This window comes from Meriones unguiculatus, chromosome 1 (genome assembly GCF_030254825.1).
Source record: "Meriones unguiculatus strain TT.TT164.6M chromosome 1, Bangor_MerUng_6.1, whole genome shotgun sequence".
Taxonomy (NCBI): Eukaryota; Metazoa; Chordata; class Mammalia; order Rodentia; family Muridae; genus Meriones; species Meriones unguiculatus.
Window position 1 is genome coordinate 155595220 of NC_083349.1, and position 1153433 is coordinate 156748652.

General features: G+C 41.5%; 5 protein-coding genes, 1 non-coding gene and 1 pseudogene across 14 annotated transcripts; 4 read left to right on the forward strand and 3 right to left on the reverse strand.

Annotated features, from left to right (window-relative positions):
* Nucleotides 1–4302: 4302 nt before the first annotated feature.
* Deup1 (deuterosome assembly protein 1) lies at nt 4303–62426 on the reverse strand. Its single transcript, XM_060369707.1, has 14 exons — nt 62280–62426; nt 61127–61199; nt 50427–50598; nt 49010–49105; nt 46821–46952; nt 40326–40439; nt 39147–39389; nt 32409–32554; nt 29799–29904; nt 25225–25419; nt 23464–23550; nt 15862–16058; nt 6120–6234; nt 4303–5130 (listed from the first exon to the last, which is right to left on the reverse strand). Exons 2-14 carry the CDS (start codon nt 61153–61155, stop codon nt 4954–4956), a joined length of 1809 nt encoding a protein of 602 aa, XP_060225690.1. The 5' UTR covers nt 61156–61199; nt 62280–62426; the 3' UTR covers nt 4303–4953.
* A 55275-nt stretch (nt 62427–117701) lies between these two features.
* Nucleotides 117702–150216, forward strand: Slc36a4 (solute carrier family 36 member 4). Of its 3 annotated transcripts, none has more exons than XM_021635178.2 (11): nt 117702–117873; nt 130021–130144; nt 131088–131178; nt 132298–132386; nt 133883–133978; nt 134915–134999; nt 136591–136818; nt 138527–138625; nt 141059–141228; nt 144834–145003; nt 145988–150216. In XM_021635178.2, exons 1-11 carry the CDS (start codon nt 117828–117830, stop codon nt 146296–146298), a joined length of 1509 nt encoding a protein of 502 aa, XP_021490853.1. In that variant the 5' UTR covers nt 117702–117827; the 3' UTR covers nt 146299–150216. The 3 variants fall into 3 exon arrangements, with proteins under 3 accessions (XP_021490853.1, XP_021490854.1, XP_021490856.1); XM_021635179.2 differs by having other exon boundaries at nt 144834–144990; nt 145988–146162; XM_021635181.2 differs by lacking the exons at nt 117702–117873; nt 130021–130144 and having other exon boundaries at nt 131101–131178; nt 132298–132357.
* A 15191-nt stretch (nt 150217–165407) lies between these two features.
* Nucleotides 165408–191846, forward strand: LOC110547557 (non-histone chromosomal protein HMG-17-like). Its single transcript, XM_060376929.1, is given in 3 exon segments — nt 165408–165647; nt 191411–191682; nt 191684–191846. Coding segments are annotated over 2 exon segments (267 nt in total). The 5' UTR covers nt 165408–165647; nt 191411–191518; the 3' UTR covers nt 191787–191846.
* Nucleotides 191847–224770: 32924 nt separating this feature from the next.
* On the reverse strand, nt 224771–234395 carry Mtnr1b (melatonin receptor 1B). The gene is made up of 2 exons (XM_021635137.1): nt 234170–234395; nt 224771–225642 (listed from the first exon to the last, which is right to left on the reverse strand). The coding sequence occupies exons 1-2, from the start codon at nt 234393–234395 to the stop codon at nt 224771–224773; spliced, it is 1098 nt and encodes a 365-aa protein (XP_021490812.1).
* A 5706-nt stretch (nt 234396–240101) lies between these two features.
* Nucleotides 240102–240208, forward strand: LOC132652074 (U6 spliceosomal RNA). Its single transcript, XR_009589566.1, has one exon. It is a non-coding gene; the product is annotated as a U6 spliceosomal RNA (small nuclear RNA).
* A 35455-nt stretch (nt 240209–275663) lies between these two features.
* Nucleotides 275664–869701, reverse strand: Fat3 (FAT atypical cadherin 3). Of its 7 annotated transcripts, XM_060369735.1 has the most exons (30): nt 869598–869701; nt 829616–829736; nt 739459–742764; nt 612187–612501; nt 440902–440963; nt 390600–390914; nt 389291–389501; nt 388761–388829; nt 380618–380757; nt 367166–367441; nt 364571–364781; nt 357739–361812; nt 354055–354251; nt 352925–353078; nt 350258–350491; nt 331839–332228; nt 329557–329771; nt 328362–328499; nt 327400–327543; nt 324134–324331; nt 320845–321643; nt 308966–309100; nt 306949–307106; nt 299199–299667; nt 289148–289301; nt 286429–287081; nt 284298–284411; nt 282326–282385; nt 281564–281599; nt 275664–280986 (listed from the first exon to the last, which is right to left on the reverse strand). In XM_060369735.1, exons 3-30 carry the CDS (start codon nt 742745–742747, stop codon nt 280364–280366), a joined length of 13833 nt encoding a protein of 4610 aa, XP_060225718.1. In that variant the 5' UTR covers nt 742748–742764; nt 829616–829736; nt 869598–869701; the 3' UTR covers nt 275664–280363. The 7 variants fall into 7 exon arrangements, with proteins under 7 accessions (XP_060225718.1, XP_060225743.1, XP_060225732.1 ...); XM_060369760.1 differs by lacking the exon at nt 388761–388829; XM_060369749.1 differs by lacking the exon at nt 829616–829736 and having other exon boundaries at nt 869598–869678.
* Nucleotides 869702–1102996: 233295 nt separating this feature from the next.
* On the forward strand, nt 1102997–1120565 carry LOC110566789 (alpha-enolase-like; annotated as a pseudogene).
* The last annotated feature ends 32868 nt before the right edge of the window (nt 1120566–1153433 follow it).

Genomic DNA, 1153433 nt, shown 5'->3' on the forward strand with positions numbered 1-1153433 from the left:
ACTCTGCTTCTTGACTGAATGTGACCAGCTGCCTCAAGCTCCCCATCACGATGGGGAACTAAACTAAAACAAAACTTTTCTCCAGTAAGTTCCTTCTGTTGGGACATTTTATCACAGCAACAGGAAAAGTAGCTAATGCAGAACACCCCCTGCCCCTCCCCCACAATCCTGACTACTTCCCTTTGCAGGTGGTCATGAGCTACAGTGATATACCTTGTGATTTCTATCGTGGTGTGAAGCAGTGCTCGTCAAAATGCTGCTTTTCACTTTCACTGCGCAAGTCAACATACAATACCATTTCTCTTTATTGTAAGGAGACTTTTGCTGCAGGATAATGTAAATGTGGTCATGTTTAAGATAGCTGAAACTAAGCTTCCATGGTTAGAAAGTTAAGTGTACCCCCTGCATCTTCAACTCAGCATATTTCAAGTTTACAGTGAGCCAGGATATACCCCTGCTATGAGTTGAGGGACATCTGTATATTGTCTTGAAACTAGATATATTCACTCCTTTGTTACTACAGAGTTTTCAATTTTTAAAACTCTTCCGGTTTCTTTATCTTTCTACCTAACCTTTAGAATGATCGTGCTCATATCTACCAAAAATTCATGCTGGGATTTTGTGTTAAAATGTGTTATCAATTTTGGGGAAATTGAGACCTTTGCTATGTTGCCTTCCAGTTTATAGCATGGCTCCTGACACTCCAGCTCTTAAGAAAAATCCTTGATTTCTGTGATCAGCTTTCAACAGTTTTACTGTATCCAACTCTTACACATATGTGTTAGGATTCTAGTAGGCATCTCACTGGCAGGATCACAAGAGGAGTATTTTTGATGTTAATATAGACGTTCATTACTGCTATGTACAGAAGCAATCAAGTTTTGTGTGGTCATCTTGTATCCCGAAGGCTAACCCCAATGATTTATTAGTACTAAGAGTACTTTGTAACTTCCTATTAGGGAACTGTGTAATCTCAAATAGGAAAGGTTTTATTTATTTATTTTTTCTTTCTGTCACACTCCTCTATTACCTTCATGACTTTTTAAAAAATAACCCACTTGGTTTGATTAGGATTGCTTGCCCTTGCATGAATGTGGGTTATTTACTGTAATGAGCAGCTGGTCAGTGGCTACACTCCTCCCTTCAGCAGCTATTACCTGACAAGAGAGTCTAACCTCTCCCCACCAGGCTGTCATATTGATGGGCACAATCTGGTGCAGGTCTTGCTTCTAGAGATGGCTACAGCCACTGCGAGCTGATGAATGCAATCGACACATAACAGGAAGCAGCCAGTGTTTCACAGAACTCTTCTGTGATGTTACCTGAGCCTTCAGAGAGCAGGGAGTTGGACCAGTGGTCTCCTGTTGCCTGGTTGTCAATAGTGTGTCATGTAGGGTCCACTGCTCAGTAAGACCACTGAAGACTTTTCTCTCCTAGCAGTCTATACAGCACTTTGTAGCATGGTGAAAGCTGGCCAGCAGGGAGAAAGTTTCCAGGTCAGTTCTAGACTGATTGATTCTGATCTTACAACCAAGTGTGTGATATCTTCAGGTCTTACTACCTAGTTCTGGTGTGCCCAAGAATAATGGCCATACCCTCTGGGGCATCCCTGACTAGCAAATCATAGCAACTTCCATACCTGCCAATGAGATTTTCACTTAATAACAAATGGCTTCTGGGAGCAGCAGCACCTACCCATGTAGAATACTTCCATTCAGACTATTTTCTTTTTAAACATATTTTTAATTGCCTTACAAAGTGTGAGTTTCTATAAGGCCTTTCTTTCATACTGATGGTTTCATTTCAAGTTGGTTTTGGTTTTCTGATAACCATTTGTGTTCGTAGCTGTACTGTCCTCATATTGGTAATTTATACCCTTCTTCCTTTTTCGGGAAGGGGGGGTGTCAGTCTTGCTATAGACTAGTCAATTTTCAGAGACAGCTCTGATTTTTTCCTACTCTGTCTGCATTTCATTGGTATCTATGCTTCATTGTTTCCTCCTTGTTTTGCAGGTTGCTTTTTTTTTGTTTCCTTCTGGATATTATGCTCCTAGATTCTGGAGAGATTTGAGTCTTTTCCTGTTTGCTAATGTACTCATTGGGTGACTGACTTTCCTTCTTAGCACTGCTTAAGCCCACTCATGAAGGAGACCTTACTACTGAGCCAAGGTGAATGTCCTGACTCTCAAGAGTGGATAGATAACCTATCAAAGCCTGAACTTTCTCCAGGTAGATAGCCTACCAAAGCTCGGCTGTCTGTGGTAGCTGACTGAATTAGTCTTCTTGTCATTTTCTAGGGAGAGGAGGATTTTTCTGAGCTCTTTAGTTTGATACTTTGACAGCCTTTCTAGCCCTAGATCAGGGATGTGAGAGGGTGTTGTTAGGGCTCCAGCTGCCCTACCAGCGTACTGAAGACTGGTGGCTCAAACAGCTGGACTCTCATGGGTCTGAAGGCTGAACGCCTGAAATCAAGGTGTTAACTGGTTCCTGCTGCATGCTATGAGGAAGACTGTGGGTTTGAGTCTCCTTCCTGGCTGCCAGTGGCTTGCTGCCAATGTTTGGTATATCTGGGCTGACAGAAGCACAGCTGTTATGCACCTTCACCTAACAGTCCTTCAGTGCACATCTGTGTCTCTAGAGCTGTGAACAGTGAACTTCTGCTGTATACAAGTTATCTGGCCTGAGGTAGTTTGCTACAGTAGCCTAGAGTAAGACAGCAGGCCATCATACAAATTAACTGGATAAGTGAGAAGCTTAATTATTTTTGAAGAATTTGTCTGTGTGCGTGTGTGTATGCAGGCTTGCACGTGCCACAGCTTGCCTGTACAAGTCAAAGGACACCATCATGGAGTCTGCCTTCTCCGCCCACATTTCCATGGTTCTGGGAATTGGATTCTGGTTGTCAGATTTGTGCAGCAAATGCTCCAACTGCAGAGCTGTCCTGCCAGCCCCATTAATTATCTTACTCAGTTTTCCATTTTGTTAAGAAAAACAACAAACAAAACAAAACCCCCATGCAAGCCATGGTTTAAAGAAAGCTGATACTAAGTGCAGTGCTGCAGTGGTGATAAAGCCAGTCTGCTCATGACTTGATAAACCCATGTATGGAGGCAACTGGCCCTTAGGACACTCTTCCACTCTCCTCACAGCTAAGGCCCAAGACTGCTGGATTCTAGATCTTGGTTTCGGTGCTCAAGTTTCATCTATGAGGCTGCCCTGAGGAGACAAAATGGTCCAGGACTTAGGAGATGGTGAAGAGATACTTTAAATTTCTAATAATTTCTATTTGTTTGGGGATGTACACGATGTAGGCAAGATCAGATGGGTCCAATGTGGTTTCGCTGTAGGCCCCATTTCTATGCAGTTTCTCCTCATCTTCTAAGGATAGCACGCACAAGCCTTTTTTCTATATTTGCTTGGGGTTTTGGTCCCTTTTATTTTTGTTGTGCAGTGCAGGGTCAACTTCAAGGCTTCAAGCGTGTTAGAGCAATGCTTTATTTTCATTGTGCCCAGTTAGAAACTAGTCCCTAACATGAAGGTACCAGCAATCCCATGGTTTTCCTCACAAGGGGCTTTTATTTGTGGGCACAGTAAGGGCATGGAACTCTTCCGACATTTTCAATGTATCTTTGTTCCCCATCTGCCTGCTTACAGGAAGTGATACTGTAATGAGAGCCAGGAGACACAAATCCAGACATTTGCCTCTGTATATCCTGCTTACTTCAGGATAGTTTTCTTTTTCATTTGTTTTTCAGGTGTATGTGTGTGAATGTGTGTTTACCTGTGTGTGTGCATGCAGAGGCCAGAGGGTGGGATCAGGGGTCCTGCTCACTTACTCTCCTCCTTATTTCCTTAAGACAGGGTCTCTTGAACCTGAAGCTAGGATAGCAGCCAGCAAGCCCCAGCGGTCTTCCTGTCTCTGCCCCACATAGCATGAGGCTTATATTTGTGTATGGCCATGCCCAGTCTTTTTACCTGTGTGTCTGGATATGAACTCAGGTCCTCATGATTAAGCATAAAGTTCTGTTTCTTACTTGCCAAGTCCTACAATACTAGTTTCGCTGATTTCGAAAGCTTTAAATGGTGCTGAGATATGTGGTGTGTGTGTGTGTGTGAGAGAGAGAGAGAGAGAATGTCTATGTGTATATTCCATTTTTAAGGAACAGGATATCAGATTATCATTCTTGTGTATTTGTTATATGAATTTCATTTGTCATTTTCTTGCTATTCCTTCTGTAGAAAGTGGACACCTGTAAAGCAGTTGAATTTTGCATTCCTTTATTGTTTTACAAACAGTGGTGATTACAAAGGAGACGGAGGCAACGAGCAGCTCTGTGCCTCAGTGGCAGCATGGCTGTCTGGCACAGTGACTTTTACCATGCACACTGCACATTTGAAGTTCTTGGTGTTAATTAAGGCAGAGGCATTGCAAAAGTGAAGGTAAAAACACCAAAAACATGTCCTTTGGCTTCTAAAACGAGTCTTAGAATGCTTACATAGTCCAGTGGACCTATCTAAACATCTTTCACTTTTAGAAGTCCTTGAGATTTTGTGCCCGTCACTGAGTGACTGCACTTAGTTTCCTTACGTTTGGAGTTGAGTGCGCTCTTTTCTCGCTGCCTGCTACACAGGAAATGGGACCTTAGCATACATGATTAAAGTCAGAAATAATTCATTTTAAATCCCAAACCATTCCCTAGACAGGAAAGAAACCCTTTGGGGCTAGCCATATTTATTCTATCCTAACAGAACAATTAGAATGTGAAATGCAGAAACAGAAGCAGCTTTATGGAACAAAATCCTATTTTCTAGCTGCCTTACAGAAGTGATTTGCTCACTCGTGGAGACTAAACCAGATTTCTCGGTTTCATGAGTTCGATTTGCAAGTGTTTCACTAGAGTTTTTTTCTTTTTTCTTTCTCATGGAGAGGAAACAAACATAAAAGGTGCAAAGCTCATATGCGTCTGCCATGCTTGAGTCTGGTGTATTTGTTCAGTGTGAACTCCGTGTGCCTCTGCAGCTCGTCGATGTGTGTGTTGAGCCGCTTCTCCAGCTCCTTGGCCCGCCTCTCCTCTTCCATCAGGAAGTGCTGTGTCGATAGGGAAGCCGGGAAGGACATATCTGGGGGAGACTGAAGAGAGGGGAGAAAAGTGAGGTGAGACAATCGTAGGCATGCAGCTCCCGGACAAGCAGCTTTGCAGCTTGGACGAAACACCTGGGCAGAGCTCTCCTCCCCTTGTAACAGAGCTCCTGCTAATGAAACCCTGAGGAAGTTGAGTCAGCTCAGCACCAGGCTGTTAAAGAGCTCTAGAAAGGGAGACTGCAGTGACCCGCTGCAAATCCAGGATGGAGGCAAGTACCAGGGATCTCAAGCACAACACGCTTGGCTGACTTGCAAGGCTAGTAATCCAGAACATAGACAAGTCCCATTTGATGTCCTTGGCAACCCCAGTGGATCCAATGGCAGAGTGGCTCGCTTAGTGAGAGCTACTTAGCTAAGCTAGCTTGGGTCAACTCTCAGGCCAGCTGAGCCCAGGAGCTATGCCACCGCCCACTAACGCAAGGCAGAGCTCACTGGGTTCCTCACTCTGCGAGTGCTCTGTATTCCTGGGCTAGCCCTTCCTGCCTCAGGGCATTAACACTTTGATCCTCTCTGGGATGACTCAGCACATGGGCATGTACAGTTTATACATGTTACTGTATGTTAAAACCTGTTTGGGTATGGTGGTTCATGCCTGTAGTTCTAGCACTTGAGAACCTGATCCACAAGGACTGCTGCAAGCATAAAGCCAGCCTGCACCACATGGTGAATTCCAGGTCAGCCTGGGCCAGAGTGAAAGCCTGTCTCTAAAAAACTAAAAACTAAAAAAGGCATCGCTAGCAATTCCTGCCAGGGTATTAGGGTCTCTTTCTGTTCAAGACAGGTGTAGTCAAATGATCCGTAGCGCATCCTGCAGTCTTACTTCAGAAATGGTGCCACATCCCTTTATTCCCAGCACACTGGAGGCAAAGGCAAGTGGATCTCTGAGATCAGCCTGGTCTACATAGTGATACCCTACCTCAAAATAACAATGACATCCAAAAGAAAAAAAAAGTAACATTTATTTTCTAGTATCTCACCAGAGGGAAGATTTCATCGTCACTAGCCAAGGGACTTGTCATTTCTTTGCTCTGAAGTGGCAAAGGTGGAAAGGGTGGTGTTGGGCTTCTGCTCAGCTCACAGTCTTGGCTAAGTCTAAAAGAGAAGAAATGGATGTCAGTGTCCTTCCTAAGTAGCTTAGGTTTTTTTTGTTTGTTTGTTTTTTTCTATTGCTATGATAAAACACCATGACCAAGGCAACTTATAAAAAGAAAGTGTTTAATTGGGCTTATCATTGCAAAGGGTTAGAGTCCAAGATGGCAGCATAAAGAACAGCTAAGAACTCACATCTTGATCTACAACCACAAACCAAAGAGCTAACTGGGAATGAATGGCATGAGAAACCTCAAAATCCTCCCCCACTGATACGCCTCCTCCAGCAAGGCCACACCTCCTAATTCTTTCCAAAGAGTTCCACCAACTGGGGACCAAGCATTCCAACATCCAAGGCCGCGGGAGGCAGTGTCATTCAAAGTACCAAAGGCCACGCTTTTTTGTAGCTAAAGGTTTTGATTTCCCTGATGTTCAACTATGGAGAGCCAATCAAATGATTGAGTTTGTTTGGGTATTTCTCTGAAAATAAATTGTTTTTTTTTTTTTAATAATCTCAAATTCACTTTAAAAACTTGGAATGCTCCAACCAAGGATCATTCATGGAGATAACCTAGAACCCCTGCACAGACGTAGCCCGTGGCAGTTCAGTGTCAAGTGGGTTCCATAGTAATGGGAACAGGAACTGTCTCTGACATGAACTGATTGGCCTGCTCTTTGATCACCTTCCCCTGAGGGGGGAGCAGCCTTACCAGGCCACAGAAGATGACAATGCAGCCACTCCTGATGTGATCTGATAGACTAGGATCAGAAGGAAGGAGAGGAGAACCTCCCCTATCAGTGGAGGTGATATTGGGGAGGGGCATGGGTGGAGAAGGAGAAGGGAGAGTGGGATTAGGGAAGGGAGGAGGGGGGAGCTACACGGGGATACAAAGTGAATAAATTGTATTTAATAAAAATTAAAATAAAAAAAACTTGGAATGAAGAATGATGAGGCAGAAAACACAATGGTTGCTTGTAGCCTCAGCTTTTATAATTCTATGTTGTGCTTTTGGGTTTCTAGGCCATTTTAAATAACTGAAGCATATTCTGACAGAATCTCAAAACACAGGAACTGCCTCTGTCCAGGGCAGTTCTAAGGAGCTATCTTAAGGTTCTCTCCTGTACTTCACAGGCTTTCATAACAAGTCATACTTTTTGGGTGTGGAACCACACCTCTGTAGTTCTTCCCCATTCTAAACACCCCAGTAAGGACTAGGTGTCATCTTGATGCCCATTTGATCTTCAAAAAAGCTGAAGAAGGTGGATTTTTACCACAGACGAAGAAACTAAACATAAAGTTAAATTATTTCCCCAGTCACTTTCTTTTTTTTCTTTCTGGTACTGGGGAGTTGAGCCCAGGTTTTTTTCAAAGAATGCTAGGCAAGTGCCCTGCTGCTGAGTCACACCCTAGCTCTGTTTGTGTTTTTCACTTGAGACAGGGTTCCTCCAGCCTCTCCTTGAACTTCAAGTTTGATTGCTTTAGTGCCTCTGCCTTACCCTGACACCCCAGTCCCACCAAGTATGTTATTATTTGCCACTGAGTCACAGGCTCATTTCAATAATTTATCTTATTTTTATGTTATTTTTAATTTTTTTTTTGAGATAGGGCTTCTCTGTGTAGCCCTGGCTTTCCTGGACTCATTAGAGTTCTGTCTGCCTCTGCCTTCTGAGTGCTGGGATTGAAGGCATACATACGCCACCATGCCTAGCTCAATCATTTATTTTAATTGTTTGTTGTATGATTATTTTTTTTTTTTTACTTTTGAGATTACAATATAACCGCATAATTTTTTTTCTTCTCTCTTCTCCCTCCCATATATTCCTCCTTACTCTCTTTCAAACTCATGGCCTTTTTTTAATAATTAATTGTTAGATGAATGTATATGCTTATGTATCTTAAATGTAAACTGTTCAGTCTGTCTAATGTTACTTTAGATTCCAAAGGAGGGAAGCAAGTGACAGTCTTACACAGCCATTGACACTATGAAGCATATCAACAAGCAAACTGGCACTATAAACCTAAGGATACAGCAGTGGCACATATAACCTTGGCAATAATGTTAATCAGCTCTCTGATTAGACTTTAGATCCACTCAAAAAGAGGAAAATCATGCCTGGTGCTGAAAACCTAGTCGACTACCCAGGGATAGTGAGGTCATGGATCCTGGAAGAGAACCTACAATTTTACTAAACCAGCATAGTCTTTGGCTACATTTGAGATATTTGTCCTTAGACCCACAGATAAGCATAGTCCTTACCCCTCAGGAATGAAACTTAAGACAGAAGCATTAGAGAAGATTTTAACCAGCAGAAATGTAGAGTTGTGGAACCTAGACCCAGCAGGTATGTCTACAAGATAGCTCCTGTACTTATGGCTCAGGGGACACTGCAGAAGACAGAGCAGAAAGGCTGGGTGAGCCGGAGGATCACATTTGCTGTGAGACTATATCCCAGGAATGTCAGAAATTGCACCCATAAAGTCTCACCAACGTCACCGTGCAAATGTGAACTGAACGATGAAAACATCAATGGACATGCCAAAGCAGATGGGAAAAAGCCCATGGTGCCTAGTCCTACAGAAAGAACTACAGGTAACTAAGGATGCTGAGAGGGAGAAATAATCTTCCCCAGGGAAGGGTACACCAATTGTTTATCCACTACCAAATGGGCAGCCCTGAAAACAATTGTTGATTTTCAAAATAAGAATAAATTGCTAGGAACTGGTAACTTGGAACTCAAGTCCACGTTTTCCTGAGGTTGAAACCTACAATAAGCATGAAAAGCACACTATGTAATTGTTTGTGCTAAAATATTGAGTGAAAAAAAAATATAAATTTAAAAAAAAAAAACCAATTAGTAAATAAGTGAATAATGGTACAAAATGACATACCTTAAAATTGGACCAAAGATTATCCCACCTATCCTGTTTGGCTAAATAAATGTCTTTCATAAAACTGGAGCTTAAATTTAATCAAATCATCAAAGACCATGAAAACATAAAAATCTGTTTAACTGAAAGCTATTTATCCTTGCTAGTACACCCAGATTTCCCACAGGTGTTAACCATTTTCAAAGCCGTGTTTTGATACACGATACAGCCCCACACTGGAGGAGACACCAACCTAGCCACAAAACCTTTGACCCAAAATTTGTCTTGCTTACAAGAAGTGAAGGGATTAAGATGGAGCAGAGATTGAAGGAATGGCAAATCAATGACTGGCCCAACTTGAGACCCACCCCAAGGGAGAGAGGCAACTTCCACAAAACTCTGCTCTGCCTGCAGAAAGAAGCCTAGCATAGCTGTCCTCTGAGATGCTTCACCTAGTAGCAGCAGCAGCAGCAGATCAAAACAAGTGCAGCCAAACAATAGGGAGTTTTGTGGAAGAATGGGAGGAAGAAGAGAGGGAGCTGGAGGGCTCAAGGACACCACAAGAAGACTTACAAAGGAAACTAATTTGGGCTCACGGGGGCACACAGAGAACCACCAGCCAAAGAGCTTGCATGGACTGGACTTAGGCCTTTACCCATATGTGGCGAATGTGCAGGTTGGTCATTATGTGGCGAATGTGCAGGTTGGTCATTATGTGGGTCCTCTAACAATGGGAGTAAAGGCTGTTTCTGACTCTGTTGTCTGCCTGTGGATCCCCTAGCTGGACTGGCTTGTCAGGCCTCAGAAGGAAAGGATACACTTAGTCCTGCTGCAACTTGAGGTGCCAGGGTGGGTTGGTACCCTGTGGGTGATTCCCCTTCTCTGAGAAGGAGATGAGGGGTTGGGGAAGGGGAGCATGAGGATGGGATTGGGAGGAGAGAAGGGAGGGGATCAGGTTGTAAAGTAATTAGATAAATAAAAATAAAGTAAAATAAACCCTACACTGTACTTTTCTGTTCTCATGCAATGCCCAGGCCACAGAGACTTGTTTCTTCACAGACTTCAAGTCTGCGCATACAAATGGCACGGAATACTGTGATAGGCCTCTGTGGATCAGCTCAGGGAAACAAACACAACATGCTTCCTGGTTTTACTTATCTTGAAATAAATCTTTTCCCCCATTATCCCACACCATAATTACCATGGAAACAGAGCAGCAAATTAAATGGAAATAACATGGTTTATGATGCGAACAATAGATGAAACGTCTTACAGTTCAAACTGAATGGTAACAATCGTATAATGCACTCTCATATAATTTCTGGCCTGGGCATAGTGTCAACACTTCACGGTGGAAAAAAGACAATTAGAGGTGATCTGAGAAACATATATATATACATACATACATATGTGTGTGTATGTGTAAAATCTCAGTTGCAGAAATTTAATACAAAGTATTATTTGTTCGAAATTATCTAAATAATTATCCCAATTATCTAGCTTGCTATGGATGCACAGAGATGCTTTTATGGTGATAATTACTGAGATTTATACAGGGACTTTTTTTATATAATAAGATCAATAAAATATTGAGATTGAAGGAAAAGACTACATTATGAAGTAAAGTGCTTTGCCTTAAATCATCTTTAGAGCAAAAAGCCCTCTAGAATATAGCTAGTCAAATACTTCATAAAACCACCTTGCACAAAATGTTGCATGTATCAATTTAAAGTGGGCTTAAGAATTATTGCAGAAGGCTTTTAATATCTACTCACAAGCTGAACTGTTCAATTAGCTTTCCCACAGGCTCTGCTTCAGGGAGGTTCATCTGCTTGGATGGGAGGCAGAACTCCTCATGGAGCTTGAGGTCCTGTCTGCAGTTTGCAAGGCCTCTCACGTGTGGCCTCTACCTCGTCTCCTGTGCTACGGGATGATGTCCTAGCCAGGGACAAGGACCTACCACCTTCGCTGACTGCCTTCCAGCCTCTCCTCCTCACAGGCTCCAGAAGCTCCCCTTCTGTGACCTGCACTGTCTCCTGGCCTGGACCTTTGGTCTGCTGTGTTCTGCTCCTTATTAGTTAATACCACAGTATACAATTTTCATAACTTATTTTGGCTTTTAGATTCATCCCTTGGCGAGGGACCTGGCAAATGTTAATGACAAAACTGCTAATTTTGTGGCTTTTTCCTATTAGACAATTTATTAGCCAGACATGAAGCCATCTTAATGATTTAATGTTTCTGATTACTAATCTCTTCTTGGCTCATGATACAAGAATTTAAACCATGAATTCACTTTTAAAAAGGTTTGTTTTCATATGTAAGTGTTGTGTGGGTTTATGCGAACCACTTGTATGCAGGTGCTGATGGAGGTCAGCAGGAGTCAAATCCCCTAGAAGTGGAGTTACAGGAGGTTGTGGGCCACATGATATGGGTGCTGGGAACAGAGCCCAGGTCCTCTGGAAGAACAGTCAGTGCTCTTAACCACTGAACCATCTCTCCAGCCCATGTCTCCACATTTCAGTGTGTATTCTCATATAAAGGCAAACTCCATTTATTAAAGTATTGGTATGTCATTAAAATTAGTTATACATTAACAGTTCTGGGTCCCAGCACTCTAACAATCAGCTTGTAAATAACCCTGAAACTTCAAAACACTATCTTTTAAGCACACTACTTAGAGCATCTTAACCAAATTCCATTATGTCTCATAAAATTTCTAAAGTGATGAATAGATTATTATTCTAGAAACCAAATGCTTTGGGTCACCTGAAAATGCTTCAGATTTCAAGTGAGTGAATATTAAGACATCATTCCAAATAGGGGTCAAAGACAACAGAAGTTAAGAATAGCATTGTTTAGATCACAGACTGCTTAAAACTTCTTCAGTTCCCAAGAAGAATTCCTTACTCTGTGACCTTGATGTTTTGTGGAAAAATTTTATTTCTCCTTCTCCAAATAGTTTAATCCATTGGTATGCAAAGATAACTTGAGTATTTTCTGTTTAACTTATGCCTGACAAACATGATACACTCTACATGCACAGACCCACACATATACACACACATAAGCATATATATATATATATATACACATACACATATGTATACATACATGCACACAGATGTATAAACACACAAAAACACAGATGCATATTTACCATATACATACCACACATTCATATACACACACGCAAACACATTTATACACCATGCACATACACCTCACACATTTGTACACACATATGCATACACACGTGCATAAACACACACACACACACACACACACACACACACACACACTTTTGTGTATATAGCTTGTTACTTGGCTCCCTGAGCTGGGTTGGGAGGGACCAACCTCCTCTTCCACTGCTGGCACTGGCAGGAACTACCTGCTTTCTGCTTCTCCACTGCTGAGCTCAGAGAGTCCCCATGGCTCTACTCCTCTTCCCCACGGTGGGTTCTACATGGCAATAATTTATTCAGGACATTTGAAAGGCTGTTTCTTTTCAAAACCAGGTCACTGAAGAACACCGAAATCAGGCGAGGCATTAAAACAAATTTAATGAAACTTTCAGCAAATGCAACTGGCAGGGCACAGCTTTGCAGCAGGCGCAGTTGTCCAGGCTGCTTATTAAGATAATCTCCCGCTGAGCCTTTTCCCTCATCTCGCCTCTGTCTCCCACTGTCTTGTTTTTGTTGGGCACTTTTAATACACGCTGTAATGCCTGACAAAGGAAGATTAAGGGCCAAAACAATTTTTTTTTTTTTTTTTTTTTTTTTAAATAACAAACTGCATAGTAATGGCATGGCACCTCACGCGAGGCCTCCACTGTTGCTCCAGTGAGTGAGGCAAGGAGGTGGGAGCCCAGGCCCTCAACGACTGGCTGACATCAGCTGCAGCCAGACAAGCCTTCCCCGTAACTTTAGGGCTGTGCTTTGCTCTAGGGAGCAGTAGTGGAGTGCTCTGTGAGGCATTTCCACCATGGCACCCCACCACAGTATCTGCTGGTGTCTCTGGAAAGGTGTCCTGGGAGCATGGCAGCCACACAGCTCTGAGGTGGGACAGTGTCCCAGAGGAAAAGCAACCTGCGACACAGGAGGCCAGGAGCCACACAGCTCTGAGGAGAAGCCTCCTCAGGAGAGGCGTTGCAGCTCGGAGAGAGGATATCCCCGGCTGGGCTGGAGCGCTACAGTGTAACAGCTCTGCCTGGCTCTCTTCTGCCGGGTTATCCCCAGCTGAGCTTGAGGCGCTCGGGAGCCTTAGTCCTGCTCCATCTAGTCACCATGCTTCTTTGCCTCCTCGCTTCTTGACTAGTCACACCGCACAGCAGATCTCATAAAAGAGATTTATTGGGACAGATGAATCCAGGGGTGGCTGCCTCTGCTCCTGAGAGAAGGCAGCAGGGAGCTGAGCAGTAAGGAAGGGCTTATACAGGATTTCTTAGGGGGCAGAGCTTTCCTGGGCAGAGATTTCCAGGGTGAGGATTGGTGGGATTTCAAATCCTGATCTTGAGGGAGCTTAGGGATTGGTGGGTTTTACTGTTCAGGTATTGGTGGGATCTTTTTCAGACTTTTCACCTAAAATTAGCATAATCGGTGGGGGAGTGTCCTATTGAGGTTCTGAAGAAGACCTTTGTGACAGTTACAGAGGGTAGAAATGCTATTATGACAGTTAAGGGAGGTTTAAGGGAGGGGTCTGGCCACTTTTCTGCCTTGAGGGTTTACAAAGTTTACAAAATATACAAAATTTACTGTCCAGTGAGTGAACAGCCAGCACGGAACAGTAGGCAGGGTTTATTTAAGATTTCTTAGGGGGCAGAACTTTCCAGGGTGGAGATTTCCATGCTGGAGATTGGTAGGATTTCAAGTCCTGATCTTGGGGGAGTGAAGGGATTGGTGGGTTATCCTGTTCAGTGACTGGTGGTATTTTTCTTGTAGGGTGGGGTCTGGGCACCTTCTCACCTGGGGCTGGGAATGACCATTAAAGCCATTAGGGAAGTCTTGGGGAGGGGAGGGTCTGGCTGCTGAAGCTCCTCAGGTGGGGGCCTGGCTGTTTTCCTGCTGTGAGTGTTTACAGAGTTTACAAAGTATACACAGTTTTACAAAGTTAACAAAAGGAGTCCAGGTTCAGTCAGCATGAATGGCTAACAGTATCCCCACCATGGCACCTCCACCCAAGTATCCTCATGGCATCTTCGCTATGGTGCCCCCAACTGTGACACCCTTACCAAAGTACGGACACCTCAGCACCCTGCCCTTCATTTCCTTTCTCCACTACCTAGAGCAGGATTAATTCTGCACTTTGGAGAGACTCAGGGTTAGTTTCAAGTAGCATTAGAATTGTTAGAAATCATCTTTGGAATTGGAGAGATGGTTCCAATTCTTAGAAACACTTGCTGCTCTTGTAGAAGAGGAGGGTTTGGTTCCCAGAACCCAGACATGCTTCACAACCATCTGGAACTCCAGTTTCAGGGGATTCAACACTGTCTCCTGGCCTCTGTGGACACCAGGCTTGCACATGGGGCACATACAGACATGCAGACAAGACACAGATACATAAAAATAAACAAATCTAAAATTAAAAAAGAACCCACCCTCCTAATCCCTAGAAGTTCACTGAGATGGTGAAGGGGAGCACTGCTCTAGAGCCTTGAGAATGTTGAGCAGAGCCCCTCCCCTTTTGGTCTGATCCATAGATTTTGCTTAGCTACCAAGATGAGCCTGACATCTGCTTCTCCAAACCTCAGGTTCGGCCTGGTCACCAAAATAATGCATTTTAGCCACCATGAGTTATTAAAGTACTAATATTATAAATACAATTTATTAGTAATAATATTAGTGAGAGCGATCAACATTTATGCAACTACACATGCTTCATAGATTCCCTCATACAATCCTCATACCCTACGGACAAGAAAGCATGGAAACACTGGTTGGTGTTCATGCTAAGCATCTAAAAATTCTGAGGACAGGTTGAGTTGTAGTGTGGTCTGGACCTTCTTAATCACTGTGAAAGGCTCACGTCAGAGAGATTTGGTGAAGGCAACACAGCACAGCCCTTCTCAGAAACCCACCATGTAAACTAATGTCTTCATGGATCTGAGAAGTTCTTTGGAAAAAGAGTTGCTTTGCTAAGTGCATTGTAAGTTTGGGAAAACAGCAATGGGCCTCCAGAGACCCTTCTGACTCTAGAAATATTTTGTTAAGAGTTAATTAGCAGGTTTCATTGCTAACACAGCAACTCAGGATGTGAACTAAGACATTTTAGAGATCAAAGGAATAGAGAGAATGGACAGTGTCTACTCATCTGTGTACTCTACTCTCTTACTGTCCATAGGGCCTTTGCTTACGGGAGCCAGCTGTTGGTCACCAAGGCAAGTGACAACACCAAGTTTCTGTGTCATGGGAGGACAGACAGAAGTGAGAACTCATGCTTTCTGTTTTGCTTTAACACCATATCTAACAGAGTAAGTTCCAGTTTCCTCCATTCTCATGCTAAAGAGTAAGATTACTTGTTTATGTGTGCAGCTCGTCCTCTTGAACAGCAAACGAAAATCCCCCGGGGACTCTCCGCCCAGATCACTGCTATATCTGGCCGTCTATTGCCAGTGTGTCCTTCTTATCAAATAGCATGCCCAGACTCCTGAGCTACCACTACCAGATAAAATACAAACACCGGAAGAAGTCATCATTTTCCTTACACACTTCCCCCAAGGGCTTTCGAACTGTCTGTTCCCCGTGGCTGTCTTTATGGCATACCTGTCTCCGATGGTCTCCATTTTCAGCAGGCTCTGGCAGGCATATGCTCCTGCTTCATGATAGCTCATCTCATTGGGCCACACTGCCTTCCCATTGACATGGAGTTTTGCAAGATCGCTTCGGAGCCTTTCGTTTTCATATTCAAGTTTGTTAATTGATGAGTACCTCGAATGATCCTTGTTATCGAAGTCCATACTCTAGGGAGTAAAACAAACCCCCACTGAATGGACCTTATACGGGAAGTGCATTTTCCACATGTCTGGACTCAGGTTGGCAAGGCTCTTTCCTTTGAGCTGGGTGATGTGCTTTTGGTGAACTCTTTGTTCCCCCTGAACATTTTAGATGTAAATTAAATTATTAATATTAATAATATTATAAATTAGTTAAAATATTTTAAAAGACTTTTAATGGCTGCATGAAGAGGTGTTAAGTTTATTTAATCACTCCTGTTCTTGAAAATAGTCTGTTTCAAAATCATCAATAGGGCTGTGACTTCCTCACACACAGACCTTCACTGGCATTTCTTTAGAAGGCGAGGATAAACTGAGTGAAGGTATTTGAGGACCTCAATGGGAAGTGTTATCCCTCAATCCCCGTCACTCTCCTACATTCAAGGCTAGAGAGGTGGCAGAGAGGTTATGACCACTTGTCTTTCGAAGGACCAGAGTTCAGTTCCCAGCACCCACACTGGGCATCTCACAAACATGTAGCCCCAACTCCAGGGGATCTGACACCCTTTTCTGGCCTCCAAAAGCATGTGAACACACACACACAGACTCATACATACACATACACACACACACACACACACACACACACACACACACAGACTCATACATACACATACACACACGTATAAGTAAAAATTAATCCTTAAAACAATCTCACAAATTCCCACCAATAATAGACTAAATGTCTTATTTTGTTACACTCACAATTTAATATTACTCTTTTGTTAGATTTGCTAATGGTAAATAAACAGTAACCGTCATCACTGAAGTTGACTATGTTTTCATGTTCTTTTTGGCAGTTTTCACTCTGTGTTCTCAGTTGCTTTTTGCATTCTTTGGCCATTTTCCTACTTAGGAGTTTCTGCTTACTAATAGCAAAATACATTTTAACACTAGAGACAGAAATCCAGTGTTTCTCCAGTTGGTTGAAAGTATGTATTTTGTGTGATTTTTAAAAGACATTTTTAAAGTTTGAATTGTGGTGTGTGACATGTTTTTATCTAGAAAGGGACTTGTTGTAATTTAGTCAAATGTTAGCTTTCCTTTGCTCCTTCCTCTTTGCCTCACAATTTTCTTTTTTTTTTACGTTATTAAATATTTATTTTCACTTCAATTTGTTTTATGATTTCATTATTTCACATTTAATTCTTTAGCTATTTTGAGTTAATTTTTCTATAAAACAGAAGACAATAAAAATAATAAATTATTCCAATTATTTAAATTGCATATTGATTAAAACAGTCATACCCCATTGCTGGGTGATGTAACAAATTACATGCTGAACTTAATGTGCACTGAGATTGAATCTGGACCATTTTGCCGAATTGATCTTGCCGTTGAGGCAGAGCTAAGACTGCACATTTGGGGTAGTGTTGTTTCATAATAGAGTCTTGCTACCTGGCTTATTCATGCCCCTCCCCCAGAATAAAAAATAAAATATATTTGAATTACAAAATGAATGGTTTAAATAAGAGGCCTGGAGATTCCTTTGGCTGTTTTAATTAAACACTGTAGGAAGTTTCCAGTGCAGGTGTATGTGTGGACACACATGCGTGGTTTTCTTCTCCTAAAGATTTGGAAAATAAACTCTGTTGTCATCTTTCATCTTGGGAGTTGAATATCCCAAGCTGTATTGTGGCTGACAGGCCAGCAAGTCTTTGGGATCAGAAGGGCAAAACCTTAGCATAAAATGCTTGACTCACAAAAAGCAACACATTGCTTTTAAAGTTCCAAACATTTGGGATTCGAGACCTAGAAAACTAAACAGTTGGAGCATAGACAATTCTTTGTTAAGTCCCTAAATTTCCAAGCTTTGAGAAGCATTCACATAGAATGATATTCAAAGTCATTCCAAACTTTCTCACATTTAAAAATAGCTGTATATGGACAATCACTTATACTGTCATATTAATGTCAATAGAGACAACAAGTTATGCAATATGTACATATAAGCTATTAAAATGTTTACTTGTTTTGTGTCAAAGGCCATGTCTACTTATTGTCTTCTGAATACTATGACAATAGTCTTCAATAGTCTTAGGAAATGCAGAGGAAGGTCTGGTTTCTGGGTGATGACTCTCAGGAGGGCCTCTAAATATCTTACTGAGACCTGGAGAAACTCAGCCACATGTGACTGGCCCAGCCAATATTTTTCTACTGCTAGAGGGAGCCACCCACAAGGCAGTGCCCTGCAAGGGAACTTCTCATCGCTGCAAGGGCATCTTGGATCAGCTTTCTTCTCTTTGACAGGAGGAAGCAAGGAGCCTCAGAATTAGGCAATGAGAAGCATTGTCAAATTTGTATTTTTTTAGATAGGACTAATCTCAAAATCAGTAACTTCCTAGTCTTGAAAGGAAATACTGGCGCTGGATAGTTCAGTGAGAGGTTAAGAGCACTTATTACTTGCAGAGGACCCGGGCTTGGTTCCCAGCATGCATATGGCAACTCCTAACTATCCTTAATTCTTAACTCCAGTTCCAGGAAATTAGATACCTTTTGGCCCCTGCAAGCAATGCATGCATGTGATACATAGGCATACATGCTGACCCCAAACAAACAATCAAACAAACAAAAAACAAAAAGAAAAAAACAACAACAACTACTATTTAATATTGCCCAAATATCACAGATTCTAGGAGGCTGAAATAATGATGTTATAGACTTTGTTTCTGTCTGCCTAAGGTGAGGTTTCAGTTCTAATAATTTAATTTTATAATTATCTATTATTGTTGAAATAATTATCTGGTTATGGGATTTTTTTGCACTTATAGAATTTTAGTACACACAGTAGTAGAGTTTTCTTCATTTCATAAACTTTGAAAAATATAACAAAGTAAAATAAACCAGGAATAAGAAACTGATAAACTCTACTAATGAATGAAATAGGGGGCTGGAGAGAGAGCTCAGCAGTTAAGGCCACTGGCTGGTCTTCCAGAGGACTCAGGTCAACTCCCAGCACCGGTGGAGCGGCTCACAGCCATCTCTAACTCCAGCACCAGGGGACTGACGTTCTTTTCCGGCCTCCACAGGCACTGCACACACGTGGTACACAGACATAGGTAGGTGCAAAACAAGCAGACACACAAAATGGTAAAGGTCAAAACTTTAAAAAGTAAGTGAAGTGATAGAACCCTCGAAGCTAGTGTTTTATATGTTAGCAAAACAAACGTTGAGCCAAAGTTAAGCAAATGGAAGAGAATGTGTTCAGCTGTCCAAGACCAAGAGTAAGAAAGGAAACTAAAACCAGAACTGGGCATGACAGTTCATATCTGTGACCCTGAAACACAGAAGGCTGATGGTGGAGTTCAAGGCCAGCCTTGGATAAAGCGTGAGACCCTGTCTCAGACAAGAAAACCTAACAACAGACCTTGGAACATGGGAGATGAATAAAGCTGTAGGCTCTAACTAACTTCATAAGGAAAAAATATTAAGTGGGCATATTTCCTAAAAAGGTACAGATTATCCAAAGAATCTCAGAACAAAACAGAGAGATCTGAATAAACCAAGAAGAAAAGGTAAAGGATGGTCTAAGTTAAGTTTGTTCCAACTTTCAGTGAACTCAGGCCAGCATTATTTAGTGGCTTCGGGACATCCCACAGCCAGGAACCTCCAGTGTGTGCTTAAAAACAGCATAACCTTAAAACAAGAACAAAGAACCATTGTCAAACCTCACTTAAATAAAGTGTCATCACACCAAACCTAAATGCCCTAAAACAGAGTATGACTATTATGGGTTGAATTGTGGCTCCCTACAAAAGCCTGTTGAAGTCCTAACCCCTGGTCCCTCGTAGTATGACCTTATATTAAAACAGGAGCTTCATAGAAGACCTGAATTGAATGCCCCAGAAAAGGGGAAAATCTGACTCGTGAGAATCATGGGACAGGGCCACAGACACTGAGACAGAGCATTGGTGCAAGGTACTTTCCCGCTCACGAACACCAAAGACTGCCTCAGACCAGTGGAGACAGAGAGAGGACTCCTCTGCACAGAGGTCAGAGGGAGCACGGCCCTAAGGACATCTGTTTGGGACTTCTGGCCCCTCTTGCAGTGCTCTGTGAATTAATGCATCCTGCTATTCTAAGCAAACACATTATGGTATCAAGCTAATTTAGGGCCAGGAAGATTTGTCCCAGGAACCCAAATTTGGATCAAAACCAGGAAATACGCCAACCACGGTCTCTAACACATCAACATGAAAGGTGAACACACAGTGCCGTGTCTGTTGAAATGGACGCAGGATCATGAACGAAAAGTTCATATCCCACAAAACTCCAGAAGTGTGACATTATAGTCGGGAATTAGAAAACTTGCCAGCAAGTACTGTCATGCTTGAGACTGTCTTGGAGGTCTTAGTAAAGACAGTGTGATAATGACAAGAGCGGGTGTGAGTGGCGGGAAAGGAGAGGCAGACAACCAAACTACACCAGCATAGTTCCCTGTAGAAGGAATAAAATAAAGTGAACCTTCTTCAAGATGAGCAATTAGCTGCTTGACGTGGTAACAGCAAAAATTCCATTCATAACAGTGATGAGAACTGTAAATAACTTGGGAAATACTTTTAAAGAAAGGAAACATGAACTATTCGAAGAAATTTGTATTGTTGGAAAATGTGTTATAAAGAAATGGGGAATCATGCTATATCTTATTATAATAAAGGCATTAAGTCTTCAAGGTTAATACAAAAATGAATTCAATTTCAGATAGAACCCACAGGAAATCACAGGGAGACACCTGGTACTTTGAGCTTAGTCTACATGAAAATTTTAACTGAGCAGTTACAGACTGCATTTCAAAGTACAATTTAAATGGATCGAACAATTGGATGGAAAACATAAAACCTCTGGAAAAAACACAAAGGTGTGTATGTGAATTTGGAAACCCTGTTGTCAAAAAAGGAAGCTCCAAAGACATCCATCAAGAGAGGGTAACTTTGGACAAGTCAGGGTTTACAATTTTGTCTGTGGCAAAATACAAAATTACAGAAAACAGACTGAAAATGCTCCTACAAATTGACAAGGAAAAGAAAAACTAACATCAGGGAAGTTATGCATAAAGTATATCTCGTTCATATTGTTACAAACTGAGAGTTAATGAAGGAGACAATTCCCATCTGTAGTCGGAGAACTGAAAATCGAAGTGCTGTTGAAGAAGATAGCATAGGAATAGTGCTGGCAATGAAACAGTGATAAAAGAGAAAAAGAAACAGGCTACGATGGGTATTAACATTAAAACACACATATCCTGTGAGCCAATGGTTCCTCTTCCAGGAAGCTGCTCCAAGATATACGTGTTGGGATTTTTTAGAATGAGATATTTATTCAGCGAAACTATGAAAACAGAGTTGAATACACTAGGGGGCTAAAATAAGTATGAAAAAAAAACAGTCTAACAAGTTTTGGTATATCCACACCACGGACTATTATAAAACCATCACAAAGGGCAAACTATACTTGAGCCAGTTGGTGTGGAGAGGAGCTTAAAGGCAAACAAAAAAGACACTGAAGTGTGACGGCACAAGCATGTGAGCCTAGCTAAGAAAATTATATGCATCTGTACACGCAGCCTGTGAGTATGCCACGTGCGCTAAGCACCTTGTATGTGAAGGAGCCTGAAGCCACCAGAAGATGGCAGCAGATCCCCTGAACTGGACTCTACAGGTAGCGCTGGGCGTGGAGAACTGAATCAGGTCCTTTCCAAGAGCAACAAATGGTCTTAAATGCTGAGCCATCCCTCTGTCCCTGTGTCCCTGTTTATTTTTTGAATCGTGTGTATATATATATATATGATATATATGACATATATATCATATATGTATATGATTAGATCATATATATGATATGCTTAGATGTGTATAGATCTATAGATATATAGATCATATATATATATATATATATATATATATATATGATTAGATGTGTAAACTTTCCTAAGGACTTGCTGACTTGTACTGCTGTCCACACACACAGCTGCAGGTCAGCTTTGGGCAACGCTTGAGTTACACACCTATTTTGGTGGGAGACTATCTCCCCACCTTATCTGTGCAAAAGGTCAGGAAAGAGCAACAGGAGCCACCGCTTGCTTGCCAGCACAGCGCCCCTGCAGCCTGTGTAGGGCTTGGGAAGCAGCTGTGGGTAATCAGTGGCTGCTTTTCTGTATTTGTGCTGTTTAGTTCTTAAAAAAAAAAAAAAAATCAAGTAATATAAATGAACAAAGCCCAAAGCCTACAGGAGCAGAGTGAAGCCCCTCGGCAGGAATATGGTGACCTGGCATACATACAGACAAACTCCTGGATTGAACTGACTGATGTATGTATGTATGTATGTACGTATATAATGAAAACACATATCTCCATGGAGCTGGGATCCGCTTTAACTTTTGTGTGCCCCATGTTAGGGAATAAAAAGGCAGAGATGACGGGCAGGTTTTTAATGTAGCAGATCGGGACACCGGCAAGCTTCCCTTTTTTATCCATCTGTGCTCCAATCACAGGGTCCACAGCCATGCTCAAGGAAGAAGGGAGAATGCTTCCAGACGCCTCTAATGTCTTGATGCTGGAATACGGACTCATGTGAGAACAGGTGCAGAGAAATACAACATTGGCTTCAGAAGGGGCCTGGCCGAGGCAACCCACTTGCTCACATATTATGCCTAAAGGAACTGGTCAGCATAAACAGCCACGATGCCCACATTTTCCTATCTTACCCTTTCTGTTCCTTGAACTGTTAAAAAGAAAAAGGGTAGGATTTTTTTTTTTTGTGAGTGAATAAAAGAAAATATAACAAATAATGCTATTATTTCAATATTTTGACCAACAAAATTTCTTCTACAAAAAAACCAACCATCGACTGCTACATCAGACAATGGAAATGAAAGGCTTGGAGCCATTTAAGTTCATGAGAACAGATAGCGCCAGGGGCTAATTCATATATTCAGTCAGCGAACACTGAACGTTTGCTCTATGCGATATGTCCTGAGCTGTTGGTCATGCCTGCTTCCTTTTTGTCATCAAGTTGAAAGGGACAAGCCACAAGACAGAGCCAAATATGAACCAAGAAAGGACAGGACAAATCTTTCTGATTTGGGTTTGCTGGGAGGACTTCACTGAGCATAAGATTGGCACTGAAGTCAGGCTGCCTAGGATATTGGGTTTCAAGTGACTACAGGATTAAAAGCCGGGAAACTGATGCTTTGCATGTCTGGGAAGCGATCAGAACTGAACCCAAACCAAATGTCCCGGCCTGGGCAAGCCACTGTAGGTAGGCAGTGTGCAGCTCTGGGCAGCTGGGCATGCTCAGTGACCATACTGACGGTCAGCCCTGGCCAGCCAAGCCACCTCCAGTGCAGTTTGGGGGAAGGAATTCAGCATATTACCAAGTACCATGCAGGGTCTAAATCGCCCATCATTCCTTTCAGATGTGTGTTTTCTGCTCTGATAGCTTTGTATCTCTTATCTGAGACCTGAAAGATTAGCAGATAAAAAGGCAGGTGTAAAACTCACAATGGAAACTCATCATCTTGTTAATTGACTCTGTCCTGTGAGTGCAAATAAGTTTTCTATGGCAGTGAGGAAAACACCCGTCCTCCCACTGGGGTCTCTCCCATCCTCCCACTGGGGTCCCTAATTCCCTCTCCTGCTTGAGCAGTGCTAAATTTAAATAACTTAAAAATAATGCTTTACTTTTCACCTACCAGGTCCGAAATTCCATTTCTCATGTATAGGAATTATAATCAATTAAAAAAACCCTTTTTGAAGACACTCTTGCCCATTACACTTCTTCAACACCCAATTAACTTTTTTTTTCCTTTTTTTAAAGATTTATTTATTACTTATGCAATGTGTGTTAGCATGTACACCTGCACGCCAGAAGAGGGAACCAGATTTCATGTTTAGATGGTTGTGAGCCACCATGTGGTTGCTGGGAATTGAACTCAGGACCTTTGGGAAAAGCAATCAGTGCTCTTATCCTCTGAGCCATTTTTCCAGCACCCCCAATTAACTTTTACAGTGAGCAGTATATGGCTTTCTGGGCCTAGTGTGTTCCTTGTGGTGTTTTGGCCGTGTTTCCTTGTGTGGCTCTGAGTTCCTGTTGTAGCTCTTTCTTCTTCCTCTTTCTTCTACCTAATGTCGGAATGACAGATGCGTGCCTCTGCACCTGGCCTGCTCTTTTTTTTTTTTTTTTCATATCTGAGGCTTATTTCTATAGAAAACTCTTGTTTTAAAAAGATTTACTTTTGTAAATTATAAAATCTAGGAAACACGGTGCTGTGAAAACGAGAGCCGTTCATGGGCCCCTGCCTCTGCGAACACCTCCACAGCACCCTGCCATGCTGTCCCCTGTGCTGGTTTCCTCTGTGTGACACAAACTGGCCAGTCTAAGGCCTGTGACTGGGTGAAGGACCATTTTTTTTCCTGTTTGTGTAAATACACACAATTTAACTGCTCTTACGGAAATTGTCTGGACTCATGTTTTGTACTCCCAAACCACCTAGATTTAGAGTCAAAGGGTCATAAAGCCAGTGCTGTCAAAAGCAGGTTACTAATTATTAGTAAGAGAGAAAGGAAATTTAAAGAACAGATAAGGAGGGAAGGCAGGCGTGAGTTTCCCTGGCAGTGCTCACAGCGTTTTAACGCAGAAACTCCCAATCTCTGCTTGTCTCTGAGGACCCTGGCATGTGTTGGGTGGATATTTAGTAAATAAGTAGTGATTTTTATCTTGCGGCCTCCATGTTTAAAACACTAACAGCGATCTATTAAATTGGGGTAGGGGGTCAAGAAGGCTGGGATTTCTTTCTAAAAAGAAAGTGTTAGTGGATACACCCTATGGCAAAAAAAAAAAAAAAACAAAAACAAAAAACGAGGAAGGAAGCAGGGCACAGGTGAAGTGGGAAGTCAGCGGCAGGAGCGTGTCAGCACAGACTGACCACTCACGCGTGTGCTGTCTGGTAGGTCCTAGAGTTTCTTTGATGACCCTTTGTCCGTGGCACAGGGTTTTATGGGGCACCACGGAAGCATCTCTGAGGGCAAGTCTCAAACACGAACCTGGTGCCCAAGGCTTTGGACAGTTGATGGGGTGGGGGCTGGGATGAGCATGACAGGGGCCAGTCCTGGAGTGTGTGCTCCTGCGTGCCTACCTGTGGCTTTGCTAACATTTTCTCTTTGATTTCTAATTCTATCTTTAGCTGTCTTTCCAGAAGGGCAGCTTTCTTCATGACAGTTGCTATAGTGATCTCCTTCTGACGAAGTTCCTGGGTGAGGTCGGAGATCTCGCCTCTCATCCGCTCGTGTTCAGAGCACCCGTTTTCCTCCTGATACGACTGGCTTCTCGTCTGCAGGGAGAGTGGTGCAGAGACGTGAACAGCCCCTCACGACAGAGCAGCTGCGGCTTCTGCTGGACTTTTAGTCCTCCTGCCCTAAGAATGCCTTTGGCCCGAGACCCCCACTTCTGGTGATTGCTGACTGACAAGCAAGTGGCACCCTAAGCCAGTTTCCTCCCTACCCCAAAAGCCCTCTCCGCCCTCTTGTCCTGTGCAAAGCGCTACTGATGACTCAGCTTTCTGACAGACTCGGCAGAAATTGTTAAAAAGTACTTTATTTTGTTTTTGAGGCAGGGTCTACCTGCACAGCCCAGACGGGCCTTAGCTTTGGAGCCTCATGCCCTGGCCTCTGCAGTTCTGGGATTATGGGTGTACACCACCAAGCCTGGCCATGGGACCTCCTTATGGAGAAAAAAGTGAGCTAAGGAGGGTAAGAAACTTGCTCAAATCATACAAAGAGTAAGTGCCAGATGCAAGACCAGAGTTCACGGTTCTTGGCTTTAATTAAGTTTTTAAAAAACTGAGACAATCGCAAATCCTGCTGAGGCAGCTGTGGCTCCGCGCTGTCTCGGAAGCACGCTGTAACACCCTAAGCTTCTGTGTTGGTAGGAATGTCTTCCTGGCCTCTTGCAATCTCTTGTCTTCCCATAACAGGGCCCATTGGACCTGGACTCCTTACCACCCTCAACTTTTGAAATCCAGCTGGGCATCAGCCCAGTTCACCCCATCAGATCCTCTGCTTTCTATTCCTGTCACTCCCACCTTGGCCACACTCCCGAGCATCATTTTAAAGACCCCACTCGCTGCTTCTCACTCTTGAGAGTCAGAGATAAATTACAGTGACCGTTCTCTCAGAATATACCCATATGCAGCAGGGAGAGAAAAATAAACATATTTATAAGGTAGGGTAGTAATTGGTATTTGAGGGACCTCCTGGAGGGTGCCTAAAACAGCTGGGTTTGGGGGGTGGGGCTTGTATCAGGATGTTCTTCCCAGGGGCGAGGTTATCAGACAAAATACTGAAGGGTAGGTGGAAGCCAGAAAATCAGGAGAAGTCAAGCTCCCAAGCGAAGAGTGTAGCCAAGGGTAGGGACCAGAATGCCATGTGCACTGAAGGAGCTTGGAGCGTTCTGATCAACTGTGCTCCAGGAAGTAAGACCAGAGGGGGAAGTCAAGAAAATCCACAACGAGGCTTATATGAATGTCCGCAGAAACTTAAAACGTGAGAAGTGACTATCTTATATTCTTCCTTAAAAATTTAGTGTACATCTCTGAAAGAATAAGGGTCTTTCCATCTTTCTTCCCAGAATACCATTTTTCAGTTCTTTCATATCACCAAATATTTTCAGGCAGATTCAAATGTGAAATTGTCCCAAATCTTCCATGCTTTTCAGGTTTGTGAAACTGAATTAGGGTCTCACTATGCTAACCAGTCCGCTTTTTCCAGCCCACTCTTTGTATATGCTTGGTCTTCTCATGCAGTCCCATAATCTCCTGTTCTAGTTACAGTCCTCATGAAAGGCTGTCACGTTCTCGGACCTGTGCCCCATCCATTGTGGGTTGCACACTGGGACAGCCAGGATTCAGGAATGATGACCTAATGCAGAGGGTACCTGTGCCCGGAGGCCAGTCTGCTGCATCCCAGGCAGGCTGCCCTCATTCCTCATCTGGCCCTTCCCTAATTGCTAACATTAGAAATGTGACTTAGAAATCACACAGTCTTAACTTTGCCATCCAGCAAACAGGAAACGGGGGTCTGTTATCCAGCTAGCTCCCCAAAGTAAGAGTCTCAGAGACGGGACCTAACCCTGGAATACGTTATAGGTCTCTTTAAATTGCATTTGTGTGTGCCTGCACGTGGATGTCACGCACACGTGTGGAGGGTCAGAGGACGCACAGGTATTGGGTCCCTCCTCCCACTATGAGTTTTGGGGATGGAACTCAGGCCATCAGGCTTAGCTCTGCAAGCCCCTCTATCTACTCAGGCCATCTTGCTCAGTCCGTGTGGATCTCTTTGATTGCCCTCCTCTGTTTTTTTCTCTTTATAGCTTATTTGGTGAACCAGCCATATTGTGCTGCAGTTTGAGAGTCTAGATTTTACTGTTTATGTCCCCATGGTATACTTTAACATGGTCCTTTTAATAACTAAACTCAAAAAATTAAGAAAAGGAATGTGCTATTCAGAAAGAAGATTAAGTTTTTTTTTTTTTTATTAGCTTACAGTGGTTAGATAATAAAACAACATGCTATTCCACGGAGCATGTTTCTAAATGAGACTGATTTATCTGTGCTTCCAATGACAGGACATTTTTTTTTTCTTAAATGTGAATTTTATCACAAAATAAGTGACTAAAAACAGCTCTGTACCCACAAAAGAAAAACCACTCAAGATTCATAGTGCATGGCCCTTGATAGTGTTATCACAAGGGGATGGAAATGCTCTTTGCAGATGTTCTGGAAGCGGCAGCTAGTTATCCCGGCCGTCAGTACTGACCTGCACAGGGCTTCTGCCTGGGCCTCTAAGGAACCTGGGGATCTGGGGACCCTCCTCCACCCGAGACTCCCACTCAGAGGATTCTTGAGTTCACTCTGTGCTTCTGGCTCTGTCAGAGCCTCTGAGGTCCAGAACGCTGTAACCACACATGGCTCTAGTTACTCCTTTCACCACGACACAGTCTCTTGAACTGTCAGTGAAGAGCATCTTTTGAAAGTTATGTATTTCTATGTGTAGCCTTGGTTGTCCTGGAACTCAGAGATCCACCTGCCTCTGCCCCGCAAGTGTTGGAATTAAAGGCATGTGCTACCACCACAGAGCTGAAAATGATATTTTTTCAAATCAGCAAAATCGGTTTTATGGGATTATGTGATATCAGTGTTTAAAACTGATATAACAGGAAGGAAATACAATTGCTCTATAACACATTTTCTGTGCTGGACTTGCGTTAGTTCTTGGACTGCTAGCTCTGCCAGGATCTATCTTTTAAGGGGATGAAGAGTAGAGACAGGGTCTTGATATGTAGCCTAGACTGGCCTCAGGCTTGTGGAAATCCTCCTGCCTCAACCTCCACAAATGTTAGGATTTTTGGTATGAATTACCACACCAAGTCGAAATCTTTCATCCCAAGGTATTTCCACAAAACTGATAGAATAGTTCCTTGGAGGGACTATTGGTTGTAGGAGAATGAAGAACTTGGGCTCCATAAGAACCCATGCCCAGACCCTCCTCATCTAGGGTGTTAGCTCCTGGTAGAGGGCTTGGTCCTTGCTGGGCCCTCAGTTAGGAATGTGGGTGTGGCTCAAATCACCAGGACCCCACAGCTGTTGGGCCTTCCTCTGAGCCAGGTCTTGTTCTAAGTATGTAACTTGCATTATTAGCTCCTGAATTTTAACAGAAGCAAGTATGTAGTCTTTGGGGTGAAAGAGCCTACATTCAAAACTACCGTTTACCAATTATTATCTGTGTAATGTGGGGGAATTTACAATTTACTCAACTTCTCTGAGTTTTAGTTTCCTCAAAGGCAAAAAGAGGATGCCATAGAACCCGTTTTATAAGGTGACTATGAGGGCTGACCGAAACAGGCTTTGTTAAATCCTTGAGTTGGTTTATTCCTGGCATATGGTAAGAGGCCCAAGAGTATCAGCATTTCAATCCTGTCACAACCTCAGGGTGTTGGAAGTTGTGTAGCTATTTCCTGGAGCTGAATCATTTTCTTCAGAAATGAGATGAAAAATGCCGCCCAGAAACAGAAAGCAGAGCTCATAAGGCCCAGGAAACTAAGACGTGCCGAAAGGTGAAACCCACAAAGTCCATGCCCTGTTGTGAGCAGTAACGATTGCTGGGACCAGGAGGTTGCAGTGGAGCTGCTGCTAAGCGCTCCAGGGGTGCAGCTGCTCCGATGCCATACCCTTCCTGCATGGGCGTCTCAGGGATAAAGCTGCCTTTGAGTCATGCATGATTCTGAAGTAGGCACATCCCTCCCCACCCTCCTTCTGTAGGTGATGAACTCGTTGGTTTACCAAATGAGTCTCTAGTCGTGCCCTATCTGGAGTGAAAGACATGTGTTCACAACTCCCTAGAACAAGTAATCCAAGCAGTACTAACCCCATCCTGGAGGAGGACCCTTTGCAAGGAATGCAGACAGGTCTCCCATGGGCTGAGCACTTGTCTGGGTTCAGTCAGGAGGGCATGCCTCCACATTGCATCAGCAGTCTCGCCCAGGCAGAATAACTGAAGATTTCCATACAGACAGAATATTAGAATCATCTGCTTGGTAGATTAAAACTTTTGGAGAAAATACAGCGGGAAAGAAGGGAGCAAGAAGGAAGACTTTAAAGCCAGTTGTATACAGAGAACTTAGAGCTGGGAGAATGGATCTCAACATATTCCATACCTTGTTTAATTCTTTTTCATGATTTGGTTGATCTGAGACCACTGGAAACTCTTTCCTTTTCCTTTCTTGTTCTTTTGCAGCAGAAGGGGAATATGATGATTCGAGTCTATAAATTTAAAAATAAAGCAGGCAACACTTAAGCTTAACTTGGTGAATTGGTAATTCTATTGTTAGTCTGCATCACTGGAAGCTGTAGAGATAGATTGCTAGCTACCAAAATTGCAAATTCTAATAATTCCAGTCCTGGGAACTCACTCCTAGTTCTGTCTAGGAGTGAGTGTGATTTTAATGGGAGAAAAGGAAGCAGTCAATGGGCATTTCAGTCATCCATTAAGGTGGACATAATTCTGAAATTGTGTATGTAGATAAGATTTTTAAAAATTATTCACCTATATATTTTGTGCATATAGTACTTTATCTGCATGTGTGCCTGCACACCAGAAAAGGGTGTCAGATCCCATTATAGATGGTTGTGAGCCACCATGTGGGTGCGGGAATTGAACTCAGGATCTCTGGAAAAGCAGCCAGTGCTCTTAACCACTAAACCAATCATCCCTCCATCTCCTGTGGGTAAGGTTTTTGAAGAAGAAAAGGCTGCTTCCTATAGCAAAATAGTATGAGAACCTAACTGAGCCATCCCTCTAGAACAAGCAGTGACTCTTTATGAAGCTACAGGTCACGAGTGCAGAGGCATAGGAACCACACTAGTGAAAAGTTTAGCATCAAACTTATAGGCGGCCCAAGGTAGAAGCCATCAGAATAAAGAATAAATCGCACTTCTCTGCAAATCTATAATCGAACACCGCCTCTACACTGTTGCTTCCATCACTATCCTAAAGAATGTGTGCTACAGTGTGAACTTGGTTTCCAGGTTTTCTTTTATTTGTTGGCTTGAAATTGCCCAAGATTTTTTTAGGGTCGGTCAGGAGCAGAGAGTGAGGGTCTAAGGCCTTTTGAATAGGCCACTCCTCACAGTGTAAGATAATGTCATTGGCTCTGAGTTCCAAGAGAGTATGGACCTTGTTCATTTTACTCAGCACTGTTCCCAGTGCCTGGAACACAGTAGGTACTTAGTGAAATGATGTGAGGAGGAGATATCATCCAACCAGGCTCTCTAAGAGATAAGTAGCAGCTGGCTAGCTCTGATAATGGAGCTCTCTGAAGCCCATGACCCGCCAATCAAAGCTTGTGTTAGTAAGTGTGGTGGGAGGAAAGGGCAGGAACTACGGAACAAAACTATGTCCTCCCTGGGGTTCTGTGATGCCTGAATTTCTCTAACTGTACAGCCGGAAAGCATCTCTGCTTTGTCATTTTATTCTTTGAGAATTTCAGATAATATTTTTGATCATATTCTTTCCCCTCCCAGAAGTCCTCCCAGATTCCTCCTGAGTCCCTACCCACCAACTTCAAGTTGTCTGTCTCTTAAAACAGACAGTCACGGAGTTTGTTTTGTGTTGGCTGGCTGCTTCTGGACATGCGGCCTGCTGTGGAGTGCGGTGGCTGTATGCAGTGTCACTCCATTGGAGAAACCTCTTTCCCTCTTGCAGCAGCTAGCAAGTGTGAACAGCTTCCTGGCTGGCGGTGTGCCTTTGTGTCGCTTACCTTCCTCTCTATAGGGATATTATCTGGCTCGAGCCTGTGCAAGTGTTGAGCATGCTGTCATGGTATCTGTAAATTCATATGTACAAATGCCTTGTGGTTTCTCAAAAACACTATTTCCTTGATGTCATTCACTACCCCTGGCTCTTAGCCATCCTCCCCCCTTTCCAAATAGGTCCCTGAGCCTTAATGGAAGGGGTGTGGTATAGGCATCCCATTTAGACCCGAGCATTCCCAAGTCTCTTAGTCTCTGAACTTTGACCTGTTGTGGGTGTCTGTGTTAATACTATCTGCTGCAAGAGAAAGCTTTTCTGATGATGGCTGGATGATGCATTGATGTGTGGGTATAGAAATACGCCACTGGGAGTCATTTTATGCTGTGTTTATTTAGCAGAACTAACAGACGTAGGTTGGGACGAAACCCTGAGATGAGTTCCTCCTTCTGCTCTGCAGCTCCTCATCTGTTGGTCCTCGGAAAGCCACATGGTTGTCCAGTCGGCTTTGACCGATGAGGCTGGCAGAGGTGAGCTTTCTTCAACTCAGATGCATGCCTGGCTTCAGGAAAAGCTGAGCCCCTACCCAGATGGTCAGAGATCATCTGGAAACTGTGGAAATAGACCACGGACATGCATTTGCTAGTGTTGGGTAACTAGTGTATTTTCACTGGCTGGGACTCCAGATAAACTTGGATAGAGCAGGAGATTGTGAAGTCATTCATTCCTTATCCTTCTAATTAGAAACACAAACCCAGTAAAGATGGTTTGGGAAATTACAGCCTTTTCTTGCAACAAGTTACACAATTTCAAAAGATAGAAATAACAATCTCCTGCATTTGAATAGATAGAACTCTGTAGTTTCTAAGCACTTTTACCTGTATAATACAATTTGATTGAGAGAAAATAAGAGAATGTGTGCTAAACTTTATTCTAGTTGACCTGTGAAGCCCTTGAATACATATATACTTTCTGCTTTGAGAAATTTCTCTCCAGTTGTCCAATGTGAGAACCGTACCTTTTCCTGTTGTCTTGAGAAGCGTGGCATTCTCCCATTTTCAACAGTTCCCTATGCAAGTGCAGTCTTTCCATTTCTATAATCCTCAGGAGATCGTCACGTGATTGTAACTCATTCTTCACCTCTGACAGTCCTGCTTCCATGGCCTGCGTTAATAAATTTTTGATGTTTGCATTAGAATTATGGTGCACGATACATTAAAACAAAACAAAACAAAACACAACAAACCTTAATATCTAGCTCTCAAAACAACACAGGGTATTTGGTTGCCCAGCAGATCCCACTGCTGAAATGTATGCTCTAATTGCAAGATCCAGGAAAATCAAGCCAGTAGCTTCATCCCTGCTGGATAGCTTTCACAGTGCCAGAATGTGCTACACAGGCTGTTTGGGGAGGAAAAAATTCATCAATGGTATTACCCAGTGGAAGACCCTGCCTGCTACCCGCATGCCAAGGCGACTTGTGCCTGCTAGTGTGATAGTGGCATGAATGCTGTGGAGATAACCAGTCACATTCTGACTGCATTTGAGGCTTGCTCCACAGGAAGGAATTCATACCTGGGATTGTAAACCTAGTCAAAAGTTCATGGATGATGGGAGATCACAAGTTCTAGGCAAGAAGCTACTCCTGTTACTCTGATAAACAGACATGTTGGTAAACTGCCTTCTAAATCTTTGCTTGGTCAGGGAGGCTTCTTTTTGCAGCGTGCAGTGATTAATTCAGAAACTTGTTACTGGTGGAAGTGCGGAAAATAAGTCACTGTGGATGCTTAGCCTTAAATGGGATGTATTCTCTCCCACCCCCTCCAGGCTCAGGAAATACTGTGGCAGGGAAGACTTAAGAGTCAGAGGATGAGCAAGAGTGTCCCTGTCTCTTTTACACACACACACACACACACACACACACACACACACACACACACACAAGCACACACTTCCTCTTTCACACACATACACTCATACCCCCCTCACATACTCTTCTCACTCTCATAAACACATATGCTTACACATATTCCCTCTCCTCTCACCCACACACACTCATACACACACTCACACTGCCTTTCTCTCACAAACACAAATTCACACACTGGCTCACACACACTTCCTCCTTCTAACTCTCTCTCATACACACATACTCACACTCTCACACACACTCCCTTCCTCATACACACATGCATATACATACACTCCCCCTCACACACACACATACACTCTTTCTCTCACACACAAACACTCAAACACACTCCCTCTTCCTCACATACTTTTTTTCCCTGTCTCATTCATACACAAACACACATTTGTTCACACACACTCCCTCCTCCTTTTATCTCTCTCTCACACATAGGCTCATGCACATTACCTCCCCCCTCTTACATACACGTAGTTTCACACAGTCACACACACACTCCCTCTCTCTCATACACACACACTCACACACATACAAACACATACTCTCTGCCACACACACACTCACACACATGAAAGTAGAAAGACTTGTTAGAGAAAAGGAGGGATACAGTTGGAGGGAGGGGAACCTGAGAGGTGAAAATGAACAAAATTCACTATATATATGTAAGAAGCTGTCAAATAATTTAAAAATTAAAAAAACATCTATAAATCAATATAATTTTAAGTAAAATGTGTTTATGCTTTTGCTTCCTTTGTCTTACAGAATTCCACTCTACCTTTCACTCATTGGACACATCTTCACTGAACTCCTACTATGTGCCCTAGGGCACAGATACTCATTGACCTCAGAGTGCTCACTACTCTGGATAAAGACAAAGAACGAATGACCGATGACCAAACCACAGCCGTGTGGTCACCCCGTGTGTGAACCTGATGCAGTAAAGTTTGAGTAAAGTACAAAGCATGTGCCCTAGTCAGTGCTGGTACTTCTGATTAATAAACTGGTAAGCAAGTGACAGATAACCTCATTACCAAAGCCATGTTGGCTTTTCCAGCAAAGCTGGCAAGAGATGAGTTAGGAGGCCTCATTCCCCTCCTGCCCTACGGCAGCCAAGCTATGCTGAAGTAACTAGAACCATCAGCGAATCCATAGGAGTCTTGAGCAGTTCAGAAGTGAAGGGGACAGGAGAGAAAGGGTATTCTGGGCAGGGTTCCTCAGAATGTGGGTGGGAGGAGCCCAAAGCACAGTGAGAGAATCTGAAATGAGACCAGATTTCTCTCTCAGCAGGAGGAAAAGAGGTGTGTTTCTGCTTTTGGACAGGGGAGCTTCAGAGCCTGGCTGTTTGTCGTTGGAGGCGGAGGGGTCAGGAGTGGGGTTATAGATAGGCATGCTGGCATCCCTTGGCAGTGCTGTGTACATACTTCAGGCTCATGACAGTGGCGGGTTGGATGATATTGGCAGTTCCCTGGGAATCAAAGGGTACTACACTGTATGTGGGTCCTGTCGCTGGTTTCTTTCCCTCAGTCAGTTTCCAGGCTTTATCCATGCCACACTGCATCCCTTCCTGCTTATGGCTGAATTATATCCTAGGATATGGACGTGGCACATTCTGTTCTGTTCTTCAGCTGATAGGCACTGTGGGTTGGTTCTCCTTTTGGTAATCGTGAGCATTGATTCCTCTAAAATGAGGGGAGTTCTCAGGAGTTTTTCTTAAAACAAAACCCTTCAATTATACTTCTTTCCCAAGGGCCTTTTGGTCTGGGTTTGGGAGGGGACCGATTACAATGCTTAGCCATACACATTCCTTGTGACTCAGAAATAAGTATAAAAACAGACTCAAAATGATGTCTTATGAGATCAGTTTAGATGCTCTCTGTTTTGAACAGTGGGGATTTTTCAGATAGAGTTAAAATCTCAAAATCCATAGAGACACGAAACAATAAATTATGCAGTTAGAAAAGCCATTTTCCTTCATGTAAATGTCTTCTGTTCTGTTCTACAGGTGAAGGAGGGCAGCCAGGGCCTTCAAACAAAGCAGCAGGCAGAAAGTGGGCAAGTCTTTTCTGGGGGAGAGAAGTGGGGAGGCCCCTAACTCCAGGCCCCCCAACCCCCAGGACCTGTAGTGTCTGACAGGAGTGCTCTGTTCTCTGTCACTAGAAAACATCTCTCCTGTGGTGACAAGCATCCAGGAGAAACACACTGTTAATGATCCAGAGACACAGGTGTGAGAACTTTAGGACAAAAGCATTTGATTGCACAAATTGGTAACAATGGTTTGACTGATAAGTAGGCAAAGCAGGTTGTAGTTGAAAGCATTATGTAAACTGGCTGCAAAAGTATAAAAACAATTGGAGGATTTGTTGGTATTGATAAATCTGGAATTATCTTCTTGGCTTTGGAATCAATAATCCTGAGTTGACATGAGAATTACTGGACTTTTAAAGCCAGGATGTAGTTTTGAAATTGGCATAATTTTGCATGAAAGTCAAATCAATTATTTGCAATGTGTCAAATATCTGGGAAAAATAATTTTGTTATTGGGACATTTTCAAGCATACCTGGAACAATTTAAGCTCTGGAAACTCCCTTTAATTGGGATAGTTTATGAAATCTGAATGTACATCAGGCATTTAGCACTGGAATGCAGACATGTTGTACGTATAACATATACTCAGATTTTTGATGGCTTACTATGAAAATAAGATATATCATTAATAATTTTTACATCTTGATTACATTTTAAATGAATGTTTTGGCACATTCAATATATATACATATAATACATATACTACTTGTAATAAATGCACTTATTTCTCTATCTTTATCTGGCATGCACAAAGCCCTAGGTTCTATTCTTAGCACTGCAAAAACTGAAGGTGGTGGCACATACCCCAAATCCCAGTCCAGGAAGTGGAGGATGAGAAGTTCAAGGTCACCTTAGACTCTATAGGGAGTTTGAGGGCAGCCTGGGCTACGGAGACCCTATCCCAAAAGTGAAAACAATGAAACAAAATAAAAGCCAATAACAAAGGTACCAGAAAATTAAACTAGATCCATGGTTGGGTTATACTTGCACAGCGTTGTGCTAGTTCTTAGCGATATATTAACAAGCAAATGAGACTTTAACTTTCCCAGCATAGATGTTGGAAAGATGCAGAGCCATTGATTTTTGTCATTAATCTCTGGTGGAGAATGCCACACACTTAAAAGCACGGGGGCGTGTGGCATAGTAAATAAACATGTGCCGGGGGTATGTGCGCTGACACGTTGCAGGGCTGCAGAAAGACAAATGATGATGTGCCTTGGGAAGATGCAGACACAGCTGCCGTCAAAGTGTGTGGCAACATATTAAATGGCAGCAATTTAAAGAGGAAGAGTTGTCTTTTCACATTTATATTCGAGCTGTGGAACGTTCTGTCAGGTGGCTAAATAGAGAGGGCTTTTTTTTTTTTTTTGCAAATGCATATTCCGGTTCCAATATTATTTACCTTTAGTTTTCTTTATTTAGTAAAATGCAAATTTTTTGAAAAACAAATCTAAGGCCCATCTGTTTAGTTTGGAATTTTCTAATGCTCTGAGAGGATCAGTGATTTTAAACCTTCAAGTTAACTGAAAAACGATGGATTCTCAGCATTTACTGAAAAACACAAGGACAGGTCATGGGTGATACCTAGAAACGAAATGGGGAGGAATGAAAAAGCACGGTTCTTGGTGCTTTTTCCAAAGAGAAATCTTGAATTACTTTGAAAATATTTTTATTAGGACAACAGATATTTTTTTCTTGAACATATTCCACAGTGATTTTGTTTGCTTTTTAGTACATGTGATTTGTGTGTATGTGCATGCCCGTGAGAGAGAGTGCACATGTATGTATGTATGTGGAGGCCATAGGCGAACCTTGGCTTCTGCTCTTGCTCTCCACCTTGCTTTATTTTTATGAGTCAGAGAAACAGGGTCTTTTGCTGAACCTGAGGCTCACTGTTCAGCAAGACAGTCCGGCTGGCAAAGCTCTGTGGATCTTCAGGTCTGTCCCTGCTGCCTCAGCAAGCACTGCAGGGAACAGTCTTGCAGGGACCAGGGCCAAAAAGGGCCCAGGAGCAGACAAACCACAAAGCTCTTCAGTCAATGCAGCATAAACTGAAGCCCAGGGCAGGGTATTTTGGAAGGACCTGAAAAAACAAGCCGTGCATTCATTGAGTGTGATCTTGGTTCAGGCTCCAGCAGGGCAGACAGCAGGGGAATGTCCACTTGGCTTGTCTTCACACAGAAGGTGGGACCAATGTCCCATCCCAGAGGAGGAGAGGATCCTACTGCAACCAGCACAGTTGTGCAAATAGCTCTCACAGGCAGGTGGGTAACTAGCAAGCCAAATACTAGGAGACCCTGGGCAACCTCCAGAAAGAGAAGGGCTGATGTTAGGCCATGATGGGACCAGGGAAGAAGCCACCACACCTATCCTATGTCTACAGGATGCTTGGCTTCTTCAGTGTCTAGTGTTTTCAGTTTAATCTGGTCTGTTTGCTTACACCTGTTTTCAGTTAACATTAGAATAATGTCTTTCTCCAGAAGAAGCTGTAGTTCAAAATGGGGGAGATACAGGTCTCTCAGAAACACCACTGGAAGAGAGAATGTGGGGGCCTTGTGGCCTGTCCCCTCTCAAACTCAGGGCAAGAGCAGATGTTCCCAGACAGCCCCATAGGTGACACTGTGGTGTGGGGAAGGAGAAGCTGGCCCAGGACTAAGATATGATCCTGAGGGTTGAAGAGCAGAAAACATAGGTGTCTGCCCAGGGAGTGTGCTTTAGGATGGGGAGATGAGAGGACTTGAGAAATGGGTGAAATGAACGAAGAAAACAATAGACAGCACTTTCCTTTGGAGGTGGGAAAGGAGGACTAGAAGCAGAGAAAGGCTGGTAAGGATGTCTCAAGAGTCTGAATGCACAAAGGAAGGTTATGGGCTCAGCATCGACTGGTTTTGAAGGATGCTGTTCCCAAACCTCTCTGTTAATTTCAAACAGTAGAAAGGAAAACAACAACAACAGAAAGCTGGCTTAAGGAAGACAAAGCTGTCAGTCTGTCAATCTGATGATGTCACTGTGACCTTCAGTTCTAGAAGACTACTCAGCAGAGGCTTAGGGGATGGTGATCAGATATTGATGATTGCCCAAAGGCCTGTGTGCTACAAGCTTAGTCTCCACAGAGTTTCTATGGGCCAAGGGGTTGGACCTTCGGGAAGTAGGGTCCAGTGGACACTCCAGCCTGTCCTCCTTCACCTGTGTGCTTGTGGGACATGAGGTTTTAGTGTACCCTACTCTCCTATCATGATGTTTCACACCGCCGAAGGCCTGAGGTAACCAGGCCCCCTCCCGAACCGTGAGCCTAAAGGGACCTTTAATCTTCAAGGATTACCTCAAGTGTTTTTGTTTGTTTGTTTGTTTTTTTACAGTGGTGGGAAGAGGACAAACATGTGGAGTTACCAGCGATAAATCACAAAGAGTAGCTCCAAATAAACCTGCAAATAAGACAGCAGGGAAGTGGGTGATGGCTGGACACTGGGGTGTGGACTTTAAGCACAAAGGTTTGCGGCTGCTGTTCCAATGCACTGGTGATATTACACATCATCATCATGCCATTACAAGACTCCCGAGGCCAATGTGCCCACCCAATGACTGAGTGTATTCAGGTGAGAATCACGTGTGGAGAGGAGGTCTGACCTGCATTGATAGTGCAACAGAAAGCTGTCCTACAGTTGTCCGCACCCCTGTTAAGCTGGCCTCTGTACAGCTCGTCGACAATGGTTGGAAATGAAGCTGAAAACACAGCCCCTCACCTGGCACTGCCTCTGGTACATCTTCAGTTCTTGCAGGAGCTTCTGGTTTTCGTCCTGTAACTTGTTCCTGCTCAGTGCTATTTCACTCACGGCCGACTTTAACTTTTCAATAATGAATTCATCTCTTTGGCTGGGTTCACAGCCAGGATCTGATTCACACGCCAGGCGAGGGATCTCTGGGCTGCTGTCCTCTGGGCACTGCTTCTTCCCATTTAGCTGAGTTTGGTAATTCTGTGCCTGTTTCTGAGAAATATGATAACCAGGTAAACTGAGTGAGGATTGCCATATTTAAGCTTCTAAAGAGGGGAAGAAGCAAAAGAATTAGTGAGGATATCTTTTAGGATGAAGCTTGGCTTTTACAGTGCAGTGTTATGCTTCTTTATAATCTCAATTTCAGATGATATGAGGAAAAAAATGTATCTGCATGACCTTGGAGCAAAGCTATAGAGCATGGGTCTAGAGGAGGAGAGGTCTTATTAATCATTAAAGGAAGTCTACAAACTATAAAAAGAGAAACATGAATTCAATTACATAATAGTTGAAAAATGCCTCTCTGGAAAAGAAATAACAACCTGAAACAGAAGGAGGAAAAACAATTGCCAACACATAGTTGGTTTTAGTAATTCTTAATATGTAAACCTCTACATATCTACAGGAAAAGCAAGTGGCTCAGAGCAGAAGGCACAGGCCGTGGGGGAATGATGTCCAGCGGAGAATGTGAAAAGTGCTACCAAGCACACGAGGACACGCTCAGCCTTACAGGTGGGCAGAGACGTGGAAAACCATGTGGATGGATACTCTGTTTCGGTCTCGTCTTGCTTTTTTTTTTTTTTTTATTTTAATTTTTTTTGAGACAGAATCCTGTTACGTAGTGCAGGCTGGCCTCAAAGTCATGACCGTCCTGTCTGTGACCCTCAAGCGCAGAGATTGTGGGCATTTGCCCACACTGTCCAAAAGTGTACATTGTGCAAAGACATAGCAGCACCCGACTTTCAGACACAGAGGCTAAAGTCATGGCCACAAAGGGTTCACACACGCTGCGCTTTCACCAGACCCACGTCTGTTGCTGTCCCTCTCCGGCCACATTTCCATGAGGAAGTAGATCCCATACTGAATAGCCAGGATAGTAGTAATTAACCTCTAATTATGTTTTCTAATTAGACAACAATAAGACTTTACCTGAAATTGGCTACATTTTTCAGATAGCAATTTTTGTTGCGCATCCAAAGACACCAGGTGTGTCTGGTAGAGCATCTCTTGTTTGTCCCACTCGCTCGATTTCGTTCTAAATTCCTTTTACAATGGGAAGATAAACAAATAAAGAATTATCATTCACTAAGAGTGCAATGAGCAGGGCTTCCTTTTGTGTTGGGCATTATGAGAGAAAAAAGCCTTTACCTATTAGGAAAACAAACAAGAAAATGACGGAATTACACATGGACTGATTACTATCTGCTCAGCTTCCTAGTCTGAACCACTTGGGATCAGGGAGTTTCATTTCAGATTTTAGATTATTTGCATATTTATGAGATGCCTTGCTGATGCCATCCGGGTCTAAACACACGATCATCTGTTTCACACACCCCGAGCATACTCGGATAAAAAGTGACCTTATGTGTCACTGTTCAGACAGCCTCAAATTCTGGAGCATTTAGGCATTTCAGATTTTCAGAATAGGTGTGCCTGGTCTGTGTACTCCATTTTTTGGGGAGAAATTTTAACATACATAATAATCTCACACATTATTGAAAGCATAGATCGCTCATATGGCAAAGGGTGAGCCCTAACAAGGGGGAATCAAACAGCCTTTGGCACCAGCTGGCACTTCCTGTCCATTTCGAGGATACTTTTCCTTCGATTCTCCATACTCCGCTGCTGGGCATGTTCTCTCTTTACTTAAGAGGCCCAGGAGCTGGAGAGATAGCTCTGTGATTGAGAGCATGTTTGCTCTTGCAGAGGACAAGGGTTTAGTTTCCAGTGCCTATGCCAGCTCCCGGGGATCTGCCACCTTTGGCCTAGCAGGCACCAGCAACGTTCATGTACACATACCCTCCCCATACTTTAAAATAATTCTTTTAGAAAGGTGTTTATTTATCAAGCTCCGTGAACACAGTGTTTATGCCTCTTCTAAGGGCAGATGTTGATGCCTAATGCTCACGGACATGAAGCTGAAAGCTGGGCCTCTGGAAGGTGATTGAGTTATGATCCTCGGACCAGTGTGAGCTGGATTAGGATCCCTGTAATAAAATATTAAGAAATACAAGGATCAGCCTGGGAATGTCTGTGGATGCCTTTAATCCCAGCACTCAGGAGGAAGAGGCAGGTAGAGCTCTGAGTTCAAGGTCAGCCTGGCCTACAGAGAGAGTTCCAGGACAGCCAGGGATATACAGCGAAACCTAGTTTTGAAATATAAAAAAAAGAAAAAAAGAAAAAAAAAAGGAAAGAAGAAAGAAAAGAAAGAAGAAGGAAAGAAAGGAAAGGAAGGGAGAATGAAAGAAAAGACGACAGACAGACAGGTGTCTGGGAGACAGCTCATCTGGTAAAGCATTCACTGTGCAAGTACACGGACCTGAGTTCAATCACCACTCAGAGGATAAAATTCCTGGATGGTACATCGGTGTCCCTTTGCTGGGGAGGCAGAGGCAGGAGGATCCCTGGACTAGCCATTCTAGCCAAATAGTGTCACAGCAAGAGACCTTATCTCAAAAAACAAGAACAAAAGCAAAAACAAACAAACAAACAAACAAACAAAACCAAAAAAGCAGAAAGATTGAGGAAGACACCTGATAGTGACTTCTGGGTCCCACACGTGCACATATTCTCAGGAACACATACATCCACTCCCAACAAAAGATAAGAATTTCATCCCATTTCCCCCTCTTCCTGCTGTACAACCAGCAGACGCTGTCCACGAACCAAGAGGCCCTCATCAGGACCTCACCCTGTCCAAACTTCCCAGCTTCTGCGACCTGCTAGAGTAGCCTGAGCTAAGATTCTGGCTTTATTGGCCTCTGGTTTTCAAAGCCACTATGTATAGGGTGAAACTAAAATCGGCTCACTTGGGGAACAGAAAACCCATCTGGGGCTTCACTGAAATGTGTCAGTTGGGGAAGAAAACATGGGACTAGCTGAATACAGCATGCTCAGCTGCTCAAGCGTGAGGTCCAATAATGCCATGTAGGGCACGGTGGTCCTGTCCATTCACTCCGTGAGCAAAGGACACGGCTTCAGAGGTGCCAGAGAAGATGTTCCTGCATCACACTTTCCTCTGGGCTGGCCTCTGCCTTTCTGTCCAGGCTTTAGGAAACTGCCATAGAGGACTGCTTGCTCCATGCTCTGCTTACGGCACCTGGTGGAACAGTTTCATGGCTAACCCCTGCCCCACTTTTAAAGGAATATATAGCAAAGGAGCAGTGTGGCGTTTAAACAAGCCATTATAGTATACAAGTACAGTAAAACTGTCATATAAAAGCCACAAGGATGTTTTTTTTTCCTACAATGTTAAGTTGGAACATGGCATGCTTGCCTGGAGTGCTTTGAAAATGTCTGCGGGCACTGGCTGGGCCGTGCTGGAAAGAAACTGTGTTGGTTCTGAGAATGCAAACTGTATCTGGCTTAGGATGAGAGAAACTGCACTTTTCATATTTCTTGCACAGAAATGATTGTGAAGAATCTTTGGGGAAATTAAAGTGTTTTTTTTTTTTTTTTTTTAATATACAAGTCCTAATCAGCGAAGGAGATCTGTGAGGAAGACTTTATAGTATCACATGGTGGAAATATGGCTAGGGAAATGTGGGCACACAACTCCCCATCCACATATATAAAAATACCTTATGGCAGGCTCTATTTATGAGGGTGATGGAGAGAGTCCATTTAGTGTTGTGGACTGATTTTTATACTCAAGGATGTAAAATTTAGGTAGCAAATGAGTCTTCAGTAACAGTGATACACTTACAAAATTAGCTTCCAAATAGATGATGGGTAACATTTAAAAATCAATGCAAGTTAGATTTCAAGAATTTGATTTCAATATTTATGACGATATCATGAAGAAACCCATTATTTTGTATGCTAACTTTGGGAATTAATTAAAACTTTTTTAATTTAAAAAGAGCTCTTTAGGGGAAAAATAGCAAAAATTGGAATAAGGGTTGACTTAAACAGCAAATATGTTTTAAATTTTTCAGAAAGGGGCTTGGTGTTGAGCCATAGCTCTTGAACTCAAGATGCTCTGCTTTTAGCCTCCAAAGTGCTGAGATTAGAAGTATTCCCCAGCATGCTTTAGAGGGAGATGGTAGCATTAACCTCAGCTCAGAAGGCCTAGAGCAGTGTAGATGAGGTCCATGTTGGCTAGACAGTGTCACAGACATATCAGTGGGTGCTGAGAACAGTCCAGATTCCTCGGGCAATCAGAGGTATTGCTTCCAAGGTTAGGCAGCCAGAATGGTGTATTCAGAAGTGTGGGACTTCCTGGATGTTGGCACGGAGGATGTGGACTTCAGCCCTCTGGGGTCACCCAGCCCTCCAGGGGGAATTCTTAGGACTACAAAGCCGTCTCTGAGGGGCTGAGCGTGGGTCATGGTCCTGAAAAGGAGTGTTCCTGGTGATAACTGGAGTATTAGTTTTGTTTGTTTTCTTTTGTTGTTTTTAAGAGCCCTCTTCTAAACACTGAGAAACTGTGTTTAGTGATATGTCAGCGACTATACACATCACAAAATAATCTTAACTTTTTATTAGAAAACTTTTTATACTTACATAAAAGTATAGAGTAACCAAAACCACACAATAATTACCCAGTTTAACTGTCACTAAGAGTCTGTTTCATTTCTCATCCTAATTTGTTGAAGTATTTTAAGGAACCTTTTCGAACTCTTGCATTTTTACCCCTAAATGTGTCAGCATGTATCTACATATAAATGTATATATTTGCACCCAGGTCCTCATGCTTGTGAGACAAGCACATTACGAATGGAACTGTCCCCCCAGTCTCATCAGCCTAATTTCCTGAAGGGATGATGGGACTTCTGTGATGCTAACACTGCCTAAAGGTCACAAGGTGAATAAACGAGTAGGCGAGGGGATGCTCTGTGCTACAAGCCATGATGTTCTCCTACTGCACACACGGTGTCCCTAGTCCTAGTACTATAGCATTCAACATGCCTGGCCCAAAGGAGAACATGCTACATGCTCCAAAACAAGAGCAGCCCATTTCTTACGTGTTTCCGGATGGTTTTAAGAAATCAGCTATGTGAGATGTTTTACAATCATCCAAGTTATACTGTATTTACCTAAAACACTTTTGCATACCTCCATGAGGATGTGTATGTTAGAAGCATGTACATGTATGTGACTCCCTCCCAGAAGCGAGCCAACCAATTGCACAGGGGGTGTTCTTACCTTACATGGCAAGGAGGGGTGTGTTCTACAGGGCCTGTGCTTGAGCACTTCCTGTGAGGCCAGTCACCCCCTTTGAAAGGCTGGGAGTGTCAGGATTTCCGTGAGTACTATTCAGTGTGGCTTTTGAAGATAATACCTAAGCTTTCTACCAAACTAGCTAGTTCCATGGCTGCGGTCTCAAACTGTGATCCTCTCTGTTTAAACAGGTATTTTGGAGTAGAAGAAGTAAGAAAAAGGAGAAGATACAGTAAGGTGATAAGAAGACAAGGAGATAAGACGAAAGGTCAAGGGCAGACCCAGCTGGAGAATGACAAGGATGAGAAAGGCCAATGATCCCTAAACTGTCTCTGACCTTGGTCACTGGGAGGTATAGGATCATCCTGAGCTTAGAAGTAAGAGCAACGGGACTCTTGTCTGGGGATGGGTTGCTGGGCTTAGGACTGGAGAAGAATGAAAGAAATGGAATTAGACAACACGAAGGTTAAGAAAAAAGCAGTCTCCTCTGCCCTAAGCAGCACTGGCACCCAGCAAGCCAGCTGTCAGGGGCTCGTGGAGACTACATACTTTCAATGTTCTCCACAAGGTTTCTCAAGAGTGCAGGAGGACAGCAGATTTGTGTTTTCTAAAGCTATAAAGCTAAAAGGATGAGGAGGAAAATCTGGGTAACATACTGAACCTTTGCAGAGATGGATTTTAGAAGTTCTCCGTGACATGGGACTATTTAAAAGGCACTATGTCTTTAAAGAAAACCAAACAAACTGGGCCTACAGGCCCAGCTCTTGAAAACAGTTAGAGGCTCATTGGAATTTAGTGCCTAACAGTTAAATGGACATTAAAAGATTTATTAGATATTCAGTTTAACTGACCCCAGGGGTGCCCTTCATTTCCACTCAACAGCTAAAAAGTCTTTGTACATTTTTTAGCTCTCCCTATATGCATTATATATAGGATATATTATAAATCATAGTTATTTTTGAATTTACTAAGAGCCTGAAGCAGAAGGTGGACTGAGGGGCCATGCTGAGTGCCATGTGCCTGGAAACCAGGCCGACATCTGCAGCAGACCACCTCAGAACAGAACCAAGTCCACATCTGCAGACCACCTCAGAACGCAACCAAGTCCACATCTGCAGACCACCTCAGAGCACGAACCAAGTCCACATCTGCAGACCACCTCAGAACAGAACCAAGTCCACATCTGCAGACCACCTCAGAACAGAACCAAGTCCACATCTGCAGACCACCTCAGAGCATGAACCAAGTCCACAGCTGCAGACCACCTCAGAACAGAACCAAGTCCACATCTGCAGACCACCTCAGAACAGAACCAAGTCCACAGCTGCAGACCACCTCAGAGCACGAACCGAGTCCACATCTGCAGACCACCTCAGAACAGAACCAAGTCCACAGCTGCAGACCACCTCAGAACGCAACCAACTCCACAGCTGCAGACCACCTCAGAGCACGAACCGAGTCCACATCTGCAGACCACCTCAGAGCACGAACCAAGTCCACATCTGCAGACCACCTCAGAGCATGAACCAAGTCCACATCTGCAACAAACCACCTCAGAGCATGAACCAAGTCCACAGCTGCAGACCACCTCAGAGCATGAACCAAGTCCACATCTGCAGACCACCTCAGAGCATGAACCAAGTCCACAGCTGCAGACCACCTCAGAGCACGAACCGAGTCCACAGCTGCAGACCACCTCAGAGCACGAACCGAGTCCACAGCTGCAGACCACCTCAGAACAGAACCGAGTCCACAGCTGCAGACCACCTCAGAACAGAACCAAGTCCACAGCTGCAGACCACCTCAGAGCACAAGCCAAGTCCACAGCTGCAGACCACCTCAGAACAGAACCAAGTCCACATCTGCAGACCACCTCAGAGCATGAACCAAGTCCACATCTGCAGACCACCTCAGAGCATGAACCAAGTCCACAGCTGCAGACCACCTCAGAGCATGAACCAAGTCCACATCTGCAGACCACCTCAGAGCATGAACCAAGTCCACATCTGCAACAGACCACCTCAGAGCACAAGCCAAGTCCACAGCTGCAGACCACCTCAGAACAGAACCGAGTCCACATATGCAGACCACCTCAGAACACAAGCCAAGTCCACATCTGCAACAGACCACCTCAGAGCACGAACCAAGTCCACATCTGCAGACCACCTCAGAGCACAAGCCAAGTCCACAGCTGCAGCAGACCACTGTAGAGCACAAACCAAGTCCACATTCAGAGCACAAGAAACCGGTGTGCGCGCTCACCTCTAGCTTCTGGTTCAAACTGCTCAGCTCAAAGGGTATGTCTTCTTTGGTGGGGGCTTCCTTTCGGTGAATATGGTTTTGTTTCATTTGGTGTAATCTCAGCTTTTCAAAGTTATTGGTTAGCTTAGAAAACTGCAAATGACAGGAGATAGGAACAGTTACTTGCAGCTGGCCTTCACGATATTTCTTTGTCACACAGCTCTTAGAAAGAGCAGTAAAACTCAAGTGTTCCAGTTAGCGAGGATGGATCCTGTTATTACAGCTCAGCTACTGAGGCTGGATATGACTCTTCTGTGACTCACTTGATGTTTTGTTCAGTTTTGTTTCAGTTGTAAACAGGCGGCAAAGCTAACAGTTCTTAGAAGCTACAAAATTTCCTCTCTTTTACTTAATGCTGTCTTCTGCTGACAGTTCTTACAATAATGCAATTGATGTAATAGCCGGCTCATCCTTTCATGTATGTCTACAGATCATATGATAGCACCTGAGGAGATTTCTGAGTATCTGTTTATTGTTTCTACTGATTCTTTTTGTGTTGAAGCTGCTGCTGACAGACTCAAGGTCCATCTCACCTGCCTCTCCTAGCATATTCTTTAGCAGTCTCTGGGTACCTGTTGAAGGGCTAATCTCTAATGTTAAATTGTCTTGGCAGCACACCTCTTTACTTTTTTAAATTTAACATGCTGTAGTTTTGGCTTTCTATTTACTTTCAACTTCCCTGTATAATAATATCTGAAGAAAATTCCTTGAACAGCTCATTGAGCTGGGTCCAGTTTTCGTGTATCTGGCACTCTTTAATTTGTGTGGTTAGACTGTTTCTGTTTAATATAATTATGGATATGCTCAATTTAAGCTTGGCTTCTTGTGTTTTGTTTTCTGATTTCCTCTAGTTTGCAGTTTGGTTTTCCTTTCTTGTCTTCCTGTGGGTCATGGGGATAATTTTAAGGCTCTCCTATGAGTTATAGATAGGGTTCTAGATGTGTGTCTTTGCATCTCTTTCAGCCATTCCTCCAAGAATCAGATTATATGCACACAACTTTCTGTGCTTTGCTCACTGTCTGTCTGTCTGCACCATTATACAGTCTGGGTTGTGTGATGATGCTAAAACAAATTCTAGTGAGCTGCCCTGTGTTGGCTCTCAAGCTCCCTAAGCAACTTGGCTCTTCTTTCTGCTTTCTATAAAGTTCATGTGCTGTGTTCAGTGTCCAGGGCTTTCAACTGTGCTTAGGAGGGCAGAGAAACACAGCTATCCACCTCTCCAGAACTATCAGACATATCCACACTTGACTGTCATTCAGATTTGAGTTGCTATCTTTGTAGGAGGGGAAAAAAAAAGATTGTGATAGGTTTTAGATGCTTCTGGTCTCAAATCTGTATGCATTTTCATAATATAAGCTGTCCTCTAGTGGTACTTGACTTAATTGCAGGAAAATGCAGACAAACATTTTCAAATGTTTCCTATTCTATTCTCAACAGTTGACTCCCCTTTTTAGAAAAGGTAGGTAAGGAGGAGCATTGAATATTCCAGGCTATGTTATCTAGGTTATTAGACATGAAATTTTGCTATCCAAGAAAAGTTGGTAGTAAAAGTTCACAATCAAATCTCCTACTGACTCTATGGTAGGTTAAAGGCCCCGGCAGCTGCTTGGCCTGCCATGCTGAGGTGATTCCTGCCCTATGAGACATCTGTGGTAGGAGCCCTTGAGTCAAGCCTAGTGGGAGGGCTGCAGTGATGGGTGACAGATTGACCTTTGCAGTGGCATTGGCATTTATGAACACCCCATCAGTAGCAAGATCAACTTGGTTCTTTCAGCTACTAACTTCATAGTAGCAAACATCAGTACTTTAGTTTGCTGAGGAAGAAAACCTACTCTTATTAGGAAATAACCACAGAAGTGAAATTTAGGTTTTGTTGGTTCTCATAACTAATAATTACAAGAAATTGCCTCTGGGGAAACAAAGTTATTTGTCTAGTACCCTGTCATAGTGAAGGCAGAGCAGATGGTATCCAAGCTGACAGTCTATTAAGAGAGACAAATCAGGACACATAAGATAATGAAAGCCAGAGATAAACATGCCATTAAGACTCAAGAATATTTGCTTGTATGTAAAACAATTTTTAAAAAAAATTAACAAAATTTTATAGGTCAAAATATGTATCAAACGTTCCACTTAACAGACTCTCTTACTTGAGCTTTTAGGGTCTGTAGCTGTCCTTCATAGTTCTGAGTCATTACTAAGTTACATTTTTCTAGACTGTCCAACTTCTGTCGAAGTAACCCCACCTGCATTAAAAACAAACTTTAAATTAGCTTTTCTGAATTTTACCTTAAAAAAATCAGAAAATGAGCAAAGGAGAGGTGCGAGCCAAGTAAAACTTCTGCACTAAGCCGTAAGTGAATGTTTGTCTGGTAGTTCTTAGAATAGCACTAATAACTGAAGTCACAGAAACCAAAGGTCGCTAGCCCTGTCCACTGGCTATGCAATAGGACAGTATGGATGTGTGTTTAACAAGAGATCCTTGGCACTGTTGCATTTTAAATTAAGATTTAGAATGTACTCTGTGTTATCTGTTTAGGAGGCTGTGCCTTTGTTACTCATGTAAAAGTTCTGCTAATGTAATTCAGGGATTTTCTTTAGGTTAGGTTCCATTCCTTACCACTTTAGTGGCATTATGGATACTTGCTGCATTTTATAAGAACTAACATATTAACAAGAAAATAAAAATGTTTAAGAGCACTTTTAAGAATTTAGACTATTCTCTTTAAATATAAACAAGGCACCTACTTACATATGTATTTGTGCCATTACAGGTCCTTGCATATGCCAGGACCAGGAAAGGTTTTCCCTTTCCTGCAAAGGGAAACCAGAACCGAGAGCCACATCCATGTGCCACACACTCACACCCTTAGCTTTGCTGAAACCAGGTTCTATCCAGAAGTCAACAGAGCTGGAAAGTGGCTGATGATATGTGATTCTTGACTGGAAAGTTTTCTCCTTTTAGGCCTCTCGGTGTAGTGCCTAGACATTTAGGTCTGTGTGTGCTTTTCTTCAAGCCCAAAGGCACGTGTAACCCCACATTCTCCTGTGGGCACCAGCTCAGCAGTGAGCAGCCATGGAATAGAAGGAAACCTTCCTAAGTGGGTACCCCACATGCACATGTGCCCCACACGTACTCACACACGTATACACACACATTCACACACACGCAAGCAAGCACACACACATGTACACTTTCATCATTGTACTCTCCTTTGGCAATTTACTTTGGATACGCTTTTTCACAAATTATTTTCTAGCAGATGAGAAGAAGCAAACACTCCTGAACTGTGTTGAACAAAGACAGCTTTGGCCTCTGTGTCAGCTACTAGCCAAAGCATTTTTACCTTTGTTTCCAAATGATGTTATTACACATATATGTTAAATGCCTGTTTACATTTACTGGCAGCATTGATGTGGGGAGTCTGTCTCCATCACTAAACACCTGACTTAGTTTAGTCTCTGCACCTATCGGATAGCATACATTTAACACTGCATTTGCTGACAGAATTGTAAGTTACAAATGAGTTTGGTGGTGAACACTTTACTGACATGTGTGCTCAGTACCTCCTGGCCTTTCTGGTCCAAGCAAGTCTGGGCGTTGGCCAACTCTTGATCCCGAAGGTCTAATCGTGTCTCTAAAGCCCGCATCTTCCTTTCCCAGTCCAGCTTCTTGTTGCTCACCATGATGTCGATTTGTTCCATCAGTTCCTGAAGTTCAGCTTCACAAGGAGAAGCTCTGGTAAACGCAGAAGAGTGAGACCATTTCAGAAGAGTAAGATCAGGCAGGAAAGATTCCTGCATTACTCCGTGCAGCTGCGCCACTTCCTCAAATGGCTCAATTGTTTAAGTAGGAAGAAACCTCAAAGCTACTGGCTAATCACTTAAATAAAAAAGATAATTACAAAGCTGACAGTACTTGTCTTAGTTAGGCTTTCTATTGCTGGGATGAAACACCATGACCACAAAGCAAGTTGGGGAGGAAAGGGTTTATTTCTTTACACTTCTACATTGCTGTTCATCATTGAAGGAAGTTGGGGCAGAAACTTAAGCAGGGTAGGAATCTGGAGCCAGTGCAGAGGCTACGAAGGGGCGCTCCCCAGGGCTTGCTCAGCCTGCTTTATTATAGAAGCCAGGACTACGGCCCAGGGTTGGAACCACCAATAATGGGCAGGGACCTCCCCCATCAATCACTAATTAAGAAAACGCTTTACAGATAGATCTTGTGGAGGCATTTTCTCAATTGACAGTCCTTCCTTTTGGATGATGAAAGACCAAAGAATTAAAAAAATAAGTTTTTTTTTTTTTTAGGGGTGTGTGTGTGTGTGTGATATTGCTTTAAAGTTTAAAGCACAAGCCTGAACGAAGGTTAGCCAGGTGGAGACATGTCCAGCCACCTGCAGAGAGGAACTAGCCTTACTGTATTCTTTTCCTGCCCAGTAGAAATACAGTTGCTAGGAAACTGACTCAGATGGCCAGGGCAGAACTGTTTGTAGACTTGGTGCCTAAAGTAAACCAATCATTTCAAAAGTCAATTTCCCTTACCCAATCATGTAACCCCAAGGCATGTAACTCCCTGCTTGCAGTTTTTCCCTTTAAAAACCTTGTTCCCCTAGACCATCCCACCACATTCCTCTCTTGCTTCCACAGGAAGTTTTGCAACCCAGACACAAGCTTGTATTAAATAAACCCTAATGTGTTTTGCAGCAGAGTCAATTCCTGGTGGTCTTTGGGGGGTCTCATGAACTGGGCATAACAATGACTCTACGTTCTGTCTAGTTGACTAGCCAGCACAGTGCATACATACCCTTAAAAAAAGACATCTTGTCACCTACCTATAATCCCAGAACTCAGGAAGTAGAGTCAAAAGATTACTAAGGTGGCCAGCCAGGACTATATAGTGAGTTCCAGGCACTTATCTCAAAGAAATCAAAACTGAATTTGAAACCAAGCCAAATCTAACAAGCAAACACCATCCTTTTAGAATATGCTAATCCTAGGGGATATGGTAATTCTGAAAAATGCTAAATGCTTAGGAATCCAACAAGTGAAAACAGACACACACAGATGTCTGTCATAATTCACGGTTTGACAGGCACACTGGAACATCAGTCAGATCCAAGGTTTCATGGCTCATCTGTAGAAGGATCAGACACAGGTCTCAGCTTCCCACCTGTGGAGTCCTGTGTACTAGGCAGTAAAACCAAAACCTTTCAACAAGAACTGGCTTAAAATCTATGGTACCAACCACAATAACCCCCAAGTCCTGTGTTTCCAGAATTTCCCAGACCATCTGAGCAATGCTGTCTCTCTAGTTTATGCAGAAGACTTGATATCAGAGAGCGGCTAAGTACAAAGTGTCATTCTGAAACTGCTTATGGCAGTGCTGGACTAAGGCCCAAAGGCTTTTTAAATTTTTATTTGAAACTTAAACTCAAAAAAGATAGTATGCCAATTCTTCCATAGAGAGCATGACTAACTTTTAATTGGAATCATGATGCTGAGAAGAATAAAATCATGGCCTTGAATTTTCACATTATTTTTTTCATAACTACTAGCATTGCTCTTTAGTGTCAATAAGATTTATTTTCTTTCTGTTAGTGTAGGCGTTGAGAAAAAACAAAAAACAAAAAAACAGCCAAGTCTTTCTCATGACTATCTTATCATAACCCCCAGTGCAATGCTCTAGCACAGAGGGAGTGCTTCAGCACGTGGTGAATGCTGCAGTGTGTGGTGAGTGCTCCGGCGTGTGGTAAGGGCTTCAGCTTGTGGTGAGTGTTCCAGTATGTGGTGAGTCTTCAAATATGTGGTGAGTGCTCTAGCATATGATAAGTGTTCCAGTTTGTTGTGAGTGCTCCAGCCTGTGGTTGAGTGTTCCACAATGTGGTGAGTTAGCTGTAGTGTGAGGGTAGTACTCTGTCATGTGGTGAGTGCTCCCTTACATAGGGAGTGCTCCCGGACATGGTAAGTTGTAAGTGCTCAGTAGATCTCCGTAGTGATAAAGGAGCTCTTTTACTGCCACTTTGGCATGTGGAAATGCAACATGCTACTGGAATTAAAATGCTGGCCCACAGTACAGTGTGGAATTATGAAATATACTCCATTGGTATTGTTAAATTAATAAAAGAATGGTTTATTTTCTGGCCGTGATGATGCTATGATAAGTCAGAACACAAGACTTCCAGGTGGAAGGGATCACACAGATCATCTAACGCCCCTCTTGGTCTAGCATGTGCACGGATCAGATTCAATAAGCCTTCGAGAAGAATACCAAGTGATTCCTGCAGTTTGTGATCTATTTTGCAAAATCACTTACCCAGCATAGGCCCCAGGTCTTCCCTGAATAGGCAACTGCCCCTCTCTGAGATGATACTGTGTTAGCAGGAAGAGATTTAGTTTTCACAGTGACTTCTTTCCCCCTTCCTAGACCTACTGTGATGCTGAGGTCATTTGGGACTTTCAACACAGTGTGACCACACAGTACTGAGTCACCACTGTGTGGGGTGCAGTTCTGAGCTGTACTCTGTCTTCTCAATGTTCAGCGTCAGAACCTGGGTGTTCAGGTGAATGGTGGCCAGACCTCGTGTCAGAAGACCCTCACCCGCATTGTCCTCACCTGCCAGTTCAGAGAACCAAACCAACTCTACAGGTGTATACACAGATGGTGGGACATGGCCACTGCGCTTTCTTGATTTTTGTTCCCCTTTCCAGCTCAGAAACCAGAGAAGGATAAATATGTTCCCCCCCCCAAAAAAAAAACAATACCTTAGGATGCTTACATCTAGTTATCCGGTCTCTAACCTCTCTATGACAAGAGTCCACAACCACAGCAGACCCAAAGTCTTTCTTCTCCTGCCAGGATTGTCCACAGTCTACCCTGCCTGTCTGCAAACGCATGTGTGAGGTTCAGTCTTCATTTTCACCTTGACTAGATGTTAGACTCACCCAGAAACACAGCTTTGGGTAGATCTGTGTGTGTGTCATGAGAGAAGTTTAAACTCAGGGTAGCTTAAACCCAGGGCAGCGACCAGATGAGTGAAAGGGGAGCTGAGCAAGAAAGCCCAGTGGGCACTGTCATTCATCTCTCTGCTTCCAGCTAAAGGTGCAAGACACCCAGCCACACTGTCTTCCCATCATGATGAAATGAATCCCTTCAAACCACAAGACCAAATAAACTTTCTTCCTTTGGTGGCTTCAATGAGAATGGCTTCCATAGGCTGCGATTGGACTCTGGCTGGAGGTGTGTCATAAGGGTGGGCTCTGAGGAGTCAAAAGCTTCCTCTCATCCCTAGCTAGCTCTTCCTACTTGCAGATCAAGATGTAATCTCCCAGCTGTTCCTGCCACCATGTGCTCGAAACCTCTGAAACCATAAACCTAACTAAATGCTTTATTTTATACCTTGCCTTGGTCCTGGTGTTTTATCACAGCAATAGAAAAATAACTAAGGTGCTTCCTTAGGCTGTTCTAGACAGACATTTTGGTATGGAAAATAGAAATTTTAATTAATTATGCAGACAGTTGCTACTGAGGAGTGAGGCCATTGCTGTTACTACCCGATCTTATGGTTGATAAGCCTTTGGATCTGCTTCACAGAATGGAATTGCAGGCTAGAGGAGCCCTGGAATGCTGTAAGCAGAGTTTAATGGGGCATCCTAAAGGGCCATTCTAGAGAGGGGTGGAAGGCCACAATGCCAGGAGAAACAACAGTGGAGGACATGCTCTAGAGCAGCAGGGGGTCGCATATCAGGTATCCTGCATATGAGATATTTACATTACAATTCAAAACAGTGGCAAATTACAGTTGTAAACTGGCAACAAAAGAATTTTATGGTTGGGGGGTCACCAGGACATGAGGAACTGTGTTAAAGGGTTGCAGCATTAGGAAGGCCGAGAACCACTGCTCTAGAGGTTTCTATTCACAACATGACTATATTCTGTAAAGAATTGGACTCTATTCAGTCCATGTCCTGAGATCTTGAGTGAGGCTGTATTTAAAGGCAAGGGACTAGCTTGTTTGCAAGAGGAGGAGAAAGGCACAAAAATGTGCATTTTGGTGAGAAAAAATGAGATTTTAAAACTGCAATTCTAGTAAACTTTCAAAGTAGACTTTAAAAGTGGTGGTTTAGTCTCCTTCTTGGTAGCTTGGCACAAGTATTCTGTATAGCCTCATTTCTTCCTTTAGTCACACCTCAGCTACATTATATTAAGGACTTTGCTTTACTTCCTCTCATGGATCCTTTCAACATCCTCCTAAGTAGATTTTAATATGTCTCAAGAGTTGACTGAGGAGCCAAAAGAGAAAAAGCAGTCATCAGATTTAGACTTAGAGTCATCAGATTTGGGGACTGTGTGGGCTGTGTCTGCTTAAGGCACGCAAACTGTCTTTACTTTTGGGTTTATCTTCGGAAACAATTCATTGTAGGAGGAGGCTCTGGAATCAAGCTAGACCCTTCTGCATTAATGTGAGTGGTCAAAAGGGAGAGGGAGCAAAGGCCTTTGTGGTGATGGAATAGTCTGGGATTAAACGTCAGGATATGACATCTGAAGAAGAAGAAGAGAGGAGAAAAGAGAAAGCTGATGATATCAATGGTGGGAGGAGCAGCAGAGGTCAATTGTGGGGAGGGTGCAGCATGAGATAGACCCATGTTTACACCGAAGGCATGGGCCCAAGCCAGTTCTTCAGCTGCGTTATCTGGGTTTTGACATTACATCTCATGAGTTTCTTGTGTATTCTGGATATTAGCCTCTTGTCAGATAAGCAATTTGCAAATACGTTTGTGTGTGTTCTGTTGTTGTCATCTGTGGTCTACCGGCTGCCTGTATTCTGTCAGTTGTCATCTGTGCTCTCTTGATTGCTTCATTTGTGAAGAAGAAAATTCTTAGTTTAATGGAATTTTGTCTGTTAATTTTTTGGTTTTGTTTTCTGTGTTCACGGTTCTATATATATATAAAAAATCACTGCCAAGGTCAAGGTCCCCAAATTTTTCTCCTATGTTTTTTTCTAGCGGTTTTCAAGTTTTGGGTCTTACATTTCAGACTATAATCCATTTTGAGTTGCTGTTTGTATTTGGTGAGATGTAGATTCTTTCTCTTGTGTGATATCCAGCTTCCCCAGCAGTATATTGAAAGGATTATTCTTTCCCCATATTTCTAGCAACTTGTAAAAATTCAATTGGCTGTAAACTCATGGGGTCGTTTCTGGGCTTTGCTCCACATCATTGGTCTGCATGTCTGTCTTTATGCCGATGTCATGCATGGCTGAATCTTACTGTGTTCTGAGATATAATGACTCGAGTTGTTCTTTCTGCTCAAGACTGCTTTGTCTATCTGGGCTCTCACCACAGTGAGAAAAGCTATTCTCAAAAGGAAAAGAGCAAGTGATAAGATGTGTGGCAAGAGGAAACTTTGTGCAATGTTGGTGGGAACATCAATTAATGTAGCCATTGTGGAAGTTTCTAGAAACAGAACATAATTTCTATATGATCAAGCAATCTCACAGCAGTTAATATACCTGAGGTGAACGAAATGTTAAAAAGGTGCCCACAACCCAAATTGATTGCTATTTACAAGAGCTAGGACATAGACTCAAACCAGCAGATGGCCAAGACACAAGTGGAATACTATTTAGCCATAAAAATCTATGCAGTCCTGACATCTGTGACAGCATGATGGAGCTGAAGGGCACTTATGAAATGAAGTGAGTTCTCACAGACATAAACAGGCACACGCCATCTACTCATGTAGATTTAAAGCAGCTACTCTCATAGACATTGATAGCATGAGCATTACCAGACTGGATGGAAGGAGAAGGAATGAGAGAGAGACATGAAACTGTTGACAGGACTGTGGCCCAGCACAGTGAATACAATCAATGGTAAATACATCCATATTTCATACAGCTCAAAGTGTTGAGGAAAGACTAGTCAATGCACTTGTCAGTAAGACGTGATGGAAGTGACAAGTAATGCTCATCACCCTGCTGTGCTCACTCTACCTTGTCTGTATGGGACTCAGTCCCTCACACTGTACCTCCTGAGTATATATAAAAATGTCATTTGTGAACACTTAAATAAGAAATAAAAATGGACTGCATAGAAGACACATGGAAGTATCTGGAAATGTCTAGGATGATGCAAACAGCAGGTGGATTCTCCCCTCAAAGAGCTTAGAAACATGGGCCTTTGTGTTGGTATCTATGTCTCACTTTGTTGCTCAGGCTGGCCCCAAACTCAATATGTAGCTCAGGATGGCCTCAAAATGACAGCAGCCCTTTGACCTTAGCCTCCTGAATCCTGGACTGACAGGCTTGAGCTACTATGTCTGTTTTCAGGTGCTGGTTCTTTAAAAGAGAGCCAGACAGCATCAGGCCAGCAGCTGTGTGGGCATTCTGGCATTTCCTAAACAAGGCAACTTTGAAAGTGCAGAAAGCACATAAATAATTACAATGGGGCTGTACTGGGGGGTACAGATATGTCACTGATCTTGAAGCTTGGGAGAGAGGTAAGGTAGTTCATCGTTATAAATAAGGAGGCCATCATGTGAGGAAGGGGACAGGGAGAGCGTGTTTCTTTAGGAGATATGCATCACCTGCAGGAGAGTTTTCAAGGGTGGTGAGCAATCTCAGGCCTTACCTTTGTGTAAATCTCTTAAACTCATTCTGAAATAATTTACATACTCGCTTGCCTGAGCTGACAAGCTACTACATGTGACCAGAGCTTTCACAGGTGGCTCTCATCAGCTACTGCAGCTCGTGAGACACAGATGTAGGCAAAGGGGCTGTGGAGGTGACCCAGAAGCTGCCAAACAGATCCCTGTGAGCTCACAGTGCTCAGCGTGGCTCCCTTGGGACAATACAAGTGCTGTCCTTTGCAGTCCTATGGATCACAGCTTCACAGCTCCCTTACTCAAAACCAATTACTGAATCATGGACATGCCTTTTCCCAGGCACTTTCCCTGCCTTCCAGTTATTTACCATTGCCCTTGGTGTTTGCTGAATAAGCAGTAGTCATTGCCTATTTCTGAGGCTCATATTCTATCCGGTCTTCTCTTCACTTGCAAGAAGCTTTAATCAAAGTGAAAGTGTTATAAACCACCTTGTTCCAAAGAAGGAGTGCAGGAATGCATGAGTGAGGACCTGTCCTAAGCCTCTGACCGGATGGTGAAACATTCCATAATATCTCAGCATCTCCATTGACATGAAAACCTAAAATATCAACTTTTTTTTGTGAAAGGAAGATGATATGTTAAAATGCATTACATCCTCTGTGATGATTTCACATTTTGTCAACCACTGAATAGACAGGGAAGAGAGTGGACAGGGAGATGAGCAGACAGACAGGGAGGTGAGCAGACAGACAGGGAGGTGGGCACACAGATAGGGAGATGAGCAGGCAAGGAGTGTATGAAGGAAGGTGCTGGCCTCTTCTTCAAGGGGAAACTTCATAGCTGAAAAGAAAAATGCTCACAGACTTTCCTGTCCTCACAGTGACCCATGTAAGCTTTGAGGAAACTGATAATGTTTATTCTCCTATACAGAACATGTGCCATGGAAGCCAGGCTCCAGGCATTCCCCTGTCCCCAAGCAGACACAGGGGGAGCTGATGAGATGGCAGTGACGTGAGGAGAGCCATTCTGCCTTTCCTCTCTGACACCAGTGCTAGATGTTTCTCTAGGCCTCAACAGGACAAGCCAGGTAAGCAATGACATGGCCTATTTTCTAGACTTTCAAAGAAATAAAACTTTTACGAGGTACTCTGCTTTCTGAACGTTGGAATTTTCCATGAACCTTTCTTGCTGGCTTGTGCTGACCCCTAGAAGTTTCTGCAGCTCCAAGCCCTTAACTCCAGACATCCATGTCCAGTTCTGTTCACAAATGGAAACTCCACAGGACATTGCGGGACTCTTAAAACATGAACAAGCAGACTACCTGACTCGAGTTGCTCAAACCCTCTCTCATTCCATTTTGCTGTGCATCTTTATGTTGTACAACTGTTTCCTGTGACCAGGAGTAAAAATCTGTCTGATCAGTAGGTACTACTGGTACCATCTCCAGTTCGTATCCTAAATTCTGACCTCTCATTAGATCCAGCGATAAAGCCCGACCAAGGGACCATCGTTCCCTGCCTGCAATTACCAGGTGCTTTGGTCAGTGTGTGACTGGAGTGCGTCTCCTGAAGGTTGAGAAGTGTGGTTCCTTGTATGCTAAAGCAGAGAGGTGGGACCCTTAAGGTCTAGCCTTGTGGGAGACAATTTGGCATAGGTGTCACTATCCTTGGAAGAGACTTAGTTCTTCAAGGAGTCTGCTTAGGTCTTGTGGAGCTGAGTCTTGAAGAGAAGCCTAGCCCCTGGGTTTCCCTAGCTTCCTTATCTTCTGCATACCTCCTTCTGATGCTGTCAGCAGAGATAGCCAAGTAAGGCTGTCTGCTCTTCGGCTTTCAGCCTCCAAAAGTGAGCTAAATATCCCTCTGTTCCTCATAAACTATCCAGCTTTGGGCATACTGTTATAGCAACAATAACCTCCCCAATATCCATCCTTTCATTCTTACATATTAACAGAGTTTTCATGGTATTCGGAATGATGGTTCCTTAGCTTTGATCCCATTGACACTGTGAGTTCAGGCCTCAGTGTCATCACTGTTCAAAGGTCTCGCCTAACTGTGCCATTGTAAGGGCAGGTGTATTAACACCAGAGCCTGGCTTGAAATGAAGTCTGGCCATTCCTGGGTCACTGAGCAAGTCCACCATTTATGTCTCATAGTCTGCCTTGATTCTTGTTTCCTTTGCAGCACCAGGGTTTAAACCCAGAGCTTTACAACTGCAGGGCAAGTGCTCTACCACTGAGCCACAGTCCCAGGCCCAACCTAATGAACTGAGCATAAAGGGGTCAGCCACTCCGTGTCCTGCTGTGCGGTGATGGTGACTCTCTATGCTCATGGCTAACTGTGGATTAGAGCTCACTAGCACTGTCAGAGAGAATCCACAGATTACTAGTCTGGAGAAAAGATCCAGATTAGAAAGCAGAGGATGGTTTCTACCGAATGTTTACGGCTTCACACAGGCATGTAAGTGAGGAGCAGGTGAGCTGAGCAATGCTAGAACCAGCACCAACTACATATGGAATTTCTGGACTGTAGCAGGACATATGCTGCCTCACCAGAGGCCACATTTCTAAGCCTTTATTACAACTAACTGAGATTGAGTTCTGGCCAGTGTTAGTGAACATAAGCGAGGCCTGACATCTCTAGGTCAGACTCTTACAAGGAAAGTCTTTCCTGCCCTTCCTTCCCCCTTCATTAAGAGTACTACTGTGATGGGAGATAGTCATGGTAACTGGAGCTGAGGCAACCACTTTGGGTCTAGGGATGAAACCACTCGTTCTGACACAGAGGTGGGCTTTTATGTTACTTAAGGCTTTGTATCTGGTGTGTTTGTGTTTCAGAAGCTTTGGCTATACTGCACTATATTATGTTTTCTTGTTGAGAATAGAGCTGTAGCCGGGATGTAGGGCTCAGAAGCAGCCATCATTGTTCACACTCCCCCCCTTCCTTTATCTGATGTCAGAGTCACAGTCTGAGCAGAATTACCAAAAGTGCGACATCTAGAGTTGTGGCTAGTGTCAAAAGCAGTCACAGTCAAGACTGGGCTCTGAAGTACCTCTGCTCTCCCCAGTCTGAGTCCATCCAGTGGCCTGATGGCCAATGAACTCTTCATGTGCTGATGCTAGCGAAGAGGAGGGACAAATGATGGTGAAACGGAATGTGGTCCGTTTTCTACCCCAGAGAATGTTTTTCTAAATTGCATCCCTTATCTAAAACACCCAGTTCTTGTGCTGTGGAAATAGATGTATTGTGGGCTACGTTTAAATGTTGAGAAAATATGGCCACTCTTAAGAACATGAGCAGAGAAATACTCAGTAGAGCAAAAAAGAGCCAGCTGGCCAGGAAGTGTTGTGCTGAGGATGTGTAAGGGCTGAGGAAGACAGCTGAGTCTTGGGCCTGTGATGCCAACAGCAGCACTGAAAGTTGGGAAATGTTAAAAATAAAAAAAAAAAAAATAAAAAAAGAAAAAGAAAGTTGGGAAGTACCGTCTTCCAGGTTAGAGACAGAGTCTCAGCATCAGAAAGACTCACTTGAGTGGATACTTCATAAATTACTTGAAATTTCCCTCCGTCCATTGAGCCCAAGCAGTCAGCATATCCTTCTTGTAACATTCATTTCAAACTCCTGCTTCGTTGAGTGTAAAAATCAGCTAATTAAACACAACTTACCTTGCTACAGTATGGGCTGGGTTCTCCATGCCAACAATGGTCTACATTTGGCTTGCACTTCTTGATATTTAATCTGTGAGGAGGAAAATTATTTAGATTTATAAAATGTTTGCACATATTAATACAAGATATGATATATATATATATATTTTATTTTGGCAAGCCATTTAGTATGGGTTTTCTTGCTTCTACAAGCACAGAAAGGGGGCGTCATTGCCTTGAGGTTCCCACACAAATAGGAATGCTATCTCTCAGCGTTTGTTTGAGCCACGTGGTACTGGCTGAAACCAGCGTCCACTCATCGATGACTCAGCAGCAGCTAGGTGTCCGTTGCCTTGTGGAGGGCTCAGTTTGTATTTCCTGCTTCGAGGGTGCTGTCTAGAAGCCCTCAAAGTTTCCATCTTAGTGGAGTCCCAACGCCTTGCCTTTGAGTGTATTCTTTCATTGGCTTTTCTTGACCTTTTAATGGCGTGAATACAGCATGAGATTTAGGACAAAAAGTCTAAGAATAGGAGCTGGAGAGCTGGTCCAGCAGTTGGAGCGCATAGTGCCTAGCATGCACAGAGGACCCCAGCGCTGGTCAGGTGCCTCAAAAACACCCACAACTCTAGCTCCAGGGCATTCAGATGCCCACTTCTGCCCCCTCCCCCCAAGGGAGGTTCTTCCGTCAGTGGACTAACCTGTAAGAATAAATGAACAAAGGGTTAAAGTGAATTTAACGCGCCTAAGAAATGTATGAACCAGTTAAGTACCCTAGAAAGAGGAGAAGGGGAGGAAGAGGAAGAAGAATGAGGAGGAAAAAGAGGAAGAGGGGATAAGTGGAGAAAGAAGAAGAGAGAGTGGAAGAGGGGGAGGCGAAGAGGACTGGGAGAAGAAGGAAGAAGGAGAAGGAAGGGAGGAAGGAAGGAGAGAGGAGGAATCTCCAGTCACATCATTTTCACACCACAGGAATTGCAGCAGTGGAGCAGACACGGGAGATGATAACTAGATCGGAAAGTTCAGACAAATAATAGAGGGAAACTGAGGCACAGGCCCTGGGTCTCCTGGAAGCTTGGCTCTTGAGTTTGCCCAGCAAGTGTGGTCCCTGCCATCCCCGCGCTAGCTGCTGCCAAAGGCAGGGACAGGTCCAGGGTTCACGGAGTCTGCTGGTTACCTGCCTTTCTCTCTGGAGACGTCTGCTGGCATGGGCCGCCGGTCCCGCCGGCTGCCTACCCCATCGCTGAGGGCCTCTGGTTCCCACTGGGTTGCCATGGAGACGCGGCCGGACTCCATAGGTCTGCTTCCCTCCAGCGGGAACTCCCCAGCCCTGGCGCGGTTAGTCCCTAGACACACGCCTCCCGAGGTCCGCCCATCCTGGCTAGCTGAGGCCCGCTGCTCTCAGAGGCGCCAGAGAAGCGCGGGAGGACACCGCCCAACCAGAGAGCCCGCGAGCCACCAGGAACTCAGCGGAGACCGGGATTCCTAAGCCTGGACCTCGGCCCTCTTCCCAGGCACGGGGAAGGAAGAACTCTAGGCAAAGACCTTTTCAATTCACCTTAGTGACTTCCAGCTGGGAATCCGTGCGGCTCACTCCGTGGTCACTGTATTCGCACCATTTGAACCTCTCCCTTCCACTCAGCTCTTGGAAAACTGCCAGTTGGATGGATCAGACTGTACTGGGGAGTAAGGAAGTAGCTTCTAATGGTGGGAACCAACCCGAGTCCTCGGGAGCTGATTCCAAATTCTTTCCTTTTCAGCCACATTCCAATAGTAATTGATGACAGAGTCTCAGTCCAACCCTGCGGATTTCACCAAGGAAATGACATATATATCACATACATACATACATACATACACACATACATGTGACATAGAACACACACGTTATAAAAATCGCACATACATTGATACATGTACCTACATAGGTGTGATAGCACTTATTTTTGGTTTTGCTTTTTGAGACGGGTTTTTCTGTGTAGCCTTGGCTGTCCTGAACTCTCTTCTGTAGATCAGGCTGGCCTTAAACTCACAGTGATCTGCCTGCCTCTGCCTCCCTCAGTGCTGAGATTAGAGGCGCGGGCTACCACGCATGCCTGTAAGTAAACTTTCTAAGCACGTGAATTGCGGAATGTTGCGGAATTGATTTTAGGAGCGTAATTGTTTCTCAACACGTCCAGTTGATTGATTGCTAGTTCTTAAAATCTCTCATTTGCATTCTTCGTTCGTCATTCGTGCCACTTTGCTACTTTAACATGGCTGTCAACGTTAATCCGACCCACAGTCCTCCATCCAGGCCTGCCTGGTACTCAGATGAGCACTGTGGAGTGATTCAGCATGCTAGCTCTGATTAGTGCTGCACAGTTCTGACAGGGGCTAGGTGAAGCGTGGTTATTTTATCTTTTCCTGAAACTTCATTATTCTGAGACTATTAGCCATAGCCTCTGTTCTTGCCCAAGCTGAAATATACAATGTATTTTTCCTGACAAGAAATGCCATCATCATTATCACATTATTTATTTACTTTTGTTTTTTTTTTTTGAGACAGGACTTCTTTGTGTCGTCCTGGTCATCTTGGAACTCGCTCTGTAGACCAGGCTGGCCTTAAACTCTGAACTCCGCCTGCCTCTGCCTCCTGAGTGCTGAGATTAAAGGTGTGTGCCGTCATGTCCTGCTATTTCCTTGTTCTGATTGTTGGTATTCGGGGTAGGTGTTGGTGGTGTGACTCCTGGATGGTTCACCGTAGATGCCAGAGGACAAAGTGTGGGACTCGGTGCTCGCCTACCTTTTGGTTCCTGGGTATCAAGCTCATACACTCAGGCTTGGCAACAGGTGTCTTCACCAGCTGAGCCATCAGATGAAAGGGAAGTAGAAAGAAAACGTAATGGCAATTCAAGATGTCTAAGATTGTGCCTACTTCTGGCTCTTCACTGATGCTCAAGCCTCAGGGATGCCAGGGAGACCCAGGCACGGGTGATGTTAAGAGGTTCTTTCAGAACATCAGCAAACCCAGATCGAGAATAAAGCATTCATTGGAGGATACTTCTAGTTCAAGACCAAGAAAAATGTGACTTCCAAGTCAGCACTTCTCAAAATCTCCCTAGCAATTAGGGTTAGGTTTCGAATGCTCAGGAATCTGTATGTGGAGGAGTCTAGGTCTTGGAGAGGTGATGGTTGATTTCCTATTTTCAGAAGGATGGATGTGGGAGGGGCTTTTAAAGCCAGAGAGGACATCTGCTATAATGGGCTTCAGGAAGTCGTATATATGTAGATTAGAGATGCCCCTCATTCAGTTCCACACCAGGGACAAAGACTTTCTTTTCAGAGCAGTTGGTAAGGCCCAAATGAAATGATAACTCAACTTCACTTAGTATGAAGCACCCGAAAAGGCTTGAATTTGCCTTGAAATGTACTGGTTACTAGATTGTGGTTTTTTTGTTTGTTTTTGGGTGACATTGTTTAAAAAGATATACAATTAGGAAGGCTCCAAGTTTAAAGAACAGTGTGTTTGTGTGTGTGTGTGTGTGGGGGCATGTGGTTCTAATGGGAGCTGCTGAGAGGGAGAACGAGAGCTTAGTCCTGGAAAAGTATCACGTGATAAAATGAGTCCCACTCCATACTGGTAATTGATGCCTTGCCGTGGGAGGGAGAGTCAATCAGTTTCCTTCAGGGATGCAGGACACGAGAAGTAGAGAGTCCTATATCTGTGTATATACAGACAGCAGTTAAGTGAAGTCTGTGAGTTCTAAAACACAGAGCATTTGAGATGTGAAAGTGGTGATGGGGCTAGGGAAAGAAATGGAAGGTATCAAAGATCAGTTTGGAATAGCACAAGGTGGATAAGGACACTGTAACATTCAGCCTTCCAGTCATGTCCCACAAGCTATCTGCCCTCCTCATTTGGGGTACTGTGCTGTCACTGGGCCATGTTCCCACCCTGGACAGTTTCTAAAAGTGGGGCCAATTTGTGAGGCTCACCCTGGATCAAGCTCAAAGGGGAACAGGGCTGCACTCCTGAACTTTACATCCTCTTGCTTCAGCTTAATAGCACCATGACCACAGTGCTGCCTGTGGTGTCTCTAAGTGTCTCTTAGTTTTCGGTTTGGATGAATTTGCCTGTCTTGACAATTTTGAAGCATGATAGCTGTGTAGTTTGCAGAATTCCCCTTTGCAGAGTTTGTTTTCCTGATTCCAGTGGAGGAAAGGTCGTAGAAGTCATCTGTCCCATGAATCGCCCTGTACAAACGTATATGTCACCACCACCTGGGTGGTCTGATCAAGGTAGTTTTTGTCATGCCTCTCCATTGTAATGTCACCCTCCCTCTTTGCATACCATCCTCTCAGATCACACGCACATGTCTACCTGATGCATGATACAGCATCTGTATAAGTACTTGAAATGATTTTTCATAGAAGCCGTATCTCTGTTCCATTTTTTTATGTGTCTCTGTTCCACTTTATCAATTTAGAATTGTGACCATTCCGTACTTTGACTTGTAATCTGGAGGTATCATGATTCTGCACTTTCACGTGGGTCCTGTGCCATTCTGACATGCCTTCACCATTATGCAAGTTTTGTTTTTGTTTTGGGCTTCGTTGCTCATTTTGGTGAATTTTAGTTCCCCCTCCAGTGTAAGCCATTCCAGGCTCATCTTGTCTATCATGTATCATCCCCAGTTTTGCAGCCAGCTGTTTCCCTGGGGACACGGTATCTTTGGTTAAGAATGTAATTAGAAACTGATATCTAGGCACTGAGTGCTAGCTGGATCTCATTGTTTCTGGACCCTCTTAGCTGACAGAGAATGGAAATATGTGTTTGGTATTGGCCTTTTCAGCAACTTTGTATACAGATTTCAATCTGCAGTCACCTGTGATTCTTTATGAGAGGTCTATTCATTTGTGTCTGCGAGAGAGTATGCGTATGTGTATATACGGGTGCACACAGTGCCTAAGTGTAGGCCAGAAGGAGAAAGCAGGCATCTTCCTCTGGTACTCTATTCCCCTAAGAAGAATCTCTCCCTGAGCATGGAGCTCATGTTTTCTTGGATAGGCTGGAAGCCATCAACCCTCAGCTATCTCTCTGTCAGTGCTGATGTCAGATGCACAGGGATGCGTGGCTTGTTCTTTTGGATGCTAGGGTCTGAACTTGTGTCCTGATGATTGTATGTCAAGTGCTCCTGTCTATTGAATCTTTATTAAGCTAAACAGTGGTATACAGATATTCCCAATCCTGTTATATACTGTCTTATTCAGTGATCTATTGCTGTAAAGAGACACCACAACCGTAGCACCTCTTATAAGGAACGCATCTAACTATGGCTTGCTTACAGAGTTTTAGTCCATTGTCAGCATTGTGTGATACATGGTGACATGCAGGGAGACATGGTGCCAGAGAAGGTTCTACATCTGGATACAAGGGCAACAGGATGACACACACACACACACACACACACACACACACACACACACAGAGAGAGAGAGAGAGAGAGAGAGAGAGACAGACAGACAGACAGACAGACAGAGACAGAGACAGAGAGAGACAGAGACGGGGCCTGGGCTTGAGCATTTGTAACCACAAAGCCCACCCTCAGGAAAATTCCTAGTCAAACCACCACGTACTCTGACTTCCTTTTGTTGTTTCGTTAATTCTTAATTCTACCAGTGTGTGTGTGTGTGTGTAACAAACCCTGACTATTGCTGTCTAATTAATTGTGCAACTGTAGTAGTATACATAACAACATAAATATAATACAATATAACAACGACAATAATAATGGAATTATTAACTTGCATCTGGGAAAACAACCTTATCAGTCAGAGCTCAGAGTTAATCTGGCCTTCAGCTTTTGTATTTGTTAGCTTTGGCAACCTGATGAAACCTAGAACCGCCTGAGAGTCTCAGTGAGGGCATGTCCACATTGTGCCTGTGTGCATGTCTGTGGAGGATTATCCTAAGAAAGGAGATTGGTGTGGGCATGGTGAAGTGGAAGTTTCTGGTTTGTTTGAAGATTCAGTTCTGTCATGTGATGTTTTGCTGTGAGCTCTCGTGCCAGGGGCAATGACTTTGGCCAGCTGAGAACATCTGTGGGTGGGCTTTGAGGAGAGGAGATATAGAGATATACCATGAACAGTGAGGCTTCACTTTTTGGATGACATCACTGCACTGATCTTCATGCTTCAACACTTGACTTTGCAGACAGAAACGTTCCAGAGAACTTCTTGGAGCAATCCAACTAAAAAAGTCTTGCAATTTTCCCTGATTTGTACAGATTCCTGTTGTTGCTTGGCGTTGGCCTTTGGACTGGACTGCTGGTACCCTGATGACTGAGTTTGGTAATCCCCTAAACACCCATCAACCCTAATCAGCAGGAAGGAGATAGAAGAGGTCTACAGCCCTCTTCCCTACTCATCTTCTACCTAAGGTCTGGGGTTGGAAGGGAGGTAAAGGTGATTAAGAACCCTGAATAAAGTAGGTTTGGTGAAAAAATCTAAGCCTACAGCATGACCTGCTGTGGGTTGCACCATTCCCTGGCAGGGTCTCCTGAACCATGTAAAAGCAGTGAAGCTGAGCTGCATGCAAATGAGCACACCTGCTTCCATTCTCCCTCTGCTCTTGGCTATGGATGTGATGTGATATCTCAAGCTGCCACCTTGACTTCCCTGTAGTGAGGAACTGTAACCTGGAATTGAGAGTTAAATTAGACACTTTCTCCCCTATGTCGCTTCTTGCCAGGGTATTTTCTCACAGCAACAGGAATGAAAGTAGGATAGTCTTTCAGAATCTTGTGATGAGACAAAGGTGCATAGATCAGCTCCCTTTCTCCCTATCTCCTTCAGCAGGGTGTTTCACACATGGCTTATATGATTGTATTGCTTTGCTCTGTGCATTCTATTCTGTTCTCCCAGCTTCCTAAATGCTTTAAAACTTGTACAGGCTAAGCTCCTTGTGCCTCATCGATTGCTGAGACAGTCTTTGGGGACCTTGATTCTGTGGAGAAACTTCTGCTGGAATCAGCATAGAGCAGAAGCTCCAGGCATAAGCTACTTCCAGGATTTGCCCCGTTGTTGGCATTTTTACATTTACCTAGGGTTTGTATTCTTTTCTTTTATTCCAATGCACAATATAGTGATATTTTGAGTTTTTTTCTTTTAATGTGAAGACTCATTGAGGAGTATCTACTTAGGTTTGCTACCAGAAAAAGAAGTTCTTCCTAAACTAAGTTACCTCCCCCTTGCCAAATTGTGTTTACATGTAAATATCATTTAAATTTTCTTAGGTTTTTGATTTTGGGGAGGCAAATATAATTATAGATTAAATGAGAAATGAGTGGAGACCATTTGTCACAAATGATGCTAAGGAATGACTAAAGAACACAGCATAGTTGTTTATATACTAAGAGCATGCCTTTCAGATGTATTTAGAAGGCTTGGTGTAGGGGCACACATCTGTAACCCCAGCGCTTGGATGGTGGGGGCAGGAGAGCAGAAATTTAAGGGTATTCATTTTCAGCAACATAGCAAGTTCAAGGCTAGCCTGAGCTACATTTTTCTGAGGTGTTCCATCTCAAAAATATAATCAGCAACCAATATGTGACTGCATAATGTATGGTTTTGCAACAGCAAGCATAGTTATTATTTTCACATTACTGTTTAATTTTGCTGAGACATCTTCCTTGAGTTGGGAATCTCTCTGTGTATCTCTGAGTCCCACGTTTTTTGCTACCCTACACCAGTGGTTAAGTGGAGGAACTGAGACAGAGAACTGAAAATAAGCCCGGGTGAATAAGCATGCTGTACCAGGAAGCACTGCAGAGTCTGCTCCAGAGAGACACCAGGGTTCTGTCCATCCTAGTGTCACCTTCAATTCTCATGTGGTTGAAGAGAAATGAGGCTTGTCATCCACATCACTTAGGCTTGGTATAGTGTCTTTCTGTTCCTTGTTTTGCTTCTGGTTCACTCAGATGGCCACCGCTGCTGCATATAGGTTGTTTGGAAAATAAGAAAACACTATTCTAGGTCACACCTGAGTTCAGTATTGAGGAACCACAGATTGGCCACAGACAGCAGGAAGACATAAAATAGCGATTTCTCTTTTGCCCCTTTTCTGGACTGAATTTATAAAAACTCATGGACAGATCTCAGAAAAAAAAAGAAGTAGGGAAATACTTGTACATGAAATCTAACTTATGGTGCCCTCAAACACTGTGTCAGCTGCTCCCTGTATCTGAGCTCCACCATGCTATGGCTCTGTTCAAAAATAATTTTGGACAGCATGAGGAGTTTTCATCTCTAAAAATATCATTTTACATCATTCTGATGGAACACGTAAGGTGTCACCTCTAGTTTGTGGTGACCTCAACTTCCTGAAGCCCAAATTGTCTCTGAAAGTTTTCAAATTGCCTTTTGAAAAAGCCATTCATCTTATCTATATGGTGTTGTGTTAAGATTCATTATTCAGTTTTATTTTTGACTCGACTGAGAGAATTTTCACAGCTTGACATAAATCCTCCGATAGTAAAGACTGATCATGGGAAGATTTTTCTGAATTTTATTTTATTTTTCTTCCTTTATGGTAAAATGCTTCAATTGCACTTTCTCATTTTGAGCTATGGGTCAAGCTATAGTTTGGATATTTTGTAAAGGACTAAATTTCTTTTTTTCTCAGTGTGTCTGCAGGGAGAGGTTGTGGGGCCTCCCAGAGGTCAGTAGGTCACAGGACACCATCCTTGGAAGGATTTCTGTTTGTCTCATGGGACTGGAACAGGTTTTGAAGTTTGACTTTCTCTACCATGCCAGCGGCTACTCTCCCACATATTCCTGCCATGTGGTACCATCTGCCATAGTGTGGTACAGCATAAGTCCCCAAAAACCAGGTGGCTGCCCAGGCCTGGACACTCTTAGTCTTTCAAACCATCAGTCAAAAGGAAACCCTTTTCTTTATAAAGTATTCTGTTGGAGGTTGGTCTGGGGCTTTGTATTATAATGTTAATTTATTTTGGTCCCTGAAGTCTGCTTGCTGCTTTTATTTTTATTTCTTATTTTTGTTGTTGTTGTTTTCCCCAGCAGACACTCATGTGCCCCAAAATGACATTTGTAATCTTGCCTAAGTAATTATTCCTGATTGGCTAAATAAAAGGCCTACACTTGGGAAGGGCAGAAGGAAGGGGCCGAGCTAAGGTTCTTAGGCTTGAGGATGAAAAGCTGATGGAAGAGAGACAGGTACAGGAGGTGGAAGAAGGAGAGAGCCACGTGGGTTAGTGTGGAGAGGACCACATGGCTGGATTGTCATGGATGAAGGAAAGCCGCCCAGATGAGAGGAATAAGCAAGTATTTATTGAATTATGGATGGGAAGTAGCCCAGATAGAAGTCATTAAAGCAGATGGCATAGGATAGAGGTTGGGAGATAATGAGGTAGCTTGCTGGGTAATATCTGCTCAGCCCCAGGGTAAAATAAGGTCATTCTAAAATACAACAAATATCTTTGTCTTTATTGATTTGATAGCAGGTTAGATAATACTGCCATAATAATTATAGGCTATTTAATACTAAACATTATTAGCCCATTTATATTTTCTACAAAAGTATTCAGCCTCCAGAATTTTGTAGTAACCGAAAATAAACTGAGACACCCCACTCCACTGACTCACCAATGGCTGTATTGAGTTTCTAAACCACAGAAGAAATGAAAATATAATTTCTTCCTACTCAGTCTTTTTTCTTTCTTTCTAGAAGTTACTGAAAACATAAGAAATAGGAATAAGAGGCTACCATCTTTAAAAAGAAAAAAAAAGTATTTGAGGAACTTAGGTTGTGGAATTTATTAATGGAAAGCCCCTATTTTTCTCTTTAGCATGAGAAAACAATGAAGTAAGCAGTTTGTGTCTAAGAAAGTCAGTTGAGTATTATGGAGAGAACATGAACTTTGAATTTATACAGAGGAGAGTCTGGATCCAAACTTTACCGTTAGCAATTGTCTGACTGAGTTAACTCACTGGATTTTATCAAAGGCTACTTTTTATCACTTACATGATTGGAGCAATATTTACGTGGCTGTAACAAAGATTACATTAGGTCAATTATGTACACAGTGCATTGTCTCTAAGTTCCCAATAGTTAGTATTAACATCATCAATGATGTCCTGGTTGTTATTTGTCTTATGACTATTTTAGTCCATGGCTACTTTTAGAAGCAGATTAAATTAAACACTTTTTTTTTTTTTTTTTGCTGTCCTTTTTCTTTGAAGATAAAGATCTTAGAAAATACTTAAGTTGCAATTGAATAGTGAAAAGTGGAAAGGAAAAGATAATTAAATTAAGAAAATGTTTTCCCCAATTAATTTCAATGGCACAGGGTTCAGGGGAAACTCTGCATTCCTGAACATCATTTATTCAACCACTCATCCACATTAAACTGAACATTTGTGTAACATGAACTATGTGGGATAAGAGTGCTCCTTTCCTTAGTCTCCATATCCCAGACCACAACTCTGGTAGATGCCTCCTGCTCTGATGGAAGTCATGTCAGTACCCACAACCACAGAGGCCACACCAGCAACCAGAAACCCAGTATCCCAGAGGCAACACTGGCACCCAAAATCCCAGAGTCACACAGGACACTGAAACCTAGCAGAGACACCTTACTGGACATGAAGACTCACCAGTAACCAGAACCACAGGACACTCAGGACAGAAGACCAGAAAGAAATAGAAACCAAGGGGAAATACTTAAACAACCCTGTACTCCACCAAATTGGAAAATCTAAAAGAGATGGACACCATTTGTTTTTGATACATATAACCTACCAAAGTTAAATTAAGATCATCTATACAACTTAAATAAACCTATAATCCCTAAAGAAACAGAAGTAGTCATTAAAAGGTTCACAACCAAAAAAAAAAAAAAAAAGACTAAGACAAAATGTTTTTAATGCAGAATTCTACCAGATATTCAAAGAAGAGCTAATACCAATGCTCCTCAAATTATTCTACAAAATAGAAACAGAAGAAACATTTCCAAATTTATTTTATGAGGCCCCAGTTATTGTTGTTACCAAACCACACAAATATTCAACAAATAAAGAAAATTATAGATCAGTTTCCATCATGGAAACTGATGGAATATTCAATAAATATTCAATAAAATGCTCACAAACTGAATCCAAGAACACATTAAAAAGATCATCTACCTTGATTAAATAGGCTTCATCCCAAGATGATGGTTCAACATACAAAACAAACCAAAACCAAAACCAAAACCAAATAAAAAAAAACCCTCAAAAATAAACATATAAAAATCTGTCAATGTAATTTACCATATAACAAACTGAAGAAAAAAAATCATCTCATTAGAATCAGAAAAGGCTTTTGACAAAACACAATGCATCTTCATGATAAAAATATCGGAGATATCAGAGAAACAAGGGACATACATAAACATACTAAAGGCAAGCCTATAGCCAACATCTGATTAAGTGGAGAGAAACTCAAAGCAATTCCACTAAAATCAGGAACAAGACAAGGCTGTCCACTCTCTCCATATCTATTCAATACAGTACTTGAAGTTCTAGCTAGAGCAATAAGGCAACAAAAGGAGATCAAGGAGAGTATCATTATTTGCAGATGCTGTTAGTATACAGAAGTGACCCCAAAAATTCTACCAGAGAACTTCTATAGCTGATAAACACTTTCAGCAAAGTGGCTAGACACAAGATTATCATCCCATAAATACACACAAAAAAAATGTTTTTTGGTTTCCTTCACCAGGAATTAAAGAATAAGAACCAAAGTAGTGGGATGCTTTCTCTCATGAGGTGGAGGAAAATGGAAAAGAATATAAGACTTAAAGTCAGCACGACCAGGTGTAGTAGCTCATCCATGGATGCCAGCTTTTGGGAAAGATGAGACAGTTGTGTTTTAGGCCGGCCTTAGACACCCAACAAGACCCAACCTTAGAATAAAACAGGGGCTGGAGAGATGGCTCATGATGAAGAGCACTTGACAGGCCGACAGTTCAGTCCCCAGCGCCCATGCTGGGTGGCTCATGACCACCATAACTCCTCCTCCAGAGAATCTACTGTCCGCTTCTAGCATTCACAAGCACTTGCACACTAAATAATGTTTTAGATTATTAAATTTATTTTTATTTTATGCATATGAATGGTTGTATGCATGCCTGGTTTTTGAAGAGGGTAGAATGGGACAAATCCCTGGTTTGGAGTGGTCAAAGATGGTTGTGAACCACCATTTGTGTTCTGGAAACTGAACCCAGGTCCTTTGCAAGAGCAGCAAGTGTTCTTAACCACCGAGTTAACCCTCTAACATCCACACTTGCTATAAATTAAAAATGTAGAAGACTCACAATTCTAGTTTTAAGACTGGATTCTCCAGGAATGTGTCATGAGCACATGATGACATCCATATATGGCAATTTGTTACCATATTGTTCACAGATGCAATAGAGAGGAGAAAACAACAGAGTAGCATGTGTTTGTAATACTTAGGGCTCTCTGGATGGCAAATTATCTTAAAGGTTAGCAGTCCAAACAGCAGACATTTGCTATCCCAGAGCTTAAAGAATGTTATAACATACATGTATGTATGCATTAGTGTATGTATGTGCATGTGTGAGGGCATATTTGAATCATGGCATGCCTGTGGAGGTCAGAGGACAACTTTCAGGAGTTTCATTTCTTCCATTATGTGGCTCTTAGGGGTTGGATTTAGGACATTGGGCATGACAGCAAGCACTTTAGCCACCGAACTATCTCAACAGCACTATCCTATAGCTTTCATGTTAGCCAGGTAGTCCTGGCTTAGAATGCTAAGATGCCATCTGGATCAGGGACCAGAGACAGGCATGAGAAGAAACCTAGGGACTTGGTGGACAATACGAAAATCAAGGCTCAGAGAAGTGGACAGATGGCATCATCAGTAAGGGCAGAAGAAATGGCCAGGGCACTTTTATCAGTTCTGACTCTGTCTACACAGGCAACAATGGCAGGAGCAGAAAATGATTGTTTCTGTCTTGTCTAAAATAATGTTAACATGGGAAGCTTGAGGCTGGTGGGGGTCTCTGTTTCAGAGCACAAGTCTCTTAGCTCACCAGGTGGACTCCGATTGACATTTGGAGGACATGGGTTTGAGGGACTAGCCTGGTTCCATCTTATGACTAGAAGCTGTCTTATTACAAGGTCAAAATGAGTTCATTATGTTTTCTGTAAAACTCAAATTTGACCAGGTCTTGACCCATTTTCTGGAATTTGACATGTTCCAAACCCTATCCCCTAACCTCTACCTGATAAGATGTTCTGCTAAATAATTTTGAAATGTTCAGCCAAGCTCCTATGTAACCAAAATTCTTCTAAACCCCACCCCCCCCTGCATCCTTCAACCCACCTAGCTTTGCAGTTTGAGGGCTATATAAACCCTACCTTCTCCTATGTTTGATACTATATTCTCAAACCTCAATTTAGGGAGATAGCCCTGCCTGACAGAAAATAAAGCTTGCACAATTTGATCAAAGAGTGTGGGTGATGGGCTTTACTCTCATTCAGTGGGATTAATAGCTGCCGCAGCCTGTGCTGGTGTTTCAGGCAGTGGGCAGTGAAAGGAGACAAAGAAAGACACCATGTCTTCCACAATCTGTTTATCTTTTTCTGTCTAAAAGAGGTCATTGGGCCACATCCCGCTGTAAAGACCAGAAAATGGATCATTTGTGTGGGCAACAATGTATTTATCTGAGATTCAGTGCTGTATTACTTCAGAGAGGATAAAATACATAATGGAATAAATCTCAGGTTTCCCTGAGGCAGTCCTGGAGGGGGAAGCAGCATGGATGCGATGGGGTTGAAGGCAAGGCTGCTATTGCCTGAAGAAAGGGCTGGAGATGTGGTCCAGTTGGCACAGTGCTTGCCTAACTTTCGTGGAGCCCTGGGCTCCAGGGCAGTGCATGCCTGTAATCTTAGCACTGGGAGGGGGAGGCAGGAGGGTTAAAAGTTCAAGGCCGTCATTGGCAACATAGAGAGTTTGGGCTCCTTGAGTCCCAAGAGAGAGGGAATCGGGAAGTCGGGCACAATCACATTTACTACATGCTAACACTGCACAGTGGGTAGAAATGGTTGGGTCACAGATCAGTAATAAACACAAAGCAGACTGTTGGTCCCCAGATGCAGGCGCATCATTTTTTCTCTGTAATAACTGAAATATACTCAGTCCTGTCAATGTTTTCAGCACAGGCTCCTGCGCAGTGCTCCCTACAAAGGCTTCTATCATCAGGGGCCCTCTAGGTCCAAGCATCTTCTGCACATTTGTGGATATTTTTTAAAGAGTAAAGACATAATTTTGGCCATTAAATTCCTGTTTTGAACATCTGTCAAGTAGAGACTGCTGTTTGGATTCTCAACAGAAGAGATGATTAAAATAAACAATATTCTCGAGGACTTAGCTTCAGCAGAAAATGAACTTATGAAATCCATAACATGGTTAGATTTTCATCTGATCCAGGAGCCACTGACAGTCCGTGTGGGGTTTTCTAGGCACTATTTCAAAACGATGTGAGTGGCAGGGACAGTTAATCACCTGCTGACTCACCGTGGGAGGGAGACATGATGCCAGGTGCGGTGTGGCAGATGCTGTCCCCGAATTACTGAGATCATGTCACAATTCATTCACACTATGGCAGTCTGGTGTTCGAAGTCTGCTCCAGAGGAGATAAACATATGTTGCGTGCCTGCTGGGTAAGCATGTTTCTCGAGGTAATATATTATACCTAGCAGGTGGATGGAATAATTGATTTATTTCTGATCTGCTAGGAACATTTGGGAGCATCTCTGGACACCCATGTCAAAATCTTCAAGTTCTAGATAATAGGCAAAGATGAAGCTCAGAAGCTTGCTCGACCAGGACAATCAATTCCTTGTTTGATACTAATGTGTTGTAAAGTGTGTACTAATGAATTACAAATGGTGTTACGGCATCTTTGCACATTGCCATAGTAATTCAAGATTCAGGATTTTAAAATGCATTTTCAACATCAGACATGGGTACAAATATTAAGGAAGCATTAGTCTTTAGCAAGCTGTTTTTTTTTTTCCCCTCGTGTTAAAAGATAAGAGTTTAATATAACAGAACCCATAGTTTGACTTTGCTGTAGTGTGGCTGTTGAGAGCAACATCTGTCCCTGAATAGTCACATAACCCTCTGAGACATTCCTGGAAATGTCGGGGATAGAGGTGGAAGTTGGGAAAGAAAGGGGATGCTGTGGATACCGAGAGGGAAGCAAAAAGGAAGAGTGTCTGTCCTCTAACACACTGGCAGCATCTGATAGTGCAAAGAGGAACAACCCCACGAGAGCCACATAGAAGGAGCCTTCGAGACTCTCTTCACCCCAGCAACTGCAGAGTTTGTGCCAGTTTGGAACCTCTGATGCAAACATTTTGTTCAAATACTTTGTCCCCCACCCACATGGTATTGAGAATCAAGTTTTCACAGTGAAATGAGTATTGTTCCATAACCTTGAATGTGCCATGAACTGGCCTCCTGGACGTTCATCAGAGACCTTGCTGAAGTAAATTGGGGTTTAAGTTTGTCCTCAGAGCAGAGATTGGCCATACAGCTGTCAATTCCCTTGCGAAAACAAAACAGTACAAAACAGAAAAACAACAACAAAAGCAGCAGCAGCAGCTAAATGGGCCCTTGCTCAGTCAGATCTGTAGGAAACAATTTTCTACCCTGAATATGTCCAGATCAGAAACAACAAACAAATCAACCTCCCCAAACCACCAGAGTAACTCATTTCTTCTTTTTTCAACTTTCATATGTGGGGTGCATTATGACCACCACCTCATTCCCTGGCTGGTTCAGATAGCAGACTCCATACAGCTTCCAATTGCCATGGCAATTGTGTGGACCAGGGCCTGGTGCAAAGCAGGGGTTTAGCTGTGTTAGGTGAACAGGAACTTGGGTGTGCAGGATCAGGCAATGAAAAGAAGCTCTTTGAGTTAATTTGGGAAGCACTCCAAGGGGTAGTAAGTCATAATTAAAGTGTGATGCTGTCAGCTATGACCCCGGGGCATCCGAGGGACTGGACTGTTTCTGACCTGCTAAGGTTTTACTCTGTAAAAATAATCTCTATGTATGCTTCTGAACACATAGACAACAGCTAATTGAGGGATAAATCAAACGTGGACTAGGGAAAGCAAGTCCAAGTCCTTGTAGTAAGGCAAGGGCTGTCTAAGTGTGGTGCTACTACAAACTGTGGCACTCTGGGAACTGTGGTTGTAGGACTGAGTGATATGCGGCTGGAGTGTCCATCACCCCTGTGATGGCTTTTCTTGGTTGTCAACTTGACTACATCTAGAATTAACTAAAAACCCAAGTGCACACCTGTGATATTTTTAGTTCATTGGATCATTTGAGGGAGGGAGGACCTACTACCTTAATCCATATCACTAGATGTAGGAAGAGCCACCTGAAATCCAGACTGGGATCATTTGAGGTGGGAAATCACCCCAAACCTGGGCCACACCTTCCTGTGGCAGCCTAAAGGACAAGGCAGGAGGAAGCTTTGCTTTTTGTCTGTCTGGTCTCTCTCTCTCTCTCTCTCTCTCTCTCTCTCTCTCTCTCTCTCTCTTCATTGGCATTGGAGACCACTTCTTCAGGACTCCAACATATAACTGAAGACCAGCTGAGACATCCAGTCTCTTGGACTGAATAACAGATGGATTCTTGGGCTTAGCTATTGTTGGGCTACTTGAATCACAACCTATAAGCCACTCTAATAAACACACACACACACACACACACACACACACACACACACACACATCAGTTCTTTTCTTCTAGAGAACCCTGACTAATACATCACTCTATGACAAGATGATGAATTTTTCCAATGGCTTTCATCGCTTCCATTTTGCATGCCTCAGTAATTCAGCTTTAGCACTGCAGAGAGTATGGAATCCCTTTGGGACAGAATTACAGCATTTCGCCTGATACAGGTGCTGGGATCTGAACTATGGTCCTCATAACTGAGCAGCAATAGTGCTTTTAAACATCGAGCCATCTCTCCAACCCAAATCATAAACTTTGAATTTATTGCTTTGTGTAGATCTTACTCTTTGGCTCTGTTCTAAGTCCACTTAGTTTAGATTTAGGAGTATCTTGCTGAACCCATTAGTGAAAAATCCCATTAGTATCTGATTGCCTCCTCAAGCTTGTGCCCAACATCTTTTTATTTCTGTCTGTAGTCTCCCAGAATCCTCTTGAGTTGGTCTAGCCAGAATCCCTCCAGCCTTGACGTGTCGCTGCACCACCACTCCCTTCTTGGCCATTCTTCTCAACTTGTCCTCCTTGTATTTGGAGCCCAGCACACTTTCTCCAGTACCTCAAAGCTCCCTGTGGCCGTTGTCCCTCTTGCTGTAAGTCTTTCTCACCAGCGTTCACAAGTGTCAGGAATGCTGTCTCTTTCATAGTCACTAAGATGAGGCAAGGGTTCTGTTCCTTCCTGCTTGGCCCTCATGGCTCAGAAACATTGAGAAACTCCTGGGAGTGACTAGCCTTGGAAGCAGAGGCAGTGTTTCCTTGCCTTTCCCTCCTGTGCCTGGTCAAGAGTGAGCGCCTAATAAGTATGCATGGAATGAGCTCCTTACCTTGAGATGTGCTCTGAAGGATAAGTACAAAGGAAGAAACACAGGTAGAGTTGGGTGGCAAGACAAGAAACCAGGCTCTGAGAAGAGAAGATGGCAGGCCAGGCTCAGACAGGTGGAGGTAGAATGGCAGGCGATTGGGAGAATACAGAAATCTTGTCGATAGAGTCACAGGGAACATGCAGGAGCAGAGCTAGGAAAAGAGTTTGTAATGTGTGTTTCGGTCACATGACAAGGCCCTGGAACACCAGGATCTCCAGTGCCATTGATTTTGGTTGACAGTGGAGGGTCCCTGAAGGCTCTTGAATGAGGCAGACTTGCAACAGGAGCTGTGCATCTTGGTGATTTATGTGTGGAAATGGCTTGAAGCCTGCACCGAAGGAAGACAGGAGATTTTAGAGGAAGCCACTTTAGCAGCTCTTCGGTAATCCAGCAAAATGATGGAAGGCTGAATGAAGTGTGGAGGGGGAAGGTGAAGAGGCCCTCAGAGGTCATGAATCATCGTCTCTCCAGCTGGGATACAGATAACGCGTGCCCTGCCTCATTCCTGTCACTTTTTCACTGATGCTGTAGGCAGCTGGAAGCAGCATGGCATTGCACGCAATATGGTCGTGTTTCTTTAAAATGCTAAAAATATCCGAGCCTTTCAGAAATATTCAGATTGCATAGATAATTCACAAAAAAAAAGGATGGAATTTAAATAAAACAGTTAACCAAAGAGCCTTGTTGGCTGGAAACTGCAGTTTCCTATAAAGACATGCAATTAAAACCGAAGTTCAGAAGGTCACATTCTGACTTGCTATCTTCCTAGACAATACATTTGAAGGTTTGAAAAAGCACTCAGTAGCCTAATATAGGTTAAAAACTCGGGAAAGGAAGTCATCAATCATGGTGGACCTTGGCAGTGTGGGAATTGAGTGTCTCAAAATAACTCAGGGACTGCTAACCGCAGCCTTACCTGAGCCACAGAAGAAAAGGGCTTTGGGGATGCTGTTTAAAGCAACAAACTGCCCATTATTTCACAGAGGAGCTTCCCTTTCTGGAATTCCCTGTCTCTTCCCTCTTTTCCAACCTATGAGGAAGCCATTTGATTCTCGGAAATGAACTTCTTCCTCAGCTCCCAGGGAAGAACCAAGCAACCTTATCTTGGAGTCATTATGTGTTTTTCTTTGCGCTGTGAGCTGGTGCAGGGATACCCAGAAGGTCACTGCTCGCTCCGGCTCAAACTGGCTAAAGGAATAGGGACTTTTAATTTCCTTTAACAACAACAAGTTTCAAGGTAAACAGCTTCCAGAAACACTCTGTTAGGGCTTCAGGCCCTAGCTCTGCCAACACACAGCTTGGCATTAGCCTCAGATTATCTTTCCTCATGTCTACAAAAACAACTTCCTGCAGCTCCCAGGACAAAATACTACGAGAGAGAGAGAGAGAGAGAGAGAGAGAGAGAGAGAGAGAGAGAGAGAGAGAGAGAACGAGAGAAAGGGAGGGCGGAACAGCTTGGTTTTCAATGTAACATGGCCACTTGAGGACATAGCTTCACCTGAGTTAATAAATGACCATGAAGGTATTTTTGTTATTATCTTATGCATTGATTCTTGAACTTATCATCAGTAAGAGGAACAAACATACTAAGACTGGATCCCATGAGTCAGGATCCTGGACATGATGGAGATATTTGAAGAGCTGTGTTCTTTTAGGAAAGCAGAATTTAGATGAGAGAGGGAGGGAGGGAGGGAGAGAGAGAATGCTTGTGTGAAAAAAGTTGGAATCCTCATATTAACTGAGATGACAGGATGAGCTACAAGCTGGAGGGCAGTTTACGTGGTGGAGATGGCATGAATCAACCATACCAGGGATATTACATGGCAGGATGAGTGGAGATGGCGAGGGGACCTGGTGTGAATGACTTTTAAGGATGGCTGCAGGCATGTGGTGAGTTTTGAGCCATGCCCCCTTGATTGAGCAGTCCCAGTCTGGCATGGGAGTTCCAGTTTGTGGATATGCCTATTCAAGCGGCTACTAAGAGATCAGCGACTTCCTGGCCTCGGTTTCACTCTGCAAAGCCAGCTTCTCACTGATGTCCCACTGTGACCCTCCCGTGACCTCCTGGTCCCTGTACATATTTCTGAAGTCCTAGCCTAGCCTTGAGCAATGAAGCTTCTCTCCACAGGCTTCATCAGGACCTGCCAACCTCTCACTCATCCTCTGTGTTCCAGATAAGCACTTCCTGGAGTAGCTTTCCTCAACTCTCCCAGAAACTTAGAGTTTCTCTTTTCCTGCTGATTCCAGCCTAGCATCATTTTACTTAGAACTGCATGAGGCTTGGCCTTTCTTTCCCACTCGTTCACTGATTCATTCCTTCAACAAATTCTGAGAGCCACTGAAGGTACTTGTGGGGTTCCAGTGATGTACAAGGCAGGTGTGGTCATCGTTCTGTTTCCTTGTCCTGTTTCCATGGTAACATCTTGAGTCAAGGAGACAGGTGTGAAGAAGGAAGAAAATATATAATCCAGGTTACAGTAATTATTATGAGGGTAACTTTACTGATGCACAGAGAGAGCAAGTCAGGGGTGTAGCTTCGGCTATGTGCTCACAAGAGGCGCCTTGAGATGGCAACTTTTATAGCAGGAAATATGATTGTCGCTTAGACAAGTAGGCAACAGGCAGAAAACACAACACAGACAGAGGAAACCACTGCTTAAAAACCCTGACTCCAGAAAAAGATCAAAGCATGCAAGAAATGGAAAAGATAAAAACATGTGTTTAGGTACAGTGGCCAAGGGCTGGTAGAAAGATTCAGCTAAATTCAAGAATAGAGGTAAGTCTGATGGGACCTTCTAGGGTGGGATTAACAACCTAAACTTTAGAGCTAAGGATAGTGGGAACTTTTTGACGGGTTTATATCAGAGCAGCAATACCACATCTCTTGTTTTTCAATTCTTTTCTAGTTTTTAAACAACTTTGAAATATAATTACATAATGTGATGGCTGTTCTTAGTTGTCAGCTTGCTTACATCTGGAATGAACAAAAACCCAAGTGGCTGGGCACACCTGTAAGGGATTCTTGTTAATGAAATCATTTGATGTGGGAAGGTCTACCTTTAATCTGGGCCACATCTTCCTTTGGCAGCCTATGTAAAAGGACTTGGAAGAAGGCAACTATTGCTCTTTGTCTGCTTGCTCTTGCTCTCACTGGCAAATTCATTCCTTCACTGTCATTAGGGTCTACTTCTTTTGGATTCTACTGGATGCTGAAGACCAGCTGAGATATCCAGCCTTATGGACTGAACAACTATTAACAACTACTAGATTCTTGAACTTTCCATTGTTAAACAGCCATTGTTGGATCAGCTGGCTCATAGCCTGTAGGCTCCCTTATCCCCACAACCCCAGTTTTGTTTCTCTAGGGAAACCTAATATATATATATATTATTATATATATATAATCTCCCCCTTTCTCCTTTTCTTCCTCCAATTCTTCCCACATATCCTCATGGAGGTATTGGTGTGGCTGACCCCTGAAGGTGGGAATCCATTTAGAGATTGACCTGGCCTGTGGCTTTATTACTCCATTCTGTTTTTCTCTTCACCACTGTTACAACTTTAAAGATCCCCATGATTACAGTGGGTAGCATAGAAAACTCAAGTTGATCTCATGTCAGGATCCTGGTGTTCGCAAGTCCTTTTCTCCACAAAAGGTAACATTTCCAAGACAATATGTAAGGGTATTTCTATCACCGGCGGACATTTATTCAGGGTCCATTGGCACTAATCGATTTAACGAGATCAATAGCCATTGAATGGCAGAGAAAGAATGCAAACTAAGGACTTTTGCTCTTAAACATAAATAAACACCCTAAACTGTATTGTCCCTTGACACATTCTTGATGTAAGTTGGCTGTTCAAATTAGCTTACGTCTGACAATTTAAGTGAGAAGTTCAATTTATTGAATCCATGGTGTTGCCACAGTAAAAGTGCCACAGTGAGGACCCTGGGATGAGGACCTCACTGGCAGAGCACACCTGAAATGATGAAGTGGGATAGAGAACTATTGGAAAAATCTCAACAATCAAGGGCCAGGACTCGGCGCAGTGCACCAGACTGTGGAATTTTTACCTTCGCTAGTGATGAGCCTTGTCAGATGGATGACTCAGTGATGGTCACCAGAGGTCTACAGAGAGTGGTCCTTGCCACTCTAACTGCAGCCAGGACCAACAGCACCAGGAACATCTTGGCAGCATACAGAACCTCGGGTACCACCTCAGACCACCTAAGCCACGCCTTTTATATTCATAAGACATCACATGGTTTGCAGATTCAGTTTTAAGAGAGATTAACTTTTACCCTGTCTGCTGCCTCAATGTGAGAGAGAGGGGCTGTTTATCCCTGTCAAGCTATGTTGTTCTTAGGGCTAGAAACAGGCCATTCTAAAAGCAATGAAAATGTTATTGGCTGTGAGGCTCAAAGGAAGAGCCTGGGATAAATTGATCTCAAGGTTATCTGCCACAGAATCGGGTTGGATAGTCACTTCATTAAGAGAAACAATTCCAAGCCAGAGAGGACTGTAGTCAAGGACAGCCTTTGAACATAACTTTCACTTAATTTAAGAAATCTGGAGAGCATCCAAGAATGACCTGAGGACTGTCGTCATACAACGCTAAAAGCCACCACCAGGTCAGCATAAAATGAGATGAAATGTAAATGCCACCTGAGCAGAACGTAAGAAGGGTGTATGCCACCCAAAGGCCATAGTATTAACAGAGGGGAGACGTGAAATATGAGAAGTCATTAGAAAACTCTCATCAATTATTTTTAGAAGAATCAGTGACCGGAGCCAAGGTAGAAAAAGTTGTACGTGAATTATATGCTCTGATTCAGCAAAGCCAGACTCGGATGCATTGATTCATCCCATCAGGCAAGCGTTTCTTAAAACCTCCTGTGTGTAGGTACAGTGAATAGGAAGATAAACAAGACTAGTGACTTCGCAATAGGAATTTGCAGAGAAAGCACATCTGTCTTATTAGAGGTGTGATATGGGATAGTAATCACAGGGCAATGACACCCATCTTCTGGCAGGGCTGGCAAGAAGCAGCCATGTGGTCAGTGGTCATTGAACATCTAGAGAAAAGCAAAAGCAGGGAGAAGAAATACAGAAAGCAACAAGGAAAAGACAGTTAAAACTGTGCTGTATGCCCTTTGGGACTATTCCTCATGCATATGAATTCACTCTGCATTTAATACAGATTTACAAATTGAACTATTTAGAATTGCCCATTTTGTAGATGAAAATGATTTTAACAGCTGGGTGCGGTGGCATACACTTTTAATCCCAGAGTTTGAGGTCAGCCCGGTCTACATTTTGAGTTTTCAGGCCAGTCAGCATTACATAGGGAGATTTTGTCTCAAAAAATTACAATTTCAAATGGTTTAACCTAATATCCCCAAAATGTCCTAAAATAACATGTAATACTAGAAATATATTAAGTGGTTTACATTTCTTAAAAGATAATGAAACTGTTTAGAAACAGTTGATACACACGTGCTTCTGGCACCCAAAGTCCACTAGTCATTGGCTTCCTACCTTTTACTGAGGCTGTGAGTTTCTTGGTAGCTGACATAAAGCCAAAAACTTTTTGGGCCTCAAAATCCTCTTAATAATTAAAGGAAGCAATACATTTACTTGGAGTGATGCACTTTTCCTCCCAGTAAAACAAAGGTGTTTGTCATTTTGAGGGATGCTTCTTAAATGCTCTCCATTAGGTCCAAAACTGGAGCATTGAGCCTTCACTCAGAAATGACCCAATTTCGTTCTGGGAGAGGGTTCCAAGAAGCTAAAGGTTTGGGAAACCAACAAGTCTCTCAGTCTCATTCTCAGGCACTGCTTCAAGTAGGCTTTTCGTGGGTGTCTGTTCATAGTTGAAGCATCTCCTAAATTCTCCTGAAGCACTTCTGGTCTCTTCGATTACTCGGAGAGTTTCTGGGCAATGGATACTGTAAGGGTTGGCTTTGTGTTGCCTGCTGCAGTTCACTGAGCAGTCTGTCCTTGACAGGCTGTTGTTTGAATGTCAAATGTCCCCACCAGGCTCATGTGTTTGAACTCCAACTTAACTTGGGCTCCAGCCACTGGTGCCATTTTGGAGTGTTGTGGAAGCTTCAGGAGGTGGAGCCTAGATAGCGGAAGTCCAGCACTCAAGCGGAGTCTTGAGGTTTGATGGCCCAGTCCACGTTCTGTCTGCTCCCTGCTTCAGACTGCATAACAGTGTGACCAGCTGCCATCTGCTCTGGCCTCCAACCCTTCAGGGATGCATGTCCCGACAACTGTAAGCCATAGCAAACCCCTCCTCCTCCTCCTCGAGGATGCTTCTGGTCAGGGGTTTGGTACAACGGTAAGGAAAGTGAACTATACATTGCCCTCAAGTAAACATATTGTGCTTTATTTGCTTAGTGAGCAAGGACCAAAACATGCTCACATGACATCTCTGATGCTATGTGGTGCCATCTGACCTACATGGAGCTGGAAGTTGAATATTTTTCAGGCTTATATAGTGGGAACTAGCATATCTGTGACCTTGTCTTAGCCCTCCTTCCTAGTTTCTAAGCCAAGTCTTTTCTGGATTTACTTTTGTACTTCTGGCTCTCCTGTCTTCTTGAGGTAGGCATGTCACAGTGGAGACACTCTGCAGGGGAGACCATCTAACAGAGTCAGTAGTCCACAGTGGAGTGGAAGGTGAAAAGGAACAGAGTGAAGCAGGTTATGGGTGAAGGGCATATGGGCTCTCAAGTTGCACAGAAGGAAAAATGCAGCTTCGAGGTCTCACACTCACTGGTCTGTGACACTGAGCCAGTTACTAAGATTTCATGACTGTGAGTGCCACCACACCTAGCTTAAAAGTGGCACTTGTTGGACCAGCTAGAACTTATCTGCTATTGTTTTATTGTCACTGCTCATAGATCAGTCTTGATGCCCAAGCTACCACAGGGCTTGAGAACATCAGCAGCAAAATATGTTTTAGTTTCTTTCTGTTTTCCTACATTCCTTGGGAGATGAGATTTTCCAATGGAACTTCTTCCCCCTTCTCTCATACAATACAACCCAGCCACAGTTTCTCTTCCCTGCCTGCCTCCCAGTCCCCGCAGTTTCTCTCTTCCTAGATCCACTCCTCTTCTGTTTTCTTTCATCAAATGGAACTTTTGACCAATCTTATTGAAAATAATTAAATATTTGTTTTGTCATAAATGGAAATACCTGTGATTAAAAAAAAAGTTTTAGTTTGACCAAAAGAGAAATTTGATTGAGCGTTGTTGGAAGGGCTGTGTTCTTAGACATCTAGGTCTTCTGTCCTGCAGATTTCACAGAGCTTAGCAGATCTCTCCTGAGAAAACAGGAAAATATCAGGCCTCATCAATGTTTTGTGCTTTCTGTGTTAAAAAAAAACACATCAAATTATATGATGTATATGCATGACAGTGTCATAATGAAACCCATTATTTTGTGCGATGAATTATTATGTTAATAACTAATAGAAATTATTTGACAGCCACAAAATTTAAATGGCATGAAACAATGCAATACAATTCTTCCATTTTTAAATAAGTAAAAGGTTTATAAAAATATTAATGAAGGACTCATAAAGAAATGATTGTAGCAGTCAGCTGGCGGGATTTCTAACATTTCAAGTGTGGTCTGCTCATGGAAGGAAAAATGTGAAGAACGGAGGTAAATAATTACCGTAAGATGCACTCTATATGTTGACAACGTCTTTGAATGTTTCCAGGATGTCTCTACAGCCACATGTGTTTTGTTATCTGTCCCTCATGTCCAGATGTGCAGGCTGACCTTCCTTTTCCAGCTACATTTTCAGCCAAGTGCAATGACTGTGATTAGCACTTGAGGCCACTTTAGACGCTTTTCTTGCCCACCCCTGTTTTATACCTTAGCTCTCTTTCCAAGCTTTTCACCCGTACCCTGCCAACATCTGCCTTTAATGGCACAAGGATGGAATTGAGGTTCAGTATTTTAATAATCAGTGAAGTGACCTAAATCCTCCAAACTCCTCAAAGCAAATATCTAATCTGCTGTTTCATATCCTCCTCAAAGGCAGGAGGTGAAGTGGAGGCTTCAGCTTTAGCTCCTGTTGGAAGCCTTAACCTGATCAGTCTTCTCTGTGAAAAGCCCTGCAGTCCTTTTTCTTCTTGTCTTTGTCTTTGTCCACCCCATCATCAGACAGGCTCTAAACCCTGCCAATTCTCTCTTTAGAGTATTGATCTTATTTATGTGTTTGTTTGTTTGTTTGTTTAAATATGAGTACTATAGCTGCTTGTACACCTGCATGCCAAAAGAGGGCATCAGATCTTAGTATAGATGGTTGTGAGCTACCATATGATTTCCGGGAATTGAACTCAAGACTTCCGGAAGAGCAGAAAGTACTCTTAACCACTGAGCCATCTCTCCAGCCTAGAGTGTTGATTTTTATATCCTGTAGACCAATATAGAAAAAAAAAATAGCCTTATGTCCAAGAGGGTAAGTAACTTTCTAAAGTCTTGCAGCTTATAGGATGACATTTGAGTATAGTGCTTCTAACTCTGAAGTTAATGAAGATCTTAGTAAAGGGATGCCATAGGTGCAGAAGAATTCAAATAGGATTAGGTCACACAGTTATAGAGTGGGGACTGTGGAGAAGCTGCATGATCTATTATCTTAGAGCCTGAGACCCAGAAAAGCCAATGTTGTTTTTGCCTGTTCCTGGGGGCATAGGAACAAAGGGAGTCAATATTCTGAACCAAGTCCTGGCTGAAGTGTTGGTGCACTGGTGACAGGAGTCTTGGCCCCATCCAGTCAGAAGGGCTGAGAATCATGAGCACTGATGTCCTAGGGCAGGAGAAAATGAGCATTCCAGCTCAAGCAGTCAGTGAAACCTATCTCTTCTCTGTCCATTCATATCCTGTGCCCTTTGACTAGCTCTGGTCAGTGGCTCTGCTTCATTCACTCCACTGGCTCAAGCACTGATCTGTTAGCAAACACTGCTGGAAGCAGGCACACCCAGAAACAATAGCCAATGGACACCTCAGCATCTCCTGGTTCAGTCAGGCTGTCAGATGAAATTACCTTTCACAATGATTTCAAAACACTATGCTCTATGCTGCACTGCAAGGTGGATGAAGACTGGGAAATTTGCTGTGAGACAGACAAACCACAAACATAAAAACACATAAGGAATGAATTTGAGGTTCAAGAATCCTGATGTTTATCTCTGCACTCTCCAGAGGGCTTCACAGACCACAGACTAAGACATTTATTAAAAACTGATTGTTGGTTTCAGCTTTGTGTCTGTGTGCTCCCGTTGCTGTGGTCCACATAGCTTTCATTTCTTCTCTCCCCTTTCCATCCATCCTGCTGCCAGCTTAATCTCCCTACACTGCACTCATCACGCCTCAGTTGAAAACACTCACGACAATATTGTGGATGTGCCTTTCACATGTTTTAATCATTTACTCACAACTTAAATTTTTTAGTTGCTGTTTTATTTACTATTCCATAGAATCCATGGGAGGCAAGCTTTTCTTGCTTATTGTTATATAACCATCGCCAGGCACAAAATAGCTTTCTGTGGCTTACCTGGAGCTGGGACACTCTTCTGTATGCACAGGGAAAAATAGAAAGTGTAAGGATGTCCACCTGTGTGCTATTTGTCTATAAAGAATGCTGGGGAAACAGATGCGGTTACAGCAAATATCTCTGAAAGGTAGAATAAAGGAGTCCTTTATTTTGTGTGTGTGTGTGTGTGTGTGTGTGTGTGTGTTTAATCTTCAATGTTTTTGTTTGAACCACATAAGGTCTGCTGTTGCCCCTCTCCCCCACCTTCTTCCATTCCCTTCAGTTTGTCACGTAAAAGGGATTGCAAAGTTTGAATCCATTTTCACTAGATGTTTCACCATCTCTCATTAGAAATATCTAGTTAGTTTATTCATACATCCATTAAAATGGTGTTTACTGAGTGTTTGTACCTTGCCAGGCTCCATGATGCCAGGAGAACAGATAGGAACAATGGATCATTGGGGGCCGACACAGAGTGGTCATCCGATGCACTGGGAACACACAGGCCGTGCAACCACAGAAGCAGCTATGACTGACTTTACCCAGGGAGGTTAGGGAAAGCTCTGGAAGAGAAAAACTCCACGGGGAGTGGGCCCCCAAGAGGGATTTGTCCCGACAGGAAATGGAAAGAGGCATTTTCAGGCAGAGTTGGGGGCCCATGAATAATTTCATGAAGCTTCTTCCACAAGCAGCATGGAGCAAAATGCTGTGTGCTTGGATTTCAGGAGTCCACAGCAGAAGTGAGTCCACCTGCAGAGGCCGCATACTGGGCCTCTCCTAGCAGGACTCCATGGATGCTCCAAGATCCCCGACCCCTCCTCCTGCAGTCCAGCTGCCTGAATATTTGGCTGTTTTTAAATGTTCTCATCTGCTTGTCTCTTTTTGTGCATTCCTGTGGTGTTCACAGTGTGCAGTAAGTGCTTAAGATGAGCCACTGAGGGATAGACAGGTGACCTTTAGCCCCCAAGCTTTTCAAATAACCACACAGAAACATGGCTAATCCTGAAGGTGGCTGGCTCAAGAGTTTTCATATATTTCTGAGATAAGGATCATGTGCAGTAACCCTGAACTGCTTTTTGAATCTTCTCCCGGAGTAAAAGGGCAGGCCCAGAACTGTGATAGAACCAGTCCTTCCATAAATAAGGCCCGCTGCGGCCGCACCTGACCTTTCAACATTGACTGAAAAGCTTGTTATGTTTACCAAACTCCCGAGATCATGGAAGTCTGAAGTAATCTCTCATGCCTCATTAATCTGCAATGTTTGAAGTAGTCGCTAATGTGTAATAAATCTCTGCTCTCTGAAGGTTTGAGCTGAACAGATGTGTTGTTTCAGATGAATAATGACAGGCGTCAGTCTGCCAGTCACCCGGCCCTCGATGGAAGGCCCAAAGATGGAAGGAGATTGCTACTTGTGACCCACACTGTGTCCTAAGTGCTTAGGTGAAAAGTCAAAAAATGTACAGAAAGATATGAACATTCGAAACTATGCAGAAGAATGCAAACTGAAGGATTGTTTTAGTGTTTTTCAGTTTTGTTTATATTTACAAAGAGGACAGCACTGTGTTTCATTGTATCTCGTGTAATTTTAGTCTGTTTTCTTTCTACTTTGATATTTGTTATTTCCTTTCTTCTACTACTTTGGGGTTGATTTACATTTGGAGTGCCTTGGAGTGCAACTATATATTTTTTTTAACTTTATTTTTTATTTACTTTACATCCTTGTTGTAGCCCCACCCCTCCTCGCCTTCCAGTTTTACCCTTCCGTCCTTCTGTCTCTCCCCTCGCCTATTCCTCACAAAAGAGTTCCCTTTCCCATCCAGCCCATCTCATCAAGTTACATCAGAACTGAGCCTGTCCTCTTCTACTGTGACCTGGCAAGGCAGTCCTGCCAAGAGGAAGTGATCGAAAAGCTGGCAAGTGAGTCCCTGGCCGATGTAGTCTCCACTTCCCTTACCAGAGGACCCGAATGAAGCCTAAGCTGCCCATCTGATACATCGTTGTAGGGGAACCTAGGTCCAGTTCATGCATTGTCCTTGATGGATGCTTTCATCTCAGCAAGCCCCTCTGGGCCCTGTTTAGTTGGCTCTACTGAAGTTCTTACAGAGTTCCTGTACCTCTGGGTCCTTTTCTCTTTCCTCCAACTTTTCCATAAAATACCCTACTCATCTCCCTGTGTTTGGCTGTGAGTCTCGGCATCTGTTTTGAGGTGCTGTTGGGTAGAGACTCTCAGAGGATATCTCTGACAGGCTCCTGTCTGTGAGCTTAGCAGAATATAGTTCATAGTGTCAGGGGTTGGCACTCTCCCACAGAGTGGGTCTTTGGTTGGGCCAGGCATTGGTTGGGTATTCCATCAATCTCTGCTCTATCTGTTCTGTCTTTTTTCTTTGGCAAATGGATGAAATTAGAAAATATCATTCTGAGTGAGGTAACCCAGACCCAGAAAGACACATGATATGTACTCACTTATGAGGGGTTTTAGCCATATAATACAGGAGAAGCACACTACGAGGCTCAGACCCAAAGGGAATAAATAACAAGGAGGACCCAAGTGAGGATGCAGAAATCTCACTTGGAAGGGGAGACAGAATAAAAAGAGGTAGTGGCTAAAGAGAGAGAACAAGGTAGGAGAGGGGGCGCAGAGAGCCAAGAGGATGGAGATTAGACCTGGGGAGAGAAAGGGATAGGGACAGAGGGTCTTCAGAGAAAAGAAAAAAGAAGGGTATCTCTGCGACAAGCTGGAGACCTAAGTCGGGGTAGGCTCCTAGAAGGATATGAGGGCCACTCAAGCAGAGACTCCTAGTAGCAGAGGCCACAGAGACTGAAGAGGACTAGTGTAGTAAAGGGAAGTGAACACCAACCCACCCATTAAAACTTCAACCCCATTTTACCCTGCAACTATATTTTTTAACTTGAGATCTCTGACTTTATTGCTTGATCACTGTGAGGTTCCTTCCGACTTTGTTTTATGTGCCATTTTGTAGGGAGGAGATTCATAGATTTAAAAAAATGTGTTTTTTTGTTATTAAAACAATTTCTAATCCCCCAAATATTAAACTCTATCCTTTGCTTTGCTTGGTCTGTCAAAGACCAACTATGAAAATAGATGTTAAATTACTGAATATAATTTGAAGTCATATTAAAATATATTCTCAAATAAATAAAGGTTAAATTTATTTTATTAATACACAGAATTCCAGAGAAGCAGTTGTATTTATATTTACTAGTTATCCATTCCACCACCAGCATACATGAGCTTTGCTTATTTAATTTCAGGCATTGGAGTGGAATGCACAAAGAAGCTGGTTTCTTAAAGGACAGTGGGAAATGGAACCAAGTCACTTTGTTGAAAGTGGTTAAATCTGGAATAAATTGTTCACATATGTTGCACTTTCTTCATTTTGTGTCAGGAGTTTTGTGTCAGCTGCTTAATAATTTCTTCTGAGGATTTCTCCATCTCTTTCCTGGTCAGCCCTCCTCTGTTGATGCTCTGAGGAGTTACTCTCAATTTTGGAAGCTACTCACATTCTCATGGCAAGCCAATTCAAAGAGACACACTTCTTCAAGGGAGACAGAGAGGTAAAATAGATCAATTTTGGGATGGGAATGATAAACAGTTAGAGACCAACTGCTTAAGTCAGAGAGCACCTGCTGTCAGACCTGTCGTGTGTTTTCAAAGAAAGCTCACCAAGAACAGAAAGCCAATCTTAAAGAAAACTGAAGCACTCTTAGAGGAAATGATAGAATTACAGCATGCTTGACAAAAGTTCCTCCTGCCCAGTCCTCAGGGACATTAAGGATTCCTAGTGTCCCCTTATCCACTAGGTATAGTACTGTCCCCATGTACATCTGGCCCACAGTACTGTCAGGACCGTGAACATATCTTAAGCTATCCATGTGGTTATAAAACTTAATTTCTGATATTTTTCTAATGGAGGAAGGTGACCCCGGAAGCTAAAACACACGTGGCCCATCAAAGTCACCCTGGAAACAATGGTATTTATGGCAGTGGCTGACCAGGGTCTGTTTCTGTTGCTTTTTCCCATTGTCATGACCAAACACCAGAGAAGAAGCAACTTAAGAGAGGTCATGGTTAGTTTGGCTCACAGTCGGGAGGGCACTCTCCACCATGTCAGGGAACCCACGGCTGTGGGAGCATGAAGCCACTGGCTCATATAAAGGGGACATCAGAAAGTAGGGAAAGATGAATGCTGGCTGCTTGTCCATCCCCTTAACCCTTTTTATTTGGTCTGGGCCACCAGCCCACGGGATGGCACCATCCACTTCAGCATGTGCCTTCCTAGCACAGTTAATGGTTTATAGAAACATTTTTGCAAGGTACCTGTCCTCAAAGCTAATACGCAGGCCAGCTGGCTTTGAACTCACAATCCTCCTACCTTAGCCAGCAGTACGGTCTACTATGCTCAGCTAAGTTTTCACGTGAATCTCTTTTACTCAGAACAGAAAGCAGCCATAAGAAGTGGCCCCAGCAGCAAGAGGCGGCCTTGCTGCGATTACGTTCCTGTAATTTCTCCCGCCCTAGGTTGTCATCCTGCCATGTATTCAACATGTGGGAAGCAGAAGGGCCCTCTCCGGGAACAGACATTTGCCGAGGCTGCCTCCCGCAGAGGAGCTCTCGGTTAAGAGTCAGAAGGCATAATCAGCGAAACGCCCGCCTGGAGACTAAGCTATTCTCTGAAGATGAACAGACACCCTGCTGAATCCTTTTAGCTGGATGGTGACCTGTCTGAGTAAGTGCCCATGTCACACACACTTCCTGACTTCCCTGTTCATAAGTATGGATTATGGTGTCCTCAGTCGTCGTGACATCAATAGCAAGTTGAAGTTTATTTAATTATCACGCTGTCACGCGTTTTTCAACATTGGTAGAATTTTGATACGCAAGCTCACTGTGGTTTCACTGTAAAGACAATTGATAGGAGCATAACAATGTGGACTGCTAAGACATCTGTCATCTAGCTCAAATAAGACGGACCCTGAAGTGTAAACATTTTTATCTCTCACCCTTTCAGGATGTATGGGTCAGTCCTATTTAAACTAAAACAAGGGAACACTGCCTTTGCTTTCTTCTTTTCCTTCCTCCCTCCCTCCCTCCCTCCCTCCCTCCCTCCCTCCCTCCCTCCCTCCCTCCCTCCCTTCCTCCCTCTCTCCCTTCCTTCCTTCCTCCCTTCCTTCCTCTCTCTCTCTTTCCCTCTCTCTTTTATATGAATATGTGTTGCATATGTGATATGTGCATGCAGGTGTACCAGCTTGCCTGCACGAACACAGAGGCTGGAGTAGAGGGTCAGGTGTCTTGCTTTATCACTCTGACTTACTGACTTGAGGCAGGGCCTCTTACTGAACCAGAAAGTCACCATTTTGGCTAGCTGGTTAATGAGCTCTGGGATGCGCCTGTTTGCCTCCAGTGCCAGGGTTATAGGCACACACTGCCATGCCTGGATTTTCCTTGTGGGCCAGGGATTTAAACTCATGCCTCGAACTTGCAGAGAGCAAGTGCTCTTACCCAATGAGCCATCCTCTCTCCACCCTCTAAGTCATTCTTGATCAAATAAAGCTTATGAAAAACAAAGAAAAAAAAAGACTAACCAACATCACCAGCTTTTCTTTTTCAGTTATCATTCTAGTCAAAAAAGAGTAGACCTTCTCTGGTGGAGGCTGTAAAAACTAGGGCTGATTTATGAAGAACAGAATCTGTTCAGAAATGTTAAAAGCAGGACATTTATTGAAGGGCAGTTTAAGGCTTATGTCATCAGTAGGAGCCAGAGAATTGTCTTCTTGGCTGAAATTCCAAGAACAACTACTGGAACCAAACCCACCGAGCTAGGCAGTGTCTGCATCTGCAGTGGCTGAGATGCTACGGCGCAGGGTACGGATGCTCTAGCTGTCTGCTCCTGAGCTCACGACTTCTATGCCGAAGCTGTTGTTCCATCAGCAAGCTGAAGTGTCTCCCCTACTTTCTTGCTATGTGGTCTAGCTCCAAAGCAGTCTATCATCTAACTGTTTGTTTTAGCTGGAAGGAAGCCTGGGACTGCAGTTTATACTCTTCTGCCTTCTGCATGGTAATGGGAGATCAAATGGGCTGGCTTAGACAGCTGGCCTGGGTAGACAGACATGGACTATACCGAAAGTTCTCTAATACCAGAGGTATCTTTGGGGGCCATTCCCCTATTACGATTGGGAGTGTATTAGTTAGAATCCTTGGTTAACAACGCATAGGAACTGATCTGTAGATTGCTCACAGATCCGTGCACACGGCCTTGCCTAGGGTCATCACTGTAAATGGCATGTCTCACCACACATGCAGATGCTCTTGCAAACTGTGTTTTAGCTTTAGCTGTAGTAAACATGAAATCAGAGCCAGGTAGTGGGCGTGTGCTTCTTTAATCCCAGCACTTGGGAGGCAGATTTTTGAGGCCAGCCTGGTCTACAGAGAGAGAGTTCCGGGACAGCCAGTGCTACACAAAGAAACCCTGTCTTGAAAAACAAGAAACAAAACACAAAGATGAAAACATATGGTGTGTGATCTGTTGATGTGCTAGGTAGTTTTCTGCTGTGATAAAAAGAACCATGACCAAAGGAAGACAGAGTTTACTTGGGGTTACATTTTCCTATGGAGAGTCCATAATGATAGGAGTGGGGGGTGGGATGGGGTCTGTGTGTGTATGTGTGTGTGGCGGGGGTGGTGGTGGTGGTGGTGGCAGTAGGCAACTAGAGTTGAAAGCTGGGGAGGTCACATCTTCAAACAGAAAGCAGAGTACCAACTCGAAGCTTGGTAAGGCTATCACTCTCAAAGCCCACCCCAGTGAGTGCTTCAGTCTAGTAATGCTGCCCCCTTAAAGGCAACACCACTGACTGGGTGGTTGGACCAAGCATTCAAATACATGAGCCTATGGGGGGTATTTCTCATTCAAACCATTTCATAGAGCGCTCAAGTTACCCTCAATCTTCTGCTTTTCACAGCAGCTTGCTCCTTTAGGATGTTCCAATCTGTGGCTGAGATGGTGAGGTCCCACAACGCGGGTATCCGGACACCTTTCTCTTAACAGGTGGTGAGATGCTTTAGGTTTTGGTGCTGTGACCTATGCTGCTATGAGCATAGCCGTACGTGCTCTGGAGCGATGTTGGGGTACATCTTAGGCATTCTGTGGGCTGTAATAGAACACTTGAGGACGGGTGATTTACCAAGAGTAGCCCTATGGCAGTGTTGGAATCTGGAATTTTCAAGGTCAAGGGGCTTCTTCTGGTGGGAGTCTTCTTGATGAAATAGCGTGGGAGAAGGCAGCATGTAGCAAGAGCCAACTCTTGGGAGTGAGCACAAAAGCCACTAAAAATATTTTTTTGGGGGCAGGTAAGGAATATGTGCTTTTCTTTCCTACCTGCTTTAAACGTTCATGACCCTCCACAACTGGACTGTGGCAGTTTCTCCCTTCACTAACCTTGCCTCAGACTCAGAGACACTGTCACAGAGACCTCAGCTGGACATCCCATTGAGCAGTCATCAGCCACAAGGGAGAACTAGAGACAAAAGTGCAGCGATGAAGGATCTTGAGTGAATAAGAAAACAATAGATGGCTGCAGTGTGGTCTGAGTTGATTGTGCAGGTGCAGAAGAAGAAGAGCTTTGCTCCCCAGCATCCTAGTCGCAGTGTCAAACCAGAAGCTGCTCTATGGTGCTTGTATTGTCTTACTCAACAATATGCTCAGGTTGAGCTTAAGAAATATTCCCAATTAATGACGTTTACAAAGCTGAGCCCCAAACCTCTGATTCATCAGTGGTCAAGATCAAGCAGAGGGTCAAAGTCAGATTTCTTTTAACAGAATTGCCTGGAGTGTACAATGGTCTAAATAAAGATAACATGAAATAAACATTAAAGTGTAAAGAATTGTTCTCTCTGGCTTTTGTATCTCAGGAGAGTGCCCAGGGAGCCCCTTGGCCAGGGCCTCTGCAGAGGATGGTATAAGTCTCTGAAAATTCACAGGAATACTATGAGGCTGTCTCCAGTCTGCAGGTCTAGTCCAGACTAGCTGGGAGCTGGGTCTAGGAAATTCTGGATTTTGTTTTTTCATGGGGAGAGGAGCACAAAGGATAACAACTAGAAAGGGTGAGACACAGCCTGAAGAACGGGAGCCTCCAGGTCACACGGCAGCCTGCCCTTTGACTAATTCATCTATCAACCAAACAATGAGTCTGAAGAAGCTCAATAGTCCAAACACAGCAACAGCAAGCAGGTGAAACAGGGAGGCAAGTGAGAGCATTCACAGACTCACGGGTGCTGAGGCTGCGGACATAGTGCTGACGAGAGGGCTGGCATTCCTGAATTTGTACCCGGAAGAAGAATGCTGGTGCTTGCAGTAGCCAGACTTCCTAACACCCTGTCCATGCCACTTTGGACAAATCCTTGGCCAGTGGTCAGGCTGGCTGCAGAGTTCTAGGGTCTGGGGGCTGAGGTGGCAGAGATTTCAGGCCAATGCTTTCTAGCCGCACCCATTCAATCACATGCCCTTTTAACCTTCCATTTCTATGCTTTCCACCATGGTTGAAACCCAGACCAGAGTGGGTTAGTGTCCTTCAAGCATGACTGTTTTCTGAAACACATGCTGCCTCCACACACACTGTCTGCAAAAGATCTTTTTCTTCAGGAGGACAGCTTCCATAATCCTGAGTTGAGTGGGGTGGTGGTGAATCTTGGAATCACAACCTGAGCACCTTCTCCCTGATTAGTGGTCCTGTCCCCTGGGAGTCAACTATCAAGACATCCCATTCACTACTCCTCCCCGATTCCCTGTCTATGAGTTGAAAGTCAGCCTTTTACACTCCAGGTATTGACCCAATAGAAATCACTTCACAGACATGAACAGCAATGTCCCCAGTAGCAGTATTTATGATGACCTCAAATTGGAAACACAGGCATGTGAGCCCGCAGGATGGGTCAGTGTGTTTTACACAGAAACGGGCAGGCTCCAGCTACTGTAACCCACATGGAAGACCCTCCCAGGCTGTCTTATTGTCTTACTGTTGTGAGGAAAAATACCATGACCAAATGCAACTTGGGGAGAAAAAAGTTTATTTCATGTTATAACTCTCAGGTCGCAGTTGGTCACTTAGGGAAGTCAAAGGCAGGAACTGAAGCAGAAGCCATAGAAGAATGCTGTTCATTGGCCTACTTCTCCTGCTCCTTGCTCAGCCTGCTTTCTTATACAACTGGCACTTCCTATGTGTGACACCACCCTAGTGGGCTGGGCCCTCCCACATCAATCACTAATCAAGAAACGCCCCACAGTTTTTTCACAGGCCAATCTGGTGGGGTCAAAAGGAGACAGACATGAAAAAAAAAAAAAAGTCCACACTTTGTGACCCCATTTCAAAATGGGAAAATTCAAAACGAAATAAAAGTCGCGTAGATTTTTGGAACTTCTGGGAGAGTTTCTCTCCTGGGTAGGCCCATCACCTCTTCGATGGCAACAGTCATTAGGGACTAGGTTAGAGAAACAGGGAACCACCAAACCCAGGCAGGTTCTTGGAGAAGTAGTAGGTAAAAGAGATGACTTAATATGAAAGGAAGCAAGGGATGATGGGCACAGAACAAATGCCTCTTCTGTTGCCAGCCGTTTCATTATTAAAGCGAACGGGTTCCTCTGTGCGCTCGGCGTCTGAGTGGCGCCTCCGCGCTCCCGTCCATGCTTACCCCATTCACACCGCCTGTTTCCCCAGCTAATGCAGGCCAGGTGGTTCATGAGATCAACATTTCTATTCTGTATCACGCTGAGATTTTATTCCGCTGCTTTTATCTCACCGCTGTTCCCCTCTGTTTTATCTCAGGCTTTCACAGAACCCCTTTCCTTGAACAGTATCAACCAAACAGGCTGTGAGCGGGCAGAACCTTGACAAGGAGGTGGAGGCACGTTTCTCCCCAAGGCATCCAAAGAGACAGAGAGAAGACAGAGAAAGGGGGAGTAGCTAGCAAGTGGGGCTCCGTGTGTGATTCTTTGTGAGCACACGGCGTGTGTGTGTCGTGTGTACGTGTGCACGAGTGCATGCCTGTGTGTGTGTGCACTCCTGTGCCAGAGGTTTCACGTGGGACCCACTGAACCATCTCCCCAACCCGTGGCTGGGGCTCTGAAAAATGAATTTACAGTCTTGGGGTATTCTGTGGCAAGAATGGGTGAGAGAGGTCTGGGAGCTAAAAAGTACCAAATACCAGGCATCATCACAGTACTACACGGGTCCTTTTTGTGGTCATTTATCAACATAAGAAATACTGAGAATGTATATAGAGTAGGTGCCAAATAAATGGTAGCCAAATGTAAGGCTGAAAGAGGCAGAAGCAGATATTGGCTCTTACCGTATGGAGTCTTGATAAGTCATGGAATTTGTCTACTGCCTTCACAACTAGCTTCAGGTCAAACACTTTAAAACCTCAGAATTGAATTTGAGTCTGGGATGAAAAAGAAAGATGTGGTAACTGCCGCATGGGTGCCTCTTAAGGACAGCAGTGCTTTCTAGACTAATGGAGAGCCACGGGATGATTTTTTTAGCTAAAAAGCTATCATGGGAGAATTGGAAGCGCCCCCAGAAGTCATTTGTCATGTCATCTCTCTGGCTGAGAAACACAGAAATCACCAGTTGGTGATAACAATCCTCTATGTTCGTATAGTCCTTCAGTCCCCAAGGAGATCTCAAAGACAAGATCTACATTAAGCCTCACAGGATGTAAGCATGGACACAAGCTGTTTGACTTTGAGTCCCACCTTGAGAAGCACATAGTCTGCATTTTAGTTGTGTTAACATCATGAAGTGCCCTGACACTCCTCCAAATGGTAGAGACCCTGCCATGACACACACACACTGGGTCTCTGTGGCAAAGTCTATACACTGGTCTTTGAGGTGGATCTTACTGCATCCCTGATCTCTGAGGTACACCCCGGTCTCTTAAGTAAAGCCCACTGCACCCCTGGTCTCTGAGGTGACTCTCACTGCACTCCTGTTTTCTGAGGTAAAACCTACTGTTCCTTTGGTCCCTGAGGTAAAGTCCACTGCATCCTCTCATCTTTGAGGTAAATTTCAAACTGTAACCCTAGTCTCTGAGGTACAGTCCACGGCATCTTCTCTTCTCTGAGGTAAAGTTCACTGTAACCCTGTCCTCTGAGGTAAAGTCCACTGTGCCTTTGGTCTCTGAGGTAAAGCCCACTGCAACCTCTCGTCTCTGAGGTAAAGTTCACTGTAATCCTTGTTTCTGAGGTAAAGTCCACTGCACCGCTGGCTTCTGAGATAAAGGCCACTTCACACCTGGTCTCTGAGGTGGCACTCACTGCACACCTGGTTTCTGAGTTAAAGTCCATTGCACTCATGATCTTGCTCCCAAACTACATACCTGGTTTGTATGCCACTGTGTAGACTATACGCCATGTTAAGTATGTATGTATCTGAATATATTAAACATAGAATTTAGAATGAAAACTCCAAGGATAGTTATTTTTAAGCTCTGTTATAATGTTAAGAGACCACAACCTATTGGTTGTTGTCGATTAAAATGTTATGTGCTGTGTGACCATTTTCTCAGATTCAAAATAAGTTCCAAGTTTCTAAATAACAGATTCTTGTCAACTTACAGTTTAGTTACTTGAAGTTAAGAGCACCAAGATATCTTGGAAAGCTTGCTCTCAAAAGATACACATCTATTTCCCAGGAAGAGTTTGTAGGTTAGGTGGGGCTTTCCTGCCTGAAGCTGCTTATCAACCAGTGCTCATTTGGAAATGTTTCCCTCTCCCTTCCCCTTCAGGAAGAGCCACAGAGTCGATCAGGTGGTGAGCGGAAGGGTTAAACTTGGAGTGGCCAACCTTGAGGTGGCTTCCCAGGGACTAGGGAGGGCAGGGTGCCTGTGTGTTCTGGGCCTCCCTTGAGGCACTTCTTGTGAGCAGTGCAAGAAACAGGCAGGTATGAGATGAGAGGTGCTGCTGGGAGCCAGAGGGCAACTGGTGACAGGTGCAGGGCAGTCCAATGGCCCAACTGGCAGTCAAAGTCAGAGCTCAGCTCCCCTGCACAGCAGTCAGTGGGAAGGGCTGCAGGCTTTCGCTTCTCACTTTCCCAGGGGCCCTTGCCGTAGGATTTTGGTATGGCCCCTGGGAGTGAAAGGGGATGTGAAGCTCATGGTAGACATATAACTAATCACAGTTTATAAAAGTGCAGACTTGTGTGTGTGTGTGCGCGCGCGCGCGCGCGCCTGTACTGCAGGCATCACGGACCCCTCCATTCTCCTTCATTCAGCAGCGTTTGAGTCTCCCCCACTATAAGCCAGGCTTTAATGATGGATGCTGGGGATGTGATAGTGGACTGGACAGAAGCGCCTCCAGTTCGAGTGTCTTGTTCCATCTAGCAGGAAAGAAGAAAAGCTAATCAAGGAATAACAACACAACAGAGAAATGCAGGGACGGGAGGCGTCACAGAATACGGGTGCACAGCCTGCCTGAGGGACCAGATCCAGCATTTAGGATGAGCTCCATGTTTAAGGTGAGATTTGAGGGACTTTGGCCCGCCTCATGTGGCCCTCCGTACCCACCGCTGCTGCGGCCCACGTTAATTACAGGCACACGCCATCTCTTTGACTCAGCATGTAGACCCCAGGTCCTGGGGCAGAATGTAGATTATTAAAACCAAAGGTCACTCTCTGCATCCCTCCGTACCTGAGCTTCTATGTACAGTAGGTTTTAAAGTGACACAAACATGGATGGTAAGTGACTGAAAGGGTGAGAATGGAGCCCTGCGGGGACACCAGAGTTCACCCACGCCAGGTCCAGCCTGGGCACTGCGATCTGCTTCAGCAGTGCCTGCTAATTAAGGCTACACTGCCACCGTGAGGGCAGTCTGGCTAGCGTCGGGATTAGGATCCTCGAGGCCTGTGCCTGCTTGGCATCCCAGATTCCTGCTGGAGAGAGCAAGGACTGCGTGGAAAGGCAAGGCTTCCCCACCCAGGGGCCCCTTTCTCAGGCTGTCCAGCGCCATTCACGGCAAGGGCAGCGAGCCTCCCGGCAAATGTGCACGCTACAGACTAGAAAGTGAGACACACAAAGGAATCATGTCCGTTTCTAGCCCTGGCAAGGCTTACTTCTCTTGGACTCCTGCTGGCCTATCCCCCACAGACCAAAGGCAGGCTCAGCTGACTTTGAGTTGAGGCTTGTACTCTGACCTCCTTGTCCTTTTCTTTTCAGGGGCTTTGTGTCCTGGTATGTCCTAGGACATGACCCCTGGGAGAAAACGAGGATCTCTTTCACAGAACGCCTTTCTCATGGGTCTCTTGGTCGGTCCTGACCACTTCTGGTCGGTCCTGACCACTTCCGTGGCCCCGGTCCCCAGTGAGCCTGCCACTAGAGAATTCAGACTGTAATCCGGCCAGTAATGCTGGTTTCCGGATACTTGACCCCCACCTTGGTTTACTTCTTTGAATGAACCTCCTCTTTGCTCATCTACAAAATAAATATTAATACACCAGAACTATGGGACAGGACTGCTAAAATCACGGTCTGTTCTGTGGTGAATGCCACTGGCGGACTTCTGAGCTCTGTGCAACGCGCTATCCCTAAATCCCATGTCTGCAGAGATGCAGATGCCCAGAGTAAAAGCCTAAGGAAGCATACTCACACAGCGTTGAGGGATGGTGTGTGTGTGTGTGTGTGTGTGTTAGAATCAATCAGGCACCACGGTGACCACCTGCAGGACACTCACGACATTGGGCCTATTAAGGTTCCTCCATGGAGGGGGGTGGAAGGCTCGTAGGTGTCACAGGGCTCAGAGGGACATTAATGACAGCCTCCCTGGTCCCCTTTCCTCAGAGAAGTCACAGAGGCTTTAAAGCCCTGGGGTGGGACTTTTTGGTAATGTGGCTGCCTGTAAGCTGACCAGGGACCTGGTTTTGGTCTACTGGCTTCCAATCTAGGGCAAACAGACATTTTAAAAAGGCAGAGCTATTACCTTCGGCGACCACTCGTGTTGGCTGATTGTCAACTTGACAGGTTCTAGAATCTCCGAAGAAGAAGAGCCAAGCCTCAAGGCACACCTGGGAGGGGTTATCTGAATTAGGTTAGCTCTGGGCAGGTTTCTGAGAGATCGTACCATCACGGTTAGGCTGATGTGGGATGACTGGGCTGCTGTGAGCAGCTCCACTCCACAAGCTGTGCTCCCAGGCTGAAGAAAAAGGAGAAAATGAGCTGATTGCCAGCATCCATCTCCCGACTATGGAGCCTGTGTGACCTCAAGCTCCTGCCCCACCACGGTGGACTGTACCCTTGAACTGTGAGACAAAGTAAACCCCTCCTCGTGTTTTTCAGGGTATTTTAACACAGCAATAAAAAAGGTAACAGATCATGCTCTCTCCCGAGGTCTATCTCGATGAGCCCACCACAGCTGAGCCAGGAGCCAGGCGGAGATCTCAGGGCGTGGAGTGCTCCCGACTCCTCTAGACTCCACGTGGCACTGTTCTCCGTGAGAACGTATTTTCCCTTCTTTAAAATGTACGGCGCTGCACAGGCCTTCCCTGAAAGCAAGGTAAGAAATTATGGTTGACAGCAATATGGAAATGTGATTAGCTGGCTGGGCTGATTCATGTATTTGTTGAGTAGGCCCTTGTCCTTGTTGTCCTGTCGCTAATTACCGTGGCAAGTGTCTATCTAAAAGTTACCCATCAAAGGCTCACAGCATCAGACCTGTTTCAGTGACTGGATTCCTGGGGGTTCGTGAGGAGTGTCCTCTGATACTGTTGGTTTGTAAACGGGCGGCTCACGTGGGATTTGCTGCATTTGTATTTAAAGGGCACCTCCACACAGGCAGAGCCTCTCACTAGCGGCTTGATACACCTGGTTATGGAATCACTCTTTGGTTAGTAATAATACATCTTCCCACAAGGTGGCAGCAAAGCCCACATCATCGTTAATCATGGCTCTAAGGCACTGCGACAGAGAGAGACGATTGCGAAGATGGTGGAGCCTGCCACACTGCAGGGAGTAACATACGGAGACTATGACAGGTGCCTTGAGATGCCATAGTTGTTCTCCCGTAGGTGACTAAACTATAGATTAAAAAAAAAATAAATTTTAATGTTTGACATTCCACCACTAGGATTTATCAATGCACCTACATCCATGGAAGAAATAGTGGGAGACTGATATTCACAAAACATTTGCTGTGGTGCCCGCAGTGTGCAAGGCTCTTGCCACTACATCTTTGAGGATCCACAGGACCCAAGCCCTCCATGAATGAAGAGCTAAGCCTGCTCTAGAATCATAAGGGAGCACCCGAGTCATGCACACAGCCTTCTAGTCCTGCTTGAGGGAGTAGGGTTTGCTTGAGTGTGATCGTAACTAAGTCCAGAGCCCTGCACCAGGATATTAGGGGTGGTTTTCAGTGATAACTGGTATTTCTCAGGATGTGTATCTTCACATTCACAGTGTTGTTCCCTTAGCCTCATGAGACCCTTACCCTTGTGAGACCCAGGGGCTGGCCTGGTGAGGTAGCCCTTGTCAGTGGATTTTGAGCTGCTTTTTTGATAAACAAGAAATCATGATTTTTTCAACTCCAAGTTATGTCAACATAGTTCCAATATTTATTTAGGTTTCTGAAACTCTTAGTCTGTCTTAGTCTATTTGATGTTCCAGTAGGATCCTGGGACATTTATTTGACTCACTATTGTGCTGACAAAAGCTTCCTGAGTATGTTACAGTGCAACAAGAGGCTGAAAGGGCTGTGAACACATGGGGGGAAGCAGAGGCAGCTGTGTGGGGTAATGAGCCTCTCAAGGGAGCTGACCCAGTCCCCTGAGAGGCAGCAGGAACCCATCCACTCATGGGGTGCTGTCTGTGACCTTTGGCCAAGCTCCTTCATCCCTCCCTGCCTCCCTGCCTCCCTGCCTCCCTCCTTCCCTCCCTCTCTTTCTTCCTTCCACTTCTTCCCTCCTTCCCCTCTCTCTCCTTCTTTCCTTTCCTTCTTCCTTTGTTCTTTTTAAACTTTTGCTTGGTAGCCCTAGACCCTTGCTAGGCAGACTGACCTTGAACTTGCTGTTCTCAGCTTCTCTTGCTGGAACTACACAAGCATGCCCATGCTCACCTTTTAGAAGCTCTGCCATGTTAGTATCACCGCAACAGAGAGGAAGCTTCCAGCACAGAAATCGTTTGGACACAAGACATTTTCAAACCACAGCAGAGTCTAAAGTTCTAGGATGTTGGTAGGTAGTACTTAATGGCAGGCTTGTCTTCTTCTTGGGTTTAGTAAAATGCTATTATTATTACTGTAAGTGTGTGTATGTTTAAATGCAGTAGGACTGGGGGAGGAACTCTTGGGAGAGCCTGAGTTATTGCATGTGACCATCATGCTAACGCCGCCTTCTTTCTGGTGCTGAGGTTGAGTCCTGGCACTGAACGTGCTAGGAGACTTCCTCACCACTGAGCTACACGATAGCAGCTCCTGCCATCTTGATTGTCTCAGGTTGCCCAGAACTGGGGAGTTATAGGGATGAGGGACTCTCAGAATTAAAACTGGGGAAGTCCTGGGCAGAGCAGGACAAGAGGGTCAGCTAGAGAGCGGTGAAACACTTGGTTTCTTTCTTCCCTCTTCCCATCTGGCCAGGCAGGCTGCTCCACATGACAAGAGCATTTAAGGCTCACGCAGGGTACACTGACTTGGTAGCAGTGTGAGAAGCATCTTTGGTTGTTAACTGATGTCCCTGGTATAGGTGATGGGGAAAGACATTATAGAAACTGTATTTGTTCTTTGATTCAAGAGGGCAGTGTAGAAAGACAGGCTTTTTTGCAATGACACTGGGAGTACACCTACTCTTTGTGATGGGAATGATGTAGGAAGATCCCTCTTAGTTGTGGGTAGGGCTAGTCCCCAGGCAGAGGATCCTGGAGTGCTTAACATCAGAATCTACACCAAAGCTACACTCTAGTCTCCAAAATGACTTCCCAAATGTAAGCTGAACCAAGAGGACACCAATGGGCATGCCAATCGGGATGAGGAAAAGCCCAAGAGACCTACACAAAGAGCTACAGACAGCCAAGGAAAGCTGGCAGCAGATATGTGGTCCCCCCAAGAGAAGAGCACAAAAATTTGTTGTCCAGTGCCAAATGGTCAGCCCTGAAAACATATGTACAAGTAACATCACACACACACACACACACACACACACACAAATAGTTAATGAAAAAAAGAGGCCATGAATTTGAAAGAGAGTCAGAGGAGTATGATGGAGAATTTGGAGGTAAAAAAGGGAAGGGAGAGATGTGATCATATTATAATCTCAAAACAAACAAACAAACAAACAAACAACCCAACAAAAATAAAATGATAAGAGCTCTTTTAAATATATATATATAAATAAATATATATATTTAAATAAATATATAAATATATATATAAATAAATATATAAATATATAAATAAATATTAAATATATATATATATTTAAAGAGAAACTCTTCAATAAAATTTAAAAATCAAAAATAAAAAGCTGAGCTCTGGCATATATCCTGCTGCTTCTCGATTCTGCTTCTGCTGCCTAAACCTCCTGCTATGACAGCCTTCACCTTTGAACTGTGAGCTGAAATAAGCCCTTTCTCTCTTGACTTGCTTTTGCCAGGGTATTTTCATCCCAGCCACAGGAAAAGAAACCACAGCCAACAGTAATATCACTCACGCAGCCCCTAGGGGAGCAGTGGGACCTGAACAGATAGAGCCGTACAGGAAACTCATTTTATTCACCCACATAGAGGTAATGTACCCGAGGGCCTGCACATTAATCAAGCCTGTAAGGGTGATGTAGTAACCAGCATATATTTCATTTATAGCTTTTCATTTTAATTCTTAAATTACATCTATGTGTGCTTGTCCCTCTCTCTCTCTCTCTCTCTCTCTCTCTCTCTCTGTGTGTGTGTGTGTGTGTGTGTGTAGGGGTCATTCATTCTTCAGAAGAAACTACCCTGTTTCTTCTAGACACAGAGGCCAATTGTATAAACACATAATCTTTAAGGAAGGAGAAGCCCAGCCCAAATGAGGAAGCAGCTATTTCTAAACACAGAGTTCAAGGCTAAGATGAAAGTAGATCCTCGCTGCAGTCAGCTGGGCAAGTCACTCATCAGGCAGAACACACTGGCTGGGCCACTGGGCCACTGGCAGCTCTCTGGGATGGAGCTGCCCTGGGCATTGTTAATGTCACCTCTGTGGCCATTTCTATTTTCTCCCCACATCTGCCTAACCCTTAAGCATACATGGTTTTCTCAACCAAGGGCATCCATTCATTTTTGTTACAAACAAGGCTTGAGAGCTCACAGATGAGGTTTTTTTTTTCATCTCTGAAGAGTTTTTGTTAGGCTGGGGGTGTGGCTCCATTGTTAGAACGCCTGTTGCACATGCAGGAAGCCCTCAGTCCCACCATATTTTTCATTAGTTTATTTCTTCACTTTACATCCCTACAGAAGCCCTCTCCCTCCTCTCTTCCCAGTTGCATCCTCACAACCCCTTTACCCCATTCTCCCTTCCATATTCATCTGAGAAAGGGAGCCCCTTCCCCCTTGGGACATCAAGGTCAGAGCAGGACTAAGCGTATCCTTTCTCACTGAGGCCAGACAAGGCAGCTTAGCTAGGGGAAAGGGATCCAAAGGCAGGTAACACAGACAGAGATAGGCCCTGCTCCAACTGGTAGGGGACCCACATGAGGACCAACTGCACATTGGCTACATATGTGTAGGGACCATAGGCACAGTCCATGCATGATCTTTGGTTGGTGGTTCAGTTTCTGTGAGTCCCCATGGCTCCAGGTTAGTTGATTCTGTAGGACTTCTTGTGGTGTCCTTGACCCCTCCGGCTCCCTCAATCCTTCCCCTCCTCTTCCACAAGACTCCCTGAGCTCTGCCTAATATTTGGCTGTGTGTCTGCATCTGTTTCAATCAGCTGCTGGATGAAGCCCCTGAGAAGACAATTTTGCTAGGCTTCTGTCTGTAAGCATAGCAGAGTCTCATTAATAGTGTGAGTGATTTTTCTCTCCCATGGGATGGGTCTCAGGTAGGGTCAGGCATTGGTTGGCCATTCTTTCATTCTTTGCTTCATCTTTATCCCTGACCATCTTGCAGGCAGGGTAAATTTTGGCTCAAAGTGTTGTGGCTGTGTTGGTGTCCCCCTCCCTCCACTGGAAGTCCCACCTAGCTATCTGAGGTGTTGACTTCAAGCTCCATATTCCCTGCTCCGGAGTCTCAGCTAGGGTCAGCCTCATAGACTCCTGGGAGCCTCTCTCATTCCAGGTCTCCAGCTTGTCCCCTGCACCCCCAATATCCCCACAGATGATCCTCCTCATTCCCCTTCCTATTCCCTCTCTCACCAAGTTTCTTCCCTCCATCCATCCCTGATGTCTATTTTATTTGCCCTTCTGAGTGAGTTGCAGGCCTCCTCTCTTGGGCCCTCCTTGCTACTTAGCTTCTGTGGTTCTGTGGATTGTAGCATGGTTACCCTGTACTTTATGGCTAATATCCACTTATAAGTGAGAACATGCCATGAGTGTCTTTCCAGGTCTGGGTTATATCACTCAGGATGATACTTTCTAGTTTCCTTCCATTTGCCTCCAAATTGTGTGATGTCCTTGTTTTTAATAGCTGAGTAGAATTCCCTTGTGTAAATGTACCACCATTTCCTCATCCATTCTTCTGTTGAGGGATATCTGGGTTGTTTCCAGTTTCGGATAATTACGAACAAAGCTGATATAAACAAATCTGAGCAAGTGTCCTTATGGTAGGATGAAACCTCCTTTGAGTATATGCTAACAAGGCAGTTTCTGAGAAGCTGTTATATTGATTTTCAAAGTGGTTGTACAAGTTTGCACTCCCACCAGCAATGGAGGAGGGTTTCACACTCTTGCCTGCATGTGCTATCACTTGATTTTTTTGATCTTAGCCATTCTGAGGGGTGTAAGATGGAATCTCAGAGTTGTTTTGATTTTCATTTCCCTGATGACTAAGGATGTTGAGCATTTCTTTAAGTGTTTCTCTGCCATTCTACATTCTCTGTTGCGAATTCTCTGTTTAGCTTTGTATTCCATTTTTAATTGGGCTATTTGGTTTGTTGGTATCTAATTTCTTGAGTTCTTTACTTATTTTGGATATTAGCACTCTGTTGGATGTAGGGTTGGTCGATGAGATCTTTTCCCAATCTGTAGACTGCCATTTTGTCCTGTTGATGATGTCCTTTGCCTTTTAAAAGCGTTTCAGTTTCATGGGATCCCATTTATTGATTGTTGATCTTAGAGCCTGTGCGGTTAGTGTTCTGTTCAGGAAGTTGTCTCCTGTACCAATGTGTTGGAGGCTCTTCCCCACTTTATCTTCTAGTAGATTTAGTGTGTCTGTTTTTTTGTTGAGGTCTTTGATCTACTTGGACTTGAATTTGTGCAGGGTGATAAATATGGATCTATTTGCATTTTTCTACATGTAGACATCCAGTTAGACCAGCATGCTGAAGATACTATCTTTTCTTTTCTGTTGTATGGTTTTGGCTTCATTGTAAAAAATCAAGTGTCCATAGGGGTGTTTGTTTATTTTTGGGTCCTTGATTCCATTCCACTGATCAGCCTGTTTGTCTTTATGCCAATACCATGTAGTTTTTATTACTATTGCTCTATAGTACAGCTTGAAATTAGGGATGGTGATACCTCCAGAAGTTCTTTCATAATACAGGACTGTTTAAGTTATCCTAGGTTTTTGGTTTTATCATATGGAAATGAAAATTGTTCTTTCAAGGTCTGTAAAGAATGTGTTGGGATTTTGATGGGAATTGCATTAGATCTATAGGTTGCTTTGGTAAGGTAGCCATTTTTACTGTTAACCCTAATGATCTACAAGCCTAGTGATATCTTTTCATCTTCTGATATCTTCTTCAATTTCTTTCTTCAGTGACTTAAAGTTCTTGCCATACAGGTCTTTTGCTTGCTTGATTAGAGTTACATCAAGGTACTATGTATTATTTGTGGTTATTGTGAAGGGTGTTGTTTCCCTAATTTCTTTCTCAGCCCATTTGTTGTTTATATATAAATGCGCTGCTGATTTTTTGAATTAATTTTGTATCCAACCATTTTGCTGAAGGTGTTTATCAGTTGTAAGAGTTCTCTGGTAGAATTTTAGGGGTCACTTATGTACACTATCATCTGGGAGTAGTGATAACTTGACTTCTTTTTTTTTTTTCTTCCAAATTGTATCCTCTTGATATCATTTAATTGTCTTACTGATCTGGCTAGGACTTCAAGTACTATATTGAAGAGATGTGGAGAAAGTGGGTAGCCTTGTCTTGTTCCTGGTTTTAATGAAATTGCTTTAAGTATCTCTTCACTTAATTTGCTGTTGGCTGTTGGCTTGCTGTGTGTTGCCTTTATTTTGTTTAGGTATGTGCCTTGAATCTCTGATTTTTCCAAAGCTTTTAACATGAAGGGGTGTTGGATTTTGTCAAAGACTTTTTCAGCATTTACTAAGATCATGTGGGTTTCTTTTTCTTTAAGTTTGTTTATATGGTGGATTACATTGATGGATTTTCATATATTGAACTATCCCTGCATCTGTGGGATGAAGCCTACTTGATCATGGTGGATGATATCTTTGATATGTTCTTGGATTTAGTTTGTGAGTATTTTTGCATCAATGTTCATAAGAGAAATTGGTCTGAAATAATCTTTGTTGAGTCTTTGTATGGTGTAGGTATTAGGTTGACTGTGGCCTCATAGAATGAGTTGTTCCATTTGTTTCTATTTTACAGAATAGTTTGAGGAGTATTGGTATTAGCTCTTCTTTGAAAGTCTGGTAGAATTCTGTGCTGAAACCATCTGACCCTGGGCTTTTTCTTTTTTGGGGGGGATGGGGAAAGGGAGACTTTCAATTTCCTTAGGGGTTATAGGACTACTTAGATTGTTTACCTGGTCTTGATTTAGCTTTGGCAAGGAATCTATCAAGAAAATTGTCCATTTCATTTAGATTTTTCCAATTTTGGGGAGTGCAGGCTTTTGAAGTAATACCTTTGGATTTCCTCAGTGTCTATTATAATGTTTCCCTTTTCATTTCTGATTTTGTCAATTTGCATACTGTCTCTCTGCCTTTTAATTAGTTTGGCTAAGAGTTTGTTTATCTTGTTGATTTTCTAAATGAACCAGCTCTTGGTTTTGTTGGTTCTCTTGTTCTCTTTGTTTCTGATTCATTTATTTTAGCTCTGAGTTTTATTATTTCCTGCTACTCCTCTTTGGTATATTTGCTTCTTTTTGTTCTAGAGTTTTCAGTTATCTTTTTAAGTTGGTAGTATGAGATCTTTCCAATTTCTTTATGAAGGCACTTAGTGCCTTTGCTCTCATCACTGCTTTCATTGTGTCCCATAAGTTTGGGTATGTTGTGCCTTCGTTTTCATTGAATTCTAGAAAGCCTTTAATTGCTTTCTTTATTTCCTCCCTATGGTCATTGCATAGAGAGTTGTTCAGATTTCATGAGTTTGTAGGCTTTCTGTTGTTTCTGTTTTCGTTGAGTTCCAGCTTTAGTCCATGGTGGTCTGATAAGATACAAGGAGTTATTTCAATTTTCTTGTATCTGTTGAGGCTTGCTTCATGACCAGTTTATGGTCAGTTTTGGAGAAGGTTCCATGAGGTGTTGAGAAGAAGGTGTTTGTGTGTGTGTGTGTGTATGTGTGTGTGTGTGTGTGTGTGTGTGTGTGTGTGTGTGTAGTGTTTGGGTGAAATGTTCTGTGCATATCTGTTAGCGTCCATTAGATTCATAACATCTGTTAGTTTAATTGTTTCTTTGTTTAGTTTCTCTCTCAATGACCTGTTTATTGATGAGAGTAGGATGTTGAAGTCTACTACTATTAATGTGTGGGGTTCAATGTGTGATTTAAGCTTTAGTAATGTTTCTTTTATGAAAGTGGGTGCCCTTGCATTTGGGGCATAGGTGTTCAGAATTGAGACGTCATTTTGGTAGTATTTTACTTTGATGAGTATGAAGTATTCTTCCTCAACTCTTTTGATTAATTTTTGTTGAAAGCCTATTTATCAGATATTAGAACGGCTACTCCAGCTTGCTTCTCAGGTCCATTTGCTTGGAAAACCTTTTTCCAGCCCTTTGCTCTGAGATAATGTCTGTCTTTGTGGCTGAGGTGTTTCTTGTGTGCAGAATGATAGATCCTGTTTTCACATCCATTCTCTTAGCTTGTGTCTTTTTATTGGAGAATTGAGTCCATTGATGTTGAGAGATGTTAATGACCGATGATTGTTAATCCCTGTTATTTTTATGGTGGTGGTGGTGTGTATGCTTCTTTTGATTTTGCTGGTGTGGAGTTATTTATTTCCTGTGTTTTCTTGGGTATAGTTAATCTCAATGAGTTGGAGTTTTCCTTCTAATATCTTCTATAGGACTGGATTTGTGGATATTGTTAAATTTGGTTTTGTCATGGAATATCTTGTTTTCTACATCATGGTGATTAAAAATTTGGTAAGTGTGGTAGTCTGGGATCTCTTAGAGTGTGCAAGACATCCACCCAGGCTCTTCTGACTTTTAGAGTCTCTATTGAGAAGTTGGGTGGGATTCTGATAGGTCTGCTTTATATGTTACTTGGTCTTTTCCCCTGGGAGCTTTTAATATTCTTTCTTTGTTCCATACAGTTAGCGTTTTGAATACTATGTGGTGGAAGGAATTTTTTTTCGTGTCCAATCTATTTGTTGTTCTGTAAGCTACTTGTATGTTTATAGGCATTTCTTTCTTAGGTTGGGGAAATTTGTTTCAAGACAAGGTTTCTGCCTCCTCAAGTGCTGGGATGTAGCAGCTGTCTGTTTTCTAATGAGAGCGAGAAAGGGTGTGGATCTGAATGGAAGGGGAAGTTGGAGGAACTGGGAGTAGTAATAGAGAGGAGAATCTGTGGTCAAGATATATTATGTGAAAAAAATCTATTTTCAATAAAAGAAAAAGAAAAAAAAAAAAGAAAAAAATGTGGTTATGTATCAAGATGACTCTCCATTAGATGCGACAAAGGAGTTATATAGCCTTTGCTGAGCGTACCCTGCCCCATGGTCCTGCTGTATCACAGAACAGCTGTGGAGCATGTGGCTCTCCTCACCTGCCCTGTACTCTGTACCTGCTGTTTGCTGAACATAACATATGTCTGATGTTTGCTGGGCTCAGTCTTCCAGCTGTTTCTGTGCAGTATAAAGAGGAAGCAGCTCACTGGGTGGCAATACCAGGCACTTAAATTTTCTCAGATATTCAGGACTAAAGGAGCTGTGCAAGGTTGGAGTGTCAAATGGGCTCTTGAATCATACAGTGCGCTCCTGAAAGTCAAAATGTCTGGACAGCTTCCTGCTATTTTCTGGCTAGTGGCTGTTTAGATGGTCTTAGGAGGATTCATTCCAAAGAATTTGGCACCTTCCTTCAGTTTAGGTTCTTAAGCTTTTGTCTGTGGTCACTCTCTATGTTCCTGTGAGCAATGCCAGATCTGCTTTGGTGGCAAAAGGGACTTAGTGGTACTGTGAGCTATGCTTACATGTTAGATGGTAGTTTTCCTTATGAGGATATAACTTCTACAAACTGGGACACTTGGAACAAGAGATAAAATGCAGACTTCCTGGGCAAACTAGAATGGAACCTTGCTTCAACTGAATTAAGGGGGTGGGGGCCAAAAAAGAGCAAGACACATGGAGAAATCACAGAGACACACTGAATATTCTGGTTTTTTGTTTATTTGTTTTTTGTTTTTTTTTTTTCTCAAATGGCTGAAGAAAGCTGGGAGATTGAGTTGGTGACTCCCTGCTCAGTAGTCTCATGTAGAAGAGGGCATCTCAGTTAGGAAGTCACTCCTAGGGTCTTCTGAGAACAGGTAGTTCTCCTGTAAATATTGGATGCAGGAGATAATGAACTACAATGACTACAAACAAGATTGGCAGGAAAGCAGTCAATAAACAGCCAGGCTGTAGGGGAAACAGGGTACAACCTACCCTGTCCCCACCCTTATTTTAAATGTTACCTTTTCTCTTCTCTTCTCTTCTCTTCTCTTCTCTTCTCTTCTCTTCTCTTCTCTTCTCTTCTCTTCTCTTCTTTTCTTTTTCCCGCCCCCCCTTGTTTCAACAGGGTTTCTTTGTGTAGCCTTGGCTGTCCTGGACTTGCTTTGTAGACCAGGCTGGCCTCGACATCACAGAGATCTGTCTGTCTCTGTTTCTGCCTCCCTGAGTGCTGGGATTACAGTCATGCACCACCATGCCCAGCTTACCACCTCTTTTTAAAAAGCCCCTCTCCAAGTCCCAGAAACTTCTGGTGGTGTGAGCTGCATGGACCAGGACATGACTGTCTGAGTGGATCTTCTTCCTGAAGCTTTCTAACGTCCGTGCTGCCAGAGGCTGGATGTCCCTGCTCATTTTCTCTAGACTGGACCACTAGGGACATGTGTATCCCAGGTCAACTTCACTCAGTGGAAGTTCTCAGTGGAGCTGATATTTCCAACAGGGTTACAAAGTTGTGAGCATTCACCTCAGATCGGCCTGAGAGAGCTTCAGATGCAGGAATTCCAGGCGTCCTTGCTATTACATGGCTCTCCAGTGACCTACTTACCAGAAGTCTTTCGCATACTCCCTTTGAACTGTGATGAAAGCAGGCTACATACAAGCTGACAGGCGCAGCCTGTGAAATTAAATCCCAAGCCAGAGCTTGATGTTAAAATCCCGAAACAGAGAGTTAAATTTACACAGGAGGATCTGAGTGTCTAGAGGAATCCCAGGCTTCCGTGCTCAGCAGGACAGCAGTTTGATTTGAAGACAGAGCAAGCGAAATAATGTCCTCCTCGTTTAACTTAGATATAATGCTTACAGTGGAATGGGAAAACTTTGAGAGCATGTTCTCTCTCACCTGAGTCTTTGAATCCACACATTTATTAAAAACCTGAGCTGTCTGGGTCATTCGTGTGCTTTCCAGCTCTTACCACGGGTCATTTTGTGATTTTCTTAAGCTGAATAGTGTGTTAATATGTTAGCAGTGGCACTCTCAGCAAAGTTAGTCTCCTGACTGCATAGTGACCCTCCTAACCGTCCACTGGCCGCATGAGGACAAGGTCACATAGTGTATAGTGAGGGGCAGTGTGGACGGCACCCACCTGGCAGCTCAGGAGCTGTGAGGTGGAATGGTGAACATCTTTCTAGAGGCGTGGCTGCATGCGGTTTCCAGGCGTGAGACCTGGGCTGAGCTGCTTAGTCTAAAGCATTTTCCCTCTGCTCGCTTCTGTAAACTTTCCTGTGGTGCTTGGAAGTGGGTCCCAGGCTTGTGTATAGCAGGCAAATGCTGTACCCCACCTCTTCCCCACTCTCTCTGGCTTGCTATACTCCTCAGGCTGTCTTTCAATTCATGATCCTCCTCCAAGCGCTCAAGTGCTGTGATAGCTCCTCTGTGTCACCACACCCACTGCTTGAACTTTCCTAGTGTCCTAAGATGCAGAAGAATACAGAATGAGATACTCTGGGTTCTGCAGAAGTGCTTGCTTTCCTTTCTTCTTTCCTTCCTTCCTTTCTTTTTTCCTTCTTTTGTTTTCCTCCTTTCTTCCTTCCTTGAGGCAGGGTCTCACTATGTAACTTCGGCTGTACTAGAATTTGATATGCACACCATGCTGCCTCTGAACTCAGAGATCCAGCCCTGCCTCCCAAGGGCTGGGATTAAAGGTGTGGCCAGCATGTCTTGCCCTGTGCTCAGGTTGCTCACGAAGCATTATAATCCATAATGACATGATGGGAACCAGAAGGGCCATGGAAGACGCAGAGCAGGCTTCCAGTCACATCACTAGTGCACCCTGATACCTTGGGCTAATGAGATAAGGCACCTTCAGTTCCTTGTGGACTCAGGCAGTGACAACTCTACACCTTCAAGAACAAGAGTGATAGCTGTTCATATGTGTATGTGTGTATTCCCTTATAGGTGGTTTCAGTTCCCAAGGCTGAGCTTACTCCCTGTCAACTGTGGTCTGAAATAGAAAATGGAAGGAAGATCTTAGAAAGAAAGAAGTCACAAATGAAGATTACAGGCGACACTGAATGCTGTCTGACACTGGCCCTCCTCTGCCCCGCTTGTGAATCACTTCTTCTTGAAGAGTGCCCACGCTGTACACACCACCTGCCCAACACTCACTGCCTTAGTTTACCTTACCTACTACCATTTTTACCACAGAGTTTGCATCCTAGTGACTGTAGGAAGAAGCCCAGAGTCCCGGCGCTGATCTCACATGTCCTTTGTCTTTTCAGTAGAAGCCTGTCTTATGTTTGCTTGCATAGACTTCACTACTTATTTCACCCAGAGTTGCAGGCCTTCTGTATGTCTTGGGACTTGGAGACTACTGCCTCTCCCGATTCATGAGATCTGGAGCAGGAGTAACATAAGGAAATACATTTTCAGGCATCGACCAATGAAAGCATGGTTATCTTGATTTGTTATTATTAGTTTATCCCTGCGTTGAAGTCTGTCTTAACTAGGCCTCGAAGACCAGTCAGCTTGTTTTCCCTGTGCTCACTGTGATTAAGAGACAATGGTTTTGATGTTTTTAACACTTAGCGATAAACCTAGGCTTATCACTTCTGATGCAGCTCTTTGCTGCCCTCCAGCCCAGGCACCCAGCCAACTTTAGTTAGGGGCCAGAGTCCACAGTAGTTCAGCATTTCTGCTACATTTGTGCTATTTGTGAGGAACAGGAATTTCCCTGTGATGGGTATGTGATTTCAGGGTAAAACTGGGTTTGAGGAAAAGCTTTACTGTGCTTAGTTATATGGTAAAAACCTTGAGGTTTTTCAAGAGGAGGAAAGATGTGGGTTTGAGAGGAACTGTCTAGCTGGATTTTGCTACTTTGTGGGTTCTTCTTTCTTCCACTCTTCTCCATTCTTTTCTTCTTCCCTTTCAACCCCCTAACACTAGAAAAGAGAAAAACAAAAAAGGACAGAGAAGAAAGAAAATAGATCCCCAAATAAAGTCAGGGGTCAGAAAGGGGTCGATGTTATCATCCTGCTGATTAGTGGTATCAAGTTCCTTGGGGCAAGTTTAATTTTTGCTGTCAGGATATCTAATTTCATCTTGTTCTTCTTTTCATACAACTACTTAAGAAACCACGGACAACAGCAACCAACAACCAGCCACCAACAACCAACCAACAACCCACCATGCCTCTTGGTGTCCTGACATTTCTAGACCCTCTAAAAAGTTCCCAGAATTCCCCAAGTCATACAATGGCAGAAAGTATCTGCAGCTGGCAAAACCAGACCTCTGCTAGAGCACAAGGCAAATTATAGTCAGCTGCTGTGGAGCAAGCCCATATCTGCATATTGGGGATTAAGATAAAGACATATTTCCAGAATATTTCTATGTTTTTTAAAGCAATCAAAATTCTCCCTACAGAATTGGTTCTTTCCTGATCTGGGACGTCTGAATGGCTAACATACTATGATTTTATCAGTGGCCTGAACCCAGACTACCTAGTTCCCACTGAAATTAAATAACTATGATGTGAAAAACATAATTTCTAAGTTATTTGTTTACTTACTTAATATATATTAAACTCATGCAGCTCAGGTTGGCCTGGAAATCCATAGGAAGGCAAAAATATGCTCAAAGTCCTAACCTTCCATGCTCAGCCTGCCAGCTGCTGGGATTACAGGCATGTGTCACCATGGTAGTCTTTTAAATTTTAATTTTATGTAAGACAAGGTCTGTGTATACAGCCCTGGGCGTCCTGGAACTCTATGTAGCAAAGCCTGGCCTTGAACTCACAGAAACCTTCCTGCCTCTTCCTCACAGTGTTGCGATACCCACGTAAGCCACCACACAGTTTAATTTAGAATTAAATATTTGTCTTTCTAATCAGCAGTGTGCTTTTTTTCCTGTGGCTCCAGCATACATTTACCAGCCAGCTTTGCATGCAGGCAGAGTTCCTGCTGCAGAGGCGGATCCCTCCCCTGCCTTCACTGGCTTACTGTCAGTAGTTCTGAAGTGACTTTCCCTCTGCGTGGACAGTGGGCATAGTGGGTTACTGACTGCATTGCGCTCTCTCTCTGGTACTCCAAGAACTACAGAGCACTGCAGTGCAGTGCTTGACGATGTGGACGCCTCCCTTCTAGCCTTAACCCTAGCGCCAGCTGTCTTTAAGATGACGGCGCCCCCGACTCCGTCCAGCTGCATTTGCGAGCGTACTGGGGTGCAGGACGACTGCCAGCTGGCCGTCGAAACTGCAGGCTGCCAGCTTTCTGCTCAGTCCGAGGCCCTGTCTTCCCGCACGCGAAGCCCCGGGGTTCAGACAATCGGTCCTCAGCCTCCGGGAGCCACGCCTGTCACCGCGCGAGGCGGAGACCCGCGTGGGCTACGGTCAAGGCCGGCCCGGCCCCGCCCCTCGGGGCGGCTCTGCGCATGCTCGGCGGTGCGGGCGGAGGAGCGGGCGGCGGCGACCTGGAGACCCCCGAGGGATGGAAGCGCCGGCGCCGGCGGAGGCGGCGGGATGCGAGGAGCTCGGTGGGTGTCTGCGGGGCCCGACCGGGACCCGGGGCGTGGGCGTCTCCAGCGTTCGCAGTCAGGGAGCGCAGGCCTTCGCGTCCGCGGCGGCGGCATCCGGGCTCCCGGTGTGTCGCGCGCCTGGCGGGGCCGTCCCGGCGCGCGCACGGAGAGCTGGGTGACGGGGTGATGAGGTCCGCAGAGACCCCAGGCAGACGCTGGTGGGCCCTGGGGTCCGGGCCGGCGGGAGCCCCTCCAGGGCCAGCACCGCACAGTGGTCCCCAGGCCTGGCGGGGCCTTGCACTGTAGGTGTGGGCGGCTGTCTGCCTGCGAGTCTTCCGCCTCTTGTCTGTCTTTCTGTCCATCTGTCTGTCCACGGGCTTGTGCATGTAGCACTGGGCGCCAGCGCGGGCAGTCGCCCTGTTTGTCCACGTCAAAGGGAGGCGGGAGCTGCTGCCACCCTGTTTTTTTCCAGGATGCTTTAAGGAAGTTGCCATTGTTTTGTTTTCTAAGGTTTCAACTCTGGGTGTCTCCAGGGTAAGCCTCTTTTGACTCCTCGCTGCCTAACTGTTCTAACTGGACGTTGCTGCCTGGGGAACAGGACACACCTGGGTGCTAACGTGCCCGCGCTCTGCTTTCACGGTTTTGGAAGGTTTGCTTCTGTTCGCTGCTGTCAGAAAGAAAATAGAAGCCAGCGTCAGAATAAAATGATGTCCTCCCAGTGGTCACTGCGTTTACGAATATTTCTAATTCCATGCAGGGTGTTAGTCTTGAAGAAAGACGTTAAATTAATACATACTATAATTCATAGGCTGGCACTCCCGTAAGCGTGTGCCAGCACTTTGTGGTTGTTCTGTTTAAAGTTACAGCAGTGGTAGAAGCTGCAGGTGTCACTTTCATTGAGAGCAGCCTGTCAAGCAGGGTGCTGCATGCTATGCTAGCCAGTGACCGCTCGATCCTCACAGGAATTCAGGGAGTCAAGTTCTTTTGTCTTGCCATTAAGCTCATGAAAGGCAGGGCCCCGTTACTACAGACTTAAGTTTAGCTGACTTTTCGGTTCATTGATAACCCGTTTCGTGAGGTGGGAGGAGATTGGCAGGGGCAGGTTGGTATGTCATCATTAAGACATAAAGCTGGTGTGGTAATAGTACATCTCTGCAATCCCAGTGTTCATGGGACTGAGGCAGCTGGGCTGCCAGCCTGTGCCACACGGTGAGTGCCAGGCCAGTCTGGTCCACAGAGCGAGATCCTGACCCCACCTCTTCCCTCCAGAAAGTGTATCTTTTCATTCAGCAACTTAATGTCTGGGATCTTTCTCAAAGAAGTAAATCATCTAATAAAACTTTGTAGGAGGCTGAGAAGATGTTTCAGTGGGTTAGAGCACTTCCCATGCAAGCCTGATGACCTGAATTCAGACCTCAGCACCTGTGTAAGGCAGTGGATGGAGTGTGGGGGTCTGTCCTTCCTGTGCACTGAGATGGGAGACAGAGGCAGGAGATTCACCTGTATGCTCAAATGCATAGCACAGCAGCAGAGACAAGAGAGTTCCTGCCTCAAGCAAGGTGGGAGGTGAGAAGAGACCTCAGTTATCCTCTGACTGACAGGAAGACAGACAGACAGACACACACACACTATGGCACATGTGCCCTTGTAGTCACTCATCATACACACAAATATCTACCAGATGACTGTCATTGCAATGTTTGTAAGGGTCAAGGTAATTATTGTCCAATTGTCCAAAGAAAGGCCATGGGCTAAGGTGTGATTTCACCATACAGTCATCTACTATTTAGCTGTTAAACCCGATATGGAAAAATGTTCGCCCTGTATTATATCTGTTAACTGGAAAAGCTCATTGGTTCCCTCCTCCACAGCCCTCTGCTTTGTGGATCTTTGAGGTGAGGTCTCACTGTGTAGCTCAGGGCACAGGATACACCATGAAAAAAAAGTCCTCCCCCCAAGAAAACCTCAACCAATCAAACAAACAAGTAGAAAAAAAAATCCATCAGGATGCTGCTCCCTTGGCCAGTGTATTCAGTAAGCAGACACAGACGGTGAACAGCAGAGATGCCAACCAAGTAATTATGCAGCATGTCCAGTGAAGGGCGCAGTGGGAAAGAGAGCATCATGAGGGAATTGGAAGTGAGGATGAGCTGAGTATTTACAGTGACACGACTGACTTAGGTTTATTTATTTATCTCAGGTTTGTTTTTGAGACAGCGTCTTAGTATGTAGCCCTGGCTGCCTTGGAACTCAGAGGTCTGTCTGTCTCTGCCTCTGGAGTGCAAGTGCCAGGATTAAAGGGTGGGCCCTGTGTGAGTTAGGTTATAAAAGGATTATGGGGGAGGTGGAAGGGAATGTGGGTGAGCTGTTAGAGTGTTTGTGTGGTATGCCTTAAGCTCTGGGATTGATCCCTAGCACTTCGTAAGTGCTACAGGTGGTACAGCACTCGGGAGGGTTAGAAGTTCAGGGGCATCCTCTGCTATATAACAAGTTTGAAGCCAGCCTAGTCTACATGAGACCTTAAAAAAATCAATAAGTATAAAATAAAGCGTGCTTATGGTGGTTCCCATGGGAAGAATGGACTAAAGGGCACAAGCAGGAACTGGAGGACTTTCCGCAAGTTCAGGAAAGGGGCCATCATGCTCTTTAGACTGGCATGGTGGCAGTGATGGAAACAGAGAGCAGTGATTAGACTGTGGGTAATGTTGATGAGAATGGTTTCCCAAGAGACTGGGTGGAGGTAGGCAGGATGGCTGCAGGGAACCATATGTCTGAGGGAGGAAGGCTTCCTGGATTGAGGGCTTACGGTAAATTTATAATTTGTCCAGTCCCGCACGCCTCCCTCTTTATAAAGGGGCTTTGTTTTCTCTCACTTGAGTATGTGTTGGACTTAAGTACTCCTGATGATTAGCTTTTGGCTGGTGTGATGATTTAGACCATATGAGGCTCTGTGCCTTCCTCTTTGCTCCCTCATTTAGGATTGCTAACTGGAAGGGAAGCTAGCTGCCATGGTGGGAGGACACTCAGGCAGGCAGCCCACAGGCAACATCCGTGGGGCCTTTGTCAGAGGCCTCCTCACAGAAACCATAGAGTTTTTTTTTTTCTTTTTAAAAAATAAAGTAAAAGATAATTGGTACCAATAGATGTGATCCCTGAAAGCCCTGACTTAAGAGGTGATTTGTCAGATGAGTGAAGTCATGTGAGTCTGGAGAGAAAGATGAGGAGTTTGGTTTAGGGCTTGTTCATGTAGAGAGTTACTAGAAGGTGAAGTCTAGGGAGCAGAGTCTGGAAATTGTCAGCATATAGGTAGGCCTGAAGCTGTGGAGGGGGCAGGGAAGGGAAGAGGAGGCGAGGGGGGGGGAGAAAACAAGAGAATGGATACAAAATTATTCCAAATTATTACTGTGGTAGTTTCAGGATGAGGAGCTAATTATCTTTTAGAGAGTGCTGTTGCATTGTTAGCCACAGGCTTTTTTATTTTCTACGGTGGCGGAGAGTTACATAATGTAGAGGGCGTTTTTGCATTGGGCATCTGTGGAGAGACAGCTGGAGACAGAGGATGAGCTTCTTAGCTCAAAGGCTGGGCCTTATTTCACAAGCCATGGGGTTTCCAGACCGTTTCTTACATACTCTTCGCCCAACCACAGGAATGAAGTCTTATTTCATGATCAAGGTAGTGGTTCACAGGGTTGGGTGGCAGCATTGTGCTGTTTTTCATTAAAGACACGATTTGACCTTATCTTCTCATTGCCAAGATAGAAGCAGTTTCTTCCTTTGCGGGAACAAGAAGAGGAATATGGCATTCACTTAATGTTTTAAATACTTTCATTGAGAAGGACACAGGTGGTTCTGTGGTTCATCTCCTCCCTGCTGGCTTGTTCCCACGTTGGTGGGTTTTCTTCTCTTCATTTCCACTTTGTAAATGGTGGAGTGTGGTATGAGTTTGCTGTCCCTCTCCTGACTTGTCTTTGACTGCCCTTGTTGGCCAGAGACTTCGTAACCACAATGTGAAGTCAGGTTTGTGTCTTATAGGGCGGGCATGCCTTAGTGAGCATAGTAACTTGCTTATTTCTGTGTACCTAGCAGGTTTTAAGAAGTTATGATTCAGCAAACATCTTTATTAGTAGCTTGCCAGAAGTAGAATTACTGGGTGACAGTAATGAGCACTGTGAGGCTTTAGGATGTATTGCTAAGTTTGTCAGTCTTTAGCTACAACTGGAGCTTAAGCTGATTTTAGGGCAGGCAATTGAGGCTGAAACAAGAGTTGGGGGCTATAGGAGAACATTTGGGTTCTGCCTAATTTGAGTCTCAGTGTGTGCTTATACATTTTCTTTTTTTTTTCCTTTTAAAAAAAATATATGTCTATTTTATCATTTTATTTATTTATTTATTTTTACAATTTATTCACTTTTAATCTCGATTTTAGTCCCCTCTCTCAGTCCCAATCTCCCCCCCTCTTCTTCCCCACTCTCCACCCCTTGTCCCCTGGAAGGGGAAGTCCTCCTCCCCTACTATCTGATGCTGGCCTAACATATCTCATCAGGCATGCCTGGATCCTCTTCCTCTGTGGACTGGCAAGGTCACCCCACCAGGGGGAAGTATGATACATTTTCTATCTAGGGTGTAGAATATTGAATCAAATGAGTGTTCTTGTTCTTTTATAAGTTATCCACTTATAAATGGAAATAACTGTGCCCTAGTAGTTTGAAATCCACTGCTTATTAGTATTTTATCAGGCATTATTAATTTTATTTGTTTTACCACAGCTTTTGTTAGAACTGTCTAATTTACTGCTTGGCTAAAACTCACCAAATAACAGACTGTGTAAACTACAAAGGCTCATATAACTTTGAATTACTTGATACAGAGTATTCAGATGTCATTTCGTGTGTTCTTAACTCTGTTAAATCTTTCACCACGTTGTGTTTTTAGGTATCATCATCACCCATGATTATTATTACAAGATAATTTACTAATTTATTTATTTTGTGTGTGCGTGTGTGAGTGTGTATGTGCACACACACACACACACACACACACACACACACACGTGTACAGGCCAGGGTACAACTTGTGGGAGTCAGTTATCTCCTTCTACTATGTAGGTCTCAGGGATCAAATTCAGGTCTTCAAACTTGGTAGCAAGCACCCTTACCTATTGAGCTATCCCCCTGGGTCTCCTGAGGGTGATTTTTGTTTTGTTTGGTTTTGTTTTTGCTGTTTTTTAAAATTATTTTTATTGATTACAGTTTATTCACTTTGTATTCCCCCTGAATCTCCCTCCGTCCTCCCCTCCCAATCCCACCCTTCCTGTCCCCACCCATGTTCCTCTCCCAGCCCACTGAAAAAGAAGGTCCTCCTCACCTTCCTTCTGACCCTAGTCTACCAGGTCTCATCAGGAGTGGCTGCGTTGTCTTCTTCTGTGGCCTGGTAAGGCTTCTTCCCCCTCAGGGAGAGGTGATGAAAGATGAAAGAGCAGGCAATCAATTTATGTCAGAGACAGTCCCTGGCCCATTCCTATGGAGGCAACTTGGATACTGAACTGCCATAGGCTACCTCTGTGTAGGGGTTCCAGGCCATCTCTACGAGTGGTCCTTGGCTCGAGTTTCAGTTTCAGAAAAGACCCCTGTGCCCAGAATTTTAGGCTCTGTTGTTGTCCTTGTGGAACTCCTGTCCTCTCCAGGTCTTACTATCTCCACTTCTTTCATAAGATTCCCTGCACTCTGCCCAAAGTTTGGCTGTGAGCCTCACCATCTGCCTCGATACCCTGCAAGGTAGAGCCTTTCAGAGGCCCTCTGTGGTAGGCTCCTGTCCTGTTCGCTGTTTTCTCCCTCCTCCGATGTCCAACCTCTTTGCCTTTCTGAATGGTGATTGAGCATCTTAGCCAGAGTCCTGAGGATGATTTTTGCAGTAGTTTCTGTTTCTGTTTCCTTTTAGCTGTTATAACGTCTCATCTTTGCAAATGCATCTTATTGGAGACTTTATAGCTCCAAAATGCTCATTGTCAATTATTTTATTAAGTTAGTTCTAATTTCTTGTCCAAGATTTGTACTTTAAAATTTTAGAAAGTGTGATTTGCTTGTAGCATTGTTACCTAGCAGGGGTTGGGACTGCCACCCATTGGTGGCTTGTGTGCTGTGGGTGGCTCCATGCTTCATGCCTTCTGTCTCACTTCATCCTCTAGGCCTCTGAGAGGTAGAAATTGTGAGTTTTGTTGTATATGTGATATAACAGGCCTTGGGTAAGAGGTCACCCAGCGACTTTACGCTTCTGCTTACAACTGTCTAACAGACACTTGCAAGGTTGATCTCCAAGTAGTTGCAGTGCGTGTGTCTGGATTTCAAGTAGTCAGTATGGAAAACAGGATGTAACACACCCTACTTCTTATGTTGCTTATCTGCTCAGGTGACAGTATGTTAGACTCATCAGATTCAACACAACACACTATTAAATGTGCTCTCACCAGCAGGCAGAGGTTCAGGCTTGGCGTGTGCCCTGTGGTCTCCTGCGCAATGCCAGCGTTAGTGCTAGAGAGTAAATGTTTTTGTTTTTGTTTTTTAAATCACAGCATTTTCTAGGTGGTCAAACACAAGACACTACTGCTGTATTACATACTATGTCTTGAAATTCAGAGCAAATTACCACTTCACATTGTGTAGTGAGTGACTTGTGGAGTTTCTGAGAGTTATGAGTAACTATGTTTTTTTTAGAGCAGACTCATCCTTAGAAATTGTGGTTGAAGTGGGCGTTAATGAACATTTTAAGTTGTAGCTTCTTAGATACAGCTTTCCTGGTGTTAGCATTTGAATATCTTGTAGTTCTTTAGATTTGGGTTACTCAGTGTCCTTCAGGCTAATATAGTCAGCTCTAGAACTTGACCCTATTTTAAATATTTTTAGCTTAGTTAAAGCTATATAATATCTCCAACTATATAATGTTACTTTTTTAACATTACATAGTCTGAAACAGCAGGAATTGACAGGGACTGCTCAGCTGCTTTTAAACACCATTTAAGCACAGGAGCAGAAATTAGCTATCAGTGAACCATGACGCTGAGTTCTGCTTCTGTGGCAGAATCAAAATACTACATAAATGCATACTCCTGATTTTCTAACCTGTTAAGTACTTTTCTCCCAGTTTCCACTTTTACAAATTAATTTCTTTAAATCTCCTTATGAGAAGGTTAGAGGAGTGTTAACTTAGTAAGATGTTCAAGAAAATGAATAAAAGCAAAGAAATAGCAGAGAAAAGAAATTTTTTTTTAGTAAGTCATGGCTATTGTTTCCTGGATTGTTACAACATCAAGAATGGCTTTAGAACCAGGGAAAAGTGGAACTTAGGTGCTCAACAATTGCTAAACAACCGAAGTTAGGAGGGAGTAAAAGCCCAGCTGCCCTGTAAGTAGGAGTCAAGTGAACATTGTTTTGCTGACTTGAAAGTCAAGCTAAAATTATAAAACTACTATTTACAGCCATTTTAATACTTGTAGGTTATTTTCTCAGCTTTTATCTAAAAAAGATACCAAAAATAAACTCCCCACCTATACCAATAAAAGCAGAGTTGATCCGTTTTCAAAGTCTTGAGAGAGCTTACCTTTTCCTTGAATTTTCATGGCTGCTGTGATCTCTCTGGCAGTGGGCTTCAAATAATAGATGGTAGAGGTATTGAAATGTTGGTAGTGATAGCTATCTTTTTGGAGCACACACCGAACTCACTACAGCATAGACCAAGGCAGAAAGAAATTAAAAAGTGGGTGTAACTGGTAGTCTGGACAAGCTAAGCTGATCAAAGTGAATGAGATCAAGAGCCCACAGGGCAGCAGGGTGCACTGAGGCAGAAAGCCGAAGCTGATGAAAATAACGGGATGGCTGATGTGGGCTCACTAGCTTCTCCAGGAGATGTCTGTCAGTCCTGCCCAGTACCTTAGGAGGTGATCTTACTTGGAGACAGGGCCTGCTGTAGAAGGCAGCAGAGAGGGCACAGGCTTAGTTATGGGGGGATGTTACATGAACATGAAATAACCACATATAAGATGGGACAGAGGATGCCTCAGCCCCTGGAGGAACCCTTTCTCCCAGCACTCTTATTTCAGGCTTCTGGCCCTTTGGATGCCTGTTGTCTGAAGTCCCATTTTGTTACAGTGACCCTCGCAAAACTCCAGTGATGGTTTTGGAGGGGAAACAATGGCATTGTGTTGTGTGGAGCGTAACAGTGAAGGAAGCAGAATCTGCTCCAAGAGGAGATACACGTAACTGATCCCAATGTGTTTTGCTGGCAATTATGGGATGGTATCACAGTAGACCTGCCGTGGGGAAACACCTGCCACCTTGTGAGTTTGCACTGTGTTCGGGTCTAGCACTGTGTATTCTATGGTCCTAGAGGGCAAGAAACAAGGCAGCCCTACATAATAACCCATGGATAATGCGCCGAGGATAACAGTCAGAGGAACCACCGCAAGACTCAAGGCAGTGAAGAGTGAATTGTAAGACACATGAATTTAGATGGGTGGCTGAAATTTGTGTTTTCCATAGCTTAGATGATTTTACCTCCTCTGTTAGTTACACCAGTTCACAGGAGTGATGTAATCATAGATTTTTACAGTATCTCCCAGTGCTGTAAAACCTTATCAAATCATTAAAAACCTTATCAAATCATTAAAAACTCATAGGCTGAGCGCCAGCTAGCACTAGACTGGACTGCCTGAATCGTAATGCCTAAACTGTCAGTCCCAAGCCTGTGAATTCAGTAAGGAGCAAAAGTAAATGATTCACGAAACAGTGTGAGGAAACCAAGGATACTGTCAGCACCAAGGCATTGAGAAGTGGAGAAAGAAACTGTGTTTATCATGCTGCTGTAAACGTGGAGGGTGGACAGAGCCACAGCACAGAGAGTGGACAGAGCCACAGCACAGAGAGTGGACAGAGCTACAGCACAGAGAGTGGACAGAGCCACAGCATGGAGAGTGGACAGAGCCACAGCATGGAGGGTGGACAGGAGCACAGCATGGAGGGTGGACAGAGCCACAGCATGGAGGGTGGACAGGAGCACAGCATGGAGGGTGGACAGGAGCACAGCATGGAGAGTGGACAGGAGCACAGCATGGAGAGTGGACAGGAGCACAGCATGCCATGGACAGGGGTGGCATTAGGATCTGTGAAGATGAAGGAGTAGCATGTAAGGAAGAAACACAGGGAAAATCTCTTTCAGTGTGATCATCTTGAAGTGTTAAGAGAGAGAGAGGTCTGATCTTCAAGTTATCAGTTCAAGGCCTGAGGCCAGGAAAGGAATTTTATTGGTAGTAGGTCTGAGGGGCATCCTTGGCAAAGATTGCTTATAGAGGAGAGCTAGACAGAGCAGAGCAGAGGTGCCTCATGCCCTGATGGTGAAGGGAAAGAAAGGAGGAGACGGGGATGAAAGAGGGGGACATGGGAGCAGAAGAGAGGCTCAAAGGGGGAATGAGGATAGTGAGAGAAAAGTGGGGGGCATGAGGGGAGGATGATCAACAGAAACAAAGTATGGAAATATGAGACCCAGTATTTGTATACTAAGTTTTGAAGGAAGGATGAATCCCGGAAAATAATGTAGCAGTGAATCCTTCTGAAGAATCTGCTGGGACTATGTTCTCACCATAGCAGGGTCACAAGGCCTGACTCTCCAGCCCAGGCATACCTAGTCAGAACCTTTGGGGCGGACTGTGTCCATTTGTTAGCAAGCCCTACAAGGCTTCTCTGAGAGATTCTAGTCGTCATAAACTTCTGGGTGACTGAGGAAACTGTCAGACAGCTGCAGTGAATGCTGATGTTGACCATAGATCTAAATCTAAGGGGAAAATGGAGACATGATGGGAAGAACATATACATGAAATAATGCAAGTGAAAACAGAACACAGGACAGCCACAGGAGAAAGAATGGTTATGTTGTGGACTACTGACCCCCTTGCTGTGACCAAATGCGTGACAGGGAGGCGTATCTTTGCTTGTGATTCAAGGGGCTGCCGTAGTCCACCATGGCAGAGAGAACATGCTGGCAGAGTGATGGCTGCAGGGGATGCTGTCCTGGCGGGAGCATGCCTGCTCACATCTCAGTGAATCGGGAAGTAGAGACAGGACAGGAAGCAGGCTGGGCTGTGAACCTCATGGCCTGCCAGCTTAGAGACTCACTGATAACTAATTTCCACTAGTTATAACTTCCACTTATAACTAGGTCCACCGTCTCCTAAATAGCAGTGCCTACTGGGGACCAAGTGTTCAAACCCATGAGCCAGTGGACAATTCACACTTGAACTACAGCAGGCAGATAGTAGGTCGAAATTGTATTGCAGTGAAAGCTGTCAAGGCAGGTGCTAAAAAGATGGTTCAGCTGGTAAGAATGTATACTGCTCTCGCAGAGGACCTGAGTTTCCTTCTTAGTACCTACATCAGGCAGCTCACAACCGCCTGTAGTTCTGGTTCCAAGGGATCCAGTGCCTCCTTCTGGATTCCATAGGTACCTGCACTCACACTTGCACAGACTCACGTACAAATGCACATACACACATGATTTTAAAATCTTAAACTGTCAAGATAGAAACATCTTGATAGATAGGACATGAGGAGAGCTAAGGACACCCCTTAAAGATGCACTGACACAGGTGACCAGCAGAACAACCCAGGTAAGTGGAGTCTGTGGCCATGCCCTTGCCCTCCTGTCCTGAAGGAGCACAGAGGAGCTAATTGGTGCAGCTGGGGAAATGAGCATTCTATCGTGGAATCTCAAGAGGTCATTCTAGTTCTTAGGAAAGGTGCTGCCGTAGAGTGGGTGATCTGAGACCGTGCGCAAGCTCTGCAGTAACTCACGGAAGCGAGTCTGCGTTTGGGAGGGTAAAAGTATGGCAGCAAATCATCAAAACTAGAAAAGTCTACAAAGAATGCAAATGGCATCAGTACTATTTTTTTTGAATCAAATTTAAACCCCAAATTACTGTAAAATGAAGAGTTTGAAGGGCAAGGCTGATCATTTCTAACTATAGTTATTCCATCCCTTGGTGAGGCAGCTTACCATGAGTGGTAGATGAAGGTGAAAGTGTTTAAAATCTCTGTCCTTCAGTCTTAGTGAACTCACATTTAGTGATTTTTTTGTTTTTGCAATAAAAGGACAGTTGAAAAAAGTCACATGAAAACATTGTTTGAAAGACAAGAACATTTTGATATTAAAATTTTAACATTTGAACGGCTGTAATTTTAAGCATTTAAAAACAGGATTATTGTTCACCTGTTACAGTGTGATTTGAAACTGACCAGATATGGAAAATACATTTGACTATTTCTTCACATTTTTTTTGTCTTGTAAACATCATGTGGATGAAATAAGAATTGTTTTCTATATTACTTTAGCTTTTTCCTCTGCACTGTATAATTCAAATAGAACATCCAGGAAGTAAGTCTGGTTGTTTCTTTGTGACAATATCGAGATCTGGAAGGGCTAAGGTGAACTAAAGTGCTCAGCTACAGTGAATACAGATGGCATTTCATGTGTGTGTGTCTGTCTGTCTGTCTGTGCAGAGTGCATGCATGCTTCCCTGTGTGAGTGTACACGTGTGTGTGCAGAGTAGATTCATGTTTGCATGTGTGGATGTGCACATGCATGTGTGTGTATGTGTGTACAAAGTGTATGCATGCTTTCATGGGTTGCTGCAAACATGCACGTGTGTGTGCAGAGTATATGCATGCTGGCATGTACGTGGGTATATGTATACCTGCATGTGTGTAGTGTGCAGAGTGTGCATGCACACATGCACCTGTATATGAGTGTATGCTTGTGTAGTGTGCAGAGTGCATGCATGATTGCATGTGTGTGGGCACACATGTATGTGTATGTGTGTGTATCTGTAGGTCCGAAGCTTACATTATATTCCTAGGTTGTTCTCTCTGTATTGAGACAGGATCTTTTGCTGAATTCAGAGTCTATGGTACTTTGCTAGTCTGGTTAGTCACTCAGCGGGTTGTCTATCTCTGTCTCCCAAGGGCTGCCGTGGCTTCCTGGCATCTTTGTGAGTGCCAGGGATCAGAACTCCAGAACTGAGAGCTATCTCTCTAGACTGACACTTGCCAATGTTTAAAAACTGAGGAGCCATAGCCTTACCTGGGTTTTGTAAGCAGTGGTGCAGGACTGTTTTCTGTTTTGTAGATATGGACGTGATGAGGCCCTTAATAAACGAGCAGAACTTGGACGGGTCATCAGACGAGGAACAGGAGCAGATGCTCCTGCCTGCACAGAAGCACTACCAGCTGGATGGGCAGCACGGGATTTCGTGAGTGCCAGGGCTCTCGGGTGCTCAGAAGTGTGAGCACAGTCGGTGCTTCCCACGACGCTGCAGACGGCACGGGGTGGTTAGGAAGAGGGAAGAGTCAGACTCCCAGGCGTTAGCCCTCTGCGAGAGAAGGGCATTACTGAACAGCGTGGGGATTTCTTTAGCAGGGTGGACACCAGATCGTGTCCCGCAGGGGCAGATGTCAGTGAGAAGACACAAGCGTTACATGTGTCAGAAGAATGGGAAGGAGCTGTGGGCGTGGGAATGGCTCGTGCAGAATGAGACAAGCTCTTGGAAGAACGAATTATGAAAGCCTGGTGTCTTATGAGCATTGAATTCTCGCATTAATAGTAATTTAGTGATCTGATCAAGAGTATAAACTAAAAGAACAAAACAACAACAAAAAACCCTCTAGGCAGTTATTTTTGTTTTATGAGTTTGAGTTTTGTATTCCTCTTAACTTCCGTTTGTTTCTTCTCAGTCAAGGAGATCTCCTCTAGTGAACTTCCACGGTCAAGTCCGTAGGGAGCTCATGATAATATAAATTGCTATTTTACCTAAAGGTAGCTTAAAAACCTGGATACATATTTTTCTTCTGTGACTTCCTCTTAGGGAGACCATCATAGATCAAAGGTTTAGAACTGTGATTATCTAGACTGTTTTACCAGCCAGATCGTCAGTGTTTTTGACACCATGGCAGCAAACTGGCCTATGAGAAAATTGTAGTTTAATTTACTGTTCTGTGTGTACAACACTTTCACTAAACAGTTCATTTCTACAACAATTCTCTGTGCTTGCCTTTTGTTGAGTGACAATAGGACTGGAGCCTAGGGTGACTTATTACCTGCTGGTGGGATGGGAACAGTTCTTTGGTATGGGAACAGTTCTTTGGTATGTGAGTCCCTAGGCTGAATTCTTAAACCTGACAATTTTCACTTTCCAGATTCCTGCAAACTTTGATGCATCTTCTCAAGGGCAACATCGGAACTGGCCTCTTAGGGCTCCCCTTGGCAATAAAGAATGCAGGCATTGTGGTAAGGCTGTCTGTGCCCTCCCTTCCACATACAGTTATTTGTCTGCAAAAATGACTTCAAAGCACCATCTAGCCTCATCCAGTATAACCTGGTCAGAGGACATGTAGGTGGCCATTGGCTATTGTTCTGATACAATTATGTCAACTGTAATCATGGTACTGGCCCAGAGGGAGAATTACTGTTTTCATTTCTATGTGATTACTTATTTTTAATATTTAACAACAGAAGCAAGCTCTCAAACCTAACACAGGTCTTGATTTCTGAAGAGGTGGGTGTGTCTTTTTTGGGGGTTGTCAGGGACTTAAGCAGTATACCCATAGCAACAAATGTATTAAGGGAATGGATTATTTTTATGGTATAGCTTCATTAGTATTTTAGTGTCAGAATAAATATGTGTGCAGTATTCATACCTAAGAAAAATACTTGCAGTGAGTAACAATGTCTTTTAAACACAATTAAAAAATGGTTAGAGGCAGTTACTATAATTACTGCATTTGAGAACCTTGTTGAAGCAGATTCATGGATGGAGTAAATTAGATACGCTTGGTTTTGGTTGGGGTGGTTTCCACAGAGGTTGTAGCTGTCCCCTCTTTTTGCAGGTCTAGCAGCCCTCTATGTAAAGTAACCGGATTTTTGATTGTTTAGCTGAGCTTTGCCTTGGTTGTGCTACCCTGCGGTAATCCAGGCATTGCTGAGTTTGGCGAGTACACACTTGAAAGTTTTCATACACTATTTGAAAGAAGTATGTCCCAATTGCTGCTCCTGACACCCGCTGCTGCGGGTTCTCAAAGAGTGATCTGTAGAAGGGTAATGATCTTTTTGTCTAGGCTGTATGAGTGAGTACTATGCCAGTGAGACACTGATGCCATAGACTTGTCTTGCTGTGCTGGATGTGACATTGTGTGCCACGTTCTTTGCTGAGTGTCTGTACTCTGACACAGGCCGTCAAGTCAGCCAGGAAGCATTGTCTAAGACTAATTTTCTTCATGTCTGTGATGATTTAATCATTAGACCAACAATTTTTCATTGTAAATGAATTGTCCATTGAATCATTGCTTCTAAGCTCACTCAGTTTTTAAAAAATACATATTTAAGCCTTCCATGTTTTCTTCTTTGCAGCTTGGACCAATCAGCCTTGTGTTTATAGGAATTATTTCCGTCCACTGTATGCACATATTGGTACGTTGCAGTCACTTTCTATGTCAGAGGTAAATGTGGACTCATTAAGTCTATTTGATTAATTGTAAAGTTTCATGTTTACTTAGAGCATCGTTGTGTCATGTATGTACTGTGCTTTGCATCTAGAGGTTATATTTCCTTCCACCGCATACATACAGCTAAAACACTGACCATGGCACAGGCTGGCATTTTCTATAGTTAAATGTGGTCAGGGTTTATTTCTGGTTATCCCTTGGTGTTCTCAGAGGATTGGTTCCATAATTCTTATTGCTATTTACCAGTGCTCCAATCCCTCACACAGAATGATGAAGCCTCTGCAGACCCTCCCAGATGCTAGTCATCTTTAATAGACTATTCATGCGGTGCACACAAATATTTTACACTAGCTGCCAAATAATGACAAGAAAAATAAAGTTGTATATGTAGTCAGCACAGACATATGTTTTTATGAATTTTCCATATGCACTTGGTTAACGCACCCATGAGGATCTTGGGGGTATGGAGGGGTGACTGAAGTTTCTTTTCAAATGTTTATTATTATTGGTATATGTATATGATGTATGTATGTTGGCACACGTATGGCACAGTACACCTGTGAAAGCAAGAGGGCAACCTTGTGGAGTCAGTACTTTCCTCCACTTTAGGGGACCCCTAGGGGGCTGAACTCAGGTTGTCAGGCTTTTGTGGTAAGTATTTTAGCTGCTGAGTCCTTTCACTGGCCCATGACGACAGACATTCAAAAGGTGCTCTCTTGGGAAGATGGGGGTGGGTTATTTTATTTAGGAGAAGGAGAGTGGGGAAGTGCTGAGGAAACCTAGGAGCTGCACACTTGAAGTGATAACCTCAGGTCTTCAGTTCTTTAGTGAGTTCGTTTGGGGCAGAGAACTTTTAGTGATGGTTACTGACAGACTGTTGGAAAGATAATATGTTCTTTTTTATGTAACATGAAAATGCTTCTTCTGAACAATAAATCAGCCTTTAAAATGCTTTGGATTATAGTGGACCAGTGGTTTGGTCCCAACTCTTTTCATTAAATGTTCTTGAAACTGTTTCATTTATGTTGTTTAAATAATGATGTATACTCTAGGGAAGAAAGTGGAATAGAGAATGGAGACATGGCCCTGACTTCATGGAGCTGTTCTGAAGATTAAATGAGACATTAAAGATTATACAGAACTGTAGTAGAGAGCCTGGCACACTGTTACACAGTGCTGTCACAGGATGGAATGATCTTCAAATGAGCACCATAGTTGGTGTTTTTAGATGTTTGAAATATTTAAATCAGTGAAGCATCCAATACAAAGTTGTTTGAAATCTGCAGATAAGAAAACTTCAGCAGCTAGTAAAATTTTTTATGCCCACCACAGGACAGTGATATTTTGAAATTTCTTTAGTCATGCTCATGAGTACACAGATGTTTGCACTTTGAAAACAGATCTAATGTACAACCTTGAGTTCACAAATCTCTATTTATTTGGTGCTATTTTCATGGAATGGCCTTATAGACCAATTTAATACTTTCCAGGTTTAAGAAGTCAACGCTGGGATACAGTGACACTGTGAGTTTTGCGATGGAGGCCAGCCCATGGAGTTGCCTTCAGCGGCAGGCAGCGTGGGGGCGGTGAGCACTGGCCTTCCTTCTGATGACTGTGTGTTGAAGTCATGTTAAGTTTTAACTGTTTTCATCAAACAAGACAGACCCCAAAGTCTGGCAAAGCTGTGGGAACATACTCAGGGGTCTTTACAGTTGGGCAGACTCTGGCTCTGATCTCTCCCAGTTTGCTGTCTTACATTGTTGATGACAATTGATAGGAGTCGTCAGTCAGTCAGTCTGATTGTGTGCCCTGACCTTGCTCCAAGCCCAGTATTCAGGATGCTGTACCTGTGGTCTGCCATGTTCTAATGACATCATGTAGATATCTGGCAGTAGTTGTTCCCTCCTTCTGCATAACTAGTTTATGTTCTAGAACTTTCTAGTGCATGTCATTAAAAAAATAAAAACAAAATTTACCAAAGATGTTTCCTTAGAGGTTTGATTCACACCTCCAGTCCTCTTACATTCTACTTTCTTATTGATTCGGGATGTAGCAGGTACTTCCCATGTGTGCAAATGACAGGAGGCTACCATGAGGAAGATCTTGATAAGTAGCAGGGATGGATGTGGTCTAAATCATGAATTTTTCTTCAGCACTGAGACTTGAATGAAGGTCCCTGGGTATACTAGGTGAAAGGCTCCACTAAGAGCCACCCCAAGTCTGAACACATTTCTGTAAAATCACTGGGCAAGCAGCTGTTCAGACACAGCAGATTTGCAGAAGGAGGTGACGTTAAAAACTCTGCCTTGTCCCTGAGAGAAGCATGCTTTTACTGTCTGTGGTAGTCTAGTGCCTTACTGATTGTGATCTTCAGATGAAACAAGTGTTTGAGTGTTCACTATCTCAGTAAGTAAATAGAAAACATGCTATTATAAGATGCTTTAAAATAGTTAATGAGAGAAATGAGCTCTGCTGCCTGTTTAGAGCTCCTGGTGACACTTCTTTTGGGATTGTGTTTTCAGGACTGTGGTCGACTTTTTTCTGGTGATAACACAACTGGGATTCTGCAGCGTCTATATTGTCTTCTTAGCTGAAAATGTGAAACAAGTGAGTATGTTCCTGAGACTGTTTTCTTTGGATGTGTTGTTTATTGCATGCCAGAAGCCATGGTCGAGGATAGTGACATTTCACCCACAGTCATTTTTCAGGCTCTTCTTTAATGTTCTCTTTTACCAGTTGCATTTCTGATGTGGTTGGTATCACTGCACCAACCTTATGTCGACCCCACTTGTTCCTTTGGGCCAACTGTGGTATGGTTTACTGTTTCTAGATTATTTCAAATTCAGATCTCAAAAGTATGTGCATAGAACTTGGGGCGACATTCTCTGTTGCTGATGTTCTTTAGAGGAGATATAAGATGGTCTGCGGCAGCTGAAAGCATGAGGTAAAAAGATGAGTGTTTATTCCCAAGGTTCAGTAACTGTTGCTGTTGTTTAAAAAGGTTCAGAAAACACCTGCCATCTTGCAGTCATGTGGCACATGCTGGGAAGAGAGCCTGCCTGGGCCCATGCAAGATGGCAGTAATGGAGCTTGTTATCCATACCCGCCATGCTTACTGCTTTTTGAGATGACCTCACCTAGTTCAGGCTCATTTTGAACTTTCTCTGTGGCTCAGGCTGGCCTTGGACCTCCTGATCCTCCTGCACTACCTCCCAAGTGCTGGGACCTCAGGTGTGTACCACCGTGACTGGTCATTTCTGGGTCTTTCCTAGTTCTCCCAAGAGAGTTGCTAGCATGCCCTGTTTGAATGTAGGAATAATGCCTGTGGATTTGTTTATAAACTGTAACACAGCATTAACCCTTACGGTTACCCTGGAAGTAACTGCTGCACAGTCTTGTGTACATGCCTGACATCCCCTGAGCTTCCAGGGTGCTTTCCTGAAATGAGCCCTCAGTCATAGCTGCTACACTATTATGTTGTTTGTCCGTTGAGTATGGCCTTGAACTCAGGATGTTGGTGCCTTAGTTTCTAAAGCGTTGGGTTCCTATGTATGTACTGTCACACCTGGTTGTTCATGTCTGGTAATAGCTTTATCATGGGGTAGATTTTTAGGTTTGATGTGTATGTGTGTGAGAGAGAAAGAGAACATCTAAAGGCTTTGAGTGACTTTCTTTCATGAAACATTGTCTGTTCCAGAATTTAATGGAAAATTTAAGTCATGAGAAGATGAGGTAGAAAAAGTAGCTCCCTGGGTGATTGGAAAGAGTAATTGTCTGTTATAGCTAGAATGATGAAAGTCTTTTAGAAGCATAAAGGGAACCACAGAAAAAGACAAGGAGCCGGACTTTAGAAAACAGCCTGAGGCAGCAGTGAACACCCACACGGGCAAGGGCAGGCAGCAGTCACAGAAGTGTGGACTGGACGTTGTCACTCTTGGGAGAAGTTTTCCTTCCATTTGGTGGCAGTGCACATTACTGTACACACTGGTTAAAACCCACTCCTCAGCACCACCATAGGCAAGACCTGTGGGATGATTTCTCTGGTCACCAGCGTCACAGTTAGAAACTGTGCCATGACCTCACGGGGCACCACTGTCATGGTTTGATTGTAGAGGGTGTGAATTTTATTGTCTCTCTCATGACTGTAAGCTGATGGATAATTTCCTTCTTCCTTCCTCCCCTGGTGACTGTACTACAGGTTCACGAAGGATTCCTGGAGAGCACAGCGTTTGTTTCAAATAGCTCGGATCTGTCTCAGGCATGTGAGCGAAGAAGTGTGGACCTTAGGGTCTATATGCTCTGCTTCCTCCCGCTTATAATTCTCTTGGTCTTCATTCGTGAGCTGAAGAATCTGTTTGTACTTTCATTCCTTGCCAACATTTCCATGGCTGCCAGTCTTGTGATAATTTACCAGTATGTTGTTAGGGTAAGTGTGCTTTTGGGTAACCATGCTGTGCTCCCATGTGGGTGAAACTCCCTTTGGAGGTGACAGTTGTCCCATGGAGAGACCTGTTCCACATATGTGGCACACAGGCAGCAAAGGTTGATTTCCCAGTGTTAACGCCTGAAGGAGACGCTAAGATGTGACAGGCATAGGTTTCAAATTGGTCTGGTGTGAGTGTGGATGGGGATGTTTGTGGGTTTGTTCAGTGTTTCCAAACATCCCACCTTCCCTGTTAGAGTGCCCGTGAGATCAGGATTGTGCTCTTACTACACAGCCTCCAGTGACTCAGCTCGTTGAGGTCCTGCACTGGTGCGTTTGAGCTTTGAGACAGCCACAAGGGTGAGTGTGTATGTAATTCTCCACCTGCCCTCCACGGCCACAGCACCAGTTTGTGACTGCTTTGTTTGAAGCAGTAATGGGAACGGAGGTCACTCTTTGAAGTCTCAGCAGTCTTAGGCCAGTTACATTGGGCAGAGGCCAGTGGCCCACATGAAAGTTGAGGATCCCTGTTTTATTCCTCATGGTCTAATCCACCTTTTATATTACTTGTAAGAAAATAAAATTTCCATTAAGAGTTCACACAAACTCATATCCTGGGTCTGCTTCACTTTTCCTTCCCCTGGCTTCTCAGACCAGTAGGAACGAAGGTTGCCTGAGCCTTTGTGAGGCTCACAACTCCTTAGCTGGTCATGTGGGTGGAGCAGAGAAGGGGGATCCCCCAGGAGAGGGAAGAGCACAAGGAGGGTCACGACACACTGCTCACTCGTGTGACAATTGAGCAGTAGCAGATGATCCAGACATTTTGGTACCCTGCTCGCTCAGATTCCTGCTTCTCCTGTTATGAAATTCTGCATATGCCCTAACTGTTCCAGGCTCCACCTTCCCCAAGTTAGCCACGTGCCTCCACACTCCAGTCTGTATATCTTTTTTCCTTGGCTTTGAATTCTACTCCGTAGTTAAGGCAGAGAAGAAGATGGTGGCGAGGAAGGACTAGATTTTGGTGTCTGGAGTAAGGCCATTGTGGTCAGTGGCTTTGAGCCAAACATGCTGCAGTGACTTTGTCTTGATCAGGACATGGGGAAGCATTATAAGAGTTGGTGCCAAGCAACTAAGGACATTGGGGCCACACAGTGAGAAACAGGTTGTGTGTGTTCAGTGGGGCCACTCTGTGAGGAACGGGTTGTGTGTGTTCAGTGGGGCCACACTGTGAGGAGCGGGTTGTGTGTGTTCAGTGAGGCCACGCTGTGAGGAGCGGGTTGTGTATGTTGTGTCAAGCAAACACCGAAACCAGAGGAGACCTGTGCCAGGGCGGCTGGGAGGGAAATCAGGAGGCTCAGAGTCTTAGGAAGATGAAGGCATGGGGATACATGGAGCCAACAGCCGTGCCTGGCGTCTGGGGGTCTTTCTCATACAGTAGGACATGTACCCCGTGTGCTGCCTGGAACAGTGGACAGATGTTCTCAGGAGGAATGTGTGGGTGTGAGGGAAACAGTTTCTTCTGCAACTGTACCCTAACAGCTTAGCCTCCCTGAACATAGGATATAGAAAGCGCTTACTAAATTTTGTAACCTTGCTTGCTTTGTGAAGCTTGGCAGAATGTGATTTTGATTTTTCTCTTTAATTTTAAATAATTCGCATTAGGTAAAGCTATAACCTCGTTTCTTTGGTTTTTTTCCCCTCTTTCCTGCAGAACATGCCAGATCCCCACAACCTTCCAATCGTGGCTGGGTGGAAGAAATACCCACTGTTCTTTGGTACCGCTGTGTTTGCATTTGAAGGCATAGGAGTGGTAAGAATTACCCATTACTTTTTTTTTTTTTTAACTTTTAAGTTAACACAAAATTTTATATAGTCAAACTATATAAAAATACCTCAGCCAAAATGGCTGAGTTATATAGCAATTGGGCAGGGATGGGAAGAGGAACTCAGCCCTGGGGAATGGGCGTATAAGGTAAGGGGGTTGGAGTGAGGAGGGCTGGGTGGAGCCAGAGACTTGTGCTGGATCTGAGACTTAACAGTGAGTGGGGAAGACTTGAACTATTGTTTGGTTTCTTTACCGAACAGTAACTTAACCTTAGAAATGTTTCTTAGGCATTTAGTCCTTTCCTCGGTAGGCTAAGTGATGATATTAGACTAGATTTTTAGCATTATTGGGAATAATTTTAAACCTGTAAGAGCCTTATGATAGCATACTGAAAAGTCTTGTTAGCATCACATAACCTCAGAACTATAGCTCACGGACAGTTTTGTTTTGTCTATGTTGCACATATTCAAACATGCCCAAATAGAACATTTTTTTTTTTTTAATTTTAAAGTTTCTATTATGCATGTGGGTGTTTTGCCTGCAAGCATGGTGGTTTACCAGGTGCATGTCTAGTTTCTATGGAGGGCAAAAGAGGGTGTTGAGGGCAAAACTGGAGTTACAGGTGATTTTGAGCCCATTCTCCAAGAACTTAGTTCTTTTCTTGGAGCATGGCATTTAGAATTAAGATCTCCATGCTGAGCGTGCGATGGGTAGAGTATTGCTTCTAAGCCCTCAGGAGCAGAGCAAGTAAAAGCTCACATGTATATGAGTACACACATACATGTCCATAACTGCTCGATAGTGTGTGTGCACACACACACTTCTGTTTGTGTGTGAGAGAGAGAAAAGTAGGAAAGGGACTACAAAAAAGGACAAATGCCATGCTCCAAGAAAGGAATTAAGTTCTGTGGAGAAAACCGTCAGATGAAGACTGAAACCTTGAATTCAAGATGAGTCTCTATATAGGCCAGAGAGAAAGGGTGTACTCAGAGGGTCAGTGATGAGGCAGTTGGCACAGTACACACACCTGATGGCATCACAGTGGCAAAGGCTGGAGCAGGATGAGCGAAGAGCGCATGGCAGAATGCTGGGTTGTGACTCAGTATCCCCAGCAAATCTCCGGAAGTCCACAGTGGTGTAAAGGATTGAACTAATGATTTTGAGGTAGACTCTTGCAGAGCCTCCTCCTCCCAGCAGGTATAGATAATTCACACTTAGTTCTTGGAGAATGGGCTAGAGTCAGAGACCCGGAGTATGGTGAGGGGTTGGGGAGAAGGTGGCTTTACAGCAGTGGCCAGACTGAACTGCACAAGTCACCAGTCATGATGGAACATGTAGCAAGAACAGCAGCTCAGGGGCCCGGAGCACCTGTCTAGTCACAAGGAAGGCGTTAGGGCCAACCCAGATGAGAGAAGTGTCATGCAAAGGATTTCTACAAGTCAAGACTGAGAAACCAGACAGATTACAGGACAACGAGGGAACAGGGTGATAAGTTCAGTGTGGGTGTCTTGGACAGGCTCCTGGTACAGAAGAAGGTCATTCCCGAAAAACTAGAGAAATCGAAATCTAATTTGGGGTTCAGTCACTAGTGCTTGGCCAGTGCTGACTCAGTTGTGACAACTGGTAACATGGAATGTTAATTGTGGGAAAGCTGTTCTAAGGGCATGTGGGAGGCATCTGTGTTTCCTTTGCATTTAAAAAAAAACAAATCTAAAATTATTCTAACCAGAAAAGGCATATAAAAATAACCAGCAGATCGCCTGCCGAGAACTGATCTTCAAATCTTTTTAGGAGTTAGAAAAAAGTAATATAAAAATCAACAGAGCACAGGGGCTGAGGAGGTGGATCAGTTGGTAATGTGCTTGCAGCACAAGGGTGATCCCGTCGCCCACATAACAAAGTGGGTACAGGTGTGTCTGTAACCCCAGTGCTAGGCAGTGGAGCCAGGTAGATCCCTAGAACTCACAGGAATGTAGTCCAGCCCCGTCAGGAAGCTCCAGGTTCCCTGAGATCCTGGCTCAGAAAACAAGGTGGAACCAAGGCGTGCACCTTCAGTCGCAGAATGTAGAGGGGAGGCAGAGGCAGGCAGGCTCTGAGTTTCAGGCTGTGCTGCATTGTATGGTTCCAGGCTACATTGTGAGACTCTCTCTAAAAAAGCCCCAGGGCCCGGGTGGAAAGCGATACAGGAATACACTGGAATCAACCACACACCACGTAAACGGGAGAATATACACACACAAGCGTACATACATAGATATGTCTCCATATCACATAGGAAAATAGCACTTATATGTGGCATGAAGAAAGGACTTTTTTTTTTTTTTCCACAGACTACAAAAGGCTAACTTGTGAGAGACCCTGGTTATTCTGAAAATCCTGTATCCTGTTCCTTTAAAAATAGTTCTGTTCTCCTCTTAGGTGCTTCCGCTGGAAAACCAAATGAGAGAGTCCAAACGCTTCCCTCAGGCGCTGAACATCGGCATGGCGATCGTCACAGTGCTGTACATCAGCCTGGCCACGTTAGGCTACATGTGTTTCCGTGATGAAATCAAAGGCAGCATAACACTGAATCTTCCCCAGGACGTGTGGTAGGTGGAGCCCACTTATCGGCCCTCGCTTAGTCAGATATAATTGACTAAGATTCAATGGGGAAGATATGTCTTTAGATTTATGATTTAAGCTCTTAAACCTTTTACTATGATTTCATTATCTGTGGAGACTAAACACGCAGTTGACAGGCTCTTAAAATTTTAAACATGAGACATGGGGAGAAACAGTCACAGTCTTTATTTACAGAAAGCCTTACTGGAAAAGGGACTGAAGAGCAAGCATGCAGACAGATACACACTCCTGTCCCCAGCTAAGACGTGGGGGACCGGGCAGGACTACATGAAGTTAGAATAGAGCAAGTGAGACTTGCGATTCAAAGACTGCTCAAGCATAGTTTAGCCTCAAGAAAGCCTAGCAAGTCACCTGATTTTTTAGCTAGAAAAAAAAAAAGCCTCCAGAAATCATCCTGAGACACAGTAGACATTTTGAAAAGCAGAACAGGTCAGGGTAGAGAGAAAGAGCCTCTCCACAGGGCGGGCTGTGAGCAGCCTGCCTTCTGGCTCACTGTCTGCATTTGTGGACCTGTTAAGGTAATAAGTGTGGACCTGTTAACGTAATAAGGGTTAATAGTCCCCTGGCTGAGAGATTCGGTGGTGCTGTCCTTTCAGAGGTTGAAGTGTTCTGGGATTCTGTGCTCCGTCCTGAGCTCCTGGGTGCAGCTCAGCGCTCAGCTCTGTGGGTACTTAGTACCGAAATGAGAACAAAGGTTGAAAAGCTGAGAAAAACCGCTACATATCATTGAAAGTACAGATGCCAACTGTCGAAATAAATGGGTTTTCGAAACAGAAAACAAGTAAAAACGAAATGGATGCTTGTATACAGCGTGTTTGAACAGTTTTCCTGTATTACTCTTCCAGGGTTGAAAAGCCAGTTTGTGTAGTGCTCACCTCTCTAGCATATGAGGAAAAAATTGGAATGGTGCTCCATATAACACTAATGAATAGTACTGCATATAGAATGGCATTAACACTAATCACATCATAGCCTGTGTAACTCCAGCTTTATGTCAGTGGGATGTAATTATATTTATATGCAAAATAGTGTTTTCATTTAAAGTATATTATCACTCATACTTTGAAAACACACAATAAAATATAATTAGAAGAAAGCAGTGTTCCTCTTTTAAATGAATAATGAACTAATGAGAATGTTTATTTAATTCTCTATAATTGCCTATCAGAATATGTGAAAAAAAAATAGTCATTTGCTAATTTTGCATGTTTTCGGTTACAAGCATTTATAGTTAACTTTTAAGGCCCAGGCTAAATACATTATTGGGTAATTTTTAAATTAAGATTTACTGTTTCCAAATTTGAGGACTTTCCTTGTTCCTAATTAAGTTATTTGCCTTATTTTCAAATCTACTTTTACCCAGCCCTATTTCTTTTACTTAGTCTTAAGATGACTGTGCTGTGGAAAAAGCCTATTGAATCATTTCTCAGGCACAGACTAGAGAGCTGTTTATACTTCTTACCGCTACAAGTCTGGAGATGTCAGAAATAAGCATAAGCCCTAATTAATCGCATTGCTGAAAGTAGAGTCCTTTATATCCTTTTAGGATAATTGGATCATTGCCAGGAGAAGCGCTCTCCCGTGTGTATCCCTCTCTTGGCGAGGCTGTGGCCTGGATGTTTCCACAGGGAAAGAGCACAGGAGGAGGGGCTCACAGCCCCACCCCACAGCATAGCTCCTCTCAGCACTGCCTCTGAGACACAGCATACCCCAGCTATAGCCTCTTTCCAGTGTGTTCCTTAAGACATGCAAGTGGACATTTCTGTTGATTATTTTAAATACAAAAACAAAAAAAAAAAAAACACCACAAAGTGTAGAAATACAGCTTACTAATTTTATCATTCATAGCTCAGAGGAGTTAGGTTCATTGTTTATCCAGCCTTTAAGTCTGTACATTCTCACTATTTCACTGACAGTGCCACTTTCTCTAGACAAAGGTATATACTCAGAGGTGCACTCTGAGAGAGATGGCTCCACGCTTGCTCATTCAGAGCACTTGCTGGTCTTCCAGGGGGCAAGGTTCTGTTTCCAGCACCCACATGATGGCTTACAGTGATTTGAAGTTCCAGTCCCAGGGAATCTCTTCTGGCCTGCAAAGGCACCTGATGTTCATATGGTGGATACACATACATGTAGGCAAAACACAAATAATAAATAAATAAATTTTAAAAACATAGAAAACAAAGGGCATGCTGAGTTTTAGCAGGGGGCCATCACCAAGGTAGAAATCAAAAGACTATCATACACTTTATACATGATCTTAAATATTACTGTTTACGGGGAGCCCTCCAGAGATGACCACACGAACACAGTTTGCAGCCAATTTAAGTATTTATTCTAGCTGGCTGGGACTACACTCATGTATTTGGGACCCAATTTTAGCCCTGAGCATGTGGAGCAAGGGGCTTTTAAAGGCAAAAACCACATCCTCCTGGTACCTCGCTTAGCAATTGCATGGGAAGCAGTTTAATGGAAGCTAAGATAAGCAATTAGCTGGAAGGGAGGTTTGCAAAAGCAAGCAGTTTAACAGAAGCTAAGAGAAGTTAGCTGGGGCATCTTGACCTCAGCTTCTAGAATATATATGTGTAATTTTCCATGGGATTATCCATCAAGGAGATCAAATTATAATTAAACCTAAAACAACATTGCCCACAATAAAAGATGGAGGAATAGCTGCCTTGCCTTGCCCTGTCATGGTACCCTGGATCCTGTTAATATGTGTAACCCTCTGTGTATCACATAAAATGAGTAATTAGAGAATTCTAAAGATGTGTATAATACTGAACATTGATGCACAGTTTTGAAGTCCTAACCTCAAAGGGATAAGTTTCTGTCACAAAACAACAAATCTGTCTCCTTACTGCTGTGATTTTTAACACGTGGAGGAAATGTAGCTTAGAGAACTCTGCTGGTTGAAATGATTCAGTTGCCCTCCTTGTAACCTTTGCCTAACAAAAATGTCAAGCAAGGAGAACTCAGATTTAGAGCCTAATACATTTTTTTCCTTCTACTTGTAGATCAGGGACGCTGTGACTCAGTATTTTAAAGAAGTAACAAGGATATTCAGGTTTTTACAGAGTAGACAAAAATACTGCCTTGGAAAGCTTTGAAAATCTCTTCTTGGTGCTGAGTGTGAGCACAGAGTACTATCTTGGCCCTAAAGGCAGTCTTCTGAGCCCCCAATTCTGTGCTCAACCTACCAGGCTAGTCACAGCCAGGAGTCTGTATGAGGACTAGACACGAAAGTTAGTGAAGGTTAGTTCCTTCTTTTCTTCCTTGAGACAGGTTCTTACTCTGTAGCCACATCCTGGTCTGGAAATTACTACATGTGTAGCCTAGACTGATGGGGAACTTACAGCAGCCCCCTGCCTTGGCTTCGTGAGTGCAGGCATTGTAGCTGTACACCACCACATCTGGCTTGGTTGGCTCCCCCCCACACAAGCGTGTCCGACTAGGAGGGTTCTAAACTGGCTTATGTTCTATTGTCCTTGTTTGCCCTCTAAAAATTAAAAGGAGGAAAGTCAGATTCACAGTAAGAAAAACTGAATGTTGAATTTCTTTATTCCAACAGGTTATATCAGTTAGTGAAAATTCTGTATTCCTTTGGCATTTTTGTGACCTATTCAATTCAGTTCTATGTCCCAGCTGAGATCATTATCCCTGGAGTTACTGCCAGATTTCATGCCAAATGGAGGCGCATCTGTGATTTTGGGATACGGTCCTTCTTGGTTAGTATCACTTGTAAGTATCAGGACATGTCTGTCATAGTAGCTGACTTGCATGTGCTAAAATCAGAGTTGCCTAAATTATGCATTTGCAGACAGTGAATTTTTAGAAACAGGGCTATGTTTGTTTGCAGATCAGGGGAGCTTCGAACTTGCTGTCTTCCTGCCTCAACTTCCCAAATTCTGAGATGACAGGTTTGCACCATTACTCCTGGCCTAGTGTTAAAACTGTTAGCAAGAGTTGCCCAAGAGTGAGCTGGGCACTGCTCAGTGCACCACATCAGGACATCAGCTTTGCTCGCCTGGTTAAAGTAGCCTCAGCATCTTTCTACTGCAAAGACAGACTTATGCTAGGGAGGTAATTTGCGACTATATATATATCCAGATCTCATTCAGCCTTAAAAGTTTTGGTACTAGAAACAATCCCAAGGCCACCCACTGTAATCTGAGTTAATCCCCAAATCTTGGGTTTTTGAGACAGAGCCTTGCCATGTAGCTCAGGCTGACCTCAATCCTAAAGTCTTCCTGACTCAGGAACCCAATGTCTGGGTTTGAAGCTGGGTTGCCACACAGCATATCTTGCTTTGTCCACTGCTTTTCATCCTTCATTGCCTCCTCCTGCTCAGTGACTGTCTGTTGCGTTGTCCTGAAGCATGCTTGATTAGAATCCCCACTGTAAGAATGGATGCTGTCCTTGCTCCTCTTCATTCATGCCAAACCACCCTGTTTTCTGCGTCACAGACTCCACTGTGTGGCTGGCAGAGGAATTCAGTGCTTTGAAATAGATGCTCTGATCTCAGAGCAAAAAATTAAGAGTTGTTTAGATGAGAAATGGTTTGATAAGTATAAGTCCAGGAAATATTTCTCAGAATAAATTACGCCAGTTTCCCTATGAGCAGTGACTTCTGCTAATTACTTTCACTGTGTCAAAATATCTACATTTAGTCCCTACATGTATAGCTCACATGTCAACAGGAACCATATGTTTCTTTTCTCATAGGTGCTGGGGCGGTTCTCATTCCTCGCCTAGACATTGTAATCTCCTTCGTAGGGGCTGTGAGCAGCAGCACGCTGGCTCTGATCCTGCCCCCCCTTGTGGAAATCCTTACATTTTCTAAGGAACAACATTACAACATATGGATGATCCTGAAAAACATTTCCATAGCATTCACTGGCGTCGCTGGCTTCTTGTTGGGCACGTATGTCACCGTTGAAGAAATTATTTATCCAACCACAGGGGTTGCACCTGTTACCCCCCAGACCTCCTCTCTGAATGTGAACTCCTCGTGCTTAGCGTCCGGTTTGAAATAGCAGGAGAAGATGTGTGAGCCCTCTGTTGCCACTCCAATTCTAACAGCAATTACGAGCCAGTACAGCGTAGCGCCACACACCCAAACACAGTGCCAAACTCTTGTTTTTGTTGGCAGAGTATTGTGATTTGACCATGAACTGGACATCTTTTGCAGCTGTGATAAACTATGGTAGAGTCTTGCTTTTATCTCATGACAATGAAAAATTTAAAATTAGCTTTAAAAATCAAAAGAAGCTTAATATTAAAAACTTAAACAATAAGCATGTTTTTATAAGAAACACTTTGAGTAAGAATTGTCTTTCTTACCACTATTGAGAAGATAAAGGACTTAAACATTATAGAAATCAAATAGGGGCATACTTCACAAAAATCTCTCTGGAGTGTCCCATAGCATTAAGGAAAGCTAGCCTCTTGTGTACGGAAATGCATTGATAGTGTTTTTATACCATGGGAAATGCTTCTGACAGGCCCTGGAAGGATGCAAGATTCCCATTGGCCATCATGTAAGCATTGGCAAGTTCCCAGAGCCACAGTCAAGTCATTGTTTGGCTATGCGGACAGTAGAGCTGCATGGTCACTGGGAAGCACTGAGCAGGGTTCTGACCTCCTGTGTCAGTCGTAGGTGAAGAGGCCGTTAAGTTTCCGGAGCACTGCTCCCCTAGTTACTGTCCTAGGGTTCCTATTGCTGTGATAACAACACAGGACCAAAGGTGACTTAGGGAGGAAAGGGTTTCAGTTTACAGTTCCACATCACAGGCTATCTTCAAAGGACGTCAGGGCAGGAACTGAAACCAGGCAGGAACCTGCAGGCAGTGACTGATGCTGAGGCCACGGAGGAGTGCTGCTTACCGACTTTCTCCTCATGGCTTGCTCAGCCTGTTTCTTAGAGCACCCAGGGCCACCAGCCCAGAGGTAGCATGCTCACGATGGGCATAGCCCTCCCCCTTCAGTCATCATCTGTGGGAAAATGTCCCCACAGACGTGCCTGCAGGTTAGTCTTGCAGAGGCATTTTCTCCATTGAGAGTCTCTTCCAAAAGGACTCTAGATTATGTTAAGCAGACACATAACTAGCCAGAACAGTTACATTGTAGGAAATGGAGTCCCAGAAATGTGAGGTGACTTGGTCAAGAGCACTTAGCCTTGAGTCAAGAGAACCTGATATTTGACCCAAGGCACAGATTTTTGTTTCTTTTTCTTTTCTTTCTTTCTTTTTTTTAATTAATTACAGTTTATTCATTTTGTATCCCACCTGTAGCTCCTTCCCTCCTCTCTCCCCTCCCAAATCTACCCTCCCTCCCTCTGCTCCACCCACACAGATTTTTTAAAAATTATTTTTCGTGTCACAGTCAAGAAGAATGAAAAACCACATTCAGCTTAATTTTAGTGTAGAGTTTATTTAATTATATTTCCATCCTTTGAGAGAGTGTGTCTGATCTTTGAATAGTATATGTGACATGATAAAAATCCAGAAAAATCCAAAAATCCTGCCTGCTTCATAGACCTCAAAGGAAAGAAACGAACATTCCCTTAAGCAGCAGGAGACTGGCTGGCTTTGGGCTGTGCTGGTCATTGGAGGTGAGGTTCCCTTAAGCAGCAGGGACTGGCTAACTGCAAGATAGTTTAGATACCTGACAAATTACAGAATTCTGGATCTTTCTAGACCCGTAGCTTTTCTTCAGCCTTCCATTGATCTAAATGGGCAGAGTGAAGGAACCCTAGAATGCATGCTTAGAAAAATGTGAAAACAAACAAACAATTGTCTAGTAAATACTGCAGACATCTTCCAGAGAAGTGCCTCCTTCACTCCATCTCCAAACATGCTAGCCAAAGCAACCAAGCTCCTTTGATGGTGAAGGTGAAAATTAGGGAGAGTGAAGGAGTGAGTGCGCAGTCATCTCCTGGGCCTCTCAGCCTGTTGGTTCTGTAAGATGTTAGTCTGTAAGATGTCATCGAGTTGTCTGTGGAATTCTCTATTTTTCTATGTGAATGTTAACGTACTCAGATTCAGCTCCTCCTTCCGCCATTACTCTGTCTTCAAGTGTGAGCCTGTAAATACATCAGAAGCTTTATTTTGGTATGCATTCAGAACCAAAACTTTAAAAACATTTATGTTAGATAGTTCTAATAATTGCTTATGGTATTTTATGTTCAATTGTTACTTCAAGTCTTCAGTCTTAGGCAGAGAAAGCGGATGAGGTTATGAGGAAAGTAATTTCATTGGAATTTGACTGTGAAAAAGAAATGTGTTGCACATCTCCAAATTATCAACACAAGAGAAGTCACAATTCTGAAAGGGAGACAGGCCGATGGAAGAGAAAGTTTTTAATGGTTTTAATTTGTAATGTGAAACACTGTTTAGGCACAAAGTGTAAAAGACATGTACTCTTGTTTAAGGGTGCCTGAAGACATATTTATCATTTGATCATTTTTCTTTGATACTTAGTTTTATAGAATTATGTTTTATAAAGAGTTTTTGAGAAGGTATTTTGGTTCTAGCAGCCATTACTTTTGTTTGGGGCCTGGAGGAAGAGGAAGCAGACACACATGTTGAACTCATGTTGGCTCTTTTGATCCATCACGTGGTGGCTGAAATGACTCCAGCAGTTACTTCCTGCCACTGTGGGAACGTTGCCTGAAAGCTACTCGGTTGTGTGGGTCCCATTTCCACTATGAAGCTGTTGTTCGCCTCCCATGGGCTAGACTCTCAGCCCTTCACCATTTGTCTCTGTTCCCTGACACTCCAAGGAGTGTTGGTGCCTGAGTCCACTCGTCCAAACACTGTTCCCACGTGGCTTTTTAACACAGGCCCTTTCCCACGTGACCTGGGTTTCCCACATTTGAAGAAGTAGGAGCTGGGAAGTTTTCTGGTTAGATGGTACCACTTAAAGAAGACAGACCCACTTCTTTCCTGCTCTGTTCTCTCTGACTTGTCACCAAAGCTAGTTCTTAGTCTTGTTAGATGATGTATATAATGTGTTTATAAGCTGTCTGTGGCAAGGCACGTGTGCATTTCCTAGCAGGGTTCGGTCTTCCTTGGTGTCTACATGGTCCTAGAAAATGTCAACTCAAGTGCACACCCGCGCCATTTCTAGGGGAAGTCTTACACAGCTGGCCTGTTTCACTCTAGTCCCCCACAGAGGCCAGCACAGTTGTCATTTACAGCGTACACTAGGCCCCCTCTCCAGCTCTCTTTTCTTCAGCCAAGATGGAAAAGATGCAGGACAGAGCTAATGGAGATAATAAATACAGTTGTTTTTATAACACCAGTGGCTCAGCAGATGCTAACTGTTGAGCAATAAAATAATTTGTTAAAATATAAATAAAGCATCAATAGTTTATAAAATGTTGGAAAAGGGGTTATTTCGATCGGTTTTGCCCAAGCTCAGTTATCTTCCCTTAATTAAGAAACTGTGAGAAATTTGCCTATCGAGGATAACAGGATGCCTCCTGTCATTAAATGGCCTCATGTTACTTGGCCACAAGTGGATCTGGATCTCGTTGGTTTTGACCTAGCATATAAAAATAAATATGCTTAGGATATGACTAGGCCTAGAATTTATTGTCTAATGAATAAAGTGACAAATCACCTATTCAGATTTCTGTTAAAATTGGCGGTTTCTACATTTATGCATGGATGTTACCCAACAGGGACTCACATCTGAATCCATTTCAGCTGCTCTACCACAGATAGGACCAGGATGATGCTCACATAGGAAAATATATATTCATGACATGGACAATTCAGGCTACAGATATTTGTTTTTCAAAATGATTTTAGAAGCTTTAGTGAAAGTTCTATTAGACTTGTGTCATTTCTCGTAATTTATTTTTCTTTGTAAAAGAGTTTGAAAAATGTCTGAAAGTGCTGTAACATCTGAATTGTCAATAAAGTATAATTATTTTGCTTGCTAATAAATGCCTTTTTAAGTTTTCCATTCATATGATTAAATAATATGGAAATATCCTAGCTGAAAAAAGCATCTTCTTTTATTAAAGTTTTAAATCTTATTTTATTTATTATTATATGGCTGCATGTGCCGCAGTACATATGGAGGACAACTTTGTGGAGCTGGTTCTCTCCTTCCATCTTTACATGGGGAGATTTTGGGGATCAAACTCAGGTCCTCAGGCTTGTGTGGCAAGCTTCTTTAACCACCGAAACATTTTGCTGACCCCTCACAATTTTTTGTTATTTAAATTTTATTTCATTCCTATTACTGTGTGTATGTGTGAGAGAGATGTGTGAATATTTTCATAATGAATAGTGCAAGCAGTCTTTATGATATTAAATGCCTCAAAGATTTAAGAGTAGATTAAAAATGAGAGGACACTCAGAACCATGTACCCAGTGACATGGATGGCTCAATTTACCACTTCCTTAATTTCCAAAAAATCTAAAATATGTTAAATGCTGACACTACTAAGGACTGATAAATGTTTGAGATGATGGGCATATCAGCTCCCTGACTTAAACACTACGCGTTGATATATGTTTTAAAACCTTACATTGAGCCAGATGTATTGGTGTGAGCCTTTAATCCCAGCACTCAGGGAGGCAGAGGCAGGTGAATCTCTGTGAATTCGAGGCCAGCCTGGTCTACAAAGTAAGTTCAGGACAGCCAAGGCTACACAGAGAAACCCTGTCTCAAAAACAAAACAAACAAATGAAAATAAATAAAACTTCACATTGTACTCCTTAAATATTTTTTGTTTTATTTTTTTAAATTATATGCATAATTTTTATGTGCTCTTTGAAAAAGCTTTGAAACTGTTAGGTATCAGTTGTATTACTTTATTTATAAAAGTGAGACAGTGGTTTCAGGAAGCATTATCCCATCCCCTCTCAAAGAAATCAAGGATGTTTATATCTTGACTCCCAGGAATTCTGATCCTGTGAACCTGGGACAAGGAAATATCAGAGTATGTGAGAAACTCTCTACCAAGAGAAAAAGTGAAAAGAACCCAACAGTAAAATAACAGTAAAACACTGCTGGCCAGGTGTTACATAAGAGGGAGCCGAGACAGGAGATCTGAAATTCCAGACCAGGCTGGACCATTACAGAAGACCCATCTCAAAAACAAAACCAATCAACAAAAATCCATTCTAAGTAGAACATATGTTGGATTCACAAAAGAAGAAACGTGAGGGCATTCCTCCCTCTCTCTCCACTGTAATATGTCGGGCGATGTCCCCCTAATGAGAAGCCATGTTCACTCATGCCACCATCTGTGACTAACCTCAAGAAAGGCTCATCCTGGTGTGTGACACAAAGAATTGAACCTGGGCCCCTGCTCCAGGTGGGAAGCAGCATGAAGATCTTTCATCAGTGCCACTAACACACCCAGAATGTGGCTTCTAAAGTCATCACTGGAGGGAAAAAATAAGCGTGGACTGCAAGAAAGAGGCACTGTTTCTACCTTCGTGTTAATACCTGAAAATAGTCACATGGTCTTCAGCTACCAGTACAAAGAGGGGCTGAGAAAGCACATGTCAGGAAGAGGAGGTAGGGTGGAAAACATCTTGATTTTCATATGAGACTCTAGTGAGAGTATTACTTGATATCAACAGGCAATTGCGCTATTAAGTATGATTTAAAAACATGAAATGTAAAACTAAAGCACAATACTCCTAAGAAAGTTTGAATTTCAGGAATCCTGTTTTGGGATATTCTGTGGACCCCTGAGAAAATGCATTGGCGCTGCTGACCAGAGGGCTGTTTTGGCAAGCTGCTGTTTGTCCTTTACATCCTCCTTTAGTGGAAGTGATGAAGTTAGCAAGAATGGGCCCACTCATTTTCATCTCAGTCATGAGCACTGGAGAAGCAGAGCAGATAAGGCCACCCACTCAGAGTACCCCCACCCACACATCCTTGTCCCATGCAGTGGAAGAGATAAGAGACTGGGCATGGACCGAAATCTGTGGAAGGCTGATCTTATTAGCACTGCCAACTGAGTATCCACATGGGACCCTGATGGTGGGAGACTCATTTCTGTTACAGTAAGTGGCAAGGGATCTGGGTTACTCAGCTTTTTAAAAAGCTAAATTCCTACTTCTAGTTTTCTGTTGTTATGATAAAACCCCCTGATCAAAAGCAACTTGGAGAGCAAAGGTTTTATTTGGCTAACATTCAAGTCACAGTTTATCACTGAGGGAAGTCTGGGCAAGAACTCCAGCAGGCACAGAGGCAGAAACTATGGATGAAGCCTGCTGTTTTAATTACTTCTCTATTGCTGCGAAGAGACACCATGACCAAGGCAACTTACAGAGGGAGGCATTTAACTGAGCGCTTGCTTATGGTTTCAGAGGGTTAGCCCGTCACCATCGTGGTGGGGAGCATGGCAGTGTGTAGGCACACATGGCACTGGAGCAGCAGCTGGGAGCTCACATCAGATCCACCAGCTTCAGGCAGAGGGTTGGGGAGAAGGGAGAGAGAGAAGGGAGCAGAGGGAAGAAGAAAGGGGGGGGACAGAAGGAAGAGGAAAGGAGAAGAAAGCAGAGAAGTAAGGAATGGTGTGAACTTTTTAGAACTCAAAGCCCTTCCCCCAGTGACATGCCTCCTCCAAAATAGCCATGCCTCCTAATCCTTCCAAAACAGTTCCACTAACTAGAGACCAGGCATTCAAATATGAACCCATAGGGGCCATTTTCTTTGAAATCATCACAGCTACTTACTAAATTGTTCTCTGAGTTACCCTCTGTTAGGTTTTTTTTTTTTTTTTTACCATCTTATGCCTATTTGCTTAGCCATTCAAGAATTCTACCACTGACTACTTATGCTACCATGCCACACCTGTTGAGTAGCTACAGAGCTCTGGGCCCTCCCACAGCAATCATCAGTCAAGACAATTCCTTTCAGACATGGCCACAGGCCAGTCTGATCAAGGCAATTCTTCATTTGAGGTACCCCCTTCTCTGGTGTCTCTAGGTTGTGTCAAATTGACAGTAAAAACTGACCAGGGCAAGTTGCCATACAAAGCAGTGGGCCCCATGGTGGCACTTTTTATTCATCCTTGGCCTTATGCTGTGCTCTCACACATCCTTTCTCCACTTTCCCCTTCTGTATCTCCATGCCCTTCTCCCCACATTACCCACTTTCTTTTTTTTTTTTTTTTTCAATGCAGTTTATTCAGGAACCTTGAACAATCCTCGGACCCTGGGGAAAGCCAGCCCACAGCTTAAATAGCCTCTGGGTAGCCAACCCAGGCGTGCCACGTGGGCAATGCAGATAGGTCCACATATATGGAAGCAAGCCAGATCCTCAGCCTTAGCCAAATGTGGAATTGTTCGTGACAGAGAGCACTCACCATTGGGAAGGTGGAAGGCGGAAACCAGCTCCATCTTTAAGGCATAGCATTCCGCAGCTCTCTACAGTTCCCCCTTTTTATTTTAGACGCATCAGGCAAGAGTAGAGGTCTGATCTCTGATATTAGAAATAAATTGGGACTTTGTACCGATGTTCATTTAGGTGTCATCCACCCAAAGAGCATCAGACCCGTCGGATACCTTTTTCTCAGAGGCGGGACCTGGGGCATCAACCCACATGCAATCAGACATGCTCTTCTCTGGGTCGAAAGCGGCTGACCCTGAGTGCAGTGCTTAGCCTCGCATCCTGAGCGTATCATTTTAGCTTTTTATGGTATCCAACCATGCTTGGGGAGAATGTCCTGCTTCAATGGCTGTAAAGGCCTGAATGATCATGGCTGCATCACACTGTTGTGAGACTCTAATCTTGCATATATACCACAGGCAAACCAAGGAGACCAACACCAGAAGGCCTGCTAACGCTCCCATGCCCGCCCATTCCTTCAGATGATACATGGCTGCAGCAATCCATGTTGATAATCCTGTGGCTAGTCCTGCGTCCACTCTGGTAGAATTTACTGTGACAATGGCCACTCTCAGCTGCTCCATCATAGTATCGAATTCTCCAGTCCAATTACCTAAAATATAGCTCAACAATTGTTTAGACAGATTTGCAGCACAGGAAAAATTCTCCCACAGAGGGCCTCTGAAAGCCTCTGCCCTTCAGACTATCAAAGCAGATGCTGAGCCGGATGGGCAACTGTTGGGCAGGTGAACGGAATTTTAGATAAGAACTGGGAAATAGTAAGAGCTGGAGAGGACAGGGTCTCCACAAGGAGAGCAACAGAACAAGAAAATTTGAACACAGGGAACTTCCCAGAGACTCATACTCCAACCAAGGACTATTCATGGAGATAACCCAGAACCCCTGCACAGATGTAGCCCAGGGCAGATCAGAGTCCAATTGGGTTACATAGTAATGTGAAGAGGGACTGCCTCTGACATGATCTGATTGGCCTGCTCTTTGATCACCTCCCTCTGGGGGGGAGCAGCCTTACCAGGCCATAGTAGAGGACAATACAGCCATTTTTGATGTGAACTGACAGACTAAGATCAGAAAGGAGAGGAGAACCTCCCCTATTAGTGGACTTGGGGAGTGGCATGCAAGCAGAGGGAGGAGGGAGGGTGGGATTGGGAGGGGAGGTGGGAGGGGCTTATGGGGGGATGCAGAATGAATAAAGTGTAATTGATGAAAAATTTAAAAAAAAGGGGGAAAAATAATTTAAGAACCTTAAATGACTTTCAAAAGTGGAGGAAAACATGGAGTTACCCACTTTCTTGTATTCAGGTTTTAGAATTCAAAAAGCAATAAAGAAACCTCGACTACAGAGAATATGGAGTAATATTCCACTGTGTTTTGACTCTGAAATTTGTGTTTAGTTTTTCCTTTTCAACCCCCAGTTCTCAGAGTTGTGCAAGCACCATTCAAGGAGCGCAGCGACTGAGATGAATGTAAATTTCCCTTCTAGGCATTAAAGGTGTCAATAAACATTTGATGAATGAAGGAACAGATGCAGAGACTAAACGCTGCAGGGCTCAAGGCTCTACCATTTTTCATTTAAAAAGATAAAATCAGTAATTAAACCTGCTGTTTTGAGTCTTCCCATTTTTTTTCCCCCTGAGACTTAGTAGCATGGTGGAAGTGACTGCTTGCTGTAAGTTTTGTCTTTTTCAGTAGCAACTGCTGAGCATTCCAGAGTAACAGGTGTGAGCAGAGGGCAGTACCAGCAGTAAGGAGCTGAGGCCTCATGCTCACCCAGCCTGGCGTTCCCTCACATGCGTTGTTCCTCACCGCTCTGAGAATGACGCTGTCTGGCCCCCGTGTTTTGTGGCTTGCATGTTACTTATCCTGCTACCTCTTCTTTCTATTAGGCTGTAATAAACTGAATGAAACAATCTATGAGTTAGCCCATTTAATCCCGATGAACACTTGGCCAGCTGTAGCTGAGAGTCAGCACATGAGTACCAGTGTTGCCTGGTTAGCTGGGTTTGAGGACCCTGCTGAGAAGTGAGGGGAAAAAAAAATAGAAGAATTATGTATGGGGGATCTGGGGAAATGAAACCATGATCATAATATAGTGTATGAAAAATATCTATTTTCAATTAAAAACCCAATTATTTAAAGTTTGTGAAAACGCTTAAAAAAAATCTCCCTCTGTGTATATACTTAAACTCAGAAAAAAAAATTTAAGCAAGGAAATAAAACGCCCATCGTCACTTTTAACTTTGGCCACATGGAGAGATGAGGATGGAAATGATCTCTTGGGCCATCTTTTTGGGCACATCTAGGACATGTGACATTCTAGTAAAGCAAACAGGTCAAGGGACAAAACAGGTCCATGTTAGTGCAGGGCTCTTTTTAGCGGTCATCCCACCTGTTTAAATCTTACATCCACACAAAGGAGGCACTATTATTATAACTGTTTCTAAGAAAGAAAAACAGGAGTTAATAAGGTTTAACAGCATGCCCAAGGGGCTAGGAGAGAACCCTTGGCCTGGCCCACATTAAACTTCATTCCTTTAGCCAATACATTACTTACTACATTCATTGCTTCTCTGTGCAGGAGGATGACACTGAACAGTTAAAGGTCGAGTTAATTATCATTCCATGGCGTCAGTCAACTTTAACGATAATAGCCCTTGGCATTTTTCAAAAGTCACAGGATGTGCTAGGGACTTCTTAGAGGTGATTACGTGATGCTTCCAGTATGTTCTAGCCCCCTTTAAAATGCCAGGAGACGAAAGAGGGGGACAAGTTCAAACTGGAGTGGGGAGCTGTAAGAAGAATCTCCTCTGATTGTAATAACAATGGAAATTTATGACTAAGAAATGGAATATGTTAAAGTAGCCCAAAGGTTTAAAGGAGTCAGCCTGGTACAGGAGAAACTGGGTAGCTTAACTTAGAAGATCTTCAATGCTTTTCATTACTAAGGAAATCCCAAACTCAAATTCAGCCCCTTGATAACATTTATCTAGTATCTTGATTAGAATCAGGAAATATCAAACAGCACCCCTTCTCTCTGGATGTGAGAATTACTTAGAAAAGTTAGATTTTGATAATATTTTGCTGCTATTTAAGAATTCAAAGGAAATTAAGTGAGCCATATAAGGATATAAGGTGATATTTCAATATTAATTTAATATGGTTACAACTTCAGATATGTACATGTGTATATGTATATGTATGGGCCATACACATATGTATTTTGTGTGTGTGTGTGTGTGTGTGTGTATGTGTGCTGGTTCCTTTTTTTTTTTATCTTGACACAAGCTGGAATCACGTGGGAAGAAGAATCACTTTCATTTGTGTGATTCTCTCTTTCTCACTCTCTTAAAATCCCTCTCATTTGAAGAGCTGCCTCCATCAGATTGGCCCGTGTGCCTGTCTGTGAGGCATTTTCTTGATTGGTGATTGGTGTGAAAAGCCCTAGATCACTGTGAGTGGTACCATCCCTGGATGGGTGGTCATGGGGTATATAAGAAAGGAAAATGAGCCGGCAAAGCTGACCTACGTTGAAAAATCTAAAACTAACTCTTTACAAACAACCTCTTCTAAAAAATTAGAACATAACTCACACTGTGATGCCAGACACTAATTTCCCGATCCAAAAGCCAGATAAAAATATCACAAAGAGAGAAGATTGTGAAACAATATTCCCTTTAAGTATAGACACAAATATCTGAAAGACGAACCCAGAACAGATCAAAAGGAATATGCAACGTGTTTTAGTCAATGTTCTAGTACTGTGAAGAGACGCCACAGCAACTGTTTTGAAGGAAAGTGTTGAATTGGGCTTGCTTACAGTTTGAGAGATTTAGTCCATTATCAGCTGGCAGAAAGCATGGTGACACACAGGAGACATGGTGCTAACGAAGGAGCTGAGGGTTCTATGTCCAGATCTGCAGGCAGCAGGAAGAGAGAGCCACTGGGGCTGGCTTGGGATATTGGAACCTGGAAGCCCACCCCCTGTAACACACTTCCTTCAACAAGGCCACACCTCCTAATCTTTTCAAATCCTGCCACTCCCTAAGCATTTAAATATATGAACCTATAGGAGCTAATCTTATTCAAAGCACCACAACGACTAAGGGGGATTTGTCCAGGATTCCAAGATCCTTTAAACATTCATATGTCAATTAATATAGGGTGTTTTATCAATAGAAGAAGCTACCAAACCACAATTAGCTCAATAAAGAAAAAGCACTTGTTGGAATTAAATATATTACTGCAGATCAGCCTGGGTTACATGACAAACTTTGTTATAAACAACACAAAGCAAACTCCCTCTCCAGAGGACTCAATAATGGAATGAGGCAGAATAAGTGAATTCGAAGACTGAATGAGAAACCTGACTGAATTTGACCCATGGAAAGTCCTCAGGGATCTGTAGAGATTTGTGTCAGAGAAATTAATATTTATATATGACAAGGCAGTCGGAAAGATAGTAGACTTAGAGAGGAGTTTTTTGAGAATAATAGCTCAACCTTTTGAGCAAGACACCCCCTTTTAAAAATATCAAAGAAATTCATACATTTCCCCACCATAGTCACTATATTTTTTAAGATTGCTTTTTCCAAATAAATTGTTTCTGCAGGAAAAAAATATAAGTTGTAAAAACAAAACAAAAAACAAACAAACAAACAAAAAAACCCACAATTAATTTACTATTTCTTGTATTGTACAATTTCCTGAGGACTTGGTTGGTAGACATCTGCAACACTGGTCAGGCTTCCAAACAGCCCTGTGGCTCCATGCAATGGATGGATCCTAGGACAGACTGTCTGAGGTCTGAGGATGGCCACTGTTCTATGCATCTGCCTGTTTATTCAACAATACTTCTGCTTTCTCTCACTGGCCCACATACAGGCAAATGGTGTTTGACAGGCAGATTTCTGCAGAGAACGCTCCTGTTTGATGTTACCTTTGCTGTAAAATCATTAAGTAGTCCGTAGCTGGGTTTATTTGTGATAGATACTTTAAGGCGTACTTGTCATCCCCATGTACATTTTCAACCCTTCTACCTCCTGATGTGGCCGTCTCCATCACTGTTGTGACACTGAGAGTAGATTAGATGTGCACAGCCAATGTGTGAGCCCTTGCCAAGTCAATCAGAGATTTGGGTAAAAGGCACTGGGCCAGGGCTGCATTTCAAGAAAGCTTGCTGTTGCTAACTCCTAAGTATTTTGTGTTTATTTTATTGTGCTGACCAAAATAGCAGAAGGCCACATTCTATATTCCACATTCTGATATTGCTAATAACTAAATCAATATTAATTAACTGAAATATGTGACCACAGAAGCTGATCTTTTAAATTGATACAATTTATGACTTCCAGATAGAGATAAACAAGTGCTAAAGGCTTTACTGAGTAAGTATATGGATATTATACAGTAAGGAAATGTTGACATGAACTTGGAATACTATTCTACCTATAGGGCAATAGCTAATTTTAATTTAAATTTCTCTAGACAAACATTTTTGTACTCCTGTCAGTTTATTAGAAGTTAGCTTATACCTTATGGAATTGTAAAATAACATAGGAAAGCTGCCATTATGTGGTACTAAATAACCTTTCCTTGAAAGGTTACCCAGTGATCTCTTATTGCCTGTTCCAAAGTCATCTTTTTTATAGTGATTAAAGCTATATAAAATTTGCCTTAGGACAGTTATAGAAGGTAGAACAAGAAACATACTTGTTGAAATTATCAGAAATAAATTACATTTTTAATTACTTCTGAAAAATACATAAACAGTCTAGGAAAACACAAATTTTCACCACCAGAATAAGAATACTATAAATATGGCTATGTTGTGGTGATTCAAGGGGAAATGTAACACTATTAATTAAACACAAAGTATAGATACAGAGTGAACATGTCTTCTTATTGTTATGCCAGGATCACGAGACCCTCACAGACCACCAGGAGACCATTCAATGCAAAAGCAAGAGAACTTTATTACTAGAGCAATCAAACTTGGGACCCAACTCTCACTGACGCAGCAGTAGAGAAGTGGGACCCTGAGCTCTGGTGAGCAGGGTTTTTAAAGGGAAAAACAGCAAGCAGGGGGTTTCCATGACAGCAAGCAGGGGGAAGGGTTTCATGTGTTGGCATTACAGGATTGGGTAAAAGTCAGAGGGGCAGTGTGACCTTCTAACTGAAGTCTAACTTACAATGACCATTCTTCTAAACTACATTTGGAACACTGGGGAGAATTTTCCCAACCCTTTCTCATTGATTGTTGCCAGGGAGATTGTCTTTGTTTTCTACCAATTATTTATTCTGTGATATTTCCTGGAGGCTGTTGCTAGGAGAGTTAACTTTGTTTTCTGCCAAGTGCATATTCTGTGATATTTCCTGGTACCTGAGTTCAGCTCCCAGTCAAGATGGCTTCTCATTTCAAAATGGAGTCACCCAACCTAACTTAAACTCTTCATTATATGTAAAGATTGTTCATGGTCAGATCAAAATAAAAATACACATTTTTGAGATGGAAACTCATGCTAATAAGTTACTTTTCACCTTAGTAACAACATGCTCATTTGTGTTAGAAATTAGAGCTATCGAAATCTGAAGACAGGAAGTTCCTGCTTAATGTAAATAGCCTAAAGGTGACATTTGGAGGTGTCTTAGAAATAACTCTCTTAAGTGTTGAGATCTGGCTGAAATGTCTTCTCTGGAACTCAGGTACTCTTGCCTGCAGTGCAGTGACCGTGTATTTTAACTGTGAGCAGTGCTGTGTTCTCCAGGTACTTAGAACCACAGTTGGATTCTCTGAGCCTGGCTGCTGTTACCCACTCTTCCTTACACTTGTGCTGCTATTACACCTCATTAAAATCAAAGCCTTCCTCTGATGTCACTCCTGTGTGCACCAACAGCAGTAGCTAAGAGGGAAGTACAGATTGTTAGTTCAGCTCTTAAGAAGTGGCAAGGAGGTGCTGGCAAGTGCTATGGGGCATCAAAATGCAGTCAGCTGAGCATTTCTTGTTGCCCTGTTCCCAGATTCACAAGCCGAGTGACATTCTTTGTACCATTCAAGTGGAATTTTGACTTGTCTGTAATTGAACCAAAGCAGCATCTTAAACCTTGCCAGCAGAATGAATCCCTTGCCCAAATCTCTGTGACTATCTCCTCTTAAACCCTCTCTACCATGGAAAACTTGTTTTGAGGGTGAGAATCTATGTGCCTGACTCCAGCCCATGGCTCACTAGAATATTATAGGCACTCAACACATTTGTTGATTGAGCAGTTAAAGAATAAATAACACATTAAAACAAGATTAGCGGGTTTTCCAGGTAATCAAATATCAAACTTCTCAGAAAGAATGATGGACTCTTGGATGAAGCCTAATGCCCTTCCTAATGCCCAGGTGAGACCAGCAGGGAGTAGGGATTGGGATGAAAGGTCTGGAGCCAGGGTAGAGATGTTATTTCCAAGGTGGGGGCAGGAGAAAAAAGATACCTTCAGAAGAGCCAAGAAGTACTAGATCTGAGGCCCAGTTCCCCTCCTGAGCTCTGCCTCTTTCCTGTGTGCCAGGGACTGATGAGAACATTTCCCCTTTTGGAAACCAAGGCACAGGGGTAATGAGGGAAAGCACCACCATCTATCACCAACCTGCATCCAGTCTTGGAGGGCCAGCTCAAGGACCAAGACTCTTGAAGCACAGCTCACGTGAGGAACAATGGAGCCTTGGTTAGAAGGGTCTACCAACAGGGGAAAGGAATCCTTCATTCTGCGTAGGACTTGTTTCTCAGGATTGGCTTTGCTTTTAATATCACTGACATAAGAGACATGACATAGAAATGCCCTCAGCCTTTGCTTTCCCTTGCTTTTCTTCGTCATCACCCTCAGCTTTCCCTTTCCCTTCCTTACCTCCCTCCCAATAGTGCACATTTCCACACCTCTTTGTCCCGTCTGTGGGGAGGAACAATTCTGAGTCTGAAATCAAGGCTACATCATATTGGAGGGTGGAAACATGGCTGCGCATGAAGACAGTGGGATATTATTAAGTGCAAGAGGACTGAGCCATAACAAGATAGGGAACAACTTTAGTGTGTCTTAGAGAGTAAGCTAATCTGAAAGGGTAGACCCTAGGTGATTGTAGCCATGAGCTTTCTGGAAAAGACAAAGCTACCAGTGATTCCCAGGGAATGAGATGGGAAGTGGTCACTAGGAACACAGCACGGAGGACTTTTAGAACAACAATGATGGGTACATGACATTATCAGTCTGTTGAAATTCATTGAAGGTATGATATCAAGAGGGAATCCCAATGCCACAGACATGGGGTGATTGTGATACATCAACACAGGTTCCCAGCCACAACAAACACATCACTCTGGTGGGTGCCTCTGGTACTAGGGGAGGTTGGGAATGTGCTGGGGTGAGGGCAGGAGATGTGTGAAATCCCTGTGCTTTCCACTTGACTCTTGTGTGAATCTGTAAGTTTTTTTATGAAGCAAATTGCATTTTAACATGCTTTGAGTCACCACTGAAATAATGTTAGTAAAGCAAGGCCAGCTTAGGTTTTGGTACCATATTGGAGATCACTTGTCTTGGTGAGGTTGGGATGACATAGCAAATACTAGGGCTTCAGTGATAGGAATGGGTTTCTTGCAGCTCTGGAGTCTGGTGGGCAACAAGAGCAGGTTGCTGCTGATTGAGCCACTGGTTTGGACTCTCCTCTGTACTGCAGAAGAGTCTCTGATTTCATCCCTTTGTCTAACCAAACTTATTACAAGGACTCCACCCTCAAGACCCAGCCCCCTTCCAGAGTTCCTGCCCTCATAGCTCATTAGCTATGCACAGGCCTAGGCATATGAATTTCATGAGGATACCAGCCTCCAGTTCAAAGCACCACTCCACTGTCAGCAGGAAGGACAAGAAAAGAGTATTTGTGCAGTTTGAAACATGCCGTTTGCCATAGAGAGCTTGTTTATGTTCAGTAAATCCATAACGTATTTAGAATCAGAGATAAGAGTAGTGGTTTGAGGGATGTGTTGGACAGACGCTGGAAGCTGTGTGTTTAAACAGATACTGATTTGCTTAGTAGTTTAAGGTTCATGTAAAATAAGTTTCTGCATACTTTCAAAAGAAATGATCAAGTTATTTGCAACTTTATCCTCTGGGGCAAAGCAACCCGGAATAATGGAGTCAGTCACACTGATAAAGGCAGTGCACCCTGTGCAGACAGTGAATCCTGTGGGTATAGATGTGCTCCATTCTTAAAGATTAACGGTAGCAGCTCTCCCTTGCTGAGTGGCCTCTGTCCTGTCTACTGGGAGTTAGAGTCTCCTGGTGAAAGGGAACTTCAGCTGAGGAGCTGTCCCCATCAGATCAGCCTGTGGGCGTGGGGGTGTTTTTTTGGTTAACAATGACATGCCCAGCCTACTCTGGGCAGTGCCACCCCTGAGCAAGTGGTCCTGCATTGTATATGAATACAGGGAACAGGACAGGAGCCTACCACAGAGAGCCTCTGAAAGATTCTACCCACAGGGTATCGAAGCAGATGCTGAGACTCATAGTCAAACTTTGGGCAGAGTGCAGGGAATCTTATGAAAGAAGGGGGAGTTAGTAAGACCTGGAGGGGACTGGAGCTCCACAAGGAAAGCAACAGAACCAAAAAATCTGGGCACCAGGGTCTTTTCTGAGACTGACACTCCAACTAAGGATCATGCATGGAGATAATCTAGAACCTCTGCATAGTTGTAGCCCATGGCAGCTCAATCTCCAAATGGGCTCCCTAGTAAGGGGAACAGGGGCTGTCTCTGACATGAACTCAGTGGCCAGTTCTTTGTCACCTCCTCCTGAGGGAGGGTGCAGCCTTACTAAGCCACCCACAGAGAAAGACAATGCAGTCAGTCCTGATGAGAACTGATAGGCTAGGGTCAGATGGAAGGGCAGGAGGACCTCCCTAGTCCTCCCTAGTCCTCCCCAGGAGGACTTGGGAAGGGGCATGGGAGGAGAATAGGGAGGGAGGACAGGATTGGGAGGGGATGAGTAAGGGGACTACAGCTGGGATACAAAGTGAATAAATTGTAATAAACAAAAATAAATAAATAAATGAAAAAGAAATCTGAGCATGTCATAGGGGATAATCCAGTAAGCAGCAAGCACTCTTCTGTGGTTCCTGCCTGGACATCCCTCACTGAAAGAGTGTGACTGGGACATAGAATCCAAGTAAACTCCCCCACCCCAAGCTGCTTTTGGTCAGTGTTTTATCACACCAGCTGAGACAAGAGCTAAGAGAGTGCTTCAAAAGTGAAACAGGCCATTTCCTTCTTCCTGTTTTCTTTTTCAATTCTAATTTACATAGGCTTCAGGGCTGAAAGACTTGGATTCTTGCTGTTCAAACTATGGATGAGGGACGAGAATCACCGTTAACGTTCTGGAGCTTGTTGGAGATGGCACCTTTGATACCATCTCAGACCTTCAAAATTAGAGTCTTCATTAGAACACGATTTTCAGCCGAGGAATTACATGTTAAAGTTGATTAACATGTTTAACCAATTGACAGAATAGCATTAAACATAAAACAAACAAACAAATGAACAAACAAAAACAGTGATGAAAACCCAGATGGGGGTGGGGGTGTAGCTCAGTTGGAAGAATATCTTCCTGGCATACTTGAAGCCCTGGCTCTCATCCCCATCATGCATAAACCAGGGAATGGCAGGGAGTGACTCAGGAGGTGGAGGCAGGAGGATCAGAAATTCAAGGTCATCTTCAGTTACACAGTAAGTTCAAAACCAGCCTATGATGGATGAGATTTCCTTTTAGAGGAATTTTTTCTTATGTATGTATGTGTGTATGTATGTATGTATGTATATATGTATATATGTATCTCTGTGTGTTTTTGTGTGTATTTATACCTGTGTGTAGGTACCCTCGAGGCCAGAAGTGGGCATAGGATTCCCTGAAGCTGGAGGTGGCTGTGACTAATCTACCTAGATATGAGTGCTGGGAACTGAACTCAAGTTCTTTAGAACAGTAAGTGCTCCTAATCATAAGCTATCCCTTCAGTCCGATATATGAGATCTTGTACAAAAGTATTAGTGACAACAATGATAATAATAATTATCTTAATTATAGAAACACAAAGAACCTCTTGTTCTTAGGTATCCATTCTTTTGGACTAATAATTGCTACTGTTTCATAACCATAAGATTTAATGTTCATAATCATACAGGAAATAGGGTTTTATGGATAAGACAGTGAGGAAACATGCTTTAGCTCAGGTTCACTAGTGATAGTATTGGCAGAGCCAGGACTTCAGCTCTGGTCTGTTTGTCATCAAGGCCGAGTTTCAGCCACTATGCCACACTGACCTCTGACACACCCCGGGAGCTTTCTACCCCATACTCAGACTCCTCCAAACAGCTTTCCACATTTCAGCTATACAACTCACCATGTCCTCAGTCCATGTGAGCACACGACTCCCATTATCGTGAGCTCCATGTTTTCACTAACTGCTAGGTGTCCAGCCTGGTGAAGGAAGGCAGCCACAAGCTCCTGCATAGGAACTCTGGTGGTTTCATGAGAAACTTCACCCTTGGGCTCCTGTGTTGGTGTACTTGATCCGCTGCCACTGCTGCTGGTGCTGTCTGCTCTTTTGGCAGGGTGAGGAACTGCTGGGAGGTGAAGCTTTGCTGGAGGAAGTATGTCACTGGGGTGGGCAGGCTTAGAGCTCACAGCACTTCTGTGCGTGGTTGAGTACTCCAGCCCTCAGCTGTGTCTCCTGGGCTTCTGTGGACTCCCCGTCTGGAACTGTAATTCCAAATGAATGCCTTCCTAGATGTTGCTTCCGTCGTGGCAACAAAACCGAACTACTACAGGGTCTTTTAGTGTCATGCTGTTGCCAGGGAAAAGCCTCAGTGGAGTTGTTAGGAAGACTTCCTGAGGAAGACCTTCTGAGCAGGTTAACTTTAGGCCGCGGGGCTGTGGCTTCCCCAGCTATGGGCTCTGGGGGTCCTGACCACTTCAGGTAAGACTTTAGACAATTTTCTCGGCTTCTCTCTGTGTGTGTGTTTACCTCTACAATATAGGGAATATATGTGAATGTGGCCTTCCCTGACATGAGATTCTACCTGTCCTTAGCAGAACCTCCCAGATGAAAAGATGAAGATAAACATGGGATAGAGACATCGTATGCAAAATGCTGATAATGCCTACCTTACAAGGTTGCTATTATGGTAAAGGGATTACAGAAATGAAGTCATTTGCAGTGGATGAGCAATGAATCATAGGGAAGAAAAATAGCAATCATGTCATGGTTCACGTGAAAGGGGAAAAGGAGGTTTGGGACAGGGAAAGCAACTTTACAATCTCAAACTGTGTATGTAGACACTTTGTTTTCAAGGAATCTCACAGAGACCTACAGTGGCATTTAGGTTTAAATTGGAGCCTGGCATCATCCATCCACCAGCATGAGGGCCTGTGCTGAGTCTTCCTACTTGCTAAGTAGGAAGGGGGTGCCTAAGCTGAGAATATTTCTTTCTCCTCCTCTTTCTCCTCTTCCTTCTCCTCATCCTTCCCCTCCTCTTTCCCTTAAACATCTCAGCTTCTCCTCTAATTCCCCTCCCCTCCCTTTTCACCCTCCCTAGTCGTCATTGGACTGAATTGGTTCAGAGAGTGAGGGCCTGGCTGAGCCTTCTCTGGCCTGTGGGTGGCTCTTACTGTTCCAGCCACATCAACAAAGCCTGGAGAAGCCGGGGCGTCCTTACACAGCCCTGTTCAGGGTGAGAATGTTCTTCCAAGGAGGCAAAGTAGCTCTTGTCCTGACCATGACTTACTGCTGGGATCATTCGCATCTTCACTTATATCTTCTGAGTTTAAGTTTTGTTTTGTGTATGAGTGTGTGTGTGTAGGTCACAAGCTGACATGAAATGTCTTCATCAATTACTTTTTGTTGAGACTTTGCCTTTTACTTATTCCGGAGCTCACAAGTAGCGGTAACACTGAGTGGCTAGCGAGTCTTACTCACTTCGGTTTTTCTCCGGACTTCTGCTTCTATCTCCTGTCTGCAAATAGATTTCTTTAACTTCCCCATAAACCCAACATGTACGGGCTTGGTAAGACTGAATAGCTCCAATTCTCAAGACCCTCCCTACATGCTTCTGCTCTGTCTTCAGCAGGAGGAGAGGAAGGGCACTGGGCAAGAACATGGCTACTTAGTTCACCCTTCAACATAGGATCTGGGGGTCATGCAGGAAGGCAGCATGTAATGTTTGAGGCATTCTTAACCCTAAAGCTAATAGTGTGTGTGTGTGTGTGTGTGTGTGTGTACATGTATGCCTGTACATATGAAGGACAGACCACAATCTTGGGTTTTGTTCTCTGAGCATATCTTTTTTTTTTTTTTTGAGATATACTCTATGACTAACCTGGAACTTACCAGGCAAGCTGGACCAGCTGGCCAGCAAACCCACGGGATCCAGCAACTGCTGGCCCCTCAGCAACTGCTGGCCCCTCAGACAAACCTGTGTCACTATGCTTGAAATTGTCTTCTTCTTTTTTTTTTTTTTTCAGGTGGGTTCCAGGAATTGAATCAGGTCTTTGTAGTCCTAAAGCAAGCACTGTCCCAATTGATCCATGCCCCCAGCAGGTCAGAGGCTAATTTTTTGTTGTGGGAAATCCAGTGTAGCTGTTGATGTGTTTGAGACGACTGGCTGAGTTCTGTAAGGTCACTGAGGATTCTGCTCCAGGGCCAAGGACTCAACAGTGATGAAGTGGAGTATTTTTTTCTTTTTCTTTCTTTGGTCTTTGAGCTAAGGGCTCAAGGATCAGTTTTGCTGCAGATTGCGCAATTTTCTGAACACTAGTATCTCAAAGGGAATAATTATCTTATTAAATCAAAACAGTTACACAAGATAATTAGTTACATTCCACTTTGCTCCAAAGTAAAATATTAAATGAAGTTAAAATTATGCTAGTCTGAGTCTTCCACAGACTTGAGTTTCCTTGAGCCATATGGAGTGATTCTATGGAGTGATGGAAGAAAGGCCTCCAAGAGACCTTGGGCACTCAGTGACTGGCAGCATCCTTGGGACCCTCACATGCCCTCTGCTTTGCTTCCTTGGATGACCCAGTATTTTCTTCTGAGGGCTTCTGCTCAGTGCCCAGACAAATACTAAGTAACTACAGACAGTTTAGCATAGTTTCTTTGGAATGAAGGCAGCCGTATTTTTTAATGTATGAGTAAGAACGACAAAGATAATGCAAGAACAGTAAGCGAATGGTTTTGTGAAGGATTTGTTTGTTTGTTTGTTTGTTTGTTTTTCAAGACAGGCTTTCTCCGTGTAGCCTTGGCTGTCCTAGGCTCGCTTTGTAGACCAGGCTGGCCTTGAACTCATGGAGATCCATCTGCCTCTGCCTCCTCAAGTGGGGGGTTTTATTTTTATATTTTAAATTTAACTTGATGAAAATCAGAGCTTTCCGTTTTATGGTCTCATGAAACAAGGCTTGAATTGGGACACAATGGGAAGAGAGGCTCTCTAAATATACACCCCAGGCTTAGCTGGGAACCAGGCAGCAGAGACAACAGCCCTCATTAGGTGGAAGGCTAGGCATTCTGTGTGTTGGTGAGGAGACAGGCCTGTCCTAGAGGAAGGCAGCACACCAGAAGCTTCAGGTCTAGCCTATATTTCCTGTAGCTTTGGGATCAGATGCCTGAGATACTATATTGTGTGGGCCGTCCTTTGGGCTAGTTTTGTTTTCTCCTCTTGGTTGAATTCCTACAAAGTCTGCTATTTTTAAGTAACACACCTGATGGGTCTATTTCTTCTCCAGGACATCTGTCTGTACAAGTTTGTGTTTGTGAGTGTGTGGGGGACCAGAGGTGGACACTGAGTGTCTTTGGCACTTGCTCTCCACTCTCCTTTTTATGTGAGACAAGGTTTCTTGACTTGGAGCTCAGCAATTTAAGCAAGCTTGGCTGGCAGCAAGCCAGGGAATAAGGATGACAACAGAAGTTAATGAAATAGGTAAGGAGATCCCTAAGTCACCTTTGGTCAGGACAGCCCAGAGAGAAGGACAAGTAAAAGAAGTGTCTTATAGTTAGCTGGGACCATAAATGCTAGCTACAAGTCCTTTCATCAGATCATTCACAATCCCTAAGTTCAGCTAGTTCGAGGGCACAAGCCAGGCTTCTGCAATTATAGTCACTATATGATTTTAGAGAAGTGTCATCCTTGCACATGGAGACCCAGATTCTCAGGAGTGGTTTCTTTCCATTCATTCCCCCTCAGCCAGCCCCTACGACCACTAGTCCACTAGCTCTATATAAATTTGCTCATTTAAAAAAAATTTATACAAGTGGAATCTTATACTATCTGGCCTATTGCATCTGTCTTTCTTTGATCTAGTATTATATTTTCATTCATGTTATAGCTCATGTCAGTATTTCAGGCCCTTTCATGGATGAACACTTTTCCATTACACAGAATTTTTTAATCAGTTGGTTGGAATTTTCTTGATGATGGTTTATCTACATAAATAATTTGACTATAATTATTATTTGTTTGTTTTCACTTTATTTTTACTTATGTGTATGTGTGTGTTTCTACCTGCTTGTCTATATGTGTGCTGCTTACATGCAGGTACTTGAGGAGGCCAAGGGGGTGTAATGTCTCTTGAAACTTGAGATACAAGTGGTTGTGAACTACCTGATATAGGTCAGAAGTGGGTGCTAGAAACCGTGATGCAACAGCAGCAGGTGCTCTTAACTGAGCCATCTCTCCAGCCTCAGTTTCCTCTTTTTAAGGGAAAATCTCCTGTTGTGCTGTGCTGGCCTTAACTTTATGATCTTCTTGCTCCAGCTTCCAGAGTTCTAGCACCGTAAGTGCAGCTCACTCACACTCTGGTGGAAGGTCTTACGTATGTATGTATGTCTTTATTCCTTTGTTGTCAGAGTTCTGCGTATATTTTGGACAAGTCTCTTATTAGACTTATGACTTGCAAATGTTTTTATTATCTTACACACCTTTTCGTTTTTTAATTTTCTGTGTATCTGTCTGTGTGTGTGGTGTATGTGTTTGTGTGTATGAGTTTGGACGTGTGGGAGCACAGGTGCACAAGCACACATATGAACGCATGTGTGGGGGGCCCAAGGTTGATGCTAGGTGCCTTTCTCCATGCTTTCCACTTTATATATTGGGTCAGGGCTGCTCACTGAACCTGGAACTTGTTATTCTGGCTAATGTGGTTGGCCAGTTTGCCCCAGGCATTCTCTGTCTCTGTCTTCCAAGCACCGGGATTATAGGTTGATTGCTACAACCACCCAGCTTTTACATGGCATCTGGGGATCTGAACTCTGGTCCTCACGCTTGAGTAACAAGCACTTCAACACTGAGATACTTCCCCAGTCTTTTTAAAAACTTTCTTGATGTCACTAATTACAGTATAAGATCTTTAAATTTTGATAGAGTCTTGAGTATTATTGTTTTGGCTGTTGTATTTAGGTTTATGATCCATTTTCAATTTTTTATCTAAAATTCCGTATTTAAAAGAACTGTACAAGATAAAATTTAGAATATTACCTTAACAGATATGGCTCAGACTCTAACTGAGTTCCCCAAGATCAGACTAATACTGATGCTAGGATTGGTACACAAACATAACACCAAATCCACATATACATTTATCATGCTGCAGGCCCACTGAACATTGCTGGCCATAAAACCTCAGTTATTTTCAGGGTATACCCACAGTCTGTGACTTGGTAAGATGGAGATGTTAGGATTTTTTTTTTCAGTTAAATAAATATGCTTACTTTACTCATGAAAGCAAAAAAGTTCAAGTTCCAAAAAAAAAAAGAATAAAAATTCAAACATGAACATACATTATTTGAATAATATTTCACTATAATCAGATATAAAAATTATAGAAAACATGTGGGTGTTTTTACAAGAAAATAATAAGGATTGAATTTATATGACTCAGAGATTTCCTATACATGCTATTAACATAAGACTTTGTATTCTTCTAATTCTGTCTGGGCTTTTTTTTTTTTCTAAACTTTTATTAGTTACATTTTATTCACTTTGTATCCCCCCATAAACTCCTCCCTCCTCCCCTCCTAATTTCACCTTTCCTCCCCCTTCTTCACAATGCCCCTCCCCAAGTCCACTGGTAGGGAGGTCCCCTCTCCTTCCTTCTGATCTTAGTCTATCAAATCTCATCAGGAGTGGCTGCATTGTCATCTTCTGTGGCCTGGTGATCAAAGAGCAGGCCAATCAGTTTTTGTCAGAGGCAGTTCCTCTTCCCATTACTATGGGACCCACTTGGACACTGAACTGCCATGGGCTACATCTGTGCAGGGGTTCTAGGCTATCTCCATGCCTGGTACTTGGTTGGAGTATGAGTCTCTGGAAAGACCACTGTGTTCAAATTTTCTGGTTCTGTTGCTCTCCTTGTGGGGTTCCCGTCCTTTACACATCTTATCATTTCCCACTTCTTTCATAAGATTCCATGCACTCTGCCCAACAGTTGGCCATAAGTCTCAGCATCTGCTTTGATAGTCTGCAGGGCAGTGTCTTTCAGAGGCCCTCTGTGGTAGACACAGACTAACAGAATGGATGCGTAAACAAGACCCAGCAATCTGTTGCTTACAAGAAACACACCTAAGTCACAAAGATAGATGTTAGGATTTTATCCAAAGAAGTATTCACTTAGGAATTATTATTTCATTAATGTTTATATTAGAAAAAAAAAGAAAATAATTTGACAGATATTTTATGAGGTTGGAGTTGTTAAAAAGATATGTACTTAAGGTGAAAACACATATCAGAAGACCAAATATCCTCTTAAGACATGGTCTTCCCCATGTTTGGATATAATCTAGAACCCCTGTTCGATGTAGCCCATGTAACCCACTTCAGTATCCAAGTGGGTTTCCCTAGTAAAGGGAACAGGAACTATTTATGACATGAACTCAAGGACTGGCTCCTTTAACTCTCCCCGCCCCTGAGGGAGGAACAGCCTTGCTAAGCCACAGAGGAGGACATTGCAGCCAGTCCTAAAGATACCTGATAAGCTAGGGTCAGATGAAAGGGGAGGTGGACCTCTCCTAGCAGTGGACTTGGAAAGAGACAGGGAGGAGATGAGGGAGGGAGGGTGGGATTGGGAGGGAATCAGGGAGGGGGCTACAACTGGCATACAAAGTAAGTAACCTGTGATTAATATTAAAAAAATTTAAAAAGACATGGTCTTCCTTCATTAAATGGTGCTACTCAAACTATTAAAGCACACCTTTCCCAGGATGAGCCAGTCTCATCCACCTCAAAGGACTGGCTTATTCCAGTTGCTTCAGGACCTCAAGAAGCTCATCTGTCCTGCAGGTTGAAGCAGCTCAAATGGAGGAGAAATGAAAAGTCACCAGCTGAGGGAGACAGAAAAACAAGAGGAGGAGAAAAAGAAGGGCCACGTTGCTTAGACAGTGACTCATCTCAGCACTCCGAGTTCTAAATGACAGTGGGAGGTGATGGCTTCTGGGAGTTTTCTGCTGCACAGTTTCAAAGCCCATCCCTTTGGCTGATGTAACTGTCCTTTTGCTCTAGATTTGGTGACTTAACAAGTATTGGTCTGGAGACTGAGAAGTCCTTGTGGTTTGCACAATTTTCTTGTCTATATTCCTGCATAGCAGAGAGAAGGGGAGGAGGGGAACAGGAGAGGAAGATAGGGGGTGTCTGTTCTTATGTGGGTTCTAATCCCACTAATCAGGCTTCCATGCCATCCATAAGCCAAGGAGTACCCAGGGTTTTGGAAGGGAGAGGTGAAGTAGGAATGGGTTTTCTAGTCTGTAGATAACTCATCTCAGCCTGTGCCCTCTACGAAATGAACAAACAAAAAGGAAATTGTCAAGTCTGGAAATTACTAGATAAGCAGAGTCAAAGGAAAGTAAGACTGGCTTGTCCACAGGGAGATATCTTTCAAGGAGTCCTTCCAGTGCTGAATACTCTTGTCAAGGCCTGGTCTCCTTCATAAGTCACTCTCGTCTTATAAAAACACCAACGCTCTCAACTCAGTTCCTGTGGATAAGGGAATCGAGGCTAGGAGGAAACACAGTGTCTGAGGTCAGACTGGATAAGTGGCAACTCTGACTATAATAGCTCACACAGAGCCTTTCCTGGGTCCAGGCATTCCTGGGAGGGCCTGCCATGTGCGCACATGGTTTCAAGGCTGCCCACATAGTCTTGGATAAGCAAGTAGGGGACTCATCCCTAGAAAAAGGTTAGTTCTTCCTCCCTCAGCAGTTGTTAGTTGCCTGTAGTTCTTTGTTTTGGTTTGGGCCGCTTGTGAGATTTCCCTCTTCCATGTTGGCTAGCAGGACTATTGATTGGTTTACCCCCTTGGCAGCTTGCACGGCTCCCTTTGACCCTCTGGAAGCTAGACCTTAGGAAGGAGGGTTAATGGTAAGAGCCAGTTCCAGTCTTCCAAATCCTGTGTCGTAAGCGTGTGGTATCATCAGCAATAGGGATTGACCATCAGCCTCTGGGAGGCAACCCAGGACAACAGCAACAGCCCATGCTGCTATGAGAGTCTTTTGGACTATCCTCACCAGCAACTTGAAAAGTGGCTCCTCATGTCTAATGGAGGTTTTGTTAGTCTATGGTTCTTGTAGGGCACATTGTCAGCCGTGTGTGTGTGTGTGTGTGTGTGTGTGTATTTATACACTACATATAAAATAGTATGAGTCCTTAAGGCTTTTCTAACAACCTCAGTGTTGTTTGTTTCTTCTCTCTCCATGTCTTTCTCTATTGATCTCCTCCCTGCTCCATAATTAAAGCCCCACCCCTGCTTCTCCCACTCCCCCTTTCCATCCCTTACATTCTGATATTCCCTCTCTGTCGGAGTCTCGGCCCACTGTAGGCAATCCCACCTCTGAGCAGGTAGGAAAGCAGACTAAGGAAGCAGCAGAGAGCAGGCCACCAAACTGTGCTCCTCCATGGCCTCCGCTTCATTCCTTTGCCTCCAGGTTCCTGCTTTGAGTCCTGCCCTGACCTCCCTCATGATGGACTGACTGTAAGTTGTAAGATGAGGCAAATGCTTTCCTCCGGAAGGGGCTTTTGATGGTAGCAATGGGAAGCAAACTAAGAAAATACGCAATCGTAATGTATGCCTCAGTTTCTTAATTTGTGAACCCTTGTCTATATGGTCATTTTGAGCCTTAAACAGATGGATATATTTAACTCACTAAGACAGGCCTCCCTTAAAATAAATGTTATCCATCCGCAGTATTATTGATTGCTATTATCCCATTTTTATAGATTTTCAAGATCTAAACTTTAATTCTAAAGCCCTTTGGTTTTCTCAAAAAGTGCCTTTTCTTACTTTTCTGTTGGTAGATGTCTTCAAGGCTCTTAACTATTTTGAATGCTTAGTTTTAAAAAATTACCTGTATTTATTTGTTTGGTGTGTGTTTGTGCACACCAAGTGCGCCATGGCTCATGTGGAAATCAGACAACACCTTGTTGCTCCTCTAGCATACACATCTCGGGAACTGAACTCAGCTCATCAGGCTTGGCAGCACTAACCTTTGCCCATGGAGTCATCTCCCTGATCCCAGAGCTAAACTTTATAGTCTTATTTTTCAAATAATGAAAGAGCGAACAATAAAAATACAAAAAAAAAAAAAAGATACAGAAAAGGATCAAGGGACATTTGAAAAAAACATTTGACAGTTTGCTCAACAAAAGGAGCAAGGCAATGGATGGACTCATTCCTGAGTCAGGAAAATAAGCGCGATTTTTTTTTTCTTTTGATGTTGGTAGACATTTATTTTCTAGAAAAATCACAAAAGCCTTGGAGCTCAGCTCCGTGGGGAGCCATCCAGCCATCTTATTTTCATTACTTCTGGAGAAGTTTATGATGCTGTTTCCTGAATTGTAAACATGAGTGAACAGATGGCACGGGAGAGAGGCTATACACACTCATTTCTACGACTGCAAATTGGCCCCTCAAAGAGGCTGCTTTTGTCTGAGCTGGCTCTGCGACCTTACCCAAACTGTGGAAATAAAAAGATGCTATTTGTATTCCATCCATGACTTGAAAGGATTTTAATGTAGCCCATATTAAAAGGCATTCCTTTAGGTAATGAAATTAGAGTAGGAAAAAAAAAAACAGATAGGAAGGAAACTCTCACCAGTTCCTGGGAATAGCCTGTCTAATGTAATTAGCATATCATCTTGTTCTAAAGTTCCGGGAAGCCCGGGAAGAAAGGCAGTCCCATTATCAGAAAGAACGACATATTGCGTGCCTTTTCAGAGGGTAGAGTGGAGGAAGCATTGGGCTCCTGGTGTGTGATGCTGTCTGCAGCATTTTCCAGCCGTTTTCCAGAGGAGGCTCTACCCCTGCACGTGGGGCTAGAGCACAGCAGTCAATCAAAGACAGAAATAAAGGGAAAGGAGCATCAGATCTGCATGAGCCGTTTAGTAGGCATGTTTCCTATTTCATTTTGACTGAAGGGAACTGATCAATAGTTCTGCTATGATCAGAACCAGCCTGTGTTCTTGTGACAGGAACGGCTGCATCTATAGGAATAGAAGGTAGCTAAATAGTTTCCCCGCCCACCTCTTCCCGTAAAAGAGGTTTGTTGCTATTACGTATTTATTTGCCTTGAGCAAAGATGAAGCTGGCATTTACAGAATGGTTACCTCTAGCTTTGGCTCTATGATCCTTACTATGTTGAAATCTTGAACAAAATTATTAGAAAAGAAAAAAGGAAGAAAAACAAATAAGGCCAAAAGGAAAGAAGAGTGGCTTTGGATATGTAATTCAGTGTTTGCCACGCAACCTTTGTCTTTTTCTTTAATATTTAGGAAACATAAAGGAAGACATAATGCTATCTATGGACTTTTATGCAGGCAAGTTCTCACTGTGTTGCCCTGCCTGGTCTGGAACTTGCTGTAGAGACTGTGTTGGCTTTGGCCTCACGGAGATCTGCTTGCCACTGCTCTGAGTGCTGGGGTTAAAAGGTGTGTACTACTGAATTCAGCTAGGAGGCTTCTTTTTATGTGAGTGATTTCTAAATCACTTTCGTATTTTTAAATTTATGTATTTTTATTCACTTTGCATCCTAGTTGTTGTCCCATCCCGCCTCACCTCCCAGTTCCACCCTCCCTTCTCAACCCTGTTCCTCAGAAAAGGGGAGCCCCCTTTCTTGTCCACCCCAGCTCATCAAGATGCATCAGGACTGAGTGTGTCCTCTTTCCCTGTGGCCTGGTAAGGCAATCTCACCAGGGGAAAGTGATTCAAAAAGCTTGCAGAAAAGTTCCCTTCAGACGCATTCCCCACATCAAACTTTACTTGAGTAGCTGCAGAGAAATATGAGGGTGGAGGTCAGACCTGGGGAGAGCCGGGTGAAAGGACTAAAGGCCTGTAGAGAAAAGAGAAACTGAGGGTGGGGCCATCTCTTTGACAAGCTGGAGACCCAAGTAAGGGTAGGCTTCTGGGAGGATATGAGGGGGACTTAAGCAGAGACTCCTAGTAGCAGAGGCCATAGAGATGGAGGAGGACAGCCTCTAACTAGACTAGTCTCGCAGTAGAAAAAGGGGAATACCAACCCACCTACAAAAACTTCAACTCAAATTTTACCCTGCCTACAAGATGTGCATGGATACAGATAGAGCAGAGATTTAGGGAATGCCCAACCAATGCCTGACCCAGCCAAAGACCCACCCTATGGGAGAGTGCCAACCCCTGACACTATGAATGATATTCTGCTAAGTGTGCACACAGAAGCCTATAACTTTTGTAATTTTAAAATTGTACTTTATTTGTTAGAGTAGTTTTAAGTTTGTAGAATATAGAGTAGTAGAAACAGTTTTTAATTAGCCCTCTCACTCTTGTGAATATAAACATGTTTTTGTTTTTGTCCCAGGTGTGGGATGTGGGATGATTCAGATGGACCATAGCAGCAGACTATTTGCCTCATGTGGGCTCTGAGAGGAGCTCTTTGCCAGCTGCAGATAGTTTAAATCTAAGGACTCTGGAGAGAGAGAGAATAAATGCCAGAGCCCAGAGAGTGTAGAGCTTAGAGAAAGAACAAGGCTGCTCCTGCTTCCCCCTTGCTGTTCCTGCTTGCTGTTGTGAGACAAGAAGATGGAGATCTCCTGAAACAAGCATTGGACTGGCTCCAAGGAACCCGATGACCCTGACCAGCAGGAAGCAGCTAAGAGAACTATGCCTCCTCTCTCACTAACCCTTTTTCTCTCCTACCTGGTGTTGGAAGAGATTGGAGTGGAGTAGGGGGAAAAAGATATAAAAAAATGTAAATAAAAGTTTTTTAAAGTATGCCAACATTACCCCATTTCCCACAATGTCTTGTAGCTCAGCACATTCAATAAATGTTGATACCTTATTAATTCAAGGACATAATTTACTGACTTTTAGTTTTTCTGAATATGTTTGCCATTCCAGAACCCTCTGTGAGACACACTGGATTCCCTCACTGGGTTTCTCTGGGCTGTAATGATCCCTCAAATTTTCTGATGAGCAGTATAAAGTCTTACATGGGAATTGAACTGAACAGGAATTGGTTGGGTGCATTAGGAGAAAAGTCAGTGGAGAACAGATTCTGGGCTGATGAAATCTCCTTTCCCCACCAAGGCACAGGCTGTGCACAGTAGAGGTCTCTGTTTTTCTCTCAGTTTGACTCAGGTTCCTAATTCTTGAGAGGGAGAAGACCCAGGAAAGGGTCACTTTTATCAAATCATGAAAGGGGACATGCTCTCCACATGGCCTATCATGGTGGCTACTGAGCTAGGTCCTTGAGTAGAGTAGGATTCGGTTTCTTCACAATGACAGGGCTTCTTCCAACAATTCCCAGCACCAGCACTCTCTAGAAGGCACACACAGTCCACATATTGAACTTGGGAACTTCGGTATCTACATACATCATTTGGAATTTTTTTCATTTTTAAAATTCATCTAGAGTTTTATATAGGTATATAATAAAACATGATCCTATAGGTTCCTAGCTTGCTCTCCACTTCTCCCATATACACCAGTACTTCTTTTTTTTTTTTTAATTTTATTTTTCTTTTTAGTTACATTTTGTTAACTCTGTGTCCCCGATGTATCCCGTTCCCTAATTCCCTCCCCAACCCCACACTCCCTCCCTGGTCTCCTCCCTGCCCCTTTCCAAGTCCACTGATAGGGGAGGACCTCCTCCCCTTTCATTTGACCCTGTTTTATCAGGTATCTTCAGGGCTGGCTGTAGAGTCCTCCTCTGTGACCTAACAGGACTGCTCCTCCCCTGGAGGGGGTGGGGGGAGTCAAGGAGCCTGACCTTGAGATCCTGTTAGAAATAGTCCTTGTTTCCCTTACTTTGGAAAACTATTTGGTTACTGAGCTACCACAGGCCACATCCGAGCAGAAGTTCTAGGTTATATCCATACATGGTCCTTGGTTGAACACCAATACTTCTTAATTTCATGACTTCCTTTGCTGATAACCCAATAGTCCCACTAGTGCTTCCTATGTGCATAGGTGTAGGGCCACCCACAGGGGCACAGGGACCCTCTCAGTGGCCGTACCCTCAGAGAAGAATGTATTTTCCTTCCCCAGCAGCTTTCAACTGCCAATAGCTCCTCAGTAAATGGTGTGTGCTCATATTTTCTGCTCTATCTCTGCTGGGGTTTCGGCTGGACTGATATTGATCTTATGTAGGCAGTCACAGGTAGCGTGAGTTTATGAGTGCAATAGGCATGCTCAGAAGAGAGCATCTCACCACATTCCTCCCCACTCTCCAGCTCTTCCCATCTTTCTTCCCCATCTTCAATGTCCTCGAGCTTCGGCAGAGGGGAGGGGGTTTGCTGACAGAGACATCCCATTTCGGGCTGAACATTCAAGTCTTCTTTCTGCATCGGAGCAGCTTTGTGTTTCTATGCTTACTGCAACCTGTTCCTAAAAGCAGCATCTCTGACCCAAGATAAGAACAGCCAGTGCTGGACCCTGACTGCCATAGTACTTACTCGGTAGGCAAGAAGAGGGGCAATAGTGGCATGACTGTAATGGAATAAATGACTGCCTTCTGATAGGACTTAAAGCCTGTTACACAGAAGGGTGTTTGATGTCCAGTACTGTTACCCTGATCAAAAGCCCATGGCTGGGGTGGTCCTAGGCACTAAAGTAGAACCAGCTACTGTTATTTTGCTAAGTGTTGTTAAGTTGCCTTCTAAGTACTGTTGTTTATACCCATCATTTGCAATTCTTTGGCAAAAGAGATTTATCTTTTGATTCTTGTTTCTTCACTCATTTATTTATGTAAGTAAAAACTCATGGGCATTTATTTATTTTTCAGGGTGGATTGTAGTCTAATTCCATTTTATTTGCTCCTTAACTTCTCTTAGCGTTGGTCATTGGGGATTTTTTTTGGTTGTTTACTATGTCCAGTTGGAATGTTCCTGTCAATTTAGGATTTTTGTTGGGTACCTTTTTTACTCCTTGGTGCTGAAAGGTGTCCCAGGAGCCTCTGGATATTTTCCACCAAGGTCCAAAGTCAGCCATGCCCCCAGGGAGAATGGCAGGATTAGAGCTGTACTAATTAATTTTTATTGCCAACGTGACGAAATCTAGTGTTACCTGACAAACAGTCTTAATTGAGGAATTGGGCAGCTCAGATAGGCCTATGGCCAAGTCTTGTCTATTGATGTGGGAGGGCCCAGCCCACTGTGGGCAGCACCATCCCTAGGCAGGTGGGTCTAGGCTGTCTAAGAATAATAGGTGAGCAGGCCAGTGGGCAAGCCAGTAAGCAGTGTTCCTTCACTGTTTCTGCTTCAAGTCCCTTCTTCCCTTTCCTTTTTTTGGCTTCTCTGGATGACAGGGTGTGACCAGTAAGCTGAGTAAATAAACTCTTTTTTTCCCAAGTTGCTTTGCTCGTGGTATTTATCACAATAACAAAAAAAAAAATAAACTAGAACCAACACAGATTATGAAACTCACCCAAGCTTCCAGTCTTCACTGGAGATAGACTCACCTTAAGAAAAAGAGTTTGTTTCTACTCATGATTTTTTATTTGCTTATTTTTAAAGTACAATGGATATTTCTGAAGAAATACCAAGTAAGCAGCATGGGCTCCAGACATCGCTATTATAAACTTCCAGGCACAGTTATGAGAATCATGAGATTATAAACATTCAAACTTGCTGGATGGCATACTATGGAGGAGAAGAAACACCATGAAAGTATCAAAAAAGATTTCAGAGAGCCCTTGGCAAATTCACCTGGATGTGCCCTTTCTCAGTGAAGGAAGGTCCCTGTAGGAGTCTGAGTTGTTGAAGCAGGAAGAGGCCCCTGTGGTAATGACAGGGGTCCTGGCAGAGATTCTGTAACTCAAGCTGGAGGGACTGGGGTCTCCATAGGAAGCTGTCTTTGTAAGATTTCAGGTCTCCTGTACATAGTTGTTAGTCCTGGACAGCTAACAGAAACCCCCAGAGGCATTCTAGAAATAATTCAGTGAATTAAGGACACTTTAGACAGAAGGTTAGACATTTGAATCAGCCTGGGGCTTGTTACAGAAGTCATAAGTGAAAGCCCTCAGACATTTTGGAAGCAGAATAGTACCTGGAAAAGATATTAGAACTACATGCCGGGCTGTAAGTATAAAGCATGTTTTTCCTGTGATTAAAAGTCATTGCTGCTCATATCCTGTGGCTAGGAGGGAAAATTATTTGCTAATCAGAATGAACCACTGGGGTTTGCCAGCCAGGACTCTGTTCTTCACCGACTTCTTTTCTTCAAGCACTTCCCCAGGGCAATGACCTAAGGAACTCCTATTCTCTCACTTCAATTTCATTTCCTTCCAACAGTTTATTGCCTTATTAAATGTCTTCCTTTTCAAAAGTTTACTAGACATGTTCTGTCACTCTTTCTAGCACACGAAGCTTTCCATCTTCTGCATATTCAGAGTCCTCACTTGAAAGGTAGAATCACAGATAAAGGTAACTCATCACTATTATCATTACAGCTTTTCTATTTTATTTTCTTCCAGGAATATATCTCATAGACATAAGATCAGATATGTTAACATTTTTTATGAGTCTCACAATTCCTAAGAGCTTATGCAAAGCTCTGCAAGTATATTGTTTAATTTATACATAATAAATGTTACCAGTTCTGCTTTTTACCTCTAGGGATGGTCAGTGATGGGTCTTCGTGAATAACAGCATCTATTACTGTTATGGTTCCACCAGGAGATGAGAACCAAGTCATGTGTTTTCATAAGAATAATAACAACAACAGTTACCTAATTAGGTATAAAGACGTGTTGATTAGTTAATTAAACAGTCAAGAGAAAACAATTACAAACCACAGAACTTTCATCTGCTGCCCTCAAAGGTTCAGGGAACACTGCAGAAATGGAGGTAGTAAGATTGCAGGAGTGAGAGCTGGAGTGGACTTCTGTGACATGGTGTCTTCTGGAGGTCACACACTGTTGTACTTATGGACTCTCAGCAGCTGTGGTTACCTGTTTATGACCTGAACATTGTCAAGCCAGCAAGCCTTCTAGCGATGAGCTGCCCCACTCCCCAGCTGAGGAGCTACTGGTAGTTGCTGCTGATGGAGTCTCAGTGTTTTCAGGGTTATGGCCCTGAGCAGGTTGATGATGCCCCAGTGGATGGCTTCCCACTCACATGCATTTGGAAAGCACTAATTTTGTACTCTGTGATTTATTAAAAAAAAAAAAAAGAAGAAGAAGAAGAAGAGGATATGAAATTGCAGGAGGCCAGAGGGCTCTGGAATAAGTTGGAGGGGGAATGTCAGTGTGGGTATGATCAAAATGCACTATATGTATGTATGAAATTCTCTGATAACAATGACAACAATAATGAAAGAATCATAGAAACACCTGAAGAGTTTAAGTTAGCCTGAATATAATTCCATTTTGAAATAAAGATCTTGACAGGGAACTGAATTCAGGTACCAGGAAATATCACAGAATGTACACCTGGCAGAAAACAAAGTTAACTCTCCTAGCAACAGCCTCCAGGAAATATAACAGAATAATGCTTCATAGAAAATAGACACAAACTCCCTGGCAATAATCAAAGGGAATCAGTTGAGAATCGGGTGGGAAAATTCTCCCCAATGTTTCAGATATGGTTTAGAAAAATAGCCATTGTCATTATATGCCTTAGCCATTGTGATTGTGTGCCTCAGAAAAGGTCACCCCGCCCTGCTAAACTTCACCCAATTGTGTAACGCCAAGGTTTGTGCCCCCCTGCTTGCTGCCAGGGAAACACCCTGCTCACAGACTTTCCCTTTAAAAATCCTGGTCACTCAGAGTTCAGGGTCCCACTTCTCTACTGCTGTGTCAGTGAGACTTGGGTCCCGAGTTCGATCGCTCTCATAATAAAGCTCTCTTGCTATTGCATCGAGTTGCCTCCTGGTGGTCTCTGAGGATCCAGTGAACCTGGCATTACACACCAAGTTCAGAAAGCATCTCTCATGCTGGTCTGGCAAAACAAAAGAAAGAAGGTAAAATGTCCAACAGTGAGCAACTTCATTGGGAGTCCTACCTAGGTTGAGGTGACAGGATGGAGCTAGACTCTCCTGGCTTACCTATGCATAAATGACTCAGGATGTGAGACCCAGTGTTGTGAGGAAGGGACACAGCCCCAGAATAAGGTTGATGGAGTCTCTGGGGATCACAATAATGATGCCCCTATGAACATGAGGTATCTGTTGTTTCTGGCAGGGAAGAGAAGCCTAGGGGTGATGTTGGTGGGAATCTGAGCAACGTGGTCAGATTGGGCAGCTCTCTGACCTTGAGCTACTTACAAACTCTCTTATAGAATCAGTTTTCCAGGCATACATGAGGCTGCTGCTCCTTATTTGACATTTCTGGTTGAGAACAGAGAGTGACAGTTTTCCGAATTGCTTGGCAAAGGGACACAGGCCCCTCTCACAGTGTTGCTGATGAATGCACGGAGATTTTAATCACTGGTTGCTCAGGTCACAGTGATTTTATTCCCAAAGGACATTTGGCACAGCCTGGAGTATTAATGGTCACCACGTTTCGAGAGCAGCAATACAAAACAATCCTGCCAGATGCTGCTGAATCCTTGGATGCTACTGAATATCATACAGTGCCCAGAGCAGCAAATGGTTGTATGACTCCAAGTATTAGCAGTGCTTGCATTATATAGCCCTGACTTGAGCCGGCCATGGCTCATCTCTATAATCCAAGAACTCAGAGGCCAAGGCAGGAAGAGGAAAAGTGGTGGAGAGAACAGAATAACCTTTTCTCCCTCATTAGCTCTGCCTAGGGTGAGAGGCTTAAACCAACCACTAGGGACACCTGAGTTAATTTTTCCAATTTCTGTGACAAAATGCTGAAAAGAAAAACATCAGTGACGAGGGTTTATTTTTGCTCACGGTTTCAGTCATTCATCCTGGGGTGGATTTGGCGATGGCAACAGATGGCTTACTGGTTCTCACAGGAGAAAACCAAGAGCTCAGGTCAGCACTGGAGACAGATATAACTAGACCTAAGACACCATATGACTGGTCAGTTCTGCTAGAGAAAAAAGTTCCACTAAACTGGGAACCATTGACATTTCTATCCCTAAGTTTCCTACTTGCATGATGTCAACTGGTTTTGAATCAGTCTTGCAACAGGCAGGAGTCTCTACTTAGATCACATTTTTTTCCATTTTCTTAGAAATTATAACAAGACATCCATATCACCATCTTCAAATTGTCCTGTGGGCTTTTGTGAGTACATATGTAAACATTTGCTCTGAATGGCTAATGGTATAATTTTCTCTCTTAGATTTTTAACTCCAAGAAAAAGAGCATTTGGAATATAGTCTTTTTTTTTTTTTTTTTTGGTCATTTTCTTCCAAGTCATGTTAATGTTACCAAATCAGCCCAAGAAAACAGAACAGAACAACAAAACAATGAGCAAGTTTTCCCGGTGCCCAATAGTTTATGGAGATCTTTCTGGAGAAGGGCCTCACATCCTCCGTGGAGCTAGTCTTTTTCTGTAACTGTGTGCCTTGCTGAGTTCTCTGTTCTCTCCCTTTACATGTAAGCTGCTGTTTCCCTGGCTACCTGTCCTCACAGCAAGATGAAAGACGTGTCAGAGACCAGGTATCACTTACATTGGTGGCTTTTAACAAGAGAGGCAGAGAGTTTTTCTTCTGCGACTTTACCCCTGCATTCATAATTACGAGGCTAAAATGAAAGTGGCAAGACCCCTTTGTATCCGGCAGACGCATGCTCTCTCCCAGTTACACAAGAGACACAAAGAGCTCTATTGCGTGGGTAACAAAGAGTCTCCTATCATTAGCAATAAACCACCTTATTACTCTGTTTTAATTAGCCCTCTAATTACTTTCAGCTGCTACTAATGAGCTTCAACTGTGGTAAGAAACATCCTTAAGTAACTGCATAGAAAACTACTTTTTAGCTCAATGGAGAGGGTATAATAACAGGTTCATAGGGACTTGTGGTCAGTGGAAGAGGTATGCTAGGATGTTCATGGGGACTTTTCCCTGTGGAGAGTTAATTATACTGCACCTCATCAAATAATCACCCTTATTCTACATGTTGATTAAACTTGTTCGTGAGTTTTCACTACTCAGGGTTGAGAGGTCCTCAGACTACAGCTCAGTTTAATTTCATGTAGCTCACATAAACCTGGGGAGGTAAATTTTATCCGCTATCACATTTCAAAATGTTTTTAAAAATTATTTTTATTTCATTATTGTATGTGTATGAGTGTTTGGCCTGCATGTGGGTCTGTCTACCACATGTGTGCAGTGCTTGAGGAGGCCAGAAGAAGGCATCGGATCCCTTGGAACTGGAATTATAGATGTTCGTGAGCCACGCTGTGGGTGCTGAGGAATTCTGAGAGAACCCAAGTGCTCTTGACTGCTGTGTGTGTTTGTGGGGGGAGGGGGGCAGCGGCGAGGAGATCAGAGCACACCTTGGTGGAATCAGTTCTCTCCTTCCAGCACAGGCATCCTGTGGACTGAACTGAGGCACCAGGCCTGCCAGCGTGCACCTTTACTCCCCAAATGATCCCGTGGGCCCTTGAGGCACATCATTTTCTTGGTGTATGAGGTCCTTAGCTCACACATTCTGATCATTCCGACGATTCTCTGCTGATTTGGTGGAGTATGAAGCACTGTGGGAACCTTCCTTCCTTCCATGTCCTTCGTTGGCTCCTTGCTGAGAGCGTTCTGTGTTTGGTCAGTTCGTCATGTCACAGAGCAGCGGAAACATGTCAGTAGTGTCTGTTCTTACAAGATAAAGCCTAGGTCTCTCAGCATGACTTTCCAAGCCCTCTTGCAGAGTCCATTTCTTATCTCTGGTGCCCCCCCCACCCCCCGCAACATTCACAAACAGTGTCAAGGCGTGGACTTTTGATCTTTGCATGACAGCTGCTTAACTTCCCTCTGTCCTGTACGTATATGAAGCCACTGTGATTATGGCTGAAGATTATCCTCCTGATTCCAAATATATGCGTCTGCACCATCGCTCAAAGACCCCCTTTGTATGATCTCTGTAGGGTGCTGGTAACTATTTCATGACTGGATCTCCAGCAAAAAGGCAAGTTGATTTATAGTGCTGAACAAATACTTGCAGTGTGGCTGTGTTTGTGGAGAGGATGTAGAAGGCAGAGTGGGACAGAAATGAGTCACTGTTCAAAGGTGTCTCCACCAGACACAATGACCTCATAGTGCAGATAATGGTGTAATAGAATATGAAGGTGTTTCCACCATCAGGTACCATAAACAGCCTTAGCGTGGATAATGACATGATGAAATAGTTTAGAGATGAGTGATGAGCACCTGTTACTTTTATTTTAATAGAGCTTATTTAATTTAATTTAATTTTATTTAATTTAATTTGGCTTAAACAAAGGCTTTGTTTGATAACTGGCTGAATGTTTGACAATGTGCATTTGTGTATGATTACCAGCCACCCAGGGCCCCCAGAACAACATCCTCCTCTGAACGGACAATGTGTCTATATAACTTCGGTTTTGGTTTTGGTTGTTTTACATTTTCCCCAAACATCTTGAACTTACTTGTAGCTAAAGCTGATCTAGAATGCCTGGCCTCCTGATCTCTACTTTGAAGAGTTGGGATTATATATATCATGCCACCTTGGCTAAACATGCCTGTGTTTTTTCTGTGTACTATTCCATCCTCAGCTGTGGCTTTCAATGATGGGTGAATGTAAATATGGCCACAAGTATATTCTCAGCCCTGATTCTATCTGACAGAATTTTCTGTCTATCCTGACAAGATATCTTCTGAATACAGGTATTCTTGTTAGAAGTTCAGCCAAATGGCACCAAAAGGAAACAAAAACATACTTTTAGATAAAATTGTTTCTGTGAATAAGCTGAAAAAGCAAGACAGTCATAACATGACTAGGTGGAGAGCAAGAGGTTTTTATGGAGAGTGATGGCAAGAGCCCGCCTGGGGAGCTGTGGAAGGGATACTTGGTTCTTAGATATATCATTTTTCAGACATCCATTAATGTAGGGGGGAGGTAAATTTAAACTTCTGTATAGACTCTAGAACCAAGGAGAGAGTCAGGACTCAGAATATAGTCATGGATCGTTCTACACGCACATATTTAAAGTCACAGGGGAGGATGAAATATTATACAGACAGAACAAAGGTAGACTCAGCATAGGGACGTAACACCTATAATCCAAACACTTCAAGGTAAAGAAAGGAAAGCCAGGCACTCAGGGCCAACCTTGGCTACCAGTGAGTTCGAGTTCAGCCTCAGTTAACATTAAACCCAGTTTTTAAAATGAGGAAAGAGCCCTAAGATATACCCTTTAAAAATATCGTGAAGAATATTAATATTCTATACTACTTTACATTCTCATGTGCCTGTCTTTCCCCAGTCAATCCTCTCCCTTTCAACCTCAATGACAGAAGCCTCATGGGACACACAGTAGCAGCTTACCATTGCAGGTTTTTACTGGACTCCAAAAGCAGAGAGAAGACTGCTGAGACCTCTTTGTATAAAGTAGTACCAGAGTGGAAACCTTGGCCCCTGCGGCACACAGGACAGTGCAGTTGCCTCCTGGGCAGCATGCTGGTGTGATAGCAGATCATGAATAGCTAGGTCCACTCTGAAGGCATTCCCACCCCCATACTGGAGCCCTCTGCCTCCAGCTACCCTCCAGGGAGGCAGAGAGAATGCTGACAGAGCCGTGTGTGAAGAGAGAGCAGCCCCCAGCTTCAGCACAGGTCCGGGGCAGGGCCAGGATGGCTGGCGCTCTAGTCTCTACTAGTCAGGGTTCTGGAGAGGCTGGATCCACTGGGAATCCTAGGAAATGTCAAGTTGAGGGTATTTTAAGGAGGATAAAACAAAGGCTTCCCCGGAGAATAAATATCTCTTAAATCTGAGAAGGAAAAGAGTGGCTAACAAAATCAGGAGGCAGCAAGCTTGTGGCCTGCATTATTCAGGACAGCATTCCCTTCAAGTGACCTCATCAGCTCACTTCTCAGGCTGGCAATTTGTCTTGTTAATTGTAGACTCATGTGTCTAGAGCAAGAACACGTCCTGCATTTATAAGCACACCCAACTTCTTCCCACAGACTGACATACAAGTTTAAGCTTACAAGGAAATGAATGTAATTTGCTCAGCTTTCCCTCCAAGGACAGGCAAAGATGGCATGTTCTGCTATTCCTGTGACCTGTCATCCCTCCAGATTCTTCACAGTCACTGCTCTGAGCTGTGGATGATGCTGCCTTTTCTTTCTTTTCTTTGAGCAGAAGAGAATTCCTGCACAGCCGAAGAACCTGTCAGAGCTTGCTTGCTCTTCAAATCAGTTCTTCACATTTCAGCCCTCCATCTTTCCAGTCTATTTCCTCTTCCCTTTAGCTTTCCATTAAGGCAACAGGGTGTCTGAGGCAATCAGCTTGTAATGAGCAAAGATTTATTTTGACTCACAGTTTTGAACACCCTGACCTAAGATCAAAAGCCCCCCATTATTTCCGTCTTTGCAGAGGTAGCGTATTGTGGCAGAGCTGAGCTTCTCACATCATGAGTCAGAAAGCAAAGGAGAGCAAAGAAACCAGGATCCTAGCAACCCCGTTAAGGACATGACCCCATTAGAAATAGTCCCTGTTCCCCTCACTTTGGGAAACCAATTGGTTACTGAGCTACCACAGGCTACATCTGAGTGGAGGTTCTAGGTTATATCCATACATGGTCCTTGGTTGAATGTCAGTCTCAGAAAAGACCCTGTGCCCAGATATATTTGGTCCTTGTGGAGCTCCTATCCTTTCCCCATCAGACTAACTCCCCTTCTTTCTTATGATTCCCTGTACTCTGCCAAAGGTTTGGTCATGAGTCTTTTCTTTGAAAACACTGCTAGTTAGAGTCTTTCAGATGCGCTCAGTAGACTCCTGTCATACGTTCAATGCATATCCCATCTGTCTTTCTAAATGAGGATTGATCATCTTACCCATGGTCTCCCCACCCCCGAAGGGAGGAGCAGTCCTGTTAGGCCACAGAGGAGGGCTTTGCAGCCAGTCCTGATAAAACAGGATCAGATGAATGGGGAGGAGGTCCCCCCATCAGTGGACTTGGAAAGAGGCATGGTGGAGATGAGGGAGGGAGGGAGGGACTGGGAGGGAATGAGGGATCGGGACATGGCTGGGATACAGAGTTAATAAAATGTAACTGATAAAAAAAAAGAAAAAAGAAAAAAGAAAAAAGGACATGACCCCATGACCCTCTCACTAAGTCCAGCCTGCTGTAGCTTCTGTCAGCTTCAAGGGGTGTCAAAACACACTAGGCCCTGAGCTTTTAGGATGTGACCATCTTCAAGTCATCATATGGCTTCAGGGGAAGAAGCTCCTGGATGCTTTGTTTTGAAATTTTCTCACTGTGAACTGTTTTGACCCCTTTAAGAAAGATCTTGTTTTGAATCAATGGGTCAGTCTCAACCCATCAAGCACTGCTGCAGACATGTCTCCCAGTTCATTCTGCTCCAGGGCCAATAGAGGGAAAGACTATAAGAGTGAGAGGGTGCTGGACAAGGAAGAAGAGAGTGAGTGAGACCCTGGAGGGCTTCGAGGAGGAGAGAGAAAGCCCATGAGGTTGGGCCGTAAGAAGGGATTACTGAGTTTGTAGGACAGTGCCCTTGGGATTCCCGACAGACAAAAAAATTCAAGAGAAAATACAGGTGTGGATGAGAGGGGACAGCTGAAGTAGAACTGAGCTAGAAGTTAGCAACAGAGGAAACCATAGCCTGAACTGGGGATCCATGGGGCTGCACACCTTGATCAAGGAGCCACCTATGAGGACCAGAAGCGAGAGCTGAGGCCTTGTCAGGGGTCTTTAGCCATCTAGTTGTTTACGGCCTTAAAACAGCCAGCGATTTTCAGGTGGCCCATCCTACTGCCCTGGTCATCAACTTCCTATTAGAATATAAGTAAGCAACCAAAGATTATTTGCTCCAGTCTAGAGGCTTGAAGTCTAAGGTCAAGGCAGCAACAGACATTTTGATTGAATGCGTGTGAGTGTCTGGGTGTGTACATGTGTGTAAGTGGGAGGGCAGAAGTTGGTGCTGGGTATCTTCCTCAGTTTCTCTCCTCCTTGTTTTTGAGCCTGGGTCTCTCACTGAATCTGAGGTTCCTTGATTGGCTACACTAGGCAGCCAGTGACATCTGTGCATCTTCTGTCTCTGCCTCCCCAGCGCTTGGGTTAAAGGTGCACACCACCATGTCTGGATTTTTGCAGAAATTACTGAGACTTTTCTCTTGTTCCTGTATAGGCCTCTTCATGAGATTGCCCTCTTATTGTTCTCAGATGTTATCAAGACTACAATGTATTTTCAAAACTGCTTCATCCCTCTGTGCCTCCTGTAGGCACAGAGAGTTCACATCCTGCCTGGCACCTGAAGCCCTTATTCTTTTCTGTTTTAGTTCTTGGGATAGATGTAGTTGTACTTTTTGTGGTTTTAATTTAAATCTTCTGGGAATTCATACAGTTTCACTTTTCATATATTTAGTGAGCCTCTGGAAATCATCTTATAAAAACCACCCAGTTTCCTTTTTTAAAACATTGAGGTGTCTTTTTCTTAGTGATTTATAAGACTCCTTCATGTTTTGGGACATGACTCTTTCGTTGGATACAATGATTGACAATATTTTTTCTAGTAAATATATGCTTTTGTTTTCTTAATTAAAAAATATCATGAAGGAGCAGCATTCTTAAATTTTAGATACCCTCATAGTAAGCCTTCTCTTGTATGATTGGTGCTTTTGGATGTATTATTTTAGAAACCTGACTATCATGAAGCCATGGACATACTTTTTTGTATTTTATTTTTATTAATCACAGGTTATTCACTTTGTATCCCCCCTGAAGCTCCCTCCCTCCTCCCCTCCCAATCCCACTCTCCCTTCCCCTTTTCCACCTATTCCCCTCCCCAAGTCCACTGATAGGGGAGGTCCTCCTTCTCTTCCATCTGATCCTAGTCTATCAGGTCTCATCCACGAGTGGCTGCATTGTCTTCCTCTGTGGCCTGGTTAGGCTGCTCTCCCTCAGGGGGAGGTGATCAAAGAGCAGGCCAATCAGTTCATGTCAGAAACAGTCCCTATTCCCATTACTATGGAACCCACTTGGATACTGAACTTCCATGGGCTACATCTGTGCAGGGGTTCTAGTTTATCTCCATCAATGGTCCTTAGTTGGAATATCAGTCTCAGAAAAGACTCCTGTGCCCAGATTTTTTGGTTCTGTTGCTCTACTTGTAGAGCTCCTGATGGACATACTTTTTATCATTTTAACTTTGACAACTAAGGCTTTGATTCATACGAGTTAACTTTTCATATAGTATAAAGAATCTATAAAGGCTACTTAAAAAAGAAGAACATGTAGTTACTCCAGCAAAATCTTTCCCCAAATTACAGTAGTGGTCGCTGCATAAGTATAGATAATTTGTGGGTGTTCTGTCCATTACACTGGCCCTGTTTTCTATTCTTAATAAACTTCTAATATCAGAGTATCAAAAATTTGCACATCAAGTTCAACCTTTCTCTATCTTTTAATTTATTCAAAATATGTCTGTCAATCTTAGAACGTGCATTTCCACAGATATTTTAAAATAACCTTTTTAATTACCATGGAAACATTTTATTGATGCTACATTGAATGTATGGATCAATTAATAAATAAATGACATCTTGACAATATTGAATTTTCTAATCTATGATCATATTATAACCCTCTAGTCATTTAAGAATAAAGATTTTCTCAGTGTTATATTGCACATCTTTGCTGGGCTTATCATCAGTTATTTGGAAAATATTACAAGTGACATATACTTTATTTTTGATTAGTTATCGAACATAAAAGAACAATTTGTGTATACAGTCCTTGTCTTTGATGGTCATGCTGAAATCAACGTTTAATTTAAATAATCTGTGAAAATGAGAGCTTTGCGTCTTCCTCCCTGATGTCTTATGTTTATATCTGTGTCTGGTCACACTGGCTAGTACCACCAAGTCCAGGGTAAATAGGTAACCTCCCTCCACCCCTGCAACCCTCATTATGAATGTGTGTTTGGAATGAAAACGTTGTACAGATTTCTAAAAGGTCCTCTTAGTAGGGTTAATATTAGATAACTTTGTCAAATGAATCATTTACTCTTGAGAAGGCAGTCAGTGTCTGGTAGTACAGTTTTAAAAATGAAAATTGAAAATCGTTTCTTTTTTGGGAAGTACAACTTGGGATTAAATTGTCTCTTTAAATAGCTTGACAAGGAAGAAGCAGCGAGAGTGAGCCCCCTCACCCCCCGCCGTGCGCTGCTGTATCCCTGCGTGCAGAGCCAAACTCCAGTGCCTAAATCCCTCACCGCTGCCATGGCCAAAAGAAAGGCTGGAGGGGATGCTAGAGATAAAACCAAGGTGAAGGAAGAGCCACAAAGAAGATCTGGAAGGTTGTCTGCTAAACCTGCTCCTCCAAAGCCAGAGCCCAAGCCTAAAAAGGCCTCTGCAAAGAAGGGCGAGAAGGTACCCCAGGGAAGAGGGGAAAGCTGATGCCAGTTAGGATGCAAATAAATATGCAGTAAATGGAGATGCCAGAACAGACCAGGCACAGAAAGCTGAAGGTGCTGGAGATGCCAAGTGACGTGTATGTATTTTTGTGTGTTTCTGGTGCCTGTACAGTTTGAAATACTAAAATGCTATCCAAGTTTTATAAAAATGCAGAATTTTGTTTTATTTATTTATTTTTTTTAAGCTATGATGTTAGCACACAGAACACTTCATTATTTGCGGGAAAGAACATGTGTCACTAACAAAATGTCTCCCAAGGTGGATTGATGATGGAAAACATTTTTCCCTGATAATTTTAAAGAGTCTCTTGGCTCCCAGAAGGGATGTCACGGTGTTGACATATGTGGTCACCATGGCACAAAATGTCTTGTGGTATGGGAAAACTAAATTCATTTTTTATCCTTCCCCACTGTACTGTCAACATCGACTTAACTCCCTTAAAACCAGAGCCCTTTTGGAACCTGACCTCCAAAATTGGCTTTCCAGTCTATTGGGCAACTTGGACTTTACAGTGACATTATTTAGTGTCCTTAGAAGAGTAGTGGTTCCTTTTATTAAAAAAAAAAAAATGTGGATCTTCCGACTGATAATTCTGCCATTTTCATTTCATTTACTGAAAGTCAGGGTCGGCTTGTGAAAAGTTGATAAACAACATCCTTAATGTACAGTGCCAACCCTCACTCTAAGCTACTTCCCCATTTCCAAAGCATTGAATGAAGATTTCATTGGGTTTTATAGTGGCTTTCTGATTTTAGTAGTCTATACAAGAAGAGAGTTTGGAAGTTCTTGTATACCGTTAGTGATTGTCTGCCCATGTCCTGCCTGAAATAGCATGATTGTTTTTGGAAAGTATCTTTAATGAAGCTGGATATGTTAGGCTTGGGGAAAAAAATCCTGACAACATAAAGTACATTTTCTGGATAATCTTGGAATATAGGTCTAATAATTTGATGTTAACAAAAATATATATTATTATGTTTTCAAACACTAGACAGAGGCATTTAAGGTAACAGTCTCAATTTATAATATTTAAAAAATATACGAAGTTCATTATACTCAGAAGCAAGGAAAACAGATTCAGTTCTTAGATGCTGACTTCAAATGACTCCAAGGCTTCCAGGACCCTGTGTGCAGGAGTCTCATGTAAACAGCTGACCGCAGTCCTTCTCCAGAACTCCGGCACACGGTGCAGCCAGTGTACAACGGCATTTAACCCGTGTTAATTCTGGTGTGTGCCTTTGCTTTCTGAGCATCCCAGGAAGGTTTAAGACAGGAATTTGAGGCAGAGGTGAGAAGCAGGGTTTGGGATTAACATGCTCTAGGAGAACTTTGGTGTTGCTGCGGCAAGGATGAGGAAAAAGCTTTGAACTTATTTAGAACGTCTAGGTCTCTGGATAGAAATGTCGGCAGCTTTAGAGCTGACTGTGGGTGTGACGGGAGACACAAAACTCGTCAACACTGAAACTGATCCGGGGTGAACAAGTGGAGGTGACGGATCATGCTAGACCATAAGCTTCGCATGAGTATGAGCCTGTGTGCCATCCACAAAACTGAGCAGGATGGGGAGGAGGTAGTGATGTGGCAAGGTTTAGACTGCTGCAGAATGTGAGAAAGAACTTTATAAAAGGTAGTAAAATTCAAGCAATGCTCTAGCAAAGAAGAAAAGTGGTCCAGAAATCAAACACAATGTTTCTAGGCCTCAGCAGCATTGAGAAACACATAAATGTGTGTGTGTGTGTGTGTGTGTGTGAGAGAGAGAGAGAGAGAGACAGAGACAGAGACAGAGACAGAGAGACAGAGACAAGGACAGACAGAGCGAGAAAGAGAGCCTTATAGCTCAAAGAGCAAGAGCAAATCAAGTGGATTGGATCATCTTTCTCCACATCATCAGACTTAACACTAAAAGGCATATTTCCCTTTTGTGGGGAGAAAGATCTACATTTACTTTTGCAGGTCATATGTTACATGAAACACTCCAAATAGATTTCTATGCTCTTGTTCTGTTCATCTGACTTTGCCTTTTTAAATTTTTTATTATTTATGTATTTATTTGAGACAGGGTTTCTCTGTGTAGCTTTGGCTGTCCTGAACTCACTTTGAAGACCAGGCTGGCTTTGAACTCACAGAGATCCGCTTGCCTTCGGCTCCCCGAGTGCTGGGATCAAAGGAGTGCACCACCAGGCCCGGCTGACTTTGTGATTTTTATTTTTAGACTGAGGCAGAGACACTGCAGGGCTGAGAGAAACCTTCTTCCCCCTCACTGTCACATTGAGTTGTGTGGTTTCTGTGCTCAGCTGGATGCTGGACCTTTCTTAGATGGCCCACTGTTCATCAGACCTCCTCGTGTCTCACAGTGACCAGCCTGTCTAAGGGCATGACTGAGTCCTTTCATTACAAAGTTCTTTTGCACCTTTACACTCATGAGAACTCTGTATGCTAACACGCTGGCCTACACAACTGGCACCCGCCATTGCCAACAGGCTCCAGAACCAGTTATTATAATGGAGTTAGGAAACAATGGCTTATTAATTCCATTTCCCAGTCACATTCATCACCCAGCCTTAGTTCCTGATGGCTTTGGACTGTTTGTGCTTGATATTTTGGAATTAATAAATAATTCTCTTCCTTCTCTTCCTTTATCTGACTATGTCACTCAAGCTCACAATCCTCCTGCCTCAGATTCTAAGAAGCTAGAATTTCAGGCACACCCCCCACCTCCTGCCCAACTGGCTCTATTTTTTTCTTGTATTGAAATTACTGCCCAAAACAAATTTTTGTCCTATAGAGGTCATTTCTTTGGAGCAATTATTTTTTTCTTGATCTCTTTAATTACTTTTGTAAGAATATTAGCCTTTATAATCTATTTTAAGGTAAACAGACCAGTAACATTTCAGAATGGGACCATTGCATTCTCTGTTACACTTCTCTAAATATGTGATTTGTTTCTTCTATCATCATTGGCAAGAATGCTCTTTTTTTTTTTTTTCTGCCAGAAGGTAAAAATGTACTCTACTTTCTGTCTAAATAATGGAATGGTTATTTGGCATGTAATAACTCATCTTGCGCTGGGGCAATGACAGTCTGCCTCTGTCCATCTCCTGCTCTCTGCAGACATGTGTCATAAGCTCCCATAATAAACAATATTATAATCTGTCTGTCATAAACTGAATCATGCTATTTATTGCCTTTAAGTTTCTCCATGCACATTTTTACCCTTCCTTCAAAGTCATTTCACACACTAATAAACAGAGAAATTTATTTCACTCTGTTTTAAAAGAAGACCCGTGGAATGCATAAAATTCCTCTCTCTTTCTCCTCTCTCTAACAAAACAAGCTAAGCAATGACAGCTGAGATCATGCATTGCATAGGTCCTCCTTTACACCCACAAACCCACCAGAAGCTGTCTGGAAGCTATCTGGGCTGGGCCTGCTCGTGGATACCATGTCAGGATACCTGCCACAGCCCTCCTCTGACCTCACAGCCACTTGCTTCTGCAGCTGCAGCTACCTCAGTGCAGTAGTAGTTTATCAACTGAGATGATCAATTCAACTCTTCTAGGCTGAAAGCTGGGTGGACCGGACACACCGATGCACAGAAAGACTGCCCCCGCACCTCCTCTGGCTGCTCATGTCGGGCACAGTTGCACACAATTCATTTGCACTGTTTGAAACAGAGTGGGATGAAATTCTTCAGATACTGCTCTCCAGAAAAGACAGCATCCTAGAAGCTATGTTTAAAAAGTAAATAAGAAACAGGTAAAGTGATGTGGAAGGATTAGCTTTCCATTGATCAAATATATCTAAAATATTGTCTTAAAGTAATAAAAATTAAAACTTTAGTAATGGGATATTTCATGGTTTGTGTGAACTTGTATGTCTGTCTGTCTATCTGTCTGCCTCATAAGATCTCTTGTGCTCTGGCTGCCTTTTGAATTCACTATACAGTTGAGGATGCCTTGACTTTTGGCTCCTCTTGCTTCTACCTCCTGAATTAAATGTTTTCCTGTATAAGATCTGCCACCATCATGGTGTTTCTTCATAGCAATAAAACCCTAACTAAGACATCATCTTTGTTTAAAATCTTTGCATATCTGGATCAACACACTGCTTATGCCTTTACTTCTTGTTCTAGTTTCATTTTGTTGCTTTCATAAACCATCCCGACCAAAAGCAGCTTAGGGGAGAAAAGCCAATAAATTTTTGGTTTATACTTCTAGGCCACAGTCCATCATTAAGGGACATTAGAATAGAAATTCAAGTAGTTGCTGAAGCAGATGGCAGGGAGGAAAGCTGATTGCTGGTTTGATCATGGATTCATGCTTAACTAAATTTCTTATACACCTTAAGACCACCTGACTAGCTGATGGGCTGCCTACAGTGGGATGGACCTTGTATATCAGTTAATAATCAGAACATTCTCCCACTAGCCAATCTGATTTAAGTTATCCCTTAATCCAAATTTTCCTTTCAGATGATCCCTGGCTGCATCGAGTTGACAGTTAAAGTTAACCAGAACACTTGCTATGAGGGCATTCCTGAGATCTCCAGATTATCTATAGCTTTGCTTTGTTTTGTGGGCATGCACATGAGCAATTCCAGTGGGCTCAGCTTAAATATCCACACCAGACTCTGCAGAGGTTCACAGGCTCATGGCTACCAGCTTCTGGTAGAGCTCTTCCCCTTTAGCTTCCCTGATGGAAGATTCTTGAGACACGCAGAGCCAACCAATTGGGTGGGAATCATTTTTTTTCCCATGGAATTTGCCAAGGAAGCAAAATGATAGTCTCTGGAACATTTAACATGCATAGAGGTCTCTGTAGAGTTATCAGAAGGAAACATTCATGGGTGAATATATGCATTTGCCCTGTGTAACTAAGAATTATGTATTTTGTGTAGATCACGTGTTTGCCTTGCCTCACTGGTCAGAGCATGTCTAGAATGAGCTTAGTGAGGGTGGTGTCATACACTGTCATGCTCTGATCTTTGCTGTTCTAGCCCAGTGTGCTCAGAGTTGCCAATCTGATTCACTGAAGTATTGAAGAATTGCCTCCATGATCAAAGGCCTGGGAGATTGCCGCTGGCCAAGGAAAGGCTGTTGGCACTAGGCAAATTTCTAAGAAATGGCTGATAACATCTTAATTTCCTAATGGTTTTGAAATACATACACACACACACACACACACACACACACACACAGAGAGAGAGAGAGAGAGAGAGAGAGAGAGAGAGAGAGAGAGAGAGAGAGAGATGAGGGGAGGTTTTTCCCAGCATCTCCGAGCACAAAGGAGCTCAGTTTACCATCCCAATAATCACACAGGGGGAGTTCCTCCTCAGTCTTTTCTTTACCCTCACTGTATCTGTCACACAGGAGGCTACTGCACAACAGGGATCAAGGGCTCATTTTTCCCTTTTTCAAAACCATCAGACTTTGGGGCCCTTTAACTTGTCAAAATGGCCTCTGGCTCCTCACAGCAGTCAACGTGAGGCTATTATCTCAAGTATCATCTTGTCTGAAGAAATAAGCTCCCAGCATGGGTTCCAGGGAACAATATCCTCCTAAGAATCCCACGGAGGCAGGTGCAGGCCCTTTGTTGAGCTGACAGCCCCAGGGTCAGGTGTGCTCTGCCTTGCTTGCCACAGCAGCACAGGCTCGGAAGCCTGCTGCAGTTTGTGTGGGACCCATGGAATCCTCCCAGTAAATGCCGGCCACATCATCTCTGAAGCCTCATGTGCTCCAAAAGTAGAAACTGACCACTCAAAAGCTCCTTACCAGACCCCAGAGTTCAACTTTCCTCCTCGGCAGCCATGTTCTTAATATACCAGGAGCTCAGAGCAACCCTCATATGGAAACTCCCCAGTGTATTCTGTTTGCTCTCTTGCTATCTCTCCCACTAGGAAGCTAGAGTACCCTTCTTCTCATGGTAGCTTGATGAATATACCACCGGAATGCCTTTAGATTGCAGAACTTCCAACCTCAGAAACTTGACTAGTACTTAGAAACACTCCACCTATTTCTACAGCATCTGCAGCCCACAACACAGCTTTATAAACCTAGAGGGGTTGGATGATGACCTTAGCCTTGGGTATCCTAGAGATAAATATTAACTTTATTACCAATCCAGGGGTACAGAGCTTAAAATACCTTGCTTAATGTGAATATACTTTGGTTTCTTCAAGATCAAAATTATGTTTCTGGATGTTTACTCAGTTTCCATGGTGTGCCTCATCTTCCTGAAAGTTATGACTTGCGCTGTCATCCTTGGGCACTCTCTGCCCAGCTTTTCAGCTGTTAGAGTAAGCAGATAGCATTTACTTGGTGCTCTCCAAGAGGAGACCTGGGTTCCAGAGGCAAGCAACATTTCCCTCCTGCATGGTGGCTCCTGGGAGAGTGGAACAGACAACAGCTTGGCTCATTGTAGCAGTGGTAGGCTAGTAGCAGCCCTGTAACCTTCCTCCGGGAGCAGGTGGGACATCCTGGAAGACAGTGGTTTCCACAGTTATTTCTGCTTTCTGTCACTGTGAGCACCACTGATTGGAGGCCTCACACCTCCTATGTCGAGAATGGAATGATTTGTACGTGCAGAAGTGGTGTGTGTCCAAGAAAGAAGATCCTCTTCCTGGGAGCCAACCCCATCCACTTCCTCTCTGGATCGATTCTTTGTCCACAGAGCTCTTTATCAGTGGGTCACCTATGAGTCTAGCCAAGCTCTACAACAAGGAGGATTATGGCGGTCTGTGTGTGTGTGTGTGTGTGTATGTGTATGAAAGTATTGACTCTTTGACAATGGGGTCTAGATGGAAGCTGCTGGACCTATATCTGCTCACTGGTTTCTGCATTCTCATATTCTAGGGCTGGTTCTATAAAAGAAAGCATCTAGTTTGGATTTCCCAGATGAACTGGTATTCAGTTCTAAGTCCGTTTAACATGGTTCTTGGTTCCTTTAAAAACAACAACAACAACAAAACTTATTGACTCCAGGAGAGGTGGCATACACCTTTAATCCAGCACTGGGGAGACAGAGGCAGGCTGATCTCAAGGATCTGAAGCAATCCCTGGTCTACATGGTGAGTTCCAGGCCAGCCAGAGCTACACATCCAGATCCTGTCCCAGAAAGAAAACCAAACCAAACCAAAAAATTTCACACTGAATGCTTCCCGCAGGCAACCCTGCTTCCTTACAGCTCCTGCAGGACTCTCGGAGATCAGTTTCTGACTTGGGTGGGAAGGACTGCGTGAGCTATCTCCTCGCTCCACCTCAAGAAGTCTGAGTAGCTCCTGTTCTGAAGAATGAAGCATGGGTCAGAGACACTGTCTCTATTCTGGGGACCCTGATTTGTATGGTGCAAAGAAACTCACTAGAGGCTGTACCTCAGTCTAATCCTCAGGCCTATAGGACATACCCTTCCTAAGCCTCTCCCCCCGCTCCCTAACATGTGTAGAGAACTTCTGCCGTGCTCTGTGTAGCTTGTGTTTCTAACTACTGTTCCAATATCACGAGCCTCTGAAACATTTACATGAAGATGGATGGTCATTTTGCTATGTCAATACTACCCAGGCTTTGAATTCTTAGAGCTATGGCATGGAGTTTGTGCATGTTTGTGCTCCTAATAATGGTCAAAACCATGAAAACTTAGGGGTAGGAAGTTAAGAGTTTGCAAGCATTTAGAAATATAGCATGCTGTGTTTACGGTATGATAATTTCTTTTTAAAATATTTAGTACAGATGCCCCAAAATCCACATGGAGGTTAACCCTGGCAGTTTAATGGAGGTAAGTTCTCATTTGGAAGCAACTATTTGGAACTCCATACAGTGCATGTGGATAGCAAGCCCTTGACTATTACCGGATTCTACACCAGATGTAAGGACATGAGAGAAACAGCTTTTCATTAAAAAATTAGTGGTTTGATAAATGTGTGGTTGTAAAGAAAACTTTTATGGAGGGAAACACAACATTCAGGCCCCATAGCCCAGCGTATCATCTTCACAGTGATGCAAAAACCTAGACGCCTTTCTAGTTCCCTTTTCCCCACTTCATAGAAGGACACCCGCCTTTGTCTTACTATGAAGCTTCCGAGTACTGGACCCGCTGCCTGGGACTGAAGTTTCCAGGCATGTTTTGAGGTGCCTGGAACAGAGGGAAGAACTTCTCTGCTTAGGGAAACAGGATCAGGGCTGTTCTGTGCCTCCGATTGTCTGCGCAGCGGTGGGACTTGGTCACTCTTCCTTTTGCAGAAATCTCTAAGGAGAACAATATTGGAGGCAGAAAGTCCTGTAGCCATCACAACACTTAATCATCACTGGCTAACAGTATTTTCAAAAGAGTTTAACACTTGGATGGCAACACAGGGCAAGGTTCATTTGCGATGCGTACTTTGTGAGTTGCCTTTGATCTGGTAAGCACAGAGCCCTCCAACGTGAATTTCTAGTGCGGCGATGGAGGAAAGGAAATGAATTTAAGACAGAAGACTGTGTGTGGCAGTGATCTTATCATTACTGAATTCTCCCACAAATGTGTGCACAAAACAAAAACAGCTCCAACGGTTTTATTCCCTGGAGTCAATAACAGTGACAATGTCATTCATTCCAACAGCAGATTCCCCAGGGAGAAGAGCATTTTCAGGAGTCTGCCCACATCCTTAGGGTGGCTAGGTGCGAGCTGGTTGCCTCCCTTGCACTACGAAGGGCAGTAGTTTTAATTAGCGTCCACTGGCCAGGAAACAGGGTCGGAGGGCACCCTTCACCTATTTGCTTCGGGGCTCGGTGACAAAGCAAGTCAGTCTACATTTCCAGAGCACCTGAGTGTCTTTTCAGAGCAGGTTATGGGGCAAAGCTCTTCTGAGGAGACGCCTCTTTTGCAATTAGAGATCTGGGACATCGTAACAGAGTGTTGAACATCAGCTTTGTACTAGAGAGAAAAGACATGATCACCTGTTTTCTGGGTTACTCTGCTCACTAGTGGTTTTAATTACCTTTTTGAATAATGAAAGCTCCAGATCAGTTCTGTCTATCCAGGGACTCTTTCAAGCTTGTCATCTGTTCACTGGACCAAGTGTGTTTCATTTCCACACCCTAGACATCCTCCTATCACCCTCCGCCCAGAGCTTTGTGTGTTCACATTATTGAAATTTGGATGGTTACTCCAATAAGATTTCATTTCACATTCGTCATGAATCTGTCTGCTTGCCACTCAAAAGCCCAGGCAGAGAGATGCCATTTTCACATGTAATTTTCAGGGTCATTATACACAGGACATCCAAGCAGTGACCAAAGCAGAGGGAACAGATTTGGCCTGAAGCTTCCTTACCAACTACTAAAAAATGTCATCTCCATGAAGTCAGCTGGCTGGCCTGTCTGAATCACTTCACATTTCCTTTTTGAAGACCTTTAGTTCAAATACACTCAACCTTCACAGAGAAGAAAGAATCTTTATTTGAATCTCCTAAAGGAACTATTTACTTTAAGCAGACACCAGAGAAAGAATTCCTCAGATTCTGATGTTTTCTCATTAGTAAAGAAAGTCATTCAGTATATATAAAGTAGTGGAGTCATTAGTAGTCTGTCTGAAGGCTAAGAGTTATAGGTTCATTAACTGCAGACTTAGTGAGTACATTTTTGGGCTAGCAAAATCAATCTATTTTAACAAATATGTTTAACAGCATAAGCGAACAAATAAAGTTTCCTAAAATAAAATGTCAAGCAAGTTTTGTAGTTATAAGAAATGTGTGGTTAAGGTTTACAGTCTTGTGAAAGTAAATGAAACATTCATAGTTCAATAGCCAAGAACCTTGAAGAATCCCCAAGTTGATTTCCAACAGCCTGTACTCTCAGTGGCAAGAGGAGCATGTAGCCAGAGAAGCATCCAAAGTTCCCCGTATGTCAGCAGGCATTATGGACTCTGTTGCCTGCTTTTCGATCACTTCCCTCTGGTGGGGCTACCTTGCCAGGCTACCGAGGAAGAGGACACACTCAGTCCTTATGTGACTTGATGTGCTGGGGTGGGTTGGTGGGATAGTTCCCCTTTTCTGAGGGGTAGGGAAGGGGGAATAGGGAGAAAAGGGTGGGACAAGGAGGAAAGGAGGGAGGGGGCTATGACTGGTATGTAAACTGAATAAATCAATTAAAAAATAAACAAAAGGGAATCAGACATGGAAAAAGAATCATGTTGAACAACTTCCCTTCACAAAATTCAAATACTGAAAATTCCATGATTAAAATATCCCAAGCGATATTCAAAAGGTGAAAAAAAGAGAAGATACAAACAATATTTGAAATTGAAAGAAATATTTATAAAGGTGTTTCAGAGAATCAGTCACACACTGTAAGAAGATATAAAACTATATAAATAGATAAAGCAACAAAGAAGTGAAATTCATCAAAAGTAATAAAAAACCTTGAACAGAGTGAAAACCATTAAACAGACTTAATCAAGTATAACGAAATATTTCCCCACACAAAACTAATTCCAAAAGCTAATTCTACTTAATATTTAAACCAAAAAGAAGGAGGGGAAGAAGAAGAAGAAGAAGGAAAAGAAGAAGGAAGAAGAAAATGAGAATGAAGAATGTGGCTGGGGAGATGGCTCAGCCTGTAAAGTGCTTGCTGTGTAAATATGAGGTCCTAAGTCCAGTTCCCAGGATCCTGTAAAACATTGGACACGGAGACTTGTACCTGAACCCCAGCACTGGGGAGGCAGAGAGAGGAGGCCCTAGCCAGGCAGCCTGGCTGAATAAGCAAGTCTTAGGCCAAATAAAGTAAGTGGTGTTCTGGGGAATGACACTTGAAATTGACCTTTAGTCCCCTCCCTCCCCATGAACAATGTATCTTCACACCAGCACACACATGCATGTACGAATACATCCATACATGAAAGAGGAATGAGAAGAAAAATTTAAAAGTTGGATACTGGGAAGTAAGATCATCATCACTGAAGATAATGAACACACCTAGAAATCTAAGTGCAGCTGATAAAAAATTTAGATAGGTTGTTAAATTAAAAATACATGAGTCATAGTTCTCCATATTAGATAGAAATTACGTTTTAAGCAGCGTTCTCTTTGGAGAAGGATGAGCGTAATCAGTGGCAAATGCAGAACTCTGTCTCTCGGCATGCTGAGTAGCTCTCCCATGGAAGCAGGTGCTATAGAAACAGAGCTGAAAAGCAGGAAGGCGGGTGCTCTGAAGAGTAAATGGTAAAGCCATGCTTGACTCCACTGATGAGCACTCCACTCCGGAACTTAATGGCTGCCCCCAGCTCTGGAGGGCACAAACCTGGCTGCCCACAGCAGAGAGGTCCTGCCACCAGCAAAATGTCTCCAGGCGGTGACACATTCCTCATGACTCTCCCAGGTCACACCCTTATGTGAGTGAGTCTGGTGTTGGAAGCCGTATAACCCCTGTGTGTCACAGCCACAGAGCACACTGAAGGACAATCGCTTTGGGGACCAAGAACTTCCTTTGTGTGCAGTGTCTTCGCTAAAGTTTACAAACCATGTCCGGTACCTTCTGAGGAAGAATAAAGATTACTGGGAAAATTAAGGCAAATCTTAATTAAGAGGCATGCTATGATTAAATTTAAAGAGTTGATATTGTTAAGATATAAATTTTCTCCAACTTATTTAGCGATTACTATAATTCCAAAAGAATATCAACAAGTTTTGTATGTGGGGGGACATATGTGTACATGTTCCTGTGTGTGTGGGTATAGGTACAAAACTTCAGGTGCATGTAGAGGTCACAGGTCCAACATGTTGTATTGTTCTCAATTGCTTCCAACCTTATATTTTTCAGACAGGGTCTCTCCCTGAACCTGGAGCCCATATATCTATCCAAACTAGCTGTTCAGGGAGCCCTGTCCCTGCCTCCCAATGACATGCAACTGTTCTTCCTGCGCTTACACAGTCAAGGTAGAAGGATTCTTATAGTTTGATGCTTACTTATAATTGTGTCATTAGCATAACTTCTTGAGAAGTAATTATTGTCTAAGTTGCATAACTGTTTTCTTTCAAGTTCTTATTTTGAAGGCATTTATATATAGAAAACTGTAAGAACGGAATAAAAACCTAAATAACACCAAGACTCATTTCACGCAATCTGATCTCTCTTGTGTCTGTATTCCAAAGCGTCCTGTAATAAAAACTCCATAACGTTCTTCTCCTCACTACTCAAACCTGCATCTCCTAGGAACAAACTCATCAGTCTGCTTCCCTCATTATCACACTCAACAGTGACACAATAACTTTATTGAGGTCTCTTATCTCTAACATCCAGCTCATGGTCCCCATTTCTGAATTCTAATGTGGTTTCTTTTATTACCTTTTATTGTTATGTTCTTTTTAATGCTATGGCTCCTTTAATTTAGAATAATTCTTTCACTTTTTGTTTCCTTACATGTTTTCATTATTGTTTCTTCAAACTTTAGTGGCCAGAATCTGCCATAAATATTCACTTGCTGGTTTCCCTTGCACTTTGGAGGGCCTCTTGTGAGGAAAAGCAACACGTCAGCCAGAGATGCTGTGTCTGAAGGCTTGCTTGATGGTAAGGCATCACTTCCAAGTTCCCTGACTCCAAAGTCTGGCAAGATGGTTCCGACTTTGGCAGACACGATCCCCTCAGTGAAATTAATCTGTGCTTATTTCTCATAGCCTGGTGACCAGCTTCTTCCACAGAAACAAATCTATGATGACATGAGTCAGAAGCCAATGTGCTTTTTACAGCTTAGCCTCGGAAGCAGCCCACAGTCCATTCCAGAACATCCTGGCACTGCATGCAGTAGCCCTAGTCGGTGTTGTGGAACTATGTATATGGCACAAACACCAAGAGGCTAGGATACAGAAACGTCATCTAAGGTGTCTACCACAAAGGACACTGACATTTTGTCAGACAATGAGGCTCATTATCTCAAGGGATACACCATGTCCCGGAGTTATGGGATTGCTTCCTCTTGAGGAGGATGGTGAGTGCTTCCCATGGTGTTTCATTGGGAGATGCATAATGCCTGCTTATCTATGACTGGTTGTGATGCTTTGTGGAAGAGGCATGGTACTCACTCCTTGATCATTATGTGTCCCCAACCCCAAACTCCCCCCCACCACGTTAGTTGTTTTTTTTTTTTTTTTCCAAGCTAGACTCATCTGCAGATGGGAAGAGAGGCTCTCACTTGAGAAACTGACTTTATCAGATTGGCCTATAGGCAGGTCTATGGGACATATTGTTGATTAATGATTGGTGTGGAAGGGCTCTGTCCACTGTGGGTGGTGGTCATGAGTTATATAAAAACACAGGTTGAGAAAGCCATGAGGAGCAAGCCATGATGAAGAAGCCAGTAAGCAATGTTCCTTCATGGCCTCTGCTTCAGTTCCTGCCCTGCTCTCATTTTTGCTTTGACTTTCCTCAGTGACTGGTTTTGATCAGGATGTGTAAGTTGAATAAACCCTTTCTTCATGTTCTTTATTACAGCAATAGAGAGTAAACAAAGACAGCCTGATATTTTAATGTTGTCAGGTATCCCAGGCTGTTTTCAAATTCTTGATACAGCTGAAGATGAGCTTGGAGTTGAACTCTGTCTGGACGAAAGTGCTGGGGTTATAGGCACGTATTACCAAGACCTGTTTTATACTCTTATGGACATTGAACTCAGGCTTTAATGCATGCCAGACAAGGATTCTATCAACCAAGTCACATTCCCAGTCCCCACTATCACCTTCTTGACTCTCTTTCTGGGCAAGTATCAGATCAGAAGGCTGGTGCCTTAGTTTGATCCCATCAAAAGGTCAGAGACTCGGAGAACTGGAGACATTCTTTTCAATTTGTAGAAATATAGTAACCCAAAATATTACCTTTCACCCCAGATACATGTACATGGGATCCCTTGCACTCTTGCTCCTTTAGGGACTTCAATCTTACTGTCTTCATCCCTGTCATCACCAGGGCTATGGCTCCATACAGTCCTAATGTACCAGGGCCTCAGACCTTAGCACAATTGACTCCATGATGGAAGTACACAATTGACTCCATGACAGAAGTACCATTCTGGCTGTAAAACTCAGCATGCAGACAGCACCACCTGCCAAAACTAAAACAAAAGCCAAATCCATCAGTGTTGATATAGTTCTAGGAAACTATCTAAATGTACTAACCTTACTTTTTGGATTCTTTTGTTCTGCTTCTGGTTAACTGTTTTTGTTAACTGAAGTGTGTCAACCCAGAACATGGGATTTGTGCTTAAAAGCTCACCCTGAGAAAGGCTCAGGGCTACACTGGGATCCTCAGCACCCAGTTTAGTTGCTGGATGGCTAATAAAGACTTTCTATTGGCTTAAACCCATGCCCAAGCAGTATTCTCTGGCAGATACCCCACAACACTGATGTGCAGTCCTTGCATGTCTTAGGAAGCACATCTCCACTACAGCCATACCACCCAGAGCTCAAGCTCTCTGTGTTCTTAGAAGCTGCTGGGGTCTGGCCTGCATTCTGAACCATGTCTTCTTTTCAACATGATGATTATCAATTGTGCCCCAGACATTTTGCATTTTCTCATTTGTTCCATCACTCTAGGAAGAGCATGAGGCTCAGAACTATGGTATTTTCCTGATGAGGAAGTGCCGTGAGTAGAACCCCTGAGAGCATGAGAGTGTACTGAGTGTGCTCAGAATCACCCTCTCAGATTTGATTTCATCTTCAGGTGGCATCTCTGTGCTACGCTGATTCATGAGCCCTCCATCTGAGCTTCATGGAACTGTGGCAATCTGCTCCCTGGCAAGCAGGATAATTAGAATGACTGGTTTTACATGCACTTGTAAAACATAGCAGGGGAAGCAGCGGACACTATGGAGTGCAGTGCCCCTCTTCCAGCCCTCCTCAGTGGGGTTTCCGAGTGCCAGGTGAGCCAGGATGGTGGAGAAGGAGACAGCTTTTCTTCCTCTGACCCATGCATCTAGAGCCAGTAGTTGGGCAGCCCAGACATAGGGGAAGTAGAAAAGAAGGATGGGAGGAACAAAGATCTAACAAGGAGTCCTTAGAATCAGGCCAGACATTGTCCCTAAGCTACCTCACTGGAGAGGTACATGTGGTCTAAAGGACATTGCTCGCTCCAGACCGAAGGCAGCCAGCATGGCACAGGGGTTGGGGAGGATTCTTTTAAGAAACTTTAGTTCCTGTACTTTCACTGTACACAGTGATAGATTTGATATTTTCTAGACTGGCTTACTTCACTTAATAACCTATTCATTTCCCCACAGCTGTCAAAATTCCATTTCTTGGGGCTGAATGAAAGTCCACTGTGTGTATGATCCACATTTTTAAACCATCCACCTGATCATGAACATCTAGGTTGGACATCCCTAACTTGGCTGTTGTAAATAGTGATGTGTGTGTGTGTGTGTGTGTGATGAACAGGTGTCTCCTGTACTGTGGTAGGAGAGTAAACTGGTGTGACAACTATGGAAACCACTATGGATTTCATCAAAAAGGTAAAATTAGACCTACAATATGGCCCAGACATCCAACATGTACCCAAACAAACCCTCCCAATACCCAAACAAGCAATACCAAAAGCAAGCACTCTGATAATATTAAATAGGAGCAATCACTTGTGATGTGGTTACACAGAAAAGAACTGTGGTAAAATTGCCTCCACTCCCATACCTGCACCCAGTTTCCTTCCCTGAAAATGTAGAGCATATTTAAGGATTGTTTGTGTCTTTTTAGAGACATTTTATGAGACCTTGCTGTACTAGTCTAGGCTATGCAGAGAAACTAAATCATGAAGACAATATGGGAGGTAGATATAAATGAAGATTTTCATTGTAAGAGTGGGAATGACATTTAATTTCATTTTTTAATACTTCAACTTTTCTTTTTACATTTACTAAGACTCTCTCTCTCTCATGTGTGTGTGCAAGTGTGCATGCCCATGTATGGTACAGCACATGTGTGGAATTAAGAAGCCAATTTGTGGGAGTTGGTTTTCTCCTTCTGCCTTGTCAGTCCAGAGGTTAAAACGCAGGTTCTCAGTTTTGGATCAAATGCCTTTATCTGTTGAGCCATCTCACTGCCTGAGTTCATGACATTTTAAATGTTAAAGAGTTCCACAAAATGCCAAATGCACGAAGAAAAATAAGGAAAGCCTGGTATAACTCAGGCTGGGCCAGAAGGTCTATGCAGCTGTAGATCCCCTGTAACTCTTGGTCCACAGCTGAGAGAAACAGGCCAATTTCCTAGGAACCTGAAGTTCTGATTTCCCGGGGGGGTTATAGAAAAAGAGAGAGTCTCTCCATCCCATCTTGTCCTTTTGCCCAATGCAAGTACTCATGGGTTGAGTGGTGCCCGCCCACACTGGTGATGGTGGGTCTTTATTCAAGCCAAGAATTTGCCTGCCAGTCTCTCACAGAAACGCTCGAACAAACACATCCAGATATATGCTTTAGCAGCGGCACAAGTGTCCAACTCTACAAAACAGTACATACATGTGACAAAATGCACACATTTCTTCCATTTTGTTCACATTATTTGTAAAAAATGATAGTTCGGCACTTGCTGCTTTGCAACTTGGAAATCATGGCTAACCTGAATGTGAAGAGCCATTGAGTCACAGAGTGGAACTGCACTGGAGTTCATGCGCCCAGTCCTGTGATGCTCTCTTACTGTTAATCTTTGGCCGTCAGAATATTAAACTAGCCTTGTCGTGATTCACCTAGTGCAGCTTGCACAAGGGTGAGTGTGCAGTAGAGCAACTCTCTCAGGCCTGAACTGACAGCCTAAATGCATTTGTTAGCATGATGGCTGTGCCAAGTTCTCCTCGGTAAGGGCTCAAGCCAACTTCTGATCCAGCCAGAAGCTCCTCAGAGGGCTTGCTTCCCGCACTGCTGTCCATACAGTAGCATGTGCAGTTTTAACTTGTTGGCTGTCTGCTAGAGCCTTTCCTTCTATGGTTGTATTCGTCTTGCCAGTCACTCTGATTGGTTGTTGGCCTCTCCAACAGATTTCCTAAGAAATCTGTTGATGGCCACGCAGGGACGTACAGGTTCCCACATATGTGAAATGGCCACACAGCATTTTGTCCTTTCTACATTTTCACACCTCCCACTCTGCTTAAGTGTGTATCTCCTTGAGCTTTAACTGTCTAAAGTGGGGACCCTGGCTTGATGGTGCCCTCAGTCCTAGCACCATGCCTAGCAGATGTGTGCTCATAAGTCAAATAAAATAAGGAGAGAAAAAAAGAAAGGGAAGGGGAAAGGAATAAAGAAAGTTTAGATGGGTTTAAGGTGGAGATAAAATTATCAAGCGTGTTTTCTGCAGCATTGCTATGAGTGTTGAACGCTCCCCACAGGCTTGTGGGTTTGAATAATTGATCCCCAGTTGTTGGTGCTGTTTTGTGAGGTTGTGGAACCGTCAGGAGGTAGAGGGTGGGTGTCACTGGGGGAGAATTTATAGCTTTGACTCATTTCCTATTCTTTCTCTCTCCCTCCCACCCTCTGCCTCTGCCATGTGTGTAGATGATAGCATAAAGCCTGCTTCCTCTTCTGCTACACTGCTTTTCTTGACCGTTGCCAGGCCTGTCCCACCATGATGGACTCCATTCATCTGGAACTGTGAGCTAAAACAAACCTGCCTTTCAGGATATTTTGTCATGGCAGCAGGAAGGGAACTGAAGTAAGTTTGAAACTAACTTCTCTCTCACCCTATCTTTGCTTTAACCCTGACATCTTTGGGTGGTGCTCCACCTCTGAACCTCTCTGGTTCAGGACCTTTCTCTGCCTTACTGTCACATCCCCGTCTTTGCAGAAGACAGGAATGGCCTGTGGTGGTGATCACTAGACCTCACCCTGTACTTCAGGGTGCAATCAAGACTAACTTCTGAATGTGAGTGAACACAGTCTAGTACTGGCTGAACCCTCTTTCATGTCATGTGTGTCAAACTCTACAGAGTGAGAAGGCACTAATATTTCTGCCACTGAAAATTTACCCAGGTCATTTGAATAATCAAAATGAAAGAGTATGTTATAGAAAAAAAAACCCAGATATTGGCTTTTTGAAAAAAAAAAAAAGATTTGTTTTTAGTTTTAATTACACGTATGTGAGTTTGTATGTGTCTCCCTTTGGGTATGTGCACATGAGTGCAGGTACTTCCAGAGGCTGGAAGAGGGCATCGGAACCCCTGGAGCTGAAGTTAAAGGTGGCTGTGATCCACTTGATGTGAATGTTGAGAAGTGAATTCTGGTCCTTGAAGGATAAACAAGCTCCCAACTTCTGAGCCACCTCTCCAGCTGCCAGATTTTTATTTTGGGGGGAAGCACTTGACTGGTTTGAACAATGAATTTGAATTTCAGGTGCCTGGAACATCTGACTATTTGAAAAGGAAATGCATGTAATTTAGTCACCGCTCTGCCCATGTTTCTTGAATGTACCCTGTGTCTTCCTCCTGGCCCACCACTGAGTTGGGGTAAATGAAGAGAAATGATGATGTATTGTATCTACTTCTACTTCCCATGATTCCATTGTTCCTTATCTCAAGCAATTTATATGAATACTGACACTAATTAATTCCTGCTTCATCTATCATGTAGCTGAACGTTTAATCTAGTCCTGTGAATTAGATAAAAGTTTAATATTCTGAATTCTTGAGTCCTTACCTTGAGTGATAAAGGAGGTCATAAATCTAAGCCAGCACTTGTGTTCTTCATTTTGCCTGGTATTCCATCATCTCCAAGCAGGTATGAGCTTCAGGAGAATTCAGAGATCTATGGAGATTGATGAACTCATCATTAGTGTGGAGGTGCACACAACCATGGTCAGTGTCTTCATTCTTAACAACCCTCAAAATATTCAGAATAAGGAGTTTGCTCTCTGAGATGTATATCAGAAATTCTGGAAGCAAATCACTTTGTGTCAATGCTATTTCTTATATTTTTAAAAACGTGCATATTCTATTTTTTTTTTAAATCTTCGCATGTGACAGAGCATGTTGTGAGGTGCTCACCTCTTTCCTGAGGTCTGAAGCACCTTTTCCATTGCACTGACTGGCACTGGTACCCACCTGTTTTTCTTCTGGACCCAGTCAAACTGAGAGCTGAGAATGTGGGACCTTCAAAGGCAGACTTTGCTTTACTCCGCAAATGTGGGAACCTCTGCTGCAAACTCATAGGTGTCTTCCCACTCCTCTGAAGTTGGAGTTGGCCTTGTTCTTGTTGGGCTGACACTGTGGCCCTCTGCTCTTCCTGACTCTAGGGAATGAGTGACTTGCCTGTGTCCACAGAGAGCAGTCGTCTGTCTCCAGACACCTTGGCAAAGACAGTTAGGCAGGACATTGGAAGCTAACTTGGGTGGAGAAATGACTGTGAAAGCTATGTCTTCTGTTTTTCCAGATAATAGTGTGGGATATGGTTGTTCTGGCGACAGGGTGAAGGAGTCAGGAAGGCAGAACAGATGAGTTGTGGGGGAAAGACCAATGTAACATAGCAAAGTTGGCAGTGAACTTGTATATTTGGCCTGACCCAAGTTCCAAGACATTAACTATTTTCTGTGATATAAGACCTGAACATTTGATGCTTCTCTCAAGTTTCTGTCATCTTCAAATATAGTATCATTTCTATCTCCATCACACTGGCAATCTATTTGTCCTTGTCTGTTTACATCTCAGCTTTAATTAAGAATGAGATTCCTGTGCAAAGTCAGTAAGGAGTGCAGATGGAGCCTACACTTGTGTCTTCTTTTTCCCTTGATAGCTTATCCAAATGTGAGTAACAGCTGTGTGGAATCCTACCACACAGCACAGACTTCCCACTACACAGACGGTGGTGCACATCTTTATTCTTTTCTCTCTTTCTTTTTCCTCTTCTGGGCTGAATGTAATCCTCCTCTGAGTGTGTTTATACAGTAAAACTTATCTCCAACTAGAATTACCTTTGCAACCCAACATTTGGAAATGTTGACTGGGTGTCTAGCTAAATATCTATCAGATAATGATATAAATTTAAGTGCATAATCAGGTGTCAACTTTATCATGAGAAATATTTGAAAAGTTGTTGCATGACCTTCAAAATCACTGAGCTCCCAAGACATGTATAGGGGCAGGAGATTTTGTGAGCCTGGAAACTTCCTTTCCCTTGTAGTTAAAAGAGGTTAGAGAGAGCTAACCCAGGGAACATGACTTTCTTTTTTTATTTTTTTTATTTTTATTTTATTTATTTATTTTTTATTTTTTTTATCAGTTACATTTTATTAACTCTGTATCCCAGCCGTGTCCCGATCCCTCATTCCCTCCCAGTCCCTCCCTCCCTCCCTCATCTCCACCATGCCCCTTTCCAAGTCCACTGATGGGGGGACCTCCTCCCCATTCATCTGATCCTGTTTTATCAGGTATCTTCAGGACTGGCTGCAAAGCCCTCCTCTGTGGCCTAACAGGACTGCTCCTCCCTTCGGGGGTGGGGAGACCAAAGAGCCAGTCATTGAGTTCCTGTTAGAAATAGTCCCTGTTCCCCTCACTTTGGGAAACCAATTGGTTACTGAGCTACCACAGGCTACATCTGAGTGGAGGTTCTAGGTTATATCCATACATGGTCCTTGGTTGAATGTCAGTCTCAGAAAAGACCCTGTGCCCAGATATATTTGGTCCTTGTGGAGCTCCTATCCTTTCCCCATCAGACTAACTCCCCTTCTTTCTTATGATTCCCTGTACTCTGCCAAAGGTTTGGTCATGAGTCTTTGCTTTGAAAACACTGCTAGTTAGAGTCTTTCAGATGCGCTCAGTAGACTCCTGTCATACGTTCAATGCACATCCCATCTGTCTTTCTAAACGAGGATTGATCATCTTACCCCATGTCCGCTCAATTGAATACTACTCAGCAATCAAAAAGGAGGAAATCATGAAATTTGCAGGCAAATGGTGGGATCCAGAAAAGATCATTCTGAGTGAAATATCCCAGAAGGAGAAAGACAAACATGGGATATACTCACTTATATAGACCTATAAGATATGATAAACATAATGAAATCTATACACCTAAAAAAGATAATCAATTGAGCGGAACATGACTTTCATCAGTGAGCTGCTTTCCACCTGGGGATTATAGAAGAATGAAAATAAAAGGACTAGAAAAAAAAGGTGTGCTTGTTGGTATTGATTGTCAGTTGACAGAATATGGACTCACCCAGAGGTGAGGGCATTTTGGTAGTGCTGTTAGCTGAGAGCATTCCTCTCTAGTGGTCAAGACATAAAGAGATCTGAGGAAAAGCGTGTCCCTTGGCTGCCTTTGCTTCTTCTTGGGTGAGGTGCTCTGTGACATCATCTTCTGATGTTGTCAGATGCCAGCTCCTCCGGCCACCCAATGTGAACTCTACCTTCCAGTAACTGTCTAGGAACCTTCCAGGCTTCTCTTGCAAGCTCTAGCATCATACAGAAGCTAACACAGTTGCATATAGTTCTGCCAATAGGTCATCTCAAAGTTTTTTTTTTCTCCTTGTTGGCTTTTCTCTGTATCTCAGCAGTAGACAAATGGCTTAAATAAAAGAAATTTATTTCCCATAGTTCTGCAGGCTAGAAGGTCTAGGACCAAGGTCCTTGATTAGCAGACTCTGTGTCTGGTAGACACCTTCCTCCTGGTCTCCAGATGGCCAGCTGCTTTGCTTACTGAGAAGAGACTGAAAGAACTGTAGCTCCCCTGACCTCTTGTAAGGTCACTCATCCCATATATGAGGGTTCCTCCCTCACGACTCAATTATCTCCCTGCAGGTACCATTACATAGCAGTTAGGCCTTACATACATGAATTTTGGGGAGATACATAGGTTCAGACCATTGCACCTTCCATCAATGGCTATCCCCAAACGTCGGAAGACCATGCCCAATTTTACCAGGTCAGGCTTAGCTGCACCTGTTGTCCTTGCATGATTAACAGTATCCCCCTTTCATTCCTTGAGGTATTCATTTCTACCTAATTATCTGTTTCAGGGAGGCTGAAGGTTTTGTAATTCTGTAGATCTAACTGTGGTCAGAAGGCATTGCGCCTATGCAGAGGGCACTTGCACTGTTATCCTTCTCCTCCTGACTCCAGTGAAGCTGTGTTCACATTTTTTTATCATAATAAAGATAATAATGGGTTTAAAGTACACCCAGTGGTTACCTCCATGGACTATGAGTTCCCCCAGCCCAGGAACAGGCCATAATTTCTTTTTACTAGATGAAGAAGAAAATGATAGGATCTGCATCTCTTACCCAGGAAAGTGAATAGCCAAGGGAGCAGAAGGGGCTGAGAATTTTCATGCCCGCATCCAGATTAATTTTCCCCTGCAGCAATGCCTTCTCAACACACTGGTCAGCAGCAGTGTGCAGCTCAGTCCATGGGCCATTAGCCGCACAGAGCCTAATTCGATAATTGCAATTTGCTCAAACATTATGAGGGCTCTGTTTTTCTTTAGAACTTTCATGTGCAATTAGAACAGTGCTGTGCCTCTGTGGCTGTTGAAGGGCAGTTACCTTCTGTTCAGGGGGTGTCCAGGAAGGTGGTGCTCCCTCCCAGATACACTGACTAGGCAATGCAGCAAGGTAGGCCTAATGCACAGGAAACAGAATGCTTGCTTGGAGACCGTGTAAACCGATCCCGGTATCAGAGTGCTTTTCAAACAAATGGAGACAGACACATTATTATGAGATATTTGTACTTGGGGCTTGATATACAGGTCTCTTCCCTGAAGTCACATGACACATCCTAATGGACGCATGTCTTAGGCATTCTGTCTTCACACCAGCTGTGCAGTGCTGGTCAGTGTGATTTCTCTACTTGATGACTGGTGAAAGTGAAACCCAGAGGGTGTCTTTCCTGTCTTCTCCCCATGACATGGAGGTGCTACTTTGGATGAACTTAGGAAAATCTATTAATTTGAACTCCTGTTCTCCACCACCTCAATGAAGTTGTCACCCAGTTAACTAATTCACTGAAATAATAAAGATGATGATGGATTCAAAGCACCTGTGCAGAGCCTGGCTCTCAGTAAGCATCAATCATTGATGCTGATTCACAGTCATAGGGGTCCTCCTTGACCCAAGCTCACAGCATGGTCATCATTACTGTCAGCTCAACCATAGCTGTGGCTGGAGACCAATACAGTCAGGTGGCTAGCTGGAGAGCCGTGACTCTCTCTCTCTCTCTCTCTCTCTCTCTCTCTCTCTCTCTCTCTCTCTCTGTGTGTGTGTGTGTGTGTGTGTGTGTGTTTGTGTGCTTTAGAGAGATGGAGAATCGGTCCTCAGGGCAAGGTCCATGTGTCATTGTGTCTTCATTGCCTTTTTTCTGTCAGACACCTGTCAGTCTTCTTACAGTGCCAAGTGTGGGTAAGCAGTCACAGAGCTGTGGAGTACCGTCTCTGATTTGGTACAAAGCACGTCTGAGTCTCAGACCTGCAGCTGGGGTGGAAAAGTCTCTCTCAGGGCTGGTCTGCTTGTTGGCACAGCATGCGGGCTCCATTGCTGGAGATTAGCTACCAGGCACAATTTGGCCTAAGAGCTTTACAACCATCTAGCCAATTTCCAGCTTACAACTTAATGATCATGAAAGACACTGAGCACGTGACCATGCACATACTTTTAAGAGCCCCTGAAAGCCTGCCATTTTCCACAGGAAAGAGTGAACAGTATGACTAGTTTTGTGTGTGTGTGTGTGTGTATGTGTGTGTGTGTGTGCATAAGCCTAATGTTGTGGGAAATTATCTTCATCAGTCTTCTGCTGTATTCACTGGGGCAGGATTTCACAATGAAATGCAGAGCTCCCTGCAGATATGACTAGTCTTAGTAGTCAGCTTGCTCTGAGGATTCTGGAATAACCGGTGGGCTGCCATGCCTACCTGGAATGTACCAGGGTTTCTGAAGATCCAAACTTTGGTCTTCATGCTTGCCTAGCAAGTGCCTTAATACCAAGCTATGTCCCCAGCCTTCTTTCATATTCTTTAAACTATATCTTTCATATCATATTTACCTCTTAAGTTTTCATAGCTAGCCTATATCTCTTATGTAATCATTCTTTATGTTTTAAAATCTTTTTGTGTTATAAACTGGAAAAACAGAGAAAGTAATTAATTTTAATAAAATATTTAATTTGATAATTTAATGCAGCATCCCTCAGAAAGCCACAAATGCGTTTTTGAATACTGTATATTTAGCCACTTGAATTTATTTGCTTAAGTCTTCTGAGTGAATCTTTTAGATGTACTGTTCTGTGTGCATGTTAAGTGACGTTAAGTGACAAATGTCTAGTAAAGCTTACACTAAACTTACACTTCCAAATGGCCGCTTTTCTTCCAAATAGCACTCTTGGGAAGCTGTGTAACACTTCATCCATCTAATGCTGTAGAGATATGTCTGTGTCAGAAGCCATTCCATAAAACACATGGAAAAATAGCCTCTCCTTCCAGCCTCAGTTTTCAGCTTTGGTGGCATGCCACAGAGGGTTCTTTGATATAGAAGGATGCCAGGGATGGCCACTCCATAAGCTAATGAAGCCACAGAAATTCCAGGTGCTCACCATTTTCTTCCAGTCTCTATGGTGATGCTAACTATGGCAAAGGCTAGGAAGAATCTCTTTCTTTCACAGGCATGCCCAACTTAACTTTGAATAGTTTTTAGCTGTATCCAAAATTTAGGTCTATCATAAATATAATACCTTTGCTAGATGTCTGTAGTTGTAATCTTCTGGGAAGCTGAGGCAAGAGGATTATAAGTTTGAATGTAGTCCGGGAAACTTTCTGTTGAGACTTTGTTTCTACATACATACATACATACATACATATATACATACATACATACTACTAATATCGCTACTACTAAGAACAATATGCCCTGACTACATCTCTGTTGTAGATTGTTCACCATGCATGCATGAGGCCCAGGGTTCTGTCCACAGTGCTGATCAAAAACAAACAAACAAACAAACAAACAAACAAAAAGCAAGCAAACATGTCCTAATAAAATTTGGCGGTACGCCAAATTTCTAAAACCAATTTTTAAGTTTTTCTGAACTGGTACAGTCCTACTACAAAATGCCTGAGTGTCTCAGGAAGCCGTTTAGAAAAGTAGGAAGAACGGGAGATTCAGCCATTCTTCTTAATGATTATCAGGCTTTTAAAGTGTTTGGTAACTGAGAAAGCTGCCGCGGACTTGCTAGCAAAGTGTGGTCACATGTTGTCGTGCAGCTAGCGCTAGTAAGATGGTTCCTCTGTGACTGACCCTGATTAAAACTCTAGAGTGGGGGCTCAGGCGAGCTTCCCTGGCTCGCAGCACACCACAGGACAGTCTCTGTTTATCACTGGAGAAATGTGGTCCTGTGTGATTCCCAGAGGCTCATGCCTGTTTCCGCCAGATGTGCGCTGTGCTGGCTAGCATTATGTCAACTTGACACAAGAGACAGTCATTTGGCAGGAAGGAAACTGGATTAAGAAAATGTCCCACTAGATTAGCTGGGAGCAAACCTGGGAGGCGTCCATTTTCTCGATTGATTGTGATATGCGAGGGGTCTACTCACTGAGGGTGATGGCATTCCTGGGCTGGTGGTCCTGGATAGCAGGAAAAGCAGGCTGAGTAAGCCATTAGGAATCATCACTAATACATGGCTTGTTCTTTAGTTCCTACCTCCAGATTACTGCCTTGAGTACCTTGGATGATGAACTGTGATATGGAAGTGTAAGTGCAAATTTTCCTCCCCAAGTTGCTTTTGGTCATTGTATTTTTTCATCATAGAAACCCTAGTAAGATGTGCCCTGTGAAGCTCTGTGCTTTGTGTTCACTTGTACCCTTTTCTCTGCAGCATGTGATTTCCTTGCATCTTTGAAATGGAACGTTTACACATCTGTTCATTTTTCATTTGAAAGTCTCTGTCTTCAAAGATAGTTTTTAATGCTCTGTGAAAATTCTCATCACATGCTTCTCACCTTCCCCACTATCTCTGTAAACACACTTCTTTCATATCTACTTTAAAACATTTTCTAAAAGCAACGCCCTGTGCTCTCCTGTGGATGTTTCCTTTATCCATGAATTGTGCCATCTACCTTTGCATATCTTGTAGTTTTAAAAATTGTATACTAGGATCTTGTGGAAAGAAATCAAACTGAAATAAAAAAAAAATGCATTCTCAGCAAAGTGTATGCCCATTCTGTGAGGATTTTATTGTGGGAGTCTGAGCAAATTTAATCTGTCGATATGAGTCTGGGCTTCACCAAAGCCTTAATTGGAGTTTGCAGAATGAGTTTCAAACATTTTGGAGGTGGGAACAAAACGTTATCCTGATGATCAGAAAATAACAAGACTTTGGAGATAGTTCTGTGCATCAGAGCTCAGACACTGACTCTCTCCAGCAGGAGAAATCTCCATCTTACTCCTGGGCTTCCAGGCTTGAATGGATTCTGTTTTTACACCAGCCACACTTCAGAATTCTGCTACTCTCTCTTTTTCCTACAGCTCTGCCCCCTTCTTAGGAGCTACAGAGCTGTCCATGAAGGAGCTGTGGGAGGGTTTGTCCCAGGGTTGGTTATCCTTCCCTTAGCTTCGGCCCACCATGCTCTGCCACTAGTGACTCAGTCAGGAGTCCTCCAGGCATCCCCAGGCTCTCTCAGTCTTTGGTGTGTTACACTCGCACACTTGGAACATCTGGCAAGTAAGCAGTTGGTTGCTCAGGTTTTCTGCACCCTAATCGGCCATACAGTCTACTGCCTGTAATAGTGAGGATTTTGTAATTTTTGTCTCTTTAAAAAACACACACACAGAGTTCGGGGCCAGCCTGGTCTAAGAAGCAAGTCCAGCACAGTCAAACCCTGTGCTACACAGGGAAACCCTGTCTCAACCTCCCCACCCCCCCAAAAAAAAAAAAACCCCAAACCAACAAAAATATAATGGAAATATATATTTTGTTGTTGTTTTAATCCCAGGTATGCAGATATGGGGTTGCTCCACAGCAGCTGACTATGATTTGCCTAGTGCTCTAGCAGAGGTGTGATTTTGCCAGCTGCAGATAGTTTCTGCATTCATGTGGCATTTGGAATTCTGGGGACTTTTCAGAGAATATACAAATGCTAGAGCTCCAATAGGCACTGTGAGCAAGGAAACGAGAAGAATAAATTAGATATCCTGACATCAAAGATCAAAATTGCCCCAAGGAATTCAACACCCCTAATCCACAGGAAGTAGTCTAATGATACTGTCACTCCTTTCCCCTTCTATCCTTTTTTCTCTCCTATCTAGTGTTTGGGTGTTGAACAGGTAGAAGAAAAGGAGTGGAGAAGGCTAGAAGAAAGAAGACCCCATAAATTAGCAAACACCAGCTACAGGCTGCCAAAGAGCTATTTCCATCATAGGTTATTGGTGCCCTTGCTGAGGATGAATGGTTATGCCTGGCTTCTCTGTGCTGTTCAGCTGATGTATGCATCAGCCTTAACAGCCGTGTGGTACTAGTCTCATACGGTTTACATCAGAAAGAGTGAGGATTCACTCTTGTTCTTTTTCAAGATTCCTTTGGCCATAAAATATGCTTTTTGGTTCCCTATGAATATCATGATTATTTCTTCTATTTTTATAAAAGTGCCACTGACATTTTGATGGAGAATTGTGTTGACTGTATATGCTGTTTTGGGTATTTCACTTTTGCTTTTTACTTTGTGCAGTAGTTTGAGGAGTATTGGTGTTAGCTTTTCCTTAAAGGTTTCAAAGAGTTTAGCAGTGAATCCATGTGGTCGCAGTTTTTCTATTCCTTTGGTTTTGTGGTTGATACTGTCATATTTCTCTACTGTGTTTATAGTATTTCTTCAGGTATGTTCTGTATGATGGTTGTGAACTTCCTTAGTTTGTGCTTGTCTTGGTATGTCTTTATTTGAACAGATAAATTTGCTGGGTATAACAATCTTTGTTGGTAGTTATTTACTTTAGAATTTTGAAATGCACAGTTGTGCATTTTATGTATTTTAGGATTGCAAGGCTGCTGGTGAGAGATCTGTTGTTATTCTGGTTTGCTTGCCTTTATGAGTTGCTATTTCCTCATTATAGATTTTATAATTATTTCCTTGCTTTGTATTTTTGGCATTCTGACTACAATATCTTGAGGTCTTTTATTTTGCTCATGTTTATATTTGTTTCAAAATGTCTCTTCTTCTTGGATGTTTATTATTTCTTTAGATTTGGAGATTTTTCTGCAATAATTTCATTGAATAGATTCTCTATGCCTTTAGTTTCTAATTCACTGTCTTTTGTTCATGGATTCTTAGGTTTAGTCTTTTTTCTTTTTCTTTTTGAGATTATAATTACAACCTTTTTTCTTTCCCTTTCCTTTCTTCAAACCCTTCCATATACTACTGCCTGATCTTCAAATTCATGGCCTGTATTTTATTACTTGTTATTGCATACATATATGTATATGTACATATTTATATATTCCTAAGCATAACATGCTCAGTCTAGGTACTGATACTTGTATGTATGTTTGCAGGGTACTGTTTCAGGATACTGGACAACTAGTTGGTGTGCTCCTCCCTGGAGAGGGCCACCTCTCACACTCCCAGATTATGCTAGTTTCCCATCATTCTTTGCGTAGGGCTGAGGCCTCATGGGCTTTTCCTTGTTGGCTTAATCTCTTGATCACATCCCAGAACTCTAGGATGTTGTCACACTCACTTAGTTTCTTTTTTATTTAAGTTTTGTTTCCTGGGGATGGAGAGTTGGCTCAGTGTTTAAGAGCTCTGTTTGTTCATTCACAGGTCCTGAGTTCAATTTCCAGCAACCGCATGGTAGTTCACAACCATCTGTAATATGATCGGAAGCCCTCTTCTGGCATGCGGTGTATGTGCAGGTAGAACACTTGCCTACAATAAATAAACCTTTGAAAAAGTTTGTTTCCCCACCCTTTAGGGTGCTGTTTTATGCCATATGCAAATGTCAACTCAAAATGGACTGGATTTAAATATGAAATCTGAAGCTATGAAACTTCTAAAGGAAAATGTGTGTGTGTGTGTATGTGTGTGTGTGTGTGTGTGTGTATTGGGGAGTGATGAGGAAGCGTCATTGTTCTGAACAATCATTTCTCTGATATGATATATAAAGCACAAACAACAAAAACAAAATAGATAAGAAGGATGATATCAAATTGAAAATCCTTTCCAGAGCAAAGGAAACAGAGTGAACAGGTAACCCATGGAATTAGAAAAAAGCTCTGTAAACCACTCCTTTTTTAAAGGGTATGTATGACAGCAAAGAAACTCCTGGGAGCCTGTAAATCAATGGGAACAACATCACTGATGGGCAAGAGGACTAAGGTCTGGTGTTCTGTCACACCGTGAGGTGACAATAAGCAATAATAATTGTTGCATATGTTTCAAAACAGAATAAAAGGTTCAGAATGGTCTTAACACAAAGAAATGAGACTTTGAGGTGATGGTTATGTTTGCTAGTTACCCTGATCACTAAAGAATGCATGTACATATGTGTAAATTCTTTGCTTCTCAAAAGTAGTATGCCGTACAATTTCAGATGAAACTCTTACAAGTCAATTGCAAAACCAAACCAAACCCAAACATCCCAAAGTTTAAGAGAGAGAGAGAATACTTTCATTTGACTTGTTTGTGTCACAAACGAACAAACAAAAAACAGAAGTTAGCTTCTCGCTGCGGCAGAACCTGAGGAGTCCTCGATCCAGGCACTGCAGTTTGGCATCTTGTGAGAATCCAATTCTTATTCATAGATGACTCGCTTCACTTGAGCTCATGAGGCAGAAGAGGCAACTAGCTCTCAGAGGTCTCCAACTATAGCAATGATAATCTTAGTCATTGGGTCTTCGCCTTGTGCACTATTTGCATCTCCCCCCCCGGTCTCCTCTGGATCCAGTCACACTGAGAACTTGAGAGATATATGAATCTTTGAGATATATGAGTCTGTGTTGGAGGCATAAATGTTCATTCTATAGCTGAACTTGAATACATGTACAAAAAGGTAAGAGGGTTCCAAAAAGGTGCTCAGAATCACTAAGCATTAGGTAAATTCAAATAGAAATTGTGGTCACGTCCCATCTTTTAGGTAGTGGTCATTATGGAAAAGCTAAAAGTGACTCACCTAGCAAGTGTTAGAAGGAGATGTGGAAACTGGAGAAACGACACTTTTGCTGCACTTGAATCATGCAGCCACTTAGACATGCATCATGACAGTTCCCCTAAACACTGAGAATGGAGACAGTACTCCAAATTCATCTAAGTGCCCAGTGGTATCAGAATATTTGGATACAGCAGACATTTTCACATCTCAGCTGTTTTGAGCAATACCACCGCAGCCATGGGTGTGTGTGTAAGTCAGTGAGATCTTGACTCCAGCTCTTCCTGTTGAATACTCAGAACTGCAACTTCTGGGTCACAGTGGCAGCTCACTGAGTGTAGAGTCAGTTATTCCTCCTTACAGAGGAAGAAAATCTCACCGTAAGGAACAACACGAAAGAACCTGGAGGACACTATCCCACGTGAAATAGCCCAGTCACAGAAGGGCATGTTAGTGCATGGGCCAGTGAAGAGGATTCCAAAGAAATTGCTTCCCAGAGCTGGAAGTAGGGTCATGGGGAGAAGGCAGCTCACGCTTTGTAGGCGAAAGGCTTCAGGTTTGCACATGGAGGTTTCCTAGTGCTCTGTTTTACAGCACTGAGTCCATACTTGACCATAGCACATGCACACTTTAAAACTTGCTCCTCTGAGCCAGGTGTCCTAGCACTCATGCTTGTAGTTCCAGCACTCAGGATGTAGAGGAGGCAGGAGGATCAGAAGTTCAAGGTCAGCCTCAGCTACATACCAAATTCAAGGCCAGCTTGGACCTTTGAGGTCCTGTTTTAAAGCACTCCCCACCTTGAACAATTTAAGCAGTTCAAATTTTAGTTCATCCTTTTTTTTTTTTTCCTTTTCGTGCATATGGCTGGCTATAATTTGTTAAGGAAAAATTGTTGGTCTGTATGTCCTTAACATGTCTCTGACAAGGTGTGTGTGTGTGTGTGTGTGTGTGTGTGTGTGTGTGTGTGTGTCCTGATCCATGGTGGCCAAAGTTGATGGATGATCCCATTCAGAAGTCTGCACCTGAATTTGAGGTCCCTTGGAGGCTGATGGTTTCTGAGAGAGCTCAGAGCAGGCATCCCAGGGAAGGTCACAGAAGGAAGATGGCTGGAAAGCACCTTTCAGAGACTGTAGGATCTGTCAAGCAGAAAGTGAGTCATCTCTGCACCATTTGGATAAGACTGCCTGTTTACACTCAGGGCCAGTGGCATGAGACCATTCCATGGAGTGTGCATTTCACCTGATGCTCTGGATTTCCCCACTTTTCTTTGTTCTCTGGGGCACTGGCTCATCCCTGAAAACCTAAGGACACAAGAAAGGTGCTGGTTATTAGACTTCCCTGGCAGGACCCAGAGGACTAGTGACTGAGAAGAATGAAGGGAGATTTTCTGAGTATGCACATACATTTAGCACTAAGAGACAGGGATGATGGGAGGGGCAGGGCCACCCTGTTGACAAGCAAGCAATGTCTCCCTTTTCTCCAAAGCTGAGTTCACAGGAAATCTCCATGTTTGGTATCTGGAGGGAGGAGGCAGAGCTACATCAGCCTAGGGAGGTCCGCCTCAACCTCCACCTAGAACCTAGAAAAGCAGCGGCAGCGCACAGAGCCTGAGGAGTCTTGTATTTCTGAGGGCTCTGTCAGACTGAGGTGTGAACTGTGGAGTTGCCTAAGTGGGAATATCCACCCTCAGGCACTAAAGGTGCCACCATCTCCCTAATGATTCTCCTCCTGGACCTCTAATGTTAGTCTCAGGTTTCCACAATGGAAACCTTGGCAGGTCCAGGGAATTCACATTTTAAAGGAATGTCCAGGTAACTAGGTCACTACCCAGCCTGGATTTCTCCCACTGCAGGGAAGTGAATCTGTGACTAGTGCTGAGCTGGCAGTCCCTGGGTCTGCCTCCGGGGAAGCCCCAAGCAGAGATAACACCTCTCTCCCTGCAGACTGCATGCATGTAAGGTACTTAACCTAACTCAGTGCACCTCTGCCGCTTGTTCCCAGGTCTGCAGGGGCAGAGTGAGGTGCTGACAGGCCTCACTCACACCTACCTCTGAACTTAGCAGCCCTTTGGCCTCCTCCAAGCAGTTAAGTCCTTCGAGTTTCAATTTCTTACCACACAATCACATGGTAGTGTCCATTCCAAGAATTTTGAGAGGATTAGGAAGGATAATGCATCTCAAGCAGGCACCTCCGGGACTGGCACAAAGAACACACCCTCAAACTTTTGGTGATACTGGTTTGTCAACAGACTGGCCTCTCAGAGCGCAGGCTTCGTGGTCCTCCTGCTGGGCCACACTCGCTAAGCACACTCAGTTACTGTCTGAAGAAAACAGTGAGAGGTGCACGTGTGTTACTGTGTGTTGTGTATGTGGGTGGCGTATGTTTTATGTGTATGTGCCTGGTGTCTATGAGTGTGGTGTGTATCTGGCTAATATGTATGGGGCATGTGTACATGTGGTGTCATGCTTGTTTTATACATGTGTGTGTCCGTTATTTGGTTGTGTTTGGTGTGTATATGTACACAGCATGTGCGTGTGTTTGGTTTGTGTCTCATATGTATGTGTGTACTCTATGTTTGGTGCCTACATGTGTTGTGTATATGTATTCAGTGTGTGGGGCGGTACATTCGTAATGTGTAGGAAAAATTGAGGGATAGGAGCCTCTGCACCTGCCTTTTTCTTGGGACCCTGAAAGCCACTCACCTTCAATTTTGCAGATTTTGCTCTTTCAGCCTAGATAATCAAAAGAGCTCTCTTCCCGCTGGCCCGACACGGAAGGGGTAATATGAGCAGCAGGCCAAGGTGGCAGGGAAAATGACGTCTCATGGGAAGGGCTTGGCTTCTGCCCCACCCTTTTGGAACCCAGCGCTCCATCTGCCGCCAGGAGAGTCTGCAGGCTTGCGCTCACGGCTTCCTGAGTTTGCCAGTTGTGGGATATAGTGTGACAGGGTGTTGCGCAGCACTGATGGCGACTCCGCTCACCTCATTTCACAGGTCTGCATGTTGGTGCAGCCTAGAGAGCACCCTCCTGGACAGGCGTGGAAGCCCTGGCAGCAGGCGGCGTGGAGCCCTGCACCTCCTCAGCCAGGCAGCTTTTGGAAGCATCGTGGAAGCAGCGCCCAGTGTTCCAGAGGGGTGAGAGAATCCTCTTGTACTCCTTTCGGAAGTTCTGGTTCAGGAGCCCATAGACAATGGCATTGAGGCAGCTGTTGAAGTAAGCTAGGAAGTAGCTGGTGACGAAGAGCCCTTCTGGGACCCGGAGAGCCACGGCCTCTGGATTGATGGCCACTGCAAGGCCGATGCAGTTGAGGGGGGCCCAGCATACGGCAAAAACCACAAACACTGCAAACATGGTTAGGAAACTGCGCAAGTCACCGGGTCTCAGACGTGGCTTGCTCTCAGCCTTGGCCTTCCTTCGTGCCCGAAGCACCAGTACCCAGATCCGCAGGTAGCAGAAGGACACCACAGCAATTGGAAGGAGGAAGTGGATGGCTACCAGAGCCGCAGTGTACTGGGTGCTGGCTGTCTGGATGAAGGTGCAGGAATAGATGCGTGGGTCATACTCTAGAGACGCCAGAAAGAAATTGGGCAGCAAGGCCACCAGCGTGAGGAGCCAGACGAGGCTGATGTAGAGCGAGGCGTGTCGGTGACTGCAGAGCCGGTGGTAGCTTGCACTGTGACAGATGCACCAGTAGCGGTTGATCGCGATGGCTGTGATGTTAAAGACAGAGCCAACGACACTCACACCCATCACGAAGGCGCTGGCCTTGCAATGGGCCTCCCCGAGGGCCCAACCGTCATGGACAATGGCCACAAGGATCAGTGGGTAAGGGTACAAGGCTACCACCAGGTCAGCCAAGGCCAGACTCACCACAAACAAATTACCTGAAGCAGGAAACACATATCAGCAGTCAGTAGGGGCCCCGTATTCCAGATCATTACTTTTGGTAGTGAAGGAGATAGCTCAGTGGGTAAAATGCTTGCTACTCAAGCAGGAGGTTATGAAATTGATTCCCATAATCCACATTTTAAAAAAGAAAAAATAAAAAACAGCTAGGCATAGTGATAATTCTTACATCCAGGGAAAGTCATGCAGGTCTCTGGAGCGCACTGACTGGCCAATGTAGCCCAATTAGTGATCTCCAAGTTACTAAGAGATTCTGTCTGAAAACAAGGTAGATGGTACCTGAGAATACAGGAATGATACCTAGGGTTTACCTCTGGCTCCTATACCCACATTTACTTAAATACACACACACACACACACACACACACAAGCTACATAGATATGTACACAACATTTCATGTTTCTCTGAACCACTTTCATTAGCACTGGAAGTAGAAACCAGTAGAGCCAAAACTGAGGGCCCAAATTGCATCTTACGTGTCCACTCAAACTCTCACGGGCACCCTTTGATAACCTGCAAGGCACTGATAACCATTCTACCTTGTAGCAGGTGTGAAAATGAGAGCAATGCCCAGTGCAGTGGGGAGTTCTAAATAACTGCTTCCAGGACGGGCACAGAGGCAAGGTGTCCTGATTGATTTTTGTCAACTTGACACAAACCTAGACTGATCGTAGACTGAATAAAAGAGAAGGCAGCACTCGCTGCTCTCTGCTTCCTGGCTTCGGTTTTGGTGTGATTATCTGTCCTGGCCCTGGCACTGTGCTCTCTTCACCATCAAGAGCTGCACTCTCAAAGAGTCAGTGAGCCTAACCTTTTGTCCCACAGGTTGCCTGTGTCAGGTGTTTTGTCACAGTAACTGGAAAAGCTGCTGATGTACCAGCTCAAACCAAGTTCCCAGGAAGCAGGACCACTTTCCAAATTTTTTGGCTTCAGTTTAGGGTCACAACTATGTTTTGTTCTAGGATTTTTAAGGCTCCTTTTGAAGTCTGGAGGAGGTGCTAGAGGTTAGAGCAGCCTGAGATGTACTCAGCTCAGCTCATTTCTGCTCACAGGCACTTGGGTAATAATTGAGCTTTTTCTGTGACTTCTTCATCACCTGCCCTCTGCCCCTTTCAACTAGAGACCACCCCATGCTCCTTAGTGTTGTTTTTGTAAAGAAGGTTTCCTCTCACCAACGTAACAAGGCTGGTTGCTGCAGGTCCTGACAGTTTCTGGATGGACAGCAAGGAGTGGCTTGGCATGTACAAACATGAGCGGATAAAGTTGAGAATGGCTGGAAGCCGGTGCCAGCTCTGCCAGCTGTTTCCCTGGGAAAGCTAAGGCAAGCAATGTCGCGTTAATGTGGCTTGTCCCCTAATAATGCCCTGGAGGCTGCAAACAGCTTGTAAATAGCGAGCAGAACACATTAGCTCCACGTGGAAAGTGATTCAATTACTCTCCCCTATTAAGCCGGCTGTTCCTGAAAGGCTGAGATCCACCAGTCCCTGCTGGAGAGCCATCTTCCCACTGGTCCTACTGTCTTCTAGCTTTCTTGGCATGAGTCCCAATTAGGTGACTACAGATCTTATGTTGCCGCCCATCTGTGAGATACCTAGATGCTGGGGTCTCTCTGGATGAGATTCAGGGGGAGACTCCTGCTGCAGCAATCTCTTCCCCAGCCAGGTGAGAAATCAGTCAGCCTGCTCGTACCTCCGTTCCTCACCTTGTGCAATGGCTTGCAGTGAACATTCATATACAAGTCTTGGAGTGACTCCTCCTGCCCGCCTCTGTCTTCTCTAAAGTCTGACCCCTCTACTAGTCACAAACAAAGCATATCCCCTACCACATATCTTCTTATCCTGTCTCCTTTCTGGGAATCCTGCATCAGAAGAGGTGGTCAATGCTGCATGTGTAGTCATCATCAGACATAACTCTGAAAGGCAAAGCCACCCGTGTGCCTAGTCACTCCTCTTTGTTTGCCTTCTGAATTCTGAAGACTTTCCTTGTGTTGAAAAGGAGCTTGGGCATTGAGCTTTGAGTCAGTATTCACTTGAGCCAGGAATTTTTATTCAGCAGCTACTGCCATGAATAAAATCTCTTCACGGCAGTTCTGACTGGTGTGAGCAAGCCAAGGGTGTCTGTTCCCTCAGAAGAGAAAGCCAGTGAATGAAAGCAAGGCATAGGGATGAAGTCCACAGCTGACCTATGCTTGCTGACAAAGTCTTCCTCCATCTTTTAGCTAAATCTACAGTACATTTATGCTTTCTCATGCACAGGAAAAGGCATGGCTTGATGCTCATAGAAAGAACTGTCAGGGTGTACCAACACAGATTACATTGGCCAGGATAATCCAGGCCAGAGCAAGGATGTGGGAAGAGCAGAAGTTTCTAAGTCAGACAATGAAAACGGATGGTGCTGGTCAGCCAGAACAATTCCCCAAAACCCTTCAACAAGATTGCTTCCATCTAAGAGTGGTAGCGCATCTCAAACAGGATCTTACGGGGAAAGGTCGTAAGCAATAGTGCAGTCGGCATGAATCATGTGAAGTTTGGGGTGTAAACAATTTTGAAAAGGTTGAACAAATACTTTATTAAAAAGTTGATTTCTTTTCAAGTACTGAAGCAATTAATTCATTTAAGATAATCGCCTAATAAGATTCTCAAGTTCCTGGAGGGCAGAAATTGTTTTCTTTCAAAGTCCTATTATTTATGAAAAATACTCAGGGTGTCACGATGACTCATAAAAAGGCTAAGGTTTTATTATTTTTTGCGCTAGTTAAATAAATTAATAGTGTACTGGAAAATACCAAAGATGGTATTTCCAAGACCTTCAAGGAAGAAGATGTATTTAAGAGCATGAGAAGCATGCATTGGAAGAGTAACTGATACAGTGTCAGTAAGCAATCTCCAGCAATGCTTGGAAGAGATCATCCAGGAACCAGGATGAGCACCATCTTATTACGTTAATAAACGCCACAGAAACAGCAGAACAACAATGTGCTGCCAGGCTCAATGGTGTGCGTTCCGCGCTTCTTGTAAGAATCCTGTAAGTTTAACTTGACAATTGTCTGTCTCCTAGATAAAGAAATGGGTACCAGGTTATATGAATCTGCAATAGAGAATGCTGGAAAAAGAACCAAAAGACAAGAAAGCTAGGGGAGAAGGGGAAGTGGGCACGGCCATAGAGCACTGATGTTTATCACCAGTGAAGGGAAGAAACAGGCGGAACTTGGCAGTGAGGTCAGCCAAATATCAGCAAGGAGACATCTGCTCTTTGCAGGAGAATAAAATGATGGTCTGTTGCCTGTTCTCTCAGTCTGCTTTGTCTTCAAGGGACAAGAGATGGAGTAATACTTGGACAAGAATATCCCTTGGATGAGGAAATATAGAATTTTACAAATTTTGTTCTCTATTTTTCTCTTTTTCTTTTGTTGGTGTATTTTTTTGTATATACCTATTGGTTTCATTGTAGATTTTCACTGAAGTGTATCATGTACTTTGGACCCTCCTCTTTCTCCCCGTCCCATTCCACTCACCTTCTCCTTTCTCAAATGAAGATTTCTATCTGACACAAGAAAAATACTTAGTCACTGCTTTAGTTGCCTTTCTGTTGCTGTGATAAAGAAAAAATCCTGACCAAAGCAATTTTAAGACAGGTCTGTTACATACAACTCACACTTCTGAGGCATAACCTGTTATGGTAGGGAAGGCACTGTGGCAGAAGCTTGAAGCCACGGGTCACATTCCATTCCCAGTCAGGATGAAAGTGAGGTAAATGCTGGGTTCAGCTCACTTTCTCCTTCTTATTTGGTTGGGGACTACAGTCCATGAAATGATGCCACCCACAGTTGGGGTGCATTCTCTCATCTCAGTCTAGTTCAGAAATTCCCTCACAGGTCTGCCCAGGTTTGTCTCCATGATTCTGTCTAGTTGGCAGTGTTAACCATCACAGTCAGATCAATTATCATTTGAGAGGATTGTTCCTGTGTTATTAGTTGCATTGAAAGCACTGAGCGTTTGGCCCACGGGTCAGCACAGGATCCCTGTGGGGTAAGGGATGAGATGCAGAGCGATGCGCCAGGTGGGGATGCGTTCTGACACATGTGAAGCTAGGTGATTTCATCCTCCTGGAGCCTCACAGCATGCCCTTACATAAATGCAGATGGTGTAGCCGCTCTACACTTTGCCTGCAGTAGTCCTGATGACTCAGGACAGTAAAGAAGGTCAGAGATTCCCTAATGGTTGCCAACTCACCAAGCACAGAGGCTACGTTCGCGCCTGAACTTTCCCTCTTTAGCAACATACATTTTACACTGTGAGATGCAGACTCCACACTCAGTGTCTGCCATGTTCTGCAGGATACAGTGTCTATGTGCAGAAGCCAATGCTTTGGAAATGAAGGCGGTTGGACAGGAGAGTCTCCATGCCCCCAGGAAGTTGAGACCTCCATGGGAAGAACAAGTGAGGACTAAGAGTTCCTCCCTTTGCAGCTCAACACATAATTACACACTTAAAAGTGTTCATTGTTGCACACAGGAAAGATAATAAGTTGCTCACAGCTGAAATGTGAAGACTGAGATCTCAAAAGAGGGAGGGAGGGAGGGAGGGACGTCATGGTGGCCAGGTTTGCTCTTCAGCTGATATCAAACACCCACACCCTGCATGTGAGTTCAGCAACAGAGACAGCTGACATCAAGTGGCCTCTTGGTGAGAAGTGGTTTGCGGCAGGTTAGGTCCTGATTGGAGTGTGTTTCCTCTTTCTCTGTCTTCCTGGGGTGGGGGTGGGGGCAGGGGACCACAGGCCTGCTAATTATGTCCTTTCAGGTCTTCAAAGCGCCTTTCTCCAGGACCAGCCAAGTGCCTTTCTCCAGGACCAGCCACCTTGTTCAGGTATCATGTTCTGCGCTTCCTTACAAGGAAGGGGCGGAGCCTGGCAACCCTCTGCACAGCACTGCCAGGAAAAGAGAGCCACCTGTACCTCCTAGGAAAGTCCTGGATCTGGATAAGGTGTGGAGAGAGCCCTACAGACCACTAGGTGCTGAGAGAAGCTGTGGTGTGGTGAGAACAGGCCTTGCAATTATCAGCCACCGAGGCCCTCCTGCTTTACAAAGGACTAAATACTTTAGAAAGGGCAGTGTCCACTCACTAGCAATACTTTCTAAACGGCCTGTTTACCACAGCTGAGCACCAAAATCTATTGTCAGATCATGGCTCCCGACTTGTAACCAGGAGCTCAGGGTGAATTGCTGACAAGGCTACAGGTGATGAATATTGCTGTGCATTCCTGAACGCTGTTTGAAAGGAGATGATAGTGGGATGCCCAGAGGGGAGTGTCATTCTCTAGGCTCTAATGCCGGGGACCGTATAGCGGTGGTGGTAGCAAGAAACCCACGTTTATAGTCAGCGTGTATGTGTGTGTGTGTGTGTGTGTGTGTGTGTGTGTGTGTGTGTGTAGACCAAAGCTTGGCATTAGTGTCCTCGAGTGCGAGTGCTTTCCACTTTACAAATGGGGGCAAGGCATCTTGCTGAACTTGGAGTTCATTGTTTTCAGCTAGTCTGGCTGACTAGCTTGCTTCAAGGATCCTGTCTGCTCCCAGAGTGTTGGCACTTCAGGGAGGCCACCATGCCCACCCAGTGTTTATGTGGGTGCTGGAGATCTGACCCCTACTATTCTCACCTTTGCACATCACACACATTCCTCAGGGAGCCATGTACCCCAGCCCTTGAGGTGGTCCAGGACAGACCGAGGAGGTACTGAGAGGGAAAGGTGAGCACAGTTTTAGAGACGGTGGTGCCACTTAGGCTGCTGAGGGAGTGCAGCCACCCAGCAGCCAGAGCAGGCATGCTTCCATGGACAGGGCGAGATAGTCTTTGAGCTTTTATTGTCCCCAGGATTGCAGCCACCCAGCAGCCAGAGCAGGCATGCTTCCATGGACAGGGCAAGATAGTCTTTGAACTTTTATTGCCCCCGGGAAGCATAATGTGAGGTGACAAGCTACAGTGGACAAGGCTCTGGCTTACAGAAAAGAGAGACATGTACCTGACTGTCCTCTCAGTTCCCCAAGACTCATCTGCTTTGCTCCAGGAAACTCAGCGCACAACAGCAGGAGGCTGCCCCACAGTGGAACTGATCTCCTGACCTCAGTAAGGAGTCCTCTAGTCTCCTGGGAAGCATGCTAGAATCTCAGGTGGGCTATGCATCTTGGTTACTGAAAATAAATGTTCTGTATATACATAGCCCGAATTTCATGAAGCTGATGATGGTTGATATTGACTGTCAACTGGCAAGATCTAAAACACCCAGGAGACAAGCCTCTGGGTGTGTCGGTGGGACATAGATGGTTTTAGGCTGAGCTAACTGATGTGGGAAGGCCCACTTTAAATGTGAGCAGCACCAAGCTATGGATTGATTCCTAGACTAAATAAAAAAAAAAAAAAAAATTGAGCTGAGACCCAGCACCCACCTCTTCCTGCTTTCTGACAATGTGACCATTTGTGTCATGTTCCTGCCGCTATGCCCCCCTCGACACAATGGACTGCACCCTCAAATCCTGAACCAAAACAAACCTTTCCTTCCTTATGTTGCTTTTCCCAGGAATTTTTTCACAGCAGTGGAACCATAACTAATACAGTATTGACAGATTGAGGGAACAGATGAGCACAAAAATTCTGAGATAAATTACTCTTGACATAAATAGAAGCTCAGTTTTGAAATGACTAATAAAGAGAGAATAGGTGCTAACTTTTCAAAGCAATGAAGGTTATCATAATGTTTTGAAAGACCCCTTTACCATGGTCGTTTAGTTTAAGACAACACGACATTAAAAAAAAATAGCTCTCACCAAGAACGCCAACAGTCATACAAACAAGGCTGCGTATATAACACATAGTGAGTACTTGTCTAGCATGGATGCCATTCCTTGGTCCATTCCTAGCACCTCAAAAAAAAAAAAAAAAAAAAAAAAAAGAACAAAAGAAAGAAAACACTGGCTAAATTGCATGACTGTCGAAACTGCCAGTGCGGCAGAAATAAACAGTCCTGATGGCGTGTTAACTTGTTTCTCTAGGCCTGGGCTCCAGCATGAGCAGTGGGGTCTAGGAAGAAAAGGATGAAGCACCAGCAAGGCCACATGCTCCCCTTTCCTGGCTGCACACTCGGGTCAGGAAGGTTTCCTGAGGACTGTGGGGAGCACAGAGTGGGGCAATCTCAGGTGGCATGAAAAAGGGGCAGGAGCCTCATCTTCCTCAGACAAGAAGTGGTCACTTCCTCATCTGCAACTCTGGCCACCTAGCATGTCCAGGAGGGAAGTATGAGGCCATGGGGGGCTGGGCCTCATACTCTTTACAGGGACAAAGCCTGGGGCAGCTGAACTCTGTTCAGGAAATGTTTGAGGATGGTATGTCATGGCAGTGTGGGACACATACATACATACATATATATACACACACACACACACACACACACACATATATATATATGTATACACACATGTGTGGGTGTGTATCACACTTTTCTTACAGTAACTTACTCTTTGCTATTATGGGCTTTTTTTCCAAAGCTGCAATGATGTCTTGAAAAGGTATTCCGAGAAATGCAAGCCTTGGTGACTGGTGCCTGTGTGAGGTTAATGGTGTTAATCCTTAATGATGTTAGGTTCCCCACAGGATGACTGAAAACTCACTTCACTTCCAGCTTCCTTTATAGATAAATAGCTTCAGGACCCTCTTTCCCCATGATATTTATAATTATTTAGTAAGAATGGCTTTTGCAAATAGCCTGGCATCTTAGAAAGGCGCTTTAAAGCCTCTCCACTACTTATTTCCACACCATTTCCCATTTTAGTTGGCCCTAACATGCAAGAAAAGAATTACTACAAACTTAGCCAGGGTGTCACTGAGGTCCCCCTCAGGCTTGCCTGGTCAGTACATGTCAGGACCCTGTCAGGAGGTGAGTTTTCACACCCCGTGCTCTGGTTTTGTTGCCCTGCGGGGAAAAGTTGAAATGAGAATAGATTGGAATGGAAAAGTATTTTCAGGACTGCCACGGGATTTAGCCAAATAATCGCTTAAGTTCTCCCAGTGAGTCCCACAGTTTCCCTGTCTTCATTCAGAGAAGCTGGTAGTGACACTTCCTTGACTGCTGTGTCTAAATTGGCATCTTAATTGGAGCGTCCAGTGACTAGATGAATTTTTGACACAAAGCTTCACAGAATGTTAACTCGAATCTATCCATCGCTCACATCCATACCTGGTCCAGGCACTCTCCCACCAAGGACTTTTAGCTTACCTACCATTCACGGCTAGAGGCACGGTCCAGAAGAACTTCGCACTCGGAAACCAGAACTTCCCCTAACTTCTTCAAAGAACCAAAGTTTGGAACCAGGATGGAATGAATGGATAGAGACGCTGGCCATTGAGGATAGAAAAAGGGACTCGTGGATGCAGCGCGTGTGGGGTGTGTGTGTTAAGGATCTAAGGTTCGGGGTTCGAACCAGTGGCAGGGCACACAAGGAAGCTGGCACTCACCTGCGTTCCGCAGCTTGCGGTTCCTGAGCACAGAGAGGATGACAAGGAGGTTCCCCACGACGTCCACGGCTGTGGTGACAACGACTACCGTAGAGAGCGCGGGAGCCACCCAGGGTGCTCGGGGAGTCCCCGAGAGCCCCGCTCCCGCTGCCGCCTCGTACCAACCCGGGCGCACTGCCAGCCCGCCGGCCTCGCAGCAGTTGGCGACAGAGCTGTTCACAGGCATCTTGACACCGCCGCCTGGGGTAGCTGCACCAGGTGCGCGCTGCTGCGCGGCGGCTCGGTGCGCTCCCGCCGCCCCCTCCCTGCCCGGGGAGCGCTAGGAAGAGGCTGTGGGGAGGGACCTAGAGGAGACAATTAATTGAACGTGGGCAGAGGGGTGGAGAGAAATGAAGGATCCAGACAAGGACAGGAGCTCAGCTGTTGCAGAGGGGGAATGCTTCCCTCAGCAGCATGCTCAGGAACAGCGCTACAGTACCTCAGAGCTGCCGCCAGAGATGCCAGTATCTGGCCCACCCTAGGTGGTCAGCCAGTGTCTGGCCCATCTTGGGTGGCCTAGTTGGTAAATCCTGTGTCCCTAATAAAAACAGGAATCACTGGATCCTTTGTAGAGAAGCTGTGTCCATTTGGGTGCACCCTGCTTTGCGGACTGGAGGAGGTGTTGCTTCATAACAGCTGTCTGCTGGTCAGAAGGGCGGGATTTGAGGCTCTCTGCTGGGTGGTGAGGCTCTGAGGAGCTTATGACTCCTTGGGAGTGGGGCTCAACCCCAGAGCTAAGTAGCCAACAGTGTGCGTGCGTGCGTGTGTGTACGTGTGACAGGGGAGGGATCCCTTAGCCACCTGTAGTGTATTGTGAATGGTCTTGAGGTCAGTGCTGGAAAATAATTTTTTTTTAGACATACATGTGTGTAGACATTGACTTAAGAATGTCACTTGTATGGGTACCTGGTCCATGCCGGAGGTTATTATAATGTGGATTTGGGGAGGCCAAGAAGATCAGAGAAGCATGAGCACGGGATGGAGTGGCTCGGACCTCGCTGGTGCCATTGTTCTTGGCCCCGCTAGAACCACTAACCTGAGTAAACCCGAGTCTGGCAAGAGTGTAAATGGAATCTCACACTGCCTCAAGGACAAGCAAATGGTGTTTTAAGAGAGGTGCCCGTACAGTCCTTACACTGTTAAACCTATGCCCACCATCAAAGGATGGGCATTTGAGATGAAGCAGAAATTCAGAGTGAAAATGGGTAGGAAAACAAAAGACCGGCTCCTCCAAACCACTTACCCCTCACTCACCACAGCAGCTTTGTGAGTTTCAGCCGGAACCCAAGCGGAGCAGACCTGTATCAGCATAAGAGTGGGCGAATCACCTTCACACAAAGGGGGAAAGAGTGCTTTTAAACACACCAGCAAGGACAAATCCCAAAATACCATGTGAAGCCAGAAGTGCGACCCATTATCTACCCAATACACCCCCCCACACACACACATGCATATGTGTTCTAAATGGAATAACAGAAGGCAGAATTATCCAAATACCGTGTATCCAAAAAGGACAAAGTGTTTGGCTCAATTTATGAAGCCTAAAGTTCATCTGTGGTGCTAGAACTCAGAACTAGCTTCAGGTTTAGCCAAGTAATTAAATAACTTGGCAGCTCTGGGGCTCCCGTTCTTGTAATGATAGGCACATGTTCTACAGCCAAGCTCTACATCCTCAGCTGGAATGCTGCTTTCCTACATTTGACTTTATGTAAGCCTTGCTCTTCCCAGAAATCAACACAAGAAAGGACAGAGTGGTGGGAGGGGCTGATACAGCAGGAGGAGTGGTCTGACAATAGGGACACGCCCTGGTGAGGGCTTACGCCCTTCCTTCCAGGGAGGGAAGCTATTGTGAGGAGATGGGGCTTCTCCTCTGGGCAGAGAGAAGGGGAAAGCCAGGTGCAAATTCAGAAGGGCTTCTAAACTTCATCAACAGTGTGGGCTCCTCTCAGATCCTGTGTTTTTTTTTTTTTTGTTTTTTTTTTGGGTGGGGGGGTTTGAGGCTGCCTCATAAACCAGGCTTGGGGAATTTGAAGTTTGGGATTTGAAGACAGGAGAAGGTCTGAAGTGGCATTTCAGAGAGTGAGAACTCTCCCTAGAAGGCCCAGCAGACATTTCAGGAGCACGAGTGTCCCTGTGCTTGACTTCAAACTGAACCAGCCACTTGGGAGTGTCAGTCTGCAAGCCAGAGCTACTCAGGACAGGGGGAGGGGTGGCAAGGACTGCTCTAGCTGGAGATGTAAAATCACGTTTCCTAACATCATGCCAAGTCCAAAGACTTGTGCAGACTAGTTTTACTTTTAGAAGTGTGATCATGAGAAAGCAAGTGCTTAGAGAAGAGCTGTCCCCTCACTTTCTGTCTTGATGGAGTTGAACTCAGGGCCTTGTACCTACCTGTAACCATGGCTACCTCACTGAGCTATGCCCCACGCTGAAAAGCAGATTTCTGAGGTGTGTAGGCTCTTGTTGGGAAAGCTCTGAGGATGCTTATGGTGTTGGTCCCTGGGAAAAGGCAGACAAAAATGGCCTCAGAGATAGGAAAGTCTGGAATCAGGATGTTGTTTAGTGGGGCAGTTCTAGCAGGCCTGAGGCTCAGGGCAGTGTAGCACTGGGTAAAGAGGAAGAAAAGGAAGAGGAAAGAGGAGGAGAGGGAGGGAGAGAAGAGAGAAGAGAAGAATGAGAAAAGTAAGATCAGGAAAGAAGGGGAAGGAATAGGGGATGGGGCAGAGGGGGAGAAAGGAAAGTGAAGAGGAGGAGGCAGGAACAAGAGATACAGCTGGAACCAGACAGAGTGAAGTCCACTTTCACGGGAAGAGGCAATGGCTAATATCCCTCTCTTCCACAGGCAGGCATACCTTGAGATTCCTCTGGCTTTTAGCAGCACAAGACAAGTGGAATGTGAGGTATGCTGCCTCAGTTCAAACACACTCTAATAATGACGTTTGGCTAATGGACTGTGAAGTGCAGGACTCGGCCCTGTGCTGTCCTGCAGTGTAATCTTCTGCCTTGCCTGCCTGCACAGCAGTGCATGTTAAAACCTTTGGGATTGGGGCACTTGAAGCCAGTGCTATATTCTGACACCACTGCCTTTTCTGGGTCTTGAAGGCACAGGGCAACTGTAAGGTCAATTTAAAAGTGAAAATTAAATACACTTCTACGCTCCAGCAGTTTTTATTCATATCATTTAAAAAAAATTTGTTCCCCATTTTTATTTATGTGTTTGTGTGTGAAACTGAGGGGGTTTGTACCACATGTGTACAGGTTCAGGGAGGTCAAAGGGTGTTGAAACTCCTGGAAATGGAGTTACAGGTATCTGTGAGCTACCTGGTGTGGGTGCTGGGAAATGAACCCAGGTCCTCTGGAGGATCAGTAAGTACTCCTAAGAATCAAACCACTCCCCACCCTCACCCTCAGTTTTCTCTTTTCTATTTACCTGAGTGTTTTGGTAACTTCTGTCTTCACAAAGATAAGTGTCGTTGCATGCTCCTATAATCCTGTCACTTCTGAAGCTGGGGCATGAAATAGGTGAGTTTAAGGCTAGCCTGGGCTACAGGGTAAGACTTTGCCTCAAAACAAAAAACCCCAAACCACAATTCCCCACCCCTTCACAAAGATGGCATCTTAGTTACTGTTCTATTGCTGAGCTGAAATTGTGACTGTCTTAGTTAGTGCTGAAACACCATGACCAAATGCAAGTTGAGAGGAAAGTGGGTTTTTTTGCTTATATTTCCACACTGTAGTCTATCACTGAAGGAAGAAGTCAGGACAGGAACTGAAACAGGGCAGGAACCTGGAGGCAGGAGCTGATACAGAGGCCATGGAGGGGTGCTGCTTACTGGCTTGCTTAGCCTGCTTTCTTATAGAACTCAGGACAACCAGCCCAGGGATGATCCCACCCACAATGGACTGGGCCTTGCCCATCAATCAGAAAATGCTCTATAGGTAGATCTTACGGAGGCGTTTTCTCAATTCCCTTCCTTCAGATGATTCCAGCCTGTGTCAAGCCTGTAGCCAGCACAACGATTGAATTATAAAAGAAACATTTAATAGCTTCAGGGGGATTAGACCATAATCATTGAGGCAGAGAGAGAAAGCAACAGGTAAGCATGGTGCTAGAGAGCTCACATCTGATCTGCGAGTTTTAAGGGACCAGGGCAGGGAAGACTGAACCTGACGTGGGCTTTTGAAACAGGAAGTCCACTCTCCCGTCACATACCTCCTCCAAGGCTTCCTAAACCTTCCCCAACAGTTCCTAACTGTGAACTAAGGAGATCAGTGATTGCTAGGAATTGGTGAAAGGATGAGTAGGCAGTGCACAGAGGATCTTTAGGTCACACCGAGGCTCTTCTGCATGTCATGGAGGGGATAATAGCAATTATCCATTCCACGACAGTGGACTCTGTCCAAACCCATAGCACATGTACCAAAGGCAAACCCCGAAGTAAACTATAGAGTTAAGGTGACAAGGATGTATCAGCTCGGTGTCAAATGTTGTAAGAATCTGAAGGGGAAGTTGTGTGTTTATGGGGACAAGGGGTCTGTGAAAATTACTCATGATTTTTGTTTGTTTGTTTAATTTCACTGTGATTCTAAAATAAAGCTCTTTCTAAAAGAAGGATTTTGGCTGGGAGAGTGATTTTTTTTTTTTCCCAAGCTCGTGCACCCTCAACCCAATAAAATTGAGCCAAACATCAATGAAACTAGCTAAAGTAGATCCAGAGAGGCAGTCCTGACAGGAAGTGGAGCTCTGGCACCCAAGTAATGTCAGGGCCTGGGCTAGAGAAATGGGCAGAAAACTAGGCCAGAGAGTCCTCCAGAATGCAGCTGAGGTTATAGACTCATCCCAAGCACTGGGAATCATTAGATATCCACAGCCTGTTCTAAAGTCAAGACTCTTGTCAGCGTCTTCTCTGCTGTGGTTTGGGCCTGTGTGGAGTATGCACCCCCTAGTCTGCTGTTAGAAGGTGTGCTCTGAGCAGCTTGCTTCCTAGAGTGGAGATGGTCATGGGTGGCAGAACCATGAAGAACTGTGGGGCCTCGGGACAGCTGCTGAGGCTGGTGACAACACAGAAGCCCTTACAAGAGACTAAGGTAGGTCTCCTGAGACTAAAGTCCACTCTTGTTTCCTGAGACACCGAGCGATCTAACCCTTCCATGTTTTCGCCTGCCACTACGATGCCATGTGCCACAAGGCCTTCACCAGAGCCAAGCTGATGCGGAAGCCATGTCTGTGAACCTCTAGAAATGTGACCCAAAGAAACATCCTACTTCTCTAGTACTCAGCTTTGTAGATTCCATTAGAGTGACAGAAAACGGACTGTTTGCTTTTCAACTGTCAGAAGCGGCTTCTCATTAACAGATGGGGGCACTTCCCTGGCGAAGCTGACTGCTGAGCAAGTCTCCTTGATCTTAAAAAAAAATTTTTTTTTTGGTTTTATTTTAAATTATGTATATATGTGAATGTTTGTGTGTGTGTGTGCGTATGTGCATGTGTAAATGCATGCGCCTGTAGAGTTCAGAAGAGGAAGTGGGATCCTGGGGAGCGGAAGCTACAGCACTTGTGAGGCAGGTGCTGGGAACCAAGCTTGGGTCTCCTGGATGAGCAGTAAGTGCTCCTAACTGCCGAGCCATCTCATTACTGGTGTTTGCTATTCCACAATTTCTAGCTCGGTTGCCTCAACAAATAAGTTTGAAGGATCTCTTTTTTTATTTACATAAAGATGTGCTACACATGTTATAAAAATTTATATGTAAATTATTTTACATAATTAATTTGCAAATTATGTATATAACTTTAAATCACTTAATCTTTTTGTCCTATTAAAAATAAAGGCAGTTTAGAGTTTACTAGAAGAACATTACTTAAAAAGAAACTTTAATTCAAAAATTGTAAATAGTGCTCGCTTCTGCAGCCTATATACTAAAATTGGAACGATACAGAGAAGATTAGCATGACCTCTGCACAAGGATGACACATAAATTCCTGAAGTGTTCCATATTTTTCAAATAGGATGGACATTGGATGTAGGAGCAAACAAGTAGCAGGAAAGGAGCCTACCACAGAGGGCCTCTGAAAGACTCTACCTAGCAGTTGTATCAAAGCAGATATTAAGACTCATAATTCAATCTTTGGCAGAGTGCAGGGAATCATATGAAAGAAGGAAGAGTTAATATGACCTGGAGAGAACAGGAGCTCCACAAGAAACAAATATATCTGGGTACAGGGGACTTTATGAGTCTGTTTCTCCAACCAAGGACCATGTATGGATGTAACCTAGAACATCTGCTCAGATGTAGCCCTTGGTAGCTCAGTATCCAAGTGCGTACCCTAGTAAGGGTAACAGGGACTGTTTCTACCTGATCTCAATGGTGGGCTCTTTGACACCCCCTTCCCCCCTGAGGAAGGAGCAGCCCTGCTAGGCCACAGAGGAGGACTTTGCAGCCAGTCCTGAAGATACCTGATAAACCAGGATCAGATGAAAGGAGAGGAGGTTCTCCCCTATCAGTGGACTTGGAAAGGGGCAGGGAGGAGATTAGGGAGGGAGGGTGAGATTGGAAGGGAAAGAGGGAGCAGGATACAGCAGGGATACAAAATTAACAAACTAACTAATATTAAAAAATAAAAATTAAATTAAAAAAATTATAAATGGGAAACTTGAAGAAAAAGGGCTACATGAGGACTGTGATAATTCTGACTCCAACAGGGGAAAACTTAATGCAATGCTGCTGTCTACCTCAGTTAAACCTCTCTGGAAGCACCCTCACAGCGCATCCAGAGATGTGTTTCTATGGTGATTCTAAACCCCAGCAAGCTGACAATGCAGATGAATTCTTAAGGGAAGTGTCTGCACTCCCCTCTATAGGTCCAATTTTAGCCTCTCTCCAGGGCCTCTGCAGCGATGTCACCAACAGACCAGGCCTTTCCCCTGTTAGTGTGAAGTACCATGGTTCAATAACTTTGCACTGGGCTTCCCAGAACCAAGAAACCATTCTAGATTCTCCCTGTGGCTTCTCCAGCACAGATATTTTCCTGTTTTAGTCCAGCAACTTTTCCAGGCCACAAAGCCAGGATGAATGCTTCATCACAGAGATTTGAGCTAGTCTGATATGTGGAGTAGCCCCCTGTCAAAAACATCTCATGGGAATGACTAGTGGGATTGCCCCAAGTACCACTAGATGAGCTTTGAGTATCCCTGAAGAAGAACATGGACTAGCCATAGAAAACCAGCGAGGTTGCAGTGTTAGCTACAACCTGAGCATTCCAGCAGGAGCTGGGTCTGTCTACGGTCTGGTTCGCGTTTTAACTTAGCTTTTGCGTTGTCCATTCTATTTTGGGAAGTTGTAGGTTTTAGAATGTAGGACTTGGTCGCAGGGTTTTGGGTACTGGGTGCATGACCCTTGAGGTTGTGTTTTTACCCTGGTCTCTCTGAAGGGGTAAGTTCCCGCAAGCACGTGTCTTCGAGCAGCAGTCTGTCCTGGCCTCTCTCTCTCTTGCTCACTTTTCCCCTTTGTCACATACTCTCATCCCCAGGATGCCAGCCCAAGTTCAGAGGGCACATGGTAGTCTTGTGCTTGCTAGAGAGCCAAGGATGACCTGAAGTCCTGATCTTCCTGCCGTCAACTTCCAGGATTGTAGGCATGCCCCACCGTGTCTGGTTCCTGAGGTTCTGGGAATCAAATCCTGGGCTTTGTGCATGCTAGGCAACTGAGCTCTGTTTCTCTCCAAACAGTGTATTTGAATGTTGGATTCCCTCTTTTTCTTTCAGGACATTTTAATTGAAATTGATGTCACTCTCCCAACTTTCTTCCTTCCAACCCCTCTCACACATTCTCCAGTTGATAGCCTCTTTCTCTTTGATTTTATTGTGATACACACACACACACACACACACACACACACACACATACACACACGTACATGCTTGTATATGTATGCATAAATATATATAAATACAACCTGCTGAGTTCATTTTGTTGGTTGTGTGTATGTGTTTTCAGGGCTGACCACCTTGTGAGGGACAACTAGTAAGGTAGCTTTTCTCTGGGAAAGGCTAATTCTACCCCCAGCAGTCATTAGTGGTCTATAGCTTTTTGTCTAGGGGCAGTATTCTCCAAACTTCTGAATGGTGGATGTTCTTTATTTTCATGTGGTAACTTATATTTAATTGTATATAAATGCTTTATTCTGATTAAATGGAAGAATCATCAAATTTATGAAAAAAACCCCACCTTTTTTTTGTCTGTGTCAATTTATTTTTTTTTAATTTTATTTTTTTCTTATCAGTTACATTTTATTAACTCTGTATCCCAGCCGTGTCCTGCTCCCTCATTCCCTCCCAATCCTACCCTCCCTCCCTCATCTCCATCGTGCCCCTTTCCAAGTCCACTGATGGGGGGGACCTCCTCCCTATTCATCTGATCCTGTTTTATCAGGTATCTTCAGGACTGGCTGCAAAGCCCTCCTCTGTGGCCTAACAGGACTGTTCCTCCCTTGGGGGGTGGGGAGGTCAAAGAACCAGTCAGTCATTGAGTTCCTGTTAGAAATAGTCCTTGTTCCCCTCACTATGGGAAACCAATTGGTTACTGAGCTACCACAGGCTACATCTGAGCGGAGGTTCTAGGTTATATCCATACATGGTCCTTGAAAACCCCACCTTTTAAAAATAGTTTTTTCCATTTGATTAGGTAAATCATGTAGGTATAAATATGAAAACATGAGTTACATTCCCAAGATAAATTTTTAAAAATTGGCCTCACTCTGAGCCTAGTGCACCTTGACCTTGACGACCTGACATCCCCTAGGGAGGTCAGGGAGGTCGTGTAACCTATCCATGCTATGCCAGCCTCACACCTGCTGTGATCTGAGAGAACAACCACTTTTCACCCTTATCTGTCTCCTCTGTGATTCGCACATTCCCTGTCCACACACTGTTCCATCTTCTAGCTCACTACCCAACGGTCAAAATGGCCTTATTTAATTCAGCTAGGCACCTCTCATTTGTCAAGAAGAAAGCAGCTTGCGTTTTGAAGATTTGCACATTACTGTGGGCACCTGTTCCCCCTAGTGGTAGAGAAGGAAAATACAACTGAACTCGGACATGCTCCTATGTTGGTCTTGCTGGGTTTTGTTCTAACGCTTTGGCTCTCTTCTCCTTTTTTGTTTCAGATAGAAATGTAACTAATTTTACTTTTAAAAGTATTCTTGGAGTCTCAAAGGAGACTGTGGAGTTGGACGTTTGAGCAATGTTAAAACAGTGAAGACTGAGAAGCTGGAGACTAATTGAACACATTTACATAGCGAGGGATCCTGGAGATCAGCATAGGGGTGTTAGCCTTTGGGTCTGGAATGTTCCTCAAGGCCCCGTGTTAGAGATTGGTGGTCTTTATGGTGGCACTGGTTGGAGATGGTATAATACCTCTCTCTCTCTGCCTCTCTGTGCCTCCCTTCCTCTCTTTCTCCCCCTTCTCTCTTTCTCCCTTTCTCTCTCTCACTTTTCTCCGTCTCCTCCCTCTTTCTCCATCCTTCTTCTCCCCCTTCTTCTCCTCCTCTCAGACAAAGACTCTCCTACTGAGTTAAAGCTCCAGTCTCTTTTCACTTTTACTCCTTGGCCATGCTCCCTGCCATTCCGTATACCAGAGACTTAAATAGCAACGAATCTGCTCAGTCAAGGGCTAGAACCTCCAAAGCTATAAACTCAAATAAACCTTTTATCTTAATTCTGTCAAATATTTCTAACACTAACAAGAAGCTGAGTAACACAATTATCATTTGACTGGTTTGGGAACATTTAGGATACATTACATATTTTTATATGTTTATATATATTTATCTACTTTGAAGAGCCAATTGTGTCACCCTCAGTATCATATGGCATTACTTCTACCAGCCACCTGTCCTCGATATTGTTACCTGTAAAAGCAGCATCAAACTGGCCCAGAGACACTGAGGACCAAAATGCCAGTGTGGTACAAGCCACCAGGATATTCTGTGAAAGCTTTTAGTTTGATGAGGCAGGAAGAGAGCGGGCTTTGCAATCCAGCCATCTGGATTATGCCCGTATCTGCCACACAGTGGCTCTCTGCTCTCAGGAGAATGGCATATCTTCTGTGGAAGAGTCTTACAATGACATCACAGATTACCATGGTGACCAGCTGTGCTGACAAAGCATAACATGGATACTTAGTGCACAGCCTATTGGCAGACAGAAGCAAGTCTCATGAATGCCTGGCTGCAGCTTTAATAAATATATTTCAAACAACAAACAAACAAAAACAATTGAAAAGAAAAGAAATGGGCACCCCTCCCCCAGAAAAGAAAACAATCTAACTTTGGAAGCAGGTCAGCTTGACTCTCACCAGCTAAGGCCAGGCACTTCACATCTTTAGCCCCCAGTTTATTTTTCAAATAAGGATCAAAATAATAAACCTCTTAGAAAGTGTTGAAGATAAAATGGGTGACAAAAAGACAGAATCATGACTGACTTGCACAGTAGTGAGATTTGGGTCAGCATCCCTGCACAGCTGCGTGTGTTTATTTTTTCAGTTAGGGACACAGAGGTTTAAAGAGGGGTTCCTTCCATCACCACAGGTTCCCTCTATAAGCGGAAGATCTAGGCTTCGAGCCTGGATTACTTCAGACCAGATGCAGTACCCTTTGCAGTGTTCTCCATATGAGCATGAGCACAGCACACCTTGTAGTGACTGGTTTTACTCGAGAGCTCCTGGTCCCTCCAGACAGTCCATGGAGCTCAATGCCCATCACACTCGCAAGTTCAAATATGGGCACTATTTTATCGAGTAGTTAGATTACTATGCTATCTGCAGTTTATGGATGAGTATGTATAGAATTTCATACAAAGACTCTCCAGCTAATGACCTGAAGCTCATGAGATGACACATTGTTGCTTCCTGGAGAGATTCAACAATAGATGAATGTCTCAGCCCCATGTCTCTTACATGGTTTCTTTCGAATTTAAGTGAATTTCCCAGTTGCCTGGAGATGCTGAAGAGAGGCAGTGCTATTGTTCTGATAACTTACACTGAAAAACAAAAACAAAAACAAAACAAAAACCCTAAAACAGACTGTAGGCCACATCCGTAAGGACTGCCAGATCCACAGAACTTAGAGCCATGATCCATGCTCCCCCATTTCTTTTGATCTTTTCCATTTGGTAACCAGACACTTGCTCATTGTCTCTCATCACCAAATATACTTTCTGTTTTCGTTTATGACTTCACTTTTGCCACCACAAATATGGCTTTAACATATGAAGCTTTTTTTTTTTTTTTTTTACAGCTCTCTGATGTTAATTATCAAAGAGTTAGTGAGGACTCACAGATCAAGGGTTCAACCTCACAAGCCCACTCTTCCACTGGGACACAAATTGTCAGTCTCATGCTGTACTTCTGGCCACACCCCTGTAGGTTCTTTCACATGCTAAGCAACCTAGGCTTCCAACCCCTTTCTTTTGGATTTTTATGGTGACTTTACTATTATGTAAGTATAGATTGGTTCCCCTGGCAGCCAGCCACCCCACCTAGAAGCTATTGGGGCTAAAAACCCAAGTTATCTCCTGGCATACAGAGCACACACATTACTTTGGAGATCTCAAGGATTTTGACAAAGGACAGGGAAGAGAAATAGATGTTATCAGTTATATCAAAATTAGCTGATTGACTGATTAACAGGGCCACTGCTTACCCTCTAACTATCCTGTGCCAAATATTTTGAGTCCTTTTTTTTTTTTTTCCTCTGCAAAGCTTTGTACTTTCTTTCTTTTACTCTCTCCTGGCTCCTTCTAGGTGTACAGGATCCTGCAGGAATCTTCTCATAGACCAGAGCCCACTTCCACCAAGTGTACATGCCTCTTACCTGAGTTGATTCTGACACAATGGTCATGGGTCGTTGGAGTGAGCACCCCAGGTCTGAGGCATGTTTGTTGAGTGGTTGGTAAAGCTGGGATGTGGTTTGGATAAACAAGCTGTGACATCCTTATTCCTGTGTGCAAGGGTGGAGGCTGTAGGACTGAACCTACCCAGGATAGGAGGAGGACTCAGGCAGGGATGGGGGCCGCCCCAGCAATTACACTACCGCATCTGGGTGTGCAACTCTGAGAGTTCCAAGGATTCTAGATTCCAACCTGGCCTTCCAGGATTATCTTTAATGAGCATTTGTTTAAGTAGAATAGAACACTTACAGTGGGGCTTTGTTACTGCAACTTACATTTAAAATGTTTTTATTTGTTTCTTTGTTTATTCATTCATTCACTTTATATCCTGCTAGAAGCCCCTTCCATCCTCTCCTCCTGGTCCCCCTCCCTCCCTGTTCCCCGATACCTCCTCCCCTATTCCTCAGAAAAAAAGGAGCACCCTCCTCAGCTCATCAAGTCTCATCAAGATTGGGCTCATTCATCCTCTTCCCCTGAGGCCTGGAGAGGTAGCCACACCAGGGGGTAGCAATGAAAAAGCAAGCAGCAGAGTCCATGTCAGAGACATCCCTGGCTCTCCACACATGAACCCTGAGTTTCCCATTGGCTATGTCTGTGTAGGGGCCAACATCTAGTCCATGCATGGTTCTTGGTTGGTGCTTCAGTCTACATAAGCTCCTCTGGGCCCTGGTTAGTTGGTTCTGTTGGTTTTCTTGTAGAGCTCCTGTCACCTCCAAGTCCTTCTATCCTTCCCCCCACTTTCCCACAACAACTCTTACATTTTTTAAATGTATAGAATTTCATTTGTAGTCCAGAAGCTGATAATGACAACTTACTGAAAAACAAAAACAAAAACATCAATTCCCACATCTCAGTATTCGCCACATGGAGTGACTGGATGGGAAAAAATGGCTGCCGTTTTCTGCAAATCAATCTTCAGAACAATAAAGGCTTGTACTGCAAGGGAGGCTCCAGCTGCTGAGTGAATAACCTGTCTGTGCCTGCAGAAGCTGTGATGTTTTCCTCTCAGGGCCGCTCTGCCTTGGAAACTACCTTCTATAATTCAATAGCAAGTGCCTATAAATAATAGCCACAGCTCCTTTTACTGAGCATATGCTTGGGCTTTAAATACCTGGTATGGGCACTATTTTATCCAGTAGTTAGATTACTATGCTATCTGCAGTTTATGGATGAGGAAACCGAGGCTCAGGAAAGTCAAGGCCTTGTCCCAGGCTGCAAAGCTAGACACAAGTCTCTGCCCTCTGCATTTTATAATGGGTACATTTTAGAATACGTGCTTCCCCTCGGAGGCTTTGAATGTCAAGGTCTGTGGATGAGGGTCTCACTCTAACACCAACCTGCCTTAGTGGATGAGAAGTAACAAGGCTCGGAATTTGGAGTTGGGAGCAGGAAGGCTGATGTCCCCACAGGAAAGCACTCTGCCCAGCTTTTCCATTCTGCTTCCTCTTGTCCCCTGGAGGGAGGCAGAGCAGACAAGGCACCTTCAGCTCAGGACAGTTGCATTGCTGGAGTTTCGTCAACTGAACATGGCACTGAGGCCCTGAAGAATAAAATACATTTCAGCTTCTACCTTTTAGAAGCCCCATGAGCATGAACATTTTCTGTGAGTATTCTACTTCCTCCAAGCAGCTTTCCACGGTTAGGTTAGGAAGCATCTCAGAGTAAAGCAAGAACATCGCTGCTCTCACCAAAAGACCACTTGAAGCTTCTGGAAGAAGTCCTGGAGATGATAGAAGTCAGGGTTTCTTAAACTGTTCTCAGCACCCCTCATCACATGAGAAAATTTTATGCAGGCTTGGCCTGGACATTGAGGTATTTAAAATAGTAATACAAGTCAAACATGTGCGGAGAATAATCACAAAGAAATTGGTTTAAATTCTTTGTTGTACATATAACTTCACCATTTATTAAAGAAAAAAGAAAGTTTGCATACAAAATGGACATGACTACTCTTTCATGTAGAACTAAATCTTGGTCAAATAATTGGTACTGCAGCTTGTAGAGCATCCATAGCAGTTTTCAAAGCTGATCAGTATTTTTATTTTATAATCATCAATCTTAAGAACACCATTTTTGCAAAATTATGTAATGCAAGTGTCAGAAGAATGCTTAGGATCATTGCAGAAACTCTGGAAATTCTTTCCTGATCCCAAGCCAAAGTTTATTTAATGTTTCTTTTCAGTATCGAGTTAGCAATGTTTGAAGTCAAACAAAACATTAAAATCAAAATGTGCTAATTTGATGCATGCTGAGAAATGACCATAGGAAAATATCAAAACTTCATTTGCCCAGCACAATACAGTCTGAAGATTTACTAATTTGATACATGCTGAGGCTATTATTAAAGTATTGAAAGTCTGTTTCCTGTGATTAAACCACTGTGTTTCTGTAAGAGCAGACAACTTTGTGTGATAGTAAAAACATATCAGTTCCTAACATGCAGTAGTCTGAAATCTGAGCCATAGCTGTTAAGCCACTATTTGATGATGTTGTGTAGGACAATGGCAGCCATAGTGTTTAGCATATATGTCTGTTCAGTACCAGGGCTACAACATGGGCAAGCACTTTGAAAAACATCCCAGATTTCTTATACCTTTGGTTTTGAATTAAGTTTTGGTCAGAAAGCTTTTACTGTTGCTATTTTTTTTCTTTTTTTGCATGTCACCTGCATGTTTAGTTAATGGGCTCTATACCGGGTTGCTTAAGTAGCTGGTGTATGGGCTGGAGAGAGGGCTCAGTAGATAAAGTGCTTGCCCTACACCTGGGAGAACTGGAATTTATGTCCCTAAAACCCATGTCAACACTGTAGGTGTGGTGTCAGAAGACGAAGACAAGATCTAACTATCTGGTTGGACTAGTACTTTGTTGAGCTTTGGGTTCAGTTGAGAGACCCTGCCTCAAAGCTTAAGGTCTCAGCCTCCCACACACCAAAAAATGAAAAGAAACTGGCTTCTAAGTCAAATTGAGATTTGAGACTGTGAGTAAAGATAAGACAGAGCAAGAGAAGACTGACTGGACATAAACTCATGGATCTGGAGTCTGCAGCTGCCTGTTTCAATATCCAGTTTTCCCTTGGGTGTGTGGAGGGTGTGGGGCCATTACTAGGGTCAGTTCAATGTCAATCTCTCAGGACTTTCAGAAGCCACTGAAGGGATATAGCACAGTTTCAAGCAATGCCACATTAATACATTTGTGATAAATATTTCTAAGTAAACCTATTTTCATTTTAGATTTTTATCTTTAATTTTTCTCACAATAGTAAAAATATAGGGAACACTTCTAGAGGCTCCTGGCAATTGGTTTGGTGGTTTATGTTTCAATTTTGCAGGTTTATTTTTATTTTTTTAAAGTTCTTTTGCTTAGGGTCTCAAATTATTGAATACAGTTGAGAACATTCAGTGTTTTATGTTAGTCCTATGGAAAAATCCACTTATGCTACAAAGACTTGGGAATAATAGTATTCATTTGTCTTATATCAGAAAGGTAGCACTGACATCCCCATATCTGATCAGTTTCCACCATGACAGCGCTCCCACCTTGGGCTAACAGGAAGCATAAAAAGGAAAAGTGTGTAAAAACTGAATAACTGCCAAGCTTAGAAAAGGTCATCATGTACTCTTTATGACTGTTATTTTATGAGTAAACAAATCTCAGGGGTGACCAGTGACCATCTTTGTGGCTCTGTGAAATCAGATTACTGCTTTCTCCATCCATCATTGGAATAGAATAGAAGTATGACACTTTTATCTCCCATCTGGGCCTGGGATGGCTGTGCATTTTGTGGGACCCACAGATCCGCTCAGGCATAGCACATGTTGAGCCAATGTTCAGAGATAGCAAAGTGGTTTGTGTTTTAGTGGTATGAAAAATTGATAGTAATAACTCCCATAACAACACTGTTTTTCTGTGTATCCACAATCAATAATAGCTGAAGGTGTCATATGCATATCCTAGTTAAATTCAGACTTGTAAGCATAGGTGACAGTGGTTTCCAGATATCTGGGCATGCAAACCAACTGAGCTCAATATTGCCCAAAAATAGGCAAGAATGGGGTTTATTTCTTTTCAAAAAAACAGGAGTACATGGGGACTTCCTTTCTGTTCCATTTTTCTGTTCTTCAAACTAGCATATTGCAGATGATTTCTTCGTCTGTTAGTTTCACAGGGGTTAATAGCATGTCTCTAAAAATAGGTTCTCCAGTTAAATACATGTGTGAAGTCTAAGATGAGCTTTGCCTATTAGCCAGGTTCCTGGAGAATCTCAAGTGTGGGCTGCTATGTTCACACTGCTGATGAGGCTCTGGCTTTGCCAGGCAAATGAAGACACAGCTCTCCTGGGATTGCATTTTTATCGGATTCTCTGACACTTAACATGTACAGATTACATCTCCACTGGGGTTACTTCCTCAGAACATTAAGCTCAGCAATTACAAGTAAATTTTCCCATAATTTCTTTCTCTTTTTTTTTTCCCCTCTCACAGTTTCATCTTCCGGCATTTAGAAAAAGACTTCTCTAAGCTAGCAATTGCCTCAACTCACCACCACATAGGAATCCCTTGATCTTTTCCATTTTTTCCAAGTCTTGAATTCCTCTGCTCTTCCCCAGATGCCTCGAGACCTTTCACAGCCAGCCCCATCCTCTTGCAACCCTCTGAAGAAGGCTGCTGACATGTGTGAGCTTTGTGGAAATGTCACCTCTCTCTTTCACTCAGTTGTCAGGCGTTGAGTACCTGTTTTGAGCTGGGCATTGTGGCAGTATCTCAGGGAAAGGGTTAGGGAATGAATGGATTTACTCAGGCCTTAGGGCTGGGAGGATCTATTAAATAATGCATGTCTGGGCATGTTGATCTTTTAGGGAGAAAAGTGCTCCATAAATCAGAACACTATTAAAATATTTACATGTTGGCCTAATAAAAATGGTAAAGGCAGTTTTCACCATAATAGGGATTCTGATAATTTACATTTACATAGTACATTATTGGCAAAACAATGGTGTCCCTTTGAGTAGCTTCATTTAAAGTGGCTTCGCTTTAATTATCTCTCGGAGAACAGCTATAAAACGACTGTAAAACAATTTGGAAATACGTGTGTTATCCATAAATGGTAAATAACAGTTAAATTGTAAATGCAATTCAATGGAATCTGACATTTAACAGGCTAATATTTAAGTTGTGTTTTGATACGCAGTCAACTCTTTGCCCCTTAATCTTTTTATCACAGTTTTTCTTTTGTCCTATTATCTCCTATGTATTAATGAACTAATTCCTGAAGTACTGAGATGTTCATGTAAATGCGTGTGAGGGTATACAAATTAGTGTGCAAGTTCAGATCTATGCGGTGCTGTGTTACTTGATAAGCTGGCTCATCATAGACATCTGACCATTTCACTGCACCCTCAGTAATAGAACTGCTTTTTGCAAGTCACTGAGTGTTGCCTTGGAAACTGTGAGTGAGCCAGCCAAGAGTACCGAGGGGAGGAGCCACCTGGGGATCTAGCCACATCACATCACTTTTCTCTTCCCAGCCTCTCTGATTACTTGGAGTGTGGTTGTTCTGTGCATGCCTCATGGAAGTTACTGGCTTTGCTTTCCAACAGTTGTCTGACTCTTGATGGTCTGGCAGAATTGATTAACCATCTCTTCTGTAGGGTGAAGAATTCAGAGCATCAGTGGTGTATCTACAGTCTTGTAGAGACAGATGAGAGACATACTCTGAACCTGGATTCTAGACTCAGGGGAGGCAGAAATTCTAATGAAAATGGACTACAGTTCAAGTCTGATTTATTGCTTCATATGGCTCACAACTGAAAAAATTAGAACTGAAAATATGCATCTCCCATTGCTCCTTGAATAAATGTGCTAATGAACAAATGACTTGGAAATTCTTGGCAGATGCCCCCTGCTGACCTCTCAGACTTTCAAAAAGCAAATGCAGGAGCATTCAGCTCCCACTAAGCCCTTAGCACCCTTCCCTTCACATCCTCATTTTCATGCTGTGTCATTCTCTTTCTCTGCTAAGCCAGAGGAAGGGGTCCCCTCTGCTGCCCAGGCTCTCCCTAGGACACTTCTCTGAGTAAACTCTGGGGACTGGGCACCTTTACCCTCTTAGCCCTCTCAGACCTCCTCCTGCTCTGCTCTGCTTCTGTAATGAAGGACAGCGATCCAAAAATGAACGCTACAATGTTTATTCTGCCAAGCCGTGAGCTCGGGAGATCTTTCCATCTTCTGATATCTTCTTTTATTTCTTTCTTCAGAGACTGGAACTTTTTTTCATACAAGTCTTTGACTTGCTTGGTTAGAGTTACACCAAGGTACTTTATATCATTTGTGACTATTGTGGAGGGTGTTGTTTCCCTAATTTCTTTCTCAGCCCTTTTGGGTATACAGGAGGGCTACTGATGTTTTTGAGTTAATTTTGTATCCAACCATTTTGCTGAAGGTATTTATCAGCTGTAGGAGTTCCCTGGTAGAATTTTTGGGGTCACTATCAAATCATCTGCAAATAGTGATACTTTGACTTCTTTCTTCCCAAACTGAATCCCCTTGATTTCCTTTAATTGTTTTATTGCTCTAGCAAGGACTTCAAGAAACTATGTTGAAGAGATACAGAAAGATGTGCAGCCTTGCCTTGTCCCTGATTTCAGTGGAATTCATTTAAGTTTCTCTCCATTTAGTTTGATGTTGGCTATAGGCTTGCTGTATATTGCCTTTACTATGTTTAGGTAAGTGCTTTGTATCCCTGATCTCTCTAGAACTTAAAACATAAAGAAATTTTGGATTTTTATCAAATGCTTTTTTTTTAGCATGCAAGGAGAACAAAATTGCCATTTTATCAAAAGCAATCTACAGATTCAATGCAATTCCCATCAAATTACCAATGCAATTCTTTATAGACCTTGAAAGAAAAAATTTTAACTTCATATGGAATAACAAGGAAATCAGAATTGCTAAAACAATCCTTTTCAATAAAAGTTCTTCTGGAGGTATCTCCATCCCTGATCTCAAGCTGTACTATAGATCAACAGTAATAAAAACTGCATGGTACTGGCATAGAAACAGAATGGTGGATCAATGGAATCAATTAGAAGACCCAGAAATAAACCCACACACTTATGGACACCTGATCTTTGACAAAGATGCCAAAACCATATAATGGAAAAAAGATAGCATCTTCAACAAATGGTGCTGGTCTAAATGGGTTACCTACATGTAGAAAAATGCAGATAGATCCATATTTATCACCTTGCACAAAACTAAAGTCCAAGTGGATCTAAAACCTCAACACCAAACTAGACACACTAAACCTGTTATAAGAAAAAGTGAGGAAGAGCCTAGAACTCATTGGCAGAGGAGTCAACTTCCTGAACAGAACACCAACAGCACAGGTTCTAAGATCAACAACCAAAAAATGGGACCAATAAATACTTCTATAAAGCCAAAGTCACTGTCATCAGAACAAAATGACAGCCAACAGATTGGATCTTCACCAACCCTATATCTGACAGATGGTTAATATCCAGTTTACATAAGGAGCTCAAGAAGTTAAACAGCAACAAATCAAATAATCCAATTAAAAATGGGGTACAGAGCTAAACAGAGAATTCTCAATAGAGGAATTTCGAATGGCAGAAAAACATTTAAAGAAATATTCAACATCCTTAGTCATCAGGGAGATGCAAATCAAAATGACCCTGAGATTTCACCATATACCCATCAGAAAGGCTAAGATCAAAAACTCAAGTGACAACACATGCTGGAGAGGTTGTGGAGAAAGGGGAACCCCCCCTCCACTGCTGGAGGGGAAGTAAACTTGTACAACCTCTATGGAAATCAAACTGGCACTTTCTCAGATAATTAGGAATAGTGCTACCTCAGTATCCAGCTATAGCACTCCCAGGCATATATCAAAAATATGCTCAAGTATACAACAAGGACATTTGCTCAACCATGTTTGTAGCAGTTTTATTTCTAATAGTCAGAATCTGGAAACAACCCAAATGTCCCTCAATTGAGGAATGGATATAGAAATTGTGGTACATTTACACAATGGAATTCTACTCAGCAATTAAAAACAAGTAAATCATGAAATTTGCATGAGAATGGTGGGAACTAGAAAAGATCATCCTGAGTGAGGTATCCCAGAAGCAGAAAGACACACATGGTATATGCTCATAAGTGGATATTAGACATATAATGTAGGATAATCATACTAAAATATGTACATCTAAAGAAGCTAAGCAAGAAGGAGGACCCTGGGTAAGATGCTCAATCTGCATTCAGAAAGGCAAATGAAATAGACCTTGGAAGATGGAGAAAACAGGGAATGGGACAGGAGCATACTACAGAAGCCCTCTGAAATACTACCCAGCAGGATATTAAAGCAGATGCTGAGACTCTTAGCCAAACTTTGGGCAGAGTGTAGGGAATTTTATGAAAGGAGATGGTGGGGGTAGATAGAAAGATCTGGAGGGGACAGGAGTTCCACAAGGAGAGCAATAGAACCAAAAAATCTGGCCCAGGGGTCTTTTCTGAGACTGATACTCCAACCAAGGACCATGCATGGAGATGTAGCCCATGGCATCTCAGTGTCCAAGTGGGTTCCCTAGTAAGGGGAACATGGACTGTCTCTGACATGAACTCAGTGGCTGGCTCTTTGATCACCTCCCCCTGGCAGGGGCAGCCTTACCAGGCCATAGAGGAAGACAATGCAGACAGTTTTGATGAGACTTGAAAGGCTAGGGTCAGATGGAAGGGGAGGAGGACCTCCCCATTCAGTGGACTGAGGAAGGGGCATGGGATGAGATGAGGGAGGGGAGGTGGGGTTGGGAGGAGATGAGGGAGAGGGCTACAGCTGGAATACTAAGTGAATAAACTATGATTAATAAAAAATAAATAAATTAAAAAAATTCATCAGGTCAAAAAAATGAATGCTACAGTTCTGGAAGAAAGATGTTGCCTTTGGCGACTGGGGTGGGGATGGGGGTGGGGTGGGAAGGGCTCATGTAAACATTGCTGGGGGCTTCCCTTGTGGGACAAGCTTCACCAGAGGGCACTGTGGTCTTTGAGTGCTTGGCCTATCTCCCTGGTTGGCCTGGGTTTTTCTGCAAGTGAGGATCCTTCTTGCATTGTCCTTGGTTTAGCAATGCTTACAGGTTCAACTCACTTTGCTTGTGACTTTTCTGTCTTGATCTCCACATCTAAGATGAAGATGTAGCAGTAGAAGGAGCCCTTGGAGACTTCTAAGAAAGCAGTTTTGGAAAACAGGGCAAGGATGCCATCTAAAAAAGAGATACATCATGATTGAGATTCAGATTTCCCTGTCAACGTTTCCCTCCTCTGTTCTGTGTGTACGGCATGGGGAGAGGCCTGTGAGCAGCACTAGTGCAGAGATTCCATAACTTGTTGAATGAATGATGCTCCCTGGTAGCTCAGAGGAGAAGCATTCCATTTTAACAGGTCTTGGGCACTACTTCCCCAATGCTAAGGGTCACAGGAGCTGCCGATCTCTGGAAAATAAGGACAGAAGCCATTCTTCTCTGTCTCCATTCTTTAAGTAGAATAACTGATTTGGAGCCATTACAATATTAGGACCATACCTCCTCATGACAGCTGAAGGTGCGGGACCTGATGCTTGTCTTTCTTCCTAAAGTTGAGTCCAGGATGGCAGAGGTCATAGTCTTCTAAGCGCACCGAGATCTCTGTCAGGTGCTCGGTGTGAACCAGACCTTTTCACAGGACATGATTTTCTGATTCTGCAGGCCTCAAAGTTTTGTCTCTCTTTGCATGTTATCAGGCATTGGTGAGCTATCTTCTTATGCTTATTCATATGCTAAGAAAAGGAGGGCTTGACCTTCTTTGACTCAAAAAATTTGTTTTGTAAGTCAGAATAGGGTAAATCTAGTTGTTCCACTTCTGCTCACTGTAACCCGCGAGGGGCTTTGGTTACTATTCATCTAGCTGCTGAATCAGTTCATAGGTGCATTTAGTTCCTATGCCAGCATTGCCTACCTTAGCTGTTCCCTTCCTTGTTTGCCAAAAAGTCATCTCACTGTGTTTACACGGTTACATAACAAACATATCCCAACATGGAACCTTGTCTGTTCCAGAGGATCCCCACAGCATGTTGCTTGTCCTTCTAGATGGTTTCAGTTCAAATCCTATTTCTCTCAGTGTCAATTCATTTTCCATCCATCTCGTTGCAGACTCTCATGACTTTACTTATGCTTATGAATTATAAAAACCTTTCAAAAATAAAATGGATAAAGAATTGCCAGGTTCTTCCAAATTTATGAATAATGGAGGTATCTCCCCATCATCAGCAGGTGACCACACACAGGAAAAGTTATCCAATCAGGAAACCTATCCCTTCAGTGACTTCAGCATCACAACTCTGATTATATCTTCAGCTCTGCCTCAGCCTGTACCAACACACACTAAATAAACAACTCACAGGGAGCGCTTGACCTCCAGCTAGTGGTGCTGTCTGGGTGGTAGGGCTTGCTTCCGGGTTTAGAGGCTTAACCACTTCCTGCTTGCTTTTTCTGCTTCCTGTGTAGAGCTAAAACTGAATCAGCTCCCTTCCTGCCTTCCTTGTTTTGTTGGCATGCAATGCATTCCCAAACATTACGGCCTCTTCTTCTCATACTTTAAGACAAAATAAACTTTTTTTTTTTTTTTTTTTGTTAAATCTTAAGTTGCATTTGGTCATGGTATTTTATCACGGCAACAGAAAAGTAATTATTACAGCAACTTGAGGAAGGCACATTTCTTTTGTTCACAGTGGGAGGGTAGAGTCTACCATGGTCAGGAGTGTGTGGTGGCAGGAACAGGGGGGCAATGGTCCATATTACACCCACAGTAAGGAAGTAAAGAGAGATAAGTGTTGATGTTGAGTTTGCATTCTTTTTGTGACTGTTTTTGATCCAGTCCAGAACGCTAGTCATGGAATGGTGCCCCCACAGTCAGGGAAGATCCTACCCAAGCTCATCTAGTCTAGAAACCCTTGCACATCAGGCTCAGAGGTGTCTCCTTAGGTGATTCTGAATCTTGTCAGGCTGACAAGCACCACATTCCTTGCATCAACCACCATGGTCCCTTAAGTTGCTTCTGTCACGTATGTTTTACAGTGATGAGCAAGCAGATGGCATTCTCATCATTTTAAGAATCGGGAAATTGAGACTGTGAGATATCAGAGCCTCACGAGTAAGTGGTAGAGGAAGGGCACAGACCCAGGCCACCTGACTCCACGGCACAATCATGTTATGTGATTAATCTGCCTTTGCAATATTTGAAAGGGAATGAAATTCTGAGAGACCTATGATGTCTTGATCAAACTGAGGTATTTCTGGGTTACAAAAGGGGTACGGCATTCCTAAGACTAAAGGAGCTGTTTCAAGTGTTTCACAGCACAGTAGGGTGGCTCCGTTGACCACAAATCATTGTTTAGTTTATAAATTTCAACCTTGATAATATAAGTCATAAATGTTTATGCGGATAGAAACATATTATTACTCTGATTTGATTTTATATATTGTATATGTATGAATTACCATAAAACTCAAAGATATGCATAATTATTATATATACATTTTAAAGTAATAGCTGGGGAGTTTCCAATCAAGAGGAGGGATTCAACTCATTTATAACATGTTAGAAGATTACAAAGCCAGGAAATTCCATTTGTGGGTCCTCTCGGAGACCTGGTAAACTGTACAGCCTGACTCTGTGGTAAGGGAGAAGTTCTTGGTGAAGGATGCCGCAACTCCTGGAGGCACTCTTAGTATCTTCTGTGGTCTCCTTTTTATTATGTCCTTATCTTCCTCAGGGTTTTTACTGGTGCGATAGAATACTGTGAACAAAAGCAACTAGGGGAAGAATTTTTTTTTTTTTTTTCAGCTTAAACTTCTCAGAACACATTCCATAGCCGGGGGAAGCCAGGTCAGGTGCTCAAGGCAGGAACCAGGAGGAAGGAGCTGTTGCAGAGGCCATGGAGGCAGTGCTATTTACTGGCTTGATCCTCAGGGCTTACTCTGCCTGCTATACCACCCAGGACTGCCTGCCCAGTGTTGGTGCCACCTACAGCGAGCTAGGCCCTCCCACAGTAATAATCAACCAATAAAGTGCACCACAGGCTTGCCCACAGGCTATTCTGGTAGGCTAATCTCAATTGAGGTTTCCTCTTTCTAAAGTACTCCAGCTTGAGTCAAGCTGACATAAAACCAGACAGCACAGACCCTCCTTTTAAGCATGTCCAGCATCTACCAGCTGTTCTAGTCAGCTGATCTGGTGTCTAAGCACTCTCAGCTTGCAGCCCCAGGTGCCTTTGAGCTGTTTACCAAACAATGAAAAGTAAACCTACCTACCCCATCCCAAGGGCAATAAAGAATAGTCAAGATATTTAAGCATAAAAAATATGCAATTAGACTTTCAGTTTAGAGAATAATTAAACCTGAGAAGAACACTTGTACTCTTTGCCTCTCCCCACTTCCTCAGCCATCACCTTCTACATAGTCATTACTCAGAGGGCAAAGTATTCCAGGGCTGCTGGCGGGGCCCCTTCCTCACTTCCTTTTCTACTCAGAGCACAGAACTGTACCATGTTGGCTGGGAACCTCTCCTCTAGACTCTAGGACACTCACTGATGTAGCTCCTTCTCTCTGAAGCTGCCCTCACCTCTTCCCTTCAGTTTGGATGCTTCCAAATGAGCTTTTCTGTAGTCCCCATGTATTCATTAGTTATGCTGAACATTCTTATGTGGTCATCTACCTTCTTCATCCACACTAAAGGCCTGACATAGAGAAGTGGAGATGCTGGACAGGAGCATAATATGAAGACATTGTAAGTCTGAATCCTCCCAGGTCTGTCATGTCCTCTGTGTTCCCCTAAGCCTATTGCCCTCAGTCAAAAAGAAATGTCACACTAATGTTCTCAACTTCAACCATGTGGATGGCAGTGAGTCCACCATCACTGGGCATCTCCTTTGCTGTGGAGCAGCTGAGAAGAGAATCATCAAGAAATCTCAGGAGGAAGGCTCATGATGTGACTGAGAGTCCAAGATGTGGGGCACAGCCTCCTAGCGGGTCATCTAGTTGCAGAGTGCAGAAAGCAGGGCATGTTCCTTGGGTCAGGAATGCTGTTGGGGTCTGATGTAGCACACCTCTCTGGTCCCCAAGGCACTCCTACTCATACAGTCAAGGTTCATCAAGGTGGAAAGGATCACTACAGGAATCTCCTTGCAGGAGTGTGAGGTTAGTATATTCTATGCCATGGAGACTTCATCATGAACATCAACAGGAGCATGTCCCAGGCACTGCAATCCACGTCCCCAGGGAACTTCATACTACATAGGTAGCCCAGGGTCTATTTATAAGACTTGAGGATGGAAATGTACATTGTAGCCTTGGAAGTATCTCCCTCACTCCTATCACTCATGCACCCTGAGAGAATTGCCATCACTTGAATGAATCCTTGGCCTTCGTTTTCTGATAGCTTGGGGTCAAGGAGGCAATAGCTGAGGGACCTTCTATGACCTACGTGAGAATGTCACAGGTTAGAAGAACTGTGAATCACAGCTATGAGGTCTGTGAGCTGCTTTTGAGTTTCTGAGGACTGTACTTATGGTTACCACACTTACATGGGATTTTTAGATCAGCAACATGTGTGATGATACCTCTCTTGACTCTGCGTAGGCTCACCAGGCATTGTTCACGTTGGGTCAGAGAAGAGAAGACTTTTCAGGCAGGTCTCTTCAAGATCATGCAGGCCATGTGCACACAGTGCTGTTGCCCATCCCTATGTCTCCAGTCAGGCCTGGAATACTTCATTCTGGTGGTCAGCAGGACCCACCTAATAAAACGCTTATGCCGCCAACACACCCCTGAGATCACCACTAACAGTGAGATCTTTCTACAAGCCTGTTGCCATGGCTTCCATGCATATCTTTGTCTGGCATTGCAGTTACATGCTTGAGGTCAGCATGAAGGTGTCACGTTGCTATAGGGCACAGATGGCCTGGGATTGGGGTACCAGGAGCCTCAGATTCACTTTCACTCTACCTTTGGGCAGATGCTCTTGTTCAAGGATGGAGAAGGTGAGTAACAGCATGGGGTGACTGGTAGGAGCTTTGAACTCTGTCCTTTAACATTCTTGTTGGGCCAACAAGCCTCTGGGGCCATCCCTACAAGCGAGGATGAGATTGTGTATACGGTGTGTAAGGTGACTAATGGATGGCTAGAGTTGAGGCTACAGTGCTTTTACAACTCTGGTTTGTCAGGGTTCAACTTCTGACACTTCTTTGAGCTTAGATAAAGTACAACAGTGTGGGACTCCCTCCCCCAACCCAGGGATCCTTAGCCACAGGGACAAAAGAAGCAGAAGTGATGAACAAGTGATTCAGATGTCCTCCAAACGGAATAACTTTCTAAGATCAGCTTCAGTGAGACTGCTCAAATTTATTTGGGTGAACAAAGGCTATACAGTTCTTGGGTGGAGGGTTCCCAAGGTAGGTGCACTCCAACTATTAGTTGGAGCTAAAAATGCCAAGGATGCTTTATTTGCATTTGGAAGCACCGTCCTATCATATAAACACAGTACCTAATTATTCTATGGGCAGCAGAGAAAAAGTGTTAGTAGGGAACTGTGTCAAAGGTCATACACCAGATATGGTTAGAGATTTCTATGCCTAAAGATACACTCCAGACAAGGTCAGAGAGTAGGAGGACCTGCTGGGGAGAGGGAAGTCCTCCACTTAATGCCAAGCTCAGAGAGGCTTTCCATACCTGATGGACTGTAACCTCAAACAGCAGGGTCCTCTGACACAAAAGTTCCTTGAATTCTGTTCTTGTAAGATAAGCGTCCTCAATACTTTCTAGGGTGTACTATGTGTGCACATAGGCCCTGCTATCATAGAAGAGAAAATCTACTGCACAGTGTGATCAGATTTCTCTCGCAAAGACCAAATAACTAAAATACTGAAATTCTGACTGAAAGTGAGTCAACCTCCAGGCAGTCTCTTGAGCCTTCTCTGAGTCAAGTTGGGAAGGCCATCACCTCTATTCCTGAGATTCTGAGGTTTACCTATTGGGCTAGGTATGTCATTCCTCAGTTTCCACCTATTAATAACATCACTTGTTACCCCTGTCATGGTGTCTTCCTCTCGAGTCAACCCCCCTGGGAAACACTTACCCAGCCCAGACCTAGAAATCATAGCAGGAGAGGATCAGACCTGTCATCAGACAGATGTCAAGAGCTTCACTTGTCTCCAGTGCTGTCAGAGTCCAGCTGCTGCAGGAGTGAGCCCATGCCTATGGGACCAAGACTAAGCTGTGGAGCACCTCAAGCTGTCAGTGTCATCAAATGACACCCATCGTGGACAGGGATCCAGGCACATAAGGGGGTGGTAAGACTCAGGTGCAGATCCCTCACATATTATGATTCACCTCCTTATCGAGGCCCAAACAAGATACAAGATAATGAACCACTGTATCCAGAATTCTTTGTTTAGATTTGTATTAATAGTAATTATAGCTTTTGTAAAAATGAATGGGAACTAAACATTTAACTCAGAATCACCCAGAGTTCTAGTATCACTTAATAAGCATGTGTGCAATGAGTGGGTGTCACTATTTATCTATGTGTGTGTGTGTGTGTGTGTGTGTGTGTGTGTATACTGAAGTAAGTGAATGGATGCCAGTTCACTCTTAATTCTCAAAAATGTCAGGGCTCAGGTGCTTGCTGTTAAGAATGGCTTCAGAAATTAAAGTTGCAAAGAAAACTTAAAATGTCAGTTGTCCTATTTTGGTTCCCGTTGCTGTGATTAAACACTGACAATAAACAACTTGGGGAAGAAGGGGTTTATTTGTTTTGCAGGTTACCGTCCACCTGGGAGGGAAGCCAAAGCAGGGACCTGGAAGCAGAACCTGAAGCAGAGGCCACAGAGAAGCACTGCTTACTGGACTCCATCTTATGACTTGTTCAACCTGCTTTCTTTTACAGACTAGAACCACCTGCCCAGGGGTGGCACTGTCCACAGTAAATGGGGACCTTACACATCAATCAATGATCAAGAAAATGCCCCGCGCATGTGCCCACAGACAGCGGAAGGACCCTCTTTCTTGGTGACTGTAATTTGTATTGAGTTGACAGAAACTAACTGGCACATCAGCTAACCCTCAAGTACCTTGTTCTCTCCTAGATGAGTTTTTCAGTGGACACGCAAAAGCATCTTTTGGAAGAAACATAATAAAATGTTTTCCGGTGAGTGGGCAATCCAATCCCATGAGCACTTGGGTGCAGCACTATAACAAAGTAGCTAGATTTAGAAGTTTTGTACTAAATGGTGACTACTGCATGCAGATAGAGTAAGAACTAAATCCTTTTACTAGAGAAGAGGGCTTTGTAGTTTTCCTCTGATGGGTCACTAAGGGTCGGATGATCCAAAGCCTTACATGTAAATACAATGTAAACAGGTTTGAGCCATCTTAGTTGAAGTTATTAGATACTTCGTGTGTGTGTGTGTGTGTGTGTGTGTGTGTGTGTGTGTATCAAATACTAGAAGCCTTCACTTGCTGCCTCCTCAGGCTAACTTCTACCACTTAAATTTCTATGAGAAGTTGCAAAGTGGTCATATCTTCCTCAGATTCACACGGTCACCTTGCTCATGGGATCCAAGTGAATCTGACAGAATGGAGTGCCCCAACCATGGATGGTAAGTGTGACGACCTGGAATGAGTGAAGGCTTTACCACCCAGTTCTCACAGTCTAGCAGGGAGACAGACAAGTAACAGAAGATACATGACTTGTTGGAAGAAACACAATGCTAGGGATGACTTTATGACACCCTGGAAGAATGTGTGTGGTAACAATGAAGACGGAAGAACAATAGGAAACTGATTCTAGAGGTAGGGAAATTAACCTCTGTAAAAGTCTCTGCAAAGGTTTGGGATGGTGAGCACGAAGGACAAGATAGTTGGCCTGCACCTTGAGTAAGTGAATAGTAGAGAGCTTATTTAAGGGCCTTGATGTTACTCTGAGGCTCTGGCCTTGATATGGAGGCCAAGAAGGGTCATTCAGGATGGAGGTGCCTGATTTTTCTCTAAATGAGGAATGTGCATTCTAAGCTTTTTTTAGAACTGGATTTGGTACTCATCTAAGACACAGCCCATGCCTACTTGACCTGATGGACATACCTAGCTGAGATATGGCCCAGTCATGATGATATCCATGTCAGCGTCATAGAAATAAATGATCGAGACTACAACAGACTGAGATGGTCCTTTCTCTAGCCATAACCTTCTGAGAAGATATTATTGATATTTGTTGGAACACAGTTCTTATCATATTAAAAAGCAAGTCCTAGATACAGGGAAGAGAAACATCAGCTTCTATTGCTCATTCAAACAAACATTGGTGTCTCAGCTTCTTTGGGATGTGTACCAGCTCGTGTTGTCAGAGCTGTTTGTGTTTGATGATAACACAATCCAAATGAGAAAAGTCACCCTGTGAAAAACCTGTTTTTCTTCTGTTCTTCAAAGCAGCCCTGTTGCCACACAGAACCATATGCCAATCACATGCAGATATCAGCAGACTAAGATTCCTAAGGAAAATCCTGCCCCTCAACACCATGTTCATCGTATTTTCCTAAAGACCAACTGACGGTTGGAAGTATCTCCATGGGTAAACATTTCTCTACTTTCTTTCCCATTTCCCACAACTACTAAGTCCTCATTGTTTTCTGTATTGTCTCTGCCACATTAGTTTTGTGAGACAATGGTGCATAACTCAAACACAGAGCCAGTCTAAATGAGAAACTGGCAGAGGGCTCTTGGGACAACTGCATTATTCATGAAAAGACATCAGAACAATTGGAGGATAACATTAGCTTTTACATCACAGCGACAATTACAAGACAATTATCCCAAATAGTATAATTGTCTCAGTTACGGGTTGTGGGGCAGAGCCCACACTGCGTCTGTGCCACTGTCTTATAATGCCGCCATAAAAACTAGTCTGCATATTGTAAGAGGAAAGTGCAGACAGGAAAGTACTTGATTTCTCTTCCCTCTTGTGATGCCTCACAGCACATAGCAGGCTGCCTGACAACCAGTAGGAAATGCAGCCCGAAGCCATGCGTATATCATTTAAACCAGTGCTTGTTTTTTTAGAATGTGTCCCCGTTGGCCATTTGCTCCTGTCCCTGTATAAATCAGAGTCCCAGCACCAAACCTGAGTCTTACTTCTTGATGCGGTCCCTCAACCAGGGACGTCAATATAGGACAGGGCAAAGGTATGTGGTTTTGGAGACAGCTAGACAATTGGCTACTTCCTGACAATGAAATTTGGTACCTAGCAGTATAAAAGCAGCTACCTGGTATGCAGTGTGTCTCATGGATGTGCAAGACAGCTGCCATACCTTACCCACCCCAGCATCAATGAATCCTTCTTTTAACACATTCTTTTTTTTTTTTCAATGCAGTTTATTCAGGAACCTTGGACAATCATCTGGGGAAAGCCAGCCCACAGCTTAAATAGCCTCTGGGTAGCCAGCCCCAGCATGCCACGTGGGCAATGCAGATAGGTCCACATACATGGAAGCAAGCCAGATCCTCAGCCTTAGCCAAATGTGGAGTTGTTTGTGACAGAGAGCACTCACCATTGGGAAGGCAAGATTAGAGTCTCACAACAGCGTAATGCAGCCATGACCATTCAGGCCTTTACAGCCATTGAAGCAGGACAGTCTCCCCAAGCATGATTGGCTACCATAAAAAGCTAAAATGTTACGCTCAGGATGCGAGGCTAAGCACTGCACTCAGGGTCAGCCGCTTTGGACCCAGAGAAGAACATGTCTGATTGCATGCGGGTTGATGCCCCAGGTCCCGCCTCTGAGAAAAAGGTATAACACATTCTTTTTTTTTTTTTTTTTTTTCATGTTTGTAGCAGCTTTATTTGTTTTTTTTCTTTTTTTTTTTTTTTTTCAATGCAGTTTATTCAGGAACATTGAACAATCCTCGGACCCCGGGGAAAGCCAGCCCACAGCTTAAATAGCCTCTGGGTAGCCAACCCAGGCGTGCCACGGGGGCAATGCAGATAGGTCCACATACATGGAAGCAAGCCAGATCCTTGGCCTTAGCCAAATGTGGAGTTGTTCCTGACAGAGAGCACTCACCATCGGGAAGGTGGGAGGCGGAAACCAGCTCCATCTTTAAGGCATAGCATTCTGCAGCTCTCTACAGTTCCCCCTTTTTGTTTTAGACGCATCAGGCAAGAGTAGAGGTCTGATCTCTGATATTAGAAATAAATTGGGACTTTGTACAGATGTTCATTTAGGTGTCATCCACCCAAAGAGCATCAGACCCGTCCGATACCTTTTTCTCAGAGGCGGGACCTGGGGCATCAACCCACATGCAATCAGACATGCTCTTCTCTGGGTCGAAAGCGGCTGACCCTGAGTGCAGTGCTTAGCCTCGCATACTGAGCGGAATTAATGCTCAACTAAAAGGAAGCTTGATGGTGTTCAATCAGAGGATTGACCTCTTGCAGGAGCAAATTGATACCCTATGGCAAATCGCTCAACCTGGCTGTCAATGAAAGTATGCTGGACTTTGTGTCACTAGCATACAACATGAGAATTTTTCCTGCGCTGCAAATCTGTCTAAACAATTGTTGAGCTATATTTTAGGTAATTGGACTGGAGAATTCGATACTACGATGGAGCAGCTGAGAGTGGCCATTGTCACAGTAAATTCTACCGGAGTGGACGCAGGACTAGCCACAGGATTATCAACATGGATTGCTGCAGCCATGAATCATCTGAAGGAATGGGCGGGCATGGGAGTGTTAGCAGGCCTTCTGGTGTTGGTCTCCTTGGTTTGCCTGTGGTATATATGCAAGATTAGAGTCTCACAACAGTGTGATGCAGCCATGATCATTCAGGCCTTTACAGCCATTGAAGCAAGACATTCTCCCCAAGCATGGTTGGATACCATAAAAAGCTAAAACACATTCTTTTTTTAAACAAAATTTTACCCACCACTTTCTTTGATGTAGGCTCTTCTCTAAGAGCTTCTGTTCTATTAATGACAGATCCGAGTTTTGACTCCTGGGGTTTGCCTAGTGACAGTGGTTATAGACTGTGCATGAAGGTGCAGCGCTGTCTCTGGCACCAACAGGACAAGATTCAAACGGGCATTAAATACTCTTCTCTTTCCTGATTTTGCGCCTTTCATGTTGTCCCTAATTCTCCCATCTTTCCTCCTCTTCTGCCATGGGCTGTAGACTAGAAACTGGTATTCTAGGGCTCCACAGAATAGAGTTTGTTTTGGGGGGCTCTAGGTAGTGTCTACTTCAGGCATCTCCCTTGTGTGTCACGGTTGTCAGTGACTCTTGCTGTTCTGTGGCTTGTAGAAGTAGCAGCACTCGGTCTCATGGCCACATGGCTTTCTCTTTGTCTCTTTCCTTCTTCTTTATAGGGGAAATAGTTATTTTTGATTAATAACTTCCATAATCCAGTATGCTTTCATTTTAAACTCATACACATTTGCCAAGAGCCTACTGCCAAGTATGGTTGTTCCCAGGCACTGGGCAAGGAGGCATGGATGTACCATGTTAGGGACATAGTAGACCTCATGACAGAAACAACCCCAAATCTCTGAAACCCTGTGTGAGGTGCTCAGTTTTGATAGTGCAATTAAAGTAGAAGCTTTATAGGTATAAAAATCAAAATCAGCAGGTACTAGGTGATAATTGGACAAGCTTTCCCCCAGACCTTCACACTTTCTTCCTACAACCCGCCCTGTAACCCCGGTTTCTCCTGTTCCCATTCTCACTGCCCTCAGTCCACCTGCAAAATCTGTTCAATTTCTCCTTCCCAGAAAGATCCATGTGTGCCCTTTAGAGCCCTCCTTGTTACGTAGCGTAGCCTTTCTGGGTTAGTGGATTATAGTATGGCTATTCTTTATAGCTAATGTCCAATTATAAGTGAGTACATATCATGTTTGTGTTTCTGGCTCTGGATTACATCACTTAGAATAATTTTTCCCAGTTACCTCATTTAGAATGATTTTTCTAGTTCTATACATTTGCCTGAAAATTTTATGTCATTTTTGAAGAGCTGAATAATAATACTCCATTGTGTAAATGCACCGTAATTGTTGATCTTAGTGCCTGAGCTGTTGGTGTTCTGTTCAGGAAGTTGTCTTCTGTACCAACGAGTTCAGACTATTCCCCACTTTTTCTTTTATTAGATTTAGTGTATCTGGTTTTATGTTGAGGTCTTTGATCCTCTTGGACCTTTGTTTTGTGCAGGGTTATAAATATGTATCTATTTGCATTCTTCTACATGAAGACATCCAGTCAGGACAGTACCATTTGTTGAAGATGCTTTTTTTTTTCTAGTGTGTCTTTCTGGCTTCTTTAGAAAAAAAAATCATACATCAATAGGCGTGTAGACTAATGTCTGGGTCTTTGATTCAATTCCAAAGTGTCTTTTAAGGCCAGTATCATGTGGTTTTTATTAATAAAGCTCTGTAGCTTAAAATCAGTGATGGTGGTACCTCCTGAAGTTCTTTTATTGTACACAATTGTTTTTAGATATTGTTTTTTTTGTTATTGTTTTTCTATATGAAGTTGAGTATTGTACTTTCAAAGTCTGTAAAGAATTGTGTTGGAATTTTTATTGGGATTGTATTGCATTTCTAGATTGCTTTTGTTAGGATGTTAATCTTTTACTATGTTAATCCTACTGATCCATGAGTGTGGAAGATCTTTCCATCTTCTGATATTTTCTCCAATTTCTTTCTTCTTGTTTTTCAGGTACACATAAACACACATGCATATGTATATATACAGATTATAACTAGAATAGTTGTTATGTCAAGAAAGATACAAAATTCAATTGAAATGTGTACATTTGTCTCTCAAGAGAAATCCATCCATCCATCCATCCATCCATCCATCCATCCATCCATCCATTCTTGGTTAGAGTTACCTGGAGATATTTTATATTATTTGTGGTTATTGTGAAGGGTGTTGTCTCCCTGATTTCTTTCTCAGTCCTTTTGTCATTTTTATATGTGAGGTGTGGGCAGTGTTGAACACAATCATTGGATAGTTGATGAATTCATAAATGTCATGAGAAGCTTTGGAAACATTGACAGAAGCAATACCTGGAGTTATGTGGAAAGTAAAAAACTCTAAGTTGTAGCCTATGTGAATTCTGGGTTTCCATACATACATATACATGCATACATATAATATACACATACATATACATGCACACAAATATACACACAAATACTCACATAAACATATTCATACATATACATATGACACATGTGTGCAAACACATTCACACACATATATATACACATACATACACATATACAACACATACACACATACAATCGCACATAGAAACACATACACACATACAATCGCACACAGAAACACATACACACATACATACATATACACACATATATACATACACCCATACATACATAAAATATATACATAAATGTACACACATGCATTTGATTACAAATAGAATGGTTGTAGCTTCATGTCAAAAAAGACACAAAATTCAATTGAATGTGTACATTTTTCTCTCAGGTATTTTTTGCATTTCCCATAATCATTTCTCTTTTCAATTTCTCTTTTTTATTCAATCAGTTGATTCTGATTTTCACTGGAAAATCAAAATCAAAGGAAATAACTTAATTTTCTGATGCCATTATGTAAACATTGCTCTCCACATTATCCAAATTTGAGATCTATGCCATGTGACCAGAAAATTAAATTTTCTCATTGTTAAAAATGATCAGAATAATTGAGTGGTATGCCTCCAGGTTACAGCTCCTCTAATTACCATGTATCTTGAATTCTTAATTAATTATATTCTGAGGCTCGCGGAAGCAAGTTCCCTTATTCACTGAGCCTTCTGAAGCCTTTTTTTTTTCCTTCTGTGCTGGATAAATTATCTCTTCTCACTATCTTTCAGGGTTGTCCCTGAAGTTGCTGTCCTTTTGGTCATTTTAATCTCATTCCTCTCAAGTCAATTTCCTACCGTTTAGAACAAGTATCAGACTGTTAGCTCTCTCCATCCCAGATTGTCTCACCTGTCACCATGTTCCTTTGTGACCTAGTTAAATGCTGTTTCTTTCTGGGTCACAGAAATGATGCAGTCCTAAAGCCTGTCTCAAGGAGCAGCTTCTGAAATGGATGGGAATCTTGACTTCATTAGAAAGGGAGTGGGTGTGAGATGAGAGTCTGTGTGGCTGGGCAGCACAATACAGCAGTACTGTTGCTCACCTTTTTTTTTTTTTTTTTCCTTTGACAACATTTCTCAATTGGCCTGAAGATCACCTGGCTAGGCTGGCTGGCCAGCATGCCCATTGCTCTGCAGGTCTCTGTCTCATCACGGCTGGCATTTTACATATACTGTGTCACTCAGTAGATTCTGGGGATTGAACTCAAATTGTTTTGTTTGCACAGCAAGCACTTGATCAACTGAACTATCTCCACAGCCTGGAAATTTATGTTTTAAGGACTATTTTGGGTTTCCTATGTTGCAGAAGGTTGTAAAGTCACAATCATTCCAACATGAGCTTCTGTAGTGAACACAAGTAGGAATTGCTCCTGTGAAATCATTTCCTGAGACCTTCCTGTCCAAGCATCTGGCCTGAGAGCTAGATGTTTGATGCCTGTGAGCATGCATTCTCTACAGTTCTGCCAGTCTTCCATCAGGTCCTCCTCAATGTACCTTTTCTGGACAGACAGAGCAGGACAATACAGTTCACAGTATCTACAACTGTGGAAGATAAAAAGCAGTTTTTGGGGGATGGCAGAGAAGAGCCAGGGTCTTTTAGGAATCCTAAAGAACACAAAACCAGTTTTTCACAGTTAACAATGAGTGCATTGCACAAATTGTTATATACAGAATGTGTAATATGCTGGGAGCCAAGGCCAGCTAGTGGAAAGTTACAGACAGCTGCAGCAAGGTCGTAGGTGAGAGATTTACGTTTCCGGAGCCTATGAGACATCTGTGTGCCAGGCTAGACATTTTGAGATATCTTAGCTGACATTCTTTTAGTATCTTTTAGTAAACATTCTTGCGGTGTTCTGCATCATCATTAATCACCCTGTTATGTTTTATAAACTATATTGCTGACACATTTTCCCTTCCTGCCTTCTCCCTATAAAGTTGTGTGAAAGTTCTAGAGCGAGATCAGACTATAGACTTGCTCTCATTCTTTGTGTCTCTTGTCGCCACCCCATTCTTTTTGCCCCTCCTTAGGAATGCTTTGAACTCCTGCTGGATGGGACAGTAATACTGATGGGATTATAATCCATCCCATTTATAATTATTAATAAATTCTTAGAGTTAAAAACAGACATATCTTTTGACTTAAAATTTGTCCTTCCAGCAACCTGTCTTCAGAGATAGCTACATGTGAGCTTGTTTTCACAAAGATGTCCACAGAAGCATCAATGTCAAACATTAGCCCATCACTAAGAGCTTACTTTTATAAACCACGGACTGATCTTAGTACAGTAAACAGTACAGCTGTTACAAAGAGACACACAAGAGACAGGTGAATCCAAAACCCCATCTATCTATCCAGGAGGTGTTCAGGGTGTTAGGTGACACAGTGAGTTTCAGGCCTATTTTTATACACAAAACAAATCTTGTTATGAACCCTCCTTCCATCTCTCCATGTGACTTGATAGGCTATAATTGCTTATTTGAGATGTGATTACCAAGTATCATAAGGCTTTAAAATGTATAAATGGGATTTTTTTTTTGTTTGTAGTTTTGGAGAGTGGAAGTCTGAGACCAGGGTTACCAGCATGGTTGGGTGCTGGTGAAGAGTTTACGTTAGCCAGAATATAACTCCATTTTGAAATAAAGATTTTGACTGGGAACTGAATTCAGGTACCAGGAAATATCACAGAATGTACACCTGGCAGAAAACAAAGTTAACTCTCCTAGCAACAGCCTACAGCCTCCAGGAAATATAACAGAATAATGCTTCATAGAAAATAGAGACAAACTCCCTGGCAATAATCAATGGGAATCAGTTGAGAATCGGGTGGGAAAATTCTCCCCAATGTTTCAGATATGGTTTAGAAAAATAGCCATTGTCATTATATGCTTTAGCCATTGTGATTATGTGCCTCAGAAAAGGTCACCCCTTCCTGCTAAACTTCACCCAATTCTGTAACGCCAAGGCTTGTGTCCCCCTGCTTGCTGCCATGGAAACCCCCAGCTCACAGGCTTTCCCTTTAAAATTCCTGCTCACTCAGAGCTCGGGGTCCCACTTCTCTACTGCTGTGTCAGTGAGACTTGGGTCCCAAGTTCGATCACTCCCATAATAAAGCTCTCTTGCAATTGCATCGAGTCATCTCCTGGTGGTCTCTGAGGGTCCCGTGAACCTGGCATAACACTGGGTAGGGACCTCTTCATTTTGCACTATTTTATTGTTATTATTATTATTATTATTGAAGGTGATGGTGAAAGTGTTCTCATGGTCCCTACTTTTATTATAAGAGTACTAATTCTATTTGTGAGATCCCACTCTCATAACTTGTTTGCCTCTTCAAAATCCCCACTTCCCCAAACCATTAGGGTTAGGGTTTCAATATATGCATTCTGGGAAGACATGATATTTAACCTATAGTACATGTATGTGAAATCTTCTTCATCTGAATTTCTCAACAGGATTTCTGAACAGGATCAGTGGGATCCTGTTCAATCAAAGAACACCCCTTCAGAGTCTAGGAAGGAGTCTACAGAGCCCGAGAAAGAGAAGTTGGGTGCTGATTGAATCCTATGGAATGCAATGGAGATCATAAAGCTCATGAAGAGAAGCACAAAAAGGTGCCAACAAGAGAATGATCTTTGTATGAAGCTTAAAGAAGTCTCCTACACGCTTAAGGAAGCAACCCAGCTTCTGCCAGAGGTGAAAATGGTGTAGGAAGCACAGCTGCAAGGCCAAGTGGACCCCCATGCACAGCTTGGTAGGCTTCTGTGTTCATGAGGAAGTAGTCTTTTGTTATGTGGATTATCTTTGTAAAGGTCTTGTATGCTCCTGAGAAAAATGAATGTCAGTTGCTACCCACACTGAAAATAAGCCTGAAGGAATACTTACAGAACATTGGCATTGGATTACGTACATATATCTACTATCTATCATGTAAGTATAATTTATAAAATGTTGGTAGTCATTGGTGAAAACATACATATGATATTTTTTTTCTGTATTCATCTTCTCAGTTTGTAATGAACTTGTACTGCTCAGGAAATAACAAAAGGAAAGAAGTAATACAAGTTGGGTGTCCCTGATACAAAGCCCCAAATGGTATAAAATCTGAAATGCTTGAGCACTGACATCACACCACCAGAGGAATATTCCACACTGAACCTCTCATGACAGGCTTCAGGTCTGCAAAATATATCCTCTGTGATATGAAATAGAAATGAATTACATGTTTAAACTTAGGTGCTATCCTCAACGTAGATCATTATGTACATGTAAGAAGTTAAAAAAATGAATAAAATTTAAAATGCTTTTGGATTTATAAATAAGGAATAATCAACCTGTAGTGTAATAAATAATTGAAAAAAACCCCAAAGAAATAAATAGAAGAAACACTTTTTATGTAAGAGAAGAGTCTTAAACTTCTGTTTATTCAGTTGTAAGTATAGGATACTGCCTGTAAGACTGAGAGGGAGGTAATGAGGAAGGACTGGAAGGCAAAAGAACATGTGGGGCAGGAAAGAGGAGAAGGGGTTGGAGGTGCTGCACAATGGGAATCAGGGGTGTGGCTGGGGATGAGGGGATGGAGGGCCACTAAAACTCACTTTGTTCAAAAAAATCATAATGATATGTGACACCTTATATGTTAATTCGAAGACTTAGCTTTTTAGCTATTTTTAACCTTGTTAAGCTGATTTATTTGTGTGTGTGTGTGTGTGTGTGTGTGTGTGTGTGTAGACCAGCATTATCACACCGCCTTCTCAGAAAGTCTTTTTTACTAGAATTTTGGCAAATTTGCCAAATGCAAACAGGATTGAGTTTTTCAATCAAAAACTTTTAAGAAAGCCATCTATGTACAGGTACAGTGATATACAAAGACATTTTGTGAAGGAAAGTCACTACTTGGCTTTCAGGAAGCTTCTGGAATGGAGGGAGCTCTTGGGGATCCAGCTGGTTCAAACCGATTTGTGAGAACCAACAACTAGACTCTTAGAAACCATTTCTTATCACTTTATAGTTTGAGATTCCACCTGTAATAGCTGTTAGGCCAGTGATGAGTGACAGGAATTGAACCTTTAAGCTGTGTGTTGCCTGGAGAGGCAGCAGGCTGAGAAAATAGCAGATTTGCACACAAAGAACTGCCTTACATCTCAGTCCCCACTAACTGATTCTGAGATTCAGGAGAAGAAACAAAAGGAGTGAGTTGTTCTGGAGCTTAGTTTCAGCCTCTGGTCAAGTGTGTAAGGGTTTTTCTGGTGCAAAAATTTACATCTTGGAAGCTGGGAACCAAGGATGCCACAAAGTCATGCCATTCAACAAACCTCACAGGAGATTTATTGGTAAGAAGAACAGAATGGTGGCTGCCTCTGACCTGAAGCAGAGACAGCAGAACACTGGTGGGGGGTGGGGGGCGTCTTTTAGAGGGCTTTTGCATCATGCATAGTGTACTGGTGGAAAAGTACAGTGTGGCTAGTTTTCCTGTGTGTGCGTATGTGAGGGGGGAGTTGGCCATTAATGCCAAGCCACTGAGGTGGCAGTTCTAGGAGCTCCAAGTCAAGCCAGGGGTAGTCCTGGCTTGGTCCCTGTCCCTACAAGGTGGTTAACCATATTTATGAGACTATCATCTGTACCTCTCTCATTATCATCCCTTGTATTTACCCTTCCCTCTATTGATGCCTGATTCAGGCACCTCCAAGTCAAATTACCATCTGCTGAGATTAACCATGTTCTCCTACAGGAAATGGTTAACTCAGAACAAACTAGTGACATCATGTATATATGCTAAGCTGGCAATAACACACACATGTAGACTCCTTCCTGTAGTATGGAAAACAACATTTTATAATAAAGAATATGGGAATGCCTCTATCCATTCCTTTTGTCATTTATCAAAATCAGCCATGATATAAGTATTTAGTTATCCAAAGAATTGGTGCATGTTATGAGTTGGTGTCCATGTTCTATCCGGCTATTTATCCTTACCTGTATATCACAGGGGCTGAGGCAAATCACCAAGGGTTGCTCTGCTGAATGTGAGACCTCAGAGGGCTTCAGTATGAAAGAGGGTGGTGCTTAGCTGTAGTACTTCCAGTTGTGATTGAAGGCTCTGGCATCCTGGCCAAAACCCAGCAGCTGGAGTTCTATGGTGGACAAAGGAACAGCCCAATTTGACAACAGCTCCAGGCTGGTCCTGCTGGCCCTGACCCACCTCAGCAAGGCTAGGCACAGAATACTCCTCTCTTCAGAGCCTTCAGGCTCTCAGGACATCTGGTTGTGAAGTCACTTCCTCAGATTAGCATTTGAGTCCTTCTCTCTCGTCTCATACTTTATACAGAAACATTTCTGGAGATTTGGAAGAAGACTCCAGTATCAGTTACAACTCAAGCTTCTGAAAAGAAGTTCTTTTCTTTTCTTTCTTTCTTTTTTTTTTTTTTTTAAGATAAGCAGACATACACAGAGAAAGACAGAGGGAGAGAGCAAGAGAAAGAGGGAGGGAGAGTAGAGAGGAAGGGAGAGTAGAGAGGGATGGAGGAAGGGACAGAAAGAGAGGAGAGAGGAAGGAAAGGAGGGAGGGAGAGAAGGAGAGAGAAAGGAAGGAAGGGAGGGAGAGAAAGAGAAAGGAAGGGGAAATATATATATATATATATATATATATAGAGAGAGAGAGAGAGAGAGAGAGAGACAGAGATTGAGAGAGAGAGAGAGAGAGAGAGAGAGAGAGAGAGAGAGAGAGAGAGAGAGCGAGCACAGCTATGTCTTGAGAGCTGGGATTGAGTTCAGTGATTTCAGTTGAGATGGAAGCCCACGACCTTCGCTGTCTAGGCTCCAGCACTCTCCATTTCATGCAAAAGCCCACAGACCATGTACCCAGCAAGACATTTTGGAAGATTTTACTGTATGGACATCAGAACATGATTAGAAATCTCTGAGATAAAACACGAAAAATCCCAGACCACCTAATCCTGACCAGTCGCCCCCTTTAAGGGATAAGTAGTGCTGCATGGTTCTTCCGCTAAGCATACCTGCTGCCAAGTTCCCCGTCAGATGAATGCGAGGAGACACTTAAAAAGAGCCAACACAGTTGAAATTCATAGTATGCTTTTTTTCCTTTTACTTGAAAACTTGTTTTAATGATCAAATTTGGCAGTTACAAACCTGTATACTCTTGGGTAGGTTTTTTTTTCTCCCTTGTTTTAGTTTTTGGCTAAATTTTTTGTGTCTTTTTATTTCATTGGTTTTTCTTCCATCTCTCTTCTTCCCTTTTTCTTTTTCTTTCTTTCTTTTTTTTTTTAAAGAAAAAGAACACAAGACTGAGTACTGCCAACAGCAATATATGTAGAAACAATCCATTCATATAAGGGACAAGATTCAATGATGTATTCACTTTCCTCTTTGCATACGTTTGACAGTGATGTGTGTGTGAGTTGAGGTGGGTGTGCATGGACGTGAAGAAAGGATCATTCTGACTGGGAAACGGTGTGAAGGCCGAGTGCTTAATAACTGGGCGAAACACAGTCATCTTAAAAAAAGTCAATAGAAACACTTTTCTTTTTTGAAAACAGAGTTAAATGAGAACAATGGAATCAAAGGAAGGACACAGTACATTTCAAAATGAATAAAAAAACATCTTTTTTCAAATCTAAAGTCCTCTTTTTGTGTGTGTGTGGGTGTAGCCCAAAAGTTCGCAGAACAACAATGTGGATGACTAAGAATTCTATTCGACCCTCCAAATTAAAGCATCCGGATAGGCATCAAATACTGTATCTACAAACGCCTGGAAAATTGAAACCACCTATATACAAGTTTATAAACATTTTAAACACCAAAAACATACATCTTTTACAAACCAGCCTGTTTATAACAGACAAATGTACAACATGGTCTCTGGAACAGTGCTTTGCAAGAACCCTCCCCATCCAGACACATCCGTCACTCCCGAAAGGCAGTAGTATGGGCTCATAAAATTGTGAAATAGGAGCAATTCAGGTATTTGTTTGCTGAAGGGTGCTACGGGACATACTAATGGGTCCAACATACTCCAAATAACTACACAATTCTCTAGTGCATCCTGAACACTGGAAGAGACTAATTATGGCCTTTGTGTATTGTTACATACTTGTAATTATTGCTTTTCATTATTACTTAAGGAAAGGAATACCTTATCCTTTTCCTGTCTTAGTCAGCTGGCTAACTATTCACTGATGTCAAACCCACGCATGGCGACTTTAAACCCCCTGTGACACACACCTGGAAGCTCAAAGAGGTGGGTCTGAATCAGCCATGTGCAGCTGAAGGTTGCAAGACACAAACTAACAAGAACACACACCACCTCCTCACAGACCACACAGAAAGATGGCACTGAAGAAATGCCCCTTGGAAGCCTCAGGTCCCACAAAGCACAGAACAACCGAATCTAACCACATGACCAGTGTCTGCAGCAGTGAGAAGGCCAGACAACTGTCAGACAAGCCACACAGTGCAAACACTAGATCACCCTGAATTATTTCAGCTAAAGGTGCTTTCTGGGTCTTTAATGATTTATTCTGATCATCTTTCTTTATTTGTTTGTTTGTGTTTGGCCCTCCCAGCCTTAGCAAAGTGGCACAGCAGTGTGGCTAGGCAGTCAGCATGAAAAGGCCAATAGGAAATATATTACCTTTTCTTCTGGGATAGTTATTTTTTATGGCAGCTCCAGGAAAATCTGCCCAGGCCTTCCTGTGACACCAGCAGCTTGAACCTTATGATTATGGCCTTGACCTACGTATATTGCTATGACTTTCCCATTGCATTTTGTGAGTGGGCAGGAGAGGGGTATACAGAAAGCAGGCATAGGATGAGGCTCAGCAGCAATATACTCTCAGACAAAGGGAATTAAGTGATGCACACTGTCTACCCTTTACAGCCCTATAGTTCCTGCTTAGAGTATGATGAAAAGCGACAGCTTCTCTTAGCCTAACCAGAACGTGTGCGACACATCTCCTGACACGTACAAAGACACTCGCTAATTGGCTAATTTTCCATTGTGGTGGACAGGACAGGAATAGACAGTAGGCGGAGCTCATGAGAAGAAAACGACAACATCAAGACCATGAGACACATCGGGTTGGTGTGCTGCGGACTGCCACTTCCGTTACCAGGGACGACTAGAGTCTCAATACAGTTCTGTGCTCACTCCAGCCCTATTCCGGAAACATTCATTTGGCAAAAGCAGCATTTTGATGAATGTCCAAATCTCTCGGTCCATCAAAGCCCCAGAGAAATGGTTTCTATTTGTTTTGTTTTCTTGCATATTTCAGTGAAGGAATAGTGGGAAGTCAGAGGGTCAGGGGAAGGAAGCAACTATCAGCTGGGGACAGCTTAGGGTGTGCAACTTTCCAGATAAGGAATGGTGCCTATGTGGATGGGTGATAGTTTTTGTCAATGAGTTAACTTCTGTGTGAGCATGGCCAAGTCTCCTCTCCTCTCTGGGCATGCTGCCTCTCCTATAAAAATGGGGCCCAGACTAGACAATCTTAAGGACCTGGTTCTTTGGCACTGTGGCCACTTTACCTAGCTGCATGTAGAGCTCACTGCACTCCATTTTCTAATCTGTAAGACAATCCAATTTTTAAACAGAGAATTGATTTTATAAGTTCACAGAGAATGAATCTGATAGACCCAATGCTCATCTGGAATGTCTGCAGAGCTCATTTGTTGAAATTTAGCAGGAAGGTGTCGTAAAAAAAAAAGTATTTTATGTAGGTCAGAGGAGAGGTCAGGCAAGGATTTCTTCAGTGACTCCACAACTGGCTGCAGATAGCTCTATTTATGCCTTCATTATAGGATCGGCCATGCGTTCTCTCTGGAAGAGATGCTGGCTAAGCACTGGTGACTCATTGGCATGAATCTCATCTCATTTTTCCTGGGGGCAAGAAATGAATTGTTGGTTTTACTTTGATGGTTTTATGCTGTTGTGTTATTAAAAGCACAGCAGTGATTCAACTCTGGACCATTAGTTTGTCATTTTCTTTGTGATTCTTGCAAATGTGCTTCTTATGTAAGAAAAATACTAAAGACTTTATTCTTGAAAGCAGCCTTAGTGAAATTCATTTATTTCAAAACCACAGTGTGGATAATGCCTCCATGGTGAGTCTAAGAGAATGGAAGAGAAAAGTTGAGAAACCTGACAAGTCTATCTACTAACTCAGGAAGTTTGGGAATGAAAGGATTTTTCTTTTCTAATGACAGATGTGCAGAAACACTGACTCCTACAAAGGAGTAGGAGGATTAAAAACAATTGAGGATATGACGGGCAGATGCCATACAGCTCCTTTACACACCAACATTGGTGTCACCAGGAACCATCCATACAGAGATTTGCTCACGAGGCAGATGTGCAAATATGCATTCGTTTCCCATAGTCGCTACAACTCAATTGGCCACAGCTGATCAAAGTGAGAGAGGAAAGTCAACTCCATTGCTAACTTCAACTTTCAAAGGTTGGATCTTTGCATTTTTAGTGGGATGAGTATTCTGTCATGGGAAAGTGATGGCCAAAGCCTATATGTTAGATGGGGGGAAAACTCCAGGGTGTAATCAGATGTTATACAGTCTCAAATAGGAGTTCTGGAAAATTATAAAATACTGTCTTTAAAAAAAATCACAGTCCTTGCTTTAAGTTAATACAAATGGCAGTACTAAAACAACGTTAACTGAATCGCAGTAACATATGGCATTTGGTGGTCCTGTAACACTAATGATCAGAGAGACTGGAAGGCGAGCTTGCTCACCTCACGATTCCCAACACTGAATCCAGAACCCTTTGGGGAAGCTTTCCTCAAGAGCAGCTGTAGTGAGTGCACACTCAGAGCAATACCTAGGTCCTTCTCTCTCACACACACATGCATGCACGCTTGCACGAACGCATGCGCACACCCATACACGCTCACACCCACAATTTAATTTATACATAGTTACTACCTACTTTCTTCTTTAAGAACCTAAGAGTATTTATAATGGTATCATTACCAGTTTGAAATAACACACACAACTTTCACCTGTGGTGTGGAGAACTGTGATTTCCTAGGCTGAAACCTTTGACAGTATCACATCCTCTCTCCTCTGAATTTGTGAGTTATGCTTAGGCTCTCAAATATGTCTCATTCTAGCGAGCAATATACCAATAAGGGCCAGTTTCTGCAACAAAGTTAGAACCAGAATATGGCCAGGAATCTTTGACAGAAAACAAGATCACCACAGTCTTTCTATTGTTTGAACATTAACCTCCCTACCACCCCACCCACCGGAGCCTAGACAGCCTCTTATTGCTCTTTCTTGGTAACTTTCTCAGAGATCACAAAACCCAACTATATTATACTAGATGCTTAACACAAACAAGAAAAAAAAACAAAACAAAACTGAGCACACTAAGCATGTTACTCAAACCTAATTTTATAGATGAAAATTAGGCAGCTTGTTTAAAAAATAGAGTTGGTTTTAGAGGCTTCTGTCCACCTTCTGGTTCGACATTCACTTCTCTTTTCTTTTCTCTAAAACACTAACTTTTCTGACAAACATCACTACTATTTTCACTTCCTTAGCTCAAAATCACATGCAATGATGCCCCTCTGATGGTTAATACTGTAAGGATCTTTGCTTTCCTACTATGAGGGGCACAGTAATGCACAAAGCCATCCACGATCTCCCATTGAACTCAGTAAACGTGTTTCTTCTCCTTTGCATCCCAAGCCACAGACACAGACACCCACAGCAAGGATTGTCAGCTCCTCCCTCCCCCTGAAACAATTCTGAGCCTCTCCTTGTCACTCTGGGAGTCAAGCTTGCTTGTGACAGTAAGATTTGTAAAGGTGTTCCTCATAGAAAATCCACATTTCCACGGACCTCTCTCCATCCAGACACGAGTGCAGCTCATTTCCTTCCATGCTGTAAGAGTCAGGGCACAGCACCTACGGGTGTCCTCTACACCTGGGTCTGGTGCTGCGTCTCCACAAAGGGAATGTGAAGGTTGGTGAGGTTGAGCTCGCCAGCGCTCTCGTAGTCACTCATGGCTACCTCAGAATCATCAAAGCCACAGCGAACTGACATGTCTGAGGATGAGGTGCCTCTGGAGTTGTGCAAGGACAGAGACACAGGGTCTGCGGGGCCCGTGACCTCGGCGCCCTGGTTCATGCTTACTGCAAAAGTACTAAAATCGCAGCTGGAGGGTGGGCCTCCCAAATCCGTTTCATTGGGGAGTGGGTGAGGGGGGAGATACTGGCTGGGGTGAAACCGGGGCCTTCTCCTGCAGTCTGGGCTCATGGTGCCAGCGAGTGAGGTGGGCTGGGAGGGAGGCAGGGCCTCGTACTGCTCGGGGAAGTCCTCAGGCAGTGGTGGTGGCAGCTGATCCTGACTCAGGAACTCTTCTTCGTGAGGTGGGGGATATTCACTGTCGATGTCGTAGCCCCCCAGGTAGTAGTCACTCTCCAGCTCCCGCGTGCTGCCCTGGTGTGCTGACCCTCCATCTTGGCTCTCATAGTTGGGCATTTCTTCAATATCAGACAGCCGTGCCCCAGGCATCCAGTCAGAGGTGTCCCAGTGATAGGCTGAGAAAGAAAACCCAGATGATTAACCTCCTCCAGAGCAGAGAAGGGGCAAGGATCGATGAGTGCAGGCATGAGCCTGCCATGCATTACTAAAGTCCAGAAGACCCTAAAAGCTGAGGTCATATGCAAGCTCTCTACCAAGGGGTCAGTAGGGACAGCCATGCTCTGGCCTGGAGAGAACACAGAGAAAAGATGCCTGGCTGGTACAGACTTGTACTCACCAGTCCCAGACATTCGGCCACCAAAGGCATGCAGATGGAACACAGACTTAGGATCTTCAATATCCACACCTATCCCCCGTTCCCATCCACATGCTGTGCACAAGGCCAGGCTGTGAGCATGCGGGCAGAGAGATGCACTGCTATACTGTGAACCACAAAAGGCAGGTAGCTTTGGAGGTAAAGTGGGTGAATTCCACACGCAGGGCATGAGGCTGGGAGCTGAGCACGCAAGACGCCCGGAACATGCACAACTCAGGTTGGGAGACTCAGAGGGCATGGAGGGAGGGCGTGGTAAGAATGAGTGGAGCAGGGCAAACACAGAAATGAGCTGTTATCACGGGTGCTGGCAGAGTCACCTCTGTTGTAGTTTTGTCCTTGGTCCATGACAGACACTGTTTAAACACAAAGTGAAAAGTAAATCTGGCCATCCAGGCCACATGAAGGGAGACAAAGCAGATATTTCAGAAGCTTTCAAACCACTTCCAGGGAACCAAGGGCTAACACTGAGTTTAAGCTTTTTTTTAAAAAAAAAAAAAAAATCTCTCCCCACTGCTATTTAGGAAATTAAAACATCAATCCCATAGGTATTTTACTATAATTTTATTAAAGCACTAACAAAATTACCTGATATAAATTAATCCTCATAACATTGCCATTTCTGATGATTTTATAAGTATTCACAGCTCACAGCAGGTATTCAACAAATACCAGAATGAATGTAATATTAACTGATCAACCTGGATTGCAAATGAATATTTTTTTACTTTGAAGAGATGTGAAAAGAGAACTTAGATATTTTTTAAAAAAATTATGAACTAGATTTTTTTTTCCAAAAATTTCAGTTTATTGCAATCCATAGAGATACATTTGGAACCTTTTTGATTTTTTTTTTCTTTTTCTGATGCTGGAAAGCTAGAGTCTTAGGCTAGCTAAGGAAGTCATCTGTCACTGAGCTAAATCCCCAACCCTGTTATTATCTTATTTAAAACCACCATTACGTTGCACTTTTAGCCCTAGATAAAGCACCACAGAAGCAAACTCTCCAGAAGGTCACAGACATGCTATGGAAGGAGGAAAACAAACAAAAATCAAAAACAAAAAAAATTAACTGTAAATACCTTCGTTCTCTATAGAGTCAACTACATTGTTGACAAGTTGAATGACAGTCACTATGGATGCTTTTGGCAGGAGAAGAAGACAGGAAGGAGGGGGAGGACAGTTCTTGGTTAGTTACATATTTCAAACACATGTTAACGACTAATATCAAGAACAATGAAGACATTATACAGAACCCCCTCCCCAGCCTTCCCATAGTCTGTCCCTCAGGGCAGGTGTCAAGAGGATGCTTCTATATGAGGTCTGGGAGTTGGTGGGACAGAAGGAAAACAGCAGAGAGATGGGAGGCAGTGTTCCCAAAAAGCATGATGGTCAAGGATCTCTTGAGTCATTTTTTTCACAACCTACCACGGGTCACCATGAAGATGGTGGCTTATGGAGCTCATGGTAGGCAAGTGCTCTACCACTGAGCTAAATCCCCAACCCTGTTAGTCTTTGAAACTGTAAGTTCTCAATATTTAACATAAAATGCAAAGTTGCTATAGCTTTTCTTCTCTCTGGAGCTGAAGGAAGAGTGCATCAAGGCAAACACACCTGGGTCAGAGCCTTGTGTGTCTGGTTTAAAATAGGCAGAAGGAATGCAGCATATAGATATGCTAGTGTGTGTGTGAGTGTGTGTGTGTGTGTGTGTGTGTGTATGTATGTATTTATATGTGTTTGTGTGTGTTCCTGTGTGTATGTTTGTGTGTGGTATATTCATGTTTGTATGTTCATCGGCCTGTGCAATCACATGTGGAGACCAGAGCAGAAGCCCTGAATGTTTTCCTCTTTCACTTCTCATCCTTATTACCTTGAGACAGGGTCTATCTGTGAACAGGAAGCTTGGCATGTTGGCCTGGCTGGCTGGCCTGTCTCTTACTCAGAATGCTCAGGTTAGAAACATGCCATACACATGAGATTTTACATAGGTGCTAGGGATTCTAACTCAGGTTCTCGAGTACAGGACACTCTTACTCTTATTTACTGAGCCACTTTGCTAGCCCCTGCACTGAAATTTCTTCAAAGGTGGCTAGTATTGGGTGAACATGTGGGAAAGAACATGTTTGAGAAAGGAAACTATTGTAATCCTACAACTTCTCCGGTCACCTTTCCTGTGTGTGCTCAGAGGCCAGGATGTGCTATTTTCATTCTGCTTTTCTATGTACAAAACAGGCAGTCCAAGACTTAGCACACAGTGGATTAGCAAGGGTCTATGTGTTGAAAGATTACATCAATTAGCAAGTGTTAATTTTTTTTTTTCTTGTCAGGTGCTGGTAAATGGGAAAGATGACCTGAAGTATGGCTAGGGTCGGGCTGCTTGCTCCTGGATGATCATTGGGTATGATTCCTGCTTTAGCACCACATGGCAAACATTTGCTAGTCTGGCTTTTCTCTTCCTTCCCTGCTCATCTTCCACAGCTGTTCTCCTAGTTGGAAACATCAGCCCCCTTTTCCATCTGCACAGGTTCACGGGAGCTGGAGGTGCCAGATTTGGAGTTATCAGAGCAAGCTGTGAGCCACAGGACTTGCATACAGCATTCTGGGCAGACAGGCATTTTTCTAAGGAGCCGTGTCATAGTTTTTAATCAGTTTTCCAAACTCCCAACAAATGATGAGAAGGGAAATTCAATGGAACAAAGACATCACTGCCCTGACTCCAAACTAATGTCTAACAATGCCGTCCTAAATGTAGAGCTGGGACGCAGGAGGCCACAGGCCGAACAGAATGGGAACATATTTTGTTTGCTGTGAACTACCACTGGGAAGGAGGCAATTCCGTCACCCTCTATGTCAACTCATGCCTAGAGGGAGTTGTCACCCATTCCCCCCAATGCTGATCCTGCTCTGACCAGTGGCGTATTAGGTCTTCCAGCATGGACTCTCAACAATGGGACAAAAACAGTTAAAAGCCAACAAGCAGGACAAGAAACAATATCAGCCATGTCCCCTTCACCTCATCTGCTGTCCCTGGCACTGGGCAGGACGCGTGCTTACCGTTGTCGTCACCTGAATCCGACTGGAAGGAGCTGAGGGATTGGACTTCAGAGTTGCTGCCTTTGTTACTGTTTGTGAAGCAGGTCACCTCTCCTGTATCTTCAGCCCCTTTGTCTTCAGAACAGCAAGAGAAAGCAGAAACAGCACTGAGCCCCATGCAGATTTTCAGTCTTGCTCTCTCTCTTCCTACCCCCTTTTCTTAGAGGCTTTTTGATTTGCTTCGAGAAAATAAGTTGGTCCCACAATGGAAAATTGATTGTGCCATAGGGCAAAGGTCTGTCAATCAAGTGATTTACATTATGGATTTGAAACCCTTAACCCATGGTAAATGAGCTTCCGAATAGCTGTCAGCTGAAGTAACTGTTCCTGTCTCAAAGTGAGGAGTGTGAAGGGAGTGAAATGAGGATGGAGTAGCTGAGTTGCTCTTCATTCAGACTTAATTTATGTCATTTACATGAACTGATGTGGTGTCAACACCAGGTTAAATGAGATTACTTTAAAACAGGGACATAAATATTTTATAGGCAAGAAAGCCGTTATATTTCTTTCAGCTTCCACCTCTGGGGATCAGTGGAATTTTCAGCTTTGCCTTCTAGAGGGCAGTGGTGTTTCATGTTGGGGCTGCCAGTGTTCTCTGCCCTGTGTCTGGTTAGAGGACAGACAGATGGGAGTTTTTCTTTATTCCCTTGGTGTTCTCCCTGCTATAAAAAAAATAGCCAGACCCTACACACACACACACACACACACACACACACACACACACACGCATGCACGCACACACTCATACACACACTTACATACAATTTCTAATTTGATGTAGGAAGCAATAAAAAGCATCATTTCTTGAAGTGGTCAAGTCCAAAATGAATTAGTTGCCCAGAGATTGTCTCACCAGCTCTAACTCTGTCCAGCTTAAAATCCAATGATACTTCAGGGGAAAATTTGAGTTTTGGCCTGAGGCAGTTTCTGGAAATAAAGCTGTCATATAACAAGGTAGGGATGGAAAATATTCTCCAAGAAATGCTTCAGACCACCCTGAAATGTGTAATGTGAGTGTCCAAAGAGACATAGACCTGTGATTAAAGGAACAGTTCCTTTGTTTTGAAGCCACAGAGATTATTGTTACCGCATAAGGAATAACATGAGGAAGACACATGAGGACTCTCTACCTGCTTTCAGATAATGAAGTCAGAGCCTCGGATAAACAACAGATACAAGTGCAGAGACATGCCAGGGAGGGGGTCACCTCCCACCAGGAGCGCCACAATGTGTTTTAGCAAAGGCCTAGGTGTTTGTAGCTGAGCCTCGAATGCTGAGGAACACGACAGTGGTCAGCTGGCCCTGGAGGCTGCAATGACACGCTCAAGCCCTTTTCTTAGAACTCCTTTCATTTCCTAAGTGAAAAAGGAATCCTTTGGCTGGGCATCATCGCACACCACACACCTTTAATCCCAGGACTTGGGCGGCAGAGGCAGGTGGATATCTGTGAGTTCCAGGCCCTAATCTACATACATATATATGTATTATGTATATATATATATATAATATATAATATAATATATAATCTATATATATAATGATAAGTCAGGGACGACAGAGTTTGCCTTAGTCTCATTCTGATGCCAGAGCATTGAGCAGTTACCTTCTCACCTAGATGCAGAGCCTGTTTTGCTGGAGCCCTTCTAGACTGTATTCGGTCCTTTGTAGAATCTGTCAGCGCTGTCTTTAAAACTTAGCCAGCTCATGTCACTCACCTGCTTAAATCCCTGCATCATTGTGGATCCTAAATCCTACCTTTTGCCGGATGCTCAGCAACCACAGCCACCCTCAACTCCGCTATTTAGCACACCAAGCTACATCCCATTCCAGCCACACTCAACTCTGCTATCCAGCACACTAGGCTCTTTCCCACTCTAGGGGTTATTCCCCCAGAGCTTTCTCTGGGGGTAACACAGGAAGGCCGAAAGGAGAGGGAACACAGCCGCCTGGTTCCAAGCACGCCCCCCTGCCTGTGTTCTATCCTCTTGCTTCCTGAGACTGCCTTTCCTTCCTCCCTCCTTCTCAGAGGTTAGCATTGAGACCCAGGGGCTTCCCAGGGACAGCCACCCGTCCATTCCCGCATCTCACTCACTCTCAGAGCCGGCATCCCAGCCGTTCTTCCGGATGGAGTCGCAGTCTGAGCGGCAGGGCGACACCGCTGGGAGGTTGGGGGCCACGCTGCACACCACCACCCCGCGCCGTGCTGTCAGGATGCGCGGGGACTCCGGGTGGAACGTACTCATCTCCTGGGGCTCGCCACCCAGCACGTCCAGGCCTTTATCCAGATTGCTCCTAGAGTCACTCTGGAAGCAGGGGGTGTAGGCCATGGGGCGCACCGGCACCTGCGGGGGCCCCACCTCCTGGTACACGTTGCGCCCGTCGCCCGCCCGCAGGCTGCGGAACGGGATGCCGTTGCTCTTGTGCAGCAGAGCGGCGGTGGCTGGGTCTTGCACTAAGGTGATGTTGTTGCGAGAGTAGTTCTTTCGAAAGACCTTCTTGCGAAAGACGATGAACAGCACAACCAGCGTGAAGATGACAAAGAGGACCACAGCGATGCCTATCAGCTCCTCCTTGCCCACGTAGGAGTGGCCAGCCTGGATATTAGGCACGACCACGGGGCGCAAGCCACAGTACTGGCCCACATAGCCTGGGGTGCAGTTGCAGAAGAAGGAGCCAAACAGGTTGACGCAGGAGCCCCCGTTCTCACACTCTTCTCGCTCACACTCGTCCACGTCGTCCTCGCACCTTCAGCGACAAAGCACACAGAAGACCTTCCAACATCAGGACCGCTGTACCAGAACCCAGGCAAAAAGAGAGGAGACCCCTACAAAGTACAGCGCCGTGTGGCTTTGTGTGTGTGCGTGTTCACATGCATGTGTGTGATCATGCACGCATGTGCATGTACACAGGTGCACACACATAAGGGTGAGTTCAGGCACTTCCGTGTCCACTGGGCCCTTTCCTATTACCTTGCAAACGGTGTGCCCTCTCAGGTCTTCGTGAGATTTGGAGAGGGAAGAGCTGGTGGGAGAGGAGTGTGACGAGGAGAACATTTGGTGTGGAAATGATACCCTCTTCAAATCCCCTATGTCGGGTGAACCTCAGAATTTAAAACTGTGCAAGTTTAGGAACAGCATAAAGTATGCATTTCTCACATCTTGTAAAACACTTCTGCACCCCTTCCCTAAGGGTGCGAGATGAGGAGCTCATAATCAACTCCACCAGCATTTCCACAAGGAAACACAAATGTTTTCACTGAGCGAGAGAAAGGGACTAGAGAGAGCACTGGCATACTTCTAGACAGCTCTTACCACTGCAGTAGCATCACCACAAAGTAGGCTGTTAAAATTACTTTACGTGTGTGTGTGCGTGCGTGCGTGTGTGTGTGTGTGTGTGTGTGTGTGTGTGTGTGTGTACCATGTGTGTGCAGATGCCTACACAGACTAGAAGAGGGCATTGGGTCCTTGAGCTAGAATTACAGGTGGTTGTGAGCCACCCAGCATGGGTGCTGGTAACTGAATTCAGCTCCTCTGGAAGGATAGACAGCAAGCACTCTGAGCCCCTGCTCTGCCTCTCTGGCCACAGTAAGGCAAGCTTTTAGGTCTGATTCCTTCTCCCTTGGATACTTGAAGCACACAGAACTTCTCTCTCCTCCATGCTTCTCTACTTAGGTAATTGTCTGACATATTCATCAAAGAAGTCTGATTCACCTATAGTTTTGGCAATCCACTTTTTAAAATGTAGTCCAAACATCCCCAATTTGAACAGATTGGGGCCAGGTCAACCAGAAATTAGTTAGAATCACCGAGTATTTAAAAATAAATGCAGCTTTATTACTTTAAATTACATCCAGCGATTCAGCATCAGCTAAGTATTTCTTGGTGGAGTCCTCAGAGACTTGCTCTAATGAACATGCCAGGCTGATCCGTAATTAGACTATCACTTGCTGAGAGTACACGTATGTATTTCTGAAACGATCAAGAATGCCTGGAAGTGGCCTTTTATTCAGAATTTAAAGCATTCCTTTTCCGTTTGGCTAACACTTTAATTTCACTCATTTCCTGAAGGAAAAGTGCTTTCAAAGGAAAGGTAAGGATTAATTTCTCAGAATAGCCATTAAGCACTGACTAGTAGGATCCAGTTGGCGGGTTCTAGAAAGTGGGTTTTATGTGTGTCTCAGAATTATACTGGAAAATTTGGGTGGGTCTAAGCTTATTTTAAAAGTTAAGTGTCTCTAGCATTGTAGAATGCATGGAGATTGAATAAGCTTAAAAGGATAAAGTAAAACATAAAATTCAGATATAATCTTAGGGTTCCTACTAACATTGTAAGTACTTTAAAAATGTAGTTACTAGTGTATATACGTATGAGTGTACATATGTGCATGTGTGGGGGCCTGTGTGTGTGATGTATTTTCTTGTCAGTGTGGTTGTGTGCACATGCCTGTGGAGACCAGAGGCTGATATCAGATGTCTCTCTCCATCACTTTACATCTCTACTTTTTTTGTGAGAGATCCTATCTCTCACTGCACCTGAAGCACACTACTGTTTTGGAGAGGCTGGTTAATGAGTCCCAGGAGATCCCAGCCTTAGGATTACAAGTTCATGCAACCATGCCCAGGTTTTTAACGTGGGTGTTAGGGATTTGAGCTCATCTTCGCACTGCATCAATTTACCTACCAGCACAGCCTCTGTGAACACTGTATGGGAAAGACAGCAGTGTATCCATTTATTTCAATGCACTACATGCTAGGTTGTTTCCTTACGGTAAGATGCAGTGTACAGAGAGGTCCTTGAACAATTGCACTTACGTGACACCTGTGAGGCCAGCTTTACAGCTGCAGACGAAGGTGTTTCCTATGGGGTCACAGGATCCTCCGTTCCGGCAAGGGTTGGGGAAGCAGGCTGTGATCTCCGATTCACAGTTCCTCCCCGTGAACTGTGAGAGACAGGAACACTGATAGCCTGGGGAAACAGAGGGCCTCATGAGCTGGGGTTGCCTCTTCAGTGATGTGCATCCTTGGGCTCAGCCGTGACAGGCCCTCCCTATGCCTCATCTTAAGCAAGGCCCGATCCAAAGTTGATCAGCACACTGGCTGTGTGGAACTCACTTGCCATAAAAATCCCAGGGTATAGTTTGTATTCCATGTTAGTCAAAAGAAAAAAAAATCACCCAGTTGTCCACATTTTAAAGGATGCTAGTGATACTGTCAAAGAGCAGAGAGCAGGATGGTTAAGAGGGTGGTGGCACATTCTCTATCATTCTTCTGCAAATGGTGACAGCTCCAGATGGGAGAAGCCACTGCTGCCATGCTCCCTCCTGCCCTGAGCTCTAAGCGAGGCCAAGTCAGCTCAACTGAAACTCAAGCCCCAACCGTTCATATCCCCTATGCAGAGACTCATCTTTGCATCTCTTTCATGTTCTATTCATGAAGCTGTCAGGCAAAAATAGGAACTGATGTCTGCACTGCAGATGACATTAACTATCAGACGAACGAAGACTCTCAGAGTATTACATGTGTCTCGGTGTGGAAAGGATACATTACCCTGGCTAGTCCCTTTTCTTCCTAAAGAAATTGTTGTTGTCCTTAGAGTTAGACACGTGCTTAGTAAATGAGAGATATTCTATGAGCTTTGCCTTGTAAATCACAGTATTTATACTCCCACAGTGTAAAACCTGTATTTTTTTTTTTTTTTTTTTTTTGCATTTTCTTCTGTGGAATGCTGATTATTTTGTGATCACACATGGACAGTCTTCCATGGTTCTTCCTCCCAGTATATTGTAATATTTTAATGTTAATTGAACAACAGTGTTTTATTATTGTAATTAGCTGTGATATGCTCTTTGTTAGCTAAGTCACCTAGTAACTTGTGACTTTTATTTTCGTACGTATCTTTGTCTTAACAAAAAAGGTCAAAGATGAACTTGTGTTTTGGGTTGCTCTTTTTCTGAATACTTCTTTAAATTCACCTCCAGGCTTTCCGCCAGGTTCTCCCTCCAGGGAGCTGCACACAGTGGCTCATTTTCACTTGCTCAGGAGGTCTCGCTGATGCCTCTCGGGGCTCCACCTTGAACAGGTGACCACCTATGCAGCTCTCTTGCATACCTATGTTAAAGATCAGTGTCTGGATTCATCTGGTTTATTCTCTCTTTCATTTGGAGATTCTATAATTGCTTCCCATGGGAAGGGATTATAGGAGGCAAATTTTATGAAAATTTATAGTTAAATCCTAAAACTTCATTGAAAGTTAAGATTACATTAGGAAATTGAAGAAATCTTCTGCATGCTGTTTTTGTGAAATCCAAAGTCTCCAAAGCTTGCAAGAGACCAAGAGACCAGGAAGGTCATATTTTTAGAAATTCATGATAATTAGCTATGCTGTCTTTTAGCATGAGCTTATTCCAGCCAGTGTTGGATTCTCAGTGGGCCCTTGTAATCTGGAAACACTCATCCTTTAATTTTGGTAAATTGTAAATTTTCTTGCACCATTTTGTTGGTGATTTCCTTTGTTTTCTCTTCTGTTTTCCTGAAACTTTTCTTATTTGCATCTGGGATTTAGAACTTCCTGGAACTCTTTATCTTGTCTATGCTCTTAAATTCTCAGTTCTTGCTTGATTTCTGTCGACAGTTTCTGACTTTGAATTGTTTTTGAAGTTGACTGACACTGTCATCTTTCAATAACTTTTTTTTTTGTCTTTGAAATGTTTCCCTCATTTTTTTTTCTTTTGGCTAATGTGTAACACTATTTGGCTAATGTGTAACACTATGGCCATAGCCTCTTCTCTTATTTCCCGAGTATATTAATAATTCATGGTATTTTTCTACCTGTGTAATTTCTCCTGATTTTTTGGTTTCTATGATAGGCTACTTTGTGTTTCAGGCCAGCTAGGCTACTATGTCCTGCCATTTAAACACTGATCTCAGTCTTTAGGTATTTGTACATGTACCAACATCTACACTCGGTCATTACTCTCCATAATGTGTGTGGGCCCAATAAAAGTTTTTGCTTCAAAATCAATACCAAGAAAAATTTTGCCCATTTCTTGCTAACTGCCTTGCTCTATGGATAATCATTTCAACACTTCAAAACCAGCTCTTATGTGGATTTCCAGCCACTAGCCTGCCCTATAAAAATTTGACTTGCTAGTCCAAAATCACATTTAGATAATCCTATAAGATTAAATCTCTCTTTCTTTCCTTTTCTCTGTGTGTATGTGAATATGCATTCATGTGTGTTTATGTGTGTGTGTGACAGGGACAACAGACAGACAGACAGACACACAAAGGAGAGGGAAAGGAAGAGGGAGAGGGAGAGAGAGAATATGACAGATTTTTTTCCTGTTGATTCTGCTTCCCTGGAGAACTCTAACAGATTATGTTCCAAATTACACAACTCCCTTCATGATCTTCTGCAGGACCTCTGCTACTACTTGATGTAGCATCAGCCTGACATACTTCCTGTCTTCTAAAGACTGAATAGCTATATGACAGGTGGAGGTGTGCTGGTGCCTGCTCATAGCGATTGGGAGTTTGGCAGTCCAGTTATTGAACCACTGGTTGAACAGCTAGACACTGGATGACCACAGAAATCTGCAAACACTATAAACCAGGGCCTTCACTTCAATAGGGATGGTTACCAGCATATATCTAAAAAAAAAAAAAAAAAAAACCCATGGTAAGCACCAGGGATACAAGCTCAGATGGTTATAGCCAAGGAAACCTAGCTCTAGAGAAGCCAGAACTTGCTCATGCTGACTAAACTGGATGGACTTGAACTCAGGCCTGGTTGGTATTCTTCTAACCTGTTTCTAACAGCACATGTTACTACAGCTACAACTCACTGAGCACGTGTCTGTCATCAGAAAGAGAGGCAGGGCATCTAAGATCTGCATTGTGACCTCAGACTCATAAGTCAAAGGAGAAGAGGTCTCTGGACACAAGTCTGCTCTTAAGTGTTTTATTTTGATGGAGTTACTTTTTTTTTTGGTTGTTGTTGTTTTTGGTAAACAACGAGGGGGAAAATATTAGGTTAAAATACTCAAATGAGATTTTTAGTAAATATATCTATTATTCATCCTCTATGAAAGCCTTGTTTATTAGAATTAACCTATCACCACCACCTGATGTTGTAATCTCATTATTCTGCCACAGAACCTACTATTAATAATTTTTACACATTATTACACATCAACAAGTCTACTACAATAAACTCAAGTGATCTAGTGTTTTAGTGTTTTAAAAATCACTTCCAGTCACTCAACAGAGGCTCACAATGATCGAAGGAAGGGCAGGGGAATAGTTCACAAACATTTCCCTACAGGGCACTGGAGAATTCATGAGGCTGTTCTAGGAGATAGGACTAGTGAGCAATTGAGTCTGAACCTGGATTCCTGTGTCCCAGAACTTTCTACAATACTGTATGGATTCTAGAAATTATCATTGAATGAGACTAATGACTTGTCAAGAATAAGAGGGAGTAGCTTGTGTTAATTTCATATAGTTCTCCAGGGGGCAGAAGTAAGACAGACAAGAATAGACATTCCTCCTAGGAGCCAAATAATCATTAGATGAACAAAGTCATATATGTTTCTGTTCTTCCCAAGAATTCCCTTATGTTGCTATAACACAAACACATATACACACACAGATGCATGCACAACACTCTAGCACACATATAAACACACACATACACATACTTACACATATGTAAACACACCAATACATAGGCATACCTACATATGCACATACCAACACATACATATATACACACCTATACATGCACAACTACATCTACACACACCAATATATTTACACAAACATATCTATGCATGTAGACACATATACCTATGTGCACGCGCGCGCACACACACACACACACACACACGCACACATACACACACAAATTCCTAGAGATATCCAGAAATCTTTAAGTGATCACAAATATTATCTAACACTGTCACAAGTATAAAAAAAATTACCTGTATAATTTCTCAAAGTCTGAATAAGAATTGAATTTTTTTTTTTTTTTTTTTTTGGGAGGTCGGATAGAAGTAACAGAATCACTAACCAGGGTAATAGCTTATCATATGACTAGGAAAAATTCTAAGTTCTTTTTGTGATTTGTGTTTCATTTACTTCTCATAACAACTGCATGCATTATATTCTCTAAATAGCAGTTATTATCATGGCTGCTTTACAAACGAGAAGACAGGAGCTTAGGTAAGATGGTTCTCTTTTGGTTACCAAAGCTGGTGAGCAGATTGGCGGTGTAGCACTTCTCAGCTTGTAAAAAGGAAATGGCCCTACTAGCACTGAAATATGTGGACAAAAAAAGCCACAGCTTCTTTCCCTGCAAATCTTGGCGACATGGGAAGTATATTTTTAAGCCTCGCCTCCAAATCTGTGTTCCTGTTTACACTCCTAGTTATAGTCCAGGCAGATGTTTTTTAAAACCTGCACCCAGGCAAATTTAAAGTGCTTCTCCTTCCCTTACTCACTGAAGAACATCGCAAAACCTATTAAATGCAAAAATAAAATTGGAACAAGTAAGTATAGAGCAAATCTGGGTGGTGTAGGCAAATAATCAAGACAATTCCTGTCTTATTCCTTTGCTTATTTTTATTATTTTTTTGACCCAGTACACCCAGGCAGTGACCTCAACCTTCTGCTCTACTCATCAGGGTAAGGGGAGCATCGTTCTTTAGGTCCACAGTCTTGATAAGGAAACAATGCCCACTGCACAGAGGTGAAAATACTGACAGACACATATAAAGCACCCGAGACCTAGAGTATCATCTGATGCCATGCTGGCTGAATTATAGAGTGATAATGACTTGAGAAGGTACTTGGATGTAGTGAGGACCTGGGTCCAAGACTGAGTTCTGGCTGCTGCCTGTTGATCGCATGTGGCCATGACCAGGATGCTCACTGTCCGAGAAGCTCTTTGCTTTTTCTGATCAATTATATTCAGAAATGCTCCTATCAGAGAGAACAACACGGCTTCCAGATTTCAAAAGTCAATGTAGTACTCAGGTACTTGGTGCCTTAGTGTTTTATTGTAATTATTGCAGACTCCAAAGTCAGTTTTCATCTCTGTGTAGCTTACAAACCCAGTAACTGCAGGCAAAGGAACAAGCTCTGTCAGTCATTTGTTTCACAACACATGAGGACTTGAGTTCTATCTGACCCCCAGAACCACTGCAGAGAAAAATCTCCTAGGACCTCCCAGTGGCAGTGGTTCTCAAACTTGGATATGCACAGAATCTACCTTGTTAAAACAGAGATGCCCAAACTCCCATAGATTCTGACACTTCAGGTTTGGGTCTCCTTCCCATTGCCCTTGAACTTTTCTTGGCAAAATGTTGGGTAGTTTGCAAGTATAATCTGATTATCTAGCAGAGGGTTCTTCTGATGTGAACAACAAAGAAGAGAGACAAGCAAATAGATTTGCCTTTAAAATAAACAATCAAGAGACTCTTCAGTAGCAAAACCTAATTTTAACAAGTTCCTTGAGTGATCTGATGCATCTCAGGGTTGGAGAACCACTATCTGTAGTAAAGAGGAAAATAGAGGCTAGAAGATTCTCCAGATTCCAGGGCTATGAAGGGCCAGAGGGTGATATTAGAACATTGTTTAGGGAGCTTGTGGAGGGAGGTACAGACTGAGCAGTAGGCTTAGGTGGGAGCTGTGATACATCTTTCTAGCATCCTCAGTGATGTGTATCCTGTCCGAGACACATTTGGGTATAGAAAGGAGTTTCACACTCTCCAAGGTATGTAATGGCAGATTTCTTATTTAACTTTTCTGGTTTGTTTAATCTGTAAAACAGGAGAGAAGAGTAGAAGGGAAGAATATTCCCGAATATTGAAATATCAAATGTCTTAGTATATAAGCAGTTTCAGCGTGAGCAATATTTTAGTGCTGTGCACACTCAAACTAGTATCTCTGGCTACTGAAAAATTCACCATTGTTTCATGCAAAACTGTGTGAGTGATTGTTTCTGGCCTGGTGACAGCATGGCTTGGGGCATTGCTCCACCAAATTACAGTTTAGTTTCTACTGTGTTTTCCCTTAATTGTCTTGAGTTGAGCATCATGAGGCATGGAGAATTGAGTATGTCTTATTCAGAATGTGGTGCCCTCTGGTCTATGCCCCACCCAATGGGTCTAAAAATGTAAGGGTCAGAATGGGTCCCAGTCATTTCTTCTCCATGGTGATTACTGTTTCCCGGTCATGTTTGTGATTTATATATATATATCATTTTAAGGTATTACCAAGGGGGAGCCTTCTTTTTGTGGTTGATTTATAGGGTCACATTACAATTTAGTCCTCTATGCTTTGATTCCGCTGGGGGTTCCTGAGGATTGCTTCTTGGTTAGGAAGAATTATAAGGCTGGTCAGAGCTGCTGACTGTGCCCAATTCCAGGGTAGTAGAAGCAACTCTTTGGTCCTTGTGCCAAGGCTTTGGTTTGGGTTTAGGGTAGTTGGGGAGGAATCCTGAAAGAAAATGTCTCTTTCTGGGGGGGTGGGTTGACTGTTTTAAAGATTATTGATGTTCTAGAACAATGTGGCATAGTTTGAGAATGGAGTCTGTTACCAGAAGATCCAACAACCAGTCTTCCAGTATTGTTCTGTGGTCAAACAGATAACGATAGTAAATCATGTCTTGGTATTTTACAGTGATCCACAGATTGTGTGTGTGGGGGGGCGCAGAGAGAGAGAACAGGCTGATGTTCAAAGAAACTCTCCCATCAGATTGTCCTGTGCATGGGCTTACCTTTAAGGACCTCAGTCTGCTTCCTTAACTCAAATGTCCTCTTGGAATACTGCATGCATCTTGCCTTTTGATCTGGGAGTGTAAGACTGTGTCCCTGTGATTTGATCTCTCTGGCAACCAGAAGGAATGCATGAGGGCGTGACTATACTTAATTTCACTGTTCTTTTAAAAGAAGGTGTTTCTTGTAAGTAACTTTATGATTAATTTAATGGTTCCATAAGTAGGAAGTAGAAGCCTGACTTTTGGCTCATTCCTTTCTTGTACCTCACCCTCCCAATTTGGTAAAAGGGATTTTCCAGGCAGAAAAAAAAAAAAACCAAAGATATGACAAAAAAAAAAAATGCCCATGACAGGTGTTGGAGAGATGGCCCAGTGTTTAAGAGCATTGGCTGCTCTCCCAGAGGACCCAAGTTCTATTCCCACTATCCACATGGCAGCTAACAATTGCCTATAACTCTAGTTCCAGGGGATCTAATCCCCTGTTCTGACCTCTTTGGCTACCAGACATGCAGTTGAGGCACAGACATACATGTAGCCAAAACATCCATACACAAAAATCAAAGCACACAAGAAATAAAGTATTTTTTAAATGCCCATGATATTAATAGAAAATGGAGATTAGAAAATAGTCTGTTCTTTGAGGCCAAGGCCTCATGTTTACAGCAAGGAAGCCTCTAGGTGCCCCCTCACACACCAGAGAAGGAATCCAGCATCTCTGGCTCCACGGTATGCCACAGGAGACCTCTGACATTTCTGTTAGGATGGGCTTGCTGCACCTGGCACCATGCTTCAAGAACCATAGTCTCTAGACCAGGTTTGGGTGGCTTGGGAAGATGGCTGCTCGTGTGGGGCCTCCTCACCTTGGCAGAGAAGTGGGCTTAAGGGATGGAGGTGAGAAAGGATGCACTGATCACTTCAGGAAATTATACACTCTTAGGTGCAAAGAAGAGGCTAGGCTGAAAGAGACCACATTACTTTGGAAAGAAGAGAACCTGCTGAGGAGCCCAGAATTAAGAAGAAAGTATATCGTAGAAGAAAGTAGAGCATAGAGGTACACAGAGAGGTGGTGTGCACTGTTTACAGGCGACTCTGATCATTAGTGAGCGTAAGGTATGGGAAAAAACATAGGTGGCTATGGAGTTCAGCTGATAGAGTGCAGGGGGCCCTGGTTTTGATTCCCCGTGCACATACACTGAGCCTGGTGATGTGTGTCTGGGATCCTATTGCTCAGAAGGCAGGGCAGGGAGATCAGAAATCTAAGACTATCCTCAGACATTCCTAAGGCTATCCTAAGACCATCCTTACACATTATGTTTGAGGCTATTTTACGGTATTTGAGACTCTGCCTCAACAAAACAAGACAAAACAACAACCAAAAAACCAAAAAACAGAAACAAAACAAGAAAAAAGAAACAAACACCAGAAAAAAAAAAACCCTAGCATTTCTCAGAGGAGCCCTAGAGTCATTTACTTATATAACATACCTACTCTGGGTACTTAGCTAACGCATTTCACAGCTGAGCCAGATTCCACAGCCTTTCCCCTTTGTTCAGTGACTATTATTATTTTAAAGATAACCCTCTCTGGAAGAACATAGCTTTGCCAGGAAAAACAATGTCCTGGCATGGTTAAAGTATATTACAATTTGTGGCTGTATACCCAGCATTTGACATGGCATGGTGTTCAGTTTCAACCCAATTTAATTATATGCTCTTTCATATGCTGTCAGTGGCTCACACTGGTAGAGCATTTTTGCCTCATGAAAAACTGGTCCTGATTTGTCATGAGGGGCTGGTTTACAGAACAGCTAGCCGAGAGTCTGCCCATCATTCGGGAATTATGGAGCCATAACCACCCTTTATTTACATATAGTGCTGAGACAGTAAAAACAGCAAATAGATTTCTTAAATTGAGACAGTAGAAACTTCCCCCCAGGGCACTGGGCCCTCACTGTGACAGTGACATATGTGAGTCTGAACAACGTTGGTGCCTGTGTTCCTGTACCAGATCATTCCACGGACAGTTCCTAACGTCCTAATCTTAAAATGGACTCTAAATTCAGAGCCGAGCTGCAGGAAATGCTAATGCTGAGCAGAATCTCAAGTGATCGTGAAGTTTTAAATCCACTAATCAGATGGCTGCTGAGTAGCTTTGCAAAGGAGCTGGGGGTGCAGGCCAGTGCTGCCAAGAGGTGGAAAGGCCCAGCCAGAAGGAAACCTGTCTAGCGGACCTCCAGGTAGACCCTGCCCCTGGATGGATCAGCAGAGTATTAGAGCTCAGATTCCTGGGCCTTAAACAACTATAGAAATATGTTGTGGCCCTGTCCCTCCCCCTTTCCCCTTCATCTCCTTCCTTCCCCTCCCATGTCTTTCCTGCTTTCCTCTCCTACCCTTGAGGATACCTGGGGAAGAAATGACTAGAGAGGAAGGAGCACTATGGCACCCTTGACTGGGCTCCTTCCTGACATTCTCAGTATGTTTGTTTCATGTCTTTTCAGTGTGTGTGTTTGTGTGTACACACGTGAGTGCGCACATGCGTGTCTGTGTACTCCTAGAGATAAATTCAGATTTTCAAACCTGCAAGGTAAGCACCAATGGGCTGAGGTATCCCCAGCTCCCTCTCCAAAGACCCTTTTTTGAACTCTTTTCCCAGGGAGCAGGTTCGCTCCCCATCACCTTTCATTACTGGTAAAGTTATACCCAAGCCTGGTTAGGAGCTCCAGTCAGTGACATCAGGCAGCCTTTTGCTGTGACAACAGGTGCTCCTCACGTCACACCTTATAGGCATCTGAAGTCTGGAAAAGTATGGGGTGGGCGGAGAAGAGGCGCCCGCATCTACAGTCTGGCATTCAGTTACTGGCTAGCCTGGGTACCCTGCAAGTATCAAGCTTCTGCAGAAAAGGATTCAGAAGGTCTGAGCATGCGCATGAGGGGATGGGGTTGTGTTGGGTATCCTATCCAGGAGGGGCCTGAAGAAGGTGGAAGGGGCTAGCTGTAAGGGTGGGCCTACCTCATGTGTATGCATCCCTCCGTTCCCCTTCCTCCCCTTCCCCTCCTCCAGGGGCCTGAACAAACGTGCACTCACCGCCAGAGGGCAGGCCGCTGCAGCTGCCCCCATGCAGACAGGGGCTGCGTTGGCATGCGTCCGGGTAGAGCACGCAGCCCAGCTTCAGTTCCGTCAGACCCACGACCTCAGCGAAGCTGCTGCGCTTGTTTTGGAGGGGCAATTCGTTGTGATTGAGCACCACGGAGTCCAGACATCCCTGGAAGCCACCGAGGACCTGCGTGACTCGCGTGTCCGTCAGGCTGCGGATGTTATCCGCCTGCACCAGAGCACCAAAGAAGATGGCACTGTCAGTGCTGAGGGTCTGGAAGTACAGGGGTGCCCTGCGTCGCTCCACATAGCTGTCATCCAGGGCCAGGCTGGTGAAATTGCGATTGAGTTCCAGGAAGACTGAGTGCCAGCTCCCATCGTTGACAGCGCGGCTGGAGATGCCCAGGATCCCAGGGCCGCTGCCACAGTCCAGCTGGAACCACAGCTTGCCTTCCACAATCTGTGCAAGAAGAAATTCAGAGCCCTCATGAGTCTAGATCCGAAACGGTGTGATCCCAACAGGGCAGGTGTTCCATTCGGCCTGTGGCTACACCTGTGTGAACTCAGGCCTCCCACTGTCTGCCAGGAAAACAGCCTGACTCTTCTCAGATCTTCCTGGGGCCAGTCATAGAAACAGCCGGGGGCCAGGAATCTCAAAAGGTGTTTAAGAAAGTTTCTCTCTGTGGATCCCCCACCCTCCTTTTACAAGATACCGAAGTCCTGCCACAGGACTGAGTCACACGTAATCACCAATATTCACTGGACATCCATCACGTGGTAGGCAATATGCTATGCTAATGTGTTCTACCTTTCTGGGGCTCCCTAGTCCAGTGTGTGTGAGGGTGGCAGTCATAGGTTAACTCTTCACTCACACACACACATACTTACACACACACACCCGGAGAGGTTTGCAAGAGTGTGATGGAGGGGAGAGAAGAGGCGAGATAGAAGCCAGGCTTCTTGGTACCCAGCTTTGTGTGTATTTTGGATGGTAAACTCACACTGGTGTCATCCTTAAGCTTGCCTTTTCCTCCACTGTTCGCCTTATAGACAGGAGGTACTCCCGGAGTGTCTAGACTTGGCTACTGCATACAGCAGGGGTGTCCAGCCTTCTGTCTTCCTTGTGCCACACCGTGCGAAGAACAGTTTTCTTGGGCCACGTATTAAATCCACGGGTGTCCAACTCATAGCTTACCACATGGTTTGTAAAAGAATACAAACTTTTTTTTTTCTTCTGAGTGGCATTGGAACATGATTTTGTTGTCTATGGAAGTATGAAGTTCATACTTCATACTGTTCAATTGAGTTACAAAGTAAAATTTACAGAAAATCCAGCAACCATTTAAATAAGCTCATAATTTTATGGACTTGCATTCATAACTATATTAGGGCGCATTGGCTGGGAGTTGGGCAGACCTGGCTTAGAATTTACGAGTGCTGAACAACAGGCCCTTCTGGTAAGCTGTTTGTACCTTGAGGCTGTTCCAAATTCCTGGTCAGGGTGTGCTACAGGGGAGACCCTCCGGCTTTAGAAAGGGCGTCTACCACATCCTCTGGAGGCTACCACCAGGAGGCACTGCCCATGGGTGAGAAAGCCGCACCACTGAAGGTGAAGCTGGCAGAGCGCATGGGTGACAGAGAGCATGGGCAGCCTTTTATGTCCATGTAGACCCTAGCTTCCCTGCTGTTGAGGAGATGGCCTTTGACCCATGGTGCTCTACTTTGAAATGCATATGGCATTAGGATTGAGGGCTTGAGGGCTTGAGGGTTTGAGGGATTGAGGGATTGAGGGCTAAGTCTCCATGTAACTAAGCTTATCTTTGGGATTCACAACTGGGTACTGTAAGACAAAAACCTCTAGATCTAGAAAATGATTTTGTGGAGTCCAGTGTCCCAGTTATGAAGTGGGGGTGGGGTTGGTCTGTCCTGAGATATGCTGACACCTGCACAGCACACACAGGCACTTGTCAAGAGAAGAAAAGTAGAAAGACTGGATGGAAATGATCAACATGGAAAGGATGGAAAGAGGCCAATTTGGACACTGTTTCCATGTCCCCAGCAGTTAAAGAGGTAAAACATTAAATGAATTTATAAAAATGAGCCACACTGGTCCTTGCATGGTGTGCTTTACTTGTGAAGAAGTAGTGGCTTCTAGAGAACTCATCCATGCAAAGATCCTGTTTCAGAATGTTCCCAAATCTAACAACCCACTGACCCTCAGGTCTGCTCTGTGATTCCATGGATTTTCTCACCTGCAAGTCATGCTCAGAGATTCATGCCCCATAAACACTGGCACTGTGAGAGCAGGACAGAGCCAGGGAGTCAGGGAAAGAGGAGCTTAACTCCAGGTCCGCCTGTACCACCCTGCTCTCTGGAAGGCACAGCTCTATTTCACTGGGCTTGGGTTTGGAGAGCAGTGGGATGTGCCTGGCTTCTGCTGCAGAATGGCTGGCTACATCACACACAGAGCATGTACACACACACACACACACACACACACACACACACACTGCTCTGTAATATACATGCTTGGATGTGAAAGGACTGGAAACAAGCTTTTGTTTTCAGAGAGCTTTCACTTATAATCATATGCAATTGCTGGTTTTTGTTGTACTTTAGCAAAATAGATTGACCGGCCATCGTAAATTACTGCAAACTTGCTCAGTGGCAATGCATAGATAATGCCCACATCTGTATGTGAGTGTAAGTAATAACGTGATGGAATACAGCTTCGGGGACACCGTCTTCTGCTGCAGCCCATCTGCTGTTTTGCCCCATTGTGGCAGAACATTGTCCCCAGTCTGTCATGGAAAAATCTGGTGGTGAAGGTGCAGTTCATCTAAGTTTCTATAAAAAGGTGTTTAATTAACCTATTATTTGGTTGATTCCCCACCCCCATCACTACCAATTGCCTCTGGGCATTAACCAGAAAACCTGACATGAGTCTGATACACCTGCACACAAAATTCTGAAGCTAAAGAACTAAAATTCTTCCTGTGAATACTGAACACAATTAAGTTTGTCCTTCTTCTCCCCCCATTCTCTCGCCTTTTAATAAAGTAACAGAAGCAGAACTGCTAAGTGAAAGAAGCCTGGTGCACAGTGTTCACCTTTTCCCAAAGAAACATCACCCACATCTTCACAATTCTAGGCATTCTGAACCATCAGGCTTGTTGCTTTGACATTCTAGAATATTGGTGCCCAAAGGTACCCTGTAAAAAGTTAATAATCGTAGGTATGTTATGCAAGAAGATAAAAAGAACACTTCCTTCCCTTTGAAGCATCTGAGTCATTTTTCACACTGGAAAACCATAGTCTGATTGTAGTTAATTTTTCTCTGTCTACCAAGCTTTAAAGTGTTTTTCTTTGCAAAAGACAACACTTCCTCAAATTAGAGCACCAGTGAGATACTGCAGTGGAGACTGAAGTGTGTCTGAGCTACAAGACTGTAGCCGTGATACTGAAATGGCTTATTGGTTAGGCAGTGGGTGATTCTTTTCAATGATATGCATAACTCAGAGAAAGATACTCTTTTGTCATAAAATATCCACATCTTTGGAGTTGTGTGAAATCAATGATGTACTTTGTCCAATTTTCAGTGACTAGGGAATTAAGAGACAAGAAATTAGATCTATAAAACTAATTTTCATTAGGACAGTAGGATTTTGAGGAGAAATTGTTAAGTTATGGGTCTCATTGCTTTGGACCCTTAGAGTGTGGTTCTGTAAGGTTTGGTGTAGAATAGCCATACTGGAGAGCAATTAGCTTTATCCTTTCTGTGACCTTTTTTTTTTTTTTTTTACAGAAACAGTGTAGGGGAGAGGTTAGTCTTCAGCCCACAGTTTCTGAGGGCACTGTCCACCCTATCTAGGAGGGTATGGGGAGCCCCCATCTTGTTGTCCAGGAATCAGAAATGTGGAGTTAGAGTGGAGTCACCCACATTTTAATTATCTCTGGAACCCTCTCACATCCATATCTAGATGTGCACCTCACCCATCACCTAAGGTCTTCTAAATCTAATCAAGTTCTCAGTTAAGACCAATCACCACAAGGGCCATTAAATAGTCTTTGGAAATTGTATTTTTCAGTATTGTATTTTCAAAGCCACTTAATGGTTGTCAGACATTGGGAGGGGGTACCTTCAAGAAAAAAATAATCGTATGAAGAAATAAAGACATGGGCAGATGTTCTAATCACCCTTGGACCCCTTCTTGTGAAGAGCCTCTAACCTGCTCACCTGTCACACACCAGTACTCACAGACACGAAGTTAGCACTTGCTAAACACGTTGACAAATGCCTCAGCCTCCAGGCAAACATGGACACATCTGCCTTTAGGGAGGAGGTTGAGAATCAGAAATAGATGGTCTATGGAGGCGTTCCAAAAGCTTCCATGATTTGTATGGCTTGCTCACACATCTTTCTTTCAGATCTGGGATATCAAGCCGTTTCTGAGAATCACCTGAATAAAGGACTCACTGGCATATCCCATTCCTAAATATTTTGTATACATAGGAATATTTTTAGATTAGCAACCAAGGTTTCTGTCTGCTTTCCAGTTGGTGCTGAAAAGTCTGACACCAGAACTCTGAGTTGCTGTGATTTCTCCTCATGTCTGTCCTGGAAATCGGATACTTCATTTTTAAAAGGCATAAAGTGGAGGCACAGCCCTTTTTATTTTATTGCTTTGCTGCAAAGAAACTCAGGGTGGCTTGTGCTCAGCTAATGTATTTTCTCTAATTTTTAAAAATCATGCTATTTTCCTTTTTCTAAACTTCATTAATTACATCTTAACCTTTTATTTTCCTGTTAATGGTGCTTTAATTTTTATTGAATTTATTGTGTTTATGGTCAGTCTCAAATCTCTTTTAGAAGCCAGGGTAGTAAATAGGAGATAGAAAGGCAAGCACTTTTTAGTACAGCCAGGATACAGTGACACCATGAAAGCTTCTGTGTTTCCCGGCCACCAAGTAACTCTTTTACAGATGCCAGGGGCTGCCCTTTGCCCCTGATTATCTTAAATATGTGTTTACAGAATGCGCTCTGCCAGGAGGTGCCGTTTAAGCCAAGCATTTCAGTTTAGTGTTTAAAGCAAAGCACAGGGAGCTCACTGTACCTAACACTGAGATCAAATCTTGTACAAGGTTCAGTGTTCAGCAAATCCCCTAATGAGGATACTGCTGGCAACATGGGCGAATATCTGCCAGGGTTCAGCACAGCTGCCTCCTTCTGTGAGCAGACCCAACAAGTGAGAAATAACAGAAAGGGGTCCGTGATGGTCCACAACCCCAGGGCCTTCACTGAGGGGCCCTTAAAATAGCAACCAGCCTTAGCTTATTGGAATGCATTTTTAGGTATCCAGTTGTCCAAAGTCAGAAACACATTTGTTTCATGAAGTATCATACACCTGCATAATGACTGCTAGCTACCTCAGACGTTTATTTTTCTTTTTGGTCTCCAGAGAGGTGTACCGGTAACACGCTTGCCAGGGACGGGCCAATGGCAATCTTCATTTTTTAGGATCAAGCCATCCTCATCCAACATTCTACTCCCTCTCAGGTTTAGTACAGAGAAGAGATGATCTAACAGAAGGTACTGACATTAGAGTAATCGGTCAGAGCTTGAGAGAGGAAAGGAAAGGACAGAGACATCGGGCCCGGCAGCTCTGGCAAGGCATACCTTTCCATTAGATATCTAGCTGTTTCTGTTGGATGCTCAGTTTTCACAGGGAAGGCTCTGAAGACTTATAAAGAGCATGAGCAATAGACTGAAATAAAAATTCTTAAGAACAGATGAGGGAAAGCATATTTCTCCCATACTTTCATACCTGGAAGCAGGATCTGGTATTCTTCATCTCCCAGACCCAAAAGGTAGATCTAGTCTATACAAATACAGGATGTGATCTGTGATAAAATGAGCTGGAATGTCAAGCTGGGTGGAGCTTGGAGGTGAAGAGCATGAAGTAGGGTATACTACAGAGTATGGTCAGGTCTTACCACTCAGTACCTAAGCAACCTTGTGTGAATATGAAAAATCTCTCTGGAATATTCTTCTTGACCAAGCAAGTGAGAATAATATCTCCTTAGAAAATTTATATTAAATTTAAAACTAGAAAGCTGCAGATACACCGGTAAGTATCTTAGCAGAATCATGAAGACATTAGAAGCCTCAGGCTATATATAAATGCCAGATTTATTTTGAAGGAAATCTGGGTGCTTTAAGAGGACTTCTAAAGTGAGAAAATGATTTAAAAAAAATTGGGTGACTTGAGTCATGAAAGGACATGTGGAATATATATGCCTAAGATCGCCTACTTCCTCCCTGAGCAACTGTGTAGCTAGGCAGAGAGTGTGGAAGGAAAATGTGGTAAAAAGGACACAGCTAACCTGTTAAAGAATTAACTTTGTTGTGGGATTAATAGAGACATCTGTCCTAAAGAACTGTGGAGTGATTGGAATGTAAAGGAGGTAAGCATTCAAGCTCTTTCTATAGGGAGACAGCTAATCTTTACCAGCCAGTTTTGAAATACAACTACTAAAAAGAAGCAAGATGCTGTGTGGGATGCTTCTTATTAAGGTCATCTCTGTATAGCCAATTATTTGTGTTCGGCCTATGATGATAGACTCCCTATTCTCAGCGAGGGCTCTAAAAATCTTCCCTGATCTGGATGATTCCAGGTCTTGTAAGGAGGTCACATAGCCCTCAGGGCAGATTACAGGCCAGACTCTTTCCTGATAAGGAAACTGCTCTAGGAAGCTTCTAGCAATTCCTAGAAATGCCCCACCCTGCTACGGATCTTTATCCAGCAGTGACCTTCAATTTTACTTGGAGATCCCTCTCCCTCTTCCCCATAGGATAATTGGGTACTGTATTTTCCTTCTTGTGAGAGGACCATCTAAGTATACCTGACTACTTGACCCTCTGACAGCAGCGAATCAAACACCAGCCTCAAAATTCCTCCCTTTGTAAACCGTTTATATTGCCCTTAATTTCACATGAATAAAGGTTTGCGCTTTCTCACTTCAAGACTGTCTGAGATTTATCCTCTGCTGGGTCCCAGTTCACAGGCCTGCCCTCTGGTCCCCTGGGCCTGGGCCTTTCCAGGCCCGTGTCTTGGCTGCAAGCCTACCAGGCATAGGCCTTGGCCCGTACCTTTGTTGTGCTCAGCACAGCAGCTTGACCGAGAGTTGTAACACTTTGGTAATGTGATAGATAGGCTTTGGAACACTGGAGCTTCCATTGCCACCAGTGACTTCGTGCTAAAAGAGCCAGACTCTAACACTCTGTGGAGAACCTTTTCCACACCCTGGCTTAAAGCACTTGGCCCGCCCTCACCCTAAAGTGCTCTAGCTGCCCCTGAGAGAAATGGAACCCCCATTCTCCATCCAGAAGCCAAGTTTCAGGACCCTCGCTGGGATCCAGGCCCAGCCGAATGGAGAACTACAATGCTGGCACACTTTTCAACCCTATCACTCTCTCTTTTATCCAGAAGTCTGTTCTAGTCTTCTACCCTCCCAAGACAATAATTTCAGGTTCTTCTGATTTAATTGTCAAAGAAGTCATATAAGAAATGATTGTGGGTGGGCTGAGGTGGCTCATGCCCATAATCACAGCACCGAGAGGCAGGAGGATTGTTTTGAGTGTGAAGTTGCCCTGGGCATCAATGTAAAACTGTCCTCTCCACAACAATGACAAATGAGGACAAAAGCTGAGCTGCGGGAGCATGCAGTCCATTTTACAGACCTTCAGAATCATGCAGGGGTTGGCCCGGGTGTACATTATGATCCCATTGCTTTGCAGGGTTCTCAGGCGCAGGGCTAGCTTGAAGTTCTCTTCTTTGCTGTTTTCAGAAAGCCGGTACTTGATGTAACTGTTCCCAGCAAAGCTGAGGGAAGTGTGCCCTGAAAAGACCATTCCAACAGCACAGGTGTTCTTTTAAAATCCAGAAATGATTGGGGACCCACAAAGCCACCCACACACCAGGAAAGCTGATCACAGACCATAGCAGTTAAGGATGAAACCCTGCAATCCTGGTAGTTCAGTTTCACATCATTAAATTATTAACCAGTCAGCTACCAAAAATGTCCCACTTGTCTCATATACAGAGCAACTTGGTAAATTCTATGATGTGGATTTTCTTAGTATCATCAGATTCTTAACTCCCTCTTTCCAAGCCTAGTATGATTAAAAGCTATCACTTGATTCCCTCCCCACCACTGCCATCCCTTAGACATGAAAGAGCTTAGCTGGGTCAGGTGGTGCATGGCAATAATCCCAGTGGCAGCAGAGGCTCTCAAGTCAAGCCCTCTCTAGATAATAGGGTGAGTTCATTGTCAGCTGGGATGGCTTATTCTCAAAATGAAAAAGCAAAGGGAAGTTATAACTAGATGGTGGAGTGTTTGTCTTGCATGAGGTTCCAAGTCAATCCCTCAGAGTAATAAAAATTATTAATAAATAAAAATTAAAAAGAATTTTTCAGTTCTATGAAACAAGGAAAAGTCAGTCAAGCCATTTTCATGGAATACTTGTATTCTCCAGGTATCCTAATACCAAACATTCAGCTGGTGTCAGGTGTTCAATAAAGGAAGTCCTGCGCTGTCACAATTCTATTAGCCAATCATTACCTACAAGGCTTTCCTTCTTACACTGACTCTCTCTCTCTCAAAAAGTATAGACTTAAGCTTGAAGGTTAGCAGCAATAACAAAGTTCCTTGCTTAGAAATTAGCAGGAAGGGATGATGTGTGCATGGCATGTGTGCTGGGGTAGGGACACCTTAGTGACTTGCTCAAGCTTCCTGGTTTTTCCTTTCTTTCAAGCGCAGCTCTATGTTGGACATCAACCATGATGGAGTTTGGTTCCCATTTTTAAAATAGGACTTCTTATAACAGCCAAACCCTACATTCAAAGTGCTTTATACATTAGGCGTGATAGCTCATACTCCTGCTATCACAACTATGATCATCATCACTTACTTCACTTGTCATCACCCACAGCCATGTTGCTGGGTTTGCCTTACAAGAGATAGTAATTATCTCTTGGATTCCAACATTGGTATCAGTGTGCCTGGATGCTAAATACACCTTATAAGAAAAGATGAACCTACTGGTGTAGAAGAGGAAGAAGATAATTTTAGAGGAAAGAAGTAAAACAAAAAGTGAAAGAATGAGTAAAAATGCTAAAATTGGGTGAAGATCAGAAGTAGAAGATTATTTGGATGAAAATGATGTGATTTTTCTTCTTTAAGATGCAGAGGTGAGCATCTCAGTTTTCTGCAACATGGTATTATCCAGAGCTTCCCAGGGAAGAAGAGCAAGCTGCTAGCTGGCTTACTCGGTATTCAAAGCTAATCTTATTCTACGGAAAGTTGATGAGACTGGCTCAGATCTACCTTCTGCTGGCTTGGCTTTTTAACCCCTACAGATTCAAGCAGCCTTCTGAGGACCAGAGGGTCTGTGTCCTCTGTCCACATAGCAGCACTCAGTCCTCTGTAACTTTACATTGTCCTCAGCCATGGAACATGACTGTGGTATGGTGACTGCTTTACATGAGGAGCCCCGTCTTCATGTCTTCTTTGCATGTACTGGCTTTGACACATCCCAACTAAACATGAGAGTGAACACTGGTCATGCTCCCTTCTGAAGGTGAGTGTTGTATTGACATAAATGTGTTTTTTGGAAGGGCTTGGTTAGCATCATTCACTCAAGGGAAGTGTTTCAGGAGTAGAAGCTCCAACCCTGACCTGTCCATGTCACTCTGTACCTGAGCACTCTCCGAGCTTCCCTGGTGGACACTGGCAGAGGAATGGTCTCCTGCTGGCCTCATAACCCACACATTGCATGTCCTCTGGACATGGTTTCTCCACACAAGGATCATTGGACCCCGGGCACACTCCTCCTGTAGCAAAAGCAGAAGAAACATGATCAGGACACAAAAAGATTCACCAGCAATTTTATGGATCATAAGAAATTTTCAAGGCCTATGGGTTATTTGTGATCTCACCCAAAGAGGTCACACAGAAGCATAGGCATTGGGATGGTCATCACTGGGAATTGGTGCTCATCACAGATCTCTAAATCTGTCAACACTTCAATGCCAGGCTGAAGCAGGATAAGAGCAAAAAAAAAAAATTCATAGCTCACCCTATTAGGCCAAAATATACCAAAGCTGTATTGGGCCAGTTTCAGTTGAAGAAAGATCATCACATCAAGACTCCATCAGGAAGAACTAAAAAAAAGTTCCCAGCATCCTAATGGCCATTTGTGAGCTCCACGGGTTTATTTATATTCTGCAGACCATTACCACTCTGAAAAGCTTGAGTGCACATTGTAAGAGATGTTAGCTATTGATTTCAGGGAGAGAGAGAGGGAAGGAGGAAGGGTTGTGGAAGGGAAGAAGGACGGGTGGTGAGTACATATTCCTAAATAAAAGTCTAATTCTAAATTGTGAAAGCACAACTCATTTTGTTTCCTAATCCTTTTTGCCACATGATATTTTATTGATTAACTGTAAGAAGTCCCTGCCAGATATATATATATGAATCCTGGAATCAGGATTCCAGGATTCCATTTTTCTTGCTTGATTCTAGCTTAGCCAGATGAAAGTTTAATCCCTAGATGGAAAATCTCTGGAAGAAGATTAAAGCAGATGAAGAGCCAGGTGAATTAGGTCAGATCTAGGGTGAAGGCAGGTATGGCCTCATTGAAAGTAGCATGCTTTTAAGGCCCCTAGGGCATTTCAAATGTATTTAGAACATTTTACCTTGGCAATAGTTTAAGTGGCAAAGGACTCTTGAAAAAGTGGATCAACTAAAATTAAGCCTCCAGTGAACTGGCAATTTCCTCAGTGTGTTAGTGTTCCTGATGGAGAGACACAGAGGACTCCAGCTTCTCCTTTCAGTGGCAGGAGCTGGTCCTTGAGCACATCCCTTTCCATGATGCCTTTTCTGGTCATTAAGGACTGTCCCACAATAGTCTTCTCTTTATCCTGGAGAAAGCAGGGATGTGGTGCTAACTACCTACAAACAGTCTTGGAATTGTAGCCCCCAAGAGGAGCCATCTTGTCAGTACTAGCAAACTCCAAACTCCCATTTGCCGTTAGGTACAGCCAAGTTGGAAAAATCACTTTTGACACTGATCCAGCTCTCAGTCTTAGAAGACGAAGGAATTTTAAGTTTAGTATTTATAACGAGCTCTACCAGTGATTTTACAAGATCCAACACCTCAAAACACATCTTCAGGTCTATTGCTCCCTAAATCTTTATGCTTTTCATATATTCATCAGTATTGGTGAAATATTAACTGATATTTGACCATCTCTGATGACCAGTTTTAAAATAACTTTAGGCATATTCATTCAACAAATAATAACTTGTTGAATTAAAAATATTAATATAATAAAGTAACTGAGACCAAGGAGCTAATAATCAAGGGTCTATAGAAACAACAGAAAACTATATCCACAGATATGAAATACACACATGCACACTCACACAAACAAACACATATGCACTACATATCAGGTCACTGTTTTGACAGGTATGTGAAAGCAAGGGATGTCCCAGAAAAGGGATACTCTGTCTCCTGGGAAAGCATCAGGCCTCTTCATTAGGAAGATAATGTTCTAATTCCAGATTGAAAGGGTGAGGTCCTCTGAGTAACAGGAACAAGCCAACCACAGTGACAGTGCAGCTTTGTGCAAAACTAAACTTCTGTTCTCAGCCAACTTGCTCTCACCAGCTGACTCTGCCATATTGTGAGCACCTCTGTCTCAGGTGATGATGGTCTTCTAGGGTACTTTTTTTTTTTTTTTTTCTGAAACAGGGTTTCTCTGTGGAGCCTTGTCTGTCCTGAACTCACTTTGTAGACTAGGCTGGCCTTGAACTCACAGAGATTCACCTGCCTCCGCCTCCCTGAGTGCTGGGATGGCTTCTAGGGTACTTGTTAATGTTAAACAGTAATTAGGTTACACTGACAAGTACAAGAGCCTGAAGCTACCTAACCACAACCATGTGGGTAGCAATGGGCACATATCACAAAGTTTTTTATCACTAGACATAGTTTCTGGATTATCTGGGTAGACCCTTCCAGCTAGCGGTAACTTCCAAGAGAGAGTTTGTGTACGGAAATCTGTTGCCCTTGATGATCATTCGTTTTATTTTTCTGTTTCAGTATACTTGGGATACTTTTCTGTTTCAGTATACCTGTTCAGTATACCTTTCTCCATACATCACTGCATTATTTAACACACCCCTATAGATGTTATTCATTGTCTGTTCTGCTTTTATGTGACTGCTACACTGATAAGAAATCTTACATTTTAAAAACCCTAATTTTTAAACATTTCAGAGATAAAAGGATGGCTAGGTAACTTTGGATGTGTGATGGTAATGGTATTTATTCCCATAGACATCGTGATAGTATTTGAAAAATAAAACTAAGCATTTATGAGTGTGTCTAATGGAAGATAATAATTATATTTCAGAGACAACTCAGCGCTGAGGTATTTCTGCATTTATTCATGATCGGCCTTTCCCCACCACTCTCATCATGATAATTAACGTAGGACTTGTCACTTGATCTGTCGAGTCTCTGACTTCGAGTTAAAGCACAAATTCACTTACTAGCAGTTGGATCTCAAGCTCACAGCTCTTTTTCTTCTTATGGCTTTGTGTCACAATACACAGAAATGCATATAATTAAACCACAGCCACCAATTAGTGAATGTTTTAGATCCAATCCCCACTAGGAAAAATGTAGCATGAGTATGTATGAAAACCAGTAATATGCATATCACAGATGAATAAAAAGTGAATAATAATAGTCAATATATAATAATGCACACGTTTTCATTCTATCTGCAATCAGTTCTTCCTTCTTTTTGTTTTTAATAAGCTCTCTATTGTGAGGGGACAATTTTGGGTAAGGAATGTGACTCTGGCTGCTTTAAATACCTGCAGGGGTCCCTTGCCTTCTATCCATCCTGGGATCTGCTTAGCCATAAATAAATAGTCAGCATAAATAAACTGTCATAAATGACAGTCCAGCTGCCTGTCAGGGAGCTCAGCTCACAGACTCATTCTCCTTCAGCTTAAGGAGTTCTGACAGCAATCCCTAGCCTGCAGGACAGTCTGCATTTCACATGCACCTTTGGGCAGATGTGGTTAGGTCAACAAGTTTATCCCAAGTAAATGCATAAAATCATTGAAAACCAGTTTTGTCCAATCAGGAGATGCTCCACATCTAACTTAGTAATTCTCTGCTCTCTGTAAAGTGTCATAGAAATTGGGTCCTTTCTGAAGCATATATTGTCTGGAGACATGGCTTCAGATACTGATCCTGAAATGAGTCATGTGTTTCTGGGCCTCTGAAGGACCCAGATTTAGGGCTAAAGTTTTCTAGGTATACAGAATCTATCCTGCTTCGTGTGGGCACTGAGGAGTTAACCTGATTTTAGAAATCTCATGTTTATGTCACTCCTTCTCAGGCAACTGCACACACCTATTATTGTTAAGAGCCTTAAAGACCCTCTCTCTGGTGGCAGAAAGCGTCTCATCAGCTCCTGAGTACCAGTTAAGAGATGACAGTGTCAATTCCTGTTGGCTTCTGGGAGGAGGTTTATCTTATTAACTATCATTAAATAATCCAGGTTTAATGAACTTGTGCTGTGCTCTGCGACAGCTCAGGGAGCGGGGGCCCGTAGATCTGCGGGCTCTGCGTCTCCAGGCATCCATCACTGTGGAGCGAGCATGAAGGGAGAAGGCTCCTACTCTATCAAGCCAAATAAGTCCATTTGTCGTATGCCAGCGCAGGACCAGGCGGTGGTAGCCTCTGTCACAACACGAAGCAGAAGAATGAGCTCCATTCCCCATTTCCAGGTCCCTGGAGGAAAGGATGGAAGTGTGACAGGAAAGGGTCCCGATCCTATTGACAAGCCGCAGACCTGGCTAGTTATCTAATTCATTTACTCCGTGGCCTTGAACATGGTGCTTAGCTTTTCTGGATCATGACTGCCTTTCCGAAAGTCAGGACAGAGATTCTTCATGGTGTTTTGGAAAATGAATGGGCCGGTGCCCGAGGAAAACTTTGAATGAGGCTGTAAAACTGGTGATGCTAACACGACCTGTCAAGATGGTAGAGGCCAGATCTTTCTATCTGCTACCTGATTTGGGTCAGATTTGTAAGCTGAGCGATGATATGAAATACCATATGTCTTTGGAGGCAAAACATAAGGCCTGGGTCCTTTTATCCTTCAGACCCACTTGTGTCTATGCTTTCAACCCCACTCCAGGTAGAACCTCCTTTCTTCTTACTATAGGTAGCACTCCTGTCTTCATCCTGTGTACAATGCCTTCTCCTTCCTCCCTCCACCCCCTTTTAGGTGCAGCTGTATCTTCTCTACCTCAGTTGTAACTTGTCTTCATATACTGGGGACATGCACACAGGATGTGCCTGTTTTCTGCAACGTTTCCCCTTCCTGCAGTTCTCCAGGTGGAAATCTCTGGTCATTTTAAACAGCACTGACAACAGAAAAGCCACCTGAACTGGAGCTTCTGTGCTTTTGTGCAGGGCAAAGGGTGGTTCCCTGGAGACTTTTGGAAGGCCTAGCTTCCATATTCATGACTCTCCTCATTGCCGCAGTATTCCCGCATCCCTTGGGATTATGTCTGCACCAATGGCTAATACATCAGCATCTAGCTGTGATTATTAAGCTGCCACTTTGAGCTGAGTCCACTTCTTGATTTATGTCACTGCCTCATTATGCTGAAAAATCCAATAACTAATGTTAAGTCCTCCGAAACCACATACTTTGCTGAGGTGCTGTATCTGGGTAAATGCTGTGTAAGTCAGTGAGATGACTTCTTGATTCATGGCCTGCAAACAGATATGGGGAATAGTCTCCTGAGAATCCAGATTTGAAGCAGTCTATTTGGCTCTCCCAGAAGCAGTGATGTGTCTAGGCTCTAGACTCTAGAATGCTTGGCTCAGCAAGGTTTTGTTTTTGTTTCTTTCTTTCTTTCTTTCTTTCTTTTTTTCACTGATGGCCAAGCTTGGTTCTAATCAAGATATCTTCCCTGGAGCATCTTGTGTGGATGGGATGTTCTCAGACAATTAGCACCAACAAACTTTAGCCTGAGAACAAACCTGATTCAGATTTTTCTCTCCTTTAAAAAATCTCAAAGCCAAGTTGCATGTGTTATACTGTCTCAGAATCCCTCATTTAATTTTATTGCACTATTAGATGGCATTACCATGGCTATCTACCAACACTCTCTTTCCCTCTCCTACAGTGTGCATCCAAAGAACTGTTCTTATTCCTTCTGTGCAGCCCAGCGAGCTCTGCCCGCCATGACATCCTGATGCTGTTGTAGGCTTCATGGGGATAAAGACTGTGCCAATTTGTTTCACCACACATCTTCATATCCTGCCCAAAGCTTGGTTTTTTTCTTTACACTGCTTTCTTTGCTCAACATGCATTCTTGATTGGCAAAAGCCCGTCATTACAAACTTCACTACTTTCAATGTCTTACTTGAATTCTTCCAACTAAAACTGATACTTCCTTTCTTTAAATCTCCTCTGTGCCCAGTTATGTCCCTTCTTCTGCTTGGTAGCATGTAATTGTTTATATCAAGGAGTAAAGAACACTGGTATTTGGCTGAGAAAAGAGGACCCGAGGAATCATAACTGTTCTCCTTGGCTATGTGAGATAGGTTGTAGAGCAGGAATAAGCAGGCCAGGTTCTCTGTGTCTGCAAAGGCTGAAACCATGTGATGTAAGGAGATGGATTTTGCTGATGTGTATAATCATCTGGAGAGAGCCTGGGCCAGTGCTTAAACCTTAGCTGAATCTCCACACGTGGAAAAAGCAGACAGGATGTCTGCAGTGGGTGGGAGGCTGGGCTGGGTGGCCTCCAAGTTCCTTCTCCAGTTACACAGAGGTAGTAAGGTACTGTACCTAACAAATACTCCCAGTAAGAGGATCAGATAGTAATCTTGGTTCAGCCATTTATGAGCTCTGCAGCTGTGAACCTATTAACCGATGTTTCCAAGTTTTAGTTTCTTCAAGTTTTGGAGAAAGTTGATGATAACTCCTTTATAGGGTCACAGAGAGTGGTCAACACAATTCAAATAGTGTGAAATAGAATTGGAAACTGGTCATGGACCAACAAATATTAATGCTTTGTCTATCCCTGCTTCTATCTGTGGGCCAACTGTACACTTCTTTATTTCCATGCCTTGGTTCTCAGTTCTCATTTGGAACCCTCTCCTTTGGCCACCGGCCTAATTCCAGGCATCCTGCCAGACCCACTCAGATCCTAGTGAGGCAGGATAGAAAGACAGGAGAATTAAAAGGATCTTGGAAGAAAAAGGAGCCCCTCAACCCAGAGTCTGGATAAAGCTTCTTGCCAGGTTAAAAACTCAAGAATTCTAGCACAAGTAATATTTACTGTAAAGACTGTGGTATAGAGGTAACATTTATTTTAAGAATATTAAAATAAAAAACTCAGCTTAAGGCCTGAGTGTCTATGACCTCTAGAGGGCCTCTCCCCTCTTCTGAATATTTACCGAGAATCTCATAAACAAGTAGGGTGACTTTGTTTATGGTGGGTGACAATTCCCCAACTTCCTGCATCTTTGGGATCCAGAATTTTCTCTAATCAACTGTAACCCTGTGAGCTAACTCTCAAGAACCACCCTGCGATCTCTTTAAATTCCTTAAGCAATTGTTCAACCTTACCAACTTCACACCCACTCAAATTCTGTTTATGACCATCAAACAGACAACTGAATATGGCTGTCCTTTGAGAACCCTTCCTCATGAATTCCATCTCTATGTTTACAGTTGCTCTTCCTGAATTCATTTCTCTGGTTAGCGACCCTTTCAGGTATTATCTGAATGGAGAGAAGGGAACTCCTCAGTCTCCAACCCCCATCACAGCTGACACTGCCACTTCCAGTGTCTCAGCGCTGCTCAACAGGGCTGATAGTGCCCTCCTTGCTGGTGGAGAGTCATGGCTGCTGTCTCACTCATCTCGGTCTTGCAGGAACATCACTCATGGAAATGTCCTGTTCTTCTCATTGAGCCCCTCTAAGTTCCATTCTCTGTGTCTTATTGGAATAGCTATGACAAACCACTGTAGACACACTGGGTTTAAGTGCTCATGGTCACCTTGGGAGCCTATTCTAGACAAGTGTGTCCTCTTTGACATATTTCTATTTCATATTTTTTGAGCAGCTAGTGAAAAATTTAAAATGTGGATAATCAGTATAGTCTCACAAGTTGTTTTGACATCCTATCCCTTTGCTTACCTATGGGAAGTCCATGACATCTATCACTCGTCATTTAACTTGATGCCAGACTTCCTGACTGACATGACAATGTTCATTGACTACTCAAAGTTCACGTGGAGTCATCTCAGGACATCAGGACTCTGTATCTTTCTAATTCTGTTAAAAGGAGCTGTTTCACGGTGGCTGGGATTTAATGAGCTTATTTGGCAGTAAAATTCACATTGGATTTCACTTGTTAGCACAACTCAGCATTTTGGTTCAAGATGCTAATGATGATAATTGGACCCAAAAATCTGCATGAGAAAAAGATGAGCTGGAAGTTGGGAGGGGGCTGGAGCACTGAGGCCAACTCTGTATAAACATCACTATATAGACCCAAATGATCACTACATTCATTTATCATGCAAATCATTCCACCAAGTGGTGGGAAAGACCATTTAATGAATCTGTCAGCCTCCCAGGATAAACAGAAGAAGAGCCACACTAACTAGGGTGTGAGTTTATGTGTGTGTGAGTGTGTTGAGGAGAAGAATGTCAAATTACGTATTCTTGATTTCTAATAAATGAAAAGATGCCTTAAAAGTTAGTACCTGCTAACTTCTTACATTCTTTTATTCTATTCTTACTTAAAAAGAAACTTTGGGAGAAGTGAGAGCAACAATACCTTGGCCCTTGAGCCTGAAGTAGAATTTATTCTTTAACTTGTGACATTCTCCCGTGTTTGGTTTCCTGTTCATCAGCAGCTGAGGCACAAATGCTGATAAACTCACGCAATGCAAGCATATTATCTATGCCTGAATATGAGGCTTGGCACCTGCAGCAAGCCAGTTACAAACTGTGTCTGAGAGATCTTCTCTTCCTGGTATCACACTGACCATTCTGCTAGAAAATGGGGTTAATTGAAAATTCTTATGGAGTACATATCACTGAGCTTATGATTTACATGAAAAGGAGGGTCCTTGCTATTATGATGAGGATGTGTTACTTTTTAATTTTTTTTCTCAATGTGACAAAGTACCTGAGTAAATCATGCTCTAATTGAAAATGTCTGGTTTTGACTCATGGTTTAAAAGGCTTTGATCCATTTTCAGTTGCCTCCACTGCCTGAGGTAAATAAAGCAGAACTTCATGGTGAAAGAGAGCAATGGAGCAGGGTTGCTCACAGAAAAGACTCAAAGAACAAGGCGCTCTCTTCAAAGGCATGCCACAGTGACCTTCTCATCCATCAGAGCCACCTTCCAACAGACTATTCAGCTATGACTTCACAAATGGACTAAACCCCAGATGGTTCGAGAGCCCATGTGTCCATTCACCTCCCCAAATCACACTGATGGGGCTGAGCTGATAGGTAAGGGTAAAGCCCTTTCCATGTGAACACGAGGGCCTGGACTCAGATCCCCCAAACGCACATAGAACCCCAGAGCATGACACACACTGGCAGAGAATGCCAGGAACTAGTTTGGTAGGTTGATTAGTCAGAACGTCAAGCTACATAAATACATCTATCTATCTATCTATCTATCTATCTATCTATCTATCTATCTATCAACCAACATATATACATATAGTATGTGTGTGTGTATTGAGCCCCTGTCTCAATATATAAAGTGCAGAAATACTGAGAAAGATACTTGGCATCTGTTCTCCATATGTACACATATGTGCATGCACACACATGTGTGTGAAAACATGTACAAAACATACACACATCACACACATTTTTAAAACATTCTATAAGCTGAAAACAAAGCCTCTGACACACAGGCCTTGAGGATACAATTTGTGGTCTCTGTGGGGAACCACTGTGTAATCACGCTGTGGTCTTGGTTAGGACACATGGGTCTCTTGCTAGAGTTGTCTTTGCATTCTCTGCTGAAGATGAGGCTGGGCGAGATAGCCTTTTCAGTTCTACTCACTACTACATTTTAGAAGTTTACTTTTCAGCTTAATTTTGAGACTGACTTAAAACTGAAGACTCTCCTTACCATGCCTAGTTTCACTAAAGAAAGGCTTAGTGCGTACTTGGAAGGGCTCCTCTTGTCTACCCAAGGGGCTGAGTCACAAAAATCAATAGCACGCTAGGTTTACTGAGAGTAGACAGGTTTAAGGGGAATATAAAAGCCCTAGGTGGAGACATCACCTTGAAACATTACATTTAGAATACCAGACTAGCATACAAAACACAGAGCAAGTCTTTGCATTAAAATAATAAACAAACATGTAAATAAATAATCCACATTGCCTTTCCTGTAAAGACAACTTTTGCTAAATTGGCTTATCCCCATCTCTTGAATTCATGTTCATATCTGAAAAGCTCCCAGATAGTTGGTCTCGATGTACACACGTCACAGAATACTTCCCTCGGCTACAGGAGGGATGCTTGTTTTCTGTTCTTGAGCTTTACAGTAGGCAGGTGCTTGCAGGCCAGCCACAGCATCTTTGGCTCTTAAAGAGACTGTGTGCTTTGCATTTGGAATTGTCACCGTCTAGAACATTGCTGCCTCAAAATATTTTTATTTTCTCTGAGTTCTCAGAGTACAAGGATTGATGCACTGCAGAGTTTGTCCTGTCCTATCCTGAACTCCCCCTGAACCCTGCTGTGAATCACTATATGGATTCTTTAGCACAGCTTTGGTGCATAAATCAGTTTGTCTGTCAAGGACATCTAGACAAGGCCTGGACAGCTGGCATTCATAAATTGTTCATGGTGGCATCTGCCAGAAATGCATTTCACCTAGCATGCTTGTGGCGAATTACTTTGCCGCTAAAGTACATATGTTACAAGACTGGCCCCCACTGCATCCACCTGTTAAAAAGGCAAACCAAAGTCCCTCGTACCAAACGGTGAATGTCCACTCTTCTAGGAACTCTGATGTGGCCAAGATATCTCCTGTAGGGGTTTGAGGTATCTAGGTCCTCCCTTTGATGAGCTCAGTTTCCAAATTTCGACCAAAATCATGTTTCAGGAGAACAGGCCAGAGTTGCTGCTGTTCCCAGCTACCCACAGGGATGTTTTATAAATGGCTTCCCTTTGGGCCAAAGTCCCTGTGGACCAAGTTCACGTTGGATAGGGAAACTCCAGTACGATTATCTTAGAGAGGGCTGTGAATTTATGGCTCTCAAGTCAAAAAGGGAAAGGGGGGACAGAGAGAACAATTCTCACTGATTACTGAGGGCCTGTGTATAGCTATGACCTTTGACCAGCCAAGGTCCAGGGTCAATGACAAGCAGGAAGCTTATTCTCTGCAGATCTGAGGTCAGCCTGCCCCTTGACTATGCTCTCAGACATCTGGCCTGTTTTTCACAGAGGCAAATGGTGTTGCTGTTACCCTTTTCTACAGCATCCTAACTCATTTCCCATCAGCACACTCTAGCCTACCCACTCTGCACCCTCTGTAAGGGACATATCTACCCTGTGACTTTTCCCCTTCCAATCATTCTACTTCAGGGTCATTTCTAATTCTTCATCCTAGCTGATGGCTGAGGGTGTACAAGGCCCTCTCTGATTTCATTTGTCACAGCTGCCACTTCCGTCCAGAGAAGGCAAAGCTTTCATTCTCCCTGGGGTGGGCTCCTCTCTCATCCTTTAAGCTTTCCCCAGGCAAGTCCTCCTCTGATCTCTACCTGGTTTTATCTCAGCCTACAGGATGCTGCCTCTCACTGAGCCTGCTGCAGGGGTTTATACTGCAACCGTAAGATGGCAACAGTGGTTTGCAGCGTTTCACTACCAGCTGTTCCATGCACACAGCGACATGGAGGGGCGTTCGGACCTGGTCATCGCTCACAGACTGAACTAAAGCACCATGACAGTGGGGACCAACTTGCCACATTTCCTGTGTCTTCTACATCTGCAGCATCTATCCTAGGATCTATGCTAGGTGTGTAGGAATTACTGTTTAGTTGAATGGATGACTGAATGCAAGAGTGGCATTTCCGTCTACCTCTGCCTTCTCAGAATTGGGAGGTGTGATGATACATCTTTACTGTCAGCTTGATTAGGTTTAGAATCATTATGGAAATACCTGTGGGTGTATCTACAAATGGGGTCTCCAGAAAGGTTTGATTGATCAGTGAAGACCCACACTGTGAATGTGGGCAGCATCCTACATTCAGGGCTGGGGCCTTGGGCTGAAATAAAAAAAAAAAAAAAAGGAACGCAAGTGGAGCACCCATATTCCTCCCTCTCTGCTTCATGACTCCAGATACACCCGAAGCCAGTGCCATCACCCTCCTGCTGCTGTGACCGTACCCTCAAACTGTGGCTCCTCTCTTAGTGCTTTTGTCAGGTACTCTGTCACAGCGACGAGAAAAACAACCAGTATAGGAAAAGATCCACTTAGCTGAACCCACCGTTACAGGTGCAGCGCACGTTCCTGTAGAAGCGCGGACACACGAAGCTGATGCGGGCCGTGCTGTAGGTCATGAGTGCGTGGGAGTCCAGCGACAAGCCCTGCTCACAGTGCTGTTCCTGGCAGTCCAGTCCCGAGCAGTTTTTCTCCAGGATGGCAGCGATATGCATGACGTTCTCCAGGTGTCGCCTGGCGCTGGACAGCTTCTGGATCAGGTAGGCTGGCTTGTAGAACTCGCTGCTGTGCATCTCCACGGCAAACAGCATGTCCAGCTGGTTGGTGCCCACCACGGGCTGGATGCTGATGATGCGCAGGCTGTCCTGCTTCTGGGTGAGGACCGCGTTCCGCAGGACGCGCCGGAACCCGTGCATGTGCAGCCCCACGAAGTCCTCGGGGGACACGTTCTCAAAGCGGATGGTGACAGTGTTTTGCAGCATCTCGTGCACCAATTGCTCCACGTGCACGACCACGTCGATGGGCACCTGGAAGCGGCCATCACTCACAGACACGTTCAGGACATACTTCCCGCTGTCCAGCCCTCCCAGGGCAATGATTTTCCCGTCGTGGCTGTTCACTTTGAACAAGCTCTTCTGCTCTGATTTCAGGGCGAATGTGAGGACGTCATACATGTCCTGATCCGTGGCGTGGATCTTTCCAATGACCCCGCCGGGAAAATCATCCTCCATGGTGACAATGAAGATTTCCAGAGGGATGGCTGTGGGTTTGTGGGTGCTTTCCTCGATGACCCGCACACGGATGTAGGTATGAGAAACTTGCTGTGGTTTTCCTGAGTCTTTTGCCTGGGGACACCAAGAAGAGGACAAACAAGGAGTTAATATTATGGGCAATAAAATGTGTCAAAACAACAAAGCCGGTGGGAGCGAGTTGGAGGTGAATTAGGGATGACGGGCAGGACTGCTGCAAGACCCAGCAAGCCCCCATCAGGTTTGCCTTCTTTTCATTTGGACGGAAAGCGGAGGAAGACCTCATAAATGATGCTCCCAATTTGGAGAAGGAAACTTTGTTTTTGGTTGGATTCTTCCCTTTTAAATGGACCCGGTGGAACCTTTTGGCACACTGAAGAAATGCCATTAGTTAAATGAGAATTACATCATAGTAAGTCTTAGAACACAAAAGATGACACATCAGAGGGGAAATGGGCAGCTTGAAAAGTCCCCTTTCTTTCTTCATAGAGGAACGGATGAAATAGCCACCATGAGAACAGATCTCTAATGAGCGCCTGCCATGCGTGCTTGCGGGGTCGGTGGTGTCATGCTTCAGAATAAAGTCAGGTCCTTGTGGGCCAGATCTCCAGGGATCCAGTGACTCTGCAGACAGAACTAGAGCAGAGGTCATATGTCCTCAAATGGAGATGGTGATGGAAAATCAAGCCCTGGGCACCACGCAGGCCTGACTTTGAATTTTAGCTTTGTACATAACCCATTTGTGGCTTTGAGTAAGTTACTTGACTCCTCTGAGCTTTGCATCTTTAACACGAGTGTAACAATAAAATCAGCCTCTGGGGTTCTTGTAGGGATTAAAAAAAGAGAGTGGCATCACCCATAGAAATACTTAGCACGTGGTTGTGCACGTGGCTGTTGGTATTTGCGGCATTAGCGTCATTATCTCCTTTGTCTGGCTATGTGACTCGAGAGATACTGAAATGGAGACTTCCTGAAAGTAGAAGGGAGTTTGGCAAATTAAGCTGACCTTGAAGTCAAACTGTGGATATTTCAAAGGTCACTGATGAGTTTGGATTCCATGGGTCGGCCAGAGGTTGCCCACCCCAATGCCAGAGGCCAGAAAAGTATCAGAAAGGCATGAAGTCACCGGAAAGAAGGTGCCAGGACAATGAGTCTGTGCCAGAGATAGATGGGGAAATGATATATACCTAAGGACCTTGGCAGTCAAAATCTAAGGATCTGAGGTGAAGGGCCCAAGATTGCAAGCCATGGCTAGCTGTAGACTAGATGATTAACACTGTAGGATTTGTGAGTTATGTGATCTGTATCATAAACACCCTGTTCTGTCCTTATAGCCCAGGGGCAGCCAAAAAGCAGAAACAAATAGGTAAAGCTGTGTCCTGATAAAGCTTTATTTATAAAACATGCCAACGGGAGGAAGTGGACGAGGCATTTTCATTTGCTTGTCTCTTATGGAAAGGAATGACATAAAGTGAAAGGATTTACTTGGGATGGGTGCAGAGATGGTTCGGAAGAAAATGAAGCTAGAGGATCGAGCCAGTAGGCTTGTACAGAGACAGTTTGACTATGGGGTGAGGAGGTAGGATAACAGAAGAAAGGAAGGAATGTTTTCTGTGCGGAAAGTAGAGGGATTACTCTGCAGTGTGATTCCTGCTCTCTAGACACTGACAGAGAACTGCACTAGGGCTGTGAGAAGGCACTGAAAATCCCCCTTGTCCCTGGAGTGTATGCCCTCTGACCTGGCCTTCTTTAATAGTTGGACAAAGGGTCTCAACTGGGGAGGTCACAGATGTGATCAGAGCCAACAGTTAGTAATTTGTCTGGGAATGGAAGAGATCAAGCTGTTGTTTATCTAACAAGATAACAATTAATTCAACACTGTGGCACCCAGAATCAGTCTGCCACCATCGGCCACTGTTCAAAATGGTCAGGCAGCTTTCAGGGGGCAACAGTGGGTTGAAATGTCATTCAATTTTATGGCTGAAATCCAAATCTTGGTATAGGCAAAGTCACAGACATTCCATGTGCTTGATCTTTGACAGCTTCTTTTTATGACCCTTGCACACCTGTCATTTTTGCCTATTTGTGCTGTTTTTGTCCCATAGGCCACTGAATATTGAATTTGAGGGATTGGGATACTGGAGAGCCAGGTCATCTGAGTCCCTGGTTCCCTCCTGCCTTGCTGGGGAGGGCATACTCAGCAGACCAAGTCTTCTGTGACAGTGATTGACATCTTCCCTCAGCAAGGAGTGGCAGACACCAGAAGCTTGGGCAGAAATCACTCAGAACCCCAGGACTTTTTACAGTGCCAATTGAGATATCCTGACCTTCCGCATGCCAGGAACAACCTCCAGAAACATCCGTGCTGAGATGTGATGCCCTCTTTCTCTCTGTTCAGTTTCACCCACATTTTACATGCAGAAGCTGTCTTTGTTGGTAAGAAATTGAATTTGGGATTAGAAGAGGAACATTCCTTCACTATCATGAGCTATGTTGACTTAGCAAACAAAGAAAAAGCAACCAGTAGGCAGAAGGACAGACATGGGAGAAAGCAGCACTTAGTGTGGACAGACAGCAAGGCTGTACCTGGATGCACAGGAGGTATTCTGGGGATTCCACGTGCTGGAAGACCACTGCTGACCGCAGGACCCCATGGGAGTCCAGCACAAACTCCTCGTCTTCATTGCCCGACAAAATGGAGAAGGAAAAGGGAGGCCCATTGTGAAAGGAGTCCCTGTCTGTCACCACGAGCTGTAAGATGCTGGTGCCCACTGGCTTATTTTCCTGTGTAGAAGAGTGTTGCAAAAAGGAAGTTAAAATTACACCTCTCATCACATTAAAAAAATCGTTATTGGTTGGGAGTGCCAAGAGAGAACACCAGGTGTTTGGCAGAAGGAATCCCCTGTGGTACTTATGTCTATTGAGAACAGGCTAGGGTTGCAAGCATCCTCTTTCAACTCTATAGCAGCTTCCTCACAACTGTGCCAGGAGACTGTACTCTCTGCAGATGACAACACAGCCTTTGGCTGAACAGGTTCCTAGGTTCCAAAGATGCAGCTAGGTCTCACCTGTCCTCCACTTTCAGACTGATGACCTACAGGGCTCTCTGAGTAATTATTTCCAGCCTTTATGATGACCATAGAAATCCATCAAGGGCAAGAAAACATCACCTGCTGGGATGGGAAAGTGGGTCTTCATACTAGCTACAATGTGATTATGTGGAAACCCAACACTGTAACATAATGTCACATTAGACATTTGGGGGGGCATGTAACAACTTTCCACTCAGTTTAAAAAACCAAATTAGCTTTTACAGCCCTCCTCACAAATAGTTTTTCCACGTTTCTCTAGGGGAAAGGAAGCAGGCAGGACATTTATCAGGACAGGGAGGGACAGAGTCTTCAACAGCCATTTGGAAACATGCCCTCTAACTAAGAACATGAAGATGGGTTATACCTTCTTTTTGGGTCAAAGTTTATCTTCTTTATTTTGAAAGCACCAGATGAAGTTCTTTGTAGCTAGGGCCAATATTGGTTTTCTTGACCTACTGCATTCAGGCTTTAGCCTTAATACAGCCTGGGCTGATGGTAGCTCTCTTAGTTGGCCTACTGATGACATCAGCTTAAGGATTAGGAGTATTTGGGTTCCAGAGAGGAGGCCCATGTTATGTGGTGCTGGGTGAGCAGAAAGGCTCATATGCTGAATTAGATTATGATAACTATGTGTTGCTGGGCTTGGTGGTTCACACTGTAATTCTCATACTCGGGATGTGGAGGCGAAGGATTGTCATGAGTTTGAGTCCAGCCTAGAATACAGAATAAGTTCTAGGCAAGCCAGGACTACACAGTGAGACCGCGCCTCAAAAATTAAATAAGAAAAATTTAAAAATACAAAAGAGAAATGAAAATAGAAACAGAGAAAAAGATATCCAGCTGTTGAAACCATCCCATTATTCTGGGTGTAAAAGAAGAGGCAGTCTCAAAAGAGAACCTTGGAGGTTTCTATTCTGCCAGATCTCTGCCTCTTGGTTATCAGGCTTCAGGGACCGGCTCTTTTTGGAGCCCATTGTGGGACCATGTCATCTCAGCGAAGATTTACTACTTTACACAGACGACATACTCAGCACCACACAAAACAGAAGATTTATTGATTTGTTTGCTCATTCTCTGAGGGCCATTTCCTCCACAGAAGAAACTGAAGGAGTGAGAGAATGTGTGTCCTTGGGGTCACTGTCTAAGAAGGAAGGGTGTGAAATTACAGACAAACCCAGGCTGCAGAGGGAGGAGGGAGGGGTCCCAGCCCTGTGCTCTCCTTGCTGACTTCCGCATCGGTCTGTCGGGCTGATGGATGCATGCCATAAAACCGAATGTTGAGAAGGCGAAGTGTATCTTGTTTGAGGAGTGAGGCAGACAGTATCCTGTTAGGCTACAACTACAGAGATCTAAAAGAAAGAGGGGAGGAGGTCTAGGGGATGGAGGAGGGGGGCAACCACACCTGTGGCTACTGGCGGCAGCACATTCTATGAAAACCAAATCCTCTCCAGGAGGGAGTAGGATTGCACTGACAAGGGATGAGCAGACAGTGGAGTGCTTGCTTCATGAACATCCCTGCCCGAATCCCAGGTGGTTCAGTGTCACTGGGTGAAGGAGGCTACTTAGAGACAGCCACACTCAAGGTCTTCCATCTTATCCCAAAGGGCTCTCTGGAGAAGTAACCACTCTCATTCTGCCTCTTCACGAAACCCCTGGAGTACCTGAGAGCCACTGTGACACTGAAGGCAGTAAGGTACGAGCTGCTTCTCCAGCGTTCCTGCGTACCCATAAGGCATGAATGTCGCTCGCTGTGCCTCCACGTCTTCCACACTCAGTCGAGGTCTCCCCATCTTCCTAAGCTAGCCTTCCAACCTCCAGAGGAGGAAACTCAGCTACCCTGCCCACAAACTGACTTCTGAATAATAAGCGAATGAGAACTCTGTCATTTTCCTTCAAAAGAATGCCAGCTGAAAGTTACTCTATCTTGGAGCTTAACTTTAAGGGCAGGTGGCTTTCAAGTTCTAAACAAATTGCCTATGAAAGGTGAATTTTAAGGAGCAGCTGCTCTATCTTGAAGTCTATAGGATGGTACGTATTGACCTCTCTCTTCCGTCAGAAGAATACAAGATTTCTTAGAGGTAACCTGTCACTGTAGAAAGATTATTTGTATTATGTGTTTACATGATAGATTCAAGTTCAAATCCTGACCACTTGCCAGCTCCATGATTTCGAGAGAACCAGTTAAGCTCAGAGATCCATGGCTCTTTCGACTGTAAGGTATGTGTGTGCATGGGTGTAGAAGGATCTGTCTACCATTCTCCATGACACGTAGTGGTGGGGACAGCTGGTGTACATGGAACATCTAACACTCAGAAGAAACAGTATTCAGTAACTTTTCAGCAATTGTGGTGAAAAGACAGGTTGTTTTCATACCGTCCCGAGGAAGAGACAAGTTGATACTAAATACTAATTACCCACACGTTTATAACTAGGTCTCAGTGCAGTAGGAATAAGAAGCAGCCTTTTGAGGCACCAGTGTCCTCCTAGAAAAGCCTGAAGGAATACAGTTGTCTTTTCTACTAAGTGAGGACATAGCTGGCAGTCATGGGCTATGAAAGAAAGAAGGCTCCTGCTGGATATAAGACCTGTGAAAGCCTTGCTTTTGATCTTCTCAGCCTCTGCAATTGTTAGCAGTAAACTCCAGCTTTCGAGAGGCTCCTACTCTAAGTTAGTTTGTAGAGAAGCCCCAACGTGAAAAGCCAGAGCAGAGGGAGGAGGCTGAGCCACACAGGTCATACCTGGCAGGCAAAGTTTGCTTACCTGGATCACCGCAGTATAGTTGGCAGGTGTAAACACTGGGCTGTTATCATTCACATCAGAGATATCAATGTTGACAGTCGTAGTTGAGGACATCGCAGGAATGCCACTGTCTACTGCCTGGATGAGCAGGGAGTATCCTGACACCTGCCAAGGCATAGAAGTGGCAATGAGGAACTGCAGCACCACCTCCCTACTGCACATGCTCAGTGTCTGGCTGTGCCACCTTCACTCCTATTCTGTAGACCTCTGTGCCATCAACATTTGGGGTTGGAGCATTCTCTGTTGGGGTTGGCCTATATATTTCAGGGTGTTTAGAATTGTTCCAGCCTCTGCCCACTAAGACACACTATCACACTCCATCAAGTTGTGTCAAAAATGCAGCCTGGTATTTCCAGTTCTTTCTTGAGGAGAGGAGCCATTGCATTTGAGGCTCTAACTGAGCCTTCGTTCAATACAGTTGCCACCATCAACACAGGCTGCTGATGTTGACATTCCTGGGTTAGAGGGCTGAATCAACTAGAAGATTCAATCTGTTTTTCAGTATTTTTGTTATGAAATTCATTTTTATATTTAATTTATCTTTGAGAACACATTTTGGTCAAGAATATCAGTATTTAGAAATCAGCTCAAGCTTGGAAAAGGGGATTTTTGGGTGTCTTTTTTCTTGGGTGTCTTCAAGAAATCTTTCCTGAAGTTGCTGATGACACTAGGGCACAGCATCCTGGATGAAGGTGTTTTTCTTTCTCTGACTCACGAAAGAGCGAAGTTCAAACTATGCATAAAGGTACACATTTGTCTTTTTCATTAAGATCTCTAACATCTGCCAAAAGCTATTATCAGTAGAAGATTCTTTCAGAGGTCCAACCCAACATACCTGCATTTTTACATTGTTATTCACATGTGCCCAAGAGTCCAGCCATGGTGTAGGTGTGGACGGTGAAGTGTGACCTAAACTCACTCACCCGTTCCCGGTCCAGTTTCTTCTTAACCTTCACAAGTCCCAAGATTGGATCCACAGCAAATTCATTGTCCCTATCTCCGCCCACAATGGAAAAACGAATCTGTCCATTAGGCTTGCTATCCACATCTTCTGCTATCAGCTTCATAGAAAACAAACAAAGCAAAGACGAGGTAGAACACAAGAGAAAGATAGAAGGGTGATGCTTTGGCTCTGTGGCCAACAGTGTTCCAGGACCCTTGCTCATGACAACTCCCTGGTAGACAAGATCGTTGGTGAGCCCAAAGAGGGCAATACTAGCTGGGTACTTAAATTTCCTTGTTAGTTTGCACTTCCTCAGAGCCCCCTGATATCTATTTGGACTGACTTTTATCAGGGTTTGAGATAAGGAAGACAGACCCCAGGGCTAACTGGCAGAGTTGATTTCATGACCTCTTCATAATTCTGAAAATAATGACTCAGCTATCTGTGATTGTTCTAATTCATTGTCAGTGTGACTGGGTTGGTAAGCACCTGGAGACACAGCTCCGAGGTCTATGTGAATGTTTCTAGAGAGGTTTAGATGTGGGAAGACACACAATGAATATGGATGGCATCATTCCTATGAGTCAGGGCCCTAGGCTGAATGGAAAAAGAGATTACAGAAATCTAGTGGAGCATCATCTCTGTTTCCTGGCTATAAATACCATGTGACCAAGCTCGCATTCCCTTCACTATGCCTTTCCATCACAATGGACTGTATTCCCTCTTCAATCATGGGCTATGCTCACACTCACTCTTTCAATGTTTTTGTGCAAAACATTGAAAAACATTGTAGCCCCCTGTTCCTCAGTGGAACTACATCCATGTATTTCCTCTTTAGTCATGGGTCAGTTGTTCTGTAGTCATGGATTGGCTACCTCAGACCTGCAGGAGTGATCTTTAAAATTTCATACTGTGTTTTCTTTAAAAGTATACGTTCCTGCAAAGAAAGCAATTGCTAGTAATTCATACCTGGATATAAATTAATCTGTAAGACCATTTCTAATACACAAATCGGAGAAGGAGCTATTGAAAGCCAAGGTGTCACATACATCCTTTGAGGGATGGTACACAAAAACACTGGAATGGGGAGTGTGAACAAAATCCAAGACAGACCTTGTTCATTTCTTTACCATGAGGATGCTTTGTCCCAGGATTCTGATGCTGCTGGTACCTACCAGAATGACAGAGTCTCCCTCCAAGGCATCCTCACTGATGACAGCACTGTAGACATCTTGGCTGAACTGAGGAGGGTTATCATTCACATCTGTGAGGTCAATGCTGACGGTGGCTGCAGCGCTGAGGGCTGGGGTGCCCCCATCTTTAGCTTCCACTACCAGGTAAAATCTTTTGCATGTTTCATAGTCCAGAGCATCCAAAACAGAAATACCCCCTTTGAAGAAAAATAGCTAATTTTATGTTTGGTTAGGGGAAAACGTGGGTCAGTTGTTCCATAGGCACAGTGCTATTTATTTACATCATCTGTAGCGAGGTTTACATGTTTGGGAATTTGTTTATTGATTCCCTGAAAGCATCCTAGAAGTCTGATGAACACTGTCGGTTAAAGCAGAACTATCTATCAGAAATGCTTCTGAAGAGGTGAACAGTGTTTGCAAGTTTCTGTGGTGATTCCAGAACATTGTTCAGGCATCATGGAAGTCTCCGCTTGTCAAGCTAGAGAGCTGAGGAGTGTCTCTGGAGTCCCCAAATGGAGCCGGGGAAAGAAAAACAAGCGATGTGTGGACATGACTGGAGGGCACTATCCCTGTCATCAAGTAATCACTCACAGCCAACACATGATTGAATTAACCTCACAGCTGCTTTGCCAGCTTCTAATGCACCCATCTAAAACTATTATGCACAGAGACCAAAGACATGGGAAATCTCAAGAGAGGATGTCATGAGGTAAAAGGAGCTGCCTGGAAATCAAACAACCCCATGGTGGTCCACACCCATATAGCCTCGGTGATCCCACCACCATGTTGTTTAAATCAAGCAAGCAGAACAAAAGATGGCTGCTAGTTGAGGGCGACCCCTAAGATGGGCACTGATAATGGGTCACCCCTCCTGTCCCATCCCCGCCTGCTAATAACCCTGTGCAGGGTTTTCAAGTTGGTAGCTAGTCATTGTGCCACAGAATGGTTTCTAGGTCTTGTCTTTTTCTCACCTGGAAGACAATTATTAGGATAAATAAGAGGGTCATTTTGGCGGCATATCCAGTCAGAGGACATCTCTCGGGCTACGACTGCCATTGGCTCCTTCAGATAATGATGGAGCAGAAGTTGTATCCACAGTGTCAAACTGTGTTTCACAGTGTCAAATTTAAACTATGCTTAGCCAACATGGTGTTCATATACAATGGGTGCAGCCGGACAGGGCAAAGCTGATTCATATCTTCATGGATGGAATCTCACACAGTTTAATTTGACATAACGGCCTTACTATATAGACATCTGCTGGGAGGACCTGTTGATGCAGCCCCTCAATCAATACTTCCACCTTCTTTTACTCCAGGGCACATATACCTCCTCTATTTTTATGTTTGTACACAATAGGTACGTAGTGACAGGATTAGAGTGTGCATTCCTGAGTCAGAAAGACCAAAGATCAAATACTAGATGATCCACCCATGGATGGTGAATGCTGAGGAAATTACTGAACTGCTCAAAAGTTCTGTTTTTCTCTTTTGGAAGACATGAGTTATATCCACAGATTTAGTAGGCATGTAGAAAACTGGCAGTGTTAAATGAATGTTGGTGATCACGGTTCTATCCCTTTTCTACATATGGTCTAAGGAAAAAACAGGTCTCCTCTTATATAACAGGTCCATACTCCTTGAGCAATTCTGGAAATGGGCAAAGGTCAGAGGTGTGAGAAATTCACCTCCTGCCTGGAAAACCAGAACAGTCTTGGCTACTCCTGGAATATAGTTCCTTCCAAAGGAAGCATACCAAAGGTAGCCTGAATCAAGATACTTAGGAAACCACCCAGAGAAACACATTTTGGATTAACAGCAACAACAAAGAACCTACTTGATGTGCAGATTATAGCCACCATCAGTCCTGGCTGCTGACCAGAGAGTGACCATCTATTTGTGGATGGCAGACCGAGGTGGCTAATTTCCTGGTAGGCTTCCTACCATAGGCACGTAGCATCCACGAAGAAAAACTGACAGAAAGGAGACAAATACATCCTTGCACCTAAATGTAAACTCTGTAGCTGCTACTTAGGAGACATATTCCTGGCCCAAGCCTTCTAGCTAGATGTTCTATAGCCAACTTGGGGGTCAAGAATTTGTCAAATAAGCCCACAGTTTGGAGCGTGGAATTTAGAAGGGCCTGTTCTTAGGAACAGGGTACTGAGGTCTGCATGCAGGCCCTGCATAGATCCCACCAAGAAGGGTAACGGGGTGGGGGGGGTAGAAGAACAGGAAGTATTATTGGCACTGTTTTTTACGTACCTGTCTTTGGGTTGATCCTAAATTTTCCTTGCTCATTCCCAGACCGGATGAGATAAGTTATTTCGGCATTTGTGCCAATATCTTTGCTGGTGGCAAAAACCGAGAGGACTTGGGTACCAAGGGAGGTGTCCTCAGGCACTGTTACCAGGTAGTCCCTTCTCTCAAACACAGGGGGGTTGTCATTAATATCCAGGACAGTGATGGTGACAGAGGCAAGAGAGGAGAGGGACTGTTGGGGGCTCTGGTCTGAGGCCCGCACGCTGATGTTATATGATGACTGCTGCTCTCGGTCTAGAGGCTGTTCCAGGATGATGACACCGGAAGAGCTGTCGATGGAGAAGACTCCACTGGCCGAGTCCTCCAGGGAGTACACAACCTTCCTGTTGACACCTGTGAGATGTGACATAAGAATGAGAGGACAAAGACACAGGACCAAGACATTGTACTTTCCTGACTTATGAAAGGCCCGCTCCCCAGGGGAAAAAAAAATGTCATTGTAGAAACAGCTCTGGCCTTACAGAAATTCAGTCTTCAGCTTGCAAGGTACATAACAAAATTAAAACTGGGAAGTTGACAATAAATACCATAATTCTTTGGTTAATATTAATATATAACCTCGTTCATGTTAATTTTCTCTGAGGAAAATTCAGGTGCCAAATAAATGTATGGACAACAATATAGTTCAAAGGAAAAAAAAGAAAAAAGAAACTAATTAACCGATTACTTCAGCACATATTCATTGATTATCTACCAGGTACTATAGGAGGTGATGGGGGTTCTAGCCACAGATGAGAATCTGAAACCATGTGACAGCTTGATTTCATGGGGAATCATGGGTCATGCCTTAGACATGAACAGGATTCCTCCAGCGACTGCCTGTTAATGGTTGAAGGCCAACAATAGAAGACAGGTACCATTCAGGGTTTCCCACAGAAATGTAGGCAGAGCATAAAGGCAGCTTGAGCAAGGGTCCGGTGTTGGCAGTGAGTAGAAAGCACTAGATTCCATCTCTTCTGAGCAGCAGGAGAAGAGTATGAGATATCCATTGAACTTGGAGGTGGTAGGGAAGGAATGCTTTCTGATGGTGGGGCTGGAAGCATGCAGAATGCCACAGAAGTGTGGCTGTAAACATACTCTTTCGTGCAAACGAAAAGAGGGACTTCTCAGTTGTTGAGAAGGAGACAGATGTGGGAGAATTAGGTTTGAGGTGAAAGACCAGGATTTTCATGTTAAAATGAATGTGGGCACTTGATATTTAATAAAAAATTGTTAGGTAGAAGAGGCTGGAGTTTAGAAAAGAAGCTTAAACTGGAGTTGCACTTTTGAGCACCATCGGTTATGTTTAACATATAAAATGATGAGAATGTTTGAGGCCATACGGATCACAGCAGGAAAAGTGAAATCTGAGGGTTAGCAAGCCTCGGAGTCTCCAACTCAAGGTGATTTGACTCAGTGATTTTAAGAAATGTGGTTACCTCTCAAAATGTCATCTTGTCATGGACTCAAACAAAAACATATCAATCAAGAAATGTCCACCAACAGATTTCTGAATGACATCTGTCTGAGGTTATCTTCATTAGAGGATTCTAGATCTTCCAAATTGGTTAGGAACCTAAGATTTGCTTCAGTCTTTAAAATTCATAAGAAGAAAAATAGAATGAATTTATTGGTTGAAACAGTTCCAATTTTGATTGTAAAATGCTCTTTAAAAGAGACTTTGATTTAAAATTTTAGTTATGTATGCATGTGTGTCTTTTTGTGAGTATGTACAAGCCTCTGGCCTCTGTGGGTATCTGTGGAGGCCAGAAATGGGTATCAGATTCCCAGGAGCTAGAGTTACAGTGAGCTGTCCAGTGTGGGTTCTGGGAATCTAACTCTGGTCCTTGGCATGAGCAAGAAGATCAGGCACTCTTAACTGCTGAGCCATCTCTCTCAGTCCTCATAAATCCTCTCAATGAAGAGAGTCATCTGCCAGAGGCCTTTGGCTATGATGACCATCTGCAATGCCATTTGTGAATCATGAAACCTGGATTGTAAGCTTTTCTAAGGGAAGGCTTCATTGTATATTTGCTATCATGACACCTTGCCAAGGGGGCAGGCATTTGGCAGATAAGAGCAGAACATTTCACTTCCCCATGTACAGTTTCCTTGAAGAATAATTTCCCAGCAAACCAATAAAATCAAGTATCTGGAAGGGATGCTGTAAATTGTATTGTGTGGCTTTGACTAAAAGGCCTGTGTAGAGAGCTTGTTCTTGGTCCCATTCCCAAGAGTTCATTTTTTTTTCACCATAAGTTTCATCATCTACTTTTATTTCTGTTGCAAAGCAAATATCCTGTTATAAATATAAACTTCCAATATTTACACTCAGACTAGAAACAAGGCTTTCTCCTTCCCTTCTTGGGAACTGTGGCTTCAAAGATGGACACCTTCTGGGCTAGAAGGACTGGAAAAATGAATTCTTCCATATCCATTTCTGATGTGAACAAGTAAACATGTGGATGGGATAGTTTTTGCCTTGAAAACAGTTGCCTTGCTGGTGTTGTAGCAGGTGTCCTGGGTGTTGCCTAAGCTGATTCCATGTTCTCAGGACACTGTTCAAAGTCACAGAGGTATGTTTACAAAAATACAGCAGTGACTGACATGAACATACCACACAGGTTTTCAAATCGCACACATTCCCTACAGGATTGAATTCCACCCTCGGCATATGGCATACAACTCTTGCCAACAAGAGAAGAAAACAGAAGACACGGAGTCTCTCATGTGAGTGATGTTCTGGGAGCTACTGAATTAATTCCACTGGTGGGGGAACCCAGGGCTGGTGGCCTGGCCCGGCCCTGTCAGTATCTTTAAACGTGAGGGGCAGCAAGTAAGGCCTGTTTTCCCTGGATTCCTGGCTCAGCTTCCTGGAGAGTGTTGTAGGAGATCTGTTCATAGGTATTTCATCTCCTCAGACCCAAAGGTCAGTTAGGGAGGAAGGCAACTTCTGATTCACTGTTCAGAAACAAGTTGAATTAAGAGAAATAAGAAGGAGTGACTCCCAGTAAGGCCAACTGGAATGTGACCTTAATGGGGCCTGGGTTCCTTTATCTGGACAGGTAGTTGAAGTATCATTAGAAACAGCATGGTTAAAAAAAAGAAACAGCATGGTTCAGATCCATAGCTTTCTCCTCCAGCCTTCTGGCTAGATGCCACCTCTCTCAGGGGGAGATGCTGTTCTCCTAAGTCCATGTTGGCCCCGATGCAAGAGGGCTGCTTTTACAAGGCTCATATGAGTCAGCCACAGTAAGACCAGAGATCAGCTCCAGGCTGCTTCTGTTCATTTAGACTTGGTGAGTTGTTGCCAAGGTTTTTCTGCTTTGCTTTAGCGGAAGAGCAAAATGCCATGCCTCTGCTTCCTCACAGTTGCTGACCTACACTCCTCCCAATCCCACCTCCTTAAACATTTCCAAATTCAGCCAATATAGTTAGTTTTACTTTTGTTTCCAGTGGACTTCCAGCCCCTCTCATGAGGTTGCTTCCTGGACCTATTGCACAAATGAACCAGAAATCCATTCCCTGTAAGCTTGGCCACGAAGAGCTGTTGGAATCTTATGGATGGAAAGAAAACAGAAGACAGACACTATTTAGTGACTGTTGAACTTCAGTCATAAAGCTTGCACAGAGTTTGATTGCTTCTGTGAGAAACAATCTATAGTGTGCTGGATCATCCCAAAGAGCCAGCTCAGTGTCAAACGACTCAGCTCTATATCTGAGGTTGTCAGAGGCATTAACACCAGCACCAGGTTTGAAGAGATGGGTCAACTGGTAGGGCGATTGCCTTCTAAGCAATCCACTGGTGGGGACTGGGGAACTGAGTTCAATCCCTAGAACACATGTGAAAATAGATAGATAAATACATAGATAGATAGAAAGAAGTAAAGAAAGAAACAAAGAATGAAAGATAGATAGATAGTGAGGCATGTAGCAAAATCCCAGAGCTAGAGTGGTAGCAGATAAGATCCCTTGAGTTCTCTAGCCAGCTAGCCTAGGCCACTTGGTGAACTTCAGGCCAGTGAGAGGCCCTGCCTCAAAAACCAAAAGCTGAGTGATACCCAAGGAATGATACTTCAGGTTGTTCTCTGACTTCTAAATGCGTGCGAACACACACACACACACACACACACACACACACCAGTACAAAAACAAGTGACAAGATTCTTCAACACCTCAAATATAGTGAGATTATTTTGACCTTGGCTTTAAGACATTTGGACACACTTTCATGTGTTCCTTTTGCACTGTAATGGCCTGCCCTGATTTGAGATTCCTGACAGCAGTGGTTCTCAGCCTTCCTAGTGCTGTGACCCTTTAACCCAGTTCTTCATGTTGTGGTGATCCCCAACCAAAAAATTATTTTTGTTACTACTCCATAATTGTATTTTTGCTACTGTTATGAATAGTAATGTAAGTATCTGTGTTTTTCAATGACCTTAGGTGACCCCTATGAAAGAGTCATTCAACCCCCAAAGGGATCATGAACCACAGTTTGAGAACCACTCTTGTAGAATCTCCAGAAACAAGAAGCCCTTCACCAAATGTAGTCCCTTAACCTTCTAACCTCAAGAACCACTAGTAAAATAAGCATTTCTTTTTTTGTAAATTAACCAGTCTGTGATATTCATTTATAGCAAAAGATAAGGACTAGTGCAGTTGCTGACTTCCCACTTGCTGTAGCCATAGTTGTGGCAGATGGTGATGTAACTCTTTACAGTTTAGTCCCACTGTGCCTTCTCCTGATCCATAAACATCATGTCTGTTGCTCCGTCTCTGTCTAGACACTAGACGCATTTACTTTTCTGGCCTGTGCTCAGTATGTCTTCTGCTCCGAGTGTTCTTCTGTTTATCTTTCAAAACCCTTCATACTTTTTTGCAGGGTGTTCCTGGAATAGCTTCCTCAACTCTTTCATCATTCTTTCCTCGGTGCCCCCTTTATTTCATCTTTGCTTCTGTTGTACATTGAGTTATATGTGTCACCTTCTCACAATAGATTAAAGTACTTGCAGGCAGAGGGACTATGTCTTGTTTGTTTTATTTTCCAACACTGAGAAAGATCCTGACACACAAAGAGCCACGTGCAACAAAGGAGAAGCATCCAGAGAGCCGAAACTGGGGCATAGTGATGCTATCACGATGAGTGCACATGATGTGTGCACTTTATGCATGTCCTTTGAAAACATACGTGTAGAAAGAATTAAATAAACTCAAAAGGACATATCATGGAAAGACCTGGAATAAGAGTTATTAAAATGCAGGTGAGAGAATGGGGAATTGGCTCAGTGGTTAAGAACACATTTTGGGGGTTGGAGAGAGAGTTCAGTGGCTAAGAGTGCATGCTGTTCTTCCAGAGAAGCCAAGCTTGGCTATCAGCAACCATGTCTGTCAGTTAAAGCCACCTGTAACTCCAGCTCTAGGTGAACTGATGGCCTCTTCTGGCCTCTGTGGGCACTAAACCCATGTGCATATACCCCTAGACATAATTTAAAGATAAGAATAAATCTTAAAAATAAGTGTAATGCAGATAAAGCATGGATAGATAAAATGTTTTTGAGTAGATGTTAATTCTATGGAAAAGAAAACCTGATAACGACTCAATTTTCTACAATGGAGACCAACTGAATAAATTATGGCACATTAATATGCAGATAGAGTGCACTGTACAATGTCATTTAATGTAAATGGATAGATGGCATAGAAATATGCCTTGTGAATCGGCATAAAAAGTGCAGATTATAAAATAATATCAAGTTGAAAAGTTTATTTTTATGAAGAAAAAGAGCAGAATGGATCCAGTCAAAATGTTAACTGTCTTAAAGCTGTTTTTCATATTTGCTCAACTTTCTAGATCTTATACAGCAGGCACATGACACTTTGTAATATATAAATGAACTATTAAAAAACATGCACCCAGAAAACAATTCTTTAATGCCAATTTTGGGAAGCATCCAAGTTTTCAAGTGATTTTTCCAGCCTGGTTTTAATTCTTAATGTACATACCATTTGAAGTAATTGTAGAAAATTAGACCTACATATTGTATAGGCTTTCTGCTGGGTGTTTCCATTGTTCATTTTAGTTCATCTTTGTTTAGAAAGATACTAATGTTACTTAGTGAATTGCTTTTGTCAAAGCCCCCATTATAAAGTTACTACAAAGAGTATTTTTAAACTAAATTTTACTCTTTAATTAAGGCAATTAAAGGAAATGGCTGACCTAAAATTTTTTTTTCTCATCTTCAGTATAAGGCAAATACAATCCCAGGGAGGCAAACAGCTTAGACTGAGTATTCTTGTTTTTATCTTTGAAAAATATGTTGGGATAATAAAATTAGACAGGAAGTTCCTATGGCGAAGTCCAGGAATTAGCAATACTTTTAACTTAGTTATTACTGTTCTTATAATAGGCTTTCTAATGACTTCTGTTTAAAGTGCCTTTTAAAAGCTTTTCATTGGGTGATGACTAAAGCTGCCACATTCTCCTGGGCAGAACATCAACTCCCAGGGTCTGAAGCTCCCTTTGAAAGGTTCAAAAAAAGACTGAAGGCTGCCCTGTAGGTCAGGGAGATCCCGCAGGCTGCAGCCAACATTTTCTGGGTGTGTGCCAAGTGAGTTGGCAGCAGCTGTTTCACCGGGTCTAATGACAAGATTGTGACCCCAACCCAAAACACAACCCCAGACCCTTTGTTTAGAAACATGAAGACAACCAACACTGCCACATCAGAGAGTTAAATCAGGCAAGGGCTGCTCTAAGCAAAGGCCATTGTTCTGCTCAGACAGCATAGACTACATACTCAGGAAGCTAGCTTCTGTGCAGCAAGATTCCCTGTGACATGGAGAAAGCTAAAGTTCCCGTTGCTTGGCCTGGTAGAGTTAACTGTGGGTAAATTAATCCATCCACAAAGAGCTATAAAAATCCATCTTTACTAGGACACTGGACTTCTGAGCCAAGCTGTGACCCTGTGACGGTACTCCAAAAATTTCCTATGTGTACCCCTGAGGATGAGCACCAAACTGATTTATTCAGTTTTCACTTAGTCACTCACTCACTCATGTATTTACTCAATAAATACTGTTGTACAGTACACATTGTCTCTTAGCACGTCTATGTCACCTCAAGTGTTCCTAGTTTCTCAGGAGACAAATATGTGCAGAGTTTATTACCGGGAAGGATAGGACAGAAGTTTCTCTGAGACTAAAACTGCTAAACTGAGTCATGAAGGAAGGGTAAATAATGCTAGAAATGATGAGACGGAAGCATAAAGATAAAGAGAGCATTTTGGGAGATGCAAAAACAGTGGTAGCTATGGAAGCTGAAACTGCCATCTACTCACAAGAGAGCGGGCTCAGTGTTGATAAAGTTATAATGTTAGGGTGAAACTGCCTTTTCTCAGAGCCCACTGAGAGCTATCAGATCATTATAACATCATTTCTAGAGTAAACTAGATACTGGGCCTAAGTAAATGATCAGATAAATCAGCAAGGAGAGAGAGATGCTTGCAAGGGGTGGTTTGGGAAGGGGTGGGTTGGCAAGTGTGCTGTGAGACTGAAGCTCAAGGGACCTGCCAGCAGAGGAGGTACAGCATGATGCCTGTCAGGGAGGTATCCTGGTGAAAAGTGACTACAAATAAGAGCCTCAATGTCCCCTAAAAGGCAGGAAGTCAAAGCAAAAGGGAGTCCTTGGCATTTCTGTACAAAATGTCAGGAGTAGGGAAAAATTCCCCGCTATGCTAGCTGTTAGCCTTTCTTTAGGCCATCCCTGCATTGCTGTGCTGTAAATAAAGCCTGATCCTGTGTAGCTCAGAAAGTGGCTGCCAGTGTGTGCATGTGAGTGAGGAGTGAAAGAAGCTGCTGCAGTCATTTGGTGGAAATCAGAATTCTCCACTCATGCTTCTTCTGAAGCAGTGACAATTTCATTTGACAACTAACGTTTTGATCTACGCTTGGGAGAAACTGGATTTTATAAAGGGTAATAGTAGCAGTGGTGCGTGTGTCAAATGCAAAGACTCCTAAACTAGGGATTACAGTTCACTAGAGAAAAGAATAGTCCAGCCCTACCTACCTCACTTCAGTCTTCCTGGTCAGATCATGGAGATGGAGTGTGTTCTGTTGCTTTTTTTAGGCTGTTTGTTTATTTAATCATTCGTTTTGCAGAGCTTGCTAGGGGATTCCAACACCGCCTAGGATTATAGCCAGAGTTTGAAGAGGATGTGGAGGTCCAGAGAGTTGAGGGAACTTATCCAGGTGGCTAGAAAGGACAGAACTGCTATTTTTAATTCAGTCTCATCCTAATGTCACTCTGGGTTCATTCCCAGAGAGTGAAAAAAGCAAAGGTGGCTGTCTCAAGCTTGTGTTGAACCACACACACTACTGAAAGGAGCCAGGTGTTGGGAGAAGGAAAAATTGCAGGGATTTTAAGGGGGCCTCAGACCCTTCCTTCCCTGCATCCAAGCCACTATCCACTGAAGACACCTAACTGTGAGGCACTTCACTTTGAACAGTTTCTTCCTCTGTAGGAGGGAGTACTAAGATCCTTTCCTTCAGTAATAATGGCGTACATGTGATGGTTCTTTGAGGTCCCTGAAGAAAAGCTTTAAACATAATATTATAAACACACACATGCATATGCACACACACAAATGTATGTATACACGTGTATACAGAAAAACACTGCTTTTGTATGCATGTACATGTTTGCATGGGTGTTGGTACTTGCATGTATGTCAGTGGGGTAGGAGTCAACCTCAGGTGTTGTTCTTCAAGTGCTTTTTAGTTATTTTTGAGGCAGGGTCTCTCACTGGTCTAGAAATCACTGGGTGGATGAGGCTGGCTGGTAAGCAAGCCCTAGAGATCTCTCCCTAGGTCTTTATGTTGAGATTACAAGTGTGTGCCACCCTGCCTAGCTTTTTAATCTACAATAGACAGAGGGCTTGGAACATTTTCCTCCAGAAAATGGTTCAAATCTCCCAGACTTCACAGAGGGGTTTATTTAATTTTTAGTGATATATATTAATAATCCCTCAGCCACCTCCAAAGATTTGATACTTCAGACAATATTGGAGTTTGGCAAGGAAGAAACACACAAACCCTACATTAAGTCTTAACCTGCTCAATGGTAATGATTTCTAAGGCATCAGAAAAAAACAAAACAAAACAAAACATTGATTATATGATGTTTAAAGGTGCTAGGTGGGAATCAGGATTGAATCCCTGTCAGAATGTTTTCCAGGGGAAATCCCTGTGACATAAATATTGGGTGGAGATGTTGAGATCCTTTCTTTAAAGTCATCTGTGGTCAATCTCTTTGTCTTTAAACTCCTCCAAAACCAGAGTTTGGGTTGGATTTCAGTAGTGATGTTGTAAACATTTACTAGTACCACAGGAAACAAGTGAGGGGCCTTCTGAGAGCAGAGGCACCAGCTCTCACACCCTCCAATCCCCCACCATGTCAAAGTAGCTGTGGTCCCTAGGGGCTGACATGGTTGGACATCATGAGACTAAGCCATGGTGTGCTTGCCATGGATCTGTATAAGACCTCATGTTCCTCAGAGTGATAGCCACTCTGGCAGGGATTCCTAGTGATGCATGGAGAAATAGAATTTAAGATGCCTATGAACTTGCCTTTGTGTGTTAGTTCTCTATTGCTACATAGCAGGTTGCTTAAGACTCAGATAGCACAGTATAATGAACACGTATTATAACATGCATCAGAAGCCAAGGTGTGGCTTTGCGGGCTGTTTCTCTATTATGGTTTCCCATGAAGTTGCTAGTACAGTGTCAGGTAGGGATGTGAGTTCATCTGTGAAGAGCAACAGGTTCGACTTTCAATCCAAATTATGTAGTTTTAGATGAAGCATGATCCACTGTTGTGGGGGCCTTTCACAGCTCTGCAGTGGTTGTCTCTGATGTGAGTCATCCAACAGAGAATGAGAGATTGAACTTCGGTCTCCTCAAATTCATGTGCCAAGGTTCTAGTCTTTAGGAGATGGCAGAGAAGACTTTTAGGAGGCAATTAATGTTAAATGAGGTCATTGGGAGAGCTTAATGTGAAAGAACGAGAACTCTTAAAAAAACGAATAAAAAAAGAGAAAAAGAAAAAGATACATTTCTCTCCTACCTAGTATATACTTGAAAGGCCATGTTAGTCCAGAGCAAGAAGACAGGGGTCTGAAAACCAGGAGGAGTGCATTCCCTCAATCCTAACATAAACTCTCTCTGAATCTAGACCATGAAATTCCAGAACTGTGAAAAATAATTTCCTTTGGCTTCATTACAGCAACCTGAGGTGACTCAACAGAAAGCACAGAATGCCATGGCCTTTTAAAACCCAATAGCCAGAGTAGTATCAAGGGAAGGGCACATCCAGGAAGCAAAGGTCACTGGGGGTCAATATTAGAGGTACCTACTAGAGCGAGAATAGCCCTGGTGGTTTGAATAAGAATGGCCCCCATTAGCCCATATTTTGAATGTTTAGTCACCAGAGAGTGGCACTACTTGAGAAGAATTAGGAGGTGTGGCCTTGTTAGAGGAAGCTTGTCACTAGGGTTGGGCTTTGAAGTTTCAAAGGCTCATGTCTGACCCAGCCCCCCTCCACCCCCCCCCAGCCTGTGGATCAGGATGCAACTCTCAAACTTCCCCAACACCATGCTTGTTTGAATGCTGAATGCAACCATACTCCCAGCCGTGACGATAATGGGCTAAACCTATGAAACTGTAAGCAAGTCCCCAATTAAATGTTTTCTCTTAGGAGAGCTGCCCTGAGATCATGGTTTCTCTTCACAGCAATAGAACAGTGGCTAAGATGGTAGCTGATGCCTTCGTGTTCATTAATCTCTAAATGGATTTGAAAGCACATTTAATGACTGATCTAGGCAACAAAGACAGGGGCATGTGCAGTGCCTGGGATTTTGTAGCCAGTCTGTGCTGGATCTTAGTATTTACCGTTATTCAGGAAGAACGTGCATTAGCACGTAGCAGCTTTAGAAAATACTTGGACTGGTACATTTAATTATGTTTCTATTTTTATGAAGTACAAAATGTTTTTCTGAGAGATGATCTATAGTTGTCACCAAACTGCTAAGGTATTTGAGACACAAAAATAGAGTTCTTGAGTAGTTCGCAATGTCTTGCAGGAATAGCAGGCCATGCTCACCCGGGAACTATCTGAAATGCAAATTAGCACCTTGCTTAGCTTCCCAGACCACTGAGTCTTAAACTCTGGAAAAGGGCCAATATCAGGGATGCTCTGGCAAGGGGACTTTTGGCTCTTTTGCATAGCCATCCTGGTGGATTTGTGCTCCGTGACTTCTGAGGGCTATTGACTCACCTGGAGTCTCACTTCTAGGCCACCCTTATGTAACACTGACGCTGGAACTAATGCCTTGTACTTGAGCATTACTCTCAGCTGCATCTCTGTTCCCCAGCTCTATCAAGCTCCCCTTTTTATAATGTCTGCTGTCCTGTCACTAGCTTATGGCTCCGGACAAGTTACTTAATCCTACAAATTACTCATATAGTAAACTGAACAATACCTTGCCAACTGTAGGATTGTTATGAGAAGTGGGAATAATGTATCTGAAGCCCTTGGCACCGTGCCTGCCTGGGAGCTGTAGCTGCAAATGGATGTTAGTAGCAACATTATCATTATTGTCATTCAAAGTCCTTGAGGAGTGCTGCTCTTGCTTGAGAAGGTATGGGGTCGGTAGAGAAGAGTCATGCAATGTGCATCACACCAAAATGACATGATGTGCTGAGGGAATCCAAAAGAGGAAATGGAGTGCCAATGGGAAAAATGTGGCCTTACAAGTTCTGAGAGACATCCCTATTCACCCTGAACAAATCCTATACTGACACTTTGAGGCTGGCAAAGCAAGCTACTGTCACTCTAATATTATGCAGGAAGAAACTGATATGGAGGGAGGCCAAAGACTTCCCCAAGGCCATTGGCTGCTAAGCATCCAAGCATCTCTTCCCCAATGCTTCAGACTTCAGATTTCCTATTTCTCTCCATGTGCTTTTGTGTGTTTGCCTTTGAGATCCAGTGCAAAGGGGCCACATTTAGCCAAGTTCTCGCCAGATTGGTCTCACAGAGTAAATGTTGAGATCAGAAGGGTGATCATGGAAGGTGACTTCGTACTTTGTCCATCAGATTTGAGAAACCCAAGTACTACACAGAGAGATCTCTGAGTCTCACAGAATGCTACAAGCAGTACTTCCTCATACTCCATCCAAGGAAGAGGCCAGGGCACTTGATGGATGGTTCTGTTGGGTCATACATCTTACCCACATACTTTGTTATACTTTTTTATAGTTTTCAAGAAGTGGCAGACTAGAAAGGCTATGGTAAGTTGGAAGAGTCAGGAGGAACACTGGACAGGTTCATCTGAAATACTTTGGTTGAGTAAATCTGGAAGGCCCCAGTGTTTCCTTTAGAGCACACCCCTCACCTAGCTCTTTTCTTTTTAATCAAAACCTATCCTCTCTGAGGATAGTTAGCCGAGCTGTTGGGAAAGACATGTATGTCCTTATATGTACAAAAGACTGGTTCATTCCAGTTTCTGTTCCATGAATAGAGCAGAACCCATTATGGCATGGTCCTCAGGAGGGATTTGCTACACAAATGAGCTTCACACAGTGTGCAGAATTAAGTGTCCCCCCATGAAGGAGGACATAGGGACAGCAGAATCACACACTTAGGTCAGAATGGAAGTGTTCTTCAAGAGTTATCAGGTCCCTCAGATTTTCTGCTTTCTGTTAACTAAGGGTTGTAACTCCTAACATTAGAGGAAAAGATCATTTCTGGCAGACTTGGGGCTTTTTACCCTTTCTCTTAATGCAATTATCTGTCCACACCCCATCTTAGTTTGGAACACCTACAGTCTTTTGCTCATGTTCTTCTCTTGCCTAAGGTTGAGATCTTGATAAGCCTGGCTTAGCATTGATGCAGGCCCTTGCTAAAATTTTCAGATTTCACTGTTAAAATCTCATTCTGGGCCTCCTCTGATCTTTCTCATTTGGGACCTTATGGTCTTTCATAATACCTTCTCAGGATATTTTCGCCATATCCTGGATTGTCTAGTTCTAATCCATTTAAGACGTTCCTATTTTGTTATCCTTCCCCAAGCCCAGATCTGATTATCCATTTCCTCAAACAAGCCCACTCATTTTCTTTCTCTGATTGAGTATGTGGTCCCTAGGCTCCTCTATGATCATAGACACACCCTGTTCCATCTTCTTTTCTCGGTCCTGAGCTATGTGCTGTTCTCCCAGCTCTTTAGTTGGGCATATAGAATCCCATCCTCATGCCTTTATCTTTATGGTCCATACCTCTTCCTAAGACTGTTCTTCCTGAAGACTATCCCCAAATCCCACTCCTTCTGGGGCTCTATATGACTTGTCTCTTGACCTTCAAATAGCTTGAGGACTGTCTTTCTACATAACTCATCCCAGGAAGACTTGCTGTCCCTTTGACAGTGCTTGTTAACCTGCTACTCATTAGGTAAGTTAATTAGGTACTCATTGGCTAACTTAAGTCAAAACTACCTGATGTGTGTTCTAAGCCTGTACGATTCCCTGAGATCCCTCAAATTCCAAATCTTAAGGGAATGGTGTAATAGGGAATGAACAACTGACTCATTAGAGCACACTCCTTTCTTCATGCTCCTTATTCAGAAAAAGAAAGACATTCTTCTCCACATCCCCAGTATCCAGAAACTGACATTTTCATAAACAATGGGCTGCAGCATATTTTCCCAGTACAACTTCATTTTCATGTCATAGTTCCTAGGATGGTCACAGGCTTTTTGTTCTGATCCTTCACACTGCACATTTCTTTTGATAAAAAAACAAATAAATAAACAAAACACCTCTCAAAATGAGATTCTAACAGGCAGGATAATTATCTATTAAATGAGCTGCTATATTCTTCCCTTCCAGAATTACTTCCCGCAGTATAGTCTCTTTATTTTAAGGCATGCAAGCACCATGCTTCTTAACTTAGCTTACTTTTCTGAATTATTCAGGAAAGTGTAACTTTTCCTTTTTTCACATCTTAGAAACATACTCCCCTTCCACTTTGGGCTTCACTCTTCTTCTAAAGACCCCGTCCTCACCATGAGGCTGCCTGCCAACGTGTGGCAGCTGGCTTCCATCATGACTTAACTTAAACAGCATAGTGTGTCTCTCCCTTTTTTTTTCTTTTCCATTTTCCTCCAGGAAACTGCTGAGATATATCACATACTTGCTCTGTGTTTTTATTGTTGTTTGTTTTAACTCTAATAAAATTATCCTCTTTGAATAAACTTTGGCTTTGCTTGACTTTTGGAAAAACAAAACAAAACAAAACAAACAACAACGAAACAGAACCCTGAGATTCTAAGAATTCTTAATGTTCAAAAGGTATACAAAATCTAACTTATTAACCCCAAAGAGGTAATGCATTAAAAGACCAAGACCTCCTTGTCTTTACTGAAAAGATTATTAACCTTCCACAAATTTGGGGTCATGAAGTCATGTCACTACTTTATGGGGCTGAAGATATTTTCCCTTTACAGAAAAATGTAGAACTTAATGCTAAAATCCAGTTACCATGCTATTTCTCAGAACTCATAAAATGGGTGTAAAATTATCCTGTCTTCCTCTGTTTTATTCTATTTCTGACATAAGAAATTCTTATAATACTATTTTTGGTTCATTATGAATGATTCACAGGAAGGATCTGCTTGATTAAAAGAGATAATATGTTTAAAATTGATAAACCAAAAGAATGGAGGCTTAGACATTCATAGCAATGCCTTTGGACTCCAGAATTCATGGAATTAGAATTTAGGTTAGTATCTTGCCCTGCCACTACAAAGTAGAGTGACCAAGTATATAATGCAGCCAAATTATGGTTGTTAGAGTCCATTTGAACTGTTATGACACAATATTTTACATGAGTAATTTAGAGGTACTAAAATTTTGTTACAGTTTTGGGAGCTGGAAAGTCTAAAGCCAAGTCTCCAGTAGTTCTGTTTTCCAAGGATCTGAGCCCTCACAGATGCTGCCTCTGTGTCTCTCCAGAAGGGGCAACAGGCTCCCTCAGACTTCCTTGATAAAGGCATTAGACTTCTGGGTCCATACCTTTGTTACATATGCCCCCTTCCCTCCAAAGGCTGTATCTCAATACAAATAATTAAGGGTGTGATTTCAACAGAAAGCATTTGAGAAGGACACAAAAATTTATGAGCTAACACACACACACATACACACACACACACACACACACACACACACAAATTGGTTTACCACTGCATGTAAAGGAATATTCTTAACAGAATTCTCATGAGCAAAATGGATTCATAACTAGTCATTTGAAGTCAACTTAATAACTTGGATGAACCTGGAGCAACGTCTTATGCTAAGAGAAAACATGCCAACCTCAAACGGGTATGATATGATATGATATTGTGGTTAAATAATGTTTTTAAATAATAAAAATTTAAGTTAAATTTTGGCAGTGCGTAGACTTTGGAAAGGAGGAGAGTGCGGTCATGACAGTGTGTGTGAGAGCCTTGCACTGGGCAAAGATGGCAGAGGCTTTGCGAAGGTACACACAGTGACACTATTACATGTGGAGCCGTGTTCACTTCCAGGAAAGGCAAATATGCCTGGCCGGTTGCACCTATGTCTTCTTTGTGATTTTAGTAGCAATTCTGTAGTTAGGCAGATGTCTCCACTGGGGACTAGCCTACTTGATAGTTAAACATTCCTGTTAATCTGGAACGATTTCAAAATGACCTTTTAAAAATAAAGATAGAAACTTCTTTACTATTCCAGAGAATGGGCTGCAATTGTGATCGGATGGTGCGTCAGTTAGTGAGGGGCTGGCCTGTACAGGGTAGGCTGTGCTATCCATCAAGTAGAAGCTGCTCTGTAGTGCAGGGTATGACTTGCACAGCATGCGAATCTTATGCATGATAAGAGGTTTTATTTATAAAGGCTAGAGATATAAACTTCCAACAACAGTCTCACTTTGATGTAATGATGACTAAAGTAAGCTCTGTATGACACTGTATAAAGAAAACAAAACTCACGAGAGGGCTGGATTCAGCCTCACAGACTTATGTGTGAAGTCAGCTTCCACAGAGACATTTAATTTGGCCCCATGATGGATTCCCAACTCAGTCATGTGGTAACCACACACTGCTTCCTCTAGTCACAGAGAAACGGTTACTGTGGAGAGCATTGTCCTACTGGGGCCAGTAAAGACCATATCTTAAGCTTCCAGTCATGACACTTAGTGATCTTCTGATAGCAGTTCATTCATTCACAGACACTACTGTGAGCGCTGATCAAATCCCTCACTCATGCTTCCTCAGTGTGGTTTGTGGGGAATGGTGGATATCTGGTCTATATTTCTTAAGGGACTCATTTGTTCTCCTCCATCTATCCTAAGTTTATAGGTTCTCTCCTTCCAATTTCGTATGTATTCCACAAGTTGAACTCAGGCTAGTGAACTGCATCTTTAATTGCTGAGACATTGGCCAGCCCTATCATGTTTTTTACTTTATTTATTTTATTTTTTATTTCTGAAGCTAAAAAATTTTGACAAAAAAAAAAAAACTCTGAGAAAATGAACAAGATTCTGGTACCTTCCCTGAGATTTTCTAAGGTTGATATGATGGCCAGGCATGTATATTTCCTACACTGGGGTCTGTGGTACCCAGGTCCTTAGTTTCAATGTGAGGCTATGCACAGAAGCCTTATAGTTATCATGGAAATGGGCAGATGAAGTTACAACAATATGTCCATGAATTTTTCTTCTCTCAGATCTTTCCATTTCTGTCTTGATAAATGACCGGAACTTAGACATACCTCCTACTCCACCTGTCAACCCGGTTTCACTTCAGAAGTGAAAGGAGGACCCGTAGCTACCTGTATTCGTCATCACAGCATGTATGTCAGCTCTGGGGGGACATGTCTTTCAATCCCATCCTACCCTTATACCGTCTACAACATCACGTCAGTGACCAGACTTGTATGTCTACTCTCTAGCAACTTGAGCCCATCTGGTCACTTTGTGAAGGAAGTGAGTGGCAGAATTTAAGGCTTCCAGCTTTTGAAATTTTATCTATGGGCTATTTATGTATCCTCAAGTCAAATTTTAAATTATTAAAACACTCATTAGTACTAATTCTATCTTCTTTTTTCCCCCAAATGACTTCAAATAAGAGTCCAGAGGATGTTTTATAATCTTCATTTAAAATGATCATTTGCAGTTATTACATAATTATGTACTAATAAGCAGTCTTTTTGTTTGCTGTTTTCCCACAATAATATACGTGCTTTTAAAGTATTGGTTCTTGGCCTTAAAATTATGATTATGTGTTAAGAGCAATAACTCAAGTATAGCCTCTAATTTCTGTAAAGGGAAATATTTAAAGAGACCCTGGGTGCTGCATTTGTTTTCAGCTAATTACCATGTATTTGCTTTTCCATTAGTTCAATAATTTTTCTATCAACTCAGAATTAAGCATTAAGACATGGAATTATATAAAGGCCCACTTAGCATAACAGACACGCCCCATCATTTCCTAGTCCTCTGATTTACAGCTCTTAAAACGAACAACCAAAAGTCTCTGTATGCCCTTCTGTATTTATATTCCATCATATAGTCACCTCAATAACTTATGCATTCTTAGGAGGTCTAGGAATTAACACCACTGTCTTCCAGCTCATCATCTCATTATGTGAAAAGGATTTGAACATAGACTTTATTAGCAACTTCAGTTCTAGCTCTTTCTTAGCTCTCCACCCTCACTCTACCTAGCGATGTCTGTTTGTAATAGACTTTGAAAATTCTAGTTTAAAAATATCCACATTGGCCTGGTAGCACATTTAGGAATTGGTTCCTTCCTGCACTATGAAGAAGTACAATAAATAGAGTTTTTTTTTTTTTTTTTTTTTTTTTTTTGTATTTCAGCTGAGGCTGTGATATGAATCTTCACAGAAATGGAAATGAACCCTCCCTGCTGCACAACACAGCATTCTAAGCGTGTGCGGGAGGGAAAGGCTAGCAGGAATGCTATTGTTCGTATTTTAAAAAGATGAAAGCCGCAAGAGCAAAAGATCAAAGCCTACAGACTATCCCCACATCTTTCGTTACAAGGTTCACGGACTCCCAGTTCTCCTTATAGGCCTATAGAGGAGGAGAAGGAAGAAGCGAGGAGGATGAAGAGGACGAGAAGGGGAGGAGACCATGTGGAGTCAAATTTGCATACGAGGCGCAGCATCTCAGGATTATAAACCTGGCTTACAGCACATGGTCTAACAGGAGAAGCCTCTGCAACCTACTAGATGTGCCGTCCCGATGTGGGATCATGCTGCACGGTGAACTGACTCACCAACATCAGGGTCCACGGCTTGCACTCGGGTTAGCAGGGCCTTCGTGGCTGTGTTCTCATAGACACATGCAGTGTAGTGATTGGAAGAAAACACAGGGGCGTTATCATTCACATCTTCCAGGAACAGCAGGACATTGGCATGGCAGAAGCGGCCACCCCCATCAGTGGCCCTGGCAATAAGGTTGTATACTGGGACCCTCTCCCGGTCCAACAAGGCCAAGGTTTTTAACTCACCTGTGAAACAAAATAGCAGCATGTTTGGTCTGGCTTTGCAAAAGTGGTCTTTTCATGGAAAAGCAGAAAATCAATTGTATGAAAAATTCTAAATACAAGAAATACCAAGGACATAAAGCTTAAGTGCCCTATAAATTGAAGAAATATAGCAAATTCAATTTTTTAGATATCAGAAAAAAAATCCCAGAATTTGAGATGCAAACCAATCACTTGACCTTCAAAATAATTAATCCCTTTGCAAACATTCCAGAGGTTCTTTCCTTTGCCAAATACGGGGAGCTCTTGCAGATGGATGCTCCAGGTATGTAACTGTCCCATAGGCCAGGAGCACAATATCCTGTTCTAAACATGCTGGTTTTGTTTTGATTTAATTCTGTTTTTTAGAGGAAAATAAAACCATTAAAACTGTCTGGCTTTAACAGAAAAGTCTTGAGAGGCCCTGTGATGATTAACATTGGTTGTCAATTTGACAGGTCCTACCTCATCACCTAGGAGTCAAGGTTCCTGGAACATTAAAGAGGAGGTATCTAAGTTAGAGATCCCTGTGAGAGATTTTCTTGAATAGGCTGGTTGGGAAGCCCCATTCCCTGAGCTGGAATCTTGGACTGTGTGAACAGAGAGAGTGCGCTGAGTGCTTGCATTCATTTCTCTGTTGTGTGACTGTGAAGCAATGTGACAAGCTAGCGACCTCAAGCTCTTACCCTAGGAACTCTCTCATCATGATGGACTGTGCCCTAGGGCTAGGGGCCAAGATGACTCCTATCTTTCTTATATTGCTTTTGTCAGGATATTTTTTTTTTTTCGTAGCACTTATAAAAGTAACTACTGCAAATTCTAGCACCACAAGGATCAACCTTAGTATACAAAACAGTGGGTTGATTACTTAGCCACATTATCACCTCTCCTTCCCTCCCTCTTTCTTTCTCTCTTCAGTTTCCCCATCTGCTGTTACTTCATATAGACAGATATATAGATAGCTGGATCTGATTTTGCACATGAGAGAAAATATACATTATTTGTTTTTGTGTTTTCCTCTATATTACCCGCTCTTGTCCACCTCCCTGCATTCTTGTCTCCTTCCTCCTCCCTTTTAATAGTCTCCCTTTTACTTTCATGTTACATATACATGAATATATATGTATATCCATAATTTGTGGAAACTTTTTGTTATTGCTTAAGTGTCAACAGAAACCGACAAGCACAGTGAGAAGCTTGAGAATTGCTATTTGGGGCAAAGTCTGACTTGTGGATCATTGCTGCTCATTGGTGCCATCTGGAATAAGCCACATGGGTTATCCGTCAGCTCCTCCTTGCTGGATATAGCCAGTTCTCCAACACAGGCCACACTGAGTCTTTTGCCCCTCTTATTTAAAAAATCCCCAGGGCCTTTTCAGGAGGACATGCAAGGCCCTCCATTGTGTGTTCAGAGATGCTTTCTCCTTTCATGCTCTGCTTGATGCTGTGCTCACTGTGATCTTCAGTGTTCTGCTTCAACTCTTAGAACCTTGCCTCAGTTTCCCATCTCCTTTCCCCAGAATATCAGCTGCTTCTGTAATATTCCCATATGGCTTCTTTTGCATTTCGTCTTTCAGTCATTTCACTCTTCCTGTCTTTATTATGGTCACAGATCACCTATCTTCCAATAAAGAGTAAAGGCGCATGTTCCCATGTAATTATATCCATGCTTCCTGGGCGGATCCCTGGTAGTGAGCCATGAGTAGGCCACTGTTTTCTGAAGACTCGACTCACTGGGATGAAGACAGCACAGGACATGTGCAAGCTATTCATTCTTTACCCTTCATCTAGAAAGTTCCTACCAGATGATCGACCTAATCCACAACACGGAAATGATTTGCTACAACAGAAAATGACTTTTCTCAATTCAGGCATCTGACTTTAGTTTACGTAACCTTTCACCTTATAATTTTTGTCTGAATACATAAGGAAATTTGGAGACTCACAGCTTTGGAGAAACTAAGCAGAACTGCTTAATAAAAAACAAGACAACAGTGCTGTAAGAGCCAGAAGTGAACCAAATGGATTTCACCATGAAGGACTGCTTCTTGCTAAGCAGCATGTTTCAGTTTGCATCGTAACTAGCGTTTGTGATGCAAGTGCTCTTCCATACTTTGTGAGCCTGGCCTTAACTCACAGAGACATGTACTTATTTAAGACTAGTAAATGTGGGAAAATAGATGGAAGGAAGGAAAAAGAGGGTGGAAAAAGTCCCAACCCTAACCCAACTCAAGTTTCTGTGGCTTAGAGCCCCCCATCTGTATACTATGAACTGCTTATTTCTTAGCATCTAGTACATCAGAGCCTCATATCAAGGCTCTAGCTGAGTAACTGTCTACTCTTGATGAGACCACATGAGAGGATAAAGTCTTACATGGATAAATAATGCATTTCTGTAAAGAATAAATTTCACCTTACCACTTTCTGGATCTAGAAAAAATTCATTGTTTCCAGATCCATAGAGTGAGTATCGTATAGCTCCATTGGATCCAATATCCGCATCCTGGGCACTGACCTTCAGGATGATTTTATTTGATGGGATGTCTTCAGGAAGTGATGCTGAATATGCAACCTGGGCAAAGGTCAGCAAGAATGAGTCAGTCATTACTGCCCGCAGCACAATTTTTTATCACTACTATTACAGCAGATTTCTTTAAAATTCATCCATATGGTTTAGCTTTTGTGGCTTCAGACCATATTGCAGTGTGAAATAAAACTTAGTATATTTATTTCTTTATCTTTTCTGTGCACATTCACTCAAAAATATTTACTGAGCACTTGCTGTATATAAAGTGCACAAGACTGTATGGCTGGTAAGAATACAGCGGTGGAGAACGCAGATAGCATTGATGCATTGTGAGACACAATGCTCCTTCCACACTGACTGTCCGTTTCCCTGTTGAGACTAACTAGGCTCCTGGGTGTGTTTTCACCTCTTTATGGAGTCATGGGTAACATCTGGCTCTATCATATGAGACTAAGTCTATACAAATCACTTTTCTAAACTACAGAACACAAATATTGTCTCTTGGTCCGCAGGTTAGAAAATATAGACTAACAATTATTTAATTTTGGCAAGAAAAAAAATGCATTCTAGTTTCCATGTCAGTGATGTGTGTTTCTACAGCAATGGAAAGGCTTCTTGACTGGGGGATCTGGAGCCCTCACTCAGCAATGGTGCCACTACCGACAGCCGTGTAATCTGCAAACAGGCAGCTCATCACAAAGGGTTCATTTCTCTCATCCAGTGATTTAGAAAATGCTATGGGATCCTTCAGAAATTACTTAAAGTTAACTTTATGGCTCATCATTTCTGTTTAATTGGGGGAGTAGCATAGGGGTTGGGTGCATGATCTTGCTGACTATCCAGATTCCTTTCACATTTAGGACATTTTACCCCAGACTCTACTTCCTGCCATCAAAATGTTCAATTGGAGATAAGAACAGATGTTATCCTGGATTTAAAGAAAAATATGTAATGGGTTTGAATTTAATTTTAGAGGAGCGAACCAGGGTTTTAAGAAGCAGTGTTCATCCCTTCAGCTCACCTGATCACATACTGGGCTGTTGTCATTGACATCACTGACCGTCACTTCCACCATGGCCTGTGTGACAAAGAGTCCATCAGAGGCAGTGATATTGAGGAAGTAAATGTCTTGTTCCTCTCGATCCAGAGGTCTCTTCACATAGACCTTCCACTCACTCTGCACCATGCCCAGAGCAAACCGTCCTCGGGGGTTCCCTCCTGTGGTGGAAACAGAGCTTCTGAGGACTCACAGTGGGGTACCCACATGAGAGTCCTGAGGGGGACATTCAGGTGCCTCTCACGCTTTATCCTTATGATACTGAAAAGAGTGGCAAACCCCTTATTTTCTCCTGTAGAAACTAATCGAATTTATATCTTGTCTGTGTGGAAAGTGAAACAGTAACTTTCAAAGAGAATAAAATCCACTAAGGGAAGCTGGGGACAATCTTTTGTTTAGTTTCCCTTAAAGATAATCAGATTCAAACTGTGAACCATCAATTGTTTCCTCAGGATGATGCAATTGTCTTTCCACTCAGTCTCAAGAGAGGCTGTAATACACTGTAGTTCTTATCTCGAAGACAATTTCATTAGCTGCTGAGTTGATTATACAATCAAGAAAAGGCAGCTAGTTCTGTTAAGGAATCTTTTAATGAATGCCTTATCATACAGCTTGGGTCTTCTCATGAGGATTCGAATTTGGGGAGAAAAGTTTGCTCCACAGAGGACAAACCATTAGTATTAAATAGTCCTAACAAGGGGTCATTTAAGAAGCAGCTCAAAGATAAGCATTGTAATTAAATCAAGTCGAAGAAAGTGGTTGGTGAAAGTGGAAAGAAAGTAGAAGAGATGGACACCAGAGTGGCCTAAACAGATTTCCTTTCCATTTCATGAACTTGTGTGGATACTGTAGCAGCTTGACACAGGGAGGAAGAGGGAAGAAAATTGGCATTTAATCCCTAAGAGGGAAATCAAGTTAGTTCTGACACCCAGAAAGGGTTGGTCAGAGACAATAGGACGTAGTCTGACTCCAGAGGGATGTGGCATTCAGTAAGTACTTATCCTCTGCTCTAGACAACTTTTCTGGACAGGAGGGCATTAGCAGCAGACAGGACCACAAAAACTCCCTGCTTCACCACTAAAACTCAAGTTATAAAGGGAAAGATTGACAATAGATGACACAACTAAGTTAAGAGGCCATGAAGCTGAGGCAGCCCTATTGTCTTGGGATTCTCTAGTTGTAGCCCAAATTCCACTTTATGTAAATGCTAAAAGACAAACTACCAAAAGAATCCATCAACTAACCTCTAATGGGGGGACCTGAGGCATATTGTTCCACATTAACCAACAAAATACACTTTTGGTTTTGATTGTGTGAGCATCCTGGAGGCATCGGTCCCTCCTGCCCCTTCAGTGGGGCTCCGCAAAGTCTGTAGCTGCTCAACTCGTGGATTTCCCTCTCCTCAAATAAATTGTTTACTATTTTAATGTGATGCTTGGTATGGTGGTGCACACCTGTAATGCCAACACTGTGAGACTGGGATGAAAAGGTCATGAGTTCAAAGCCTGATTGGGCCACATAGTGGTAAAGAAAAAAAACAAACAAATGAATATACTCAAATTTATCTTTGAACACAATAAACAAAAACATAAGGAAAACATATATTAAAAAGTGTTATTTCACTATAAGAATGCAGCTAAATCACTTCATAACCAATCTTTTTTTTTTTTAAAGCAAGCATATGGTACTAGAATTCTGAGTATTAATTGGTTCTAGGGCCTCATGACCATGAAGAAACCTCGGGATAAAAGGACCCAAGTCCTGTCTAGATGACACATTGCTCTTCCAGGGCAATGGTTCTTCCCTTGTCAAAAAATTTTTCTAGCATGTGTAGACATTTTGGTTGTCAGAGGATGGTAGTGAGTGTCTATGCTATTGAAATCCAGTGGGTGGAGGAGCCAGGTGTGGCTGTGAAATAACCTACAGTATATAAAGAGCAGCCTACCTACCACAAGAGACTTGCCCATCCCCAGGAGTGGTGGTGGTGATGGTGGTGGTGGTGGTGGTGACTGAGAAAGCTTGCCTTAGGAAGCTACAGGCCTCCCTGTAATATCACTTTCTGCTACCACTGGCTAGAATTCAATTGTGCTTTAGTTGAATATTATTTCAGCACACACAAATGTAACCTCTCTATTAAACTCCTTCAGTGCAGGCAAGCCCACACCGTTCCTTTGTTACATAAAATGATTAATGTTCCTTTGTTAGTCTGAGGTGGCACAGCCAACTCGTGCTACATCAAGAGCAAAGCTTAAATCTAATTAAAATCAGTTGGTGGTTGGCTCTGCTAATAGTAAGAGGAGTTTAAGCTACACTGCACTCATTACTTTAGCAAAGCTGATGGGATGGGCCTTTATATCATCCGCTGATAGTTCAGAGGCTGCGTAAAGATAATGAAGGCTGAGTACTTTACAATTCTTCCAAGTACGAAAGGGTCCCTCAGAGTGTCTTTCCTCAAAACGCTAAATACAAATAAGTCAAATCCTTACTTCATTCTGTCTTACCTCTCCTTACCAAGATGTTCTATATTTTAACTGCAGAAATACACATCTTTATGTAATAAGACCATAGGTTTCAGAGAAAGCACAAGGTACACAAAGTGCTCTTAAGTGGGAAATGCCATCAAGGGGGTGGCACATGGAAAGACACAAAGGACCTTGGGGAAGTGTGGCAATCTCAAGCTTTCGGTGTTTGCTCCAGTACAGATCTTATTCTGCAGTGATTAATTAACGTTCCACTAACATACTTAAGCAGAACCTGTGTCCTAAGGGCATCCTAATTAATTCATTTTTCACTCTGAATAATGTGGTTTTTCTAAGGGGAAAGCCACCTGACTACAAGTATTGATGGATTATTTAAGACCTGTTGGCACGTGGCTTATGTTCTGGCTCTGACAGTCTCAGCATCAAGGTGCTAGCTCCAACACTGAATAGATTTCAGGAAGGACTTTCCTAGCCCTGCCAACCCTTCCTTCTTTATCGCTGAAAGTGGGTCATCCCAGAAATCTGTCCCTGGGCGGGGACAGACTTTTCACCCTGATGTGAATCCCGCAGTCTCACAGAGCGATGGTGATATTTTTGTGCACTCTTAGTGACCTTATTTGTCTATCTCGGTTTTTCTGGTGAATAGCTACTTACTGTTGGGGAAGTCAGACAGAGGTTCCACCGGAACAGGGTTGTCAGAAGAAATATCCTTTGATCCTCAGTTATAAATTTAGAATTTCTCAGCAGAAAGGTCAAACTGAGACTCCTAATTTGCATGTATGTGTGATAACACATTCTGATAATCAGAAGAAAGCTGCACAGAAAGCTTAATCGGGACATACTATTGTTTTCCAGCATTATTAAAAAGCTCAGAAGGAGATTATGGCTTAGCAAAATCTCTTCCCACTAAAGAGAGCTGTTATTTTAATTTCTTCAGTTAAAATACATTGCTCAGTTTTGGTTCTTAAAACATCAGGACGTGGTAACAGCTTGTGTACGAACACTGTATACTACTGCTGAGTGAAGAACCAACAACTGAGGACCCCCATGTCATCAGACTTCTCACCCAGAACCAGAAAGTGCTAAAGCTGCCACGCTCCTGTCGCTTGTCATCGCCACCTTTCTTCAGGAAGCAGAGCACATGGTAGAACGGGGTGACGGGACTTACCTGTAATGTGGTAGCTCACTTGACGATTTATGGTGGAGGTGTCCTTGTCCAAGGTGCTGAGAACGGCCACCACCTCCCCTGGTGGGTCACTCTCCTTCACATTTCCTCTGTACACCTCCTGAGCAAAGACTGGTGCGTTATCATTTATATCTGTCACCTTGACTGAAACCAGAGCCATGGAAGAAAGAGAGAAAGCCTCCCCAAGGTCAGATGCCACCACAGAGAAAGAGAGGGTAGGGTCTGTCTCATGGTCCAGGTCCTTCAGTGTACTGATCCATCCGGTGTTGCTGTCGATACTGAATGCTTCCATTACATTTTCAAGATGGGAATCTGAGTGTAGGGAGTAAGTGACCTGCCCATTGGCTCCCCAGTCCATGTCGGTGGCTCTCACCTGGGCAAGCTTGGTGCCAACAGGCATTCCTTCCATTATGATTGTCTCGTAGCTTGAGGTTTCAAAGACTGGCTTGTTGTCATTAAGATCTAATACCTTGACATCAACATCCACAGTGAATACAATGTCCACCTTGTCCAGGGGTATAGTAGCTGCTACTTTAAAGTGAAAAGCTGGGCTGACTTCATGGTCAAGGCGCTTGTCGAGCTTGATAGCACCTGTCTCTTGTTCGATGATGAAGACACCCTCTCTGTTATTTTCTGGTCGTTCCCCATTTACCGTGCTGAACCGGACACTCTGATTGGGCAGAATCCTCAGGGTGTCCACTGTGCTTCCAATGGCTGTATCTTCTGCAATGGTAAAGGAGTACTGTGACTGGGTAAATGAAGGCAGGAATGTTTCAGGGGGCAGGACGTGGATGTAGACGGGAATGAGGGAGTGCCTGACTGGGATGCCATTATCCACTGCCTTGACGAAGAAGGACAGCACCGTATTTTTTAGTTGGTTAAAATTGCCTTTGGTCACCATCCAGCCGTTATCAGGATCGATTTCCAAGAGGTCAGCCACTGAGACTGAGGCCTCGCTATAGAGGGAATATGTAATCCTAGAATTTGTTCCATCATCTGGATCCAGTGCTTGAACCTGAGTAACCAAGTGGCCCCTTCCTACATCAGCTCTGACGCTGGCTCTGTATTCCACCGTCATGAACTGGGGGGCATTGTCATTCTCATCCACCACAATCACCCGCACAGTGCAGAATGTAGTTCTCCCACCACCATCTAGGGCCCTTAGATAAATACTAATATCTCCTTCCAGAGGGTTTTCACGGTCAAGTCTTTCTGTTGTGATGATCTGCCCATTGCTGTCTATGAGGAACCGATCCTTGGCAAAGTCATTGATGATGGAATAGCTGATCTGTCCATATGTTCCTGGATCCCCATCTGTGGCTCGGACATGAATGACTTTTGTTCCAGAAGCGGCATTCTCTCTTACCTCAGCCACATATGTGCTTTGTGAAAAGGCGGGGCTATACAAGTTAGCCCCAAGGATCCTGATGTGCACTTGGGCAGTGCTGGTAAACAACCCATCAGACACAGACACATTGAGGCTATACAGAGGCTCCATGCGCTGCTTCCGGTGGCTAGACAGTGTGAGGACTCCACTCTTGCTGTCCATCAGAAAGCTGGTCCGATCATTCCCAGATAAAATACTGTACTCCAACCGGTCAAAGTCGGAGCTGTCTGCATCTGAAGCTTGCACACAGGTTACAAAGTGACCACGGGGGGCTAATTCACTCACATATGATTCATAAATGAGCTGATTAAAAACTGGGGGGTTGTCATTGACATCAGAGATATAAATCTGAACCAGGACTTCACTGCTCAGGGATGGAAAACCACTATCAGTTGCTGTAACTTTCAAGGTGCAGTGTTGTACCACCTCGTGGTCTAGCATCCTCGCTGTCAGGATTAAGCCGCTTGAGCTGTCTATGTGAAAGTAATCTGTGCTGTTGTAGGTATCCTGGACAATGTGATAATGCACCAGCTTGTTGTTCCCTGAGTCTGCATCAGTTGAGACAAGCTGTAGAACAGGTGTTCCAATGAGAGATGCTTCAGATAGTGTTGTGTTATAAGTGGGCTGATCAAAAACAGGAGGGTTATCATTGACGTCATCCACTAGCAGGTCCACAGTGACTTCGGCCCTAGCACCTGTAAGAGCATCACTAGCTCTCACAGTCAACTTGTAAACAGATGTAACTTCATAATCCAAAGGGCTAATGACTTTTAGGACCCCGGTGTCAAAGTCAATGTTAAACTGTTGGAAGGGATCTCCATCAATGATGAGATATATGATGCCCTGGCCTTCTGGGCTGGTGGCATTGATGCTGAGAATGGGAGTGCCTATTGTGATGTCTTCATTGACTGATGCTGTATAAAAGGGTTTATCAAACACAGGCATTGCTTTGTTAACAATGGTGATGGGAAGTTCCACAGATTTGGAAAGGGGTGGATTGCCACCATCCTTGGCAAGGATGGTGACTCCATAGTCAATGTTGGAGAGGTCTGAGTTAAATGCTTCTTTTAAAATTACATTCCCTGAATTAGGGTTAATTTCAAAGTGACCATAGTCATCCTGCAAGACATAGGTCACTTCTCCATTGGCACCTTTATCTTTGTCAATGGCTGTCACCCGGTATATCAGAGTCCCTGGCTCAGCATCAACTTGCACAGCAGCATAGTAAGGGAGGCCCACAAAGACAGGAGAATTGTCATTTACATCTTCAATGTTAACCCTGACTACCACCCTTGCCACCCGCAAATGGTCTAGCTCACGACTGGCTTCCACCACCAACTCATACAACTCCTGTTCTTCACGGTCAAAGGGCACTCCTGTGGTCTGAATGACTCCTGAGGTAGATTTTATCTTGAATTTATTTCCTGGGTTTAAGATGCTGTATTTTAAGGGCTCATTAAGGCGGTTTCCAACTGCATTGACAATAGCAACTTTGGTTATGTTTGTGCTGTTCTCTGAGATGGAGGTGGAGTAAAAGGTTTGTGTGAAGTGGAGACCACTGTCCATGGCTTCTTTAACCATGATGGTGACCATGGCAGTACTATAGAACTTCCCATCAGATACTTTGACTATCAGCATGTAGTGATCTTTGGAGAGATTATTATTTTTTATGGTGAGCACTCCAGTATTTGGGTCCATTAGAAAATGATCCACACTCCCTTCCATGAGGCTATATGTCAGTTCAGGGGGTACCTCAGAGTCAGGGTCTGTAGCACTCACCTTCAGAACCTCCACACCAACATAGGTGGGGAGAAGTAAGACGGATTCAAACACAGCCTGAGTGAACACAGGTGGATTATCATTCACATCTGTCACCTCAATGTTGACTTCAACAGGGCTCTCTGCAGTTAGCTGGGGACTCCCACTGTCTCTCACGTGCACATGGAAGTGGAAGTGTGCAATGACTTCATGGTCTAGGTTGGCGATTGTTCTGATGGCCCCTGTGCTGGAATCCACTGTGAAGAACTTCTTGGCTGTGGACTCTACAATCTGATACACCAGTAATGCATTTTGGTTGCTGTCAGCATCTGTGGCTCGAATTACCAATGGGCTGTTGTCTAGGCTCCTGACAATGCTGTTGATGGGGGCAGCCTCACTCAGGCTGCCTGAGTATTGAGAAAAGAGAAACACTGGGGGGTTATCATTTTCATCCACAATCTGAACACTGACAGTGGCATTAGAAGCCATGCCTGCCATGTTAGTGGCCTGAATGATTAGTTGATAGGAAGAAGTACGCTCGTAATCCAGAGCTCTCCTAGTGGTGATGACTCCAGAATATGGATTTATGGTAAAGACTCCATTGATGTTTCCATCTTTGACTTCATAAATGAGGGTTGACTGGCTGATGGCAGAGATGAGGATGACAGACGTTCCAATATCAACGTTTTCGTTTACTTCAGCTTGGTAGTCTTTGTGAGTGAACTTGGGGTGGGAGTTATCAGACATGCTGATGGAGATGCGTACAATTGCAGTGGCAGACATTGGTGGGGAGCCTTGATCTGTGACTTTAACTGACAGGACAAACTGACCCATGGCTGTCATGTCCGGCTCTTTGGAAATGGTGATGATGCCCAGGACTGGTTCAATCTTAAATGTGTTCCCCGTGTTCCCTAAAACATAGAGATCAATGAGGAAATAAGTTACAAGAAAGTTATTAAAGTTTTCCTGTGGAGGTTAAACCTTCTTCTTAAGGTGTTCCTCTACATTGTGGCCAGCAGTAAGAAACTGTTTATACTCTCTCCTAGCCTTTCTGATATTAAAAAAAGAGCAAAACTTCTTTCTGTGGTAAAGATTATATCTAATCAGTAGCTTCTCAAATAAGTAAAATAAGTAGCAACACCAATCTAGCACTGTGTACACATCTGAACGGAGAAATAAGAGCACTTACAGGAAAGAACCTTCTACTGGGACTATATGGAGCTTCCTCATTCCTGGACCCATGGAAAAAGGGATAACTGGAAATGGCATGTACCACCTCTAACATCTGCCTATAGGGATGTAAATATGTCATAACTATAAATGTAAAATGAACATATGTATGTATCCATAATAATGCTGTAGTCTCCACCTTAATCTTGAAAAGAGAGCACTGTAGGACTATTCTGGCTCCTGTAGACTTTTGGCAACATGGCTGAAGCTGTTTTCCCCTTAGTTATCTGGTACACGGCACAGGATGTGCTGAAGTGGTGAGGCTCAATAATTACTATGGAATGACAATAGAAGAGTTAGGTTTGAGAACAATGTGTCTCAGGATCCAATATGTTCCACACCTTGTCTTCTATTTTCCTGCTTTAGAAACAACACTAGCACCAAACGCCAGGCTTGAATTAACCAAGACTCAAAGCTCTTCCCGCCCATTTTGGCTTAGTATTTCAGTCAAAAGTAAGAAAGAGCTTCAGTTGTGATGTTAGAGGCCAGGCAAAAGATGGGAGTTTTATAACTCATCAGTAAACAGAATAAAATTTGGCTTACCTGAGGTCTGTGAGACAAGTTCAATAAAGCCCAGCGTTTTACATCCCCTCCCCCTCCTAATCACTTGCTTTTGTTCTCATCATCCAGAAAGAAGCTTTCTCAGCTGCTCTGTGAGGGCTCAGCAGGCCTGGGGTCCGGCTATGTGTGTGTAAAAGACAGGCAGACCCAGGGTCGGATGTGAGTGTGAGGGTTCGGCAAGCCAGGGATTGGGCTGTGTGTTCAGAAGGGGCTGACTGACTGTGACAGGTTTGTCAGACACACTATAATTCTCATGAGACTCTTATGCATACGATCAAAGGTTATTTTCTTTGATGTTTATTATTCCTGAAATTTTTTCTGGAAATTTAGATTTTTTTTATAAAAAATGTTTTAAGGAAGTTTCATTTTGTCCCCCTTGTATTTTAATCAGTTGTTAAATTAATGACTGAGCTCCCTGCTCCAGTCATGGAGGTAAAAATGTGAGTGAAACAGTTTTTGGTGATTTAACTAATTTGTTTTTGAGGATGTAAATATTGGTTTAAAAAGTAGCTGAAATCTATGATTGATAAAAACAGTAATTTTATAAATATAATGAACTGCTTGACACCCAGACAGATGTCCATAAAATGGTAAGAATGGTGGAAATAAAGCCTCATGCCCAAATGTTTACAGTGACGTGAGATAATGTATATGGATGACATCATGCAGGGAAAAGAAAAGATAAGATTAGCTGGACCCTTCGGAAGAATAGTTGAGCATGGACAGACAAGTTAATGCCTTCGGTGATGTTTAACATTCATTCCTGAGATTCCTTATGTGTAAACTAAAGGAACAGGGGACTGAAGGCGGTAATCACGATATTCTGTGGTAACTAAGAAGTATAAAACGGACTTTCTAAATAGGTTTAGATCTTTGGAAACCCCAAGGGTAATACATAGGAAAACTCTCTAGGCACATGGCCATTAGTGACCAGGATCTTTCCTTTTTACTTTCCTACCACGTGGATGGTAACACTGACCCATTTAAAATATAGGCCCTAATCTAGAAAGTAGTTTTTCGTACATTTGGTAGAGGGTTTTTAAAAATAGGTTATCGGCTTTGTTTTCTCTCAAATTTATATTCCTAAACTAGATTTTCCTTCCATTCCTATTTTAATTCAGCTGCTCACTCAAATGCTCTACATTTACGAGAAGGGCAGGAAGCTGCCCCATTGCTAACATGGAGAGAGTGTGCATTTGGCATTGCACACCACAGACACGCCACAGAACTTTGGGAATATGCAGCATGAATATTCAAAAACGACAAGACCGAGGAAAGAACGGATAAAGGAGACTTAAGTTTTAAGTTTTTTTTTTTTTTTTTGGTTCATAGTCCTTTTTCTTACTTTGACATTCATCTCTGTCATAAATGTTTTCTAGCTATCCATTTTCAAACTGTTTATAAATTGCTCTTCAGATCTTCAGATGTTAGCATCCTTTAAAAACACTAACATTTAACACAAGTGCTCTTATTTCTTTATCTGTCTGATAAAGCAAGCAGTTCAGGTCCCATGGCTACCAACTGCTCTGTTACTCAGATGGCCTCCAATGTAGGGATGTTGATTGCATTCATGGGGGATGTGCTGGGATTCCTGAAGTCTGCAGCCCACCAACTGGTAAGGAAACCCAACTCTGAGCCCATGGTTTAGCTGAGCCCATGGTTTGTTGGCTGCTTGGTCTGGGCCATTGAATTTATTACACTTTCTTTCTTTTTTTTTTTTTCATTTCAGAAACTTCAAGATTGAATACAAGGAAAGATGCTCTTCCCTTGCTGCCAATATTGCAATGCTTAGAACTTATACAAATCATTGCACAAATAGGTCGGTGTGTTTATAGGGTGGGGTGTCGTGTTTTGTGCTGCGGTCTCTGCAGCTCTCACCTGCTTCAATGGAATATATGAGCTCTGCATTTTCTCCTTTATCTTTGTCCAGAGCTGTCACTTGCAGAACAACTGATCCCAGAGCAGCTGATTCGAACACCGATGCTTCATACAGTGGGCTGGTAAAGTAAGGGCTGTGATCATTTGCATCTTCCACGTTCACAATGACCCGAGCCAAGTTTCTTCGGTAAGGAAATTCCTGATCTCTGACCTTTAGGCAAAATATGAGAAGCAGTAGGACTGAAAACTTGAATCACAGGGAACTCACGTGACTCTGTTTGTTGAGAAAACAAAATGAAGTAATGCATGCATAGTGTTTGACCAAGTCTTGCCTACAACAGACTAAACAAAGAGTGTGGGGAGGAAGGGAGTGAGAGAGAGAGGAGAAAGAGAGATTGAAATTGTTAGCTATCTGAGAGCAGGGCAACATTATCTCTATTGTGTCACTGGATGCCTGGCCTGCAATAGCTGAGTGCCGCAAGCCCAATTCTATGATTTGTTTTGCACAGCCACTTCTTCTTTGTGTTCACATTCACTCACAGAATGGTAGATAAAGACTCTTCTAAGGGGTGGGATTAATGAATACAGTATTGTTACCCCCCATTCATTCATTCAACTAACATTTATTGCTATTTATGATGTCAGGTTTATGTCATAAGTAGAACAGCTCAGTAATGACTTAGACAGTATTTACCTTCAAGAATATCAGAGTCTTTCAACTGGGTGATACAAGCAAGCCAAGAGAAAGACAATACTAAGAAGTTAAATGCCATCGTAGAATTCATGAAAAGGCCCTCATAGTGGGCCTTTAAAATTAGTTCCTCATAGTGAATGGGAAGAAGAATCTAATAACACTCAACTTCCTGGATGAAATAACAAGGAAAACATAGAAGGACTAACATGGTGGCAATGGAATAACAGGGAAAATGTAGAGAGAGTAACATGACGGCGATGGTGTCAGGTGATATTTTTAGGCAAGCAGAGCCCCGAGCTATGAGAGAAACTTGACCACTGGAAAGATGCATTCATTCATAACTTCTAAGACTGAAACTCTCAATGTGATTTTGCCAAATGAATTTGCTTAATAACTTTAAGATTCCCCTGAATTTCACATGGCAGAAGCTTATAAATAATCAATTCTTTACCCATGTGTCTCTAGTATTATTTGATGTATTGAACTAATACCCGTAGCTTGTTCAGTTTTAGATTGTGTGACTCCAGAGAGGTGTGAAGACATTAGAACATACACAAGAGGACCTATCACGGAGAAAGCATTTTCATGAAGAGATGAGCAAGCAAGGCTTGGAAGAAGGTGGCCTAAAGCAGTCATTTGTTCTAAGCATCTAACTATATAAATGATGAATGACTGTGGGTGACTAAACTGATTTTTAAGTTTTCTGAGGGAAGAATGAACAGAAATGACTTGAAAAAATAATGAGGATGGGATTAGTAACCACTATTAGGCTTCCATTCCTAAAACATCATATAGACATCATTATGGCCAGTGTGCCATGCTGATTTCTAGAGCTTAGTTGTTCATTCCCCAGGATACAGCTGAATTCTGTAGATTTTTGAATGATCTGAACACTAGCCCCAGAGTATGAGGACTTTGTCTATCTCAGTGCTTGGTACACAATACATACTTAAGAGTATCTGTGAATGAATGAATGAATGAATGAATGAATGGCAATATTGGTGTTCCAGGTAAACTATGGGAACTGCCTATTCTGTCTCCTAGGGCCTTAAGTGGAAACTGTAACTGAGGTCATGACACCCAAGCTACCTCTTGTTCAAGGAGATTCCCAGTGAAAGAAAAGTTGTTTCTGTTGTCAATGACTTGGGAATTCATAGGTTTAGGCATCCCAAACTCAGTAAGTATACAAGAATGAATCACTGTCACTCTTCCTGTTCTTTAGGAGCTTAATGGGGCTCCTGATAGGCAGAGGCTGTGCATGCCAGTGTTGTTCTGGGGCTCATTACAAGAACAGATTTTAGGCCATAAGTGAATCAATGATAATTCTTACTCATCTTTATTAACCACTGTGTGGGTTAACCAAAAACCTCACTTTAAATGTAATGCCGCTTCTACATAATTTGAAGGAAGGTAAATGAATTCAGAACAAAAAGTCTCTGAAGATTGAATGCATGTTTAGTTCTTCTCGGGTCATCAGTATGACTAGTAGGTCCAACATCAGTGCAATACACCATAAATTGCATGTCTGAATACTTGCAAGGACTGAGCTTCATGAGGGCTGAGCAAACAATTACGAAGAACTAATCAAGGGTATTCTTCTGAACTTTTCCACTTTTCTGCCTCCAAATAACTCCCGAGTTAAGAACACTGTTACTTTCCTCTCTAACTCATCTATCAGCAGCATTTGGAAAATATATCTAATAATTCAGGTTGACAAAAAATATGGAGTTACTATCTAAGAACAGTAGCTTCTTCTTTGAAATACAAAGGCAAAACTCAATGCAACCTGACAGTAGCTAGGTTTAGAGAATTTAAGGGCCCTGGCTTCCTGAAGACTGAGGTATATGCCTTGGCTGGTTGATGGTTCTGTCAGGAGAGCAAAATATTGAGGCTGGTCTTACCATTATGTTGAGGATGTGCTTGTCCTGGGCCTCATGGTCCAGCCTTTCAGCAGTGTAGAGCACGCCTGTACTGGGGTCTATCCGGAATTTCCTCATACTGATGGCATTGATGCTACTGTGGATGGTGTAGCTCAGCTTGTGCTTCTCATCTCTGTCTGTGGCCTCAATCTGCAGTATCTCTGTATCAGGAAGCACATCCTCAGAAATTGTCACATCGTAATGTGGCTGGGAGAATTCTGGGCCATTATCATTATTATCCAGCACTTTGATAAATACCTGTAGTTAAAAGAAGACAAGGGTGATAAAGAACGTCAATTCATTCATTGCTAATGAAAGAGGTCATCTATTTATTTTCTCCCTCTTTGCATACTTAGATCCTAGCTTCTAGCACCAATCTCAGCATAGAGGAACTTTCTTATATAAACAGTTGACAGTAAACCATCAGTTGACATTAGCAGCAACATCAATTGTGATCTGATGTATAATCTCATTAATAATTGAACAGCTGAGATGACCATGAAAGGTGATAGTTCTATAGACTTATCTAGGACACAATATGAATGATTATAAGGTGACCTTCATTTGGAGGTTTCTATTGCCGAAGATCCTATCTATGTGCCATTTCTTATGGTGGGCTAATATGGCAATGGTGCAGGGATTAATTTTGTTTGGCAACTTGACTGGATTAGGAATCTCCTAGAAGACACACTTCTAGATATGGCTCTCAGGGTTGTCTAGAGGGGTTTAGCTGTTAATGGAAGACCAATCTTGAATTTTAGTGTGGTACCAGACAGACTGAGTAAAAAGGAAAAAGAAGGAAGCAAGCTGACCAGTTACCTCACTCCTGCAGCTAAGTTTCCCTGTCATGGTGGAATGTATCCTCTCAAACTCTAAGGCAAAATAAATCCTTACATTATTTTGTCAGGTAATTAATACAGAGTAGAGAAAGAAACTGAGGCGAGGCAGGGTGAAGGAAGACGGGACAGAGGTGGGTTAGATTGGACTCACAGCTTCTTACCAGCTGTAAATTCACTGGTTGTTTGTCCTTTATCTGAGAGAAGGATACCCAGAAGTTTGTAATATAATATTTTTATTAACTTTTTGAGAATTTCATTTAATATATTTTGATCAGATTCATCCCCCAATCCTTCTCTTGAGACCTCCGAGATCCACTTCCTACCTCCTTACCCCTGAACTTCCTAGTTGCCACTCCCATTTAAAAACAGCAATAACAACAAAAACCACTCCCTGTGTTCAATTTGTGCTTCAAATCCTCACTGGTGCACTGGACCGTGGTTGGATACCAGTGGCCACACCCTTAAATAAACTGACTCTCCCTCCCTAGGAGCCATCAAGTGTTAATAGCTCTTCAGCCAGTGAGGGATCTTATGAACCTCTCTCTTTTCTATGCTGGGATGTCAATTGGCTTGATCTTTTCCAGGTCTTGTGCAGAGCAACAATAGCTTCTCTGGATTCCTGGGTACAACTGTCCTGTCACGTCCAGAAGATACTGCTTCACTCCAGTCCTCCCCAGCCTCTGGCTCTTCCCACTAATCAGTCTCCTCTTTTGTGATGTTCACTCGGGATAGGGGTGAAATAGGTGCCAATCATGACTGCGTGCTCAACTGACACTTAGTACAACGACAGTAGGGTCCTCAGTGTGATGAGAGCAATAAATTCATCCTTGGGCGCCCTAACTAGTTTGGCTCTTCTATCCAAGGACCTAGTCACATTTGTTGCGCTGTGCCATCTCTTCTTGGCCCGTAGGATTGTCTTCAGGTTGGTGCTATATTTTTTCTGACACAATCCTGGTATTCTTCGATTTCTCCCCTTTCTTCTTTTTTTATTCCCTCTATCTCTTCTTTAATTGACTGTTTGATTTTAATGTGCCTGAACCTAGGGCCTAACTGTGTTGTACAGTGCTAGGTAAGCATTCCACCATTGAACTCCATTCCAAGCAACTCTTTTGCTTTCTGATAATTGAGACCGGTAATATTTTTTAGGATTGTCTTTTCTAGTCTATTCTTGAATTATTGCTCCAAAAGTCTTTCATATTTCTCTTCCTTTTGTTAGAAATTTTACTTGGAGGTTGCAGTCCAGTACTGGAATTCTTGTTAGTGGATTGACTCAAATTTTGTTTTTATTCACCCTACAAAATTAGAAGAGAACTAAAAATATAATAAAAATTTCATGAGTTCGCAGATACATTTCCAATTTTAGTGATTTTACTTTCATTTTTTTCTGAATTTGTTTTTCCTTTCTCTGATTCTGACATTTTTTATTGTCAGTAACAAGATCATAATTAGGCATTGCTTTGTTTAAAATATGAACGTAAAGGACTCAGAATAACAAGGCCTGCATTTATATTATAGAGATCTAAAACAAATTGATGCTTTCTTGTCCCTAAGATGAGTCTCTAAGGAGGAACCCAAAGTTGAATTAGATGATCAACATCCTTTGCCGTATTTCTCCAGAACTGAATTCCCATATAAGACAATTTGCTTTCATTTATTTCCAATTTTAGAGCATTTTTTTTTAAGTATAGAGAATTATCTGAACCAAGGGAGAGTCTAAGACTTACTTTAAAGTAGTGCTTTTCTGAACAAAGGGAGCCTAGGTGGGGACTTTGTTATGGACCTTAGCATGCTCATAGAAGACAGGGCAGGCAGGTTTCCTAGGATAGTGAAAGAGTTTATCTCTGACTCTGCCCAGTTTAAAGTCATGGTTAAAGAAGGAAATATGTCAGCTATGTTTAGGTGCAGGCTTAACTCACATACTTGCTTTTCAATGTTTAAATTTTTGTTTTGTCATTTTAAAATCATACCAAACATTCATTTAGGGAGGTTTAGCTTCTCAATGAGTGGGTCATAAGAAAAATGACATGAAGGGAAGAGGAGAATTATTGGGAAAGAGGGACTGGGAGAGGAATAAGGGAGGGTGATGGGGTGAGCATTTTCAAAACATATTACATATTTGTTAAACTGTTGAAGACAAAATTAACAAATTTAAAGAAGTTTGGCTTCCCTGCTTTCTTCTTCTCTTCTGTAGATAGTAAGAAGAGCAGGGGTTATCTCTGATATGGATTCAGTTGCCTGCTCTTTGATCACTTCCCCCATGGTGGGGCAGCCTTGCCAGGACACAGAAGAAGAGGATCCAGGCAGTTCTGATGAGACTTGAGAGGCTAGGGTCAGATGGTAGGGGAAGAAGTCTCCCCCTTTCTGTGGTCTAGAGGAGAAGGATAGGAGGGAAGGATAGAGAGGGTGGGACCGGGAGGAGATGAGGGAGGGGTCTCATGAATAAATGATAAGAATTAAATAAATTTTAAAAGAGAAAAAAAATTTCTGTTTTTTGTTATTAGTACATGTATGAAAAATAAATGTGCTCTTGTCTCTTAATAATTTCTCTGGTATTCAGTGTGTACTAGCATTAGGATATTTTGATGGAAGGATAAATGTTTCTACAGTTTTGTGAAATAATTTCATGTTCCACTCTTCCAAGACTTCATTAATGTGCATTCGCACGACAATATGTAAAAATGATTGTCTCTCCAGCTTTGCCAACACAGTGTGTGGGAAGACTTGGCGCTTTTGCCAGCCTGCTAGATGACAAGTGGTACCTCAGTGCTGTTTTCATATAAGTGAGGAAGAGAATTGATTCATGTACTTCAGAACTGTTTGCACTTCTTTTTCTGCTACACTGCTTGTGCCAGCTTATTCTTCTGTGGGCTGGAAGGTTTCTCTTCTTTCTTTACTTTTGGAATTGCAGTGATATAAGTGACAAGGTTGTGCTAAGTTCTACCATGGACTTTATTCTGGGTGCGAGTTTCTTCAGCATGCAATGTAGAAGAAAATGTATCCAGCCTTTTCTCTATTGTTTCTGGGTGATGAATCAGTTTGGCATCTTTCCCACATCTCCATGATAGAGATGAACAAATGTAGTTTTTATAGATGGCATTTGTGTGTGTGTGTGTTTTTCCCTTTCATTTTCATCTTCAGTACATTTGGAATTTTTCCTGGAATATTATATGAGGGCTAGATCTGGTTTAATTTTTCTCTACGTGGCTCTGCAGCTCTGCATTTCTTTCTATGTTACATTTTGAAGGGTGTATGGGAAACTAGAGGTGGTCTTACCTTTTCCTTTATAATTCTTCTGACTCAAAGTGCTTTATCTTGCCTGATGGCTTTGTCCTTTATATCACGGTTCTACATCACAGTGGGTGTGGTTCCTGTTCTTATCTTATGTCTGACTAACAGGAGAATCACTAATGATATCTCTATTACTTAATATCTTAGCATGTGACTGCATTTTAGAAAATCATTGAATTTTTTTTTTAAATAAATATATCCAGACAAACTACCCTTACAGATAGCTTCACAGTTGCTCACCCTGGTTCAGATACGCTTTGCTGAGTGGAATGATAGCCATTTCATCACATTTGTGGCATGGAAAATTTCACTTAGGAGACATGCCAACAGGCACACACTTTGTCCCCTAGTTTGTACTTGCAAGAAAGGTAAAGACGTGTGCCAATAGAGTTTTGGGTATTGTTTTTGTCCTCAATGTATTTGCAAAACATATTGTATTCTTTCAGTGCCAATTCTTTAAAAAGTTTAAATAACTTAGTCAAGATGCGAAAATATTTGTTTTCAGAGTGGCAGTTACATCAACAGATGGAAAAGTCTTTCTGGCCAGCATGCTGCCCTGACCTTCATGAAGTTTCAAAGCTGATGTGATCTTGAAATGCTTGCCTCTTTCTGCTTGCTTTGTCCTGAGCCTAATCTACAGTCAGAACAAGTGTTCCTCTGTAAAAAGACTTCCTTCTCCTCATTTGCTTTTTATTTCCCACAGTTGGGGCCATTTGTGAGCTCCTGAACTAACAAAGCAAAGTAACTCTCAAAGACGTTGTGTTCAAAATGGTAATTGGAAAGCTTACAAAAACACAAAGGGCTCAAGGCAGGAGGAAACCCAGGCATGAGAAGTATCTCCAGGGCTGGTTTCAACGCTGCCCCCCACAAACACGTTGTGTTCCACAGGCTCCTCGAAGCTGAGTTTGGGGTGGTGCCAAAGCCCTGCTTTACAAAGGCTTATGGCAGAATAGTCCTTGGGGGTGAATTGTTGGGCAAGACCAATTAAGTCCTAAATTACTGAAATTCTGTTCTGCCTCTGTTGGCATTTCTAGGCCATATTTAAAACATCTTTTCCAGAGGAGATGTCTCCTGAATTCTTCTCAAATGCATGAGTTTTATTTTGGAATGTCTGAATAGAAAACTTACATCAGAGTTGCTTTCTGTGTAGAAATGTGCATCATATTGCTCTGTAGACTCTATTATAACTGGTTCCTCAAAGGAGAAAAATGTTAAGGGGTGCTCTCAAAGACATGAGAACAAGGTCGGATTCAAATCTGGTTTCTTCAGAGCCAGTTCATCCATAATTATCCTTACATGCATTTAGGTTACATATACGTTTAGAATAAATTTACATCATTTATATGTGAACAAATGCATGTACACGTCATAGTCTTTGTTACAGAGAGCCACTAAGTGACAACTGGCACGACAGTCTCATCTCAGGAGCATTAATCAAGGAATTGTTCTGAATAGAAGGTTTCTTGTTACCTTGAAAATTGGAATCTATTTTCAAAGGTTGATTTTCTCATAAGTTGTCAGGCAGAGATCTATTACTTATAGTGAAATTTTACCATTCTTTGTTTTGTTTTAACAGGAAGTCTCATGTGGTATTTCATCATATGTAGTTGTTAACCTAAATACCAAAGGATATTTGGGTCACTGCTGTTTTCACATTAGAGGTAAATGACACTTAAGTGGATGTAAGAGAACTTTTGTTGGGAAGAAAGATATCTGCGGAGTTTCCTGAACTAATGAAGAAGCATAATTTGCTTTCCTAACTTTTTTTTTGTTTCGTTTTTTTGTTTGTTTGTTTTTTTTTGCTTTCCTAACTTTTGAAACATATATGGACACAGAAAAGGGTCAGGAAAGAAAGTAAAATTTATTTTCTAAGTAAGTAGGACACTGTGGGACTCAAAGCAGTCTTAGTGATAGAACCTAAGAGGGTGAGGGTCTAGGCTAAATTTAAGAGTCTGGTCATGGCTACTTCTCACTCCCATGCCAATCAGTTCAAGCCAAGCTCATATAACAAGCCTATATAGTGATTTGGAATTTTTGGAGGATATGGAAGGAGGTGTCTAATGTCAAGCTTGGTTGTGGATCCCACAAATACAAGCTCACTTTTCTAGCATTACAAATCCAAAGCATGCCTTGAATAAGAAAAGGATAATAAAAAAATCAGAAAAAAAAATCACATCTCCAGAGTCCCTGAAGCAAGTCAACATAGCTTTTAGATTATTATTTGGCCAAGACTATCTCTTTTTTCCTTCTCATATAACAATAAAGGTTACTCAAGTAATTTATAGCTATCAGGTATGTCATTCCAATTTTAAGTTGAGTACCAGATTGTATTAATAAAGTGATTGTATTAATAAAGTCTGTATGGGTTCAGCATGTGATAGTTCCAAGAACCTTCTCATCTTTCTTCATTCCTACAACAATCTGTGAATCACGTAGGCTCATTTCACTGTGAAGAAGATTGAGTCTTAGAAAGAACAAGCTGCCTTCCATGTCAAGTGCCAAATTGGACTTGTACTTCCACCTGATTCTGGGTTAATATTTTTCATTGTATAAGATGCTTTCCCTAATGGATGAAGTTGTGTATTTTGTAGATATAAATGTGTAGAGGAATGTTTCATAAATAGTATGTGACTTTGCAAAGGAAGAAATTAGCTTGCTTCTCTTTCTGTGAACCCAGGCAGGCCTCAATTTCTCCCTGGAAAAGAATGACAGTAACTCCTGATCTAACTTTTCCAGGGTTACAGGAAAATGGAACTCTCTTTCTAATGAGAGTTGTTGAGTCTTATGATGCTAATGTCAAGTGTTACATATTTGTATGTCTTTCCATCCACTGAGCTTTTGGAAAAGACAAGTTCTACATTTATTTACATTTTCTACGAAGATGCAGTAGCTGTGATTGATTTGGCTGATGTATGGAGAGTATTAATACTCATAATGGATCATCCTTGGAAACATAAGCCCTTGGGGTTAAAGCTATGAGAGAGGAGCTGGACCTATGGACAGCTAGGAGATTCCCTGAAGGTTACTGGTGTTGTCATGTTTCCCAGGAGACAAATTTAAAAGGTGTGCTTCTTATGACTGCTGTCTTAGAACAGATACTGAAGGCTTAACATTGTCTTTGAGACTTAGTACAGTGTAATACGCCCTCGTATCTGCCTGTGTGGGTATGAGTTCAGGTTTTCCTCAAGCCACTTAACTTACTTTGGTCTCTCTCTCTTTTTTTTAATAGTAAAATAGAAATGACAGTAGTCAATGAGTTTTCTATTTTTGCCATAAAAAGTCATTACCAACTTAGATGTTAGACATTGCACCTGATATTATTATCTCATAGTTATGAACACTGAAATCAAGGGATTGGCATAAATACATTCCCTTTTTAATGTTCTTTTTTTTCCTCATTTATGCTCAATATAGTGTTTTCTGATTAGAGGACTGGGGTTCCTTTTTCCTTGCTGGCTCCCCGACATCTTGAGGTCATTCGTGTTCAGATTGTCTCAACTCTTCCTTGCACCAATTCTCTGCTTTCTCTTTCCTGCCTTTCTCAATCCAACTAGAGAAATTTGACAGTTAAGCCTCTGGTAGTAGGTAGGTCTTACCTGGAGAACATCGACCTTAATTATATCTCTTAAGTTCTTTCTTCCATGTAATACACCAAAATTCTAAAGTTTAGAGTGAAGGCAGGGAATCCAAATTGTGAAAAATGAGGGGGCCACCCAATGTTTTCTAGTGAAAGCCAATTTAAGTAGCCTCTGATCATCTTTTAACATAACTCCACGAGTCCTTAGTAGGATAAAATGACTGATAACTCTTGACCTCAACTTGGAGATAGCTATTTCTATAAAGCATCTTTTCTTTCTTTTTTATTTTTTTATTTAAATTTATATTTTTAAAAATTTATTCATTTTACATCCAGGTTGTCGTCCCCTTTCTCATCCCATAGCAGTCCTACCCTCCCTCCTTCTTCCCCCCATACTACCCTAGTCCTCAAAAAGGAGGATTCCTCTTCCCCTACCAACTGACTCCAGCCTAACAAGTCTCATTGGGACTGCCTCGATCCTCTTCCTCTGTGGCCTGATAAGGCTGTCCCACCAGGGGGAAGTGATCAAGGAGAAGTCTACAGAGTTCATGTCAGAGACAGCCCATACTCCCCTTGGTAGTGGGCCTGCATGAAGACTGAGCTGTCTATGGGCTACATCTGAGAAGGGGGTCTAGGTCCTCTCTATTCATAGTCCTTGGTTGGTGCATCAGCCTCCACAGGCTTCCCTGGGCCCAGATTTGTTGTTAATTTTCTTGTGGAGCTCCTGTCTACAAGTAGGGTCCTTTTATCTCCCCTTCTCTTCCATAAGACTCTCTGTGCTCTGCCCAAAGTTTGGCTGTGAGTCTCAGCATCTGCTTCAATCCCCTGCAGGTTGGAGACTTTCAGAAGACACATATGCTAGGCTCCTGTCCTGTTCCCTCTCTTCAATCGCTTCTGGCATCTACTCTGTTTGTCCTTCTGAATGAGAATTAAGGTGTTCTTTGTTACTTCGCCTCCTTAGGTCTGCGGACTGGAGTATGGTTACCCTGTATCACATGGCTAGTATCTGCTTATAAGTGAGTGTATACCATGCTTCTCTTTCTGCGTCTGGGCTACCTCACTCAGGATAATACTTTCCAGATTCATTCATTTGCCTGCAGTTTTCATGATCCATCAAAGTTCTAATAACCATATGTTTATATTAATATCCAAAAATATATAAAGTAATATCCAAATACATACCTATACATACATACAAATAAATTAAACACCAGCAAACTAAATAATCCAATTTTAAAATGGGGTACGGAGTTCAAAAGAGAATTCTTAACAGAGGAATACTGAATGGCTGAAAGCATTTAAAGAAATGCTCAACATCCTTAGTCATCAGGGAAATACAAATCAAAATGACTCTGAGATTCCATCTTACACCCATCAGAACGGCTAAGATCAAGTGACAGTACATGCTGGAGAGGTTGTGGAGAAAGGGGAACCCTCCTCCACTGCTGGTGGGAATGTAAACTGGTACAACCACTTTGGAAATCAATCTGGTGTTTTCTCAGAAAATTGGGAATAGCTCTACCTTAAGACCTAGCTATACTACTCCTGGGCATATAGCCAAAAGATGCTGTACCATACAGCAAAGGCATTTGCTCAACTATGTTCATAATGGCTTTATTCATAATAGCTAGAAACCGAGTTCTGGACTGGAAAAAAACCCAGAGGTCTCTCAGTTGAAGAATGGATAAAGAAACTGTGGTTCATCTACACATGGAATACTATTCAGCTCTTAAAAACAAGGACATAATGAAATTTGCAGGCAATTGGCTCTTTTCTAATATAAATGGCTGGTGTCTTGTTTGAGTGGGGGGGGGCTGGGTTCCACTTAGACTCCTGTATCACTACTTATATTAGCACAGATGGTGACTCCTCCTTAGTGTTTCATCCTGTTCTTTATGTGCGACTTGTCCCATTCTCTGGATACTTCCCAATCCTGCTGCTTACAAGATCCACAGCTCCTTGTGATTCTTCATCTTTCTTTGAAGCAAAAACTCCAGAGACAAAGTCACTGTTTCCTCCTTCCCTTTTAATCCAGACTTCCTTGCTTGTCTATGGACTTCTAAGATAACGTGGGGTTCATTCAAGTACTGTGTCATAATAGGAGAAGTGCAGTGATATCTTCCACCAAACTCCATACAATTTCATGCAGAAGTCTTTGTCCATCTTACTAGGTCACTTCTGCATACATGGGGATGATTTGTTTGCACATTTTGTTCTTTGATATATAATATTTATAACGTAAAATGCACAGGCCCCCTTTAAGGTATATTCAGCCTAGGCAATCCTCCTAAAGAAAGGGCTATTTGTGTAGCATCAGACTTTGTAGCTCTGAGATACAAGAACCTTGTGAGAGTCAGAAGAACAGTACAAGACGGAAGAGGAAGGAAGGGTTTCAAGTTGACACTGAATCCCAGAGGCTCTGATTTACTGATATTTGTGAGGTAAAATTCAACATGTTGTTTATGGCTGATGGGAAGCTTATGTCCTCCCATGTTTTATGATCTCACATGAACAAAAGAGAGTAAAGTCCTCAAAGAGTTTTGAACAGGTGGTTTAGAAACTACAGGACATTAATCCAGTTACATGGAGAAAGGTATCTGTTTGATGGCAGAATCATTGCATTGTCTAGGGTCATGGATTTGAGCATATTTTAGCCGTTTGTAAAAGAAGTCTAGAGTGCACTGTTTATTTCCCAAACATCTTATTGTTCAAATGGACCTGCCATTGGTGCAGAAAACCATTTCTGCTGCTATGCCCAGGGAAGCCTAGATAGAGGTTAATCATTCTGGGCTGACCAAGGCTGGTGAGCAGAAAGGTCCAGCATGGTCAATGGTCTCCTGATGGCAACAGTTGTGATGAGAACACACACTACATGCTTTGCTTTGAAAACTGATTCTCATTTCTTAAGGACATGACTTGGGTACTTTAGACTAGAAACGTCTCTTGATGCTTATTATTAACCTCTTTAATTTGCTGTCGCTAGGGCGACCTCCAGGTTCACCCAGTTCTCAGACTGCTTATAAATGCTTGGGATTCAAGTTTATCTTTTTATCAGCTTGGGAAAACATGGTCTCAGACAAGTGTATTCAAAGACATGCAATGTGTAATTTCATATTATTTTCATGAGTGCATATTAGACATACGGCCTTAAAACTGCATTCCCAGCTTAGTGTGGTGGCATGTGCTTCAGTACTGCCTACTAAGGCACCTGAGGCAGGAGGATTGCTTAGCTCAGGAGTTCGAGGCCAATATCTAGCCTATAGTGAAACCCTGTCTCAAACAACAAACAATCAAAACTATGTTTCTGTGACCTTAAGCACTAAGTGCACTGCATATGTCAGGGACTGAAAAAAAAAAATCCATGAAATAAATGCTACTAAATTGTTGCTCCTCTCAACTTTGTGAAATTCTAAATGCCTGCCTGCTAACTTTTTCATTGCCATTGTTAATGTGAATGTTTTATACCTCCGAGATCTGCTTACCTTCTGGATAGATCCTGCTGGATATGTAGAATCTATTTATCTAATTTAATGAGTTATAGATTTAGACACACTGGATACTGCTTAATTCAACTGGTTTAAAACCCTAGAGGAAAGTCTGGAAATAAATAGGATTCCATGCTTATTTGTATTTTTCTTAAATATGTCTCGGGTTTTGAAGTAGCACAGAAAAGCTGCGGTTGGATATGCTAAGAAACCACTAATTTAAAAAATCTAATTTAAGTTCCCATTTAAAATGAATTAGCACTGACAACACAGCAATACTGCATATGGATTGTTTGGCATCAGTCTTCTAGCATCCTTTTTGACTGTGTAGTTCCCACGGAGTTTCAGCCAGAGGGTCTCATTTATGTGTCTAGATCTGAGTTTTGAAAATGCCAAGAAGCGACATGGTTTCAGATAGGGAGAATATATAATTTGTTGTCCCAGTTGGCTCCATTATCAGATTGTATGATTTGCTGTTAATATTTATTCTAGGCTAATGGGTGTAAATAGGACTTGCTAAAAAAAAACAGGGTCCTGTGGCCACCTGATAAGCAGGAAGAGACCAGAGTGAGAATTAGGAACCATCACACACTGCCTGTCGATCTGTGAGTCATTTCCATTTACAGTTATATTCATATGTAAAGCAAATGGTCACACAAAATGAACTCCACTCTTCCCTTCAACTTCCACCACTTTCTAATTATAAAGAAGCAGTCACGTTACGTATTTTTTGCAGCAGCTTCAGACCAAGAGACGATTGTCTGGATGAACATATGAAATCCCCCTCCTCCTGCTTTCAAATTTTATGGGTATAGAAGTATAAATCATATTTAAAATAAATCATCACTTGCTTGCTTCTGGTTTGGCAAAACTTTCTCACTAACTACCTAAATGTGTTGAGAAGAATTCTGAATATCCATCTGGGTCCAGCCAAAAACAGGGCGCAGATCAATCATTCATGTCTTCTGGGAACAACAGAGAGAAACGGGGAGGAAGAGCAGAGTTGCAGTGCATGCCATATGGGGCTGCCTTTATGGCCGTGGTGGTTTGAATAGGTTTTGGCCCCCAGAGACTCATGTGTTTGCATGCTTGGTTGATAGGGAGGTTGATAGGCCACGATTAGGAGTAGTTGAGGCCTTGTTGGAGTACGTGTGGCCTTGTTGGAATAGGGGTGGCCTTAGAAGAAGTGTGTCACTATGGAGGCATGACTCAAGCTCTGCCCAATGTAAGACAGAGTCCCCGTCTGCTGTCTGTGGGTCAAGATGTAGACTTCTCAGCTCCTTCTTCAGAATCATGTCTGCTTGGATGCTGCCATGCTCCCTGACATGATGACAATGGACTAGGCCTCTGAAACTGTCAGCCAACCCCAATGAAATCTTTTACATTATAAGAGTTGACTTGGTTATGGTATCTCATTACAGTAAAACTAAGACAATGGCGCAGAAAAAAAAAAAAAACTTACATTCAAGTTCAATCTACAGTGTTAAGAGCTGGCATTGTGTTAGTCATCCTTGGGAGAAAGGTCTGAGGTGTTCTGAGTCATAGATAATTCCGGAAGTTTTCTTCAAATTCCCAGTACCTTTCATATACACTCAAGAAGCAGAGCAGAAGTTCCTTAACCCTAGTTTCATGGTAACATCAGTAAGACCTCTGGGACTGGGTACCAGATAGTAGGGTGCTCTTACCATTCTTTTGTAAGAATACAATACAGTATTTTCTACAATATGCAGCCAGGAGAGAGAACCCATAATACAGAGGCTACAATGGATACCCAGGCCTCATGCTGTCTCTTATTGTAGCTGTTTGATGTTGGCTAGGCAATTTCCATCTCAGTATGTATTGAACATGGGCTCTTAGGTATCTCTAGATTTAAATGTCAGTGACTTCAATGAGGAGGAAAAGAATCTCATGTTTTGCTAACAGCAACAACATGGATATGCTCTTTGCAAGTTGATTATTGTCAGAGAGAAACCTATAGCAAATGACCAGGAAACAAATACACATCAATCACTTTTTCAAACACAGACAACCACAGGTGTCTTGAAAGAAGCAGCCAAATTTGACATCACTAATACATTGAACATTGAACCCTTTATCTCAATTGTTCACTAAACACAATTTTCTGAACAAAAGAAATCCATGGACATAATTTATTACTCCCTGGACCCATTTTTTTTAATCACTTCCATTTCTCTCGTTAGCAGATATTTGCACATTCTTGCTCGTCAGTAACTTAACATCTCACCTGAGTGACAGCCACATTTGTTCCATCGGTGACTTCCACGCTCATGTTGTAGACAGACCTTTGCTCTGCATCCAAAGGTTTTGCAATGACAATTGTTCCAACACCCTTCTCTGCATCAAAAGAGCTGTCAAAATTCCCCCCTGATGATTTCACAGAAACAACACAGAATTAGAACCTCTGAGAAGGTATTAAGTATCTGGAGGCATATATCTTTACAGGGTGCTATCCCATAGATCTATTTTCTGGCAGATACCCCCATGGCTCAATTTCATAAATCTTCAACGGGAATTTACTGTTGCTAACTTAATTCATATTTCAAGAGCCATCCTCTGTAAGCATAACAAATGACACAAAAACCAGTGTATTGTAAATAAAAACTTCAGCATAACATTAGAGTGGAGGAGCATAAAGTGCCCTCATAAAACACTGAGAAGGCTAACAGCCCTTCAACCCTTCTCAACTTCCTTGCTGGGGGCCTGGGGATACTTTAGCTTTTGCTCTAGTAGAATACATTCTAAGCAAAAACTATCACAACTACAGTGAATACAGATAATTTGAAACTTTGTAGATCTGTTCTAGGATTGTTGGTAAACATTTGGCCGGTAGAATTCAGAGTCCCTCAATTAAATGTCAGAAATAAAATTACGGGAAGATAGGAAAAATTGAATTTCATATGAAAAAAAATCTCTTAGACAGTGGGATAGTCAGAGAAATGTTTTTGGCATCTTAGCAATATAAATTAACTTTCTCCCAAGTGGCTGATGATTTCAGAGAAACAGCATGCACAGCATCAGCGCTGAGAGGGATGGCATGGATATTATATTGCTACTTATCACTAGTGAGGTTGCAAGGCAATTTACACAAAGGTTTAGAAAAAAAATGTTTTTTGTCCTTTTGTCTTGAATGACACACTTAAGATAGCATTAGAATTGGGACCTTTTTATCGCAGAAGAGAAGTCTCACTTATAAACTTCCCAAATTAGATACACTTTTAAAGGGGAAAAATATAACGGTCTAAGTGTTGAAATGATCTTAATTAAATGTCAGTATATGTTCACCAGCACTATTTATTTTTGTCTGAAATTGCATGTGTGAAACACTTTTGGTTTCAGAATGTAATCTTATTTAACTTTAGTATGTAGGGCAATGAATTTATTGAATTTTAGATTCTAGAAAAGAAAAGCTTGGTTTTTCTTACATCTTATAGTATATGCAATTTGTAATTTTCTGGCAATTGAACAATATGCTTTCATGATATGATAGTATTAAGTTGGGTGGATGGGTGAAGGGGATGAAGCATCACGCCTGAGTTACTAGAATTTGTCCTACAGTGGCAAAAATAAATAATATGGCTTACTTTCTAAAAATGTAGTCATGTATATTCCAAGTACCAAATGCTTGCAGCTACCATGTTCACTTAGGATTATTTAATTACTGTAGAGAACATAATTGCCTTTGACATTTAATTAAGCTATGGAGATACAGGGTACCAGAGAATAGCTTAGAGATGATGCATGTTCTCAAAAACTTTATCTAAAAGAGACTCATCTTCCAATTAATGTCTTTAATTGATTTACCAAGAGACACTAGATGGTAACTCCAAAGAAGGGTTTTGAGGGCTCAGACGAAGAGGGGGTTCGTAGCCTGAGGAGAGCAGTGGCTGTTAGAGGGTGGCTTTTTGTTGAAGGGAATGCTTCTTTTGATGTGCACATGGTATAAAAAAGAAAACTGATTTAGGTGACTGGCACAGGTCACCATAAGTAATAAGGTAGATTATGTGCCTCCAATAGGTAAATGCTGGAAAAACAAAACAAAACAAAAAACAAAGAATCAAAAACAACTACCACACACACACACACACACACAAAAAAAAAAAAAAAACCCCACAAAAACAAAAACCCTAACCAACAAACAAAAAAACCCAACCAACCAACCAACCAAACAAACAAATGAAAACCTTTGCCATGGAAACCCTCAAGGAAAGGTAATGACATCTAAAGACAAGGATACAGTTTCTCAGGTTGCTTCTCAAGGGTATTAATTCATGGTCCCAGTCATAACGCAATCAATTTTAGACTTTCTGCCCCCATCCCTGGGGTTGCTTTCTTTTTTAAATATGAAGATTGAGCCCTTTGTTTTAAATTGTTGTTGTTTTGGTGGATTAGTGATCATTCTCCAATGTCAGTTTTTTAAGAAAGGCAAACCACATGTGGGTCAAAAGAGAAGAGAATTATGCAATTATTATCTCTAGCTGAAAGATGAATGGAAATGAAGTTTAGAGAAAACACAGCTAAAGGTTTCCAATTTCAGCTCTTGTGCTCACTGATTATGACTCTTTAAAGTCTGTGCAAAAATACATGTCATCCCACCTGGATAATGGTGTAACATTTACACATTTACATAATGAGATTGTATACTTTTTCATAATTTTTCCTCTTGTTAATATTTAGGCAGCTTTTGCAAATTTCAGGGTCTTTTTTTGTTCTGGTTGTTGTTATTGTTTTTTGTTCTATTGAGACAAGTTTTCTCTGTGTAGCCTTGGCTATTCTGGAGTCACTTTGTAGACCAGGCTGGCTTCAAACTCACAGAGATTTTCCTGCCTCTGCCTTCCTGAGTGCTCAGTTTTTATAATCCTCCCTTTTCCTCTCTGCATGTGTATGACATGTTTGTATTTGTTTCCTCATTAGTCTTTGCTGTTTTAAATTCTCCCAATGAAAAACTTCTAACTTCATAGGAGAGAGTGATCATTAGCATCTTTGGTATGTTTTCCCATCCACTAATGTGGCCAGCATGCTTTAATACTCATTTCTAGAACATTTGCTCCTAGTTAAGCCAAGATGTCATTTAAATCAAAATCTTCCCAAGTTTTCAAATGGATTTCTGACAAGGGACATAGAATCTAGACCAGCAGTTCACCATCAACCCCCACACAACTTAATAACCTACACTTAAGCATCCCATTTCATAAACGACTCCATGCCTTTCCCCCAGGTCTTGTTTTTCCAAGCTTCCTTTTAGCCTGAAAGGTGATTTCAATTTTGTAGGAAAACGAATCCAGATCATCTGGGGTGAGACTATCAATCAAATACAAGGAGTCCAGCCTCCATAGCAGCATTCCGTTTAAACAAGATGTGCTTACTCAGAGCCAGTAACAGAACATGCAAAGCCAGAGTGTGTTGGGTGCAACAGCATGAGGCCAAATAAAAGGCGGGCAGAAAAGGACACTGCAGAGCTGGCCTGAGTCCCAGTAGGGTGGGGTTCAGAAATGTCACAGCCTGTGCATTGCTGCGGGGGTGTGCGGCAGAGATAGTTAAAAGCGAGGTTGTGAACAGCCCACATGAAAATAACTCACTTTAGGGACACTTCTCTTTGACCATTTTTGGTCAAGCCAGGCATCATAGAACAAAGAAAATGTGGAAGAGGCACACTGGATTTCTGTTATAATGTTATAAAATTTAATGGATCAAGGAGGGTGCCCTGACAAGACTCTAGAAATAGGACAGGAATAGAAACACTTGCAGCCAGCATTGACCTCTCAGTTCATTGGGGTATGACTGAGCTGAGCATTTCTTTAAAGGTAGGTACCCCATGTGAGATCTGAGATGTGTGGATTACATCATTTTTCATCTCAAAAGCTTGGCCACACCCGACAGGGGGAAAAGCTTCTCCTGGTGCTGTCTTTGCACAAAGAAACTCAATGAGGAAAATGGCATAGCATCTCCTGTGGAGAAGCTTGCAGGCTCTTCCTCTAGAAAATAACTCCACTCTTGCGCATGTAATTGTAAAAATAACAACCCAAATCTAGTAGTCACCCAGGGGGAGGTGTGACTGAGAAGCTTCCAAAATACTGAGCAACTGAATCTCAATGAATGAAGGGAGCCGTGCACAAGCTGTTTGTTCAACTTCAGCATGTACACCCAACTGAAGGAAAGACATTCAGTGCCAGCTACGGTGTGATAATGAATAATTTTCTGCCTTGGAATGAAGCAAGCACACAGCAGGCTGATATTTAAATAGAGGGCAGGAGCTGGAGGGCAGGAAAGAGTGGTAGGAAGGAACAAAAAAAGAAAAAGAGAAAGAGAAACTTCTGGAATTTACTCCGAGGTTTCTTAAGATGATGAACATACGAAGTAGTTTCAGGCTTTCTTATTTATCTAAAAATTCTCCAGATATGATTCCATAAATGAGATTGCTGCTATAAAGAAAAGTGAATCCTGTCTGAGGTCAAGTTAGAGCATGAAGGCAGAATAGGAGAAATGAAGTGTTTGATGTCTGTTGAATAGCTGAGCAAAATTTACTCTGATGGTGGAGCACGGGAGTTAGAAATAGATGTGGCTTCTATAAGTACAGGCTGGACGAGAGTTTGTGACGTGACTGTCAGGTTAGAAAGATCCAGAGGCACCCAAGCTCTGAGGTGTGTCCAGCCTCATGTGGATGAGGATAGCTATAGATGCAGACACATATAATTGTAGACTTGCTTAAGACTCAAGCTTCCTTCTTTGGAACATTTACCAAAGTGACTATGTAGTTCTCAAGAATGAAGTTCGTGGATTACACATCTCGGTTTTAAAAGGTTGGACACACCTGTCAGAGGACAGCAGTACTGCTGGTGCTGTCAAGAACTGTGGCTTTTCTTCTCAACCCAGACCTAAGCCACCTGTGGCCGCACAGGAGAAAAGGTTAAACTCAGTGACAGGAGTAAGTTGAGACGGCAAGAGCCAATGATTCCACTCACAGAGATCTAGCCTTGTCTATCTGCAACACAGGAAGATGGTTATGGGGATAAGGACTATCAGAGATTCATGGTAATATATACCCTTTCTCCTTCCTGACACTGAGTGAGGCAAATCAGCTTCCTTCAAGGGCTTCCTAGTTGCAAGATAAAGCATGATTCGGGTAAAAGCTAAAAACTGGAAGTCAGCATTGTCAATGATGGTGGCCTTACAATTCAGATATTTGCCATCAGGATAAGATTCTGGGCCTGAGCTGAGAACCAGATTGCCTGCATATTGGAGGTATGTAAATCAAGGAGCGGCTGAAGGGAAATCAGAGCCTCCTGAGAAGTGTGAAGATTCATGACAAAGTCACAAAGGATTGTGGGTTATTTTTGTTTTCTCCGTTTTCTTTCCCTTTTAACAAGGAGAGGAAGCATGCTGTGTGTTGGACTGTTTAAATCCACGACAGCTGAACTTTATTGTGTTTCCCTTTAATTACAGATTTCTTAGCTTGCTTGCAAGTAGGGCTTGTTTGTGGGAGCTAAAGAGAGTCGCTGCTTCAGAGGAAGCACAGTCTCCTTGGAGTCAAGAGAATGCAAATGTCTAGCCTTAGGAGCAAAATGTTGCTCACACAGAGTTTCTGTAACTTCATGTTGTGGTAGGAGGTAAGAAAATTGAGACAAAATCAGAGTCATGTAAGTTTGGAAATGTGGAAGTGAGAACAGGCTCTCAAGGGGAAAGGCAGGCTGAAACACCAGTTTTGTTTACTTGATGAGGATTCCCAAGGGTAAGCAGTTTAAAGCTGGACATGCCAGATGAGAAGGTTATGCCCTGGGAGTCTGCATGCAGTATGTCTATGGTGGAAACTCAGGTTGGCTTATTTTTCACGAGAGTATTTAGGCGAGACCTGGAGCAGGAGCCGAGGCTTACATTTCAGATCCAAGCTGACCTTGCTGATCTCATGCTTATACTTTGTATCTCTGCCCAGCTCAGGGATGGGTGTTAAGTGGTAAGAAGCATTGCTCAGTCTTGGTCCTCTCTGTGCTGATTTGATCAAGGTTGATGCTTAGGCAAGTAGGAAGGGAAGACCCACAAGAGATAAAAGAGCAAGAAATGTTGACAGTGAGGATGAAACACCTGAAGATGATGAAGCAAATGAGAGGTTTTAAAAGAAGGAAGTGGATGTCAGCACAGCAGGTAAATTATGACTCTGGCAGATGAGCCACATTTCAGAAAGGAGATTTGGTAAAGCAGATCATTTCTACTGAAAACCACCAGCACCTGGGAGAGGACTCAGCATTTTACAGTGAGTAAAAACTGGCATTTCAAGACTTTGTTGGCTAGACCTAGGGATGGAAATGAAATCATGATTGTTTGGGCATGAGGCCCAGTAAGTTCAATTTGTAGAAGAAATCTGGCAAGCTGTTACCAGATTTACAGAGAAATGTCTGTGATGGAGGATTCCAGACCAGGGGACAGTCTTCGGAGTCTTCATTGAAAGACTGTTCTCACTCCCACAGTTGAACGGATGGGAGGGAATCTATGGAGGAGTGCAGTGCATAGGTACACAAAGATAGAGAGTCCTGAGAACTAAGGCCGAGCTTTGCATATGGTTTCTGGATTACGTGTGGGTGCCAGAAAGAATGTTCTCTGTAAACAACTCTGTCTCCTTGGACTAGTGAGGCCACTGTGGCTGGTGCACACTGGAATGTCATACAGACCCTGGGTAGGGCCAGGCGTCTACAGGAGGGTTAAAATGGCTGCCTGAGCCATCACCACCAGTCTCTGTATTTTAGTTCACTCTGAGTGAAAAGCAACAGAAGTTCTAGCAAGAAAGAACAATGGTGACATGGGCTTTGACCTTGAGGGTTAAGAATCTCCGTTCCCTTATGTAAACATAAGAGTAATACTGACAACATAATATGAAAAACCTATGTAACCTTCCATGTAGCATTCCTAGCAGCATGCTAAACTGCACCTAGACTATTTGTGGAGATGCTGAAGAATTGCAAACTGGCCTAAATAATTAGGGTCAGTTCACACTTAGCATTAAAGAAAGATATGCTAGTGAGATTTCCCAAGCGTGGGCAGCCTGGGATAAGTGGGTTGAGATAGGATGCCCATGCAAGGAATGGGAAGCACTGTCAGCCAGCAAAGATGCTTGTAAACTGAGTTGGTGAAGTTGTGACCAAAGGTGTCCACACAGGCAAAAGGCAACTAACTTGTGCCACATGCAATGCTTCCATGCATCAAAAAAGAAGAACTGCATCATATAATTGCCAGGTAAGCAAAAAATCACTGAGATGATGGTGGAGACATTTCTCATGGGTCAGAAAGTGTTCCGAGTCAAATATACTGGCATAGGTGAAGAAGGAATCGGAAGAATGGTCATATGAAAAGATGGTAAGATTTATGTCAATTAAGTGAAACAAAGATGGCCCGTGCTTCACAGAATGAAATGCAGAAGGCAAGCCCTTATTTGTTGGGAGTTCAGAGGACTCTTTGAGGTTTGACTGGAAGACATAGAACATTCTTTTTCTGTGCTTTATTAAACCAGATGTGGAACCTCCTAAATGATTTCCCCAGACCCAGCAGTTCTGAAGGGGAGGCAGGTCCCTGCCCATCCTGTCCAGGCATCATGAGGAAGAAAATGATTCTCCCACATCAGTGCTCTTCTGGCTTCTCCACTGCTCACAGAGAATCATGGGAAGCCGGCTCTAGTTCAGCCCTAATCAGGCCCTGGCAGGCACACACACTCCTCTTTCGGTGACAGCAGCCTGTTTTGTTTCCCTGTCCTACACACGTTTCCTCTCCAGTTCTCTCCCTGCAGGTTTGTGGAAGGGCTGTTTTGCCCTTTTCCTTTTGCAGCCTGGCGTGCTTGCTTGCTTGCTTTCAAGGAATTTAAAGGTTGGCTCCCAAGGTCTGCCCTGCCTGCCTCCTTCCATCTCCTCTCTCTAGTCAGGGTGAGTAGAGGCTCACTGGGTACACTTCTAGGTTCTATTTCCTGCCCTTCCTTTTGTGGATAGCATCCAGGGCACCTTCCTGGTGGGGCTTTTTGGTCTGTGAATGCCACTACTGCTGAAAAACAGGGGCTGGGATACATTTTCACTTATTTTCAATTGGAAATTTCCCAGTTAGATAAACCAACCTACAAAAAGATAAAAACAAAACAACAACCCCCCCATACCTCAAAAGCAATGGGAGAAAATCAAAACAACCCCCCCCGGCCCCAAACCCATTTATTCTCAAACAAAGAAGTCATTGGATATGAGTAATGAGATAACTGTTAGAGGCATGTATGAAATCTGTGGGCTGCACTTCAGTCTGTCGCAGGCAGTTATGAAAGATGTAATTCAATTTGTTTAAAAAAAACATAAAAGGCAGATTGGATAGCTGTATTTTAGCAAATGTGTTTGCGCTGAGGGTACCTTCTGTTGAACAGTTCTGCCCACAAGCTGTCTGTAGGATATAGAACATCTCTCGAGCATGCTTGCCACCTTGAAGCAGGGCAGTCGGGAGCAGAAAAAAAAAAGAACAGAATGCAGAAAAAAAGGTGAAGAAAAAGAGAGAAATGAAGGACAGCAAGTCTAGTACCATCAATACATTTAGAAATGAGATTAGCCAAGTGTGACAATAGAATTAAGATGACACACAGAAAGACATTAAGGTTGCAGTAAATAACATACTATGGAAAATCCAGCCAGAGAGCACTTTCTGTTCAGCTTAGCTACAGAATTGGAACGAAAGCACAGGTTGATTATTCATTTTACTGGCTCTTTTGCATTCCAGCACCACTTTTAATCTTAGGCTTAATTGCTAGGTTTTAGGTTTTTTTTTTTCCTTTTTCCTTTTAAATTATTTTAATTTTTTTTTTTTTATTTACTTGTTGGTATGTTTGGCTAGTTCCCTCAAACAGTAAAGTCCATTTTCCTGATATGCTCTAGAGGCTTGAACTTACCAACGATGTCAAACCACAGAGGAGTGTTAGCTGGCTGTACAGACACCACCCCTACAATCTCTGTCACTTTGTCACTCTCCATGACTGTGAAGTTGTAAAATGGTTCATCAAATGTCAGTGGTATAGGTGACGGCGGGGGCTTCTTAATCCATTCAATGTGGAGGCGGGCAGTGGAGGATTTCTGTGGGCGGCCATTGTCCACAGCCTTGATCTACTCACACGTGGAGGAAACACAGAAAGAAGGCTTAGTGCTCTGAGTCCATGGAAGATTAAATCTTTCACTCACACAGTATTGAGCTAACAGACTGTTTTCTACACTGTCACAAGAAGAGCGGTGTCCATTTGAGAGTGGATGGGAGCAGATGGAAACTCTATTTTGGAACAGGGCTCAGAGTACATCTGCCAGAAGTCAACTTTTGAGATATGAAACTACAAAAAATAAATGTTGTACTTGCAATTCATAGTATATCAGGGTCAAGAATGATAGTTATGTGAATAGAAATAGTTAATTTGGTTCCTCTTAGCATGATGTGAACTTCACCTTTAATAAGAGCTGAAGGGGAATAAAGTACACTGTGCATTCCTATTTGCCTGTTAGCATGTATGAGCACATGTGTACATGCATGTGAGCATGTACATGTACGTGAGTTTATGCATGTAAGATTGGCTATATGCTAACACATACATATGTCAATATATATGTACAAGTATATGTGTGTAAGTCTGTGTGCATGCACTGAGTGTGTGCACATATGTGTGTATGTGCATGAGTGTGTGCATACATATGTGCTTATGTATGTGTGTTGTACATGTGTGTAAGCATGTGTAGGAGTGTGCACAATATGCGGGGATATGCATGTGTGGAGGAATTTGTGTGAAAATGTGTATGTACTTGTATGATCATATGCATGTGTGCACATGTATGTGTATGCCCGTGTCCATGTGTGAGTGAGTGTGAGCATAATCATGCCTGTGTGTGTGAATATTATATCTTATTCTGATTTACACTAGATATATACTGCCCTTTATGTTCGGCACCCTAAGAATGACTTTGGGCCCAAGATGTGTGGTTGTGTGGCTCCAGCAGGCTATGGAATCAGGGAAAGTTTGCTGATAAGACACAACAACAAAAGAAACTCTCACTATTTAGAACATCACCTAGGAAGGCAAGAGTCCTCACATATCACTGGCTCCCAGACGGTAGCCTTCTGCCACCATTTTTCCACATTAGAGATTTATTGATCAAGGAAGTGGGTGTGATTAAAAGGGCTCACCCCTACCCCACTGATGTGCTGGAATTAGATCTTACCGTCAGGATGTCATAACTTCCTGCTGTGAATTGCTTTCTGGAAGAGACCATGCCAGTTTTAGGGTCGATAAAGAACTTTCCGTCATCATTTCCATCCACGATGCTGTAGGATATTTCTGCATTGGGGCCTTCATCTCTGTCAAATGCAAAAGCCCTGTAAATGGGTTCTCCCCTCTTCTTGCGGTCCCGTTCTGGAAGCTTGATCTGGTAGACCTTCTCAGGGAACTGGGGCTTGTTGTCATTTTCATCCAGAACCTGAACTACCACCCAAATGGTTGACTGTTTTGGAGAAGAACCACCATCCGTCACTGTCACCTGAGATTTGAAAGAGAAAATATGATGCAATCAGAAAGTACACAACTGTCACCTATTTGTTTGCTGCCCGCCCCACGGATGTTTGATTTTGCACTGTGCCATCTCAGCTCTTCTGAATACTATGATTTATTTATGGTATACAGCATTTTAGAGAGTGAATGCCTCCAAACCGGTAATGAAAACCATTGCTGGAAGCAGGAACTTCAAAGCAGAGGGGTTCATAGTTGGGTTCTGCGTCTGAGTCACATTCCATACACTAGTGACTGTAAAAGGCAGGCTTTATTTGCATTCTGATGCCTGGGGGAAGAGGCCAACTCACTCTCTGAGGCCTCCTGGGTAAGCACTATAATGACCGAGTCAATTCATAAAGTCTCTCTTGGTGATGCCTTCACCCTGGAGTCTTCCTTTCTACATGGGAGTCAGTGGGGGTATCACAAACAGCAAGGTTACAGCACAGGCTCATTGTGCAGTAGAGCACAGAAAGAGAAGAGATAGAACTGATTTGGGGAAATTCCTAGACTTGTGAAAGTCCAAGACTCTGAGTGGATATAAAATAAGACAAAATAAGCCATATAAGCACTATTATACATTACCCATGAGGGTTTCATCAAATTCACAGACAATGCTTTTACCATCCAAGCTCTGCTCTTCTTCTTCTTTTTTTTTTCTCTCTTTCTCATCACAAGTTTACCTGAATTGTTTCATCTCAAAACTCATGTGTTTGAAGCCCTATTCCTGCCCTCCTACCTTGGGCCTGTAATACACATGGACTCTACGAGAAAAGAGGATTAAAGTCAAACAAGGTCATAAAGCTAGAGTCTGGACCTAACAAGATTCTATAGGAAAGATGATGCTTGCTGTCTCCATCTCTCTGTGCCATGTGAGCACATGGTGAGAACGTACAAGCCAAGAAGTGAAACGATGCTATATTTGACTTGGGACTTCCCATTACTATTTTATTGTTTGTTTCATCCTCAAATTCTGTTTCCAAATATAACAGTATTAGCAAGAGGGATATTTTTTTAAAGGTAGCATTAGTCACTACCTTTAAAAGCATCCACTTCATGGATGGAATTAATGTCCTTATAAAAGAGGTTAAAAAAGCTTGTTTGTCCCCTTCTGTTACCCCACAACACATCCAGAAAGTTCCATGGAGGAGCATCCCTGTGGCTCTGTGTATGTGTGATTGAGTTCTCATGAACTCCTTAGAATGAAAATTTGTGAGCAACAGATTTGCTCACTCATAGTCTCCGGGGCTGGGAAGTCCACAGTCAAGGTCCCAGGAAAGTCAGTGTCTATGAAAGCCTTTGTCCTCAGATAGAGATTTTTAAATGTGTCTTCTGATGACAGGAGGGAACAGACAAGTCCCATTGATTTTTTTTTTATAAGGACACTAAATCCATTATCACCTAACTGTACTTATTGGCCCTGCTTGCTGGTAATATTGTACTGGGCATTTTGAGAAGACAAGCATTCATACTAGAACATGAAGAGCAGGGAGCCCAACATCCAATGCTTGCTTCTGGTAAAGGCTCTTCCTTGCTTGTCTTCCCAATTTCCTACTGCCTGCTCATATGACAGAGAGAGATGGGCACATCTGGTGTCTCTACTTTACATTGTTTTGGAACAAAAAGAAAAGCATACTACTCAGCAATTAAAAACAAGGAAATTAAGAAATTTCAAGGCAAATGGTGGGATCTAGAAAAGATCATCCTGAGTGAGGTATTCCAGAAGCAGAGAGACACACAGGGTATATACTCACTTATAAGTGGATATTAGACATATAGGATAATCATACTAAAATCTGTACACCTAAAGAAGCTAATTAAGAAGGAGGACCCTGGGGAAGACGCCCAATCCCCATTCAGAAAGGCAAATGGGATGGACATCAGAAGAGGGAAAAAACAGGGAACAGGACAGGAGCCTACCACAGAGGAACTCTGAACGACTCTACCCAGCAGGGTACAGATGTAGCCCATAGCAGCTCAATATCCAAGTAGGTTTCCTAGCAGTAGGAACAGGAACTGTCTCTGAAATGAACTCAGGGGCTAGCTCTTTGATCACCTCCCCTGAGTTGGGGGAAGGAGCCTTACCAGGCCACAGAGGAAGACAATGCAGACAGTCTTGGTGAGACCTGATAGGCTAGGGTCAGATGAAAGGGTAGGAGGACCTCCCCTATCAGTGGACTAGGGGAAGGACATGGGAGGAGAAGTGGGAGGGAGGATGGGATTGGGAGGGGCTGAGGAATGGGGCTATAGCTTGGATACAAAGTGAATAAATTCTAATAAATTAAAAAAAATAAAAGCATGAAATAGTTGATTTGTGCCACAGTGATACATAATTTATAATCTATAGAGCTCATTTGAAGAACACTTGACAGCTAGCATGTTGATTAACTACCACATAATGATGTTCCCCTTTCTTTGGGAAATGAAAGGGGCCAAGTCCCATGTCTCTGTGACACTGTTGTGAAATGTGTTTGTGAAAACAGAGAAAGGAGTGTGATGAAGAGGACATAAAGAACCGTGTGGGTATAAGTAGCCCTTGAGTCTCGATAGTCACTATGACATTAGCAGCCAGTGTGTAAATCACACAAAGGGTCTGAGAGGTATGCTTCTAAGTATGACCTCAGTCATTTTCTTAATATGGGAGGCATGGTTACTTATTCCCATTTTGCAGATGAGTAAACTGTGCACTGAGAGATCAATAGTTAGTTAGTTAGTTAGAGCTATATAATGATGACGATGCAGGTTCTTTTTAGCCACAGAATCCCCAAATAGCATCTATTTAATCTTTGTATAATTACCTTGAGTAGGGCCATTTATTAACTTAAAATATGTGTTTGGAACCTAAAAAACAATGTCTAGAAGAAGCAGCAACAGAAACCAATAGTGAATCAGAGAGTTTGATCAGCCATTTCTTCATGTAATCAAGCAACCTGACAGGAATAACTAGGGGAAAAAAAAAGATCAAAATTACTGGAAAACAGATTAAAGTTTTTTTTTCCCCAAATGGAATTGTAATGTAGTTTAGCGTCTCTTACGAGTTGCCTGGGAGGGTAGCTTTAATAGACTCAAGATAAATGTCTATCAGAGTTCTTGCTTTTGTTGAAAAGAAAAATAAATCAATGCAGTTTTCTTTCAACGTTATTTTCTCTATTGGTTTAGTGTGCTTTGCAAAAGAGCCGCTGGAGGCAGATGTGTACCCAGGCTGGCATTAGATGCTGGAGCTATTCCTGGGCTTGGGAGCTCTGAAGAGACAGTGCTCGGATTATACTCTAGGTGAGCTGTGTTGACCCAGATTGATTTCTCAGCTGTTCAGGCATTCTGCCTCTTCCCTGCTTGAACAGCTCTTTTCAATGTCGAGGCAACTCTCACTCTTTTCACCGTTTCCCAACCTCCTCTTCACTGGCTGTCCGCATGTACCCTTCAGGGGCTTCTTTCTTTCTTTCTTTCTTTCTTTCTTTCTTTCTTTCTTTCTTTCTTTCTTTCTTTCTTTCCTTCTTTCCTTCTTTCTTTCTTTCTTTCTTTCTTTCTTTCTTTCTTTCCTTCCTTCCTTCCTTCCTTCCTTCCTTCCTTCCTTCCTTCCTTCCTTCCTTTCTTTTTCATTCTTTCTTTCCTTCCTTCCTTTCTTTCTCTTTCTTTCAAATCTGACATGCATGACACACTACAGGACATCCTGGAGGATACGGACCTTGTCTGTCCTCACAAACTGACTTTTCACCTCTGAGTTTAGGGGCTCCTTTTGTCCTTAACATTCTTAATGCCCCATTCTATTAAAATGTCCCCATCCAATGCTCCTGTTATTATACTTGACTTGTTTTGGAACCATTCTTTCTCTTCTTCAGACCTATGGGAATGTCCTATGAATGGCCTGGCACTGTCACCAATTGACTTTATGCATAGAACGAAATGACAGTTGTCATCTTGTATTGCAGGTATATGTCCACAGGTTGATTTCCATTCAGTTCTCTTGACCGTGAATATCTTGAGGTCAAGGGCTGCCTATGATCAGCAGCATGCTCTAGCACCTGATTCAGCTCAAAGTACAGACAGATGTAAAAAAAAAAATAGTTTACACAAATGCTTCCCTAGGACAATGAATGAAAAGAACATTTTGAAGAGACTAGCCAGAAAGAGTATGGGCGAACATGGCTCTGGCAGGCCTTGCCCTTCTCCCCAGTTCCCTCTGCCTTGCTAAAAATCATTAGATTACATTCCTACAGCTAGCCTCAAGCTCAATTTTTAATTCTCATGATTACTTCTTTAAACCACCTTTTCCACGTTGCTATGTTTCCTCCTGGAACATGGGTCACAAGGGCACATCCGCGGACTTTATACTTTGGAATGCCTGTTCTGCTTTGGATGTGGAGTGTCTCCATAGAGAGCTTATGCATTGAGTCTCTCCATGGCGGTATTATCTTGAGAGGTTCTGGAAACTTTAGTCATTTGGACGTGTCTTTGGGAGCTAGACCTTGTTTCCTCTTTCTGCTTTCTGTCTGCCAGGAGGTAAACAACTTCATCTACATGTTCCACCGCTGTGACCTGTCGGCCACGATGTGAATTAATTAATTAATTTTCTGCCTCACCATGGACTCACAGTTGACAGAGCCAAGAACTGTGGACTAAAATCTCTAAAGCCAAGAGCTAGAATGAATTCTTCAGGTGTTTTGTCACGGTAGAAACAAGTCTAACTAATTCGCTGTCCTGGGCCTCAACCCACCAACCCACTGGATTTTGCCAATATGGAAATTACTTTGGGAATTAAAGCAAAACCAACTAAGACGAATCCCATTGGCTCCTTCTCTGTATTATTTTCCATGAACAGTGCCAGGAACCACCATTGCTCAGGAATGTTCCATGTGCACATGCCCCTGCTCTACTGTGGCCTAACAAGAGAACATTGCTGTGCTAACATAGGTTTTATGCACGTAGCTCAATAATCAGTAGTCCTGACAATTTAACAAAAGCTTGAAAGGTTAATTTCTTGAGGGACTACAGCTAACTCCTACCAAAGAACACAGGTCATTCAGTGCCACTGAGAACACATTGAAAGCCCATCATATTTTTCTTTGAGGTTCTTATGGTCTGTGAATGCCAAGCAAAATCGTAGGCAGAATACACCCCACATGGGCCTACTGGATTAAGGTGACAGAATGACAAAACGTATATTTTTACACCTATTTCTGGAAGAAAAATAAAACAAAACAAAACAAAACAAAAAAAAAACCCCACAAAAAACAAAAAACAAAAAATCCTCAGAGATCTGAAAAGAAGTGAAGATTAAGAAACCTGGTGTAACAGCAGCCAGGTCACACTTCACCTTTCCAACCTTAATTGATATTTAATATTGTTGCCTTTCTCCATCCCCAAGGACATGAAAGAATAACCTCCTGAAAGCTGAGACCAAATTACATGTTTAGTGCCTTCCAGTGATCACAAGAATATCTGAAAACATATGTACTATTTCTGTACTACAGAGTTCAAATCTGACATTCCATCTTACTGTTAACTGATCATGATTCCAAGGCCATCGTATTCAACGTTTCAAACCCTTCTTTGAAGATTACATATGAGCTTGCATATTCTATATTTGCCCAGAAAGCATGATTCTTATCTAATCTGGTCAAGAATAACCCTACTATGTAGAACAGTACCATGAAGGGTAGTTTTAATTGTCAACTTGACACAACGTAGAATCACTGAGGGGAAAAGTGTTAATAAAAAAATCACCTAGATCAGTTTGGCCTGTGGTCATGCCTTAAGCGTTGTATTGATTGTTAATTAAGGCCCACTGTGGGCAACACCATTCCCTAGGCAGATGTCCCGAACAGTATCAGAGAAGAGCAAGCAAGTGAGCAAGCATCTCGGCATGTGTGCATTCAATTCACTTCTCTCTGCTCTTGGCTCTAGGCATGTTGTATTAAGTTCCTACAACCTCATCTTCTTTGTTACGATGAAATAGAAGCTGTAACTATGAACCAAAATAAACTTTCTCCCCTAAGTTGCTTTTTGTCAAAATATTTTATCACAGTGACTTAAATGAAACTAGAGTAAGTGCTTAGAATATAGTAGGTATTTATTAAATTTGTCCTGAATAAATGACCAGTACTTTTTATGTAAAAACTTGGTTTGAGGCAAATTTTGGGACAAGCCGAGCAACCAACATCTCAGGAAAGAGCCAGCATATCAACAAGATTCTTAACACACACACACACACACACACACACACACACACACACAAACACATACAGAAATATACACAAACACATATGCACAAACACATACACACATAAATGCACACACATTCTCTTTCTCTCTCTCTCTCTCTTTTTCTCTCTTTCCACTTTGAGTTTTTACATCTGCAGGAACCGGGGCTCAGAAGCTACATAACTTGTGCACAGCCACTCAGCCGGTGAGTGACAGAATGTTGGTCTCTGTGGCTGACAGTTTGGCATCGAAGCCCACCCTCATTCCCTTCCCTACACAGTCCACAGAGAGCATCTGACAACCATCTGTTTGGAAGTCACTCCCATGTGGCTTTGGGTACACATCCAAGCCTTCAGTTGTGCATCTAGAATCAAGCCTTCTCCCTTTCTTGATAATTGGAATCATCTTTGATTGTTTCCATTCTCTGGGCACTTTTCTTGTTCGCTGTTGCTTAAAGTCTGTCACTGGCCATGGGGCCTGGGTACAATGCTTTCAGTATCCTGAGACTTGAGGTCCAAACTTTCTGAGTACAGAGAGATTTTTTTTTTAGCCTCCTTTCACAAAATGTGCACTATCCTTCAGAACACAGAAAAGAATGTCTGACCTCAAAGATGAGAGAAGATATATAATTCCAGTTTTCCTCTATTATCTCTAGTTTATCAGGAACTCCATTCTGCATTGAAGATTGTAGGCATCATGCTAAATTCTTGGGAAATATGAATTGTATATCCTTAAACCAGTTGCAGGATAAAAACAAAACAAAACAAACAAACAGCAACAACAACAATAACAAAAAACTGTGAATGTCATCCCCATGTTGGATGACACGGAGAGCCTTCAACCAGGTCTGTGGTGTCCACGCCTTCTCCCTGCCTGTGCTTCCTTTCATCAAAATGCTTCCTCGGCCCACTGTAACGATGCCATCTCTATCATCAGAACATAGTTCAAACACAGCCTTTCCCTGGCCTCGGCTTTGTTGTGTAGCATATCCTGAGCAGCAATGACAAGTGTGTGACGTGTGCATTGTGGCTGCTGTACCTGGGGGCCACAGTAAACATCAGCTTGCTGTTTACGTCAAAGATTGGTTGTGTCCTCAGATCTCTCTGATACGGAGTTCAGCAGGCAGCTGTGACTATAACGGATCTGCCACCATCTGGGCTAAATCCTTCTCTTTCTTATTCCAGCAATTGTCTTATCTTGACAACTCTTCTTCTCCTTTGCCAGCATTTTATTCTGGGCCCCTTGATTGCTATGAGCTATTTTAGCACCTGCTATTGTTCCAAAAGCAGACAGTTCTTAAAGGAGGTTTACAACTTTATACACCCTCTTATTATCCTCTCCTGGCCTAGATTACAGGTTCTGGGCAAGGAACAAAGGTAAAGATCAGACCGTTGGAACTGAGGGAGGGTATCTAAACAGCAAGTAGGCTCAGAGGAGCTGCAATACTGACCATCATAGCTACTGGACAGAGGAGTGTGACTGCCTGATGGCCCAACACACGTGAGTTTTCTATCTGGGGTTAGCCTTCCCTGTACACCTAAAGCAGTATACAAGTATTGCCAGTTCTTCATGTATCATTTAGGAAGTCTTCTGACAAATAACTAATAGTAAGTGTGTTACCATTCTCTTTGATCTGATCACCATTTTGAAATAGGCTTAGATGAAACCAATGAAACAAAGAGGACAACTGGTTATAGCAAGGGCAGAATAGAAGGCAGGGAAAGCATGTCTGAAGGAAAATATGTTCAACATACAATATATGCCCTATTAAAAGGTATTATATAGCAGTATTTATGTACAATGGAGCTACACAATGAAAATTTAAGAGAGAGAGCACAGAATGCAAAGGACTCTTTGCTTAGGGAGAATTTCATCTATCATGGGTGTTAAAATAAGCTTGATGAATATTTGTTTTACTTTTGAAAAATGTGTGTGTATGTGTGTATGTATGTATGTATGTATGTATGCATTGCACATATGCATGTGAAGGTCGGAGGAAACCTTGGGTGTATGTATGTATGTATGCATTTTCACACATATGTGCATGGTACCCATATGCATGTGAAGGTCGGAGGAAACCTTGGGTGTTGTCTTGTTTTCCACCTCAAGACAGGAATCTTTGTGATGCCAAGCTAGCCCGCCTGTAACTTTCCAGAAATTCTCCTCTCTCCACCTCCCATCCTGCCATTGGGAGGAAAATGTGCTACTATGCATGGCTTCACATAGGTTGTAAGGATCCAAACAAACTCTGGCCTTCCTGCTTGTATATAAAAAAAATGTTTTACCCACAGAACTGTCTTTCCAGTCTGCTGCTGAACATTTACTTAGTGGATGAACTGGAGTGGCTTTTTCTGTTTGTGTGTGTTGGGTACTTCTAGTCCCAGTTAGCAATATGAAGAAAACAGATGAAGGGACCTCCCTACTGAACAATTTCCTACTCTGATGTCTTCATGTATGGAGAACTTTCAGACACCCACTTCCTTTGTGTCCCTTCATACCCCAGAATGCCAATAGCTGTTAAGAGAACTCAAAAGTAACAGAGCGTCAGCTCCATCCTGCTTCAGCTCACTCAGAGGAGACTGAGGTCTAGAGAGATGAGCTTCTTAGTCTGATATCATTTCACCAGAAATAACTCAATCTGCCAGAAATGATGGTTCCAAAATTCCAGGCTGGCGTTTGAGCTTCAGACAGGCATGAATTCATGAATTAATATGAATTCAGATAATGTCACACACATGGAAGTACGTACATGCAATCACACACAAATATATGGATATGTGAGTAGATGTGTATAAATACACATACATATTTCAAAGTACTAAAATAGACATACATATGTATGTATATATATGTGAATATATTTCAGTATTTTGAGATTTTTAATGTTGGTATTTCTAAGAGCACTGAGCTCCTTAAAAAGATACTGTTCTATAGTAGATAGCATATTTATTTTCTAGTTTTTATCTTCAAGAAATTTTATAAATTCTAGATGCCCAATTCTCTTGAGATAATAGGTTGAAAGTTACTTTATTTCCTTTTTGCAGGTGGAAAAAAAGAGAAATGACCTTCTCAAAGAATACTCAGGAGTGGATATAAAGGCTGGGCTGGGCTGTAGACCTTTCTGCCTGTGAGCTCAGACTTTTACATTTCTGGAAAGACAAACGCTTCCTGACACTTCCGTAAAGAAAACTGTGAGCAAACAGTAAATTAAAGGGTAGGTCCCAAAGGAGCAGCCACTCTTGAAGATAAGCTTCAAAGGTGAAATCACAGAGCTAAAATTAACCTCAGTGGTTCCCCATCTTTCCATAATGGAAAAGCAACTGGAAGCTAGCATTAATGCCTCTGATTTTGGTTTTGTTATGTGCAATTTCTCTTATTTGACCTACAATTTGGTATTAAGAAATCAGAGGACTTCTCCTATCAGTGGACTTGGGGAGGGGTATGGGAGGAGATGAGGGAGAGGACAAGGGAGGGGGCTACAGCTGGGATACAAAGTGAATAAACTGTAATTAATGAAACAACAAATAAAAATATTAAAAAATAAATCAGACAGAGGTGCAGAGGTGTTCCAGCCCCACTTCAGTCTGTCTGCTCTATTCCATGTTGCTGACCATCGAGCTGAGTTGAGGGCCACATTTTCTGCGAACTGGGGATATACGAGTCCCTGTTATTTTCAACTTCATTCAATCAGATATTTCAGGAAGAATACTATGTTAAAATGATTGAGATGGCTGACATTATAAGAAATCTTCTGAAATGAGCAAAGTAAGGAAAGGGAGGGAGGAGGAGAAGAAAGGACTGAATCAGGAAGGAGAGAAGGAAGAAAGGAATGAGAAGGACAGGTGGATGGTGACCTTTCATAAAAAGGTAATCCAGAAGGCATGGGGCAATGTTCTGAAGAGAAGTGATCACACCCTCTTCTATGCAAGGAAGGATATTTAGATAGAAACAAGAGAATCCATTTGTTAAGTTCCATGATTGTTAGTCGCTTGCGAACAGATGGGAAAACAGCTGACAGGGGTTTGCGCTGAACCGCCTTCCTCTCACAAAGTTTGTTTTTCTAAGAAGTTCTTACGGGAAAGCACACAGCCACAGATGCTCTGCTCAAGACACTGCCTGATCCCAGAAACCAGGATCCTCAGATTTAGGACCAAAATGCCACCATATCCATCTTCTGAGGATTTATCTTTGACACAGTGAGCTCACAGTATTGAGAAGCTCAGGACAAACACAGGCCCTGGACACCACAAAGGGCCCTTTTGAGTGCCTAAGGCCTACCATCTATAGGGAGTTTATCCTCCCGAAGTAATGGAAACTCTGAAGCATATATCATGGTGATGGTATATGTCTGGTTGTCCTTCAGTATTTGTTGGTAGAAGGCATGTGTGAAGCTGGCATTTTCAGATGACAATGGCATTGTTTCCCTACCATGTTAGACCCAGCAACTCCTAAATGGCAGCCTTTTAAGAAAGAGCCATAACCAATTCACTTTGGCAGTGTCTACGAAAATGATAGCTTTGTTCAAACCTCTTCTTTGCACTTCAGGAAATAAATCTTTTCCAGCCTGACAGCTCTTCAAGCTTTGTATTTTTTTCCCTGCAGAGAGGTGTGCATCAGCAACTAATCTCATCACATTTCCATTTCCTTGCAGACTCATCTGCTCATCATTTTCTATTCATAAAACTTGCTTGATTCTAATCTTCCCCATCAGCAGGGACTAAACACCTCCTCTGAGTTTCTGAGAAAGAGGGTGATTACCACCCGTGTGAGAACCTCCCTCTCCAACAGATGGATCTGATCTACGTGCTCACACGTGTGCCATTAAGAGTCTTGCCATGAACCACAATGTGACATCATGTTAGCTGCAGGCCTAAATCCCCCTGCACTATTTCATAGTCTCCCCGACATCAAGGTCCTTATTGATATACTGCTCTAACATTCCTCTCTCTGTGAAACCAAATCCACCAGGTTTGAATGCCAGTGGAAAATGCACATTAGTAAATTGCCTTCCATTTCACAGCTCTGGACTTCATGCTTTTTGTTACTTTTATCCTGGAAGATTTCTGTGCCTTTGCTTCACTGATGGTATTACTTAAATTAAAACACTAACCTGCATATATATATATATATGCCTTTCCATAGCCAAGGCTTAATGCAAAAATAAGGACACTGCTCCAGTTACTGGCTCAGAAAACAGGGATATTTTTTTTCTTCCCACTCACCAATTTAACATAGGTTTCCAGGGCAACTTAGCAGGTCATTTAACACCTGTCTGCCTAAAAATATGGATTTTAAGCTTTCAAAGAAATCAGACCCATGTGTGGAGAGGATAGTCCATATGGGCCAAGGCAGAGATCAGAAAGCGTGGCCCACAGATTTGCTTTATTTACTTTGTACAGCATATTATAAAAATTTCCATGAACCATTTAAACTGTGAGATTTCCTATGAGAAGTGAAATACTCCATTTCTCCCGAAAAGTACAACTTCCCGACCTGCCATTCTTCACTGCATCACCAACACCACAGGTGTGCAGGGTGTCACTCTTTGGCTCTTTGGAGATGCTGGTCTTAGAATGGAGAAACGTGCCTCACTGCCTAAGTCATTTCAAATCGTTCTAAAATAGAGACAGAGTAGGCTGTTTACATAAAAGCAATTTAATAGCAATACTTTTTTTTTTTTCAGTAAATGAAGAAATTATATGTCAGGTTCATACACAGACTCTCAGCCAGCTCCCTAGTCTACTTATTTACGATGCTCAAATGGACACTGTAAGTGTTTGGACTTGTAACCCCTGCTTCAAATCTCAGAAGATTATATATCATATATATCACATATGATATATATATATATATATATATATGATAGTACCTATAGTTTAATATGTGATAAAGATAAAACTTTAGCTTTTGGCAGAATCTACTCAGAACAGCAGACTTACACATTTGTTATTCCTTCCCTAGAGATCTTGATTTCATGAGCTATACGTTGAAAAGAATTAAAAGACGTCTGAAGAAAAATACAAAACAACCTTACCCAGGTTAGACATAGCCATCTTCTTGGACACTCCTTTTGTTCTCTCTTGACATGTTATCAACCACTAACTAGAAGTACAGATATCCTTATCCAGAATGAATGCAGCCCCAAGCCTGGAGCAAAGCTTGGCAGCAAAGAATAGAGAGAGGCCACGTTCAGTGCACGGGGAACATTTGGCTCTTTGTCCTAATCAGGGCACCGCCTGTACGTGCTCATGGTTCTGACATGTTCCACCTCTGGAATGTCAATTAGAACCCATGCGTCCTTCTCTACTCTTAATGTCACGTCATCAACACTATCTTCTACCTGAACTTAGGCAGCTGCCTTTCACATCTTTACTTCCACCCTTACCATTACCCAAAATCTTGTAAAATAAAATTTAATGCTCGAATGTCAACTACTTGTTAGAAAACCTGTAATGGCTTCTTAATTGCTCAGAGTAGATTTCAGAAAAATTGTAGGGAACTCCAGACTAGAGAGGAAACTTGCCTTTGATTAAGATCCATGATCTTAGAAATCTGAAGAATGAGCTAGGTCTCTTTTGGAGCTTTATAATATACAAAGAAAGTCTAAACCACTAAGCTCAACTTTGTTTAAACCAGTCTTTAGATATAAGAACTTTGAGTGAAGCTCATGAATGTCCCATGCCTGACATTTCAAGAAATGTGTTTAAAAAGTGCTTAATTTTTGGTTGTGAGCCTAGCCTTTAAGGGCTGAGCCATCTCTCCAGCCTAAACACTCATATAGACATATAATATAGGGTAGACCTACTAAAATCTGTACACCTAAAGAAACTAATCAAGAGGGAGGACTCTTGCTAAAATGCTCAGTTCCTATCCTGAAAGGCAAAGAGGATGGACATCAAAAGAAGGAGAAAAGAAGGAACAAGTCAGGAGCCCAACACAGAGGACCTATGAAAGGCTCTGCCCTACAGACTATCAAAGCAGATGCTGAGACTTATGGGCAACCTTTGGGCAGAGTGCAGGGAACCTTAGGAAAGAAATGGGAAACAGTAAGATCTGGAGAGGACAGGCACTCCACAAGGAGAGCAACAGAACCAAAAATTCTGAGCACAGTAGCCCATGGCAGTTCAGTATCCATGTGGGTTCCACTGTAATAGGAACAGGGACTGTCTCTGACATGAACTGATTGGCCTGCTCTTTACTTACCTCCCCCTGAGGGGGAAGCAGCATTACCAGGCCACAGAATAAGACAATGCAGCCATTCTTGATGAGACCTAATTGACTAGGATCAGAAGGAAGAAACCCTCCCCTATCAGTGGACTTGGGAGGGGCATGCATGCAGAGTGTTGAGGAAGGGAGGGATTGGATCGGGAGAAAGGAGGGAATCACGGGGGGGGGGGATACAAAGTGAATAAAGTGTAATTACTAAAGAATTAAAAAGAAGAAACTAACAATTAAAAAAAATAGAAGTGCTTAATTATAGGACAAAGTTCACACTCTTTGTTACCGACATACAAGATCTTTGAGGTATGATACCCCTTGTCTGTCTGGCTTTTTTTTTTTTTTTTTTTTGTTCTCTCATCAATCCACTCCATAGCTAAAGTTCTGGTCACACAGCCAGATGCCCCAGTTTAACACACATGGACAGTATCTGGGCTCTGGTTATCCAGTAGTAAGCAAGAAAGACTTCCCAGAAAGCTCAATTATTTTCATTTCAGACCCTTGAATAGTGTTAGAGGTTCCCATGCATGGAATCTTCCTTATTCTCGTAATTCTTACAAAACCTCGTGTGGCCTGAGGTAACATGTTTTTTCTTTATGACATTCAGGTAGAATTATTTCTCTTTAGATTTTGGTGGGCCTTGTTCATCATCAAAATGCTCCCTGATCACACATTTTGGTCCTAATTAACATTTCTGTCTTCAACTAGGTTATAAATCCTGAGGGTGACAATGATGGCATATGAACCGTTGCATCGTCAGCTTCTGACACAGAGTTCTGATATGTAATGACATGGCTCTAACACCATTTCCACTTAGTTTTCATATGAGGTACCAGAAACAAGGCCCTGCATCTGTGAATAAATTATGTGCTCTATTCTGTTTTTCCACTCATAGAACCACATTGTTTTTATAGCCAAATGAAGGTTATTTGCTAATAAATTGGGTAGATATTGTGTTGGTTAGAAACAAACATAATTCATTATCCCATTAACAGAGCAATTAAAAGCTTCATGTATACGCGTATTCATCACACAACAGGTGATGTTTGTTCTTTACACATAATAAAATTAAAATCCCCATGGAAATGTGTCTCAGGATATAGCTACTGAAAAAGACACATGGCTTCCCTTAGGTACATAAAGCATCTTAATTACCTGCACAAGATGACAGAAAGTACATGTAATTCTTAAATAAAGATTAAATCAGTAGACTTAAACAGACTCGAATTCAAGGATTAAATACTATCAATAGCAAATATCTTAAATATGGTTGCTTGTATCCGGAAAATTTATTATATTTGTATTGATATCCATCAGTCATTGCTTTCTAGAAGAACAGAACACAAAACAAGCTTCACATATTAACTTTTCCTCTTCTTCTCCTTACGGGTTCATTCTCTCTTCCATCAAAATGCTTCTGGCCCCATATCAAATTGTCCCTCCAAAGAGTAGATCTGTGAGTTCTTCAAGGGTAGAACTGTTCTTTCATCTTTCAGTTTTCAGGGTTTGAATCAAAGTAGCTGAAGGCAATGTGTGGAGCTGTATACTGCCCAAAACAGGAAAACTCAAACATGAGTAATATTAGCGGGGAAATAATTCTTTGTGTCTGGAAAATGAAACCAGTCATAGAGACAAATGTGACCAAAAGGAATGTCTAGAATTGTTAATATTTCTCACGATTTATAATGAAGCACGAACCCTGAAAGAGCTTTCCTGAAGGCCTGGATCTTTACACAGCAGAATTCACCAGTGGGGACTGTGGAAAATGATTGGATCACGGATGCCCTGACTTCATGTATAGATTCAACTGCTAATAGACTTACATGCTGGTGGCTTTATTAGAAAGTGGAGGAGCTATCAGGAGGCAGAGCCTGGGTGGGGAAACAGGTTCTATGGGGCTTGGCTTGGAAGGGGTCTACTTGATCCTCTCCTTTAGGGTGCTCTGCCCTACTGCACGTGCACAGCAATGGGGCCAGGCAACCATCAATTGAAACCTCCAGAAGTGCGAGCAGAAATAAAGGTTTTCTTTTTGAAATTGCTTCTCTTAGGCATATGGTCAAATAAAAGAAAATGAATACCTAACACAACATTTTATTAAAAATTCAAATGAAACAATCATATTGGCATTCCAGTAGTCTGTCATATATTCTTGAAATTTGAAATGATTATTTCAAGGAATGGAGCAGGTTTTTTTTTTTGTGTGTGTGTGTGTGTGTATTTATGTTAATTCTAAGGTTTACTTCTGTGAAATCAGTACAGGAATCCATGATTTGGCTATAAAATTACATGGACTCAAAAACCTCATAACTTAAAATGAATAATCTCCTAAAAGGATAATTTGTTAAAGGCCTAAAATTTCTACCCATTCCCAGTCATCATTTATCATTTATCTGCTTGCACACCCTCACACCCACCTACCTACCTACCTAACCCCCCCCAACAGCAATAAGATGAGCCTTTACTTCTGTTCTGTGGACAGTGGAGGCAGAATATTAGGCAGGAATGTTCCCACCATTATGCCCCAGGGCAGCCACTGTCCTCAGACCTAAATAATGTAAAAACAGTGGCTGATGAGCTCTCTGCAATGTCAAAATGGAACCACATTAAATGTGCTAAGTCATGAAAGATAAATGTGAGTTACACTGCCTCAGGAGTCAATGAAAGATAGATGAGTTAGGTGTGTATCTGTAAACTCCGGAAAGAGTCTTTTGACTAGTCAAAAATGTTACAAAGACACTTGCAAAGAAAGCATCCCAGTAAGCATTTGGTTTCTTTGCTAGGCAAAATCCTAACCAACCTGGATCTGACAGCTGATGTTATGCAATCTTGAACACACTGTCTCAGAGTGATATAATGATGGTCAAAATTAACTCCCTTCTATGAGAGGTATCAGTTTAGGCCAGACTTATTCCTGTGCTGAGTAGGTTGAACTATACCACTCAGTTTGCAGAACATGGAATGACATTGCCAGGAGGAAACCTCTGCTTCCTTTCAAAATGTTCTCAGAAGGTCAGGCCCATAAGTGCCTCTGAGTGAAGGCCTCTGAGATCTCTGGTGGGAAGCCCTAAAGAGTATGGAGGGATGAATAATGAATGTCTCTTTGTAAGAACTCTCTTTAGCGGGCAGCCAAATCTATTTTTATTTTATAGCAGAAGCACTTCAGGAGACATATTCCCAAACCACATTACGGGATGTGTGAGGTGGTGGCAACTGCAAAACGCTGGCGAGGTTTAACGTGGCAGTGCAAACTTGGGGGATGTTGAGTTATGAGTTATGAGCACTAATTGTCCTGATAAGCCTTGTTCTAGACTTAAGCACAGAATTTTGTGAGTCAGTACCACTTTTTTTTTTTTCTTGGATTTATCAAAAGAGCAGGCCTGGATTCAAAGAAGGAAAAAAATAATCTACAGAATATATAGCTCAGATCCTAGGAATCTATATAGATACAGGAAATGTACTCATTTTCTGAAACTCACAAATTCATTAGACTTTTTTAAGAATGAAAAGCCCAGCAGGAAATCCAGGTCAAAACACATTTAGGTAGTGATGATATTTATGGATTATAGTGTTATCGGCTTCTATGCTCCAATGCCTAGGCTCATTACCATAGCAGGGGACCCACGTCACTTCCTTTGAAGTTGGAAAACATTATACGAATGAAAGGAATGTACAAAGAGACATCAGGATGGTGCCTGAATGGCAGCTGAGGGCCAACTGGCAAATGAATGAATCTTCTCTAAGATCTGGACCTTTGATGGACAGACATTTGGACACATCACTATAGTGCAAAGCAGACTGACTGTGAGACCTTCTGTCCTCTTAAATGGATTCTCCTTGGATGGACTTCAGTTCTTTAGTGTTTGTGTTCTTGAGTTTGGTAGGTGGGTTGCCATAGTGATGATGAAAAGCAAAACAAACAAAACTAAACACCAACAACACATGCTGGAAGAACCCAAGATGTTCTGTTATTAGCAATGATGATATTAAGGCCATCTCCTTCACACCCCTCTTTCAGAGCCCTTTCCTATCTGTGATCCCATTAGTATCTCTTAGCAACTTAACTAGGAAAGTTGATGAAGCAATTCTAATTCAATATTATTGCATATAGAAGACTCAACAAGGTTAAAGTCTTCCCTCCACGTCCCTGACTCATAGGTCACAGGACAGTCTTGGCAGAATTAGCACTTTGTAAAATACAGGCTCATGTTATGCAGACCTACATGGTCCCCTAGAAATTCACACTCACTCCTAGAAAATACTGATTATTCATTACTACTGAAAAAGTTGGGGTATATTGTGTCTCCACCCAAGAAAAAAATTTTTATTGTTTATATCAATATTCCTCTTGGTCTGTGTGTGATTCTTTTATGTATTCACTGATCCTGGAGATCTGTAATTTGAAAGCCCTGTGGGAAACAGAGATGAAGACGAACTAAAATACAGTATCCATCCACAGGAGCTGCCCATCTCAAGAGGTGTCAGCTATGCCATAAATAATAAATGGATGGAAGGAGGGAAGAGGGCTCCGTGGATGGGCTGTATATAAAAGCAATCAGGTTAAGAGTCCCTCATTGTCACTGATGCTGTGGTATTATTCAAATGCCACATCAGTGTCATGGGAAACTTGATATTTTTAAAGGAATGCCCTTTACTTTTGGGAAATCAAATGTCTCCCCAAAAGAAATCTTTATTATTGAGTTGTCTTTTTATAAGGTGATTATAGAAACCTTCATAAAATGGGATGTTTTAAATCCATGTGAAATGATGTATTTGTGTTGATTTGGACAGCTGCCCGGAGGATTTCTCAGTGTCCTGCTTAATTCTTAAGATCAGTGCTTCTCATAAAATGTCAGTGAACAAAAGATCATAGGTTTTGCATACTCTTTACAAACATAATAATTATGAGTTTATAGTAGAGTGAGGATATTTTCCTGTTTCTTCCTACCACCCCATCACCCCATTTCAATGTGAACAAGAGATCATAGCTCTGGCTTCTCAGAAGTGCAAACAAGGCACTAGATGAGCAGACACTGAGGATGGGAGGACCGGGGAATCAGTTTTCCTAGTAGCATTGTTCTCATCTGAACACCTGGCACACCATAGCCATGACCTTCTGTTTTGTTAGCTGGTAATACATTTACCAAGTTAATGAATAAAAGGCTGTTCTTTCCAAATTATGATAATAAGTTCCACCAAGTAATCAAAGCTTATTAAAATATAGTGAAAATTTTCCAGTTCCTTATTTTAAGTGAGTTCATACAATTTTTGTAGATGAGCTCAATTCTTAACCAATGTCTGAGTCATTAATTTTTTAAAATATTAATTTTTATTATGTGCATCTTTGTGTCTGCTTGTACATGTGAGTGCAGGTGCCAACAGAGGCCAGAAGCATCAGATCCCCTGGAGCTGCAGGCAAAAGCCATTGTGAGGTACGCGATGTGGGTAGTAGGAACGGAACTTGGGTCTTTTGCAAAGGTAGTATACATAACTGCTGGGTCATCTCTTCAGCCTTTATGGTAGTGGTTCTTAATTTGTGTACTGTGACCCCTTTGGGAGTCACATATCCTGCATATCACATATTTACATTTTGATTCATAGCAGTAGCAAAATTACAGTGATAAAGTAGCAATGAAATGATTTTATGGTTGAGGAACTATATTAAAAGGTTGAAGTGCTAGGGAGGTTGAGAACTGCTGCTTTACATCATTAAATTTGGATATTCACATAAGATTTTGGTGTGTTCCATTCTGAATAAGCATTCATGTATTCTGTACACATTCATTTATATGTACAGAATGGCATGCATTCATGTATTCATGCATTCATGTATTCTGTACATATTCATCTAGATGTACAGAATGGCACACACACATACACACTTTGACTGTAATTTAGGTGAGATCCTCAACCTGCCTTGGGATAGCTGTAGAGATGAACAGGGATCAAGTTTCTTGTGTCTGCATCTTCCACATTTTAGTATAACAAAATGCTGTCACTATTCTTTAGATCCTAAGTCCTGTGGCTACCCAAAACGACCTTGATGATAATGAGCAGACCCCACGTGAATGGAAATCAGAGACTAAAATCAGGCTGGCAATCCTCTTTGTTAGTGCATAATCACTAGACCGGGCAGACTATTTAAGATTCCATTTTCTGCCCCCTCCGCTGACACCACACTTCATCTTCTGCTTTTCCAAACATTTAGAATTGTGACGTAGGATCCTCTGAGGTTTTACTGTTTCAGCTTTGGAAAGTTGCAATTAAATGCATTCTAAATAGATGTCACCTTGCCATGGTTTTGGAAAGGTATCAGAGAAGAAAAATTAGCCATCACAGGATAAGAAATACTAGTTAAGGCTCTTTCTTCTCCCGTAACTACATTCTGCTCTGTCTTTACAGCAACAAAGGTCTTCAATCAGTCTGGCTCCAGCTTTGTAAATGCATGAAGAAAGGGCCAAGGTGGGGGATCAGTCTCTCTTTTCACATGTATGAAAGGAGGAGAAAAATAAAAGACTCCCTTCGAAGTGACTGGAATTGCATCTGAGTGGCAGAACTTTGAGATAAATGGATCCTCCAATTATGACGCTATTGCTCAGAGACTAGGAATGTTTCCATTTCAAAGAACAGAAGGGTTGTCGTATTTATGACTCTGTAGTAATGAAAGCTGCTCAAGGCATAAGGACGTTCCAGAGACTTGGGTAAGATAGGGTCGATGGCAAGGGAAGAGGCAGATTCATACAACTCCATTATTCTCAAAAGTCTGATGGAGGTTTGATCAAATACCTCAAGGATCAGCTGTGATGACTTGTGTTCTATCACTTGAAAATTCTGTCACCAAATCCACTCTTTTGTAGTGTGATTTGGGCCTACTGAGTGGGCCTTGAGTCATATTCAGTCAGCGGTTGGGAATTGTGGTTGGCACTTTAGATGGCACACAGCCGGGCTGTGTGAGTGCCATGCAAAGCTGAGGCATGAAAGTCATCGCCATGGTCCCTTTCTGCAGCTTGTAGGCCATTACTTGGTTCATTCATTTAGACAGTCTGTGTCAATGGATTCAACATATCTGGAATGAGCAAAGAATTTAGTACACAAAACACCTCAGAGGTGGCTAAGAAACTGAGAACAAAAGCTCCATAAATTTTCCAGTCCGGGACAGCAGCCTTATGGAACAGTTTTAGAGCAGTTGACTTTGTCCTAAGACAGTGACATCATCTTCCAGGAAAGCCCTCTCTCGGTCCATGTTTATGCCCTCAAAACTGTAAATCAGTTTTATAACTATAAAAGTAGCTATGCTCAGTGCCTTAGAGACCCGAAAGAGTTAGTGCGACTTCTTAGCGTGTACAGGAAGCTCAGGAGTAGCACGGGTGCGGTGCCATCAGGTTCTCCATTCAGCAAAGGGTGGGAGGAGGCCAACTCTTCTCCTGCTAATCCAGGCTGGCGTACCAGAGGGAGGCATCCAAGAGTCTCCGCCACCATCTCTGTCTACTGCTCACTCATTCAATTAGCCACAGCGTTCTACAGATTCTACTGCCCAGTCTATCTTAAATCCATCTTCTGTTCATCCCCTTTCTTAATTCAGGCATTTGTTCATATTTATTGGTCCCCAGTCACTCTTACCAAAAAAGGGAGTGTGTCATCCTGTTTTACTTTGTGCACAGCTCATGTTCCCTTTGCAAATTCGGAGACCAGGTTCCAAAGCAACTGTGGCGGTTCACTTGTCAACATTCTACTATGACCTTACAACAGCCACATGCACCTACACTTTGTGAACATGATTCTATATATACATACATGGCGGCCTCTTCCTGCAGTATGCGTGCTGTTCCTTTCACTACTTATCTACTTGGCAAAAGACTACCATTTTGTCCTCCCTTTCCAAGTACTTATTATGCTCTACATAAACAAGCATATTGCTTTAAAATTAATTGTGCATATGTTTCAGAACATTACCATGAGGGTGACCAACTGAAATTTTCACATGTAACTGCTGAAGCTAATACAACTTAGCATTTGGGGATGAATTCAAACATTATTGTGATTTTTTTTCACTCTATGTCCCTGAGAAAGGCTAGTCAGTATTTCTTTACAAACCACAGAGTCTTCTCTTTGACCCCTTCTCCACACACAACTGTAACTCTTACTTTATTTGCCCCAATGACAGTATGTTATTTCAACCATCACCTAACCTGGTGTCTGCTATACATTATGATTTAGAATTGGGTTTCATGGACACAAACGATACTAAATTAACCTCATGTAGCTTTTCTCTCTGCCTAGAAGTTGCTCTTACTCAAGAAGAATTGGAAAAACTTCCATACACAAAGTTATTAAGAATTCTTACCAAGATTTAACTGGTTACGCTTTATTTTATGTTAAAACATCAAAGGCTGGTGATGTATTTCAACAGTAGAGCATGTGGGAAGAGATGGGCTTCAATGATCAGTGCCCCAAAGATAACAAAGCATATCGAAACATTGGATGGTGTTTTGTGTGATAGTAAACTTGGCAAAGCTTTCAAACTTCAGTTTATCACAAGGGGATCACTATAGATAAAGGGCAACCTGGCATGTTAGGTACCAGTGCAAAATAAACTGACAATTTCCACCAGAGGAAAACTGTTAATCCACTAATCAAATGTTACACCAAAGCGTGTAATCCACATTAAAAAAAAAAAAAACAACAAAAACTCATTTCAAAACTGACATAAAAACCAAGAAGTACTTATGTAGTCTTTAAATAATCATCTATATTCTGAGGATTCCAAGATCTGTACCTCAAGCTTCAACATCTGGAGCATCTTTGATCACATGCATACAAAGTGCTCATGGGAAATTTCAAATTTTTGGTTCTTGTGTATCTGAGGCATAAGGTGCCTAACTCAACCCACACTGTCTTTTCTTAAGCACAGCTGTCTGTGTGGTGCAGGACAGCCACACTTTAACTCAACTTGCAGAGTGGGAGGTTTTTCACTTTCCCTTTCATGGTGCGGATTCTTCTGTGTAGAAGTCTGATGTTCATCCTTTTATTCTCTTTTAGCTTTTCCTCTTTATACCATTTACAGTTTGATGATGAAGTAACAGTTTCATATCTGCTATGCATTTCTCAGGTCCTTCCATCATAGAACACCACACACATAGTTCTGAAACACTCAATCACTTGACAGATAAACGGAGAGGCCACCAAAGCCATCACATTCCACCACAGTGTTGACTCATCCATTTGACTTCCTAAACTTCCAAACACAAGCCTTGGGCTAATAATACCAGACTCTTACAAGTTCAACTGTCTTTACAGAAAACCTTCTAGAACACAAAATTAGTTGATTCATATGTTAACTGGCCATGGAGTGCAGCTCTTGCTTCTATCCAAAGTTTCTGACAAGTCACATAAATTCTGTTTATACGCAACTTCATGTATTGGTGACTACAGTTCCAGTCCCTACTGTCCCCATCTCCCCCCTTCTTCCATGTCTCCCTCCCAGAGCCCCCAGCTAACCATCTCTCCTTCAATAACTATTCTGCATATCTGGAACCCCTGCTCTGTTTCTTTCTTGGTCCCAATTTTAAACATTTTTTTTTTTTTTTACTGTTAAATTCCCTCAGCAAAGCTGGCTCTCCTCACTTCCAGCCTTCATGTCATGCTCTGTGGATCTTCCAATGGCTCTCATCAAACAGCTTCAGGAGCTTTGGCTCCTCCTGAGGTTTCTCTCTATGAGGTTATGATTCATAAATCGTATCATACGAGGGAATAAAATAATATTGTACTTATACTGTATCCCTGGACACAGAATAGGCATGCAAACTGCCTACTGAATGAGTATTTCAAGAATGGATGAAAACAAACTCCATCCTACTTAATGTATCACAGGTTGAGGCTTCACTGCAAATTCCTATATGACATTAATCCCATTTTCTTCTATGAATCAGCTTCTTTTGGCATTCAGCCCTTCTCTGTATAACAATTAAGTTAACTACTGCAACCCCGATTCATGGTTTGCTTCTTTTCCTGAAAGACCTTATATCTTTTAGGCTATGTTACCATGCTTTAAATTGGGGGAAAAAAAGGATCCTCCAGCCAGCAGAAAGAGTAAAACAGAATTCACAAAGCAGAGCAGTTCTGAAGGCATGATAGAAAAAGGTAAGTGACTGGAATTCATGATCTGTAACCAAGTATGAATTTCTAAACCATACAATTAAAGACATTCACTCAATAATAATTTCCTAAGTGACTTTTATGTGTTGCTGTTATGACATAATGAATTCATAGAAGACACCAAAAATCCATGAAAAATTTAAAATATAAGAGAAGACAATGGGAGACTGGAATATCATCACAATATCTTATTTACAAGTAAGAAACTGTTAATACAAAAATTATTATTTTTATTTTTAATTATACTTTATTTACTTTGTATCCCCCCTTTAGTTCCCTCCCTCTTCCCCTCCCAACCCCTCCCTTCCTCCCCCTTCTCCACCCATGCCCCTCCCCAAGTCCACTGGTAGGGGAGGGTTTCTTTTTCTTCCTTCTGATTCTAGTCTGTTAGGTCTCATCAGGGGTGGCTGCATTGTCTTCCTCTGTGGCCTGGTAAGGCTGCTCCCCTTCAGGGGAAGGTGATCAAAGAGCAGGCCAATCAGTTCATGTCTGAAGCAGTCCCTGTTCCCATTACTATGGAACCCACTTGGACACTGAGCTGCCATGGGCTACATCTGTGCAGGGGTTCTGGGTCATCTCCATGCATGGTCCTTGGTTGGAGTATGAGTCTCAGGAAAGACCCCTGTAGCAAAATTATTTTTAAATGAGAACAAAGAAAAAGCACCGTTCCTGTGTTAACAAATGGTAAGGACTCTGGTACCATTAACTCTGGTACTCTTGGGAGTCCTCTCACAGGGATAAGTCTTTTAAAGGGATGACTCTAAGACCTCTCAGAAATCCTTAAGGATCAGAGAGCAGCATATTCTCATGACTGTAAATGAGAGGTCATGAAAGCCGCTGCCATGTTCATCAGCTGACGAAGTGCCTCTCCAAGTCGAAGTGTGGGCTGTGTAGGATCTGTGTGTGTGCGCCCCTCAGTGGGAAAGGAGCTCAGCCTATTCCAGAGAGAGAACTGGGAGAGGGATGCTGTTGAGCTATCAGGAGCACGCCCGGAAGTTTGGGGTCATGTAGTTCTTCAGTGCAGGGGTGTCTTACGTGAGTTGCTTAGTAACATCTTTAGCCTCTCCCAGCAATGAGTCTTGTACTAAGAGAAAAACAAAATTTCTTCAGCCTGTGAGCTGTCTTCCAGGTATAAAACTAGTCCTAGTAGTGAAATCTACTACTATGCAATGAAATCTATGCAATGCTTAAAACCTATTTTTATTTTTTTTATTTTTATTTTTATTTTTATTTTTTTGAGACAGGATTATAGGGTCTTCCTACCACAGCTAGGTGAAAACATTTCAATCGTCTATGGAAAGTGGAAAACGGACAATGCTTAACTTCCTCATTTACAAATTCACGACTCAATAACAAAAAGTTTGTTTTAGCCCAGTGACAGAGTGCGGACCTGCAGGACTAGCAACAATGGCGTGCTAAGGGGGCACTGACGGAGAGTGCCAGGAATGAGATTGACTTGTAACCAAATTCCATAGGAAAGGCTCAACAGTCAAAACAAGAGCACAACTCGATTCATTTTATGTAAACAGAGTCAATTTTTAGGTATAAGAACACATATGACAATACCGGGGAAGTAAATATCATTTAAAATTTATATATATAACATTGCATTCACATACCATAATTAAATTAAATCACACATCTGTGTGTGTGTGTGTGTGTGTGTGTGTGTGTGTGTGTGTGTGTGTGTTGAAATGGGGTTTCAACTGTTCAAGAAGAGAGCATTTGAGACTTGGGAGAATGTTCTCTGCCCCCATGATCTATGTCTTCCTGCAGTGAAACTGTGTCACTTGCTCATCCGGCAGAACAACCAAGTGGGCGCTCTCACCCTCTTATCTGTGTCCATGGGTGGAGCCCGAGTTTTATGTTCTGCAGATTTTTCCATTATGGAGTAAAAATAAGAGTTCTGTTACCAGGTTCTCCTCCCAGACACTCTATTTTCTTACCATATCATGTTTCCTTAAAGTGGTTATCAAAATTCTACACAATAATTTGCTGAACCTTCACTTAATCCTTGCCTTCCTCTTAAAACCATAGCACCCAAGACTCAGGAGCAAAGTCTGCTCTGTCATTTCTACGCGCCGACTTTCCCAGACAGTGTCTGGTGGCATTTGATATTCATTTTTTAAAAACCGGATCTTTGCTTATTTATTTTGTTCTCCGAGGGTACCAGATATCAGAAGAAAGCCAGTGTGCTTAAAAAAATCAATATGTTGAAATAAACAATATACAAAATGACTAGTTTGCCAGAGGCCAATTTGCCAAAAATCAATGTGCTAAATTTACCAAAACATTTCTTTCTTGTAACTGTTTGCATAGCTAATAGAAACTCATATTAGATTCGGCAGTTTGAATAGGTTTTAAAGACCTCAATGAGGTCTTAAGAACAGTATTTATTTGGTCTGAAGAACAGTGTTTTATGGGATGTTCACTTTACTGAGAGAATCACAGGCATCTTAGATCTCTACTGAGTAGATTTCACAGTGAGATAGATTTGTTGTTGTTCTGCCCTCCTGAGGAATCCCATTCTTGCTTCTTTCCTACTCCCTTTTTAGGTGGAGTCTATATGCACGGATCTACTCAGCTGCCACATCCTATTTGTTATAGATCTCACTTGCCAGGTAGTAACAGATTAGCTCATTATTTGTGAAGAGATGCCTTTGAACATTTCAGATTTCTTGAGCTGTTTTGTATGATTTCATGATAATCACTTTAATTGTTTCAACAAGGATGACTTTTCAACCTTAATTTGGTGCTTCAGGCAAACTCCTTGTTTACTTTTATCATGTCATCTTTGGAGAGTTTGCTTCAGGCACCAAATATCTGTTCATTTCACAAGAATCATTTGAAATACTTTAGAAATTTAGGCATTTTTATGAACAATACATATAAAGACATTTCTATATGTATATATCATAATTAATGTATTTAAGCTTCGTATTTTAACAAGTAATTCAATGAAAACTTTAGCATAACTTATTGACGTGGTTGAGTCACATATTTCTATATCAGTTTTCATATTTGTGGGAAATGTATAGAGTATATGAAATTTTCGTTATTGACCATTAAATATATTTGACTGAATATCGGACATTGATAAAAACATCAGGCCACTTGTGCATTTTATTTTGAGAACAAGGACACCGTTAAATGCTACCCATCAACACAGAAGAGGGAAATCCTAGTCCAGATGTCACATAGATTGTCATAGCTGTTAGGAACTCCATCTAAAGCGACTTTCATTAAACACCATAGTTGACATATTAGTAAATTTGATAGAGTAATTTATAATTTTAACTTTAGAAATCAGGTTTTTTAGTAACTTCCTAATTTGAAAATTAAAAATATTACAGCTTAAAAAATGAACTGTGAACTGTGGCTTGGTGCCCAGAATGGCTTTTGGCATGGTTTGCTCCCTTTTTTGGCTCCTTCACTCCTCTCCCCTTCTCATTTTTTGCCTCTCTTTTAATATGTATATATTTTAACCCCTTCAGATAGTCTGGAGTTGGACACTTACTCTACTACCATCACCCTGGATTATAGGTTGAGAGAAAGTGGATATTTAGAGGGAAACTGAACACTGCACTTTGAGCAGTCCAGTGGAATTTTCTCTACGAGAACCAAATTGAATCCAAAGAATATTTTCAAAGTACAAGACACAACCTTCGGAAAATTCCACAGGCAAGTGAGGTCTGTTCTCTAGTGTAAACTGTTCTCTCTTTCAGTGGAGGACTTAAGAGAGCTATGACTGCATTTATCAATACAAATAAATTAAGCTGCTATTTCTTCCACCAAAATTCAGCCTTTTATTAAGATATGATTTATAAGCTATGAGGTCTACCCACTTAAAGAATGAAAATTAGATATGTAAAGCAGCATCTTTAGTGCTGACATAGCATAGTGGAAGGGTCCTGGCACTGGGCATTCTGCCATCCACTCTAAGGGACAGTTGACAGTGGGTGATGGCTCATGGTTGGAATAAGGTTATGAATTCAAATCTGGTGATTCTGTATTACTTGTTTCTGGTTTGCCTTATTGTGTGTGTCTTCACCAAGACTGTTGGTTTTATGAACTCCTCTAACAATGGTTAATAGAGTTTAGGGTGTTTCTCCTCATTCTTGCATTACTTTCATTGTTCATCCTCCAAGATATTCCTTTTAGTGAGGAGAGTTCTAGGTCCACTTGTCGAGAATCAGATCATTTGTCAGCTGACTAGTGTGGACTGATGACACTGTAATGGAAGTTTGGCCTTGCACACCTCTACACAGCTTTGGGCTCCTGTTAGATGCTTTATTCTTCAAGACTACAAAGCATTCCTTATGCTCAGACCATTTATAGAAGGGGTCCATTTAAATACAGTGCTTGGTGGCTTAGTGCACTAACATTTGATCACATTTAGGTCTCAGTGTGTGGTTTGTAAGATTGCTCTCAGCTTTTTTTTGCTTTTAATAAAATGAAATTTTGCCAAAATTTCCTACTACTTCCAGTGAGATAATTAATTCAAAGTTTAATAAATATCCAGCACTCTGTGCATAATTAACAATACCCAGATACTTTCCTTTCCACAAGATAGGCTACCTTGATAGCTCTAGCTGCACTGTTGTTGTAGACTGTATCACCAACCTCCATTTTCTCTAGATTTGCCTGCAAATAAATGGGCTCTATTGTTACTCCCTGTGAATTAGATCTCAGAGCTCTGATTCATAGGATTGTTGTCACCTGTTTTGTTTTGTTTTTTTCTTTTTATCAAATGGAATCTAAACAATTGTAGCAGGAAGTTTTGCCATTTTTGTCTGTTCTCCAAACCAGTTTTGAAACTGTCTTTTAGTCAGTGAAATGTAGCCTAAGGACACAGTTACATCAAGCTCCTGAGCTGTAAGGCACTTTCTAGTTTCTTCCCTTGCTGTACTTGTGAGCCTGGACCAATGCAGTGTCTAACTGAACAATGAAAGGCTGTGGAGGAGGGATGAGGCTCTGACTGCTGCATGACACGTGAGACAGCTATCCCAGATATCATGATCACAATCTGCGGGAGCCCCAGAGGCCTCAAGCAAGCCTGTGAAGACAGCAGCAGCCTACATTCTGAGAGGCAAAGATGGATGGCTGCTAAGTCAAGTGCTGTTGTTATTTAATGATGAGTTCCTAATGCAACTGTCTCACGTGCTACACGTCTGAAGACCAGAGCTGCTCAATTGGAACCCAATATCACCGGCTGAACAGCAGGGTCAGGTGGAAGCTTCTGCACCTCAAAAGATGAAGTGGAAGCCAATGCCAAGAAGACACTTCTGAGGAGGTTCCGCAGTGGGATGGCATTTGTTTTGAGAGCTACAGTTGTGGCCTGCTACACCTGAGGGGTTTTCAGAATCATGTTGCCTCCATATGCAAATCACATCAGTATTTCTATTCCTCGCCAGGACACAGCTTTTACAAATCAGTTTTATTGAGATGTAACATGCATACTACAATATTCACTTATGTAGTCAAAGTATGCAGTTAAAATGTGCCTTGTAAACTTACAAGCTGTGACCATCATTGCAGTAATCTAATTTCAGAACACTGTAAAGCCGAAAAGGATACAGCTGCTTACTTCCTGTTTCTCCATCACCAACGGTTAGTGAGCTTTCATTTCATAGTAACGTATATCTTTCACCAGCCTGATTTACTCCTTTGTGACTCACACTGTGTGTTTTACTCCTGAACATTAAGCTGGAGTTCTAGACAGTTGCAGAGAAACCACAGAAGATGATAAACATTTAAGTCAAAAGAGCTAATTTAGCAGCGTTAGAATTTAAAGCATTGATAAAGAATAATGATAATTAATTTAAAATGCAAAATACTTACCAAATCTAGATAGTTGTTATTAATGTGATTCAAGCCACTATTAAAAGATAGAAAGTAACTAACTTCTTTAATTTGAAAGTAAGAATGAAGGATGTGGAATCAGCAGAGAGCTAAGTGCGTGCTGCATTTTTCTAAAAATGGCAGAAAACATGTTTACCACTCTTTTGTGCAATGTAAAACACAGCACTGTTGGATTACCTCTTTCATCAAATCCATCATAGTTCACTACCTTGAGCCATGTTTTTTGACAAAAGCATAGCTCCAAATGTATGATTAAAAAACAGAAAGAAAAATAGATTCAGTATAGAAACTAACCATGTAGCCCATTTTATTGTGGCTTTTTAGTCTCTAAAGAAAAGTTAACTGAATTATACTTTAAGCATTTTAAATTATAGGTTAAACAATCATATTATCAGTGACTTCTTTTTTAATTTTGGAGCATCAAACTCTAGGTCTAAGAAGATGATCAATCCTAGCGTTGTAAAGATATTAAAGTTCTCTGGAAGATCAATCAGCAATTATTCTACCATAGTTTTCAAGGCCTGAGGGTTAGGTATTATATTAAACAGTTAGGAGATAAAGGTTAAAAAAAAAAAGCCCTTAGCAAGTATCGTTTAGGCAATCTCTGGAGAGTGTATGTGTCTCAGATTTTAGATGTCTGTAGTCTACACAAACATCACTAATGAAGCCCCTGTGTAGTGGGATGAAACCCAGGGAGACGGACAGGGGTAGTGGTGTACATACTTATTCCCAGACTCTGGAAGCAGAGGCAGGTGCATCTCTGTGTTTGGGGCAATTGCGCTCTACAGAATGAGTTTCGTGACAGCTAAGTCTCCTCTTGAAAGACAAACAAACAAATAAACAAACACAAAACAGAATAAAAGAACAAGGAGAGCAGAGCAATGTAGTAAACATGCATTAACCCTTAAGTGGCTTAAATGAAGGCCACTAAGAGAAGCACATCATGCCAGGAGGGAGGTAAACAGCATTGCTCATGGCTTTCTCCATGTTCCAGGTTCCCCCAGACAGAAATCCCTGGACAGTGATTGCTGATTCAAAATAAGATCCATCACAAATTACTAGTATAATGTCTACTGATAAACAAAATTTGAGATAAATTACGGGAAAAATTCCTAAAGAAGTATATGTAAAATATATAGAGAAAATATATACAGAAAGCATACATATACATATAATTAACGTGAAGGAAAAGGACAAGAACTGGGCTTATTGTGAGGACGACAGGAGAAAATATAGGGTGCCGAAAACTACCACAATTTAGCAGCTAGTAGATCATTTTGTAATAACTCACTAATGTTCTCATCTAATGTTGAGGAACTAATGTCCTCCTCCCACCCAGCTCTAAACTCTGAGATGCCTGCAACACAGCTCTGTCCTTAGAAGCACCAGTCAGAAATCAGACACCACTGCAAGCAGCACGTTCACAAAATATTCTGAGATAGCTGAACAGTGTAACAACCGTAGTGCAAGAATTCAAGATTCAAGAATGTGATACTTTAAAAATGTTGCCATGGAAAGCTAGACTGTTTCCATTCTGTGCATATAGATCACGTATATTCATCTATTCACATATTCATAATATTCATATATTCACATATAGTCACCAGACAGGGCACGATGATATTACTCAGAGCACGGAGAAGGACACAAAGCTCACATTTCTCAGGCACTCTCTGGGATGAACCTGATAGGAAATGCAATGTGGGTGTTGTTGGAGTCACCTGCAAAGCAGCTGTCCTTGTAAGTGGCTGCCTTGGATTTTATATAGCAAAACACCCGTAGAAGTTCACTCATTCACAAATATTTCCTGAAAATTTACTATTTGCCAAGCACTGATCTAGAGGCCGTAGAATCATGGAGAACAATGTAGATGTCATCTTAGCCATGACTTGCTTATGGTCTGGGGAAGGTTCAGAAATAAACACCAGATGAAGAAAGCAGAAAGGCAATTCCAGGTTCTAAGTGCAAATCACGCCTGGCAGGATTTCCAGTTGGATTAGTGGTAGATTTCATCTTTCAGACCCTTTACACCTTCTCCTGGGTGCTTATGTCTGGGTCAACCCAAGCTCCGCCTAACTCCAGCCAGCCACTGCATAGCCCTAAGGTCGTATCTTTTTCTTACTTTCAAAGTCATTCACAGTTTGGAGGTCTACCCTTTTCTCCCCAGAAGATAGGACACCTTGTAATATGCTCTTGGTGGTCTATTGAACAACATAAAGCAAATTTTAGAAAGAGAATTTTCACCCTCTGGGGAGGGATCACACCATGAAAGCATGTCAGTTTCTCCGGATGGCAAGGACAGTAAGGGTAGAGCAGGCTTTCTGGGGGTGCGGCTGAGGACATAGTGGTTTTTTAGATTCCACTGTGGCTTCAGACAAGGCTTAGTAATGTTCACATTAGCAGTGCCAGTTTTAACAGAAACATTTTTTAATGGAGATCATGGCTGGCCCTTCTGTCCTGATAAAAGCTTCAGTAGGTGAGGAATGGGTTCCAGACAAGGCATGTCTTGTTTATCCTGCTCCTCATTGTACGAGGGGTCGAAGCCACATTTTAGGTTATCAACAAATATCTGTAGAAATTACCTAAAATCAAATTTACGTTAAGAACAACACAATAGCCAAAGCACAGGGCAGGACTAATAAAGGAAAAGAGGTTTGTCACAAAACACTTTGAAAAACCTTCTTCCCATGGTCATCTTCTTCTCATACAGCATTTCACTCTCCAGACTCTTCACATTTAGCAGTATCAAAGTGAGGTCTCTTGTAACTTGGGTGACAAAGCCATTCCTCGTAATTCTAACCTTCTACTGACTACTGTGGGAGCATGAGCCATGGTCATCCTCCTGACAGGTCTTCAAGATAAGATAAGATCACTCACTCATAACACAATGCTGTTGCTAGCAGGGAACCTGAAGGATGTGGCCTGCAAAACGGTGTCCTTGATGATGGCAATTATTATTTCTTCATAATCATCAAAATGCCTTTCTCCTTTGCATCCATTAAGCAATATTTTTATTAAACTATGAATTAAGAAGATTATACTACATAGTAGAGACAAGACAGGATTTTTATTATGTGTGCCTATTTTTTAATTTTTATTTTTGTACCCTAAGAAGACAACTAACAGGAGTTGGTGTGCTTCCCTATGCCAGACACTTTCCTAATCTGTTTATGCTCCTATAAAGCATTTCAAATATCCAAGAGTTGGTTGTAATCATCTCCATGTAGAGCTGATGACACTGAAATTGTCATGAAATATGAATTTTCACTCTTTCAGTGATATCTGGCAGAATCTTTATAGCAGTTATGGTTGACCTAACTACAATCATGAGACTCTTTGTACACATGCTGCCATAAGAATGAGCTCTTGGTGGTCCAACTGGATGTCCACATGCAGAAAAATGAGAATAGATGTATATTTATCACCCTGCACAAAACTAAAGTCCAAGTGGATCAAAGACCTCAGCATAAAACCAGACCCTCTAAATCTGTTAGAAGAAAAAGTGGGGAACAGCCTAGAACTCATTGGCACAGGAGACAACTTCCTGAACAGAACACCAACAGCACAGGCTCTAAGAGCAACAATCAATAAATGGGACCTCATGAAGCTGAAAAGCTTCTGTAAAGCAAAGGACACCGTCATCAAAACAAAGCGACTGCCTACAGATTGGGAAAGAATCTTCACCAACCCTTTATCTGACAGAGGACTAATATCCAGCATATACAAAGAACTAAAGAAGCTGAAAAGTAGCAAACCAAGTAATCCAATTAAAAAATGGGGAACAGAGCTAAACAGAGAATTCTCGACAGAGGAATATCGAATGGCAGAGAAACACTTAAAGAAATGCTCAACCTCATTAGCCGTCAGGGAAATGCAAATCAAAACGACCCTGAGATATCACCTTACACCCATCAGAATGGCCAAGATGAAAAACTCAAGTGACAACACATGCTGGAGAGGTTGTGGAGAAAGGGGAACCCTCCTCCACTGCTGGTGGGAATGTAAACTGGTACAACCACTCTGGAAATCTATCTGGCGCTTTCAACCACTCTGGAAATCTATCTGGCGCTTTCTAAGACAATTAGGAATAGTGCTTCCTCAAGACCCAGCTATACCACTGCTAGGTATATACCCAAAGTTTGCTCAAGTACACAAAAGGGATACTTGCTCAACCATGTTTATAGCAGCTTTATTTGTAATAGCCAGAACCTGGAAACAACCCAGATGTCCATCAACGAAGGAATGGGTACAGAAATTGTGGTATTTTTACACAATGGAATACTACTCAGCAATCAAAAAGGAGGAAATCATGAAATTTGCAAGCAAATGGTGGGATCTAGAAAAGATCATTCTGAGTGAAATATCCCAGAAGAAGAAAGACAAACACAGTATATACTCACTTATATAGACCTATAAGATATGATAAACATAATGAAATCTATACACCTAAAAAAAGATAATCAATTGACGGACATGGGGTAAGATGATCAATCCTCGTTTAGAAAGACAGATGGGATGTGCATTGAACCTATGACAGGAGTCTACTGAGCGCAGCTGAAAGACTCTAACTAGCAGTGTTTTCAAAGCAAAGACTCATGACCAAACCTTTGGCAGAGTACAGGGAATCATAAGAAAGAAGGGGAGTTAGTCTGATGGGGAAAGGATAGGAGCTCCACAAGGACCAAATATATCTGGGCACAGGGTCTTTTCTGAGACTGACATTCAACCAAGGACCATGTATGGATATAACCTAGAACCTCCACTCAGATGTAGCCTGTGGTAGCTCAGTAACCAGTTGGTTTCCCAAAGTGAGGGGAATAAGGACTATTTCTAACAGGAACTCAATGACTGGCTCTTTGGCCTCCCCACCCCCCAAGGGAGGAGCAGTCCTGTTAGGCCACAGAGGAGGGCTTTGCAGCCAGTCCTGAAGATACCTGATAAAACAGGATCAGATGAAAGGGGAGGAGGTCCTTCCCTATCAATGGGCTTGGAAAGGAGCAGGGAGGAGATGAGGGAGGGAGGGTGGGACTGGAGGGAATGAGAGAGTGGGACATGGCTGGGATACAGAGTTAATAAAATGTAACTGATAAAAAAAATAAAATTAAAAAAAAAAAAGATCTGATAGACTAAGATCAGAAGAAAGGAGAGGAGGACCTCCCCTATCTGTGGGCTTGGGGAGGGGCATGCATGAAGAAGGGGTAGGGAGGATGGGATCAGGAGGGGAGGAGGAAGGGGCTTATGGGGGGATACAAAGTGAATAAAGTGTAATTAATAAAATTTAAAAAAATTAAAAAGAGGAGCACATGAAAAAAAAAAAAAAAGAAAAAAGAATGAGCTCTTGGATCGCGTCCACCTGAGGGGGAAATAGCCCTACCAGTCTACAGAGGAAGACAAAGAAACCAGTCCTGATGAGACCTGATGGACTATGGTTGGGTGGAAGGGGAGGAAGACCTCCCCTTCCTATTAATGGACTGGGGGAGGGGCATAGAAGAAGAGGGAGGGTGGGATTGGGAGGGGATGAGGGAGGGGGTACAGATGGGATACAAATTGAATGAACTGTAATTAATAAAATAAAATAAAAAGTAAAAAAAAAAATGAACCAGTTCCTCCCTCTATGCAAATATTCTATAGGCAGCTCTTTTCAGTAAGAACAAAGTCTCACTATGACAAAAGGAAGAAGTCCTGCCCTTACCCTAAGAGTCTTTATATTAGCGTGCTTTTGGGACACATTCTTTATGTAACACTGGTAAATGGCTAACTCCTTGGGTCAAATCCCCAATAAACACACAGCTAAGATGGAAATTGAAATGCTCAGGCCTAAAGTCAAGTTCCAATGTTTGCAAACAAGGCAACTGATTACACCTGGGAGTCAAGAACTTCTGAAAATGAGAGAATTTAAAATACATGTAAATTTACAGGGGAAAAAAAAACAGATGAAAATTGACCCTTTGCTTTTCCAGGAAATGCTTACTCAGGGCTTCTTTTCCATTGAGATTACATATTCTGAGGAGGAGGAGATAAGCAAGCGGGGAGAGGAAGTGTGGCTGGTGGGGGACCACAGGATTTCATGTAAAGAGGAACACACTGAGATTAACTGAACGCATGATGTCTACACTGTGACAGGTGATTCCAGCTCTGACCTCTGGAATAGACCATGACCCTTCATCTTCTTTTCACAATCGCATTTGGTCCCCGAGTTCTGCCCATTTGTTTTCCTGTGCCACTTTTATCTTATTGGCATGCTTACCCATGCTGAGATGATAAGACCTTCACACACAGCTCTTCCTTTCCTGAATTATCTAGTCCAAAGGCACCTGTACAAATCTTCCTTGCTGAGTTTCTTTATCCATGCATTTCAATGTGCTGTCATTCTGCTCAGCCTCCACAGCCCAGCATTTTCTCATTCTCCCTCCTTTTCTAATTCCTACTTTGCTTGCCAATCATGTTCCCTGTGTCACCATATCCCAAGGGTATCACACCGGCACTATTTCTATCTGTCCTAGAATCATGTATGTTATTTTCTTTGATAGTGCTCTTCTTCTTATCCAAGGCCTGAAGCTCTCTCTCTTCCGCCTAGGTGAAGTCTTGGACCTCACAGCATAGAAGTTGCTTCTCACATTTGCACACACTTCTGCTATACATCCTCCCACAGTTAATTAGTGCTATTCTGATATCTCCAACTATTTTAAGGCAAACTTTTAGGTGATTACTATGTTTTATAAAATGGAAACTCTACATATGCGTGCATTTATGTCTGCCTCTGGTTATTTTTAATTTATCACAGGCTATGTGATAGTAAATCTTCATTGTCCATTTCATTATATTTACAATTAGGAGATTAATAATTATACTTTTGTATGTCTGTGAGGACATTTCTAGAGAGGATTAGCCAAAGGGTAATACTGGCCCTAAAGAGGGATGGCATCATACCACAGTCTGAGGGGCCCAGAGAGAATAAGAGGAAAAGACCCTGTCAGCAAAGGCCTGCTCTCCTACTGTTTCTAAACTGAGTCACTCTGTTCCACCTTCCCTGCCATGATGGACTAAAATTTCTGACACTACAAGTCAACATATCCTTCCTTTTTTGAGTTGTTTTTGACAAGTATTTTGTCACAGTGATGCAAAAATCTAAAGTGGCTCTATACTGTCATGAATGATAATTCACCTTGATTTGGTGAATTTAAATATTCCCCCCAACTGTGTTACATTTTTTGATGAGCTCCATTATTTTAAGATAATCTAGTTACTCTATGGATTTCTAAGTGAGACAAAGGAAAAGTTAAGGATATCATAAGGTTTACAAAATAGAGTTTTTTAAAAAAAGAATAAAAGGATGTTTTATAATTAGTTGGTAAGTTCCTTCATAGAGGACTTATTCTTTAAATAAGCAGTTCCAACATAGTTCTTTACAGACCTTGAAAGGACAACCTCATGTGGAAAACCAATCAACCAAATAAACAAATCCAGGATTGCTGTAATATAGCTTGAAATCACCATTCCTGATTTCAAGCTGCATTACAGAGCTAAAGTAATAAAGGCATGGTACTGGCATAGAAACAGACAGGTTGATCAATGGAATTGAATGAAAGACCCAGACATGAATCTACAACCTATGAATGCGTGATTTTTGATAAAGAATATACAATGGAAAAAAGAAAGCATCTGCAGCAAAGGGTGCTAGTCTAATTGGATGTCAACATATAGAAGGATGCAAATAGATTCTTATCTATCACCCTGCACAAAACTCAAGTCCAAGTGGGTCAAAGACCTCAACATAAACCCAGACACACTGAACCTAAGAGAGGAGAAAATGGGTGTCTTAGGATTTTATTGCTGTGAAGAGGTAGCATGACCACAGCAAATCTTATAAAGGAAAACATTTAATTGGGGCTGATTTACAGTTCAGAGATTTAGTCCATTATTGTTATAGCAGAAAGTATGGTGGCATAGAGGCAGACATGGCCCTAGAGAGGAAGCTGAGAGTTCTATATCTAGATCTATAGGCAGCAGGAAGAGATCTATAAGCCACCTCTCTCTCTTTCTCTCTCTCTCTCTCTCTGTGTGTGTGTGTGTATGCATATACACATATACATATATATATATTTTATGAGTAGTGCACTTTATATCTCTATTGTAGCCCCCCCATATCCTCTCAGTCCCATCTCCCTCTCTTTTCACCCCTCCCCCTCCCCTAGTTCACTGAAAGGGAGAGTCTTCTTCCCCTACTATCTGATCCTAGCCTATCAAGTCTCATCAGGACTGACTGGATCCTCTTCCTCCGTGGGCTGGCAAGATCTCCTGCCAGGGGGAAGTGATCAAAGAGCCAGACACTGAGTTCATGTCAGAGATAGCCCCAGACCCCCTTACTAGGCTACCCACACGGAGACTGAGCTGCCTATAGGCTACATCTGAGCTGGTGATCTAGGTCTTCTCCATGCATGGTCCTTGGTTGGTGTATTAGTCTCTACAGGACCCCTAGCCCCAGGATTTTTAGCTTTGTTGGTCTCCTTGTGGGGCTCCTGTCTCCTCCATATTCTTGCTGGCACTTGGGACCCTTTTTCTTCTTCTGGGTTGCCTTGTCCAGCCTTGACTTGAGGGTTTGTGCCTAGCCTAGTCTTATTGTAACTTGTTATGCCATGTTTGGTATCCCTGAGAGGCCTGCTTTGCTTTTGAAGGGAAATGGAGGAGGAGTGGATCTCGGGGAGAGGAGAGGTGGGGGAAAGACTGGGGGTGTTAGAGGGAGGGGAAACTGGGGTGGGGATATAATGTATGAGAGAAGATAAAAAATAAAATATGAAACAAAATGATGAAACAGGAGTTTCTACAGTTAGTGGGTACTTCCCATTATGTATCATTTATTCTTCACACAAACAGCCTGAAATTGTGTCAGTAGTAAAGACATAATTGATATAAAAATGATCTGTGAGACTGGGAGTGTGGGTCCGGGCAGAATGCCTGCCTGGTCTGTGGAATACCCTGGGTTCCATTCTCAGCTCCAAGAAAACAAAGAGCACAAAAAACACAGTTGCCTTTGCCAGTTTCTCTTTAGCCAAGAGAACTTTGACTTCATGGGAGAAGATATTTGGAAAATGAAAACTATTCCTAAGTCTAGTCATAGCTAAGTCAGACTAAAGGACAGCGAGATGGGTTGGGTAAGTGGCTTGTTTTCTGTCTTATCTGCCTATCTCTCTATCTTTCTATCTATTTATCTCTATCTGTCTATCTATCTGTCTGTCTGTCTATCTATCTATCTATCTATCTATCTATCTATCTATCTATCTATCTATCTATCTATCTTTTTACTGTTCCAACTTCTGCAAGGGATCACATTATAAATGAAGATGATTAGAATGGTTTAAGTATCATAGATGGCTCAAATTCTCTCTACTTTTCTTGTTTTTGTATGTTTCTGTTGGGAAATAATGGTGTGGATGGCTTAGAGGACAGAGATTGGAAAAACCAGTAAGATAAGCCTCTGTATTTTAGTGTGGGAAGAAAATTTTCTCTGATTTTTTTTTTTAATGAATTCTTGGACAATTCAATGGCTTTACTCCAAAACTGTCCCGCTGGAGTAGAGGATTACCTTACATGGGTCATTACACTTCTAAAGCTCAAAGAGGGCATTAAATTAAAATTCCCTGCACCTAGTAGGCAGAACATCATGACACTCAAAAGATGTGAAAGTGCTAAATGAATTCTGAGCAATAGCGTTAGCAGCACTACATATTTATTGAGTTCAATGGAACACTAGGCACAGTCAGACAGATTATGCAAGCAGCTACCACAAAAGAGCAACAGCAACCATCTCATATGAACTCACCCTTTCATTGACTTTAGGAATGGACACTATAATTTGACTTGTTAGAAGCAGTCTCCTTTCTAAAGTATCCTCAAGGTTCTCTATGCCTTTGTTTGACTTGAAAGTGGCCGATTCTCTGCAGTTTACCATCTATGAATGTGGCCATGTCTCCCAATTTCAAAATTACCATAAGAATGCTGAGGGAATTGAACTGAAGAACTCCATCCTTTTTGCAACTGAAAATTACAGATAAAACTTTCCGGGAAATATTAAACATCAGTTGTAAAGGAGAAATTACACTATTATATTTTTTTATTTAGGTAGAAAAACATGCAGTTTTTTTTTTTTAAGAATTAATAATGCTGGGATTTTAAACACTAGCTTTCAAGAATCAGGGCACACACATACATAAGTGCACGCGCACACGCACACACGCACACACACACACACACACACACACACACACATTCCAAAATCATCTAAGGAATTTCATCATTAAATCCAACTTTTTAAACTTGAAGTTTCAAGCAATTTTCACTTTTCCAAAATCCCAAGTACAGTAAGAGAAGATGAAGTCAGATGGGCTTGAGGCATGTACAGGAGAATCAATACACACGTGGGAAGCCATAAAGAGTAACTTGACATATAAGGGATAACTCAGTTTAAGATGTGTGACTGTCTTTATGCAAATGCCAACCCATCAGGGTTAAGAAGAAAAAATGAAGCACTTCAGAGAAAATCAGTTATAAACTGCCATTGTTGAGTTTTAAGTGTTCTGACAGCTTTGAGAATGACTACAATGTAATTTCCCAAGTTGGTAGCCACAATAATAGAACATCTGGATGTGACTGAAATGTGTGGCAATTAGAAAGGGAACAAGAAGGCAGTGGGACAATGCTTCTCCCTCTGCTGATAACTCTTGTGGTTTTGAACTTATAACCCAGACCTCAGGTGTGCCTGTCAAGGTCAGCTCTCCTTTCAGTGACTCACCTGCCATCCCTGTGATCATGAGTTCAGCTCTGTTCTTATTTTTAGCAGCTACACTCTACTGCCTTGCTTCCTTACTGTGCTGTACCACGTCTTTAGTCTACATACATGTGGGAAGAGCTAAGCACTTAGCATGTAGTGTCAAATGTAAATTGGCCAGAGTGCTGATTTCTACATCATCTCATACCCAGAGCTGTAAAGTCTGTGCTACTGGGGTCAAATAAACTCATGGTAGATGATACAATAACATGAGCTAGGGGGCTCATGTTCCTTCTTCTCTCCAGTTGGTGTCCACATGGATGTGGTCCCTTCTAGTGCTTCTGAAGTGGACTCACCTAGCTTCCAATTCACATCTCTGGCAGTGTCCACCACACCCTTAGGTATGTAGACCTTCTCTTAGATAAGAACTATTATAAAGCTGAGCTGCCACTCAGTTCTCCTTCCTCAGTTTAAAAACATCAAGCAGCAAAGGAAAGATGCTTTTCAATTCAGTTCAGCCAATACTTCAGAGTTTAGTAGGTTTAAACTCACTGCCAGGAAGGAAGGAAAAAAATAGTCTTTAATGTTCCTATAATCTTTGGTCTCAAAAGACTCATATCCATAGATTATGTATTTACTTAAAGCTTGCTCTCAAAATGGGGCATTTCATGGAAGCATATTACTTTTTCTGTCATCGTCCCTCAAAACCACATCTCAAGGTTGTGTGGAAGTGACTCTAACTGAAGGCCTCAATGGCTTTTCAGCATGGACACTAGAGGTGTGGAGAATCCATCCACAGCTCATCCTCAGAAGAAACTGATGGGGACATGTTGACGGCTGCCCTCTGTCTGATGCTTCCATGGGCATCATCTGGCAGAGTTTTGCTTTGCTTTAAAAAAATATTTATTTACTTTTATTTACTGTATGAATGTTTCGTTGCATTATGCATGTCTACTGCATTTGTGCCTGGTGCCCTTGGAGGCCAGAAAAGGCTGTCACAAACCCTGGAATGGAATGACACACATTGGTAAGCTGCAGTGAATGCTGGGAATTGGACTTGGGTGCTCTGCAAGAGCAGCAAGTGCTCTTCACAGCTGAGCCACAGGTAGCTGCTGGGATTTTGCTTTCCCACCCAGGATAGCGTACAAGCCCTCTTAATGACACACCATCCCTTAGCACCACTTCATTTCCTTTGACACCATAAAATGCCATTGGTAGAGAGGGTAGGCAGCAATACCAGATATGAATATTGTTCATAGAAACATATTTGGTACATGTTTACCCCGGTCTTAATTGAGATTGACATTCTCCCATCACCTAGACTAGCTGTTTCTGAGGTGTCGTTTAACAGGGATACTTAATGGTTGTATAGGATCTGTTGATAACTTCGACAAAAACAAAAATGGTTTCAATGAGAACATGCTGTGGTGTAGAATGTTAATCTACACTGAAAGTTGGAGGAATAGCTGATGTCTGTGGGCAAGTTGCTGAAGCATCTAGGGTTGCATGCCTTGGCCAGCAGAGATCCTCTGCTCCTCTTTCTGTGCTGTCTAATTAAGCCATCTGCCAAGTGATGTTGGTTGATTCAACTGTCTGTCTTTGAATTCATCCATGAGCAGAAGGTAAGGCAACAGCCTCCAAGTCGGCTCCATACCAACAGAATAGAAATTAAAGCCGAGGCCCCAGGAGGAAGGCTGGGCAGAAATCATGCAGTCCTCTGGCGGGTGACTCCCTGTTTAAGGTCATTACAAAGTCTACCACAGAGTACTGTTTAATGAGGTCCTTTGAGGGAACCTACGTTTATCAATATATAAGTGGGCACAAGAAATGAGAAAGGTTTTTAAGAGAGTATATAGAATGTTACAAGAAATTTGACAGCTTTTAAGGATTTGTATGTTTTGTATGTGTGTATGTGAACATGTGTGCAGATGCCCACAGATGCCAGAAGAGGGTGTCCCCTGGGGCTGGACTTAAACATATTTGTGAGCCGTCTGGTGTGAGTGCTAGAAAACAAACTCCGGTCCTGTGCAGGAGCAGCAAATGCCTTAAGTGCGGAGTCCTCTCTCCAGCCATATTTAACAGCTTCTATGCACGATTGCATCTAATAGATGTGTGCATGCAAATGCAAAAATGTTCTGAAAGATCACACAACAAAATAAAAAAGTGTTACTACTGGTTGGGGAAATTATGGATGCTATTACATTTTCCTTATTAAATTTTTCCTACTTGTTTATGTTCTTTTGCATGTCTCCCTCTCCACTTTTTGCTTCCCTACAATGAATATTTGTTTTGTAGTATATGTTTTTGTACATCAAAGTTATGTGTTTGAAACCATTCCATAATTCAAAACAACTGAACTCCTTAAAATCCTACTCAATTTAAAATTCTAAAAAAGTTTTAGAGTGGTTTAGTTTTTTTCTCTCCTTCACATGTGTTTGTGTGTGTGCATGTATGTGTGTTTGTATGAGCAGGGAGGATGTGTATGTAGTATGTGTGTATAGTACGTGTGTGTGCTTTTATATAGATCTGTGTTTTGTGCATACATATATGTGTATGTAAGCATATGCATACAGGTAGATGGGCATGTGGACATATGGGTACATATGTGTATGTACGTGTGTGTATAATTGTGTCTGTATATGTATGTGTGTACATATGTGTAAATGTGCATTTCTATTTATTATGTATTTGTGTATATGTATGTATGTTTCTGTGTGTGCATGTGAGTATATATGTATGTGTTTGTATAAATGTATATATTTGCATGTGAGTACATTTATGTATATGTGCATATGTGTATATATGTCTTTGTATGTTTATGTGTGTTTATGTATATAGGTGTGCATGTGAATTTTTATTTCTTGTTTTTATTTATTTGTGTGTCTATGTGTATGTATATATATTTCTATATGTGAGTATATACATGTGTACATATCTGTGTGTATATATGTATGTGTGAATGTACATTTGTATATATGTGTATATATGTACATATAGTTTGTGCATGTGAGTGTGCATGTATATATATGTGTGTATGTACGCGTGTGGGTGCATATATTAGATATATGCATGTTTCTCTATCTTTCTATGTGTTTGTGGGTGAATGTGTATACTTCTTATTTCTTCTTAGTCTCTTAGTTTGTTTGTTTATTCATTATAATTTATTCACTTTATATCCTGATGGTAGCTCCCTCTCTCATATCCTCCTGGTCCTATCCTCTTTCTCTTTTTTCCCCTATCCCCCTACTGTAGACCACAGAAAGGGGAGCCCTCCTCTCCTTCCATCTGACCCTAGCCTATCAAGTCTCATCAGGACTGCCTGCATCCTCTTCCTCTGTGGACTGGCAAGGCTGTATCACCAGGGGGGAGTGACTGAAGGGTGGGCAACCAAGTCCGTGCCAGAAACAACCCCTGCTCCTCTTATAGTGAACCCACATGGAGACTTTGAGTTTATTCCTCCTTATTTACTTTTCTTTGAGGTATGGCAGGGACTTTTAAATGATTTGCCCTTGGAAACATTTCTGAAGATGGGAAAATGGCTTTGTTCATATACTGTAGTGTAGATCATAGATTTGTCATGGCCTTGGACAGGGAGAACTGTGATTTTTCATGTAGAGGTGGAGCACTGATGCCTTGGCTTTCCCTGATAAATCAGAACAACATCCTCTGTTTTATAATTGCTGAATAAATAAAGCCCCTTATCATGTTCTCTTGTCAAAACAAACAAGAGGGTCTCCAATTCTTGCAGACTCTGAGTGCCTGTGTGCTGCTGGTTTGGCTTTCAGCCCAATAAGGCCAGAGTAGAGCTTTGAAATTAAATGGCCTTCCTGCTCTCTCTTTTACCTCCTCAGAGGCCTCAGATGCTGATTCTGAAGCTCAGAAAGGTGAGATTTTGCCTGAGGGAGTCTTCCCCACGTGGAGGCAGCAGGGAAGGAATCATGTTTCTTATACTAGGGTAGTCGACTCCTCTCTGGATGCTGGCTGCCTGGTCTGGGGAGCTTTGTGCTTATGAAGCTTTATGAGCACAACAGTGACGATGAGATTAAGCATTGTAGACATACGTTGATGTTTTTGTGCTTTATTTCATGGTCGTCACCTGGAAGAGTACAGCATCTCAATAGCATTGCTGGAAAGTACACATCAGCACAGGGCTCAGCTACACGTCAAATCGGGATGCATCTCGTCTTTGAAAGTGCTCAGTGGCACACCAAGAATTACAACAGTGTCTCATGAAAAACCTAAGCCCTTCCTTCTGAATTAGACAGTTATCATGTCCTGCAGGTGATAGAGTCCTAGTAGGGGAATGTGATTTAGGAACTGCTCTTGGGCTTTGAACACAGGCTATGATTCAAACAGTACCCTCTGTGCAGACAGGGATTGTATGAGACAAAAATCCTTTCTTCACAGCAACAAGAGAAGCAGCTAATACGGGACGCTAGGGAGATACTCCTCCATTCCTCTTTTGATTAAGTTCTGGAAATACAAGGTTAAAATGGTCTTGTAATTGTCTTTCTCTAGAAAATATCACTCTTTCAAAAGCAGATGCTTACCAAAGAAAGGAAGTGTCCAGGAGACACATTCCCAGAAGACACATTCACTGGCAAATGGATTTATACCAGAGGTAAGCGGAGGAAGTACTATAGAAGCTTACTACAGTGCAGCACATTTCTCCTTTGTGGGGGAGAGTAATCAGAATGTGCCACACACCTGAATAAACTTGTCAAAGTACAAATTTAATTAATAAGAAAATGAAGATACTTTCAGGCATGAAGAAAACCATCATCTCATGAGTTGTGTCCTACAGAAGATGATGGATGAGTTCGTGAAAAAGACAAACACTAAATAACGCACATTCCTATAGGTCTTGTGTGCATCTCTGAAATGATTAGATATTTAAACAAATTTTACTGCACGGTGTCACTACAATCTCAGCTACTTCAAGTTATACACATATTCAGCACAATTTCTCATCTGCTGTCTCTACACTGGTTACTGGGTCCTGTCATTTTATTTTTGATTTGTAAATAAATAATTGCTCTGTTCTCTTTGGGAGATTTTATCAGAACATCATTTCAAAATGAAAAGAAAAGCAGAATTATGCTCTTTTTGTAAGCAAGATAAAGTCATACAGTTAAGGAAGGACTTTAGGATCATATATATGTAAAACATATATGATCCTAACCCAAATATATATGTATACATATATATATATATATATATATACACACACACACATATATATGTGTATATAAAAAATACTCAGACCAATATCAAAAAGTCAACTGCTGGAGCAGTTACAGAAAAAAGAAAAGAAAAGGCAACTGAGGGTGTTTTCTGAAGACAAGGGAGAAAAAAGGAAAAGAGAGAGGGAAGGGCTGACAGTGCTTTGGAAGCTTTGTGGGTGCCTGGCTCTCCATATCTTGCACATATAAGGCAGGTGCTGTTACTTCTATTTCACAGATAAGGAAAAATCACGGCTGGAGACAATTTAACTTGGCAATCCTCATGCAAATGAAAGGTAGCAGAATACTCTTGGCTTCTAGCTCTGAGCTCAGACTCTTTTTCACATGCTGATAGTGACCCTAACACTATGTCTTTTAGGACAGAATGTTTTAGGACACTGCGTCCGGAATTTCCCAGGTGCAGAGCAAGGAGGAAAGAGAGCCAGTCTGTACTGACCACACCTCCATTGTCCACAGACACTTATTCCCTAACGCCTATACCCTGAGCACCTTTCAACTGTCATTTCATTTCTTTGCACCAAGTGAGAGGCAGGAAATGTTACTCTTCTTTATGGGTGAGGAACATGGCGTCTATAGAGGTATAAGTCTGCACCAGAGCTCTCAGAGCCTACCAGACACAGGTACTCCTGATTTGAATGCCAGCCTTCCCCACACAGCCTTGATTCAATACCTCAAGAAGCAGAGTTTCATATCCTTCGGGTGCTTCAGCATCTGGTCGATGAGAAGCTAGTCTACGTTAGTGATTATACCATAGGGAAGAGCTAGTGCCTTTACTCCTTATGTCACAGCTGACTTCTCTGAAAACAGAGTAATCCAGACTAAGTTAAAACTACTAACTATGGTGCTTACTCACTAATTAATGTGTCCATTTCCAACTACACCCACTACATCTGGGTGTGGGAACTAGCCTCCTGCACCACAGCCACTACTGACTGTCAAGAAATGTTTAAACTTTGAATACAGGATTTAAAACTCTATTTTTGCACTTATGGAGGTGAGAGAAGATCAGCAGAATATTTTCACATAAGTGACTTCCAAGGTTGGTGAGAATTAACACTTAGAAAGCACAGAGGAAGCAGGCACTGTGCATGCAAGTCTGCCTGCAGCTTGTGCTGCTCTTACTGTTTTGGCAAGTTCTCTGGCTTCTGATAATAACTGATTTCCTCTGATATCCACAGACTGTTTGATGAGACAGCCTCGCTATGTAGACTAGACTAGTCAGAACTGCGGTTCATCAGCCTCCACTTCCTTAGTAATAGGGTCACAGGTGTGAGTCAGAGCAGGCATGACAGCCACAGGTTAATGTGACTTCTCTACAGAGACTCAAGCTTATGTATCCCACACACAATAAAAATAAGTATCTTTAACCCAGATAGAACTAAAGGGCCTGCTATCAAGGAGACAGAAACCAAAATCCAACTACCCACATCCTCTGGGTTTCTTTTATAGAATGCTGCCATGTTGGCTTCTAAATTGACTCTTTCAAGAAGAGTCAAATTCATTTTATTGGAAAGAAAAAAAATATGTAACAGACCTAGAGGTTCCTAAGAGCATAAGAAGATCATGGTGTTACCAGGGCAATTAAACTCCCATAAAGTTAATTCCCACACTTAGGGATTAGCAGATATAAAAATAAAAATCTGTGTTCAGTGAAGAACTCTAGTCTGTTCTGCCAATTATTATTTTTTACAGGACTAAGCTAAAGCAATATAAATGAGTATTATTCACTCTCCTGTGATGTTACAGAAAATAAAAACATGGCTATAAGATATACAGTTTAAAGTTTGAGAGTAAGAGATGGACAGAAGAGAAGAGGAGAGAAGGGAGGGGGAGAAAGAGGTGGAAACAAAGATAGAGAGAAGAGAGAAAGAAGGAGAGGAGAGGGAGATTCAGCTGGTGTTTGAGTCTCAGCAGCTGTTTGAGGATAGTGTGTTATGGAACTGGGAAGACAATGGGCCCTGGGCCACACTGGTCTGATTTAGAATACCCTGGGGCCTTAAATTCTCAATGTGAAAATTTTAGAAAAATCACCATCCTGCCTGTCCCTGAATCCCAATGGAGTCTGGAGTAGATAATTCCCTTCTTGACCTACCTTATCTTCACCTTTCTTCAGACCACACTCTCCTACCTGGGTCTTACTAAAAGCTTCCCATGGTCTCCCACTGCCCCCACTGCCTTGCCCTGGCTAGACTCTGCAACCAATCTGTCAACAGGCCAATGGCTTTCTGTTGCGCTCAGGGAAATTTATGGGATCTTTACTACAGAGATTTTTTTGCTTTTCACATTGACTTTCCATCACCTCACCCTCTGCCCCTGCTCCACATTAACACTCTTTTCTACCTTCTGTTTCATGTATGGAATCTCAGACCCAAGCTACCAAATGTCACCTCTGTAAACAGGACTTCCTAACCAGCCCAACTCCCATACTCTCTTGCATTCCCTTGGTACCTTTTCAGTGGTGTCTTTCTTTGACTATCATTCTGCACTTAGTAAGTAGAGGGACTGGTTGATGCCTAGTCACAGGCAAAGACCAGGCTGCATTGTACTTGCCCAGGATTGCTGCTTTTCTGAGAATAGAGATAAAGTTAACTACATCTGAGGATTTGCTCCTTAGATCACCATGTGATAATAACCAAGACCTCAGTAACAGTTGCTTTTCCTTTCCTCAACCAGGACTCAGTGCAAGTTGCTGGATTGAACAGCTTATGTAAACTGTAATCATATAACATCTCTGCGACATTAACAGCTCTGTGACATTAGTTTCTATGCTACTTTACCTCCCTTTGATTTCACATCATACTGAGCAATTAGGTTCTAGACCCCAAGCCAGGCCAACTCAAAGCACCAGTGTGTTACTCAATACTAAGTCTCTGCAGAATCTGAGTCAAGGATTTGCATGGGAAGCAATGCCTTTTGACCCCAAAGAACCTTATACCACTTCTCTCCAGCACAGCTTCATTCCTCCTCTGTGCCTGCCCTCCCAAGGAGACCATGGAATCCTGCTAATGGAATGCTTGCTGTCTTCTTTTCTTCTTTCTGGGAGGGAATATAACACAGCCGTCCCCCTCCCTGCCCGCCCACTCGCCAGGGCTCCTGAGTTCTCTCTGGAGAGTAAAAAAACACAAACGACACGGGCATCAATGACCTGGACCAGTTGGAGTTTCAGCCCAATAGAAGGATTTTGAAAAAAAAAATAATGTAATTATTTTTGTCAGCCTGTAGTCTTTATCTTCATGGGATAAAGGTTGTGCTTTGAACAGATTATCACAGGGCTAGGCTGTAACAACAGCAATTTATTATACATGGGACTTGGAGTTCTGAAAAATACTCCGCTTTAGAACACAAGGTTTGATACTAACAGTGTCCCTGTGGAGCACATATACCATGCGTGCTCTGCTGTTACTTCAAGGCAAGGAAACGAAAGTCTAGGGTGATGGATTATACAGCGTGATGGAAAGCTTCAAACTATACAAGCTGCTTCAATGCCCAGTGTTCCTTAAATAGATCCTTCATGGTGAACAAATAAAGGAGGACTCCAAAGAGATGCTTGCATAAGATTTGAGAGCTATGGATGTGCATATAAATGTATGTGTGCATTTGTGCAGGTGTGTAGGTTTGTAGGGGTGTGTGCAGGTATGTGTAAGCTATACACATGTGTCTAGGCATATTGGTGTGTGTGCAGGTATGTATGTATATATAAATATATATATATGTCTAGGTATGTGGTTTTGTATATGTTTATGCAGGTATGGTGCATGTGAGCAAGTCTTGGGGTTAAAAGCATGTGCACATTATCAGCTCTGAACAGCGCCCTGAGATTTGAGTATCTTTTGCCATTCCATATCACACTGTCATACTTAAATAATGGTGCTATAACACTCTTTCAGGCTTCCCAGTAAAGACTCTGGAAACATAATGAAAGAAGAGCCACAGACCTCTCTCATGCCTGTTTTCTCACCCGTTGTCTTACACTGTACTTTAATCTAGCTTTCTCCAGAAGTGACGCTCTTAGAGTTTTCACTGTGGCTGTTCCTGTCTTAATGAATTATGGGTGTGGATTTTATAGTTTAAGGAGCAGTCATCTTGGGCCGTGAATCAAGAAGCACCTCTCATCCTCAGCCCTCTCCCCAGGAAGAGAAATGAGGTTAACAGCAGCCTCTCAAATGACATGCCTCATTTAAAAAAAAAAGCAGTGTCGCTGCTTTTTCTCCATATACACCTGGAGCTGAGGCCCACAGGGCTCTGCTCCAAATGTTCTTCTCCAGATTATAGATAGAAGTCTGATGTCCAGGCTAGAGGTCCAAGCAGAGACAGGCACTTGCCTGTCCTTAAGAGATGCTAAGCGCTCTCCGCAAGTCCTGCTAGGCTTGCAGAGGGCTGGGCTGAGAGCCTCTGAATTTAGAATCAATCAGGCCAGGAGGAGCGCCTGCCGTGGAAACCCACTGCCTACATGAGTTAAGGTTCTTGCTTGTGATGAAGGTTGGGGGAGTTTAGTGAAAGTCAATTTTAATGAAGGCCGCTTCTCTCTACGCGCTTACCTCCAGAAAATGTTCTGCCTGCTGCTCTCGATCCAATTTCCTTGAAGTCGTGGTAATCAGACCTGTGTAGAAATGAGAATATTTGACTTTTAAATATCTAGGGCAAGTATCTCATTGAATATGGCAAAAAAAAGTCCAGCTAGAAGAGAAGCAAAAAGTGATGGATAATGGCAACTCTCCAGTTCCCATGGAATTCTCAGACCTATTCTTAAAGCAAAGTCAAACATGATAAGACACTGTGGGAAACTATCTCAGTCTTACTTAGCACAGAAGAACCATTGCCATCTGGGAAGAATGCAAAAGCCCTCTAAGAAACATTGTTTTCCTAATGAAACAGCCCAAAGGCTCATTTTCCCAGGACTTCTTCTTCTGTTGGAGCCACATTAAAGGTTCTTAAGTTATTAATGGGTAGTTGACATTGATTAGATTCTTGCTCTGAGATAGTACTTTCTCATTTAATTTTATATGATTACATAAGTTTGAGTTATAGTTTTCAAGATGGTGACTTTTGCAATGGCAACTTGTACTCATAATTGTCCCAAATTTAGTGCTTCTCCCAACAAACATCTCACTGTAATTTTATCATTCTGTTTTATGTTTTCAGATCTTTATACTAAGACATCCCACAAGGAAGAATCTATATCTTCTTCCAATGTCTAAAAAGACAAAAGGAATGAAAAAGTAGACTTCTGAGGCCTCCTGGTTTATTGCACAAATTTGTCTTTTGCACAATTTATTATTCTTATTGTGAAATGGCAATTAGGAACCCAAATTTATTTTTCACTTTTCCATTATAATGACTCTGAAGAAAACATGAGCTGGGCTTTTCATCATGTGTGCCGACTAGTAAGGAAAGAGCAAAGAATAACTGCTCATGGAGAAGGTTTCTGGGGTCTACAGGGGAGCCTCGGGCTGCTGAGCTATAAATGGATGGGTGGAATGACATGGATTCAAGAGAAACAAGAGGCCACAGGAAATTAAATGACGCCTTGGTGACATCCAAAATAATATCCCATGTAGAGTAGCACAGCCACCTACAAGCTGGCACACTCCCTTTGCCCTGGCACTCCACAAGGGAACAAAACCAGTGCTTCAATTATACCAAGAACTCATTTGTGTGGCTCACTATAGATTTTTCTTCATTATTATTATTATTGTAAGTTGACTATAAAGATATATATTTAATGTGGTGCAAAGTGATATTATGATTCGTAAGTGACATAGGTAAGTTTACCAAATGAACTTACATATCAATCACATGAAGTACATATTTTATGGTGAGAACATTTGAAATGTACATTCTTAGCAAATTTGAAATGTACAACACACTATTATGAACTAGTTTTACCGACAGGTTTTTCCAATTTGACTCAGGTGTTGGCCCATCCAATATGCCACATGTCACCAGTATCCTCCTCTGTCATCGCTATAAGTCTTTTTGTTCCCAATTCTATGATTTTCCATTGGAAACATGATGGGATGGCTGTGCCATTTGCTTCCAGCACTGTTACCCATTTTGCTCCTTACGTAGAATAAAGGAGATGACCCTGACATTGTCTTTGGGTGTGCTGAGCTCTCTGATGCTTTAAGGTGGCCTTGCTCAATGCATGTTGAGCAGGACACTGCGACATTACTCCAGTAGTGTCCAAAGATAGGGTCAATGACTCCCTTTCCTCTTTACCATCACAATATGCCACGGGAGTTTAAAAATACAGATTCATCAATCCCCTTCATCTTTACTCTCCTGTGTCAGAACCTCTGGGAGGAGGACTGAGCTAGTCCTCAGATCTAAGAGCAAGGAGCTCTCCAATTCTACTCTTCTTTGCTGAATTCACTAACACTCTTCAATGACATCTCTCTGCTCAGCCACATCCAGACATTGCTGTAACCAGGAAAGACAGAAAAGAAGCTTAGCTCCTGGTTTTGCATTGGCTGAGGGTCTGTGTGGTCTAACACACAATCTTCAGGTCCAGACCATAGTGTCTAACAAGGTCACGGCTCTTTTCAAGTGAGGAGTAGCTGTTTTCACACAGTCAGAGAGGCTTTTGTCCAGTCCCCAGCCTTCTCAGGATGAGTCCTAAGTAAGGGGACACAATTGGAATGGGCTGTGCTTGCTCTAAGAAGGCTATAAATATATGGTGGTTGGAGGGGGTGGGGTTCTTCTCCCTATTGTACATCTGTGGCTCTTCTAGGCAGTAAAGAGGAGGTACCACTGACCTCTGCTCCCCTGAGAACCCTCATGTTGTCAGTATTCCACAACCTGGGCTCACTAAGCATGAACACCCAGGGGGCAACAGCCGGCTTTCTCTCCTGGCAATTCTTAGGGGAAGTCTTCAGGAAATTCACATAGTTTTATACGGCTCACAAGGGTCTTGGAGATCAGCCCCGTATCTCCCATCTGTGTCCTACACTGGTGTGTTTTATCAGCTCACAGAGGAGACAGGGTTCCCTAGGAACTTGAGACACTTGACTAAGCAGTGAGCTGGAACTGGGAAGCCAGTTACTGCTACTAGAAAGAGGTCAGAGAGAAGTCCTTGCATACCCCAGTACTCGGAGCTTCTGGCCCTGTGTGTTCACAGGCATAAGTAAAAGACAAGGAAGAAAGAGTTAAAAGGAGATATCATGTTAGAAATAGTCCCTGTTCCCCTCACTTTGGGAAACCAATTGGTTACTGAGCTACCACAGGCTACATCTGAGTGGAGGTTCTAGGTTATATCCATACATGGTCCTTGGTTGAATGTCAGTCTCAGAAAAGACCCTGTGCCCAGATATATTTGGTCCTTGTGGAGTTCCTATCCTTTCCCCATCAGACTAACTCCCCTTCTTTCTTATGATTCCCTGTACTCTGCCAAAGGTTTGGTCATGAGTCTTTGCTTTGAAAACACTGCTAGTTAGAGTCTTTCAGCTGCGCTCAGTAGACTCCTGTCATACGTTCAATGCACATCCCATCTGTCTTTTTAAACGAGGATTCAATGACTGGCTCTTTGGTCTCCCCACCCCCGAAGGGAGGAGCAGTCTTGTTAGGCCACAGAGGAGGGCTTTGCAGCCAGTCCTGAAGATACCTGATAAAACAGGATCAGATGAATAGGGAGGAGGTCCCCCGTATCAGTGGACTTGGAAAGGGGCACGGTGGAGATGAGGGAGGGAGGGAGGGACTGGGAGGGAATGAGGGATCGGGACACGGCTGGGATACAGAGTTAATAAAATGTAACTGATAAAAAAAATAAAAAAAATTGGCTTGCTTCCATGTATGTGGACCTATCTGCATTGCCCCCGTGGCACGCCTGGGTTGGCTACCCAGAGGCTATTTAAGCTGTGGGCTGGCTTTCCCCGGGGTTCGAGGATTGTTCAATGTTCCTGAATAAACTGCATTGAAAAAAAAAAGAAAATGCTTTCCTGTTACAGAAATTTCTACATATAAGTGGATGCTATATCAAGTTTATTAAGTTTTGTTTTTTAAGCATCTTCTATTTTTCTCTAGTTTTACAAACTAATCTTTGATAAGGTGTATTTGAACCTACTTTCATGCTTTTGTGTGTCAATTTCTCCAGTATTTCAATTATATTTTGATTTATATATACCAAAAAAAAAAAGGAGATATCGTTAGACAAGCAAACTAGTGAAAGTCTATTGATAGGTACATGGTTTCTCTTGAGAGTAATAAGAGTTACTTATGATTAAGGTGATGTTTGTATACTTTGTACTGCACTCTGAACATTACTGAATGACTTACTTTATATGAGCAGATGTTGTTTTGTCTAAGTATGTATGTATAAAGTGATCAAAATATGTGGAAAATCACAAACTGCCTTTCAGGTCTTAACAACTCTCATTTTTGTAATGTGAAGATACATGAAATGAATGAATGAATGAGCTTAGCAATCAGACATGAGTTGGAGTTTTTGAATGAACAGAGTTGTCAGGTTTGTCTATGGGAATCTGGAACCAAGAAATGATGAACTTTTAGGCAGGTGATGCTAGAGCAATAATTCATGATTATTTACACTGAAAATCAACACTTGTTAACTGGCCGATTCCAAAAAAAAAAAAAAAAAAAAAAAAAAAAAAACAACCCATAAAATGTAAAGTTTACTTCATAGAGAGCTCCCTGTTTGGGATGAGCAGCAAGACCTCAAATGCATGGCTGTTTTCTACAGTTAGGAAAACATTTAGAGAATTGCCATTCAGAGTCCAGAGGGATTCCTTAGAAAGAAGAGCTTCGTTTACATGGTGGTGTTGTACATAAATGCATATAGCCTTAAAATGGAGCAAAGGACAAAACAGAAAGAGATTCCTCTTTAACCACACTGACTCACCCATGTGGTAAGGAATCCCGCTCTGCAACTTGTGAGAGAGAGAGAAAGAGTGGACATCACCCATGGAGCTGTAGACACACGGGGCACCTATACTTGGAGACTTAAGTGATGAAATCCAGTTTCAAAAACAACCCAGGGGCCCTCTTTGGAGTGTGATTGGGCTATAAAAATAAACACACAATTTGATATGACTTCATATGCAAACTTCTAATTAGGAGAAAGACACCAGCCCTAAGCGTATGACATTTAGTAAGTTAGTGAACAGGAGGCAGGATACAATCAAACTCTCTGAGAAGCAGACTGAAAATTGCGGCTGTCTGATCAAAAGGACTGAAGATACTCTAAGTAGCAGTGGTCACAAGGATGACACTTAGGAAATGTCTTCTTTCCCCTGGGTTTTTCTTCTTGTGGGCGTCTGGGTCACAGCTGTGTAACTAACAAGGCATTCGCATTTACTTTATGTGCTACTCGAAAGAACGCAGGTCTTGGCTGGTTCAGCATAATTCTCCCAGAAGGCAGAAGGCTGGGCTTGCTATAAAACATCTAACTAGAGTTAGTGCTGCTCTTAGTGTTTTCTGTGTTTCATACCTAATTTCCTATGTCCATGGCCAGCGCTCTGCTGAACTCTCCCTCCTTCTTGCAGACAGTCTGGTCCACATATTACTTTTCCCAAGCAACCTTTCTAGATCTTTCCTCCAACACTCAGCTACAGGGAGCTCATTTATTCTCTGGGTCCCCCTTGAGACCACAGCTCAAGAAGCTGGAGGCTTAAGCTAGTTCTCACCACCCATGTGCCCAGGTCATGTTTGTTGAAGAATTTTTTTTTTTCCTAACAGCAAAGGGACAATGAACGGCCATTATTCTTCTGATTCTCTTGATGCTTAGTAAAGGAATTGCAGGATGTAGTAAGAGAAAGTTGTTTACAGGAGGAATGAGGGTGAAATGGAACAGACTTCCAGAATACTTGGTGGTGTTTATCTTATTCAATGTGGCCTCAATGTACAGCAATTGAAGCATACAACGGCCTCTTAAATTCTCTTAAATTTAAAACCATTGCTTAATTATTTCCCTTCCTCTGTTCCTTCCTCCCAATCTCTCTCTTTATCTCCCTCTTTCTATTCCATCCTCCCTCCTTAGCATTAAACTCAAGGTTTCAACCTTTGCCAAGAGCAGGTTTGTCTTTTACCTCATGCCCATGGATTCTGGGACCCCTCCACATTTCTCTACATCCTGATTTCTACCTAATTTATTGGGAAACGTTGGGGAGTAATCATATAGGAATGGCTACTGCATAGCAAATATCAGGTACTCTCCTAAAAAGTTCACATACATGACCCTGCAGAATCTCACAGTAAATCAGATACTGTGTAACCTAAGTATGGGTGTCTAAATGCTCGTATATGAGCACTTGTGTGTCCGTATGTGTTGCGTAGAAGTCGGTGCTGAGAATTTTTCTCTATTGCTCTCTAACATCATTTTTGAGACAAGACCTCTCTGTAGGCATTGGGTGTTAGACTGGCTGGCTGGTGAGCTCCAGGGTCCCCCTGTCTCTACCTCTCCAGCACTGGCATCACAGGCACATGCTGCACCCCATCTTTTTTTTTTCAATGCAGTTTATTCAGGAACCTTGAACAATCATCTGACCCTGGGGAAAGCCAGCCCACAGCTTAAATAGCCTGGTGTAATTGATGAAAAATTAAAAAAAAAAGGGAAAAAAATAATTTAAGAACCTTAAATGACTTTCAAAAGTGGAGGAAAACATGGAGTTAGTCAATTTACATGGAGCACGTCTCGTCCCTGGGGGCAATGGTCTCCTGAACCTACTCAGACCTCGGACACCACCACTGCTAGTTCTAGAACTGTTGCAGGATGTTCCAACGAGGGGGGGTTAAGGCTTCTCATAATATTTCCTATAAGCACCCCATCTTTTTATGTGGATGCTTAAGATTCAAGTTCAGCTCCTCATGCTTGAGCACAAAGCATTTTATCTACTGAAACATCTCCTCACTCACGGTTCTACTTTTTAAACAGAACTAATACTTGTTTTCACTTCAAGTTTTTTTTTTTTTTTTCGTCTTCTGAAACTCCAGAAAAGGAAGCTAAACTACAATGATGGTTAATCTCCATTGTCCACTCTACTTGATTTAGAGTCACCTTGGAGACATACCTCAGGATATGATTGTGAGAGTGTTTCTAGAAAGCCTAGGGGAGGGAATATCTAGATCTGGAGGAACTATTACATGGGCTGGGCTCCCTGACTGAATAAAAGGGGACAAAGGAGAACATTTCTTGACTGCACACACAATAGGACCAGCTCACACTCCCATTGGTATGCCTTAACCACCATGACAGACTGTTTCCCCTTACACTATGAGACCCTCCTAACCTTCCTCATTTGAGTTGCCGTTGTCAGACATTTTATCACAGCAATGAAGAAATAACTCATTCTAAAAAATGCTACTTTGAAGTGAGATTGTCGTTGTGATAATCTGACTACCCTTCATGCTGGTAACAGATTGGGCTTGTGCACATCATATTGGTTTTGCAGACATGCAAAATTCAAATATTACAGTGTCATAGAGGCTTACATGAAGGGTCCAGAGAATTATTGAGGCCAGGCATAGTACGGCAGGGGCAGATATCCTGTAGAGAAGCCCTGAAAGGCTGCTACATGAAGTTGCACATGTGATGCCTGATGGAGGTGCTGGGCATCCCATGATTGTGGAATCAAGAGTAGTTAGCGTGTGTTCCAGAGACAAGAGACGTGGAGGCGTAGGGCTGCCAAACCTGCCCTATGATGCCACCAAGAGTCCCAGCGCTGCTGGGGTTCATACTTGCCCTGTCTGGTTTCAGCCTTGCTTTGGCTCTTTCTTTCTATGCCCTCAACTCCCTCTTAGAATGGGAATTTTGATTTGTTCTATTATATATTGGAAGTATTCAATTTGAATTTTATTTTACATAGCCCAACAGTTTAAGATAATATCTTGAGTCCCAGAAGAGACATTGGGATTGAAGCTTTGGGGCAATATTTGAACTGTTAAGCCTTAGAGTAATCTTAGAGATCAACTAAATGCATTCTTTTTATTATAAAATGCCTATGAGCTTGGGGCGTGACCTAATGGAGAAAGCTTTTTTCTTTCATGTTAGATGCTTAGGGGTCAGGTTGATAAAAGATAGACTTGGGATGGTTTATCTTCATTGTCAACTTGACTAGATTTAGAATTACCTGCGAGACACACCTCTAATGTTTCTCTGAGAGTGTTGTCAGAGAGTTTAAGTGAGGGGAGAGCCAGCCTGAAAGTGGGTGGGCCTTCCCATGGGCCACAGTCCTGAACTAGATAAAACAAATAAAGGAGAAGTTGAGATGAGCACCAGTGTTGAACCCTGACCCCACCTCTCTGCTTTCTGGCTACGGATTCACTGTGACAAGCCACTTCATGCTTCTGCACTGGGATTTCCTTGCTATCATGATGAATGAACCAACTCTGAAAAGAGGTAGTGAGTCAGCTCTCAGTGACAAGAAATGCAGAATTCTGTTCTTTTCTGTTTGTTTGCTTATTCCTCAAATTAAACACTGACACACAGATTTCCCCATAGGAGGAATAATGGCCTTTAAAGTATAGGTTCATGGTTTTCGTGGGAAGCCTTACACTTTGATGATTGTCACCTCTCTTGTCCCTTCTAGAAGATTTTAACTTAGAGAATTTTTTTTCCTTCCTCAGCTTTTAGTCCTCACAGGAAAGCTGAAGCGCCACCTGTATTATTTTCATATGGATATAAGACAATGTGTTGAACTTGGAAAGAAATAAAATGGACACAGAGGAAATGTAAACTTCAGGCTTAATGGTAAAATTAAACAAAGTATTAAGACTGTATTAAAAAAAAAACTGGGCTGGAGAGGTGGCTCAGAGGTTAAAAGCACTCACAGTTCTGGCAGACGACCCAGGTTTGGTTCACAGCATCCACATGGAAGCTCACAATCTCCTGTAACTTTAGTTCTTGGAGATCTGATACTTCCTCTGGCCTCCATGGGCCCCAGGCATGCATGTGTTACACAGACATATATGCAGTACTTGTTCTAACTAAGAAGTTTTATTCAATTCTAACTTAGATTTGAATATGTATTAGAACAAATATATATATATGTATATATATCTTAGATTTGATATGTGTGTATGTTATTTCTTATAAAGACTTCTTACAAAGAAAAGAATAAGCAGAAAGGATAGGAACTACAACATTGGGTGTGAAGTGGTTAAAAGGGATTGTGGAAACTGGCCCCATTTAACATGCTTCTTAAGTAAGAGCTGCCTCATCAGGCGTGAAGATCTCGAGTTGCTCCACTGAGCACACAAGCACTGCTATTAAATTTTCTTAAGAAAATTTGACAGGGGCACCAATAGAGCGTAAGCCTGCAACACGTGCATTTCTTTATAAATAGTAATTTACAGGATGCTAATAGAAGCTTTAAAACTCTACTAGTGAGAGTGTTTTAAACAGAAGCATGGAGACACTGTGGCACAAGCATGGTTCACAGCGGCTGGCTCTGTAACAGATACGCTTCATTTTCTGGCTGTGCAAGCCAGTGGATTGGCATTTTGCAAGTCTGCCTTAGCAGCAGAGAAGTCTCAGTGAGTGCTCCTCTCTGCCAGAGAGAGACGCTTTCCCATTTGGATTGAGGATTCTGTAGCTCCCGTGTACAAAGGGGGAAATGCAAGCTTTTGAAAAAAAAAATAGGTGTGCAAACAAGCCTTCCACTTTCCTCCTATGCCTAGTTGACAGAGAGAGAGAAGTGGCAGAGAGAAGGAGCATTCTGAGGCTCAGACAAGCCCCTTCTCATCACTGTCCCAGTAGATGGCTGAAGGGCATCTGGGTCAAGGTGACTCACTGTCAGAGTAAATGATAGGGTGGCACCGGCCAGTGAAGAAGTAATGGTGATAATGCTGAAGAGGAAGGGCTTTTCTAAATTCTTCCTCTGGAGACTTCTATCCCATAGCTGGTGTTTCTGCCTTGCGGCCAGGCCATACGCACACACACCTGTGAACATGTGCACATACATGATCAGGCGTGTTTTTCCAGGATGCCTAGATATTTTCCAGGCCAGTCAATGTTCTTACAGTTCAGCATCTTCCTCATCACACAGAACCCGTAGGCTCTGCTCTCGGAATCCGCTTAGGTCGAGGAGGCATTTATGCACCTGGAAATATCCCTAGGCTGTTTTGCTATGCTTAGAATGGTTATTGGATTTCTTCAGAGGAATTAAGCTGCAGATGGCAAGCCTGTATTAAGGATGTCGTGGAAAACGATGCCATCCTTAGGTGCCATCAACACATCACTGGTGTGTGGACTCAGATGTGCAATATGGCACGCATCTCTTTTATCTTTCTGCCAAGCTATTTTTGCATAATTCCATATACTGTGTGATGAAAATAAAGTAGCAGAAATAGCTGGAAATCTAAATTCAGCTGAAGAGAAGGGCCCCAGGGACTATTTGGTATGGGAGGCACCAGGAGGTTTTGCTAGCAGTGCACCAAACATCAGCAAGCTGTGTGCTAGCTTCCCAGCTCAGACCCAGGCAGCTACATGCCGTTTGGTAAGCCCCCTCTAAGTTTTCGTAAAATGAAACTTATTAAATTAAGTAATCAGTTAAAAATTCTTGGCTTGTTTCCTGCCACATTCTAAATGCCTGAATGATATTATTATTCTTATCAACCAGAGTAGCCATGGGGCTATCCTCTGCATCCCACAGTCTAGCCTTGTTTTTCCCATCTTAAGACTCCCTCCTACTGTTTCAAATGTTAGTGTGACAAAAGTCAGCCTCTTTTTCTTTTTTTTTTTTTTCAGCCTGTTCTCTGATAGATAAAGAAGTTATGGCTTATAGTTTAAACGACTTACTCAAAAGCGTATTGGTAAGAACTTTTGGTGCCTGTCTGTTACATCCTCAGTGGTTAGTGTGTTACAGATTAGCCCTGAGTGTTACCTGGGGGAAGGTATACAGTGTGAGAAGTAGGAGCTCTTCTCTAGATTATTCCTGGGTTTTAAAGTCAGCTGTCAGCTGGAAGCACGTGAGAGAGAGAGAGAGAGAGAGAGAGAGAGAGAGAGAGAGAGAGAGTATCTAAAGACTGTATATTCTATTATAGAATGAATCCTAGGCCTGAGGTATCTCTGAAACATCCTGGGTAAAACCATTGTTCTGAGGCCAAGCCACTCTCCATAGTGGGTATATTCATGGTGATGGGGGTTATGATAATTAAGCTGTGGCTTATCTGAATGGTTTGGTTTCCCCATTATGAACCACACTTATAATATAGGAGAACTGAAAGGCCCATAATTAGTTGCACAAAGTCTACTGAACGCTGTCACCTGAATTCTGCAGAAGTCTGTTCCAAACCCCCCAGCAAAGGCCCATACTAAGATGTTGTGAGCCCTGACTTTGAGCTGACACATGTTTCCACCTGTCTTACTATGACTCATCTCTGCGACATAATAACTTCATTCTGGAGTTTTTGTTTTCTTTCTTGGTTGTAGAGTTCACCCAGCCTTGCTCCGAGTGGCCCAGTGGATCCCCCTAGCAGAGGTTCACAGATCATCTCCTGGTGATGGTCTTTCTCCAGAACATAGGCACAACAGGGAGACATCAGTAATACAACACCAAGGCACATTTGGCATCATAGGACCAAGAGCCCAGTGAGAAAGATGGACACACACTGGAAACACTTCAGCACAATGTGTGAGTCAACACATAGTCGAGGCAAATCAGGATGCCCCGAGGGAAGGCCGCAGATGGACTACTCTGTTGAAGAGGTAAAGGGGAGTAAGTTGCATTTATACCTGAACATTAGTGGTTGGTAAGATTTAGGGAGACACTGGAAAGGTTAACATTCCAAGTCAGTCTGAGGTGAGAGACAGAAGCTTGAAGAAAGAGGTGAAACAGGGTTCAAACACTGGCTCTGCAGCCTCTTGGATATATGAAAAGAAGGCTGCTGGGTACTCTGACTCCAGCCTTGTCATTTGAACTTGGAGGTAGTACACGGGCTTAGTTATGAGGCACACAGACGATGACCTGGAGCTCCAAGGAGCTGCAGGGAAAGCACACAGGAGCTGGCAAGAGGGCTCAGGTGGTAAAGTCCTTTGCCACCAAGCTGATGACCTGAGTTTGACCTCCCAGAACCCAGGTGGCAGACAAAGAACTGACTCTTACAAAGCTGCCCTCCAATCACTACTTATATACCACGGTATGTGCAAATCTGCATTCAACACACCCTCATACACACATGCACACTGAGTATTTTAATACTGAGAAAAGTAAAGCAGATAAGGCATCTACAAAGGGAAGTGCATCTGCTTTCCTGCAAAGGCCATGACTTCATTCTTCTTTAACATTGACAAAAATAATCCATTGTGCATATAAACCATGTTTGCCTTATCCATTCCTTTTGGACCACTTATTGGCTGTGTAACAGCTACTGTGAGCAGTGCTACAAGATAATAATAATAATAATGTGTAAGTGTCTCTCCGATATGTTGACCTAAAGCAAGAGAGCCCATTCTATGAAGAGAATTAAGCCAGGCTTAGAAGGAATTAGCATACGCTTTTTATTTATTTATTTATTTTTGCTTCTGTTTCCTGGAGTTTGTACAGAGACATAAAGTTACCATGTATTATACATGACAGGAAAGTAGCTGTTAAATTGTATGGAGAAACAGAAGAGACTATGGGTGGTAACGTGGATGGGAGGATATGCTTACCATACATTTTTAAGTATCAAAAACTTAAAAATAATTTTAAAAAAACTTAAGAAAAACAGTGTGTATCTTCCTTAGGTTAAAAACCTTAAGAGCACAGGGCGCTTTTTCTCATTACCCCGAGAAGGAATCCTTATTATCTCGGATTGGTCACTCTCACAATGTCTGCAAATTAGTAACCATACATCCAAGAGATGAAGATTCCTCCTGTTTGTTCAAAAGATCACGGAACATTCTTTAATGCACTCCAGAGGTGTGAAAACAGACACTGCACTCCCCTAAGAAATTATTTCACTGGAAATAATTTGTTCCCACATCTGTTTCCATGTGACAGCTAAAATCAAGAGGATGGATAAAGTGCAAATTACTCTGTGAATGTGTAAAGTCTTGAAAATGCATGTGTGCTTTGAAGACACACAATTCTTAGAGATAATTTATATTCTATAAATTATACAAGACCTCTTAGAAATGTTGTCAAATCAAGTTAAGAAATGCTACTTTTTATGGAAAGCTTTGCGTGTTATCAGAAACCTGTTAGAAATTAATAAAAAAAAAGCAGAAAAGGAAAAGAGAAAAGGCATGTATTTTACAGTTGATTTTCACACAATCCAAGCGTTTGCCTTAAATTCATACATGAAATGTACAATCTCACTCTTTTCTGTGCCACCTGTCTGATAATCTATGATAGCTCCATGGTTGGTAGGAGTTTACCTTTCTGTCATCTAGGCAAATTAACAGGAAAGAAGAGTCTCAGGAGACTATTTTATGGCTTCAAGACAAACAATTTGTGAGGCAATTTAATTTTAACAACCGCCATTTTGATGTTCTAATTGCAAATGGCCTATGTAACTGGTTGTTAGCATTTGTCCAACAGGTCTTCTGCGTCACAACATGGTGCTAACAGCAGTAACTGTGTGTTAAAAACAGGAAAGCCACACTTCCTGAAATACTCTGGAATCGGCACTGTCTTCCCTGTAACCTTTAAAACTGTACTGCATTATTTGTTATGTTTGTGTTGGGGTGCGCCTCTCATTCTGACTACGTGAACGTCAAGGGTTCTTGCAGGCCTTAGCTCTCCCTTTACTGTGTGGGTCCTGGGGATGAGACACAAGTGGTCACCCTGTCCTACTCAGCCATTTCACTGGCCTAGGAGTCACACTTCCCACTGCTCTAATGTCCTCCTTAATGAGATTCTGAACCACTGTTATTTCACTGTTGGTCTATTTTTTGGGGGGAGGGAGTATAATTCTTTGTAAGAATTATGAAATTCGTGCACCATCAATTATCAACATAGAGAATGTGAGAGTCTTTATAAATGTTGTGAGCTCCAGTTTTTCCCTCTGAAATAACAATGGCTTTAGAGGTAGCAAATAACCTTTCCCACTAGGGGTGACACATAAAAGTTTCTTCCTACATGAAACAAACTGGAAAGTAACATTATCTATAGCACCCTAGAAAAGCCATGTCAATCCAGACAAGGAGAGCTATATCCTCTTGCGTAGAAAATGCTGTAAGCAACCCCATTATACACTTGTTTCTGTAGTAGCCTGTGACTTCCCCAGGTCAGCCCTGATCAGCTCCACCATATTTTGAAACAAGATCTCTCACTGGTCTGGAACTCTGTCAGGCTAGGTTAGCTGGCTGTGATCTCAGGGATCTTCTAGCCTCTGGCTACACAGCACTGGGGTGGTAAGAATGCTACCATGACAGGTTTTATTAAGGTAGATTTGGGGACATGAACTTGGAGCTTTCTGGGAGTGGGTCGAGTGCTTATTGATTGAGCCGTGTCCTCAGCCCCATAGGAAAAATTGTATAATATGTTTATAGGCACACATGGGTAAGTTACACATGCTCTGTGCTGTTTGGAGCAGGTAACGGTCCAAATTGCGGGACTATTCACTCGGCATTGAAACCACGGCTTTTAAAAATGTCATGTCTTCTGTGGAGCTTCCAGACAGACTCTGTGCTGTGATAATCACTGTTTTGGGCTTTCGATGTGAAATGTTACAGGCTCACAAAGAGCTGTGTTGTTTGTGTCCCACTCCAGAGTCGGCAGTCTGCTCAGCTAATTGAGGTTAATGGGGGGAAGTGGCAGATTGCCAGTGCTCCTGACTTTCTAATATGTGTTTATTTCTCTTTTGCTTTTACTTTTTGTTTAAACTAAATTATGTTATTTGTCCAAGAACATGTCACATATGAGCAGAGATTATTAGCCTGTCAATCACAGAATTCAGCCTATATTTCGCTTCCCAAAATATAAGAAGATATCAGCTTCAGGTTATGACTTCCAAAATGTCTTTGAGTTAGTCAGGACTGTTCTACAGATTGTGTCAACCATGTCTTATCTATCGGGTGAGCTAGCTGGTATTTGAGAATTGTCAATCAAGTCAGAGAATGGCTGTAAGAAATGGAAAAGCTGGGGAAGACATGGAGACAAGCAGCCACTGACTCAATGGGTCTGGGCTAGGAGGGTGTAAAGAGAGCCAGAGTCCTGAGATGGCCACAGCACCTTTCTCCAGATACTGTTTCTCTCATACTTACCTGCAAAACAGGCCTCTACCTGTCATCTACTCTAACTCTCATGCCCAAGATGCTATTTCTGTGGACCCCTAAGCTGGTGGTCTCAGGTGGTGACCCAATGACTCACTTTTTGGTTCTCTTGTGTGGGTTGCAGAAAATTTTCAACTTTTTGTTGTGTTTCAGGTATGAGGGCAGTGTCACAGACTCTGGTAAATGTCAAGTCAGGGATAATAGCAGATAGTGGCCCAACTGAGCAACCAAGTTCAGGCTGTTCTATCTTTTCTTCCTAATTGCTGTTATAATGAGACAGACCCCACTTTCTGGTTTGTGGTTTAGCTGAGCAGAGATTACAAGTGCAAAATCTTTCTTCACCTTCAGCAGCTCCACATTCTTTTCATGAGATTTATACTGGGTAGCCACACAATGTGAACATCAACTACATGAGAAGGCTTGTCACCCAGACTGAAGACGCCTTTACCTTCTTTGCTCACACTCTTGGAGATCCAGTCTCTTCTGTGCACAGAGCCCGAGGGGGAATTCTTTTTGTTAAATTTTTATTTTTTATCTTAATTACAGTTTATTCACTTTGTATCCCAGCTGTAGCCCACTCATTCCTTCCCAATAACACCCTCCCTCCCTCATCTCCTCCCATGCCCTTCTCTAAGTCCACTGATAGATGAGGTCCTCCTCCCCTTCTTATCCTAACTTATCAGGTCTCATCAGGACTGGCTGCATTGTCCTTCTCTGTGGCCTGGTAAAGCTGCTCCCCCATGGAGGGGGTGGTCAATGAGCTAGCCACTGAGCTGATGTCAGAGACAGTCCTGAGGGTGAATTTTTAACCTGCCTACAACACTGAGCGCTGGTGCAGCGCTGCTGTGGCTGTCATTGGCAGACCATTTGCTGTATGTCCTAGAACTAGCTCCTGGTTTCATATTCATCTAACGAGACTACTTAGTGTTATTACAATTTTAATTCTTTTGACTCATCTTAGTGCCCTAGTACCAGAAAGACCTAGGCTCGAGGCTTGATCAATTAAGTTTGAAACCGTATCGGTAAGTTCTGTTTTATTAAGAAGTTGTTGGAAGATTTTTTCATTAGCAAATCAGCACAGAGGAACAGGTGAAGACAGGCTACTCTGGCTGCTTGGTTTTTCTTTTCTTTTTGGAGGACATCATGAGTTCTTACATGATTACTTACATGATTGGTTACTGTTCTGCATTACAGCCTATAACTGTACGGAAGTCACAGAGTCAGGGGACTGAGGTAACTAGTCAAGTCATATTCATACCAAGAGCTTTCTATTGTCCTCCACCATTCAGGATCCTTTGCCTGGGGGACGGTGCTCTGTAGAGGAGCCGGTTCTTCCTACATCAATAAATAATCAAGAGCATTCCTCACAGAGATGCATACAGGTCAGCCTGATCTAGACAATCATTCATTGAAACCCTCTTCCCAGGTGACCTTAGACTGTGTAGAGTTGACAATTAAAACTAACCATCACAGTTACGATGATAAGCCTAGCTCTGGCTTGGCATCTGTCTATTTGCCCTTTAAAATGTGCTTAGAGTAATAGAAAATGTTAGTGAATGCAGACAGAGCCATATGAAGAGACGTGAAGGTGCAAAAGGCAAGAGAGGTTAGTCAGGCTGCCATTAGGCAAGGAGGTGAAGCAGCTTTAGCTCTACTCTAATGGAGTAGACAAGGCACCGAGGTGAAGGGCCTGCAAAACTGTCCCATATTGTTCCAGGAGATCTAAGGATAAACTTTGAAATCATGTCTTGCATGCTTTTGAGAATGAATATTTGAAAATCAGTAGACTAAGAGGACATTAAAACTAAGCAACTGGTCCCAACCAAACCAAGCAAGTTCCTTCTTCCTCTCCATCCTCCTCTCAGACAGAAAGCACCTGTAGTGACTAGTCATCCTGATGTGCTAATGGCTGTCCTGAGTTTAGCAGTAAGAGTTCAGGTGTCAATCCAGTGTCAAGTCTTAAGCAAGCAGGGTTGGTCGACTGAGCTGAGCTGCTGTCCACAGCTGGGGGCTGAGCCTCTGAGATCCACTCATTAAACAGAAGATGTTCAGTGCTGCATCCTGGTGACAGTGGTTGAAAGTGTCCCTCGGCAGCCGCTTTGGTTTGCAACTGAGAAATCTGAGGCGCAGTGAGCGGCAGCAATTTGTACGATACTCAGCTCCACACAGGGACAGGTCTTGCTCAGGGTGCCCCAAAGTCGCTTTAGAACTTTTTTTTTTTGTCTTTACTTATGTACTTTCCCCTTTCCCAAATCTCTCCACAGCTTCTTCCCCAGGCAGATGACATCAAATGACATTTTCTGATTATTCCCTACTTGCATACGAGACTGCATTTATTTCCCCAAATAGTTCTCAATTCATGTCATTTAAGGACTAAATAAGACTGAGGCAGTCATCAGAGGAAAGGTGTGAGTTCCAGCCCAATCAGCTCACTTCCCAGAGGCCTTGAAGTTAGGTTAGTGACAGGGTTCTGAAATTCCACCATGTTGACTGACAGAAGCATCTTTATTCTTAAGACATGAGGACACAGGACTTTGCTTCTTTTAAATTCTGTCCTCTATCATTTCTATAAAATTACGTTGTCAATAAACCTAAATATCTGAAAATATATATGGTTTTCCATCTGAGTGCCTTGTTCCCATACTTTTACTTCTCATTCTTCCACTAACTACAAAGTGTGTTCAAAAAATAAAGACCTGCACTTGAGTTTTTGGCTCCTGGTGGCCCTGGGTCTCTTTCTCACTCCCTATTGCCCCTGTACTGCTTCACCAGGGCTGCCTGAATCTTCTTCCACTGTGGCCAGGCAAGACCTCTCCCTCCCTACTTCGGGGAAGTGATCAAAGAGCGGGCAACAGGGTCCATGCCAGAGACAGCTCCTGTTCTCCTTCCTAGGGCACCCACATGGAGACTGAACTGCTTATGCTCTGCATCTGAGTAGGGGTTCTAGGTCCTCTACATGTATGGTCCTTGGTTGGTGCATCAGTCTCTGCAGAGTTGGCACTGTTGGTCTTCTTATGGAGCTCTTATCTCCTCTGGGTCCTTCTGTTCCTTCAGTCTTCCTATTACTCTGCACTCTGCCCAAAGTTTGGCAGAGTCTCAGAATCTGCTTCGATCCTCTGCTGGGTGGAGTCTTTCAGAGGACATCTATGGTAGGCTCCCCTCCTCTTTCCTCTCTTCAACTGTTTCTGGAGTCTGTTCTATTTCCTTCTGAATGAGAATTGAGCATCCTAATCTTATTCCCATTAATCTTCTTCCCTTAAGACATTGTCTTTGATCTTCCCTTGGTCAGTGCCTACACAGCCATCTCAATGGCTAGCTTCTTCTTAATAATAATAATTTAAAAAAGATGTGTTCAAATGTCACTCTCCTCTCGTCACTACCCTGAATAGTCTGAGGCTCATTTTCTTTCTTCTGACTCTGTGGAATTAAAACTATTCTGTTGGTATACATGCAACTTACCCGTCATGAACCAGACATGCCCCTTGGAAGCATGTGCCATGAAAAACCTACACTGGGGAATGCCGCTAGTGGCTTGCACATGCTTAACCTGTAAGATCTGAAATGAATATCTAACACTGACTCTTTACAACCTTGGTGCCATAATGACTATGGCACATGCTGGAGCCTTGATAAATGACTGTTGGGTACATGAATGGGTGTCTGTGTGAAAAACCATAAACATTGCTGAAATCCTCCTGTCATTATGTTTAAATAATTTACATATATTTGTTTATTTAATTTGTTGCTCTTGACTCTACTACCTCATGTTCTAGATGGTATCAGAGAGGAAACCTGGACAATAGAATGGAGGAGTTGAGACTGTCCAGGTTTAGCTCCAAGACTAATGCTTCTCAGTTAAGTAACAGTGGGCAAAGGTCTCAACTTCTGATTCCAGCTTTTTCACCATGTAATGAGATTGCCCCTATCTGCCCCAAAACTACAGGGAGCATGGATGTAACACCATCTGCATCATGGCTACTATTCAGTGTAGCCCTTACTCTTCCCTGTATCTTGACCTTTCCTACTCTCATATTTCTACCCAGATAGACATGCAGGAGATCATATTATTAATGGACTTGAATTCAAAACATGTTCAGAAAACCTTACAACAAAGACATAGGGGTTTGAAGAAGCTAATTATCAGGAAAAAATACATAGGCCTCTGTGCCCACAGAAATGCTTTATGGCTAGCCCTCTGTGACCTGCGAACTCCAGGAAGATGAAGATGGATACATATTCTATGAGTACACAAAGCAAGTCAGCATAAGGGGTTAAACACCTAAAGTCTCTTTGTCCAATGATCTGAATTTAAGCCTGAGACTTCCTCAGTCTCTAGCTCTCATAATTGACGTAATGAGAACAACTCTCCGCTCCTCTGAGCAAAGCTGAATGTACTTCTTTCTGCTTCTATGTACTCTTCATCTTGTGTAAACAGGTTTGTATAATTGATTAGAAGTTTGTAGTTGATTATTATTATTTTTTTTTACTTTATTCTCCTTTTAGATAAAGAAATCTTGGCTTTGGGGAGTAAAGGTCTTAGAAGATGGTAATGGCTCTGGAGACCAAGGCCTCCTGGATGGATGCCTGTCCAGATGATATTACTACTGTAACAGCTTCATTCTTGATCCTCCATTGAGTCTTTAGCCTCTTGAAGCAGGACCCCACTTAGACTGCTGTTTGGGTCTCAGATGCTCATAACCCAGTTGTCTGTCTATTTTAGCTTTCTTTCCTTTGCATAGTGCTAACACCCAGTTATACATAAAACAGAAGTTTACAGGTTGGAGAAAAAGTTTTATTTTATAAAGAAAGCATTGATTTCTGCAACCAGAAAACAGCAATTAAAGTCTCACTCACTGATTCCATATTACCCCTGGCAGAATGGCTGTCATCAATAAGAAAGCAAACACAAAAATAGAATAGAGAAACAAACATCAAATGTTGGAAAGGGTGTGAGGAAAAGGAGACCCTTATACACTGCTGATGGGAGTTTACCTGGTAGGGCCCTATTTGACCTCCAGCATGGAGGTCCCTCATGAAAGTAAAAACAGAGCATTGGTGTGAGTCACTAATTCCACTCCTGTACACATTCTCAATGGATTCTGTGTCAGCACCACAGAGATATCTGTACGTGCTTATCACTGTACTACTCACAAAAGCCAAGATGTGCATAAACCCACATGTCCATCCATAGAAAAATGGATAAAGCAATTGTGGTACATATATACAATGGAGTTTCAGTCTGTTACAAGGAATGGAATAATCCTGTTTGCTACAGGATAGAATTGGAGAAGCTGGAGTTAGACAAACAAAATAGGACAGACTCAGAAAATGAACTATCAACTATTGTCCCTTATATGAAAAATCACCCCCACATAAAGCATGCACATAGGAACACAGGCACCACATACACACACACGTTTATGAGAGACATGACATTAGAAAGGAAACCATAAGAAAGGAAGAAGGTTTAAAGCAGGGGGAGGGAAGATGACAGAATCTAGTCTTTGCTTTCAGGTTTCAGCATAAAGATGTTACTTAAATGGCATGTGCATTAACTTCTCCATCATTCTGTAACAGGAGAGCCCTGCTTCAGTTAAGACCCACTTTTCACCTTACTGATTTAAAAACATCACTTACTTTTCATCTCATTTTGTTGATTCCTTGGACAAAAATGTATCAGAACTTGTGATGGTAACTATAGTCTTTGTAAACCACCATGGGTATTTTCTGCTTACTGGTTGATAAACACTCACTATTTCTGGGTTGGTGCTCTCCATCTGTGCGTACATGGCTCCCTCTCTGGCTGTTACCCACTGGCAGAATCTCATCAAGTGCTGTCCCTGTCAGTTGTCTAAGGATGAACACAGACAAGATCAGAGCCCCCAAGGGGCACTACACTCTACGACTTTCTACTAAGTAAAAAGAAGTAGTAATCACCCCTAATTATCCAATCAGTATAGCAGGGGATACCGATTTTCCTTCTGTGGCAAAACTTTTAAGCAAGAATATTGAGGGAAATGAATCTCGTGATTCACTCCTTTCAGAATGGTGTTTAGCAGAAAATACGATCAAGTGAAATTAAAGTTCAATTTGACCCAAATTCTTGCAAGATAAACACACCTCAAATGGAGGGTGATAGCAACCTTATTATTTAGAATTGGACAAACAACCCAAGGCAACATGATTACAACCTGGCAGCAGCAATGGCTTGCTTAGCAAGCTGCCTGAGCCTCTGCTGGGAACATTTAACACCACTTGTATTTTGAAATCACAGACTATATCTACAGGCAATAAAGACTGTTATCTCTCCGATTCACTGCAGTCACAAAAACACCCAGTTGGTTCAGCTATAACACATCTGCCCAGAGAAATATTTACTTTTGGAACCTCCTGGGTATGCTTTAAATTTCTCCTAATTGCTACCCACTGTGTTCTAAGTTTAAGTGCTACTGGGATGGACTTCGGGTCTTTCAATGCTGAGAAGTTTGCAGCGGAACAGTCACAAAGAGAAAGTCTCTCCAAAGAGCTGGCTATGCATGTAGGAAATACTTTCCTTCCCTGCGGTTGCACAGACTAGCCTCTCCTGAATCGTGAGACTTTCCTCTCTGCTCATTTGGCCTCTTAGTAAAACAGAGGGATGGTAAATGCACCCGGAGGACCACTAAGAGAATGGCACTCATGCTTTCTGCCTGAGAATTAAGTTTTGTCAGCTACTGAAGTTGACTCCTTTGAGCCCTCTTTCAAATTACGAGGACAACAAGCATTCTCATCCTATTAAAATGATGAGAAGAGTAAGCTGGAGAACAATGTCTCAGAGGGACAACTATGAATAAAACCCAACAGTTCCAGCGGAGAACACCCACATTATGAAGCTATTTTAAAAAATATTTTTTATTTATCCCTCAAGAATTTCACATATACACAGTATATTTTGATCATATTCAGCTCCCATTCCCCACTCTAGTGGCTCCTGAGCGCTCACAAATTATAAATATATAAATTATAAAGATATTATAAAGATATCTTAATGAACATACCTCACATGTCTTGCTCCTTTCAAAAATCTTAATTATATGTATTTTCTTAGATATTTTATAACATCTATATTATAAAGCAAAATAATGAAGAAGAGAGAATCACAGCCTTCGGGTATACACTCACTAATGACACCCTCCTACACACACAGGCACACACACACACACACACACACACACACACACACACTGCAATTGATAGCTCCAACTCAATTGTCACATGGAGGCTCTGGATAAATTAAATAGATGAAAATATAAGAAAAGGCGTGCATGCTCTGGGAAAGGAACAGGAATGAATGAGGGGTTGATAGGAGGGAGGTAAAAGAAAGTGGATTTCGAATCTGAATATATCATATACATGTGTGAAATTATGAAATGACGTTAATAAAAGAACTAAGAGGCAGAGTTAAGCTAGGTGACAGAGAAAAAGGAGGGATGGCAATCTGTCCCTGGGCTTGTGGAGTCTGCAGCAGTTGAATATGTACTTCTAGTGTCCCACCTTACCCTATGATGCACCCTAACCTGTCTTCTTTTAGCTTCCTGTTCTAAACCGCAGGAGCTCTTGGGCTTTCCAGTCATCAACACCATGGTATTTGATCTCTAGGCTTTTGTGTCACTAATTGTTTCCATATCAGACCCCCTCAGCACCTTGTGTGGACCACGCGATGTGTATGTCTTGGCAAACACAAATGAGGGAAAGTCAGAGAGAATCTATGAACTTATTTGCTTTCCAACCAGTCTTCAGATTTAGGACCACGTCTCTGCTTTTAATTGGAAGTATAGAATCCAGACTCACATGAAAAGCAACCACGTCATAGCTAAGAAAATCACTGGACAGCCCAACACATAAAGAACCGTGTATCACCCGGGAACACTTAGCATTGTCTGAGTACCGAGATGCCAATCAAATTGCAAACATGCGGAAGTGGATGTGTGACTCATTCTTCTCTGCATCAGGTGCCTACCAGTTAACACTACTTGGAAACATCTACTTTTTAAAAAATGCATGTGCTATGTACATGTATGAAGATTTAAGAAGGCAACCACAGGTGTCGCTCCTCAGTAATGCCATCCATCTCACTCTTTGAAACCAGGTCTCTCATTGTCTGTGAGCCATCAGATTACAAACAGGCAAAGAGACTGAGCCCACTATGTTGGGTAAGGTTTTCACATTTTGTTGGGACTGACATCCACTGTACTTCTGCTGGAAAATGTGTTTTCCACCATCAGTGACGACCACATAAAGCCAAGAGCAAAGGCTCCAATAGTACCTGCTTCAAAGTTCCAGTGTCAGGAAGCATTACAAAGGCTGGGCCTTTTAAGATACGCCTGTTAGATCTTCCTTAGAGCGGTACTGTTGCAGACATTCTGATTTAAAAGGGTCTTTAAAATGATGTGATATCTGAGTGCAAGGCCTGTGGCCTGCGGCTAGATTGGTCTTCCTGGAAACATGATGATACCCCTTATATGCTTTGTTATTAGAGCTTTGCAGTGAAACATACCAGGCCCTCATTCACTCATTAATTTACCCATAAGTTGCTTCATAAGCCCCATTATCTAAGTACTTTATTCAGATAAATAAGTAGAAGGTGAAATGAAGAACCAAACTGGGTTTGTCCTTGGCCTCATGGAATTGACAGTTTAGCAGGAAAGCGCAGGTTGAATACATGCACAGTATAAATAGTGTGTGGTAGGAAGACGCCCCCAGCAAAGGCCAGCATGTAACAATGAGCTGAGGCCAGAGTCACCAGTATGAGCTAAGAGCCATGGCTGGAAAGAGCCCAGTGAATTTTCTGGAACTCTGGAAGCTGGAGCTACAGGGTATTCCCATACTCTGAGGTGGGAGGCCTGGTTCAGTCTTTGAACGGCAGCCTTAGGCTCTTGGGCTACGTTTATTTTTACCAGCATGGAAAGCTACTTAAGGGTTTTTGAGGGAAGGAAAGACATGACTGATTATCAGCATGGGGCTCGGTGGCTTCCTGAGCCTTTTTCTCATCCTTCGCTGTAAGCTCTGGCTAGACACGGAGTGTTTTTGTGTTCAGACGATCTGTCCATCCTAACCTGTCTCATTTTCCTGATGCAGGTGTGACCCATTTGTAAAATGCTCCTTCTCTTTTGAAATCCAATCTGCCTCCTCTGCAGATGTTATCACAGTGTAAATAATCCAGCTCCGCTTTGCTACAGTAAAATTTAGGAAACTTATGTCATGAAACATTGTCTGGCCGGTTCCCAGGCACTCAGCAAGCTGGCTCAAAAGAAACTTGATATGTCAACACAACTCATCTCCCCAAACAAGGCAGTAAAGCTCATTAACAAAGTGCTTCCTCCCAGAGGTAATTTGAGTATCCGTTAAAAGGATGCTATTTGCTGCATTTTGTTAATAAGAAAAAAAGTGGGGGGGGGCATGGTTGCAGATTCCTTTCTAAAAATATTTCCATAACAATTTAAGCTAACAGGCCAGGGAAAGTCTCTGGGCTGTTCATGGGCTAGGAGTCATCAGAAACTTGTGATTTGCAATGGCCATTTTAAGGACTCTTCCAGAATAGAAAGCAGTTATTTCAACAGAAAGGAGAATAAAATGTCCCTATCATAAAAAAAAAATACTTCTTTGAAATAAATTACAGCCTGCTTATGACTCAAAAGCATGTTGGTAAAATGGAAGCTAAGTTATCAGCCGGTGGGAAGCAACCCCCTCTCAGGTCAGCACTGAACAGGGTAATTAGAACTTGGAGAAATACAGTGGTTCTTGTAGGTTCTTATAGCCGTGGTGGCATCCTCATGAGAATAGCCATGTCCTTGACCATAGACAGAAAAGGGTCAAGGGCTCTTCTGTGGTAGTAGAGTTGAGTCTGGGTACGATTCCTTTTCCTACTGTCATCAGTGCTATTTCTTTTGCAAAGCACTGCCAATTCTTTTGATATGTATAAGTGTGGGTACATTGTGTTTGCAGGCATTCACACTCATGGAGTTCAGAGGTCAACCTTGGGTGTCTTTCCCCAGGAGCTATCAAAAGGCTAGGTTGGCTGGCAAGCCTCAGAGGTTCATTTGCTTTCATCTCTCTGGTGTTACACTACAAGCACATGGCACCATGCCCAACATTTTAATAGGGGCTCTGGGAATAAGACTTAGGTTCTGATGATTGAGTGATATATGCTATCACCCCAGCTCATGGAGGTACTAATTATTTACAGAACTAATAGACTGACTAACATTCTCTCACACACATGCACACCCACGATTAGAGCCTCACAGGAAGATGAGCATTATATGGATCGGGTACAAATATTTCAACATTAAAGGATGCTTCCAGTGACTGGTGGTTAGACTGTGTTTGCTCCTGTGCAGCAAAGGGCGCTTTCAATAGAATGAAACAACAGTCTACAGACTGGGAAAAGATCTTTACCAATTCTACATCTGACAAAGGGCTAATATCCAGAATATATAAAGAACCCAAGAAATTGAACACCAGCAAACCAAATAATCCAATTAAAAATGGGACACGGAGATAGAGAATTCTCAACAGAGGAATAATGAATGGTGGAGAAGCACTTAAAGAAATGCTCAACGTCCTTAGTCATCAGGGAAATGCAAATCAAAACAACTCTGAGATTCCACCTTACACCCTTAAGAATGGCTAAGATCAAAAACTCAAGTAACAGCACATGTTGGAGAGGCTGTGGAGAAAGGGGAACCCTCCTCCATTGCTGGTGGGAATGTAAACTTGTACAACCACTTCAGAAATTAATCTGGAGCTTTCTCAGAAAACTGGAACTAGTCATTCTTCAAGACCCAGCTATAACACTCTGGACCATATACCCGAAAGATGCTCCACCATACAACAAGGCCATTTGCTCAACCATGTTTGTAAGCAGCTTTATTTGTAATAGCCAGAAACTGGAAACAACCTAGATGTCTTTCAACTGAAGAAAGGATAAAGAAACTGTGGTACATTTACACAATGGCATACTACTTGGCCATTAAAAACAAGGAAATCATGAAATTTGCAGGCAAATAGATAAAACTAGAAAATATCATCCTGAGTAAGGTAACCCAGAAGCAGAAAGACACACATGGTATATACTCACTCATAAGTGAATTTTAGTCATATTGTACAAGATAGACATATTACCCAAGGTAAGCTCAATGGACATCAGGTTTCATGTGGACCCGCTAGTTAGGAGAGTGGAGAATATCTCTGACATGGACTATGTTGCCTTCTTTTGACCACTTCCCCCTAATGGGACTTCCTTACAAGCCACAGGGGAGGCAGAGGAACTCAGTCTTCCTGTGAATAGATGAGCTTGGGTGTCTGGGTAGGAAGGTCCCTTATTTTGAAGAATAGGAGTCAGGGGATGCAGTAGGAAGGGTGGGACTGGGTGGAGAAGAGGGAGGGTCCTGTGATTGAGATGTAAATTGAATTAATTTTTAAAAAAAGCATTTGCTATGGACTTGGATGCCCAGTTACCTTTTCCAGAAGCATGTTCTTCTAACAACACAACACCGTCTCATTGAATCACAACAAAATGGCTAAACTATCTTCTCTCACGTGTGCCATAGTAAAGCTGGGTATGCAGAGGGAGTGAGATAATTGGCAAATTGATAGTGTAACACAAAAAGAGAAATGGTCAAAATCAGTACATTAATAAAATCGTGGCTACAACTGCCACAGGCTTGCCTGGGAATGAAAGAGGGGGTGATGTACGCTGTGCCACGTGACTGTGGAGGGCATGGACCGTGTTATCCAGGCAGCACAGCAGCTGTGCAGGTCCAGGAGCCTGCTCTTCAGGCTTAGGATAACACAGAAGCACGAGAAATCCGGGAGGTAGGAAGTTTTAGAGCAGGCTTGGTCTGTCTAAAACCAAACCTGAGTTTTGAACAATGAGAGAGTCAGTTCTGCACACAGAAACGAAGTATCACATGAGATGCTAAGAGGTGACTTGGATGTTTTCACATAGGGCAAAAAAACACGGAGAAAGCATAAATAAGCAGAAGAAGGATCTAGTTAAACCATGGCTGACAGTCCTGTAAAAGGTGTCTTGGAGACCTAGGCAAGTTTCACAGAAGCCACCAAAATCAGGTATGATTTACTACAGGCAGCTTTTCGTGCTGTTATCTAAAAGTCTTACATGCTGCATGACATCCACATTTTATCTTGGTCTGTAGGAGAAGCACTGCTTTGCTTATTGGGAGACTCCTATTGCTTCTTGTACACAAAAGTGCTTCTTGAAACAGTGTACCCCAGCTGTACCCACCATGCTGAGTGATTGACATAATGATCGTTCTAAGACTTTCAGCGATTCTAGATGAAGCTTCCCTTTCTACTGTTTTACACATAGCAGAGAGCAAGGTTTAATAAAGGTAAATAATTTGACAATAATCACACAGCTTGTAGTGTGATTCAAACTTGCTTTGGTTAAGTGTGAAGCTCCATTCTTGCTAGCAATCCGTCTCTACAAAAAAGGATCTGATGCAGCCTGGGGCAAATTGTGTCTCACAATTACCTGGATCTCTGGAAAGAAAGACCTGCCCAGGCTCTTCCTGCCTTTTTCATTCTCCTGTGCAGAGGACCTGGTTTATTCTTTATGTCTTCCACTTTATGTGTAGAGAACACAGAGTACCAAGCAGCCCCACTTTAGAAAATATTCCTTCCTGGTTGCGATTGTAGGTATTGATTGTCAGCTTTACAGGGTTTAGAATCATCTTGGAGAAGCCTCTCAATATGTCTGTTAGAAAGTTTCTAGATTATGCAAATTGCAGTGAGAAGCCCCACCCTAAATGTGAGCGGCACTATCCTAGGGGCTCTAAGACTGAATGGAAAAGAGGAAGTGAGCTCAACACTGGCATTCATTTCACCCTGCTTCTTGACTGGGATGCATTGTGAGCAGCTGCCTCATGACTTCCTTTCTATTCAAGTTGGTGTCTCTTTGAACTGTGAGCCAAAGCAACTGTAAATCATTTCATATTGAGTAGTTGAGCATAGCAGCAGGTGTCTAATACTCTGAAATGGATAGCCACTGGTTTCTGTTGAATTGGGTTGACAAATTGGAAGGAATCCATCTAACAGCATCCTGTAAGAACTCCACAGATTCTCATAACTTTGTTGTCCTGCTGTTCAACCATGAGGACACTTCTGTTCCCAAAGCAGAAGAGATTGAAAGGTACAACCTGAATTCCTCAAGCAAAGCAGACCTGGCGTTCCCTCATCTGGTATTTCCTAGGGGGAAAGTGGCTGTTGACCTGCTTCTTTCCTGAGAGAGGTCCACCTCTTTTGGCCAAAGAAAAGCTCACACATCATTATGCTGTGATTGAAAAGGCTTCTGTGGCAAAAGTTGCCTGCAAACCATGTTTATATGAGAGTCTGACATTTTGGAGCAGTGGAATAAAAAAAGAGAGACAGAGAAATCACCTCAAGCCAATGACATTTCTATGGGAATGGCACCAGCACCAGAGGGGAGTGAGTGAAAGTGGCAGTTAGCCCCAGGTATACTTCATTTGTTCTTCACTCACTTCAGAACACCGGGACCTCCAGAAGGAGGGCACAGAGAGAAAGGGCTACGGATGACATCACCGGCCCAGCCAGAGCCAACATTCTTCAGGCTACTTGTGTATAAGTAGCTAATCAGCACTGGTTCTTCTTCATGGCCATTCACTGAAGTCCCAAAGGTCATCCCTCCCCCTTCAGCATCCCAGAGGCTCTACAAGAATGTTATGTTCTGTAGCTATTTGGCTCAGGTTCTGAATTACCTTGGAGGGAGGGTGGTGTAGTGCTTTCCTTTGTTGTTTTGATTATGCTGCATTTTGTTTACAAGCTTGCTGGGGTTAAATAGGAAATAGGAAAGAAGCCTGTGGAGAAAGAAAAAATTCCCAACAACCACATGGTGGCTCAGAACCACCTATAATAAGATCTGGTGCCCCTTTCTGGCAATCAGGCAGAACACTGTATACTAGTAAGTAAGTAAATCTTTTTAAAAAAGGCAACCTTACACTGTACCATGAGGACAGAAAAAAGTCACATGGTAAGAGTTTGCATGTGTATCTGTGTGTGTATGTGTGTATGTATGTACGTGGGTGCACGTGTGTGTGGTGGGTGTGTGTGCAGGTGTAAGCCAAAGGACATCTGGGTCATTCCTCAGATTTGCTTAATTTTAATTTTTAGCTGGGTTTCTCACTGGTTTGGCCTGGAACTTGCCATGTAGGCTAGGATGTTTTTGTTTATTTTTTAACACAGTGCCACATTTAGGGAAGGTGATATAAATTCAAAATGAGAGTACCTTCTAAGTGAAAGAAAAAGGACCAAATTAGAGGGTCTGGGCAATACCTCCATCAAAGTTATTCAGTGGCCATTATTCTTACTACACAGGAATGGGAACAGGCTCAAGGAGCCTGATGGAGAACAGAGAATAGCATCCCCATCAAGTCAGACCAGAGGACATGTATGCAGAGAATGTTCCCTCCTGTAATGCAGAGCTGACTACAAAATAAGGTAGAAGGAGTTCCCATCTGACTGATCACAGCTACTAGCTTTAATTCTTAGGAGTCTGATGACCAGGAATGGAAGCAGTATCTTGTTCTTAACCTGTGAATTTCAGGTAGTTTCAGAAACTCTGGAGGACCTATTTGGGTAGAAAAGTGCCAACTGAGAGAAGATTACTTATTGTCATCACTTGTCTTTCCTATTTGAAGACTTTCTTTTTTTCATTTCTTCCTTTCCTTTTTATAAATTAGGAAAAGAATTGTTGCTATCAGAACCAGATGAAATAGCCACAGTTGGTACCTGTTAAATGTTTAAAAACCTCTAGTTTCCACTGGAATCATTCTTTTGTGCTGAACAATATTTTATTGTGGGAGATATCTGGTCAACCTTTCCTCTCTGGTGAATCCTGGAGACAGGATGAGATCAGATGATATGAGGCTCCTGGATTTAGGGTGCAGGACAGCATGCATTGGCAGACAGTTCTGAAGAAGTACCATGTGTTCCTGAAGCAAACAGAGGTCCTTTTAAGGTCTTTATCCTCTCAGTGTTGAAATGACTTATCTAGTTGTATAAAAATGACCTAACAAGGCTTCAGAGGACCTGAGTTTGAACCAACATTGCACCTGAAACAATGACAAATGAGACCAGTGTGAATCCTAGCTGAGGAATTCTAAAGTAAAAATTTCAAAATAAGCATATGATCAAATGATTATTTCTGTATGAAATCCAATATTGTAAACAACATGCAAAACAAATAATTCACCTTTCCTTGCTGGGACTAGAAGGTCAAGAGAGGGATGGAGAATAAAAACCAAATAGAAATCATCCACTCAAAAAGCAGTCAAATAAACAATCTCATACTTGAATAAATTATATAGAGAAGATGTTTCTCTAAAGTATCTTACATTAATACAATGTTTAAAATTCTAGGATGAAAATTCTCAATTAAGTATAATGAATTCATTGCAGATTTAATATTATTTTTTTCTAAGCTATACTGGTAATAGTTACTTTGTGAAGGACTGTAAGTGCTCATTTAAACTTGATGTGTGGGTGGAAAAAAACACATTGGTCATGCAGGACATTGCCCAAGATGTTTTATTACTAACTTACTTCCTAGAAGAATACAAAATAAATTTAATGACAACCAGAGACCCAAGGAAACTACATGCTGATAGTTATTCTCATACCAAGATTCCATTATCCTCTATGTCCTTCTCTTGATGGACATACATAGAGACAGAAAAGCAAGATCAATCAAATTGTCACTGTCTTTAAGCAGATCATGGCCTGAAACAAAAGGCCAGTTGCTAAAGTGTCGTTACAATCCAACAGATTTTTTTTTAATTTTTATTTTTACTAATTACAATTTATTCACTTTGTATCCCCCTGTAGTACCCCCCACCTCCCCTCTCAATCCCTCCCTCCTCACCCTTCTCTACCCATGCCCTTCCCCAAGTCCACTGATAGGTGAGGTCTTCCTCTCCTTCCTTCTGATCCTAATCTATCAGGTCTCATCAGGAGTGGCTGAATTGTCTTCCTCTGTGGCCTGGTGAGGCTGCTCCCCCCTCAGGGAGAGGTGATCAAAGAGCAGGCCAATCAGTTCATGTCAGAGACAGTCCCTATTCCCATTACTATGGAACCCACTTGGACACTGAACTGCTATGGGCTACATCTGTGCAGGGGTTCTAGGTTATCTCCATGAATGATCCTAGGTTGGAGCATCAGTCTCAGAAAAGACCCCTGTGCCCAGATTTTCTGGTTCTGTTGCTCTCCTTGTGAAGCTCCTGTCCTCTCCAGGTCTTACTATTTCCCACGTCTTTCATAAGGTTCCCTGCACTCTGCCCAAAGGTTGGCCATAATTCTCAGCATCTGCTTTGATACCCTGCAGGATAGAGACTTTCAGAGGCCCTTTGTGGCAGGCTCCTGTCCTGTTACCTGTTTTCTCCTTCTGATGTCTATCCTCTTTGCCTTTCTGAATGGGGATTGAACATTTTAGCCAGAGTCCTCCTTCATGATTAGTTTCTTTAGGTGTACAGATTTTAGTAGGTTTATCCTATGTTATATGGCTAATATCCACTTATGAATGAGTATATACCGTGTGTGTCTTTCTGCTTCTGGGATACCTCACTCAGGATGATCTTTTCCAGTTCCCACCATTACCTGCAAATTTCATGATTTCCTTGTTTTTTTTTTTTTTTTTTTTTTTTTTTGACTTTGAACTATTTATTTGGAAGATATTTGGTGCATAAGGATACACTTTATCAGAAGGTAATTTTTGAGGTGTCATTTGTCTCATTTCCCATCAACACTTTACATTTGCACTTGGCTTATTCATTCTTTTTTTTTTTTTTTTTCAATGCAGTTTATTCAGGAACCTTGAACAATCCTCGGACCCTGGGGAAAGCCAGCCCACAGCATAAATAGCCTCTGGGTAGCCAACCCAGGCGTGCCACGTGGGCAATGCAGATAGGTCCACATAAATGGAAGCAAGCCAGATCCTCGGCCTTAGCCAAATGTGGAATTGTTCGTGACAGAGAGCACTCACCATCGGGAGGGTGGAAGGCGGAAACCAGCTCCATCTTTAAGGCATAGCATTCCGCAGCTCTCTACAGTTCCCCCTTTTTGTTTTAGACGCATCAGGCAAGAGTAGAGGTCTGATCTCTGATATTAGAAATAAATTGGGACTTTGTACCGATGTTCATTTAGGTGTCATCCACCCAAAGAGCATCAGACCCATCCGATACCTTTTTCTCAGAGGCAGGACCTGGGGCATCAACCCGCATGCAACCAGACATGCTCTTCTCTGGGTCGAAAGCGGCTGACCCTGAGTGCAGTGCTTAGCCTCGCATCCTGAGCGTAACATTTTTGCTTTTTATGGTATCCAACCATGCTTGGGGAGAATGTCCTGCTTCAATGGCTGTAAAGGCCTGAATGATCATGGCTGCATCACACTGTTGTGAGACTCTAATCTTGCATATATACCACAGGCAAACCAAGGAGACCAACAGCAGAAGGCCTGCTAACGCTCCCATGCCCGCCCATTCCTTCAGATGATTCATGGCTGCAGCAGTTTTTTTATTGCTGAGTAATATTCCATTTTGTAGATGTTCCACAATTTCTGCATCCATTCCCCAGTTGAGGGACATGTGAGGTGTTTCTAGATTTTGGCTATTACAAATAAACCTGCTACAAACATGGTTGAGCAAATGTCCTTGTTGTGTACTTGAACATCTTTTGGACATATGCCTAGGAGTGGTATAGCTGGATCTTGAGGTAGCACTATTCCTAATTGTCTGAGAAAGCTCCAGATTGATTTCCAGAGAGGTTGTACAAGTTTACATTCCTACCAGCGGTGGAGGAGGGTTCCCCTTTCTCCACAGCCTCTCCAGCATGTGTTGTCACTTTCGTTTTTGATCTTAGCCATTCTTATGGGTATTATGTGGAATCTCAGAGTTGTTTTGATTTGCATTTCCCTGATGACTAAGGATGTTGAGCATTTCTTAATTCTCTGTTTATTTCTGAAACCAATTTTTAATTGGATTACTTGATTTGTTGCTTTTAACTTCTTGAGTTCTTTACATATTCTGGATATTAGTCCTCTGTCAGATATTGAGATCCTTTCCCAATCTGCAGGCAGTCGTTTTGTTTTAATGACAGTGTCCTTCACCTTACAGAAGCTTTTCAGTTTCATGAGGTCCATTTATTGATTGCTGCTCTTAGAGCCTGTGCTGTTTGTGTTCTGTTCAAGAAGTTGTCCCCTGTGCCAATGAGCTGAAGGCTCTTTCTCACTTTTTCTTCTAACAGGTTTACAATCCAACATATTAAACATACTAGATAATCCTACATTTTCTGAGTTAAAGCATACAGCATAGAGCATGAGATAATTATTGTGAAGATTCAAAAAAGGAAAGAATCAACTTAGGTTCTGGAGGATAAGTAGGAGCTGGCCATGCAGGAAAAGTTCATGCTATGCCAACTACACATTTTAGTGGGAAAGTGTGGGGATGAGAGCAAGAATGCATACATGGAAAACAGAAGTCCAGACATGTACATGTACTTGAAGAATATTGTGAGTGGGGCATTAAAGGAGAAAGAGTAGAGGAGATCAAACTGTGAAGAATTTTTCACGAGATTCTACCGAGTAAGTTGTCATTATTGACAATGAGGGTTTGTCTAAGAAGCAGCAGGTTACAGGGACTTAACCTTTCTGTCCAACCATAGCTAGCAGCAGCATGAAGGCTGTATTGGGAAGAAGAAATATTTAGCTGGATTCACTGACACAGACCTGTTTTAAGCCAGTGGGATGGCAATGAGTAAGAGTAACTGAGCAGACTCACAGGGTGGGAGGCAGGTTATTACTGGTTTCATGTGGGAGGAGGTGACTGAGTACATGAGGATGGTAAGATAATTTACTTCCTATCTATAGTTCTTGAGTTGAACAATTGAGTAGGCTGATGTACCATTTCTCAAAGGGAAGAATCAGTTTGGTCTGTAGCATTTTGGAGTGTGGGTGTACGTTTTGTGTGCAAAATGTAAAATTCAGATGGAGTGTGTTAGTCTTAGGCACAGAAGGGCAGGTAGAGGAGAGGGGCTCATTGGGTGGGTCAGCAGAGGCTCCACTCTCCTTCTTCCAGGTAACACAATGCCACTTCCTGTTCTCTCCTATGATTCTGACTATGTTACTTCCTTTTTTCTCTTATAGATTACTTCCTGTTTTCTCTTAAACTGTGATCCATGTCTCATCCTGTCTTCTACTCTGTGCTTCTACGTCACTAATGTTTACTAATCTGTAGAAGGGTTTCCTCATTCCATAGAATTAGTGTGAACTTCTTGTCCTCATTCTTAATGCTTATTATGACCTATTCTTAAACTCTTTTCATCCTTACCTCCTTCAACCTGGATGTTCAAGAAAAACATTCACTTCGTGTATCCCAAATACTTCCCTTTGGAATTTGTTCTTATTTCTGGCTTTATAATTTTTCTTTCCACATTTACTTCATAGGGCAAAATATGAATTGTCTCAATATTTACCACAAATATCAGTAGAGCCTTAAAGTGTTCCTCAACTGGCAGAATGGTACACAATCTCTTGTCACTCTAGCTTAGGTGGGTTCATGGCTTTGATGAGCCATCCTTCCTCTTCCAGCGTGTCCTCTCACAAGCTTAATGAACCACTTTCCTGCTTTGGAGTAGGACTTCATTGGAAGCATGCCCTTAGGATGTGCTAAATAAAGAAGTGCTGAGTAGAAATGGCTCCTTGGGCTTAGCACGTAGAACATTCTCTGCTGTACTCATGGGAGCACAGAGTCTTCCTATCACATCAACAGCTAAAAGCTTCAGGGCTGATAAGCCAGGTCCCAGTGGGGATAGAAAGCCTGAGATGATGTGATGAAACATGACAAATGACTTAGTGGACTGACAAAATTGCAGAGATTAAACCTCCCTGTTCCTCCGGTGCTCATCTGGCTTGTCTCCTTGTCAGGACCCTCCCTGCTTAGCCCAGAGCATCAGGATTGCTGTGGCAGAGCAAGATGAGGGGAGTGCCTTACCACCGCAGTTTCATTGTTATGTTTCAAAGAACTCATCAAAAACGAAACATCACATCCTACAGAAAACACGCGGCCTCGGCTGGCAACAGTTCAGTGTTGTCCAAGGGAACGACCTAATTCCAGTCAGAGGGAAGAGACTTCAGAGTCCAGGCCACCATTTTGCAAGTTCTTTTCATTACCAAAAATTAGGATCACGGAAGCAAGCGGGGAGACATTCCCCATCTCCAAATGTGCCCCAGGTTCTGCTGTCCTTAGAAGAATGACCCCATGTTCATGCTCCTGACAATGCCTCTTGGTGAGATGTTCTCACTGTGTTCAACAATTCGTTAGCAACTTGGAGGTGGAACACAGGTATAAGTAGGTATAATTTTGATCATAAAATGCAGCTTCTTCTATACGTGTCCGAGCCTGGCATATTAATATCATTTGAGTAACTTCAAATACGATGGTGATACAAATAGAGGGGCGGGGGAAATCGTGAATCATGTGCTTAGGTTTCAAGAGAGTCACTTTTCTGTATAATACTCAGCTGCACTGGAAGATGTATATGGCATGCATCTTACATCTGCTTCCACAAACAAAGGCTCTTTGTGTCTCTCTATCCTATAATTCCTTCCTCACAGTCTCCACCTGGATTGTATAAATAGCTACTGTTTATTTTAGAAAGAAAACTTACATGCTGATTTATTGATAATTCATGAAATGCTTTTCTCCTCTTTTCAGATCTTTCTGAAACAGTTGCTTTTTAAAGTCTGAGGACAAATCGGTATTGTCATATATAAATGTGTCGCTGCTTCTAAACAGATCAGTGGAGATGAGCGGGGGTATTTATTTAAGGGGACATGCGTCAACATGTTGTAGCAGAAAAAAACTAAGCCATCAGAGAAACGCCATCGGTCACGCAGATTAATGTCCACCCATTACGCCTTCTAACTCATATGTGAAACCATGTCCACAAATCCAGGCTGTCTGTGTGTGTCCTCGGAAGCAGAACGTGGATCTTGGATTGGATTTTTTCAAGGCTTCACCCTACATCTGGAAAGAACATTTCCTCTCTGAACTGCAGAGCAATAATGCACCTTGACCCAAGGTTCAGGGAACTGCACACCTTTCTTTCCCTACCATGTAATTACATCTTAGCAGATCTTTCTGTGAACATTTCTGAAATAGTGTGCTGGACCTGAAAATGGACAGCCAGTGTCTGAACACCCCACTGCTGAGCCCTCCACAGGCAGGGTCCCTCCTTTCCTTTAATTACTTGCCTCCCAATTCTCAACTGCAATCTCTTAAGGAGCTGTAGGGTATTTACAACAACATTCAGTGGACTTCTGATGTTCAATCCTGTGCTTCATAACAATGTATTTAAATAATTAACTAGTTTAGATTAAAATATACATAGATATTGCTTTCTCTCCATGTTCAGACAAAGCAAGAGGAACAGTGAGAATAATATTTTTTGACCTAGGGTGGCCTTAAACACACTAAGTAATCAAGGCTCACCTCTTTCCTTTATCTCCAAGTGATGGGATTGCAGGTATGCACTACCATATCTGGTTTATATGATGCTGGGTATCACGTCTCAAGTATACTATGTAAGTACTCTACAAACTGAGATACATCCTCAGTTCTCTTAGGATAATATTATTTGAAGATCAGTTTTTACTAAGTCTGTTGACATAACTCTTGGAGTCATTAAGGTCAGACTTTGAAACACCCCCACTGTGAAAACAGCTGTTGCTGCTTAAGACATGATCTATGATGAGAAATATTTTATGTGCTTTCTTTTTAGGAGATTTTGATCGACAGCTATATATAATAAAAGTCTTTTGGTTCATAAGGTCAATGACATAGAACTGATTTTCATTTCTCTCCAAGCCCCGATTCTTATGTGCAAGGAATAACTACATCCACAGTTTAAGATACAATAAAATCAGAGAATGAGAGACCCAGAGACTTTTCTCCTTAGTATCTCATGAGTTATTAAACTACTTACAATAAGTAACTAAAGGTATCACTATGAGATGCTGTTTCATCATGTGTAACCCTGAGATCTCATTAGGAAGAGCAGCCTGGGTTTGGAGTGCTTTTTCTGCACTGAAGGGCTGGTTATTGCATTTGGACACTTACAGGCAGACCTCTGCTCTGAACCTGTTCATCTTCTCAGTCAGTCCCTGGGAACCCCTGCATATCTATCCCAACCTTGCCATTTGTAGAATATTGCAAAAGAACCTGACATACCCTGGGAATCTTTACCTTCCTTACTTGAGAACACCAATGTCAAATTTGGAACACATTTTTCTTGTCCTTAATGTAGGTTTACAAACTCTCTCTGTCATTACCACCCCTGACAAAGATGCATGGGTTTTAAATCAGTAACTTACAATTAGGTTAGTTGCTAAAGTAGTCCACCAAACGGATTCCCCTTGTGCTTCCTCCTATGCAAAGCTTATAACAGATGTACAGTTTGGTCCTCACCTCTTACAGCAGGAGCGGTGGCTGCCTCTAAGTCTGTTGTTGGCCTCTGGATCCCTTTCCCCTAACTGAAAAACCTTATCTAGCCTCAATAGAAGAAGATGGGCCCAGTCATACTTGATATGCCAAGGTGGGTTGATACCCATGGCAGATTTCCCTGAGAAGAAAAGAAGGGGGTGCAGAGGGAGCAGAGGGGAGGTAAAAGGGATGGAGTGGGAGGAGAGAAGGGAGGAAAACTTCATACTGGGACGTAAATTAATTAATTAACTAATTAATGAAAAAGTGATATTATAAGTTGGTATCAGGGAGACAGTAATTCTTCTTTACTTTTGTCCTCAGCTTTTTCTGCAAATCCTAGAATGTATATAGCCATATTCTACACACATGGCTAAGGGAAAAAAAATCCCAAGAAAAAGTTTAAACCTTAGCTGACGTTTAATCACAGCTTTACCTTAGCACTTTTCCAAACTCCTTTCAAGAGTGACTACATAGCATAACAGCAGTATGTTCCCAGCTTGTTGCGTTCATGTACAGGGATCCAGGTTGAGTTTCTTGAGTTGCTTTCTGCAGCTGTTCCTCATGTCTACCTGATGGCAGATCCTCCCTCCACCCCCAAAAAAGAGTTTTTATCACCGACAGTCAGCACTCTTCACTCATGTGGTAAAAATGAGAACATCTTTTACCATCAGCCTCACTTCTTTCTTAGTACACTAAAGGATTCAGAGCAGTGGTCTGAGCCTGAAGATATGATATTCCTTCCCAAGAAGCAAATTCTCTTACTCTAGCACCTATTGTTTTCCTCCGAAACTTCCTGTTCTGTCATCTATAAAATGAAGATAAGCGTGAAGAGCAGGGAAAGTCACAGGATAATACTCGTGCGTATTCTCAAAAGAGAAGGTGAACATAGAATTTTATGAATTTGTAGTTTTCAGGCAAAAGGAAGTTTTCCCATGTGCTTTCTGGGCCAACGGAAGCGTCACGCTCTGGCTGTCAGAGCTTAGCATCTATCACAGTTATCACACCGGGCATTTGCCATATGCTTGCATTCCTGAGCTCTGCTCTCCAATAGGCTCCAGTTCTCCTAGATTCATACCTGAGCCCTGCTGAGTGATCAAGGGCCAGCTAGTCAATGTTTGTGAGTTTTAGAATGGTGTTTTCAAGCGTTAGAACAAAATGGAGAACAAACCAACCTGTAGAAGATTATGTGTAAATGCATTGTCAGTTCTTCTCTCTTTTCCACAATCTACATATATTGGTAAACGGTACAGTAATCTACCGTAAGAATGTCCTTATCCTAAAACAGGTGCCTGAAGTTGGATATTGAAGGCTTAATGGAGTGAAAGGGTACTTGAGGAATTTTGATGGTGGTGGTGGTGATGATGATGGTGATGATGATGATGGTGATGGTGATGGTGATGAGAAGGAGAATGGTCAAGGCACTGAAGACAATTACCACCTTTAGACTCTCTACCCACATGGTATTTATAGCCATTGAACAAGGTTTATGCCTAGTTTCTGAACCATGCTGAGCCAGCTGTTTTTCCGAAAGAAAGTTCATCTATTCAGAAAAGGAAATGGGTCCTTGAGGAGTTGTATAAACATTCCTGCTTTTGGAGAAGAACTTTAGACAGCAGGAGGCATAGGAACTAATCAAAAGACTAAAAATGCCAGGCTTTTTTTGTGTGAGCATTGGGAAGATATTAAGGCAGGAAGAGACAAATCATTGGACATTGTAGCATCACTCTTCATCCCCTCTGTGCTCTGGTATAAGTCCAGGCATCCATCCCACTCTGCCACTGTCTGCTGGGGACTACACTGTGTCATCAGCATGGGATTAGGGTTAGGTACAGACTGTGGCCAGCACACCAGAGGAGCTGACTTTTAAGTTAACTCAATTTTAAATAGTTCAAACTTAATTTAAAAAAATATTATTATTATTATTATTATTAGTTACAGTTTATTCACTTTGTATCCCAGCTGTAGTCCCCTCCCTCATCTCCTACTGGTTCCACCCTCTCTCCCTCTTAACCCCCCATGCCCTTCCCCTAATTCACTTATAGGGGAGAGCTTCCTCCCCTACTATTTGACCCTAGCCAATCAGGTCTCATCAGGACTGTCTGGATCCTCTTTCTCTGTGGTCTAGTAAAGCCATCTCACCAGGGGGAGGTGGTCAAAGAGTAGGCAACCCAGCTCATGCCAGAGACTGCCCCCTTTCCCCTTACTAGGGATCCCCCATGGAGACTGAGCTGCCCATAGGCTACATCTGAGCAAGGGGTTTAGGTCCTCTCCAGGGATGGTGTTTGGTTGATTTATCAGTCTCTGCAGGCCTCAAATTTAAATTTTAAAACTTACATTGTATTTAATTTTCAGAAAACATTTGAGTATGTTGGAAACATTTAACAACTTGGATTTGTGAATCTGATTTTCAACTATAAATTTCATTAAATTTAAATATAAATGATTGTGATGAAAACTTACTAGTCAACTTAAAAATCTGTTGTTAGTATAAAATGTACATTGGATTTTAAAGACAATTTCAAAAAATATAATATACTACTAGTTTTATACTTACTCAATATTTCAATTGTAATGTTTCATATTTTGTGTTAAAAGACATTATAATTGATTTTCCTTTTTTATTTTTGCCTCCGTAATGTAACTAGTAAAAATATGAAAATCACACCTGTGTACATTCCTGCATTTCCATTGGATAATACAGGACTGAACCTCAAATTCAGAAATTGTCCGGCCATTCAAGATGTACTGAAAATATCATGTGATCTGTAATGGATTTATCTGGTCTAATGGGGAAAAGGCTTTGGTGTTATAAGCTAAATTTGAATCTGTCTTCTACTATTATTCTACTTGCCACTTGAGTTCTCTCTGAATTTTGATGTAATATTTCAAAGTATTTTCTTTCGCTTTTAACTTTATGTTTTCCAAAAAAATGACAAATATAGCTGTGTGTTTGAATGACAGAAAGCTGTGGATTTGGGAGATGTGGGGATTCCACAACACACTTCACCTTCCCATTGCCATTTGTAAACATGAGGACCTCTCCTTTCACCATTCCAGGGAGCATGTTCATTTGGACTCCTGTGTTTCACAGTCGTGCTTAAGTGTGACTGCCTCATAGTCCAGGCCACATCCTTCCTATGTGCATAGTGCAATGAACCATTAAATCCTGCCAACTAAACTTCTGCCGGAAAATTATTAGCCAGGAAACATGAGAAGTTTACTTTCATCTACTCAGCAAACTTGCAAACTGTATTTTTCTGGGCAGATGACTAGATGCCCTGCAGGAAATGTATCTGGGGCAGGTCAACTGCTCAGTGCAGCCGCAGTTCAGCCCTACCACCTTGGGGACTGGTGGGGCCTTTGCCATGCTAGACACAAGGCGTGGGGGGAAAAGTCTTGGCAAGAGATAGACTCTGGTTAAAACAAGCCTTTTCCTCAACAGAATCCGAAAATACAGTCTTCTCTATCTTAGTTCCCAATGCTGGTCATTCATTAAGGTGTTTTTGCTTTGTTTGTTTTGTGCTACTGCTATACTGCCCCAACACATACCACTATTGTCTCACCCCCCCTCCCCGTCTCCTCCACCCCCCCACTTACATCTTTAATACAGGTACTTAGCAAAAAGACTATTTCATAGCCTAAGAAACAAGGGACAGAAAAATAAATGATAAAGGACTAAACTTCAAGAGTCATGTCTGAGTCACCTTGAGTTTCTCCACCTAGAAAACGGTAGCTGAGCTGAACTTGTCCTCCACCCTAGGATACAGCATTAACTGGCTAATTAGTGAATGTAACTCACTCTTTAGAGTTCAAAGAATGCCATTAATGCTAAGTATTTTAATACGGAAATCATTTAAAGTAATTAGCAAAATTACAGTTGCTTTGGATTAAAAAGTAGATTTAAACTTGAGAATTCATTACTGGAGTAGCAAAAGTAGCAGAACTAATGGTTGTCTTTGCCATTGTTCTGGAAATTTCATGTAAGTGTCTTCTGGTTTCGTTGTCTCATTACATTAAGAAACTGGTTATATGCAGCCCAGGTTACAAAAGCAAATCTTTGGAAATAAATTAATAATGTAGGTGCAAAGAGATGAAATAGAAAAAAAGGCACCAGTTCCTGTGAGGCTGATGGGGCTAGCAGACAGCCAGGACTTACTCCTGAGGCCCGGGTCTGCAGAGAAGTACCAAAGGGAATTATAGTAAAGATCAGAAGTCAGTAACTCTTTACTCTGTGTCCTAGAGGCAGAATAGAGGGGATTTCAAGGAAGCCTGGTCATACAACTGAACTACACAGAATTTCATTTCTACCCACAAGATGACCTGGCAATTAATGTTACTAGTGTCAACATTTGTTACAGACCAGAGCCAATTGCTGGAGTCAAAGACAGGTTAGGCTACCCCGCTTCAGTGGTTCATAAATCAGAGAAGCAGAGGCTTATGGGACACTGCCAGCATGTCAAGCAGAGTCTAAGCATCTCATAGTTCCATCAGTGTGAGTCTGGGTGACAAGCAGTGGCAGATGGGAAGGGTCTAGGATATCTGGTAGCTTACGATCCAGACAGGGTGCTTCCCTCATTTACTCACTGCATATTTACGAAATGAGGAGAGACTGTACAGTATCAAGCAAGGCAAGGTGAGGTTACAGAGCCCCCAAGAAGCTTCTAGTGATCTGAAATGCTTGCAAGTAGATGTGTTTCAGGTTGTGAGTTTTGTGAACCCTGAAATATTTATTTATCCTTATTCATACAGGATCACTTAGCTCAAAACACATGTTCCAGAATGTGACACTTTTCAAGTGACATTATTGACACTCAGAGAATTTAATATTTCTGATATTTAACTTAGGAATGCTAAAATTGGGAATGTAGATCCGTGTCTGAACATACAACATGCACAAGGCAGGTTGAGAGACAGAGAGGGGAGGGGATTAAATTAATAATAATCAATCTATAATAACCATAAGTATATAAATACACTATGCCCATTACAATTCTCAGAACACCAAGGGCACAACAGAAATGTTTAACTGATGACCATAAGATACAGAGAGTTGAGTGCCTGGTTTATGGCAAGCTCAGGGAGAGAGTCAAGAGATAGTAATTCTACCCTGGAGGGGTTGGGGGAATCTACTGAAGGCCTTATTTGGGCTGAGACCAAGGTTCTGAATCAAGCAGATGAGACAATGGGAAGAAATAAATATGTGATGACAGCTGGCTACTACGGCTTATTTTACTAAGACTTCCGTACAATTATCATGGTTTGTCCTGACAACAAACCCTAAAGCAAATGAGAAAAATTAAGAACTGTCTTCACAGCACAAAGGGCAGATGTCAGCCCATCATCCTTTTTAATCAATCTTAACTGACTGTGTACACAGTTCTAGGATTCATTCTAGGCGCTGAGGATACAGAGCTTAAAACAAAACCAAAACCAACCAACCAAAAACCAGACTTTCTCCTAGTCTGCAAGAAATTGTGTTCTGCTGAGAAGAGTGAAGTAAATCCTTTCATTCACTCATTCATTTCACGTAGTGACAAATGCCAGGAAGAGGCTACAGCAAAAGGGCCATGGTGTGTGTGTGTGTTTGTATGTTTGTGTGTGTGTGTGTGTGTGTGTGTGCGATGACTCTTCATAAGAAAGGTTTGAAGTTATTCCTAAAGAGGTCATTTGAACCGAAACCTGAACAATAAAAAGCTTAGAGAAGAAATCTCTGTTGATTGGGGAGGCCACACATGCCTTGAGATGGGAAAAAATGGAGAGTAATTGAGAGCAGGCAACAGAGACTCCCCACTGTACAACAGGATGCAAGGAGGAGAAGAGTTTGATGAGGTCTCTCAGGATAATGATCATTGATGTATATCCCCCAGGACACTCACCCAGTGAGAAGCCTCCTCCAGTGAGGCTTTACCTCCCACTTTTCAGCACCTCTCAATAATGTTATCATGTTATGACTCCATGTGAGGGTCAAGCCACAGATCAGAGGCCTCCTGACATCTCCAGACACTCCATCCCTAATCCCCTCTATGTTACCTAATCCAATCAGCTGGACAATCAAATTTAAGCATCATGGGTGATTGTGGTTTGAGTAGGGATGATAGAGGCGCTGGTTAAAAACAAAACAAAATAAAACAACAAAACCTTAAAAGAGGAGAATTAGAGGTAGAAAACATAGTGCAATGGCTGGGTTCAGGCCATAACAATGGGGACTAGCAATTGAGGGGAGAGCAATAAAGGGTGATTGGATAGTTAGGGAGAAGGTGCGATCATTTGTGGAGGTGGAGGGAAAGCAAGAAACATGCTTAATCAGGATTAAGGGACAGGCAGGGAATACGTAAATCAAGAATTCTGTCCCATCAGTCTTATGCTGGAAACAGACATCTGACTGCTGTGCTGATGTCAGCTGTCTGGGCTGAAACATCACGGGGACTCATCTTGGCATGGATGCTTCAAGTCCAGGTGTCTCTGATTTAAAAGCCATGCCCACTGTAGCTCAGGATTCAAGGAGCAGAAAGAGGGAACAGGGAGAACCAGGTTGGAAGTGGGCTGGGACTCAGCCACAAACCTAAGAAACTAGCCCTCTTAGCGTTTGTTTTCTGAGAGGTGCACTATCTAGAGTTCCTCAGGGAAGTGCAATTGCTTATGAGGAAAGATCCTCAACTAACTGGAAAATATGCTTCAGGGTAGAAAGGTAAAATGTTTTAAAGTGGGATGATTTAGTTGTTTATAGTCAAAATTTAAAGTAAAAAATGGAAAAATCAAGAAATATTTTAATAATTCCCTGGGATGTGTGGTGAGCATTGAGAAGCAGTAAACAGCATGCGCTAGGATTGTTTTTCTAGATCCAGAGAAGCTTTCGTTCTTTTAGAGGCAACAGAATCAATCCCTCCAGTAAAAAGAAAATATGAAAGGGGCTAGGTGTTTAGTTTCGTGGTAGAGTGCCTTCCTAGCAAGCTGAGAGCCTGGAGTGCGGTTCTTAGCTAATAGTACTAGTGGTAGCAGCAGGAGTAGCAAATAGAATTTTAATTAAATAAAACAGGAAAGGAGGATATACTCAAAATTGACTCAGTAATTAAAGGCAATTAGGCTCTTATTTTGCCAGTGAGGAAAAGTGATGTGTTAGGTTCATGGTTAGAAAGAATAACAACCAAAAGGACAATTGCAGTCTACAGACACGTCAGCAGTGCAAAGACTTAGACCCATTGTGATCAGGACATCTTCAGTGCCAGAAGTACCAACTGCTCTAGAGAGAGTAAGCCAGGGTGAGTATGTTCATAGTATAAATGTAGTTTATTACACTTTTAGAAAACAGAGACCTGCTCTGAGCGCATCATTTTGGAAAGAAGGTGGGTTGAGAAGATGACCAGTGGCTGAGACTTCAAGCTCTTAGGGTTCCAGTTAGACTGTGATTTGGCAAAGGAGGTGTATTCGCAGTTTGTGATACTAGTGGCAGGAGAGGAGAAGCCAGGAAAGGTACAATACGCTATCCAAAGGGGAAAAGAAAAGAGACTGGGGACTAAAATAGACTTCATGGAGAGTAGCCTTTTTACTTGGAGGTTGAAGAACATACATGTGCATATGTATACATATAAGCACATATGCACCCTGTCTCTCTCTGCCTCCCTGTCCCTGTTCCCACTTTTCTCTTTGTCTCTGTGTGTCTGTCTGTCTCTCTCTCTCTCTCACACACACACATACATGTGCACACACACACACACACACACACACACACACAAAGACAGTTTCCTCTTGGCAAGCGCAAAAGAGTATTTTAGTAAAGTATAAGCCCAGAATCATTTTACTGGAAAATGTGAGCTAGAGTTTTTGTGTAAGTTTATCTCTTCAAAAGGTCTCAATAAATTCTTAAAAGCAGTAAGTTTTATGGTTGCAAGGCACAGTGAAATTAAATATTTAGAAATCACACTGTTTTGAATATCTGACTTGTACAGGGGTCCCTCTACGCCTTCTGCAGAGGGATCTGCCCCCCCCCCCAGCACTGTACACCCTTGACTCTGTCTGAGTGAGATACACTGCTGTAGGGAAGTGTGGTTTTATTCTGAAGCAAAAGGCAATGCACCCAACTCTTACAAGAGACAGGGTTCCCTTATGAGTCACTAGTGCAATGGCAGTTTAAGAGAGATGAGAAGGACGGCGACTCATTTCCACTCCATGCCTAAGCGGGAATCATGCGCCAAGGAGGCATGCTTCCTCGATTGCTAGTCTCTGATGCTGCAGGTACTGACGGCCAGGTGTTTCCCTTCATAGGAACCCTCAAGAACCAATATTTTCCCCGGATTACATCATCACATCTGTCTTCCAGTTCTGAATTAACAGCATGTCTATTTCTTTCCTGTGAACTGCTTAAGTGATATATAGCCATACTCACATATTTTTCCCAGGATCTAGCACAATGCATTCATGTAAAAAAAAAAAAAAAGGTATAGACATGACAATCTCTTGTTAAATAGGATGATGGACCTGCAGAAACAAACAGTGCCATCAGCCCTAGGCTGCTGAGAAATGAATCCCTGATGGAAGCTGGGCCTTTTCAAAAAAAGGGGGAACTGTAGAGAGCTGCGGAATGCTATGCCTTAAAGATGGAGCTGGTTTCCGCCTCCCACCTTCCCGATGGTAAGTGCGCTCTGTCACGAACAACTCCACATTTGGCTAAGGCCGAGGATCTGGCTTGCTTCCATGTATGTGGACCTATCTGCATTGCCCCCGTGGCACGCCTGGGTTGGCTACCCAGAGGCTATTTAAGCTGTGGGCTGGCTTTCCCCGGGGTCTGAGGATTGTTCAATGTTCCTGAATAAACTGCATTGAAAAAAAAAAAAAATAAAGTATGAGGCACGAGAAAATGCAAAAAAAAAAAAAAAAAAGAACTGACCTGGCTTATACTGGGAACTTCATCAGAACTAATGATGGCTCCGGGGAAAGAAATGGGCTGCTGATGAGACTGATTTACCTATAACAGCTAGTTAACTGGTTTTCCTTACTGACTGGTAGAGGTGTCCTCCTGCAAAGCCATGTTTAACGAAATAGATCTACCTTGGCGAACTTTGAGCTAATGTTCTCTAGGGCTGCCCAAGGTCAGTCCTCGGCTATGTCTTTGTGTGCCAGCCCACAAGAACTCATTGTACTCTCATCTTTACCAGCTGAGAGTCCAGTGGTTCCCCTTGGGTATCTTGAAAATGGCTACGATGGGAATATTTACATCATAAAAATCAGCAAGCTTATCAGTTTCTTTTGGTGAGTCAACTCATACCATCATATCCACAGCTTGGGTTGCCTGATTTGAAAGATTCTGCTAACAAAACACTCTCATTATGTATCCAATAAATAACAGGCATAGACTCGGCAACAGCTGGATTCTAACTGAGAAGGACAATGTGCGGTACAAACTTCAAACAGACAGGGATGTGGAGAGACTATAAACAAAGACTAGGCACTAGGGTTTGTCAGGAGAAAGACTGTACCTGGAGGAACCCAATTTCCTGGAAGTTATGCTGTTGTAAGGCTGAAGGAGGAGTTTACCTTTCTGTACCGGGCAAGGTGCCCTCTTCAGTATCTGGGGATAACAGAAGATTCCAGTTTCTCAGGGCTGTTAGAAAGGGTTATATCCAGTTGCATAGTAAGAAGTAACAACTTAGTTAGCTTACTTCTCTGATGCTTGTTCATTCTGGGGCCAGGATAGGGTGAGCTGTTGAAATTGCCGTTCTTCATAATGAAATTTGGTTTTATTTGTTTCTATGGTGGCGCAGGCTAAGCACATGCTCTGTAACTGAGCAATAGAGCCATTCCTCCAACAGTTGGCTTATTCTTGATCTATCTGCCATAGAAATAAAGCCTGAGATAAAAAAAAGGCAAATATTTGCAGAGTTTGCAAATGTTGCTAAAGAATGGTATAGAAAGGCTTCCTTTATAATGTCATAGGTGCTCCCTAACGAGCTGTGATCTACTTCTCTGATTCCTCTTTCTTAAGCCTTTCTTAAGCCTTACACATGCATATACATGTGTATAATAGAGCACTCAGGAGAACAATGGCTGTTATGCCACTCTAGAGAGACACACAGAAAAACATGGTTGGGAGGCAGAAGAAAGATTAAACACCAGCAAAGGAAGAAGACAGCCAGTTTTCAGAAACTTCTAGAGATCTATACTCATCCAGTCACCAGTACCACAAAGACAGCAGGGAAACATTTTCAGATAAAGTGCAAGTGATTCCTCATGACATACGACCTCCAAGACAAGCACCAATGGCTGGGTTTTATGATGCTCTCTAGAGTCTAGCTTGCCATAAAACACTGCCCTACGGTGGCTATAGTTGTAGGCCTCCATTCTGAAATTTATAACTCCAACCAACTTTAATGGGAATCAATAGACCCAGGAATCTTATACTCTGTATAATTAGTGCAAAATATCAGTCTTCATCACAACCCAGAGTGAAGCATGCTTCATCACCAGGCCAGACACTGTTCCATGCTCTAAATATGAAAGACAAATATCACCACTTACGCCTCACTGGGCAGGTACAAGAAACCGAATTATAAAGACAAATGGAGGTGGTATGACCCAGTAGAGAAGTGCAGAGGAAACAGATAGAAGCAGGCAGTATTCAGCTCTGCAGGAAGATACTCAGAGATTCTTGGCAGCATTTCTGAGGGACCCATCCATGCCTGGAGAGGATAGGATTGGGGAGTCTCCCAGGGTTTCATGTACATGTGTGCCTTCACGCCTGCCGTAAATCCTTCACAATAAGTAAATTATCAGTTTTTGTAATTTTTTTAGTCGGTGCACATTTCAAGTTTGCTTCCCCAAGACACTGATGAAGGTCAAGATGGATGAGCCAGTTCTAGGACTATAAAAGGAAAAGAATGGGGCAGAACAAGGAGTTGAATCTTAAAACTTGTTCCCGCTTATCCTTTGGAAAGGATAGCCCTTATTTTTAACAATAGTTTCCTCTGAGATTAAAACATTCTATCCTTCTGGAAGCTCCTTAGGCAGGAAGGTAAACAACTCAAAATATCTCCAGGAAGCCCCTGAAATTGACCAGATTTTCTAAGCTCCTCCCTGCCAGAATAAGCAATAAAAGCTTCCTTAGCTGTAAGGAAGCTGAGTGGCAAAGAAGACTTTCAGAGTTGAAAAGCTGTGAGGAAGACTATGAGACCACACCAGCTGCCTAGGAGAAGCAGAAAGGAGCTGAGCTGCCTACAAGAGGTTTAGGCCAGCTGAGGCACATGGAAAAAGGACACTTTCCACAGTCAGTTGAGCTGCCCACAGGCTGTATCAGATTTCCAGGTTTGTGAGCTGTCACTCACACTGGGGTGGGCTTCAGTGATGTAAACTGCCTTTGAATCATTTGTGCTGCAGTTAAGTAGCCATTCCCTCATATTCCTGTAAGTAACAATAAAACTTATTGATTTACCAAATTGGACTTTGGTGGTAACTTTACTTAGGTCTGTTGTGGGATCTATATCTGGAGTAAACAGAGGTGTGTTACATCTCGCCAGAGAAAGTTTTGTCTTTCCTACACACTTGACTGTAAACTACTCTGTAAGTAACCACCTTTCTATACATCTTCATTTGCTCTTTGCAACCAGGGAGAACTTTGCCACCTCCGCTGTTAATACCCAGTCTACCTTGGCTAGCACTGTGGTGGCAGGCCGAGGCTCCCATGATCTGCAAGCTCTCAGTTCAGTCCTGTGAAGGTTAATGTTGACTGTCAACTTGACAGGACCTAGAGTGACCTAGAAGATCAGCTTCTGAGCATGTCTGTGAGGAACTTTCTAGATTGGGTTAACTGAGGTGTGGTGATGCACCCTAATTAATGTGGGCAGATGAATCTCAAATAAGAGTAGTACCATCTCATGGTGAGAGTTCAGACTGTATGAAGGAGGAAGTGAACTGAACACCAGCATTCCTCTCTCTTCTGCCTCCTGACTCTTGATGCAGTATGACCAGCTGCTTTATTCTTCTCCAGAGTTTTCTGGAGTGATAGAATATACCCTAACACAGTGAAGGGAAACAAAGCCATGGGTAAGCTGCTTTGGTCAGGTATTTCATCCAGTTTATAAATCCCTAGGGAGGTAAAAAGCCATCCACTAAAACTATATCTACCAGAAGAGAAACCGTAAGTACACTTGAGAAGACGGTTTACATGCAGGAAGAGGAACAGGGTTTGCTGGTTTGTGTTGCCAACTTGAAACGATCAGGAATACTCTCGGGATGGGCCTCTGAAGAATTTGGATATTACCGTACTGATGTGCAAAGATCATCTTAATTGTGAACAGACCCATTCTCTGGACCAAGGGATACTAGTGTTTATAAAACAGACAAGGGGAACTGGGCACCAGCGTGTGGCGTTTACTCTTCTGTGCATGTCTGTGGATACGACGTGACAGGGTCCTGCCACCACAGTCACCCCATGGACTGTGAGACACCATAAATTCTTTCTCCATAAAGTTTCTTTTGTTAGACTATTTTATCACAGTAATAGAATGGGTAACTGAGATTTTATTTAATGATTTTCTGCCCTATGTATTCAACATAAGCAGGAAGGGATTTTTTTTGTTTTTTTTTTGTTTTGTTTTGTTTTTTGTTTTACCAGAGCTGTCAAAATCTCTGATCAAGCATGAAGCAAATATTTACCATGTCCTGTATTTTTGGTTTAAAGGAACAATGAGATAAAACCCAGAGACATGATAAGGAGAAACTCAGCTTACCAGATAGGCTTGAAATTTGGCAACAAGCCAGTACTGTCCCCTCATCTGAACCCTATGCTCATTAGAAGCATCCAATGTATCTGTGGCCCTGACATCTTCTAGAAGCTGCTGTTCCTATTGGGACCTCAGTGCTATTAGAGTAAGAAGAGTTTTTAAGGACTCTGCCCTATTGCCTGTGTGAGAGATCAATTTAGAAGAAAATATCCATGAAATATTTACCTTCTTGAGCAGGAACATTCTGTATCAGTTTGAAGCACCATGTCATATTGACATAGGCCTCTTCAGTTAGGACTAAGCTTTGGGTCAGCACTCATCCAAGCATCAACATCTCATCTTGTTTTTCTTACTTTAATCAGTGACCTCATTTGCTGTGCACCCTCTGATTTGTAGCTGTCCTTAACAAGCTCCTGCAAATAAGTCCTCATCTAAATTATTTGTTCATTTTGGATGAGGGTCTATTTTATTTTGCCATAATCATATATCTTTTCTCTAACTCTAAGCAATTGATTTTTATAAAGCTTTTGTGGTAGATTAAAGCAAAAAGTTCATACAAGGAAAGAGGCAAAAAATTAAAGTGTTGCTATCAAAGAAAAGGAAACGTTGCAAAATGCCAAATATAATGAGAAGTATAAAATTATACATGAGGCTGAAATTTGGTTCTGAGCTTCCCAAAAGCCAATGGGAAAAAGAAATTTCCTAGCTTTTGTCAGAAAGAAGATAGCAAATCAGGCCTAATTAAACTATGACTGCTGTATGATAACTTTCACAGTGATTCTGAGAGGAAGGACACAGTGGACATTTCACAGGAGTTCTGGCTGGCGTTTGGGAGATGCCTCAGAAGATAAGAGCATATGTTGTACAAGCATGAGAACTGATTTTAAAAATCCCTAACATCCTGGAGAACAGAGACTGGAGAAATGCTGGGGTTTGCTGGCTGCCAGCCTACTCCAGGTTCTGTGAAGAAACTTGTTTCAAGGCAGTAAGGCAGCATATAGTAGAACAGGACACAGATATAGTCCTCATGAACACATGTACACATACAGGTGAACATGCATGATATATATGAATCACATAGAAATGAAAATACATCTGGGACTCTGTAGCTTGCTTCCCACAGTGTCTAGGGATGACATTTTATGTATTGTCTACATATAAGCAAGACATCCCTTCTCTGAGAACTTTCTTCCATTATTTTCACATTTTTTAAGCCTCGTTTTTAGGCTCTCTGCACAACACATCTATAGTCTCCACACTGGCTTCATCTGCCATGTTGTTTTCTCAGTCTGCAGGCTATTGGTAGTTTTGTGTCTGGAACTTGCTCTTCTTGTTTGATTCAGTATTGTTTGGGGGCATCTCAGCAGGGACACTATTCACTTTTTTTTTTTTTTTTGCTACATCTCCATGCAAGGGGAAGTCCAGTTACCTTCCCACTGAATCAGGACCACCCCTAGGTTTGTGTGTTACACCAGCAGACTATGGAGTGCCATCAGGGCCATCCTATCAGACAACTTCAAGTTCTTTCCTCTTAGAACTGAGTTTCCATGTTGTGGAGAAATAAACCCACAAGTCCAAGCCAATCTCTGGTTCTCTGATCTATAGTTCAGCCAAACCCAGCTTTGAGGATATGAAAAAAAAAAAGATGCTGCAGAGTCCTTCCAATGGACCCATTGGACTCCTTCAACCTCCCTAATGTTGCGACCTTTTAATGTAGTTCATGTTTCAGTTTCCCCAACCATAGAATTATTCATTACTACTTCTTAACTGTAATTTTGCTATTGTTATGAATCATATTGTAACTATCTGATATACAGGATGTCTGATACATGACTCCTGTGAAACAGTCATTCGACCCCAAAGGGGTTATGACCCACAACTTGAGATACACAGCCCTGGACTCACTGACCAGTTGGCTGGGTGTCACTCATGATGTCTCAGAGCCATGCAAGACAAGAGTTATCCCTCCTTGGTTTTAGATCCAGTGAAACATTAGTTACTGAAAAACACTGACTTTTGGAATGGTTCGTGTGATTCTGTCTAGAGCATTGGCCATAGAAATTGGTCATAGCTGTCTAGAGCCTAAAATCATGCATTTGACTTCATTTATTCATTCACTTTTCCAATGCAGAAGCTATGGAATATGTGCTGTGGACAAGGCAATGCTATAGAAATGGAGATAAAGTCAAATGAATGAGGGAACAATGAAGAAAATGAATATGGAAAGAAGAACATTGCTTTTGTGATATCCAAATTGGCTGAAAGTGACTACTGAATGTAGTATCCATTTTTTTTTTTGCAAGTTTTCACCGAAACAAGCAAAAGAAACACGAAATGAACAAAAAATGTAGTGCATCAGTGAAGTTAGAAGACCTACTTATTGACAAGTCAGATAAGTCACAGGAGTTTGTAAACACCATATTTCTGGTTCCATCAGCCCTATGAAGGGCTGTTTAACCTTTTCTCTAAAAAAGTAACATATTCATTGCCTGAGGATTCCTAAAACTTTTTTATTAGCAAAAAATTGGGTAAGCCCCCAGTTTTCTGGGAGTGCAGGTTGTCCCCTAACCAGGGTAGGAAGTATTGCTCCATAAAGTGTCAACATCAAAACAATATAGGAAAAATAATTACAGACAGGGCTGGTGCTGGAAGCTGATAAGGACCAGATGGTCTTTTGTATTTATGGTTTTCCTTATGCATACAAATGCTTTGGGGATCTAATTAGCCTTCCACAAAACTCAAACTGGGTAATTACTATCATTATCCCCTTTTCAAATAAATCTGAAGTCTAAACTGCAATTATGTTTTTTATCTTGCATTTGGTATTCATACATTTTAAGAATTATTCTTTGCCATCTACTCGGAAAACTTCTTAACGTGGACTGAAGTGAAGTGCCGCGGGATTATATTAGAAACTACGCTTTTAAGAACATGGCTAACGCAGTTAAGATGCTGACAACACGGACATACTTCTCTGTTAGTCACACTGTCATGCGCATCTAGAAGGAAGTCCCTGCTCTCTGAGACTTCATGTTTCCTTTCTGCTTTGCGTAGCAGAAGAGAATTCCTATGTGGAGACATAGCCAGTGAAGCATGGTGGAGCAAGGATTTTTTCCATGCCGTGTCCTGTGGTAGCTATTTCAATTAACTTCTGACTCGGCCCTCACTGTGCAACACCTGGGCCTGTAATGATCTGTGGAGAGTTAGCAGAGCATGCAACAAGCTTGGAATGCCATCTTTATGGGGTTTTTTTGGCCTTGAGACAAGAGAGTAGCTTGTAATAACATCTCCAAGCTTCACATCAAAGCAGGTGTGATCCCTATTAAGGAGTTCACCAAAATCTATCCAGGGAGATGCACACTTGAGAGGGGCTTTAGAAGCCAATCATTTTCTTTTAGGCTTAAAGCCAAAGATGAGAGTTATCAGCCACCATTTATGTGTTCCATGGCATGATGAAACCCTGACAGTGATGCACATCAGAAAATAACTTGTCTCCAACATCTCTTAGTGAGGAGGTCAAGAATATTTAGAATGTCTGCTTGAAACCTCACAGGGTGGCATCATGGTGACCTGATCCAGAGGAGAGAAGGGATGTGAAAACAGTTGACAGAGGGAAATTCAGGTTAATGAGCTAGAATCCAGGGTTGTGTGTTCCTAGGAGACACTTCTACCCACATAGTGATGCTGTGTGTCAGCACAGTTGGCCTATGGGCTGTCTGATAGAGACATATTGGCTGTTAGGCCCAGAGATGGCCTGGGCTGCCCTGGTAGCAGTGGTCCAGGCATCGAGATGATGACAGGGATGGATGCAAGGTCAGTACTTTGTCCTGCCTGATGTGATGACAAGGATGTCACAGCTTCTGAAGAAAATCTTGAAGATGTACATTCTTTCTTATAATCATTCCACAGATATGTACTAGGCATCTACTTAGTGTAAGGAACTAAGGCAAGGAAATCTGCAAGTCCAGATGTCAGCAAAGAGTTGGCTTTCTACCTGTTGTAAGGCCTGATCATAAAGAGTACTAGAAAACTGTTGTGTAGTTATTTCTTCTGAATTGGAACATTTCTTTCCCAGAAGAAGGAGTGATTTTCATTATGTTTCAGGAAGTAAATGAAACTTAAAAGTCTTAAGTAAGTAAATAAAACTGGCCGGTCTCAAGAAGTTCTTAAAACTTACAAGATTCATAAGGTTCCTCCCCAAGACTACATAAGTTGTTAAGAACTCCTAAGGAGAGGATATACTGATGCTTACAACTCAGGCAAGCAGCCACAGGGATGCAGAATTTTGAGTCTTCAGTCAGGTTCATGTGGCCCTTTTGGTGACACTAAGTTATCCATAGTTCTGATGAGTGACCTCAATAAATTCACTGATTCTTTAATCTACACCTGGGGGAATTATTTCTTTAGTTTGTGATCAATGACTTATCTAAATGACTATTCATTGTTTCCATTTCCATGAAAAGAACAAGACCCCTCTCCATACTCTACTATGGACAGCAAGCTTAGGGCAATGCTGCTAGCTCGCCTATTGGTTTAAGTGGTGGCCATGTCTTGTGTCTTAACCTTCTGTGGTAGCTCCAGTGTCCACAAGCCATCATTAAGACTGGGAAATTAGTAATGCCAGGGACTGTCTGCAACCATCTGATTTTAACAGGACATTCGTATTTGCGCACACATCTCTATTGTTTATGTTATGCCTTACTGTGCAGGATCCTTCTTGGGGAAAGCACGGAACGTGGCTTATCCAATTTTACAAACGTCCAAAGTACATCAGAGATCTCAAAGGACTGGTCCAAAGCCATACAATGAGTAAGAAACCTAAGTAGGGCTCTCATGCAGGTCTTCTCTCAGTGAACTCACTATGCCAAAATCCCTTCCACCTCCCCGCTGCCCACATCAGACTAGAGTTCTTGCTTCTGAGCAGTTTGGGTGCCAGGTCACACCCTCCACAGGACCACCTATTTGGCTAAGGCTACCTCATCTCAGAATGCCTCTCAACTTCTGAGGGTACAGGTCCATACTCCCAGGGAGAAGAATTTGAACTGGGGCAGACCTAGGCCATTTGCTTTATGTAGTGCAAAGAGCAGATTTTCAATTAGCAGGCCTGTGTTCAGGGCTCAGTCTAACCCACATGAGTCCCACCCCATGGCTGAATCTCACTGGGACTTGGCTTCCTCATAGAAAAAACACATCTTCAAGGGGTTAACAACTGAAATCCAAGTGGAAGTAAAGCATCCCAAGGGTGAAATAATGCATTGGGCTTCATTTGTTCACCTCACGACACCGCAGGAGTGCCATGAGGGCCGGAGGAGCTCTAATGATCAAACAGAGGTTCAAAGCAAGCAGCAACTCTATTCCTCTCTCTGTGAAATTCTTCCGGGTTTATGGGTTCCTTTCTATTATGGCAAGAAGGGGGGTATCCCATAAGAGTTCTCATCCCGCTGCAGGGGAGGTCGCTCAGTGGGTGGTTCTTGCCTCGTAAGCAGCAGGATCCCAGTTAGATCCTCAGCACAGACTTAAAAGCCAGGTGGAGTGGTTTGTGCTTAGGACCTGACGCAGAGCTGGTGGAGGCAGGCAGGTACCTGGCGATTCCTAGTAAACCCTGCTTCGAAAGAGAAAGCGTGTGACTCCTGAGGAGCAACACTAAGGGTGGACCTATGACCTACAAACAAGCTCACACACACAGGCATGCACGCATGCACACGCACACACCCGGAGGCAGTGGCAGTGTTCATAGGACTGTCTAGGACACTAGGACCATGGAGATGCTTGTTTCCCACGTATCAGGAAGCCAAAGCGAAGAAGCACGGCCTTTTTAGTGTAAAAATCCTTATCTTAGTGCTCTCTGGAAATTCTCTAGCAGGCAGCAGAGCTTCATTGTATCTCCATTTGTAAAGATATAAATTAGAGAGGAAAACCGCAGCAGCAATCTCTGCAGAATCATGAGGATTTCTTCTTGACTTGAACACAGACAGTGTCAACACTCTGATTAGGACGAAATCCAAAAATGCCTTCTAATACCCACTTAGAAGAACAGGCTTCATAATAGTCAAATGGTTGTGTAGGGTCCAGAAAATAATTGGGATGATAGTCCTGTCTAGCACTAGAGGTTAAACTATCCATCTTCATCAACTCTCTATGCTAATGCTAAATGACTTAGTCAACATGCAGACAGAGGGGAAAGTGGGTCATGTTCGATATGAAGGCACCTGTACAAGGGAATCTCGGGAATCAGGAGGAGTTCACAGGGTGGACAGAAGATTAGGGTCCAGGTCAAGGCAGATCTGCTGGGGAATGCCTCCTTACCTGTACCATGGCTGCTTTGGATCAGTTTTCTGTCACAGAGGATGCTTCACACACTCTTCTTCAGGGACAGACATATGAGACACACTCACCGCCCCCACTTAGGAGACCAGGCACATGGTCCAGGCTGGACAAATCACTTTTCTAAGAGCTCAGGCTTCCAAGTTCATTTAATGAGCACACACTTTGATCTTGCAAGCCTCATTTGTACAAAGCTTAGCCTTTCGATATTACATACTCTACAGACATCAATTTCCACTGTTGACATCTATTATTTTTTGCTTGAGTTTTTATAGTTATATAGTATATACAGTCTACTTCCAAACTTAGAATGCATGATGACAAGAATGACTTCTGCACGTATGTAGAAAGTTAAATGGTGGCTCCATATTAGATGAGCTATTTACATCTTAACCACAGAATATCTGAATGTGAACTTGGAACAGTGACATTTGAGAATAGAGTTAAGTATTTTGACATGAAATTATTTTGGATTACCTTTGTGGACTATAAATTAATGATAGGTGTCATTGTAAGAAATAACTAGTTGGAAAAAATTAAAAAAACAAAAGGATAATTAGGGAGAGGTTTGGAACATGGAAGAAAAGGCCAAAAAACAGGAGCAAAGGTAAGGTTCATATGACTCCATACCAAGGAATACATGGAGCTACCAAACCTGGACAAAGAAAAGAAGGGTCCTTCTAAGAAAACATTGTTGTCTTAGATTCCAGACTTCTCTAGAAGAGTGAAAAAATACAATTCTGAAGCTCAAGGAAACAGTTCCCAGAAACCTTTATAATTTGTGCTTTTATTTTCATTTAGAGTAAACCTGCTCATTTCTAACTTGTTCTATTAATAACAATAAATAGCTGCTGAGCTGATCATAATTAATAATTACTGAGCACTTACTGTGACATAGGCTCCGCTCTGAAACATAGATACACATTATGTCGTTTAACAAATCTATACAGAACTCCTCTGAGTGCTGCCATTATGTTTTTTTCCCCAGATATAAAAGCAAACGCTGGTTTTGGTGAGATGAACACCCTAAGCTCTCATTCTGAGCTGGGTTGATCAGCTTCTGCTCCAGCTTTTGGGCTCCAAAGTTCAGAAGCATCTAGCAAAATACTTGAGCAGTATATAGTAAGCCAGGTACAGGCAGGTACTAAAGTCTGTTGGATTCTCTTGTGTCTTCATCAATGGCCAGAGGACCCTGATGGGGCCTCTTCAATTTCTTTGGCTTGGTATACTGGGAGAGAGTAAATAGTGCTAATGTATGCTTGTGTGTATATGTGTATGTGCTATTGGTTTTTTTGTTTGTTTGTTTTTTTGTTTTGTTTTGTTTCTTTCATCAAAATACTGAAGCAAAACCAGTGTGGAATTGGAAGGGCTAAAAATGAAGATTAGGATCTATTCATGGAGAGCAGAGAACATGGGTGTTCCAAGGAGGAGGAGGGATGCAAAGGTAGAATGTGGAGATATACTGGAGAACGGGACCTGGCCCGGTCCACTGAACTCAGAGTCAGGCTCATGAGTCTAAGCACAGCACCCATGCTTACACATAAGAGAATTAAGTTAATTGGATTTCTATTCCAGAAAATTGAGAAAGCAGCTCAGTAGAAGTAAACCCCACATGGTCCTCCAGACTAAGGGGCACTTCTCAACAACAGAGTCCATCTGCAACTCAGCCAACTAACTAGTAAAAGGAGCAGAAAAACAGTGTGTGTAGCCCCCAATGGCCTATGAAGCCACTGGCCTCACTGGGAGAGGAACAGACACCCCTCACAGACATTGTGGCTCCAGAGCTGTTTCTGCACTCCGGTGTTGCCAGAGATGAAGCTTGTGCATGCTGGCGTGTCCAGGAGCATGGATGAGCCAGATGGTTTAGACATCTCAGAGAGAGCAGGTGGGTAATGGTGTTGACACTTTCATGCTGTAGCTGTACACGGAGAGCCACAGGACCTGCAGCTTCCCACATTATATAGAGAGGCACTCAGCTCGAGAATGCATGGTCTTCCCAGTTTTTTAGACGAGGAAGGAGCAGGTGAACGGGAATGAGATAGTGTTACAAGAAATTTCTGGAGGGGCAGATACTGAATCTGAAGTCCCTGAGACCCTCAGGAGGGAGGGAAACCATTCTTGCAACCTCCATCACCCATCATTTATACACTCATCCACACATTAGGGAGAGCTAGGGGGAGATTAGTCTGGAAAGCAGCCTGACAAGTCCTCTGTGCCTGTGACTCTACATACTCATGCTGCTATAATAATTGATGCATTAACCCAGGGAAATGTAGTCTCATGGAGAATACAACAACCTGATCTGTTCAGCTTGTGGTCTGCATTTTCTCTGTGAGACACAGCTTGTGTTGGATTAACATGGCCTCTGGGAGGTAAATAATAAATCAATAAACTGTAATCATTGAAATAAGACCAATATCAACTTCAATTAGTCTAAGCTTCCTTTAAACAACACTGAAATTTTAGGAGATTAAAAGGTACTAGAAATCAAGGTAGTTCTAAAGAATTCTTTAAGGACTCAGAGCATAAAATTGCTTGCTGCTTTGTCAGAGGGCCTAAGTTCAGTTTGTAGCACCCACATCAAATGGCTAACAACTATCTGCAATTTCACTTTCAAAGAATCTAATGCCCTATTCTGGCTTCTGTGTGTGCCTTTATTTTTTTTTAATTCTTTTTTAAATTCTTTTATTTCTTCACAATTTACTCATTATATATCCCAACTGAAGTTCCCTTCCTCAACTCCCCCAGTCCTACCCTCCCCTCTTTCCCTCATCCCCTTCCCCTAGTCCACTGAAAGAGGGAGTTCTCCACTATTGCCATAGCTTGTTAAGTCTCATCAGGATTGCTTGGATCCTCTTTCTCCATGGCCTGGCAAGGCCACATCAGGGTGAGTGATCAGAGAACAGTCAACTGAGTTTATGGTAGAGGCAGCCCCTGATCCCCTCACTCAGAGATCCACATGGAGACTGAGCTGCCAATTGGCTACATCTGAGCAGGGGGTTTAGGTCCTCTCCATGCACGGTCCTCTGTTGGTGCATCAGTCTCTGCAGGACCTCCTGGGCTCAGTGGAGCTGATCCCGGCTATGATATATATGATATATATGAGTGCATTTTTAGTTCATTCAAAAAGGCCAGGAAGGGTCCAGATATGCAGAAGAGTAGACTGCATTTCTAACCTGATGCTCATTTAGGTTTATGTACAGCATAAATCAATTTCTTTTAGCAGTAACAGAAGAATAAGAAAGATACTTACAAAACTGACAATCATGGTGATGCGTATATGAGTTCACAGCTAAAGCAAGTTGACAGGACAGCTGGAATAAAGGGCACATAAGGGAAACCATCTGGAAAGGCCCTCATTATGTTTTTGTATTAGGGAGAGGGCATGTCCAGCAGATCACGGAAACACCCAAGTTCAGGGTCTTGTCTATGCTGGCTCCCATACGCTAACCATATTATTCAGTGTACCTGAAAATTTAGATTTAAAAAGGTGTCTTCTCTGCCAGCCCAAGGAGCACCCCTCAACCTGCTCAAAGCGCTGTTTGTTGCAACATAAAGTAGACAAGGCTCATATGTTCATATGGATGCCTCCTCATGGCTGAGACCCACGCTGAAGCATGCATTAAGCATCATGTGAGCTCTGTGAACATCCCAGACCTCAGTGGGCATCTGACACCCAGACCAGAGGATCCAGGGCAGAAAGGATGATGTTCGAAGAGCATGCAGCTTCTGCCGAGAGCTCAGTTTATTTCTAGGAATTCTATGTGCCCAACACACTAGCTCATTTATTTTAGAAAACAAAAGCCAACATGTGACTAGGCTGTGCCATTGCTTGGAACACGATGGAATCACTTCCACGTGATAGAAAACACTTGGAAACTCAGCAAGAAAGGATGAGCCAGTACTCACAGTCACCCAGCTTTGGGCTTTTGAGGGTTTCATAGTGCACAGCAGCAAAGATGGAGCCTGCCCACAGAGCTCCGTGCACACTCATATCAGCCTGGCTGCAACTCACTAAAATTGAAATTTGTGTTGCTTCTTGCCCAGCCCTTCACTCAGAAAATCATTTGCAACTTTAGCACTGTTAGCAAAGAGATAGGCCATGGCCACTGTTATTCTTTATAGCAACTCCTTGCAAACACAAGAGAATTTAACTGAGTCTTTTCAGTAAGAGATGAAGCATGTTAATAGCCTTTGTTTTGTCCTTAGTGAGATAAATCGCATGAAAATAGAGCTGGCGCTTCCTGGTCTCCTCAGCCAATTTCTCCCAAGCAACTTCCTCTCCCAGGCAGCAGGATAATACATCTACATGTGCCTAAATCAGATCTGGGGCTCCAAGGAAAAAGAGGAGGCAGGCTGTCTAGGGCTGTCTCTAAAACCATTATTTGATGAAACAGGTTTTCCATTGTGTACTCTCTAGCATGGACCACTGCTTGTGGCAAGCTGAGGACTTTATGGGAGGGTATCCTTTATTTCTTTTGGGACAATGAAAACAAACTTTAGCTGAAATAAAATTACATTACTTTGTACTCTCCATTTCCATCCTCTAGCTCTTGCTAGCTATCTTCTTTCCAACTGCTCCTGTGTTCCTACTCTCAAGTTGATAGCCTTTTGTTCTTGGAATGGTATATACATACATATATATGTGTATATATATATATTCTTAAGGTATATATTTATATATATAAATATATATTTGAAACCTGGTGTGTGTGTATATATATATATATATATCCTAAGAATATGTATTCCACGTATATGTTTTTTATAATCAGCAGTTTTCAAATATATATTTGAAATAAATAAATACATGTTTGAAATATATATATATTTGAAACTTGCTGAGAATGCTTCTCTTATTGGTATATGTGTGGTTTCAGGGCTGACTACTCAGCACTGGACAACCAAATAAGGGGTGTCCTTTCTTTTAATGTCTTTATACCTCCTTCTTTCTTAGGTCTGGACTCTCACAGCACAGTGTCTGATACTGGGATCAGTAAGGGCTTTTTGTAGTCTGTGAGTGAGTGTTTGAATATTGTTTATCAGACAGAAACAGGCAGGACAGGGGGATGATTATTAGAAGAGATGGGCTGTTTATAGTGATCAGCGAAGGTCAGTCAGAATGGGGACTTAGGCCCAGCACCCAAGTCATGGGTAATATTGTGATTTATAGCAAGATAACTTAATTTCACATAAGATATATCTTTAAAAATAGAAATTATTGATACAGAAGTCTCATTCAGAGGCTGATCCTTTCACAGTCTCATATTCCTTGCATGTTGTGGAATGTTTGATCCCCATTTAGTGCAAAAAGAAACTTCTCTGATGAGGTTTGAGCAGTGCCCTATTCTGTGGGTATTATGATGAGAACATAGGATACATTTTAATACTATGTCCACTAGCTGAGAGGAAAGTTTTCTTCAGGGATGGGCTCTTGAAAGGTTACCCACATTTCAGTATACCTCTATGACCTTATACCTGGGTCGTATAGGCAGCACTAAGTGAACTTGGTGGAAGGGGGTGTTGGGAAGGAGGAATAAGACGTGGTGGGAATGGTGAAGAATTGGGAGAAGTGAATGGGAGTGGAACTGAATTAAACATATCATGTGGATATATGACATTCTCAATAAAAACAAATGGAATAGAAAGGCGGAGGTCACCAGTGAAAACTCACAGTGTGGTTTGTTGCCATGTTTCTTCTGAAAGGGTGGGACTCACTGAGCAATCCAGCTTGCACCCCTCATCTGAACACTGAAAAAGCTGTGAAGCCCTAAGCTAGGACAACATAATCTTCGGTCAATCCCACGCTGTGCTGCTGAGTAGAAAGCCTAACAGCTGTTAGGAATCTCGCTGACCCCGTTATTGCTTTAATAACATATTGATTTCTCTTTTATTGTGGATCTTTGTTTCTCAGAGACTAGTAAGTGCCCTAGGAATTTTTGTGAGTGGCAAAAACACCTCACTGTCCAACATTCTGATGAGCTAGTTTATGGACATACTACCCCAGTAACTACACACACACACACACACACACACACACACACACACACACACACGTTCCTGAGGCTGTGAGTCCTGTAAGATGATGAAATGACAGATGTGAATTGTAATTTCTGGAGAGCTCTGACTGGAATTTGGATTACAGAGAAGGTAATGACAGAAGGCAGAGTCTCTGGGGCAGCTTGGCCTCAGCTTCCACTGTGTAGCCATGGGTTGTAACCAGGTTAAGGAAGACTTTCTGTCCTCTGCAAACAGACGGTCCCATGGGAGCTGCTCACATAGGGGGTTCTAAGGTTTGGTTATTGAGTAACTAATGACCCACTACAGCTTTCCTGAATCAACTGTGATCATCTCGCCTGGAAATATGCACTTTGAGTCATAAGATAGAACCAGGCTTTCCTCTTAACACAAAAGACTGTATTTCAATCACTCCAGTTATATCCAGAGAGTAACCAGTTTCTATACTCTCTTAAATGCTAGCTGAGCTAAACAGCAGCTCTGTTTCTAGGAAGATAACAGTGTCAATGATTAGGGAGAAACAGCAGGCATTCTGGGGAATTTAACTGTTGAATGAGTGGCTGAAAGGTGCTTCAAAGTTAATTCAAGTAATTTTTTAGAAATTATACCCTGAGATGAAGCTTAAGAACTCTTTAACTCCATATATAATTAAAACATAATGCTGAAGGCCTCATCAGACAGTTATTTCTGATATTTTAATAACAAAGTAGAATGCCCTCATCATATGGCTTATTATATCTGAACGTGTTGCCTATTAAATTAGTTTTAGCAGAAAAGTTACAGCATGCAGCAAGAGCCTGCCTCAGGAGTAGTATTCTGTAAGAATCTCCTTTCTCTGATGGCAACACAAAAACGCTTTCTAAATATTCAATGGCAGTGGATCATGGTGAGAAGGGGAAACCTCACAATCGTATTTTAATGACGGCACAGATTATGTGGTAGCACAGACCAAATGGTGACCACAGCACAGAGGAAGAATTGCCTATGTGAAATGTTCTGATTCCCGCAAAACAATACTGCAAGTGGGCGGCCCAATACTAGGCACGAAAGGCCTCACAGCGCTCAGTATGGAAGTCCTGTGCCCAAAGACATCCTCCTTGGTCTGTAGACAACTACTGTCATGCTCTCACGTGGTTTTTCATCTTGGTATGCTCTGTGGCTCAAGTGGGCAGAGTTGGGTGTCGGTAGAGATACATTTAGAGATATACTCCCTCTTCCTTTCACCCTACTGGTTCAGACCATACCCTGTAGCCTCACTTAGCCACAATCCCTTCCTTAGAGGCCTCTTCAGCATATACAGCAATAGTGGTTATTACGGGCTCAGTGACTATAAGGTAGTCATACTGGGTGTTAAAGCTCAGTGTGGTTGCACAGTCACATTGAGGGTACCAGGCAGAGTATGTGGCTGAAGAGGTTGAAGAGGGCCTGGGATTCAGCCCATATACTGTTTGTTTCATTTCATACTATAATCACACACTCCTCTTCTCCAAGGTGGGATGGATCCTTCAGAGGACCACTCAGTCTCTGCTTATTGGGGCCTAACACGAAACCCTGCATGAATCTCTGGGTTAAAGCGGTTCTGATAACATGAACATGAGAAAATGTTCTTTATAATAAGCCAAATAAAGAGGCAAGCAGCTGACAAAGAGAGTGTGCAGGTGGCTTTCTTTTCAATGTAGGAGAACATCTTATGCATAGAATCGTGACTGACTTCTGTTGCTACCAGAGATCACTTGAGGAAAACCATGATGATTCTATAGCATGGGGTGAAATTCAAGCAACATCTGAGAGATAAAAACAACTTGATGCTACAAGTATATCTGCTGATCTTTGGAAACAGGTTATAATAGAAGAATCTGGGTTGTCAGAATAGTGAATAGGCTGGGGTCCAATATAGACAGCACAAATCCTCTCACGGCAGCCCCTGACAGGTTGTAATTCAAAGCTATCCACCGAAGACTTTGCTGTTAGATTCTCTGAATAGCTGAATCTATCTTTCTCTTACTAGGGCTGCTATGGTTAAGGAGGAATTTACTTACCACACAGTAGCCTTCTATTCAACAGTAGACAGAGAAGCATCTCTTGCTTTGAAGAGTTTAGGAATTGTGGGTACACTAGGATCTGTCGATGATTTTTGAGAAATGGGGTTGTTTGCATATATGTATATATAAATATGTGTGTGTATGTTTATCAGTAGCACACAGCTCAGGACTCCTGATATGTGGACAACCAATAAAGACTCTCTGGAAATGGTGACCTCCATATGCTGATGCCAAACTCAACGAGTCATGATATTCCCAGTTGGCAACCTCTGTTAGCATCATCCATTGAAACCACACTAGATAAACTTTCCTACAGAGAGGTTCAATAGAAATAAGACTCACATTCCACAAGCGGGACATTTTTCCTTACACCCTTTCCCTCCAAGATTCATAAGCAGGAGGAACAAAGCCTGGTAAACAGGACAGGATCTGCTCGTCACTGTTCTGTATAAGAAGAGAAGTTCATAACCACTCATCCTTAGGCCCAGAGTCTTCCACTCTTTTCACATATCGGTCATCTGTGCATGAGGACAGGGATATGGATGACTCCCTATGGAATTAGTCAACTTCTAAAGCTCTGCTGACCCCAATTTGATCATTGGCATTGGTGGAGTTCATAGGGGCATCAAATCAGTTCTTAGGGTATAAGCCACAAGAGAGTGTTTTGGAAGTCACTGACAACATATCTGGCATGCGTTGGCATGAAAAACACAGTAATCAAATAAACTGTTTTCTACAAACACCCTTTGGATAAGAAATTGCTGTCTGAGCTCCCTTGGGACCAGGAGTGAAAGCTCTCTCTTTAATATGAAGAACTAACTGGGAGGGGAGAGATGGCTTAGTTGATAAGGTGCTTGCCAAGAAGCCCCAGGACCAGAGTTAAATCCCAGCACTTGTGGGATTTAACCACAAGTGCTGGGCAGATGTTGGCTGGAGGGCCCCTGGCATTCATTGGTCAGCCTGTCTAGCCAGTTGGTGAGTTCCATACTCAGAGTGAGATCCAGCATAAAAAAAACAAGGTATAGGGTGATCCACAAAAAAACATCTGACATTGACCTCTGGCCTACACACACATGCATATCCCATCATCTCCAGAACATATATGTGCACACGCTCATGAATACCTGTATACATACATGTAGAATGGTGAATCTTGAGTGCTGACCTGATGGAATTTAGAATCCATATGGAAACACACCCCTGGGCATGTCTATGAGAGACTTTATGAACTGAGGAATTACGATAGGAAGACCCACCTGAAGTAAGGCTTGATTTCCTGGACTGAATAAAATGTAGAAGCCAAGCCAAGCACTAGCATTTATCTCTGGTTTCCTGACTGTGGATACAGTGCAATCAGATGGGTCACATTCCTGCTCTCATGCCTTCGCCGTAACAGCCTCTACCCTTCAACTGTGAGCCAAAACAACCCCTTTCTCTCTCAAGTTGCTTTTGTGTTTTGCCACAGCGATAATAAAGGTAAATAGTCTGTCACATGGGTGATAACCCATTAAAGAGTGGCAGAAAACAAAGAACTACAGACATGTGCTTATCAAATGAAAACTGCAATTATGAGTCAAAGACTGCAGCTGCTTATTATTAACAATAAGGGCAGATTAGGCATAGGTGGCAGTGTCTTACAGAACACACAAAAAGATGCTCTTTTGGAAGTGGTATTGAGAACTGCCCTCTGTCTTCAAAGGCTGCAAGATAAAAAAAAATGTCACTTTCTGTCTCACCTAAGGCCCTTAAAGGACTAGCACTTGAGTGCATCTCCACAGGAAAATGTGGAAACAAATGATCCAGACACCAGGACAAATGGCTTGGCCTCACCACTGCACCTACATCACAAAGAACTTCCCCTTTGGCAGGGTCAGAGCCTGCTCTCCTAGAGCAATGCATACATGATCTCCTGGTGCTTGCTTTTTCACCCTCTGTTCCCCATGAGCTGTTTAGGTGGCCTTGCCCGAGGAGGCCTGACTTTATGCTGCAGAACGGGTGACTGCCTGGCTTGCAAAAGCAGACATGGTGGCATGCAGCAGTACTGTCAGTAGCTGGCTTTGGGGACTGATTATGCAGTTGTGGCCTGGGCTCCTGTCCTCTCCACAGCTCTTTTTACTTTAACATGCCTGACTCTTAGCCATTTGCTTCTCATTAGTGCCTTTTATGAAAGTGAGCTAGGAAGGAAGGGGACATGAAACTCAAATGACTGCCAGTTTGACAGCAGCAAAAGATATAAAACACTGTGGGCCTCAGGATTTTTATATTATCCCTGGAATTAAATTATCCATAGCATGCCTAGCCCTCATTAGCATGGAGGATGGAAGTCCAGGCCTTGCTAGAATGGTTGTGTTTACTCCATGGAAGGTTATGTAGCTGACTAGACTCCACAATCTCACAGATATTCTCTTTTCTCATTCAAAAACAAGTTTAAGCCAAGAAAAATACTGTGGCTATAATCCTAAAAGCAGCACCTAGAAACATAGTCTTTCAGTCATCACCTATCACCCACAGCTACACTAATAGTGATCAATTTAGTTGCCATATCTTCCCAAGAAACTATAATTTTTTTTTTCTACATAAGACAGTTATACAGTGAGGGGACAGACACCAAGAAAGAAACATCAAACAAATAGAAACAAAACAAGCAAACACCCTGGCAGGCTTTATAGCAGAAGGCACAGAGTTAGAGGAAGAGAGTAGGGAGATAGAGAAATGAGAGGAGGGAGGATATTCATTCTCCCAGGTCTCCAGCTTGCTGGATAAACACTTGCTTCCATAAAGTGTATCATGAAATGCATGGTCTACCAAGGGGAAAAGGGAAGAGAGGTTTTAATTTCTTAGTGACTTTTTATTGTCATTAGTGTCCCTGCTTTCTGATCTAACAGAAAAATCAAAGACTCAGCAAACTGGCTGTCATAGTGACCCTGGTAACAGAGAAGCCTCAAGTCACCCTGAAAATACTTATCACGCACTACTAATCCTAAGATCTCAGGGGAGGCTATGTCAGCCTGAACAAATCTCTGTCAAGTTGGGGTCTATGGCAATGAAGTGGGAGGAAGGTCACTTTGAAGTAAAGTGGCCAGCTTTCTCTCGGGTTGACCTAGTTTCATGCTCAAGACTGAATGAGGGAAAAAAAAATTGTAAAACCCTGCATTTAACACCATCACCAATCTGGTTTCTTGGCAATTCAGGTTTTAAACACTCTGGCCTCAAAGCTCCTTGCTTCTTATGTTTGATCTGTAAGTGAAGCTTTCCAAGGAAGCTGTGTGTTAGACAGTTCATGCTTCCATTTATCTAACTCTGTTGATAACCTGCCAGGCACTTGGCTAGGTGCTGAGAATACAGAATGAAGAGATGCATGTTCTATTTCTATAACCTCACGAAGCTAACCATCTAATAGGGGGGTGTGAGAAAATAAATTCCTTCTGGATCCATGGGAGAAAACTGTCTTAAGGGATCATGCAGGTCTGAAAGTGGGACACTATTAAGAGATACATTCAAGAAGTATTTCAGAGAAAAGCTTGAGGACCTTGATAACTGTTTAATGCCATGGATAAGTTAGACCAAGACAGCTCTAAGTCTGAGCCTTGTGACAAAGCATTACTTAATAACTTTATTGAGCAGACCAGGTTGCGTCTGCAGAGAGTATAGGACACAGAAACTCAGAACACGGCTGAATTTATTGGTCTGAAGCGCATGTACCTGAGCACCATTAATAGTGGTGGGTAAGTGTGCTTTCATAAGGAAAACTAACCTTTAAGGTACAGGCTGAGAAAACAGAATCCACAAGGATTCCAAGAAGTAAATGACAAAGAGAATGACTGAAAATATAAGTGTGCCATGGTACGAGGAGGAGGAAATTACGAAGTTGGCATAGCTAGTCACATGCATCTTTCAAGTGGATTGACATGTTTTGCCTTTAGCAATGAGGGAGGGTCTTGGTGTCTCCAAGTGAAAGCATTGATATAAGGATAGATGTTAGGTTAGAAAGGGGTGCTGAATGCATGAGAGGCAAAAGAGTCAGAAGCAGTGAGGACAGGTGAGGGCTTCACCATCTAACAGCACCAGGATCACAATGGGGTCTGGCCAAAAAGTTGAGGTCTAAGCTACGTTCCATTTCTTCTGAACCCATGAAGCTTAACATCTACATTCTCTAGGCTTTCCTGGTAAATCTGGTGGATTGCTTTCCTGGGGAAAATAGGTTATATTTTGAAGATGGCATAAAGTGGAATGAGATAAATGGGCAAGAATCAGAATTAGGTGTGAGGTTGAAAAGATGGTTGGAAGATAGTCTCATTTTTGGGTTGGCACTGGAGACGGGGAGTAGAGGTTAAGGTGTGGAGAGAGAGAGAGAAGAGGCTGAAGGTTTGGGGAATGATCATCATGTAGCCCAAAGAAACAATTCAATGAAATCTGACCCACCTCTCCAGTCCATTCTTTACCCTTTTTCAGAAATTTCTAGCTTAGTTACGAGTCATTGAATTTGCTCACTACTGTTGTGTTGTGATTCATTTCCAGTCACACTGATTAATAACGAATGATAAGCTGGAATGGATGTAAACTACAAGCTAATTAGACTGGTTCCAGAGCACTACAGAAGTAGTATCTTAAGTAACAAAAGTTGTACATCTTTCTTTATCTTGTTGGCATTTTATCCCTGAATGACTGGGAAACCAAACTGTCAGAGAGCAGAGCATAAGTTTGACTATATTAGGGGAAAAAAAAATCCTGACGCACTTTTCATGAGTTCTTTGATAGGATAATTTACAAGAATTCCTGCAGGGTGTGTGTGTGTGTGTGTGTGTGTGTGTGTGTGTGTGTGTGTGTGTCTGCATGTCAGCACATGCAAGAGTATGCAATTATGTGTGCAGAAGACTTTTGTACCCATCTCACTTCAGAATCTCTGGCTGCTAAGTCACCACTTTAATAGCTGCACACACATGACATCATAACAGTCTCCACAGCAACTGGGAGTGACATTACAAACCTGTGTGGGATTAAATCGGGGGGGAAAAAGCAAGAATGGAAGAGTGGACAATCTCCTAAGCAACAAATGTGCTTTTTCCATGGAAACACTGCCTTGTGGAAAAGAAAGAGAAACAGAGATAATAGATGCAGGTACAATAGCTCCTAAATATAGCATCCGACTAGCACTCTGTCAATTGCAATTTAAAGACTATTCAACCTACGAGAATAATCACTGGAAGAAAGGCTTCCTCCAGTTTAATTCTCAAGAGCTGAGGGAGAGATACTGCTCTTGACACCAGTGATTGCACATCACAAAGCTCACAGCAGAGGGCAAATATGAGCGAACAAGATACAGGACTTGATCTGCTTCAATAAACACCAAAGAACAGAAGCCAAACTTAATAAACCAGATAAATTATATGTAGATAATTAGCACCATAAAATTCCCCATGAAGAAAATCAAGATTTGAAATAGCAAGCTCCCCTGGTGAACATAAGATGAAATTTACATTCTAAGAGTTAGTTAAACAGTGAATTTCCAGGAAATATCTGCAAGGCATGGCGGCACGTAAGTTGCGAACACATGCCCTGCAGTAGTGAACAGCCCACCACAGACAGAGATCCTCTGCTCTGGCTCAGGCAGCCATTATCTAAATCATCCCATAGAGAGGCAAGATGAGGAAACCAGCATTGCCCTGTTTATCCAGTTGCACAGTGGCAGGAAGGATCTTGAACATCATCAAGATTCTTTAGAACTTGAGGATAGTTATCAGCTAGGATTGAGACCTCACACACATGACTCATGGGGCTCAGCGGCCTTCATACAGCTCGTTCACTTATGAAGCTGTGAACATACTGTGAGTTCCTGTAATCTTTCAGATTAATGTCAACTCACTCATCCTTACAATGCTTTCAGCCCACTTGTCAATGGCATGCACATTTGTCTCTACCATATAATAATCATCAACTCTTAGAGGAAATGGGGAAGTCAAGAGAAGCTGTCCAGCTCCCTCCTTTAATTGTTTCAGGGGGAAAAAAAGTGGAAAAAGGAAATTTGTCTTATAGAAATGAGATGCGGCCAAAGTTTCTTCTCAGTGCTCATACGACCACCTTTCTCCACCTTACACACCAGGACCTAATCTGTGTTATTTATTGTTAAGACATCATTCCCTAAGTAAGCAGTTCTGTGCCCCATCCTTTTCCTTTTCTGCCCACATCCAACTATAAATCCAGGAGAGTTAGAAGTCAGGTAATATAATAAAGTTTAAACCTCAAGGAACATTCTGTGAAGTGTTTGCTAGCAAAGAGACCCTCATAGGAGGCAGCTTCCTTCTCCATCTCTCTCCAGCCTACCCTGAAACCATTCCTCCCTATGGGGGGTTTCTATTCCTCTTATTAACAGAACCCTCTCGAACCAAGATGAGAAACATACCTGATCATGGAGAGCCACTAAATGGCTCCAGCTTGCTACCTAACTCCTCTGAAAAAGGATTGCTATCCTTAATCTATGACACTCATGAATGTTAGTATGAGCTACATGCGTGTCACGGAAGATCCTAAAAGAACACAAACATTTCTCCAAATTCCTTTAGAAAATATGACATGCATAGCACATTAGCCTCAGTTAATGAGAGATGATTTTCCAACAGATTAAATGTCAAAATAGGGAAGTCAGTGCCTATTCCAACAATGTCACATCTTCATTTTAAAAGTCATCCAGAGCCAGGAGTGTGACAAACACCTTTAATCTCAGCACTTCAGAAAGCAGAGGCAGGAGGGTCACTGAGAGTTCCCCAAAGCCTAGTCTACAAAGTGAGTCTGGCACAGCCAAGGCTACACAGAGAAACCCTGTTGTGAAAAACAAAAGTCATCCTGTCACCTGGTTTCTTTTCCTCAGCACATCATGGGATGAATATTGTGGCACCAAACAGCTCTTACTGGGTTGAGGGCTTTAGAGGTATCATCTGCTCCTCAGCCGAGAGTGTTAGCATGCCTGCCCATTTGTTCTACAGACGCTCGGGGGCTGCGCAAGGATGACTAGTTTCAAGGCACTGGAGCAGCTACCTAAAGTATGCCAATGAACTCAGTAGGAAGGGCACCAGAGTCTTTTCATTTATTCTTTAAAAAACAAACAAAACAAAACAAAACAAAAAACCTAATAAGTGGCGATAATTCCTACTTAAAATTCTTGACTTTACGATCTAAAAAACGGTCTTTCTACTTAGCAAAACTTGATGCATTAAACTTATGTTTAAATGTCTCTAGCCCAATAATTCTCAGGTTGTTTTTTCCCAAACTCTTTGATTAAATAGAAATTAAGTCCAGCTACCAAATTAAATCTCAGCCTTCAAAACTATTATCTCAATTGTCTTTCTTTAAAATGAACTCTCCATAATAATAATTCAGGCCAGTATAATTCCAATGTCTTCTTAAAACTGGGACAAAAACAACCCACGATAAATCTGCACTCAAGCTCTGGGGCCTCTCCAGGGAGTATAATAAAAGGACTTTTCCAGAGGAGTTCTTGGTCTCTTTCCAAACCTCAGGCATCTTCCAGCTAATCCGCCATTAGATGTCATTTGTTTGGTTCACTTCAAAGCTTTGGCTACTTTCTTGCATTTTTCTGAAAACAAGGAGTTATCTGTGGAAATCATTTTGTCAGGCAATTTGGCAAGTCACTTACAATACTCATCAATTTCAGTACTTTAATTAAAGCCAGGAAGTCCTCTAGCCCAGTGTGATTCTCCTGTCTGGGTCACACTTCATCTCTGCTTTCAACGGGACCCAATGTTTCAAAGTGGCAAAAAGGAAGAATCTCAGCCTGGGGTTGGCTAAGTGTGTCTCGGGATTTGAACAATATTATTTTTCTTTAGAATTTTTGAAGGATGGAAATGTGTTCACTGACCAGTTTTCTGACAATCAACATGGCTTAGTGCCCCCAATGTGGCACCAATTGGGCAGGGCCAATGACAACTTTGGGCAATAAGGAGCCAAGGGCATGCCGGAAGAGTGTGTTTAGCTGCTAACTCTGACAGCATCATCTTTGCTGTCCAGACCGTTGGTCTAAGTTTCACGGGGGGCTCCAGCTGACAACATGATTGGAAGGCACTTTGAGAGACTGGCTATGCTGGCCTCAGGTGTCTCTTTTAAGCAATGACAGCTAGTCTTAGAGAGGAGCAGTTGAAACACACATTATTGTCATCCAAACAGAATGCCTTTGATGCTATAGGATCTGACCGCCTACATATGAGCTGGGCAGCCTGGAGTTTCTCCCAATCTAACTCCCTGGGGAAGTGTCAAAACACCTTAGCTGTAGAGCAAGAGGATCACACCAAAGTGCTATAGGTGCATAATAAGAATATTGACTTGAATATAAGAAATAAAACTTGCAAAAGCAAAAATTTTGTATTTAGACAAAGGACAGAGGGATGGTGATATGAAGACATAAGGAAACCTTCCTACCATCTAAGACATTTTAAGCAAGTCCTCCACTTAAAAAAACAAAAACAAAAACAAAAACATAGTTGAAATGCTCACTGTAGATTCATGTCCTCTAAAATCATCAGATGATAATTCTCTGTTCTTTAAGTCATCTGGTTGGTGGTTGTTTTCACACTAACCTTAGCTAAAAAATTGTTGAACTCTTATCTCATCTTTTGACATTTTTCAGATTGCTACGTCTCATTTCATCACCATAAAAATATTATGGAGTCCTGGAGAGTTGATTCAGTGGTTAAAAGCACTTGCTGTTCTTCCAGGGGACCCAGGTTCAAATACTATCACCCATTTGTAACCCTAGTTCTAGGGCTTCTGATGACCTCTTCATATATCTGTACATACTACACACATATGTTGAAAATACAAACATTCAGGCAAATTTTTACCAAAATGCACTTAACTTTTGTTGACTCTGAATTCTTATGGCTGCCAAGAGGTCTACATTGTTGATCTATTTCCATACATTTAGTGTAGGTCTCTTGGAATCGGGTTGATGAAGTGCCCTTAGTCAGCATCCCACCCTCTTGAAGATGTGACTTAATCAACTTGCAGATCTTTCTCTTGATGGAAGGCCCTTCTTTAAATTTATACACAATCCCAGCTTCAACTGTCTGCTTGATTCTAGCAAGTTTAGCAACTCTAACTCTTCCCCTCTCTCCTTCCTTCCATTTTTCCCTACCACCTTCCTTTCCTTCTCTTGTTTTTCTTTATTTCTTCTAGAACTTGTTATGTAGCTGAGGCTAGCTTTGAATTCCTTATCCTTCTGCCTCTCCTTCTCAAGTGCTGGTATCATTTCATTTCTGCATTGCTGTGCCTCCTTCTGTATCTAGATGTCTTTCCCTTCGTCCTTAACTGGACAAAGCACTGCACAGCTGCAGACATCTGCCTTTCTCTTCAGAGGCATCTCTGGGAAAATCCTGTTCACTCCAGAAGGGCTTGGTTTTCTGCCTGAATTGCTCTCATAGTAGTGTGTATGGCTCTATCAAGATTCACTGAATCTCACTGTAATAACTTCTTATCTGTGAGGCTCTTGGGAACAGCTCAGGCCTTATTTGTCTTTGAAGCTTTGACTGTTTTAATATCTAATGTAGTAATCAGCTCACAGCAAAGAGTTCGTAAATATCTATTGTGAGAGGTGAAAAGTTTTACTATTTAAAAGCAGGCACTATTTCCATATGCTATAATTTTAAAAGTGATCACAATATCTAATCTTTACCCCACAATTTATTACTCTCTCAATGCAGTGAGAAGTGAATTATTTTTCTTGCTTGCAACATAATATGGCAAAATTTCCATTTTTTTGGTACACATACCAAAAAAACCCCACCAAAAACAAACAAACAAACAAACAAAACTGAGTTGGCATATCCTGTGCTAATGTATCTTATTTAAGACCAGGTCTTCAACTCAATTCTAAGTCAATCTCATGAGCACATTTTTAGTATGTGTGCCACTGTGTGACCAGTAAATAGAGCAGTAGAATGGCTAGGAGCTAAACAGAGAGTGGTATGGTAAGTGAAATAAGACAAGACACTCATCTATGGCAGGCTCTCAGATAGCAAGAGGAAGCACATTGCCTTTCCCATAGTTTTTAAGTCAGACGGACTTGCTGGTGTAGCTCTGGGGAGTTGGCACAACAGAAAATTTGCCTGCGCTTCTGCTATTGTTGTTGTTTCCTAAGCCTTTAAGATAGTGTTGAGGCTGAATACTCTGGATTTCACAAGCGAAGACCTTCAAAGACAGCACTTGGGTCAAATTCATTCTGAGAGGGGCTTGGAATCCAACTTGCTGGGAGGCCTCTCTGGGGGTCTAGAGGTCAGTGCCTGATATACTGTCACCCAGGACCTGGGCCATAACTCATCCAGCAGCTCGTGCTCACAGAAAAGCTAGCTTGGAGCTTTACAGACAAGTGTGCCACAGAGTGTCTCAGGGAAGAGCACTGTTTCAGGCAGAAGATTTAAATTTCTTTTTTTTTTTTTTTTTTTTACTAAATTTTGTACCTCTGCTATGAAATGAGGAGGGCTCAGATAAGAGCTCTGTGTGCCTTTACCACGAAAAGCCTCTTTCTTCTCCTTTGAGCAGATTTTTCAGTAAAATCTGGTAAAAAGCAAGTCAGGCACAAAGTGTGATATGTAATGCCTCAGCTAGCAGATTGATATGTATACACACAGCATGCCTGCTTCTTATCACAAGGGAAAACCTTGGACGCTCCCCAGGAGCCGAGGCTGAGGAAGTGGCAATGATGGATTCACAGTCCACCCTTACTCAGCAATAAGCTCACGTAAGCTTCTCTGCTTGGTTGTGTGGACACTTGCTGTTCATGTACTTGACTGATTCTAAAGAATAGCTCCCTACTGGATGACTAGGAACATTGTCTTTGATCACTAATGAATATTTAATGTAAAATAACTATGTCAGTGAAAGTATTGATTGATTACATTAATCTCAGTAAATCTGAGAGAATTATGTTCTACCAAAATATTTAAGGTGCTGGGACAATATTAACTAGTCTCTAATAATGATGAAGTCACGGATTCTTTCGTACATGAATGTTTTACTAACCAAGATCCACATAGTGCATCAAAACTGCATGCACTAGAATAATGTTGACTGTTACCATACAGATTCCTCAACTGGAAAACAGAGCTATTGTGTCTGAGTCCAATTTTTAAAACTGTATTCCAGGGCTTTGGGATACTCTGATTCCATAGACCATGGCATGAGAAACAATAATTCAAGCCCTCACTGAATTTGGCTTTATTGTAGATACTGACAAGCTTAATACCATTCTTATAACATGAATTCCAACAGCTCCAAGAATGGCCCTAGTATTCACAAACCTTCAAAGAACAACACAGACAAATTGGAGAAGAATTCATGGTAGAAAGAACAAGTAGAAGCATTTCCCTGCTTATCAACAGTAAAAGAAGGAGGACAGAGCTGAACCCAAGCTCTACTGAAGCTTTCAGTGCAAGAGACAGTCAGACCACACCAAAAATCTCACTATGGTCTCCATTACCCAGAAGAGCTGATCTTGTTGCCTGAGTCTAAGCACCTGGAGGAGGATTTGGAAATGAGTGGAATACTTCATGATGAGCTGAAAGTGCTGGTGGTAGATTCGCCCACTGGGGACAAACGTTATTCAAAGACCTTCCACTCCATCTCCTACACAAAACAAATGCTTCTGCTCTCTCCACTTCTCTGTTCATTGTCTACCCTTGATTCTGCAATGAACTCAGAAGAGGTGCAATTGAAATTTACCAACTGTAAAGAAACATTCAGGTAAGGGTAAAGCAGAACTAAAGTTTAAGTAGTTTTCAAGGTCAAGGCTGGACTTGATTTGCAGTTTCTGGTTTGTGTTTTCACCAACAATTCTTGTATGGAAACCCTAATCCCTGATGTGAGGATATTTGGAAACGAGACACTGGTGGAGCAATTAGGACATGAGTTCATGCACATAGCACCTTTCAAGTGAAAGTTATAATTCTTGGGAGAAGAGATGTAAGGAAGTCGCTTCCTCTCTCTCTCCATACCATGCACTATGAGGCAATGAGAAAGCACTATAGAAAAAATGGAAACACGGACATCACTGGATGCCAGATCTGCAACTTCACAGTTCCCAGAAGTGTGGGAGACACTGTGTTTTGTTTAAATTACATAGGCTTTAAGATTCTGTAACTGTGTTATTTATAGTGGCACAAATTGAGTAAGAGAAGGGTCAAGGCTATGAATAAACAACCTTTAGAAATAAAGCCAAAAGTCTTAAAGTCAGCTAAAACCTTAAAAAAGAAAAAAAAATATATTTAACTTAATTGGGAAATAGAAATTAATAAGAATTCACTAAATAAATGATAAAAATGAAATAGTTCCTCTAACTTTGGACATAGAGTTTATTTGGAATTTAGTTTAAAAACAAAAAAACAAAACACCACTAAGATTTTGTTACAGGAAGCTACTAAGTAGATAGGTGAACAGCTTTAAATCATGGACTAATATAAAGTGTATACTGTTGAGGTTTCTAAATAGAATTGTTTACAGCAAAGAACAAAACAAAATATCATCAAGGGGGAAAAAGACTTTCACGACATCATAAACTGATGAGGGCAAATGGATACCCATATTAGTGCCCTAGCAGCTACAACAGAACACAGATCTTTCTTACATGCACAGTAATGTCTTTCAGAGCAACCCATCTCTCAGGTCATAATAACTAAAACTAATAGCTTGGGTCTCAGTACATTTAAAAATACTGATGTTCTCAGAAAAGACTCCTGGGCTCAGATTTTTTTTTGTTCTGTTGCTTTACTCCTATCCCCTCCAGGTCTTTCTATCTCCCTCTTTCAGCAGCTTTCCTCACAGAGAAAGACAATGCAGCCAGTCCTGATGAGACCTGATAGGCTAGGCTCAGATGGAAGGGGAGGAGGCCCTCCCCTATCAGCAGACTGAGGAAAGGGCATGGTAGAAGAGGGAGAGAAGGTGAGATTGGGAGGGGGTGAGGGAGGGGGCTATAGCTGGGATACAAAGTGAATAAATGGTATTAAATAAAAAAATAAAAAAGATACTGATGTTACACAAAGTGGTTTTTCTTCCCTCACTGAATGAAAATAAAGATCAACGTCAGGCTCCTAAATGTAGATAGAAGTCACAGGAACAATCAGGAATGCTTTGAGAAAAACATAGGCACAAAATACTAACGTCTATGCTAAAGAAATATAGGCACAAAATACTAAAGCTGTGCTCAGAGGAAACTGCGTAACGGGCTGCATTTTTTTTTCATTTTTCTTTTTTTTAATTTAATTTAATTTTATTAATTACACTTTATTCACTTTGTATCCCCCCATAAGCCCCTCCCTCTTTCCCTCCCGATCCCACCTTCCCTCCCCCTTCTTCATGCATGCCCCTCCCCAAGTCCACTGATAAGGGAGGTCCTCCTTTCCTTCCTTCTGATCTTAGTCTATCAGATCTCATCAGGAGTGGCTGCATTGTCATCTTCTGTGGCCTGGTAAGGCTGCTCCCCCTTCAGGGGGAGGTGATCAAAGAGCAGGCCAATCAGATTATGTCAGAGGCAGTCCCTCTTCCCATTATTAGGTAACCCACTTGGGCACTGAACTGCCATGTGCTACTTCTGTGCAGGGGTTCTAGGTTATCTTTATGGGCCTGGAACTTGGTTGGAGTATGAGTCTCTGGGAAGACCCCTGTGTTCATATTTTCTGGTTCTGTTACTCTCCTTGTAGGGTTCCTGTCCTCTCCAGATCTTACATCTCCCACTTCTTACATAAGATTCCATGCACTCTGTAAATTGGAAAGGAAGAAGTCAAATTATCGCTATTTGCAGATGATATGATGGTATATGTGAATGACCCCAAAAACTCTACCAGGGAACTCCTACAGCTGATAAACACCTTCAGCAATGTGGCTGGATACAAAGTTAAATAATAATAATAATAATAAAAATTAGTAGCCCTCCTGTATACAAAAGACAAAAGGGCTGAGAAAGAAATTAGGGAAACAACCACCCTTCACAATAGCCACAAATGACATAAAGAACCTTGGTGTAACCCTAACCAAGCAAGTCAAAGACTTGTATGAAAAAAATTTCAAGTTTCTGAGGAAAGAATTAGAAGAAGATATGAGAAGATGGAAAGATCTCCCATGCTCATGGCTTGGCAGGTTTAACATAGTAAAAATAGCCATCTTACCAAAAGCAATCTACAGAGTCAATGCAATTCCCATCAAATTACCAACACAATTCTTTACAAATCTGAAAAGAAAAATTCTCACCTTCATATGGAACAACAAAAAACCCAGAATTGCTAAAACAAACCTCTGCAATAAAAGATCTTCTGGAGGTATCTCCATCCCTGATCTTAAGCTGTACTATAGTACAACAGTTATAAAAACAGGCTGTATTTTTAAAAGTTGAAATCAGTAAGCTAAATTTCCATTGAAGAAACTGTAAAAAAATGAGGATGAAGAAGAGAAAAAAAAACACAGATTAATGTGGAAATTAATACAAATTAATATGGAAAAAATACAGATTAATATGTAGTACAAAACCAAGAGTTATATATTTGAAAACGTTAATGAACTTACAGCACATTTAACAAGAGTAGCCAAGGAAAATATTATTAAGAACAGAAGTAAAAGAGGAGCCTTTATCATATTGAAAATACATTTTCCAAAAGATTTGACAGCTTAGAAGAAATGGAAAAATTCTTATTCAAGAAGAAACAGGAACTCTGAGTAAAGTTTCCATAAGTAGAGATTCAATTAATAATTAAAAACAAGTCTTCCCACAGAGGAGAGGCCAGCCATAAATAGCTTCATTGGCGAATTCCATCTAGTATATAAAATTAAATTGATATCAGTTCTTCCAGTATAGGGTATGGAGTGCTTCCCAACCCCATCTGTACTGATATTATTGTCCTGATTCTAAGCAATATAAGAAAGGATAGCCTAAAACTAATAGTTTTTCAACCATATACACAGAAATTTCTCAACAAAACACTGACTTGGAAAACTGAATTCAGTAATGCATTATGGGAGTTTTCTCAGAAAAACAGGGCTGGTTTAATATCTGAAAGTCAATTGCTATCACATCCAACATTGAGAGAATAAAAGACGAGTAAAAGACAATTAATAGGCTCAGAAAACATATAAATCAAATCAAATCACTTTTACATGTCCCAAATACTTAAAATATTAGGCGCAGAGAGACACAACTTGAAATAAAACATATAGAAAACACAGTTAGGATAGGTGCCCAGCAATGGAAGACTGAATTGCTGTTTTCTAAGTTAAAGAATAAAAAAAGGATAGTTTTTTTTTTTTTGCTACTATTGGTGAAATTTATAATGAAGATTCTGGCAACAAGAGGAAAATAAATGTTATTGCAGGTGGAAAGAAATGTTATTGGATGATCCTGATCTCATATGTCAAAAACTAAGGAACATACACACACAGACATACACACAAACACACACACACAGACATACACACACACACACAGACACACACACACATACACACATGCTCAACACCCCCAACACTGAAACTTTAGGAATTAAATAATATAAGACTTATATGCTGCAAATTACAAAACAATGTTCAAGGAAAATTTAAAAAGACTGTTAGAAACATCCACCTTCATGAATTGTGAGATGAAATATTGTTAAGATGGTAATCCTGCAGGGCTATGGCCCAGTGGTGGAGATCTTGCTTAAATTGGGCAAAGGTCTGGAGTCTATCTCTAGTACTGAAGAGAAAAAAAAAATGGAAGAACTTAACAAATTATTCTAAAGATTAAACACTACACACCAAAATCCTACCTGGAGCTTTTGTTTTGCTTTAGAAATTAACAAACTGATTCTAATGCTTTCATAAATGTTCAAAGAACAAAATGTTAAAATAGTAGTGAAAAGTTGAGTTTGTCACTTTCTAATTTTAAATATGACCACAAAGTTGCAAAACCCAGAGAGGTTTGGGGACAGCAGGTGGCCCTTATATATTTCAGGAAAACACATTCTTTAATATACTGAAATGAATTTAGATTATTTATGAATTTATTTCGTTAAATAATTTTGAGACATAGTCTTAGGCAGTCTAGGCTGGCCTCAAACTCAGTCGTTAACTGAGAATGACCTTGAGCTTCTGACACCCCTGCCTCCGCTAGCCTGATGGATGTTGGCATTGTAGGCGTAGAACACCGTGTTGGTTGGAACTCGAGGCTTTGTGCATGCTGTGTAAGCATTCTACTAGCTGAGACAGGCTCAGCTCAATTGTCACATTTAGGATGGACTGATTTCAGGGAAGGTGTCAAGGTCATCCAATGGAAAATGGAATAATCTGAAGGGTGTCACATGGTACTGGAACAAATCAATGTCCAAATAAAAAATCATGAAGTTGGATCGCCATTCACAGGAAGTAAAACTAAAAACTCAAAATAAGTCATAGACTTGTCAATGTAAGTGTTAACTTTGTATATCTTATAGGTAAAAATATAGGATTAAACACTCGAGACCTGGGATTAGGCAAAGATTTTGACACGTGCAGAAAAGCACATGTAATAGAAGGGAAAAGAAAACTTGGTTTCACAGAAAGACTTTTTTTTTTTTGTTCTTCCACAAATAATATCAAAGAAGTGGAAAACACAGACTACTCATCAGGAGAGAACATCTGTAAATCAGATACCCAGGAAAGGACTTGCATGAAGGGCACTTAGAGAACTTTGGAATCCATTAGTAACAGGACAATCAGCCAAGTTCAAAATGAGCAAAAAGTTAATAAAAAAACAACAACAGGGAAATAAAGTCATTCAGTTTATAAAAGGACTTACAACATCATTAGTCAGAGAGGAAATGTGTGTCAAAACTGCAACAAGATATGACTTCAGACTCAGTAGAGCAACCATCATCAAAACAGAGAGATAACCACTTTGTCAGCATCCGTAAGGATACAGGGAGGTAGGAACCCTCATACTCTGCTGGTGTAACACATCCAGAAATTACTCTGTTAATTATTCCGACTGTTCACACTCAGTAATCACAATTTCATCTCTAGGTGTATCTCTAGAAGAGGAAAAACGGACCTATACTAAAAATTCAGATACAGATGTGCAAACAAGCAACGTCACTAAAAAGCGAGACAAATTGAATCTCCATCAACTAACGAAAAGCTAAATAAATATAGTATATTGATACAGTACAATATTATTCTTCAGTGAAAGAAATAAAGTACTGCTCCATGCAGTGAAATGAGGACCTTCCAGACATAAATTAAGGAAGAAAGGCATATTGTAGAAATCAGCTTACTAGAAAGTGCAGACCGTAGACCGTAGAGCTGGCTTGGCAGTTAAGAGCACTGGCTGCTCTTGCAGAGGATCTGGGTTTAGTTCCCAGCACACGCAGGGAGGTTTGCAGCTCGCTGTAGATGTGTAACTCTAGTTCCGGGAGATCCAGTGCCCCCTTCTGGCGTCTGCAAGCACTGCACATATGTAGTGCACTAAGGCGCTCTAAATGTAAAACTAAACACTCTAATCATAAAACTAAAATAAATCACTAGAAAAAAGTAACTCAAAACAGGTGATTGTGTACAAGTTGAGAGGAATTGTGTGCTTGCCAGTGAGTGAGGACCTGGCCCAAAAAAACAAAAGCAGATGTTTGGCTGGAACCCCAGCCTGGCCCTGCACGACCTGGGAAACCCTGTCTGCCCTCCTCCCAACCTTTGCTGGGCACTGGGAAGCCTCCGAAGAACAAAGGTGTGGAGACCTCAGTTTCCGGCGTTCTTGGCAGCTGTCGCAATCTCCTTCCCCGATGCTGCTAGCCATCCACCTAAGTGTTCAGCTCTATAACTTGGGCACAAACCAGCTTATGGCTGACACGTCATCACTGCTCGCCCACAGTCTATAAAATTTCCTGCCCTGGCCCTGAGTGAGACTTCCTCATCCCCCATTCTTTGAGACTGGTGAACCCGCCTGGGAGCAGAGTCTAATAAACGCGCAGATCTGACCTATATTGCATCAGTGGGAAACCTGTTAGGAGCCAATGAAATATCATAGTAACATACTTTCCTTTGGGAGGAATAACCATGCTTCAAAACTGATTGTGCCAATGAGTAGAAGTTTCATGTATACAAAACACCGTTGAATTTCACATTTAAAAAATGAGCAAGCAAATAGAAAATGTTCTGTTGCTTATGTCAAGGCCAGAATAGAAAAGAGCAATTTTCTTAATAGTTGATACTCCAGTGAGGAGAATTATTAGGTTCAAGTTTCAAACAGGCTGGGATGTGGTTTAGGCGAATAATCCCAAGACAGAGGAGAGAAGAGAGGTTGTGGTTAAGTAAAAGATGGCAGTTGATGAGCCTGTGTGTGTTTGTGTAATTTTCAACATCTATTGTCTTCCATACTTCCTATCCTATGTTCTTATGCATATCATTTCCTCTGTTTGCAGTTGGTCTGTTTTGAGGGTTCTATCTTCACCTGTCAAAACTGTACCCTTCTTTCCAGGTCTGTCTTCAATGCCTCTCTCTCCTGGAAAACATCTGACACTTCAAATGTGCCATGTACTCCTCTACACTCTCCACACCCCTTTGACCAGCTCTTGTTTGGGTGTTACAGTGCAAGGTAGCTTGCTCTCTACAGTGGAATTAGAACTGAGGCGTGCACAGGCTCTTTCGTGCTCACAAAACATTCCCTGCTCTCCTAAGGAAGAGCTGGCAGGTTTATGTCAAATGCTAGCCACATTCAGATTAGAGAACTTCCTGTCCCTGCTTGTTACGATCCTCCAGTCTGCTGTCTGTCTGCCCCAACAAAATGGGGCTCAAAGCTCACTCACGACGTTCTCCAAGTTTCTGAGGGTTTTCTAACTGAAAAAGATTCATTTAAAATTTCTGTCTTATCTTTTGAGATGAGATACTGCCTAGCATCAGTTTTCCAAGTAGAGCACTGGAAGGAATAGTGACAAAAGAGCCAGATGTCTTTTCTACGGTTACTTTGTAACAAAGGGGAAAAAGGGCTGCTGTAATGTGAAAATGGCCTTGCAGGAAAAACAATATCAATATCAAAAGGCAAGGAAACTGTGGAGATGGCATCACTCTGCTAACTGAAAATGCAAAGCAAAACAAAACAAAACCGACAACAAAATGAGTATTGTTAAATTTGCCCACTATGCTTAGTAATGTGCTGGTTCAGCATTTTTCCTTTATTATTTTATTATCTTGTAAAATCGTAGCCTCCTTGCCAATATTCTTTCATTTTGAAGATGAAGAAATAGAGGTAGACCAAGGTAACCCTTGTTAAATGCCACCTGGTAGGAGCCAGATGCAACGAAGCTTCCCCTAGTCTCAGGCAACTGCCTTCTTCTGTTTCTGAGACCTTCAGGCATCCAGCCTCTGAGGTGTGCAGGCATCCAGACCCTGAGGTGTGCAGGCATTCAGATCCTGAAATATACAGGCATCCAGCCGCATGGTATAACAGATATTTGGCCCAAGATAGGTACAGATATTCAGTTCTTTGCCCACAGTCTCAGAATTTTCTGATTAATCCTTGCTAAGACCATTGCAAGTCAATCATTCCTTCTCTCAATTCCTCCTGCATCACTACAATATCTAGAAACAGAAAAAAAAATCACTCCATAATCTTGTTTGGCTATTTACTTGTTTCTCCTAAATTAAGAAAAAAGATATATTTCAGATGAGCAAAGACATAAACAAAAATGTCATCAGAAAAGGATATATAAATGATTCAAGGTCAGAGAAGCAAATTTGGTTAACTCCTTAGTCTTGGACTTTAACATATTTTCCTAAAAATACTGACTTAAAATTTTCTGTCAGGAGCATCTCTTCTATGAAGGCAGAGAGTGGGAGACAGCTTGCAGAACTCACATATTTATCAAATAGGAAAGCACCCACTGTGTGCCAGGCAGTGCTGGCTTGGATTCTAAGAAGCCAGTGGGGCTGAGAAGAACAAATCACAAATGAACATCTAATGTGCAATCCAGTTATGGAATGTACTGGAAAGACCCACAAGGCGCTTTGCTTTATAGAGATCACTGACTTTTACAGAGAACACTGCCAAAGAGAGATTTCTTGAGGACAAGATGCATAAAGTGACAGAGGAGGGATAGTGAGAGATGGAGAAGAGAAAGAGGTAGAGAGGAAAAGAGAGGGAGGGAGGAAAAGAAAAAGGAAAAAAAGGGAGGGAAGGAGGGGGAAAGAAAGATGTAGAGTCTCTGACTATGAGGGAACATTTTTTTTTATGCTAAAATCTCTAAACTGGGGGAAATAGGCATAAGTATAGTCTGAATGATACATAAGATCAAATTTCAGAGTACTTTGAAAAAAAAAGCTACTTAAAAACTAACCCACATCAGAGGCCCACCCACTGGCAGGCAGAGACACCCCGAGGCCTGCCCTTGTGGCTGGCCTGCAGCAGGAGCCACTATGATGCTCAAATAGGTGATGGAGAAATGGGAGAGAAAGAGAAGCACAATGACATGAGCACTATAAAGAGAGTCAAAACTGGAGATGCAAGAGTGGGGGGAAACAGTCTGATGGGAGAAGCCAGCGCTGCCACTTGAGGACATGGAAAAGTCCCAGCTGGTGTGCTGCCACCAAGGGAAATATCAAGTCCTGTGGCCATGCTGCAGCAGGGGTCTGTGTCAATGACCGTGGCTCATATCACCACCAACGGCCATGCGGGCATCCCTGGTCTGGCTGCCACCTGGGACCATGCTGATGTCCAAGGGTTGTGCAGAGCTGGCCCTGGTGGTGTGAGCGTGGGAGAGCTGGCAGGATGACTAACTGTGATACAACCTAAGCCCAGATCTGGGGCTCTGAGATGGCCCACTCCAGCATGTACCACATGTATGAATTGCTGGAGCACATGAAGATCCTGCATCCCAGTCCCACTCATCTCCTCATCCCTTCATGTTTGCCCTCCAGACTTGTAACCTCCCTCTGAAAAGAAAATAACAAGTAAAATAAAAGCAAAACCATCTTGTTGTGGAAGTTGTAGTGTGTCATAGTGTCTCCCATAGTGTGTCTCCATGACATAGGGCAACAACAGGATATCTGAGAGGAGCTCCAATATGGATCCAGTATTGACAGTGGAACAGAAGCCAAAGGCCTTGAGCCAAACCAATGTAAAGAAATGTGGACAAAAGAGTCCATGTGGGACACACTGTGACACATGACAGCTTTCACAACAAGATGTTTTGTTGTTTTGGTTTTTTATTTTTTATTTTCTTTGAAGGATCAAGTTGCAAGGTTGAGGGCAGATACAAAGGGATGGGAAGATGAGTGGGATTGGGGTACATGGTGTGAAATGTACAAATAATTAATGTAAACTTTTACAAATCCGTGTCAGAGAATAAATGTTATTTGAAGTCATTTGTGAGGTAACTCAAACCTGTTTGAAGACTAGAACGTCCTACAAATTACTCTACAAAGGCCCATTCTGCATGAAATATGAATGACAATGTCTTTAAGGAGAGTTTGTTGCTCAGTGGCAGTGTGCTGACCTAGTGTGTGCAAGGTTCTGGGGTTGATCTTTGTCTCATTCAAGAATAAAAATAGATGCACCTGACAAGCAGCTGCCCACAGAGTAGATGTTCAAGGAGATACTGTGCCGTTTGCTGAAGTGGTGGCAGAAATAATCTTCTTTCCTCTCTCTCTCTCTATCATCATCTATCTGTCTACCATCTATCTATACTAATTTAGTTTAATTATTTAATTTTGAAAGTTGTTTTACATACAGTGTAAATTCAAAGACCAACTATGCAAGGTTAGCTAAAATTTTCACTTAATCTTGTTCACATAAAGTGAAAAAATTCCATAAAAATGTTTTTTAAACGCTCTGTACAGTATTCATATAAAAAAACTGAGAAGCCCTATTGGGATTTTTTTTCTAGAATTATTGACTAAGGTCCAGACTTAATAAATAAACTCTCATTTTTCTTACTAACAAGGAAAGGCAGCTTTAGTCTGCCAATTTCAAGTAGTTCAGTGTCAATTATCCAGTGTCTGGAGCTGCAAAATGATAACAAATGATATACCTCCTGGGCCAATTTGCAGGGCAATCGAAACAATACCAACACATCAACAGGAGTGTGTGTGCCCAGGCTGCTCATACATATATGCTCTCTCTCTTACACACAGACATACATACAGTATCATTATACTAACAGGAACATGTGTGCTTAGACTAATGATACGTACATACATACATACTTCCTCTCTCTCTCTCTCACATACACACAATCATTATACCAACAGGAAAGTGTGTGTTTAGACTGCATACACACTTTCTCTTTTTTTTTCTCTCTCTCTTTCTCACACACGCACACATACACATGCACACTCATACACTTCACACATGCAATATCAACATGGCGACACACACGAGCTCACATACACACACACAGGCATATAAAATACTCTCTCTTACATACACATTCACAAAATAACATACTAACAGGAAAGTGAGTGCTTAGACTTCACACACACACACACACACACACACACACACATTCAAACAGTCACAGACACACATACAAGGAGGAGAAAGAGGAGAGTGAACACTGCACAGTTAAAGCCCATGTTAATACTCTGTGATGTGGACGTGACAGGCTACCCACAAACTCTGACTGAGGGCCTAGTCTTCGGATGGGAGCTTCTAAAAACTCCAGAGGGTGGGTGGCGCTAGAGAAAATAGGTGTGTGTGGAATGCTATTGGGGATGCCTTTCTGTCACCGTCTCTACTTTAAGGTGAGTGGTTCTGACACTTGTACCTGTTGCCAGTATGTTTTCATAGAGTCCAGAGCTAACAGAGCTGAGGACTATGGGCAGAAAAGTCCTGAACTGTGAGCTGAACTATAGCAGCTGGTCTGTCACAGCAAATGACATTTGACAGTCATAACATGGAAATTCATGTGAACATGCACTCAGTCACAAAACACAAACATGCATACATATGCACATGCACTTTTACAAATATACACTGATAGCTGGATGCTGTCACATGCATACTCACACACACACTGTGCACACACATACACTGATCTACACACATAATATACACTGATACAGACACATGTACATTCACACAAACAGTGATATATGCACACATACAGTGATATAGATATACTTGCACACACTGATATACACCCTTGTATGCTCATACAACTATACACAAATACAAGCATCAGAAAATATACACATACACACATACTAAGACAACACACACACATACACACACACACACACACACACACACACAGTTGCTTGTAAATTCCAAGCAGGCTTTAACTATCATATCAATCAATAAACAAAGCTCCCTGTTCTCACTAGAAGCCTCTATGAGCATTTGTAATTATCAAGAAATAACTTGAAAGTTCATTACAATGGAGCAACATAGAAACTTATGGAGGAAAAGGTTTAATCCATTAGATGTCTGGGAACAAAACAACCACCATGCTTCAGAGTAAGAAAGGAGGGACCTCCTTGGTTAGCACCATAAGACATCTGCCTCTACATTTCCATGGCAGCAAAACAAGTACACGGGCTTGAGAGGGAGGTCTCCTGCCTCAGTTTCCTCCCTTCCCCCGAGGTCGATGCTTTCTTTTGGGCCATGGTAACAATTCATTGTTCAACTCTGCCCAGCATGCTCTTGCAAGCAAAGCATATTGAGAGCATTCTCGAGCTCTCAGACTCCTACAAGACCCTCAGCCTTCCTTAGAGTTGACTCTGGAGAGAAATCTAGCAGTGTTGGCTGCGGTGCAGCTTACTTTAGTTATGGCTCGATTCTGGAATTCACAGTCAACATCTATTAGGTTTTACCAGTTCTTTGATTCTCCTATGCGTAATCACACAAATGCTACCACGTAGACAGGTAACCCATTCTAAAAGCTCTCTTGTTCCAGAATGCTCTCAGGGGGAAGTTGGGCTGGATATGTTCTGAAGTCTAATGCAAACAGATGGAGGTGGAAAATATGGAATCTACAAATTCACATATTTCGCACTCGAGCATGAGTTTCCCATTTAGTTTTTTATTAAAAGCTGAGTAATTGCAATATGAAAGCGTGAACACAAGATTGAAAAGTAACAGCTACCCGCATATCGTTCCATAAGGAGCTGAAAATGAAAAGCAAATTAACTGAGCGCCGGCAAGTATCAATGTCTTGGTAATATAAAACCCATCAGGGCCTGTGTGTGTAATACTGCCTCAAACAACTTGCCAGGAATGGAAGTAAAATGCATTAATGTTTGAAGATTCTGAGGTCAGGGAACTGGTATTTGTTCACAGTTCCTTCTCAGAGGTGTGCAATTCAGTACACGCTTGTATCATTATCTCACTCTTCCTGTGGGGATCCTAGCTTTTAATTTCCTGAACTCACTTACAACTCCAACCACAATGTTGAATTCCACAGTACTTATACTATTCAATAATTTCCCGGCTAAAAGAAAAAGAGCTCAAAAATGATAGGTATTCTATTTATGTGGCCAGGCATCTCATATTTGGGAGATGGTACTCTAATGTCTTACCAGAGCAAAGGAAATTAGGAAAAGGGGAACCAAAGTTAAAGGCACATAGAGAATGGACCTAAAAATAAGTCAGTGGGAGAAGTAAATGTTGCCTTTTCAATTGAAAGGAAATGAGAAATCGGTAATAATGTTATGACTAAATAATATGACTCATGGGATGAGAAGATTGTGGTATTATGTAGTGCAGCAAATACGGGCACATGGCATTTACAGGATGCCTAGCATTTAAATTGTTTATCTTACTCTTAAATGCATGTTTAAAATATAGTTTTGCTTGGTTAATTTGTCTTAAAACTAAACAGCAAAACAGTAATTATCCCTTTGTATATGCAAGAGATTCCTAAACACTAGCTTGGGAGCTAACTTTAACACAGTTAGGGAAGAACAGATAACGTCTCTGAGAAAAACAGAATATTCTGTTGTAAATCAAAGACTCTAGAAGTTAAAGGGATGCATATAGTTGCTGCCACATATCTTTAACGTAATGGATGACTTTTGTCAGCAAGATGCATGCCTTTGGGGAAGCCACTTTTCTTCTCTCAGTCCCCTGCATCCTCCATGCTGCTTCACCCTCCAGCATGTTGAACCAGAATATAAAATAGCACAGGTGTGTTATGTCACTAAGAAAAATCTAGCAGTTGATCATTAATCAGCAACAAAATGTCTCAGCATTAAAAAAAATCTACCAACTCTACCAAAAACACTAATTGAATTGCAGATTTCAATGAGAAGACTTTAGCCAAGAGTACAGACATGAAGAGAGAGGCCCTGGGGGAGAACCCCAGGCTCCAGTGACTTGGGAGGCCAGCTCCCCTGCTGCTATGCTCACAGTGAGGTGGCTTGGAACAGTGGGCACAGAGACTCAGTGAATGACTGACGCTCATCTACAACCTAACATGCCAGTCTTACTGCCAACAACCAATGCCCTTTGCTGCTCCAGCTGGGCAAAGGTTCTCCTGTGGGACTAATAGCAAGATATTAAAGTAGGTATGGTGCTTCCCATCCCTCTCTCAACCAGAGAACAGGTTTGGGATTCAGACATGGAATTTAAACAGAGTGAGAAAGCTAAGTCCCATTTCCAGTTTCTAACTGAGCACCACGAGCAAACAAGTCCAGCATATTCAAGTTCCTTCAGCCCTAAGATGTGATTTAATAATAGCAAACTCAGCAATGGTGCTGAGGCAAGGCTAAGCCATGAAAGTGGTTACAGACACACAGCTCTCAAGGGATGAAAATACATTCATTGCTGCCACTATCACCTCACTGGTGAAGAGTCTGCTCATTAGTGAGTTAAAAGGAAGAGGTGGTAGGGTTCAACCAGCAAAGTTGAGCATCATTCTTTCCTGTCTGCCTCCCAGTCAGTGCCCAGGAGCTAGGGCTGGTGGATCCCAGATCCCTTACCTAAACAATAATCTGTTCCTACAGAACTTTATGCATGAGGGATGCTCATCCAGGAAAAGGAAAAGGGGGCAGTGCCTACAGCCCAGGTAAGTCTGGAAATGATGCTGTATTTTCATCTCAAACAAGAATTGAATCAAATAGAATAGAAGAATCAAATAGAATAAAAAAATTGAATAGAACAGAATACAGTACAATGTATCTATTAATTAAAACAAATGGATAGCTAGTTAGCTATAAATAGATGATGGGTAGAGGGATGGATGGATGGATGGGTGGGTGGGTGGGTGAATACCTTAGGTAAACTCTTGGGTAAGAATTATGATCAATAAATATTGCAATAGAAATCTCTGGCCTCTGGCTGAGAGAACACAGTGGTGCTTTCTTGCATACACCCAAGGAGGACAACAGGGAGCCAGTGAAGGGCTAAACTTTTGCCACCAAGTATTTTGGGGTCTGGTGAGGGAGAAAACAGAAACCGTATCACACCACTAGCTCATTCAGCTTGTACAGGAGGAGAGAGCATGGGGTTTTGTGTAAAAGGATGACATTCTGTGTTCACTGTCGGTCCCATGGGAGCATGTTTCCCTGGCTCAGCTCCCTTTGAAAACTCATATGTGGAAACCATCTGGCAAAGAGGCACTAGTAGAGACTGTCACAGACTTGTCTCTCACCTGAGTGAGAGGTTGCAGCGACTCTTGGCAGGAGTCCAGACTCTGCCACTCATAGGAGTGGACTAGGAAACGTGTAGCTATTCCCCAGATTTGCTTTCTCATTTGTGCTCAGCACACAGTCTTAGCTAGCCATTTCTTTTCTCCTTTTATTATTTTGGATTTCTCTGACAGAGTCTGGTTGTGAACTCCAGGTTATGAAATGCTCCTGACTCAACCTCCTGAGAGCTGTCATTACAAGTGTGTGATGCTGGGCCTTACAGTCATAGATATTTTGTTACATTACTTTGTGGTTAATGTTTTTGGGGCCAGAGATTTCTATTGCAATATTTATTACTTATAATTTTTACCCAAGAGTCTATTAAGGTGTCCATCCATCCATCCATCCATCCATCCATCCATCCCCTATCTATCATTTATAGCTAGCTAGCTATACATTTGTTTTAATTACTAGACACACATTGTATTGCATTGTATTGTATTGTGGACAATTTTGATTTTGAGAAGTACGGAAGAATATATAAGGTGATATAAGTTGTTTCAATTATTACGATGTCTTTTGTTTTTTGTTAAGAACATATTTTTTCCTCTTCTTCCTTCTCCTTTCTCTTTCTCCTGTAACATTATCATTGTCCTCATTATACCATGATGTGTATTTACTTCAAGATTTGTTTTTCACATGGTGCCACCTCATAGTCCTGATGCACCTGATTTGCTGGCTGGAATGTGTATGGTAGGTGCCTTTAGGAAGTTCCTCAGTCCACTCAGGATCCTTCTCAATTACTTCTTCCTCTGAAACTGGCCTTGTCCATCTCCATACTTAGCAAAAGGAGGACCGATGCTTGTGGATGGGGGAGGTGTCAGTGTTTGCCAAGTATTTCCTCCTTGTGAGCAGGCAGGTAGTAGGGATTGAGATGACAACATCCGCACACAGCCTGGTATGAAGGGAGTGGCAGATTCATGGGCAGGAGGGAAAGTCCTTGTGATGACAGTGGGTCATCAGGGGGTCAGTTTGAGAGTCACACACTGACCATATTACCTATGTCTCTGTCTCAATTGCATCTCTGTAGACACAGCACAGGAAGCATTCCATCCATAGATGAAGAAGACCAAGTTGAAACAGTTAGAGCATTTGCTCCTGAGTGCCTGCTAATATGTAGCAGAGCCCTCCTGCAAACATAAATTGTTTAACCCAAACCCTTTGCATTCTCCATGAAAAAACATCACGCAGGAAGTCTGGCTGAGGAGAGCATGGGAGTCATATATATACAGAGGAGGGTAAAGAGGCAAGGACAGCCCTTGTGAGGTCCACTTCTGGGAGCAGAGTGAGGGGATAAAGGGCACATGCACAATAGTGTCAATACACAAAATTCCAGTATAGTCTGTACTCATCAAATACCGTGGGGTTGGACCTAGAGAAGGAACTGTGGTCAGACTGAAGGGTCGCCAGAGTGGACTGCAAACTCATCATCTGAGAAATGACAATTCCTTGGCCACTAGGAGCTCCTTCAGAGCTCCTAGCTTGCCACTGTAGAGATAGACGTTATTAAAGACTAATTAAATATCATTAACTTTACAAGATTATTCTGCATTCCCTGAGCACAAATTCTTAATAAAAGTGAAGAAAACAACCCAGCAAATTAGTTCACATATATTAACATTTGCTTTTTAAAGCAGCATTAAAAATGTTTTACTGTTTGCTGTAGAAGACTGCTACTGTAGGATGCAGACTCTCAAGAGGCTGTGCCTTTTGAGAAACAAATGAGACAGGAGCAGATGCCAGCAAAGAGTGTGACAGGAAGGCATGAAGACACATAACCAAGCATCTAATGATCTCTTGGGAATTTGTGTGTTCCTGAGAAATGTAGAAATGCTGAGACTTCAGAACCTTGCTGAGAGTGAGTACAATTCTATTCAAGGGACTATAATGGAAAGCATGCTAGGACTGACTTAATCAAGCAGCCCAACTTGAAAATCTCACAGTTCATGCCTAGTATTTGTGAGATTCCAGTACTTTGGCTTATTTGTAACTACGTTGTATACAAAGGAAGTCAAAGCCACTGTAGAGTTTGTGAACCTAGAAATGGTGTCCCCAAAGCAGCACAAGGCAGGACCAGCTCCCCAGGGCTCAACCTGCCACAGCAAGCAGCTTTCAAATGCCTGAAGTTCTCGGTAATGACTCGCAGACACAGTAAAGCTTCCCAAGTCCAGGGATTACTGAGAAAACATACACTATCCAACAGGACTCCTATCTATTTCTTTTGATTAGCTTAAGTTAAATGACTAATCATCATCTTGCCTCACAGGACACATACTGAAAGTGAGAAAGTCTTTGCTAAATGAATGTTCTCCATAGACAGGACCCCAAAATAATTGTTGAAAAGCAAGCAGAAGCTGCCAGCATGGTAACTTCTATTTCGGGACTGGCACTTGACAAAGGAGACAGTAAATGGAATAAGGATTAAGCAACCCGATTCTCCTGGCCTGATTCTATTTGTTCAAGACCTCAGAAAGTTCGCTCCACTTCCTGTATTTTTTGGAATATATCCAAGAATGAACATCTACAGACTACATCTTAAGAAAGGAATGACTCAGGGGCTGTAATGGATTGTAAAAGCTGTTCAAGAGTTAAAAAAACAAAACAAAACAAACAAACAAACCCAGCAGGATAGGGTCAAGCTGAATCACAAGCCCTCTTCGGGAGCCTGAGGGGGCTGCTCGACTGAGTATCCATGACTCTCAGCATGTATGTGCCAGCTCTTCCTGTACCCTGAGAGTTGGAATATGGCTTCAGACAATAAAACTGTAAGGAGGAAAAACACCTGTTGTTTGTTTGTTTTTTTCTTGTATACCTTAGTATTTTTATTTATTCTTTCAAGAATTCTGTACAGATATACAATGTACCTTGGTCATATAAGCCTTCATTCCTCTTATCTTACTCTCCTCAGTTTCTCATCCCCTCAACTTTCAATGTCATGTCCTCTGTTTTTCTTTTTCTTTTCCCTTTGTAACTCATTGAATCCAGTTAATGCTGCCTGTATGCACATGAATATGAGCCATCCACTGGAGCATGACCTACTTACCAGGGACCACACCTCTAAAGAAAACTGACTTTCCCTCCCTTACTGAAAATCAACTAACAAGAGCTGCTCAGCTAGGGATCTGGGTTCACGAGCTCCTCTCCCATCCCTGCTGGATGGTTGACTGGTTTGAGTTCAATGTTTTGCAGGCAGTTACAGTTGTTGCGAGGTCATGAGTGCATACGTACAAGGGGTTCTGTGGATTGGACCTTACATCCAGTTAAAGAGTGGTTGGTTACCCCTACAATGTTTGTGTCATTATTTCACCTGTTGACATATCCTGACAGGCTGGATACAGTTTGACACAGCTGGGTAAGACTGTTGACATATTTTCTCTCGAGCAGACCACATAGCACTGTTCAGTACTTAGACTTACTGTCTCGCCAACAGGAAAGCCTCCGTGTTACTACCAGCCTCATTTCTTCAGGCCCTGTCACCAAAGTTTGGGGTGTTATCACCAATAAGGTCCTAAAATAGTGGTCATTTCTTTTCTTTTTATTTCTTTTGCTTCTTTCTTTCTATCCTTCTTTCTTTTTCTTTTTTGAGTTCCAGTGTGGCCTGAACTCACTATGCTGCTAAGGTTGGGTTTAAACTCCTGAACCTCCTGCTTCCACCTCTCAAGTGCTGGCCGCAGTTCTCAACCTGTGCTCCCAACACCCTTGAGGCTCATATATTAGATATTTACATTATGCTTCATAACAGTAGCAGAACTGCAGTTATGAAGTAGCAACAAAATAATGTTATAGTTGAGGGTCACCACAACATGAAGAACTGTATTAAAGAGTCATGGTATTAAGAAGGTTGAGAACCACTGGATTAGGAATGTTTCATTATATCTTAGACAACAAGGTGGTCAATCATGTGAACTTGGAAGTAAAATCTCCCGAGTTCAAGCCCTGACACCACCACTCACTGCCTATCACCTTGAACAAAATAATCTGTCAATTTATATCTCTTTCCACCTCAGCAAAATTGGGTTAAAAAAAGATGTGTAAGTGAAATAAGGTAATAGACACAACACTACAGAAAATGCCTTGCAGGCAGTGTGAGTCCAGTGCACATCACTTCTTCTTATTCTGACTGAGACAAAAACAGATGCATAAATATTATGAAGACCTGTCTGGAAGCTTCATGCTCCCAAAGCCCCAGGGAGCATGAACGGTCTACAGAAGGGCCAGGGAATTTCAAGCACTTACCCACTTGTAAGTTCTGGAACTTGCCACACTGAAATGTGAATTGTCAGTGGTAATCATTAGAAATAATGGTGTGGCTACAACCCTAACATCTTTGCAGGAGCATAAAGTGATCCTCCAGCTACATAAATTAGTATCCTATGCAATAAGGTCCATTCTAGCACTGCACACATTCAGTCACCTCTTCAATCTGGTGTCTTTCTCCATTGCCTTGCCCTTAATCAGATCATCTGCTCCAACATGGATATATGCATGTGAGCATGCACAAACACACATGCACATACATAGTCACAGATGCACAGGCACACTCACACACAGACACACAAGACGAGTTGTGAGTGACTGTGCATATTTAAGTAGTTCTATCTTAGGTTGTATATACTCTACTATGACTTCTTTAACACCTCTACCTAGCCATGCTACTAAGAAAAATTTTGCAAGCTTTGTATAAAATGTGCAGGAAGATACAGTAAGAAATACGTAGAGAGAAATGATATTGAGTGTAGGAGGTAATACATTTATGAAATGTGGAATGAGCACAGAGACCTGGAAAGAGTTGGACTAGAAAGTTAAGAAAGGGAATACTCAGAAATGTGGGTCATTCAAAAGCACGAGAAACAAAATTTGTGAAATCTTCATAATTTAGGATGGGACCCATTGGAGGAAGGCATGTGGTAATTGTTATCAAGCCATAAGACATGTGGCTAAGAGTTGGGGCTACTGAGACATGCTGGTATTTGACAGATAGAAGCCTGGTGTAGATGATTGCCAGAGCTTGCATATAAACTCAAATATGAAAGAAGGTGCTTGTTTTTGTTGTTGGATACAAAAGAACATGCAGCCTGGTCTAACATAGCTCACTCTCTTGCTCTGTAAGTGCATGAGTTGTGCCAAGAATGAGAGAGTCTCACAAAACTTAAAAGAAAGCTGCAAGAACTCTACAGCTTCTCTCTGAAGTACACACATAGCGAACAATTGCCACAGAGACCCTTTGATGGGTCTGCCTGAAGTTAGTGCAGGGAACTGAGGTGATGCAGTTTTCATGTATCGTTGCCCATGCTGGAGAGGGGTTTTCCAGTGACACGGCTGTCCCAGTCACCCATGTTCCTGTAACCTACCCTCCCCAGAAATTCATTGGTTCAACAAGCTGGACTTGGGTACAATCTACCATCATTCTTTCATCTTTCAGCAATGTCCTATCTGGGAAGAACAAAATTTTGTTAGGCTATACAGAAAAGGTTACACAAACATGATTAAGTCAGCAGAAGTACGATTTTCTCATTAGAGGAGGAATGGTTGGTTGCCTAGCACATTGAACCACAATGATTTCAGCCACCCAGTCTTGCAGAGGGCCTCATGAAAACATGGTGCTTAGAACCTCCATCAGCCCATGACAGTCACTGAGGGCACACATAGTGTAAACAAATAACTGTGCAAACTCTGTAAAACTAAGTTTCGGATAAATCTCTGAAATACTTTCCAAAAATAGTATGTTCCTCCTTCCATGATCCCTCTGAAAATATCAATTCTCTGTAGAGGGCGGGATTTGGTGAAGTCATTCTTAGGTTGTTTGATGTGGAAGACCTCATAGTGAATCTACCCAAATTCTTTAAAAACAAAGCATTAACATATAGTAGAATTATTTTAAAAGTGATGTTTATCTCCTGATCCTCTATGAGTTGTGTATTAAGGATGACCTGAGAAATTGCTTCCATAAGCCTTTTCATGTCAACACTTGGTTACCACACCCTTGCCCCAGTCTTCACATTATAATTTTTCCCAACACAATCACATTACCCAGAGCTCTCTCTTGCTATAGGATTGTAAAGCAGGGGAAGGAATCATATGTAGCTTCCTATTCCAGGAACATGACAGCAGGGTGTAGGAGCAAGTCACAGAAGCCTGGCTGACCCTGCTACACAGAACAGGAGTGCGACATGTACATAAGGCCAAGTGCTGCTTGAACAGGTTATACTCAGTGAGATCTTAATGTTTTCGAATGAGGAGATATCTTATGTGCTATAGAAGAAGATGTAGGAATAAGCTTGCCTTTAAGAAACACTAGATGATTATTTCCTTATTTGAATAGAAAGGATCTGTTCCTTTTGTACTTAGTTCATACACCAGTAACACAGTGTATTACTGTGTTAACACACCAAAGTAAACAACCAAGGAAACTCTGGTCCGGGAAGTGCTACCACTATGTTCAGAAAGAAAAGCAATTTGTGCTGTGGACAGAATCCATTTCTCTCCCATTACAACCACAGCCTGTTAAAAGACTGTCAGGAAAGAAATGGAACATTTTGGTTAGCTGCCCACATCCCTGTACTCAATTGAACTGATGCCAGTCTCCTCACAAATGCATTTGAAGGTACGGTCAAGAGGACAGATGGGTCAGGGAGTAGAGGACTCTCTAAAGGAGCCACCATAGGGATATGGGCTCCTGAAAACACTGCAGGCTGAATCTCTACTACTCTTTTCTGAACTCGTGGCCTACCAAAGTCAGATTCAGCTGAGTAGCTTCCATCTAGGCACATCCATCATTACAACGAAAAAGAGACTTTCATCATACCCAGAACAAGGAGGCAAGGGAAATGAGCACACAGTATTGACATGGATTTATGTGGAAATCAATAAAATTTTATCCCTAGCTATAAAGGAATGATACATAGGTGTGTGTACTTCACACCGTGTGCTGTCTTTAACCCTGCCTTGTACTTTACATTAATCCTACTCTATTTGTTCCTTAGGCAATCCTACCCCATGCCCCTTTTGAGGCCAAACAGAAAACATTCCAAAGCATAATGTGAGTTTCAACTGCAAATATCAAAAAAGTTATGGTAAAGCAACTTGTGGTCCTGTTGGGTACAGGCCATCCTTCAACCAGGAACATCCTACTCTGAAAGACCCCTAAACACTGGAAGACCTTCAGAGCTAGAATTTCAGGCACTAACTTGTCTTTCTTTTATCATTGATAAATATAAAGAACTAAAAAGAAATCTGTTTGGTTGACTATAAATGAGTGATTGACTAAAAGTAGGAAAAGATATTACACAGAGCAGAAAATGGGTATCATTCATGGTCCCGAAGCCCTGGAAAGCAAGGGAGATCGTGTAAAATCTTTTTTGTATGAAGCAGAGTATGTTAAACAAGTGGCCTCTGTGTATTCCTCATGCACATATGCCTTATACCTGTGTTCTGCCTTGAGATTCTTTCTGGACCTGGTGCTAAGTTCCCAGCATGGCACTTGCGTTACTTAAACACAGAGGAGCAAAGCATTAGGAGGAGGGATCCTGGCTTCTGATGTTAATCATGTGTAGGTAATGTAGAGTAGGGTCATGTGTTTCTGATGTCACAATCTAGAAGTAGAGACATATGTGAGTGATATGCTTTATAACAAAATTTAACTCCACCTAGTCACCACGTCCCTGCTTTTGTAGCCTCCCTGGTCTTCCCATGCAGTAGAATCCCAGCAATCCTGGCATGTGCTTCAACAATAGATTAGCACCTATATTTAAGACTCTGCTGGTAGCTGTGGACCTGCATTTGTATGAATCTTTGATTCACACTCTGCTGCATCTTGGACTAGTTCTGTAGGCCCTGGGCCAAGGGGCAGTAAAATACAGAAGCACCTGATTGCTGCCCAGAGCCTTTAACTCAAGAATGAAGTTAAACAGACCTCATGTCCACTTCACAATGACTCCAAACCGAACAGAAAACAAGTATGGGTGAACATGTGGGAAACTGCTTCTGGGGATAAGAGATGGCGGCAGCTTGCACGGAAAAGCTCGGGATTCCTCAAAAAGATTAGCTGTTCTCTAGAAACTTCTCTTTTGTGTGAAAATCAGGAAAAGAAAGAAAACGAAACAAAAAAAGGGCACCTGATGGAATTTCATACATGTTTAATGCAGTGTTATCCACTGTACCCCAAAGATGAACATAACACGTGTGACTTCTGATAAATAAATAGACAGCGTTCAGCACAGTATGCATTGGGATGCTGGTTAGCCGTTCAAAGAAAAGGAATTCGGAAACATCCGAGCCATTGAATCCTGATAAGATGATTCTAAGTGAAATAAGCTACTCAGAAAATAAACAAATACCATGTTTCTCTGCTTGCAAGATGTACTGATAATAGTTAAATTTAAATTCCTGGAGACACTGATTGTCAAGGACAATGGAGAGTTCTCTCGTGGGTAATGGTTTGGTTCTGTAGTATGAGTTCTGAGATGGCACGGCTATGGCAGTGCACTTGATGTTATTGAAGTGTGTGCTTAAAATGTTTGAGATGATAAATCTTATACTGTAATTATTTTGTCAAAAAATGAAAAGCAAGCCTGATAGAAACAAGCCAAGTCAAATATACACAATGCTTAAAAATCAGAGCTCTGTAATATCATAAACACAATGCTAAATGCCCAGTCAGCTCATGATGCTCTCCAGTATAGCTGCCTTAATTGGTATTAAAAATGACTCACACCCTTCAAAAATAAATGTTATTGTCTGAAAATGATTTAATGCCTACCTGAGTTTGAAAGTGATTCATTGTCCTTAACCACACACTAATGGGACAGGCTTCTTTACATTACTAAAGCCTTAAGAGAGGATTAAATACCTGGGTACTGCTTTTTTTTTCTTTTTTTTCAGCTTGACTATCATTAGGACAAAGTGTTTCAAAGACACAACCACAGGAAATGTTCGTTTTTCCTTTTCAACAGCTCAGGTGTCAGAGTAGATGCTCAAATTCTGACCACAGCTAAAGTGATACAATTCTTTGCTTTGTGGGGGAGTAAAGATACTTTAGGCGGCTATTATGAGTTTTGTAAAAACAAACAGTAGTTTTACAGCTATTGTGAAACAGAATTAGACATAAACATTCTTTCTGAAAATGTAACATTATAGTGGAAATTATGGAATTAAGAATGATATAATTAACACAGAATATTCTAGCTGGCATGTTTCGTCTTTACGTGTGGTTGCTTATATGAAACTAATGTGCCCTTTGGACTGATAGAAATTCATGAGCACAGTCCGTGTTCCTGAATACTTCTAAACTCACCTTTCCCGCTGTATATCTCTCTTAGTTACGGATACATAAATCCTGTTCTGAGGAATCAATCTTGTGTGGAGAGACCCATTATCAGGAAGTCCCTGGTCGATTAGGAAATGTGAGCTGCCCACTTGCTCTTATGTGGAGAAGAGGCATATTAAACTTCAGCCTAAGATGAGAGCACAAAAGCCACATCTACAATGCCGGAGCGCAATCAGAAGTATTGTAAATGCCTTTATTGCTTTGTTCTAAGGGCAGGTAAATTTACATTTGGCTTGGCCATAGAAACCTTTTCAATGCATATGAATTAGCATTTTAGAGACCTACCATAAATCTTCCAGGCCATTAGCTCTTTTGATTGAGAACACACAAAGAACTCAAAAATAATTGGATGTAAGTAACTTTGGATTATCTATCCAGAAGTGAAACTGGATCTCCGTTGTTGACACCTGTGGGTACTAAACCACCTCCTCTCTGGTAGTCAACTGAGCATAGCTTCAGGGCCTGTGTTAAAATTTTAGTTCGTGTGGCTTTTTCCTAAACTGAGATATAGGGTTGATAGACAACAAGGAGGCCACAGGGTTTAGGAGAGATAAACCCATTGTCTGTAGCGTATTTCTCCTGTGTTTCTTCTGCATGAGCAGACCTTGCCCAGCACAGAGTAAACAGGCCATGGCCTATCTTTTGAGTACTGACTGATGTAGGAGCACCTGACTAAACTAGGAGACTGTGCTAAGGCCCAGAGTTCTAAGAACAAACCATTGCTAGTTTCAGGTCCTCTCTTTTAGTTTTCATATTCAGTCAGCTATGTGTAAATTTCTACTAGAGCTGTGTTAACGAATAAGTAAGAGCATGATTTTATCTAATATAGATATTCAAATATATATATATATATATATATATTTTCAAAAGTATAGCATACACTTTTGAAAGCCTGATCACTTCCTACCATATAACTTCTACCAGACACTTTTAAATCATCTACTTTTAAATCATGTACTAAACGACCTCCTCACTTAACTTGAGCTTTCTCCATCTGAATGGTTCTTTGGTAGTCTTCCATCTTTAGTCTCCCATCTTTATATCCTGTGGCTTCCTGTCAGGACAGCTTTTCTATTATATGGTCCAGCCTATAGTGAAAAGTCTCCTTACAAAAGTCTCTCTCAAGTAGCTTGTGTCAAGCTTTTGTTTTCGATGTTTAATGTCCCCTAAAGGTTCAGGCCTGGGGACAACATTGCTGGAGGGGGGTAGAGTCCCTACGAAGCAGGGCCTTCCTTCTGAGAGGTGCCTAGGTCACTGGAGGCATGTCCTCGAAGAGACCATGGGTCTTCAGTCCTGTTCTCTTCTCTCTGTTCCTGGTTCACAGGTGACAATTATTCTCCCACCTGTCCTTGTTGCAACTAGATGCCTTTTCCCCAGATGCCTAAAGCAGCTGAGTTACCTAATCTTATAAAGGGACATCCACAATGATTGTTCTAATTTCATTTATATTGCTAAGGTAAAACAATGATCAAAACAATGCAGGGAAGGAAAGGTTTATTGCTGCTTACAATTCCAGATCACAGAGTATATCCCTGAGGGAAGTCAAGGCAGGAGCTTAAAGGCATGCTATACCACACAGCATTGCTTCCTATGAGGGAACCCATTTCACAGCCAGAGGTATAGCAGGAACCATGAAGGATGTTGATGACTAGCTGGCTCATGGTTAAGCTTATACTCTGCTAAGTTTCATATACAATCAAGTACCACCTGGCTAGGAATGATTCCACCCACAGTGGGCTTGGTCCTCCTAGACCAAGCCAAATTAACAATCAAGAAAATCCCTCACAGACATGCCCACCAGACAATTGGATCTATGCATTTTCTCAACTAAGGAACTCGTCTTATGTCTTTAGGCTTTGTCAACTTAGCTTTTATACTAACCAGGATAATCAGTAAGTCAAAACAAACATTTTATCTTTATAAGCCAATATCTTCCACTATTTCATTATAGTGACAGAAAGGTGAATAATACCACTGTCTCATCCGCATTCTATACTATATACCACTTGATCATACTATTTATGAGTCATGAACATTTGAGTTATACATAGAAGCTGAATCAAAGAAAAGTATTGTATAACAGTTTTTGGAAGCTGGTCTCAGTGCCCCATGCCTGTAATCCCAGCATTCAGAGAGGCAGAGGAAGGTGGATCTTTGTGAGGTGAAAACCAGCTGGTCTTTCAAAGTGAGTACAAGACAGCCAAGGCTACACAGAAAAACCCTGTTTCAAAAAAACCAACCCCCCAAATTTATTGGAATAATATTAAATGAGACCACAAGGCAAAAGGATGAAAAAAAGGAGTGAAAATGTAATGTATAGGAAGATTAAGATTGTTTTTTTCAATTTAAAATGTACTGGGATTTAATCTAGTTAATTTGGGTTAAATATGAACTTCTAGACATCCATTGATATTGCTTTGATATAGTGAGCCGCTGTTCCATGTGGCTGCTTTGGTACAAGATTGATTTTCTGTATTTAAACATTGTCTTATGACAAACGGTGTTTGATATAGAAGCAGACAGTAGCTTCACAATATAAATGACCTCAATTAGGCCTCACTTACACGTGTCATATCTCTGTTATTGAGATGTGAAAGGGAATATTATTTACATGAGAGAGAGAAGAGAAAGAGAGAAAGAATCCAAACTTATTCAAGGAAGAGAAGTTCACTCAGGTAATCCAAATACATCTTGTCCATTTTGCTGAGCGAGCCACTGAACAAATTTAGGATTAAGTAGGTGTGATTAAATTAAAAGAAGGATCTCATCTCTCCACAGTATTTATACATGGCCCAGACTTGAAATCATAAACTGTACTTTTGTATATTCTTTGTGCTTGCAAGCACAGGAATCATGCAACCAATATTGAATGAATGCCCCCAAATGTTAGCCCAGGAGAGGGGTCATGGTGAGTGCATCTGCACTGGAGGCTCGTTTAACAGCCTGTGTGCTTTGCTTTTGCAGCAGTGAAGAGCCATGGCCATGCATCTGGAAGCTACAAACATTCCCCAGCCTTTCCTACAGATGGATATGGCTGTTCTAAGCCGGCAGAAGTCAACCTGGAGCACTTTCGATGTGAACTTTACTTTCGTTACTCCCTCTCCTGTGAGACGGAAATGAGCATGCCTATGACCCAGCATCATTTATGGAGATAACGATAATGTCCAAGGAGCTGGTGGGGCCAAAATGTGGAAGTTTTCAGCCCATGTTTTAGTGCATGGAATCCTGGATGTGTCCCAACTGCTTTCAGAAAAAGAAAGGTTTCTGAACTTCAGGAGTGCTCTTGTGACGGTCGCCTAATTTCACCTTAATTAATAAAACTCACCATGAATTCCCTAATATAAACCTCTCCAACTATGAGAGGGCACCTACAGTTCACCTTTCAGTCTACATTCAGAACATGCACTGGCTGTGCTTAGCCATATTTTTTCAGGAGTATGATAGGTCTTAATAGCTTCTGTCTTAACCTGGGGCTACTGCTCCCTCCCCTAACACACCTGGCAGCTGTCGGAGAATGACTGCTTCCTCTCTCATTCCATCAACAAGTCTCAGTTACCTGCCAAATGGTCTGAATAAGGTCTCAGGCTCTTTCATTCCCCCTGTGCAGTATTTTGTTAATTGATGTCAGTAGAGCAGAGACTGCTCCAGTGCAGAACTGTCCCTAAGCTCCCTGCACCCCAACTGCTCAAGTGATGCTGGAGCTAATCTCTCAAGAAGGAAAGTCAGTAGGAAGTTGTCAAGAGGGTCAGAGTGTAATTAATCAGTGAGGTCACTGCCAATAACCATAGAACATTCTGCTACATGTGTAACTGGATTTAATGGATGTAGCACACTTTCAAGTTACTGGAAAAAGAAAACATTTCATCTCCACCCTGGGACAGCATCTTATTGCAAGAAAACATATGAAAAATGTGTGAGTCTTGCCAAAATGACATCAAAAAGGAATAGTGAGCAAGGCTGCCATTAGAAATGCCACTACTCCAAAATCACGTCTTCGGGTGCATGGAAAAAACTGTGAGTGAAAAGACGCGAGCACGAAGGTCTCCTGAGTGAACATGCCTGGGAAGGCCGGAGCTTGGAGACACTTCGATCCTTCTTGTCCACCCCCTGAGAATGAATGGTATGAGGCAGACTCAGGCAGACTGCAGGTGAGTGATTTGAAGAGATTTTGAGCAGAAGGCAATGTGACCAACTTGTGTCAATTTCACTGCTGAGAGAAAAAATACAAGGGAGAAAATTCCTTCCCTGCTGAGATCTGTCTTTAAGTCAAGTCAGAAAAAGCTCACAGGAGAAATGGGAATGATTTTTGTCTGCAATTTTAGGGCTATTTCTAAAGAAACAAAAAAGAAAGTAGGAAAATGAAGGAAAGGAAGAAAGAAAGAAACGAAGGAAAGAAGAAAATAAGTAAAGAAGCACAGCATGGGATCAGCTGTAATGAAATATACCAAGCAGCAGCTTCATCTGACGCAAAACATCACTTCCTGCAGATCAATATACCCACCCAGAGCATCCCAAATCACCACTGCCTTCATTTGCATTTTAGAGAATTATAAAGCTATGCATGACTTAACAGAAAATTAAAAAAAAAAAACATAGAAAATCTCTTGTAAGTATTTGCCCATTTCTGAAACCTAGCAGGTAAAAAGGAAGAAAGGTGGTGGGTGAGGCCGCTCACTGCCTCCGGTACGCTAAGGGGAAATGTGCTGTGGACATCTTTGCTGCCATGGCCTTCACATCTGAAATCATTCCAAAGTAAAGAAACCTCTTTTTTTCTTTTAATTGCCAGAGACCTGTGTCTAAAAGTCCCTCTCTTTCTGTTTAATTACCTGGAGCCCATGTTCTAAAAACCTCTCTTCCTCAATTTGACAAAAACAATCCAGGGAAATTGGCTGAATCACAGCCCATTTCTTAAAAGCACGGTATTCAGTGAATCACAGTACACTCCCCAAAGGGAAGGTATGAAAGATTGCCATTATTCAGGCTCATTACTTGCAATTAACAGAGCCTGTTTAAATAAATAATTGGTAGAATTTTATAATTTCTGATTTTGGAAAGCTGGTCAGTTTCCCCAAATTTGAATCTACTGAGAGAGAGAACTAGAAAATAACAAGGTGGTGTTCATCTTGGTTATTAGTGCTGCATATTTCAGTTTTTTATTTTTATTTTTGTGAATAACTTTGTAAAAGTTGTAAGAAATGGAAAAATGAAGGAGGCCTCACATATGAACCTTTACGTACCCTCCTTAGAGACATCTTAAAGTGTGATTGTTTGTCCTAAGAATACCTTATGTTCAATACCTTATGGCCACATGTGGCTCTGAGTGGGCTCAGTTTCAACCTTTTCATTCAAGAAGACAGTCTGCAGTCCCTTGGCCCTCAGGGCCTCTCATTCTGAGGTCTCCAGGGTGGTGTCTAAGTATAACATTTCAGAGCTAAATTTTCTAGGACGCGCAGGCTTCTGATGTGGGCCACAAGGCAAATAAAAATGGATGAAAACCTGGAATTGCTTCCCTCACTTTGTATATCCTCTTTACTGTCGGTCAGACCTCTGCTTGACTCTCCACAGGCTTCTTAATTACTGAGGAGTGTCTGCCGACCTAACCCATCTTCCCCTACTTCAAGGCTGAAGGCACGAAGATAAGTCATAGCCCTAAACCTGAGGCTATTTGGAATCCAGAAACAGTAAAATATTAGAGGAGAACCCCTCCCCCTCATTGCCATATGAGGACACTTGCCTATGATAGCTGATCTTCACTGTGGATCAGATCAACCATTAGGAATGAGACTAGCTATCTTGGAAGATGACAACTATAATAACTACCTTTCAGACCCACTTGAAGAATCAGAGAGCGGAGACAATGATTGGAAGAGCCCTGTCCATGCATTCCACACACCTCTTGCCTTCTGCCTCACTCCTTTCTCTACTAAAGCTCAAAGCTACTGTAACTAACCAAAAAACAGACTTGTATGGGGCTGGGGTCATGGACCAGGAGAGCTGGCCTGGAACAAGAATGAGGTCAAGGCATGTCCAAACCTTGGAAATAGGCAGGACTCGGACCATTCTCGCCCTATTCTGGGCCTGCATGTCCTGGCACATATAGCCTTTTGGCTCCCACCTCTGCCACCCTTGAGGTGGTCACATACCCTGATGGCCAGGTCATAGGTTAAACTTCTTCTCTCCTTATAAGTCCATGCCCAGCAAGCACTTGGAATTCCTCTTCATGCAAATAAGTCATTCCCAGAACCTTAGATCTGGCCAATGATGCACACTCAACCCGAAAGCCTTTACCTATGCCCCAAAGCTTTAAATAGTCTTTGTTCCCCCAATTAAACAAGCTGCTCAATGAAGCCTGCCTCCATCATCCCCCAGCCATGCCTGCCTCCCTTTCCCTCTCAGGCACTCCTCTGATCACAGGGGATCATGCCATTGAAGGAGGGGAAGTAGAGTGGAAAGGCAGAATTGGGGTCACTGGACTCTTTCTGTCTTTTGCGATGTGACCACATTGATTAAATCTCTTCACTTCGCTCTTTACTCCTACACATTTGTTTCAAAACAACTTTTATTTAAAACTTGTATATTTATCCCATCCTCTTCCCCATCTAACTCATCCCATGTCCCTCCCTACCCCTTTTTTTTTTTCATCAATTACACTTTATTCATTCTGCATCCCCCTATAAGCCTCTCCCTCCCCTCCCAATCCCACCCTCCCTCCTCCCTCTGCTTGCATGCCACTCCCCAAGTCCACTAATAGGGGAGGTTCTCCTCTCCTTTCTGATCTTAGTCTGTCAGTTCACATCAAAAGTGGCTGCATTGTCCTCTACTGTGGCCTGGTAAGGCTGCTCCTCCCCCAGAGGGAGGTGATCAAAGAGCAGGCCAATCAGATTATGTCAGAGGCAGTCCCTCTTCACATTACTATGTAACCCAATTGGACTCTGAACTGCCCTGGGCTACATCTGTGCAGGGGTTCTAGGTTATCTCCATGAATAGTTCTTGGTTGGAGTATGAGTCTCTGGGAAGTTCCCTATGTTCAAATTTTCTTGTTCTGTTGCTCTCCTTGTGGAGACCCTGACCTCTCCAGCTCTTACTATTTCCCAGTTCTTACCTAAAATTCCGTTCACCTGCCCAACAGTTGCCCATCTGGCTCAGCATCTGCTTTGATAGTCTGAAGGACAGAGGCTTTCAGAGGCCTTCTGTGGTAGGTTCCTAGGTTGTTTCCTGTTTTCTTCTTCTTCTGATGTCCATCCTCTTTGCCTTTCTGGATGGGGATTGGACGTTTTAGTTAGGGTCCTCTCTCTTGCTTAGTTTCTTTAGATGCACAGGTTTTAGTGGGTTTGTCCTATGTTGTATGTCTATATGAGTGAGTATATACCATGTGTGTCTTTTTGCTTCTGGGACAACTCACTCAGGATGATCCTTTCCAGATCCCACCATTTACCTGCAAATTTCATGATTTCCTTATTTTTCATTGCTGAGTAATAGTCCATTATGTAGATGTACCACAATTTCTGCATCCATTCTTCAGTTGAGGGGCATCTGGGTTGTTTCCAGCTTCTGGCTATTACAAATAAAGCTGCTACAAACATGGTTGAGCAAATGTCCTTTTTGTGTACTTGAGCCTCTTTTGGATATATGCCCAGGAGTGGTATGGCTGGATCTTGAGGAAGCGCTATTCCTAGTTGTCTGAGAAAGCGCCAGATTGATTTCCAGAGTGGTTGTACAAGTTTACATTCCCACCAGCAGTGGAGAAGGGTTCCCCCTTCTCCACAACCTCTCCAGCATGTGTTGTCACTTGAGTTTTTGATCTTGGCCATTCTCATGGGTGTAAGGTGAAATCTCAGGGTTGTTTTGATTTGCATTTCCCTAATGGCTAGTGAGGTTGAGCATTTCTTTAAGTGCTTCTCTGCCATTCGGTATTCCTCTACAGAGAATTCTCTGTTTAGCTCTGTTCCCCATTTTTTAAGTGGATTACTTGGTTTGCTGCTTTTCAGCTTCTTTAGTTCTTTATATATACTGGATATGAGTCCTCTGTCAGATAAAGGGTTGGTGAAGATTCTTTCCCAATCTGTAGGTGGTCGCTTTGTTTTGATGACGGTGTCCTTTGCTTTACAGAAGCTTTTCAGTTTCATGAGGTCCCATTTATTGGTTGTTGCTCTTAGAGCCTGTGCTGTTGGTGTTCTGTTCAGGAAGTTTTCCCCTGTACCAATGAGTTCTAGGGTATTTCCCACTGTTTTTTCAAGCCGATTTAATGTGTCTGGTTTTATGTTGAGGTCTTTGATCCACTTGGACTTCAGTTTTGTGCAGGGTGACAAGTATGGATCTATTTTCATTTTTCTACTTGTAGACATCCAGTTAGACCAGCACCATTTGTTGAAGATGCTATCTTTTTTCCATTGTATGGTTTTGGTGTCTTTGTCAAAGATCAGGTGTCCATAAGTGTGTGGGTTTATTTCTGGGTCCTCTGTTCGGTTCCATTGATCCACCATTCTGTTTCTATGCCAGTACCATGCAGTTTTTAAAACTGTTGCTCTATAGTACAACTTAAGATCAGGGATGGAGATACCTCCAGAAGATCTTTTATTGTAGAGGATTGTTTTAGCAATTCTGGGTTTCTTGTTATTCCGTATGAAGTTGAGAATTTTCCTTTCCAGGTCTGTAAAGAATTGTGTTGGTAATTTGATGGGCATTGCATTGAATCTGTAGATTGCTTTTGGTAAGATGGCCATTTTTACTATGTTAATCCTACCAAGCCATGAGCATGGGAGATCTTTCCATCTTCTCATATCTTCTTCTAATTCTTTCTTCAGAGATTTGAAATTTTTTTCATACAAGTCTTTGACTTCCTCGGTTAGGGTTACTCTGAGGTACCTTATGTCATTTGTGGCTATTGTGAAGGGTGTTGTTTCCTTAATTTCTTTCTCAGCCCTTTTGTCTTTTGTATACAGGAGGGCTACTGATTTTTTTGAGTTAATTTTGTATCCTGCCACTTTGCTGAAGGTGTTTATCAGCTGTAGGAGTTCCCTGGTAGAGTTTTTGGGGTCACTCACGTATACTATCATATCATCTGCAAATAGTGATAATTTGACTTCTTCCTTTCCAATTTGTATCCCCTTGATCTCCTTCAACTGTCTTATTGCTCTAGCAAGGACTTCCAACACTATGTTGAAGAGATATGGAGAGAGTGGGCAGCCTTGTCTTGTCCCTGATTTCAGTGGGATTGCTTTAAGTTTCTCTCCATTCAGTTTGATGTTGGCTATAGGCTTGCTGTATATCGCCTTTACCATGTTTAGATATGTGCCTTGTATCCCTGATCTCTCCAATACTTTGAACATGAATGGATGTTGGATTTTGTCAAAGGCTTTTTCAGCATCTAGGGAGATTATCATGTGGTTTTTTTCTTTCAGTTTGTTAATATGGTGGATCACATTGATGGATTTCCGTATATTGAACCACCCCTGCATACCTGGGATGAAGCCTACTTGGTCATAGTGGATAATATCTTTGATGTGTTCTTGGATTCGGTTTGCAAGTATTTTATTAAGTATTTTTGCATCAATGTTCATAAGGGAGATTGGCCGGAAATTCTCTTTCTTTGTTGAGTCTTTGTGAGGTTTAGGTACCAAGGTGACTGTGGCTTCATAGAATGAATTTGGTAATATTCCTTCTGTTTCTATTTTGTGGAATAGTTTGAAGAGAATTGGTGTTAGCTCTTCTTTGAAGGTCTGGTAGAATTCTGCGCTGAAGCCATCTGGTCCTGGGCTTTTTTTGGATGGGAGACTTTTGATGACCGCTTCTATTTCTTTGGGGGATATAGGTCTATTTAGTTGATTTACCTGGTCCTGGTTCAGCTTTGGTAAGTCAAATCGATCAAGAAAATTGTCCATTTCATTTAGATTTTCAAATTTTGTGGCATATAGACTTTTGAAGTAAGTCCTAATGATTGTTTGGATTTCCTCAGTGTCTGTAGTTATATCCCCCTTTTCATTTCTGATTTTGTTGATTTGGGTGGTGTCTCTCTGCCTTTTAGTTAGCCTGGCTAAGGGTTTGTCGATCTTGTTGATTTTCTCAAAGAACCAGCTCTTGGTTTCATTGATTCTTTGAATTGTTTTATTTGTTTCCAATTGATTGATTTCAGCCCTGAGTTTGATTATTTCCAGCCGTCTACTCCTTCTTGGTGTGTCTGCTTCTTCTTTTTCTAGGGTTTTTAAGTGAGCCATTAGGGTGCTTGAATGAGCTGTCTCGAATTTCTTCTTGAAGGCACTTAGTGCTATGAACTTTCCTCTTAGCACTGCTTTCATTGTGTCCCACAAGTTCGGGTATGTTGTGTCTTCATTTTCATTGATTTCTAGAAAGACTTTAATTTCTTTCTTTATTTCTTCCCTGACCCAGCTGTCATTTAGTAACAAGTTGTTCAGTTTCCATGTGTGTGTAGGCTTTTTGTTATTTCTGTTATTGTTGAGGTCCAGCTTTATTCCATGGTGATCAGACAAGATACATGGGATTATTTCAATCTTCTTGTATCTGTTGAGGCTTGCTTTGTGACCCACTATGTGGTCTATTTTGGAGAAGGTTCCATGAGGTGCTGAGAAGAAGGTAAATTCTTTTGTGTTTGGGTGTAAAGTTCTGTAAATGTCTGTTAGGTCCATTTGATTCATGACCTCTGTCAGAGACATTGTTTCTTTGTTTAATTTCTGTTTGGTTGACCTGTCCTTTGTTGAGAGTGGGGTGTTGAAGTCTCCCACTATTAATGTGTTTGGATCTATATGTGCTTTAAATTTTATCAATGTTTCTTTCACAAATGTGGGTGCCCATGTATTTGGGGCATAGATGTTCAGGATTGTGATGTCTTCCTGGTGGAATTTTCCCTTGATGAGTATGAAGTGTCCTTCCCCATCTCTTTTGATTAATTTTGGTTGAAAGTCTATTTTATCAGATATTAGAATGGCTACTCCTGCTTGCTTCTTGGGTCCGTTTGCTTGGAAAGTCGTCTTCCAACCCTTTACCCTCAGGTAATGTCTATCTTTGTGTCTTAGGTGTGTTTCTTGTATGCAACAGATTGCTGGGTTTTGTTTACGTATCCATTCTGTTAATCTGTGTCTTTTTATTGGAGAGTTGAGTCCATTGATGTTGAGAGAGATTAATGACCAGTGGCTGTTAGATCTCTTGATTTTGATGTTGGCTGTGGTCATCAGGTTGTGTGCTTGGTTGTTTTTTGTTTTACTGAAGTGAGGTTATTTATTTCCTGTGTTTTCTTGAATGTAGCTAGCTTTCTTGGGTTGTATTTTCCCTTCCAGTGTCTTCTGTAATGCTGGATTTGTTTGTAGGTATTGTTGAAATTTGTTTTTGTCATTGAATATCTTGTTTTCTCCATCTATGAGGACTGAGAGTTTTGCTGGGTAGAGTAGCCTGGGCTGACATCTGTGTTCTCTTAGGGTCTGCATGATATCCGTCCAGGCCCTTCTGGCTTTCATAGTCTCTGTTGAAAAGTCAGGTGTGATTCTAATGGGTTTGCCATTATATGTTACTTGGCCTTTTTCCCTTGCAGCTTTTAGTATTTTTTCTTTGTTCTGTATACTTACTGTTTTGATTATTATGTGGTGGGAGGATTTTCTTTTCTGGTCAAATTTGTTGGGTGTTCTGTAGGCCTCATGTATTCTAATTGGCCTCTCCTTTAGCTTGGGGAAATTTTCTTCAATGATTTTGTTGAAAATATTTTCTGGGCCTTGGAGAAGGGAGTCTTCTTTTTCCTCTATACCTATTATTCTTAGGTTTTGTCTTTTCATATTGTCTTGTATTTCTTGGACGGTCTGTGTCAGGAATTTTTCGGATTTAACATTTTCTTTGACAGATACATCGATTTCTTCCATTGTATCTTCTACACCTGAGATTCTTTCTTCCATCTCTTTTAGTCTGTTGGTTATGCTTACCTCTGTAGTTCCTGTTTTCTTCCCTAGATTCTTCCTTTCCATTATTTCTTCCATTTGTGTTTTCTTTAATTTTTCCAATTCTATCTTCAGGTCTTGAGTTGTTTTGTTTACTTCCTTCACCTGTCTGATTGTACTTTCCTGTTTTTCTTTTAGTTCCTTCAACTCTGTTTCTATCATTTCATTCAGTGTTTTAAGCATTTCCTTTCTAAAGGCCATAAACTGTTTGGCTGCAGCTTCCTCTATTTCTTTACGGATGGCAATATTCTGTTTGAGTTTATCTTCCTCCATGTCTTTACGAATCTTATTTGTTTCCTCTGTTATCATCCTCATGAGCATACTTGTTAGGTCATCTTCTTGGATTTCAGTTATGGTGGGGTGTCCAGGGCTACTTGCCCCTGGGTAACTGGGTTCTGGAGATGCCATATTGCTCTGTCTTTTGTTGCTTGACCTTTTATGCTGGCCTCTACCCATTGTGTTATCTTAGGAGTTTGGGGTTATTTTCTGGTGGTTCCTGGGGATCCTGTGGTGGAGAGAATCCCCTTTGCAGAAAGCTGGTTTTTCCTGAAGGATGTCTTCTCAGCTTTTTGGGTATAGTCCCTGGATGGCTGGTGTTTTTTCAGGAGTTGCTCACCTCAGGGATATAGACCTGAGTGGTAACTGTGGTCTTTGTTAGTCGAGAGAGTTCTCCTCTCACCCAGGGAAGTCCTGAGGGCAGCTGCCCTGTTTCTGGGTTTCTTGTTGCAAATTTAATGATCAGCTGCTGTGACCCAGTTGGACATCAGGCACGCCTCAACTGTTTGTGCTTGTGTCTGGAGCACAGCTGAGTGCTGGCGCCTCGGCCCCACTAGACTGCTAGACTTTTTCTAGGGAAGGATTGGGTGATTTAGATCAGTACAATTTCCTTCCTTCCCTGTGGATTCTCTGGAGACATGGACTCCTAGTGACTTTTTTTGCCCTGGTGCACACTGCTCAGTGTCCGCCAGCTGGCTGGCCACAGAAATTTGCCTGTGCCTGGAGCACAGCTGTGTGATGGCGGCTCAGTCTCTGCCAGCTGTCTGGTGCGCAGAAACTGCCTGTGTCTGCCTTTGCGGCTTTTGGGAGCCTGAGAGGCTCCCTAAGCTGGGTAATTTTCCGGGGACCTCTTCAGGTTGGGGGTGAGCTGAGTGCTCTGAGATCAGACCCGCCGTTTCTATCTCCAGCGGCGAATCAGGCGCGCAGGCAGGCAGGGCTCTGTGCCGGAACCTGGGTCCCCGGCTCTGGCTCCGGGCTGGCTCCTGGGGTGCCCGTGGAACCCGCCCGAGTCTTTTCCAGGGGATGTCTGGGTGACCTAAGGCCGGTCCCAATCGTTTCCTGTACCCTGGGGTTATCTCTCGACTGAAAATTCCAGTCTCTGATAGTGTGGTGCCCAAGGTTCAGTCTGGGACCGTGACCAGAGACACTGGCTTGTGGCTCTGGGCTGGGGCTGGGGCTGGTGGCCGGCAGCCAAGCGTCTGGCGGAACCGGGATCTCTTCCGCGGTTTAGCCGGGTGAGTTAAAAGCTGATTGAATCCCCCACCGTGGGGTATCCTCTCACCTGGGAAACACAATGACTGTGTTTTATGGCCGAGAGTTCTGATTGCTGTTCACTGTGCTGATCCTGCTGTGCTGCTGCTCAGAATGAGAGTCCTCCCGGCGCCGCCATCTTGCCCCTCCCCCCCTCCCTACCCCTTTTAAATTCAGGACCTCTTCTTTAATTATTACTGTTGCATGTGTATTTTTATGCCTATATAAATTTAATCTGCTGATTTTAGTAAGTGTTACTGTTATATATAAGTTTTTTGAGATGACCACTTGGGATTGGGTAACCCATTAGGGTGTCCCTGAAGAAGACTGATTCTCCCTCTCTTTTTAATTAATTAATTACTGAGACAGGATTTCTCTGTGTAGCCTTGGCTATCCTGGACTTGCTTTGTAGACTAGGCTGGCCTTGAACTCACAGAGATCTGCCTGCCTCTGCCTCCAAAAGTGCTGGGATTACAGGGTTGAATGAGGCAATTCTCTCTCTCTTAGCAGACATTTATTGCCTATAACTTTTTATCTATGTGTGGGGCCTCATGATATTTCCCCAATCTGTAATAGAGTGTCATTTGGTATTGTCACTTTGTGGGACTTGTTTAGAAGGCCATGTTTTTAAGTCATGGGTGCAGAACCCTGTATGATATTGTCTTGCAGCAGCCATCCTGCTTCTACAGCTCTTAAAATTTTTTGTCTTCCTCTTCTATGATATTCACTGAGCCTTAGATATAGGGTTTTTATTGTAGATGCATTAATTAATAAAGGGTACCACATGGACTCTTGGAATTTTAACCAATTTTGTATGCCTTCTGCTGCTTCAAAGGGAAGCTTTTAAAATGAAAGGTGAGAGTTATACTTACCTGTGGTGTAAGCAAGAGTATTTAGAATATCCTTGGGAATTATATTTGCGTGCTGGCTAGTTTCATATCAACTTGACACAAGTTAGGGTTACTGGAGAGAAAGGGTCCCCAATTAAAAAAATACTTCAATAAGATCGGGGTATAGAAAGGTCTGTAGGACATTTTCTTAATTAGTGCTTAGTGTTGGATGGCTCAGCCCATTATGGTTTGGGCCACACTGGGCAGGTGATCCTGCCCAGAAAGAAGGCAGGCTAAGTAAGCCATGGAGAACAAGCCAGTGAGCAGTGTTCCCCTTGGCGTCAGTATCAGCTCCTGTCTCTAGGTTCCTGCCTTGTCTGAGTTCCTGTCCTGACTTCCTTCAGTGATGGAAAGTGATGAAGAAGTGCAAGTCCAATAAGTGATTTCTTTCTCAAGTTGCTTTTGGTCATGGTGTTTCATCCCAGCAATAAAGACCCTAATAAGGTAAGTGGTTTAAGAAAGTAGTAGTTATAGGTTCTCTGGTAGGGCCTATTACCTCACCAGAAACAGGTAGTTGGCTATATTTACAGTACCAGGTATGAATTCCCGTCTACAGGGTGGGCCTTAAATTCCATTAGATGGCCGTTGGTTGCTATTAAAATATAAGTGCCTCCGTTGCACCCTTGGGTATCTTTTGTTCTGCTGATCATTGCTGTGGTCCGTAGGCTTTGCATACAATTTGTTTAATTGGCATATTGAGGTGTCTGCCGGCAATATCAGGGTTTTTTAGAACTAGAGTTACACAGGCAAGCTTACAAGGAAAGCCTCATACCTACTATGGCCTTCTCCTCAACATATCCAGGCCGCCTAGAGTTAAGAAATGTTTAGTGTATAATACATATACACAAATACACATAACCTTGCCTTTATTTGCATTTTGGTAGCAAAATGTGCCTTGAAAGTATGCTACCATTGCAAAAGCCTGGGCAGCCTTCTGCCTTCCTTGTTATCAATACTCTTCTCCCAGGACAGTGATAACACCCACTGGTTTCAACTCTCTATGAACTTTACTTGCTCAATGCTTAGCATAACACCAACCTCATTTTCTGGCATGACCAGCTCCCGCCAGTCTCCTCACCTTTTCAGAGCCCTGACTTCAGCAGGCTTCACACAGCTTCTAAACCTTCCTTGAGTGGGCTCTATCCAAACATCCTCACCGCTTCACCAGGCCCTGCTCATGCTTTTAGAAATGTAAAAGGAAGAAGAGAGGCAGAAAAAAAGGGAAGAAAAGAAGGAAAGAATGAAGAAAGAAAAGAAGGGAAAGAAAGAAATAAGAGAGGAGGAGGAACAGATAATATACTTATTCTAAGAACAATAAGCATGGTATAGTCAAGGGCATGAAAGAAGAATGAGAAGGAAGAGGGGGAGGATAGGAGATAGAGGTGGCAACACCATGGCCATGAGCTGAGGGCTATGGCATAATGGTTCCTGGGTTTGAATCTTGAAACTGTTACTTCCTGACTGTGAATGTTTGGCTAACTAATTTTAACTCTCTCTGTCTCTGTTTCTTATTTTAAAAGCAGAATTACGGACTACCATCCTGGCCTGCTATAAAGATTGGTGTGTCCCTATACATAATACAGTTAGAATAACACCTACTTCTTTAAGAACAATTAAAGAACTATTACTTCTTGTCTATGGTAGTTCATAATTATCTCCCTAAGGTAATGCTTACAAGAGAGATGTTTAGTGATACAACCATTTAAGAGATGGAGGATCTTCTTCAAACTTTTAACTTTAGGATATTACCAAGACTGAAAAATTATAAATAGAATAAGCCCCTTTTGCTAAAAATCACTGATTCCTCACTGGGGCCCACAAAGCAACTAAGATCAGGGTAAGAGCTTGGCCTCTCTGAATTTCCATGTCTACTTCCTGAACTTTGGTTACCTGTTTACCTCTACAGGTGGGAAAATCACTCACTCAATGAGTATCTATCTTTTCTGCCTCACCCCCGTCAAGACTGAAATCACTGTCCTAAACCTGCAGTCACCTTAGATTCCAGGAAGAAAGGAACCGTCTAGGAGAGACCCCAGTCCAGATGATGGTTATTCACTCCCATGATTCAGAGAGCCAGGCTTGCCTTGAAATAGGAGTGGGCTTCATGTGAGAACCAGACTCTCAAGATAAGATGCAATAGGACTGCTTTGGATCACTTCATAGAACCAGAGTTGGGACAATGACTAGAACAGACACACCTTTTCCCAGACTGTTTAAATGTCAGTACCTCTCATCCCTTGCCTCAATCCCTCCCAAGGTAGCCACATCGAACAAAACTCCTATTTTTGCTTTTATTATCCATCTCTTTAATTGGTGTGCCAGGGACAAGGGGCTGAGCCCAGTCTGTTGGGCTGTTGAAACCTAGTTTTTTATACAGAAAAAAAAATAATGCAGCTGTAAAAAAAAATGAAAATTTCAGGAAAATGGGTCTGGAAAATATTTTAAGTGAGGTGAACGAACCTTAGAAAGAAAAAATAATAATCTTTTTCTCATATATTCATATATTTTTAATGTTTGCAAGGATGTAGATAAGTGGAGTGAGTGGAGTTATAGGGTGTTGAAATAGAAAGGAGGCCATGAAAATGGGGAAAGATGTTGAAGATGATGGGAACAGTAAGGACATCAATGGTACTAAAATGGGAATGGGGTGGAAGTGTACAAGAAGGAGTGGAATGGGGAATAAAATTCAACTGCATAAATTAAAATCATTTTATATTGAATTAATTACTTTATTAAAACTAAAATGACAAAATAAGGCAAAACAAAACTTCTGTTGTCACAGATAAGTAAAAACTAGGTTTATAGTCACTTCAGTTTAAAACAGACTGTAAAGGCCGTTAGCATGCCAGCCCTCACTCTTTCCTGTTGCCCATTCCTCATTTCTATGGACTGTCCATACCACACACCACAGAGAATATGTTCTCCTGGTTATCAGGGTTTGAGAATATTACTCTCCCAACAATATCACTGTCAAAAGCTGTAATTATCATCCCTGTCTTTCCCCCCACCTGCATATTAGAAAGGGTATATTTGAGCAGTTAGCATTTCTAGAACTCAAGATTCTATATAAATACAAAAGGGATAGCATTTTAAATTACAAATCTCTATCTCAAATAACCTGAGTGAATCCCACAGATTATTCAAGATCACAGGTCAAGGCAGCATTCTGCACTCCCACTGAGATAACAACTTAATTTCCCAATCAGTATTTTTGATACATTTTTCTCTGATCTCTGAAAATGTTATTCCACGTGTTTAAAAAATGAAGATTTGCCACAAAGAAATACCCTGATTTATAAATCCTTATCCAGAGAGACCTTTGTGAGGACCAGAGGTGAAGAAAAAACAAATTGTCTTGTCAGTAAAAGGCCTTCTGTAAAAGGCCCCCCACTCAGCATCTGCTTCATATTCTTGAACATAACATTTCACAAATACATTGTACTAAATTAGCTAAAAAGAAAAGGTGTGGAAAAGCTCCCAGATGTCTTTCTTCTCTCTTTAGAAGCATGTGTGCCTATATGTTCACTCACAAGGTTTTCTGAACCATAAATCTCACCCCAACAAACCTTCCAAATCATAGTTGAATGCATTTTGTGAATGATTGAAAATGCAAAGAATGTCATTAATGTTATGGGTTGGCTGCCTCCCTTGGGCTGTGTCTCAGGTTGGGCCAGGCGTTGGTTGGACATTCCCTCAATCTCTTCTCTATCTTTACCTCTCCACATCTTGTAGACAAGTAAATTTTGGGTGGAGTTTTTGTGGGTAGGTTAGTGATATCTTCCTTCCACTTGGAGTCCTGTCTACTTAGAGGGTGTTCTCTTTAGTCTCCAAGACCTCTGCTACTAGGAGTCTAAGCTGGAGTCACCCCAATATCCTCCCAGAACCCACCCTGTCTTTGGTCTTGAGCTTTTCATAGAGAAGTCTCCACCCACGGTATCTTTTCTCTCTGCAGGCCCTCTGTTTCCCTTCCCTGCCTCCACCCTCATTTCTCTCTGCACTCAATCTTCTACCTTGCTCCCTCTCTTCAGCCCCTTCTGCTGTATATTCTATTTCCCCTTCTGAGTGAAATTTAAGCATTTTCCATTGGGTCCTTCTTGTTACTTATCTTCTTTGGGTCTGTGAATTGTATTATGTCTGTCCTGTACAATGTGGCTAAAATCCACTTATAAGTAAGTACATGCCATGTATGTCTTTCTGAGTTTGGGTTACCACACTTGGGATGATCTTTTCTAGTTCTATCCATTTGCCTGCAAATTTAATGATTTCCCTGCTTTTAGCAGCTGAGTAGTATTCCATTGTGTAAATGTACCACTGTTTTTTTTTTTGTTTGTTTGTTTGTTTTTGTTTTGTTTTTATCTAGTCTTTGGTTAAGGAGCATCTAGGTTGTTTCCAGACTCATAAAAGATAGATGGTGGAGTCTTTTGGGGTGTGTGTGCGAATCATTCAAAGTGCTAATATGGCTTGATTATAGTAATAGTCTAATGGAAACCAGTATTTACAAGAAAATATATTAAGTCATGTTTAATAGGCACTTTATCAGGCACAGCATGTGTATTTCCACTGTCCCTCATAAACCTTACAGCCATTTTGGGACCTGTGATTAAATTTCATGCCCAGCAGGGGTGTGTCTCTAGGTTAAGTAATATCAGAGTTTTGCCTTCTGGAACACTTGTCTAGTCTCAGCAGCAGGAGATATAAGGATGATCCACAGAGTATGTAATTCACTCTTTAAGTAGGCAATGCTGAAAGGATGTGATGTCATGGTTGATACACTCTATAGTCCTAGTTGACCTGACACTTGCTGTGTAGCTTGTTCTGTCCTCAAATTGGCAGTAATCCTCTTGCTGCAGCTTCCTGAGTGCTGAGATTATAGGCATGAGCCATCACAGGAAGCTGATGTGGTAACTGTAGGCATGGGTTAATAAAGTAATTTTCATAAAGCATTTATAAGCAAACAATTGGGGGTCACTCAAGATCTGGTTAAACCTATTCTTGTTGTGTAAACTTACCCTTGTTGTGTAAACCTGCCTAAGTCATTATATCTGATTGGTTGATTATACAGCCTATACCTGGGCAGGGCAGAATGGGGTAGGCGTGGCAAAGGTTCTGGGGCTTCGGGTTCAAGAGAATCACAGGAAACAGATGGATGGGAAAAAAGGAGATGGGTTAGTATGGAGAAAAAAACCATGTGAGCTGAGAGGAAGGACTCCAATAATGGCGTGAAAAGGCTCAGGTGAAAAAAATACAAGCAGGCACCATGGGATTGTGGATGGAAGGTAGGCCAGATGAGGCAGATTAAGGTGGATAACACTGGATGGGGCTGGGAGATGGATGGTGAGGTTCTTGGGCCAGCGTAGGTGATATATCTGCCCTGCCCAAGGTCAATAAGGCAATTATAAAATCTAACAGGTGTCTGTATCTTATTATTTGTGATAGTGGATTAAATAATACTGCTGTGATAATCTTAGGGCTCATAATAAACATTATATAGTCCAACGACACCCATTTATAAAATTTACAACAACATTAAACTTTATGCATTGTGGTGTGGGTATTTATAGTATACATCCAGACATACAGACTTGTGTGTGCACACGTTCTGAGGAAGGTGACATAGCAGATAAGTCCATGGCATCATCTCTACCTTGTAGTGCTTTCTAAGCTAGCTGGTAATATGAGATGCCCATTCCTAAAACAATGAGAGGATAATATCCATTCAGGGCCAAAGGTGTAGGTATTATATGGGTACAAATGAGAAGTTAGGAGACTTTAATTGCTATACTGAAACACATAGAGGAAATAAGTGGATACTGAATTGTAACGGAAAGCAATTACTGTTGAAAATAAGAGTAACAGAGGATGGAGCTCTCAGGTATTCTCCCATGGCAGCAAAAGCCCAGAGAGGAGAAAGATGAGCCCACTGTCTTCTGGAGCCAACAAGACTTAAAGCAAGAAGGCGCTGTGTGACAAGATATGATGAAAAGGCTCATCTACTATAGAGCCTCTGCCTAGAAAGGGTAATGCTTACTCTAGAGTATCCTAGGTGCTGGCCTAAGAGGCTGAATTTTTAGATACACAAAGTCCTGTGTTTTTTGTTTTTTTTTCCTGTGCAAAGAGGGTATCGAGCTTTAAATATCTGATAGATTCCTCTGGATGTTGAAAAGTGAGCATCACATTTTGTAGCAAATATGTGTGTTTTGGGGATTTGGGTACGTAGAGTCCAGTCATTGGCTGGGAAGAGCTGAAATAGAGGAAAGATACCAGTCCTGTCCAGCCTGAGTGATGAGAGGGTGGGACGGGTCAGAGGGGCTGAACTCAAGTATGTGGAAACAAGGCAGAACTTAGAAACCCTGAAACAAACATGGGATGGAACTGAATCACAGCTCTGGGATTTGAATCGGGACTCTTAAAGTTTGCCAAGAGAAGCTGTGGTTCTCTAGGAGTCAAACAGGCTCAAATGAGAGACCTGGGGCAAAATTTCAGGCATATGCACCAAAAGCAGTACAAGTCACAATAACAAAAGGAAAAGGGACAGGAATGTTCAAAGACATGGTGGAAAACTTGAGGGAAAGACAGAGGTAAGGATAGCTGAACAGCTGGTCTTATTCCTTATATGTAAGATCAGGAGGCTTTCTAGATGAGTCCAGAGTGACACTTTCAAAAGGCTTCTGATCGAAAACCAATTAAAGGGTAAGACAGAAAATTCTCCTGCAGGTATGTCCTATGGGTGTGTGCATGCTGAAAATCCATCCTTCCAACACAAGGGTTAGAATGGAGGTAGGAAAGCTTTAAGCCAAGAATGAGGATGCCGAGAGGCAGGGTGAAGCGGACAAGCATTTCCCACATAGATGAGATGCAGATGTCACTATGGTGTCACTGGACAGACAAGACCCTGGGCATCACCTGGTGTCTAGGTAGAGCTATGTGGAGCTGGTGAGAAGAATGCAACCACAGTGAAGAAAAGATCTCCAGTAAGGGATTGCCTGAGCCTGATGTACTTTTTTATGCTAACTTCACAACAACGAAAATAACAAACACAAGATTATGGCCCAAGATGTTTTACATGACTGATACAGTTGGAAAATGCAGTGGAGGTTTAGGTTTCTTTAAAAGCCCAGCTATTTTATGTAAACATGTTTCTGTTTTAATCTCAGGTGCGGGGTAGGAGGCTGCTTTAGATTGTCCACAGCAGCAGAGGGGTGTGATCTTTGCCAGTGTTGGATAATTTAATTCTGGGGACTCTGAGAAGGTATACATGTCAGAGCCCAGAGAGGGGGGGAGGTGCTCAGAGGAAGAAGGCGGCGGTTGCTCCCCTTGCTGTTCCTGGTTACTGTTGTTAGGGGTTGACGAGAAGAGGTTGGAGATATCCTGAAATGAAGTAGCTGAAGAGAACTATGCCCCCTTTCCCCACTAACCTTTCTCTTCTACCAGGTGTTGGGGTGTTGGAAGGGATTGAGGAGGAGGAGGGGGGTAGACTATAAGAACTTCAATAAAATAGATAAAAAGTAGGCCAACAGGAGCAGCTTCAGCTTCTGTCCATGGTATTCCCATATAGCCATGCTTCCATGGTGTTTCAGTTTGTGCCAGTATTTACCCACCCTGGGCATTTAAAACATGCGTGCTAACTATCTTAAAACGCCCAGAAATTAAACAATTACTAGCTCCCAAGTAAACTTTTAGTAACACTTAAAGGAGACAATCAAGTTCTCACCACCTTTTAGGGAACTGAGGTACCTCGTTGGTGAGGCTAACACATTGCATTACATGCACTGCTTTGTCCTGAGAGATGCTGTTATTACAGAGAATTTCTGGTGCCAAAGCTAAGGCCAACAGAATGCAATGAGAAAATGGCAACTGTGCATTTTTCTCCTTAAAATAGGACAGACTTTTACTTAGCATGCTCAGTTCTGTTTGACTGGAGTCCTGAAATATGGCAGCTTTTCCAGTGACACACTTCCCTCAGTGAAGTACTATGTCCCCAAATTTAATTATCTTAGGGCATAACCACAATCAATGATGGAATGCTCCCCTTTATCCACAGCCTGCAGCAATTTGCTGAAATGGAAAGGTGGCCTATTATTGAATATATCCCTAGAAAAAGAAAAGATTCCGTAAATTCAATCAATAGCACATTCCAGTAGCTTACAACCTCAGAAGCACTAGGCGCTCCCCTGGGTGCTTCCCATAATCTGTTGGCCATAATTTAAACCAATTTCTTTTCATTCTGTCTTCTGGTCACCATCTGTCACTCATATTTCATTCAATCTCCAGCCTTATCTTCCACTTTGTTTTACCCCTCCAACCTTTCCCAAGCAGGTTTTGTCTCCTAATTCTTTAATCTTTTCCATGGATCCATTCCTAGTCTTACCAAATGTTTCATTTCTGTTGGCTCTTGGCATAACAGTTTAATGAGAACAGACTAACAGTCTTTTATGTCACAAATTTTACTACTCATGTAATCTGTACTTCAGCAAACAGCACTGCGGCTCTATAGATACTCATCTTATTTTTAATAAAGAGCTGTCTTAGTGAGACAGGCTCAGAAATGCCCTTATAAGGTAATACTACATTCTGCTCACCAAGATAGCTATTTTTATTTTCATTCCTTTCTACTCTTCTGTCAGAGCCACATACTTAATTACCTTCTCAGTATTGGCTTTATGATATATTAGACAGTTATGGTAAAAATGTAACTTTGCCACGTACTTTTGTACTTTTATTCTGAGGAACATAAAGATTCTTTCATAAGTGATCTAACATGTCCTTAAAACACTCATCCCTGAGAGATGGGAGGTTTTATTACCCCTCATTTTATAAACAGGGGAAGAGAAGTCTCGGAAGATTATATGATTATAAGGTGAGCTGGACTGCAGAAGCCAGATGGAGCAGGATGCTTCTCCCGGCTTTATGGCTAATGCAGCCAGGAGAGGATACCCAGTAATAACTACCCCAAATTGCAGTCCATTACTGAGACAGGAATCACCTGCCACAGATCTGAGTGTGGGAAGAAATGCTGTCTGCACAGCCCTCATTGGTCAGTCAAGGACTCAGTAAACATTCCTCAGCCAAGTTCAGCATTGCTTTTAATCTCTTCTTTGGTGATTGGTCACTAGAGCCACAGGGGAGTCACAGGGTGTGCCACCTGCTGACAAAAGTGTTTCTGGGTTCTGGAGAGAAAGCTAGCCAGATAAGAGCACCTGCTCATCTTCCAGAGGACCCAGGCTCAGGTTTCTACATTCACACTGGGTGGCTTATAACCATAGCTAACTCCAGCTCCAGGGCATCTGACATCTTCTTCCGGGCATCCACACAGGTGACATACATTTTCATACATGCGCAGCCCCCCCCAAATACTCATAATTTTTTAAAGGTGTTTTTGAACCAGGTTCTGGAGATCACCCCCAATGAGCAAGACACCTTCATATCCCAGCAATTAAATGTGTGGTCTATAACATTTCTAGTAATTCACAGTCTGTTAGTAAGGAAGACAAATATTCTCATTACTCTATTAGATCCTGTTGAAGAAATTCTATAAACAGTCTAGTCAGTGTTGTTCAAAACAGAATTGCATTCTTTTTGGCTAATCCTTAACATGACAGTTACAGACCCTGCTCTTAGACTTGCTCTCCAATTTGCATAAGTTACAGAATTGGGTCCTACATCTGAGCTATGACCTGCATCTACCCAGGCTATGCTTAGGATCAGAGCACATTTCTAATCTCCCAATTTTAATTTCATTACATAGCACACCAATGTCATTAGCATAGGGGCATCATTAGCTTTTTTTTTTTGCCTTAACACACACACACACATCTACACAAATTGCATTGTTTTAGTTCATTGTCCCCCATTATCTGATCTCTTTTTTTTCCCACCAGGCATGACTGAGGAAAATAAGGTTTTGCATATCAATGGGCAGGAGAGAGTCTGGCTATTGAGTCTATTAGCAACAGGCTATTGGCTATTGGAGTGACGAGTGTGTTTCTCTTCTTTAAGCACCTGTCTTTAGGAAGCTCTTATGGGTGGCTTCCTTCTGTGACAAAATTTAAAGTTTCAGTACAACCAACGTACTGATTATTTCTCTTTGTTATCAAAAGCAGGGTCTAATTTAAAGAAGGAAGTCACATCCTCTCCATCTTCCTACCTCAGTTAACGTCTCCTCCACTTCTTTAGAGAAAGCCATTCATGAATAGGAATGGTGGATTAGTTCTATTTTTCTCCCTTCTTTTGATGACAAAATCTCAACTGTCTGTAGTGTTTGTCTGGAGGTTACTGTTACATTCAGTGGGAGCATTCTGGAATGTACAGACTTCATTAACTAGCTTGCCCAGATCGGTAACCTATGGCATTTCCTCACAGAGGCTAGACTTTGAGACAACTATTCCTAGTAATAGAGTGTTTCCAGTAACTATGCTAGCTGAAATAACAACAGCATGTACACCCTGCTTGCAAAGGAGCACTCAGCCTACAGTTCAGGGCCATAAACTCTCCTCTTGGGCTACACATTTATAAATTTACTTGTGATGCAATCCACCTGTTTGTAATATGTCCCAAAGACCCTACCACAAAATGCTTTTTAATGACACAGGCCAGGTCATGTCAAGGTTGAGACCCTCAAGTAATTTAAACCAAACCAAGTAACTAAATATTCCTCAGGAATTAGCTTTAGGAACAGAGCCACAGGAAAACATGTGGCTCTGTAACACAGCTGCTACCTGCCCCCTTTACCAACCCTGCTCTCCCCTTAGATTTGCTCTACAATTTGCATAAGTTACAGAAACAGGCCCTATATCTGAGCAGTGACCTGCATCTGTCCAGGCTGTACTAGGATCAGAGCACATTTTTAAACTCTCACTTTTGAATTCATTACATAGTACATCAAAGTCATTAGCATATAAACCTATTCTAAATTTGACATAATTTGGACACAATATAAGAAAGGAGATGTCAACTACTTTAAATATCTTTCCTGTATTCCAAACTTCAAGTTTCTATTCCTAGTCTCAAAGCAAAAGCCAAACCAAATCCAACTGAAAACATCCCAAACAGCCCTGTAGCCAAGTCTCCTTCTCTTTGCCTCATAATTCATGTAGATCCTTAAAAATTAAAGGCAGCAGCTACTCACAAGGAAAAAAAAGGCGAAGAAATAAAGATGCAAAAAAAAAATCATCCATGTTGCTTATTAAATCACTCCACTTAAACATTCTGGATATAGAGTTAGCATGTCCCCTTGTCAGTAAATCATAATGACAAGTTCGTGAAGTAATCACCATCCACCCTTTTGACAGAACAGGGAGAAAACAGAAATAGACTCATTACTACTGATGAAAGAGGGGACAGCTCTACACACCTCAGCACTCACAAAACAATTGGTTTAAGAGGTCTGTAGAGAGAACACATATATCTTATACTTAATTCCAAGTGTGAGAGATTTCATACACAAAGGTGTTTGCATATAAGTCTGCTCATTGGCAGGCATCTAATTCAGATTCATAGACAATGTTTTTTTTTTTTGATCATTGTTCCTTGAGCCACATGTTTTGCCTGAGAATCAGAAAGAGAGGCCCAGCTGCGGTGGATTCTGGGTAGTGATGTTTAGGGTTTTTTTTTTTTTTTCTTCCAAACCTGCAAGGTAAGGGTAAATATTACTACCCCATCATAAGATAATGATGATGTAAAGTCAAGAACGTATGCTGAGAGCTTAGCTCCATTCATGACATGCAGCAGATCCCCAGAGGTTGTAGCCATCAGTGATAGAAATAGCAAAAAGCATGAGGCCCACAGGTGTGCACATGACACAGCATTCACTAGAAGCTCGACATAATCTCTCTTCACTTGAAACCTTCATGTAAGTGGAAAGAAATACCCATTTCACAATTTAGATGCTGTACTGGGATAAAACAAACTAGCTGTCAGGGAGAATCAAATTGTTTCTCCCTCACTTTGGAGACTGGGTTGCAAGGTTTGCTGGGCTGGCTTTCATTATCTCCCCAGTTCATCAAAAAAGGAACAAGAATTGGTCAAACTTAGCCCAGGCTCAAGGCACACAATAGAGGCAAAGTGGGGCTCAGGCCTGTCCCCAGCTGGGCTACTGCCAAGGTACAGGGTCGGAACCCACTGTGTGGTCTGAGGAGAGGGTAGCCAGGGAGGAAGGGCTCTGCGTTGCTGGTTTGCACCTTGCACACATATGGCAGTATGCTTCCAGTGGGAATCAGGGTTTGGAGGTGGGATCTTTCTGTCCCTGTTCCTGCTGATTCTGTGTTATCTCAGACATTCCTATTTAATGTTGGTCCTGGAGAATCAGACAGATTCTACACCGGTGTCAGGGGCAGCACTCCACGGCCAGCCTCACCCACAGGTACGCTATTTTCAACTAGCATGGAGACATAAATCAAATCTCTTCTCTCCAGGCCCTGGGGATGTTTGGTGCACGTCAGCCTTGTGGAGATAAACATTTGCTCTTTTTTTAAGCCTGCCTGGAGAGGAATGTGCCAGTTTCACACTGAGGCCAAATGGAGGAACTTTATTGTAGGTAATTTCAATTTCCTTTATTAGTTTTTCAATTGGCTAGTGTATTAATTTCTTGGGTTGTCATAGAAAATGACCACAAACTGGGCAGCTGGAAAAAAAAAAGTACAGGCATTTATTCTCAGAGTTCCAAAGGCTAGATGTCAAAAACCAAGGTCTGAACAAGGTTGTTGGGGTAGAATCTGGTTCAAGCTAGAGATATCTACTGGCCTCTGGCTTTTGCTGATAGTCTGATATCATTCATTAGCTTGGGGCTTTGTGACTCCAATTTCTGCCTTCATCTTTCTGTGCCTGATACTTGTGCCACCAGGTCTTCTGACTCTTAGACATCACTGGATGCAAGCCCACATTTAATCCAGGATGACATCATTTTTAAGATCCTTAATTTAATTACATTTCAACATTTGGAAACAGTGTTTCCAAATGAGATAGCTTTCTCAATGCTAGAATTTAGGACTTGGGCTAAGATTTGTAGTAGGCCCACTGTTTACCCTAGTACAAGCAGCAATAGTTGTTCTGTGTCCCTGCCTGGTAGAACAGAAGGCAGAAGCATGTTTGCAGGAACATGGCAAGTGCCTCCTGGAAGGAAGCCAACATCCTGGGGGATGCTTTCCTTATTCCCCACTACTCACCAGGCCCAGGGGAGACAGGAAAGAGGACCCTTCAGGGACTTTCTGAAGCCATTGTCATAAGCATTTGTGATCCAAGGCCACCCTCACTTTTCAAATCCTTGTGCATTCAGTACCGGGGAAGGTACCATAACCTTGCTAAATTAACACAGATAAGTTCCAAGAAAAGGTGGAGAAAATGAAAGGAAGTGGGATAGAAGCTATAAAATAAAGTGGCTTCAGTCTTAAAAAAAAAAAAAAAAAAAGCCAGTGTGGCATTTGTCAGCTTTTGACATGACCCACTTGTAATACTGTCCACTCTCTTTTTGGGTAAATTCTAAGCATTATTGTCACATGACTTCTATTTCTCTAATTTGGTTAGCAAGATACCACATGCTTTGCAGTTAATTCATGAAGAAATACAATCCTGAAATTATAAGTACTGAACATTCAGTGTAGGCTAGGAGAGATGAAGGGCTCTGTTGTCATGGCAACAAAACAGGCTGAACAAGGACAACTCACCCATTCAGCAATTAGCTACTTCAATTACCTGTTAACTGGGTGGTGGTACCTCCACATAAATTCATTTCAATTCTTCCGTTCCTCTAAAACTTCCAATTCTTATTCCTTCTCTCACAGGCGAGAGTGCTTATAATGATGCGCCACCCCATGCTGCCTTTCATTAAACTGCCTCATTAAGATTGCGATGTTGATGGGAATTAAACAAAGCAGCGGTCAGATGTTAATGACCCGATCTAGGAGCACAGACCACAGTATTTTCTTATAAATATCCCTTGACTTCAGCGAAACGGGAGAGAAGATGCCTGACTCTCCACAGGGCATTTTCCATTTTATTTTCCTCATTGGGATGCTGACAGCATCATTTCCAAAGCTCCCTACAGAGAGCATCAACTTTGGGGCATAAACATCACCTATGAATCTCACTGACATTTACTTACACAGTATCTTTAAAATTGGGGGCCCCAATAAGATAGCATAGTTTTAGATATACATAGATATGTTTGGGGTGAACAGTGTTTAAGCATGTGGTACACTAAGAGTGGAATCATACCCAGGCAGAAGCTATGCTATGCTCACACAAACTTCCAGGCACACCAGGAACATCACACCACTGAAATGAGCAGAGGACTAGATGATAGGCAGAGAGCAGAGCTGCAAGAGCCAAATGGTCACTTAAGGGTGAGATTTTTAAGCTCTTTTTCTCTCTCCAAATATGTGGCAGGTGCAACATTGCAGTTTTCAAATGCCTTAGAAAGATTTGCAGGACTGCCACAGTCCTGAGTGTTCTTACAGAGTCGGCCTAAAATAAAGCTGAGAATTAAATGCACAGAGGGATTGAAATGAGGGAGCAGCATTGGAAGATGACTTAGGAGCACAGAAGGAAACCCAAGGACTGTAGTAGAAGATCTAAGCACAAGCACGCACTAAGAAGCAGAGAACAAGAGCAGCTGTGCTGCTCCTACCAGCTCCTGCAAAGACAGAGGACGGAATCCTGTATTCAAATTTAGCTCAAGGTAACATTTCGCTGACTTCATCTTCAGAGATAGTAAATGTGCAGAGAGAAATGTGATGTAACTGGATGGAGGTATCATCATCATCCAAAAAAGAAAAATGGCCTTAAAGTCAAGGCTAACACTGGGAAGGGGACTCTGCTGACCAGTTCTTGCTGATCCACAGCCGTAGGGGCCCTTTTCGATTCTCAGAGCTCTGAAGAAATTCACTGTTTGTCCTTCTGGCCACCTTTCCCCCAGCACTGAGCTGCACAGATTTGAAAAGGGCAGCTAGTCCGTAAGAAATCCTCCGAGAGTCTCCCTCATCCTCCTCTCCATCTGACTTGTTCAACCAGATTCTCTCCCAGTGCTCTTAGCCTTTAATCCTCTCTTTCCTCATTCATTCTTCATTCTCTAGGGTTTTCTAGAAGAATTCAAAATGGTGCATCTAGCTGGAGTTGATGCTGAAAAGTCTATTTGGTCTCATGTTTTAAATCTTGGGCCCCAGCACATTTCCTGGCATAGAATAATTATGAAATGGGAATCAATAAGTAATCTTTGCTGAAGTCTTATTAGATGGGAAGAATTTCATGCTCAGAGCAAGTCCTTGGAGGAGAGTTTCTCTCATGCATGCTCAGTGCATGAGGAATGAATACACAGTGTACCACACTCTGACACACCGAAATTATACCCTGCTCGCAATTTAGTCTCAGACAGAGTAGTTCTGTGTGCTCAAAACAAAGCAAATAGTGAAGGGCCTTGCCCTGTTGAGGCAGTCATTCACAGCGCTCACAGATCTTGCTCTTAGCAAAACCCTTTGAAGACTGACAGTATCAACGAATACGGTGTATTTGCTTAGCTTACCAAATATCTGCGCAAACATGTCAAAATCAGTTTAGAACGTTGTCTTTAAAACTGCTTGATGGGCAGAGGGGATGTTAGCATCAGAGATGACATGGAACTGTCCAAATGGTGGCTAGACAGTGGGTATCAGAGGACACTCTACTCCTTTCTATTGTTTTTCATATTTATAAAATATGTTTTATAATAAAACCTTATGAAAATTCTCCCAGGTGGTCCCTAATGAAGATACATCCCTGTACTGAGTTTCCCTTGCAGAGACTTTTGTCCGGCAGCTAATGAGCATATGGTGTACACCAAATTTGCCTTCCTGTAAACATGGGGATAACCAGAGACAATGTCTGCCTCTAGGTACCCCGTGGCTCTCTATTATTATCAAATAGCAAAATATTAAGGAACACCCTTAAAGCATAGGCAAAAAAGTAATCTTGATTCAGTGTTATTCTGTGCATGTCCTAGTGGTCATGCACTCACTGTAGTTTTGCACTCTGCTAAGCGGTTGCACACTTTGTTTTACTAAACAACAATCATTGGATTTGACTATGTGGTGTCTAAACAACAGCCCAGTGAACAATGACCACCATTTTTGTTGCCATTTGAAGTAGATTTTGAGGACTTTGCTGTCATATACATTAGGTGAACCCATACAGTCAGACAAAAGGCAGCAGCCACACATCAAAGGGCTGTCAAGGAGGCCTGTGATGAGACACAGCATTCCGTGTTAAGGATGGCACGAACTGCTGGAAATCACTTTTGAACCATTTACTGAGATGAGCCACCGAGACGGGAAGGGCTTGCAATTTCCACCACAGACACTAGGCTCCTAATGAAGGCAGAGAATATGCTAGCTTTGTTAAATATGCAAAATGAGGAGATAACACGCTGGGGCTTACATTAACCAAGCAGAGAAGTGCCCACTAAATTTCTCATGAATTCAATAGGATTTTATAGCAAAGTTGACCATCTCTCTTGGGGACAGTGATAAGAGCTAGAATTGTATGACCAAAAGTTTGTGCTAAACTTTTCACAAGGACAGTGGGCAACTCCCAAATTTACAGGTTTCACTGGGGAAAACTGGGGCAACTCCAAACTTCCTTTATTCTTTCTTGTTGTTGACATCTCTTCCCCCATCCTCTGTGCCATGTTTACTAAAATTAACTGTCTCTGTCTCAATGGAAGTGATGCGCAACCACATAGATTTTGCATTTGCATCACAAGTAGCACTTCTAAGCATGGTTAATATTCATGGAATGTTCTAGAAGTTTTTCTGACACCACATTTTTCCACCTATAATGACGCTGTGAAAAAGTATGCTTACCATTTTCAGTTTGCAGAAATGGAAACCGGGGCCCACAGAGGTGCATGAGATGAGGTAAAGACGTATTATGTAGCAGAGGAGAGGCTGTTGCAAGGCCTGACTGATGCCAACCCTTAGCCATTGGGCTTTTCTGCAGTCAGGTTGACTTTATTTGCAGTCCATGTCTTAGAAACTTACAGCATGAATTTCAGTCATAAGGCAAGTGATGGGGTACAGATATTAGGAGGGTCTCTTCAACTTCTAACAAACTCAGTCTAGAATGCAGCCCCCCAAAGCAAATGGTTTTCATTTTCCTGAGGACAGAGTGCTGTGCAGTGGCTGTGTTTTTACATCCCTGTGCAGCTAGGGAAGGAGAGGAGGACAGTGATTAAAATCAGGTGCCCCAAGCATTGACAGGTAGCCACTGAAAAATGCTCCAGGAGGTCAGAGCAGTGCAGTGCACCTGTCTGGAAAGCTCCAGAATGACTTCACAGGGGGGATGATCTTCCTGCAGAGTTCTGAATGATGAGTTGGGAACTGTCAGACAAGCAATGTGAGGGTGACATTCCAGGGATAACATATAACAAAGGGGTTCCCAAGGCTACAAAGGCAGGCCGGGCCACAGCCTAGAGGTCTTGCGTGCCCAGCAAGGAGCACAGACTCCAGTCTGTGAGATTTGACAGGCATTTCAGACTCTGAAGGACTGTGTGAAAATTTGTACAATTGCAGCATTCTAAGCATAGCCTGTCATTTTGTTTCAGCTTCATGTACTTGGCCTAACGGGCACATACATTTGGCTCTTTCTGCTGCTACAGCTAATTTCAGTGATCAAGCATCATACATAAATGACTTTTTCTGCTGGTTTAGCACAAACCACATACATCATACTAAAGTTTTCTCAATAGTCCCTTTCCCCAGTGTTTGGTGATGCTTTTAGGGTACTCTGGACACTGCCCCTCCTGGTTTATCAAACTCATAGATAAAAGAAGTATGTCTAAGATAATCTTCATGTGAAATATTCATTCAAAATTCTTCCGACCTTGCAGGTTCTTGAACTAAATGTAGAAAATCTTTAGAAATATCAGAACGCATTTTACCATCTCCATTCTGTTAACTCAATGCTGAGAGTTTGAGCTGGTAAAAGTATAGAGGCTGAAGCTTGGTGCCCAAGTTATTTAGGAGACATTTAACAAATACATATGGATTGATGGAGTAGAGTCAATTTTAAGTAAGGTTTTGTTGGATATTATAAAGATTAGAGCAAAGGAGTCTCAGGTATGTTTTGAATTTTCAGTTAAAAAATGATTTTCCATCTTTCTTTACAAATGTGTCTTAAAGGCACCAAGAGCTTATTTGTTTTGTGATTGGGTCTCCTGGTGTAGTACAAACTGGTCTAAACTCACTGCAGAGCCCAAGCTGGCCTGCGGTAGAGGTGGTTCCTGCTCAAAAATGAATTATTCAGAGGAGTGCCCATACAAAGGGTGGAAGCCCAGATTCTTAGAAACTTGTAATTACTTATAAGCCTTCCCTCTCATATTCTGGCTGTTGTGTCTATGTAATCCATATTAGGTACAGATGATTCTTGTTCTATTTGGAGAATTAAGTAGCTGCCCAGAAACCAATTAGAAAGTATTTTCTGAGCAATTACTCTGCAGATGACATTGGGCTGGGAGAAAAGAACCTTTGTGTGGAAGAAGCAGAGATACTGGCTACAGACTCTTTTTGCAGCAGTTTCCTGGGTTAGTTCACAGGCCAAAGCTGGTCATAAAACCTCTTCCAGTCAGGCGCACTGCAACACTGTGATGATGTATTTCATGTGTTAATTTAATGGCAAAGGGATGTCCAGACAGGTGGTAAACAGTATTTCTGTGTGTGTCTATAAAGGTGTTCTTGGAAAAGATGAGCATTTGAATCAGCCAACTTGGTAAAGAAGACCCCTCTTGACTCCAGTGCAGGTGGGTGTCATGCGGTCTTCTGAGAGACTGCATGGAAGATAAGAAGTAGGTCCTAATACCAGTGAAGGAGTGGATTTGCTACTGAGAATGAGAGCAAGCAGGCAAAGAGAGAGTGCTGTCCTCACGTCCTTATATAGGCTTCCATCAGAAGGTGTGGTCCAGATCAGACATAGATGAAAGATCTGGATTAAAGGCACGTCTTTGTACATCAAAGGTATAGATTAGAAGTGGGTCTTCCTATTTCAAATGATTTTATTAAGAAAATGTCCCTCATAGGGTGTACCTACTCGTTTTGGTTAAGGTTAACTTCAGATGTAAGCACATTGACAACTAAGAACAGCATTCACAGTATCTTACAATGTGTGTAATTCTGCTGTAATTTCTGGTGACTGAAAACCAGAGTCCTAAACTCTCAGGTTCAAGGGCAGAAGATGGTACATATTCTGACTGAAGAAAGAGAGGATGAATAGAATCATCCTTCCTTTGATGTACAAAGACATGCCTTTAAACCTACTTCTTCAGGATTGTGGTGTATACTGAAGACCAGCTGAGACATCCAGCCTTGTGAACTGAACAATTACTGGTGTCTTGGACCTTCCATTTATAGGCAGCCATTGTTGGACTAGCTGGACCACACAGCCTGTCAGTCATTCTAAAAATACCCCCATATATACTTATATTTATATAGATATAAATATATAGATATGGATATAGACATTGATTCTATGATTTCTTTTACTCTAGAGGACTAATATACACACTGTATCTATGTTTTAGGTAAGAATATTGAAGTTCAGTAAAGGTAAGTAATCCATATCAGAACAACTGGTATCACATGTTCCTATGATGTCTTTTATACACACTGGGTTTTTCTGTAAAACATGAAAGCTACAGAAAGAGAGCCAGCCAGCAGTAAGGTACCCGAGATGACCTTCACATTCTATACAGTCGAGGCAGCTGCCTTGAATAGGATATGGACACATAGATAGCTCATTATGAATTTAAGTATCCAGTTTCTAGATATGCAACTTAATGTTAGCTTGTGATGGGCTGGAGAGACCATCGGAGCTCATAGTGTCAGGGAGGGCTCAGCGAAGACTGCTGGCTGATAGGTGGAGGCAGCTCAGAAACAAGGCAAAGGGGTAGTGGGAAGCAGGCAGCCAGCATCCAGAGCTAGTATTTCATAACCTAATTCAGTGAATGAATATAGACACTATTAAAATTAACATTCACATCCTCTTTCTTCACGGGCAACAGTTACTTCTACTTACTGATTTTCTTTTTTAAAAACTTCCATTTGTGTATGTGTTTCTCTCTGTGTCTCTATATATGTCTCTTTCTCTGTCTCTCACTCTGTGTGTGTGTGTGTGTGTGTGTGTGTAGATGCACATGTTTTTCAGGGCATAAGTGTGAATGTCAAAGAACAACTAATAGGAGTTGGTTACTTCCATCATGTAAGGTTTGAGGAGCAAACTCAGGTTGTCAGCCTTGGCAGCAACTTTGCCTTTATCTGCTGAGCCATCTTGTCAGACTGACATCTTGTTTCATGTTATCAAATATTTGACATGAATTTGAAGTGAAAATTAAGGAACAACCTTATAAAAAGCTTGATGGCCAAGATACTATTTTATGGAGTTGGATGATATTTCAGTAATCTAAAATACTTTTAATTATCATTTGAAGTATAAATTTTAGAGTTATGAAACACACACAAAAATTGACTCTCCTTTGTATGAATGACACACCTTCAAAGTGCTCTCAGAAGATTATTGATACATGAGGTAAATAAAATGTCATAAATAAGCTATTTGGGGCCAAGATATGCACACATAGACATACATACCTGCACACATACATACATACACACATACACAGGCACACATATACAACGTAGATCTAAGTGACTGCCAATATGAAAGAATAGCTATAAAAGGGTCATCCATACTGTGTACACCAGCGGGTGGGCAGGATATAAACACTTGTGAAATCTGGAGACCTCACTCTGCAAGTGTCTCGTATCTGCTAGTAAGAAAGGGAAGGAGAAATACTCTATTCCACAGTTAAGTTCTCCCCAACCAGGCTCAAGTCACCCCATAATCGCTTTGTCAAAAAGTTGGTAGCATGTTGGTAGCTGTCATTCCTTTGGCTAAAAGCTTATCTTAGAGTCTACAACATATGGAAAGTTTCACTGTAGAAAAATTTCCTATGTCTGCAGATTTTTTTTTAAAAGCTCAATATGGAAAATTCTTTAGTATCATCATAGAAGAAGTTTTGGTTGACAGGTTAATATGTGACACAGCAGAATAATAAGCAAGGAACATAGTAAACATGGAAGCTTAAGTACAGGATTCATCAACATAATGACCAATGATGAACATCACAGGCTGAACAGAAGTCTTCCTGCACCTGTAGTGAACAAAAAATGATATGGGATGGAAAGAATGAGGTCCTTAGAAAGCCCAATGCTTAACATTTACAATCAACTCTAGTTTCCACAATCTGAGAAAGGATTCACAAAAAGAAAGCAGAGAAACACTTCAGAAAAATAAATTTCAGCAGAAAAACAAAAACGTGATTATTTTGTGAGTGTGTGTCCTTGGATTTGTCAATGAATTCTTTAGACATGAAACCAAAAGTATTTGCAACAAAAATAAGCAAAACTCAAACTCTTCCTAACTGTAACAAAAATTTTAAGTGATTGTTTGTCTAAGGGGAATAGTAAAAGAGCAAAGAAGAATCCTGTCACAGCTAGCATCTGAACTCCCCAGGGGCTTCCGTGTTAAATACTTGGTCCCTACCTGCTCAGGCTCCTTTAGAAGGCTGAAAAGGCTGTGAGAGAGGAGTCCTAGCTGGAAAAAGCAGGTCAAAGGGGGCTTTCAAGGTTATTCCTAGTCTATTATTTCATTCTCGGTTCCCTGTCTGTGCAAGGAACAAGAACCGCCTCATGCCTGTCTCCTTCTGCTATGAGGTGGTGTCCAAGCTCCTGGGGCCAAGCAGCCATGGATTGGGTCTCTTATGTGGTCCAAAATAAATCTTCAAGTTGTCGCCTCCTGTATTTTCTTTTCAACAGGAAAAATGAACACAGAAAATCCTAAATATCAATAAATTATATATCTGATATTTATGTCTAGATTATATGCAGAATTCTTACAACCTCAAAAGAAAAACGATTCAGTTTAAAATTGGATTTTACAATAGACATTGTTTACAATAGACGTTGTTTCCAAAGAGATAAACAAATGGCCACAAAACACCTAGAGTCACTGATCACATAGAAATCAAACCACGCTAAGATTACACTCAGGGGGGCACAGTGGTGCATGTCTGTAATCTCCAGCACTCGGGGAGGCAGAGGCAGGTGGATCTCTGTGAGTCCAAGGCTCACCTTGTCTAAAAAGCATGTCCAGGACAGCCAAGTCTACACAGAGAAACCCTGTCTCCAAAATAAAACAAACAAGACTCCACTCACCCAGTGTGCTACTAAAACAAAGAGGAAGTTTAGGGGAGAGTGTGGGAACGCTGATTATCCCAGAGTCTCCTAGTGAGAGTGTCAAATAGATCAGTCTTCTTGGAAAGCAGCGGGATAGGCCCACAAAGACTTAAGGGCGGGCCCTAGCAATGCACCTCCTAAATACTTTATCCAGGGTGCTGTAAGAAACACTTATTATTCACAACTTCATGCATGGGTGTTCTTGGGGGAGATACTTAGAATAGTCAAAAAGCATAAAAAGGAAAAAAATCTGAACCCCCATTCTGATGCATGAAGCAGCAAGGAGCTGTGCCAGTAGTATATGTGGGTATAAAATAAAGGGAAATGAGGGCTGAGGAATGTTGTACCACACGGGCTCTGAGGACCCTGGCTACGTGAAAGATCCCTACCAGAAAGGACTTAGAGGTGCATGAGTGCACACCAGGAAAGCATCCAGTGTAAGCAGAAGCATAGACACAGACAGATGTGCAGCTACTCAGTGCCAGACCAAAGGGTCTGAAGGGTCTGAGCAAACAGGCACAGATTTCTTCTCTAAGCTAATACAATACAAGTCTTCTAACATGGGTTGTGATGGGGTTTGGGGGGGAATTGCAAGATGGAAAACATCAAATAAGTCCCAAATATCGACTCTCACATTTTCAATTGAATAAAGCATGAATTACATAAATCAATATAAATGTTGCAAACTCCCTCCCCCAAGAAAACAGACAAAAAAAAAAAAATAGAAAAAGTGTCTGCCAATGATCCAGAGGCTGGGTGCTGTTAGTGAACACATACAGAGCCACAAATGAAATCAATGTCACTCACAGCAGGATTCTGCTAGACAGGCTTCAGTTCCAGTCACACTAACTGATTTTTGGAAAGGTAAAAATTCTCTCTAAGCCTCGGTTTACCACTTTTAGAAACAAACAAACAAAAAAAAATGAAGTGACAGTTGTACAAAGTAAACAAAGTACAGCAAAAGGCATCATGCTTCCCACTTGTACTGAAGAATCTGATGGCCTCATGTCAGTGACCTGCACTGTCCCCTGGCAACCATAAACAGGTGCAGGAGGTCAGCTGCTCCTGGAGCAGCAGCAGGTGCTGGCTCAGATGCAACTCTAGGGGTCAGGCCCTGGAGAGCAGGGGTTGGTGGGGAACAGACATGGGCTTCTCAGTGCAGAGAAATCTAAGTACTAGGACACTGAGCATCTCAGCTTCCTCTTCTCTGAAATGTGAGGACAGTGGGGCTCCACTGCCTGTTGTGAAGACTAAGTAAGATGTGTGGAGAGAACTAGGAATAGCGAAGAGGTGGTAATGTTACAAAACCTTTCTTTAAATTACCCACAGGAGCCAGAGAAGCATCGTTTTGGTGGTACTATTCACCAAAGACTGTTCATTGATAGAAATACCCTCTAAAAGCATCCTTGACCCACAATAAATTAGGCTCAGGGGTACATGAAGGTGAGGAATGGACCCCTGGAAGATTTCCAAGGTCTGCTCTCTGCCTTATGGTTTCCCAGCCAGGTACACAGCAGCCATTTGGAAAGGCTCCTGAAAAAAAAAAATGTTTCATTGGGTAATCAAAATATAAAAACAGCACACAAACAATTGTGTCCCTGTATTATTAATTACCTTTTGGGACTGAAATAAAACAAAACAAATTACCCCTGCTGAGCAGTGTGATAACCAGAGACGGCACCAGATGAGCTAAGCCTGTTCCATGCCAGAGACAAATAGGGCTTGCTCGGTGCCAGAGATAAATTGGACAGGCTCGTCTCCCACTAGAAATAGTCCTCAACATATAAATGCAGGCTTTGAGTACTCAGCAGCTTAAGCGCATGCAAGCATGCATGCCATGCTTGCACACGGGAGTATTGCATGTCACATCCACGCTTGGGCTTCTGAGAGACTATTTGAAAGGTAATTTAATGCTGGTTAGCAAGAGCTTATCTTCCAGAAAGAAAAATTCACTCTTATCTAAATAAACATTTTCTGGAGTCATTGAAGTAAATCCCTATCAATAGCTTGTAATTATGTTCTCTGGAAGAAGCATCATGATAGCCAAGAGTCTCTAAGCGGGCAGAAAATACCTCCCTGTCTCCTGAATCTAAGTCCTGCAAATTCACACTGCCCCTGCTGTCATACCCAGGCCCTCAATAGAGAGTAAGCACATGATGGGCTGATTCACATCGCTAAGCATTTTTTACAAGCTGGAGGCAAATGGCTGGATGTGATAGCAGGAGACATTCACCCAGCCAAATAGAGGAAGGCACTACAGAATGAGGCTCACGAAATGTGGGGCAGAGCCTGCATGCCGAAGCACATTTGTCAAAGATGCCTGGCACATCTTCAGCCTAAGTAGTGAGCCCTCAGGAGCAGTGGGCAACTTTTATTTTACAGATTAAATGCAGAGGATTTCCAGGTGCCTCTGATATATGAGAGACTAAGATTCCTGGATACTATAAGGCACTGTGGATTCTATTTCCTCTTACTAAGCACACTTCACCACCCTGTGCGGCTCAGCAAGAAATACTGAGGTTTCCAAAGTCTCCCTGGGGCAGAGATCTGTAGGCTGGTCCTGCAGCAAGGCTAATTCACACAGGGCATAGCCAGCATGTGACACTGTAACCTGTATAGAATGGACCAACACCTTCCCATGCTGCTAAGAAGTTGCAGAGGAGTTCAGAGAGCTGTTGGTCTGGAGAGAAATCATGCTAATGCCAGCCTAAGTTCTCTAGGCAAAGTTCTTTGAGGTGGTTCTGTTTCAGGCCATGGGCCTTAGAGAATGGGTTGTATAGACAGAAGAGAGTCTTTGAGTTAGACACACCCCAGACCCCTCGTCCTGGTCTCTAACATGGGGTAGTAATTGCCACAAAAGGAGTGAAAACTTAAGGGAAGGTCAGCTGAAGACAGGGTATGCACATTTCCAGTAAAATCTAAGCCAAATCTCCCAACAGAATGAAAGATGAAAGAAAGAAGGCTCAGGAGAGCTTGAAGCAAAGACTGGAAAGAATGTTATAGGCACCAAGAAGAAAAGCAAAGAGGACCAACAAACATGAGGACATGAATTTGCCAAGCTGCATGTAGCTAGAGACAAGGCAGGTTGAAAGGAGAAGTGAATGGATACAATTTTAACAGGTATTATGGGATACTTTATTCCAGGTTTGGGTCAGGGTATAGACACTGTGAGGAGCCAAAGAAGTTACATTTTGGGTGTGAGTGCTATGATTGACCAATTAGGGGGTATTTGGAGGAATACCTTTCAGTGAGGCTGATTAGAAATTCTGTGGCTTCTGCTCTCCTCCACCTATATTGGGGCTTGACAGCCTGAAAATAGCAAAGGGACCAACAACTGCACTTACCCAGAGCTGAAGCACAGTGAACTTGGTTGGAAACCGACATGCTCGGAAAATGGTTGCCTTGCTCTTTGTCTACCCCCCTCCCCCATACCAGCACCTTGGAAAGCACCTGAAGCATCATGGAAACTGAGCAGCCAAATTTAGAAAGAAGGCTATGGTGCAAGAGAATGAAGAAGCCAGCATGGTTTTCTGCAGTCTGACAGAGAAAGTAGAGCAAAGGGCGGAGAGAACTGTTTCAGGGATGTGCCACGATGAAAGTGTGCAAGCTTTGCCCTGGCGATAAGCTGAAGTGCAGCAAAGGTGCTTTAGATGGAAATGATGAACTTGGAGTTATCTCCCTCCCAGGGACTGTAGGTCCTGAGATAATGGTGAGGGCAGGACAGTGGAGACAATGGGAAGCCACGAACACAGCACGTGGCTGGTGGAAGACGTCTGGAAGGCTCAGATAAAAGTTTGAAAATAGAGGGAATGGAGGGAACAAGATTGGATACAAATTCCCTGCGTCCTATTGCACTGGATTATGCAGAACAGCAGAAGAACTTCTACCTGAAAGGGTTTAGAAAACGAGCAGCATTCCTCTACAGCGAGCTGAAGTATGGAACGCCCCCCCCCCCCAAAGAAACCAATATAATCACATAAAAACATTTCTTGAGAGCCTATTGTATTCCAGGTGTTGAGCTAAACACGCCAACACTACATTCTTGGCTGAGTTAGCCATAAGACTATCAATCATTATCAATTTTTTTTCCAAGTGAGCAGACAGGCTCTCTGAGTTGATGTTTAGCCTGTCTGGCCATAAACTGATAGTATAATCAGCATGCACACGCAAAATACTCCCTCTTAACTAAATAGGCCAGAGAAAGAAATGAGGAAATGCAGGGCTGGGGATGAGAATGGTAATTTACAAGTGTTTGTGTGTGTTTGATTGAGAACATAAACACCATAGCTTCTCAGAAGGATTCTGTGAATTTGCTGACTCTGCCAATGACAGAGCAGAGCTGTGGCTGGCCCATCCTGAAGGGAAGTGTGCCTGCCAGGATTAGTCAGCATGGGCCATTGCTTTCCCTTTCAGCTCAGACACAAGGCACAAAGAGGCTGTGATAAGGGAACAGAGTCTCTGCTCAGCTCAGCCTGGGAGTTGCTACAAGGAACTGACCAGAGGTGGCCTAGACATGCTTGAATGAACAAACCAATACAAGTCTTAAAGAAAAGCCAGACTTGGCCCCGTAGCTAAAGGTACACAAACCGTTATCCCAGAAACCAACAAACAGTAAAGGAAAGCATCCACAAACACCCACTGCCTCCTGTTTCCAGTGAGGGCTAATTTTATGGCATGTGGGTCAAGCCATTTTCAGTGAAAAGTTGCAAAAGATTATTTTTACCACAGTCAAAAGAAACACATTTTCCTGTTCTGCACCTAGCTAAATTGTCACTGCTGCTCACAGTTTCTGATGTACACAGAGTTGTGCCTGTGCTCGATGCCTAGACTTTTCTATTGTGTTTAGAGGCAGGACATCCAAAACTGGCCCTGGAGTTAAGCTGCAGATGCCGTAAAGCACTGACCTTCACAGCTAAGCCAAGGTATACTTCCCTCTACTGCCACGTCCACACTTTAGTGAGGGGTTTGAAATAGAATTTGAATCGGCCAGCTTTCCCATTTATTTCCTTTCTTCCTTGGGTGGAATCCTTTCCTACTTTGTATCCCCAGTAAGCAAGGTATGAAAGGTGCTGGGACTGATGTCTGCAATGTCGCCACCAGTGTTCCCTAACATCGAAATTCCGCCCCTGGTGGACAAAAGGCCTACCTTGCTGCACTATGTTGCACAGAACCTCTGGGTTTTGCACAGTAGCTGCATTTCCATATTCAAAAGCCAAGCAAACATGTGATGACTGGCAGAGCCTGGAGTCATCATGCCCCAGCTATAACTCACTTCTTTCTGGAAGAAGCAGTCTTGTAGAAAGTTCTAGATTCTAAGTTCTATGAATCTGAACTCTTATCTCATTTAGCTTTATACTCCCATCCCTATGGCACAATGCAGGCTGCTCACAGACATTTGTGATATAGAAACAAACTTTGATATAAATAATAGTGATGCTTGAAGTTGCCAAAGTACAGCCAGACTGCTAACTTTTACAGCACTGTTGCATAGCACCATCCGAGGGGCATTTCTCCTTGGAAACCTAGGCTACTTTAAGGAAACCTGGGAAGCCATTAACTTGTTTTTGTTTGTTTCTATTTTCTCACCATCTATTTCTTTTTATCTAAGTGTCTTGCTTCCTCTGTTTATCTGAAGATTTCCAATTATTCTTTCCTTAGCAAATTGTTTAAGATAGGTTACAGTGTCAGGGATAATGTAAAATATCCTTAAAGCAATAGCAAGACTTCCAAAACAAAACAATACAATACATCTTTTAGGATTACTGGAGCTTTTGCTTAACATTATTCATCTTTTAAAAAGTAATCTGTGACCTCAACTGGAATTCAGGAATTTTTTAAAAGGAATTTTATTTTAAAAAATTCTTTTCCCCATACAAATATACATTGATACTATTCTTTCCCTCTCCCGACTCCTCTCAGATCCTCTTTACCCACCCAACTTCATGTTCTCTCTCTCTTTCTCAAAAGAAGGGACAAACAGTAATAAAAACAACAAGACAAATATATCCACACAAAATGAACAAACAAACAAAAACAAAATGGAACAGAACAGCCCATGGAGTTTGCTGTATCTTGGTCAACTACTCCTGGGCAGGGGTACTGCCATGGACAGGAGGTGACAGAGCCATTGATACTCTTCGAAAGAAACCAAGGAATCATGACACGAATACATTTCTCCACATGATTTTGTAGGCCTTGTCTCCATTTCCCACAGAAAATGAAGCATAATTCTGCTTACTGAATACCACAGCCTGAACCTTATTTTTCATGTTAAAAATAGACTACAGATTATGTTTATGTTTTCTCGTCCCTAATAACCTTAAATGTAAGTTATCTTTGGGTTCATTTCTCCATTGGAGTGTAGGACTATTTTTATAAAAGGGGATATTCATATTGTTTCAAGTTTAGATTGAAAATTTTAATTGTGTTATAAAAATATATGTTAGAGGTTGGTCCAATGCTTGCATATTGATGCCCAGGTAAACCTATCCTTGTTGTATAAATCTGCATAAGTCATTATATCTGATAATATAATGACTTATATCATTATAAGTCAGCCTAAACCTGGGCAGGGCAGAAATGGGAAGGCATGGTTAAGGTTCCTGGGCTTGAAGAGGGTTCAAAAGAATCATGTAAAACAAAAGAATGGGAAGAGAGGAAGAAGGAGGATGCCACGATGGGTTAGCCTGACAAGCAGGTACCTTGGGATTATGTATGAAAGGTAGATCAGATGAGGAGGATAGCATTGGATAGTGAGGTTGTTGAGCCAGTGTAAATGAAATATCTGCCCCGCCCAAAGTAAATAAGGCAATTATAAATCTAGCAGGTGTCTGTGTCTTATTATTTGTGATAACAGGCCAAATAATACTGCAGTGATAATCTTAGGGCTAATAATAAAGATTAAATAGCCCAAGAGATTTTTTTTTTAATTTACAACAACATGTCATATCTTTCTTTAAAGAGAGAACATGGCTGGAACACAGCACAAGGAGAATATTTATCTAATGTGAACAAGTTCAGTTCTGACTGATGGTGAGAGAAAGACAGAGAGACAGAGTGACAGAGAGGCAGGGAGAGAAAGAGAGAGGGGAAAAAAGGAAAGAATATCTATCCAGTAAGTTTTTGTAGTTCGCTACTGTAATTCAGTAACTGCCTGATGCTGAGATGGTTAAAAATTTCTTATATTTAAATTTTTACATCACTGCCTTGCGAAGAGCATGGACAGTTTGTAATGTTAGAAATTTCTCAGATGCTGAATATTAAAATCTACTTTTGTATTTCAAGGGTTATTTCTAATTACATGCATACTTGCTGATCCATCTGTCTACCACGTAGATGTCTGTGGTTATATATGCTTGAATGGTTATTGAAAATTAAATAACATCATAAACAGTCAAATTAATTTTTTTGAGCATACCAAAGGCAGGAAGCTTACCCTAAGATAAAATATCATTTTCCCCAGCAAACAGGCAGACGGTCGTTCTTTATACATCACTAAATCAGTAACTTTTTACTTGAAATTTGAGCAGGCAGTTCCCAAAGAACATTATAAACAGCAGTACACCTTAGCTGGATAAGTAATTTAAGATTTTAGTCTAAAGGTATTTCACTGTCAAAACAGCAAGCCCATCTCCTGTAATAATATGACCAAATACGGTTATTTCAGTAAGAAATGGTCTCCATGAGAATCGTAAGGTACATAGAACCATAAAGGAAGAAAGATTTCTGAGTTGCTTTCTCTGTCTGCAGTAGCAGCAATCCTTGTAAAATATGGGAGGTAAGATTGCAGGGTTCAAGAAGAGTGTGTTTATCCAGATTTTACAGAGAACCTAAATCAGAGCTTGCTGATGAGAAGCTTGAAACAAGCACACACATGAATACAGTTCACAGATGTGTGCATGCACAGTCAATATAAACACACACATGGGTATGCACACAAATGCACACACACATACACCATTATATATACACACACAGGAATTTGTGCGCAATAACCATAAATCACTTAGATCTAAGTTATAATCAGAAAGGAAGCAAAACAGAGTCCAGTACCCAGTTTCAGTGCAACTGGGGTGGACGGGTACACTAAAGAGGTTTCTCAGGGTAGACAGATGTATTAGTAGAGTTGTATATGTGCCCATTTGAACTTTGTGTTTTTAGTATAAGCTCTTTTCAGGTATACCCTCCATGTGGAACCCATATATCTGCTGAAATTGTGGGTATATATCTCCAACTGGCCTCTATCAGCCTTGGGGCTCAGCCTGGCCAAAGAAAGTGCAATTCAAGAAAACAGATCATTTGGAGATACAGTTTTAGCAGCAGACTGTCTGTTATGCATAAAGCCTAAGTTCAATCCCTAGTCAAATAATCAGAATATCATTCGCTGACAGGTACAAACATTTTGAGTTTCAGGTTCACCTGGATCTCAGTTGAGTCTAGAAGCTGAGTCATATTCAAAGAATGAAGCTGGAGCAATACCCAGGTTAAGGGGTTGAGGTCCAAGCAAGTGGACGTGCAGCTATAAGCAGGGCAGACACAAGTGCTGGTTCACAGAGAAGTGCTCCTTCAAAGACCATGTGCCCCAGGGGGAACCAAAGAAGCAGCTCATCTGGGATATTCAAGTGCTCCTTGGTGTTGCCTGGGCGGGCACAGGGAGACCCAGGGGCAGCTGCCTACAGGGAATTTTGTACCTAGAGCCAAAGACAGTGTCTCTTGGATTCACCCAGTGTCCTACACACCCAGGGCCCACTTTGCAGACCCCATTGTCTGCAGAGGAGGCAGCAATTCTAGAAGCCATTTTTAAGTTTTAACCTAAATCCTCCATCCTTGGTGAAGAGGAAGAAGGGATCAGACTCTAGCAGGAACACCCTATATCCTGGAGATAAGTTAGAATCCTGACCCCCCTATTGGCTGCCTTTTGGCCTCAGGCAAGTTTGTTATCCTGAGTTAATATCTTGCTGACCAAATTAACAGCGTGGTGAGACTCAGGACAGACATTGCTGGTTAAGGTGTCTCCCTGTGGCTTCTCCCAGATACCCTGTCTTGTCTTTGTCTTCCTGTGAGCCTCTTAGAACACACCTTCTCATATATTTCTATCATATGTGAATATATACGCACACACATATACCACATACACACACTCACAAACACACATGTATCCATGTATACACACATGCCCAACACTCACATACACTCACATACATATGTACACATGTATATATACACTCACATACACTCACACACACTTGCACATGCACACACATATACCTACACACTTACACATACTTACACACACACACATACACGGTACTCCAGAAATTGCAAAAGCAGTGCAAGTGAGACAATTATGAAACCTATGCATATAACTTTTAACTTTCTCCGCCCATCCTTGTAGATGCTCTCTTGTCAAAGTTGTTGTGCCCTACACGCTAAGAGATGCAGAGCTACAGGGATCCAAGAACTTTCTAAGTCTTCCCCAATTTATTGCAGTTGGATCATATTCTTGCTGATGCAGGTATTCCTTTCCCAGCTGGCTCCATCACACCTCAACGCAAGCAAAGGCACAAAGACTGCAGAAAGTCTTCATTTCTGAAGGGTGCTTGCTGTGTGTCTGTCTCAAAATTTTGCTAAGTAAAAGTCATGAGTTTATCTTACTGACTTGTTTTATTGTATTGACCTCAGCCATGGGCCTTGTAACCTTGAGGAAATGTGCTATTTTTCTCTACACAACCCATCTCTAGAAAACTAGTGTCTGGATTCAGTGCCTGCCAACTCTGAATTTTCATAGACTCGTCCCTAATCTTCCCGTCACATTGGAGTATGACTTCCTAGTTACTTGTGCATGCCATTTGACCTCAAACTCAAAATGGCACCTTACTGAATTATCCAAGGTGTCTAGACAGTGTTGGCAACCAGGAGTAAAAATTCATCCCGTCTCTGTGAAAACATGTGGGTGGGTGGGCTCAAGTGTTAACTTTTCACTGGTCTCTTAAGACTACATGTGGCTCTTCTCTTCTTAACTAGTAAAGTAACTACTATCACGATCATATGTTACTTAATAGAATCTAGATATATGCTTTTGTTTATGTTATACGCATGCAAATAATTCTCCTAAAATATTCTGAAACAAGGCTAGGGAGGTAGCTCAGTTGGTAAGGAACTTGGCACACAGGCATGAGGTCCTGGGCACACAAGTGTGAGGTCCTGCTTTGGATCTCTGACATTCATATGTGAGCTCAGTGCTGGTGCTAGAAAGGCTGCAGAAACTGGAGGGTCCCAGGGCCTGGCTAGTCAGTCAAACTAGCTGGAGTGGTCAATTTGAGGTTCAGTGAAAGATCCTGCCTCAAAGAATAAATAAACAAATAAAAAGTGGAGAGGGACTGAGCAATACACTTCATGTTGACCTCTGACCTTCTCATGTATACCCCGCACACACATGCACACTCTCTCTCTCTCTCTCTCTCTCTCTCTCTCTATCTCACACACACACACACACACACACACACACACATACACAATCACATACAAAGTTAGAATCATTTCTTTGATGCCACCACACACTGTGGTAGAGTTACTAAATCTATCAAATTGGGCTAATGACTTTACTGTGTTAATCAAACATTGTGCACGCCAATGGTTTCCTTTTCTGAAAAGAGGGGATCGCCTAAGTTCTGCATCCTTTTGATTTTGTGCTTAATAAGATGTATCTTATATTCATCACAAGCAAACACAGTGTGCTGGCACCCTAGTAACACACACTATCCTCCCGCTGATTTAAGCTTTGATGCCAATGTGGTACCAAAGGGGTTTCCTCGTCCTACCCTTCCAAGGAAAGAAGAGATTTTAACATGGCAAAGCACACATGCTGCTCAGCACCTACAGAGTCTTACATGTCATTGTGCCAGGAGACTCCAGCCTAAAAACTGTAACAGGCGCAGGTAAACACACACACACACACACACACACACACACACACACACACACACGTGTGTGTATATAAGCAGGGAATTTTCTTTCTTTTTTGTTTTGTTTTGTTCTCTTAAAAAGAGAAGCATGGCTAGTAGGTGAAAGGAACAAGGTAATTCCAAGGCCCAGCTCTCTCTTGGCAGGGAACTTTGGAAATAGGCTGCCAATTGCTGGCAAGTGCTGCCAACAGCCAGAACCGCTGTGCTTCAATTGCTGGCAATGGCCATCTATTGTTTGTGAATTTCTGTCTTGGTGGGGACTCTGCAGAGAGAGGACTGTGGACAGCAGTGGGGAGGATAGGTCAATGCTTGTAGTGGTCATCTCAAGGGAGGACAAGGGAAAAGCTTAGGAGTGAGACCACCCTGCACTTTCTCTGGAAAAGATGCTGACTCTTCAGCCCCAAATTATACTTAAATTGGCAGATGGCTATTTCTACTGAAACATAAATCATAAAATAAATCTAATAATTATCCCTTCTCATTATGGAAGGTTCATAGCCAGCAGCTTACTGGCTCTTCTCTCTTGGCTGGTAGTCTTGTTTAAGCTGCGTGGCAAGACAGTTCACAATAGACCACACAATTTGAAAATGACCCCTTTAGGAAATTTTTGTTTAGAGAACTTGAACCTTCATGTTGCTTTACTGCTAGATTCATCAGAATCTGATCAGTCCCTAATGAAGGGATTTGAACAAAGGGACACTTTCCGCTTTTTGAAGGCTTCCCCCTTTTCTGGGCAGGGGCTTGCGGTACTCTAGGAACTGCAGGTCATCAGAGCCTTTGTGTTGATGTGTGCCTCTGTCTGGGACCCATGTCTGAAGTGCCCTGAGCCTGAGAATCTTTGTCTACAGTGGAGTTACTCTCCTTGCTTGTTGGAAAGACATGAATTGACAATGCCTATGTGAGCCGGACTTATTATTTTAAAAACTACAGGCAACTAATAGCTGTTGAGAGGAGGAGAATTAGCCTCACCCTGGGATGAGCCCCCTAACTGGTTCTCCAGTTCAAAATGGTCAGCTCTGAAACAATATGTACACAAATAATAAAACCATACTCAGCAGGCTGTAGTTATATATTTGTACGTCTGGATCTATATATCTATACATAATAACAATCAAGGAAAATGAGACTATTGGGTTTGAGATGGGAGGCATGACAGGAGCTAGAGGAAGAGTACATGGGAGGGGCTCACAGGAGGAAAGGGAAGGGTAGAAGTGATACGATTATATTCTAATTAAATTGTATTTTTAAAAACCCAACTGCCTATCATGTATAACTCTCCCCATGATATGTGTTAGCCAACATCACATGATCTGTGATCTGTGACTTTTAGTCTTGGGTTCTAACAATGGCTTTGCATTTGATGCCCTCTAACTATTTAGATTCCTCAATTTCATTTTCTTCAGTGGTCCTTTAGGAATGACAACACCATCAGGTGTACTTTACGTGTGAATCTGAGAATAAACTGCGGGTGCTGTGTGAACTCGGAAGGGACGCTGAAGAATGCTTGGTTCTCTTCCCTGTTGTCTGGCACTTTGACCTAATGCTTCTGCAGCCTTCTCTGCTGTCATCTGAGTTCTGACACTGTGGCTACCAGGCTCTAGTATTAAAGAGACAATTTGAACTAGATCTTGAGATATTCTAAGCAGAGTGGGGTTTTTGTGTGTATACTGTGTACATTCTCTCTCCCCTCTCTCTCCGTGTGTGTGTGTGTGTGTGTGTGTGTGTGTGTGTGTGTGTTGTATGCTGTGGGTACATGTATATGTGTTTACACATATGTGTGGGACAAAAGTAAGAGTTGGGTATCTTGCTTGATTACTTTCCCCTAAAGTTTTGACACTGTTACTGAGTTTTTCATTGAACAGTGTTAAATGATTGGCTACACTGTCCTCCCAGTGAGGTCTGGGGATCTGCTGGTCTAAGCCCCCTGGCAGTAGGGTTACAGGTGTATACCACCATACCAAGCTTTTTGACATGGATGCCGGGGTTCTGAACTCAGATCCTCATGTTTGCATGACAGGTGCTTTATCACTGAGCCATATCCCTAGCCCCTGTTTTGGATATCTTAATAAGCAAAGATATCTCCAGCTTCTCTCCCCAAACATAGGGTGCCACTTGTCCTAAAAGAAAATGTCCTGACAGTACGGAACATAAGTCTGAGGAAGTGAGCATCTGAGAACAGTTTTCTCCTTCCTCAAAAAGACAGTGATGGCATTTTTAAGCACTCAGAAGTACTTTGCACATAGACCCACAGTCAGGTTTTGAGGCTGACACAGACTTAGAACCATGCATTCCTCGCTATGAATTTGGTGTATTCATTCTCCAGACTTCCATTTTTAAACAGATGATTTAGTACATGAAAGAGAAGAAACCAGGGGCTCAGTGTACAGCTCAGTGGTCAACACTGTTGACCAATAAAATCTGCCAAGAGCAACTTCTGCTTTCTTCTTAAATCCTCACTTCCAGGCCAACTCATCTTGTAATAGAAGAAAAGCTTTGGCTTAAATGATATTGAAGATAGAAAGGAGACTTTCTCCCCATTTTTTCTTCCTTTCCTTCCAGAGCCTTCTTTTCAAAGAAATCTTACTGAGGTGAGTCATGGAATTTGTCCTAGAGATCTCCAGGGAACCCTAGCCAAGCTTCTAGAATCCAAGCGTTTTATACAAACTAATCTTAAAAATCATACATAACTTTGAAATTGTTTTAAGAACCCTATGTTTTAAAGGATCATTACTATCTGATTACAGAATAGACAGGAGCGATTTCATGTTTAGGCAGATTCACTTTGCTAATGTCCTTTGTGTATTGTTCTTTTTATTATGGGAAAGAGAAAGAAAGATTGAGAACTGCAAAGGCAACCCCAAAATGTCCTTGTATTTAAGCAGAAGACCTACACTCTGAAAGATTTCTGAGAGATGCATGGGAAACCACATTCCCTGAGAAAGAATGGCCAAGTACTCAGAGGGCTCAAATTCGGTTTTGTGTTAGGTAGGAAATGCCCTGATAAGACAATAAGATCTAGCCACTGATGACTCTAGAGAAACAAAGGAGGCTCTGGGAATCCAAGTAACAGCAGCAGCCGGAAAGTAACAGAAATAAACAGTAAGTACAGGCATTTATGACCCAAATACAGGTGGTTTTGGGGAATGATATGCTGAGTTTAGTGACCCAGAATTCTTCTTTATAAACTGAGGCCTTGAAACTACTAGAGTCCCTCTAAGATCTCATCTGGAACAAATATTGTGTAAATCAATGGTTCTAACCAGCACTGCCTCTTTCATTGTAGCCAGCAAGGAAACTATTCTTCCTGTGCAGGGCAGAAGGCCCTTAGAACCCTAATTTAGTATCATCTTTCTGTTGGCTCAGGAGCCCAGAAAGCCTTGGCTTCCACAGGCCCTACATATACCGTCTAATATGAGATTCCAAAACAAGCTCAGGCCCCTTGAATGCTGGACTCTTTGTTCAAATGGCCACTTGATTCTCTCAGGTCCATTTTGCCTTATAGCAGGCTAGATATTCCCAGTACATGAGGTTGATGGTTGGTCAAATGTGGGCTCTGGATGGGAGTGAGAGTAAAGCTACACGAGTGACCTAAGTTGTCTATAGCATACAGTGGTAAGAAGAGGATGTAAGTGGGACATGGGATGGTTGGGTCTTCCTCCTTTCCATAATGCCTCCTTTTTTCTCTCTGAGGTCTTGAAGAACTTTAACTTCAAACTGGCCTTTTGGTTTGGAACATCTGTTACCATTAGAGCTGGAGTCAACTTTACCAACAGTTCCTTAGTCGAGTCAACCACCTCTCCCCACTGTACACTTGCAAAGGTAACTTCTCATTTCTTTATCCCAGAGCTCCAAGTTTTAGAGCCACGGGCATCTTGTGCTTTGATAGCACGAAGCTTGCTCCTTTTTGATGTGAGCTGATGTGCATAACTCCCAGAGAATTCATGTGACCACAAAACCAGCAGGTCTCTGAGAAGAACTCCAAACTTGTGAGTGAAATACTTAGGTCACAATCTCCCTTTGGGACTAAATGAAGGCAATCTCTTTAGTCTGACGGGCTGGTCCACAGGGCCCCCTTTACTGGTTTCCAGTAAAGCTTTCAGAGGTGAGCAACCATTGGCTGCTTCTCAAAAAGAAGAAGCTCTGCTCAGCTGCATCTCACCCCGAATGTCACCTGTGCCAGGTCAGGTACCTGAACACAAGTCCTCTGACCCAAAGAGACCTTGAGTGTAAAACAAATCCATCCTCCTCAGTGGAATCCGGGCCAGAATTCATCTAATTGAATGTGTAAACAAACAAACCAGGGTCACTTGTGTGCCTTAAGTGCAACTACAAGCTTCCAGATTGCTCCTTTGAAGACAAAACACATTTCAAATCACTTAGATTGGGAGAGAAGCCCTTAACTCTTGACCTTTCCTCTGTCCTGAGTGAGCCAGGCAAACAGCCAGTGAGGGAAACCCTTCCTATTTTTGCTGACAGAACAAAAATTACACTTCTCCAAAAAGAAAACCACCAGCCCCATTGAATAATAGATTCAAGCAACAAGGATATGATTTGTATCCCCATGTTGGAACCTGAGTCTCTCAAAGAAGGACAGTGCTATTCACGCTTCCCCACACACAATCGTTTGGTTGTGATAGTGATAAGCCATGGTGCGCGCATTTTGATGAAGGCCAGAAAACATCAGCACAGAATATGAGGGCAACATTAATTACTGCTGTGACCTCGCTTTTTTTTCCTTCCCTGTTGTCTGTGTGGATTAATCTTCTGGGTACTGTTCTCCTGTTAAAATATGAAGTTAGAACTGCCTGTAATATGCAGGTTAAAGTGCTAGAGAATGTGAAGATGTCAGAAAACAAATCCCAGAGAGGAATGTAACACTGTTTTCCTTAGCTTATGATTACCATACAAATAGGCTCCTTCTGAATTTAAATTACAATAAAAAAAAAGTCCTTTACATTTGCTCAAAGCCCTGACAGAGATGGAGGGGCCGGGATCCTTGCTCTGCAGATCCAGGGCACTCACAGTCTATACTGCTGCACTGGCAGAAAAAAAAAATGCTACCAGGCAGCCTCCTCTCCCTTGGAACTGGGGAAGCACCATGTTGTAAAACATTACAACAGACGGCATTTCTTGAATGAAAAGCAGAAATCTGTTATCTCCAACCACAGGGGAAAGTTACGGTAAACAGCGTACGGAGAAAAATCGAACATGGACATGTGGAGAGAAGAAGCAAATGACAAATTTGTTCCGGGAGAGGGTGGGTGAGTAGGAGGATGTTTAACATCAGAAACGCTTAGTTAGGGAAGATGGAGCCAGAGGTGTCTATTTCTGGTATGTAGTATTGGACAAAGAGGGGGAAGGAGCTGCCTTTACCCAGATGCAAATCCTAACATCCCAGGTCAGGAGCATCTAGCCAAAGGACACATTCAGAGGCTATTGATGGTTACCTTTGAGACTTCATATTAAGCAATTTATTCTAGGTTAGTTTATATGTTTGTAAAGATCTATTCAACAAATATATATCAAGCGACTGGCTAAATACAGGGCTCTATGTGCCTTTGCTGAGGCAGCTCTGATGCTATCCTGGCCTTCAGGTGTGATTTGCCCCTCAGGTTGGGAAACACAGGTGATGAGGGTCAGAGTTTGTCCCAATATACATTTGGATGGCAGCTGCAACAAACTGGATGTTTTTCATTTATTGGGGAAAGGAGTTTTTGGCTCGTGGGGCAGGGGACAGAGTCCATCATAGCAGAGAAACCATGGCTACAGGACCAGAGTGGTGAGAGGCTGCTTGTTCAAAGCTTAGTGGATCTGGAAGCAAAGGAAGGGAATTGCTTAAGCTCATGTGTTTCATGACATATATGTCATATATGTGTTCCTTAATTCAATCAAATTAGCCAGCACAAATCAGACTGACACCCACATGCACTACTTTAAAACATAACAGGGGGACTCTGTCCCAGACAGTTCTGTCAGGACTTTGCAGTAAGAGCTCCGGAGGCACTGAAGTCACACATTTAGACCTCTAATGCATAAAAGCCTCATATTTTAATTATATTTTTTACTATGTGTGTGTTCATCCGCACACATGTGCATTACACGAAGCATGTGTGGACGTCAGAGGACAACTTACAGGCGTTAGTTACCTCCTCTGCCACTTGGGTCTGGGAGATGGAGCTCAGGTTGTTCAGCGTGGCAACAAGTGCCTTTACCTGCTGAGCCATCTCACTGGCCCACGAGTACAGAGGTCCTAGTTTACAGGTTCTGGTTTGACAAGGAGCTTGGAGTGAGGAAATAAAACGCTGAAGAAGGAACTGCTGTTCCATACAGATCAACACAAGTGAGATGGAGTACCATACAGATCACAGCAGTGATTGAGAAGTGATCTCAGAGACAGGACCGCCCCCACCCCAGGCACACACACAGGACATCATGTGGACTGAAGTGTTGCACATTTTTGTATGTCCGGCACCTAGAGCAGTAGCTGCTGTGGAACTGGTTTTCATATATGATTGTTCAATTAAGCAATGTACCAAATTAGCAGAATAATACAATCAACTCATAAACGCCAGATTCTGGCTAGTTTGTTTATGGCAGGCGGAACCCATAACTATGACTCGCTGCGTTCAAGTTTGCCCACGGTAAGGTTGACAGACATCTGCCTCCACTTTGTTCACCACCCACCACTTACTTTAAGTGCCAATATAATGGTTGACCTCTGGTAAAACATGACAGGCCTACGCAGAGTGGCTATGACACTCAGACAAGCTTCTCCTGATTCTGAGATAAGGACTCTTACTAGCGAGCTCTCTGTAGCAGCACAGGGAGACTTGGAGAGTGGGATTTTCTAAATCTGTCACAGACCGAGTCCAGACCTAGTCCGTAAGAGTTTCAGTGCTGTGAAGTGGGTGTAAATGTCAATCACTATTAGAATTTCTATTAACAAGGGTGAACTCCTGTATTTCTCTTATGTATGAAAGCAAAAGCCATTTCACAAATAATTACCTGCCTTTACCCCTATGTGTTAAATCACATTAAAATCAAACATAAAAGAGGCTCATGTTGAAGAGTATGATGTTGTTTTAACCAGGCCAAAGCCATTAGCCATATCAGACAGTGTTAAAATCTGGCACAAAGCTGATGGGAGTCACAAAGCACTTTGGTAACTGAGAATAAAATGATTTAAAGCTAGAATGCATACTTCTTCACTTCCTTTCTGGACAGGTATGAAAGTACCAGTAGGGTGCATATCCTGATGTCTCACACGCTGTGTCAATAAAGAGTTGCTTTCAGTTCCTCAGAGGAGTCCAGAGACGACACTTTGAAAAGTTTAAAAGGCCAGGCATGATGTTGCACACCTCTAATCCCAGCGCTCGGGAGGCAGAAGCAGGCAGATTTCTGTGAGTTTGAGTTTGGTCTACAAAGTAAGTTGCAGGACGACCCTGCTTCCCAACAAACAATCAAACAAACAAGCACACTTGAAATGTCCAATGGAAATAAAAGTAAAAGCTACCAGGAGGATTTTAGCCCCAGTTCGATTTTAGTAAAGCCAAGTGTAGAACCCCAGGCATGATGGGAGTCGTACGGAAAACGAGAAGCCTAGGCCTATGCACCCGTTCATTCAGTGTTGGCATGGGGCGCCTGAAATGAGGGAAGTCTGATTCTTGTGGGCTGTAACCACTGGTTTATGTTACCAGTGCCTACTAAAAGTACCTGGCAACTAGGCAATGTGCAAGAAACAATACTTAATGTTGAACAAAGAATGAAGAAATGGGTAAATAAATACCGAATGAGAATAATCCTCTTGAGGGATGACAAGATGGTCCAGCAGTTAAGACAACTGACTGCTCTTCCAGAGGACACAAGTTTGAATCCCAGCACCCACATGCCAACTCACAAAAATTTATGACTGCAGTTCCAGGGGACTGGATAACGTCTTCTAACCTCCATGATCATAGCAAGCCCGTTGTGACCAATCAAGCAAAACATTCACATACATAAAAAATTATTGTGGGGGCACAGTGATATCCGAAGAGCCCACCTCAGCACAGCAGGCAGTCTCTATTGAATAGCAAACCTGAGGAGCAGATGGCATGTATTTCTCACTCCCCGTCCCCCAAACAACCTTGCAAGGCTTTTATTTGTCACTGTATAGACTGGGTGAGTGAAGGAAGAGGAAACTGCTGAGCTATGCCTTCTGCTCTAGCTCTCCTGTGGGCTCCATCTGCAGAGACTACTGATGCTGATGTTGATGCTACATTTAGAAACTTTATGCTCTAGGACAAACTTTGATCCTCTCCTGGCCTGTGGAATGATATGCATTTAGCAACCTCATTCTCTAGTAACTGGAAGTCTGTAAACTATAGGGACACTGATGCTGCCCATTATAGACTGCTGCCCTTAAAGACTTCAACCTGAAACATCCTTTAAACTGTGAGGTGCAAGATGGCTGTTAATTAATTTATGGTTTGCCTGCATGTGTGAAGGAACAGGAGTTACAGACAGTTAGTAAGCTGCCATGTGGGTGCTGGGAATTGAACCTGGGTCCTCTGGAAGAAAAGCCAGTGTTCTTAACCACTGAGCCATCTCTCCAGCCCCAAGCTAACTGTCAAAACAGGTGATTTATGGGACTTTTGTTTGCTGTCAAAATAGTTTGCTCCTGAACTGCTCCCATTTAAAGTCCTGAAGGAAGGTCTGACAATTTAGCATTTGTTTGATTATCTGTGAATAAAGAGACCCTGAAAATAAAATAAAAATTGCATCTAAAAAGGATAAAATTCCTTTCTTGCAAACATAAGGCTATTGTGTAATTCAAATGCTAATTTCTGTAACCCCCCCCAAAAAAATCTAGTTGTAACCCTTGTTCTGAGAATCTTCTATCTCAATGTTGTGTAAATACCGTTCCACAATTATCACCTGATATGCCAATAAAGCAGCTTACAGCCAGTCACTGAGCAGGAGAGAGAATAGGGTTGGACTTCCTGCCAGGTAGGAAAGGAAGATTTAGGGGGTTCAGCCACTGGAAAGGTGAAAGGGACATCAGGAGAGAACATCAGTATAACTGCGATATTAGCTGGGAGGAAACCAGTTTAACTTAGAGGGTTAAGAATAGATTAATAACTCTTTAGCTCTTGTCCTGTGAAGCTTGTTAAAATAATATAATAGAGTCTCAATTATTTGTGTGTTAGCTGGGCTAAGAGAAACACCAACACAGTTGTATAAAATTAATACTTACTCTTAATCATTTATTTATTTGTTGATTATGTTGCTTGGTTTGTTTGTTACCTTGTATGTTTGTTGAGACAGAGTCTCACTATGTAGCTCTGAATAACTGAGCACAACACTATGAAACAAAACTGACCTTGACTTCACAGAGATATGCCTATCTCTTCTTCCAGAGTGCTGGAATTACAGGGAACAACCACTAACTTAGGTTCTCAGACAAACCAGGCTGGTCTTCAGCTCAGTTTGAAGCTCAGGATGATTTCAACTTCAGATCCTCCAGTTCTGCCTCCCAAATGCTGGAATTAGTGGCATGTGCTCCATGGTGCCTACTTTATGCAGTGCTGCTCATCAAATCCAGGGCTTTCTGCACTCTAGGCATGCATTCTACCAAATAAATCACATCTCTGCTCCTTAAGAATCTTAGTTCTTTGTAGCTTACAAGCCAACACATTTTTTTCCATCCTATGAATAGCCAAATAAGTAACAAGAAAACAGTTGGTCTTGCTGTCTATCTGCTTTCTGTTGCTGCCTTTCAGAAATGAGAAATACTCAGTAAAATAAAAAAAAAGTAAAAACTACAATAGAGAAAAACTTTCACCATTCATGAAGACTGTAGAAGGCCATATATACACTGAGAAACTGTTGTCATGAGATGTTATAAGTAGCTTGGTAACCAGAGTCTGGGCCATAAAGGTTCCCACACCCACTTGAGGACAAGATAGCTCCAAGCAAGGATTCTGTAGGTGTTTGAGAACAGTTTGATGCAGACACAGAAATTATTGGAATTTAATTAGTCCAAGAAATCAGCAGTGAAATGTGCGGCCTATAGAATATAGAAAACAATATTCTTAGTAAAAGAAACATCACCCCTTGAAATAATTTGGTTATAACCATTTCTTTTGGCTGGGTGCACCCCTCTAATCTCAGCCCTTGGGGAGGCAGAGGCAGACAGATCTCTGTGAGCTCAAGGCCAGCCCTGTTGACAAAGTGAGTCCAGGACAGCCAAGGCAACACAGAGAAATCCCGTCCCGGAAAAAGAAAAACAAGACAAAACAAAACAAAACAAAACAATTTTCTCTGTATGGACATGAGTGAGTACAATGTACTTCTACCTGATGTGTCTACAGAGGCTGCTTAGAAATGCAGTCATTCTGGAGTGGGACACTAGCCCAAGATCCAGACCGAACCATCATAGAGCCTGGCTGCTAACATAGTGTATTTGCCTTGTGGGAGGTACCTTTAAGGTCACCTTTCAAACCCTCTCCTGCTTACTATTCTACATCTTATTTATAAGATGTTAACATAGGTAAGAATCAGTAGGTTAGGAGGCAGAGCCCTACAGGAGGCAGGCTGAGCACAGAAGAGAGTGCTGCCAGCAGAGCTCAAGGTGGACTTCAGGAGTTACTACATCCGGTGGCACAGGCAATGGTTAAACACAAATGAAAATCGGGTATGCAGAATGGCCCACCAGCCCTTCAGGACCAGTTGCTAAACGAAAATGCAAGGCCTTCGTTCAGGAAGTACAGAAAGCAAGTGACAGGGTATGGGACCTCCCACGCATGGGTCGTATGTCACTGTAGGTTGTTTCTAGCTCAGTGGTCAGAAAGATGTTAGAGAGATGTGAAAAATTGAAGGACATGTTTGATATAGTTTAGAGAGTGGTCCAAAATGATGGTCTTTCTGTTTGTGCAGACACGCAATGGCTTCGAGCCTGTTATCAGGGAAAACTGCTTGTTAATACACCTCATTTCTAGGGCTTGGGGGGGAATGAGACATGATCAAAATTCAGAGACAAAACTTCAATAATGACCTCAGGATTCACCCTGAAATCGGACTATTTTTGTTGTTATTGTTGAACAACAACTTGATTGCAGTGATCTTGCCTTTAGAACAGTCTGAGAAGCTCCTGGTTTGTGTTCTTTCCTTCCATAGAATCTGAAGTCAATAAGGATTCATTATGTTAGAGCAGGGTAAAAGCACCAACTGATTTACATCTTTAAGTGGATGCTGTGACCCAGCAAAGCCTCAGTGGAGATCTACTGAAACATTCCTAGCATTTCTCAACATAACGCAAGTAAAAAAGTAAATCTACCAATGATTTTTAATTATGTTCAAAAGTGAGAGTTCAGAGACTCATATTATGAGAGGCTTCCTCACAGTAAAAGTAATTTCACTTGGCACTAAAAGTTCTTAAATACTAACTAAAATTGTAAAATACATATGTATGTATGTATGTATACGTCTAGTTTCCTAATACACTATTTTAATAAATGCCCGTATTTCCCGGACCCAAACATCATTTCTTCAACAGAAAGCATTTCTCACCATGACAGAAAACAATTTAACTAAGTAAAAAATGGACTATTTAGGACGTACCCAGCCAAGATGAAGTATGTCTTTATAAAACAGGAGATTTTACAGAGATGAGAAATTTACTTAAGTGGTGGGAGGGGAAATTGGATTCATCCTGCTTTGACAAAGTATGTGATGCCAACATGTTTAAAATGGTGCATGGGAAAGGCTTTTCCCTTTTTTTGTGTGTGTAATAGCATGTTTGCATGTGATGAATTTGTGTTGCTTCTCCTCATTCATGTTCTCAGAGGTTTTCTTTCTAAAACCACTAATTAATAGCTTAGGAATTTTAAGAAATAAAACTCTGACACAAGACCCTTAATATGAATTGCTGCATTCTGAACTGGGTGAGAGTAGCCACAGTGTCAGCTGCTGGTGAACTAAATTTTATCTGTTAGGTCTTAAAGGGGGAAGTTTCTTGTTTTATCCCTTCTTGACTTTTATTTTGTGCCTATTACAGTGCCTGGGGTATAGTATGAATTCCTGGTGTATAGTATGAACGTAGAGTGGACATAAGAGACCTTCAAGACTTCTCATCATGCTGCTTACTGAAATTTTTGAAGGAAAGAATTTTGAATCCATTTAATTTCAGTTACAATAGTTAATATTTGTTAAACTCTTCATATGTTAAAAACTAAGCTGGATGCTTCAGATTTGATTAGACCATTGAATACTAACAATAACTCATTATCATCACCATTATGCTTATGGGGAATCTCAGCCATAAGGGAGTTAGAAACTGGTCTATTGCCATGTGGCTGGTAAACTCACCATTGACAGGGACAACACAGGTGGATTTCTCAGTGTGCAAATCTGAGAAAATAGGTAGTTTCCATGTACATCTTGTTAAGCAGGCTACAGATAATGCAGATTCAAATAAACTAAAATAATTATTTTTTTACCAGAATATCTGGGGAGTTTTCTTAAAGAACATGTATTGGCTAGTTTAATGTCAACTTAAAAAAAAAAAGTTATCTGAAAGAAGCGAACTTCAATTTAAAAAAATACTTCCGTACGATCCAGCCTTAAAGCATTTTCTGTGTGAGTGGTGCTATCCCTAAAATAGTCGTCCTGGGTTCTATAAGAAATGAGGCTGAGCAAACCATGAGAAGAAAGCTAGTCAGCAGCCCCTTTCCATGGTCTTTTCATCAGCTCCTGCCCCTAGGTTCCTGTCCTGTTTGAGTTTCTGCCTTTGACAATGAACTGTTAAATGGACCTGTTAGTTTTATTTGGTCGTGTTGTTCCATCACAGTAGTAACCCTAACTGAGACTGAGCAATACGGATAAAAATCTAAATCAGCACGTTTTTATCTAAGAACTGTTAAAGAGATCCAAGCCTCTGTTGAAGCCTACACTAAAGATGATTTTAATCAGTACACACAGAATTTTACTGTGAAAATGAAAAGTGATGCTGCCGTTGCAAATTATGTAGATGGAGAGTCTTGTTTATAGAGTGGTTACATGCAGACATCTTCCACTGCTCTTTCCTAGACCAGCACATGTATCAGCCTTTTCTCCTCTTTAACACCTCTCAGTACCAGGCAGTGGGCCACAGCCTCACTCTCTACATGGTTTCCACGGTAACAGACTTTATGGTCCTTTCAATTATATAAGAAGAACCCATTTCAAACTTCGACAGGAAGTTGTGCGTTTGTGCCAACAGATTAATTGGGCAGAACACAGCTGAGTTTCAGTAACTTCCAGACTTTCCATTATGTTCTTCAGGATCAAGCCTGCCAGGGCCAGTCTGTTCAACTGTCTGGATGTGAACTGTAAGCACTCAAAGTTAACAACTACATTCCACTATAGCCAGATGCTATTTCTGAATCTTAGCACCAAAATATTTGAGGAAAGAACCTTGGCCCAAGCCTCCACCTCACACTATCTGTGGCAAGAGGGCTGGAGCTTAGCAGGCAAGGAGCAGAGATGCTTCTACAAGCCTTCTACAAGCTTACGGGGAGGGCACCTCCCTCCAGGCATTCCTTCCTGCAGCATGCTGTCTTCGGTGTCACTGTTCTTTAAGACTTACGGCAATCTTGGGTAGAGGTTTTCTTAGAATCATCGATGGTAAGTGGCACCATTCCTTAACATCTGCTTCTACCAAAGTTATGGATGCCAGGGTGCATAAACAATAAGATTGATGCTGCTGCCATTGTTTAGTGATGTCAGCCAGTGGAGGAAGATGATGAGACAATGCTGTCATTGCTTAGTGATGCCTGTCTGTCTATGCCAGTGTGAGCAGAATATCAGAGGTTGCTACCATTGATTAGTGATGTCTGCTCAGTATTAAGAAATGGAAAAAACAACCTAGGATTAGAATTTAGGAGGTTTGATCCTTATTCCCACTCTCATTTACAAGAGACAATCCTGAGACCAACACAAATGAAATAAAGCTACCCCTTGTTATCTGAGCAACTAAATGGCAGAGACTGAACTGAAATTTAGAAAACTTCACTGCCTATCAGTGCATTTTCAAGGCATCATATTGTTATATGATTAAAAGGCAGAACTATTTTGGGTAGACAAAGAGGTTTCTGGAAGTCTGCATCTTTTGTTTCTTCACTGTCCACTTGTCAGACACAACTCAAGTGATGACATGTACAGGGGCCAACATAGCTAGAAGTCTTAATCATACGGTGAACTTAATGAACCTTGAGGAAAGAGTTATTCTCAGTCATAGTTTGCAAACACAAAGTGTCTAAAGCCTTAATCATGCACTGTGAATGCCAGTCAGCTGAAACAAACTGCGCGCACAGATTTGTTTAGTATGTAACATTTATTGAGAGCATGCTATGTGCCAAGTGTTTCTTCTAGGACTTCACATACGTTAAACTAATCTTAATAGCAAAGCAATGCGCTATTGCTGTCGTTCAGTTTCTCTGAGGAAATTGAAGCTCAATAAGGTTAAGCAATCTGCCTGATGTCACACAGCCTGGTTCTGTGTTAGATCGTTTTATGTGTCCTTTTATCATAACCTAGAATCCCCTGGGAAAGGGGTCTATATTGAGGACTTATCTGGATCACATCAACCTGTGGGGAATTTCCTGGCCATTGATGTAGGAAGAACCAATGTGAGCAACACCATCTCCTAGCTAACCTCTGAAAGGTCTAAGAAGGAAGCAAGCTAGCAAGCATGCAAGCAAGCAGCACGCATGCATTCATTTCTTTCTGCTTTTGACTGTGGATACGATGTTGCTAGGTGCTTCAGTACCCAGCTTGACTTCACCTTATCCCTAAGTTAGTTTTGGTCATGATATTGTATCACAGGAGCAGAAATGAGACAAGTGATACAGCTGGATTTGATTGCAAAGACATTTGACTAAAAGGTTTACCTCCCGAACAAATATTCTGTGGCATATTTTGTGTTTAAGTTTATGATGAATCCTAATTGACTATGCAAACTAAAAGAGATGTCAATTTTCTACAAATTAATAACATGTCAGGACTCACCACAGGCTGGTTTTATTATTGGCATTCCACATGATTTCCTAAATTAATCTACCTTAATGTGACTAACATTTATAGATTTTTTAAAAACATGTGCACCATTTATAAATCTTTCAAGAAGCTAATAAAAAAAGTCACTCAAAGATGACAACCACAAGACCCAAAGAAAAAGTGACACCAGGGCCAAAGTGGACTTGTTCTCTCCTCCATGGGAAAAGCTCAAGGTAACTATAACTCCCCATGTAACATTCAGGGCTCATTTATACCATTTTTCCAGATTAATCTGAGCCTGACAGATTACAAATGGGTAAAAATGGATGGGATCTTGATTTACAAAGTACCATAAACCAATCAACAATGACTTTCATATACTCTCACAACCTGAAGCAAAATCACGACTAGGACACAGGATGTCATCGTCATCAACAGATGAGGCTTAAGAAGTCTCAGCGGTTCTACTTAGTCACACCACACGTGTCCTCTCAAACTGCTGACGCAAACGTCTAGCTAAAACCTAGGACACAAGTGCTGCTGTTCCTAACTTTTGGTCCAGAGAAAAAGGACAACATTGGGTTGCTTCAAGTTACAGCTTGCGTGATGTTCATAGGGCCGAGTACCTCAGGGGCTTTGGGCCAACCATCAGATCTTTTCCCAGTATTCGGGTGGATGCTAAATGAGAGAATCTTGGACCACACCGGCATGGCTCAGTACTTAGCAGGTGCAAACTCTGCTAAAGCCCTGGTAGGAGGTACCAGGGCCAAGAAGCATCTAGGACACTCTCACAATGGCATCCAGCATCCAATGATGCAGGCAGGCAGTTCTTTCAATTAAAATTCAAGGTTTCCCTCAGAACAGAAGATAGTAATAAACCAACACAGTAAATTACTGCTCAGGAAATAGCACCCAGATACAAGAAATAAAAGAAAAATTTATGACCTCTATCAATCTTTTTTTTTACTCGTAAATACATCTTTATCATCTGCTTTATTTACGTGACTCCATCACCCTCCCAAATAATCTTCAGTAATTTCTCACAGCTTTCCTTTGCAGCTGAGCCTGAATGGAAGAGCAGGGAACAGGGCTCAGATCAGCCTCAGAGATGGCCAACACACTGCAGCCCCACACAAGACAAATATCAGCTATGGACAAACAAAAGCCCAACTAAAATCTCACACTTGGGATTAAAACAAAAGCATATTTATATAACATAACTGAGTTTACAAATAAACCAAAACTTCCATTACAAACCATGAAGCTGATAAATAAAGTATAATGAGATAAATACTTTAAAGGATAAAGAGAGAGCTCCCAACAAAACAGAACTATTGAAGTTAATATGATAAAAGTATTTGGGCCGAGAAATTCTAAAATAGTCCTCAACAACATGCATCCTGATAGAGATGGAGCCCACAACGTGTAGCCAGTGCCCATGGCAGGAGGGAACATGTCCTTCGGGCATGGCCACTCTGAGCATCTCTCAGTATCTTAGAGGCTCCACTATCGACCACAGCTTGCAATCGGTCCAGAGGGGATTACCCAGCCTCCTCTGGACACAAGGACAGTTCTGAGACTTTCCTGTTGTCTTTGTTCATATAGAACACATTGACATAGATGCAAAGGTCATCACTGAATTCAAATAACCCCCATGATAAATCTGCATGAGTCCCATTTGTTCTCCTGAACTTGTTAGATTAAATGAATACAATTTAATGTTCTATAGGACAAGGCCTCCTTTCATGGCTGAATGAAGGTGCAAGGGTGATTTACAGTTCCATCCATACTCATTTGCCACATTATCTTCTTTGTGCCTGAAACTTATGAATATCAAAGCGTCATTCAGAGCATCTTTACTGGTTTGGGAGAAGTTACTATTCCACTGTGAAGGCAGAACAAGAAAGCAATAACTAGGGGGTAGCACTGTTGTTTGCACTGTCTCTTACCTTGCTTTTAATTTCCCTCTTGAAATCTCTGTAATTTTGGGGGCAGGTTTTTCTTTTTTTTTTTTTTTTCTGATTTCCTAGCAGAGATGGTGTTCTAAGCAGATTACCCTAAATGGAGCTGTGCATAAGCGCAGGGCTTAACTTACTTTGGAGAGCAAATTATTTTTAATACTCCTATGTTATGAGGTAGTATTTCTTTGACAATTAAGCATTCAAGTTGTTTGCTAAAAACAGATAGTGATTGCTTGCTTATCAAAGTAGTCCAAGCTCTACTTCACCAATTCTGCTTTGTTCTATGTTTTAGAAAGAAGGAATAAAAAAAAAGGTGTGGATCTGAGTGGGTGGAGAAGTGGGAAATATCAGGGATGAATTGCTGGGGGAGAAACCATGATCAGAATATATTGGGTAAAAATATATCAATTTTCAATAAAAATATAAATAAAAATGTGTATACAAATATTATATAACATCCAACTTTTTATGGGATTCTGTGATGTTTACTAACACTGACAACTAAAGGGACATGATTTTCATTTTCACCGAATTCATGAAACAGGAAAGAGAATAGGTTATGTGGATTAATGGCGAGTGGGTTGAAAAGGACTTTGGGATTCATGGTTGATTCTGGAAACCACAGCACTGTAAGGTTAGAGGGGTGGGGTAATTTACAAAGCTGGCCGCCTCTTCTGCAGGGCTTCTCAGTCTTGGCTACCTCCCTTAGGTCAATGAAGTCTAGAGACTGCACCTCAGGCTCCCCAGGGGAATGTCAGCCTCTGCTGGGAATTTGTCAGAAACACAAATTATAAGGCCTCTCCACAGGCCTCCATGGCTAATAAGCTCACCTGGTGATTATCAGGCTGATGCATGGCTTGGGGTTCTCAGTTAGCTCCCTTATTAATGATCAGTGTTACCTGTTATCTCTTACACTACATACCCAAAGGCAAGAGGCTATTATTTAGATCTATTGGAAAAACTCAGGCCATCAAATATTTTGATAAGCCATGTCTACATTACAAAGAACCAATAGTCAGGTAGAACTTGAGGCACTCTCATGAAAGACACAATTTTGAAGATTCCTCTCTCTCAAATAATTGGGGGTTGAGTGTGTGTGTGTGTTTGTGTGTATACGGTATGTTCAGCTAGTCCACTTGCAGGTAAAGGATATTTTGCTCAGATTTATCCCAAGATGCTAAGCCTAAACTACTATTCAAAGATAGGTGAGACAATAGGCTAGTGAGCAGAGCAAGGCTTAGACAGAGATCAGAGGCAGACAGCAGCTGTGGAAAAGACATCTCAAATCCTAATCAGGAGCCATGGGAAGAAGATCCGGGTTAAGCCAGGACTTGTTTCAGAGATACATGCTATCAATACAGTGGATGCTGCCCCCGATCCTCTGTGTAGCAGAGGGAACAAAGGGCAAAATCTTTTTTTCTTCCTTATGTTTTGCCCTCGAAAATATCTCATACTAGGCAAGCTTCTCAATGGAAGATTTCACAGGAAGTCTCAAGATCCTCTGAACCCTAAATAAAAACCTCCAAACAAACAAACAAACAAACAAAAAAAGGTGAAAGTATCTGGAAGTTATGATCTTCCATATAATCCCCTCTATAAAAATAACGTGCCATCCCTTCTATAATAATAATAACTCTTGGAGTAGCTGAAACATCTCCAGGCCTGCTTTGGAGGCTAACTGAAGTAGGTTCTAGTCTCCTGGTGGTGATTAGAACACTGCCCCAATGGAGCAGCCCATTCTGGTAGACATTCCTCTGGGTTGCTAGGCTCCCCTTGCCGTCTGCTTGGTCTGATGGCACCTGTTCATGGATGACCATCTACAGAGTTTCACAGTTTATATTTTATGTAAGCTTTCATACACAGTTGCCCTGTAAGAGGTATGATGTTTTATCATCTCATGAGACAAAACCTCCTTAATTCACAATCTATCTCCTCTTATGTTCCTACCTACCCAACAATCCTAGGTCCAGGTCAACAGGAGTATCAGAATTACACTTCCTAAACCTGAATGGATGGCCCCAGTGCTATACAAAAGAGGGTGATGCAAAGACCCTTCAAGCGTCCTTCCTTTATGAGACAGTGGCACCCATGTGCAGTCTGCTTGTAGCTCACACAGTCCTTTGTCTAGTGAGGAATACAGATGGATAGCAACAATACTATTTAGTATATATTGAGAGCTCTACCAAATGCTGGCCTGCTGAGCCTGTGTGAGTGGAGTAAATACAGTAGACAGAAATAAAGTAAGTGTTCTGAAATAAATAAATGAATGAATAAGTAAATAAAGTAAGTGAGTATCCTCCCTAGTGTTGTCAGGATGAGCACTGAATGACCCTCTTGCATCTCTCTGCAAGGAAGCAGAGTTCCTCTTCTACTGAGTCTGAGCATCACAAAGCCTTTCTGTCATCACACTGTGTGGCACCAGCAAGGAGCTGCTTTTGAGTGGCCTTGCCTGCTATGTGTGGAGCTAAAGCAGGCAGTAGGCCAAAGAAGACCCTCCAGCTTAGCAGCTTTTATTTCTCTGCCTAACCTACAAAATGCTCTCGAAGAAAATTCACAATCCACTTGTTCTATGTGGCTCCAGCTCTGGTAAAGGATCAGCAGAGAGACTTCTCTCTATTTGGTAGGCAGTGGTACTCATTATGAGCTACAGGTTGTACACCCAGGACAATGACACAATTCATATTTACATTGATCATTTTAATCTTTATTTATCATGTAGTACATTTCCAAAACAAAGAGAAACTCTATAAATTTCATGTCTCCCACAGAGAGACCAGGTACAAAGAAATCTAAAGCATAAATCTTTGCTAAGTGTTCTGGTTAGCTGTATCCTCAGCTTCATTGTTGAAAAACATCACACTAATGTTTTTGCCACTATTTCACACCATTGACTTTCTAAGGGCAGAGGAAATGCCAAAAATTAAAGCTACTATCAGGGAGTCAACCATATTATCTCTACAAGAGCAAAGAATGCCCCGAACAAGGAGCTCACAGGCTTCAGTGAGCTTGATCCCCAGCACTACAAAAACAAAAGAAAAAGTATGACCTGGAGAAATAGTTCAGTCAGCAAAATGCTTACTTAATAAGCATGAGAAGACGTGGGATCAATCACTAGCACTCACATAAAAAGATGAGCAAGATAGCATGGGTTTGTAATACCCACAGTACTGGGGTTGTAGAGACAGACAAATGCCTGAGGCTCACTGGCAAGCTAGCTTATTCCAATTGGCAAGCTACAGGCTGTTGAAAGACCCTTTCCAAAACAAAACAAAACCCATGGTGAAAAGTATAAGAAGAATAACACTTGAGTTTGGCCTCTAGTCTCCATATGTTCATGTACAACTCTAACCCCCTCACCCACACAACATATCTACACACAGACACCTATACAACCCACCCCTACACATAAAAGAAAAAAGATACAGTCATAAAAACACACATTTCTTAAAAAGTTCTGCATTTTACTAGCATCCTCCACAAGCACTGTGCCTTCCACTGTCCATGAGTAATAACTGTGCTATAAACAGAGTTGTGTTCACTTTCCAGATAAGAAACCAGGGCTTAAAGACATTAGAGCACATTCCTGCCATTAGCATAAAGCAGACAGGGCATCATCATTTATAGTGTGACTTCACTGTGCTATGCCAGTGTGGTAAGTCCTCATGGCAGCAATCATTACTCATTGTTCTGGTTTCATTTCTGTTGCTGTGATAAAAAATAAAATCACCCTTAAAAGCAACTCAGAGGAAAATAAGCTTATTTTAGTTCACCGTTCCAGCTCACAGTGGGACAGCCAAGAGTAGAAAGAAATGAATACATGAGTGCTCTTCTGTTTGCTTTTGCTCAGCCCAATTTCTCCATTCTCACATAGTTCAGGATCTACCTTTTAGGGAATGATGCTGGGTATTTCCCCATCAATTAGCCTAATTAAGACAGTCTCCCAGAAACATGTTTAGGACCTCTCAATGATGATGATCTTTCATGTAGACTTTTTCCCCAGATGACTGATTCTTGGCTGAGTCAAGTTGGCAAAGATGACCATCACACTCATGTATGTCTGCCCAAGGACAGAAAGATGCTAAGACTAGGACTGACTGATTCGCTGTGTGTTCTCTGTGGTAGTCCATGGAGTATCACAACTCTGAAGTGCAGGGCAAGTATTTTAAACATAAAGCAATTCTAAACATCCTAAACATAAAGCAATCAATCCCTGACCACCCACCACTCTTGCCAACATCATATTCACTAAAGCTCTTCCACTTCAGGTGAGTGTTGACTCTGTTATCGGATCACAAGTGTTAAATGTTCTGTTCCTTTCATATTACTTTTGGTCCCTCAAAAGTTCAAAAAAATCTTAAGTTTATAAACTTATTTATTGGATTTTTGTGATAAAAAGAAATAGGTACAATGATCTTAACAAGTGAATAAACAAGATATAGTGTTTTCTTATATTGTGTCTGAAAACCAACGTGTGCTGTTCATTTCTTTGAGGCAATTAGACAAGTTGGACTAAAATGTCATTCTATCTACATTTAAAAAAATCTCTGGCAAAGATAGAGAAATTATGAATACAATTAAGGCTCTTATTATGCAATATAAGCCCCATTATGATAATGTAAGGCTTTCTGGAAATTCATGTGCATAAAAGACAGTAAGCACAATGCACAGAAGATCTAGCGAAAGTTCCTCACATTAGACCCATATTATTATCTGTGACAGTTATTCTTTATTCAAGAGTGTATGTATATGTGGTTGGGTGCACATGTCTATGCGTCTGCACACACATGTATGTGCACACATGTGACCATGTACATGCAGAGGCCAGAGAACAACCTTGAGTGTCATCCTCCCACACCCCTGTCTATGTCATTTCTAAGACAAGGTCTCTCCATGGAGCCCATCAGATGGATGGCCAGGAAAGCCTAAACATCTGCCCCCAAGATGTATTTTTCATTTTCAGTCCTAAACAAAGAGAGCAGCAACTGAACTTGACCGTTTGTGGAGTCCTTTAAGTCAGATCAGGGAGTCAAATGTTCCTCTGATGACTGGAACGGCAACAGGGCCAGGAAGGAACAGCAGAGTGTGAGTGCAAGGCACTCAACTTATTGATGGTACCTTTGTTTTTATCCTTCCTTCTTCCCTCCCCTTTCTCTCTGTGAAACCTAAAAAGGATTTCAATCTCTCTCTCTCTCTGTCATCCCTACATTTTATAGTGCTATACTGGAACACAGAAGTATACTAAAAGGTCTCCTTGACAAAATACAAGGGCTGAACCCTCAGGTATGTGGTGACTTCCTGTACTTAGTGTGTCTCAGATGTTGGGCCAGGCTCTTTTATCCGAGTCCTCTCCTTGTAGCACAAATGTGCCTCGGCCAGACACTGCTAGCTGATGACCACCTTTCATTTGTAATAAAACAGAAGTCAAGTCCTATTCGAGTACTTTTAAAAGCACTGAAGTATGCTCAAAAATTGACTGATTCAGAACTAGGCTTATAAAAAAATCCATTCATGTTTTGTGACTTGGAACCTGATATTTTCAAGGGGCATATTGTCCACTGCACATTTCTCCTTTAACAAGGTAAAGGCAAATAATTACCAGTTCCATTAGTGTTTCTGAGACAAGTCTGTTCACACCATCAAGCATAAACCAAGCTCAATGCCCACCAACGTCAACCCACCTGCCCAGAGCACCATGAATTACATTATTCTAAATTTCAATTCATTAAAGCCCCAATTGTCACATCCTCCCCAAAAAGTTTAATGTCTCTGTTCAGATGTAAAAGTGGCAACTGCAGAAAAGCAGTAACACGCCAAGGTCAATGCCACAAAGTCCACAAAGCTATGTTCCAGTGTGCCTCCTGGTCAGGACACATTCAGCCAAATTCCACGATGTCTTGATCAGTATGTATTTCTGATACGTACTTAATGAACTAAATTCTTATTGTAACCTTTAGAAACCTTTTAAGCAAAAGATCAGAAAATTAAATTTTGCTTTTTTTTTTGGTAAAGATTCAGACGCAGACATGGGGAGTTCTTTGGAACAGTGACAGTTCATTGATGGATAATACAGGGATGAAAATCTATGAGCTAAATATAACTAATCTAGAGCTAACTCTAGAAAAATCTTAGAATTAAGCCTTTAAAACCTTCATTGATAGCAAGCTTGAGTGAGGCTAAGCAAAACTGAAGTAAAGGTCTTACAATGCTAGCTCACATAAAGGACCCAGCACAGACAACCATCTGCTCTCAAGAAAGAGAGGAGGCAGCTGACCATCTCAGTGATCCAGGATCATGTTTTACCATGAATGAAGCAAACCTGAGGCCTTCAGTGATGCCTCTGATTCTTAATAGAACAGTTCACCTCAGTGAGATTAAAACACTCCAAGTAGACAGGAAAACCATCCATCCTGTCAAAAACTACCCCCAGAAAACAAGCCTCTGTTCTTTAGACAATAAAATAGATAAGTCAGTGCAGCAAGGGTCAAACAACACATTTAACAATGGACAGCCAATTTCAAAGCAGCCAAGCATGCCCTTACCTGTTTTGATATTGATGGCGAAAAAGTTCTGTGGGTTTCCACTTGTAATCCTATAGGTCAGTTTTTCATTGGAACCAGAGTCAGGATCTTCAGCTTGTATCTGAATGACAGACACGTCCTTGGGAGAATTTTCCATGACAACAGGATAATAGATGGGCTCCGAGGTCAGTGGGGCATTGTCGTTCACATCTTCAACTTCTATGTAGACCTCAATGGTGGAATAGAGAGGGACCACACCCCGGTCTGTGGCATACACAGTGAGCCAGTATGATGCTGTTGTCTCTCGGTCAAGAATGTCAGCAGCAGTGATGACTCCTAGGTAAAGAAATGAAAACAAAAAACAAAGCACATGACGACTAAAGCAAAGGTAGGCAGTTGAGTGAGTCACTCAGAATTCTTGAGGGCAGCACAAATATTCTTGTCATATTGGAGAAGATTAACATATGTATAATATGAGATTAAATTGAGATGTCACTCTTTATGTAAGAAAATGATTTTCTGCAGAACTCAACTGAATAGTTCTCCTATCTGTGAAATTTAATTACTACGCTCACTGTGAATTTCCAAGATAGACGTGTAAGATACATATGTGCTCATGTGAATGCACACACACACTCCCTCCACACGCACATAGACTATATAAAGAAATGAGGGTATAAAAAGACAGTAGGCTGGCTGTATACACACACACACACACACGCACGCACACACACCACATCATTTCCACACAAGAGATAAAATGATAGAGGAATGAGAAGACAGTGGGTCAAGAATCAAAGTCCCATCTTGCAAGCCAATCTGTCTATTTGATGTTACGCTGAATTGATTTCTTACAAAGCAAACACTCTTCTCGGGTAAATTATTTTATCTACTCATTTACAGAAATGAAATAGACCCTTCAAGTGTTTTCTTGTCTGCTAGAATAGAAAATGCCTTACCGGCAAAGATGTAAGACTGCACCATACTGTTTTCCTGAAAAATCAAATGTCACAGCTATTCTGCAACAGTCCACGAAGCCATACCAACACACTTTCTAAATGAGCTCCATCTCCCTCAGGAACTCTACTGAGAGCCCCTAAATAAGCCCCTAATCACCCTGAGAAGACTCATGGACAATCATTTTAAATTGGATGCAAAATATCGCCTAAGCTACTTTCTCCTGGCTTTATGATTTCGTAGTTGAAACAAGAGCCAAAAAGAAAAATAAATAGCAGCCAGAGACACCAAAGAGACAACCCTGTGCTTTCTTATATTACAGCACAGCGATGACCCCAGGAGCCAAGTCACAGAAATTTATCATAGAGGTAGGGTTGTAAGCCACAAGGACCATTAAGGGAAACCAGGTCCCTGCTTAGGACGTTTCAGAATTAGTCAGGGATCCTCCTAGAATGTGTAGGGCTCATTAAATTCTCAAACTACAGAAGGCCATTAGAAAAGCTCCAGCAGCCAGTTCCACAGCAGCTCTAACCTTCAGTTCCTTCCGTTTTCTCTGATCTGCATTCTAACTGGGCCGTTGTCTAAGTTAGGCATACAATTTGACCCGAACACATTGCAAAAGTGACTTTCAAGCATTACCATCGGGAAGAGAGAGGGCATCTGCACAGAAACAGGTGGGAACAGTCAATGAGGAGTCCCCTCAGGACAGGTGGAAGAGTCCAAAGAGGTGCAGCTGCTGATGTTGCAGCCTCAGCTCGGAAGTTACTTACCACCAAGAATTTGTCACAGTGACATGCGGGAGACAGAGGCCAAATATGCGCAATATGAGATTAAACTGAGTGCCATTCTTTCCACATGAAAAGTTCTCTCAATAATAAAACTCGTAGTAAGGAAAATGCTTTCTGCCTATATATTTCTCAGTTCTTTAAGATAATTCCTTGAGTTGAATTTATGAGGCAAAAGCACGTATATTTGTGTGCATGTGTGCAAAAATGTTTGTACTACCCAATTTTTTTTTTTGAGACAGAATCACTCAGTGGCCTGGGGAATCTCCAGTTTGTTTAGGCAAACTGGCCAGCCAGTCCCAGCAAATCCGCCTACTTTATTCCAGCCCTGGGATTATAAGCACATACTACTATACCCAACGCTTGTACATAGGCATCAGTGAAGAAAGAAAAGCAGTTTACCAAAATGTCTCCATAGCCCAGAATACACATGGTTAAATATGCTTGACCTATTTTCTTCCAGAAAGCAGGAGAGGTTGCTCTCAGGAAACTGCTACAGAAATCTTAAACTTTATATAGTGAGTGATATTTATGAGGAATATAATAAAGCTGGAGGCTTTGATTCATTCTTTTCATCTTAAAAATAGTTATTATTTTTATTTATATGTGTGTGTGTTTGCATTTTGAGATCTGTTATTTTCAGATCCCCTGGAAATGGAGTTACAGGTTGTTACAAACACCCTAATGTGGGTGCTTGGAGCTGAGCCGGTGTCCTTTGTAAAAGCAGTAAGTTCTCTTAGCTGCAGAGCCATCTTCTCTGCCTTTGAATTATTCCTTTCTCAATTTTAATAATGTAACTCAGTGAAAAATAAATGTCTTAGTTGTGGTAAGACAAAGTATGATTGTCAGAGATGATGCTGGCAACTTCATTAAAGTTTGCTAGGAGTATAGTTTTAATTAAGTCAAAAATATGTCGAAAGCACAAGATTCATCAAGGTTGAAAACTATAGAGTTGTGTTTTGTTTTTGTTTTTGTTTTTTTAATGAAATGTCAGAACACTACCTTTGCTCTTGAGTAGAGAACACCTTAACAGGATATGCTGCAAACAATTCATCTAATTTTTAAACCTATTTGCTACAGGTCAGCAAAAACAGTGTTTGGGTCTCCTGGCATGTAAACTGGGAATTCGAGTTCTGCTTAGAAAAGCCTTTTCTCTTAAAAGATTCCCTAGACTGAAATGAATTCAGTAGCTGCTCTGGTGTGGACTCCTGACCCACAGATCACAAAAACACCACCACTATTCTTTTTAGGGGAATTTTCTACGTCTCTCCTATCAGATAAGAAAGCTGCAAGCAAAGCTATCTCCACAGATCCAATTTTCATAGTTAGAACCCCACAAGGAGTAACAGCCTCAAATAACTACCCAATAAAATAATGAAAACAGGCAGCGCACATGCTCCTGCCTTGAGAGAATGTCTTCTGATTTGCACAGTGATTTGATATTTACTGAGGAAGCTTAGGTCCTGCAAATAGCTGCGCACACCACACTACTCACCAAACAACCAGATTTATTTCCCAGGTCAAACACATTCTAGGTAACAAAAGTGAAACATGCAACAAAACAAGACGGATCAGGTCTGAGCTTGGTACTGCTTCCCCTGTTTATAAGCTGGGACATAAAAAATCCATCTATATCTATCATGACATGCTTAGTGAAGCTTACCATGAGAAAACCATTCCACAAAACTTCTACTTTTTTTTTCTTCATTTATTCATGTTGAATCTCACCAAATTGCTTTTTTCTTTGAGCAATGATGGTGAATCACAGACAATGTCATACTTCTATACTCCGCTTTGGCTGGTCAGATCATAGGGAGTGCACATATACAAAGGCATTAGAATATGTGAATAACAGTGATAATCAACTTACCTTTCTTTACAATGGAAACAATAAGCCCTTTGCTTCTCTATTTATTTATGACCAAATAGGCTACTACAGGAGCAAAAAGAAACCAAGTCCCCAGAGGAGGAAAGTCTATGGTTTCCCCTAATTGAGTTTCCTCAGTTCTCATCGTCTATAGATTTCTTGGATTGTTTTCCAATTTTCATTTGAATTTCATCCCATTAAATGGCTGTAACCTCTGACACTCCCCTGCCTTGCATTCTGCTTCTGCTTCTAATTGAGATGAAATGTGCCCACTTGGGCTATGGACAGCGCCAGAGGCACCGAGGAAACCCAGAGAAATACAGAGCTAGACTTGACTGTGGCAAGGAGACAAAGGAATTCTGTGGTCCCTACGAGAAGACTCTGTGGGTACAGATCATGTGCTTGTTATGTACCTAGATGTTGACTTTGAAGGAGAAGGAAAAAGGATAGGAGAAAAAAGGCTATTTTAGGACCACTTTGTTACCATACTGACTTTGGCTGTACTTGAGGTAATTTAATCTCTTAAAATATTACTATATTTAAATGACTTCACGATCACAAGCTATTTAAGTAACAGGGCAAGTTAATGACAGTTTTGGAGTAAATGACTGAGCTCTGTGAGCAAACCATCTTGTAGTTGCAAGGCAAGGATGAAAAGTCATGTTTATTTCTCTCCCTTTATAAAGGCTTTTATATAGGAACTGATATGTATAAAAATCAGAAACAGTTATTTTGTGATCTTTGAAAATGGCAATGATACAAGATCACATGTAAACTGCCATAACTTTGTGTTGGTGTTCTGCCTGTAGAAGTCCTTGCCTGCACAGCTGAAGCGCTCTGATCCTGCAGACAGTCAATGTGCGCATGGTATTAATAAGACACATGGCATCCAAAGCAAACCTGGCTCGCAGGGGTAGGACACCATGACACTGGAGCGGGGGGAACCTTCACCTCACATGTGTAGCTCTAAGTCAAATGTCAGGTATTCTTTAGCTAGTTAGAGTTTCAGAGAAATAAGGGAAGGGACCTAGAAATGAGGGCCTAGGGTTCTGGCAGCTGTTGCTGCATCTACTCTTCTTCCCTGTGCTCAGTTCATAAACAGGCACAATGAAAGTCTAGGAAGCCACAGAAGACTGCAGCAAGGAGGCCAAGGGTGGAAGTATGGCACCAACAGAGGATACACGAGAAATCCTGCAGTTTCACGAGATGGCTCTGCACACAGGTCAAATGGAAAACTGTGGGTGTGTGAATGTGTGAAGTGAATGTGTATGCAAGAAAGCGTGCATGTGACATGAGTGTGTCTGTGTGTGAAGTGTGAGTGCAGTGCGTGTGTGTGAGGGAGAGTATGTGTGTGCATAATTATAGTTGAGAATACATGCATATATTTTTATTTTTTATTTATTACAATTTATTCACTTTGTATTCCAGCTGTAACCCCCTCCCTCATCCTTTCCCAATCCCACCATTCCTCCTTCTTCTCCTCCTTTGCCCCTTCTCAGTCCACTGATAGTCCACTCCTCCCCTTCCATCAGACCCTAACCTATCAGGTCTCATCAGGACTGTCTGCATTGTCTTCCTCTGTGGCCTCATAGGTATTTTTTAACCTCAGGTGTCATTCCTCGGGAACCTTTTATCTTGTTTTTGGACATGGTCCGGCTCACTGGGACCTGGATCTTGCAGATTAGACTACATTGCCTGGCCAGCACACTGCAGGAATCCTTTTGTTTCTCCTTCTCTAGCACAAGGGCTACAATCATGTACCACAATGCTCTGCTTTTTCGAACTACTATGGAGGACTGACCTTAGGCCCGCTTGTCTGAGGAGCAAGCGCTTTCCCAAATGAGTCATCTCCCCAGCACATGACACAGGAGGCTGTTCAGGATGGAGTCAAATGGATGCATGCCCTAAATCTTATGCATGCCCAGCAGCAATGGAAGTACTGCCCTGTCTTTCTGAGGAGTAGGTTTATTCACAGCCTTAATAATGACTACTGTCCATGAGCCTGCAGGTGCTGTGGCCCAGGGAGTATCAGAGCCTGCCTGTCTAACTCAGCATGAATCCCACACCTACAGAGTGCCTGACAGATTCTGAATATAGTATCTGAACCATAAATTAGGCTTAAGTGAGTGTGTGCTCTTTCTATCTCCAGAGGCCCCGTGGCTCCTGACACCCAGAAAGAACTTAGCAGAGAATTATCATCCTTTGTCATATCCATTAATGGTGTCCAACATGTGACAGGACGTTGTACAGCAAAAAAGCACACCTAGCTAGCCCAGGAGAGAGGAGACAGAAAGAGCCACTAAAAGCAAAATTTAATTAAAATAGCAGGGTCCCAGCTAAGAGAATCCCAGTTCCTCATTGCTTGGCATGGGCTGTGTGTCACCCACACAAACACAACAGATATAGACCTCTGAGCTCACTCTGCGACAGAAACTCTCAAGGGAGTCCAGTGGCATACCCAAGAAGCAAAGTGCCATGTTTGGCCTGTGGCCCTCCAACGTGCCTTTGTGGCATGGCCAAAGGCCACAATCAGAAAGGCACAGAGACCCTGAACTCATGAATCAAGACAACTTTCTGACAAGACGACTCAAGCGCCATCATGGAGGAAGCAGCATTTGATGGTAGTCTTTCTGGCTGTAGTCCAATAGCCTAGCTGTAACCTTTTAAAAAAAAATCTGGCCTCGATAGATAGCTCCAGGGTCCCTTGAAAGGAGGCCATAAGTGGCCTGCCTTCTTCTGAGAATGCCTCCCTCGGACCTCATCTCCTTCTGTTTAGGTTCCATCCTCCTAGGTACTCCATGTACCATAAAACTCCCCATATTCTTTCCCCTGTGTTACAACATTACAATACACCTGGAGAAACCTTCCCCTACCAGGCATGCCCTCGTACACACAAGCACACACATGAGCACGCAATCTCTCTTTCGCCCCGATTCACCACTAAACAAATCCCCAAATAGATGTGACCTTTAATTTTCCACTGTATTTATAGCTACAGTTTTGTGGCGTTTAGTACACAGTCCTGCAGTTTTATTCCTGTTGGTCTGACCGTCAGTTCCTGAAGAGAGACTGTGTCTGATTTGGCTTCTATCCTCCCTGTGCCTGACATAAAGCACAGACAATGAAAGGAAACATTCTTGAACCACTGCCCTACACAGCAGCGCTCTGCCAGAGACAACACCAGCAGGTAAGGACCATAAAACCTTGTCAGGAAGACCATAAAATCTATTGTGACCACTTTTTACAGCAAGGATGGTGAGGAAGGGAGGCAAATGTGAAATATACTTATTCATAACAATTAAGTGCTTCAAAGACATGGCCGACATAGGATTTTTGAATCAGCCATAAAAATACTTTATTTTAATGAGTAGGCTTAATTGGCCATTTGTGTGCTTCCTGCAGAGAAACAATATTAAACCCCTAACTAACAGTTGTTCACAACTAAAGGCCCCAGAAACGCCCTAGTTTCTGTTTCTGCTATCAAACTGGACTAGCAGGCACAGACCAGAGAGGTTTCAAAAGCTGGTTAAACAGGCAGGCATGGTGACAGCTGGGAACCATCCAAAAACAGGGAGTGGGGAAACTAATCCCAGAAACAAGTCTGTGTGGCTTCCTTTGCCTGGGCTGCACACTGACCTCCCAAGAAGCCGGGCTCCTCAGGGAGTCTGTGGGGCTGGCTGGCTTGCACTCTCCTTCCCATGGCCCAACTTGTCTTTGGACAGTGATCTGGATCTGACAGCCACAACTGTTCTAAAATGAAACACTACAACAATTTAGCTTCCATTACATAATAATTCACGACCTCCAATGGACAAGCACAAGTCACTTAGGACTCCCATTTGGAACAGCCTATCTCTCTGAGTTCAGATGACAGCGGTAATTCATTTGGATAATGTGATTCATGTTTGGTCTCTCTCCTTCACTGTAACCTTTGCCACAGTGAGATGATACCACGTCAGGGTACTACCTCAGAGGAGTCAGAGCAAGTCCTTTTATGTCTGTAAGAACTGAATCCAGCAGATGGACTGGGAACACTTTATTTTTCCAGGAACAGAGACAACCAGTGCTCATTAATTTCAGTGGTAATTAGTAGCAATCCGTTCCTAAGATGTGGAATCACTACACCATGGCAGTTTTATCTATTTCTGTTTCTGGGTGTACACTGGGTGTGTGTATGTGAACTCAGGTCCTCACACATGCATGGCAAGCACTTTTACCTCTAAACCATCCCCGCCAGCTTGGCTTGTGAGTTTAAAAAAGAATAGGTATGATAAAACTGAAAATTAGAATGCCTGCAAATAATAAACTACAGTTGGTAAAAATGCATGTGTGAGAGAGGGAGAGATGGGGGCCAGCAGGCTCTAGAGATGGTACGGTGAAAGTGGAGCTGAAGGCCTATGCCTTTTCTTTGTTCTTTGTTAGCAATGTCCCCTGCAGAAGGAATGGAATCTCTGTATATCACTCTCTTTGTCTATAAGGTGAGGTCATCACCTCGTAACAGCTACCGACATGAGGACATTACACACTTAGTCTAACTATCACGAAAAGGGTGAAAAACACTTTATTATGCTCAGTGATTAGCGTGGTGCCCAGTCTCTAATCAATACTTAAATTTTAGTCATTATTGATGTCTACATGATTATTGTAAAATTATTACTGTCTTTGGAAGGGGATACACATACTGCAACCACGCATTTTCCTAAAACCCCAACAATCAAATATTAGTTCTAAAGTCCTATTGATATGACTAAACAGGAAAGAAGGAAGCCTACACCCGTCCATCACTATCCATGAAGCTGCTAAAGAACAAACTACCTGCTCCCTCAGCTTTGTCCCCAGCCATAGAAACATCACAGTATTTGTCAAACAAACTGACAGGCTGTCTCTCCACCCTGCATTTATGCATTGGGAGACTTTCTGTTATTTGGCAACATTTTCTTGCCTTGCTTTTAGTCTCCATTTCTGAACTAGAGGCCATTCCAACTTATAATTAAGTCTTTCACAAAAGTAGCCATTCTTTTTCTGTAGTCTACCCCATGCTGATATAGAAAGAAGGTGTTTACACTGAATGATTGTAAGCATTCAACCTATTAAAAACAGGCAGAAATATATGCACATATGGACACATACACACAGGCACACACACACATACATAGAATAGAAATACTAAAAAGGTATCTTGATTCTCTCATTAAGCTGAAAACTCTCTGAGCTCATGAATGATGCCTCCTTTTCTTCTGAGTATATCATGTGAGCCCAGAGGTCACCCTACTCATTTGGGCTGAATGATTATTAATTTGCACATGTCAAAATTCACTGGTAGAACTGATGACAAGCCAAGAGGCAGGAGGAAAGATAAAACGCAGTGTGTCTGAAGTACAGGTTCAAAGGCAATAGCATGCTCATGTCACTTCCTTGAACTCAATCCATCACAGAGGTAACAGAAAATGGAAATCTATATTAGAAAAGAGCTCAACAAAAAGTCAAAGGAGGGAGGGAGACAGGAAGCAAGGCTGTATGTGCATGTGAGCACATGCATACATACACTCCCTGCACAACTGACTACTGGACCTCTGAATGTTACTAGGGTTTTACACACGAATACTGCCATTTAATGGCATTAGGGCCCAATTCTGCATTACTATTAATAGGCAACCTATTAGGACTTTTCTATTTACAGCTTTCCACAAGCTCTGTGATTTCCCAGTAGCATATTACCATTAATTGGTAAAGGGCACTCTAGGAAATCTAGTCAAAGATGATAGCTCAGCCACAATTAAAACAATTGCATTAGCTGACCTGGAGACAAAGCAGAGGGTGCTGGGAGATTCCCTGCAATATTTTACAACCTGAACTAATTAAAGATCACATCCCCCATACAGCCAGAGAGCAGACACAAGGAATACCCTCCGCTGAAGACTTTCTAGCGTGATGGGTACTATAATGAATTTAGTCCCCGAGGTACAAGACAACAGAAAGCAGCTTCCATCTGAAGGTGCCAGGATGAAAGTCTGGCTTCCTTCAATTCGAGGGTACTGCTTCCTTGTGACCCATCCATCTCACAGGACAGCCATCAGCTAATTTTTCTGCAATGAACCCAGGGGGTGTAAGGGGATGGGGTGATCTCACATTAACCCTTTGAATGTCTTCCACAGATTTAATGTTGACAAAGATTAAAAATAGTATGTCATGATTGTCAGGCTGCAAGCTGGATGGGTTTCTTTTATTAACTTAGGAGAGCTGTCCCTCATTGAATGCAGGCAGAAGACTGATTTTTTTTTTTTTTTTTTTTTTTTTTACAATGTGATTAAAGAATCTTTACACAGGCAGCCCCGGGCACCTCAAGTTCTTGCTCTAATGCCTGGAGGTAAATTAAGATGGTGCTTTCTTTTCCCCATCTCTAATAGGACTGTACATTCTGCTGCTGGCAAAACCGATTACACTGTTACCTATCGCAAAAGTCTCGGTTCTGAATGCTGATGTGTGTTCTGTCACATCCGGCTTGGGGAAAAACCGTTACTTCTTACTACCTCTTTTGATAAGGGCAAACTTCCTGGAAGTGTTTTCGGGGAGACTGAAATGGAGACATATAAGGAAAAGTGCACCTTAGGCCTGTGTGTGAGCTAGTAAATGACACTATTTTTAAACACTGTGGCATAGTTCCTCCTCTGAAGTTCCTGTACAACCGGCCTAATTATGTTTGTCAGCAATTGGGAAAGGTAATGTCCTAATCAGGTGCTTTAATCACCAACATAAATTTCTGCTTAAAAGAAAAAAATACCATATAGATAGCACCACATTAAATATGGATTTTACTGATATCAAATTAAATTACACATTTCCATCTAAACTAATGTTTTACACTTCAATACAAATATTTGGGAAATGATCTATAAAGGAATAAGAAGCCTGAGTGAGTTTGGCTCCTCACTGTCCATGGTGATTTTTAATTCTGGACAACAATATACATGGGTACATTCTTTGATGGATGATGCAGACTGGAATGTGAAGACAGAAAGACGTCGTTCACCTATTGTTTTGACTTCAGCTCAACCAAGTCTGAGTATCAGCAATTTTTTCATGAAACCTTGAGCATGTGTGTTAGCCTTCCAAGTCTTAGGCTCTTTCAGCTTTAAGATATCACTTTGCTGAGAGAAGCCACAGTTCTTAGAGCATTCTCTAACACAAGGCAATGGACTTCCTGGCTTTCTAAGTTCTCCAGGGCTCAATGGAATACAGGTGCTCACTTCTCAGGAAGGAACCAGGACTTGGTTTCTGTCCAGACTGACACAACTGTCTCAGAGAATAGGCAAAGCAAGGCCAATTGTGGAGGAGAGACTCTGTCTTTGTCTACAACTTGTTCCCATGCAACAGCTAAAATGAAAGTTAGGCTTTGTATGATGTAACAAAGTGGATGGAACCAAGGTACTACCCAAGAACTGAATAAATGTATCAGCAGTTCATGCCACATAGGGATTTTCTTCATTCCTTTTTTACCTTCTTGTAAGCTTGGTCATTCTACCCTCTGGAATTCCAGAGCAAATTTCTGAGGCAATTTTTATGCATCACCAATCTCTATTAACCATACTATGAATCAATTTCCATTTTAATATGCTGACTGGGCATCAAAGGTCAATAGTAACTGTCTTTGTATGAACAGCATCCAGCACAAAGCAGGGCACATGGATTTTTAATGAATATTTACTAAAATAATAGCATAAACTGAAAAATGCAATATGGATAGATGCTAAGGAAATGAATCACATGTGTAAACGTATGTAAAGTTTAAAATTCATTTTACAAGTCAGGCAGCAAGAGCAGATTAAAGGCAAAACAAGTTCTTCGGGGGTGAAAGAAGATCTGGCCTTCTGTACACACCTTTTGTGCTTACATCTCTCTGTCTCTCTTTTTCTCTCTCTCCCTCCTCACAAGCAAGGTTGACTCTAATCACAAGATTAGAAGAGAGACAGAAAGCCTCTGAAAAGAACCCTCAGGTGTCTTGTAAGTAAGACTCAACCAAAGTGGCCACAGTCTGAATTCCTTAATACAGTGACTGATGAACGGACTCTGACCACTTTAAACTGTATTCTCTCAATAACTACCAGGTGGCATCACGTCATAAAATCTGGAGACACCCTCGGGTCAGGGTCTGACTCTGTCATTAGGTGATGGTGTGACCTCGAGTCAGCAAATACATTTCTCACCAGGTCTGTTTCCTTTTCATAAGATGGGGATGAAAACAGGGAAAGGACCCAAAATCCACAGAGGTGCTACGATAACTAATGGAGAAACGTGTGTAAAAGTGATAGAAAGACAGACTCTGTGGGTGTATAAAATTCACCAAACAAAAATATTTTCTTATCAAAAGCTTTTTGGCTATGTACCTGTTGGTAGTGTTTAACATGAACAGACTGTGTTTTGACTTGTATCTGTCAGGTTTCAAACCTGGAACAAATGGCTGAGATGCCTATTTAATATATCAAATCGTACCTGGCCACCAGGTTCTCCCTGCAATCTGTTAATCCTACCTGTTAAGAGTTCCTCCTGACTGGTGTACCCCACCCCTAATTTAAACCTCTGCAGCATAGGAGGGGCTGGGTTGCTCCTCCCTATATAAGCCAACCATTTTGGTTACCAGCTCTCCGTTCTTTTGGGACTCCTGGCTGCTGCATCTGGTTCCCTCCTCTCCCTACCCTCTCCCCACATAGCTTGGCACAGGGTGATGTCCACTCTGACTCTCCCAGATGCCCTTGCCTCCACCATACCTAGAAGCAGTCATTCCTTTTCCTTTTTATTTCTATTTTTCATTCAGTATCTTCGTGGAAGCCCTCTGACACAGATTCATCATCTAACAGAAATGGCTCAGTCCTGAAGTGTCATGCGGCAGAGATAAGCCATCCTCCCTGCTGAGTTGGGGTGAAGGACTACAGGATACAGGGGAAAGAGAGGAAGTGTTACCGTGCCAAATGGTGATGAAGTATGACACAAGAAGGACATGAACCTGTGCTTGAACCTACAGAGACCAGGTCTATAGAGACTTGACTTCAAGTTAGCCTTACACAAAAGCTACAGGATTCCCTCACAGGTGTCAGGATCATTACAAACCATCTTCCACCACAAAAGAAGAGGGCAAAGGATGGTGGACGCTGTGTGCTAAAGTTCCCTCTGCAATATCTGTGCAGTAGAAAGAGCATGGACATCAAGAACATCATCACCTCCCTCCTATTAAGTGTTAGCTTCAGCGCTACCTTCTGGGCTCTCCGACTGAAGAAGAGTGTGTCTCCAAACTCCACTCTTGAATTATAAACGCCAGGTGCCTGTGGAGTTCCTTCCCTGTAATTGCCAGGAAACTACCAAGTGTCTGTGGTGTTTGAACACCATCCCAGAGAAAAAAGCTAAATGTGGCAGTCAGATCTTCCCCTGCGGGTACAGTCTAGGAGCCTGCAGAGATACCCCAAACACTGGCAAGGGAAGTCAAGGAAAACAGGTATGAACAAGGAGGCTATGAACTCTGATTATCACAGGTGTTCTGTATGATTCCAAGGCAGGGAGGAGGGCTATGGGAAAAGAGATTTGATAACATAGAATAAAAAATACAGCATTTAGGTTAGAAATGGGATACAGAGTGGAAGTCTGAGTGAAGACAGTAAAGGTCTAAGATACCTCCTTATCCTCTTTTACATATCCACTAACTAACAGACTTGCTAACTACTATATTTTATTTTGTTTTCAGTTATATAAATGTTGGGTCTTATGATGAGTTTTCACATGTGTATCTTAGGTCCTTGGATTGTATTCTCCTTGAACCCATTCTGTTTTACTTGCACTGCCACTGTCCCATGCGTCCACTTCCTTTCCCTAAATAACATGTCTACGTTTAATATATATGTCTATAGTATTATATATAATACTATGTTATATTTATATACTATATATCATATATATAAATTTACACATATTAGAGAATACATGCAAAGTCTGTATTATTTTCTTAACATAATGGCTTTCAGATCCATCCATTTTTCTTGAAAATGACATAATTATGTTTTTCTTTATAACTTGATAAATATTTCTTGTGTACAAAGACAATGTTTTCTGTATTGATTAGTCTGCTGATAGACATCTAGGCTTGTCCCATGACCTTGTTATTGGACTTGCATGGCAGTAAACATGAATGTGGTACGATAACTGTGACAATTGTTAATACCCAGGAGTGGTTTAGCTCAGCTACATGGTAGTTTTGGAGGGACTGACTTATATCAGGCCTAAATGAATTAACATTCTCTGAATAGTGTAGAAAGGTTTCCTTTTCCTCACATCCTCAAATGCATTTGTTATTCTTTACTTCCTTGAAAGTAACTATTCTGATTTGGAGTGAGATGGACTCTGATACTTAAGTCTGTTTGTAAGTTTTTCTTATATAACCTGGATTTTTAAATAAAAGTCTGCATATGCTGAAAATTCCATGGCTATTTTTTAGCTGCCATCATGTCTGGGAAGCTTCTGACAGGGTACTTAGACACTGGCAGAGTGATCCTAACCCATGCTTGTGTCCATAATCTCCACAACAGATTAAATAACTATCAGTCCTTGAGTTTATGCACTGAAAATTGTCAGTACTCATCTTTTGGAAGGATCAACACCAGAAAAAAATGCCACATCTAATGAAGATTTCACAGATTACTAAAATAAATAGCCCAAACTTGGATGCATCTCAGGAACTCTGATTTAAACCAGCTGATTTGGATTGGAATAGCTAAGAGTTTATGGCCAAAATCATCTCCAGCCCATGTGGCTTGTACTACAAAGAACTCTGCTAAACTGCTCAGTCATGGATCCAAAACCCAACACGCTGTGCTCATAGTTTCATTGCCCTCTCTGGGCCTTCTAATGGATGTTGAGTCACTGGAGTTGGATGGATGTCCTCTCTATTTCAGTTCTGCAGGCATAGTGCTCCCAGCCAGGACTCTGGGAGGAGAACAGGTGTTCCTCAATGGTTTCAACAGCTAAGGTCTTTGCTTTGAAAGCTTTCTGGGTACCTAGTAAACAGTTTTCAAGCAGAGCAGTTGCTTTCTTTCTGTTTCCTTCCTGCACACCAACAAACTGGAGGTGATGAGCTTGTGGCTCCGTTAAAGCAGCAATGAGAATCACAGTGACAAATATCTTCAATTGTTTTCAACCAGTCAACACTGCTGAATATGCCATTGTGTACAAATTGTTGCAGCTGTCTGATCCCTTTGAAATAGGCACTGGGGAAAGGCATGCTGAGCAGACCTGGATCCCAGCCCCAGCTCTAGCACTCTTTAGCTGTGTGACCTTGAATGGTTCACCCTTGCTAAGAGCCTCCACAACCTCTTTCATCTACAGAGAGTAGAGACTCTTGCCCTGCTCATCTCTCCTGTTGCTGCTGTGTGGACCGAAGGAGAGTTGAATGAAATACCTGGGAGGTAAAATTTGCTAGCAATGATACCATCCTGTTATCAAACATAAGTGACTCTTGATTCTTTTTTAGTTATTTATTATTTAGTTATTTATTATTATTATTTATTTACTTAATTTACTTAATCTAGCTCCCTCTGTCCCTCTTCCCCATCTTCCCTCCCCTTCTCCTCAGATAAAGGGAGCCCCCCACCAACCCACTGAGTTTCTAATGAAGATATGACCTCTCAAGAAAGAAAAGGCATGCTAGAATGAGTTTTTACTAGAAATTAGTATATATTTTTGCCACTTTAAGTACTTTAAACAAAGATCTGAAGATCTTTTAAAACAGCTTTTGCCCATTAATTATGTTCAGTTGCAGGATCAACTAAATGGAAAAAAACAAACAAACATGTATAGCTGTAGTAACATGTTGTGGTTGTCTGGTGCTATGGTCCATTCCTATGGGATTGAAGTTTGAGGTACAAGATTTTGCAAGGTATGGGTCACATGCTCCATTCATGCTAGTAAGGTCCTTAAGATGTGACAGAGTTAAAATGCATACTAGGTCTGTGGCTCCTTCTCAAACTACCAGGCCACTTCCCTGAACCAGTGCTGATTCTTGTTTATTGTCAGCAGTGCCCAGATCTCCTGGTGTACTCACTGCTGGTGTGCTATGCCTGTCAGACAACAGAATGGAGAAAAGGAAGCACTCTGCATTTGTCTTATCACTCTGTCCCTATCTCTTTAATAGGGTGTGTCCAAAGCACACTTGAAGAAGACTCCATGAAGATTCCATTTGTATAATGCCTGTCCTCTAGGATCTCAAAATCCTATTAGGTTACTTTGAATAGAACTTTCTCCCTGACAGGGACCAGGCAAGGCTTGCCTACCCCCCACCCCCCTTCTTCTAGGGTCACAATGGCTAAAGTTTGATTTCACTAGAGTTTCCCAGGAGGAGTCAATGATTTTATTGAGCTTTCCTCCAGAACATGAGTAAGGCCTTATGAAAAGAATTGTGGGTGACCATCAAGGAGCCAAACTGGAAAATATTAACCTAGCATGCTGGTTAAAACATGATGATGGTTTCCCCATCTACATATAGACCCACTGTCCTATTCCCTAGTCTTTCCTTGCATACATACTTTAATTTCTCCCCAAGACTACCTGAGATATTTGCATAGAGGGTAGCACCTTTAGAATTAATGATGCTTCCATAATAACCAGAAAGATTGTATACACAGTTAGAAGATATGTGGAAGCATAGGAATCTAAAAACAAGAAAAGATGAGGGTAGACACTTTTCTAAGATGTTTGTACTACAGTGTTGAACCTGGCCCATAGGTGCTATAGGATTTCATGCAGAATACTTGTAAGGAACTGGTGTCTACAGCTCAGAGGTGACAAAAAGTAAGACAAAGGAGAGGACCTTTGAGCATCTGTAGAAAACATTTCCCTAACACCTAGGAACTAATGCAAGCAGATCTCAAAATGCAAGAGTAGAAAGGTTAGAGCTAAAGAAGAAATTTTGGGAACACACAAGGTTGGAAGGATTGTGTATGACCCTGGAATGGTGCATATAGGGACTAGAAAATTCCATCCATGACCAAAACTACATATGGAGGTGAGTATGTGACCCTTTGAAATGGTACAAATAGAACTAGTTGGTCCTCTCCCCAAGGACAAACCTATAAATGAAGGTGAGTATGTAACCCCAAGAAATGGAAGAGTCTTAGATATATCCATCCAAATTCAAAGATATCTATTACAAATGGAAGCAAAACAGAACGTTTCACTTTGGAGAACTATAAGTGAACTGACACTACCTTAAGCTTGAGAACAAGAAGAAACTTCAATGAAAACAAAGCTGAGTAAACCAAACTGTAATTTTCCCCTCTGATTTCTATTTAACCTCGTTTGTGTTGCCAGGAGTAAAATCCTCAGAACATCTTGATAATGGCTACCCCACAGACAAGGAAACCAAAGCTGGTAGAGAATCATGGTGTGCCAGGAATGTTAATTTGTTTTCTCTAACTCTCCCACATCACAGGGTGATGCTCAGAGAAGTTAAACAACTCACCCAAAGTCACAAAGCTCAAACTGTGGCCATGGTTGGTAACAGATCTAGGTGACTAGACAGGCCAGGTTACCTGTTATGGCGCATCCTGCTAAAGAGCTCTGGAAATAAGCTGCAACACAAGAGCAGATCTGATTCGCCATTACACTCCCCCGACCAGACTTCAAATACTCCGTACACCTTCTCCCCAGCCCATAATAAAGATAAGGATAAAAATCTACCTTTTGTTAATCACATTAAACATCTTGTTAGGGGCTTCCACATATCTTCTAACTGTGTATACAATCTTTCTGGTTATTATGGAAGACACAGCAGAAGTTTTACAACAAGGAAATACCAAAGCCAGGATTCAAACCAAGCAAACTGGTGGACACAATTCACTAAAGAGTTCACTTAACCAAATTGAAGCAAGTGCTTGTGACAATGCACCCTCCTATAATTATAAGCTTCCACAGAAGCACCCAAGTTTAACAAACTGCATTGGCCAGAGACCACACACTGCAGGCTTGAAAAGACACCAAGTCCTATCTCACACGCTGTTCAGGCAATCATTTCTGGAGACCTGATTTGAGGTACAATAGACATGGGGGCTGTGGATACAAAATATAGGAAAAGTATGCAGTCCAGATGGCCCCACACGAAAGACCATCTGCAGAGAGCCAAGGCTTCAAATGCCCACCGAAGGGAAGCAGATGAGGGTAACTTCCTACTGTGTCCTTCTAGAGGAGTTTCTGAGAGACTGGCTTAAGAGTTGCTGGTAGAAGAAAGGCTATCTTTGGAGGAAAGAAGTGAACTTTCAATCCAAGTCTTAATGTGAGCCACTTCTGGAATATAAGGCCGTCACACATTTTTCTAGTGCCAATACCCAGAATTTCCTCTTTGAAGGATGTAGCAACACCAAAGAGCTCTCAATTAAGGACATATGCACAGTCTAGCTCTAAGTCAGAATAACATATACAATCCCAATCCAACCCTAGTCAGAAAAACAAGAGACATAGGTCAGAATGATGACATATATTACCCTGACCTAGAAACGGCCCTGATTAAGCCTTACTGACTAAATATAGTCTGGCTCCAGGTCCAACATGACTAAATACATAGCACTGTTCTAGGTTCAAATTGGCTAAGTATACAGCACTGTTCCAGTTACTAAGTTATTATACTACTCTATTCAAAGTTCAGAGTGACTAAGTATATAGCACCACTCCAGGTTCAGAGTTATTAAGTAGACAACATTGCTCTAGGCCCAGAGTGACTAGATACACAACCTTGTTCCCGGCCTACCCAGTTTTCCTTCCATGTTGACTGGGATAAACTTTACTCCCCTTCCTTCCTGTGACAAACTCAAAACCCCTCACTGCTCTGTTTTCAGTCTTCCTCACCAAAGAGATTTATGCTTGTAAGGTCAATGGAATGTTGAATTTTAAAATTCAAATCTTGAGCCAAAGTTTTCTTATCTAAAGAGTGTAACTAATTTTAGCTATCTCACATGGTTTCTGTGCTTGATGTAATATACACATTAAACTGTCTTGTAACCTCACCTGTTCCTCTTCCTATAGAAGACTACGGACAGGTTAATGTAAACAAAAATGATTTATAAAGTCTATAAATGTACATGATAAATCATAATGTTTTTATTCATTTGTAACAAGACCTGACCTATAAGCTCTTGATGTAAGCCAAAGAAATTTTGAAGAAATTCTTGAAAGAATGCTTTGAATTAGAAATAAAATTCCATGCAGATGAGGGACCCCTAACTGTTTACAAACTCTGGTCCCACAAGAGGTCTTCTGATGGTCAGGTGCGGTAACCTGAAGTATAAGCAGGCAGCCTGCGAGAGTTAAGAAATCATCCCATGTCCCAAGGAGAGCTGAGGCTCTAATACTGTTTGCAGCAAAAAGACCTCTCTCTGCTGCGATTTCAGCATGGTGAAGTAGTATTTTAATGTAGAACAAAGAACCATTCAGCCCCAATTTTCTGAAATTACTATTGTATTGCTCTATGCAAAACTAGGTAGACAGTAGAGGCCATTGAAACCTATTATGTCGATGGCTATCATCATTACTGGCAAATAAATCAGCATTAAGTATTTGCAGACATTTTAAAAAGAGTTATTTCTTTTGTCAAATGCAATTATAATTAATTCTCCAAAAATGTATATGCTCAACCCAAATCAGATGAAGGACTAAGCCAAGAGGAAAGATGGGCTCTCTCCGTACTGCACTCTAAAATTCTTAATTAAACCCAGACACTCATAAGTAGTCTCAGAAGAAAGGTTAATGAAATGGGGTAGGAAGAGAAGATGTCTCCAGAGAGTCTTGCAGATTTCAGAGCTGTCTCTTTGTTGTTCTTGAGCGAAAGTTAAAAAAAAAAATGCAAAATACATGTCTCTTTTTCCAATCAAGAAAGCAAGAAGGCCACTCTGCAGTTCTCTGTAGAGGCCTGTATTTTCCAGCACTCTTATTGCACTGAAAAGGGGTAGCAAGTTCCGAACACCCAGTTCCTGATCTCAGAGAGAAGGTCACTGAATTGTGTTTGGCACAATAATGTCCTGTTAGCATCTGGTAGACGTTACACTTTGGACGGACTTTAAAGTAGGTAAGGAGATTTTCAATAGGCAAAGATGCACTTGCGATTGACCCAAGTACAAGCATGCAAGGCTACCTCATGTCTATGTTTCATGGAGGGTGGAGGGGTAGGAACAGACTCCAACTGGTGGAGCTCACCAGCATCTCTGGCCAAGGGCCCGCTAAGAGGCTCACCACATTCTCTAAGCACAGCTGGTGACAGAAGGCAAGGAGTGGTGGTGTGAGGGACTAAACGCAGAGGGCTGCACTCCAAAGAAGAAATCCGTGGTGAGCCAGGGAAGGCTTCCTGAAGGTCTGTCTCTATTGTCAGCTGAGGTTAGCACTGTTGGATCATTTACATGGTGCCATGTTGCTCCATGCAGGCAGGAGCCTGTGCTTTAGATAAGGGTCCATTTCATGCATTTCTCACCCCCGCCCCGGTCTGACAAAATGGCTTCCTGCCACCACTCAATCTCAAAGTAGAAGATGCTAATTTTCCTACTTCACTGAAATTACTCTTTAGTGTAGGAGAAATGGAGGCACAGAAAGGTTAATGCATTTGTTTACAGTCCATTGTTAGAGAGTAGTGGAGCTGAAATCCAAACCCAGGAAGATGGGTTTCTAAACACATAGACTATGCATAGCAGATTCCCCAAACAAGCTTGGAGAAGAGAAGGCTTCACTGAGCAGGTGACCCCTAAGCTGAAAGAGAGTAGGGAAATTATGGTAAATAAGAATGGAGGGGTTTTGAAGCAGATAAGGGAAACTAGGGGGCAAAAACAAGGCCAGGAGCAGGGTATGAGGGAAATGGGACATGAACAACTGCAGTCTCGGGAACACATATTACACACCAGGCTAAGGATCTACAGTTGTATTTTAAAGCTGTGTAGAGTGGATGAAAGCCATCCAGGAAACAATTAACAGAAAACCTTCCTCTTTAAAACTCTTCAGCCTCCACATAGAAAACAGAGAATCGGAGAGTAGTTACAGAGAAGGAGGAGAAAACACAATTATCTAAGTCAAAGCCAGTTGTTCTTAAAAAGTAGCCCCTGTACCAGCAGCATCTGCAGCTACTGGAGACCTTGTGAAACTATAGGTCTGTACATAATATCCACTGAACGAAAAACTCTGGCACAGAGCAGGCATTAGTTACTGTGTGATACATCAATACATATTTAGCAGCTGAAAATAGAGTGTTTATTATTTCATAGTCCCTTTGGGTCAGGAGCCCAGGCATGGCTTTGCGAATCTCCTCTTCAAAGTCTCAAAGGGATGCAAATACAATGTCAGCCAGGCTGTGGTCTCATCCAGAGATTCAAGTAGGTGGGATTCTGCTTCCAAGATTATCCAGAGTGTTGTCAGAATTAATCTGCTTGTGGTTGTGGAAATGAGAGCGTCAGCTTCCAGCTGGCCATCATCAAGAGGCTGCTGTTGGTCCCTGGAGCCTGTCAATAGCCTCCTTGTCATTTGAGCATGCTCGGCATGGTGCCTACCTTTTCAAACCCACCAAGAGTCTAGAATGGGGTTAAAATTTTTGCCACCCAAGTATAAGAGCTATAGTTTGACTCTCCAGAATCTCATATAAAATTCAGGTAAGTATGTATGTAAAGACACACACATTCACACAAAGCACACACAAATGCAAGCAGCACACACACACACACACACACACACACACACACACACACACACCCCCCACTAGAATGACCCTGCTAGTTAAAAAGTCTTATATAATATTGTGTTGTAATCATAGCAGTCACCTTTGCTATATTCTAGTGGTTAGAATAAAAATATCAATCGCTTATTCAAGAGGAGAGTATTTTACCAAGTTATGAACACCAGAGGGCAGGGGTGAGGGGGCACCAGACATCCAGCTAGCAGACCTAGTAATTCTCCTGTGTAACCTGCCTTCTTACTTGAGAATTTCTAGTTCAGTTTTGACAGACGTTTCCAAGGCAGGATCAGAAAGACTGGGGAGATTCTTGAAAGTTCACATTCACACTGTATTTAACGCATGGACGTTTGAGACATACAGATACGATCCGAGTTTCTTTTTCTGCATGACCTTGGGTAACCCACTTAACCTCCTGGAGACCTTTGTGTTTCAAGTGGCATTCCTGTAAGTCTACTGCTTAAAGGCAAGGGCTGTGGGGAGAGTTAGATCATCAGTGCAGTAAAGCCTGGATGTCTGACTCAATGGACGCGTTCAGTAGAGGTTTCCTGCTGCCGTTAACAACTATGGGGCTTGGTTGCTTCTGTGTGGGGCATTTGAACAGAGACTGCATGAAGCTGATTAGAGAGTTAACAAGGCAGGACTCCTTCAGAAGGCAGGATACTGCCGTTTTAAGATCAAATACCCTTAGCAACAGGCAGTATCTTGTTGTCTTGGGAGGGAGAGCCATTTTGGAAAACATGATACAATTTAAGCTCTGCCCTTCTGTCTTTCCTGCTGTCAAGTGTCTACTTTCCTCCACTCCAGTAAAGGTTGTCCTCCCCTAAACTGGAGATTTTCATTATAAAAAAAAAAAATGACTGCTCCAGAGCTCCTCCGGGAGTTTAGTGCAGGCCAGATATTGGTAGGATATAATGAAATTAACTTCAGACTCTCTTGTGGCTCTCCATGCCCATAACACAGGGATCAGAGTTCATCTTCGTGGAAAGGAAGTGGATTTGCTCACTGGGGGAAAAGAAAGAAGGAGGAGGTATATCCATGCTTGTGTGCATGTGGATGTACGTTTATCACACACTTATATGTGTGTAGTGAATATACATATTCAAGTGTGTGCGTCTGCACATAAATGCATATGAGCACGTACACATGTTTATGGGTAGTGTGTGACTGTGTTTGTATATGTACCTGTGTGTGTGTGTACATGAGGTGCATGCACATGTGCATACTTACGCATGTGCTCATATGAGTTCACGTGTATGTTTTTCTGTGTGTGCGTGTGTACACACATGAGTGTGAGCAACATTGGGTATCTTCCTCAATTACTCTATCTTATTTATTTGTTTTCTTTTAGTTGTTTTCTTTTTTTGTTGCTGTTGCTGTTTTGCTTCATTTTTGAGACAGGGGTTCTCTTTGTAGCCTTGGCTGTCCTGGACTCAATTTGTAGACCAGGCTGGCCTTGAACTCACTGGGATCCACCTGCTTCTGCCTCCCTGAGTGCTGGGATTAAAAGTGTGAGTCCCTGTAACCAGCTTTCTACCTTATTTCTTGAGACCAGGTTTCTCATTGAACCTGCAACTCACTAATTCAGGTTGACTAGACAATGAGCCCCAGGAAGCTTGTGGTCACCACCTCCTCAGTGCTAGGATTACAGAATATGTCACTGTGACCAGCTTTCAGTGAATGCTAGGCATCTGGACTTAGGTCATATTGTTTGCATGACAAAGTACTTTATCTGGTGAGCCATCTCTCCAGCCCCAGAAAATCTAGGATTTTTAATGAAGGTTGATTATAGCATCTGGCACAAAAAGCGTGTCTACTAAATGCTTTCAGAATAAGCCAAGGCATGAATGGATGGAAGGAATGAAATCCTACATGCTTTTTCCTGTACTCTCTGTTTTGACCTCTTATTGTTTACTACTCCGATATGAGACAGACACGATCCTAGCAAACAGCAGACTTGTGAGAGGAAAAATCAAAACAAAATGTTTGGCTAAAATAGACACCACCATCTGCCTGGGTTGCAAAGTATATTTTAGTAAAACAACAGGCAGAACACGTGGTTCTGAGACTGTTAATGCACAGTCAATAAAGTAACTAACCAATCCCTAGTAACAGCCCCCCAAAGGACAGTTCTGAAGTGTTTTATTTGGAGAGCAAATTAAAGCAAAGCAAAGATGAGTCTAGTAAAAAGCCAGCCGACTCTCGTCTCTTTCACATATGAGTCCTCAGAGAGAGTTGTGAAATTATCCACATCTTTCCTATGTCTCCTTTGTTCAGGTACACTTTGTGAAATGTGTGTTTGTGGCTTCCCCTTCTTTAATTCTCTGTACTCAGCATGGGCACAGAGATATCTGCTCACAAACAGTATTGATCTATGAGTAGCCACACAGAGTCCGACAAGACTGCAATTAGTCAGCAAGCCAACCAGTTGTCTTGTTGTAAAATCATTGTGAATTTAATTCAGTATAATTCTTAGGGTTCAGAGAACTTGGTATTTCATTCTTCACCACTGAGAACAGTCTTCATACTTTTCTGGGTTGCTCTAGCACAGTGGTTCTCACCCTTCTTAATGCTGTGACCCTTTAATGCAGTTCTTTAAGTTGTGGTGATTCCCAACCATAAAATTATTTCATTGCTATTTCATAACTGTAGTTTTACTAGTATTATGAATTGTAATGTAAATATCTGATATGAAGGTTATCTGATATGCAGCCCACAAAGAGTCATAACCCATAGATTGAGAACCACAGCTAATTGAGAATCCCTATGGGCATTTGTAACTGTGATTGTGTGTTTGTATATTTGATAAAGGGAAAGGAGACAATGTTTTCACTCAGATGGTAGATATGTGGCCAAAAAATGAGTTGGTTATGAATGGGTTTCTTTGGGCTCTTTTAGTTCCATTCAATCTATTCAATGTGTCATCCTCATTATGATGATTAAAATGATCCATTCTGTCAATTCAGTGATCTCGACGGTCTAGGCAGAGGTACAGTCTGTGTCTCTTCTGTCTCCATAAAGGAATGACTTTGGAGCTGGCCATGTCTGCTTCTTTGGGTCCACAGAGATACTTCAGACTATGTAAATCTTCCACATAAAATGTGCCAATCATCAAAATGGATGGAAAAGGTGTGAACACATTATACTTTTGTGTTACATAAAGCCCATTACACTCTCTCTCCCTTCCCTTAAGATAACGTTCTGTTCTCTCATAGTCTCCTTTCTGTTCTCTTCACACACACACAAACACACACACACTTTGAAAGTCATGTCTCAGAAATTACTTGTCCAATTAACTCCTTTATGAACAAATAAATTCAGCTCAGCACAAACTCAGTACAATTACAGTCTAGCAACCTGGGAGTCTGGTTTCAGAATATTATTAACAGTATTTATTAGCTGAAGATGCAGTGTAGAAGTGAACATATAGGGTGGAATTTACAGTTATTGCCCTACAGAGAAGGAGCAGGGGTGAGCCAGCCTCCTAATAAAACTTATGCACAAGAAGCTGGGGTTTAGATTAAGTGATCTGATTTTTTTCCCCTGCAGCTCAGTGACTTACATAAGACAACATTGATGAGATCGTATTATTTGTTTCCCTTCTCAGCAGAGGGCTGATGAGAGCTCTATCCATTGTTCTAATGTAATTTTTATTTTCTCAGATCTATCTCCTTGCGAGTAGCATTCTGCACCTGTCTCTACCTCAGAAGGGAAGATGGGTGTCCTTGACACCGTCTCGCACTGTATCTCGCAGAGATTTTTGTTTTTCACTAGTCACAGAAATTTCTCTCCCCTGGATGCTGCATCACAATAGTTCTAGGCCAACAGAATAAACAAAATGTAAAACAATGAGCCAGGCATAGTGGCTCATACCTGTAATCCTAACTGTCACGAGTCTGAGGCCAACTTGGGCTACATGCTGATTTTGAGATCATGTTGAGATAGACAGTGAGAGCATCTCAGAAAATTAATAAATTCAATAATAATAAAAGCAGAAGAAAACAAAAACCTGATAAGAGGGGAACAGAACGAGACTTATTTGTATAATTTCACAATACAAGCAGAGCTATTTGAAAGCCCTTTGCTAGAAATACGGGACTTGGAGCAAAGGATTACATATACAGAAAAAGCCATTTAGATGTTCTTATTGAAAAAGTGAAGAAAATTCACAGCCTGCTTACCTCTACATCTCATACTAATTTTTTCATTACTAACCGTGATGGCATGCCACACAGATCCTCTTTGGGAAAATCAGTAACAACTCCCTCAAATCAGGCAGTCTCTAGGCAGTTCCCTATAGAAACAGGTAGTAAAAACTTGAGGTCTGAGAGTCAGGTGCATTAATGGCCCAGAGAACTGGAGATCTCATCTGTAGGGATCTAGAACGTTTGCGAACTAAATAGACATTTACTAAGTGTCCCCTCTGTGTAAATACAACAGAAAGATATGTTTTCTAGAGCTTTCAGTAGAGCTCATCTTTCACACCCACTCTGCTCTGGTATGTCAAGAGATTCAATGTGCTTGGAAGTATTTGATACAGAAGAAGGGCTTCATGAGCATAGATGAAAGAAAGGAAAAGAGGAGGAGAGAAGAAAATGCAGATGTAGACAAAAGACAGATGTGTTAACACATCTGTACATTCTGAAGTCTAGTAGACAGAAAGAAATCTACAAAAAAAATTTGCCAACTTTGCTCAGAAGAAAATAAATGACATAAGTACGTGGCTGGGAAAGTAGAGAAAAGGTATAAGAGACATTGTCTTTTCCTGGACATGTATAAACACTCCTGACAGGTGAGCGCCTCTTCCACAGAACACAGGATTTGGCACACACTGTCTGTTCTTGTTCATTTACCTTGGCCCGTTTATTTACATGGTGGTTCCCAATAATATGCTATGTCAGGATAATGCAGAACACAAAAAGAGTGCCTATGCCTTCCAGTACTGCACATGCAATTACCTTATTTTCCTCCACTTATAATTGTGATGGGTAATTACATAGTTGATTTGGTTGGATTACGAAATGCCTCGGGCATCAATGAGATGCACCACAGGGTGTGTCTGGAGCGCTTTCATAGAGAGGCTTAATTGAGGTGGAAACTCTCTCTGCATCTGCGAGACGCCATCTCATGATCTGGAATCCTGGACTGAATAAAAATGGAGAAAGGAAAAGGAAAGCAGAGGTCTCATTCCTCTTCCTCTCCTTCTAAGCCACCTAGATCTGAGCAGATAGCCTCAAGCTCTCTCTGCCATGACTGTCATTTCTCCAATTATAGGACAAGAGAATCCAGTCCATTAAGATGCTTTTTGGTAAGGTATTTTATCACAGAAATCGTAAAGGAACTAACACAAAGATCATGGCTGCTCTTTGACAGCAGCCATGTGCCAGATGAAATCAACGATCAGAGGCCTTGTAAACCAAGGAAACCTAGAAAAACCCTCTCCCCTGTCCTATTCTCAGACCCAGGAAGGCTGCACCTTCTGCAAGAGCAATAGCAGCCAAGGGGAATAGAAGAAGAGAGTGAGTCTAAACAAGCAAGGGATCCAAGCAATGAGACACGTGGCCTGACTTCACAGAGCAAAGAAGGAACCTGTCTTTAGGGTCTCTGCATTATGTTTCCATAATCAGAACTGCAGAAGGACCTGGAACAGAGACTCAAGGGGCAAGAGTCATGAGGTGGTATGATTCCAATTTTCCTATGGGTGTCCAGATGGGGACCAGGAGACTGGAAATAGATACAGGGTCAGAAAGAACTGGACCTGAGTCAACTTTATTCATCTACAAAATAAATTAAAAGAAATAACCCACATAGTCAGGTTGATACAATGATTAAATAGTATACATCCTTAGCAGCAGATCGGACAATTAATGAAGATTTCTAATTTTGGAGGCTAGTGGATCTTAATCCTAGAATAGTTACTCTGAGAGCTTTTGTTCCCATAAATATTCTGAATGTAAAGTTGGAAATGATGAAAAATGACATCTAATGTATATAATATGCACTGAAATATGTGCACACACATGTGTGTGCATGTGTTTGTATGTATGTATGGTTTCTTCAACAAGTTTGGATTTGGTTTCTAAAATCATTATGAAGAGTTATAACTGTCACTAGAAATCCAATACATAAAATGAAGAGGTATATATTCTCCACAAAGTGAATATCCCAAATTATCATTGATAATTCTCAGCATTGTCCAGGGATATTTATTAGATTATGAATCTGGTATGATGGCCTAGAATGATTTAGCTTTTTCCTTGTAGTACATACTCTTACTAACAAGTCAACCCAACTAATAAAGCAAGAAAAGTGAAATTATATTGACTGTCTCCATTCCTAGTCAATAATTATATTTCTTTTACAGAAAGTAATATTTTTCAAACATTTCTATTAATTTATCCTCTCATATATTACATATTCTGACCACAGTTTTTCCTCCCTCTGTACCCCTCCCTTTGCCTCCTCTATCTCCTTCATCTCGTTCTTCCCCAACCCCTCCTTCTCCATTTCCCTTTAGAAAAGGTTTGCCTCCAGGGATAGCAACCAAACAAGACATACCAAGTTGCAATATGACTAGGCACCACTTCTCATAGTAAGGCTGGACAAGGAAATCCAGTAGCAAGAAAAGGGTCCCAAAAGTAGACAAAGGTGTCAGAAACAGCTCCCGTTCTCTGATAGGAGTTGCGCAAAACATCAAGCCAAACAACTCTAACATGTATAGAGGGTCCTTGTTAGATCCAGGCAGCCTCCCTACGATTCCAGGTTTGTTGAGTCTATGGGTTTTCTTGTGGTATCCTTGACCCCCTTGTCTCCTACAATCGGAAGGTAGTATTTTTTTTTCTTTTCCATTAATTTATTTATTTAATCACATTACAGCCTGATCCCAACCCCTCCCTCCTCTCCTTCCAGCCCCACTCTCATGCTTGCTTCCCCCATCTCCCCATTCCCCTGTCTCCTTCTCAGAGAAGAGGAGGCTCCCCATGGGTACCAACCCACTTTGGCACTTCACATTGCAACAGGACTAAGCATTCTTTCCAGCTGCAGCCAGATAAGGCAGCCCAGTTAGGCGACAAGGATCCAGAGGCAGGCAACAGAGTCAGAGACTCAATCATAATTTTCAAGGGCAAATCCTCCAACTTTGTTATAATAGCTTGCCATTTACATGAGTGAATGCACAAGGGCTGGCACAGATGTATAATAATATCCCTCAGGCAAAGCTTCCTTCATCCATAGGACAGATGTTCACCAGGCATTTCTATCAGTATCTCCTCTAACTTGCTCACAACTGAAATAAATCATGCCATCTCCCTGCGATTGGCTTACAGATGGTTTTATCTACATAGTAACACATGGAAGTATTTTACTTTAAAATCAGACACTGGGCAACCTTGTAGGCTTCTAACTAAACATTTAAGTTCGTGAAAAGCCACAATAATAATACCTGCCTCACTTCCACCTCCTAGATCATGGTGCCTCTCTGATCTCGCAGGAAAACCATGGAAAATAGGAGAGTTAGGGACTATCATCTAATAATCACAGGGGCTATGAGGAGACCTGTTTCATGAAAGTTTACCAGGGAACACAGCATCACATGTTCTTCTTGCCTTTTCTCTCCTGGGGTGTACTCCAAAATCCCAAACAGAATAGCAATAAACCCAAATAGTGTGGTTTTAGTATCAGGAGCTTGTGGAAATAAGTGCTTTCCTTGGAGCTAGGGCAAAGCTCTGGCAAAGCTCATCTGACTGTGTGTCATTCTGGTCATATGAGACCAGGAGCTGTGTGTTTGTCATGTGTCCTCACAAGCCATCATGTGCTTCCAGAGCCTAATATGTGTACCTGGAAATGGAGTGCCAAAGAAAGCAGGTGTTGTAAAAACACAAGATGATCCAATTGGTTTGTATAAATAATCCTGCAGATTGGCTGCGTGTTGGGACCTACTATTCAGGAATAAGCAGGAATTTTACCAAGTTCCTTCAATAAGGGAGTATACTGACCATATTAAGAATCAATTAATTGGTATTCCACAGTTACATAGTAAGTATTTTAAATGTTGCCCAAGCCAGTAGATGAATGAATGTGCTGAAAGCAGAACATTCTACAACTCTGGAATTTGCTGTATTTGGGCCATGTCCGTGTGCAAGTCATTGCACATCTCTGTCATATTTTAGTCATTTATAAACTGTAGAAGGTGGGAGCTACTTGCCTGTTCTATTTATCTCGGGAAACAGAGTGGGGGAATAAATTGGTACCACATGTGGACAACATCTTGAGTCCTTTGAGAGTCCTTAGAACATCCATCTCACTCATTTTCTCTGAGCTCCAGGCACACCAGCCTTCTCTCAATCAACAGCTCCCCAATCCTTCAAGCAAAAGGCAGAGAAGGTGAAAGCCTCTCTTTAAATGCCTTCAAAAAAGCCCAAACTGCTTCTTCTAGCATCTCTTCAAGTTCGATTGTGATAGTTTGTCAGATATCCATCTCTTAATACCCATATGTATTGTGTGCAAAACACATACTGTGGATAAAGTATGTGAATGAAATGGGGAATCTATAACTACTGTAACACTTATAAACCCTGTACAGGACCAAACAGCAGTTAATAGGACTTTGGTCTCACTTTGAGGAGTATTTCCTTCCCTAAACTCTGCAGGCCTTCCCTTGTCCCCACCTCATAGCTGAGTTGCTGCTTGCATCATAGAACAAAGACATTTCCTTTGGGCTGGAGGTCAGGGATCTCAGACTTTCCTGATGCCCATGTCCAGGCTGAATTTGGCCAGCAGCCATGCCAATCACTCACACCATAGCAGGGGCATTTTCAACATTCATGGACGATCATTCTCTTACAGTGAAAGGGAATTTGGCACAGTCTGGAGACTGGGATAAACTAGTTTGCTCAACTGAGAAGTGAGGGTTTCATAATGATTTCCCAATGTTTTTAGAGAGCGCTCTACAAACTGAAAAAAAATATTTTTGGTAGAAGAGACTGAGGAAGTCATTTATCCCAGTCATCAAACCTGGCGAAACAAGGTGGGCTAGCAGCTAATATCTCCAATCTCATCACTAGAAAGGCTGAGGCAGGAGAATGGTCATGAATTCAAGGTCAGCCTGGATGAGAAAGTAGGTTCCAGAACAGTTTGGCAGCATGAGACAAATGTGATAATCACTACATAATTACTGCCAGTGATTGGGTAAGTGGAAAGAGATTTCCTATGTTCAAGATTTTTCTCTCCTTCACTCCAAACCTTCCCTCTCTGCTAGTTCTCCAAAAACATCTCAAATGCACACCTAATTTTCTCCTTAACCTGCTTAACTTTGTCTTCTGCCCTCACAGTTGCCAGTATCCTGTCAGGTCCAGATATTTTCTACGTTCAGGACAGCACCAAAGCAACTGCCTACCGGTGCTCCAGCCTAACCTGGCCAACTGTGTCCAGCTGGACCTGCAATTTCCTTCCCAGCCATAGATGTTCTCACAGATCCTGGACAGCATCAAAATGGCCTATTCTCCCAGGACTCTGCCAACATTTCAAACCTTTGGCTACCCCAATGTCAGTAGGAAACAGCCAAAGACAATTGATTTCTTCACCCCTTATCCACTTATCAACAAACGGCTGGAATGGTGTGCTTCAGACTGGGGACAAATAGCTCCAGGTTTTCTCAGCATTCCTCAGTCCCTATTTGTTGTAGGGCATGGCTGGCATACCCCATCCTCTACCCTGAACTTTTCAGGGAAGGGCTTCCCCCTTCCTCTTCACCATATAATCCAGAGATTTTTGTTCTCTCTCTTTTTCTTTCTCTCTCTCTCCTGCATTGCAGCCAAGAGCATCCAATGAACCTATATTTATGTATTTTAACTTGCCTTGCATGAGAAGCAGTCCAAAGTCCTCATTCCTGCCTCATCACCCCTTCCTAGCAACTAATTTTTTTTTTAATTATAGGAAAAGAGGAATGTTAGCATATAGGCTGCCTGCCACTAGGTTGCTTAGCTGACATCATCACCTGTCATCTTTCAGGGGCCCAGGATAAAAGACCCCACTCAGTGCCTTTTATATCCCACCCCCCTTCTCTTTCGTTCTTCCTCTGTCTTTCCATCTCCCTCCCCACTGTTTCTCTTTCTCTCATGGCTCATTCGGACTATAAGTCCTCACCCTCTCTCCCATGTCCTTTCTGCAATAAACTTCCTTGGATCACAAAAACAACAACAATAAACAGAAAAGTTAGTTACAGAGTGAGACTCTGCTGCAAGGAAACATATAAAATAATCACAATAAAGGAGAAAGACAATCAAACAGAAACTGATACTTGTTTACTAGAGGTAATCCAGTAGACTGCAGTCATGGAAATTGGAATTAAAGTTCCCTGTTCAACTTGGTTTCCAGTTCTCTTCCCCTTTATCTGCGTATCAGGAGTTTGAAAACAACATGAAAATGAACAAAACCAAGCTCAAATAAAAAGATTTTCATGTGTTTGAAACTATTTTTTTTAAACCACAAAAGCAATAAAAACTTTTCTTCTCCCTGAAAATAAATGAATGGAAAATACCTCGATGATGAGGTATTAACACCCGAGTTGGCACGCTGAGTATTAGCATTCTGGGTGGCTCTTTTGAGGCTGGTCTACTGAAACTTCACGTTTGGAGGTGAACACCCACCTCTTATCTGTAACTCTAGCTGTTCCTGGGACTGCACATGGATAGAAGCAGAATGATTATTCCCTTCCTTTAAGAAATTTACATTGGTCTAGAAGTGGAGTGCAGGAGGACAGTGCTGCCTTAGGATGCCCAAAGCTCTGGGTTCAACCTACCACAAAATAATAATGTCACAATTAATGATAGTAAGAACAGGCAATAAAAATGAAATAAAATAGTTTAGCTCTCTGGAGGGATTAAAAAACAGCAAAAAACAAAACAAACAAAACAAAATATTTTTTAATATATTCAACTAACAAACCAAGGTGACAAAAGGGGTGGAGGCCTAAAGTGTGTAGAATTGTTATATATGTATAATGATAGGTGCTTATATTTTGGTGAGGTAGATGCATGAAAAAGCTGATTTTCAAATAACTACTTATAACTACGTCAGCTCACCATTTCTGATCATTGATCGTATATTTGACTAAATTCTATTTACTATAATCATCGTGAACATGATATTGTTGTTTTCTCAATGTTCCTCATTTCATAGTTCCAGTATTTTCATGACTATGAGGCTAGGGTAGCTTGTTTCTTATTAAAAACAACCGAGGTGCAGGCAAGTCATCTTCATGGCTCAGCTCAAAAATCCACTTCCAACTCTGCTTGCTACTTCCTGGATTGAGCACTTGGGATTATGTAGTAAGAGTAGTCACTAGGCTAACAGAAGCTAAGGACAATGATGGAAAAACTGTAAGAAAGAAAGAGATGTCAATGCCGAGGCAGACTTGAAACTCTTAGAATGTGAAGTACTGGGGAAACTATTTTTAATGAGAAAAATAAGCAAGATGAAATAAAATAAAATGGCTACCATCTGTTAAGACCTGGGAAAATTATGCCATGATCTGTAGAAACATTAGTGTCAGGAGCAAGCCTGGCTACAGAGAAGCAAAGGCAGTGGGGTCTTTTCTCAGCTGTAGATCCTCTACTCTTTGAAATAACAATCTTGAAACTAAAACCCAAGTTTTTAAGAACCCAAAACTACTAAAATTGGAAATGTCCACATGGCTTTCTAAAGCCAGCATTTAACTTATGCCTTAAATAATGTCTCTGTGCTGTAACTTTCCACAAGAGCAGTTCCTGAAGGTATATACTTTTCTAGCTTACTCAGAGGTATGGACGCCTTCTGGTTTCTGTGCTGAAAACATTAACCAGGAAAGTAGTACTGTCTTCAGATGAGCCAGGTACTCACACACAGGGCATGCTACGCTTTAATGAACCTCTTGCGGCACATACTTGTAAGTGACTCCAGGTCACAGGTGCTCATGACTCGCATAGACCAGAGCTATCTAACTGTGTTCCAGTGTAGACAGGGAAGAATTCAGTGAACCATGACTGAACTCAACCTTCATGTTGACTCAACATCTGCTCTGGGATCAAGTCACAGCTGTGCTGAACATGAGAGCTACAGCACTGTGTACCAGAGCTTCCGCCTTTAATAAGCTCACGTCTAAGCTTGAATACAGGCAGTAAAGTGAATAAGCAGACTAGCAAACAGTAAGTATTAGGAGAGATGCAGATAGCGGTGGATAAGCAAAGCATTTGATTCTGGTGAAAGAGTACGGTCTGAAGAACTCTGCAGTACATTTAAAGTAAAGATGTATCTGCTTGAACAAGTCCCTGTGATTTATTCAGAAAAAAAGGACAGACACATTGAATTTGGGGAGTTTAGATTTTATACATATATGTATATGTGTAATATATATATCACTTTGGGCCTATTTATTCAATTGCTAAAGTAAGAGTCTGACAGCTTGTATTTTTAGATTGCTGTGCTTGCCACCTACACACAGCATGAGGCAATGGACAGAAATACACTTCACACCAGAAGCCTCCAAAATAGAGGCATCTTCATTGTCATCTGTTATCCAGAGCAAATGGCCTCATGTTACCATAGAAATCCCCATTCTCTTCTGTGGGAAAGTGCTTTAAATAAAGCTGTCAGACAGTCTCAATTAAAAATAACAAATGAAAGACCAATTACGGTCCCTCTGGATTTACTAATAAAGTTCATTAATGAACTTTGCACCAGGTGTTCGGAATCTAAACGGTATCACATGGAGAAAGTCTCACCACAGTGAGAGAAGACCATTTACGCTTTGTGTTACCACCTCTGGCTCTTCGCCTTCTGCACAAGATAGGAGCTTTGATGTTGGTCATGGGGCAGAAGAAATAAACAAGCAGCGGAGAATGTCACAGGAAAGACTTGAGGTTGGCAAGTGCTACCATGTTCAAGGTGGAATTTTGTTTAATACTTTGTTTTTAATTGGCTTATCTGATCAATGGTTACTCGTCATACTTTAGTGGCCATGGGTCTCTCCATCCACCATCCACATTGGTCCTCCTACCCCACCCTAGTTTGTAATGTTCATGACCTTCATAATAGCAAGCCCTGACATTTCATTCTCACAGATCAGTAAATGTACACTTTAGTTATTTTATTCCTCACTGAAGAAACTGGAGGAAAGAGAGGGCTATTTTGGCTCAGAATTCATGTGGGCAGAAGTCCTGCATGGCAGGGGAAGCATGGTAGTGAGGCCAATTCATCTGTGATGACAGAAACAAGAGGCTACTAGCTTGTCTCTTGCCAAATCAAGAAGCAGATAGGAAATGGAATGAGGCCAGACTATATAAAACTAAATGCCCAGCCACTGGCAACCCATGCCTGAAGATAAACTATCTCTCAAGTGGTCCACAATCTTCAAGAATAGTTCTACCAGCTAGGTACAAATGGCTCTGGACATTGCACACTGTAACAGTACTGTATAGGCCACCTGTTCTGGTTTGACAGTGTATCTAAGTGTCTGCTACCCTCAGCTTCCCTTACTTTCTGCAGTGGCTCTCGTCATAGCTTTTGGGGTTGCCCTTCTTACATGAATGGAACAGGTGGTATGTGAGACACACACTGGTCCATGAATTTCTTTCTTTGTCTCCATGATAAGAGAGATTAGTCCAGGAAAGACAGAAGCAAAGTGAACTGGCCGTGATTTTTCTTCTGACTGGGATGTACTTAGATGTATCGTAAGGTGGGCTTTGAGACTGAGTTACATAAATGATAGATATTATGATGAGCATTTCAAACTGGACAGTTGATTTCAAGCGCTCCCCATAGAAAATGTGCTCACTGGCCAGCATCACCGTGAGAACAGTTGCTTTGCTGGTCAGTGTCATCCCAACAGGTTGCTTGCTGTTGTATAGTTGCTAGTTATCTGTCTGTCTACTCAGACCTGGAGTTCTCGCCTGTCCATTCACCTCCCATTCCCTCATCATAAACACATGCTTTCACACAGCCCTACTCCTCTCCTTGTCCCTCTGCCTCTCCCCCTCTCTCTGTCTTTCTGTCCCTGTTCTCCTCTCTGTTTCTGTCTCTCTGTCTGATGCCCAGTCATATCTCCAGACACATGAACCTTGAAAGGGAGTTTTTCTGTCACTTAAATTGTCTCATAAATCACTTAGCCATCTTTCTTTGCTCCACATTAACCTTTGGTGTTTAATTTCTTCCCTTTTCACTTGATTTTATGACCTTCTCTCTCCATAAATACTTTTTATGAAATGACTCCCTAAAAATAAATTCCTGTTCATCTTTCATGATGACTCTATCCCATAGCTTTAGGTTTAACATACAAGGCTCCTTATGGTTATGCACAAGTGAGGTCACACGGGTTTGCAATGCGTTCTCCTAGAACTTGGCACAGCTCATCTGTTTGTTGCTTTCCTGAAGTTTTCTTTGGTTACATTTTTGTTTTGTCTTTCTCTGGTTAAGAAGGGGCTGAAGAGCTGATGCAAACATTTTACAGTGACAGAAACTCAGAACGCCAGGCTTTGTCTCTGAGGATAGTATCCTGCTGGCTTTTCTCATGAGTATCTAAGTTCTTTGTGAATTTTCTTATTTGTGACACTGAGATGCCAGGATACATCTTCATTCAGTTCTCTAGTGACCCAACAACAACAACAAAATAATAAAACTAACTAACTAACTAACTAACTAACTAACTAACTAACTAACATAACTGCCTGAAAAGAGTGGCCAACAGGTGACAGCTGGTACTTGTTCTCTGCTGAGAGATGAGTTGTATCTAGAAAGAAGCTGCTCGGAACAGCATATAGAGTCAGGCAGTGTCAGTCCCAGACTCTGCAGGCAGACAGGAGAAATGAGGAGCAGTGTCCTCAGAAACTAGACAGAGACACAGTCCCCACATCTAAGGACTGGGTCAGAATAACTGTGAGGAAACAGAAAACAAGCAAACAAACAAACGAAAACAAAAACAGAACAAAGCAAAACAAAAGCAAGTTTCGGGAACTAGGTGGTGATTGAACCTAAAACGGCTACTCCTATCTAGCAGATATGGTAACAAGAAGAATAGTATTGGATCAGCATCAGGGAAAGAAATCATTTCCTCGAGGCCTGCCAGGTGCAAGTTGGTATGTTAAAATTGTTGCTAGAATTTTTCCAACATGAGAAAAACATGAATGGAATCCATCTATGCGAACAAGATGCTAGAGAGACAGTGAAGCAGGCTGTAAGCTCTCTCCTGTGATTTCTCTCCGGCTGGCTTTCTTCAAGCTCAGTAACCTGAGAGTCACATCGAATCAACATTTTCAGATCCAGTTATACCCAAAGAAACATGTCACCCTTATTTGTAGCTCCTACACAAGCTTTGGTTTCAGATTCATTTCTAGAGTTCTTTCTTGGGTCCTGGTTTCTAACCCTATTCTGGGCCACTGGAGTCTCTTATGAGCATGCATACTCAGTGCTCTGTATCCTGGGCCTTCAGTCCTTCCAGCCTGTGTTCTAAGCATTTTTAAAGCTAAGATGATGATTAGCCACTTTCTTTTGCACGAACACATTCAGTACAGGACTTGTAACCAACCCAGGTAGAATGCAAGCCCATCCCATCTAACTGATGAGTTGGCCCAGAACTATTTTGGGTGTAATGGCTTGAAATTTGTACAGCTTCTACACAGAGCCCCACTATACATGACTACACTATGCTCGACAAGGGAATTACCAGAGAAACAAGGAGACAAGAGAATTACTAGAGAAACCAGGAGACTCTTGCACGGGGCTCCAGGAAAATAAAATCAGACAACCCCCCTACACACACACACACACACACACACACACACACACACACACACACACACAATCTAGCAGCAGAAACATCCTGAAAAAAGCCTAGGCTAAGAACAGATCCCAAAAAATTACACAGATGCTTGTGGAGATCATTAGCCACGTGACTCCGAGGGTCTAAACTCAGGTCCTCGGGTTTGGCCACAAGTACCTTGACTCTCCTGAGCTATGTTGACACTTCTAAGAATGAATATTTCTATTTATCTATGTGAAAAGGTACATTGTGAATTCTGTTTCAGACCTTGTGTTCATAGAGGACGTTATCCACATAACAGATTATGGACCATGTTCTGAAGAAGTGATACAAAACCTGTGAATCCCGAGGCCCTCATCTTTAGGGTGAGTACTTAACTTAGATGACAACCCAAATGAAACAATTAAACATTTGAGGAGATTTGCAATGGTTTCCCTAAAGAATGGGTCTTAAATTGCAACCTACTCCTCTCTGTGTTGATACCTAAAATAAAGGAAGCAAAGCGCTGCTTACTAAATTTGGTGGCAAAGCTAAATCAGGTAGCATGCCAAATATTATGAAAATCTGGGTAAAACTTCAAACTACTAAAAATATTTTTAAAGAAAAATGAAATGTCAAAGACAAATGGTTTAAAAGTATGAATGTAGTTAACTGATTTGATGCCTCCTCCCTCCCTTTTTCCCTCCCTCCTGCTCTTTCACTCTCTCACATAAAATATACACGTAACTGAGAACACTGATAATTCCAATTAAATTAACAAACATTGACCGAGTGCCTTCTCTGCAGTAAGTACTATGCCAATTAAGTATACAAACATGAAGAATGGAGTACCCGACTCTAAGAAGCTTATAAGCCTAATTAGAGAGACCGACACACATAGGAAGGACCACCGTGTGCAGACAGTGATACCACCCAGGGATGCAAATGCGTTCGAGCTGCAGAAGCGCCAGGAAGATTCTGTGCAGCATTTACATCTTAGTCTTAAAGGATAAGTGGATTGGTGAAGCAGAGGCACTCAGAAAATCCAGCAGCTTTGTTTCTTTTAGAACCATAGCCCACTCACAGTGTGGGAGATGAGCAGAAGTGCACCACTGCTTCGGTCATGACCAACCTCAAATCTCTCAGAATCTCTGGAAGGATTCAGGCCAAGCACATTAGCGAGCTGGAAAGGAAAAGGCCAACTTGTGGTAGGCAGGCTGTGGCCATGGCAGTAACACTGTGTTTATACTGACGCGGACTTGGGCAAGAAGAGCATGTTAGAAGCTCAGCCTTTGTTTTGTTTAGTTTGATTTTGTTTTGAAGTATTGGGGATCAAGCCTGAGGCTTGGCTTCTTTCCAGTTTCCTTCTATTAAAAGCAATATTATAACAATCATTTTGTGCACAAGAGGGGGTATTTGTTTGGGGAATGTTTTGCAAAGGTATATTTCACCTATGTTTTTCTGGGTGTCTTGAAGTTGTTCTCTAAAGTACCTGAGGATCCCTGTAACCTCCCCATAATAACCTGCTTTTTTTTTTTTTAACTTTTGAGCACCTTAAAATTTATTGTTTAGAACCAAGTATTTGCCAGTTTGCTGGATATGTAAAGTTTCTTGCAATTTGCTTCCTCTACAGCTGGTAAAAGGGAGCATTCACATGGGAAGTGAATAGTTCAGTCTTCTCCTGTGTAAAATGTTTAGCAGAAACAGTTGGCCATTTTTCTATTAAACTGTTTTGTTCAAAATACTACATTTTCTTCTACGTAGTGAAGTGAGTAATTTGTTAGCACTAAGTCTGCCTTTTCCTGAATCTCATTTATTTTCTCTTCTGAAATTTCGTGAAGGACATGACTTCTTTTAAAAATGATTTTCATGTAAATATCTCATGAAGATTCAGAATTAGAATATGGGAGAAAAATAATCTGAGGTACAGAATGTGGATAACACCTGACTGCAAGTCATGGTGCAAATGAAAATAGTGTTTATGTGCACACATGTACAGGACTTCTGCGTCTGCCTCTAGACATATCAGCCAAACACTCAGGAAATGATCACCTTAGATCAGCGCTGTCTCACCTAATGGAAAATGATAACCATGGAGACCTGTGAGTTCCACATACAGCATGCTCCACCTTCCCCAAAGGCTCACAATCTAAATAAGATGGATGAGACAATTAAGACAAATAGACAAGAGTTGGGAAAAAGCAATTTGTACCCATGTCATGGAGTGGGCATGTGGCTTCTAGGCCCAGGCTCACATTTCAGGACAGTTTAAGGTGATTCAGACTCCAGTTAAATGGAATCACAGCCAGAACTGGATTGTGGGGACTATAGGATAGCATGTACAGTTCATGTGACCGATGACAGTGGATCAAATCTACTTAGATGAAAGAAGTGATTCAAAAAAAATGACCTCAAATGTGACAGCCTACATCACTAGACTAATTATCTTTCATTTATGAAGTGTGTGCTTATAATTAACCAAAATTTTTGGCAGAATTAAAATCAAGTGTAGAATGAAAGAAAAGACTTTCTTTAGAAGCAGGCAGAGCTGAACTCAGGCTTGGGACAATTACTGAATCATTGTAGGTTCAAATTATTCATCACAAGGAAAAGAATAATAGCAGGTATCGGGTTTGATGACAATTGGGCCTTTAGAAATAATGAAAGCAAACTGAGTGGCCTGCCAGATGCACTCAAGAAGTACAAAATATTAATTGTGGAACTATAGTGATTGCTTCCAAATCTGAAATTTGATCATTGTGTAATAGGTTCCAGATACACAAAAGCTACAATAGAAACAAAGCAAAACTTTCAAAGTCTAGTGACAGGGAGTTGTGAAGGAAGATCAGTAGGTAATCTACACAAGCATGAAGGTCTGACTTCGAGCTTCCACACCCACTAAAAAAACCTAAGAGTAACAGTGTGCTTGTAATATCAGTGGGGAGGGGGGAGGCCAAGGATGATGTCAATCCACACTGCTCCTTGAGCCCAGGGAACCAGATGGAGACTATGTTTCAACACCAAACAACAATAAAAGCCACAACGTGGATGGCTCCTGAGAAATAATACCCAAGATAAAAACTAAAAACTCTGACCTCCACATGCATCTCATCCTCTCTCCTTAGCCACCCCTCCCCAACATGCACTCTATAAACTCACACACACACACACACACACACACACACACACACACAGTCTACTGGTAACATTTTTCAAGTTCTACCTTTTCTATACCTAATTTCATTTCTTGGACCTTAATATATTTAGAACCTTACAGAAAAGAAGAGGACCCATGGTCAATGGCAAATACCAGCTCCTTATACTTCTAGCTCATGTAAAATGTACCAGTGATATTTTAATTTAGCTCCTAAAATAGAATCTAAGCATTTTTTCCCTTTGTTTGGCCAAAAGGAGACAGATGGTGAATCATCTTATAAATCAGCCCCCAAAATTCTTGAAGGCAAATGAATGCTTTATAAATCAGGGTTTTTAAAAGGTCTCATTTTTATAACAGTTATTACTTTGAAGCAATCTTTCCCTAATTATCTTCATAAACATTAAACAGGACTAATTTATGAGTTCCTGAACAATTTTGAGTTTTCAGATGTAACCATCAGGACCCCACATGCCTGCTTTTACGCTCTTAATTGTCTAAAACATACAGGACGACCTTGATCAGCCTGATGGTTCATGAAGCTACAGCCTGTCTAGTCAGTGAAACCATGTGGTGACATTAGTATTTGGTTCTAAAATTCACAATACATTTAAAACTTATTTTGGGATGAAAAGACATGTTAGTAGTTTATGGCCTAAAATATAAAAAATAAATTATCAGAGAAATATATGGATTTATAGAGACTGCTAAAGTCTCTAGGTACCTTCTAGATTCTTGCTTTTATAACTGCACCATCTCGTAGAGAGAGGGAGGAGTGACGGATACCAGCTGTAGACATGCGGCCAGGCCAACTGTATTCCGATCTAATCTATTTTATGATATAAATGTGTACTTTTGCCTAGAGAATGAAACACCGAGTTCCTACAGCACACATGACAGTGAGTTATTTTAAACAGCTACTCTTTGGTTAGCAACAGGCTGACATTCCCACTCTTTCCACAGTTTCTAGAAAATCAAGACCTCCAAAGCTCTGACAACTCATTGACCATTCCAGGAGAAACTGAGTTAGGAACCCCCTGGCCTTTTGTGACCCACACTCCGGCTCCAAGCTGGACCCTGTGCACTGTTTTTGTGTGTGTGTGTTTTTTTGTTTTTTGTTTTTTGTTTTGTTTTGTTTTTTTGTTTTGTTTTGTTTTGTTTTGTTTTGCCATTGAAATGTGAAAATACCTAATCAGGAGGCAGTGTCTGGACCCTACTCTAGATGCCACACATCTGTCACATGGGCTCCCTGTGTGAGATGCTCACTCCCTATTGCTTTTCTAGAGGTCTGAATTCTGATGCCTATGTGAGGTGTATCGCTTACACACAGAATGTTATGCCCACCTTAACCCTCTTGCTAGCACAGTCCCAGAGCCCAAGAAGTGATGGTACATCAGTCTAGTGCTAAACAGAAAGGCACAATTAGCCCTGACCAGTATCATTTGGTGGGTAGGTCACTCTGGGCTATGCTCAGAGCAAAGGACAGGGCTACAGAATTAAGGGACTGGTGACATCCAATAGACCAATACCAAGCAGCAAATGCCCAACTAGTGAGCAAATGCAGGTGTGATTGGGGGCATCTGCCTAGCTCCTCTCATAACATTTTTGAAGAAGGTGGGAACCATAAGCAACATATAGAGTTCTTCAGAACATTATTACATAATATGTCTGAGTAATTTTCTGGGTCACTCTGGTGGACATCATTATTGCATCTATGACTTGGTCCATGGTTTTACTCATTGAGATCATCTTCAATCCTTTCTCTAAACCCCACTTAATTTTGAGGGCAGTGCCTTTATAACAATAGCCAAAATCATTACTAGGAAGCCTCCATTCAATTTTCACTCAAAAAAAAAATTCTGATAATTGCATTGGTTTAATATGAACTTTCTGGCACAAAAATGAACCGGAATCTAGCAAGACATTCACCATTCAACATGCAATTCTATTAGCTTACATTTAGTAGTTTTCACACGTACAGAAAAAAAAAATAAATTGATTTAGCACCTTTCTCCTACCCACAGTAATACTGATGATTTTTTCATGCTGTTATTGTACCCTAGCTGCAGATATTAGTTACCCTAACTGCGTATCGCGTAAATCAAATAAATGCTTTCCCCTCCTGTAATCACGTCGGCATCTGCTCTGGCATGTTTCAATGGCTATCCACTGGAACTCATTAAGAAAGCATTATGTGTAGTAAATTAAAATGCGAAGTCTATGATCTTCAGACAAAAAGATGACAAAGCTTATCAAATGTCTGCCTCGGCCGTCTCATTAGCTCCTGGATTTAACTGGCATTGTCCTCTCACATAGTCCCTGAGAGTTTTCATTTCTTACAGACATAGTGAGGCAGACAAGCTTTATGTGCTAGGAATATTTCAACATTCCAAAGAAATGACTTTTAAACAGAAATTGGAGGCGTAAATGAAGGCTGAGGAAATTCTAAGAGCTGCTAAGAAGCACTGATTTTTTTTTCACACCCATTCTTTCCATATTCTCCCACAATTACCAAATCTATCCATTTTGACATCAGCAGCCAATTTGTTCCTACACAGGCCTTTGAAGCGGGGACACACAGGCACGTCTTCTGAGGCATCAATGCTACAAAGCCTTTGTAAAAGCTTCCCCAAGGCCAAAGGTAATCTTGCTGCCCGTGGCAGCTGAACAGGGCACAGAGAAGAGCAAGCCCTGGAAAGTGAGAATCAGATCATGCTGACTTGGGAATTAGAGTCAGGTGTAAATATGACATTGCCTTCAGATACTTCAAGATGGAAACTTCATCCAAGGTTGAGCCTTACTCTGCAGGGATCCAGGGGGACCTCTCTGAAAGAATCAATAACAAGAAAGCATGCTTTCATTTGCTGTGACATATGACAGACTTGTCACTTAGAGAAGTGCCATTTGCAGGGAATGTGAAAGGACAGTTCTTTTATCACATGAAAGTACTTTAAATTTAAAGGCCTTTTCCAACCACTGGGTGTTATTCTAGACTAAAGCACTTGTCATTTTCTGTGCTCCTGCTGCAAAGTTGGAAGTTCTTGTTTTCTCTGTATTCTCAGCATCGAACACAAGTGCATACTTGTGAGGACAGCATCCATGCACTACTGTCTACTGGCCACGTGCTGTGTGCTTGGGATTGTACATCCATGTGGACTTCCCAAATTATGAAAGAATAACAAATCTTTTTTTTTCACAGTTAAAAAACCAAGATATAGGGAAATCTGGTAAACAGCAGCAGCCTCAAGAGGGAAGGAGCTGACAGGGGCTGACAAGGGCACCTTCCTTCTGTGGTTTATAACTTTCAAGTCCAGGTGAAAGTTCTCTTTCACAGCCCTGCAGCTGACAAGTCCCAGTAAAGATGTGATGCCAAGTTACCTTGGCAGGAGTAAGCAGAATGCTTGCTAGATGCACAAATGCTGAGAATTATCTAGAAGAGCAGATTGAGTGGGTTTCCGAGGGACCCAAAAGCTGGGAACTGTAACAAACTCCTCAAAGCAATTCTGATGCTACCAAAAACAGCTTCCAGAGACTGAGCTCTTGTTATTTTCCAGTAACTACAACGAATGGTGCTTTCCATGGCTTAGTTCAGAAGCTTTCACAGTACCGACAGGTATGTATTGGTATCCATCCCACCCTATAGAGAAGTAAGAGGACTTGGAAGTCTTTGGACTTCCCCAAAGTCATGCCCAGGGATGATGGGTAGAGCTGGAACTGGCATAGACTGTTCTGTTCTGAGCCAACTACTCTAAAAATTGTGCAGTATTGCACATACTTTGGTGTATACACACACCAAAGATACAATCATTTGCTAAATGGTATCTGCTACTTATCTATCCAGAAAAGAACAGCAAGAAGTGAGAACATTCCAGAAACTGTATTTAACAAACAACATGTAAGTTAAGTCAATGTCACATGTTATTAGGCAAATTTAAGTTTTGGCATAGATGTATGCTCCGCTATGAAGCCTGCCAAAGTAGCCAGGAAAAATAAACCTGCCACTAATCCAAGCAGAGCACATTGAGTCTTTTGGCACACTGCACTCCAACATAAAGGGACACTTCACATGCCTGGCATAGAGCTTGGTGCATAACTTTGCTCTGTCTACACCAGGAATCAACATGTGTCTACAGAAGCAGAAGACTAAGGGGCTTGAAGGATGCTGCATGGATAGCAGAGTTGGCTACAATGAAGTGGAAACTCCCTCAAGACAGAAGGGAGTGAGAAGAACTGAAAGCTATTGACCATGGGTAAAGACACAACTGTCTTAACAATGTTTTCTATTTTATTGAATTCTACTCTGTAACACATGAAAGGTGTCCATAGAGAGGAGCCAGGGACCATAGAGGAATTAGCATACGAAAGTTGGTTTATAATCTTGGCATGGAACTTCTTTCCGAATAGTAAAACATAGGGTGAATACAGCATGTAGCACAGGAAGGTTTCTCAGAGAATGAGAAAGGAGGCTGCCTCCGGAGAGTTCCAATTTCCGATAGCCCCTCAGCTCTTCTCTCCATATTAGCTATTTATGCCATTGCCCTACCTTCCTCTGCTGATTCACGAAACAGAGCAAATGCCCAATCCTTTCTAGCATGGCCTTAAAGAAGACATGATCTGTCATCATTTTCGTAAGCCAAGAAGAAAGAAAACCAATCACTATATAAAAAAATCCTTATATATTTAAAGACAACCGTATTCTGCTCCAGCGACTCTCTGTGGGAAGAGCAAAGATCTTTTCAGATCCTCCAATACATTTTTATTTCTTTAAACATTTCTAGCATTTGGACGTTTTGGCTACATGTATGTCTGCGCACCATGCACACACAGTGCCCACAGAGCCATAAGAATGAATCAGATCCCCAGGAATAGAGTTACAAACAGCTTTGAACCGTCCATATGGTAATAGGAATATTGAACCGGGGTTCTCTGGAAGAGCAGCCAGTACTCTTAACCAATGAGCCACCTGCTCCAAAGAACAGGGGCAACCGTGGGAGCCGTGGAGGAAGAAGTGTTTCTCAGAGATGTCTCCTTAGGTCCAGAGGGCCCTGTTCAGAATTCTGCATTTCCCCTTCAGACTGCTTGCTGGCTGACAGTTGCCTCCAGCCTTACCCAGTTGCTTCTCTGGGCCTCTCAGCTCCCTCACCCAGTCTCTCAACACTTTGAATAAGGCTCTTTCTGTGGGTATCGGCCCTCACAGTGCCCTCTGCTTGGACTTCTCTGCCCCCATCATCCTGCAATGTCTCCTCCTTGTCAATGCCAACATAACCTTCAGATCAAATGGTTCTAATTTTGTCACCACTCTCATGCCCAGCATTTTAAACACTGCCAAGTCCCAGGCAGTTTTCATGCTGTGAAAAAAATATTCATAAATGACTTTCCTCTAATTTTTATAAATGTGTTTACTCTAATTTTAAATGTGTTTAATCTGATTTTGCCCATTATTACTTCCAGATCATTAACTACATGAATGTGGGGAGTGTGCCTGATTCGATTTCTGTCACATCACCAGGCAAGCATTTGGGCAGCGAGGCCAGTGTAATGAAAGCCCTCCTTTCTGGTGTTGCCTGAAGACAGTGCAAGGGACACTTCAGAAAGATAGGGAGAGGGCAAGACAACTGAACACCCTTCCAGGGTAAAAAAAAAATATATATATATATATATATATATTAATAAATGCTAAAGAACAAAAACAACATAATCTAGTTAAATAATATCTTGGTGCAACACTAAAACCTAAAAATAGACTCCACTGTAAATGATACAGTATTAGAACAGGATCTGCGTTACTGATTTTTTTCTTCAGGGTCCAGTAGCCATGAGACTTGATAAGAGTATCATTCCTGTGGCTTGCACAGCTTGGAACAATAATGACCTCCTGCCTGCTTTCTGGATGATTTTCCCATTTATCTGTAGGCCAATAATGGCATTTCACTCAGGAGAGGCCCCTCTATCTTCTAGAGAAAACATTCAAATGAAAGAAAAGCTTTCCAGAATATGTCTCCAAGATATCTATGCTTTAGGTGTACAACACCATGAGAGACCAGGTGAGAATGCTCTCATGGGGTGCTCAGATCTCTCCCTTGAGATGTGACATTAAATCTGCTTCATTTGGCCTGTAGGCAGTAGTGGATTTATGCTTCTGGCAAGCTCTCTATCACAGAACCACCCCTTGTACAGACATACTTTCTACTACCGCTTTCACAGTGTTTATCATGTCTTACAAATGCTCCTGCCTGATAACAAGACCACTGTCTTAAAAAAAAAAAAAAAAAAAAAGTGAACTCTGAGCCAATAAATACTGTGTCAGATAAGGAAGCAGCACTCCCAGCCATTTCTGTGTATGTTCTGACATCTGTGTGGTTAGTCCAGCCCCATGCTCCCAGTACCTTAGGACTGGATCTGTGCAGAAATTGTTAAGTCCATGACTGGGGCCATGCTTCAACAGAATTCTGACTTCCCAGATGACATGGACCTTTAAAGACCATTACTTGCTCACTAGAAAATAAAAACACATTCTCATCCTGTTGGGAACAAGGAAGGAGCTTAATTACCCATCTTCTCCTAATACACAGATTCAACATCTATGTTTCTTGTCTCTTGCCCTTGGAAGTGATAATGAAAACAGTTCCCATGCCTTACTCTACAGAACACTGTCTAAACATGAAGTTACACAAAGATACCCAAGGCAGGTGTCACTGGAGAGGGAGAAGACACAGAAGGACCACTTTCTGTCACTGGGTAGTAAATAGAACCTTGGCAGCAACACACCTGGGGCCAAAGGTAAAACAAAGGAAAAGGTTTCTTCTTGGGCTTGCACCTCTTACTGAATATCATTCCATTGAAGAGCCTAGGGCATGCAAAAAGGTATGGGGTTTGCAAAGGTATATGGCAGAAATCCATTCTGACCTGTAGTAGGTGGACTCCAGTTCTTAGGCCCTAGGCAACAGTGGGTTTGATGTCTGACAACATGGAATGAGTGTATGATGACACCAATCCACTGGTGGTTATTCCATCAATTAGCAGGGCATTTGCTCTATGCTCAAAGAGGCAAGGAGTGAATGAGATCTCGTCTTTCTAAATTAAATAAATGTTTGACTAGAGCTAAGCATGCGATGCTTTACAATCATCCTGCTGTGGATTATTTCTGAGAATTAATCTGGGCATAGACAGAGAAATCAGAGAGCTGTGAGACCCACTGGAGCTAATTTAAGTGAAATGAGCCTTTGGTCCGCTGTTAGGCATACCAGTGTTATTAATGCCATGAACATATGGGGTATGTTGAGATTTACCCTGTCTGCAAAGCTAGGAAGAAGAGACTGGGAGTTCACTCCTGACCTCGCTCATGCTCTCTCTCACCCTAAGTGCTGAGGAAACATCTCAAGATGGCCACCGAGAGCTCCTCTGGAGGACAAGCATAAAGCTGGCTGACCAATCTTGAGGAATGAAGGAAGTGGACAGACACTGAGACAAGATTACAGAGGGGGCTGTGAGGCAGGGTAGGACCACTTCTATGAACATCAGTGAAATCTCACAGCATCTTGTGATTTCTTGGTCACATGCTGTAAGAACCTAACACACAGGAATGCTTTCCTTGGCAATGCTAATGGAAGCCACTAAAACCACAGTGATAATGCCCTACACCACCTTGGAAACTGGTAGCTGGGAAGGGAACAATAACATTAGAGGGGGCTGTAACAGAAATACGGGGTGCTGACTAGAGTGCTAGATTCTAGAGTTCCACCGCAAACTACCGAATTCAAGCTTATACTAATTCTAATATGAACATTCTCTTCCACTGAATTCATAGCAGAAAAATATATGTTATAATTTGTGGAAGTTTAAAGGAGACTTTTTTTTTGGCAGGAAGTAGAGCTATATAAACCCATGCAGAAGGACAAAGAGCATAAGGAGATGTCAGAACCTGTAACCAGTGGGGAACTATCGCTTCCAAATACAGATTAATAGGTATCATGGCTGCCATTCTTTACCAGTTAGCCCTGGATGGGTTTGATTATTGCTTCATATTTTCAAGGACAAAAATGCAGCAACATTTCATTAATTAAAATATTTAAAGCATGGGGCTGGAACACCATAGCCATACCATAGCCATGGACCATCACATGAAAAAGGAAACAGAAGACACCTAACTTCATGAGGGGTTATGAGTGAGAACTGGAATGTTTTGGTCATAAGATACTATGAAGTGGAAGATAAGGTTTTATTTTTAGCCATTAATTAGGTAAGAGACAGTTAGGCCTATTGGGTCAATATATGTTTGTTTTCACATTTGACTAAATTAAACAGTCTTAACATGAAATATTAATATGATATGCATATGATGATTTTAATAGATGTTTTTTTAAAACAAAGATGGGGTTCAGATGATGCCCCCAACTGCTGGACTTGAACGCATGAGGACTGGAGTTCGGATCCCTAGAGTCTATGCAAAAAGCCAGGGATAAAGAAACCCAATTGTAATCCCAGTTAATGGGAAATAGGAGCTGGAGACAGAAGGATCTCAGAAAGTCCCAGCACAGGTTATTTTGGTTTATATTGTAAAGTTCCAGGCCAGTAAGAGATCCTGCCTCAACACAAAATGTGCAAGACCCTTGAAGACTGACACCCAAGGTTTTCCTCTGCCTCATATCATGTATGTATACACTTGCATACACGTATGTATGCCCACACATGAATGTATACAGGCATAATAATAATAAATATAAAAAGAAAAAGATCTCCAATAATGGCAATTGATTAGTTTTCCTTCCCCTTTTCTCCAGATAACCAAGGCTGGCCCAGACACAGTTTTTGCAAAGCAAATCCCAGGCAGTTACCAGAGATTTCTTTGAGTGGAATCAAGCATGCAGTTGCATATCTGCTCCTCAGAGTTCATTAAGTGAAAACCACATCAAATTGTACATATAACCTCCCATCTGAAGTAGGGTTATGTTTCCTTTCTAAATATTCAAAATAGGTTTACTTCCAGGAGCACCTCCTTCCTCTCATCTCCCAGCTAGCAAAACTCTTAGTCCTCCATCTGGGGGACTAATATACTTAGACCCAAAGGTTCTGAGCAAGTCAGAGGGCTACACTTCCAGGAAGACACTTTCTAACAAGTACAGGCTTTTGTAGGCTTCAGCCAAGGGCCTGAAGAAGTTTTTGAGCCTGCCTACTGTTCTCACACAACCACACTTGCCCTTTGACCAAGGCCTTACTGGTTTGGTGCTAACCATTTCAGTTCTATGTCTCTCCTGCCCAGTACATGGACCACAGCACTGACTGTTCCCCCTTACAGCTGCAGACCCAGCCATGAGTCTTTCATAACCAGGACTTCAGAGGGAGCATAACACTACAGCAACCTTCAAAGCTGTTTGAAGATTGAGGTTTGAGGTTTTAGTGTAGAGCTTTTCACTACAGCATACAAGGAAAAGCGCTCCATGTCCAGCACTGGAGATTCTATAGAGGAGTTACAGTACATCAGTACAATATGGTAGCTTCATCTCACACACAACGCGCTGTTGAGAAACACTTCAATGATGAAATATATGTAACTTATCACCAAGTACGAGACAGGTTGCACTTGTAAACCCAGCTCGGAAGGTAGAGGCAAGGATTGGTACAGATTTGCTACGGTCTGGTTTACATGGTAAGTTCAAGGTCAGCTGATGATACAGCTAGAAAACAAAAACAAAAAACCCAGATTGTAAATAGTTCATATAACATAATTCCATTGTATCAAGTGATATAAACACACAAAGACTAGCATATCAAAACCCAAAACCCAGCACAGGGAGGTGTTCACAGTAGCACAGTCAGAGTGGCACCACTAAGGGTTTGGCTTGTCCCTCTCTTCTTTGTTTCTCTATAATTTGTAATTTGTGTGCAATGTCCATTAGGTGATTTTACAATTAAAAGACATGAAAAAAAAACATTTTATGATGTGATTTTGCTTTATTTTTCAAGTCATTGGAAGAAATGATAAAGAAGTTTTTACAGGTAAAAAACTTAGAAATTAATGGTTTTTAGTCTCTATCTACCTACCTATCCATCTATCTATCTATCTATCTATCTATCTATCTATCTATCTATCTATCTATCTATATCTTTCTCTCTCCCATCTGTCTATCTTTTATGTCATCTATTTATGTGTCTACACATGTATACCAAATGGCAACGAATCAGGGGCTACTTATTACTTTTTATGCTATATCAGCTTCCTCAGTGGAACTACAACTGTATAAGCAATGGCATTATTATAAAGAACCAAAGTTACTTGGTTTGAGCTTGGCATGGTTTGATGTTCAATGTATTTCGGTGCTTGTAGTGAACCATCAAGTAGATACTCTTTATCTGTTCGAAGAAAACACGTAGTGGAATAACCTGCCCAAGGCTAGTTGGGCGGTGTTAGAACAAATAACCTCACTTAAGTCCTTCAGAAATCACAACACCATGAAAAAACTAAAGGGTAAATTTTTCATTTGCAGATTCTCAAGACTGAAGGCCACCGTCTCTCAACTGTTACAGCTTCATCGCATTGTTTCATATTTCTTTACTTTTGAAATCCAATGTAAAAGAATACCATTTTCTCCAAGTAGCTTTTCAATGCTGCTAAGTAAAAGCAGCCATGTGCTACATAACAGAAGCCAGCATCTATTGCGTGCCCTGAGCTAGGATTTTGTTTTTTGTTTTTTTTTATCAGTTACATTTTATTAACTCTGTATCCCAGCCGTGTCCCGATCCCTCATTCTCTCCCAGTCCCTCCCTCCCTCCCTCATCTCCACCGTGCCCCTTTCCAAGTCCACTGATAGGGGCCTCCTCCCCATTCATCTGATCCTGTTTTATCAGGTATCTTCAGGACTGGCTGCAAAGCCCTCCTCTGTGGCCTAACAGGACTGCTCCTCCCTTCGGGGGTGGGGAGACCAAAGAGCCAGTCATTGAGTTCCTGTTAGAAATAGTCCCTGTTCCCCTCACTTTGGGAAACCAATTGGTTACTGAGCTACCACAGGCTACATCTGAGTGGAGGTTCTAGGTTATATCTATACATGGTCCTTGGTTGAATGTCAGTCTCAGAAAAGACCCTGTGCCCAGATATATTTGGTCCTTGTGGAGCTCCTATCCTTTCCCCATCAGACTAACTCCCCTTCTTTCTTATGATTCCCTGTACTCTGCCAAAGGTTTGGTCATGAGTCTTTGCTTTGAAAACACTGCTAGTTAGAGTCTTTCAGATGCGCTGAGCTAGGATTTTGAATCTGATATGGACTCTGTTATTACTCCTCGTGGGAATAAGGGCACCGAAGGTCAGCGAGCTCAAGGTCCTGAAGTGAGGAGTTGGAGTGATAGCTCAGGTCTGGCAGACTCTCACTGGAGAGTTCTTGGTTTGTGTCAGCTCCAGAACAGGATTTCTGCTGAACTGCAGCAATGAAAGAGATCATGTTGCACAAATGGCAATCTTTCCATTCATAGTTATGTCACACAGCTAAGCTAGCAGAAGCTGACAACTGTCAATGTTTTTCCTGGCCTCCTTGATTTGATTTCCCAGATCACTGCCTACAGGAAGCCATGCTTTAGCCTGGAAAACATCAGCCCATGAATTAACAACATAATTACTTTATGATATCAGCTGACACCACACAGCAGCAAGCAGGTGTCCTAGTAGAGTAAGATTAATGAAGTGGCTGCTGCAGGAGCTTGTCAGAGCCACAACTTCTGGGGAAGAGTCATGCTAAAACTGCAAGCATGGCTCATGCGGTGAAATGCAGAGTGCATTTGACAATGTAGGAATAGATTTAAATGGTCCCACGGTTGTGACAGTTGGAATTTCACTATTTTTACATTCATGTTGCTGGAGAAAATATGTTAACAACATTCTCGTGGCAAAGACATCAGGGATATTAGCCCAAAGGTTGCATTTTTACAATTATACTTTCCTGATTGAGCCCAACCTCACATGCTCCCACAGGTTTGACACTGTTAGATAAAGAAGATGCAGAAATCCCCTGGCACACCAGATCCAAGAACTTGGAACTGAGCAGCAATGAGGACTACAGAACATGCCAAAGTTCTATTTTCTTCTCCTGCACCTTGAGGCAGTCCTAAGCTATAAAGGGTTCAAGGAAAGTACAACAAACAGGGCTCAGTCACAAAAGACACTAAGTGTTCAACATTATATTACCTCGAGTATAATCACATACACAGACCTACTCTAATCACATGAGGCTTGCATCTCCTCTAGCCCTCGGCTTCTACACCAGCATTCTTCTATTAAATCTTGATGTACTTAACCACCGCACACAGCTATATATAAAACTTTCCATAAGTTGAAAGTAAACGAAAGGGTGTATCATGTTTAAGTAAGAGCAAAAATGTATCCTGACAAGGCTAAATAAAGTTTCAAGATCGCTTACTGCTGGCTTTTATTAATTTATAAGGATTTCTATGAAGTATGTTTCTTCTCATTTGGGTGAACTTATACAGGAGGTGAGTAACATAATGTTCTATGCTTGACTGCCATGGCTGGGGTGATTCCAGGTAACATGGCTGAGGAGAAATCAGACTGGCTGCACTGTACTACTGAAAGAAGGTAGGGGACCTGTGACCAAAGACTGCTGAGTCCTGTGTGCTACATATGGGACAAGTTAAGATTTTGAGGAAGTTGTTGAAAACAACGAACAGTTTAATAAAACCATACATTAGGAAATAATAGTTTGGCTATAAAATATTAAACATATTGTTAAGATATTTACTAACTTTTCACTTTTATCCTAGAAAAGAATCTACAATGTGTGCTGGCTTTATACATCTACTGGAGAGTACTGATGAAGACAGGGTCTCAACAAAGCAACACACTTCTAAGAAAGGACAAAGACTACCTGGCCTGGATCAGAATGAATGATGCTGATAAAAATCCAGGATATATATTTAACTGTGTCCTTTACTATTACTGGAAAGAAGGAAATGAAGCATTTGTGGACCACTCTCCATCTTGTCATTGCAGCACTGAGTCTAGGACCTGTGATCCTCTGCTGGGTTATTTCCTAATGTTTAGATCCTCTCCATATCGACTTCTTTGGGGAAATATGAGGGGCCCACGGGACAAGGTAATTACATTGTTGCTTACACGAGACAGGATAAACATGAATATCAGGTTAAGATTGCTGTGTTTATGCAACAATGTATCTTCCCCTTTTCTAAGTACTCCACTTTTCCCATTCAGCATCACCGAACCACGGTGCACAAGCACAGCCCATGAGTGAAGCATCCTTTCAAAGAACGCTAACCATCTTTTCCTGTCTGTCGTCAAATCTGGTCTCTGTTGTCCACTGTGCTACTGATTTTATCCCACAGTGCAAACATATTAATAACACTGAAGGACTGTCACCACCTATTGCTTCCTGCCATGTGCTTTCTGGATTGTTTCCTTGAAAGTTACTGAAATTATTATGCAATCTGTATTTATGCTGGTCGTTACAAAGAGCTGGACAATGTTAGAATGATCACTTCCCACCTCTCGAACCCAAGGCTGGAAACAGAAACCGGGTGACAGGCACACCGCTCTGAGATTCCCAACAGGAAGCACTGAGAGTTTGGGATGCTCATTTTCATTGGTTGAGAGCATATACACACTGTGCATTTTTTTTTAACTCTTACTGATTGAAAGCAAACAACTATACTTACCAAAACAATCAAGAGATATGTATAGACCTATATCTTTGTAAGCTGTATGTCTTTTGATTATATCTGCCTATCCATGAATGAACACATGATGGGAAATTCAGAAAAAATTGTGCTGTGAAAAATCAAAGATGTTTGACAAAGTCTTTAGAAAGACAAGTGATTGATCCAACTCACTGCTCAAATCTCAGGTGTCTATTGTGTGGCCAACTCATATCAGATGAGACCACAGCTTGGGAGCAAAATGTTCTTATACAGTCTATCTGGCCTAAAAATTGTTTGGAGGCCAGGGATATATTTTATTAACCAAAACACATGTCTTATGAGATTATGACTTTGATGGCCAGATGTCATGGGAGCCAAGCATGGGACGCATGTAATCCCAGCATACAGGAACTAAAGATAGAAATATTCCCTAAGGCTTGCTGTACAACTAGCATAGCCTTCCTGATGAATTCCAGGGCAACAGGAGACTTTGTCTCAAAATATAGGTAGATGGCACTTGAAAAACAGCCCTTGAGGCTTTCTTCCCAAGCACAGTCCACCACCACCCCATAAATAAATAAATACCAAGTTGTTTGGCCTGCAATAAAGTAAATAAGTTCATTAGCTGTACAGTTTACTCTTTCTGCTGTTAAGGAGTTTTTAATTTAACTCGGGTCCTTGATTCAGATACTGATAGTCATTGCCCTATTTCATGTGAATGGTGCCATGAAGAAAAATAAAGAGATTATGCATTAGCACATTCCGGGAACACAGATGTGCACAGGACAAGGAACACCCCAACACTACCGGCCCACATGACAATGTTCGTCTCTCCTCTCTCAGAAAGGCCTTTTTCTTTCTTCCTTTAATGCCTTTCATAAATTTGATCTCCAGGGAACTCCGGCTGCTGTTAATTACGCGTATCAAGTCTCTGCTGTGCTAGAGGAAACTTAATTATTCTAATTTTCAAGGTCATAGAAATATCCAAAGGGGCCAGTGTGATAATCCAAAGAATAATGCTATCACAAAGGAATCTAAGAGTTAGCTATGGAAGGCTGGTTACTACTCTACCTACTGAGCCATGCTGAGTGTTCTCTGGCTCTGCCACCAAAGTCATATTGCCTAGGACAACCTTCCCAGAGTGACCTACCAGTGAACCTGGCCATAAGCTGGGACTGTTCTCCAGGGAGTGTCTGACACTCTGAGGCTAGGGGAGAATTCCCTTAATGAACAGGTATGTGCTAATCTGATGAGGGCTCAGTCAAGAGGGAGAGAAAAAAATAGCATAATTACCTGGCAAAATTTGAAATAAAACCCATCCTAAACTTTCTCCTTTGAAACTGGGAAATTGTGACCAGGAAAGATCAAAGTTCTTTTTCCAAGCTTCTTGGCTTCTGGAGGATCTTGAGTTTGGAAGCCCACATTAGGTGGGATTTTCTGTTCTGAGCCAGAAATAGAACAGACTGAAAGACAAGTTTGTAGTGGTGCAAGTCTATCTGCTAATAACAGCTCAAGGGAATACAGTCTATAACTTGTCCCTTTTTCAGTTCAGCTTAGCCACAAAGGCAGAGGAGCTATTTTGGGATTTCAAAATTATCATGTATGAAATAAGCAGTGTTTGGGGATTTCTTGGCTTTGGGGAACATCTCTTGACTCTGAAGGAGTTGCAATTTAACATCCCCTTGTCTCCATCAAGTACAGGAGGCCCCTCCCTTCTGCTTCTCACAGAGCAATTCTTATAGTTCCTAACTAGTTTTACCTATACATGGCTTTAGTTACACATGTCCTCTAGAAACCAGAGTCCTTGACAGTGGATCTCCATTAGTCCTACTCTCCAGTTAATCCATAAAGTCTTCCTGTAAGTCCACTCCTCTCAGCTCCCCTCCCACCATAGCTACCAGGAAGCAGTCATTTGCACACAGATGTAGACTGAAGCAGGAATCACCCCTGCTTGCTGCCTTGGAAGAAGACTCAGTTTAGCCTATCAATATCTACTTTGACTGACTGCATTTGAAAGGAAGCATCTGGTTGTTTGTTTAGGACCTCAAGGCCATGGCATGCACAGAGCTTAAATAGCTCAGTGCTGGGCATTACTCACTTGTGGCCAAGGAGGCAGGTTCCTGGTTACAGTAAACCAGGAACAGGCCTGGAGAAAGACATGAGAGCCAGCGTGCCAGTCAGTTTCAGGAGAAAGAAGCCAATGGACAAGGTAGCACCATGTGAATAAAGTGGTCAGAACAATGAGAGTAAAAGCAGCTAAACCCAGAAATGAAATGCCTACTTGTTTTTGGAGAGTCATCTAAACTTTCAGGCTTGTTAGGAGAATATGATTGACCTTCATTCCCAAGAGCAGAAGGCAGGGGTCAGCAGCTCTACACATTTGATCCCAGAGCAGAGAGATATGCAGCTCTTCCTATGAAAGATTCTAGCTCTTCAATTTGGCACAAAGTCACCTCTAAGCACAGGGAGGTGGGAAAATGCTATTCAATTTAGCTTCAGTGTTAAGGAACAGAAAGCCTTTTGCAGGTTCAGTTTTCCAAGGCTTCAGCATCCTCATCTGATCTTCACCTTGTGCTGGTTTTCAGGGGATGCTTTTTCCTCACCTCTTTCCAATACTTGATTCATTCATTTCAAATCTAGGAAGGTTGGCACATTGATCCAGTGCAAAGAAAAATGTTGCACTCAGCTCTATCCTTCTGCTCCTTGAGACTGAGCCACCAACAGGAAAGACGGACTGACTGCCCTTCCCAGCACACAGATGCTTTGGGGCTGAGTGGGCAAGTGGGAGAGCTGTACTGTGGCTGTGAATGGTGTGTACATTTGTATAGCTCAATGGTTTGGTTCTTGCAGGAGTCTCAGGCTCTCACATAACCTCCATCCAACAACTTAGCATGCATAATTCACAAAGATATCTCAGCAACTACTGCTTCAGCACAGAAGCAATGGTGATCATTGATGGCTTGAATCAAGCACATCACAGTCTCTCTGGGCATGGCTACAAAGAAGTTTCCAGATTGGATTAATTGAGGTGTAATGGCCTACTGTACATGTGGGTAGCGATATTTCCTGGACTAGGCTCCTGGACTTAATTAAAAGGCGAAAGTAAGCTGAGTACCAGCATTCACCCTCACTCTGCTTGCTGACTATGGACATAAAGTAAGCAGCTGCCTCAATTCCCGGCTGACATATCTTCCCTACTATGCTGGGCTATAATGCTTGAACTGTGAACCAAACTAAACTCCTCCTAACAGTCAGGCATTTTGTGGAACTAACATGATGTCTTGAGGAAGAGATGAGCGAGTCTGAAACCACCTAGCACAAAACTCACTCTCCTGCAAGATTTCTTTGAGTGATGGATAAAGCATAATGGTCTACTCTGCTTGAACTTGCAGCCTGTGGAGCACCACCTGCCACCCAGCAGTGTGTGTCTCCAGACTCACAGCAGAGGCTGGCATCTGAGCAGACTGATGCTGCCATGTAGAACTGCCTTGGTAGTGACATCTGTAAGCCTCTTCTGGAGAGACAGCCCAAATAACCCAAGAGCAACATGCAAGGAGCACTGGCTGTATGCTGGGCTCTGTAGCAATCAAATCCCTGAGATTCTGATTCAGCTGAACAGAGAGAAGAGAAATGGAGGTGCGCCCAGTCTATTTCCTCAGTATGCCTTCACCAGTCAACAATGATGCTAAATGACGACAAAGTGGTGGGTGCGGGTACAGTCCAGAGTTACCTCAGCGGCAGCTGGAGTTTAAAATGGTTTAGAGAACGAGGTTGCCCTCAGATACTTAGCAAATTCTTTTGCCAAAAGTTAATTTCTATTCTAACTTCAGAAATGTTAGACTATTTGGAGGTTTTGTACTGCCTGAAAATGTATTCTGTGCTAATGTGTGCTTATTATATCACAGATTCGGCATCTTAAAGATTATAAAGGGTGAGAAGCAGTTCCTGACAGAGAAAGGAACTGTTTCCATGACAATAATTTATGTCAGAATGGGCTCTGGACTTTCAATTCATAACACTTCATATTGATGTACCCTCAAAAACGTCACAAATGGCAAGCATCGGATCTCGCTTGGAAATGTACCTAAGTAAGGGTTTAATTCACTGAAAAAGGAAAAAAAGGGGTGGACACCTTCACTGTCCAAGGTGGAGTTCCTTGGACAGTGAAACCCTGGCCATGCAGCTCTGGGGCAGGTAGGTTTGCTATAGATATATTTGCAGAATACTGCTATTTCTTAGCATATATAGCTCTGAGCATTTTCATTAACTGATTCAATCTTGAATCTTTACAATAACCCTAGAAATTAAGTGTGATATTTAGTCTCACGTTAAAAGTAAGTGAATTGGTCACAGAAAACAAAAGACTCATCCAAAGTTACCAATTATTATGGGTTTGAGACAGGAGTTCCTGCCTATCTGGTGACAGAGGGACACCACCGTGCACGTCCACAAGGCCTTCCCTTTGGTATAAATTGACCTTGAATAATTGGTCCTATCTGAAGCTTCATCCTAGCTCAGACTCAGCCCTGCAAGCCTGTATTTAGCATGGACGTTTCTGGGCCAGCCTAGCTTCACTTCATACCATCTTGACTCCATTCTTTCCACTTTCCCTCCAAATGCTTCCACATTACTGAGCACTTCTCAGCCTCATGGCAGTGAGCAAGCATACTCACCTAAAGAACCTTGCTTGGCTCTGTGCACAGGGCAGCCTCCCCTCAAAGACATGGGGACTTTGTCTAGATGTAGCAGTCACCTCTTCTGGCTCTGTCCTGTCACCATAAGCGATCATTTGGTGCCAGTCATGAAACATGTTGTCATACCTAGTTTTCATTTCCATGGGCATGACATTTTTCCTTCCGTTCAGATCTTAGTTTATTTGGCTGGGGGTCACAGAGTTCAGGGTAAGGGTATTATACAACATAGATGAATTCCCCCCAAAGAAGCCTAGCAAAATTTTATAATGACAAAGATTACTAAACAAATGAATCAGGAGTTAAACTTGTACTTCAGTAGTAAACACATTTGCTAATCCCCAACCCTTTGCCCCAAAGGTTGATTCTAAAAGGAGAAGGCACTGATTAGCCTGACCTCACTGCTACAAAATACCACATTGAATTTCCACACCTGCTTCTTAAAAGCAGCCTCAATGACCTCAACACTATCACTGAAATAGATACAGAAAAAAACAAAACAAAGCAACAACAACAACAGAAACAGGTGTCTAAAAACAGTAAGAGACCAGAGAGTGAGCAGGCTCTTTGGTTCACTTGGAAGTAAGATTTACTTGTTGAAGATAATAAGTACATAGATATATACCCAACAAACAAATGCCAAGCCCTTATTAGAGTCACTCTTTCACCTATCATTTTATGTATACAAACCCTTGTCTGACCCAGACATCCTGACAATGACAGAATTAGTTTCTATGAATATGTATTTATAGATATTCAGGCAATTCCATGGAATCCTGGTCCAAGATGGACCACTGCTCATCCACTTAGGATGTATAACTGTGAGACTGATGAGCAGCAATCATCATCAGTTCTCATCTGATGGGATCATGTTCTCTTCTCTCTTTGATAGCAGCTAGGAAGGAACACTTTGGGAAGAAATGTAACCTAGTGATTCTCAATGCCAACATCTGATGAGTCCCCTGGAAGCTTTGAAAAGCATATCATCCTAGAGGTTTTTTCACCTGCCCTGGGATGATGCCTGAATCATCACTGACACTGCTTAGAAAAATAATAGACTCTGAAGTCAGACTGCCACTTGTCATGGACAAACACACAGACTAGGGACATTGAACAGCATAGGTTTTTTTTGTTTTGTTTTGTTTTGTTTTGTTTGTTTTTTTATTATTTCTTACTCTGACACATTTGCAGCTCAAGGTACCCGCAGATTTATCCTCTATGCCTTCTTCTTGGGTATCTTCCCACTGTGGCATCAATCTGCCTTGCCTTTTGTGTGTTTGATTCCAAATTCAGTAACATTTTAATAGGTAGGATCTGGTGATGCATCCCATTCTGGCCTAAAACTCTACACTCCTTGCTCCTCAGCCTTTAATTGTTGGGGTTGCAGTGCAAATCAATTTTCTCTTTTCACAAGGATGTCAGTCATACCAAATCAAGACCCACCATGCCTCAGCCTCCCAAGAGCTAGATGGCTATATTTTACTTCTTTAAAGACCCCCCCTTTGTTTTAGTACAATAGCTCTCTCTGAGGTTCTAAAGGCTAGGAACACAAGAAACAGGGGCTTTTTAGTTTTGTGGGGCAGCAGCATAATGACTGAAGCTTTCCTTCAGTAATGGAATTTCCTGTCATGGCATCTTTGAGAAAGGTCCAGCTAAGTGCTATGGAAGCTACCATGATGGGAAGCACCAGCACTCTCCTTTACTTGCTCCACTCCTAGCATGGTGTAGGAAAATAACCTGAACTGTTCCTAACGTGAGTTTCTCCAGCAGTACACATTAATGTCATCAGAGAACTGGTTTTCACCCTTCCTAATGGTGGGACTAATACAGTTCCTCACGTTGTGGTGACCCGCAGTCATAAAATCATTTTCATTACTGCTTCATAACTGAAAAATTGCTACTGTTATGAATCAAAAGGTAAATATTTTTGGAGATAGAGGTTGGCCAAAGGGCTTGCAACCTACAGGTTTAAAATGTCTGAATTAAAATGTTTTTGTGCTTGGGAGCTTGATAGAATCAGTGTGTCTGACAGGGTCTACAAAAATGGGTTCTCATTCTTTTTTCTCATAGCCAAGTTTTTGGTTATTTTTAGTAATCAAATGTCTATATTGCACCCACTCTGAGCAGGACATGGACTTATAGTATATATGTTCTACTTTGATTGGTTACCTGAATAACTGTTAAATAAAGAAGTACTACACAACCATACAGTGGTGAAAAGTGAAAATAAAATACCAGAGGACAGGAGATGAAACTCAGCTCTGAGGTCTTCTATTTCACCAATGTGTGACTTGATTGTCTTTTCAATTAGTCAGTTAACTGTGGAATATAAGGGTCTTTTTTTTTATTTTTTATTTTATTTTATTTTTTTTTATTTTTCATGGTGTTTGATATTAAGCCTAGGGTCTCATGCATACTAAGAAAGTTTTCTCCTGCTGAATCCCATTCTAACCCACATCCACCCTCTAGCCCAGGTTACAGAGTAAATTCTTAAAACACGATACATAAGACCCAGGGGGCAATTACTGAGAATAGAAAGATACAGAGGAAGAAGAAGAGGAAGGGTATGGCGTTGTATCTGAATAGGGACACTTTTCCTCTAACTAGTTCCAAAATATTGTATTTACTTATCACTTGCCTTGCATTGTATATGACAAATAAAAAAAAATTAAAACAAAAGCAGAGCCCGCTCTTAAAACATAAGAACTATGGATATCACAATGAGGAACTAATGGCTTTTTCTTTGTTTGGTATTATTGTGGTGCAGACAATTCTAGCTTCAGTTTGTGCTCAGAGCCGAGATTTTTGATTAGCCAAATGTTTATTTCCACGTGCACATACAGACAAGATTTTATGACTTATACATAAGGTATCATGCAAAGGCATAAACCAGGAGGCAGGATCCTATGTGTTCTTGTTCATCAGTTCTGATGTCATCACCCTCTTCTCCCGTCTGTACCCTTCATGTCTCTGTAATTTCCCCTCCCCCTTTCTGTTTCCTGTTCTGCTCTGATGATTCACACTCCCACCCAGGCTCACTGGTGATCAGACTCCCTGTGATCCCCCTCTTAGCCTTAGTGCTGGGATTACAGACCTAAGACATAATATTCAGTTTTATTGTCAAAATATATAAAAACACATATAATCACTTTATAAGTGATAGAGAATGGGTGGTGTGGAGGTTGTTATTATGGCTTCTTCCTCATTGCCATTTCTCTGCCTCCGAGCTTCTTCCTGTAATATCATCATGATGATTTGGACCCTTGATCAAAGAAAAGAACTCACTGGAGATTGCCATCTTTCCATGGAGAAAAGATTGATTTCTTGCAAAAGCCCTTCAGGAAATATCTCAAAATGTCATGTCTAGAACAGAACATGCTTCCTGCTACACTGGCCTTGGTGATTGAAAAATTAACTGTGTGATTCTCCTGTGTAAGAGACCATATGGCCATTCATCTTTGATTTTCAACCTCTTTCTTATGGCCAAGTCAAGAGCTTAAATCACATCCTGGCAGTACTTCCAAAGACTGCAGAAGAACCTGAAAATTTCTATGAAAACAGATTTAAAAAGCTAAATCTGTGTGAAGTTGTTAGAAGAAAACACACATGCCAGGAATTTTTTTAGTAGTTCCACAAGGAATTGATAACACAGCGTTGTGTGCACTCGGGGCTTTGGGCTACTGGCATCCCGGCTCTGCTTCTCAGCAGCTGTGCCAAATTAGGAAGGCATATTTTTAGGAACAATAAACTAAGAAAAGCCTCTCCTCTTGCAAGAGACTGGTTTGATAGCTTTTTCCCCTCTCAAAGTCATGCCTCTAGCTCTGACAAGATAAAGTTGTACAAAGGTAGGGAACATGAAAAGGTTTCTTGTCTAGATCTTTTACATAGTTGTAGTTACAGCTGCAACAGAAACAAAGTTGACATATGTCTAAAGGAAGGGCAGTGGGAAACAAAGAAAGGAGATGGCAATGTATACATCATGAGAGCAGGATACCAGTAAGGGAGAGGAAGGGGACCAACAAGTAGATGGAAAGAAATAAGGAGGATGGGATAAGAACAAATCATAGTGATATGCACAGAAATGTCACAATTAAACCCAATATTTGTATTCCTACAAAAAAATTGCTTACAAGATAACAGCCGTATATTAAAAATTAACTCTTGGCAGGTGGAGGGATTGCTCTATATGCTACATCCATTGTGTGTTCATCACTAGGGTGCAGAAGGCCCTGTTGTGTATCAAACACTGTTTCATTTCTTGTTTTATTATTATATTTTTCCAGTTACTTATACGTGAATGTGCATGTGGGGGTGCAAACATTAGTTCAGGTACCCAAGGTGAAGCCAGAAGCATTGGCTCCCAGAGAGATGTTCACAGGTGGCTGTGGTTGCTGAGGGCCAAACTTGAATCCTCTGGAAAAGCAAAACATGCTTTGAACTATCTCTCCAGCCCCTTGTCTTTTGTTTTTTGTTTTTTGTTTTTTTGTTTTTGTCTTTGTTTGTTTGTTTTTATTAAAAAACCTGTTTGAACAGAAGAGAATGAAAGAACTTGAATCTGTTTTAGAGAACATGAAGATTGATAAGGCCAATCCCCTCCACTGACAGGTCTCAACTAAGTAAGATGGAAGAATTGGCTGAGGCCTTCAGAGGATAGGACTTGTTTTGTTGTTATTTTTGATTGTGTGTTCACAAGGGAACACATATGGGTGTGTGTGTGTGTGTGTGTGTGTGTGTGTCTGTGTGCATAGGGAAGAGGGGTTTCTGTATGTCTGAGTGTAGGCCAGTGGTTATCTACCTTGTTTTATGAGACAGGGTCTCTCACTGAGACCCAGGGCCTATGGGTTAGGCTAGACTGGCAGCCAGTGAGTCTGAGGGATCCTCTTGTCTCTGCCTGCACTGGGATTTCAAGTGTGTGCCACTACACTTAACTTTTTGTGTAGGATGCAACTCAGTCCTCGTATCTGCATAGTAAGTGCTCACTGGTCTGCTTTTCACACTGCTCACAGCAAAGGTGATCCCCATAGATTTTATAAGATGATGCATAGTGCCATATTATTTGGTGATGTGATGACATTGGTCTCTTGTGTCTCAGAGCAACAATAAGAATGGCATGCTGGGCCATACAGATGCAGGGACATTCGTGTATTAGTGTATTAAGGGAACCTCAACTCCTTTTAGTCCTTAGTGTTGTAGGAGATTTGGTGCCTTAACCCCACAGCTTCTACATAAAGAATGCTACAGCAGGGTGCAATGAAACACATGAGAAATCTGAGCATTGAACTGGCTAGCTGGCTAGGTCAAGACCAGCTGGAGCCTCATACCAACTTCAAAGCCAGCCTGAGTTTTACAGGCAAGCCTGCATTACAAAAAGAGAAGAATTTTATTGTTTGTGTGTCTGCTTACATACCATCATTCTTTTTTATTGTTTAGTCATCTGAATGTTGCTGGTATGGAAGTATATTTTAGAGACCTTGTGTTTAGAAGAGGAAGCCAATAATTACTTTGGTATTTGGGAATTTCTAAACTTCAGAAAACACCTTCTTAGAGGAAGTCTTTAATCTGCAGTCATCCCTGCTTCTGAACAAGTCTGTAAAAGGGAAGGTGGCATCTTCTGGTAGACATGAGTTTCTGTGGATCTTCCTGAAGTTCTCCAAGGACCAGCAGCCGAGATAAAACCATGGCCCCCGCCTGGAGGAGCTGACTCTACAATGAATCTAGATTCTTATGTTTATACCTTGAATGCTTACATCTGACAACTTACGTTTGCTGCTGATCAAGAAACAGGAGAGAAACACGAGTCTCATAGCATTTTATACCCACAACCCTAATTGGCATAAACTTCTCTTTGCAGATTCAAATCAGTGGGAAGACAGCAAGTGCTTGGCTCTGATAGACAAAAGCGAGATGAATCAGCCTCTGAGACTAAGGGTACAGCAGACATATGGTTGACAACCAACTGGCCATGGCCTCCTAAGCTGGGTGGAGGCAGCAATAACTCACCCTCATTGCTAAGATCCTTTAATGGGTATTTATTATCTTCTAGACACAATTTACTCTTCTGATTATTCATTTTTCATTACTATGGAAAGCAAGATTAAATTGTTTCGGCAGCAACTGCTTACATTAATCTTTCAAATATGTGTTCCATGTAAAATTCTTGTCAGACAAATGGATCTAATTCCTGCTGCCCAAACAGCCACAGATAAAAGTAATCCATCCTGAAATAAAAGGGTTCCAGAATGTAAGTTGCAATGGAAAATGTAGGCACAGACAACGCACAACCCCAATGGAGGATTCAGAGTGGGTGGGGGAAGGGTAGAATGCTGGAGAGTTCATTTATTAGACCCAGGAAATTTATTCCATTAACATTTTAATTTCAAAAGTAATTTAAATTAGTATTTTATTTAACTGTGAAATTAGATTACTCTCTGTTTAACATGCAATACACTTATGAGCTTAATACATGACAAGTGCTAAGGAGTAAGACCATATCTCTGAATGCCTATAAACTGTATTTCAGTGTCTATGAGATTGTCAACAACTGCTTCATTTCACAGAATGAGAGTTGCAGCCACAGAGAGCTTGAGGAAGCAGCCTGCAGTCACACAGAAATGCAGCAGCATGTACAGAACCAGGGCCAGTACAGCAGCAGGTCTGCCTATATTTGTAGAGCTTGGTGGTTGGAAGTAGTTATTTCTACCCCTTAGTAAAAACTCTTTTCCATTTTCCCTTCCTATTTAAGCTCTCCCTGTAATCAGTCCTGCAGATTTCAAAATAAAGATGAATTTTATTTGCTGTCTTCTCAAAAACATTACTGAAATCAATAAGATGTTTCCTGTTAAATTCACTGGAGACAAGAATGAAAAAAAAAATTGCAGTGCACTGAATAAGCAACCGCATACTACTGCTCCTTCCTTGAGATCCGTCTACTTTGGGAATTGCAGCAAGCATGTTAACCAAATGCAAAGACAGTGCTGAAGACAGAGCCAGGAAGCAAGTGTCAGAGAAGGGTTTCACGGCAAGAATGGAACTCCAGACATGTGCTTCCTCTGGGGTTTGCTGTGCAGCACATCTCAGAACCCTGCCTTGTGCATAGGTACCAAAACCACAAAGAGCAGGGAGCAGGATGCTAAAGTGGACCTGTCAGCAACTGGAAACTCAGGGGGCAAAGCAGTAGTGATAGGACCCCAGGTGCAAATGGGGCCCCTGAGCAGTGCAGTCAGGGCTCAGAGCAGTACAGATGAGCCCCAGAGTGGGTACAGGCTTCCAAGCTAGAGGACTGTGTCACCAGAGCTTGCTTCAGGACCCAAGGGACAGTCTTCACCTTTGCCCATAGGAAGAGTGCATATGATATGAGCCAGGCACTTACAAAACAGCTTGAAGAACTGGGTCTGAAGAGCTGGGTCCTGAAGCGCACTGAGCTGACAGTGCAGAAAGCTGTGGTCGTAACCAGTTTTTCTACTAAGGTGCTCTGAATACTGAGCTGGGAGAGTGCATCTGCCTGAAAACCAGTCAGCAGGTGTGAACAGAGGAGGGCAGACATTTCTGCATGTTCCTACGATCACAACATCAGGGCCGCATCAGGAAGTCAGAAATCACATTTTATGTTTTATTTAGCACAAACCCCTCTGTGTGGTTGGGCTGTCTCTCAGGGAGCCTTGCCAAGCACCTGTGAAGATCTCAGCTCACACTGTAAAAGGCAACTTGTAAGGTGCTCACAAATTTTCTTCCTCTTTTTATTTATTTTTCCTCTTTGAGGCAAGGTCTTGCTCTTCCGCCCGGGCTACCTAAACTCACCATGACCCTTTTGCCTCAGCTCCCCAAGTGCTGCAATCAGACACATAAGTGGCCACAGGTGGATAGAAAATTTCTTAAGTGCCAATGCCCTAACACTCACAGGATCAACAGTGCATCCTATAGAGACACAGTATTTAGAACCATTCCTGTCCAAACATTTCATAAAATATTAAAATAGTCTTGGTTAATTAAATACATACAAGTCACATCTAGTTTAAAAGCTGTGTAAATTAGCAAAATGAGTATTTTTCATTGTTATTTCTAAAGTTAGTAAGTCCCTCATCACAACACTCAACAAGAACATTGCTAATGCTGCAATGAAGGTGGATAACGCTACCACTGAGAAAGACACCCAGACTGCACAGAGCCTTCAGCACAAAGAGCCTTATTTAAATAGCGTGAAGTTAATATTATATTACAGGTCAGGGACCTCAGTAGTTTGGTCAAACAGGTGTGCTTTAGGTATGATTGGCATTGATAACCAGTAAATTTAACATAAAAAAAAAACAACCTTTCATAATGTAGGTGGGCCTCATCCAATCATTTGAAGGCTTTATGAGGAAAGGGTCAAGTTTTCCAAAAGAAAGAATTCTTAAGATTGCAAGTATGTTAGCATAGGCAAGAAGGAAGGCAGAGGCTGAGTTTCAGTTAAGACCTCACCATTGCTTGTTTGTTGCAGATACTGAAAAGGGAAGGTGGGCTTTCTCTGACTGACCTGTCCATCCCGTTTTTCTCTCTTCCCTCTTAGTTTCTTCCCCTTTCTTCCCCCTCTTCCCTTTGTCTCTGTTTCTTATTTACATACCCATAAATATTCCCTGTTGTCTAGAGATTCCTGACTTCCCTACACAGGTGGCTACATTTCTTGATTAACTCTATTCTACCTCACTGTCCTGTGGTTAATGTCAAGAGTCCCTCAATGCCTCTGAAACACAGACTGTGTCCTGAATGGATAAATTCTCTGACAACTTTAGACTCAAAGCTAAAGGGAGATTCTTGATATTTGATATCACAGGTTCCTTTACTTATGGTAGTGCTTTCAAACTCCTTTGCAGCTCACAATAAAATATACGTATATATACATATGTATACACACACATATATGTATGCACATATATGTGTGTGTGTGTGTGTGTGTGTGTGTGTGTGTATGGTGTATACATTATTTTTTATGTGAAAACTCAAAGGGCTTAGAGATGTTCCTGTCAATATATTACAACGTTGGGCGTTGCTTCTCTGAGATAAACAAAGTCGGATTAGTATAGATAGACCAAATAAGAGTGTGATTGCTGACTCTACTTCCTTCAGCACATCACAAGGTTCTAACTGCTTTCTGCACACAGAAGGGTGGAGCGTGGCTAGCACTGTGTTGCCTCAGATTTCAGTCATCTCTAGCCTATTTCATTTCCCTTGCTTAGCCATGAAGTTTAGTTAGACTACCAGTCATGAAATGAACTCATTGACAGTGGCCAGCCGCCATCAAAGCACAGCTTTCCTTGACACGAGTTCCAGAAACTCTCCATTTATAAGCACAGGGGAGTCTATGTCCACATTCTCACCCCAGCTTCCCAGCCCCTGTTCCCCCTACCACACATCTTTTTCACTTCCATATCCCTCCTGCAGTCTGCGGCCAAGCTCCATCCCTCATCTACTGTGTCCTCCAGCTCATCCAGGCTCTCATTCCTATAGACCTGCTTATTTTTCTCATCAAATACTGCTCCTAGATATTAACTGTGAAGATAGCTCCAGGTGTATGAAGAGAGTCAGAGGGCAGAGGCATGATTCTGAGCGGCAGGGGAAGGTATAAGCAGCAGGTACTTGATTCATGTCTAAGCAAGTCAGAGCTTAGACAAGAAGACTTTGGATATAAGGAAAAAGACAGGCTGATCTTTCTGGTTGGTCAGTGCACAGCTGCACAGACAGCTGGCTGTCTCTGTAATGCTACTTTCAATGAGGTCAGGCCAGAAACCAACAGGTTAAAGAACAAGAGTTTGTTCACAGCTGAGTCAAAGGACTAACGGAGCAGTCATCTATATTGCCAGTGTGAGCTGTGGCCAAAGGTGAATTGTGTGCACACACAAAGACTAGATGGAATCAACCCAGTCTAAAGACCAGCATTTGCATTTGTCAAGGAGCAGCTCAGAATCTTAGGGGCACTGTAAGGATGTGTGAGGGTCTATCTCTGCCCAATTATCTCTCTAATGCTTCTCTCTTCCCCATGCTTCTCTCTTCCCATTTTCCACCCACCCTGTCATGATGGAGAGTCACTCATTCTTTAAGAGAACAAACACACAGGATACATCTAAGAGAAAAGAAAAATGAACCATTATGGTTATGAGGTTGTCATTCAACAAATGCAGAGTGCATTTTTAACTAAAGATTTTAAAGATCCTACTTTGGAAAGCTTCCTCTCCAATTATATTTAGAGTAAATTTAAGATCTCTAAAAGCTGCTAATGCAAATTTCATAAACCCACATAAGCACACAGTAGCTCACTACACACACACATATACACACACGCACACATCAAGAGGAGGCCAGAAAAAGAATTCTAAAGGCTTATGTCTACAGATAGACTGAAAGATACTAAGCAGAGAGGGAAACAAAACTGAAAACTGGTAACTTAAGACCAGACAAAAAATTAATTTCTAATTAATTTTGTAAACAATAATAAAAACTGAATTATATCTAAAACAACATAAAAGCATAGGTCCTCAGAAGCAAGTAGCTAGTAAGCAGGAACAAGCCGGATTAATCCAGTTAAATTCAAAAGAGATATTCCAAGGGCTAGGCAAGCTGTGGTGTTAAGAATTGAATTTGATTCCACTAAAACAAAAACTGAAGAGTTACTCTTTGGGATGTGTGTATATAAAACCATCCCACTCAAGCCTCAAAGGACCATTCTGTTTATTCTCTTGAAAGACACCTTCTTATCACGTTGTGCAGTATCAACAGGCAGGGGAATTATCCTCAGACAAGAAAACACCAGCTAATGGAAAATGAGAAAGTTAATAAATGAAGTCAAATTGAGTATTTTATGAGCACTGCTGAAAATACACTCACAGACGTTATGACTGAGCATAATAAACCCATTACTTGTTTTAAAGGCTATAGTGATAGAAATCATTTAAATCAATTGAGTTACTGTTTCTTAGCAATTTGATAAAGAGGAAAAATAGTGTAATTGGGAGTGAAGTGCTCCTTTGGGACCTGCAGACAAAGCAGCTGGATTTCCAAGTATACTTTAATCTGTTTGCTTATCTGTCCCTCCTTGTGAAGAAAAGGAAGGGCAGGGAAGAGCTACTGACTGGAGATGCCAAGGGCCTTGAATTTGTAGAATTTCAGTTATTACCAGAGCTTTGGTTTGAGATACATCCTTTCCTACTTCCCCATTCCATCATAAAAGGGAGAGCTGATGGACAGCGTGGGTGTTTCTGAGTATGTGAGACCACACTGGACAGTAAGGAGGGAGGGGAGTGACAACAACCTACAAGGTATCTAGGAGGTTGGTGCTTCCAGAACCATGTCTGGGTAAAGTTGTTCACACGAGATATTGAGTTCTTCTTTCCCACTACCTCATTCTCCATGGATCCTCAAGAGAAGTTCAGCCACTTTGGAGAAGGCAGAAGTCAAGAGTGGACTTATCAATAAAATATTTTCTTAGTGTGATTTATAAACACCAGATAAAAGAACCTAATAACTATTAAGCATCATTAATATTGTAAGGCATGCATTGGGTGACTTTTGCTGAAATGCCTAGACAGGGAAAAATTGGACTTCATAGTATATCACTCACACAGCAAGCATTAAGCTCTACTTTCGCACAGCAGTATCTGAGTCCCTTAAAACTTAACTGGCAAAATCACTCACACTAGTCAGCATGTACTTAAAATCTAAATGATATCTCTGTGCTTTTCTTAATTCAAGCATCTTCCTATCCTCACAGACTCTGAAATTCTGGCCCCAAAACATGAACAATAATACCTCAGGAGCTGAGAGGTTGCAGGATCACATAACACGTCTTAGTAATTAAAAGTCTACTCTTATAGTTTCTCACCTATATCCTTTAAGATTGGTCAAGGGTCCTGGACTTTAACGATAGACATAGAGCTGGAGATAAACAAATCCAACAATATAACAATTCCAGAAATAAGTATTGATCACAGAGGAGGCATCTGTAGAGATTCAAAATCCTTCTGCTATCTTGCTAATGGGATGAACCCTGTTCCAGCACACCTAGTGATTAACAACAAAAGTTGTCCAAAGTCTAAAGAAATGTCCTGTTTAGTCTCTGTCTCTGACTCTTCACCTTCAGGAGATTATCTGGCTTTGCAAGCCTTTAGCTCTCTGCTAATTCTCCAATTAACAAAACTGATGAAAACAGGAGCCTGTAAATAATCCTGGCTATGTGTACATTAACTAGATGCTTGTAGTTTGCAACACAAGAAAAAGTGTCTGGAAAGCCATGATCTGTGGGGTTCCTTTAAGCTGAGTTTGAGTATGCTATACAGAAGAACTGCAGCCTTGGAGTGTGACACTAGGGACACAAGATATGTGCTGCAACAGCAGCACTTGTTTCATGAAGACCATTTTATAATCAAGCTTGCCTAAGGAAAATAAAATCCAGGGTCTCCAAGGGCATCTTTGTAGTGAGCACCAGCAAGGTAAGATTGAGTATTACCCAGAGTGTGGGGGTGGGTGGGAGGAGCTGGGGCTGGAGGGAGAACATTTGGGATTATAGGCCAGGATGCTTGTAAGAATTAGCCATGGAAAGGACAAAGCATGTGTTAATATCATTTCTGCTTTGTCTGAATTTGTGAAAAATAGATTGTTTGGCTGGGAGTCCAGATATTATGAAAGTGTTTTTAGTACAGGACTAAGAATTTCCTATAAGCTACAATAGGTATCCCTTTCTTCTGCAAAGACTGAAAATATGAGAACAGAGGTTTACACATACTGCCTAAAGCCTTTCTCATCAGGATACTCCACAAAGACGAAACAACAAACACACACACATACCACACCACACTTACATGTATACACACACTCCATATCACACCATACACCCCACACACAACAAACACACACACATGCATACACACTCTCACATTCACACCCCATACCACAGACACAAACAAAATACCGCACATACACAGAAACATAATACCACATACACATAATACACACACACACACACACACACACACACACACACACAGAGGAGCTCAGTGCCTTTCAATGCCCTAACATACAGGCTCACACCAGAAAGATGACAATCAAGACAGAATCCTGCCAGCTTAGTGCTTTTATGATGGAATTTGCTTCTTTTATTAGGGGAGAGGGAAAGTTTTTAACTTTCAGTGAAGCTGTTGTTCCTGTTACTGTAGTGATTACCAATTAATTAATTTTAAAGGCAACTTCTTCCCAGTTTAGTATAAGATATCACCGAATACACAAGGCTACCACAAAATAAAGGATTTTTGCTAAGGAAGGGATGAATAGGAGACTTAGAAAATGTGTAATATGCCTTTGCTCATCCAGGAACAGCTGATTGTCCAGAAGAATGTGTGAATCCCCTTTATGGTTAGAAAAAGAGAATGTATTAAAAGATGATTTCATAGGTGATCCAAGTTAGGGAATTACTTAAGTACTGTACATAGAAAGAGCTAATTTTGATCTAAATGACAATGAGCCTCCAGTGAGTGATTCACTAAGGTCATACCCCCAAAGCAGTGACCCAATGAAAAGAGCTATCTTTCGTACCTCAGAATGCCAGGGGTTAACAATGGGATTCATTACAGCTCTTGCTTAAAGGATGAACACTTCTGCAACAGTTCATGCTATTGCCAATGTGTCAAAACTTAGCCTCACCTGGGTGAAGGGACTTTGCCTCTGGGAGGTGGTTATCTTGATTATGTTAGTTGAAGTGGGAAGAGCCACTCACTGTGGAGGGAAGCATTCCCTAAGTAGAGAAATCTGACTGTACAAAGTGGAGAAAGCAAGCTGAACAGTAGCAGGCATGCTTTCATTGTTCTTTTCTTTTGTCTGACTGCGCGATGAAGATTTCTGTGGCTGCAACTAGTCAAAACACTATTTTGTGTTACTGGTTTACACAGCTGTCTTCCTACCTTCTATACAAAATAGAGTTAATACTGTCTCCTTTTGGTATATTGAGAACCCAGCATAGCATCTAAGAAAAGGTAAAAACAAACAAAAAACATTTCTATGTTGAATTTAAGAATGCACACAATCCAGCTCTAATTTCCTGAATTGATTTTTTTTTAATTTAATGAGAAATGCCATCCTGATTCCCAGTAATCAGGAACTCTATCACATCAGCATTTACTTACTTACTTACTTACTTACTTACTTACTTAGAGACAGGGTCTTTCTACATAGCCTTGGCTCTCCTGAAATTCACTATATAAACAAAGCCGGCCTTGAACTCACAGAAATCTGCCTGCCTCTACCTTCAGAGTTATGGAATTAAAGACATGTGCTACCATACTCAGCTTCCACAGCTTTATAGTAGTACAGATAGCACTTTAAAAATGGAAACAACAACAACAAAAAAATCACTGCAACTTCTTAAGAACCATGAACAAAATTATTGTGTACTCTTAAGAACTGTCAAGCCAGTAGGTTTTGTGAATGTGTAATGACATGAGATTCATTTTTTAATCTCCAAATGAGATCCTGTAGAATCAGACAACTGCTTAATGCTTTCCTTAGCTACCACTCTCACGCTTTGGACTTAACATCATCCTATCTGACTCTAATTTTTAAGTCAAGCATCTAAGAGGCTTAGATGGAAGAAGCCCTTGGACACAATGCCAGCTTCTTCATCTGCTTCTGTGGCTGTGTGAGAACAATCTCAATGTCATTAGATGATATCCACCTTTATTATTTCTGATAGTGTCTCTTAACTGGGGCTTGCTTCAGAGGCTAGACAGGCTGGCCAGTGAGCCCAGGTTTCCTACTGTGCTGGGATTACCAAGCACACCAATGCCCAGCTTCATTATTTGGCTTCTGTATGGCAAAAACTTTATGAACTGCTTCTTTCTTTCAACCCTGCAAAGTATGCATAAGTGCCTGTTTGTACCTTCTATAACCAGGAAACTTGGGAGAAACTTCAACATTGGTCTTGGATTTCAGAATTGGTAGCCTATCTACTGTAGCAACCCATGGAGTTGTGCTGAGAATTAGTTTTCTTCTTTTCAGTCACTACAAATGCTTTCTTAAAAATAAAGATCATTCTCCCCCCAGCCCCTGCAGCAGCCAGGAGAGCTGAGTTTGAGGTCATGAGAGCAGGTGAGCTGCCCCTGTCCCTCACTGGTGTACACTCTGGAGATCAGGAGCTGCATGCACATCACCTGGGCAGCACTGCAGAGCTGGCTCTAGTCTAAGAGGTGTAATTGAGCCAGTCTGAGGGCAAGTGCATAAGAGAGCTGGTCTTCCCACTCATCTCTCTTGAAGTGGCTTAGGTAGAGGGTGATGCTCTTCCCTCTTGCTACCTGCAATAGTCAGGAGAGCTGACCCTGAGGGCATGAGAGCAGGAAAGCCCTCCCAGTCGCTCACAGGCTGCAACACTTGAAAGAGTGGGCCCTATGCCTTGACTGGGCAGCACAGTGGAACTGGCTCTGGAGTCCTGGGTGTGAGTGAGCCAGCACTTAGGGCATGAGAGCTGGAAAGCTGACCCTGCCTCATGCCAATGGCAGCACTGGGTGGCCTAGCCAAAGTAATGCTGGAGGTGCTAATGAAAGCAGACAGCTTAGCAACCATCCAGGCCCAGATCCTGGGTTCTGAGTTGGCCTACCCCAAAATCTATATTAACTGTGAACAATTGGGAAATGTGAAATGGCCAGTCCTACTGATTCAAAGCTGCAGGATCTTCATTACACAGAGCAACAATAGGATAACCAGGAGGGGGCCTGGTGAGGATCCAATATTGATGGTGTCACAGAAGACAGAGATCTTTTTTTTTTTTTAATTTAACTGTTATTAATTACACTTTATTCATTTTGTATCCCCCCATAAGCCCCTCCCTCTTCCCCTCCTGATCCCTCCCTCCCTCCCCTTTCTGCATTCATGCCCCTCCCCAAGTCCACTGATAGGGGAGGTCCTCCTCTCCTTCTTTCTGATCTTAGTCTATCAGTTCTCATCAGAAGTGGCTGCATTGTCATCTTCTGTGGCCTGGTAAGGCTGCTCCCCCCTCAGGGGGAGGTGATCAAAGAGCAGGCCAATCAGATTATGTCAGAGGCAGTCCCTGTTCCCATTACTATGGAACCCCCTTGGACACTGAACTGCCATGTGCTACATCTGTGCAGGGGTTCTAGGTTATCTCCATGAATAGTCCTTGGTTGGAGTATGGGTCTCTGGGAAGTTCCCTGTGTTCAAATTTTCTGGTTCTGTTGCTCTCCTTGTGGAGTTCCTGTCCTCTCCAGCTCTTACTATTTCCCACTTCTTACATAAAATTCCATTCACTCTGCCCGACAGTTGGCCATCAGGCTCAGCATCTGCTTTGACAGTCTGCAGGGCAGAGGCTTTCAGAGGCCCTCTGTGGCAGGTTCCTAGGTTGTTCCCTGTTTTCTTCTTCTGGAAGCCAGAAATCTTGAACCAGACCAACAACTCAGTGCAATGAACACTGGCAAGTGAAGATGTGTGGACAGATGGGTATACACTGTGACATACTACAGCTTCCATGATGAATGCTTTTCTATGCTGTGTGTGTGTGTGTGTGTGTTATTTTTGGGGGAAGGTTGCAAGAGAAAAGGGAGGATATGAGGGGATAGGGAGATGAGTGTGAAACTCACAAAGAATCAATAAAAAGTTTAAAAAAATAAAGACCACTGTCTTAGTTAGCTTTCTATTTCTGATATAAACACCATGTCCCAAAACAGCTTGGGGAGGAGAGGGTTTATTCTGTCTGACTGCTTTCGGTCCATCACCCAGGGAAGTCAGAGTAGGAAATCAGGCCGAAACCAGGAGGCAGGAACTGATTCAGAGACCATGGAGGAATGCTGTTTATTGACTTGCTTCCATTGTTTGCTCATTCTGCTTTTGTATAGCACCTGTGACCACCAGCAAAGGGGTGACATCGCTCACAGTGATCTCGGTCCTCCCACATCAATCATCAATAAAGAAAATATACCGCAGGCTTGGCCATAGGCCAATCTGATGGGGACATTTTTTTTTTTTTTTCCCAATTGAGATTCCTTCTTCTCAGATTACTCTAGCTTAGGGTCAAATTTCTAGCAGAGTCTCTTACCTGTACCTAGCCAGTCTAACCATCCTATATCTTCTCAGTCTATAGCCATTGACATCTGAAGCATGGAGGTAGTCAACTCTAGCCAGAATCATCATGCTGAAACTGGTCAGCATGAAGGAAATCAAATACTATCCTGCTGCTCCAATGAAAGGGAACAGGCTAGTTAATAGCTTTGGGCATCTGCTCCCACATCCAAAGATTCTGATCTCATGTCCTCCCTGATTCAGGCATGCCAGGATCGCACAATAGTGCAGGAAAGTGTTACCCTAGGCATGTAACACATGGACAACTAAACAATCTACAGAATACCACCATACTCAGTGCTGAGAAAAATTACATCAGATGAGAGCACATTGTAAATTGTGAAATGGTAGGATAATTTTAGGCCTGTAACTCATGAAGAGAATGCATTAAACAGGTACTGCAGCTATTCATGCTGGAGTTGGCAGAAATTCTCCCTCCCCCATGGCAACCTATCAGAAAAAGAAAGTTGTATATTTTGCAATTCAGAATGTTCTGTAGCAGAGATGTCACTACAAAAATATAAAAATCCATGCCAAATTTGTCTTAGTAAGTGTATTCTTTAGGTTTTCATAAAAGCCCATTCTAAATAGGGCAGTGTATTTGGCTCTCCTGCAGTGAAAATTATCAGTTTATTTCACATAGCTTTGTGGAACATTTTCTAAGAAAGCAAGCCACTCACATTCATGGGCTGCATTTTTTTCTAGGTCAAAAGGTAGCAGAGGAACACATCAGTGATGCCAGGCCATGAAAACCAGCATAGGAAACAAGAAGTCACATTTAAGATAAAACCTCATAGATTTAATTATGTTTTGTTTTGCAATGCAAAGCAACCAGCACCCCTTATCTTGGAAAAAGGAAAATCATCTCTGAAGTCCTTTATTACTAGGAAGCAAGGTCATCAGTTGAATGTTGCCCTTTTTTTTTTTTTTCTGATTCTTTCCAATGGTCCCTTGCATCTTATTTTCAATATGTGGATCTTGTTGCAAGTGAAAGAACTCCGAGTGAAAACAAAGGCTTATAATGATACACATGTGACAAAAAACAGAAAAAGATAATCCAGTCCGCTAACTGAGAAAAACTTTATATGACCTAAGCATCACTGACCACACAGCAAAGGTACATGTTCAGACCCCTTCAAAACTACAAAGTGACAATGGAGGTAAGGACGTTGACCGTTTTTATAGTAACCATTGAAGGCGTAACTGTGTTATTACCTATTTTCCTACACAAATCTGTGAGTCAGAAAGAGATGGGGCCCATAAAAAGACATTTCTTTCATGAGATGGGTCACTGAGGCCAAACCATCTCACTTCTGGGAAGAACTTCCATTTAGTCTTCAACATGATTTGCTCCATTAACATACATGGACATGGTGTTATTTGTAAAAAGATAAATGAGACATTTTTTTAAATGTTTCATTTTTGTATGGTTGAATAAACCCTTTTAATGCAAGTAGAAAAAGCTTCCATTTTAAACCTTTAGGGGAATGCAATGAGGACACTATGTGGTGAAATAACACAGAAGAAAGCCAAATCAGACTCGTGTCGCTCTCCCAAACAAACCGTTCTTCCATTTCTACCTGAAGAAGCATGAATGCAAGGATGTGATAAGAATACAGAGGTGTACCGGAGATCGCGCAGATGTTACCAAATCTGATAGGTTAGGCAAGCAAGCTAACAGAGTGGGGTAAAGGCAGATATAGGACAAAATAATTTACCTATGGTGCATCTACCATTTTCTAACACATACCTAGTTCTCTTGGACGTGACATGAAACGCTGTACTTTTCTCCCTACTGTGGAGATGAAGGCAGGCCACCAGGCCTCTATATGGTCTGTTGTACCTGCCTGTGTGCGCTCATGCACAGAAAAGTTCCTTTTTTGAGATTCAAACTGTACGAAGTATGATTCCATCCACTTAATTTTCAGAAAAGGAAAAGTAGTGAAGACAGTAAAAGCACTGTAGGTTACAGGAAGGAAGGAATACATAGGAGTAGGGCTTTTGGGGGCAGTGAAGGTTTTTCTCTACAGATGCCCAGATAGACAGAATACCAGCAGTGACTCCGAAGGCAGCCGTGCAAATCACTGTATGCTTCAGTCACTGCTGTGACAAACCCTGAAAGAAAGAACTGAAAGAGATCCACCTTTGCTCATATTCCCAGAGGCTTCACGCCAAGGGATTGTGGAATTATTTCTCTGGATGTGAGAAAGGAGAACCTAATAGAGGGGAATAAATGGCATTGGAGACTGCCCTCCTCACAGTAGCCAGAAGAGCCTGGGACACAATATCCTTCAAAGCCACAACCTTTGCTGGCCTACTTCCTTTGGGTACCCCCCCCCCCACCTCCCACCATTGTCTGCAGATTACAACTCCATCAAAAATAAATCCAGTGACTAGGACAGGACACTCATGATTCAATCTTCTCTCCAGGATTGGATCTACCAGCCGAGGAGGCCTTCAACACAGTGGAAGCTTTTTGAGGGTCACTACCAAAATCTTACAGTGAGAATGGATATGGTGCCAGTGGTGGGGCGGGGGAGGGGGTGCTTTTTAAATTTTAGTCTATGCATGCAGGTGTTTTGCCTTCATGTACATCTGTGTACCATGTGAATGCCTGATGCTGGAAGGGACTAGGTCAGGGCACAGCATCCCCTGGTCCTGGACTTACAGAGTCACCATGTAGATGCTGGGAATTGAACCTAGAACTACTGAAAAGAATCTACTACAAAGAATGCTCTTAATGGCTGAGTCATCTCTCCAGTCCCACTTACAAGGTAAGTTTACCAGTTCTGATAAACACACTATGCTAATGGTGGAGGCTAAGAGCTAGGGGAGTAGCTATGCGTGTGTGAGCGCCAAGCACATGGGGAATGTTCTGATTACTTTGCGGATTTGTTGTGATTTAAAACTTCTTGAGTTACATATATGAATTCATATATATTCCTACAATAATAGTGGGACTTTTTGTTATAAAGACATAGGAGAGAAAATAGATCTTGAATCTTGTTAATCCTTGTTACAGTTAAATAATGTGGAAAAGTCATGCGTGTGGAGATCCCAGACACATTTTGAACTTAAATATACATCTCGGAATGTAGGAACGTGTGGGGAATAAACCATCCATCTACTCTGCTTGCAGAGGCAAAGACCTCAACACAGCTTTGATTTGAGTTTTGTAACTTTGGAGACATACAAATAATTTGAGGAAAGCCCAGGCAGGGCTGATGAAAGCAACACAAGGGTTTGAAGGTAAGGAAAAGGACTGACAAATGATTATTAATTACCCCTGGAAGAAAAGACTATGGGGAACTCAGTAGCCTCCTTGAAATGCAGCAGAGGTTGTTGTATAAAATATGATCACCGTGATTCACAATTCCATAGAGAAGGAAAACAGAGGAAGCAGGCTTAGGAGGAAGCATGGCGAATTTAGATGAAATAGAAAATAAATCTTTCATTCTAAGAGTCAGAGGCACTAAAGCATGCGGCAGCTTAAAGCCTTTGAGCACTGTTTTTTTCCCTAGAGCCTTCTCAGGATGGGCCAGCTGTGCCTGCTTGACTTAACTTAACCACCACCTTCTCTAGGAATCCTCGTGTTCTCTACTTCAGGGAGCAGAGATGTTCCTCGGTGTGTAGCAAATATTGGAATCATTCCTCTAACAAATTCTATAGTGCTGTGGACATGAAAAACTTAAAAATGCTGGCTGTAACATTTTCCCTTAAAAAGTGGGGTCAATTTAGTTGGCTGATAAAATCATGGGTTGTAGCACTTCCAGTGTTTCTTGTCCATGTGTCTAACGAGCTTTAAGATGTTCTGATTTGTGCCCATGAAAACATACCCTGGACCAACTGTACCTAATGTTCAAAACAGAGTAATACAAATCTGGTGTGAGGCTGGAGAGATGGCTCAGTGGGTAAAATCACAAAAGACATTTTTGTGGAGAACTGGAGTTTGGTTCCTACTACTGCCATCAATTACCTCTTGTAATGCTAGATCCTGGGAATCTGCCAACCTCTTTTGGCCTCTATGAGCACCTGTACTTTTGTATTCACACATATCCATCTATACACACACACACACACACACACACACCACACACCACACCACACACACACACACACACACCACACATAAAACCACACACAAAGAGAGAGTCTGGCATATGAAAATTCCCTTTCCCTGTGGCTTATTTCTCCAGAATACGGTAGAGTTTTGAGGAGTGTCCAAAGTTATTCCAAGAAAGCAGCATGTAAGGAACCATATTTCCTCTCTTTGTTTATTTTGCCTAGTTCTGGCAATGAGGCCAGGAAGGTAAACACACAAATAAGGACCTAGTATGGCTCAGAGTGCTGCTCACAGCTGGAGTCTGGGCAGAGACAGATCTGGAAAATTATTCAGTAACTTCACCCTCCTTTCCCATGAGCTGCTAAGGTACCTCACTGGCTAAGAATGACAAGAGAGGAGTTAAGAAATCAGGAACCCGGAGCCTGCAGTGGCTGACACAAGAGCCCGTAGTGAAAGACGAGAGAAGGAAACTGGAGAACAAGTCCCAGGCCTCAAATTCACTCAAACTGATTTCCAGAAAGTCTTTGTCAGGTGATATGGCCAGTACTGGGCATTAGTTGATCATCGCCCAGTCACTAAAGAAGTAGAATTAGCCCTGAACCCTCTCCCAGTGTAATGTCAGAGTGATTACACATTCTGGTGTGTAGAGTGTCGCTACTGCTTCATATATGACAAGGAGGTCACTGATCACCATTTTCAGGAGCAAAGTCAGACTCCTGCAAGGACCCTCCAGTGGGAGAACTAGAACAAGGGAACGTATTTATGGTTTGTACTACTACCTGGTGCATTGCACACGCCACGCCTTTCTCTCCAACCATCAAACAAAGTGTGTGCCTTGGTCAGGTCCTCCAAATGGGCAGATGAACCTACACTGGCAATAAAGATGGATCTGTTTTGGTGCTCTCGAGTTAGAAAAATGAAATCCCATCCCCCATCTCCACCTCACTCCAGCACAGAATGCTGAGCCTGGCCAGGCACAAAAGACAAGACAGCAAGCATCCCTAGCAGGACTCTTCTGCAGAAGCACAGAGAGGAGCAAGCCTGAGTTGTAAGCCCTGCCCTGCAATCACAAAGGATCACAACTGCAAATATGGTCATTATATCCTGGAACTGATCTAATCCTGTGCCCAATCCCCTAAAATAAAGGTTTCTTTTGAATACCAAATACAAGGACTGGGACCAAAATGGAAAAAAAAAAAAGTGACAATAATTTGACAGCTCTTTAAAGAAGAGTGGTTCTTTCCCTCCCTCCTGTCACAGTAAATCACACCAAATGATAACGGCTCTGTGGGTTGAATGAACAGAAGATACATTTGCTGAGCTGAGGAAATTCCACAGACAAACTGCAATAGGAGAGTTGGCTCGTTAGTGGGCCTCATACACGGGGTACATGCAGCAAATTTCACAAACCTACAAGGGTGCTGGAATGCAGCTGCACATGCACATGATGGCATTTTCTTTTCTTACGTACAGACGGGGGAAAATATGCTTATCTCTTTAAAAGCCTTGATGTTCGCGTGGTGCTGATGTGTTTGCGTGTATTTATAGATATGTATATGAAAGCTTGATTAATTCAGCTTAACAAAGAAACCAAATACACTATGGTGACATTTATGAACATCTGGGCTAACATCATGAATAAGGATTATCTATAACACTTGGCCAGAGAAACTTAATTTTAAATACCATGAACAGAAAGTACAAAGATGTACCCCATGAGACCTATTTGCTACATGGAACACATAAACAGTACTTCTACACACGATGTTTAATTCATTATCAGTTGACAGGACCACTGAAGAAAAATATATTTAAAGATGGGGATCATTTCAAAGTAGAATTCTGCGGAGAAATATTAACTTTACTTTCTCATCAAAGGCTTCTTTTGCCTAATCCTGAAATCTCAAAAAATAGAACTAGGGCCACCAGCTCATCCTAGGACATCATTAAAATGCCATCCTTGGAATCGCCTCAGGAATTAACCTGTGGGGTAAACATCTCTCCACACTACCACCTCGTCTGCACTTTTGCTAATCTATGTTCTTCCCTCCTGAAAAATCATCCAGTCACTGAGAGGGACTCAGGCACACAGGCTGCCTATGCAGACCTCTAACTCGGCGTAGGCAGTGGGAAAGTATCCACGCAGCCATGGGCTAGCTATCAGGAGTGCCCAGACTTGCTGTCTGTCCATCCAAAACATGAGATTTTGTACATTAGTCTCATTTTTGTAATCTCCCAATGCTGAAAGGACTGTCTCAGGAAATGGGAGATGGAATTTTGCTTTTCAGCTGGATTGAATCAAGAAATGTCTAGGACATTACTGTGACACTCTTTTATGTGTGTGTGTTTGAGAGAGTCTCTGTGTGTGTCTATGTGTGTGTGAGAGAGAATTAGAGTATATTCAAAAGGATTAATGCCAGGTAGAAGATCTGCCTTGAATTTGAGAGGCACGATCACATGGTGCCCCATACCAAGTCCCACTGTCATTCTTCTTTCCTTCTCCCTGGTCCGCTGAGATGATGTGAATAAGTGGCCTCATGCAGCTTAATGAGTAGCTTCTAGCAGCTGGGACTGCCCTGCCTCAACCCACGGCCAAGGTAAATCTTCCTTCCTCTACACTGCTTTTGTTGTGTTTGTCACAGCAGTGAGCATAGTAAAGAACAGTGTCAGGAGAACCAGAGCCCCGAGAGCCTCAGCAACACACAGGCAGCTACGCCCTCCCCACCCCACCCCTAGTCCCTGACTGTGCACCGAACTCTATGACTATGCACTGACTTGCATCACCTTTCAAACTCACGGGCTGAAAAGTCCAGTCTCTAAGACCGTGGCATCTGGAGTGCTGGGCTATAAAAGCAGAATTTAGGTGAGGCCATGGGGATAGGTTCCCATATGTTAGGGTCAGTGGCCCAGAAGAAAGGACACCTGAGGGTTATCTTGCTTACTTTCTGTCTCCCACTTTGAACAATCAGAAGCAAATCTCCTTGTGATTTGAGCAACATATGGGCTAGGTAGATAGTGTTCATGTAGAGTGCATGCCAGAACTTGGATTTCTGTCCTTGACATGTCCACTGTTCATGTCATGCCATCTGAGGTATCCGTTGCGGCAGCCCGACAGACAAACACAACAATTCCCTGGGACACTCTGTCCCGCCACTGTGCTTTTTGTGATGAGAAGATTTATTCCCCATCAATTTCTGCAGCAAAGCTTCCCTCTGACCCTCATGGATTTTCATTGTCTCTTTTTATTAGTGACATTCCTGTGAGTGATATGTGTTATTCTGCAGGAGGATCATTGTAATTTAACATGAATTAATGCTCTCTTATTATAAAGGAACCTACACACGGCTGCTCAGCAGTCAGCAACAACTGGAATTAATTCATGTCAGACAGACAGCAAGGAAAATCCATTTGTGACCCCGGAGTTACGGAATTTAGCATAATCACACATACTGTTATTTGGATAATTTTTTTCTCTCCTCATTAAATTAGGTGCCTACATTAGATTTCAATACGATCAGTCCTGACCAGTTATATTTCTGTAATGAAAGGCATTTTTTCTCAGTTCAGCCCATAGACCCAGGAAATTAGAGTCAATGCTTAAAGCCAGCTAAGGCAGAGCACCTAAACACTCACAAGCAACAGGATGTGTGTCAGATACATTTAATCAAATCATTTATTGATCACATCCCTCAGTAAATATTTTCTGAGTAATAGCCGTGTGGTTGGTAGTATGAAAGATGTGTGGGGGTTATAGAGTGAAAAGGCCTAACTCTCAGAAATGCTTCCAGAGTCTATCTGGAGTCTCTATCCCCACTGTAGGCCTGGATCCCAAAATACTGCCTGACCTTGGCATTTGCATCATGACTAATGGAAAATAAAACAAACACACTTCTGAAAAGACACCATGAAATCTATCTAATCCATTTCCATCTGCCTCTTTTTCCCATTAGCACATCACCTTCCTGCTATGTAACTTTTCCTGAGGAAATATGCAGAAATGGCATGAGCCTTAGATAGGGTACTGATGGCTGACTAGACATATCCAGCTTGTAACTCAGGAAACTTGCATCCTTGAAGCCCACTGGCCAGCTTGCAGGCAACAGGTTTCCTGTCTTTAGCTACAGCTGCTGCTTATGTAATCTTGAGGCTAGGTCCAGTGAGTCTTCAACATTGAGCTTCCTGTTCCAGGTAAGATGGACAAATTGCAATTTCTCCTCTAGGAAGGGTAGCTCCGACTCAAAGGGAATGACTACACAACATTCTAATGGTCTCTTGCAGTATCTTTTAAAGAACTTTTCTAGTAGTTTCTTGTAGGACAATCATTGGTGCCATGAAGTTAGTGTCTGAAATAACTCCTTCACCTTCAAAAACGTTTACCTTCCCATGGCCCATTTCTGTGATAGTTCCTCTGGGTGGAGTCTTATAAGACATGGTGAGGAAAAACTACAAATCACTGGCTGAGCAGCTTTGAGAGAATCCAAAGCCTCCCACTTCTAGGTTCTGTGGGATGGGTCTTGTATCTAGACAGGAAGAGGGGGGCAAATCATGTCAAGTCAGGAAAGCTCTATCTAATCCACATGGAGGGTTTTAGCAGAACCACTTGGGCTCTGAATACTGAGAACTCCCAGGATTGGCTGTTTCTGATTGCTGGAAAAGATTTAAAATCCAATGTCCCTTCAGGTATGGCTCACCCAGAGAACCTTACTGAGATAATACAGACAAATTACTTTCCTTATTAAACAACTCTTCCAGTCCACTGCATGCCTTTCACACCAACAAATTAGACATGGCAGGAAGCAAAGAGAGCAAGCAGATTCCATCCAGGGAAATAGGAACACCTTTTCCTTGGTTATGCTAATTTAGAGTGCACTAAGGTATTTACTTAATGAACGGAACAGTTAGTTTTGAAAGAATTTTTAAGAACTCCTTATATCCTAAAAATAGAATCAGAGTGTAAGTTTAAACTGTTTCTAGAATGTGGCCACATTCTCGCAGGGCCTGGTATAACACATGGAACTAGAAATAAAATAGATCTGGTTCTTTAGACTGCAAAATCTCAAATAGTTTATTTTTCAGGACATATGACATTCTCCATAGAAATATTTTTAAAAGCCATAGAAAATATGTTGCAAATGGCAAAGGAGCCTTCCTACCAGATTTTTAAAAACCTGAATTTAGTAGAATTTAAAAAGGGTATTTTAAGCAGTTTGTTATAAATCAAGCAACGTGTCACCATGAACCAAACAATGAAGGGATTTTTACAGCCTTTATAATAACAAGACATAAAATACTTCAAGAACATGTCTTGAAATAGCCATGGTTTCAAAATATTCACAGACTTAACTAGGAAATGTGGAGGAGCCCTAAATAATACAATTTTGCTAAAAGAGAGTCAAATGGAACCATTGAAAAGTTCTCCAGTATATTAACAGATCTTACTGTGTAAATAGGAGCCTTGCTCCAATACCATCCCAAGATGTCAGCAAAAGAGGTATTTTTAAAAGATTATACTAGAAAAATGATTGCCAAGCAATAAGTCTTTTTGGACAAAGACTTACAAAAGACAGCAACTATGAATTTTAGGTGTTAATCTAACAATTTAACAATGTTCAGGGACAATCCTCAGGCATTGGGCAGCTTCCAAGATCAGAATAAAATATCCATATGAGGGAATAGCAAGCTGTCTCAGAGCCTGGAAGTGGCATGTCTGTCAAACACATAAGACAGGGCAGATAGAACAGGCTGGTCATGACATTGTCTCATACACGGCCATACCCAGCCTCTTAGCAATGTCACTGCTCAAACTCTTCCTTTATCTTCCTGAACTGCATTTCTGGTCCTTACTTCGTGTGTGTATGTCCTGTAATGATCAGCTGATAGATCCACCTGCCTCTGCCTCTCCAGTGCTGGGATTAAAGGCATGCACAATCCAGGCCTGGCTAAAACTGTCAGATTTCTTAATGCTGAATTATCTTCTAGAACAAATCCTACTTGGAAGTACTGTTTTTGTTGTTGTTGTTGTTGTTTTGTTTTGTTTTGTAGTTATACGGCTACATTTGTTTCCACTGCTAATATTTTACTTGGGATCTACATGTGAATATTTGCAAGTGAGAACTGCCTATAGTTTTGTTGTCTACCTTTGCTAAAACTGCTGAGAATTATAAAACTCACTGTGAGACATGGTTTCTAAATAAATAAAAATCTCTGAGCCAGGCACAGGTTTCCTCCCTATGAGTTCTTACTCAGCGTGGCTCCAAAGACAACAAAGGTGGTACAGGCTGCTGCTGCTGCTTTTAGTTTCCCACCATGACTAAATGGTAAGTTCATACCACACTTTGAGAGCAGGGACTAGCAACGCCAATTGTAAACTGACTGGGACGTGCTTTTCCTGCTGCTTAGCTTTCATGGTGTTGGAAGATACTATGAAGGCTACTAGGTGAGAAGAATCTCAATGGTCTTAAGCAGCACAGGGCCCGAGGCTTCCGACATGGACCTGTCAGGCCAGGTGTTCCCATTGATGCAATAGTGGCAAGACTGTTTACGGAGATAACTAACTTCTCTCTTGTTTGTGTTGGAGGCCCACTTTACGGGATGGACTTTATACCTGGCAGTGTGAACATGGCTAAAACCATGTAGAGGGAATTGATCGGCCCTAGAAAGAAACCTATTGATGTTGTTTTTTCTAAATAATTGTGTTGTGAATTTTTCTCCTAAATATTTACGTTTGTATCTGTATGTTTTTGCTGTTTTGGAATCCTTACTTGAGAAGCAGTGGGTAGTGTTTAATGCAGAAATTCATTACTGTTAAATGTGCTGAAAATAAGCAACTATACTAACCCCACAGACTGACCTATGCAGGGCTTAGGGAACACGGAGAAAAAGGATGTGGAAGAAATGTAATGGCCAGAGAATGGAAAAGTGCTATAAAATGTTGTCCTCTGGGTATAACATGGATGTTGTACACACAAAGTCACAGCAGCAGCAGTTACATACATGAGAACCATGTAATATCAAGGCAGTTGAAAAAAATCATAGCATGAGTTGAGGAGGGCATTAGTCTTAGATGAAGATGATGGCCATAAGGGAGGAAAAGGCACTTTTCTTTAGGAGTGTGGGCACTGATAGGCTCCCCATTTTGTAGTAGATGATCATCTGTTCATGAACAAATGAGTAATACTGACTGAGTTTAGTGGGTTAATAAATGAAAAAAATAGCAAATAATAAGTAAATATAAAATGTATAAAAGAACAGCATGAAACTAAGAGGGAGTATGATGGAGGCTATTACAAGATATGGGAGATGGATATAATCAAGATATATTTTATAGGTGTATAAAATTTTCATATAAATTTCCAAGAAAAACAGAAATAAAAATGTAGATTTTCCTTGCTTTGCTTTGATTCTTTTTTTTTTTAATTTTCTGGAAGATGATTACTAATTTACTAGAATATTGTTATGAACATCTTGAAAATCAAAGGTACCCTTTCTGTCAAACCCCAGCCCCAGGGTCTGGCTAATGAAGGGAGCATGACTTGGTGAAGTTGACAGTGAATGATGGAAGGCACTCACATCTGGATTCTATAATGGTCCTGCCCACAGATTCCTTTAAGAATTTCTCTTTATATTTGGTTTTATCAAGTTTAAATAAGACATGTCTAATGGGGTGTTAAAATCTGGTTTTTCTTTGTTGTTTATTTGCTATTTTTCCTGTATGGCTTCAGATATTCCTTAAATAATATTTTCATCATTAAATTTGGAAAATTTCTATAATAATTTTACTTTAACTATCTCATCAACTCTGTTCCCCCCTATTTTTGCTCCTCGCATCCTAATCTATTAAGGAGTTTCCCAGTTTTTTGATTTATTGGTAGTCTCCCTTTTCCAAACTCATTTTCTTTTCACTTATAATTTTTATAAATTCTGTTAATTTATCTCCAAGTTCAACTCTTCCTCCAGCTGTCTGTGTTTAGTCTATCTATGGGTCTTTTTTCTGTTAATGTGTCTTTTGTTTTTACTTACTGGAGTTTCTCCCTTATACTTTACATATATCTCTGTTCTAATATGTTACACAACTTTTCCACTTGTGCCTTTAACATTGGTTACAATAATCGTTTTTAAATCTCTGTTCATTTCAAAATCTGTTTTACATCTGAACCTGCTGCTGACGATGGCTTTGCATCTTGACATCATTCTTCCCTTGCCCTTGGCACATTTTGTACTCTTTTGTTGTAGTGTTGGAAGCCAAAAAAGCTGTATGTGAGATAATGGGTACTAAGGCAGCAAAGCAGTGAGTGTGAGTACTTACATTAAACCAAGATGAATTTACTGCTTATCATAGCTCTTATACCAAAGCCTTTGGGTTTCAATGCCAGATTTCTTTGCTCTTCCCCTCCTAGTCCTGAGGTTTTCCTTGGCACAGCTCCTCAGGCACAGTGTTTCTTGGAGTGTTCTCAGTAGAATCCCACTGTTTATAAGAGAGTGTGTTCCTGGACATGCAGGTGTACAGAAAGACAGTGTTCTTAAACAATCAGAGCCTCATTCTTTTCAAGAGCCAGGACCTCAGGCCTGTGGAATTCAGAGGTATCTCTGTCCCTCTCCCTCCCTTCTCTATCTACCATACCCTCAGTCTATATCCTTGAAGCTCTCTTAACTTCTCAGAATGGATATATTGATTGAATTATTTTACCATTAACTAAGAAGAAAGGCTTGGGGACTGAGGACCAAGTAACTGTCTTTCAGATGGAATAAGATCTGAGTTGTCCCCAGAAAAGCTCCTCTCCCAGACCTTCTCTGGTAGTTCTGGTGGCACTGGAAAGAGCCACAATGACTGGTGTGTCCCCTTTTCTCAAACTATGAGGCAACATTCTCATACCTGAGTACTTGGTATGCTTGCAGGAAGAAAAGCTTGTGCTAGCAAGCAAATGGTCCCCATTAGAGGGAGGTAGGAGGAGTTTAGATCTCCTTCTGGTCTCCACATACCTCCGAGCAATTCATCAAAATTATTATTAAAACATCTCTGCCAACTATGGCATCTGGCAGTTTCTGCTCCAGGGAAGCAAATTTCATGAAAATTAGTTTGTCCACTCTGTTTTTCAATGGCAAAGATAATGGCTTTCAAAATTCCCCCTTGTTAGAATTAAAGTTGGATGTCATTGATGATTTTCATATTTTGGTGTTTCTTATTTTTTTCATAGTCACTTTAGGTAATCTGTAGTGTCCAGAAGTTTTTCAATTTAAAAGCTTTTAAAAATAGTAGAATATGGGCTGGAGAGAAGGCTTAATGGTTAAGAGCACTGGCTTCTCATCCAAAGGTCCTGAGTTCAATTCCCAGCAACTGCATGATGGCTCACAACCATCTACAATGGGATCTGATACCCTCTTCTGTCTGATCTCTTCTGTCATGCAAATAGAGTTCTTATATACATAAACAAATAAATCTTTAAAAATAGTAGAATATGTATTCTATGTCTATCTCTCAGACAGTTGTGCATGTACTCATATGAATATCTTCATTTCTATTAATCTGGAAGGCATGTATCCTTTTGATTTGTGCTTCCTGGAGGTTTTTATCATGCCACTATGCTTCAGTATTTCATTATATATTGTATTAGTTCTGAATTTATGCTTCTTCTCTAGGAGACAGCTATCAATATTCTTATTTATCTAGCACTGAATCAGATCATACGGACATGGTTAAGAAGGAGTCACACATATCCATAGCTGAACCTTTGAACTCGGCTGCCTAAATAGATGTTCCAAGATATGTGTTAACATTTGGACTATAGCAAACTAGAACTCCTTAGAGAACTGTCATTAAAGGTTTGTGAATGCCTCTGTGTTACTTAGAGATTGAAGCAACACCCAAACTCAGTCACCTAAGGCAGCATGACAGCATGACTCTTTTTTTTTTTTTTTACATTGCCTGACAGGCAAAAGAGGAACCCACTCTTCCTCTTCTGGTTTTAAGCTCCAAACACAGCCATCATTTCTCCTCATTTGTCAGTCATTAAAGTCCATTTTCAAAACTCTTTAAACTTGATTTTCTATCTGGTTATCCTAATTAGCCCCAAGTAAATGCATTAATAATTTTCTTTGTTCTCAGCAAGACATTGTGAGATTTTCTTGTAGGAACCAGGGCTTCCTTTGCTGTGTGTAGAAAGTGCTGTGTCTGACTAAACTGAGTAGAAATGTCAGGTGGCCCTGCCACTTAGTGAAGCTTACACTTTAATTTCAAAGACCCTCATCTCAGATTCTTTCAGACTCTGGCTCTTATACAGTACTCACCATTTGTCGCCAACCATATCTTCTGAGAATTATGCATGCTTGTTGAGGACTGTGATCCGTAGAGAAAACACTTGAAAGAACACAATTCAAAGTCAAAAGCACATTCCTTCTCTTGATAAGTGATCCAAGGCAAGAGCAGTTACAGAGAAAAAGGCTCACTGTGTTTCTAGCCAGGCTATAAGACTCCTCTGGGTTTCTTTGGCATTATCTTGCCAAGCTAATAAATCACCACTTGACATTTCACAATAAACACCTAATGAAGTTACACATCTGCCTTTCTGAAAATTCAGCTTATGCCTATTTTGCTAGATAAAAATATGAACACAGACAAAGTGTCATGTACATGAGTAAAAGAAGGCAGCTCCACAATGTTGCATATTTTGTTCCTGACCAGCTCAGAGGTCTCTGGTAAGAGCCAGCAACAGTTAATAGTCCTTGCCTACAGACGACAGCATAGATCTAAATTCATGCCAAGGTCATCCTTGGCCTGCAGCAGGTACAAGCAGACACAAGTATCAAATCCACTTCTTCCCTATAGCTCTACTGTTGATGTACCTCATGCCTCTCCTCTTGATAGAAACCCTCCCAGACAGGAGATGTGCAGGTAAGGAAAAGCCACCTAAACTGTCTGTCTGTGGCTGAGAACTGATTAGCTTAAGTGGCGGTTAAAACACAAAAGTGTCCTTAATCCACTGCTGTGTATCCAGCTCAGCCATCATCCTCTACTCTGTCTATAAAACAGTGCCCCACCCATGGCTAGGTTGCATTAGTTCATACCCCATGACATGTGCTCTCTGCTATTGAAGCTTGGCCTGTGCTACAAGTAAGCCATGTTTACGCATAGCATACTACTATGACTTGCTCACAGTATTTTGCAAATGAGTTAAATATTTTACAAGCCACACGTTTTACAAACCAACTTTTTTTTCTGGATAGAAAGAATAATTAAATGAGAATGGGTTTACAGAATCAGTCATCAAATTCAAGTGGGAACTTCATAGGGAAATAGCATTCCCTGTATGGGCACAGACTCAGTACTCAGGTTATGAGGTATTTTCCATTTCTAACACATTTTGGAGAGCCTGCAAGAGGAAAGTAAAAATGGCCTGGACTGGAGTAACAAAAAATTATGTAAGTCGTGGGCGTCTTAACAAAATAGGAGTGGTAAAACAAAAGCGAAGCTCTTGGTACAACATTTCAAACCTATAGAGTAAGTATACACATCTTCCATGTATTATTACTATTATTATTATTATTTACAATTTATTCACTTTGTATCCCAGTTGTAGCCCCCTCTTTTATCTTCTCTGGGTTCCTTTCTCCCTCCCTCTTCCTCTCCTATCCCTCTCCCCTAGTCCACTGATAGGGGAAGTCCTCCTCTCCTACTGTCTGACCCTAACCTATTAGGTCTCATCAACCTGCCAGGATCCTCTTCTTCTATGGGCTGGCTAGGTTGCCCCACCAGGGAGAAATGATCAAAGAGCAGGCAACCTAGTTCATGTCAGAGACTGTTTCTTCTCCTCTTACTAGGGAACTCGCATGGAAACTGAGCTGTCTATGGGCTACATCTGAATAGGTTTAGGTCTAAGTCCATGAAATAACTAAATTTAAATGATATATATGCAGCAACCCAGCCCTATAGAAGATTCTGGAAGGAAAAATCCAACCCAACGAAATAAAAATCAACTACTCCCAAGAAAACACAGGAAAAAGATACTTTCATAACAGTAAAGCAAAAGAAAACAAGCACACAAACATATAATCACCACCAACTCCACAATAAAGGAACTAACAATCATTGGTCATTAATATCTATCAACATCAATGGACTCTCCAATAAAAAGACACAGTCTAACAGAACGGTTGCAGAAACGGGATCCAACATTCTGCTGCATTCAAGAAACACACCTCTACAACAAAGATAGACACTACCTCAGAGTAAAGGGCTGAAAAATAGTTTTTCAAACAGACCCAAGAAGCAAGCTGGAGTAGCCATCCTAATACCTAATAAAATAGACTTTTAATCAAAATTAATCAAATGAGATGGAGAGAGATATTTCATTCTCTTCCATGCATCTGTAAACACAACGAGTCAGGTATATGATGACCATCTGAATTAACAAATAACTAGAGGTTTTAACTGCATCAGATGTATTAATATCATGTTTGTGTTTAGAGAGCTGATTAATACTTAGGGATTCCTGATCATTTGCTTTGCCTTTATTATATTTAAATTATCAAGTATTTTCTTGCATTTTTTTCCCTAGTTCTTGCTGTAGTCCTGAAAAGTGAGACTGAGTCATCTATAAGAAGAATAGAAAATCAGAGAATCCCACACAGAAACTCAGATCATTGGCCTGACACAAGATATTTGAGAATGATGTGAACTTTTTTTAGTGAAAAGCAACCAGCATTTTCTAAATGAAAGATCAAAATGGAATAGCCAGGAAGATATTTTTTATGAGTATTTTTTTTCTGTTATGAGTTGAATCCTATCTCCTGAAACATATTACTGGGTTCATATCCTCTGCCTCCAACACCCCTGGCTTTATGTGTTGTTGGAATTGGTGGAGAAATCATCAAATTGCAAGTCAAGTCAACAGTGTAGGTACTCTGTGATGCCTCTGGTGTTCTTAGCTCATACAATTGAGCCCCAATACAAATGCAGCAGGGAGGATTATATGGGAGAAGACAGCCATGGGGCTGGCATAGCCCCTTTGCACAATGGTTGAGGAGGAGTGCCAGGGACTACCAGAAGTCAGGATTCCCAGAGACTATCATGGAGACCATGGCCCTGCCAACAGCAGGGAGACTCAGCGACTTCAAAACTCTGCTGTATGGAACTGTGAGACAACAGATTCCTGTTACTTCCCCACCCTGTATTTCGGAACTAATACTATATGATTTTAGGAACAGTATTTCATGTGAGCGTAGGAGCGTGCATGGATGTACGCCAGTGTGTGTATTTTGGGCTGCAGGGTAAAAACCAATTTCTGCTGTGGGTTGCAGTGAGAGGAAGATTTCAAAACAGTCCAATAAAGCAAGTATATTATCTCTACCCCTTTCAAAATAGGATCCAGAACAAAATTAAAACATAAAAATATGGAAAAGAAGATGTGCTACATGGGTGCGTGGAGGATGATGAGCTCAGAAGGGAAGACGGATAGGATGAGCAGCATCTTTAAATAAGGAGCCTAGGGAGCTGTTGACACAGGGTGTGAGACTGACCATGTGGCACTTGCAAGATAGCAAACAAAATGAGCTGGTTTTGGCAGGTATTTGGGGAAAAGGTTTTAGCCATCCTCTTTGCATAAGTAAAAATGATTTAACCCAGCCAAATCTTCAAAAGAAACTATGTGAGGCATGTTAATGATACTGGGATCTCCATCCAGACAGGGAGGAAATCAAAGTAACAGGAAGGCAGACCTTCAGGGACCCACGTGCTGTTGACAGCAGACGGTGGGAGATTGCTTAATATTCTTACACAATTAAACTAATTCTCTTTAAGCTTCCTCGGTATACCATGAACAAGACATCCATACTCCTTAGAAATTAGCCTTTTGCATCTGGGAAAGTGTACTTCTTAATGCCCAAATCCTCAAAAAAAAAAAATCCTGGTTAAATTTTATTTTTACAAAGGCCAAACCCCAAAGCACTTTGCAAACAGTTTTACTTAGCCTTGCTGCAGAGAGCGTAGTACAGGTTGGTGATACAAATTAAGTGACACTAAATTCCTGCAGTATAGGGTATAACTTTCTTTACCTGAGAAAACAGCCTTATGATTAAGGCTCACTTATTTATAAATCTGTGTCCAATAAGCCTACAAAAGAGACGCAAAACAAAAGCCAAGGGCTCATTCTGTCACAAAATGATGAGCTGGGTAGGTCACATGCACGTGGCTTCTCCCAAGCTGCAGCTTTTCATGACATCATGGCCTTCCATGGAAACGTGGCTGTGCTTCACCTCTGGGCAGAGGAGCCTGATGTGCACTTCAACCCTGTCTGACTTCCATGGTCAACAACGATCTTCATGATGATACCAATGTACAAGTAGGTGGGGTAAGTGGTGAGACATTTATAGTCCACAACTCTGGGTACATAAAACCCCTTCATGGATGGTGGTGAAATGAAGTAGCAGACCAAGTGGTTCAAAATGGTGTGGATGAAGAAGCATACCCTGGCTTTGCCCTGCTCCTCGTTTAGGCTCCGCCTGATATTTCCATGCCTTTGGTTTCTTGGTATCATGCGTTCATGGCTGCTTGCCACTCAGTGTTTCTAAGCACTCCTACTTCTAAGTGACTGGCTTGTAGATAGATGTATGCCATTTCCCTCAGATTTATTAAATGCAACTCCCATTTACACCTACCCTGTTTGTGGAGAGCCTACCACCTTGTCCTGAAAGCCTTCCAGCACTGAGATTACAAGCATGAACCAGTGCACCTCCCTTAACATCACAGTGTCTTGACTATACCAGAGACTGACTAGTTGCCAGGATGAGAGGGCTATAGAGGAAGAAGACAGTAAGGACACAGTAGCTAAACTGATCTACTCTACGAGGAATTATTCCAGACGTGGGACCTTATAGATACAACTAGAAAATAAGGACAAAAAAAAAAAAAAGGCTAAGGATACGAAAGTTGACACCAAATCTTGTTTCTGGATGTACACAGAGATAATTGAAAACACTGAGCATCTTTGTAGAAAACTGTGGAAAGTAGCTCAGTGGAAAGTGGGACTGTTGGCGCATGATGCCAAGTGAGAACGTGTCATTCATGCAGAAGATGTGGGCCTTCCTTCACAGTCTTGTTTCCTAATATTAATGAATGGCAAGAAGCCACCCAGAAGAAAGTGGGAGTCAGTAGCTAAGCAGCTAGGCTGCAACGGCCCATGAAGAGCTTCGGGAATATCTACTATGTTATGGGTGAGGCTCCAGGTGCTAAGTGATGTCTGTCTCCTCAATCTGTTCAGGTTTCCCCTTAAAACCCAAGTCTTTTCATTTTACAGAAAGACAAGCAAAAAGTCAGTGAGGGACATAAGGGGAATACCGTAGGAGAATTATGGGGAACTCCTTAGGACCCCTGACTCCATTTTAACTAATAGCATTATGCAAGAATGTAGTCATGTGTGTTACTTATAACTGGGTGGGAAAAGATGGAGCGCCATGGGAGCTGTCAGCAGGTGCTCACCATTTTCAGTGCTTTTGTGGGTTTCTCCAATGCATTTCCCATCCTCTGCCAGCATGTCTATTCTTTAGGAGTAGAGGAGGGTATAAAATAAAGCACGTACATTGTAAAGAGCAGAAAAAAAAATACTAGAGCAATTTCTGAAATACTGTGAGACAGCAAATATGTGAAATTCCTGTGTCAGCACCCCCAGAAAGTAGATGCCTCCCCAAGGAAGTTAAAAGATTCTCCCATTTAGCTAAACAGCAGTTTCTAAGTGAAAGCCCTCCACACAGCCCTCTTCAACGACTGTTCACCCACAAGCAGCCAGCAAATTACAGCATGGAAAACCCTGCTCTCGTGAAATTTAATTAACCCATTAATTACATTGTCAATGATAGCAAGTCAGAAATAAATTCAGCATTATTTTTAATGCCTATTGTGCCTGAAAGCAAAATCACCAGCTTCCTGTGCCCTCCCCTCCATTCGCTAAATCAAACAGGAGCTATGTTGTCTCTTGATCGGAGGGTTGGCCATTGATCTATGATGCCTTGCTCCTGAAAGGCTTGGGGATGAAGGTGTTCCCACTGATGAGAACATATGGTTTGGATGGCCTGGCAGGCAGAATCCTGGCAGAAGAGTCTGGAGGCATCAGCAGATGCTGCGCAGCTCAGGCATCCGAATGCTGGCCTAATTGCCTCTGCGCTTTGATGCCACATGTTTTCTGCGTTGACAGCAATGTTTCTCACAAGGAGGCTGGTGGCAAAACAGAAGCCCTCGCCGGTCCCAAGGCAGACGGTGTACAAACACAGACACACCTACTCACATGCATGGACACATACATACGTGCAGACATAAGCGTGCAAGTGCATGTGTATGCAATAACAGATGAGGTCACCTTCCCTGCACAGCTTCCTGATTGCCCCAGTGGTCTGCAGCCAGCTAGGAGAGGACTAGCACCTAAAGAATGATTATTTTGCTTCTGCCTGCATTTAACATGCACATGTATACACACACACACACACACACACACACACACCAAGGAGAGGAAGGGATGTTAACAACTCAGACAGATTACACATCTGTGCTCAGCCCAGAGATTCAATATTAAGCAAGAACACCTCTAGACATCTTGTCTCAGGGAAAGGACTGAGCCAGGTAAACCGGTTAGCACAAGGAATGGGTGGCGTGGACACTTGCAGAAGCACAGCAGTTCATCCACATGGAGAGTTACGGAGGCACCGGGGATAACAGAGGGATTCTCCGAGTACTAAGAACACCTTACAGTCAGGGTGTTCAGGAAGGACATACCGCCCAGCGGTGGGGGCAGACGTGCACAGCACCAGCTCGTCAGCAGAGTGGGCAGGCACTCTCACACACCAGTTCACCAAATGTTGGCCAGGAATCAGTCCGTCTCTTAAATGTGAAAATGACGCAAACGTGAAGATGCGAGTCGCAGGCATAGCGTTCAATAACTGCTAGCCATCGCTGTCTACAGATGCTGGGGTAAGGAGATGAAAATTGCTCAGCTGGTCTAGAGCAGGACACTTGTGCTAGCTGCGCTCTGTGGGTAGAAGCCCGAGCGTTAGTGATGCCCATCTTGAGTGTAGGGCTGAATGGCAACAATGTGGCAGTGAGCATTTTAAGTAATCATTAGCCCTCCCCCGCCCCCCAGCAGCAGTCCTGCTGCTGCCTCCTAGACAATAGGGCCTGTGCATCTGAGAGGTATGCTGGTGTTCACAGACTTGCTTCCTGCTTCTAAGGCACCAAATACAACTCCAGAAAGGACAGGTACAAATACAAGGAAACATTGGCACCGTCACACTAATTTAGATAAATCTCTATGTTGGAATGAGAAAATGATTTAATAGCGCAAAACTGCCGAGCTGTCTGTTTTGAATGTCAAACATTTGCATAGCCCACATTTGTCATTAACTGGATGAAAAGTAGACAAATTAATGAGCTGACAGAGTAGAGAGCTAACCCACATTTGAATAATAGCCCTCAGAAAGCACAGTGCTGTCCCCCTTCACGGAAGGGTTAAGGGACTCTGAAGAAGTGAGAAGGAAAGGTTACACACTGGTGATCTCCCGAGCTGTGGTTCCATGACCTGAGCTGTGAACCCTTTGCCTGCAGCCCCAGCAACAACTCCACCACCGGCTTTCCTAGATTTCTCTTTCTAGTCTAAGTAACACTTTGATGAATGAGAGAGCACACAAACAAGAACAAGCAAAGTAGGGAAACTTTGTGGTTGGTTCAGTGTTGGGGTGTTTATTTTTATTTTTAGGGTTTATAGGTGTGCCTCTGGCTCTTCCACAGCCTGTGGACCAGATGCCAAGTGCAGTATGATGCCTGATCCAAGCACTAGCAGAGCGGAAGAGAGGACAGAAGGATAGGGTGGTACACTGAAAAAGTATGGATATGGGTCATGCAGATAGAATTTCAAATAATTTCCTCCCATAGCTTCCCAGTCACATAGCATTGGACAACATGGAATTATTAGTCCCTGCAGACTTTCAATACTGAATCTTTAGGTTAGTGTGAAATAATTGGTAAAGACTTCAGTGTGACAGTTTGAATACCAATAAACAGACAGCATAGCTTCATGGCTACTCAATGCCCACAAGCTGAAGTATTTTAAAACCTACATGCCAGACAGTAGTTTCAGTCTCTCTCTGCAGGGTTCATGCATTTATCACACCTGCCTATCCAAGAACAGCTCCTTGCATGTTCTGATCCATGTCACCAAGTCATCTTCCACCGCGTCTGTCCTACTAGCACCTATCCATTCTGTTGGGTCCCACCAACCTGCAGAAGACATCTATTTATTATATTTTATTTCTTACTAGTGTGTGTGAAGGTACATGTCATAAACATGCTATGTATGTTGATGTTGTAAACTTGATCTCTCCTTCCACCTTTGTATGTGTTTTAGGGACTGAACTCATGTCAACAGACTTATATGGTCAACACTTTCACCCTATGACACATTGTAACAGCCAGAAAGCCACCTTAAGACACGCTTCACTTTGATGTACAGAAGATTGCATCCATCTGAGAATTGGCTTCCTTTGGGTTATTCTGATTATTCTGGGCATAAGAAATATAATTCCCCAACAGGGTGACTCATGTCAAAGCTTTACGTAGATGAGGCACAGGGAAAATATGTTGATTTGGGTAGGTGAGTCAGAGACAAACACAGACAACCATGAAGACCCAGTTAGCCATGCCAGGTACCACTGTAGCTCATTGACCCAAGAGGCTGAGGGTGCTCACCAAAAAGGTGATGATAGCAGAATTAATCTGGGCCCTCAGACATGCATGGCTGCTACCGTACATTCTCCACAGCTGGCTTTGCTCAGGCATCTCCAGTGTCCTAGTCTAAGAATGTCTTTCCTAGCTCAGACCTACATTACTTACTCGACAGACCTGAGAGAGGCAAGAAAGCTTTTAGTCATACATCTGGCCCTTTCTAATCCATCACAGCATAAGCTGTATTCCTAGTTCTTTTAGAAACTTTCTTTTTTTTCTGTATTTTTCATTTCAGTAGTCTTTTCTTTTCTCAACAAAACTTAGCTCTTAAAGATCAAAAACTTTGCTTTTATAACTGTCATTTTGATATGGACTTCAAAAGCCTATTTTGGGAGTTTTCTTTCTTTTCTTCTTTTTATAAAAAGCAGGTTTTCTCTTTTTTTTTCTCTCCCTCCTTTGCTTTCTTTGCTTTGCTCCAGGCATGCCTCCTGCTTCTTCTGTTCCCTACCTGGAATTCCTCTGATTCTCAGAAGGTCCTCTGAAGACCACTGGGTATAGATAAGAGTGTAGAAAGTGAAGCTCAAAGATTACTATCCTAAACTGTGAACTGCTCTTTTCCCACACTATTTAACAGCTGAAACCCTGGAAACAAACCAGGTACCACATCTGACATGTATTCATCAGCAATTAGCTTACCAGGGCTGTTTCATCATAAGTGGAAGGAAGAAACAATTGTCTTCATTTCTGACTGCTACCTGGAGACCAGATTATCCTCAAGTACTTTAGTGAGAACACCTCACATGTCGAACACTCAGGAAGTAACACTCCTGGAGACACCATGCACTTGGCAATGGAGCTTGTTCCACCTAAAGTATCAGTCTCTTGTTACTTATATCTATTTTTCTCCAATTCTGTGCATGTAAATCTTTCTCAAAAATGACTTCAAGTTTTCACAGTATTTTCTCATTTGTTGAGCAAGAATAAGGATAACTTACCTGGTGAAATTGTAAACATTAGTCAGTTTATGAGTGGTTTATGTTTGTAAGGCGGAGAATAGCCACCATTGTGTCATCTTCTGTATAGAAAAATCCAGATGCCCAAGAGCAGTATACATAGGTCCAGGACTTTAACTTTCCCATCATTAGTGATCTGTAAAAATCTGGGATGGGGCATGGTACCCAAGAAGCCCATTTCCTCCCACCTTGACCAGGAGAGTTCAAAACTGCACTTTATTTTGCAGACTGTGTTCACGTGTTAAGCACCACACCTTAACTTCATAAAACCAATAAGACAACTCTCTTGAATGTCTACCTTCCTTTATTTCTGCCTCTCAATCTGAGCGGTTCTCCGTGTTCCTCCAAATTAGCCCCCTAAATTCACAATATTGGAAATTACAAGTCCAGAGCAGGAGTCCCTATTTTACAAGGCACAATCATGCAATGCCTGTCTAACAACCCGGAAGTTACAGCTAATGAAGAAAGGGGTTCAATGAAAGCAAATGGACAATCAAGTCAGAAAACATGGAGTTGGCTTTTGCTCTTAGTGAAATGTGTGACTTTGTGTGCTGAATTAAATATCTAAAATTTATATACAGAAGCCCTCATCTCTAGTGTGATGATATTAAGAGGTAAGGTTTTTAGTATGTAAATAATCCATGTAGGTGGACTGCTCATGAATGCAATTAGTGCCTGTTTTAGTCCAGATCCTATAGCTACAACACAGTATCTGATCTGAGTAAGTATGAACAAAAGAAGTATATTCTAGAAGTCAAAGGCAGGGGTCTGTGATTCTCAGCTTCTATACGGGACTCGTGGCAAGGGGATAAGGGACTACAGGAGACCTGGCCAGCAGCAACTAACCCAGTGCTGTGAAGTTAAGAATTCCTTTCTTCCCTTAGGAAAGGTACAGGCTCATTTCTGTAGACTGTCCTCCAGATGCAACTGGGCACTGCCTCCCAACGCCATCACACTGAGGACTAGCCCTCATTATATGCCATCCCTAGTAGCAGGCAAAAAGAGCTCTGCCTTCATTTCCCTTCATGAGGACATGGGGTGAAGACAGGTCTACATGCCAGGAAATGCATCTACATCAGAATCTTTCTGTGCAGGATCCTGATCATCCTTTCCAGGCACCTATGAGAAATACATTTCAGATGTTTAAGCCAGCAATATATTGTATTTTGATAAAGCATGAAAACTCGTGACAATGTTTTAGTAACATCAATGCTCCAAGTTTTAGTTTCCTGATCTGTAATTTACAGGCTACCAACAGCAGCAGTGTTATAATGATGCTTGCTGTGCCAGGCACTGGGGAGAGAGAGCTGGGCAGGCAGAGGCCTTGTCCTGAAGATGTCCTGATACAAGGTATAAATGAGATGCCCATGTAAGAAAGTGATAGAGCAAAGCAGAGAACTCAGGGAAGGCGTGGAAGGCAAATGGAATGTCTAGTCCCCTGAAAGAGGCATGACCTTCAACAAGGTCAAATTTGCTATGGAGGTGCAAAGACTGCCCAGACAGTTCTCTCCAGACATTCATGCTCTGATCCCTGCATCCTTTTTAGTGTCACCTCTCCCATTGTTTTGAATTTATTTGTTCAGAAAGCATCCTTCTCAGGAAGTACAAGCTCTGTCAGTTGCTCTGTAAGGACCCCTTACTCCTCAGTCCTATGTGTCTTACAGTAAGAAGTCATAAATGATGTCCTCAAAACATATAAACAATCCTTTATCTTACATAAATACATAACTAGAAAATTAAGAAATGAGCTATAGCCATGTCTTCATCCTCCTGTACACTGTTTCTCTGTCATTTCTCCTCCAGAAAATAACTTTACCCGAGGCACTGTGCACGCTAAAACAAATCAGCGTTATTAGGAGGCATCTTCTCTTGAGAGTGTGATAAAAATGATCCCAACCAAGTAAATCGGGGACCAGGAAAAGAAGTAGAGTGGACCAAATAGAGTCAGCCACAAGGTGAGAACAAATCTCTGCAACAATTTCATGTCCTAGACTCAAGAAAAAGCAGATAAATAATTGTCATATGTTTACAAAACCATGCTGCAATAAAATTTTAAAATTTCACTTCTTTATGAGCTTGGAGAAAAACCATCAAAAACTATAGTCAGTCCTAATTTACCCCTCCCTGTTTCTAAGTGCTGCCTTACCCGGCTTGGCAGAGCTCGAAATGCAAACAAGCGGGTCAGATGAAGACCCACACCTGACACCTTACTCAGAATGAAGACAGAGCCCCATGACTCTTTACTGGCTGGAAAATTACTCTGTGAATATGAGAGGCAACAGTGGTAACTAACGCTTACACGGAGCACAGTGATGAAGCCCCGGCCTAAGCCAGTTCCCTCAGGTTCTGATTACTGCTGTCAGCACTGAACAGGGAGCAGTGGACAGTGTTCTGCCACGTGAGAAACTTTTCACCCAAGAGCTCATTTAATGTTTTCTCCGGCAAACATCCGTGGGACACTGGTGCTATCCAAGGTCTCTTGTATGTCCCCAGGCATTTTCTTGAGGTGAACATGTACATTTTACCAAGGAGGAAACTGAGTCACAAACAGCATTTAGATTGTCTAAATGCTACAGCTGTGCAACAGCAGATCGGAGCAACAGAAATAACAAATCAGGTGGAAACCATCTCTTGTTTATTTCCTCAAACACTAAGAGTAGTTTCTTCTGAGCGGTGGAAAGAAGAATGTTTGCTTCTCTGAGTTGTTAATTTTATTATTCCTATTCTGCCAGTTTGTCTCTTCAGCTTTTTTTTTTTTTTTTTTTTTTTTCTACAGTGAATATACAATCATGGCTAGAGTTGGTACAATAGAAAAAAAAAACCACTGGCTGATTATGACATGAAAACAATCACTCTATGATGGAGAAAATGTGCAGAGAGATAATGAAATGCCAAGATGAGCTGTCTAAAAGGCAGCCTGAATCCAATTCCAAACTGACCACCGGTGGGCATGCTTGCTCAGCCACCCCCTTGTCCCCTAGGGCTATCACAAGCACAGACTTAGCTGATAAACATTCACTTTAATTAAAAGACAAGATAGATCTGAATTTAGAAGGTAATTGAGAATACACAGAAATTGCTGGTGGTGGTTCTGGTTTTGGAGGGTGGAAGGATCTTACACTTTCTAGGTGGCGGCTTTCAGGCTCACAGCTGCCTGGGCATGCCCCTGCACTACCTACCTGCCATCCCCACATCTCTGCTCTCTCTTTGGGTGTCTGCAGGAATCTGGGTCACTACATCACAGGGCTGACCCACATCTACAGACATGCAGTCTTCCCATCCTATTAGAGAAACATCAGCTCCGTGGAAGCAAGCTTTATGAATAAGTAAATGCACAGATAAGCCTGTTTTAATTAGCCGGGGAAGAGGAGCCCCTCTTCCTTCTTCACATCAAGCTCAAGCCAACACTGATTTCCTTACATCCAGGCACATCTGTAAACAGCTCCCCATTTCTGTCTCTTTCACTATGTTGATTAGTCTCTTTAAAATTCCTTTTGAATATAATTAATTTGCTTTCCCCACTCTTTCAGTCTGTATATCAGCAGAGCTTTAAAGCATCACTCTTGCAGGATGATAGCTGTGTGCGATTTCCCTGATTCAGTTTGCTTCAGGTTTTCACAATCAATTCACCAGGCTGTGGGATATGGCACTCTGGGAGGAATTAGCTTAAATGAGTTAAGAGTGAAAATTCTTTTCTGTGGTTTCCTAGTCAGAATTTGAAGACACACCCACCCCGGCTACTTGCTTCCTCCCCGCTCCCTGTCAGAGAAATTCTGTTTTGTCATTCAAATGTGCTTCCCAATTGCCCATTCTCCTCAGGCCAGCAACTCGCCCGGGTTTCCTACTTGATGCACAAAGAGAATAGACAAAGTCATCAGAACCAATCAGCAATGATGGAGGAGGCAGAGTGAACCCTCAGGGTGGTCTGAGTGGGATGAGAAAGTGAGGCACGACCCCTTTGAAGCCTTTGAATTGTTTTACCCAAATGTCCCGCTCTGTACATCTCCCCAGACCACTGCTTAAGAATTAGTGCCCCTTCCCATCACACAAAAGAGGCTGAGATTAATGACATTCTAGGTCAGTCCGCATTCCTGTGGGGGTGGGGGTTCTGTGAAATGCACATGGATTTCTTTGTTAAGCATTAGTGGCTGCTGGAAAGCTGCCTTAACATTTGAGGGTTCCACATAAAATAAATTGCTGGTTCTAATTTTACCATCAGATTGTCATGAGGAGGAATACCATGCTAAATTACACATCACCACCTCTTTTACCTTTCATATTTTCTTCTCTCCCTTTCCCTCCCTCCCTTTCTCCTAACCCCTCTGTCTCTCTTCCTCTACCTCTTTTTATTATATTTTAAGATACATTTTTTTGTAGGTGCTCATCCTCAATTCTGAGGATCTGAATTTGATCCCCAGGATTAACATGGTAAATAGAGAACTGATTCTCATAGCACACCATACCCTCCATGTATGTGCCATGACATGCACACACACAGACACGTGTGTACGCACACACATTCATGCACACATGGGCATACATACACATATGCATGCACACACACAATAAAACTATATTCCATAGGCAAGGCAGGGAAACGGGCATCAAATGAGAAAGGATTCCTAGAAGACTGACTTCAGTATTCACAAGGCAGAGTGACCACTGGAGCCGCTATCTAGTGGCTTGCCTTGGGCTCTGAATTCAATCTTCTGTCTGCAGGAATGACCTGGATCAGGGCACCAAAGGCTTACAGGATGCAAAACTGGGACAGACACACACATCAAGCTCAAATGTGATTTCAAAGGTCAGTACAGTGTTTCTCAATGTGACTGCTATACCTGCAGGTGTGTGGGCTGCCTTGTTAAATGCCGTGGAAGATCCTACCCTGCCGCTGGGTTTGACCTTGAATGTTTTCTGCTTGAACATGTGAGAAAGGCCAGCAAACTGGCTGTCTTTAGACTTGAACCTGAAGGAAGACAAACATGTTTATTTATTTGTTTGTTTTAAGTTTGTGCATGCACTTGAGTGTGCATATTGTGCATGGAAACCAGAGGTCCACCTCTAGCCACGCCCTCTATCTCTCACCACCTTACACGGTTTTAAGATTCAGTGATTTTATTTTCTGTGTGAGTGCCTGCCTACACATGCACAGATGGTACCTGAGGAGTTAAGAGGGGAAGGGGCCATCAGATTCCCTGCAACTGGAATTACTTATTGGTTGTGAGCCACCATGAGGGTGCTGGGAACCGAAACTTGGTCTTCTCCAATAGCTACAGATGCTAGAAATTTCAGAGCCATCTATCAGCTCTTCTATTTTTTGAGATGGGGTTTTGAGGTATGGCTATTCCAGTTTTCCGAGAAAGCGCCAGATTGATTTCCAAAGTGGTTGTACTAGTTTGTACTCCCACCGGCAATGGAAGAGTGTTCCCCTTTCTCTGTTTCTCACTGAACCTGGAACTTGTCCAATCTCTGGACTAGCTGGCCAGTGAGCCTGCCTTGACATTCACAGTGCTGGAATACAGGCACACAGGGCCAAGGTCAGTTTTTCACTTAGGTGGTAAAGGTGAGAGAGATTTGAATTCAGCTCTGTATGCTTGTGCAGCCTGCACTTCACCAGCTGAGTGATTTCTTCAGCTCTCGTTTTGATTTTTTTTTTCTCGTTTTGATTTTTAACTTCCGGTAAAGAAAGGTCACAGAACACTGAAGCTGGAGGTGGGTGGGCAGACACTAGATGGTGATGAAAGACAAGGACGTGACAAGGGGGTCTTATACCAGCTTAACCCTTCTGGGTCGGACCCCACAATGCCTCTAAGCACTTGAAATGTCTTATTCCAGTGTCTTCGTCGTCGAGAACACCAGAGCAGGTAATTCCACTAGCGTTGCCACTTTGATGACAACCAATCAAACCAAACAAACATGAGAGGAAGCATTGAGCCAAGACCAGCGTATATATTGCCTGTTCCTTAAAATGACACTCCAACAGAGCCCCCACCATAAGCTCCTGTGCTTTTTATATTCCAAACACCAGCTCTGAAAACCACTTCTGAAGGCCAGTGTAACAGGTATGCAAAGTTCACACTTGAGAAAATTAAAATACATATGAAGACACATTTTTTTTTAACTCTTGAATGCTGGAAGTCTGCATTAAACCCCAAATAGAAAGAAAACCCAGCTCCTGTGGTTTAATCTAAAAAATTTCAGACACCCAGAAGCCTGGGTCTCCTAAAATAATACAGGATTGATTCCAGCTAGAGTTCAGTTTTCTCCTTGAGCTCCTGCTGTTTGATTAGACTTCCTTCCCCTAATGTTCTTCAGCAATGAAGAACCAGCAAAACCTGATGAAACAAGGACAGAAACTACCCTCCATTGTCTCAGAGAACCATAGCAAGGAATGCCATCTTCATTTTATTTTTATTGTCTTCATACCTTTCCACAATAAGTCATCAAGAAATGCCCCAAACCACTGTGCTTTAAGAAAATGGATAGAATTATGTACTTAAAATTGAGGATAAATTGCAATTTTCCTAGACTGCTGCTAAGATTCAGATTTTTAAAAATAAGCAAGAAAACAAAGAAACAAACAAATAAAGTTTGGTATATAGTTCAATGACAGAGCATTTGCATGGTCTGTATAAGGTCCTAGGTTCAATTTGTAGCACCTTGACGCAAAGATAACAGCAAAATTGGTCAGAATATTTATTTGAGCATAGTGGTTCACAGCTGTGAAGCTAGCATTCAGAAGACAGAGACAGGAGGGTCACCGTAAAGCCAAGTCCAGCCTTGTCTACTCAGTAAGTTTCAGACCATCCAGGGCTACCTAAGGAAAATATTTCAAGAACAATTGTGGAAAAAAAAAGAAAGGAGAAAAAAAATAGAATAGCTTCTCAATTACCTATATCTAAACTTATTGGAACAGAATTTTATATATTTAGTTTCTAGAGTCAGGAAAGTTCTATTCCAATGTTAACTCCTTGATATGTAATGACAGTTACAGTCTCTAACGTTCTTCCTCCTCTTCTGTTGCTGCAATAAGTGTTTCATCCTTTCTTTTAAGATGACTATGTTTGATCTTTTAAAGGCAAGGTCTCATGTAGCACAGGCTGGCCTCAAGCTCTGTATGCAGCTATCCAGGAACTCCTGACATCCTTGCTGCTGCTTCCTAAGTGCTAGGCTTACAGATGAATACCACCATGCCCAGCAATATTCTATGCTTATAAAAAACATAAACCAAGTCAGAGAAGAGGTTTGTGGTTGCCAAGGGGTTAAGGGAAGGAGAATAGAAATGATTACCTCTTCAGTTTAGTGCTTCTTTTAGGGTAAGGAAAATGCTGAAAATGAAAAGTGGTGATGGATGTACAATTTTGTCAGTAAACTAAAAGCCACTGAAGTATACACTTTAAAAAGAGTAATGTATACTCTGCGAATTTTATCTCAAAAAAATCAAACAAACAATGCCCATACAAATCTCACATTCTCTGAGGACTTTGTCTCAGTAGCTCACAGACTCAGTGATGTCAACTGGGGGTTGAAGGAGAATAATGCCAGTTTATTCTGTAGCACCTGATGATGGAACTGTGATCTCCCACCTAGTAAAAGCAGTCTGATAGGGAAATCAAAGACTGATGAGTCAATAGGAAGAGGACATTTCTCAAAGGATAGGTGGCCTGCTTTAGGTCTTTGAGAAAGCTAAATCATGCAAGCAATGTTTTCTCATCTCTGAAGCATCGGTAATTGTGCCTCAAAACACCAATGGTTGGTCACATGGGTACCATCTCACAATATGGAGTTCAGTCAGTACAGTTACTTTTGGGGTGCTCAAAAGGGAAGAAAAAAAAGAAAAAAGATAAAGAGATGTAAACTGCATTTGACAGGTGAAGCAAATGTCATAGAAGAAGTTGGAGATGCAGAAATGATTAAGAGGCTCTGAGATGCTGAGAGTCATAGATAAGTAGATTAAGTGAAGGCTGCAGAACAGATAGATTTCACTGAAAGCTATGGGAAACTCATATTTCATGTTCCAGGTTCCAAACATCATAGAGAGGCACAGGAAGTGTCATAAGCTAACAGAAAAGATATTTTAGATATTAAAAATACTCAATGTGTATCCAAGTACATTCACATTTATTTTCCAGTCCTCTCATACAATTTCTCTTATACAATTTAATAACAATTATCCAAAAACCAAAAAAATCTCACCTGCTATATTTCATTCCTAATTTCCTTGGGCACCTACAGGCACACACACACACACACACACACACACACACACATACACACACACAAACACACACATTCACCTACACATATACCATACACAGAGAGGCATGTACAGGTATACACACAAGACTGATTACCTGGTGGCCTTGCCCACAGTATCTGGCAATGCTCTAACACATTTATCTCTCCTGGACATTTCCTCCAATGTTTCTCCAGTGGAGAAGCAGACCCTGTAGGAGAACCCTTAGCTTCACCTGACTTGATGGCCTCACTCTTCTACATCACTCTTTCAGACACTGGTCTGAATTCTTCTTGAACTTCCTCCTCTAATATTTAGGAATTAGAAGTCCGAATTCCTCTACTTCAAAGATTCTATTCTAGTCATGTGAATGCTTCCAAAATGGTGACATAGAGAAGTCCAAAGCCAAATAGAAAGATGATTTTTACCCCAAAGGTCTCAAACCTCTGAAGACTCTGGATTTGACTCTGAGCAGATGAAGATACCAAAGCCAAAAGCTGATTTACAAACCTGGACATCACAGCTACTCAGATAGCTTAAAGCAAACTGCCTCAACTAAGCCTTGGCCTCCTTTTTTTTTTTTTTTTTTTTAATTTACAATCCACCAAAGAGATTTTTCAGGGCTACAAGAACAGCAATTGGTAGTGATCTGAGTTAGCAAGCAGCCCTAGGACTGCAGAGTACCAAGAAAAGAGTTAAGCCTTGTTCGGCAGCTTGGTGGCTTCTCCTCAGTCCTATAAAACAGAATAAAGCTATCAAAATTAGCTCATGTAGTCTGCCAGAAGAGAGAAGTGGCCAGGCCTGTTTGGTGTAAAGATGATGGATACTTTAGAATCTTCTGTTTCAAAACTGGAGGGTTTTTTTTGGAATGAGAAAGTCTGTTAAAAATCTGTGAAGAATCTGTGGTATACATAAAATTGCTCATTGCAATACAGCATGAAACATATATGGAGAAAGTATGCAAGCATATTTTCCCATGTTGGTGTAGATGATGCAGAACTTTGAAGAGGTCAGGAAAGTGTTGTGTACCAGAATTGGAGGGAAAAGAGGTCAGGAGGAGTGCAGGAATGACAAGGCCAGAACTGTAAAATTTGGGGAAAAAAAAAGGTAATTGTAAGATCTTTGTCATTCCAAAATTAGTATGGAAAGATCCTCACCCTGGCAACAAGGCAAGATATAGGGACTGAGAAATGAAGAGAGAATGGGACAAGGTCCCAATGAAAGGGATAACTGCCCTTGAAAAAAAGACCTGACAAAAATTACTCATCCCTTCCACTGTGTAAGGAACCAAACACAAGAAACTGTCCAGGAAACAGAAAACGGACCTCAGTAGACATATTTATTCAATAGCAGAAATACCAAAATAAAAAATAATGTATACAAAATAAAGAGTGGAGAATATTAAGGAAAATTTTATTGGAGCAGTGAAAAACAAAAAACAACGCCCTGGGCAAGGCTGGGGTAACACGGAAAACCTTACAGCAATACAAGCAAACAAACAAAACCCCAAACCAAAACTGTAAACCGAACAACTCCCAGCTTCTCTCAAGGTTGAGAGCACCTGATGAGGTAAGGCTACAGTCCTGATGCAGAGCTGAGGATTTAAGATAAAGGGTGAAAAGATGATGTCTTGAAGGTAAAGCCTCCTTAAAAACTGGCAAAAAAAAAAACAAAACAAACAACAACAAAACAAAACATACAAACAAACAAAAACAATAAACACATCATTGTGAAAAGCAAGCCAGGCAACAAAAGGCAACCAACAAACAAACAACCAGAAATCTGAGTTGGCCATGTACATGAAACTGTAGTGGGCAGAGAGTGGGGAAGATGAGAAGTAAAGGGGAAGGAAGGGGAGAGTGAAAGAGGGAGTAAGTGAGGGAGGGAGGGAGGGAGGGAGAGAGGGAGAGAAAGAGAGAAGGAGGGATGGAGTGAAGGAGGGAGAGAGAGAGAGACAGACAGACAAACCCACAGAAAGAGAGAGAGAGAAGCCACAAGTATAAGCTGAAAATCTCTGTTGCGGGCCAATGTAACACAGTGAAAGTTATCCAACAGTCAATAATTTTCAGTTTGATTTCTCTAAATATGAGAAAAGCCAGGGTTTGTCATCAGGGTTTTCAAAGCCCCTCAGTGTTTGTTTCAATTATTTTTCGTGGATATATGCATTATTCAAAGCCTTTAATCATAAAAAGAACAAAGGAAGCAGGGCAGATTCTCCTTGCAGGATTGGGAACTGCTGTGCGCAGTACATGGCTCCTGCATGACACTCAGCTATGCAGAACAGCTGCAGCAAAACCCACAGCTGCTCTTGCCTATGCATGAGGCTCTTCGTCCTCTTCCACAAATACCTGCGAAGGCAAGGGTTGAATGAGCCCTACATAGTGGTTCACCAGGTAGAGATCCTGACTCCTAAGGATTCACAGTGAAGTGGAAGTAAGTCAATCAGACAACTGAGGAGACTCAGCAGTGATGTTAGTTCGATGTAGGTTCTATGCCTACAGCTGGAGCATAGAAAAGTAGCTGACCAACAGCTGTGGTCAGCTGACTATGGGAAACATAGTCAAGAATCTTGGTAGCATGAAGACCAAGCAGAAAAGCCCTAAGCTGGCCAGCTGAACGGGATCCGTGTTTGTATTATTGTTACTGTTACTATTTTTAGCAGTATTTTATTTCCTTCCTGTAAGAATGCATTTTATTTTAAAATAAAACAGAGTTTAACACAGACAGAATATATAAGAGAATCTGAATATTACTCTGTGGCCTGAAAACAATTTTTGTTTCCTAAATTGGTGTGACTTTTCAAACATTATCTAGTGTAAAAATAGAACATTTAGAACTGTCAGTGACGTGGACCTGCAGTCATGGAATTCCAGAGGAGCAAGCAGGATGGCCGGAAGTATAAGGTTAACTGGCTACATAAGACCTTGTCCAAAACAAAGTTTCGAGCAATCAAACAAACAAACAACAACAACAACAAAAAAAAAATCCAAAACAACAAAAACCAAGCAAACAAACATTCCATAACCTTTAACCACAAACAAAATCCTTGCTTCTTTTTGCATGTTACTGGAACACTCTCCTTTTCAGACTGCTGTGATAATTATACACTTCCATGGGATATACAAAGAACTCTGGGAAATCACTGAGCATGTATGCAAGGCTCTAAACTTGCCTGAACCTCAATTTGCCTACCTATAAAATGGAAGGCGGGTTGGGTAACACATTTAGTACTTAGGACAATAAAATAAACCATGAAATTAGACCTGTGAAAACCATAGCACATTTATCATTACATATACATTCACATATCCCTACATGAAGCTTAGGCCATGCTGTAAACATCTGTTCCTGCAAAGAAGCCACTGTGCAGTCTCATTCACTTCTTCATGCTCTTACATGCACAAAATCCTCAGGTTTCAAAATTTATACCTCAGTATCCTTGCACTCTTTAAAAAGCTGCTTGCAATTGAGAGTCATCTTTTTAATGTCCTCCAAAGAGAATTTATACTGTATTTATGGCCTGGACATAATCATTACCTTCCAATAAAAATGACTCATTAAATAAAAAGCAATTTTCACCAGTGAGTTCTTAAAATATATTTGCTTACTTATGGAAATCCAATAGCCTCTTGCTCAATATTTTCAGCATTTTTCAGTACAATTATTTGGGGCCCATATGTCTATTCAAGGCTTGTCAAGTAAGAGCAACTTAGAACCACTAGGAAGACACAAAACCATCCCAACAAGCACCATGCAAATGAAACCACTATCCAAAATGAATGTCTGGAAGGTTTACCCTAGAAGTACAATGGCCCGCAGCCTCCATCATCATCAGGTAAGAAGCCAACACACAGCAAGACAGCTGCTTCCAACATCATTATTGAGAACCCCACAGGCTGACTGGAAAACATTCCCCTTCATAAAGGCCTGTTCTTGAGGGCAATGGCTGGTTGGCAAGCTCTGCTTGTGGAGCAAGAGTCCCATCCTGTGCCCCCCAGATGATTGCTGGATGGAGAGCCAACAGCACACCTGCTCATTAGCACTCAGGGTGCTTTCCAGGTGGCTTTGTCTGCCTGGAACCAGAACTGACAACAGAAATAACCACCAGCTTAAATGTAGAAAGGGCTAGAATCTCCTTTCACAGCTGGAGAAGCTGCAGTGGTTTGAACAAAATACTACAGAACCCTCTTCTCTGACCCCCAACAAGTGGGCCCTACAGGTGAATCCCAGCAGAGACATTTCAACAGCTTTTCCCCTCATTCAGCCCTGAGGAGATGGAGTGAGAGGGGCAGAATCTCCCAGCATGCACTGCCTAGAGCCCCAAATGCATGAATTGTTTTCCATAACCCTCTAATAGTTTGTAACTACATTATGATTTGCATTTTAATGTTGGTGTTTTAAAGTCAGGCTTATTTATCTTACCACAACACAATAATTGGGGAATTAAAAACGGAGAAGGGTTTGCATGTGTTAATGACTTTTAAAGTCTTGGCAACTAACTAAAAGCTGAATATTTGTGATTTTTTAAAAAATGTACTTCCATCTTTGTTCCAAATGTTACATATTTTTTAGGTCAGGAAGCCACAAAACCCAGGACACCAAGTGGTAAAATACCATGAATGTGGACTGAGGAGGTAGCTCAGTGGGTAACTGCTGGTACACTAGCTTGAGGGTTTGAATTCAAGTCCCTTCCATGTTAAAAAGAAATAAATAAAAGCTGTCATGGTGGTGTGTCTTTGTAATTCTAGCACTACAGAGACAGGCAGATCTTTGGTACCATTGGCCATCTAGGTTAGCTAACCGACAAGCTTAAGGATCAACAAAAGACCTCCCATCCCGAAAAGCATGGTGGAGAGCAGTAGAGCAAGATACTCTATGTTGACTATCTCCAGCCACATACACTTATATTTATGCACAGGGCACACACGCGCGCGCGCGCGCGCACACACACACACACACACACACACACACACACACACTATGCACATGCATGCAAGTACATCCGAAGGAGGGCTACCCCAACTCTTACAGTGTAAATATGAAACGTGCACACTAGCACCAACCATAATCAGAAGCACAGTTTATTTCCTGCCTCATCAGAAACTTGCTATCTTGGTGATAGAGTCAGTTAAGAATGATAACCTCAGACATAAAAAGTACTTAAAAAAGATAGCCTTGAGCAGAATAGTAGCCATGTTGGCAAGCATTGGGTTCTAAGGCGAGCTGTCCCATTAAGCAGCTGAGGGATCTGGGAAAAACCACTTCATCTCCACTGTTTCAGGACTCTGGGTGTTCCAAGGAATCCTCAAAAAGTATATAAAAAATACCGTTCAAGCACAATTTAAGCAAGCTTTTTTGACTAGCCAGTTCTTTAGAAATTATCAGTGCAGCTAGTTCTTGTGTTTACTAGACAAGTTGGCGTCCTTTCCCTTTCCCTGCATTAATGCTTATTCTCCAGACTCAATGAAAGTCTTCTAGGCCATGGAAGCATCTCCACACCCAACACATCTGACAACACACTGGATACAGCGGCTGTCCCATGCACTGTGTTTAAAAGCAATGGATTTTATAGTAATAAAAGCAAACTTGGGAAAAAACAACAACAACAACATATATAAAAATGGGTTTCCAGTGGGGGAGATGAGGTATATGTGCACAGAAAGAATTGGGAGGATTCCAATTCAGACTTGCTGCAACTGTTGGGATTTGATATTGAGGCCAGCTGCAATAAAACGTGATTCACTAGATAAAATAATTTCAAAAAGGATGCTTTAAGGCTCAATAATCCTCCAGGTACAACAGTATTTTTAAGCTACATTATTCTTACAGTGTCTGTTTCCTTTTAAGATTTGCTTTTATTTTTTTAAATTTATATGTATATACGAATGTGTCCTATGTGTGCAAGTGCTCTCATAGACCAGAAGAGAGTGTCAGATCGCCTGGTGCTGGAGTACAGGAAGTAATGAGACATCTAATGTGGGTGCTGAGAACTGAACTTCGGTCCTGTGAAAAGAGTATGGGCTCTTACCTGCTGAGCCATCTCTCTAGCCTTCTTTTTATCTTTTTTCTTAGAGCAGTCATCAGAGTTTGTGGCAAGCATCCAAATTTGTTCTAATTATTTATTCTTCCTACAGTCAGAGACTTCTTTGGGAGCCAACTTCTCAGGGTTTCTTTGGTTTACAATCTACCACTCCCTGTTTACTCTCTTCTCCTTGTGTGTGTCTAAAGCCACCTGGCTTACTGGCCTTTACATTTATCTGTGCCTACCATGGCCTTCTCCATTAGAATGAATGATAGGGGGGTTCAGGTTGCGGGAAGCTGGAGTAGCAAGGACAACTCTGTTTCTAGGGATGCCATTGAGCATCACCAGACATTTGAATCAGCACGAGTGAGGGAGATCTGCTATCATCCAACATGAGCGAACAGTGTTGTTTCTGTTATGAGTTTTTGAGTAGTAAAATGTCCACACACACAACCATAATGTGTGGGGGTTTGTCTTGCCTCTTGGTTTTGTTCTGGGTACAGAATCTTTCCAAAGCACAGTTTAGTTTTCTGCCTATTCTTCAGGTGGTGCTGTACCCATGTCAAGCCTGCTCTGGGACAACCCAAGTTTAACTGCTCATCCTCGTCTTGCTTCTTAACCAGAAATCTTCACTGTTACCACTTAGCAGAGATCCCTGTCCCTGTCCCCCAACAGCACCCATCAAAAATGGGAGGTGGAAATAGCTGAAAATGGAGGGACTGTGTGTATGAAAGTTCTGGTTTCCCAGACAGCTACTCAGACACTTCAACAGATCTGAGAGGCCTCAGCAGATCTGGAACTACCCTGTGAGAAAGAGCCTATCAATATGAGGGAAGACAGGAGGAAGAGAAAGCAAAGCCATCCTCTGCTTGCCTTTCTTCTAGGTCCAGGCTGAAAAGGTGCTAACCTCAGGGTTCCCTTGCCTCTTGGAGACACACAGACCTAGGAGACAGTCTGGTGGTTGTTGTGAAGCTGAGACAAATTTAATAACATGCCAGCATGTACTTGGACTCCCTTCCGATTGGCCTGGCTTCCAATTTTCCTCACCTGAGCACCCCAAGGACCATGCCCTTCAGACATATCAGGTAGTATGGCTTTTCCCAGCTCTGCTTTATAGGGAACCTGGGCAGTGATGATGATCCTGTCTCTTCATGACAATGATCACTATCTCACTGTGTGGTAATGAAGTGATGAACTCTTTCTGGCTTAAACCCATAGGGATGCTTGGGGTGGCTAATCCAGAAAATGACTAAAGTGCACTGATTAAGCTCTCAGACTCCACTGCTGACCTGCATGGCCCAAATTGCAGCTCCATCACAAAAGAGGAAGATTCAGACAAGAAATTTAAACGTAAGCTTGTTTTCTCACATGAGAGATGTGGAAGACAGTGGAGGTAAGTGAGATAATACGAATTCACTACCTAGAAATAAAGTGGGACTGGTTCATGCATCTCTCTTGCTGCCTGGTTGAGAGACAACTTCTCACTCTAGTTTACAAACCTATCTTAAGAAGAATTTCTGCTTTGCAGTTTCTAAATGCTGTATGAATATATGTGCAGAAATTGATCTTTATTAGAATTATATACAAACTAGCATAAAGAGGCTATGGGTAAAGTATAACATTCCTATAGATTAGAGGAACTTTGTTTTGAGGGTGACTGCAGAGGTTCCTAATAGCCGTGTTTGCTTACATCCTGCTTCTTCAGGGTATCCCACCAAATGGTGAAGTCCTAAATTAGCTAGGCTATGATTATATTCTTTGAAACCATGCTTTGTGCCTATAAAGTTTAGAATTCTGAGCTAAGATTAGCATCTGTAAACATCTGCAGCTATGCTATCTGAGTGATTCAACAAGAGCACACCAACCGCATCCCAGCACACACCCAAGTGAGGCAGGAGAACTCTGAGTTTTGTACACACGCACACACAAACACATGTATGTATATGTACACATTAATATATATATACACACACATGTATGTATACACACATATGTATGCATGCTTATAGTGTATATGTTGTTCATGTGTATGTGTGCATGGGTGGAGTGCATGTAGACAGCCAGAGGCTGATTTCAATATTTTCTTCTGTCGTTCCCCATCTTAATATTTACTGTCTTAATATTTATTTTAGTGTGTGTGTGCGTGCACATGTGTGCATGCACATGCACGCATCAGCACATATATCTGGAAGTGACTGTAGAGGCTGGAAGAGGGTGTTGGATATCTTGAAGCAGGCGTTACAGGCACTGGGTGCTAGAATCCAAACTCCAGTTCACACAGACAAACAGCTAGTGCTTTTCCATTCTGTACCGTCCCTTCATTGCCCTCTGTTTTGTTATTTGAGGCAGGGTCTCTCTGTACCTGGAGTTCACCAACGCAGCTAGATTAGCTGGGCAGTGAGCCTTAGGGATGCTTCTACTACCACCTCACAGGGCTGGCAGAACAGCCACCCCAGCCATGCTTAACTTCTATGTGAGTGCTCATAATCCAAACTCAGGCTCTCATGCTTGTGGCGGAAACATTTACCAATTGAGCTATCTCTCCAGCTCCTAATGTTCTAGCTCTGCTGATTATTGTTTAGTGTCTTTCTCTTTTCCCTCCAGATCCTTTCCATCGTAATTTCCATCTGTAAAATAAAGTATGTATAAGAATTCTAGGGATCTGAATAATTTCTGTACATAAATGGAGAAGATCCAGAAGGCTGTCTAAGGATAGTTCCCAAATCAAAAGACACTCAAACCTGGCACAGGAAAGTATGGCTCCTGCTACAGTCAGAATAAATGTTTTCTGCTGGATAACAAAGCACCAGCACTGTGAATGCACTGTGGTTTGTTTTCTTTAAATAATCAGATTTAAAAAATAGTTAAACACCACGTGGTCTTCCCTACTATATGGAGTCCGGATCTGTGTCAACATTACTGGCAAGAATATTTGTGGCAGTGCACATGAAAAAGAGTTTGATAGAAATTCTTCCAAAATCTGATAGCAAGGTTGAAAGTTTACATTAAATTACCAGTAACAAGTAAGCCTGGAAAAAAAAAGTATATCTTAAAGTCTCAATAATAAAAAACAGATTTCAGCCATGCACTGTGGAAGATAAGTAAATGTTATTTCCATGCTCTCTACAGCAATTACTACAAATTGCTATACTACAGAGAAGCAAGCAAACCAAAGATGCAGCTAAAAATGTAGACAAATGGTAGGATTGGATCAGCAAAGTATCATGTTATTCTGTGGGTTTAAATGATGTCTGTGGTGTTTACGGACATTCCAGTTTATGGAGCTATAATTTCCTCCCTTATTGCAAAAATAATACATTCTTTCTGTCATAACCTGTTCTTTCCCCACAGCAGCACAGCAGCCACTCCACGGTGGGTCTTTGGCCGTGAAAAAGCTGGGCTCATTTCTGAGGTTGGCATTCGTTCCTCATAGGACCTTCATCTCATCACTAACTCAATTCAGTGTTCTGGGTGCTTCTCACAGTCTTACCTCAGAATGTATGGAAATCGTCTCACAATTCAAAGGTGAGAGTAAAGCCACGGGAACAGTGTCTGGCAGATGTTTCTGTTTCTTGTACATGACATAGAGTACTGTTGTACACTTCTCTGTCTGTACTACCCATTATACATTCTGTTCTGCAGAGCTGTATAACAACAGAGAAGAGGTGTATGGCGAGTATTAGAATGTGGGAAGAAAGAAGCAGAAGGGTAGAAAAACATTTTATAGGTCTCAGAGGTAAACCACTATGTCTTTATGTTCTTGCCAAACTCTTTTTTAATGTGTGTGTGCTGTGTTTACTTAAAATTTTTGTCTTAATTTTCTCAAATTTTCTGTACTACTTAGGTCACTATGTTTCATAGTTGATATATTTTAATAGCTATCATTTTCGCTAGTATGTTACTTTTTAAAGCAACTACAGTCTTAGCTATGATATGCAAATGAAAATCTAGGAATTTAGTCACAAAGAATGACCCACAAGAACCACTAAATCCTGTACTGTTCAATGGGAAAATTTGGAGAGCTCTGTTATATTCAATAACTTGTATAGTAGTGTGTAGAATTTAATATGGATTGAACCAACTCCTACTCACAACTCTTTGCAGATTCTTTCTTGATAAGGCGTGCTTTCATAAGACCCTGGTAAGGTAGAAATGCAGACTACAAATAATTTTTATTTTCATTTCAGTGAAAGAGAGGGTGCATCTAGTGGCATCACATAAATGTTTATCAAACTATAATTCTTCCAACTATAATGATAAATGAAAATATTCTTCACAGAACATGCAAATCCCCAAATGGCCCTGCTTAGAAAACTGATGAAAGCTACCCAAAGTCATGGAGGGCACTCAATGCACACCACCACCTTCTGCACAGCCACGGATACACAAACGGGTACAGACCTTTATTACTGCAGGCCTTTCCACTACTGCCTTTGTCCACTTTTAAATGTAAACGGAAGACCACGCTCACAGAAAGGACTGCACGTCTCTTAGGTGGTCAGCTTGCTACCCTATTTGGATTACTTCTTTATGGTTGTCATTACTTTCACCATTTGCTGCTTTTAAGGGGGACAATAACAGAGATTGATACACAGTGTAGACATAAACCAACAGTTCTCTATTAAACCTAAATTGCCTTCAGCCAACAGCTAAAAAAGGTCAAGGAGACAGCACCTGCTGAAAACTGTGATGGAAACTGGCTATCCATCATCTCCAGAAGCTTCTCATCGTCTTTCCTGCCTGGCTTACATGACAACTCCTAAGTTCATCAGAATGTTGTAGAGTGTTCAGAGCTCCTCTGGGAAACAGTATTTTTTTTTCCTTCCAAATTATTATGGCCAGAAAACCCAGAGCCAAGAAAAGTTTCTGCTGTCATTCGATCATAATTTCATTCCTCTCCTTTGTTTGTTCTGATCCCAAGGGAAGTGTAAGGGCAAGGCTGAGCCAGAATATAGCCTTTTTTTAAGTTAGATGAGCTACAGTAAGATATCATTTATGAAGAAGATGAGAAACAAGAAATATTGTTTAGTTCAAAGTTGTCATGAATTACATCAAAGTCTCCAAATAGTGAGTATCTTCACCCTCAGCCTTTCGAAGTGGAGTCACCAGCAAATTTGAAGGAAGGTAAATAAGTAAGTGACTAGATGATAAATATTGTCTCCAGTGTGACTGAATATAAGGGAAAAAAATTTATAATGCAGTCAGTAAAAAAATGCTACTGGCTTAGGCTTGTGTTCTTTTTTTGCAGTTGCTCAGTTTTTTTCTAACAGTACAAAATTTCCCTTTTTTGGTTTACATTCGCCTTCTGGATTCTCTGGTTATCAGAGACTGAAGAGGAATCATTATATACATAGCACTGGCCTCACTTCTTTAGTGGAACTAAATATATGCTGTGCATCTCATATCTTTACTTTTTCCTTATCCACCAGGTAAGATGAGTCTATATCTTTGCTGAGGACCAAAGCATGGCATGACAATGATGGAGAATCTGAAATATTCAGCTTGCTCTACTGTCCATTGAATCTCTTTGTTGGTGAGCCTAGGTCTTTAGGAAATCAAAAGGTGTCTATTCGTGGTAGCTGAGAAAGAAGACAGGAGTTAGATGGAAAGATAAAGACCTGCTTTACTTCCCTCCCTATAAAATAGATAGCTATCAACCTCTATTGCTTCTCCAGGGATCCAATATATCATAGTAAGGTTATAGAAACCACATTCAATAAAATTGCTAGAAAATAGTCCTCAGTGTACATTTAAACTTAAATCTGTTTTGAAAACCTTTACCTAAGAAGAGTATTTTACTAGTTAAAGTCCTGGAAGAAAGCAGACAGCACACATTGCTAAACTGAGGAAGAATTATTTACCCAATATGCTACTAACAAATGGAAGGGTAGAGATTAAGGAAAGGCAACAGTTTACACTTGATATCAGCTGGAAGGGGAGGAGGACGTCAGTGGACTGGGGGAGGACCATGGGTGGACATGGTGGGATTGGGAGGGGACAAGGGAAGGGGCTACAGTTGGGATACAGGTGAATAAACTGTAATTAATAAAAAATAAATAATTTTTAAAGTGAGATAAATAAAGCATTCTATGTCCAGACAAGTTGGAGAAATGCTTGCAACAGACTCAATACAAGAAAAGGTCAAGCATCTTGTACTGGGTGGTTTATAGACACACACAAAAGCAGTGTTTACAGAGCTAGAAACTAGCAGGTCTACAATCAAAGTGAAAATAGACCCAAGTTCTGATTGTTTCTTCAACTGAACTGTCACATGACATAAGGGGAAGGAAATTCACTGTGCTACTACTACTAATAATACTATTATTAATCCCATTTATTAGAGTGAAGCCCTTATGACTTGTTTTCCACAGATCCTTCCTCTTCATACTGTCCCCTCAGACTATTGGTTCTAACCCATGGATTCTGGGTTGATGCTGACTTTCAGGCACTTTCAGACTGAACCTCTCTGTCCTAAGTCAGTGCTAAACTTAGCCTTGGGATGTACTCTGACCTTGGGTTCTGTGGGGAATGTTGGTACAATGTTCTTGTGGAATGTATACAATTTACTCTTGTTCATTCACATGTTGGTTTTCCTACCTCACTATCTGGTTTCAAACTGGACATTGCATTGTGATGTTTATTCTAAGCATCACCTGTCTCGTTTGTGTAAACATGCCACCATTTGTTCTCTGTATTGTCAATAAAACAACCAGCCAATGCTGAGCAATGGAGAGAATAGGGTGGGACATCCTGGTCCTGAGGGGAGGAGAAGGAAGGGAGTGGGAGAAGACAGAGAGATCTGTAGGAGAGGACTTAGAACCACCAGGAGAGATGAATCAGACCTAAGATATGACTAAAAGCAAGTATAAAGTAGAAAATCTGAATGGGAGGAAACTGTGTTTTTGGAGGTATAGGATGGAGTAGCTATTGTCCAGCATTGTGCTCTAGGTTAATTAAATAAATGCTAGTCTCTGTAGTCATTTGTGGTTTAGAAATAACCACTGCTTAACTAAAAGATAAATCAATATTAAATATTAATAAACAACAACAGGGGAGACTTTGAGAGAGTCTCTTGCATCGCTTCTTGTGAGGAAGACACTGGGGCTGCATATGATGGCTTGTTGAAGCAAGAGGGGAAATGGTATAAAATCTGGAGTTCAAATCTCTGACCTGCTAGTGATAGGAAACATGACCCTGACTGAGCAAGCCTCTGAAACTACCTCATTGACTATTGTGATGACGGGAGACAGTACCCTAAAAGGGGCCCCAGTCCTGGCCCCTTACAGAGTCTAAGTGAGTAGAAAAAAAATACTAGTAGTAGATAATAAAATACCTTCCCAATTATCCTTGATTAAAGCCCCAAACTGGAAATCATTTGTCTTAATTAAATATTTTATTAATTAACCTCAAGCAAACAAATTAGGGAAATCTGTGTTGTAGTCTGTAGTTTACAAAACAATCTAATAGAAAGTCACAATTTAAAACATACATTGTCCTCTTTCACGAACATCTTATACCTCTGAGTAGTCAAGAATATGTATTACTGATGTGTCAAAGAGTAAGAATTCATTCTTTGTGAAGGAAAAACTGATTAAATTGCATCTTACACACTAGAGATTTAAATTGTGAGCAGAATAAATGCAGCATGAGGAGAGTTAATCCAGCTACTATGAGTATTATTATACATTTAATAAACACCCAGGCGTGGGAAAGATTTCAAAGGTGTGGTTTTGTACATTGAGCACCAAAAAGTCAAGAACATAAATCTAGGAAATGCATCAACTGCCCCCAGCATCTCTTTTTCGTAAGGCAGAAGCAACCATAATTACTGAAACACAAATAGGTTTAGGAGCCTTAAAAAAGACATTCAGAATACGATTGTCACTGAGGACTAATAAAAGGCTTATTTGGATTGTAAAATTTGATTAGAAAAGAAATGTACTTAGCACCTGAACTCAATCATCCGCCATTCAAAAGAATGAGAAAAAAAAAAAAAAGACTTTAGGGAAGAAACACAGACTCTGCCAGCGCCTTTCTTGGGAGATCAGGGCTAGGGCAGCACTTGCAAAGCCTGTATGTCAAGAATGCTTAGAGAACTGAGAAGAAGTTTCTCAGTTCATCCAAGGTCTACCCACTTACAGCGTGAAACTGCCAGGGTTCATGCATTGTTAAAAATAATTCTAGGATTCTTGCTCTAAATCTGAAAGCTAGTAAGTAATACAAGGCACTGAGCAGCTGACTTTGGCAGCTGACTTAAAAAATTTAAAAGACAAAACCCAAACATGCAGAGGTCATACCTTCCTTCAGGTCAATTAAGTAGGCACAGCAAAACACAGCGAAGTTTAGGCCTGAATCTCAAGTCTTGCTGCCAGCCCAAAAAACCACTCACTCAGCCTTGGTTCTAATAATGCCTTTAAGTACAGTAAGGCAAAGAGTAGATGGATCCTTCAAGAATTATGGGAGCCTTAGAGCTGCGTGGCGATGGCTTCCTTCATGAAAACCTCTCAAATGTCTGTACCCAGGCACAGGTGCACACAGCATACAGGGGCTCCTGGGCTTACATCCTGAAATCTAGGGTCATTGAGATGCAAGGAAGGGATATGATGCATAAAATTATATGAGAATTCTTCTCTTCATTAAAAATGCAGTCTCACTTACACATCCAGACATATGTCCTATAATAAAAAGGAGGGGGAGTGAGTTTCATTATCTAAGAGAAGAAAATGAAATGAAAGGGGGAAAAGGATACTTGGTACACCTTTAAAAACTAACAGATGCTCTAATAAAAAAGACCTCAGAAGCACCCAAAGAGCGTGAAGAAAGAGCGCCAGCTACACTCAGTCTCGGGAGATGCAGGTCCACTGTTAGGCTTGCTTCCCCACTTAGTGTAAAGGTGACCTTTACAGTTCACTTAGCTTTGACTCAAAGAAGTTAATTTTCACACCAAATGAATCCTAACTCATCAAGCGGTGTTACTACACAATTGACAATATTTTTATAAATGAAAAGAAATGTATTTTACAAAGTTCTGAAAATATTGGAACAGAGATAAGCCATTAAAGTCTTTTATTTGTTTGTTTGGTGGGAAGTTTTCAACAAGGATATTAAATGTTTGCAGTTATTTTCTAAATTAAAAACTCAAGGAAAAACTATAACCTATACAACATATAGGGAAAGCGTAGTCCCCTCTTGATAAACATATCTGCCCTTAACTCTTTCAATCAAGGCCAATATGTAGCTTGCTGATTGGACAACTTACTATAGCTTAGATAGACATAATTAATAACTTAAGTGTACATCCTCCTGTTGACATCCGTTTGTGTCAAAAGCCTAAAAGTGCTCATTGCAGGAAGAAACTAAAGCCCCTCTTTGAAGGCATAGTAAGAAGATGGCGATCTCCAAGTCCAGAAGAAGGCCCCTTTCCCTGATCATGTGGGCGCACTGATCTCCACCATGCACACATATAAGAAATAAATGTCTATTAAAACCACCCAGTTTGGTAGGTGGCTTTTACAGCAGCCTTGACTGAATAAGATACGGAGCAAGTAATTCTATGATTATTACAGAAATTAGTTAATATATATATATATAAATTCGTTCTGAATACATGATACTATAAATTACCATTTACACAAAAATAAATATTTTCCTCTTTTAAGGTTTTAATCTACTAAGACTATAAAAATATGTGTTGCTAAGAAAAGAAGATACACACACAGGCATGCATACAGAACCACTACACACGTGTGTCTATGCTCTTGCACATGGAAAGGAACATGCAAACATTCACACAAATATATACATACACCGATGTCCAGGCACATACACATTTATATAAATAATAACCATAGTAATCATTTTAAAATTATGTTGGTATCTATGATGGAAGATAAGTGAATAGATTTTGGAAATGAAATGTTTGTCAAATTTGCCCTGTATTTTAAAACATCAATGAAATCAATTGTTATAAATAATGTACCATACAAAAATAGCAGGATAGTTTTAAAATAATTCCAAATAGTAAAAGAACTGATGGAGTTCATCATCCCTGACTTCAAATTGTGCTGTGCTGCTGTGGTATTAAACTTAGCACAGTATTGGCATAAAATCAGACATGTTGATCAATGGTATCAAATTGAATACCAAGACATAAATCCACACACCTATGGACACCTGATTTTTGACAAAGAAGCCAGAAATGCACACTGGGAATAGAAGTGCTTCTCAAATTGGATGACTACATGTAGAAGAATCCAAATAGATCCTGCAAAAAAAACTCTGATAAAGACCTCAACCCAAAACTAGATAAAATGAATCTGATAGAATAGAAAATGGAGAATAGCCTTGAGCTCATTGACATAGGAAAGGACTTCCTGAACAGAACATCAATAGCACAGGCACTAAGTCTAACAATTAATAAATGGACCTCATGAAACGGAAAAGCTTCTGTAAGGCAAAGAACATCATCATTCAAGGTGGAAGCCTACAGAACGGGAAAAGATTTTTGCCAACTACAGATCAGAGAGACAGATAAAATCCAAATTATATAAAGAACTCAAAGAACTAGATATCAAGAAAATAAATAACCCAATTAAAAATAGGCACAGGTCTAAACAAAAAAATTTCACAAACGGAAACTCAAAAGGCTGAGAAACACTTAAATGGTCAACATCCTTAGAAATTGGGAAAATGCAAATCAACATCAAAACTGCTTTGAGGTTTCATCTTCCACCTGTCAGAATGGCTAAGATCAATAAAATGAGTGTCAGACTGGTCATGCTGGCAAGGATTTGGAGTAACTCATCTATTGGAACACTCACACATTGCTAATAGAAGTGAAAAGTTGTACAGCTACTATGTAAATCAGTGTAGTGATTCCTCAGGAAGACAGAAATTCATTTACCTCACTATCCAACTAAAATACTCTTGGACATATACTCAAAAGATGCCGCATCCTACCACAGAAATACTTGATCAACCATGTTCATTGCTGTTCTATTCACAATAGCCAGAAATTAGAATCAATCTAGATGTCCCTTAACTTATGAATGAAAAAGAAAATGTTTTATATTTACATAATAAAATATTACTTAGCCATTGAAAAATAGTCATGAAATTCCCAGTTAAGTGGATGGAACTAGAAAAAAATCATTCCAAATGAGAGAACCCAGAAGAAAAAAGACAGGTATAGTATGTATTCACTTACAAATGGATATTAGCTGTTCAGTCAATGATAACCAGGCTGTAACCCATAGACACAGAGATTAGATATAGAGTAAGGGAACTGGGTGACAGATAAATCTCCCTAAGAAAGGAAGAAAAGAATAGATAATTATGGATGGACAAGAGGAAAAACTGGAATAGGAAGATCAAGTAGGGAGGGGGAGAGAAAATGAAAATGAGGGAGGAAATATGGGGAGAGACAGCTAAGCTTAAGGGATATTTGAGGGGTAGTGTGGAAACTTAATACAGTAGAAGCTTCCTATAATATATACATATATGAAAGGAATCTAAATAAAATGCAGATAATTGGAGGAAGAGCCCCAGCTAGACATCTCTTATCACCAAATGAAGCTTCTAGTATTGGAGTTGGGTTACATCTAACTGAGTTCTTGGCTAAAGGGGTCCCATGGGAACCCCCCCAAAACTAAAGCTGTTGCTAAGTGTAGAAGTTGCTCTTCACAAACGGACAGCAAAGTACTATTGCTGAAGATGTTTGTACAACTCATTGAACATGGAGAAGTCGAGCTGGTGCTCACAGAGAATCTTCACTCCTACAGACTAGCGGTTTTGCACTAGAAGTTACTCTGCACATCTCTTAAGGAGAACTGTAAACATTCACCCAAAGAAAAACCTTTTGCTCTACAAATGAGTCCTGCCTATGAGTTATGCTAGTGCAATGGTGGCACAAAATTTGTAGAAGTAGCCAACCAATATCTAATTTGACTTAAGGCCCAATCTATGAGATGGAATCTGTACCCAATATTGCTTGGGTGATCAAGAACAAGAGACTAGATAGCCCAGGACACAGAGTAAACCCAAATACTCCTGTTCTACTAAAGGAATGTAGAAATAAAATGTACCCTTAGGTCTCAGGGAGCCCACCGGAAGAGGAGGTGGAAAGAATGAAGCAGCCAGAGGGGATGGAGGACACCAAGGAAACAAGTCCTTCTCGACAGAACAGGACCAATGCTCATAAGCACTCAGAGACTGAGGCAGCATGCACAGGGGCTGCCAGCCCTAAAGCAGATGAGTGCGGAGCTAAAAGAAGTGAACATGTGTCCCCATCCCTAACCCTGAAGCTATCTACAGTTAATAACTGCTTGTAAATGATAATTTAGTTTTCTTCAAAGGAGTCTCTCTGGGGAAGCTAACTACTCTTAAGAGTAGGCCACATGCCTACCATTAGGTGGCTAACAGAAAAAGAACCCAATGGAATCTTTTGAGGTTCCTTGTCTCATAATGTGATATTGGGGCTCTTTTCTTCTTTTTGATTTAATCTCACTTTAATTGATTAATTAATTTTTCTCTCTTTTCTATCCTACAGGTCATTTGCATATGTACTCTGGATTCCTGTACTGTTTCTATGGGATTCTTGGGTGTGTGAATGAGTGGGTCTACGTGTCTATATGTTTCTTGTATCTGTTGTTTCTTGGACCCTTTTCTTTCTGAGTGCTTACTTTGTCTTATTCTGATGTGTTTAAGTTTGTTTTTACCTTATCTTGTTTTATTTTATTATTTAAAAGCCTGCTTATTTCCTAATGAGAGACAGAAAAGGGGTAGATCCAGATGGGAGGGGATCCGGGAAGAAACTAGATCTGTGGCTTTCCAAGGTCATAGATGGTTATGTTGAGGTGATAAAGGTCTGTATGCTCTTTTAATCAAGATATATTAGATTAAAAATATTTTTTCAAAAAGGAAAAGATATAAAATAAACTATTAACATTCAAAAATAATGTCTTAAAATCAAGTTTTTATGGATATAATTCATGACATGATTCTGTTCTATAGAAATGCTTTTCAAGTCACATCCCCATGTGTTGATGGGCACACAGAGTATGAATGCACAGAAAGACCAGGCAAAGATTCCCTACAGCAAAGGCTTACTATAAAGGGAAAGATTCATATATAAGATGTATTTGGAAATCAATTTCATACTTCTAATTTAAAGTCAATTCAAATGCAATTACTGTATCAGGACCATTCATTTTGCTAGGGTCAGAAATACAATCACCAGAGGGAACAATGGTGTAAAGCTTCTCAGAAGATAACATTATAACAAAGGTACTGAGCAAGAAGAAAGAAAGAAAGAAATAAAGAAAGAAAAAAAGAAAGAAAGAAAGAACCAAAGAACACAACACAGGTAACTCACTGGGCACTATGTCACTGTGTAAACGGATGTGCTTTGAAACCAAGTTATTCTAAGGCACAGCTCATGCTCTGTGTTGAGTTTCCTCAAACAGAGAATCCTTGTCATCTGCTCTGATGCCCTGATTCATACCCCTTATCCAATACTAACAAGTAGAAAGAAAAGAACATATTCAGCAGAAAACATTAAACTTACCACTCTCATCATCTATGTTGAATCTCCCAAGACCACTTCCATCTCTAATGGAGTACTGGATCTCTCCATCCCTACCAGAATCCTCATCATGGGCAATCACCTGCAGCACGCTTGTTCCAATCCGAGAGTTTTCTTTTACAGATCCAACAACAGCGAAGTCTGGGAAATAGGGTGTATGGAGGTTTTCATTGACATCTACCACCTCAACCTCAACGAAGGAGATGGAGGACAGAGAGACAGGTCGCCCTTTGTCTTTAGCCCTGACTGTGAGGTTGTAGAATTGCTGCTTCTCATAGTCTAGCTCTTTGCTCAAGCGGATGGCCCCACTTGCTTTGTCTATTTCAAATCTTCCATTATAATCATTGACCAAAGAGTAACGGACTTGACCGCCCAATCCAAGGTCAGGATCCTGAGTCTCAAGCCAAGCAATGACTGTACCAACAGGGAGATCTTCCAGGACCTTCACACTGTAGCTACTGGGGATAAAAGCTGGGGAGCAGTCATTGACATCATCCAGAAAGATCTTCAGGGTGACAACAGAAAATAGCTGCTGGCCACTTTCTGCTTTGTCCCTGGCTTCTATTTTCAAAGAATAGTTGGCTTTGGATTCTCTGTCCAGTTGGTCAGCTACATAAACAATTCCAGTTGAGCTGTTGATGGTAAATTGCCGTGTGTCGGTCAAGACTGAATATATTACCTCCCCATTCGAACCCAGGTCTCTGTCTCTTGCTTCCACTTGAATAATCTCAGTGCCAATACTTGAACTTTCAAGAATACTGACAGAGTAGCTGTCTTGAAGAAACACTGGGCTGTTGTCATTAGCATCCTCCACATTGACAGTGAGCAATCGCCATGACGATTTCTGTGGCTTTCCAAGGTCATAGATGGTTATGTTGAGGAGATAAAGGTCTGTATGCTCTCTGTCCATGGGCATGAGAACTTTAAGCTGTCCAGTCTCCATATCAATATTGAAGCAGCTGTCTGTATTTCCATCAGATATTGTAAACAGCACTTTCCCATTGAAGCCAGAATCAGCATCATATGCTTTAATCTTCAGGATATTGGTTCCAACCGGCATGTCCTCCTTCACAGCCACATCAGAGGGAAAAGACTTGTCAAAATGCGGTCCTTGCCTATTAATTGAATAAAAGTCAAGAAATCCATCTTCCAGATTCAGTTTCCCATTAGCTTTTGCTTTAATGAGTAGTTTCTCCGCCAATTTCTGAGCCACACGAGTTTCTCTGCAACTGAAGCTCTTTGAAGATACTTTCCCGTGGAGTACTGAGATGTTAATGGCCATGGGGTCTGCAAAATTCTCCCCATCTGTAGCCGTGATTTGGAGGGCAAAATTACCAGTTTTAATGCCAGAATTCATCAGTGGCTTTTTAAGCTGTAAAACACCAGAGTCTGGGTTTAAATAAAAAAAGCCAAGTTCATTTCCGGAAATGATTTTATATTTTACTAGTTCAAGTTCATCAATATCAATAGCAGAGACGGCTGTGATGTGACCTCCAACAGGAAAGTCATATGAAATCACTCCCTGGCAAGCCACTTTCTCAAAGAGAGGGCTGTTGTCATTGACATTTCCTACCCGAATGGTCACATTTACTTCACTTTCGTGGCGGTATGGTGAGCCCCAGTCAGAGGCTCTCACCACAAACCTGTACGTCTCTGGGGAGGATTCAAAATCTAACTCTTCAGTTGTGCTGATCACACCCGTAAACTGGTTAATGGCAAATGGTAAAAGGTTCAGGCTGGCAATGCTATAGGTGATGTAGCCATTTTCTCCTTTGTCCTTATCAGAGGCAGACACAGTCAGAACATTTGTCCCCACAGGAACACTCTCATTCACAAAAGTCTCATACAGTGTCTGCTGGAATTCTGGGGTGTGGTCATTGGCGTCTTCAATCCCAATGGTGACTTGGGCCTTCACGTCTCCTTCCTTGTCTGTTACCTCAAGTTTGTAGACTTCCTTCTTCACTGTATTCAGGGGCTGTGCCGTGACAATCAGACCTGACCGGGGATTAATTTTGAAGTACTCTGAATCTCTCCCAGGAGATAGTTTGTATTCCACATCCAGTGGCTCAGGATTTACCTTGACTATGGCCACCATGACACCAGGAGGGGAAAACTCACTTATACTGACTTCATACACATCCTTTTCAAACTTGACTGGGATAATGTCTCTCCTGGGATTGGCAATGTGGACTGTCTTTAACTCCGAAAACTTCTGAGGTGACCCTTTGTCTTTTGCTTGAATAGTGAGGTTATAGCCATAGAAGAAGCTTTCCCAGTCTACCTGCCTTCTCTCTTTGACTTTATACTCATTCATCCACTTTCCTTCTTTAGCCAGGAAGAACTGATCCAAAGGATCTCCATCCACAATGGAAACAGACTCGATCTCTCCATTGGCCCCTTCATCCAGGTCGTCAACCGTCACCACTGCATAGGTTGGCTCCTTGTCCAATGAGAAAGGGGTGTGAGTGACCACATGGATAATTGGAGCATGTTCATTTATACGTTCAACGTGAACATAGAGCTTGGCCGTACTGCTCACCCCATTGTTGCCATAGAGTTTCATCCCCCGGTCCACTGCTAAGATTTCTAGATCATACCTGTTCCTCTCATCATAGTTTAATCTCCCACTTAGAGAAATGACACCACTTGTGGGGTGAACTGAAAAAAGGTCAACCTTGTTTTTAAAGTAGTAGTAGAATTCTCCGTTGGAGCCGATGTCTGCGTCTGTGGCTGTCACTTGGGCAACACTAGTCCTGAGTGGTGTGCTTTCTGCAATAGTGACTGAGTAAGTGGTGGGTGAAAACAGAGGCCTCAGGTCGTTCATGTCTAACACCTGGATGTTCACTTTGGTCCATGCTTCCAAATCTTCTCCTCTGACTGAACCTTTTATGATTAATAAATAATTGTCTTGGATTTCCCTGTTCAATATGGCAGAATTGCCACCTTTAGTTCTTATCCTGAGGAAGCAGAAATCTGCAATGATGACCTCCTCAGCTTTGAAAAACCCCTCCTCATCGCCAGACACTATTCGGTACTTGATATCCCAGGACAGGTCTATTAACGTGATGCCCATTCTGCTCTGGCTGTTGACATAGGTCCTCGCTGCCGAGTTCTCATACACTGTAGCGTTATAGATGGAATGTGTGAAGTGGAAGCCCAGGGGCCCTGTTCCTGGTAGCCCTTGGGAGACAGTGGCCAACAGTTTCAGTAGCAGAAGGATGAGGCAGGAAGAATGCCTTGTGCCCACACAGTGTCCCATAGTCACACCCATCACATCACATGTCCGTCCTGGAGGGAAACACAGAGAAAAGATATAGATGAATTCAGAAGAGAGTGAGGAAAAGAGACACAAAATAACTGTTATGAAAAAGGTGCTTTCAGAAGACTTAACTGTAAAAAAAAAAAAAAAAAAAACTTTTAGTTAAAGCATCAGTACAAAAATTAGAACCTTCATTGCTACTAGATAATAAAGAATTCAAAGTCATTAAAATTTAACCTTAAGTTGATTGAACTTCCTTAAGTATCACTTTTCCACTACTGTTGGGATTGGTTTGGGGCACCAAATTTATTATATGTTAGAGGTTAACTTAGAAATGGATAATTGGAGACCTTAAATGCATTTAACTTTAACCTACCGTAGCCTTTTACATAATTATACTAGGAGGTTATTTTTTTTTTTAGATATCTTTGTTACTGCGCAGTTCAAATTAAAAAAAAAAGTCAAAAGAGACTAAATTACTATCAATAAAAAATTAAATAATGTGGGGTACATTCCCAAAGTATGGTGTAGCCACTAAAATAGTGGGAACAGATACATGATTTCAGCTGCATAAAGATGAAGGAGGAAGGTAAGAAAGGGTTCTATTTAAATGTTGACAGGGTCAGTTGTTTCTTTAGCTTTGAAATGGCTACTAATGTGAGATGTGGAGACATCATTTCATTTCCCACTTCTTCCATTAAATGTTGCTCACCAATGGTTAATTTCTTTTGCACAATTTCAATCTTGTAAAAATCTTGTAGAGGTCTCCTGTTGTGCTCACCTTAAAACTGATCAAAATGAGTAGACCATCCAATGCCTTGGGAATGAACACTGTTCAGTGTAATGAAGTACAGACATTAGTTCCTCAAGGATCTGCAGAACCTAAGCAACACTCCTCAGTGGCTACATACCCCTCATGAGGAGGGTGACAGTACTTTCTCAAAATAGTCACCTCCAGCTACTGTTGTCAGTGAATAAAACATGTTGTCAGTCTTCATAGTTTTATGACCATCCAGTTAAAAGACAAAAATATTTTTTTTCTTTTTTAACCAGTAAAATCCAGTTATAAAGTTGGAAGTGGCTATTTAACAAGAAGCATCCAAATCAGATTATACTGATGCTCATCTTATCAGAAAATATGAGTTATTATGCCAAGCAGCATTGTCAGGGCTCTGTTGGTCTCCTGGAGGAGAGACATGGATTCTCCTGCAAGTGCAAGATAATACAGGTGGCGACCTGATCATCTATCTCACTGTGCTACATTTAAAAAAAACACTTATGTTTATTATTTTTCATCATGTGTAGGTGTGTGTCTGTATGCGGGTATGCGCACATGAGCACAGGTGACCTTGGAGGCCAGAAGGGGCCAATTCCCTGCAATTATAATTGCAGATAGTTGTGACCTGCCTGTCCTCTAGAGGCATAGCAAATACTCTGAACCACTGAGCCATTTCTCTAGTCTCCTACTGTGTTGCACTTAATCCTGAGCAATAGGTACCATTTTACCTGATCACGTATTAGAAAATGTACAGATAAATAAGTTCACCTATTTGATTGAGTCACTGGTTCAACCAGTGTTGCCAAGTCTCAGATCCTTGGTTGGATTCTTAACATCACTAGTCTGTGTGCTCCTCTATCTCACCTTCATTCTCACTATATCATTTGCAAGCCAGATGACAAATTCAGGCTTCTTGACACACAGATGATATAATTTACTTCTACTGAACTAGTCAACAAAGGTTATTGATGAAAATGCATGGACCCATCCAGCATCTCTAATTTTTTATCTCCTTTCTGGTTTCAAATTACTGGTGTTATGCTTTAAAGAAAAAAAACCTATAAAGTTTAACATTTTAAGGCACTACACATTATTTTTGTAGTGTTTGAAAAAATATTTTTCAAACTCAAAGTTGGCAAAGTACATATTATTATAGCTTTTTGGAAGGTAAAAATGTCAATTTCCTTTTCCTGGTGGCAGAGGGTGAGTTCAAACTCAGCCTTTCTTTTCAGAGCACTAAGCTCTCCCACTTCTTTTCAGCTTGGTTCCGATGAGGCAAAACTGGTAGTGTGCATGCTGGGTTCCTACCGGGCTGCATGTTCCTTGCTATCGTTCCCTGCCGAACCACCCAGAACATCCTGAACAGCAGGTGTGAGTCGCAAGTTCAATACAAGAATCTCACAGTCTCATAGGCGGCACAGCCCACAGCAGGGGAAAGCAGAAAGAAGGTAAACCGTCTACAAGAAGTTAATTTTACATACGGCTCCTCTGAGTGTTATCAGGAAATGTCTCATGAGCTGAGAACATAAATCAGAGCTATGCCCCTACTCAGAAAGCCAGGCATAAGACCAGGCGTGTGGCAGCCAGCGATGATAGAAAGTTTCAAGAACTACACTATTTGGCTCCTGGGAATTTCAGAGGCAGCTTGACTTGTATTTGGTGCTGTACACACAACTAAAATATGAATGTGGTAGCCTCTTCTTTAGGAATCACACACTGAAGCCAGCAGAAGCTTTAGTGATAATCTGTGTGCATTGAAGGACCCTTGTCATCCTTTGAAGATGCTTAGGAATAGTGAAGGTGCTGCCTTCAGCCTCACTGGACCTATGAGCAGCAAGACAGGCTGTCAGAAGCAGATGCAGAGGCCATGCTCTATTCTCTCAAAGGAAAACCCTGGACTCCCCACAGCACAAATCCAGTTCCTGCCTTATTTCCCATTCATCCTTAACTTTGAAACATACCCATGGCATTGATTTGGCTCATGCTCTGATGAAAGAGTTTGAAGTACACAACAACAGGAGTGGAACCACCTGCCAGTGGTCAGTTCCTGTCCTTACATCCTTGGCGTGAACACATGGTGCAGAAAGCTGAGAGGAGCCACACTTGTGCCTGATTCTGTCTGTGGTATCTAGTACTGGGCCTGCCATACATGAAGTTATCATTTTAAAAGGCTGAGTAGCAGCTTGCTATAGCAATGTAACTAGTGGTTTTAATGTGCCCATTTCAATGACCCCCAAGGAAGCACACCTTATGAGAAAGAGAGAGAAAGAGAGCATGAGAGAGAATCCAGAAATTACATGGTTTTAAAAGCAGTTTCAAAAATGCAGTTTCCATATAGGGAAACTGAGGGCGCATGAAAGGAAAAACAAAAAACACACAAACAAAAACAAAAAACTCCCCAATACACAGTCCTCAGATCTGTCAATTTAAGAGCAAATATCAAAGTGTGCTGTATGTCAATTCAAAGCATGTCTACTGAACAACCGTGGGACTATCAGAAGCAGCACTCATTAAGATTTGGGACCACCATCCTGTTCCAACCTTGGTTACTCCATTGGGATATTCTCTTCTTGGAGTAGACAGCTACTCATAAATGGTGCTCTGTGTGTCTTAGGGGTGGTTACCTTTATAAAGCCTTTTATGAATCCTTCAAGGCAAAGAATGTTGTCATGATATGAAACTGACTGTTCAACTTAACCAATCAAAGTTGATGCTTTCCAAAACTGAGCTATTCTTTCAGCAAGACCACTGCTACTTTTTCTCTTTTATAAACTAGAATAAGAGATATTAAATACAATTGGAAATATTTCAAAACAGGTTGAAATGGTGTTGTATTGCTGTGCAGGGAAATTTGTGTTTAACTAAAGCAAGCAAGCAAGCAAACAAACAAACAAACTAAGCGCAGGTACTTTTGTCAGCTTCAGCTGCCAAACCCTAACTAGCTCATATGAGATTTATATACGCGATTTTGAAGGAGGAAAACAAGAAACCACACCTGGCACAAACGCTGCCTGGCCATATTCCTCACAGGTTTAGGACATATAAGAGAGTTAGAAGTTAGGAATATGATACAATTGCAAAGTAAACACTAGAAGAAAGCCCTAACTTCTGTTTTTAACATGCCAAGATAACAGTTTCTATTATTTTCAGAAAGGTATTGCTTTTTCCACATGGACACCAAAGCTGTTTGTGAACCTATGATAGTTATGATGTCTTGGATGCCCTGTGCATTGATTTATTCTCCTGGTTCTGGATTATTTTAAAGAAAGCACCTATTTCTGAACCCCAGAGCCCATTTTCTGCAACTTAGCAACATAATCAATATTTTTTATACAATCTTCAAAGAGATCACTGAGCCATCAATCTCGGAGTCATTGTCTTTCAGAGGCAATGCTGGCATAGCTCCCAGACAGCCCTTTTCACTGTGAGCATGGATCTCAGTATAGGCATTGGATATAGCGTGCAGATCTGCCTTCACAGGGATAAATAAATACTAGAGACCTTGGGGCAGGGGCAGCAGTGAGTGGGACAGACTTGACCTGGTGAGTCACACAGCTAGGAGTTCATAACCTGGTGACATTTGCTTTCTGCACTATAAAACTCTCCTCTTTAGTTTACCGTGAATTCCTCCACCCATGTAATAAGCTTAATTTCTAAGTTCCATCTTCCTTTGTCATCTTAAGCTCCAGAACAGTAAGTCACTGGCCAGCCCTGTCTCTCCTGCAGCCTGTTCAATGCTTCTTGGATGCTTTGGACTGCTCTGCACTCTGAGTCCTTGCTCCTGAAGTCAGTTAGAGCCTGCGTGCATGGCACATTGGGCTATAAAGCTGTGCTGTCTGCCTCCTGCTAATGACTGCCTAAAAAGAAAAAAAGAAGGTGTGTGTGTGTGTGTGTGTGTGTGTGTGTGTGTGTGTGTGTATGGGTGTGTGTGTATGGGTTTGTGTGTATGGGTGTGTGTGTATAAGCATATTTCAATACAAAACATAGCAGCTAGAGAGAATGCAGGATATGATAGCTATTTCAGTCACAAATCATTAATGTGACAATGCTATCACAGATCATCTGATGGTATGTTGAACCAAAGTCACTTAAAGTCAATGATTGTTGCAGCCAAAGATGTCTTAAAGTAGACTACCACTGTAGTAGTTTAACCACAAAGGAAGAACGGCAGCTTACACACTAAGTATGAAGCCAAGCCATATGCTTCACCAGTCAGGAGGCTCAAAAGGGTCTCGGATCTCCAATGTGAACAAGACTACAATACTGCTCTTGCCTCCTGTTACTGCTCAGGTCTGTCATGCATGGCTACAAATAGCACTAACTTCCAAGTTTTGGCCACATAGATTTTGAACTACCTTGGCAGTTTTGAGTGTGCATCGGCACTGTCATTGGCCTGTTGGAATGTAGATTTCTAGGGTCTCCTCCTAATTTTCTGTCCATTGGCATAGGTTTGGAAATTTAGAGTTTTAACAAGTTCCCAGAAAGTGAGTCCCATGAGGCCCAGTAGGAGCGCTTCTGCTCTGTACGTCGATCTTTGGTGAGCTTAGTGGAAATATTTCCTTTTTTATGTTTCATTTATTTAAGTGTCACTCAAAACATGCAACGGACTGAGCACAGGTATAGGAAAGTGCTGTGTTATCATTTTAACTTCTTTCAGTGTCTGACAATCTTAAGAAAGGAAAGTTTTAATTTAGTGAAACTGAGCTGGTTTGTATACAACAGAATTCTACTTCAAGCTCAAAGAAGACAAAAATCAACATGGTACTACCTTATCCTCAGGGTTATCTTTCTATGCTGGTCTTTGTGGATTATGGCCAGCATATCTGGGTAGGACTCTTGATTGTTTCCCTTTCATGGGAATTTGCAAGATACCTTCTGGTATCATGAAAGCTAAGGAAGTAATGTGTGTGTGTGTGTGTGTGTGTGTGTGTGTGTGTGTGTGTGTGTTTGGTGTTTGTGTGGTATAGGGCTGTAAAAAATTCAAAAATAGTTTCAAAAATTAACATGGAATAAATAGTCAATGCAGCTTAGAAAACTTGAGGAAATGGTGGGCAGACATAGCAAGGTGATTTAAACTAAAGCCAAGCAGTGGTGGCACAGGCCTTTATGCCCAGCACTGGGGAGGCAGAAGCAGATGAATCTCTGTGAGTTCAGGGCCAGCCTGGTTTACAAAGTGAGTTTCAGGAGACCCAGGGCTATATAGTAAAACCCTGACTCAAAAACTAAAATATAATAATAATAATAATAATAATAATAATAATAATAATAAAATACATGGAGAGATTTAAACTAGAATTCTTTGCAGCCCCTAAACTCTCCCCAAATCATTTTTTTCTTCTAGTGCCCTTAGCCACATGCAAATATTAACTTGCATTACTCTCTCTGGATGAAGCCTGCTGCAGGCTTAGAGTCTGAATCCAACAGAAGTCCCATGTTAAGCAGTCACAGTGCAGTAGCTACATCACACATCAGCAGGGCTCATGTCCTAAGAAACGCAATCGTGAGATGCGGCAACTACGGCTGGCTGCTGCTGGCTAATGAGGTCTGCTGCTTCACTGCACACTTTCTCTTTAAGTAGACGGAGTATATTCTACAGCGACAAGTGGTATAGAAGAGCAAACACACAGCCCAGGATCGCGGTCACTTCTTAACACAGTCTTCAACCGCTTGTGCTATTCTTCAGTCTTGCTGGCATGATGTTTATGTCACCACAACCTGTGAGAACTGCATCAAGCTACAATGTTGCCAGATGACAGGAATTTGTTAGTGCCATTTTATTCTCATGAGAACACTATCTTTAAGGGGTCCCCGTCCATTAGCGGCCAAAACGTTGTTTGGCTCACATGAATATACATATTTTGAATTGTGATTCTTGTGATACAACTTTTACAATTCTAAAACTCTGAAGCCCTGATTCCACCACAGCTTCCCCCTGCCACACACATACCTGCACTGTGTACAGGATAGAGTGTTGCGAAACACAGCTGGGGAACCAGGGGGGAGGGCGAGTTTGGGGTGACACAGCTGACCGAAGATATTCTTCAGGCTTCTGCTCTGTTATGAGTGCTCATTTTAACTAAGTTCAGCATTGTGTCCCAAGAAACTGCCCCAATACTCATTTCCCCATACCGCTCCACTTAGGTGAAGAAACAAAAACAAAAACAAACAAACAAACAAAAAAGCTACTCCACAGTCCTGTTGATTTTTTTCTAATCTCATAAGCAAACAGCGAACACAGAATATACACCACTCTTCCAAACACAGTATCAGACATAGATGAAGCAGCTTGGTGAATAAACCAGATATTTTCAAGATTTGCATTAACTACTCTTACTCAGCCAAAACCCAAATCAAAATTAGCTCAATTCCTCTAAGACGTTAAACCATATACCAGTTTCATCTTGCCTCTTTCAAGTGTCCGTTTGTGAGCGGTGCTTTCTAAGTAACTAGAATGTTCAATTCACAAGGCTACATCACGTGTTCCTGTGCAGCATGAAGGAAGAAACCCCAACACCCGCAGTTGACTTTGCCAACCAGCCAAGGCTTTATCCTTGTCTCACTAACAATACTGTAAATTATAGCTTGTTGCCATTGTTGCAAAGCAATTCGTTGTCTCAGAGTGACCTACTAGGTAAAGTCAGGCAAGTTCTTTCAGAAGAAAATGGCCACATAGGCCTGAGTAATGAATAGCCTCCTTTATTTTCTCCCCAGGTGCTGGAAATATTTCCATACAACACTGGTTAATGTCAAGTATCATTTCATCAGTAAATACTTCAAATTCAGAGGTAATTCAACCAGGGGCTATCAGAAGAAAAGATTAGCATGTTGTTCAAGGCTTTTAGAAATCACTTCCCCCTCTGGAGAAAGAAATTCATCATAGTTTAAGAAAAAAAAAATGTATGGAGAGAATATCATTTGTTCCTGTGCTTGGCTGTCTGAGAAAATGCTTCAGAAAAAAGAAAAATCTGTTCAGTTTTCCTCTGGCAGCCTCTCTCACAGAAAACAAAGGGCAAGCACATTAGCATTTTCTTAGAATAAAGTTTAAAACCAAAAGCACAACAAAGCCTTTATACATGACACTGTTTACTTTGTGATAATGTCTAAAATAGAAAAGGGCCAAAGTGTTGTACTATTTAAATATCTTTAAATAGTATTAATTTCAGTAGTTGTTGGGGCAAATGCAGTTGAATAGGAAGGTGCTTTAGGGGGACCCTCAGAACCCTGTGACAGATGCTGACTCAGTGGATGTCCCTGCTCTGTTCTGTCATTTCTGTCATTTTTAAAGTCATCCAGCCCAAGTGTCACTCTCTTGTAAGAACTAGTTCTTCTTTGAGGGAAAGACTATGGGATTAGTAACACTGGTTATCAGGAAGAAGAACATGAGGAGAATTGGCACACAGTAGGACCTTCTTTTCTGTGATGAAAAGAAGTCCTGTGGGGCTGGAAGAAAAGAGATGAGTAGGTGTATTTATCAGACACAAGTGAAGAAGTGAAGAAAGGGGGTCTTAAGCATCCCTTTAAAAAAAAAAACTAAATATTGGAGATGTACAAACTGATGGACTGAAGGGCAGCCTAAAGCTGTAGATGAGTTGACAAAAGTAACTCAATTTTCAATCTTTCCAAGGTTAACACAGATCAAGTCTCCTCCTGGACAGAGGAGACCACAGATGCAGGTGGACATGTCTGAATATGCTTGTCCATTTGGCCAAATGTTTACACTAGAATATAATGCAGAACATTGAGGTCTCCTGTGACGATTATGTGACCATTGCTAAATGAGTCCAAAGAGACAAAAGATATCCAGCCCACTATAACATCATGTCATGCTTTAAGTTGCCTTGTGAAGGTTGAGAGTGGAGAGATAGGGGAGAAACTAAGAAATAATATATCAGGACATGGTGAAGACAATCTCAAGGTAACACTTTGCCTGGAATGAGAAATGGGAAGAGGCGGCCAAACAACTTCACACACTGAAGTACGAGAATGAAAACACTGTGGACAGGTGGAACTTAACAACTAGAGTAAGGGAAATTGTTTAGAGATACACAGCAAGAAATATTCCCAGGGTTTAAACCAGCTTGCATGTGGACATAGAAACACCAACTAGAAATTTGCTGGCCATCCATCTACATCAGTCTGGCCTCGTGTTGTCATCACTGGCAAATGTACCTCAGCAGAGAGCCAAATGTAGACTTGGTTCCTCAACTTGCCCACCCTCCACACCAAAACTCCTGGTGACTGACGGTTCCTGACATTGTGGGAAATAATCCTCAGTCCTCAAGAATCTGAGTGCGTGCTTCAGCATTGTGTCCCAAAGCACCAGCCAATGCATATAGGTGCACCCAACCCCTCAGAATACACCTGAACAAGTGCTGTCCCGGAGGGACTCAGCCACAGAGCTCAGAACAAATGTCTAGGGCAGATTCTGTCCTGGGGCATAAGGAAGAGAGGGCATACAAGCTCAGCAAAGGAGGTATGGGCTTGACTTCTCTGGGTCTCTGTGACTCTTGCTGCTTATATGAATCTGAGGATTCAGTCTGGTGGTGAAGGGGCTTCCTGAGAGATTCATATTTGAAATAAAGCTATGTTACCTAAGCAACTAAGGAAGCTTGCCTTAAGAAAGCTAGGACAGGAAGGTCAGATACTGCAGGCCAGCCTGGGTTACACAAAGAGTACCTGTCCAGACCAAACCAAACAGAAAATCAAATGAAACAACATAACCCATAACAAAAATGTTCAAGTACCCAAGAATATCTTAATTTTCTTCTGATCCCATTCCTAGGATCATTTTTGAAAATGAAAGCCAGATGTAAAAAAAAAGGTATTCCAAGATAGCAGTTTATAAAGGAAACGAAGGCAGAACACAAGTTTAAAGCCAGGAGTTTGGGGTGGTGCATATCAAACCTCAGGCAGATCAAGCAGGGGAATGTCAGGGTCCCAGGTAAAGGCCAGCAGCAACCAACAGCTCCAGTTCTCCCAATAGCCTGGTGTAGCTCCTCAAGCCCTCCACATACTCCTGCTATACCCAGTCAGCCACTCACCCGATGCTTAGCGCATCTCAACTGCCAGGCCAGCTGGCCTCCTGTTGTAGCCTTTTTGAAGCTTCCAGAACAACAAAGTCCAAAGCTGTGCATATAGCTGAGGGGAGACGTAGGAAAGCTGCCCCTGGTCTTGGGCACCATTTCAGACCTTTCTCTGCCTCCTGGCCACACGGGCCTTTGTTTGGTTTTTGTTGATGTCTTTCCTATCTTTTCTGAGTTTAATTCTCTTCCCTTCCCTAACTTGTCACCATGAAAACACAGGCACACAGTAATCACAGGGACGTTCCTCTGCCTCCCAGGATTAGCTGTGGCCCACTGTTACATAGCCTCAGAATATTTTCCTTGTAGCACCTGCTCTCATTGTAAATATTTTTTTTCAGTACGCTGTTTGATTAGTATTAACAGTTTGACTATGAATTACACAAAGAATCAGACTCTTTCTAAGGGATGTCAATGTCACCTACACCAAACACTCTCCACTCATGGTAGGTAAGTACTCAATACATTTCTACTGTCTCATAATGTTCAGAAAAAATATAAAAGCAGCATTTATTAATTGGGGGGCAACTTTTCTCCCCGGAAGCTTACTTTCAGTCAGTATTGGGTGGTACATGTAAATCTTTTGTTGGCCTAACAAAAGTACATCACAGATGACATTATGGAAGGACATAGGCTAGCTCTTAAAGCTGAGTATTATCATAATATGCCAGCTACGCTGACTCCAGAAAAACTTGACACGAGGAACTGGCACCATTATTTTGAGAAGGGCAGTTCCAACCACATAGAAACCACAATTACCTTGATAAAGGTGACTTCCTTGAGTGTTTCTGTTGCCACAGAGAGGTTTCCTGAAGAAGGTCAGTTCTGGGAGTGTGGTGCTATGAAGGGGCTTCTTTTTCTTAGTGCTCTGATGGATCCCCTCTCCAGTAAGTTAACCTGATGGGTTCTGAGCTCCCTGCTCAAAACAGAGAATAAAGGAACACCCTGCTGCTGGTGGTAGGACCATTTGACCTCATTTCTCCACAAAGCATTCACATGTGGTAAGACCATCAGTCACCCTGACAGCTAGAATCCCCACTTGCTCCCAACAACTAGTGTTCTGTAGTCTTTGCCCAACCTCAGTTGGATCCCACTCTTTACAGAAGCATTTATTCTGCCAGCAAAATCAAGACCTTGGAAGATTGATCTTTCCAGGTCAACACAGGGTTCTGTCTCCAGAGGTTTGCTTAATTTTCTCTGCATGTCTATGAAGACTGTAGCCTCCAAGTATCTGGGCGGCCACAATTACCCGTAGCCCTGGAGGCTGATTTTATTCTGCAGTTTAGTTCACAAGGCAGGAACTGTCAGGATCTGCCCTGGATGGAGGCTCGAGCAGAACTCCACAATTCTACCCTAAGCTACAATAACCTAAACACATTAAAGCAACCCTTACGATCAACAGCTGCTGAAAAGTAAGTGGGATTGTTGCTCTGGCAAGCTCTAAGCCTCATAGACTCATTTCACATAGTTAAAGAGTTTTCTTCTGAGTCCACCCCTGAGTACATGTAGTTAAAAACCAAGTATACACTTTAGTGCTAATTATGTATTACAAATAAAGAGTTTACACAAGCATATGTAAACTGTGAGAGGGTGCGTCCACAGCAGATGTTTAGGGACAGCTGTACAGGAAGGCTGACACGAATGGAGATGAAATTTATTTTAAGCTCCCACAAGAGTGAGAGGAGGTTTGTTTAACCTTTTACCAAACTCATCTCCCAAGGGGTTCAGATCTGAATGTTCCTTTTGAATAGATTTCTATTCTGTTTAACATGCCCCCCTTTTCCTCTTTTTTTTTTTTCTCACTCAAGAAAGGAGCCCTAGTGATTTGACCACTTTGAGCAAATGTCACTCAGACATTACAAATATAAGCTCAGAAGCTTGCTTTTCAATGTCTGTGTGCTATTAGCAAATCCTAGGAGACTTGAGTAAATTATATAAATTTAGAAACAGATAAGTCTGTGTACCAAATACTTCAAGTTCTGTTCAAGTCCTAGTGGTTCAAGTCCACTAGGCTACACTATTGTTTTTTAAGAACTGTCACATTCCACGTCTAAAACAAAAATGTCATATCTCAGCATCCCCTGAACAATAATGTCCCCCTTCGACTACTCACATTCCAAACTACAAGATTAGTGAGAAATTACTTAAACTAAATATCATTGACCATAAATTTGAGAAATTACCTTTTGACTCATATGTATGCACTCTGCAGGAATAAATACTAGGCATTCCAGAAGTATTCAGACTGGTAAATAATAGTAGAAAAAAAATCACCAGGAGGTGCTCTTCACCTTGCTGAATCACTTGAATGATTGCTTTTTGTTTGCAAAGACCTGAAGGTGGTGTGCCTAGAGTCAGGGATGCTTCTTTGCTGAAGGCAGGCAGAGCAGTGCCTTTGCCTCAGATGTGAAATGATGGAGCTATGACCAGAGATGATACTCCTTCTACAACATAACCCAAAGGGATGTCTGGTTGAAGGCACAGTACCAGACCCAAAATAAGTGGTTATAATAATGTGGCATTACAAAGTGGGTTTGTTGGAGTTGAAAGAGTGTGCTTTTGACCATTCTCTCATAGAATCTCAGATGAAAGCCATGTGGTCTACAGTCTTCTTAAGGGCTTCCTAAGACTCTGCATGTTTCTCAGAAACCCTCAAGAAACATTATCTGATAATTAAATTGTCAGGTTTCACTATAAATTAGGGTGTTTTCTTGTTGCTTTCGTTTTGTTTTGGTTATTTCAGTCTACTATTTTTTTTTTTTTTAATGAAACAAACTTCATTCTGTTCTTGGCCATCATAAAACTGACCTCTTGCTAAGGAATCATGAAACAAATGAATTAATCACTGTGTAATTGTATGGCATAAAAGACATATAATATATGTAGCCATAATACTCAATACATATCAAACTGATGCTTTGATTAAGGGAGAAAAAAATGAAAATGATTCCTTGTTCTATTTCTTTTTCCTATAAATTCAATTTTAATTTTATCTCCATTTTACATGCTCATATCTATGTGACACAACGTCTTCTTGTACCCTTTGTAAGGCCATTAGCTTCAGTTGCAAAATCATTATACATATACTGACTTAACGCTATTGAACTATTTATTCTAAAGGGTATGTGGTCATTTTGTGTTTTGTGTGTTTATAATGCTATTTAAATTTTAATAGGCTTAAATATAAACATGTATACAAATTCTTCTCCAGGATGGTGCTTTTAAGCATTCTGTATAAAGTTTATGTGCTTACATCCCATCATAAAGACATCTGAGTTTGTTGGAAAAGCCTTAAATTTTCTTTTGGAAGATGATGGTAGTGAGCAGTTATTATAGAATATGTAATTTTAAGAATTGCAGAACCTCAAGGAAACTTACAATAACTGTAATTCGATATTTTCTGTCCATCATCAAACTGACTTAACTTAGAAAAAAAGACATAATCAACCAGTTAACACAGATGAAAAGCCAAAGCATAAAACCTTCAATCCAAAATAATTTGAGCTGCTTTGGAAGCATTCGGTACATGTCTAAGTCAGGAGGAAGACATGTCCATGATTCCCTGACCCTAATGTTTTTAAACAAAAATGCGTGTTTATGTTCCTAGGTATGTCAACAGGAGACAAAGCTTCCACGATGAGAAATGTGAGCTGTGGAAATTCCACATGCTCTAAGGGAGCAGATGACAGCCAGGTATGTGTTCAAACCTGCTGATGAGCACACTGAAACACTGGCTGTGTCTAATATATGCAGAGTTCATTGTGATCCTTAAAACTCATGTCCCTTTTGGATAAGAATTCCCCAGGTGTAATCTATGATGAGCACATAAATGAGCACCCCTTCACTAATTTACTTATGGATGGATCTTATGAGTCAGCCCTCTGCTGACAGAAAATTCTGAATGGGCTTCCTGGTACTGTCCAGAGGCTAGTTCAAGCTCTGTTGGAAATCGAGGTGGATGTCTTTCTCCTTCAGGTGGTGTTTCCACAGTCTTCCACAAGTGGAACTATAAACTTTATAAGAATGGAAATATTTGCATACTGTGTTGGAGGGAGGAGCATTCCTTGATCAATGGCATTCTTTGCAATCTCTCCAAAGATAATTCAAATTAAAATATAAAGAATGAAAATCTAGGTACTGTATTCACTCTGTGATGAAAGGAATATAATGGATTCTGAAAAAGCCATAAGGCATCATCTTATTACAACTTTGATTATATTAAAATTACTCATAATTATCACGATTTACTAAATATAATGGTGCTTCTCTCTTCTAATTATTAATTCCCCTTTCTTTACATCCTTCCAGATGAGAAAAAAAATGCATTGGGCAAGTACTGTAATACTGGCCAACTACTTTGATTACGTAGCAATCAGTACCCTCCCTCTTCAAATTTCTTTACACTTGCAATCTAGGTAACTAAGAACAGAATGGAAACTTTTTCTCTATTTTGATTCTCCACTGGTGGCAATGTTAGGGGAGGGCATGATTACTGAAGCACTTTGGGCAGAATTATAATTCTTTGCATCTCAAATATGGGACAACACAATATCTAACCCTTTAAAGGTGCTTTGCCCCTGCCTGAGTGGAGAAGAGATATTTAACTTAAGAAACGTTTATGTAGCCAGGCTGGGTGATACATGTCTGCATCTCAACTACTCAGCAGGCTGAAGAAAAAGGACCCAAGTTCAAAGCCTGCCTCAATTTCAGAATGAGTTCAGGACCAGCCTGCTCAACTAAGGAAGATTCTATCTCAAAGCCAGAGGAAGGCTACAGATGAAGCTTGGCAGTGGGGTTGTCTCAGGAGCACAAGGCCCTTGATTCCGTCACCAATAGTAGAGGGTAAAAGAAGGTACATATTGGGAAGAAGTGGGTTGTGTGTAATCTGAGTAAGAATAGAACATGAAAAACATTTCTATGGGTTTGCTACTAGTTTTTGATGTTTCAAGGCCAGAATGTAGAAGATCTAAATGCCAATGTTTAGAGCTTAACTTCTCCAGTTGAACAAGAGAAAATGCATAGAGACTGCAGAGATGACCACATCAACTCACTACAACTCCCTCCCATCAAGGCCAAGGCCAGTCACTGTTTCCTCGAACTTGATTCTCTTATTTCTATATTTTTCAATGATCCTACAGCAATCAGTTGATTAAATTAATATACAAATAACATTATTATTATTATTATTATTATGGCTTAAGTCAAATATGCTGTGAGTGTAAAACTCACAGCAATCACTTTTTCCAATTAATATCTGTTGCTTTACAAATAGTGCTTTTGTTTTGAATGAGCTCCCAAAAGTTCTTTTTAGAATATGGCAGTGTGGGTAGGCTAGTCCTGACAGGAATTTAGTCCTTAGCCCCACCTTCCTGAATGGATAAATTCAAGTCTTTCTGGAATGGGTTTGTTCTCCCAGGAGCAGTTCACATTTCTGGCTTACACTCATCCTTTCTCACTCTGCCCTGTTATGATATAGCATGCCAGATGCCGGCACCGTGCCCTTGGACTTCTTAGCCTCCAGAATCATGAGCCAAAAAACTTGTGCAAGTTACTTAGTCAGTACTATGTAATTATAACAGAAGAAACCAAAAAGATAGGAGTTCGTCAGACCAGAGATGCCAAAGCCCAGAAACCAAAGGAGCAAGCTGTTAGACAATTTAATATCTTTCCGATTGAACAAGTATGTATTTCATTCCTCTATGGAGATATTTTCATGTGACTATCAGACCCTTCATTGTTACCTTGTTCAGGCAATTCAACTGGCCAGCCCTTAGGGACCTTCAGGGTCCTGACAATGTTCCACGTCAGTACCTACCTCCTATGATGTCATCTGGCCAGGTATTTCAGGTATAACCAGTCTGCCACTCTCACTGTCTGTTGCTCTCTTACCCTGGCTGTTTTGGTCTCTCTTTCCTTTCTCTGTTGGGGTGTACCCTACCCCCATATCTGTCTCTCTCTCCTCTCTCTTTCTGTCTCTCTGCCCTCATGGTTCACTCAGGCCCTAACTCTCTGATTTCCTTCCTCCAAATAAACTCTGTTGTGTATGTGTGGCATCCTTTTAAATACTAGCATCCATTTCATTGCTTTTCAGCTTCATGCTGTTTCTATTATACAAGTGTGATTCTTATGTTTCTAGCATGTCTCTAGAACTGAAATATATATATTTCAGTCAATATAGCAGTAAAACATAAAAAGTACTATAGAGTGAGGATCAGAACATGGCGACAAAACCTATGACTGAGAAGACCATGAATAAAATTTACCAAAGGCACGTGAAATGCCCGGATTATAATCACATACTGATACATGTGTTGTTTTACTTTATTTTCACAGTAACTCTCGAAGTACCATCCTGTTCACATAACAGATGGTGAGACTGAAGTTGGAGAGTGTAAGATCCTGGCCCACTGTTTTTTTGTTTGTTTGTTTGTTTATACCCTTGAAGCTGTATCTTCAACATGGTATGTTTGACTTCCTTGCCTAGCCTCTTGACACAGTACTATACTCCTATCTGAGGTGGTCACATGGGCAATGATAAACCTAATGGCTGATGGCGATCTTTTTTGTTTCAGATCCAGAGAGAGCAAAGGACACAATCTCCCTGTGTTGGCAAGGGTGGGTCTGTCCAGCCGAGAACTGCGTGGCCTGGATTGATTACACCAGGATTAGCTAAGTACAGGATGTGCAGCATTTGCACCCTCATGGGCACCGAGTTTATCTTGAGGGCAATTTTGGAAGCTTCTATGCTGGGTTTACCCTTTTGATGTCCAGGTAATCACTGGGATAGAAGGGTTGCCTCAAGGATGCAAAGGTTTCTTGCAAATACGATGGAATGCTCCTTATCATACAGGCCAGCTTCAGCTTCTCGTTCTTTCTAGACTCTACTGTGTTGACCATTCACTAAGCCTGAAGCAAGGGCGCTAAGGATTTCTTATTCCCTGATGAAGGACAAGAGGAGGACTTTGCAGCCAGTCCTGAAGATACTTGATAAAACAGGGTCAGATCAAAGGGGAGGAGGTCCCCTATCAGTGGACTTGGCAAGGGGCAGGCAGGAGATGAGGAAGGGAGAGCGGGCTTGGGAGGGAATGAGGGAGCAGGATACAGCTGGGATACAGAGTTAATAGAATGTAACTAATAATAAAAATAAAAAAATGAGTGAACATTGAAAAAAAAAAGAACAAGGCTTTGGTTTTACAGCCCCTTTGGGTAGAAGGTCAGCTGCTTCCAAAGCCCTGGTGACAGACACTTTAATAAGGGGAACTTTACGGCTGAAATAACACTGCTCACCTGCCCCGGGGAATGATGGCCACTTATCTAGCCTTTATTCTGTTAAACAAACTATGATATGACCTGCATGCAGAGAAAATATTTATTCAGATCAAGGAAAGGATTTTAATATCTGAAAGAGGTTTGTATGGAACTCTCATGTAGAAAGAAAGGAGAAGAAAAAAAAACAACACTTCATGCAAACTGCATTCTGGTTTTCATTCAACCATGGGCAGTGCTACAGCTGGGTTGAGGCAGTATGAAAGTACTTGAGATCTCTCTCGTTGCAGAGAGAGGTTAAATACTTTACCTCGAACAACAGGCCCTAGTATGAGTTTTATTATACACAAGAAAGGATTTACTTTTAGAATTAAGTGTGCTAACAGTTACACAATTGTGCACAGAGTTCAATGATAATATTTTAACATCTCTAAATATAGTTGTACAACATGCACACCCACACAGGCATACACACAAACAGGTACACACATAAACAGACAAGCACATACATGTACACATACATACACACAGTGTTCTTGTCAATGCCTCTAGATAGAATTTTTCTTTGATCCATTACTATAATTTGCAAATTGAAATCAATGAAAACTCATTAAAATACTTTATATTACTAAAGATTTCTTGTGTTTATCAGATATCTAAAGCCTTTCTGTCCAAAGTGTGAGTATTCGCAATAATAAACAGTTTACACAATTTGTGAGACATAATAGCAATACTAAAATGAATATTTATTCATAATACATTAAGGGTTCTATGTTGCCTACATTTGCCCCTTACCCAGTGCCTTAGGAGTTTATCATAAATCAAGTTACATGGTAAGCTTGGGTGGGTGAAACTGGGTTTGAAGCATGAAAATTTGAGTTGTCCTGTTGTTTATTATCTTTTTATATATAATATTTTATTTATTATTTGGAAATTTCACACTATGAACATTGATGACACTCACTTCCCAGTCCCCCTCCCCCTCACTTTGCCCCTGCATCCTTGTGACCTCCCCCACCCCCACCACATACAGAAAAGAAGGAGGAGAAGGAGTAAAAACCAAGTCTAAATTTTGTTGCCCATATTCTCACTAGAACATGCTCAAACTCCTGGTGGTTGGCCCCTTAAAGAAACTGAGTCCTTCCCGACCTGCAGCCTCACTGGAATCCATCAATTGTGTAGAGCTACACTTCAGAATCCTTACCACAAATTTTCAGAGTTCTCTTCATGGCTTTCTGTCTCAGCTGTTACTTTTACAGGGGTAGGGGTGGGGGTTGTCACAGGAGCTTTCTGTGTCCCTCTTACTCAACAGTGAGTCTATAGTTGTCTATACCACAGCAAAAGTAGCCTCCTTTCCCCCTTACAATTTTGACACTGAAAAAATGTCCACATATGATTTTGTTCTCTTTACCTGTCTCAGAAGTTCTAGGCCAGGAAAGTAGGACTTGGAGAAAGAGGCGTCAGCACTAACATATGAAAGACATATCATCAACAGAAAAAACCTCATTCCTACCCCACTTTAGGCTACATAAAACTTCAGTGTATTAATTAAAAATGAATAAAATACAATTCCAATATATCCAAATGTGGGAGATGGCATGTGCTCTATAAATGACCTAATGAGCATCATGATGCTAGCAGCTAGGAGTTTTGCTTTTGGTTTTGGGGTTTTTGTTTGTTTTGTTTTTGTTGGTGTTGCTTTGCGTCATGAAACAAGAACCTGGAAATGTCAGCAGGTGCTACTAGGACTCTGATTTTTACGTGTAACAAGCAACCATGTATCTGAGAACAATCAGAAACATAAACCATAAGTCATCTCTGATTGTACTCCTGGGGAAAGCAAGAAGGGCAAAATTACTTTCTCAATGTCAAAGAGCAGAGAACAGTTGAGTCAAGGTTGTTCTGCTAGATTCCTGGTGAAACCAAAAAGCAGTTGTCAGGGCATCATCAAACCAGATATGAGATGGGAGACACAGAGAAAGAAAGAGAGAGACAGAAAGAAAAGGAAAGGGATGGGGAGAGAAAGAGAGGAAAAGAGAGAAAAGGAGAAGAACAGAGAGAGAGAGATTGCAGTTCCTATGGTGATGCCAAATTTTGCAGTCATGAAATCTAGAAATTCATGTTTCAGCATACATGAAGCCTTGTCACATTTTAGAAACAGAGTTTTGATGTGCCAACCACTTTTTCACCTTTGGATATCTGAAGGGCTTATGTGACAACCCGGAACATAATTCAGTTTCTTGCCCCTTTGCTATTATGAAACAGAGTTTTGTTATATAGTTGATGGTCTCAAACTTACTTTGTAGTCCAGACTGGTCTTGAACTTCTTGCTTTAGACCTTCAAGTATTAGTACCACAGACAAAAGGATCCACACCCCCTGACAATTCCATTTTCTGTTGTTTTTTTTTTTTTTTTTCCTCTTTTCTCTATGCTTTAAGTGTTCTGGAAGTGCCCATGAGTTTTCTCACGTGAAGGATTTCCAGCATTCAATTGAAGACATGGGAAGCACAAAGTCATTTTAATGTTTGGCTTTAAGAGCATTCTTGATTTCTAGTAATGGAGAAAATACATTCAAATGAAGTTGCAGTTTATTAAGCACGGCTCAGGGCTCCCTATTTATCACCCAGCCAGCCAGCTTCTTTCCTTCCCGACATTTATCACTGCAGTAGCAGTCTGGTTTTGGACTTGCTGATAGGTAAGGGCCCCGAAAGCTCAGAGAAAGCTAACAAGCTAGAAGGGAGAGGGTTTCTGTTGTTACTTGTGGGCTTTGTTTTCTTTGTCATTCAGCAGTCTTCTCCCCCTCACCCTCCCAAGCCCGTTCAGGACTCCTTGTCTGAAGCTCACAGGCTTCACAAAAGAGCTGGCAACCATTACCCTCTGTGTAAAGTCTCAGCTGAGAAACAAAGAAAGATAGGTGCCCAGCAACAGAAGCACAGCAGGAAGAATTTAAGTTGGCCCCGACATTCAGAAGCTCAAGTTAAGCCAGAGAGTCAATAGCAGCAGTCTTCTCCAGGAAACCCCTTGACTCCTCAGGGCTCCTCTGGCAGGGGCTTTAAGTGACAAGGTGCAAATAACTCTTAAAATGCACAATGCCAACAGCAGAGACCTTGGTGCTTGCTAAAAATGGCTGGCTAAGAACCCTTTCCCCTCACATTCTCTAATGTTGAAGTTTTGGAGGCAAATGAGATCTTTGCAGCAAGCTGATGATAATACAGACGAAGGCCAGACAGATTCTCAAGCGTCTGTGCCTACACAGCCCACCAGCTCCTCCATGCAGAGAGGTGGGGAGACTTTCTGACACCCCATCTTTAATTCAAACATTTTTACTTTGTCTTTTTCAGAGTAATCAAGAAAAACTGTGAAATTCGAACAGGAACATTAGCCCTAGCTCTCCTTATCACAGGTAAGCCTAAAGAGCCTTTTGGTTCTCTGTGATCACCAGCAAACCTGATTATTACCCTTTATGTCTAACCCTCCTGACAGCTATCCTCAGATGGCTGATATGACCTCTGCTCTGGGAAACTCTCCACATTTTTCATTGCAACCCAGAACATGTAATTCAAATTCCCCTTCTTTTTTAAAACATGTTTTATTAATTAATTCAATTTATATCTTGGTCATAGGCCCCTCCCTCTTCTCCTCCCAGTGCCACCCTCCCTTCTGTATCCTCTCTCCCCTATTGCTCAGAATAAGGGAGCTTCCTACCCAAACACCCCAGCTCATCTATTCACCTAGGGACTGAGTTCATCTTCCTCAGCTGTGGCCTAGTGTGGAAGTCCCACCAGGGGAAAGTGGTCAGAAAAACAGGCAAGATAGTCCATCTCAGAGATATTCCCACTCCCCTAACTAGTGGGCCCACATGAAGCCTAAGATGCCCATCAGACTTTTCGTCTTTGGGACTGTGCATTGTAGAATATCTATCCTCTTCTATGTGACTAAAATCCATTTATAAGTGAGTATATACCATGGGTGCCTTTCTAGATCTGTTTTCCCTCACTCAGGATGATATTTTCTAGTTCCATCCATTTGCCTCCAAATTTCATGATTTCCTTGTTTTTATTCTCTGAGTAGCATTCCACTGTGTAAATGTACCACAGTTTCTGTGTCCATTCTTCAGTTGAGGGATATCTAGGTTGTTTCGAGTTTCTGGCTATTGCAAATAAAGCTGCTATGACCATGTTTGAGCAAATTTCCTTGTTGTATGGCAGAGAATCCAAACCCAGGAGTGGTGTAGCTGGGTCTTGAGGTATGGCTAGTCCCAGTTTTCTGAGAAAGTGCCAGAGTAATTTTCAAAGTTTGCATTTCAAGCAGCAATGGAGGAGTGTTGCCCTTTCCCTACAACCTTGCCAGTATGTGTTGCCACTTGAATTTTTGATCTTAGACATCTGACAGGTGTAATATGGAATCTCAGAATCATTTTGATTTTCATTTCTCTTATGGCCAAGGACATTGAGCATTTCTTTAAGTACTCCTCCACCATTTGAGATTCCTTTGTTAATAATTTTCTGAATCCCATTTTTTAATTGGATTATTTGGTTTGTTAGTCCTATACAATAACAGAATTTCTGGTGGTATCTTCATACCTGACATTAAGCTATACTACAGAACAATAGTAATAAAAAACACTGCATTGTACTGACACAAAAATAGGCTGGATGATCAATGGAATTGAATTGAAGACCCAGAAATAAACCTACACACCTATGCACATCGAAATTTTGACAAAGGAGCCAAAATGATACAATGGGAAAAAAAGACTATCTTCAACAAATGGTGTTGGTCTAACAGGATGTCTACATGTAGAAAATGAAAATAGATCCATATGTATTGCCCTGCACAAAACTCAAGTCCCAGTGGATCAAATACCTCGACATAAAGCCAGATACACTAAATCTGCTAGAGGAGAAAGTGGGTAAGAGCCTTGAACTCATTGGCACAGGAGACAAGTTCCTGAACAGAGCACCAACAGCTCAGCCTAATTAATAAAACTGAAAAGCTTCTCTAAAGCAAAGAACACTATCAATAAAACATAATGGCAGTCTACAGATTGGAAAAAAGATCTTCACCAATCCTACGTCCGACAAAGGGCTAATATCCAGAATACACAATTTTCCCTTCTAATGTCACACTCCTAGAAATGTATTTGTAATACCACCTGCTTCAGGGCACCATGAGACCGCATAAAAATTTTACTGGCATCAGAAGAAACATGACCTATAACAGGAAAATAATAAAAAAATGATTCCCAACCATTTATATCACTAATACATTTTATAATCTCTGCCATCTGCAAAGTTTTCAAATTATTCAGGTAACTTTTCAATTTTTCCAGCTTTTTCTCCACAGTCACTGTTCAAATAGGGCAGTAAGAGTAACTGAAGATCAAATGCCATCAGAAGTACCATGCCAAAAGTCTTGGGATGGCTCTCCTACAGCATAAGCCACATTGTCTCAGAGTTTTGTCGGTTTGTTACTCTGCTTGTCCCTGTTCATCTTACCTTCTTTCCTGTATAAATTACTGTCCATCACATGTGTGAGTATACTGAATTGGGACAAGCAAAATAGATTGGTCTTCGCACTGTTCATGGGTTCAGGCACTCACTCTTAAAAGTTATCCTCTGTGGAGAAGATGGGACTGATGTTCTTCTCTTTGCAGAGAGGAAGAAACAGAGGTCCCATAAAAAGAGATAACTTGTGCTCTGAGATCCAGAAGAATGACTGATCTCCCAGGTTCTCGGTGCATAGCACCCCTACTATTTCAGACATCAAGTGTCTTAGCTACTTATGGTGCCATAAGAATGCAGCAGACTGGATGGTTCTCAAGAGAAACAGCTTAGTATTAAGGAACCAGCATTCAGCCAGGCACGTGTTTAAGCTCATGGAAAAGAGAAAACAAGACAATAGGATTCAGATCTCTGTTTCCTTTTTTCGTAGCCTCTAATCCCCTTCTGGAGTCCCGCCCTCAAGACTACACAGTATCTCTCATTGCTTCCCCAAGGCCCACGTGCAAATACCATCCCCTGTGAGTCTGGAGACTGTCAAACACAAAAACTCAAGAGAACACAGTCAAGTCAAGCTCTGCCATGATTCAAGGCAGGAAAGGGAATCTTCTGATCCTTGGTAGATGTCCCTTCATCTTGTAACTGCTGCACTGAAAGACTAACATTGGGAGATGTTTTCTGAAAGAGTCAGACCTTGGTATGATATGCAACATATGAGAGTTTAGTTGTCCCAGTTAGGCGGATGCATACTTCAAATCCTTTCTTCCTTCCTTCCACAAAGCTGCAGGTAGTTTTAGGGAATCTAAAAATACATCACAAGCTCTTAAGTGAGCATCTCTGCTCTTGCACATCTGTAATTCCGGTGCTAAAAATACTGAGGCAAGAGAATTGTGAGTTTATGCACAGACTCAGTAACATAGTCAGACCTTATGAAACAAACGAGCAGAAAAGGACCATAAAACTCATTTTTTTTTCTTTTTTTTTGAAGAAACATTTTCTGAAGTAGGTGCCATCTCTGTGTAGTTTTTACACAGCCTCATTTCCATCCCAAATACCATGATAACTTGTGCTATATTTCCATTTTGCATTAGCAACTAAGAAACTCAAGCTATGAAAGCCTAAATGTGTCCTGCTGTACCCCACTAAACCTTCTCCTTCTTGAGGGAAGCTGCCCCTCAATTTAAGTTGTTCACGAAGAACTGTCTTATGCGATCCTTTCCCTCTTACAAATTCCCAAACATAAAGATACCAGTCCCAAGACACATTTTCGGGGTTACAAACAGGGGTGTGCTCTGTTGACATCTCCTGGGATCTTGGCAGGAAACTGGGAGAGTAAATTACCAGTTTGCCCAAGTGATTTTCTAGATCTTGGGTCACTAGTTCTGTGGGACAATTTCCTATCTTGCTTTTCTAAAGTAACTAAACTTAGAAGTTTACCAGAAGCCCTACTTAGAAATGAACCTAAAAATAAAAATTAACCAGCATATATAACCAAAATAAAGAAGTTAAAAAGGAAGGAAGAGAAAGGAGAGCAAGAGGAGAGAAGGGAGAGTGGAAGAAAGGAAAGAAGGAATGAAGGAAGAAAGTGGTTTAGCTGCTGGAAAACAAAAACAAAGACGAAGTCATAATAATTCTATTGCACCCTAAAGAACTTCTAGCCTTATGCGCTACTCTAGGGTTCATTACATTGATAAAATAATATGGCAACTAGCTAGATTTGATATAGTGTAGAGAACAGAGAATATGGCAGGAAGTGAAGAGTAGCATTGTAAGGCAGAAGACAAGCCTGGGTTTGGAACAGGAGTTGACAGCACTAAAAATGTCCAGACAGAATGAAGCAAAAAGGTAGAAGCAGGAAATTGAGGCAAAGCCTAAATGGATCAAGAATAAAGAAAGAAAGAACTGGATCCTGAGCAGTGTGCAAAGTAGGCTTGCAGGAATAAAAACTTTCAGTGTCCTAGGTACCAACACAGACCAGGATAGATAGATGTGTCTTCCTTCTCTCTCTCTCTCTCTCTCTCTCTCTCTCTCAGCATCTATCTGTTTAAATGTCTGTGTATCTTTAATAACTCTTAAAGAAACAAACCACAAGTCCTCCAGTTATCTTGGAATGATGCGCAGTCTGAAGTGAGATGAATGGAGCCAGTTTAGAAGTTCAAGTGGTTGAATAGCTGCTCTGTTTCACTGGTGAAAATATTCTCAGGCTAAATGACTTCCTCAAATTCTATGCTCACAAACGAGCTACCAGAAGACCAAGTAGTCTAAGGCCCAATGCTTCAGCTGCTGAGGGATCAGCAATTCTGGAACTCATTCAAGGGCCCCGGGCATAGGAAAGGAAAGTGGCGAAGTATGTACACACTAGTTATTTTTAAATATTTTCCTGGCTGTCGTAAAGCATGGTGTTTGCTTTCCAATGTTTCTGAAATACTCTTTTGCCAAATAAGAACCCCTGAGTATGAGCCCCAGAAACTGCTCACAGCTCTAGCTTTTCAAGCTGTCTGACCTATTTCTGTCTATTCTCTGCTTCACTCTGCTTAACTATAAAGAAACTTGATTCCTCTGATTCCATGATTCTGACTACTGGCTTTGCAAGTAGGGAGAAAAGAGTAAAAAAAGGAAATCTTCCATTGAGCCTAGATGCCTTTTAATATGGAGTCTACAGAAGTCTTAAAAAAAACTTTTCTGTAGAAAAAAAAAGAATGAGGAAAAAGTCACTAACAACTTGCAAGATAAGCAAGACAACCTTAGCTTCTAATAAGTATAATTTTTAAAGAGTCTTCACTGTATAAAGAATCCCTTCAAGTCATAACCAAGCCTATTTCACCTTGAAAAACAGCCAAGTGAAATAAAAAGGCCTTCAATTTTCTTTCTCCACCACAATACCAGGGTAAGAGAGCAGTTGAGTTGTTCTGGGCTAGAGAATGCTAACTAGAGAAACCTCTGTTCACATAATAATTATTACAGAATTATTAGGTGAAATAAAATATGCTACATTCAGAAACATGGGTACCATGAGTTTTTTCTCACAAATGTGCTTGTGATTACAATGCATATATTTACATGTGGGCATACCCACATGTATATGTTGGACATGAAATTAGAACAGAAACAGTAGAAGGAAAGGAAGAAGTCTAATGGGAGGGGGGAGGACAAAGGCAGGTAGTACAATATGTGACATGAAAAAAGAAAGAACATTTGTGAGTATAAGAAAACCAGCCAAAGGGTTAAGGAGAGGGCTAAAGGAGGAGAGGGAGAGGGCATCTGGGGGACATGAAAAAGAGCAAAGTGAAATGATGTAACTGCATGAGCATGTCACAGTGAAACCATGCCTTTGTATGATAATCAAGTTTATTTTAGAGAGTTGATAGTTGATTGATAGAAATAGAATGTTTGTTTGGAAAGGGGAGAGAGAGAGAAGAAGAAGAAGAAGAAGAAGAAGAAGAAGAAGAAGAAGAAGAAGAAGAAGAAGAAGAAGAAGAAGAAGAAGAAAAGGAAGAAGAAGAAGAGGAAGAAGAAGAAGAAGAGAGTGCCAACTGGACTATTACTGACCTGGAGAAAGTATGTGCAAAAAAGTCATCTAAAATCAAATAAATAGAAACTAGTAGACCTCCACTCACTAAATAATAGCCGAATTATGCAGGTCTTCATTTCTGTGTGAGGTGTTCATGTGCTGGCAGGAAAGAAGCCGCTGGTCTCCAGTGAAGAAGGAAAGGGGCTGGGCTTGTAAAACAGGGCCGAGAATATATTATGTGGTTGTGCTTCACTTCTATGGTGTAAGTCAGAAACAACAGGTTTCCTGACCACTTGTTTGCAAGTCCCCTGATCAGGACCATATACTGTCCAGCATCATGCCCATTGCAACCTCCATTAGCTACCCATATCGTGAATGTTGTGACAGCAGGAAGAGCTGTCCTCGTACAAAAAGTGGGGCTTGGAAGTTGAAGTGGGAACTGGTGCAGCCACTCATATAACATAGACAGTTAAGAGCAAAGAGAGAGCTGGGCACGGTGGTGCACACACCTATAATCCTAGGACTCAGGGAGGCAGAGGCAGGCAGATCTCTGTGAGTTTGAGGCCAGCCAAAGCTACATAGAGAAACCCTCTCAAAAAAAAAAAAAAAAAAAAAAAAAAGCATCCTGAATTGCTGCTTGTGTTTGGCTAGCTTGGTTCAGGACTGGCGCTGCCTCCATAAAAGGTGGGTCTTCACACCCCAATTAACAATTAAGACAATCGCCCATAGGCTTGCCTTCAGGCCAACCTGACCTAGGTAATATCTCATTAGGTTGGGCTTCCCAGCTGATTTTAGGTAGGATCAAGTCATCAGTTAACAGCCAACCATCACATCCCTGCTCAGGGAACTTATCTTCTTGTGGGGAACAGTGTTTTCTTCACTCCTCCTCCCCTTGCTTCTACTTTCCCTCCCTATCTTTCTCTCTCATTTCCTTCTTTGCCCTGTTCTCTCCCGCCTGTACTTCTTTTTCTTATTTTGACTAATTAGATAATGTTTATTATGGCACAGAACATCACTGAGAAAACATTTTTTATTGTTCTGACTCTTTTCTTTGTAAAGACTTACCCATTTTATAAAGTCCGTGCCAAAATTTCTCTAATTATATAATTTGTTATCCTTGGGGACCTGGGTTTCATAAATGCAATACTTTTTAAGCATTATTCTCTAGGAAAATTAGAAATCAGTTTTCTCCTTATTACTCAACCTCTGTGGACACGTCAGATGAAAAGAAGACAAAGTCTAAGGATAATGAAATATGTCCATGTAGGTAAATGTATGTTCCCTCAAACAGGCATGGTCTTCAGTGACATCTGAGCTACCATAGACATAGAGTTAAGTCTCAAACATGAGCTTATCAACTAGATTTGAAGTCTTTGTAACGGAATGTGCTTGTCAGAATTTTCCAAACTGTTACATCCCAGAAAGTCAGCGTGCATTTCTGGAAGAAAAGGGTTCTGCCGTGTTGAGTTGGACAGGGGTGATTACTGCTCATAGGGGCTGAGGCTTATGTGTCAGGATTATCTGGGGCCATGTCAGAAACATACTGACTACCTAAGAGAAGCTGGAGCTGTCTAAAATGAATCTCCCAGATGTGTTTTCAATGAAAGTCATCAGCTCTCATTTGCTAGAGATTGGAATCTGTGAGGCTTTGGGCCCAGAACTTTGGGATTAGGATGTCAAATGGGAAACTACTGCCCGGGACAGAAAATACATACAGCATATGCCTCAAAGGAAAGAAGGAGAGGAGGACCTCCTCTATCATTGGACTTGGGGAGGGGCATAGGAGAAGAAGAGGGAGGTAGAGTGGGAGGGGAGGGGAGAAGGGGCTACAGCTGGATTACAAAGTGAATAAACTATAACTAATAAAAATAAAATTAAAATTAAAACAAATAAATAAATAAAGGAAAACCAAAGAGAAAGCACTTGGAAAAAAAAAAACTTGACTCACTTCCATTAGTCCAATGTTTAAATCTCACTTAGCTATGGAAAACTCATTCATCTGCTTTTCTCACTCTATCTCTACCCAGCACTAGCCCCTACCTAATAACAATATTCCATTGAATAAAATATAGAAACTACAAATAAAACCAAATTCAGGGGTGTTACAACCTTCTATAATTATATTCAGAATTTCATTTTCATATATGCTTCATTAGACATGGCAAATGATTCCAGCAGACAGCTCTCCAGTGCCCTGGTTCTCATCTTACCCTCAGTGTCCCCTTTTCTCATTTACAGAAAGGTACACGATAAAAGGACTTTTATACCTTAGGTCCTCAACCCTGTAAGCTCATTAAGTGTGGGTGCCATGGTTTCATATTCCCATCAGTAGCGTGTTGCACAGGATATAAAAGGAATCTATATTTGGTACTGGTGCTGATGGGGGAGACCCACCCTACTACACATATTGAACACGAGGAGTGATAAAGCCATTGGGACAAACAAACAAACAAACAACTCATTTAAGGCCACCTTAAAAAAAAAAAGCAAGAGTTAAGCCACTTTTTGTTGTGCTCTAAAGTCTCAAGCAACCAAGTATCGTTTGAACTAAGTCACATACAGGCAGACCCTTCCCCATCATTCAGTGTTACCTGATGATCAAGTGCTGTACCTTGGTCACCACCTGACTATTTCAGAGTGTCAAGCAATCACACCTCAGTCAAGTTCCACAGTTAAAGAAAAACACAGAGCACTCCGAGGAAGGCTTTGTGAAGCACACTGACGACATGGCCTCTTGCCGCCCAAAGCCTTTCATAGTTTCCAATAATCAATTGGAATTTTCAGGTCTTGTATACAGGTAGACATCAACGTCCTTCTACTAGATGAAGGCTTCATAAGAAGGAACCTCGTCTGCTCACTGCTGAGGCAATGCAGCACACAGCACATGCTCCACAAATAGCCACTGCATGAGTGCAGCAACAAACTGAACAGTGAGCATGGGAGCCTTCTGACACCGAAGGCTCAGATCACCTACCCCACAACACCTACCACCTATCTGTGCTACCACTATGCTTTCCCACCCAGGGGGACCCGGTCCAGATGTAAGCTTCTTGGTTTCTGAGGCATGTTTCCCAAACATTTACCTTCAACTAAATTTTTATGAGACTTTTGCTTATTCAGCAAAGGGCTCATTAATGTTGACTATATTTCAGCAAAGCATTGCTTTTACCTGTACGGATATTTCAAATCCAGAAAACTACAAATATATTTATTTCTATGGGTTGAGCTGCTTCTACCATGACTTCATCTCCTAAGAATCTAAAGGCAAAGAGGAAATGGTTAATTATGACTAAATAAAAGACAAGGAGGAAGTTTCTTCACTTAGGACCACACACACTCTAAAATACAAATGTCCCACTAAGTTAGACATCATTATATTTTTTGTCCCTTTCATATAATTTGTAAAATACAGCCCCGATTGTTAACTTCCAGGGCCATAGCTGTATAATAAAGTTGCAGAAGTTAAAAAAGCCTGACAAAGATTAATTCAGAAAACACACAAAAACCAGAGGAATAGACCACCATCTTTCCATCTCTGGAGAAACAGTCATCTTTTCTTTCTCCAAACTCAAAGGAGCTTCTGGGAGATAGCTTCCTGCCTCCCTGGTTGGTCTTTGAGGGATGAAACATCAAGGTTGCCACTCCTTTGTCCAGTTGTCAGTTTGACTCACACAAAGAGTAAGCATTTTCACTATACCTTGAAATGGCAAGGGGTTTGTGGTTTGCAAAGTACGTTGCAAAGTATTCGGAAAGTAAAGACGGAGATAACTTTCCAGAAAAAATACACCCTAAAAGTGGCAGGAGATTTATAAAAACTCTTCTTTTCCTGTCTTTCTAGATCATCCTCTTTCACAGGTAGGGTCTTTTGTATTGAAGAAATGCAAATAAAACATGGGACTTTTAGAATCAAAGTCTCATGTTTATAGCTTGAGAAAGCAGACGTTACTTAGAAGAAAATACACTAAGCCAGTTGGTTCAAGGCCTCCTGGCATGGTCAAACTCCTCTCCACAGGTCTTCTGTAAGTCAAGCATCATGTCATGTAACTGTAGAACTTCAGAGACAGAGTGAAGGCTGTGGAAAAGATGAGAAGTTGAAAAAGATATAAGGTGTCACTATGTAGCCTTGAGTGTGCAGTGACAACCATGAAGAAGCCATAGACATTTGTAACAGATGCTGGCCTAGCCAAGAAACTTGATAATTAGGAACATCTGAGAGCATGACTTCATTTATGGATTGCTCAAAGCATACTTGCCAGGTGTCTAGGCCTCTGAAGAACAGACTCTTTTCTCTACTTATCCAACCACACCTCTTTCTGCAAAGTGCCTTTTGCTAGTTCCAGAAGCAAATACAGTTAAACAACACAATGACAACAAGCCCAGAAACCAACCAACCAACCAAACAAAAACCCTTCCAACCTCAAGAAGTGTGGCAGATTGTGTAGGTGTTTAACACAGCAGAAAAACGGAAGGAAAATATACTTGAGGAAAAAAAAAATCTAAACATTTCTTAAATCAAACCAATACCATCATTGATGAAGAGTGATGTATGTCTCCATGTCTAAGTGCTCAAGAGCAAAGAAAGAAAACCATTTTACTCTTGTAAGCTCTTAATTTTTATTCATTCATTTTCATTTTGATAGCTGCAAATACTTCTTTCCAATAAGGCTAAATAATCAGGACACTCTAGAGTCCTGCCCACATTTAAATGAATTGAACATTGTGTCAAGATAAAGCACACTTCTTTCTGTTCTCCCAAATCTACCACCTTCTTTGTGGTACAGCCCACATATGAATGATATGCATGAACAACATGACAAGGAGTTGACTTTCAAGAGGAAGACAATGTGGTCATTAATAGTCTCCTTAACTCAACAAACAGCAGTTCAATGTCTTCTGGGTCTCTCCTCTCCTCTAGACCTAAGAGCAAAGTGGAAAGACAATTGATTGAAAGACAATGATTCCAAATGTGACTTAATAGTTTTTTTCCCCTCAAAACAAATAGAAAGTAGGAAATATGCAATTCTAGCAGCAATTTATTTTCATGTGCATTTTCAGCTTCATTTTAGAAGGCATTTAGAAGGTTGATTGACAATTTGGTTGTATAATTTGCCAAGACTAACTTAAGCAGATAATTGTGGAGTAGTCAAAAATGAGCGATCTCCCATTCGACTTGTGAAGCATGGGTAGCCGAGGGCATAGTTTTGGCATGCTATTACGAGAACCATTGTTAATAGAAAGCTTTTTAGATTTTTTTTTTCTCCAAAGCAGCTAATAAATATGCATTTGGTATATATTCTTTGAGAGCCAAGAGTTAAAACTGCCAATAAGCATGTTATCTCAGGGTTGGTTCTATGACTTGAACCCTCCTCTTCCTTCAGCTAAAAGAGAGTCCCTCTGCTTACCTAGCTCTGAGTGTCCCCTCTGTAAGTCCTGAGTCAGTCTTCATAGCCACCATCAAGTCCTAACTGTGCTTTGCTGAAGACATGTCTGCATATAGCAGCTCTGCAGAAGGCTTTGAAGGGCATTCAATGTAGCACTTCTGTTCATTGTTTTACTTGAGGACTCTTTTTTTTTTTTTTTTCATGATAAACCCTTCGAGAAATCCTTTAATGATCTCATCATTTTTTCATGGTATGTGAGGAAAGATTTAAAATAAAGCATTTCACTTGAGATCAATATATTATTAAAGATTTTTATCTCAAAGTTCATTTAATACAACTTTAATAGTATTCATTATGTATGAAGACAAATTCCAACTTTCCCCTCATGTATAAGTAATATATTCTGTTTAATTTACCTCAAATTCATTTTATAAGAAAAACTGTAGTTTGTCTATAATTAAAACTTGAAATAGCATTATATCAAATATTATTTATTTACTTAGGATCAAGTACATATTAAAATGTGCAGAGAGTTAAACTAGTCAATATCTTATCAAATATAAACTTGATTTTTCTGATGATGGATATGAATGCATCACATACTTTATCATTATTTCAGGATTCAATTTGCAATCACAGAGTATATGGATAATATTTAATCTCAGAGAATAAGAAAGCAAATCAGATAGAATAGGCACTTTGTTTTGCCTTTTTTTTTAACAACCTGATATATTTATCAGTTCAATTTGAAAATATCGTCAAGACAACCTAAACAGCATCAGTGTAAATGTCACTTTAAAGTTTCTTGTCAGTTTGTTGGTACTTCAGTGTTTCTTATGACTTCTCAACCCCAAGTATAGTAATGTAACACATTATGTGTGTTTAACAATAAAAAAAAGTCATGTTCGTTTCAGCGGCACATATACAAAAAAAAAAAAAAAAGTCAAAAAGTCAGGTTGGGTGTGTCTGACACCCAAGGCACTATGCCTGACAATCAGGTGACCGATGCCTGTGACCTTCCCTCACTATCGTGGCTGTGGTCAGGAAGTTTTCAAGGGGAAAGATCTAGTGAAGAAATTGGAAGAGTCGTTTAAGAGCTAGCAAAAGCTCCTGATTATATGACTACAGAGATACCACACAGGGACACTGGTTGCTGTAGCCTTAGCACAATGAGAGCCCACCACCAGCCTCTAGCACCAATCCCAGGCAGAGCGAGGCTCCATTCCCTGGAGAAACTCTGAAGGAAGACTTTAGATGTGAAATAAGCAGCCGCCCAGCAGGAAGTGGCAAGGGGTTACCCTGAGCCTTATTAGACTGAAACTCCACATGGTTTAAAGTCTCCTGTGACTACAAAGATGATTTAATGGATGATGTGCCTGGCAATAATGTGAAAAGCAGAGTTCAGATCTCCAGTCTCCACATGAAAAAGCTGGGTGAACACCGTGGACCACTTCCATGTGCAACACCGTTGAGCAGAGATAGGGACAAGCTGACTACGTGGACTAGCTGAATCAGTGAGTTCTCAGTTCAAGTAAGAGACCCTGTTTCAATATATAAGGTGCAGAGTAATCAAGGAAGAAACTCAACTTCAAATCTCAACCCCTAGCACACACAAAAGCACCACCTATACATGCGAAGAATAAAAAGGATGATAAAGACAGGATCTTACATGAAAAGTCAGCTCCAGTCGCGAGACCACAAAAGCATTATAGCAATAAAAGCACTACGGCCACTAGAGCAAATAAAGCAAGCATGTGGCATATAATTCTCCCTAATGCTCAGAAAGATTAAAATTCATTTTTCTTCTACCAAACCATGCAGTATAGTTTTTTATTTGCAGCCCAATGAAAAATTTAGCAATTTTGTAGAATTTTTTTTTGTTTGTTTGTTTTCAGTGTTTGAAATTGAAGTTAGAGTTTTCAACATGCTAGGCAAATGTTCTCCTCCTGAGCTACAGCCTCAGCCTTTCTATAAATATGGAAATTACCGGGTCTGGATTTGTTTGATGAAGTTTCATATTGTTACAGGCAAGATAGCATCACTATGCTCTCCTCTGACCCTCAGAATCAATTAAAATTATATAAATCAATGATCTATTAATTCTTCAAAAATCACAGAAGTTCCTAAGCCTAGACATTAGAAGAAAACATTAGAGAAAACCATGAAGTGTTTTATACATGCTTAGAAAAAGACACTAGCATGTGATAAACATACTGAGCACAGTAGTTTCTAGAGTTTATCGTACAGAACCAGTTGGCCTTACACTAATAAAGCATATGCTTATGTGTGTGTGCATTGGTGTTTTCCCACATATATGGCTATGTGAAATATGCCTGTGTAAGGGTGTTGGATTCCCCAGAACTGGAATATAGTTGTTAGCTGAAATGTGGGTACTGGGAATTGAACCTGGATCCTTTGGAAGAGAAACCAGTGCTCTTAACTGCTGAGCCATCTCACCACCCCAAGCATATGCATTCTTAAAATTATCTGTGCTCTGAAATGCCAAACAACTAACAAGCTCATCAGACAGATGAGGCTTGGGGATACCACAATTAAAACATTGTTCATAACACATCTTTTGAAAGGCAAGAAGTTAATAAAATGAGAGCAAAGTGTATCATGTTGAATGGTTGAAAACCACGTGAATATTACAGTAGAGACTGCAGATTATACTGTCAAAAAGTCCTGGGATTTGTTGGGAAGATGACGTGGAAAGGGATGTGTTTAGTTACTGCCATGTGATGGGAAGCATGTTCTGAACTCAGACAGAAAGTTGCTGAACCGAATGATCATGGCTAAGGCCCATAACAAGGATATGGGTGCCCTTGCGCTATGGCTGTGTAGGTGAAGCTATGGTTCTTACATCCTTTCTTAAAGGATCTCCATAATCTGGGCTTCAGTGATTATGGTGGAGACTCCATGCTGTGTTCCACTGCAGAATCTCAAGATTTTTAAAGACTGTCTAAACTATGGAAGGTACCAGAAGGAAGAATATTTGACAGGAAAAACACATGCTTTCTTCAGAGACCAATCCATAGCCTGTGGTTAAGAGGTCTCAGTTGGTAAATTAGGAGCACCTAGAACTATCCTGCATTATTTAAGATAAATATTTCTATGCAAAAAGAACATTCTTTATGTTTGAGGCAATAAGAATGTTTTCAATTGCCTGTGACAGTCAGACTGGCATTCACAGTAACTTCCATGGCAACTGGTCTTAGTATTATTGATACCAAAGTCAGTTCCTGTTTTGTGTGGAGAAAATGACTACTGGACTCCAAGTCTTTCAAAGACAGCTCACTTTATTTCAGAAACTAGGAAATCTCTACATAAGGAGTCCTGTCTCATCAGCATATATGTAAAACAACAAGTATGCTTTGCTCTTCCCCAAATTCAACAAAAGCAAAAGAGAAAAAGACTGTAATGAGTCACTCTTACAGCTTGTCAGACTCTGAAGATCCTTTAGGATGTAACATTCAACAAACTGTGAACACTCACCAGGAAACTGACAGTGGTGCAGATTATCAAGGCTCCATCACTTATTCTTTTAAAGTAAGTCCTTTAAACAGAATTCTAGCTTTGTATGTGAGGAGAGCTCCAAAGAGAATCTGATCATGTGGACTACTCTGACATACTGAATGGCCAGGTCCCTTGAGGGAGTCTTAGTTGATGGACTATCTGGGAGGTGAAGGGAAGAAAAGCTTCTCTAGAACATGTTATTGGGGATTGTATTTGGCTCTGCTCTCTTCTGATGTTTCTTCCTATGCTTCCTAGCTGCCATGATGTGAACTCTGCCTCACCATGCTCTCGCCATCACGAAGGATGGATGTCTTTGAAATCCTGAGCCTTGGGTTTTTCCTCCTTTTCGTTGTGTTTCTTGGGTATACTGTGACTTACAGTAACATATATGTCCAACTGATGTAAAGAAGCTAGTAATAGGGTGGGGGTTAATGAGGGTAGGAACAGATCCTAAAACATGGAAGCTATTCCACTTAAACTCCAGGAATCCTGATCAGAACTTTTTAGTCAGGATCAAAAAAGTAAAAATTTACCCTTCTATGGGAAACTCTTGAATTTGGCATCTAGATGGCTTCTTGGCTCTCCTCAAGTTGATTCATTATAAAGAAACCCGGTGCAATTTTCTTCCATCACTGTGTTGCTTAAGTGACCCAATCAATATGTTCTTTTGAAGAAAGCAGTCCCCACATACTCTTTGAAACAAACTCCATAAAGAAATAAAATAAGCTGACCTAAATTAGGTATCCAAACACATACTCTTCTTCATTTATGATTCATGGAATGGATTCATAAACAGAGCTACAAAGTAATACAGGTCACATACTGAGTAGAAGCCTTAAGAGAAAATGTCATTAACAGGATCTCTGTCTCCAGCAAAATGCATCCTACTCTCTACCAAATAGTCCCTGTCAGTCACCAGCTTCTGCAAAAATAACATGGAATCTTCAAAAACAGAATAAGACCAAAAATCTCAACTGATTTCCAACTGTATGAATCCAAGGGTGGCATTCAATATTTTTGAAGTCTAAGCCTAGCTTTTTCTCTAAAATAACTATTGGTATTCAAGTCTTTGTTTTAAGGAGGTAAGACTGAAAAGCACAACCCTAAAAATCTACAGATTTCTTAACTAGTTCTTATAGCTAAGATTGCATTTATGCACATTTTAATTTGTATTTTAATTTTGAATGTCTGTTTGTATCTATCAAACTAACTGGCCAACAGATGTAACGGTCTCTCCTCCATTAACAGTGCGTAAGTACCTTCACACTGTTCTGATTACTAATATACTCTGTAAATTTGAATTGGCAAGTCTTAGGAAGATCACAGTTCTGTTGCCAAAGTTTACAGGCATCACTGAAAGGATGGCCTTGTGTCTGCTACATCTCTTCAAGGGCAAAAGGAAAATTGTAAGTGGAAGGAAACATGGAATAAAAAAGTTTTTGTTTGTTTTTCCTTTAAGTCAATGAAATACACATTCTGTCTACAGCTATAGTTGCTCTGATTGCTTTTTGTCAAATATTAAAAACAAAACAAAAGAAGTCTAATAAGATAATAGAAGTCAAGGAAAAAATTCTTATTTCAATCTTCCCTCAAGACCCTATTAGTTGGAAGCCTTAGAAAAAGAACAATGCACCAATTCTTTGCAGCAACAAATTACTGAAGCCCTTACCTTTCCATCAGAGTAAGTGACAGATAACAGCATGATAAACTCAGCAGGTATGCCTGCAATGCACACTTCTCAGTGAACTCCTCATGCAGTCCCCAAAGAACTGTGTGTCGGAGCTCCAGGCTACCTGCTCCATCCTTCATTCACTGTCTGGATAACAAGAAAGTAGGGCATGGCAATGATTTCCCTTTCTTAGAAATCTTGTCCCAGAAAAAGAGAGGAAAGATGGAAGGAAAGACAGAGACGGTCATGATAATCTCTCTCACGGAGTTGAAGGACTGGCCATGAACTCAACACACAGCAAAGAGCCCCTTAGTTTGAATGGTGCTGCTTACAAGTCATGAGCCTGCCCTACTTCTGTCTTTCAAAGGGAGAAAAGCATGTACAGATGTGCAGCTCTCTCACTCTCTCTCTCTCTCTCTCTCTCTCTCTCTCTCTCTCTCTCTCTCTGTGTGTGTGTGTGTGTGTGTATGAAAGAGAAAGCATACATCAATGTATGGATCAGGAGGGGAAGGGCTGGAGAGAGTGGAGTATGTGAACCACATACAGAATGAGCTTCAGAACAATGAATTCAGGACTGCTCAGGCTTGCCTTCTAGGGCAGCAGGTTTTCAAAACAAGGCTTCATGGCTTTGCAGGAAAGGGGTTGTGGGGGACACAAAACAAGTATTTGAAAGAAGACATTAGATACAAAAAGAGCTGGCTGCACTACCAAGAACCAGTGATCCAGACACTACAGGTTCTTGAATTTCATTTTTATGCAGTCTGTGGCTTTCCTCTCCTCCTTGCCAGAAAGTTTCTGATCCCAAGGGTGCTGAATTCCAGAGGACCCAATTAACACCATACTTGGCTAGCTCCCTGGTATGATCAATATGAAATAAGTTGCCTTTTAGCATCCCCTTAAAATAAGAATGCCTGCTCTAATTTATGTCTTCTGTAGAGTGACAGTCAAGTGGGGTGTCAAGAGGGGGGACCCACATATCAGACAAGATGTAGGGACATAAAAGGTATTATTTGATAGAATCTGTTTAAGACATTCCATTTGAAGAGAGATTGCCTCTCCTGCACCAGCAGGTCTTCCTGGCCCAGAGCCTCTCACTTTTGAGCTTTTCTAGGTCATGACCACTGATCACGACCTAATCCTAGTGTTTTGGCAAATGATTGACTGGAAGACATTCTAGAGAACATTTCCAGGGAAGAGTGACCTCATCCCCTCTCACAGTGACCTTCACAGTAAGTCTTCCTTACTAACTGGTACTTTTTTTCTCTCATTCTAATTCCGTTTCAGATAACAAGTTTGTCATAACCCAGAGATAAAGCAAGATCACAAACTGCACAGGCCTGTTTACATATTCTTCTTGCTGTTACAGAAGGACAATGCTCTGGTGATTCTTTCTCAACTCTTTATTTTACAAATTATTTTCAATAGGGCTAGCTTCATCTGAGATATACTCTACACCTATCTCTAGACCTTGTGCTTGGCATGTCTTTGTTCTTTCTCCCTTCCTCTCCCTATCCCTTTTCTTCTCTCTCTCTCATACACACACATGCACACACACACACACACACACACACACACACACACACACACTAGAAGTGACTTATAAGAGAATACCATGCTTTTCCTATTACAGTTCTAATCCTCTGGTTTCAGAAGTGTGTGACCAGAAATAAAATGTTCATGATAAGTTCAGAGCTTCAATAGGAGGCACACATCTGGCTACATCACTGTCTGATAAAATTGTTAAAGATCAAATTTCCATAAGAATAAGCTCAATTTAATTTTTTCATAAAACAGGAGATCACTAATTCCCATGAGTCAGTAAAGGACTTAAAGAGTTAAGTCACAGAATCTGAAAGCCTGTGTTTAAATAATCTTCAAGCAATGACACAGGCTGAGGAGGGACATAAAATTAGTAAGTGTGGGGAATGAGGGGCTGTCAACACTAACCCTGAATTTCATGCTCCTTGGCCTAACTCTGTGTTTTATTTAATACAGATCTCCCTGTGAATAATTGCTTCTTCTTGTGGGGTCTGGTATGTTAGCATCTACTGCTGATGAACATCTACTGTGAGCTTGTTTGAGAGACACAGTGACCCAGGAAGAACCAGGTGCCTAGGCCTAGAAACTGGCACTTGCAGCTGACTTGTCTATGATGTTTTCTTCATGGGAAAGTCTCAGAGGCATCCCATTTCAGCCTCCCTTCCCAACCTGACTCTCCAGCCTTCTTCTCCAGCCTCCCTCCCCAGGGCCAGCCCTTAGGAACATGACCAGTTGGATGAGCAAAGCTGACTGAAAGGGATGGATACACTTTGCTTTCTGGAATGTTACCTATGGCCCACTTGATTGTGTTTCTGCCTGATCAGGGAGTGAGCCAAATTAAACAAAAGAAAACTTCTGAACTATTCCACTTTGGCTTGTGTATGATGTTGTTTTCTTCTGTGTCATTTTGAAAATGAGTTGGGGTGTCACTGGGCTGAACTGTCCTGTAGAGAGCTCGAGAGAGAGAGAGCTCGAGAGAGAGAGAGAGAGAGAATTCTCTGGCATTAGGAGCAGATCTAGGTATTGTGAGGCCTGATGTTAACTCAACATGAAAAAATAATATAAACTATCAAGTTAGTGTAAGTCAGGATCCCCGAAAAAAGCAAACCCTTCTGGAACCTCAGCTGTGAGAACCCGGTGGAGCATCCATGTGGCCATGCCATCAGGCAAGGCTGGACCCCACCCCTTTCCTGAAGCAAGGCCTTGGAAGTAAGTAGAAAGAGAGAGCCACCTTGAGAAACTAAAATGACAACAGGAGACACTTAGTGTCTGCACACAACTCCTGAGACTCAGCCCATTGATTCCATAAGGCCAACGTCCCTAAAGAAAAGAAAATTTTGCTTTAAACAAACTTAACAAAAGATGAAAAATTCATATAAAAAGTTTCCATCTACCCTTCCCTCAGCATTTCCAGATGTTAACATGTAATGATTATGGTATACTAATTATGTGCTAACTATTGTTGATATTGTGAACGAACAAACGTGATCACTGGCTCTTGCCAATGACTGCAGTTCTGTCATTTTGTTTGTTCAGAATTCAGCTCAGGAATCCGCGCAGACCTTCCCTGTCACACTACCTCTGTCTCCCCACTCTATAAGATTTCTTCAAGCTTTGTCTCACACCATTTTGGCATTTGAAGAGTGCTGGCTTATAGTAGTGTGAACTGCTTCTCAGTTTGCTTCTATCTGATGGATTCACAAGATAAATTATACCACCATATCCAAAAGATGGGATGCTGCCAGGTCTCCTGGCATATAGAAATTTGGTCATTAGGTTAATTTCATGATTTGTCTAAGCATCACTGTTATGACTTTATTGCTTCCCCATTTAGTCTATGCCTTTTTTGTGGGAACTTATTCTGGGACTATGGAGTATCTTGGTTTTGGTACCGTTCACTCTGGAAGTTTGGCACCCATCCATGATCTTTGCTTACAATAGCATTTGCTTTGGTGGATGCCACATGGTGATTATTTATTCCATTATTCTTTTTACATTTATCAGTTAGGATCCCAGTTTTTTTTTTAAATCCCTTTGTAACAATTGTTTAAAGAAAAAAATATAGAAACTTGATAATTCCCCAAACCAATATAATTGGTATACATTATATATATTACATAATAGAAGCTCCTGGTGCTGCCTGCTCTTTGACAAGGTGTGAAAGCATCAGATTAACCCCCCTCCCTCTGCCTTTGCTCCTGTCAAGATCTTCATTAGCAGGAGAAGGACAAAACAGAGAGAAAGAAACATGTCATCAGCTTCTCAGCAGCTTAACACAAGAGAACCCTGAAACTACTGCTGACTTAACTCTTAGAAATGTATATCAAGCTCATATATTTATAAAGCTTGTGCATCCAATTGTTTTGGCCCAGAGTTGAGCTCAGAATTCAGAACCTACACTGAATCTTCATGCTCAGGTTGAGCTGCCAAAGTTGAAGAATCACCCCAGGCTAGACGCATGAACTCAGCATCAATGCATTCACCCTCTGACCACCATCTTTGTACTCACTCCTTCAGGTCACCACTTGTCTGCTCAATCTCAGCCTGGCCTTATTTCACCTCTGTCTAGTTAAGGCAGGATCAAGTTGCTCTGAGTCACTCTCAATCCTGAAATGTTGCCCTCCCTCATAGAATAGGATTGGCCTCACATCTCTCTACACTCCTGCTTTGTCAATGGAAACAGAACCCAGAAATCAGCTATCTTTGACATATGACATCTATAAACAACCAACAGAGCACTGCGGAGCCTGTTTAGCTGTAACCTGTTCGACTTAATTTTCAGTCACGGGAATAATAGGAATAAAATTCATCCTACCTGGCTGCAGAAAACTTTATGAAAGCCACACTGTTACCAAGACACCTTTCCAACTAGCTGATCTTTGTTGTCTTCTCCTTACAATTAAGAAGCCAAGACTCCAGCCCAGAAGCTTGCATCTGTGTCAGTCAGGTTTCCAGCAAGATGAAGAAGTCTGAGAGAGGCAAGTGAGATGACTTGCTTCTAAAAGAGCTGCTCTAGAAACTGGCACACAGATGCAAACAGAGCCCCATCATCAATGAGGCAAAGGTACAGGCTGCAAAAGACCTACAGCCCCGCTGAGCCCTAGAGCCAGAGGCAGCAAGGCACAGTTAGCTCAACTCTCGCTAGCCTCTGAGGACTAGAACCCCACCTGTAGAGGATTAAAGGAAAACTCTTATGAGGCAAATGATACAGAGAGGATTGAAAACCATACGACATAGATCCTGTGTTTTCCAGAAACACATTCTTTAAACACCCTTTCAAAACTTGAAAACACCAGACAGAATTTGTTGTCAAATCTTTTGGGCTTTCAACTAAAATCTTCATATAAACATGCAATTCCTAAAACTCGGCCTTGTTTTATTATTTATTATTGGTTTCTTAAACCCTCTAAATTACATTTTAATAGGCTGTCAACACTTTCTCATGGTTTATAGCATAAGCTGCTAAATTGTTGTTCAAAATGAAATGTTTGAGCAATGACATGGTTCTGATGAACTCAGTTATGACTCTTGTTTTTCTGACTGTGTATGCCAAAGTGTGAAAGTCTCAAAACAGAAAACAAAAATAGAGGGGGCTCATCATCTAAGCTACAAAATGGAAATTCTGAAATAAATAATTAAAAACTAGTTTTTCCATAGAAGACAGAACCAGATGATGGAGCAGAGAGGGCTGTAAAACAGTGTCTTCTCCCCATGACATGGCCACTGCACTCATGGACCCACAGCAGCTGTGGGCAACCTGAAAAAACCTGAACAAGATGGGACCTGTCAATATTCCATCCTGCATAGGGGAGGGTCCCTTGGAGATTAGTAGCTTCTTGGTGACGCAAAATAATTTTCCTCAGTGGTGTAGCCACTGGTAAATTGCTCAAACTCCAGCAAATAGCCCCCTCATGCAAAAAAACCAAATTAAACTCAGTTGGTCACTAAAAATAAAGACATAAAAGTAGGAGTGAGACATCTGGGAAAAAAAAAGTTTCAACAGAATAAAGAACAGGACGAAAGAGAACAATGTGGTGTGGGGGGGTTATTTGATAAAAATATGTTGTATACATGTAAGAAATTGTCAAAATGTTTGAAATTTTAAAGAGTCTTCTTGCTCTTAGGTCATTCTTATGGTAACAAATTCAAAGACTTTCTAGAGTTTAAAGTCAAAAGAGCCATGTTCTAAAATATCTCAGCTCAACTAAAAGCATTGAGCTTAGTTCTTCAAACACTGTGGCTAAACCCACAGTGGTTCTTCAAAGACCCGTGTTGAAGGGTCTGAAAAGCAGATGATCTCTGATCTGATCCTCTGGCAGCATCCACAGTCTCTGGGGCTCCTGTGTGGTGACAAGGCTCTCCTGGTGACAAAAGGAAAATCATCTCCTACCCCTGAGCAGTAGAGTGAATGGAGCCATAGAGATTAAAACCCAGAGTAGGTGTTAGTGCCAAACGCTCCATCCTGATTTAGAAAAAAAAAAAAAAATCATGTGTTGGAAAACTAAACCATCCACCTTCAATTATTCTTGGGAATCAGCGTAGGTTTCAAGTTGTACAGGAGCACTCCATCTTCCTTATGAAACAGCTATCCGGTGAGAATCCATGGATGCACCCATGGGTACTGCAGGATTCCGGGATCCACCACCAAGTTCCTAATGAGCTTGGAGACATCTCCAGGACTCATGGCTCTGGCTGGCTCTGCTAGTTAGCTATGTACAGGAATGAAGACAGCACAGCCTGGATCTTTGCTCATTACCATCATTGTTATTAAGTAAATACCATTTTCCTGAATAAAATTAGACTAAACCCACGTAAGCAAAATGACTTCTTTCCCTTTCTGGAAATCTTATTAACATAACACAGCCAGATAATTAATCAGTACCAGACAATTGGTAAATGACTAATAAAAACAGTGATTAAAATAATAAACTCCAACTTGAGACTATTTCTTATTCAAAGGAGAGTCTGTGCTCTGTTCGGAATTTTCTGCCAGTAGGAAAGGAAATGCACACAATCACAGAGCCTGTTTGTACACACAACAGCTTTGCAGCTAGAGTGGGCTAATATTCCACTTCCTCTATCTGGTTTTAGTAGCTGTGTTCTTCTTTTCCCTAAGCTAAATTCAAAACAACAAATACAATGTAATAATGCTGAAAGAAAAAGGAGTAAACAACGTGGGAAGAAAAATAAAAGTTTAGGTAGTAATTACAGTTTGCATCTTCATAATAAACTGCTTTCTAACCCTAGAGCTTTCAGCTGACTAAACAGGAGTTTGGTTCATTATGGAATAATTCTGAAACAAAGGCTAAAGTTTTCTTCTTAGAATTCCAGTTTCTATCATATAAAACCAGTAAGACATTTAAATATTAATATCAATGATATTTTAATCTTCATAATGAATAGTCTACATTTTTTTACAATTTATTCATTATATATCCAGATTGAAGCCCCCTCCTTCAACTTCTCCCAATCCCACCCTCCTTCCTTCTCCCCTCCCCTCTTTACCTTCCCCCTAGTCCACTGAAAGGGGGAGTTCTCCTCCTCTGCCATCTGCTCATAGCTTATCAAGTCTCATCAATGCTGCCTGGGTACTCTTCCTCTGTGGCCTGGAAAGACCATGTTACCAGGGGCAGGTGATCAAAGAGCAGGCAATCAAGTTCATGACACAGGCAGCCCCTGCTTCCCTTACTGGGGATTTTGGTAGGCAGTTTTTACCACTTTAACCTTCAGTAAAAAGACAAACATGACCTCCTTGTGCTGGAGGCTAAGGTTCACATGGGCATGGTGTGTGTGTGTCTGTGCATATGCACATATGTGCATATTTCTAACCCCAGAGCAGTAGGGGCTGACCCTGGCCTTTCAGTGGAGTTATTGGAAGTTCGCCAGAGTATGGCTATGCATTGACAACCACCAGCTTCTCCGAGCCCCTTGTAAATGGGTGAGAAGTGCAGGTTCTACTGCTCACAGCCGAACCCAATCAACAGCCCTAACACAAGCCACACGGAAATGATAGAGGTCTACACTGTACATGCCCATTGATGGGAACTCTGCTTCCTTGCAGTAACTGTAAAATAAATTTGAAGTTCAGTCAGCATAATGGAGCTTTGCTATTTAACTGGCTTGTCTGCATCTCTAAGCTAAGACTAAGAGGTGGAAATATCCTCAGTCTACACAGGTGCTGGGCATACTGTCAAGCAAAATTGGCTCTGCAGCTCTTCTCTTGCTCCTTTCCCAGACACAGATGACAAGGAAGCAGACAAAAAACAAAAACAAAGAAACAAAAATGTAAGGATGGTTTGCTGGTGGAGATCTGCTGCAATACCTACTGACCATCTTTCCAGGGGAGGGGAACACGCTGCTCCCCAAGCCGTCCAGCTGCACAAGTGGAACTTTTGCATCTAGGACACTGGGAACCTGTAGCAGTTCAAACTCCAGGCCTTCCTAATCACTTCTACCACCACAGAGCTGTCCTGTTTGCTTTTGCTTTTGTCATCTTGACACGTTATAGAGTTGTCTGAGAAGAAGAACCTCGTTTGAGAAAATGTTTGCATCCAGATTGCCTGTAGGCAAGTTCTGGGGGACATCATCTCAATGTAATGATTGAAATGGAAGGACCCAGCTACTCCATAAAAACAAAAACAAAAACAAAACAAACAAACAAACAAACCTAAATGAGCAAACCAGAAAATTGCACTCCTGTGTGGTCTCTGGTTTAGTTCCTAACTCCAGGTTCCTGCCTTGTGTTCCTGTCGTGGCTTCCCCAGTGATAGACTATAACCTGTAAGCCTAATAAACCCTTTCTTTCTGAACCTGCTTTTGATCATGGTGTTTTACCACAGCTCTAGAAACTTTACAGAGACAGTAGCCTTCTCTCCTGTGCCGTATACTCATCCTCCTCTTTAGTCAAGTGTCTTTATTTCTAGTGGAACTGTCAGTCATGAAAAGAAAGTACCCAATAACTGCTTTCCCATTAATATGACTCTTGTTACAATATGAGCCCCTGGCTAGGTGGAGACAAAATCAACTGAGAAACACAAATGAATTCAAAATCAAAACCTCACCAGTATTGATGGTCACCAAAAGAGAAAGGATGATGAGAGAGAGACTGTGAAGCATCTACTGAGGAAAACTCAAGTAAGGTCAAGATCACAGGACCAGATCAGGCAAATGCAAAACAGCATCACTCTGCTATCATGGCCCTGGAGGCAGCCAGCACCAAACAGCCCTCTGCAAAGAAGACACTGGAACTGAGCTCCCTTCTAGAATTTAAAGCATTATGTTAGCCCCCAACCACAACCAGGTAAGGAAATCAAGTGCTGTCCATGTATTTGACAAACACCAAGGCTTTCCACAGGCCAGCAGAGATCTAGCTGGAGAACACACAGAGAAGGAGAGATGAAGTTACCAGCATGCTAAAATTGTGCTCAGTAGCAACAGACAGAAGCAAATACCAAATTCCACATAGTGACCTGTGCTAAGAAGACAGTACGCTTCGCAAGGTGATAAGGAGAGGTTAGATGGAAGGAAATGATCTGCTTTAAATGCATAGAGGATTGTTCTCTGAGTAGAAGGCATCAGTTCAAAGATCTATGGAAAAACAGCAAGGCAGAAGGAACAGGAGTTACAAGCCTCTGACGGAGCAGCCTGGTTGCATTTCTGTTCATGTTTATCACACTCCTCTCAAGAAAGATCAGGTATTTTCATAGTCTAGTGAGGGACACTAACTTGTCTATAGTCAGTGAATACATCAACATCCATAAGCATCATTGGAAAGAGTTCTTGAGGCATGTATGTTGACACTTGTAATGTAGCTGCTGGGAATCTGAAGCAGGGGGATTGACATGACTGAGAGACCATTTTGGGTTACAAAGTGAGCTCCAGGCCAGCGAGAACTACAGAACCCTTGTCTCAAAAATAAAACTAAACAAATGATTCATGAAAAGGTCCTGAAAGTACAAACATGATTAATGAATGAATTTGAGCTGGTCTAAGATTGATGATTATGTTAGCCAGCATGGAAAACAAGAGCAGGGAGTCCAGGGCAGCTCTGCAGCAGATAATGGAACCTGCACTGCTGAACACAGGCATGATTCCTACATGATCCTAGTTGCTGGAATGCACAGTCTTTGCCTATGAGAACCAGATTTGTTTTGAATCATGTGCATCCTGGCATGTGCCTGGCCCAAAGCGAGTATATGTTGGACCTGTGGGTGGAGAAGGAAGAACTGGGATGGCTGTGAAGGATGAATGTGCAAGGCTGCATAGTCTTATTTCTTCTTGTGCACACTCAGGCCACCAAAGACTTTACAGGTCACAAGAAAATGGGTTAAGATAAGCTCAAGCTATGGATCCAGAAGCCTTCCTTCTAAATTGGCAGCTATCATTGCTGCCAATATATTTTATAAAGATCACGCAGGTTCTTTATTACACATACTTTAAAGATACACTTTATGTGTTTGGGTATGTATGTGTACCATGTGTGTGCTTGTGCTCTGAGGTCAGAAGAAAACATCGGATCTCCCGGGACTGGAATTACAGAGAGTTGTGAGCCTCCATGAGGGTGCTAGAACTTAAACCCTGGTCCTCTGCAAGAGCAACAAGTGATCCTAACTGCTGAACCAACTCTGCAGCCCTACTGATATTATTCAAATGTTAACGTGGCCTTTTGTTTCCTCCACTAAATAGACATATATTATTTGCAGTTCATTTGAAGAGATGAAAGGTGGTTTTAAAAGCTTGATAATTACTTCTATGCAAGCATTCCTGCTGTGATTATCACATCTAAGTCTTCACCCATTCTCTGCCATTATCTTGTTCACGTGGTGACAGTCAGTCCATAGGAGCTACACATCAGAATCAGAAAGCAGCCATAATAGCCTTTGGAAATGGCAGAAAGGTTTATGGCATCTTTGTCTCTAAGGTACCTCTTAAGTTTTAGGACTTTAGGTGTGCACCACCACACCCATTTTATGCAGTGATAATGATCCAATCTAGAGCCTTTATGCATGCTAACTAAGTAGTCAGCCAACTAAGCTACATCTTCAGCCCCCTCCTCCTCACCTGAAAGGTGTAGTCTAACAGGTACCTCAAAGAACTCAGATGATGAGCTGGCTTTCAAAGGTTGACACATTCCCTCCATCCACCAATCCACCTTGCGAGCCATCATTACAGGAAACTATTTTTTCCCCTGTGCCTTATTGTCACTATCTCCCCTTTTGAAGACCTCAAATAGATTTTAAACTATGAGACTATGGACAGTTAGGCTTCAACGTGGTCGCTGTGCTCAGCAGCAGGGACTCCAGCATTGCAGAAGATGCAACACTTCTACAGCCATAAGCAACACAGATGTGGTCACACACAAATCCTCATAGACACAGGACACCAGGATGAGCTAAGTGGCCTGAACATCAACAAAAAAGAGACAGAAAGCGTGGAAGCCCAGCTGCTGAAATGAATCCTCGGCTTCAAAAGACTTGTTCCACTTACAGTGTGGACTCAAGGGTTCTTTCCACATGGCTCAGTGAGCCTTAATCTCACCCACGCTGTTACAAACTCAAAACACTGGTTTCGCTTTGTTGAGATTAAAACATTTTAGTTAATTAGAAAGAATAGGGTTTATTTGCCTGAAGAAAAATTAGTAAATTAGAAGTGACTTAATGGCCATCTTTAATAATACAGAAATTTATCAGGAAGATTACAAGTGCATATGTACATCTTAGGACATTAAAAAACCACTCAAGCTACCAGAGAGTACATGGGATTTCGGCAAGAACAATGCCCCCACTTCTATGCTGCTATTTTTAGTTCAGGTTGCTTGCTGATGACATAGAATTATCCCAATTTAAAAATAGTTTAGACTAGAGAAAGGTCCTATATATGAAGCCAGAACAAGAACACACATAGAAATCCAGAAACCTATGGAGAGTAAGGGAACCAGTTAGTATCTCAGGGGGGGTCTTGTGGGGAACGGTTACATGCTGTCCTTAAAAGCCTGACAAAGCCCCACCCCAATAGTTGCATATATTACCAGTTACTATTCAGAGTCCTTTCCTTAAACAGAGTGCACTGGCCTAAGATAGGAAATCATAGTTTAAGTTCAGATGAACTAAAGATCCCTTTGAAAGAGTTAAAATGTTCCCCTGAACAGATCCCTTCTCTTCCTGTGCTTCGAGATAAGTACCGGGAGATTTATGTGCCATGAATTTCCAATTACCCATCTCCACCAGCTGGGCTGTCAGTCACCACTTGCTTCATCCTGAATGCTTTCACCACCCCCACAGAAACAAGCTAATTCCTCCAAGAAGAGCTTACCAGCAGCCTGGCAAAGGCTGGTTTATTATGTCCAGCGTATGCTGGGCAGAATTTCTTACTAAATGATTGCTATTCCACCTTCTCAACCTACCCAATAAAGCAATCCTTTGTACAGATTGTGAACAATTTAAGATTTCAAAAAGAATTGATAGGCAAAATTATCCATCTTGCATCCTCCCAGTATCCACTGAAGCAGAATTGATGAGCTCTCAAGAGCAATACCCCCTGCTTTGACATCGGAAGCAGGTGGGAGAATTCTAAATGGTAACTACACATACTTACAAACCTGCAGAACATAGGAAACAATGTGTTTTCACATTTGTGCTCAAGAAATGATTGTAAGTTTGGAAGGAAAAATTAATGTTGGAAGCCCTCCATTGAGTTTGGTCATGGGTTATGTCTAAAGAATAGATTAAGGTCCTAAGGTCCGAAGTAGTATTAAAAGGAGTCTAAATTGTCTGGATATCAGCCTTGTGGTTAAATGTCTTTTCTTTAATGGCAGGTTTTTGTAGTTTTTATATATTATAGGAATAAATCTAAAAATCATTCTAATTTTCATATTATCAGATTATCCTCAAATAATGATGGGGTTGAGGCTAATGATAGCTCAATAAACTCATTGAAGACTGAGAAAAAAAATGGCAGTTGTCATTTGGTGATCAGAAAAAGTAGTTGATTCTGATGGCTCAATTTCATTTCTCGTAATTGTGCCATTGTATGTTAGGTGATGAAAGGTGAGTTCTTACATGTAATAGTATGTGAGATATTAAAAAGGATGTTAAAACCTCAATGTAAAGCTGTAAAATAGAATTTTGTATAAGCTAACTGTGGAATTCTGAAGGGATTGTGCTGAAAGCTAAAGATCACCAGGATTGAAAAGTGGCTTCTTGAAGGGGTACTTTGCCAGCAATGAGCAGAGTCCAGTCAACTCTCATCTCTTAGTGGCGCAGATGAATCGAACTTGCCTCCTCCTCTCCACTATTCTCCACTGCCTTGCTCCTTCTCTTACTCCTCCCTCCTCTCATCCACTGACTTTCTTTCTGCTAGCCACAACTCCACACTGCTTCTCAAACTCTGTGCAGAAGTTAGGAGTGAAATTCCAAGTTTTAAGTTAGTGGAAGCAGGAAGCCTAAGGTCAAGCCTGGCAAGGAGATATCAGTTGTGTCTCTTCACCTTGAGTTGGTGATCAATGACCACCAAACAAAGTGAGGCCAGTTCTGCATGGTCACTGGGCTGTTACCCTATACCAGCTCAAACACTGGCTGGATTCTGGTACTTCCTGCTGACAGCATGTCTCCAGGCTGTGCTTTGGAGTCTGAGGCTTTGGTCTCATCCTAGAGATGTTATGGTCTTATATGGCTCCTGGTATTTTTTTCAGTGGACCAACGATGATCAGTGTGTATCCAAGAGTATTTATGACTATACCAAAGATAAATGTCAAAGGCTAAAGGTCCATTCTGTCCACACTCAGAAGTGCAGCTGGCAGGAGTTGGGCTTTTCTGGATGCACATTAATAAATTTTTGCTGATAGGGTATGGTTCTTCCAAGAAGAGAACAATTTCCTAACTGTAACCTAAAATTTCAGGAGGAATTGGAAGAAAATATATGGATCTGCCCCCCCCCAAAAAAAAAGATCAGAGTGCATTTAAAACCAAGATTTAAACTTTAAGCAATTGATAATGGTGGAAGACTGACATATTTTTCCTGTGGGAAAAAATAAAAGCTAATTTTGACCCTGTATCTATAACTCGGTGAAAGAACTGTATTTAACACAGTTCAATAAGAATATCCAACATACAGCTTACAGGTCACGCTTTTCTTTTCCCTCAAATTCCTTCCCAGTGATTGTTGGTGGCCTCATTAACCTGTCTCCTGGCTGGGTCCCACTGCAGCCTTAAATGCTGTCTTCACAGTGAAGAGGAATTCTTGGAAGCAGTAAGGAGGCCATAAAAAGGGAGACAATAGGGATGGGGAAGATTAGAGAGAATGAACCAGAGCAAGGTACAATGATAGATGTATGAATGCTTTATTGAAAACAAAAGGAAAGGAAACATTGGCCTCAGTGTTTCAAGCAGCCCCTGTAGACCCTGTCTAAGAGCTGTTTCCTACCTGCAGCAGCCTCCATGCACTCAAGGATGAAATGTTCTCCAGTGCTCTACCAGTTCAATGCTCCCTACATGTAGTGAATGGCAAGTAATTTGTCCAACACACACTTACTTCCACTCTGGTGTGATGTGGCAATAGCTTATGATCAATCTCTGTCTCTTAGACCCCTTAGAAATCCAACATCACTCTCCCCAGAGTTTGGTTATTAGCCTCAGCATCTGCTTTGATACACTGCTGGGTAGAGTATTTCAGAGGCCCTCTGTGGGCTCTGAACAGGCTCTTGTCCTATTTCCTGTTTTCACCTCTTCCAATTTCTGTCCAGTTTTCCTTTCTGAGTAAGGATTGTTCATATTACCCAGGGTCCTCCTTCTTGCTTAGCTTCTTTAGGTGTACAGATTTTAGTATGTCTATTCTATATGATATGTCTAATATCCACTTATAAGTGAGTATATACCATGTGTGTCTTTATGCTGCTGGGATACCTCACTCAGGTTGATCTTTGTTCAAGGAATCTTATGAAAGAAAGGGGAGATAGAATGACCTAGAGGGGACAGGAGCTCCATGGGGAGAGTAACAGAACTAAGAAATGTGGGCACAGGGGTCTTTTCTGAGACTCATACTCCAACAAAGGACCATGCATGGAGATAACCTAGAATGCCTGCATAGATGTTGCCCATGGCAGCTCAGTCTCCAAGTGGGTTCCCTAGTAAGGGGAACGGGACTGTCTTTGACATGAACTCAGTGGCTGGCTCTTTGATTACCTCCCCTTGAGTGGGGAGCAACCTTGCCAGGCCACAGAGGAAGATAATGCAGCCAGTCCCTATGAAACCTGAGACGCTGGGTTCAGATGGAAGGGGAGGAAGACCTCCCTTATGGGTGGACTTGGAGAGGGGCATGGGAAGAGATGAGGGAGAGAGGGTGGGATTAGAAGGGGATGAAGGAGGGGGCTACAGTTGGGATACAAAGTGAATAAACTGTAATTAATATAAAAAAGAAAAAGAAAAATTAAAAAAAAATCCAACAGCAGTAGGCAAACACTATACTTGCTTGAATAAGTATTGTGTTCCAAGTGTGTGTCCCTCCCCATGTGATCTGAGTCTGATATGAGAGTCTGATGGGAAGCTCTACTTTGTGGAAACCTCCCACTCTACATGTACCTTTCTCAGAAGATAAACTGAGACTTTGGGTTTGCTCCAGACAGGGTGTTGAGAAAGATACTAAAAGATGATGCTATGTCTATGGCCACTGAATAAGGCAAGCAAATGTCAATAAGAGAATCAGGAGGGATTATGCAAATGCTGCTATATCTTTCAACCAGCTCTTTAGAAAGAGGATGCTTGGAAGAAAGAACAAAAGGATGCATGCCTGAAATTACTATCCTACATCTGCCTAGCCCCAGGTTCTGCATTTTGCTTTATTTATTCATATTGCAAACAAAACCAAAGAGATTATGGAATAGAGGATTTTTGTGATTTACAAAGTTTGGTTTGATGTAGCAAAATAGTGATAAATACAACAAAATAAGAAAGGCAAAACCAATTTTGCCCATTCTTTCTACTAGCTACAGAATCATACACAGTTAATTCTTTTTTTTTTTTCTTCATTTTTTTTCACAGTTAATTCTTAAGGCCTGACTCATCAGTTCCCACTGGATGCCATCCCAAACTTGTAGTCTAATACACACTTACTTCCATTCCAGTGTGATGTGGTAATGGCTTACGATAAATCTCTATTTTTTAGACCTACTAAAAAATACAACAACAACAGGCAATTGCTATTCTTGGTTGAATAAGTATTGTGTATGGAGTGTGTATCTCTCTCCATTTTCCTAATTAAATTCCTGAAGCTCTATATAGCACAGTGACCATAACAGAGTTGGAGCCACCACAGAAATCAGGTCACAAGTACAGGACCCTGATCCAATAGGCTTGGTGTCCTTACAAGAAGACATGTCAGAAAACATTCGCCCTTTCCGTGTTCAAACTCTAAAGAAAAGATATCTGAGACAATGTAAAAAGATGGTGCGTGGGGCCCAGAAGTGAGATCTCAGCCGAGTTCAGTCTTCTGAAGCATTGCTTTTTGATACCTCAGCTTTTAGGGCTGTAAAGAAAAACCAGGATCTGTAGTGACAGCCTCAGCAGACTAAGACAACCAGTATTGAAAGACTTTAGTAATGTGGGAGGAAGCCACTTGCTTAGGAAAATAGGTATCTGGCCGACCATATCTCTTTGGGATGATAACTTCACCCAGTGCGTAGCTATCTCGTATTTAGTACTGGGTAGATAAAGCCAGCCTCAATAATCTCTAGTGGTGCTATTCAGGCATTGAACCCTAAATAAGTAAAGATCTTTATGAACACAGGGTCATGCTCTTAATACAAACAGGGCAAGGTCCTTCCTCTGTGCTCTGATAATCAGTGTCCATGAGTGAAGAAGGCTCAGAAGTCCCCGCTAGATGCTCACCTTGAGATGCCTCATACCACAAGTCTATTATCCTTAATTGCTCAATTAAGAAAACTAATTGCTGGTAAATTTAGTAAAGCAGTATGCACCGTATATTTAAACTGAATAAGGGGAAAAAGGGAAAAAAAACTATATGTGACATTAGAGGTTCTCTACTTCAAAATGGAAACAGTAATTATCTGGGCGACAGGACCAGAAGAAGTATGATTATGATTTTTATTTTTTAAGGTTTTATTTTATATCTCTATATGTGTGTGTAACTATGTGTGTATGAGTGCAGTGTCCTGAGGGACCTGAATAGAGCCTCAAGTCCTTTGTCTATAGTTACAGGCAGTTGCAAACCACACAATGTGGATACTGGGAACCAAACTTCTGTCTTCTACAGGAGCATCAAGCACACTGAACCACTAAGCCACCTCTCTAGCTCCGACTGTCTTCTTTACATTCATGTGTATTTAATTAGATTGCCCCAAATAAGCACTGACATATTACATCTTCCACCACGAGATGTCTTTTCTTGTTACTTGTTTTGTTTTGCTTTTTAATTTAATTTTTTTTTTTTTGCAGTAGAGGTTGCAAAGGTGAAGGGCAGATATAAAGGGATAAGTAGATGAGTGGGATTGGGGTATATGATGTGAAATTCACAAAGAATCAATAAAAAATTAAAAAATATATATGTCTTAAAAAAGATTTTCCCAAATGTTTGAATTAAAAAAGGAAAAAGTTAAAGGCTTTTGATCTTCTGAGAGCACTATCAGCCTTCATCCAGTTTTCTGAAAGTTCAGATACATGAGTACAAAGAACAACTACAATCAGACACATATTCTCATGTCTCCTTAATAAGCAAGGCCGACATTCTGAACACAATGGTTTCCTTACATAGCTTGATAAGTTCCCAGAAACCCCACAGTTGAGCCTTTTACTCAGTAGCATCAGCACCACCTTCATTTCTTCGGCCTTTCAAAGCTTCGGCCTTTCTCAGGCACCAAGAGAACTCTGGGAAGCTCTCTGCTCTGAGTCCCACACCGTTATTTCCTTGCAGCAGCTCAAGTAGCAGAGAGCTTTTGTTTTCAGAAAAGTGTTGGTTAGGCCAGCACCTGTGGTGTCAGCAACCAGTAAAAAATGCCAGTCTTTGTGCTCCTAGGCACAAGGAAGATTCTCCATAAAGGTCAATCCTCTTTCTTCTTACATCTATCCCACTGGCAGGCACAGAGGAGGCTCCTGGTAAATGTCAATGCCTCTTTCTTCTGGACTCTACAGTTCAAATGTCTATTTTAAGCAGAAGTTTCACTTTGGGTGGGAAGCATTTGCAATATTCTGTGTAATTAAAAACAAAACAAAACATGCACAGTCACACAGATATGCAGGGAGATAGTTGGATTGGCTCAGTAAACACCCCCACTCTGTGTTTTAAAACTTCCTATGCTAATTTCCTGGAAGACATAAAGCAAGTCCCACACAAATTAACTTTCTTCAAGACAGAAGCAACTGTCTTGTCTCACCTACCATTCCCGTGGTCATGTTACCAACTCTAGCTTTGAAACTACTGCTGTAGGGAAGTTTAAAAATAAAGAAAAAATACACTTCTGGACATCTGGAGTCATTAAAAAAATAACCCACTGTCTTCTTTCCCTAAGGGTGATAATGATAAACTTATGCTTTACATAGTCACACACTTAGGCTAAAGATACAAACTTGGCATCTTTTACAAATTATTCTTCAGTTTGGCATTAATCAAAGGTTTATATTTAACCAACAGGCCCTGTCTTGGTTACAAGCCATCAATATCTGTTAATAGATGTGCTCGCCTGTGGTCCATATCCATGGTTACATTTTGTCTTCTATTAGGTAAGAGGGATTTAAGCATTAGCCAAGCTTTTACTGGCATTCACATATGTCATTACGCAAATTAATATTTCATCTTGAGGAATAAACAGCAAACACAGAAGGAAGCTATGACATTGCTGGCTCTGATTTCCTTTGGAAACTTTTCGAAAATATTTAATCCTGTTCTCTCTCCTGGACTCAAGCCTAAAGTTCAGGTGGAGGTTGCCAGAGAAATGTAGATGGAAGGTTTAACAGGACAGGGGGGAGAGCAGACCATATTAATCCCAGTTAAGCAACACATCGCCAGGCTGGAAAACTCACATGCTGGAGTACTTTCCAAAAGAAATGGCACAGACCTCCACACACCATTCCAGGCCTGAAGTCCTGTCATCCTGGATACCTTAGTAGCTTGGCTGTTCTCTGTGGCTCAGATCTGGGAAGGAGAAATTACTTCTGGCTGTCAGAGAATACTGTACATATATACCAAATATCTCTGTTCAGAGAGAGAGAGAGACACAGGGCATAGCTTTGCCCATTTATGATGGTGATTCTGAACTCTTCTTTCTTGCTACAGATTTAATTAGCTAATGTTCCCTTCCCCCATAGCCTGAACTCCAGGGATGGAGCCCGCTCCATTACTTCCTGCTCCAGCTCTTGAAGTACTAATTTGGCAATGTGTTCACCTGCCCTCCACTCCCTAATCTGAGCCTGATTTAATGAGGGCAAACATCAGATTTCCAAAGCAAGCAAACAGCAGCTTCTACCTGAGAAGATGCTTCCTTCAGTTAACGTGTTTCAGAGAAAGCCCTTCTACTAAGCAGCGTGTGTAGCCCTCATTGAGCTTAGTGTCCTTTTGCTGCTACTTGCCTTGTAAAAACCGGCATATTAAAAAACAAAACAAAACAAAGCAAAACAAAACAAAACAAAAAAACCCGGCATATTACAGAAGCTCTTTAAATTTCAGAATATTCATTTGTAAAATGGATACAATATATATCTACCTACCCCCTGGGAAATGAAGCAGGGAGAAAAAGAAATGGGGTGGGGAGAGTCTAGGAGAGATGAAAAAGAGAGAAAGCAAGAGAAAAGAGAAACACACACACACACACACACACACACACACACACACACACACGGGGTGGGGAGGGTGAACCTTTAGCAGAGCATATCTTGGAATAAACTCCGACTGTATGTTTTCCAATTTGGCTATGGCTGGTCTCTAGAAGGAGCAATCAAAGGCATCCACTTTCTGTGTCTGTGTAAGCCCAAACCCTTCAGGCTAGCATTTTCAATATGGCCAGTATAACTGAGTGAAAATTCTGGGATTATAGGTGCAACCCTGGTGTTACAAGGTGGCTAATGTGCACCTGAAGACAGCCCAATAAGCTTGATGTATTCCTCCTGCCCATGAGCTTGGAATTTCTCTTATTAAATATTAACTACACAAAAAAACAGAACCTTTGGGTCACAGAGGGTAGAATTTTCCTGAAAACATCTATTCATTCATTCAACGTGCTGATAGCTTATTATGAGATAGGCTCCATCAAGGAGCTACTAATACCGGCCCAAACAAAAGCCAGATAATAATCCTTGCTCCCAAGGGAATCTATGTTCTAGGTGAGGGGGAAGAAAAAGGAATGAAGACAATACCTGAAATAGATGAGGGTCAGAGAATGGCAAGGACAGTGAAGAGAGAAAATGCAAGAAAGAAACAAGGCCCAGCATTAAAGCAAGACCTTGATGAGAAAAGGACCCATGGGTAAGGATAGAGGGTGAGCTGTGGCTGTGAAGAGAAGAGGAGGCTGTATGTAGACAGACTGAGGTAAGAGCTCTCAGGGAGAAGCAGGCCTAGGGAGAGAACTATGTGGCAAGAGTCAATTCGTGCAAGAGGGTCAGACTACTATCAGAGACCATAGTATGAGTGTTTTTTCAAAGATCTCTTTGTATTAACTAGGAAGCCACTGGTATTTATGGCAGAGAGAGACGGAAAAATATAGCCAATGTTTGACAGTATTTCTGGGCTGATTTGTTATAAATGGAACACAACAAAGAAAGGGGGTGGATTATTTACTCTGCGCACTGCTGTGAGAAATGCCTGACCAGGGAGACTTAAGGGATGTAGGTTTGTCTGAACTCATGGTTTGAGGGTACAGTTCATTGTGGTGGGGAAGACAAAGCAGCAGGAACAAACAGCAGCTGCTCACACTGCAAGTGCAGGCAGGAAGCCCGAGTGAAGGATGCTGGGACTCAGCCTACTCTCTCTTTCTTAGGTAGTTCAACACTCCAGCCCTTTGTGTAGTGACACTCCCACCTCAATTAATCAAGCCTGGGAAATCCCTCACAGACAGGCCCAAATGTCTGCGATTCTAGATATTATCAAGGTGACAAACAAGAGTATCCTTCACAGGCAGAATCAAGGAGACAGGCTAAAGGTCATTGGAATTATTTAATTTTTAAATTAAAAGGGCTGCATGGGTATTTTGTGTACATGCTATGTCCACATACCATGTGCATACCTGGTACCTGTAGAGGCTGTAGTAGAACTGGTGTTGTAGACAGTTGTGAGCCATCACATGGTTGCAGGGAAACAAATCCAGGTATACTGGAAGAGCATCCAGTGCTGTTAACCAAGAAGACAGCAGTTCTCAGCCTCTGGTCACCGCCTCTTTGGGGGTTGAATGACCCTTTCACAGGGGTCACATATCAGCCATCCTGCCTATCAGATATTATGATTCATAACAGTAGCAAAATTACAGCTATGAAGTAGCAAGCAACAAAAATAATTTTATGGCAGTGGGACTTCACAACATGAGGGACTGGATTAAAGGGTCACAGCATCAGGAAGGCTGAGAGCCACTGCCCTACAAGATTCTGCCATCCCCACTGCAATGATTTTTAGAAGGAGATGGTGATAAACTGGATGAAGACAGTAACAACAAAAAATGTTTAGACCCCAAAAGCTAGGGTCACAGGATTTTCTTTTAAGAGTTGCATGTAGAAGAACATACACATACATACACACACACACACACACGCACACACACACACACACACAGGAGAGTCATCTTTTCAAGTTGGAAAGATGATGGAGCAGATATTTACTGAGATGAGACAAATGTGAGGAGGGAGGAACTAGAGATCCATTTCAGTCTGTTGAATTTCAGATGCCCACTGAAGAAGCTATCCAGGAGAAAGCCTCAGGCTGTCCTTCCTATCTAGCTATAGAGGATGTTAGAGATTAGAGACAAGGAAAACTGATCACCACAGCTCACACAATCACCATAATCATGGAATCATCCAGCCTAACCCTTCAAAAACTGGAAGCTTCTAAACTGTACCCAACATGTGTGAATTAAATCACTAAGGGGTTGATTTAGAGAGCAGACATTCTTGGGTAGATCAGAAAGGTGACGTAAGCAATTGTTTTCACAGCTTGGCACAACTCTGCATTAAGGCTTGACCTGGCCCTCTGACCTCATGCCAATGGGGAGCCCCCAAACAGGGCCCAGAGCATACAGTGGGTTATTGTTCAAGCCCCTCAGTTCTAAAGGGGAACTCTGAGCACATTCACAAGGAATGCAAATGAAGTCCCTGCCATGGGAAGCTTTTTGTTTTCTTAAATCAGGCAAACAATCTGTCACCAAACAGCTAAGTGTGTCTCAGTAAACCTTGATTTTGATTCTCATACCCAAGCAAAATGTTTTGAATCCTCGCAGGCTCACAACAGGGTTTTAGAAGATGTCAGTTCCTTCAGTTTACACAGCATCCTTGACTTCATGTGTCTCTATAGCTGGGTTACACAGAGGGGGAGCAACTCAGAAGATGCGTAGCAGAGCTACAGGAATGGGTTGGTGACCAAGGACGCAGTAATGCATAGAGTGTATACACTTATTCCTTTATGTGCTGCCTGTTCTGGAAAAAACATTTAAGATGAGAAAATGCACAGATGCACCACCATTCAGAGCTAAAGGAAACAGGATGCAAGAAGCAAGGCTGCTCTTATCAGTTGAGGTCTCCAGGGATGTGTCTCCATCACTCAGCCATTTTCCTTATCCCTAAACCAAGGATCAGATCCTTTCCTTGTTGAGTATTTGAGAAAAAGCTAAGGTCATAGAGCAGACCTCTAGAGCTGACTCTTCTTGCTCAACTAAGATGGCACACTTTTGATTAATAATTCTCCATTTTCTGCCCTCATTGCTAATGAGCAACACTCTACAACATTCTGTGCTGGTTCTGTGAATCTCACAAGTCTGGTATTTAAATTTTTAAATTTTATTTTATTTTTTTTAAGATTTGGCTATGTGTGTGCACATGAGTGCGTGCATGTATTTGTGCCTGTGTGAGCGCACACATGCAGCGTGCATTAAGAGACCAGAGGTCAACCTCAAGGTGTCATATCTTAGTAGCCTTCCAACTAGTTTTTCATTCAGGTGTTTCTTGCTGGTCTGAAGCTACAGAGTAGGGCTAAACTGGTTGACTAATGAGCCTCATGGATCTGCTTGTTTCTGCTTCCCAGTGCTGAGATTACAAGCATATGACACCTGGTTCATGCTCACATGTTCTTCCATGTGCCTTCACTCCTTTATGTGCACCTGGTCCTCCATCTACAAGGCTGTGCTTTATACTTGCTCTGTAGACAGGGCGTACCCCTTCCCGTGACTGCTTTGGCAAATGTCACTGTCCTCAACTTGGTGACACCCCGGCATGGTCAGTTCACAGCCGAGATGCTCTTTGGAAGAGCAGATATGCCCTTTGAGACCTGGAACAATTCTGAGCAGCTCTGCTTTCTCATGGAACCAACACCTGGAGAAAAGAGATTGCTTCTTCAATGAATACAGGACTTCCGATAGGCAAGTAAAAGAAGGAAACTACCCACTTGATGTCCTTAAAGAGGAGCATTGGAATGTACAATGATTAGGGGACATGTCCCCAGACAGAAGATCATGGATTAGAACAGCCGGAGCACTCTGAATTGGCTTATTATTTCTGTATATAACTCTCACTGGCAACAGCACTTCTGACTGGAACGGCAAAGTGAGAAACTCAGCTTTATGAGAAAAACAACAACAACAAAATGACAGTAGAATAAAGTGTTATCCTGTGTAAAAAAAAAAAAAAAAAAACAAAAAGAAAGAGTACAGAGCTTGGAAAAAAGTTTCTCACCTGTGCTGTACACTTCCTGCCTTAGATATCACAGCAGGTCTTTACTCCAAAACACACGCAGATGCTTAAACACCACTTAAATGACCTTCTCCCAAAAGAATTAAATTACCATCTATAGCCTATTCCTGTATTAAAAATTAATGAATTCACTAGCTCCTAGGATGAAGGCCTTCATTTGTTTCTTAATGAAGAAAGCTTTGATTTTCAATTCTCCAAGGCTATGATTGTTTTTTATTCTTCAGTTCTCCTCATTAAATATAAATACCTCCATTCTCTAAGATACACCTGCAAAGCACTTAAAACACCCATTTGAACAATGGGAAACCTATTTTCGTCTCCTTGCTAAGAACCCACTGTTTAAAGTTCTGCTGTACCAGGGAAGGCACTTTTCACTGGCAACCAGACCCTGATACGGGTGGTAAAATTCTGAAATTGAAGCTGTGCAGCTAATCACTATTTACAGAGTAAGCTCACAGGGCAACTTCTCAGAGTGCAAGATCTGAGATGTAATAAGAATCCGTCACACATTGTCTCTAGCATAAAGAGGAGGGACCATCCAAATAGACTCCAGTTTGATTTATTGAATACTTCAGGCCACAGCCCTGATACAGCAGCAGCAGGCACCAGGAGTGACTTTCTCTGGCTACTGCCACAGCTCTAACAGCAAAAGGCAAATGAGTCCTCAGTGTACAGGGAGACTTGGCTGGCACCCGCTAGGATTCTTTCTTCCATGCTGTCACTACAGCAGAGCGCCATTAACCTTAAAACAAAAAAAGGTGTGACACTTTTCTAAATAAACTAGTTATCGAAGACTATTGGTAACTCAAGACAACAGCTACACTAAAAAAATTAAGAAGGCAGTCTGCATTTGAATAACACACGCATTCTCCTAAGTTACCATTTCCTGGTTACACAAAGAATTGGCTGAACAAACGGAGTGTGTTCCTGTTTTGTGAAAACTAGAAAAGCTATTTTCAGGATCTCAGCATTTATATCCATTACTCATTGCTAGATGATCCAGGCTTTGATGATATGAAACTTGGAATAAGCAAAAACCCTGGCACTATGATTGTCTGCCTGGAAGTCAATAAAAAAGACTTGAACCTTGAAGTCTTCAGCCCACAGACCCTGCATACGGAATTTTGCAATAAATCAGCAGCTGGAATGACAAAGCTCTACCAGCACTGTTATTACCCTTGACAAAGTTGGGGGTAGGGAGGGAGTTCCCATTAGGAATGTGTCTAATCCACAGCCTGGGGCTGTCAGAAACGGGAATTTTCTCAGTCTCCAGGGAGGGGAGGGAGATCCTGTTGTTAGGCACCCGTTTCTGCCAACACTCTCTTGGGGAAGAGCATGAGCTTTGGCACTCAGGGTTGTTGCCAAGCTCTTTACCCACTACCTGCCATTCTGCCCACCATATCCTTCTGAGGAGAGCTGGGTAAGCAAGGCAAAATATTCTAGAAACAGAGCACTGAAGTCCATCATGCACTGTCTTAGTCTAAAACACAGATACAAATACATAATTGACTGAAGAAACATTTTCTTTATTTTGGAACTGTATTAAAAACATATGAATGCCCTTCTTTTGAGACAGAGGAAGGAATGTGCAAATATGAATAAATAAATAAATAGATAGATAGCTAAAGGACCAGATACAAGATTCTTGTGCCAAGATGATTGTTTTTCTCTGAGCATAAAGGCGATAATTTCAAATTTGGCTGAGGTAGATCGTTTCATAAGAACAGAAAAGACCTAAATGCCTGTCCCCAGATGTAACAAGATGATCCCACAGACACTGGAGTGTGCTTCTCTGAAGACTTCACTGAAACAACAGGAATGGAGTGATTCTACAGATAGACCAAGTTCAGCATTTGACAGACTATGAGCTGCCCAGTATCCTAAGCCTTACATCTATACACACCCCACACCTGGTTTATTCCACCATAGAAATCCTAAGTAGCTGGCCAAATAATAACATCAATAATCATAACAGCATATCAGTACCAAATAGTTTGTCCCTACTTAAAAAGTGTTCATACAGTAAAAGAAGAAAGGAGCATCTGTGCTCAGAAGTTGTCATCTTATTGCTGTTCATGACAGCCACAAGCAGGGTCTGCAGTGCCATCTGAAATGTGCTCCCTTCTCTCATTTCTTCCCTCTCAAAAATGGATGAAAGCAATCTTCTGTCTTCAGCAGCCTCAGTTCCCGTGAACACCCCTATCTGTGCCTAAGAGATGGCCCTGCCCTCCCAGTTCTCAGCTCACCTATGTTCCCACTGTGCAGATGAGCCACAACAGTAATGTCTGTGGTGCCATTTTCCCAATAGAAAATTCTATCAGCCATGAGCTGGAAGCATCGGACATCAAGCTAGACGAAAACTCTAGTTTCTGATGTCCCCAAGGTGATAGCATCTCTGGCTACATTTCAGGAATTCAATTCTGCTCAGAAGCTATTTATAGAGGATCTTCCATGTGCCAATACTGCACTTAGCTCTGGTAAAACAAGAGAAGCATCAAACAGTGCTCCTGTTCTGTAAAGAGCATTGGACAGCCAGTGTCCATAGAACTGTATGAGGTACTATGCCAGACACAGGTATAGAGACTTCAGGAGAAGAACAACAAAGTTGTCCTAGTACTCAGGCTCTGCAGAATTTATCTTTTAAAAAAATCAAGGTTGGACTTTGTTAACATGTGTTTTGCCCCAAGAATGACAGTTGAGTTTTGCATGCAAGAACTCAATTGCCTGGCTTCCTATCCACCTTAGCTCTCTGCCCTACAAGGAATTTTCCAGGCTTTGATCTCTCAGGATGACATTCCTTTATGACCTCCTGACATTTCATATACTGTAAACCTAAGAGATGGAGCATTTACAGTTGAACAAAGGCTGGTGAACAGAAACAATGCTGGATATTCATTACCTTCTCTACGAGCCTTCTTTCAGGACTTCCATTCCATTTCCAACAAAATTTCTGCTTTCCTCTCTGTAAACCCTGTCCCTGATCACAAAGGATCTGTGAACCCTGTGGAGTTTACAGAGGCCATATGTTTCCCCTCTTTGTAGTGTTTGATGCGCTGCATGCAAAACCGGGTTGCCTCCCTCCATCTTCTGCAGCAAGCCTTCAGAGCCAGTGTAGACAATACCTCTCCACCCTCTCCTCATGGACAAGTGGACTTATTATGCACCCAGTTCCTTGTTTACACACTCACCACACGCTTTCAGAGGGCCCAATTGTGGGGTGCTTGGTCCTGAGGAAGTATAGGTGAATAGGTACAAATTTGTTCCAAGCTCTCAGAAATCTGTTAGAAGTGTATAATGATCAAGACACAACACAAAAGGATAAGAGGTCTAATAGACACCAAATAAATTATGTCCCCAGAAACAAAACAAAGATTATCATCTGTTTGGATGGCTTTAGAAAGTCTTCCAGGAAGATGCAGCTGCCACTCCTGTATACCTAAAAGTACCTGAGAATAAGGTCTGGGTTAGGCTCAAATTTGTCAAGGTACACGGGCATAATAGTCTGTGGGATAGAGAGATAGGAGAATGACTCTGCTTAGCTGTTTCTGAATTGCAGCTGAAACCAGAAGACTCTTCAAGTGAAAAGAAAGACCATCATTAGCTGTACAAACTGCAAATGAGCTAGATTCGAGTCTCCAGGCATTTCTGGAGCTGCTAGCAAAAGCCTCTCTCTGAACCACAAACCAGGAGACTAATGAGTAGGAATCTCAGAGGTGTCACAAACCAGTGTCAGGGGAGAGAACCAGTCTTACATGGCTGTCATAGCACCTAGGGTGCTTCAGAAAATGATTTAAGGTTTAATTCTCAGGGTGGCAGTTTGGTGTCAAATATTTGACTGATGAACTTTATAGTGTTCAGCCTCCATGTCAAGTCAAAGACCCAAATGCCTTCCAAATCCCGAGCAAAGTGTGTCACTGCAGCAAAACTCGGATGTGCTGTGCTTTAGTAGAAATGCAATAGTTAGTGGTAAGACATGTTTGTGGGGAAGGGGTTCCAAGGCAGTGTGGCAGGCAAGGGGGATTGCCCCTAGCATTAACAGAAATGTGCTGTGCTGCAACAGAGCATGGCCCTTACATTTGAGGAAGAGTAGACATCTGAGAACAGGTTGTCCCTCCAGACCTCCTTGAAGTCGTTTGCTACCTGCCATTGCGGAAGTCATCCAGCTGCTACTGCCTCAGTTTTTTTCATCTATGTAACTAAACTCTTACTTTAAAAATCTTACTTTACAAGCTTAAAACACATTGTAAACTTAGGGTCAATGCTGTGGATACAAAGCAGAAAGCCAGTTACTGCCATGATTATCTGCTTTTCCATCAGAAATAGTAGTCAGCACAGATCCAATTATAATTTTTTTTTGTTAAAGATTTATTTACTTATCATTTATACAGTATTCTGCCTGCATATGCGTCTGTAGCTAGAAGAGGCCGTCAGATCCCAGTATAGATGGTTGTGAGCCACCATGTGGTTGCTGGGAATTGAACTCAGGACCTCTGGAAGTGCAGTCGGTGCAGTCACTTTAAGCCTCTGAGCCACCTCTCCAGCCCCCATTTATAATTTCTAAGTATTCAGCACAGATCTGCCCACCCTAAATATGAAGTCCAACTGCAGGTATGAAGAAACAGAGTAAAGAAGCCAATGTCTGTTGGCTGCTTCAAGATGCCTGCACCACTTCATGTAGTGAGCGCTCAAGCCCCACATCCACACTCAGCAGATGGCTCTTTAAAACCACAGCAGGCCGGTCACAGCGGACTCCCTCCTGAGCCTCTTTTCTCTCTCCTTGCTTTCAGTTCCTCCTCATATGGCTTACCTTTCCCAAGACCTGCCTCACCACTTTATACTCCATAGACACAGACTAGTTCCAGTAGTTAGAAAAAAGCCCTGTGCCGTTCTATTTGCCACCCTTTTCTGCACCAGGCAAATGGCCTCTTTGGTAACCTCAAATTCGTCCTTTCTTTTCTGACTTTTGTTTTGATGTTTCTGCTAGCCACACAGTCTGTATGATTTTCCATCCTGCTTTCTTACCTGTGTTTCGAGACCTGGCTCTCCTAGTTTAATTTTCTAGGAAGGCTTTTGTGAGTACAGCCGGAGAATTCAGATTCTCTGCATCTCAAGCTCTCCCCAAACAGCACCTATTTATTTTGTGGATAAGAGCATGTGCCTGTTATGTCAACAGATAATACACTTTATGCCTGATGCTGAGGATAGTTCTGTGAGCCAGAAGTCATGCTCACGCATCTTTGACTCTTCTGGGATTCTTTACACAATGTTTTATATATAGCAATCAGTTAGTCGTCTGCTAGTTAGGGGAAAAGAACTTCATTCCGTTTCCATTACCCCACAGCCACTGTCTTTGCAAAGTCACAGGGAACATTTGTAAATAAGTGTTTAGCCTTTAGTTGTCTGATGGTAATTGATGCCTATAGAGCAAAATAAAGTAAAAAAAAAAAAAGGATCAGAGACATGAAGCTCCTAATTAAAGAAGATTCCATATTTTAAATTTCCTGGTTAGAATAGAACCAAATCATAACTCAGAATTGATGATGTAAGTAAAGTCATTTACTGAACGTTTGTGATTGATGCACTGCATGAGGCCCCGTTGAGGACTGGCATCTAAATGAGACTTTGTTTTATGCCTACAATGCTTAAAGTCTTTTTGAACTACATATTGCATTTATGATGTAGAGGACCACATTTTGATACACAACCACTATAGAATCTTTACTGAAATGACCAGATAGTAATCACCAATAAGGTAGGAGCCAGTAAGCCCTGAAAAAAGATTTTAACTATCTGTATTTTAAATCAGATGAGCTGATGCAGTTGAACCTTACTTTAAAGGGACATGGTTTTTCAATGTCAAAAAGTAGAAGTGGGTATCTGAAATGTAGAACTCATAAAGATGACATTGAGATACTATTAAAAGCAGAAATCCAAACATGCAGTAATTTCTTCCAGGCTCCAGTGACAATGAAGGTGGATACTGTGACACAGGGGACCAATGAGTGATTAGAGAAAGTGGAGCTGCCTAATCCAGAAAAGCTTTCATTTCTAGTTTACTCATGAGTTACTTTGGTTGAACACTCATTAAGAGCAGTCACTGCGTTAGCCTATTTGGGAAAGTCATGTAGTAACCCTGCCCAGTCTTAAGATCATTCTGTGAGGATAGAGAGAGATGCTCAAGTGAAGGATGAGGACTGTTGCCATGGAAGCACAGCAGAAGCTAAGCACCAGTCTCTGGAAATGCAGAAGAGGGTCAGGTCAGAGAAGGAGTTCCTGGCAGACTTCACATGAAAGCCTATCCTTGAACTCATTAGTGTGTGCTTAATTAAATTGCTTTTCTTGATTATAAAACCCATCCAAACTTGTATTAACTTGCAAAAATATTCACAATACTACAAAGAAAAAGAGAAACTATCTATAACTTTATCTGCCGGTTAACTTCATCATCACTGCCAGGGATGCCTAGGATCTCTCTCCCCCTTTCCCCAAACGGCTACAAACATTAAAACATATAAAAGGCAGTGCAGATATGTAAGTTTTACTTCATATTATCTTTACTAAGTAGGATATTTTAGATGGTCACTTTTGTTATGAAAAGCCATTGGAAATATAAATCTAATAAATACCCTATATATCATGGTACTCAGCTGGTGTGGAACCCCGTGGTACAGTACTTGCCTACCATAAGTAAGTCTCTGAGCATATCAAGAAAACAAGCATTCCATAGTACTGATCAGACCATTTTCTTACTGTTAGACATTATATTTCAGGTCCCTGAAATACAGGTTTTTGTTTTTTGTTCTTGTCGTTGCTTGTTTGTTTTTTGCTATTATAAAGCAAAGTTGCAAATAACTATTTTCTTCTATGAAAACTGCTCTTAAAAGAATTATTAAGTCATAAGAAAGATACTGTTAATAAATAATAGTCATAAGCTTTGAAAAACAAAATACCAGGTAAAGTATTTCACTGACACAAGGAATTGGTATGAAAGCATGTGGCTTCAAAACTGTAGCAGCAGCCCCGGGACCTGCGCTGCAGAAGGCAAACTCAGAATACCAGCCATGAGGACTCTGAGATGGAACACGATCATATTTGAGATGCAAGCAGGTTCACGTTTGTGACAGTGAGATAAGACAAGGCTTGGGTGAAGGCTCTTGAGACAGTCCAGGATTTACCAGTGATCTGAACGCAACGTTAGTAGCATACAGAAAAGGGCCCATGTGGTCTGATCGTCTCACTTCCATCAAGTAGTTGCTACATATTCCATAAATGATAGTGTCAGTGCTATTAGAAAAAAAATGATTAATTTTTTTATCTGATGCCAACAGCTTTTGAGTATCAAAAACAAGATGAAATATCCAAATCATGGCCTTCGGTCAACTCCAGTTGTATGAAGAGAAGCAAAGATCAGAGCTCAAGACTCGGGTGTTTCCTGAGATACTCACTGGTGTTACTATCTTCTAGGGGGAGAGCAAAGGCACTATGTGATCGTTAAAGCATTTTTTACCTGAGAATGTCTGCAAGTTTACTACATAAGACCATTAGCAAAAGATTAGTTAGAATATCATGTTTACATAAAATAGAAACAGCCGTCCTCATTTTTGTTTAGAAACTTGAGCTGATGAATCCTGATTCAATAGAGCCAGCTAAGCAAGGCCACAGCTGCAGTGCTTGAGATGGACTGGCTTGGCCTCTCCTCTGGCTACTGAGTACAAGACATGAGAACACTCTCAACCCCAATTACCCTACCTGTTTAGTGGGAGTGTGCTAAAGGATCCTTCCCTTCTCCTTGACCCCTCTTCTTCCCACTCATCCCTCCTTCTCCCATCTCTCTGAGAGATATTTGAGCCAAGATATGGAAAGCATGCAAGTAAATGACACATCATCTCTCTTCAGTGAATTAAATCATTATAATTATTTTTAGAGGATACGTACTAATGATATTAAACTTCTGGTGTCTGCAGGACTTGGTGGCTGATTTTTATAATTATTTCTTTTATTTTTGAGAGTCAAATATAACTGCGTTGTTGCCTCCTTACCTTTCCTTCTTCTAACCCCTCCCTTATAGCTCTCCTTGTTCTCTTTCAAATTCGTGATCTCTTTTAATTATTAGTTGTAACATACATTAAAATTGATTTTCTTGATTATAAAACACACCCATATTTAATATACTTATAAAATTATTCACAAAACTATAAAGAAAATAGAAATTAGCTAAAACATTATCTTCCAGTTAACTAGTAACTTCATCATATATTCTTCCAAGGAAGATTAGGATATCTATCTATCTATCTATCTATCTATCATCTATCTATCTATCTATCTATCTATCTATCTATCTAATCATACATATGATTTTGTATATTTAGGAAATATATATATATTTCTCTTTGGTGGCTGATTTATTTGTTTTGGGTGTTTTTTTGTTTTTTGTTTGTTTGTTTTTGTTTTTTGTTTTTTTTGAGACAGGCTTTCTTTGGACAGGGTTTCTTTGTGCAGCTCTAGATGTTCTGGAACTCACTGTGTAGACCAGGCTGGCCTCAAACTGAGAGATCCACCCGTCTCTGCCTCCTGAGTATTAGGATTAAAGGCATGCACCTCCACCTCCTGGTTTGATGCCTGATTTTAAAACTAAGCCCCACGGAGGGGAAATGTAGACTGCTTTTCCACTTAAGAGAAAAGAAGTGGCCTGGGTGAGATATGGGCTCTAAAGTAATTTTACCTGCCCCTAATGTCTAATTTGTTCTTTGGTTCTCTGCAGAATGTGCCTTCTGTTAGCACCGACTCAGTGTTCCTACTTACTCCTGACAGTAATGAGTCCTTAATAGCTTAGAGCTTTGTCTCCAAGAAGTCATAGACTCATCCTTTGTACCTAAGGAGACACAGACTCAGCAGCAGTGAGGGAAGAAATTAGGCCACACATTGGGGCTGATCACAGTACAGGCAGGAGGCAGGAGGCAGGAGGCAGGAGGCAGGAGGCAGGAGGCAGGAGGCAGGAGGCAGGAGGCAGGAGGCAGGAGGCAGGAGGCAGGAGGCAGGGGGCAGGGGGCAGGGGGCAGGGGGCAGGGGGCAGGGGGCAGGAGGCAGGAGGCAGGAGGCAGGGGGCAGGGGGCAGGGGGCAGGGGGCAGGGGGCAGGGGGCAGGAGGCAGGAGGCATGAGGCAAGACCTTGTGAGTGTTTAGATTGAGGTAGAACACCAAAGAATCAAACTATGTATCAAGGGTTTGTAATATCTTGAATAAAGCAATACTGGCTAGAGCTGGGTGGGACAGAGAGAAAAGATAGACTCGAGAAATAACTGAATCCAATTCTTATAGCATTAGAATTCCAGACCCAGGAGCATGGTATGATAAGGGGGTGAAAGTGGAAAGCAGCTTTGGCAAAGTAGTCAGTTTGCTAAGGAGAAGGGAAAGAGGATGTCTTAGGGACACCAAAGTCTAATCCAACATGAGAGGGTTGAGGTGTGGCCTAGGTTTGAGGAGGAAAGACAGGATGGGAGCCTTCCACTTTCAGTGCTGGCCCAGGCAGACTAGAACCCACAGCTTAGAGCTCACAGTACTGGCCGCAGGAGCATCTATCACTACCACCACGTTTTCTACAACTGTCTAAAACCCTGGCAGATATAGCCAATCATTGTCAAACAGGTGCTCATGTGGGTTCTCACTTCAAAACTATTTATAACAGTCCCCACTTACCAAGTCACTAAGAGTCTAAGACTTCCAGCAGAAATCCCAAGCTCCTCATGTTGGCACCCAGAGAAGCAAAGCAGCAATGTGGACAGGAAAGAAAGGCTGGGCAGTCCTGGGGAATCCCAGACTCAATGCTCCTGTTCCCTCTTTTTGAGATAAGATGCTGCTATAGAGGGGAAATAAGATCTATGTGTTGCATCACAGTTCTCTTGCTAGACTGGAAAAGCAAATGCAGGAGAGAGTAAAAGAATACATTTGTTGTTGTTGTTTTGTTATAAAGTAATGTTAGAGTTTATATTCTTTGATAAAATGTTTTCTAGAAGGGCCTCACAGTTACTCATTTAATAATTATTTAAAATCAGTACGCTGTATATTCACAAGATTTGTAAATAAGCTCAAAGTGGTCAAAAAATACATACTTCTAAAGTGCTCTCAAATCAAGTCCCTAAACTTAAACCCATCATTTTAAATCTATTTAATTTCTTGGCAAAACCCCTTTTAACAGTAATAAAAATATCAAATACCAATAAAAATAACAAACACCAATGGTTTTCTAATATTTTAATTAAGTACCAGATTATGGAAATATCATTTTAATTTATAATGCTATATTTGAAATAAAAATGTTTATTTTCCCAAACAAAATTAAGGTCTCTGTTTTAACTTTATCCAATCATTGCTTTGCAGTCATAGTTTAGATTGTGTGAATGGAGAAAACAATGAAAAAACTACTCCAAGGAACTGTGCAAACTCAAGAGCTTTGGTGCCCAAGGAAGCTCAGGATAGTACAAACAGATTAATTTTTTCAAAGCTACAGAAATGTTGAGGGCTGCCTATGGAAGGTGAAGGAAGCCATCATAAGGTTCTAACTGGAATTTCCTGCTCTCCTCTCCTAATTTAGTCTACATGCTGTCAGTCCCCTCCTCCCTTGCCAGAGTCTAGAAACTCCGACTTTCATTGGTTTTCACTCAGAGGTTCCTTAACAACCTCATTTGAAGGCTTTTTCATTATTTTGATAAGTGTATGATATTATACAGTTATTATAACTGAGGCAGCCGGAAACATTACTAGATGAATATCACTGTCTTCCATTAAACAGCGATTCCCTCAGTAATTTCCTTTCACTGAACTCCAAGTCCTAAAACACCCAAGATCTTGCCTAATGTGTCCTGTGCAATCCCTGCAGGCTCAACCTGTGCAGAATCAAGGGAGGGAGCATGATGGCAGAAGGAGATGGAGGGGAAGGGCTTAATGGTGTGGCTACCAAGGTGTTGACAATTAAATTGATTTCTCCCCAACAGCTAGAATTATCTTAAAAGAAGTTGCATGTTCTCTGAACGTATCTGGCCTCACTTGTATAAACCGCGTGATAAACTAAGTGGCTGACAATTGTAAAAATACATAAGTAGTATATCAGACTCCTTATTTTAGATAGTACTGTCTATTTTAGTATTTGTTTTATTAAATAGTGGATACATATATATGTATATATACACATACACATAAAATCTATATATCTAATCTATCTCTATTTCTATATATATATGTATACAAACACACACACATATATATGTATACATGCATACATACATACACACAGATATTAAGCAGTGATACGGGGAAAAGCCCATTGGGGAGTCTGTGCTTGGGATTTCCCTAGCATTTCTGGGGAGGCTGGTGCTGGGTCTCTCTGTCAGAAGGGTGGTGGCTTTGACATGAACTCATATTTGGTACAACAGCTTTTACTTATGCAAAAAGCTGAGCGATCTTCCTTGGCAATCCTTTCCTTAAAAGCCTTCTCTAAGATATTGGTAAACAACAGAATGGGAAATCCAAGGAATCCAAGGAATCGCCTTAATATTTCAGCAAGGTGAACTTACTTCCCCAGCGTTTCCCTTTCCATCACATGTCCAACTCTTATACGGACACCCTTTCCATTTTCCCTCATCCTCCCACCTACCTACATGTGGTTCCCCCTATTTAAATCTTGCTTCCTTCTTTCTTGTGGTCCAATTCCTTTATGTTGATTATTTTCATATTTATTGGTTAGAAGTTCCTTGAATGGATAATTCATATCTTATATTTTTAGACATCCTCTTTCTTAATTCCCCACAATTAGCACTGCTCAATAATTCACAAAATTCCAAAAACTTATAGGAACTCAAGAAAATTCACTCAACACACTAAAGGACTATAAAGTTTGAGTAGGAACAGAAAATGTCCAACCAAAAAGTGGCATGGTCCCAGCCAATCTTCTGTGCTGGTTTGTACCCTGCTGGATGACTTTCAGTCGAGTGGGACTCCAAAGGAAGAGGTTTCCATGAGCACATAATCCCCCTGATCCCCGTCAGTGCCTTCTAAGGGCTTCATCACCTTTCTCATAATTATCTCTGTACCTGATTTGTGCAGGACTGTATAGCAAAATCATAGCAAGAGAGCCCTTTAGTGTAAATCCTTTAGTCCAAATCTGTGGCCCTGGAGCATTGTGGTAGATGACAAGGGCTATTGGAAGAGCTAGTCTAAATTTTCACACAACTGGATAATAAAAAAGATGCAGTCTCAAGGCAATCACAGCCACTCTGAAGAAGAAATGAAAGGAGCCACTTCTTTCCAAGTGTCACATACTGATTAAAAACTGGACAACAGTTTTGCAGCACAAAATACACCCACTCCCAAAGTGGGAACCCAGAGGAAATCAGGTAAGGCCAAATCGCATTAAAGGGATTTATGGGATTTGACAACATGGTTGCTTCAGATGAATGGGGCAAACCCAATTTACCCAGCCCAGCCCATCAAGGGAGATTATTGCTTCTCCCTTCTAGAGATAAATCAAAGGTGGCGACAGGAGTGAAGAAGAAAATGCAGGGTGCTAAATGTCAGTCAGTGAATGGGCATTTATTGAGCAGATATCCTGTGCCAAGCTCTGGACAGTGAACCCAAGATAGACACTCTTTCCCAAGGACCCAGATTCTTTTTGTGGGTGACAGAGAGTAGAGTATAAATACTGGCCATTTTCAGCCTTAATGTGCTTCCGATACAGTGAGATAGGATCACACTAAGAGAGTTGTAGAAAGCGATTGTGTCAGCTAAGATGGTTTGGACTGGCTTTTCTGAGAGAGGGAGTGAAGGCGTGAAGCAGCTGAGGAATGACCTGCAAGATATAATCAGATATAAAGGTGACACAGCAGGGACATCTGGGAGCCTTGTGACAGAGAAAGCACCACATGCCACAAGAGGGAGAAGAAATCATGGCTTGGAAGGAACTCTGGGTCAGGGGTAGAGAGGAAAGAGTAAACTTCTCTCTCTCAATAGGAAACATTCCATGGAAGGTTCCATGCAATACCATGAGGTGTGAGTCAGTATGTTATCTTAAGAGTGTAGGAAGCATGTAAAACCAATGGATTAGGCAGTATCATCAGAAGTAGAAAATGAGAGATAGGTGTTGTTGAACATGATTTATGAAATGCTGTCAGGATTTAAACATTGGTATGAGGATCAGCAGAGGAGACTGAGAAGGGTAGACCAGCCTCGTGGAAGAAAACAAGATGAGGACGGTATAAGCAAAGCTCAGTAAACAGTGTTTTGAAAAGGACAAACCGGGTAGGTGTGTCTGACAAATGCTGTTGAGATACTCCCTCTGTCTGGCAGTTTAAAATTTTAAAGGTCAGATGAACAAATCGTGAATCACTTGATGAGAAAGTGCTCTCAGAAGAGGCAGAGCACAGCTGAGGCCAAAGAGAGCATCACGTTACCCAGTGGCGCCACTGCCAATTCCTTCTGTAGAGTCCAAATTCGTAACTTAACGGTAGCTAACTTGAAACACTTCAGCAAGTGGTGATGGAATGGACTCGGGAGTTCAGTGGGATGTGACCACCTGGGAGGGGACATGAAGCACTTTGACTAGGCTAGAATCTAAGAATGAAGCTCTTAAGACTATGGTCCAAAAATCATTTCTTTCAAGTTCTAAAATGTTGATATTTAATACTACATGCTCTCTACATAGAAGCACCTAGGAAAGGGGGATGGTCATGTTATCACAGTACGGTTTGGCATCCAGATCACAATTTTATGATTATTATTTTTTCTTTGTCTTCACCCCTAAAAAGAAACACAAATTTTACTTTTAAATAGAGTCTCATGTATCCCAGGCTGACCTCAAAGTGATTGTATAAAATGATCTTCAAGTACTAATCCTGTGCCTCCACCTCCCAAGTGCTGTTAGGGTTACAGGCATTACTGCACCCAGCTTATGGTGTCCTGTATTGGAAATCAACCCAGGGCTTACCCTGTGCTCAGCAAGTGCACTGCCAATCCCCAGCTGTCTGGTTTCTGTGACAAAAATATCCAGACCTACAGACAACACAGAGAGGAAAGGGTTGCTCGGCTTAAAGCTCCATGACACATGATGGCAGGAAGTCAAGGCAGGAGCTTGAAGCAGGTCACATCATATCCACAGTCCAGAGCAAGAACACTTCCAATAGATTCTTTCTCTTTCTTTCTTTCTTTCTTTCTTTCTTTCTTTCTTTCTTTCTTTCTTTTTTTTTCTTTCTTTCTTTCTTTCTTTCCATGTGTATGTGTGTGTGTGTGTGTGTGTGTGTGTGTGTGTGTGTGTGTGTGTGTGGAGAGAGAGATGGAGAGACAGAAAGAGACGGAGAGAGGGGTTTGCATATGTGTGTATACTATGAGCATGGTCATTCTTTTGGACTTAAGAGAAGGATGTCAGATGTCTTACCTTTTCGCTTTCCATCTTCTAGTGTCTCAAGGGTCTCACACTAAACCTGGCCCTGTCTTATATCCAGCAATCCCCATCTCCTCCTTACACAGCACTGAAATTATATGCACAAGGCCAGGTCTGGCTTTTCTCATGGGTTCTGTACATCCAAACGTAAGTCCTCATACTTGCCCAGTGAGAGCTCTTAGCCACTGAGCCCTATCCCTAGCATTTAAGAAATCATCCTAATATAGTTTCCACCTCACAACTTCAAGCGGATGCTTTTCCAATAAATAACTGAAACATCAGTTGCGAATCAGAAGCTCTGTCTGTTCTATTATGTGTAACAGGCTCACTGCTTCATGGGATTTCATAATTAAAAAAATAAAAATAAAGCAAATGAACAATTTTCACGTTTTTTATTTGAAAATAACTTGGTCATCTCACTCACTTGCAGGTTTCACTACAGACTTACATGATCCCAATCTAGGGCACTTTTGTGTGGTTGGAGGCTAAACGGGCAGGCAAGCCTGTTTGTAGCTCATTAAGACCACACGTCTCTCAGCTCCTGGGGCCTGTCTGGAATCTGTCAACACTCTGCATCGTATCATAACTATAAGGAAATGTTTCTAACTTAACTTTTGACCTTCAGTCTAATGAGTCTTCTAATTCTACCAGTTCAATCTGTTGAATAATTCAACAAACAGCGTTCTGACCCAAGGCAATTTATGACATGGTGGTATTTTTGCTCTTAGATAAAGAGGAGGAAAAGCTGATTCTGCATTCCACTGCAGCTCAACATGCTGAAAACACCTGAATACATCCATTTTTTAATTCTTCCTGGGCAGAATGAGCACCTGAAATAAAAAGCATAATACTCCTAAACCATAATCTAACTTTAGTGTAATCTAAATATCCCACAAAATGATTCTTCTTTCTTCTCTACCCCCTCCTCCTTAAGGAAAAAAAAAAATTGTCAACTGAAACTTTGCTTACTTGGGGGTATGTTTTGTACATGTTTGAAAATGGCAATCAGAAGTTTTTGGAAGCCAAGGATAACCTTTATTTTAGTCAATATTCCATAAGTTCCAGATACATACTTTGTACATAAATCAAGATTACCGTATCACATACTTATTGTGTGAATGGAAAAGAAATAGAAAAGAGACCAGAAATTAAAATTAAGTCAGTGATGTATCTGAAGGTTCAGTTAGAATCTATGCAGAGAGCTAACCATTAAAAGAGAAAGGAGGCATATTGAATTATAGCCTTTAAGAAAGTTGGTTTTACTTTAAAAATTAAGAATAGTAATGATATACTAATCTCTTTTGCAATCATTAGACAAGGTCAAATCCATCCAGGCCAAATCACATAGCATACAAAAGATCACCTTGTAGGGGAGGAAAGATACTAGTTCATCCAGCCTAAATCACAGAGCATCTCAAAGAGTGCTATTGGGGAGTAAAAGCAATGGGTACTGATCCATTTGCTATCACTGAAAAGCAGAACAGCCTTCATTTGGGGACATGGTAAAAAGGTGGACAGAAGATGTAGGAGGATCTACTTAAAGCCCTCCTCGGCCTCCTACTACATCCATTTGGGAATTCTCCTGGCCTTTCTGAGTGTCAGTTTCCCTACATTGGAATGAAGACTACCTACCATGCTGAGGTTAGAGATGATCATAGAGACAGTGAGTGATACAGTTAGTCAGGACCACTGTTTGCCTTTGTTTCTTTTACAGTCTGCACTGATTGGCTGCTTGGCTCTCTTCTAATGGAGGGTCTAGGGCAGACATTAAAATCTTTATACTTTGAAAGTCTGTCCTGCCGAAAGTCCACACTGAAAGTGGAAGACCCTTGGTGTTCAAAGGGTAACCACCTGCAGGAGGAAATAATTGTGAGCCCCCCCCACCCTCACACCCCTAACAAGTAAGTTTCCAATATATTACCTGGTGAAGGGCCATGTATTCTTGTAAAGGGTTTTTACAGAATTATTTAGGATTGTGTCATCCTAACAAAAGAACTCCAATAAGCCAACAATTTGACGAAACTTCCTTAAGTACTTCTTTTCTTTTTCTTTTAATAATCTCTCTACACCTTGTTCAGAGGGTACCAAGAGCAGACAGCTGCTGTGGAGTCTACCTGGGAGAGCCTGTTCCTTGGGATCACTTCCCAGCCCCGCCCCCTACTTTTTCCAGCACACAAACTTTGAAGCATTGCCTTCTAAACTCCATTGTCTCCAAGAAGCTGCTTTTGCCCAAGGACCTTCCGCCAAAGCCTGTGCCCATTCCAGGATGCCAAGGGGCCTGCCAGTCTCTATGAATTTTCTGTGTCCTTTTAACTTTGCTCATTATAAATGTGCCTATTATTCTTGCAGGCTATGGTTAACACATTAGAACTGGATAACGGATTCCGTTTCTGGTTAGAGGTTTTAAAATGCACTTAGAAATTCTGTGGCTGGATCTACTCCCAGCAACCTTTGCACTGTGTTCTCGGGTGAGAAGCGCAGATAGCAGCACAGGGACATCAGGACTTAACTTCTGTGCCATAATTCCTAGTCAATCAGCACAGAAGAATTAAAGAAATTCCTAGCAAATGGGTTCATACCAAAGTGAACAAAGTTGAAATTTAGCAGCTTTGGTCTTGTGCCCAGCAGTGACCTTCTAGCAGGTAGTCTTCCATTCCCTTCTACACCAGGGGCCTTGCATGAAGCCGAAGTCCTACCTGAGGATGTACATAAGCAAAAGACAGCACACAGACACACACCACAGACCATTTGGTCATGGAATGTAACTGAGTTCACTAGAATTATGGAGCATGAACCCAGAGACAGTATGGAATCAGAGAAAAGAAGCACCCCCACCAAAACCAACCAAACAAACAAAGAACAAAACAAAACAAAACAAAACAAACAAAATGAAAACAAAACCAAATAACCCACTCAATTTCCAATAATTTTTCACAAAAACTTCTGTCAGATAGTCACTAGCCTAAAAGTAGAAAAAAAAATCCTGAAAAATGAGCTGGACAGGGGGCAACTTCCTGCAAACCCCAAGTGCCTTCACAGCAAGGATCGGGTGAAACTCCTTCAGGGGCATACTCCAGTCTCAGGCTGATGCAGTGGAGGAGAGAGAGGCTCAGATTCTCCACAGCAGAATCGTGAACTGACTCCTGGCACAAAGTATACCCACTGGAGCTAATAAAGAAATGAAAGCACCTTAGATTAAACATAATTTCCTGACACAGACAGTGACAAAAGCCAAAATCCACCTGGTCACCGTTCCGCTCCACTCATATGCCTACCTAATGCTGCTTTAAAGAGGAGGAGCCTAGGTCAGACATGAGATGGATGGTGTTTTGTTCTTTCTGACACTTTTTAGCTCCTGCCATAGTAAAGAAGAAACAACTTTCTAGATTATCTGGGCATTGTCACTTCTACTGAGTCCAAGTTCCCAAACTGGAAACAGAAATGAAATAGCACACCCAGAGAACCAAATTTTGAAAAGAAATACGGCTTAGTTATCACGTTTCTATTACTTAAACACTTGTAGACATTATTTTAAGAGGCATTTAGGCCATAGACATCTCTTCCAATTAGAGGTTTGGAAAACAAACAAACAAACCACAAACTGTGTCTTAGAGTTAATAATAAAAGATATTTAATGAGACAATATTTTCAGTGGAGAATAATGCCATATCTTCACTCAAGAATCAGAAATGATGAAGGACAGAAGGTAGGAGGGACACCTGGAGCCTCCTGGCCATTAACCAAACTGCTAGGATCACAGTATGTGTGTTCTCCATAAGTGCAGAGGGTCCTGTAGAGTGCGTTTCCCATTTCTTAGAAGGACTTCAGTCCATCAATCTACACAAAAGCCACATCCCAAGTCACCCATAGCTATGAAGCTGTGTTGATGTTAGCTGGCCACATCTCTCCAACCTTTGTAAACACGAACAAAACAAAAAATTCTTATTTGGATCAATTTCTTCTTTCATTCAAAATTCTTCCAATGAAGAAAATTATTTTTTTTGCCTCAGAAAATCTTTTCAAACTATCCCCTTGAGTATGGGGACTTGGGAATGACTAGGGAGGAATACTCATCCAAAATGGTACGTTGTAGCGGCATTTTAAAATATGGATAATGATTTGGCCCCTCTCTCTTAGTAACTGCCCTAAAATGAACTGTCAGCTACTACCCACAGATAACGATCTAACAACACTCCAAGCCATTTAGACTGTTTATGATTTGCAGGCAAACGTGACTTAGATAACCACTACTTAAGTCATTTTTCTGTCTGTCTTAGGCACAAACAAACAGCTTTCTGTTGTCAAACCACCTGGACTTTCTGTGAAGGACCTTATCACACCCACTCATTAGGCAGAGGCTGTAACTCATCTATGGACAGCCTAACACCACAGCACCTTTGTGCTAGTTTATACCAAGAGACTACACATAATATCCTTATGTTGTATTCATGGCTAGATTTCTGGTGTACTGTGGGTCCTAAGTAGCTCATGGAACAGCTCGTATAATATATCTTCATGGAAACTTAGAGTGTAGGGACCTTTGCTGCAACCCTTGAATGGACTACCAGAGTGAAATTTTATAAAGAGATTTAAGAGCTTGTCAGCAAAAGCCAGATAAGGGAAATAAGGCTAGCTGTTTTTCATGCCATCTGTTTCAATTTCATGCCTTATCACTTTTACAACCAAGTAAGAAAGCTGATAAAGACCTTTGCTTTTCCTTTTCCCTACAGGGCAAATTTTTAGGGTCAGATTTTTTTTTTAAATGTGTCTCTTAGTAGCACAAAATGAATACTCTTAAAACATAAAATACACAGCACCTTCCTCCTGCCCCCCTGAACTTTTTTACACAGAAACAAAACCCATCAAAGGAGAGGAGTAGAGGAGAAGCGCAAAAGGCTTCCTCAACCCAGGAATCAGGGCACATTGACAGGTCTTCCTCAGTGGGTGCTGGGAATTTGCAACAGCTGTAGAAGGTGCCTCGGCTTCACTTTGCTGTCTCAAAGCAGCAGCTGTTTGGTGCATAACAGATTTACTCCCCTGTGAGAAAAATCTGAATCTCATCTTTGAACAACTTGAGGGCAAACTTCAGCCCTTTTGTAAGAGAACTGCAACCATTTTCTCTGCTCTCCTCTCCATGCATGGAACACACCAAAGCAAGACATGAAAGCCCACAGGAATTCATGTCCTTTGGAGCTGGAGGTCATTAGGTCCCTTCCAACACCCCATTGGTTTCCAACAGCAAGCCAGGTCCTTTCCATTTCACTTCAGCTCAACGCTTCTCTTAGCTTAGAAGCCAGGCAACTGTTTGTAATTTAATATATATGAAGACAAATTTCAGTCCTTGAGGAACTAACTTCCAGGCACCCAGTCTCCTCCGATGCTTCTCCACAGTGGACATCTCCTTGTTATGTACCACTTCATATGTATCAAGGTAAGATAGAAACTTGAAGGCACAGTTCTAAAGGGTCATTTGGGGTGGTCTCTGCAATTCCAGCTCATTTCCTACTTATGACTCATGGCACTAACAGCTTACATGATAAATGTGGTTGGTGTACATGTGGTTGCATGTTGCTGACAGCTTAAGTGTTGGGGAGATCTTCTGCCTTTTCACCCTGATTAACATACAAGCGCATTATTCATTTAAATGGTGTTCTCCACTTTAAAGGTCAAGAGTCCTGTGTAACAGGGAAAGTTTCGGGTGATTTCTATGTATGTCATGCTTCCTATTTTTCCCATTTCCCGTGTTCTGAGAGTTACTTGAAAAATCCACTTTCTATACCTCTTAGAGAAATAATATTGGAATGACAGGGGTAAAAATTAAAGATGCGTTTAAAGATACTGACGATGACCAAAAAGGTGAAGCTATTTGCACAGAACAACATGGCTAAAGAAGATTTTGTTTGAGGTGGAAAAGAAAGCTATGTGGCCCAGCTCCTTCTGTTGTCAGGCTCCGAAATGCAGACTAACGGGTGTGCATGTGCAGACCTTCACGCTCGTGTGTGTGCGGTGGGGAGGTTCACTGCCTCCCCTGCCTGCCTAATAACCCTCATCTTTCCCCAGCGACTCTGCCCAATCCCACCACAGTAGTCAGGTCATTCCCTCCTTCCTTCTCTCAATACGTTCAACTTTCTCATGATCTATCTTCTAGCTCTTCATCTTTCCTTCTGAACAAATTAGTGGGCAAACGAATGATTTTTCTTTCATGGCCTTTGGTTTTTGGTGCACATGATCATTCTGCCTCTTCTAGGGTTCCCCATTGACAAATTCATTCCAACTCACTGTCTATATTGCACCTCCCTTTCTTTCTGACATCCCTTCCTTCTTCATTACAAATCCCTATATTTCCCACAGTAATACCAAATCCTCAAGAAATCCAATTGCCAAATGTATAAAGCTCACGTTCTAGACATTCTGCACTCTTCAAGATCTAGCTTCAGTGTTCCCTCCTACACTATCACACAGAAAATTTCCAATGGAGTGAAACCATTCACACATTGCTTCCTTGTGGGTCTTTGTTCTGGTTCTGTATTCCAATGAGATGTTCCTTTGCACACCACTCAACACGATTGCTGATTCTCTGGGGCCACCCCATGGTACCTCTAGACAGGATGAAGTTTGAATTTCAGAACACGTTGACCTTTTGTCGTTCTTGTCATTATAGACCTTGTGTTTTAATTTCTCCTGCATACATAATTTTCCCCTTCACGGTATCAAGGAATGGGTATTAACTGCAGTTATCAGTCCACCTTAGCTGTGACATATTAGTCACTCAGCAAGTTCTCACATTTATTGTTATTTTTTTCAATGACTATATTGGGAATCCTCCCATACTGGAGCATATGTATTCCCAGAGCTAATAATGAAAATATAATAAGAGAACAACAGGATGCTTTGTCATCCCCAGGGCACTCTGGGTAATAATAACAAATCACATTAAAACAGAAAATGTATTGTGATGTACCTGGTGTCAGTGGGAGAGCGAGGATTAATGTTCCTGGACCCAAGAAAATCCCAAGCAAGAGACAGGATACTGTTGCGGGTATGTGGTAAAACTGGTTGCAGAGTGGGACCCTTTGGTCAGATAGTGCTGTACACAAAGAGCCAGAGTCACTCTAAAATTTTTTCCAGAGTCTTTGGAAAAATAACAAAGTCAGAATTAAGTCATATTGTTCATTAAAGTTCCTACACTAGTGAAATGGCTCAGTAGGTAAAGGCACTTTCTGCTGAGCCTGACAACCTGAAATCAGTCCCTGGGACTTACAAGGTAGAAGGAGAAACCTCACAATTGCAAGTTGTCCTTTCACCCCAACACAAGCATACACTGTGCATATATTTTCTACTCTAAACAAAAAATATCTTGAGAGGAGCTAGATCACCACATTCATTGAAGATTTATTGGAAAAGTAGAACTATGTAATTTGTGAGTTTTCAATCACATGCCATGCCAATTTTTCTTTCACATGTTTGCCCCTTGCTGGTCTCTACACAGTGGACACTCATTCTTCAAAGGCCCCACAGGAAGTCAGGGCTTTATAGTTCTGGAGAGAAATGGAAAAGGTTGTGGGTTTCACATTTTTGTTGTTATTTTTAAGGTAATTTTTTTTCCTTCCTAAAATTTTGAGAGATGGAGAATCCATTAGGTAATTACGTCCAGCCCAAGAGGCCAATTCATGGTTGTTCCCCACAGCTCACTCTCCAGCAATTTTCCAGTCCACTTCCCCAGGGAAATGTTAAAGCCATCTCTCCCACAGCTACTTTCAAATTTAGCCTGAACTTGGTACCACTATAAAGCTTTCAATGTAAACTTTATAACAAGACCTGAGATGAAATTGCAAGCAGCCATTAAAACCAAGATCTCTGATTTTATTTTTTTTCCAGGGAGTGGAGCAGAGGCAGACAACCCAATGCACAGGTGGAAAAGAACACATGAAGGTTTCATGCATTTCTCTGTTAGCTCACTATAGCTGTTCTCACACAAAGTTTAATTGGGAAAGCTTATTTCTGGTTCTTAAGAAGTGTGTGTGTGTGTGTGTGTGTGTGTGTGTGTGTGTGTCTGTATATGTCTGTCTATGTGTGAGCTTATCATTTCACAAATCTCATTTGGAGAAATATTTGCAGTGTATATGTACAGGCAGGTACAGATAGAAATTAGAATTGCAAGCATGCTCACATGTGTGTGCATGTGTATGGAGTCCTGAGGTTAACTTCAGGACTCATTATCAGTCTTTTGTTACCTTTTTTTTTTTTAATTTATTGAATTAAGCCCAAAGCTAGCTAGCATGTTCAGTGGGTGTCATCTTGAACACTGGAATTTCGGGTGGGTCATCTTGCCTAGAATCTTACACAGGTTTTGGGAATCTGAACTCTAATCCTCAGGCTTGCACAGAAAGTGCTTGGTCCCCAGCAGTACTTTTCTATTCCACAGAAGAACATGTCTATATCTGTATCTATCTTGTGGCTATAGTGCTTTATAAGTACTGTTCATCTCCGTCTGTATCCATATAGTCCTTGTCGAAATCTAGACTAATAGAATATCATTCGCTTAGAAACACACTGCCAGATCCAAGATGGCAGCGCTGGTTGTGCACAGTATATGAACAGTAGCTCAGCAATGAGAGCAGAGTGATGGTCTGGCCTTACTGTGGGCTCCATAACCTCTGTGTTTCGTAGGTGAGAGGAGAGCCAACAGGGAAACTCAAGGGTCTAACTTCAGGTCACCGGCTAATCCTGGGAAAAGTTTCCAGGCTTCTGCCCCACACAGCTGCAGCCCTAGGCTACATACTCTGTCCACCATCTGTGTATACCTTCCAATACCAGAGGTGAGACTCCACAACTCAGGTGCCTACTCAACACCGTCCCGTGGACACCTTCAGGTACCTATGTCTCTCACTCCGATCTCAGGCACCCACTCTCACTGTCCTGTGGAGAAGATACCTTCCAGGTACCTAGGGCTCCCAGCTCCAAACCCAGCTACCCATTTCCAGCATTCCCTGAATACCTTCTGGTACCTAGGTTGCGTGGCCCCATCCTCGGGTCTCCTGTTACTCAGGACCCACAGAAGTAACAGCAGAAGCCGCTCCCAGGCTCAAACTGACTCCCTAAAGAGAACAGCAGGACCTCTGAGCTCACAGATTCTCTAAAAGGGCTGCATGCAGAAAGCATAGTGTCTGAGCACAGTGCCTGAGTTCACTAACCTTGAGGCAAGAAAACCAGTGGTGGGACAGCTGATTCCAGGACTCCCCTTGGCAAAAGAAGGATTTAGAGCTCCCAGGGAATCCGTTTGGTCCCCAGGATCACACATCTGAGGAGAACAAGTCCCTGGAATCTACCAGCCAGGCCAAGATCATTCCCACCAATGTGAGAAGGGCTCCTGCAGGAAAATCCAGCTTCTTGCCCAGGCTGCTTCCAGCAGCCCCAATAATTCCAGTAGACAACCGGATCTAACATCCAAAGCCAGAGACAGCCAGATGCCTAAAGGACAGCATAAAAACACAATCCACAAAAGCCAGAACAATATGGCATCCCTGGAACCCAGTTATCCCAAGGCAAGCAGCCCTAGATACTCTAATACAACTGAAACACAAGAAAATGACCATAAAGCTGTGCTCATGAAGATGATAATGGAGGAAATGAATAAAATCTGTAAAGAAATACAGGAAAATACAGTCAAACAGATTGAGGGATTTAGAGAGTAAATAAATAAACCACTAAAATAAATACAGGAAAGTACAAACAAACAGGTGAAGAAATTGAACAAATCCTTTAATGAAAGGCAGGAAAACACAAACAAACAGCTGAAGGAAATCAACAAAATGGTTCAAGAGCTGAAGCTGGAAACAGAAACATTAAAGAAAGCACAAAATAAAGAAATCTTGGAGAGGGAGAATTTAGGGAAGAAAACAGGACCTGCAGAGTTAGGCATTACTAACAGAATACAAGAGATAGAGGAAAGAATCTCATGTATAGAGGACACAGTAGAAGAAATTTATGTATCTGTCAAAGAAAATATTAAATCCAAAAGTTTCCTAACATAAAACATCCACAAAATCAAGGACACCATGAAAAGACAAAACCTAAGAATAATAGGAATAGAAGAAAGAGAGATTTCAGGCTCCAAGGACCAGAAAATATTTTCAACAAAATCATAGAAGAAAATGTCCCCAATCTTAAGAAAGAGATGCCTATGAACATGCAAGAGGCCTATAGAACACCAAACAGATTAAACCAGAAAAGAAAATTCTCCTATCACATAATAAGCAAAACACTAAATGTACAGAACAAAGAAAAAATAATAAAAGCTGTAGGGAGAAAAGGCCAAGGAACATATAATAGCAAACCTATCAGAATCACACCTGAGTTCTCAGCAGAGACCATAAAACTCAGAATGGCCTGGACAGACTTGTTGAAAACCCTACGAGATCACAGATGCCAGTCCAGGCTATAATACTCAGCAAAATTTTCAATCATCATAGATGGAGAAAAAGAGATATTCTACAACAAAACAAAATTTAAACAATATCTGTGTAAACCCAGCTCTACAGAAGATACTAGAAGGAAAATTCCCACTCATGGAAGTTACCTACCCTTCCTCCCCCCCCAAAAAAAAAACCCCAGGATATAAATAACTTTACTACAGCAAAACCAGAAGTAGACAAGTGCACAAACACACTACCACAAAACCATCAAAATAAAAGGAACTAATACTCACTGGTAATTAGTATCTTTCAATACTGGAGATACCAATTTTTTTGAGACTTAAATCTCTGATAAAATGACACAGACTAAAAGAATGGACACATAAACAGGTCCCATCATACTGCCACATACAAGAAACACACCTCAGTCACAAAGATATACATTACCTGAAAGTAAAGGACTGGAAAAAGGTTTTCCAAGCAAATGGACCTACGAAGCAAGCTGGAGTAGCCATTCTAATATCTAATACAATAGACTTTCAACCAAAATTAATCAAAATAGATGAAAGACAGTTCATACCCATCAAAGGAAAATTTCACCAAGATGTCATCTTAATTCTAAACATCTATGCCACAAATACAAGGACGCCCACATAATGTAAAAGAAAATTTAATAAATTTTAAAGCACAAATCAATCCCCACACATTATTAGTGGGCGATTTCCACAGCCTCACCAAAGGACAGGTCAATGAAACAGAAACTAAACAGAGAAATAATGATACTAACAGATGTCAAAAATAAAACAGATCTAACAAAAACCTACAGAACCTTTCACCCAAACACAAAAGATATACCTCATGGAATAGTCTCCAAAAGAGACCATAAAGTCAGTCGTGAAGCAAGCCTTAACAGATATAAGAAAATTGAAATAATCCCTTGTATTCTATCAGACCATCATGGACAAAAGCTGGACCTCAACAGCAACAGAAATAGTAAAGCCTACACATGCAGGGAAATAGAATAACCCTCTACTCAACACCTGGGTCAGGGAAGAAATAAAGAAATAAAGAAAGAAATTAAAGACTTCCTTAAATTCAATGAAAATGAAGGCACAACATACCCAAAATTATAGAACACAATGAACACAGTGCTAAGAGAAAAGTTCACAGCACTACGTGCCTTCACAAAAATTTGCAGGCATCTCATACAAGCAACCTAATGGCATACCTGAAGTCACAAGGGAAAAAAAAAGCATATACATCCAAAAGGAGTAGAAGGCTGGAAGTAATCAAACTTAGGGTTGAAATCAATAAATTAGAAAGAGAAGAATTTAAAGAATCAATGAAACCAAGAGCTGCTTCTTTGAGAAAATCTACAAGATAGACAAGCCCTTAGGCAAAATACCTAAAAAGCAGAGAGAGAGACTATGCAAATCAACAAAATCAGAAACGAAAAGGGAAAAAGCACAGCAGACACAGAAGAAATCTGAAGAATCATTAGGTCTTATTTTAAAAATTTCAAAATTTCAAAAATTTGAAAATCTAAATGAAATGGACAAGTTTCTTGATAGATTCCACTTACCAAAGCAGAATCAAGATAATGTGAACAAATTAAATATTCCTATAATCCCCTAAGGAAATAGAAGCAGTCCTCAAAATCTCTCTACCACAAAAAGCCATGGCCAGATGTTTTCAGTGCAAAATTCTACCAGAGTTTCAAAGAAGAGCTAATACCAGTACTCTTCAAACTATTCCACAAAATAAAAACAGAAGGAACATTACCAAACTCATTCTAGGAAGCCACAGTCACCCTGATTCCTAAACCAAACAAAGATCCAACAAAGAAAGAGAATTTTATACCAATTTCCATTACAAACATTGACACAAAAATACTCAATGAAATACTCACAAACCGAATGCAAGAACACATCAAAGATATCATCCATCACGACCAAGTAGGCTTCATCCCAGGCATGTAGGGGTGATTCAATATATGTAATTCCATCAATGCAATCCACCCTATAAACAAACTGAAAGAAAAAACACCACATGATCATCTTCCTAGATGCAAAACAAAACAAAACAAACAAACAAAAAACATTTAACAAAATCCAACGCTCATTTATCCCATTTCATGTTTAAAGTCTTGGAGAGATCGGAGATACAAGGCACTTACCTAAACATAGCAAAGGCAATATACAGCAAGCCAATAGCCAATATCAAACTAAACAGAAATTTAAATCAATCCCACTGAAATCAGGGACAAGACAGCAAAACGTCCCATGCACAGGTTGCAACAAAACATCACATAACAAACTGAGTCTTCAAGGAAACCAGAAATGTCATTTCATAAATAAAAGATCTTCTGGAGGCATCTCCATCCCTGATCACAAACTGTACTATAAAACAACAGTAACAAAAACTGCATATTATTGACATAGAAACCAACTGATGGATCAATGGAATTGAATCCAATACCCAGAAACAAACCTATAGACACCAATATACAATTGATTTTTGACTAAGAAGCCAAAACCATACAACGGAAAAAAGATACCATCTTCAACAAATGTTGATGGTCTAACTGGATGTCTACATTTAGAAAAATGCAAATAGGTCCATATTTTTCACCGTGTACAAAACTAAAGTCTAAGTGGATCAAAGACCTCAACATAAAACCAGACACACTAAATTCTTTACAAGAAAAAGTGGGGAAGAGCCTTTAATTCATTGGCATAGCAGACAACTTCCTGAACAAAACACCAATAGCTCAGGCTCTAAGATCAATGTCAATAAATGGAACCTCATGAAACTGAAAAGCTTCTGTTCTTCTGTAAGGCAAAGGACACTGTCAGCAGAACACAAAGACAGCCTACAGACTGGGAAAAGATCTTTATCAACCATACATCTTACAGATAGACAAAATATATATAGAGAGACTATATATATATATATATATATATATATATATATATATCATAAAGAATGCATACAAAATACATAAAGAACTCAAGAAATTAGACACCAACAACCCAATTTTTAAAAACAGGATACAGAGAATTCTCAGCAGAATAATATCAAATGATGGAAAAATGCTTAAATAAATGGTCAGCATCATTAGTCATCAGGGAAATGCACATCAAAACAACTCTGAGATTCCATTTTACACCTATCAGAATGGCTAAGGTAAAAACCTCAAGTGACAGCACATCCTGGCAAGGATGTAGAGAAAGGGGAACACTCCTCCATTGCTGGTGGGAGTGCAAACTTGTACAACTATTTTGGAAATCAGTCTGGGACTTTGTCAGAAAATTGGAAATAGCTATACCTCATGACCCAGCTTTTACATTCCTGGGCATATTTTCAAAAGACACTCCACCATACAAATGAGAACATTTGCTCAACTATTTTCATACCACCTTTATTCATAATGCCCAGAATCTGGAAACAACCTAGATGTCCCTCAACTGAAGAATGGATACATACATGTGGTACATTTACACAATAGAATACTACTCAGCTGTTAAAAACAAGGAAATCATGAAATTTGCAGGCAAATGGATGAAATTAGAAAAGAGCATCCTGAGTGATGTAACCCAGAACCAAAAAGACACAAATGGTTTATACTCATTTATCAGTGGATATTAGCCATATAATTCAGGATAACCATACTAAAATCCACAGGCCTAAAGAAGCTAAATAAAAAGAAAGACCCTAGGAAAGATGCTTAATTCTCATTGAGAAGCACAAATAGAATATAATAGACACCAGAAGCAATTGAAGAGAGTGAACAGGATGGGAGCCTACAATAAATGTCCTCTGAAAGACTCCACCTAGCAGGGGATCAAAGCAGATACTGAGACTCGGCCATACTTTGGCTCAGAGAATTTTATGGAAGAGTGTGGGGCAGTGGAAGGCAGAAGGACGCTGAGGGGACAGGAACTCTACAAGGAGACCATCAAAGCCAAAAATTTGGGGCCCAGGGGTGCCTGCAGAGACTGATGTACCAACCAAAGACCATTCAAGGAGAGGACCTAGGTCCCCTGCTCAGATATAACCTTTATGCAGCTCAGTCTCTATTTGGGTACCTTAGTAAGGGGAGCAGGGGCTGTCTCTGACATGGACTCTGTTGACTACTCTGTGATCACTTCTCCCAGGCCGTAGAGGAAGAGGATGCAGGCAGTCCTAATGAGATTTGGTAGGCTGGGGTCAAATAGTAGGGGAGGAGGTCTCCTTTTGTCTGGAGACTAGGAGAGAGGGACAGGCAGGAAGAGGAAGGGGGTGGGACTGGGAGCAGATGAGGGAGGGGACTACAATTGGAGTATAAAGTGAATAAATTATAAAAAAATAAAATAAAAATAAATTACAAAAAAATTAAAAGCAAACACCAAGAAAAAAAGAAAGAAAGAAAAGAAAGAAAGACACTGCCTATAAGCACCAAATATTGAAAATTTGATCTCTGAGAGAAACCAATAGCCTTATGTCCTGTTTTCACTTCATTCTGAAACTTCTGGTATGAGGCACCATGCTTGTTTAACGCGGTACTGAGGATAGAATTCAGGGTTTCCTGGGGAGTAGGAATACTAGGTATATTCTAATATATACTAGGTAAGCACTCAACCAGTTTAGTGCTATCTCCAACCAGTATTCTGTACTTTTAAAAACGGAGATGTGCTCAATTCAAAGGCATTTGGATCAGACTTTAGCTTTCTAGTTTACTTGAAAGTAAATGATTGTGTAACCCACTCTGTTATAATGGGATAGCTGTCACCTCCTCATGTCAAGGATTTACATAATGGACTGTACATCTGGTTTCACCCACTCTGGTCATGTCTGTCACAGGAAATGTTATGCCTCTAGTTAGTGGGAGTTTGAAATTTTAGTGGTAATGAGACCTTCTTTCACTTTTTTTTATCTGTAACAGGCTCATTTGTGCATATTTCCCAATACATGTTTTATTCACCATGTGCCAGACCTGTTCCTAGTGACGAGACCCTATAAAATAGAGAGCATTCTTACCGTATTTTTACAGAGAAGGACACTGCGCACAAAAAGGTTAGACAGTTCCCAACCCCAAAGCAGCTGGGGTATGACGAAGTAAGATTCTATCTCAGGCAGTAGGATCTTCAAAGTAGCTTATTTTTACTGATAACAATCCCATCCAGTCCTTATTCCATCATTCTTTCATTTATTCAATGCACTTTTGAGATTATAATTACATTTCCCCCTTCCTTTCTCTCCCTCCAAGCCTCTTATATACTCAGCTCCACTCTCCTTCAGATTCATTGCCTCTGTTTTATTAATTATTTTTGCACAGATATATGTATATGCATATGTATTCTACATATACATTTCTAAACATAACCTGTTCAGTTCGTATGACATTACTCATATGTATATTGTTAGGGCTGACCATTTGGCACTGGAAAGCCAGTAGGTGTCATTTTTCCCTGAAAATGACGGCCTCTCCTCACAGTTTTTTTTTTTTTCCAGTTGCCTACAGTTTGTGTGTGAGTGTGTGTGTGTGTGTGTGTGTGTGTGTGTGTGTATGGTTCTGTTATATATGGCAGAGGCAGAAATGGGGAGCAGGGATTGGATGATGAAAACTTGAGGCTAAGGAGTTAGGTTAGTTAAGAAAGTGTCTGCCTTGCCAGCATGAGGACTTGGGTTTGACCACATACTCATGTTAAAAGCCAGGCACGGAGGAATATTACTACAATCCCAATGCTGGGGAGACAGAGACAGAAAGATTATGGTAAAACACTGGCTAACCAGCAAGCTTCTTGGCAACTTTAAGGTGATGAGAGACCGCATCTCAAAGAGTAAGTAATGACTCCTGGGCTTGTCTTCTGCCTATATAATCATGTGCCCACTTACGGATGGCCCTGTACACACAAGGTCAAAAAATCTGCCCAGAAGACCTTTGTAAGGAGGTGTGAATTTAAAGTCTTAAAATTAATAGTTATCTGAATAATTAAGTAGTTGTTTATAACCTTGGGATCAAAATTATGCAAGTAATTAAAATCAGGATCATCACTGCTAGCTAGGTGGTAGTGTGGAGGCAGAGATCCTTATGCTAGCTGCCAGTGAGGTTTCTAGCTACCAACCTTCCTGCCAACTCTAGGGTGAGGGTCAGCTCTTGTAGTTTCAGTAGGTATGCTGTCCTAACACTTCCTTGTCCATGTTCCATGTGCCTCTGGATTGGGGGTACCCAGCCTCAGTCTGCAATTTACCCTACTGACCATTGAAAATTTTAGTCCATAGCAACACCCTTAGTCAAAAGACCAAGAAAGCAGGGCCAACACTGCTACCTAGCAGGGTGTCAAATTCTTTTTAAGTTCTGTTTTCCACACTTTGTCTGTCAAGGGCTTTAATCATGACTTATATACAACTTTTTATTCTGATGGTCATGTGTATGAAATATTACTCACTCAAGATCAAGGATCCTGCTACAAGTTTTTTCAGAGACTCAGCCTTTTAAAGGGTACACCACACTGTGTGTGTTTGGATGTGTGGAGACTCCAGCCTTTAGTGTGGAAGAGGCTGTGAGGTTTCAATAAATGACAGAGAGAAGGGGAGGCTTCCTTCCATCTTCAGGACATGATTGGTGCTGTCCATCTGGCACCCACCAGAACGTGGAGTCCCCTGCGCCATAGCCTTGGACACTGCTGGTATCTGTTTTAGAGTTGGTGCTTCATGATGTCTTTTTTTTATAATGATAAGATAACTCTGCCTTAAAGACTTGAAGGATTGTTGGTAGCTGCTCTGAATTAGTTTAAGTGTTATAATCCAGGAATCTACACTAGGACAATTTCAGTTCAGAATCTATCAATATTGAAACACTCCCAATTTTTCCCGTGTAGGAGCCTGCCTAGGTCCCTTCCAAACTGAAGATTATATAAGACAGCAAATCTGTTCTCAGCCTGGATAGTTCACCTTGGACAGTTCAATAAACAACTTCCTCACAAGGCAGCTGGCTTTCTTAAAACTTAGTGCTAGAAAAATTGTACTGGAGAAAAATCATGGCTAAATTCCAGCTACAGTTTTGACTTAGAAAGGCTTTATTTCCCATGGAAAGAAACCGAATTTCTGTGAGGAAGTGCTCTCTGTAAATCCCAGCACTGAATAATGGCCCCTAAGCTGCTCAGTTGGTTTCCTTTCCAAGGAGTCAATAAATATGTCCTAGGTGCTCCTAGCAAATGAAAACACCAGGCCTCACGCTCCAGAGAATACATTCAGAACAAAAATTCAGGAATAAGTAAAATACCTTCAGTTCTGAAATGTTTTATATATGTATGTGTGTGTATGTGTGTGAATGTGTGTGCATATATGTGTATATGTATATATATATATACACACACACATATATGATGTCTGTGCAGGTATGGACTGAACAGGTTAGGTTGTATTTATATATTTAGGAATGCACAGGCACAAACATACAACAACAACAAAATTAAAAGAATAGGAGTTATGAGTTTGAGAAAAAGCAAAGGAAGGGGTTGGAGGAAGGAAACAGAAGGGGGAAAACAGTGAAATTATATTTAAATTTAATAATATTTTAAAAGAACAAAAAGCAAAGCTGATAACCTGTGAAGCTAAGTGTTTTACAGATATATTTAAATATGCAAAACAGAAGAAATATCCACTGGACTGGTCCCACACAATGAGGAGGAGCCAATTTTAAAATGCATTTTAAAGAGGGAGGAATGGAGAATCCACCCCAGAGGAGGGAAGAAGGGCATATACCTTTCTTTGCTCTGTCTTTGCTGAGTGGAAGTGTCCAGCTCCATTCAGTGTCAGAAGATGAAAGAAACAGCTTCAACCTTTCAGCAGGAAGCCTGGCTGACCATACAAAGGTGCTGTCTAGAACCCTGTGAGTCCCCAAAGGGAAGATAACCAAGCTGTGGCGGCCAAGTGGATATGAAAGAGAGTAGTCTATCTACTGTTACTGCTTGATTTGCGCGAAAGCTACTGGCAGAAGGAAAGTGCAGTCCTTAAGAGGGAACAAGAAGTACTCAGGCTAGATTCACAGTCCTAGACTGATAATTCAGACCCTCTTGGGGAATTAAGATTGTGATTGCGAGGTACTTCTCTGTTCCCAAAATCTGGAAGATAAGGAAGGAAGCTGGCTAATAATACTTCTCAGATATATTGTCAGCCATGGCTCAGAAAGAAGTCATCTTAATTCTGGTAAAGGAAGGTTTACCTGCAAGTATTTTCATTTTCTTTGCCGAGTTAAGTGGTCTAAGAAAGTACAACCACGAAAATGGTCTTTAAGGGCTATTATGATTTTGTTGCAGAGCCATGTTTGGGGATCATGAGTTAAAGGTAATATTCACGCTAGCAAGTAACTGTCTTCTTTATGGGTGATGGAACCACAGGGCACATGAAGAGAAGACAGGAGAAGAGAAGAGAGGTGGAGAGGGTAGAAGAACGGAAGGGAAGGGGGAGAAAGGGAGGTGATGAGAAGGGAGAAAAAAAATGATAGAACACAGGCTTCCAGGGATTCTTGTAGCCAGGAGCATTCTTGTACATTCTTGGCTGACTTGATTTAGCAGAAAGTTGTCATCAATGTTCCCTTAACATTCAGTTAATCAAGAAAATTTTGGAACAAACTCATAGTTCAAGTCCCAGGTGGCAGCTGTGCAGCCATTCCCTTTCTAAGCAATAAGATGGGTAGATTTGGCCCAGTAGGTCATAGATTCTTCAACAGCCTTCTGGCTATTGAAGCTCAATGACTTGGGTCCATGTGATTCTGAATCTGCCTGTCCTTAGGCAGATTGGCACCTTGATAGAAAATACTTCCAAGTCTAAAGATTGTGCAAAAGGAGTTCTTTAAGAATAGTTATCAAATCAATTCCCTGTATTCTCTCTCCAGCCACTTTGTCACTTTAATTGGAGTGCCATTCTCAATTTTCTGGGAGTCTGTAGAAGCTGTATCCAGCTAAATGGCTTCTGAGTCCCTTACTGTTTTTTGATCATCTCAAGACCTTCTATTGGTTATTAGTTCATGGAGAGGTAACTGGTGACAGTGAGGTGACACGGAAACCCAGATAACTTAAACATTTCTAAGAGCATCAACAGCTCCTTTCTGTGGGTTTTTTTTATGTATGTTAAAGCATATTAAAGCTCAATAGTAACCAAGATTTTTTTTTTAAGTTAAAAACAACCCATCAAACGGCACTTAAAATGTATGCTCAGTTTGTAGAGCCTTCCAAGATCATGGATACTTTAACATAGTAGATAAAAGTAAATTATGTCTTATCTCTTCTGCTTCTTCCACACTTTTTCTTCCCAACCAAATAATGCGCGTCACATTAGCGGGGTCTTTTCTTCCCCTCTCACTATTCACTTGATGCAGTATGCAAGCTTTTATTTATCTAATAGAGTCATCCAAAAGCTTTGTGAGCTTTCCCCAGCAGGTTTTAGCCTTTTGAAATCATATCCTTATTGTAATTAATAGTAAAATAAAATTTAATTGTGGAGGTATATTACCTGAGAAGTAAGCAGTGAGGAAGTTACGACAGGAAAAACAAACAAACAAAAACTATGGGAAATCTATAGTCAGAACCTTAGTAGATAATATCATTTTGATATCTCCGTAGATAACATCATTTTGATATCTCCATCAATTATGAATTCACTTCAAGCACCTTGTTTTTGTTCGAACATTATATTCTAAACAGTTCTTCTGAATAATAAAGGCAAATAATTAGATGCATCCTGTTACTGTGATAAGAACTGTACAAGGGCTTTTAAGGAAAGCTTAGTCTTGAGCACATTGGACTGCCTTCATTTGAGGTTCAGAACCTTCACTTGCCCAGACAGCCCTCTGTGGACAGAGGGGGGTGGGTGGAGTGGGTGAGGCTCTCCATTGATGGTGCTCAGCTTGGAATCTCTGTGGCTTCTCGCTAGTAATAAAACTTCTCTTTACTGAAGTTCTTGATTTTTGTCTGGTTTAAGGGGATTCGTCTGGAACTGTGTGTTTACTAAATCTGTCTCAAGTAAATACCACATGTATAGCAGGGCTTGATTGATCTGCAACAAACTGGGCTGTCTTTATCACAGCAAAACACCTATTTGACTTTCTGTAGCAACATTTTGAGCATGAATGTCATTTTATTAAATGGTACAGAAGACACACTTGTGCCTAGAAATTTTGTTTGCAAACTCTGTAAAGAAGTGACAGCCATTTCCAGAAGGCTTTCTCTCCTCCTTTTGTCTCCTCCTCACAGAGAAAACAGAAGTTGCTGCAGACAGGAACGTGGAAGTGGTTCTGAGACCCCTTCTGACACCTGCAATGAGTTTCTCTGCCTGCTCCCTTCTGGCCCCACCCCCAGTCCACCACATTTCACAGGAGAGGGCTCAGCAGGGCTTGAACAGCAAGCTCTGTCAGTTACACACATCCTCAAAGGCAGAGTGGTGGGGTTTTTTTTTGTTTGTTTGTTTGTTTTGTTTTGTTTTGTTTTGTTTGCTTTGCTTTGGATGTGCTCAACTGGCTGTGAGAAATTAATTCATAAAGAAATAACCAAATTATCTCCAAGTCTATATTAAAGACAGTCTAAATACTGTCCTCTGTTTCTAATACCAGCCTACAAAGTTGATTGGCTTGTTTAAAAATGCTGGGTGTTAACATTGTATACTCACATTGCCTTTCCATAAAATACTATAGCTGGTCTGTGGTGTTTATGTGTAAAAAATAAAATAAAAAAACCCTATGTCTGCCGTTTACATACCAGTTTGCTTCTGTAAATAGAGAAAATGCATGTTTAAGACCTACTTATAAATGATAATTTAAAATATCAAATACCTGGTTTCTGTCATCACCAAAACCACTGTGGTGCTAAACATAGTGAAAGAAGCCTTGCAGCATTTCTTTAACCACTTGTATGTATACACATTAAGAACTGCATGGTTTAAAGTCCGTGGACAGAGTAACAATTTCAAGTGCCTGTACTTGAGAGAATAGTGGATAAGTTAATAACAAAACATTGATACCTATTATCAAAAAAAAAATTGAAGTGTAGAAGAAATCACAGCTTTATCTCCTCATGTAGTGTTAGCTGTAGGCAATATAAAAGGCAGCCCTTCGAGATGGAAGAGTCTGCGCCATCTTGTTTCAGAATTATAGATTTGCAATCAGGTAATGATGTCTATAACTAATTGCAAGAGTGGATTCTCACTGTGCAATTAGTGTAAGTCCACTTTAGAGTTGTAAATTTTCTCCAACTCTCATATATGCAAAGTAAGAGCTTCAATCATATCTCAGACTGCTGCCTGCCAGCTCTGCTAGGTTTTATAAGGTGTTCGTGCTGCCTAAAACCCGTTTCATCACAAGCAGACTTCTTTTGATGCCTTGGTATACATTTGAAACTGGAGGAGGGGAGATGAGCTCTCACTCCGAAACGGTGATTCCAGTATCAATCTTTCCCAGGGCTCTCATCTGCACACACAAAAGCCAAGAACCCTCTTAAAAGAACGTGATTTATGAACTTGTAAAACCAGGAAGTCAATCAATATGTAATGAAGTGCAGCGGGAAAAAAGAAGGAATGACAGGAAAGCATGCAGGTGTGACAGAATGCTTGGTCGATGGCAATTATGGACATGCCTGGATTGAGAGCTTTCGGCTCTCTGCCTGAGACTTCTGCTCTGACTGACAAATGCTGATGGTTGGTGGGACACTGGGCTGAGCACACACCCCCTTACTTTTGTTCTCTCTATGATAACCATTTCATGTCAGTGACTCCAGAAAGTCCATCTAAGGAGATAGGGTTTGTTTCTAGAATGACCTTACAATTTTGAATGAAAACAACAGCAATAAACAACTGAAATGCTCAGAAGTCAAATTTTAGAAAAAAGGTTCTAATCTTAATTAGGTAGGTGATCTTCCATTTCATCTGTAAGAACAAATTTGAACCTCTATATCTGGCCCTGAAATACCATGCTTCTTAGACATTGTGATCTTTTTGTCCAAGTATGGAGGATGGAACTGAGGCCTCCCAAGGGCTAGCAAGCACTCTGCTCCTGAGTACTTACCAATTCTCTGTTCTCTTATTTCTGGGGGGCCGAGCTTTACTGAGTTGTCCAGGCAAGGCTTGAGTTTGTAATTGCCCTGCTTTGGCCTTGTTTGTACCTGGGACTGTAGGTGGAGATCACTAGGCCTGGTTTCCTTTGGATGTTGGTAATGTGCCTGTGTTATAGGAATTCATTTTGCTACCTAAACAGAGGTTTAATGCCAGAATCCATGCCTCACTTACATATGTGTGGGCATTTTACTTTAATGTAGGAAGATTTGAGACCTTACATTAGAATTTAGGTGATGGCCCATCAGTTGTTCTTTTTCATTTTTAAATAATATGTTTTTTCATGATGATAATTTGAATAATAAGTAATAATAAATAATATAACATAAATATTATAAATTATTTTGAGATAGAGCTTTCAACTTTCCCAAATTTTGGTTTTAGTGCTTAGAATATTCATAGATAGATATTCTATGGTTGAAATTTGGTCAAATTTAGTCAAGAGGTAAATGGGTAAACTCTTTTTTCTTCTTCTTCTTCTTCTTCTTCTTCTTCTTCTTCTTCTTCTTCTTCTTCTTCTTCTTCTTCTTCTTTTGAGTTACATTTTATTAACTTTGTATCCCAGCTGTATCTCCTGCCCTCATTCCATCCCAAACTCACCCTGCTTCCCTCATGTCCTCCCTGCCCCTTTCCAAGTCCACTGATAGGGGATCCTCCCCTTTCATCTGACCCTGTTTTATCAGGTATCTTCAGGACTGGCTTCAAAGTCCTCCTCTGTGGCCTAGCAGGGCTGCTCCCTTGGGAGGTGGGGAGGTCAAAAAGCCCTCCATTGAGTTTATGTCAGAAATAGTCCCTGTTCCTCTTACTATGGTACCCACTTGGATACTGAGATATCATGGGCTACATCTGAGCAGAGGTTCTAGGTTATATCCATACATGGTCCTTGGTTGGAGAAACAGTCTCATATAAGACCCCTGTGCCCAGATATATTTGGTCCTTTTGGAGTTCCTGCCCTCTCCAGGTCATATTAACTCCCCCTTCTTTCATATGATTCCCTGCACTCTGCCGAAGGTTTGGTTATGAGTCTCAGTGTCTACTTTGATACACTGTTAGGCAGAGTCTTTCAGAGACCTATCTGTGGTAGGCTCCTGTCTTGTTACTTGTTTTCTCCTACATCCAATGATCATTCTGAGTGAGGTATCCCAGAAGGAGAAAGACACACATGGTATACACTCACTTATTTAGACCTATAAGAAATGATAAACATATACACCTAAAGAAGATAAACAAGAAAGAGGACCCGGGGTAAGATGGGTAAACTTTTATGCATCTGAGAAAAACAGTATGTTCAGCACATCCTGCATGTACTCTAATAACATGTCTGCTGGATGTGTTGACCTTCATATCTACACCTTTCTTTTGACAATTCTGAATTGGATGGAAAACAGGCAGAGTACAACATCATCTATACATTACAGGAAATGCTTTCTGGGGTGTGCTGACATGAATACTGACTGATAATACCATTTCTAACTAACTTTCTCTAATCTTTCAAGTTAAACATGGGAATGTAAGATACAAATTGAGCCCTTCTTAATAAGAAAATCTATCAGTGACACATTGCCTTTTATTTCAGTGGGAAAAAGTAAATAAAAATAATCAAACATTAAGAGACAAAAAAAGAGAAAGGAGTAGGGAAATAGGGTTGTTTATTTTAAAAGGTGAAGCTGCTATGCTGAAGCCATTTCTACCATGTTTGTCTCTATTATTTTTATACGAACATGTAGCTGTACATGTGTATAGGGAATCTGCATGAATGGAATGATGTCTCCATTCATGCAGGCACTGTATAATGCTAACATTGGGTAATTAGCTTATCCATCACATTAAATTATAGTTGTTCTTTATGGCTGGTACATTTAAAACCCTTTTCTACCTATATTGAGAAATTTGTAATATCACTGCTAACTTTATTGTGTTATGCAAAAGATCACCAGCCCTTAGTCATTATGCCTGTGGCTAACACAGTCTTCTTGATCAGCCCGCCTTCCCTCTGCCCTTGCTAAGCACTCTAGTCCCTACCGCTCTCTGATCAGCTTTTGTAGACTCCCTGAATGAGATCGTGTGATATTTGTCTTTCCGGGCCTGGCTTATTTTATAGAATGATGCCCCATTCCATCCATGTTGTTCCGTCCCTCAACAAGGCTAAGCAGTGCTCTCGTCCTTGTTACACGTACCAGAGTGTCTTTCTCCGCTCTTCGGTTGAAGGACATTTAAAATGCCCAGGCTATTTCTTCTAGGTGTCTCTTCTAGTGTTGCAATTACAATTCCTTTGAATATGAACCCAGTGATGGGATTGATGGACCTAAGATATGTAAATTTCAATTTTTTAACAACTTTCATATTGTATACTATATTAACTTTACTAGGTACATTTCACCAAAACAGTGTAAAGGCCTGTCCTTTCTTGACATTCTTATGAGTATCTTGTTTGGTTTGGTCTTTGATAGTAGAGTTTCTAACTGGACTGTGACAGTTTGCTTTTCCTGTAACATTACATGCCTGTTGAGCATTTGTGTGACTTACTTAAAAAAAATAGCTATTCACTATGGTATGTTCAGCTTCAAATGGGACATCTGCATTTGCTACCCTTTCTCCAAGACTCAGGCTCAGGCTCAGGGATCATCACAGAAGAGCAGCGGGGAAGGATGACAAGAGCCTGAGGGGACTGCTGTGAAACAGTGTGTCCTAGACGTAACAGGACTGTTGCACGCACGAGCTCACAGCGGTTGTGCCTAATGCACAAGACCTACATAAGATCAAGGTAGCCATGATTACAGAATGGGCTGGGGAGGAGCTCAAGAAGCCCCTCTGACACCAGCTAAGGAGCTATTGGCAATTGATTAGTGGGGAGGTGAGGGGTCAGTTTTCCTCAGGCATGCTGCCAGGGTAGGTGGCCCAAGCCCTAGCTATTGACTGACACCCGTGGACACATGGGAAGCACTGACTTCACTAGAATTGAGAGAGAGAAGTGGTGAGCCTGGAAGCAAGTAGAGGAGAGAGAATAGGAGGCAGAGTTGAGAAAAACGTATTGTAAACATGTGTGACATTTTCAAAGAACAAATTTTTAAAATAAAATGTTCCAATTTTAAATGCTTTTTCTGGAAAATTTTATAAACTATATAGATATATTTTCATATTCTTTTTCTCCTTCCCAACTTTTCTTATATTCTCCCATCTAGGGCTGAGTGCTCTGAAGTCTATAATTTTCTTCATGTTGTCCAGGTGGTTCTCTATGTTAATCACTACCTACTGCAAGAAAAAGCTTTACTAATGAGAGATGAGTGCATGCACTGATCTGGGAATATAGCATCATGTCCTAAGGACTCATTTTATTACTGTTTATTTTGCATAATAATAGTAGTAAGTTTTTTTCCCTAAGACCCATAGCCTATCTAGTCTTAGATTCTTGGCCTCATTAATAGTATCAGATTTGCAAAATATGCTCAAGTACACAACAATGACATTTGCTCAACCATGTTCATAGCAGCTTTATTCGTTATAGCCAGAACCTGGAAACAACCCATATGCCCCTCAACAGAGGAATGGATATAGAAATTGTGGTACATTTACAAAATGGAATACTACTCAGCTCAGCAATTAAAAAAAAAAGAAATCAGAAATTTGCAGGCAAATGGTGGGATCTTGAAAAGATCATCCTGAGTGAGGTATCCCAGAAGCAGAAAGACACACACAGTATATACTCACTTACAAATGGATATTAGACATATAATATAAGATAAACACACAAAAATCTGTACACCTAAAGAAGCTAAGCAAGAAAGAGGACCCTGAGTAAGATGATCAATCCTCATTCAGAAAGGCAAATAGGACGGACATTGGAAGAAGGAGAAAAGAGGAAACAGGACAGGAGTCTACCATAGAGGGCCTCTGAAAGACTCTACCCTGCAGAGTATCAAAGCAGATGATAATACTCATAACCAAACTTTGGGCAGAGTGCAGGGAATCTTAGGAAAGAAGGGAAAGATAGAAAGAGTGGGAGAGGACAGGAGCTCCACAAGGAGAGCAAAAGAACCAAAAAATCTGGGCACAGGGGTCTTTTCTGAGACTGATACTACAACCAAGGACCACGCATGGAGATAACCTAGAAAGCCTGCACAGATGGAACCCATGGCAGCTCAGTCTCCAAGTGGGTTTCCTGGTAAGAGGAACAGGGTCTGTCTCTGACATGAACTCAGTGGCTGGCTCTTTGATCACCTCCCACTGAGGGGGGGCAGCCTTGCCAGGACACAGAGGAGGACAATGCAACCAGTCCTGATGAGACCTGATAGGCTAGGGTCAGATGGAAGGGGAGAAGGACCTCCCGTACCAGTGGACTTAAAGTGGGGCATGGGAGGAGATGAGGGAGGGAGAGTGGGATTGGGAGGGAATGAAGGAGGGAGCTACAGCCTGGATGCAAAATGAATAAACTGTAATTAAAAAATAAAAATTTAATTAAAAAATAGTGTCAGATATGAGCTCCATCTCATGAAACTGGCCTTAAATCCAATCAAAATGTGGTTGGTTTATGTCTATAACATTTGTGCAACTTTTGAACAAGTGGGCATATCTTAAAGGCCCATCACTACGGTAGCGCACAGAGTTTATAACGCTGGTCGGTAGGAAGTGATATTTCCAGTTGATCACCAATTTGATTGTTCTCTGTTCACTGAAGTAAGTATATGTGTCATCAACAATGGAATTTTAGTGTCAGGTTGTGGAGGGTAACCAATATCCTTGGCAATATCCTATATTGTTTGGGAAGATCATCCCTTTGGCCAACCCTTAAATAAGAGGAAACTCCTTTCTGGCATTAGGGATTTTATTTGGTAGCATACAATGTCTCCTTGTGGTGTCATCTCCCCTGCTATATAATAACTCCAGTAAATTCCTTTCATTTGTTCATATATTTCTAGAAGTAGTTTTCCATATGGCTTGTCAGGAGGCCTTCAAGGTTAGTTATCCTTCTCCATATTCCTGCTTTTGTGAGGACAGGATCCAATGACCCTCTCCATTTAGTCCTAGTCTACTCTCCCATTTATCTCTTTATAACACTATGCTCTATTTCCCCTTCCTTGGCATATCCCCTCTCCTCTCATCCCTTTATTACCTACGTAACCTCTGTGGACATTCTAAACAAAACACACATATCTAGATTTTAAACATACACATAAGAGAAAACATAAAATGTTTGTATTTCTGGGTCTGGGCTCTCTCGCTCCCTGAATGAATGTTTCTAGCTCCATCCACTTTCCTAAAAATTTCATTTTTTTTTTAAGAATTAAATGACAAACATAATGAGAAAAAAATCAGGGAACTAACGCCCTTCATAATAGCTTCTATTCCACATTTAAAACATTTTTAATTGAGTCATTTGAGCTTCTGATATTGCCTTCTAAGTACTAGATGCTGACTCAGGTCATTTCCAAAATATCCTTTCATTCTGTGTATTTTGTCTTAGCTGTCGATCACTTTCTTTGCTCTATAATACACACACACACACACACAGACAGACACACACGTATATGTATATGTATTTATATTTGTCAGATGTTTTTGCACATGCTGCCTATGTTTTAGGGATACATAGATACCCCTATGCAGGCACAGGGGTATGTCCCCGTGTTACAGACAATAAGTTCACAGCATTCAACTAAAGATTTAATCTTTTCTCGTATTTACATATGAGAGGTAGAAGCATCCTAAACATTTGTTTCAAAACCTTCAATTTCTATTTAAATGCTATTTGTATTGCAATTATTAAAGTTGTTTTCTGCATGGACCTGTGTTGTCTTTTGAGGCAGGATCTTGCTAGGTAGCTCAGCCTGACCTCAAACTGGAGATCCTCAGCCTTCAGAGTGCTAGGGTTGTGTACCACTACGGCAGGCCATAAATGTTTTTAATGCAAACGAATTTCTCATTTTTATAAGGTAATTTGATGTCAGAGGTAAGACAAAGAGGGGAGCCCAAGCATTTTGCAGTTCACGCACTAGCTCACTTAAAGGTACCTGTAACCCAGTGGCTGCCGGTACAGGCTCAGCTTCGGTGTGGCGGAGGGAAGGAGACTGACTCTCTTATAGAGCTGGCTCTCTCCAAATTGAAAGAGGAGGCTTGCTCTCTTTTCCATAGGGGAGCTTCATTCTCTTGTCTAGAAGGGATTCCCTTTCTCTTGCCAGCTAGTTTTCTCTCATTCATAGAGGTATCTTGTTCTCTCACAGAGGAGTTTTGTGTTCTTTCTCTCGTTCTCTAGTTCTCTGTTTCTCTTGGTTTCTCCCTTCCTCCCTCCCTCCCACCCCTTCCCTTCCTTTTATAGAAGCAGTTAGGAAATGTTTCTCCTTGGATTGGAAATGATGGTCACAGAAGTCAAGTCTCAAATGCAGACATATTCTCACTTGTCTGAAAATTTTCTTTGTTTCTGCCAGGTGGAGAAATGGAAGAGTGTAAAAACAGTATAAATTACTTCAACAGTCACAAATGCAATGTATCCTACTAGGCAGGGGTGGAGAACATAGAGCAAGCCAGAACTGGAGTCATACCAAAACACAAAGAAAAGATTAGGTGAGGCTAAGGAAAGCAGAAGCATGGTTTTTCCTGCTGATGCAGGAGCAACCTTGACTCTTAATATCCTTCTAAGTGGCTTCAAGATTGACCTTACACACAACACACTCACCTGAGCCAACGCTACCTCAGAAGCCTACACCAAGGCCTTAACCATTCCTTAAAACTACCACATCCCTGAAATCACTAAGAAATCTCAACATCCTTCACAAGTTCTAACCCTTCTTCAAACATCTCTAACTCCTTCTTTCTTGTAGACTTGTTCTTCACCTTCACAGAGAGCTCTAATGTACCAACCTGTGACAATGCCCTGGTATTTGTTCCCTTTCCAGTCCCATTAGAGGTATCTTATCAGATCATGTTCTGTCCTTCACCCTCATTTTCTGACAACCTGCTATTCTGAGAAACTCCTCAGCTTTCTTTTCTACAATTCCTAAGTTGGCATGGATTCAGGAAAAGTTCCCCAGAACAGGGTGATGCATGCTCTAATAAATGACCCCCAACTCATCCCCATCCCTGAGAGATTTTGAGTAAAATCTATAGTAATTACCAGCATTCAGTCACAGAGATGAAGAACCTTAGGCTTGTAAGAAGAAAAGACTGATTTGGGCCCACAAGAGGATCCAGATATTCTGGGGTCTGTGGAGAGGCACTACATTAAGGTAGTAGCTATAGAACCTCGTCTGCTTGTTTCATGATGGCTGGGAAATGCAAAGATTGCTCAGAATCCTTAGCTCCTTCAAAAGCATGCTCCTAACTTCCCCGACAGCCCCTCCTGAAGGTACAGCAGTTGTATATGTTGTGTTCATTGTAACAGTGCAGACTTTTGCCTATTTCTCTGCTCACAGTGCCCATGCAGACTCTATTTCCATGGGAACACTACCTTGCCCCACAAATCTCTTTAATCAGCCCTGCTTCTTCACAGTTAGCTGAGATCTCCCTTATCTTGCCTCCTCCTCTCCTGTTCTTCACATTCTTATGGAGTAATGCCTACCAGCTCTGGCTTTGCTGCCTTTCATCACATGGTTCTCATGTCCACAGAGAACCCTCTGCAGGTCCCCTAGCCTGTCCCAGCCCTGACCCTAGACAACTCACTCTGTCCCTTTCCTCTTCACATCTTTTGTTTCTCCTTTTCAGCACAGGCTGCACTTATCCTGGAGCTCCATTTACTGAGGAGGCAACCTGTTTGTAACTCAGGCTTCTGTTTCTACCCATCCTTTCTACTCTTTCCTACAAACACACATGCTTTCCTTCCTGGACCCAACCTTTTCCTTAAGTTTGGCCCCACCCCTTCCTTCACAGCTAAACTTAGAAGAATATTTAAAACTTGCTGTTTCTGCCTCTTGCTCTGTCTGGGCTCCTTCTCCTGCAGACATTCCTTTTTTTTTTTTTTTTTAAACCAACACTGCTCAGGAAATAGTACTGTTCTAACTGCCAAATTCAGTTGCCTCATTCAGCATTATCTACTCCTGAATCCATCATTATCATGTGACATGGGACAGGCTTTCCTAGTGTTGTCTACTCATTTTCAATGAAAATGTGCTCCCCGGGGTCCCCCACCATCACCCACATTGCTTTTCCGTCCTTTTTAAACCCTGTCCTCGATGTTCATGTTTCCTCACTATCAGGTAGATGTTGCAAAATTTGCTGCCCAGACAGGTCAATGGCCAAGAACTGCAATAGATTTTTATTGAAACACAGTCATAAGCTTTCATTTATGCATTCATCTGCTTTCAAGCTACAAAGGTAAAGTTAAGTATTGTCATAAAGACAGCATGGCCACGAAAGCCTCTTCGGCCCTTTACAAAGAACGTATGCAAGGTCTCCTCGATAGTCCTTCCAGTGGTGTCCAAACGGAGGCCCTAGAGCAGCAGCATTGATGCAAATAGGGGCATTGAGGATATAGAGTCCATAAACTCTACCCTAAACTTCTTAAATCAGAGATTAAGGGGTGGGGCTCTGAGAATCTCCATTTCAACAAACCTTGCAGGTAGCTGGTACCTACTAAAATTCAAAAACTTCTGCAGGCTCCATGTGCAGACACACGGTGCTCATTCTTATTAAAATGAACCACTGTGTAGCTAATTAACTGCATTTCTAATAAACAGCTAAACATTTCTGCTAGGTTTTGAGTTAGTCTCTCAGAAGGCCCATTCTTAGTGCCCTTTATGGAATAAGATGTGGTCTACACACAGGACATCCCCACAGGCCAGTCAGGACAATATGATACACATGAATCTTCAACTGAGGTTGTCTTTTCCGAGGTGACTCTAGTCTGTGTCAGCTTGATAAAAACTGCAAGCATGGGATATGACGCCTTCTTCTGGCCTCTGTAGACACTACACTCATGTGAGTGAATACACATTTACATATATGTTTAATTAGACAATCAAGTCTTCCAGAAAAGGGTGATCTTATAGAAGAGTAGAAAATACTGAGGCTGAGAGAAGTACTTCAAATAAGTCTGTGCAGGGAAAGGGCTGGGATGTGAACCCAGAGTTGCCATCCTCCCTGATTCCTGAATGCTGTAAATAGTCACATGGGTATGGCTTTCTATTTTGGGGCATTTTAATAATGGTTGGGTTCACTGTCTAAAAATGACTTACAGTGAATATTTTGTGGTTTGGAATCGGGATCTAAAGTTCAGTTCAATCCACTATTGCTAGCTCCCTACCATAGCCCATCTGGTAGCATTTTACCCCATTATTAGGATCAGGGTCCAGGAAGAAGCCTTTCAGGTTACATTTGCTAACATCCCTGACAATAGAGAGCATAAGACACTATGCTAACCAGTGCTCTTTGAAACAAAGCAGCTGGATTCTACAGCAATAGGCCTTGTGACATATAAAATGCTTAGCCTACTATTTTTTTTTTCTGAAGTTTTCTGTTTAGGAAAAGGATAATTTTCTAAAACATAAAGCAAGGCTTAATTTTTTTTTAATTAAACCTTCTACAAAAGCCAAAAAAAAAAAAAAAAACCAAACCAAAACAAACAAACAAACAAAACCCAACATTTCCATCTAGCTCTGAGCAAACTCATTTTTAGAACTTAGCCCCAAAGCCCCAAAAGAAAATCTGTGGCTGTTTGAATTTACTGAGCCTGAACACATCTAACAAAGTCATTTGTGGTCATGGAAACAAGGACACCAGAGAAAAATGGAACGCATACTCTGCTCATTTTAGTGAGCAAGAACTCTCAACTTTGTCTCTTCTCCTTTAAGCAGTGTTGGTGGATTCTAGCCCAACAGCTCCTGTGTCAGTATCAAAGGGAGGCAGAGAAGGAACGCAGGACAGAGGTGACTGCCAGGATCAGGAGAATGTGAGGCTTGAACAGGGAACTTTTCTCAGATTTTAAACTTTTACCACCGTCTTATGAATTCAAATTCATAACTCATATTCTGTTTTTAGTTTCTTCAGATCAGCAGTTGTCAACATGTGGGTAATGATCCCTTTGGGTGGGCTGTCGAACAGCCCTCTCACAGGAGTCGAATACCAGATATCTACATATCAGATATTTACAATATGATCAATAACAGTAGCAAAGTTACAGTAAAATGTAAAATGACCACAGCAAACAAACAAAACCCCCAGACTATTATAGGCCCACAGCATTAGGAAGGTTGAGAACTACTGATTTAGAGGAAAAGATTTGGCCATGATAAGAGAATCAAAAAACCAAAACCAAACAAAAACAAAAATAAACAACTTCAAATATTATTATTATTATTTTTAATATTAGTTACGATTTATTAACTCTGTATTTCAAATATTATTTATCTTTATCTAGAAAATTTATCTAACAAACTAAATATGCTTCTCTTTCTCTTTTCCTCTCTGTGTGCATACAGAAGAATGATATCCTCTTTCAGTGTTACTCCTCAGGAGCTATCTACCTTGTTTTTGAATCTTTCACTGAGTCTTTGCTGTTTAGACTGGCTGTCCTGCAACTCCCAAGGGATCCATGTGTCACCACCTCTCTTGACATTATAAGTAGGTATCATGATTCCCTTATTGTTTTACATGAGTTCTGGCTCTGAACTCAGGTCCTCACACCTGTAAAGACTAGCACTTTACCTTCTAATTGTTCTGGTTACTTTTGTTTATTCATTTATTTGTTGGCTATTTTTGAGGCAGAGCTTCATTTCGTAGCCCAGGCTGGTGTCGAACTGATCAGCCTCCTGAATCTGCAATTCATTATAGATATGCCAAGGCATACTAAACTTTACTTTCCAACTGCTTTTATCCCTACTGAGGCAGGGTTGCAATGACCTTCCTCAGGTCCAGTATGAAGTGCCCCACATTCCTTCTAATTCTTGATGGCTTTCTGTAGGTTTTTATCTCATTCCACAGCGCTAATTCCTTGAGAGCAATTGTTTTGTTTATTTCCTTGATCCTTCTAGCACCCTGCAGGCCGCCCGTGTAAAATAGTCTTATATGAGTGATACATGTGAGTCAGTAAAAAAGCAGGGTAGAGTTGGGAAGCCAGACTAAATGGTGCATTTATTTATTTATTTATTTATTTATTTATTTAGGCAGAGTTTCTCTGTAGAGCTTTGGCTGTCCTAGAATCCTTTTGTAGACCAAGCTGGCCTTGAACTCATAGAGATCCTCCTGCCTCTGCTTCTCAGAGTGTTGGAATTACAGACCTGTGCCACCACCTTTGGCTTAAATGGTGTTTTTAAACTTTTACTTCAAAGGTTACTCTTACATGGACATTTAAATACTGTTCCACTACTTTAATCATTAGTCATTTTCTAATGTTCCTTACTAAAACTGTGAAGTAAGACCCCTCTCAGAATTCAAGATAACCTGCTTTTATCAGCTATCTGAACAGTTCTTCATTACCAGCAGACGCTTAGATAAGACACTTTTAATAAGATTTATAAAAGCTGTGCATAGCACCCTGAAGGAATTTTTTTGTGTGTATTTCAACACTCAATCCAGAGATGCTTTCCTAATCCCTAAAGAGTCAGTTAAATCCTCATGCTAGAATTCTGTATTAACACATTGTCCATGCTATCAATGGGGTCCTTCTTCTTAATGTGGGAGAGACATTGTAATCTCAATGTTCCTCATTCTGGTTCCTAAAGCTTCATAGTTTTAAGGAAATGTAAGAGCACAAGCCATGTTTTCCTCTAGGCACAATGTCTATGCAAGCTAAGAATTAAGCCATCTTTGTATCTGCAGGTGTACCAATGAAATTTACTATCAAAATAATGAGAATGATTACAAGTTAACCATCTCAGATAGGGCAGCTTTTCAAGCTGGGGAAGGCTCCTTCAACCTAGATTGTAATAAAATGTAGATGGATATTTTAAAGAACAGACATGTTGGAACTGACAATACAGTTCAGTGGTCAATGCTCCCCTCTCATGAAAAGGGTTCAGTTTCTAGCATCATGAAGAGAAAACAACAAAACCAAAGCTGTGATGACACTAGGGAACACCAATGTCAATAAACAAATGATGTAACTAAGCAAGCAGAAAAAGCCCAACAATAGCCTGAACTCCCAGCAGGTCACCTCTTCTCACAGAACTAACATTGGATGTTAGCATCTTTACTTACTGTTATCAATGCTCCTGCCAAATAATAATTCAGAATAAGTAATTCAGGAACTTATACCGACATAGACATCCATTTTTCTATGAAAAATACCTGTGAAAATTCTTTGCAGATATGAATGAATAAAATATTGAGATAGATTTACGTTTTACAATAATGATTAAAATAGTCAATACAGTAAAAGAACTTTCACAAATGAACTTCTGCAATCCTATCTTTGCTAAACACAATTGTGTTTTAGAAGTATGGACTCTCCATTTTCTACAGATTGTTGAGAGGCGGTTCTTGAGGAAAAAAGAAAACACATCAAAATGCAGTGAAATGCATTTTCACAGCCAGCCTAACGCCAACAAAGAGTTAAATACCCAGGGTTGCTCAGTAATGAATGCTTAGTAAGTTTGGCCAAGGAATATCAAGTAGACACCAGGGCTAGAGCAACTGCTAAAGGGATGACCTCCTTGAATCTCATTTGCATAGAAATGAGATGCCGCAAAACACTGGGTCTGGAACAGCAATGCTGTCTGTCTCTAACCCTGCTTTATTTGGTGATGACTTTAAACAACATTGTTTTCCAAAGTAAGAACAAAATTTTTCAGCGGTGGGTCTGGGTAGATGTGTCTATGAAATGGACTGCACTACCATTTGCAAAGACCCTACTGAATCAAGAGCAGTCTGAGTCTGCTGTACTTTGAACAAGAGCAGCAGAAAAGAACAACACAAACTTTCAAGGATGCTTCCAGGTAAGTTGCCAACTGATGTATGCTATTTGAGCCAATGATAATGCATGTCTGCTCACAAACAGACAAGCCAATATGTCGATAAGATGAGCCAAACTTACTCCCAGTGTATCTGTTGCAGCCTGAGGCTGTTTTGTATAATCATGTGAAAGCTTTCCATCACATTCAGGAGTTGTTTTTGCTTTGTCTACTTTATTGTGAGCACTGTGCTTGCAAGTGTTATTATCATTAAATACTAACAAGGGAGAGGGGACTTTTACCCCTGCTGCTGAAGAATGCCACTTCTTGTCAATACACTAGTGAAGTCACACACACAGCCAAGGTAACAAAAGGGACAAGGAATAGCAGCATTGTACATGCAGTGACAAATGGCAAAGACATGTAACAAAATGCTTAAGTTCTTTTTATTCTTACTAAACAAACAAACAAAAAACAAATATGTTTCCAAGCTTAAAATGTCACAAGTTTACTTCTTTCCCAGTTCTATGCATCACATTCAATGTGCTTTTAAAACAGAAAACAAAATAAAACAAAACAAAACAAACAAACAAACCATTAATTTGCTTCATAATGTCTTGGACATGCAACTTACCCAGATAAGATTGTTTCACAAAAGAATGTAAAAAAAGGTTTTTTTATTTTCTTCTGTCACTATGTCAAGCAAAAGTCCTCAAATCCCTGTGACACTATTCCAAAAGCATACGTAGCAACTCTTATGTTAGTGATTTTGATAGGACCTCGAATTATTCACCAGACATTATGAATCTACTTCAGGCAATGAGATTAATATTTCAGTCAATCCTCTCCCACAAAACAGGAAGCCTTTTAGTAATGACCTTGGACCAGATAAGAGGAAAGTCAGAAAAAGCAGGGTCTATGCCAGAGGGTAATTGTTTTCAAAGATTCTTTTATGCAAATAAGACCCCTAATCAGGCTAATGCAATTTTCTACATTTTTATCCTCTATTGTTTTTATTCACATTCATCTGAGAAGCCAAAAACAAAAACAAGACAAACCATAGATATTTCCAACTTCCTATCCAAATCTATCCTGGGGAACTACAAGAAAGGCACTGGAATACATGGCTCATTTTTAGACCCTGTTTCTAAAGTTAGTCTACCAGATAGTAAAGATTCATGGGGGAGAGTGGACACCCTGTGCATTAGAGCCTCCTTAAACTCTACTTCCTTTTGTGCTGTCACATGACCTAGAAGGGCAAAGCCATTTTCAGAAGAAAGCAACTGGTCTGTGATTTTCTGGGGGAACTCAGTGTGCTTCCAGTTGCCCTGGGTGTACACTCAAATTTTAGAAAGATGTTGGGGCTCAGAACAGAATATCCCAAAGGACAGTGCCTGGAAATAAATGTACTTGAATGAATTGAAAGGGTCTTGGAAGGGATGGTCTCTAAATTCCTATTGTCTCTTTTGTTCCCCGAGTAGATCACAAAATCAGATTCCTCTTTCCCAAGGTGGTTATGGAATCTACATATCCTCTTTGTCAAAGCTAGCTTCAAAACTCAGCAATGTAAGTCTAACTTTTCCCCCTTTCCATGTTAAGACCTGGCCATAAGGGATTTTTCTGACTCACATGGCAAGTAGAAGACCCCTATTTTAGAGGCATCTACCACACAGAAGAAAGGAACATGGAGAGGCCAAGAAGAATCTGAGGAAACAAGCCTTGCTGTGTATCCCTGACTCAGTCTCCTACCATGAGATCACAAATCCACAGAGTGGTCATTCTTAATCAGCTCTCAGTTAGGAAGAGTAAGAGGGAAAAGAAGGGAAGAGAGAGACAAAGAGACAGACAGGCAGGCAGGTAGGTAGGCAGACAGAGAGATTGATAGACAGACAGACAGATGGATGGACAGAAAGATGGGCAGACAAAGAGAACTTTCCCTGGGTTTCTGGAGAACACAAAACCATGTGAAAGTCTGAATGAATTTTTATGTCTCCTATTTTTGAATTCGACTTCATTAACTATGAAAGCTGGGAACATATTTCTGTACCCACAATTCATAGTACACGTACCACGTATTCATACCCAAAATGTTTTAGATGCTGTAGTCTAGACACAGCATCTGTTTCCATGGATTACTGTAACTATAGTCAAGCTTTGGACCCACTAGAAACCCAGTTCAGAAAAGCTATAATCCTGACTCCAACACTTCTTAAACCAGTTCATCTTCCACACATCAAACTCATCAGGTGGTCATAAAAAAACTACAGCTTTTCTGCTTCAAAGCTAACGACAAATCTTAGCAATAGAACTCAGACTTTGCCTACCTTCTGCCTGTGTGTGTCAGCATCCCATCTATTAAGCAGAGGTGGAGATAATATGAACCTAGTGGGTTTTAGGAGGTGGACTAGAGGAGACACACACAGAAAGCTCTTATCACTATTAGTTCCTGTTCATAAATGCAAATACCAGGAGAAATGGTACAGATGTAAAGTCAAGAGCCTCCTTTCCATAGTTTCCTAGGGTCTGAGGGCCAGCTCCCAAGCAGGGAATTTCAAATTGTTCTGCTGTTCAAGATTTTGTAGGCACATCCTCCCTGACTCAAGCAATCTCATGTTAAAGCTAGTGCAATGAAATTGCCATTTGTGGTTTAACTCTGACACAGCATTTTGTCTCTCGTCATTCCTGTGATTCTTAGGATCAGGGCACAGTAGCTCTGTGCAGACTTCCTGGACCCAGATTTTCAGAAACGGGAACAGTGAACCTTAAGCTATTGTACAGACTAAGGTGAAGCTATGGGGTATGAATGCTTCCTAAGTCCCAAGATTCCAAACCACCATGCAGTCTCCTCCAGCACCTCCAACTAGACTGACACCTATCTGAAATACCAAAGGCATTTCTCAAGATGGTAGGTGTGTCAGTTTTATTCAAAAGCATTGTGAGATGAAACTGAGTACTTTGATGGGTAAGAAAATCAAAATATCATTCTGTCTAGACAAAGCATACAAAATTGTTTCGTTTTCTTCCAAAGTTGAAAACACTCAACTCTCAAAGATATGTCTAATATAACCATTATCATACCAAGTTTCTCTTCATGTACATCCAAAAGCAGTGATTCTCAATCTTCCTCTTGCAGTGGCCTTTTAGAACAGTTGCTCATGTTATATAAGGTGACCCTCAACCATAAAATTATTTTGTTGCTACATCATAATTGTAACTTTGCTACTACTATGAATTATAATGTACATATTTTTAAATGTTTATTTTATTTTGATTAATTACAGTTTATTCACTTTGTATTCCAGCTGCAACTCCCATCCCCTCCTAATCCCATTCTCCCTCCCTCTTCTTCTATGCTCCTCCCCGAGTCCAATGATAAGGGAGGCCCTCCTCCCATTCCCTCTGACCCTAGCCTATCAGGTTTCATCAGGACTGGCTTCTTTGTCTTCCTCTGTGAACTCCTAAGGCTGCTCCCCCCACAGGTGGAGGTGATCAAAGAACCAGCCCACAAGTTCATATCAGAGACAGTCCCTGTTCCTATTATTGGGAACCCTCTTGGATACTGAGCTGCCATCGGCCACTTCTGTCCAGGGGTTCTAGGTGATCTCCATGCATGGTCCTTGTTTGGACTAACACTCTCAGAAAAGACCCCTGTGCCCAGATTTTTTGGCTCTGTTGCTCTCCTTGTGGAGCTCCTGTTCCCTCTAGGTCTTTCTATCTCCCCCTTCTTTCCCAAGATTCCCTGCACTCTGCCCAAAGTTTGGGTATGAGTCTCAGCATGTTTTGATACCCTGCTGGGTAGAGTCTTTCAGAGGCCCTCTAATCTAGGCTATGGGCTGGAAAGATGACTCAGCCATTAAAGGCTAAGCTCACAACCAAAAATAATGTACATATTTGATATGCAGGATATCAGATGGAGTCACAATTTACAGTTTGAGAACTGCTTTAAGAGATTAAGGCGTTTCAGTACATAGAGAACTTCTTATCTAGTTCTGACTATTGTGATCAGGAGAACTTGGCTTCAAGCAATCATGTGCAATCCAATAGTGATATAATCAATTGAAATTTGAATCCTATTAAATTTCTAAACGATACTGCAAAGTCCAGGCTCACAGTGCTGATGGACTAACTTTCAGATTTACCCCAGATTCTGAGAAAATGTTACAGTTCAATTACTAGAATAAAGGTTTTGTGTGGTTAAGAGCTTTAGGATCAAGTCTTGACCCTGAATAGATAAAATTTATAACCTTAAATCTGTCCCTACCTATTCTATTGTCGTCTGTACAGTATTGTTGCAAACATATACCCTGCAGAACACAAGTGATGCTAAATCTGGAACAGAAACATACAAACAAAAAGCCTAAGGCAGCCATTTTTTTTCCTTCCTGGATTTCCCTTTTCCATAGCTGCCATTTAAAACTTTCAGAGAATACTTGAAAGTCTCCCAAACATCACCTAATGCTGAATTAGACCAGCATCATACATCAATCCATTTCACAAATATTCATCGGGAATCTATTTTGTGGTAAGAACTACTAAAGGGAGGGGTGCTTAGGAGGGAACACAGAGAGTAAGTACATTATGCAGGGTTATAAATTTCCAAGGCTCCATTTTAATCATTACAATGCCTTTTACGCAACTGGAAGAGGGATGCAAAATCCAAATGGGCTGAAGTTTTGGGAAAATCAATTCTACTTCACCAGTACCCACTGGAACTCAGTTCTGATCAGAGACACTAATAACGAGCAAAAGTTATTAGCAAGACCAAGAATAATAAAACGTTTCAAGCCAAACAAAAAAGAGGACTTCCATCAGCAAAGCCGTTAAGAAGTAACTGTTGGATCTCAGTCACCACTGAGCCATTGATGCAGTCTGCCCATATATTCTCTTTCCAGTTGAGTGATAACATCGATCATACCATTTAGACACAGCACTCAGACCAGTACAGCCTGCCCGGAAATCTGCATGGAGGCAAAGGCTCAAATGCCCTTTCATGGAAAGACCTGCAAATTAACTCTCTGCCTTTTTAATTACTCTCCATTACTTTCCCACTATTTATAAGGATTTTCTTTTTCTTTTGCATAACAAAATCCAACTCTAATCAATACATGCAGTATATCCCAGCTGATTAGTGTAATTCTTGCTCCAGCAGGATGTTGGAGCTGTGCCAGGCTTACCTAGCACACAATTAAGTATCTGTAATGCCTGCTGCTGCCCAGCAGGCCTCGTGAGCTAATAGGGAAAAGCAGGACTGGCATTTGCCTCTCCCAGCCCCCATGTGCCCTCTCTCTCACTCTCATCTGCTTACGGGCACGTACAGAGTGTGGCTGGAAAAACACAGGCTCACACCAACCCAAGAGGCACAGGAGTGTGCAAAGCCGATCTTCACAGTCCAACTCCTCATAGTCTCGTTTCAGTAAATCCTCCAGGAAAGAACACATTTCTCTCCCCGCCTACAGTTCCAACGACGAGCTGTGAACAAATGCTAAACAGCAAGACTTACCTAAATCTATTCTGCTCGCTGCACCTTCAAGCCAATTCTCAATAAGCACAATTCACTTAAAAAGAAATTAAGAGCATAGCATATTTCTCATGCTCTCGCGGAGTTGATGTTAATGAGATTTTTGTTTGTTAAGACAAATAGTGACAACATATCTGAAAGGCAATCTTTCCCAATTTCTATTCATTCAAGAAACAAGTTACTGAACATTTTCTATAACACAACATTCCCGAGACACACAGCTGGTTTTTGCTGGTTTGAACAGCCTGGCCATCAGATAATGCCTATTGTGCAGCACAATTTTTTAAAAGGAAAGATTTTAAATTTAAGAAGATGCGAATTTTAACTGATTCTCTTACTACTGACCGTGTCACTTCTGAAACCGTTTACATAAAGGTGAGCTTAGTGGTGCACGGATATTGTCACCTCCTGGAGCGGGGTTGTTTTGCCCACAATGTCAGCCAGTTATGAATTCTCAGTGTGAACTCGATTTTCTTAACCCCTTATGGGGTGTGTGTGGACAGTAACATAGTGAGATAATGGTTCTTCCACAGCATTTGCAAGTGTTGCAGCTTTTAATTACTAATTAGAAAAGCCTCTAGGGGTCCTTGAATTCTTAAGGATGTGTTCTTTGTTCCTTGACATGGAGGGAGCTTGCCTCTGAGAGGTAGATAATTCTTGTATTCGGACTTTCTTGCAAGCAATGTGGTGCTCTTGAAGGGTGAGCAACAGCCACTCCCACCTGCCTCTTTGGTTGCCTTCACCACATTCGATGGGAACATTCAGGGAAGCATCATGGTTCTGACTGATCAGTCAACAAGGCCTGAGCATATATGCTGAAGGACTTTCCTTTTAGATACAGAATGTAGACCTCTAATACCCATCTTGTAGCTAGGCTTTTTGCTACTTTATTGGGTTCTTTTCCCTACCACGCTCTTCCATCACTGTTCCTTCCAATCTCCTAACCCTGAAAGGCTGACATTCTTCAAAATCTTGATCTTTGAGTGCTGATATGACACCATGAGAGGAAAATTCTACTCTATAAAACTTTATTTCATGTACAAAACAAAAAATTAAAGGAATCCCGAACCAGATATAACTGGGACTGCAGATCATTAACATTCACCTTCTATAAAGTATAATTGGAGCCTGAGTGCAGAGACATGAGGACACAGAATGGGAGGTATAGACATGACCTTCATGAGGGCACAAAATTAATCAGTGGCCAAAAGACTTGGGGTAGACATGGGAGAGAAGGCACAGACAGAGAGCACAGGCCTTCAGCCAGCAACCATAGGACTTGGGAAGGCACAAAGTGATCAAGAAGCAACCACAAAAGAATAAGAGAAAAAGAATGAGCAAGACCTCAAGAAGATCAATATGGGGCTGGAGAGATGGCTCAGAGGTTAAGAGCACTGGCTGTTCTTCCAGAGGTCCTGAGTTCAATTCCTAGCAATCACATGGTGGCTCACGATTATCTATACTGAGATTTGGTGCCCTCTTCTGGCGTGCAGGTGTACATGCAGGCAGAACAGTGTATACATAATAAATAAACAAATCTAGAAGAAGAAGACGAAGAAGAAGAAGAAGAAGAAGAAGAAGAAGAAGAAGAAGAAGAAGAAGAAGAAGAAGATCAATATGCAGTCTCCATAGTCTAAAAATGGGATCAATCTTATTTAAAACAGGATCAATCTTATTTAATGTCTTCACAAACAACCATTGAAGCCCAGAGATATAATGCTGGGTTGGATTATCCTGGCCTCTTTGTCAAGATAGTCTTAAACTTTATCATTTTCTCAGTATCTCTACAGATGGACATTTTCATTTTTGTTAACAGTTCCCACCCCATTCTGAGACAAGGTCTCTCTATATAACCTTGGCTGGCCCTTCATAACCTTGGAAGTCCCTTCATAACCTTGGAAGTCCCTTCATAGACTGGACTGGCCATAAATTCATAGAGATCTGTCTGTCTTGTTTTCCCTACTTGCCCTCCACTTTGATGATTTTTCTCAAAGTAACATGGAAAATTCTTACACTGTAACTTTTCCTTAGGAAACATAATGTCCACAATTAAAATTTAAGAACTGGATGGATAATTGAGACATAAAATATTCTTTGCTTTAAGATGTAGTTTGCCAAATTGTGAGGTTTCCCTAATTGAATACATATAGAGTCTAATTTGCTTTGGAAAAAAGTGTGATATATACTCAATATTTTATGACATAGCTATTGTATAAAAGCAACCTAGGCTTATTCACTTTGATTATTATAATAAACACCGATAAGCTCTAAGAGGGAAGACAATCTCATAAATACCAATATCTTTCCCTCTTTAGAGAAAAGGTATAATATGTTATTAATTCTACTATTTAACAAAAATATACAGAGTGTAAATTGTACTTACTGAATATACTGCTGAACACAGTTTGGGAATAACACGATTAACCCACATAATTACATGCACACAGTCTACTCCTCCAAAATGAGAGACAATGGTCTAATCACTGGATAATTCAAAGCAATCTAAGAAATACATGTTACCTTATACGTCCCTTTCAAAATGCCAACATTGCCCAATTTTCTTATCCTGATCTCTCCTAAATGTGAATCTAAGGCTTCTTGTAAAATTCTAGTGCCTTACAAGCCAGTTTTACTTCAATTCACCGTCTTCCTGAATGGGTTCGCATACACATAGGTCTTTCCTTTCTCCTAAACTGATAAATAACATAGAAGATAAAGATAAACTTTGGAAAATCAGGTGCCATGTTAATTTAATATGAACCAGGCAAAATATTAGTCACAGATAATAGGTGTACTCTAACTATACTTTCTCCAACAAGATTGCAGGTGGGAAAAGCTGGCATATGCCATCAGCCTGACTAAAAGTGTGATGTGCTCTTAGTTCAACCAGATTATAGATGATCTACAATATCTACAAGACATATGGGATGCTGAGTTGCTTTTAAACAGTTCCTAATTAGAGGATATACCTGGGAAGATCAACTAAAAACTGTTCAAGAATTAGCTGCTCACAGTAACACCAGTATGGAGGATGTCAACTTTTAGGCTGTCAGCAGGTCCCAGAAGTCCTTAATGGTTCCGTAAAGTTCTCCTTGACTCTTTTGTTACTGGCATTCCCAGGCTTTCTCTGTACTAACCAAAACATGCTCAGGCATTTATGATCATCAAATGCAGTTCAAAAAGAAATAAGTCTCACAAGGATAAAAGACAAGGAATTTTCCAAACTCTGATAGGACTGGAAAGTTTTTCTTGCCAACAATCAGAAATAAAAGGGATTTGAACCACTAAACCATCAATCAGAAATCATAAAGGATACAGAAAAAAATATAAACCTGAATATAAATGATGCCATCAAATAAATATAATACTGAGCCTGTCATCACAGATATGAAAATTATTGCCACATATTTCTTCTGATTTTCTAGAACAAAAATTCTACCAATGCTCCTGCTTTGCTTCGCTGCACGCGCCCCACAGAGGGACTAAAGTTGCCTAGGGCCCTGGTCATATTCATAGTGTTAGGGGACATATGTGCTTACTGTATGGAAGTAGCTAGCAAGCTGAGAAGGAACAGCATTTTGAACTGTTGCAAAGAGGGAGCAGAAGAAGGCTTAAAGAAAGAGCAAGGAAAGAAGGACAAGGGAGAAAAGGAAGAAATAAGAGAACACAGGGCTGAAGTCATAAACACAGCATGGCAAGTGGTCAAATTGCAACAGCTGAGAAGTTCCAAAAGATTATGAGCTTTTACTGAGATGTGCTTCAAGATAAACCGCAATCCTTGTTCATCAATTAAACCATTGTGTAGAGCATCGGAATACGGACACCAGGCTTCAACATTCTTTAACTGTGTTCAATTCTAGGCATAATTTCCATCTAATTGACATTCTGAAGTTCCTTTACAGCCCTATGAGACTGGCACTGGGTTCCCAATGGAGATACCACACACTTCTGAATTTTGATGGGTATAATGAAATATTATTATTGGGTGAGAAGCATTCACACTCAATTCCCTCCACCATGCCAGCCATACAACAGCCACGTGCATCTACCCATTTTCACATACAACAGCCACGTGCATCTACCCATTTTCACATACAACAGCCATGTGCATCTACCCATTTTCACATACAACAGCCATGTGCATCTACCCATTTTCACATACAACAGCCACGTGCATCTACCCATTTTCACATACAACAGCCATGTGCATCTACCCATTTTCACATACAACAGCCATGTGCATCTACCCATTTTCACGTGCACATTGTTTTTTTTTTTTTTTGACGCGTGGCTCTCTACAACCAGGCTTGGCTGAAGACACATTGGAAGCAAGTTGCTGCTTGGCTTGTGTGGGCTCCATGAATCACTTGTCTCACTTGTCTTGATTATCCATCTATCCTATCAGCCACTATTGTCCTTCAGCTTCTACTGATGGTCAATTACAGACACCCAGACTACTCCTAAAAATAGATCTCAGAAGTCCAAAATATTACTTATACACTTACAATAGAGGTTCTAAGTCTCCAAAATGTCCAAAGATTCTTCCCCTACCAAGATAGCTTCATTAGACATCTAAAGCAACCAAGCCCCCTAAATGCTCATGTTTACAAACAAACAAACAAAACAAATTCAACAGCAACAATAATAACCCTGACATTTATACTGTCATTAATCACAGTTTTCCCTAAATTTAATGAGTGCCATGTCAGGATTTAAGATGTTTGTGTTAAGTAATATCCAGTGATATTTAGTTGTAGTGCTAATTTGGGGTATATCTCAAAGCATAAAGCATCACTTAGCTGCTTCAAAGGTCTCTTTTCTGACCTTGCATAGTATTGAGAAGACCATATTTTTCTCAGTCTTTGGTCTGTAATTTGGTGGCCATCCTTAAGATACAGTTCCCCTTTTAGTCAAGTCTCTGTGGCTAGGCCTCCTTTAACATTTGCACTTATGTCTAGAGTCACAGAAGAAGGAACAAAGAAACAAAGAAAAGAAAGGTCAGTATTAACAAACATGCGGAGCCCCTGTTACATACAGGAATTGGGATCACATGGTAGCCCGTTAATTTTGTATTTATTTATTGCATTGTCTTTTCAGCTGAAATGTAAGCAACAAAACTAACTTGTGAATAATAGAATACCTTTAAAGTTCTCTGCGCCACAGTTAATTCTATGTTTGTAGCTAAGTCTCAGATATACAAGGGTAGGAACTCAGAATATACAATGTACACTTCCATCCAGTCTTCCAGACACGTTCCAAAATCCCCAGAGTTCCCTTTGAACTTGGCAGTGTAGACAACCACAAGAGGATAATAGGGAAAGGGTTGGATAAACTCTGAAATCCATCATGGAATATCAAATAACATAGCAACATTCTCTTTAGCCTGTGGCTGTGTTATATATTCAGGCTTGACTAAAATTAATGAAAAGGGATAATTGTGGGGTATGTGATCAATTCAGTGTGGTGTGTGTGTGTGTGTGTGTGTGTGTGTGTGTGTGTGTGTGTATTTTTAGCTGGGGCTTCTATTGCTGCAACAAAACACCATGACCAAAAAGCAAATTGGGGAGGAGAGGGCTTATTTCACTTATACTTGCAGACCATAGTCCATTATTGGAGGAAGTCAGGACAGGACCTCAAGCAGGGCTGGAACCTGGACCTAGGAGCTAATGCAGAAGCCATGAATGGGCCTGCTTCACATATCTTGCTCAGTCTGCTTTCTTATAAAATCCAGACTACCAGCCCAGGAAGGCACCACCCACTATGGCTTGGTACCTACTCCATTGATCACTAATTTCTAAAATGCCTTGCAGCTGGATCTCATGGAGCAGGCATTTACTCAACGGGGCCTCCTTTTTCTCTGATGACTCTAGCCAGTACAATATATATGCGAAATTATAGAAGAGTAAATTTATTGGGTAAGAAAACTGTTGAATTGAACCATGCTCACTGTATACCCCTCCTAAAACTTTATACTCATATTCACTCACCATCTACCCCCTACTCAAGGTTCCTGCTCATTGTCACTCTCTTTTTCCAGTTAATAATTGCAAATGTTCTGATTTCCAGAATGGATCTATAGCTGTCTCCCACTTTCCCATTAGAACGATAAGAATTCAAAGCTATGAAGGTTGCTTTCACACTGACTGTGACAGGGTCTGGATCACCTTGGAAGGACTCTCAGTGAGGGATTAGCTAGATTTGGTTAGACTGCAGGCATGCCTGTGAGGGATTATCTTAATTGGGTTAAGTGAGATGGGAAGATTAATCCTGAATGTGGGCAGTGCCATTTCCTGGTCTTGCCCTTGGAACGAGAAAGAAAGGGAAAGCTGAGCATAAGTCTAAGTATTTGTTCTCTCTTACTTGACTATGGATACAGTGTGACCAATTATCCCTAGCACCTGCCCCTGGAACTTGACTGTAACCTGGAACTGTGAGTCTGGTAAAGAGTTTCTCCCCTAAATTGTTTTTGTCTGAGAGTTTTATCACAGCAACAGAAAAAGAAACAAAGATTCAAAGCAATGGGTGTAGCTAGCTATTCTTTGAATCTTATAAGATAGAGGTAGTTTCAGTAAACATTGCTGAAAATGATGCAGAATAAATGAATTCTGGGAATGATGGTATAAGCCTTCAATCCTAGCATTTGGGAGACAGAGGCAGGAAGACCCTCATATAAATTTCAGGCTACATAACAGGGTCTTATCTTATAAAACAAAAGAAAGGGTGTTCAAGTGATACATAAAACAGTGAAAGATTGGGTAGAAACAAATGACAGTGAAGTTAGCCTGTAAGAAAGAGGGAGAGAAGGCTAATTACTTTAAAGTCCACATAGCTTTGTATAATTTGAGACACTGAAGTAAGTCCTAAGACCTGTCCAGGTCCCCTTTCTAACCTTTGTGTCCAAGAAGTCCCTCTCCGGAAATCTTCCAAAGCTTTTTGTATCAGTGTATAAGTCATACTGACAGGAAGACCACACTTTGATCATAAGATTGACTATGTGTTTTGAAGTCAGTTCTCCATTTCCTCCATTTTCTAGGTGCACACCAGGAAACATACTCTCCAACTGGCCTTCTCACTGAGGTGGGGGTGGGGAGGACTCTTGTGGCAGAAGAGGCCAAAACTGAGGCTAGCCTTAAAATTCCACTTGAACATGTAATTGCTAGAATGCTCATTTGTCATTTTATGTATAGTTGACTGTCAGAAGCTGAACCAGAAGAGTTCAATCCACCAGACAAGTTCTTAGTATCTTCTCAATAGATTCGATCTCTGGGATTAAGCTGATTGTTTTAAGGGCCAACTTCTCTAAGAGAAGAATGGAGAGAGGAGTCAGCTTATTAGATGAGAAAGTAAAATCACTGAGTTTGACAAGGGCTGAGTCAAATGAACCCCAGGCTTCCCAAGGAAGCTGTTCACATCATGGATCTTCATGTTCTCAGCTCTCACATTTGGGTGGAAAGAAGCAGACAACTAATAGTTTAAAAAGAAGAAGAAGAAGACAAGAAGAAGAAAATGAAGAAGAAAAAGAAGAGAGGAGGAAGAGGAAAGGAGGAAGAAAAGGGGAATAAATGACAGGGAGGAAGAAAAAGAAGGCAGAAATCTTTGTTAATAAGCAACAGGACTACCTATGTTCCCCGATCTATGGATTTTTTTCCTTCCAGAGAAACTAGGCAGGGGACCAATCTTTCCTCTTAGGGTTGTTAGCTCTCCTCCTTTTGAGATTAGGTTGGGTTTTATGTGTCTCAGGCCTGTAACTTACTATGGACTCTTGGATAACCTTCAACTTCTTATCCTCCTGCCTCCATGTCCTGAGTGCTTAGTATACACGCCTTTATTTTAAGTGCCCTTTCCAACTCTAGTGTCTCCACAATCAGCAAAGATGGGGTTCATCAATACCACTTCAGCAATCAAAGAAATCAATGTAGAGGAGGAGGCCAACTGAGCTGAGGAGATGAAGTATACTCAGTGTTCTTGCAGCGGGAGGAACACCGGAAATGACTCTCAGAGGGAAGCACCAGGCATCCCCACTAGTATGGGTCCTCTCTTGTCTACCTGGACAAATCCAAGGCACGGAGATACACCAGACTTAACTCTAAGAGAAAAGCCACCGGGTTGTTGGTCTGTGAGGATCCACTAAAGCACCTTAATACACAACCCCTCCCCCCATCACCCGCTGATTCGTGGGTTATGATTGAATAATCCTCCTAGATGGCAGTTGCCTGTTTCTTTCCATTTGACAGGGATGATAACACAACCTTATGTGAGCAGTCAGAGGACCGACCCCTGCTTTACAAAAAGCTGTGAGCTAGCAAAATACCCATGTAAGGCACAGGTCAGTGGGCACCCCATCCCCACTCTCGTTTATTGCTACTCGTTTCATTTCTTAGTAGCTCAGCATAAATGTAATTGCTACTTAAGAGACTGACTGGGTCCTGACTACTTAAAAAATCCCAAAATGTGTCTGCCAGGAACCCGAATAAATAGAAATTGAAAGAAGGGGAGCGGGTGGCGTCAAGGCTGGAAAGCCAGTCAGTGGTCAACAAATACTGGCTGTGAAAATCCTGCAGTGATGAGAGATGGAGCCGGCTCAGCAGCTGACCAATTTCTGATCTCTCAGCCAGCTGTCTCTCACACAGAGTTCTGTATGGCTCAAACATGAAGATGTATTATAACACGGACAGTTCTGGGAACTTTCTCCTCCCAGTGCGTAGAAACCGAGTCCAACATCATTCATTGTCCAAGTTCCTTAGACAACAATGGGGGCTCCTAATCGGTTTTAAATATTTGGTTTAATTCTAAAAAATAACGTTTCTCCCTATACAATGTTAAGAAAAACAAACAAACAAAAAAACCCAAAACAATTAAACTCCTCACTCATAGCAACCTTACTACCTACAAATCATATCAAGGAGCAAAAGTCATTGTGCATTTAAAAAACTCTTTGTCTTTTGGCGTCCTGTTTCCCTCGCGTGCTTTTTATTATTATTATTATTATTCTCCTTGTGCAACTGTCCAATTTTAGAATAAGGAAAAAGGGCGGAGGCTTGGGGGTGGAGGATAGAAGCCGTCAGTGACCAGCAATTTTTAGGAGCCCGCAACATTTCTATCGCTCAGTCTGTTCCATCTCTTCTTTTGCTCTTTCTCCCATCTCCTGCCTTTCTTTCCGGAGGAGATTCAATCTGCGCATCAGACTGAACTCCCTCCCCCACCTCCCATCCCGGCCCGCTCGAGCGTTGGGTAACCCAGAGTTGGACGCCTGCAGCAGCCAGGGAGCCTGTGTTCGCCATCCACTCTGAGGTGCTAGCCTCTCAGATGCGGGTCTTCAGTTCCTAGATGGCAGCTCGCCCTTTCCAACGGCTGAATCAAGGCAGCTTCGCCTGCAGTATGTCTGGCCTGTTTTGTCTTTGCACATTTATCTTAACTCAGCCCGGGTGCAATCAAATCCTGGCAACAAAGCCGGGAGCTCAAAGCCACAGAGGTGGACTGGCGGCCAGCTCCCCGCCCCTCCTCCCACCGCCCAAACTCGCCTCTTCAAAGACAAGCGTCCGGCCAGAAAATTAACGTGTCGGTGGAACGGAGGCTAAACGGCTGGGACGCGAGTGTGCACGAGTGCTGTGGGCTTTGCTGTTTTCTTCCATCCCACCCTTTAAACATCAAGGCCAAAAAGCTAGGAAACCGCTCCGGACAGCCGTTCTGGGGCCGACCCCGGTGAGCGCATGGCTCCCGCCCGGTGCCCTCCCCCATCTGGTTGAGCCGGAGAGAGAGGGTGCTTGGCGCGGTTTGTCTGACACTTGTAAATGGAAGTGGGATCCAACTTGGAAGCAAACGCGCCAGAGTCTGGGGGCGGGAGGAGGGGAAGGCAGAGAAAGGATTCTCCCGTCCTTAGCCTAATTTCCTGTCTCTCCCTCGGACCTCTGTGACGAGGGTTCGGGAATACCCCACGCAGGATCCAGGTCCCCAGGGCAAGTGGCGGCGAAGTGGGTCTCCCCCAGGGAGGCTCCGGCCACAGGCTGCCCTGATTCTGCAAACCGGCGCTTCTAGCTCCTGGGGTCTCCCAGCCTCCAGGGCAACCTCACTGTCTCGACAACCTATCCCTACCTTCACTTTCATTTATGGACAACCCCATTACACGACTTGCTCGTTATTGTACCATAATGTGGGTACCATCGCCGGCACGCACGCACACCCAAGAGCGCCCCCTTTCCTCTGGCAGCTGCAGCCAAGAGCTGTTGCTTTAGCGCTCCGGGGAACACCCGGCCCTCTGCGTCTCATCCTGTCTCTCCGAGCGCACCACAGCACACAAGAGCCGGGCAGAGAAAAACGGCACAAGTTGCTTTCCTCCCAAATCTGATCTGGGTTGCTGTTAAAACATTTTCTGAAAACACGCGACAGAAGTCGGCCAGGGAGAGAGAAACGGCGAACGCGTTCGGTTGCTAAAAATCTCCGGGGTTTGCCACCTTTCGCCAGCCAGTCCCGGCCGGATGCATTTTAGCTCAGCGACCCCAGCTGGCCGAGTCCTCTTGCTCACTGAGCGCCACGCGAAATCCGGCTAGGCCCCCCTCTGCCACCTCCAGTCAGCTCCCTAAGGTCCCCAGCTGCACTCCAGCAAGCCAACGCTTCCCCTCGCCCCCTCCCGGGAAGGACTCGGGGCTCGGAACAGTGCGCGTTCAACGTGCGCACGCGGAGCCGCAAGGGCGGTTCGGCATCCCCGGGATAGTCAGACTCGCGCTATTATCCTTTCAAACAACACAGCCGATCCTCCCGCCCGCCAAAAAGAATGCATTTGGGTCCATCTTCCTTGTCAAAACAACAGGAATCCTCTTCCCGGCTTCTCGGCCAAACTACCGTACCCGTACAAAGTCTGCTGTCGTTTAGTACCTTTCACAAGCCGGCAAGACGCTCAGGTGTGGGCAGAGGACCGGCGAACAGTCCAGGCTACCCTTCCTGCACCGTGGAAGTGGAGGCTGGGCTCTCGGCTCCGCGCATAGCCTCCTCTAGCACGCACCCAACTTGCGCCTCCGGGTCCTGCAAGTGTATCTATCGGCATCCGCGCCTCTTCCCACTAAGTGCTGCAAGCGCCAGCGACCAAGCTGACTCCGCCTGATCTCATCCACCTGCAGCCAGAGGCTACAGCTCAGTGCGGACCCGGGGCTGCGTGCCCAGACCCGAAAGCCCCCTCTCCTCTCGTTCCTAGCCCTAAACTTGATCAACTCCGCTGCCCATTTCCCGGCTCTTGCCGCAGGGTAGGTTCTCCCTGGGTTCCATCTGGTAGCGATAATGACCACAGCTAGCGGCAGCGCCCAGGCAGGAACTTTACAAGGTGAAAAGTTTCCTCCCCCACGCTCTCCGAGGGCTCCAGCTCGCCGGAGCACCCATCACAGCCTCTCTGTGAGCAGGTAGCCGAGGCTGTTCTGAGAAGGTGCGCTCCAAACGATGCACCATGCACCCAAATAAGCACGCCAAAAATCCTCACGCACCCTTGCTTCGGTCAGAGATGCTCTCCTGCCCCCGGCGCGTCCTCGGTGGCTTCCGTTCCAGCCTAGGGCGAGCTGGCCACCCCGCCGCCTCCGCCGCAGTGCCCGCCGCGTGCTCCCGGCTGAGGCTGGGGCGGCGAGCGGAGGCGCTAGGCACTCAGGACGCCGCCGCCACTGCTGCGGGTTGGCGGGCGGAGGAGGGGAGTCGGAGGAGGATGGCGGCGGGAGGAGGGGGACCCGGAGCGAGGTCCCAACGCGCAGCCCAGATCACAGCGCAGCCTGCCGGGAGGAGCGGTTCTCGCGTCTGTTCTCGGCAGCCTTGCGCCGCTACTGCTGGTCTCGGGGCCGTTCGGGGTTCCCCATCGCGGCGGCCGCTGCAGCACTGCCAAGCCCCCAGCCTCGCGGTCTCCTCCTCCCTCCCGCAGAGCCGCGTCCTCCTGGGGGGGGGGTATGACCAGTGATCTCCAAGCGCCGCACGTAGCCGAGGGGCTGGGGAGGAGGGCAGGGAGACCCGGTGGCCAAAGGGAGGACGCTCTGGGCGCTTCGCCTGGGAGCTGGACTAATTTTAGAGCCGAGGCTTCCTCCAGCCCTGGCTTGACTGGAAGAACGCACCGAGATGCGGTGCAGAGGCCGGAGCCCGGAGACCTCCTTGAGGTTTTCAGAGAGCGCTCACACCCCACAGTCAATCTGCCCTGCGCTGCAGCCCGCTGCCTAGACTGCACTAGACTTCTCTGGGCCAGATAGGGAAACTGAGGCACGATGAGGCCAACGTGGTTTTACCCAAACTCCTCAGGCTGGTTTGAAGCTCAGTGGGCAAAACTATCAAACGTTGTACCTCCCGCTGCCCGCGAGGGACTCTTCGCTGCTTTCCCACGCATTTGCAGATTACCGGGATCACCTTTGTGTGGGAGGGAATTAGACTAAAAAGTAATGTGACTCATCACCCCCACCCCCACCCCATCTGAAACGCCGTGGGATGGGAAGACAGAATGAGGATGAGTGAATGGTCTCAGGGGAGTGAGGTGATTTGCAACTCCAACTGGCAGCCCTCTAGTTCCTGTAACTTCTGGATCAGGCTCACCAGTCTGAGGATTCATGGCAAACGCGCACGCCGCCACCCCGTTATCCCACTACCCACTGCTGCAGTAGGCTAGTCCAGCCTTGGCTCCATGCCTCCGAGCTCTGAAACAGCCCGAACTACCGCCTGCCAGGTTGCACCCGCGCCAGCGCCAGCGCCAGCGCCCCGCCCCCACCCCCCACCCTCACCCCGTGCACTGCAAATCACATCTGTCTAAAAGCAGGCTTTCACCTCAAGGAGATGCCTGATTCCGAGAGAGGTGCCGCGGGCCTGCAGATATGCTCCGTAGAGAAACTCGCTCCTTATTTTGACCCCTGAATTTCTCTGTGGGGAGCAGGGCTTGTCGCTGCTAAAAGTCTTTGTGCTCAGTCAGGCCCTTTGAAGAGCTCCTAGAGTTTACCTTTCTGGTCTTCATCTCCCAAGCCTGGGGCCTTAGTGCTCCAAAGAGTCCTCCACTCTCAGTAGGTGGGAAGTTCTCCTTGAAAGCCTTCTGAGGCCTTCTGCACTGCCTTGACTGCCCCATAAAGCACTCTGCATGCTCTGGTCGCTTGCCTTGAGCGTTTAATGGAAATACTAAGGAACACTGACAGCTCCCCATACATCAACTAATTCCAGGCCAGAAGCATGGTGCTCTCCGGGCCTTCGCTGTCACAAAGGCCAGAAGAAAACTTACCTGCTCTCCAATTATGTCTTTTGCATAATTTCATTCTGACTTGATTTTTCATTCAGGCACATTCTTGGGCATTAAAAGTTTATTGCCATATAAATATGCTCGCGATGTGGTGTATTCCTTGTGACTGACCCAAGGCTGCTAACATTACATCAAAGATTATAATGAATAGAGCATTTCTCATTCCAGTGCTTCTGTGGAAGGACCAGGAGTGCTCCTGCCTGAAGCCGCCACTTTGGGTAGAGTCAGCTGGTGGGTGGTTGGCTCCTGGTGTGCTCAGGGAAGTGATGTTGGCAGCAGAACAAGCCATCTTCCACCTCCTTCCTGGGAAGCTGGCCAGGTAACTGGAGAAGCAAGGATGCTATGGGAGTCCAGCCCTCCAAAGGCTCTCCTACGCCTCAGAGGCACTTTACCTCTAAGTGCAGAAATCTGTCTAGCTCTCTGCCTCCTGCCCTCAGGCAGTGCCTAGGTAGTAAACAGTCTCTACTCCCAGGGCAGAAATAGACCGCGAAAACCTGGGGGAAAAGGACTCTGTGCAAAGGGGTGGAACGGTTTATTCAGTGGCACATCCTTTGGTTGGTTCAGATTTGGGGGAAGCAAGTGATACTTGTTAATATCAGAAAGAAAACATCTGTTTTTATAACATAAGCGACTATGTACCTTTGATATTGAGGCCACATCTCTGATAAAACTATGAACTTAATGAATGAATCAAAGAGATTTATAATACTTAAATTTCCATCCACGGTACCCTGTACAAATCCTAGTGCAATAGATAAAGTTATTAAATAGTCAAAGAAGAACCCACCGGGGTCTCTTAAAGTACCCGGTGTAAATGGAAAACTAGATATGGAGGAGGCTGGTCACTGAGAAATCGGTAGTGAATAGGATGTGCACGAGCCTCTGCCACAGATGGTGGAGGCAGGTATGTTCCACACAGCTTCCGGGGTGGTCGTGTTGCATGAAGCTGGGGTCAGCTTGGGTGCACACACTCTCCTTCCCTCTGATTCTGGCCCTCCAGCCCTCCTGTGCTCCTGGAATCACATTCACACACACCCTAGAAGTTTTTCCTGTGAAAACATTTTAAGATTTATTTTTATTGTTTTTATTTACATGTACCTGTACACCTGTATTGATGCCACAGGACATCAGATCCCCTGGAGATGGAGGCAGCTGTGAGCTGCCTTACATGACAGGGGACCTGGGAACTGACCTAGGTTCTCTGAAAACATGTAATCTGAAGCACTTAGCCACCTCTCTAGCCCTATCCTTCCCTCCAGCCTCTCCAGTAAGTCTTATGTTGCACTCGGCTTTCTGGCAATCCCAAGCTAATTCATCACTGCCATTCCCAATCATCACTTAACTTAAGCAACTGCCAAATTATGATTCAAAGTATTGTTTGAAGATATATATGGATGCATAAGATCACACATATATGCCCAACTTTCTATGTAGTTAAAAGGCTTCTCTCAGTAATCAGTTCTCAGGCTCTACCCCAACCTGTTCATCTTGTTGAGTTTGTGTCTTGATCAGGAAGATGCGCCTGGTACGTCATCTGACGTGAGGCCTATCTTATTGTTAACTCTGTAACTAATGCATTATTTAAAGGATAATTAGATAACTGGATGGGATATTTAGGGCAGTGGTAGAATGTCCTTCCCTTGAAGTATTAAATCGAGCACAGATAACTTTAACAGTATTTTTGAGACAAGATATAATTATGCTACGTGTGTGCTGCAGACTGAATGTGAAGCATCCCCCACTGGCTCAGTCCCCTTCTTCTAGTGTTAATCTGAGGAGTGGTAGGACCTGGAGCAGTTGAAGGTGCACTGGAGGAAGTAGCCACTGCTGATTTATGGAAATGCAGAAGATGGTACTTCTAAAGCACAGACCAACCGCTTTCTGAATTCCCTACTGGCCCTTGTTCTACATGCTATAGACATGTCTTCTACCTGCTCCAGGTGAGTGCAACACATTCTTCTTTTGGACATGACACTTAACTATCCTTTTACAAAGTTTTATTTATTTACTTTGTCATTTTCACACATGCATGAAAATGCGTTGTGAAAATATTCACCCCACCACCCTCTTTCATTTCCCTCCCAATACTTCAGGCTCCCTTCTTGTTCCCAATTAATCTACTCCTAATTCCATGGCTTGTGTGTGTGTGTGTGTGTGTGTGTGTGTATGTGTGTGTGTATGTGCAGGTCTGTTTCAGGCAGTCACAGCTGTTATTTTATGTGTTCATAGGTCCACATCATATGTATGAAGACAGTGTTTCACAGGTCCTTTCCATCCTCTGGCTCTTCTAATCCATCTGTCTTCTTTTTCTGTAATGTTCCCTGCATCTTTTGGGGGGGGGGTGATATACATGTCACTTTTGAGGGCTAAGCATTCAGCAGTCATTTCAGGTGAATTTCTTACCATCTGACTTTATCTTTGAATTTTTCTTTATATCCAACTTGGGCTACAACTCTCCTTTACTTTGGCTAATAGATTAATAAATATAATAGCAGCCATTTTATCTTATACCATCCTGTATTTTTTAGTTGTTCTTCCTTACCTTTTATTCATTTATGTTCACTGATTCACCTCTCCATTCAAACATTATTTTTGAAGAGCTATGTACTTAGCTCTGCTAAAAGCTAGGGATATAATGAGTTATCTACCTTCTAAATCTTGAGTTGATTTAGAAGTCACCATTTATCAAAAGATGTTGTAAAATAATGTAGCAGTGACAGAGGCTGCAGGCTGAATGATTTGGATTGTTCAGTCACCACCCTCATGAAGAGGAGCTTTTCATTCCTCTCCATGTTTTACTCATAAGTTAAATCCAACATTACCCAGATCTGATGATAGTAAAAGATAATTAGGGGTTTACTTATTCCATACTTTGACATAATACTCTAAAGACAAATGTTCTCTCTTACCCAAGTATGATCAACTCCAGAATCCCACTTCATATTTTTGTACACTTTTCCTGGTCTTCCATTAAACTTGTTTTTTTTTTCTCAAACATCTTGAGTATTGTTTTCATTCAAAATTATTATCTTAAAACCTTTATTATTATTATTATTATTATTATTATTATTATTATTGTTTTTCAAGACAGGGTTTCTCGGTGTCACCCTGGCTGTACTGAAACTGTATTTGTAGACCAGGCTGGCCTCAAATTCACAAAGATTTCTCTTCTTCTGCCTCTAGAGTGCTTGGATCAAAGGCTTGCATCACCACGACCATCTAAAATTCTTTTTGTAATTTTTTTTACTGTTTATCTATGCAATTCAATACAGTGAATACATTATGAATGGAATATGCTTATGTGAATATGTTTAGGAAGGCCACATTTGAGGTATTCCTATACAAAGAAACAATCTGAGCTTAAGATAACCCATGAGGACTTTGAGTGTGACTTGCTCTTGTACCAAAGGAAAAATTTCCGAGCAATTTAAAAATGAGATCTATGCTGTTTTTCCATTTGCCCATCTCACTGCTGTGCTACCTTCAGTGTCTACTCCAAATTATTTACCCAGTGCAGCTGCCCAAAAATATCCTGCATATAGATAAAAAAATGTCTACTTGTTAAAAAAAAATAAGTACATTATTTTCCCCCTCATTTACTGTTACATAAAGTTAAACAGAAATACATCTGAAGCAGGGGTTGTCAAAACCAAAGAGAATGAAAGAAAATTTATATTAGACTAATTGTCTTCTCTCTCTCTTTCATTTTTTCTTTTCTCTCTCTTTCTCTCTTTTTTCCTATTTCAATTTCCTTCCTTTCTTCTGGAGGCATGGTTTCACTTGTCTGGCTTTCACTCTGCTATACAACCGGGCTGGCTTTGCTAGCTGCCCCATCTCCCAACTGCTGGCATCAAAGGCACGTGCCATCATGTACATCAGACCAACTAGTTTTTATTTGATTTTAATTGAGGCCAAAATGTATTAAAAGTATCAATATATCATATTGTCTTAAATAACATTTTGATGCCATTTTCATTTTTAATTCATGAAAACGGCCATTTACCTGGATTTGAGGAGTATTTTGGCTAAATAATTCAGAATCCATTTCATTTTACCAGCCCACATGTTAGGCATGAATGGCAATGTGTTTACTCGAAACCGCATCAAGGTATTTTCATAAGGAGACTCTCACCACCGACTAGTGTCTGAATGTCTGTGACACTGTTGGAAAAAACTGACCACAGCACCATTTATGGCTGCTCTGAGAACCTGCCAATCACTAATAACCAAGTAAGATGGCTCTTTGTTCGTGACTTTGCAGAAATTCCTTATTCAAGGAGTTGAAAAAAGGGTTCAGAGTTGTTTTGCCCTTTCACTTCCATGCTGGGGTTTCCCACATCTATTAAGACAACAAGACAGCACCACAGACATGTTCGCAGGCCAATGTGATCCAGAGACAATCCGCACTGGCACCCTCTTCCTGGGTGATTCCAGTTGTGATAAGCTGACATTTAGAGCTAATTATCACAGGGCCACAGCCTGAAATTTGCATTCACTAAGCCTTGTTGGTGATTCAAACAATTGCTAAAATCTGATGGCTTCTGACCAGGTTTTGTTCCTCCAAACAGACACACAGACACAGACACACACACACACACACACACAGACACACACACACACACAACACACACACATGCTCAAAAGTTAACAGCAAACCCTGACCTGAAGTTTTCAAGATGGAGCACTACAGTTTTTAAACACAGCTTTAAATCTGAAAATGTGACGTACTCTGCCTGACGCATTTGGTAAAAATTCCAAATTCTCCAGGTTGCTTCTTGATAGGGGTGGTGATTGAGCTTGAATCACTAGGTAATTGCTTCTAATAGCCAATTCACTTTCCTTAGGTAGGCACAGTTGGAGATAACCTGTCTACATTACCCTAAAGCATTGTAGCTTCATTCCTCCAGGCTACAGCCCAGTCGACACTTGCTGTGGAGGTGAAATCAAACACTTGGCTCCTTTCTCCTCACCCTGGTTTATGTGATTTTTATGCTGCCATATGGCCTCTAAGTGATAAAGGAAATTTTTTCTGATACAGTACCAAGTGCCTTTTAAGAGCAGGGGTTCCACCCGCATCCTATCAGACTCCTAGAAGGGAAGTTGATCAGTTGGGCAAAGCTCTGCAGCCTAACACCATGGCAACCCTGGTTTTCATGGTACGAGTTTGCAGGGATACGAGCAGATATGTAAGTGTATGTATGTTTTGAAGAGTGTCACTTTATTTCTGAAAAGTGGAAATAGGAATCTGAAGACAATCAATTACAAGAAATCTTTGCTGATATTAAAAAAAATAGTCAAATTACTTGTAAGGACTAAGCACTCTGGAAAATGAATGCTGCTTCAGGAGTTACATAAGAAGTGTTTCCATGCTTTTCAAATTACACATAAAATCAATAACATATTTTAGCCATTTTCAAGTATTACTCTCCATGAGATATTTGAACTCTGGTGCCAATAACTTTTTATTGGCCTTTAAGACAAAATTGACTTGCTTGATAGAGCCTTCTATCTTTTCGAGTTGGAAGGCTCAGGGGAAGAAATGTCTGCAGAAAATTTCATTTTTCAATACGTATTTCTGAGCTTGCTTTGGAGTGACAGCAATGGCTTCACAAGGTATTGAAGGGACAGGACGTTTATGGCAGCAAGCAGAGAGGCCAGAGCTGGGTGGAAATCTCCTACATATTTGTCAAGCTCCCTCCATCCAGGTTCTAAAGGAGGCACTGAGTTTTCACGAGTCCTCAGAGTATGCAGAGTCAGTCATGTTCTGGGGCTAACACATATTTGAAGATTATGGTATAAATTTGAGTCAGTGTTTTAAGATGACCAAACATTCAAAGTGAGCATGCACACTTCAGCCTGTTGTGTGAGAATGTCAGAGAGCTACAGCAAACTAAGAAAGCATGTAGTTCTTTTGGATTTGGGGTGTGTGTGTGTGTGTCTGTCTGTGTGTGTATATGTGTGTTGTGTATAGTATCTGAACTTTTTAATGTTGGCATAACCGAGTGTGTGCATGTGTGTATGGGGGGAGGCCAGAGTTTGACTTTGATTGCTATCCATTTTCACTTTTTGAGACGTGGTCTCATGAACCCAAACCTCCTGGGTTTGGCTAGGCTGGCAGGCCAACGAGTTTCACAGATCTGGCTATCCGAGCTCTCCTTTTCCACAAGCACTGGGCTGAAGGTGTTTGGATCTGGCTACCTCAGCTCCTCTCCCTGAAGTACTGGATTACTCGAGTGCCATGACACTCCATCTTTCACACAGATGCTGAGGACCTAAACTCAGGTCTTCATGCTTGTGTGTCTTCACAGGCCCATGAATTTTGTAATTACTATGCCTTTGGATATGACAATAGTTTTAAAGGCTACACAAATGATAGGGGACTAATCCTGTCAATAAGTGCACAGCGGGGAAAGACTACTGTTTCTCATTTATTGGACGACTTCTTTATTTGTGTGATGCAGATGCATTATCACACACTTCCGGGTGTTGCTGTGTTGCAGAAGTGGAGGGACTGGAAGTTGATGCTATATGCGCAGCTCCAGCTTCCAGGAGTAGTTTCACCTACTTGTCTCTGCTATACTCCAGAATATAGGTATCACTCAGTGTCATGCTTGTACACACATGTCAAAGTAGTTCTCTGCTTCAGAGCATCTTTGTCACATACTACCTGCTTTCATTGCAAAGAAAAGGTAAACATCTTTCTAAGTGAACAGTCACTTAAAATTGCTTCCAGAGCGCCAGTAGGATCTTGAATCTGCCTGTTCCACAGGCTGAAACCTCACTCTGGTTCCTGAACAGTCTCTAGGGGACTGTTCCAAATATTTCCTCTTGAAGCAACTGGAATCCTCTGAGAAATAGGAACAGCTGCTGATAGGAGATTGCTGTGCACAAATCATTCTCCTGCTCTAAAAGGATTAGGAATGGCTCTTCTGAGAACGGAGTCAGGCAGCTCTTTGTTTATTTATTGCAGTGGTAGATGTCAGTGGAGCAAGACAGCAGTTCTCCCACCTCCTGCACTGCACTGCACACATTTTATGAACAAATGGAATTTCCTTTATGATTGGCTAATTCGGAATGAACCACAGTGTTCTCTCTGAAGGAAGACTTCTGTCCCAAGAAGGATGCTATCCTGATTTCTCATGAGCATTAACCAGATGGTTATTTTTTTTATAACCTTTTCAAATTATTGCTGGCTTGTTGTGTTGGGCCTTGTTCTGTTGCAACCCTGATGAAGGCACAGATAAAAATCTACTAGTAATAACCATGCAGGGGTAGCTACCATTGAAACACACGTCATTGTTCAGTGGAGCCTTATGAAGTGTTGCCAGCATCTGTGAACTCCAGCTCATCCAAGCAGGTGGCCCTGGACTCATCTCATCATTGTCATTTCTGATCTACAGCAAACAAATAACAGCCTTCACAACAGAAAGAGACGAAAAAGGAAGGGACATTTTATATACCAAGAAATGAGTGGTAGAGGCTGGAGAAATAAGTCAGCAGTTAAGAATGCTTGGTGCTCTTCTAGAGGACCTGGGTTCTATTCTAGCACCCTTGTAGAGTAACTGATAACATCCTGTAGCTCTAGGTCCCGGGGATCCAATGCCATTTCCTGGTCTTTGCAGGTACCTGAACATATGTGTCACATGCACATGCACACACAGACACAGACACAGACACACACACACACACATAAATATAAATAAATCTTAAGAAGAAGAAATGAATGGTAGCTCTATAATTGTTCTCCTAAATTGTCCTACACACATAATATATGGAATGCTTCTTTTCTAGATATTAGATACTAAAGCCAGTTAGTTGCATTAAGCATCCTGCTAGTAATTCTTTATTTACATTAAAATCACTTTTATTATAATATGTGTGTGTGTGTTTTGTTTTGTTTTTGCCCAGATACATGTCTTTGTACCACTTGCATGCCTCGTGCTCTCTAAGGCCAGAGAGGGTATGACGTCCCCCGAACGGGGGCTATAGATTGTTGTAAACTGCCCTATGGATACTGCATATCAATCCCAGATACTCTGGAAGAGAAGTAAGTGCTTGTAATAACTGAGCAATCTCTCCAGCCCCTATGCTGAATATCGTGTGTTCCGTGGTAGCTAGTATAAAGTTGGTTTTAACCATGACTCTTGCTCTCAGTGTATTTGCACTCTAGTAATGTCGGCAACTGATATATGCCTAATGAACACTGGTGATTGCAAGATGCATTGTGCAGAAGGCTAGAAAATAGGACAAGCAATGGAAATTCAAGCTGTTTATTGCTGAGGGAGCAAAGCTTCTCTGGAACAAAGCAATGTGGCATATGATAGAGTCATATGACTGGAAGAATAAGCTGATAATTTCCTGTGACATCTGAAGGAAGTTATACAGAGGGATGAAACACACAGGTTGTTTTCAAGGGTCGCTGAGAGTCATGGACCAGGGCCTCCCTGTGATGGCATTAATATAAAGAGTAATGAGAAGGTTAGAGTTTATAGGATACTATCAACGCCTTATGGCACCTGAGAGACATCAAGGCCTCCAGCTGAGAAGTGAGAGGATGAGAGCTAGGCTTCGGAGAACTGATGTGTGACAGAGAAGCTGTGTTGATAAAGGAAGACAGTGAAACTGCTGAGTGAAGCCAAGGCTGAGTAGGAGAGCACGAGCTATGGTTCCATTCACCTGTGTTTCAGACTTTATTTCTGGGAAAGTCTTTATTTATTACCTGGCTTTGCAGGTTTCTGGCTTGGAGGGGTGTGCTTTTTCTTTCTATACACCCATTAAAGACTGCTGAGAACTTTTTCTAGGTACCGTGTCAGGTCTGACCCTGACCTGATCCTCATCCACGTAAGAATTTGGGAGGTCTGAATATAATAATAATAATAATAATAATAATAATAATAATAATAATAATAATAAATATATGATATTAACAATTAACACACATGCATATTTGCATATAAAATATATACATATATCCATGTATATACTATACTATGTAGAACATAGTATATATACATACATATATATACACATATATATATACATATATATACATATATAGATACATATATATGTGATACATATATATATATGGCTGAGACACAGTGAATGCTCAGTAAAGAGGCATGAAAAAACTAGGTTGTGGAAATACTGAGGAAATAAGGAAATTACAACTTGTTTTTCAGAACTTGCTTGTAGAAAACAAGCATAGTTTTCCATGTGGTGTGTGGATCTCATTCCATGGCTCTTTCTCAAGGATGCATACAATAATAATGAATGGAAAAAAATGTAATGAATTTTAAGGAAAGGGATGTATGGGGTGGTTGGAGAACAGAAAGAGAAAGAAGTGATGCTGTAATTATTTAATCTCAAATATATAATTAAAATATGTGGCTTCTGACCTTTCATTGAGCTGGTGAGACTGTTCAGGGGCAGAACTCCTGCTCAGCATGCATAAAGATCCAGGTTCAATGACCAGCACTGCAAAATAAATAAATGTTTAGGGTTAGGATTTGGGTTATGGTTCTGTACTGATCCTGCTGAATCACTTCATTTTTAAGTACCCATGTGGGCCTACCATTCCATCACAGACTCCCCAAGACAGACTTAGGCAATCTTTGCAGAACCTTCTCCCTCTTGATGAGTATAGGAACCTCTGCTACACACTTCACTTTAGCCAGAAGCAGGAAGTTTACCAGCAATTCCATTACCTAATTTCCTTTCTGCTGACAATAAGCATTGGACTTCCCTCTTGAGTGTCTATCTTAGTGTTCAGTCTTACTCTCCTAAAGCAAAATGTACCTTGGAAGGATGTGGCCTTGATCTATGAGCACCTGAAATTTTTATCACTGTGTAGTTGACCAAAGAAGCAAATGGGGTTTGGTATCTTTAAGGTCCTCCAAAGCTAAGCAAAGCAGCGTATTTTCACCATACATTAGTAGCTGTGTAATTTTATGGAGAGCCAAGTGTATGCAATGCTACTATTTGCAGTGGAATGCAGATTTGATATACTGAAGTGACATTTATCGACAGCCCGCTATATGCAGAGAGCCAGGCTGCTTGTCAGAGAAGAAAGCATGACACCTGGATGCTCACTGCCTCTGCAAACCATTCCTCAGAAGTAGTTAGTGAGGAAAAGCCAGGGTCTAGCACTCACTGAGATGGAATCCTGTGTGGTGCATTCACTGTCTGTGAAATCTGACAGCATAAAAACTGCTAAAATGCACGGTTACTCTGTGTTTGGCACTCGACTAACGGCCTCATTTTGTGTTCGCAGCACTCCCCTCATTTTGTGTTCGCAGTACTCCGGTGAAATCAGTATCACCATTGCTCTTTCTTTGGTCCATACGGATGGATTCCATCTCATGCCCACCCCAAACCTCTCTTCAGAGTTTGAAGCCCTAACGGGTAATCCTCAGGGGTATTAGGAGCCTCTTAATATTTAACACCCATCTATTTTTACATATGTAAATCCGAGCTTGGAGCAAACATACAGTCTGGCATTGTAAAATCTTTGAACTAGAGGGTTGTATCTAGTTTTATTCACGTCTTACTCATGCTAGCACGAATAAGTAGATCATTAAGCTGCTTTTGGATGAAATATATGTCTACTTGAGCATCTCTCTGTCCATCTCCACTGCCGTATTAATTCATCTATGTGCTCACCAAATGCTATTTACAATGGAATGAGGATTTGATATATTGAAGTGAAATATTCTTAACTTTACAGTTCTGTTCTGAGTCTGTCTTTCTCCTTGTTTATTTTCTTCACTGTCTAGTGTTATAAATCTGAGAGTAAAAGATTTATGTTAATCAATGTTACTATTTGGTGTTGAAATGTTCCCTGAAAGATTCATGTTCAAGGCTTGGTTGCCAACTGATAGACTTTTAGGAAGAGAGTAGGATTTAAGGGCTCTAGTATTATTTTTGGATTAAATTCACTGACCACTTATTGGGAAGTGCTGGCACAGTAGGCAATATGCTGCTAAAGAAGCAGGTTGTTGGAATGTGGCCTGCAAGGGGCCATCTCTGCCCATCATTTTTTGAGCCACTTTAACACACCACATGCTCTGTACCATCATCACTGTCCCAGCACAGGCTTAGAACCACTGGGATTAATTGAGTCTGGATAGAAATCCCTGGATTTAGCCCCCCAAAAAATCTTTTTTATATTTTTTTTCTTTTGTTCTCATGCCTCAAGGAAAATCTGACCAACACAAACAACAGTTATATATTTTATCTCATTTTGGTTTTCAATCCGCATAACATTGTAGACCCAGAAGGAAGGCACTGGCTTACACACCTCTTTATTCTAGCATATCCACCCATGTTTTCCCAGCCACTGTTAGGTACCAGCTCTGTGAATTTACCCAGCTTAGCCTAATAGTGATTTGCTTTAGGCTAGTGTCAAAGTACTTTACCTGTAATCTATGTATGTGAACCCCAGAAGCTCTGCATAAAGATATCTTCATCCAACAGCATTGAAATAGTCTTTTTCTCCCTTTTACCTATCAGTGATCCTATACCCCTGCTCTTCCAGCTCTTGTTTCGGCTTCTAAATTTCAGTCACTCTACCTGCCTCTTTAAACCATGCTCTGAACAAATCACCAGCATATAATAGTTTGCCTGATTGCTTTTTTAAAACTTAAGTTGGTCGACTCTGAAGGAAAGAAAGTCAGTGTCTTAAAAAAAAAAAAAAAGAAAAAAAAGCAAAGCATAGTGATAGCAAGACCCTTTTGTGACATTTTTTTTTCTTTTTTTAATTTTATTACAATTTAATCACTTTGTACCCCAGCTGTAGGCCCCTCCCTTGTCCCTTCCCAATCCTGTCCTCCCTCCCTTTTCTCCTCCCATTCCCCTCCCCCTAGTACACTGATAGGGGAGCCTATCAAGTCTCATCAGGAGTGGCTGCATTTTCTTCCTCTGTGGCCTGTTAAGGATGCCTCCCCTTCAGAGGGAGGTGATCAAAGAGCCAGTGAAATTGTGGTACATTTACACAAAGGAATACTACACAGCAATTAAAAACAAGGAAATCATGAAATTTGCTGACAAATGGTGGGAACTAGAAAAGATCATCCTGAGTGACATATCCCAGAAGCAGAAAGACATGCTCGGTGTATACTCACTTATAAGTGAATATCAGACATATAATATAGGTTAAACATACTAAAATCTGTACACTCAAAGAAGCTAACCTTTTGTGACATTTGGATGTCAAACAGAACAAAAAAAAAGTGAAGAGTGAAAAGGTATCAGTGTATTGTTGGATGAATCAAAACCATGAGTCCCTCTTCCTGAAGAATATTTCATGAAGATGATGTGAATTAATGCCCACAATATTAAAGCTGAACAAGAAGCAAGCCATGTATTCTCTGTGTTCCAAATATAAATGAGATATGTATTTCTTCATGTACACTAGCCACAAGAAGGAAATCAGCCAAGATGCTGCTGGTGTTATCTGTGAGTTCTGGTTATGAAAGCTAATCTTTATCCTACTTTGTAGGATTTTCTTAAACTTTCAGTTGTCTATGAGCATGCAGTACCTTTAAAACAGTAGAGAAAAAAATCTAGGAATTGGAAACAAACCTGAATAGACAATTCTTCCCTTTTTTATTTTTTCATTTTTTCTGCTCCATAGAAGCAAATGTACATTTCTGCCTGATGGATCACAGTGACATCTAGATCCTTGTCTCTTTCACAGATCAGGAGTTCATGTGTTTGAACTGTAATTCAATTACAAACAGGGGCCCAGAGGTGTCTTCTGTCTGCAGGTCTGTGGGAGCCGCCACATCCGTGAGGCTGAGTGAACATGGACAGAGGGAGGATGCTGTTAACACAGTAATGATGTGGAAGGGCACTGAAAGAGCGCTGACAGCAGGAAGGTGTCAGCTCAGGGCCTTCTTATAGTCTACATCTAATCTGCATTTCTATAAAGCCTCCAGGCTGCCCTTGACATCCATTAACTTGTTGGTAATTGAGAAGGAGAAATGTTCACAGAGCTTTTTCTGGTACTCTCCATGTAGTGAATGCTTTGTATCTCGGTAAATAGATGAATGACTCCACGGAGTAGGGGGAATACTGTGCCTAGGCCTAAAGGCTATCCCAACCTCTTCATAGCCCATTATTACTTTATTGTGATCAGTGAAGATACCACCAAGCTAGGCAGAGCCCTCTTGTCATAATTCTTGAAAGATACCCAACCCCTTTATTTTATCTTAAATATCATGATTTTCTTCCTTCTCATATAACTAAGATTATGTTGAGAACACAAGAATAAAGAACGATTTTGACTTCATCCTATAAGAGCAAGCTAATGCTTTCTGTAAAGTGATAAGGAGGTTGGCAATGTTACTGGTATACAATATTGATATATTTGCTATTTGATGCAAATATGTGTTCTCTCTCTAGTTCTTCCCTTTCCTCTATATCCTCTTCCTTGACAATGTGTCTTTAAAACTTGAACTTCACACTATGTGTTCCTTTGGCTAATTTGATATGAGCAGAAATAATAGCTCTGGATGATTTCCTCTTTCTTTCTTGGTCATTTTCTATGTGAGCAATGTCTCCAAGTGGCATCATGAGAAGACATTCTCTGACTGGAGTCATGAGGACAGTAATCCAACTAGCGTCATGCTAGAAACTTGGCTTGCCAGTCTCTCTCCAGATAAGAACAGTCTAGACTGCATAGACTGAGTTATCCAAAAGACTACATTACTCTTGTGATTCATTCCAAAACACTAACAATAAGATGCTTTTTAAAAATTTCTTTGTATCAGCTTGAATAACTTAGAGTGCTTTGTGGACATAAACCATATTTTTTCCCTCTCCAGCAGCATGTTCAGTATTCTATATATAGAACATAGCATTTGTTGAACAAATGACTTATTCAGCACAGTTGTTAACCTACCACTGCAACCTTTAACCCAGGTTGTGGAAAGAATTGTGCACTCTCTTCAGAAGAAAGGTGGGCTAAAGTCTTAAACTCAGTCTCCAGAATGCAAATACACTTGGAAGTAAGACTTTTTTTTTAAACAAAATAGTTTTTAATAAAGTCATTGGATTGGAAGCTACCCAAATGGGGATTTATTTTCACTTTGAAAAGGAGAAATTAGAGGCTCTAGAAATGGCTTAGTAGGTAAAGCTCTTGCTATGGGAACCTGTGGATAAGTTTGGATTCCCAAAACCCATATAGAGACAGAGGTGCTATGGTGGATTGGGGGTGGAAAAAGAGAATACCCAAAAACTCATCCTCTAGCTGGCGTGCTTGCACAGTGCAGAACAAGGGGATGTCCTGCCTCAAACAGGTGAAAGCTGAAGGTTGATACTGGAGGTTGTCTTGTCATTGTCACATGTGGACCATGGCATGTGAACAACAGCAGCAGCAGCAACAACACAGGCAAGCTAATACACAGATAAGAGGTGGAACACATGGACTCAGACATGGAAGAAAGGGGTCAAACTATACACAAGGAGAAGATGTTTACACAAGTTGGGTGATGCCTCACACCAAGACATGCTGGAAAAATACCAGAAACTTTAAAGCAGCAATCCAGCAGTCTGTCCCATAGCCCTCTGGGAACACAAGATTTTGCTGAAGCTTTGATTCAGGCTCCCAGCCAATCAGTTTTTAGTAGTTCACTGAAGCAGCTGGCTGCAGGAAACCAGTATCCTCTCCTCTCTTATTCTCCAATTCTTTCATGCAAAATCATCGCTTGTGTGGTATCTTATTCCTTATGCCGGCAACTCCCTCTTTCTAGGGTCCGTTGCTTTCTCTTCTGAGGAAATTATTTTTCTATTCAACTTTTAAAACCAACAAAAAGCTCATCTTCTCCAGGAAGTCCCACACAAATACCATAGGCAGACTTAATTTCTCTCTTCTTTGTCCCTACTTCATGAGTCTCCTACAATGTTTGTCAAAACAGAAGAATGAACTGTTCTGAATGGTCTTTTCCTACAAGACTATAAACTCCTGGAGCACACGATTTATCCTTATGCAAACCTTTGACTTCTACAATAGTTTTACTTCTATGATGCAGACAAACACTTGCTCACTATTATGACTGCTTGCTTTGAAAATAAAGGCCCCAGACCTGGTCAGAGAAGACACAGAAGGCTTCAGTGTCTGAACAAGGACACTGCAGGGACTCAGGAAGTGGACCAGGGTAAAGTGTAGATGGATACTTAAATATCTTCTCTTTCTTTACCTTCAAGACAAAACTTAAAATGTACTTCTTGGTCTGGTCCACATATTCGCACCAGAGTATCTTTATTGGATGTTTATAAATCGGGAAAAAAATCCTAGAGACTGAAGTAAGTAAGTAAGAAACTTGACTTACAACCATGACGGCCTGAGTTCAAATCCCCAGAATGTTCCTGAAGCCAGGCTCTGTAGTATGTGTGTGTAAGCCCATTGCTCCTAGGGCGGTGTAGGAGTTAGAGACAGGAGGAACCCTGAAAGTTTGTAAGTAACTAGCTTGTTTTAAAACAAGGTCTCATTAACTTTCCAAAGCTGGTTTTGAGCTCATTTTGTAGCCCAGACTAGCCTTGAACCTGTGATATCATAAACTTATTCTAAGTATCTGGAATGACAGAGCCTGTAATTCTAGACCAGGTTGGCATTTCAAGTGGAGTGATGTCCTCATTTCATGTGTTTGCTATATGACCCTGGGCAAGTTCTTTTACTTTGCAGACACTTAGTTATTTTTTTAAATTTATTTATTTGTTATTAATTATAGTTTATTCATTTTGTATCCCAACAGTAGCTCCCTCCTTCGTCCCCTCAAAAATCTACCCTCTGTGCCTCTTTTTCACCCATGTCCGTCTCCCATCCGTCCACTGATAGGCGAAATCTTCCTCTTCCATCTGATCCTAGTCTATCAAGTCTCATCAGGAGTGGCTTCATTGTCTTCCTCTGTGGCCTGGTAAGGATGCACCCCCCTCTTCGGGGGAGGTGATCAAAGAGCAGGCCAATGAGTTAATGTCAGAGACAGTTAATGTTCTCATTACTAAGGAACCCACTTGAGACACTGAGATGCCATGGGCTACATCTGTGCAGGGGTTTTAGGTTTTATCCATGCATGGTCGTTGGTTGGAGTATCTGTCTCAGAAAAGATCCCTGTGCCCAGATTTGAGACTTAGCTATTTAATTTTTGGTAATGGAGGTGGTGTTTTCTGCTTTGTGAGGTTGGAACAAGGATTGGCTATACACTGAAAAGAAGTAGAGCACAGTAGGTGTTCCTAAACAGCAGTTTCCTTGCTTTCAGCCTAATCAATTAATAACTCAACCCAGAAAAAAATGTGCTGTCTCCTTCCAACACAGGCAAAGGATTAGAACAGTTTGATCTCCAGATCAAACCATTTTATAGCGTGGCCATCACAGGAAAATATGGCAAAGTGATTAAAGAGGAGAAAAAAAATAGGTGAAACTCCACAACCCTGAAGAATTTATGTCAAGTTTAACCTTTTATACGGTTTCATAGATGAGAAACTTCAGAAATCGGGGTTAAAATGAAAGTGGACAGACTGTGAACATGAACAATAAAAGGGTCTCTTTTGTAACAACGCAAGCACAGTAACTCTTGGTTAAATTTTATCAGGTTTCACAGCTTTTTAACTGCTGGATAAAAGTCTCAGTATGGTACCTGGATTCAGGAAAGAATATAAATAATATTATAAATGCCAACAGTTTTGTGGTCTCATTTCATACCTGTCAGCTTCTATTAGGAAACACATCTTTCTGTAAGTATTCAAACATACCGGTTTTCCTTCCATCTATGGAACTGTTTTAACCTCTACTGCTAGAGCCTATTCTGAGGCAGATTCCTGTTCTTTAATTTTGTTGTTTACAACAGCCATCTTCAAATAGAGCAAAATTTACTTCTATGACATCCGGTTTCTTCATAGATGTATTTATTTTTTTAAAAGAAGATGTATTTTAGCAACAGAATACGGATTCAACATCAAGTTGATAATTATGCCAGGTGTTGGAGATAACAGTTTTCATACCTGGGATGACTGTCTATTTATAAAGGCCATTATGAGGTTATCTTCTGTATGGACATTTTCCAGGTTCACACAGGGAGGACAGACAAAGTATTGCTTTACTACAAATACAAATATATTTAAAATATATTTCTCCTTAGAGACTGATATTTTACTGTGTGTAACCAAGAATAGGGGATTCAGTGGCTCTCTTAACCAAGTCTTCATATTAAACTGTTTAAATTGCATATGAGAAAATTCAAGTTGAGGAAAAACAGCATAAATAACCAAATTGTAAAGCCTGCCTAACAAACACCTCTGAACCAGAAAGGCTCATAAAAATAATATTTTGAATCTTATACTAATTATGTTAATATTAAAATACTTAAAATTAACACACATAGCACTCTTTTTATCCTCCAGTCCACTGAAACTGCTTCAACTGATGGTCTTCGCTAACATTTAACATACGCTATGAGTTACAGAAAGCACAGGATTTATTTCTTCTGATTTGTGTGGAAGCCAGGTGACAGGGAGATGCTTCCTGATGGTAAAATCCCACAGGACAAGCTCATTACTGAGCTTCTCTGAATTCGCTCACAAGAGGTATCTTGTTTGATAACCTACCTTCCTCATATCATTGTCTTCTCTGATCGCCTGATTTATATACCCAGATGAACTATCATTTAAGAATTAGAAAAAAAAGGGGGGGGATGGGGAATAACTTCAGCTGTTTAAAACTCTATGGAATCATCACACTCAAAATCTGATTGAAACAGCCCTTCAGGAAGTGGAGAAATGGAACCAAAGAGAAAAATGAAAAATGAAATGCATAGCTGAACAGAGGCTGATAGCATGCTGGGAAATCAGACACTTTGGGTATAAATAATCTTATGTCCCCCCACCCCCATCCCCACCGGCACTCAGGAAAAAGGTGTTTAATGAGCAATTAAGTGATAAGTAATCCAAGATCTTAAGTTAGTCATGAAAATGCTGAGGCATGATAGATGCATTTGTACATTTATGTCATAATTAAAAGGTAAGGCAAATTGTGGTAGCATATGCCTTTAATCTCCACATTTGAGAAGTTGAAGTGAGGCAAAGGGGATGATAAATTCAAGATTAGCCAGGGCTCCATAAACCAAAGAAAAATTCAGGACAGACAGTAAAGAATAAAACTGTATTCAATGAAACTCAGAAGAACTAAATAATTTATATCTAAAAATGTGTCACTTAAAGCACAAGGCAAAAGCAGAAAACAACACAGAAGGTGAAAACGATGAACCTAAAAGACTACAGGAAAAAGCTCAGTTGTATTGAGAGTGACTGAAGATCTGTGAGGTGAAATCCTAGCTACTCTTACAATGAGAAATTTAGCATAAGTAAAGCTGACATCCCATCTACCAGTATTCCACCGCACCTACCACACTCAAGACACTCTTCCTTCTTCAGTTGATGATGATAACGCTATCCCAGGTCAGGCAGAATCTGGAACTCTCTGACTACTTGTAGTGTATTTTCCACAGCCAGCCTGGTAAAGGACCCGCAAGGCTCCCTGTTGAAATGAGGCAATTTTGGGTTGCCTTTTTGCCTCTTCACTGCCATTTCTTGTGTCTTTGTGTGTGTGTGTGTGGTTCCAAGTTTGCCTTCTGCTTCCATGTTGCCCATCTTTCTTCCAAAACTCTGCCTACCACTCTGCTTCCAGGCATCTAGGTTTTTCAACCCCCAATGTTCAACATAACATTTTTCAAACAGATTTCAGTCTCTCATCAGAAGCCCCCCTACCCCCACTCTACCCCAAGTGATCTTCATATCACTTGAGTATGGCCTTCGAGGTCTTAGGTGACTCTCATGATTTCTTTGACCCAATTCCCAGTACTTTTCCTATCCTTGCTTTATTAGTTTCTTGTTATTTCCATGACAAATTGCCACAAACATTGAGTTTACATAGGACAAAGTCACCCTCTTACAGGTTGGGAAGTTAGATTTCTAGCTGTTAGGGAAATCACTGTGCTGCCAAAGCTGCCTTTCAACTGGGCCCTAGGAAAGTGCACTTCCTTGTGTTTTTTTTTTTTTCAATGCAGTTTATTCAGAAACCTTGAACAATCCTCGGACCCTGGGGAAAGCCATCCCACAGCTTAAATAGCCTCTGGGTAGCCAACCCAGGCATGCCATGTGGGCAATGCAGATAGGTCCACATACATGGAAGCAAGCCAGATCCTCAGCCTTAGCCAAATGTGGAATTGTTCGTGACAGAGAGCACTCACCATCGGGAAGGTGGAAGGCGGAAACCAGCTCCATCTTTAAGGCATAGCATTCTGCAGCTCTCTACAGTTCCCCCTTTTTGTTTTAGACGCATCAGGCAAGAGTAGAGGTCTGATCTCTGATATTAGAAATAAATTGGCACTTTGTACCGATGTTCGTTTGGGTGTCATCCACCCAAAGAGCATCAGACCCGTTTGATACCTTTTTCTCAGAGGCGGGACCTGGGGCATCAACCCGCATGCAACCAGACATGCTCTTCTCTGGGTCCAAAGCGGCTGACCCTGAGTGCAGTGCTTAGCCTCGCATCCTGAGCGTAACATTTTAGCTTTTTATGGTATCCAACCATGCTTGGGGAGAATGTCCTGCTTCAATGGCTGTAAAGGCCTGAATGATCAAGGCTGCATCACACTGTTGTGAGACTCTAATCTTGCATATATACCACAGGCAAACCAAGGAGACCAACACCAGAAGGCCTGCTAACACTTCCTTGTGTTTTCTACTTCTAGAGGCTTAGTGTTTCTTTATCTCATGTTTCTCTTCCAGGAACAGCTTCTTACAGTTCAGACTGCTGCTTTTGTTTGCAATTTGCCTTCCCAACCCTCATTCTCCTATTTCAAAACACATATTGTGATTTCCTGGATGACCAAGATGACCCAATATATCTAAGATTGTTAATCCAGGCTGGTTTGCAAAGCTCTCTTTTACCATGCAAGGTGTAATTCTCACAAGTTCCTAATAGAAGAACATAGGTATTGTTCAGAGCAGGTATTGAGATTTCCACATACACACTAAGGCAGAATTCATGTTCCTGCTTCCACCATTTCAAATCTTTGTGCAAATATTCCATATTCAGTAGGGCTTTCTCTGATCACTGGAGTAAAACTATGCCCCGTAACACACTCACGCAATCTTCCTGTGTATCCACCACCCTTTGGTGCTCACCATTTTGTAAGTTACCATAGAATTTAATTTACTTACAAATTAAATGCATAGTTTTGTTTCTATCTACAAGGTTTCAGAATACCAGCAACATGTTGTCTGCTTTATTCACTGTTGTGGTTTTTTTTTTTTTCTGTGCCTAGAATATGGTGTTGTAACTATTTGCTCCTCAAAAACATATTAGAGAAGGAAGTAAATAGAAGGTGGATAAATACATGAATGGACAAAAATACATGTATCTGTCTATCCCCCTTCTTTCTCTCTCTCTCTCTATCTGTATTTATCATGTATCTGTATATATATTTGTGTATGTGTCTTTCATATAGTAATGTTTTATTTAGTATATGCACGTATACATGTATACATATTAATAAACCAGAAGGAAAACTGAATTGTTTAAAAGCATATGCGCTCAGGGCTTAAAATCTCAGCCCTGTACCTTACCAATTGTGTAGCTCAAAACACATTCACATTCACATTCACATCCAAGCCAATATTTCTCTGTATTAACTTTTCACCTGTAAATTGTATTAACCATATCTACATTATGAGATTTTGTGAGACAGGAACTAAATGATTAAATGACAAGAAATAAATGAGTAATGATTAATTATTAAAAACTAAATAAACATTTTTAAAGTATTGGACTGAGGAGACACAGAGAGACACAAAATACAGAGAGACACAGAAAGGTGAAAGATTGATTTTTGTTGTTGTTTTTGTTGTTGTTGAAGCAAGCAAAAAGGATGAAGACATCATTTGCTCCTCAGAGCCTGTCCAGAGCAGTGGACATCTGAAGTCAGGAGCAGGCATTCTCTGTGTGAGTGAGGCCACCACAAGGTCACCAATCCCATTTATATCCTTTCATTGCTTTTATTTAATCTACACAAAAGGAGCAGAGTTGGCAATAGCAGCTGTGGTGGGCTCCATGTGCCCTCGTCCTCCCTTGGTCATTAGGAAGGGTGTGGTGCAATGCAAGAATACCCAGTGTGCAAATGCATCTCAGCAGTCTAAAAAGGGCAGAAATTGATTTACAGATATCCAACCTCTACAAAGAAAAGAAATTGCTTAAAATTTTCCTATAAAATAACTAATGGATAGCAGAAAACAGGGATAGCAAACACAAGTTAAAAGTAAAATCTTCAAGGCAGGATTTTTCTTGTGATTCAGAAAACAAAAACAAAAACAAAAACAAAAACATTGGACCAGTATAAAAAAATGTACTGAGCAGTCACATACAAATGGTGTCAAGATAACTGTCTGAAATATTGAATTATTACCACTCCCTTAATGGCAGGACCTTATATAAGGGTAAATTGTATCCTTGATTATTGTCAGTAATGATAGCTTCAAGCCACTACAATGACAGTAACATTAATTGCATTTTTCTAAAATATTCGTATTAAGATGTAAAATTTTTCTTTAAGATTTACAGTCTACATGATATATAAGCAAAGTAGTGCTAGAACATAATGTAATAATAAATGCACATGTTGGTCTATCAGTCAAACAATGTATTTGGCTAGGTTGCTGATATCAGATGAACATGGAGTCTTTACAAGGAGCAGGTACTGAACAGAGAGTCATGGGGACTTATCTGAGGAACCCGCTGTAACATTCATTACAGAAAGCCAGGGGTGAATGCTGAAAGGCAAGGTTGTATAGATGAGAAAGTCAATACAGGCATGACAGTTAAATGCACAGTGCAAATAAGTAGCCAAGAGGTTCTAAGTTCAGCCTTCTGATCCTGGGATTCATTTGAGAAGCAACTGTACACAGGTTAAACAAACAAATAAGAAAAAGACCAAAGGCTTTGGGACCAGACAGACAGAGGTTTGAGTTTAAGTAATGCTACTTGCATGGTGACTTGGACTAAATACCTATACCTATTGCTGTTTTCTTTCTTTCTTTCTTTCTTTCTTTCTTTCTTTCTTTCTTTCTTTCTTTCTTTCTTTCTTTCTTTCTCTCTCTCTCTTTCTTTCTTTCTTCTTCCTGTTTTTTTGTTCTTCATCATTGTCTTCTTCTCCTTCTCTTCCTTCCCGTCCTCCCCTTTCCTCCTTCCCTCCCTCTAATTCCCTCCCCTCCTCTCTCCGAATTCTCCCTCCTAGTCCCCTCCTTCCCCTCCTCTCTTCCCCTTCCCTCTCCTCATTTTCATTATAATGAAAAAAAAACAAAACAATAGTACTGATAGCCTTCATGGTGGGTCTTCTTTGCTGAAAATACCCAGATATGTATTTCCATGGTTATCTAAATTGAATCACTTTGACATGAAAGATAATCAACACATCAAACAACCGGATTTGTTTTGTATTCTTTCATACATCATCAAAGTTCACATGTATCTGGTGAGACAGGCTAGCAATCATGTGTCTCTAAGGCTACTCTTGTCATAGTCGTGTGATGGGTGCATTTCAAGGCAGTTTCATGCCTCTTCTAAGCAGTAAAAGTGATAGGAATTAACTTTCAACCAACACCAAATCTTCAGACACCTTGGTAGGTGATCCCAGATTTCTCTACCTCTAGAACTGTGAGAAATAATTACTATTGTTTAGAAGCCACTTGGGCTATGATTTTTTTTTCCTCACTGGAGGAACGCTCACACTCTCCACCACAGTAAAGGAAGTGGCTTTAGGCACTAGGCAGTAATCATGTCCATTGAGATAAATTATCAGCTGTGGAGAGATGGTAAGAGCTCTACTCATCCCTGCCCTGACATTTTCTGGTGATACAGTTTAGGAAAAGGTACTTAACTCTTCTGAGTCTAAAATTTCCTCTACAAAATGGAATATGACATCTGTCTGGAGTGAGGGCTGTGAAGTTCCAGTGAGATGATGTATTTGGGACCTGGGATGGTAACACAGTTTGTAGAGTGCTTGCCAACCCACATAAAATCGTAAGTTCCATACTCAGTACTTCATATACTAGGAACAGCAGCACACACCAAACAAAACGTACAAAACCAAAAAGAACAAATAAATGAAAGGCAATATGTCTGAAGTGCCAGGCACAGCACCTGCCACAAACAGCAAAAAACAAATTTACTATGTGACCATGAATGTATGTTCTGAAGAACAACTACAACCCGTGGGGCTTTTCTAAGAATCAAGGGCATGAAATCCTAAGCAATCTGATACCTAGGTTTTCACTATGCCTTCGATCAACTTACACTTTTTGTGATGTGGCCAGAGAGTGTCTGAAAAGTCTTGATAAAGTATAAGACAAGAATCAGGGAATGTGACTATGTCACAGGTTTTTTCTGACAGTGAAAGCATGAAAACAACACTCTTTGGGGACCGTGTCCAGACATAACCTTCCAAGCCCACATGTAGAATGATGGTAAAGATGACAGTCATAGTGGGGATCAAGAGTAACCACCCACAGGGTGCATCCTTCCCTGTTTTCACAGCATATTTATCATTCCATCCTCACAGGAACAAATGAGGTAGGGAATAGGTATTGATCTCATTTTGACACCAATTATGAGTAGCAAAAATAATGAGAAGGTAGAAAGCCACTTCTTAAAACAAATAACATTTCCTTGGTTGAAATCCCCCCAACCCATTTACCATCAGGAATGTCAATATGACACCAGTTTCATTTCACAGGGCAATTATCTTAGATTTACTTTCCATAAACTTTTTTTGCGACGATCCAGTGCTGTCACTATAGAAAGACCTTCCAAATATGGACAGTTATCCTTAGGACCCCCTGTCATTTGTGGCATTTTTCAAAATTGCACTGTTATTCGGGCTTTGCAGTGAGGCCACTCGTGTATCTGTCGCAGAACATTTAATGTATAGTCATCAGCGTGGAGAACAGTGCACGTCCTATAATTAACACTCTCATTAAGATATATTTCCTTCATTTCCACATTAATGATAAAGATGACACTGAGGGCAGCTAGTGAAGTATTGTCCAGAGGTAGATTGCAGACATTTTACAACAGGAGATTTGGGAAGGGGCACCCACTGTCCCCTAGAGAAACAGTTTACGCAAGCACAGCATAGCTTTGCCCACATTCATATAAGGAAAGTGGTTCCATCCATCACTCTTACTACCATAATGACGACTAGCTATTTATACTGCTTATAACTCAAGACTGTTTTGCCTTCATGTACTGTTCCCTGGAATTGAGGCTGTGAGCTACCATGTCAGTGTTGGGAACTGAACCTGGGTTCTCTCCAAGAGAAGCTAGTGCTCTTTCTTAGCTGCTGAGCCATCTCTGCCCCTATTTCTATTTTCCATCACAAGGGCTGATCCCATGCGCTGGCTATCAGGCTTGCCTTCCCACATCTTTTTCTACATCTCAAGAAAGAGTTGGCCTTTCAGTTTCAAATTCTCTTGTAGAAGTAGTTCAGACCCTGTGAGCTATAATCCAACACCTAGCTCTCCAGGAAAAGAAAAGAAAGTAGATCACTCATTTTACTGATATAAAGGTTGCATAGAACAATTTACAATAATGATAAAATATGCAATATTTTTCATAGGAAAGTCTATATAGTCATTGATTTCCACAGAATGTTTTCATTGATTTTGGTTGAATTTTAGTGCTCATAGACAGCATATGGCTATAATTAACAGGCAAGTAGAGCTCAGGCACAAATTGGGGGTGATATTTGGCTTGCAATCAAGGCAATAGCAAAATTTAAACAATGAAAACATATGTCAGAGTGTCACTCACTTGACTATGATAAGATAAATTTCTTGGCTGGATTGGATAATAATTTATTCCTACAATATTCTGTACTATTTATAATGCAATACACACACAAATTTTATCATTTACATTTTTAATATACCTTTATTATTTCCTTTTATTTAATCTATTTTAAGAATTCTTTGTCAATTATTACATCAGTTTATAATGTATTTTGGTTATTTTTAACCTCCTCATCTGCTCTCATCCATCTGCCACTCCTGCTGAATCCGCACAAGTCCACCTCTTACTTTCATGTCTTTTGTGACCTTGCTGAGTTTAATTAAAGTTTTTTTCTTTTTCATGAATCTATATGTGCGTGCATGCATGCATTTGTGTGTGTGTGTAAAGCATTATATACTGGAGAAACACCAAACAACTTATCAGTGTCTACATTGCTGAAAAGAGTGACTCTCCTCAGTGCCACCATTAACTGCCAATAACTCAAGCTAAGAATGGGACCTCAGAAGCCCTTTCCCCATCCATGGCAGAGTATAGGCAGGCCTCAGTTTTGTGCGGGTATTTGGTAGATAACCATAACTTCTGTAAAGTCATGAGCACAACATCCATGTCATATCCAGAAGGCAGGATTTCATAGTACTTTTGTAAATGTAAACTTTTTGGAAAAATAAATAAATTCCCATTTTGTAGTAGTTACCAATTTGAAGAGTGCAAATATGAACATAATTATCAACTTCAAAGCTATTCACAGGCAATCACCAAGCAGGACACTGGGCAAAACTGTGCAGCAATGTTAAATGATCTCTACCAATCAGATGGGAGAGGCAAAAATAGCTCCAAGGCACAGGTTAAAGTTAAAAAAAAATCAGTGAATTGATGAGCTTTGACTATTTCCTTTTTAAAAATAAAATGCCTTTAAATCTAAGATTATGTATTTGGATTTCTAAATACTGTCTATATTTAAAAAATAATTAAATAAACAAATCTGAGTTTAATTAATTAAAATTCTGAAAATTAGATAACTGGGTTTGAAGAGCCAATGTAGGCTAGCTTTAGCACTGTTATTTCTAGTCCATGCTTTTCCACAGAGTTTAACTTCAAGGCCTCTCCTTCATTATCATTTTTAATATCACAGTCATTATTAGTATTGGTATTAGCATTTGAGATGGGACTTTGTGCTGAATCTTGGAAATTATTATATACCTACTATGTTGGTGTCTCATAGTAATCCTCCTGTCTCATCCACCTGAGTTCTGGGATTGCAGGCATGAGCCATCATTGCTGGGACAAAGCCTGTTTTAAGGACTTCCGTTCTGCTACCCACAAAGAGGAAGAGGAGACTTAGCTGAGATTTTTCAAAACGGGATTTATGGATGTGATTTTATTAAGAACAATTAGGTTCCACATCTTGGCACCTCAAAAAAGGGGTTTTGTTCATTCCAGAATAACCAAAGGGGCATAAAACTGCCTCTTCCAGACAGAGATCACTTGTTTCCAAGAGAATCTTTAGTTCCTACATTGGGAGACAGTTTTTAATTTAAGCTTTAAATAGCTCTCCTTCCTTTTACAGGCAGAGTGGTTTTAGAAAGCTTACCTCCACTGTCCTAATGGGTTCAATCAGATTTTAAGTGTGAGGCTAATCAGACCAAAAATACCACATACTATATCTAGCATGACGGTCTTAGTTTGCTTTTCTCATATGGTTTATTATAAACTTGCGCCCATTACGTTTGTAATTTTCATTTTATTGGCTGCCTATGAACTAACACACTTCCCACTCATTGCAGTAACTTTTCCCAAGGTTTATTGATTAATTTAGCAGTAGGGTGTGGAGGAGCTGTGTGGCAGGGGTTTCGTAGAGGCAAATGAGAGAAGTCTGATGACTCCTTCACAGAATCTCAGTATTTGGGTAAGAGAAATATTTTTTGCCACTCACAACTATATATAGGTTGGGATGGATGGTAGGGTGGGAGGGTTCAACTTTGAGATCGTCAGAGGCAAGATAGCACAGGACTTTGCAGAGATTTTAAGATGATTAGTTTTGGACTGCAAACATCTCTCAGAGGAATGCAGTTTATATTTTAACATTTTAAATGCATTTTTATTTATTTTGTGTGTGCATGTATGTATGTGTGTGTAGGGGTGGGGTGGTGTATACACGTCCATATGTATAGAGGTCAGAGGACAATTTTCAGGAATTTGTTCTCTTCTTCCCCCATGTGGGTCCCAGTGACTCACCAATCCTCCAGGCTTGGTGAGTGTGCCTTTATGTGCTAAGCCATTTCTCCAGCTTCAGTTTACATTTATGGAATCTTTCCATGGCTGTTAGTTGGCGGATGGATTGAGAGGGCAAAAGAAACCACAAAACATCAGCAGGGAACTTAAGAAGCAAGGATGATGCTGTGGTTTGGGGAAAGGTAGTTTCTGCAGTGACACAGGAAGCAGGGACAGCTGTTGGTGTTGGGGCTGTCAGGGTGCAGAGGTGATGTCATCTATGGTGTGACAAACTAGGTGGATAGGGCTGCGTGGTTTCCAAAAAGGAACAAGCCATAAGAATTGGCTGCTGCCCTCATTAGGATTTCAAATAAGACTATTTTTTTTTTTTTGGTCTTAGAAAATGTATTCAGAGTCAGATATAGTGTCTCAAATCTACAACTTCAGCTTGTGGAAGGATAAGGCAGGAGGATCAAGCCAATCTAGTGAATTTAACTCAGTATTAGAGCACTTGACGAACTTTCATGAGGCCCTTGTTCAAACCCTGGTAGGAGGGAGAAAAGATTCCAGGCCATCCTGGAATACACAGCAAGACTCCATCTTGTGAAAAATCAAAAGAAAAGTCACCGCAGATAGTAGCTATAGCAAAATAATAAAACATTTGTGATCACTTTAAAATATAAAATGAAGCAGAATGTTATTTCTTTTTCTGATGACAAATACAAAGATAAATTAAAAACCTGAAGAGTCAGTCAAAATGCATGCTAGGTAAGAAGACAGACAAACAGAAAAGCTTAGGAAGCTGTTGTACAGAAGAAAGGACAGAAGCTTAGAGTCTCTCCCAAATAAGGATCATTGCAAGTACAACAGGTTATGACATTCTGCCGGGCAGCCTGGGAGTGTCATAAGATGGTGAGAAGCCAGTAGGTCTCGTGTCTGTGGATTTCTTCTTGCTTATTAAGATTGGCTTTTCTTTATACTTGAATGGAAGCTTCACCATTAAGTGGTGGCATAAGGGAAAACTTGGTTATAAGTGACTTACCCCAAACTGACTACATATCTCAGAAAATCTTCAGGTATGAAGTGTACGAATGAGACTCAAAGGCCCCTGTAGCCCCTTGATACAGTCTTTTCCTAATTTGACACCCCAGGTGGGAGTAAACCTAGTGCAGTAGTTCTGGTTGTTGGTGCTGTCTTCCAGATCTGTGCTTCAAGCTCCTCCTTGTCGCTGCCATTGGCTCCCACAATCGCCTTTTATTTGGCAGTGTCCCAAGATTCTCCCTAAGTGGAGCACCCAATGGTGATATCTACTACGTATGCCTTCACCTGACTGCATATGACTTCTTAGAATCATAACTTTGGAAGAGTAGAGTAGCTTTTCTTAGCTTCTTAACATTAATACCTAATTCACAGGATTGCTTGCACACTGGAAGACATTTTATTTGTCGACTGCTTCATATTGCTTTGCATAGAATACTTGAAAACTGGTAACTATTGTTAGATTTCTATTTACTAAGTGTTGTGTTATCATTCCATTTTTGATAACAAGTATTTCCAGGTAGAATTTGTTGAAATCTTCCTTTGCATATCTCACTGGACTTTCAAATTCCTTATTTTATATGCTGGTATCTGATTATCTTAAATTTATTGGAATTTTCTCCCATATAAGCTACTGACAGACTATGCATTTATTGTTTCTTCACTAAGTGTCTCCAATAAATGTGGAAAGAACAATCTCTGTGTTAGTTTCAGCTGAGGCCCCAATTTCAGGTGTGACCACTGTCAAAGAATGCAATAAAGGTACCAGGCACCTGTGCTGTATTTGCAAACAAGGATTCAAACTTTAGTTTTGTGAGTCTTGAATCAACAGCAGTCTTTTAGAGGACTTAGAGGCAAAAGTTGGAGGATGAATAAGGAGTGTCAAGAACCATAACCATAGCTATGGTAGGCATAGCTATCTATGCTCAAGCATAGCTAATACCTACAAGTGATTACAAATAACTTAGAACAGTTTAGTGGCTAACAGTACTGCAAGAAGAGGTTGAAGTTAGGGACTGTGGTTAGTCATGCCTGTATAATAGTGAGGATAGGTTTACTGTGAAAAAGCCAGAAAGTTGGGATGCTGGAGGTTAAGAACAGACCTATGATACTTAAAGCTCCAGGAGTTTTTGAGGAGCATCCACATTGACTTCTATAGTGGCTGGGAAAACTTAGACTCTCACCAGAGGTATGTAAATGTTCCCATTTCTATCACACACTCACTACCATTTATTTTAACTGTTTTGTTAAAAACTACTGTTCTTTCTGGCATGAGGTGAGATGTAATTTTGATTTTCATTTGTCCAAAGGCTCAGGATATTCAGTTTTTTTCCATGTGTTTATTGGTCAACTGTACTTTATTTTTTTTGGGAACTGTCTGCTCATTGTTAGCTCATTTATTACTTGGGACTTGTCTGTGTTTAGGTGTGTGTATGAGCATTGTTTATATATTATAGGTATTAATCCTCAGTTAAATGTATCCATGCTTCATGCTTCACAGTTCATTGTTTCCTCACATGGATTGGTGAGATCATCTTACCCTCTACACTGGACCATAGGAGGGAGTAGCCAGTGGCAGATTTTACTAGTAATGAGTGGAAGACAGGAAGGGAATTTCTGGAGTTTCAATATTTAATCCCCTGGATCCTTCTCTATGGAGTCTCTGTGGGCTGGTTGTTCTCCTCAAATATAGGATATTGCTGTCCCTGAGATGGTTTGTACACATGTTCTGTTTTCGTGTTACTTTCCCTGTAGGATCATCGGAAGGCTTGTACAGACCATCTGGAGAGGATTCGAAGATTCTCAGCTTTCCCGCAATATATCCATATAGGTAAGAACATGACTCCCTAAAAACATTCATGCAAACCTGAGAGTTGAAGAAGTTTTAGCACCAAGACAAGATATGGTTAATATTAATCCTAGACTAGCAGGCCTTCGAAACAATGCCTATGAACCATGAAGAGACAATTAGTCTCTATGGAGAAAGACTCCATAAGAAGGAATAAAGTGTCCCAAGCTATAGAAAGAGCTGAAATTTTGCAAAATTAGTGAATTAACAATACTATTTTTTTTTTCAAGAAGAGTCAGAACAGTTACTAGGTACTGGAATGATAACACTAGACAAAAAAAAATAGCATACCAGAAGTCATAGCCATCATGAAAGAAACAACTGGCTTTGGGTGAATTCATAGCATCACTGGCTGGATGTGTTGGTGCACTCTAGAACCTCAGCACTTGAGAGGAAAGCCAGGGGAAATCTTTGAGTTCAAATCTAATCTGGGCTATATAGAAAGATTCTCCTCTCAAACAATAAAAAAAAATACATGGCATTACACTGATTAGACAATGAGGAGAGGGAAATAGTCTCTGTCAGGAAACAGGGGTATAAGGGCAGGAGGCGGCAGGCACATATTCATTCCCTCCCAAAGTCAGAAAAAGACAGTGAACATTTCTGTAATAAGAACCAAGATCAACATTAGCTCACTAGCAACGGCTAATGTTTAGAACTGCTAATATCTACAAACTATTAAGAATGGGTCAGAATAGTTTAGTGGCTAACAGTCCTGAAAGAAGAGATTGGAAACGGCTAGAACTTTCTATTAAATGTCTGTCATTTGTGACACCCAACTAACTAAACAGGTGTGTGGAATTTAGTAAGGTGTTTTAATTTAGTCATTGCCTCATGCACTCATAGTTTGTGTTTGGGAAGCTAATTTGAACACTTTTTTAGATACTTTAAAATATGTTGTACATCACTGTTGTTCATTTTCGCCTCACCATGCAACAGAACATCAACATTTATTGCTGCTCTTTACATTAACTTCATGCCCATCAACTGACTCCCCATTCTTTCCCCCTTTACAACATTTCAAAACTATGCTGTGCTGCTATTATGTCACGACTTGGTTACTTAAAATAAGAAAAATACTTTTAATAGGTATACACAAAGAAATGCAGTCAGAGAGATGATATTATAAACGTTGCAAGTAACAGAAAATATAAAATACGTTAAGGGATCACAGAAGGGGGATTTGTGAAGGCCGATAACATCAGCAGAGAAAATAACGTAAGTGAGTTGGTTCTTACATGAAAATATATCTTCTTATAATAAAAAATGAAAACCAAATTATTAGTCAGTATATAAAGATGCCTGGGCTTATCCTGCCTTAGGTTAACCAATGATGTTATTAGTAAGTAACTGATGATACAAACTGTCAGTGTATCTCTTTCAGGCAAAAATAGTCATAAAAGCCAAAAGAAAGTACAATTACAGTGAAATAAGTACTAAAGTCCATTTTACAACTCTAATACAGGGCCAGTAGTAGCAGGGCCAGTGGTGCACAGTAGATACTTGGAAAAAGCAGGTACATACTAACAGATCAGCAAATGTGTTATGGAGAAACACACGTGATTATAAAAGGTGTGCAGGACAGCTTGCTAAAGTGTAGTCACGGCTGGGTGTATAAGATATGGAAATGTGTAATGTGGTAAAGAAGAGGCATGGGAAGTTCTCCCTAGGCTGTTACTAGGTTTGAGTATTCCAGGCCTTTAGACATGGGAGAAGTCCCAGTGAAAACGTTGTCCAGTGAGGTGCTTGTTTCTGGTCTTTGCATGCTGTCATGGAGACACTAATTGGGGACAGGTTGAAGGTAAAGTAAGAGGCAACCACACTAGGCAGGTTCCGATGCACAGCACAAAAACAGAGCACACAGAACTGAATTCCACTTCCGTGTAACTAATTGTAATCCCTCCAGCTTCTAATGCTTGGTCCCCAGACTAATTCCTGGTTACAAGCTTTATTGATAGTTTAAGATGGAGGTTCCTACTCCTAATGTTCCAACTCCAAGCAGTCACTTCCCAGTCAACCTCAGTTTTCTTTGCTTGAATCTCCTTAGGTAACAGTGACTACACACGTGATGGAGTAAGCCTCTGTCATTGGCAGGTGGTGGCTGGCCCGTTCTTGTCCTTCATATTCCTTCTACCACCTACCCTGATGTGGCTCATAAAATGAAGCTAGAATACAATGTGTGTCATTTAAAACTACAATATTTAGATAGCTCATTTAGATGTCAAATACACATTTTCACACATTATCTTTCTCTGATTTGTTCTTTGTGTTTTGTTTAACAGACTTTTTGATTTCTTTATATCCATCTGAATATTTCTTAGATATTTTACTTTCTCTTGTCTTTTTAATAAATATTTTAAAATTCTGTGTGATGGTTCTAATATATATTATTTTAGCTATAATATAACAAATTTTCTCACCTACTTCTCCCTTTAACTGATCCTATGTTCTCTCACTCCCTTTCAAATTCATTGCCTCTTTCTCTTAATTATTATGCACACACATACACACACACACAGACCTGCTACACAGAAATAAATAAATAACTGCAACATGCTGGGTCTGTTTAGTGTTGTTTACATGTATATGTTTCCTGGAATGACTACTTGCTACTGGATAAACAATTAGGGGACCCATTTCTGGGGAAAAAATTCTCTCTCTCAGGAGAATTAATCACTTTATGACCTATTTTTAAATTCACATTGTAGTTTAGCACACTCACACCTGACTACAGTACTTCATATTGGTACTGGAAACTATAAAAGGCTGCTACTATTACTTTCCTTTTACTTGTTTAAAAATTATTATTGCTATGCATTTTAGCTCTCAACTGATACAGACTCGGTAATCCAATCCATACCTACAGTTGTGTGTAAGTATGTGTGAGTACATGTGCTCACATGGAAATCAGAACACAACATTAAGGACTCCATCCTCTTCTTCTACCTTGCAATCTGGAGGATTAAACTCAGGTTTTTCAGGCTTGTGTCACAAGTATATTTTACCAGCTGAGTCATTTCAAACACCCTAAATTTAGTAAGACCTTTAAAAGTCAATATCTATTTCGATTTTAACATTCCGGCTGCTCTACATCATTAGTTAACATCTGAACACTGAGGCTGAAGTAACTTCATAATTATTACTCTTTAGATAGATTTATTTTTATTCTAGAGATTGGCCTGGTTAGCTAACTTGTCACAACTGCAAGTCACATTCTTCTGCTTTGCCGTTACAGATACTAATATTTAGACATATGGTCCAGAACATATTGCATCCCACCTCAAAAATCCACAGGCGTTTCAAAGAGCTGACTGCACCAGGCACCCATTAAGGTTTGGGGGCTGTCATTTGCTTGTAGTAAGTTTATGAGCCAGAAACAGATAGTCCACAAAAAGGCATTGATACTAAGCTTTGATGTGTAAAGGGACAGAAATACAGACAGATTTGACATTTATATCCATCATGTCAATTATATGCTAACTTATTTTGTGATAACGGACATAAAGGAAAGAAATAAGCTAGAAGTTATGGGAGGGATTATGTAAAAGAAATCCCTTGTTTTCTGTAAGCTACCTGCTTCAAGTTCCCCAGTGAAATATTGATTCAAAACAGCCTTGAAATGCATAGAATTCTTTTCCCTGGAGAGCATTAGTTATAAAATTAGGGAGAGATAAATATGGCCTATGTTATCAAGGAGATTAGAGCCTAACAAGGATTAGTATGTCAATGAATACCAATGAAGGCATCAATAAACCCATGTGGAAAAACTTATGCATAAGCATAGATAGAAAGCAGGTTCTGTCTCCTTTTGAGAAGTAGACGGCTCAGAGCTGGGTAGTTAGGCAAGAAGTCACTCGAGGATTAGTGCCCTCGCCAAAAAGGGGACATGGGAAGAATAAAAACAATGTTTGTATCTAGATTTTTTAAATCTGTGTTATTCCTGGAAGATTTTCAGTTTTGAGTATTTTGGTGTTACATGTTTTCTTTAGTCAGAGTCTCAGAGCCCATATACAGAGTTCATACAGCCATGAATATAGCCAAGGCTATATATGAAAACCTGGTTTTCCTGCCACAGTGATGAAATTACAAGTGTACATCATCAAACTAGCCTGTACAAACATAGTGTTATGTTTTCTTAAAACATGGAGGGTATTGCACATCCTAGACTAGCTTGGAGGACTTGATCTGTATCAACAGCTGGCCATGAACTTCTGATCTTGCTGCCCCACCTCACCACTGCTGTCCTTACATCTTCTCATAGCAGAATCCTGGATGCTAGAAATGCCTTTCCCAGGATGGTGCCACTGTCCCCTAGCCATTATGAGGGCTAACCAAGAAGGGCTCACAGCTGCCTTTACCCCTGAAGATCTGTCTGAGCTCAGCAGTCTCAAGCAGTAGCCATAGATAAAGGAGTGAGCTTATCATTAGAAGGCTTGCTAAAATATAAACTCACAGGCTTTTTCCAGAGCCACTAAACTATAGCATTCTGAGTGTGAACCCAGAGATTCATTCTTGGCAAGCTCCCCATTTGATATTGATTGACAGTGGACACTGAGAACCACTGCTCCAGCTGATGGAGGTACTGGTAGTTCATGTGCCTGCCCATTTCAGCTATATAGCTCATGACTAAAACAGAAAAGAAAATATCCAGCTGGGTCGGACCTTAGAGAAAGACTCAGTGAACTGGGCTCAATTCAACCAAGTTCTTATTTTGTAAATAAAGTTTTATTAGAGCAAAAGCAGGCTTGTTTATTTGACTGACTGTGTCTATTTTCATGCTACATCAGGAATGGGTGTGTACGCTCACCCTTCTCTTTACATAAAAAGCCTGCGACGCCTCATCAGAAGTTTCACACTCCCTCCCCCGAAAACTAGGAGGCCAGGCCAAGAGGAAATTAGTGCTGTACATCCTTGCTTGGTTCAGTTGCTTCTCCATCATGCCCTTTCCTTCTTTGCATGTTGTTCTTTTCCTAATTTCATCTCAGACTGTGCTTCCAGAGAACCGGACATGCGTTTTTACACCACACCTCCCATTTCCTCCTCTTTTCTTGCCAAGTTTTCTGTTTGTGGTGGATTTATTAGGGAGCTATGAAGCTTCTTAAATGGCTTCCTCTAAATGGTCTTCTGGGTCAATGTTCTTCTTTTCAATAAGAAGGAGTTCACTGCTTCTCTCTGCTTTCCTCCTGGTCTGACTCTAACTGTAAACAAGAGGCAAGGGATGGCCTGCAGCAGTTGCCACACTGGTTCTAATATACACGTCTCTCATTTGGATTTACAATTTACCTAGCCCCTGAGGCTCACATGCTATTTATCAAATGCGTGGTTTATTCAATGCCCTATAGTACAAATGAAAGTTAGTTCCTCAGCTTAAGCATCAGTGATGACAGGGAGAAAAAGACAAGGGTTTTACCACAATCCATAAACTACAAATAAGATAGAGAAAGCCTATTGTCTGCAGCGTTACAGAGTCCTACAGTCTACTTCCTGAGTGGGTGACCTTCTCAAAATCATGAAGCCACACAGAAATCTTTCAGCAAAATGACACACTGTGTTCTGCTGCTATTGAGGCCAGGGAAGACTGCTTTCTTATTTGTAGGTTAAAGGAAACAGAAATCCCAAAATTAAGAGGTATAATTACAATCAAGAATGGCAGCATCAGAAGTCCTTTTATGGAAGGGCAAAGAGCTGGAATGAGAAGAGAGAATGAAACAGGATTGAAAATGCTGAGGTTGCAGCTAAATATTGGCTGAGGATTTGGGCTGGGATGAAGTGAAGAGACTATTTCTGTCTGGATTTAGAAATGCTTGATCACTTCATAAAGTCTGAGAATGATTCTCAGGACACAGTAGAGAACAGTCAATCCCTCTCTCCACTGCTTCTGACGAACTCTCAGAAAATCTCTGCCTGTGGAGCAGAGGCTCACAGTGGGCTTTTTAAATGGGTAGCTTCTGATGAACTTCAGGAAGGAATGCTAGGCATGCTGCCGTTCTCTTGTTGGGATGTGAATTTCATGAGCTGACGTTTACTGTATATTATACTTGTTGATGAATTTCCATACAGTATTTATTTCTTTGGAACTATTACTAAAACACCTTGGGCTTTCCAGTTGGTTAAAACTATTGTTGAGCACTAATGGAATAAATAGTAGAGCCATCAAGATTGAGAACCTTACACGCACACAGAAGCACTAGATTTAAAAGTAATGATTCACATTGATCAGTATAAGAAATTAACATTTTTTTAAAAGTTAGTTAACCTTCAACTGAAGATAAAAGAAATCTTTCACACTTATACATCAGTTAATAATATTTTCAAAGTGCTTTTGTTTCTTTAATTTAATTTACCTTCATTATCATACTGCAAATACAGTACAAAAATTATAGACATCTCACTACCTGAATAATAAATTTAATTATAACAAAACAGTGCTGCTATTATAATTATTAATTAAATATTTAGGTTATACTGTAGAATTTAAAAGGACTGTGTGCTTTGGACAGATGGAGAAGCAGTGGTTTCAAATATCAACCTGACTATTATTAGCTCTGAAATGCTAAGTTTTATTTAAAGTATCTAAAATTTACCTTTCAACCAGGACATGGAGATAACAAGAAACATGGAAGGTTTTGCTGAGTTTAGTGATACATTCCTTTCATCCAGTACTCAGCAGAAGAGGCAGGCTGATCTCTGTGAGTTCAAGGCCAGTCTCCTCTACATAGTAAGTTCCAGATCAACCAGGGCTGCATGGTAAGGCTGACTCAGATAGGGAAAAGAAAAGACAGAAATAACCAAGGTACTCTAAGTGAATTACTTGGTATAAACAAAATGTGCAGTGAATTTAGTTCCCTTGTGTCCTAGTACTTGAAAAAGCTTTAAAAGTTGCCTCTTAGTGTAGCCCAGAAAGCTGAGTTCATGGTGGCTGGAAGACAAGAAACTACCTAAGAAAAGCATCAAGAACATCGCCGGAGGTGAGTTAATTTTTTAAAGTATGTATAATGTATGCATGAATTTAGCTCCAAGTTTCCTGAGACCCCAGGCAAAAAGAAAACTTCATTAGTTACCTAATGTTCACTATAGACCAAAGAAAGCACATACATTTGCAAGCAGAAACAAACCTTTTGTAGAATTAAGTCAAATGAGGTAAATTTCTGTTGAGCTGATATTTGCAAGTACTGCTTTGCAACAGTTCTGCAGAGCAACAGACACCAGTGAGATGTTTCATATCAACTTTCTGCAAAGGCTCAGGGCGAAACCTTGAATCATCAATCAGGGAAGATGGTCTGTGGAGAACTCAGATAATTTTGTCCAAGTACATTGCTTCCTGATGATCTAAGGAGTCTAGAAGGAGGGGTATTTAACCTGCCCACCAGAATGTCTTTTGCAAATATTAGATGTCGTGAGCTGGCCCTGGGCAGGTGAGAGTGCAGATAAATCAGGATTGAAGTCTTAGGAACACCCACAGTGCAGCTATTCTACACTGTTGGCTGACATGAGACTTGAGAGGGGTGGGAAGCACAACAGCACAGTGTGCTATGGAGCTGATTTACCCTTCCATTTGTCAAGTCAGGGGTCAACGCATTTAAGTGGAGGTATAGCAAAAGCTAGAATCTGTAGGCACAGCTATTTCCCTCACAAAGGCTCTCTCACTGTTTGAAAGGACTTCTTGCAAGAAGTCCTTGGGTGCAGCCACCATCATCTCTGCCTTATGAAAAATGGGCAGGTATTACTGATGGTTCCATTGGCAGTATGAAATCACTAGATTTTTTTCCTAATTTTCTGTATCAGGGGTGGTTTATGGTAAATAGCACATTACCTAAGCAAGTGAAAAAAAAATCTAATCATGAGTCTGTGCAAGCATATGGCTTCTGCCATACCTTCTGCTCACTCCAATTCAGACTAAACTGGCAGTTATCTCATTTCATGTCATAAAAATCTGTGTTCCATAGCTGAGAACTTTTGCTCTTAACTGACTTCCCTGATGCTAATGTGAGTTTGAAAGAACCTTGGCACGAACTCATAGAGTGGACTGACGTCATATCACTTACCTTGTTCTTATGAATGTCTCTGTGCCTTTTTGTGACTCCTATTAAAAGTCCATAATTCCAAGATGTGGAACAGGATGTGTGCTTTGGAAGATTTTTACATATGTGGATCACTTCTTGCAAGAGTTTAAAAAAAGTCAGAGCACCAAGCTGGACGTGGTGGCATGCCTTTGATCCAGCACTCAGGGAGGCAGAGACAGGGGGATTTCTGTGAATTTGAGGTCAGCTAGGTTTACAAAGTGAGTCCAGGACAGCCAAGGCGACACAGAGAAACCTTGTCTTGAAAAACTAAAACAAACAAATGAAAAACAAGCAAGCAAGCAAACAAACAAACAAAAGCCAGAGCACCTTTGTAAGGGAAATAACTTTGCTTGTGCCTACAGATTTTAGTGTTTGCTATGCCTGGACTAATTATTACAGATTAAACCTATGATAATTCTACTATTTGCTTTCCTCATTCTGCAGCTGAGAATACTGTATTTGAATGTTAAGGGTGTGATAGCCATAGCCAAGGAAGATCACAGCACTAACATGTAAGTTTGATTTTGTACCTGGGCTCTTTACTGTAGTGCTTCTTTATACTTATTTTTTGTGGGAGAATACTTGCCAGACATGAGGATTTCTGGGAGTTTGAAAGACTGTTCTTCACAGTCTCATATGTTTGAACACTTGATTCCCAGTTGTTGGTGCTGCTTGGGAAGGGTCTGAACTCTTTTAAAATGAAGCCTTTCTGGAGGAAGTCATCGCTAAGGCTTGGCTATGAGGGTTAACAGCTTTGACCCTATTTCTACTTTATGATCTTTTTACCCGAGGGTGGATGAACATGTGGTTGGCCAGCTGACTGCTCCTGCCTCCATGCTTTTCTGAGCTGTTGCCATGCCTTCCCTTACCCCCAAATGGACTCCATCCCTCTGGAACTATAAGCTAAAATAAACCCTGTTTCCCTAAGATACTTTATGTCAGAATGATTTTTTTTTTAAATCATAGCATCAGGATGAAACTGAAACAGTCATATATAGTTCTTTTAAAAATATCATCAGAGAATTAAAGTCTTAGAGCTCCATCTTTGTTATATCTCTATTACAAAAGGAAGTCTACGCTGTAGACTATTCAAAGTACAAAAGGAAACTCACCCACTGCCGCTCTCATTCCTGTAGAACTAAATATGTAAACAGTTTGAAATTTAACACTTTTTCACAAATCTGGTAAACACTTGATCTCAGTGATTTGGTATTCATCACAAAGGGACACATTGGTAAATACATTGACTCAAAAGGATATACAAGAAAGATGTTGTATAAAGAACAATAACAGTTTCTCAGTGCTATAGTCCTAAATGTGCATGCATATCTGACTCAAAACAATAAACAACAAAATAAAACAAAATTATGTTAAATTTTTAAATAGAATAATGTAATAATTACTTAGTGTCAGTAATTGTATTCTTATTTTCCCCCTGGTTTATTCAGTTAAGAACAAGCAGAAGAAGGGGCAATATAAAAGACCTTGGAGCTCAGAGGATTAGGGAAGGTCTTCATGGTGACTGAAGAATGTCTCCACCAATAGCTCTGCAGAGCTGACTTGTTTGTGTAATTTTATCTGCTCTGTAACTTTTAAACTGGAACCTGTGTTCTTTCAGCATGACTCACACATGACTACCAGTGATGTGTAGACCTACCACAGGCTCCAGAATGTGCTTTCGCTCACACAGGGAGATGGAAGGGTTTGGAGAAAGAACAGCAAGAGAGGAGATGAGATGTGAAGGTGTGGGACGGGTGCTTACAGGGAGGGAGTCTGAGCCTGTGCTGTAAGTAATGCGGGTGGAGTCACATAGTAGCTTTGAGACACAGTGAGTGGTGGTGACTACCTGGAAGATGGACTCAGAAGAGAAAATTTTAACAGTGAAGCCTGAAATTGGTTCAGAAGAGGTAGAAGAAGAGCTCAGACCTGGGAAGACATGTAGGCATAGAATAAAAAAAATCTTCAAGAAAATAATTTGGAGAATAAGCAAAAAATATTGTGTATTTACATATAATATAAAACAAAAATAATATGTAAACATATTTATATAGACTGAATATATTATTATCCATATGAATATATTTACACAGAGAAAAATTATTTAGTGTTGTATAAAATTAATAAATATATTATATTATGACCAATATAATTTATGCTTAATAAGTATAGCCCCAATGTATACATATTTTATAGATGAATTAAATACATTAATAGGTATTTTTTATATACAAGAAAATGTAACATATATTCAGGCTAACTTTGCTGATAAAATGTATTTCAAAGGTACTTTATATGGTATTCTCCTATAGATTAATGTTCCCTGGTCTTTGGCTTCTACACCTCACCTTCAATACTTCTGTGGTTGAGTAAACAAATGACTGAATTTATAGACTCTGAATCTTGCAATGATTAGCTTCCTCTAGCACACAGTATTTCAGGAACAAGAGCTTGTCTGAAGTTTTAGGACATCTTAACTTTTAGCTTCTGAATATACCTAAAGAAACCCCTTGTTTGGTTGAGGATATAATTGACTTTGTCTCACATTTATAAAGCCCTATTTTTTATTCCTAATGCTGAAACAAAAGTAAGAGACAATTCAGTTTGAATAGAACCTGCACCAAGGCAATTAGTCCAGAGTAACCAAATGAATCCTCTTTTAATATGCTAGATAGACTACTCTGTGCTGGGAATCTCCATAAGGAATCAATAATCTTAAAATATACTTTAACTTTATAAAATAAACAGATTCAACATCCACACAATTCTATTTTCACACTATTAACCAAGGAATATGTAGTCAGCAGACTGCGATCTGGCTTATGCATCTTAACACTTCATTATCAAGCTCAGCTCTTAGTCTTCAAGAGGGTGCCAAGGATGAATTCTTTTCCTTGATAACCATGCATTTTCTCCAAGTACCTGAGCTTCTTGGAGTATCTACTTATGCATATTTTTTGCACATAATAGACTGGCTTCTGCCGACATGGAAGTTCTGATAGTGTGCATATTCAGACTACTTTCAACACCAATATGGACTTAATTCTATTTGAGGATGCTTGTTCTGACAGATGTCCTTGAAGAGAATGGACTTTTACAACTTAGAGAAATGTGAGTTTGTTCTATCCACCATCTACTCACTCAGCACTTACCATGTTCTCAACACCTGTGAGAATTATTTTTAATTTTTTTTTACAATTGATTCATTATATATCTTGATTGAAGCCCGTCCCTCAACTCCTCCCAGTTCTACTCTCCCTCTTTCCTCCATCCCCTTCCCCTAGTCCATTGAAAGGGCAGTTCTCCTCCTCTGCCATCTGCCCATAACTTATCAAGTCTCATCAGGACTGCCTGGATCCTCTTCGTCTGCGGCCTGGCAAGCCTGCATCGCCAGGGGCATGTGACCAAAGAGCCCAGAGAGGACCTAGACCACCTGTGAGAATTTATTGATAAACCGTAAATAGATTTCATCCTAATATTTTAAGATTTTTGTCAGTTGGTTGGGGAAACCTTATTTGAATAAGTGTTTCACAAGACAGTTTGTGAAATGATGATGATAAGTAATGACAAAGGCTCAGGATTTGCTAAGGTTTGACTGTGTTGAAAGGTCCTTAAGCTACCGTGTACTTGAAATGGCTTGAGAACAATGGGGCTCTTACAGATGGTCAGTGTGTGTGTGGGGCGCTCATATAGTCTCATGTCCCAGGTATTTCACATCAAAGTCTATTACAGCATCAAATAATTCCAAATTTTAGGATTTTATATGCTGGAAACTTTCCAATCATCCTCATAGGACTATAGTTAAGACCAGTTGAATTCTGAGTGTCCAGTTCAAATCACCAAGGACAAAAGGGCAGGCCTGTTTCTAGGATCAAATTCTTTATGCTTTCGAAATTGCTTATCTTCCCAATATACCAACATTCAACTCTGAATTTCATCAAGAAAAATCCTGTAATATAGAAGTCATCCCCTTCCTCACCTGGAGCAAAGGCTACATGATAGCAGTGGTTGAGCCCCCTAGGAAGGCTTGACCCTGGGACCAATCTTCCTTGTGCCAGCACCTTGTTAGTGATCACTCAGCATGCAGTGCTGTTTCTGTAACTTTCCCTGGGCAGAAAACACTAGGTATCAGCTCAGAAGCACAGCTTACACGTCATGAAAGCTGTGTGTTCTATGAGCCTCTCCAACCTGAAGGTCTGTGGGCTGAGTTTGGAGTTTTACAGGTTTTGTGAAGCCTTTTTGGCAAGTTCATTTCTGCTGCTGGTTACTGGAGGGTTCAGAAGCATTAGTGTTAAGAGAACAATGTGTTGGAGGCTGGAGAAATAGTTCAGCAGTTAAAAAGCACTAGCTGCTCTTCAAGACAACCTGGGTTCAATTTTTAGCATCCATTTGGTGGCTCACAACCATCTGTACCCCAATTTCTAGGACCTGATGACCTCTTTTGGTTTCAGCATGTACAACCATACACGTGGTCACAGATGTATATGCAAGCAAAATATCCATTCATGTGAAATAAGAACAAAACCCAATGAGTCCATAGAGAGACTCGTTTTTATTATTTATTTTCTTTACATCTGGATTGCAGCTTCACCCCCTTTTCTCCTCCCAATCCCTCCTTATCACCTCATCTTCCTCCCCACCCCTCTTCCTCTCATAACAGGCCTTTCTTGGATATCAACCAGCCTCAGCATATCAAGTTGTAATAAGATCAGGTGCATCTTCTTTTGAGGCTAGTCAAGGCAGCTCAATTAGGGAAAAGGGATTCTATGTTGAAAATGAGACTAGGAGCTGGGCCGTCATTCCCTTTTGTCTATAATTCCAAACACCACGACACTACCTGTTTTATCATTAAAATGTGCTTGCTGCATTATTTACATTCTTACAGGTGAATTAGCTCCAGCAGATCATCTGTAAATAATTCAATGCGCCTGCAATTGTCTTGTAGAAAAACCCACTTATATGGCAAGAACTGTCTGATTCACATAAGCCAAATAGCAATTGAAACACAGTTCAAAGACATTTTATCTTTTTGTTAATGAGGTGTCTGTTTGCTGACCACTATAAGTTATGGACAATGTTAGATGCTTACAAGCAGTGGATCTTGTGGGAAGAAGGTTTTCACCATTACCCAATATGCGAGAGAGAGAGAGAGAGAGAGAGAGAGAGAGAGAGAGAGAGAGCTTGCTTTTCTTTTTCTTTATTATTAAGTTTCATATGGGCTTAAGAAAAACCATGAATTGTCATTTATAAGGGGGGAAAAGAAGCCATTAATTCTGTTCCTGGCATTGGGCTTTATTAGAAATAAATGACTGATAAATGACTTTGTTTGAAATCACAGCTCCTGAATTACTGACTTGAGAAGACTCCCACCTATGCGGTAATACTCTGGTAGGAACTTGTTTTTATAGACATAGTACTGGCCTCTGACCCAGGACTTTAGGAATCATAATTACTGAACAAGTACTAGTACCTTTATTTTGTAGTATATGTACGTGTGTGTGTGTGTGTGTGTGTGTTTATGTGCCAGAGAATGACATGGTGTCTCTTTCCTCCATCACTCTGCACCTTTATTGTTTGGAATAGAGTCTGCCACTGTACCCTGAGATCATGGATTCAACTAGACTGGTGGGTACTGAGTTTCAGGGATCTTCTTGTCTCTATCCTCTTCTTCCTGGCACTAGGGTTTCAGCGGTGCATTGCCATGATGAGCACTTATTTATTTATTAGTTTGATTTTTAAGATTGTAATTTTTTAAAATTCTTTACTAATTACACTTTATTCACTTTGTATCCCCCCTGTGGTTCCCTCCCTCCTCCTGTCCCAATTCTTACCTTCCTCCACCCTCTGCATGCATGCCCCTCCCCAAGTCCACTGATAGGGGAGGACTTCTTTTCCTTCTTTCTGATCCTAGTCAATTAGGTCTCATCAGGAGTGGCTGCCTTGTCTTCTTCTGTGGCCTGGTAATGCTGCTTCCCCCTCAGGGGGAGGTGATCAAAAAGCAGGCCAATCAGTTCATGTCAGAGACAGTCCCTGTTCCTATTACAATGGAACCCACTTGAATACTCCACAAATAGAGCAACAGACCAAAAAATCTGAGCACAGGGGTCTTTCCTGAGACTGAAACTCCAACCAAGGACTATGCATGGAGATAACCTAAGACCCCTGCACAGATGAGATTTTAATTACATTTTTCTTGTTTCACCCTGCAAAGCATCCTATACACCTGTTTCTGCTTCTCTTCACATTCATAGCCTTTTTTTTAATAATTGTTATTGCATGCATACATATGTATATATATTATTATATTTATATATGATATTTATATTATATATGATATATTATATATGTTATATTTATATTAAATATGTTATATTTCATATACATCTCTAAATATAGCTATTTAGTCCATACAGTGTTACTTGTATGAATGTTTTAAGAGCTGACCATTTGTCACTGAACATCCAATTGAACTATTCATGGGGAGGGCCAGCGCTCCCTTTCCTAGCCACTTTCAGTTGACTGTGGTTCTTACGGTAGGGTTGAGGCCAGCTTTACACAAAGATGTTAGGGGTATGGGCTCAGATCCCCATGCTTATGCTCCAGGTCCATTTTTGAGTGAGCTATAACCTCAACTCTAAGAACCAGCACCTCTCTGGAAGTTTCTGATACTTGCTTAGAGAAGGTAAAACCTGGGTGTGAAGCTGATAATTGCTTCTTCAGGCAAAACTGAAAAAGAAAAGACAGTTCTAAACTCAAGAACTAACTTTGCAGGTATTTACCAAAGACAAAACCCATTACTTTTATAACTGGTAGATTGATTCCTTGGGTGTCAATACTTAAATCCTAGTGTGTCAGAATGGTGATAGAAGACGAAAGTTTGAACTATGATTTCTAAGTCAAAGAGTTTATAAAGAGTAGGCTGCTTGCTCCTTTGTTTGAGGCCTTTGTTCTGCTGTTAATACTACCAGAATGGCTGATTAACCTTATGCAGGGGAAGGAACAGTATATAGAGAGAATGACTGTGAGGGGAGCATGAATATCTCAGTGGTGTATCTCAATAATGATAATATCTCAATAATGATAAGAAGAAACAGCAAGGCAGTCAGCTGAGGGAGTCAAAGGAAAGGCATTGTCACATAGCTTGGTCATATTTAAGAAGCCTTTAGCTTACTTCTGCATGTGACACTTTCCTTTGTGCTGGAGAGAATAAAATTTCTAGATGTGGTGTGAGGTTCTCGATGAAGACAGACTTCTCATGGAGTCTAGGTCCTGTCACTCACTGTCTAAGTTTCTACAATAAGATCTTTAAAGGATAGTCTGTTTATTCTTAATGCAACCTTGGCTGAATTCTCTTAAATTATCATAGCAGAAATGTAACCTGAAAAGAAAAAATATCCCAATGTTAACTTCATACTGTAGCAAAATGCTTTTCATTCCTTGCATATATATTCCTATTTTTCGGCTTTACATGTATTAAAAGAAGAGACTAGAAGAAATAAGAGAGGATGTTTTACTTATGTTTAAGAAGTTTTAAAATTAACAACAGCACAACGGTGTCAAGTCTGAGTATCCTGGTGGTCTCTGCAGTGCCAGGCATATGCATGAGTCTTCAAAGAAGTGCTCTTGACTTCAGCTGTGTAAATTGGAGCCCATCCACTGCTAACATTTACATCTCTCTACCATAGCTGTCTCAAATCTTGGTTTATTTTGAGAAATAAATACTATTAAAATATACATGGAATTACTTTAAGATAGTATATACAATAGCATATTAAGTTCATGTAAGGGGAAAATTTTAAAGAGTTTAAAATATTTACTTACATAGTGTACTTTAGTTGTATGTGTATTTTCCATGTGAGAGAAAGTAAGATTCAGATAAATTCTATTGATTCAACAAAGTCCTTTCACAAAGATCAGCAGTCCTATGGAGAAGACATGCCTTGGATAATGAGAATGGAGGGCCAAGGAAGCAGAGACTGCAGATCTCCAGTAATAGCTTGGGACTCTGAAGTCCACTCTTCACCTGCTGAACCCGGGGAAAGGCAGACACTTGTTTCTGATTACAGTGTGGGCCCCACCAATGTCAGAGGAGTGCTAGAAGTCTGAGCTTTGCATTCTGTGATTAAAGTGCAGGGCTAACCAGTGCTCTCATTTGAGTGCTTGTGTCTAAGACGCTTTTTAAGGAAGATCAGAAATCAAGCTACCCTGGAGAAATTTTGTTTTTGTTGTTAAGCAGATGCTTACAGGCCTGCAATCTTTAATAAGCTGCAGCACCAGGGAAATGTTACAGACAGGGATGCATCCTGTCCATCACAGCTTAGATTGGTTTGGCAAAGAATTCTAATGATTTGGAAAATTCCAGAACGAGCTTGATGTCAGGATGTTAGGAAACACATTATGCTGAGGCCAAAGAGGTGACTTTGAACCTCTGGGGGTAGTCAATTACCCAACCTAACTACACATGTTTTATTCAACACACTGTCTTAAGCCCTCCGAGAGGCACATTGAGAATTATATACTACACAGTGTCTGTTCTCAAAGACCTGATAGCTTTGCTGGAGAAAATGCAGAAATGCACTGAAAATGAGCAGAACTAGGGAATGGGTGTGCATATGGCCAATGTGAAGCAGATGTGAAAGTTAACAGAGAGCTATGGATGGCTTCAAGTTCTTTAAGTCAACAAACAGTTCTCGGATGACTAGGACAACAGAGAATCTATCAGGACACATCTAGGAATTCAAAATTGCTGAAAATTCTTGAGAGTTTGGCTCCAAGACTTGGAGGCGTCAAGGGTGGAATGACCTAGAAATATTAAGACAACCTAGAAAGCTTTCTTGTAAATGCTGTTCAGAGGTAGAAATGGGAGCAATCCTAGGAGTCAAATTCATCTTAGAGCTATCTAAGCCCTGGAAATAACATCTCCATTCTTTTACTTTCTGCGTTGTAGTAGTAAATTTCCCAATGTTTTAACATCCATCTAAGGATGTTAACATCCATTAAAGAGGAAAGGTTTCCTCTTATGACTGACTGACCCCACTGTTTTGGAGATGTGGGATGATGAAAGCTTGTGGTGAAGTCCTCATGTCAAGTGGGGAAAAGGGAGAGAAAAAGCTCAAGGTCCTATCTCCCCTGAGTGTCCTCCCATAAGGCTCCAACTTTTAAAGTGTCTACCATCTCCCCAAAGCAACATGATTTGGGGTCCAAATTGTTGACACACTAGTCCCCAAAGGATACTTCTAATTCAAACGATAACAACAGTAGGACAGCGGTGATGTTAACAGCATGCTGGGGAGTTGTGTGCACAGCCTGCTTGGATTAAGAACATATGTACCAGGGAAGAGATGCAGATGGAGAAACATGAGAAGAGATACAGGAGTGCCTTGTGTACAAAGCAACGTTAATCATACTGCATTGCTCAGTAGGAACTCTGAGCAAAGCCATAGTGTGGTGAAGGCTATAGGGGACAGCATGAAATTCCAAGACACCCTCTGAAGAAATCACTTGAAAACTTCTTGACTTGTTCTACAAATTTAGCACTACTACTAAATAGTGGTAGCTTAATATTGTCAGCTTTACAAGATCTTGAATCACCTAGGGGTCAAGGCTTCAGGAATGCCTATAAGAGTTATTCTAGATATGGTTAATTGAGGTTAGAAGACCTGCCCTAGGTTTTATCTCATCAGTGGGGCTGTCAGACAGAAGAAAGGCAAGAAGGACAGCGATCCCAGATTTTCTTTCTCTCTGCTTCCCGACAGAGTGATTAGCTGCCTAGAACTCTGGCTGCCATGCCTTCTCCACTGCAATTTATTATACTCTTCAACTGGTGTCAAAATAAATTCTTCACTGAGTAGCTTCCATCAGATATTTTGTTATAGTAACAAGAAAAGCAAATAGTACATTAGGCGCACAGCAACTTTGGATTGGGTAAGTGCAATTCTCACTCAAAGACTCAGTTTCTACTTCCATAAAATGACATGTTTACAGTGAGGACATAAGATAACCATCTAAAGCACCAAGGGCACGCCCAGGCTTGCGGTAATGCCACAGCTAACACTCTGTACAAGTGTAATTGTTTTCACAACACCAAGATTCATGATATAGCCTCAGGAGCCACAGGTACAGTAATGACAACAGCTATCATTTACCGAATGCATCTGCCATTCATTTTTTACAGCAAGCTTATGGCAAGATAGCATTATCAGCTCCACGTCTACAGAGGGGATGGCAGCGTTTCAGGGTCATGAGTCTGAATTGTTTTTTTTGTTTTTTTTTTTTTTTTTTTTTTTTTTTTTTTTTTTTTTTTTTTTGAGCTGGGATCCAAACCCAGCTCTGATGAACTTCTAGGTCTTCTTTCCTTTGAAGGCGACAAGCTGCCTGTAAGGAGTGATTGCCGCTTCAAAAATCTCCCTCAGCCTTCTTAAAATACTGCTGTTTTTCAAAGGAAATGCTTCCTTCAGTTCTAAATCTGAAAGACTTAGGGAATTAGAGCTTCCCGAGATAATGCTGCAGTGCTCTTTGTAATACTGAAACCGCAGACACAAAGGTTGGTACCCCTGAGGCAGCTGCATTTCACTGGTGGGCAGTCGCTCACACTGCCATCTACATAGCGTTTAGGGAGCAGGGAGTCCTCCAGGTGAACGACTCTTATAAATTACTGTTTCTGAAGAGGACATATTTGTTACAACTACTGACTATATTAACTCATTACACTCCCACCTGATCATTCAGAAGCATGTGTGTTAAGCATTATGGAATGCGTACATTTTCACTCTGAGCTGGCATCTTAGAAGCATCCAATTATCAACATTTTAACTCTAGTTTCCTGTCAGATGTAACCGATGGTAGAAAATAAATCTGTAGGTATAAATTTAAGGGGAATTGTAATGTGAATGGATAGGGCTGAAACAGAATCATCTGACTCGAAGTTGGACTCTTGCCAGATCTCTTCTTCTGAAAGATCTGAGACCTGAAAAAAATTGTCAAGTTATAAAACAGAATCTCCTCGTGTTTTTGCTTTGTGTCTTGAAATGCCATGTACCCAGGCAACCTTGCTATGGTTAAATCCTATCAAAGCTAGCCTGGATAAATCCTTTGCAACACTGAAAACATTTAGTAGAATAACACAGAAAGGCTATTTTGCACCTTAATGTAAATAAAAAAGGAAGAACATTAAGGGTAATTTACTTTCATTTCCTCTCTTCCTCCTTCCCTCTGTCCCTCCTTGACTTCCTCACTTCCTTCTTTCATCCTTCCCTGCCCCCATATTTCTTTTCACATCTGCCCCTCTCTCTCCTCTTTCCCTCTGTCTTTCTCTTATCTCTCTCCCTCCTCCCTCTCTCAGTCTGTTCCAATCCTTGAAAAGAAATTAAAGAACTGTGGTTAAATGAATAAAATCAGGAGTAATGGTATAGCCTGCTTTTCCACAAAGCTAAACTTTTGGATTTATAAATAAGCATGCAGTCTCTGTTTTGAGGTTAAATATTTGTATTTTTTTTTCTAAGTTAAAATGTTGCTTTCCTTATGAAACGGTGGTGATAATGTATTGAATTTTTTGATTTAATATTTCTGGCAAGAGCTTACATTAGTAGCTTTATTTCTGGTTGTCATTTCTTTTGTTTGTTTTTAATTTGATGGTCTGTGTGATGTTGCTCCAAAAGTCAGTGGTGTGGTTGAAAGAGCTCAACCTTTTGAATTGAAATCTCCTGGGCTCTCATGTCTTCTGCATCTGCCACAAACTAGATGCTTTTGGATTTTACTGATCTACTTAGAATCTGTTTTTCCATTTGTACTATGATTACACCTATGAAGTATCTAGAAGGCTGTTGTACCCTAGATGGGAAACCATCCCCCATCCTCTTTTTTTTTTTTTTTTTTTTGCTTTAGAAGCAGAGTTCAAAAAGAGAGGGAGAGAGTTATCATCTGCTTGGGCCTTGGAGGTGCAGAAGTAAAGCAGACAAATGACAGGAGGAAGTAATTCCCTTCTACAGGAAGCATTCTTTCCACACCAGCTGAGGTCTGTGCACACTGACAAAGGCTTTGGAGGCAGGTATCTCTTGTAATTTTAGCATGGTGCAAGCCTGGAGAAGCACTGGTACAAGTGATATGGCTTTGATTTGGTTATTTGCTGAGGTAATTTATTTGGGTGTACTGTCGAGGAAAGTCTGCAGGGAAAGGGTAAGCAAACTCTCCCAACTCTCCCTAGACTCACACAGTCACAGAATAAGCTAAGCAGAGGAGCAAAGGGACCTCACTTCTGAACTGGGTCCTGCTGGTTACTCATCACAGACTTCTCAAGGGAAGCTCACACTTTTAGCAGTGTGGAGAAGCCTTCTTGCATAGTGCTGACCAATGTTTGTGATTTCTACTTGTTCAGAAATAGATCATTTTCCCATATTTCTTCCTATGAGCCATATAGGCCATGCTGATCCATATAAAGTAAGCTTTGGGATGTCTTCAGATGCTTCTGCATTTGATGAGGAGGCATATTTAGTCTGGGGTGCCCTACAAATCAGGCAGATAAGGCAACCTGTGGCCCACTTCTACCTGTCGTTAAGGAAGCCTGTCCTCATATATCCTGAGGGTCTGAGAAATGGAAGCTGTGTAATGCTCACCTAGACAATGTCAACCAAACCACCTGTTCATAATGCTCAGCAAATATTTCCCAAATGAAAGTAAGGAATTGAATTTCCCACTTGCTCTCTACTTTGGCATTTAGACAATGCTAAGCATAAATTTCCTTGCATACGCCTTGCGGGATCATGGTGAAGCTGAAGGGAAAAGTGGAGGCAGAAGCCCTGGAGCATTCCTGTGCAGGGAAGGTATCACCTACACCCTCAGTTTTCTACTCTTATCATGTCTTCCAATCTCTTCTGCAGATCCACCTAAGATGGCAATTTCAGCATGCAACACAGGGTTATAGTATTTTCCTCTTCCTTTCTAGACATTCCTTTCTAAATCTTCAGTAGACATTTTATCACCTCCTTTCTCCTCTTTTCTATCCTTTTATTCCACTTGGAATCAACCAACATCTGTTTAGTCTTTGCCATTTGAAAGGTTCATTACATATACCCATCCTTAACCTGCCAGTATGTGTGGTAGAAAATGTTCTTTGTTCAGATCTAAGAAGCACCTCTCCACAGTTCATGGAAAAAGCTCTCCATGCTGGAGGTTACCTTGTGAACCTCCCTGACAAAAGTGCTTCCCAACCTCCTGAGACTCAAGTGCTAAAGCATTAATGAGAACAAATTGCCAGGCCAGAGCCACGAAGTCTGGGTGAGAAACCAGTGGGTCTCCCCGAGCTCTCTTCTTTGTTGACCCCACAGGAGGGCTGACATTTTGCCTGCTTCCACACGGCGATGCAGATGGCTGGTAAGCCTATTTCAGTGAACAACTGAGGAAAGGGTGGAGGGACTGTCCATGGCATCAGGATGCTAAGATCAAGAGGCAATTAAAAATGGATAACTTGAGGGATTGCATGCAGGGAGACTGTGAGCCTCCCTGAAAAGCATCAAAAACTTGAGGAAAGAGGAGGAAGAATTATTTTGATTTATTTTAAGTTATTTTTTTTAAAAGCATATTCCTCAAGGCTGACCTGTTCTGAATAGGGTTAGTGGGGGCATGACTAAGAAAACATAACTCTAATCATATTCTCTATAGTGATTTTCATTAAAGAGGCGCCAATAAATTTGTAATACTGCCAAATTCCAATAGAAAAGACTGAAATATTTAATGTTATAAACTAATTTTTTTTTCTATTGAATGGCATTTTAATTTCCTTCCATAGAATACCCTGGGGGCTTCATTTTTTTTTTAAATATACTTTCTGGGTTTAACTTTCTTTTTCTTTTTGAGAAGTTTTAGTTGAAAGAGGTACAAACATATAAACGGATTTGATTGGAAACCACCTGGGAATCCTTAGTCAGACTCCAAAAGAGAAATGATATCCATGTGTGAGGATAAACTAAGCTAAAGGCTAAAGGTAGGTTGCTGCTTCCTGACAAGCCAGGGCCAGGAAAGGCATTGATTCAGTTCTGTTCCTGTCTTAAAAATGCACTTTATATATTTAAAAGAATTCTTTATTATTGGCTCATCCTACCTTGTCTTTAGAGTATGTTTTGTAAGAACTTAATCTGAAACCCCGACTTGACTTCAAACCTATTCCATCCATCATTTGCTAGTTGAGTGACTTTGGGTGAAATACCTCATTGCTCATAGGAGCGTGTTTTTCACATCTGCCCCCCAAGATCTCTATTTGTGAGAATGACGTGTGAATCAGTATGAACATCAGTGAAGGTGTCAGCAGGATGACAGGTCAGGGACCTCAGCCCTCCTTCTAAGTGCCTCATGACACCAGAGTGAAGCTAAGTAGTGAGTCATGGGTGCACCTCCCCTCACTAGCCTGTGTGAGCCTAGACCACTGTCTATACTCTTCCCTTCCCTCCGAACCATGCTCACATAAGTCTTTGCAGGTAGCGTGTGAGGATAAGCAGGTGTCTCACTTGCTTTTACAGATTATGGGAAAGTACTAATCTTTTTTGGCTTCAAGGCACCATTTTTGGGGCAGCAGGTTGTAAGAACTTAGCACCCAGCCTGCCTTTGTGTGGATGAAAGAAGGGAAGAAAGGCTGATAAGTAAGACAAGTTCTAAGGTACTGATCTTGCTAAAGAAACACAATTTTCTTATGGCCCCTCAAAGAGCAGATCTGTGAATTCGCTAACAATGAATTTATAGTAGTTTTTAAAGAGGAAAGTTAATTACAAAGTAAGTCAGATAATCGGTGAATAAAGATGTTAGAAAAGCAGAGAAGAAAGAAAGAAAGAAAATATGGAGAATAAAAATGGAACCATGATACTTGTTGTTGCTGTTGATTGTGTTCTTAAACTGGCCTTTAGCTATCTGCTTGTCCTTAGCCGTATGATAATGTAGAGATCCCAAGAAGATAAGTAACAAGAAGGACCCGAGGGAGGCGTGTAAATCTCACTCAGAAGGCAAAATAGAACAGACAGAGGTAGTGGCTGAAGAGTGGGAACAAAGTTGTAGAGGGAGCACAGAGAGAAATAAGGAGCTCAGACCTGGGAGAGTGGGGGTGGGAGGGCAGAAGGCCTGCAGGGAAAAGAGAAACAGTGGGTAAGGACATCTCTGCGAAAAGCTACAGACCTATATCAGAGTAGGACACTGGGAGGATATGAAAGGGACTCCAGGGAAGACTCCTAGTAGCAGGGGTGATGGAGACTCTAGGGGATGCTCTTTATCTAGACAAGATTCCTAGTGGATGGAGCAGATCACCAACCCACGCACAAAAACCTCAATCCAAAACTTACATTATCTACAAACCTGCAAAGATAGAACAGGTAGAGCAGAAATTGAGGGAATGTCCAACCAACACCAGCCCAACCCTAAGACCTACCCCATGGAAGAGAGCCAGCCCCTGTCATTATTAATGATATTCTCAGATCCTTGCAGACAGAAACCTACCAGAGTTTTCCTCTGAAAGGTTTCACCTGTTAGTGTTTAGGCAGCCTGCTTCTGAATTGCCTAGCAACCTATGATGTCATCAAATGTGTCAGCAGCCAGGTAGTCACACCTGGCAGGCAAGGTTCAGTTGTTTCATAAAAGGGTCAACCTGTACTTTGTCACTCTCTTTCTGTCTTGCTCTTTCACTCTCTTCCTCTCTCCTGCTCTTTCCCCTTTCTTTTTCGGGGTGCCCCCTCCACTCATCCACCATGTCTCACTCTCTCTTTCTCTCTTTCTTTCTATCCAATAAACCTCTTTCATATACAATCTGTTGCACATCATCATTTCATTGGTGCATTGGGCTGGGAAGGGCTCTCCTGGTAGCAGCTGGTCTGGTCAGGCCTTTAAGCGAACATTGATGCCTGCAACAGATTTTTCTCCTGTACCAGATTTTTCTCCTATACCAAACCACCACTCAACCTCATATGCCTTAAAACCTGTACTTTCTCTCAACTGTCCTGCCCTTACCTGTCCTTCTGCTCAAAGCCACTGATACTCAGTGACCTGCTATGTACAGAGAGCGCTCAGAGAAGGCAGACGCTGTGCTACTCCTACACCCTCCCTTCCCCCTATCATGTCTCGCTCTCTCCTTCTCTCTCTCTCTCTTCATCTCCATCCAATAAATCTCTTTCATGTAAAATCTGTTGCACATCATCATTTCACTACCCAGCAAGGGCTCAAACAGACACTGAGACTCACAGGCAAGCATTGGGCAAAACATATGGAGTCTACTGGAAAAGAGGGGGGGAGGATAAATGGACTTAGAAGTGACAAAAGCTCCACAAGAAGACCATCAGAGCCAATCAAGCAGGGCCTGAGGGTCGGGGAGCTATGGAGTCTGAAGCACCAACCAAGGACAATGCATGGTCTGGACCTCAGTCCTCTACATATGGGTAGCCGATGGGCATCTTAGGCCTTGTGTTGGCCTCACTAGTCAGGGGAGCAGGGTATATCTCTGATATAGACTATGCTGCCTGCATTTTGATCACTTCCCACTGATGGGAATTACTTACCAGTCCACAGGGGAGGTAGACGAATTCAGTCCTCATGATCTGGGGTATCTGGGTAGAGGGATCCCTAGTCTGAGGGATAGGGGGGAGGGGATGCAGGAAGGAAGGTGGGACTGTGAGGAGAGGAGGGAGGGACCTATGATGGAGATGTAAATTTAATTAATAAAAAAATGAAAGATAAAGAATACAAAAATGAAATCAGGAGGGGCCTGGAGTGATGGCTCAGCTGTTAAGAGCACCGGCTCCTCTTTCAGAGGACCTGGGTTCAGTTCCTTGCACCCACATGGCAGCTCACAACTGTCACACCTCATACAGATGTACATGTAGACAAAACACCAATTCATATAAAAAATAAAACTAAAGTCAATTAATATAAGATGAAATAAGGAAATGGTATTAAGAACATACTCACCCAAGTAGAAACACCTGAGCATTGACCAACTCACTTCAATCAGAAGCATATTGGAAAAGTGAAGAAAGCTTGACAGGTTTATGAGATACAATTAAGACGCCATTATATGCATTATAGAATTCCAAGGAGAAAAAAGATGGGGCGGGGAGAGGAGGGAGAGGGAAGAGAGAGAGAGAGAGAGAGAGAGAGAGAGAGAGAGAGAGAGAGAGAGAGAATCTGTTATATCAAGTGTCATCTCAAGTCTCCATCCAGAACCAGCCCAGAGAGCCTTACATTATACATGATAAAACCAAGTTATCAAAAGACAAAGATAATTTTGAAGAAAAAACAAAACAAAACAAGCAAACAAACATAAGAGATTTTCATAAAGCTGCTAGTATATTTCTCATCAGAAACTCTGTGTGCCAGGACAATGTTATGATGTCTTCAACCTGCTTAAGGAAAAAAAAAATATATATAATATATGTATGTATTGAATATATAACATCTCAAAAATTTTATTTAAAAATGGCTGACTAAGAATGTCATACATGAAAAATTTGTTCTTTGGACTGAAAGACAACAAACATTCCAAAAATTACCCTGAGAGGATGCTTAAAAAATTCTGTAAAGAATTTTTTCTGTAAAGAAAGACGCAGATGAGAAATACGGAAAAACAGTTATAAAAGTCAGTGAATTTCTATAACATTATAAATAACTATACTGCTAAATTCACAATACTGTCTGTCCTGTTGTAATGATGAGAAAAAAATTACTTTTAACTCTGACATAAAATATTAAAGACAAAATTACTAAAGATAATGTATTGCCATGTCAATTTTTTAGTGGATGTATAATATAAAATAAGTTGTGTGAGCAGTAACAAGAAGCATAGAATTAAAACTGTAAAGTTTTATGTGCACTCAAAATTAAATTTTATCTGTACAATTGTGCTTTTATAGCCATCAGATATTTTACGTAAACATTACAGTGATAAGAAAGAAAGAAAATCATGAATAAACATGTAGAAATAAAGACAAAGGAATTAAAGACTTCTTATAAAAATAATGAAGCCATAGAGAAAGAGGCAAGTGAAAAAGAAAGTAATTACAAGAGAGTCAAAGGGAAAAAAAATTAGAAAAATGGTAACACTAAGAGAGAAGTTGATGGTAATGAGCTCCTATAGCAATATAGCATGGGAGTAAGGAACAACTGTCTAATTGGATTTAAGGCCCACTTATTGTGAGGGAATTCATGTCTGATACTGTAAACCTGCCCCCTTTGCGTGGCTGGAGACATTATGGATCCCAGAGGATAACTTACTACCACCACTTTACTAAACCAATTTGATTTATAACTGTGTTATAAATACTTATCTCTACCAACAGATAGAAGTAGGTCTCACCTTTCATCAAAGAAGATTGTTCTTGCATGGAATGGAGGCTGCTAAAGAGATCTATAGTTGGTCCACATGCAGAGAATAAGTGACCCTGAGGTCCCTTGGTCCTATTGCTACATCTACAATGCAATCCCTACATCTAAGGCTCAGGGAATAGCATAAATGGGGGAATGGAATGATGGTAAAAGCCACAGGATCAGGATACCTGCTGCTAGTAAGTGCTTTCTAGACATAGTAGGGATGCTACATCTATGAAAATCTCAAGAGTATAGTTGCTTAAGCAAGACCTGCACAATAATCACAACAATTAACATGCCAGTGGAGATGGGAGAAATGTCATGGGGTCTCACCTGTGGATGAAGAAATATAGACAATGAGTGGCTGCAGTGCGACAATCAGACTCCTCCAGGAATGATCGCATGATGAGTTAGTCAACCCCAAGTGGCCAAGCCTAACACATATTCACACATTCATCATCGAACTGACTCAGTAGTTCAATATATAAAATCTCAAAAAATACATAATATATGTATGTATTGAATATATAACATCTCAAAAATGTTATTTAAAAATTCTTTTAAAAATCAATAATGGCTTTAAAAGAAATAGGTTCTTACTAAACAACTTTATGTTTCACATTACCTAGAAAAATTCCAAAAGAAGACCAGAATTATTATAGGAAGAAAATAACAAAGATAAGAGCATGCGTGATTGGAGGAGAGGCCAGAAAATTAGTAGAAATTGTCAACAAAACAGAATTGCTTTTGAAAAGATAAACAAGAAGACCCTTTCTGAAGTCCTATGCTTGGCCACCTTCCCTAATAGCACACTGAACAGCCACAAACTCTCTCCTCTTTCCCCACACTCCATTTTCTGGCCAACAACTCTGCATGTTTTCCCTGAGGCCCACAGGTACCAGGGACACAAGGTAAGACCTCGCCCCAAACCTTATGCCCACCAACTCCCCTTAAACACATCCAACAGCGGTGTACTGCACCCCATCCCCTGGACTCCCTTTTTTGGTCCCAAAATCCACTTGCTTTCTCCAGAGGCTACACAGGTACCAGGGACCACCGGTCATGCTGGCATTAGGGGCCTTAGAGGTGACATTAGCACCCAAAAACTCAGGGGTCATGCAAGCCACAAACTCCTCAGTGAAGACGCCCTACTAGACCTGAAAACTTGATGGTCACCAGAACCCCAGACCACTCAGGCCAGAAGACCGAGAGGAAATAGAAACCATGAGGAAAAAAAATCCAAAGGACACCCATTCAACAAAGATCAACTCAGAAACCAGGACCGAAACCTATAATAACCAGATCCAGATCCAGATGGCTAGAGGCCAGCATAAGAACACAATCAACAACCTTCAGACTTAAATAAAATCACAGAGACTTATTAATATTTATAGAAAGCTAGCCCTTCAGCTGGGCAGACTCTCAGTTACTCTAAACTTATCCTGGTTACGTTGTCCTATTTCCCACCATGTTGGCCAGGTCTTACCTCTCTCTAAGACCAGATCGAGCTCTCCCTTCCATGTCCTGCTGGCAAATTTCTACACAAATAGACAATGTGATTTCCGCAACTCAAATTGTCCACACCCATGTCTGTGTCAGGGCTGACGTTCTCTGACTGATGGCTTCTGGATGCCAGAGACCATGCTTTGCAGGCTTAGAAGTAATTCTAAATTCATGGAGGATGTCTTAATATTTGCACAGACAACAGTGCATATGGACTCTGCAGTTATAGATGAGCTTGGCTGTTCATTCCTCACCTTGGAGCTCACCATAGATATTTGTTTGAAGAACTGTTTCTGAATAAATACCTGTGTGGACAGATCCAGGGACCCCTTAGCAGCTTCCCTCAGAACTGAAAATAAAATCGAACAAACTGAAGTTAAGATACTGAAAGATACTGCAGTGTCCTTGGAGTTTGTGTGCAGTGTCATGGGGATGTTGCAATGGCTTCTGCAGTAATACGGGTAAACACTGATGGAGTGTCGGGGTGTACTGGTACCCTCAAAATCACTCCTCTTTAACCCTCTCCGGTTATCCCACAGAGACAGACCTACCAAGTGGGAGATGCTTAGAGAGCATGGTGTTCTTTCCCTTGCATTTCAGGAGCAGAGAGGACTGTGGCAAGAGCTGTTGACATGGCACCATCGGTTGATTCCCGACATATGTGTGGACAAACGCTGTATCTGAAGAGCTCCCTGTAATTGTTGGGTTGTCCTCTGCTCATTCTTAAAGCTGCAATAGTGAGAGATACAGTTTGAAATTAATAAAAATGAAGAGACACTAAATAAAAAATAACACAGCTATTTATTTTCCATGAGTTGTTGTCCACTTACTTGTCTTACAAAATGAAATTCTAAGTCAAAGACATTTAGAGAAAGGTCCATGCGCAGTGAGGCAGACATAATTTTTTTTTCTCCGTGTGAGGTGCTCAATGAGCATACTATCACTTTGCACCAACTGCTCAGTTCTGTAAGGTAGGTGCTTTCATATCCTCCCTTCAAATAAGAAAGGAACAAAATATTGAATCTGAGTCAGCTGACCTGTGCTCAAACAGCAGCAGCAGCGTTGCTGGGACTGCTGCATCCTCACTGTGGATTTGTCTTGTGATTCCTGTCCAATTCTGATGTGAGTTTGTATCTGCAACAAAATCATCCCATTTCCCATGTGCATAGACAGAAGTTATCGGGCCTATTGCAGTTCACACAAGGAATATCAGCTATCAGAATGTGGCCTCTGATAACTGAGTTATAAAAGCTTGGCTCCTGTTTAAGTTTGATACCACCCAGTGATAGGTTCAGCTCCTCTATATTTGACCATGACACTTTTTGCCTTAGGACCCAACTTATGAATGAATGCTGTCATGAAAATCCCCGAAGAACAAGCTCTGCTGCTGAGGCCCATGGCTGCTCCTGGTGTGCAGTGGGGCCATGAGCAGCAGCAACCATGAGGCTCTTCCCTTTCCCCTGAGCTGTTGACGCAGAGCTAAGTTTCTTGGCTCCCAGAGACAACCATTGTCTTTACTGCGGGGGTTTTCTGCTCCATTCCTCATTTTTCTTGTAATTTTCTTGTCAAAGTTGAGCTTTATTTCAATGTAGGCAAAGTCAAAATACACGTGGCAAAGAGCAGGTTACTGCAGAGGCAGAGGCTGAAGAGTCACCTTGCAAGGTCTAGTTTCAAATTTGTATAAATAAAATCTCTTTATGATGCCTAGGTCTTTATCTTCATTAAAAGATAGACCCAACAGAATTTCAGCATAAAAATTTAAGGTTATATACTGCATCTTCAGGAAAAGAGTATTTCCTGGGGGATTTATTTCACTCTACCTTTATAGAAATTTAATCTACCTCATTTAATCAAATGGTGCAAGGAGAGCCTGGCCATTCTATATGGCAAGAGAGGATTCTGAGTGAAGAAACTACATCTGGAAGAAGGGACACACATCCTCATTGTGTGCCCTTCATTTCTATTTGCAGCACAGACCCTTTGTGGATATGAATAAATTTGATTGTTCTACAAAATGCTCACTCTCATTGAGTTTAACATCAAATTTTAGAAACTCATAAGCACTTCCAAACTGTCCACAGCAATAAAGCAAGCCAAATGCCTTTGTCTCCCAGACTTAACTTCGTTCTTTGCATTCTTACAATCTCTCTTTCTTTCCTATTGTATTTTGATGTAGAGTGATAGCGTCACAGACATGAAAAGGCCAAAAAGCCCAGCTGGATCTTCCCCTGGCAGGATGCAAGCGACCAGTCAGCACTGATACATGCTAGCGTGTGTGTGTGTGTGTGTGTGTGTGTGTGTGTGTGTGTATTTTATTCAAGCCTGTGTGTGTTAATGGATATGTGTATGTGCTGGGGTCAGAGGAGGACTTTTCTCTCTCTGTGTGTGTAGTGTGTGTATAGTGTGTGTGTGTGATTCCCTTGAGACAGTTTATTTATTTATTATTTTTTATATTAGTTACAGTTTATTTACTTTGTATCCCAGCCTTAGTCCCCTCCTTCATTCCCTCCCAATTCCACCCTCCCTCCCTTATTTCCTTCCTGCCCCTCTCTAAGTCCACTGATGGGGGAGGTCCTCCTCCCCTTCCATCTGTTCCTAGCTGATCTGATCTCTTTAGGGCTGGCTACAACGTCCTCTTCTGTGGCCTAGCAAGGCTGCTCCTCCCATGGGGGGTGGGGGGAGGGGTTCAAAGAGCTAGCCATTGAGTTAATGTCTGAGACAGTCCCTGTTCCCCTAACTAGGGAACCCACTTGGATACTGAACTGCAATGAGTTATATCTGGACAGTGGTTCTAGGTCATACCCATTCATGGTCCTTGGTTGAGTTTTTAAAAAAATTTATTAATTATTTTTTACAATTTATTGATTTTGCATCCCAGCTGTGGCCCCCTCCCTCATCTCCTCCCAATTTCTCCTTCCCCCTTTCTTCTCCTCCTATGTCCCTCCTCTAGTCACCTGATAGGGTAGATCCTCCTCCCTTCCATCTGACCCTAGCCTATCAGGTCTCATCAGGATTGTCTGCATTGTCTTCCTCTGTGGCCTGGCAAGGCTGCACCCCGCAGGGGGAGGTGATCAGAGAGTCTGTCACTGAGTCATTGAGTCTATGTCAGAGACATCCCCTGTTCCCATTACTGGCAAATCCACTTGGAGATTGAGTTTATGGGCTACATCTGAGCAGGAGTTTTAGGTCCTCTCCATGCATGGTTCTTTGATGGGGTGAGACAGTTTTTAATTGATCTTGGAGCTAAGCTAGTACCCATCAAGCCTAAGTGATCCTCCTATCTCTGTCCCAAGCTTCAACATCAAGTTTCTGCACATATGACCACACCCACTTTGTACTCTGGGTTCTGAGCATTTAGATTAAGGTTCTTATGCTCACAGAGAGCCCTCTTATCTGCTGAACTATCTCCCTAGCACTCAGCCTGTGTCTTGAGAAAAAAAATAAATAAATTATGTATACTGAGTGGGCTTGTGCATTGGAGTGGAGGTGCCCATTCAGTCGAGGAATGTCAGATGTCCTCCCCGCCCCCAGCTGAAGTTACAGGAGGTTGTGTGAGGTTGTGTGGTGCTTTTCTCAGCTCTTGGGAACAAAATTTGGGTACCCTGGAAGAGCAGTGTGCTTCCTTAACCACTAATCCTGGCTTCATCTTTTAAATGACAAAGAACTTGTTTCATATTAGTAAATGCTCATTTAATTTTAATAAAAGTCATTTCATTTATGAATTCAATTAGAAAAATTTAAATTTGTTGAGCAGAGTACTACTATCCTGCTTAGTGCATGGCACTGGGGTCCAGCTTATATTATCTTTGCATTTTGCTCCCCATTGGTTCCCTCTTGCGGGTGCTGGCTGATAGTAATTCACAGCTGCTCTGATACTAGTGAATTACTTATTGGCTGTGAACTTCTGTTGCTTTGCATCTAACCTCCAGCCCTACTCACTACAGACTTCAGACCACAAAGGACTACCTTCTTGCCTGAAAGTGGGACCAACTCAGGTACAGTGAGTGTGCCATGTGGTCAAGGGAAAGTGTGTCTGTCTTTACTGGAATTTTCATTTTTACTCATTTCTTACTCTAGAAATGGCAGTACTTGTGTTCTTCCTAAAAGCACTCCCAGTTTTCTTTCAGGTTTTGCTTCTGCAACCAACACATTTGGTACCACAGATATTCCTGGAATGAGGTTCTGGAGCTAGATGATACGGAGAACCTCATTAGTCTACCGAGAGTCAGATCTTGATAGTCTTTGGCATATTCTTACAGTAAAGTTGCTAACATGCATGAGTTGGGTTAGAACAATGGGAAAGGATACCTTGCTGGTGTCACATTTTGGGTAGTTGAAATGTGCAAGGAAACAGAAACTGTAAGGACATGCAGAATTATGGATCTGGGAGAATTTCATCTTGCAAAGACCACTCTGCCTTCTGCAGATGGAAAAACACATATGCAAGTCAGGAACAGGACTTAATTAGAGAATAATCAAACTTCCAAAAACTTAAAATCTGAGCGTAGGTAAGTCTTTTGTGCCTAAGTCACAGTCATGATAGAGAAGGAATTGAATGATCTGTGAGACGAGGGCGGCAATGTCCTTCAGAACCTTGGGTCTGAAGCATCCTCTGCTCTCTTAAATCCTGTAGTTAACTTCCTCCACAGTTTGGGGTGACAGAGGGCCATAGCCTATACCATAATTTCAAAACTATGAAGAGTTTCAAATGAGGCAGGCACCTCACACTATACCCTACAAATGGCAGCAGATCCTCTGGCCCAGTATAGATAATTAAGCTCAAAATACAGCACGACCCGGATCTTCTCCTAGTGTATTCAAGGACTGCACCAATATATTCTGGCTAGAACTGGAGAGGATTTCTGAGTAGCCCCTGGTGATGCTGTATTGAGAAAATAGAGCAGGAAGCTGGATAAGAAATTTTATCTATCTGGGAGATATTCTTCTGTGACACAAGATTTAGGACCTTGGAAATGACCCTGAACACTGGGCTAGCTCTCAGAAGTTTGGAAATAAGCAATAAATCATATTAGATAAAATCAAATCCATGTAAAAGAACTGTTGCAGTGAACTCTAGAGAGAGGAAAAACATTACAGAAGACAGGAAAAGTTAAGGATCTGGGCACGTGCCCCAGGAAAGCCTAGAGAGCACTATTTTACAACATGGTAAGTTATGTGTTAGTGAGGAAGGCACTAGCATTACTGATGATACCTTGGTGGCCTCTGGAAGATCTAGCTATGGAACCAAGCTCTGTATGGTAGTAGTAACAGAATCTATGGTGTATAACCAAACACAGGTGATGGCATTTAACAATCAGAGTCAGGTAGGTGTGACCACTGCTGTGGAACAAGGATGCAAAAGCAGTCTGAGCATCATTGAAAGGTGAGACGATATCTCACGTAACACAGTGTTCTTGATGGCAATAAAGAAGAGCAACTAACATCTTCATTACATGTCTGGATCTATATCTCTGCACCTTTTTTTACAACTACAATATTTTAAATGGGGGATAAAAAGCTGAGGTCAGCTGAGCCAGTGAAAATTGTATCTCATGCCTGCTTTCACAACTGAAATAGTTCTCAGATTTGAAGGCCATCCATGAAGTGATGAAAAGATACCCCCACCCTTGATAAGGCTCACTGAGCCTTAGTGACAGTGCCAAAATGTGTGAAAATCTTGCTCTTACTGTACTTCTTTTATCAGATATAGTCTACGGACATTAGTTATCTAATTAAGCATCACCCTTAAAAAAGAATAACACATGGAAAATTCGTTAATTTGATCTTGACATAAATTCATCCTAGTGGCACTTAAAAAAGTCTTAGCAGGTCACATTTGCCTACACCATTCTCTAAGATCTCACAAGATATCTGATTCTTGGGATCTCTCATAACACTGTCTACTATGCATATTGCGATGCATCCATCATTCAGCATCTACTGGTCCTCTATCCTATCATAGCATCTCAGTGACTACAAGCTTGCTGATCAATGCATTAAACTCCTGTCACAGCTAAAGCACTGGCTTTGAGAAGCCATCACGAAGGACAAGGACATATCATCTTAAATGATTAATCATTGTGTGCTTTGGGGGTATGGGAAAACCCCCAAATATTAAATATTTGAGGGAATATTAAAACAAGAAGGAATGGCTGCCTTCTACTTCTGAAAAATTATTAACCTCTGAGGTGAGAATTCTTAGGGTTCAGGGGAGGATGCTTTTACCAGAGAATACAGCAGTACTGTTCTTTATCTGAAGTTACAACTGCCACCTGTTCCTCCTGTCCATCATCAAACCCACAAATAATCAACAAAAAAACCTGAATTTCAATAATTGCATGGACAGTTAGCTGAGGTCATCACCAGCTGGTAGGATTTGTCTTACACAATACAATCAAGAAGGACTGTGTTTGGCAATTGGGTACCTCAGTAACTACAACTTGACAAATAGAATAATTATGTTATGTTATAAAATACATAACAATAAGGGGTTACCAATGTCCTGGAGATAGAAATGTAATATTACTATCAGGTAAGTCACCTAGTCAAAGAGTCTTGTTCGAGGATAGTAAATATGAATTGGCATCAAATGTCAAAGCTGCCAAATATTAGTTATGCCTCAGGACTGTAGCAGGGGCAAAAGCTAATTCCAATTGTTAATACCTTATAAGTTCTCCAAAACAATGGAAATAATGAGGATGGAGTGAACCTAAGCCAGAAATGAAAGTCTGTCAGTAGCACAGGGGTGAGAGTCAGGTAGATTCTGTTGCTGCTGTATCCAGGGCTTTAAGTTATCTGGAATATTCATAACTTAGCTGGGGATGCTGACTGGGACTAATCTATACATGTTTTCTTTATCTTTCAGAATTTTCTTATGCTAAACTCAAGCCATTAGCCCTTGGAGGCTTTCCCTTCTCGCTTCTTTGAGACAGTCTTCAGTAAAGACGTTGGCTTAGGGATTTAAAAGGCAGGTCATCTGTCCCAGTGTAGCATGAAGTCAGAGCTACAATCAGTTCTCTAAGCTTTCCCGTGGCATCAGGGCAGATCATCTCCAGATGAGACCATCTTGCTCCTGTTTCTTCTGTCTGAACTTTCTCACCAAACCCCCTCTCCTGAGGATGCTTCCTGAACAAGCCAACTGGATACAATTTTAGGAAACCTTACCCAACATACTCTGTAGCTATAGTCCCTTAGTTTTCTTTTCATTTTATTTTAAAACAATGGTCCTTCAGATAAAAATAGAATTCATAAAAGACAAAGAAAGAATGATGTAGTGTAATGTGCTAATGAAATTTCATTTCTCACCTTGAGAGTCCTTCACTTTCACCTCTAACTCTACTCCTTTGCTGGTTTCCCCACGGTCCTGGTTTAGTTGTAGGATGACTTACGGAGAACTGTCTGAGAGACTTCTGAGGCCTGACATCATCACATGTAGGTGTTTGAAGGCTTCTACTTTTTAGTAGCTATTGTTCTGTTCTGACTTCTTATTCCACTTCAAATCACTATGGTACAAGTGCCTACACTTGAGCCACTGATTTGACAGCTTTCTTGCGCTTGTGTCTGTTCAGAATGGAAAGTTCTGAGTCTGTATTAGTCTTGCTGTGAACTGTACTTCTGGCCCTAGGCCTCATTTCTACGTTGGTGTCTTGTTTCATGTTGCAAGCCCCTACATATGTCATCTGCTTACTTTCCTTTTTAGTTCCCATTTATTCTCTTCTAAATTAGCTTGTGATAGCTCATCTTCGTTGGCAACCTGACTAGATTCACAACCACCTACAAGACTGATATTCCATCTGGATTAAACATTGCCCCCTGGAGGCAGGCTCATGTGACTCAGGAAGCAATGAGACTTACCAAGGCTCAGGCGGCCCTCTAAATGTATGAGGCTCCCAAATTTCCTCAAGGCTATATAAACAATTGTTAAAGCAATAGAGACAGTTTCATGTAGCAGCCTTCAAATTAAAGAAGGAACTCCAGGGATGTGACATTGTAAGTTGTCACTCATGCTAGGATGGACTTTTCAGTGGTGTGGTTGTCAAGGAGTTACACTTCCGTAAATAACTGCAATAAGCTGATTGGCTGACCATGACATACCTATGTGGAGCCATTTCTTAATTCTATAATTGGTGCCCTGTCTGGGGTAAACAGATACTGGCTATGTCTATGCAGGAGGAGTCTGCCTTGAATATGGTGACTCCATGAAATGTGTTGGGTTATTAGGTAGAATGAAAGGGAAAAGGAGAAGCCAGCAAGTACCTGTGTTCCTTTTCCCTCTGCTTCCTGGTTCAACACATATCACTGCCTCTATGATGCTCAGTCCTAGCATGAAGGGCTGAATAACCATAACCATTCCTGATTTCAGAATTTATGCCTTAAATTAAACAATCCCTTCCTGTAAGCTACCTACATCAGGCCTGTTGGTCACAGTGACAGCAGTGACTTTTACATAGCTCTTCAGTCTCACTCAGGCCACTCTAACAGCAGCCATGGTTTTCCGGATCCTATGCACTGTCTTCTCGCCTGTACTCTTTCTAAAGAATGGGTAATCCTTTCTCACTGTGCTGAGAGTTCAGGTGCCCTTTGGTTCCTTCAAGCTTTTCCAATCAATTTCCTGTACAAGTTTATGGAAGTTATTTATTATCTCTGTTCTGAATTTTCTCATCAGAATGAGGTTAATAGTTCATAGCAGAAGATGCTCACAAAGCACTTGCTCTAGTGCCCACAAATAGTATCACTGGGCAATGAGAGTTAGTTCCTACACTCTGCCAGGAAGATTAGCAAGGAAATGAGAATTTTAAGGGTTCAGAAAGAAGAGAGGGCTTAACACAGAGACAGCCAGAGAGTTTGGAAGGTGAGGAAAGTCACGTGGCTGATTTCAGAATGCACTTGGTGTTCAGGAATCTCAGGGCGACTACTTCTTGGGGGTCAACTAGAAGTAGATGATTATGGGAGGTATGTGACAAAGATTCTGGGATATACTCACCTCATCAAAAATTATTTACTTGAACAGGCCTGAGGACATGAGTTTGGATCTCCAGCCAGGAACATTGTGTTTTGGTAACCCCAGTGCTGGGATTGTTGCATGTAAACATTTGGATCCCCTAGCTTGTTAGCTAAGTAGCAATTTTAGCCTAATTAGTTTGGTTCACATTCAGTGAGAGGCTCTATCTTCTAAGGTGTATAATATCTCTAATCTCCACATGTATTCATTCACATATATGTTTAACTGTATACATACAGGTACACACACGCATGCACACACACACTTGGGGAATTTGGTGATTAGAGGCAGGCATCACAACCCTGCTGGAAAATTCTGATCTTTGTTTCTTTGTTGGGAGAAGTAACAAGGTCCAAAACAAGGTGCAAACAGTTTCCTTTAATAAAGGCATGGTGGGAACCAGTCCACAGGTATCTGTGTGCAATGTATTGCTAATATTCTTGATGAAGCTAAAGCATAAAAGCAGAGATGGACCTGGTGGAGAGGACCTTGTCCCATGTGCACTAACCTTGGATGCTGGAATAGATTTCGTCTCAGGTTGCTTCATGAGATGCCTCTGAGGAATCTGTGTGACCTGTGAGTGCTGTCAGTTCCTACACAGAGAAACGTAAGGATATCCATCACCACAGGAAAGGAGAGAAGCAGGGTTTGAATGGATCATTTTGAGCAGCTCTGGAATCCCAGGGTGATTCCTCACCTGACCACGGAAAGGTGAGGCAGTGAGGTGTTACAGGAGGGAAAGAATCCTTCATGTATCAGCTGCACTTCAGCGACAGTGGCTCATATTTGTATGGGGAGCTTGTTACACCAAGGGTTCTGGGTACCCAGAGGAAAACTTCAAGCAACAATGAAAAATTTGTAGGCTGTGAACGTGAAATTAGAGAGCTCTGATTTCTCTCCATAGAGATTTCCATGGAGCGACGTGGGTTACTCTTGGCTGTCATCCTTCTTACCTGGAAAACACACAGTGAGCTCAGTATCACTGAATACTTGGTAGGCAGGTCAATGTGGCTCTTGGCGTAAAACATGGAGTCTCTGCTTGCTGTACTAGTGATTGTTCAATGAGTTGAGTGCTCAACTTAGAGGAACCTTGGGACTCATCTGCACTTTTGTTAGTCAGAAGGAGGAATGCAACAAGGCCCTTCCATGCTTCATGCTTCATGAAACACTGGTCCCTAGAAATACGCTTCACAAGACCTTCTGAAGCTTTCCAGATGAACCAAGCTAACAGGGTGGTGTTGGGCAGTTTGATAGCAAGGCATCACCATTGCATCACAGTGTGACACCATCACGTCACAGGGCAACGTAAGGACTCACATGCATGCAGTTCACACTTGCATGGAGCTCAAGTGGTCTTTGCTAAATACTGTCCTTTTGAAACACCCTTTGAAACAGAATAGGCTTTTTAATTTAATTTAATTTAATTTTAATTTTAATTATGTATGTTTATGTGTCTGAGTGAGGGTATATGTATATTTGTGCAGGTTCCCATGGAAGCCTGAAGAGGGCATTTGATTCCATAGAGCAGAAGTTACATGCAGTTTGAGACACATAGGTAAAGGGAACAGAACTTGGGTCCTCTAAAAGTAAAATGTGATCTTGAGGTAGCCCTAGTTCTAATTGTCTGCGAAAGCACCAGATTGATTTCCAAAGTGGTTGCTCAATCCTCATCCTCAGTCTTCATATCCGGGCAAACTGGATAGACATCAGAAGAGGGTAAAAACAAGGAAAAAGATAGGAGCTTATCACAGAGGGCCTCTGGAAGACTCCACCCAACAGGGTAATAAAGCAGAGGCTGAGACTCATAGTCAAACTTTAGGCAGAGTGTAGGGAATCTTATGGAAGAATGGGGAGATATAACGGCCTGGAGCTTCACAAGGAGAGCAACAGAACCAAAAAATCTGAGCCCAGGGGTCTTTTCTGAGGCTGATACTTCAACCAAGGACCAGTCATGGAGATAACTTAGAACTCCTGTACAGATGTAGCCCATGGCAACTCAGTGTCCAAGTGGGTTCTCTAGTAAGGGAAACAGGGGCTGTCTCTGACATGAACTCAGTGGCTGGCTCTTTTTTCATCTCTCCCTGAGGGGGTGGAGGGATTCTTACCAGGCCACAGAGGAAGACAATGAGGCCAGTCCTGTTGAGACCTGATAGGCTAGGATCAGATGGAAAGGGAGGAGTACTTTCCTTATCAGTGGACTGGGGAAGGGCAAGGGAGGAGAAGAGGGAACGAGGGTGGGATTGGGAGGGCATTAGGGAGGGGGCTACAGCTGGGATACAAAGAGAATAAATTGTAGTAAATAAATAAATAAAGCCAAAGAAAAGTATAAAGTGTGCTCTTAATAACTGAGTCATCTATCTAGCCTGAGGAGGACAGTTCTTCAGAGAGCTCCCTAACCCCAAGAAAGCTATGATGTGACTCCTCATTTTCCTTGTACACTCATTAATTTGACCATCTGGATCAGAGAGTCGAAGTGACAGTTTAATAGAATCCTCTCATTTTATTAGCAGAGTACACAGAAACACTAAAGTGTGAAGTGGGGGCCCAGATACTTTCAGAAGAGCTAGTCTTCTGCTTCAGGGCTCCACAATCTTTATTCTAGGAACTGTGTTTCCTGTCACTCTGCTAGTCAGAGTGAGTGATGAGCAAACTATACAAATTGAGAGTCTGACTAATCACACACACACACAGATGCCCTGAAGCATACACTCACATACACACAACACAGACATGCACACACACAGACCACACACGCACACAGACTCACAGGCACAACATAAACACATGCACATATAGAGGCAACACAGACACACAACATAGGCATGCAAGGACCCAACACAGATATGTACACACATAGGCATAACATAGACATGCACATACACAGATCTCTCTCTCTCTCACACACACATACACATGCACACACACACACAACTAATGTGCCCAATATGCATGTACAGATGCAATATAGACATATACATAGCTACAACACAGGCATCCTCACACAAAGACTCAACACAGACGTGTACACACAGAGACACAACACACACACATACTTAAAAATCTATACATTGGGACTGGAGAGATGGCTCTGAGGTTAAGAACACTGGCTGCTCTTCCAGAGGACCTAGGTTCAATTCCCAGCACCCACTCAACCGTGTGTAACTCCAGTTCCAGGGGATCTGACACCCTTTCTGGATTCTATGGGCACCAGGCATCCACACAGTACAGAGAGATACATGTGAACACTCATACACATAAAAAACAAAGCAAAAAAAAAGGGGGCATAGGAGAGAAAGAGGGAGTCAGTGTGAGATTGGGAGGGGGCTATACCTGGGATGCGAAGTGAATAAATTGTAATTAATAAAAATAAATAAATTTAACAAAAAAATCTATACTTTGGCTTTCAACTTTCTTTAGAAATACTTATTTTTTTCCACTATTCTAGTTGTGTGCTGTTCCTTTGATCAGGATCTTGTTCACAGGTGTCTAGGTGGACTGAACTAATATGCAGCAAGAAAGTAAAAGCGAGGCAGGTGGAAGAGCGGCTCAGTGGCTGTATGAATTCTATACTCAGCTGTAGTTCCTTTATGACAAGCTAATGGACCCTCTCAAATCTGGAAGAGCCATGTCATCTGGAGTCTAGTCCCAACTCCAAGATTTGCTAAGGTTCCATACTGCTTCTTTGCAGTAATAAGGGTCTTCCCAGGTTAATGGAAGACATTCATACAGTACTTTAACTAGTGACTTGGACAGGGAAGTGCTAACCAGATATACTAACTGACTGTTAACTGCCAGAGCTCCTTTCACTGCCCTGACCTTCCAACAATGTTGAAGTTCAGTAATTTTCAGTTACTGAAATTTACTGTATATTTCAGTATACAATGTATATAAAGATATATTGTTGGTACAGTAAGGGAAGAAAGGCAGGATATATCTACAATACTGAGGATCAGAGGATGGGCTCCTACTGTCACGACTAGAAGAGACTAAGCTAGACTGGGAAAGACAGGGAATGATCCACTGGCCATTTGTGGCTCTTGTTCTCCTTCCCTCGGGGGGAACTTATTTGTAGGGGGAACTTATTTGCTTCTAGTCTACAGCTACTTCAGCTGTAGGGCTGAGCGGCTACAGTATGTGACTGGGCTGAGTATGTGGACTCAGAACTTGAAGTACTTGCTATCTGCCCCTGTGCAGAAAGTTTTCTTGTTTCTCACCTAAACAGATAAGATCCAGCTTCATTCATGGAAGAGAGCCTGGAGTACCCACATCGATGAACAAATATGTGAGAAAGATTAGGCTGCAAGATAAGGGGGCAGATTAGGATCTTAAAGTAGGAGACCTGGGTTACATTGGCAGCCCTACTAACTTTTTGATATACGATGCTGGACAGCACCCCTCCTAAACTTGACTTTTTTAATCTGAAAAATGAAGAAGTTGTGTTCACTTTCACGCTCTGTAATTCTTTGGAAACAGCTAAAGGCAGAACAGAGGTGAGACTTGGTCCAACGCTCTCTTCATACATTTAAGCTTCACTCTATCTTTAGAAAAGGAAGAACTGTGAACCTGGCCTGGGTATAGGGAAGGATTTGATTTAGAGAGGGTTACAAATGCACTCACTTCCTCCCACAATGGAAATGAAGCACAAACTTTAAGACTTTTTAAAGTCTAGGGGGAATAGAGAGGCTGTGTGTTATAAAGCTATTTGGGGATTGTCAGCTCCAGTAACCATGTGGTGCAGAAGTAAGGGCCAAGCACTAAAAGCTTTGGGCAGAAGGCTGTCCACAGAGCTTTGTCACTTGACATTGTGGCCGCAAAACACTCAGGTTCAGAAGTTTTGAGAGGTTTTTAGAGAGTTCTCAGGAGAAATGGATTTTAGTGTTTAAAATTTGTATGCACATTTATAAATATATATTTAGATTTAGACATTAATATCCGAATATATCATTACCTGTGTCCTGGCCCCAAACACACTTTTGAATGAGGTTATCATTCAGATTCTAATTCAATGTGTTTCCTTCGGTGTTGTTTTCAGTGTGTCAACTGAGGATGTAACAACACAGAGAAGCCTTGTGCCCAGTGAGGTGTTGTATGAGCTGTTTAATCTGCTGTTTCTTCATTCCTTCTTATATTATCTCAAGTATTTATCAAACAGTGTCTCTTGCAATTCATTTCACTTTTCCAGGGATTAAGATGAGAGCCAGCTTTTAAGAGTAATGAAAAACTCTCCTGCAAAGAACTCCCCCAAATATCTGTTGCCCCCAGAACGTTATCAGGCACTGTCCCGACACCCTATCTTGTCCTCTTACCATTCTAACACTTTTAATCTTTAAGATGTTGTGGGCAGCATTAATATCTTACTCATCCTTTGACCTACTCTGGCTCTTCTTCCAAAAAATTATTTCTGTATCAACTGTAGCTCAGAGAGAAAAGTGTAGCTTTCTTGCCACCACTGTTAGAAACTGAGTGTGTGCTCTTCCTCAGACCATGTGCATTTGAAAGCACTGAACCAGGAGGGAGCTTTTTGAGAGAGGATATTGGGAGGTGTCTGAAGTTAGGTGAGGTTATAAGGGAAAACAGTGGTGCTATAGTATTCATGCCTTGAACTGAACTGGGAATCTTCTTTATTTTCTTGCCTACGGCAACAGTCTGAAGAGCGATAACATAACAAAAGGGAAGCTTCCTGTAAGCCAGGAGAAATTACCCTACTAGACTCCACCAGATATCCAATGTCCAGCTTCTTGAATAGTGAGAGGATAACTTCCTGTTGTTTAAGCTACCCACTCAATGATGATTTGTTACAATAGCTAGAACTAACTAATTTAATACATAGTATAATATATCATTATAACTATAATGAAAATCAATGTCGTCCACATTACAACATTCAAACCTAAGCAGTCTGTCTGCATGTTTGTAGTGTTTTTCTGGTGAAATGAAGCACCTCCTTTTGACCTTGTGCACCACTTAATAAAAGCCTAGCTAATTGAACAGATATTGCTTGGGTAAGGGCTATGGAAACTTTAGCTTCTTATAGTCAATGAAATTTATCAGAGTTTATTTTCAGAGGCTGGAAGTCTGAAGTCAAGGTATTAGCCAAGACCATAACCTCTTCAAACCTTGGCACTGAAGACACTCCCTGGCTTGGAGCTGTACATCTTCAGCCTAGCTCAAGCTCTATTCTCATTCTCTCTCCTTCTCCATAACTTCCTTTCTTTGCACAGCTCTCTTAACTCCTTTTCCACTTTTGAGGAAACAGTTGTGATGGATGAAGCCTACCCTAATCACCTCACACTAACTTATTTGTAGATAGCTTCACATGGGCAAATATTGCTTGATAGCACCTCAACACATATTTTGGGTGATATGTACTCTAACATAACAACAACCTTCACTAAAATAAAGGTTGCTTGCCGTGATAGTATCATTTATTACCAATTGTGAATGCATATTATATGCGAAACATGCTGTTTAGCATTTAATTGTTTCAGTTTATCTTTTCAATAAGCCCCAGTGGTGGGAAGCATTGTAATTGTCAATGGCTGTGAAATTGGGTCTCATGGAGGTTAAATGTCTCACACCAATTTATAGTAAATGGTAGAGCCAGAATTCAACCCAGATGTCCATTGATTTTAGAGGTTATGTTTTTAAATGTTATGCAACTGTTCTCTCTCTCCCCCCATGGTGCTATAAGCTATTTTTCTGTTCTTTCTGTCTTATAACTTCAATATCTCTTATTCCAGCACCAGCATTGAGCATTTTCTATTATCATCATAGCAGCATCTTAAGAATCTACACACAGGCACTGTGAGGCTTCCTAAGGCTCCCTCAGTCCCTCTTTGCATTAGATCATCTGACACTACCATTTTGTTTCTCTTCCTTTGTCCTGATAATCCATGCCATCTTTGGAACTATTTTAGACGCCACAGAGAAGCTCTTTGGCTTTCTCTAGGATCTTTCATCCTAGTTTTAACTATATTCAGTCTCCATGTTAAGAGAGCCTAACATTCATCTTTCCCTATCTAGTCACCGTACCTTTAACATTGACCACAGACATGGGGTTTGATCAAAATGCCCTGGGTTTGGAACCTTTCCTTCACATTTTTTTGCTTCTGTACCCAAATCAGATGCATGCCTATGTGCCAGCCTCACTTAGCTCAGCATGGAGTTTCCCAAGGCACTTGGGAAATTCAACAAATTATTTGTAATTGTATTTCTACAGTTTGGAGCTGTTTGAAAAATTCCAGATTGATTTTCAGCCAGGCAATGCAGCTTCAATCCTAATAAGGTTCAAGCACTGAAAAAGCACAGCGATGAACCATTGATTAAGTTGACACTACAATCTATTTTCCCTGGCCTGGCTAGGCTGGTCTGGCTGCTTGTACTTGAATTTGTTAAATGTTCCAGGCCTTTGTCTTTGTGAATAATCTTATCTGAAGGCAGGGATGGTCCTGAGCTGGGTTTCTTGCCTGGGTATCTGTCAGAGCCTCATTCCGGATCTGTGAAAATGAGAGGCAGAGGCGAGGAAATTAAGGAAAAATGCACAGGGAATTCCCTAATCTAAAAACTCAGTGCGTGGCTCTGCTACTGTGCATGGGCTCGGTTGTAGAGCTGGGAAGGAAGATGGTAGTGAAAAATGAACCTATCCATTGGGAAATAACTGCAAGAACACACAGTATGGAGTGACTGTCAAGTTTAGGGCATGAATGGCCTTTGCACGTTAGGCAAGTCTCCCTGGTCCGTGGCAGCTGTTGCTTACATAAATCACCAAGATACACAATGCCAGATTCCCCTCCTGACACGCCAGCTCACATCCCTTTGTAGCTTCTTTGAAATAATGTATTTCATGTTGAATCAGAGCCATGAAAATCTTCTCTGTGACCTTGGGAATAATGCCAAATGTAACCTCCATATGCTCATCCCTAAAATGGGTATGTAAGCATTCACTGCCTCTTTGGGTTATCATCTCAGTAATATGACCTGATGGCCATAAGGAGGCTAACATACATATAGGACGCACATAGATTCCCTGTAAATTAAAGAGAAGTGTCTGCTTAAGACAGATAAAACCACACTGAATGAAAATCATTCGAGGTCAGCATTTATAGTTATGTGTGTATATGCACACATATATATTCACTGTCTGGTATTTAAATATGAGATAAGGAAGCGGTATAGTTCATTCTGATAATAGGAATGATGGGAAGGAGCAGCCTTCCTTCAGAAACCTTGCTGTCTAGATCCCCTCTGAACTGAAAAATTTCCTCTTGGAGAAATGAAGACACTCTGTAAGCAAATAAAATGTCAACTCTCAGGTTCTTTCAGAACTTAAAAGATTCAGAAGGCCATCCTCCAAGTTGTACAAGTTGTAACGATTTCTAGGTAGATATCGTCTCTGGCTTGTTTAGGTGCTGCCTACAAGTGGTGCAAAGAGCTCCAGAGGGGCCCCCTGCATGAGTCATAACCCAAGCTGCAGTGGAGTTTTTGGTGATGGAGCTGGCTTCTTGTAAGTCACCCTTTCTGCAAAATGCTGACATAAAATCAACAAACAGATTGGTTCATTGAGATAGACCGGGGCACAATTGCTTCTTTGGTTTACTGTGGGTCTGGGGAGAACAGATTTGCATTTATCTCCCAGAGAAAATCATATGACAGACACCCAAGAGTGCAGACAGCCAGGACCACAGTAATTCTGAGATGAAAAAGTAAGACTGCAGAAACGTATTTTCCACATCCTCCCGTCCTTTGCAGCTCTCAAACAGAAAGGACACCTTCCCTCTTCTCCTTTCCCCAAAGTCATTTCTACTAACACAACAGTTGTTCTAGCATTGGTAAACATTAAGTCTTTCACATCTAATGTGAATGAATTTTAATCGTGCACATGGAGTAAATACACACACATCTATACATATATATTACCTGCCATGAATATTTATGGGAAACTTATAAATGATTCAGGCACAGGGAGAATTGAGCTGTATGCTGTTTTTTGCCCCACGACCTCTCCACCTCATCAGAATGCAAAGAATCTAACCCTAGACTTGTAATTGTTCAGACAACGTAGGTCTGCGCAAGCCAATTCACATGTGAAGCACATCTCCCAGACGGCACTATCAGTGCTCTTCCTCACTGAGAGCCCCTAGGCTTTCTTACAGCTCGGAGCCTGCTGCCAGATGATTCTCAACAATCACAGCAGCCATGCTTGTGCATTCGAAAGCACAGATGTAAGCTGAGGGGAGCTGGGGTCAGACCCAGTGAAGCCGCTGCATGAAGGGCTTAGGTTGAAGGAGATTGCTTAAGCAGCATCACCCAGGAGAAATTTCTGCAGGGGTAGACTTGCCAAGCAGTCTCAAGTCGGAGATGGCATGTGACTCCGAGGGACTTGAAATACGGCAAGTTTGAATAGAGTATTGGATTTTTAATTTCCTTTACCTTAATGTCACCCAGCTGAAATTTTAGGAGACAGGTGCAACTAGTGGACGCTATTCCTGGAAAACACGAATTTCAAAGCATAGACAACACCCTTCCTGATCTTCGGGAAAGGATCAGCCAGGAATGGAGACCAGAGAATGAACAGCAGGTGGAGGGGCACACAGAAAGAGGTTAAAAACTGTTTTCTCCATCTGTTGGCGCATACCTCACCTGGCTCAATGTCTAATCCACTGTGCAGCAATAAACACGGGTGTGCAGAGGTCTATGCGGCATGCTGTCTTGGAAGCTCTCTGGGATATTCCCAGAGTGGTATAGCTGGATCATGCCGTGGCCCTGTTTGTAGATTTTTTTAAGGGACACACGAATTGGCTGCACCAGTTCAATTCTCACAGGCAGTTGAAGGCTTCCTCTTTCCTCACATCTATGCAAACCATAGAGAAGGAGACTTCTGTGAGGGAAAAGGAGTCATGTTGGGGCACACTGGAAAAAGGAGACAAGTATGAACAGAGTGATGGCACATACACATAAAAATGTCACAGTGGAACTCAGCACCTTCAATGCGTAGAAAACAAAATTAAAAACTTAGAAAAAAAGAGTTCATAAACCCCTAAGACCTTATTTTCTAAAACATTCTCTCTGTGGTCTGGTTTAGGTGCCATGAGGGTAAAGATTCAAAAATGGCATCAAGGTCAACACCTACTAATGGAGAGCAGCGCGGACCTGTCACTTTGCATCTCTGTTACACACTCAACTGGTGCAGAAAAAATTAAACACCAAAACAAAATAAACTCAAAATCTTCTCCCATAGTATGTATATTCAGAGCATCAGTCACACATCAGAATCACCTTAAAAATATGGTTGACTCGTGTGTGTGTGTGTGTGTGTGTGTGTGTGTGTGTGTGTGTGTGTAGGGGTGCTTGTGGGGAACAGATCATCGTATGTCCTGGGGTTAGAGTTGAGACAGTTGTGAGCTACCCAACTTGGATGCTAGGAACTGAAATCTGGTCCTCTAGAAGAGCAGCAGCAAACTCCCATAGCCTCAGAGATATCCCTCTAGCTTTTTATGTTTCAAGATGGAATAAAGAGATAAAACATTAGGCAAAGCTACGTCATGTTCTGAGAGATTTAAGTTTTTGTGACTGTCACAGTACTAAAAAACATAAAACCTGGCTCTCTGGAGTAACCATGCTTGTCATTTAATGGCAATCAGTGCTGTGGATTATGGATTTTCAATTCTTTGGTCATTCTGAGTTGTCATGGCTCTGGTCAAAGTCAGGTAGAGCAGGATGCCTTTCTTGGTGGTGTAGACCTGGCCCCAGAGAGCTGGCTGTGTGGGGCTAAGAGCCCCAAAAGTGTTTTGCATGTATCATCACTGTGTCTAGTTGCTGCTATTTATAAACTGCAAAAACATCCAGGCATGAATGCAGCTGTGTACACAGCCTGCCCTCTTGAAGATAAATCAGAACTCTAAATATTTGCAGACACATTGGCCTCTGTGACTGCTTCCTGGTGACAACAATCCAACCACTGTCACAACCACATGAACATACCGTTTTGTTTTACTGACTGGTGATGTTTTTTGTTTTGTTTTGTTTTGTTTTGTTTTGTTTTGTCAATTGAATAATCTCCTCCTCTTTGTTCCCTCTTGCTTTTATTTATCTACTATCAGTTATCCAGTCCTTCACATTTGTCATGGGTGGGTACACAGAAATGCACAGAACTATGCAAGAATGTCCTTGTTTGCCAAGAGCATGGTGTAGCCTAGTGGTCACAGTGATGGCTGTTTGGATAAGCTCAGCATTATCTTCCTTTCTCAGCCTGGGAACACTAATTCACCCTTTCGTGCTTCAAAGAGAGACTGAAAAGGGAGAAAAGCTCACTGTAAGCTCTCGGGACCTTGCATTAGCAAGTGCCCAGTGTATATTAGTTACACGGTTGTGGTTATAGTGTTAGCTTCCAAAGGATTCCTAAGGGTTAATGTTTAATTAGATATTGCATAGGAAAGTTTGTGTGTGCTCCATGATTTTGCATCGGTTTCCTTGGGAGTTTTAGGAAACGTGGTCTTTCTGGAGAAAGTCTGTCACAGTAGGCAGGCTTTGAAGGTTTAAAGACTTGAGTTAGTTTTCTCGGTTCCACGTTGCATTTGTTGTTTAAGATGTGAATGTTCCGTGTCAGCTCTTAACATCCTGTTGCCTTCTGCTTCTGCTCCATCATCATGGACTCTTATCCTTCTGGAACTATAAACTTTCTTCTATAAGTTGCCTTGGTCATGGTGTTTTGTTAAAGCAATAGAAAATTAAATGTATAACAGGCTTTAGATTACTGCTTAGAATTTCCTTTTTTTTTAAAAAAATTATGTCTACAATTTTTTGCATGCGTCTATGTCTGTGTACCATTTGCATATCCAGTGCCTGAGGAGGCTGGGTGAGGGCACTGTATCATTGGGAACTGTAGTTACAGATGATTGTGAGTCGTGTGGGTGCTGGGAATGGACCCCTGGCCCTCCTCGAAAGCAGTCAGTCCTCTTCAGTGTGGAGCCATCTCTCTAGCCCCAGCAGTTTACTTTTCCAGCAATTTTACATCAGTTCTTATGAGAACTGTTTCAGGAGACAAAAACCATGTGTACTGACAGAGAAAGAGATGCGGACTCCATCACATAGTGCCTGAACCATAGTATGTATTAAGAGTTCTGTGTTTCTGTTTCCTTATCTATGGAGCAGTGGTGATGATGGTACCCAAACTAGGAAACTGTTTGGAAATAATAGTATGGCAGACAATAAGGACTCAGTAACTATTAGTTGTATTGTGAACATTAAATTATCATGAATTATTTAAAATTATAATTATAGATCCTTTCTACTTTCTCGAGGAATCTTTTAAAGTGATGAGAACTACAGTCCCATTTCTACTTACATTCTTTTTTGATAATTAATATATTTTTATTAATAAATATTCAAAAATTTTTTCTTTTTTTCTTTTTTATTTTTTTTATCAGTTACATTTTATTAACTCTGTATCCCAGCCGTGTCCCGATCCCTCATTTCCTCCCAGTCCCTCCCTCCCTCCCTCATCTCCACCGTGCCCCTTTCCAAGTCCACTGATGGGGGGACTTCCTCCCCATTCATCTGATCCTGTTTTATCAGGTATCTTCAGGACTGGCTGCAAAGCCCTCCTCTGTGGCCTAACAGGACTGCTCCTCCCTTCGGGGGTGGGGAGACCAAAGAGCTAGTCATTGAGTTCCTGTTAGAAATAGTCCCTGTTCCCCTCACTTTGGGAAACCAATTGGTTACTGAGCTACCACAGGCTACACCTTCTACTTACATTCTTAAGAAAACACTTAATATACAATGTTAAAAGGTAGACTTTATAGCTGAAAAATATTCCAAACTGCAGTCTTACACTTTCCTTTGAGCTGTGCTACTATGCAGCTGTCATGTATTGTCTGACAGTCTTAGTTTTTTTTTTTCAAATAAAAATTAAGTCAATGATTTTTGTTTTGTTTTTTTGACAGTGTATCTCTGTGTAACCTTGGGTATGTTGGGCTCACTTTGTAGACCAGGATGGCCTCAAACACACAAAAATCCACCTGTCTCTGCCTCCGCAAGTGCTAGGATTAAAGGCATGTGCTAAGGCTAAGTCAATGATTTTTAACACTGATTTTCACCATATGCTTCAATTTTTTTCATTTTGGATTTTAAAATTAGCTTTTAATTTATTAGACTTAAGTGAAGATCCCAAGTTAAGACCTAAATACTGCAGATTTCTTTGGGAGAGGATCTACCATGGCATTGAGAGTAAAAGAGAAACTGTACATGGTAATGAAAGAAGATTCCATAATAGAATGAATGTGGTGTTCTGTCACTGACATGGCATGTTGTGTTACAAAGAGCTCAGCCCTAAAGAATGCCTTCAGGAGACAATATGTCTTCTGGGTATAAGGCAGATGATATTCAGCCACTGCCTCCTTGCTGTACCCTTTTGGCAGCTGGTAACACTTTGTCCCTGAGAAGAACTGACTCTAGCAGCTGCTCAGAAAGTTAGACCTCATATTCTGATGTTTGGTACTTCATTGGGGTTTGAACGTGGAAATGGCAGGGGTTGTAAAGATTATAGCAATGAGACTAGTCAGCGTAAGCAGGCAGAACTTCTCAGGAAGCATTTTTTTCTTGGTCTGACAGGGAGCATAGGAAAGCAAAGCAGCCAAGTGCTCAGGACCCTGCAGAGAGAGTGTGAGGCACCTGTCGTAAGTTAGAGGGTCCGCAGCTGCACTGATTGATACCAATCATTCATTGTGGCAACCCGGTATTGTCCACCGGTGACAACAGGAACGTGGGTTGCTGCAGACGACTCTAGAAGACGGCTCCAAGGCCCCTATGAGCTGCAGGTCTTCATTCTCTCAGACACTGCAGTGCACACCATGTACTCCTTGGATGCAGAGCCACCAGAAGGCTTCGTTCTCTCAGCTGCAGTGCTAACACGTCTAGCCCAAAGTGAATAGTAGCTCTCCACCAAATTATGAAACCTTCACTATTTGAAAGGGTTTGTAGTTTTAGAGTCCTCTGTCCTTGCTTGTACACTTTCCCAAGATGGTCATACCAAGTCCTATTTCCCTCAGATGACCTCAGATGTGACCTTGGTCTTCTTCTGTATGAGGTCAGGTTTTGTTCCCACCCTTCATCATACATGGGTCTTTGTGACTCTCTCTGCCAAAAGAACACTGAGGCAGTTTGCCAGAGTGACTTTTCAGAGGATAAATGATGCTGCCTAGTGCTCTCTTGAGTCATACTCTGAAAACCTGATCACAAGTCCAGGGCCCTTGAGGCTGCTTGCTGGTAAGATTGTGTAGAACGATGACAATGAATGAGCAAACTTGGATGCCTTAGGCTTCAGCTGCAGGAGTCATCTCTCAGTCTAGGCACAAAACAATGGAATAAAGATGTTTTTGCCATGACCTTATCTATCCCCTCTGCCTGAATCCTTCTGCCCAGAAGCCAGAGCCAGAACCACCCTGCTAAGAAATGCCACATTTCCAGCCTGTAGAACCTATGGAAGAAAATGCATGACCATTACTGTTTGAAGTTCCTACATTTTAGAGGTAGTTTATTTGGAATCACAAAACTGCTACATCTGCTGTAGTCAGCATCAATACTTTAAAAGTGTTTCCCTTTCTTTTGTTTCTTTCTATCCTTACATCTCCCTCCATCTCTCCTTTTTTTTTTTTTTGTTGGTGATGTTGGAATAGCCACAGATAATCCTAATACCAGAACAAGAAGATGTGAAGATGAAGGTACCTCTGATTTGTGTTTAGTGAAATTTCTCTCTCTCTCTCTCTCTCTCTCTCACACACACACACACACACACACACACACACACACACACACACACACATCACACATAATGTTTGGCAGTGCCTTCCTTTAATGTCCTCATCCTGACTTGGAGATAGTTTCCACTATGCTGTCTCAACTAGTTCCTTGAAGTAAAGTTCAGAACAGAAAGTTGTTCTCCTCTGAAAACACAGCTCAGTCCTCAACTCCAATCATCAAGATCTAAAGTCCTCAGGGAGAGGAAGGAGTAACAACTGTGGAGTGAGACATGGGTACCAATGGTTCTGGATAGGAGATAGATATGGACATGTAAGCCAATGCTCCAGTCTTCTCTGCTACCTTCCTTCAACTATTGACTCTGTCTAGAGTGCCTGAGATTTCTCTGCTGCTATGTGTTGTGTTTCAGATTTTTCCTGCCTTTTAATTCTCTGACTGGCAGAGAAAATGGACCGATAAAACCCTCTGGACTATGTCATTTCAGGACCTTAGACTATATCAGGTGTTTGGATTATTAAACAATTCAGGAGCCCATTCCTTATGAATATTTACAATTCAATTCTTTCTCTGAATCAGTTGCTGCCTAGGATATGATCTGAAATAAAATTGTGATTTCCTTCTCCATGTAAATCAAAATGATTTTAGTTAACTCAAGTGTGCATTTGCTTTCTTTCTATATTTTATCAATTTTACTGTAATTTCTATTATACAATAATAAGCAATTTAAAACAATAAAACATACTCTGTGATGTCTAAGTGTAGTTTCTCTTTTTCGTTAAATTCATTATTACTGTGATTTTTGAAAACCCACCTGTATGAGTTTTGATTTCGACTACACTGTAGGATGCCTAGAGAACCAAGCCATCTCCTCTGGGTGTCTTCTGAGGATATCTTCTCAGAAAAGGTTATCCTGTGAGGAAGGCCAGTACTGAAAGCTGGAAGGTAAGTAGAGTCTGGATGGTGAAATGGGGGGGACGGGGGAGGAGAGAAAGGTGCTTCTCTCTGTGTCCTTGTCTTCTGCTGCTGGTGGTTTAAATATCAGACACAGCGTTGTTTGTCTTTTGGCTGTTTCAACTGGAAGAGCTATCATTGGAGTCTCTGGCTCTTGAACTTAGTTATGCTGTCACCTTACAAGGTCACCTTTCAAGCTCTGAGCCTGTGTGATCCTGTGAGCCATTTTAATAAGCCTACACACTCTACAGTGTCTTTCTCTGAAGAATCCTGAAAATGTAATTCCACTCTCGAGATGATGATGATGATGGCAATGATGACAATCTTAGGATTTTATTTATTATTTATTTTTTATGTTTACCATGAAACAAAACATTTATTAACATTATAAACAGAGGTTCAGCTATATTTTTTAAAAACTTGACATTTCTAAATGTAAATTGAAGTAAATGGCTAGAGTGCAGAGTAATGCCATCAGATCCTACTAGGAATGCAGACAGAAAAATTTACAGCCACATCTCAGAGGGAGAACCAGGTGCAGGGTCAACTCTTTTCGGAGGTTGTAATCAGAAAGAGTGTGGCCAGCTTCTAGCTGTTTGTCTGCAAAGATGAGCCTCTTTTGGTCAGATCTTTATCCTGGAGCTTGGTCTTCCCATTTTCCATGGTGTCCCTGGGCTCAGCCTCTAGTGTGATGGCTTTGCTGGTTAGGGTCTTCACAAAAATTTGCTTTTCGACCTGTTAAGAATGAGATGAACCAACACAAGAACCACTGAACTGGACAGAGCCTCTCACTCAATGATTATAGTTTTTAAAGCTAACATACAAAGTGAGGGATTCTCTATGGCATTTTCATACTTATGTGTCACCATCATTGGTTTTATTCACCTCTCTTCTCTGCTACCAACTTCTGCCCTTCTTCCTTAAGTCTTACTGGTTACCCTCCTTACTTCCAGTAGACCCCATTTCTGTTTTCATGTAATCTTAATGTTTTTAAAGAAAGACCTGGTATTGTGGAAGCTCCAGGCCTTACTTCCCTGCCTTCATGTATGCCATGTTATGGACAAGAAAAGATGATTAGACTTGTTATGATAACGGTGTAGAAATGTTTATGTTCTCACATGCAGATTATAGTTGCCAGTGCATAGCTGGTTTTATCAATGTTATACCCATTATACACAGAAAAATTAGACTCGTACAGGTGCCAAAAGCAAGATGACCAGATAATAGTAAAGTCAGAACATTTCTTCCATTGCTTAAAAATGGAATAAAACATTACACAAAAATCTAACAATTTTGAACCCTGGGACCACTGCTATATATAAAGAATCCGTTACTTTTCCGGGAAGAAAATGTCTTTAATTCAAGTGCCTTCTTGCCCTAGAGGGAACAAATTATAATTTCAGTGATTAAGCTTTTTGAGTCAGTATTTCCTTTGAAAGACTCTGTCTGGTTCACCTGCCAGTATAAAACCTACGCTATCAAACATTTGGTGCCCAGCTGGCTACAGAAGATTAAACTCCAGAAAGGCATTTAAATAAAATTTAAATAATTCATGCCTTGTCTCCATCTGAATGTCAAAGGCCTTTCTGGTAGAAACAGAGGAAGTAGCCATGAAGCCTTCAGTAGAAGATGGAGTGATGAAGAGAGGCAGCCTGACATTTGATTTACAGGTAGATGATCACAGGCAAGAAGAGCTGACGCCATGCTCCTTCTTCATAAATCTCCAGGCTACTCCTATAAACTGATTAAAAATCAAAGTGGAGACCCCAGTGTACACCCACAGCGAAGCAAGCCCTGAATGCTGTATTTATGTGTGTGTGTCGGTGTGTGTTGAAGGAATGGGGATTGGGCACTAGCAAACCAGGACTGGGCCAACATTTTAAGAGGAAACACTGAGGAATGAAGGAAGATGGATGGACCTGATGGAGGCTAGGGAAAACATGAATACCATTTCTTTAAAGTATTACAGTATTTACAGCTCTACAGCAGAGGTTCTCAAACCTATGGGTCATGGCCCCTTTGGTGTCAAATGACCCTTCCCTTTCACAGGGATCAACAAAGGTCATCAGAAAACACAGACATTTACATTACAATTTATAACAATAGCAAAATTATACTTACAAAATAGTAACAAAAATAAATTTATAGGCCCTAGTATGGAATAAAATATTCTGAGGAAATATCAGCCTCTAACCCTGGAGCAGGCTGGTATGTGACATGTCTGCTGTGGTGCCACAGGTGGTGGTGTGGATGGCTGCTAAGGATGCTGCCTTCTTGATTCCTGAACTACGAGTTGCAGACAGACTGGGCAGCGGATGAGGAGTTTTCTATTTCTGAGGTTGAAAGAGGAAGTGCTCATTGCATTGGTGACTTTTCTCCTGCTGCAATTCGTCTGGCTTTTTCCTTTTTTTTCCATTTAAGACCCCAGCTCCTGGATTAACTTTGCCCACATTTACAGTAGACACTATCAGCCTTAACAATCCAGTCCAGAACCTCCCCAGACACACCGAAAGGTTTATCTCCTTGATGAGTCCAGATCATGGCAAGATGCTGATCACTATCAACTATTAGGGTGATTAACTACCTCCCCATTCAAAATACATACCAGAGCTGAGAGCATGGCTCAGAGGAAAAAGACACTTGTCACACAAGTCTGCTGACCAGCATCCAGATTCCTGGATACCGTTTAGAAGTCACAGGTAGTCCGTGAAGGTTGTCTTCTGACTGCTTTCCCTCAGACATGAACATGCACACATACACAAAAATAAACACACATTAAAAAATAAAAACTAAACAAATGTGCTATCTCAAGGTATGGCTTAAACAGAAATGTACGACCTGTTAATCTAGCTTATCTTAATCGAAAATTTGAATGAATGACTGCTTTCACACACATTTTGTCTCTTTCTTTTTTAATTTTTATATTATTATTATTATTTTTAAGTTTCTTAAATTTTTTTCATTTTTTAAAAGTTGTTTATACCTTTATAAATTAGTTTATTCACTTTGTATTCCCTCTATAGCTCCCTTCCTCATCCCCTCCCAATTCTACCCTCCCTCCCTCATCTCCTCCCATGCCCCTCCTCAAGTCCACTGATAGGGGAGATCCTCCTCCCTTTCCCTCTGACCCTAGCCTATCAAGTCTTATTAGGCTGGTTGCATTATTTTCCTCTGTGGCCTAGTAAGGCTGCTTTTCCATCAGGGTGAAGTTATCAAAGAGCCAGCCATGGTTCAGCCACTAAAGGCTATGCTCACAACCATAAATTATTTTATTACGTTTTTTTACAATTTATTCACTTTGTACTCTGCTTGTAGCCCATTCTTATATCTCCTCCTGGTCCCATCCTCCTTCCCTCTTCCCTCCCTATCTGCCTCCTAGTTCACTGAAAAGGGGGAGTTCTCCTTCTCTAGAATCTGACCTGCAATTATCTAATCTCATCAGGGCTGTCTGGATCCTCTTCCTCTGTGACCTGGTAAGGCCACCCAACCAGGGGAAAGTGATCAAAGAGCAGGCAACTGAGTTCATATCAGAGAATGCCCCGGCTTGGAGACTGAGCTGCTATGGGCTACATCTGAATAGGTGGTCTAATTTCTCTCCATGCATGGTCCTTGATTGATGTATCAGTCTCTTCAGGCTCTGCTGGGCCCAGATTTTTTGGCTTTGTTGGTCTCTTTGTGGGGCTCCTCTCCCCTCCAATAACTCAGGCTCTAAGATCAACAATCAATAAATGGGATCTCTTGAAATGGAAAAATTTCTGTAAAACAAAGGACACTGTCGACAAAACAAAATGACAGCCTATAGACTGGGAAAAGATCTTCACCAACCTTACATCTGACAGAGGGCTAATATTCAGAACATATAAAGAGCTCAAGAAATTAAACACCAACATAACCCATAATCCAATTGAAAAATGGGGTACAGAGATAAACAGAGATCTCAACAGATGAATATTGATTGGTGGAGAAACACTTAAAGAAATGCTCAGTGTCCTTAGTCATCAGGGAAATGTAAATCAAAATGACTCTGAGATGTCACCTAACACCCATCAGAATGGCTAAGATCAAAAACTCAAGTGACAACACATTTTGTTTCTTTCTAACTCCTTTCATACAGAGCAGAATTGGTACAGTGTGCTTACTTCATGCTGCTGCTGTGAAGATTTGGCTGAGAAAACCCACATTTACTGTTGAGAGCCTGCATGTGTTGATTTCCTAGTAACTGTCAAGAACTGTGATCATCATTTTTTCATTGTTATTGTATACAAGTTTATTCTGCCTTTAAAAACTTTAAAAAGGTTAATAGTCGTCTTATCTTTTTAAAATATGACGTAATTATACATGTAATTTTTGAAGATTATCCACTTATTACTTAAAATAAAAGAGTCATGTGTCAAAGAATTAGGTCAAAAATAGTTTTGCAGGTTCCACTGATACTGAAACAAACAACTAGCTACTGTGTTGGCCACACAAAGGCACGGCAATTCCTATGGTGTTTTATGTGGCTCTAGAGCTCTCTTTTTGTTTTTGAATAATTGTCATGAAAACGGCCATGTTGTAACATTTCATTTCAAGTTTCAACAGAGGCAACATTGTGGCATTGTGTGAGTGTGCCTACATATACATACATACTTACGTGCAGCCTTCCTGACTGCAGTGAAAACAGTTTTAAAGTGACTATTATTCGGAGCACCATTTTCTGACGGCTCCAGCAAAGCCTTTGATCAGGCCAAGCTGTGTGGCTCAATGGAATCCATGCACAGAATCCTATCTAGTTGCAGAAAGATTGCATCATAGAAGCTGAATGGCTCAATTGCTGTTATTCTAAAGCCAGCATTCTGGGGAAGCATTACTATTCACCAACATCAAAAGAGTCCCCAGAATGGAAATTGACCCTGCCTTGTAATATAAACAGGTCAGCTGTGGGAGAGTGCTCAGAGACAGTTATGATGTAATATCCTCCATCCAGTACTCACAGACTAATCTGTTTGAGCTCCTCCTCTGTCATTTCTCTTTCCCAGGAATAAAATAAAAGGTAAAGTGAATACAGATAAGGATGAGAGCCTCTCTCCAGCCATTTAAGGAAGAAGCCTATTGTCCAGCCTCCACCAGGAGACAGCTTGGCTGGAAGTCAGTATTTACATCACTGGGGCTGTTCCCTAGAAGACTTTCCTTTCTCTTCATGGGTGAGGGTGATGTTTTTCTGTTCTGATTTATGATCCGTGTGTCTCTGCTGACATTTTTCTTTGTAAAGTTTTCATTGTTCATAAATGTGCATCACAGCAGACACAGCTAATACTTATGCAGGTGCAGCTGGCATTTAATAGAAATCAAGCTAAAGCTTAAGCTTATTTTTTTAATTTATTATTTCAATTTAGTTTACAAGGTATTATCATTATGACATTTGCAAATAAAGTGTATCTGTAATTCTCCTTGAACTTCATCTCTGGTCTTCTAGTCTCCTCTCCATGTTCATGTCAAATTAATCTTTCTACACCTCACTACAGCATTACTTTTACCCAAGACTAGTCACCTCCCTAGAATTTTGAGTTTTACCAACAGTTACAGCCGTTTGGGAATATATATGAATACATTTCAGGCCCAGAGAGTGAGAACATGCTGCTTTTGTTGTTCCAAGGTTGGGTCAACTCAATAATATGCTTCCCAGATCTACCAATCTTCCTGAAAATTTCATGATTTCATTTTTATGGCTGAATAGAATTCCATTATGTATATGTACCACATTTTTGTTATCTGCTCATCAGTTAATGGACTTCTAGGGCAGTTCCATTCTTTTGCTTTTGTGAATAGAGCAGCAATAAACTTGGATTGTTCAAGTATCTCTGGGAAAGAATATGAGTCCTTTGAGTGTATATGGAGTACTGCTATGGGTGCTACATCTTGTTTATGTAGCTTAACCTTTTACTGACTGATTTTACAAGCTTCTCTAGATGCCCTCAATTCTGATGAACACAAAAATTAAGAGCAAAGAATTAATTTATGCTGGAAAATAGAAAGTTTCAGGTTTTTTTCTAAAGACATTTTATGCAATTGAAGGTGAAAAGCTGCTAAGAAACTGCTATCTTCAGAAGCGTAGACTTGATTTAACTAATTTATGTAAGGGCAGTAAGGTTGATAAGATAGCTGTTCCATCTTGAGTGTCTAATGCAGGCCAAAATTGCTCAGGGCACATGTGACCTGGAAGATTGAATGTCACCAAATCAGATTCATCCTCATTTTTACTCCAGAACACTGCACAATGCCTGATGCAAAGAAGCTCAGTAACTATAGGATGACCAGGTCGATGGGTCAGATAAGTCAGTCTCACTTAAGCCTGCCTGGAGTTCCGTGGTTCTGAGTCAGATTCCAAGGACCTGAGATTTCCATACTGCTGGGGAGTTATCACTTCTTTCTTCCCAAACTACCATAGATCTCTGAAGCCTTCTCCTGAAACTATTTAATTCATCACCCAAGATGTACAAAATTCTATTTTCTGAAAATATATGTTTTAAGAACAATAAGATAAAAGACCACCTTATTATGTTGACTGTGCAAGGAATGCTATTTACTAGAAAAAAAAAGAAAGAAAATAAAAGACTGTTTTCATCCATAGTTATTCAGTCACCAAGCCTACAGTTCTCAAAGGCCTAAGAATCACATAATCACTTCTTCCCTGTAACATAAGCAGGGCTTGCTTGTCCGTCAGAAGTTAAGAATCTCTCCTTCCAGGTCTTTCTATCTCCCCCTTCTATCATAAAATTTCCTGCACTCTGCCCAAAGTTTGGTTATGTGTCTCAGCATCTGCTTTAATACCCTGCTGGGTAGAGTCTTTCAAAGGCCCTCTGTGGTAGGCTCCTGTCCTCTTCCCTGTTTACTCCCTCTTTTGATGTTCATCCCATTTGCCTTTCTGAGTGAGGATTGAACATCTTACCCAGGGTCCTCCTTCTTGCTTAGCTTTTTGAGGTGTATAGATTTTTGTATTATTATCCTCTATTATATGTCTAATATCCACTTATAAGTGAGTATATACCATGTGTGTCTTTCTGTTTCTGGGCTACATCACTCAGGATGATCTTTTCTAGTTCCCACCATTTGCCTGCAAATTTCATGGTTTCCTTGTTTTTAGTTGTTGAGTAGTGTTCCATTGTGTAACTGTACCACAATTTCTGGTGCTCCACAAGGAGAACAACAGAACCAAAATTTCTGGGCCCACGGGTCTTTTCTGAGACTGATAACTCCAACCAAGGACGAGTCATGGAGATAACCTAGAATCTCCGTACAGACGTAGCCCGTGGCAGCTCAGTGTCCAAGTAATGGGAACAAGGGCTGTCTCTGACATGAACTCAGTGGCAGGCTCTTTGATCACCTTTCCTTGAGGAGGGGAGGAGCCTTACCAGGTCACAGAGGAAGACTATGAAACAAACAGTCTTGATGAGACCAGATAGAAGGGGACTTCTATCAGTGGATTGAGGAAAGGGCATAGGAGATGAGGGAGGGCAGGATTGGGAAGGGACAAGCGTTGGGGCTACAGCTGGGATACAATGTGAATAAATTGTAATAAATGAAAATTATATTTAAAAACTCTCTCCTTGTTGCTAATGTAATTTTACTCTGTCATCCCTGTATTCCTAAGCCTTGGATTTGTCTGGGAGCATTTCCTCAAGAAACATAGAAAATCCCAATGAAGTGAAAGAGCTACAAAGCCAGAAAAGTCAAATCCAGCTTCCCAGCTCTGCTTTCTCCCCTGACATTCTTTATCTTCTTTGTGATAGGATCTGAATGTGAGCTGAGATAATGTGTCAACTGTGGAAACAGTTTCCCCCTCCTTGTTCAGAAAAGGTAAAAGAGGTATTTGATGAATCAGACAATGATTTGCTTTTCCTGGTATGGGTTATATGAATTTTGAAAGGAATTCTTTATTGACCTAAAGGGATAAAATATTAATGGTGGAAGTTTAGAGCACAGCAAATGGACAGAAGAGTTATATTAAAGCAAAATTTCAGGGCTTTTGAGGCTCAGCGAATTTCTTCTTTTTTTTTATGTTTTATTTATTTTATTTTATTTTATTTTTTTTATCAGTTACATTTTATTAACTCTGTATCCCAGCCGTGTCCCGATCCCTCATTTCCTCCCAGTCCCTCCCTCCCTCCCTCCCTCATCTCCACCGTGCCCCTTTCCAAGTCCACTGATGGGGGGGACCTCCTCCCCATTCATCTGATCCTGTTTTATCAGGTATCTTCAGGACTGGCTGCAAAGCCCTCCTCTGTGGCCTAACAGGACTGCTCCTCCCTTCGGGGGTGGGGAGACCAAAGAGCCAGTCATCGAGTTCCTGTTAGAAATAGTCCCTGTTCCCCTCACTTTGGGAAACCAATTGGTTACTGAGCTACCACAGGCTACATCTGAGTGGAGGTTCTAGGTTATGTCCATACATGGTCCTTGGTTGAATGTCAGTCTCAGAAAAGACCCTGTGCCCAGATATATTTGGTCCTTGTGGAGCTCCTATCCTTTCCCCATCAGACTAACTCCCCTTCTTTCTTATGATTCCCTGTACTCTGCCAAAGGTTTGGTCATGAGTCTTTGCTTTGAAAACACTGCTAGTTAGAGTCTTTCAGATGCGCTCAGTAGACTCCTGTCATACATTCAATGCACATCCCATCTGTCTTTCTAAATGAGGATTGATCATCTTACCCCATGTCCGCTCAATTGATTATCTTTTTTAGGTGTATAGATTTCATTATGTTTATCATATCTTATAGGTCTATATAAGTGAGTATATCCCATGTTTGTCTTTCTCCTTCTGGGATATTTCACTCAGAATGATCTTTTCTAGATCCCACCATTTGCCTGCAAATTTCATGATTTCCTCCTTTTTGATTGCTGAGTAGTATTCCATTGTATAAAAATACCACAATTTCTGTACCCATTCCACCGTTGATGGACATCTGGGTTGTTTCCAGGTTCTGGCTATTACAAATAGAGCTGCTATAAACATGGTTGAGCAAGTGTCCTTTTTGTGTACTTGAACAAACTTTGGGTATATACCTAGCAGTGGTATAGCTGGGTCTGTAGGAAGCACTATTCCTAATTGTCTTAGAAAGCGCCAGATAGCTTTCCAGAGTGGTTGTACCAGTTTACATTCCCACCAGCAGTGGAGCAGGGTTCCCCTTTCTCCACAACCTCTCCAGCATGTGTTATCGCATGAGTTTTTCATCTTGGCCATTCTGATGGGTGTAAGGTGATATCTCAGGGTCGTTTTGATTTGCATTTCCCTGATGGCTAATGAGGATGAGCATTTCTTTAAGTGTTTTTCTGCCATTCGATATTCCTCTGTCGAGAATTCTCTGTTTAGCTCTGTTCCCCATTTTTTAATTGGATTACTTGGATTGCTGCTTTTCAGCTTCTTTAGTTCTTTGTATATACTGGATATTAGTCCTCTGTCAGATAAAGGGTTAGTGAAGATTCTTTCCCAATCTGTAGGCAGTCGTTTTGTTTTGATGACGGTATCCTTTGCTTTACAGAAACTTTTCAGTTTCATGAGGTCCCATTTATTGATTGTTGCTCTTAGAGCCTGTGCTGTTGGTGTTCTGTTCAGGAAGTTGTCTCCTGTGCCAATGAGTTCTAGGCTGTTCCCCACTTTTTTTTCCAATTGATTTAGGGTATCTGGGTCTAAATGAAATGGATAATTTTCTTGAAAGATTCCATCTACCAAAACTAAGTCAAGATCAGGTAGAAAGACTGAATAGCCCTATATCTCCCAAGGAAATCGAAGCAGTCATTAACAGTCTCCCCTCCAAAAAAAGCCCTGGACCAGATGGCTTCAGCGCAGAATTCTACAAGACCTTCAAAGAAGTGCTAACTCCAATTCTCCTCAAGTTATTCCACAAAATAGAAACAGAAGGAACACTACCAAACTCATTCTATGAAGCCACAGTCACCTTAATTCCTAAACCACACAAAGACCCAACAAAAAAAGAGAACTTTAGGCCTATCTCTCTTATGAACATTGATGCAAAAATACTCAATAAAATACTTGCAAACCGAATCCAAGAACACATCAAAGATATCATCCACCATGACCAAGTAGGCTTCATCCCAGGCATGCAAGGGTGGTTCAACATACGGAAATCCATCAATGTAATCCACTACATAAACAAACTGAAGGAGCGAATTTCTTCTTAATGTGGACACTGATTATAACCATACTTTCTTTACTACGGAAAAGGAACAGCATAAAATGTCTTTAAATAACACCTCTCATATGTTCAGGGATCCTGATATTAGGAAATTAAAGATTATTATTATTTGATCTAATTTAATTAACAGAACCCACCACCTTAGTACCCTGGGGCTTCTCTAAAGAAAATGTGAACACAATGATTAAATTAACTCAGTGAAGATTCACATCAGAAATGGAAGCGGAAGAAATTATCTGATTGAAACCAAAGTCAATTACACGCCTTGGGTATTACATGAAAATTGTTTTCACTTTACCTGACATGAAGTGGAGTAAAAATACTTAGTAGATGTCATTTATAGATGCATCATCCATCCATCCATCCATCCATCCATCCATCCATCCATCCTCCATCCATGCATCCATCACTCCATCCATCTCTCATCCATCCTTTTCTTTCATCCATCCATCCTTCTTTCCTTTCATCCATCCATCCTTCTTTCCTTTCATCCATCCATCCATCCATCCATCCATTGTTTTCAAGTCTCTCCTCTGTGATAGATATTGTAATGGATGTTGAATGATACAAGACTGTATGAGATTCATCTCCAACTTTTTTGCTATAAACCTGGAACAAGGCATACTTGCAATAAAAGATGATCCATAGAACTTAAATGCAGAAAAATATAAAGCTGTACTTTATAAAATATACAGTTATAAAATATGTTATACATCTATAAAATCAAAATTTCATTGTAGATAGATTATTTAACCAAATGGTTTTTTAGTTTTTTAGTCAAATGCTTCACACACTTTCAGACATATCCCACGCTAGAGCAGATTTTATAAGAAATAAAATCACCTGCCGTCCTTGTGAGAATGTTGCTAGTGTATCAGTTTCTATAGTTCTGCAGACTAAGCTTGGATGACCTAGCAAATATTTAGTGAAATGATTAGGATAAAGTAATATTGCAACCAAACTGAAATTCCATTTATCTCCACTGTTTCATTCTTTATCTACACTCTCCAATCATTGGTCCTCAGTTTTATTTTCACTAAGCACAATACCTATCAATGAAACTTGGAAGATTTTTAGACTCATCTGAGAAGTTTAAAGGTTCGATTTTGTATTTAGGACATTTAGTGATCTACTTTGAGCCCTGAGTTTAAATCTCTGCAGGTCAAGGTTCTGCTTTTGCTAAGGTGTACTCTTCTGAGTTCTGAGTCTTCAGCATCTCTGAAGGAAAGGCTTTTACTGTCCTTGCATCACTCTTTCTATCCTTGGAATTGTACTTAAGACCCAGATGAACCTCCTTAGATGAACTCTCTTCACGCATTGTCTCACTTAAAATATAATATTGAGCAGATGGAACTAGAGCTTGAGCACATTGTGGACTATTTGAATCATCTAAATATTTTAGCATGACTTTTATATAAGAAGAACAAACTCACTAGTGTCATGTGTCATCGTTTCAGAGCCTCTCTTTGGAATGAAAACCCTTTAGAACCAAGTCACCCATAGAATTTCTCCCAAGTCTGTCCATTTTTTTTCATACCAAACACATTCTGTGTTTTCTATACACAGGTCCTTTTATGCTACTTTAAAATCGAAGCCTCATGTAAGGGACTATCTCTAGAAATACTTTTTTTTTTATTGCTGCAACATGGACTAACATGTTTGGGTTGGGTATATCCCAGGGTTTAATTCTAGCACAGCAACAAAACGCATCATACTAGGCTAGGCTAGCTTGAAACAAAGCAGAACAAGACAGGACAGGACAGGACAGGTCAGGACAGGACAGAGCAGAGCAGAACAGAACAGAACAGAACAGAACAGAACAGAACAGAACAGAACAGAACAGAATAGAATAGAGCTTGCTCACTCTGTTCTTTAGCTTATTTTATCACTAGTTTACATTCAATTTTTACACTCACGAAACAATCTGTACATCCATACCATTCTTAAAAGAGAATCAACAGCTTGAATCATGGGCTTTTGCTTATTAAGGGCTTAATTTGAATCTTAGGGCCCAGGGCGCCTTGTAGGATTTAATGAACATTTACTGAATAGCTTCTAGAGTGTCCTGTTCCAAGAAAAGGGCCGAACCTAGAAACATGGGGTTGAGAGTTTTATGGTTTCTATGTTTTATGAAGATGCTGTAATCATGTAGAGGGAAACCTCTTGTTTTTCTCTGTCTCAGAGTTAGTGAGTTTATTAGGACATTTTTGGAAGGTGCTCTGTTTTCAATGGGCTTCCTCATGAAAGACCTTGAGAAAGTTTGAGGTAAGTGACGCCATTTGCCTAACTCCTCCAGGATGGTGAGGGAGAGAGAACAGTTCAGTAACACATCAAATTCTTTGGTACTCGTTGATCACCTTGGCTTACAATTACCTTAGGGTAATTGTGTCTTTGTTGAGAATTCAATGGCAATGTGTCTGGTAATAAGCTGGGCATATTATAGATTCTCAGTAAAAATGAGATGGATTTCTCCTTTCTCTCTGCTCAGTCAGTTTCATACCACTTAACATAGTATATAATTAAAGAAGTGATCGATCTCTCTTGAATCACAGCTCTGTGTGTCAAAGCCATAGCTCAGGGTCTTCTTTGTTTGCTAGTGCAAGCTTTGCTCCATAGCCATCTAAAATCTTCTCAAGTATTATGGCTAGATTCTGTTCAGACTCCCAAATAACAACACTCAAACTCATGGAATATAGTGTGATGCCTTCTCCTTCTAAAGTTTAAAAATGAACAAACTTTACAGACCTGGAAAGAAAAATTCTCAACTTCATATGGAATAACACGAAACCCAGAATTGCTAAAACAATCATCTACAATAAAAGATCTTCCGGAGGTATCTCTATCCCTGATCTTAAGTTGTACTATAGAGCAACAGTTTTAAAAACTGCATGGTACTGGCATAGAAACAGAATGGTGGATCAATGGAACCGAACAGAGGACCCAGAAATAAACCCACACACTTATGGCACCTGATCTTTGACAAAGACACCAAAACCAAACAATGGAAAAAAGATAGCATCTTCAACAAATGGTGCTGGTCCAACTGGATGTCTACATGTAGAAAAATGAAAATAGATCCATACTTATCACCCTGCACAAAACTGAAGTCCAAGTGGATCAAAGACCTCAACATAAAACCAGACATATTAAATCGGCTAGAAAAAAAAAAGTGGGGAATACCCTAGAACTCATTGGTACAGGAGAAAACTTCCTGAACCGAACACCAACAGCACAGGCTCTAAGAGCAACAATAAATGGGACTTCATGAAACTGAAAAGCTTCTGTAAAGCAAAGGACACTGTCATCAAAACAAAGCGACTGCCTACAGATTGGGAAAGAATCTTCACCAACCCTTTATCTGACAGAGGACTCATTTCCAGTATATATAAAGAACTAAGCAAGCTGAAAAGCAGCAAACCAAGTAATCCACTTAAAAAATGGGGAACAGAGCTAAACAGAGAATTCTCAACAGAGCAATATTGAATGGCAGAGAAGCACTTAAAGAAATGCTCAACCTCATTAGCCATTAGGGAAATGCAAATCAAAACAACACTGAGATTTCACCTTACACCCATCAGAATGGCCAAGATGAAAAACTCAAGTGACAACACATGCTGGAGAGGTTGTGGAGAAAGGGGAACCCTTCTCCACTGCTGGTGGGAGTGTAAACTTGTACAACCACTCTGGAAAGCAATCTGTCCCTTTCTCAGACAACTAGGAATAGTGCTTCCTCAAGATCCAGCCATACCACTCCTAGGCACATATCCAAAAGAGGCTCAAGTACACAAAAAGGACATTTGCTCAACCATGTTTGTAGCAGCTTTATTTGTAATAGCCAGAAGCTGGAAACAACCCAGATGCCCCTCAATTGAAGAATGGATGCAGAAATTGTGGTACATCTATACAATGGAATATTACTCAGCAATGAAAAACAAGGAAATCATGAAATTTGCAGGTAAATGGTGGGACCTGGAAAGAATCATCCTGAGTGAGTTGTCCCAGAAGCAAAAAGACACTCACGGTATATGCTCACTCATGTAGACATGCAGCGTAGGACGGACCCACGGGAATCTGTGCATCTAGAGAGGCCGAGCAGGAGAGAGGACCCTGGCTAGAGTGTTCGATCCCCATCCTGAGGGGCAGGGAGGATGGACATCAGAGGAAGAAGAAAATAGGAAACAACCTAGAAACCTGCTACAAAGGGCCTCTGAAATCCAGGAAAAGAAATCAGGAAACAAACTAGGAACATACCACAGAGGGCCTCTGAAAGCCTCTGCCCTGCAGACTATCAAAGCAGATGCTGAGCCTGATGGCCAACTCTCGGGCAGAGTGAATGGAATTTTGTGTAGGAAGTGGGAAATAGTGGGAGCTGGAGAGGACGGGGTCTCCACAAGGAGAGCAACAGAACAAGAAAATTTGAACACAGGGAACTTCCCAGAGACTCATACTCCAACCAAGGACTATTCATGGAGATGACCTGGAACCCTTGCACAGATGTAGCCCATGGCAGGTCGGTATCCAGGTGGGTTACCTAGTAATGGGAAGAGGGACTGCCTCTGACATAATCTGATTGGCCTGCTCTTTGATCACCTCCCCCTGAGGGGGGAGCAGCCCTACCAGGCCACAGAAGAGGACAATGCAGCCACTTTTGACGAGAACTGATAGACTAAGATCAGAAAGGAGAGGAGAACCTCCCCTATCAGTGGACTTGGGGAGGGGCATGGATGGAAAAGGGGGAGGGAGAGTGGGATCGGGAGGGGAGGAGGGAGAGGCTTATGGGGGGATACAAAATTAATAAAGTGTAATTAATAAAAAAAAAGAACAAACTTGCTGCTGTGTGTTGTTGAAGATGTGGGGCTCTTCACTCTTTGCTAATCTGTTCCCATCTTCCATCTTCTGGGCACCTTCATTTAGGATTGAAGGTTTGAGAAGTCTAACTAGGAGTTGCTATCTGACCCACACCATGAGATTTGGCTGAGCGTGATATGGGAATAAAGCCTGAACCACACAGTGGAAAATAAGAATAGTAATTAACATTGATGAATTACCAACTTCAAAATTAACATACTCTATATTTTAATTTTTCAAATAGGAGATGAAATTCATTTTTTATATGAAATTAACATCTAATTAGTGGTGGAATGCAAGTGAGGTCTAGGCTATTTCTTGTGGAGGAGATACTTTAAACCAGGTTTCTCTAGACTGTGAGATTCTGTAGTTCAAGAAAAGGGGAGCCTACGTGCTTCCAGTGGTCCCTGAGCCTATTGATGTGGAATAAACACTAGAGCTCCTGAAGGCCAGTGGAGCTGACCCATAGTCTAGCATACTTTGCCTAAGATGCTCATGTACACTCAATATATATGCTGCAGGGATTGACAGAATCTTGGGACTGATATGTTACCTTTATATTCTTTCCTTTTCTGATAAGTGGGTAAAATGACCTAACATTCTGTACTATTCTCTATGAAGAACAAATGGTTTATATTTGCTTCCCCCCACCCATGGCAGACTTGGCCAACAAGGGTGTGAATTGAAGAGTGAATAGTGGGCTATGATTTGTGCAAAAGAGCAAAATTTGGAAAGATCTGATTATCCTTTAGCATTAAGTCTTTAAAACTCTTTCAAATGATATAGTAAATAAATACGAAGATGAAAATACTGGATGATTGGATGATTAGAGATAGTTCAAAATGGATAGCAGATGTTTTTTTAAAACAAAACTTTCCTGGTAACCCTGAAAGGGGATTTGAGAATTGATAACTCAAGAAAATAAAACATGTGGTTGCTCTTTAGGCAAGAGGTCTAAAAATTATAAGCAAACCATTAAGAATTTTAGAAATGACATTTCATTGCTTGTTTAAGATAATGGATTTTATTGTACCATTTGCACACATGTGTAGTGTCTAGCTAGATTGTTTCATTACCACCACCACTGACCCTAGCATACCACTGGCCATCTTTTCTCTTCACATTCTGTTGTTTCAGCAAATGAACTAATTTTGTTTTTCTTTGTGGTTGACTAAAACTCCATTGTGTGTACACACCATATATGATCATGTGCTGATAGACATTTAGGCTGATTCCAGACCTTGACTCTTTGAAACAGTGCTACAATAAACATGCTTGACCAAGTATTACTTTTTTCTTTTTATTTATTATTTATTAAAATTTATTCACTTTGTATCCTAGCTGTAGCTTGCTCTCTCATCTCCTCCCAGTCCCATCCACCCTTCCTCTTCTGCCCCTATGCCCCTCCCTTAGTTCCTCCTCCCCTACTATCTGACCCTAGTCTATCAGGTCTCATCAGGACTGACTGTATTGTCTTCCTCTGTGGCCTAGTAAGGCTGCTCCCCCTTCAGGAGCAGCCACTGAGTCCATGTCAGAGATAGACCCTGTTCCCCTTACTAGGGTACCCACTTGGACACTGAGCTGCCACGGGCTATATTTGTTCAGGGGTTCTAGGTTATCTCCATGAATGGTTCTTGTTTGGGGTATCAGTCTCAGAAAAAACCCCTGGGCCCAGATTTTTTTTGTTCTTTTGCTCTCCTTCTGGAACTTCTGTCTACTCCCCCATGTCTTTCTATCTCCCCCTTCTTCCATAAGATTCCCTGCACTCTGCCCAGGGTTTGGCTATGACTTTCAGCATCTGCTTTGATACCCTGCTGGGTATCAAAGATTCTTTCAGAGGCCCTCTGTGGTAGGTTCCTGCCCTGTTTCCTGTCTTTTCCTGCTTTCAATGTCTATACTGTTTGCCCTTCTGAATGAGGATTAAACATCTTTCTTGGGGTCCTCTCTTTGTTTAGCTTCTTTAGGACTATAGATTTTACTATGTTTATCCTATATTATATGGCTAATATCTACTTATAAGTGAATATATACCCTGTGTGCCTTTTTGCTTCTGGGGTACCCCACTCACAATGATGTTTTCTAGTTCCATCTATTTACCTGCAAATTTCATGATTTCCTTGTTTTTAATTGCTGAGTAGTATTCCATTGTGTAAATGTACCACAACTGACCAAGTACTTCTATTGGCTGGTTCTCTAGGTTCATTTGTATATCTACCTAGGAGTGTGTAACAGGTGATAGATCTGTCATTTGACTTAAGATGGAGATATGGTTCTATAAATGGTAGCAGAAAGGGATCCTGAGCAAACCAACTTTCAAATACCATGTGCAAATGTTGATCATGACATCTCTCAATGAATTCAGAATGTCTCAACTACCTATTCCAAGGCAAACTATACTTGCTAACTATAGTATGCAAGATGATTGTATACTATCAACAAAATAATACCATAAAGTGCCTTTATTGAAATAAAATGTACATATCATAAAATTATTCCTTTGAATGTGTTCAATGAACTAATTTTTTGTGTATTTATAAAGTTTTACAACAAAACCTACTACTTAAATTTTAGAACATTCTTATTGATCCCTAAAGAAATACTAACCCAACCACCAACCAACCAACCAACCAACCAAACAAAAACAAAACAAAACAAAACAAGCAACCCCCTGCAAATTCAGCCATCTTGCAAAAAATCATTTGCCTCTTGCACCTACCATATCTGACTCCAAATGTTAGATTATCTTTCTGTCCTCCACCTAATCTATCCATTCATCTCTCCTTGCCTACTTGAGTAAGTGATCTACAGACCTGCTTGCCTACATTCTAATGGTCTATGAATTTACATGGTTTGCTAGGTTATACCCTCCTGGGCAGTGTCACCTGGTTGAAGATTCCCATGTCTTGTGATCTGGGAATTCTACTGAGGAACCACAATCCACTGGTGAATGACCTATTGACCAAATTTTTGTCTTACTCAACTCATCCACCGCCACCCCTGAGTCTCCTCTTTTGTTCCATTCCTCTTTATCCTTATGATCTGAAATCCTATCTCTCGGTGATTAAATACATTGTTGGTTTTCTTCTTCCAGTTGATCTCCTTGTCACAGCTCCAGAGACTGGGCTTGGAAGGAAAATTTTTCCCTAAACATTTTCTATCTACTCTTTCGTTTAATACTGAGATTCCTTTTCTGCCACCCCTTCCTCATGACTCCTTCTTCTCACTGACCATAGGATCCTCCCAGTCTAAGTCAGACAATGCCCCTCTTCTTGCCTGTCTCAAGTCTCTCTCTCTTGGAGTCTGTGGTGCTCTTAATTCCTGGCATCTCGATCCCTACTACAAAATGGCCTTGCCTCAACACAAGCTTAATAATAAGTATTAGTGGCCAGAAACTGAAGCTTTCAACTTTTAAATTCACACAGATTGTAATTACTTGGGCCATCATGCAAACAAAAGATCCAAATCCCTAGAGCAAGTAATTAAATGCATGAAAGTTTGTTTATTGTAAAGTAATATGATGTTGACATCACCCTGTGTCAAAATCAGACAGAAGATAGTGGCTTTCAAACATCCAAAATAGTTCTGCTTGAATGTAGAATTTAAGATATTTGATGGACTTGAGGAGCATGAAAAGCAGGTTTCCCATTAAAAACCAGAAATACCAGCTTCTGGCCATAGTCCTGAGGCCACTTCCAAATAAGACAGGACATCTTTATTAAATTAAAGCTCTCAAATTTGTATCATCAGCAAATAGCATGTCTATCTTTTGTACCACGGTTATTTCAAAGCCAGCATGTTTTAAAAGTGAAAGTAGACTTTTCAACTTTAGCCAGATGAAGTACCAAAAGACTGTATCCGTGAAAGTATCTCTGACTGGACACTTCCTGAATGCTTCTGAAGACAATGGCAGTACCTCCCCTACGTGGGATGCTTCCTGCTAGACCCTGATATAACATAGTAAGGTTTTACAGCTGACTGCTCTTCTCTACTGTCGGAGGCAGCCAGTCAGTTTCCTTTATTAAAACTGTTCTTTCTATGCAAAGGGAATGACTGGATTCAGTGCTTTCTTGCTGGGCCAGCTAACATTGGGTTCTGCAAGGTGTGGTAGACAGAAGCAGCAAGAGTCTGCCCAGTCTGAAGTCTGCAGTGAGGCTCTGTCTAAGACTTGTTTTCCCTGCAGTTGCTCACATCATCTTGCTTCTTACATGTACTTTTTTCTTGAGTCTGAATTGCCCTAAGGTAAACAAAAATTTACTTTCATAAAACCCATTTATTGCATGAAAAAGCGAAGGAGAAGTCAGTGTGGAAACTGTTAAAATTTGCTTAAAGAGCTGCTTCCATGTTTGAACCTCATAAAACCCCACTAATTTGAGGGATGGATCCACGGTTACTTCTACATCTCCCCCAAATGGCGGTCATTCCCTGAGACATGGATTTCATTTTTGTAGAACTGGAAAGTACAGGCCTAAATTTTTCTCTCGCATAGCTTTTTTTTTCTTTCTTCCCCCCCCCCCTTTTTTTTTACTTGATTTTTTAAAAGAGAAACCAGGGGAAGTCCAAAGAAGTGAACAGGTGGGATTCCATTAATTTCTTGTCTACTAGATGAGGGAGGAGCAAGGCTGGTGACTCTGTAACTAGGAGCTCATCCCTCCCTCCCTCACTTGCATACTGACTCAGTACCTGCCCATACTGAAACATCTCCTGTCTTCTTTGGTTGCCTGTGTATCTGTTCTGTGGCCCCTAGGCTCCATTTTGATGATTCCACACTTGCTCACCCCTCAGGGTTTCCCAGTGTTCTGTCCTCCTGTGGGAACACTCACGCTGCCTCTCTCCTATGCACTATTGAGACCACATTTCAGGTTTAGTTCTTTCAAGGCACATCCCTGCTCTACTCCATCCCAGGTTCAAGTGTAGCCCATATCCTTGAGCACTGAGTGCTCATGAGCTGCAGTGTTAGGTCAGAGCCTATCCTTGCTAGTGACTTATCACTGTGACCAAGTACCATATAGAACTAACAGGAAGGAGCATGGAGGAAAGCTTTATTTGTGCTTTTGATTTCAGCATTGGCAATAGGAACAGGTCTGTCTTCAGCAACAGCAGTGGCTTGCTCCAACAGCTTGGAGAACCAGGAAGCAGAGAGCTGGAGCTAGAACCACAGGCAGATATAACCTTGATGGCGAACCATCAAGGCAATACGCAAATTAATTTCTTCTGGAAATACCATGCATTGTGAAGAATTCAGCCTCCCACTGGCTGGAGGCAAAGCGTTTGAACACATGATCCTCTAAGGGACACTTTTTACACTGAACCATAGCATTGGTGACTATAATAAACTGTGACACCACCAGGGTCTGTCGATTCCTTTAAGCCTTAAGCGTATCAAGTGGCAGTCTCCTGTATTTTCTCTGCACTGGTGTTTATATTTCTCACCAGAGCACAAAGCCATGAGAGGGATTTGAGGGACTTCTGAGGCTGATAAGTTATTGGTCGAACTAAAGAAAAATCTCTCTGTCTTGCTCACAGGTTTCTTCTAACTTCTCTTTGGTGGGTTGAAACCTGTTGCAGTGGCAGCAGTGTTGACCCAGCCCTGAGGGATCCCAGGAAAGTCCCTCTCACCCAGGAGTGAGAGCGAGAGTGACCATGAAGAGGAAAACAGTGGGGCTCCTGCTCATCCTAACTGGGTCTGAAGTCATTTTATACCAGAGCCTTCTCTTTTGTTGTGGGATATTTTTATTACATTGTCTGTGGAATAGAATTTTTCTTTTAATTTTAATGATCTTTCCCCTTGCCAACGTTAAAATCTTTCTTCTCTATCTTTTGGATTTTTGTCCTACAGATCAAGTGTCTTTAGTTCCTCAAATACATTCTTTTCTACTCAAGAGAATCTTTACTTGGCTAGCCAGAAATTTTGTTCACTTTTGTAATATTATTTTTGTTTATTAGTAACAGAGATAAGGAGTAAAATTGGAGGATAAAAAGAATGAAAAAAATGTTTCTAATAAATGCAGAATTTATTTTTATACCTATAAAACTCAAATTAAAAATGCATATATTTGTCAAGGAGCCCAAGGACTGAAAGAACTGGCAAGGTTTGTTATTGCTAGTTTTTTTTTTTTTTCATTGAAAACTGGCAACCTTTATCTGGGTCTTGCAAAGAGAGATGTTAATATAAATGTCAATTTGATTGGATTAATACATGCCTCAGCCCTTAGTGTGCAAACCTTTGAGAGTGTTTGTGAGGGTTGGTGGCAGAGACATTCAACTGAGGAACGAAGAACCTGAAGGTGAGTGACACCATCTCACAGGCTTGGGTGAATAAAAATGAGAAAGCCATATGAGCGCCAACACTAATGTCTCTCTATTCCCTGAATGCGGAAGCAGTGTGACCTGCTGCCTCCCACACCTGGCCCCATGCCTTTCCTGCTAAGACAGACTGTGTCCTTGAACTGTGAGTCAACACAAACCCTTGGGATGTTTTTGTCTGTTATTTGGTTATAGCAATGAAGTAAATAACTGATGTGCTCTGCAAAGCGTGTGCTCTGTGGCAGTTTTCTATGAGATTAAAATATTTCATTGTGTAGGGAAACACATTAAGTTCACGGTGTGCTGTGTGCTTCATGTTCCCGGGTTTGTGAGCTGTCACCCATCCTGGGAGTAGGTTTTGGTAATGCACCCGTCTTTGAGTCATTTCTGCTCCTGTAGGTGCATCTTCACCTGTATTTCTATAAATAGCTCTAATAAAATTCACTGGTTCACCAAACTGGACTTTGGTGCTATTCAGGTGATTTCAGTCTGTCATGGGCTCTCTCTCTCTCTCTCTCTCTCTTTCTCTCTTTCCTCTCTCTCTTTCTCTCTCTCTCTCCTCTCTCTCTCTCTCTTTCTCTCTTTCCTCTCTCTCTCTCTCTCTCTCTCTCTCTCTCTCTCTCTCTCTCTCTGTGTGTGTGTGTGTGTGTGTGTGTGTGTGTGTGTGTGTGTGTGTAGTTCCCCAAGAAAAGTCAGCCACACTATGGCTGGGCTTTCTTGTGATTTAGGGCAGTGACATTTCTGGGCTCACTGCGAATTAAAGTCCTGCTTACTGACATTGTTGCTGCTGCCGTTATATTCATCTATAGCTTCCTAGAGCAGTGGCCAGATACACTGCAGAGTTTAAAAAGCTCAGGCTTTCCTAGGTGTATTTATATCTTGTTTTGGAAGGAACTTGCCCTGGAGGAGGGAAAGACTAATTCCTTACCTACTGTATGAGGAGGAAGGGTAAGAAGTGGATGGAGGTGGACAATAGAGGGACCTCTATTCATCAGATGGCTGAGGCAGTGTTGGTGAATGGCTCTATCTTTGCCACTGGTGTGCTGGCTTGGCCTGCGCATCAGCAAGAGAGAGGCTGTAAATGACTATCTCTGTTAGTCAATGAATTGTGAAATCTGAAAAGTCCACTTTGAGAATCCTATGGTAGAAATGTCTTCCCTGGGTGGGAGTGTTTACAGCAACTTGGAATTAGACTTGTTTTGCTATTATCAATGTGTGTTTGTACAGTGGGCTAGATAATTAAACCAAAATGTCACTACACCTGTATGCCTCTCTATACCCTATTTTGTCGCTGAAGGATCTATCTCATAGGAAGTCCCTCAGTTTCTGTCACACTCAACTTTTACCTAGGGAAATAAAACAAAACAAACTTGTCTTTTCAAATGTTTTGCTTAGCCTTAGCCAGAGAACAATTAAACTTATTTATATACAACCTTGCTGCAGAAATAATGAGATGATTAAAGTATTCTTAATGAGTTCTCATTTTCCAATTGTTTGACTCGATGTAGAAATACATATTTATCTTTTTAATTATTGTTTTGGCCTCAGAAAGCATCTGTATTTTTAGGATCAGCAAGGTTCATGGAGAAACTGATTTAATGACTTCTTGATTCTTTTCTTACATCATTAGCAATTAGAATAATATTCTGTGGTGGAGAAATAATTGAAAAACTCTAGTTAACATATTATAGGCTTTGAAGTACTTTCAAATGAGATCTCTCTGAATTTTAAGAGTAGTCCTGTAACCTGTGGGTCTGAGAACGCATCACAGTCTATATGCCATCATCTAAGGACATTAAATATTTCCAACAGGGAGAATATTACCTACTTGTTTTGTCTAGTTTCCATTTAGGTTGGATAGGGAATCCCCATGAAGAGTAAACCAACCCCTTGTGTGTGCTATGGAGCTGTGTTCCCCCAAGAGACCTCGTTTCTCTCTTATTCATTTGGCCATTTACTTTAACATTTGTCCTTTCTGTAAACAATACAAAATGGTCCATAAACCATAGCCCCTGGACTTTGTATCACCAACTCTCTGTCATTATTTCTCTTTCCTCGTATTCATCTTTGCTGTCTCATAGCCATCTGCAACCCAGGGCTGTATCTCCTCTTATGTTTCTTGAGTGCTTTCTGTTACAGAACTATGGAACCAGAAATCCTTGCCTCTATGTTGCCTGGTCAAATCAGGAGAGTATGTGTCTAAGCACAGGTAGTTCCTCACATCATTTATTTTCTGACTTTGCTCCATGTCCTTCTACAGTGTGATTTTGTATGATGGTGTTACTCTACCACCTGTCCCTATTATCAAGAATAAATGATGGCTCTCAGGAACAATTTCCTTTGTGATTGTATATGATGCTTGAGTTTCTTTTTTTTTTTTACCCAAAACAAAGCAATACTTTATTCTACACCAGAGCACATTATAAATATATTTCTAAATTACATTTCAAAATGAGCTATTGTTTCAAAGTGAATCTGGAAATGTTGAAAATCTCTGAAGCAGAGTCAGAGATGAAACAGGGATATCAAATGAGATATGAACACTGCAGGGGACTTTCTACATCTGAAAAGTCCCTGAGATCTCAATGAAACCATTACATAATTTACACATGTTCATAAATAATCCAGCTCGATCTTTTTGTTTAAAACTCAGTTTTCAAGTGCACGGACTAAGCTGTCTACATGACCCCCTCCAGCATGAGATGGGAAAAATATGTTTCAAGTTTAAAAAAATGACTTCATGGCTTGAGGTTAGTGGCAAATTTTCCAGTTTTTTCATGAAGACTAAAAAGGACATTTAAAAACACATACTGGTTGACCATTTATTACCATACCATGCTCGGTGCCTGTTGAATTTTAGAATTCAGAAATATGGCTTATGAGAAGGAAGAGGCATGAGAGGAAAACTGAACTGTGCTGTGGGAATTGCTTTTACTGCTCTTGCTGGTCTGTGCTGCTTCTACTCTAGTCCTGCAATTAGACGAAAGGCATCAGCTTGCAATTCTATTGTTGATGTCAAAAAAGAACTCCAATCAGAGATGATAAAGGGACAGTTGTTTTTTTTTATCCCCATCAGATGATCCAGAGTCTATAGAAGCAAACATGAGGCTTGGGTATAGAATTCTAGCAACCCTGCCACCTTGTAAGCATGAATTGTCTGCATTGTAAATAACTGTACACACTAAAGATCATAGATTTCCTTTCATTGATGGATAAAAGTTCTGCTGCAGCCAGGATAAGATTCTTACATGTGCCTGGAAATGGAGGATTAGCCCCATGGTGACCAGACATGACTGGCCCTGTCTTCCCTGGGAGTTATTCCATATGTGAGGAGATAATCTGTCATCAATAAAACCAGTTCAACTCCATCATCTGACATGTGGGATTGGTCTTCCAGATGTGAACATCTGGAAATCTTATCTAGGATAGCTTAATGTCTGGCATGTGAGTGTGATCTCTGTGTAAGTGAACTAGCTGAAGGGACCTTGCCTTCCGCTTCTTCCATCTGACGCTTGGTCTGACAGAAAGCTTATCTGTTAGGTTTTATCTCCTTTGAGGTGGACAAGGGAGATCCCATTGATGCCTTCATGAATACTACATGTATGCTTCTTGCCACAGGACAAGGGCATGTTATGGTTTCACAGAAGTCTGTAAGGCAGTCCAGATATCACAAGCAGGCACAGAATATGTGGTGTGTTGTCAGCAAAGAGCCCAAACAGTCTTTGTGTGTTCTCACAGTAAATCCCTAGGGACTATAGAGGGAGTGGCATGTTATTGTCATGGCTTAGAGATAGGCATTAGATTTAATGTTTAGGGGTGAGGTGAGCAGCCTGCAGAGTGTCAGTGTGGGGGTTTAATCACCTCTCCGTTACTTCATGAGCTTTTCTTGTGACTAGCATAGCTTTGGGACCTCAAAACAGCACAAGGAGGCATTTTTTTTGTTGTTGTTTTGTTTGTTTGTTTTTGGTTTGCCTGTTAAGTTCCTGGAGGGAATGTCCAGAAAGCCATCTCTGGGGAAAGTGGTACCACTTGGAGTCTATAGGCCTGCTGAAAGCCTGATGTTGCTGAGTATTCAACCTGGAAGGACCCTTTAATCTGTGTCTTCCTGGTGTCCAGTGGCCTCCCATGTGAGAGAGCAGTGTGATCATTCTTGTCTGGAGTGGTGCCGGCAGCCCTTTTGTTGGGGGCTGCTTTCCAGTCAGAGCTGCTTGTAACTTCAACCAGGATCTTGCAGAGGTCCTGAGCCTTCGCTGAAACTCGAGTCCCTCGGAAATAACAGGTGAAAATGGAGATGTGCCACTTCTAGACAAAATCACATTGTCTCTGAACCTTTTAAAAAACAGAACTTCTCAGCATTCTCAGTTTGCTCTTCACTATATTGCATTAGTTAAGAGTTTGGGTTGCTCTTCAGTCACACATACCTGCATTTACATGGAGGCTCTCCTGAACTCTGTGACCCTGTAAATTGTTTAGCCTTTCTGAGCTTCTTTCATTATCTATAATACATAAACCCTTGTATAGTCACTTACATTGTAGGGTTGCTTTGAAACTCAAATAAAATGATGGCTGGAAATCACTTAGTACAGTGACTCAAAACATTGGTGTTGGTTGAGTGTTTGTCTTCCGAGTTAACTCAATGATTTTAGAAAACACCCATTAAATACAAAACTGCATAATAGAATATCTGTAATTGTTACAATGATATAGAAATATCTCTATCACAGCCCATCCTAAGGCTCAGGGATCATTACAGAAGTGAGGGCAGAACGATTTAAGCTCCAGAGGCAGTGGATGACTGCTTAAGATCAGTGCCTTCCCAGCACTGCAGGGTGACTGACGGCACATATGAACACACAGCGGTGGAGACACTATGCACAAGACCCGTGCAAGCTCAAGCCAGACAAGATCCTAGCATGGAGAAGGGAGGTGGCATAAAGTTCCTCCTCTGACTGGAGAGTCTTAGTGCTTGATAACTGTTGGGAGAGGGGGAGTCAGTGTTCTTTAATAGTGCGGCGCTGGTGAGTTGACCATGTTCTAGTGTGAGGCCACACATCCAAAAATATATTAACAGCACAAAAAGACATAATGTTTAATGGGTTGGGAAGAGAAGATGGATTTGGAAGGAGCTGGGGCAGGGCCTGAATCAGGTCAAAACACATTGTATAAAATTCTCAGATAATTAAAAAATGAGGGAAATATGAAAGGCTACAGCCAGAGACAGAATAGCTTAGTTTCACACATTTGTCTTTAGAGTGTGACAGGACAAGGTTAAAATCTTTACCTACTAACATCCCTGATCTCTGCAATATTTTTTGTGAGGCACACAATTTTATATATGCCAATATAATTATCATTATTAGTTTTGTTTTGATCGGGTTGGTTTTGGTTCTATAAAACAGAGCTCGTGTATCCCAGGCTAGCCTTGAACCCCTGACCTTCCTGTCTTTATCTCCCAATAGTTGGGGCTGCAGTGAAGTATCAATACGCTCATCTTTTGTTATTGTTTCAGAGACGGATCCTCTTGTTATTTGCTCAGGCAGGTTTGATATGTGTGCTTTCCAATGATCTCAGTGCTTTGGCGCTCTGAGTAGCTGGAATCTCACTCAGGCACACCATGGCAATGCCTTAGTCACCCTAGGCCTCAGTTTTTGCTCATGTAAAGTGAAATTAATTATGAGCCTTGGTTGTTAGGGTGCTTTAGGGATTGTGGGAAATGGAGAAAGGGCTGCTGAATAGTTCTTGGCACACAGAAAGGCATCAGCACATACCAAACATAGCTGAGCAGGATTAACCATGTCTTCAGCATTTTCATTGTTTTATTATTTCAGTTCACATACAAAGCAATGGGTTTGACTGTGACAATTTCATACATGGATACCACTACACTGTGGGTTTTTTTTGTTGTTGTTGTTTGTTTGTTTTACTCCTTCCCCCTACCTTCAACTCTTCCTACTCCCCATTTTCTACTTCCCAATTTCTTATTCCTTATCACTTTCTACCCCAGAATAGTTCTTCTGCTTTCAGGTTACATATATTACCTCACTCTAATTTTTCTTCCCACAAGATCTCTTCCTCCCTTTTTATACTCCCTTTTCTACTTTCATGACCCCCTGTACACACTTACACAGACATTTCAATCTAGATTCCTTATATAAGAGAAAGCATGATATTTATGTTTCTGACTGTGGTTTATTTCTAATTATGTTAATTTAAATAGGGGTTATCTAATAAAATCATTAGAGTAATCCAAATCTGTCTTTATATCTAGACTGTAAATTTTATTTAGGGTTTTAATATTTATGTTCCTTAAATCTTGTGGCCATTTTGAGGGTTTATAATCTTCTTATTTAAAGATAAGACTGCTGGAGATGACACATCAAAGGAAGCAAAAAGGAAGCTGGGAAAAGCAACTATGGAGATACAATTGTTGTTTTGAAATGTGCTTTTGCAGATGAGGAGGAAGCATTTGACTGAGAACTTTGCTTCACAGAGGAGGGATTTTGTGACTAGGAAAACAAACAAGAAACAAATGACAGTTCCAGATTAGCCTACTCAGGTCCCCTTCAAAGTATGTGGTGTTTCTGGTCTCCACAACTTTAACATGGACCCAGTGCCAATGGCAACTTCCAGCTAAATTAGCAACCTGCCTAACAACATTTCAGTGAGTTGATATTTAGGCAGTTAAATGGAGTAACTATTGTTTGAACTTCCTCTCTCAGCTCCTGGTTCCCTTCTTCTTTGCAAGAGCACTCTTGTCAACCAGGCTTTAAAAATCTACCTGATTTGGCATGGCAGACCATGTCTGTAATCCCAGCACTGGGGAGATGGATGTAAACCAATCAAGTGTTCAAAATTATCCTTGCCTAGACTGTGAGTTCCAGGCCAACCTATACCTCAAAACAAAAACAAACCACCTGGTAGAGTTTAATAATCAAGTTTAAAAGTTAAGATAGTATGGGAAGTAAGGAAAGTTGCTTAATCTATGCATGTGGAAGGTATTGGATCAGGAGGGCTCTCTGACTCCAAGAATGGATTTGTTCATTGATGGGGATGGTAACTGGATCACAAAATCTCAACCTCAGGAGTGCATAAGTCTTTTGATGAGGAGGTGTATAGATCATTAGGTTTCTGAGGCTATAGGTCTTAAAGACTCGATGTAATGAATAGTAGTCCATTTAAAGATTCACAGATTATAGGTTCCTAGGAAAGAGCTTTTATTGGAAAGGCTTTCTCTCTAAGGCTTTCTTCTCTCTCTCTCTCTGCCTTTTAGCTGTCATAAAGTAAGCAGTATGACTATACCACACTCTTTATGTTGTGAAGTTCTTGATTAGCCACAGGCCAGGAGAGGTAAGGACTAAATGAACATTGATCAAAGACTCTTTTGCAGGAGAAAAATTACACATTTTCTCTTTTCAATGTGGTTAGTTTGTCATAGCCACAGAAAGCAGATGGATATATTTACTGATGTAATTGTAAGTTATTTCTGTTTCCAATGTGTAAATGGAATACTACTTACTTAGCTATTAGAAACAAAGACATCATGAAATTTGCAGGCAAATGGATGGGACTAGAAAAGACCCTTCTGGGTGAGGTAACCCAGACTCAGAAAGACATGTATGCAGTCACTTACAAGTGAATACTAAGCATATAGTGCAGGATAGCAATACAGCAGTTCACAGACTCAGAGAAGGCAAGGGGGTCCCAAGGGAAGGTTTTTTAATCTGACTCAGAAGAGGAAATAAAATAGGCATCTAAAGTAGATCAAGGGAGGAAGCTGGGTGGGAGATGTGGTGAGGAAGGTAACGGGGTGGAAAACAGGTCTGGCAAGAGCTGGAGGTGGGTGAGTGGAATTGGAGAACTTGGAGAGAGAATGGAAATCAATGGAGGGGGACATCTCTGAAGGAGAGGAAGTTCTAGGGAGTCTATGAGGATGACTTCAGCTGAGACTCCTAGCCATGGGGATGAAGGAGGTTGAAGTCACCACCTCCTGCAGCCAGGTGGGACTTTAAGTGGAGGGAAAATCACACCAACCCACCTATTAAACCTTCAACCTAAAATTTGTCTTGCCTGCAAAAAGTGTAGAGATAAAGATGGAGCAGAGTTTGAGGGAATGATTAACCCAATTTGAGACCCACCCAATCGGGGAAATCTGACCCCTGTCACTATTAATGATACTCTGCTCTGCTTGCAGACAGGAGCCTAGCAAAATTGTCTTCTGAGAGGCCTCATCCAACAGCTGATGGAAACAGATGCAGAGACCCACAGCCAAACAATAGGCTGAACTTGGAGAGTTGTGTGGAAGAATGGGAGGAAGGATAAAGGAAACTGGAGGTGTCAAGGACACCACAAGAAGACCTACAGAGTAAACTAATCTGAGCTTATGGAACTCACAGAGAATGAACCATCAACCAAAAAGCATGCACTGAATAGACCTAGACCCCTTTATATCTGTGTAGCAGATGGTCAAAGTGTGAGTCCCCTAACAATGGGAATACAGGCTGTCAATGATTCTGTTGCCTGCCTTTGTATGTCTTTCCCCTAGCTGAGCTTTCTTGTCAGGCCCCAGTGGGAGAGGATGCACTTAGTCCTTCTAGAACTTGATGTGCCATGGTGGGTCAGTACCTATGAGGGAACTCCCCTTTTCTGAGAAGAAGGAGAAGGGGGGAGTTGGGAAAGTGAAGCATGAGGTGGGACTGGTTGGAGAGAATGGAGGGGGCTGATATCAGGCTATAAAGTTATTGACAAATAAGAAGGAAATAAATAAAGAAAGAAAAGAAAAGAATTTGTGTTTTATGAATGAATTCACTAAAGTCTGGAGAAGTAAAATAGCTTATTCACAGACAAAATCTGAAGACAGGTGCTGGTCATCATATTCTCTCTCCTTTCACACTACCTTGGAGCTAAAACAACCTGCCAAAGCATGCATACAGCCTTGGTCACAAGCAAAGCTCTGTCTATCATATCTCTATGACTTCCCTCTGCCTATGTAGGTGGTAGGGATTAAGGGGGTCTTTGTTGATTATTTTCTGTGTCATGTAGATTGATTTCCAGGAACTGATGCACTGGAAAAGGGGTATAGGATGATAGAGTTTTGAATTATTTTTCCAACATTCTGCATCATTTATTCATCTGTACTGATTCGTAGACCAAATACATGCTCAGCCTAAGTGGTTCCTCTTTGTGATAAAGCAGATGAATTTCCAAATAATACTGCACACTGCTCTACAGCATCCATCAAGGCTCCCCTTTGAACACGGACCTCAGCTTAGCCATGGAAATTATGCAGATACCTGATGACAGTGATGTCCTCATGGAGAAGGACAGGGTGTTCTAGATCAGAATCCAGGGCTTTCTTGCATCCCAACATCCATCTTCCGACAATCAGAGAGAGAAAGACCTGGCTTGCTGATTGTATTGAGATAAATGGCTTTGCATTCTGCCATCTTTCCTTCATCTATTCTGTTAACCAGTATTGAGAATCTATCCTGGCAAAAAATTGCTAGGAATCTGGGTGCATTATTGCATACCTGTAATCAATTTTACCGAGTCAGTGACAGAGAATAGAGGACAGTGAGTTCAAGGCCAGCCTGGGATGCAAACTGAAACTGTGTCTTAAAAAAAAAACAGTAAGAACAATAACAACAAAATCCTATCAAACAAACAGATGACCAGCTGACAGTGAACATGACACAGTCTGTGCATACATAAGAGGTAATGGCTGAGACATTGTATTACCATCCATCTAATGGCATAGATATTGTGTTGTAGTGCTCTGATTGCATGATGAGTGTTACTCCAGTGTGCCACAAGGCAAAATGACAAAGAAACCAGCAACTCCTGCGATAGCCAACTTTTATGCACCAAGCAGTGACAGGGTCCCTGTTGTATGAACTTTTCTTGGAGAGATAAACAAAAATCTATTCACTGCAGAAAGTGCACCAGTGACAGAGAAAATGAATTATTCTACTCAGTCCTTCTATGGTGAACCAATGGGTTTAGTTAGGATCACATGAGCGACCATGGGTATTAAGGATGACTTACAGGCAATGATACTGTTAAAAAAAAGTCTCTCTCAATTACTGATAATTGCTTATATATGGCAGGTTCTCATGAGTCCATGCCTGCTCTGACATATCCTTAATGAGCCCAGTCTTGCAAGGATCTCATTTGGATAATCTCAGCAGCTGGGAGTTCAGGAGCACAACACTGTCAAGCTAAGGATAGTGTTCCAGACGAATCTCATATTTCTTTTAAACTGCTGAGGCTACTTAGTTGTATTTCTTCGGCATTCAGCTTAATTAACTGCCACATTTAGTGTTGGCGAGTAGAGTCAGGGACAGTCTTGGAGATATCTGGACTCTGATCAGATGGCATGATAATTATATTGCTCATGGAGGTTTTAAGGAGCTACAGAAGAAACCAGGTCTAGACTTCCTGGCCATATCCCATAATAGCAAATGATGAAAGTAGATTCATGGCCACACAGCTTCAGTTCCTTCCTCAAGAGAAGGCACGGCAGTGTTTTACTTCTGAGGCATGCTGAGGGCTTAAATGAGGTCATGCAGGTAAAGTGTTGGAATTCCATAAATGTCAGTTCTCTGCACCTCAGGCAGTTGCTCAGCTTATCAGGTCATTGTGTACAAGTATGAGATGCACAGTTTAAACATTCTCTTGAATGGGGTCTGGAATACCTTAAAGCCTCACACACAGAGAAGGTATTATTCTTGTCCCAGGGAGTATATAACTCTGCTTTGTCCTCTAGATATAATTTCTGAGACCTGGTTAAACAGCCAATTTATTATTTTATTTCTTGAATATAACTTGGTTCTGGCTTGTGTAGGTACTTAATGAATGTTACGGCAGGTGTATAATAAGTGCTTGTTACATTTAAAGATACCTTGATCGCAGACCACTGGAGCTATATGACAGTCAGCCACACTATGGATTCATTTTCACAGTGACATTTGAATCTTTCCACCACTATATTAAAACAGATCTCCAGATTTCCTTTCATTTATGATGTTTATTTATAAGATAATCATATAGGCAGATTTTGTACCAAAAATGCCTTTTTAAAACATCTTGACTTGGAGAGATGGCTCAATGGCTATGAGAACTTTGTGGCTTATGCAGACAACTCAGATTTAGTTCCCATCATCCACATAGTGACTCACAACCATCTGTACCTCTAGCTCAAGGGGATTTGATTCCCTCTTTTGGCCTCTGCAGGCACTGTACACACGTGGGCTATACACACAAACAGAAATACAAAATACACACATAAGATAAAGCAAGCAAATCTAAAAATATTTTCAAGCCCTTTTCATTGTCTCAGGTTATATCCATTTGATCATACAGTTAAAAGTAAAACTACAAAATCTTGCAGCTTGCTGGGAAAACCCATAAGGCTAATATACGATTATGAAATCAAGTTTGCCACTGCCAGAGCACAGCTTGTGTCAGCAGACTGTCTGTAATGAGAAGGTAATTTTAACTGACATGCTGGCATTGTTGTGTGTACTCCAGGTCTAATAGCGAGGCTATTTCTTCATGCTTCATTCAGCCACATTAAATCCTTATAGTAAAATCCCTTGTTCAAACACAACATTTTTCTTTAGTGAATTCCACATGCCAATAAATAAACTTTTGTTTCATCATTTGTATATTAAGATTTTTTTAAAGATTTAAAAAAAATGAAGATAAAAGGGGAAATGGGTCAATGAAGCTTTGTGAGCTTCTTGGTAAGGATTTAATGTGACCGAATGAAGTGTGAAGAAATAACTTCACTATTAGCTCTGCAGAACACAAAACAATGACAGCAAGTAGCTATGAGGTCAACTAACACAGGAAATAGCATCATAAATTTGTGAAAAGTATAGCTACCTGTATTTTAAAATACAATATCCTTATTTCCAATGATATAAAATTATTCAGACAAAAGCTTTCCTCAATGTAGTCTATATTATAAGCTAAAATTAATTTGACAGAGAGGGGCATTTCAAATCAATATTTATGCAACATCTTTTTTCTATTAGTAGAATAGTCGCTAATGTTATAACATACACAGAGATGCTCAAATTCTGAGGTCTTACCTCTCATAATAATAAAAAAATTAAAACCAGGAAAGAGACTTAATTAAAAATTATTGCAGATACTGAAGGGAAATCAAGGGAGCATGATGCTGTGTGCTGGTGTTTGATTGTGTATCCCAGGACCCAAGTGTTGGGGACTTAATTTCTAGTACAACGGTACCAAGAGGTGTACTCTAATGACAAATGTTCTCACTAGAAAGAGAGAAAGCTGCGGTTTGGCTCACTTTGACTCCTGTTCTCTCTTGCCACAGGGCAATGAGGAACAATGACTTTTCTGGGGCCGAGCTCTGTGACTTCTTAGTTCCCAGACCCAGAGATCTACAAGCCACGTACACTTGTTTTCCTTGCCGGTCATCCATTCCTGAGTATTCTGTTGTGCAAACACAAAGTGGACCAAGCATCTGGTCTCAGGACAGACACAGAAATATGACTTTTGTTCAGTCTTGCTGTCTTGCTATGAAGTCCCTGAGCATTGTCCCTACAGGAAGACATCAACACAAGGCACAGTGACTGTCATTGGGACTCTGGTCCAGTCATTTCAGTTTGACTAAAGCTAATCCAAAAGGTTGCCTTTCCTCACTCTGACCTCTGCACTGCTTTTTAGGGAAAGAAATAAACAATGAGAAAATAGTCAAGGGTCTTTTTGTTGTTGTTTTAATTAAATTTTTATTTTTATATTAATTACAGTTTATTTACTTTGTATCCCAGCTGTAGCCCCCTCCCAATCTCACCTTTCATCCCTTATCTCCTCCCTGCCTCTAAGTCCACTGATAGGGGAGGTCCTCCTCCCTTCCCTCTGATCCTAGCTTATCAGGTCTCACCAGGACTGGCTGCAATGTCCTCCTCTGTGGCCTAGCAAGGCTGCTTCTCCCTCAGGAGGTGGGGGGAGGTCAAAGAGCCAGCCACTGAGTTCATATCAGAGACATTCCCTGTTCCCATTACTAGGGAAACCACTTGGATACTGAACTGCCATGGGCTACCTCTGAGGAAGGGTTCTAGGTTATATCCAAGGACCATACATGGATATAATCTTGTTTGTTTTTTTAACCAGGTCAAGAGAATTTTTGTCTATTTTTGTTTTTCTTTTTTTTTTTCATTTGTTAAAAAAGCAAGGACTTTTTTTCTTTTTTTTGAGACAGGGGTTCCCTGTGTAGCCCCTGAACTTACTCTGTAGACTGGGCTGACCTCAAACTCACAGAGATTCACATGCCTCTGAATATTTAAGCAAGGTATTGTATGTTTGCACGCAAAGTGCCAAGACGGAGAAGAAAGGGGGAAAAAAAAGCCTGTTCTTTCCTATTTTGGTAATGATTTAAAAGTGCTGTGTTTTTCGGGAGATCTGTTGGCTTGAGCTAAAATAGTAGGTAAAGAATCTGTGGTTTTGAAATTCTGAATGAGGTCCTTTTGGCCTGTCCTTCAGTCCACCAAACTGTTGGAGCTGACTGGCTATGGGGCAGGAACATCCAAACTGTTGCCAAGATTTCAAGAAGATGGGACAGTTTCTTGGCTCTAAGAACTCTCTCTAGTTTTGCTGGTTCCACATTCACTTTGTAACATTTGACACTGAGTACCCCTGCCCGTTGTGGCATCCATGCAATTGCTGGTTATTGTCTGCTATTGTCTAAGCTGTTGGGACGTAATGACATAAACCAAGGTGTAATACAGAAACAAACCAAATGTCTATCTGTGGTTCAGTGTGCTTGGTGCTTCTGCCGAAGTTGGAAGTTTGTTTTCCAGCATCCACATTGTGTGGCTTGCAACTGCCCGTAACTGTAGACAAGGGATTCAAATCCCTTCAAATGGTTAGACAAATCCAGTGTGTCCACACAATGGAACAGTATCCATCAACCAATGAAAGCAAAGTGCTGGTTAACACACTCTAGAAAGGATAAAACACGAAGAAGCCAGATGCATATGATGCATGTCAAAGAACTCTATCCACATGAAATGTTTGGAACAGGCAAATCAATAGAGAGAAAAACAATTAGTGGTTGGGTTGTTTAAAGCTCTGGGATTAGGGTGGAGACAGGAGACAGACTCCTGGAAGTCCTTCCATGTTATAGCAAAGGAAAGATCTTGCAACTGACTGTGTGGAGGGTTGTACATATCTGTAACTGTGCTCAAATCCACTGAAGGATTTCACTTAAATGGAGTAAACTGTAGCATGGAAAAAAAAAAGCTGCCAGGTTGACAATAGAAGTCATCCTTTTATATGCAAATATATGTCTATACATTAGAATAGCATGTACAAGCATCAAGCAGCTGTACAGAAGGTTAACAGTAAAATAAAGAAAGGCTTTTGTGAGGGTTATGTTGGAGACATGGTTTCTATATATAGCTATGGCCAACCTTGAACTCATTATGTAGACCAGGCTGGACTCAAACCCACAGAGGTCTGCTTGTCTCTGCCTCCCAAGTGCTGGGATTCAAAGCGTGTACTACTCTGCCCTTGTAAAAAACAAAACAAAACAAAACACTTTCTGACTTCTGCCTTACACCAATTTGTGCTTCCCTCACCTTTCTTTCATATGACATCAAATCAAGAATGGAGCATCCCTGACCACCATAAGATGGCTAAAACCACTTTTTATACACACACACACACACACACACACACACACACACACACACACACACACACATATATATATATATATATATATATATATATATATATATATATATAGAGAGAGAGAGAGAGAGAGAGAGAGAGAGAGAGAGAGAGAACCCAGCTTTTCAGAGTTTCCCAAGTCTGGAACAGAAGTTACTATCAATCACTTGTTAATTTGTTGAAAATTAGGGGAAATGGTATTAGAAATAGATGGAGAGATGGCATCACTAGAACTGAACTGTTATACCTGTTTCTTCAGCCAAGGCCCTGGTACCCAGGAGAACTGTGTGGTGTTGCTGTTGATGGTGTAGAAAGACAAATAAAGAGACATGGAGAGAAACAGAAAAACAAGAGCAAAATGACCCCAAGTGCTTTTCTGACAGATCAACTAGAAGTAGAGAATGAGGTCAAAGTAGACAGAATGGTCTTTAAATTCAAATCAGTGACTCCACCCAAAGCCTCAGTGATAATAAAATAAACACAGACTGCTACCCGACTGCAGGCGTCTCTTTTTGGGCCACAGTAAAGGAAAAGCTACATAGAATCTGGCTGCAGGTCAACCTCAGAGTCTTGCACACACCTTACCTCAGCAGGCAGAAGCCGAAGGTTAGGAGCTAGATTGATAGATGCATAAACTGAGCTTCAAAGAGGTGAAGAAATTTGCTGAATTGGTAGAGATCTGGAGGTCCTTGAATAAAACTGTGAAAGCTAACCTTGCCACAAGTTGAGGGCCAGAAGGTGCTCACTGTGTGACACTGAATAAGTACCTACTACATGAGTAAATGTCAAACCAAGTGCTCTGATTTGTTGATGCGAGAGTAATTGACCAGATCTACAGTTAGGGCTGCTGTAAAGATGCAATGATGTAAATGAGGCGACTAAGCATTCCTCTGTGGGTGGCCACGCGCTCTCTGGCATCATTACATCTGGGAGCTTTTAAAAGTCATGCCAGTGCATGGAAAGGAATACCAAAACTATCCCCTGACCACCACCACCACCCTCTGAATGTGATCATTCTATGGCACTATGCACCTCACACAAATGGGTCTAATGGAGATTCAAAGATGAATAATCACACATCCAAAATCAGTAAAAATGTAACTAAAAAAGTGAATTATTCTTAGACACAGCACTGTAGATTCTTAAGTGCTTCCAAGATCATGTCAGTTTAAAGGAGATTCCACCTACAACGTAGGTGAAGCATCAGGGCAGGGGAAATGGTCAGTTAAGCTTCTGCTTACGCTGAACCTTTTCAGCAGGACTTGGTTCCCTTTCAAATTGCTAGTCTGTCTGTGGTGTTTAAATTATGACTGAATTTGTGGAGACTCAGCAGAATGGCTCAAAGATATTTATGGCTTCATCAAGGCTTACGTAGATAATTCAATCCAGGACTCTCAGCATATATTCTATATGCTAAATTCTATCTCAGCTGCCCTACCTCCATTGTTTTTATTCTATAATAATCCTCTTTTTCCTGTTTACCACAGATGAGTTCAACAAACAACTGTTTTTATCCATACCTCGCTTTTTCTAAGCAAACTGAAAATATGCACTGACTCCAAGAAAAAAAAAATTTCAACACAAATATTCTCCTTCATGTACCAAACTTTTTGCCTCTAGTAGAGGCCTACTTTATCTTTACTTTTCTTCTACTTTCTGCTATATAAGACATCTCCTATACTGGGTCATTCTATTTCATTCCTCATTGAGTGTTGTGATTAATTATTCACTAGATATGAATGTTTCAAAGTAAGATTCTATCACATTTAACTTAAAAGTTGACTTTAGCTATTTTTGAAATTGATTCAATGTAATTCTTTCTAATTTTTAGTGTTGAGGTCTTCTACTACATTGATATTAATGAATCTACTACTCTATAATAATTTATTGTCTATGTTATTATTTAAGCTGTGAGTCTGTGAGAAATTCACTTGTAATTATGTTGTCAAAATTTATGTAACAGTCTCTGTTCAGGAAAAGAAAATATTAAAACTTTTGAAATATTAGAAAAAAAAAGACATCTCCATTTTCACAGATGAACACTGAGAAAAAATTAACATATTTTATTTGAATCTATCTGATGCTGCTGCTGACAGAATTCAAGTCAAGGTGTTGATCCTAAGTGAGCTTTTAAATTTATTACAATTTTTTGACTTTGTATCCCAACTGTAGCCCCCTCCCTCATCTCCTCTCAATTTCTCCCTCCCTTCCTCCCTCTTCTTCTCCTATGCCCCTCCCCCAGTCCAGTGATATGATAGGTACTTCTCCCTTTCCATCTGACCCTAGCCTACCAGGTCTCCTCAGGACTGGCTGCATTGTCTTCCTCTGTGGCTTGGTAAGGCTGCTCCCCCCTCAGGGGGAAATGATCAAAGAGCCAGCCCCTGTGTTCATGTCAGAGACAGTCCCTGTTCCCATTACTAGGGAATCCTCTTGGACTTGAGCTACCATGGGCTACATCTGTGCAGGGGTCCTAGGTTATCTGCATGCATTGTCCTTGTTTGGAGTATCAGTCTCAGAAAAGACCTTTGTGCCCAGATTTTTTGGTTATCTTGCTCTCCTTGTGGAGCTCCTGTTTCCTCCAGGTCTTTCTATCTCTGCCTTCTTTCATAAGATTCACTGCACTCTGCCCAATGTTTGACTATGCGTCTCAGTATCTGCTTTGATACCCTACTGGATAGAGTCTTTCAGAGGCCCTCTTTGGTAGGCTCCTGTCCTGTTCTCTGTTTTCTCCCTCTTCTGATGTCCATCCCATTTGCCTTTCTGAATGAAGATTTAGAATCTTACCCAGGGTCCTCCTTCTTGATTAGCTTCTTTAGGTGTACAGATTTTAGTATATTTATCCTATATTATATGTCTAATACCCACTTATAAGTGAGTAAAAAATCAGAGTCATCATCCTTCAGAGTTACTCAAGGCAAGATGCCACCTTTGAGAGCACATTTAGATTGTAAGTTCCAACACTGGTTCTCATATTTTATTCATGGTTTTGGTATTCCTCAGAAACAACTACTAATGGTTGCATGCTAATGGACTAAATATTTTGGTCTGCTAAAACCATGAACAATTGACTGGCATGTCAATGCCAGCCCTTGACAGACAGTTAGGAGGCTGTCCTTGGTAAGGAGTGCAGCTTAATGTACAGAATAATCCTAAGAGACTTGAACTGTTTTGGGAAAAGGATACTCAATCAATTTACATGTTTGCAATCTAAGTCTTAAAGATCAGAATGGAACTGGGTTTCCACATGGTAGTGCATAACAGTCCTTTCATGGAGTGCATTTTAGTTGGATATTCATGAACGTATTCCATTATGTAACCGGTACATTCTTACTCATAACAGACTGAGCTGTAGTTACTGAGCTGGAAGACCATTTTAGATGTTGACATGCCAGTAATTAACTGTATGACCTTAATTAATTTAATTAACTTCTTTGTGAGTTAGTGTGCAGGTGATGTTTTGCATACTTTGATAGCAGATGCCCAACAATTCTGTTGAGAAGCTATGTGTTTGGAATTTGAATCCTAACGTGCTGCTTTGGTTCTTTTTGACTAGGCGTCAAACTTGTATAATTCTTTCTGGTTCTTTCTATTCCCTTCTTTTAGTTCAGAATGTCATAGTGTCTTTCCAAGATTATGTCAACTATTTTTAAGACCCTGGTTTGGATCTTGCTACTATGTGTCTTGCTGACAACACATTGAGAGTGATATTTCTGAAGCCCATACTTGGTGGCTCACAAATGAATAAACTCTATTGCAAAAGTTGCTCTCTGTGGCTTAGAACTTGATGTCACTTAGATTTGGCTCTTTCTTGCTTTTTTGGCTTAAGGATTTTCATTACCTTTTCCTTAGAACACTTTAGTATTCTAGATGACTTTTCTAAGGTGTTTATTATTCCCCCTTCTGGGTGTTTGGAAAGGACATTTCTTCTGCTTGTCTGTAACAACATGGCTCTTTGTATACATCCTTCAGAATGCAAGTTACAAGTGGCTTTCTCCAAGAGGCTTTTGCTGCTGTCTTCAGCTTGGTCCCAAGTCTCTCTCTTTGGTGCTTTTGTGCTCATCCATTTCAGAAGCTTAACATTGTAGTAGGTTTCTTTGTTAAAAGTCTGAATTACAAGTCCTACTGAGGGAAGGAAACTGCATTTGCTGTAAGCATCGTTGAGTCAGCAATCTTCAGCAGTGTGCCACACGCACTGCATAAATGTACAATAATGTTAGCTGGGTTAGTAAGTGCAGCATTCAGAGCGCTCTGCTGGGTTCTCTCATACTTTTCCCCATGGAACATGAATGTGAGTTTCTTACTATGTACAGTTTGCAATTTTGTATCCCTTTTCATATAACTTTAGAGAAAACAGGATAGTGGATTCATTTTAGGGAATAAATATGCACTTTATTGTCCAAAGAAAGGAGAAATCGCTAAATTGTGAGAGACAGTGACAAATGAATGATCTCTTTCTTGCTGTTTGCCATGAAAGCATAAGCTAAAAATGATAGTTCTTGATTATGCTCACAAACAAATTGTATAAATTGCCCTAACAGGCTATCTGAGCATTAAAGGGGTAAGGAAAGGAAATTTACTTGATAATAATAAACAGGAGGAAATTGTATCTATGGAGAAATATGTTTGCAAAACAATAAAGCAGACATTCAGCAAATGTTTAATTTTTCTTTTGTTGGATGTAGGCAGAGAAAGAATAAGGCAATTGCTTCTGATGGCTCTTTTAGATTGCTTTACAGTTTTATTCCAAGCTGCAAAAAGCCCACAGAGGGATGCTGTGGAGTAGTATTTAAGGGATATCACAGAGAAGTATACTATCTTTCCATAGAGGTTCCTAGTGTAGTTGGTTCCCTGAATTAATGTTTTGAAAGTGGAGCCCAAATGGTTGTTAAAACTGGATGTGGAACAAAGTTAAACTAGTCGAGAAGTCATGTGGTTCTGTTCTCAGCAAGTGGATCTCTGACATAGCTATCAAGAAAAAGAGAGAAGATCAAAGATTAAGCAAGCTTTGGGAGAAGATGAGAAGATTTTCCGATGCACACACGGAGGTTCAAGGTCTTGCAGGCTTGTGACAGGGATCCTGAGGGGGCAGAGGGCAGATTAATTTGCACCAGAGGAAGTGAAGTTCAAAGTGAGCACAGCTCTGAGGCTCCTTGGAAAAGAATACCTAAAGTTCTCAGGAAAGGTAAACTCATCACGCCAGAGGAAATCTAAAAGGAACAACCAAGCCAGGGGCTTCTTGTTTACCTTTGAAAGACAGAAGAAGACAAAGCAAGGTTATGAAAGAAGTATGGGACTCAGAAAGACAAGGGATAGGAGTGGGTTATAGAATGTGACTAAAAATTTATAGTGTGTATCATGTACTTAAGACAACATTTCACTCAGTTCTGAGAGATAGTTTTCTGGGTTGTCGAATATTTCACATTTCATAGAACCAGTTTCTTTTCCCTCCATCAAAACAGTAACTTCTTATGAAGAGCAATGGACCTGAGCAGCCACAGGTCATAGAGAACACTGCAGCCTACCTACAACCTTGTTAGATACTAGAATATTGTTTTAAAGGGATTGGACATGAGTAGCTATACATTTGCCCTTTAAAATACATGAGAAGGGGTCTTGTGTAATTAAGATTAGCCTCAAAAGGCTAATCTTGTGTAACTGGAGATTATCTTGAACCTCTTGCCTCCTGCTTCCATCTGCCAAGTGCTCAGATTACAGATCTATGCCATTACACCAAGTTTTTGGGGTCCTGGAACTCAAACCCTCATATGTTGCAGGCAAGTACTCCACCAATGAAGCTCATCCTTAGCCCTATGTGTAGATGTTCTGCATTCAGATATATGTATAAATGTGTATCAGGAAATAGTAGGCACTACCACCAAGTTTGCATGTGAAAATACTGGGAGACCAGAGACCAGGTAGCATTATGCTCTTCAGCATCTGAATGACATATTAAAGTCATACAAGGTATTTGCCAGCTGGATAAGAGGACCCAGACCATACATAATAAGAGGTTCAGCACCTGGCATGTGCCACATAATGAAGGTGAAGACATATGCTTTAGAAAGCCTATGTTGGGGGCTGGAAAGAAGGGTCGATGGTTAAGAGCCTTGGCTGTTCTTCTAAAGGACCCAGGTTCAATTCCAAGTACCCACATGGCAGCTCACAACTGTAACTCCAGTTCTAAGGGATCTGACACCTTCACACTAATGTACATAAAATTAAATAAATTACTTTAAAGAAGAAAGGCTATGTTGGAGTGTTGGGTGTATTGGGTATGTGTGCCATAGTGAGGACTGTTACTTTATTACTAGGTTAGGGCTGGGCACGGCTTTTGCAAGTGAGAATATTTGTCATAATTCCCAAAATTTCATCTTTGTGAGTTTATATATTATACTGTTGTGCATATGTGCACACACGTGCATGTCAGAGGTGGGTGTGTGTGTCTTCCTTTGTTGTTTTCCACTTTAATTTTTTTAATTCTTTATTAATTACACTTTATTCACTTTGTATCCCCCCTGTGGTTCCCTCCCACCTCCCCTCCCAATCCCCCCCTTTCTCCACCCTCTGCATGCATGTCCCTCCCCAAGTCCACTGATAGGAGAGTCTTCTTTTCCTTCCTTCTGATCCTAGTCAATTAGGTCTCATCAGGAGTGGCTGCATCGTCTTCTTCTGTGGCCTGGTAATGCTGCTCCCCCCTCTGGGAGAGGTAATTAAAGAGCAGAGCAGGCCAATCAGTTCATGTCAGAGACAGTCCCTGTTCCTATTACAATGGAACCCACTTGGATACTGAACTGTCATCTGGGCTACATCTGTGCAGGGGTTCTAGATTATCTCCATGCATAGCCCTTGGTTGGAGTATGAGTCTCAGGAAAGACCCCTGTGCTCAGATTTTTTGTTTCTATTGCTCTCCTTGTGGAGTTCCTGTCCTCTCCAGATCTTACTGTTTCCCACTTCTTTCATAAGATTCCCTACACTCTGCCCAAAGGTTGTCCATAAATCTCAGCATCTGCATTGATAGTCTGCCTTTCAGAGGTCCTCCGTGTCAGGCTCCTGACTTGTTCTTTTTTTTCTCCTTCTTCTGATGTCCATCTTCTTTGCCTTTCTGGATAGGAATTGAGCATTTTAGCAAGAGTCCTCCCTCTTGATTAGTTTCTTTAGGAGTACAGATTTTAGTAGGTTTATTCTAAATTTTATGTCTATAGCAGTGAGTATATACTGTGTGCATCTTTCTGCTCCTGGGATGGCTCACGCAGGATGATCTTTTCCAGATCCCACCATTTACCTGCAAATTTCATGATTTCCTTGTTTTTATTGCTGAGTAATATTCCATTGTGTAGATATACTACAATTGGTGCATCAGTTCCTCCACTGAGGGGCATCTGGGCTGTTTCCAGCTTCTGGCTATTACAAATAAAGCTGCTACACACATGGTTGAGCAAATGTCCTTATTGTGTACTTGAGACTCTTTTGGGTATATGCCTACGACTGGCATGGCTGGGTGTTGAGGAAGTGATATTCCTAGTTGTCTGAGAAAGCACCAGATTGATTTCCAGAGTGGTTGTACAAGTTTACATTCCCACCAGCAGTGGAGGAGGGTTCCCCTTTCTCCACAACCTCTCCAGCATGTGTTGTCTCTTGAGTATTTTATCTTAGCCATTCTGATGGGTGTAAGGTAAAATTATGGTTGTTTTGATTTGCATTTCCCTGATGGCTAATGAGGTTGAGCATTTCTTTAAGTGTTTCTCTGCCATTTGATATTCTTCTATTGAGAATTCTCTGTTTAGCTCTGTACCTGATTTTTTAATTGGATTACTTGATTTTTTTGCTGTTTAACTTAATTCTTTATATATACTGGATATTAATCCTCTGTCAGATATAGGGTTCGTGAAGATCCTTTCCCAATCTGTAGGCTGTTGATTTGTACTGAGGACAGTGTCCTTTGCTTTACAGAAGCTTTTCAGTTTCATGAGGTCCCATTTATTGATTGTTGCTCTTAGAGCCTGTACTGTTGGTGTTCTGTTCAGGAAGTTGTCTCCAGTGCCAATGAGTTCTAGGCTGTTCCCCACTTTTTCTAAAAACCAATTTAGATTATCTGGTTTTATGTTGAGGTTTTTGATCCACTTGGACTTTAGTCTTGTGCAGGGTGATGAGTATGGATCTATTTGCATTTTTCTACATGTAGACATCCAATTAGACCAGCACCATGTGTTGAAGATGCTGTCTTTTTTTCCATTGAATGGTTTTGGCATCTTTGTCAAAAATCAGGTGTCCATAAGTGTGTGGATTTATGTCATGGTCTTCTATTCATTTCCATTGATACACCAGTCTGTTTCTATGCCAGTACCATGCAGTTTTTCATATTGTTGCTCTATAGTACAGCTTGAGATCTGGGATGGAGATACCTCCTGAAGATCTTTTACTGTAGAGAATTGTTTTAACAATTCTGGGTTTCTTGTTCCATAGGAAGGTGAGATTTTTTTCTTTCAAGTTCTGTAAAAAAATTGTGTTGGTAATTTGATGGAATTGCATTGAAGCTGTAGATTGCTTTTGGTAAGATGGCCATTTTTACTCTATTAATCCTGCCAAGCCATGAGCATGGGAGATCTTTCCATCTTCTGAAATATTCTTCTAATTCTTTCTTGAGAGACTGGAAATTTTTTTCATACAAGTCTTTGACTTGCTTGGTTAGGTTCACACCAAGGTACTTTATGTCCTTTGTGGCTATTGTGAAGGGTGTTGTTTCCTTAATTTCTTTCTCGGCCCTTTTGTCTAAGACCTAATTATTGTTTGGATTTCCTCAGTGTCTGTTGTTATGTCCTCCTTTTCATTTCTGATTTTGTTTATTTGGATAGTTTTTCTCTACCCTTTAGTTAGTTTGGCTAAGGGTTTGTCTATCTTGTTGATTTTCTCAAAGAACCAGCTCTTGGCTTCATTGATTCTTTGAATTGTTTTATTTGCTTCTAATTTTTGACTTCAGCCCTGAGTTTGATTATTTCCAGCTGTCTACTCCTCCTTGGTGTGTCTGCTTCTTTTTTTGTCTAAGGCTTTTAAGTGAGCCATTAATTTGCTTGCATGAGATGTTTCGAATTTCTTCTTGAAGGCACTTAGTGCTATGAACTTTCCTCTTAGCACTGCTTTCATTGTGTCCCATAAGTTTAGGTATGTTGTGCCTTCATGTTCATTGAATTTTAGGAAGTCTTTAATTTCTTTCTTTGTTTCTTCTCTGACTCAGCTGTCATTTAGTAGCAAGTTGTTCAGTTTCCATGTGTGTGTAGGCCTTTTGCTATTTTTGTCATTGAGGTCCAGCTTTAGTCCATGGTGATCAGATAGTATACAAGGGATTATTTCAATCTTCTTGTATCTGTTGAGTCTTGCTTTGTGACCAACTATATGGCCTATTTTGGAGAAGGTTCCATGAGGTTTTGAGAAGAAGGTAAATTCTTTTGTGTTTTGGTGAAATGTTTTGTAGAAGTCCGTGAGGTCCATTTGATTCATGAGCTCTGTCAGAGTTATTGTTTCTTTGTTTAATTAGTGTTTTGTTCACCTGTCCTTTGTTGAGAGTGGGGTGTTGAAGTCTCCCACTTCATGTGTGGGGGTCTATGTGTGATTTAAGTTTTATTAAAGTTTCTTTTATAAATATGGGTGCCCTTGAATTTGGGGCATAGATGTTCAGGATTGTGATATCTTCCTGGTGGATTTTTCCCTTGATGAGTATAAAGTGTCCTTCTCTATCTCTTTTGATTAATTTTGGTTGAAAATCTCTTTTATTAGATATTAGAACGGCTACTCCTGCTTGCTTGTTGGGTCTATTCGCTTGGAAAACGGTCTTCCAGCCCTTTACTTTCAGATAATGTCTATCTTTGTTATTTAGGTGTGTTTCTTGTATACAGCGGATTGTTGGGTCTTGTTTATGCATCCATTCTGTTAGTCTGTTTTTTTTTTTTTTTTTATTGGAGAATTGATTCCATTGATGTTGAGGGAAATTAATGACCAGTGGCTGTTAGATCCTTTGATTTTGATGTTGGCTATGGTAGTGTGCTTGTGTGTTTGGCTACTTTTTCTTTTTGCTGTAGTGAGGTTATATATTTCCTGTGTTTTCTTGAAAGTAGTTAACTTTCTTGGGTTGTATTTTTCCTTCTAGTATCTTCTGTAACGCTGGATTTGTGTGTAGGTATTGTTGAAATTTATTTTTGTCGTTGAATATCTTGTTTTCTCCGTCTATGAGGACTGAGAGTTTTGCTGGGTACAGTAGCCTAGGCTGACATCTGTGTTCTCTTAGGGTCTGCATGATATCCATCCAAGCTCTTCTGGCTTTCGTAGTTTCTGCTGAGAAGTCAGGTGTGTTTCAGATGGGTTTGCCATTGTATGTTACTTGGCCTTTTTCACTTGCAGCTTTTAGTATTTTTTCTTTGTTCTGTATACTTACTGTTTTGATTGTTATGTGACAGGAGAATTTTCTTTTCTGGTCTAATTCATTAGGTGTTCTGTAGGCCTCTTGTATTCTTATAGGCCTCCCCTTTAAGTTGGGGAAATTTTCTTTAATGATTTTGTTGAAAATATTTTCTGGGCCTTGGAGGAGGGAATCTTCTTTTTCCTCTATTCCTATTATTCTTAGGTTTTGTCTTTTTATGTTGTCTTGGATTTCTTGGATGGTTTGTGTCAAGAATTTTTTAGAATTATTATTTTCTTTGACGGATACATCGATTTCTTCCATTGTATCTTCCACACCTGAGATTCTTTCTTCTATCTCTTGTAGGCTTTTGGTTATGCTTACCTCTGTAGTTCCTGTTTTCTTTCTTAGGTTCTCCCTCTCCATGATTTCTTCCATTTGTGTTTTCTTTAATTCTTCCAATTCTATCTTCAGATCTTGAACCGTTTTGTTGATTTCCTTCATCTGTCTGACTGTATTTTCCTTCAATTCCTTCAGCTGTTTGTTTGAACATTTCTTTGTTTCTTTAATTTCTTTCAGTGATTTATCATTTCCTCTCTGAACGTCACAAACTGTTTGGCTGCATCTTATTATGTTTCTTTACAGATGACCATAATCTGTTTTATTATATCTTCCCCTAATTCTTTGCACATTTTATTTGCTTCCTCCATTAACCTTTTCATAAGCATAGATGTAAGATCATATTCTTGAATTTCACTCATGTTAGGGTGTTTAGGGCTACTTGCCCCTGGATAACTGGGTTCTGGGGATGCCATATTGCTTTACCTTTTGTTGCTTGTGCTTTTTTGCTGGCCTCTTCCCATCTCTCTGTCTCAGGTGTTGTCTGCTAATTTCTGGTGCCTGCTGGGTCCTGGGGTGGGGAGAATCCACTTGGAGGGGTTCTGAAGTTCTCCTCTGCTTTTTTGGTATGGTCAACTGAATGGTGGTGCTTCTCAGGAATTGTCACAGTTCACTTCAGGTGTATGAACCTGTGTGGCAACTGTGGTGTTCAGTAAGGCTCTCCTCTCCTCAGAAGAGGTCCTGGTGATGGTTGCCCTGCTGCTGGGTTTCTTGCTCTGAATTTAGTGAGCAGCAGCTGTTGCTCTTAAGGTGTAATTGTTGGGTGCAGCCCTCTTGAAGAACCAGAGATTCCCACAGTTTTGTCAGTTTAGGTTGGGATAACTGGTTGATCCTTGGGGCAGTATCTGAGTGCTTCTGTAATGGCTCTCTGGCTTTTGTAGGTCTGAGGATGCAGCTGTGTGCCCCAGTGCCCTATTGGTACTCAATAATGGCTGTTATCTCTCAACTGGAAATCCCAGTGTCTGATGTTGTGGTGCCCACAGTTCAGTCTGGGACAGTGATCAGAGCAAGCTTGTGTGTGGCTCTGTGTTGGAGACCAAGGGCCTGGTGGAACAGGGATCTCTTCAGCTGTTTAGCTGGGTGAGTTAATGCTGATTGAATCCCCCACCATGGGGTATCCTCTCACCTGGGAAACACAATCACTTGTGTTTTATGGCCATGAGTTCTGACTGCTGATCACTGTGCCAAGCCTGCTGTGCTGCTGGTCAGAAGGAGAGTCGTCCCGGTGCCGCCATCTTGCTGAATCCTCCACTTTAATTTTTAAGATAGATTTTTTTTTTTCTGAACCTAGTGCTCACCATTTTGACAAGATGAGCTGGGCAATAAGCCAGAGAATCTTGTATCTCTGACTCCTTAGTGGTAGGATTATAGGCACATGCTACAATGCCCGTCTTTTTACATGGGTTTCTGAACTCAGGATTTCATGTTCATACAGCAAGTACTTTACTGAGTGCGTCATTTCTCATCCCACAAAATTTCATATTTTAGTTTATTATTAGTTTAAAAATTAATTAACTACTTAAATAACTATTAGTCATTTTCTTGGCAATACATCAATTAATTTTGAGCATTAGTTGCTAAAGGAGATCATCCATAGTACCATCTGTCAGTCAGATGGGAGCATACCATGCTCTGGGCTTGAGGTACAAGACTGTACGTGACATATTCCTCAAGAGCCATAGTGGATGCTAGCCTTTCTACTGTATTTTTCTATCAAACTTCTTCCTGGTATGATTCTACACTCTGTGACCATGACCTCATTTATAACTTAAAAATAAGATTGCTGAATGGTATCCTTTGGACACTAAGAAGATCAATCCTAGCGGCAAACTTTAAATTCAGTCATCTCTCTCTCTCTGTGTGTGATGCCAGCCTTACCATGGACCATGTAACTGGACTCCTGCCTGGGTAGGTTTACTTATGGCAGGATGACTGCACCTCTGACCTGGGCCTGTCACTCTCTATAACAGTACATCTCTGTTCTTTGTATTGAGAGATCTTGTGCATTCTTATCTTCTTGGATAGAATCGCAAAAATGTCATTTCTTAGTCTCACAACTTAACTTCCTGCCTTTCATTTAAGTTTTGATCTTCAATTACTAAAATCTACATTAAGACTTATTATTAAATTGCATTTCATAAAGAGCTGACAAAATTTGTTACTAAAAAAGAGTTTCATATCCCTTTGCAAAGAATGCATTATTTTAGAAATAATTTTTAGCTTTCAGAGATATGACTCATTCAGTGTGAGTGACTTGGAGTGTAATTTTTACCTCTGGTTTAAATTCATAATATAATTAGGTCATGGTTTCCTGTGTTGATATTTGTTCCACAGTGATTCTGATAGCTGATAGTTTAATTGAAATTTTATGTGTCTGAAACAGATGCTACATGCTAACTCCCCCACCAAAATGGAAATGTTAGTCATGCAAATTCAGAAGAGAATGCTCTCTCATTGTTCATTCTTATGACTCAGGGCTATAGCTGGTGTTCCAATTGCCTCAGTTAGCCACAAACATTGAAATTAATCACAGGAATTGTATGTTTAATTATAAACGGCTACCAAAATGGATACTTTGAAAAACATCTTGAAGTGTGATACACACTTCATTAAAAGAATGCAGAGAATGAGTGGATATGCTTTTTATTAGCCTATGTTTGTTAAAAAAAAAGAAACACCTTTAGGATGCCAAAATTACTTTACTCTTTCTCTTGATTAATGTCAAAGTATACTGTGTATATTTTTAGTTTAATGACTGAAAATTTGGGGGCAAACCAGATGCATGTATCATGTAGGATCAAAGAAACATTACCATGAATTCTAATACAACATATGGAACAACTAGAATTTATAGTGATTACATCCAAACTTATAAATAATGGAAGAGAATTAATCACGTTGACCTTGCTCAGCCATAAATAACAAGGCTGCCCTATTCTCATTCTAATTGCCCCTTCATTATACAAAATCTTCAAACTCCTTCTCAGCCATCGCAATGTGTACAAGGAGCTGGGCTGCTGGATTCTTCTCTGGAAATACTGTTTTTTAGTTCTACCTTGCTACTTTGCTTCCTTTGCTCTTGGGTTCATCATCACCTCAGCAATCTCTATCTTATCCATAGGAGTGACTCTTCCAATGTCCCTCACAGGAGCTCTCTGGATCTGGGGTTTCTATGTAAATTCACTCAGTGCCTAAGCAGGAGAACAGAATTTGAAAATCAAAATGGTCACATTGTGTTAATGAATGTTACCTCAAATGCTGTTAAACAATATCAGAGAAACAAGGTGTATAACTTGTAACTAACATAAAGCTGATCGCAATTGGTTGTGGCAATTGAGATGCTTCAGTTGCTGAAGTGTTTGCTGTGCAAGCATGAAGACTCAAGTCTGCAGCTTCAGCGCTTATGTAAACAAAGCCAAGTTTAGCAGCAAGTCTTTTATAACAGTGCTGGAAAGATAAGAGACAGGTAGACTTTAGAGCTGACTGGCCAGTCTGCCTGCAGGCATCAGTGAGCTCCAGGCTCTGTGGGAGAGCCTGTTTTCAGATATAAGGTAGATATCAACATCACAGAATTAACATCAACTTCTACTCTCTACAGGTATACACTTGCAGGTACAACATATGAATGTCTTAACACACCTATAAATGCATGAACCACATAGTTCTGTAGGCTTCGAGGAAATGCAAATCAAAACTGAAATTTTACGTTACACCCATCAGAATAGCTAAGATCAAAAACTCAAGTGACAACACATGCTGGAGAGGAGGTGGAGAAAGTGGATACCTCTGTTGCAGGTGGGAATGTAAATTAGTACAACCACTTTGGAAATCAATCTGGTGCTTTCTCAGACAATTAGAAATAGTGCTTCCTCAAGATCTAGCTATACCACTCCTGGGCATATATCCAAAAATATACTCAAGTACACAGCAAGGACATTTGCTCAACTATGTTCGTAGCAGTTCTATTCATAATAGACAGAAGCTGGATACAATCTAGATGTCCCTAGATGGAGGAACAGATACAGAAATTGTGGTACATTTACGCAGTGGAATACTACTCAGCTATTAAAAACAAGGAAATCATGAAATTTGCAGGCAAATGGTGGGAAGTAGAAAAGATCATCTTGAGTGAGGTATCCCAGACGCAGAAAGACGCACATGGTATATACTCACTTGTAAGCGGACATTAGACATAAAATATATGATAAACATACTAAAATCTATATTCCTAAAGAAGCTAAACAACAAGGAAGACCATCGGGAAGTTGCTCAATCCTCATTCAGAAGGACAAACATGATATACATCAGCAGCATGAAAAGACAGGGAACAGGACAGAGCCTACCACAGACGGCCTCTGAATGACTCTACTGATCAAAGTATCAAAGCAGAGGCTGAGACTCTTAGCCAAACTATGGGTGGAGTTCAGGGAATATTACGAAAGAAGGGGAGATAGAAAGACTTGGAGGAGACAGGAGCTCCAAAAGGAGACCAACAGAGGCATAAAAACCGAGTCCTGGGGACCCTGAAGATAGTGACACCCCAACCAAGGACAATGCATGGAGAGGACTTTAAACCCTGGCTCAGCTGTAGCCCATAGACTACGTCTCCAAGTGGGGTTCCTAGTAAGGGGAGCAGAGACTTTCTCTGGCATGAACTCAGTGACAGGCTCTCTGATCACCTCCCTCTGGAGGGTGCAGCCTTGCCAGGCCACAGAGGAAGACAATGCAACCACTCCTGATGAGACCTGATAGTCTAGGTTCAAATAGAAGGAGAGGAGGACTGCCCCTGTCAGTAGACTAGGAGAGGGGTATGGGGGGAGAAGAGGAAGGGAGAGAGGAGGAAAAGATTGGCATGAGACTATGGAGGGAGCCACACTGGGATACAAATTAAATAAATTGTAATAAATGATAATAGTGAAAAAGGAAAAAATGTTACCTTCTTTGAGTTAATGTATTTTATTTTAAAACTCTTCATCATCATAATTAATTTTGTTAAGAGTCATTTTTCTGATTATAGTTCATGGTCTTAAGGTAACATTTTCTACTTTGAAACTTAAATGATATATTAAGATTTTTATTTTGAAAAGAATGATATAGAAAAATTTGTATAATTTCTTATATTCACATTCATTCTATTGAATAAAAATGGTCAAGTCATAGGAAATAAGAGTTTACTCTTTAATTTTCTGTCATTTATTTTTCTCCCTTGAAAAATAAAGGTCTTTCTCTGGGAGTAAAAATAAAACTTACTTTATTTGTGGTTTCTTAAGTCTCTACCTTCCTTTCAATCCCCCAGACCCAAGTAGAAGAGAAAAGTTACTAGGGACAGGGAATGTAGACCTTTTTAAACATAGTTCCCTGGGGTGATTTCATGCTTAGTCAACAGGATGTACAGCAGTCCAGTGAACCAGCAATCCAGCAGAATCAAGGACCAGCAAAAGCAGTAGGGCAACAGCAACCGTCTTGAAGCATTCTCTGAAGCATTTCTCTCTAGGAGCATCTCCAAGCGTCTCTCTCTCGCTCTCTCTGCTCCTATTTATACCCTCTCATAGTTCACCAAAGATATTTTTCAGCTGGCAAAAATCACAAACCCTCCCGAGGCAGTTACCAGCTGATCAAGATCAAGCACCCTTTCACAAGGTTGCCATCAGCTGTGGATTCCAGCATTCTACACTTGGGATTACAGCAAAAACATGTTTGTATAATATATCCAAAACTTCCACTACATAGTCCCATCCATATACACTCTTTCCCACATACGTTTGTAAAAAATTACTTGTTTCGTTTTATAAGTGTGGGTGTTTTCCCTGCATGTATGTCTGTGTACCATATGCATCCATGGTGATGCCTAAGGGGGCCAGAAGAGGAACTGTATTCCCTTGAATCGGTGTTACAAATAGTTGTGAACTGCCATGTTGGTGCTGGCAAGTGAATCTAGGTTCTCTAGAATAACATCCTGTATGTTTTTTAAAAAAATATTTATTTAGTTTTATGTATGAGTGATCTGTTTTCACACATCTAGAAATGGGGATCAGATCCCATTACAGATGGTTGTGAGCCACCATGTGGTTGCTGGGAATTGAACTCAGGACTTCTGGAGTAACCGCCAGTTACTCTTAACCACTGAGCCATCTCTGAGGCCTGCATCCTTTCCTTTTATCTGCTTCAGCACCCCCACACTCTTTTTAAATGTTCTGTGAGTCTGAATAAAATGTAATATATTAAATGTATGTTACGTTTAATATTAAATGTAATATATTAAATGTAAATGTCCCTGAGTCTCTAGTGAAACACTTGAAAAATGTGTCTGACCCATAAGGAGGATCCAACTGTACATGCTGAATGAGAAATTATACATATGTCTTTAAATTGTATGTATAATGTATATATATATACATATATACACATATACACACACATACATACACACTAGCTTAGAAAAATTAAAAAATGAGTTAAATACTAACAATACCAGTAATATTGGGATATAAAATAATAGGTTTTAAGTATTTTCCTATTTTCAATATTCACTGAATAGGAATGTATCACTTTGGAATGATTAGTGAAGTTAAGAAAGTTAGATAAAAGTCATAATAACATAGCCATGATCTCTTATATGTGCAACTCATTAACATGTAGTTCTAGTCAGGTTTAACTAGAGAAATGATAGAATGAATATATTCTATATAGAGAGAATTCTGTGCATGTATTGATTGAACTAAATACTTATATATAATAGCTTGTATAGATGTGGTATTTTTTAGGATTTGTTAGATTGGCTTACAAGCCCTGGTCCAGCTTTTACAACAATGGCTGTCTACCAATGGAAGATCCAATAATCCAGTAATTAATTATTCATTACACAAGACTGAATGCCTCAGCTAGTCTTAGGTGTATTCCTGAATTCTGAAGAGTTCTGAAGTAGACTCTAATGCCAGTGAAAAAGTGGACTTGTCAGCAAGAATGTGAGCAAGCAGGCAAAGTGTGAGCAAGTTTTTTCATCAGACCTTTATACAGGCTGCCAGCAGAACGTGTATTCCAGATTAAGGGTGGATCTTCCAGGCTCAAAAGATCCAGAGTAAAAGTAGATCCTCCCACTTCAAATTATTTATTAAGAAAAAAAAAAATCCTTCAGGGATATACCCGGTCACTTGAGGCTTAGCTAATTCCCCGTGCCATCAATGTGACAACCAGTAGCCATTACACATATACAGGCTGGTTTGATTTGAACTCTGTTGTGTGTATTTTTATTCAGTACATGGACTCTAGATGTCACATACTATTTATGTGCCCTGGCTTCATACCTCTGCTGTGGGGGAGGAGTCGCTAACACCCAATTACCCAACTACCATTTGTTTCCTGCAGGTATCCCACCATGGCGTGAGCGGTAAAGAAGGCAATGACACAGTTATCATAAAAGATTGCTGTTATGCTGTTAATGGTCTGCATTTTTCATTCACATGACTCGGGCATGAATAAGTAATGGACACAGACATATTGTTTTTCCTTCCCCGTGACTTTGTTGTGAGCCTGCTTCTCTTATCTGTGGAATAAATTGATAAGTGCTGGGACAGAGGCTGCAGAATGAGCAATGAGAGCCAGGCTCCCATTAGTCTCACCTGTTCCCGCTGGCTCGTAAGGCTTGTGCTGGAAGGGTTCCCTGAACTTATTACTAGCCACTGAACAAATACTTCTGGTTAACAGCAAAATTCATCAGTAAGCAAATGGGAAACAAATCAGCTTAGCAATAAAGTTGAAAAATAATCGCAGCCTGGTAGAGGAGCCTGCAAGGTGACTTTACAGTAAGAGGGAGCAAAAAAAAAAAAAAAAAAATCACTGGGATGTGATCCGAATTTATGCTACAAATGACTGTCATGGGGCCACGCCTCGGAATGCCAAATGACTGTGTGATGATTACGCTGCAGAAACATATTTGAGTTTTCCAGCTACAGGTAAGGACGCCAGGCACTCCCTAAAAGCAGAGCTTTGTGGTGCTTTGTCATGTGCTCCTCCAGGATATGTGGAGTGTGCCTCTCCTTCCCGAGGCACAGCAAGCAAACAGAGCAAACTTTATTTCATTCCCAAGTGCTCCCTGAGAGGCCGATAAGATGATAAGAAGTGGTTAAATTTTGGCGTGCATTTTTATTGGCCTGGTTTAATGTGCGTGCTTTCAATGTGTGATATACTGTCCTCCTTTTGCCTTGCTTTTTACCAGGTCACCATGTTGTCCAGCCACAGCTCTCAGAGAGCCCTGGACGGCTACTCGGTTGTGTTCTTGTTTAGGGACTTTCTGTTATCAACACATAGTTAGTTCTTGTTATTTGATTAATCAGACTGATCACCAAGATTTCTGTGGTTATTAAAATTGACATGCTTTCCTACTTTTGTATTTGATATTCTCAAGCTGTACTTGGTAAAATTAAGAAAGCTGCTTCATATAACTGTGTTATAGGCACTGTTGTATGTGCCTATGTGAACATAAATATGCAAGCATATACCTGAATGTAATCTATCAACCTATAATGTATCTATCATATATATAAATTGATAGCCTACTTATCTACCTGCTTGTTATCTATCTGTCTGTCTATCTATCTATCTACTTCCACTTATCCATCATCATCTATCCATTCATCTATAATCTTTACTATCTATCATCTATCACTTATTTTTCTATTTAAATAGATAAGATTTAAATATATCTTATGAAATATAGATTAAATATATCCACCACCACCATCATCATTGTCTTCATCATCTATATATCCTCACTAAGTAATCATAACAACCTATGTTGTAGGTTCAATGCGACAAACTTGTAATCCCACCAATCAAGATTCTGAGGCAGGAGAATTGTGAATTCAAGGACAACGAGGACTATAGAGTAAATTCATGTCCACTCTGAACAACTTAACAAGACTATGTCTCAAAATTAAAAACGAAAGAGGGTTTTTGATATAGCTCAGTGCTATAGCACTTATACAGCATGAGTGAGACTATGGATTGATTAGCTCTAGTCACAAGCAACATCAAATACACACACATTGTGTTCATAATAAAAATGTAGAAAATAAATTCAAGATGTAATTTTCTCAAGATGTTACAATCAACAAGCAAGGCATCCGGAACTAAGACTCTAGTCCAAGCTATTCATTACTCCGCAATCTCTGACATGAATCAACAAATCAGTCATCTGCATTTCCATCACAGACCAAATGGGCCATTCATGCCAACTGTCTCCCTTGCTCCCTCCATGGAGTGCCACAGCAGTCATGTAGAGGACAGCTGACTGTCAGACTGACTGTGGTGACCATAGGGATTTGAGCAAAGGAGAAGCATAGGGGAATTTAATTGGTGTTCCCCCAACAGCAGTCTACCTACACTCAAATCTGAATGTGCTTAACATGGCACACAGTGCTGGCTAGTTTCCTTGCAGGGAGGGAATGGGAGTCTGGGCACAGGAAAACATACATACCACTAAGGCTATGAAAAGACAGGGAAGAGAGTGCAGTCACCCTGGAAAGTCGTGTGATGAGAAGGGTCGGAATCATGAATTGATACCTCATCAGACAAGGAAGGGCACCATGGTACCAGATCTGAGAGAAGCCCCGTGTCTTGCTGGATACAAACAACAGGAAGGGCATTACCCTCACATCTATGATGTGTGGTCTTGCTCTTCAGCACAGACAAAAATTTAAGTGAAGCCTGTGCTCTTCATAGCTGAATTCAGTCTATCCAATTTTATAGAACTCAAGTCAAAATTAAAAAAAAAAAGTCAAAATGTTAAACAAATTGAAACAGGTGCCACAGTTTGCAGGTGCACAATAAGTTCTGGTTTATTTTATTTAATTTCTGTCTTTTCTTCATCTATCACTTGCTTAGTGAGTATGTTTTGGGCATGGTGCCAGGCTTGGGGACAAGATGATGGATGAGGCAGTTGAGTTCTCTGCTGGTTACTAAGCGGGCCCCAGACACTGGGTCACAGACCTGATTCAAAGAGAAGAATCGTTGGAATCTTAAATGCAAGTGGAGAGCGCACTTGAATTTGAGATTTAACGGGTTCTGTTTTCCTCAAGCCAGGCTGCAGTGCAGTTGTCTGCTTCACTATCTGAAAGGAAGAAGAAGGTTCTTCTGCAGCTCTGCAGTGGCCATTTGTGCGATAAGCTTCCTGTTTAACTTCATAGGACTAGACTGATTACCTTGCTCTCATCTTTCTCTGCTTTTGCTTTTCAGTCTTGTCCTATGATGTAGGAACTGTGAACACAGCTGGATCAATTCTTGGTCAGGTGTCGGGAGTGTTACAGTTGCTCAGTAAACTAAAATGGAATATCGTCTAAGTAACGCAGTCTCCTAGCTCAGTGTGTATAATGTTTTATATACTTGCAAGTTTTCAGATTTTTTTTTCTATAGTAGCCCCCTTCCCTCCTTTCCTCCCAGTCCCACCCTTATACCCTCCCTCCACTCCCCCCTCTTCTGAAGGGCTGCTGCTGGGCACTCAGTCTCTTCCTGTTTGAATGGTCTGGAAGGAGGATGGATTAACTGACAGATCTCAGCCTTTCCCACCTGAATTGAATCTTCTAAATGACCACATAAAGAAATTCTCCAAGCGCCCAGAAATGGTCAGTAAGTACAGCCACAAAAGAGTATTCAGGGATTTTGTTTCCCAATCTAAAGAAAGCAGGGAGAATGTTCTCCGATACCATCATTCTTTTAGATTTAATTTCTCATTAGAGAGACATTTCAGAAAGTCTAAGGAAAGCTCTCTGTGGCCTGACATGTAGTGAGTACACACTATTGTGCTACTAAAGTGTTTGTTCATGTCCGAAAACATGAGGTATGGGTGGCTTTGTCCTGCTGATCCACTTTAGATATCCCTTGCATTGTTTCAGGAAACCTTTCATGGCGGGCTCTCACCTTCTTCTTTAGTACAACAGTTACAGGCAACTGGGCTTAAGTGTGATGCATTCTGATAAAAATGAGTCATGGGCCCAATTTTAATTTATTGAACGTTCAAGTTGAGAGCTTCCTACAGGACTGTGGTCTGGGTAATGCTTAAGAACTACACCACCTGGCGCTGGACAAGTCAGGCTTTTAGAAAATATTGTCAGCCCCAGTGAAAAAGCAAAACACAAACCGCCCCCCAAAATACATGCGTGTGTGTGCACCCGCACGTGCACACACACACACACACACACACACACACACACACACAAGTTAATCCTAATAAAAAAATTCAAACCAGTGTAAAAGGCTATTTTACTCTCTCAGACAAAATATATCCAATAAACCATATGTAGTTTATATAAACCTGTTTTTGTTTTAAAATGCAAAATCAGGTCATCTTTGAAGGCTGAGCCCTTTGCTCGGATACTATGTGGAAATAGTCAAGACAGTAAAATCATGGGAAGCCAGCAACTTGCTGCCCTATGTCAATGGAATGCCTGTCACCCAGGCTGTCATTAGCAAGGGAAAGGACCTTACCATTGTTGCGATTGCATTTTAATGGCAGTCCTATTTGATGAGAAAATGATGAAAATGAGGAAAATGAGGCACCACAAAGTGAATTATCACCCGAGGCAGTGTGGCAGCATAAGAGAGTGAGAGAAAGTTTTCTCTGACTATTCCAGTTGCTGGTTATTTTTCATCCAATCAAGACTGTAAATATTATCCCCCAGATACAACTACTACCGTCTGTGTGTGTGTGTTCATGTATGTACATGTGTGCCTATAATGTACATACAAGGTCAACAATGAGTGTCCTGCTCTTTAACTTATTTTTTTGAGACTGGGTATCTCAGTGAACCTGGTGCTTATTGATTTATATAAACTAGGTGGACAATGGGATTCAGAGATTTGACTATTCCTGTCCCCTGGACTTTGTTATAGATGCACACCTCCGTGATCTGCTTTTACATGGTGCTGGAGATCCTAACTCTGGTCTTCATTTCTACACAGCCAGGTACTTTACCAATGAGGCATCCCCTACCCTCCCTCAATCTGTATATTTTACATGCTAGAAGCATGTGAGCTGACTACATAAGTAAAATCATATTAGGTGTGGAAAACGGCTTTCTAGTGAGGTACTTACTTATTCCAAGATATCAAATTGCCTGCCTTCCTCTTCATTTCTCCCTCTCTTCCTTCCTCTCTCCCCTGTCTTTCTCCTTTCCCTTTTTATTTATTTGTTTTGTAGGTGCTCTTATTATTTTTCCAAGATGGTAGTTCATGGGCTCAAGTGATCCTCATGCCTCAGCTTCCCCAGTGATGAGAGGACATACAGAGGTCTGTTTTTTTGAATATTTAACCTGTATTATCTTTGTATTCTTGACTGGAGAGAAAGCTCTTTGTGGGACTGGTAATAGCTATCTGTCTTTATTTCAGCATGATGACTCGCATTTATGAAAAACCTAAATCAATGAATAATGAGTAAAAGAAAAATTGAATTGGAATGGCTTTGAGTCGCAGTTTCTTCTGTAAATGCAGATGGAGTGATGGTTTGAGCAGATATCAGTAGCTTATTTCCAGGCCCTGATACTGAAACATTGTCTTTACTGCACATGTCACAGCCTCAAGGCCAGATCTTCCTCCGCACACATACAATGGGATGTTGGTTGGAGACTGAAGACAACAAGATCATGAAGGTTTGGATGAGAGAACTGCAGTGCTGGGAAGATGGAGAGGATCCTTGTAAAGAAAGTGGAAGCTCTCAATGCTATACCTTTCCAATCCACATTTACCCAGCATGGTAACAGAAGCATTATTTTAATGACAAACATACCTTCCTATACAATAAACTATGACTTTGGGGTTGATAATTATAGTGTTTAAACTATTTCTGTTCTGTATTGAGAGATCCAGCATTTGTTTTGTCAAATAATATTGCATGTTTATTATAGGTCACAAAAGCCTTGAAGTGTATGTCCTTTGTAATACATATTAATCTAATTAACATAATGTCTCCATTTTTAGGTGCTATAAAATATTAATGATCAGTAGATAGTAGGGATTACTCAGAAACTTTTGTGTGTATAGTGGAGTATTATTAACTAGTTGCTATGCTTCCATTTGCCCTTAATTTTCTACTATTGATGCATAGCATATACAGAAACCAACTAAAAAAATGGACTAGAGATTAAATGTAAGACTTGAAAGCACAACCCCCAACCCTTCACCTTGTAGTTTGACCAAAAATGGCTTCAATAGTGCATGGGGAGTGGCATTATTAAGAGGTGTGGCCTTCAAACTTTGGACAGAGTGCAGGGAATCATATGAAAGAAGAGGGAGTCAGTAAGACCTGGAGAGGACAGGAGCTCCAAAAGGACCAAATATATCTGGGCACAGGGGCTTGTCTGAGACTGTTTCTCCAACCAAGGACCATGCATGGATATAACCTAGAACCCCTGCTTGGATATAGCCCATGGCAGCTCAGTATCCAAGTGGCTTCCCTAGTAAGGAGAAAAGGGACTGTCTCTGGCATGAACTCTATGACTGGCTCTTTGACCTCCCCAACCCCTGTGGGAGGAGCAGCCTAGCTAGGCCACAGAGGAGGACATTGCAGCCAGTCCTGGTGAGAACTGATAAGATAGGGTCAGATGGAAGGGGAGGAGGACTTGCCCTATTAGTGGACTTAGAGAGGAGCAGGGAGGAGATGAAGGAGGAAGGGTGGTATTGGGAGGCAAAAAGAAAGGTCCCTACAGCTGGGATACAAAGTAAATAAACTGTAATTAATATAAAAAATAAAATTAATTAAAAAAAGAGGTGTGGCCTTTTTGGAGTAGGTGTGGCTTTGTTGGTTGAAGTATGTCACTGGGAGTGGGCTTTGAGGTTTCAGATGATCAAGCCAGTCTTAGTAGCCCACTGTCTCTTTCTGCTGCCTGTGCTTCTGGATGTAGAACTCTCAGCTGCCTTTCGAGCACCATCCTGTGCTGCTCCCTGCCACGACAACAGTGGACTAAACCTCTGAGCTGTGAAATAGCCCCAATTAAATACTTTACAAGAGCTGCAGTGGGACAGCAACTAAGACAGCCCTAAGACAACCCCTAAAACTTTGATGTTGAATGACACAATGATTTCTTAGATCTTCTGATAGTGAACATTAATTGCCAGCTGGACACCACATAGAATCACCTATGATGAGAGCTTAAATGTGGGGTTGTCTATATCAGGTTGGCTTGTGGGGACTGTATTGATTGCGCTAACTTGTGGGAAGACACATTTTTTAAATGTGATCATACCTTCTCGAAGCAGCCCAGATAAAGTACATGAAGGAAGGAGTGCTTTGCTCTTTTCTCTCTCTTGAGCCTTACCCTCCATATACCCTGTTGCTGCAACAGTTGACTGAGATTCACTGATATCAGAAGCTGCTCGTTTGGGCTGCCTGTGCTGAGTGGAGATCATCAGCTCCAGGAAGCCTCGAGGCCTTTGGTGCTGCACTGGGACTGCTGAAGCAATTGCCTCATGGACTGAGCAGCGACCACATTTGTCAGTCTCTCCAGAGAGACTGACAGTGTAAGAGTCTGATCATATCATAAAGCCAATCTAACGAGTCATCTTTTAATGTACGTTAATTCTATTGGTTCTAGTCCTCTGGTGAATTTTATGGAAGTGGTCAGAAAAAGAAATGTTCGCACACAGGCTCATGTGTTTGAACATACAATCCTTCGTTTATAGAGCATTTCGAGGAAACATTTAAGAGGTGAAACCTTGATGTTTGAATGAAGAAGAACATCCTTAGAGAAGGGCTTTGAGGGCGTATCACTTTTCTTCCTTTGTTTCACTGTTTTTTGTTCCTTTTTTCCTTTATTAATTGTATTTTTAATGATTATTTATTTGTTTGTGAAAATGTGATCTTTCAGGTTCATATACTGTCCAATTGCTATCATGCCCCTTTCATCATTTTAGTGTGTCTCTGGAACAGTAAGTTAAAATAAATGCTTTTTTTTTTTTCTGTTAGTTGCTTTTGGTCACGGTATTTTACCCCTGCAATTTAAAAATAATTAATACACTGACTAATGTAGATTTGAGATCAAAAGCAAAAGTAACAAACTAAAAAGTTAGACATTACCAAAGTTTTTACTTGTGGAGGTTACAATGTCAGCTGAACATGTTTCCACTTGTGAGGCTGAAGATCAGCTTTGGTACATTGGTTATAGACTTTCTCCTGTTGGTTGCACAGTTGAAAGAGGATTCTGAATGGTGCTTGCTCTCAGGACTTTAGAGTTGAAAGAGAAACATTTTCTCAGGTCTGCAAAGTTGGAGTACCACTACATCTTTGTGTTTCAGTAATGGGAGTGGCACCAGTCCTGGCTCCAGTAAACAAAAATATTAACCTGTTGGTTTGAGTGAGCCCTCTTCTGTGGTTTTTCTTGGGGAGTGGAGATCAAATATCTATTTACCTCAGATATTGTACTGATAAAAGAAAAAAGGAATGACTACCCCAGTCTACCTTAGAGAGCTGGTTGACTTATTGAGCTTACGTACAGGAGCATAGGTGACCTGAAGGCTACTGGGTGACCACAGGTTATCCCAGCATGTGTGACAAATCATAAGGTCTGTATCCCCGGAGTTCTGTGCCCAACTTTCAGGAAGCTCCACTGAACAGTGTCTCCTCTCTAGAATAAATGTTATGGCTTGTATAGTGCTGAGTATGCCCTATGAATCTTGTTAACTTCAGAATTTTCCTAAACCTTGTAAGTTTTACTTACTTCCTGAATTTTATGAGGCTCTCTTTTTCCTTTGGAGGGGTATGGTTTGAGTTCCTCAGATGAAATCCGTGAGCAGAACTACAATGACAAAAAATTGTAAAGCCATCAAAGGATCAGGAAACATTGAAGCTTCTGCAGGATCTGGGTAGAGCAAGCAAACCACAGTCTCTTCAGACCCCCAAATAGTGCAGGTCCCTGCACGCCATGTGTATGCTGCTTCAGTCTCTGTGAGATCATATACATATTTATCTTGTTTATTTATAGGGCCTTGTCTTCTTGGTGTCCTCCATCCCCTCTGGCTTTTATACTATTTTTGCCTCATCTTCTTCAAAGTTTTCTGGGCCCTGAGGGGGAGATTTTATGGAGGCAACCTGTTTAGGGATGATAATCAACAGTCTTTCACTCTCTCCATAACATCTGGCTGTAGGTCTCTTTATTTGTTTCCATTATGCTACAGGAAGAAGCTTCTCTGAGGACAACTGATGAAGGCTTTGACATATGAGTATAGCAGCATGTCATTGGGGGTCATTTTATTGTTATTTTTTAATTCATTTTTTATATTATTTACAGTTTATTCACTTTGTATCCCAGCTGTGGTCCAGTCCCCCATCCCCTCCCAATCCTATTCTCCCCTGCCCCTTTCCAAGACCACTGATAGGGGTAGTTCCTCCTCCCCTTCCATCTGACCCTATCTTATTAGGTCTCATAAGGACTGGCTGCATTGTTCTCCTCTGTGGCCTTGCAAGGTTGCTCCCCCCTCAGAGGAGGAGATGGTTAAAGAGTCACCACCGAATTCATGTCAGAGAGAGACCCTGTTCCCCTTACTAGGGAACCCACTTGGATACTGAGCTGCCATGGAAATTTTAGTTGTTTATTTTTTAGGGCAGTAATATTAGGTTTTACCTTAGATCCCAGAGCTAACTAGTCTCAGGTTCTTTGTCACCCAAGCAATGTCAGTGATGGGGTTTCTAATTGGGTGGACCTTCAGTCAAATTAGGTATTGGTTGGTTACTCCCACAGATTTTGTGCCACCGTTGCTCTAGTATATCTTGTAGTACCATTATATACCATTGTAGAGCAAAGGTTTTGTGGCAAGGTTGGTGTTACATTTCTTCTTTGGTAGCCTGCAGTATGATCTTGTACCAAACCTGCTAGCAGACAGAGGTGAAGACTCTATGTAGGCACCAGCTCAACTTCTCCATGATCAGTGAGTTGTGAAGGTATTGTTTTCAACAATGTAGCCTTGCCATCAGTTTGTAGGAAACAACCTATAGTTTTGACAACATCTTGTTTTATAGAAGGGCTCCCTTTGGTCAAAAATTCAATTAGGTATTGGGAGCTTTATTCATACCAAGCTTCATGACAAAGGATTGACAGTTGGGGCTTTGTCTACTCCATTATTTGGCAACTGCATTTAAATTACCTTTGTATATGTATATATTTTAAGAATCTTGTGATGTATTTGGTTTCCACTACTCTCAATGGGCCTTAACTTTAGTTGTCCCTTCAGTATTACCTTTCTTATCCTTCTCTTCCCTTTCCTCTCCACTTGATCATCCAGTTCCAGTCTCTGCCCCATTCCTCCATAACTATGTACACTATTACCCTTTCCTAAGAAAATGTATGTGTTTTCCCTTAGTTCTGTACTCCATTCCTAACCTCTATGGTTCCATGGATTACAACTTTTTATCATTGACCTAGCATCTAATATCCACATGTAAAAGTGAATACAACCATATTTGTCCTACTGAATTTGCATTATTTGACTCAGGATGGTTTGTGTTAGCTCCATCCATTTATCTGAAAATTTTATGGATACATTTTTAGTTACGTAGTAATGCTCCATTGTGTAAACGTGACACATTTTTCTTTATCCATTCTTTTTTTTAAAGAAATAAAACCTTTTATATTTCTAATGTTTACAAGTTTACCATTTCTAAATTTGTTTTTTTTTTAATTCTTTATTAATTACACTTTATTCACTTTGTTCCCCCCCCCCCCCGTGGTTCCCTTCCTCCTCCCGTCCCAATCCCTACAGTCCTCCACCCTCTGCAGGCATGCTCCTCCCCAACTCCACTGATAGGGGAGGTCTTCTTTTCCTTCCTTCTGATCATAGTCAATCAGGAGTGGCTGCATTGTCTTCTTCTGTGACCTGGTAATGCTACTTCCCCTACAGGGGGACGTAATTAAAGAGCAGGCCAATCAGTTCATGTCAGAGAAAGTCCCTGTTCCTATTACCATGGAACCCACTTGGATACTGAACTGCCATGGGCTGCATCTGTGCAGGGGACTTAGGTTATCTCCATGCATAGTCCTTGGTTGGAGTATCAGTCTCAGGAAAGACCCCTGTGCTCAGACTTTTTTGACCCCTGTTGTTCTCCTTGTGGAGTTCCTGTCCTCTCCAGATCTTACTTTTTCCCACTTCTTTCATAAGATTCCCTGAACTCTGCCCTATCCATTCTTCTGTTAAGGGACATCTATATAGTTTCTAATTTCTGGCTGTTATGAATAGAGGAGCAATGAACATGGTTAAGCGAATGTCCTTGTGGTAAGATGAAGTATACTCTGGTTGCATTCCCAAGGGTGATATAGCTAGATCTTGAAGGATATTGATTTCCATGTTTCTGAGGAACCACCACAATGGTTTCCATAGTGGCTGTACAAGTTTTCACCTCTACAAAAGACACACACACATTTAATGTACATATGACTTCCTGCATATATGCATGTATTCTGTTGTCTGCTTGGTGCCTGTGAAAGACAGAAAAGGAAACTGAGCATCGAATTTCCTGGAATTAGAACCAAACAATGTTGTGAAGCTACCATTTGTGTGTTGGGAACAGAACCCAGATCCTCTGCGAGAGCAGCAATTGGTCTTAGCGGCTATGCCACCACTACAGGCTTTAAAGTAGTCTGTTGTGTTTAATTATGCTTGACTGTTCAATTTTGGGTTGATATTCTATTTGTCAAACACTGATGTTATTGTCTTTTAAGTGTATATTTAGAATCTGGAACACAGGCTGATGACATCAAACTCTCTCTCTCTCTCTCATTCTCTTGCTCTTGCTCTCTCCTTCTTCCTCCCTCTTCTTCCTCTTCCCTGCCAAACCATTCACAGCTACTTTAGCTAAAAGCTATAGAAATAATAATGTAGTTATCTAAATATTCTTTTTATTTATTTATTCATTCATTCATTCATTTATTTATTTTTGAGAAAGGGTTTCTCTGAGTAGCCTTGGTTGTCCTGGACTTGCTTTGTAGACTAAGCTGGCCTGGAACTAAGAGAGCTTCTTCCCTCTGTCTCCCTGACTGTTAGTAGAATATTCTTGATCCTGATTTTTACCTGCTGCTCTCTAGCTTCTGCCTCAAAGACCGTTAGAAACTTTCACAGATTTGTAGCCTGCCGACTGTTCTCTTGATGTTTTCCCCAGCTGTTTGTGCAGAATAGCACCAATAGCTAACTAAATGTATAATATATTTTCACAGGTGCTTCCTTCATATTCATCAACAATCTAGGAAGAAAGAAATGTATTATTGCTGTCTTACCAGAGAGAAACAAGAGGCTTAGAATTTTCATCTCACTAAACAAATTCACAGAAACTGTCTCATGCATGATGACTCAGGAAGTGAACGCCAACTCCTAATGAGAGTCATTTGTTGAGATCAAGGTCACATTCTCTGATTTTTTTAAAAAATAATTTTCACTTCCCTCCTGTCACTAAGCATAACACCAGATAAAAAGATGCTCAGTAGCTTAGCAGAAAGAGCATTACTCTCTTCTTTCACATTCATTCTCCCATCTTCACCAACACACTTGTCCTTCATTCTTGTCCCTTGCTCTCTCTGCTTTTAGTCAGTCTTCAGCTACTAATGACATCTCTACTTGTTTAACAGCTTGCTATTTATAGACATCCTTTAGAAGTATCAGCTCATCTGATTTCATGTAATTCTTTTAACATTCCTGTGAAGCAGCTGTTATTTTTATTCTTTTCCAGATGAAGAAATGAGGACTCAGACCCTAAATGTCTTCTTTAACATCACAAGACTAACACGGGCAAAATTTTGGAACTGTAATTTGAACACAATTTATATTAAGATAGTACACTCTGGTTTTTTTCTGTTTTTCACACTGTCTCTCACTTACCCATCAAAATGTGAGACCCACTAGGCCACAGACCTCATTCTGAAGGCTTATCTACCTGTCTGCTAGGGAAGATTTCTTTTTCCATGGGAAATTATTGAACTGAACATCAGCAAAAATGGATGGAAGAAAAATTATTTCCCATGTCTTCTATACACTTTTACTGGCTAATGGTTTTTCCAAAGATACGATATTTCCTTAATCAAATTTTATTTTGGAATACTGTTTTATGGCATGAAAACCAACAGTTTAATAGTTTTACAACACTTGGTTTGATTCAAATGTTCTTTTTTGAGTACTTTTTGCAAACAGAATGTCTGCCTGGGAATAAATGTGTTTCCTCTACTTGGCATGGAAAAGCAAGGGGTAGATATCCATTTAGTGTAGGTACAGAGAGGAGTAATGTTTCCTATCTTGAGTTAGATTTGATTATATCAAGGATGCTTTCCAACTACAAGAATTATTAGCTTGCCCTGAATAGTTACATACAAATTAGAAAGAATAAAAGCCCAAAGTGAGTGTATTGTAAGTAGTGAAACTCTATTCAAATAGTGATAGAAACTCTTTACTAAGAATCTGTACATCGGTAGGTACAAGCCCAGAGGCAAAAGTTAGCAGTCAGGAGCAGTCCTCCTTTTGGGAACAACTTTGAAGGCTTACCTAATCATCAGCATCCCTGTAGGTGACCAGAGTGAAGGGGTAAAGACAGGTCAGCATGTCTTTACTGTGTGATCAGATGTCTGGAGGAGTAATATTGGAAGGTAATGGCTGAAAAAACCTGGAGAAGAGGCATGGGGATTGTCTAAATTACTTTTCTATTGCTGTAATAAAACACCATGACCAAGGTAACTTATAAAAAAAATCATTTAATTTGGAACTTGCCATTTTAGAGGTTTAGAGTCCATGACATTTATGGCGGGTAGCATGACATAGGGCAGACACACGTGTTGATTGGGGCAGTAAATGAAAGCTCACATTTAGGATATAATCATGAGGTACGCACACATACACAGAAACACACTCATTCACGGCAGAGTGACTGGGAATGGTGGAGTCTTTGGAAACATCAAAATCCACCTCAGGGATACACCTCCTCCAATAAAAGCAAACCTATTAATCCTCCCCAAACAGTTACACTAACTGAGGATCAAGTATAAATGCTTATGGGAATATCTAGGCCATTCTCATTCAAACCACCCAAGGAATCAGATGGAAAAGAAGTGTTCACGAAATATATGGAACTTTATATTTTGTGGTAGTACTCCCGAGACACTATGGCAGGTAGATGCTAGAATGTTGCACACTGAACTTTCATGCTATCCCATGCTGATGTAATCTCCCACAGTGATTATTGACCAACTGCTGCTATGTCCAACATGAAGTCTGTGGACGCCATAATACAATGTTCTCAGAAGGAGTCAAATCTTTACAAGTGCCTCAGCTTGGAGGTACCATCCCTTGTAATGTCCTCAGATGGGAATCTTGTCCCGTAGTGTTGGCTGTGTCGTACTTGAGCCAGAAAGCTCAGATAGGTATGCTTGCACACTTAGCTCTTGCACCACAGATACTATGAGGCTGTACATGGGAACTATTTTACGTTGGTAAGTACGGGGGCACCTTGGTGTGGAACAACAGAGAACTTAGAGACTGTGAGCTCCGCAGGAAGCTCAGAACACTTGATAATTAGTAGACTCACTTGGGTTGTGCCGGATAATCTCTGTGTGAAGCCACTGCAGAGCTCTCAGTGTGTGGGTGGCAGAGCACAAGGATGGTGGGGATGGGTACTGGAACAGTTTGAACAGTTTAATTTGTCTGGGTTCTTCTCACGGAGGCTGACCTGCCTAGTCATGGCAAGTGCTAAAGGTCTGATCTTTCATATGGAAGAAATGAGGAGCCTTCAATGAAGCAGACCTCATTCTTAATGGGGACCAAATAGCTACTCGAGAGAGCTGAACTTCGAGTGCTAAATTACACACTAAGTTGTTGCATCTGAGATTTCGAAGCCAAAGTCTTAGAACAATTTCTGTAAAACTCAGTTAATAGCAAGACTAATTATTACTTATGGCTTCTACTTACTACATTCATTCTTTGTTCTTATAACTTTGCTATTAAAATGTTTTGGTTCTTTTACTTTTACTGACAGATTGGCACTGCAATTGCAATCACTTTCCTAAAGGCATTGAGGCTGATGTGCTCTCAAATTAATTAAGCAACTATGAAAACCCAGCAGCTTTAATTAAAGAGAAATACCAACTGTGTTTGGAAGGAAGGAAGGGTTGTGGGAGACTGGATGCAATGTACTTTGTCCTATTGGTAGGGAATGTTCTGAAATGTAGGCTATTGATTTGTTCTGCTTAGTAAAAACCAACACTTTGTTCTTTTGTGGTTACTACCCTAAGCAAAGCTCTTTAAAATCAGCTAAGTGTGCAGTTATTATTTCTGCTTTTGAGGCTGAAGAATTTAACTTTCAATGTCTCATATTTGAGGGCAAATGCTATCTATGTAATTCTACAGCTGAAAATGAATAATAGACATGTCATTGCTCCATGTATCCATCAGTTCCATTGCTTTCACCCTCAATTTATTGACCACATATTCTCATTGACCCAGACATTGTACAAGATACACATGAGAATGAGACCCTGTTCTCAAAGACCCACTTTGGAAGCAGGCAGAATCTTATTAAACAGATTACAAGGGTGGCCTTACATATTGTTTGGGTCCTTGAGCTCTAATACATTTTTAAGCTCTATATTCCCTGAAAAGAAAAATAGCAGTGTCGAATGATTTTAGAGATAGAATATCAAAAATTATTTTTAAAAGTCAATGTTAGTAGCCTATGACAAAATCAGCTCAACATTTCTTATTTAACACTTATCACTTATGAATCACTACTTTAGAAACAATCATGAGTCTTATGGAAGTCTGCAATTTAATTCAGTAGGTAAAGGGCTAATGTCATCTGGGTAACAGAGTCCCTGTGTAAATGCTCTATAAAGGGAAACAAATAAATGAGAAATTAGTTACGGAGAACCATAAAACATGTACTCCAACACGGATCTTCATAAGCTAGTGATGCACATATTTTCATGTAGACTTTGAACTTGAAATGATACTCTTGCCTTGGTCATATAATCCCTCAGTTTGGATTATAGCTTGTGCTACCAAATTATCCTATAATATGCTTTGGTAATCTTGTATTTTTCCTTAGTATTATACTGCTTACTATGTTTTGTCAAATGTCAGTTTATTGTTTTGTTAGTTTGTCTTCAGAGTAAGCCATAATTCATGGTGTCTGTGTTCTTATAATTTTATCTGCAGAGGTTAGAATTCTGCACAACATATAGAAATTAGATCCTAAAGAACAAAGAATGAATCAGACATCTGAAGAGCTATTCTATAGAAGAGAAGCAGTGAAAAGTGTCTAGTGACACTTAGGAAAGAGCAGTGATTCTCATTTGTTTAAAGAAGAACCACCTCCTACTCAAAGCTAATGGGTAAGATCAAGAAGTTGTGAGCAACGTGCTGCTGACTCAGTTCAGACAGAGAGTAGTAAACTACCCAGAGAGAAAATGGCTACAGAGATGTCAGGTTGATGTCATCAGCCAAGGCTGAGTATCACAATGCTTAGACTTTCACAATGAGATGGTGGAGAGTGAGAGATAAAGCCAGATGGATCCTGTTGAGACTCTTCTGCTGCTTGCTGTATGGCTAGGGGCAACTGGTCTTTGTTGAGTTTCAGATTCTCATTTCTAAAATGGGTCACAATGAGGAAGGAGTTAGATGACACAGAGCACTTGGTACACTGCTTGCTATAGGCAGATGCCAAATAAATTGCAGCCATTACAGGAGGCACATGGATCCTAGTTAAAAACACAAAACTGGGACACATGCCCATGAGTGTTGACTTACTCCTGTTCCTGGTCAAGGGTACCATTTTGGAGAAATTCCATATGGTTTTTAAGCACATGCTCACTTAGCTATAAAGAAGGTGGATATTGAAATACAATTTATGGAATTCTGAAAGGATTAATAAAATATGTAATGTATAAATAATAATTTGTAAAAGATGTTAATCTTTGTTATTTTCAAACTTTTTTTTATACCAAGATGTATAAAGGTGGTTGCACAGAACCTGTCACCTGGAGCCAGCTCATTATTATGTCCCCTAACTGTGTTCTCAACTCACCCAGATACTTTTGTGTGGCATTTGTTTTTATTTGTGGGTTTATCACATTGAGGGTGAGCGGTAATGTACTGGCTACATTATGCAGACTGAACAGGGGAAGGGAAAGCAGACAAGAGGTGGATAAACAGATGCAGAAATGATTTGGCCTAGGTGCTCAATGCTAATGGTTAGGTAATTTGCCATCTTGGGAAATTTTGTTTTGATTGCCCCCTAAATAAGAGATTCTATAGTTTTTGAGAGTTGGGTGCCCCCTCCTTCCTCTCCTTCCAGTCCCCTCTCTTTCCTTTTTCCCCTCCCCCACCCCCAGAAAAGGGGAGCTCTTCTTTCCCCATATCAAGCCTTCCCAGCACATCAAGTCACATCAGGCCTGTGCATATCCTCATCCCCTGAGGCCAGGCAAGTCAATGCTGCCAGGGGATAGTTATCCAAAAGCAGGCAATCGAGTCTATGTTAGAAATAGGCCTCCCTCCACTCGCCAGGCGACCCACATGATGATCAAGCTGCCCATCAGCCACATATGTGCAGGGGGCCTAGGTTCAGACCATGCATGTTCCTTAGGTGATGTCTCAGTCTCTGTAAGCCCCCATGGGTCTGATTTAGATGCCTCTGTTGTTCTTCTTGTGTGGTTCTTGTCTCTTCCAAGTACCTCTATCTTTCCTCTAACATTTCCACAGAACCTCTGGAACTTTGCCACATGCTTGGCTGACAGTCCTAACATGTGTCTTCATCCACTACTGGCTGGAGCCTCCCAAAGGACAGTCACATTAGGCTTCTGTCTGAAAGCATAGCAAAGCATCATTAAAGTGTCAGGGCCTGGCTCTCTATCATGGGATGGGTCTCAGGTTGAGCCAATTAATGATTGGACATTCCCTCAATTTTTCTTCAAAGACTTTTAGTTCTTGTCGTACAGGTCTCTCACTTGATTGGTTAGAGTTACACCAAGATATTTTATACTATTTAAGGCTATTATGAGGACTGTTCTTTCCCCAATTTCTTTCTCAGCCATTTTGTCCCTTGTATAAAGAAGGGCTACTGACTTTTTTGAGTTAATTTTGTGTCTAGACATTTTGCTGAAGGTGACTCTTGTGGGTCACTTATGTATACTATCATATCACCTAATATATGTAAATAAATGGGCATTTCAGCAGTAGTTTTTGCTTATTGATGGATAAGAAAGAGACAGAGAAATGGAGCATTGAAGTGAGGAGGCTATTAGAGCTCAGAAGCTCTGGGTTCCTTTTTTTATACACTTACTGCGGTTTCCTGTGAGCTCAATCCTCTTTTGTTAAATAGATATAACAAAAGGACTAGTATCATGGGAAGACAACTATACAATTTTTTATGATCCCTAATTCTGAAAATTTGAACATTATTCAGGATATTATTGAATTCTCTAACACCATCTTGTTGAAAATTCAGCTCAACTCTGCAGACAACTCAGTGAATTATTTGCTTAGTTGCCTAAATGCTTGGTAAGTGAGGTTGTAAAAATAAGACCTCGAGGGACCTCTTGAGGGGATCAGATATTTTACAATGATTTCAGATTTTTGATGCTAAATGTAATTCTTTGCAAGATCTCTAAGAGCTCAAATAGTAATTGTTTTCTGAGACTCAAGCTCAGAATATTGTGCTGAGCTGAGAATGCACAGGCGAGATAAAGAGTTCTAAAAGGTTCACAGCCCTCCCCCTCCTGCATTTCACTTGCCCTAGCCAAGTGTTGTAGAAGAAAGTTTAGCCACAAAGCATACAATATGACTAAATTCATAGATTACTTAATTAATAATTTTTTATAATGCAGGTGTAGAAAATTGGAAAATAATTCCAAGTTTTAGAAAGGTGCTTTTTGTTTGTATTGACTAATTTTTTACACACTGCATATTTCACCATACTCAGTTCTAAAGGGGAGAGGGAACAGAGAGTGGTACTTGGAACAGGGAATTGGATAACAGAAACATCCCTAAGAACTAGGTGTGTAAAAGCGTGGAATGTTCCTCTGACTGTCACTATCCCCTTTCAATTGTAAAATGAGATGGTTGAAAAGAAAGACACAGACCTGTTTTTCAGTCCAAACTTTGCTCTAATGTTGAATGTCCTTCTGTTTCTATTATTAAACGCTTAGTGATATTTCTCTTTGTGCTCCTAGATAAACTCTATTTAACATATTCTCACTCAGTTTAAGTTTTCCTTCATCAGAACACACCCATGCCATTTGTCTCCTGGTTATTAAGTATCACCTCTAGCTAGGAAAGTTCTCATTTTTAAAACTCCTATGAACTGATTATCATGCTTCTCAATAAATTATTAGAAAGTAATACAATGTTTCAAATATTAAAAATCCGAAGCATTTATACACAATTTGTAGTTACATATCTCCCTGAATTACTTTTCAGCATAAAATTTCTGTGTTTGCCCATAAAACGGAATTTGTCCTTCCACCACAAATTTCTATAACATTAAAGAAAATATGGGAAATAACCCTTTCAGACATTTTTATGAGAAAAAGGCTGTCCAGACCTGAATTGACTGAAAGAAGGGGTCAGCTGGGGTAGGCCCGGTAGCTCATGGTCCATTGCAGTGAGAGCTGGAAGACAGCTAATGTGGCAGTCTTGAGGCAATATGACATGCAAACTCACTGGATAGACCAAGGAGAAAGTGCAACTCCACTGAAGACTAATGAAGCAGGGATCAAAGCAACAGAGATATCCCAAGACAGGAAGAAGAAGAGACACGAAAAAACCTCCACATCCTGGACGATGGAGAGTCTAATTTTACAAATGTGATTATAAACCCCACAAAAGTGCAAGAAAAAAAATCTAGAACCCCTGCACAGATGTAGCCCATGGCAGTTCAGTGTCCAAGTGGGTTCCCTAGTAATGGGAAGAGGGACTGCCTCTGACATGAATTGATTGGCCTGCTCTTTGATCACCTCCCCCTGAGCGGGGAGCAGCCTTACCAGGCCACAGTAGAGGACAATGCAACCACTTTTGATGAGAACTGATAGACTAAGATCAGAAAGGAGAGGAGAACCGCCCCTATCAGTGGACTTGGGGAGTGGCATGCATACAGAAAGGGGAGGGAGGGTGGGATCGGGAGGGGAGGAGGGAAGGGTTTATAGGGGGATACAAAATGAATAAAGTGTAATTAATAAAAAATTTAAAAAAAAACACCAGAAAGAAGAAGAAAGGATATACTCAGAAACTAAAGAATTTCAAGTCAGAGGTGGTGTAATCCTGTTCTCAAGAGTTTGGAGAATAAGGGTTACTGGAGTTTGAGGCTAACCTGGCTTACAGAGTGAAACCCTATGTATTAAAAACAAAATAAAACAAACATTTGGCAAAATCCAACACCCATTCATGTTTAAAGTATTGGAGAGATCAGGGATACAAGGCACATACCTAAACATAGTAAAGGCAATATACAGCAAGCCTATAGTCAACATCAAACTTAAATCAATCCCACTGAAAGCAGGGACAAGGCAAGGCTGCCCACTGCCTCCATATCTTTTCAACATAGTTCTTGAAGTCCTTGCTAGAGCAATAAGACAATTAAAAGAGATCAAGGGGATATAAATTAGAAAGGAAGAAGTCAAAGTATCACTATTTGCAGATGATATGATAGTATACCTGAGTTTCCCCAAAAATTCTACCAGGGAACTCCTACAGTTGATAAATACCTTCAGCAAAGTGGCTGTATACAAAATTAAAAAAAAAAAAATCAGTAGCCTTCCTGTATGCAAAAGACAAAAGGGCTGAGAAAAAAATTAGAGAAACAACATCCTTCACAATAGCCACAAAGGACATAAAGTACCTTGGAGTAACCCTAACCAAGCAAGTCAAAGACTTGTATGAAAAAAATTTCAAGTCTATGAAGAAAGAGAAGATTTCAAAAGATGGAAAGATCTCCCATGCTGATGGATTGGCAGGATTAATATAGTAAGAATGGCCATCCTGCCAAAAGCAATCTGCAGATTCAATGCAATTCCCATCAAATTACCAACACAATTCTTTACAGACCTTGAAAGAAAAATTCTCAACTTCATATGGAATAACAAAAAACACAGAATTGCTAAAACAATCCTCTACAATAAAAGATCTTCTGGAGGTATCTCCATCCCTGATCTCAAGCTGTACTATAGAGCAACAATACTAAAAACTGCATGGTACTGGCATAGAAACAGAATGGTGGATCAATGGAACCGAACAGAAGACCCAGAAATAAACCCACACATTTATGGACACCTGATCTTTGACAAAGATGCCAAAACCATATAAAGGAAAAAAGATAGCATATTCAACAAATGGTGCTGGTCTAACTGGATGTCTACATGTAGAAAAATTCAAATAAATACATACTTATATCAGCCTGCACAAAACTAAAGTCCAAGTAGATCAAGGACCACAATATGAAGTCGTTTTCTTTGCAAAGAAAATTTCCACAGAAAGGGAGAAAATAATAAGGATATGTCCATGCTATCTGTATAAAGTGAAGGGTGCCAGGAAACAATAGAAAGGTACTTTAAAAGTGATTAAAGAAAAAAATATTTCAATAGGGAAATCTATTTTCATCAAAACTATATTTCAAAACTGAAAGCAAAATAAGATTTTTTTTTTTTTTTTTTACTGACATAATCTGTGGCTGGCAGATCTGAACTATAAAACATATAAAAAAAGGAAGTTCTTCAGACAAAAGAAAAACAATAACAGATGGAAACACAGACCTGCAGAAAAGAATACAAAGAATCAGAAGGCAGATACATCTTTGGCCTTTCTTTCCTTTGTTCCTATATAGGCTGACTGACTATAGTCCCCAAAACTCATGTATTATGGGGCTTATAACATGATTTGAAGTCTGTTTTGAATTTACGAGGACTGTGTAGTATCCATACCCAATGGCGATTTTAAGTCTTCCAGCTTTCTGTCCCCCAACTGTCATGTTTTGAAGCTCCATTGTTAAGTTCAGCGCAATCCATTGTTCTTCTTGAGCTGTGATCTTACTTATTAGAAAGATTCTTACCGTGATTATCTATGCTTCATTTTTTAAAATATTGCCTAAGTAAGATACAAGTTATCCTGCTTTCTTTGCTCTTATTTTTACCATTTGTTTACCTTGAATTCTTTTTTAGATTCATAGCTGATGCTACACCATATAAGAAAACAAACAAAATAAATAAATAATAAATAAAACATGGTTTTCTTTCTTCACCTGTGTTACTATTTTAGTGTATCTTATTCTATTTGTGTTATAGAGCTATTTTTTTAATTTAAATTTTCATGTCAGTTGTTTTCTTTTTTAAAGAAAATTATTTATTTAATCACTTCACAGCCTGATCCCAGGCCCCTCCCTCCACTACTCCCAGTCCTGCCTTCATGCCCTTCTCCCTCACATTTCCCAATCTCCTTCTCAGAGAAGCAGAGTCTCCTAACGGGTACCAACCCACCCTGGCACCTCAAGTTGCAACATACCTAGGTACATCTTCTCTCACTGAGGCCAGACATGGCATCATAGCTATGAGAAAGTAATCCAAAAGCAGACAACAGAGTCAGAGACAGCCCCTACTCCCCGTTGTGAGCGAATCCACATGATGACAGGGCTGCACATTTGTTACATCTGTGTAGAGTGTCTAATAGTCATCTGAGATTGATGGAGGGAGCGAGCTGTGTTAGTTGTTTTCTTTTTCCTTTTCTTTTTTATTTTCTTTTTGTATTTAGCTAACCTAGAGCACAATGCTGGACAATGATTATTCCATCCTAAACCTCCAAGACTGCATCATTTCCTACCATTCAGATTTTACCCATTACACTTTCTTTTAGTCATATCTTAGGTCTGGTTCATCTCTCCTCATGGTTCCAAGACCTCTCCTGCAGATCTCTGCTTTCCTACTCCTCCCACCTCACTTCCATATCCTCCCATCTGGACAAGGATGCCTCACCCTATTCTCTCCATTACTCAGCATTGTGGCTGGTTGTTTTATTGACAATACAGAGAACAAATGGTGGCATGTTTACACAAACTTGGAACAGGTTATGCTTAAAATAAGCATCACCATACAATGTCTGGATTGAAGCCAGATAATGGGGTAGAGAAATCAGCATTTGAATGAACAAAGGTAAATTGTATACATTCTACAAGAACATTATGCCAACACTTTCCCCTTTAGATCCAATAAAAGGCTCCTTTTCTTTCAGTACAATAATAATTATAAAAGTTATGAAAACTATCCGGTAATATTTACATGTGCAAAGTCCAGTTCACATGTATTTGTCAACTTAGAAGAACATATTTGGTTATCTATCCTATCTTGACAAGTTTAGAGTTCTTTTCCTAAATTAACTTTTATCCTTATTGGTATTACCTATATGAAAACATTTCTTTAAATTCTAAACAATTTAAGCTTAATTGTGGAACTATAACCATTGGGTCTTCAACCCAATCAGAGACTTGAGAAGGAGTAAAATTAGTTATTGAAGCAAATAGGAAGTGCATGTTAGCAGCTTCCAAAAAATTAAAAATTGACAGAGACAGTGTCCTTCCTGAACAGTCACCCATAACTCTCTATAACATTGGAGCATCATCTTCAGCCTTCTGGCTCAGAATGTTTGACAGACATACATGTGAAGCAGGAACCATTTAGGACTTGCTTTCCCTGTCTTGGCAGAGTTCAGCAGTCGACTTGTCTTGCATTTAAGTTTGCCCATTTTTGGCAGAATTCTGTCTGTCGTGAAATGAGGGCATTTTCTTGGTCATAGCATTCTGGCTGTGATAAAATAAAATCTATAGTAGTTTAAATTTGTGTTTCACTAAGAATTTTATACATGAATACTGTGTTTAATCCTTCCCTGTCTCCTGCCTGAATCCCTCATTCCTGACAACCATGACCTCATCTGTACTTATTGTTTTACATATTGTTATCTGTATCTACTGACTATATCTCTAGCATTCATGTGGTTAGAGCTGAATACTTGGGATTCCCTGAAAAAGACTGATTCTCCCTCTCTTAGCAGTTACTGATTTTCTCCTTCTAGGGGTTGGACCTTGTAAGATTTATCACACTTACTATAGAAAACTATTTAATGTCAACAAACGCATTAACAATTTCAGTGTGTGTGTGTGTGTGTGTGCGCGTGCGCACAAGCTCACACACTTGAGTGAATGTGTCAAGAAGGGACAGAAGTTTATCTGGAGCTGAAGTAACAATTTTTTCTGGAATTCTCAGTGTGGACACTGAGAACTGAGCTTTGGTCTTCTACAAGAGCAACAACTGCTTTTAAATGCTGAAACATCTCTTCAGCCCAAACAACCTTAATTTTACAATATTTGGTTGATTATTTATAGGTTATTGTTGATTTAGACTCTCTAGGAGTTTCTCACATTTTCAGTCACTCCCAAATGTATTTATAAATCTTCAATTATTTTTCAAAAAGACAGCATTCTAAGAAATTTTTCCCTCTAATGCTCATTTGACAAATTCTATCCTACTTTAATGAGAAATTCTTTCAAAGGGAAACAAAAAAACAGTTTTCTTGTTTTACATTAGTGACAGCAAAACTTGCTTTTTGAGACCTTTGACAAGACTGAAAGGGGCTGTTAAGAAGAGATTCTGTGAGGACTTAGAGAGGGAAGCATTTGTGACAGCTGGATCTGGAGGTTTACCAGGATTAAGCCATGCATGCTGGCGTTTCTTTCTTTTGTGTATTGGGAGAGTGCCGGCATGCTCAGATATCAACATAATGTCACAGTCATCTTTGTGATTAGGTAAAACATACAAGCATGATTTAGTATTAATAAAGTAACTTGGTCTGGGCAGATGGCTCAAGGGCGAAAAGCTCACTCTGCAAACATAAGGACCAGAGTTCAGATTCCCAGAAACTTGTAAATGTTGTGTGGGCATGGCCACTGGCTTATAGTTCTATCCTCTAAATCCGGAGACAGGAAGTCTCCAGAGCAAGCTGGCTAGTGAGGCTAGCCCTATCAGCAAGACTGAGAGACCCTGCTGTAATAGAGTGGAGAGTGACAGAGGAAGATTCTTCATATCATCTCAGGCTGCCACTTCCATTGTAAACACACTCATGTGTGCGTACACACACACAGAGATTCCTATTCAAGCAAAATATGCATACACACTGACATACTTTGCACACAGTAAAAGTTATGCAAGAGGAAATCCACCATGTTCAGAGGCTAAATTTAAAAAGCTGAGGCTAATGAGGCTAACGGCATTTGGGAGGTAACGGTTCTCCCTCCTGTATGTGTGTTTGGGGGGTGCATATGTGTCTATTCCCATCTAGATTTTTCTCATTTTTGAATATTATGTTTAAAAAATACTATATTGACTGGAATTTTAGCTTCTTGAAAGAAAAAAGAGTGTAATCCACTACATAAACAAACCGAAGGGCGGGGAACCCCACATGATCATCCCCTTAGATGCCAAAAAAGCATTTGATAAACTCCAACACCCATTCATGGTTAAAGTCCTGAAGAGATCAGGGATACAAGGCACATATCTAAACATAGTAAAGACAATATACAGCAAATCTCACATCCATCATTAATTTTATTGTTGAGACTAAAATACTTTATTAAATTTTATAATTTACAAATGGTTTTGTAAGTAATTCTATAAGACAAATATTTTCGATAAAAGAATATCAAATTAACAGCAAATATTTCATTTTCTTTACAGTACAGTAAAAAATTTCTTTCTGATATACTGTCTGAAAAGTTTATAATACATTCTTCAAATGATGGCTGCAATGTGGTCTTTCAATGAGAAGTCTCAGGGTTATTAATAAGAGGCTCATCATTTCAGCATGAAAAACAATGACTCAACTCTAAGAAATATAATGAAGTTCTTCTGTATACAGGTTATTTTAGACTTATCTCTCTATTCAATTTTGTGAATGAGCATAAATTAATATTACAAACTTGAATTAAATTTTTAAAATAATCACCATTAACATCAATTATCAACTTACTTTCACTTTCAAATGAAGTTTGGTTTTGACCACAAAGAATTTTCTTTATAAATAGCCAAAAGTTAGCAACATTTTTTAATTAAAAAATTAAATTTATTCACTTTACATTCCAATTGTAACTCTCTCCCTCGTCTCATGGTCCCTCCCTCCCTCTTTTCCTCAACCACCCCAACCCCTTCCTCTAGTCCTCAGAAAAGGGGAGCCCTTTTCCCCTACCATCTTACCTCAGCCAATCAAGTTTCATCAGGACCGCCTACATCCTCTTCCTCTGTGGCCTGGCAAAGCTACCCCACCAGGTGGAAGTGATCAAAGAGCAGGCAACAGAGTTCATATCAGAGACAGTCCCTGCTCCCCTTACTAGGGAACTCACGTAGAAACTGAGTTGCCTATTGACTATGTCTGAGCAGGGGTCTAGGTCCTCTCCATGCATGGTCCTTAGTTTGTACATGAGTCTCTGCAGCCTCCCACCTCCCCGAGCCCAGAGTGGTTGGCTCTGTTGGTCTACTCATGGAGCTCCTATCTTCTATGTGTTCTTCTATCCCCCAGTCTTCCATAAGACTCCCTGCACTCTGCCCAAAGTTGATGGAGTCTTTCTGAGGGTGTCTACTGTAGGATCCCATACTATAGAGCAACAGTAATAAAAACTGCATGGTACTGGCATAGATATAAGCAACATTTAGATACCATGCAGAATAATTTTAAATTCATTTTGTTGTTGTGAAAAACTTTCAGCTTAGAGAGCTTAACTTTACCTTGGAGCCTTAAGTGTTAGGAATGGCTTCCTACACTCAGACAGACCCTTTTTTCTCTGGATCTACTTCCTGCTCTCTCTTACTGTGATGCAAATCTTCTGGCTGCTGCACCTGGTTCTCCTCTAGCCTCTCCCTGCTCTGCCCTGACACATCACATGATTCCAGGTCATGGCCACTCTGGACATTCCTAGATAATGTCAGCCTCTGGATATTCTCCCCGCTCCCCCCCTTTTTTTCTTTTTTAAAAACTTTTATTATTTACACTTTATTCACTTTGTATCCCCCCTGTGAACACCTCTCTCCTCCCCTCCCAGTTCCACTCTCCCTTCCCCTTCTCCACACATGCCCCTCCCCAAGTCCACTGATAGGGGAGGTCTTCCTCTGCTTCCTTCTGATCCTAGTCTATCAGGTCTCATCAGGACTAGCTGCATTGTCTTCCTCTGTGGCCTGGTAAGGCTGCTCCCCCCTCAGGGAGAGGTGATCAAAGAGCAGGCCAATCAGTTCATGTCAGAGAGAGTCCCTGTTGCAATTACTGTGGAACTTACTTGGACACTGAACTGTCATGGGCTACATCTGTGCAGGGGTTCTAGGTTATCTCCATGAACTTTCTCCTCTACCATACTCAGGAACAGTCATGTCCTTTTCTTTCCTTTTTTCTTTTTTTTTTCTGTTTTCTTTTTTTATTCACAAAAGACAAAGAACTTTTGACCTGGAAAATGTGGATGCTGAAGAACCACACCAGAGTCATGCCAAAACCCATCACCCCAAGGAGCAATTGCACTGCTCTGCTCTCCTGTGGAAGTAAAACTAGTCTAATAAGTGAAAGATATGAAGTCTGACCCAGCTAGCATCAATCTGGCTTTTCTAACACCAATGGGTAAAAATACACATCCAGAGTCTCTGAGTGGTGGTAAGTCAGTTGGGCAGCACTGTGTTGAAGTAGAAGGTCGTTGATCTCTTGGCTGGCTGTCAACGTAGACATGCTCACCTAACTTTAAAGGTTTCTTGCTGTATGTGGAGTCCTAAGTTTTATAGAAACAGGGATACATTTAGTGAGTGGGTGCATTTCTTAAAATGTAAGTTTATTGTACAACTTCAACATGAAGGTAGATCAAAATAGAAGCTCACAAACAGCCGAATAAGAACAAAACAACAGCACCCGCAAGGCAAAAACAGGTTGACAATTATAGGTGAGAAGAAAAATAAAAGAATTTATGTCTTGATCCAACCACTGTTCTCAACACTCGCCTAACAATAACTATTTAGTCTTGGATAAAGATATCTGGTGTGTGCTTCCAACTTTTTCAAGGGAGCTGACTGCTCAGTTTTCAGCCCACATACAGTGTGAGCTCTTTGAGTCTTGGCAAAGGAAAAAGTGAAGGGAGACTTCGCTCTAGGGAGAATGTATGTTCTTGGCTGTGAAGGAAGTAATTCTGCAGACACAGAGCTCATTCTTTCCACCGCACACATCCAGAAGGTCTTCCAGGAGGAGATTCCAGGAGGCTAAGTCCCAGGAGATCTTTGCAAACAGCTGCTGGCTTTTTGGAGAAACGCAGGACTGATCTCTGCAGCACCCTCTCCAGACGAGACTTTCCCTGCCCAGAGCATGACTCCTTACTATTTAATCATCTATTTTTCGTGCAATTGCTCTCTGTCAAGAAAGCATCTTGAAGACCTGTGTGTGTGTGTGTGTGTGTGTGTGTGTGTGTATGTGTGTGAGTGTGTGTTCACATGCATATTATATCCTTGCTACGAGTACTGCCTGGGATTTATGTCAATACCCACCCCAGCATGGACCTGTTTTAAATGAAGATACTTGGGCTTCCCTCCAGGGCTTGGAAGAAGACCTGGCAGGAGCATGATATTTCCAAGAGCCTTATATGCATGATGAAACTGAAAAGCACATTTCAGTCTCTCCATGATTAAGAACTTGTCACAAGTACATTTAAATTTTTGTCTCATGGAAAGTTGTGTGGCAATCAGGCAGGGACAGAGATTCAGTGTGAAAAGAGATCTGAATGTATATCTGAGGATCAGAAGGGTGGGACTGGGTCAGAGAAAGACAGCAGGAGTCTCAGTCATTAGACATGTGATGACATATTAGACCACGGCAACCTGCTTTAACACTAAGTTCTTTGGGAAGAGCTCGCTAGGGTAGATCCTGAGGGGTCATTTCCATGGTACCCACCTTCTTTTGGGTTTTGTCACATATGCAGAACCTGGTTTTTATTTCACTCTACTTCTTTTTTTTTTTAATTTTTCATCAATTACACTTTATTCATTCTGCATCCCCCCATAAGCCCCTCCCTCCTCCCCTCCCAGTCCCACCCTCCCTCCTCCCTCTGCTTGCATGCCACTCCCCAAGTCCACTAATAGGGGAGGTTCTCCTCTCCTTTCTGATCTTAGTCTGTCAGTTCACAACAAAAATGGCTGCATTGTCCTCTACTATGGCCTGGTAAGGCTGCTCCCCCCACAGAGGGAGGTGATCAAAGAGCAGGCCAATCAGATTATGTCAGAGGCAGTCCCTCTTCACATTACTATGTAACCCAATTGGACTCTGAACTGCCATGGGCTACATCTGTGCAAGGGTTCTGGGTTATCTCCATGAATAGTCCTTGGTTGGAGTATGAGTCTCTGGGAAGTTCCCTGTGTTCAAATTTTCTTGTTCTGTTGCTCTCCTTGTGGAGACCCTGTCCTCTCCAGCTCTTACTATTTCCCAGTTCTTACCTAAAATTCCGTTCACCTGCCCAACAGTTGCCCATCAGGCTCAGCATCTGCTTTGATAGTCTGAAGGGCAGAGGCTTTCAGAGGCCCTCTGTGGTAGGTTCCTAGGTTGTTTCCTGTTTTCTTCTTCTTCTGATGTCCATCCTCTTTGCCTTTCCGGATGGGGATTGGACATTTTAGTTAGGGTCCTCTCTCTTGCTTAGTTTCTTTAGATGCACAGGTTTTAGTGGGTTTGTCCTATGTTGTATGTCTATATGAGTGAGTATATACCATGTGTGTCTTTTTGCTTCTGGGACAACTCACTCAGGATGATCCTTTCCAGATCCCACCATTTACCTGCAAATTTCATGATTTCCTTATTTTTCATTGCTGAGTAATATTCCATTGTGTAGATATACCACAATTTCTGCATCCATTCTTCAGTTGAGGGGCATCTGGGTTGTTTCCAGCTTCTGGCTATTACAAATAAAGCTGCTACAAACATGGTTGAGCAAATGTCCTTTTTGTGTACTTGAGCCTCTTTTGGATATGTGCCTAGGAGTGGTATGGCTGGATCTTGAGGAAGCACTATTCCTTTTTGTCTGAGAAAGCGCCAGATTGATTTCCAGAGTGGCTGTACAAGTTTACATTCCCACCAGCAGTGGAGAAGGGTTCCCCTTTCTCCACAACCTCTCCAGCATGTGTTGTCCCTTGAGTTTTTGATCTTGGCCATTCTCATGGGTGTAAGGTGAAATCTCAGGGTTGTTTTGATTTGCATTTCCCTAATGGCTAGTGAGGTTGAGCATTTCTTTAAGTGCTTCTCTGCCATTCGGTATTCCTCTACAGAGAATTCTCTGTTTAGCTCTGTTCCCCATTTTTTAAGTGGATTACTTGGTTTGCTGCTTTTCAGCTTCTTTAGTTCTTTATATATACTGGATATGAGTCCTCTGTCAGATAAAGGGTTGGTGAAGATTCTTTCCCAATCTGTAGGTGGTCGCTTTGTTTTGATGACGGTGTCCTTTGCTTTACAGAAGCTTTTCAGTTTCATGAGGTCCCATTTATTGGTTGTTGCTCTTAGAGCCTGTGCTGTTGGTGTTCTGTTCAGGAAGTTTTCTCCTGTACCAATGAGTTCTAGGGTATTTCCCACTTTTTTTTCAAGCTGATTTAATGTGTCTGGTTTTATGTTGAGGTCTTTGATCCACTTGGACTTCAGTTTTGTGCAGGGTGACAAGTATGTATCTATTTTCATTTTTCTACATGTAGACATCCAGTTAGACCAGCACCATTTGTTGAAGATTCTATCTCTTTTCCATTGTATGGTTTTGGCGTCTTTGTCAAAGATCAGGTGTCCATAAGTGTGTGGGTTTATTTCTGGGTCCTCTGTTCGGTTCCATTGATCCACCATTCTGTTTCTATGCCAGTACCATGCAGTTTTTAAAACTGTTGCTCTATAGTACAACTTAAGATCAGGGATGGAGATACCTCCGGAAGATCTTTTATTGTAGAGGATTGTTTTAGCAATTCTGGGTCACTCTACTTCTTACACCTTCCACTCTTTCCCTTCTCTGTCCTTCATTCCTCCCTCCTCTTTCTCCTTCTATCTCCCCTTTTCTTCTCCTCTCATTAATTCTCAATTATTTAGAAATACCAAATATTTGTTTAACATACTCATAGTTAATACCAACAGACAGACACACAGAGTTGGAGAAAGTTATCGATTGTTACTTAGATTTGAACCATCACCTTATGGAAGGGGCCAGACAATGTCTATAAACAAGTGCAGTGGTTCTCACTGAGGTACACAGCTTTAAATTGAAGATGTAATCCACACTATCCGAGTGGAAACCTGAAATCTTAATTCTTACTGGAATTAAGTTTTCTTACTGAAAACTGGAAGTGTTTCATCTTGAAGTTGTAAATCTGATTAAACAAACAAACAACAACTTTCAACATGTTCAAAATATAAAATTGGGACTAAGAAAAATGTTATTTTCCTGGATCCTAACAGGATTCAAACAGCAGTCAAGATTTCAGTGTGGAAGAGGACTGTGTCCTCCCACTGTTGATGTATTTATACTGGAAACCTGGTAGTATCTAGACCTTGCAGACCGTTTTCACACTAGGTGTTGGCTACCATGTGGTTGGAATGTGCCCAGCGCTGTATTCTCATGTTCATCTCAGTTCTAAGTGATAAGATGCCTTCATCACCATATGTGGATAATATTCCGTAGCCCACAGACAACACATTCTCTATTACTTCTTTGTTCATGAGAACCATAGTCATTAAATCTCCCCAGAGGAGCTTGAGTTCTGTTTCCTGTCCTTGGTACTGATTTTATGTGAAATACTTAATTCTCTGGAGTCCTAGTTATCTAATCAGTAAAATTAGGGATCTTTACCATTTACTGACCACCATCATGTCAAGCAGTTATCTCTGTCCTTGTCTTTCTACAAAATCCTATCTAACTATAATCAAATGAAGCAGATACAAATGATACAGTTTGGGTCTTAAATTCTAAGAGCTTCATTGCTGAGGTCTTGGTCTATAGCTTATGAAAAGACTTAATATTGGTGGGAACTTTAGAGGTCATGGCCTCGTTGCAGGAAGTAGATAGATAGATGTCTGCACCCTAACTGATGTAGGCAAGCTGTTTCCCTTAGCAGTGGTGTATATATTTGCTATTGTCACAGAAGCCACTGAGCCAAGTGACCAAGGCTGAATACTCTGAACAATAACTCAAAAACTCCTTCCCTGAAATTGTTTACTTCAGGTATTTTGTATGCATTTTGAAAAACAGTATGGCATGTCATGAGAAACTCGAATAGCCCTAGGGAAAACATTTTAGGGTCCGGAGAACATAGATTAAGAGTTTTCACACCAAGTATCTATGAAGAGTTCTAATATAAATGATGAATGGGAACCAGGATAGTTCAATTAGTAATTGCTACTACTGGGAAAAGGTTGTATCATTATAATCAGGAAGAAAACCAAAACTTTGGAGATAATTGGGAGGCCTGAAATTGAATCTTGCTCTGACTATATACAAGTTGCCCTACACAAATTGGAGTCTGAGCCTCAGCTTTTGAGAATTCGATGAGGTAATGCCATCTAAATAATTATCACATGGGCAGACCTCCTACTAATGCTGAGTCCCCATCTCTACACAAGTCTGCTCCTAGAGCACGAAGTTTCAGGACAAAAATCTAAGCGGTACCACCAAAATGTCACCAAATCTCATCACTTGGCCAGCCGATGATTTGCAGACCAGCACTGCAGAAGAGAATCTTGGCAGATTCTGTTCCACTCCCTGCTTCCGGAGCACTACCCAGCTTTTTCTACATACTTTCATTGATGAATACAGACACAGAGGCCTGGCCACACAGCAAGGATGCTTCATTTTCCTTCTCCCACCATCTCTTGGGAGGGAGGGCAGAAGTGGGTGCCAAATGATGAGATATCTGTGTTTCTCTAAGTAGCTGTTGTTTATGTATGACGTCTTGTGGTTTTTAACACCTGGGTCTATATTTACCCATGAAGGCTTCATCTTACTCTCTGACCTTACTCTCAGATTGGAACTGTCCAGAAAAATGATACCTCAGGGACTAGTATGAAGTATCTCCAGAGGCGATCACTCATTGTTCACAGTTCCTTTCCAGGAATCTTGCTCCAGGCAGCAGACTGTGGATGAGGCCTGTGATCATCATTTCTTGGACTCTTGACACTGGATATACATGATGAATTAATTAAAAGCAGCATGTCCCAAGCTTGTGGGTAATGAGGCAATGACAATGAAGTGTCTTGTTTGCCTTACTTCTTTGTTTTAGGAGAAAAAATAAAATAGAACATTTATATTCAGCTCCAATGCAAAGGCATGTTGATAGAAATGCCACCAATGAATAGAATTTCAGATCTGCTGTTTCATTCCATCAACCCCAGTTAGTGGCATGTCGCTTATGTTACTATTCACATCCACAGGGGAGGTGAATGGATCCCTGAAGATCTTTACATTCTTTAAGATTTCTAATCCACTTCAAATATTCTGTAGAATGAGGTGGAGAAACAAATTAAATGACAGAAAATATATAAATTAGAGTAAGAACCATACATAAAAGTCCCCTTAAATGTCAAGGTATGTAGGTAGGGCTACTATTTTCACCCGTTTGAAAGATGAGAAAACATGGCCACCAAATATAGCTTGATTTGTCCAGTCATGTGAAACACTTTTTATGTGGTGGCCAAACATTGTTAAAGTACCACGTGGACAGGAGTGTGTCACTGAGTTCAGGAGTACAGAGTGCTCTCAGCTAATCCTGCTCTGGATTCTTGCTCCATTCCGTTCAGGTGTCTACTCTGTTGTGATTCTTTCCAGAGCTGCCAACCTGTCTGTCAGTTCCTACTCACTTCATGCCTCACTTTCTTCCCGGCTAAAATAAAAAGGAGATGAGAGAGGCAGCAATGTGGCTGAGTAAGTAAAGGTTGCCCATCACCAAGCGTGAGGACCAGAATTCACTTCCCCGAACCTGCATGCTAAGAGAGAAGCAATTCCTGTTGACCTCTGTTCTTAGCACATGTCCTGCTCTTCACTGAATAAATATAAAAATCCCAGAACATGAAATTAAAGTGGGTAATTTTAAATTATCACTCTTTTTTGTATTTTTTATATTTATTTTTATTAATTACAGTTTATTTACTTTGTATGTCCCCGGTAGCTCCCTCCCTCTTCCTCTCCCAATCCTACCCTCCCTCCCCCTTTTCCACCCATGCCCCTCCCCAAGTCCACTGAAAGAGGAGGTCCTCCTCTCCTTCCTTCTGATCCTAGTCTATCAGGTCTCATCAGTAGTGGCTGCATTGTCTTTCTCTGTGGCCTGGTAAGGCTGCTCCCCCCTCAGGGGGAGGTGATCAAAGAGCAGGCCAATCAGTTCATGTCAGAGACAGTCCCTGTTCCCATTACTAGGGAACCCACTTGGACACTGAATTGCCATGGGCTCGATCTGTGCAGGGATTCTAGGTTATCTCCTATTGTATGGCTTGATATGTACCAGGCCAAGTGCATTGGATCCCACAGTGGGAATCCCAGTAATGGGCACAACAGCAGAAATGTGCTCATTGCCACTCCTTTAGTTTGAATTTCTGCCTGGACCTCCAGGGGTTGAGAAGAGAGGAGAACCCATTAGACGCAGGGTCTGCATCCCAAAATGTTGACATATCCTTGTGTTCTGCCTCCTGTGAATTGGGACCATATTGCATTTGAAAGTCTCAGCTTAGGAGTGCTGAACACTCTCCAGGCTACTGCAGCTTTAAGGAAAAGCACTGATCTTCACAACACAGCCATGAAGGTTCACTTTCCATAGGACCCCTTATGGAAATCCCGAGGGAGGGAATTCTCAGGAGGAGAATTTGGACTCTTCCTTTGAAACACATGTGCTTCTGGAGATCTCCAAGAGTAAGTCATCCATAACAGTCTAGAGAATGTGGAAAGCCTGAAATGAAGCTGGGTAACATCAGGAGAAATTGAAATTGCAGACAGCTTTGTTTATCTTTCAGAACATCCTGCTGGTTCCTAAAGTAGGTTGAGATTCTTTACATTATTCAGAAATAAACCCAGCAGAGTGCCAGTGGAGCTTCCTGGATGGAGTCGGTTCCATCATTAATTCTTTGTACAGTTCCCTGGATCCTCCTAGTCCCATACCCAGGTGTCTGTCTGTTGGCAACTTCTCTTCCTATTCTCTTCTATAAATGTTTGAGTGGAAAAAGGAAATGGGACTCCATGATCTGACACGTAAGCCTCAGTGTGTTTTAGGGTTAGGAAACCGCCGCCAGATGAAGGACTCTGCTTCTTGTTACAGTTCTTAGTAAACTGGATTCTGGAGTTGCTGATGATTTTTTTAATCAGTAAGATCCTTGCCTCTTTGTGGGTTTCCATGGATCCACTGAAGTCATAATCAAGGGTTGTCTTTTGAACCTCAGACACTACACATGTCTCATGTAGCATAAGCCCCAGAGAAATTAATCAGCTTTGAATTTCTGAGACTGCTCATTTCAACTGAGACAGCACAGATGCACAATTATCAGAAAAAATTTCCTTCTCCTGAGAATTTATAACAACCATGTTCTATGTGTCCCCTTTAGGCAATTGTCACACACTATCTGGGATGGCACTGGGACTATAATGTCCTTACTCAGAGTTAATATTGCTGCCTACACCATAGTTTTCCTTAGAATAGCCAAATAATGGTGTTGTGGACCATATTTGCAATTTTAAATTTTCTAGTAATCATTTTATTATGAACATACTGCATTAAGCCAGATTTAACGAGTCTGAATCACATACTAGGTCTTTGGAATCTGCTGTGCTCACTATTCATAAAAGCACTGGACAGACAGCTCTCCTATCACCCTGAGTCAGATGCTCAAGAGCAGGCATGGTTCTGACTCCCATTCTGTAAGACACCACAGTTCCAGGACACTCCTCTATGGGATGCTGCAATCAAAGGACACACAGTTTGTGTTCAAGTCCTACTTCTTCAGCTTCTATACACACTGGATTTTACAGGTGTGAGATCCAGATCACACATGAGCCCCGTGATCAGCATAGAGTATGTATGAACATTGTTAAACAGATTAAAACCTTTTTTTTAAGTATTCCTTTAAGTATTGAACAAGATGGTTTACAAAAGCCATGACAGCAGTGTGTGGTACATGCCATCTACTCAGAAAAAAAAAAATCCCACTATTAAAACTGTTTTTAAAGGTAAAAGAAAAAAAAAAAACATCACCTTGTAACTATTGGCCAGATATTTCCATCATTCAAACCCATTCTGCAGGGGGTGCCCATTTTATATCCCGTCTTTCTCCGAACCCATTCTTCTCTCTAAAACTCCCTGTAATTACTTACCATATTACGTTGTCAGCCTCTTCATACTTTGCATGAACATGGCATCATGCTCTCTTATTTACCAGAAATATATACCATAAGTAATCACAGGGCAAGTTGTGGTGGATCTATAAAAATATGAACCCATTTATTTGAAGCACTGGAGATTTAGAATTCTTCCAAGAGAAACTTTTTTTTTTTTTTTTTTTTTTTTTTTTTTTTTTTTTTTGGTTCAAGCAAAATAGAATAGAAAAATATTCTTAGAAATGAAAGTAGTTTTAGCTTTGAGTTTCCTTTCAAATATTTGTTGAGTTGATTGAAATTTACTAAGATATTAAAGGGGAAATTGGCTACAATAGAATGGTATCCCTGAGGAGATAGTGAAGAAGAGAGCTTGGCCATGACAATTTTCTAAAAAGGCACTGAAATTAATGTAACCAGCATGTCTTAGGTGAACATAATTGGCTCCTCTCTCCAGGTGGGTTAAGCTGTGTAGGACACTGGCTATTGATGAAGAATGGATAGTTATTACTGGGGTTAGATTCAGAGACAAATAAAGGAAGCAGTCTCCAGGCACAGAATGACCCCAGGGATAATATGAGCTGGGCTCTCACATTACACAGTCCCCTTTTGCACTTGGTGTGTGCACTGACAGCAGCGGTTCTCCCTGGATCTTGCCTTCTGGGCCTATTATTCATTCCTTAACTTCCAGAAATAGAATGGCGGCAACTCTGGGGTCAGAATTGCTGAGGTTAGGCCAATCAATTTTGGGTATGGTATAGGAGATATTAAATTTTGTTCAGGCTTGCTTTCCATTCTGCTTGTCCATGGCTTCCATTCTCTCTCTCTCTCTCTCTCTCTCTCTCTCTCTCTCTCTTTTTAAGCCCTCTAGTACAGCTAAAGCAATGATAAATGGATGAACCAATCAAGGCTCTACTGACTAACACTGAGGTCTGAATGACTGTACCAGAAACAGGGCACAGTGACAAATAAGGCTGTGTCAGAAGAGATGAAAAAAAACAAACAAACAAACAAACAAAAAAACCAGTAAGATTGATGCCAGCATTGTAAACACAGTAGAAGGATATTGCACAGATTTCTCTGACAATACAGAGTGAGAATAACTAATCATTGTTTGGTATCACAGAAATATTGAAAAGAAAATTTCTGTGATTTGACTCTTTTTGGCCAGGTATTCTTGAGAAGGAAGTGAATCCCCCTGAGCAGATTTTACTACTCTAACATGAGAATGATTAAATAGTTATGTTTGTGCATGAAGTTGACAGGGACCCCAGGAAAATATAGCCAGTCAGGAAGACAAGTTGCATTAGCTGATATACGCAGAAAGCTCACTCAGTACAGTGGTACCAAGTGGGTGCTTGCTATTGCTGTTGAATCTTTAAATGCATTGACATACACATTCTCTGTGATGGAATAACACCTACATGGATCCTCACAGCTATCCCTAACTCTAATTGCAGTCTATGTGATGCCCTCTATTAGCCTATGCAAGTGAATTATTTGATACATCAATGAAATGAAAAGACTCAGAGGAAACTAACATATAATAATCTGGTAAAGAACAGGATATGTATCACATGTGTCCGAAAATTTTTCTGTTTGAGAAAGAAAAATCAATGTATTTCTTTTAAGCAAATGTCCATTTTAAATTAAAATTCATGTGGTTTTAACTTAAAATACCAAATTAGCATCCACAAAATAATCCATATTATCTTTGGTTGGAGCATCAGTTTCCTCTTTCATCTCTAGGACAGTCCCAGTCCTAAAGCACAACTTGCAGCTTTCTGGTGGCTACCTATCTTTTTTTTTTCTCATCCATATCCCCATTACCTTCTTTTGTGATCTTTCCCTCTGACGAACTTCCCTTGGTTCCTTGAATGTGGTCCACTGTCCTGTCAATGCAATTTACTGTTCTGTCTGTATGGTCTGTTTTTCCTCTGCACACCCCACACCTCGTCTCCAAACTTTAGTCTGACTTTTTGAACCAACATAGCCATCAATTTTCTTTATCCAACATCTTTTAAACAAAAGATAGTGTTTTGTACAGTGTCTTTGTACAGAACCCTGAACCTTTTTCTTCAGAGAGACCCTCTTGTGTCTTGCTAATGAGATGTATCTCTTCATTGTATATACAAAAGCCACATCTAATTGGCCTTTGAGTGCCACCTTAGTATCTATCTGACTACTGATGGACACATACTGGTCACTCAAATTAAGTTAGGTCACACAAATTAAATAGTAGGCAAAATTAAAGAAAATAAAAATGGTTTAAAACAACAGCAGCAGTCAAAGCTCTTACACAATCATCATTTCAGAAGGTAAATTATTTCAAAATGGTGGAATGAAAATGTTTACATGGCTTTCTATGCTCATCAAAAAAGAATAAAACAGAAAACATGAACAGGCTCTTCATGGAGAACCCATCATTATAAGAATGGCAAATGATCCATGGAACAGAGAGATGTTAGAGTTTAGTGCTGAGTACAGTGACACCGATGGAAAGCAGAAGGCTTCGCCCCATAAACTTTATAACTATAGATGGTATTGGAGGCTCCCACCACAAAGGAAAAGGTGGGGAAAAGTTGAGGGTTCATTTATCTCTTTGAAATACTTTATAAAGAACAGTTGGATGTACACATGTCTCACCATAGTCAGAATAAGCAGTTGACTATAGTGGAATCAAGCCCAGGAGATGGGAGGAAACAGCAGACATAGACACATGGGGTGCAAAGCCCAAGGCAATTAAGAAAGCTCTCTGCAGCTGCCTCCTGGAGAGTACTCCATTCAAGGGCTTGTTGGCCTGGCTGCCTCTTCTCTGGAACTGGGGATTTGCAAAGAGCCCATGTGATTTTGGATCCTGGAGAACTTGGTATGAGAATGAGAGAATTATGTGCTCTCAAGTAAGTCCCAAGATGAAGGCACAACTTGCGTACTTTGGACAGTCAGCATGGATATGTGTCACACTGACTCAATGGGCCTTCTTCCTATTGCTGCTCTAGAGCAACAGCAGTAGGAAGTTTTGTTTTGCTTTTACTTAACTGCAGACAATAACTTTGCAGCAATAGGAGGTAACCTGATAATCTTTTTGATTCTACAGATCTTCTTATACACTGTTCCATTTGATTCAAAAATCCCATGAGGAAATTCCTTTCCCCTTAAATTATGTAAGGCTTGGGAAGTTTAATGACTTGCTCAAGCCCACAGATGACTAATTCTCTGTAATAAGAGACAAAATCAGAATGGAGGTTTCTCAGAACCAAAAATAGAAGTATCATATGACCCAGCTGCACCACTCTTGGAAGTGTTGCACATGTACCCAAAGGGTTCTGAGTAACTTACCACACAGAGAACTTCAAATTTCTGTTTAATAGCAGCACTGTTCTCAAGAGTTAGAAAATCAGAATCATGATATCCTCAGGGAAACAAAAGGGGCTGAGTGTAGCATGCTAGCCAAAGGAGCCTGATGAGTCAAGTCAATGCTTATGCTTTCTTTCATATGTGGACAGCATATATCCATATACGGAAGTATAGATCATAAAATGATAAAGAGAGCCACAAAAGAGTAGAAAAGATGTCTTAAACTAGGGCGGAAGATAACGTAATACAAGTGACATGAAAGGAGAGAGGAATCTAGTAGAAGGTGCAAGGAGACGAGCAGAAGGGGAAATGGGGCAGGTGGCCCAACAAAAATAAAGGCAAGAAAATGCCATCACTAAACCCCTTTTTGTATGCTGGCTTTTAATAAAGCTAACAAAAAAGGAAAAGAAGCTTAATTCATTCTTGCATGCTGACTTCACCGACCAAATTTATTTAAGGGTATCACTCTTTGGATGGCTTTGGGACTCTTTTGGGTCAGACGTCTACATTTCTGTTAATGTATACAAAGGTTAATGCGAATCCTGGACACCTGAAGGTTTAATCTCCAGCCTAATCACTCTGAGGGTTATAACGTATTCTTTGTCTCTTAGCAAATTTTTAATTTAACTGTATGATGGGGTCAAAAGGCAAGTTATAAATTTGAAGAGATTCTTCTGAGAGAAATTGTTTTCCTGAATGTAACTGAGTTCTTAAAGTTTTTCGGATTGTGCTCAGTGCTAAGCGAGTGAATTCAGTGAGGACCTCAGATACTTATGGCAGTAATGGGAACCATGGTGCCAGTGGCTCTGTCTTCTGTCTTCTGCTTTCTGTAGTATCAATCATAAATAAATTACTTCCTTGTCTCTGAGACAAGAATTCTGTCTGTTATTCAATCTCTCCATCAAACCCTTCTTGCCCCTTCTCTGTTTTACCACTCTTGGAGTGACCTTGAATGATTCTAAATAGTAATTTTTCACTGATCAACCTGGCAGCATGATGAAATGAGGGACAAATTGGCTGGCAAAGAGATCAGGTGGAATCTAAAATTATTCTGCAGCCTGGGGAGATAGCTTTGTCAGTTTGGGTCTCTTCTGGTCATATAGATGAGGATCCCCCCGCCCCCAACACACACTTTCATCTCTTAAGGGGCCATGGACCTTGACTTCTGTTTAAGACAGTTCATTTAAGGTTAAAGTAGGATGACTGTAAGCACAGAGGTGAGCATCATACTGAACAAAGATTTCCAGGGTCCTTTCTGTGCCACTAAATACCTCTTCATTTGTCTTAGTCACATGACTGCTTCTCTGACTTTGAATTCTTATACAATTAGCTAGCTGTCACTGGCATAGTCTCCAAAGTCAGAGATCCAAATTCAAAAAACTTGTCATTAGCAAAAAACCTTTTAGAAATGATTTGAGTTTTAATATATCCATGGTGATATAGCAGTGATTACTGCGCAGGCTTGACGATTATTGTTACAGAATACTGATGCTTATTGTCACAAGTGACCCCTAGTGTAGCAATTAACATTAGCCACACATTAGAGTGGCCAGCAGAGCTTAAAAAAAATCTCAATTCTTAGACCACTCCAAGTTGATCAGGAATCTCTGGTTTGGAGATACAGGGATGGGTATTTATCAGTATCTTCTCTGGTGATTTGACAAGTTACCAAGGATGAGAACTATTGTTTAAATACTTTTGTCTGCCTCTGCTAAACATATTTCCCCTACGTTAGTATTATGCTAAGGAACCACACAATCCTTCAGTTAGAAATATGATGATTATCATGACGGTACAGAATATCAAGCTATAGAATACATAATGCAGATCTTAAGGGCTAATTGATCTCATTGCATTCAATACATAGGTAACATAATAACAGGAGTTTTGCTGTCATTAATCGAAGTAAATGGCACATTGTAATGGTTTGTTGTTTAATGTTTCCTATAACTCATGGCCTTTAACAGTTTTATGCAAGAACTTTCATCAGCGCAAGCATTTAAAAATCATGTCTCACTTCTTTATAAGGATAATTCATGCATCCCGATTAAACAATTAACAGTATTTATCTTTTTAGACATTGATTAATGAAAATGTTAATAATGGAAAGACAATAAAAATCAACTTTTGCAGTCACCTATGCTTTTCTTTGGTTAGATAGAAAAATATGTACGTATATGTAGTAGTTCTTAATAATTATTGAGCTCAGTAGATTGAAAATAAACTGTGGAGTGCTATCTAATATCTTTTATGTAGCCCCATTACATCGTTACTAGTGTGAATGCATCATATACATCATTACTGGTGTAAATTTGGCCCAGAGAAATGTTAATTTGCCTAGAAGACATCAGCTTCATCATTGAACTGGGAATATGTCCCAACTTCCAGAAACACAGCCATGAGGCTTTTGTTGTTGTTGTTGTTTTTCTGTTGGTCATTAAACACACACACACACACACACAGATGTAGCTTATGGCAGCTCAGTCTTCAAGAGGGTTCCTTTGTAATAAGAACAGGTACTGTCTGTGACATGAACTCATGAGATGGCTCTTTGAACACCTCCCCCTGAGGGGGGAGCATCCTTATCAGTCCAGTCCACAGAGGAAGACAATGAAGCTAGTCCTGATGAGACCTGATATAGACTAGAGTCAGGGGAGGAAGACCTACCCTATCACTGGACTGGAAGAGAAGAAGAGGGAGAATAGGTGGGAATAGGGAGGGGAAAAGAGAGGGGATACAGCTGGGATACAAAGTGAATAATTAAAAAAAATTTCTATCCACCTACAGGTCTGATAACAAGGAGATACCAACAGAAATTTTCATGTTTTTATAATTAGAAGGCTTCACATCAATTGCTATGTTCAAGGCATTTTCAGGGGACCTGTCAGACCACTTGAACCTTTCTCTTATACTTACAGATTATGCTCTAGATCCATCTTATATGGGGCTATATTGTTAATATCTGGCCTGGAGTTGGAAGGAAATAGTTAAATCACTGCCTGCTTGTATCCAGTATTAGAATTTTAAGTCCTAGAGAATATTTAATTATAGTTCTAAGAACTAATATTAATATAATTTTGTTTTATTAGTTTAATATGCCTGCAAGGTTGATGGCTATAACCAAGCAAGTCATTTTCCCATAATCTTTGTAGTTTGTCAGATAATTCATTCACAGTTGTGTACCCATGCCGACATTTGATAGAAACAGCCTGGGGTGGATTTTTGTATGTGTGGTTTGTGCCCAGAGACTTGCCTGTGAACAGAGGCTGGGTTACTATTATATTGAATATCATGGAAGCATGTTCATGGGCACACTACAGTATATCTGAAGGGTAGGGGCCATGAGCCGAGTGTAGCAGAGGCTCCCTCTGGAAACGTGTGTGAAGGTACCAGCAAGGTCAGCCTCAGGAGCAGGAACAGATGAGACTCAATCTTGGCAAAAGCAACTGAATCCTTTTGGGAGCAAATAATGCGAAACTCAGATGTTAAATGGATTAGAGAAACCTGGAAAGCTCTGATGGTAGAAAAGACCTTAGGGTCTTCCTAGTGGGGGTGATAAATTAGATTTGGACTTATAATAGGCAAGCAAAATAAGCTCATACTATTTTTGGCTGTGGAGGCTAAGTCAAGTACCACATTATTTGAGATACAAATCTAGTGACTGTAAGAAAAATCTATTATTCATAGACTAGAATATCCCCTTTTCCCGAATTTATGCAGCCTACCTCAACTGCAATTTTCTCTGATGTTGGAAAGAACAGTTGCTCACCTGGGGAGTAGACAGAGTTTTATTTCTGTAACATCTCATTCCACAGTCACATATATCATCTAGAGGGAGAAGAAAAGCTGATAGCCTAAAAATAGTAAAAAGAAAGAAAATCAGATCCATCTTCTGGGTGAAGAGTGGTTTTTTACTTCCTGCTGGTTTGATGGGAAGAAATGACCTTTTCTCGGCTAGGAAAAGATCCTTTCCAGTAGAAGGCTTAACAGGAGCCCATTGGCATGATACATGTTTTGGATGCCACTTGGAAAGAAGAGTGGACTGAGAAGCCTGTATATGTGGCGAAGATCAATAGAGGATTTGGAAATGTTTGGCCGAGTGCCCCCATCAGTCTGAAGGAATTCATGTTTGCTCCTGAAAACCTGAGATGCTAAATTCCAGTGTGACTAAGGAGATTGGGTGATTTGTTTGTCAGCTGCATCTTGACACACACAGACTTTTGACAAGCGAATCATACATACTAAACTTTTCTCTATCGCACGTTTTCTTGTGCACATCATCTTGAAGTCTTATGGGCTGGGTGAGGAATCGAAGAGTGAACTTATAATAAAAATAGTTATGTAAGGGTAAAGAATCATGGCCAGTTATGCACTGAGTCATTCCACAAATTCTTATGTGTTCAAGAAAGTCACCACAGGGGAACAGTTTTAGAAAATTAAAAAAATGTTACCTCATATACCTCTGGTTCTGTATCAAAATCAGGAAATTCACATTGGTTAACATTACTGTCAAAGAATATATAGAACTCATTCTGTTTTCAAGACATGTAATCTGAATTCACGTACATTTGAGTATGATGTATGTGTTTCTATGTATTTTATCTCAGGTCTATATTCAAATAAATACCACCAAAATTAAAAAAAAAAAAAAAAAAAAAAAAACAGAACCCTGGAAACTGGAGGACTGGAAAATCCTTACTATAGTGTTTTTCCCTCCTGACTTTATTTGATGACATATCTATACTGCATTCAGAAATTCAGCTCTTTATTCGTCCAAGCTATTAAATGTTTTTCACATTAACAATGGCACACTTGGCCCTGTGGTCAATGAATACAGAAAAGGGAAAACTTGATTTTTCTGCTGTGGAAGAAAGATTGACAAAATGACAATAAAGTGGTTTGCTGAGTAGTGTAGAGTGCTGGTGTTATTTGCTTTAACCAAAATGGGTTACTTATTCTCTCAGAACTTCTGCTTTTTCATGTTCAAGGGAAGAACAATGTGATATTTTTCCATAATTAATTTAATGGTATGTCTGTGAGATCAAACTATGCCTGATAATTAACACCAACAGGCTTAATTCCAGTTCTAGTTTTAATGTACAAGGCAGTACATTATTATCACTGACAGTACTGATATGGAAAAGATTTTGTGTAAATTTAAAAGAAAAGACTACTTAAGATGTGGATCCGCGGGCTGGAGAGATGGCTCAGAGGTTAAGAGCACTGGCTGCTCTTCCAGAGGTCCTTAGTTCAATTCCCAGCACCCACATGGTGGCTCACAACCATCTATAATGAGATCTAATGCTCTCTTCTGGCATGCAGGTGTACATGGAGGCAGAACATTGTATACATAATAAACAAATAAATCTTAAAAAAAAAAGATGTGGAACCTCAGAGAAATAAGATGTACTTAACATAGATAAATCTTGGGCAGATGTTTGAAACATTGAACACTCCAGTGACCTGACGATGAGTTTTCTTTAGATCCGTGAGTCCAGCCTTGTGTAGGAGAAGGCAGGTGTGGAAAAAGTAGGACAGAGTTGTAGTCCTATGATTATAGATCAGAAAGAACTGTGTTCCTTTTTGGCCCATCAGTCATTTGTCAAGAACTCCCTGAACATCATCTACTGGCCCCAAAGGGAGCATGTGAGAAGTGAACCAATCCTATGTTCAGAACAGGAGCTGGCAGTAACTGTGAACATAAGTACATGTGAGCTTCTCTGAACTCAGAGTGCACCGTGAAGCAATGCCATGCCTACCACGTGGGCTACAGTGGGCTAGAGAACAGACTTCAAACAGTTAGGTATTGATATTGAAGTCCCTAAGAGTGATGGAAAATATCAGGTAAAACGGGAGATGTATTACCAAGCTGGACGCAGCTTCATGGGAACGTGAGTGTGTGTGTGTGTGTGTGTGTGTGTGTGTGTGTGTGTGTGTGTGGTATACAGTGAACAATATTGCCTATTGCTGTCACTGGTTAAAATTTACTTTAGCCTGTCACAAGATTACAGCACTTACTCTTAAAAAATTTAAGTCAGCTTAGAAAGGTTTGAGTGACTTTATAGATGGAAACAAAACAAAACAGTTTTGATCTCAAGGAAACACTCTGACAGGAAAGTAAGTGGACATCTGTTCCACTCTTGGCCTCTTATAGTCCTCACTTTCTGCCCTGGAAATTAACAGTCTTTCAGTGCCTCTCCACACATTAAATCAATTTTGAATTTATCTTAAATTTTTTGCAGAAAGTGGTAATTTTTGTCAGTTAGTACATTCCTGCTCAATTAACTGTACACATTTGAATATCAAAAATTTGTAATAGTCTACAAATCTATTGTATGTTGTATAGATGATGTGGGGAAACCATGCAAGAGAACAGTGGTCTTGGCAGCAAGTTTTGAGGATGAGTGCATGCAAATCAAGTCTCAGTTCTTGATGCTTTCCCTGAGAGAAACTGAAAATTGAAGAACTTCTTGGAAGAGGATAGCCCCTGATTAATCACACATTTGCAACATTTAGAGGCTGAACTTGCTTTAATTTTATGTAGTTCCATAGCTGTATTCTAAATTGCAATGTGTTTCAGAATTCCAGACTCATTAATATCTTTCATTGCTTTCACCTTACAACTGAATGGAGTATCTATAAATTAGATGTATTAACAACTATACAGTGAAGTACACACCCCTCACCAGCAGTTTTCACAGAGCCATAATCATTGAGCAAGAAAGATACATAGGAAGACTAATTTAAATGCAGAAATGCCTAACACTAGAAGCCTGTATGTGTAGTTTTTCTAGAATCTTCCCTTTTTTCTTGACATTGGAATAGTTGAGATAATCTTCTATATTTTTAAAGATTTATTTTATTTTTATTATGTGTATTTGTGTGTCTTTATTAATGTGCACTTGTGTGCAGGTGCCTATGGACACCAGAAAACAGTATTTTATTCCCTTGATCTGGAGTAACAGGTGCTTGTAAGCTACCTAGTGTGTGTGCTTGGAACCCAACACTAGTCCTCTAGAGTAGCCTAGAGTATTCTTAGAAGCTGAACCATCTCACCAACATGGAAATGCTTCTTCGACTGAATTTGCATAGTAAGAATGAAGAATGAACACATAATTTTATTATATTACAAGCTCAAATATCTGTCAGGTCATTTGTGAAGGAAGTGTAATTCTTTATGTAAACATATTTAAAACAACAATTCATGATTGTAAGGCAAAAATTTATCATCTTATATTGAATTCATTAGGAAAAGAGAATTTTGTTATCTGTCTTGACATACAAGTGTCTTAGAATGACAACTTTCTTTTCAGCGTCAACTTTTAGTTCTGTGTGAAATGATACTCAGCTTGAGTCTAACTCCCAAATACAGAGCAGATCCTGAGAAGACTTGTAGAGAAGCAAAGCACAGTCTAAGTGCCAAGGTCTGAGGTTATTTACATCTGTGGACACAGAGGCAATCCCCTCACTCCAGCTGGTCAGAGAACTTACCATGGCATTGCTAGCTCCTGTTTCCTTTGGAATTACAGCGAACACAATTTACCTTATTCTTTTTTTCTTTTTCTTTTTTTTTAATTTTTAATTTTTTCTTATTAGTTACATTTTATTAACTCTGTATCCCAGCTGTATCCCGCTCCCTCATTCCCTCACAATCCCACCCTCCCTCCCTCCTCTCCACCCTGCCCTTTTCCAAGTCCACTGATAGGGGGGACCTCCTCCCCATTCATCTGACCCTGTTTTATCAGGTCTGTAAAGTCCTCCTCTGTGGCCTAACAGGATTGCTCCTCCATTTGGGGTGGAACGCAAATCAAAATGACCCTGAGATTTCACCCTACACCCATCAGAATGGCCAAGATGAAAAACTCAAGTGACAACACATGCTGGAGAGGTTGTGGAGAAAGGGGAACCTTCCTCCACTGCTGGTGGGAATGTAAACTGGTACAACCACTTTGGAAGTCTATCTGGTGCTTTCTCAGACAATTAAGAATAGTGCTTCCTCAAGACCCAGCTATACCACTGCTAGGTATATACCCAAAATTTGCTCAAGTACACAACAGAGATATTTGCTCAACCATGTTTGTAGCAGCTTTATTTGTAATAGCCAGAACCTGGAAACAACCCAGATGTCCATCAATGGAGGAGTGGATACAGAAATTGTGGTATTTTTACACAATGGATTACTACTCAGCAATCAAAAAAGGAGGAAATCATGAAATTTGCAGGCAAATGGTGGGATCTAAAAAAGATCATTCTGAGTGAAATATTCCAGAAGGAGAAAGACAAACACGGTATATACTCACTTATATAGACCTATAAGATATGATACACATAATGAAATATATACACCTAAAAATGATAATCAAGAGAGCAGACATGGGGTAAGATGATCAATCCTCATTTAGAAAGACAGATGGGATGTGCATTGAATGTATGACAGGAGTCTACCGCAGAAGGCATCTGAAAGACTTTACCTTATTCTCAAGAAGAAGGAATAAGAAAACTATAGTTGGTCATAGTACTTTTGTGAAATCTTTCTAACCCTTTCCATTTAATTTTAAGATTAATGAAAAATTCTTTATAAGGGTGTTTGTGCTATACTGGTCTTTTTTTAAAATATTTTTTTTTTATTTTTAAATAATTTTATACATTCACTTGTATCCCAGCTGTAGCCCGCTCCCTCTTTCCCTCCTAATCCTCCCCTCCCTCCCTCATCTCCTTCCTGCCCCATTCCAAGTCCACTGAGAGGGGGTGTCCTCCTCTCCTTCTGTCTGGCCCTAGCTTATTAGGTATCTTCAGGATGGTTGCAATGTCCTTATCTGTGGCCTAGCAAGGCTGCTCTTCCCTCAGGGGCTAGGGGAAGCTCATGAGTTTATGTCAGAAACAAGTCCTGTCCTCCTCACTAGGGAACCCACTTGGACACTGAGCTACCATGGGTATATCCTCACTTATATAGACCTATAAGATAGGATAAACATACTAAAATATGAATGCCCAAAGAAGATAAACAAGAAAGAGGTCCAGGGGTAAGATGATCAATCCTCATCTAGAAAGACAAAGGGGATGGACATTGGAAATAGGAGAAAACAAGTAACAGAACAATAGCCTACCACAGAAGGCACCTGAAAGACTCTACCTAGCAGTGTATCAAAGCAGATGCTGAGACCCATAACCAAACCTTCGGCAGAGTACAGGGAATCATATGAAGGAACAGGGAGCCCCACAACATCCAAATATATGTGAGCACAGGGGTCTTCTATGAGACTGTTTATCCAACCAAGGACCATGCATGGATATAACCTACAACCCTGCTCAGACATAGCCCATGGTAGCTCAGTATATTGGTCTTGGTTGTCAACTTGAAATGATTTAGAATGGCATATTAGACAACACTTCTGGGGTCTGTTCTAAAGTATACCTGAGGGAGAAGGATCCGTCCTCAGAGTCCAGGGATGACTCAGATACAAGGGGATCAGGAAGAAAAACCCATGTTGCTTGCCCGCCTTCACGTCTTCTTGAGTGGGTATGTCTCTCTGTAAGGATTCCACCCTGTTTTTACACCATACTCCAGCTTCTTTGGCCTTCCAACCTGAAATGAATAGCATTGATTTGGGGCAAACATGAGAGTTTAGACAACAGTAGTAATATACAAGGACATTAGTTGGGCAGAGGAGCCAAGATGGTGGCACTGAGGGCACACTGTGTCTGATCAGCAGCACACCAGTGACTGCACAGCAACCAACAGACCAGACTGTGGGTCTCAAAAAACCAACAACTGTATAACCCAGGTGAGAAGAAACCCCACGGTGTGGGAAGCAATTGGGTCAGGTCGGATCTGAGGCAATCCAGCTAAAAAACAGAAGAGTTCCTGATTTCCTTACCGGTGCTTGGTCATCAGCCCAGAGTCACATGCCTGCATCCTCTGATCACCATCTCAGACTGAGCTGTGTGACCCACAAATTGGGTTTCCCAGATGAAAGGAAACCCCACGGTGAAGGAAGCAATTGGGTCTGACTGACCTCAGGTCACTCAGCCAATCCTCTCCACTCCACCCCAAAAGTTCCCAAGTTCTGCCAGGTGCTTAGTCCCCAGAACCACAGGCCTACACATTCTACTCACCATGCCAGACAGAACTGTGGGCCCCCAAACACCAGAGACTTGGTTTACTACTCAAGAGAAAATCCCATGGTGATGGAAGCAATCGGGTCCAACTTCAGGTCACCCAGCCAACATCCCCCAACTCCAGGTAAGTTCCTGGGTTCCTATAGGTGCTCAGTGACTAGCACAGAGCATGCCTGCACACTCTACTCACCATCCAAAACTGAACTTTGGACCCCCAAACACCACAGACTGGGTCTCCCACTCTTGAGGAAACCCCATGGTGAGGGAAACATCAGGTCCGACCTCAGGACACCCAGCTAATCCTCAGAAAAGTTCCTGGTCCCCACAGACACAGGGGCTCTAGCCTCAGGTCACATGTCTTTGTATTGTGCTCATTGGCCACTGATTACCACTTGGGTACTGGGGCACAGAGCTCCATCCTCAGACCTACAGATGCCTGGAACCCACGGGATCAGTCCAGACACTGCTCCAAAGCTTCACTTGTCTCCATAGTGAAACCAGCCAAACCTCAGGGCTCTTTGGTTCTTCAAGAGTGCAGCATCCAGGAAAAACAGACTATGAACAGCAGCACTTCAATAAATTCAGAGAAAGAAAACCAGTGGCAGGGAAGCTGTCTCCAGGACTTCTCCTTGTGACAGGAGAGCCCCTGGGCTCCTGAGGAGCACAGTTAGCCCACAGGAACATACACCTGAGGTGAGCTGTGGCAATTTTCTGACAAGCACCACCCATCCAGTGACCATACCCAAAAAGCCAAGGAGGGTTTCTTTAGGAACAACCATCTTCCTGTCAAGGGGATTTCCCCTACCACCCTGTCACCCCCAGGACTTCAGAAGGCACCAGAAACTAACAGCCAAAACCTGAGACATCCAGATGGGTAAAGACCAGCATAAAAACACAATCAACAAAAGCCAAAGCAATATGGCATCTTCAGAACCCAGTTCTCCAAGGGTAAGTATCCATGGATACCCTAACATAAGTGAAGTTCAAGAAAATGACCTTAAATTTATGCTTATGAAGATAATAATGGAGGAAACAAAATCTGTAAAGAAACACAGGGAGATAAAGTAAAACATCAGTAAAGAAATACAGGAAGATACAGCCAAACAGTTTATGGCCTTTAGAGAGGAAATAATTAAATCACTGAAAGAAATGTAAGAAATTGAAGAAAGTTCTAACAATTTGAAGGAAAGTACAAACAAACAGGTGAAAGAAATCAACAAAACAGTTCGAGATCTGAAGATGCAAATGGAAACATTAAAGAAAACACAAACTGAGGAAATCATGGAGAGGGAGAACTTAGGGAAGAAAAAAAATAAAACAGGAATGTAGAGGTAAGCATACCCAACAGATTAAAAGAAAGACTCTCAGGTGTTGAAGATACAATGGAAGAAATCGATCTATCCATCAAAGAAAATGTTAAATCTAAAAAATTCCTGACACAAACCATCCAAGAAATCAAGGACAACATGAAAAGACAAAACCTAAGAATAAGAGGAATAGAGGAAAAGGAAGATTCCCATCTCCAATGCCCAGAATATATTTTCAACAAATTCATAGAAGAAAATTTCTCCAATTTAAAGGATAGGCCTATAAGAATACAAGAGGCCTACAGAACACCTAATCTATTAGACCAGAAGAGAAAATCCTCCCACAACATAATAATGAAGTCACTAAATATACAGAACAAAGAAAAAATACTGAAACCTACAAAGGAAAAATGCCAAGTATTATATAATGGGGACCTATCAGAATCATACCTAACTCTTCAACATAGAGTATGAAAACCAGAAGGACATAGACGGATGCTATGCAGACCTTAAGAGAACAGAGATGTCAGCTAGACTACTATACCCAGCAAAACTCTCAAATATCATAGATGGAGAAAACAAAATATTCAATAGCAAAAACAAATTTAAATAGTACCTACCCACATATCCAGCCTTACAGAAGTTATTAGTAGAAAAATACAACCAAAAAAGGCTAAATTTATCCAGGAAAACACAGGAAATAAATAATCTCACTACAGCAAAACTAAAAGCAGCCAAGAACACAAACACACTATTACAACCAACATCAAAATGAAAGGATTTTACAGTCACTGGTCATTAACCTCTCTCAACATTGATGGAATCAACATTCTGTGAGAGACAGGCCCACAGAATGTATGCTTAATCAAGACCCAACATTCTACTGCATACAAAAAACAATCTCAGTCAAAAAAATAGACATTACCTGAGAGTAAAGAGCTGGAAGATTGTTTTCCCATCACACCGACCCAAGAATCAAGAGGGAATAGCCATTCCAATATCTAATAAAATAAACTTTCAACCAAAATTAATCTAAGGAATTAATCATATTCATCAAAGGAAATTTACACGAAGAAGACATCTCAGTTCTGAAAAATCTGTGCCCCCAAATACAAGGAAGCCCACATTTGTAAAAGAAACATTAATAAAATTTAAATAACACATGGATCTCTACACATTTATGGTGGAAGACTTCAACACCCCACTCTCATCAAAAGATAGGTCAATGACACAGAAACTAAAAAAGACATATGACACTAACAGATATCATGAATCAAATGTACCTAACAGACATCTATAGAACTTTTTACCCAAACACAAAAGAATTTACCTGCTTCTCAATACCTCATGGAACATTCTCCAAAATAGAACATATAGGTGGTTACTGAGTAAGCCTCAACAGATACAAAAAGTTTGAAATAATCACTTGTATCCTACCAGACCTCCATAGATTAAAGCAGGGCCTCAACAACAACAGAAACAGCAAAAAGCCTACACATACATGGAAACTGAGCAACTCTCCACTCAATTACAGCTGGGTCAGGGAAGAAATAGAGAAAGAAATTAACGTCTTCCTAGAATTCAATGAAAATGAAGGTACAACATACCCAAACTTATGGAACACAATGAAAGCAGTGCTAAGAGGAAAGTTCATAGCACTAAGTACCTTCAAGAAGAAATTCAAAACATTTAATAAAAACAACTTAATGGCTCATCTGAAAGCCTTGGGGGGGGGGCAGACACACCCAAGAGGAGTAGACAGCTGGAAATAATCAAACTGAAGGCTGAAATTAATAAACTAGAATTAAGGAGATCAATTCAAAGAATCAATGAGACCAGGAGTTGGTTCTTTGAGAAAATCAACAAGATAGACAAACCCTTAGCCAAAGTAACTAAAAGGTAGAGAGAAACTATCCAAATCAACAAAATCAGAAATAAAAAGGGGGACATAACAACAGACACTGAGGAAATCTAAAAAATCATTAGGTCTTACTTCAAAAGCCTATATGCCACAAAATTTGAAAATTTATATGAAATGGAAAATTTTCTTGGTTGATTCCACTTACTAAAGCTGAATCAAGATCAGATATAAATTAAATTAAATCAAATCATCCTATATACCCTAAGGAAATAGAAGCAGTCATAAAAAGTCTCCTTTCCAAAAATAGCCCAGGATCAGATGGTTTTAGTGCAGAATTCTACCAGACTTTCAAAGAAGAGCTAGCACCAATGCTCTTCAGACTATTCCACAAAAATAGAAACAGAAGGAATATTACCAAAGTCATTCTATGAAGCCATAGTCACCTTGATGGCTAAACCTCACAAATACCTAACAAAGAGAACTTCAAACCTATCTCTTTTATGAACATTGACACAAAAATATTCAATAAAAGATTCGTAAACCAAATCCAAGAACACATCAAAGATATCATCCATTATGACCAAGTAGGCTTCATCCGAGGTGTGCAGAGGTGGTTGGTTCAACATACAAAAATTCATCAATGTGATCCACCATATAAACAAGCCAAAAGTAAAACAAACAAACAACAACAACAAAACATGTTCATCTCCTTAGATGCTGAAAAACCACTTGATAAAATCCAACACCCATTCATGTTTAAAGTTTTGGAGAGATCCGGGATACAGGCACATACTTAACCATAGCAAAGGCAAAATACAGCAAGCTGATAGCGAACATCAAACTAAACGAAGAGAAACTTAAATCAATTCCACTGAAATCAGGGACAAGGCTAGGCTGCCCACTCTCTCCAACATATTACTTGAAGTCTTTGCTAGAGCAATAAGACAACTAAAGGAGATCAAGGGGATTCAAATCAGAAAAGGAGAAGTCAAAATATGACTCTGAAGATGATATGATAGTATACATGTGTGACCCCCAAAATTCTACCAGGGAACTCCTACAGCTCATAGTTTGGATACAAAGTGGCTGGATACAAAATTCATTCAAAAAATCAGTAGCAAAACAGACAGATAAACAAACAAACAAACAAAAAAAAGTCAGTAGCTTTCCTGTACTCAAAAGACAAATGGGCTGAGAAATAAATTAGGGAAATAACTCCCTACACAATAGCCACAAAAAGCATAAAGTATCTTGTTGTAACTCTAACCAAAAGAGTGAAAGACTTGTATGGAAAAAAAAACTTCAAGTTTCTAAAGAAAGAAATCGAAGAAGATATCAGAAGATGGAAAGATCTCCCATGCTCATGACATAGTAGGATTAACTTAGTAAAAATGGTCATTTTACCAAAAGCTATTTATAGATTCAGTGCAATTCCCATTAAATTACCGACACAATTCTTTAAAGACCTTGAAACAAAGATTCTCAATTTCATATGGAAAAACAAAAAAACCCAGAATAGCTAAAACATTCCTCTACAATAAAAGATCTTCTGGAGGTATCTCCATCCCTGACCTCAAGCTGTACTATAGAGCAACAGTAATAAAAACAACTGTATAGTGCTGGCACAGAAACAGAATGGTGGATCAGTGGAATCAAAGAGAAGACCCTGAAATAAACCCATACACCTATGGACACCTGATTTTTGACAAAGATGCCAAAATCATACAACAGAAAAAAATATCATCTTTAGCAAATGATGTTGGTCTAACTGGATATCCACATGTAGAAAAATGAAAATAGACCTATATCTATCACCCTGCACGAAATTAAGGTCCAAAGACCTCAACAAACCAGGCACACTAAATCTGTTGGAAGAAAAAAGTGGGTAAGAGCCTCGAACTCATTGGCACAAGAGACAACTTCCTGAAAAGAACACCAACAGGTCAGGCTCTAAGATCAACTATCAATAAATGGGACCTCATGAAACTGAAAAGCTTCTGTAAAGCAAAGGACACTGTCATCAGAACAAAATGACAGCCTACAGACTGGAAAAAGATCTTCACCAACCCTACATCTGATAGAGGGCTAATACCCACAATACATAAAGAAATCAAGAAATTAGATACCAACAAACCAAATAATCCAATTAAAAGAGGGGTACATAGCTAAACAGAGAATTCTCAATAGAGGAATATTGAATGGCGGAGAAACACTTAAAAGAAATTCTCAACATCCTTAGTCATCATAGAAATGAAAATCAAAATGATTCTGAGAGTCCATCTTACACCCATCAGAATGGCTAAGATAAAAAACCAATATGAGGAGGGCTTTGCAGCCAGTCCTGAAGATACCTGATAAAACAGGATCAGATGAATGGGGAGGAGGTTCCCCCCCCATCAGTGGACTTGGAAAGGGGCAGAGAGGAGATGAGGGAGGGAGGGAGGGACTGGGAAGGAATGAAGAATCGGGACATGGCTGGGATACAGAGTTAACAAAATGTAACTGATAAGGAAAAAATAAAATAAAAAAAAAAACAATATGCAAGTGACAGCACATGCTGGCCAGGATGTGCAAAAAGGGCAACACTCCCCCATTGCTGGTGGGAGTGCAAACTTGTAAAACCAATTTGCAAATCAATGTGGTGCCTTCTCGGAAAATTGGGAATAGCACTAACTCAAGATTCAGCTATACCACTCCTGGACATATACCCAAAAGATGCCACACCATTCAGAAAGGACATTTGTTCAACTATGTTCATAGCAACTTTATTTGTAATGGCCACAATCTGGAAACAACCTAGATGTCCCTCAACAGAGGAATGTATACAGAAAGTATGGCACATTTACACAATGGAATATTACTCAGCTCTTAAAAACAAAGAAATCATGAAATTTGCAGGCAAACGGATGGAACTAGAAAAGATCATTCTGAGTGAGGTAACCCAGAAACAGAAAGACACACATGGTATACACTCACTTATAGGTGACTATTAGCATCTATCTATCTATCTATCTATCTATCTATCTATCTATCTATCTATCTATCTATCTATCATCTGTCTATCTACCATAGGATAGTCATACTAAAATCTAGAGACCTAAAAATGCTAAACAACAAGGAGGACTCTAGGGAGGATGCTGAAATCTCATTCAGAAAGGCAGACAGGATAGAGACCAAAAGTGGTGGAAGAGAAGGAACAGGATGGGAGCCTACTATAGAGCATCCTCTGAAAGACTCCATGCAACAAGGGATAGAAGCAGATGCTGAGCCTCACAGCCAAACTTTGGGCAGAGTGCAGGTGTTCTTATGGAAGAAGAGGGGAGGATAAGAGGACCAAAGGGGACAGGAGCCCCACCAGGAGACTAACAATGCTAAAAACCTGAGCCCAGGAAGTCCTGCAGAGACTCAAGCACCAAGGAAGGACTATGCATGGAGAGGACTTAGACACCCTGCTCAGATGTAGCCCATTGGCAGCTCAGTCTCTATGTGGGTGTCTGAGTATGGGGAGCAGGGACTGCCTCTGTTATGAACTAGGTTGCCTGATCTTTGATCACTTTCCCGTGTCAATGTGGCTTTTTCAGGCCACAGAGGAAGAGGATCCAGGCAGTCCTGATGAGACTTGATAAGCTATGGGCAGATGGCAGAAAAATGAGATCTCCATCTTTCAGTGGACTATGGGAATGGGACAGGGGGGAAAGAGGAATAGAGGGTGGGGCTGGGAGAGTTGAGGGAGGGGAAGTCAATTGGGACACACAATAAATAAATTGTGAAAAAATTAAAAAAGTAAAAATAGGATATTAGTTAATATTTTTTCTTTTTCTTTTCTTTTATATATTCTTCTCTCATACAATGCATCCTGTTAGAAGAGCCTGCTATTAAGGACACATTCCACTATGTCTGGATAGTTCTCCTAGCTTGGTGCAAAATGGAGGACTCCCTTTCTCAGCGGGGCCTCCTCTTCTCTGCCTGACCGAATATGGGGAGCAACTGTAATCACAGATGCCTGACCTTGCTTAGAAGATGACACTGCACAGAGATTCCTGCAAGAACCACATGACTCAGCACACAAATCCTACTCCTTCCCCCAGCTCATATGATAATTAGACACTGTGCATGGATACTGTGTTATGGCCAATCCGTCCTTCCCACCTGTAACCCTGAGAACCATATATACCTTACCCCTGAAGCTGACTCCCAGACGCCTCCTCTATGGTACTCATGGCTGTCTGATCCCCATTCTTTGCTTCTGTTCCCTTTATTCTCTTGGGGAAATGAGGACCACAACATCCCTTGCCACTCCTACTCCCAGTACTCCCTCTCCCCAAGATCCACTTATCCTCTCTTTTGCTCCAGAAAAGAACAGGCCTCCCAGGGCTATTACTCAATCGAGCATAACAAGATGCAATAAGACTAGGCACAAGATGTCCTATCAAGATTGGATGAGGCAGCCCAGCTGTAGAAGGAAGAAGATTCTAGGCAAAATAGTCAGACACCCCTACTCTCACTGGTAGGAGTCCAACAAAAACCTCAAGCTAAAGAAAAACATGTATGCAGAGGGCCTCGTGCAGACCCACGCAGGCTTTGTGGTTGGCACTTCAGTCTTTGTGAGCCCATATAAGCCCTCCTTACTTGATTCTGTGGGTCATGTTTTTGCAGTGTTCTCAATTCCTCTGGCTCCTACTATCCTTCCTTCCAGTCTTCTGTGGAGTAGCTCCATCTAATGTTTGACTATGAGTCCCTGCGCCTGCTCCCATGGCCTGCTTGAGGAAGCCTCCTTGATTCTGAGGATGATTGGGTGAGGCACCTGTCCTATGAGTATAGCAGAATATCATTGGTTGGTGACTCCCACAAGCTCTGAGCAATCATTGCCCCAGCATACCTTACAGGAAGCACAGGTCGTGGGTCATAAATTTGTGACTGGTTGGCGTCCCAGTTACACCACTCGGAGCCTACCCTGTTTACAGAGGATAGTTGGTTCTGAGTCCATATCCTACATTACTAGGAGTCCTGGAGAGGGTCAGCACATAGGTTCCAGGTTTCCACAGCACTAGATTTCCATATCATCCCTATATGTCCACCTATTTCAGTCATTTCACTCTGTACTCCCTTCCATTGTCTCTCCTCCCCCCACCTGATCTCTCTTGTTCCAAGTCTATCCACAAAAACTGTTCTATTTCCTCTTCCCATAGAGATCCATGCATCCTCCCTAGACCTCTTCTCTTCATCTAACTTCTCTGAATCTGTGAATTATAGTGTGACTATCCTTTACTTAAAAGCAAATATTCACTTATAAGTCAATATATATAACATATTTGTCCTTTTGGGTTTGCCTCATTCAGTATGATTTTTTTCTACTTCCATTTACTTGTCTAAAAATTTAATGACATAATTTTTCCCTAAGAGCTGAGTAATAATCCAGTTTGTAAATGTACCACATTTACACATGGAACTTGGAGAAGTTGAGGGAGGGGGACTACAATTTAAATATACAATGAATAAGTTGTAAGAAATAAATAAATAAACAAAACAAATAAAAGTATTTGTGTTAAATAATCTAACCTATGTACTGACTACATAATTATCTGCTAATTCTACCATTTTTAGCACTTCAAGTTATCTTTAATTTGATGACTTTAACAATTATTTTTACTTAAAAATGCTTATCTATCTTTCTATTTTTATGTGTGAGTATATGCCATATGCCTGGAGATGTTTATAGATACCAAACCCCTGGAGATATTATAAGCTATTGTGAGATGCTGGATGTGAGTACTAGGAACCAAATTCAAGTCTAATGGAAGATCAGTAAATCCTCTTAACCACAGTTGTCTTTCTAGCTCCTCTTTTTTAATTTCATATTTTTGTTTATTATTTTTTTTCATGTATGTGTGAGTGCATATTATGTGTCCTGGTTGTTTTTTGTACAAGCTAGAATTATGTGAAAAGAAGAAAGTCTACCAGTTTGTAGGGCATTTTCTTGATTAATTATTACGCATGTGATAAGAATCATCCCACTGTGGGAGATCCTACCCCTGTACAAGTAATCTTGAGTTGAATAAGAAAGGAAGCTTAGCAAACCATGAGCATCAGGTCAGGAAGCTGCTTTTATCCATTGTCTTTGCGTCAGTTCCTGCTTCTAGGTTTCCACTTGAATTCTTGCCTTGACTTCTCTTCATGATGGACCGCAGACTGTAAAATTAAATAACCCTTTTCCTCCTAAAGTTCCTTTTGGTATCAGTGTTTTATCACAGCAGTAAAGGCTCTAACTCGGACAACCATGTGATAACATTTCTCTATTACACATCATCTTTCTGTGTTTCTGTGTGCATACATTTAAAGAACAGTGCTGCACTTTGTGGATATTATATCCTTCAGATTTTGAACTGTGTTTTCTCCTTCAAAGAGCTCTAAGTTTTGTCCTGGGAGCCATCACCCTCAAGAAATTCTCCCTCATCCCATTTAGGCATGTGTAGTGTTTACCGAAGGAATATTGAGAGCAGTTAACACTAAAACGTGATCTTTAGCCCTGAGTGGACATTCTAGTATTTCAGTCACACTCTGCAGAAGTCACCCTATGGGGACAAGATATTTTCAGCAAAATCTGAGCACTGCCTGCTTCATTCCCAAAGGTATTCTCTGCTGTCAAGTGCTCTCTTCTCTGATGATGTCTTCTGTGACTTCCAGTCCTTCAGTGACTCTCCTGGATTGCTGTTGTCTTCACTCTATGGAATCAATAAGCTGCCAGGGGCATCATTTCTGTGCTGTGAATGGGAAGATGTACCTAAGTCAGCCAAGTTCTGGAGATCATAGAGATGATATCTTTCAGTTCACTTTAAAGATAGAGCTGCCTTCTTTTCTATGAGTTTATTCATGAAAGCAATAATCTCATGCATTTCGTGTGTTTGCTTGCCTAAAGTAAGGTGAGTACCAGTTAATCATTTATGGCAGGAAAGGAGAGCCCTCTGTCTTTAGTGATAAAACTGTATTATTCTCTGTTTCATATGCTGCTATTCTGTGTCATGTGGGTGAGGAACCCAGTGACATGTCTAAAACACACAGTCAATGTTTAAAAATATTTATGAATAAGTGACTGTATTTTTTTCATAGTTGATGTGATTTTTCCTCAGTTCAGATCATTTGTTATCATATTGATAAATCACCAAACTATTTTCAGTTAGAGAAGACTGTCCCCCCACATGTAAATCAAGAATCAGTAGATACTGCCTTCCATCAGGAAATCTATTTATTTTGTATATTGTGTATAGTTAGAGAAAGAAAGAAAAGAAATGTTTTTTTAATTGTTAGACTATATAAACTATAGCTTATTTCTGCTTCCACCATCATTTTTATTTTTATTTTAAATTAATTTCTCTCAAAGTATAGAATTTGTTCCCTTTCTCTCTTTTTTTAAACATGGACATAACAGATTATTTTTTTAATCCTCTTAGATCAGTTTCTAAGGTAAATGAAAATCATTTTTCCTCCTGAGAAGTTATGAAAAGGTCCACTTACTTAAGTCTTTTAGAATTAGAAGTGTACTGACTGAAAAATGAGAAACGATGCTTTATTCTAGAATACAAAATCAAAGTCTTTTTTGATTACACGGTATTCCTCTTTGCTATTCGTCTCTTCATGCTACAACTCTAGAGATGATTTTGCTGCCTTAGATGCTACTGTTTTGAGTTATAATATTTTGTATATTTGGGCAAATGTAATTTGAAAGAAATCATTACTAGTTACTGTTTTTTTTAATTATTATTTCATAGGTTGGTACCTTCTAATTATTCATATAGGTATTTCACTTCTGGTTGGTACACGTAGTACTCAGTTTTCTGTTTCTCTGACAGTTCTAGAGAAAGATACCCTAGTGTCTATCAACCCAAAAGTCAAGACACCTACCTACCTTGAAATGACCTGAAAATTTCAACACATGGTGCACTGGCTTAATGTTCTACTGCTGACTATCAATGTCCTCACTAAGATGTTTTCTCGGCTACTTATTTACACAGCAAATCTTTGTGTCTTTGCCAAGCTATTAATATGGCTTAGAATTTCCAGCTCTATGAGCTGTGGGGATTTCACAATCGTGGCTTCATTGTTTACAAGCTATGTAATCTCTTGAAAGAACAGATCCCTCACTTGTAAAATTCACACAATAAATAATGAATATAAATACCCTTTGCTAGTGGAGACTTCCTGGAAATCACAAATTAAAAAATAATCTCTTATGCAAGTGTGAGGCATTTGTAGTCTTTCACAGATTCTGTTCACAATTTCCATCATGAAACTTGAAGGACATGAGTTCCGTTTTCACTAGATTTTATTATTAAACAACTGTAAAATTTTCATTTTTCAAGTAATTAATCTTTTTTGGGGAAGGGTATTTCCCCCCCCATTCCACCCAGAACACAGATGCTGAGCCTAGTGAACCACCCCCATTTGACAATTCACCAGAGCCACAAATTGTCCACAAAATCCAGCAAAGAAAATGTCCCAGAAAACCATATGTGGTTTGCAAAAGCTTAAACCGGTTGCCCTTCATGACAGAGCTCATTTAAAGTTCATTCTTTGTCAGTTTCTTCATATGCCTTTCATAAATATAATATGCAGACCTAGCAACAAGCGATGACAAAGTAAAAATCCCATATTTTCTATTTGCCAGATAAATAACATTAAAATTTATTGCTTAATACATTCAATGGGAATAACATCACCTTCCTTTCAGGTTGATTGTCATGATTAAATGATTTTATCAAATATTAACTGGCTTTCTATTTTTATATCTTACCTTTGATACATATTGATAAATAATGACTTTAAAATAGGGACAAAGTTTTAGATATCAGCTTATTCAGCCATTTTTTTATCAGACGGGTCTGATGCTCTTTGGGTGGATGACACCTAAATGAACATCAGTACAAAGTCCCAATTTATTTCTAATATCAGAGATCAGACCTCTACTCTTGCCTGATGTGTCTAAAACAAAAAGGGGGAACTGTAGAGAGCTGCGTAATGCCGCGCCTTAAAGATGGAGCTGGTTTCTGCCTTCCACCTTCCCGATCGTGAGTGCTCTCTGTCACGAACAACTCCACATTTGGGTAAGGCTGAGGATCTGGCTTGCTTCCATGTATGTGGACCTATCTGCCTCGCCCACGTGGCATGCTGGGGTTGGCTACCCAGAGTCTATTTAAGCTGTGGGCTGGCTTTCCCCAGGGTCAGATGATTGTTCAAGGTTCCTGAATAAACTGCATTGAAAAAAAAAAAAAGAAAAGAAAAGAAAAGAAAATTAAAAAAATATTCACGGAAAAAAATTATTAATTATAGCAATTTATTCACTTTGTATCCCGGCTGTGGTCCCCTTCCTGGTTTCCTCCCAATTCCTCCCTCCCTCTTCTCCTCCTATGCCCCTTCCCCAGTACACTAATAGGGGAGTTCCTCCTCCCCTTCTATCTGACCCTAGTGTACCACTTCTCATCAGGACTGGCTGCATTGTCTTCCTCTGTGTCCTGGCAAGGCTGCTCCCCACAGGGGTTGGTGATCAGAGAGCCAGCCACTGAATTCAGATCAGAGGAAATCTTTGCTTCCCTTACTAAGAAACCTACTTGAAGACTGAGTCTATGGGCTACATCTGAGCAGGGATTTTAGGTCCTCTCCATGCATGATCCTTAGTTGGTGTGTTTATCTTGTATTATATGTACTTGAATTGCTGTAAAAATCCACAGTTTCAGAATCCCTAGGACAGTGGAATAGAATACATGTTCACAGAGCTATAATCATCTTATTTCTATGAACATGGGAAAACATACACTTGAGAAAAGACAGTATCTTCAAAAAAAAAAAAAGAAAGAAAGAAAAGAAAAGAAAAAGAAGAGGTGCTGGGAAGATTGGGTATCCACAGGTAAAAGAATGGAATCACATCCCCAATGTCACTCTTTATACAAATCAATTCAAAATTAATCACAAACTTTATACTAAAACTCAAAAGTCTGAAACTACTAAAAGAAAAGGTGAAAAAAAAACCCAAGATATAGACAGAGGGAAGGTCTTTCTCTAAGACTCTATTTGCACAGGAAACAATCCCTTAAATCACTGAGTGGAACTGTATAGAATTAAAAAGCTTCTATACAACAACGGAAATAACCAGAGTGATTAGGTAGACTACAGAATAATAAAATTCTTTGCAATCTATATATCCCCTGACAGGAGGTTAATAACTAAATCATATAAAAATCAACTAGTCAAAACAAGCAGTAGGATCAGTAAACAGGCAAATGAATAAACCAATAGTTCCCCAAAGGTGAGTAAAAACAGCCTTAACTTTAAATCTTTCACTATCAGAAAAACAAAAATCCAAATTACATGGTTCCTCTATGTCACATCAATATGAATGATCATGGTAAAGAATTCAACAACTAATGTTGGTGAGGGTAAGGGATTTAAGTGTTGCATACAGCTCTTTGGAATGTCCACTGGAGCAGCCATGTAGTTAAGGTTACTATTTCTGCAATGACACAACATGACTAAAAACAAATTGGGGTGGGTGGAGTTTATCTATCTTACACTTTCATATTATAGCTCATCATTGAAGGATGTCAGGACAGGAACCCAAACAGGGCAGGAAAGTGGAGGCAGGAACTGATGCAGAGGCCTACTATATCTAATTGGCTTGCTAAGCCTGCTTTCTTAGAGAACCCAGACCCCCCAGCCCAGGGATGGCACCAGCCACAATGGGATGAGCCCTCTTCTCTCAATCATTAATTATAAAAATGCCCTACAAGCTTGTCTACAGCATGATGGTATGGAAGCATTTCCTAAATTGAGGTTCCCGCCTCACAAACAATTTTAGCTTGTATCAAGTTGACATAAAACTATTCAGCATAAACCACTCTGGAAATTAACACAAAGGTTCCTCAGAAAACTGAGTGTGGAAATACGATATAGTCTAGCTATATCATTCTTGGATAGTTGTGCAAAGAATCCAAGTACACTACAGAGACATCTATCTACACATCCATGTTTTGGGCAGCACTATAATGACTCCCAAGTTAGGGATCAGATGAGATGTCTACCAACAGTTGAAGGGATGAAGAATTATATCACTCATATATATACTCATGTGACATGAAGTAGAAGGAAAGGCTGACTAGTGTGCAGAGAAGATGGCATCAAGGATGATATATTTCAAGTGCCTGTTATAATTGGATATAAATGTGTTTAGGAAACTCATTACTATTCACAATTCATATACACCCAAGAAGGGAATAAATATAAACTAGAATTTTAAAAATTCATTTTTTAATTTTTACATGAAACTTCCCATGTGATTCAACTAAGTCAGAGAACTAGTTTTATTTTTCAAACTCTCTTCTCAAGAAAAGTTGAATTATTTGCAAAATAAAATTTTACAGCTTATTTGAATTTCTCATTGTATAATTGAAAAGAATTCTTCCCTTAGCAGATGGGGGTAACTTAATGATTCCTGTTTTCTTTGGTTACAAACAGGAGGTGACTTATCTCACACCTTGACTTTTACCTGTGGTACACAAGACAAGAAGTCCAGTGATTTTTCTTCAGGAGTTTGTAGAGAACAAAAGACCTTGATTAATAAGGATTCTAACACTGTCACTGTGTGTCATTTGCACTTCACTGTTTAAGGATGGTCATAGTGTTCAGAGTGGAGTTAAGAGTGGAGTTAATTGCATGACTGTCTACAGGATTCCAGTGGCTGACACAATGTCTTTTGCTGACTGTTCTTAAAGGAAGTGGATTTTAACCAAGGATGCAATGACTTAGGAGGCACACTGAAGGATGAAATAGAGAAGAGGTTTATTTTTTCCCTTTCCCTCCTCCCTGGAGCAGGATGCAGTGTGTTATGCTACTGATCCATGGATGAGACAGCCTTTCTGGTTTCAGAAACAAAAGTCTGAAATTGGCTCCAGAGATATAGTGGGAATGAAATGAAGATGGCCTTCTAGGAACATCTGTCATTGCTTGATATCATTTAGGTTGTTGTAAACTATTGTCTGTCATGTTTCCTTTCATTATCCATAGAACACTGATTAACGTTCATTAAGAGTTACATATTTCGAAACTAAAGTTAGTATATGCAGCTATGGATATCAATGAGGATGGGTCCTTCTGTCAAGTCAGTGGGGACTCAGTTGTTATAGCAGCAAAAGCTGTGGTGAGAAGGGTATGAGTCTGGTGAAAATTGTTGTGTGGGTGTGTCTGGAAATCATTCAGACAAACTTGTGAATATCTTCAAAACCCAACTATCTGAAGCTAGGACCAGGGTTTTCTGTCTGTAGGCTGCTCTTGTTGTATTGAACACCTGCAGGGAATGTTGAGAATTTGGTTCAGCTGTGTATATAATCCTATAGCCATCTTGGATAAGACATTTTAAACAAGGCTGGAAAGTTCTCTGATATTGAGCCACTATGAAATAGAAATGGCAATCCATATTGTGGCCTTCTTGGATACACGCATTTGAAGTGGGAAGGAGGGATGACATAATCAAATGACAATACTTTTATTTCTTCACTATTAGCATAGAGATTGACAGGAGAAAATAACACAGAAAAACTCTTTGGTGAAAGTCACAGAAGAAAGTTTGTAAAAGTATTTGATATAAAGACAAGGTACACACTTGAACCATTTTAGCTGAATAATCAGTGCCAGCTCAGAATGAAAATGTATGTGCCCTTCTTTAATCGGTTGGTTTTCTAGCCTTTGTAATATTTCTTCAACAAGTATGTCCTGCTGTGTTCCATCACTATTGATTATTTTCCTCTTTCCAATGGAGCTTGAAATAAACCATTTTTAAGGACTCCTGAATGCACCAGAGTATTGAAAAACTAGCTTCATTTTCACTTCCAGGTTTCTATATTAAACTAGGATAAAACAACAGACAGCACTGAATTTCAACATTGATTCTGAAGAGGCCATAGTACCAGGTTTATTGAAGTTTTATCAGTTCTTCTCTAGAGTAGAATCCATACTACATGGTGATTCTTATAGATAGCATTCCAAGTTATCTTAGCTATTCCCAAATCAAGAATCTGTCTGTTCTATATTTATAGCCCTCTATTTTGTCTGTGGGAAGTATGACCCATCTTTAGAAACTTAGAAGCTTGTAGAGTAGGGGAACTGATGGTGTCAAGCCTCTGTCCTTATACTGTAAGATCAGCTGATGATGGGAGATCCTTGGAAATTATTAAGAGATGCAGAGGCTGCTCTTTGCAGAGGTAGTCTTTGTGCTGCTGCCTCAGTTGTAACCCCCTTGTTGGTCAGAAGACAGAGGAACTGGCAGCACAGTGCCTATATACTCACACTTCAGCTTTGGTAGTGTAAGGGACACAGCTACATGAGAATTTCAAGCAAGGACCATTGCTTCTGTTACAAGCAGCCAAACCTCTTAGGACCATCCATAAAGGAGAAGTGCATCATGGATTGCAATGGTTTTGTGGTCAGGTCTTCTCCCATCTCTGCAGTATTCCACACCTGTGCAGTTTCCTTTGGGGAAGAGTCTTATATTGATACCTGTTTAACCTGTTGGACCTCAGGATCATACAGATTAGACATGCCCACCCCAATCCACAGACTGTGGGTCCCACTGGGACACAACCAGTAAAGGAGAGCTGCAGGGTATTTGCTGAGATCCAACCTCCAGCCCACTTCCTTATCCACCACTCTGAGGAGGGCTGCTGGCCCCAAAGTATAGCCAGCCTGTAGCCCAGGGCTCCTCCTGCATGCCCAAAGAGTATAGCAGGCACAAGAACAACCAACCAACACCAGGGACAACCAGATGGCTAAAGGTAAGCCAGAGTAAAAACACAATCAACAAAAGCCAGGACAATATGGCACCACCAAAACCCTGGCTATCCTACTACAGTAAGCCCTGAATATCCTAACTCAACTGAAACACAAGAAAATGACCTTAAATCTATACTTATCAAGATAAAGATGCCTTTAAAAAGGAAGTTATAATATGCTAGTGATGATGGCTAGGGTTTCACAACAATATACTCATTATCTACTCAATCTGTCAATCACCTCTAGCTAGAGCTATTACTTATTCTGTCTTATACTTCCTCTTACTGAGCAGTTCATGAGGCTATAAAGTTGATATTATTATCTCTCATCTACAGGTAAAGAAACTGACACACTGGAAAATTTAAGTGTCTTGCTCTGATTACACAGTTAATTAATGGAACAGTTTTATTTTGAGTTTATACAAACTCCAGTATTAATTTCTACTGCTGTCATAGTAAATTATCACAAACGCAGCAACTTAAGGAAAGAAAAGACGGTATCTTACACCTATGTGGGTCAGAAATCAAGCCTGGGTTCTGTTGAGGCCACTGATTTATCGGCTTATTACTTGTTCTGTCTCCAAAGGAGCAGGGTGTTTTTCCGACCTCAGCTGGATCTTATGTCTTTCTCATCCTTGGTTGGGGAGAGTATTTGTTGAATAAGAATAGTCCCCATAGGCTCATAGATTTGAACACTTGGTTATAAGGGAGTAAGTCTTGTTGGAGGAAGTGTGTCACTGGAGATGGGCTTTGAGGTTTTTAGAAGCCCAAGCCAGGCCCAGTGGCTTTCTCTCTCTCTTCTGCCTGAGTATTGGGATGTAGACTTCTCAACTACTCCTCCAACGTCACATCTGCCTGTGTGCCACCATGTTTCCTGCCATGAGGACAATGGACTAGACCTCTGAAACTGTAATGAAGCTGCACTTAAATGTATATGGATTGTCATGGTCATGGTGTCTCTTCAGAGCAATAAAGCAATGAATCAGACAGGAAGTGTTCTAGGTTTTCAGACCCTTATGTGAGTAGACAGAATCCATGGTACTGTGTACACGTCTAGACTGTTAACACTCACCTTTGCAAAGACCCTCTGCAATGTTGTACACTGTGGGCATAGTTGTTAAGTGATTAGGCTGGAACTGTGGGGCCCTTTGTAGACTTAGATTCTTCAAAAGCACTACTTTATTTAGGGTTCTTAAATGCTTCTACCTCCCTTTCAACCCACTGACCAAAGGTAGGGGTGAAAGAAAGGTTATTAGAAGAGGGGGGTTGTGGACCTTTTTAGATGTAGTTCTTTGAAGAGTTCTGCTCTCCGTTGTCTAGATACCAGCAGTCCAGTCAAATAACAAACACCAAGTGAATATGCGACAGAGGCATGATTCAGCAGAAACAGCAAGACTCCAGCGACTCGCCATGAGTAAGTAAAAGTGCCAAGACTCAGCCAGAGTGCCACAAGAAGTTCTCTGGTGTGTTTTTTTTTTTTTCTTTCTGAGAAGTGAAGTATAGAAAAATGAGGGCTAGTGAATCATTGCACAGTGTAGTGATGGGAAAGTGCTGTCTCTGTCTGTGGGCTTCTCCGAGTCCCCAAAAGGCTGTCTTTCCAGCTGGCAAAAAAACACACCCCTTGCTCAAGACAGCTTCCAGCAAAACATCATGAACCTTCTCATGTGTCTGGTTTCAACTGACCAAGATCATGTGCCCTCTCAGGAGTTTGCTTTCAACAGAGGATGAAGTAAAAATGTTTGCACATCCCACCTTTGGGGCAAAAACAAACAAAGTAACTAAAGAACTCAACATGTTCACTCCAGGCCTTGGAGATGTGTGTGACGAATCCAGAACTGTTCTATTCCTGACATATGATGAATATGCAACAAATATTTTGAGCAGACCAATAAATACCTAAAACCCTAGAATTTGGACCTGTTCTATACACAGAAAGAGTAATTGTGATTGATTTGAGGGTAATTGGTTCTAACATCATTCTAGTTTCTTAAATTGGGAGATAAGAGTTAGTTTCCTCAAAGGGGCAGAGATGTGCATTTGGTGTACATTTGAAACAACAGAATGTGCTCTTGCTGTATATCTTGATTAATTAGTTCACAGTACCAGTAAAGTACACTTATTAGGGATATTATGGATGTCTGGTATCTTTTTTAAGTGAAATCCCTTGGTCTTGGATTCTTCGGGGAGAAAACATTCAGAAATTTCAAGTATGTTAAAGAATTCAAATGGAGAGCACTGATGAAACTTTCCTTATATGCTATTTTTTTTTCCAATCTGCCTCAAGTAGAGACTAGGTTTAAGCAATTAGTAAGAATGCCAGAAACCAAGACCCTTATGGATAAAAATTAATTGCTGTCTATGGGAATACTGCGGGAATGCTCCTGTGAATTAAACTCGATGCTAGCTAGCAAAAGAGAGAAAATTAATGCCTGACAATGTGGCAGAGAATAATTGTGTTATGCATTGGGTTCACTTAGTTGGGATGTGGGAGGAAACTTGGAGGTGATTGGACAAAGACAAACTGCATTGTTGAAACTGATCTGATTTCTGAGACTAGATCTTGGGTTTGGAGCCAAGGGGCTCCCCTGATACTGATGCAAACAGCTGTAATTGCTACTAAACTAATATCCAGTCAAAGAGTGAAGATAGATCAGGGATCATTCAAGATGCATAACAAAATAATTCCTTGATAAAGATTTGGCAACTTTATGCAATTAAAAATCTAATTTGAATGGAGAATAAAGGATGGCACAATGCTATTTGGAAGGTATTTTAAAATACTCATTTCACTCCAACAACAGGTACTTATATATATTTTACAAACCAAAAGGGGCTGCTAAAGAAAACAGGCAAAACACAATGGAAAGATGTATGCCTTTTACAGAAACAAAACAAAACAAAACAAAACAACAACAACAACAAAACACTTGAAGGTGTAAATTTAAGCCTCTCCAAAGAGGGATAAACACATGTATTTCTCAGTGGCTGTGGAAAATAACCGTGAACAAAAAGCAATGCCACTTCAAATTGCTTACTTCCTGTATTGGGGGAGGTAAACGTTTCATTAAAAAACAGAAAGTAAAGGAATTATTTGAAAAAAATTAAAAGAATTATTTGTTCTCAACAATAAGAGTCTAGGAGATCCAGGGAGTCCAAGCTGTAACATTCAAGAAGAGAAAGGATTTGCTAATTTTGTGTGACTGGCAGAGCTGGTAGGGAAAGGGATCTTGTTGTGAGGCATTAGGGAGCCACTGAAGGGAGGTGGTTCTATGAATGGGGGTAGTTGAAGTTCTGTGAAACTTGACTTTACCAAAATGGAGAACTTCCTTTTATAGCTGATAGTCCAGGGAATGACTCGGTGGGCCCAGCAGTGGTAGGGATGGGGAGATGGAGAGAAGGAGAGAAGGAGAAAGAGGGAGAATAGAGAAGGTGTGTGTCTGTGTGAGTGTGTTTGTAAAAGAGGGAGATGCATGTGTATGTGTGTTTCATTCAGTGCAGAAGTTCAGACTATAATTTAAGAACTATAGCACATTCCCATCCATCACTGAATGGCTAATAACTAATCAATGATTGCGAAGCGCTTGGAGTTAGCAAGCTATATATTGATGCTAAATGACAAAAGGGATGGACTTCCATTTAGGATTACTGCCAAATGAGCTTCTTTGCAGAAATCTGGGAAGTTACTTGCTTGGAGGATCCTCAGTAACATATTGAAAACTGATTTCCTGTTGGTGTGGATGGGATGGGGAATGGTTCTAAAACAGATGTTGGGTTGCAGTAATTAAGGACATAACCATCCATCAGCCACTCTGAACTCTTCTATGTTCTTTGCTACTTTATTGAAACCAGACTATGACATGACTCACTGATATGGAAGACGCTTCTTGATTTAGTTGCCCTGGTTGTATTTTGCCATTGTATCACTATCCTAATAATGCCATGGCAATGACACCCAGCAGTTACTATCAACATCGGCATTACCTCCCACATGAGCGTTTGACATTTTAACATCACCTGTCCTGTTTTCTATGGATTCTTGTCTCCAGAATAGCCTGATAATACTTCAACATAAACTGATATTGGAAGACAATTAATAATAATAATAATAGGTATAAAACTGGTATCCTAAATTCCCCTTTGTACTTTAAGCCTGTAAGTGATTTCCACCCAGAATTGTATTCTGTTTTGACTCCACTATTAGGAAAAGTGGATAGTTCCACCTGCTTGGGAAATTTAATTACCTGTGTATTAATCTGTCAATTTTAGGTTGCTCAGGGAATTCTTATTGAGGAGCTAGCTGTAGCTAACAATATTGTAACAGTGTATTCTTAAAGCAAACAACAATGTCTCTGGAATGTGTGCACATAAATATTAATTAGGGAGAAGAAAAACGAGACAGCAATGAAACAGTTTGTATTAATTATTCTGGCTTGTTTTCAAACTTGGACTTACTCTTTTTTTTTCTCAGAAACCCTCTGAACACTTTCTCTCATCTATTTATGTGGTAAAGGGTCTAAAAGTCAGTAGCTAAATTTAGTAGCATGTCTCCCTGAAATCTTTTTTCCTCATTGCTAATCTGTAACCATGATGACTACAGAGGAGTGAATGGTTTTCTCTGCTGAGCCAGATGGCTCTGCAGGACAAGCTGCCAGGGGATTCCCAGGGCTTCTTGGCTCTAATAGGGGCTGCTTCCCAACAATTTTTGAAGCACAACTTCTGGGGGTTTACAGTTCTTTAAAGCTCAGACCACTCTAAAAAATAAATGCATACAGAGGTACTTCTTAGTCCTTTAGACTAACTTCCCAGGGAATAAAGCATATCATCATGTAGTCCACACACTGAGCAAGACGTGAAAGCTTGGTGAGAAGCCAGCCAAGTGCTATGAGTTCATTTTGTATTCTTTTGGTAAAGTTCCAGCCAGGTTGGTTATCTTCCTATTGTTTAATGTTTTGCCTATTGTTTAATGATTTTTAATTTTTTGTTTTAGACCACAGAAGAATATGAGTACTGTATAAGAAAGATAATTGTAATGAAGGTGATGGTGATATGTAAGCACCATAGAAAGATTCAAAAGTTGGGACAGAATTTAATGGGATACAAAAAAAAAAAAAAAAAAACAGCTGATAGAAAATCAAAAAGGTAATTTTAAGCCATGGCATCTGTGGAAGAAGAAATATCCATCATCTTCTTCCACCTTCAAAGACTTTCCCATAAATTACTCATATTCCTGTCTTTGGACTTGCCTCATCAAGAGTGGAATCTATCTGACTCCCAAAATAAGAACTGCAAATGACCAGCAATCATGACAAATGCTTAGCTACAGGTTATGTAAGAAATGTAAATTAAATGTGAAAATAATATTTGTCTCTGTCAAATCATCAAGGATTAAATAAAGAACAGATGATTTCTAGCTGTGTATAGGGGACAGGAAGCAGGCATCCTAAGACATCTTGTGGGGCCATAAGTTGATATCATCTTCTGAAGGGGACCTTCATGGCATGTGCAGAGCATTTTGAAAATATGAACCATCTTTGATCTATCATTTGTGAATACAAAAAAATCCCAAGAATTTCACCACGTATGAAGATTTAATATAGTTCAGAAACTATCAATATAGAAACTATGTTAAAGAAAGAGTGGAGTAAAATAGGCAGCTTAAAAAATAAAAAAAAAAGGAAAAGAATGCCTCAGATTATCACTCAGTAAGAAAGCACTTATCTAGCATGCACAAGGCCCTGGGTTTTATCTCCAATAAGAAAAGCAGGAAAAGAGAAAGGGCGGGGGCAGAGATCTTATGTGAAGTTGGAAGAAGAACCTTAAGTTTCAGTGGAGGCTTCAAGATGGTAGAGATGCCAAGACCGTGGTATGTTGGCCTAGAAAAGCTTCTTGGTGCAAAGAGTGGAGCTGGACCAGGCAAGAGTCTGAGTATACAGATGGCAGAAGTATAGAGGTGGAGCTATTAAAAGCTGAAAAAAACAAAAATGATGCCAGCATGCCCAGCGTGGTGTTAGATATGTAACCCTGTGTTTGTCACTTGCTCTGTTAGATTTCCTCTGGCTTCCCTTGCTGAACTTCAACCCTCACTCCCTCATTTGCAATGGGAACGTTTACTCCAGGCCACTGCAGATTAGAAGTATATGGCTTGTTTACTGACTATCTATGTCATCACTGTTAAATGTCTTCAAGAGGAGACTGACATTTTCAATAATTTTGAGAGTCTTGGAGACACTGAAAACTTCTGAGATGTACTAGTGGCCATATTAGTAAGAGTTTGTATTGTACTGGGATGTGGGAGGCCCAGCTTACTGTGGGCAGCAGCGTCCCTAGGCAGGACACCTGGCCTGGATGAGAAAGCTAGCTGGCAGGAACAACTGAGGGAGTCAGCAATCATTGTCACTCCATGCTTTCTACTTGATTTCCCTTAGTGAAAGATTGTGATCTGGAAGTATACATTGAAATAAAACTGTTTGTTTCTCAGGTAGCTTTTGTTCATGGTATTAAATCCAACAACATCACAAAACTAAACTAATATTACATTTACAATAGTTTAAAGGAGCCATTACTTGATGTTGGCATCTGTATGGGGGAAGCATTTGCTTATTTATGCAAATTGGTAGAGCCCTTTGGGGGAAAGCTAAGAGAACAGTTGGCAGCATGTAGTAAAGTATTACAATGCATATGCCACTGTATCTAGCAATATGCTTTCTAGATGCTCATCACACTATCCATAGTACCTCATATTATTGAATTCTGACTACATGTCAGATACTGTCTTGTACTCTTTATGGGCACCAAGACTTCAATTTCTCACAAAATTGTGGCACAGTTTCTACTATTGCTGAATTGTATAGATGAAAACAAGCATCATATTAAATATTAATAATTGTCCAAGGTCATATGATATTCAGTTATATACATAGAAAATGAAGCTAGATAATTATTATCCAAGAATATAGCTCAGGAAAGAGTACTACCTTGCATGAGGCCTTGAGTTTCTTTCCCAGCAGTACAAAAACCAATTCATAAAAACAGGCATTGTGGAGCTAAAGATATGTATCTGTCTTTCTTATTTTCTTGCTCAAATGCAAAAAAATGCCACAGTTGAATAATCTATGCTTTTGAATGGCTTCCACATCTCTCCCTCTGATCTAATTATAAAACTATTATAACAAAAGCAACCTGATTTTACCAGACAATGAAATGAGGTTCAGAAATAGATGTCCAATGTTTATCTAAAAATTTTAGATGCCTCCATATTCTCCTTTCTAGTCTACCTCATATCTGGGACTGCTCCTAGGAAGCTGTGCCTTCCAGGAGGGTGTAGGGTCCTTGTTTCCTGTCCTGGATGACAGTATAATATGGGACTTCTCCTTAAAGATTCTGTAGTAGCAGACTTATCTACTAAATGTTTTCCATGGAGAAATGGGTTCAAAATTGAAGAGACATTTAGAGTGGAAGTACCATGGCAAAAAAAGTGATTTCATATTTAAGACTAATCTCCAGGATAGAGACATTTCCATAATATAGAGCATTTATTTATTTAAGCCATAATTGCTTCCCTCCTGTCATGAGAAAAATAATTTCCCCATAGTCACATAGATGTGACAGCCCACGTTTTTTAAGCTGAAATTTCATTGTGTAAGAGAACAAGAAGCTAACAACATTTTTCCATCTTTTTGTTTTTCAGCTTTTAGAAATAAGATTTTATAAATAGCTAGGTTAGTTCACCTTCCTCAGGAGTCTGGTCCTATGCTGCAGTCTCATTTTAACATAGACCAGAAGCCCATATCTCACTTGCTCTGGGACTCACAGCCCTCTTGCCCTCTGGCCCTCACAGTCCTGGAACACTGGCTTCTAAGCAGGTTCAGCTTCTAATTTTCTACCTTCAGACCTTGTGCTGAGATAATACAAAACAGTTAGCTACTGCTGTTTTGTTTTCCCCATGCCTTTCCCACCCTTTTTGTTTGTTTGTTTGTTTGGCGGGGGCATCTTTTCTCTGATGCCCTTCACAAAGTCAGAGCGCTAACCTCAGTGGAAATCAATTTTGTTTACATTTTTTTCTATAAAACACATATACATTTTATACCATTCTTTTAGAGCCTTCGGGGAAGGGGTTGAATAACTCCTTTGGCGGTTGTCCTGCCTTGCTTTAACTGTCAACTTGATACAGCCTAAAGTCATCTGAGAAGAGAAGCCTCAGCTGAGGAATTCTTAGACTGATTTGCCTGTGCACATGTCTATGGAAGATTGTCTCCATTGCTAATTGATGCAGGAGGGGCCAGCCCCTGTGTACAGCATCATCCCCTAGCACATAGTACAGGGCTGGAAAAGAAAACCTCCCCAAGTCTGAGAGTTTCCCCACGGTTTCTTCCTTCAATACCCTATCTGAACTCCTGCTTTGACTTCCCTCAATGATGGACTGTTCCCTGTAAGCTGAAATGAACTCTTTTTCCCCCTTTAAATCGTTTTCTATCATGGTGCTTATTGTAGCAACAATATGAAACCAGAACAATAATGGATTATAATGTCTTATTTCTTTTACTAAAAAAATTATCCTTTGTTTAATCCTTGGAGCTCCAAAGAAATGGAATCCAAAAGTTTTGTGTGTGTGTGTGTGTGTGTGTGTGTGTGTGTGTGTGTGTGTGTGTAAGGAGATATACATAGACTCACATGGCTGTGGAAACCAAGAAGTACAAGTCTATAGCATGAGCTGGCAGGCTCCACAGGAGCACTGGAGATGCAACTCCAGTCTGCAAGCAACAATAACTTGAAAGCTCAGAGGGGTCCATGGTGGAGATGAAATTCGGAGGCAGGCTGATAGAGAGTTCTCTCCTACTTAAGGAGGTCAGACTTTTTGTTGTGTTAGGAACTTCCACTGGTAATCTAAGGACCTCTACATTATGGATGGAAAATTGATTTAAATATTAATCATATCATAATCATCTTTTCAGATGACACTTTCTAAGTATTCACTTTTTCTGTGTATTAATGGCCCATACATTTCTCATATTGTAATAGTTGACTTGATGATAGGTTAAAAAGGACTTTTGAGTCAGTTTTGTTTACCTTTCAACCACTTTCAACTCTCAACTGTACAGTTGACTCCCTTTGCTACTAAATCATAGAAATAGGATACCTGGACACAACTTACTAAGCTGTCTACAATCTAAGATGAAGATGTCTCTCTTTTGTAAATATTTAAAAATGTGTGTGTGTCCCTGTGTGTGTGCATGTGTGTGTGTGTGTGTGTGTGTGTGTGTGTATGTATGAGCATGTTCATGGAGACCAGAGATGGTATCTGTTGTCCTGGAGCTAGCAGTTGTGGCTTGTAAGCCGTGGGTCTTAGAGATCAAATCTGCTCCTCTGCAAGAGCAATAGGTTTACTCAACTACTGACCCTTCACTTCAGCTCCCTAGGATGCTTCTTTAAAGACAATGCCTATGGGCGGGTCTAGTGCACAGGGCTCCCAGCACTTCGCCCAGATGACCCTCAGCCTGGACTACTGCTGAGAAGAGTGAGCCTGGTTGTCCACCTGCTTCTTCACTTATTCCTCAGTCCATCACCCCAACCCCTCATCTAATTGACTGCTTATACATTTGCCGAGACAATAGACTTTTTGGATGTCTTTTAATGTCCTAGAACTTGAAAATGTTTTTCTAAATCAGAAGCAATGGCTCTCTGGGTCTAGTTGATAAGGAACTTGTCAGAACAGCAGCTTTTGGATGCAAACACATGAAGACACAAACAAGAGAAGAAAATACTGCCAACCGCTTTCTCTTTTTCGTTTTTTGTTTGTTTGTTTGTTTGTTTTTGTTTGTTTGATTTTGTTTTTTTGGTTTGTTTGTTTAATCACAACTTCTAGTTTGTTTTGAAGAATTCAAAGAGACACTACATTTTTCAGCAATCCAACATTGCAGTAACTGTGGAGAGCAAGTCTTTCCCTTTAATGCGGAAGTCCTTAGATTTGGGGTACCCCCCCTCTGTGTGAGAGCAAGCTGCACTACCTGAGACGGAAGAGACTGCCCCAGGTGTGCAGCAGCTGCTGCTGAGGTGGCAGAAGCCTTTAGACATTCTTGCTCACATCAGCAGGCTCACCAGAGAACTTGACTGTTTGGGTAACTTAATGGATTTATTACAACCCTTTGTGGATTAGAGAATCTTCTGCTTGCCTTCAAGCCTCCGGGTCAGTAAGCCGGTTTGAAAGAGAGGGGGGCTTGCACAGTGAAGAGACCATGCATTTACAGAGGCAGCCACTGTTCAGATAGAACTATGGAGGAATAAGAGTCCAGCATGGGCATTTTTTCATATAATACTTAAAAGCCAAGATTTATGTGTGATATGCTCAGATAGCATGGTACAATGATCAATGAGACTGAAAATAAATGGGGTATAATGTTAGCAAGATGATTGGATTTATTCTAAAATTTTAAAGATCTCTAGCTTGCACCACAACCAAAATAAATTTTAGGTAACTAAACATTATTAAGCTTTAAAATTCACAGAATGACCAGAAATCATTATTCATAGAGATTTATATGACACAGGAAGGAGGATTTCTCTAAGAACTATGTCAAAGCCAGAGCCAAAAACACAAAGAAAATATTATTAATGAGAAAAAAATTTAAAGCCTTAACCTACAAAATATACTTTAATATGTAAAGAGGAAAAGGTTAATATAGTATAAAAAACAGTGTTTTAAAAATTTTTAATCTGAAAAGAAAATAGTTGCAGGAAAATGATCAGTTACATAAATAAGTGTACAAGAGGCAAAAATGCTTAGTCTCAGTGGTATTGAAAAACACATATGAAAATAATACATGATTTTTAACTGTCACACCAAAAGATTTAAAAATGAATAGCATGAAGCTACTTTTGTGGGAAATGAGAAATCCTATATTTTGCTAGTGGGAAATGAAATCTGAAAAAATTTTTCTAAATGGCAGTTTGCTAAAATGAATAAAAAAATCCTTAAAATCAGCATAATTTTTGACCATGGAAATATGCTTTTAGGAATCAATTCTAAGCTGTGTGTACGTATGCACATGTCTGTGCATACTATTTATTAGTTGTCTATTTAATATTCACTATTTTTGTCCTACTATAATATGTATTTCAAGGTCAGGTTCTATGCCTTCAACTAAAAGTAAGTCATGTAGGTGATCAATAAAAGTTTGTGGGATATTTTTATTTTTTTAAATGATTTAAGAGACCCAGGCATTATATGGCAAGCTTAGTAGATAACATGACTTATATGCTAAAGACATTTGAAGTAGATCAGAAAGAATTAACGGGAAAAGCCAGAAAACGGGCAATGTAGGGCTGAACAGATAGCTCATTGTTAAAACCGTTGCTTGTGAGCAAGAGTTCAGATCCCTAGAGCCAAGTAAATTCTTGTGTGTATGGTAGCCCAACAGCTATTTCCGACTCTGGAAGTGCAGAGCGGGGCTTCTGGAGCAAGCCTGATAGCTAGAAAAGCAATATTGTAGAACCCTGTGTTTGTTTGCAAGACCTTGCCTCACAAATAAGGCAGGTGAGTAATCAAGGAAGATTCCAATGAACATTTTTGGACCTCTATATGCAAACACATGATGTGCACTCTCAGACACAAATGTGCCAATATACATGAAAACACACACACACAGCATACTTATGAGAAAAGGAGGAGGAACAACAAGAAAGGTAGAGAACAAAACTTCTGCACAACCATCAAATAAAGACAGAATATTGTGTGAGAGATTTAACACAGGTTGGACAGCTACATGAAGAAAAAGAGAATTCATAAAAGCCAATGTGGGCTCTACAGAGGTGTGACGAGGTGTTTTAAGGCAGAACAAATGCAGCTGATCACCCTAGCAGGAGGCAATACTCCGTTGCTAAGACATTCAAGCAAAAGTACTTTTCTAAATGAGTCACATACTAGGGCAAGACTCTTGTTAAATAAATCCCGATTTCTTCCTCATTAGAAAACTCCATTTCTTCTCTACCATAGTATCACCTCTACCCTTTTTCTCTCTCAACCACTCATTTTTCCTTCTTCAGAGCAAATTCCGAGCATTGCATATATCTTGAGACTCATGCCTATGGCTCTTCCCAATAAATTGTTGCTTAGGGGGGGCTACTCCACCTCCTCCTTCCTATCCTTTAAGTGAAATACAGGTGTCCATTTTTCAGAACCCCTACTAGATTGCCAGCTCCTTGAAGGCAGAAACTATTTTCTTTTTATATTGTACATAATTTTGCAACTGCTCTCTATCATGGTACTTGGGAGGGTGTAAATGTGAATTAAGCTTAGAGTGCCACACATTCATGTTGAAGTAATTTTATATTTCATTTCTTTGCGAGCCATTAAGTTAAGGATATTTTATCAGCATTCATTTTCATTTTATTCTGGTTCAGACTTTCTAAGTTCTTGTGGTGTGTTTCCCTTGTCAGCACACTGGCTTTTGTGAACAGGTTGGAGTTCTAAGGGAGGACCACAGTGTCCTTCCTTGTCTACTTTTGTCCCTCCGATTATTCTAGAAGGAACAATGTGAAATCAGCCCTAGCCGCTGTCCAGCTTAGCTGTTGGTCCAGATGTGAGATGTGTGTATAGGTAATTATGCCTGTTCATACACATGTGTAGGCCAGAGCTGGACCTGGGCTGTCATTCACGTCACTCTCTAGTTTACTTTTTGGGATAAAGATGCTAACCGAATCTGGAACTAATCAGCTGGCTACTGAGTTCAAATGACCCTCTTGCCTCTGTGCCTCCCGGTGGTGGGGTTAAAGGTTTTTGTGCCCACTTTTTTATATGGGTCTGGGGGTTTGCACTCAGGTAATCATGCTTGAGTGGAGAACACTTTAGCTACTGTGCCATCCCCGCAGGATGGTCTGGCTCCATTATGAGGGAGAGTAGGTCAATCCTGGTAAAACTTTGAAGCACGAAGATTTTCAACCTGTGGGTTGTGACCTCACTGGGGCCAAATGACCTTTTCACAGGGTTGTCTAAGACCATCAGAAAACACAGATATTTATATTTTGATCTATAACATATCAAAGTTACAATTATGAAGACTCAATGAAATAACTTTATGGTTGAGAGTCATCATAGCAGGATGGCCTATTTTAAAGGGTTGCAGCATAAGGAAGGCTGAAAACCATTGCCTAGCCATTCAGTGTATCCAGATGCTGAATTCAAGTTTTCCCAAGTGCCTCCCATGGCTTTCTAAATTAGAATTAGTTAGTTTTTGAGTAATTATTTCTATAAAATAAGATACAGTTCTTACAGACACTCAGTTAAAACAGAAAATTGGGCTGATGGCCCAAACAGTAAAGTGATTGCTCGAACCTGCATGTCGTCACCCAGAAACCCGTGTGAAAATGCAGTGGTGCATGTGTCTGGAAATGGAAGGCTGGGGATGTGAGGATCCCTGGGGCTAGCTGGCCAGTCTGGCCAATCAGGAAGCTCAAAAACACAGGTGTAGAAAGAAACAGAAAACACACAACATGCCTCTCTGGCCTCCACATACACGTGCATACACATGAAGATCTGTGTGCACATAGATCAGCTAAAAACAACTCAGAAAACCTGTAAAGGATCAAAGAAAATTGTCCATCTATATTTCACCCAAACATGGCACTTATTAGTATTTTAGCGTACATCTCCCTATCCTTTAAAAAAATAAAGTCTTTTATAGCAAAATACCATTGGAATGTAGAATCCATTTTGTAATGAACCTTTCTATTTTCTATATTAAGGAGCCCTGACAGGTCAACACAGGCACATCTATCTTGTCACCTGATAGCATCTGTATGTCATTGGCTTGGTTGACTAGCTTGATACACTATGAGTTATTAAGATAATAAAGGTTCCTTCAACCTATATAATGAGAGAGGGGGAATAGCAACCTGAAAAGGGCTGGAGGCAAGATAGCAAATATGTACAGTCACCCTGAGATGTGAAAGAAAATTGTTTCTTATTATTTTGTGGAACTCAAGTGGAAGCTGACACTTCCCTGCCAGGATGTGTGCTTTGCATTTGCAAAGCTCTCCCTCTGACTTCTTGCACTACGCCTGTTGTGGCTTGAATGTAAAAAGTTTCCCACAGGCTCTTGTACTTAAATACTTGGTCCCAGATAGTGGTGCTGATTCAGGAAGTCCTGGAATTTGGGGGACATGGTACCCTCTCAGTTGCTGAGTGATGGTCTGGAAGGTAATGTCGGCTTCTGCTCCAGGCCAGGCTTTACCTTCATTTCTCACTGGAGAGAATCTACCACTCTTAGCTCTGTGCACTATGGACTGACTCACATCAGCCTCCATATCGTTAACGTGATGGACACTTCTCTCTCTATTGAGAGCCTAAATATGCCTCTTCTCCTCAAGTCGCTGATGTCAAGTATGCTGTCACATTGACAAGGAATATAAATAATATAAAAACTACCAAGGGAGCTGGAGAAGTGGCTCGATAACTTGAGAGTTGACATGCCACTTTTCAAAGGACAGGAGTTCAGGTCCCAGTACCCATGAGAGGTATCTAATCTGTGAACCTGCCCTCCTGATACTAGATAACTCTCCCCACAAGCTTCCCATGTGTGTTATGTTACACCTTAAAGGGATATATACTTATTTATGTCTAGGAAGTATGTGACTAGCCATAGCCACCAACTCTATGGATGAAAAAAAAAGAAGATTCTCATTTTTCCACTTTGTCTCACAGTAATTATAATCACATTTGCTCTACGAGCTAAGTGCTATGACAACATGCTGCTCTCTGACATCTCTCTGCTGCTCCTAAAATAAGAAAAGACTCCCATAAGAGACAGACATCCCTATTCAGCATTTCCTAAGACACTATTTTCCCCTACCAGCAGAAATGATTTTTTTTTTAATTTCAAAGGAGGAAACCTGTGCACCTCTCAGTGAAATGCATTTTATAAACTTCCAATAGATTACTATGTTCATGCTCTTCCCAGAGATTTCAGGTTGTTTCCTATATTGTGCTTGTAATTAACTCATCAGTGTGGGAAGATGACTGGAATGGAAACATTTGACTTGAAAAAGAGGGTTTTCGGGAAAGACAGCTCAACCATTAAAGGAAGAGGGCACACTTGCAGAGAACAAGAATTTGATCCCCAGAACCTATACCAAATGGCTCACAAGTACATATATCTCCAGCTCCAGAGGTAAAATGTCATCTTCTGGCTCCTGCAGATGTAGTCATGTGCACATTCACCAAGATACACAAACATGTATAGAATTAAAAGTAAAAATGAAATCTTTAAAAAAAAAAGTTGTAGTCTTAGTTCTCAAAAGAAAGGGATCTGTAGAAACACACGGGGAAGCACTGATCAGCCAGGAGGCAGGAGGAGAGAGCATAGGCCAGTGCCTTTATTGTGGATGTTACAGGAAGTAATGAAAAATTAGAGTGATTATGCTAAGTCAGCTGTATCATTTGAACATGTCAAGTAGCAGAATTATCAGGAGTTGCCCTTAGTTGAGAAGGACTAGGCCTAGGGTGATTTGAGAATGATGGGCAAGTGTTTGAAAGAGGGGGTTGGGAGACAGTGGATCTTGGATTGGCCGGTTGCTCAAATGTGGCAGTCCCTGCCTGCATCTGGAAAACAGCAAGTATAGTAAGATACAACAAATTCATTTTCCCTGTAATGTATACCATGAAAGCTCTGGCATTTTGAACGTATAAATTGGGCATTGAATTGGAAGCGTAATTAGATGAATAGGCTCAGCTTAGCAACTGGTGAAGCAAAGAATTGGTTATTAATTTTCATTCATATTTTACCATCAGGCACATGAATTTAGTTCGGTGGTCCTATGGATTTCCGTCTGACCCCTTACAGGAGAGTTATGACAAAGATCATTCTTTCAGTTAAGCTCACGTCAGGTGCATAATGGAAGCAAGACTACGACATGCCTCATATGCTTTCCACTCTTTCATAAAGAAAGAAAACGTCAGGTTCACTGTCCTAAATCCTGAGCTATCTATCCTTTAAGCCTGCCTTTCCTCCTTTCTTAGACCTAGGTCTCACCTGCTGTTCTGTTTTACTCTCCAGCTGGTCTGGGTCTAGAACAGCCCTTCTGTCCCTTTGTCTCTGAGCCTCCACTCCAGATTTTCTCTCCTTCATGTCTGTCCAGCTCTGGCTAGTTAGGACACCAATTGAGTTAGCTTTCAAGTCCAGTTGCTATTTTTGTAAACTTTTAATTTTCTTTGCAGCTAAGGCTCTGGTTATATTTTATTAGTTATTGTTTGAAATTGACTTGGAATAAGTGCCAATAATTTTAAGTCATGAGAAAATTTAATTGGAGATTCAGGGATGGAAACCATTTGGATTTTCAGATTTATTAGCCTCTGTATTACATTCAGGAGCAACTGAAACATTGGAGTGCTTTCTTCCAGATTTTACAAGCTATTGCACTGTGGTTTCAGTGTAGGGAAGGCACAGCCATGGCTTTCAGCTTCAGATGCAAACTCTGAACTGCACAGAGTTCTGGCCACCTTCCCAAAGCTCTGACACATTAAGAAAATTATGCTCTATTTCTTTTATGGTGGCAGAAACAGGTTATTATGTCTGTAACAACTTCCCCCAGCAAAGTTCACCTACCTACCTAGCTGGTCAGGAGTCTGCCCATGAGTGAACTGGGTTTGCCTCCCCAGTCTAAGCACAAGACCTGAATATGAAGAGTGCTCCAAGCAGGATGGCATGGCAGAAAGTAACACTGTTTAAACCTTGTCAATAGCATTAGGTGGAATGTGCGTCTGGCTGAGATGAGCCCCCAAACAGACCTACTCTGTACATGTCCTGACTGGTGGCTGGTGGCCATTTAGTCAGCAGGATGTGAAAGCTGGCAATATGAAGTGCAAACCCAGCCCTTCTGGAGGGCATTCAGGACAGCGCAGGGAACCCAGCCACAGGGGAAAGTTTCTGCTGGGCTTCATTCTAGACACCAAGTGAGGGTGACAGTAGCCCATTTCTAGCTGCAGTGAGAACCAAAGAGTGGTGGAGGGCAAGCAGCTCTCCTTAGGATGCAGTCATGGTGAGTGTGTGAGTGTGTGTCGGGTGGGGAGGGGCGTCATTCCTTGGTTTCCCCTCAGCTTGAGATCAGGCAGAGCTACAAAGACAATGGTACCTTGATGGAGAAACAGTGCATAAGAATTCTAGTGTTGGCTTGGCCTTTAATTGCTATGTAAGTGAGGTCTACTCTCTCACGTTTCCTGGGATTTGGCTCCCTTATCAGTGAGGCAGGGATAATTAGCCTTCACTATCTCCCTCAAAGAGATGATGAGAGCTAAATAAGAACAATAATGAATATATAAGAATTTTAAATATCCTGTACAGCATAGAGAATGACTGTTATCATGACTGCTAATAAAGTTTGTTGCATGCCTACTGCCACAGTGCTTTGTGCTTCAAACACAACACACTCATTCAGGTTTCCAAGTCCTATTGAGTGGACTCTAATATGCACCAAGATATGGCTGTATCTTATCCTCTGCTCCAGAAACAATGAGCTGTTCTCTTGTCTCATTAATTGCAAGTCATACTGCCCCCATTTTTCCCACAATTGATGAATGTCCATCCATCAAATCCTGTAATTGAAACTTTTCAGAAAAATATTGACAAAGAAACTCTACTTATGAACCTTCTGTCTAGTCACTTAAGCAAGAAATTTGTATGTTGAGCCAAAATACTCCTTTTCTCTGCCTCCAGCTTTTTCCTCCATTCTGTATTACCTGGCCTTTGAACCCTATGGAATCTCTCACTCAGATCTCTCTCTCTCTCTCTCTCTCTCTCTCTCTCTCTCTCTCTCTCTCTTCTTTCTCTCTCTCTCTCTCTCTGATTGTCACTGATGACTCAGGGTCCAGATATCTGAGAACCTGGTTGGTTGATGAGGCTCACTGATTAGATTCCTATTAATAGTCAGCTCCTCTGTCAATACAGAATCTAGCCTTTAGCCAGACTGATGTTTCTAAACCACAGATTTGGCTTTTCTATGCTTTAGGTACCTTTCTGAGGTACAGGCTTCACAGAATTAAGCTCCTACAAAGTGCAGCAGCACACCAGGCTCTTCAAGAGTGGGCACCCACATATGTCTCTCTCCTCATCCTTTTTTGGTCTTGAACTCTTAAGAAACAGAAAAGTGTAAGTATAATCTTAAATCTACTCATAACTGGAGACCCTTAATTGTACCCTTCTCACTCTTCAGTGTACCATTCTTGCTCCAGACTCATCCTGACTGTTTTCACAAGCAGAGGCTCCCAGCATTCTCTATTCATAATGTTTGTGAATATGTTTGTAACTTCAACTTTTGTAATTCTTTCTTTTTTTCCAGGAACTCCCCCCTCCCTTCTTTGCCTGGCCAAGGCCACTTTCCTCACAAGCCTATTTCAATCATTTCACCTCTCAGGAGTTTCCTCTGAACTTCTGTCTCATTGATTTCCTCTACTTTGAAGCCGCAAAATACTTTGAATAATCTTGACCTGTTTCCTTAGAACAAAGTTCATCTATATTATGCCTTCTTGCTAGATTATTTAAAGGTTGGAATCCTTTAAAAAATTGATTGTCTTCTATTCTCAATATATTTCCTGGCATAGAAAAAGGAACTCAATAAAATGCTTGCAAAGCTGAAATGAACTAATCTTACCCCAAGTACTTCTCTTCATCACTAGGGTACATGTGTACATTCAGTGAGGCTAGCTACACACACCATATTTTTATCTGATTGTGGTTCATTGTTACATATAATTTAACAACCTTTTCTTTGAATTTCTTTCTTGACAGATGTTTCTTTTAGCATGGTAATTTTTTATTTTTATTTTTATTTGCTTTTTTTAGTATATTTTATTCCAGAAATATGAAAGGTAAGTAAGACTTTAGCCAGTCTCTTAGTGCTGTCTTTCACTGTGGTTTTTACTTATTTCACTGAGTTTTGTTTTGTTTTGTATTTTTTATTTTTTTAAATGTTTTATTTAACTTTTATTAATTATACTTTATTCATTTTGTATCCCCCCCATAAGCTCCTTCCTCCTCCCCTCCCGATCCCATCCTCCCTCACCTTTCTGCATGCATGCCCCTCCCCAAGTCCACTGATAGGGGAGGTCTTCCTCTCCTTCTTTCTGATCTTAGTCTATCAGATCTCATCAGGAGTGGCTGCATTGTCATCTTCTGTGGCCTGGTAAGGCTGCTCCCCCCTCAGGGGGAGGTGATCAAAGAGCAGGCCAATCAGATTATGTCAGAGGCAGTCCCTCTTCCTGTTATTATGTAACCCACTTGGACACTGAACTGCCATGGGCTACATCTATGCAGGGGTTCTAGGTTATCTCCATGAATAGTCCTTGGTTGGAGTATGGGTCTCTGGGAAGTTCCCTGTGTTCAAATTGTCTTGTTCTGTTGCTCTCTTTGTGGAGTTCCTGTCTTCTCCAGCTCTTGCTATTTCCCACTTCTTACCTAAAATCCCATTCACTCTGCCAGACAGTTGGCCATCAGGCTATTTTTTTAGAGCTCACTTTGAAGTAATGTATCATACTCCAAAACCATGACTATTCTTCAAGTGTGCCACACCGTGCATGCTGAGAGTGAGATGGTCCAAGTCTAATATAAGCTATGCTACAAGACATGGCACTCACGTGTGTGTGTGTGTGTGTGTGTGTGTGTGTGTGTGTGTGTCACCTCATGGTTTTGCATGTACTAGATGTTTTGTGTTCCCATTCCACTTTGGCCTTCCTGTTATTGATTATAGAGTAACCTAAATGACCACTTCGTGAATCTCTAATCATCACGTTGTGGATTTTACTATAAAACAACCATGTAACAGAGCTTGATAACATCATTTTGTGCCTTTGGAATGTCTCAATTGACCAACGAGCTCTGTGGAGTTAGAGTTCACCATGGCCAGATTACTCAGTGAGGACGGTGAGATTAGAGTTCAGAATGTACACTTCCCTGGGGTCAGACCTTATCATCCTAAGGAGATAAAGTTGGGATTTTCACACCCTTCACATCAGATGTATTCTGATCAAAGAGGAAGAAAAATAAATGTTTAAAAGACCATTACAAGAAATTAAAAATATCAAAAGCTGACTATTCCAAGAAAATTAACTGTATAAATAGCCAGTTTGTACATTGTAATTGAGGCCTTTATCAGAACATAGTCTTTATTAGAGGTCACAGGCTGTCTGGAAAATATAACATCAATGTTCCTATCCAAGCAGACAGTGATGGCGTTCATGGCTGTGATACTGAAAATAATTGTTTGTTTGTTGGGTGTTCCTCATTTGTCCCTCAGCCTTTCAAAGCCAACAGTAGGCTTTCTCAGCAGTGGTTACTGGATGTGTCTGCTTAGCTCTGGGTTACAAACATGAAAAAAGCTGCAGTTGAAAGAATCCATGTAGCTGAATCTCAAATGCTATGCAGCAAACATTGTGTCCTGAAGAACAGAAATGTCTCTTATTCAGTGAATTCAATTGACCCTGTAAGGCTCTTGAAATACTAAATCTCTTCCACTAGGGATATTTTCTGTTGGCTATTTAGGCAATAGTCTTGATTTGTTTTTAACTTAAAGAACAATGATTATATTATTACTCATTGTTATAATATTACTCATATTAGTTTCATTACTCATTATTGAAGTACTTTTACAAGTCTGCCAATGGGCCACCAGTGTGTTTGACATCTAGAACAGATAAAATTTTCCCTTCTCTAAGAGGCGTGGTTATCACCACCAACTCTTACTGTTTTCTGCAGCACTTGATCCATACTACTGGGAATCCTTGAAGCTGAAGACAATGATGTACTTAGCTCTGAGCCTCCAAGGTCTTTGCTGACCTTTAGTAGGTTCTAAAAAATTGTCCATGTGTGACAAAGAATGGGAGCCTGCTTAGATGTTCATCAACAGGCGAATGGATAAGGAAGATATGGTCTATATACACAATAAGATTTTTTTTATGCAGCAATTTTCAAAACAGAACATTTGAATATTTCAGGAAAGTGAATGGGTGTGGAAAGTGCTCATATTAAGTGAGGTGTCCCAAACTCAGAATGACAAAATTCTCTCATTAATGTGAATCCTAGGATGCAAATCTGATTAAAGTCTAAAAATCTGTGACAATACCATACAAGGATAAGAAATTGCTGCTGATGGAGTGGAGAGGTCTGCAAGACATACTTGACATAAAGGTGGAAAAAAGTATGGGCTTCAGGGAGGATACAAGAAGGTGGTAGAGACATAGGGGTGAGAAGGGAGAAGCCTCTAATTAAAACAGCCTGTGTTTGGGAATTCAACAATGATACTTGATTTTTGTAAACTGATTTTAAATGAAGAAGAAAAAAAATTTTTTTCTCAGCTAAATGAACAAGTGAGTACTTAGTGACGTATAGCAGGCCACAGGTCATATATATATTGTATTAGTTAGACATAAGTCTAAATCCACTGATATGAATAGATAATGCACAAAAGAATTATATGGCTCTAATGTGGAAAACCTGTAGAACTGACAACAGAGTCCTAAGTTCCACTCTCAACTCTTATCTCATCAATGCTTTCAGAAGCTTAGCTCCTGGCACTCCAAAGACTTCAGCAAGAGGCTCCAATTGGGTCAGAGGTGTCAGTGTTGATCTGGAACTCCGCTGGATGTTACACGTCACAGGGTTGTGTTTCTTACCCTCTACTGAGACCTAATTTTTATTTTCACACCCATTTTGCAAGCACTGAAGTGCAAATTAAATACTAATTAGGAGGTAAAAATACATAGCTGTGTGAATCTTTAGTTTGCTGCCCAGGATCCCATCAGCTGCTGTGTACAAATTTGTCATAAAGATGCCCTGGCAAGCAACATCTTTTAGAAGACTTGGGTGCTCTGTTTACTCTGAAGTCAATAAATTTCCAAACTACCCATCTAGGACTTGTTTGTCTGCTTTTAAAAGGCCATCTTGAAATTTGCAGGAAAAAAAAATCATCCTGACCAAGGTAACCCAAACTCAAAAAGACTTGCATGGTTTGTATTCACTTAATAGTGGATATTAGCCATAAAGTACAGGATAGCCATGCTACAGTCCTCTGACCCAAAGAAGCTAAGTTACAAGGAGGGCCTAAGGGTGGATGCTTGAATCTTACTCAGAGAGAGAACTGAGATATGCATTAGAGGTGGATGAGCAGAAGAGGGGAAGGAGAGGGGAGCAGGGGTGGAGATTAGAAGAAGGGAGAGCAGGAGGAAGAGGGCCAGTGGAGAATGAAAATCTGAGGTGGAGGTTATCTTTGGGACTTGCCAGAGACCTGGAGTAGGGGAGGCCCCAGGAAATCTATGGGAGTCACCCTTGCTGAGACTCCTAGCAGCAGAAGTTATGGATCCTGTTTTGGCCACCTCCTGTAGCCAGTCAGGACTCTCATTGGAAGGATAAGGACATCAACCCACCCAGCTCCACCCCAAATTTGTCCTGCCTAAAAGATGTACAGGGACAAAGATGGAGCAAAAATTGAAGGAATCACCAACCAAAGACTGACCTTACTTGAGTCCCATCCCACGGGAGAGAACCAATCCATGACACTATTAATGTTAACTCTGCTATGCTTGTAGACAGGAGCCTAGCATAACTCCTCTGAGAGGCTTTACCCAACATCTGATGGAAACAGATGCAGAGACCCACAGCAAAGCATTAGACAGAGCTAGAGGAGTCCTGTGGAAGAGTTGGGGAGAACCACTGATGAAGCCCGAAGGGTCAAGGACTCCACAAGAAGACCTACAGAGTCAACTAACCTGGGCTTGTGGATGTTCACAGAGACTGAACCACTAACTGAGGAACTGCCTCTAGGCTCCCTGTGAATATGTAGCAGGTGCACAGCTTGATCTTCATGTAGACCCCCAACAACTGGAGTGGGGTGCACTCTCTGACTCTGATGTCTCCCTTTGGATCCAGTTCCCTTACAGGGCTGCCTTATCTGACCTCAGTGGGAAGGAAAGTGCCTACTTTTGCAGACTTAATGTGCCAGGGTGGGTTGGTACCCATGCGGGACCTCCCCCTTCTCTGAGGAGAAGGATAGGGGAGAATGAGGATGTGTGTGTGAAGAGGGGCTGGAAGGAGAGGATGGAGAATGCAATCAGGATGAATAAGCAACTTAATTAAAAAAGAAGCAGATCCTAAACATAGACATGATTGACCTTTAAAAACTGACTCTTCAGCCAGTTTCATAGCTTTAGCTTGAAAAGCTGGAGAATCATAGAAATGATTCAGAGTTTGATCTGTCTCATCTTGCATAGCTTTTCTATGCACATGAGAGAGCATGCTCATTTGTTTAATACTTTGAATATTTAATGTCATGAGGCCATCGGAGAGAACACTGTGCTGTCCCAGTATATAATTTGGGAAGTCTTTGTGGCCTTGTTCTGAAGGCAGAGTTAGACACTGCAGAATGCAGAATAAGGCCAATGGAATTTCCCAGCAATGATGGGAAATGAGAGTGGTAGTGGGGGGTGGAGTGGAAGGTGGGAGTGAGAGTGGGAGGTGGGAATGATACTATTCTCGGTTGCTGTCCTGGCAGTTCAGAATTATTCATTCGGTACTGTTCAAAATAAAAAAAAAAAAAATTCCAGTGACCTATAGTAGCTCATATCTTTTATTTTCTTTTAGTATGTGTTGTTTTCTGTTTTTATTTACCTGGCGTTATTCTAGGACATCTTACATAAGATATTATAATCAACCTTAATTCTTTGAGAATCCACATAAATGAGATTACTTTAAGCTAAAAAATGTTTTTCTGATCAAAAGCCCAGCTTGACAGGAGTCAATCTGTAGGGTAAGAGGACACATTCTCTACGTATACATATGACAAAGACCTGTGAGTTAGCATATAGATGTAACTCAAAAACTCAGCGGGTACGACATCCTACTTCAGAGCTGACCACACAATTCAATATGCCAGCACGGATGGAGGAAATTTCACAAGGCCCCAAACATACTTGAAAAGAGCTACAGAAAATCAATGAGTGCTTACAGGTAAATGGTTGTTTTCCAGGGATGTGATTCCAACTGATCAGCCCTAAACACCCGTGCAACATTCAATGGACTCATACATATGTGTGTGTGACAATAATAAGGAGGTGCCATGGATTTAAGAATGACTGGGGTAAGGCTGAGGATCTGGCTTGCTTCCATGTATGTGGACCTATCTGCATTGCCCCCGTGGCACGCCTGGGTTGGCTACCCAGAGGCTATTTAAGCTGTGGGCTGGCTTTCCCCGGGGTCCGAGGATTGTTCAATGTTCCTGAATAAACTGCATTGAAAAAAAAAAAACTAATAAAATCTTATAGATTGCTGAAATAATATAATATTTTAGATTTAATAAAATGCATTATTAAAGTAAAAAAAAAAAAGAATGACTGGGGGCCAAGGAGGTGGTGGAAGGAGAGAAAAAGTGTCTAAAATGAAAACAATATTCTTGCATGAAATTCTTAAAAAATAAAAACTTAAAAACTTGAGTAATTGGCCAAAAATGATTTGTTTTTTTAAAACTACTTTTGAATGGAAAATAGGTACATGAAATAAAAACATTCAACCTCCAAGCCATCAAAGAACTGAAAGTAAAAATCAAACTGTAATGCCACCCCATCTCTGGTTGCCTTGAAGACTCAGTTTTGTCATGTGATGTTTTGCTGCAAGCTGGGCACAAGATGTTATGCTGGAGGTTGGCTTGTGGGAGGGCATGTGATGTTTTGCTGTGAGCTCTCTCATTCAATGGGCGTGACTTTGGCCAGCTGAGAACATCGATGCATGGAGTTTGAGTGGAGGAGGTATATAGAGCACTCACAGTGAGGGATGGCTTATTGGATTGACTCTGTGCTGATCTTCATGCTTCGACACTTGACTTCACAGAGAGAAATGTTAGAGAAAACTTCTCCTCCGGGCAATCCAACTGAGTCTTTCAGCTTTAGCTGACTTATCTCTATCTTCTAAAATTTGTTGCTGCTTGGTGTTTGCCTTTGCACTGGGCTGCTGGTATCCTGAAGACTGAGTTTGTTAATCCCCTAAAAACCCATTGACCCTAATCAACAGGAAGTAGATAAAAAAAAAAGGTCTCCAGCTCTTTTCCCTATTACCTAAGGTCGGGGGTGGGGGGGTGGGGGGTGGGGAGTGGGGGGTGGGGGTGGGGGGAGAGGGTCAGAAGGGAGGTAAAGGTAGGTTTGGTGGAAAATCTAAGCCTACACATCTCTATGACAATAATAATATAACTCATGATTTTCTTTGGCTCTCTTCTGTTTGTTTGTTTGTCCTATTCAGAATGGTTTGTTTTTGTTTTACCTTATTTTATTTTATCATTATTCCTTAGGTACCTGTTTGTTTGTTTGTTTTTACCAATTACTAGCTAAATATAGAGAGTGCCATAGACAATGTGGAGAAAAGAAACCTTTGCACAGTATTGGTGCAACTGCACATTAATGCAGTGATCCAGAGAAATAGCATGCCTGTTCCTCAACATATGAAAACTGTAATACTATACTAAGAAGACAAATCAGCATGTCAAAGAAACACTCCCACCCCCATGCTCCATGCATCACTCTCTGTAATTATAAAGACTGTAAACCACTTGTGGTTTCATCAACTGGAATATCATAGGGATAAGAATAAATTAAACAATTTCATTCATTTCAACATCGATGGATCTGAAGATCCTTGTGTTAAGTACAATAAGCATGGCACAGAGAGACAAGTGAGGCCTTACCTCACTCAGGTGGAATCATGCGGACTACAATGGCTAGCCCAAGTTTGGGGTAGTAGAGGAAGGGAAATGGTGGTACCAGAGTGATCACTGCATGCTAAATTACAGTCAGATAAGTGCTGTTGCTCGGTATACTGACCACAGGTCACATTTGTGTATTTCATTTTCAGTACTAAGAAAGAGTGAGTTTCTGAGGAGACACATATATTCCTCCTGATTCAAACCCTGAACAGTGCACACGAGTGTTGAAGGTTATGTGGAACCCATGATTTGTATGGCGTTTATGTTTATGTGAGCTGGGGTGTGCAGCTCTGTGGATAGAGTGCTTTCTGAGGGTGTACAAAGCCTGGCACAAGTAATCCTGTAATCCCACAAGTCTGGAGGTGGAGGGAGCAGGATTCTCCTTACCTAGTGAGAGCCACTTAAGGGTACATGAGACTCTTCCTCAAAGCAAAACAAAGCAACCAGAAAAAAAGCTAAGATCCACCCCCTGCAAATAAGAAACAAACAACCCTGTATAGTAACTTTGATTTTCCTTTCTTGGCATGAGAGACTGGTATTTAAAGTTTGTTTTTCTTCCTTCATGTGTAAGTGTCATTCCTATCACATGGTATCAGGGAGAGTAGGAAGGGAGCCACTGAGATAATTATTCCTTTCTAGTCTTGTTTTTTGCCCACGTTTCTTCTTACATTCAATTTAAACAAGCTGACCACCCTTTCAAAACAAAACTCTCTTGTTTTGTCTAACTTCCTGGCATTCTCTCTCACCCCTGACTTTACAGGAGCTATTCTTGGTGAGCAGTGCTTTCTTTCTGTCTTCTGGAACAAACCCTCCCTCCTGGAGCCCTCATACAGGCTTTTCTCACCTCTGGGATGCCTGTAACTTCCCCTACACAATTATAGCTCTGATTATATGTGTTCTCACACCCCACTCATTCGCTCTCTTTTAGCTGTGAGGTTGTGAATCAGGAGATGCTCAGCTCAGTAACAGCACCTAGCACAGGGACTGGGGGCCTTGAGGCTGGTAGACATTTGCCTTGTAACTGTTTTCTGACTGCTGTGGAGTCTGAATGAGTTCTCTGCTTTCTCCTCAGAACTACTCTAGCATGTATACAAGACACTCACCACAGCCTTTTCTGGAATCAGATATGGGGCTTGGTGGAACTCAAGGTCACTTTTCTTTGCCCACTTTCTTGGTATAAACAACTTGCTATGTATATTCCTTGAAATGCAAGTAAAAGAGAGTGTTGAAAAGCACAGCAGAACAATAACCAGGTGTGTTTGCACAGCGACGATTACTTCAGGTGGACTTTCTCCAAACATTCTACACAATGGTAAACCAAAGGCATTCAATAGATCAGCCAGATTCCATGGATCCCAAGTGCTGCAAGGACAATGGTCTCTCAGTGTCTTCAGGGTGACCAGCTGTGACCTGCACTCTGCAGGTTCCAAATGGATCACAGCAGTGAAAAGCCAGCTGGAACAATTCTCATGTGCTGGTTTTATGAAATAAGTTGTGCACAATATTTCAATTTGATCTGTAAAAAGTTTAATTTTCCCAAATATATAGTATAAACCATAAATCATTTGTAAATTGAAGAACTTAATAGGATATTTTCCTTGGATAAGAAAACAATATAAATTCACTAGATGTGAATCAGCCCTAATAAATAATCAAGAGAAATTTTCAGAAGGAAAAAAAAAAAAAACGTTTTCAAGACTATAAATCCATAAGGGAACAAACTTCTGAGAATATATTGACCCAACCAAGAGGCAGATGCCATTAAGGAAGATTAAATTAAAAGATCTGAAGGACTTCAAAGTGCCCTTGGGGAATCTGGAGACTCTCAAGTGTAAAGGAAACACATAGGGTTTGTATCATGTTTATCGTATTGTGGAGATAGAGCTCAGTTTACAGTCTCTTTAATCCATGAAGGGATCCTCAGATGCCCACTCAGGCACGTGGGATAAGAATTCAAGTTCCTCTCATGGTAGTACATACAAACCAACCTGAGCATGTGATAAATATTCAAATGATCACGATGAGTAGAAAATCAGAATCGCCATCTGATGTCCTATGAACAGGGAGAAGGGAATGACCATTAGGATTTGGAGTTAGCAGCAGACCAGGGAGCCTTCTTGGAAATAAGAATATACAAAATCACAGATCCATATCTCTGGTTATAGCGGAGGCTACATGTGAGGACCCCATGGAAGGAAGCCCACAGACATGCATTGGGAGCCAGCCTTCTTGTCTTTGCACTGGAGAGACAGAGAAGGTATGGAAAGGAGGAAATGCTCAAACAATCAGAGCTCAGGATCCATTTCCATAGTGTGGTGTTGCATTGTCTCTGTGTATGTTCGGGGTCCTTGTGTTGTCTTTTCTAAAACAGACTTGATGCAAGCAAGACCAACTCTGCACAGCATAAAAAAATACAAAGGCACAATTCCCAGAGCAGGGAGGACTTGGCTTAGGAAACTGAGTGGTGTGTCTTTTTGAAATATATTTCCATATATGCCTAAAGCTTCTCTAGTAGAAAACATGTTCTAAAGGAAAGTGGAGTTGAGAAATTAAAGGCGGTATGTATGGGATGCAAGGGCACAGACTCTGCAGTCAGCCTGGGGATCAATTTCTGGCTCAGCAACATTCAGGAGCCAGTGTTTATAAATGCCAGAATTAAGGACTGTCATCTTCCATAGTGTGTAGTAAGTGCCTCGCCAATGCCACAGGGTAAATTAAAATTACCATCATGACTCTTACAGCTACTGTTTCTTTGCTGGCTGATAATGAAAATGATAAAGATGCAGAAATGCTGGACAATGCTATCCTTTGGTAACACAACCTTAAAGAGTGCAAATACATGGCAGAAATGAGATTCATAGGGTGTGGGGATTAAAAAGGCCATGCTGTGTAGATCCTGATTCAGGGTGATGGGACACTTGGGCGCAGCAGCTACCAAAGCCCGATGTTCATGAGCCAGTGACCAGACAGAATTTCTTTGGATCAGGAAATGGCATGGTGGTCCAGAGCACTGCTCCTGGTGTGGGTGAGCACTGCAGCATTCCTCGAGGAGGTACTATGGACTAGCCATGGTCAGGACTAGGTAGATGGTGGGTGTCAGAGGTTCCTTGGAGAACATTTTTGAGTACTTAGGAAATATGAGGAAGCTGGAACAAAAGGAACGCTTTGTGTTTCTTTCTCATTTCTATCTTGCTCTTGCTCACAAGCTGCTATGGTATAAGGTAGCACTGGTTACTCTGAGGTGTGGCTGACAGCTAAGACAGGAATATAAAGGACAGAAGGGGTCTGTAGGTAGAGCACAAGAGGTTTGTTTCTTTGTTGTTGTTTTGTTTTGTTTTTCATCTATTAGGTTGTGCTCTCCACCCTAGAAGACAGGCATTACACTTACTAGAAGAGGTAAATCAAACTCTTTTAATCCAAAGGGGAAACAAATACACCACAGTATACGAGACTGCTTGGCAAAGATTTCCCGGTTTTTGTTTATTGTATTAAATAAGAAGAATTCTAATCAAGTCTGTCCATAGTAACCATTAGTCACTTAATTGAGTCTGAAGAGCTTGTTTTTCTAGTTCAATACATAGGTCTTTGGTTTGTTATACTTTATGGTAATTAGCAGTCTTAGACAATTTGTTACTTTGGCTTCTTAGCAATTTGTTACATGTAGCTTAATACTTAGTATCACCCACTTTTAGGGGTCCTGCAGTGTTAGTTCAGTGTTCTCCTTGACTGTACACCCTGCCTCCCACTTTGCTGAGGTGGTTATAAAGTGGTACTCCCTTCCAATCTGCAGGTGACTTTGAAGACATTGCCATATGGCGCTAGAAGCGTCATCATGTGTCACTACTCGTTTGCCAGATGTTGTTCCACTCTGTTAGGCAGTTATTCAGACTCACAGATGATTTTGCAAAATGAATCTTGTTAAATTGGAGAGTTCCCATTGTCACATCCTATTGCACTGTTACTGGCAAATGATCTCAAACATTCTAGAAAAACTAACAGTTGGCACGAATCCATTAGATATACAAATAGGCAATGTCTCCTGCCTTCCTTGTGCCTGCCAACCCTGCCCAGACAGCATCTCCATTACATAGAAGGAAAAGAGGAAGTCTTAACTCAACAGAAGAACCAGGGTACAAATAGCACCACTGTGGTTGCTTTCCCCACTGTGCAAGAAGAGCAGTTCAGTTTTTCTCTTGGCCAAATTGTGAGTTAACATTAAGGCTTGATTGAAGAGGGACTGCAAAACCCTTCATTGTCTCTTTGTGCAACAGTTCAATAACTGCTGACCTATATTTGACATTTTAGAATCAATTTTATTTAAAACAGCTATATTATATATGGGTGGGTTAGAAATTTTAGTCTTCAGGTTTAAATCCAACCACCTTAATTTGGCACTTTCTATTATATACCTATCTTTACCTTGGTGTCCAAGTTAGTCTTTCAGTGAATGAATATTCACGATACATTTGCATGGATAGTGTATTAGTTACTTTTGGTTGCTCTGATAAAACATTTTGACCAATGCAAATTATAAAAGGAAGAGTTTATTTGAGGCTAAAGATCATCAAGAAGGACAGTCCAGAATGACAGGACAGATATGACAACAAGCAGGAGGACCTGGTACTAAGAGATCACATCTCAATTCCACAAAGGAAGCACAGTGAACTGGAAGTGAGGTGAGGCTCTAAATGTTTAAAGTTTACCCCACAGTGACACGCTTTCTTAAGGATTCCCCTAACAGCGCTATCAATGAGGAACCAAGTGTTCGAATGCACAAGGCTCTGGGCGACATTCTTCATTTAAACCACCACAAATGGAAGACACTACTACCCTCCACAGAGACAAGTCTGGCATAGAGCTCTGAACAGCAGAGAGGAAACGGAGATGGGAACTGAGGGAAAAGGAAAACCATCTGCTGCCTGAGGGCCAGCATGCTTAAACAGGCTTTTACTCAGTGGCAAATGCTGGCAGTGGCTTTGGAGGTGACTTTCTGTGGTGTCGTCATATTGTCTAACTGTTTTTTTTACTGGAGTCAAACTTTCTACATTAGTGAGTGATTCACTTAGTCCAGGAGCTTCTTTGCACCTCCTTCCCCCACCCCCATAATGTCAGGTTCTAGTCTTTTCATTCCAACTATTGTGGTTGGAACTCCTCTCTGTAGACACCAATGCCACATGTTCAGACAGCTGGACTGTAGGCTTTTTTTTACTGGAAAATACTAGATTTTTTAAAATAATATTTTTATCAGGAATGACCCAATAACCAGGAATGAATGCATTTGAAATCATTATAGCATGATGTGGATCCAGAGGAGAACTTTGGAATTTATCATCATAAAGGAAAACTTCAGACACTAATGGTTTGTGACCGTCTTGAAAAAAAACAAAAAACAAAAAACAAAACCTAGATTTATACAGGACAAGAAAGCCAAGACAAGGCAAAATTGCTGTTCTAGCAGAGAAAGCTTCACTGAGTAGCAAGGAGATGGTTCAGAAAGCATTCCTGTTTCTCTTGTGTGAGTTCAAGTTATTGTAAGCAAACATAAGGAGCACTATTACAGAAGTTGGAAATAAAAACAGAAATTGTGGGGTTAGAAATTGGTTGTGAGCTTAATGAGTAGCCCAAGCTCTTTTACTTTTCTTTTGATGGAAACTGTCAGAATTGTGTGTCTTTTTGAGCCTGGTGTATACTTACTGATGCAATTACTGCTCCATATTGAACATATTGTAATAAACAGGGATTTAATTCATGTGTCATTTTTCTGGATATTCATTATCCCTCCATAAAGCTAGCATTCTTATGCCCATCTTTAAAAAAATAATGACTGAGCCAGTTATGGTGGTATAGACCTTTTACTCTAGCAGTTTAAAGGAAAGAGCGGGAGGATCATGAGTTCAAGTTTAAACTGAAATATATTTTCAATTTGTAGTGAATTTCCAACTAACTGCTGATATAGTACTTTCTCTCTGTAACCATATAAATACAAACAAATAAAAACAGGCTCATGGAAAGTTAGTGGTTACAGCCTCACAGCTATAGGGTAGTAGGTACTAGAGGCTTAAGAGTAACCTTTAGCTTAAAAATATTGTGTTCTGTGTTCCTGCATCTACCTCTGATGTTCTGAGACCTTTTCTAGATAACACATTGGAGATGCTAGGAAATGCTTTCTGACCTTATGTTACAGACAGGCCTGACCAAGAGCCTTTCATGCTCATATCCCAGAGCTGCTCTGTGATGTTTGCTTGGCTTCTCAGCCTGGAATGGTATTCATCAGACTTTACCACTTCAGCTCATGATACACTGATGCTTCAAGTTGGCATCTCTGGGAATGATGCTTACCCCAAACAGACTGAACCTGTGTACATGCCCAAAATATACTTGATTAAAATATTATTTTGGTGGTATCCTTTCCTTTCCTACCTTATTTCTTTCATTATAGACTTACCCTAACAGCCATTTGTTAAACTCTCAAGTTCTGCTTGTCAGCTGCTTGACCTGAGAAAGAGCTGTTGTCATGGAAGAGCCTCTGAATCTACAAAGCATGCAGTCTTAATGCAAGAATTCCAAACCAACGAGTGTCATTCAAATGTTGAACCTCTTGGGCCAATACTGAGCTCCTTCTTCTAAGATGTATGCAAGAGAGGCCAGGTACAAGATCTTTTTACATGAAATTGTCCAGATACTTCAGGCAGGAGCTAGGAAAAGGCAATGTATAGACATTTAACCTTAAGATTCAAGAGTCTGGCCTGGAGAGATGGTTCAGTAATTAAGAGCACTTGTTGCTCTTGCAAAGGATCCAGGTTTCATTCTTAACACACACATGGCATCTCACAATCTTCTGTAACTATAATTTCAAGGAAACATTTGTTGACACCAGCTACAAATATGGTATATTCACATACATGCAAGAAAACAGTCATGCACACTAAAAAGTGAATTATTCTAATATGAAAATCAAAAGATCCTGTGAATCAATAAATGTTAATAAACTTTGATTTGCTTTTACTTATATAGCTGTGCTTTTCTCTGGTGTGTGGACTTGCTGTGTGTTGAGTGTGAATGTGAACAGGTTCCTGAAGAGTTTAGAAGAGAGTGTCAGAGTTCCTGTAGCTGTAGAGGCAGTTGCGAGCAGCTGTGTGTTGGTACAAGGACCCAAACCTGAATCCTCTGGAAGAACAGAAAGTGCTTTTAGCCATTGAGCAATCTCGGTAACCTCCCTGGATAAGCAGTTTGATGTAAGCAGTGTTCTGTGTTTTCTAAAGAAATAGTATATCCTGGTGGTTAATTATAATTATAGCCTGTCTTCCCAGGTTCAGTCCTAGCTCTGCAGTTATCCTCAGAGCAACCTTCTTTACCCTCTGTGATTTAGTTCCTTATCTAAAAAATAGGAGAAAAATATTACATAGCTCAAAAGGCTCGTCATGATAATTGGAGTACTGATTAAAAAGAAAAAGCTTAAACTGACACATGCTCAGTAAACACTGCCTATTATTTCATATCTTATGTATTTCATACACTTATAACTAACTCAGGCAGATGACCTGTGCTGAAGCATCACTGTTTTATATTTTGCTGAGAGTACTGTCTTCTCTTTGATCACACTGTGCTGCAAATGCCTTGACTAGAAAGAACTCTGCCTTCTTAAACTGAGAAATGATTTAAGTACTATAATATTGCCTCAAAGTGTATATATTAGCATGTTCAAAGAATTCTACGACTGTTGTCTCATCACCACTTACTGTCAGGATATCTTCATTGGCACAAAGGTGTCATGGATATTCCCTGAACCCCCACCTTCTAACCCTGGAATCCAGGCTTCTACCATCCATCTTCCTGAATTTAACTGTGAATTTCCTGTCATATATGTAGGACAATATGATATGTAGCTTTCTGTGATTATAGCTTTCATTTAACATAGTCTTGAGGTTTATGTGTTTTAGTATGTATTAATTTTTAACTTTTAAGGATTATTCTTTATTTTTTATTGCTTAATACTTTCAGATATTTATACACTTGATTTTGGTCATTTTCACACACACCCTTTCTCTTCTCTCATCCCCTTCCTTCCCCAGTGAAAATATTCTCAACAAGTTCCCTTCCTACCTTCACCTCTTAATTTTGTATGTGGCCCACTGAGTTTAATTAGAGTTGATTTAATTAGACTGTGGGTGGGAGGTTAATTGCTGAACCATTTCATATTCTGTTCATTCATTTAATAGTTGATAAGAATTTATTTTCCCTATTCTTTGGTGATTATGAATAATACTAGGAAATTCTTTTATGTGTTTTTATATAAATATTTCAACTTTACTCTTGAGTTGTGAGGTCACATGATAACTCCACATGATAACTTTTCAATGAACTACCAAACTGTCTTTCAAAATGGCTACATCATTTTTTTTATTCTGACCAGCAATGCAGAAATAAGTATGTTGCATGGTTTTAAAGTTGAATCCCTCTCAAAATTCACAGACTGAAAGCTCATTGCCCACGTATGGTAGATAGAATGGTGTCCTTAGATAATGAAGACACTGGGGCAAAGGTCCCAGGGAAGAGATTAGTGACCCTATAATAAAGGTCAAAGGTTTGTTTGTTTGTTTGATTGATTTTACCTTTTACAACTCCTGAGACAAGAGTATAAAGGTACCATCTACTAATGAGCCAGTCCTTATCAGACACTGGGTCTATTAGAGGCTTTGTTTTCAGCACCTCATTCTTTAAATCATGGGGAATAAATCTATGATACTTACAAAATAGCCACTTTGGTATACTTATAAGATACTTCATATCCTGGTAACAATTTTATTGTCACTTCTGTTAAAGTCATCCTATGAGTGTGCAATGGGAGATACCTTACATGTTAACTTTCATGTTAGGAATGATGAACAATAGCGGGGAACCTTTCACGTGTTGTGTTCTATGTTCATTTGTCTATCTTCTGTACAGAAATGACCATCCAAATCAGTTGACCAATTTTTTCTTCTAAAGTTTCTGTCTTTCATTTATTTTGTTTCATCTTGATCTATGCATTTTAGTACATTTAATTGGTTTCCATCATATTATTGATTTGAAGGAATTTGTTAAATATTATAGTTAGAGACCCCTGTTAATTATATGATTTGCATTTATTTTGCAATTCTTTTCTCTCCTTTATTCCTCCCCCTTTTTCTTTCTTTCTTTTCTTTCTTTCCTTCTTTACGTACTCTCTGCCTTCTCCTCTTTCTCCTTCCTGCTTCTACTTCTTCTCTCTCTGTGTCACCTTTTTCTCCTCCTTGTCATCTTCTTTATGGTAGGCCTGAGATTTAACTCAGGTCTTCTGTGTTCAAAGCAATGCTATACTTCAGCTTTCTTCACACTTTTGTGATAAAGTCCTTTGAAAAACAAGAATGATACCCACTTACTTATCTTCTTTTGGTGTCATCTCTCACGAGTATACTGTGAGTTCTTATTTAATAAACTGCTGTGATCTGAGGTCATCAAGATTGATAGCTCTATTTTCTCCTAATCTTTTTCTTTTAAACTTTAGATCTTCAGTAAAAAACATGGTATCTAGAATCCAGTAGATTGTCAAAAAATCTTAATTAGGTCAATGATTGGATGCACTGCAATGCCCAGTGATACTTGGAACACAGGATGAAGAGATTTTTTCCTTTAAAAATTATTATAATTTATTACAATTTATTCAATTTGTATCCCATCTGTGGCCCTCTCCCTCGTCTCCTCCCAATCCTACCCTCTATCTCTCTTCTCCTCCTATGCTCCTCCCCTAGTCCTTGGTCTCCTCCCAATCCAACCCTTCCTCCCTCTTCTCCCTCTATGCCACTCCTCTAGACCACTGATATGGGAAGTCCTCCTCCCCTTCCATCTAACCCTAGTCCATCAGGTCTCATTAGGACTGGCTGCATTTTCTTCCTCTGTGGACTGTCCAGGCTGCACCCCCCAGGGGAAGTGATCAGAGAGCCTGCCACTGAGTTCATGCCAGAGAGAGTCCCTTCTCCTTTTACTAGGGCCTCCCCTTGGAAACTGAGTCTATGGCTACATCTGAGCCAGAGTTTTAAGGGCTACATCTGAGCCAGAGTTTTAGGTGTTCTCCATGTATTGTCTTTGGTTGGTGTTTCATTCTCTCAGGGCCCCCAGGGCTCAGTTTTTATGGCTTTGGTGGTCTCATTTTGGAGCTCCTGTCCCCTCCAGTTCTTTCTATCTACCCCCCCCTTCCAAAGATTCCCTGAACTCTGCCCAAAGTTTGCCTATGAATCTCAGCCTCTGCTTTGATACCTCGATCAGTACAGTCTTTCAGGGGCTGTCTGTAGTAGGCTCCTGTCATGTTCCCTGTCTTCTCCTGCTTCTGATGTCTATCATGTTTTTCGTTTTGAATGAGGATTGAGCATCTTCCCTAGGGTCTTCCTTGTTGTTTAGTTTCTTTAGGAGTATAGATTTTAATATGTTTTTCCTCTATTTTATGGCTAATAGTCATTTCTGAGTGAGTATATAGCATGTGTGTCTTGCTGCTTCTGGGATACCTCACTCAAGATGATCTCAGGATGGCTGAGCAGTCTAAGGGCTAAAGAGATTTTAAATGTATGTTTGATTGCAGCATGCATCTGGCATTTGTAGTGAGGGGGTTGTACATGTTTTTTTTTTTTTTTTTTTTTTTTTTTTTTTTTTTTTTTTTTTTTTTTTTTTGGTAAGTCTATAAGATCAGTAAGGCTTTCAAATATTCTAGCTGTTGAACTTGAGTTTGAGACCAAAGAACAACTTTAGTACCATTATGTATGATAAGACTGAGAACAAACAATCAGCAATTGTAAAAATACCACGTGACTGTTGGTGGAGCCCTCCTTTTTATTTGGGACAATGTCCTCAGCTCAAATATTGCAGGTCCTATTTCTCAACACTGTTGCTATTATTTCTCTCTGGCTGTTTTTGCTCATTCACTCAAGTGAAGTGACTGTCTCCTAGACTTTTAATTAAACATCAATTTCTATGTCCATTTAGTGCAGAGATAGGAAAAGTATTCAAACAAAACACAAAGCTTTTTGGTCCTTTTTAAATTCCCTGTTCTCATTGCCTTCATTATAGTGTGTTTAGTTTATTTTCTTGTGAACGACAAGCTTGCCTTTAGACTTTTGAAGCTGGCCTTTTGAGCACCATTGCTCTTTTACTTTTCTGACTCATGACTCAGTTTTCAGTTCCTGTCTGAATTTAATTGTGCGTGTGCGATGGCTAACTTGGTTAACAGCACGACACATCTGCTGAGAGAACTCAGTTGACGTATTGCCTCCATCAGATTGGCCTATGGGAAAGTCTATGGGACATTTTTTTTTATTTCTAATTGAGTTAGGTGGTCCCAGTTGACTGTGGTCCTTACTGTCACTAGGAAGATGGGTCTGAGCTACCTAAGAAAAATACATGAATGCAGCCTGGGAGCAAGCCATTCAGCAGTTTTCCATATTTGTTACTCCTTTGGTTACTGTCCTTTCTTTTGGTCATGATAGACTGTAACATGTAAGGGAAAACATACCCTTTCCTCTCCTTTGCTTTCAGTCAGAATGTTTTATTGCATCAACATAAAGCAAATTAGAATAAAATCTTTACACGTAAGGATCATATCTTCTGTGCTTCTTTCATTCTTCCATAGTTGGTTTTCAAAATGTTTCATCTTCCATGATTTCTAAAATTATTATATTAGTTTATTTACTTTACATCCAGAGGGTGCCCCTTCCTTCTCTACCTCCCAGTTTCCACCACTTCCTCTCTTCCCTTCTTTCCCTCACCCTTTCCCCCAAAAAAAGGGGAGACCCCTCTTCTTTTAACCTTCCTCAGTACATCAAATCACATCAGGATAGCACAAATCTTCATCTCCTGAGGCTAGAATAGAGATCCCTGCCATGGGGAAGTGATCCAAAAGCAGGTAATAGAGTCCATGTTAGAAACAGCAGCAGGCACCCCATTTCAAGACCAAGCCTCCAGTCGGTGACATGCATGCTCCTTAGTTGATTTCTTAGTCTCTGAAAGACACATGGACAGGGTTGGCTGTCTCTGCTGGTCTTATGAAATTTCTGTTCCCTCCAGGTTCTTCCATCTCTTCCCCAACACTTCCACAGGACCCCCAGAGTTCTGCCCCATGCTTGGCTGCAAGTCCCAGCATTTGTGTTGATCTGCTGTTGGTTGGAACCTCCCAGATGACAGTCAAGTTAGGCTCCTGTCTGAAAGCATAGCAGAGTATTAGAAGACAAATTGGGGAAAAAGTCTGGAACTCATTGGGATAGGAGACAACTTCCTGACCAGAACACCAACAGCACAGTCTCTGAGTTCAACAATTAATAAATGAGATCTCATGAAACTGAGAAGCTTCTGTAAGTCAAAGGACACTCTCAATAGAACCAAGCACCAGCCAACAAGTTGGGAAAAGATCTTCACCAACCCTACAATAGGCAGAGGGCTGATATCTAAAATATACAAAGAACTTAAGAAATTAAACACCAACAAATCAAATAATCCAATTAAAAATGGGGTTCACAGCTTCACATTCCATGGTTTTTATATCTCATTTACTTTGTGTTTGATCCTGATACCCTGTGCGTTTACTAAAAATTGTTCAGCTTATCTGCTATCTTTGTGGAGAAATGTTAGCTAAGCAAATCCTTCTGCTGAATGCATAGGAGACTCGCTGGAAAATAGTGTTTCATTGATTCCATATTTCATGGCATCCTGGGTTTTAATATATTGACTTACTACTTTTGTTCTTAGTAAATTTCAAGGCTCTTAGAAGGAGCTGGTATTTGTCATTTAATTTTATGGTTTTTTTTTTTTTTTTTTCAGTTTTCCCAAACAAATTTAGTGCAGTTCTCATACAGTGCCTAAAAGAAAATTCTTGTTTTAGTTGTCACTTTAAATTTATGAAAGGAACACAAGGTTTAGTCTCAAAACATAGGCTGGCTTCTAGCTCTGACATTTATTAGCCTTTTAATGCCTGGAAAGTCACATCTTCTTATTGAACTTCAGATTCATAGACTGAAGTAACCACAGTATTGAGAAAGAGATAGGACTTTTAGCCAAACACTTCATAGAGAAGCACAATATAAACACTGTTGATAATAGTGGCAGCCATCTTTGCTCTTATTCTAAAGTCAAACAAATTTTAAATTCATGATCAATAAATATGCATTGTATTGAAGTGTATAGTATTTATAAAACTATTACCCACTTAGTAATTTTTTTTCCCACTTAGTAATTTGAAATGGAAGAAAATAATCTAGAAAATGCCTTGGGAAACACTTCACTTCATGCTCAGAGATGCACTTTGCTAAAAACAATTTTGCCTTTTCTTCTGAATATATTTAGACTTACTGTGTGGTCTGGTATTTTTTGTTTTGTTTTGTTTTGTTTATAAGTTAGGTTGTAGTAGCGCTACATATTAATCTTTCCTTTCTTGACAAATACAATACATCAACTATGAACAAGAATAATTCTGCAGGCCTCTAGGTAACTATTGATACTCAAGGGATGCTAATGTTAGATACCTAAAGGAGCTCCTATTTTAAGGAGAAAAAGAATTTTGGACAAGCCAGTCTTTTTCTTTTCTCCTTAACCTAAAGACATGATTGTTAAATAATCACTACTAAAATGAATTCAGTGCTTCAAATATTCTCTGTGAGGAGAACAATTTCAAAGCCTGATACATGTACTTAGCAACATTTACCTGACTTTATTAAGGAGTCTGTTTCCACTCAGTTTATCATCCACATTGAAGTTGAACCTAAGAGGGTCCCAGAACACCCTGGGTGCTGTAAAAACAAGATCCTACTGATCCCTCAATGAGCATGCTATCAGAATGACAGCCAAACTGTTTTCCATTATGACGCACAAATGAAGTAGTGGAATAGATCCAGCCCTTTCATCTGCTGTAGCATAAGAACATTTTCCTCAGAGGCTGTGTCACCCAAGTCTTACCCCTATAGTACTTAGGGATAGTCATTCTTGCCCTCTTTATGGCTCTTTCATACATTTACATATCTAAAGCATTTCAGTGCATAGTGATAAAGGCACAGGTGTATAACTGTCCTGAATATACCAGAGACTCTTCCCTTTAAACACCAGACACAGGAAATTAAATGAATTTAGTCACTTCTATCTTGGCAATGCAACTCCATGGCAGGTGAGTCTGTCAAAGCATGATAGGAGATTTGTAGATCTTACACGTGTGTTAAAAACTAATAAGTTGCCTATATAGTGTTTATTTAAAATTTTTAATATCTTAGTATATTCATGCCATAATAGTGTACTACCACAGAGTGAAAATCTCATCTAACATAAAAACTCATTCCAAAAGTCTTATAGACTGAGAAGCCAGCATGGCAGGTCAGGAAGAAGGTGTCTCTGGGGAAGCAGGTTTCTTTAAGTTAGTTGAAAAGTTGTCAGAGTAGTGGTAGGTGTGGCAGTCACTCTTTTTGTCATCAATTCATTCACAAACTTCCCTGATTACCTACGAAGCAGCAGGTGTGGGAGATATAGAAATAATGCCATCTTGTTTCTCTTAGAATGTCCATGGTCTAGAGTTAAATGGTAAGATAAATAGCTTCTATTTTCAAGAGATTTGAAATAAAGAGGTTTCCACTTAGGTAGAAATATGAGAGAGAATAACACATTGCAAAGCTTCAAGCAACACGTAAACTCTTAGACAGGAAGTTTCTTAGCTTTTATAGACACAGAGATTGTGATGAGTCACACATAAAATGTAACAGTCATTATATCACTGGACACTTCCACATAAGCATTTATGCATAGGATTTTTGACCCAACAATCAAAGAAACTGTTGCTTTCAGATTTATTTTTAATTTGTGTATGTGTGTTTGTATGTGCATGTGTGTGCATGTGTCTACGTGTGTGTGTTTGTGAGCGAATGAGTGTGTGTGCACACGTGTGTGCACATTCATATGTGTGCATGTCCCCAGAAAAACAAGAAGTGACAGATCTACCAGGAGATGTTACACACAGTTGTGAGTCAGCTAACATGGGTGCTGGTAACTTAACTTAGATTTTTCTGGAAGAGCAGAAAGCTTGTTTTACTGCTGAGCAATCTCTCCAGCCTCTCAGGGAAACCTTTAAGTTCAAGGGTGTCATGAATACTCAGAACTTATGAGAAGGTGTTAAGCTTTAAGATATTTTATATCACCCCCCCACCACCACCACCACTGGAAATGTGACCTTGCCAAGCCACAGAGGAAGAGGACCCAGGCAGTCCTGATAAGACTTGATAGGCTAGGGTCAGATGGCAGGGGAGGAAGACACCCCCTATTAGTGGACTAAGGAAAGGAGGGAGGGTGGGACGGAGAGGAGATGAAGGACTGGGCTACAATAGGGATATGAAATGAAAAAATTGTAAAAAATTAAAAAATAAAATAAAACAATAAAACCTTACCTTGACTTTAAAAAAAGATATTTTATATCAAACACCTTTTCTGTGTGAAGAATGAGGATCTGAATCAGAGACAGGAGAGAGAACAGAAGGTGTTCTAACATATTGTTGGTGAAGTTCTATGGGAGTATTATATTGCTGAAACAAGAAGAGGGTCTGGTAGGGAAGAGGGTTTGGACACAGGGATTCTGTCTCTGTCAGTCTGTTAAAAAAGTAGAGTGTGACAAGCAAGCTGAATGCAAGCAAACTTCACTGTCCTGGAATGGAGATTTGTGCATGGACACACTGAGACATGCTAGTAAGTGGAGACTGGCTTGTGATATTCAGAGTCATCAATGGACATTAAGCTCATAGTTTTAAAGGTCCCAAGTTATAAGATACATTTCAAAAAACCGACTCTAACCTCTTGGTTTCATGATACCTTCACACTCCACATGTGATGGGTGATCTTCACATGTGTTCTTTCTTGATGGTGCAATCACAATTTTCTTTCCTTCTTTCTCTCTCTCTCTTTTTAAATTTGCATTGAAAATAGTCATCTCTCATCTCTACCTCAGGTTCCCCCTCCTCCACTCCTCCCAGCTCCTTCTCCCATCTCTCCTCCTCAGTGCATCCACCCCTTTTTCTCCTTTCAGAAAAGAGGAGGCCCTCAAGAAACAACAAACAAAGACCTACAATAAGAGAAGACAAAAGCCTTAACATGGAAGCTGGACAAGGTAACTCAACAGGAGAAAGAGTCCCAGGATCAGGTAAAAGATCCACAGACATGCCAACTACCACTCTTAGCAGTCCCACAAAAACATCAAGATAACAACCACAACACAGACACAGAGGACCTGGTGCCAACCCAAGCACACCCTACCCTTAGCACTTCAGTCTCTGGGAGCCTATATTCTGTCCTGCTTAACTGATTCGGTGATTCAGTGGGCCATGTTCTCTTGCTTTCCTCCATGTCTTCTGACTCCTGCAATATTTCTGCTCCTTCTTCCATGGGATCCTCCCAGCTCTGAGGGGAGGGACTGGATGGAGACCTCCAGTTTAGACTCTCAATCTGAATAATGTCTGGCTGTGAGACTCTGCATCCTCTCGTATATGCTGCTAGAGGAAGCCTCTGTGATGACAACTTGACAAGGCACCAGCCTAGGAATATTATTAGGGATCATTCATTTACTTTTTTTTTTCTTTTTTTGGCAAGTAGTTTGATTCTACCACAGGCCTCTGGGCTATCTAGCCTGTTTCCTGGGCACCCAGGCAGTTTCGAGTATGGGTTTCCTCTCATGAAATGGGCCTCAAGTTGAATCAAACATTACTTGGCCACTCCCCCAAGTTCTGCACCAGCACTTCTTACAGCCGGGACAGATTACAGATCAAAAGTTTTGTGTCTGGGTTTGTATTTAGGTTTATCTTTTCATAGCCTTCAGAATACCTTCCCACACCAAAGAGACTAGACTGTAGCCGTGAAGGCTCAAGGCTCCATTTAGGCAATAGGTTGACCTCTCTATGTTCAATGAGCTGTGTGGATATTGTCCTCAGCAATGGTGCCCCACTCTAAGTTTGCATAGAGCAGCTCTGTCCTAGCGTAAGGCTGAGTTGTTTGAGGATCTCCAGGGGACCCTTCAGTCAACAACTCAACCTAATCCAACCCAGGCCTGCCAGTTGAAGCAGGCTACAAGAGATGGCCAGCTCAAGCTCCACATCCTCTTTTTCTAGGAATATTCACTAGGGTCACATTTATACATTCCAGGAAGTTTCCCCTGAGCTAGGTTTTCACAGCACACCCAAATTGTCCCCTAGTTCCATCCAGAACCACAGCTTAATTGGAGAGATGGCTCAGAGGTTAAGAACACTGGCTGTTCTTACAAAGGTTCTGAGTTCAATTCCCAGCAACCACATGGAGGTTCACAGCCATCTATAGTGAGATCTGGTGTACTCTTTTGGTGCGCAGGCAGAATGCTGTATAATTAATAAATAAATCTTTTTTTTTAAATAGGCAAGTTGTTTCGTTTTATATTTTTTAAATTAAATTTTTATTTTTTTAAATATTAGTTACAGTTTTTTAACTATGTATCCCAGCTGCATCCAGCTCCCCCTTTCCTTCCCAATCCCACCCTCCCTTCCTCATCTCCTCCCTGCCCCTTTCCAAGTCCATTGATAGGGGAGGACCTCTTCCCTTTTCATCTGAACCTAGTTTATCAGGTATCTTCAGGCCTGACTGCAAAGTCTTCCTCTGGGGTCTAGCAGGACTGCTCCTCCCTCTGTAGGGGTGAGGGGAGGTCAAAGAGCTAACCATTAAGCTCATGTCCGAAATAGTCCCTGTTCCCCTTACTAGGGTACCCACTTGGATACTTAGCTACCATGGGCTACATCTGAGAGGGGTTCTAGGTTATTTCCATACATGGTCTTTGAATGGAGATACAGTCTCACAAAAGACCCCTGTGCCCAGATATATTTGGTCCTTGTGGAGCTCCTGTTCTCATCAGGTCATACTAACTCCCCCTTCTTTTATATGATTCCCTGTACTCTGCCGAAGGTTTGGTTATGAGTCTCAGTATCTGCTTTGATATACTGCTAGGTAGAGTCTTTCAGAGGCCCTCTGTGGTAGGCTCCTGTCCTGTTACTTGTTTTTTCCTACAACCAATGTCCATCCCATTTGTCTTTCTAAGTGAGGGTTGATCATCTTACCCAGGTTCTTCTTTCTTGTTTATCTTCTTTAGGTGTACATATTTCAGTATGTTTATCATATCTTATAGGTCTAGTACCCACGTATAAGTGAGTATATATCATGTGTCTTTCTCCTTCTGGGATACCTCACTCAGAATTATCTTTTCTAGATCCAATAAACCCACACACCTATGAATACTTGATTTTTGACAAAGAAGCCAAAACCATTCAATGGAAAAGAGACAGCATCTTCAACAAATGGTACTGGTCTAACTGGATGTCTACATGCAGAAAAATGAAAATAGATCCATATTTATCACCCTGCACAAAACTAAAGTCCAAGTGAATCAAAGACCTCAACATAAAACCAGATACACTAAATCGTGGGGAAGAGCCTAGAAATCTTTGGCACGGGAGACAACTTCCTGAACAGAACACCAACAGCACAGGCTCTAAGAGCAACAATCAACAAATGCGACCTCATGAAACTGAAAAGCTTCTGCAGAGCAAAAGACCCTGTGATCAGAACAAAACTGCACCTACAGACTGGGAAAGGCTCTTCACCAACCCTATATCTGACAGAGGGATAATATCCAGAGTATATAAAGAACTAAAGATGTTTCATTTTTTGAATGGCTCTAATTAGTAACGTTTTCTCCATAGCATTATTATTATTATTATTATTATTATTTCAAATTTCTGCTCTCTAACTCAAGTCAGGTCAGCATGATTTGTTCTCTGAAAACACAACATAGAGTCCCTGAATGTAGCTAATATAACCCTATTAATCTTCTCTCTAAAAAAAGGTATCTTAGAGCTGCTTAGAGACCCACATGTCTCTCCTTAATGCGCTCTTCCATGAATACAGAAACCTCTTTCCTTCCTGTGCAGCCCTGAAGGCCAGACATTCACCACATCTATTCTCAAGATCCAGGCCAGAGAGATCTTTGACTCATGGGAATCACACAGCTGAAGTTGATCTCTACATCACAACAAGTGTTTTTCAAGTTGCGGTGCCCAGCAGTGCCTCTCCTGGCTGGCATCTAAGTGGCCCTAGAACTCCGTGACAGTGATAAGACACACTATATTCGCAAAGGTGTCTCAAAGGCTATTGAGCACATCAATAAAGCTATTGCACCTGCTCTGGTTAGCAAGAAAGTGAATGTTGTTGAGCAAGAGAAGATGGGCAAGCTGATGATGAAGATGGACAAACTGAAAATCAGTCTAAATGTGGTGCAAATGCCATCCTGGGAATGTCCCTGGCCATCTGCAAAGCTGGTGCTGTGGAAAAGGGGTTGCCCCTTTACTGTCCCACTTGGCTGACAACCCTGAAGTTATCCTGCTGGTTCCAGCTTTCGATGTGATCAATGGCGGTTCTCATGCTGGTGACAAGGTAGCCAGCCATGCAAGAGTTGATGATCCTCCTTGTGGGGCTTCCAGTTTGTGGGAAGCCATGCTCATTGGAGTTGAGGTTTACCGTAACAGCCTAAAGAATGTAATCAAGGAGAAATATGGCAAGGATGCCATCATTGTGGAGGATGAGGGCAGATTTGCCCCTAACTTCTTGGAGAACAAAGAAAGCTGCTGAATACCACAATTGAGAAGGCCGGCTACACTGAGCAGGCGTGAACGTGGCTGCCTCTGAGTTCTATAGGTCTGGCAACTATGACCTGGACCTCAATTCTCCCAGTGACACAGCAGATATATCACACCTCACCAGCTGGCTGGCCTGTACAAGTCCTTCATCCAGGATTATCCAGTGGTGTCCATCGAAGACCCCTTTAACCACTCTTCCCAGGATGACTGGGAAGAGTGGCAGAAGCCCACTGCTAGTACAGGCATCCAGGCAGTTGGAGATGAGCTCACGGTGACCAACCCAAAGTGCAGTGCCAAGGCTGTGGGCGAGAAAAACTGCTTCTTGCTCAAAGTGAACCAGATCAGCTCTGTGACTGAGTCTCTGCAGGCTTGTAAGCCGGCCGAGTCCATTGTTCTGGGGAGACTGAGGACACTTTCATCGCTGACCTGGTGGTGGGACTCTGACTGGGCAGATCAAGACAAGTGCCCCTTGCTGATCCTGAGTGCCCGGCCGAGTACAGTCAGATCCCGAGAACAGAGGAAGAGTGGGGCAGCAAGGTCAAGTTCGCTGGCAGGTCCTTCAGGAACCCCACGGAGAAGTCAACTGTGGGCTGGGGAGCCCCGGAACCATCAGCTACTTAGATCTTCCCTGTCCCTGATGTCATCAAGGGGGCTCAAGGCAGGTCCAGTGCTTGCGCTTTCCATGTCACTGCTTCCTGCTCGGACGTCACCCCTGACCATCTGCAGCCCTGTTGGACACCCCAGCTTTGTAATCATGTGATTGGTCTGAGTCATTGTTCCTGTTCACCGTAACTCCAGTGTAATCTCTAGGGTGGCGACAGGCCAGATCCTTAGTGGTTTTACATGCAAAATAAAAGGTACAGTAACCCCCCCCCGCCCCTGACATCTGTGTACATCAGTCTTTCAACAAGTCAGTGAATGTGTAGGAAAAAGAACTGAAACTGTTTTTCAGTTAGAATATTATCTTACAATATTGGTTAGAGAGAAGCAGAAGGAAAATTCAGAATAAGTAAAATGAAGTGGTAATAGTAGGTGACAAATAAGTATCAAAATGAAGACGAGATTTTATCCAAAGTTATCTCAGGGAGTTCTGACCTGGGGTTCTGGATAAACTCTTCTACTATAACCAGCGATTCCAGTGAAAGGTTTTGATGCCCTTTGCTTACTTTCAATGGCAGGGGTTATAGTTTAGTGTAACCTTATCAGTGTGAACTATATAAACAGGATGAGTCAGGCTGTACTGAGAGGAGGCTTTCTGAATTTATCGCTTTTATTATATGGCCTTGGAAATTTTGTTTGTCTTCTCTGAATCTCAATTTTATCATCTCTAAATGTATGTAACCAGTACTAAAGGAGAGAAGAGGAGAGAGAGAGGGGGGAATACCCTATATATATTAATAGTCTGTGTAGGATCCACGCTGATAAATTGAGACACACTAGAGCTCATACTTAGGAGATACAGGAGGAGCACAACACGTGAAACAAGATGAGAACAGAGAGAAGGTCAGATCAACTCTGAGAGTCTCTGGAGAAATGCCACTATCTTGTCTGTTTATTGTTGTTTGATTTTTGTTCTCTCTCTCTCTCTCTCTCTCTCTCTCTCTCTCTCTCTCTCTGTGTGTGTGTGTGTGTGTGTGTGTGTGTTATTGCTTATATGTAAGTGTTCCTGCTGTATGGGACATCAGGTGTCTTCCCATATTGCTGTCTGTCTTATTCTCCTAAGACAGCATCTCACTGAGCAGAAACCTAAGTATTTCATCTGCCTTGGCTGGCCAGTGAACTCCTGGGATTTGGCTGCCTGTGCTTAGCAATGTTGGGCATACATAGCACGCATCCATTCCTGGATTTTTCTGTGAGTGGATCTGGGGACTTGAACTCAGGTCCCATGTTTGCAGATGAAGTCTTTTAACCCACTGACTGATTGTCTTTGAGTCCTTCGTATTTTACCAAAATGATTTTTTGTACTCCTTTCTTGCTTTCTTCTTTTGTGGTTGGCTCCCCCAACCCCACCTCCCCCAAATTGCAAGTTAAAAAGAGTACTTCTCTTGTTCAGGGACTTGGCCTTCCACCTTCAATATACCTCCTGCGCTCTACCAGAATTTTAGCTTTACATCCAGATGACCTCATTCTCCGGGGGGCAGGGGGGAGAGGATGTTAAGAAGTTCATCGAGTTAAGCCAGGCTGGGGCTTCAGACTTAGGAAACGGACACACACATGCACAGAGGTGTTCTATGAGTGGCTGCCCTCTGCAGGAGATACAGCCGGTGGCACAGTAGGTCAGTTAACATGTGTTTGCAGATGCTCCCAGAGTGTTTGAGCTTACAGCCAGGCATTGGTATCTTCTCAGGGACCAGCACTTTCTTTTGCAGTCTACTTGAAGGAAGCTCACCTTTATAAAAGCTTCGATCCATTTCCACCAACTAGAGTGCACTGCATCCTAGTTATGACAGAGCAACAAAGATGGTTTAAATCATGAGCAAACTAACTCCCTCCAGAGCTTGTTTCTTCATAATCACGACACCTACTCACGGAGTTATGGTAGGGTTGCCTGTGATATGACTTATGCAGTCATTTGCCAGAACACCTGGCGAACAAGAGCTGGTTGAATTAGGTGATTGCCATCGTCAATTATTCATTAAAAATGGTCTTGTGAAAACATAGAAGCATCATTTTGTCATGGAGAATCCACTGGAATTTTCTTACTTGTTTTAATATGAGCTTTATTGAGTTTATACAATTATTGCCTCAATATTTTCAGGAACCAGGCAAGTTATTAATGGTTTTAACTGCCCCCAGGTCCAAATATTTGTCCAGAAAAGTCATTCCATGTGTTTGTTCTCCTCATGTAGTGAGTTTGCTGTGTCTAGTTTCATTCTTTAGTCTCCCTGTGCTAATGTTGTTGACTATGTACAAATATCATTCTTTATCATTGTAAGGAGGCCTTTGGGTTTAATTGTACATTGTGATGAATGAACTGAAAATATGAGTCTTTGAAGTTTGATGAGACAGATTTGTTCAGGAGGGCTAAGGGCATTTTTACTATTCTGAAGAAAAACTAAGCTGTTTTTACTTCTTTTGTGATACATCAAATATGAAGTGTGGCTAAAACCAAATGAAGAAAGACAGGCAGTATACGCCTTCACATACCGATTGGATTCTGAAGGACTTCTGTCTGCTCCCTGATGAGGGAGGCATGTGCTCATATGTACAGAGGACAGATAGGACATATGTGACCTCTCTGGAGGAAACAACACTGGAGAGCATGCTCCCCCTGGTAATGGAGGGAAGGGGTGCTTGCCTGAGCTATTAACAGCTGTTTCCTCACTCCTCCTTCCTGTGGGCCTCTGAGCTCTGCTTGTCAGAGACTCTCATCCCTACAGGGAGGTTAAGCCATTATGGAAAATTTGCACTTTGCAGATAATTAAAATAAATTGGTTTAAATGAATTTCTGGCCTCTTTCCTGAATACAGGAACTGAAGAAAACTAAGAAGACAGGGGAAATATGGAAACAGTTAAAGAAACCCAAATTTATGAATTGTAGTAATTCCAAATTTATAAAATAAGAAGTTAAATATTCTGAACGGAACCATGGTATTTCCTACTGGAGCAAATGAAAATTTACTTATTCGTTTACTCAATCTTTCATGACATTTGTTTCATGAGTTCTTGTCTGTAATAGGGACTGTGCCATAGGAGACAAAAAAAAATGACATCCTCTGGAAGGACTCAGAGGCACATGGTCTAAGGCAGTTTTTAGGAATGTGGATAAATTATAGCTCAGGAGAGTGATGTTGCGATAGACAGTTCACAGAATGGTGCTATAGTGCTGTTGCAGAGAGGAAATCTGGGCCACAGTCCAGAAGGTCTTTTCTTTGGTGTGGGACTGGAGAAAAGAAGGGGACATAGTTAGCTAAGGAGCGCTTTCTGATATAGAACCTAGCCTGTGATATTTTATGACAACAACATGAAAACGAACTAACATAGTAGGTCTCACTGAAATCTCTCCCGATAATTTTTTTTACTTTTAGCTATGTAGGCACAGTTCGAGTAGCCCTAAACACTGAGCCCAGGACAAATGCTTTGTGCATTCTTCATTTGTTACAGTTATTTTTATAAAACTATGTTTGTTTATCAGTTTTGCTCTTAACTGGCTGTTGCACAAATAATTGAGACTCTTTTATATTTGTTTAATAATAAACTTCATGACACAGTAGTTGAGCAGTTATTACTCTATTCTTAACCCTCTAAGCTAATCTGATTTCCTCACAGCACACATCTCAGAGACACTTGACTTTGTAGTCTTCATGCTCCAGCTTCTCTATTGATGTCACCTGGACTTCTGCCCATGGCTCAATCTCCTACTTCCTTCTCTTACTCTTCCTCGCCTTGCTGGCAGGAAGTCCAGCCCTATTCTTTCCTTTGCTCAGCAGTTGTCTATAAGCTGCTATATTGGCATACAGGGGATAACTGGAGAACAGTGTTTACACAGCATTGAGACAGGAGATTCTCAGAGCAAGGACTGCAACCAGATATGGGAATAAGAAATAAGCATTTGCGTTGCACAAAACCTATGCAGTCCTTCACAGGATTGCTGCTACATTGGAGGCATTTTTACATTAATTCTAAAAAAAATATCAATTCCTGGGCTACTAGTAAATTTCCACTCAAGGAAACAGTATGGTTCAAAGACAAAGTCCATAGTTAGCATAGAAAGGCATAGGCAAAGAGTGGGCAACAGAGTCCATAAAAGAGTCAGCCCTGTGCCTCTTAGTAGGGAAGCCACATGAAGACTGAGCTACTTACCGGCTACATCTGAGCAGGGGGTCTAGGTCCTCTGTGGGACAGCCTTGCCAGGCACAGAGGAAGACAATATAGGGAGTCCTGATGAGACTTGATAGGCTAGGGTTAGATGGTATGGGAGGAGGGCTCTCTTTTTCTGTGGACTGGAGGAGGCGAATGAAGGAAGAAAGACGGAGGGTAGGACTGGAGCAGAAGAGTGAGGGGGCTACCATTGGGATATAAAGTGAAGAAATCATAAAAAATAAAAAATTGAAAAGCACATTGGCAAAGGGATGTGTTTACATATCTACTAAAAAATAGAGAGAAGACAGACACCTGCCAGCTTTGAGGATGAGTCAGATACCTCTGAGTTAAGCTGTGCAGGTAGGCTTTCACAGTAGACAGTCTGCAACTTGAGAAAAAAACAAACAAAAAAAACAACAACAACAAAAAAAAAAACAAACAAACTAAACTTGTCAAAGAAAACTAGAAATAATTATTTCCCAAACTTCTGGCTTCATGAGTACTCTATCTGCTCCCATTTTCAAAATGCTTTTGTACAGTTTGGCTTGGTTTATTCTAGATCTACACTGTTCAAAATCCACCAGTTATGATATATTTATTATAAAAGGTCATGAAGTTTGCTATTTAATTCAAACTGTTCATATGTATAACAAAATCTCATTTTCCATGGATTCCGTGCTTTCAAATTTGGCTATCCATGGACATCTATTTGCAACCCAAAGACCACATGGGGCCTTGGTCATTTGCAGCCTTGTGCAGTGGGGTGGAGAATGTTAGTCACTGACATGCATATTCTCTCTGGGTCCCACGAGATGATACTTGGTCCTGTCTCAACTCTTATGTGTGAACAAGTGTTCTCTCCTGTCTTTTTAGGCCATGTTGTTCACATAAATAATTTTTCTCGGTGTTTTTGCTGTTTAAATGACCTTCAAATGTAATGAAAATATCTCTGTCCAGTATTCCCAAGAACAATGTATATTTTGTTGAGCCTTATGGAAAGAACATATGTATTAGACAAATTTCAGGAACAAGTTACAGTGCTGTTGGTTACAAGCCCAGTGTCCATCAGTTGCCAACACTGAATAAGTTGGATTCAAGCAGACACACAAAGAAGCCAGGCTGCATTTTGATTAGTATAAGTAACTACTGAGAACAGTGGCTCACAGGAAGCCAGTCTTGATCTTGGGCTTCTTTTGAAGCAATGTTCTGTACTCTCCAATTCCGTATTCAAGGTGACATCATAGAATTTAACTAACAGGATATATATTCATGCCCCAAAACATACACACCTACAAACACATTTATGTGGAAACAAACTGAAAACAGATGTTCAAAATGGAAACCTTAGCAGCCAGCAGGTCAGGATGCAGGATTTGTGAATAGTCCTTGATATTCCCTGAACTGTACTCACAGCTATTTCTTTATTCCTCCTCTTCCCTCTTCCCCTCTCCTCTTCTTACTTCTCCTGGTTTTTCTTCTTCAGTGTTGGAAAGCATTTTAAACATTGATGGGGAAATGGCAGTTTAAGAGGTTCACAAACTTTTCGTATTTGGGGGTAAATTAATTTCCAGACCCATAGAAGTAGAGAAAGGCATGTTTCATGAGGCCAGAATGAGGAACTTTCTTGGCTCTTTCGTTTATTAGAAACCTCAATTCCAGCTTCACTTCTGACTCTAAGCTCATGTAGAATCTTGGGTCAATTATGTATTTGGAAATTCATACTTTAAGGTAGGGGGTAAATTAAAACTAAAGAGGAAGTTAAAAGAAGTCTGGAAGATATTAATTTACTTCAGCCATCACATTAGGTCCACTGTCTTGTCATCTTTAAATCTAAGTTCTTAAACACAGAGACTGTCACAGCCAATGTCTTTTTCACCCGATCCCCCAAATTGGGATATGTTATACTGGGATATAGCATATAAAATAAATATACCAATTACACATTTACTAACAAAAATTGTAAAGAAATAAATTCTTTGTTTCTCATACATTATCACCTATTAAGAATAAAATGCCCAGGCTGGCCTCGAACTCATGATCCTCCTGCCTCTGCCTCCTTCAGCAAATCCTACCGGTGTGCGCCACCACAACCGGCACAGGGGTCTTTCCTGAGACTGATACTCCAACCAAGGACCATGCATGGAGATAACCTAAGACCTCTGCACAGATGTAGCCCATGGCAGTTCAGTATCAAAGTGGGTTCCATAGTAATAGGAATAGGGACTGTCTCTGACATGAGACAGTCTTTAATTATCTGACATGGCCTGCTCTTTAATTATATCCCTCTGAAGGGGGAGCAGCATTACCAGGCCACAGAAGAAGACAATGCAGCCACTCCTGATAAGACCTAATTGACTAGGATCAAAAGGAAGGAAAAGAAGACCTCTCCTATCAGTGGACTTGGGGAGGGGCATGCATGCAAAAGGGAGAGGAAGGGAGAAATTGGGATGGGCAGAGGGAGGGAACCACAGGGGGGATACAAAGTGAATAAAGTGTAATTAATAAAGAATTAAAAAAAGAATAAAATGCATTTGGATACTAATGAGATGCCTACCAGTCTTTATTTTTACATAAAGAATTAAATCTTGGTTGAATCTCTAATACTCTGTGACACAGAGCATTTGCATTGCTCTTTAAAGTTGATTGATACTTTGATTTTATAATTGTTCATACTGAGAACTCAGCTACATATGGATATATAGTACAAAATTTAGGGACACTTCAAATTTGTCATAAGTTCTGTTTCTCTCGCCAGAAAAAAATTCATTTAAGATTTTTTTTTAAAGGAAACTCAAGTGAACAACTCAAGCAGAACATTTTAAGGCAACATTCTAACAGAACACAATAAAAAAATACACGAATTTGACACATACATGCCAAGGAATGATGGTAGAAAGACAAAAAAGATTTTGTTTGTTTGCTTGTTTGTCCATAATTAAGCTATTATGTTTCTGTAACAGCAGAAGACATATATGAAGTTTAGAATCTGAATCCAGGTGTCAGACAGGTGTGGCAGGTGTGGTAGCATGCAGAGCACAAAGCACACAGGTTGTGTTTTCAGAACAACAGCTGCAGTGGCTACACAGGGCAGTCTTTGTGGATGTGGACAGACGCTCCTTGGATTCAGGGATTATCTGATATTGAATTAATTTTTCTTTGTTTCACAGTTGGAACCTTCTAACTATTCTGATTCTTTGTATCCCCTCTATATTTAATTATGTGAATCTATGAGAGATAGTGCAGCATGGCTTGAAAAGCTATACAAAGACCCTCAGATGGGTTAAAATAATTAAGACTTTTAAATATTAAGTAAAATACAAAATTTAATTGTAAAGTCAAATAAGTAACTTAAATTTATTTAGTGTTTAATGTTATTTATTTAGTATTTAAGTTTATTAAAGTTATATTTAAAATAACTCAAATTAAAATAAGTAATAAAATTAAGTAAAAATAAAAATTAATTGTATAATATAAAGTTAACTTTAATATAAAGTTAATATAAAGTTAACAGCAGATCTATTAAAATATAAAAAATGAAAATTTGATTAGGAAATACTCAAGGAAATTAGTTGTTTTATAAAAAAAAAAAACAAAGGATATTAAAACTAAACAACAGGTATTTAAGTAATACAGGGAACAGGTTATGACCAGATGACAAATTCTTGCAGTTTTGGTTTGTTTCAACTAAAATTATAGCACAAAAGAACTTATGTTAGGCAAAGGCTCTCATTAGGAAAGTTTGTTATCTGTTTCTTTAGTTGTTCCTCCAACTGTCCTGTGGACAACATTATGTAACTGAAAGAAAAAAGTTTGGAATACATTAACCCCAAATTCTAAATTCTGGTTTCTTCAATTTCCTGTCTGCTTGCTGTTCACTGGGTTGTGTGTCTTCTCAGAGTTCCAGTTCCTTCATCTGTTAAATGGTGATGATAATATTCCTCCTGGCAGGGGAAGATTATGTGAGATAAGTACAGTAATGCTTGGAAACAAAATGTATTAAAATGGCAACTTTCTTTTTCACAGGCATCCCTAGTTTTAACTTTATAGAAATTCTCAGAATGTGCTAAGATGCATACACTGTATGTCTTTGCATACAGACTTGTGAGTTCAGATTCTTAATCAGAATGCCTTTTTGGTGAGTTTTGATGTGTTTGTGTCTCTGTTTCTTCCTCTGTAAAAGGAACAGACAAGAGTAGCTACCCTACAAAGATTCTGTGTGATGGGCCCATGTGGATTCTGTGCTCATGGATTTCATTGTAGACATGGAGCATCAAGTTTCAGAAGCGCACAGTTTTGCATTGTACAGTGACAAAGACCTTCAGTGCCTGTAGGACACATTCTTTGATCTTTATTGGCTGGTTGTGGCAGAGGAAGCTCTGAGGATGGCCTTCACCATTCATGGCCTTATCACATTCATAATAGGTCAGATCAGAGTTCAGGACTCTTTACTTCCTACAGTCTTGGCTTCTAGGAACTGATATCTGTAATGTATTAATAGCTGATATTACAGGCTCATTTTTGTTCCTTAGAGCTTGTTAAGGTTTCAAAGAGGATTTCCAATAGTTGCCTGTAGGCAATACCACCATTCTGGTACATTTTACTTCTATATTCTTCTTTTATAGTGCAAGCTAATGTTTTCCTTTGAGTGACTCTACATGTTCAAGACTTGTATTATCATTTACCCTAATCTGATGCTTTTCTTCTTTTTTTTTTTTTTGCTGTTCTTAGTCTTCTCAAAGGCATGTTTCAACTCGTTTTTCCAAAAACAACACTTACCTGTTTTTTTCTACATTCTTCTTCCACTGCAATACTCTCATTGAGAAGAAAATAAAATTTGAAACTTGTTAATCCACATAAAAATGACTCTATAGAAAATAACATTTGATTTTTAAGAGAGATCTTTTGAAGGCATGTTGTTTAACCAAGGAAAAACTGGAATGTTGAGAACTGGTGGTTTCATGAATAGTTGTAGCTTTCTCTTTGTTTTGTTTAGGAAATAAATTCAGTTTTGATTTTATAGAAAGCCACAATTTTGAGCTGTTTAAAAAGAGGAGTATTTTTGAGGTCTGGTTATAAAGGTCATAACTTTTTTTCTCTCATTAGCATTCAGAGGTTTCTAAGATGTAGATTTTTAGCTTAGTAAAAGGTAAGAGCAGCCTCAAGATTAACTAATTTTTTATGTCTTCCTAATATCAACGGGTGTTCCTCTATTAATGAGCAAACCACAGTCCCAGCCTTAATTTCTAAAGAATTGACCAAGAAGATGACAGTGAAGTATTAAAAGTTTGAAAGTGGACCCATATGGAGGCCACTCAACATGGCCTCCATGTTAAGTTTTTCTGTGTCATAACATTCCTATGGGCACCTGCACATTGGGTCTTCCTATGTTTTCTATTGGGCTTATATTTTAAGACCTAGGTGATTAAAAAAAAAAAAAGAAATTAGAGAAAAAAGTGTAAGTGAGCACAAATACCAGATGTCATGTTGATATTTGTATTCACCCCATGGAGAGAGTAAATTGTTACTAGTGCCATTCAATATTTAAAGTTTAAATATTTTGTTAACATTTGCATATAAATAAATTGGACAAGTTCTGTCCTAAATCATTAGAAATAGCTTGGTTTCCCAATGTGATACAAACTTAAGCTTTCCAGTAGGAAACATTTCCTGCAGAATTCTTAATTGTTCTGATGTGACAACAGTGCTACATTTTAGCTACAAGTCTATTAGAGTTTCAAGAATCTCAGAGGTTATAAACTAGTCATTAAAATTCATTCCTATTGGCAATTTGAACTGTAGAGCCTTTGCCCAGAAGAGCACATTTTTAATATTTATGTGATTTCCATTTTAACACAAACCAGTTGAATTACCTTCATGCTGTGGTCTTTGTGCTATGTCTTTTGCTTGCCCCCTCCACAAGCTTTCCCTGTATATTATCTGTTAAGAATGAAATGACCTCTCCTAGGAGACTGTTCTCCTCTGTGATATCTTTTTACAAGGGTTCATGTAATCAAGGCACGTTCCTTAGCTTGATGGGGAAATGATACTTTTTTATTATTCACAAGAAGGAAATATGAAAGTAAGGTGTAAACTTGGGGCGATGCCTTTACAGTGAGCATTTGATAAAAGTCTAGCGCTATTTATTCTTGGGTCCTTAAAGAACAATAGATTAGATGTCAGGACTCTTAAAGAAAACCAGGCTGTCGTTGCACAAACATTCATTTGTCTATTCCTCTAGTTGGTCTCTGTCTCCTTCCTTTGGGTGTGACTTACTATTCCTCTCTGTCTGACGGTCATCTCTTGTTAATTTCTTCTCATGGTAGAAGCTGCTTGAGAATAGGATCCCTCCTTTCCCATTCTAGGCATTTCAACACCCTGCAGTTATAGGTTTAGAGTGATATGCTGTAAGACAGTCTTCTTGTAGGTAAATTTTAGGACTCAATTCCAAATAAATCAATGGATCTGGGAGTGCTACGAACATAGAATTGCCAAGAGTAACCAAGAAGGAGTTTAGCCTAAGTCTGACATGGAACTATAGGCTTTGGTAACAATGATAACCAACAGAAATGGCAATGAAAGGGTAATGAGTTGTGAAGGGGACAAGTGAAAGGTGGTGACATTCGTTGCATGTTTGTGTCTGGTGTTTCAGATAATGTGAATGACCCAGGAAGTTGAGACAGATGCAGATGTGGAAAGCACAGGATGGCAGACATCTTAAATGAAGAACATTGTATTTTCTCAGCTCTCTGACACAGGGAAGCCTGTATCAGACCCTGTTTAGTTTGTATTTTCTGTATCAGTATAAGAGAAAATTGACTTGGTAGATGTGAAAGAGTTTGGATGACTGATCATTCCTGGATTCTCTACTGAACAGAATGTGTTTGTATAATATTATGGTTTCTCCCAAATGTAAAAGAGATCTGTTGCCACAGGGACTGTGGAGCTTGACTATGGAGATGTACGATGTCCCAAGGGCCTTCGCTTCAGGGACCATGGCCCTATAATGTAGGGGACCTCTGGAAGATACAGGACTTCAGCTTTCCCAAGCCAGTTTTCAGTCTGATACAGCAGAATGAACCCCACTCATTTTTATCCTCTCCCACAGTCTGATAAACAGTAAAGAATCTTCCAAGACAGCCAAGGCTACACAGAAAAAACATGTCTCTAAAAGAAAACAATACAAAAATAAAACCAAGAATCCCCAATGATTTTTCCAAAGGTCCTCCTTGATTTTGTTAAATTCTTTACTGTAACAGTGGTGATTCTCATTCTTATCTTAGCAAGCTCCCCTGACAGCTATAACTATTTGCTTTTGCAGAGGGCAGCAGGATCCAGGCATCAGAACTGCCCAAAGTACAGACAATGAGTGGCAGAAGTCTGACTTTGCTGGCTTCCTTATATCTGCTGAAAATAAATTAACTTCCTGCTTGGGATATTTTCTTATATAATTAGAACTGTAGAAGTTTGTTATTTACATCTGGGAATATTTCCCTGCTGGTTTTCAGTTCATTTTGTTTCTCATTAACCTTTATAAATATTCTAATCAGAAATACTCTTTTATTTAAGAACAGTGCTTTCTTTTCTAAAGAACAAAGAATGTTTTCATATTGGTGTCATTTTCCTTCATCATACTTCCTGAGGGAAACTTAGGAAAGGGTGGTGTGACATTCTAGGAAAAAACGAAGAGTTGCATGGTGGAGCTGGGACTTGCTAGCTTCAGTATGCAGAGAAGATTGCTTCCCAGCATTTTCTGGGGTTTTTTTTCTCCCCTGGAGTGGTGGAGCAATACCTGCATATTCCAGTACTATGAAGAGGGATATGGGAGATTTGTGAGACCTTGCTCTTTTATTCTTTAAGCACCACTGGTTCAAAACATTGTGCATGTGCCCAAATCCTGATTACATCCTGCTTAGTATTTTGTTTCCCTGGGATCTTGTTTTCAATATAAACTCAGAATTATAAGAGAAGCAACAATATCAGCCTCTTGTGAAGGTAAATAAACAATTTCATACAAAACAGTGGCCACAGATAATAAATATGCAATGACTATCAGGTGCTTTGACTGCATACAACAGGTGCATAATAAACAGAAGCTTCTCTTCTTTCCATCTTTTATGTAGGCATTTACATGATCCTCTTCAGCCTTCCCTCCAAGTTTTAAGGAAATAAACTCTTAGAATTTTGTCAGATACGACTGTCTACAAAACAAAGGATGGCCTTTCTTTGAATGAGAGCTGGAAACTGGAAGGCTGAAGGAAAAGTGTTCCCTTGTATAGCTGACTATGTGTGTTAGTCTGCTAGTTCATGAAATGCTCTGCTACCTTCCCTACTCCCAACCACTGACCCCCGTTCCAAAGGCATTTTTTGCCTGAGAGTATACTTAAAACTGATACATTATAGGCTTCTTCTTATTATTCTGTATATAGTAACCAACCTGTGGTTTGAAATAATACTTCAATATTTAGGAATGATTAAGTCAATCACAGTAAAATTTAAACTTCCTTTTATTAGAAATCTCTATTAAATATATGTAGGAACAAGAAGGGAAAATGAGGAGGGATATCTCTTCGTCAAACTGGAGGCCTGCTACAGGATAGGCTCCTTGGAGGATATGGTATGATTCTAGCTGAGAATCCTAACAGGGTGCAGCAAGGGAGAGCAAGAGGGACAGGAAGACTGAAGTGACCACCTTCTAGCCAGGCAGGACTAGTGGAAGGAGGAGATCAACAACCCACCAACAAAACCTGTGAACAAAAAAAAAATTTCCTGCCTGTAAGAAGTGTAGGGATAAGGAGCGAACAAAGATAGAGGGAAGGTTCAACCAATAATTGTCCCAGCCTGAGACCCACCAACCATAGAGAGCCATCCCCTGATACTAACGGTGAAACTCTGCTAAGTTTTCAAACAGGAGCCTAGCTTGATTATCCTCTGGGAGACTCCAGCCAGCAGCAGATGGAGACAGATGCTGCAACTTGCAGCTAAGCATGGGACAGAACTCTGGGGGACCTGTGGAAGTGTTGGGGAAAAGATAGAAGGACCTGGAGGGGACAGGAACCTCAAAAGAAGTCCAGCAGAGACAACTAAGCGAGTCACGTGGAGGCTTTCAAAGTCTGTAACATCAAATAAGGAACATGCATGATCTGGACCTAGGCTCCCTGCACACATGTAGTTCATGGGTCTCTTGGTCTTCATATGGGGCACCTAGAGAATAAAGGGAAGGGCTGTTTCAAACATGGACTCTATTGCCTGGTTTTGGGTCTCTTCCCCATGGCAAGTCTGCCAGGGAATGAAGATATGCTCAGTCCTGATGTGACTTGATGTGCTGGGGAAGGGTAGTCAGGAGGAGAGTTGCTCCTCTTTTCTGGGGCAAAAGGCAGAGGGGAAAGAAGGAGGTGAAGTGTGGTTAGTGGACTGGGTGGAGAGGTGGGAGCGGCAACCTCTGGATGTAAAGTAAATAAACTAATATAAATTTTTTAAAAATATAATTTCAATTATTGTTTTAGTATTTAAAAGCATTATGCTAAACATCTATTTATCAACACATTCTAAAGAATAATAATTTGGAAGTTGATCAAGGATGAATCAAAAGTCATAAATATTTCAACAAAAGTGAGTTTTCTTTTCTTTATTAATTACACTTTATTCACTTCCAAAGGCATTTTGATCAGGGCTCTCATGTTGCTTTGCTTCTTACTTGCCCCTTACCCTGTTTCTCACTCTCTTACAAGAAATTTCTTCAGACTCCTTCGGGCACTGACTTCTCTAATGGCATCTTTGAATCTTGCGGGTTTATGAGTTTTTCCCCCCGTTGGGTGAAAAAAGAACATTTTGTCTGAGAATGCCACAAAATTTCAAGCCAAATAAAACCAGCTGTGTAGCGTCCTGCCCTCCCCCCAAACAAGATGCCATATTGATACACAAATAACAAAGAGTCTGCAGTTTTCAAAACCCAGGTTATAGAATGATCTAAGCTGCAAATACCGCATGGGCTTAGCTGTTACATTTACCTGTATGTTCCGTCTCTTACTAAACAGCTGCTCACTGCTCAATATAAGTAGATCATTTTAGCAACAATATGAGTAGAACTATGATGGTTATTACAGGATGAACTGTATCCCTCTTCCCTACACTCATGTGTTGAAATTCTAACCAGAGTACCTCGTGGTGTGATTCCATTTGTAGACACGCACATTCAAGAGGTGGTTGAGCAAAAATGAAGTGGCTAGGGTGGACACAAACCAATGATTATTTCTGTGTAAGGAGAGAAAGCCTGAGGGTTGCACACGCAGAGAGAAAAGGCGCCTGCTTGGCAGTCATGGAAAGAGGACACAGAAGAAACCTGTCACCCCAGCTTTTGGACATTGAATTTCCATCCTTCAGAACTGCAGGAGTTTGCGCTTTTGTAGACTTCCTGGTGTTTCGGCATGCTAAGTGCATGATATTGCTCAGGAATTTTGGCCCCAGAGCTTAGCTTTTATGTACTTCCCTAGTTTCAGGCAACCCTCAAACTTTCTATGTAGCTGCATTTCTTTATTTTTAAAGGGGAAAATGATCATAACATTGTGTACTTAATTTTTAGGGGCTTTCCATCCAGTTTAAATCAGTTTAAGTTAAGGATAATTCTAAGGGCATTTTTGTGCATAATATATAATATGTACTAAAACATATTTATTTCAAAGATTTATATTTATTTTAATTATGTCTACATTGGTGTGTCTACATGCATGTGTGTGCACGTAGGCACACATGTGTATAGATGTCCACAGAGGCCAGAGCTTCTAATACCCTAGAAATGGAGATATATAAATAGTTGTGAACTGCCGAACATGGGTTCTGGGAGATAAGCCCAGGTTCTCTGGGAGAGAAGAAAGCACTGTTAAGGTCTAAGTTTGGTCTCCCCACCCCTGAAGGGAGGAGCAGTCCTGTTAGGCCACAGAGGAGGGCTTTGCAGCCAGTCCTGAAGACACCTGATAAAACAGGATCAGATGAATGGGGAGGAGGTCCCCCCATCAGTGGACTTGGAAAGGGGCACGGTGGAGATGAGGGAGGGAGGGAGGGACTGGGAGGGAATGGGATCGGGACACGCCTGGGATACAGAGTTAATAAAATGTAACTGATAAAAAAAATAATAATAAAAAAAGAAAAAAAAGGTCTAAGTCATCTCTTTTATTCTATAAAAGCAGATTTTTGAAAAATGTTTTATTTTCTCTCCTTGTACATCTGTGCTGGGAATTGAGCACGGGAACTCTGGGGGAGGGGGACACATGCCCTTAACTCCAGAATCATTTTTATAGTAATAAAATGAAGTTAATTTCATGCCATTTATTTCCACTAAATCATGTGACTTAGGAAGAGGATGAAAACTGTGGCATCATATCTAGGTCTTTATGTCTAAAGGTGTAACGGTAACTTTAGTCTCAAATACTCATTTGTATCTATGTTTGGGTGGTGCTAAGAAGTGACCTAGTTGTGACATTCTCCATCAAGAATCAAAACATCTTTTGACCTTTTCTCCCTGGTCCAATGTGGTATCTAAATGACACGATAGGATGGCCATTTAGCTGAGATTAATTATCTATAAAGACCAAACAAAGAGATGACAGAACCAGTACCAGAAGCATGTTCCTGCACATATAGACATGAGATGATGGTGATTGCACATAGACAGATTCATTTTTTTCTCCCCCTCTTTTTCCCCCCTGAGTTTCCTTCTCTGTCAAATGATTTCCACTTCAGTAAACGAGCTCCCAACATCCCCATAACCTATTTAACTAATAGCCGACCGATTAGAAACTTTCAGTACATTGGACAAATACCTCCAGACAACACCGAGGCTTTGTTTGAATAATTGGTATAAGAAACTTGCTTGTTAAGCATACAGACTGAGCAAGCCATATTTAGGAATAAATATGTATATACGTTTGCATTTATGTATGTAGTTATTGATGAGAAAAGAGGCCATGAATTTGAAAGAGAAAAAGGAGATGTGTATGAAAGGGTTTGGAGGGAGAAAACAAAAGGGAGAAACAGTGTAATTATAATCTCATAAATAAAAGAAAAAATTGGCCGTCACTTAACTCCTAACTGTCTAAAAATTAAGATATCCCTGTTGCTTGATATCTTGAGCTGTATCAGAAGAATTTTGAGTCATTTAGTGAGCTTCCTTGACTTGACATTGCAGGTATTATTGTTTTAGTGACCTAACTCTCTAGTGATAAGAAATAGGGTCAGTTTTTTTTTATTAAGTTTGCGAAGTTCATAAAATTTATTTTGATCACACTTATCCCTTCCCTACCATGTCTACCTCACTTCCCTATTCACCCAACTTTGAATCTTCTTTTTCGTAACTGAATTATCTTTTTAAAAACAATTTATACATTATATATTCCGATTGAAGCTCCCTTCCTTAACTCCTCCCAGTTCCACCGTTCCTCTATTTCCTCCTCTGTCCTCTTCCCCTAGTGCAATGGATGGGGGAGTTCTCTACCATTGCCATCTGCCCATAGTTTATCTGGTCTCATCAGGACTGCCTGGATCCTCTTCCTCTGCAGCTTGGCAAGGCTGCATTGCCAGGTGCAAGTGATCAAAGAGTAGGAAACCAAGTTCATGATAGAAGCAGCCCCTGCTCCCCTTACTAGGGTACCCACACGGAGACTGAGCTGCCAATGGACTACATCTGTGCAGGGGGTCTAGGTCCTCTCCATGCATGGTCCTTGGTAGAGCCCAGGGGTTCATGCAGAGACTGAAATAGAGTCAGTTTTAAAGAGCTTCTCACTTAGCTTTTGCACTAAACCCTTGAGGCGTCATTTCATAAACAAGAAACAGAAGCCCAGTCACAAAGCAGGAAAGTGTAGTGCTGAGGCTAGAGTTTAGGCTGGGGTCCAAATGTGTTTTTAAAAGGTGAAAACAATCTCCAACTACCTTTTTAAATCTTAAAGAAACCTCAGGAAAGATGTTTTCTGGGGTAGGTGACTGAATTGCATGTTGCTCAAGAAAGAAGCATGACTGAGCCAAACAGAGTTTGAAAAGTAGTTCCTTTCCTCACAGTCTACTTGTGTTCTGTTAGGATTATCTTCTGGGGATATCTACATACATACAATAAATTAGGAATTACTATTTACAGTAGTGCATGCTTCTCTGTGTGTGTGTGTTTATGAGAGAGAGAGTCCCTTGTAGGAATGAAATTTGTCCATCTATATTCTAGATAAGCTTTAGTCAGCCAGCCATTGCCTTCACAACTGTGACAGTTGAAGAAAGGCCACTTATGGAATAAAATTGAAATGTGCATGCTTAAATATGTCTAATGATGAGCCATCTATAAATTTATAAATAGAATAACCCCATTTTGAGTTTTTTTATTATTTTAATTTTTATTGCTTGCCTAGTGCTCTGCATACAATTAGTCATCTCATCCTCACTTCAGGTATAAGAAATGTTTTGTGTTCGCATTGCATGGGCAAGGCCATGCAGACTTTGAAAGAATTAGCAACCTGCTTCATGTTTAAAACTTTTCATATAGGAAAGTTTAGGTGCAACCCAGGTCTGGCAAATTCCAGTACCCAGATACTCATTCACTAAGAAAACAAAATGCACAGATGTTCCAGTGATAGTCAGTTTATTAAAGTTACACATTTCTCCTACTTATGTCTATATGAGTTTTAAAAAATCTTCATAAAACTGTTTTGTTGATTTTAAGTCAAAAATGTAAGTAAATATGATAGGTGAATGACGTTTAATATTCTGAAATATTATTCTAAAACTTGAACAACTTGTCTTTGTAGATTGGTATTTGTGGGATGCTGGTATTGGGTGGTAATAGTTCTGTCCTGAGGCCACAGATAACCAAGATGGAACTCTGCCATTGCGGCATTGTCTGCTGTATCTCTGAATAAATTATCTTTATGTAATAATTATTCTTAATAATTATGTGTTGACACCTGACAAAAATTCAGAAAATTCAGAAAAATAATACTTTTAGTAAAGTACAATGAGCCCACAGTAATAGCACCATTTGATCACAATGAAAAATGTCAGTTCCTTTAGTGCTAAGCATGTGACACTTGTTACTCACTGAGAAATGGAGGTTCCTGTGTAAACAGCACATCAGATAACACCTCCTTCTATCGCCAAAAAGTAACTACTTGTCAAATTCAGTAAGATCATCTGCTTCTCTAATGGCTATTTTAAAATACATGAAAATACTGGGAAAGTAGTTTTCCTAAAGGAACTGAGAGCTTTCATGATCTGTGTATGTAAGGAATCCCAGCCTGCCATATCTAAGCACTAGTGACTGAAATAAGCCATAGAAGCACAGTGAGAAGGATCTGTGAGTCTAAAGGTTATGAGAATCCATGAGCATGCCTCTTGTGTTTTAAGTGTGTTCAATAAGTCCATTCATATCTATGAGCAATTCATCATTTAAGGAACTTCCTTCCACCTTACACCCATAAGAATGGCTAAGAGCAAAAACTCAAGTGACAATACATGCTGGAGAGGTTGTGGAGAAAGGGGAACCCTCCTCCACTGCTGGTGGGAATGTAAACTTGTACAACCACTCTGGAAATCAATCTGGTGCTTTCTCAGACAAATAGGAAAAGTGCTTCCTCAAGATCCAACCATACCACTCCTAGGCATATATCCAAAAAGGGCTCAAGTACACAATAAGGACATTTGCTCAACCATGTTTGTAGCATCTTTATTTGTAATAGCCAGAAGCTGGAAACAGCCCAGATGACCCTGAACTGAAGAATGGATGCAGAAATTGTGGTACATCTACACAATGGAGTATTACTCTGCAATGAAAAACAAGGAAATCATGAAATTTGCAGGTAAATGGTGGGACCTGGAAAGGATCATCCTAAGTGAGCTGTTCCAAAAGCAGAAAGACACAAATGGTTTATACTCACTCATATAGACATATAACATAGGAAAAATCTACTAAAATCTGTACATCTAAAGAAACTAATTAAGAAAGAGGACCCTGACTAAAATGCTCAATTCCCATCCCAAAAGGCAAAGAGGATGGACATCAGAAGAAGAAGAAAACAGAAAACAAGTTAGGAACCTGCTACAGAGGGCCTCTGAAAGGCTCTGCCCTGCAAACTATCAAAGCAGACGCTGAGACTCATGGTCAACTCTTGGGCAGAGTGCATGGAATCTTATGTAAGAAGTGGGAAATAGTAAGATCTGAAGAGGACAGGAACCCCACAAGGAGAGCAACAGAACCAGAAAATTTAAACACAGGGGTCTTCTCAGAGACTCATACTCCAACCAAGGACCATGCATGGAGATAACCTAGAATCCCTGCACAAATGTAACCCATGGCAGTTTAGTGTCCAAGTGGGTTACGTAGTAGTGGGAAGAGGGACTGCCTCTGACATAATCTGATTGGCCTGCTCTTTGATCACCTCTTTGATCAACCTTACCAGGCCACAGAAGATGCCAATGCAGCCACTCCTGATGAGATCTGATAGACTAAAATCAGAAGGAAGGAGAGGAGGACCTCCCCTATCAGTGGACTTGGGGAGGGGCATGCATGAAGAAAGGGGATGGAGTGTGAGATCTGGAGGGGAGGGGAAGGGGCTTATGGAGGGATACAAAGCAAATAAAGTGTAATTAATAAAATAAAATTAAATTTAAAAAAAAGAAGCTAGAACCAACCCAGATACCCCTCAGTTGGGGAATGGATACAGAAATTGTGGTACATTTACACAATGGAATATTACTCAGCAATTAAAAACAAGGAAATCATGAAATTTGTGGCCAAATGGTGGGAACTAGAAAAGATCATCCTGAGTGAAGTATGCCAGAAGCAGAAAGACTCACATGGTATATACTCACTTATAAGTGGATATTAGATATACAATATAGAATAATAATGCTAAAATCTGTACACCTAAGGAAGCTAATCAAGAAGGAGGAACCTGGGTAAGATGCCCAATCCTCATTCAGAAAGGCAAACAGGATAGTCCTCGGAAGATGAAGAAAACAGGAAACAGGACAGGAGGATACCACAAAGGGCCTCTGAAAGTCTCTACCCAGCAGGGTGTTAAAGCAGGTGCTGAGACTCATAGCCAAACTTTGGGCAGAGTGAAGGAAATCTTATGAAAGAAGGGGGAAATAGAAAGACCTGGAGGGAACAGGAGTTCCACAAGGAGAGCAACAGAATCAAGAAATCTGGACCCAGAGTTCTTTTCTAAGAGTGATACTCCAAACAAGGACCAGGTACAGAGATAACCTAGAACCCTTGCACAGAAGTAGCCCATGGCAAGTCAGTGTCCAAGAGAGTTCCCCAATAATAGGGACGGGGACTGTCTCTAACATGAACTCATAGGCTGGCTCTTTGATCATCTCACCTGATGGGGGAGTATCCTTACCAGTCCACAGAGGAAGACAATGAAGCCAGTCCTGAAGAGACCTGATAAGCTAGGGTCAGATGGAAGGGGAGGAGGACCTCCCCTATCATTGGACTGGGGGAAGGGCATAGCAGAAGAAAAGGGAGGGACAGTGATGGTGTAATTGAGAGGGGATGGGTAGGGGCTACAGCTGGAATACAAAGTGAATAAACTGTAATTAATATAAAAGATAAAAATTAATAAAAAAGAAACCTCCAAGATCAACAATTAATAAATGGGACCCCGTGAAACTGAAAAGCTTCTGTAAAGCAAAGAACACTGTCATCAGAACAAAATGATAGCCTACAGACTGGGAAAAGATCTTTACCAACTCTATATCTGAGAGAGGGCTGATATCCAGAATATATAAAGGACTGAAGAAGTTACACACTAACAAATCAAGCAATCCAATTAAAAAAGCAGGGTGCATGGCTAAACAGAGAATTCTCTGCAGAGGAATATCGAATGGCAGAGAAACACTTAAAGAAATGCTCAATATCCTTAGTCATTCAGGAAATGAAAATAAAAATGATCCTGAGATTTCACCTTACATTTACCAGAATGGCCAAAATCAAAAAGTCCAGGGATGATGCATGCTGGAAAGGGTGTGGAGAAAGGGTACTCTCCTTCATTGCTGGTGGGAATATAAACTTGTACAAGCACTTTGGATATCAAACTGGCATTTTCTCAGAAAATTAAGAATAGTGCTACCTCAAGATCCAGCTAAACCACTCCTAGGCATATGTTGGGCCTGATAAGGTCTGCTTGCATCTGCCTGAGCCTGGCTCGAGTTTGGAGACCTGTCTTTAGCTTCTGATTTAAGAGGCGCCACTTCTGGGCAAAAGTGATGTCAGCATATCCGCCTTAAAATTAACCCTGTCTGGTAACTGTTACGTGGAGTTTTGTCGCTGGCACACCTCTCCTTGTACTACCTAACCTTGCTCTCTATGTCATCTTACCTCACTTCCTTAACCTTGCTCCCTGACCCAAACCTATTAAAAGGACCACTTTATTCAATAAACCAAGTTCCTGCTATGACAGATCTCCAGGCTCGGTGTTGTTTTATTCCCTGGGGCATCTGGGGAGGTTTGGGCCGTTGACACTCATCATTCTGCTCAACCATGGAGGGTGCCCAGCTGGACTGGCCACCCTCCTCTCAGCTCCACCTGCCGGATATGGACCTGGAAGGCATATACCCAAAAGATTCCTGACCATTCAATAAGGACATTTGCTCAACTATGTTCACAGCAGCTTTATTTGTAATAGCCAGAATTTGGAAATAACCTGGATGTCCCTCAACAGAAGAATGGATACAGAAAGTGTGGTACATTTACGCAATGGAATATCACTCACCAATTAAAAACAAAGAAACCATGAAATTTGCAGGCAAATGGTGGGATCTAGAAAAGGTCATTCTGAGTGAGGTAACCTAGAAGCAGAAAGGCATATATGATATATAACTTATAAGTGGATATTAGACATATACTATATAAACATAGTAAAATCTATAGTCCTGAAGAAGCTAAACAACAAGGAGGACCCTAAGGAAGATCCTTAATCCTCATTCATAAGGGCAAACAGATAGACATCAGAAGTACAAGAAAAGGAACAGGACAGTAGCTTTCCACAGAGGACCACCAAAAGACTCTATCCACCAGGTATCAAAGGAGATACTGGGACACATAGCCAAACTTTGGGCAGAATGTGGGAATCCTTATCATAGAAGAGGGAGATAGAGAGACCTGGAGGAGATAGGAACTCCACAACAAAAACAAGAGAGCCAAAATACCTTGGCCCAGGAGGCCTTCAGAGATTGATACTCCAGTTAAGGACCATGCATGGAGAGGACTTAGACCCCTTGTTCAATAGAAGCCCATTGGTTGCTCAGTTTCATAGTGGGTTCTTTAGTAAGGCTTACAGGGGCTGTCTCTTACATGAACTCAGTGGCCAGCTCTTGATCACCTCCCCCTGTGGGGTGCAGCCTTGAACAGCCACAGAGGAAGATGATTCAGCAAGCCTTGATTAAACCTGATAAGCTAGGGTCAGATAGAAGGGGAGGAGTCCCTCTCCTATCTGGGAACTAGGGAAAGGGCGTAGGGGGAGAAGAGGGAGGGGGGGTGGGCCTGGGAGGAGGCTAGAGAGAGGGATGCAGCGGGGATACAAAATGAATAAATTGTAATAAATATATAAATTAAACTAAAAAAAGAAACCTATGGAAGCCCATGGTCACTATACTTAATAACTGAAGACAAAAACACAGCAATCACAACTTTCAAAGTGCCCATCGCACAAATACCCAGAACCTGAGGAATACTGACTCCAAATATAATGTTATAAAGTCTTACTTACACTATTGAAGAAAAGACACAGTTTGAAATCAGTGAGAGTAATACAACCTGTAGGAAATAATAACTAAGAAAGAAAATTGAGGTTGAATAGTCAGGTAGAAAACAAAATGCCCAGCTTTTAGGTATAATTATTAAAGAAATAATATTTTATTGTTTGCTTGGGCGTGTGTGTAGGAGAGTTCAGTTCCTATGTGTATGTGAACTTATAGGCCAGATGACAAACTCAGTATTTTTCCTCAGGTGCCACCTACCTTTTGTTTTGAGACAGGGTCTCTCACTGGCTTAGAAACCATCAGTTAGGTTAGGCTGGCTGCCTGCAAGCTCCAGGGATCCATTTGTCTCTGCAACCCAACACTAGGATTCAAGGCCCTCACTAATGTGCCAGTACTTTCATAAGCTTATTGCAGGTATTAAACTCAGGTCCTAAATGTATGCAACTATGGCAAGCCTATTACCCAATGATCCATCTCTCCAGCCCCAAAAGATCTTTCATAGTATGATATAGTATAATAGCAAAACTTCTATGCTTTTTTTTTTTTTACCTAAATACTTCCTTACAAACTAAGAAAGATTAAAACAGATAAGTGTTCTTGCCACAACACATCCCCTTCCATGAAATCCACACACACTCTAGTGAGGTCGAAAAGGCAGAAACATAAAATTGTGAAGTGTTGGGACTGTCTGAGCACCGGCTTAGAAGTGACTGTTCTGTGGTGAGAACATAGGTGCAGTGCTTACTATGCCATAAAGCTTTTTCACTGCCGTCAGCGGACTGACAAGAAACACTGAGCCAGCTCCTGGAATGAACTGGCATATTGTCAACAGTGTGTCAATGAACTATGCTTGTGCCACTTTAGGGAGAGAGCATGAAAGGAAAAGAAAGCCAAAAAAAGGGGAGGTGACAAAAACAATGTCTTGTACCTTATTTAAACTGCAGTTTACTTCTGAACATAGAATTACCAACTAGCCCCCACACCAGTATCATGGGATTACGTGCAGTTCTATCATCTGTATGGAGACTAGGTAGAACTAAATTGAACATGAGAAACTTTGGTTGGACTGTTTATTACCCAAACCAGGCTGCAGGGAGACAAGAATAGCAGCAAGGAGGAGCCAGCCCCAGGCTTCTAGGTGCAGCTCTCACTGACAGTTCAGAGCATAATGCACAGGGAGGGAAGGAAAGATGAGGTCAACAAGACAACCTCCCTGCTTCTGATGAATTCTCATGAATGAGAAATATTCTCCAGGAAATGGTCACACCATTGTGAAAAGCAGGAAGGTAACAGGGCAGATTAGAAACTGTATCTTCTTTAGGGATATCAGCCTGCACTCTAGCACAGCTCATTTACTCCTCTCCGGTTTCCTTGTTCCCTAGTCAGAAGAAAGAAGGGAAACAATTAAAACCACAGACAGGATTGGCTTCTTAGAAACAATTTTCTTTTTTTGTCTTCCCCTGGTGATATGTCCACTCTCTCATTTTCAGTAGGGCATACGTATATTGAGGGTCTACAGTTGACCAAGTGCCATGCAACCTGTGTGACATGGATGAAGACAATTGACACACCAATCTAATTCTGGACAAAGTATGGTATGAAGGTCAAAGCCTATGGTTTAAGTTCCAGGTCACTTCTAGGTGGAGGGACCAGAATTAATTTTGTGGCTTACTTGAGCTTCAATTTTCTTGTCTTTCAAGCAGAGATGTTGTCTTAGGATTTCTATTGCTGGGATAAGACACCATGTCCACAGCAACTCTTATAAAGGAAACCATTTAACTGGGGCTGGCTGACAGCTTCATAGTTTACTCCATTATTATCAAGGCAGGAAGCACAGCACTTTGTAGGCAGACACAGTGCAAGAGAAGGAGCTGAGAGCTGTACATCCAGATCTGCAAGCAGCAGGAAGAGACAGTGAGCCATTAGACCTGGCTTGAGCTTCTAAGATCTCAAAGCCCACCTCCTAGTGAAGCACAGCCTCCTGCAAAGCCACACCTACTTCAACAAGGCCACACCTCCCAATAGTGACAATCTCTATGGATCTATGAGTGCTATTTTTATTCAAAACACCAATGATAGTATCTGGAAACATCCTCCTTACCATTGCCATCCTTTCCAGTGAATACTGAACAACTTAAAAGCAAACCCCTAAGGAAGTTTCATAATCTTTAATTATTTTAAATTTATTTTTTATAATTTATTCACTTTACATTACGATTGTAGCCCCCTCCCTTACCCCCTCCTAGTCTCACCCTTACTCCCTCTTTCCCCCTCCCCTAGTTCTTATAAAGAGGGAGACCTCTTCCCCTACCATCTGACCCCAGCCTATCAAGTCTTATCAGGAATGGCTGCATCCTCTTTCTCTGTGGCCTAGGAAGGCCACCCCACCAGGAGGAAGTGATCAGGGAGCAGGCAAAAGAGACAGACCCTGCTCCCTTACTAAGGAACCTACATAGAGACTGGGCTACATATGAGCAAGGGGTGTCTAGGTCCTCTCCATGCATAGTCTTGGTTGGTGCATCAGTCTAGGCAGGTTCTCCCTGGGCCCATATTTGTTGGGTCTGCTGGTTTCCTTGTGGAGCTCCTGCCCCTCTGGATCCTTCTATTCCCCTTCTTCCCTAAGCTTCCCTGTGCTCTGCCCAAAGTTTGGCTGTGAGTCTCAGCATCTGCTTGATCCCCTGCTGGATGGAGTCTTTCAAAGGACATCCATGGTAGGGTCCTAAACTGTTCTCTCTTTTCAACCACTTCCGGTGTCTATTTTTTTATTAATTAATTCAATTAATATCTCAGACATAGGTACCTCCCTTCTCTCCTACCAGTCTCACTTTTCTTCCAACATCCTTCTCCCCTATTCCTCAGAATAATGGAGCCGCTTACCCACACACCTCAGCTCATCTAGTCACATGAGGACTGAGTTCATTTTCCTCCCCTGTGGCCTTGTAGGGAAGTCCCATCAGGGAGAAGTGATCAAAAAGCATATAACATAGTCCATGTCAGAGATATCGCCTGTTCCTTTAGCTACTGGGCCCACTTGAAGCCTAAACTGCCCTTTGGCTACTTATATGTAAAGAACCTAAGTCCAGACCATGCTTTGTCCTTGGTTGGTGCTTCAGACTCTATAGGCCCCTCAGGGCCCTGGTTGATTGGCTGTGATGGTCTTCTTGTGGAGCTTTTGTCACCTCTAGGTCCATTTATTCTTCCACCCTTTTTTCTAGTAGGTTCCCTATGCTTCTCCCTAAACATAATAAAGGCCACTAGCTAGCATCAAACTAAATGGAGAGAAACTCAAAACAATCCCACTAAAATCAGGGACAAGACAAGGCTGCCCATTTGTCTCCATGTTTTCAATATAGTACTAGAAATTCTAGCTAGAGCAATTAGACAACCAAAGGAGATAAAAAGGATGCAATTCAGAAAGGAATAAGTTAAAGTATTATCCTTTGCATATGAACTGATAGTATATATAAGTTACTGTGGTGTCTATTCTATTTGCCCTTCTGAATGAGAATTAAGCATCCTCCTTAGGGTCCTCCTTGTTATTTAGCTTCTTTAGGGCATTTTAGTATGTTTTTCATGTATTATATGGATAATATCCACTTATACATGAGTATGTACCATGTTTGTCCCTCTGCCTCTAGGTTACCTCACTCAGGATGATCTTTTCCCATTCCATCTATTTGCCTGCAAATTTCATGATTTACGTGTTTAATAGCTGAGTAATATTCCATTGTGTAAATGTACCACAATAAGATATCAGATGATGGAAAGATCTCCCATGCTTATGGATCAATAGGATTAATATAGTAAAAATGGACATCCGACCAAAAGCAATCTGCATAGTTAGTGAAATTCCCATCAAAACTCCAAAACAATTCTTTACATACCCTGAAAAAACAATTTTCAACCTCAAATGGAAAAAAAAAAAAAACCAGATTGTTAAAACAAAGTTGTACAATAAAAGATCTTCTAGAGGTACTTCCATCCCTGATCTCAAGCTGTACTATAGAGCAGCACATATAAGAACTACATGGTATTGGCATAGAAACAGACTTATGGATCAATGGAATGAAATTGAAGACCCAGAAACAAACTGTCACATTTACAGACACTTTATTTTTGACAAAGAAGCCAAACCATACAATAGAAAAAAGACAGCATCTTCAATAAGTGGTGTTGGTATAACCGGATGTCAGTTGAATGCAGAAAAATTGCAAAAAAAAAAAAAAACCCACCATATTTATCACCCTGCACAAAACTAAAGTCTAAATAGATCAAAGACCTCAACATAAAGCCAGATACACTAAATCGGTTAGAAGAAAAAGTGAGGAAGAGCCTTGAATTCATTGGCACAGGAGACAACTTCCTGAACAGAACACCAACAGTACAGGCTCTAAGATCAACAAATAATAAATGGGACCTCATGAAACTGAAAAGCTTCTGTAAAGCAAAGGACATTGTCAACAGAACAAAATGACAGCCTACAGACTGGTAAAAGATCTTCACCAACCTTATACTGACAGAGAGCTAATATCCAAAATATATAAATAACTCAAAAAATTAGAAACTAACAAACAAAATAATCCAACTAAAAATGGAGCTAAACAGAGAATTCTCAACAGAGGAATATCAAATGGCAGAGAAACACTTAAAGAAATTCTCAACATCCTTAGTCATTATGGAAATGAAAATCAAAATAAATCTGAGAGTCCATCTTACACACATCAGAATGACTAAGATAAAAAATACGTACGTGACGGCACATGCTAGCGAAGATGATTAGAAAGGAGAACACTTCTCTATTGCTGGTGGGAGCGCAACTTGTATATCCATTTTTAAAAGCACTTTCTTAGAAAATTGGGAATAGCCCTACCCAAGACCCAGATATACCACTCCTGGGCATATATCCAAAAGATGCTCCAGAATTCAGCAAGGACATTTACTCAACTATGTTCATAGAAGCTTTATTTGTAATAGCCAGAATCAAGAAACAACCTAGATGTCTCTCCATCAATGAATGGATGAAGTTTCATAATATTAAAAAACAACAATAAGTTTTCTCACTGTTGTTATTGCCCACCTTGAATGTGTGTGTTATATGTTTGGGTAGGCATGTTCAAACATATGTTTGGAGGAAAGAGGCTGATGCCGTGTATATTCTTCAATCATTCCCCACCATATATTTGGGGAAAGTTTTCTCAAGGAACCTGGAGCTCATCAGTTTGACTAGACTGGTACTCAACAAGCTCTGAGGATGTGCATGGTCCCAGCACTGTGTTACAGACGTGTGCTTGAATGCCCAGCTTCTTATGTAGGTTCTGGAAATTGAATTCCAGTCCTCAGGTTTGTGAGCTTTACAGGCTGAGCCATCTACCTAGCCCTGATCAGTGACACTTCTTCTATAGATTGTGCTATCCTCAGGTATTTCTTCATTGACCTGCACTTTCTCTGCATTTAAAACACCGTGGACTTATAATAGTGAAGAAGAAGTGAAAACCTAAACTTGTTTCTTTCTGGAAGTCCTGCTGTTAGGCTAGAGAACCAGCTCTCTCATCAGACAAGATCTTGTGCCACTCAGAATGACTGTCAGTGATTGCTGCACGTTCTACATAGAGGAAACATAGGAGGATAAAGAGATCTCCTCTTGGCAACTATGCCTCAGCTCAAAGCACAGTCTTGTATATCAGTAGAGAAACAAAGCTCTTGCTTGCCCTACCATATAATACAGATGGTATCACACCTGTGTTTGACAGATCAAGTATTAATGTCCCCTCAGTAGTTCATAAGCTAGTAATAAAATCAAAATAGACATTTAAAATGCTTAAGGTGTGGCCTCAGCAAGATGTCTCCTGAGTAGGAAATTCTGTACTCACTATCCTACTGATAGGATATGTCCAGGTAGAGTGACTCAGGACATTGTCAAAAACGGCTATTTAATGATTCTGTATAAACAATTAAGGGGCTGGCTTTAGAAGCAGATTCACCTGAGTTCAAGCTAAACCCTATCACTACACATGACTATTCTTAGCCTGACTTTGTTGTAACAATGTCCTTAAGGCTTTCTTAGGAGTAGAGTCTGAGTTTGTTATAACAGTGTTCACTAGGCTTCCAGAGGAGCACAACGGAATGATAGCAAAACACACTGGGAAATCAATCAGTTCTCTGCTACATACCAAACCAACTGTCCAACATGGACATTCAGTATTACATATCTCTGATGAGCAGAACTGGGAACCATTTATCCCAGTGTTCTGGGTTGATCTCTGATAAGGTGCTGTTGAAATATTGTCCAGGTTTTCAGGCATCTGAACCCACAACAGGGCTAGAGAGTCAACATGAAGGCTGTATAAATCATGTAGTTATTTCCGTGCACCTCCATTCCTTGCTATGAGCAGAAAGCTTCCCAATCTCAATGAAAAGACCTTGCCACAGGGCTGCTTAATTTTCTTCAGGACATAGCAGCTGTGTTCACCAGAGCAAGAGACACAAATGAAACCTTTCTGTTTGCCACCATGCCACTGTGACCTCATTTTGACTTCATACTTCCTTATGCTTCCAAAAACCTCTTGTGCACAGAGCCAGCCCCCTCAAAGTGAAGAAGGTGGGTCCAGGGGTTGGATATTATGAAGCAGGAGTTACTGGACTGTAATATACAGCCAATGGGAACCTGCATTGTACAAGAAAAATGAATTGCCCTCACTTCAAACCACTAAAAGAAAGACAGTTATGTCTGTGTGCATGTTTGTATGTGTCCATGAGTATGCATGCCACGAGACACCCCCAGAAAGATATAGACAAGGGAAGACCTTTTCAAGAGTATCAGTGGGTTGAAACATATAATTGTTTATTCCATATTTAGCATTTAATTAAACTGCATAATTTGTGTGGGTGGATACAGGCTGTTGATATCATGGTATGAACAAAGAGGTTATCTTGGTTAAAAAAAGAAACGTTTTTACATCTAAAGAAAATATGATAATATTTTTTAAATGCCTTGAATCTGGGAAACAGGGTACTGCTTTAAAAAAAAGCAAGTTGAGTAAGTTCCATCTTTTCAGTTGGAGCGAAGTATTGCATGGGAGGGTATATCCGCATCTACAGTTTTGTTTTATCAGTTATCTTGAAGTAATTACTTCACCAATTCTGCCTTTGATTATCTTTATTAAACTGTTACAATGGAACATCATAGCGCTTCATTTTGAGTGGTGATTGGTATGAAAGAGCTAAACAAGCAAGTCAGGAGCCTAAGCAAGTCTTCTGTAATGAGACTAAGACACCAAATGTACTCAAAGGGCTGTGTCAGAACATTCCAACACTTACCCAAAAAGGGTTCTGGAAGCCACAAGTAGCTATAAGCTTGGAAGAGTATGTGTACAGGCTTCATCTCATTTTACCACCTTTTAGCTGCAGCCATTTTAGTTAAATTGTGTCCTATTTGCATTTCAATTTCTTCATCTATCTAAACTTTGGGTGGTGTTAAGGTTTGAATCTGTGGACATCCCTAAGATAAGATCATAAATAGGTAACCAAGAACAGATATACCAAAATTAAGCAAGATTTGAAAATAAGAAAGAGACATAAGTATACTCATAAACTTCAAGTGGGGGTGGAGAGATGGCTCAGAAGGAAAAAAGACTTTCTGCTCTTGCAGAAGATCGGCGTTTTGTTTCTAGCACCCATGCTGGAAGGCTTAAAATTCCAGTTCTAGGAGATATGTCTCAGTCTTCTGGTTTCAATGTATCCTCATAGGTGTTTGTGTGTGCATGTATGTGTGTGTGTGTATACATGTTTGTATGTGTTGTCTTTGCATGTATGTATGAGAGTTTGTATACACACCCTCAAATGATCAAATGAAATAAAAATAAATCTTTAAGACTCAATTAATACACACACACCTCAGGGTTAGAGAAATACGAGGGCTGTTTAAAGACAGATAGACTCACTCCCCAAATTGTACCACTGGGGTAAGCACCATAGAAGAGAAGAAATTTGAACTGAGTTTTAATGACAAATTGTTTCAAACAGACAAGAAGAGGGAGAAAGTCACACCAGTGGAAAGGAACAGTGAGGACAAGGGAGTGACTCCCCATAAGAGGTGAGGACATGTGCATGGGGAGCACTGGAAGGCCCACAGGAGAGCAAGGGGAAGATGCAGGAAACTGGAGTTCTGGAAAAGGCTTATGGTTCTGCAGAGCTGTGTGCACTTTTACTAGTAGTGCGTGAAGGTATATCTTGGTTTTAAAAATATTTGTGTGAGCTCTGAAAACACTAAGAAAATGCTGTGTGGAAAACCATAGGGAGATATGGTATCAGTGGGACATTGGCCAGGGAGATGCTTAGGAGGCAATTTTATGTAAAATGAAACTGCCTACTTTTTGAATTTGAATTGTTCACGAGCAGTTGTCTTGAGGCCCAAAGGACACATGGATATAAACAATGAGGATTTTTGCAATGGGGTTCTCCCAAGATGATGTTTTCAAAGATGGGTGTTGAAGAAGCTAAAAGTACAAAATCACAGAACGCACATCAAACAGTTGTGCACATAGACATTGGGGAAAGGCAAAACATATTATGTAGCAGCTTGGCCACTACTGTCTATATGAATTTAAAAAAAGCACTTGATCTCTTTTATAAAGAATCTTCATCTGTAGAGTTATAATAACCAAGATTTCTTCATTATGTTGTTCTAGGAATTACACACTTCACTTTTGCTATATTTTTGGTCTGATGCATCTATTGAAATCAGGATCCCACAGCAGCTGAAGCTGCCTCTACTGGGCCTGCACAAGACTGGGCAAGTTTTCAGTCAATCATGGATTTCGTGAACTCTGCAGGAGTACAGTCATGGCCTTTAGTTGGCTACTTATCTGTGAGACCATAAGGTTCCAATAAACAGCTCCAACACAGACATCCCCCGTTAAACTATGTGGGTCACAAAAGTGTGTTCTTACATCCTCTGATACCAAGCCTAATGTTAAGCTACATATACCAAGTGTGTCAGTGGGACCAGGTGAGGGACAACCAGAGAAGGATACCTGTTCTGGGTGGATCTTTCTAGGCTTTGGCAAGAAGAAAAGCAGAGGAGCCAGAGAAAGACAAGGAAAATGGCTACAGAGGAGGAAGAGTATAGACAGAAGGCTATCCATTCTGCAGTTTCCCAGAAGCTCATGCAACACAGGAAGCCAAGGCCACACAAAATGGGAAGCCTCAATGTTTTGAGTTTACCAGCCATTGATACAATACAGGTTGTATGTATTTAGATTCCAGGAAGTCTGGCTAAAACTGTAACATACAAATATATTGTATTGTTTGGAAAGATTTGCCCTATTTATTACTGACACTAGGCCCAAGGCCATCACAAAACTGCATATTAATTTTGCATTTTAACTCTCAACGTGGACATTTGAACACACCATGATGCTATTTGCTGAATTTAAATTTGGTTCTTCATTCTTACATTTCAACATGTGAACAGATAGGTAAAGGGAGAGCTTTCATATGTTTCTTGTTAGGATGCATTCAGTACAAATGCATTCCTACCCACTTTCCATTCTTGTAGCTTATTCGTAGGCTCTTATTTTAAAATCCATTGGATGTTGCTTCTGATATTGTATATCAAATCAAATTTGAGAAACATACACATTTTCACATTATTTATTTATGTATTATTACGACATTCACTTTGAACCCCAGCTGTAGCCCCCTCCTTCAGATCCTCCTAGTCCCAACCTCCCTCCATCTTCTCCCTCTATGACCCTCACCTAGTTCACTGATAGCAGAGGTCCTTCTCCCCTAGTCTATCTGACCCTAGTCTATCTTACTCTAGTCTATCAGGTCTCATCAGGACTGGCTGCATCCTCTTGCTCTGTGGCCCAAGGGAAGATGATCAAAGAGCAGGCCACTGAGTCCATGTCAGAGATAACTCCTTCTTCCTTTACTAGGGAACCCACTTGG

Coding starts and splice junctions, on each gene's coding strand:
- Fat3 (XM_060369735.1), bottom strand. CDS start 742,747: ATGGGTGTGACTATGGGACACTGTGTGGGCACAAGGCATTCTTCCTGC. Junction 380,758..388,760: donor GCAGAACTGTTCAACAGAAG/GTACCCTCAGCG, acceptor TGAAATCATCAG/GGGGGAATTTTGACAGCTCT. Junction 299,668..306,948: donor ACCCCTGCATGATTCTGAAG/GTCTGTAAAATG, acceptor CTTCTTGCACAG/ATTGTGGAAGGCAAGCTGTG.
- Deup1 (XM_060369707.1), bottom strand. CDS start 61,155: ATGGAGAACCCAGCCCATACTGTAGCAAG. Junction 49,106..50,426: donor TGGACCAGAAAGGCCAGGAG/GTACTGAGCACA, acceptor TTTTTAATGCAG/GTGGGGTTACTTCGACAGAA. Junction 46,953..49,009: donor TACAGACCCTAAAAGCTCAA/GTAAGAGAGTCT, acceptor TGTCATTTGCAG/TTTTCTAAGCTAACCAATAA.
- Mtnr1b (XM_021635137.1), bottom strand. CDS start 234,395: ATGCCTGTGAACAGCTCTGTCGCCAACTGCTGCGAGGCCGGCGGGCTG. Junction 225,643..234,169: donor CCGCAAGCTGCGGAACGCAG/GTGAGTGCCAGC, acceptor TTCCTGCTTCAG/GTAATTTGTTTGTGGTGAGT.
- Slc36a4 (XM_021635178.2), top strand. CDS start 117,828: ATGGAAGCGCCGGCGCCGGCGGAGGCGGCGGGATGCGAGGAGCTCG. Junction 130,145..131,087: donor GATGGGCAGCACGGGATTTC/GTGAGTGCCAGG, acceptor TTCACTTTCCAG/ATTCCTGCAAACTTTGATGC. Junction 145,004..145,987: donor CTTCTTGGTTAGTATCACTT/GTAAGTATCAGG, acceptor CTTTTCTCATAG/GTGCTGGGGCGGTTCTCATT.